Below are 1,153,433 nucleotides of genomic sequence, written 5' to 3' on the forward strand. Positions count from 1 at the left end.
TTTGTAACGAGCAGAATTAAAATCAGTATACTATTTTAGAAATTGTATTATTGATACTGTCGGCCTCGTGGTGCAATGGTCAGCACGTTTGCCTACCATGCCAGAGGTTTCGGGTTCGATTCACAACAAAGCATGACATGAAATATTTATTCAAAAGGGAGTTTTTACACTGGAGTATTTTATAGTCTCTGGACTGGTACCTAAAGCGTTAGTCTGATTATCTTACCTTCATAAATTATATTTATGTGATTCAAAATATTTTTTCATTTTTGAAACGTAAAAAATTATGATTATTTAGATGTTAAAATATTTTTAAAAAACTAATTGAATGTGTTAATATTAAATAAAAGGGGATTCAATGCAACAGTAGGTAAATATTTTCGTTACACATTATTTGAATTTTTTCAGCGAAACTCGCCCTGTCACCTGACACCATGGCAGGTAAGTACATAAAATAATAAAATTACTAATCTGTAAAGCACTTCAACACAACTATCGAACTTTTTGACTTCGAAGTTTTATATTACTAATTCTGAACTTATTTGCGTCAAATTTTGTAGAAAGCATAACCCTTGGCATCAGCTTTTTAAAGCTTACAATAGAAAAAAAATAATAAAGTGGACCTTTGAATACCTGACACCATTTTTATTGTGGATAACAGGACCTGCATTGATAATTATATTTATAAAGAATGTAATTTAGATAAAATCTTAGGAATTATTTAAAAAGTAATTCTTAACATTATTATTATTGAAGTCCTTTTTTTCTTTAATGTCAATTAAGCAGATAAATATTCAACTGACGCTAATCAATGCAATTATATTAAGACAGGCTACATCTCAGAGTAATAACGCACTACAGTTATAGAGATGCCATTTAGCTCTATTGCATAGAACAAATACGTTGCAAATATTTGGTTTGGTTTAACAACAAACGTGAAACGGACGTTTTATGCTAGCGACTTTCAACTAGTCCTTAAAATATAGCTTGATTAGAATGACAGCTGTCAAATTAATTTCATTAGTGATAGGAAATTACTGATCACTGATCAAATTGATTTTATCAGTTTTTTCATGCAATCATGAAACTCTGTTTCCAAAAATTAATATAAAAAAACGCAAAAACAAGCCTATTATAGTGTGTTTAACACAATTATTCACCAAAAAATGAGACATTTATACTTTTTTATAAACAACATGAAATGATTTTTTTTTTATTCGATCAATTTGTCCCATCTCTAACGTTTTTGCAAAATGATGTTACCTTGTAAGAACGTCGTTAGTAATTAGGTTTATTTTAGTTTTCTTTTAGTTTTAAAGCTGATTTTACAGATTAATGTTGATTTACGATTTTACAGATTAATGTTGATTTACGTTTCAAGAGTTGTATTAAAAAAATAAATTAACACGCCAGATACAAATGATTTTTTGTGTGTCAATATAAAAAACTCTTTTGACGTTAATACAAAGTTATGTCGTCACTTTTTCTGACAACTGTCATTCTAATCGTGTTAAATTTAAAGGACTAAAGAGCACCTACGGGCCCATTGATTTGCAGTAAATTATAGGTAACTTCGTGATTGATAATCCTAGAATGATTTTTGTCCGTTTAGGCGGCTCCATAACGGTATCGTGATATGGTCTGAGAGCAAAATAATAATAAACGTTTCATTAACTCTTAAAAGACTGTGGTAAATAATCACTTTGCGTGCGGTGATGTAACATCGTGTTACCACTAGTAAAAGGCGGAATATTTTCAAGTTTAGCCATTTGAAAAAAAAATAACATAGAGACATTCTGTTTAATAATCGTTTTTCCATAATGTATGCAAATAAACATATAATTTAGCCCTGTTATAGAAAAATAAATGAAAAATCACAAATACGCCGCTCATGTTACGCGCGTGCGCCCTTCATCACTATAATCAACCGACTGAAGACTTAATCTGTTTTAGACAACACCCGCCGCAGAACAGCGTCTCTGTCTTCCTTTTTACGACTTATATCTTCGTGCTTTCTCTTGTATAGATGTGTTGCTGGATTAGCGGACATTCATTCTTCGCATAGCTAAGAAAAATATTTTTTGTTTTAACATTTAGCATAGTTGTACAAATTTTACTTTCCAAATCAGGTGTGAAAATGTCCATTTGAAGATAACACAAAATACGAATTCATAATTATGAAAAACAAGAAAAATGTATCAAGTCTTGTGTCCTATGTCGACTAGTGTGACAGCCACACAAGAGTTAATGAGAAAGTATTATGCGTGATGTTCCCGTTTTGATTCTCCACTAAGTGTCAATAAAGTCTAAAAAAAACTCATGATTTTGCTTAACAATAAGTTCGCTTTGCAGAATTTTGTCTAAGGAAATCAACTGTGAATTATATCATTAAAATAATAGGTTTTAATCAATTTTTATCGTCGCTCAGAATACCATTTGGCAATGAGGTAAAAAAAAACGGCCAAATAAACGGACCAGTTGAATAATGATAATTTTAAGAAATTGAATTAAAAATGAGAATACATACACTCAAATTTTAATTTTATTCAGTTCAGGATTATTTATAACAATACTCACCGAATAATTTACGTTGGTACTTAATAATTCTATGATCATATTTTATAACAGATTTAAGTTTTAGTATTAAAAAAATCAATTTTGATTACAGAAAAAGTAGTAAAAAGACGTTTTACATATTTAGGTTAATATTTTCAAGTACTTTTTCTATGTCTGGCGGATTAAAAATACAATTGTGTGTAAAATAGAACTAGTAATGATATGTCGATGACATGTTCTGTATTTGTACTGGAATAAAATGCCAGTTTAACACGTTTCTAAAATGTATAAATTCTTTTAGCGAAAAAAAAAAATATATTAAAAATTCAAGAAAATATATATATATTTTTTTAAACTAAACATTAACAATCAAAAATAACCAAATAGACTTTCACAAATATCAACCAATTAACACAGATACTTTTATTGATAATTTATTCAACCATCTAATTTCTCACAAGAACGCCGCTTGGCTAGTGTAGGGGAAGGGGGGGCTAGTTGTTACAGGGGCAAGTTGTTACATTGTAAATAACTCCCCGACCACTAGGTTCTGTGGCGTACGTGTCACACAGCATGTCTAGGTATCGTGTCCGCAGTGCTCGACGGAACGTTGCTCTTGCCGGTCGTGCGTAATTCAAATAAAACCGATTATAGTGTATTTCGTATCTGAAAGTAACTTTCGTTAATTGATTTTGAAGTTTAATTGTTCTCCAACCATAAAAGGTAAGTTGATTCAAAGTAAATTTGTAAAAGTCTACATGTCTCTGCTTGCATTCAGATAATATATCGAAATAATAACACTTTCCGTGTTAATGTTATAACAATTTGTTTTTATTTTGGGTCAGAGGGGCTAGTTGTTACAACAATGTGGGGGCAAGTTGTTACTGTAACAACTAGCCCCACAACGTTTCCCTTTTACTTCAAATGGCATGTTTATATAAAAATGTTAAACAATTTATTATTATTGTTCTAGAATTTATATAACAATGGTACGGACATATAAAAAAAAACCAATAGAGGGGAAACTTCCGAGGAGACCTACAAAAGAGCAGCTAAAGAAGTAACAGAAAAAAAATTATCCATTCGAAGAGCTGCCGAAGTATACAAAGTAAATTTTATGACGTTACATCGTTACATAAAACGTCAAGAGGATGGTCCAACCACGTCTAACTTAGTGGGTTACAACAAGCCTCGCCAAATATTTTCTGTCGATCAGGAAAAGGAACTTACAGCATACATAAGTAAATGTAGCAAAATATTTTATGGCTTATCAACTACTGATGCAAAGAAGTTAGCATTTGAATATGCTTTTAAAAATCGAATCCCTTATCCCATGAATTGGAATGATAAAAATACAGCAACAAAAGATTGGTTGCAGGGTTTCATGAAACGAAATGGGACTTTGTCAATTCGCACGCCGGAAGCAACAAGCCTGAGTCGGGCGACAAGTTTCAATAGGCACAATGTAAACGAATTTTTCAATAACCTGGCAAATGTCTATGAAAGATTTCCTTTTGAGTGTCAAGATATCTGGAATTTGGATGAAACAGGCGTTACAACCGTCCAAAAACCTTCAAAAATACTAGGTATCAAAGGTGCGCATCAAGTAGGAGCAATTACATCTGGAGAAAGAGGGACTCTCGTCACAGTCCTATTAGCAGTTAGTGCCAGTGGAAATTCAGTTCCGCCACTTTTTGTATTTCCTCGTAAAAATTTTAACCAACATTTTGTAGTTGATGGTCCTCCTGGATGTATAGGGACAGCAAACCCAAGCGGATGGATAAGTTCAGAAAGTTTCATATTATTTATGAATCACTTGGTGAAACATGTAAGGTGCTCAAAGGAAAAACCAATTTTACTAGTCCTTGATAATCATTCATCGCACCTGACAATTGATGTGCTGAATTACAGTAAATATAATGGAATAACTCTTTTATCGTTTCCACCACACACATCACATAAACTGCAACCCCTCGATCGATCGGTATATGGTCCTTTTAAAAGATTTACAAACAGCGCTGCAGATGGGTGGATGAAAAATCACCCAGGCCAGTCAATGACTATTTACGATATACCCGGAATAGTTAAACTATCTCTCCCGCTTGCCATTACACCTAATAACATTATGTCAGGCTTTCGATTAACAGGTATATGGCCATATAATCGAGACATCTTTTCAAAGGAAGACTTTGAGCCTTCCGAAATTACCGATCGTCCAATGCTTGATAACGTTAATGCTGAAAAGGTTGCTTCTGTGGTCAATGAACCACATTCATCTTCTCCTTTACAACCTGCAACCTCCAGTGGTGAAGCTCTACCTCAAAACCAAGAAGCTCAATTATCTATTTCCACGGAACCGCAACCATCAACAAGTGGCATCAATAAAATACAACATACCACGCCTGAACAAATTAGGCCATATCCTAAAGCTGGACCAAGAAAGGGAGGTAACAATTCCAGAAGGAAAATAAAATCAGCAATATTGACTGACACTCCGATTAAGAACCAACAAAAAACCAATCAATTAAAAAAAACATTACGATGGGTGCCTTTAAAAATAAAAAAAACGTCAAAGAAACTGAAGAAAAAACAAGTGTTGGATTCTTCTTCCGACTCAGAACACGAAGAATGCCTGTGTTTGGTGTGCATGGAGAGTTTTGATTGCTCCAAACCTGGACAGGAATGGATCCAGTGTACCAAATGCAGTAAATGGGCACACATTTCTTGTATTCGTGGCGATAAAGTTAATTTTACATGCCCAAATTGTGATTCGGACATAGATTTAAGCGATTAAATATTCAAAACTTAATTTTACATGTTATTATATATATTCTACATAATTATTGTTAGCAATTACATTTTTTTTAAATTTTTGTTTTTGTTCGTAACAACATGCCCCCACGTTGTAACAACTTGCCCCTGCGTGGGGCACATTGTTACAGTTTTTTATTATTTTTAAATATGCTATTATTATTTTTGTGGACTTTGTTGGAACACATTTTAATTGTTTTATTATATTTAAATATGTGTACATTAAGATATAATCAATATTATGTGTTTGAAAATAAACAGTTACCAGATATTCAACGTTTTATTTTTTTGTAACAACTAGCCCCCCCTTCCCCTACTTTTATCTAATGTTGATTATGGAATTAAACTTAACACCATCAAACAAATTGGAATAAAACATAACTAATTAATTAATTGCTACCCTTTATAATAGAAAACTTACAAAAATCGGTTATAAATTATTGTATTCAAAATACCAACAAATATAAAAACAATATTTTTAAAAGGAGAAAATTTATACATTATGTAAATAATACGTCAACTCAAATTCAAAAATTCTTGCCAAATAATATAAAACCTGCCTTTCGTACTGAAAATGATATTGTAAAATTACTAATTTATTCTTAAAAGAAAAGAAAACTTAATAATTCATGAGTGTATCAATTAAAATGCAATATTTATCCATTAAGGTATATTGGGAGAACTATTATATTTGCATTATTCTAGCCGGGCCGAAAAGGGGATTCGAATCCCCCATAGACCGATTTCAATTCGATAACTCGAGTAAAATTAAAGCTATTTGCCTCATTATATTTTGTAATTGTGAAAATAACAAAAATGAGCATATTCCTGTTATTGTTTTTAAATTTTCAAATCGTTTAATATTAAAACAAAAAAAGACGTTAATAATTTAAGGGTCGATTTCACTTTATGAACATTAGCATTCGGCAAACTAACTAAAATGAATAAAATACACGAATGAGTAAAATATGATTACATAAAAACATAAATTAATTATTGCACGATCATAAACACTTCAATTTTTTTACTCTCGTGATGCTATATATAAGTATTTGTAATTTTTGTATGCTTAGTGAGGAAAAGGTTAAAGAACGCATGAGCTGTTTAAAAAATAATCATGTTTCAGAATTTGCCAACCATCTCATAAATTCAAATCACAATTTTGATAAGGATAGAGAAGTTAAAATATTACACTTGTCGTGTCCCACGACTATTATAAAAATAAACCAACAATGATCGTAGCTTAAAAAAATTCAAACCTAATATTAATAAGAAATTGTATAAATAAAACACTTTGTTTTAAGTCCACTGAGTTTGTATATTTAACACGACATGTTCCCCCACCCCTGTCAGTACCTAAGCTTTCTCTTTGTAATTTTATGTTTAGTTTTTAAATACACCTGTAGATGGACAGTACTGCGTGTCCGAAACATGTCGTGTTAAATATACAAACTCAGTGGACTTAAAACAAAGTGTTTTATTTATACAATTCAATATGTTATTCCACAATGTTAACGCCGAGTCAATAAATAATTTAATAAGAAATAAATCGCCATTTAAAAAAAATTAAAAGTTCTAACCGTCGTTCGAACCGAACGACACCGGGCGACCACGTGACCATACTTTCCAGTCATTTAAAGTACGGCTGGCACGCCAACCCATTCCCCGCTGAACCTTGGGCAAGTGCGCACGTCTTTCTCGGAACCAAATAGTTCCCGCGCGAAGCGTAGAAGCTTCCAGCATTTTATCCATACAACAAAATGTGCCGATCATAAAATGTTTCCTCGGTAAACTTGCTTGGTGAGTAAGCAAAAATAACGTTCAATTAAATAATAATACTCGCTTATCCATAAAGTTCAGTGCATAATTTGCTACTGTTTTACAGGTAAATAAATCAAAGCAACGCTCATTTGAAATAGCGTCCGTTTAAACAAGCCGTTTTGTTATATCGATGACTCTCCATATTGTAAGTATCTTTTAAAGTACGGATCTATTTGTTTAATCTTTTGTCTAGTACCTTTTGTAATTAAATGCTTATTCTAGCATGGAGCGTCTCGCTACCCCCACAATTTAATCGGATCCACGCACGGTGTTCACGTAGTGGCGTCTTGCACGGACCTTCAACTCCAATAAATTCTTTAAAACGGCGGATAGTCAGGCTCCATCTCCTCTTCATGAAAATTTTCTAGGATGGTTCGAATTAACGAATAACTGGTATTTTCTTCGAGCATCCACTGTCAAGATTTGTGGTTCAGATCCTATCCAACACAGTTCCTTTGTCATCAGAAAAAGTGAATTTTACTGTCTCCACAAGAGAACCCCTGGCCAAATTTATTCGGGTTGCTATTAACTTAGAAATAATTTTGCTCAACATTTTTGTACATTATTAATCCACCGAATCAACCTCAATCAGTCTTTTTCCACAAGAGAACCCCTGGCCAAATTTATTTGGGTTACTATTGACTTGGAAATAATTTTGCTTAACATTTTTGTACATTATTAATCCACCGGATTAATCTCAATCAAACTGTTTCTCGAAGATAAACCCTGGCCAAATTTACATTTTTAAATCCTGCACTAGAAAACAATGGCCACCGTAATAACATTTGAATTCCAAGAGGAATAACCCTGTACGTTGTTCTAGAAATACTGTTAACTATTGTACACACTGTAAATAAACATTGTCCATTTTTTGATAATCTGTCCATAATTATTTTAATAAATGTAATTTTAACGAACAACTGACTTATAATTATGTTCTTCTAAACCGATTAACCCCTAAGCAAGGAATAATTCGGGTACCCAAGGACCCATGGCTTCCTAAAAGGAACCCTGAGCAATACAAGACCAAGTTCTACCAGAGTGAGTCGAGGGCAAGATCGTAGTAGCAGAAGTAACACAATACACTCAAATAATAAATAAAGATTAACATTTAACAACATGGAGGTATTTCACATTAAAAAAGCTTTGAATAATATCTACATAAATATATATATATTTTTTTTATTTAAATAAAAAATTAATACCAGCGTTGTTATAATTTACCCAAATATTTCAATTTTGGTGGCCATTTTCAACAAGTTGTAAATAACTCACTTTTAGAAAATGGAAATCAAGTTGTGGTAGAGTGGGGTTTGAACCTCGGACCTCTGGCCCGTGTGTCCGCAACACTAACCACGGGACCACAACCCGATTATTCCCCAAACAAATATTTTCAACATACCCCACTATGATTTAAACATTAGCTAATTGTGTAACTTTCAACCTCCTAGCACCCTCTCCTTATTAATATCTACCCTAACACATTCTGCAACATATCACAAATATTATTAATCCTATTTAAGTGCATGTTCGGATATGGTGGTGTTTGTGTCCCCTTTAGTTCTGAATGTAATATAGGTATTTTTTCGTACATATTAAATATAGTCATCATCATCCTCATTCCCTTTCCGCACATAATGGGGCATAGGGCACTGCATCGGTTAACCAATCACAGCGTATCTTGATCATTTTTGGTCCATGAGGGTAAGATGATCAGTCTCACGCTTCAGGTGCCAGTCTAGGGAAGATTAAATATTCTAGTGCAAGAACACATTTTTATGTAAAGTTGCAAGTGTATTTTAGTATTTGCATGTTAATGTAGTGAGCATCCTGACAAAAAGACGGGTACGTCTCGAAACCGGTGGACAAAACCGGTAAGTGGTTTAATATTTACTCACATTGATTGAGATATAATAAATTTTCACTTTGGTCATTTTCGAAATGAATAATTCATTTTCAAACTTGTACAAATTAGAATCAAAATATTTTATCAAAAAATATTCAAAACTAAAAAAAATATTAGGCTCTAATTTGATTATTTTCGTTAACTCTATAAAAGTATTCCTGTTAAATTCAAAAATCGAATTTTTATTTTGTCAAATAAAATAGTTTTAAGCATAATCTGGTAGTAATTTTCTTGTTATTAATTTAAGTTAATAACTTGTTAGGGGTAAGCTTTAATGAAGCGATGGTGACAAATCGAAATTTCATTTTCCTCACCCTGGCAAAACTTTGAAACCTCCAAGAATGTTTATTCTTCAGAATCCACTATGTTCCGGCAATTTCTAAGATATTGTTACAATACAAAGTTTCTGTAAACTCATGTTTACATGACAAAGTAAGTGGCATTTACCGCCTGGTAAAATTGTTCTGACCAGTGAAGTTAAAGAGAGCTGAAAAAATATAAATGTTCAAACATTGGCAAATTGGTTAAAGTCAAATTTTATATATCATATTATTATTTTTTTATAAACAAAACATAAAATACATAAAGTACATATTATTCTCCCAGGAAGTATTAAAAAAAAATCATTTGGGACCGTACATAAAAAGAAAACATTTTTGTGACAATACATAATATTAAACATAGTTAATACATCTAAATAGTAATAAAACATAATATGAGAAACATGAAACAAAGTACTTTACACCATCTAAATAAATAACATTAATAATTATCACTTAAAAAAATATTTAGGTAATAAAAAAATATTTAGTAATATTTTATAATAGCGACATTTTTGGATTTGCTATTTGACTTTTCGTGTTTTAGCTCATCGGGCAGTTTATTATATTCGACTATTTTCTTTTGCCAAACTTCGCTAAGCGGAACTTAGATACATGAGGATTCGCAGAGTAGCGCGTACTATAGTTGTGAATATCATGACCAAATGTGTATTTTAAATTTGTGCGAGCAGAAAAGTTTATGATGTACAAAATAGTACTAGTTATGTCATGCAGTGGCATCACCTTGAAATGGAGTATTTCTGTCTGTCGATAGATATCCTTGACATGGGAATCCCATTTCAGTCTAAGAATGTTTCTCAGAGCTCTGTTCTGAAGAACTTGTATTTCCGAGATCTGATTTTTGCCTCAGACATTTTAGGTCAGTTTTTTTAACTCTGCGTCCTGGCCGATGGAAATACAGTTATGTGTGTGAAAAAGAACCAGAATCCTCGACGAGTTTTTGCTACTCGGTGACTTCTTTCAAATAAAAAACTTGAAAAGGGAAATCGAGTGGGGTTCCGTCTCGTTACGTAGTGTGGTCGTGTTCGCCTTTTGTACGTGCTTGAGGTACCGCTGTCAATGTTGATTTATGAAAAATTGGTTACAAAGGTGGGTTTTCACTAAAATATTTCTGAGTATCTGGACTGGTTCTTGAAGCGTTTGACTGATCATCTTATCTCTAAAATCGGGTTGTGGTCCCGTGGCTAGTGTCTCGGACTCACGGACCAAAGGTCCGTCGTTCGAATCCCACTCTACCCCAACTTGATTCCATTTTCTAATAGTGAGTTATTTACAACTCGTTGAAAATGGCACTCAAAATTAAATATTTGGGTAAATCATAAGAACGCAGATATTTATTTTTTCAAAAAAAAAAAAAATCTTCTTGAAACAGATAATCTGCATTTATTTTACCGATGCAGTGCACTTTACGTAATGTGGCAATTAAATAACGAGATTGGTTTGATTTGTTGCAAATAAATGTATAATTTTTACTACAATATTTTGAGTTTGTCCAATTGTTTGTAGACAAGAGATTGGATTTCACCCCCTAGAGAGTAATTTGGATTAACAAAATACAACAGGAATGGAGTTCACTTTAGAGAAGGGAATATGGAAGTCTAGGCATTTACAGGGCTAATGACCTATTATTGGGTGGTTTAAATGGCCACTTTACATACTGTGTAGCATTTATTTTTTCCATGTTTAAACATCCATATTACTTCAACTCTTCCATCTGTTGATTTTCTTACTGTTTCTTATCCTTGATATTGAAATAATCAAACGAAGTAGCTTCTTACGAACAGTTTTTTTACTGTGACTTTAAATTTATGCAGAAACTTTAAATGAGCGGTACTACATGGATGATTATAGGATTGATCTTTTGGTTACTTATTTGCATCAGAGTACGAAAACTTAAAAATAATGACAATTATAATCTTATTTGTTAAACTACTATATAAAGTAAGTAAACACAGTTTTTGGTATAATTCATTTGAGAGTGAATGAATGGCAATATCCGACAAAAGCCCTCCACATAATTTGCAAAACTCTTACTGAAAGTGAAAGCAGTAGAGTAAAATTCAAATAAAATCGCGATATATGAAATTGAAAAGTTACTCTGCTATTGAAAAAAAATCGTTCTTTTGTATAAGTGAAACCGATGGGAACATGGTTTTGGGGTATGCGAAGGACGTATTTTCACTTATGATTTTAGCGAAGTGTAAAATATTTATTGTTGTGAACTGATTAAACTATTTCACAAACAATTATCTTATGTTTTTACTTTTTCTTGGACCAGTTAGTTTGATTAACAATATTAATGACTCTCCAGGGGGTGAAATCCAGTATTTTGGGGCCAAAAATTTGGACAAACGCAACGTATTGTATATTTTCATGTATTTAACTGGATTCAAAACGATATTTACTCGTCGGCCTTTTTCAGTTCTTCTTTTTTTTTGTTTAGTTTTTGCTCTACACTGACTTTTGATGTTTTCGAAATATTTTTTTTTAGTATCGTTTTTTGAACATAAAAACAAATTGTGTTCGTCTTTTTGACAGAAGAATAATTCATATTGTACAAAAGAAGCCTTTATCTGTAATTGCCAAGAAAGTTTATACATTTCCATGTTCCACAACTTGTCTTTTATGAAGTAGAAAACCTATGCGTGTGATTTTATTAGATTTTTGTTCGATCTTGTAGAAATCATAAATATCAATGTAAAAAAATAAGTTTCTAAGCTTTTAACGCCATAAGAGATTAGTTAAGTAGATTCCATATAAAAATAAACAGGTATATGAGTATACGTAAATCTTTTTGCTTATTTAAATAATAAAATAGGTAAACACAACATCTTGCTACCAAATCTGATAACCAATTTTTAATTTAATAAATTTAATACAGCTTTTGTATTAAAAAAATTGTTTTAAACTTTAGAGTATTTTTTGCTAACTTGTGAACGTCAACTTTAAGGAACGTAATTTAAGAATTGTTTTTAATGATAACGTCTCAAGATTGGCAGGAAACGCTTTCATTAAAGGGTTGGATATTTTTTATAGAGACGACTTTATCATTCGATGGGCCTTACTCACAAAATTGGTACAAAGTTACGCCTAGGCACAGTGGAATACAATTCTTATTCTACCAATATGCCAAGGCACATTTGTTCCCCACGGTTGTATTATAATAAATTGACTAATATTTTTTTATTTATTTTTTATTTTATTTATTTATTTAATCCAATATAAAATACAATACAAACACATAGTTAGCAAAAATGTCTATACAATAGGTAGGTACATTCAATATATATATATTTTTTATGGATATAGCCACTCCACTGGCCCACAGGCACGTTCCGGAGTGTCAGTGTATTTTTTATTTATACATAATTGTACATAATTTCATATCAATTGTGTAAAAATTTTAAAGAAATAAAAAGAATTAAAAATTAAAACATATCTACATCAATAAAACGAAAATAATCAAAAGTATAATTTAAAAATAGTTTAAGGCGTTGTAAAATAATTCAGTCAAATGAATCTCATAAACATCAAAAGAAGTTTTAGATCATGAACTTCACAAAAATCAACATATCTAATAACATAAGGAATATGAATGATGAATGTTCAAATATAAGCAGAATGATTATTAACGACGGAGTGTAATTTTTTTATATTTTTTTAAAGTTAGTTAATATTGCAACCTCCATGGTGTATTGGTCAAGAATCTTGACTCACGCACGGAAGGTTCTGGGTTCAATTTCCGGTAAGAACACAAAAATTGTGATTTTTCTCAATCCTGTAAATAACCACTGTAATTGAGCCTTCTGGCCTGTTGTGGTACAAAAAAAATGCGTTTAAACTTAAATTTACGTTCATTTCAATTACTATATACTAATTATTTATGTATTTAAATCATTACTATGAACATGAAACCTTTTTATCCAATATCATTTCTATTCAAGTGAGAATGTAACCGCTTACCGACTTTGTATGTCTACCGGTTTCGAGACATACCCCTCTTTTCGTCAGGACACTCACTAAACCAACATACAAATACTAAAATACACTTTCACCTTTACCATCACCGTAGAATACATAGTTTATATGAAAAAATACATAAATTACGTGTCGAGTTAAAGGGGATGTAAACATCACCATGTCCGAGCGGACACCATAATTAGGTTAACAATATTTAGCAATATGTTGCAGAATGTGTGGTGGTGGGGATTAGGCTAAGCTTTGGATAATGCAAAACCTTAGCTCCCCTCTTTCCTAACCTCCACCTTTACACATTCAGCAGAATATCGCTGAATATTATTAAAGGTGAAAGAATATTTAAGTATTTGCATGTTGATGTAGTGATTGTCCTGACGAAGAGACGGGTACGTCTCGAAATCGGTAGACATCAAAAGTCAGTAAGTAGTAAGTGGGTAGATTTAATATGCCCATGTATTTCTAATTTTCTCAAACTGAACGGTTTGGGTAGGTAGGAAGAAATTGCCTTAAGGCAATATGCCGGCCTTATTTGTATATTTATTGTATATGTATATCGGTAGTCAGATGACAGAAGGGACCATTTTTGTATATGTTTTAGTTTTCTAAAGTTTTAATTGATATTTTAGTAAATGAAAAAATGAAATGTCGAGTGGTAAATCTCAAAGACCAGAAATGAAGACCTATTTCTTGAATCTTTTTGAAAGTGATAGTTTTTAGCTCAGTTTCTGTGAATAGTCTATATATTGTGTGTTAGGTTTAAATGTTTTTCTTTTCTTTTTTATTAAGTTCACAGAATGTTTAAATGTTTTTATTTTCTTTTTTAATATTAATTTCACAGATTGTTTGAATGTTTTTTATTTTCTTCTTTAATATTAAGTTCACAGATTGTTTAAATGTTTTCTTTCCTTTTTTAATATTAAGTTCATAGATTGTTAAAATTTGTTTAAATTTTTATTGTTTAAATGTATACTATGTATTGTTACAAGAAATTTACTATTTTTTTTATGTACCGTCCCAAATGAGTTTTCTCGTACAACTCCTGGGAATATAATATCATGATATTCATGTCTTATATGTTTTATTAATAAATAAAAATAAAAAATAAAAAATTCAAGCAATTGTTTCTTTTTAAATCAGCGTCATTTAGAATGGTAATTTATTATTGAAAAGCAACACTAAAAAAATTTAGTTTGCGGATTGAAGTCTTGAAATTGAGACGTTTTTCAGCTCTCCTGAATATTTTGAAAGTTACAGATGGTCTTTTCTGCCATCTGACTACCGATATAAAGTGTCAAATAAATAAATAAATAAATGTTTATTTTTACAAACATTTAATAAAAATGTTTTACCACAAATTTAACTCTTTGAACATAAATAATTTAATATATGTTCACTGATAAAATATTTCGCAAATAGAATTACATTAAACAATAATTTATTTTTTTTCCATTCAGTTTGAATTTTTTCGTATTCGTTCAATTTTACTTTAAATGGCCACATAAACCAGAAAATGACAAGTTATATGCTTATGTCTAGACTTGGTCTCTCTGTCTCTGTTGTACTATGATGTTTGTAAGAATGTTTTAATTATACAGCATCACTAATGCATCTACATCGTAATTTCATGCAAGCTATTTTGCGTCAAACCGTATTATCTAAAGACCCCATTTTCATTACGTGTATCTAAACTTAAGCCACCGTCAGCAAGTCAGGCCCGTCACTTTTCATTCAGATTTTCTGAAGCCCTTAAATAAGGGATTTTATTAAGGGGCTCTTGTATTAAACAAGCGTGACAGGCATCAGACCTAGGCTTGCCCAGTGGGCCAGCTGTTCCGAAAAGTGACATGAAAAAGTTTTAGAAAAACGGAACCTTTTATGAAACTCAAAAAACTCAATGAGTCAAGCCTTATCGTGGTGAACTTTGATAAGAACTGAAAGAAACTTTTTTTTTGATGTTGTGTGTTGAACGTACGAAAGAAAAGTGTGCACAATTTTTCATTCACAAAAACACTTCATTAGTGTTAAATAGTTAGTAAATGTTATTCAATATTTGTATATAACCACTTACCGACTTTTCTATGTCTACCGGTTTCAAGACGTACCCGTCTCTTCGTCAGGATACGAATTAAACCAACATACAAACCATCCCCTCTACTTTTTTCAATAATTCTCAAACAAAATAATATTTTTATAATTTAATCAGTGCACGTTTATCCTTATCAGTACATGTGATTATTAAAATGCATGCCGTGTTGGTTTTATATGTTTGTGCAACAACTATGGTGAAGGTGTATAGTGGGTTTTGCATGTTGGTTTGCATGTTGGTTTAATTGGAATGACGAAGAGACGGGTACGTCTCGAAACTGGTAGACATAGAAAAGTCGGTTAGTGGTTAAATATAAATATTTAATAACATTTAGCAAAATGTTTGACCACAAAGTTAATGCTTCAAATATGAATAATGTTGAATTGTTAATTTACGAGTAAATATATTAAACATTAAGGGAATTTCTAAAAGCTGGAAAAAATCTTTTGATTGAACGTATTAATGAATAAAACAGCCAGTCTACAATTTTGAAAAAAATGAGATACTGGTGTAATCAGGTGCAGTAAGGTCAATTTTATGTTCTGATAAAAACATTCAGGCCTCTTTTTTACAAAAAACCTGTTTTAATCACCGTCTGAATATATAGTAATGATCACAAAAATGGCATTTTTCCATTTACAGAAAACATCCGCTGTACTGGATAAATCTTACGGTATAGATGCTAATAAGAAGATAATTGCGTCCAGATATCCAGTTCTCTTAAATATGTTTAAGTGTTTAATTATATAGGTATTTTAAGTTTATAAATAAATTAATGTGAATATACCTGTAATCAAAATATGTTTGTTTGTATGTTTTAATACAGAATGTTACCTCATACATTCAAAGCAAAATGAGGTACCATTTTATATTAGATCTGGCTGTGTTTTGCAAAATGCGTATTTTATGTTATGTGGTCAGTCAGACTTTGAAAATTACTGAAAATTACATTTAAACTTATAATAACACATGAATTAAGTGACCTTTAAAAATTAAGTACCTTAATCTATATATGCATATAAATTTTTGTTCCGTATGATTGCGGCCGCAAATCTCTGAAATTAGTAGATGGATTAACTTTAACAAATTTTAAAACATTGCATTTTATCTGAAAAGTGTTTAAATATACTTTTTATTCGGAAGTTCTAACGGAAACGGAAATTTCTCTGCGTTTCAAATTGATCCATAATTTTTCATAGTTAACAAGAACTAAATGACAGTTTTACACAGTGCCGCCATTTTATCAACTATATAAAAAGTAACAATTTTTTCTTCTTATATTCTACAGCATAGTCCTAACAACGCAAATCAAGATATTAAATTAAGCAATGTGTTTTCTTGGGAAACGTAAAGTTTTTATTTTATTTTTTTTTATTTTTTGTTTTTTTTTACAAAATACATTAGAGGTAAAACAGAGTATTCTCAATATAATAACATAGCAATGAAATACATATTAATAAAATACATATAAACAGTAAAAATAGTAAACAAAATATCCCACAAAGACATGGCCTGTTTGTGGGTATATTTATATAAAACTTAATATTATCTTAAGTGTCGGTACATTAAAAAATAAGTTGAAAAAAATACAATACGCAACATTGCAATGGAACAGAGTGAGACAAATGATCAAAACACGTGTTGGCGGTGTACTTTAAGAGGATATTCTATGTTATGAAAAATATTTATTCTTTTATTATAATGTACAGGGTCTAACTAAGGGGGCTAATAAGGGTGAGTTTTTAAATTCTATCTGCTGATTTATTAAAATTCTATCGCTATTATTTTTCATCCTATTTTTTCTTAAATTTCTAATCTATCACTTTTTTTATTTTTTAAAGGAAAATAAAAAATATGAAAAAAACATACAAATATTCCTTATTATTAAAGGGCAAGAAAATATATCATAGAAAAAAAGAGTTAATATATTTAGTATGAATCCAGAATAGTGCGTTGCTAGACTATTTTTATTTACTCCTCTAATAATTATTATCAGTTAAAGCCATAGTGAAGCGTGGTCGGGTTCAGCTAGTAAAAATATAAAATAATATGTTCAATACAAAATGACTCAACGTAAAGTATTATAGATCAGAGTTTTACTAGGGCTAGCTGTTTTCTGCAACATGTACATCTTAGGCTGTGTGGTCAGCCAGTTTAAAAATTATTTAAACTAGTCAAACCCGTAAATCAAATCATTTTCATTTTGATAAAAAAATAATGTATGCAGCATTTATCATTTGTCAAAGTAAAGAACATTTTGACCGTGGTGTTAATTTGATTATTCACTCTTTTCACAAAAGTGCTTATATCTCAGTTTGGTTTCTCAATAACTTGCTGCTTTTTGCACAACTACGTTTAATTGTGATTTGGTATTATCAAGTGTAATATTATAACAAAAAAAAACCCATAATAATATTCTGTCCAATAGATTTCATTTTGAAAAAAAATTATGATTCTTGAAGACAACAAAATTTGCTTTTCGAATAAATCAAATGTAAAAATATTTTTTGAAGAATAAAATTCTGCCGGTGAAATAAAACCAGAATTCTAAACGACGGTTTCTGACTCGGCGGCTACTTTAAGGGCAAAATCCTTAAACGAAAATCGAGTGGAGATAAATGGGGAGATGTTCACGAAATTTCGATTTAGAAAGGTAGTTTCACACTGCAACAATTTATTGTTCCTGTATCTGAAGCGTTAGACTGATCACCTTTTCTCCCTTAAAAATATGATAAATAGAGGCTGCACCTGGTGGACCAGTGCAATATTGGGACACCATGATAATTATGAGAAATGAACAGATGTTAGGAATTCGCTTATCCTCTTTTGCTGTGTGAAACGAGAAATATTTTCAATTTACATTTTTGTTTTGATATGTCTATTGAAATTTGTTTTCGAGCTACACCTTTTAAAACAAAACGTTAATTTTTTTTACTCTTAAGATTTTATGAACTCAGATAAAACATGATAAATAGCGATAAATTATTGTATTCATTGGTATCTTATATCCTGAAAAAAATTGTTGCAGACTATTTTGGTTCGATGTCATCAATAAACCTGACATCACTTTTTTTTTAAAAGAAATAAAACATGACAACATGTTATGAAACAAAGAATCTAGATATCAGCTTTTCCGATACGAAGACATGTTTAATTTGTATGCACATGTATTGATATTTTAACTATAAATGATTTATATTTTTCAACATTTGAAAAAGTAACAATTTGACTTTATTTTAAAAAATAAAAATTAATTTTTTGTATCTTAAACACCTTGTTGAAAAAAATATATTAATTTACTTTAAAAACTTTGGCAAAATCTAAAAAAACGTAGTTTTGGATTCTAGAAAAAGGAAAGAAATTTTGTCAAATAAGCATGTATGTATATCACTTAATGAATAAACTGTCGGCCTCATTGTGTAGTGGTCAGCTCATTTGCTTACCAAACAAGACGTTTAGGGTTCGGTTGACTAGAAAATTGTTATGTTAACCGGTGCTTTTACACTACAATATTTTGCTGTCGCTGGACTGGCTCCTGAAGCGTAAGACTGATCCGCAAGTAACAAAAAATGGTCAAGATAAGCTTCGATTGGTGTACCAATGCAGTGCAGCAGAAACACTAACATTACAATCATAGAGACTTTTTTTTAAGCCGTCGGCGTCGTTTATAGCATTTTAGCTAAGGTATTCTTAATACCCCCCCTTAGGTGCTCGCGGATTTTTTCGAACGCTTAGGCTCAGAAAAGTTTGTTTCATAGAAAACTCTTTATACATAAAGAAAAATCGTTTTTCTTTATCATAAATTTTGCATTTATGTTATTTAAGGGGCACGATGTGTTATTCATTTTAAAAATTGTTTTAACAAAAATACGATGGTGTATTAACGCAATATTTTCTTATTTTTAATTTGAATATATAACAGTTTATAAGCTCAAAGCAAAAAGGAAATGTGTTTATAAGATTCTGTGATTTTAAGTATATTCTAAGGAAAAAGTTTAATACAGTTTCAACAAGCATATTGCGATACAGAAAATATCCTTTTGGGATTTAGACGACAAAACTCATAACATTTTATCATCTTATTTCTCTACTGCAAAGAGTTTTCTTTGATCTCCCTTTAGAGATTATCGCTTCAACTTAATGAAACTTTGGTCAGTTAGCACATGTGATATTGGATACATGTTCAGGTCTATTTAAAATGGAAGGAGCAAATAAAAAATATTATTAATAGAATAAGAAAACTTTTATATGTATTTATTAGATTAAGGAATATATTAACCATCGAAAAATTAAAATCAATTTACTTTGCATTCGCCCAATCCATATAACAGTACGGAACAATTGGATGGGGTGGTGCTTTTAAAACAAATATTTTACCGGTTAAACAAATTAATTATAAAAGTTATTTTTAAAAAAAACATCTACTTTTTCCACTGTTTAATTATTTTTTAAAAAAAAAGGTTTTAGATATAAAATTTCTACATGAAAAGCTATATATTTTGTAAAACTCAACATTAAAACTTTAATATTTTAATCAAACACTGATTTTTTTGACTTACAAAGTTTACTTTATTAAATCCATTTTTGAAAATAAACGAATAGTATTGATGATTTTGATAAAATTATAAAGAATAAATGAATCTAATAAACTATTAATGAAACTTTTTGGTTTAATTTTACTTTAATATTATTTTGATCAATGAATAATAGAATATTGGTCAAAATAATAAAAAAGTAAAACTGAACCGAAAAGTTTCATTGATAAATTTATTTCTTATTTTATTAAAATCATTAACTATGGAGTTTTATCAAGAAATTTCAACAAAAACATCAATATCATTATATAGTATAAAATCTAAATTTATTGCAACACAGAGGGAAAGGTTTTTGAGAAGGGAATATGGGAGTCTAGGCATTTACAGGGCTTATGACCTGTCATTGGCTGGTTAAGGTAAACCACTTTACACACCATTCTACCTTTGTTTGAACATCTAAGTTTCCTCAACTCTTACATCTGTTGACTTTTGTTCAGTTCAGCTCTTTTAGCTGAAACCTTTATCATGTGGGTGAGATTCATCCGGCTGAACCAATTCACCTACTAGGCAAGGCCTGAAAACAATTTTCCAATTTTTTATACTTCTTCTTTTACCAAGCTTTTTTTTGCACGCATTTGAACATACTCAAAACATTGTTGAAATAGTATTAAAGTTCATCTATACTGATTTAAATTCTTGAATTTTTTTCAAACGTGTACTAAAATTATAAAATACTCTTTAGTGTTACACAAAATACTAATAAAAGTGCGTAAATTATCCATCACTATGTAAACACCTAGTCTTACTTTAAATATAGTTTTTTTCCATAATTGTCATAATTTTACATGCTAAACGATGATGAACTAGACATGTTAAATTATAATTTAAGTACCTAGAATAATATAACTGTTTGTATGAACTTTTAGTCTACAGTTTCGCTGCTTCGAGCAATCTATTTTTCTATGGTCCATTCACATTTATCATACCTATGCTGTGTTTGGGGTTTTGCAACTAAGAGCAAAATTTCTGAGATGCAGGTTATTTAGAATAGAGCTATTGGAAATGTGTTTCACCTACCGTATGATACTCATGTAAGGGACATTTATTTTGAAACAAAAATCATGCCTTTTAGCATGCTTTCCTATTTCGAGATAACTGACACTATCATTAATACTACTCTCGACTCAATGCACAGTAACATAAAGCCCGCTTTCATTAGAGACATCCATCAGTACAGTACTCGATCAAATAATAATATTTATATTGGATCTTTGAAGTGTACGAAGTTTGGTACATTACATTTAGCTCCTCCAATATTCAAAATGGTTTCTTATTAACGATTAAAAAAACAGTATCTGTCTTGGAATATTTTATTTCAACTCATGGGTATAATTATTTAAAAAAACCTTTATGGTTCAAGTAACTGACAAAAAAAACTCTGAAAAGATAAGTTTAAATCGATATTATAATAAGAATTTCAAATAATATGAAAGGCATCTTTAACATCAAATAACTAATTCCAAAAAATTATCGTCGATTATCCGGAAATAACTACACGAAAACGAGAAAAAGATATAAGAGAGCATTTCAACCGTTTTGTGGAATCTGGTGGAAACTCACATTCGAAAAACGTCTTCCTTTATACCGTTCATGTAATGAAAATTGAAAACCTATTACCTTCTTATTTAAGACATTTTTAGCTACATGAATATGTCACGATCTCTTTTATGGGTTTGACAGCGAAAAATTATGTAAATCATCGAAATTTAATGGATCCAATTTAAGGGAAGAAAATCTCAGGGGAAGTAATTACTATAAATTCAAATAAATTTTGTACACATATTATATTGCGTAATTTGGTACGAAAATTGATTAATTTGGGAGTTATCTATTTACGTTCGAGGGCAATTCTACAGAGATTTGAAAAAAAATTGGGAAAATGTCAAATAATCTGTCTTGTAAGATATATTCCGATGAAAATTATATTGAAAAATGGGGATTTAATTGATGGAATGATTGAATGACATGACATTTTTTGTGTTTTACCGACGTAATTAAGTAGCAGGTTTCATATATTTTATTTTTGATTTTCATGATTTTTGAGCATATAACTAATGATTCGGCTATCGAAGGGTGTCGCAGGGTTATCAAAATACTTTTTTAATATCATAAAAGTATGAAAAAGTGACATTCAAAAGATAATTTCCTATTGCATTTATTTAACTCTTATTTTAATAAAATGGGAAAAGACCAGTCGTGGGAACATAAAAAATTCCAAACTACTAATCACAAATTAGCATTTTTAACACTCACACAGCTTTACTAAACTCCGAGGGTCAGACTGATATTTGCCCGGAAAAAAAATGTTATTTCAGTCTAGGAACGGAATAAGATGTTTGTAGCTAACGCCTGAAATTATTTTTGTTTTATTAAACTCTTCTTGGACCAGTTGTTGATTCTTGATTTTATCAACAATATTTTGAGTTTGTTAAAATATTTTGGATTTTAATCCACGGATATAATTGAGATTAACACGTAACAACAGACATAGAGAAAATTTAAAAGAAAACAATATAAAGAGGTCATTGTAGTAACTTTATGGCAAGCAAAACTTTGTATTTTATTTCAAAGTACTTTTTTATTTTATTTTATATTATTACTATGATTGAACATAACTGTTCTACAAGTTATTATGAACGGTTACTGGTGTTTTTTTCTAACAACCGGCGCAAATATGGCATTTTCATTAAATGAACTTTTGTAAAGTTGACATACACCTACCCGTCTATTAAAATACTTTCAATTTCAATTTTTAATTTCCTACTGAAATTGGTTCTACCGACTTACAATTTCGAACGCAAAAATAATAACGCTTCAATCAACTGATATTTATGGAGATTAAACGCTCTTTAGAAGAAGGCCATAGGTCATATTTTTTAATTAATTTAATCATATATATTAAGTTTCTGGTCTTTTTCATTTAAACGTTTATGAAAGAGATGGTGAACACTTTCGAGTATAGAATATGGAAGTCTAAGTATTTGAAGGAATAATGAACTGTCATCGCCTGGTTTAAGTGGTTACTTAACACACTGTTACAATCACTATAATTTTTATTTAAATTTTTTAATGCGTACCAAAAAGCTAATAATTTTCCATTCAATTATTTTTTTGGATACCTTAATTGAGATTCAACATTCCATAGAAAACAATTGTCAAACGAAAGATCATTTATACACTTTTAGTAAATATTTGTACATAACCGATCTCCAGTTTTTATATGTCAGTTTTGAGACGTACCCGTTTCACTGTCAGAACACTAATTATTCCTGGTGGTGGCCTTCTCTGGCCACCCCCACAAAATACCTGAAATATTCTTATATTTCCTCAGAACACTAACCTCCGTTTTATTGTTTCTAAAAGAAAAGAAAATCCATTTTTTTAATGGTCCCTCATTTTTTGTTCTTCCAAATTCATTATCTTATTCCACATTCCTCATCCTTAAAAACGCTCAATGAACTCTTTATTGAGTTTATATCTGCAATATTTATATCCCCATTTAAAAAAAAAGGGGTTATTCATAATAAATTTGGTTTTTTCATATATTTTACTTTTGGCATACCCTTTGTTTTCTTTTCACTGGTATATTTTTAAATATTGGCTGGAAGATATTGTTTTTTAGAATAAGTATTAGAAAATACTTGTTCTTCACACTTAAAGAATTAAATAAATAAGTAACATTAACTCAAAGTTATTAATTTTTTATAATATAATTTGTCGGCCTCGTGGTGTAATGGTCAGCGCGTTTGCCTACCATGCATTAGGTTTCGGGTTCGATTTCCGACATGATTGATATGGAATATTTATTTGAAAGTGTGAGTGTTTTCACACAACAATACCATTAGGATTACAATAAGGTGCGGAAAGGGAATGATGATGATATAACAAATTACTGACTTTTTAATGTCTACCATTTTTGACACGTAGGTACCCGACTCTTTGTCATGACACCAATCAAACCAACACGCAAAATCCACTATACACTTTCACTATAGTTATTGAACAAAAATATAAAATCAATTCTGCAAGCATTTTAACAGACATAGAATTGTAAGTAAATGGTTATATACAAAGAGTTAGTAACATTTAGTTTGACCACAAAGTTAATGCCTTAAATATTAATAAATAAACAACATTAAACTCGGAATGCTACTATATATATGGTTTTATAGACATATTAAGTTCTTTTTTTTCTTCCAAGTCGGTCCCTTAATGCTGAGGATCGTGATCACCATGAACTCTTTTGATTAGTCTGTTCCACTCTAGTTTATCCTCAGCGCGACGAAATGACTCATCAAATTTTAGCCCCGTAGCCATCTTTATTCGGGTTTGTCTATCTACAAAAAGATTCTACCCCGGCTTCTCCCACCTTCAACTCGGCCAGACATTATTGCCTTTTCTAGATTGTCTGGCTCACGTCTAGCAACAGGTTCAAAAAAAGACAGTAACCTTTCTTAAACACACCACTGATAGACGAGTTGTAATATAGAGCTCTTCCGGTATCGATGCATTCGTCCTTCTGGCTGTCCAAGGCACACGCAGCAGCCCTTTCCAACACCAAATCTCGAATGCATCAATCCTCTTCCTCTCGTATGCACGCATTGTCCACGTTTCAGCCCCATATAGGAAAACGAATAATATCAGGGCTTTCATCAACCGCTTTTTGTGTTTATTGATATACCTCAATCTCGCCAAATCTTCTCCAAACAGTTCATTGCTTCTTTGGCCATTTGAATCCTACGACCAATCTCAGGTCTGCAACTGCCATTGTTGGAGATAAACAAGCCGAGTTACACGAAGCTATCTATCAGCTCAAGGTCTTGCATCTGTCTTGTCCTTAATAATTACTTAAATACATGTAATTAGATATTTACTAAATCTGGTTGTGGTCCCAAGGCTAGCGTTGCGGACTCGCGGATCAGAGGTCCAAGGTTCAAGTCCTACTCTTCACTTATATGATTTACACGTTCTAATAATTGTGAGTTTTATATTAGTTAAAGATGGTTATGAAATTGATATATTTTGATAAATCACAAGAACTAAGATATTCCTTTAAAAACGGTTTTTTGAAATGTTTTACTAAAAAGGTAATGCTTTTTAAATCATTAAAAGATGAAGATCGAAGTAAATTAAACGCATCTTCAAATAGTAAAAATAATTCAATTAGTCTTGAAAATATAAAAGATACATAAAAATCCGACATAAGAAAAAATAACGAAAAAACCATCAATCTACAAAAAGATTTCATTTCTCAGAATAAAATAGGCGTACGTGAGTAGAATACAAAATATTTTCGGGCTTCTATAACTCTCAACCATAATTTAACTTTCTTCTACCCTTTTCTCTTATCCGGACTTAATGGCGCATAGAGACCCTAATTGGAACACCAGTTTCATCGTTACTTTGTTCGTTAATTACGAGGTTCGATGATCAGCCCGACACTTCTCCACCGTCAGGTTATATAAATACCATGCAGTAAAAATATATTAATACAAAATGTTTTCTATCAAATATTTAAACAGCGATAGAAAAGTTCAGTGCTACGGAAAAATTGATTAGGTAGAAATAAAATTAGTAAAAATTGATAATTTAAAAGAGAAATATCATATACCACGAATACAGATAACAACATGTGAAATAGATTTAGAATAATTAATATAATTAATATTTTCATACATACTTTTTAAAATAAAATTGTCAAAAAATGTCTTTGCAAAAACGTGACAATACAGATTTAACGATCACAAACAAAGTTCAGAATTTAACCGAATCGTAACGTATTAGGGGCGTGGCCAATGCAATGAACCATTTTTGCGGGAATTTTAGATTTTACATTTAAAAATATTCTTAATGCCACTAAAAAGAACAATGTTTTTTTTTTGACTCATATACCTTAAATAATTTAAAATTAAAAAAAAAAGTTATATTTTTTCTTTTGCACTGCAAGTTTTTCAAAAATGTATTATTTTTTTAAAAATTAAAAGTACATTTTAATAAAAATGAACTACTTTTAAACGTAACCGGTTCTGGTCAACAACTGATTAAAATAGTTAATCAATTATTATGTATTGTGATAGATTTCCAGTTTCCGGTAAGCCATGTTAAGCGCGTTTATATACGTATTTATTTATATAAACACTTTATATACATATACTGTTTACATAAATATGCATATATAAATTCCAATTAAAGGACAAATAATTAAATATTTTATCAATACTTTTTTGAGTTTTTCCAAGTAATATAATTGTTCAATGTGTGTCAAGTGGCCACGTTAACCAGCCAATGACAGGTCACGAACCCTGTAAAACCCTGCCTTTAATTCCATATTTCCCCATTTGAAATGTTCTCCACCTCTGTTGAAATAACACGTTAGATTCATCTTTTATCAACTAAGGTTTGCAATGTTGTTTTTTGAATATTTTTTTGCTAGAGGTCAACGTTTGCGATGCACTGTGGTGCCTAGAACATTCCATACTTTTTTTTAGCGCAGCGCCGTGCGGTTTGACAGGGTTTTCGCTGTTTTCAATATTTATTTACTTTATTACACAGTTTAAAATCTACAGATGTTTTTTGTTTCAAATCCAGACTAGCTACAAATTTCCTGTGTTTAAGCAATACCATATTTATACAAGTGTTTTCATTCATTAAATGATGTTTAAACATTTCAAATATTAATAATCATACCGAAATATAAAAAAATAAATACCTATTTAAAAAAATACCGATAAGTAAAAAAAAATAAGCCTGAATAAAAATTAGAAGATGTACCAATATAAATTAAAACACGAGTAAAATTTAATAAAATTCGCCGCAACAAATTAGTTTCTTAGAAAATGTATTTGTCCATTTAGGAACTGATTGCAACATTAAGCATACTGATATTTCTGCTTTCCGACTTTTCATATACTGAGAGTTCTCCAAGTATGAACAAAGTTTGTCTTTTTTTGCCATAATGTCTAATATGAAATATATTTATAAATAAATAAATAAAATAAGAAGGTGTATAAATAAACATCAGTTTAAAGTATCGTACTCACCAAAAAAAAAACAATTATCCATTTTAATGGAATCACACTCACATAACTATCACATTTATTAAAGTTAAAACTTACTAAAGTTAAAAATTAGAACCTACAAAACGTCAACGACATCACTTGCAAAAAAGAGTGCTTCACCTAAGAAATCAATCTTTACACTAACTGGCGAAAATACGTCGCAAATTGCAACAATACTCATAATAATACTGTCACAAGAAAAAGCAGATTATTTTTAGTTTGCACGGTATTGATACAAGACGAAATAATAATATTTAATAATAATGGGTTATAAACGTCGTATGTAGTATGATAATATATAAAAACTTAATATTTATGCATAAATTATAATAGGCATATATATGCGCAAGAGTACACATTTTAAAATATAATATAATAATTTATATTTATTTTATATGTATATATAATTAAGTTTGTACAAAATACAAAAAACATGTATAGTAAAAATACGAAAACCAGATACAAAAAACGTATATAAAACTTTAAATATGAAATACTTTATACGTAAAAAATATTTATTTGCTAAAATTAACCAATAATATAATAAATGTTTATGAATATTTTATCGTAAGATTAAATTTTTTTTATTTTATTCCAAAAACATACAGTCATACATAATAATTATTGGAAACAATGATGATTTTATTATTATAAAGACCAATAAAGTTTTTATAAATTAGGTAAAAGATGTAAACCATTCGAGATATATAGCAACTATCCCAAATTATCAACTCATTGAAGAAACTTTCTGTATAAATGCAATGTGCTGTCCGATATATTTTTTGTTGGTTCGTCTAATAAATAAGTTTTAGGTATAATTTATTGTTTTTACAGTTGGTATATAAAAAAGGAAATTTAATATCATATAGCGAAAAGGACAACGGAAATTAATACTCTGTTACGGCGAATCAACCGTATTATTAAGAATTTTAAAAAGAAAAATTAAATCACATGTAAGGCGCCTTTTTGTAATGTAATATTAAATAGAATCAAAGATACGACGCAATCATTTTTTATGTTACCTAAACGATATTCCAGGATTCTTATAAGTTTCTTTACAATGTTCTCGATTTAATTAATATATATACCGAGGGGACTATACTTATTAATCCAAGTCGAGTTGACTACGTACATAAGTAAAGTAAGGAAGTTTGAGTATATATGATGATGAGAATGGCTTTTAGGTGTGTAAGATGAACCCTAGAAGTCTATAAACCACTACTATATTTAAGTGATCTCTGATTGAATTTTGTTGATATTATGTGGATATAGTTAACAACTACAATCGGAGGTAAAGGCTCTTGTACTAAAAAATACAAACAGGATAATTAAAAAAATTTGAATGTTTTTAAAGTATTTTTTTTTATAAAGGTTTGGACCACTGTATTTAGTAACCTTATCATGTACAAGGTTAAGGTAGTGAGAAAAATTCGTTGTTAATCTTGGAAATATGTTTAATCACTGATTTTGGTTTATTACCTTTATGAGTCCAATCACCATTGTTGCTTAGTCCAAGAACAATTAAACTTTATTATATATGTCTAAGTAACATGTATTTTTGGCACACATAGATTTATAAAATAACGATAATTAATTTCTTATATTTGATTAGCTAAGAATTTATAATCGTTTTAGTTTTTTTTTTTTGTTATTGTTATATTAGTATAAAACTACTTATGCTGTAAAAGATAAAAAATCTCCATCTTAGAACAAGCTGAGCCATGTAATATGGAGATTATCATAAACAATCCGTTTTTATTTTCTTTTCATTAGTTTTATACAGGTTCCCTGTTTTAAATATATTTACTTATTTTAACGACAATATGAATATCTGTGAAGGACATTTTATCTTTCCGGCGTTCTGCTTTAAGATTATGGCGTTGTAAACTGACTAATAGGTTCTGAAATGACAGATGTTCGATACTCCGTAAAGAAATATCATCGTATGGACAATAGTTATCATTCCTTAATTTAAACCCATATAGGTAACTATTTCTAGCTCCATATCCGGTAAAGATTTGGGTCGTTTCGAAAGTACTTCAGTGATGAAGACAAAGTTTGCTGCATCAGCTAGTGAAAGGAAAAATATTTTAGACATTTTACCTTCAGAAAAAGCGCGGTAATGACCCCCCCAACGCTGCCGCGTATTTTGTTTTATCCAGCGCAGCGCTTGGCAAAGGTAAGGGAGAGTTCTAAGAAGAAAGGTTCCGTTCTTTTACAAGTTGCGGCTCTTGCTCGTTCATCTGCTCTCTCATTTCGTACGATACCAGCATGTCCTCTTATCCAGCATATTTGAATAATCATCCCTCTGATTTTAAGATGCTTAACTTTACTCTGAATACCAATATGAAAGTTAAAATTTAGGGGAATGCTACACCTTGGGTAAACGACCACTTTAGCCAGTTGACGAAAGACATTAAACCCTGCAAAGCCTAGACAAAATATTGAAAGCGCTACATCACTGAATTTAAAACACCTATGAACACTTTTATTGAACACATTATTTATTTACTTATGAACACATAATTTATTTGCTGAAAATTGCCTCTAGTTCAATCGACTGTCCTGAACTACTATGCGAACTTTCTATCAATGTTTATTTATTTATTTATTTATTTATTTATTTATTTACGGACAAAGTCCATTATAAACATTACAATTAAAAGAAATTTTTACAAAGGAATAAAAAAATATAAGGAACAGAAATAAGCAGCAAAGACAGATGATAGATTTTTTAGATTAAGTAAAAAGCATAGGCTAACTATACAGATGTTCCTTCCAAAGTTCTAAGAAATAACCTTCTTTTTCACATACCTTTTCCAATTGTGTAAAATATTAAACTTTGTAACTGTACTGTATGTTTCCTGAATAAAAGAAAAAAAAAAAAAAAAAAATAAAAAAAAATAAATAAAAATACCTCTTGTTTCATCTAATTATAGGCAAAATTCATATTTATGGCGAACTTTTAATAATCTTTATGTAACAAATAAATCATTTAACATAGATTTATTTGCAAATAATCTTAATGACGTACGGCGTTTTCTTTCGAAATAATTCGTAGCATTTTTCTTTTTTCTTAAATTTACATTAAATTACTATTTATTTTATGTTCGAGAATCTTTTTTGACTTACTGTGATGCTACATGTGAAAACCTGTAATTGGCTTATTTGTTATTTGTTTTGTTATATAAAAATAGAAATAAAAAATAAACATTGTTTTTTTATATGCCTTGGTATTTATACAACTTTATATATTTATTAAGTTTTTACGGTATCAATATAAATAAGTTTAATTAATTTATTTTCCGCAAAAATAAACACTTAACTTGTGTCGAAAAATAAGGCATTATGTTCTTAATAAAAAAAATACTGTAAATATTGTTTTAATAGCACAAAATGTGAGAAATTTATGAATTAAAATCACTAATGAAGCTTTTATCAAAACCGGATATCCGTTTTGGATATAACATTTGTTTCGTGCGTGCTTCCAAATACAATACTTAATTCAGAACAGAATTTGTGGTAAACCGTTTATGGTAAATGGGTAGGCTTAAAATAAATCACGGCGTTGAGTAAAGTTTTGATTCTGGTATTTCAATCCATTTTTATTTAATTATGGGCAATATTTATTTAAGTTAATTTGAGAAATATGAATTAACGGATGAAAATCTAACCTAATTGATTCAGAATTCTGATCAGGTGGATTTGATTTTGGATAATTATACAGTGATTAATATTTAAATTTTGGGAGGCATTCTAAACTCGTTATAAATGACTCAAAATTAAAAATGAGAATCAAATTCCGTTTTAGCGGGGTTTAAATTTCAAATTTCAAATTTGTGAGTCTGGGAAACGAGCTACAGAACCACGAACTGGTGAATTATGATTATGATTGGTAAACTAAATAGAGTGAATCTTAATTTGTTGCAACAGAGAGCGAAAACAATTTCGAGACTGGAATATGGACATCTAGGCATTAAAAAGGCTTATGATCTATGATAAATTTATTTATTTTATGAACTTATTGCATTAATAAGTATACTTATTTAAAACAAGGGAATCTATCCCAAGGTAAGGATATCCTATTGTAGGGATATCGACTGGTTTAGGTAACTACTTTACACAATGCGTAACATTCACCATTCTGTCTATGTTTGAAAATCCACATTTCTTCAATTTTTACATCTGTTGACTTTTTCGGTGAACCGGCTGAACCGTTTCACATACTAGACAGCGCCTGACAACATGTTTTTTGAATTTTCATACTTCTTCTTATATCAGTGTTAAATCAACAATGTTATAAGTGTGTCCAAATGTTTGTTTGCCTCTCTGTTGCCACAAATTAATATCTAAATAACTCCCAAAGGTGGGAAATAAAGCATATCTCTAAGCATTTGGACATACTAAAAACATTTTTGATTAAAGTGAATCTTGATCATCTGTTACGTGAAGGTAAGCTCGTCAGTCTTACGCTTTGCGTTCTGGTCCAAGAATGGTTAAATATTGTAGTGCTAAACTTACAGTTAACAAAACAACATAAAACTGCATAAAAATGACTTAAAAAGCACCTTGATCCTAATGAACAAGACAACGGACGAAGCAACCTCCGGTGGTTACCATTTTTGAGCGGAAGCAATTCGGTTAACTGGATCAAATACTGCAGATACCCCCGAAAAGCTTAACGACTCTTCTATATTTTACAAGGCCTCAGGTTTTCGGCATGCAAAATGCCACTGCTGACAATGTGACGCCATTTTATATAATAACAACCACGGATTGTACGTCTCAGGAAAACGGAAACGAAGATAAAATGGCTTGCGTAAGTTAAGCAGAATCCTGGACTTTTTTTTACTAGATAGTTACTCTCAAGTAAGAAAACCTGAAAAGAGAGATTGCATGGAGATACATCCCCCTTGTCGTGTTATAGTTGACGCGTTCGTTCTCCATGATCAAGGTCTGGAGCTCAATTCCTAGGATGACACGACACGAAATATTTGTTACTAAGGTGGTTTTACATTGCAATATTTCACTTACAATAAATCTAATAGATTTTAAAAACAACATGAATTTACAGTTTTTGATACTGTTTGTATAATTGTGGTTCGTAATATAATTTGCCAAATTTTCAGTGAGCCAGCCAATAAAAGCAGTAGAGGAAAATTCAATTTAAATTAAGGTTAATAACTTGGTTGCGACAGAGAGGAAAAAAATTTTTGAGAAAGGAAGTGCAACCCTTACTGTTGCAATATACTAAGATATAAGTAACTCTCTAGGGAGGAAATTCAGCCAGTCTGTAAGCATTTAGACACACTCAAACATTGTTGAGGTTAATATATATTTTTTAAATAACTTTTCTTTTGATCAGAGATTTTTTTGTTGTTAGAGCAGAACTGACCTGAAAACCCTGTGTCCTTAAAATAGTTTTCAAATATGTGGAGTAATTGTCGTCGTATTAAAAAAAATAAGATCTCCAAATTAACTACTGTCAATGGGGTAGAGAAGAATCAGAATATCATCTCAGGAGTTGAGAAAAAAAATTCGTTTGGGACTGTACATAAAAAAAAACATTTTGTGACACTACATAATTTCAGTAATAAATACACAAAATAGTATGAAAATATAATGTTAGAAACATAAGATACCGAATTATTCATGCCGTGCTCGTGGTGTAGTAGTCAGCGCATTTTCCAAACGTGCAAGAGGTCTCGGGTTTGATTCCCGACATGGTTGACATGAAATATTTATTTAAAAAGAAGTATTTACGTTAGAATATTTCATAGTTCCTGGACTGGTATCTGAAGCGTTATACTGATCATCTTACCTCCATGTAACAAAAATGATCAAGATACTCTGCCATTGGTTTACCGATGGAGTGGCCTATGCACCACAAGGTGCGGAAAGGAAATGATGATGAAGATATGTTTTAATAATAATTAGATATAAGTCAATATTACGACATTCATATAAATATAATATTTGTACTTTTTAAAGACTGAATAAAAAATAAAAAAATATTTCAACAAAGTTTTAATTTATTATCTACATTAATTTAATATCGTCTAAAAAAAAATTTTTTTTAATTTATCTATAATCACAAAAAAAATATACTTAGTTTGTTTATACATAAATTTTAATTTTATAATTATTGCAATAATTAAAAAAATTAATTTATTATTTTCATTAAATTTGATTAAAGTTTACATCAAATGTACATCTTTCTTCCCCTCCTAATTCTCTTTTCAAGCATCCTTGTCATAATCCCGCCCAATTTACAATAACTTTAAAAAATAAAAATAAATCTTTGATTATTGAAAAAAATTTACGAGTTCATGAAAATAACATTTTTATATGAATAAACTTATATGTATTTATTTAATATGTAATATATTTTCTTTACTTGCTTTGTATACTTTGTGGAAATCTGTTATTAGTTCTGAGTTTATACACTATATCTATTTGTTTACTTTAAATATGTATGTAGAACTGTTGATTTCCCAATTAAAATAAAATAAATAAATAAATATCAATCAATGTGAGGTTTTTCCTTTGAATATGCTGATTCTAGGGAAAGAATAAACTTATGAAATCTGATTATTTTTTCCGCTTTACGAGTCTTGTTTTTTAAAGCGTTTGTCCGTATGTGTCGGTATGAAATATTTAGAGGAAAGGCAGCGACCCGACTGCACGGGTTTTCTTGGTCGGGCTTGGTGTTCCGAGTCTACTTACAAGCCAATGCGAAACGGGTTGTGGTCTCGTGGGTAGGGTCGTGGATTCCGGATAAAGAGGACTGTGGTTTGAACCCCGATCTAGCACAACTTGTTTTCCATTTCCTAACGCGGTTATTTATATTAAAAGAAAATGTCACCAAAATTGAAATATTTGCCTAAATCATAAGCACACAAAATTTCCTATTTAAATACATAAATTAACAATATATTGAGTTTGTCCAAATTTTTGTAGACAAGGACTGGATTCAACTCCCTGGGGAGCTGTTTATATTAACATATTACAACAGAGATGAAGAACATTTCAGAGAAGGTAATATATAAGTCTAGGAATCTACAGGGCTTATGACCTGTCATTGGCTGGTTTAAGTGGCCACTTTACACACTGTGTAACATTCACCATTCTGCCCATATTTGAACATCTATATTCCTTCAATTCTTTCATCTGTTGATGTTTGTGAAGTTAAAGAGCTGAAACCTTCTATATTACCTTCTATATTACTTAGACTTCTATAGACTTAGATTGACTTAGATAGACTTAGATAGATTTCTACATTACCGTCACTGAAATGTTCTTTATCTCTGTTGTAATATGTTAATACATAAATTAACTTGCCGTCGCCGCTCAAATATAGAAATCAAATTGATTTTTATCATTTTATTATTCCCTTTACGCACCTAATGGTGCAAAGGTCACTGCATTGGTACACCAATTGCAGCGTATCTTGATCATTTTTGTTTCATGAAGGTAAAATGATCAGTCTGACACTTCAGGTACTAGTCCAGGGACTATGAAATATTCTAGTGCGAAAACACCCTTTCAAATAAATATTTCACATCAACCATGTCGGGAATCGAACCCGAGACCTCTTGCATGGCAAGCTAACGCGCTGACCATTTCACCACGAGGCCGACTCAATCAGTTTGATAGTGACAAACAAATTTACTGATTAGACTGAAGTTCATTTGAAAAAAATAAACATATTTTCCTATTTCGTTTACGTGTGAAATTTTAATTCATTACAGTTTACAATTCATTTTGAGACATAAGTCCCAACATCACGAGGCCAAAGTTTTCCGTTGAGTTAGGACAAATAATTAATAAAAACAGATTCATCACAACAATTTATTTTGTTTATTTATTTATCAAAAACAACAAAAAACAAACAAACAAACAATTCATTACAGAGACACAGTTTAAAGTGACTCAACCAGGAACGAACCATGCCTGCAAACCAGGGGCGAGCTCTCCCAATAATCGATTATTTGCAGCTTGCCATATTTTTTTACATCGAAAGTAATGTTTTATATAACATTATTATTAGGAAAAAATATATCACAAATATAGTAATAATAATCATACATTGCATTTTTTGAGTTAATCAATTTACACCAATGGAATATGATGTAGAGCAAGCTACACCTCTATCGGCCAAAATTATTACTACCGGATTACAGGAGCTTGCGTGCTCAAAGATAATACATGAAATACATTGCGTCTCCAAACTTCAAATTTCAGATTTAACTTAGAAAAAATAAGCTTACGATTACAGTAAAATCTTGCAGCTGCCCTAAATGCAATTTAGTCTTTGAACACTTATTTATAAGGGCTATTATTTTTTTAAATAAAACTGCTTCACTTAAGACAGTGCAAGTGAGATAGTATTATACGCACCCGTATAATGTGAAAAGGAGATAACGAATATGTGTACGAGTATATAACATAGAAGTTAGATTAGGATAATACTTAAGTTCTGTACGGTGGTTTACAAGTTAATTTGTTGTAAAATACATAATATTACGAATTTACATTTTAATCCTTAGTATCAGTATGAATACTTAAGTGAGTTTTCAAAAACAAAGATTTGTTAAACAAGAATAAAATATACACGAAATAAATAAGGTTTTTAACGGACGATGACAGTTATAGGTTATTCTTCAGTATCCATTTAAACTTTAAAAATAATGTTTGAGTTATGATAAAAACGTTACTAGTAAATTAAAATTGAATAGTGTCAAGAGTGAATTATGCATAAAGAATAGTAAAATGTATAACTTACACCGTTTTGTGAATATTAAAGTGATATAAAAATCGATGAAAGAATGATTCTAAAAAGGCAATTATTAGTGAACTATCGTTTTCGGTAAGGAATACTTTTAAATAATTTAGATTTTATCAATATTTACTAGGAAAAAGTGTTTTATTTCAAGACAAGTAAAGGTAGTCACAATAAAGTGAAAATTATCGGTACGCTTATGAATAATAATATTGTATAAATCACTTTTTCGACGCTTCCACCAGTATAGGAATAGCTGCGCGGATATGTGGTCGCTTTCTTATACTACGGTCGGCGTTCGAGTCCTCGTAGGGGTTCCAGTTTTTTGCAATTAAGTTTTTTTTTAAATAATTAATTTCATAAAAAGTACATGTTATTGTAAAATTCTAAACATATCTACTTTTACACATCTAGTAAATGTTATCACTGTAACTCTCCAATAAAAGAGACTGACTCTTGTGCTTGGAGAGTGACTTACACTGTTTTAGTTGTTTATTTATAGGAGTTTATATAATTTTAAATACGATTACATGAGAAAGAAAAAAAATAATAGGATAGTTATAAAGAAAAAACAAAAAACAAAAATCCATTCATACTAATTAAAATTCAATGTTGTTTTTACACGTGTTCAAAAAATTTCTTTAGATTAACTTTAAATTTTTAATAGTTTTTAGTTTATTGGGAAGATTATTATATTTTTGTACACCTTTAAAGACAAAGTTATTTTGACCATGACTTGTATGGAATTTAGGAATTTTATTTAATTTTAAAATTTTTATTACTTTGTTTATTAAATGTTTGTGTAAAATTATTTCAACTTTAAAAAAATTTCAAAAATATTTCAACTGAAACTATTAGCCTCAAGTGTCATTTGTTATTATAGATTATTTATCAAATATATAATAGTCCAGTTTTTTGCAATTATGTTTTTTTTTTTAAATTCATTTTTTTGTTAATCAAATGTTTGTGTTAAATTAAAAATATTACAACTGAAACTATTAGTAGCTAGTGTCATTTTTTATAGATTATTTATCAAACATAAAATAGTCCAGGTTTTTTGCAATTACGTTTTTTTAATGCTTTTTTTTCAAAATTAAATGTGCGGATTAAATTAGAATTTATTTTTATTGAAACAATTAGCCGCAAGTGTCATTTATTATATATTATTTATCAAATATAAAATAGACCTTTTTTATGAGCCAAACTACCGCTATAGACATTTTATCAGAATTTTTTTCAGATTACCAATCTAAAAACTCACCGCTCGCGACTGCTGTAAACCTGCCCCAGCATACAATAGGTTTAATGAGTAGCAAAAGTATAAATACGTATTTTCTTTGGTTTTTTGCCGGTGAGACACCAAAAAGACATCAAAATTGTGACTCTAATAAAGACATATGTGTTAAGCTATTTACAAATGAGATTTATGTTTATTCAATATTATGATTAGAGCACATACAGGAATATGATTATGAGAGCCTTACTATCAGATTTTTAAATAAATAATAATAAACAATAGGTTATGTTTTACAACATTTTTTTAATAAATACATAAATATTTGAATATAAAATGTTGATAAGACTGAAAAGCAAAACTAAAAAATGTTTTGAATCGCTAATTAAAATAATTATTTATTTATTTAGGATTATTCATTTATTCTATTATCATCGCTAAAAGGTAGTTTTTTGCAATGTGGGGTGTATGAAAAAGGGCCATTTTAACGGATCTGGGTAAGTAGAGACGGATTTCAATGGTTTCACAGTTCTTGGAATTGCAGGTAAAGTGTAAGATTGATCGCCATACTTTAAATCTAATTTAAAAAAACATTTTTTATTTTATTTATTTGGATAACCAACAGCTTTAATTATCTTATATATATATAACAAAAAAAATAACAAATAAGCCAATTACAGGTTTTCACAAGTAGCATCACAGTTAGTTAAAAAAGATTCTCGAACATAAAATGATTAGTAATTTAATATAATTTCAAGAGAAAAGAAAAAAAAACTACTAATTATTTCGAGAGAAAACGCCGTACGTCATTAAGATTATTAGCAAATAAATATATGTTAAATTATTTATTTGTTAAATAAAGATTATTAAGAGTTCGCCATAAATATGAAATTTGCCTATAATTATATGAAACAAGAGGTATGTGAAGAAGATGGTTATTTTCTAAGAACTTTAAAAGGAACATTGATAGAAAGTTTTCCTAGTAGTTCAGGACAGTCGATTGAACCAAAGGCAATTTTTAGTAAATAAAAATATCCCAATACGCTGTAATTGGGGTATTAATGCAAGGTCTTATGCACCAGTATATTTTTAAATAACGTATTCTGGAAACAGAAAAGTTAACAAAGAAAAAAAAATGCATTTAACAAGCTTCGAATTATGTTAATGTAAAGCTTTGTTTTTATATTGTTCTCACAGGATAACTCAAGTCCTTGGGCAAGGTTAAACTAGTATTTCCCCGCATGTTGTCAGGACCAAGCGCTATTCACTTTATTAATCTTCGCTGTGCTTTGACCCAACATCATCCTTTAGATGGTGAACGTTTGAAGTGAGACCATAAATTGTGATAGATGTATTAAAATAGTAAAACCTTACATGTTAATAATGGTTGATGTACCATTTTTTTTTACTGCAAATCATATGAATAAGGAATGCTCACACAATCACAATAATATAGTTTAAATATGATAAAACGTGCTCTTTGTAATTCGATTCACAAAGATTTAAGTTTGAGAAATTAAATTCCATCAAATGTTCTCCATATCTGTTGTAATATTTTGATCTCAATAACTCTCTAGGGGGAGAAATCCAGTTCTTGTCTTGCAAACCACAAAGTATTAAAATTTAAAAAAAATTGCCCTATATAACAGTAAAATAGTTCAACAATGTTTGAGTATGTCCAAATGCTTGCAGACTGGCTGGATTTCCTCTCTTTGGAGTTTTTTTTATATTTAAATTTATTTTAACAGAGAGGGAAAACATTTTTGAGAAAGGAATATGGAAGTCTAGGCATTTACAGGGCTTATGATCTATCATTGGCTGGTTAAAGTGGCCACTTTACACACTGTGTAACATTTACCATTCAGGCCATGTTTCAACATCCACATTTCCTCAACTCTTTCATCTGTTGACTTTTGTGAAGTAAAAGAGCTGAAACCTTTATCACGTGGGTGAGATTCATCCGGCTGAACCAAATCCAGAATGGTGAATATTACACAGTGTGTAAAGTGGTTACTTTAACCAGCCAATAACAGATCATAAGCCCTGTAAATGCCTTGACTTCCATATTCCCTTCTCAAAAATGTTTTTCCTCTTTGTTGAAATAAAAGTACAATAATTTAGTCAGATGAATCACACCCGCATTGATAAAAGTTTCAACTCTTCAATTTCATAAAAATCAACGAATGGAGAATGTTACACAGTGTATAAAGTGTTCTATATTCATATGAATGTTTTACAATTGTATTGCATTATGTAAATATTCAAATAATGAAGCATTACTGGGTTCAGCTCGTTCTTTATAAATGAGATAGAAAAAGGTAAGTTATTTTATTTTTCACCTCTCCAACTATCTTCATGAAAAAAAATATGTCAATCGGTCTCTCCTTTGAGACGTGAAAGAAACAAGATCGAACAAAAACACATTTGCATTTATTATATTAGAATGGAAATGTCAACCTCGTTGTGTAGTGGTCAGTGCGTTTGGCTACCATGCCAGAGGCCTCGAGTTCAATTCCCGACATGATTGACATGAAATATTCATTTGAAAGGGTGTTTTTTCACAAGAATATTTCATAGTTCCTGGACTAGTACCTGAAGTGTCAGACTGATCATTTTACCTTAATGAAACAAAAATCCTTCGACTGGTATCTTAAGCGTAAGACTGTTCATCTTACCTTTATGTAACAAAAATGATCAAGATACACTGCAATTGGTGTACTAACGTAGTGCCCTATACACCATTAGGTGCGGAAAACAAACGATGATGATGATGATGTGCCTAGTTTTTGTTATGTCAACTTGTCAAGTAGAACACGTATCTTTAAATAAATTAGGAGATAAAAAAGTTTGGCAAATAGTTCTTCAAAAAGTATCCAACGTGTGCGAAATCCTTTGTTGAAATACCGTCCGGGCAAAGGACGAATAACACATTTTCTCTTAATAACCCTTTAATCAGAAGCTCTTTCATGGGTTGATGTTGGGTAACAGGATTAAGCGGAATAAACAAAGCTGGCCTGAAAATATATATCCTTAAGCTTAACCTCCTGTGTCCTGAGGTGAATTGCAATGAAGTTATTATATCAAGTAATTAACAGGGATGGCCAAAAAACCAACAGGTTTATAATAAAAAATACTTAAAAAGGTTTATTTTTACTTTGCAAAAATCAAGACTTATTTTATTTTTTAAATGTACGTTTTAAATGATGAATAGTGTATGTTACTGTTTAAAAATGATCATCACTACTTAAAAGTAATAACATGGACTCACAAAAAAAATATCTAAAGAATGAATCTTGCTCCACCAAATAACCACAAAATAAAAAGGATGTTTAAATTAAAAAAATAAACTTCCGACCGGTCGTAGGCCATATGGACCTCACCGATTACTTGATGAAAAGGCAGACGTACGATTGATATATCGCTGATTCGCGATTATTTATACATATATGACAATTATGTTATCATTATTGATGCTGAAGTCCAACTCAAAATGAATACAAGCACTCAACTTATACTGGGGTTCTCCAAACATTATTGTTTGAACTTCTTCTAGCGTGATTTATGGGATCCTAGTGGTTGAACAAGGCACTTTATCTTGAACAGTCACGTGGGACGTAATATACGAAAGCGCGGTGTAAAGATCCAAAACTTTCAATTGCAGTCATTCAAGCAACCTATCAGTGGTCACACGTGTACACAATTAATAATTATTTATGCAAACGCTGTGGCAGTCAATACCTTACTGCCTTTGAAAAAGATAGTCACAGTTGCAAAATTTAGATCCGAATTCACGGTAATTTAAATTTAAGCAAAACAACTTTCATAGTAAAACTACATTCTTCATCTGCCCGGACACTATAACACAAAAAAATATATTTTGAATACAAAATTTATTTTAGTCACTAACAAATTAGGAACAAATAAGTATTCTTTATTTGTAAGCGAGTCTCTTTTTGTTGCACTTAGATATTTTAAAGCATCGTCATAAATTAACGAAATTTAAAATTTTTACCCATAGAATTAAGAATAGTCCAGAAACCGCATACGCACATCAAACAGAAGGCAACTAAACTACTCATAAATGAGTAGGTTTACGTTTCGACCCATTAGTTTCTTTGTAGACGTCGCTCAGTACGCAACTCCTGATTTGAATTCAACTATGCCGTGTTGTGTCCTTTAAAATTATGGAAAAACTGCTAGGATCTTAAAGAAACAGGAATCAATTACATTTCATGTGTAATTAGCAAATTAATGTGTATGTAACAAATGCATTACTTAAAAATTTAATTATTTTTCCATCTGTCAAAGAAACAAAATGAACATCTTGTTAGTGTTGCCAGGGTAGTATTTTTTTTTACCATACTTTGCTCATCTAATGAGAATTGGATCTCGGATTAAACAATTCTATCTTAGACATTTAATCGACATTATCTTTAAAACATCAAATATTATTTAACATGATATAAAAATATCCGTTTTATGTTAAATAAAATTTGTTTTATATTTTAAGTTTAAAATTCATTCATTCAATTACTCTTATTAAATGATCCTTTTCTTATCTACTCTGTTGTGTCAATCAATAGTTTCGCGTGCACAATAAAATTTTAGAGAAATTAACAGATTGCTTTTTTTTTACCTTGCATTTGTGTAATAATTATTTTGTTTCCCATCGTGCAACATTACGCGGCGGCATCACGAATGCGCGCGGTGAAAGTGAGGCATAGTGGGGGAATTATTGGACATGTTTTGTATTCAAATATGATTCTACGCTCCTTCTGGACTATTCTCAATTCAATGTGTTCACCTAATTATTCATAAAAACAAAAATATTTGTTTTGTGCAGACAATTCATTGTTTCATTTCTGAACGTCTGTAGATTTTAAAACTAAAAAATAATAAAACCAGCCTAGAAAATAAAAGAGAGTTGTAAGTTGTAGAAATTATACATCCAAAGTGTATTTATTTAATAAAAGGTTAATTTAATTAATAAAATAATGTATTTTTATGTAAACATCGTGACCGAAGAGGTTAGTCTTAGCAGTTTAGCTCAGAAAAACGTTGGTAAACTTAGATATACCGACAGATTGGAGTTTATGTATGTATGAAGCCGAGTGAATGGGAGACCGGCGGGGAAATGTTTGAAAGCTTTGTGATTCTTGCTGAAAGACTTATATGCCTTACCGAGATTATCAAGAAAAGTACCACTGGGGTACGGACATTTTATTCATAAAGGATTTCAGTGACCATACTTTGGATTTACTGCCCTATATTCCTAAAATATGTTTTGCAATACTAGATTTTTACCGATATATTTCGGGAATGAAATCACGGTCTTTATTTGAATAAACAATTTTCGTTAAAGAAAAAATATATTTGAACTTATTTTACCGTAATCAAGTAAACTTCCTTCATCAAACATATTAAATAATCATAAAAAAATACCCGACTTATACCCGTATGCAGAGACAAACCTTAAGGTGAGGAAAGTACATTCTATCGTCTTCACCTTCGGGTTATTCTCTGAATTTGAAATTAGAATGTATTTTCCTCACCTTAGGTTTTGTCTCTGCATACGGGTATTAGTACATTTGGGCTCAAACATCAGTGACACCAAAGCCTATGGCGCAACGGATAGACTCGTCAAGAAATGGAAGGATTGGAGCATTACTAAAAATACGAAAGTTAATATTGTTAAAACTCTGATCTTCTCCATATTCCTATACGGAGTAAAAACATGGATATTAGAGTGGGCCGATGATGTATGAAGTTTTTTTTTTTTTAGACACCAAAGTGAAAGGGGTCTAAAAAGTTGCATTTTAAATCACATTGAACGTAAAAATATTTTAATATAATATTTCATACTTCTTTTGGCCCTCAACTGAGGTTCGAAGTTTATCAGTGTCTGAACATTTTGTAATTTACCTATATATATGAAATTATTTTTTTGTTAGTAAAGATATAACTTAATCTCATTACAAATTCAAACACGTTTTACAACTACCGAAATGCAAAAAGTTTACACTCCGCGGAACTGATTCCGTTGAGCGCCTGGCTAATATTGACGAAAACAATGGCAATTCGGTACAATTCCTTAAAGGTATTGAGCTGACCAAACAGTGTCTATGTTTATTGTTTTTTTTTTTACGTGTTAGTTATTTGTTTTTAATAAAATTACTAGCTTATTTATGAATATAATTAAAGGATTCTAGTGAAAGGATTTCAGTTTCATAAATTTGTTTAGTTTCATTTGAACTTTTTTGGATTGTGGAACAAAGTTATTGGTTTAAAAAAAGACCCGATAATGTCGCCCATTTGCTTATTTAATTGTTGATATTAATTGTCCATGTCAATTGTATGTTCATTGTTAGTCCTCAGTATTTAATAGGTTCAATTTCAGTGAGCCGTTTATCATTTATGTATTGTAAGTTATAATACTTTGCAGTAAAAATTCCTACTACGACATTTGAATAAAATCCAGTATAACACCAATTTGTAACATTTAAAAAAAACGAACTGAAAAAAAACGTTACCGAATTTATTTAAAAGGGGTTGAATTTAAAAATATTTCATTTGCTTGCCAAAAATAATACAAAACAAGTGATAATTCAGAAAATAAACAAAAACGGTTTTATAAGCATAAATCTGGGACTGTTTTTAAATGAATTTTTTCAAAGGTTACCAAAATAAACGCCTCTTACTGTATTTTTGTAACGAAAGTATCCATTCAATGTTTGCCGTCCGAATAAATTTTTAATAAAAAACATTTGCAAATACTTCCACCCTCTTAGTTGTTTTCTATCAGAGTTTTGTCTAAAAATAAGGGAAGGTATTTAGGTTTTTTATTCTGTTTCTTATTTCATCGTCATTCGCTTTTCTCACCTAATGGTGTATAGGGCACTGGATTAGGAAGGTAGGATGATCAGTAGAGTGGACCGGTGATGTATACAGTTTTTAAATTTTTTAGACATCAAATTAAAAAGGGGTCAAAAAAGCTACATTTCCGATCACATTGAACGTAAAAATAATTTAAAAAAAATATTCCATACTAATTTTGGCACTCAACCGAGGTTTGAGGTTTATAACTGTCGAAATATTTTGTGTTATTTATCTACATTGATCAAAATAGTTTTTACTTAATGTTATTAAATATTTGTATATAACCACTTACCGACTTTTCTATGCCGTATCCGTCTCTTAGGTTTCAAGACGTATCCGTCTCTTCATCAGGACACCAATTAAACCAACATGCAAAACCCACTATACACCTTCACCATAGTTGTTGCACAAAAATATAAAACCAACACGACATGCATTTTAATAAGCACATTCACTGATTAGGACAAAAATGCACAGATTAAATTACAAAAAATATTATCTTGTTTGAGAATTAATGAAAAAAGTAGATGGGATGGAGGAAAGGGATAAGGTTAAAATGTTTTAAAGGGTGACCATTACAGTGGAACATCGGGTAAAGGACTATATTGGAAGTTTGTTTGATTATTGATTCAAGGAACATTATTTTTTAAAGCTTTCCTAATGTAAAATATTCTAATATTATTTACTTTTAACCCTTTATTATTTGTATGTAAGATTTTGACTCTTTTTGGTTTACCGCGAAAAATTCACTTTTTCGAAAACTTCAAGCTGCAGTTGAGGGCCAAAAGTATCATCAAATTAAAAAAAAAATGCATTCCAAGTAATCCAAAAGGTAACTTTTTAGACCCCTTTTATTACAAAATTCGAAATAAAAAATATCGGCCAACCCTTATGATCAATCTTACGCTTCAGACACCTTATTCTTATTCTTAGAGGTGAGTTTCGGTGCTATGCAAGCTTCTGACGTCACTGCAACTAGTGGAGACCTATTATGATGGGTGTCCTTGAATAGTTCTTGCCCTAGAAGCCCAGATCTATAAAGAACCTGGCTATTGTGTAAAAGGCGAGAGCTTACATTTCGCTAAATCTCTCCTGTTTAGACCATTGATGAGTAGATTTCTAGACGTATATAATTTTTGTGTTTGGACTACTAGAATATTCTGATAATGTTTTATCGCGTACGCACGTGGATATTCTTTATATTTTAATTTTAATTTGGAAGTTCTAAAGATGTACTTTTATCTGATTATTATTTTAAGACTGTTGTGTAAGGAATAAGAAAGCACTTACATATTTAGATTTGCTGCACGGTAATATTTCTCATAAATAATCACCTACTTATTTCATGTTTTGAAATTATGTCGTTTGTTTAGGTGACTTTAATTTTAACTAGCGCGTCTTGGCGCCGGCCATTTGCTTTATCATAAAAACTAATTGTTCTCCTTTATAAAAAGGGAACGTATTGAAATCAGGATTACATTAAATAGACAGTGACACAGTTAGTTAGACCAGTGGAGAGTGTTAATTGCGCCGATCCCCCGCAGGGATAGGTGGAGAGGATGAAACGCCACTGTATGTGCATACGGACTTCGTTTCCTATACTATCATTCGCTTTATCTTTGCAGTCGACATCTACGCCCTGTTTGTTATTCTTGTACTTTTAAATTTGTGAGAGAAATAAAGAGTAGTTTTATCAAATGTGTTTTTCTACATTTCGATTATCAAGACTGCGAAGTTCCCGTACCATTTGGACGATACATCCTACTCCAACCGAAAAGTTTAGTATCGGACTATTAGGCAGAGAGCAAGCTTTTTAACAACCTCGGGTTTAGTCAGTGGTCTCCCGAGGATGAGGTTTATTTTATGATGCAAAGCATTACACTCATATAAAATGTATTAACGAATATGTGGTACCTCAGCGGCGCTGCGGAACTTACATCTAGAAGTTGCTTCAGATACCAGTCCAGCGACTATGAAATATCTTAGTGTGACAACATTCTGTTTAAATAATATTTCACATCAACCATGTCGGGAATCGAACCCGAGACCTTTTGCATGGTAGGCAAACGCGCTTACCATGACATCACGTGGCCGATGTTTCTCATTTACTAACGAGAATGTCATGTTTTTTTTTACATCTCCTGAATTTTAATACAAAATTGATTGATTTCTGGATGTGTAATGTTTCATGCTCAACATTCCCTGACATTGTCAGATCAAGTCGTCGGATGAGTGAAGAGTTTCAAATAGCTGGGGGTGAAAAATAAAGGAAAATGGAAGTTTTCAAAAAGAGCTGGCGCCGCATTGAACAGTATGAAAGTCTGTCTGAAGATCAGAAATTTAGTCCGTAAAAACTAAATTCTGCTTATACAATGCTTATTTAGCACATATTCTCTTCAATGGATTCGAATTGTTGCACCTCACTCAAAACAGCAAATTATAGAGGTTTGAGGAAAATAAACTCAGAAGAAAACTGGGTGAGCGGTGAGATAAGTAGAATCAAGACTACATACGCAGTGACCTCGAATAACAACCATCTTCAAGCAGAGGTGATATTACGTATGTCGCCTGAGGGCCTTAACTACGCTTGCTTACTATACAAGGCATCCGGTTCTAACGGTAGTTCACGTCAACAGCTGGCAGTTTGTCAGCAGTTTACGTCTAAGCTACGGGACGCGGACCTAACTTGGGAGGACACACAGGAGTAAGCCACAAACAGAGAGGCCAGGGCCCTGACTACGAAGGGAAGTTAACAGAGTTTCCTTTCACCAACGATAAAGTAAAATCGAAATTTATCCACGAAAATGTTTATATTTGTACAAAAATTTAAGATATATTTGTTGGTTACCTGTAATTGAACATGTCAAGTAAAAAATTGTAATCATATTTTATTTTTCATACAGAAACCTTTATTTTACTTTGTAGATAAAATTAACGATAACTGATAACTTCCCACTGTAATACGGGTCTTGGAGAGATTTCATAGACATCAAATGCTCCACCTAGGGAGCGGACATGTGCCAAGAAAGCAAGTAAAGTTTAAGACGCTTTAGTTGGCATACCATAGATAAACACGATACTATTTCCAGCCTTACCTTTTCGGCCGCTGTCTCTCATATCTGGCATGTTAGGACTCACTCTAAATTAACTCCCCGAAAATACAACGCAAACAACTTTCTAGCCAATAAACAAATATTTTTTTTGAATGTTGGTAAATAATTGTACCTAAAGTTTTGTTTTCCTTATTCTTCTTAATTCATTTCTCATTGCGACTTTTTTGTAAATACATTTCTGAATACAGTATTATATTTCATGTAAAACAAATTAAGGCCTATGAGAAGTTTAAATAATATAAATTAATAAACAATAAATAAAATATAAACGTTTTTGAATTATATAGAATTAATATGTGTTAAGGCAAATGAAAAATAAAATTAAGTGCGCGAAATAAAGCCAAAACCACAAGTGTTTTAGACACGATGGCAGCTTTCGGATAAAAATCCTTAATAAAAAAATCGTATGTAGATTAATTTGTCTCGTTATGTAGTTGCTGAGGTATTTTCCGACAATTCCTGATGTCCTAGGTTCAATTCCTGCCAGAGCGGACGTGAAATATAGATTATAAAGATTGTTGATACTGTAAAATTTCATTGTTTTTGGACTGCCACCTGAAGCATAAGATTGATCATCTTACCTTCATGTAACAGACGATTGAAATACGCTGCCTTTGGAATACCAATGCAATACCCTTTGCACTACTTAAGTAATGACAAAGATGATAAATAAAAAAAAATATTAAAAAAACACAGTGGACTTCTTATCGTTCGCTAAAAATTAATTTTCAGACCATTTCCTAGAAGTCATAAATAACTTGTGCTGGGGGAATCGAGTTGTGATCCGTAAGACCACAAAACTCCTACAGAACCAAAGCCGTGATTATGAACGGCCATCTTCATTGGTATATATTGAGACGGGATTAACTAATTTCGATATTTATGTACGATAGTGTGTAATATTTGTATAAAAATTCAATGTATTTTCGTCGATAACAGGTAATTGAACACGTTTAGCAAAAATAAATTGTTGCCATATTCTGTTTTTCATATAACAAACTAAATTTTACTTTGTAGTTATATAGTTTCTAATTGAATATAGATTTAATCTTCCCATCATAATCGAAGCCCAAGTCCAATTATCTACACCTACATTAAGAGGCCTGAAAATAAAAGCAGACCATGTCACACAAAACTACTTTTGGGATATTCCACTTCAAAAGTTTTTCTCAGTAATCAATTCATGTTCATATTTTTTTTTTAAAAGAGCTGAATTGAATATAAAAAAAAATACAAGTTAGTAGTGTTTAAAAGACAATTAAAATTTAGAAAATACTATTTTTTAAATAAAAATGTTTTAAAAAAACACAGATTAGTATCCAACCCGACCAAGTGACAAATTATTTTTATTTTTCTGATCTTTTTTAAAAGTTCGAGATTCATAAATATTGAACTAAAACCTAATGTGGTAGGTACAAAAATACATTTTAAAAATATGTATATCCAAAATACACATTAAAATATTTTTTTAATATACTCAAAACTACTTTTCAAATGAAATAATTTTTTAATGACAATAACACAATAACACAAAAGCCAAAAAATGGGAATTTTCTGGTTTCGTTCTTTTTGCATTGTGAAATAATCCAAGAAACGGAATTGCTCTTATTTTCTTACAATGATGACAAAACTATTATTTTTTCATGCATGGTCTACTTTTTTACTAAAAGTGCATAAATTGGGATCGGGTTGTGGTCCCGTGGCTAGTGTCTCGGACTCACGGACCAAAGGTCCGTGGTTCGAATCCCACTCTACCCCAACTTGATTCCATTTTCTAATAGTGAGTTATTTCCAACTCGTTGAAAATGGCCCTCAAAATTAAATATTTGGGTAAATCATAAGAACGCAAATATTTCTTTTTTATTAAAAAAAAATAAATTAATTAACCTTTCTGTTTTATTTTCTTATTTTTGTAAGAAAAGTGGACATGGTCTACATACTTGTATTTTTAGGCCTCCATATAGATGGATTGAAAGTGACAACCAATCATTTCCTTATCCGCACCGAATAGTGAATTCTGCAGTGCATTGGTGTCAATAATATGTAAAACGGATTTACAAAAACCTTTGAATTTTTTTAATCAATATATAGATTTTGGAGAAATGTTTTCAAACACAACTTTTAAGATAAAATTGTTTAAAAATATCTCCACAATGTCGTGACATGTTTGGCCTTGACAAATGAGACGTCAAGATTCGTGAAGAAGTTTTTTTTTAAATTAAGTGGTCAGAAAGTTCAAAATTTAACCAAATCGTGGCATGACCAATGCAATGAACCGTTTTCACGGGAATTTATGAGAAAACTTAAAAAATACTTTTTATGATACTAATACGTACAAAAAATGTATTTAAGACCCTTATTAATTTCGAATTGTAAAAAAAGGATCGTAATATTTCCCTATAATTTGTAATTGACAGGCACCATGGCGCCCTTGGTTAGCCGACAGTACTGTGAAAATGGCGTCTCCGGGCTCGATTTCCGCCACTTACAAAACAGAATACAGTAAAGATTTATTTCTTAACGAGTTTGGGTGTTTTGGTGTGTTTTAAATAATTTATTTCCATATCCTGTCTTTCGTACTTACTGAAAAGTCTCTGAAATAGAGGCATAATAATAAATCTTATGACTAAGGTTCCAATACAGGGACTTAGAAATATGTTCATTAATATTACTAATTTACTCTGCCAGGAATCGATTTCAAGACCTCGAGCATAGTAGGTAAATGTACTACTTATCAGTACACCACGAGACGGACAATCTTTGATCAAATCCAAAGTCGTGCAATTTTCACTGCGTAGGAATCTAATAAAATAGTAATAAGCTTGTATTTATTATTTTTTATACCTTACCAAAGTATTATTTTTATTTTGTATTCATGATGTTTTCTGCGTTATATCATTTTTGGTTTTTCAACATCGGCCAATTTTAAATATGTTTTTACGTTACCAGAATTTAGAAGGCAACCATAGTATCTCTACTAACCCACAGGTACCGAAAAAGTAAAATATTTGGAAAATGTACTAGAAAACGACACATTCGTTATATTTTCTCTGCAATTTCTCCGAGTTTCCAACACAAACTTTATATTTTATTCTTTGAACTGCGAGAAAGGTTGCTTTAAAAAAGATTTTCATAAATGTTGGAGCGCAATACAAAACATGACACAATACAATATGCTCGTGACAAAATAACGTTTTTGTGAGCAAAGCAAATTCACTACAACCGTGATAATAAATGAACTCAATGATAGTTGATTAAATAAATAAAAACTGTTAAACATTTCATTGCAATTTGAATATCGACGGTGGACAGATAAAAGTTGCACAATAAGTTTTTCTGGGTTATTATGCCGTGTGTCGTTCGTACTCTCTACCGACGTTTCGGATCGCGTTACAGCGTCCATCATCAGGGTTGATGTTATTTGTGTATGAATATGTGTTACGTTAGGTACTTAGAATTTTTACCGTGTCGTAGTCGTTTTTGTGTGATGTTATGTATTTGGGACTTGTACCGTGTCGTAGTCGTTTAGATTAATGTGTACCATTATGTACTTAGGATCTATACCGTATCACAAATCTGTGTTACATTGCAATCTTTATGCGATTTCTTTATGACTGGGTACCAGGATGTTTTTAATCGCATCCCATCATCTCTGTTTATGTTGTTGCGATTAAAAACATCCTGGTACCCAGTCATAAAGAAATCGCATAAAGATTGCAATGTAACACAGATTTGTGATACGGTATAGATCCTAAGTACATAATGGTACACATTAATCTAAACGACTACGACACGGTACAAGTCCCAAATACATAACATCACACAAAAACGACTACGACACGGTGAAAATTCTAAGTACCTAACGTAACACATATTCATACACAAATAACATCAACCCTGATGATGGACGCTGTAACGCGATCCGAAACGTCGGTAGAGAGTACGAACGACACACGGCATAATAACCCAGAAAAACTTATTGTGCATCTTAACGGCCGTGAAAATCTAAGAAGTTTAATCAGATAAAAGTTACAAAGCGATATGTAGCAAACTTTACAGAAGAGCCAATTAAAGTTTTTTTGTGTTTTTTTTAAGTTAAAAGGGTCAAAGTAATGTCTTGTGACAACCTTTGCTTTGCGCAAGTTTATTTTTTTAACAAATTCTCATTTTTGCAATGCCTTTTTTTTCACTATAAAATAAGAACAAACAAACTTAGTAATTAAACCTACGTAAACATAAAATTACATTATTCCACAATTATTTTATTATTTCCCAGGGACCATTCACATGAAATTCTTTAAAATAATAATAAAAAAAAAACAAACACTGACTTAATAAATATCTTTAAGCTAGGTTAATTAATGAATGCATTAGGTATATAATATGTATATGTGTATTAAAAAAAAAATATGTCCCACGGAAAAGTTTCTCAACTAAGTGGGTAACTAAAATCGGATATTATGTCACAATATATATAAGTAAATATGTTTATTATACATGAAATATATTGAATAAACGCTCTTCTGCAGTGCTGAAAGCAAAATAAACACGATGTCATTGATTAAAAAACAAACATTTTTTTAATGTATGGCGTATTTTTCGTTGCCTCGTTCCATATCCCCTCTTTCCCACTTGCTGACAAGCTTTGAAATAGAGGCTAAGTGGGTTATTCTTTTAAAATAAAAATATACACCAATAGTTTCTTGTTTCTTTTTATTTATTCTTGTATTTCTTCTAGTTTTGAGATTCAATATTAATGTCAATACTCTACTTTTTTTACATTAATAAAAATACGACTATCATGGAAATAATTTGAATTTTTTCTTTGCTTGCTATTATTTGATCAAATTTTGAATCGCTCAAATTTGCAACATATGTTATTGGTAAGGCGTCAAATTTCTCTGCTACTCGCAATCCATTTTTTATGTTACAAATGGTTCAATGGATTCACAGCGTAGAAGCGTTCATTTTTCTGAGTCATCACATCTCCAGTTGCCTGTAGATCCATCATAAACTTACGGACCAACTGAGTTCTACGCAGTCTTCTCCACACAGCTCATACATTTGAAAAAAACACAAATGTCAGACATTTACACATATTAAACAACAGCGATATCTTTTTTGCAATCACATTATTATACTAACCACTAATCTCATGAAAAGTACCGCCTTTTTCGCCAAATGTGTCAATGACAAGCATCGAATATTGTCCAGCCGTGAAAAAAAAATTGAACCGGGCAGGATAACGATATATTGCCCTATTTTTTTTATTTTGCTTTGGGCAACAGCAAATCATACAATGATGAAATGGAAATATTGAAATGTCAAACTCAATGTCAAATGTAACTTAGAATGTAGTTGATTGAAAGTTCAAATATAAAATAATTGTTTACTGAGCTAGCTCAAGAGCTAAACAAGCCAAAGTTCGGACAGGACAACGTTTGTCGGGTCCGTTTGTATAAAAATAAATTAATTCAAACCGTTAAACCGACAATTTACAAATACTAAACAAGTTTGAAAATTGAGAAAATTAAATTTTTACGTATAAAACACCTTTATAAATTATTATTTCATGTCAACTATGTTGGAAATTGAACTTGAAAATTTTGCATGGTAAGCAAACGCGCACTCATATTACGCACTTTGTAATTTAAGAAAAAGATAACTAAAAACATTCTTATATTTGTTTTAAAAACCAATTTGTGACTAAAACGATTTATATCACGGGAGTTAATTAATTAGATAGTAACTTTGCAAATTCGTGTAACTAATTATTTTTTTCAATAGTTAACGAATTTATTTCTGCTTGAATAAATAACGGATTAGTTAGTCAACTATTTGAGAAGAAAAATAACGGCCTACCTTTATTAAACGGCAAACGTTTCCGTTATAATTGGTAATTCTCAATTCTAGTTCATTTTTAAAAGGATCTTCTTAATTTATAAATGTTATTTTATTTGGTTAGCCAAAATTCTTACCGTCTCGAAGAGCTTATGTTAAAAAATGGTAAAGGATTTAAGACTTGAACATCTTATTCAATTAAATATTTGGCCCACTGCACTGAGTTGATATTTCTATTATTATGTCCAAGGATAGGTTATAAGCGTCCCCGTATCCGTATCTGATGGCGCAAAGGGCTCTACATTAGAACCCTTTATGCAGCGGACCTTGATATTCTGTAAAGTAAAGGTAAGATTATCAGTCTTCAGATTCAGGTACCAGTTCAGGGACAGCTTGCTCACCACACACCGCACGCCGTATCTGAGGACATAATTTTCCTTGGCGGTGCCCACATACACGTTAAAATTGCTGCTGAACTACGAAAACAGCCCGAAAAAACACTCTTTAATCTGGTAGCCTAAGTATATGTCCCATCCACCATCAAAGATGTTACTACATTATCTCTGTTTAAATCACGTCTGAAGAAACATCTCCTTTCTCTTCCTTAATCTCTCCTCCTTTCCTTTTTCCTCTTTCCTCTTTTTTTCCTTTTTCCCATTGATAAAAATAAAAGTTTTGATTTAAGGTAATTTATAAACAAATACGTTTATTTTTATTTTTATATATTTTTAACTTTTTAATATATTTTTTTTCTATTGAATATGTTCTGTAACTTGAATTATAAAAATAAAACTTTTATTTTATTGGTTTGTTGGAAGAAATTGCCATTTGGCAATAAACCCGCAAATGTACAAATAACATTATGTACAAAAAATGAAATAAATAAATAAATATGTTAAATATGCACCAGTCCAAGGACAGTAAAATGTTGCGTTTTAAATAACTTTTAAATCATTTGCCGGAAATCAAACCCGGAACCTTAAGCATAGCGTAGGGGACTGCTCTAACTACTACACAACGAGACCAACGTATCCCTAATGAATGTCTTTTTTTAAAATATCAACATGAGATTAGCCATCGAGTCAAAAACACACGTTCAGAGTTCTGGGTCTATTTACACAAAACTACAGATACGATTAACACATAAAATTTTGGTTTTACACAAAATTACAAAACAATATTAATATACGAAATATATAATATTTTTATCTGACGTGTAAAATTGATGCTAGAAATCTTTTGAATCCACTTAACAGATCTTTGAAAAATACTGAAATCTTTCTTCACAAAATCATCTCTTTAACATTGAAAAAACCAGAAAAAAACGAAAAATACATATATTTTCTAAGTTAGACATCAGATACGTTTTCTATACAAGGACCATATAATAGCTATTCAATCAGATGTTTATATGATTTAAATCGAATTTCCTTCCGAATATACAAACATGAGGATATCCGAAGTCATGAATATGGACAAATAAATATGTATGTGTATGAGTATATGGATAAATGGAGGAGTGAAATTCTTAGAAAAATAATAAACTCAAGTTTAACTTTATATCCGAGTTTGGTAATGCTTATTCTGGTAGAAATGTAATTATGCATACGTTAAACTTTGCAATCCAGTCGTTCTTTGAGTATCTAGATTGAAGGTGTAAGTTTAAAAGTATATCAAACTTCAAAATAACACGATATATTTCAAACATCTTTGTCTTATCGATGCCGTTTGTTATTTTTACAGATAATCGCTATTCACTTTGTATCACATCATATTATAATATGATGTGATATGATCAGAGTGTCTCAAATAAAAGATCTAGGTATTTTGCTTGATAAAAAACTACAGTTTACCTTTCATATTAATCAGATCGCTAATTATGGAATGAAGATGCTTGGATTTGTTTTGAGAGTAGCGTCAAATTAAAAAAATATATTTACTGTTAAACAATTGTACTGCACTTTAGTAAGGAATAGACTTGAATACAACTCTTCAGTTTGGTCACCCTATTATGAAATTCATTCTCATCAGCCTTACATAATTTATGGATCTCAACATTTGTGCATCTATCGTACATAGTTTTATGTATTTACTTATTTAACACTATATTAATTTACAATTAAAACCGAGTGTTTTGTACAAAAAAGGTTACATAAAGATATTTAAGTGCTAGTATTTTGTCCCGTGTCGCAGTCGGCAGTAAGCACATTTCTATTAGTTTTTTAGTATGTAGTGCTGTCCGAAACGTCGGAACAAATCCAACACACACGGTATCACTTAAAAAAAAAACTTTTTGATAACCGTGACCGTAAAAACCTTCGCACCTATAATTTGAAAATGTTTTTTTTACAGAACAAATAAAAAAAAGTGAAAAAAATGAAATTTAAAGAAAAAACTATTGTTTCAAAGTATAAAAGCTGATTTTTTTATTGATGCGGGTGACATTCTGACCGAATTATTTCACAAAAAAATAAAAGGTTCTTCCAGATTAGATGGTTTTATCAATTATAATTTGAGTCGATCTATTTTTTTTAAACAAAAACTGGATTCAACTTTTGGGAGTAAATTTTTTTACAAATTTCACTTTGTAATATAAATTGCGTGGACTAGAGTACAGTAGTCAAACATAGAGAATAAAAAATAAGGCAACTTTTAAAGCTCTCCCATAATTAAAAATTTACCTTTCAAAATCACCTCGAGACGTCATAGAAACTCAATTTCACCGAGGTAATTATTCCTATGCTGAAATAGAGCAATCTTAAATTCTCCTAATTAGAGAAACGAAGAACGAAAATGGGCTTTATATCCATTTTCAAAATGCTCTATGTTATATCTCCCATTTCTCTTACAATTAATTTATTTTTACGTTCCCAACCGTGTCACTAGAAGTTAAAATTTTCTGTTTATCAAATCTTCTAAGAGCAACTTTTGTTTTTATGCCCCAATATCCAGAATGTTAAGATTAGTCAGTTCGTCGCACAACTTGGAATGCTTTTGGTTGTACCTTCACACTTTCAGATTTTTTTTTCGCCATTAACACAGTATGAGATGTAGAAGGATTAGTATGGCTTAGCTCAAAATCTTGTTTGTTGATCGTGTTCTTAAATATATTATATACCATTATTGTATTGTCCTTGTTTGTCATTGCCATATAGTTTGATGTTCTTTTTGTTCAGTTTTCTGTTTATTCTTTCTTCATACAAGGGTTGTAATTCGTGAAGGCTAAAAACTTTATAAATAAATGTTATATATATATTTTATTGTTCACTATGTTAATGATAATTAGGTTTATTGGATTAATTACGTTTTTTTTATTGTTATTATTATGTTAGCTTTGTTTAATAGCTAATCTTAGGCATGTTTCACATTTTGTAAAATGTTTCCCTCAACACGGGACACCTCAGTGAGGGGACATTATTCTGTATAAAAAAGAATACAAACCATGTAAAAGTATAAATAAATAAATATGTAAAATTTAAAAAATATATATTTATTTAATATACAAATAATGCGTTAATTCTAACTCGATTGTATTTTTTAATATTTTAAAAATATGTAAGCGTTATTTGTTGTGAAAGTTACACAGTGTGTAAAGTGGCCACATAAACCAGTCAATAACTAGTCATAAGCCCTGTAAATGCCTAGACTTCTATGTTCCATTCTATACAATGTTCTTCATCGCTGATCAAAATTTGTTACAACAGAGAGGGAAAACATTTTCGAGGTGGGAATATGGAAGTCTGGGCATTTACAGGGCTTATGACCTATTATTGGTAGGTTAAGGTGGCCACTTTAAACACTGTGTAACATTCACCATTCTGCCCATGTTTTATCATCCTCAGTTCCTCAACTCTTCCATCCGAGGGGACATCCTTAAGCCCACTATCCACCCGCAGCTGTTATAGAGTCCTAAGGGACTCTCTGTCAGCTGCGCATAGAGGAAAGTTATTATAAATATTCCTAAGGAATACAAACTCTATGCAGATTAAGAAGGGTGTAGGAGGATGTGTGGACAGAGGGCAACACGTCGTCCTCACCCCTCAGGATTCCCTCAATGCCTCTGTTTTTTTTATTCAAAAATATGTATTTACACAAACAATTGACATAAATAAACGTAACCAAAAACTCTTCCATCTGTCGACTTTTGTGTAGTAGAGGAGCTGAAACCTTTATCATGTGGGTGAGATTCATCCCGCCGGACCTAATCACCTACTAGGCAACGCCTGAAAACAATTTTGCAAGTTTTCATCTTTTACAAGTTAGCAGATTCAACATTTTTTTGAGTGTGTCTAAATACTTGCAGACGGGCTGGATTTCCTCTCTCCATGTTTTTCCTCTGTGTTGCAACAAATTTACATCGGAGTAGCTCCCTAGGGATGAAATCCAACTTGTTTGTTAGTATTTGGACATACTCAAAACATTGTTTCTTCATCTCTGTTGTAATATATTAATGAAGTTATTTATAGTATCCAAAAAGGTTTACCTTCACGAGCGTTATAATTTAATGCCTGACTTGAGTAGTAAAACATGAAGCTTGAGAGATTAGACAACTTGAATAGCTCTCTGATAATAAAGCATTTACCTCTCAGAATCCTCTCAAGACGCCATCGACACTTGACTTTGCCTCAGAGATGAAACAGTAACCCTCCCTTTGACCCGAAGGTTTGAAATCGGTAGCTTTAGTTGCTAAAATGATCACAAACATAGGATTTCGATTAAGTACTGGAGATTGAAATTCGAGAATTTTGGTTTACTACAGGCGGAACTCAAATATTTTATATATTTACGTAGAATATCTTAACAATTATTTTTTTTACAAACATTTTTCTCAGCGTTACGTGCCACTTACATACTCTTGATATTTGAAAGTGTTTTAGTTCCCCACATTGATGATTGCTCCAGTATTTTACATTTGAGTAATGAAGCAGATCTAAAAAGACTCCTAATAATACAAAACAAAGCGATAACAATAATATTAAGATGTGGTAGAAGCAAGAAAATTAATAAAATGATTAAACTTCTAGATATTATGACAGTTGGTCAAATAATCAAATGGAATGCTGCTTATAAAACTTACAAAATTGTTTAAGGAATTGATGCGAGATATTTCCAAAACAAACTAGAAAAAAAAGAGTTATTTCACAACTATGCAACTAGAAGATCTAATAATGTAGAACTGGAAAAGAAATCAAAATCAATGTTCCAGCACTGCCTAATCTATAAGATAATAAAGTTGTTTGAAGAAATGCCAGAAAAAAAGTAAAAACATAAACTAGCTGACCCAATAGACGTTGTCCAGCCCGAACGTTGGTTTTCCTTGAAAAAATACCTTTTTTTAAATAAGAAAGTACCTAGGAATTTGCTTTTGATGAAATTTCTGAACTAAAAGTTGTTAAAATTCATAATTATATTAAATTTAAGTAAGTATTTGTTTATAATTGAATTCTAAACAAATACTTACTTAATCATAATGATAATAATAATAATAATAATAAATAATAATAAATAATACTTACTTATAAATAAAATAAAATATTTTTCAAACATCAAACTCCGGTCTCTTCACCAACAGAGGGGTGAACTTATGTAAGAATACGATTTTTTTTAATATATTAAATTTAATATAATTTTAGTCCTACCAAAAATCCAGTAAAAAGAAATAAATAGGTAGAAATTATAAAGAATTTAAGGAAAGAATCTGATTGAGATCCACAAAAAATTAATGATGTTTGTAAACATTCCAAAAAAAACTTTTTTTATAAACAAAAATCAACATCTTTCAATTTTTTGTAATTGCATTCGCCTCGAATGCAACCCTGGTAGATCGATGAATAAAACATTTATGCGCTTTACTAATTTTTTACTCATTTGATTAAAGATTTTAATATCTTCGAACACGCACAGCGCAAAGATCTATATTTCTCTGAAAACCCCACGTAAATCGTTTAACCCGTTTAGAGGGAGTTCAGTGACATCACACGTACAGAGCTATAATATTTAAAAAGATTAAATGAAAAGAGTATATGCGTTAAAAATACCAGGTAAGATAATATATATTGTAAGTAGTGAATTAACATAAGTTAATATAAGTGTACATTGTGACGAATAATTTTAAGAAGGTTCTTGGTCACACGGTTTTTTGTCATTAGCTATACTAACTTTTTCTCTGTGGTGCGGTATTCGAGTGGTTTGTTACAAGAAACCATCTTGTCCGTGGATTGATAAAATAAGAGGGCGATGAGACGTTGAGATTTAATAATTGACAACATTATTAAATCGCAAGCTACAAAGAAGAACAAGGAAAAGATATTACCAGAGAAACTGCATACCTACCATATGTACAGAATGTTACTGACAGGATTGCCAAAGTGCTGAAGAAACATAATATTAGAACAACGTTTTGGACTGTAGGAAAAATAAAGAACTATTTATTGAGCCCAAAAGATAAGAATCCCCTGGAAACGAAAGCTTATAAACTAAGTTGCCAAGGATGTGATAAAGTGTACATAGGACAAACAGGGCGCACAGCAAAGAAAAGGATTAACGAACACAAAAGACCGTGTAAACTTGGGCATCCTGACAAATCTGCAATAGTGGAACACTTTATAGACATCGGACATTTTTTCGCATTTGAACCGAAAATGTTACATAAACCCAGTAATTACAGTGCACGAATAATAAAAGAGGCAATTGAAATACACAGACACCCAAATAACATAAACAAAGACGACGGGCTTAAATTAAACTCAACATGGTTCCCAGCAATACATACTACAAACATGAATAGAAATGTGCCTACTGCTGACTGCGACATGGTACAAATTACAAGTACTTGAACACACACTTTTTTTCTGCAAAACACTCAGTTTACGCTAAAGATGGCTTCTGCAATGGTTGCCAAAACGTCATAACAAATCTAACACAGACGGTTTTACCCAAAAAAGAAACATATTAAATGATTATCTTTTAGGTAAACATTTTAAAGCATATCTCATCTGTTGGAAACCAACGTTGTAACATCGGTCTAATTGTTTGTGTTTTCTCACATGGTCATTTCTTATTTACCTTACCTATAAATTTAGATATGGTTCTGCGATAGAAGATAAACATTTATTGATGTGGGTGAAATTCGTTTTATTTAATACCTAATAGACAACGCCTGAAGATACTTTTCAATTTTTAAACTTCGTTTCATACCTGGGCTGGCATTCTGAACGGTATAGCGCGCGTAGACAACACTTTGCTATCACGTATCTAGTACGTTAAATGCGCTAAAAGCATTTTTCACGCGTTAAACGAGTACCGTTCAAAATATCACTCCAGTTAGTTTGTTCAACAATATTTCGAAAATAATTTTAAAAAATAATTGCAGGATTTCACTTTCTATAAGTCATCACGATTGGTAGGAATGCATAGGCAGAATGTTGAATGTTTCAGAGTCTGTGAAGGTAAAGTGGTCTCTAGAACCAGTTAACAGTTTGCAAGTGTTTTTAATATCTTAAATTTAATATACCCGTCTCAAAAATGTTTTCATTTGCTGTTTCAATAAAGTTAAAAAATATCGAAGGCAAGTAATTAATATTTTACCAGCCAAAAATGTGCATTAGCAACAACCAGCAATAATAAACGTTAATAAGCATCATTACTTACATATGAGAAGTTGTAGGGAGGTTTACATTCCATGTAATATATCTAGGTAGGCCCATTCCTTGTACTAGCTTAACCCTAGACTGAATAGATTCGTTTATACAAGAGCTTAAAGGATCAAACAAGCCTGTCTACAGACATGACCAACTAATATTGCAATGGTACCGCTGTATACATATATGTATGTTTTTTAATGTCACAATCTTAAGACGATGTTCATGGGATTAAAAAAAAACATTTCATAAATATTTAGAATCGTAAAAATAAAGAGAGAAAAACTTGTATCTTTAATTATTAACTTAAAAAAATGATACGAGTACCAACAATTTTCAAAAAGAAAGTTTAGTGTTACGGAAAATTGATGTTAAAAAGTGTGTTTCTACAAACGGTAAACATTATAGAATTTAATTGAACGGCGAAGTTTTTCCAAAAAATAAAAACATTTTAAAAATCGGTTTTTGATAAAAGTTTCATGCTATGTACGACGTCACAAGTTCTTACGATTCAACAAATCAATTTCCGAGTTGACATGTGCTGGATTTCTGGAATCAGGTAAGCCATTTATTTCAACATTTTGTGTATTTTGACGGCCACGCCGTTCTTTATTTAAATGTGACGACAACTCACTGAAGAGAACTAGTAACGTCACGGGCGGGGTAGTTTAAAAATTGAGATATTTAAAAAAATCTTCAATACGGCGATTAGAACACGATACAATATTTTTTTTTCCTTGTTTTTATAATCCATTAACAACATTTTTAAAATATATATTTAAAAACCTTTGAACTTCCTTGTTAACTTAGAGAATTAAACTCTATTCTGACCATTTATTTTATTGATATAATAAATATTTAATATATAACTTGGTTCTCAAAACATACACCCTAATATTTGAGTAAAAGAATATTCTTTAATTAAAAACTGCTCTTGTTGGTAACGATGTTTTGACGAGCATGGCTGGATATGATCCATTAAAATTAAGTTACATTCATATACCTCGTGTGTTCAAGTGGATGAAGATTACAGTCCTGTATGTGAAATAGAATCAGAACCCTGGAGGAGTGTTTTCGACTAAAGAAAAAAAGTTTGTATTACGAAAAACATGTGAAATTACGCAATGTCAAAATACAAATGTTGTATGTCCGACAATGGCCGAATTCATGTCACAGATTAATGATACAGAACCGCCATTACGTACTTTTGTAGCTCTAAAACTTTTAGTCTCTGGTTTGTCGTGAAGATAATACTCACATGCCATTTGTTAAACCAAACTAAGTACCTACCAGTTGTGAGGTAGTGTAAAAAGATTATTAATGTGATTTGCGGTAGAACTGTTTCAGTTAGACGTAATACGAAGCTTGTTCTAAACTGTTGCTCAATCACCTACAAGAATAAAATTTGAAAAACAATTTCAAAGTTTATTTCAACAGAAAGGTGAACCATTTTTGAGAAGGAAAAATGGAGTTCTATGCATTTACATGACTTATGACCTGTCATTGGCCGTTTTAGCGGTCACATTACAACTACATAACAATAACAGGCAACAATACTTCGACATCATATGGTAAAAATGCAGTCATCAATAGACTTCACTCTCTAGGCAATAAGTACCAGGACATTGGTGACTCATTTCACATGAAATTTATTACATATAGAACGGCTCTTCTTCTTTATTTTATTGGTAATAGTTCTAGGTAACTATTTGTTACTTTTGTTAAAAATTTGTTTTAAACTTCTTTATTAGTGTTTTTTTTTTCTTTTTTCGTCTCTTTTCTTAATTATTTTATAAGTAAAAAATATTTCTCTTTATCATTTTTTTACATCATTATATATTTTTTATACATAAACATATACTATTTACCTAAATATTAGTTTTCAATAATAATACATATATATATATATTTTTTTAATGTTATTCAAAATTTGCTTCTTAGTTATTTTTTTAATTGGTTCAAAGTATTCTAATACCAAATTATCTTTTTTTATCCATAATTCTACAACTGGTAATATTTTATTATTTTATATAGTTTATATTTCTTAGACTTTCTAAATTAATCATATTGTTTTAAATGCTCTGTATTACTTATAATTATGCTTACATGTATGTATATTTAATTGTATTTGTAACTAATATGTAAAAGGCACTAAGTGCCGTTTATTTCAATAAAATAAAAATAAAATAAAATAACATCTGGCATTCGTCCTATGGTTGAAAATTCCGTTTGTTTTTTTTTGTTTTATTATTATACTTTTTGAAATACTTTTTATACAAAATTTATTTAAGAGTTTTCGTCTTTTCAGAAACAGAACAGTTTTAAATAATATTTATTTTTTTATTTTCACATGCAATTCAACACCTTCACTCTTTGGCTGTTGACATCTGTGTAAGAAACACTAGTTTTTGTTGAATCGACAATATTTTGGGTATGTATAAATTTTTGTGGACAGGGCTGAATTCCACTCTCTTGGGAGCGTTAGATAATTATCACTGTAAAAGTATAGAATTTCATATTGTCTTCTTAAAAATGTTATCTTTCCTTGCTGAAATAAATTTAACACTCTTTTTACTACCTTAGGGGTGTAAATATTAAAAATTTGAACCCTAAACTCCAGTGAGAGATGTCCATTTTTGTCAGGCAACGCTGATTACGTGTGCCAATATCATCATCAATATTTGCGACGGCCGTGAGCATTGAACCTAGGTTTTTGAATATTTGCACTTCGATAAATATACACTTAAGTCTAACATTAATTATTTTTTTAAGTGTTTTAATTTTATATCGTAAGTATTGACATAAGATCTAATGATGACAAATTTAAATTTCATCACAAAACATCGCTAAATATTCAAAAAAAATCCTACATAACCCGTTGTTTAGTAAATTAGAAAATATATAAGGCCTGTTCAATTGTTTATTGATAAAAACATGTTTGTGACAGGACAATTGATATATATTCTATTTGTCGAAAAATCTGATAAATATGCAAGTACTCATACATACATATATTCGAATGTACAAATTGATAAGAAGAGGGTTTTGAACATAAATTTCAGAGAATCACTTCGAATACAGATGTATGACATTATTCAATGCTGAGGGGCTGAGAGTTTGCTTTTTGTGGAACCCTTATCAAAAATCATTTGAAAAAGCTTTACCGTGAATAGAAGTTTAAAAAAAAACGACTTGTTAGCTTTTACGCGGGGTTTTTTAAAATGGCGAATTTCAACTAATCAATAAAAACGAAAATATACGTAGGTATATAATATTTCCGAGTTGAAATCTCCCATATTGCTTTCATGATATTTCAAAATTCAAAGAAGCTTTCACTTTTTATAGATCGTATATTTCTTTATTCAATTACGAGATATCAAAATATTCAAAGCCAACTGTTACATCCTGAATGACTTATTCTTCATTGGTTTTGAAATATGGCTCAGTAAAGTGAAATAAATACTGAATGTTTGAGGTCGTAAACAATAGAACATACTTTACAGGGACTTTAGTAAATTATCACTAATTCCCGACAAATGGTGTTATCTGAGCCTTTTAATTGGCCAACTTAGTGCGTAGGTTTTCACTGTTACTGTTATCAATATGTATCTTTTTTGGGTGATCCCGTATTAGATAGATGCGTTCCGACATTTTAGCTACCATTGCAGGAGCATTCAGGGCTAACTGTGTTCCACCATTTAGCTTGAAATTTATTTATTTTGTATACGGCCTTAGCCAAAACAAATAGTAACGTAAATAAGAAACTGAACAAAAAGAACATGAAACTATGTAGCAAAGGTCAATACAATAATAATTTACAATATATTCATAAAAACGAAAGAAATTTAAAACTTCGAGCTAAACCATGCCAATCCATCTTCATCGCACACTGTTTTAGTGACAAAGATTTCTACAAAAAGCCGGAAGATCTATCCCAAATTATTCCAAATTATGTGACGAATTGACCAATCCACACACTGTGGACATTGGGGCATAAAAACAAAAGTTGCTTTTAGAAAATTTAATAAATATCAGATTTTGACTTCTAGTGACATTGTTGGGAACATAAAAAAAAAATTGATTGCAACAGAGATGGGATATCACTTATATCATTAGTTTTTTTGAAAATACATATAAGGTCTATCTCAGTTCCACGTTTTTCCAATGAAGACAAATTTAGAGATTGCTTTATTTCGAAATAGTAATAATTACATCTTTGTAATGACAGTATATGTTATTCCGCTAAAGCGTAAAATACAATTTTTTTTATTGCGTTAAACATGTTAAATTTCGTACCTGCGGGAATTTGAAGGTATTTCTTTTTTTTTTAATCTGCAGCCGAAGCACATTGTCTTGTGGAGACTTGCGGCGACCATGCACTGTCAAAACATGACCGGGCATTATAATCATCACCATCATCTCTGCTCGGTAGCTGATCAGCTGGGTGTGGTGTATTATGAGCTCCTCAAACCCAACGAAACTATCACAAGATATCGCTATCGATTACAATTGATGCGTTTAGACCTAAAGTTGAAGGAAAAACGGCCGCAATACAAATAGAGGCACCCCAAACTATTTATTTTGGATGACAACGCCCCTAGACATGTTACAAGGCAAGTCAAACCACAGTTAAAAACGGTCAAACGAGAAGTCATACCCCACATGCTTTATTCGCCGGACATTGCTCCTTGCGATTACCATTTGTTACGACCGATAGCTCAAGGAAAAGCCAACGGAAGCTTATCATACACCTAATTTCAAAAATTCCAGAAGATTACTACCGTGATGCCGAACATTGAGCAAAACAATTAAAAGACAGTAAAAAAAGTTATCCAAACAATGTCAAAATCACTTTGACTTTTTGTTATTTACTTACCCACACTTACATAATACCTACTGTCCACTTCAATTTTTTGCCTTAGACTGTTATAAATTTTCAAAACCATTTGACTTCTATTTACCTACCTACTTTTTATAAGTATTTTATTTTTATTCATTTATATCTATTAAGCGTTATGTAATTCGATACTTCAAAAATGATAAACTTATAATAATAATACCAGTTTTTATTTTTAATTAGACATGCTTTAATTTTAATGTTGTACCTGTCACGTAAAAGCCCTCTGGGCGTATATAATAAATAAATGAATTAATGTTTTTAAGACAATAATGACAAATAACCATCAATAGCTTTTTATAATATTTCAACCGGGTTAACAATAAATAATTAAGTGAATCAAAAAAATATAAATAAAGCTTCTTCGTATATGAATAAAATAATTTTTCAAAGTACCTCCGTGATAATTTCACATGAATAATGCAGACAACAAGACTTTGTTTTCGTAATGCCTGTGTCATCTTGTTAGGACCGCACAAAATGTGACAAATTATGAATATATGTCAAGATACAAGGCTCCCCTGTTTTAACCCTTCTTCCAACGAAGCGCTCCTAAGGAAAGTAAAGCTAATGAAGTGAATTGATTAAGTCGTTGGCTGTACAGTTAGCTTAATTAAGCGGACAATCAAATTAACTATGGCATTTTTTCTTTTTCTTTATAGGCTAATTGGCTCAATGTAAAGCTTAATGCAAAAAAACGATACACTTAATCTTTACACTTTCATAAAAATATTACAAATTATTATTTGTTTTTTTTTTTTTTTTAATATTATAAATATAAAAACTTGTAATCGGGTGTGTTAAAAAATATCCTAGTAAATATATTTAAATAAAAAGTTTTTTTTATATACAATAATATTTTGACTGGCTCTATGGTTTATGGTTGATACTTGAAACGCACCACGGTGCCATTCGATTCGATTCCTATAGCGATAATCAAAATTTGAATGCCGTTGAATGGCCAATATAAATACCAAATTTTTTATCGACATGCGTTAGAAATGAAATATTTAGAACCAAAACACAAGAGTCTGACTCTTTTTTGGCAAGTTACAACCTAAATTGTTCTATTTCTAATTTCGATGTTTTTGACATATTAAAGATTAATAAAAAATAAAAAAATTATAAAATTGGCATTGATGAGAAAAATTCCGTATTTTCGGAGTTGTATGTTCCTACAATTGGTTCACGATAGTATTTTTTTATTTATTTATATGTTAAACCATTTTAGAGCCTTTAAATTTATTTCAACAGAGAGGGAAAAAGTTTTCGAGAAGGGAATATGGAAGTCTAGGCATTTACAGGGCTTTAGCCAATGACAGGTCATAAGCCCTGTAAATGCCTAGACTTCCATATTCCCTTCTCGAAAACTTTTTCCCTCTCTGTTGAAATAAATTTAAATACGAACAACTCCCTAGGGAGGAAATCCAGCCAGTCTGCAAGCATTTGGACATAATCAAACATTGTCATTTTAGAGCCAATCATCATTATTGGCTCTACAGCCCGTTGTGAACCTCGGCCTCCTCCAGCATGCTTCGCTATCTCCCTCCATCCTGGCCCGTACTCCTCTAATCTCTTTTGCCGATAGCGTCCACATTCCGCTGCACTCTAGTCGGCCATCGGTGTTTGGTAACGCTACGTCTACCTCCTCTCTCATTCTTTCTATTCTGAGCCGTTGCTCTGCTCTATTCAGATTTTTGATTGAAACAATATATGTACTTAAAAGCAGCATTTTCTGCCGATCTGCTGAAATACTTGTAGCCCATTTTTAAATTCCTGTACTAAAATAAGCGTAATCTGTTATTTTTATACCTGTTATAATCATCGGCATTGTATGTTATGCAAATGGCTGTTGGGCACACCGATATGAGTTGCAATATTTCAGGTGAATTATTTTAAGCGAACAGAGGCAGCCTGTTCTGGCTCTCGCTAGAGCATATAGAACATGCTTGACGTACGTACTTCCAGTTCTAACGGGCTCGTTTCCTTTGAAACTGGAAGTCCAGCGACGATCCGCGAATTTCCATTTAAAAAAAAAGCGCTTCTAGGTTATTGGTTGTTTCCTTCTACTCCCAACTGGAAAAATGTCTCAATTAAATATTAAAAAAATGTCTTTAAATGCTCTTCTTGAGGCTTAGAATCTTCCCATTCGACAACGGTTACCTTTTTTTCCCCCTTAAATTTACCAGAGCTAAAAATCTTCTAGGGTTATCCCCGATCACTAGACTACGCAATTTTATATGGTCATGGTAAATTTAATCGAAAAATATTTATTTTCAATATTGTTGATTCCCCTTCGTGCTGGTGCGGATTTCCTAATCAGTCTTCTGAACACATCCTGTGGTCTTGTCTCTTTCCTCCTCTCAACAATTACCGAACGAAGCTTCTCGCTACTTTCCGTGACCCTGTAATAGGTTCTGTCGGATATAGATCTAGTGGCTTCCAAAAAAAAAATCAATACTTTAAAAAAGTTTTGTAACCATTTCGGCGAATTGATCATGTTCAATCAATTGAATCCCAGTAAGAAGATTTCACTTCCCTCTTTTCTAAATCCAATGAAGTACATATTATGAACTTCTGGATTACTTTCTTTCAGCACATAGATGCTAAGTCTACCAGTTTATAGAAAGCTCCTTCGGGCAGCTTTTCTTGTTTGGCGACGAGAAAGTTTTCCGTGTATGCGGGCACCGCCAAGGAGACTTATGTCCTCAAATGCGGTGTGCGGTATGTGGCGCCCAAGCTATACTTGTTATAATATAATATTTAAAACCAATGAGCAAAATACTACGTATATAAAAGTTTTTATACCTGCTTTAACGGTCTGCAAAATTTTTCTCATATTTTCACTGGTCGCTGCCTAAAGTATAAAGCACATGAAATAATCTGTATATGTTGTATTTGATTTTATACATTTTATTTAATGTAACAGCAGGAAGCGTTTGCGAAAAAAAAAACAAGATTTTTATTCCAAAAAGATAAACGTTTTTGACGTTTACTTTATCAGCGAACGTCAACGGGGCAGGATTTAGGTTATTTATATTTAATTTTATTTATGCGAAACTGGATTTGTGGACGATTTCATGGCGAGAGTGGTTGAGCCAAATTAATTTATTCATCCACGCAATCCGCGTTAAATTTTACACAAATTTTTAAATTCTCAGATGTATTTAACTCTTTTCACCCTGATTATTTTTTATACAACATGTCACCGACTTTAAATTATTTTATCCTTATTTAAGCGAAAATGTTTTTATGAATAAATAGTATTTTCGATACGTCTAAATAATTGAGAGGGGGATTTTTGCCCACATTAACCCTAGAAGCCTTATCTATATAAAAATTACATAAAACCTTAACATACGTCCCAGAGACGTGTGTATACTAATGACGGCCTATATTTTAAATCATGCCTATATTTGTCTTGTTTTTGGAAGGAATTAAAAAAATAATATTAATGCAGTTATTTATTACAACAAAACAAATTATAAAATAATCCATCTTCAAAAAAAATACATTGATAATTTTAAAAAAAACCTTTGCGATTTAATCATTTGTACGTTAAAACTAAATTATATATTAATTGATAACAAAGTTCTAAACCATGCAAAGGGATTAACTGTTATTAGTATATCACGTGAGATAAATTATTGTTTACATGTTTATCAAGCTTTGAATTTTTAATGGCATTGCTTACTAAATACGGACAGTTAGAAAATACGAACAAAATCCAGAATGAGTAATATTTCAAACAGATTATTCGCTTATTGATATTAATTGCCTACCTTTACAAGTCAGAACGGTGAGAACAAACAATGACTTGTAATAAATTGATCCTTAAAAAGGAAAAATATGAAAAGTTATTTATTAACAATAAAAAACCCTTACTTTTATGTGAGTAGATTTTTTAAATAATAATTGTTACTGTGATGTATTAAAATAGAAATAAATAATATTTTATGGAAAGAAATATAGAAGTCTGGGCATTTGCAAGACTTATAACCTGTCAATGAATGGTTTAAGGGGCCACTTTACATAACGTGTAAAGTTCACTATTCTGTCTTGTTTGAACATTTATAAATCTATAAAAAATGAAAGTTCATTAAATTTACACTTACTTTGTCCATCTTCTTTTGGTACTTTCATAAGAAACATTTACCACAGGAAACAACAATTCGTCATCTAAGACTTAAATATTATGTAAACATTTTTTGTTAATGTGTCGGTAGATATCAAAATTGGTTAAATCAAAAATTGGTAAAAAAACCTTTTTTGTGGAAACACGATTAAAAGTTTAGTTTAACATAGAATACTCATTTCAAAAATAGGAAAATCCAATAATATACTATAATAATTGTTGTCAGAAGTTTGATTAATAATACTCAAAAACACTCAAATAACATAATAACAGTCAAAACGATTAGTTTTATTTATTTATTACTTCGTAAAAGTGACAAACCTGACACAGACATTCAATGACAGATTAGATCAAAACTGGTTAAATCCAGGAATTATTTTTTTCAAAACTAGTTAAATCCATTCCGATGTATTAAAATGAGTTACATCCAAATTATATATATAAGTTTTACACGGAAACTAAGTCTAATCGATGAAATCAAATAACGTAGAATACTTTTATAACCTACGTCAGACCTACATATAGTCTAAATAACAATTTAGTCGAATAGCAATAATCAGTTTCAGAAAAGTGTTCTTTGTGAAAAAATGCTTAGTCTGGATATATCCAGACTAAGCATTTTTTAACCGATACAAATAACTATCATGGTTGGTTTGACCAATTTTTTAAAACTGTGAATTATTGTTTTTATTTTTTAAGAGGATAGTAGAAAAAAACATCAATGAAAAAAAATGTACCAAAATTCAAACAGAAGGTGGAAAATATGTGTTAAATAACTTATGCACGAAATATGTGTACTTAATGTTATTATTAAAGCACAAACAAGAAAGATGTGAAATAAACAATAGTAAAAACTTTGTTCATGCTAACGAAATAATTTCTAAAATACTCGATCTAAACTTTGATATATACGTATAATATCGTTACGAAAAAAAAAACAATTTTAGTCGTTATGTTGATGAACCATATATAGAAAATATTTCATTCAATTAAAATTGCTGTAAAAATCTACGTATAAATTATTTTATGTATGCTGTTTTGTAATATGTTAAACTTAAACAACAATTCCACTTTAACCCTTGCCTTACTGTATCAAAAACATTCTTGCATTACGGTGATGTATAATGACACCTACAAAAAATAAGACATTTTTAATCAGAAAAATTGAATATTCATAGGAAATTACTTCAATTCAATTAAATGTGTTTTGAATAAAATAAATAAAAATTATATGCATGTAAGATTAAAGCTTAAAATGAAAATATTTTAGATATAATTGCTAAAAACATGAAAAAACCATTAGCTTGAATTCGCCGCGCGAGCGAAAGAACCGCGCCTAATGAAATTAAAAAAGCTACTTACTAACTGGCGTCTGGCAGAGATACTGGCAAATTTGATGTTCGTGTGTGACGTGTGGAATTATCTCTTTTGTTTTCGAATACACTTGTAGTATCGAGAATGAGAGGTAAAGAGTGTGTGATATAATCATATCTCTGGGATCGTGGAAAAACGAAGAAAAATGCGACATTGACTTGCTTTTATATGATTTGATAATAAAAAAGTTTTATTTCTAGGATTAAAAATATACACATGTTTACAAACATAAACATATTTAGACATATATATTGAAATGTTTTACCCAATTATAAAATGGTATACTTTTGTATCAATCAAGTTGTGATAAAGTGTAAAAAAAAACGCTCTCACGTAAAGTTGAAAAAAATCACATGCGTCGTTGTTTGTCGTGAAATAAAGATTGGGCATTAATATTTTTTATCCTTCTTGATAGAAAAAACTGGCATGAAGACCACAAGATCCCAATACAGAAGACAAAGTAATTATACAAAGTATAGCAACATAGTTAAGTTGGTAACAAACACCAATTAACCCATAATGACCGTTAACAATTTATTTTTTAATGACTGTCTAGATTCCTCAAATATATCCAACCCTCCTTCCACTTGGAATAAATGATTAAACATTCGCTGAATTCTTGGTAGGAATGGGTGGTAACCAATATTTGATTAAAAGATTGGTAAAAAAAAATGGTTGGTGATGTTGTGCTCTTCTACTTGGTCCAGAAAAAATAATTTGAATAGTTAAGTTTGGTGGGGCTACGGATGAATGTATTATATTATGTAGAAAAAGTATGTTAGATCAATTACGTCAGTTGGATAAACTAATTAAATTGAAATGTTTTAACTTATTATTGTATGTGCATTAGGTCTCACTTGAACCATCTCGAAATGTAAGAGCCCAAAGCAATTTTCTTTGGATAGCTTTAATTCTATCCGAATGAATTTTATAATTTGGAGACAAAACAATGGAAGAGAACTCTAGAATACTTTGGCAGAGTGATTTAAACAGAGTGATTGGCGTTAGTGGATTTTTGAATGATTTCGTTATTATTAAGATAACACCTTGTAATTATGAAGCACGTTTCACAATGTTTTCAACGTCACAGTTAAAACTTATAATTAGAAATCAAACACTGATTTGAGTCTACTGAACACTTTATTTTATTTTTACAAATATAAACATATAAAAATAAAAACTTCGTGACAATTGTTTCGCCTTATTAGGGCATTTTCAAACGGATGTATGGACATTAGTCAAATGTTTTCCACTGTATTTGTGTTTTTATTGTTGAAAGTTGTTACTTTATAAAAACAATTTTACCCCAGTAAAATTATATTTTGTGTGATGAAAAATTTTTTTAGAAGGAAATAAGGAACTCTTGGTATTTACATGTCTTATGCTCTGAAAATTATGCTTAATCTTAAAAATCTTATGCATATCAAATGTTTGGGGAAATTAAATAATAATTTAAAAGCCTAGTCATGCAATCAATTTATATCATTAACTTCCATATTCCCCGTTTGAAATAGTTCTTTCTACCTCCATATCTGTTAGGGTCATCAGATGTTTAGTAAAAATGTAAATAATATTTCATGGTCATTAATTTATTGATTTACAAACTTAAGCTTAATTTATAAAGGTATTTAAATACATTTCAAATTCACTCGAGATTATAAATAATATAAAAAACAAGATCTGGACAATTTATGTAGTTAAAATTCAAATGTACGAGTACATGTTCAAACTTGTATAATTTTTATTTTAATCATAATGATTAGCAAAGTTTATGCTTAAAAAAATGCTTATCATTTATTAGCCAAGTATTTTAAATTAAGTTTTTATGTTATTGTTTTATGAATATATAAATACTTAAAAACATAAAAAACCCAGTGGCGAGCGGTGAGTTTTTAAATTGGTAAGCTATGAAAATTCTGATAAAATGTCCATAGCGGTAGTATGCCATATAAAAAAACAAGTCTATTTTATATTTAATAAATAATTCCTAACAAATGGCTCCAGCGGCTAATAGTTTTATTAAAAATATTTCCTAATGTAGCACAAACATTTGATTTAAAAAATACAATTAAAAAAACATAATTGCAAAAAAAAATTAGACCCCCTGTGGACTCGAACCCCCGCCTTCATCGTTAGAAAGCAATGAAGCAAAGCAGAAAGCAGCTATTTCGCGTTTTGGTGTAAGCGTCGTAAAAGTAATAAATAAACTAAATTATTCATTAGCGCACCAGTGCATCTTTGGTTAAGTCAGACTATTATAATTTGTCTTGAAATAAAACACTATTTCTTAATAAATGATAATAATTAAATAATTTTAAAGTATTCCTTACCGAGTACGATAGTTCACCAAACAAAACATAAATTACGTTTTAAGAATCATTGTTTCATCGACTTTTATATCACAATATTATTCACAAAACGACATAAGTTATATATATTATAATTCTTCATATATATTTATTCTTAACACTATACACTAGTAACGTTTTTATCATAACTCTAACTAAATTTAAAAAGTTTAAATAGATACTGAAGAATAACCTACAATATTCAACTGTCATTGTATGCACAAGAACGAATTACAATAAAAAAACAATTAGCGAATCTTTGTTTTTTTAAAACCCACTTGAGGATTTATACTATATTATGGATTAAAATATCAATTCGTTTCAATTTAAATATAAATATATTAATTTATTTTAAAGCAAATTTACTTTCAAACCACCGAAACATCAGATGATCAATTACTGTCAATTACTCACTTATTATTGTAACTTTTGTGTGAGACATACAAAATATATTCATTATCTCTTTCTCACACATAACGAGTGCGTATATTGTCACCTCCCTTAGACTGTCGTAAGTCAAATTGATGTATTTTAAAGAATACTAGCCCTTATGAAAAAGTATTGAAAGACTTAACTGCATTAATGAAAGCTGCAAGATTTTACTGTAATTGCAAGTGTAATTTTTCGAACGAGATTCTAAAGTTTTAGGTTAAAGACGTATTTGAATTAGTGATTTTAAAGTGAGCAGAGTAATCTCGTGTAATTCAGTAGTAATAATTTTGGCCAATAGAGGCGCAACTGGTCGCTGTATGGAATAAAGGAATATATAAATTTACTTACCCAAGAGAAGTAATATATTTTTTTGGTGATGTGTTTTTTCCTAATAATACTACAGTATTATAAAACATTACTTACGATGTCAAAAAATATGGTAAGCTGCATGTAATCGATTATTAGGAACATTCGCCCCTGAAAAAACCTCTATCCTAGAACAGGCTAAGTCACGTTAGATGGAGACTTTTCTAATCAGAAAACTCTCCGTATTAATTTTCTAATTCAATATTTTTTATATTGATTCCCTGGTATTAAATAACTATACCTATATGGTAAATGCAATAAATACATAAAACTTGTTTTTAATATATTTTTTTAGGGCCTATAAAGTCCAGATTTCGACTTGAATGTCAACTTATATATCTTAAATGTTTTTGATTCACATATCCAGATGTTTAATAACTGAGATGAATGTGTTCTCATCATCACTCTGGCACCATCATCTGCATGGCATGTGATGTTAATGACCTTATCTCCCTTAGTAGATTCACTCCTTTTTTTTGTTCTTTAAAGCGTTTTTTTAAATATATTTATTCTGCTTGTGTAAAAAAAGGTTTTTTGGCGTATATATTGTTGTGCTATATTTAGTTATAAAGGTGCTAAACTTGCTTGGTTTCTTTGTTGTTCTCAATATGTGTTATTTTCTAAATGTTTATATTATTTATGTCCCGAATCGAGGTGTTGTATAGTAACTCCTGGAAATGTAATTCAACGTATTATACTTGTGAAATACTTTGTGTTTTATGATTTATAAATAAAAATAAAATAAATAAAATATTGGTTTTTAAAACCGATTGTATTTTGATAGCCATGCGATTAATAAATCATTAATTTTAATTACACGTGCGATTTATTGATTTCAAATAAATATTGCTGGTACAAAACTATTAGAGGTAATAATTCAATGGGACAAAGCATAAAATATAATATATTTGACATTTAAAACGCATGTTCACCGAACGTAGCTAATTCGACAGAACCAGGAAAAGTTATTGCACGAAGCATATTGAACATTGAGCAAGCAATAAAACAATGGGCTCCATGCATATGTTAGAAAAGATGAAAGTAATTGATGATCCTGGAAGAAAATTAAAAACTATTTATTTATTTTCAAGTCTAATTTTATTTTTTAGCCGTTTTTAATTAAAATTTTCGTTTTAAATATTGATTTCTGGCGAATGGATTTCGAACGCATCGTGATTGGTTGTCGTGTTTGTGACGTCATTTATCTTGTTCGACAACGCTGTCATTCATTTCCGCTGGTGTTTTTGGTGGCGACGGTTTGTTTAACGCTTTATTCGCAATTTTAACGAAATGACGGAAGATAATTTTATTAAAGGACAATCGGATAACATTCCTCATGTAAATGAATCCATGTTAATGTTGTTTTTTTCCGAAAATACAAACTTTTGCAGCGCCGAAATGAGGGGAGTGAAAGTTGACAAGTGAGTTTCAAAAATGTTTAACTATAATATATTACTTAAAACTGTCACCTTTCTTTGATATTGAGTTTTTAATATGTTAAAGACGTATTTTATATTCAGCAGTGATACAACTTATCGCCAGAAATGGTGTAAATATACTTGGATACTATTTTTTCCATACATAACCTCCTTTGTTCTGTCATGAGTATTTTAATGGACTTAATTAGTTCTTAATAAACACTTTAGAATTAAAATACTGACTGTTTTATGTCTGATTAATTATTGTCTTAAAAACTGTAACCAAGCACAGAAGGGACAAAATTGTAAATACACTATTTATTTGCAGGTCTTCGAGAGCTGAATATGCGGACAACGCTATTGGATATGTCCAGATCAAAAGAAATAAAAATGTGTGCACTGTAAAATGCCGGGTTACACCAGAGCATAAAATTCGGAAGAAGGCATACTCAGTTATCAGCGTCATTGATGAGGCAAATAATAAAATAATATCGTGCCAATGTGAAGACTGTGCGGCTTCTCAAGGTAAGCATGGTAGTAGACGCATTATTGTCGATGAATAGTTGACATCGGAAGCGTCTTATTTATTTAAAAAAAAGAAAAAAACGTACTGCATTGCATGTTCTTTTTGTATAAATTTGCAGAAGGAAGAAAAATTTTATTGTTAAATTAATCGCGTCGCACATATTTTTTTAATCTGTCAAATTATTAGTGTGTATTGAGCAAGTGCTAGATAGGACGATGTCATGTTTATAAATAACTGTAAAATAACATTTATATTACAGGAGGATGCAAACACTCAGTAGCATTTATATATTGGCTATATCGACGCAGCATTGAGCCCAGCCCTACTTCAGTAGCCTGTTATTGGAAGCGTCCGATAATGGCAGGTATCGGCACCACGATTCCTTTCGTTATGGCCAAGGAATTTGGAAACCACGAGGATTTGCCATCAGGAGATGGCTCGTTTTTGGCAGCTGTAGTCGATGCCAGCAACCAGTTGGGTGATGGTACTTCAAGACGAATGCGTCTTTTTACCCAACATACTGATGTAGATAGGTTATCTTTGCATGTTTTAATGTGTCAATTTCAAAAAGAACAAAGTAATTTTCTCCCAAAAGATTTTTTAAAATATTGTCAGGGTCAAATGAAGATGCCTATCTGCAGAGCTGCTGAACGCTTAACTGTTGAGCAAAACGATATACCTTTGTGGCATAGACTGCGTTTTGCTCGAATCACTGCTTCCAACGCTTATGCTGTGTCAAGGTGCCAGACAAGTGATGGTTCTCTCTGTGAGAAATTGTTGGGAGCCAAGTTGAAAGCAACTGCGGCGTTATTACGCGGCAGGTCCTTAGAGTCCTTAGTTTTAAAAGAAATGCAAAGAAAACTAAATGTAAAGTTTAGAAAGTGTGGCATTTTTTTGTCTCCTGAATACCCCATATTTGGAGCATCTCCAGATGCGCTGTACGAAGAGTATATTGTTGAGGTGAAATGCCCTGTATCTGATGCCACTTTTCAAACATATTTTACAGACGGAAATCCCTCTGAAAAGTATATGGCTCAGGTCCAGCTAGAAATGTTTTTTTCTAACAAAATAAAAGCTCTGTACTGTGTAGCACATCCTGATTTCGAGGAATCTAAGAATGTTACACATTTGTTTATAAATATAAATAAGGAGTATTGCTTAGATTTAATTGAAAAGTGTACAGTGTTTTGGAATTTAGCAATTTATAATAAACTCAAATAAATTCATGTTTTTTTATTACTTACTTATTCTGTTTTATACTTTATAAATACATATTGTTGATTTTGATAGTTGCATTACCTTCGTAGCCTTGTTAACGAACCTAATTTACCTCTTTAGTCTTAGATTCACCATTTCCTCTATTCTTGAAAGGGTTTTTTTTATTTATTTGTTTTATTCTGTATAGTACTTTGTTTTTTTTTTCTACTTGGATTTTTAAAAAATATAATTGTTGATATATTTAGTATAATAATTGCACGTTGATATTTTAGTTACAATTATGTGTTGATATGTTTAGTGATAGATTTTGTTTTGATATATTTAGTTATAAGTTTAAACTTGCTTTGTTTCTTGGTTGTAAATATTTTTTATCCAAAAAAATGTTATATATTATTCAAGTCCCAAATTGAGTTGTTTGTAACTCCTGGGAATATAATACATTACTGTATTATAATTATGAATAAATAAAAAATATATATATTGTACACACAAATGGCCATATTGTTTTTATTTACAGCACTTGCACGTTGTAATACGTCAAGTGCACACGAACACACATTTCCTTCTATAAATACTCCATTCCATGCTTCTTTAACTCTGTTGAGATATAAAAAACATTTGTTTGTTTTGTTAAGCATTTATTTACAAGTTGAGGGTAATATTAGGTTAACAAAACTTTTAATGTTCAAATAATCTTTACATTTATATTGTAAAATAGTGATGGCCAAAAAAAATAAAGAAATAGAAACCGGTTTAGCATAGTCATTGATGATTTTTAAAAAGATTACTGAGAATGCAGAAGGAATCAAGTGCTGGAGATACCGTTTTGTAAATCAACACTAGGACAGAGTCGTGCAAATGTCCTTGCCCTTAAACTGTATAAATCATACTTTTTAGACACAAGAGAAAATGGTAATTTAAGCCTCTCTTCTACTAATGATTCCTTTATAAATTAGGTCAAAAATATAAATGTCAATGTTTTCTTTTCCCGATAAACTTTTAATTTTCTCTTGTATTTTTTCCTAATTTAATTATCAACTTTCATTTAATATTTTTTTGTTCTATTTCTTGTTTTCAGATTCTCTACTCTTACTCAAATTAAAAATTAAAAAAAACAACTTGAATGTAACATAAAATTATTACTCATGTTTTATTTTCTTTTAAATATATTTACATATTATGCATCTACACTTATTGTGCCTCTACACTTATTGTGCCTATGTGGGATTTTTTAGTTTTCATGTAAAGCTGTAAAGTTACAAATATATTATGTAATAAAAAATGTACTAAATGTAAACGAAAAAATTGTAAATAAAAAAATGCTTAAGTCAGTATTAAGTAATTATTGTTATTTTCATAGTTATTAAATTTTAACCAGTGGCTCCTGAAGGTTTATTAACCCACAAGCAATATTAATAATATAATCTAAGAGGCCAACATAATTAATATCGATGCATGCGTGCATTGCCAACATTTTAAATTCCCTTATCCGACTGATTGCACGTTCAACGTTGATTCGTAACGCAGCCACCCTTTTAGCCTCCTTGACCTTGTCACAAGATAGAGGAATGTCCGCGCTCACACTTGGTGGACGAATTAACTTGCATTGTTTTAACTCGAGTAAATGAGCAATGTTTTTAAAACCTCGGTCTGCCATCACATCCATACCAGGTTTCAAATTATCTAAAAATCTGCAAACCTCGAAAATCTTTGTGTCACTGGTTCGTCCACCATATCCTTTTGAAATAAAATTGATGTGTCCGCACGGTGTACAAGAGACAAGGTATTTGATGGTATTGCATTTTTTGTAATCTGACCATGTCGTGGCTTGTCTAATGGGGTTTGAAGGCTTATCGATTTGTATTTCCAAACAATCAATGATAGCTTGGACTTTACTGTATCTTGCAATAAAGGGCAAAGGCAAATGAAGCCGAACGGTATATTGGTCTGGCCAAAATATTAGCTCCTGCAGACAGATCGCTACTAGCTTTACCGTCTTCCTGAAGATCCTGCTTACAGTTGGTTCTGACAATCCAAATTGCATTCCAAGAATTGCATTTGATTCATCCAATCTGATTTTTTTAAATGTTATTAAAATATTCAGGCGCGAGTCACATACTTTTTTGCACAGAAGTGTTAAAATATATGCCATATCATCTGGTATGCCAAGACAAAGTCGATAATTTCTTTCAATACCCATTACAGTAGCCTGTCGTAAAATAACATTATATTTTTGAATTTCAAAAGCATCAGCATTATCGTCAGAAGTATCGTCATGAGGTACAAAGTCCTGGTCATCGGAAGTACTTTTCCATTCTAGTATTTCATCATCATTATCTGGCATAACTGAATCATAGCTTATGGTAAGATCTTTAGGTGTAGGAAAAATAATAGGAGATGTAGCTCTTGTCACCGTTAGAAACGTGGCGTCAGTTGATGTTCCCTTGCTGCGAACAATGACTTTATTTGACCTTAAACTTGCTTGAGTCATTTTACTAGCTTTTTCAACTGTGGGGGATGAAGAAGCGAATTCGAGTTCAACTGCCTCCGTTGCAACATTTATAGATGAAGATGTACAGGGTTGTTCTTCCTCCGGAACTTCAGACGTCATTGTTCTTTCAAGAGTTCCTAAATGGCTTCTTCTGTGTCCCGTTTGTCGTAAAAATTTGATATTTTTCTTTTGACACTCGAAAATGTGTGGAACAACATTTTTTTTTAAGGACACCCTTCCTCCCATAAGCTTGAATCTGGTAAAATTATCAGCATCTTCTTCAAGCTGTGAAAATAACATTTAACATAATTAGAATACTTACATCACGAAATGGCTAACCATCAAAATAAGTTTATGCTTTTATTACAATATATTGTATTTATTTGACAAATAATATTTAATATGTACATATAATGTATTATCAATCAATAAATAGAAGTATAGAATGTGTAAAATATAAATTTGAACTTACGTTGAAATGATCCTCGCAACAGTAAATTCCGGATTTACAGCTGATTTTGTCAAACTGTCTCTTCATCGCCACAAACCATTTTTTTCTCAGTTTAGCATCTCGTGGAATAGTGACAAACTTCTTTCCCGGTGTTGTATGTGTCGTATTAACACATCTAGGAACTGAACAGTATTTGTACCCAGCCATCGTTCGATAATTGCAACACAATAAGCTTTAATGTTAATATCACGGCAATTAAAATAAAAACAACTCGACTAAACTCAACAACTCGCAAGCAATTAGTTCTGTTTTGACAGATACAGATTCGTACACGCGATAAATGACGTCACACAACAAAAATCGGCAAAAGTTGCCGTTTTAGCGCGAAATCAAATTTTTTAAATTTAAAACCGTAGTACTTTGCTTAAAAGTAAAAAAAAAAAAAAAAAAAGCGCACTCGTGTTTCTCTTTTTTTCCCCTCTTTTTTTTGAGATAAAAAAAAAAAATTCTGCATGGAGCCCATTGGATAAACGGGTAATCTGTGTAATTAGATTGGAATTTATGATTGATTTCTAATGCAATGGACTGTTGGGATTGTTAATAATTTTGAATGTGTAAAAAAACATTTTTTTCATATTTATTTGGAAATCACTAGTACAAAAATTAAATAAATAAGATTATATTTTTACACTAATAAAAGGTCCAACGGACAGAGTCGTGAGGTAGAACAAAATATAATATATAAGAAATATCTGTTTTCAGTAACCGTTATTAAAAAATAATGTATTAGCAAAATTGTAAATAAAAATAAATTTTGTTTGTAAAGATAACATAAATACATTTTAGAGTTAGATGAGACAGTTAGAATTAGATTGTAAATGTTTAAACACAAACGAAAAATAATTTATGATTATTATTTTTCTAAAGAAATCCATCTTTAATGATAAGTAATGGTAGAAATTTTTTGTATTTTTTTATGGAAATAAAACAAAAGAGATGATTAAATCGACCTTCCCTAATTTGAGAATTTAAGTCTCATTTTTATTTTATTCCTCTAATAAAACATTGTATTATAAACAGAATTTGAGTAAACATTATAGATACACGTTTACCAATAAAAAAAACTTTTTTTGTAGATACAGAACGTACAGTCACTCATAACTTACATCACGCACTTTAACTTCTCGATAAATTTATTTGATAGACCTGGAAAATCAATTAATATTTATTACTAAATGGCCTGTTTTAATTATTTTATCCAAATAATAAATCAAAGATTATATTAGATCTTTTAGCAGTCATATTACTGACATTGCTAAGTCCCTAGCCAAAGATTTTCTTCTACCGCCATACTTAACGCTGGGTGATATGCTAATTCGGGTCAGAACTTAGCGGTATGAAGCTTTGTTAAAGCTCTCAGTTCCATACCAGAGATCTAAGTCAACTGGAACTTACTGAGATTTTCTTCATTATCTTCAAGAATATGGAGGAGATCTTCTTCTCACACGAGAGCTTTACGCCTGCCAAGACTTGAAATAATTAGATTTTCAAGACGTTAATGTTTATTATGTAAAATAATGTGAATAACTCGTTTATTATTAAAAAAATCATACCATCTGCTTTTACCGCATGAACAAAATGTTATACATATCGTCGTTGCACATCAAATATGGGTCATGTGACTCGGATACCTTTCTGAGAAAATCGATAAAAATAATTAAAAAAAAAAAACTAAACCGAAAATAACGCTTCTGTGTATGAACGAAGTAGGAAAAATACAGTGTTTTTTAATAAAATAATATACTTATTTAAAATATCAATTACTTTAGCCAAAAAGTCGCATTTTGATGATTTTCTCAGAATGTGCTCCGAGACATATGACCCATATTTGTTGTGCAACGACGATATATTATAAAGATGAAATGTTTTGTGATAAGTATTTATTTTAAACATTTAATTTATGTTAGTATGTATAGGGATAATTTTTTTATACGTTACAACAGAGATGGAGAGCATGTTTTAAAATAAATCAATTTACAGGCCTTACGAAACCTCATTGGCTACTAAGCAAATTTTTTTTCTTCTCATAATTAACATATCAAATTTCTGAACAGACTGAAATCTTAAATATAATATTTAGAAAATGTTTTGTTTATTTTTTACTATTTAAATCATTGTAATTATCTTCATCTCTCTATCTGCAACCAGTGGAGTATAAAGCATTGCATTGATACTCAAATACAAAATGATTTTAAGTTTACGAAATAATTTATTTAAAAATGTGTCTTCAGAACGTAAATGGGCACCCAGGTACCAGTGGCGAACGGTGGGGTTTTTGATTAGGGAGCAACTAATATAATTAATACGTTATAATATACACTGCCTTTAAGAAATTTAGGACAAATTAAATACTATAAACATGTCTTCAGGAATTATAATAATGTTTTTAAATATCTAGTTATAAATTGTAATGACAAAACAACTATCTTCACTAGATACCTTGTACTTAAAATAGCTGTATGGTATTTTGTAGCGGAATATTATATTTGATTTTATTAAAAAGCACTGAAACCGGAAAAAATATTATCTTTTGAAAAGAAGTTGGCTATTTTATGCAAAAAAACAATTTGAAAAATCAATAAAGTGGATTATATACTTTTTTTTTATTATCAAATAAACATTTTTGTTAATATTATGTTTGAATTAAATTCTACATATCATTTTGTATTTTAACTCTATTACAAAATTATATATTATGATAGTATTACGTTCAGTTCCTAAATACCACAATCGTATCGGTGTTTTATTGTATATATTTGTATTTAGAAGATAAGATTTTGTCATCTTAGATACGTTATGTTTCTATTTTACTTTTTTTAAAAATATTTTACTTTCTCTTAGTTGTTAAGTTTTAATTATCTTTCTAGATTTCATATTTTAAATAATATAATAGATTGTTCACTGCTGTGTTTATTTCCGTAAAACTTTTTATTGTAAAAGGTTCTTTGAACCGTTGATATATAAATAAATATTTGTATACAATATTTTGAGTTTGTCCAAATTTTTGTAGACAAGGACTGGATTCAACTCCCTGGGGAGCTGTTTATATTAACATACTACAATAGAGATGAAGAACATTTAAGAGAAGGTAATATAGAAATCTAGGCATCTACAGGGCTTATGACCTATCAATGGCTGGTTTAAGTGGCCACTTCACACACTGTGTAACATCCACCATTCTGCCTATAGTTGAACATCTATATTCCTTCAATTCTTTCATCTGTTGATGTTTGTGAAGTGAAAGAGCTGAAAGCTTTATTTATGCGGGTGAGATTCATATAATTGAATTATTTTACTTACATATTAGGCAACGCCTGAAAATATTATTTTTTCAATTTCTATACTTCTTCATGGACCAGGTAATTTATCAACAATATTTTGAGTTTGTCCAAATTTTTGTAGACAAGGACTGGATTCAACTCCCTGGGGAGCTGTTTATATTAACATACTACAACAGAGATGAAGAACATTTAAGAAAGGGTAATATAGAAGTCTAGGCATCTACAGGACTTATGACCTATCAATGGCTGGTTTAAGTGGCCACTTTACACACTGTGTAACATTCACCATTTTGCCTATATTTGAAAATCTATATTCCTTCATTGATAGGTCATAAGCCCTTTAGATGCCTAGACTTCTATATTACCTTCTCTTAAATGTTCTTAATCTCTGTTGTAGTATGTTAAATATTTGTATGTTTGATATTTGAATATGTTTGAAAAACAATGTATTGTTCTATCCCGATTGCTTCCATAACCAAAAAATAATTTCAGTTGGCGCCTGCGCGCAGATTGCACGTTTAGTACGGTGCTGGAAGCGAAATATCTTTTTGGTTCCTTCGTTCTTTGCTTGTGATCGATGCGAGCTCAGCCAGTAGCTCGTACGTGCATGCCAGAGCCGAGAAATTGATGTGTGTGGAGAGTACTTTGCCTTTTTATTATTATTATAGGTGGTATTATTTTTTTATAGGCGGTAGTGAAATTCCTCCACAATTTCTTGCGATAATTCATTAAATTATTATTACATTTTTAAATGTTAGGGTATGACTAATAACTAATTTACTAAACAAATTATTTGGCTAAATTTAAGGGAAACGGTGATTCAGTGCGTTTAATGAACAGACCACGTATTCTAGATCTTGCTCTAAAAGACGTATCGAAGGTTAAAAATATCTTCAGGTCGCTCATCTTACCGCAGCAAATATACCCAGAGATGGCTGGGTGATATATGCGGCTGGCGGAACCCACGGCGTATAAATCATATTTTTGACACTTTATTTACCTTTTTTAAAATTAATCATTCATATTTTATACGATAATTTTTATTAATATTTTATTTTGAAGATAATTTCTTAAAAAAACTATTAAAGTGAAGGAAAACATTGTAAGAATTTTTTTTTTCACGCAATCGATTATTTTAAATAGTATTGTGTCTAACTGTACCCGTATTTAAAATTAGCTTTTATTTAAAATAATTTTAAAAAAATTGTTGGAATAAGATAAAGTTAATTGTAATATTTTGTTTAGTCAGTATACATCAAGCAATAAAAATCATGGTTTCTGGGGGGTTATCTAAAAGAAAGTTGTTTTAATAAAAAATGTTGTTTCTATACATTCAATATAATATTTTTGCTTCGTCCATGCAATCTTCGTTTTCTCAATTTCTTTTAAAACATTCCTTTCGAAATACAAACTACAAATTTTTATGTTTACGTTGCGTCTTATTGGAAACGAGTACTGAAAGGGCGGAAAAAGTGGAGAAAATTCGATCTGTGCGCTATTTATCGCTTACCAGTAAGATTGTTACGTAAGTTATCTTCTGTGAAAATCTGGAAGATAAGGAAGACTGAAAGTAATATGAAAAAATCGATTTCTGATAAGGCGTTCTCTCTACTCTCCTTACCCTAACTGAGAAACTGCACGACGATTTGTTTGTCAGTCTTATGGAAACAATATCTTCGACTGAAATACTATTTAAGCAACGTATTTTAATACTTCATAATGCGGAATTTTATATTTTACTAGAGCATTGCGTACTGTAATACACAATGAATAACCGCTAACTCTTGCGCGTTTTGACAATTAAGAATCTTAGGATCTGCTTTGAAAGCAGCTTGACTTTTTTTGCTCAGGTCGAGAGAACATGTGACCTTGCACTGAAGATGTTGGGTTTTATTCTCCGAACTGGCAGGCTTTTCGATAATCTTCATACTCTCAGAATCCTGCACACCTCGTTGGTTCGGACCAGGCTTGAGAGTGGCTCAGTGATATGGAGTCCGCACGAGGCGAGATATTCCTTAATGTTGGATAGGGTTTAAAAAAAAAATGAGGAATCTCTACATGAGAGAATGTGGTAGTTATCCGTGGCTCTATACCACTGCATTTCTCTTAGGTATTTTTGGAACACACAGTTTGCAACTTAGAAGAAATGGGTTCACACTGACCCATTTTCAAGACTGATACGAGGTTTTATCGAGAACTCTATAAAATCTAAATTCTATTATTGATTTATCTAAATAAATTTATAAAGGAGATACTTTTAATGAGTTGTAAATAAATCAATACAGGAAAATGATTATCAAGTTCTGGCAGATTAGAGTTCGAGCCTTGGGTCTCTGATTGACTCAATTGTTAAAATACATTTGATAACATTAAAATGAATTTTAAAACTCACGATTGAAATTGTATTTGAAATTGTGCTTGAAATTAATTGAGAAAAAAATAGTTATGTATTATTATATTTAAATTACATGAAATCTATCTGGAAAATTAAAAAAAATATTGAAATCTTACAGAATTTCAAATTAAAAAAATGTTAAATACATGTAGTTACGTTGGAATAAGTACATATTAATAAAAATGAAAACTGAATCTCTTAGATGAAATAAAATAAAATATAAGGTCGGCAAGAGTGTGGAAGATTAAAAAATTAATTTTATTTTAAATTGTATTATGTTGGTTACAAAACATCACAAGAATATTAAAAAAGAAAGGAGTCAAACGACCTGAAAAATAAAGGACCTAAAACCATTGAAAAGGAGACAAAGCTAAGGTTGGCTACAAACAAGAAGGGATATGATTTAAAGAAGGATCTTTACAAAGGAAGAAACTTACAACTGACAGGAGAGATAGAAAGTGCAAAGGAGGCACCTACTTTCATTTTAGGATTGGATTTCATGTGGTTTCAGTGGAATATAAATACACATTTCAAAATTCAAGGATCGCACGAAAACAACTTTTCGAGTCAACGTTTTTGTTTGACTTTGTGAGTAACTAAGAAACGTCTAGCAACAGAAAACAAAAAAAAAACAAACGTACCGTTATGCCGTTTTCTCGTCGGGGTAAGTAGAGAAGATATAAAGCTATATTACTCTGTATTTGCACATATACCTTATTTTCTAAACATGCATGTAATCTTCTCCTGCAAGCACGCTAATTGTTAGAACTTTAGACATGTCCATTTTCAAATGTTGTGTGAAAATAATGGCAGATCCAGTTTGCAAAATTTTGCGATATTATAAAAACAATTAAAAAAAATAATGAAATGTCTAGGAAAATCAAACACAAAATTTAAATAGACACTGGGGTATTGTTTTAATAGGAATTAAAGCTTATTAAAACATTGGGATATATTTAAATTTTGGCTATTGAAATACGAGGCACCATGTATGGTAAGAGATCCAAATTTCGCAATAGCTCGCTTGTTTTTCAACGGAGTGGGCCGTCTTGTGTTTTAAAATATTTTTTTTAAATAGCAGGTAAAAAATAGTGTAACGGCAAAAATATTGAACCTGCTCCTTCCTTATGCAAGGTACTAAAATTTTGTTGAATTTGGCCATGGTTATTTAGTTTTCCCCGTTTATTACATTATTCAACATTTGCATCTTGAATCTTTTTTTATATTTCTTTCTTCGTCTATTTGTTTTTTGTATCCAAACCAATGCCAATACAAAACCTCATTAAAGATTTTGTCGATAATGCCTAGCATAGATTTAATATTGTGCTTGAACATGTCATAACAAGAACTCTGATAGACACTAGCTCCAATATTTGTTATAAAAGTAGTCAACTTGTTGGATATGCGGATGATATCAACATTGTCGGAAGATCAATAACAGCCATCAAAGAGGTCTTTGATCCCTTGGAAACAGCTGCACGAGGTGTGAGACTGCAAATCAATGTTGATAAAACAAAACCCATCGCACAGAGCAAGAGGCTGTGTCCAATATAAAGATAACTACTCCTTCAAAGCGGTCGAGCAATTCGCCTACCTGGGCTCCAGTATAACTGAGAATAATAAGGATCCAGCAGAAATCAGAAAAAGAATCACAGCAGCCAACAAAACATACTTTTCTTTGCTGCCAGTGTTCAAATCACGTAACGTCCATAGGAAAACCAAAATAACCATATACAAAACAATTATACGTACTGTATTGGAATATGGGTGTGAGGCGTTAACACTGACAGTAAAGATGGCTAAAATGCTGGACACTTTTGAACGAAAAGTACTCAGAAGAATTTGTGGACCTGCAAGAGAAAATAATCAGTGGCGCATTCGGTATAACGAAAAACTGTACAATATATACTAGGCCCCGAGCATCTCGGCACATATGAAGATGCTTAGAAAACGATGGGCCGGACATGTACAGCAAATGCCTGACTCACGTGTCCCTAAAACAATAATGTGCGGACACCCGGGAGGAAAGAAATTAGTGGAAAGACCTAGGCTGAGATGGGAGGATGAAGTGAAAAAGGATGCAGCGCAGTTTCTCCAGGTGGCAAATGGGAAGACGGCGGCTGAGGACCGACATAGTCGGAGGCAAAAGTTGCGGGAGGCCAAAGCTCGATATGGGCTGTAGCGCCATCGAAGAGAAAGAGAGATTTGCATGTCTTACAACAAATGCAATAACCTCTGAAAAAATACTTTTTAAACGTTAGATGAGACAAATGCTGCGTATTCCTTCCGAAAAATTTAACCATATTTGACCACTTTACAAAGTTTCAATTTTCACAGTTCTTGACGTCCTTTTTTGGGCATCTTCAAACAGTCTGAAGATTGGAGGGTGAAAGTGATAATTGGTCGAACAAATAAGTGGAAGTGTATCGAGTATTTTTAATTTACAACATAAATGTAAATATAGGTTATTACATCATTCCACTTCCGGCATCCAAAAAATATTATAGACCCATCTCCATTTTGCCTATCTTTTCCAAAGTTATAGAACAAATAGCTTACAAACAAATTCATTGTTATCTGGCATTCCATAATCAACTTGATCCTCTGCAATCTGGTTTTCGGGCTGAACACAGCACTACTACCGTCTTAGTTAAAATAACTGACGATATTAGACAAGCAATGAATGATAAACGTCTAACCCTTTTAGTTCTATTTGATTTTAGTAGTGCTTTTAACTCTGGCGGTTTTGAACTGCTTCTCGCTAGACTTAAGTCCTTAAATCTATCGCCATCCGCGACAAATTGGTTATCAACGTATTTACGTGGCCGTCGTCAAAGCTTTAAAATGGCAGAAGTCTTCAGATTGGATTGATCTTACCGACGGTGTGCCACAAGAGGGGGTACTTTCTCCACTTTTATTTTCCCTTTTTATCAATCCAATAACAAAAAGCCTCCCCTCTGCGTACCATTGATATGCTGATGATTTGCAATGGTATATTCATTTTGAACTCCTTGACATTGTTGAAATACAAAGAGTAATGTCACTTGCACTCGAGAATATCTTTTTATGGACAAAAAAACATGGACTTTACATAAATCCAACAAAAACCCAAGTTGTACTAGTTGGTAGTAAAAAAATGTATTCAAAAGTGAATTTTTCCACACTTTCTCGTTTTAAAATAGATTGTACAGAAATTCCATTCATGACGGTCAAAAACTTGGGTATTATTATTCATAAGCATTTAGGGTGGCACGATCAGGTTAACGAAGTAAGTCGAAAACTTTATAGCAGTTTACACTCACTTAAAAGATTTCAGAACTTCTTGCCAATTAATGTTAAGCAAACATTCGTCCAGAGCTTACATCTCTAACTGTTTGACTATCCGGTTGTATGTTATTCAGATTCTAACTCTGAATTACTTGATAAGTTAGAACGATTGCAGAATATTTGTATACGTTATATCTTTGATCTTCGCGAATTTGCCACCGCATTGGTACTGCAATATAATCGCATCTGGATAGTGTTTCTTACATGGAAGGTAATATGAGGATCCGAAGTCTTACAGCATACCCGCTGGCCCAGCGTGAGTTACGACAATATAATACAAAAATTACGCCCTAAGTTTCAGTCCAGTAACAATGAAACATTGCAGCGTACCTTCGACAACAATTATAATCAATATTTTACGTCCACAATAACAGGAATTGAACGAAGTACCTTCAGCAAGATAGGCAAATGCAGTAATCACTATACAACGATACGGATTTATCTCTGGTCTATTTCCTTTGTCATATTTTTTACCTGATAGTAACCATCGAGTTAAAAACACTCGTCCAGGATTTTGATTCTGTTTCACACACATAACTGTATTCCTTATCTGTCCAGTAACAAAAAAGGTTTTTTTTTAACACCTAAAGTATTTTTTATTTTTTTATCAACCTTTATCAAACTTTATGGTGCTTTAATTTCTTTTCAAAGTGCTTTTTGAAATCAAATTATTTCATTTCGTTGTATGCCATGATTTGTTTTAGTTGGTTTTATTAATACCAATTTATTCAGAAAATACTAAGTAAAATTTTCCCGACAAAAGACATCAATTTAAATCCAAAAATTCTGTATTTCTAATAAAAATACTATTTAATCTAATTCAAAACAATCTCACTATTTGAATAAGAAAAGATAATTTGATTTTACTCAGCTGCTTTCTGTTAAGAGACGGGTCGAATATCTAACAATATAATGTTAGAACAACCGAAAAGATTTGGTTTAACAGTCAAAAAGATGACAAAAAAGCTTAATCCATTTTCGTATTAAATTTTTAACTTTTCTTTTATATTGTTAGTATTGTTCCACAAAATCTTTTAAACGCTAAGTATTTAAAAACATACATATCCTAAAACGCCTTTGCGTAAACTTTTTTACTCGTAGTTGAAAAAAGTAAGTTCTTTATTTCATAAAAATAATTACATTACATATTACAGAGGTGTACGAGTAAAACATATATTATCTATTCAGTGAGTAAAACCTCCTTAAAAAGAGAAACGAAGGTTTAGTCAGCAACATATCGAGACTGTACTTATTTTTGTGGACATAGACTGGATTTGACCTTAATTAGGATAACATTTTAGAAAATAACCTGTCACCTGTTATAAGCTGGTTGTAAAGAGGGTTATTGTTTTTTTGGTTTATTCAAATTTATTGTGAATACAGAAGTAAACAATATTAAGATCGCGCCAAACTTATTATAAAAAAAGTTGATCGGAGCGTTTCTAATACGAATAAAAAATAAAACAAGCAATTACCTCAAAAAATTAAGATAAACCATTCTAAGAATTTAAAAACAAATAGTAGAACTAATAAAAGGTAATGATCAATTTAAGACTTTGAAGTCTTGGTTTTTGATTCGATAACTGATGATGTAAATGAGATCGATCCTATTTTTATTTCATAAAAGTTATTTATAAGTAATCTGATACTTATGTGCAAAATTGTTATTTTTTACCGAAAAAATCAACCATTTGATTTAATAAATTCTGAAAGTCCATGGATTCGTGTTCATTACATAAATTATTCTAGAGGACTATATTGTCCGATATGAGGCTAGTGCCTGAAATATTTTGTTTTATCAATTTAAACGGCAGGAATGAATTTATTATATTTCTAATGCATTTTTATTCTTATGATTACTAGACGCGTCACAGAAAAGTTTATTTTTTATGAAAATTATGATATTCTTGATCCAAACAAAATCATAATTTCCGTTTGCTGCTTGTTTTGTTTTCAGCAACATTTTTTTTTTGTTGAAATCAATTCGTTGACGTTTTTATTTTTTTCTTTGTTTCCTTTGATTATCCTATTGTTTAAACTCTTGATTCTATAAAGAAGCTTATACCAACAATGTTTGATTATGTCCAAATGCTTGCAGACTGGCTGGATTTCCTCCCTAGGGAGTTGTTCATATTTAAATTTATTTCAACAGAGAGGGAAAAAAAATTGAGGAGAGAATATGGAAGTCTAGGCATTTACAGGGCTTATGACCTGTCATTGGCTGGTTTAAGTGGCCACTTTACACACTGTGTAACATTCACCATTCTGCCCAAGTTTGAACATCCATATTCCCTCCTCAAAAATTTTTCCCTCTCTGTTGAAATAAATTTAAATATGAACAACTCCCTAGGGAGGAAATCCAGCCAGTCTGCAAGCATTTGGACATAATCAAACATTGTTGAATTACTACCTGGTAAAAGAAGAAGTATAAAAATTGAAAAATTGTTTTCAGGCGTTGCCTAGTAGGTGATTTGGTTCAGCCGGATGAATCTCACCCACGTGATAAAGGTTTCAGCTCTTTTACTTCACAAAAGTCAACAGATGGAAGAGTTGAGGAAATGTGGATGTTCAAACTTGGGCAGAATGGTGAATGTTACACAGTGTGTAAAGTGGCCACTTAAACCAGCCAATGACAGGTCATAAGTCCTGTAAATGCCTAGACTTCCATATTCCCTCCTCAAAAAAAAATTTTTCCCTCTCTGTTGAAATAAATTTAAAAAAGCTTATACCATTTTACTTGATTTTTTATCTGAACTTTTATCGCGTTGTTTTCAAAACCAAAACCAACCAGCTAAGGGAAGGTAACCCCGACAGAAAATTCACCAGAGAAGGCAACGCGAAACCACACTGGTCATCTTTTCCCAGGAATTACTACGGCGAGTACATCAATAAGCAGTCGTCCTGGCTGCGGAATGTAAAATTAGCGCAGGACAGATACATATGCTTTCGCCGTAGTGATCGCCAACGTCGAGAGGACCCGGTAAGGCACTAAGGTCAAAAATGACTCCGTGTATTTCTATTAATAATTTTATTTGATCATTATATATTTCCCCCATTGTTTCTTGTAGTTAAGATAAAGTTTGATCTTGTATTTATTTTCGAAATCACGAAAATCCATCTTCTTTTTACCTCGTGAATTTTTTATTTTTATTTTCGTGTGATATTTCAATTATTGGCTGATAAATTTTGTATTCTTTTTTAGTTCTAATATTGCCGCCTTATGGTCATCTCACAGATTTAATTTACTGAAGATGTCCTCTAGTAGTATTACGACTCCTCCACGAGTCGGCGAGACACTTGCAGCAGTGGCGAGTGCAGACGACTCGACTGTGCGAGGTCCGAGTGCGTGCGAGTGGTGTGTGCGCTAGGCCCGAGCGTTGTAACAATATTATCGGTACCATTTTTGCATTCCCACGAGGCCCTTTCGCGGTGCAGTAAAGTTTCTCGTCCCATCCACGTGTAAAGAAAAAAATCTCGAACTATCTTTAACACTAAATAATCACCATTCTGTGGCAACTTAAACTTGTTCTTATTGCACACTTATTTATCCGTTTGTTTCACTAGAATCAGTTATACTATATACCGTAAAAAACGTTTTTAAACATTGTTTCTCGGTGCGCGATTTGACGATGTCCTATCAAATCGAATGTGTTTATTTTAAAAGTTCGTGAATTAAAAATAGGTATATCGGATATTTTGGTGATTTGTTTATGCTTAAAATAGGTAAGTGAAATTTTAACAATATTTTTAGCACAGAAATTTTAATTTAAAAATATATTATTTTTAATAATAAAATAATTAAAACACATTACTGACCGACTGAAATAAGATATTTACCCAAAACCGAATTTAGGCTTATGTTCTAGTTTCGGCTGAAACCGAAACTGAAACTTATTTAAAGAGCTTAAATGCCTCTTCAAAATATCCAAAACTATACGTTTGTATTGTTTAACCTTACTTGTTCATTGAAAGAAGTGTTGATTAAATACACAATGAAATAAAAGGCATGAATTTAATGAGTAGTTTGTTTATTTTCAGCTTTTTATGGTTTATATTATGTCATACATATAACTTATATATAACTGTTCTTCCATGTACGCTATAGGAACATTGACTTATTAACTATAAAAGAATCACCAAAATATCAATATGAAAGATCTTAGAACTACCAAGCACAAAATCAGTGAAATTTTCTATTTTTTATATTATACAATGGCAATACAGTAACGAAATATTTGAATGAACAATAATCTAATCTCTCTTATTGTACTAATTTTCAATCCGAGTCTGGCCGAATATATTCCGACACATTCCGATCGCAGGTTTCAGCTGAGCCAATTTTCGGCCGAAACCGCGGTGATATTCGTTTTATTGACCGAAGCTGTCCAAAACCGAAACTTCGATCGGACACTAATGCGCATAAATTTATTAAAAACAGCTACCGAGTTTTAAGTGACAAAACCGGGAACGACGTATGCCTGTGAACTTGCCCTTACTTGCATAAAATCCGTGTTGACTCGGGGCAATAGTCGCTCTATTATTAAATAGTTTAAGTTTATAAAATATTGCAATTTTTTCACCACACTGGCCAGAAGGACCAATCACAGTGATAAATTACAGAACAGAATACCCAGACTTGAGATATACCACATTGAGGGGAGACCCATAAGCCCACCACCCACCCGCAGCTGTTATAGAGTCCTGAGGGACTCTCTGTCAGCTGCGCCTAGAGGAAAGTTATTATAAATATTCCTAAGGAATACAAACTCTATGCAAATTAAGGAGGGGGGAGGAGGACGTATGGACAGAGGCCAACACGTCGTCCCCACCCCTAAGGATCCCCTCAATGCTTCTGTTTTTTTTTTATTCAAAAAAATATGTTAACAAACAATTTACATAAATAAACGTATCCAAATGTACAAAAACATTTTCCTAAAACTATAGTAACATAACAAACATAACTTACACAAAACATAAGTAAAAACACGGATATTTACAATAAGAGAACGACTTTGGATAAAGAAGTACTCCCTGGGTGGTCAGAGGCAGAGGATCCGAATACCACCCCCGTAAGGGGAGGACAAAACAAAAGAACGTGTGCGTTCCGCTTGGAAGGAAGCACAGTCCCAACTGAATGAGCATCCTACAGGAACAGTTGCCTGTCCCACCATATTTTACCCACCTAGGCGTCCGCGCATCTGAGGAGCTCCCAACGCGATACCCAAGTCCGGACAAACTGACGGAAGAGTGCAAAATTCGTACTGCTGGCCATCAGATCCACATTCCACGCTGGTCGCAAGACCCCTATAGATATACCACAGTTAATATTCGCGATCTTACAGGGAATTGAACCTAGAACCCTCCGTAGGTGAGTAGAGCGTCTTAGCTATTATAGCACCGGACCCAATTCTAACCGTATGTTCCTAGTGTTCGGGCGGATGAAAAATACAGTTCTGTTTGTGAAAAAGTACCAGAATCCTGGAAAATTGTTTTTGACTCGATCGCTACTTTAAGGTAAAACTCCTGAACAAGAAAATCGGGATGTGACAAGTCGTATTCGTAGTATGGTAGTTGGCACATTTGCCTAATATACTTGAGGTATGGCTGGTTTTATGGAAGTTAGACCCAAAATATTTACAACATGTTTTTTAGCAAAACGTTCAATTTTATTATTCCTGGACCGACACCTTAAGCGTTAGCTTAGTAAATTGAAACATATTTATTTGTTTTTGCACCACAACAGGCCAGGAGGCCCAATTACAGTGGTGAACTACATCACAGAACACCCAGGCTTGAGAAAAATCACATTTTAAGTTTTGTGTTCTCACTGGGAATCGAACCCGGAATCTTCTGCGCATGAGTCAAGCATCTTGACCACTATACCACGGAGACCACCATATACTCTGCATTTAATGTACTAATTTAGTCCCCTATTCATCACTTAGTGCGGATACGGACATGATGATATATATGTAAGCCAGTAGCAAGTAAAAAAAATAATCTTAAAGAGGTTTCTTTAGTATCAGTTAAAATCACGCCTGAAGAAACATAATCCTTTCTTTTCATTAATTATCTCCTATTTTACTCTATCTATATTCCCTTTTGCGTTGAAGACTAATATAGACAGTAATTAATTGAACTTAGTTACGTAGAAAGCAGCCATCCATAGAAAAGTGAAACTGAGATAATAGCGCATTTGTGAAAACAGTGAATAATCAACTTTTAACAAGAGTTGGGCTGTTTTTTACTTTGACAAATGATGAAAAATGCATGCATTTTTTTTATGATACGAAAAATAATAAAATGATGTACTTGATTAGCCTATTATTATTTTCAAACTCTAGATGATCACACAAACTGAGATGTGCATTTTGCCTAAAAAAGCCATCCTTTGTAAAATTCTTATGTATGTTGTGTAATTATGTATTAAACACAAAATAATGTTAAGTCTAGGCATTTACAGGGCTAATGATCTATCATTGGCTGATTTGAGTGGCCACTTTACACACTGTGTAACATTCACCATTTTGCCTATGTTTAAACATCCACAGTTTCTCAACTCTTCCATTTGTTGATTTAAATGAAGTTCAAGTGCTGAAACCTTTGTTGTGAATTCATCTAACTGAATTATCTCACATACTAGGCAACGCCTATAAACAATTTTCTATTTCTTTAACTTGTTTTATACTTCCATATTCCCTTATTTAAAGTTTTCTCCATCGCTGTTGTAATTTGTTAATCTCAATGACTCCAGAGGGGTAAAGTCCAATATTTTGTCTGCGAACATTCGGACAAACTCAAGTATTGTATTATAATTTTGTATTTATATTAGGGTGCTAAATTTTAAAGAATAAATTAATTACTTTACTATAGTAACGTTAAACTAAGAGTTTGCCTACTTAACATGTGCCATTTAAAACCATACATACCATACCAAGTGCTGAGACTAGTTTACTTGGGACTAGTTGACCCAATAATTTAATATGGTTTAAGAATATGGGGACTAAGTTTTAAATCTTATACCGACAGAGTCTTGAACTTACAGGTACAAATCTTAAAAATTATCGTACCTGTAAAAATAAAGATTGAAGCAAAAGACAACAATATAATATTATTTGATTTTGTTAACGTTTCGCCAATTAACAAACAGTGTCAGTATAAGATAGTGACAGATCATTTCCTCGATTGCAGTTTTAAATCCAAAATAAACCACCCGTCAAGTATCGGCACAGCAGCGGATGGTACCACGACAGAAAAATTACTATGGTGATAGAACAATGGGTAGTGTAGTACCAAAACTGTACAATTTAATACCAGCTGAAAATCGTGAAGAAAAAAACCTAATTTCATTTTAAAAAATAGTCAAAAAATTATTGAACAGCAAGTGAAACTTAAGTGTGCATATAAATATATTTTATTCTTCATTTATTATTAAACTATGTTCTTACTCATATTTTTTTTTTAATGTAATGTAACCCGCAGACAAGCTTCAGCTTTGCGGGAACAAAAAAAAACAATTATGTATGTTACTAATTTGTTAAAATGAATAAAACTTAAAAAAAAAAAATAATAATAATTTAATATAATTTTGGGGTTTTTTTCAATACTGTCTGGTTACACAATCAAAAATATGAACTATGCAGAAAACAGCCAATCATACTTTGAAGGTATGAGGTGACATTCTGTCATTAAACATGTTTTTTTTTACTACAGGGTTCTTTAATTAATTAATTTATAAAATATTTTTTTTTCCACATTTATTTATTTAAGAGAACTAGATTTCTAGAAGCATTAATATTCTCATCATCATCATCTATATCACAAGATTTTCCTAGTGCTGAGGATATTATCTAAAAATTGAGAAATGCCGTTTTCGTGATTAACACTATTTACAGGTGATTATTACAGCTTTTTGTATGTAAACGGCCTGACACGACATATTATTGACCTTACTGCACCCGATAACACCAATAACCCAATTTTTCCAAATTGTGAACTGGCTGCTTTTTGTATAACTATATTCAATTGCTCAATTTATGTACACATATTGATTGTTTTATTTTTGTATCTGCTTGATTTTTTTTTCTGGAATAGATTTTGAAATTAAATAATATAAATAACACTTTTTTTCATTGGTGAAAATCCTGTTTAAAAAAAATGAGTGGAGATTAGTTCGCCTCATTGTAAAGAGGCTAATGCGTTTGCCTACCGTTATTGAGCTCAGGGGTTCGATTCTTTTTAGGGCGGAAGTAAAATATTGATTTCAAAGATTATTGTAAATGCGATATTTCGTTGTTTCTGAACAAGTGCCAGAAGTGTGAGAATGATCACCATCTTTCAATTTAACAAATAATCAAAACACGCCGCATATGGATTGAAAATGCAGTTTCCCATGCACCACTGGATGTGGAAAGCGAAACGATGATTTTATTTGAAAAAAACTGTCATTTGGTAATAAAACCGTCAATCAATATGAATCTTTTTGCGTGATTCCGTGTAGGGTGGATTTTTTCCGACTTTACGGCTACCATTGCAAGCGCCACCTTCAGGGAAGGTAGGTTTCGTAGAAAAGATTTGTACTAGTAACTTGTACCGTGTCGCAGTCGGCAGTAGGCACCATTCCTTGTCACTTTTATAGAGTTTTATTTCGGCTCGTCATCTTTGCTTATGTTATTTGGGTATTTAAAATGCTTTTTTAATTATTCATGCACATGATTTCTAGGTTTATGCAATTTTTGGTTCAAAGTTGAAAAGAGGTCCTGTGTCCATAAAGTGTTCCGCTATTGCAGATTTTTCCAACAAAAATAAAATAATTATAAAAATATAATCTTTTGTCGTGCATGCAATAAAATTTGTAAACTTATTCTACAATTTGAAAAATGTACTAACTATACAAAGCTTAAGGACAGTCTACTTTGCACTACCCATATCAAATTATAATAGAGTATGGGATCATGAGTTCGGGATCAGGGCCCCGATTTCTTCGGTTTCTCTACATGAGGGAGTGTGAATATTATCCATGGCTTTATCCCACTAAGTTTTTCCATGGTATGCTTGGTGACAGCGGTTTGAAGACTAGATGAAATGTGTATTTAACTACGCCCTTCTTTCGATTGTTACGCGGTATTATTGATAACGATTTTATTGGTTACGCGGTAAATAATGCGGAGCATTAGCTTTTATGTTCCAGATAATTATCTTAGACAGCGTCAGCATAAACTGTTTCACATTCCAATAAACAGAACCAACCTGCCAATGAAAGGACTATTTCTATGTTGAACAATATTATTTTGGACATTGACATTTTTCACGTCTCTGAAGGAGTTTTTCGTTTCAAAATTCTCTTACTTTTTTAACATATTATTCTCTAGATATTATGTGCTATTTTTGTATATACCTATTTTTTCCTTTTTATTGTAATTATTTCTATTTGTATAAATTAAGATATTCCATTTTGTAATGAACATATATATTAATAAATAAATTAGAAAAAAAAAATGAAAAAAAAATTACAATGAAAAGTGAACAGAGTTATCTTCGACTGTCTATTAACAAAATCGATATTTGTGTACAAAGATGAGTATATTTGCATGAACAAATAAAGTATCTTCATAGGTTACCCATAATTTAAAATGTTTAACACTTGTGTGGCTGTAATGTAACACTAGTCGACATAGGACGCAAGACTTGATATATCTCACTATTATTTTTTAAATGATAAATTCGTATTTTTTGTAATCTTGAAATTGACATTTTCACACCCGATTTGGAAAGCAAAATGTCTATAATTATGCCAAATGTTAAAACAAAAAGTATTTATCCTTGCTACGCGATAAATAAACGTCTGCTAATTCAGCAACACATCTATACGAATACCTTATACAAGAGAGAGCACGAAGATAGAAGTCATAATAAGGAAGACAGAGAAGCTGTTATGTAGCGGGTGTTGTCTAAAACAGATTCAGTCTTTAGTCGGTTGATGACAGTGATGAGTGATGCACGCGCGTAACATGGATGAAGTATTTATGATTTTTTATTTATTTTGCTATAACAGGGCAACATTTTTTGTTTATTTGCCATGTTTTTTTTTCCAAATGTTTAAACTTTAAAATATTCTATCTTTTGCTAGTGGTAACACGATGTTACATTACCGCGCACAACGGAATTATTTACCAGATTCTTTATTTATTTATGTATTAATATCGAAAACTGCTTTGAATCACCTAAAAGTAGCTCAAAAAATAATTTTTAAGACAATGTTAAAGTTGTCAATTGTCACTTGTTCAGAATATGTGATCAAAACAGCAGCTGTCATGGATGTTATTAAAATGTTTAATAGGGTTTTACTATGTTGTTGGTTCAATCACAAGACTAAAACTAAACCTAAAAACTTAAGAACCGTGGATACCATTGAAAAACTGCAGCCGGTACCAAGAATAAAAACATCATATGGTCAATGTTCCAACTTATATCTTGGACCCAAATCCTTTAATGGTATGGCAAAAAATGTTCGGGACGTATCAAAATATCTGAAATTCAAGTAGATAATAAAATAATTGTTTACGGACAGAAATAGAGTTAACCCGGATACTGGTCACCCTTTAATTTCTATAATCCAAGCTACCTACACAAAGTTGAGATTTGTAACAATGTGTTTGTGTTTGAAATCAATTATTTCTATGTAAAAAGCCAAAGCCAACAGTTTATTGTGTAAAAATAAATATATCACACTAAAATAAAACTGTAAAATGTTTTCCTGAACACGGGTTTTCCAGTGTGGAATGTTGTGTTAATTCAATTAGATAATATTCTTTGTGAAGTATTAAATAAAAAATAAAAAAAATACATGGAGAATTATTTTACTTAAACGTAGAAAGAAAAGAGAATAATTTAGGTCGGTTCTCATTCACTCAATTCATGTCATGAGCCGAATACAAAATAATTTTTTATATCGGTAATGGAAAAACGTTCTTAAGAAATGCAAAAGATATAAGAAAATTCAATGAAATGTAAAAATATACTAAATGTCAAAATGGACATAGAGCATGATAAATGCATTATTTTTTGGCATGTTGGATTTATTGTTACACGGTTAATCCTCCGAGTAATAATTCACTAGAGAAGACCCTTTAGCTCTTTTGCATAGAACAAAAGCGCTTCAAATTTCGGGTTTGGTTTTTAGTTTAACAACAAACATTTAACGAATGGTTTCTGTTTGCGCTTGCAATTCTCAACCTAAGTACTTTCAGGCCGTTGCATTACTTTAAGCCGTAGCTAACTTTGTGGTTATTGATCAAATAATATTTTTTGGCCGTATTAATCTGTATTTAAAATGTTTAAAATATAAATAATGTAAGCAAAAAACACCAAAATCTGGTATAATATTTCAGCTGTTTGTATTTTCTTAACTTTTTTATAATTTTTTTATTTTTTAAAAAATGAGAATTTTAAATATTATTTCTTAATAATTTTTTTTATAATTGTGTTTTTTATTTCGTTTTGGTTAGACTGTAAGAAATTGCTAGAAATAATAAGTCTGCCATTTAAATATGTATACCTTTGTTATTATTTTTGTTTGTTCGATATTGTATAATATGGTTAATAAAGATTTATTATTATTATTAGCCAATGGCGTGTTATCTCTCTAGGATAAAATTAATTAAAATAAATTATAAATTAAAAATAATTAAGTTTTGTTCAGTGATTTTGAGGAAGAATAAAAATATTATAGTGAACGGTTCGATACTTTATTTCGACAAAATAAATAAGTATAGTTTTAGAGGAAATTAGAGCAGATCTAACAGTATTTGATATTGTAAAAAGAAATATGATATGTATTATTTTTTAATGAAGTACTGATATTTGTCTGCGTCTGGGCGGATAAAATATACAGTTCTCGGTGTGAAAAAAAAAAACTAAAATAATTGCATCTTGTAAATGCAATTGCAATTTGTTGCATCAGAAAGGGAAAACATTTTTGGGAAGGGAAAAATAGAAGTCTAGGCATTAACAGGGCTTATGACATGCTATTTACTGATTTTAGTGGACTTTATACACAATGTAACAAAACAAACAAAACTCACTGTTATGAGAAGTATAAAAAATAGTTTTCTGGCGTTGCCTAGTAAGTGGAATAGTTCAGCCGGATGAATCTCACCTACATGATAAAGGTTTCAGCTTTTTTTCTCCACAAAAGTCACTAAATGGAATAGTTGAGGAAATGCGGATGTTAAAACATATGCAGAATGGTGAATATTACACAGCGTGTAAAGCGGCCACAGCAATCAGCCAACGACAGGTCACAAGCCCCGTAAATGCCTAGACTTCTTCAATTCCTTCTTTAAAATGTTTTCCTTCCCTGTTGCAACTAGTACGGATGTAAATAACTCCTTGGGAAGTAATATTCATAACATTCTTTAAAAATATTTCCACCTACTAGCACTAGTACGCCTTCTGTGCGTGCTTAAGGTTCCGGGTTCGCTTTCGGTTGATATGAAATATTGGTACAAAAGGTTATTATTCACTGCAATATTTCACTTTACGTGGACTAGCACTCAAAGTAATAACGTTCTACCGCTTACAAAGCCGCTAATGCGGACAAAAACAATTCTAGGATTATCAACGACGAAGTTAGTAACAGCTAGCTGAAAAACAATAGGCTGTAGGTACTCAGGTCGAGAATCGCAATCACAGGGATGGAACTGTCCGTTACCGTCTGTTGATAACCTAAAAAAAAAAACCAAAAATTTGTTACGCTTTTGTTCTATGCAATAGAACGAAATGGCCTCCAATGAGCAGGACGCGCATTATTATTCCGCGGTCAAGGACCTAAACCTTTAGACTGATCCTAATCGACGTGTGCTCTAATAATATCAATATACATATACATTCAATTTAAAAGTTATTTAACAGATATTTCTTAACCTTCTGTTTGAACTTTGATATTTTTTTTCTTCATAAATGTTTTTTCCCATTTCATAATTGGTTGCGAATTATGTAAGTATTCATTGTTTAAATATCGTTACACTTCAAAATCCCTTTTTGCCGCAAAAACTGTTCACATTCTATCTCAATATCCTTTGATCATCCGCCACATTAAGACCTCGTATAGTGAATGGCGCGTTTATTTTGTTGAACGCGTACCGCATGATAGACTTTGTTTCCACCAACTACTAGTGTTCAGTTCCAGATTAGGGGCCTATCCTTGTTTTGGTGCCGCTCTTAATTGACCAGTCGGACCACCGTAATTACATCAGTAACGAACCAGGTCGGTGGCGTCTATTTCTAATCCATCTCGTTCGTTGGTGTTGTGACCGATTGACATTGCATACCGCATTTCGAGGATATTCACTCATTTCATTTTGTTAAAATACAGTCTACTCCGCTTAATAATATCGTAGAAGTCCTAGGGCTTCGCCGCCCGCTATTTCTCGCCCCGCTCCGCGTAGGAATTCGTTTTCTCACCAATAATATTTTTTATCTGCCGTGTACAAAATAAAATTTAGTGACTTCGCTTTTTTTTCAATAGGAGCCTAATTTTTAGTTTTATATTAATTATGCTATATACGACCAAAGTAAGTTTCATTAGGTGAACCAATCGAGTGCCATAGGCACTAAAGGTGCGAGTAAAGGTGCGGATGTTTAATATTGATTTATTGTAATTGATTTGTTCTTTGTACTGCCTAGGCCTAGGTTTAGCAGAACAAATACTTTATTTAACTGTCGAAATTATCGAACTGGAGCTTAATATTATTCACCTATTAATAGATTACGAAACTTTGGCAATAAATATGCCTAAAATTTTGATATATTTAATTTATTTATGCCTGACTTCAAGAACAAAGTTTCCAATATATTTTTGGAAAAAAGAGGACACCAGTTTCAATACAAGTTATTAATAATATCCCTATCATAATAAAAAAAAACTGATTATTAGGTATAAAACAACATAGCTTTTTTTTAACATTATTTTGAGATTGTGCAAATGTATGTAGACTGGATTTTACCCCCAAGGGAGTCATTAACATTAACAAATTACAACAGAGATGGAGAACATTTTTCTGAGAAAATAATATGGCAGTCTAGGCATTTACAGGGCTAATGACATGTCGTTGGCTGGTTTAAGTGGCCATTTTAAACACCGTGTTACATTTACCATTTTGCCTATGTTTAAATATCCATAATTCTTCAATTCTTCCATCTGTTAATTTTAGTGAAGTTAAAGAGCTGAAACTTTCATTGCTGTGAAGAGATTAATTTGATCGAATTATTATTCTTTAAGTTCTTTAACTTCACTAAAATCAACAGATGGAAAATTGAAGAAATATAGATGTCAAAACATAGGCAAAATTGTGAATGTTACACAGTGTATAACAGGGCCATTTTCACCAGACAACGACAGGTTATAATTCCAGTAAATGCCTAGACTTTCATATTCTTTTCTCTAAAATCTTCTCCATCTCTGTTGTAATTTGTTGATATGGGTTTTTGTCTATAAAATAAACGAATACATGTATTAATATCTCACAGTGTATTATTATTTCTATGCACTCTTTCAACGACATGAATCGTTAATGGCAGAAATACCGCGTAAAAATAAATAAAGATATGAAAATAATAAAAAACATCGAATAAACTGTTTCCATAATAATGGGCCTGTAAATGAACGTTAATATATATATGTTAAATACGGTACGTTTGACCAAGTTAATCAAAACATCCTGGAAGGTTGATGACAAATTTTTGGTTTTATTTTTCAAAATTAAGTAGTAAAAAGAGCTGTCTGTAATATCCACATGCTCTACTTAGAATCGAGTGTTAAAATGAAAAAAAAAATGTTATTAAATATTTGTGTTTAACCACTTACTGCCTTTTCTATGTCTACCGGTTTCGAGACATACCCGTCTCTTCATCGGGACACTTATTTTTATTTTATTTTATTTTATTAGGGAAATCAACAGTTCTACATACATATTTTTAGTAAACAAACAGATATAGTGTATAAACTCAGAACTAATAACAGATTTCCATATAGTATAAAAAGTTAGTAAAGAAAATATACATTACATATCAAATAAATACATACAATTTATACATATAAAAATGTTATTTTCAAGTACTCAATAATCAAAGATTTTTTAAATATTAATTTTAAGAGCATTAAGTTACTGTAAATTGGGCGGGATAAGGACAAAAATGCTTGAAGAGAGGATAAGGAGGGGGGGGGGGAAATGTACATATTTATTATTATAATGTCTACTAAGTTACATAATACATTTTTAGTGTAAATTTTAAATCTGACAGAGTGATGTTTCTATAATCTATATTTTTAAATTTCGTATTGTACATTGAAAAAGTCCTACGAAAAAAAACATTTTTAACATACGATGTTTTACTTATTGGTACATGAAACGGTGGTACCGTCTACAAATCCTGGCTGGCACATGTATTGTTATTAAACCAAGCAGCTCTGTACAGTCAACCATTCCTGTCACAATTTTGTAAAGCAGTAGTTGGTCCGCACACACTCTGCGGTATTGTAGAGAAATGATTCCATGGAAGGTGGAGGCAGTGAGAGTAGCTACATAAGAAATACCGGTTTGAACCAACATGCAACACCCACTTTACACCTTCACCATAGTTGTTGCACGAAAATATAAAACCAACACGACACACATTTTAATAAGCACACGCACTGATAGGACAAACATACACTGATTAAATTATGAAAATATTATTTTGTTTGAGAATTAATGAAAAAAGAAGAGGGGATGGAGGGAGAGGGTGAGCCTTATAGGTTTTAATAGGGTGACTATTACAGTGGAACATCGTATTAAGGATTATATTGGAAAATCGTTTGATTATTGATCAAAAGAAGATTATTTTTTTAAGCTTTCCTTATATAAAATATTTCCATATTATTTACTATTTACACTTTATTGATTGTATGTAAGATTTTAAAAACTTTTATTTTCAAGCCACCTATGGATTTATTGATTTTCACAAAATGATGATCAAATGTTTTCACAGCAATAAACCCAATTTAAGTAAACCGGTCACAAATTTTTAATTTAATTGGAATCTAATTAAGGGTTTTAATTTTTTTTTAATCTATCTTTTCTGCCAAAAATGAAGTAAAATTCAGAACAAATATAAGATTCTCATTAGAAACAGTTTTTATCTTGTTACAGTTTGGTGTTAAATGGTGGTTTAATCCTCCCTTTTCTTAATTTTCTGCAATTTAATTTGTATTCCATTGGCGTCCTTAGCCCCAGATGTCCAGAATCTACCGACTTTAATATGTATCCCGTAGCTCCAGAGGCATATTATACATATGTGATGGTCTTATATAGTTAATTATTAAAGGCAGAGATTTAAAAGGTTTTGGTCTACCAAAAGAAAACCGTGTTGGTTTGCCTTTCTTAAATTAAACACGTGTAAGGATATTTGAACGAAAATATAGCTAAGTATGCAATGTATACATTAACGAAATATTTTTACTTTTCTCATTTTATTTTATTTGAATACTTTTCAAAATAAAAATAACGTTTAAAAAATATTATTTTGAAATTTGTTTAATTTTGTGTATAAAATACACATTATAAAACCTATTTTATTTGAATTTAATTTTAATTTCAAAACACATAACAGCTTAGTATCAGTCTTTACTTTCAGGTCTCAGGAGAAATCTAATTCGTTTTTAAACAGTTTAAAATGACGGTTTTTAGTAAAAAAATAAAATAATTTGAACTTATAAGTAACAATATTTTAATTTATTTCAACAGAGAGGGAAAACATTTTTGAGAAGGGAATATGTACCCTATATACCTGAACCAAATAGCCTTGTAGGTGATTTAGTTCAGCCGGATGAATCTCATCCACGTGATAAAAGTTCAGCTCTTTTACTTCACAAAAGTCAATAGATGGAAGAGTTGAGGAAATATGGATGTTCTAACATGGACAGAATGGTGAATGTTACACATTGTGAAATGTGGCCACTTAAACCGATGTTAGCCAATGACAAGTCATAAGTCCTGTAAATGCCTAGATTTCCATATTCCCTTCTCAAAAATGTTTTCCCTCTCTGCTGAATTAAATTTAAATATGAATAACTCCCTAGGGAGCAAATCCAGCCAGTCTGCAAGCATTTGGACATACTCAAACCTTGTAGAAGTAAAAAAATTATATCGGATTCATATTAGCAAAACAGATAAAGAATCTATGTACAAATATGGGCAGAATGGTGAATGTTACACAGTGCGTAAAGTGGCCACTTAAACCAGCCATTGACAGGTCATAAGCCCTGTAGATGCCTAGACTTCAATATTACCTTGTCTTAAATTTTCTTCATCTCTGTTGTAATATGTTAATAAATAGCTCCCCGGGGAGTTAAATCCAGTCCTTGTGTACAAGAATTTGGACAAACTCAAAATATTGTAGATAAAAAATCATTTTTATTTTAACTATTAAAAGGATGTTCCACAAAATTCTTTAGCACGCGGTGATGTAACATCATGTTATTACAAGCAAAAGACAGAATATTCTGAAGTTCAGACAATGAAAGCCTATTCCATAAAAGATTGCGAATACAGGGTGATCTACATGCTGGCAATACGATCGCCAGTGCGTCGGCGCGCGTATTGGCAACATAATCGCCACACTGCCCCCACGTTCGCAAGTCTTTAACTGTCTCTCGGTGCGGGCTTATGTACGGACGAGTATAATCTCTGGTGCGTATGTCAAAAGCGCACAAAGAATATGTAGGTCAGGCGCCGAGACGGACTTAAAAACTGTTGCACCGCTAAGTTTTTACAATTTTGTTAATTTATTTTAACTTCAAGTAAAACATATATTAATCTTGGCGTATTTATTGCTAAAAGCAATATTTTCTAGTCAGTCAAAGAAATACTGTTAAAAAAAATATTAATAATATTTTTTTTACTGGATAAAATTAATATACATATTTTTGAATTACGGCTTTTATTTACTTGAAGAAAACAACAACCATTATAACAAAAAAATACATTATTTACAAATATCCCGAAATTATTGCCCAATTATTTGATTCGGGCGCAGATACAGCTTGTATGCATAAATTATTTTTTTAATGCTTTTGCTCTCCACAGTTAAATTATGAGGAAAATACGATCGGTTGAGAAGTGTGGAAGGAGACAGAAAGAGGATCGAGGAAAATTAGAAAAAAATATTTATGAATATCTTTCAGTATTTTACTAATTAAATCATTTGTATGGCGCTCATGAATGCATATTGTAATTAAAGGATTTAGTTATTTTAAATGATAACTCAATTTTCTTCCGAAAATATATGAAAACAGTTTCTTTATTGTTATGGCAGCGCATGTGCCAACTCTGCCAGCCACAAATACCCCCCTCTACACATTAGCAAATTTGTATTTGCCAGAGTACTGGGCGAACGTGTTGACCAACGTGTAGAGACGCTTTAACATATTTAAATTGACTTATATTATATTTAATCAACCAAATTTGATGAAACAAATAATTTAAATAATCAACCGATTATTATAATCGATTATTCCCATAACTCGTAATGAATTAATACATTATTATCTTTAATCTGTTATGCCCATTGCTTCCATAATCTAAACCTATGATAAAGGTTTCTATTTACCAAGTACGAGTAATATACATAGCAAACAGTAAAATACATTGGATTGGAAATTGAATGTTTGAACACCATACTTATCAAATAATATAATTACGCAACATCGTCTATATTGGGTGTTAACATAAGTTGTGTTCGTTTACGGTAAGATGAGTAATTTACGCTTCAGGTCAGTCAGTCAGGGACCATGAAATATTTTAGTGAAAGAACGCATTTTAAATAAATATTTTATATCAACCATCTCGGGAATCAAACTCGAGACCTCTTGCATGGTAGGCAAATGCGCCGACTAATACACTACGAGGCCTCGTGCAAATTTGAGGCAAGTTGACTTGATAAGATTTAAAAAGGCTCTCTGAGATGGTTCGGTAACGTAGAACGAATAGATGACGAAAAAATGGTACAACAGGTAGCAAAAATGAATGAAAACGAAGGACGACGATGACCAAAAAAGACGCGACATGATCAGATTAACCAAAATTAGGTCATGCCAAAAGCAGACACAACTTAAGGACATGTATGAATTTGGATAAAGCTAGGAATGTGATTATATGTCGGGATAGACGTGTGTGGCAATCCATTCTTTCTGCTTACCCCTGGTAGGTGAGGGTAGTAGCAGAAGTAGGAAAAAAATAGGTATTTTGAGTTTGTCCAAATTTTTGTAGACAAGGACTGGATTCAACTCCCTGGGGAGCTGTTTATATTAATATATTACAACAGAGATGAAGAACATTTAAGAGAAACATAAAAGAACATAAAAGTTGAATCCAGTCCTTGTATACAAAAAATTGGACAAACTAAAAATATTGTTGATAAATTACCTGGTCCATGAAGAAGTATAAAAATTGAAAAAATAATATTTTCAGGCGTTGCCTAGTATGTATATGAAATAATTCAATTAGATGAATCTCACCCGCATAAATAAAGGTTTCAGCTCTTTAACTTCACAAACATCAACAGATGAAAGAATTGAAGGAATATGGGTGTTCAAATATAGGCAGAATGGTGAATGTTACACAGTGTGTAAAGAGGCCACTTAAACCAGCCATTGACAGGTCATAAACCCTGCAGATGGCTAGACTTCCATATTACCTTCTCTTAAATTTTCTTATATCTGTTGTAAGATATTAAAAAAATAGGTTTTTAAAAATTAATTTGTTTATTTATTATTAATTCACTCTAAATTACACTTGTTTAAATATAAGTGAACTTATGAGGGGTTTTTAGGCTGTGCCCGTGTCAAGCCATTATAATTAACAATAGAAAATACATAGTACAATTGATTAGATTCAAATAATAACTATGATGATAATAACTGTGATGCAATATAATAACTATCCAGAAAAACAAGGCATAAGTACTTAAAAATAAAATCCCAAAGAACACAATTTAAAAAAGATAATCAGACATAAATATTAAAATATAAAATTTACAAATTTATGTTTATACATAATCAAATATTTAAAATAACAGTATCATTGAAATCAACAAAATATTTGTGTAATAGTAAAATATAGTAGTATTGAAAAAAAAAATGGTGTTATACATAAAGACATAATTGAAATATTTTTATTTCTTCATTTTTAATTTTTACGCCCGCAAGGAAATTATATAAAACATTGCCACAGAAAGAACATTCAATTAAAAATAACAAAAAACTGTTTAAGAAAGGACACTATTTAAAAATACCTAAAAAATTAAATCAAGCGGAGAAAAGGCCGCCTTGTAGTGTAGTGATTAGCCCATTTGTCTTTCATGCTTGAGATCCATGTTTCAATTCCAGTTAGGGTCGACAATAAATATTTGTTTATGAGGTAGATCTATACCCCAATATTTTACTGTCCATGGAGGCATAAAGGGGGTTCGAACCTTGGACCTCTGATTCTAGAGTCCGAGACACTAGCTAAGCTAGAGAATATATTATATGTAGAATAAATGTATTATTTAAATAAGGTTAAATGTTACTTTTGTTTATAAAATATTTTTTTCTTTCTTAGTACCTTTTTTTTGTTTTTCACACCAAAACGCGCGTGGCTATGATCGTATTTATCCTTATAAGTATTTTACATGATATAAATTACCATGTTAAATTTTGTGTAATTAGTTTTCTCGGGTTATAAATCACGCGTTATAAGATTAATTTCATCTTTCACCTTAAAGTTCCAGAAATATTACAGCGTAATCACTTACCGTAAATGATTAATTAAATTCGTGAAATTAGACGGTTACTTAGATCAAATATTTTGTAAGATGGTGTTAAGTAAGCCGCGAATAAAAAAATAGTTAAAGAATGAAAACCACATTAAAGGGTAAAATCAAATAATAAATGTTGGTTCTATCCACATCTAACGAAAAGGTTATTTTTTACATCACCTTATAGATTATTTTACCAATTCGTTATTACGTCACCGAAACGAAAAACGATATCACTCATTGTTCCTCAAATCAATTATTATTTATTATGATTTTTTATTTTTCGGATGAAAAATAAGTAACACGTTTTACTTCTAATTTTTTTCGCTATCCTTTTGCAAAAAAAATCGCATCGTTCGATTGATCCGTTGCGACGTGAAAGAAACACAAATAACCAGACCAACATATTTTTGCACTTAGAATGTTAAAATTTATCAAAATACGCTTTTCAGCAGTATTGAAAGTAAAAATATCAACCATGGCGGGAATCAAACTTGAAACCTCTCTCACGATGAGCAAACAAGTTAACTACTAAAATACGAGGTGAACATTCACATAGACAAATTTAAAGTGGTGCTGCTGTACGTGTAACTTTTCATAACGTTCTTACATATACTAAGCTATTTTTTTTTATATATACATTTGGACCCCTGTATTTAGTAGCCTTACGTGTCACGTACAAGGCTAAGATACTCGGAAAAAAACGTTTTTGTTTGTCTCGGAAATGGGATGTTCGATCACTGATTTTGGTTTATTACCTTTATGAGTCCAAAATTCTAGATCAATGTTTGCAATTGGTTGCTGCACATTGATAGGGACGAAGTTGTCAATTTTTTTAAAGTTCGAGATTAGCAAAAATTTACAAATCTGCTTTCCTTCCATACTTTTCACTTTTATTTGCTTTTTATATATATTGATAATTTTTATGTTTTTTTTTCATTATGTATTTTTGTTTAATTTAATTTAGTACGTACTATTATTTGGCATATGATTTATTGCTCCTTTTTCTTATATTTCTTACTATAGTATTGAGTGAGTTTCTAGAATACATATCTCAATTATCATTTCAAGTATGCTTTTAGGTATATATTCTTTTTCTGTTGATTTAAATGATACTCTTATTTTGTTTTTTTTTTTAATCCTATATTTTACTATTATTTTGTTGATTTTATTGATACCACTATTTTGTATATTTAATTATCTGTGATTCTTAGTTTGTATAATTTTATTTTTTTAAAATTATTTCTGATTATCTTTTTTGCATTGTATTTAATGGAATTTGATTATTTATTACATTTACCTTTTTTTCTAGATTGTTATTCTAAGTCATAATATCTATTTAATTTTACTTTGTATTTTTATTGTTATTTACTGTGGCTTGACACGGGCATAGCCTAAAAAGCCTTTATAAGTTCATAAATATTTAATTTTGAAATTTTGAACGAATAAATAAATAAATAAATAAATGGCGCGTGATTACTACTTTTAACTATAGTGTGGATATCTGTTAAGAATATTCCATCTTCCCTGCTTTCTGCTTCAAGATTATGGCGTTGTAAATTGAAAAATAGGCACTGAAACAACAGATGTTTGATACTCTGTGAAGAAATAGCATCGCATGGACAATAGTCACCATTCTTTAATTCAAACCTAGCTTCTTCCTTTCGAAATATTTTGAACATTATAATTTGAAACAATAAAAAATAACATTAATGGAATAAAAATAAAAACAATTAATGAGGTCAATAAAAGCAAACTGAGAAATCTCCACCGAAAACGAAAAATTAGTTATTGATGCCAAAATAAACTTTACATAAAAACTTACCTCTCTAAATAAAAGCGTAATTTAAAACCATCTCAAAATCTTGCAATAACAGATTTCAATTATCCTACTTGGCACCCCGAACTAAGCATTCTCCATAGAGTTAATAAAGCATAAATAGAAATCTCACAATTCTTTTTTCAACGTTTTTCGCAAATACCCCAGTAACTCCTTCAATGGAGATTCCTAAGTGTGCTTCTTATACCCCCGAAAATTCGACAGGCTTGCAAATAAGAATTAAAATCCGGTTTTGACTTTACAATACGACACATTCGAGACTTGCATTGGTGCATGTAAGTCAAAGTTTGTTTTGAGCTGATCAAGAAACTGCACGTAATTCTCAACCTTCGGATTGGAATACTAAATGACATTTATTCTTAAAACGAATGGGTATATTGGAGAAAATGAAGTCTTAAAAAAACTGTCCAATGAAGCTTGACTACGTTACATTTTAATATTACTTATTTATTTTTTCACGTTTTAGGCTACTTTAATTTTTTAGGGTTGTGGTTTTCATTTTTTCTAGTGACATCAATCCTTGATATATTCATGCCACGTGACACAGAATTTATAAGGCCATTTTTTTATTTTTATTGATATGCTTTTTATTGGCTTACTGATATGTGAAATACGGGCTAAAAATCATGTCTGTGATAAAGAAAAGTAGCCAGAAACTAAAATACACGCAACCATCCATGAAAAGACAGATGCTCGGTGTAAGTCAAAGTGACAAAATAATAAATTAAGAAATAAGGCGCTGAACCAGAGTTATACATATCATGGATCGTGCAGTGGAATCCAAATGGCAGTGGGCAAAACACTTGGTAAGGCAAACTTATGGCAGGTGGCTCCCTAAAATAATGAAGCAGAGACCTTGGGTAAACAAAAAAAGTGATAGGAAGAAATAAAGACGTTTAGAAGAGAACTTTATCTAGCAGTGGAGATATGAAGACTGAAAAATATAAACTTCAGTAGCACTTGACTGCTTTTTTTCTTTCTACAAAGCGTTGACAACGTCGCTGTACAAAAATTCAATTCCACCGTATGAATATATTTTCGTGAATAATTATATAGTTACTCCACTGGCCTATGGACACGTTCTGGAGTGTCAAATTTGTATTTTTGTTTATGTCTCTCACACCAAACAATGTTATTTTTTATTTTTTTTATGTAACTTTCGTTCTGTATATAAGAATATACTGAATAAATTGAAAAAGCAAAATCAATAAACTGACTTATTTTTGTACAAACTATTTCCTGTTAAAATAACTAAATTAAATAAAATTAACGCAAAAAATGTGCCATTTTATTACATTTAAAAATAAATTGTTCATGTATTTGTTTGCATTATGGATGATATTTTCATTTTCATTTTGAAACCGCAAACAAAATAATTTGTTTACCGATTTAAAAACAGTACATAAAAAAATGAAATACGCTTTAGCGAGATACAGTTAATACAAAAAGGTCATAAATTTAATCTGCTTTCGTGTAATTTATTTTTATAACCTTAAGCATGATGCCATCTACAAAAGTAATTTTCTGCCTATTGACTTGACTGATGGTTTTTTTCTCGTTTTATCTAATTACTTTTATCGGTTTAAAAAAAAATGCTTTCTCATCCTCCACAGTAAAAGAACATTCTACATCCTAACAAACATTCTTGACATTTGCAATACATATTTTATTGATTGATTGCAAAATAAATGTTTCAAATTATAAATAATAAATAATGATTTAATAATCTAAATTAACGATTTTTTGAACTATTGTTTTTTTTTTATAAAATAATATTGTTATAGAATTAAAACAAAATTTATAAAAAAAGCTGAATTCCCAATCACGTTTTTTTTTTAGTAAAGTTTTAAAACAAAACATCATATTAATAATAGAGTCTAGAACACGAGTTTATTTAATAATTGAATAAATAACAAATATTACATTAATTTAAATTTATTGAACTTTTTAACTAATAAGATATAATAGCATGTCGTACCTAGTAAAGCAGACTATACATAATGAAGAGAAATGTATAACACGTAGTAGATAAGATATTGTATTTTTGGTTTATAAACCGTAATTATTATTGTTATTAATCATAATCTGTTTTATACACAGTGAAACACTTTTTAGGCATTTTTTTTGCTTACACCTGTTTTTATACTGTCAATCCAAATAGCATCGAGACAGTCAGTTATTCCAAAAAGGATCTAAAATATTATATTATATCTGGAAGTAGAACAATAAAAAAATATAAATATTTTAGTGAAAATTTATATATTATCATATTTCCGGCACATGTTGTAAATTTTGCTTCGCTAATGTAGGTCAATAAATTTGTTTAAGATACATGTATTTTTGTAAATAAATCAAATTGCTGATTTCACGATGCTTCAGTATTAAAAATACTGTAAACATTTAATAATCACTACCAAAACACATTAAACATTTTATGCTTGAGATAAAATGATAAAAAAAAATTTACTTACCTTTATATCCTTGAAGTATTTGATGAAATAGTCTATACTTGAATAAACACTACACATTGTTGTCCTAAATAATTCTTAATTCATTCAAAATATGTAAATGGTTTTATTAATCCTTTTTAAAACTCATTCATGCACTTCAAATTATACTCAAATTCAATTCACTTCAATAGAAAGTCAATTATAAATTCACCACACTTAGTTAAAATAATTACACTGTATGTTATATTAGCACATTTAAAAAAATAATTCATAAAACTGTTTTCCTTTTTAGTTTTGTGACTAAAAAGTCTAAAGATTTTGTTTTTACGCTGTTGTTTCTTTTAAAAGTTCGAACTAAAGTTTTTGAACTAAAGACCGAATGACGTAGCGAAAAGGCTTTCAGTCCGGAGACGATCGCGCTTTCTGGCTGCCGAGAGACGACTGTAGGATGAAAATCTCTGTGGCAAATGCCATTCCCTTACCAAGCGGATGTTTTAGTCTAGGTACAAGGGATGTTTCAGTACACGGGGTAGGCGTGCATTTTGCTTGATAAATTGTCAACGCAACATTGGAAGGTGTGCTTTGATATTTTATGTATTTCGTAAGGGTTCCAAATAGAACGCATAAAATCGTGTTTTCAGCAAGAAATATTCATGAATATTTTATCCTTCTGAACTTTCGTAAAGCAATTTTTTTTTTTTAATTTTCCGTGGTGGACTATACATACTTGTATTAAGTTTGCATTTTTTTAAATTTCTTAAAACACATTAATTTATTACGTTCAAAAATATATTAAAGTTCTGAGTACTTATCATTCTACAACTAATCAATAATTGAATCATCTTAAAATTTAACTAGTTAAAAAATGTCGTGGGAGATAAGAAACCAGTAATTATATTTTAAATGAGAAGATTAAGTTTTTTTTTAAATACTTTTATTGTTTTTATTGTTATTAAATTGATAAATATTATGTGTTTGTTAAATGATACGATAGTTATCATTACGGTTCATCAGCGAAATCTTTAAAATATTGAATAAATGAACTCTACATCCAATGTTCAACTTTTTAAATTGGTTAAATAAATTAATTGAAACTGTTCTCTCATTATTTAAACTGAAATTTCTCTTATTTCTCTTTTAATTTACTTTTATAGATTTTGTAACGGAACCAAATTTAACAACACATGAGAAAAATAAATTAATTGAAAATATTCAATTTCATTTTTTCAAAAAAATATAAACCTAACAATTTTATTTGAAAAATAATAAAATTTATATTATTTTGACGCGTTATTACAGTTTTATATTAAAAATCAGAGTTTATCTAGTTTACATAATTTTCAGGCTTAAATCTCAGAGTGAGAAAAAATCTCCTTTTAATATCAATTTTTGTTCTGCAAGGTCAAAGATTTCTACATTCTTTTGTTATATTATTACAAAAGCCTTCACCGTTTTTATAAAAATACGTTGAGTACTCCCCCCATTGACTTTAAAGACTTAAAAGTTTTTAATAAATTTTCGAGCAACGAGAAAATTAATATAATCCCACCACGAAGTTCTACATGAGCTTTTTTTTTAAATTTATCTTTTGTTCATATTACTTTACAAATTTAGCTTAAAGTTTTCCTAAAAAAATATATGTGACGTATCTACTAATTTACTTATTGTTATATAATATATAATAATAAAATATATATGTATTAATTAAAATTTAAATGTTTGTTTTTTGTAAAATTGTGAAATACGCTTCAGACTTCGAACCAACAGTTTATTGTTATATTCTGTTTATCCTTTCATAAATAAATAAGAAGGCAGTAAGAACTTTTACTTTTAAATGCAACTTTCTTTGTCACATTAAACATTTTGCTTACTTGCATTTACCCACTAACAGGTTTGGGAAAAATCATAATCTGCACAACAACAATAAGAATCATTTCACTTTTTCTAGCTTGATAAAATCTTGTTTAACATAATTTATTTAAAAAATATGGCACGGTCAAATCCAGCAAATATTTAAAAATGGACATATCAAGAATAGGAAAAAATTGTGTACGTGCATGAGAAGATGTATGAATGTAGAGGAAGCTAGGTATGTGCACAAAGACATGGTGATGTGGCGTTCTATCTTATCTGCCTACTCCTACGGGGAAACGGTTTGATGGTTTGTTGTTGTTGTTATTGTTGTCTCACCCACGACTTTATCGAAGTTATCCAGATATGACTTTTTTTTCGAGAGCGCGGTTTACAAATAATCATTGTTTCAATTGATCATTTTTTGTTTATACCTGCCTTTAACTTTCATTTGTTTATTTAATTTTTTTAATAAAAAAAAACAAAGTTCCGCCATAGCGTCGTATTTTGACCTTCTTTTTAAGGTCTCTGAGAAATTTTGAAATTTTCGTCTAATACTTACATTGTTTCTAATACACGATGGCAGCACTTTTACCAGAAAACGTTTGCAGAAGTAAAATATTACAAAATACGTATAACCACTTTATTTCCATGTTGTTTTTTTTATTATAAATTCTGGTTATGTTTCAACAATCTCTCAAATAACAAAGTTTTTTATTTTTTAAATAAATATATTCGAGTTAATAATATTTACTAAAATATTCAAATTTTCAGACCATTTTCTTAAAGCCGTAAATATTTTTTGCTGTAAAAATGGAAATCGAGTTGTGGTAGAGTGGGATTTGAACCTCGGATCTTTGGCTTGTGAGTTCACAATGATACCACAACTTGGTTTGTAGTTAAATAAATAAAGCATAAAATTTGAGTCATTTTAATTATTCTATCAAAATAATATTGAATATGGTTTAGTATTATGTGTGAAATAATCTCAATTTTCTCTGGCGGAATTTTTTCAAAAACAACATCTTAGCGACTAAGGTTATAAAAAGCAACTGAATGCAAATAAATAATAAATAAGATATCTTTACGGAAACACATTTATGTTCGAGGTTATTTACAGAGTAATGTAACGTCACTTCGCAATCTTCTCTCCTCTTGCAACAAATTACTTTCAATAGTCGATAAAACAAACCATCTAATTATAGTTTTAATTATTTTGTTATCTTTTTAGTTTTTGCATACAAATCCATTGAAAATACAAATATTTTGGTTGTGGAAAAACTTTACATGACACCGAGAACAAACTGTAAGATGTCGATTCGCATTCACATCAAAAGTCTGGAGGAAAAGTATTCTTTTTCATTTCAATTTATCTTCGTAGATACTAGGTACATAACAAAATGCGTTCCTTTAGAAACAATGAGTAAAACAAACATTTGGTCCCTAATAAATAAATGAAAACATTGTAATAAAACCACATGACATAAGACGGACATGTGAAAAGTTGAAAAAATCAGCATAGAATACTTAAAATGCATTTCAGAGTACTTGCACAGAATTCAGAAATAAAATCACATAAAATGAGAAGAAATTCACCGGAATATGTACGCTGTGTGTGCATCCAATTACTTACGTAAGTTTCAAATTTCAAATACGTATTTTGTGAAATTGTATGTGGAAAAATACAGAAAATGCGCAATATTACGACCTGTATTTTTTACGTAATTTGAAAGCTTTTAGAAGTTATTAAAAGCAGCAGGGTTAGAATAGCCACGCTCGTAATAAAAGGGTTTTAAAAAAACAAAACAATTTATTTGAAATATACGGTTTCCTGTAAACAAATCCGTTAAGATTTTGAAAACGTGTATATTCTATTAGTTATAACGTATTTACTTACATGTGTGGGGTTCATAGTCCATTGATCGATGACACACACACGTGAAATGATTTCACCTGAAATGTAGATTGAAAAACGATGAAGAAAGTTATCATACGTTCTTCAAAACGAAAGCTATTTTCAGGAGACGTGTACAAGTTAAAAATGTATCTAAAGGAAGAGACTATTGCAGGAAACTGCTGCGAAGCTTCGTATTGTCCAGACGTTTGTTGAAATTTATGTTTACGCAATAATTTTTGTTTTAAGTATTCTTTGATGATTTGCATGCTTTCACTTTGTATTTTGTTGTATCCCAACTCAACACAGGGCTCTAGGTCTCATAGAGTTTGAGATACGTGTAGTGGAGGTGAATGATCTATCACGCTCTCGCAGGCTTGTCGTCGAAAATTTCCATCAAATCATGGAAAATATCGAGAAAAACCATCATGTTAGCAGTCGTAGCACTACACTGAATATTGATCATAAAACTTATATGTGATGATGTTTATGTTTTTTTTGCAATGTAAAGGGTAAAACTAATGGGGCTAATTAGGGCAATATTAGTTCATTTAACATTTTTTTTCCGATTCACTGTTCCATTCAGCATTCCAAACACATAGCCGAAAACCGAAAAACAATGCTGTAAACTATGCACCAGTTAGCATCAACAAAAAAATTATGAGGATGATGATGTTAAAAAATAATGTTCAATTTATAATTTTCGATAGGTAATACTTACATAGTTTTTACATGGATTAAAAGTTAGAAATTTTACTTAAATATTTTACATAATAAAAATTTGAGTCGATCTTTTATTGCCTCTATCATCATAATCATCCCCATTTTGCACCCAGTGGTGCACAGGACACTTTATTGGTAATCCAAATGCAGCGTAGTTTGATCATCGGTCTCATGAATGTAAGGTAATCAGTTGTACGCTTCAGTTGCCAGTCCAGCAACAATGAAATATTTCAGTTTTAACCGTTAAAATCAACATTTCACTTAAATCCTGCCAGAAATCGAAACCAGGACCTCAAAAATAGAAGTCAAACGCGCCAACCACAAATGAGGCGGTTAAGTACTTTTTATCACTAGGCAAGGCCCTGTAAAAATATTTTTAAATATCAAAATATAACTTTTCTTGGTATGACAAGTCGAACAATATTATCAGTACAGAAGTACAATATTGAAGGAGAAATTCAAAGGGTATCAAAGTCCAAAATTTCAAACCATAATTCAACTTAATTACTTGTAAATGAACTTACTCGAGCTTTAAGGTGCCAGTAGTATTAAGTTACGGTAATTAACGATTCGGTTATCATAAATCTAGCTCCAACTGTTTTCATGTACCTACAACAAATCAAATCAAACAATTACGTGTGAAGTTTATATTACTTGGAATATATTTTATGAGTTATTTCATACCGATTTATCAACAACGTTTAAAGTTTATTGAAAGGTGTTGGTATCCTTTGTATTTTAATAAATTTATGGACAGAACAAAAAAAAATAAACAAATAAATATACTAACTATACAGCTACATAAAACTAGAAACATAAAATTTAAGTTAATAAACTCGTTCGGCTATTCATTTAGCCTAATGACCTTTTATATATAAATAAATTAATAGAAATTTGCAGTAATAAAATATGAAAAAGACACCAATAAAAAAACAATGTGTTTTTTAAAAATTGTAATACATATATATATATACATATATTTTTTTTGGTCAACAGTGTGTTTCTTTCCGAAAGAGCAGAAAATTAATGTGCCAATTTGAATTATAAATATGAATGTTACCCAGACTATTTTTTCTTTTGTGGCCCCAAGAGTGTTCAATCTCTTGGATGAGCATATTAAGTTTTTCAAAACGAAAGCAATTTTCAGAAAGAGTGTGCAAGTCTGGATTTTGTCTAAGGGAAAAGATCATCGCGGGAGACTGCTGCGAGATATTGCATAGATTTATATACTATTCAGCGTGTTGTCCAGATGACCTTTGAAAAATATGTGTGATTATATAATAATATTTAATTATTATTATTTATTTTTTAAAAATTATTTAAGTTTTTCCACTTTTCAATATGTTGTATCCCAACTCAACACAGGGCCCTTGACCTCAAAAAGTTTGGGACACGTTATTATTTTATTTTTTGTTATATGTATGTTTATTTATAAATTAAATGGAAAACAATAATAAGTGTATCTAAAATAAATATCATGCCTTATTGGCCTATTAAACACATTGAAATCAATTCATTCGACCAAATAAGGAACGTCAAAAATATTTTTACACTTCATACAAAAAAAAAACAAATCAGAAATTACTTTTCCATCTATAATTTTTAGTTAATTATTTGAATTATTATATAACCACTTTACGACTTTTCTATTTCTACCGGTTTTGGGACGTACCCTTCTCTTTGCTGGGACAACAATTGAACCAACATGCAAAACCCACTATACTCTATCACTTTAGTTGTTGCACAAAAATATAAAAGCATCGCGACATGCATTTTAATAAGCACATGCACTGATTAGGTTATCAAAATATTTTATTTTGCGGGAAAAATAGTTTTAAAAAGGGATAGGAGATAGAGGGAGGGGCGTGAGTTTATTAAGTATAGGGTTATATACAAATATTTAATGATCATTAGTATAATGTTTGACCACAAAGTTAATGCTTTAAACATTAGTACTATATCATTATTTATATTTTCTCGCCGTAAATGCAGCTTAAAATTGATGAATAGGAGAAATTTATTTTAGATTTTATAAATTTTGTTACGTGGGTGGCATAGTGAGGAGACCAAATCAAATAATTATTTAAATTTATTTCAACAGAGAGGGAAAACATTTTTGAGAAGGAAATATATACGTCTAGGCATTTACAGGGCTTATGACATGTCGTTGGCTGGTTTAAGTGGCCACTTTACACACTGTGTAACATTCACCATTCTGCCCATGTTTGAACATCCACATTTCCTCAACTCTTTCATCTGTTGACTTTTGTTAAGTAAAAGAGCTGAAACGTTTAAAAAGGTATAATAATCTTTCCAATGAACTAAAAACTATTAAAAATTATACATAAATAATTCAATTTTAAGTTAATCTAAAGAATTTTTTTTAACACGTTTAAAAACAACGTTTAATTTTAATTAGTACGAATGTATTATTGTTTTATGTTTTTTCTTTAAAAGTCCTATGCTTTTATTTTTCATTTTCATATACTTGTATTAAATATTATAAAAACTCTTATAAATAAAAAACTAAAACAGTTTAAGTCACTCTCCAAGCACAAGAGTTAGTCTCTTTTTTTGGAGAGTTACAGTGATAACATTTACTAGATGTGTAAAAGAAGATTTGTTTAGAATTTTACAAAAATATGTACTTTTTATGAAAATTTATTAAAAATAAAAAATAAAAAAAGTAGAAGTCTAGGCATCTACAGGGCTTGTGACCTGTCATTGGCTAGTTTAAGTGGCTATTTTACACACTGAGTAACATTCACCATTCTGCCCATATTTACTTGCTTTAAAATGTTCTTCATATCTGTTGTAAATTAAGATTTGAGTAACTCCATAGAGAGGAGATCTAGCTTGTCTGCAAACATTTGGACAAACTCAAAAAATTGTTGATTAAACTATTATTTCTATACGTAATACGTGATCACAGATGATGTTACTAATATATGGGAGAAAACGCAAAAAAATGGTTGCTGGCACAATAAATAAAAATCTTACAAGAACCTTAACTTCAAAACAAAAATAACATAAATAACGATATATGTAAAGTAATAAACGATTTTGTGTATTTTTTTCGACATTTACTTTAATTATTGAAAATTATTATTTTTTGTTAATTTATCCGTTTGTGTTTTTCATATAAATTAAAATGGAGTGAACCGACTGAATAATTATTTACTCTCGAACGCAATCAAAGTCTTAAAAAAACCAATTTGAGATAAACATTGAAGCCGGACGGACGTCGCGTCGCTTGAGGTATTATAATAAATCTACTTAAGAAAAATGTGTTTTTGTGATCCGAAAAATATATTACTTACGAGTGGTCGCTAGACCACTACCTAAGTAACTTATAAATTGACTATATTATAATCTATCTGCATATTTACATAAAACGATTACGAATTTGAGCAAAAGCCATAAACTTCCGGCTACGGTAAGTATGCGCATATCACGCATGTATTAATAAATACCTTGAAGCTATGGGGGCGTTCGGCAAAGATGAGTATGGGAAGTTGGGTAGGTATCTGAATTGCATGAACTATGCAATTTCATAGAAATATAAAGGTGTGGTAGTGACAAACCGAGCTGGAGTGGTGAGAATAATAGCTTTGGAAAACAGAGCGAATTTCAGGTTTCCTGTGCTAAATAAAATAACGCATAAAACACCATTCATTTCCAAATTTTATCCCGATGTTTTTTTGATACATTTTGTTAGAAAACTATTAATTGGGTTAAACCTTATTAAGGAAGTTGGGTTTTAATTTGACACAAAACTAAATTTTAAGCATTAAAGATAACATAACTCATTAGTCACTTAAACTCTTGGGATTCCATATGAAAGTAACCAAAAACCTGATAGTCTTACATACCTATATATGAGTTTGATTCGCGGTTATTTTGAGTGTCCTTGCGTTTGTAAAAATCATAAAAATTCGACAGAATTTTTTTTTTTCACTAAAAGTACCTTCTTTTCATATATGTGTAAGTCCCAAATTTATAAAGCATGTTCAAATTACGAGCAACTTCTAACTCTTGCATTGTTTTCGATACAAAATTTCCCAAAAATATGATTAACTATAAAGTAAATATCAATTTCCTCAATAAAATACAAATTAATGCAGAATCGAGAACACTCAGCCATCGGAACATATTCAAACTGCTTTTACGCCAACACACAACACACTTTCCCAGGATACAACATAATTATTTATTTATTTTGTTCATTAACGCCCAAAAGGCATTTACAAAAAATAAAAATAAAATACATGCTAACATACTAAATAATAAACAGAATATACAGAAAAAAATTGTGAAATTAGTTAAAAAGGATATGATAAAAAGTTTTACAAAGTAAAAAAAAAACAATAAAAACAAAGGTATGCAAGAAAAAACAGTAAGCATATGAACAAAAAATGCAAAGATATAAGCTTATGAAATAAATTATGTAAAGCAAACAATAAATATTTTATGTAAGAAAGATATTTTTAAGTTAAATTAATAAACAAACAACCATATATTCTCACGAAAAATTAAGAAATAAAAATATGTATCTATGAAATGCGTATTTGCCAATACTACAATGCAATTCGATATCATAGTTAAAAATAAAAAAACAAGTATAAGGTAATAAAAATAAACAAGTAAGTATTTTTTTTTAATTTACGACGTATTCATATCGTGAGTAAACTGGCAAAAAGCTTTAACTCTCAAATCCCTGTATTTAGAAATAAAGAGTTTAAGTTTTGTTCCAATTTTACACTTTTATATCTTATTTAAATAAAGTAAGATGTTTAGTGCTCATTTAAGAACATGATTTTATTTTTTCCGTTTCTTAATTTTATATAAAGTAAATATTAATTATTTAAAGCTTTTAGCCGGAATAAAATATCGAGTATACGACTTAACGTTAAATTTATTTTTAAAACTACAGATATATGAAAATTAAAATGATTTAGTGTATTTTGCCAGTTTGTAGAGCGTTAAAAACTTTACAAATCTGCATCATTAAGTCGGGTTGTGGTCCCGTGGCTAGTGTCTCGGACTCACAGACCAAAGGTCCGTGGTTCGAATCCCACTCTACCCCAACTTGATTCCATTTTCTAATAGTGAGTTATTTACAACTCGTTGAGAATGGCCCTCAAAATTAAATATTTGGGTTAATTATAAGAACGCAAATATTTCTTTTTTCTATAAAAAAAAAAAAAAGTCAAATCCGCATATTTTCGAGTTAACGTTTTTTGCCAGTTTACCCACGATATACTCTCTAAACAAAAAAAATGACGTAATTCATGATGCACCCCCGCTTTTGCAAATATTTTTTTGGGAACAAATCTTAATGAACAAGTTCACAAAACCAACAAATTTTTCATTGTTTTGTATGTTGTATAATAAATAAAAAAAGCAACAACAAATGTAGTTCCATCCATTTTGTGTCTATTAAATTAAAGATATACGTATATGCATGTAAAAATTGTATCGACGTATATCTACCAATCGTATTTTTTCTACTATGTATCTTCGTTGAATAAAATATGAATATGTATAAGAATTAATAAAGACCTCCGTTTTGCAGGCAAATGTAATGACCATTAAATCACGAAGCGGACAAATATTATAAAATAACAAAAACTTTATAGTAAAGCAATTTGTTTTGTCATCCTAATATCATGCATAAATTTTTTTAAAAAAGGAAAGGTTGGTTTTAGGTTTTTCCTATTCATTACTTAACTGTCATATTTTCTCACTGAATTTAGTACGATGGTTGCGTACAGCTATTATGACTTGACGTAGCCATAATGATTTCAGCTCTTTAAATTCACAATAATCAACTGCCGATACTTCCATATTTCATCCTCTTAAATATTCTCAGTCTTTCAAAGCATACGCAGCATGATAAATGTTTAGAGTATTCATATTCTTATTTTGGAAAATTATCCTTTTTTGTTGAGATATGAAATTCTAGTGCTAACTTCCATTTTTATTGTTTTGGACAATTTGTGGTTTGACACATCGAATGAATAATTTTTCAGTTTATTTTTGATTTATGAATGTAAATTTAAGATATCATCAAAGGGTTTTGTTATATTATACATACTCCAACCGGTACTGAAATATGACAGCGAACAGATTGACAGAAAGACGTTTAATTTTCTTAATATTAAATTAGTTCTCAAACTTGTGGGTTAACCTCGGTGAAGAGATAAAATAGTTAATTGGAACTAAAAAAAGAATAAAATGTACCAAAATTGTCAAATAATTTAGATAAACAATATGCTTATTTTTTTAATCACACAATTCAACATAATATTTTTACCCGTTTTAATTTTGACATATTACAAAAATGTTGTAGCAGTAATTTTTTCTTTTGATTTTCGATATTGATTTCTCAATTTTGAATAATATTCCGTCAGATGGGGTGAATGGAAATGGATTTTTAATTTTACGAATAAATAGTTTGATTTTTACCTAAAATAAAATCGTTAAAGTAACATTTTTTTTAAAACTGATGAGCTTAATTTGGTCATTCAACGGGATACTTAAATCAAGAAAAAATAAAACATTGGAAAAAGTTAAAATATGCCTCCCACAATAATTTAAGGACGACAAAGAATGTAACAGAAATAGCAATATACATTTGTGTTAAGAGTAAAAATAGTTTTATTTGGATTAATTCGGGAGTGTTATATTTGACCAGGTTTTTAGCCTTTTAGCAGGTTTTTTCTGTCACAATTCCCTTTCGTAAGTTCATTCGTTCGTCATATTATATCCATTCTCACTCTGACGCAATCAAAATCGTATTTCGATTTCGTTCCCTCTCATACGATACGAATGAAATTATGAAACGAATTAGTTATAGAATAAGGTCACTGAATTGTAGTATGGATCACATAATATTAATTACGAGGGAAATAGTAATTTTTTATGGTATTTTGGGTACTTTGGTGGGGATTAGGAGTGGAAGTAAAAAGGAGGGTTGGTGGTAGAGATAGAAGATGGCAGTAAGGATGAGTAATGTGAGCAAAATTAAGCTAAAATTACTTATTACATCACGCATAATCGTTTATATATTATATATTTTAAAATTCATTTTTTTTAATAGGAGCATAAATAAGGTCGACGTCAAAATTATCGTCAGCTAAATTTGACTAATCACATTGGCAACTCCTTAATATAAATACACGTAATATAGTTCAATATTCAATATAAAGTCGATATTGTCGATCGATAGTTAAGTTTTCCAGCGGGACGTTATATTATTGCGGTTACTACGACCGTAACGCACGGCATTTGATTCCCACATTTAACTATCAATATTTACAGAACTTCATTAACGTTTAAACTTTAAAAATATTATCTTAAATTGCCTGTAAAATAGGTGAAAGCGAAAAATACACTTAAATAATTACGTTGGGCAACAAAAAAAACTTTTTTTTGGCATTGAGAGAAAAATGTGATATTGGTGTTTCAAGATACAGGCATTTATAATATTTAACACTTTTATACTTTTTCCATTCTTAACTGCATGAAATTCGAACATTCTGACTTACTTAAAAACTGTGAGTAACATTTTTGAATGCTTGCCAAGCTGCATTTTTCAGTGAATTCAACGATTTCTCGAACTTTTCATCATGCATTAGTGATCATATTTGTGAACCAATAAATATTTCCTCTTTAATTTTTGGATACTTCTGTTTGAGGTACATGAAACCAAGAATATTGTCCATGGCTTTGACGAAATTTTGTGGGTGATGGAGAAATTTTAAATACATATTTGAAAACATAATAAAAAACTGCACCCTCATGAAACAAAAATCATGTTTACCAGTATTATTATTTATTATTTTTTGCACCCCAACAGAACAGAAGGCCCAATAAAAATAATGAATAGCATGACGGAATTCTCAAACTTCACATATCACATTTAAATTTTTTTGATCTCTCACCGGGAATCGAACCTGGAACCTTTCGCGTGTGAGTCAAGCGTCTTAGCCATTACACCTTGGAGGTTGCTGTGTATTATAGTTCAATAATGTTTTATGTGTTATTTAATTCATTTTTATTGACACTTATTTTTTGTTTCATATTAAAAATAATTTATTTCTTTCATATAAATATTCAGTATTTTTTATAAAATGACAAAGCCCCTAGTCCTCTATTCAGAAGCTTGTCAGCAGATGAAAGAGAGGATATATGGAAGGAAGTAATTAAAAATACACCATATGTATTACCTTTGTAAAAAATGCTAGAATAGGTGAATAAATATAAAAATAAATAAATAAATCTCACCGAAATTATACAAAGTATTATAAGTACAAAGCATCTGTTATCGCTGAGAAATAAAATCCCACCCCATATAAAAGATACAATATCTCTGTTTTAATTCCGCCGGAAGAAACATCACCTTTCTCTTTCCTAATCTCATATTTTTTCCTCTCCTTTTATTCCGTTTTCTCATTAATGACAAGTATTGATGTTAATTCTATTTACAAACACATATTGCTAGTTCTATTTTTGTATTTATACTATCATTTTATTTTTTCTCGCACACTATTAGAAACGTAAATTACACAAAAAACGCCTATTATTTTATCGATTTGTTAGAAAAGAATGCCATTTAGCAATCAACTTACCAATGTACAAATGGCCAAGTAAAAAAAAAAAAAAATGGAATCACATATTGTCTTAAGAGTTCTGCGTCTAAAAAAAATATTTCGTATTCAATAATAAAAACATGTTATATAATGTAAAATATTTCCATAAGATTTTGTTAAAAAAGTCAACAGATAATGCCTATGAAGAACTTTGGAATAGTGTGAAAGCATGCCAGCTTTGACTAAAGATACTCGTACATACAGCTAAGAAAATAATCAACATAGGCAGAATTCCTTTATCCCGTTTGAGAGATATTTATCGAAGTTATTTCCTTCCTCACTGTTGAGACATCGATCTTTTCTAAAATATTGAATCGTTAAAATGTCGTTAGATCAAAGATGCTTTAATTGCATGGCAAGTGTGAGAAATAAAACAAATAAAAATATATCGTTTCCTTTAAATACAATCGAATTTATGGAACAAGTATATAATTTGTTATACTTTCAAGAAAACTTTTCACACGTACATAAATAGCAAAACTGACAGATAGAGTCATAGCAATGTTTACGAGTAACACATAAATATTGCATATCACGAAAATATTTTCATGTACATCATGATTAGTTTAATTTATTTTTATTGTTGAGGGCAACGAAATATTTGCTTAATCTAAGATGCAGCTAATTAGGAAATAACGCGTTTATTTATTATACGTCAGTTGTGCTACACAATTAATTTGATGATCATACCGACAGGATCACTTCGAAGATCTACTTCTTAGATATAGGTGAAACAAAAATATTTGAAGGGCATGGTTAAGCTGGTAATTTGTTTTGATGTATTTTAGCCAGAAGGATTGCATGTAAGTAGATACTGGTTAATTTTGGTTTTGTGGGGTTGCCACGCCTGACGAGACATTTTGTGGGTTGGCAACACTGCTTTTTCTTCCGCGCCACTCTCCGCTTTTTCAACGAGCTATGTTTGCACGCTTTACTAATTGTTGAAAAGTATTTCTTGCTATTTCGCCGTGAAAGTTAATATAACTTAACGTTTTGACTCGCACAACGGCGGAAACATTTTATCATCCATCGCCATTCTTCATCATCCGCCACGCCGCCTCCAGACTCCAGACAATTGTATGCATGCAGTTTTCCTGACCAGCAGTTTTCCCGATAGCGCGAGCTGATCGCTGACAAGGAAAAAGACTCAACACCAAGTTAGTCAGTGTTATTACAAATTGATTTTATCTGGTTCGAGTACATTTTAAAAGATTGTTGGCTGCATAATCCAATAGCTCACAATGGCAGTTTTGGAGAAAATAATTTAACTGTCCGCTGTAATGAAATATATTTTAATCTCAAAAGGAGAATTCTATTTACACGGATTCTCCATAAAATATTCCTTACAAGAACGGATAATAGATATAATATTGTATATCCAGTTTTCTTTTTGTTTTGTAACGCATCTTAAATTTGTAGATAAAACGCATGTTCCATTTTTTTGAATAAAAATTTAAAGCGCAGGTAGGTAGGTTTATTGTCATTTCTTTGCATCTCGAAAACTTTGAATGAAGAATTCGTACCGCTTGTAAATTGTGATTGGTTAAGTTAGTACCACGCATTTATAATACTTAAAATTTGAATCAAAGAATAATGTGTCTATGAAATTTATTTATTTGTCACTGGCAATACTGTTAAATTCTTCTTCGTCTGTTTAGTTTCTTTATTGGCTTTTTTATCTCCTAACTGTGTGTTTTAGACAGTTGAGTTTCATAAAAATTTCGAACAATACCTATACCTACCTATACGTTTATAATCCGCTATCCTCTAATATGACGTAACCTATATAACCTTCGAGTACATACTTAGAAGTATTTCGTTGGCAAATTGTTTACGAAAATATTATATATAACTTGAAAAAAAGTTTTTTGAGAGCGTCTAGGTATTAATTGTTTCGCGGAGATAGCCTGCCCGTCTATCTCGGTTGCGATGTCTCGGGATAATGTTTTGACCAACAAATTGCTGTTTACACGTGGGCATCGATTAAGTCCTAGGACAAAATTATATTGTAAACACTGTAAATATTAATTTGCATCTTTTTAATATTCGATGATTTAAACGACGTAATAACTATTTTTCAACGAAAACCTCCTTATGTTCCTTCACGTAGACTCGGAAATAATGAAATTCTGTACCTCGGTCATCATAACACTTATTATGGTTCCAAGCAACTCTACTCAGAATGATTTGTTAGCGAAAATCATGAACTAAATTATTTTGATTGTAAATTTTACTTTATTAATAACATTACATAGTCAACCTGAATCCTATGGATAATTAATTTATTTTTATTTGGGAAAAAAACAACAGTTTTTGCATATTATATTGTATAAAAAAAATAAGAATACATATGAAAGAAAATTGTGAAAGCAGTCAATAAAAATTTTTCACAGTTGTGTAAGATATCGATTAGGTACATTATCAGTATCAAAATAAAGCAATTAACAATTATTAGGCACTTTGAAACTTGCAAATAAAATAAGAAAACTAAACGGGTGTAGTGTCTATGAGAAATTTTCTATATTTCATATTAGAGAGATGGAAAATGTCTGCGTAACCGGAGAGAACAGTATTGTGATAATGACAAGCTCTAAAGAAAAAGTCGTTTTTCCTTGAGTTAGTCCTAGGAACTGGCAAATTAAATGTAGTATGGAGTCTTGTTCTGTTGGGTACAAGGTATTCTAAAGAACTTATAAGTAAAGAGCAGTTTACGATGTTGTTTACTAGTTTAAACATGAATAATTGATCTGAAATCACTCTTTTATACTCCAGAGTTTGAAATAAATTTGGTGTACAGTGTAATTTATATTTTATTAAATTAATGAATATCTTCTGGATTTTTTCTAGGTTTTTTATATTTATTTTATATTGGGGATTCCATATAATTGAAGCATATTCTAATTGACTTCTCACATGTGTGTTTTACAGCAATATAAATGTTTTAATGTTTTTGAAGTCATTAGACATTTGCATTTAAAAACCTAGCATTTTGTATGCCTTATTAATAATTCCAATAATGTGAATATCGAACACAAGCTTGTAATCTAAAACTATTCCTAAGTCTCTGATAACGTTATTTCTTGGAACCATTTCATTCATTAAAGTATGCTAAAAATTTAAAGGATTATGTTTACGCGAGAAAGATATACAAGTGCATTTATTAATGTTAAGGGTAAGATGGTTGATGCGGCAATAATCTGAGAGGCGGCTCAAATCATATTGTAGAAGGTTGCAGTCCTCAATTGAATTTATTTTCATAAATATTTTACTATCATCAGCAAAGAGTACAGATTTGGCATGATGAAAGCATTCCTGAATGTCGTTTATAAATATATTAAATAATGTTTGTCCAATATAAATATTTGCCTTCGCTTTTTTTTTATTGTTGCGTTTCTAGTTTTATGTTACTGCTTATTTGTATGTTGATGTTTTCGTTATATTGCCCGTAAATCTATTGAAAGAAAACAAAAATATCTTGTGATTTTCGAGTTAATTTTTCAAATATATCTTTATATCTTCCTACATAAATATTACTAGTGTCCGGCCGAAGTTTCGGTTTCGGCCTGTTTCGGCCAGTTAAACGAGTTTCAGCCGGGGATTCAATTTCAGTCAAACATTGACCAAAACTTCGGCCCAGCTGAAACATGTGGTCGGATTACGTTCAGCATGTTGCATCTCATTCTTCTTGACCAAGTTCTCATAACTTTCGAGATTTTTTAAATTAACTTTTTTTGTCATTCCTTTATAGTTTATTAAGCATAGTTCCAATAGCGTCCATTGAAAAACTGTTACACATCAGTTATTTGATAACCTTAAAACTTTTTTTTTTTTTATTTATTAAGGAAAAACAACAGTTGTTATATAAGAATACAAAATATAAAAGATAGTATAAACATCGAGTTAAAGTTTTTCACAAATATAATGAGAGAACATGTTACACAGTAAAGGGAAAAATAATATATAATATAAGACATGAGGAAAAAAAAAGAGCTTTTAAGAAGGTTAAGAGATGAGGAAATAGAGTGGAGTGGGGAAATGGAGGAGAGGAATTTTCAAAATAAAGTTGACCAATTCAAAATTTTATTTTGCAATAAAATAAACATAATTCAAGGAACAAAAACTTATTACACACTGAAAAATGTTTTATTTTACAGTGTTTCAAAAAGTTATTTTTTGAAGTCGTAAAATTTTGGATTAAAAATATCTAAATGGGGACAAAGTAAATTAAATTTGGAGCAGCAACGATAAATAAACGAGTTTTAAACATAATTTTTTTTGGGCAATGAATTATAAAAAAAATGAACTTGTCGTGTTGACTTTACGGGACAATTGATTGAAATACGCTCCAAGAGATATGGACTATCAATAAAATTGTTTCAAATTTTGAAGAGGAAAGACAGATCAGAAATGCTTCTACGTTTAGTAAGAGAAGTTAAACTTATCAAAATAATTTTCGGTTCCGGCTGAAAATTTTGTTTCGTTCAATTACTTAAAACTGCAAATATACAAGTCGTGATGCATTCAAATCATATTCGGATGATTCAAATGCACAAATTGTTTATTTGTAGCGTTCATGGATAAGGATACAAAAATTTAATGCGTTTTTTTATTACTCTAAAATGCTGGTGTTATTAAGTTGTCTTTTTTTTTATTGACAAATTAGATTCCTTTGAGAACTGATGTAGCTAGTAAAAGAGTAGTTCATCTGATTGAGCAAACCAAATTTTTAATACCAAATTTATGACTAAAGCCTGAAATTTAAGGATTTTTTTATTCGTAATAAATACCGTTACTAGACCACCGAACATCTCCTTTAATAGTCTCAGTAAAGACGTGGTAGGTACTTAAAAGAGCAATACGTCCCCTTAATGATATAATTAATGGTTTTGGAAGAGAGAAATTACAAAATGGGAGTAAGCAACTAAATTATATTCTTCCAAGAAGAATATTAAGATACCTGCCTAAGTGCCTACCCATTAGACTTATGAATAACTGTATCAAAAATTTTACCATTTTATTTTCAAATATTTTTTTTTTCAAATAAATTTTACCATATATTATAAGTTCAGATTTTTAAAAATCTTTAAGTCATTTTATTAGGGAGGAAGTGTGAAAAATGCGACTACGGCAAAATAAAATATGCGAAAGGACACCCTAGGGAGGAAAGCCAGCCTGCTTACAAACATTTGGACATACTCAAAATATTTTTGTTTAAATTAACTGGTATAAAAATAAGTATAAAAGTAGAAAAACTGATTTCAGGCGTTACCTAGTAAGTTAATTGGTTCAGCCGAACGAAGATCACCCACATGATTATGGTTTCTGTTCTTTCGCCTTACAAAAGTCAACTGATTTAAGAGTTGAGGCTGAAAAGTGAATGTTTTTCAGGATGTAAACTGCCCGCTTAAACCAGTCAATGACCGGTCACAAGCCTTGTAAATGCCAAGACTTCCATGTTATTCTCACAATTTTTTTATTCATATTTTCATGTATTATACAGTACACCTGCCAATTTTAATGTAAATATGAGTCTTTTAATAAAACATTTATAGTAGTGCATAAAAAATAAAGTTCAGGAACCGACAAATAAACAGTTTTATTTATTGCGTAAAAAGAATAAAAACCGACAAAACTAAATCACCAATACAAATAACAATGAGAGAGGAAGAGTCTAAAACTGATAATCCTATTATAAAAAAGATCCACCTCTCTTGGTAGACTGTTCGACGGATCAATCATCCCTTTTTGTTATGTTGAGGGTGTGACTGTAGACCTAGCGTGAACACGCGCAGCGAATGCCTCAGAAGAGCCTTAACCCAAGTTACGTCTTTTTTACACTTGCAGGCTCCCCCCGTCTAGAAAGTCCGTCAATGACGATTTTTTAGCTTTATTCGATGGAACCCTAGGTTCACTTATAAGCAAATGCGCTTAAAGATAAGGAAAAAATGTTTATTTACCTATTTCTTCATTAAAAATAACTCAATTATTATAATATTATTATCATGTTCCATTGCAAATTATTAAATTTACAATTTTTAAGCCTTAGAACAGACTATTGTCTAATTGGCCAACAAATTGTGAATTGCAAATGTAAAACAAAAAATCTCTTTTTATATGTAAATTGTTAATTATTTTTTCTTGTTCATCTTCTCTTCAAAATATATTATGTATGTTGTTAATCTGAATTCTAAATAAATTTATGAAATAAATACACGCAAATATTTTTTAAGCCTTAAATTTATATTTTATTTGATGTCGTTGCGACAACAATATCTATCTAGAATGTTTAAGGAAATAATTTAAATAATGTATTTCATGATAATAGTTTTTTTTTTATTGATAACAAAAAGGAAAAACACATAATTTTATTTTGTAAAAATGTTAATGTATATTTTTTTGAAACATAATTGTGCAATCTAAGGAAAAATTAAAAATTATTTAAAAAACAAAAATCAGTTAGCGAACCCCTTGAAAATAGAAGTTTAAGTCACATCATATAAGAAAAATATTTTTTTGTGTTAAATAAGGTACGCGTGTAATAAAATAGGAGTATACCCATTGAAAATATGCTTCATTTGAAAGAGGGCTTACAGAAGTACCCTTAATTTGGTACAAAGGGTAACGTTATTCTCTCCAGCTGAGTACGATATCGCTTTAAAAATACAACGACAAAAATAATAGTACTTTGTTATCAGATTTAGAATCCTACCCAGCACCAGCTGTGTAACAAAGTGCAGACATTCTTTTCATCCCTTTATATATAATATACAAATATCTAATAAAGGTTCTTACCTTGAGAGATTACTGAAAAAGGACCAAGTTGTATCTCTTGGACACAGCCACGAACAAGTTTATCAAAATTTGAAAGTCCTAATGGATAGGAAGCTGGGAGTTACTTAGTAATTTATTTGGTTTTACCGATGTTTATTCGATTGTATAGAACTTTTCGTGTTCCATCATCCAATATTAATGAACTTGCATTAGCAGACGGTCAAATCCCTACGGAGAGAAGTAAATGATAAAGTAGAATCAATGATCATACGAAGAAGATGTTTCAGAACCAAAATAAAATTAAAAAGATTTATCTCTTATTTTGCAATTTTTGTTACTAGGAACATATTTTTGGTATTGTGAGTATTTTAAACATTACGGTAGAAAACATCATACATTTGTTATTTTTCAAATAGGACTTTGAGTTTAATTAGTTTGTCATAAAATTTAGTGACAAATAATGAATTACACTTTTTAAGAATTTGTCCAGTTTAACAATAAGTCTAAACTAATAATAATTAAATATAATGAACGGCTGTATAACACCTGTTCTTTGCAAATGCAAACCGTGGCACCTCATTTTAATCCAAAACAGCTATATAGCTAGTTTTGAGAATAGGTATCAAATAATAATTTTAAGTGCGCACTGATTTGACTTTGAAAGAATGCAAAAAATAATCAAACGGACGCAGGAAACTTTTGATTTTATTATTTCTAAAATATATGTCTACGTGTATAATTGATGAATGCTTTCTTCATCTCACTTGAAATATTTTTTAGAATGTATCATGTATGCTACACCAATTTAGACATATTTGATTTTTGAAAAATACTCACCGATTTCGTAAAATATGGTGTCCAAGGTAAGGGAATTTATATGTCAATAAGAATAATTAAATAAATTCAATTGTTTTTTAAATTTACTTATGGCTATTTTGCCGAGTTACAAAATGTCAATAAAGACTTGAATAAGTTATGGCTATTTCCCGACATATGGAGTTGAATTACACATTTTTTACGTCGGGCAATACTACAGCCAACTTCATTGTGAAAATTTACCATTATGCTTTAAATGACAGTATGTATATGTTTATCCGCCGAAGTTCAATGATTTATTTTTTCATAGCGTTAAAAATGACGGATTTTATGCCAAAAAAGGCTACTTGTGGGGAATTTGACTACATTAAATCTTTTGTTGAAGCACATAGAACTTTTGTAGAGTCTTACGGTGATCTTGTTCTGTCGGAACATCATCGAAAATCATCGTCATCATCATCATCTCTTCTCGGCATCATGATCATTTGGGTGTAGTGTGTTGTGAGCTCCTTAAACCCAGCGAAACCACCTCGAGAGATCGCTATTGACTACAATTGATGCGCTTGGACCAAGAATTGAAAAAAAAAAATGGCCTCAATACGAGAAAAGACACGGCAAAGTAATTTTACAACATGACAGTGCTCGGCCACATGTTGCAAGGCCAGTCCAAACATGCTTGGAAACGCTCAAATGGGATGTCGTATCCTACACGCCCCATTCACCGGACATTGCTCCTTCCGATTAACACTTGTTCCGATAGATGGCTCATGTCCAAGCTGAGCAGCATTTCCATTCTTATAAAAATGACAAAAGAATGTCTAAATTTGTGGATAACCTCAAAAGATGAGTCGTTCTTTCGAGATTGTTTTCGTATGCTACCAGAAAGATAGAAATAAGCAGTCGCTAGCAATGGACCATACTCTCAGTGACATGTTCTTTACGATTTTATTTTAAAATATATATTTTTTTACAAAAAAGCAGTGAGAACGTATTGAAATCCCTAGATAAAAATTTATCTAAATAATAAATTCGTTCGTTTGATTTCCGCTCTATGATTAAAAGTAAGCCACTGTTCGAAATCCAGTTTTAATACTATAATAATTCTGCCAGCGATGCAGATGTATAATTCATCGAATATAAAATAATGGCTCTCCGTATTTCACGTATAATAGTAGAAATCCGGATATAAGAAATGAGGTTATGTCAGGCTGTCTGTGATAAAAGAAAAATTAAATCAAGGCCAAACATATTTTTGTAGTGGCTCAATTAATAAAGTAAGACAATGAAATTATTTCAATGCGTCTCAGAACAAATAAACTGATTGACATAATGAACAATCATAACATATTTGTATTTTTAAACATTATTGACTATTTATATTACAAAGGTGGTTGGAAGTTGTTCTATTAGTAACAGAAACTAGGGAAATACCAATTATAAAAAAAATAAACGTCTATTTTGTCGACATGAAATAAAACGCTCTCTATCCCAGAACAGGTAATTACTATACCTAGTAAGAATAGACAATGCCTAATATGTTTGCTCATATTTTAATCAAGTTAATTTGTGTGTTTTTTACCCTCTACACTGTTTTTCAAACAAATCGTAATAACACTATGCTCTACTTATAATAAACGCTGATTTTTTCGGCACCGAACTTAAAGCTATATAACATTTAAATGTCAATAAATAACCCTGTTTCTTTGAAAAAAAATACATTAAAACTCAGATTATCTAGTTGAATAGTTAAATAATAACATTTGTTGTTACGGGAAATTTATCTTCATGACTCAATTAAACAAACGTTATTAATTGATAACGTTTGTTAAAGTTAAAGTTATTACTTATTTTTTATTGAACTTTTAAAAATATAATATTTTGTAAAAAATACCTCAACACAAAAAAATATATGTCTTAGCATAGAATTAAGAATAATCCAGAAACCGCATACGCACATCAAACAAAAGGTGACTAAACTACTCATATATTTCTTATTAGAAGGCATACGTTTTGACCCATTAATTTCTCTGTAGACGTTGCTCAGTACGCAACTCCGGATTCGAGTTCAACTATGCCGTATTGTGTCCTTTTAAAGTGAAGAAATACTGCTAGGATCTTAAAAAAACAGGATGCAATCACATTTCATGTGTAATTAGCAAATTAATCTGTATGTAACAAATGAATTACTTGTCGAAGAAACAAAGTGAATATTTTGTTAGTGTTGCCAGGGTACTAAATTTTTTACCCTATTTGGCTCATTTGATGAGAGAACTAATGAAAATTGAATCTTGGATTAAACAACTCTATCGTGGATATTTGACCCACATTATCTTTAAAACATCAAATATTATTTAACACGATATAAAAATATCCGTTTTATGTAAAATAAAATTTGTTTTATTTTTAAAGTTTAAAATTCATAATTTCAATTACTCTTATTTAATGACCCTTTACTTATCTACTATGTTGCGTCAATCAATATTTCCGCGTGCCCAATAAAATTTTAGAGAAATTAACAGATTGCTTTTTTTTACCCTACATTTGTGTTATAATTATATTTTTTCCCATCGTGCAATATTACGCGGTGGAATCACGAATGCGCGCGGCGAAAGCTCGGTATAGTGGGGAAATTATTGTCCGATGTATTAAAATATGATTCTTTGCTCCTTCTGGACTATTCTTAATTCTATGTGTCTTAGTTATTTGATTGTTTCATTTATTTTTTCTTGTCATTTTTATGAAAACTGTCAATTACCACTTCTCGATTATATTTTCATGGTAATCGTTTGCCGACGACACGGTTTTGTTATTTGAAATATCTGACACTTTGTATAAAAAATAGTTCACTTCCAAGTAATATCCTTAATCTAGGATTTTACCGTGATAAAACATACCAACTTCTGCAACGGGTAGATTCCATAAAATACCTTGGTGTTATCATTGATAAGAATTTGCGATGGGAGGCTCGGGTCCAGTCACTAAACTCTAGGTTGAGAAAGCTGTGCTATCTATTCTGCTCTCTTAGAGACATTTTGGATATTGGCACTCTCAGAAGTGTGTATTTTGTTGTGTTTCAATCCACTGCAACCTATGGAATAGCTGGCTAGGGGGGTTGTGAGGCATCCATTTTAAAGCCTTTTGTAATTTCATCAAAATTATTATTGAGAATAATATAACGGCGCCCTCCAACATCCCCCTCAGAACAGTTGTTCCAATTCATGAAGGTGCTAGATATGAGACAACTGTACCTAAAAGAAGCACTTACACACTTCTGGTCGAACAATAAGGAGAGGTCTCAGCAAAATGTCCGTACAAGGTTTTCCCAGAGCATGAATTATGTCATACCCAAAACCCGTACGACTTTTGCTCAGAGACATCTCTCATTTATCGCACCGAGAGTGTTCAATATTTTGGAAGAGCGTATTAAGCTCTCAAGGACAAAAACTATTTTCAAGAAAGTAGTTAAGGACTGGATTTTCCTTAGTGGGAGGGATTTGAGTAGGAAACTCCTTGATGATTTTCCGAATGTTTGAGTTTCCTGTTTACCATATTGATGTGCCATATGTATAAATGTTTTTTTTTTTTAATTATTTTTTATGTTTCTGATCCTATATTTGTGCTGGTATTTTCATGTGTCTGTGTCAGCTAATTGCTTGACCCATCCCAACACAGGACTTTTAGTCCCATGAAGTTGGGACTTATGTCTCAAATAATGTACAATAAACTTATGTGTTTAAATAAATGAATAAAATCAATAAATGAAAATCCTTCACATAAAGAGTCACAATCATAATATTACTTAAGTTTTTTGCCTTATGTACTCTGGACATTAAGAAAATATTTCGACAGAAGTATTAGGTTAGCTTACTGATAAAAAAATAATGTGTGAATAAAAGCGTCAACCCTACACAATTTCTTTCTAAATATTTTATGATGTTCTATGGTAACGATTAACAATTAATTTAAAAATTCTAGTTATGCTAATGATCTCCTGATAAGTCATTTTATGTTCATAATATACCGACTTTTTTAATATCTTTTGTATGCTGACATACATACATGTATATATATTTTTCATTATATATTTTTTTTATACTCATGTTTTAATGTTGTTTTTAATTATTGTATACCTTACTGAGCTCATTTTATTCTTATTTTTACTATTAAAGGCACTTTTGCCGTATAATAAATAAATAAAAAATATGAAATGAATAAAGTACAAATGCGTTTTTTTTTGTTTTTGATATTAACATGTTTAAATCTAAATTTAAAAATTATTTTGAAGTAAATTGGTGTTTTTCATTTGAATAGATATTTGAAAAACACAGGATGTCTAAAATTATGAACAAAAAAAACAATATATAGATACCAACATAATATAAAAAAATCCAAAAATTCCTGGTAAAAATAGCTTTGTCTTCAAAGTTCTAAAAAAATATTATAATCTCCCCAATGAACTAAAAACTATTAAAAATAATGCTTCAATAAATAAATTTAAAGTAAACCTAAATAAATATTTTGAACATGCGAAAAAAAACTAAAAACATTAAATTTCAATTAGTATAAATGTATTATGGTTTCTTTTTTCTTTATATATCCTATGTTTTTATTTTTTTTCTCACACTCGTATATTTAAAATTATATAAACTCTTATAAATAAACAACTACAACAGTTTTAGTCACTTTCCAAGCACAAAAGGTTGTATCTTTTTGTCGAGAATTACAGTGATATCATTTATTAGATGTATAAAAGAAGATCGGGATAGAATTTTTTAAAAAACATATACCTTATATGAAATTTATTAATAAAAATATATATTTATATAGGTATATATAAAAAAAGTAAAATAATCGTCATCATCATCATCATTCCCTTTCCGCGCCCAACAGTGCATAGGGCACTGCATTGGTACGCCAATCGCAGCGTATCTTAATCACTTTTGTTACACGAAGGTAAGATGATCAGTCTTACGCTTGAGGTACCAGCCCAGGGACTTTGAAATATTCGAGTGTAAAAACACCCTTTTAAATGAATATTTCACACCAACCATGTCAAGAATTGAACCTTTAAACTCTTGCATGGTAGGCAAATGCGCTGACCATTACAAGACCGACAAAAGTCGAAAGTATGATAAAATGAATTGTGAAAAATCAATTTACTTCACTGCTTCAACAATTTTAAGTTTTCTCTTCCTTTTCAGAAGATCAATTATTAATATTAATTTGTTAATATAAAAAAAAAATAGTACTTTGTTTAAATTTTGGTGTGCATGAATAATGTGGTTTTGTCAAATAAATTGTTAATTATTTTAAATAGATTTTTAGATAGGACTTCTAGAATTGCCCTTATTTTTATTTCTTGTAAAATCTCAAATCCGAAAATAAAAAACCAAATTGGGGTCTAACATAAGTACAAGTGTTTCCTTGACAACAAATTTAATAAACGAAGGTATCACGTGGGCAAATAATTAAGGAAAGTGAATAATTTATTTGTATGCTAGATGTAAAATTGTTTTTTTATTTCTTAAATATCCTTTGAAAGGCCCGATAGAGGCATTTGATTTATTATTTTTTTTTTATCTATGTATTTTAAATTTTATTTCACAATAACGGCAAGTTTTGAAATAGGCACAAAAAAACCGGAAGCTAGGAAGCTGGTTTTATCATTCTCGATTAAGTACAAGCCGAATTAGATATTATTAAACATTAATACAATAGAGATAAAGAATATTTTAGAAAAGAGAATATGGAAGTCTAGGTATTTACAGAGCTTATGACTTGTCATTGGCTGGTTTAAGTGGCCACTTTTACACACTGTGTAACATTGATCACTTTGCCTATTTTCGAAAATTCATATTTCTTCAATTCCCTGTAACTTCAAGAAAGTCAACAGATGGAAGAATTGAAGAAATATCTTGAATTTTGCGTGTATTCAATTTTTTTTATATAATGAATGCCAAGTAATAATAGTTTATAAATATACGTGCCTGAGATTTATATCATCTTTTTTTAGAGTGCTCATTAATGCAATCGTGATATTTTCCTTTTTTTAAAAAATGTTTAATGTTAAAAAAAAAAACTAAATTTATTAGCTATTCTGGATCATTTTAAACGGTCTTTATTAGAGGTAAAGTGCTCCCGAACTCCGGGCCACTTCGCTTTATCGCCAAGCCTAGATTCCTTTCTTCTGACTACGGCTACTTTTCCTTAAATTTTTCCCATCATTATTCCCCTGAGTAGTTGGTTCCTTTCACGTCGCATGGTATGACCAAGGTGCCTAAATTTCCCGGTTCCCTCCACAAAAGCGTAATAGTTTGGGGCGTTTTCAGACCCTTGTCAAGTCTAGTTGTCAACTCCTTAAATATTTTCTTTAGCCCTCACAATTTTGATAACTATTTGAAAATATTGAAAAAACAAGAAAAAACTCCAGTTTTAAAAATAGACTTATAAACTTTTCCTAAAAATAAGTATTCAAATTGATTGAAGTATAAAATACGCCAAATAGGTGTGAGATGATAATATTATAAACTGGTATAGAGGCAAAGGTTGATAGTTGTATATACCTAGGATACGAAAGAAAGCACGGGAAAGATAATCAAGAGGTAGAAATAGAAAAAAGGCGAGGTCTAGCATGGGCTGCTTTATATATCCTGAAATCTCCGAAATATTCGCATTACTTACAGAAGAAACTTTTTGATGCTTGTGTTCTCCCTATACTGACATATGGCTGTTAAACTTTTGTGTTCACCAAACAAAAATTTCACAAATTATCAGTGAAACAGAGAGCCATGGAAAGGAGAACGCGGGGTATTTCGTTGAGAGACAGAAAAACCAATCATGAATTAGAGTAAAAACAAAAATCACCGATGTAGTCCACAGGGCTGCCAACCAGAAATAGAGCTGGCTGGTCATAAAGCCAGAACTATAGGCTCTAGATGTACCAAAAACAGTCCTGAAATGGCGACCCAGAACAGGTAGAAGAAGTGTCGGCAGGCCTCAGACTAGGTGGTCTAATGACATTAAATGAGTTGCAGGAAGTGGTTAGATGGTTAAAGAGACTTAAGAGAGAGGCCTTTGTTCACCATTGGACAAGAGATGGCTGATGATGATGATAATGATAGAGGCAAAACGATGGTCTCTGGCACAAGAATTGCGGGTTTTTAGATTTTTAATTCCCGATGAGACTACAACAATAATTATGATTTTTTTTTTTTAATCATGCCTGTATTTTATTATGAAGGATGCTCTGCCATAAACCATAAAAAATCTTATTGTAGGTATTTTTAGGATTTATTTTTATTTTTATTATGATAACGGTTAAAAAAGAATGCATGAAGTATATTAGATGTAGATATTAATAGTAAAATATACGCTTAAAAGTAGTATATTCGAATACAAATGCATAATTTTTCTATTATTTAAACAAAACTAGCATACATAAATATGTTGAGTCGACCTCCTGGTGTAATGGTCAGCGCGTTTGCCTACCATGTGACAGATCTCGGGTTCGATTTCCCCACATAGTTGATTTGAAGTATTTATTTAAAAGGGTGTTTTCACACCAGAATATTTCATAGTCCCTGGACTGGTACCTAAAGCGTAAGACTGATCATCTTACATTCATGTAACAAAAATGATCAAGATACGTTGCGATTGGTGTACCTATGCATTGCCTCATGCACCATCAAGTGCGGAAAGAGAATGATGATGATGACGACATAAATATATTATTTTGATTCCCGCTCAGCTAAGGCTTTTCTATGGGTTACAATTTTATTTTTTGTATTTAGTTTGATAAAAATAGTTAGGTAAAATTAATAGTAGTGAATTTGACATGTACCTATTAAAAAATCAGTATGAATTGATAAAAACAGTACAATAATGTTTTTCAAATATAATACATATTTGTAAAAAAGTAATATCATAGTATCAATGGGAAAAAATTCGAAAATGTCAAGGTAGTGATATTTTTTATACATATATTTCTATATGTTGTTGAGTAGTGCTGTTGTTTATAAGTGGTAAAGAGTAGTGTTAAGCGTAACGTTGTTCTTTTCCTGGATTTTTCATCTAGCGAGTTTACTTCCAGTTTGGCAATTAAGTACGAAAAAGGAAACTTAAGAAGTAATTGCACATAAGATTAACTACAACTGTACTTCACAAAGCGAAATTTAGTTCTAGCCTTTCTTTTTAAAATCATCTACTAGAGAAATGTTTTTTGAACCAGATTTTTCTAGTAAAATTAAACACAGTTATGCAGAAAGCAGCCAGCTATAAAAAAGTAAAATTGGGATAATAGCACCTTTGTGAAAAGAGTGAATAATTAAATCTACACAACAGTTAAAATGTTTTTGACTTTAACAAATAATAAACAATGAAAACATATTTTTTTTAGTTAACAAACAAAAATCTTTGCATGTATTGGACCAGTTTTAATGATTTTCAAAGTACCATAAGATTTTTCGAGTGCTGTGGGTGTTTTCTGCAAATTGAGAAATGCCGTTTTTCTGATCGACGCCATTTTCAGAAGGTGATTAATACAGTTTTTTGTATGAAAGTGGTATGGCGGTTTTTTAGCAAAACATAAAATTGACATAACTGCACCCGATAACGATTGTGAACTAACTACTCTTTGTATAACTACGCTCGATAAAGTAAACGAGGTGATGAATTAGATTTGTTGCGGCTTTTGTACCAAGATGATGATTTTTATTTATTTTTTAATTTCGTAAGATCAAAATATAAATAAAGAAAACAAACAGAAGAACAAAAAATAACAAGACCAGTTACACGTTTCACATAAGAACAAAAGTTGAAGAAAAAAAACAAACTTACCGTTCACTAGGAGTGAAAGAAAGAGGGATGGGAAAAAGGGAAGGAAGAAATAAAAGAAGAAAAAAGACTAAGTAAATATAAAACAATGCAGAAAGAAATAAAATAATTCAGAATCGGGTTGTGGTCTCGTGGCTAGTGTTGCGGACTCACAGGCCAGAGGTCCGAGGTTCATACCCCACTCTACCCCAACTTAATTTCCATTTCTGATAGTGAGTTATTTACAACTCGTTGAAAATGGACACCAAAATTGAAATATTTAGGTAAATTATAAAAACGCCGGTGATTTTTTTTTTTAAACTTAAAAAAAAATAAAATATACACCTACAACATACATACATGTATATACATACACAAACTTTCGAATTTATATATGTAAATACAAACATTTCGTTATTTAAGATTTTATATAAATATACCTGCTGTTATAGAATTCTTCGATCTTTAAGAGGAATAATTATTTTCATAGTGCTTTAGTTATAAACATAAAAAAATGAGTTCTTAAATATATTTATTTTTGTACCTACAGGTTGTGGTCGTCGATTGTGTCGCACGTAGAGATATGCGTTACGGTTAAGAGCAGTGTGGGCAAAACCCCTGGTCACCCTCCTCCCCAGGATCGCAATTTTTTAGGAGTCGCGTTCATGGGATGAAAATCGTCTATTACGAAGGGAGAGGGGGTTTGTCTCAAATTTCAGAAGATCTGAAACCACCCTCTCCAGGATGGCTGTTCGCTTATGACCCCGCGACTCCTCAAACGAGACAAAACAGGAGGGTGACCACGGTTTTGATCACACTGCTTAAAAATGTTATTTTTAGAAGCAGTTAACTTTGTGAAGTTATAATACTTGTTTTTATTTACATTTTTTTAAAGAAATATAAGCGTTCTGACACCTAATTTATCAAAATATTTTAATTTACGTCACCATTTTCAACGCATTGTAAAAAACTGACTATAGCAATCAAATTAATTTGTGAAATTGTGTCAGCTGTTTTGAGAGAATGACTGTTTAGTTATTTTTATTAATTATAATAATAAATATAATAACATAAAAAAAAAAAAAAAATAACAAATTTTATTACAATTATTTAAAACAGTAACTTTTGCTTATATAGTAGATTACACTGTTTGTATTAATTAAGTAATTTGAAGTTACACAATTTTAAATAAACTTGAGAAATAACATTATTCGAAATGAAGAGAAAAAAAAATATATAGAAATAATACAGACAGGCGCCGTGGCGCATTAAGTTAGACGGCTAACTGTAAAACTGGCGTCGTGGGTTCGATTCAAGCCAGGTGCAGAAAAAAAAACAGAGAAATATTTTTTTCTCAATTGGTCTGGGTGTTGTGGTGTAATTTTCATTACCTCCTTCCATATCCCCTCTTTCATATCTGCTGACAAGCCTCAAATTAGGGTTTAGCGGGTTATTTATTTAAAAATTCTAATTTAAATAGGTATGTGTTTTTAATTTCAGTTTAAAAATTAACATAAATTAGTTTTGAATTTTTTGAGTGATGCAATAGTTTTAAGTTCAAAAGAGAGATAATTATAGTTTATGGATTATTATATTTTTTATTCGTTTGAAAACAAAACTACTTTGACCATGATTTGTGTTGAATTTAAGGAGATTGATATAATCCTGGTTTAAAATAATTATTTCAAAGAAAAAAGCTGCCCGAAAGAGCTCTCTGTAAATAATAATAAATGCCTCAACATCTTTGTGCTGAAAGAAGGAAGTCTAGAAGTACATATTATGCACTTTGTTGAATTAAGAAAAGAAGGAAGTAAATTCTGTACCGAATGGAATTAAACTGATTGGAAACGAGGTATTCAATATATCTGTGGACACGATCAATTTGCCGAAATGATTACTAAACTCTTTTAAAGCCACCAGATCTGTATATCCAAAAGGACCTATAACATGGCCCCATTCGGTAGTCACAAAGAAGAGGAACTTAACAAAACCATAGGGTGTGTTCAAAAGACTGATTAGGATATCCGCAGCAGCGCGAAAGAAATCAACAATATTAAAAACGAATAATTTGTTATAAAATTTACCATAACCTGATAAAAACTGCGTATTCCAGTGATCAGGGATAATCCAAAAATATTTTAAGCGCTGACGTATTGTAGGAAATAAAAAAAAGGTAACCCTCTCTAGAGGATAAGATTTCCATCGCGATTGCCATTTTTTTTATATTCGATTGAGACATTCCTTCAGTTGAGAGTGGAGGGCGCCACCAATGATAGAAGAACGCTTTTTTTTTAAGTAAAAATTTGCAAATCGTCGCTAGATCTCCAGATGCAAAGGGAACAAGCCCATTAGAATCACTAGTGCATCCGTCGAGCATATCCTATATGCCCTAGCAGGAGCCAGAAGAGGTTGCCTCTGTCTGCTTAGAATAATTTGCTTAAAATATTTCAACTTACATCGGTGTGCCCAACAACCATCTGCATAGCACACGATTCCTAAAAAATGGGTTTACAATAGACCGTTGAAGTTTCAAAAAACAACCCCCAGCTGGCTCAGACCAAGATTGCAACTTTGTGGAAGGCCATATTTCCCAAATTCAAAGCTTTACTAGAAAAGGAAATAAAGAAGCACATAGAAGATAAATTTTCATTCTAAGGGTAGTAACCCTCCTTGTCTTTGACAGACATGCATCGTAATAAGACATGACGGGACGCAAAAAACTGCAATCGTGTGTGATGAGTAAATCTATTAATTACGATGCAACCGTAAGAAACAAAACAGGTAAAATATCTTATCTTATGTTAATAAATTTTAGTGTCAAAGCACTTACCGACTTTTTATATCTACAAGTTTTGAGACGTACCCGTATCTTTGTCAGAATACTCACGTCACAAACATGCAAATACCAAAATACTTCTTGCAACGATTTTAACTTTGCATGCAATTGATGTATTTTTTCGTTAATTCTATACTCGTATATCCTACGGCAATGGCAAGGATGAAAGTGTTTTTTAGTATTTGCTTATATGTTTAGTGAGTGTCCTGACGAAGAGACAGGGACGTCTTTAACCCAGTAGATATAAAAAAGTTGGTAAGTGGTTATATACTAATAGCTACTAACATGAGTTAAAATGTTTGACCCCGAAGTTAATGCTTTAAACATTAATAATACAAATGTAATCGTTATTTTCGTTAATGCAATCCAATTAATAAAATAATTAAATTATTTTTCCAATAATTAAAAAAAAATATGTACGTAAACATACACTAAGAGCTTGGGTGAAAGCAATGGTAACGAGTCAAATAAAAATATTTTTAAAATAAGTTATATGTATTTACCTCTAATATATCTTTCCATCTACTTTATTTTTTTATTAAAAGTGAATCATATTTTTTTCGTAATATAACTAATAAAGTATGTTATATCGTTTATATTCGCTTTACATCAATGGAACGAAAATATTATGAAGAATAAATATGATACGGAATTTATTTCCAAAATGTTAACTTTAGATGGAACAAGGTATAGAGTATATAATATTGTTTTATGACTCAAGTATGTAGGTACTAAAAAAATATAAGAGTTGACAAAACTACTACATAATTTTATTACGGTATCTATTAAACTACCCTCAATCTAGTCTGAAAACCAGGAAAACGATTTGATTTTTTCCTTAAAAAAATAGTATGTTTTTTTTCCGTGGAAAATACCCTAATAATTTAATTAAAAAAATACGTGTATATTATTCGATAAGATCAAACATAATATATAAGAAGTTGGATAATTATATTCAACTTCAAATTTTTTTGCAATTCAATTGAACGTTTCTATGCAGAAAAAAGACAGCTATTCAAAAGTTAAACTAAAGAAATAGCACCTTTATGAAACGAGTGAATAATCAAAGCTACACAACAGTTGACAAACTCATACTTATGACTCAAAAAACATAAAGTGAAAAGAAAAACTATGTATAATAGGTGCACAAATGTCGATATGCGTAAACTATGTAAGGCTGAGACATGCATTATTGACAGAATAAAAAAAAGGGGTGCTGCGTTGGTTTGAACATGTAGAGCGAATGGACTGCAAAAGAACGGCTAAAAGGATCTAAAGTGCGAATGTTGATGGATGCAGAAAACGAGGAAGACCGAGAAAGACATAGAACGATCAAGTCCATCAAATACTTGAAGATAAACATAAAATACAATATGTTTAAATATTTGGAAAACATAGAATGAATATCTGTTTTTTTTTTTTTGTTAATTGATTCATATTTTTTTGACATTTTATTAATATGTATAGCTTGCCCCTTAACTTACTTTAAATCACTTATGACAGATATCTACATTATGATTCAAATAATTTATTTTATGAAAATACTACAACAGTGATGGAGAACATCCAAGAGAAGGAAATATAGAAGTTCAGACATCTACAGAGCTTATGACCTGTCATTAGCTGGTTTAAGTGCCCACTTTACTCTGTGTGTAATATTTACCATTCTGCCAAAATTTAAACATCTTTATTCCTTCAATTCATCCTATTTTCAGGTCTACGAAAATTTGGACAAACTCAAAACATTGTCCACGTATTTAAATTGACGCATTCTGTGAAAGTGCACTCTTGTTTGAAAATTGAAAATGTAAACACATTTTTTTTTTATTGATTTTAACTAAGTGAATTTGTTTCATGTCAGTTATTTACTATCGAAATACTAATGGTAGCGTTTTTATAAAAAATAATATGTATTTGAAGTGTCATCAGCATAGAACAATTTCTCCTCCTTTAAAATCACATAGTTTATTTATGTATATAAGAAAAATAATGTATTGTTATAAATAAATACAAATGAATTAAATAATTTTACATGTATATTATCATTTAGATGATATGTGCTTTTTTTTGCGGATGAAAATCACGTCTATGCTTTAAAAAACATAAGTCTTCAATTTTTTTAACATTCTCTTGGGTGTCATATCTTACAAAAACCCGGTAATATTTTTATTTTCTTCCTTGAGATTTTGTGTATTTTATGGGCTCAGCTCGAGAGGGTGCTAAAAGCCCTTAAACCTGAACAATTTATTTACCACAAAGTGGACTTATGTATAAAAAAAGAGCTTCGTCATCCCTTAAGCCTGAAAGGTAGGATAATTGATAAGTAACAGTCTCAAAGTTATAAGATTGATCATTAGTTTTTATATTATGTTTATACGATCCGAGAAATACCTTTGGAAAACATTTAATGGATCCTTAATTAAATTACGTGTAGGTTTTACGACATGTTAATGATTCACGCGGGAAATATTTCTGAAAATGTTTGAAATGAATTTTTGACAAAATAAAATTTATAAAGATCAAAAGGCGGTGTACGATTTGAATTGCATACCATCTCAGATCAAAAAACGTTTTTTTTTTAATCTGAGATGGTATGCAATTCATTTTATTTCAATTTAGCATTTTCAGCGCCCTGCATTCACCAATTGGATGTTGGAGGCACTTGAAGTCAGTGCTGTTTTCGAAGAAAATAATCTTCAGCGTTTGGATGGGAATTGGATTTGATTCCACTGTAATGGATTTGTTAATTAACAAAACTGTCACTTTTAAGCAACTTAAAATTCAAGATAAATAATTGATTAACCTATGCATATGCAAAAGGTCACAGTTTGGTGCGGGTTTTTGGCTGGCGGAGTAATCGAACTGTATTTTTTCGACAAAAAAGTTGGCCATGCTATTACGATGAATTGTAAAGGTTATCGTGACATAATCATATGTTTCTAAGCCCCAAATTGCATTCTTTAGATGCCAACGATATGTGGTTTAAAAAATGATGTCTTCTATCACCCAGCGAATTACAATATCTCTATTGCAATCTAAGCTCAGAGATGGGATTAACTCTAAAGATGGAGACATAAAATAGCCGTCAAAATCATGCGATCTGATCTAGCTGGACTTTTTTTGTTGTATTTTATTAAAATCTATGTCAATAAGCCAGGAAAATTTCCGGACCCAAAAAATAAAATAACCAATTATGTCAAATTGTCAAAGAATATTTCAACATAAGGATGTTGCTGTGCAAAAGAAGCTGAAGGGGGGATTTTAGCAATATTGTGTTCCATACATAAAGAAACTTTGAAATTTTGTTTAAGTATGTCCAAATGCTTGCAGACTGGCTGGATTTCTTCCTTAGGGAGTTATTTATATTTACATTTATTTCAATAGAAAGGGAAAACGTTTTTGAGAAGGAAATTTCATGTAATTTATTTTTTATTTTGGAATATGGAAGTCTAGGCATTTACACGGCTTACGACTTGTCATTGGTTGGTTGAAGTGGCCACTTTACACACTGTGTAACATTCACCATTCTGCCCATGCTTGAACATCCACATTTCTTCAACTCTTCCATCTGTTGACTTTTGTGAAGTAAAAGAGCTAAAACCTTTATCACGTGGGTGAGATTCATCCGGCTGAACCAAATCACCTACTTGGCAACGCTTGAAAACACTTTTACAATTTTTATACTTCTTCTTTTACCAAGATTAGCTCTTGTTTTAGAAATGTGGATGTTCAAACATGGGCAGAATAGTGAATGCGACACAATGTGTAAAGTGGCCGCTAAAACAAGCCAATAACAGGTCATAAGTCCTGTAAATGCCTAGACTTCCATATTATTTTCTCGAAAACTTTTTCCCTCTCTGTTGAAATAAATTTTAATATTGCCCTTTAGGGTTTTTTACACCACCGGGTACGGATAGGGGATGATGAAGGAAAACTATATTTTATTGGAGAAAAAGTGTTATATTTTTTTTTTTAATCTTTTTTTTATTTGTTTATTTTTCCATACATATATTATTTACATAGATATATAATAACAAAAATACACTTTAGAAAAATACGTCTTAAAATTAAGCTATAACATGAATTGGAAAAAATGCCCATAAAGACTACAGCGTCTGAGCGTGAGCCATTCTTTTTTAAGTATCAAAATGTTTACAGCACATATAAATGGTATGATATAACCATGAAAAGAAAAGAAAAGATAAATAAAGTATAAACCAAATTAACATATGCTGATATTACCAAAATATCATTTATTTGCAGGATGCATTTTTTGAAATTTTATTATTTTTTTTATTTTTTTTTATAATGTGTCTATCTGCTCCTTTCATGCTAATCCAAGACCTCAAACCCTCTTTGAACTGCAACAGTGATTTAATGGTTTGTAGTTCATTGGTTAAAAGATTGAAGGATCTTGGACCAACACGTAAGGAGTGCCTCTGTGTGAACTTAGTTCTGCATCCTGAAACTGACAGTACACCATCGGATATATTACTAATACGATTTAAATTATTACCAAACAATTCCCTATTCAAGTAAACATATTTCAAGCACTGAAATAAATATAATTTTCTAAAACTAAGGAGTCCACCCTCTACGTTTAATTTATTACTAGGAAATAGTCTATGTTTTTTGGAAATTATTTTAATTATATTTTTCTGTGCAATTTCTATTAAGCGATATGCAATATGATATTGATTTGCGAATGCGAATTATAAAGATTGACACGAATTTGTTCGAAATATTTATTACTAGAAGTTACAAACTATAACACCGTATAATTTTTCAAGAAGGAATTCGCAATTCAGTTAAACCTGGACGAGGTCCCTGCGTGCAGATGAGACGAAAGATCGAGAAGAAATGCGGCGAGCGATATCCTTTCAAGTGGCGTATACGAGTAAATCCTTAGATCCTTAAGTTAGGTTCGTATCACGTTTGCTAAGTGAAAAAGGCGTTTCAGTGTTGGCAACTTGATGATGTTTATTCAAGTACTTCAATCTCCGCTTCAGTGTAATAATACATTTTTTGTATTGATGTTCAATTTGAAAGACGAATCCCGTGATATCGTGAAAAACATACTGCACATAAATCTAAATTTTAATGGGAAACATCATTTCGGGGGTTAAGGGTCATAAGGGCGAAACAACAAAAACACAGTTTTAAGATAAATGTTATCAAAAAACAGTTTTCAAAAAATAATACTCTCTTTTAAGGGTAACAAATAAACAAAATAAAAAATACAGTTAATAGCGCATAAAATGTTTTAGTGACAAAAATATGAAACTACGCTTTCGTCTATATGACCCTAACTTGCGCTTACATTAGTAAATTAACAAAATGATGTAAAAGGTGTTTTATTCTTCTGACTTTAAACAAAACGCTTCATTTGTAGTTTCACACAAATTTATCTAGGTAACTACTTATCGGATGAGTTTCATCTTTTTGTCACTAACAGGATATTTTGTTTGGATATCAGATTAGTACTTAACACAAAACAGCATTTTTTGTAGTTTCGCCCTTATGACCCTAAGCCCCCGATTTTAGGATGACTCTTCAAATTGCAAAGATTTTTCACTGAAGTTTTTGATGCGAAGAATTTCAAAGACGGGTATTACGTTTTTATATCAAATTACGTTTTCTTCGTGCAGGTGTAGATACAATATTTGCATTCATAAATCGATTTGTGGAGAAATATTCGCGGAGTCGATCGCGAACGTAAATTACGAATTTTCTTTGCGCATATTTACATTTCTGAATATTGGAGGATTCGGAAAGTGGTTAAATATAAAGGGTAAACAAGAAGGAACGAGCAGCTTACAGTAACTTGGTGGTCTCGATTTAACCCGTTCAAAGCGATCGATCTAATACCATAAAATTACCATCACAATGTTTATCAAGGGTTATTGATTAATGATTGGGATAAAATAAACAAAATTATATATGTGAACGAATAATACCATTTTCGTGAAATTAATATTTGAAGCACTAATTTTGTAATTTTCTTTGTTAAATAACACAACTAAGCATTACTTTTGTGCAGAACCGGCAGAACAAATTAAATATGGCGACCGGTACGTGAGTAATACTTTGTTAAGGCTTAAAAATAAAATTATTAACAAATAATGTTAAACCTTTTATTTAACTCACTAATTATCAAACTGAATACATCAATAGGAAGTAGTGTTGCTAACTCTTGGTGTTAAAATTGTCAAATGAAGTACCTACATACTAATAATCCTTTACTATGACTTAATCAAATTGATGTATTTAATATTATTTAATCAAGCGGTGCTACATGCATGACTTGGTGACTTACATGAAGGGCGTCGGAGTTAGAATTTTTTTAAAAAAAGAACCTAATCTGACGTTATTTAATTTATAAAATTACTGTTATGGATATAGGCTATTGTGATACGAGTAAATACAGTTTTTACTATCATAAGTGTTTGTAATATGGTCACCAGGGTAAATATAACGATGAGGATGTTTGCAATATGGTTGTAAAGATGAATATTTATTTGTTTATTCATTTGAAGACAGTTTTTCACACATTATTTGAGACATAAGTCCCAACTCCATGGGATTTAAAGCCCTGTGTTGAGTTAAGGACTCATTATATGAACATGAGGATGTTGGCAATATGGTCATGAGTATGAATCCATAAAATTAGACAAACTCACGGTAAACTGGGCTAAAAAGAGGAAGAGTTAAAATTCAATACAGATCTTGATATATGAAATAAAAAAATTTGAAAGGGTAACTTCTTTATTGACAAAAAAACACTGCTTTTTTGGATGAGTTAAACCAATAAAAAGACCCATGGCATTTTTAATGGTATCGGGTGTGTAAAGAAATGTATACAGATCGCCTAATAGAAAATTATAAATCTATTGATAATAAAAATACAATAAATGTCGTACATATTTGTAAAAGACACCTAAGCTAGATAATTATTTAAAAAAAAGAAAGGTTTTGATTTGTACAGAATAATTCTCCTTTTTTATAACCGAATAAAATATTTAAAATATAGACCCTTTCTAAAAATGTTAAAATTTAGAAAATTAAAAATATCGTTGAATCCGATTCTAGCATCGATTCCTTATTTTTTTTCTGAGAATTTGTAGCCAGGACGTAAAACATAAAACATCAAACACATGATAGCAGACAATTTAAGGTGCCTGTTTGTTATTTGGTTTGACTTAAAATATTAATTATTAAAATTAATTGCAACAGATAGGGAAAACATTTTTGATATGAGAATATAGAAGTCTAGGCATTTACAGGGCCACTTAACTCACTGTGTGACATTCACCATTCTGCCCATGTTTAAACATTCACATTTCCTCAACTCTTCCATCTGTTGACTTTTGTGAAGTAAAGGAGCTGAAACCTTTAGTATGCGGTTGAGATTAATCCGGCTGAACCAAATCACCTACTACGCAATGCCTGAAAACAATTTACCAGTGTTTATACTTCTTATTTTAGCATATCGTTAATTTAACAATTAATCATTGTTGTATTAAGTATTCGTTTATTTTAACCTTGACGAAAAAAACAGACATTTTATAGCTGGTTTACAAATTAGTAAATAGTAAATAAACACGTTATTTTATAATTAATCATTATTTTTAATAAGTCCAATCAAATATATATTTTCATTTATAATATTTAAAACCAAATATTAATATTAAGATACATTTTAATAAAAAAAAATTGCCATCCATAAATTGGTTAAAATTAAATTTTAAATTTCGCCGACTTATTAGATTTTTTTAAGGTTTTTTATTTTCAACAAAATATTTACAATAGGTTTCAAGGGTTTAAATAAACTTTTTACTTACTCAATTTTCTTTTCTTGCGAAAAAACGTGAAAAGTGAATAAATAATAAAAACTTTTATAAATAATTCTCATGATCGGTAAAAAAGATTATTTTGTCATAAAGAGTAAAAAGTGTTTTTCCAAAGACGTATAAATAGTTCATCATCATTCCAAATCCGCTCCCTAGTTGGAGCTTATGATGTCTACAAAGATTATCCAAGCATCTCTGTCAGTTCCTGCGCAACCTCCCAAGTCAGGTTCGCGTCCCGTAGTTCTAACAGAGGACGTTCAGAACGTTGAAAACCTGAAGCCTTGTAAAGTAGACAAGCGTAGTTAAGGCTCTCAGCAGGCATCCTCAACCAATGCCTCAGCTTGATGACAGTTGGCATTCTGACATGCGGCATTTTTTTTTCACTAAGTAAATATTTGACCTCCAGTTAGCTTTCATACTGTTGAATGTGGCGCGTGCTACTACTAGCCGCACTAATAGTTTTTTTTTTACAGCTGCCATTTACTGTAACATATACTCCGAGGTATTTGAATCTTCCGACCATTTCGATGATTTGGTTTGGCAGAGTCAGGGAATTTCGAGCATCAAGACATGAAGTATTACGCATAATATTATGGATTTTGGCAATCTTGATTTTAAAACCTTTGAGGAAACGCGGTCGATTTTTCTTTAAACAAACGTAATTTCGTATTTTTTCTGTGGATAATGGCACCAGAGCAATGTTTATCTTTACAGTGAATAGATATTTACCATTGGCGTGTTCTATTTGTTTCGTTTTTAAAAAGATAATTTATAATAGGAACTAAAACCTTGCAAACCCGTAAAAGACCACAGTTTTATCTGCTCTCCTTGAGCGCATGGTATACAAATATAACTATTTTTGATAAACGTACCAATACATAAAATTTTATAATGATGCTGTCTAAAAAAAAATAACAAAACTGGTTAAGTTTTGAGGTGCGGAAAATGGGACCACGAAACGTCGATTTTGTCTATTCTAACAAAAGGTGTGACGTGCTATTGTCTTTTCGCACAGTATTAGGGAGGCATCTGCAAAACAGTGACAGGAAAACAATGCTCGAGTACCTACTTATCGAAATCTCTGTCCTCATAATTTATGTAAACTGAAACACAAAAAAAAAAAAAATGTCCGTATCTAATTTGGAGTAAATACAATAATTGATATAAAACTTTCGAATGCGTTCATTTAATATGTAAACAATTATGCACTCAAATCTAGCAAAAGCAAAGCATTGCCAGGTTCAGCTCGTATATTATAAGAAATAAGAATGAAAATTCGATTGTACTCACTTGTAAGCCATCTGTTGATACTGGATCGCTGACCCAATATCCGCCTAATACGTTCATAAAACCGAGGTAGGAATATTGTGTGTGTATATCTTCAGATTGTCTTGTACGAATTAATAACTTCCATTTCTTAGGAAGCAAAACGTGATTTGGTTTCTTTATTATCTGTTAAGTTGTCAATTGTATATACTGGTAATATCAATTTATTCGAAGAACAGTAAATAGGACAATGTTTCGATTGCGGCAAAGATCTTTAGTTGGATACAAGGATGTCCAATATGTCTACACAAACAAAGACGTAAGAAAACAAATATTTATTAGAGTCTGTATTAAATAAAGTCACACGTGTAAATATGAACAAAATTATTTAACGTAAAAAGTAGAATATTGAAAACGTGTAAGTTTCTTCCTAAAAAAAATTCAGTTAATAAATGTCTGTATATTTGTATATTACTAAGTGGGATTTGAATGTTAGTGTATTTAGTGTTCTGACAAGGAGACGGGTACGTCTCGAAACCAGTAGAGATAGAAAAGTAGATTTTTTTGTTTATAAATAATTTCTAACATTTATTTTATCAAAAATATTTTAAGTTTGTCCAAATTCTTGTAGACGAGTACTGGATTCAACCCCTTTTATCTTCTTTTTTAGCCTTGTTCTCTCCACTGGTCTCGTCCAAACGTCTCCACTCTTTTCTATCACCCGCTTTCATCATTCATGTTTTACAGGCTAGAGAAAAAATGTAATCTGTCCATTTTTTTCTGCGGACTTCCAACACTTATTTTTTTTGCCCATGCCATTTTAATTTTGCTGCACGATCCAAGATATCCATGACTTCGGTTCGGCGCTTTGTTTCTTCATTCCTTATTCTATCTCTTAGATATACACCGAGCATTTGTCTTTCCATGGATCGTTGCGTGCCCCAAGGAGCTACAAATATTAACATATTACAACAGAGATGAATAACACCTTAGAGAAGGAAATATGGAAGTCTGGGCGCTTACTGGGTTTAAGACCAATTATCGGCAGGTGTATATGGCCACTGGCATTCACAATTTTGCCAATATTTGAACATCTGTATTCCATAAATGTTTCCATTTCTTAATATTTGTATGAAGATTTCTTCTAATTTTAGATCAAGGAGGTTAAATCCAGTCCTTATCTCCAAAAATGACAAACTCAAAACAGTATTGATATATCCACCTGGTCCAAGACCAAGTACTCGTATAAAAATGAAAAAATACTTTCAGGCGTTGCCTATTATGTAGGTAAAATAATTAAATCAGGTGAATTTCACATGCATTAACTAAGGTTTTAGCTCTTTTAGTTCACAAACATCAACAAATGGAAAAATTGAAGGAATATAAATGTTAAAATGTAGTCAGAATGGTGAATGTTTTCAGTGTGTAAAGTAGTCACTTAAACTAGCCAATGACAAATCATGAGCCTGTAGATATCAAGACTTCAATATTCCTTACTCTAAAGTGTTATTCATATTTGTTGTAAAATAAAAAAATAAATAAAAATAAAATTAGTGAAATTTTAAACTTCAAAGTAAATGCTTTCAATACATGTTCATTTTTAATACAAGAAAATAAAAGTGAAGGTGATTGGCCCACTTTCAGGGTATCAAACCTATCAAAAAACAGAAAATCTTTTTGCTTACTTCACATTTTTATTTTATCTCCTTTTTCTCATACCAGGGGGGTTCAGCAAATTTGTAATATTACGTCCTAGCATATTTATAAATCCAAAACTTTCACGCTTATAATACAAGCCTTAGTATATGTGAGTCATTACTTATTCCGCATAAATTTCTTATTATATCTGCGATTTCACTCTCTTATGCGTGGCTATATTAAAAACCTGTACACATATGCAGACATCAGAAAATATATTTTCTAAGGCAGTATTTTCGATAACAAGGATTTATGATGACGCTCCTTTATTTGAAGAATATTTTATTTGCGTATAAGCTTACCTGTTTCTTTCGATCGGTTTCCCAACAAATGGAGAATGTTTTCCCACATTTTTACAGACAACGCTAAAAATCTTATAAGTTAGTGTCAAGAGACATATTTTTTCTAATAAATAACGGATCCGCTTGAAATCGCAGCATATTTTTCTTTTCAATATTATGTTTAATTAATTATATATATCAGGAGTAACTACAGCTTAATAATATTATCTTTTTTTTCAAACGCTCACCTTTTGAGCAACACTGAAACAAATCAAGTTTAACATATTTACGACTAAATACATATATCACAACGAAATCATTATCACATGAATCAAAATGCCTTACTTTTCAGGAGACAGTTTTTCGGGCCTCTAGCATTGCAGAAATCATATTTATTTATTTACGGTTTCATGAACCTTTAACATAATTACACTAAAACCAGTGAAAAAAAATATAACAAAAAATAGCATAATAATAAAAAAAGGACAAAAACATCGAGAAAAGTAAACAATGGTAAACAGTATTTATATATAAAAAAAGAAAATATTACATCTATAACAAATATAAATATTTTCCCATTTAAAAGAAAGGTAAATAACAGAAAATAGTCGTTCTAAAAAAGGAAAGAACCACGATAATCCCACAATAATTGTGTGCTCTTGAATAATAAACGATTAAATAATTTCCTCCCTAGAGAGTTATTCATATCATTTAAATTTATTGCAACAGGGAGAGAAAATATTTTTGGAAAGAGTATATAGATGTCTACGCATTTATAGGACTTATGAACTATCATTGGCTGGTTTCAAGGGCAACTTAGTCAACAGATGGAAGAGTTGAGGAAATGAGGATGTCTAAACAAAGGCAGAATGGTGAATGTTACAGAGTGTGTTGAATGGAAACTTAAACCAGCCAAAGACAGGTCATAAGCCCTGTAAATGCCTACATTTACATGTTCCTTTCTTAAAAACGTTTTCTCTCTCTTTTGCAACAAATTTAAATAAATGATTAGTTTCAAACACGTAACTACACTTTTTGAAGTACATTTGAAATTATTCATATAGTGTACAGTAAAAACAGCGCCATATTAATTGATCAAGATTATTACATATTACTAACTTATTATGATTATACTATTTACAATAGTGTTTGAATTGATACATTTTCTGTGTATTATCTCTTCATCCTTTTATATTTCTTTGTCAAGGATTACACCAAAATCGTGCTAAGTTTGTAAAATTTCTTAGGAGTTCCTAACTTTACGAACAAATAAAATATCAAACTAAGTTTGTTAACTACGCCGAAAGATTTTTTATTTTATTTCAAAAAGAAAGAGATACTTTTACAATGTCCAATAACTTTTTGGTGTTTTTTTGCTTCTAACAGAAAAAATAAAGCTTTTAACAACAATATTTTGAGTTTGTCCAAATTTTTGTAGACATGTACTGGATAGAAAGTATAGATGCCTATACTTCTATATTACCTTATCTTAAATGGTCTTTATCTCTATTGTAATATGTTGAAAAAGCTTTCAAGTTTCCTTAAATATAAATAATTCTCTAGTCAAATATTAAATTGAGAAATGTTCGAAATCACATAACTGTGACAATTTTTAAAATATTTTAATAACTGAGGAAAAGTATTTTTACTATGTTGTTTGAAAAAAACGCATTTTTCAAATATGTATATTTACATTAAACATCCAGAAAATTTGACAGTAGCAGTAAAGAGTTGCTTATAAATAAAATAAAATCACAAACAATAAAAAGTGTCAGTTATGCTCATTGTGCAGTAAATGTTGTAAAGTAAATAAATAATTAATAAAAATGCTAACGAAAATATCTTTTAAAACATACAACATAAGTTTTTCAAATTTGCAACGATTTTTTATTTTTTTTTATCAAAAACTTTTTTTTTGTAAATAAAAAATATTTTTCTTTTTTTTTAAGTGTGCTTGGTAAAATAATAATTTCACTGTTACTTCTTAAAATTTAAAAACGTTTTTTGTCTGTGTTACAAAGCTGTCTATTTTAGATTAATTTTGAACGGTATAACATTGAATTGTTGGTGTGTTATATTTTTCGTTTCCTCAAATGAACTGACTGAGTGCTTTTTATTGCGATGCGCGCCTCATTATTCAAATTCAGCTCCAACACTTAAAAATGCCCTGGGTGTTTACGTGATTTGAGAAGTGAGCTTATCACGAGACAGGATCATCTTGTTATACCCAATGGAGGAGTGTGTTTTGAAATATTACGTCTAAAAGTAATTCAAAGGAAAGAACATAAAAATTACATATTCAATTCGCGCATCAGGCTAACGAATAAATTAGATTTTTCGCTCTGAGAAGGGGGGAACGGTGACGTCGAGAGGGGTGACTACAACACTTTCGTTTTCCAATAAATAATCTATTTGATTACAGAGAGAACGTAATTTATACAATTTACAACGTAAATGCGGGTTCTTTTAAAGCCAGTTGCATTGGGACAAGTTTAGTAAAACTAACTTTCCGGTCACATCAGGCAAAATGACTGTTTTCTTAGCAACTAACTTTATCAATGTTGGTGAAAAGGTGAGTTTAATTTAAATTTACTATGTTTGAGTATGAAATGCTTGCAGACTGGCTGGATTTCCTTCAAAGGGAGTTATTCATTTTTAAATTTATTGCAACAGAGAGGGAAAACATTTCTGAGAAGAGAATATAGAAGTCTAGGCATTTACAGGTCTTTTGACTTGTCATTGGCTGATTTAAGTGGCCACTTTACACACTAAGTAACATTCACCATTCTGCCACATGTTACACAGGTCATAAGCCCTATAAATGCCTAAACTTCCATATTCTCTTCTCAGAAATATTTTCCCTCTCTGTTGCAAGAAATTTAAAATTTACCTTTTTTTCATAACGGATCTTTACCAATTGCAAATTGGAACTGCATTTTTTACCAAAAATTCCAATGGAAAAATATGTTTTCAAGCAAAATTATCCGAATCCATTTACATAAACTACTTTATTGAACACTTCAGAGGTTCATTAAGACAATTTTTAAAATAGAGATCTGGACTCACTTTGAAAAGATTATTTGAAAACTTAGTTTTTTACAAGGCATTTGAACTCTCATTTGATTTTATAAGTGTCCATTTTATAAACTGAAACTATTGCATTTTATTAAAAATTTTATTTTCAACAAAGCCATTAGTTTTATAACTTCAAAATAATCAACATATTGTAGAAAAATTTCAATTCTATCTTCAGCTTGATTTTTAAAACTTGTTAATTTCAAACTTATATTTTTTCTGGGATAAAAAAACTTTTTACTTCAGTAGCGAAGTTTTTTATCGATATGTATTTTTTAAATATTTATATGTACGGATATAAAAGTTTTATACACAAATAAGTTATTTGAAGTCCTGACAAAAAGCGCCAACATATCATTTTTGACCATATATGGATTTCAAGTTATGGTGACGATATCAGGGGTCGTCCATATAAGTGATTATGCGCTGCTTACAATTATATTCACCCATGTTTTAACATCCACATTGCCTTAACTCTTCCATTTATTAAGTTTTGTGAAGTAAATGAGCTAAAACCTTTATCATGTGGGTGAGATTCACCAAACTGAACCAATTCTTGGGTCTGAATAATCTGAACCATCCCATGGGAGAAAATCCAGCCTGTCTGAAAACATTTGGATATACTCAAAAACTTGTTGAAAATAATTGACATTTATTAGAAATTAAAGTCACTGTTTACATCTTCCTAAAAAATAAATATAAACATCTATAAGTGCACTCAGCGCCCGGCCTGTGAGTGAAAAAAACAGGCTGATTACATTAGCTATTTCTTCATGTAAAATGTATAACAATATTATTGGAAATATATCTAATAAATTTGACTGTCTTATTTTTTTAAAACCTTTGCATAAATGTATTGTACTCCAATGACGATAAAGAATATATATCTATATATATTGCGAAGTTATAAATTGATGTTTAAATTGAATTGGTAGATTATTGGTAATAATTTCGTTAGAAAATAATTAGGAATTCGGTCTTCTATTGTCAGCTGCTAAAGCGAAGTGATGATGTTGTATTTACAAGAAACTACAGAAAAGGTCGTGTAAATACTTTTTAATTTATATGTATGTACATGCAGGTACAAATTATGAAAAAAAATAAAGGTTTCTTAAAAATATGCTCCCCGTTTGCCACTTGACAATATGAATATTCAAATCTAGAAAAAGTTCAGAAGATTTGTAAAATGATGACTTTAACCAGTTTGTAACAAGAAAAAGCTTTGTTTGTGCAAAAATTCTCGACTAACTTATTTTCTTTTTTTTTTTTTTATGTTTATTTTATGAACGCAACTGAACACAACACAACAAACATATAAAAAAAACAGGCAGAGAGAATAATTCATGGGTATAAAATATAATTATAGTTGTATTCCAATTAGAGTCTAAATTTGTTACTGGGTATATCAAAAGTCAAAACCATCAAAACAGGGTGTGTGTGTCAGAGAAAAAAGGTGGAAGAGTGAGAGGGGAAAATGTGTGTGTGTTAGTGAGAGAATATTAAGAAGTTAAAAATATAAATATGTAAGTGGAGATAATTACGGTTTAAAGTTTCGTCAGAATATTATTTTTAAAAGATATTGCAGTATAGTAAAATGTCGATATTATATGTATATTTGATTGTACAAGGTCAGGACAAGATTTTCCATACACCTGAAACCATTTTAAGGGTCAAAAGTTTTCCCATTGGTTTCGTGTATATATTTAAATATTTAAAAAAAAAAATTTTTTTTTTTTGAATTTTTAATTTTATAGACCGCATGATTAAATCAATTTAACACTTTTGCTTTGATTGTACTTTTGACTTTGAGTGTGATAATTAATAAATTTATTTTTTGTTATTTTATTTGGGAATTTTACAGCCATTACATAAAAAAATAAGTAGAAATATATTTATAATAGATACTAGAGCCAATTCAAAAAATCCACTGTAAATCTATTAATAAATCGTAATAGTATATGTAAGACGTTTTTATTCACGTGTGTGTATGTGGATGTGTGTATGATAATGTGTGTATGTGTGAATGAATGAGGGAGATTGTGCATGTGCGTGTGTGAAAGAATGAGGGAGAGGGTGCGTAAGTATAAAAAATAATAATTTAATACTTGTAATTATATTGAAAAGTGTTGGTGTAGCTTGTTGGTTAGAAATTTGAATTCAAAAAATAAAATAATAATTTTAATCTACATTCAAAACTTTTTTGTTAATATTTAAGTCGAAAAATGTTATCAATTATATTGTTTAAGGTGTGGTAAATTTCTAAACATTATTCTGAAAAAAAAAGCATTTTATTTTAAAATTCAATTGATTCACACTAATTGAATTATGTGCAATGAGTCCTATACAATACGATAGTGTGAAAGACTTAATATTTACAATGTCATTACACAGATAAAGGCAACAAAATTGCGTTTTAGTATTTATGCAGTCATGTTTAACTTATTATAATAATTATTTATTTTTGTAGCTCTACTAATGCAAAGAATACTGAAATAGGTAGCTCTTAGTTTTTTACGTTTACTGTGGTTCATGTCTCAATAATTGTTTGAAACATGAGGAAATAGGCTTAACATTTTACCTTTTCCACCTTTCGTTTTATACCATGTAACCGTCCCTGTTCACCCCACCACAACATTATTTTTCACCCCGTTTTACCGAGCGATGTTAGTTGGCTCGTTATACTCTTCTCCCAACCAGATGGCTTACCAGCGCTAATAAACTAACCAGCCAGAGTTTTATCTTATCTCAGATTATATATTATATTCGACTTTCTCGCACAATGAGATCTTACTCAAAAATGTATATTTAAATACGGACACAGCATTTCATTTTGATTATTTAAAAATGCAGCTTTTAGAAATCCGTTTATTCACCAACGATATTTTTAGTATGTCCAAACGTTTAAAGACCGGCTGGATTTCACTCCCTAGGGAGCTATTAAAATTTTAATCTATTACAAGTGTCTTTAATTCGTTTAATTTACTTTATTTTACACTGTGCAACATTCACTTTTCTGCCTTTGTTAAGCATCCTTATTTTCTCAACTTTTTCATCTGTTGACTTTTGTCAAGCAAAAGAGCTGAAACTTATAAAGATGTGGGTGAGATTCATCTGGCTGAATTATTTCACCTACTAGGCAATGCCTAAAAATTCTTTCACTGGGCAATCCTCATGAATTTTTTTATTAGCTTGTAAATTTATTTATTTATTTACGGGCATTTTTAATTAAAGCTATTCATAGGGTATAAATATTACAATATAAAATAGTTAAAAACATGAAAAAAAGAAGAAAAGAAGCATTAACAAACATGAAAAAACACCAAATTAAGATCATTAATTTAAAAAATCATGAGACAATCAGTTCAATTTTTGTTAAAATCAGTAGAAAAACAAGGGAGATATGAAGGATTCATCTCACTCGAATAAAGAGAAAAACGAGCAATTCGTGACGTCATCAAGTATGACGTCATCGGATATATTGACAGTTTTTACATAAATGTCTATGATTTTAACAGAGTAGCATGGAATGACTTTAATCAGTTTCGAATTTCAAACCCTCATAATATGATGTTCATTTTAGGGAAATGGAAATTGTTACTTATTTGACGAAACAATATTATAAATATGTATTAATTACATTTATTTTTAAAAAATTAAGCGTATTAAACATTTTTTTTTTTTTGTGATTATTGGTATTTACATATAATTGATGAAAAGTGATTAGTTCAATTGTATTTATTTTATGAATTGTATGTATATTGTGATATTTTTTACAGTTTATATACTAAAAATAAATAAATGTTAGGTGGCGTGAATGAGAAAAAAAAAATCGTGTTCAAAGTCGACCCTTTGGAATGGGGTCACTTCGATACATCATGATCAATCGATTTTTCAAAATCGATTACGTCGACGCAACTTAGTTTAAGGCTGCATTTTTTTCTAATGCATTAATTCAAAAAAATCAGTGCTATATAAGCTCCTGGCGCCACTGCAAACTGTGAATATCTATTATACAGAGTATATTTATTATGAATGAGCAAAAACGACGGATAAGAGATGTCTCGAATATTCATTCTAGATCGCGTGGAAAGAGTTAAAGAGATGGACTGACTTGGTGATAATGGCGTCTGGTTTCTCTCTCCATGAAGCCTCCAGAAGTGCTGAAGACGGAGGCGGACGAACGTAGATTCAAGCGACGCACTTCTCTCGTAACACTGCACGGTAGCCACGATAGTTTTTTTTATATTTAAACGACTGAAACGAAGATGAATGATGGTATGAGAAAAAAGCCTCATTGACAAATCAATAATTTGACAGTCCCCACGTATAATATCGAAACTGCATTTTGCAAGATTTACAGGAGAGCATAAACAAAGCTTGGTATTTTTTCGAGAAGCTATCGTGGACTGTAGAATTACCAAAATGTGTTTGTTAAAATGAAAAAGAAACTGGTTTGGGTTTTCTTAAACATTATTCTCATTTTTTAATTAATAAATTTGTTTGCGTGTCACATAAGTATTTGATTGCAAGATACTTAATTGCTTGGTCCCAAGAAGTAGAAGTGAAGGCGAAGGTGTGAATTTTATGTGTGACCTTTATATAAGGGAACCTCACTAAACAATTCCTGTTCATCATCAGGCTTACAAGCTGAATAAGCATCATTAAAATGACTTCAAATACAAGAGAACTAAAGCTTTACAAGAAAACCTCGGTTTGTGGTTTTCTATGTATATTCATAACGCGGTTTATATCGTATGAGTAATTATTTTGTTTGAGAAATAATAAAATGATGTAGGTACGCATGGTTTGTTTCAAAATACTTTTCATAAATCTTGTTTTTATAAATTTAGATGATAATAAAAATACTGATTATACTATTGTATTCGTTAATATTGTTAATGTGTAAACAATTTTATTTGAATAACCCGAATTTTCGAGTGATGGAAAAATCATATTCCATGGCAATAATCGGAATACATAAAGTAAATAATAAATAACAACTCAAATGACGTATGAATTTATTAGTTTTTTTTTTGTTTAATATATATATGCCTTAAAAAGCATTTATAAATATTGAATAAGTAAGTACAAGCACAGTAAACAATACATTAAAAAAACAACATAATTTTTTTTTCAAAAGATGTGTAAGAATCATAAAAACATGTCGTAAAATAAAGAGTAAAACTCAACACATCATAAAAATTTAAAACAATAATCTAAACACATCACTTGTTATGTAAAATGAGAAACAGTATTACATATTGTTATCTGTGACAAATATTGTTATCTGCATGTCCCTAAATGAGTTTTCTTACAAAAACTCCTTGGGAATATTTTATAAAATAATAAATAATATATTTTCAATTTGAATAAAAAAAAATGAAAAAATTCAAAATAGTGTATAAAGAGAACCTAGTGTACCAATATAGAAATTTCATTATTTATTAATTCCTTAAATACTGTGGGAAATAATTTCTTTGCGCGCGGTGATGTAACATCGTGTTACCACAAGCAAAAGACGGAATATTCTTAAGTTCAGATATTTAAAAAAATAATATGGAGACACGATGTTTAGTTTTTTTTTTCCAAAATTTACAAAAATAAACAAAAAATTGAGCCCTGCTATAGCAAAATAAATTCAAAATCATAAATACGCCGGTTATCGCACATGCGTGCGTCCCCTATCATTGCCAATAACCGACTGAGTCTGTTTCACAAAAACATCAGCCACAGAACAGCGTCTCTGACTTCCGTGTTATGAGTTCTATTTTCGTGCTCTCTCTTCCACTGATCTTTTGCTGTATTGGAGTCACGTTCATTCTTCGCGTAGCAAGGATAAATATTTTTTGTATCAATATCATAGCATAGTTATACGAATTTCACTTTCCAATTCTGGTGTAAAAATGTCTACATGATAATCAAAAATGGTAAAAAATAAGAGAGATACATTAAGTTTTGTATCGTGCGTAGGCTATTATGACTTAACAGCCACACAAGCGTTTCAAAAATTCAATTCTGAAAATTTGATACAAGTTCAGAAAAACATAATCGTATAAAACATGGTTTTTTTTTATTTTGGATGTTTGGAGCACTAACTTTGTAGTTCGTTGTTTTATTTTTAAGGCATAAATAAAACTGCTTTGTTTTATGAACATTTTTTTTTTTATGTCACAACCGACTAGTTTCGGCAACTACATGTTGCCCTCTTCAAGGTTATATAACAACTAAATATGTTAAAGAAACAGTGAACAATGGGTGTCGATAATAATAGAGCAGGGGGTAATTTATGGTGGGGTAGAAGTAGGGAAGGGGGTAATTGGGTCTTTATATAGGAAAAAATTGAAAAAAGGCTTTAAATTAAGTTCAAATGATTATTTATAATATAAACATTTTGTTTGCCGGTCTTTTTTATTTCAAGAATTTCCAAATTATTTTATTGATGAGTTTTATTACTCTACCCTTACCCCACCATATACAAAATTACCTCCTTATCTATCTTCATTGACACCCACTGCTCATTGTTTCTTTTGCATGTGTCAATTCAGTTATTATATAACCCTTAGGCTCGGTTGTTTGATCGCTAGTAAAAGTAGAGTTTTACTATAGTTTAATTTACCAACGATTTTGGTTGTACTATCGTTCTACTATCAGTGCGTTGTTTCACCCGCATTTTTACTATAGTAAAATGTAACCACTGGTTTTTTGATTCCAAAGCTCGAAAGTTAAATATTGTACTTTATTTTTTGTGGATTTACTGTGGAATGTGACTTTGAAAACGTAAAAACACCGAACAAATTAAACCACGTGACAACATGGCATGGGTATTGAGTAAACGCAACAAAATAACATCGGTAAACAGAATTTAAAATTTATTTATTTTTAAATACAATTTAATGAAATAAAATCTGAGTTACAATAACAATATTATAATATCGTATTTGAAAGCAAGAATGATAAGAAAAATTAAATGACAGCCAAAATAATGTCAATCCAACAAGATTAGCAAATTTTAGCTCTGGAATGTTATAATTCAGGAATATAATATAATATTTATATGTTCTTTGTTCATGCCATTATTCATAATATATGATAATATCCAAAGCATTTTTTAAAAATTTAACCGAATTATTTTTAAAAAGAACACAATATTTGACTGACACAAAATTGTCCGTCCGAGGTTTGGTGGAATAATACTGCCACATTGTTTTCAAAATGTTTTCGTTTTCTTGACAATAAGTACAAAGTTTTATCATTGAAAGAAGCCTCCGGTTTATATTGATCATAATAAGCGTAATTCATTCCGTATTCGTAAATAAAAGCAATACTGAGAGACGTGAGCAAATAACGACGACCGGTAAACGTCAAAAAATGACACCATCTTGATTATTTTACTTCAGTAAAACGTTTAACTCGCCAATATTAGCGGGTAAAATTTTTAACTAATGGTTAAATACTTTTACCATCCACCGTTAGTTACTATAGATGAAACAACCCATTTTGTCAATTTTTTACTATTACTACAGATTTTTTACTATTACTAACGATCAAACAACCGGGCTTTAGAGGGGGAAAGTGTAGTTGCCGAAACAAGTCGGTTGTGACAATAAAAAAAGTGGTTCATAAAACGAAGTTATTTTATTTATGCCTTAAAAACAAAGATTTTTCGTTCAAATATTAAAATCAAATAACCTGTTTTCAGCTAATAAATTTGAAAAAATCAAACAACCTTTCTTGACTTTCGTAAGCTTTTAGATTTGTGTATTGAATTCTGTTTTTTTTTTCCGCCAGAATGAATTCTTCTTTCTGTTTTAATGTAATTTCCCTATTTTCCTTCCATTACTTATTTTCGTTTAGTTAACCTTTTCACTTTCATGTAAATTAAATAGTGAGTCATAATGTCTAAGGCATTTTGGCTTCCTATTGTTAGAAATTTTCCAACTTTTGTCTGGGTTAGTCTCCGTTTTTAATCACTTTCATTAAACAAGGTGTAGATTTAGGCACAAAGGAAGATCTATTACTCAAGGAACTTTGATTGCGTAACATTGTGAGATCCTCTGAACAGGAACTTGATAAAGAGTTGTGTGTTCTATTATTTAAAACTGACAGATAAAGGAAACAAAGATACCAAAGGTAACAACAGACAGAAACTAAACGTAATAATTCCAGAAGCAATTTTTCATTAAATTATTCCCAACATAATGAAAATTCCTGTTGCAGACACATTATATAGGTTTGATAAAATCCGAATATTAACAAAATAGCGGAAACCAGTCATTAGACGTTACAATATGTCCTGTGAATTTCTTGACATCCCTATTTTAATATCTTTATTATTAGTAATAGAGAAAAATTGCACACTACGAATATCGATCAAAAAAGGGAAATGGACTTCAAAAAATTCATTGTGTTTTCAAAATCAGTATTGTGGAGAAATGTTTACGTACATACTTTAAAAAATGAAATTGTTAAAAAATGCCTTTACAAAAACGCGACATGTTTGGCCTTGACAATTGTGACGTTAAAATTCACGACGATATTCTGTTTAAATTTGAGCGGTCACAAACAAACTTCAAAATTTAACAGAACCGTGACGTATTAGAGGCATGGACAATGCAATTGACCGTTTTCGCGAGAGTTAAAAATTATAAATTAAAAAAAAAAATTATTTGCTACTAATGAGTACTTCAAAAAATTGTTTTTTTACTCGACATATTATATCGACATATACTCGACGTATTTCATTTACCTTAAATAATTTAAAATTGTAAAAAAAAATAAATGAAATGTCCCTATTGACCATCGTTTAAATTATAAATAAGATTATTTAATTAAGAATATTTTTAGAAAAGGGAAAATGATTCATAAATTACAACAGGGATGAAGAATACCTTAAAGAAAGGAATATTGAAGTGTAGGTATTTACAGGGCTTATGACCTGTCGTTGGCTGATTTAAGTGGCCACTTTACACACTGTGTATCATTCACAATTTTGCCTATGTGTGAACATCTATATTTCTTCAATTCTTCCATTTGTTGATTTTAGTGAAGTTAAAGAGCTGAAACCTTTATTGTTTTGAATTATTTCACATAATAGGCAATGCCTAAAAACAATTTTTCAATGTTTAAACTTCTTGTACCAGTTGGTTTTATTAAAATATATGAGTTTGTCAAGATGTTTGTAGACAAAAGACTGGATTTCGTCCCCTCGGGAGTCAATAGGATCAACATATTACAACAAGGATAGAGAATACCTTAAATAAAAGAATATGGAAGTCTAGCCTGTAAATACAGGGCTTATGACCTGTCTTCGGCTGGTTTAAGTGGCCAATTTACACAATGTGTAACATTTACTATTTTGCTTATGTTTAAACATACATAATTCCTACAAATGAGTCTCATCCACATGATAAAGGTTTTAGCTATTTTACTTCACAAAAGTCAACAGATGGAAGAGTTGAGGATAAATGAATATTTGAACATAGCCAAAATGGTAAATGTTACACATTGTGGAAAACGGTCACTTAAACTAGCCAATGAGAGGTCATAAGCCTAGACTTCCTTATTCCCTTTTCAAAAATGCTTTTCCTCTCTGTTTAAACTAATTTAGATTATTATCTTTTCTCACCTGATGGTGCTTAGGGCAGTGCATTGATACGCCAATCGCGGGATAAATAAATTATTATTTATATTACGTGTGTAAGATGGTCAGTTAAATGCTTCAGCTGACGGTACAAGGACAATGAAATATTCTAGTAAAAAGAACACAAATTTTATTACGAGTTTACTGTCAAGCGTGTTGGGAATCTAACCTGAGACACATTTCACAGTAAGCAAACATTCTGACCATCATACCGCAAGGCGGACAATATTACAAGTTTATTTGTTTATGTGACGAAATAACTTTTAATATTATCAATATTGTTAGGTTTTATGTTCTCTCCTCAAATAAATAAATAATGAATAAGTCAGCAATGTTTTGAGTTTGTCCAAATTATTGTAGACAAGGACTGGATTCAACCCCCTAGGGTGCTGTTAATATTAACATAATACAACAGGGATGAAAATCATTTAAGAGAAAGGAATATAGAAGTCCAGGCTTCCACAGGGCTTATGACTTGTCATTGGCTAGTTCATACTTCTTCATGGACCAGGTGGATTTATTTAATGACAGCTCATAAGCCCTGTAAATGCCTAGACTTTTATATTACCTTCTCAAAAATGTTATTCATATATGTTGTAATATGGTTATAATTACAGCTTCCTTGGGAGTTGAATCCAGTCATTGTCTAAAAAAATTTGGACAAAATTAAAATATTGTTGATAAACTCATCTGGTCCATGAAGAAGTATAAAAATTAAAAAAATTCAGGCGTTGCCTAGTATGTAGGTGATCTAATTCTAATCTAGCTCTTTAACTTCACAAACGTCAACAGATGGAAGAATCGAAGGAACTTATATGTTCAAATAAAGACAGAATAGTAAATGTTACACAGGGTGTAAAGTGACCACTTAAACCAGCCAACGACAAGTAATAAGCTCTGTGGATGCCTAGACTACTATATAACTTTCTCTAAAATGTTCATCATCTCTGTTGTATTATGTCAATCAATAACTTTAAATGTTTATTCACTCTGTAGTTAATTAAAGCTAGTTCTTGCCAGGACTTGTTTAAATTTATCATATTAACCTTAAAAACAAATTTTTAATGTCCTTTGTCTAAATATTTTGACTCAACAAGGGTTAACTTTTAAGGGACATACTAAAAATAGAAAATAAATGTCCATTGGTATGAATGAATAAATTATTAAACATAAAATGAGAATTGTAATTTTCACCAGTCTCCGTAGTAGATTTCATTTCACTAAATCTAGAGGAAATAGAACAATACAAAAATCAAGAACATTAAGTAAAATATATTAGTTGGACCTGTGAATTTATAGCCCACTTTTAGCTATCCGTTTTAAATTTCCGGTCGGGAAATTCAATAATGTTGCCGATGTCCCAAAAAACGGGGTTGATAAGGGTCTATCACGTAAAATATAAATTAACATCCGGATAATACTATTATAATAAGCTTTTTTGAGCACGAATTTTTTAAAAACTACGTCTTTTTCAAAGTTTTTTTAAAGATATACACGAGTTTTATAACATTAAATGTTCGTCAATTCGGTAAAAATGTTAATATTTATTATATTTATTACAGGCAGAGTGAACGTGAAATATTGATTATAAAGAATTATAAGCATTATAAAGAATAAATATTAAAATATTATTTTTAACTGCAGAATTCATTGTTACTGGACTGATCACATTACTTTCATTATTATTATTACAGTAATATAATTTATACGGCGCCATTTAAGTGAAAATCACCTCAATGACGCTGTACAATAAATAAGTATCCCATCACGTCTTGCAGCTAAAGAGGGCATGTATGTTTAAATATCTAATTGACATTAATCCCCCATTGACATTAAGTTTTAATTTGAAGGTGAGGTTATGTATTTGAATGATATTAAAATAAAAAAATAAAAAAATAATAAGAAATAGGAGTAAGATTATAACAAGTCTTGCCACTACTGAGCGCATGGACTGTTAAATCTCTAGACTGGTTTATAACATTAACATATTGAAGCAAGATTACCAACCGTCCTGCAGCTACAGAACGCATGGACGAGTAGAATTCTAACAGTTCAAAATTATATCAATAAATTATAATTTTTTTTAAAATTGAAATTGATTGCAAGTAATTTATCAAATGTTCACGCTAAAAAGTACACAATAAAAAAATAAACAAATAAAGAACTGTTAATTATGGTTAACGAAATAAATAAATATATGCAAAGGGTAGCTTTTGTAGATTGTAGGTATCAAAGTTACTGCCGGACATGTAGCTAACTGGCTGCTTGCTGATTCCTTGAAGATAGTCATAGGATAGCTCATGTGTGCAGTTACCGAGGAATGGTACGTATTGTTCCAATGACTTGGTGTCCATTTTGGTCGTCAGAATTTTTTCGTTTTAAGATAGGTACGCAACATTTCCGCTCAATTTCATGTAAAATGAAATCAAACTAGGCTGCGTATTGTTTACTGATGAGGTCGCAGGCCTAATTTCTAATAAAGTTCATATGAAATACTGATTTTCATTATGTTGGTACGCTGCAATATTTCATTGTTCCTAATATGCCACCTAAAGCGTAAGACTGATAACCTTACCTTCATGTAACTGATGATTAGTGCTCTTTGCGTTCTATGTACCAATACAATGCCCTTTGCACCAAAGGCCACGATGATAAACTTATGTTCAATAAATTCATTGTACCCATAATTAACCTGTATGCCATAATGTCCGTCCCTAATATGGATCTGTCTTTGCTTTTCATTTTGATTGTTTCATTAATAGTTTAACGTTATTGTATATATTGTACACTTCGTTATTTTATTTTCTTAGCCTTATCTTGGCCGAATAAAATTTTTTTTTTATAGTTTTTAATTTTTTATTTTACATTTGACGGTTGAAAAGGCTTCGGAATCCTAAACAAAAACAGGTTTTATTTGTTTAAATCAATGTTTATTATTATACGAGCTACATCCGGCAATGATTTGCCATTGCTAGATTTTAGTATAAACTGATAAGTTTATTAAAGAAACACAATCAAACGTTTGATTTCAATTATTGTACTTAGTCCAAATTAGATATGTACGTATACATTATTATTTTTGTGTTTCAGATTTTGTGAATTGTAAAGATAGAGTATTTTGAAATCGAGATATTTGAATATTGTTTTCCTGTCACTGTCTTGCATATGCTTCCCCAATACTGTGCAAAAAAGACAATTGCATGTTAGATTTTTTGTTTAAATATAAAAAATCAACGTTTTTCTGTCCCATTTTCCGCACCTTAAAACTTAACCGATTTAGTTCTTTTTTTAGGCAGAGTATCAGAATAAAATTTTCTGTATCGGCACGTTTTGCGTTTTTCAAAAATATTCATATCTGTATACCGAGCGCCCGAAGAAAGCCGATAAAACTGTGCTTTTATACGGGTTTTCGGATGGTTTTAGCTCCCATTTTTATAAAAACGAAACAATTCAGACACGCCAATGGTAAATATCTATACTGTGTGAAAAAATCATTGCTCTAGTTCCATAATCCACAGAGAAAATACAGGAATACGTTTTTATGAATAAAAGTTGGACTGCGTTTTCTGTTAAGATTAAACATAATTAATTATGATAGTTCCAAAACTTTACTTCATAATCCTTTGATGTTACTATAAATTTAAAAATTATAAGGAATTTGAGGAAATAATCTGATTGAGATCCATTAAAAACAAATGATGTTTGTGAACATTCAAAAACAAACTTTTTTTATAACCAAAAATATAACATCCTTCCATTTTTTTGTGTATGCGTTTTCGGTGAACGACGCCCTAGTGAACGATGTAAAAAACATTTACGTTTCTTCTTCTACTAACTAACTTTTCTAACTTCTTTTCTACTTAATAAATTGAAGATTTTTACGACCAAGTCTTGATAGCAAAACGTTTTTCGCGAGTTTTTACAGTATTTTATTAAGCGTGCGATATGTGAGATATATAATTCCAATACTGCAGCTAAGAATAAAAAATACGGTAAAGCAGTTTTAAACTTAATGCTGTTTTACTTTCAGTTCATGAGAAAAAATTAGATGTATCCTGTAGAATACATTTCCAAGCCAATAACAAGTACTTGAAATTAAAGATACAGAACTAAAATACATGTAACAAATACAAAAAACATCAATAAAATCATAATCTACTTCGAGCTGAGCCATGTCAATATTTTTATATCATTCATAATAACGTTATATGTTTAATATAAATTCCGTAAATTAATAAAAATAAAAAGTATTGATATTTTTTTTGTAATTTGCGTCCACTGTCAAAAACATTTTTTTTGCATAACATTACAACAGAGACGGAGAATCTCTTCGGGATTCTACCTTTATTTGAACATCTGTATTTTCTTAACTCTTTTCTTTATATGTAAATTAGTTTTATATTACAAAACATTGTTTGTCAACAATTAATTTAATACAGTATTTAAAACGAATGATTGTTTTGTTTTTTAGAGAATATTTTTTTTTGTTTCCATTGTTTATTCCAAACAGTGTTCATTTTATTTTTAATACTGAATCATTATTTTATCAATGTTACAGTTTGTTAATTTAACAACATAATTCATAACAAATTGCGGCATTGTTATGTGGGAGACTTTGCAAGAAAAGGTTCCCGAAATTGCCCTTTTCAAAAATAACACTTATTTATATAAAATAAAAGAAAGATTCCATTGAATTTTAAAATTTATTTATTTAATTTATATAACAAATTTACTTATCCATTTTAAAAAACAAACTTTTGTAAAAAGAGTCTGGTGCGTTGCTGGATTTAATTAATACAAATTGCATATGGCTACCTCACCTCCGTGATGCAGTGATTATGACGCTCGACCCACGCATGGAAGATTCCAGGTTCGATTCTCTGTGAGAACATAAAGTGAGTAACGTGAGTTTTTTTTATAGCTGGGTCATCTGTGTTGTAAATCACTACTGAAATTGGCAGGGGCGAATCGTCAAAATAAGCGATTATGCACAGCTTACCATTTTATTTGACTTTTAATAATAATAATTTATAGTAACCATGTTTATGGGAAAATAAATTAAGTAATTGTTATTTATTATAAATCACCGTTTATATATTTCTACAAAAAAAATCTAGGAAGTGCGCCCAGCCCATTCTTACTAAACGATGAAACTAGCCGATTACCTCAGCTTATTCTTCCATACAAAAAAGTACACTGTATTTTTCGTCTTTAACCCGAGTCGGCTTTTTTAGTACTAAAACAAACTTGCAGATTACAAATATTATTAGAAGATTCTCCATTTGGAAACTAGTATTTCGAACATTATTTCCGAAGTACTATTTTTCTTTGATGGGCTACCTTTGACATATTATGTATCACATAGGACAGGTGGCGTTCGCAGTGGCTGTTTTAGGCATTATTCATTTAAAAAGAAATCGGCCAGTGCTCAAGTCTTGACGTGCTCAAGTCTTGACAGTACTGTCAATGACAGATCATAATAGAAATATCTGCGGAATGTCATTGTGGTATTTGTTAATAAACTTTTGAACAAGTATTGTATTAAAATAGTGTAGAATAAAGCCACGTTTATCACGTGGTTAATAATAATTGTTGTTTGAGTTGATTTTCACAGAACCACAAAAAAATAGTCATTTATAATTACATTACTTACATGATATGTAAGTACTTATATGTAGTACAAATTAATGAATATTTTTAATAGATTACCTATAAAATAAAGCACGGCTCGCCACTGGTAATTGGGCTTCCTGGCGAAAAAACTCGGCCAAGCTTAGATGTTTCTTTATCTTCATAATACAGAAGTGTGAAAACAGTATAATTAATTATAATTCGGTCAAGGTCCTGTAAAAATCCAAAACTAAATAGCACCAGCCTTGGTTAGAACTCTTTGTTAGTTTAATGTATTTGGAAAATTAAGCTTTTGTGAATATTTCAAAGAATTTTAGACATGGAAAAGCAAAAAATCCGTATTTGAAATAATGGAATGAATTTATAAAGTTGAGGAAAAAGACCATTATTTTTTTTTAATTTGTCGAGTTTTTAGTTTAATTTCAAGAGAAATGTGTTTTTGTTTTCGGTAAATGTGTTGTTCAAATTAGATATTAACATAAAAGGTCGTTTGTCATTTGTCGTTTGTCGTTTGCTGTCTCATCATCATCATCTTAATTTTAAGATCCCTTTTCGCGTTACAAGAAATAAGATTTTTTCCATCTTCTGTCTGTAGCACTTACTATGCACAACACTCGTATCGTTCTGGCTCAAACTAAAATGCTTTTTTTTCATCTATTAATACATATAACATGCCCTTTGATATATTTTTTAATAAATAAGACTCATTCTTTATGGCCGCGATACGATCCCACTTGCTATTTAATGATGCTCACACACCTGAATACAAATACACACAAACACAACCTTTTGTTTTACCACAAATTTATATTTATGATTTTTATTTAGAAAATTCGCTGGTCTGTCTTTAAACCGTATCTTTTTTATGTAATTATATCATTGTCGGCTGTTTGTTTCTGTAAAATAAATCAATCATCATCCCACGTTCGCTCCCTAATTGGAGCATACTGTATCCACAAATAGCCTCTATGCATCTCTATTAGCCAGCTCCTGTGCGTCCTTCCAAGTCAGGTTCTCGTTCCGAAGTTCTGACTGGCACTATACCGCTATAAGAATATACAATGGATTTTGACATATACATTTTTTGAAAAAAAATCACTATAGTTTTTTCTGTCCTTACCATTAGTTTATTTTAATTTATTTTATTTGTTTTTTTGAATATTATTTCATCATTGTTTTGTAATTAATATAATTAAATGTGTCCTGCACTATAAGCCTCATTACTAAATAAAAAAAATATATACATTTATAAAATTACGTTTTACAATATGAAGACCAATTAAAATCACCGTTTGTAAAAAAATGTATGTTATTCATTCCCATACAAAATTTAATCAAAATTCGATCAAGTTCATCAACTACTTGAAGATGGACATGTCCAGCGAGGTATGTATGCAGAGACAGGGTGACGTGGCGTTCTATTCTCTCTGCCTACCCCTGCGGAGAAACGGCGTGACGGTTTGCTACAAAATTTGTAACAGAAAATTCAAATTTTGCACCAGAAATTATGTCAGCGTGCACTTATGCTGGGAATATTTTGAAGTTCGTATTTGAGACTAGACACCTTAAAGCCCAGTAAAATTTCTTGAGAATGTTGGCAGCACGGTAAGATAAACATTTACGAGTATGTTCACATTATAAATATCGTGTGTAAGTTTCTAAGTGTTATTTTCTTCTTACAAGATACATTAGGAACTTAGAACTATCTGTTCTACTTTTATGACCCATAAAGGGAACATAAAAGTAACCAGTTCGTACTGCAACCGAATCGGATCATCATTAGAGATTAGCTTATAAAACATCCTAGTGTCTTTTTTTTAAAGATAAGCAAAGCTTACGGATTTTTACTAAACCTAAACAAAAGTTTAAATAAAATCACAGATGGAAATCAATTTTGAGGAATAAATTTTTGAAATCGAGCCATTTCCAGGGCTGATACTTTATCATTAGCCACCGCTGTTGTCATTAAACCCTGGGGGACTCTCCACTAGCAACGCGTATTATTTATTTAAACTCTGCAGATTAACAGAAGGGATGTATAGACAAAGGCCAACACGTTATCTCTTACACTCGGATCCCGTCAAGACAATGTCTCTCGTCTTATTTATTCAAAAATAAAACACAAAAAAATACATTTTAATGAATTTTGGTTCATGTTTACTTTCAACACGTAATTCAACGACGTCTCTTTGTCAGGAAAATAATTATACTTGCATGCAAATCCACCTTCGTATTACACGTTTACATGTAGTTATAGTTGAGAAAAATTGGTGGAAAGAAGATAAGAATATGAATTTATTATCTGTACGGTAATCATTGCAATGGAACATCGTATTATGGACTATATCTTAAGGTTATTTGGTGATTGATAATGGGGAAATTATTTCCCAAAGCCTTCCATTAGAGAGTATTTTAGTAATATTTAACTTTAAGTGTTTGTTTCTGGTATGTAATAATTATCTAAACTTCTTATATACTATTTGTTATCCCTTTCGCTAATGGCCAACACGTTTGTGTGGGTACAAACAAAAATTCAAATTGCCTTCCATATTCTGTTAAGCTAGTGTTTCTTAGGACAGTGGCGCCCGTATTTTAACAGCCGTAGTGAACGGTGACTAGAGAGTGGTTTCCTAGGAAAACGATGTTGATAACATCGTTAAAAAATAAAAACACTCTCTAGTCACTGTTACGACGGCTGTCCACCGTATCACCGTTCACTACGGCCGCTAAGATACGGGCACCGCTGTCCTAGGAAACCCTAGCTTTAGATCCTGGCCACAGAAATTATTCATGTTACTGGCCACTTAGAACATAACATTTTTTTTATGATAGCTCCGGTATCCGAAGTGGAGAGATGGTCCAAAAAAAAGGAGAGTGAAGAAAATTTTGAAAAATATCTCAGGAGCAAAAGGGTTAGACATATCTAAATATAAAGTCAGTAATATATTTTATAAAAAGAAGCAAATAAAATGCAATTTTCAAAAAAATAATAAAATATGTTTATATTTTAGTAAAAAATATATGGGTACACATTGAATACATACATATATTGCAGTGGGAGAAAAAAGTATATTGTTTTTCCATCAATTATTCTAAAAGAATTTTAAAATTAAAAATAAATTAGAAAAATAAGAAAACAGAATGCAGATATACCTATAAGTTAAAAAGTTAAAGTGCTCAATTTGAATCAACAAAGTAATATGTAAACATTTTAATTTAAAAATAATTCATTGATACGCTGCCTTATAATTCAAAAATCTTATATTGAATACATGTATTTACTCGTAATTTGCATACTCATTTGCAAACACACGAACTTTTATTTTTGGTATTTTTTATTTATTTATTTATTTATTTTTTTGCACCACAACAGGCCAGGGGGCCTAATTACAGTGGTGAATTACATTACAGAGCACCCAGGCTTGAGAAAAATCTTCATTTTAATTTTTCTCGCCGGGAATCGAACCCGGAACCTTCCGTGTGTGTGTCAAGCGTCTTGACCACTACACCACGGAGGCCGCCATTTAGATACATTAGATACATTTGAACAAAAGAATTTATCAAATAGAGTAACCTGGCCAGGCGTTCGCAAGCTTATTTTTTGTAACAGTTGAACTTACGTAGCTTTATTACAGTCATGATTAAAATTAATGATGTTAACGTTATTGTCTGAAGAAGAGACGGGCACGTCTTGAAACCGGTAGATATTAAAGAGTCGGTTAGTCATTATATACAGATATTAACTTACATTTATTGAAAGGTTTTACTACAACATTATATAAATAACAATTACTTTAGTATTAACAAAAGAATATATTAACTACAACACTAAAAATCTTCCATATAATCGTTTAATAGATGCAATTTAATTGTGTGTTTAACTTTCATCCCACGCTCTCTGAGCCGGAACAATTAGTCCTGTCCGGACGTCCGAATGATCCTGAAACAGATGGAAAAAGGACATTAACAACTGTGAATAAATGTGTTGTAAATTAGATTGAAGCGGCTTACATTTTCAAAAGTTGTAATAGCATTATGTTCATTTTAACTGGGGTAATAATTTAAACGACGTTTTATTACACTCGGTTTCCGAAGCACAAATTATCACAAAAAACCGTTTAAAAGCATTAAATCTACTTATATTATATTTTATTGACTTATGACTATAGGGGGGCCGATAAGGTTGTCTAAAATGCAATATTTCTTATTTCAATTCGCATTTATTAATTTGCACAAATATACATTTTACGAAAAAAAAAAACATAACGCATACCCAACTCAATGAGGCAAAGAGCGATGTATTGAGTTGGGATACAACATAATTGAAAAATGAAGCATGGACATTATTAAAGAATAAACAAACAGTTATCAAATTTTCAAAAACAAAAGAACACGTGCTATAAATATTTTAAGAAATAACAATTTCACAATGATCATTGTGCCACTGTTATTTCTTAATCTTTCATAAAACGTCATTGTTTCCGTAAAATAAATAAATCAATAAATTAAAAATTGTTAATTTTGTATAAATATTTTTTCAAATTGTGACGTTAATTGTGGAGATTAAATATATCTTCAGGGTATTTAAAAAAAAAAAAAATTATTCTTTTTATTTAGTCTTAAATAATACTTATGTCTTATTTTCATTTAAATTAAACTAATTATTTAAAATTCTAGACAATATACGTACACTAAAAAAAAAAAACTTCTTTAAAGCCAACTAGAATACAAATACTTCTTAAGAGCTAACTTATGTGCTACACACATGCTTTTTAAACCAACGTTCAAATAAAAAAAATCTTATTTGGCTATGGTATTTCCTTATAAAATAACTGTACAGTGTACAGCTCGGTGCATCTTTCTTACAAAATGGCAACCTTACTTAATTTTCATTTCTAGTTTCATATCCTACATTCTCTAATTTCTTCAAATATACTATTTATTTTTGAAATTATTTTTTTTTGCATTTTTGCATAGATTACACAAACATCAATTTGTCAAATTTAAAATTAACACTTAAAATGCATTATGTAACTTGGTAGACATTATAATAATAAGTATGTACATCTCCCTTCCCCTCCTTATCATCTCTTCAAGCATCCTTGTCATAATTTCGCCCAATTTACAATAACTTACTGTTCTTAAAAAAAAAAATATATATTTTATTATTGAAAAATATTTACGAGTACATGAAAATAATATTTTTATTTGTACTTATTTAATATGTAATATATTTTCTTTACTTACTTTGTATACTTTGTGAAAATATGTTATTAGTTCTAAGTTTATAAACTAGGTATATCAGCTTGTTTACTTAATTAATAACCTGAGCATATTATATAATTGCGGATTCTTCACTCATTATTTGAGTTAAGTAAATTTTGTTTTATGTGAAATTATGTTTCTTGTATGGTCTGTTTTCTTGATTAAAATAAAATAAATCAAATCAAATAAAAACGTCGATTTTGGACTTGTGCCATTATTATCGTTCAGGTTTGTTATGTTATATTCAATAACCGAAATATTTTCTTAATGTACAGACATTTTATGTTCATTGGGACATTTTGGCAAATCATGAAATCACTATTCCCTTTTCGCACCTAATAGTGCATAGGGCACTGCATCGGAACACCAATCGAATCTTGATCATTTTTGTAAGGCTATCAGTCCCACGCTTCAGGTACCAGTCCAGGTACTATGAAATACTATTCTATTGTAAAAACATATTTTAAAATAAATATTACATATCAACCGTGTTTGAGACCTCTTGCATGGTAGGCAAACGCGCTGACCTTTACACCATGGGGCAGATTCTTTTTTTTCGCCGAAATTTCCTAGTTGATATAAACCAATTGTAAATATCACATTCACAAGCACATAAGGACCGACAGATGGGTCCTGCATGGGGCATTGCATTGGTGCATAAATCACAACTTATCTAGATATTTTTTGTTACATTGAGGTAAGATGATCAGTATTTCGCTTCAGGTGCCAGTCCAGAGACTATTAAATAATCTAGTGGAAAATCACATTTTTAAATAAATATTTAACCGACCATGTCGGGAATCGAACCTGAGACCTCTTGAATGGTAAGCTAACGCACTGACCATCGCACCATGAGGCCGACAAATCACGAAAAACCTTAATAAAACGGGTTGTTGTTTTGAGTCCCAGTCAATTCAGTTTGGTTTTTGAACAGATTATATGAAGATCCAGCCATTGGTGTTTCCTAGTACTTTACGACCAACTACCGAAAAGCACATAAATCATCCAAGTACTTACATACATGGTGGGTTCAGAAAACAACAGGAATTTAAAATTTCGAGGTTCGATTTTTTTTTTAATGTTGCTATACATGCCTCTGAAGTATGCTTAACTTTTCGGCTGTATTTATTGTTTACTTTGTCTGTGGCAGCCGCTAATGTATGACGTGTTTGGCATGCTATGCCTGCTCGGCGATTTTCGTCTTGGCGATCGAGAATGCCTCCACTGCACTGAAACGATTGAGCCTTAATTTCGACGTCATATCCGTAAATCTAAGTTGCTTCACCTGTAATATTACGTAATAGTAATTCTGCATCGTCATTGACTTCATTTAGTGACGCCAGAGCTACTTTATCGAAATTTATAAATTTTGGAACAATTTTTTCTACCAAAACCCAAAACATTAAAAAAAAAAATTGCCATTAGCCAATTAATATGCCAACATCATCAGCGGCTTTTTGATTGTTATTCGACGATTGTTCATAAACATTTCATTAACCTTTTCCACGTTTTACAGGTTGTTGATGTGCTGGGGCGTCCTGGCTGTTCGTCATTTTCAACGTATTCACGGCTATATTGGAAAACGCTTATACTCCTTGTAAACTCTTGTTTTACTCATAGCAGACTCAATATAGGTCTTTGTTAACATTTCACATACTTTGTTTTACTTTATTTAATTCTTTGCATAAAATTTGATACAAATTCTTCGATCCATTCATTTTAACTAACGGAAATCGGCAAGCTCATAAAACCACGTCTAAATTTAGCGGATGCTACAAACAATAAATACAGTTGAAAATTTATGTATACTTTAGGAACATGTATAGCAACATAATTTTCTTTAAATTTGACAATCGGACTCTTCAAACAAACGAAATTTAAAAATTCCTTTTATTTTCTGAACACACCTCGAATAATTTATTGTGTTTTACTACCAGATGAAGAGTCATACGATGATTTGTGAGACTCAGTAGATTTTAATTAAATATTACATTTATGTGAAATAACACAGAGTGAACTGAAATTGGGTGATGCATCGATTAGGCAAATCGGCAAATCGACCAGTCGTACGTTTGTAAACCTTCGCCTGAAACTATATTATAAAACCTTTGAACCTTTGTATGCTGATGATGCTATGCTTCTTGCTTACAACAAAGAAAAACGGCAATTTTTGGTAACAAAGGTCTACGATGTATGCTAAGGAAGCGATTTGCTGACAAATGTCGATAAATCGAATGTCATGGTTTTTTAACGAAATAAAAGTATGACTTAATGTGAAATATATAATTTTTTTATTAGTATTATTTTATTATTTTTATTTATTTATCAAAAAGCATACAAAAAGGAAAATAAATAAGCAATTCGTCAGCTGGTGCTTATAGTTCAGTTCTCATATATATAAACAAAATGTTATCTCTCAAATTCTTTAACATATAAAAACTCTTATAACTATGAAAAAAAATAAATGTGTATTCCCATGTGCACTGGAAATATGTTAAACGTAGACAAAAAAATTGGTCAAATAAAAAAAGAAAAACATCAAAAAATTCAGTACAAAAACCACGTTCTAAAAGCCAGATTTTCAGCATACTTCTTTCTCTTGAGCCTAATAAGTAGAGGAATTTGAAAATCTGGGAAGTATGTTTACTGGGGATGGAATAACTAAGAAATATATTGAAAGGAGAACTTAAATCAACCTTCGCAAATAATTATGTGTCCTGGTCCTGACCCTGATGAATGAGAGCAAAGTATTGACTTGGAAAAACGGAATGCAATCTCTCAGGCGAATATGTGGTAAAACTATGTACAATCGATGCACCAATGTTGAGAACCGTACATTATGTAAGGTTGAGATAAGCATTATCGACAAAATCAAGAAAGGAGCTTTGCGTTGGTTTGGACATATTGAGCAAATGAACAGCGAAATAACAGCTAAAAATATCTACAATTCAAATGTTTATTGGATACAGAAATAGAGAAAGAACGAGAAAGACATGGCATGACCAAATAAAACAAATACTTGAAGATAGACATGTTAAAAGTCGAAATAATCGCGGGCAAATAAGACGCGCGTGCATGAGAAAATGTATGAATGTATGGGAAGCGAGATTTCTATGCAAAGCTAGGGTGATGTGGCGTTCTATCCTCTCTGCCTACCCTTACGGAGAAACGGTGTGAGGGTTTAATTGTTTTTGTTTTCTTTGGGACCTTAATTTCCTTTTATTTATTCTCCTTTTCATGGATCATTTTTCTGTCTCCTCTTGACGTATTTACTAATCCCACATTCTATACATTTCTTACTACATCATGAAAAGTAATAAATAAATAATTTAAGTAAAACATTTATATACAAAAGCTGTTACAGCCCAGAAAAACCAGCTGTTAAAAAAATAAATAAAATACAAATCAGTTCACCTTACATTCTAAAGGTCTTATTTTAAATTCCTGGCAGGGTGGAAGTGAAATATAAAATTTAAAAAAAATACAAATGTTCCTGGAGCATAAAAATGATAACTTTTTGTAATGATTATCAAACTACGATGCATTTGAATTTCTAATTCAGGACCGTATGGGTGCGGAAAATGTGATGATGATTATGATAACGAATCATGAGAAAAGACAAAGATGTCTCTTTATGTGGCAGATCTTTGTTTGGTAATAAAATGTTTAATATTTTCAGTATTCGGATCAAAAGAAAAGACTTTTTAATCAGATGAGAGCTTTTTTGGAAGGAAAATAATGAAATCTCAAATACAGCTTATTTTTTCCCAATTTTCTTAAAAGAGAAAATAATTATTTTGCTTTTCAAATTTGAAAATTCTTACAAAAAGGCTTTTTTTTCGCATTTTCTGAAAATCACATTTTGTTGCTCAAGTAATGATGATTGATTTACAAACTTAAATCACTTCAATCGTTCTCTCTGGTGCAATATAATGAAATGTTTTTTTTTTAATAGTTGATTGACAAAATTGATAAAAAGTATTATTAATGTATCGACATTATGTATTTTGATTGAATGCTATGAATCAAGGAAAAAAAATCTAACTATTCTTAAAACCCCTAAATCGTGCATTAATTTTGATTTTACTATAAAGGCAGCAACATTATTATTGAATTACAAAAGATTTTAGATTTTTTTGCTTCGCAAAGTTGGTAAATTCACCAAAGATCAACTGCTTCCGATAAAACTTGCAATGACATTATCTTATATTTTCAAACTCCCGGCCTCTTGAAACTTATGATGTCAAATTTAACAGGATTTTAAGCGGTAAAATAATGAAAATTTATTTTATTTTATGACGAAAACGCCACAAAAGCCTGAAAATCATTTAAAAATTAAGGCACATGGCGAAATTACGTTGAAATCGTAATAACAATTTACTTTCTCGTAGTTTTTCAGAGTTAGCCAACCTTTCATTCGCAATAGACTTTAAACATTTAAAAAAGTAAATTTGACTAATCGAATTGTTTTGCGGAGTGGTTGCAGAAACTTTTAAAATAAAACAATAAACTGAAAAGTTGTGAGGTCACTCTTATTCACTTAATCTGCTCCTTAGGTGGGCGTTTAAAAGCAGGCAGTGGCGAGCAGTGATTTATTTTAAAGGTAATCTACAAACAATTTTCATTCGTTTGTGAAACATGTTAGTACACAATAAATAAGCAATATAATTATAAATAGCTTTTTTTCTGTAGTTCTGTGAAAATCAACTGATACAACATTTATTTTTACCTTTGCAGTATACATAGCTTTATTCTACACTATTTTAATACAACACATGTCGTATGTGATATTTAATTATGTCAACAGTGTCTTATCAAAGAAAAATAGTCCTTTAGAAATAATGTTAGAAATACTAGTCTCCAAATGGAAAATATTCAAATAACATTTGTGCAGTCTCCGTGGTGTAGTAATAAAAATGCTTGACTTGAAGGTTTTGGTTTAGATTCTTGGTGAGAACACACCAATTCAATGTAATTTTTCTCAAGCTTGGGTGTTCTATTTAATCACTGTAATTAGGCCTTTTGGCCTGTTGTGGTGCTAAAAAAACGGGAAAATAACGGTGAAACTGACATGAAAAACAATTACAAAAAGAGTTAATTATTAAATTTAAACAACAGTATGAGTGTTTTCGACCTTAAAAAATGATAAACAATGAAAACAACAAAACACAAACAAACATTTAAGTTTGTAAGTTAAAATTCTTAATGGAAGTGCATTGTAATTTATTATATAAATAAAAGACGAGTGATACTTTAATCCACAAATTTGGAATATCCAGTGATAATGATCCTTAAGATAAAAATAACTTTATTTCATATAACTTTGAATTATTTATCCTTACCTCTGTTTTGTATAAATACATTGAACTCCTTAATAAAGATACCAGTCTCGAAGATGTCGCGAAAGCGATAAAACTGGATATTTCTAATTTGTGGATTAAAGTATCACTCGTTTTTTTATTTATATAATAAAAAAATGAAAACATTAGTTTTAATTTTTATTACAAACAGGAATCAAATTAAGTATTTGACCAGTTTCAATGCTTTTTAAAGTACCGTAAGATTATTTTTAGTTCTGTGTGTGTTTTCTGCAATCTGAGAAATGCCGTTTTTATGATCGACACTATTTTTAAATGGTGATTATTACAGCTTTTTTGTATTGTTTATAGCAAAACATAGAATCGACCTTACTGCACCCGATAACATCAATATCATTTTTTTGCAAAATTGTAGACTGGCTGTTTTTTGCACAACTACGTTCAATTAGTAATTAAAGTATTTAAAACAAATAGTGACCAAACAGCAGCAGAACAAAACAGTATCACGCAATTTCGCCGCTACGTATGAAGGATCAGCCTATTCGGTACGCCCAAAGAGTTTAAGTTATCACTTCAAAAAAGTTTCTCTATCGCTGTTGCTTCTGGCAAAAAGCACTACTTTGGTAGCTTTTATTTAGCGATCTCTCTCCATTCAAATATAATCCCTACAAACAAGGCGTCAAATGTTTATTTCGCTCGGCAGTAAAAACAAACGATTCGAGCTGTGGTCCCCGGATTAGTTGGCTGTTATTATTCATGGCAATCGGAATAAACTTTCATTCAGTCGTCGTAGTTTGCCAAACAACAAACTGGTATTATTTCAATTGGTGAATACATCGCATCGGGATATTTGCTCCAAGCAAATCAAATCAATATGGCGATGGAAAACTGTAATCACGATTTCTCATAAAATATTTATTTATTTTAGAAACAAACGTTTCCCACATAGGTAATAAGCACGATCATTCCACGTTCAGGCAGATAAAAACCGTAATGTGTGTAAAATAGAACCAGAATCCTGAATGAACGTTTTCGAATCGATGGCTACTCTCGGGTAAAATCCCGTTAAAGGAAATCAAGTTCGTATAAGTCGGTCTTGTAGTGTTATGATTAGCGCATTTGCTTATCATTCTTGAAGTTCCTAGTTCCATTCCCGGCAGATTCAACGTGAAATTTTTATTCTATTAGTGGTTTAACTCAGCAGTTTTTTAATTTTCTTGGACTGGAGCCTAAAGCATATGACTGATCACCTTACCGCACATGTAACAAAAACGATCTAGATACGCTACGATTTTAATGCCAATACAGCATTCTATGCACCACTGAGTGTGGATCAGGCATATGATGATGGTGATGATAAAATAAACATAATAATATGTTTTATCGAAATACCTCAGAAAAATAATTGAAATCAAGCATTTTTTAAAAAAGTTCGAAAATAACAAAATAAAAACACAAACCTAATTTTTTTTTTTTTTTATATATAAATATTTGGACCCCTGTATTTAGTAGCCTTACGTGTCATGTACAAGGCTAAGGTACTCGGAAAAAAATCGTTTTTGTTTGTCTTGGAAATGGGATGTTCGATCACTGATTTTGGTTTATTATCTTTATGAGTCCAATCACCATTGTTGCAAAGTTCAAGAACAATGGCGCGTGATAACTACTTTTAACTACAGTGTGGATATCTGTTAAGGATATTCGATCTTTCCTGCATTCTGCTTCAAGATTATGGCGTTGCAAACTGAAAAATGGGCCCTGAAATAACAGATGTTCTATATTCTGTGAAGAAATATCATCGCATGGACAATAGTCATCATTCCTTAATTTAAACCTAAATAGATAACTTCTCATAGCTCCGTGTCCGGTAAAAATTTGGGTCGTTTCGAAAGTACTTTGGTGATGATGACGGAAGTTTGCTGCATCGCCAGCGTTGGGAAAAACATTAAGTAACACACAAACCTAATTTAGTAACGCTATATGCCGCTACATATTTTTTTTTCATAACTTAACCAAGGCTTGTAGTACATAAGACGCCTGCATTGATACATATTTTATTCGCAATCGTATTGTATCTGATCATTTGCTTTATTCACCGAGATTGTAAAAAAAAAGTAATAAACCTCCGATCATACCCAGCACCTGAGGTATTGTAGAAAAACGCGCTTATCGGTAGACCACGAGGCAGACGAATTTTTACCTGAAAGTAGTCATTGATCACTCATCATGAATAAATTCATTTCGCCTATTTTTCACGTTCTGCCAGGACACGTGAAAAGTAAATGAAAACCGTTATTTTTAAAACGATTTTTTGATAACTGGATAAATATGACGAATTGGGATACATTTTCACAAAGCTTTTTATTCAACAAAAACAAGGCAATAAACAACATTGGCTAGTGCTAAGAATTTATAACCACCAATCAAAATTGATTGCATTTTTTTTATGTAATTCAGTGTGAGTCGGCCTCGTGGTGTAATGTTCAGCGCATTTGCCTACCATGCAAGAGGTCTCGTGTTTAATTCCCTCCCAACATGGTTAATACGAAATATTATTTAAAATGTTGTTTTTGAATTAGAATATTTCATAGTGTCTAGATTGGTACCTGAAGCCTAATTTAAATTGATCACCTTACCTTCATGTAACAAAAATGATCAGGATCGCTGCAATTGGTTTACCAATACCTTTGCACCTTTGCGGAAAATAAATGATAATAAACTCATTTCAGATACATAGGTACATGATAAAAAATATTAATGTTTATATATTAGTCTTTACAATATGTATGTACTTATTTATGCAATAAATTTATAAATCGAAATTAAATTAATTTCACATGCGTATTATAATACAGAATCGCCTATATGGAACGTATAGAATTACATTTGACATTTGACATTTAGGTGTGTCGAAAAAATGTTTCTTTTACAAAATAAGTTTTACGCGTGTACTCATATAATATTGTAAATTCAAATAAATTCTTTATAATGTTTGTGATACTTTTTTATGCCAATAACTTCAAAACACGATGAAATTAATTATTCATAGATGGCGCTTTTATAATTTTTTATTGAAAAATGCCATTTTTACGTTTATCTTCAATGAAAATTTTACAAAACTTGGTTTGCGGAGACTTTACACTATATTAATTGTAACAAATACCTTAACAATATAATTTGGCTCCTTTTCGCAAAATGGTGTACAAAACAAAAAAAATATCTAATTTTTTGTTTTATTTTCCATTGAAAATAAACGCAAAAATGGTATTCTTCAATAAAAAATGATAAAAACGCCATCTATGAATAATTATTTTTATATTTTCGTTTAGAATCACCCTAAGGTGAATTAATTTACACATTTAAAATAAAAAGAAAAAATAAAGACAAATATTAAATTTAATTTTAACTACAATATACATAAAAGAAATACAAGAGCGTCAAATAATTCTGTACCTCAGAGGCAGACGGATGCAAATCCAGTATTTGATGAAATGTCATTTCAATTTTCGTATCCAGTTTATGATCATGTCCATTGATTTTGAAGAAATGTAAGGCTTATACTGAAAAACCAATGTATGCGGATACTAATAATACAAACAAATGTTCTGAATTATTAGAAATCACTTAGAGAAAGTAAATTCTTTAGGCCATTGTTCAACATTTGACGTTAGGATTTGCATCCGTCTGCCTCTGAGGTAAAAAAATGAACTAGCGAACAACCTAAGACTAACAAAAAATGAAACATTTTTTGTAGGCCGTGTGGTGAAAATGAAACATTTTTTGTATATAGCAATAAATTTATACAATTCACTTTTTAATGACCTAAGAATTATACCAAATATAAACGTATTAAAAAAAACCTTAAATAAAACTGTTCTTACAGCTCGTTTGACGAGTGATATGTGATGTTATTTTATCGAGTTATTATTAAAACTATTCTGTCATAATATATTATATCCCCTCATACCAGCACTTATGCTGATCGGGAATATTTCTTAAATATGAAATATGTAATGTAATGTAATATGTTAAGTTAAAAATATGTATTTTATATTTATATAGTTGGATAATTTATATAGCGCCATTTATGTGAAAATCACCTCAAGGGCGCTGTACAATTAATAAATATCCCAGTACGTCTTGCAGCTACAGAGCGCATGGACGGTTGGGATTCTTGTTCCTCGTTTTCAATTAAGTTCAATAAAAAATTATACCAGTTAGGAGCTAGATTACAGAACGTCTTGCAGCTACAGAGCGCATAGACAGTTAGAAATTTAGTCCCCATTTACACATTTTAAAAATTGACAAATGAGTTTATTGTATTAATGATTTTTAAAATAAAAAAATATGCTACTAAGCGTATAGACGATCGGAATTCTAGACCCCATTGACAAAATTTTGATTTTTTTAAGTTGATATATGAAAGCTAGATAACCGTCATAAATAACTAAATCTAATAACTAAAAATAGGTACCAGGGCTCGTATTACAATTGGAAGTTAATTTTTATCTTCAATATTATCTACAAAGTAAAATTAAATTTTGTGTAAAAAAAAAAAATTAAGTATCCATTTTTTTTTCTAAACATGTTGGTTACCGAGGAAGATACTTTAAATTTTCAGACAAATACGCACACTTTTGTACATCAGTATAGATTTTACTTTATACCGTTTCGATATGTACCGATGAAGACAGTGTTTGTAATAGACCGCCAGGACAGTTTTAATCGCATTCCATGATCTCTGTTTATGTGGTCCGGATGTTTGTAAATCTCGATTGCTTATTTAACCAACCGAATTTATGCATATTTTGTTTGATTGTTACTTTCAAAATTTTTTAAAGTCTTTGTACAAAATTATTTTATATCTAAAGGGTACAAGGCTAATAATATTTTCCAAATAATGTTGCGCCGAGGCCAATATGGGTAATTTGTTTGACACATACATTATTTATCGCGCGGAAATATCCAATTTTATTATTTTACTATTTATAATTTATTGAACAATTCTCTTTTTTTTAAATATATAGGTATGTAATAAAAAAAAAGAGTTACCCACAAATTATATAGAAAATCGTTCAAATTTTTTATCTACTTATTCAGGTTTTTTTTTTTAAATAAAAAACATTCAACGATGCTTTAAGTATTTTAAGATATTTAATATGTCTCATTTTGATTTTGAATCTAAATTTGTTAGAACAGAGAGGGAAAACATTTTTGGGAAGGAAATATAAAAGTCTAGGTATTCCCTTTCAACATATTTTATATTATTGATTGATTTGGTGTTTATTTTGTAAAACTCCATGTTTTAACTTATAATATTAGAAATCGAACACTGATTTGAGTCTACTGAACACTTTGTTTTATTTTTACAAATATACAAATATAAAAATAAAAACTTCGTGACAATTGTTTCGCCTTATAGGGCATTTCAAACGAATGTGAAGATTATATGGACTGAATGTCCTTATATGGTTATATAATTCAAGGTACTTAAGTAGAAAATAAAATTAATCTTATGAAATATAGCATGTACATTAATGAGGAACTTCAGCCCTACGGGAAATTGGATACAAAAAATGTTTTCTTACGCGGGGTAAAAATTAGAGCATTAAATTGTAAAGCAAAGTTTCTTGAAAATGTACAAAAAAAATAATAAAAAATATTTCAATAAAAACGCACTACTTTAAATGACGTCACTGGTTCATGTGAATCAACCTATGATCTGAGAGCTATGGAAGATTTCCGGTCTGCTTGTCGCTTCTGGACCAATAGGAAGAACTGAATGAGAATAAGCGGAAATGAACCTCTGACGTCACACGCGGAGTTATTTCGGAAATACAAAACTTTAATAAATCGTAGCGCCGATAATACGACATGTAAACATTAAAAAAAATATTGACTTAGTTTAACAGTCTATTAACAAATAAAAAATTTGAAAAAAAACACTGAACTTCCTCATTATAATTGAGGGAAAAACCAATGGTTAAGGGCGAGGCTAAGTGTAAAATAGGTAATGGGGAATTTACCGTAGCTTTCTCACCATTTTTACCTGTTTTAAATTATTTTGTTCTACATGTCCAAACCACTTCAGAGACCGTTTCTTGATTTTATCAATTGTACCTGACTCTGAGTAACACTCTTGCCAGATTCATTGCAAAAATCAAATATTATTATCAATAAAAATATGTTAAGTTCAACGATATAAAAAATATAATTTCCCCTTGCCATGGTTACAGTCACTCCAGAAAAGGGAATATTATTATTTTATTGAAGGAACAAACGGACACAATATATTTTTTAATTATTTGTTCAATATAACAGTGAAGTTCCTAGGTGTGTCGTAGGTGCACGTGATAATGCGTATGTTTTTGTCTGTGAATTAAGTGAGTGTCATTAAACATAATTAAAATTGATACAGTGGTGAAGTTTTTATTTACTGAACATTTTTTTTATCCACAATTTTATTCAATCACTCAATAAAACCTTGAAACCTACACTAATAGATTTTTTTTTAAATGCACGCTTGTCGACTTTGACACACTTTAGTTTCACAAGTCTCTAGAATAGCACCGATGTATAAGTATAATATTAATGGGTTTATAAAGATATTAACTAAGTTTTGCTGATACTAAAATCTTATCTGGATTTAAAAAACATTTATTTACATACACAATCCTTATAGGAAATAATTTTTAACATGTTTATGGCCCAAATCATATAAATAACTTCGATTTATTTTAAAATATGTATTTATACTATATTCAAATATCTACTCTCGCAGAGACCCCCCCCCCCGCAATACGCAATACAAAATTTCACATAATCATTTTGGAATTTGACATTGAACATACATGTGAGTACTACTTGCAAGCCCGGTAAAATCCAAAATTTAAAAAAAGTTGTATATTAATTGAAACTTATTAAGAGTACAAATTTGAACCATAATTTTAATATTGTCAGTTACAAATACGGCTTAATTTGTAAGACTTGACTTTAAAAATATTAGCTTTGTTGCAAACATGACAACCTCTACTTAACTATTGCAAAGTTGGTAATGTATAAAATTAAATGTATTGTTTCACGACTGTTTCTTGACAGAATCATGCTTATGTCATCACTGCTTACGTATAAAATATTTACTGATCATAATGAAAAAATTAAGTTTGAAAAAAAGTTGGAGTAAAGTATTGTATCAGTTTTTTGTGATTTGCTCAAAATAAAGAAAAATGGATTTTGCCGGGTTTGCAAGTATTGTGTTTGAAATTTCTAAACAGAAGAGGAAAGTAGTCCCATTTTGCTGTCTTTTTAGTTTACGTTTAAACTGAGTTTACTTTATTGGGTTTTCATTTTCTATTATTGACCGTAATACTAACCTCTAAATTGCAAACATTCCAATCTGCTCTTTTTCCAAAACGGTCTTGATTTTACGTAATTATTTTACCCAAATGTGCACTTACATTTAAATGGCATAATAAACATTTTTATCCATACTTAATATTTTATAACCCCCATAAAGTACCGTATAAAATTGGAAATGAGTCCCCTTTGACTCATTTTATTATTTCGGCTCATACATTACATTTCAAAATCCTGTATGAATCCTTATACACATTTTTGAGCGGTTATCTGGTAAATTGAATATTTTGGAATAAAATTGCATTAAAACAAATTATATAACATAATACTCGTTTTTTTTTTTATTTTGTGAAAACTCAAACAATTTATTATTTATTTAATTTATTAGTTAATTACATAAATAAGTACATTTTTAGTACCAGGGGATCGAAATAAAAGTAGTGAATAATAAAATTAATACGAAGCGTTCTTTGGTTAGGATAATCTTCATCTAGCATGGCTCAGCAAGATATGAGATTTTTGTAATATTTTAAAGTATATGAAGTTTTTTTTACTTATATTACAATAACAGAAAAAAAAACTAAAACTGCTTAGTTATAAATGCGTAGCTAATCAAATGTTATAACTAAATAATATTTTTTATATAAATCGGTAGTCAGATGGCAGAAGGGACAATCTATATTTTTGTCTATGTTTAAGTTTTCAAAAGTTTTAATTCATATTTTAGAAAATAGAAGAAGAAGAAAAAATAAGCGTCATTTAGAATGGTAATTTATTATTTAAAAGAAACACTAAAATATTTTAGTGTGTGGATTAAAGTTTTGAAATTGAGACGTATTTCAGCTCTCCTGAACATTTTTTAAAATTACAGATGGTCCCTTCTGCCATCTGACTACCGAAATAAAAAGTAAATATATGAGCTAATAATACATGTTACTAGAACATAAATAAGATATATAAGTACAAATGCTTGCAGACTGGCTGGATTTCCTCCCTAGGGATTAGGATTATTCATATTTTAATTTATTTCAACAGAGAGGGAATATGGAAGTCTAGGCATTTACAGGTCTTGTGACCTGTCATTGACTGGTTTGAGTGGCCACTTTACACACTGGGTAGCATTCACCATTCTGCCCATGTTTGAACATCCACATTTCCTCAACTCTTCCATCTGTTGACTTTTGTGAAGTAAAATAGCTGAAACCTTTATCATGTGGGTGAGATTCATCCGGCTGAACCAAATCACCTACTAAGTATTTGGTCATATTCAAACATTGTTACGCATATTAAGTTTGGATTTGCTAACTAAGAGAAAATAAATAAACTCGTATAAAAGTTTTGTATTGAGTATGTTCAAGGTGTTTGTAATACACTATTAAACTAAGCAAAAAAACGTTTATATTTTACGTATCGTGTATTCATCGCTTTTTTCGCATCGAATTTTTAAGGTTAAGTTATTCTTTAATCCCATTCACAATTTCAAAATAACACCCCCCGTGACGTCACGAGTTCAGGTCGGTGAGTGCTTTTGACATTTAAAAGTTGTGAACTCCATAGAAATTGTTATACCCGCTAAACGCCAAAACACGATAAACTAACGTGGAAAAACTGGTTTCCTCGGAAACCGAAAATACATACGTTGCCGGTTGCCATTACAACAAAACAACGCAATAATTGACTGGTTATCGTGAACACGTGGTCGAATGAATCTGTGACGTTCATGACTTCAATTTATTATTTCTGTGACGACATCAAATGACAAGTCATAAGCCCTGTTAATACCTAGACTTCTATATTACCTTCTCGTAAATGTTCATCATTTTTGTTAACAGCTTTCCAGGGAGTTGAATCCAGTCCTTGTCTACAAAATTTGGACAAGCTCAAAATATTTAAACAATATTTTGAGTTTTAGCTATGATACAACAAGCCAAAGAAAATGAAATAACGGCATTTTAGTTTCGTTTATAAAAATTTAAAAAATGTCTGAACACTGTATATATTATTGTACTGTGTATATACATATAAACCTATATATTTATTAAATATTGGTAAATAAATAATTTTAAAAAACCTTCAAACTGGCAATTTCAATCAATAAATGAAGTATTTCTATTACAAAATTGAATACCGGATAGATAAAATGAATTCTGAACTTTGAATATTGAACTTTTGTTTTTAAAGTGCAGGGGAGAATTTTTGGGTTCAACAAACTTTATTTACTGTCCCAACACTTTCAACTTTTGAAGTTGGCGTTGTTCCTTAAACTTGAACGTCGAAGTTTTGTTGACTTCTTAAATGGGACAAACTATGTATAAACACAAAGAGAGCTTCGTCTAGTTTTTCACGAATGCAGACAGAAAAATTAGCTTATACAAATATTGAAAAATCCGGATGTGAGTGGTTTCAAAAAACTTTTTTGTCTTACTGCTTAAAAAATTTGCTTGAAAACTTAACTCTCAAAATCCAAAATTAATTTTAGTACCCTTTCCGGGCGGCGGAATAAAGAATTCTGTTCTGGGTGTGATATACTCGTATTTCTTTAAATATTTATTTATATACGGCATTTCTGCCATTTACAAATATGTGGTATAAAGAGTGCTTAAATATAAAAATATTTAAAAAAAATCGAGTATGAAATATTAATATACTCGTACTGTACACATTATGAATGACTTGAAATACATATATATTTTAAAGAAATTATACAATAACAAAATACAATAATCAATCAAATTATAACTATTCCAACCCAATTTTCTGAAGATGATTTGCTCTTTTTGATAAAAATATGTTGGTCACTTTATTTTTTAAGTTAGGCAGAGGTAAACTAAATATATTAAAATGTGATGCATATTCATTCCCGGTATTCTGTAAAGGTGAGTTATATTGAGCTACCGTTTGAGAATTTCGACAATAACATATTGTAGATGTTCTGTTAAATCTAGGTGGTACATAGAATGAAATCAATTTCAAGTACAACTCTTTGTCAACTGAAAACCCTGAAAAGGGAAATTGAGACGAGAAAAATGTCTCATGGTAAAATGGTTAGTCCACTAACCAGACGTGTTTTGATATTTCACTTTTATACGTGTTGTAATACATGCGCTTTGATTAAACCAACTTTTGACATTAATATGGAAGATAAATATAATCACAAAATGAAAAATGTATAATATGAATGATTTTATGGTCATCTGTTGTAAATACGAAGGTCCTCAAATAATGAAATAAGCACTTAAACAATAAACCTTTCGGCAATTAGTTTGAAAAGTAAAACAAAATATTTGACTACTACATACAGACGTTTTCCCGCCCTAACGTTGGCTCGCCTGCTATTATTTGGTTCACCAAAGGTTTTTGTGATATTCAAATTTTCGATAAACTATATTATACCAAGTAACATTTGACATTGAGATCGACATTTCTTTTTTTTCATATCGTCATTGTGTGACTTACCGTTTCCCAAAACAAAATTTAAAAAATGCTATATCACCAGCCATATATATATATATATTGTACATGTGATGAATTATTTATATTTAAATATTGAATTTGGGTAGGTACCTAGGTACTTTTTTATGGTTGTATTTCAAAACATTAAATAAATATTTTTCAAATACAGATTTGTTTTTTCAAATGACAAACTCTGCACTTGTAACAACAAGGGTGCATTTTATTTAGTATGACTATTTCCGAAAATGTGTTGAATGTTTATTTTTTTCTCTGGTCGCCAAATTATTTAAGTTATATTACCTTCTGAAAATCCTGATAAAAGAAATAAATGTGAAATCAAATAATATAAGAAATTTAAGGAAAGAATCTGATTGAGCTCAACAAAAAACGAATGTTGTTTATAAACATTCAAATATAAATTATTTTTAAATGAAAAAAAAAAATACATCTTCTCATTTTTATAGGATATGCATTCTCATTGAATTCAACCCTGGCAGGTCGATGAGTAAAACATTTACGCTCCTTATTTTGCTTTTAAGGATGAGATTAAAGGTTTTTAGATCTACAAACATGCGCAACGCAAAGTTAGCTATTGTTCGAAAAACCACTTGTAAATCGGTAAAATTGTTTAAAAATTTAGTGACATCACACGTAAAGAAGAATTATCCACTATTTTTTATGGCCAGACCGCGAAACTTTAGATGAACATTCATCACAGGAAGCTTTTGAAAAATCCTAATAAAAAAATTCAAAACTATTTTTTTTTATAATCTCAAAATGGAGGAATTCTTTAATTGTTTGGATAAGCATTCCTTCTACAAACCTCTGCCTCTCCTCAACATAAAAAAATGAGATAAAACCGTATTTGACCAACAAAGCGATACGTACCAGACGCGGACAAGTGAAGTGCGTCTGGGTAGAAGAGGGGTAGAAGTTTGTGGAGAGACTGCGTGTCCGAGAAATGAAGGATTTACTACATTTTGAAATGATAATTCTTTTTTTTTTAATGACTATTTGGAATTTTTTTATAAAGATTTTTTTTTAAGCTTACCATGAAGAAAGTTCCTCTGAAATTTCGTGGTCTGGCCCTGAAAACCATGTATATATATATAAAGATCTTCAAAAGTAACAAATTTCAAATAAAATATCCGGAAAATTGTGGTACCTTATCAAGACTAAATATTGAACGACAAAAGAAGACAATAAGATAAAAATCTAATTTCCGGGGGAGCGCAAACATGAATATTTTATAAATGAGGCTAAACAAAACCTAATAGGCTATTCTTTTCTTCCCGGGCCGTTGTTTACAAAGATACGATAAGAGGTGTAACGATGTTTGTTGACATGGTGTAATCATACTTAAAAAATATGTTAATTTATTTTGAAACAGATGCCGGTTTCGCGTGTAGGTATAACCAAATATATGTAAGTATAATAAACGCGTTGCCGCAAAATAGTTGATCAGCCACTCAGTTGAGTGGCTAGGCTTTTCATCAAATGCCAGCACTCAATTGAATGACAAAATGTTAAAAGCAACGTTTAAAGAAAGAGCTGAACATTGTTTAACCGGTTGAAATTTATTACAACAATAACGTTAGTTTTATTTTTAAACTTATTTTGTTTTGTAAAGTTAGGTGAGATAAGGATAGGTTGGCTTAAATTAAATAATGGAAGTATTTGGGTTTTTGATAAACTAAATACTTAACTTAACTTATTAAGTTCATTAGTCTTAATACATTATTTGGTGGCGATGAACATATTTTGAGCATAAAAAGCCCAAAAGGCGTATAAATAAATAAGTATATGCGTTAATTCCTACTTCATATGGATTGAATTTTTGCACGTTGGAATATAAATACAAAAAATAAGGTTTATTTGTTATCTATGTCCATGCGGATAAAAAATACAGTTCGGTATATGAAATAGACTCTTAACCCTGACCGAGTGTTTTCGACTCAATGGGTACTCACAAGTAAAAATTAAAAGGGAAATTAAGTGGAAATAAGACCACCTTTTTGTAGTGTACATTCACCTTCTATGTTTAAGGTCCTGTGTTCGATTTCTGGAGGGCCGATTTGATTAACCTATTTTATTTAAAGGTGTTTTTATCAAAATCAACTTAAACACTACATCACTGGGCCACTGGGATATTAAGTGTTTTATATATGTAATTTTTTTGAGGTTTTGGTAGCATTTTTCTGAGTGATAGTGTTGAGTACTGATTTTACATTTTCTATACTGAAAATTTATATAAGACTGTAAATATTCCTTTCCTATCCAAATCCTTCCTATTTCAAAACTCTTGTGTTTCTACGTCCTGTGAGCAAGTCACATGTGAAAAGTTGTTCCTCTGATAAAACTTTATCATATATTGCGTCAGGATATTTCGTACAAAGTAAAGTTGAGGTTTATATAAACAGCTAAATCATACAGTTCATCAACATCTACACGATACCGGTATCCGCGATGCAGCAAAAGCAAAATGCTCCATATAAGAAACAATCGGAAGAACTTTAAAAATAAATAACATTTTTCTTACAGTCCACTAAACTCTACTTGAATGCATGATTGTAAAAACCCACATCGGACCAAAAGCAAAAGTTTCAGAAAATCAATGAAAACTGTCTGGTGTAAAAAAATGAACTGCGAGGTTTTTTTTTTTACTATTTATGTTAAAAAATTATTTAATATATGGTATGTTAAAAAGTGGTTGTAAAATATATTCATAGAATTTTTTATTTTATTTTTTTAAATTTTGGGATGAGGTGGATTTTCACAGTCATCTTGTACAAGGTGTGTTTTTACAATCAAAGTCCAATTTGTACAAATGTTTATTTATATTTATTTTCATAAAGAATTAACTGAATTAATCTTATTCTTCATCTTCGACATTTTCAGCTGTTAGCCATTGCAATATTTTGTCCAAGAACTTAATTTTTTCATCTTCAGGCACAAACTGAACGCAATTTTTCAGGTCTTGCATCTTCTTTGCATTAATGCAGAGCTGCCTTGGTCCATACGCAGGTTTATTTGGAAGCGATATGATAATATGTGGCATTATCTTCAACAAAAATGTATGCTTTATCATTCCATCAATAAATTCCTGCGTTTTTACCGGCACGTCACTGCCGATTTTTTTTAATGTAAGGTGATGGAACTTTGAGATACGGAAGCTTACTTTTTCCGTTCTCGGATCCCACCGATCCTTTGTTTCAAGGGATAGTGCAGTCTTTTTGAAATGTTGAACCCACCATTTTTGAAACTCGGTCACATCCTCTCCGCTGACCAAGTGAACTGTAAAAAAATCACTCTGCCTGCTCGAAGATACTATTAATTCTATAAATTCCTGTACACTGTACAGCCTTTCTTTACGACGAAGGCTTCTTTTTATAATCCCAAATGCTCTATCACGCGGCAGAAAAGAATGGCCACGCATCGGAAAGATCTGTTGAATGTTTTTAAAACGCCCACTGTCAACTAGGGCCGGGCCATATTCATTCGTACTGCTGTATTGTTTTTATTCTGCCCTACGCAGTTATCAGAAAAGAGCATAAGTTCAACCACTTTTTTGTTGACGTACTCTTTAACGTATGTCATAATCAGAAAAGAGCATGTTGCCAGCTACTAAGTAGATAACAAAGGCAACCTCCGTGGTGTAGTGGTCAAGACGCTTGACTCACGCACGGAAGGTTCTGAGTTCGATTCCCGGTGAGAACACAAAAATTTTAATTGAATTTTTCTCAAGCTTGTGTGTTCTGTGATGTAATTCACCCCTGTGATTGGGTCTTCTGGCCTGTTGTGGTGCAAAAATAAATATAAATAAAATAAATTAATTAGTGATATACGATGCGAATGTTGATAGATGCAGATTCTAAGAAATACCGAAAAATAAATGGCACGATCACATCAAACGTACGAGTAACTTAAAGATGAACATATCAAGAGTAGGAATACCTGGCGTGCGTGCATGAAAAGATGTATGAATGTAGAGGAAATATGGTCTGTATGCAAAGACAGAAGGATATAGCGTTCTATTATCCCTGCCTTAAACTTTGCTCTGAAACATAGTAATGGTTTGAGGTTGTTGTTGTTTTAAGCACATTTTTCAATTTTTTTCACAGCTGCTAACTTTATTCGTTTCATAGTAACGAGTTTCAAAGAAATGAATATACCTACCAAAATATATTATAACTTTATAACATGTGTGTCTTAAATTTCCTTTACTTTTTTCATTCACATTTAACAATGTTTTAACGTAAGATTTGCTTTATATTAGACATAGATAGAATAGAAATATCGTGCTTATTTATTGTACATCATAAGGTATAATGATGAATATTTTCTTCCAGTAAAATAACAATCATATTGTTATTGGCACAATTTTATTTATATTCATTTTTTTGTGAAAAATGCTTAGTTTCTCATGTCGACAAACATTGGTAAATCTCTTATCATTTAGTTGTAACGAGGATTCAGCTTTTACTTTCTCCCCTTTTCTATCTACGCTACATGAATATAAAACGTTTTACCTTGAAATATCTTCTACTCAAAGAGATTTTTTGTCACAGGTAATAATTTATTTCTGCAACATGATTACATTTTAGGAATCTTACGATAAAAATACATCTCAATAAAAATATTTATTTCAATAATGTTTATTTGAATTTATCAATATTTATACTTATCGAACCCGGAACCTTCGTGATCGAGTCAAGCGTCTTGACAACTATACCACAAAAGCCGCCAATACAAATGTATCGTCGTTCCCTTTCCGCACCTGATGGTGCATTGGGCGCTGCATTGGTGCAGCTTATCGTGTCCATTTTTGTTACTTGAAGGTAAGATGATCAGTCAAATGATTCAGGTGCCAGTCTAAGGACTATAAAATATTGAAGTGTAAAAACATCATTTTATTAAATATTTCATATCAAACTGTCGGTAATCAAACCCGAGACTTCTAGCATGATAGGCAAATGCCCTAATTATTACACTACTAGGCCGACTATATATATAATAATTTATGTATCGAATTGTTTTGTTATTATTTTATTTTTTTGATATCTATTCGCGATCTTATAATTTATCATAATATTTCAATTTTGGTGGCCATTTTGAACAAGTTGTAAATCAGTCTCTATTTGAAATTGAAATATAAGTTGAGTAGAGAGGGGTTCGAACCTTGAACTTCTGATCCGTGAGAGTTCAACGCTAGTCACGGGACTAGAAGCCGATTCAATAAATAGAAAAAAGAAAAAAAACGTTTAGTCTAGGAGCGAAGAAAAATGCATATTTCTGTCCTAATCAAGTTTTACAAAAACGTGTTGTTCATGTCAACCATACCGGAAATATAATTTCTTTTATGCTACGCAAACGCACTGAGAATAAGAGTATGAAGCAGACTTAAACAAATATTTTTGAACTAATTTGACAGATATCGAACACTGAATTTCATAGGCGGTAGCTAATTATACGAATATACCTCGAATAGACACATAATTACAGATTTTAAATTTATCACCTAAATGAGAAATCTTCAAATACTATATATAGATATTACCATTTCATATAGATATTGCTGCTACTAATTATGCTTTGAACTCACCTATTTCAAGATTGCACAGTCTAGGGAACCAGATCAGTTGTATTGACATTTTTCACATTAGCCAAATGAAGCTTAAACTTGATATTATAAAAATAATTTTGGATTTTGACTGATGTTTAAGTATTTATGTTCATTTATAAAAAAAAAAAAAAATGTATAAATAAATACATTTCAAAAAATATTTATAAACGTTCGACTAGATATTTTTTTTTTTTTTTTTAGTTTTTAAAATTAAAATTTTTATATATTTAAAAAAATATATATATATTTAATTTTTTAAAAGGTTTATTATTTTGTTTCTTTTTATATGTTATTTTTAAAACGGTTTAAAACCCTTGAGCTCTTATCAGGAGACGGTTAGTATTATTCCTCGGGCATTCAATGTACATTGCAACAATACGAACCAATCAATGATTTATGAGTTTTGCTATTTAGAATATACCACGTTATCTTGATTTTTATTATTTTTCTACCTAAGTATGTTATGTATTAAAACCCCAACGTTAATATATAGAACATTTATAAAACAACTGTGTCATATGTATAGATATATTGTTATTATATAATTTAATAATTTTGTAATAGAACTCTGTATGTAATTGTATTTATGATTATTTATAATTTATTTATTTATTATATATACGGCCTAAGCCAATTACAACAGTTACATGAAGAAACATAAATGCAAGAAACTGAACAAAAAGAACATCAAACTATTTAGCAAAGACAAACAAGGGCAAAACAATAATTCTATACAATATATTAACAAAAACAAAAGACCTAAAACTTTGAGCTAAACCATGCCAATCCAACTTCATCCCACACTGTTTAGTCGCGAAGAGATCTACGAAAAGCCGGAATATCTATCCCAAAGAATTCCAAGTCGTGTGATGAATTGACTAATCTACACATTCTGGACATTGGGGCATAAAACCCAAATTTGCTCTTAGAAGATTTTGACTTCTGGTGACACGGTTGGGAACATAAAAAGAAATTGATTGCAACAGAGATGGGACATCACTTAAAGCATTAAGTATTTTGAAAATGCATATAAGTTCCATCTCAGTTCTACGACTCTCCAATGAAGACAGATTAAGAGATTGCTCTATTTCAAAATAGATTATGTTTAAAAAGGGCGTTTGTGCCGTGTGTATACAAATAAATATGGTATGTATTTTTGCTGGAGTTTCGTTACGTCATGTATCAATAAAAAAATACTGAAATTCAGAAAAGCATTGACTTTTTTATCATAGGGGCTGATTTTAAATGCAATGTTAGCAAAAAAAACATTTTACAGGGTAAATTGTACCGTTCCGCAGCGGTTGTTTGCATATTTTTGCTAACAAAAGTACCTGCCGTTATTATATTTTGAACCGTATCCTCGAGTTTTCTAGAATGATTTCAAGCATATTTTTTTACTATATGTGTACATAATCATCTTCACAGTAAATAACAAAAACAAGTCAGATTTATAACTTTACAAAGACAAAGGGATTAAGTTTTGGGCAAGTAAATAAACAAATTAGTTACATATGGTCAAAATATACCCAACATTACAAATACTACAATTGAACGGAGTTATGCAGAAAGCAGCCAGCCATAGAAAAGTGAAACTGAGATAATAGCACCTTTGTGAGAAGAGTGAATTATCAAATCCACACAACAGTTGGAATGTTTTTGACTTTGACAAATGATTAACAATAAATACATCAGATTCTTGTTTGTTGTCTTGTGGTACAACAAACAAGAATCTTATTATGTATTTGAATAGTGTTCATGAATTAAAGTACCGTAAAATTTTTCTAGTCCTGCGGGTGTTTTCTGCAAATTGAGAAATTCCGTTTTTGTGATCGGCACTATTTTCAGAAGGAGATTTTTACAGTTTTTTGTATGAAAGCGGTCTGGCTGTTTTTAGCAGAATATCGAATTGATCTTACTGGCTCGATAACACCAATATTTTTTTTTTTTTAATTGTGGACTGGCTGCTTTTTGCATAACTACGTTTAATTGTAGTTTTTGATGCATCTTACTATTCTGGATAAGCTTGTGAACGGCATTACATGAAAATTTACTTTTAAAACTAATGGCAGGATTTAAAAACTAACGGAAAACAGTCGATGCTATTTTAATAAGTGTGCAATTGACTTCATTTTGTAATGAATTTTTGTCGTGGTCAATGGTGATGCTACTAGTGTTGAAAAAAACTGTAAAAACAAAAGACAGTCACTTTTAATTCGTAAAAACCATAGAATTAAGAATAGTCCAGAAAGAGCGTAGAATCAGATTTGAATACATCGGACTGTGTCCAATAATTCCCCTACTTAGACACACTTTTGCCGTGGGCATACGTCAAGTCGCCGGGTAATGTTGCTTGATGGGAAGAAATTAATCGTAACACAAATGTCAGGTAAAAAAAAAATCAATCTGTTAATTTCTCTTAAATTTTATTGTGCAAGCGGAAACATTGATTGACACAACAGGGTAGATAAGTAAAGGATCCTTTAATAAGAGTAATTGAATTAATGAACTTTGAACTTTAAATATAAAACAAGTTTTATTAAACATAAATAAGATATTTTTATATCATGTTAAATAATATTTGATGTTTTAAAGATAATGTCGTTCAAATGTCCTCTACGGAGTTCTTTAATCCAAGGTCTAATTTTCATTAGTTCTTTTATTAAATGAGCAAAATAGGGTAAAAAAAATCTACCCTGGCAACACTATTTCCATTTTGTTTCTTCGACAATCTGACAGATGTAAAAATAATTCAATTTTTAAGTAATTAATTTACTACATAAATATTTGTTTGTTAATTACACATGAAATGTGATGCCATCCTGTTTCTTTAAGATTCTAGCAGTATTTCTAAACTTTAAAAGGACACAACACGGCATAGTTGAATTCAAATCAGGAGTTGCGTACTGAGCGACGTCTACAAAGAAACTAATGGGTCAAAACGAAAACCTACTCATTTATGAGTAGTTGAGTCGCCTACCGTTGATGTGCGTATGCGGTTTCTGGACTATTCTTAATTCGATGGTGTACATAATCACCCTCACAGTAAATAACAAAAATATTTCAGATTTATAACCTTACAAAGACAGAAAAATTAAGGTTTGGGCAAATAAATAAACAAATAAGTTATGTTCAAAATACATCCAGCATTACAAAAACTACAATTATAGTTTTTGATGCATCTAACTATTATGAATAAGCTTGTAAGCTGCATAACATGAAAATTTTCATTTAAAACTAATGGCAGGATTTAAAAACCAACGGAAATCAGTCGATGCCATTTAAAGTGTGCAATTGACTTCATTATGTAATGAATTTTTGTCGTGGTCAATGGTAATGCTACGCATGAAAATTTCGTCTTTTGTGTTGGAAAAAACTGTAAAAACAAAAGACAGTCACTTTTTATTCGTAAAAACGATCAAATTTATTGAAAAAAAAAACATAAATAGGATTATGTATTTAAACAAATTTTCTATCATTTTACAGTGCACTAGCGGACACGACAGACATTGTCTTGCCCGAACTTTAGCTTGCCTGCTATTAGCTGGTTAAACAAAGCTTTTTTGGTAAAAAAGGACATACGTTATTTATTTTGGATTTTTGTGAGCTATTTATTTATTCGTAATAAGCGTAAGTTTTTTGTTTTATCTCCTCATGCGATTGGCAAAGAAGTTTTATTATGATCAAATCAAAATCATGCAAAAATCTTTACTCTAGTAACACAATTCATGGAGAAAATACGGGAATACGTGTTAATAAAGAAAAGTCAGACCGCGTTTTACCCTGAGTATTCTAAAATTATGACACTTAACTCATGTTCAACGTGAATTTACTCATTTTTTAACGGCCAGCTGGGTTTAGACGTGATTTTGACATTTCATTCGAAACCAAAAGAAAAGGAAGAACAAAAATAAACCAAATTTTGAGGTCGTAATTATTTTTATTCTTTTGTCCTTACTTTAATTTTACTTAGTTGTTTTTATTTCATTTGTACCTGTATTGAGTAGAAAAAATGTGTTTACCATTGTTGAAATGGACTGTATAAGTCCATCAATAAATAAATAATAATAAAAAATATATATTTTGTCGTGAACCGTGCAAAAACTGTCTAGATAAAAGGAAAAATACTTTTCAATATTAAGTAGGTACTTAATGGTTGTTTATAATTGAATTCTCAAACTTAAAATAATTAATATTTAAATATTGAATTTAATTAGGTAAACAAGGTACTTGTTTAAAGTCGAATTCCAAAACATGAAATAATTCATTTTCAAATAATGAATTATTTTTGCGAATTTCAAATTCTGCGCTACTTACCTACAGCGGTGCATTCTGTGTAAGAATCCGTTGTTAAAAATTGTATTAAATGTCGTTTAAAATTATTTAAGCACTACTAAAAATTAAGTAGGGAAATCAATCGATTCAGTATCCATTAAAAATAGTTGATCTTTGAAAACGTCAAAATTCAAACTTTTTTATACACTAAAAAACGACATCCTCCGAATTTATTGAAATATGCATTTTAGTCAAATGCAACTCATTAAGTTCGATGAAAAACACATATTCGCTCCTAAGTTTTTTTCTGATAAACATATTGAAAATATTATTTACAAACCTAAGTCACGATTATTATATTTACATAATATATAATATATATATATATATATATAACACGAGTATTTTGCAAAAAAATTGCATGTAAATCAGTCCAATAGTTATCTAGTCTATTAAAAACAAACTTTTATCAATTCATTTTTATATAAATATAGATAGATAAATAAAAACACTAACATTATTAATGTACTATATGGAGGCGCACTTAAATATCCAGTATTGTTGACCAAGCCAACAGTTTTTTCAAACATATGAGAACATAAAACATAAGATAATCATGCATAAAAGAAATATCACATTACTAGTAAATACAAAAATCCCACCAAGCCACTTTTTGAGGCTTGTTGGTTTAGATTTACTAATATTTTATATATTACTATTCTAAAAATGACTGATTGAGTCTGTCATATACGGGCCCGTTTCACACGTATCAAGCCAATTCACTCGGTTTGAATTGAAGAAATGTTATGTATGGTGGAGCGGACTTACAATGAGACTATTATATATTATAATATTTCGCGTTTATTGAATTTACTTCGATCGTTAACTTTTTGCATATTGGTAAATTTTGATGATGATTGGGTTGTGGTCCTGTGGCTAGTGTCTCGGACTCACGGACCAAAGGTCTGTGGTTCGAATCCCACTTTACCCCAACTTGATTCCATTTTCTAATAGTGAGTTATTTACAACTCGTTGAAAATGGCCCTCAAAATTAAATATTTGGGTAAATCATAAGAACGCAAATATTTCTTTTTCTTAAAAAAAAAAATAAAAAAAATAGTTTATACGCAGTTGGAAATGAAGCCATTTCAACCTAGGTAATAATAGTAAATGGCGAAGTGGACTAGTAATGTGATTGTAATTTTTATGTTGAAAACAACACTTAAGTAAGTAATTGTTCTGCTGTTATACTGCTGAACTATTAAATTTAAATTTTAACTTGCTTAGGAAATTGTCCAAGAATGTTTGCTACTGTTAAACGTAATTATGGTAATTTGTTTACCTGCACAGAATGCAGTTTACATTAGCCTTATACCTAGGTGGAATGGATTTAAATCAAGAAAACAATGAAAAATTTGAAATCATACTTCTCAAGAAAACTATAAATTATTACCTCTTAAAAACACCGTGTTACCATTAGTAAAAAACGGAATATTCTAAAGTTCATGGATTTGAAGAAAAAAAAAACATGGAGACATCATCATCATTCTCCTTTTCTGCACCGAATGGTGCATAAAACACTGTATTGGTACACTAATTAATGTATTTATTTTTATTTGGGAAAAAAAAACAGTTTTTACATACTTAGTAAACAGAAAATAAGAATATATACAAACGAAAATTGTGAAAAGAGTCAATATAAACTTTCCACGGTGGTATAAGCTATTGATTAAGTACATAGTCGGTATAAAAAAAGTAATTTAACAATTAAAAAATGTTAGGCACTTAAAAGTTGCAAATAAAAAGTTGGCGGCCTCCGTGGTGTAGTGGTCAAGACGCTTGACTCATACACGGAAGGTTCCGGGTTGGATTCCCGGTGAGAACACCAACTTGTGATTTGTCTCAAGCCTGGGTGATCTGTGATGTAATTAACAACTGTAATTAGGTCTCCTGGCCTGTTGTGCAAAAAAAAAAAATATATATATATATTTATGTTCAGTAATAAAAATAAAGTAAATAGAAACAAGATAAATTAAAATTTAAAGAGTATGAAAATAATAAAGTCATAAAAAAATGTAAAAGGTACAAAATATATTCATGAACATACAAGTACGTACATAATTACTGACATCGTATAACTAAACGGGTGTACTGTCTATAAGGAATCTTCTATATTTCATATGGGAGAGATGAAAAATGTCTGCGTGACCGGAGAGAACAGTATTATAGTAATGACATGCTCCAAAGAAAAAGTCGTTTTTCCTTGTGTTAGTCCTAGGTACTGGCAAATTAAATGTTGTATAGAATACTAATCAAAGCGTATCTTGATCGTTTTTGTTACATGAAGGTGTAGTGATCAATTTTACGCTTCAGGTACCATTCTAAGGTCTATAAAATATTATTGTGTAAAAATACCCTTTTAAATAATATTTCATATCAACCATGTCGGGAATCGAACCCGAGACCTCTTACATGGCAACCAAACTATTTCACTACGAAGCCGACCTGGAAATACTGTTTTAATATTTGAAAAATAGTAATGCGACACAATTAGTAAAAAAAAAATCCTTAAAATTTTTTCGCGATATGTGTTGACCCTTTTTACAAATTAGTCTGATTAATGTGTTTATGTACCTGTATAAAACGCACCTGTGCGATTACCCAAACGTCCGTTGTCTATTTTTAGACAATATAAATTACTTTTTAATTTTGGCGACAAAATTTAAATGAGTTGAATGTATGAATTCATACATTTTTTTTTTAATTTCCCTCGTTTAAATATGAATAAACTTATTAAGGCTTTTTAGGCTGTGCCCGTGTCAAGCTATAATAATTGACAATAATTTTTTTATCGTAAAATTAAAAGATTAATTTTTAATGACATGTGATGTAATAGAATAACATATTGTCTTTGATAATTATAATGTTTAACGTGTATAGCGTCAAATTCGTAATATATAATGCTTAAGGAAAATTTATTTTTTGCAGACTAAATTTAAACGACTTCGAGAATATATTAATTTATAGATTCCATCAATTATAATTTTTTTAGCAGCACGAAAACACTTCATCTGTATCTTAAAAAAGAAATTGTATGCATGTTATTTGTATTATTTTGGACAATTTATAAAGCGCCAATTTTGTTATATAACTTCTCAAGGACGCCTTACAAATTGATTAATAAATACTGATTTTAATTTGTGGAATAAATTAATTAATGGCGCATCCGAGATCTTAACTAACCTAGGTCTCGAGAAAGCGATCAACTCAGACTCAGAGGGCCGATCAAATTACAAGGCGAAGAGAACGGATCTTTTTATGCCCGCAGGGCCGATCAAATGAGGTCCGAAGTGCCGAATTTCTTAGCACGTAACAATCGCCAACAGCTGATCGCTATTATTTAAAATTATAGATTCTTTACATTTCGATGCTTATCGCTTAATAACCATACTTTTTGGGTAGATATTTAATATTTCTGTTAATTTTGAATTGTTTCGGTGGTATTTATTTGAGCGACGGATTTTAAAAAATAACATTTGAACAGCGAAAAATAAATTATGAGGCCCAAAAGAGCGATGTTTCCAGGTGCCACAGATCCTAATTAACCGAGGCTTGAACGGCCGATCAACTGAGGCCCGTAGGGCCGATGACTTTAGGCCCGGAGATCCGAATTTTCTAGCATGTAACAGCTGACGATAGCCGACTGTTGGCTGCTAGTAAATACCTAAATATTTTATTTGTGCAATATGAATGTGAGTGTGTGCGTTCACAAGAATAAATACATTTAGGTTTGTACAGTACGTTCGAATGTTTAATAATGCTATGTGACAGTGACAGAATATTTTCGAAAAAAATATAGCAGTTTTCTTATTTACAAAAACGAAATTTGTACGTTTTATTGGTTCAACAAAAGGCACAACTAACACATTAACATGGGGTTGTTAAACATTCTAATGCACTGTACTGGTTCTGATTGGTGTAAATATTCGCCTGTTGGTGTGCGCATTGCCACTATAATTTTTGTTGAACGTTTAAAATCATTCGTTTTGATGTCGTTATCACATACAACAAAAAACATCTACAGAGAAAAGGACATAAGCATTATAATGTATAGGTATCTTAGGGTTTGGACACATCAACACGGCGCATCCGTTCGACTGTTGATGTTTCTCAAAATATTTGTATTACGGTTCGTTTTCAAACTTGCAGATTTGAAAATAGGTGTCTCAGAAGAATCTTGGGTGTGCGGTGTTTTGATTTTGTGAGGAACGAAGTAATAAGAGAACGGACGCAGCAGACTCCGGTAACAACTATCCTGAAGCGGAGGCGTTATGGTTGGCTAGGTCATATTCTGCGGATGCCTCCAGAGAGCCTTAACCTCGCTTGCCTATTTTACGAGGCATCGCGTTCTCGACATCCTGGACGTGCACTGCTGACGAGAACTTCGGGACGAGAACCTGATTTGGGAAGAAAAAAAGGAGTTGGCAGCCAATAGAGATGCATGGAAACTCATTGTGGATACCATATGCTCCAACTAGGGAGCTGACATGGAATGATGATGATGATGAAAAAATGACATATTAACGTCATATATCTGGAAAAACGAAAGTAGAACATATTTTGGGAAACAAAATTGCGAATGGTAGATTGATATTGGAAGCAAGAAGATAAAAAATTTGTTTCAATTATTGTGACTTAATTTGTAGATAATCTGTTAATGTTATAAACACACCTATATGTTAAGTAAATACCTTTATATTTTATTTAAACCTATAAATTCTATTTACATTTTTAATTAATTTCACAATACGTACTTCTAGATATTTTAAAAAGATGTATCTGTTTACACATTTGCAAATACGTTCTTATTTTTTTTTTTGCCGCAACATATCGGTTCTTAGAGCAGGCATTGCTCATAATGCCCATATAGGAACCGATAAATCCGCTCAAGTATTCCGCTATAACGCACTGCTTCGCTTGTTTGACTTATCCTTAGTGCTTAAGTAGAATTATTGGTTTGTAATTTTGCATATGTGATTTTTCACATATTTAAATAAATAAACGAGGAAAGTACATTTAATTTCAATCTTTAATAGCCTCTGCTTTGTGTGCGAAACAATAAGTTTTCAAATAAATCATTCTTGTGTGTCTACTCTTACAAACCAATTTGTATATATACTTGGTTCACCGACAGGCATTTGTGTTGTTCTTCAATTTTTGCAAAAATACATTAACGTAACGTAGGCTTACTAAACGTTCGGACGCACTGTAGTTTTTTTCTCTACAGAACGATTCAATATGGCTGGTCTAGTTGTTAAATATTAAATTCGTTTATTTGCTTGCAAAAACAGTTGGTTCGTCACGTAATTCAATTTCATCTTCGATAATTTTATTCTGTTATCATTTCAATATTAATCCATGCATTTTTAGTCGGATTACTGCTTATCATTATGTTGATGCTTGATCAAATAAGAATGCTTCATTTGGCACAATAGCGAAATGTTATCAAAGGTAATTGGTAAAGGCACATAAATATTTTTATATGTAAGGATGTATCGGATTATCACGTTTTCGCATATAGGCTGTTCGCAAAACCGGTTAGTTATTGATTTTTTTTTTCTAGCAATACTTTAATAAAAAAGTATATTTTTTTATGTTTTTATTTTATTTTTTTGCCATTAATAAATAAAAAAAAATGTAATGACATACATACTGAATAATGCAAATTTACGGATAAGTATCACTCGTCTTTTATTTTTGTAAAAATATTTTTTTTTTCTTACAAACACTGTAGTGAGAATTATAAAATACAATAAAAAAATAATATAATGATGAACGCTACAGTGTATAAAATGGCCACCTAAACCAGTTAATGACAGATCATAAGGCCCGTTAATGTTTAGACTTCCATATTCTTTTTTCTAAAATACTCTCCATTTTTTAGTTGCCCATAATAAAATATATTAATTTAAAAATAACTCTGAAATTCTTTAAATATCTGCTTAGGTTTGTGTACCTGAATAACTTTTGTAATATTGACTTTTGAGCGGACTCAATATATTTGTTTATTAATTTTTAATAACGTATTTTCTAATACATTTTGATGATTTCAAAAATACGAATGTTTTCCTTTAAGTTTTTAATAATATTTATGTTGCATTTTAAATTTATACAATGAGTTTTGCGGAAATTTCCACATAGAAAACTTTTTAAAATATGATAAATATATTTTATAAGCATAACAATATATTAAAATGTAAAAATGAGTTGAACATTGTGTTTCAGGATCAGGCTGCGAAACTTCAGAGGAACATTCCTAATGGTAAACCTTAAATCTAAAAATAAATAGTTTTTTCGTTTCACACCACATTTTTTTAAGTTTTTTTTTTTTAATATTTGAAAATAAAGTAATTTTCAACTTCTTGGAATAACATCCCTTCCACAAACTCCTACCCCTCTTCTGCCCTGCCAGTTCTCTTGTCCGCGTCCAGTACGTATCGCTTTGTTGGTCAAATACGTTTTTCGACTTAACTTTTTTTTGCAATCGAGTTGAAAGGGTTCAAAAAAGGGATGCTAGTCCAAGAAATTTGAAATAAACCCTATTTTTGACTTCTCGAAAAAAAAAATTACTTCTTTTTAGATATGTCTCTGTAAAGAAAGGGAAAAGAGCTGACAAGCCGGTTTCGCTGTTTTTTATTTTTTTTAACTTGTATATTTCATTATACTAGTTTAGCAGTTGCCATGCCTAAACTTTTGCAATCATTCACAATAAATTCACACCTGGCAAGACTGCCAGAGAAAAAAACGAAAACGGTAAAACGCGCTGAGCGCTGACAGTCCACAGAACAATGATGACTTTACGGAAGCACTGCCATTTTGCTTACCATGCTACGGATAATCAATCAGCTTAAGGCTGCCATAAAATTTTTTAGGAACCGAAATAATGAGTTAAATAATTTTTGTATGGTAAATCTGATCTAGATCTGGCACGTTAACTAATTATGTTATTTTTTTTCCATAAGGGTTTGTTACCATTACTTAGGCCATGAACTTTCAATGCTATTTTTATAATAATGTATCAACCTTTATGATATTTATAGAACAAAACTCACCGTTATGGGGAAAAGTTCTCTTATCCTATAGGAAATACTTCCAATACTATATTTATCGGAACTTCCGTATATTTGATTATTAAAGGACGGACAGCTCGCATTGAAATCCATAATTCATGTGAAATCGGCAAATATGTATAGGAAATGGAATTTTCTATGTTGATCGATAAGTTGCCTTACATTCCTCCACAAGAAGATAGCAGCGCATGTCTTAATGAGAAGATGACAATTAAAATCAAACTTCACTACAGTTTACTTCTCGGACTTTTCGATTCATGTTTTTGAAGTTAATTGATGTATATAATTCTAGTCTCATCAGTTTTCTATTATAAAATATCATTTATTTCTCTAATTAATCATGATCGTTTGTTTAGGTAATCTAATGATTAATCATTGCAGGATAAATTGTATTAGTTTATTCAGATAAAAAATATGAGTATACAATATTCCTACTATAAGTAACTTTCATTTAATTTTATTTTATATTATGTGAATTAAGTACATACATTTATATCAAAGCTTCTTGTTGTGTTTGAATAAAAAAAGATAAACTCTGTGAACACTATTCCAGCGTTATTAATTTCAACTTTCACACTGTTCTCCTGGTTGAACCTATGAAAGATCCCATGATCTCTTCGACAATCGAATCTGGGTAAAAATGAATACACTCATCAAGTATGCTCGTCATACGATAAAATTTTTAACAAAATGGATGTTTTCAACGCATGAAAATACTGTTTTAAAAAATAAATCAAAATTACGATAGATACGTCACAAGAGCAAAATTTTCAGTTACTATTTTTTTAATCGTTTTATTTATACGTTTTAATTATATTATTATTAATTATAAAAATGTACGCCTATGTATGTGCATTTGTGTATGTGTTTGTATGTATGTGTGTGTGAGTATGTTAATATATATGTAAATATATAATTATATATATATATATATATATATATATATATTTATATTTATATATGGATATTTATATATGGATGTGTGTGTGCGTAATGTATGTATGTTGTATGTGCAGTTCTATTTTTACTTTCTATTTTTTCTTTTTCTCTTCTTTCCCTTTTTTCCCATCCCACTTTCTTTGGTTACATCCTGAGTGGGAGGCGTGGATGACTCCATAAGTCACCTCTTAATTTTTTTTTTAATTAACTGGAATCGGAGCAATCGTAAGATGACTTATCGTAGATTTTCACGCTCCTAGTTCAACGCATCACAATATCTATTTAAATTTTTAAAATCTATATATATATATTGTGTGTTAGCGTTCCAATTAGACAAAGTAACATTTACGAGAATATTTTCTCATTTTCAAATGCACTTTTAATTACTCGGCCAACGCGTCACGCCAGAAAGGTACACTTATTTTGTGATCAATCTATGGGTACTCGACGAGCCATTTTTCTTTTGTTGTGTTATTGAATGCTGTAGCGTTTTGTACCAACACTCGGTACAATATTAGTATGAATCGACCGGCATTCGGGTTACATGTATTTTATCAAAAGCGTTACATACATCATGCGATATTTTACCTTTATCGATACTTGACAATCGCACTCAAAAGATTATTTCGTAGATGTAATAACAATTAAGTGGATTTTGTGTTTGTGTGTTAATCATGTGTTTATAGTGGAAATAATAATAAGGTGAATTGTTTTACAGCAATATCATAAATTCCTAACATTTTGATTAACTTAAGTTCTAGGTAAAATAAAACTCAATTCAGAGAACCATTATCTCTAAATAATTTATCTAAATCATAACGATCATTTCCTTATATTTTTACATTGGTAAATAGTGCCTTGCATTGATATTCTGATGATTGAACAAGATGATCTGAAATCTCACGACTCAAGCGCCAGTCGAAATATCATGTAATATTGAAGTTAAAATAAGTTAATCAGCAGTAAAAATTGTCCACACCCAACAGTGCATAGGGCATCGCAATGTTATACTTAATAAAGGTGTCATCGATTATCAGTCCCACGCTTAAAATACCAGTCTAGAAACAATGAAGTATTGCAGTTTAAACAACTTTTTAAATCAACACTTCACGTCCACCTTGCCAGGAATCAAACACAGGACCTAAAAAATGGTAGTCGAACGCGCCAATCACTACGCAATGAGAAAGACTTACCTTCACTCGATTTTTCTATCCAGGGTTTTAACCTGAGAGAAATCATCGAGTCGAAAACACTCGCCCAGTATTCTTAATCCGTCCGGATTAGTAAAAAAATAACAAATCAAACAAACATTTTGCGTCGACCTGAGACCTGACTGAGAACCGAGCTCGGAATCTAAAACGCTGTGCCATAGACAAACGTACTCGGAATTCTAAAAGGCAAAGTTGTTTTCAATATACTATTTCCATTTTTAAAAGTTTTACCTCAGTCAAGAACACGCGAGGTTCTGTTTTTATTTCACACCTAAATAAAAAAAAATAGTTCCACGCAAATATGAAAAAGTAATAGTGTAATTTCAATTCAGACGCGCTAAAAATACCAGCGTTTGGTTAAAATTTACATGTTTTTTTTATTTGTTTGTTTTTGCATTACTATCAATTTTTAAAAAGCAAAAAAATACTATGTTAATTCTTGGTATTGTAATTTTTACCGTGCGACATCCGATAAATTTTTCATAGTGGTTTTACATACGCATATTTCGAATTACCGCACCATACTTGTATGAAATTTTTATTAGAAGGGCACTCGGCGGGCATGACGTGTAACGTCAAAAGTGAGGTGACGCCGACCGCGAGCCGTTTTGTATTTTCTCGTTTTTAAACCCAAAAATTACAAACGAAAAATATTTTTTTTTACATTAATAGTAATGTTTTTAGAATCGTTGAAATTCGCCACAAACATTTGACGTTTTCTCAATGTTATTTCCGATTTGCAAAAACACCGTATTGTAGGTAAAAGAAAAACACGACAACAAAGCAAAACGGAAATAAACGAATTTCAAATGTTTATTCTGATGTATCAACATTCCTCAGCGTTTCTTTTCAATTTTCAAATGAGTTGTTTTCTTATTATTTTTTGGAGACCGTGCTTATGTAACTATTACATTCGGTTTAAAGATTTTTAAAATCGTCGTTTTCATCTCACTTACTATGTGTTATTCGTCATAATAATAATAATAATAATAATAATAATGTTTGGATACTTTATACAGCGCCATTTTTGTAAAAATCACCTCAAGGGCGCTGTACAATAAATAAATATCCCAATACGTCTTGCAGCTACAGAGTGCATGGACGGTTGGGATTCTAGTTCCTCGTCTCCAATTATAATTTATATGAGCTGGATAACATAACGTTTTGCAGCTACAGAGCGCATGGACAATAAGAAATCTAGCCCCTATTTACATTTTAATTTTATTTTTTTTTATTTGACGATGAAGTTTAAAGTTTAAGTGATATTTTAAAAACGAAATAAAAAGCAAATTTATAAAATGAGAATTTAGATAGCAACAAGTCTTGCAGTTACTGACCGCATGAACGGTTGAAATTCTAGACCCCATTTACTAAATTTAGATGTATGATAGTTGATAACATTTACATAATATGATAGCTAACATCACAAAAAGTCTTGCAGCTTCAAAGCGCATCGACAAATGGAATTTCAACAACATAAGAATGATTTTAAAAAGTTAATAATAAAAAATAATTTTAAGAAACGCAATAATAATACATTGAGCAAAGAACTAGTAAGTATGGCAATTAAGTGAACATGCAACATCACAAAAAGTAAAATATAAAAAAAGTAAACAAAGATAGCATTCCTTAACTTATTATTAAGGTTAACAAGACAATGGACGCTTTACGTTGTTCTCTCCAGAGCAAGATAAAGGGCCCTTTCTCTACGTTTCCACTCCTTTTTATTCATCGCTTTTTTAATTCATGTTATATCGGCTATCGAGCCAATGTCATTAGCCAATATTCTCGTGGCCTTCTAATTTCTACTTCATTATTCTGGGTTACCACCTGTCATCATTTTGTCTCGCCAACTGTCGTGCTTGCTGAAATTTTAATTTAATTATTTGATTCATGATATCTACGAAATTTGTCAATTTCTTATTCTAGACATACACTGAGCATTTGTCTTTCCATGGATCGTTAAGTGCATTTAAGTTTTTGTCTGCTTTACATGTGTTAAAAAATCGACACAGTACTTTCGAATGTTTTTTTACTCTATGTTAATTTGTAAATGCCTGTCGGTCAACCAAGTAAACACACACATTTCAAAAGTAGACAGCAATATTTCATTTAAAAACATTCTGACAACATTATGTTTTTTAAACATTCAAACGCACTGCAAAACATTCAACATTTCTCGATATTTGCGTTCAATTTTCAAATACGTCATCTTTGTCTAACTTTCTTATGAGTATGTTAAGACTTTAAAATAGCCGGCACCGACAATTCTAATTTAAATCGTCAATTTACGCCTTTTTTCTGACAAGTGGCCGAATCGGGCAATCTTGGGATCACGTTTGTTCGGTTGAATAAACAGTACCCTACCCTTTTATCCCTGCTTGTTCGTTTTCTAACCCTCACTTGACCCAATTTGTCCGCCCACTGTCCTGACAAGGTTAAGCGTCCCTTACTTTACATACATCACCAACTTGAAACTGACAAGTTATGTCAAAAAGGGCACAAAAATGTATGTTCCCACGCACGTCATCCCCGTTACGGACAATCGTGATAATGTTTCATGTAATTTGAAATACCCCCCGGTGTAATAAATGGTATGACACTGCTTGTTTCGTCTACGAAAATTCGAAAAGTAATTTCTAGTAAGTTCTAAATATCAATTGAACAAATTTATGCAGAAAACATTCAGCCATAAAAAAGTGAAACTTAGATAATAGCACCTTTGTGAAAAGAGTAAATACCTCATTAAATTTACAAAACAGTTGGAATGTTTTTGACTTTGACAAATAAAAAACTATGAATGCATTGTTTTTTTTTATAAAACAAACAAGAATCTGATTAAACATTTGACCAGTTTGAATGGTTTTTTAAGCATCGTAAGATTTTTCTAGTCTTGTGAGTGTTTTCTGCAAATAGAGAAATGCCGGTTTTGTGATCGACACAATTTTAGAAGGTGATTTTTACATTTTTTTTTGTATGAAAGCGGTCTGGCTGTTTTTAGCAAAACTGATCTTACTGCACACGATAACACTAACTAACTAACTAACTAACCATCACGCCGTTTCCCCGGAGGGGTAGGCAGAGAGGATAGAACGCCACACCACTCTGTCCTGGCACACTTCCTTTGCTTCCTTCACATTCATACATCTTCTCATGCACGCACGTCGATTATTCCGACTTTTCACATGACCACTTTCAAGAATTTGTTGTACTTGATCATGCCATGTCTTTCTCGGCCTTCCTCGACTTCTACAACCAGACACATTCACATCATAAATCTTTTTAGCCGTTCTTTCATCATTCATTCGCTCCACATGACCGAACCATCGCAAAAGACTTTTCTTAATTTTGTCGATAATGCTTAACTCAGCCTTGCATTCTGCTCTAATTTCGACATTAGGGCATCTATCATACATTGTTTTTCCGCACATTCGCCTGAGGGATCGCATTTCAACAGCATTCAGTCTACTTTCGTCCCTTTTTTTCCAACTCCATGCTTCGCTTCCATACATTAGGGTTGGTACCAGAACTCCATTATGAACTGCGATAACACAAATATCTATTTTTTTCAATCCTGTACTGGCAACTTTCTGAATAATGACATTCATTTTTTTTTGTTTTTAGAAACATCATAAAATTTAAATTGATAAAATATTTCAAATTATGTAAAAGAGCAGAGTATGATCGAAAAGACAGATCACCTCTACAGGAAACTGTGTTTTAGTATTTCCTTGTGTAAGCATGTCATTTGGCCAACTTCGTCGAGTGATCCCGATCCACTACTTGCTTCTTGGTTCTGGGTTCAAATGATACGCGACGAAAATTACTTATATGAGATTTACTTTTCACCGAGTTTACAATACTAAAAATAATAATAATAAAAAACTTTAGCGATTTAACGGCACGTATTCGGCGGGGAAAATGGAGCGATATTTTTTGTGTTGTTAGTTTATGGCGTTTGGACAACGCTCTCTATTTGCCGATCCAACGTTGCGTTGGATGTTCAAGCAACTTTGGACTGCATTGCAAATTAAATTAATTTAAAGGTGTACGAAAATTCCTGTAGCATAAAAACCAGTACGCAATTAAAACGCATAAACCATTTACCTACCAATACGTCCAATACGCATAAGCTGATTGGGTTTGTATATGGAGACTGCATTTATAAAAAAATATTTTGTATGGGAAAAATATTTTAAACAACTTTTTTGAGTTACACAAAACTGTTAGAGCTACCGTTGTATTTGGCTAGTTGAAATTAAAAAATAACCGAATTCCGTTTTTCGTTTATATTGCGAGAGATTACTAAAATTTTTTTGCAGACTGAAAAAATGCGTATTTTTTAGCAATCAATTTGCTTTTGATTAAATAAAATAATAAACTATAAAAATATCAAAAGTAATAAGAAAAACATTTTAGTAACCTTAAAAATATTTTGATACTTACATATCAATAGAACTATTAATATACATACATGTTAATACGAAATATATCTTATTCCTAGTGGCGGGGGTCAGTGCTATGCAAGCTTCTGACGTCACTGCGACATGTGAAGATCTATTATGATGGAATATGAAATCTGAATATTTCAACAGATAATAATGTTTTGTGTTTTCTTGCATAGTTTTACAATGCATCTGTAGAATTTTTTCTTTACATTTATTTTTGTTATATTCTTAAAAATCATTTTTTAATAAAAAAAACATTTGTAGATTAGTATTTTTGGTCCGCCTCATGGTCAAATGATCAGCGCATATGCCTACTTTCCAAGAGGCCTCGAGTTCAAATTCCAAAAGAGTTGACATAAAATATTTATTGGAAAAAAATGTTTTTATAGCATGATATACATTTCATAGTCCCTGGACCTAAAGCGTAAAAATGATTATCTTACCTTCAAGTAACAAAACGATGAAGATTAACTGCGATTTAGTACCAATACAGTGCTCTATCCACTAACTTTTGACAACATAAAACCTTTACATTATTTTTAAATATAATTGAAAATGTAGTGTTCTAAGAAAATATTTGATTGAAACCTGACGGGCCGATTAAATGTGGCCCCGAGGGGTAAGTTTCCAGCATGTTACAGTCGGCTATCACCAAGTACATGTAGGTACATAATAGGCGGCCTCCGTGGTGTAGTGGTCAAGACGCTTGACTCACGCACGGAAGGTTCTGGGTTCGATTCCCGGTGAGAAAACAAAAATTGAAATGTGATTTTTCTCAAGCCTGGGTGCTCTTTGATGTAATTCACCACTGTAATTAGGCCTCCTGGCCTGTTGTGGTAAAAAAAAAAATGTAAAAAAAATAATGATTATAAAAAAATGAGTATAAAAAAATCGTACGAAGTAAACTTGTTTTTCGATTTATAATTAAAAAACTGGTTTTTAATCGGATATTTTTTTGTTAAAAAATAAAATAACGTTGTTTGCTAAGCTTAATAATTATATCGCAACCAAAAAATCCACTTAAAACAAAAAAAAAAAAATTGTTTCATTATTATTCAGCTGGGAGTTGTTAAAACTGCTTGCAATTTCAGCAAACAGATTTGACGAGTTTCTTTTCAACCGCTCTTTAGGAATAATAGAAATTAACATTTTTATTAGTAGTGTATAGCGCGCTTAATGACTATTGGATCGTAACTGTACCGAGAATTTCCATAAAAACTCTGTTTGTTTATCCTTGAACTGACAACAGTTATATGTACTGTTAAGTGGTCTTATAAAATACACAAAAATCAATTATACCACACAAATTGGACTGTACTACAACCAAACTAATTTATTTTGGTATTTTTACACCACGTAGAATATTATCTTATAGTTTCTAGGCTGGAACCTAAAGTGTACAACAGGTCATTTTATCTTTATATAACAAAAAATATCCACTGATGTAAAAACGCTGCATCGGTTATGTTTATTATTATAAAATGCCCTGTGAAACATTATGTGGGGAAAGAAAATGATAAGTAAATTGAACGTAGTTGAACATAGAAAAGTGAAACTGAGATAATAGCACTTTCGTGAAAAGACTTAATAATTTAATATCCACAACAGTTAGAATGTTTTTGACTTTAGCAAATGATAAACAATGAATAAATAAGTTTTTTATAAATATTACAATCAAGATTCTTTATATGTAATTGAGCGGTTTGAATGATTTTTAAGTACCGTAAGCTTTTTTTAATGCTGTGGGGTTTTTCTATAAATTGAGAAATGCTGTTTTTGTGATCGACACCATTTTCGAAAGGTGATTAATACAATTTTTTGTATGAAAGCAGTCTGGCTGTTTTGAGCAGAACATAGAATTGACGTTACTGCATCCGATAACATACATATCTTATTTTCACGAAATTGTGGACTGGCTGCTTTCTGCATAACTACGTTTAATTATGATCTTTGGATTTAAGTGTTCACAAAAATTTAAACTAAACCCAGTGTAGTTTTCAAAGACAATAAATTGACTGTTTCCTTAACTGTTTTCACAAATCACAAAATTTTGTCTTTTCAAATAATAAATTCCTCTTTTCACATACTTAGTTTCAGTAAGAAAGTTCAGTGCTTTTAAAAAAAATGTGAATATACTATCAAACAAGCCAAATTTAAAAAAAATATTTTTCTTTATCTTTTTTAAAGTTTTGTAATTTTGAAATTACTCCGCCAGTGACAACACAGATCTTGTCAGTGGGTTCTGCTGATTGGTAAGTTGGCATTTCGGAAACAAAAAATCTATCACAATACTTTATTATTGGTTGATTAGTTGTGACGTGGTTCAAATATTTTTTTTTTAAATACTTTTTATTAATTTTTTCATACATTTTTGAAATACTTCGTATTACAATAAAACGCTCTAATTTTTACCGCGTGTAGAAAAATTTAATTATATCGAATTTCCCGTAGCACTGAACTTCCTGATTGTTGCCCTACATTAACGTTTAACGCGTTGTTCACACGAGGACATGAAATAACTGTCTTGTTCCAGCTTCAGACCCATTGTCGTAGTGTGCACAGAAATTTTGAGGACAGGGCAATGGACATTATCTTAGAGACAGATGGGTAGACTATCTCCACAGAACAAATGCTAAACCTCACCCCCGTGCACGTCGTTGTGTATCTGTCGCCGCCAAATAGTTGAATCGGCCATTTGGCTGAGCGGCTAGGCTGTTTATTAATCGCTGGCATTCAACTGAATGGCTAGGCCATTCGTTGAATGAACGTTTAACGTATGGGTTGAACATCGCTTGGTCTTTTGAATTCTAATACAACAAGAACAATTGTTTTATTTTTTAATTAATTAGTATATGTTGCGTTTAGTTTATATTATTAAAAAAACGTTTTTTAAAATTAACTTAATTCTACATTTAAATTAATAGTTAATTTTTAATTAAATTTAATAACATAACAAAAAAATATGAACGTTTATATTACATTTATATTATTAAACTTAATCAAACCCATCCTTACCTAACCCGGTGGCTTTTGGTTCAGCCGTTTCCAAAGGGCAAGTTTTCAACCAGCTAACATGTTGAAAGATGAGTTATCTTAATTTATTCATCAAATGACCTAGCTATTCAGTTAAATTCCACCATTTAATGAACAACCTAGCCGCTCTATTGAGTAGCTGATTTAACTATTTGGTTGCGACGTATCCATTTTTGCGTTCGACGATTGAACCGTGGTCTAATTTTCGTTTTGTCCCCCTGTCCTGTCCAGCGCGGTCAAAGCAGTAAACGGAACTGGGACAAGACAGTATTGTTCTCGTGTTCACTTTGCTTGAATAATTTGTATTAGAAATATATAATTTATAATATCCAAGAAGTATTTCAATCACATTTATCACAATCACCTTAGTTTTTTCAAACTCACAATTTCATAAAAATGACTGGGTGTGGATTTGTGATTATGTGAATCTATTTTACGTGAATGTTGTTTAAGTACGCAGTATATATCTGTATGCAAGAGGTTAACTACAGTAGGTATCTCTAAAAACCTAACTTTTCAAAAGAGTCACATAACTTTTTTTTTGCTTTAAACATTTGGTATTTTTTAATTAGAATCTTTAAAGTAAGTTTGCTTTATAAAATGTATTAATGTTTATGTTTTCTTAATGCGTCAATGTTTTTTTTGTTGTTGTTTCTTTAATGCTCAAAATGAAAATACCTTTGTTTACCTCTAAGTATCCTTATGGTACAACATCAAATGTACGGGTTTACAACAGTAAATCCAAATAATTTTTTATCGATGATATAAACAATACTATTTTATAATAAGTAAAAAATAAACGTTATTTATACATCATTAAAAAAATGTAGGGATAATATACGTATTATAGTTTAATATTTCCAAATAATAAATCTTAATCTTAAATATGTTTTTGAGAAATTTTGATGAAAAAAATGTAATATTATTAAAAGTTTATATTAATTCTTAAGATGTTATGAACTAACTTAATAAATTGTGATTAATGTACATGCTATAGTTCATAAGATTTTTTTTATTTTCTACTTAAGTACCTTGAATTTTATAACTATATAAGGACATTCAATCCATATAATCTTCACATTCGTTTGAAAATGCCCTAATAAGGCAAAACAATTGTCACGAAGATTTTATTTTTATATGTTTATATTTGTAAACATAAAATAAAGTGTTCAGTAGACTCAAATCAGTGTTTGATTTCTAATTATAATTTTTAACTTAATAAAGCATAAATAAATAAAAGGGTGCCTCTACATCAACAATTGGTTTTATTTTCAAATAAGTTTATATTTTTGATAAACTAACAGTAAGTATTGTTTTTCAGGAAATAATAAATTTAAACTGTTTGTTTTTTATAAATAATTGGGTATTTATAAGTAATACTGTAACTTTTTTCTTAAAAAAAATATTTAAAGTTTTTTGTGTCTTACTTTTCTTAGTACTGCCTTTTTATTACAGTCTATCTCTAATGTGGTGTGGAGTTTCAGTAAACAAAATGTAAATTATCTTTGTTATTAAAAAAATGGGATTTAATACTGTATACCTCGTAATTGACGACAAAAATCTTGGTTTCGACATAATAATACTTTACTTTGAACATATGTAATTTATCTTTCGCATACTTACTCATATGTAGGTAATATGTATGTATTATTATGTAACGTTATGTAACTTAAGTTTTCATTAAAAAAACTGGTATGAGAACAGCGTTCCAAGAAAATGCTTTGAGTTAGCTAAACATACAACAAGAACCAATCGACAATCGGATTTTATCTTTCATAAGCCCAGAAATATTTTCTTAGATTGAATGCCATTTGTCAGCGATTGCGATTAAGTATTTGTACCTGAAATCTGAAATACGGACCCTTTGTCCTTCTCAAACAGAACCTTTCCTTTATCTTGAATGACTTCCCTTTGAACAGAAAGGATGCTAACTCACAGACCTACCATACATGTTATTATTATACCATCGTAATAATATGTCATTTGAATTCAGTATAAGTTTTTGTAGCGATTGATATAAATAAGACGAACATAAGAAATACAAAGAAAACGATGAACTCTCATTAAAAATAACAAAATTGAAACCGTTTTCATATCAAGTAATACTAAAGCATTGTTTAAAGCCCAAAACTTTTATAATTTAACCCGCCCGTCCATCACATTACATCACAACCGGCGTTACAAATTGCACTTAATTAATAATATCTTGACATTAACTTTAAATATTACCACGATCTTCCGATAAATCTGAACATTTGAGAAAAAAAAAGTGTCACATGTAGTAGATAATTTTAAATTCAATATTTGGTCCATCAGGATCTCGGAAAATGATAAAATATGGAGTACCCTTAGACAAATATATAAAACATTCATTTGAGAGAAAGAGATGTAATCTAATTAGTTATCTAAACAAGGCACATATAATTGAATATGATCTCCGGTTACCTAAAGTTAATATTGGGAAACCTAAGGTTACGACAAAGTGACTTTCAAAGTGTTTTTTTACACAGTACGTCAAAAATTAATATGAGTTTAAAATGTGAAATATAATTTCTCATTTCAAACTTCAAACTCTATCAAAAGTGGCACAAGTCTAACGATTGTGCAATTGAGAAAAATTGATGAAATATGGATGTTTTGACATAATCAGAAAGGTAAATTTTAAACAGCCTGTAAAGTGGCAACTTAAACTAGCCAATGACAGGCCACAAGCCCTATAAATGCCTAGACTTCCATATTTCCTTCTAAATAATGTATATTTCTCTGTTGCTACAAATTAAGATGTATTTCTCACTTAATTATAATCTGATTAATCCTTTTACTTTTTTGATTATTTTGTGCAAACAATATTTTGTACATTTTAATGATACATCATCATCATCCCCCCTTTTGAACTCAGTGCATTGGTAAACCATATGCAACATAGTTTTATCATCTGTTACATGGAGGTAAGCCGATCAGTTTTACACTTCAGGGGCCAGAACTATATTCTTCATTCGCCTGGGCACAGAGAAAACGAATGGCCAGAATGTGAAAACGAGTGGACCAGAATGCCAATTAATTAATATTTTATTCCTATCTTCGTACATTGAAAACACATTTTTATTGTTTTTATTTGATAAGATTTCTATTTAATCGTAAATGTGATAACGATTATATAGTGAAAAAACGTTTGCTCATAAACAAATAATAAATTTTTCATACAATTGTAAAATATGATTGATTTATAATACTGATACGTTTGCTATCTAGCGTATGCAATTGTATAATATTCAGTTGCTTTGAAATTTAAGGTGACGGTAAAAAACACCGGCTCTTGAAGTCGTTGTTTGGAGCATAATCTGAATAAAATGCTATGCATTGTTTGCGTTAAAGTATCAAGAGATAAAGACGTTTGTTGTGATATTGTGAAAACATTTTGTGTAAAGTAAGACAAAAATAATTACGTTATAAACTATTATGTTTTTAAGATACGAGTATATCAAATTAGTTACGCTCAGTTTGAAAACAATTATGGAAAATATTTTTAAAGACTTTTTGGTGTTTAACGATCATCAAATGCATGTTGTTAAAGCTTTGTTTAGTGGAAAACATTTTTGAAAAATACCGACAAGGAGGATAAGGCTATATTCAGGAAATTATATCTCAACCATACTGTGTGAAAAAACTCCCTCGAATCACCTGAGGTTAGGAAATGATTTCCAGATAATCACTGTCTCTTTTCATCATATTAAAAGTACATGTGTGTCGTGCTTAGTAATCCAATTAGATTGCATATATTTCTCTAAAATGAATGTTCTATATGTTTGTCTCATCATCATCATCAGTGGCGCTACAGTCCGTTATGGGCCCTGGCTTCCTCCAGAATATGTCTCCATTCCTCTCTGCACCCTACGGTTCTTCTCCAGTTTGTCGGGCCAATTGCTCTAATGTCACATTCAACATTATCCAGCCATCTTAATTTTGGTCTGCCTCTGCTTCTTCTGCTTTTCAAAGTTGTATAAAAAATACTTTTTGGCGTACGGTTACCATTTATTCTGTGCACATGTCCCAACCATTGTAATCTTATTTTTTATGAATTGTGCAATGTTGGGTTCGCCATACAGTGCCTCTAATTCATGATTAAACCGTCTCTTCTACACTCCGTTTCGGTTGACAGCACCAAATATCTTCCTTATTATTTTTCTTTCAAATATTAGTACCATTTTTCATCTCGTTTGGTCATAACCCAGCATTTGGGACCATATGCAATGACCGGTCTGATGAGGTTTATGTAAATTAATAATGGTCTTAATTTTTAGAAATCCTGATGGACAAAACATTTTATTGAAAATTATCTTTTTCTTTTTCATCCTTTCTTTAAATCTTGTGGATCTGTTTGTGCCACTGTTGCCTCTTAGGACGCTGACTGCAAGCTATTGCGCCTGCTCTTTCGGGTCTGCCTGGTAGTTTTATCCCTTCGGGGTTTCCATAAAGTGCGATTTGTGAAAGTATGTCCTCCACTATTCTGTTGACTCCTGTACCGCCTTCGCTGTCTTCTCTATCTTACAATATATTTTATATTGCACGTGCTCCAAATATCAGTGTTCCTCGTGCGGTCTCGCAGCGTGCATCTCAGAACTTCGCAGCCGAGCTCTGCGCGTCTGCTCTTGCCTCTTTTCTGCAGGTGGCTATCGGTCTGACACATGTTTTGTATATTCTCATTTTAGTGTCTAATCTCATGGGCTTATTCCTCCACACAGTATTTTGAGGCACCTAATAATATATACCAAATTATGTGAAAGATTTTTTTTATTATGTTTTAACGTTTACTTGAAGATTTGAACAAAATAGCATAGTAGTTGCCGAAATGTTAATTAATTAAATTCAATTTCGAACGCCGCCGCCGCGCCGGTTAAATCTCATCAATGGGCGGGATAAGAACGAATATTACGTTGTAATAATTATTTATTGATTTAATTAATTTTTACACTTTATTAACATATCGTACTTTTCCCTATCCGCACTTAGTGGTACATAAGGCAATGCATTGGTACTTTGAATTCAGCGTGTCTAGATATTTTTTAATACATGGAAGGTATGGTGATGAGTTTTATGCTTCAGATACCAGTCCAGGAACATTGATATGTTGCGGTGTAGAACCACCTTATTTTATTTATTTTTGAAACCAACACAGTCATAATAATAAACAAAAAATAAAAAATAACAACAAATAACGAGACCAATTATGGAAATATTTTAAAAAAACAAAACGTACAGTTCGTTAAGGATGAAAGGAAGTGGGATGGGAAAATAAGGAAGGAAGAGAAGAAGAAAAAATAGTAAACAAATTTAAAACAATGAAAAAAGAAATAAAAATACATATAAATGTACACATACAACAAACATACACTCACACATCCATATATACATACATATATATATAAATATATATATACACACACATAAACACATACACATTCATACATACACATATATACATATATATATACAAACATATACATGCATACATATATATATATATATATATATACACATACACACATGAACATGCATATATATATATACACATATACACATACACTTAAACATATACGCATACACTTATGCAAATACATGCGCTTTAAATGCTTCAATGCCTTAAAAACATGCATGTCTTGAGTGAAATTTCTAGATATAAGAACAATAAAAATATTTCAGACGCTGACGCTATTCCTTAAAAAAACTTCCAATATTTTTTTGTCTTAGCAGACTTATAAAAAAGGATTTGTGCCTTGAACTGATTAGGGCGTTAGTAACGTAGTCTTTTTTAGAAATATTTGTTTAATATCTTTTAACTCTTTAAACATTTAATCCAAAAATTAACACAAATAAAATGAACAAATGGCGATTTCTTCCAACCAACCAATGTAGGAATTGAGTGGAGAATAGCGCATTTTCAGTTTCAATATAAATAAAGGTTCATGCGTGATTGGATTAGGTGGAAACAGGATCAACAAAATAGAGTCTGTCATGATTCTTATCTCAATAATCCAGACTTTTTAAAAATTCCAAAAATCTGTGACAATTACATTTCTTTGAAATTGCGCATTTCATATTTAGATACACTTTTGTCATCATTTTTGGATCATTTTAAAAGAAGAAATCAATTATCTTATTAGGTTACTTACTGATTATAAGCAATCGATCTGATTGATAAGCTTAATAAAATAAATATTTTAGATAAATTATTTTATCTTTCGCTGAGAGTTGTAATTAACGCGTTTGACGGTTTCAACCTAGACATATCTAAAGTCCTTTGTTTCAAAAAATTCCTGGAATGTATTTCAAAATCGTAAAAAGTGAAAAGTGTATTATTTTTAACTTCCGGTACGTTAACATTAACCCAAAATATTTTCGTACAATCTTTGAAAATAAATCGGGAGTTTTTAAAGTACCTTATAATAAATACCATAAGGGTTGATTTTTATTAAAGGTTAATATTTTAATGGGTAAGAAAATAGCAAGTACAAACGAAACGCATGTTTTTTTGCGAAAAAGTGATTTGATCCATGCACACATCAAAAACTAAAATAATGAAATAATAATGATGTATATATTTACTACAATATCAAAAAACTAAATAGTACATTTTTCAACATTGCCATGATTTGTGGCATATATATTTAAAGGATTTTTTAAATGTTTGAAACACTCATGAAATAGAAATTTCTGTATCCAAGCGGATAAAGAATACAGTTCTGAATGTTTTTGACTTGATAACTGCGGTCAGGTAAAAATCAAGAATAAATAAATCGAGTGGAGGTAAGTTCACCTAGTCGTGTAGATATGTATTGTTCTTGAAGTACTAATTTCGATTTCTGGCTGGATAGATGTGGTAAATTTATTATTAAGGTTGTTTAACATATGACATGCTATTTGAAAAAAACTCCTTTAAGGTAAGGAAATTATCGCTAAGTAATAATGTTCTCTTTTCGCCTTATTAAAATTATACGTGTCTTGCTTGGTGATCTATTTAGATAACATCTCTTTCTCTCAAACGAACGTTTTATATATTTGTCTCAGGGTACTCAATATTTTATCACTTTCGGAAATCTTGGTAAACTAAATAATGAATTTTAAACTATTTATTTATTTGACACTTTATAAACATTTACAATAAATATACATAAAAAGGTGGGCATATTGCCTTAAGGCAATTTCTTCCTACCTACTCAAACCGTTCAGTTTGAGAAAAGTATAAATACATGGACATATTGAATCTTACAACTTTATACAAAAATTTAAAAAAAAGTTTAGCAAAAAAAAATTAAAAAAAAATAATAACACTATACCATGAAGAGGGGAGAGGGGATGGGAAGTAAAGAAGAAGGATAAAGGAACAATTTAAATATTTAGATAGTGACATTTCAATCTTGACTTAAATGTAAATAAAAAAGGGGCGTCTCTAATGAGTAGATTATTCCACAATCGAGCGGCTACTACTGTGAAAGAGAAGGCAAGAATTAGAGCGATGACAGGGTATTAAAAGGGTTCTCTCGTTACTAGAACGAAGAGATAGTCCGTGTTGTGAAAGAGGTTTGAAGAGCTCTCTCAGATAAACAGTCGAAGTGAGATTATTTAGAATATTGTGAAGAAGTGATAGAATGTGAATGTTTCTTCTATGCCTGATACTGAGCCAGTGTAGTTGCGTGCGATACTCGGTTATGTGGTCAAATTTGCAAAGATCGAAGATTTAACGAATACAAATATTCTGCAATCGTTCTAACTTATCAAGTAATTCAGAGTTAGCATCTGGATAACATACATCCGCATAATCAAGGAATAGAAAAAGTAAGATCTGGACTAATGTTTGCTTAATTTAATTGGAAAGAAATTCTGTAATCTTTTAAGTGAGTGCAAACTGCTGTAAAGTTTATGACTAACTTCGTTAACCTGATCGTGCCACCCTAAATGCTTCTGAATGATAATACCTAAGTTTTGGACTGAAATCATGAATGGTATTTCTGTACCATCTATTTTGAAAAGAGGATGTGTGGAAAAATTCAGTTTTGAATACATTTGTTTACTACCAACAAGTATAATTTGAGTTTTTGTTGGATTTATGAGAAGTCCATGTTTTTTTGTCTATAAAGAGATATGCTAGAGTGCATGTGACATTACTCTATGTGTTTCAACTATGTCAACGGGTTCAAAATTAATATACAATTGCAAATCATCGGCATATAAATGGTACAAACAGGGGAGGTTTTTACAACTATCTACATGTGATACATTTTTTTCTCATGATTTAAGATTTATATGAAAATCGTGAAAATAATTATAGTAATAGCCAAGATATTATTAATTAAGTCCAATTTGCAATGCCAGTTGTTATATAATGTGATGAGGGTTAAATCATAAAAGTTTTGGACTTTAAAAAATACTTTTGTATTTTATTTCATTAACATAAATGGTAAATCTGCCTTTTACAAAAATTTATATAATTCTAACATATTTGGCTTAATATTAAAAAATAAACATAGATCAATTTCCTTTTACCCAAGATTTATAAACAAAATTAATCCTTCATATTATACTAGATTTATTTTCAAAAAATACCTTAAAATCATATAATATATTCAGTAGAAAATTTAAACAATTTAACAATTAATAAAAAAAAAAAAAGGAATAAAATATTTTATAGTAATATAACAAGAAAATCGTAAGTACTGTTTCATACAGCTGGGCCGAGTAAACAAAAAAATATATCTTTTATGAAATGTATAAATCAATAAATATAATTATAATTGCTTTATGTAATATATTATTTATATACATGATTTAAAATTAATATTCTTTTTTCCGTGTTAAAGTAAACTAGAAGATTACAAAAACATTCTACGTAATATTCATACCAGTCGCTGAGATATTATTAAATTAAATGCAATTGTATGTATGTTTATAAGAGCACACGTGTGTGCGTATGTATATGGAAATACTCTAATATGAATAAAATAATTTGCCAGTCTGCCTTAGGGCGAATCTTCTCCTACTAGGCATTTATTTTTAAAATTAGTAGTAAAAACATTAAAAAAAGACAAAATATTTTTTTTTTAAATTGCAACGCCAGTTACATTACGGTAGCGGGAGGGGTAAACTGAAATATTAATTTGTTACTGGACGCACCTGAAGCTTAGGACTGATTATCTTACCTACTTGAAACAGACGATAGAAATACGCTTTATTTTGTTTACTTATGAAGTGTCCTATGCACCGCAGGGTACGAAAAGAAAAATTATAAAATCAAATTGATAGGTTATCCTGATTAATTTTTAAAATTATTTGAATATGTACTAACCTAAATAATTTTTTGAGGTGATATCTTGGATTTAGTACTTTATCATTATTTTTAAGGAAAATAAGCAATAAATAAAAATGACAAGTGAATACAGTGAATCCGGTGGAAGTGATAGCACTCTCGAACAAAATACTAAAGCTTTAAGTGATTCGACAAAAAATTCGGAATTTGATAAAAAAAGAAGAGACAGTAAACACGTGAAGGCACTTAGCCCCGAAGATCTGAAGACAAAGGATGTGGAGGATTTGTACCAGGATGTCCTGAACCCACGAGAAAAATGGCGTATTATGAAGAATGTTGTTGTTTTGAGCTTGGCGTTCATGGTGCACTTTACTGCATTCCAGGTAAGATGTTAAAACAAATTGTCATATTGTTGGAACTTTTATTTAATCATTTGAAAAGATGTAGTCTTTTATAAATGCGATCATGTTCGAAAAAAATACATTTAAATGTTTTCACGACGTGTTATGTCGGGTCTTTCTAATATTTTTATTTTGAATTGTCCCAAGTTTTGACCGGACACGGAGCTATGAGAAGTTACCTGTATAGGTTTAAATAAAGGAATGATGACTATTGTCCATGCGATGATATTTCTTCACAGAGTATTGAACATCTGTCATTTCAGTGCCCATTTTTCCGTTTGCAACGCCATAATCTTGAAGCAGAATGCAGGAAAGATGGAATATTCTTAACAAGTATCCACACTGTCGTTAAAAATAGTTATCACGCGCCATTGTCATCTTGGACTTTGCAACAATAGTGATTGGACTCATAAAGATAATAAACCAAAATCAGTGATCGAACATCCCATTTCCAAGACGATTTTTTCCAAGTCCCTTAGCCTTGTACATGACACGTAAGGCTACTTAATACAGGAATCCAAATATATATTTAAAAAAAAATTATTATTAACCACTTAAGAGAACTTCACACTTGAACTTCACTGTCCTGAGCAGTGCAAAACAGTTCTTCCACACTTTAATCCTAGTCCATTACAGGATGTTTTGAAGCCAGGAAAAGGAATTTTCTTCATTTCCCTCTTCGTCCCTTGAATATCCCATATATAACAAGCTGAAGTTTGACATACTGATCACCTTTTAACACATGATTCAATGTAGAATCTTATGGAGCTAGATGATGAACGGTTCTCTATCTGTATCTTTATAAAAATGGCAATTCTGTTTAAATATTGGTGGTAAAAAATATAACGTTATTTTCGTGTTCTAGTCATCAAAATTTCTTAATTCCCTCTACATGAGAGAGTATGGACACTATTAATTACAGTACCCATTATTGTTTCTTTAAAGTATGTTTATACCCGTATGCAGAGACAAACCTTAAGGTGAGGGAAGTACATTCTATTGTCTTCACCTTCGGGTTATTCTTTGCATTTGAAATTAGAATGTACTTTCCTCACCTTAAGTTTTGTCTCTGCATACGGGCATTAGTATCACAGGCTTTCGGGCAAGAAGGAGCATTGCCTTGCTTATGATGGCATTTAAACTTCTGAACGGGTAAATTTAAAATCCCAAAATTTTGGAGCGCATAAAATCATATGTACCGAGCAACTATTTAAAATCTAGGCAACACAGATAATTGGTTTTTCCAGAATGCAGAACAAATTTACCGTTATTGATGCCTGTGGGGAGAATGATTGGTCTGTTGAAGAGCCTACCGAGAGAGTTGGATATTTCTTATGCTGGGATTATCAGTTTTAGACTCTTCTTCTCTAACTATATGTCATAATGTGTATTAGTGACTTATTTGTCTTTATTAACCAATGTTTTTGTGGATTTTAATAATCTTTAGTGCTTTTACTATCGTGTTTTTGCAGATACTTAATTTCATATGAAATAAAATGAAATGAAATATAATTTATGAACATTGTAATTGGCAGTAGTACTGTATTGTTCGTTTAAATAAATTAATAAAAAACAAGGTATTAAACACTTTAAGTAATATGCAATTGACGGTTTAATTCATCCAGTTTTTGGTAAAACAGTTAGTGCGTTAAACATGTAATCTTAGGTTTGATTCCCGAAAAGGTCGACATGAAATATCTGTTTAAAATTATGTTTCATCAATGCATTAAACTCATTTATTTATCAAAATTGTCGTTATACGACGCATTTGATGTACAATTATAGTGCCTTTTTCAATTTGAGTTGATTTCTACAAAAATTACTGCTTTAAAGTTGATCAAAATGATAATAATAACTTTCTCTAAGCACCATCTTAATCGATTCGAGTGTCTCTTAAATCAACATAATTTTTAATCAATAATTAAACAAACATGCAACAACAGAGATGGAGAATATTTTAGAAAGGAACGGTAGAAGTCAGGGCATTTACAGAGCTTATTACCTTTCATTCGCTGGTTAAAGTGGCCACTTTACGTGATGTTTACCATTTTGCCTATTTTTGAACATGTGTATTCCTTTTATTCTTCTATCTGTTAAATTTTGTGTAGTCAAAGAGATGAAACATTTAGTGATGTGGATGAGATTTATCTGACTCTAAAATTTGACATAAATCAACAGATGGATGAATTGAAGGAGTACAAATGTCCAAACGTAGGTAAAACGGTAAACGTTGCACAGTGTATAAAATGGCTACTTAAAGCGGCTAACGACAGGTCACAAGCCTTGTTAATGCCTAGACTTCCATATTTCCATGTCTTAAATGTTCTCCATCTCTGTTGTACTTTTTTAATCTTAATAACTCCATAAAGGGTAAAATCCAGTTTATGTTTTCAATCATTTTGTCAAACTCATGAAATTTGTTTTTTGTTTTTTTTTTTAAAATTAATATTGACTTAGATATTTCAATTTTGAGGACTCTTTTCAAGTAGTTGTAAATAATTTACTATAGAATGAGAAAACAAGTTGTGGCAGAGGGGGTGCAAACCTCGGACCTTTGATCCGTGAGTCCGCGACTTTTAAAAAAAATAAAATATTTTACATAACTTAATCCTTTGCTGAACTTTATAAGTTAAGTAAGAAAACTGTTTCATTTTATTATTCAACCTAAAAAACTACCATAACCTAACCCGGCGTTTGCTAAAGGCTATACAGGCTTTTGGTTTGGCCGTTTCCAATGAGCTAGCTTTGAACCAGCCAACATGTTGAATATTGAGCTTTCTTAAGTCATTCAACGAACGGCCTAGCCGTTCAATTGAATATTGGCATGCAATCAACAACCTAGCCGCTCAATTAAGTAACTGATTTGACTATTTAATGGAGACATATATATCGATTTAATCGTGTCTTATTGTATTTTGTACACTCTACTCTTAGACACATATATGCAATACAGTTAATTCAAATAACTAATAAAATTTGGTTATGTGTTCGTGATACAACGTTTGCAAATAAAATATTTTAGTGTTTATTAACGGTTTGTTTATTAACCCGGTTCTCTGACAGGTACTAACACATTGACATGGGTTTTTTTAACACTCGAATGCACTGTGTGTAGTTATATGTTGTGAAGGTTCCATTTGTCTTTAGTGTGGATGCGCCTATAAACTCTGATCTTAATTCGATATCTTGTTGGTCTAAAGATAACGGTTTACTAAACAATCAAAAAATTCTAGGCGATTATAATTGGTAGACATGGACAAATCTCCTTTCAAAATTTCTTAACCTTTTCTACAATTGACTGAAGTGGGATCCCTTTCACAAAAATAGTTTAAAATCTTGGCATTATTATGGAGCAGCACTTAACGTGACAAAAACAGATTTTTGAGGGTGGAAAGAAGTTTTATCGCACTCTCTATTCACTGAAGAGGCTTCAGAATTTTCTTCCAAACAAAACAAAAAAAATCGGTTCTAATATATTATATTGTCTTCTCCGTGCTACGCTAATATTTGCTATCTTGACGCAAATGCGGAACTCTTAGATTGTCTGTAGCGTTTGCAGAATCAAAGAATCCGCTTTATTATTGTCAATCCCAAAAAGTATGACCATATATCAGTCTTAGCATATCATATCAGCCTTTTGCTGTAAACTCAAGTGACATCGTTTTTATCAGCGCATTTATTTTCAGTCTCCCTTACTTCTTTCTAATATATTTCACAACCCCTATGAGCTCCAAAATATCTTGTTGAGAATTTTATTTACCTTTCTGATCGTGGTATTTTGCTTAGGTCTTCTCAGAAGAGACAATTTTCCATTCCACGTCATTTTTCAGTTATTCCTTTTCCGTTCAAGGTGCTTGACTTTAGAATAACAACTTCTTCATATAAATGCACGTTCTCTAACAACTTTCGAGAAACTCATAAAACATAATTATTTATCCTCAGAATCCTGAAGTACCTGTATTGTATTGTTTTTTTAAAGTATGTATTTTTATCTCCTTTTTTTCCTTGGTTCCTCTTTCTCTCTCCTTCCAAACTCATTATTTGATTTCACATTTCTAATCCTTTAAAATTTATAACATAATGTACTTTTTTAATATCAATACGGGCAAGCCTTATCGCTCCATTAAAAAAACATCTGTTATTTTTAAACAATAAGGTTTGTTTTCAAGTATGTATCTTTTGAAATAAATTTTCGTTTTTTTAGTACAAATTTTTTACCAACTCTTTTTTTGACCAGGCTGTTTTTTGGTTGGCTAGATGATGTTGTTATTTGCAATAAGTCCACCATAGCTCATTTTATTTGTACTTGAAGTTTTAAACAAATGATTTTTTATTTACTTGTCTTAACTAGCAGCTACGTAATCTTTGAGACATCAGCTAGCGGAATTCAATAGCAAAATATTGCTGGCAGGTTGAAATATGACAAAATTTTTAATATTATTGATGTTTTTCTTCTGGATCATCTCAAATTAATAATGAAAGACTTTTTTTTACATTTGCGCTCTGTAACAATACTCAAATGAATAAGGAACGCCTTTTCCTCAATCGACAATTTTAAATAAGGTTAATTTATTTACTTTAAAAATCAGCGTTCAGTTCACAAAACATAAAAGAATCTTCGTAGATCATTAATTCACTACATGACAAGTGTGCAGGAAAAGTTTAGTGGCAACATTTTTGGTCCTGTTGATTAGCCTCCACGATTCTGTGCAGCTATAATTTGACGCAATTTAATTATTTCATTTGAGTTTACATTTAGTCCATAGTCTATGGAGGTAAACTAACAACTCTTACAGCATCAAAAGCCATTATGACAACGTACGACACCAACCATTTCGGAAATATAGCCGGTTTATTGGGAAAAACAGGCCAGAAATTGTATTCACAGAATGCGCTACACGACTGTTAGTCAAGTAGGACATTATTTTTAAAAACAATATGTTCATGTATTCTCATTCTTGCCCAATAAAAACAAAATCATTCCGAAAAATGTTTGCTTAATTTATTTGCATGTAATTTTTTTATCAATTAACGGTTTGTGTTTTTTTCAGGGGGCAGCAAACCTTCAAAGTTCCATAAATGCTGATGCTGGACTTGGAACTGCCTCTTTGGCTTCAATTTATGCATCACTCATCTTATCAAACTTATTTCTTCCTGTTGTTATGATCAAGTAAGTTATTTAACATTTCGTCTTTATAAATAATAATTGGTAAAAACAGAAAATTGAGAATAGTCCAGAAACCGCATACGCGCATGAAACAAAAGGCGACTTAAATACTCTTAAAAGAGTGGTTTTACGTTTTGACCCATTAGTTTATTTGTAGACGTCGCTCAGTATGCAACTCCCGATTCGAAATCAACTATGCCGTGTTGTGTCGTTTTAAAGTGTAGAAATACTGCTGGGATCTTACCGAAACAGGACGGGTTCATATTTCATGTGAATTAAGCAAAAGCATGTATAAGTAGCAAATGCATAACATAAAAATTGAATTCTTTTTTTATCTGTCAGATTGTCAAAGAAAACAAAATGGACATTTCGTAATGGACAGTGTTGGCAGGGTCGTAAATTTACCCTAATTTGCTAATAAGAGAACTAATGAAAATTGGACCTCGGAATTAACAACGCCGTGATGAACATTTGACCGAGATTATCTTTAAAACATCAAATATTATTTAACATGATATAAAAATATCCGTTTTATTTTAAATATTTTTTTTATATTTTAAGATCAAAGTTCATTAATTCAATTACTCTTATTAAATGACCCTTTACTTATCAACTATGTTGTGTCAATCAATGTTTCCACTTGCACAATAAAATTTTAGAGAAATTTACAAATTGCTTTTTTTTTTTACCTCACATTTTTGTTATGATTATATTTTTTTCCATCTGGCAACATTACGTGGTGACTTCGTGAATGCGCGGGGTGAAAGTGGGGCAAAGCGAGGGGATTTTTGGACACAGTCCGATGTTTTCAAATATGATTCTCCGCTGCTTCTGGACTATTCTTAATTCTAAGGGTAAAAATAATAATAAATAAAATCTGTAGATTTTCACTACGTTCGACGTCTATTTAGATAAAAATTTAAAAGAAAAAAATGGTGGTACTTACATGCCTTTAAATAATGAAACTTTTATTAATTATTGTTATTATAGAGTATTTATTCAATAAAATACAAGTGCTAATGTATTTTTTTTTAATGTATTAAAACATAATTGTCGTGATAAACTATAAAATAATAGTCTGTTATCGGGTGCCAAGACATAAGTTTAAATAAGATTCAAATAAAAGAGGACAGAAATAATATTGAAATAACAGAATGCGTTTTAAGATTAAACATATGCATTACGATTTTGAAACATTAGAAGATATAAAAATAGTAGGTGCTCACAAATGCAACCAAAACGAGATAAAAATATGAATAAAACGAAGTATATCAAAAAATTTAATTAATATCCACAAAAAGGTACCTTTAATAACCTATAATATTAATAATACCTATATTACCTATAATAACCTATAATAACCCATAGTAATAAAAATAATAATAATAATTATATGTTCGCACAGTAAATTTGAACAAACAATAAGTTTTTCTAGGTTAGTATAGCGTGTGTCGGTCGTACTCTTTCCGACAATTCGATCGTATTACTATGTCTTTTACTAGGGTTAATGTTATTCGTGCAAATATAAAATACATTATGTTACGTAATCTGTACCATGTCGCAGTCGATAAAAATTCTAACTACACAATGAACAATAACCCAGATAAACTTATTTTCGAGATTCATTATGTTTTTTTACCATTGGAATAATAAACTTTTGCCTATTGCAAGCTTTCGATTACTGCAATTCTTTTATTTCTTATCTTTTTACACAGTAAAATGATATTTATGTTTGTCTTAATGTGATTTTTTTACTATAGTTGGAGAATTTCATTCCATAATTTATGTCTAATAAATACTCGGTTGGTGTTTGTATTTTGACCTTAGAAGTACATTTATATCCGAATGACATACGAAAGTCAATTGCTCAATTATTTTTGTATTTTATTAAGTGAGATAATTTTATATTAACATTAAGAGTATTCCAATAAAAAAATAACAATTATTATCTTGTTTAATTTAAATCAAACCACACATTCCAGCACTATATTGGTTATATAAAAATACTTTTTATTTATTATTTAATTTTAAAGCATTAACTTTGAAGTCAAATGTTTTCACTATTATTAGCAAATATGAATTCATAACCACTTACTTTTTTATATCTACCAGTTTCGAGACCTACCCGTATCTTCCTCAGGAAATGATGTTATAAAGTTGAAAGTGCATTTTAGTATTTGCAAGTTGAATTTGCCTTTATATTTTCGTCATAATAGTTCTTGAATAAAACGTATCAACAAATATTGATAACATTTTTGAGGTGAAAATATCAAGGTTTTAATGACAAAATGCATTAAATCATTAAAACAAGTTCCGATATAATCGCATATTAAGCTTTTTAATTTTTTCAACACATTATTTCTATCACAATTTTCTTTCGTTTCAATTTTTTTAAAGATTTGAATGAGTAATTTTTATACTTGCATAGTCTAAAATTTGAAACCAACATCTTGCGCCCATGTTAAAAATATTTTTTAAATATATAGACTATTGACTTAATTCATTATGTCAGTATAGCCTCAATAAAGTCTACGCATTTGAAGTGCTGTAATGTGTCACTCGCTGGTCAAAGCGATTACTTTAAATTTTGTTACATTTGCCAGTCTACATTTTGATGAACCAGTTCATTAGTAAGATCTCTAAATTACTCATTTATAGATTTGCACATGATTATTTTTTTGGAATTGTGTACATTGGTAATACTGTCTATCTTTTTTTTTAAAAACCAACACGACTTGTAGAGCGAATGTCGTTTTTTGAAAAAATGATCCTCAATCATCTTAGATGTAAATAAGCATGAAGAAAATTTTACGTTAAGCTTTGGTTATGGTCCCGTGGCTAGTGTCTCAGACTAACGGATTAGGGGTGCGTGGTTTAAACTTTACTTTAACATATTATCTTGATTCCCATTTTCTAATTGTAGGTTATTTGCAACTCGTTGAAAATAGCCCCAAAAATGTTAATATATGGATAAATCATGGGAGTGCAAACATTAAAAAAAAAAAAAAGTGCGTACTTAACTTAAATGCTATTTTTTTAATGTATTGCTTATGAACTGGACGATCGACTTACCAATTAGAGATTACAAGCTTAGTACAAAGTCATTTCTTAGAAATTATCCTTATTTTTATAAATTACTTGTGGGTGAAATCGTGTAAGCAAATTTTAAGAGCATAATTTTTTTAGCTAAACGCAGTTTGATGAAAAAATCCGCGGAATTTGTATATTTTGTACTAAATCTTTTCTTTCTTGATAATGTCCCCTTTAAAGTAATAACCATCAAATATGATACACTTGTGCCAGCGTTTTTTCCAATCCTCGAAACATTTCTGAAACGCTGTTTTGGTAAGAACTTTAGTTCCGTCAACATTTCGCTTTTTATCTCCTCTGCAGTCGCAAAACGTCACCCTTTCATACTTTTCTTCATCGCTGATAACGAGAAAAATAACAAGCGACCAAATTTAGTAAAAACGATTGCTGGACATCAATGCGGTCTGTTTTTTTGTCAAAAAGTCGCAAACAGGGGGCAGAGGTCGTTCGTCATTTTTGATTTGGAATAAATGTGACAATTCGCCGATTACGACAATACGCGTCTTACTAATGTTTCCATAGAAAAGCAAATACTTGTCCAAAATACCCAGTAACTGGCAGATTAATTAAAAACTAATCTATTTAGGAAAAAAAATCAAGATCTAGTAAGTAGATATGACATCATCATCATCACTACCTTTTGTGCATAGGGCACTGCATTGGTACACCAATCACAGCGTCTCTTGATCATTTTTGTTACATGAAGGTAAGATGATCAGTTTTACGCTTCAGGTACTAGTCCACCGACTATGAAATATTCTAGTGTGAAAACACCCTTTTAAATAAATATTTCATATCAACCATGCCGGGAATCGAACCCGAGATGTCTTGCATGGCAGGCAAACGTGCTGACCATAACACCACGAGGCCGACAAGTAACCCAAGTTACGATATAGGATAATAGGTCGATGGTTTTATTAAAGAAAAGTTACATAAAAGCATTACGAAGTAAAGTTCTGTAAGTATACTTAACAATGTTTAATCTTAATCCTGTATTTTCTCTATGGATTATGGCACGAGTGCAGACATTTTTTTACACATTATAGATGTTAACCATTGGCGTGTCTTTTTTGTTTAGGTCTTTTAAAAATTCAACAATGTTTGAGTAGGTCGAAATGCTTGCAGTTTATTATTGGAAGTAGAACCAACCAAACCATTAAAAAAACTGTTTTATCTGCTGTTTTCGGGTACACTGTATACAAATATGTGTATTCATATACTCTGCATAAAAAAATAACAAAATTATATGGAAAACGGGACAACGAAACGTTGATTTTAGGTATTCTAACGAAAGGTCTGACATGCCGTTGTTTTTCTTGCTCAGAATCGGGGAGGCATTTGCAAAACAGAGACAGGAAAACAATGTTCGAATACCTATGTATCAAAATTCTCTGTCCTCACGCGTCAATAATAATGTATACATACAAATATAATTTGGACTAATTGATATCAAACTTTCGATTGTGTTCATTTAATTTCTATAGTTTGAATTTAGCAATAGCAAAGCATTGGCAAACAATATCTTTATATTTAACCTTTTTCTTTTGAATTCGTAATAGTACCTATTTCCAAACTCGTCTAAGAGATTGCATTTCCAGTAAGAACGCGAACGTTCAGTTTTCTGTGAAGCTTTTTCTAATAATTGCATGCTTCCTTTGTATGTTCATCAGATCTCGAGGCGAGAGTAGTTTTCCATATATTTTGCATTCAGACAGCTCTTTCTATACCTACCAATGCCAGTATTTTACCACGTTCTAGAAGCTATTTGCATCTACTTGTAGATAATCGCATTTTTATCAAATTTAAAACTTCGTCTAGAGAGATAAAAAAAAATTGGTTTTATTTATATCGATTTGAAAAAAACATAGGCATTGAATCAATAATAAACATCTTTAATATTTTTATTGCAAATTCCCATTACATATGCATCATAAAATTTATAAGACCTTATATTTCCAGATAAAGAGTCCTTAAAATTTTTAAAGGAAAATACCGGATCCACTTGCATATGTTGCATTAAAAAAATGTCCGGAAGGAAGGCAGGAAGGTTATATTGGAATCAATGATTTATAAAAGAAAAAAAATACATTTGAGTTTTTCTTTCCTCTCCTTTTTTCCTTCCCACTTTTATCAATTCTTTCTCTCTCTAAGAGTTTATTGACGAAATAAAGGAGTGTGACATTATACATACTTTTGGATGGGGTACTTAACTTTTGAAAGTCTGTGGTAAAAAAAAACCTTTGCATGCGGTGATGTAACATCGTGTTACCACAAGCCAAAGACGGAATATTCTGAATTTCAGAAGTTTGAAAAAACGCAGATGTATACTGTTACGTAATTATTTTTCCATAATTTATAAATACAATTTAGCCCTGTTATAACAAAATAAATTCAAAATCATAAATACGCCGGTCATCCTACATGTATGCACCCCCGCTCACTGTCAATAACCGTTCGAATTTCTTTCACGCAAACATCGGCCACAGAACAGTATCTCTGTCTTCTTTGTTATGAATTTCGTTTTCGTGATCTCTCTTAAACATATTCTTTGCCGTATTGGCGTAACATTTATTCTTTGCACTATTTATCTTCTTTTTTTTGTATCAAATCCTGCATTTTTATAAAAATTTAACTTCTCAAATCTGGTTATCGACGTGAACTCCTAAAATACTGCGGTAAATAATCCCTTTGCGCGCAGTGATGTAAAATCGTGTTACCACTAGTAAAAGACGGAATATTCAGAAGTTCAGACATTTGAAGAAAATGAAAAACATCTTAACATACTTTTCAATAATTTCTTTTCCATTATTCATGCGAATAAACTTAAAATTTAGCCCTGTTACAGTAAAATAAATTAAAAATCACAAATACACTGCTCATGCCACGCGCGTGCGTCCCCCATCATTGTCATTAACCGACTGAAGACTGAATCCGTTTTAGACGACACCCGTCGCAGAACACCGTCCCTTTCTTCTTTGTTATGATTTATATCTTCGTGCTCTCTCTTGTATAAGGTATCCGTATAGATGTGTTGCTGAATTAGCGGACATTAATTATTTGTGTAGCAAGGAAAAATATTTTTTGTATTAACATTTAGCATAGTCATACAATTTTACTTTCCAAATCAGGTGCAAAAATGTCAATTTTAAGATTACAAAAAATACGGATTCATCATTAGAAAAAATAAGAGAGATATATCAAATCTTAATTCCTGTGTCGACTAGTGTGACAACACAGCCTCATAAGAGTAAAATAAAACATGTCAGTGAATTTCCAAATTAAAAAATGAGTAACAAAAGTAAAATACAATATAAAAGGTTCATACGTCATTCAAAAATTTTCTGTTTTAAAAAATTTTGAGTTTGCTTTTCTTGTGATTATAAGTCTTCAAAATGGAATGTTAATTAGACAAAAGAGGGCATTTTCAACACATATTTCTGTTCGTTCGTTCAATCGAGGAAATAAGCTGCCAAAGCTGCTCGCGATGTTTGGCCTGCGCACAGTGAAGATGATATGAATGAAAGGACAGCTTGTCACTAAATCTAAATATCGGTTGCACAAAAATGTTTAGTTTAAACTTTAATTTTAGGCAGGTGATTTACTTTATCACCAAAACGGCGAAATGAGTCAATATTTTTATTTGATTTAATTTGAATCGTCGATTTTTTTATTAACGTAGTGTTTTTCAACTCTAAATAATCTACAAATTCTTTTGTTTTTCCTGTGAAATATGTTTACTATTATTTACCTTCATTTCGAGTAATCTCAAAGTTCAAACAGCGGATCTAATTTCTGTGTAAGAAGAATCATACCAATTTAGCATGTCCTGCATTCCGCTCCACGGGCTAACTTTGTCATTATTTTATTTCAGCTGGCTCGGATGCAAATGGACGAACGCTGTGTCCTTTGTGGCGTATATGCCCTACATAGCCGCCCAGTTCTACCCGCGCTTCTACACCATGATCCCGGCAGGGATATTTGTCGGACTGGGGGGAGGACCCCTCTGGTGCGCCAAGTGCACCTACCTGACTGTGGTAATTCATATTTTGTGATCAGCTAAAATCAGGCAAACTTGACGTGAAAATGTACTATTTATGGGCGGCAGCACAGCAAACAAAGCGCCGCAAGACCCTCAAATTAATAACCAAACCTAATTTAAATTACAATGGAACAACTTTGTTTTTAACGACTTGTTATTTTTTAATTTAACCGGTTTTAGTAAAAAAAGTATCAATTCAGTTGTGAATATGTTATGTCAATTAATTTTGACATCTAAACATTATATGGAGGTTTTCAGTCGTGTCTTTGTCTAATGTAGTATTTTGTGTTCCTAAAATGGAGAAAGAGGTAAGGGTGGTTGTGATTCGCTCATTAAAATTAGTCAAGAATGGACTAGAGGAATCACTGTTTCTTATTTTTCTTGCGGTGCCTTATCAGGTTCCCCTGATGAAAGCGATCACTACAGAGAAAGCATATACTCGCCGGGGCTGTAGCGTTTCCTGGAAAAATATGACCAGAGCAATCTCCACTTGCCTTCTCTGGTGGATTTTTCTATCGGTATTACCTTCCATTGGCTGGTTGGTTCTAATTTGGAGGTGCCAGAAACTTGCCTTTCATTGTCTCGTTATCTGATCTAATTACACCGTTATGAGTATGATCCCATTGTTCAGGGTTTGTGACCTGGACGCTAACGAGTTAAACTAGTCAGAAGTGTTGCTGGTGGAATGCAACTGGGCGTTCGCAGCATTTTATAAAATCACACCCTCCAGCAAGATGTGACTCATTGCGACCCTACTAACCTGTTAATATATATATTTTCCTTAAATAATTGACTGCATTTTAATTTAAACGTTTTCTTTTCAATATTTTGAACCTGTACCATGTTAAATAATTAAAATTATTCTTTATTTATACCTGGTGGTTTGCGAATGTGGAAAAGAATAATATTGATGCTCAAGTTTTCTTTTTCATATTACAAAATTTCTTTTTAATTTTTCCATTTTAAATTGAATCACTATAATTAAAGTTGGATTGATGTAAAACGGGAAAATAGTGTTTTCTTTATTACATCTTGATGAAAAGCTTGTGTGGCTTTAAAACCAGTCGGTAATATAATTATTCAGTAGATAAAAATAAACTTTTATTTAATTTTCATAACTTTATTTTATTTGGGAATTCAACAGTTCTGCATACATATTTATAGTAAATAAACAGATATAATGTATAAACTCAGGACCAATAACAGATTTCCACAAAGAGTACAAAATAAGTAAAAAAAAAATATTACATATATTTTTTGTAAATAAATATATAAAAGTTTATGCATACAAAAATGTTAAAGAGCATGAAGAAAGGATAAGGAGAGGAAGAGAGATGTACATTTTTATTTTAATAGTGTTTATTAAGTTACATAAAAGATTTCAAGAGTCAATTTTAAATCTGACCGAGTGTTTTTTGTGTAGTCTATGCCTTAAATTTAGACACTAAAAAAGTCCAACGAAAAAAATCACTTTTGAAATACGATTTTTAGCTTGTTGGTACATAAAACCGGTGTTACTGGATACATATCCTGGCCGGGTCATGTATTGTTGTTAAACTAAGTAATTCTGCACAGTCAACTATTCCTGTAAGCAGTAGTTGGTCTGCACACACTCTGCAGTATTGTATAAAAGTGATTCCATGGTTGGTAGAGGCAGTGAGAGTTGATGCGTAAGAAAGTCCGGTTTTGTATTTAAGGTACTTAAAAAAATTGTTCTGAATGTTTTCTATATAATATGGCATACTGGGGATTTCATATCTGAGATGCATATTCCAATTAATTATGAACTGGGTTGTAGTCCTGTGGCTAGTGTCTCGGACTCACGGATCAAAGGTCCGTGGTTCAAATCCTACTCTACCCCAACTTGATTCCCATTTCCTTATAGTGATTTATTTACAACTCGTTAAAAATGGCCCTCAAAATTAAACATTTGAGTAAATCATAAGAACGCAAATATTTCTTTTAAAAATAAAAAAAAGCTTTTAACAAACGTATAATAAAATTAAATTAGAACCCTTGGATTTTTAAAGTGTTTACTAATTCAAATTATAAAACCAAACATGGTCAATGCTTTGGAAGTAATTTTATTGATTTGCGATTCAAAAGTAGTTAAGAGTCTAAAACAATCCCAAGATCTTTAATTTCGATATTTTTCTTTACTGAATAAATAACCGCAAAGTTAATGCTTCAAACATTTATTTTCTAACATCATCTAATTAAAAATTTTCTTATCTAAGTTTTATAACATTTTATATGATTGTGATGTTTTATATCACAAAAAAGGCGCATCTTCGGGGAACCACTGGGTAAATCTGAGCATGTGAAAGCACTAGCTCCCTACTTAAGAGCCCGTTACTTTATGAAAAAAGGTAGTCTGACTTTTCTTCATACAAACATATTCCCGTAATTTCTCACTGAATTATAGCACAAAAGTAGGGATTTTTTAAACACAATAATTATTTACCATTGGCGTATTTAAAATATTCTGTTTTTTTACTAATTGTTTCTTATGGAAGTTAGTACCATCCAAAAACACCTAAAAACGCAGTTTTATCTGCTTTCGTTTTATATGTGTTGTGTTTATGGCGTGTTGGCCTCTGTCCATACATTCTTCTCCCCTCTCCTTAATCTGCATAGAGTTTGTATTCCTTAGAAATATTTATAACAACTTTCCTCTATGCGCAGCTAACAGAGAGTCCCCCAGGCCTCTTTAACAACTGCGGGTGGATGGTGGGCTCCCTTCAATGCTTTCGTTATATACACGGTATGCAAATATAATAACAATTTTTTTAAATCGCAAAAAATTTTGACCCAGAAAATTTTATTATAATACTCTTTCTTAAAAAAATCAATCAAATCTGTTAAATTTTGTGGTGCGGAAAACGGGACAGCAAAACGACAATTTTGACAATTTCAGTTAGGCATAATTATTAGTCTGACTTGCAGTGATCTTTTTCGCACAGTTTCGGGGAGGCATTTGCGAGAGACTGACAGAAAAACAATATTCAAAACCTATTTACCAAAATTCTCAGCCGCCACCTATCGTCTTTACTCTTTGGAGCAGAGTACAAAAAATGTACCACATATTCAATGTATTTTTTGACACGTTAAATTTTCACTAACATAAAACAGTAATCTCTGATTGATTGAAAGAGTAATTTAATTTCTTACTGGCATGGTGGTAGTCAAATTAATATCACGCAAAAAAACGTTTTTCGTTTCTTTATTAGAAAATTTTCACTTAATGATCAAAGAAATAATAGTAATACCATAAAATTAAGAATAGTCCAGAAGGAGCGTAGAAACATTGATTGAAACAACAGGGTAGATAAGTAAAGGATTCTTTAATAAGAGTAATTGAATTAATGAACTTTGAACTTTAAATATAAAACAAGTTTTATTAAACATAAAAAAGATATTTTTATATTATGTAAAATAATATTTGATGTTTTAAAGATAATGTCGTTCAAATGTCCCCCACGGCGTTGTTTGATCTGAGGTCTAATTTGCATTAGTTCTTTTATTAGATGAGCAAAGTAGGGTAAAAAAAAATTCTACTCTGGTAACACTTACGAAATTTTCATTTTGTTTCTTTAACAATCTGACAGATTGAAAAATAATTCAATTTTTAAGGAATGCATTTGTTATATACACATTTATTTGCAAATAACAGATGAAAAGTGATTGCATCCTGTTTCTTTAACACAACACGGCATAGTTGAATTCAAATCAGGAGTTGTTTACTGAGCGACGTCTACAATGAAACTAATTGGTCAAAACGTGAACCTACTCATTTATAAGTAGTTGAGTCGCCTTCTTTTTGATGTGCGTATGCGGTTTCTGTACTATTCTTAATTCTATGAGTAAAACGTTCTTTTTTTAAATAATAAAAAGCTATACATCAGAAAGTTAAGAACCTAGGCTTGAAGAATGCGATTTGGTAATAGGTATAAGTCTCTTTAAAGACCAAAAGACCAGAAAGCAATCGTCAACTAACGGAGGCCCGTCACATCAATACGGTTTGCACTGACGTCTGAAGCTTATTTGGCACTGAGCCCATCCTCAAAAATAAACAAAGTAGAACACAGTTTTATTTCAAATTAAGTTTACGTGTTATGAAAAGGTATTTTGTATAATGGCAGACAATAGAATCACACAACTCTGAAAGAAGTGAGAGTATCGGTGCATTTATTTTTACACTTGCCTTTCTGAATCGTATGTTTTAGTCGTTTTTACGTATCAAGATTTATATACGAATATTCTAAAGAATTTATGTAAGTTTTTACCAACAATAAAAATGTTTATTAGATCGATTCGTTTGTTTTCCTGCGCCTGCGGTAAAAAATAGAGCATTTAATAATAGTACAGCGTGGTTTCAAGAGAATGTTTGAAAAAATAACAAAAGTGATTTTAATAAGAACAAACTACTTTGAACGACGTCACTTGTTCTTCCAAATCGACTGATGATAAAGTGTTTTGAAAGACTTATTCTCACTTACGGGAGGCCAATTCACTGATCAGTTAAACTCACCGAAAACAACTGGCGACGTCACATGCGGAGTAATTACAAAACTTCAAAACTTTTAAAAATCATAGCGCTTATAAAACAATCACAAAAAGTATTTTTATAAAATTTTTGTCAGTTAATCTATTAACAAATGAAACAAATTAAAAAAAATTACTCGACTTTTTCGTTGACTTAACTTGCCGTCAAAAGGTAAGTTAGTATTATGTGGTGATGAGGTCACACAAAGAACGCCAAAAAAATGTTATTACCTATTTGTGTATTAACTATAGGTACTCAGCAAAATCAATAATTAGTTATTCTGTTTTTTTTTTAAATGATGGCTTATTCTAGAAAACAAAAAAAAAAGAATAAATAAATTTCAGAAGAGAAACTGAATCTTCCATAATTTTGTTTTATTTTTTGTCAATATCATAGAATGTTACGATTTTTTTAGTTACCATGAAAAAGTAATAGAGGCGTCTGATAATGTTAACATGCTGCACATCCGCTTCACAGTGGAAGTTATGGAAGATCTGCGACTTCCTGAACACAATATAGTTCTTCTAGTTAGAAGTTCGTTATTTAAACAATTTGGATAAACAATATTAGTAGCCAAAAAAAATATTTATAACAATTTGGTTTTACCAAAGCTGAATTTGCTTCATCCAACAGTTGATTGACGTTTTATTGGTACAAAGTTTGAGGTACCAAAGTTGTTAATTTTGTAACCTAAAATAAATTTCAATATGTTTACAACGAAAAAAACAATATTAAAAAGAAATTCGTGCAATGCTTACTGTTTTTCTTAAGGTTTGAAAAATAATTCAATTTTCAAATAATGTGTCTATCAGTCAAAAAATAATACTACACTAAAAATTGTAAATTGGGCAGAAACTCCAGAACTCAGGTGTTTTTCTCGGCAGGTAAAATAAAAACCTTTATAAACATCAAATTCACATAGCTTTTTTCGTAGAAAATTGTTTTGGGTAAAACACCTCGAGTTTTTAGCTTGGATCTTGTAAATATAAAAAAATATTAGATCATGAAAATTATAATCGAGACATTATCTAGCTTTCGCGAAGTTTAAATTGGGAAAACAAAAATTCGTAATCATATTTTTTTATCATCAGATCCCTCTCCGTACTCAGTGATGCATAAGGCACGCAATTGGTACAAGTCTAGGGACAAATACATATTGCAGTTTAAAACAACATTTTAAGATAAAATATCATATTGACCTTTTCAAGAATCGAACCAGGAACCTCATAATGATAGGAAAACTTGGCAAACACTACACTAAGGGGTGGACTTCTTTTCACTTTATTTCCCTTTTTACGCAGAACTGTATTTTTCATCCGCCTAGATACAGACAAAGCGATTTCCCAAAACTGTAGTTGCGTTCTTTGAATATGATAAACGTTATACGTTCGATAGACAAAATGTGTAACGGAAATAACGAAGTTCTTATTTTAGAATAATTTATCATACATTCATTTATTGATTTTATTTATTTTAATAAAAATGGCATAAATTGCCTTTAACATTTACAATGAAAATAAAAATGAAAAAAAATATTTGTAAATATTATATTTATTTAATTTATTAATTTATTTAATCCAATATAAAATATAATTACATAGTTTGCAAAAATGTTTATACAATAGGTACGGTACATGAAATATATTTTAATTTTTAATTATAGATGTAGCCACTCCACTGGCCCACAGGCAGGTTCCAAAGTGTCAGTGTATTATTTATTTTATAAATAATTTCACATCAATTTTGTAAAAATTCAAAAGTAAAAGAATTAAAAAATTAAAAACATACCTACATCAATAAAACGAAAAAGGATTTTCAAGAAATTAAAATTATATTCTTATATATGAAACATATTCCTCAGCTTCCTGTCTAGTCTTTTTAGCAATTCATTTATGGACTCTAGCTTTGAAAATATTGTTTTTTATTTTGTTCGCCAATATGTCCTTGCTTAAAAAGTTGTATAGCTTAGGGGCCAGAAAAGTAGATTGTTTTTGTCCGTTATTTGTTTTTTTTTTTGGGAGCAGAAGTATTGTCTTTTGTCTTTGCTTCGTGTCGTAAATTTGTTGTCCGTCATTATGTCTGTCAGGATTTTGATGAAAAAATCTTAAAAATATCTTTATGTATATTTGTCTTATGTCTAGTACTGGAAATTCTGTAAAAAGTCTGTCTGTAGAGTATTGGTAAGGCTTTTTGTTGGCTACTCTTAGTAAGACTTTTTGTGCTTTCATTAATTGCTCTAATGTAGTTTTACTTGTTCCTCTCCATCCTATTATTCCGCAATTAATAATTAATTGTGCTAGAGCATAGTATACATTAACTAAAGTGGTTTTGCTTAGAATATTTCAAATGTTTTAAAATAAATATATCATTTTTCTTGGTTCGGTTGCTGTCTTATCTACGTGTATGTTCCATCTTAAGAAACTAGATATTTTGTATGATCGACCTTTTCTGGCAGTCACAGTCGCTGTTTCTTGCATTTGTACATTCATGAACTTTAAATGTTCTTTCTATTGGCTGATTCCGTTTTTTTATACTAAAAGTCAGATATTTTGTTTTGTGCGCGTTAAGTGTAAGTTAGTTGTAATCTAGCCATGTTTTCGTTTTTTCCAAGTTTTTCTCACTTTTACTGAACACTTCCTTCCAGCTTTTAGCATGGAATAAAAGCACCGTATCATCTACAAAAGTTACAATGCGTTCATCAACATTCAAGTTATATAGTCCATTTACATATATCAGAAATATTGTAGGCTCTTATGTACTTCCCTGAGGTACTCAAAAATTTCCGGTAAGATTTTCACTAATTACCTATATAATCGTATATATATAAATACTCAATAAAAACCATAAAATTGCATAACAATAACAACAGTAACAAGTAAATACGAATAAGTATTGACCTTATTCTAAGGGGTGGAGGTCGATGCTATACAAGCTTCTGACGTCACTGCTACCTTTAAAGATCTTTTCTAACAGATCCACGTGAATTGTTCTCACCCTCCAAAGCCCAGCCAGGTGTATAAAAAACCAGGCTACTCTGTGAAAGGCGTTAGTTCTCATTTTGCTAGATTCACTCTTCCAAATCCAAATCCGTAAAGTATCGAGCTATTAGGTAGAGGACAAGCTCTGCAACGTACTCAGGTTTAACCAGTTGTCCCCCGAGGATATGGCTTCTTTTATGATGCCGAGCATTACATTCACAGAATGTGTATAGGTCTTTCCTCATCCGCACTGCAGAATCTACGTCTAGAAATTTCGGGATGGTTTATTCTAGCAAGGTGTTTGTTTAATCTGCAGTGCCATCTAAAGTGTATTTTCAATTAAAAAGGTTACATAAAATATAAAAAAATATATACATAAGAAAATAAACATTTTCAAATGTAGAGAAAAATTTAAAAGCTTTGTTGGCAAAAAACATAAAAAATCAGACTTGTTTCATAACTATCATGTCCAGAACCAAATATATCAGCATTATTCTTATACTGATTACTAAACATATTATGTGGGGCCTAGGAATAGGCGAGTGCATGTTGCACCTTAAGAACAAAATTAAAAAAGCGATTCATAATAAGAAAACAATAATTAATAACCAAATAAACAATATTTCTTTTAGTCGTCTCCTGGCTTACTTCGAAAATAATGATATCAAATTTCCACCCGTTTAAGAAAAAACCACTTGATTTATTGGGTCCACGTGTAGTATTTAGTGAACATGATAGAAATAAAATAAAAAGGAATCAATTCATAAGTTACGTAAACCTTGACAAATAAGCTTGTTTGCTTTGAAACCGGTCGGTAAAAAATAAAAATTAGTGGTTAAAAACAAAGATGTTTTATTTATTTTATTAATATTAGAACTATTAGAATTCTTCTATCGGAAAGTTTTAAAAGATTCGGCAAAGATACTGTTTGATTATAAATAAATTTAGCTGCTAGAATATGCAGTTTGAAATAAATGTGTTGTAGAAAATTTATTCTGGGCGCGTTCAAATTATTCAAAATGTACTCCATAATAGAGCCACCTGACTGAAAAAAATTATTCTAGACAATATTTCCATTCCACTCGATAAAGTTATTTACTACAACTATTTTGTAATTGATAAAATGTTCACTGTATTTTTTTTTTTTTTTCATCTTGTTTGAGAGTACTACGTAAAGTAGTAGAATATAAAAATGTCTTCAGCAGAATAAATAAAAGCCGAGCATTATATTTTCATGCTTTGGTACGCGACAAACCCCTTATATTTCACACAAGTTTCCAACGCACGTGCCTCGTACGCTGTTTCCTCTTTAGGGCGTTTTTCAAAGTTTGAATAACTCATGTTCTATTATTCATTTCTAAGAATGCACAAATGGTGACGTTCTTAACCCTTTTCTTAGCCGACAAAAAATAAGAGATTGTTAAACATAACAAAATATTTTCACTTTTAATTGACGGATCGTTTTATATTTTTAAATTTTAAACAAGTCACAGAACTCCAACCGCCTCTATCTCTATTATGAAGACGTCTTTTTTTTAACAGACATGTATTAATTGTTAATATACCTAAAAGAAAGCTAGAACTCTAACCATCCTAGTTTACGCAATTCAATTTACCGTAATTAAAAACGGCGAACAAGAATCCTAACCACCTTTTTGTTCTGTAGCTGCAAGACGTGCTTTTGAAAGACATGTTTTTCGTACACCGCTCACTTGATGATTTTCACGTAAATAGCACTAAATAAATTATGCAAAATAACTAAAACTTACTTGAATGAATTATTTTTATTTATAAAAAATAGGTGTTATTTTTTTTTAAGTCTAGGTGGTATTTGCTGTAGTTAACCATTTCAATTAGGCCTTATGGCTAGTTGAGGTGAAGAAAAATACGAAACACCCTTTTTTAAAACGATCTCCATTTCTGTAGAAATCAGTAAATCTAACAAAATCTCTGAAAGTTAAATCTAAGAAAACTTGTCTATGAGTATTTTTGGACCTTTCATTTTTTTCATTTAAATAATTAGCTTTAGAATTTTGAAATACCACTGATCTTTTATCTAGGTATGTATATAAATTAAACAAAAATTGTGCCTAACAAAATATTATTAAATCTACCAAAATTGTTAAAATAACATGTGGGCGCTTAGCGTCCAGAATAATGATTCTTGGAAAGGGAAAGCGGGATGAAAGGATATTTTAATATGAATTAAACTCTTTTATTTTCCACAAATAAAAAAAAGGCTATTACGGTCCGCAAAATAATGAACGATACTTTAGGCAAAGCAAAAATATATCATCTGATGGAAGACTTTTAAAAAAAAAACTTTAAGGCATAATAAACTTAATGTTACACCCAGAATGATTCATAATTATCAAACTCTTACCCGGTGGTGCAAAGGGTACTGTCAATCAAATAAAGCGTATCTTGATTTTATGTTACAGGAGTAAAGGTGATCAGTTTTACTTTTCAGGTACTAGTCAAAAAATAATAAAATACTTCAGTGTGAGAACACCTTTCAAACAAATATTTTATGTTAAACTTCCCAGGGATTGAACCCGGGACCTCAAGCATTGTAAATGAACACATTAACCACTTCAATGCAAAGCAAACGTTTCCTTATTCAATTTCCTGTATCTTTTGTTAGTAATAATTGAATTGCAAGTGAATTGTAAAAAAAAAACCCCAATCTTTTTTTCTACAATTTGATAGAAACTACTTGGATAATATTTTTTTCTGTGCACAATTGAAAAAAATAGGTGGGATGCAAAGTAAAAAATAGTCATTATTTTCAGATAAAGAATGGTTTTTTTTTTGGAAAAGAAGTATTTGCGTTCTTAAGATTTACTTTAATATTTCAATTTTCAGGACCATTTTCAACGAGTTGTAAATAACTCTATATTAAACAAACAAACAAACAAACAAACCATCACGCCGTTTACTCGTAGGGGTAGGCAGAAAAGATAGAACGCCATAACACTCTATCTTGGCATACAGACCTCGCTTCCTCTACATTCATACATCTTCTCATGCACGCACGTCGATTATTCCTACTTTTGACATGTCCATCTTCAAGTATTTGATGGACTTGATCGTGCGATTTCTTTCTCGATCTTCCTCGTTTTTTGCATCCATCAACATTTGCATCGTAGATCCTTTTATCCGTTCTTTCGCTGTCTATTCGCTCTACATGTCCAAACCAACGCAGCACCCCTTTCTTAATTCTGTCAATAATGCATGTCTCAGCCTTACACACTTCACGGATCTCGACATTTGTGCACCTATTATTACCTACTCACCCTCCTTTCAATATCTTTCTCGGCCTTTCCGTCCCTAGTAAACATACTTCGCAGGTACACAAAATCTTCTACCTGATTCAGAATATCTCCGTTCACGCTGATCTCACATTTAGTTATATTTTCATCCCTTTTAAAAACCATCACTTTCGATTTATTAACATTCATAAGCAAATCGCTTTTCTTGCATACATCGTAGACTTTTGTTACCAAGAATTGAAGGTCTTCTTTGCTGCTAGCAAGAAGCACGGCATCATCCGCATACAGAAGATAGTTAACAGTTATACCACTCATTTTTGCTCAAATTCTTAAATCTTTCAGTTCTTTCATACAGTTATCGATGTATATGTTGAACAACCATGGTGACATTACACATCCCTGTTTGACTTCTTTCAGAATATTAAACCACGATGTGAATGACCCATTCACCTTCACACATGCTGTGATGTCCTTATACAGTGACGCAATAGCCCTTGTCAGGTTACCATTTACTCCATACTCCGATAAAACCTTCCGAAATTTCTCTCTGTCAACTCTATCAACATCAGCCTTTTGCAGATCGACAAATGCGCAGAAAAGTTTCTGGTGTTAAGCCAGAAACTTCTCTGTCATATTTCGCAGGGCAAATATTTGATCCATACATTCTCTTCCATTCATAAGTCCACTTTGTATATCCCAAACTCTATCTTTAGTCACTTTTCTCACTCTTTCAATCAGTATTCTGCCATAAATCTTTCCAATAGCGCTCAAAAGGCTGATTGCTCCATAGTTTCCGCAGTCCACCCTAGAGCCTTTTCCCTTGTATAGAGGCATAACAACAGCTCTCCTCCAATCAGGGGGAGTGTATTTCTCCTCTAAACATAGGTTAAAGAGCTTATGTAGCCATACAAAAATTATTTCTCCACGGGCCTTTATAAACTCTGTGGCAATGTTATCATAACCTTGCGCTTTCCCATTCTTCATAGACTTTGCAGCATTTTTAATTTCTTCCATACATATCTCTTTCGCATCGTCATCTGCATCTATGTTTACTTGAGAAATTGGTGCACTGGCTATATTTCCTGTGTGCGTTTCATACACCTCCTCAAAATATTCCTTTCATCTCGTTTTAATTCCACTATCATTTGTCACCATTTTTACATCGTTTCCAATTACTGCCGTCATACATCCACTATCCTCTCTATTAATAAAAAAATAATAATGGTAGCGGGGTACGAACCTTGGACTTATGATTTGTCAGTCCGCAATACTAGTCACAAGACCACAACCCGGTTACCAGCTCTCTTTTTATCATTAAAATCACTACGTTACTCCATAAATTATCTTTTAATATAGAAATGAACAATTTCAGGATTATTACCACGAAAAGGGTTAAACCACACAAGCGTCGCAGTTCTTGTTTTTTTAAAGATTTTAAGCTCTCAGCATACTTGGCTGAAATTCTTGTTATGATTTTTTGTAAGTGCAATTTCCACATAGAGCTATTCAGATGTTTCCCGGCTTCTTTTCAGCGATTAATTTAATTTATGACTCGAAACATGGCTTCTGAATTAACTAAAACGATATCTTTATTAAATTTACCTATTTTTATTTCGTTTTACATTATTTCAAAAAAATCAGTCCTAAATTCCCCATTAACAAAAAAACTGTTTGATATTTATCGCTCGTTTCATCAATTTATTTGAGCATTTGACTATTAAACTTTAAAAAGGATCTATTTTTCTGAACCTACGCATATAACTTATATATTTAGATTTGACGAAATAACGAGATACTTTATTTTAAGCCCAGAAACATGTTATTTATTATAAAGGCGATGAATTATTTACAAGTTAGATTCTTAAAGTAAACTGATTTTGATCTCCTTCGTTAGTGTAGGGAACTTACAATCAGAAGTAAATAAACTAGAGTACTATTTCAGACATTTTATTTATTATTTCTAGAAATAGCTAAAAAAAATATAATAGATATTATTTAAAGATTCATTTATAAATTTACGTGTGAGATAGTTAGTTTATATTATTCTAAATGTACATTGGTAAATAAAAAACGTATTATATACAAACGTATAGAATATCTTCTACCTATAAATAACAAAATTCACTGGTTTATTTCATTGTAATTTATGTCCGAAATTATGAAGAATACAGTTCTATGAATCAAATAATAAAGATAATTATTGGCTAATTTTTCAATTAAATGACTTCTCTTAGGTTTAATTCATGAAAAATGTAATCAATCGAAAATAATTCCATCTCGTAGTGTAATGGTTAGTATGTTCACCTATCAAACTTTCCTGTCAATTCAGGCATATTATGTTCTTGAAAAGTCAAAATTTTCGTAATAATAAAACATTTTTTTTCATACTTTCCTAATAAATGTATATTGAAGTCACACAAATACACACACGTACTATAATTATTATATCCTAGGTATACTGGCTAAATGATGATGCAGTTTTGTAAAGTTTTTAACGCTCTGTAAACTGGCAAAATACACTAAGTCATATAAATTTCAACATATAGTTTATAAAAAAAAAAATTAGGTATAGTCATATACCGGGTATTCAATTCAGGCTAAAAGCTTTCAATAACCTTACATCTACTTAGTATATAAAATAAGAAACGTAAAAACTACAAACATGTTCTTAAATGAGCATTTGACATCTTAATATATTTTAATAAGATATAAAAGAGTAAAATTGGAACAAAACTTAAATCCTTGAATTCTCAAAACAGGGATATGAGAGTTAAAGTTTTTTGCCAGTATACTCACGTCTGTTCCATATAATTTTAGTAACTATACAAACATGTATGTATCAAGAACTAGCTTTTTACTTACAAAATTACAGTAATTATTCTACTCAGTAATATTGAATATAAAGTTATTACTCAGAGACATAAAACGTGAAACAATATTTTTCTAAGATACTTCCTTAACTCACTAGGATTTCGGCTTAGATTGTCGATAAGCAGACAACAATTTAAATGTGACTGCTCAAGCCTGAACATTATGTTGTGTAATTCTTATTTGAACATATTTATAAATTGTTTTACTATGAACGCGTTTGAAAAATTGAATGATATTGATTAATTAATTATTAAATATATTTTTTTTTATAGGTCTCGGTTGCATACGAAAAAATATCCGGAATCCCAGCTGAAGTATTAGTTGTGAGGTTCTTTGGCATTTTCTTCATGATATTCCAGTTTGCTCAAGTATGGGGCAACTTAATTTCATCTCTTGGTAAGAAAAACAATCTATTATCGTTTAAAATTATTATATTAGCACTTTCTTCACTTATAAATATCGACTTAACGCTGACGCGAAACTCTAATAGAAGTTGGAAAAAACCACAACAGGAAAAAAAAGAAATCTCACTGATTTAAAATGTTTCCTTCAGCAATATCTAGCAAGTGTTTTTCTTCTATTTTATCGAATTTAACGCCTAGGGAGTACTGATAAAAACTCGAGCAGAAGGTATTCCTAATATTTTCCGTTTTTCTCTTAGGATTTCACACATTCTTTTGTCAATCATTGTCAGTTTCTGCTCTCAAAAATATTGTTTTTTTATGGAAGTAATTTTGTATAGATTGTGATTATTTCCCGAGTCGTTTCCTTGATTCAGAATCAATGTGTTAACAAAAAGGCGGTCTGTAAATGAAAAAATTATTTCATTCAGTTTCGTGATAGGGAAGTATTTGAAAAAGGATAGGAACATGGAATGGATACCTACCTTTAATATGATCTGAATGTTCCTCAATTTCTGGCACAGGATGACAAAATGAGCTATAAAATGTACCAATGTTTTCCATGATGCGCGATGATTCCAACCACTTTTCATCCGATTTTATGTGAAGTCAAAAATGTTGTTTGGTTTTTGTTCTAAATCCGAATCTTCTAATTTTGAATTTTTTTTATCTTGATGGTAGGTAGGTACCATAAAAATGGGTCAAAGGAAATATGGGAAAGAAAGGTAATCGGCCACGAATATTATCGATAAATGCTGTTATTTACTTAACACAGTGATTCTTAAAAATATGGGCAGGAGTATACACTTTTGCTTTCAATTGGAATCAAACAACGATCTTCATTATTCTTTTAATTGGTTTCGTAGCGTGTTCATTAAAAAGTCACTGAAGATTTTTGCAACTTTGACCTGAAAACTTTTCAAACGGTTGTTTTTGAAGCCCTGTTATTTATGCAAAGTTCAAACCTAAAGTGAACTTGGCAATTTTTCATAAGGGTATAAATTTATTTTTTCTATTATATCGTTCTTTCTTTATTGCTTAGGATATTAAAATTTACATAATAATAACATGCATTGCAGTAGTAAATGATGTATCGCTTACATCATATCCCTTAAGAAGCATATTCTAAAATTGGAGTATTAAAGGCATCGCGAGGGATTCCAAATTATTACATAAATCTATATACCATATGGGCCACATTTCTGTTTTTGACCACGTATTGTTTTAAAATATGTATTTATGTTTGTCAACTATACTCTGTTGACTTTTGTTGTTTTCTCGGGGTAATTAATAAAACACAAATTTATAATTAACAAAAATTGCTGGAGAATAACACATGTAAACATATAAAAATAGTATACAAAATACCAACAAAGCAGTGGCGGTCTCCGTGGTGTAATGGCTAAAACTCTTGACTTACACTCACACATGGAATGTTCCGGATTTGATTCCCAGTGCGAACAAAAGTGATGTTTTTAAAGTCTGAATGTTTTGCGCTGTAATTTACCACTGCAATTAGGCCTCCAGACCTGATGTGGTGCCAAAAATATGTGATAATATCATATAATAATATTCGGTAGCTTGCGTAATGAGGTGAAGATGCTTGACTCACGCAAGGAAGGTTCCAGATTCAATTCCCGGTGAGAACTCTTTTTTTTCTCATGCCCACACCGTTTTCCTTTTATTCATCTACGGCTTTTTATGAAAAAAAAATTGATGTTAGAAATTTATTTATTAAGTAATATAAATAATATTAAAATGTCAAAAATTCAAAAATGAAAAAAAATGTGTGTGTAATTTATAAAAATAAACAAACAAAACACACATAATTTTGAATTCATAATGTAATTATTATGAAGACGTGTTAAGGCAGCTTAACACGCCCACTAATTCGTTGGCCAGTGTGCTGGCGCACGTATTTGCAACGATATTTGTAGACTGCTTACACGTCAGCGAGTTGTTCAGCTTCTGTCTGTGAGGGCCAACGTGCGGACGTCAAAAGCGCCTAAGAAATCGCGTGTGCCCTCTTTGGTAGTTTGTAGCGTACTGAAAGCTGGGCCAATGTGTGAGTGCGATGACCAGCGCCCTTTGATGTGTGTTTAAAACCGACCAACGCGTAGATTTAACAAACAGGACAGTTAAACAAAGAAATAAAGCATGAATTGAAACATTACGGCATAAATTATTAATAATATTAAATTTAAGTTACCTGATTGTTATTATGCTAATTTAAGTTACCTAACAGTTACAACTGATTTACCATATTTCATTTTTGAAAATTTTTTGATTTGGGATTCTTAAGCCAAAAATAATAAAATGTTTGAAAAATATTTTTTCTCTCTGCCAAGATAAGGGTTGAAATAATTATAAAGCACATATTTCAATACAGAGAGCATATTTATTATTATTTAAGCCTTTTATTTTACATATTCCAAGATTGCAGTCTAGGGAACCAGGACAATTTTTACAATAACCAAATCAAGTTTAAACTTGCCATTAAAACAATAAATTTGGATTCTGACCCATGTTTAAATATTTATGTTAATTTGTGAAAATAAAAAATAAATGTATAAATAAATAAACATTTGATAAATACATTCACACGTATGACTATATTTTTTATGTTTGTAGTTTTTTTAATAAATATTTATTTTTATATTGTTGAAATTGTGTAATTTTTTTGTGAACTTCTGAGCTCTGAGCACAAGACAGTTTGTATTATTTTTTTATTATTTTAAATAAAACATATAATTCATAATTAAAGTAGATATTATACTCCCAGGAGTTTGGGACCGTTCATAAAAAGAAAACATGTTTGTGACAAAACATAATATCATACATAGTTAACACATCCGAAATAGTAAGAAAACATAAAATAAGAAACATACAACACAGTATTTTACACCATCTATATAAATTAAATTAATAATTATCACTATCAGATGAAGCAGACGAAAAATGAGCAATTTCAACCCATCCGGGTTTAAAGGGGTATCTAGAATCCCGCACGTAGCATAATTTTTAATGAAATTTTTGTTAAAATCATCATATTGATTATATTTTTACATACTGTTTTTGCATACCGCATAATGTTTCAACATCATAATTATTCCCTTTCCGCACCTAATGGTGCATGGAGCACTGCGTTGGTATACCAACCGCAGCGTATCTTAATCATTTTTGTTACATGAAGGTAAAATGGTCAGTCTTACGCTTCAGGTACCAGTCCAGGAACAATGAAATATTCTGATGTAAAAACACCCTTTCAAATAAATATTTCATATTAACGATGTCAAGAATCGAACCCGAGACCTCTCGCATGGTAGTTAAAAGCGCTGACCATAACACAACGAGGCCGTCAATGAACGAATTAATGTATTTAAATATTTTTCTACCCATTTTCAAAATAAATACTCACATTTGCCTTTGACTTTTTCTCGAGCAAACCGTAATCATTAAAGTTAATTCGCTTTAGAATTTATTGATCTTCAAAACGTTAGTCAATTTGCACGTGTGTTTCTTGCTGTTTGATCGCTTATTTCCAGCAATAACCACAAAATTCGGATTCCGTGCCATAGATTTTAAATGCATTTCCCCTCCCAACTCTCTATTGCACCATCCTCACAAAAGTGTTGCATGACCTTTAATCAATGTTTTTCAACAAATAGTATCGTTTTGAAAGAGTATTTAAAAAAATACAAATGATTTTTTTTTCTAACAACCATGATAATAAAAAAAAAAATTATGCACGTTTCTATGTATTATTTATGGTATTTTAGGTAGGGTATTTCTGGTACACCCTCCCAGAACTCACAGAATTTTTTGGCGCTTCGGCTCAGAAAAAATAACGTAGTTAGTAATCAATAAAGTTAATAAATAGATTTTCGATTCAAAGTTATTTAAGTGACAAAATGAACGGTACAACAGGCCTTATTCAGAGTTAGTATCTTAACTACACATCCTGCTAAGTCCCAAACAACCCTTTAATACTGCTACTCGTGTTCTGAGAAACTTTAGATAGGTTTTTAATTGGTCATAGATTACCCACAGTATATTATTTGTCAATTTGCGTACATTTCTCTTACAAGTTAAAATGATGTTACTCATATGAAAATACAATTATTATTATGCCATGGTTTGTCGAATTATGAATATTCCAGAGACCGCATACGCGCATAAAAAAAAGGCGACCAAAATACTCTTAAAAGAGTAGTTTACGTTTTGACCCATTAGTTTCTTTATAGAGGTTGCTCAGTAAGCAACTCTCGATTTTAATTAAACTATGTCTTATTGTGTCGTTTTAAGTGTAGAAATACTGCCGGGATCTTAAAGAAACAGGATGGGATCACATTTCATGCAAGATTAGCAAATGTATGTGTAAGTAATAAATGCATTACTTAAAAAATCATTATTTTTTCCATCTGTCAGACTGTCGAAGAAAACAAATGGACATTTCCTAAGTGTTGCCAGGGTAGTAAGTTTTTTCACCTTACTTTGCTCATCTTATAAGAGAACTAATAAAAATTGGACCTCGGATTACACAACGCCACGGTGAACATTTGACCGACATTATCTTGAAAACATCGAATATTATTTAACATCATATAAAAATATCCGTTTTATGTAAAGTAAAATTTGTTTTATATTTTAAGATTAAAGTTCATTAATTCAATTATTCTTATTAAATGACCCTTTACTTATTTACTCCGTTGTGTCAATTAATGTTTCCACGTGCACAATAACATTTTAGAGAAATTAACAGATCGCTTTTTTTTACCTTACATTTGTGTTATGATTATATTTTTTCGCATTGTGCAACATTACGCGGCGACTTCACAAATACGCGCGGTAAAAGTGTGGCATATGGGGGGGATTTTCGAACACAGTCCAATGTATTAAAATATGATTATACGCTCCTTCTGGACTATTCTTAATTCTATGCCATGGATAATATAAACGTGAGAAATTTGAAATGTTCTTGATATATAAATTTACTATTTAAAATTATTTTACATACGAGTATATTGGATGCCATAGAACGGACATGTGATATGTCTAGATAAGCTGCAATGTTGTGAGATGATATTTTTTCCTTGACAGTGGCGGAGAATATTTAAGTAAAGGAAATATGGAAGTTCAGGCATTTAAAAGGTTTATTCATGTAACATTCACCATACTACCTTTTTTGGACACGTATGTTCCTTAATTCTTCAACTTTTTTATTTTCGAAAGTAAAAAAGCTACCATTACCATCATTCCATAACACAATGGTGCAAAGGGCACTGCATTGGTACACCAATCGCAGCGTGTCTTGATATTTTTTGTTACAAGAAGGAACAATGATCAGTATTACGCTGCAACTGTCAGTCCAGGGACAATGAAATATTCTAGTGTAAAAACTCCTTTTTAAATCAATATTACATGGTAACCATGTCGGAAATTGAATTCGAATGCTCTTGCATAGTGAGCCGACGCGCTGACCACTGCACTTCTAAGCCAAAGTTATAAGGCAGAAACCTTTTCTGATGCGGGTGAGATATATCTAAGAAAGTGGTCGGCAAACTTATTAGACAAAAGAGCCAAAGATCCGCAGATAAACAATTAAGATTTTATTTAAGAGCCAAATTCCTTAATGTTTTGAACTGTCTGTAATGGCAGCGCACCTAAATAATAAAGTATGTGTATAAGCAGCAGAAAATATGCGTATTCGCTCTCCATTTTAACTACAATTTCTTCAAATTGACTATGATAAAAAGCTTTACGAAAATTGTGATGACAATATTTCATCAAAACATTCCTTCTGAAAATGTCTGCGCACAAAGTGGTTCTTGTTGAGTGATGCAACGGTAAAAAATTATATCGTGATTAGTTTTTGACTTAAAAATATTCTTAAAAAATATTTTGCCCCATCTGCATCATTGAAACAATTTTATCGAGTTTAATATTTTTTCCATGCATTTAATGACAGCATTTGCAATATTCTCGCAACGTGTCGGAAGTTTCAGTGACGGTAAAACTTGCACTGTGTGATCCGTGGTAAGGTGCCTTAAGAGCCGCATGTGGCTCGCGAGCCGCAGTTTGCCGACCTCTGATCGAATTGAATCATTTCACATGCATAGTAAGAAACGCCTAAAACTATTTTTTTTTCATTTTTGTACTTCTTCTTACGCCAGTTGGTTAACCCTTTGATCCCTCAGCATTATAGATTTAGTAGACTTTTTATTTTTGAATTATTTTATTTTTAGGTTGAAAACGATCACGGATTTTTTTTTCAACTTCTTATATGAGAAAAAAATAAAATGGTACCGTCAGGGAATCCTAATATAAAAATATGTTAGTTTTTTTCAATACGATATATTTACAAAAATAAATAAAAAAACCAACATTTTAATCAAACAACCGAAAAAAAAAACTTTCTATGTAGCATAATTATAATATTAAAGTTTGTTAGGGATTAAACTTTTGTACAACCAAACGGGTGAGAGCTTTACGCAAAACTGACCCCCGGGAGTATTTTTTTCGAAATAATTACTAAGAAGCGGACAATCAAAACTTCTCAAAAATTTCCAAATATGAACCGACAGTGATAAGTTACATCAAATTTATTATCAAATAAGAGATGTTTTACTTATTTTGCACTAGGGAGCAAAGGGTTTGTTAACAAAATTAATTTAAGTTTGTTAAAATTTTTGTTGGCAGGAACTGGATTTTAACGCCTAAGGGAGTTATTAAAATTAACATATTACAAAAGAAATGGAGAACATTTTAGAAAAAGGAATATTGAGGGCCGATATTTACAGTTCAGTCCATATCTACAAAAAATAGTATCGCAGTTTATATTGTTAATTTTTTTTTCCTTCTCTATCCGTATGTTGTTTTTCTTGTCTGAGTGGTTAAAAAATACCGATCTGTGTATAAGATAGAAACTACACACTAACAAGTGTTTTCGACTTAACGGCTACTTTTAGGTAAAAACAAAATCGAGTAAAGATACATGCATTTATTTAATCATAATTTCTCCATTATAAACTATAAATAATAATAAAAATAATGTGACCTCACTGGGGTTTCCCGTGCCGAAGACACTTAACAATATACTTTTTTTTAAATATTTTTACATTTGTACGTTTTGTTGGCGTTTACATCGATGCTTGAGTTCAATGCTGTCCCTGAACTGGTACTTAAAGCGTTAGTGATTACTTTTGTATACTACTAATGGCTCCTGAGAGTCTCAACTATACTTTTCTACTTTACAAGGCATTAGGTTGTCGGCGTCCTGAGCGTCCGCTGCTGAATGTTTGTCGGTAGTTTATGTAATAACTACGAGACGCGAACCTGAATCGGGAGGATACGAAGGATGCCTAGAGACTCAACCCTAGGGGGCGGAGAAATATGGATAAACTGTATTTGGTTTACCTATACACTGTTTTATGCATCAACGGGTACGATTATTATATGCTGACACTTTTTTAGAATTGAGTGAAGAGACTATGAACTTTCAAACATGAAATACAGTGAAATCGACAAAAATACGAATAATCATTTGAATTTTGAAGATCAAAGTGCAACACATAAATAAAATTCTGTAAAAATAATCTATTCTGTAGAATCAATGAAAAATAGCATCGATGTAGAAGAAAAGAAGAGCAGAAGTGAGTTGAATTGAAGCTAGCAACATTTTGAAGATAAAGAAAAGATAAATGGTTGGAGAAATCTGGAACTAGCGGACGAAGAAAAATGGGTGAGACAGGTATGGATGGGAAACTCATGAAAAGCTAGGCTTATCCTGATATTGGATTTGTTATTCTGATGTGCGGCGTAGGATAGATTCTGTGCCGAGAGGTAGAAACGTTTTGTAATTTATATTAATGTCTGACTTTATAACTTTTATAGGTGGTTTTATTTCTAATAAGTTACACATTTAAATTCTTAGTGTAAGACTATTATTTCATCCAATGTGTTATCGTACTTACGTTGAAATATTTTAACTAATATACTTATAAACAATGGACTAAACCCGGTAAGGTTTTGCTATTGCTAGCTTTGAGTACATTGCTAGATAAGAGTAGGTAGGTATTATGGATGAAGATTTTAAGTTAGGGTAAAGCGCGGTACGGAGTGCAGCGGCGCGTTGAATTTTTCTTTTTAAATTTACTTGTGCGCTTGGTGATTAAGGTTTTGTTTTTTTAAACGATTTAATTTGTTTTTGTGAAAGTGTTTTAGGTGTTTCGGAAGGCTAACTGTTTTATGACAGCAGTTTCATTTTTTTACCTCCTCTAATTCATATTTCATTAATGCCCTTTAAATGTGAACAATGGGTTAGTTTTTTCACTCGAGTTCATGAGGTATATATTTTTTTAAATGCTCATATTAATATTAAAAGAAACACTTTTATTAATTAATTTATTTATTCATTTTAAAATTACAGTTTCTAACATACATATTCACTTACTTTTTTCGGCTTTTTATGCTGAGCCCATGTTAAACCATAATAGTTAGCATGAAAATTTAAAGTTACTTTAAAAATATAGCGATTAAAATATTATTATCGAAGATTCACAATTCAAACAGAATAATGAACATGTTATTAATATTCAAAGCATTAACTAATATTTTATTCAATATTTGTATATAACCACTTACCGACTTTTCCATGTCAACCGGCTTCGAGACGTACCCGTCTCTTTGTCAGGACACCAATTAAACCAACTTGCAAAAACCACTATACACCTTCATCATAGTTGTTGTACAAAAATATAAAACTAACACAACATGCATTTTAATAAGCAAAAGATACATTCGTTCAATTGAACTACTTAAAATATTTGGTCACTTTGGTGATGCTGATCAAGTGATACGTATCCCTCGGTGACAGGGTCTTACCCACGTCTAACGAGTAATTAATTTTTTTTTTAATATTCTACAAGTCGATCTCCTTTATTATTACGGATGTCCAAACCGAAGTCTCACATATATTTTTCAATCTCTTATTTTCCTATTTTGGTTTTTAAATCTCCCATAATGATGTTAATATGATGTTTTATAGTGAGCTTTAACATTTCAAATATCCGATGATAAAACTCTTCTACGACTTCATATTCTTTGTCAGCAGTAGGAACGTATGCTTGAATAATAATTAAATCAGTAGGAATAGCACTTATCTGGAGTCACATAACTCTTTCTGACAGAGGTATAAAATTATTGACTGCATCGCTAACTGCTTTATTAAAAATGATGGCTACTCCATGTTTATGATGAATATCATTATTACCGGAGTAAAAAATTACTTCACCATTTTCTGCCGTGCATTTTCCAACTCCAGACCATCTATGTTCACCAATTTCTAATATTTGGATTTTATGTCTGTACATTTTTTGCATAGTATTTTGCAATTTTTCTGACTCATATAAGCTTCTGATAATCCATGTTGCTATCTTCATTACTGACTCGGAGATTCTTCGCACCCCTATCTCATTTAAGAGGCGCCGGGAACTTAGGGCAGTTTTTTAAATGGTTTTTTACATGCTTTCACGACGCAATCAAGCATTTTGGTTTCGCATTAAATGTCAAACTCACGTCAAAACCCGGTTGGCGGTTAAAGAACATCTAAATACACGTTTGGCAGGACTGAGCGTTTGGACATGAGTTAAGCGTCGTAATTTTAGAGGGTTTCGAGTGCGTCTTTATGTATTAATGGGTAGATGGTTTGAAATTAAGAACACCAAACCTGTTTTGGTGGTTACATAAAAGCATTTTGAAGAAAAATTGTGTGAGTATACTTAATAATGTTAAATCTTAAGAAGAAACGCGGCCCGACTATTCTTCATACAAACGTTTTCCCATATTTTCTCTCTGGATAATAACACTTGAGCAGTAATTTTTTTACACACTTAAGATATTTACTTTTTTTAAAAGTGTACCATGTGAACTAGACACAGTTTTATCTGCTGTTTTCAGGCGCACGGTACATAAACTATTTTTGATTACGCAGAACGTACTGATACAGAAAATTTTATTGCGATACTCTGTCTAAAAAAAATAACACATTTGGTTGACTTTTGAGGTGCGGAAAACGGGACTGCGAAACATCAATTTTGTCAATTCTAACAAAAGGTCTGAAATTCGGTTGTCTTTTTCATACAGTATCGGAGAGACATCGTAAGACAGTGACAGGAAAACAATGTTGGAATACCTATTTATTAATATTTCCTGTTCTTACAATTTTTGTAAACCGAAACACAAAAATATTAATGTATACGTCCATATTTGATTTAAAGTAAATACAATAATTGATATCAAACTCATCTAGCAATAGCAAATCATTGCCGGGTTCAGCTCGTTAATTATTTTTAAAAAAGGTGTGTTATGTCTCTCTATATAAATATGTATTGAATTTATTTGCACAAGATTATCTCCAAAACAAACAGCTCCCTCTCTGGTTGTTTACGAATTATTCAAAGTTGCCATTGCACTTTAAATGCAGAAGCGCTATGAAACCACTAATTACCTTGAGCAAGGTAATTAATCTTATGTTTGAGGTATCACGCTATAGCAATAAACATGTGGAATGTGAAAGGCGAAAGGGTTTCCCACATATTTCGGGAAAATTACTTTTTGACTTTAATGAATTTACTGTAGCAAAGTTAACGATTTGCCGAGGGGAAGTTTTACTTGAACCCCACAGCCTTTTCTGTCTGTATAAAATATTGTAAGAGGGAAAAAAACAAATCCAGAGATAGAACTGGATACGAATGTACCTACATGTTTACAAACATAATCATAATTTTATGTGAAAATATTATATTTAGAATTCTTTATGTAAATACTATATCCACAAAAGTATCCAATTTTTTACCAAATAATATCAAACTTGCTTTTTATACAAATGACAATATTGTAAAATTATTGCTTAATTATAAAAATTGCAATAGTTTATTAAATAATTCAGGTGTTTACCAATTAAAATGCAATTCTTGTTCAGCTTGCTGATGGAAGAACATCAAGAAATTTTAATATTCGTGATAAAGAACATATAAGGTGTTTTCACAATAATAATTTCTCTTAGTTCGCAAATCACCTAATCAATTTAAATCATGATTTTAATAATAATACAGGAGTTAAAATCTTAAATACACACAATAAAGGGTTAAAAGTAAATAATATGGAAATATTTCACATTAGGAAAGCTTTAAAAAGTAATGTTCCTTTGATCAATAATCAAACAAACTTCCTGTGTAGTCCTTTATACGATGTTGCACTGTAATGGTCACCCTATAAAACCTATTTCGCTTATCCCCTCCCTCCATCCCCTCTACTTTTTTCATTAATTTTCAAACAAGATAATATTTTCATAATTTAATCAGTGCATGTTTGTCCTAATCAGTGCATGTGCTTATCAAATACATGTCGGGTTGGTTTCATATTTTTGTGCAACAACTATGGTGAAGGTGCATAGTGGGTTTTGCATGTTGCTTTGCATGTTGGTTTAATTGGTGTCCTGACGAAGATAAGGGTACGTCTCGAAACCGGTAGACATATAAAAGTCGGTAAGTGGTTATTTACAAATATTTAATAACATTTAGTTAACGTCTGACCATAAAGTTTATGCTTTAAATATGATTAATATTTAGAATTTATAATCTTTTAAGTAATTTTGTTTGCTGACCATTCACTCAACATGTCCAAGCTATCACAGTACTCTTTTCTTAATTTTGTCGATTGATAGTGCTTACATTTGCCCTAAATTCTGCACGGGTCTTTAAAATAAGTGCAACTGACGTAGATAAGTGCAAATGGCATAATATTATTAAAGGAGTATTTTAATCACTAGCCCATATGAAAATATTGATTCATGATCGCCAAAATATCGTAACGCACTTAATCACACTTGAAAAAGACTTGACTTATTATCTCCATATGTATCGATGAAATATTTAGTAATCATTGTTAAAATAAAATAATATAGAGTTCATTTGCTAATTAAACCTTGATAAATATGTTTGTGTTGCTTTGAAACTGGTCGGTAGAAAAAAAAAGACTAAACACAAAGTTGTTTTTTATTTAATAACCACAAAACATAAATTTCATATTTATTTTGTTGATCACTTCAATCATTTCTTTATATTCACAATTTTTGCGCCTCAAAATATATTGCTGAGATTTTCATTTATCTTTCTGATCATGGCTTTTCGCTTCGCTCTTCTTAAGAGAAAACACTTTCCATTCCTCGACATAGCACATCATTCATCAGCAATACCTTTTCTGTTCAAGGTGTTAGACTTTAGAATGAGCTACCTCTTCATAGAAAAAATGCATTTTTTCTGGTGATCTTCAAGAAACGCCTGACTTCTCTTATTCTTTCCGTGCTATATCAGGTCTCCCCGACGTTGGCGATCACTCTAGAGTAGGCATTCCGGTCCTGCGCCAACTGAAACAGCGCCTCAACCCCGCGCACTCCCGTCCAGTCGCGGATGATTCTCAGCTAAGACATCTGTCGCTTTCCAACTCCACGCTTTCCCTCGGTCTTTCCCATCATAATCAGCTGTAGAAGCGTATATTTGGTTCCGCGCATGATATGGCCCAGATATGCGAGTTTTCTCAGTTTTATTGAGGACAGTAGTTCTTTTTTGGCACTGGCTCGTCTCAACACCTTCACGTAGGTCACTCAATCTGTCCACAGGATTCTCAGCATTCTCCTCATTTTAAAAACCTCTAATTGGTAAACGCCTGACACATTAAACTATATATTCTTGGGGCCCTCACCTTTCTCCATTTATCGTATTAAAAAAATATATTTTCCTTTCTTTCCATCCTTTTCTTTCCTTGATTCTTCTTTCTCTCTTCTTTCAAACTCATAATCTGATTCCAAATTCCTCATATTTTAAAGTATAAAACATTATGTACTTTCAATAAAGTTTGTTTGTGAAAATTAAAAAAATAGGTGTAATTTTTAATTAATCAGTTTTTTTATGTGTATTTTGTTTTTTAGTACAAGTTTTTGACCGACTCTATTAAGAGTTATTAGTTATTAAACCAGACTGATTCTTAATTGGCTGGAAGATGTTGTTTTAAACAATTAATCCGCTAAAGTATTAATTATTTTTTCTTTTAGATTTAACTAAATAAAATAAAATATTTATATTCATAAAATAAATAGTTGGAATTTCTCAAAGTATATTTTTTGTTCATTAAAACGCAATTTTCTCTTGTAAAATATTGTTTTTTGTCGGTTACGATGTTTTGGCAATCGTTGCTCTATAGTTATTGATTAACTATTGATAGTTCAACCACACATTTACCTAATATATATCAATCGTTGTCTTGTAGGTGAAATAATGGGTCAAATAATATGGTCAGATTTATAGGATTTCCTTTGTTGTTAAAGTTGGAGCTCCTACCCCAATTGTCGATTAACAGAAGGATCGATGTTGATGTACACTGCGTGTATTTATTCAATGATGAATACATTATTATTTTAGTTATGTTGCGCAAGTAATGTCGATAACGATTGACTGTACTTGGACTACATGCCGGAAAGGACTGACTAGAGCTGACTGATGTAACCACGCCCTGTGGTCCTTTTATAATCCGCATGCCTTTTTTTTATCTCTCCATGGCGGAAATAAAGTTAATTTACTCCAGGATGTTGCACTGAAATATGTGATCTGATTCTGTAATTGAATTAATGTCTTAAATGCATTTGAATATAAATAGTATTCAATAGATAACGCTGAGTTGCTTCTTTAGTCGTCGCCCCATATTTCAGGTAAAATTATTTGGTACTTGTAGGTGTCGTAAATCACTGAACTTTCACTCCCATGGATTAATCTCACGCGCATCAATAAAGGTTTCAGTTATTTAACTTCACAAAAATTTAACAGATGGAAGTATTAAAGATATATGCATGTTTAAACAAAAGCAGGATAGTGAGTGCTTATCCAGTATTACTGTTTAAGTAGATCTTTACTTATTGCAGTGACACTAAAGCGTATACGCTATATATCTATATAATGATCAATGCAATATATTGCATTGATCATTATATAGAATTATTAAAAAAAGGTTACACTGTGTAAAAAGTAGCTACTTAAGTCAGCAGCCAACGACGGGTTATAAGCTCTGTAAATGCCAAGACTTCCTATTTCCCTTTTTTAAATGTTCTCCGTCTATGCTTTTATACGATAATCACATAGAATTTAATTTAATTTTTTTTATTGATATTTTTATAATTGAAAAAAAAATGGACGAGTTAACGTTCTTTTTATACACTTTTCATTATTATTTAATAGTTTTAAGCGAAAGTTTTTCCGCAAAAATAATATTCAAATTATTTCAATAACAACATAATAAAAGAACCTTTACTGCTATAGTTAAGTATTTTGGCTCCTTGCCATAATATTTACACGATAAAAACACATAAATTCAGTGTAAGGGGAACTATTTATAATTTATTGTTCACGAAGAAAATTCTCCTCAGTTAAATTTTTTGAAAAAAATGCGGTTAAATAAAAAATACTCTACCAACTTACACACAAAAATGAATGTTACGATTCATAACAATCGCCTAAGGACATTTTCAATGCCAATTTTATCGGCATTTCGTATCATGGTGAAAAAACTGACTCGTTTTAGAAATACATTTTTTTATACTGGAATACATGAGATTAAGGAATCATCAACAATATTTTGAGTGTCTCCAAATCATTGTTAAAAAGTTCTGAGATTTTCTCTCTGGGTAATTTATCAACATTAATGAAATACTACATAGAGAAATCTTGGCATTTATCAAGTTTATGACCCGATATTGTCTTTACACACATTTGAACCTAAATCTCACCCATAAAATAATGGTTTCATCTCTTTTTAGTTTAAGATATTGTAGTTTCTCTGTTGCGTTGTATGCATATTGCGTAAAAAAAATTAAATGCACATTTCTTTATTTCTTTAAAAAACGCTATTTCTTAGTTTTTTTATGATTCAATCGCATTGTATTTTACTTTCCTCAATGTGAGTTTTGACGTTTTGTAAAACTTATATATTTACCTCTAGAGTTCGTATTATTTCAATGGCAGATGTTTGTTTTCCTCCAAAATAAACTTACAAAAATAATACGAACGTAAACTTATTCAGACAAGATGTTGACAGTAATTTTACAAAGTAGTTCTAAGTTAAAAATAAAAATACGTAGCTTAGAATTTCGTTACTTTAGATAACGTTGAAAAGAGTGTATTATTTCGTGAATATTATAAAGAAAATGGCGAATTTGTTTTACGAGCAGGTTATGTTTAAAGATGATAAAATCAAAACAGTTTTATGGCAGCATGCGCTTTGAAAATTACGTTCTAGAATTTCAGATACATCGAACATGAAAAGCATAATATAAGAAGAATTTGAACACTATTTTTGCTGACTTTAAATAGCGAAGTAAAACGTGTCAGAAATTTTCCGACTAGGTTATTTTCAATGTTTTATGATACCTCAAAAATATTTCTTAAAATGCTGACAATTTTATTGATAAAAATCTTTTTGTAAGAAATGGAATTAAACTATAGTGTCTTTGTTAAAAAATTAACACATAAATCGTAAATAATTAATAAGACCTAAATTTGTTGCAACAAAGAGGAAACATTTTTGTCAAGAAAATACATAAGTATATGCAATTACGGGACTGATGACTTGTAATTGGCTGATTTAAGAGCCCAAAAGCTGAAACCTTTATTGATCTGCGTGAGATTTAACTGACTGAATCACATGAAACATCCTACATTTTTTTTTTGTATTGGTCTGGGTGATGTGGTGTATTATTAATTACTTTTTTTCTTATCCTTTCTTTTCTTCGTGTAGACAAGCCTTTCAGCTAGAGAAAATATTTCTTCAAAAAAATATTAACATTGAAATCGAAAGATTTTTTTAAGGCGTAAAGGAGGTACTAACTTGTATGTAAATAATACAAAATTTTAATATATGATGACACGAATAGCAATAAAAAAGTGTATTCCTTTCCCTGGGATATTTTCTTTGAAAATTTAATGGAAATATCCCCATTTAAAAATATAAGTCCAAGTTGACGGTATTTATTTTATTTGACTTTCAAAACAAAAGAACTTCATTCCACTTTAACGACAAAACTTTGTCTAAATTAGTGTTGTTGTAACAGTATACTTTACCTGGGTATACTTACAAACATACATACGTTATGCAATCGAATGGCTAAAATTTGGAATTGCAAAAGTGAATTTATAAAACTGCTTGTACACGTATCGATATAATGCTGCGGAATATATAGGCAGAGAGGGCAGGGCGTTACTTCTGTCATATAGTATTGAAATATTTTTAAAATATGAACGCAAAGAAAAAGAAGTATAGTTTACTATAAACAAAATATTATTGCTACCTTTATGTTATACGTTAAAAAAACAATCATACCTAGGGCCTTGCTTATTATCATTATTATTCATTATTTTTAAAATATATGCATTAGCGTTTTTATAATTTACCCAAATATTTCAATTTTGGTAATTATTTTCAACGAGTTATAAACTATATGAAAAAGTTACGCCTAGGCATAGTGGTGGGGTAATGATGAAAATACCATACTTATTACATCCTACTTACATCCCTGTAATAAGGGTGATATTCCCATCCGTATTCTATCACTATGCTTGGCCGTAACTTTCTGCCAGGTTTATGAGAAAGCCCCCTAAAAATTAACCCACTATTTTGCCTATTGTATTTTGAAAATTGGATAAGCAACAAAAAAAGTGATAATAAAAAAATTAACAAATAATCACTAAGTATCCCCGTAGTGGTAAGTATAAAGAATATAATGCAACTTAATATATATATTTAGTGCCATCTTCTTATGCACGCACGATTGTTCCGACTTTTGACATTTTCATCTTTAAATAAGTAATTGGTTCAATTTAAGATGCCATGTCTTTCTCGGTTTTTCTCGTTTTCTGCATTCACGAACATGTGCATTGTAAGTTCCTTGGCCGTTCTTTTTCTATCCATTCACTTTACATGTCCAAACCAACGCAGATTGTTTTTGTCGATAATGTTTGCGTCAGACTTGGTTAACGCGCATTTCGACATTTCTGCACCTATTGTACAAAGCTTTACCTCACATACGCCTAAGAGATCGTATTTCGATGCCATTAAGCTTACTTTTCTCCTTATTTATACAATTCCTTCATTCGTTTTATACATAAAGGCCGAAAACAGGACTTTTTTGTGGACTGGTTATTTTCTATTTATTTAAAATAAAAAACTTTGTAAATTTATCAAACAAGAGTTTAATACATTGAAACACGTATACAATAAGTTTTAAATTACACCTGAGGATGGATAATACTGACTATCCGAAACTTGTGTTTAAATGTATTAAACTCTTGTTTGGTAAATTTACTAAGTGTTTTATTTTAAATAAATTTAAAATGTTTTTCCACAAAGTAAATGCTGAAACAATAAATAATATGCTCATTTTTTCATGGTGGATTGATACTTCAATCAGAGCACATTAACATGTTTTAAAATATATTTGGAGGAAAGGTGAAACCGTTACACGTGCTATTACAGCGACTATTTTACGTTGACCGTACCAAGAAACGAACCTGGAATTTTATATACTGTAAGCAAAAACCAAAAACAGTAGAACAAGCGGCGGATCAATCCCTTAACCATTTCCTTTTTTCGTAGTTTTACCCAAAAGTTGTCATGGAAACGATGGCCAAGATAAATAATATTCCATTGTGAAAAGTTTATTTTTGACACATAAAATTAAAGTAATCCAGAAACCGCATACGCGCATCAAACAAAAGGCGACTAAACTACTCTTAAAATAATAGTTTTACGTTTTGACCATTAATTCTTTGTAGACGTCGCTCAGTACGCAACTCCCGATCCGAATTAAACTATGCCACCTTGTGTCGTTTTAAAGTGTAAAAATACTGCTGGGATTTTAAAGAAACAGGATGGGATCATATTTTATGTATAATTAGCAAATGCATGTGTAAGTAGCAAAAACAAAACTTAAAAATTGTTTTTTTTTTTCATCTGTTAGATTGTTGAAGAAAATGAGTAGGGTAGGGTAGGAGTTCCTTGCATCATCGAGTGAAAATCTTACAGATGCAATATTTTTGTACGACAGGTTTAAAACTTAATAAAGCTAATAAAATTTAAAATAATTAGAAATCTAACCTTTGTCGGAAGTAGAATTATTGATGAAGTACGTGATAATATGTCCCCAACTTATTTTATTGGCCAATTAGAACTAGGTTACCGAAAACTTGCGACAAGAATAGAAAATTGGAAATAGCCCCGAGTGAGTGAGAAAGCAGTAAACATAGCATGTGACATCACATGTAGTCACGTGCCACTATCACAAATTGGATTATTGCTTTGCCGTAAAAATATAAATTCGTATTTTATTTATATTCGGAAGACTGATCATCTTACCTTCACGTATATTACAATTGAATAATTGATAACTGATGAGTTGGCGACTTGCACTTGTAATGCACTTGCCTCGCGCAAAAAAGGTTCCAGGTTTAATTATCGGGGAGATCAGAAAATTTACAGTGTAATTTTACCTGGGTGTTTAGTGTTATAACCTTACAAGTATGTTCACATGTATAATGATACAAAAATAATAACAAAGGTTGACACAGTTAAATGGTGGACTAATTGCCACTATTTCTTACAGTCTAACTAAAACTAAAAAAAAGAATAAAAATTAATTAAAAAATAGAAATAACAATAATAAATTAATTAAAGTAAAAAACAAATAAATGAAAAAGTTTAGGAAAAAACAAACAACTAAAACTTTGCACAAGATTATGGTGTATATTCCTTACATTAATTACATATATTAAATACATTTTAATTTATTATATTATATCTTCAAAATATTAATTTAAAATATTGAACCATTTATTGATAAGAAACACTTTTAACACACCAGCAAATTTAGTAACACAATTTATTTCCTTAATTTTATTGTAGACAGGCTGAATTTCCTCCCTTGAGAGATATTAAGATCTTAATTTGTTACAACAGAAAAGGAAAACACTTTTAAAAAGGGAAAATGGAAGTTTAACCAATAAAAAGTCACAAACCCTACAAATGCCTAGACTTCCATATTCATTTGTCAAAAATGTTTTTCTTCTCTATTTTAACAAATGTAGATCTAAATAAATCTTCGGGGAGGAAATTCAGCCTGTCTACAAACATTTGGACATACTCAAAACATTGTTAATTTAACTATATACCATGCTCGGGTTTGATTCGACATAGTTGACATAAAATATTTAAAGAGTTGTTCTTACGCTAGAATATTTCATAGCGCCTGTAATGGCAGCTGAAGCGCAAGACTGATCTCATTACCTAAATATAACGAAAATGATCCAGATACGCTACAATTGCTGTTCCAATGCAGTGTCCTATGCACCGTTAGGTGCGGAAAGGAAATTATGATGGTCATGATTTCAAGCGTTGTTTGTTTACTGAAAAAGCTTTAAATTAAAAAAAAAAAAAATACCTTAAAAGTTCGACAATAATTTGGTTCAAAAACAGCTCGGTTGATCTAAAAATATGTTTTTACATGCTGAGTTTTGATGAAATATAGCAAGATTATCAATTTAATCATTTTAAATAAAACGAAATATTAATTCCTTAACAAATAATTGTGTCGGTTAACATCAAAAATGGATATATCCAGACTAAGCATTTTTTTACAAAGAACACTTTTCTGAAACTGATTATTGCTATTCGACTAAATGGTTATTTAGACTATATGTAGGTCTGACGTAGGTAATAAAAGTATTATACGTTATTTGATTTGATCGATTAGACTTAGTTTTCGTGTAAAACTTGTTTATAATTTGGATGTAACTCATTTTATATATATCGGAATGGATTTAACTAGTTTTGATAAAATTAATTCGTGGATTTAACCAGTTTTGATCTAATCTGTCATTGAATGTCTGTGTCAGGGTTGTCACTTTTACAAAGTAAAAAATAAATACAATTAATCGTTTTGAATGTTATTGTGTTATTTGAGTGTTATTGAGTGTTGTTGAGTGGATGTTGCCGATTTTGATAAAAAATCCAACTTCTAAAAACAATTATTATGGTATTAAAATAGATTTTCCCATTTTTGAAATATAGATTCTATGTAAAACTAAACTTTTAATCGTGTTTCCACAAAAAATGTTTTTTTACCAATTTTGGATTTAACCAATTTTGATATCCACCGACACAATTATTAAGAATATTGAAAAAGTTTTTATACTGCAGTTAACACGAGAGATCTACAAAAAAAAATCGATAACTTTTGCGCAATTAATTATATAATTCGTCGCTTAGAAAAGAATTTTAAGTGTTCGCGGTGTGGAATTCATCTTTTCTCATTAGTTTAAAGTTTAAGAGTAAAACTCGTTGAATATTCTACACGCATTCTGAATCGGGGACGGTGGCGATGAATAATTTGAAAAGTTTATCGAACTTGACTTCTCCGTTTTATTATTATTAAACCAAGTGAATTGTTTATCCAATCTGTAAAAATAAATTACTCACCAAAATTGAATGCTATTATAGTTGATTAACTTTAAACTTTCACCAAATTTACTCGACTCGGGTGTTATTTAGTGTTGATTGAATTAAGTTCAAGAGATTTTTGTTAAACATGTACAATTATTAACATAATACAACAGGCATCTACAGGGCATCTACAGGCATCTACAGGCATCTATAGGGCTTATAACCTGTCAATGGCTGGTTTGAGTGGCCACTTTACACACTGTGTAACATTCACCATTCTGCCCATATTTGAACATCTATATTCCGTCAATTCTGTCATCTATTGATGTTTGTGAAGTTAAAGAGCTGAAACCTTTGTTTATGCGGGTGAGATTTCTTATCAACGAAAATTTGGACAAACTCAAAATATTGTTGATAAATCCACCTGGTCCATGAAGAAGTGTAGATATTGAAAATTAAATTAAAAATAAGTAAATTACACAATTTAAAAATTATGATATTGTAAAGTATGTTTGCAAATGAACTACTCGTATGTTGTTTTGAAAGTGTGTTGCCTTAACTGTTGTAATAGAGGATTAATTTGTTGAGGGGCAGTTCATTTCGAAAAATATTATTAGTAGCGTAATTAAAATGTTTTGCATTGTAAAAATCAGCAAGCTTGGCTTACTTGACAAAATTATAAGACTTTATACAAAAATTATTACAGTAAAAATATATAAAAAAATTATAAGAAAATGTAAGATTAGAAGAATAAGACATTTTGATATTTTTTTTAATCTCCTTTAAACGAACCAATATTCTTACTTAACACGCTTACTTTTCCGACAAAATAACGAAATTCGTGGTGTTATGTTAGGTCAATTTTCTTTATAATATATTCCGCTGAGGAGCTTACATCTCCTTACGAATTGCAGTGCAAGATTAAAGTTTATTTTTTGCAAACAATAAAGGGTAGTTGCTAGGAGAAAGCAGAAACTCAATTTCACGGAATGGAGAATTTTTCTTCATTATGCATTCCAGTGCGTCTAATTTGGTGCAAATAAAATAGCAGCGAGGTCGTTATGCGTGCCAGAATCCCCACAAAATAAGATAAGCAAATATAATTTTGAATGAGCAATTTGGTACGGAATGAACTATTTGGTCAAATTTCTCAAATAAAACAACTATGGAACAATATTTTATAAGATATTTTCTCATTTAATTCTTAAAAGGCTGTGGTAAAAAAATCATTTTTGCGTGGTGATGGAACATCGTGTAACAAAATACAAAATATTCTGAAGTTTAGACATCTAAAAAAAGGAGACATACTGTTTAATAGTTCGTTTTTTCATAATTAACTTTATTTATTAAAAGAAAACAACAACCATTTAAACAAAATGAAATACAATATTGACAAGTAAACCAAAATTGTAGGTCAATCTAGTTTTCTACATTTATAAAAATAAATACCATGCAAAAAAAAAGAAGAAAAAAATTATTCCCGTGAAAAGCCGTTCCGCATAATTCCACTGGTTTTGATTTTTTTTTGAAAGATTTTGTTTTTTGTTTTCTTTAGCGGATGCACATGGAGAAACCCCAGATTAGCCTTCCTTTTTTTCTTCTTTCAAACGAAATTATACAAAAAAATAAAGCATATAAAACCTTTTTATTTACAAACTGTACCTATTTAGGTACAATTGGATTAAATTGTAATAATTATTTGAAATTTAGGTTCTAGCGCTTTCTTTATAGTTGTTTAGAGTAAAACTATACGTATATGTATGTATATATCGATTTAAGAAAAAAAAGTTGTCATTATAATAAAAATATCATTTATCCCTGTTATAGAAATCATAAATACGCCAATCGTTTTACACGCGTGCACTCCAGCTCACTGCCAATAACCGACTGATTTTTTTTCATAAAAAAACACCGGCCGTAAAATACCGACTCTATACAATATAATAAAAAACATATTTATTGCTGTTGGCGTCAGATTAACTGTTCGGATAGCAAGGATAAATATTTTTTTCTATAAAAATCCTGCTTATTTATACAAATTTTAATTTTAAATTCAATACAACTCCTTCATGACTAGTGTGATTTACTTTACTTTTGTTTGTAGGCGTCAAAATATTTTTATTGCTATCAAGGTTTTAAAAATAACAAAAACATTGGAACATTTATTCAAAAACATTCTTATATAATAAAAGGTATAACTTAGTATTGTATAACTGTTTAGTAAAGTAACTAGTAGGGAGTAATATTATTGTTTATTTTGCATTAAAATGTCTGCCTTAAAACAGATTGTAACGAATAATGTAATAACTTATATTTACATATAAGTTATTAATTTAAAAAATACTTGGAACACTTCCACTTAATTATTTTGACCAATTAGAGGGTAAAAGCGCTTTATTTACATATAAGTTATTACATCATTTTAGTGAAATTCCATCAAGAATTGTCAATAAATAATTTAAATGAAATAAGTTTGTAACTAGTTTGGCAGACTAGACATGATCTAGAGAAATCTTTTACCCAACTGTAGTAGATAAAGTTATTGTTATTTTTGTTAATAAACCACGATTATTGTTGTTATGTTTCTTATATTTTTGAATTAAATAATTTTAAAAATTGCACAAAATTTATTAAATGAAAAATCGTTTGTGAAAACAGCCCATTTGAAATAAATTTAATAAGGTTTTAAAAATGGAGAGCAGATTAATGTTTTTCTTGTTATTTAGAATACTTCAACAGATTATCTCGAATTAGGGTGAAAAAAAATCTTTGCGGGAACATCATTAGCAGTTGTGTACTGATTGATGAGCCCCAAAACTTTTCTCTACAAAAGGGAGGATAACATAAGCCAAATTAGTGATGCGCAAAATTGACTGATGGATACGACTTACTTATAACCAGTTATGAGAACATACAACAGTTGATCTATTGATAAACAAAAAAGATTTAATGTATATGTGCATAAAATATGTATTTACATAAAGTTTAGCTGAAAATACCTACATATTCCATTATCATAATTAAACCCAAATCTGCACCTGACGATGCATAGGGTACTTCATTTGAAAATCGCACAAAATTGTATCTTGATCACACAACTTCGTGTAATTTTAGGAAGTTGAAATGAAGTGAAATATTGCAGTGAAAACACTTTATGTGTATAACTGAAAACCATTTTAATGATCGCGTTCTTTGTACCCATTTCCTAGTTAAAAATGTAAGTAATATTAGAAAACTAAAAACATTTTGACAAATAAGTTGAAATTTTGTATGCGATTTTTAAAAAAATGAATTAAAACATTGATTTAAGGGTTTTATATAGATTTTCCGCGTACACACAAATATGTTTTTTGAAATGATTGTTTATTAGACGCTTTATTTCAATTACGAAAACAATAAATCATTATTTTTCCAATATTACATATAACTCAAAAATGTAAAAGATTAAAGACAGACATAGAAGGCATGTTTAGAAAAAAATATTTTCTTCCTATAAAAACATTTAGACTTATAAATCAATCATGAGCGGAATCAATTATTACGTATGATATTATCAGTAGGAGCGCATTTTGTAAAACCAATTTTAATAAAGTTTAATTTTAATAAAACTCGGCTCTAAAATCTATCTAAAGATCAGCTAGAATTGATAAAGAAGAGATACCCAAACTTTTTGAAAAGCAGGGGTGCCTGTCCGTAAATGCTATTGTATGGCTCAAATATGTTTCTAGGTATAGTTTTGAAAGTACCTACAAGAAAAGGTATATATATTTATATTTTTTTTATAAATTTATTGCAAAAAAAAAATATACATACTTAATAACAGGGAATCTATATAAAACCAATTAATGTAAAATGAAAGCACAGTGTGTTCTCTGTTTATGATAGTCTCCATCTAACATGGCACAGCCTGTTTTTAGATAGAGATTTTTATCTTTAGAGCGTAAGTAGTCCTATACTAATAAAACAATAACATAAAAAAGAAAAACTAAAACTTCTTAATTATAAATGCCTAGCTAATCAAATGTAAGAAATTAAAAATCGTTATTATACAAATATAAAGTATATATATGTGCCAAGAATACATTTTACTTAAACATAAATAATAAAGTATATTATATAGTAAACAACAAATATAAAGCAATGAAATACATAAAAATATAAATAATACGTGTACCAATTATATAAAGTACTACGTGTTTTGATTTACATATATTTTTCAAAAAATCTCTCGCTACACTATTTATATGTGCAGTTTTTTTTTATTTAAAAATTTGTTTTTCATTTTGAGTCTTTTATATTTGGCAATAAATCATTAAATGTTTTTGGAGCAATTACATTACACTGCTTTTTACCAAAGGCGGTTGATACAAATGGGACAATACAGTTTATTTGTGTTGCTGAACGAGAGTTTATATTCTGTTGGGTTCTTTTGACTTTACTGAATTTATCATAAATACAAGGCTAGCACAACGTAAGGCTTGTCAGTGCCAAAAGACGTTTTTAAACAAGTATGGACAGAGAACACTTCATTATACAATCCCAATTTTTTTTAAAGAATGTATAAAGAAAATAAGATAAAATAATAATACGTTCATACTAATTAACATTCAATGCAGTTTTTAAACGTGTTCAAAAAATTTCTTTAAATCTACTTTAAATTCATTTTTTGATATTTTATTTTAAATTGTTTTTAGTTCATTGAGGAGATTATTATAATTTTCTACACCTTTGAAGACAAAGCTATTTTGACCATGACTTGTGAGGAATTTAGAAATTTTAATATTATTTTGGTTCATCTCATTCATCTCAGATTCTTTTACTTTTTCTTCATTATACCTTTGTTTAACGAAATTTATTTTATGAGTGTCTACTGTATGAACCTTAAATATTTTATATCTACTTTCCGTATTGAATGTTGAGGGTTTCTTTAGAATTACTTTAATAAATAATCTTTGTACTATTTTAAGAGGGTTTAATATATTGGCATATGCACCACCCCATCTTTCACTACCATATTGTTACAAAAATTGTACAACTTAGTAATAAACTATTTTTATATTGTTAATTTTTAATGTTTTCCTTAATCTTATAAATAATATAAATAACAATTAATACATATTATGTTTACGCATTTTCTAATACGTTTAACTAGTTCACTAATATGGTCTTTCCATTTTAAGTTTTGGTCTATGTATACACCAAGATATTAAATTGTATCTGTTGTATCAAGTACTGAACATGTTAAATCGCAGTTAGTTTTATTGCAATTGCTTTAGTGAATAATTATTTTTACTGCTGAATCTAAATTTGTTTTGTTAATAAAAAATAAGTTTTTTTTTTGTTTTTTCCGTATTTAAAGATAATAAATTTTGGTCAAACCATAATTTTAATTTATTTATAACGTCATTAGCAACTAAATTTACTTAGTTCCAGTTAACTCCCTTAACTAAAACATCCATATCATCGGCATATGATATAATTTTTTAATTTAAATTTTGACAAAATATGTCATTGACATAGAGAATAAATAAAAGCGAATCTATCACCGTACCTTGAGGTATTCTTAAATCACAAGTCCCTATTTGGCTTTATGTATATTTTATTTTTACCATTTGAGGTCGTTGGAATATATAACTTGTTGGCCATTCAATGGTTTTGCCACCCATTTCCACATCTTTAAATTTTGATATAAGTTTATTGTGTGATACTCTATAGAATGCTTTTTTTAAGCCAATAAATATACCCATACAATTTAATTATTTGTCTAATCGAATTATGAATATGTGTGAATAATTTTGCAATAGCATCCTAAATGCTTCTATTTTACATAAATAAATGTTCTTAATAATGTTTATATTACTTTTCAAATTTACATAATTTCTATAACTTTTTTATTTGTAAAGGAAAAAAAAACCTTCTTACAAGCCGGTTTCATGGTTTAGTGGGTGTCATTAGTTTTCCTTTTATATTTTTCTGTTCATTTATGTATTTTCTTAAACAATCTACCTACCTTATTTGTCTTATACAGCTGTCTTGTAATCGATTCCAATCTATAACCTTTGACGATGACGGCTATAATCGGTTAAATTAGTTTTAAAAATATTAAAATTATTCGATTGTTACGCGCATCACTAAGGGAAATCTTATTTCGCTTTGAAAAATGAACCATCCCGTTATGATCCTACAAATCTGAACTCTTTTTCTTTCAAAGAAGGGTAAATATGTCATTTAAAGACAAGGGATAGTGCCCCGAAAATTTAAAGCCGGTCATTTTAGGCAGGCTTTAGTGGATGATAAGGGATTAGGGTGTTTGAATAAAAAGACAAGATAAGTTTGAAGTAAAAAAAAAACAAATAAGACGTCCTTTTTTTATAAAAAAGGTGGAGAAAATAATATAACCGGCTAAAACAAAGTATATTTGAGAATAAAATTGTTAAGAGAGACACATAATCATCACCATTCCCATTTCCGCATCCAGAGATGCATCGGGCACGGCATTGGTAAACCAAATGTAGCGTTTTTCGATCATGTGTTACATTAAGGTAAGGTGATCAGTCTTACGCTTTAGGTGGAAGTTCGATGAAATCTTAAATTTTAATGAATATGCCTTCAAATGATTTGTCACGGTTTGTACTTTTGAGACTTAAAAGTTAGCTGCGCAAAAGTAAAGTTAAAAAAGTTTAAATAAATCTGAGATTTTGTCAAATTTGCAAAACGGCTGTTTAACATTATTTATGCAACTTACTTTGGTCATTTTGACGAAATTATAAGTAAATAACCATAATCTACACCTCGTGAGGCATGGGATATTGTAGGCAAAAGTTCGACCAAAATGATGCTTTTTCGGTCCCCTAAGGCCACGATTTTTTCATTTGTTTTGCATCCAATCAACTCCCTTCACCACTTAAACATACCTCATTTTGTTCATTAAACCTTCACCGTAGAGCATTTTGATTCGCGAAAAAAACGGCAGGTGTTATTCCTTCCGCGAGTAGGAAGTGGACCACAGCACGTGGCTTGCACTTGGCGAAATTTCTTACCGACATCTTTCCCGCAACTGGACACTACAACGTGAGTTTACGCACTTCCGTGTTCCTGAGATGCTTACTCTGTCAAGAGATCCCCCTCTACAATTTGGCGTTGCCATTTATCAAAAAACACAAAATAACAGCCCGTTATGGCCACAGTACACTTACTTTCTGAACATGTCTCGTAAAATAGGCAAGCGTAGTTAATGCTCTCGGAAGGGTCCTCGGTATACGGCCCAGCCGGAGTGTCACCTTCACTTGATAACAGTTATTGCCGGAGACTGTTGCGTCTGTTGTCTTATCAGTGCATCAGTGCATGCAGTTATAGATCTAAAAATTTATAAACCATTGTTTTATGAAACTGTTCACATGTATTTTCATTTAAAATTACATGTATATTTATTATATTTTACGTGTGTATATCCGTACGTGTATATTACTAGAATAATTGTGTATGTGTAATTCCGACTTAACATTGATAGCAAGTCAGAGAATAAAAATTATTAAATGTGTTGTATTTCATTTTGTATGCATAATTGTTTCCACCGAAAATGACTGAAAAAGCACACATAAAAAAAAAAATGTAATAACTTTTTAATATTTTTATAAAATACATAATTTACTGCCTTAGAACGGGGAAGCTATTCCTAGTTAGGCAGCTTAGATGAACCATTGGCAAAAATAAAAAATATATTTGTTCACTTTTACTACTTAATTAATTTGTTGTATAAATATTTATTTGTAAATTGCTGTAATAAACACGTGAAAAACACAATTGTTAATAAACGAAAATCCCTACAAAGTTGAACCACTGCGCACCCAAAATTATTAAGAGGCACTTATTATCAACACTCAATTTGTTATTTTGGGCCTGCCATATAAGACACTATAATTTACATCTGTAGAGAAGAATAAACATTAAGTTAAGAGATATTTTACATTTATAATAAAACGTTAAAAATATAATATTTCGTTCAAGAATTCAACATTCCATTACGTATGTTTGTTTGAGATGACGTTTTTTATCACATAAGTATAAGCTTTTTCCATTTATCTTTACAAATCTAATTACTAACTTCATACCAATTTAATTAAAAAGGACTGATATGTTTCTTTATTGTTGTTTTATAATTGTTTCTCTTAATTAGTAAGTGTATTTGAAGAACCCTAAATTTACACGTTTTATTGTGTATTTTGTCGCAAAACATAAGCATTTCCATTTTATATATCATAATATTGTATGAAGACAGATAGATAACAGTTTTACTGAAATAATAAAAACGGTATTCAGAACCATTCAAAGGTAAATAATAACGAATCTTTCCATACGAAATTCATAAATTATTGTATATGAGATAAATAATTGAAATTATTTTTAATTAACTCATGCATATTTTGTATTTTTAGTAACATTTTTATTCCATCAAAAATGCTTCTGTTTTTTTTTATTTATTTATTTTATTTTATTAAAGTTTTTTTGTTTTTCTTCTAAAATGAACATAATAATAAAACAGAATATTAAAAAAGTAAAGCATAATTACATATCAACAAAATACATATTAATAGAAAAATAGTAAACCAAAAAATCCCACAAAGACATGGCCTGTTTGTGGGTATACAAGAAAATGTTAATGAATTTTCGCTCCTATAATAAACAATGGGCAGTTCTAATATTTTTGTATAGCATAAGAAAGAAAAAATGAAATATTCTGTAAAAGATATGGTATTTTTTTATATTAATTTAAAAAGGAAATAAAAAATATTTAAAAAAACACAAAAATATTCCTTATTATTAAAGGGCAACAAAATAAATCATAGAAAAAAAGAGTTCATATCTTTAGTTTGAATCCAGGAAAGTGCATGTTTTTTAAAAGAAGGAAAATCAATGCAATATTATCAGTAAAAAAATAATTAAAAAATTTTGGGCCTATAAAATATGCATGTCTCTGTGCGAGCCTTGTTTTACAATGTGGTATTTCTAACACACGATTCCTTCTTTGACTTGATCTATTTGAATTACTTGTAAATAAATTTTGGTTCTTAAATATATATTTTAAACATTGAAAACAATATATTTGTCTTAGACTTAAAAGTTTCATACGTAACATAAAGTACAAGAATTAACAAATTGAATAAATACAATATCGTTGGTAACACTGGTTGACAAGCACTGATTTTACAGAAAAAGAGGTGGTGGAGATATTGTTTCACAATAGGGGATAAGTTCGGGTTCCGGGTGGCCAAAACACGTGTGTGCCTCGGACAACCGAACTATCTCTTCCTAGTGATATGATATCCCGTACTGTATTTAGAAGTTAGCGAAAGAGCCTAACTGCCAGCATTCGTACTTCACTGAGTAGGTACTCGGGATCAATAACTATGATCTGAAGTAATCAAATTACCTATATGTCTGACCAAAGAACCCGGATGTGCCAAATAAGGCAAAAAACTAGGTAAACAAAGGTTGACAGTATAATAGAGAGCCAGGGCGTAGCCTAGTACCAAAGAGTTCCAGATAAGGAAAGCAATCTGGTTCGCTAGGAGAACTCCCCTAGCAAACCTAGAAGAACCCTGAGTGGGTGTTCATACCAAAACGTATCAAGAGATAGGTTAGCAGAAAGGTTAAAGAACGATCCAGAATATTCTGTTTTTTGGAGCCAGAAATCCACCTTATAAAGGCCAAAATTGGGCGGGTATGAGAAATTTAAGGCTCTTGCGGGGCATGAGGTAAACGCGGGTGGCCAGAGGGCATCCCATTGGAATGCGGTAGAAAATGAAAACCTCTACTATGTGTTAGAGGAATTGTTAATATGTAACTATCTTGTAAGAAATGTATAAAAAGAAATGTAAAAAATAACAATATGCTAAATAAAATGTATAGGGAAAAGGCGCGTGATATACATAAAAATATCGAAAAAATAATTCTGAATTTGTTGCAACAGAGAGGAATGAGAAGATAATATGAAAGTCTAGGGATTTACAGGGCTTATGACCTATCATTGGCTGGCTATACCATTCTGCTTACGTTTAAACATCCACATTTCCTCAGCTCTTCCATCTGTTGATTTTTTTGAAATAAAAGTGCTGAAATTTTTATCATGGGGGTGAGATTTATCCTGAACCAATTCACCTACTAGGCAACTCCTGAAAACAGTTTTCCAATTCGTATACTTCTTTTTTTACCAGTTAGTTGATTCAACAATTTTTTGAACATGTTCAAATGTTTGCCGACAAGCTGAATTACCTCCCTAGAGAGTTATTCAAATCTAAGTTAAGCCCTGTAAATGCCTAGACTTTCATATCATCTTCTCAAAAATGTTTTATTTTTCTGTTGCAACAAATTTAGATCTAAATAACTCTTTAGGGAAGAAATCCAGCCTGTTTTCAAACATTTGGACATACACAAAACATTGATGAATAAATATTTTTTTATTATCTTCATTTTATGCATGTTTTTCTTTTTTCCAAATAAAACCAAAATGATAATTTTTTTTGTTTATTTTGAAATTGTATTATTTAGTGATTTTTAATTATAAATACAATATGTGTTCTTATGCAGTAGGCTGTAAGTTATTGTAAAACTAGCGTAGGATGTAAATAAGTAAGCAAATCTTGCTTTAGATATGGTTGTTGATTACTTTACATAGTATATAATAAATAAATAACTTTATTAAATCGTAATCAATTATTTCTCTTTAAAAGTTGATAAACTCTTTAAAAAGGGTGAGATTTCCACCCTTCAGTTATTGTAACTGAAAAATGTATTTGGTTAATATTCCCACGTAATTTTCTTTTTGCTGGTTTTCATACCTGCTTTTACTACAAAAATTGAAGGTAACATTTTTTTTAGTTTTGAGTGATGGTTCTTCAGAGCCATCAACTGTAAACCCTGAGATCTGCGGAGCCAACTTCTTAGCCAGTACGTCTGGTGATGATGCATTGCAGTCTCAACCGATTGAAAAGATACAAATGATAGCTGGAATCTACCTCGCTTGTATGGTGGGAGCTGTTATCATTGTTGCGGTTGGAGTAGATCCTTTAACAAGGTGGTATTTCATATTTTTTTCATATATTTATTAGTACACTTACGCCTTGGAAGAATAAACAGATGTATGGGAAGAAGTGTATTGAAATAAAATAGCTAAATATATTTAAGCACATTATAAGTTACGTCAGGAACTGTAGCGCAGTTGGTTAAACAGCTAACTATGAAGCTGGCGTCATGGGTTTGATTCCCGCCAGTTGTAAGAAAGAAATCTAAGATTTTTTTTTCTCAATTCAGAGTTGTGGTGTATGTTCCATAAATTCCTTCCATATCCCCTTTTCCCGCCTGCTGAAAAGCCTCTAGAATATAAGCCAAGCAAGTCGTTTCCCTCGATTTTTTTTACAATGAGTAAGTATGCAAACGCGCTAGAATGCAAATAAAAAAAAATATATATAATTTAGAGTTTCAAAATAATACACGAATGTCAACTAATAATAAGTTAACAAGTACAAAATAAAATAAATACACTATTTTAACAGGTTTTAAATGTGTAAATATAATAAATTTAAAAATTTATTTTAGTGGGAAAATAAAAAGTAAATCAATGATTTTTATATTTATATGTATATTTGTACTTAAATACCTATTTTTGTCATTCTGTGAGAACACCTCTCTGTATAAAACCCGTGTCGGGGTCAAAATAATATTTTCCTAAAAACTAGAACAAATAAAATCATTTTAATAGTAGGTAACAGAAGTCGAATTAAAGAAAAATTTGAAATGTGTAAAAAATGATAGTTATGAATTATATTTCAATTTTGTGAAATAAAAGTTTTTAGACTATATTGTGAAGGGGATTTTTAAATATTTGGAGAAACCTGTATTATCTCAATTTGTCGTAACAGAGAGGGAAAATATTTTGGGAAGGCAATGTGGAGGTCTAGGCAGTTACAAGGCTCATGGCCTGTCATTGGCTGGTTTAAGTGACCACTTTTCACGCTGTAAAATTCACCATTATGCCTATATTCAAACATTCACATTTCTTCAACTCTTCCATAAGTTGGCATTTGTGAAGTAAAAGAGCTGAAACCTTTATCACGTGGGTGAGAATCACCCGGCTAAACCAATTTTAGTAGGCGACGCGTGACGTCTGAAAACAATTTTCTAATATTTAAACGTCTTCTTAAACCAATTAGTTTAATCAACAATGTTTTGAGTATATGCAAATGTTTATTCACAGGCTGGAGTTAATAGATCTTATGATTTTAGGATAAGGGAGTTTTTTAGATCTAAATTTGTTGCAACACAGGGTGAAAACAATATGGATATGTGGATTTTTAAAGTGGTGTATGTTAAATGTGGATTTTGACAGAAAAGTGAATGTTACATAGTCAATGAAGTGGCCACTAAACCAGCCAAGTTCATAACAGGTCATAAGCCCTATAAATGCCTAGATTTCCGTATCACCTCCTAAAAAAGCTAAACTCCCTCTCCGTCCAAAAACTCCCTCTCCGTTGCAACGAATTAAGATCTAAATAACTCCCTAGGGAGGAAATCCAGCATGTCAACAAACATTGGACATACTCAAAACCCTTACTTTTTTATTTAATGAAACCTAAAAATATATTGATTTTAACCCATTGGTGAGTGAACCTGAGTTTAAGAATTATTGTTTGGAACATAATTAACATTTAATTTTTTGTAATTTGTAATTTTAGCGTATTGTTAAAATACACGTTAACAAGCCGGTTTTTTTTCTGTAGTATGTTCAACTTGTTGCTATTATTATTACTTTAAAAAAAAGTCTGATTTATTGTTATAAGGAAAATATTATTTGAATTATGTCCCTCCTTTGTATTTTTTCCAAAAGAAAAAATTCCGTGTTCAGAAAATTAATTTGGAAATAATTTAATTTCAGATACGACAAGAACCGTCAAGGATCGGGTTCAGGATTATCAGGACCCGAACTTCTAGCAATCACCATGAAGTTACTGAAAGAGAAAAACCAGATTCTCCTCCTCACCATAACTGCCTGGCTGGGGTTGGGTCAGGCTTTCTTAGGGGCTGATTATACGGCGGTAAATTTTGTGAAATTTCAAATTAATTTAAATAAAATTTAAAGCTTAACTGTAACTGTTATTTATTTTTTCTGCATTTTTACGAAATGAAAAACATTGGTATTTAAAGTGTAAAATCAATTCTAAAAAATACTACGGTGGAGATAAACTTCCGTTACTAAATTCAACACAAGTGAACACAGTTTCTGATACCATTTGTGTATGCAATAGGGTGACAGGAGGCTTTTTTTATAATTTGCAAAACTCACAGGAAAGGGAAACGAAAGCATTATAGTTATACTCAATTAATATTGCGGCTTATGAATTTGTAAATTATTAAGGAGTTAATCGTTTTTTGACAAAAAACATGGCTTTTTAGTTTAACCGAAAACGATAAAAAGACCCTCGGTCTTTGTAACGGTTTTTGGGATGTGGGAGAAGTGCTTTCAATTGACTTTGATTAAAGTTTTTATGATTTGTATATTTTAAGATAAAATATTTCAATACATAGGTTTTATAAAAATTGTATTTAACGGAAGCCTTATTGTATACTATAAATGCAAAATTTACATAAGGTAGTAGCAAACCGGCGGACCTGTAACTCTAAAATTAAAATATTTATTAAAGAAATATTTTGAGCCGGAGTAAAAACGGCATTCTATTTGAATTAGTAAAACTTTATAACTTTCTGTTTTTTATTTTTTTATTTTGTATAATCTTTATACGAAATCATCTCATGTAAATATGAAATTATATAAATTTGAATTACAAAATAATTATAAGTTAGTCACTCTCCAAACACAAGAACTAGTTTTGTTTGGAGAGTTACATTAATTGAATATATAAAAGTAGAATAAAGTAGAAAAAACGTGTACATTTCATCATTTTATGGAACTTTATAAATCAATTAGATAAAAAAATATATTTAGCAAAAAGGCGTAATACGAAATCAGTTTTATTATTTTCGATAAGCTACTATTTTTTTGGTTGAAGATTTTTCAAAATAGTTTTATACACATTTGAAATATTTAATAACACCACATCAATACTGTATAACATCGTTCATCAACATTATTATATAAATTAATATAATGTGAAACCGTGGAATTTTCATTTAAAAAATAAAAGACAATTTATTAAATATTAGTAATGAGATAATTGTATATCATCACTTACTGACTTTTCTATGTCTATCGGTTTCGAGACGTAACCGTTTTTTTCGTCAGGACACTAAGAACAAAGATGGTAATTGGTTATATACAATAAATTACGCACATTTACTTTTAAAAAATACCACAAAGTTAATGCTTTAAACATTAATAATATTTTACAAGTATCCACGCTAAACGGGGTAGAAAGAGCTCTTTTTATATTTTTATGTGCTCGGCAGCATCTGTGGCCCCATAGCTGCTTACGTTCCATATGACAGGTTAGTAGCATTAGAGAAATTGCATTTTATATGATGTCGGAAGTGCATTAGATTATTTCTTCCGTCCCCCAATGCAATGGTAATTTAATAAGCTGCGATGTAATGGTATTCTGAATGCATTTATCTTTCCAGGCGTACGTGGCTTGCGCCTGGGGTACCAGCAATATTGGTTACGTGATGATCTGCTATGGGCTATGTAACTCTATATCGGCAATAGCCACGGGTTCACTCGTAAAGGTAAAACGTCACATTTATTTAAAAATTATCTATTTAAATTATACTCTATTCAAAATTTAAGAATAATGTGACGAGAAAAAGTTATTAGTATACCTTTTACACCTCTTCAATATGCTAAAAACACATCATCATCATCATCATCATCATCATTTCCTTTCCGCACACAATGGTGGATAGGACACTGTAGTGGTACAACAATCGTAGCATATCTTGATCATTTTTTTTACATGAAGATAAGATGATCAGTCTTACGGTTCAGGTGCCAGTCCAGGGACTGTGAAATATTTTAGTTGTAAAAACAACCTTTAAATAAACATTTCATTTCAAACATGTCGGTAATCGAATCCGAGACCTCTTGCATGGTAGGCAAACACGCTGACTACTACAACACAGTAAAGTAATAAAAAAAACAGGAACATATTTAAGTTGTTAATTTTATTATTTTAGAAATACAGAGTTCAAGAATCCAAAGAATTCTTATAATTTTTATAGATCACATTTACATGACTAGGAAATAAACTAAAGGAATGGTCACGGAATCAACTCAAGTTCGTTATTTGATGAAATAAGCTACAATATCTTACACGCCAAAATGTTTTATAACATTTTTCCCAATGTTCATCAGTTGGCAGAAAGACAATCAAAAATGTTCAGAAGAGCTGAAATAAGAATCAATTTCAAGACTTTAATTCGCAAACTTTAACTTCAAAAAGAAATCAGTTAAATTTAAATCTATATTATCAATTAAAAAATTATATTTTTCATTGGATAGGAGTCTAATAGAAAACAATTCCTTAATTCGGTTACCTACTTCTCTTTGCTACTATTGCAATAAAATCTACCATTAAATTGTTCATTTTAACAGCATTTCTTTGGTTCATAAATTTTAAATTCCATTTACCGAGATCAAATTTAAAAATTTATTAAAAAATAATTTTAATAATTTTAATAATTTTTAATAAACTTAAATTAAACGTAGGTAAGTACATATATACACATACCTAAGTTTAATTTCCCCAAAATTGGTGATAGAAGAATAGTATCTAATCTGGTACTTTTATTACAAGATGTAAATAATATTTTTGATAAAATAAATAACCACAAAGTAAGTGCTTCAAATATAAAATTTATAATCTTTTTGATGATCCTGATTTGGTCAAATACATATTTTTCAATGTACGTAATAGGCCAATGCGGCATCATATTCACTTTAGATATATTAATATAACATCTTAGTCAAATTCGCATATTAATTCTCTGTTTCTGAGAATTCACTCTCTCGGGAACAAATACACTAATGACCAAAAAATAGATGTATTTGCTTTAACTTTATCAAAATTCAAGAGCCAATTATTATTCTCATTTTTTAAAAAATAATTATTAGTATTTTAGTTTTTAGTATTTTAGTTCGTTTATGTGTATTTTTTTATGAATTTTTCTTTTTTTTTCATTTTTGTAAATTGTTTAAAACTCTGTATACGTCAATGCCTTTTGAGCGTTAATAAATAAAAAAAATGTGCAAATTGTGATATTTGCAATAATTAGATAAGTAAACAAAAATTAAACAACCATTTAAATTAAAAATTAACCAGACATAAACCTACCAATGTAAAAGTTTAAACACTCTTTACATTATATTTTTTAATTGCCCTAATGGAATTCGCAAAATATTTCTCAGGTCGAAGTTCGAACTTTGTTCGGTTTGCCTGAATGTTTGGTTTATTTTGTAGCTTGTAGCCCAGAATTCTGTAAACTAAATGGAATGCTCTCTTTTCACCGCAGTTGAGAGCTTTTTATCAAAACTGCTTTAATTTGTTGATGCTTTAATTTTCAAACGAAAGTTTGTGGATGTGCTCACTGGGCACCGCTAACTGAAAATTGGTATTTATAACTGAGAACGACTAAGAAATAACAGTTCATTTTATACATAGAGAACTTTTGTTATGCCTATTGACTAACTGTATCAAACGCATTGTCAGTAAAATTATATTTTCAATGAAATATGCCAATCATATTTTACCAAAACGACGCAATTTTTTTATTCAACCACGTAAAATAGATTTTTTTTGCGTTGTCTTACCGTAAGTTAAAAAAGATTCTCGAACATAAAATGAATAGTAACTAAATGTAAATTCAAAAGAAAAGAAAAAAATACTACGAATTATTTCGAAAGCAAACGCCGTACGTCATTAAGATTATTTGCAAATAAATCTATGTTAAATGATTTATTTATTACATTAAAATTATTAAAAGTTCGCCATAAATATGAATTTTGCCTGTAATTAGATGAAACAAGAGGTATGTGAAGAAGAGGCCTCCGTGGTGTAGTGGTCAAGACGCTTGAATCACACATGGAAGGTTCCGGATTCGATTCCCGGTGAGAACACAAAAATCAAATGTGATTTTTCTCAAGCCTGGGTGTTCTGTGATGTAATTCACCACTGTAATTGGGCCTCCTGACCTGTTGTGGTGCAGAAAAAGATTAAAAAAGAAAACAGTAAGATTCGACTGGATTCGGCTTTTAGGAGGATTAACTATTTATTAAGAATTTAGTCGGCCTCGCGGTGTAATGATCAGTGCGTTTGCCTACCATGCAAGAGGTCTCGATTCACGATATGGTTGATTTGAAATATTCATTTGAAGGGTATTTTTTATTGTTTGATATTGCGCGATTTATACAAAAAAATAGTTTTAAAATGACAAAATCGTGTGATTTCCTGATTTTTCGTGCGTTTCACCGGACCACAGCCTTAACAGTCAGTCACTTGAAGCTTTTTCTAACAAAATCAAATTTTATGATGTACGTACCAAGGAATGAAAATGTACAAAATATATGATTTAATGACATCGACATTCTCTGTCGTCCTCGTGGTGTAGTAGTCAGCGCGTTTGCCTACCATGCAAGAAGTCTCGGATTCGATTCTCGATGATTCCCTGATGTAAAATATTTTATTTAAAGGGTATTTTTACACTGGAATATTTCATAGTCCCTAGACTGGTACCTGAAGCGTAAGACTGATAATCTTACCTTCGAGTAACAAAAAAATAATCAAGACACGCTGCGATACAAGTTTTATTAGAAACAGCTATTAAACATAATTTTAAAAAATTTGCACCACTACAGGCCAGGATGCTAAATTACTGTGATAAATTGTAGGACAGATAACCCAAATATTATGTTTATTCTTTTACAAAGTCATATTTCCTCACTTTTTGTATACTTATTTTTAGAATTTTTGAACTTACTTTTACATCAGTATTTTGTTGTAGGTATCTATCTACGTAGGTTAACCCGTACCAAAATAAAGAGGAATTTATTTTTTTGAAAAAGTATTTTTTATAAATATCACCAAAATATAATTGATTTTTTAAATATTTATTTATTTTACGGAAACAAACAATCGACAACGATATAATAACATAACAAAAGATACGGTTTAAAGACAGACCAGCGAAGTTTCTAAATGAAAATCATACATATTGAATTGTGGTACAAGTGAGAGTAAGTGTAGAGGTGTGTTTGTGTGGAAGTAAGTGTTCAGGTGTGTGTAAGTGTGAGCATCATTAAATATCAAGTGGGATCGTATCGCAGCTAGAAAAAATGAGTTTTCATTTATTTTTTAATAAATTAAGGGGCGTGTTAAATATATCAATAGATGAAAAAAAACATTTTAGTTAGAGCAAAAACCATAGAAAAAAGAGTGTTTTGCTAAGTAAGTGCTACAGACTGACAGATGGAATAAATACTTATTTTTTGTCACGCGAAAGGGGATATTAAGATACCTTTATTTAAAAAATTTATTTATTTACATTTTAAGATTTATTACATTACAAAAGAGATAAATAACATTTTATGGAAGGAAATATCGAAGTCAAGGCATTTACATTTGGTTTTTGTCTACAACATCTTTGTAAGACTCAAAATACTGTTGATTGAATTTTGAGAGTTAATCTACGGACGTATTTTTTCGTTATATAAACTTAATATTATGTTATCCAAAAAAAAAGAAAGCAATTTACAGCTTATTTAAATCAGTGATTTTTTCAAATAAAAAATAAAAGTTTTTGAATAAAACAACTTTTTTATTAATAAGGGTTCAAAAATATACTTACCCATAGTAAAAAAACAGTAAAAAAATAGGTATTTTATAAAAAAACAACTCTTAAAGTTGATTAAATGTTATCTTTCTTGCTTAATAATCTTTTTTTAATATTTGAAAATAATGGATTTACTTCTTTTTTTGCTTCGAAGCATATGATAAAAATAAACATGAATATTTACAGAGAAGACTGGATTCCACTCCCAAGGTTATTACAATTTATTGCAACAAAGAGGGGAATTGTTTTTGGGTGAATGGTACGCATTGTACAAAGTTGACTTGAACCAGATAAAGACTTTTGAAACCCATGTAAATGCGTTGACTTCCATAATATACTTATTAAATATTCACCACTCAAAAATGTTTATCTATTTGGTGTAATAAATTTCTATGAACCGTCCAACCAAGCGTATATGTTTTAAGTAAGTCAAAAAATGGATTTAATAAATCTTTTAAAATTGTAATGCGGTTATAAATAAAAATAACAAAAAAAAATTGATCCGAGTTTGTTCATGCGATCCAGATTTCATATTTCATTCGCTTTTCATTTGCGAGTTTTAGTAAAAACGTAATTATAATATTATGACATGTTGTTTACTATTTAATTTCAGTTAACTGGGCGACTTCCCGTGGTTTTATCCGCCATGATTCTCCAAATCGGTCTTATAATCTCCCTTCTCGTGTGGCAGCCACGGTCGGATCATATCCCGATTTTCTTCGTCATTTCCGGTTTGTGGGGGGTCTGTGATGGAGTCTGGCTGGTACAGATCAACGGTAAGATTAGGATAAACATGCTTCATTATTTTTTTATGTAAAACCAAAATAAATATAACCCGTTGTAAAGCGTATTAAAAATAATAATAATCGTACCCATAAAAATACAAAATAATATATATTTTAATTATAAATCAGAACAAGTCATGAAATGTAACTGTCAAAAATTTAGGCTTATATTTTTTTTTACTACATACGATTAATCGTTTTAATAAATTTTAACGTAAAAAATAATAGATGTACTAGTATCAACAGAGAAAGATAATATTTTATAGAAGTTAATATGCAAGCCGTTGCATTTACAGAGCCTTATGACTTGCTTTTGCCTAGTTAAGATATTTTTTCAAAAGTTTTGACCTTTTTTTGAGGAAAAAAACATGTTTTTATACAAAAATTTTAATTTAATCACCCTCATGTATTTTGTCATTTATTTGTGGATAACTCTCTCATTTGTCGAAAAATTAAATAATGATGTTAAAAGTCACTGTTATTCTCCACAGGCAAGATAAGAACGAAGTTAACTAACTAACTAACTAACTAACTAACCATCACGCCATTTCCCCAGAGGGGTAGGCAGAGAGGATAGAACGCCACACCACTCTGTCCTGGCACACTTCCTTTGCTTCCTTCACATTCATACATCTTCTCATGCACGCACGTCGATTATTCCGACTTTTCACATGACCACTTTCAAGAATTTGTTGTACTTGATCATGCCATGTCTTTCTCGGCCTTCCTCGACTTCTACAACCAGACACATTCGCATCATAAATCTTTTTAGCCGTTCTTTCATCATTCATTCGCTCCACATGACCGAACCATCGCAAAAGACCATTCTTAATTTTGTCGATAATGCTTAACTCAGCCTTGCATTCTGCTCTAATTTCGACATTTCGACGAAGTTTATTCTAGCTAATCTTTTACCTCAAATAATATAGTCACGTTCTGAGGAAATGACGGTTCTAGTACTAAATTATTACAAGCTGCACGTTTAGTTCGTCAATCTGGGGTTCCCCAGTCATTACCCTACAACCCTTTAACTTTTCCTCGACGAGACGGGGTACAAAAAACACCCGAATTTTCATTTTATAGAATTCCTTTATTTCAACGCTTTCTAGCTGCAAGACGTTTGTTTACCTAGCTTCCATGTGTACATGTCATTTACTATCAAATTTCACAAATCGTCCATACTGTGCTGTAATCTAGGTCTTACCTATTGTACACAGTTTTAAAAATAATAAAAGTAAATGTTTAAATAACGTAAATGGAAACTAGATTCATATCGTCAATTTACTCTGAAGCAGCAAAACGTGATGTTATTTTGCTTCTATCTGTTATTAAATTCTACCAGAATTGGAAACTATGAACTAGAATTCCAACCATACATGCGCTTTGAAGCTGCAAGACGTTTTGGGATACTATTAATTGAATTGTTCTTTTGAGATGATTTTCACACAAATGAAAACCTTTTAAAAATGAAATATTTCATAGAATTTTCAAGGCTATGGTTGACAAAAGATACTAAAAAAACTGTATCAGCGCAACTGAATAATATATCAATAATATTTTGAGTTTGTCCAAATTTTTGTAGACAAGGACTGGATTCAACTCCCTGGGGAGCTGTTTATATAAACATATTTCAACAGAGATAAATAATATTTAAAAGAAGGTAATATAGAAGTCTGGGCATCTACAGGGCTTATGACCTGTCAATGGCTGGTTTGAGTGGCCACTTTACACACTGTGTTACATTCACCATTCTGCCCATATTTGAACATCTATATTCCTTCAATTATTTTATCTGTTGATGTTTGTGAAGTTAAAGAGCTGAAAATTTTATTTATGCGGGTGAGATTCATCTAATTGAATTATTTCACCTACATACTCGGCATAAATAAAGGTTTTAGCTCTTTAACTGAACAAACATTAACAGATGAAATAATTGAATGAACATAGGGGTTCAAATATGGGCAGAATGGTGAATGTCAGACATTGTGCAAAGTGGCCACTTAAACTAGCCATTGACAGGTCATAAGCCCTGTAGATGCCTAGACTTCTTTATTACCTTATCTTAAATGTTCTTAATCTCTGTTGTAATATGTCGATATAAACAGCTTCCCAGGGAGTTGAATCCAGTCCTTGTCTACGAAAATTTGGACAAACTCAAATTATTGTTGATAAATCCACCTGGCACATGAAGAAGTATAGAAATTGAAAAAATAATCTTTTCAGGCGTTGCCTAGTATGTAGGTGAAATAATTCAGTTAGATGAATCTCAGCCGCATAAATAAAGGTTTCAGCTCTTCAACTTCACAAACATCAACAGATGAAAGAATTTAAAGAATATAGATGTTCAAATATGGGCAGAATGGTGAATGTTACACAGTGTGTAAAGTGGCCACTTAAACCAGCCATTGACAGGTCATAAGCCCTGTAGATGCCTACACTTCTATATTACCTTCTCTTAAATGTTCTTCATCTCTGTTGTAATATCTGAATAGTATATGACTGTAATGGAAAAAAAAAATTTTTTATTCGAAAATTAGCTTAAAATGAGTAACATCGAAAAACTCAAACGTAAGTCGTATTGCTCTGTCCGGCATCATGTAATTGTTTATGGTGTGTTTAAAGAAGTTTTACTTATACTTTACTTAAAAGTATGAACAACAACCGATAAATATTTTAAATTTCACAATTTCACAGTCTGCAAGCATTTGGACACAATCAAACATTGTTGATAAATATTTTGTTTAAGATCGTACAAAAAGATTTTTGTTTTGCAAATGTTTTTAAGATCGGATGACGTCTGATGCCAAAGCTTTCATCTTTTCAAGACATTAGGAGTTCTTCTACCGCCATCTCTACTGTGAGGTCTATTCCCAAACTCACAGCGCAACCGACCTCTAATCCAATTGTTTTGGAGAAGCCCAAATACATCAGTTTTATTAGGAGTATCCGTCTCCAGCCTGTCCGTCCACGGGAGCTATTTTATTTTTCTCTTACCCCTCAGTTCCTCAAGAATGATATGTCGATGGGCATTCCCTTATCCGCCACCCGGGGCGCGCTTTTTAAAGGAATGGCTCCCCCGAGAGACTTAACAATTTTTATAAAGTGGTTTTATTAGTTATTATTTTTATGTGAAGAGAATAGAACACACCTTAAAATATGTGGTTTAATTGAAACATCACTTTGTTCTAAATGATGTTAACTTTTCGACGCCATTTTAAAATGGGTTGCCAATGCAAGGTTTTCCACATTTCCCCGAGATTCGATTAGCGCCGTGCCTGAAGGGTTGAATAATGAACTCTATTCCCTAATCTTTATTATGTATGCACACTAAAATTAGTTAACAGCCTATAGCATTTACTCTCTGAGCGAGTTTTGCTATGAAAAGATAGGAATGCTGTAAAACCTAATGATCTGAGACGTTATTAAATACTGTAATACCGACTTGTATTAACATATAATATGCATAAACATGTATATTAAATTCAGCTTTTAATATGTGTGGAATACGAAGATAATAATACGTACGATATTAAATGCTAACATTTCACCGAAGATACGCTAAATTTAATAATTATAAAAAATAATGTTTGTAATGGATTCAACCCCCCCCCCCCTCCACCCCCTTAGTGAGCTGTTAATATTAAAATATTACAACAGGCATGAAGCACATTTTACAGAAGGGAATATGGAAGTTTAGGCATCCACAGGGTTTATGACCTGTCATTGACTGATTTAAGTTGCCACTTTACATACTGTGTAACATTCACCATTCTGTCTATATTTGAACACCTATATTCCTTCGACTCTTCCATCTTTTGACGTTTGTGAAGATAAAAATGTGAAACCATTATTGTTGCCGGTGAGATTCATCTGGCGAGGACTGGCTATCGATACAGGCTACTTTCCATCTCGAAAATATATCATTCGTTCGAGAAAAATCTAATTGCTAAACGACAAAGCTAATTGAAAACATAACTAATTTCTTCTTTATACCACACAAGCGGAGCCGCGGGTATAAGCTGGTATAAACATATCATATATATATATGTACATAAATAAAAGTTCGCTGGAGAGTGAAACAAAAAATATGGTGAAAAGAGGGAAAATATGGCCATTGGAAATAAATCTGTTCTAGTGAACCGAACCCCCGAACGTTACTTTTTTTTTGTAACGATGATAATAAAAATATTTAAAAAATCATAATAATAAATTGGTAAATTTTTTTATATTTTTTTTATTTTTCTTAAAATAGTACAAACATAATAAATGAATGCCCTAATATTAACTTATATCTAATTATTATTTAAACATATACTAATTATTAAAATTTCTAAACAATATACGTACACTTAAAAAGAAAACTTCTATTAAAATAACACGAATAAGATTACTTTTTAAAAACTAACTTATCTGCTAAACACATGTTTTTTTAACTGACATTTAAATGAAATAATATTTTTTTGCTCTCTTATTTCTAATGGTATTTCCTTATAATATAACTGTACAGCTCGGTGCATCAAAGAGTTTTGAGTATTTATTTTCCTACGAAATGGTAGTCTTACTTCATGTTTATTTCTTGTTTTATATACGTGTTCACATTGATTAGAAAAAATCCTTTGAGTCAACTCTTTTGAGGTATAACCATTAATCATTTTATGAACAAATAACATAAGATTTGAATATATTAGTTGACGTACTGTCATAACTTTTGCTTGTTTCAGCATCAACTTGGGTTTCTGTACAAAAAATTGGTTCCAAATAACCCCCTTCCCCCCGCTTTACTTTTTTTTTTGTTCCACTCTACGGAACATCCTATATATATTTATCCATATATAGATATAATAAAGACTACTTATAAGTTTTGTTATTAACATTAATTTATCATTACCACCAATCTATTTTCACCGATTGATGCATAAGGCACTGCATTGTTAAACCAATCGTAGTGTATCTTGAACGGCTTTTCGTTAAATGAAGGTTAGATAAATAATCAATCTCATGCTTCAGGTCAAGGGACACAGAAAAATATTCCAGTGTAAAAACACTTTTTTTGATCAATATTTTATATCGACCATATCGGAAATCAAACCCGAGATCTCTAGCAAGATAGGCAAACACACTGACCACTATACCACTACGCGGACAACATACTTACAATAATTTAAAATCTTTTTTTAAACCTCGACAAAGATGAAACATACTGGTTTATAATTGAAATTGTATGGATGTGTTTTTTTTACAAAATCCGTATTTTCTTAAATTTTAGATTAAAAAATTATTCATAAACCATAATTTTAGTTTTATCTCGAAGTTTCTTTGAAATTTCATCAATTTTCTAATTGACGAACATGGAAAGTTTTTTGCTGCATCTGATCTTGTGCTAACTAATTAATCTTAATATTTTCACTTTAAAAATAGCCTTTACACTAATCTAATTCAACGAATACAATAGCAACGTATTTCAAAAAGACAATGTAGTGAAAATAATCAATCTTGCTTTGTTTAACACGAGCGTAGAATATTCTGATTAAAAATCCCCGACAAATTAAATCAATATTGCTTTAATCCCGATAGCATTTAATCATTCCTTTAAAGCGACAGGCAAATCCGATGTTTAAAATCATGAAATAAAAATTAATTTCCTTTTAATCCTGCAAAACCTGAATTTATACAATGGGGAGTTGTAAAAATTATTTGCTATCAGAGAATTATCAAAACATCTTTGTTATATTTTCCTTATAGTTGAGAAATTATTACTGTACTTGTTTGAACATACATTAAGTTGTAAGATTGTTTTTTTCATAATTGTGTAAAATAAAAGCCAGTTGCAAATATACACCAAAATTAATTTATTAAAAATAATATAACAATTTTAATGAAAAAATGTAATACAAATACATAAATTAAAACATATTTCGTCACAAGCTAGTTGAAATTGAACCTGAAATAATGCAAATAATGACAAAAGAATTCAAGCCCGTTTTATAATGGAAGTTTTACATATATCTTCAATGTTATCTACAAACTAAAATAAAGTTTTCCGTATAAATAAAAAATTCTTGACATTTTTTTCTAAACATGTTTAGTAATAGGTTACCGATGAAGATACTTTAAAATTTTATACAAATACACACATTTTTGTAAATAAATATCGATTTTACTTTATACCGTCTCAGTATGTACCTTTGAAAATAGTGTTTGTTATTGCGGCCCAGGATCTCTAACGAGAGTCAAACTGTCAAATCAAAGTGTAAATTCCATTTCAGGTGACATTCAGGGTTGCAACCTTGCTACAAAAAATACATACCATAGAGAAGATTGCCAGCAATTAGAAAACAGAAACCAGACATTATTATATGGAAAAAAATCGCAAAGTTGGTGAATGTTTGAACAAACATACGGTCTTAAAGAGTTAACAACATCGCACAATAGTCATTTTTATGCAAGAAACTTGTCTGTTTAGTTCAGATATTAAAAATTATTATAACAGGCTCAACAATAATTAGCTGAGATAAAATTTTTAGCTAGTCTTAAAATAAGAAAAAAAAAATTAAGCAGAAGTTTTATTTGTATGTTTATAAAGCAGTTCTTGAAATAAATAAAAATTATAAAATATAATTATAAGTTATTTGATCTGTATATTTATTAAAAACATACACATCATAAAATTATTTTTAAAATAAATATTTTGTATTGAAAATGTCGGGAATTGAACCCGAGACTTCTTGTATCTTGGCAAATGCGCTGACTACGATACGGACAAACGATTAGTGCATGGTCAAAAGAACGCGTTACAACATATCGAATTATTTTAATTATTTTACCTATCAACACAGCAGCTCAATTACAATGGCCGCACTTGTCGGTTAAAACCGACGCGGTAAAAGTTTCTCTCCGTAATTGTTTATCGTTTTACCAATTCTAATAGAACATTTATCGATATAGAATAATCATGCTTTTTTATTTATTTATTTATTTAAACGCCTTGTAGGCTTATACATATTTAAATTTATAATTAGAAATCAAACACTGATTTGAGTCTACTGAACACTCTATTTTATTTTTACAAATATAAACATATAAAAAAAAAACTTCGTGACAATTGCACACTAAGTTTTTCTGGGTTATTGTGCCGTGTGTCGTTCGTACTCTCTACCGACGTTTCGGATCGCGTTACAGCGTCCATCATCAGGGTTGATGTTCCTGATGATGGACGCTGTAACGCGATCCGAAACGTCGGTAGAGAGTACGAACGACACACGGCATAATAACCCAGAAAAACTTAGTGTGCATCTTAACGGCCGTGAAAATCTAAGAAGTTTATTCGTGACAATTGTTTCGTTCGTTTCGACATTCGTTTGAAAATGCCCTAATAAGGCGAAACAATTGTCACGAAGTTTTTATTTTTATAAGTTGATGTTTGTAAAAATAAAATAGAGTGTTCAGTAGACTCAAATCAGTGTTTGATTTCTAATTATAAGTTTAAATATGGAGTTCTACAAAAAAACACCAAATCAATCAATCCCCTTGTTGAAATATATACTTTGTATATCATAAGTAAGGTTAAAAATATCGCAACTCCTATATAAAAAACATCAGTCTTATGCTTCAGGGACAGTGAAATACTTTGGTAGAAGAACTCCCTCCACATACCCGAAAAAACTGAAGCCATGGGTCTTCCTATTAATTTCGTTCATTCGAAAATCAACGTTTTTTGGCAATGAACGATTTGATTATAATTAAATTGGAAAATTGTTTTCAGGCGTTGCCTAGTAGGTGATTTGGTTCAACCGGATGAATCTCACTAAATATAAAGGTTTCAGCTCTTTTACTTCACAAAAGTCAACAGATGGAAGAGTTGAGGAAGTGTGGATGTTCAATCATGGGCAGAATGGTGAATGTTATACAGTGTGTAAAGTGGCCACTTAAACCAGCCAATGACAGGTCGTAAGCCCCGTAAATGCCTAGACTCCCATATTCCGTTCTCAAAAATGTTTTCCCTCTCTGTTGAAATGAATTTAAACAAAACACACCATCTAAACATTTTCATCATAAAATGAAATACTCGTAAACCTTGCAATGTGTATAAACGGACAAACTGAAACTCGACTTGTGTTGACTTTGACATTTGGCGTTAACTATAAACGACAACTATAAACTAATTTAATTCAGCTGTGATCGGTCAAATAATTTAAGGACTTTTTACCGACGCGACGTGATAAACATCTGTTATTGAGCTACACGTCAATTATTAAAGTTTTTATCTCACCTCTAAATACTGAATGAATTTTTTTTTTCCAGCAAGTCGAGACATAAAATTAAAACCCGAGTTTTGTACTTATAGAAAGTGACTATGAGACTGTAATAAAATAAAAAAAATAGTTTATAGATCACTGCATTGATGAAACAAAAAAAAAATACCAACTCGGTCATCGTTAAGTAAGATAGAAAAGTGATAAGTTTTTCCAGCAGTGCGATTCTAAACGCTCTCAAGAGAGTTGAGAAAACGTTGCAAGCGCGTTGTTTAAATACTTATTACGTGCTACCAACGCCTTCTTGTCCCCTAGAGAGCGTTCAGAATCTCACAGTGGCACTGGTAAACCGAAATTAATAACCACACGTTCAACTTTAATTTTACTGTAGTATTTCATAGTTTTCACATTTCGTACTGACACCTGAAGTGTAGGACTGATCATTTTACCTTCGTGTGATAAATAATCTATGTATGTTGTATTTTATGTACATAATAAATGCCGTATTCACTATGATAACTTATTGTTTTTCATATCTTTTCATAATGAAAAAAAAAACAGATTATTTTATACAGTATTTTAAGGGTATGATTAATTCGAATCCTTTGAAATAAACTAAATTGCTCACGTGCTTAAATATTTTTTTAGATGTTTGTTCAGTCTGAATTATTTTATACGGTAATATTGAGAAAGTAATGTTGATTTTCGCTTAGAAAATTTCTAATATGATTTTTTTTATGGTTACAAAATTTTGTTACGAAAAGGACCAAAATTTAATGTTTATGTTTATCTTTTACTTAAGAAAATATTGGATTTGTTTTAACGTAGAAATAAATTGAATTGGATATCAAAATTTATTGAAAGTATTAACAAATGTACTAACAAAAACACTTTCGAAAAATATTTAGTGAAAATTGAGAATAAGAGTATTTTTTACAAACAAACCATCATCCCTTTTAATCGTAATGGTAGAATAGAACGCCATATTATTTGGTCTTGTGTTTTGTAAAAAAAATGTTTAAAATGATTTCAAATTTTCAAAAAAACTACCAACATAATTTAGCTTATTATTTATTATACGTTTATTAATATTTATTTTTCTCGATATGTTTAGTACTTAACTAATGCATGCATACGTAAATATATAAATGACTAGGTGAATTTATTTTAAATGACAGTCACGCTTAAATTGGGAAAAACGATTATAAAACAAATTAATTATTACTAGCAAGAATCATTCGATTGTAGCTGACTGTTACATGCTAGAAGATTTAGCCGTCTCGTGAAATCGGCCCTCCGTGCATCCATTTACTGACCCTACGGGTCACAATTAATAGCCCGTTCGGGCCTTGGTTGTTTAGAATTTCAGGTATTACCATTTATTTTTTGTTTGGAGCAATCGAAGTGTGATGAAGATGAAAATGACATTTAAAATAATGTTACCAGAACCACACAATACATTTTTGTATGCATATCAGATATCCACACAAAAAATAATAAGTAAGCAAAAGTAATCATTAATAATGCTTCCAAAATTACAGAAAATATTTAGATATAAAAATATCTAGGCAAAAATTTGGTTACTCGGCGAATTTAATGTAATACGGATGAATCTACTATTCAAAAAATGCTACCGACACCACACATTCAGGTTTATTTAGGGTAATATTTGAATACAGTTTCCATACAACTCACCCGCGCTCTGTCAATTTAAAGACAATCAAATATTAATTACTGATTTGCATATAATGGAAAACATATATAAGCGCAATTAGCAAAGGCATAATCTGATTTGTGGAATTTCAACTAACTGATTATTGTCCTGTTTTTGTAATACTAAATAATAAACACATAAATTTTTCAGTGTTAAGCGTTTCAAAATTACAATCTAGCCAGTGTTTCGTTATATTTCTTTATTTTTATTTTAAACCTTAAAAGAAAATGACTAAGTTCTCTAGCGGACTTATTGCTTAGATCAAAATCATCTATCTCATCAAAAATCAGACTGGTCAAACACAGAATTTCTCAAAAATTAGTACAAAAAAAATAACAGCTTCTTTTTAATGGAAAGAATAAAGCTTGCTTCTATCATAAGCCTGATGAAAGTACGAGTACATTATTTAAAAACGAAGGGAGGTTAGGGTTCTGAGGATACAATATAATATTTCCTTTCTCTTCCTTTATCTCTCCTCCTTTCCCCTTTCCTCTTTTTTCCTTTTTCCCATTGAGTAACAGTTTTGTTTAAGGTAACTTAAAAATAAATGCGTTAATATTTTTTATATATCTGTAGCTTTTTAATCTTTTGTTTCTATTGTATATGTTTTGTAACTTGAATTATAAAAATAAAACTATGATTTTATTGGATGGTTAGAAGAAATTACCATTTGGTTATAAGCCCGCCAATGTACAAATAACATTATGTACAAAAAAATAAATATAGTTATGCTTCAGGCGGTTCTTAAATGTAGCCAAGTTTTAATTTTATTCTTTTAAATACATTATTATATTTATATGTTTATATATAGTCAGTGGGAAAATTACTGTTTTCCTACAATTTATGGTCTGATATAGCTATCAGTGATTTATTTATTTACATAATGTTTTATTAACTTTTTTTGTTTTTTTCTGTAACAATTTTTTAAATTATTTTTCAGCGCTTTGTGGAATACTGTTCCCGGCAAGAGAAGAGGCAGCTTACAGCAACTTCCGCCTTTGGGAATCTCTTGGATTTATCATCGCCTACGTTTACTCTCCTTACTTAAGGACCTATGTCAAGCTTTACATTCTCCTGGCTGTACTCATCGTTGGGATGGCAGGTTATGTTGTCATAGAAGTTACAGAGATGAAAAAATGGAGGCTTATGAAGCGGACAAAAGAAGATGCTCAAAAAGACACCATGGCGAGAACAAACGACGGTTTTGATAAACAGGAATAATATTTTCTAAACAACATGTCTTTTTTTATTTAAATCTTTCATGTCCAGATAAAGAATATTAAATATAATAACTCTATCCTATTAAACATTTTCTAATGATTTCATACCTATAGAAAAATGATTTGGTGGCATTTATTTTTAGAAAATCGTGGTTAAAAAATTCATAAAGGATAATGAAAGTTTATTGGAAATCGACAATCATTACAAAAATCATTAACACATTAAAAAATCATTAACCATGTTTTTATACAAACATTGTAAGTACGGACGTATGCAAAACTTCGAAATTTAAAAAAATATATCGATGCCACGTGACACGCAATAATTCATATATTTTTTACTTCAAATATCAAAGAAAATGGATTTTGCAATGAAGAATATTTTATTGGAACACAAATTTAAAAGAAAAGCATATCTTTGACCAGCAACTAAAATCACACAAATGTTTTTAAACGTAAAATTATTGATTTCATATTTGTACAAGTAAATTAAATATAAGCTTATGTAGGGTTTAAAATTGACTCTATCTGTTATTTTTTTATATCCATAAACATTCGGTTTAATCAGTATTATTTTATTTTTATGAAAGAGATTTTTCTTGACTACATATGTATGATGTATAAATTTATTAAAAATGTATATTTTTGGAATATAAAAATAAAATTATTTGACCCAATGTCAATGAAACTATTTTACACTACTCGTTAAATAAACTGGGGGTGGGGGACACCAATAACTAAAAATACATTATTTATTATTTTACATTAATATGTTTTTTTATTTCTTGGATGGATAAGGCGCAAAACACATTATCTAAGAATATTTTAAAAAAAAATTACTTGTTTTTATGTGTTTTACTTTTAATAAAAAAAATATTTAATCAATTCTAACTATGCGGAAAAAAAACAATGAAACCTGTTGTGGCCAGCGGTTCGATTTACGCGATGATTGTCCCTGTCAAGAAAATGATGATCCGGTGCGTTTTTCTGACTTATCTTTGAATATTTATCATCGCTGCATTATGCTTACAAAACCACACATATCAACCCATTAAAGTGATTATCAAAATGCGGATCATAGTAGATGCCATTGAATTCAAAAGTCAGTTTCAATATCTTTTTTTGACTGGTGAAAATTTGTCGGGTTGAACTGCTGTAATTAATATTGTATGATTTTTTTATTGAGTGAAAATAACTAAACGTCTCGCTTAAAATCAAGTGTATAATGACTCAAAAGTACTTTTTACATGTATCGGACGTTATTGTATAACACCGTATTTCGAAAAACTGTTTTACAAAAAGTCGAAATAAACTGAGATTTAATAAAAAATACATTTTTTAATTAATGTAATTAGATACAATTGAAAAAAAAGGCACTGCTTAAAAAAAAAACTAAGGCATTTCTTTTTGTATTTTATGTGCCTGAAAATGTTACACATGCTATGAACCTAGCTATGAGGCACCCAACATTTTTTTTTTGCACCACAACAGGCCAGGAGGCCTAATTACAGTGGTGAATTACATCACAGAGCACCCAGGCTTGAGAAAAATCACATTTTTTAATTTTTTGTGTTCTCACCGCGAATCGAACCCGGAACCTTCCGTGCGTGAGTCAAGCGTCTTGACCACTACACCACGGAGGCCGCCTATCTATCAACCTCACTTTAAACCGACCTATCTTAGACCAAGCGCAAGGCACTACTAAAACAAAGCAAGTTATCGATACGTCAGTATTTTTACTTCAGCTAAGTACTGAATGGGAGAAGATAAGACGTTTTCAAAAAAATGTTGAGGAGTAAGCGTTTAAAAATGTGTCGGGTGTCATGCGCCTAGGTTTATTGACGCAGGGTTAAAACAGTGACTTATCCTAAATTATTATTGAAAACATTTTGTACGTATTTGCTACCAAACCAAATGTACCTGATAATTATTCCATTGTTTGTGGACTTGAAGTGTGGGACTGAACACCTTACCTTTATGGCTTAAATGACCAAAATACTCCGCATTTGCCTTGCTCATGCAGTCTCTTATGCGCCACTGGGTGCGAAAGGAGTAGTAAAGATTTAATTTATTTTATTTTATTCGTAATTTTAACAGCTATTACATTAAAATTTCCATCACCAAATCGATACAATCATTTGAGCCTAAAAATAAATTAAATAAACATCATTAATATCGTGTAAACATTTTTAAAAACATTGAAAATTTGCCCTGAATTTGCAATTCGCAAAATTTGTATTGAAGATATGCTCCGATTGATAAGAAAGTCTAATTTTCTTCATTGAATTTAATCAATACTTTTAAATAGCCGTATGTCATGACTCGATGGCTGGTAAGAAACCTGAATAATCAAATCAAGTAGAGATAATTCCGTTATGTTGTATTTTTGAGTTTTGATCCCTAAATTCTGGGTTTGATTCCTGGTAAGGTGGTAGTGAGATATTGATCTTAAAGGTTGTTAAAACTGCAGTTTTTTTATTATTTCTAAACTGGCACCTGAAATGTAGATGATTAAAATACGCTGCATATGGTTTTCTATTGCAGTGCCTTTTGCATTACTGGGTGCGAAAATTATAAATATTTATTGAAATGACAAACCCAAATATTTCAAGTTTTGGGCCCTTTTTAAATATCTTTTTAACGCTTTAAGAGGTATTCAATAGCTAATATATATTTATGCCTTTTTATTGGATGAGTTATATCTTATCTTCAGAAAAGCTGTACATGTGATTTCAGCAACTATTTTCAAATGTCATTAATTAATTTGCAATGAAATTTTATAAATTCTGAACGCATCGACGAAAGTTAGTATTGTAACGATGGATTCAGTATGCTTACAATCATAGTTTCATGTTACTTTCGTGATAAAGGAGTACAAAATACACCTGTGTTCGTTCAACGAAAGCAAGTTTGCGAATACTTTCAAAATCAAACCGATAGAAAAAGACTTATTTTCCTACATTCAGTCCCAAATGAAAATATTTAGAAATGATAAAAAAAGGCTCGGAAAATGGATAACTTGTATCTAACACCAGATGCTTGTAAATTTATTTACAACTTTCAATACAGAGTATCAAATTATATGTCATTTAACATTTTAAAGATAAGTTAATACGCCTTTGACGTTTATTGCAACAGAGAGGGAAAACATTTATGGGAATGAAATCGGAAGCCTAGGCGTTTGCATGACTAATGACCTGCCATTGGCTGGTTTAAGTGGCAACTTTACACACTGTGTTTCATTCACCATTCCGTTTTTGTTCAAACACCGACATTTTCTCAACTCTTCCATCTAGAGGCCTCATTGGTGTAGTGGTTATAATATAATATGTGTAGTGGTTCCGGGTTCGATTTCCGGTGAGCAACAAAAAAAAAAGATGAAATGTGATAATTCTCGAGCCTGGGCGTTCTGTACTGTTCTGCTGTGATAAAAAATAAGTAAAATTCGTCAAATTAATTTGTTGACCTTTGTAAAGCAAAAAAGCTGATACTTTTATCACCAGCCAATGACAAAAGACAAACAGGGCGCACAGCGAAGAAAAGGATTGAGGAACATAAAAGAGCGTGTAAACTTGGGCATCCTGACAAATCTGCAATAGCGGAACACTTTATAGACACCGGACATTTTTTTTCATTTCAACCAAAATGTTTGCTTTAAACCCAGTAGTTACAGAGCACGAATAATGAAAGAGGCAATTGAATTACACAGACCACAAAATAACATAAACAAAGACGACGGGCTGAAATTAAACTCAACATGGTTCCCAGCACTACATACTTCAAAAATGAATAAAAATGTGCCTACTGCCAACTGCGACACGGAACAAATTACTAGTATTTAAACACACACTTTTTTGTACAACACACTCAATTTACCCTGAAGATGGCTCCTGCAATGGTAGCCGAAACGTCGGAACAAATCCAACACACTTGGTATCACCCAAAAAATAAACATATTGATCGCTGAATTCTTTGTTCTTCAGGACACCGAATATCAGATAAATTAACCTATGGGCGGCATCGTTTCGAGGATAGTGCGCGATAGATTTAAGTCATAAATTTGGTGAAATCTGCCACATGTCCAGTACTAAGCTGTCGCCTGTTCACTGTTAATTTCCCAATCCGCCTTTGGATCGTGTCGAGTGTTAACTGTGGGTATATTATACTGTACACTTCCAGCTTACATGTTATCTAGCGAACAACTTCATTGTTACCACGGTGGACAATAATATATACACTTTGCATTAGGTAGAGCTGTTACAGTCCTTAATCATTACAACAGGTACACTTTTTTTAATTATCATCTTATCCCATGTCCGCTCTATATTTTGATCTTTTTTACGAAAACGACACAATTAAAAAATCAACTTTTTGGGAATATATTCATAAACGTATGACTAGATATTTGTTTTTTTTATCGTTTTTAATTTTTTTTTTAATTTTAAAATTTTTAATTTTTTAGGGGGTTTATTATTTTCTTTATTTTTACATTTTATTTTTAAAACAGTTGAGAACCCCTAAGCTCTTATCAGAAGACAGTTAGTATTATACCTTAGGCATTCAATATACATTGTAATAATCTCAACAAATGTTAGGCTTCATGTTACGTGTGACTAAGGAATTAAAAAACATAGGCACTTTGAAGTTGATGTATACTTCATGAGTGAGAAGCCAGTTAGAGTATAACTCTACAATATGGACTCCTTACTACAATTGTCACCAAAATTTTCTTGAAATAGTCCAAAAAAAATTTTTACGGTATATAGATTTTAAACTTAGAATCAGTCATGAATTTTTAAATGACGATTTTCTACTAAAAACATTAAATTTGTTAAAACTTAAATCGTTAAGTAGAAGAAAAATTAAAGACCTTTTAAATTTATTCAAAATTGTTAATTCAATATGGGATTGCCCTGAACTATGATCTCTTATCAGCTTCAAGATGCCTGGAAGAATGACAAGATAGGTGCCACCGTTTTGTAGCAACAATTCACGGACAGTGTAAACAGACTTCATGAACTCGGCAATAATTATTCCCATGTATATGATTTACGAGTATTTAGTGTAGGGTATTGATCCTATATAAAAAACCTTTTGAACTTTTCAAAGATGGTGAATGGTAATTATATTTATTTATTTATGCATTTCATAATACATACACTTTTTTGTTCACTTTGCCTAGCTGTGTGAAACAGTACTAATGATTTTCTTGTTGTTTTACTGTAGAACGTTTTATTATTTAAACCTTCTACTGAATATGCTGTATAGTTTTTAGGTTATTTTTTTCAATATAAATCTGGTTTATTTTTAGTGTATTTTTTTTTATAAATCTTGGGTGTAGGGAAATTCATGTTTTTTAAAAAAAAAACATTAAACCAAATATGTTAATATTATAAATGTTTGTAAAAGGCAGATTTGCCGTTTATGTTTATAAAATAAAAAAAAATAAAAAAATAAATCAATGATTTATGATTTTTGCTATTTCGAATATACTGCGTTATCTTCATTTTTATTGTTAATTTTTTTTTTTTATAGTATGACAAGTATTAAGATCCCAAAGTTATTATTTGGAATAATTTATAAAACAACTGTGTAATATAAATATGTACAAATATATTGTTATTATATTATATCATAATTTTGTAATAGAACACTGTTATGTTAAACATATTTATGTTTATAAAAGGCATTTGTGCCGTGTACACACTAATAAACAAATAAATAAATTGCAAAAGAACATTATAAATTTTGACACCTTCATATTCTTTCATCGATTGTTTCGTATTTTTCGAAGTAAGCACCAAATTTTGAATTTAAAATTATACCGAAGGCTTTCAGCTATAAATCAATGAAAAAAAAACGTTATTAATCCGAATTATTATAATTTTAAACAAGTCATTTATTTAATGAATCATTATAAGATGAAAAAAAACAAACAAAAGCACTTCGACATATTAAATAACGAAATATTTTTCATTAGGTCAGATCAGGTCACCCAACACATGTTTTTATTTATTCACGAAATGACATAAACGTAAATAAGTCACTAAGATTATTAGGAAGTCGGAACGAAACAATCACAAAGCTAAATTGGTCATTTTAATATTTTTTTAAATAAAGTAAACATGCCGTTTGCATCGAAATAAAATCGACTCAACCGGCTTTTAGTCGCTGGTCACTATATGTTTGTCTACGTTACGTCCTTCACACAGCAATGTAAACACAACAGTATTGATACTGATGTGAAATCTAAATTCTCTGAGTAATAAAGACACCGATGTAACGGTTTTGTTCTATTTCCACCTGAATGTTGCGTTTTTTTTATTGCAGAAAGAAAGATAATGTTCATTGAATTCATTTTATGATCTTAACTCGAATTGAGCTCTTTTTTTGTTGAGTCGTTTCTAAAGGTGCGATTTGGTGTCTACAAAAGGCCTCTAAGCACTTTTGTTATCTGCCAGCATTTTTCCAAGTCATTTTAACGTCCCGTTGTTTTAAAATGAACTGCTGACGAACAGTTGGCAGCGAAATAAAAGGGTTTTCTACGTCTGTGAGAGCGGTTCAGTATAGCACCGCAGGACGTTGAGAACCTGATGCCTTGTAAAATAGGCAAGCTCGGTTAAGGCTCTTAGGAGTCATTCACAGTAAATGGTTTGCCCTCACTTGACAGTTGTCGCTGGGGCTCACTGCATCCGTTATCTTATTTCTTAATTTCTTACAAAGTCATACCACCACTGCACACCCAGTATTATTCTGAAACAAAATTTCTCAAATCTTGGCATTTTGCTGTTTTGCAGCGTAGTAAAGCATCCGCAGAGGAAATGTAGGAGTAGGTTTTATGCAAGCGTTATATACGAGGCAATAGGTTTTCACTAAGTTAGAATCCAACCTCCAGACAGCTTTCATACTGCCGAATGCGACGCCTGCTCTTCGTTGCCGTATCACATACTCCTAGGTATTTGAAACTCTCGCCCCTTTTGATGACTTGGTTCGGGGTTTCGGGAATCGAGGCTTTTTAACGAAGGGTTTTTCACGAAGTTTTCAAGGATTAAAATTAATTTAATTTTAATACAGCAAATAAACGAAATGGCCTTACTAATATCTACACTTCTTTATTTCGTAAAGAATGTAAAAAAAGACAGCGGACGTTTCAACCTCCTAAGAAAACATCTATCGGAGGTGATACGACTAACTGGGGCATGTTTTACGCATGCCTCCCGAGAGCCTTAACCACGCTTGCGTACTTTTACAAGGGCTTAAGATTCTCGCGGTCCTGGACATCCACGATTAATGTACGAATTTATAGGCAGTTCACGTCTGAACTACGGAACGCGGACCCGACTTGAAAAGACACGAAAGTTGGTTCAAGACAGAGAGACCAGATTTGTTTTCGCCCGTGTACGCAATTTCATCCGGAATCAATTTTTTGTCACACATACATATAACTTTGGCGGTCTTTGTGTAGCTGTGGTTAAGACACTTGACTCACGCACGGAAGGTTTCAGGTTCAATTCCTGATGAGAACGCAAAAATTTAAAATGTGATTTTTCTCAAGCTTGGGTGCTCTGTAATGGGCATTGTGATTGAGAAAAATACCTACTAAACAAGTAAACACAATGAGATACATGTTTTATTAATTGAGGTTAGTGGTAATAACAGTGTTCCATCATACAATTTAGGTTATGAACAACTTCATTCTTACTAAAGTTAACAATATAATAATGTTCATTTTAGTACGTATTAGATTCTTTAATCAATACTGGCTTTCCGTTAATGTTTTTTTATATTTTATTATTATGTCGACTTTGTTAAATAACTAATTTAAGGCATGTTTCACTTTTTGTAAAATGTTTCCCTCGGCACGGGACACCTCAGTGAGGGAACATTATTCGGCATAAAAAGAAGAATACAAATATTGTAAAAGTATGAATAAATAAATAAAGTACAAGAGTGGTTGGTTATCATAAAAGATGCATAGTTTTTTGTGTATTAAAAAATTATAATTGCTATAATAAACATAAATGTACTTTCAGACAAAAAGACATCCAGCGAACATATTTGCTGGCCAGCTTTTATTTTGTATTTTTTAAACGTTTCTATAATTAAGATAATTTTTGTGTACGTATGAAGAATACTGTTAAACTCTGGACTAGCGATTTCGTCTCGATGACTACTCTCGTGTTAAAATCTTGTAAAAAGAAAATAAGTAGGCATTAGTTGGCCACGTAGTGTAGTGGTTGGCTTATTTGCCTATCATTTTTGAGGTCCCGGGTTCGGTTTCTGGCAGGGTTCATGTAATAACTTTTTTTAAGGGTATTTTAACAATGCAATATTTTATTGTCTTTGTCCTGGTATTAAAATTTATGTAAATGTATATTTTACATACTGTAATTTATATTTATGTTTCAACTATAATTATTATTACATAATTAATTTTTAATTGTAATTAAAAGGCATTGATTTTCAATGTTTTAATTAATTTACTATGCAATTTGCACATACAATTTTAAACATATAAGGGCGGGCATATTGCCTTAAGGCAATTTTTTCCTACCTACTCAAGCCTTTCAGTTTGAGAAAATTTAAGTACATGGATATATTCCAGGTAATTTTACAGAATCTTATAATTTTATACAAAATTTAAAATTGAAATTGACTAAAAATTTACACTCAACTAAGAAAAAAGGAAAGGAAATGGGAAAAAAAGAAGAAGGAGAATATTTCAAACATAAGCCAATGACATTTCAATCTTGATTCAAATGCAAATAAAAAAGGGGCGTCCCTAACATTAGTGGTTCGATTATTTTACAATCGAGCATCTACAACTGTGGAAGAGGAGGCAAGAAAATATCAACGGTGAATGGGTATTAAAAGGGTTATCTCGTTACTAGAATAAAAAGATATTCCATTTTGTGGTAGAGGTTAGTAGAGTTTTCTTAGATAAGCAGGCAAAGTAGAATTATTCAAAATATTTTAATGAAGTGATAGAATGTGAATATTTCTTCATTTATTTATTTTTATCATCCAATAAAAGAACACATGTAATAAAAAAGGTCCTGCTTAAACAGCAATTCCTAGCTATTCGGAACCTTAAACAAGGAACCTCTGTGCATTGAATAAATATTGAAATAAATATATTTTCCCTTCAAATGTTGTGCCCTAAACACCATCGGGTGCGATATATTATCATAATAAGGGGTATGATATACTATCGTGCTGATAAATAATAAAAGAATTGAAGTGCAGACTACATTTTCCTAATGTTTTCGTAGTTTAATAATTGTATTCGTTGCCAAGAATCTTTGAGAAGAATTTCGTAAAGTTTATTAGAATTATTTATAAGAATTAACAGATTTTGTTAGCCAGCTAGATAAAATTTTCAACGAAAATGCAATTGGAGATAAAACTTCGATTTTGTATGTCTGTTTAAGAAATCATTAACGAAGAGGTTTCCCAAATACATGAGGTTTTTTAGAATGATACTAGATTAGAACGTTGATTAACTTCATACAAACAAATTAGAAAACTATTGTAAATACAGGGGGAAATACTTAAAAAAATAAAATATTACGTACTTAAATCAAAATAAAAATGAATGAGGGTAAAAATGCCTTTCTTTGTCCTAGAATCATTATTTTAAATTAAACCGCAAAAAAATAACAAAATATAAGGACTTCATCATCATAAAACCTTTATCCGCACCTGGTGGAGCACAGGGCACTACATTGTTAAATAAAATGCAGCGTATCTCGATCAGCGGTAACAGAAAGGTTAGTTAATCAGTCTATTGAGCAGATCAGATCAGGCAACATAAAGGCTGAGAAAAGGGCTCGGGAGGCTACACTCAAGAAGACAGCCCCTGATTTCGTGAATTTCCCGCTCAGCTTTGCCAAAAGAAAAATCAAAAGCCGGACATTTTAGTTCTGGAACGATCGTTATTTGAGCGAAACTACTGGAAGCGTTACTATAATATTTTTTCCTTCAATTTACCATGCCTTTGATTTCAGGAGAATGCAGAACACTGGCTTCGAGCTAACCCAGATCTTTACAGGTCACGGTGGGTTCGTGAGCTACCTGCATCACTTCAAGCTATCCAAGATCGATAGCTGCCCATGCGACGATGAAACTCCTCAAGATGTCCCTCATCAGTTGATGCATTGCCCCCTTTTCAGTTTTCAGAGACAACAGTTGGAGGCGCGATGCAGATGCCTGGGTGAAAATCTATGCGACATCTCATCGGTGATGGTTCATAAAAAACTGGAATAAGAAGAAGTATCATACATGGTCAAAATAATGCAGACAAAACAATAAACCAAAATGGGGCACAGAATGCAAAATCGTGCGCGAATGCGTTCTGGTGGAACGGAAAACCTGTTGACTACTGTCAACAGGCCGCCTTCTCCTGAAGAGTTTTAAGTGGTTTCCTCTCCACATGAGCGAATGCTGAGAAGATTCTGATTGGCCCACTCTAGAGTATTCTTCGTGTTTCCAACATTTTCAGCTAAATTAAAAATAATTTAGTTGCAGAAAAATCCCCTTGTTGAAATATATACTTGGTCTATCATAAGTAAGGTTAAAAATATCGCAACTCCTATATAAAAAACATCAGTCTTATGCTTCAGGGACAGTGAAATACTTTGGTAGAAGAACTCCCTCCACATACCCGAAAAAACTGATATTAAAGCCATGGGTCTTCCTATTAATTTCGTTCATACAAAAATCAACGTTTTTTGGCAATGAACGATTTGATTATAATTAAATTGGAAAACTGTTTTCAGGCGTTGCCTAGTAGGTAATTTGGTTCAGCCGGATAAATCTCACCCGCGTGATAAAGGTTTCAGCTCTTTTACTTTACAAAAGTCAGCAGATGGAAGAGTTGAGGAAATGTGGATGTTCAAACATGGGCAGAATGGTGAATGTTACACAGAGTGTAAAGTGGCCACTTAAACCAGCCAATGACAGGTCATAAGTCCTGTAAATGCCTAGACTTCCATATTCCCTTCTCAAAAACATTTTCCCTCTCTGTTGAAATAAATTTGAATTTAATTCTACTGCAACTACTGCCCATTTCATTTAATGATTATATGGAAGACTTTTGTCATATATTTTCATTCGTTTTTTTTTCAGCCATTTCAGAATTTGAACCCGAGACCTAAAGCGCGGTAAAGAAATGCGCCAACCACTACACTACTATTTCACAAACAAAACTGTGTTTTTTATCCACCCGGACAAATACAACACTTAAACATTTCAAAACCTTCTGTTATACCTTTCACTGCATTATAGTGAATTTGTGATCAATCAAACTTTCATCTAATTTTGTGTGACAGAGAAGGAATGCGGTGTTAGTTTAAGATTGACATCGCAGCCATACCTCCTAAATTCCGCTTCAAAGGGAATAAGAAAATAAGAACACGGACAAAACAAGTAAATAAAACTCCTACACATATTTAAAACATTTACAGAATTTATCTTATACAGCACGCAATCAAACAACCAAGGAAAAAACTATTTGCTTTCTAAAACACAAAGGTCTTCTTATCCAGACGATTCTGGCAAGACCATAACATAAATAGCAACCCTTACAGATCTTAACATGATATCTATCAAACTATCGGTAAGTTTCCTTACAATCCAGTACAAAAACCCAAGTAAAGGTATTTCAAAATAAGAGATAAAATAAATGTATTGACAAAGGCAGAATAATTTTTTTTTTGTGAATAAATTAATAAATTTTAATTTGAAATTTAAACACGTGCAAAAAAACTTATTTATAGCTAATCGAAATCGAACAAGTCAGAGGCTTAACCTCTTGAAATCAAAATGCCCTTCTGTAAAACTAGAAAAGGGCAGAGACATTTTCACCATTCACTGAGACTTTATGCTCCCAGACTATACATTGTAATTATCTATAATGCGAGAAACATGAAAAGTTCAACCAATCAAACCTTTAAAAAATTGGTCATGGAAAAAGATGTGTTGATTTCTTTAGCTAAATTGCTAGCAAAATATATATTTTTTGTTTTTTTTTTTTTTTTAGTGCTTAAATATTTATCCTGTTTTTTTTTATATTTGAGGTTGCGAGCATCTATGTGAACGCACTTTTTAAACATTTAAAGCAATGCGAGGTTTGCATGCAGCGTTCCCTGATTGGCTGACCAAAATACGAACATGGAAGTAATTCGTGTTTAACAACAAATACCGCGATATTTGAAATGGTTTGACGAGTGAGTTTGATGGTTTAATACGATCGATTTGCTTCTATAGACGGATCATCTCTAGTATGCTAGTATGTGTGACCATACACATTTACACATGTATGCTGAGGGTGGATATATGTTTGTGGATGTATGTATCATTATGCATGTGTAATTTTGTTCATAAATTCGTGCTGTCACGTTAAACTGATTAAACTAGTATAACCACGCACAGGCTTATGCCTATGTGGGATTTGTTTTCTTATCGTTATGTTATATTATTATTCACGTGTACTTTAAACCTATCAAAGTATAAGATAAAAATTCAACAAATATAAAAAACAAATTATATAAAAAAATTGAGATGTTAAATCAATACTAGATTCATAAATAATAAACGTTAATTTTAAAAAAAAAGAATAAAGTGATTTAACAGTCAGTTTATTCTTCTTCTTCTTCTGCAGCCTTATTCTCTCCACTGCTGGATGAAGGCCTCTTCCAAACGTCTCCATTTCTTCCTATCACATGCTTTCATCATCCACGTTTTACCGGCAAAATAGTCAATGCCGTCGACCCATCTTTTCTGTGGCCTTTCATCACTTCTTTTGTTTTGCCCATGGTCACCACTTTATTATTCTGGGTGTCCACCTTCCATCATCTTGTCTCGCCAAGTGCCTTGCCCACTGCCATTTCAATTTCGCTGCACGATCCATGATGTCCACGACTCCGGTTTGGCGCCTTATTTATTCATTTCTTCTCTTTATTAATCTAATATACTCGTATCTTGAATCAACTCGGGCATTTAAGAGTGCTTCAATTAAGTGAGTTTAGTACAACATAATAATTGAACGTAGTTCTGCAGGAAGCAGCCAGTCTACAATTTTGTACTACTGAGATATTGGTGTTATCGAATTCAGGAAGGTCAAATATATGTTCTGTTAAAAGCAGCCATGTCGCTTTCATACAATAAACTGCAATAATCACCTTCTGAAAATTTAATGGTGTCAAAATGTCAACAATATTTTGAGTTTGTCCAAATTTTTGTAGACAAAGACTGGATTCAACTCCCTGGGGAGCTGTTTATATTAACACATTACAACAGAGATGAAGAATATTTAAGAAAAGGTAATATAGAAGTCCAGGCATCTACAGGGCTTATAACCTGTCAATGACAATTTGGACAAACTCAAAATATTGTTGATAAATTACCTGGTCCATGAAGCAGTATAGAAATTGAAAAAATAACATTTTCAGGCGTTGCCTAGTGTGTAGGTGAAATAATTCAATTAGATGAATCTCACCCGCATAAATAAAGGTTTCAGCTCTTTAACTTCACAAACATCAACAGGTGAAAGAATTGAAGGAATATAGATGTTCAAATATAGGCAGAGTGGTGAATGTTACACAGTGTTTAAAGTGGCCACTTAAACCAGCCATTGACAGGTCAAAAGCCCTGTATATGCCTAGACTTCTTAAATGTTCTTCATCTCTGTTGTAATATGTTAATGTCAAAATGTGATTAAAATTAATGTCACCTCGTACATTTAGAGTTTGTATGGGGTTTTATTCAATATTAGATCTGACTGTCATTAAAATCATAAAATCTGATCAAATACATAACCAAATTATTTTTTGTGTTTTAAAAAACGAATGCATGCATTACTTATCATTTGCCAAAGTAAAAACATTCCAACTGTTGTGTAAATTTGATTACTCACTCTTTTCACAAAAGTGCCATTATCTCAATTTCGCTTTTCTATGGCTGGCTGCTTTCTGCAAGTTCAATTATGCTTGTCTCGTTCTGAACTTGTGTATAACTTAGATTGCTTTGTGGTGGGATTGTCATGTAACCAACCCTTGCTAGGTTATCTGTTTTAGGCTCAGAGTAATAATACGCCTAGAGTCTCTCATCAGACAAAAGTCATCTTACGATTATCAATCATGAAGTTTGCTATAGTTTACAGCAATACAAGGGCAGTAGGTATTCAGGTCGAGAATTGAAGAGCAAACCAAAACTGTTCGTTAAGTTGATTGTTTAACCAAAAGTTTGGAACGCTTTTATTATATGCAATAGAGCAAAAAGGCATAATTTAGTAAGGTCTCAAAAATAAATAATGTTTTAAAAATTAAATTCTACTTTTATTTACTTTTAATGTGGGTGACGCATTTTGTTTTGTTGAGACATTACCAATTTAACTGAAATATTTACAATGTTTCCTTATATACTAACAATTATTGCTGTTTAACGATATAGGTGTCTAAATATAGGCGTATATATGTATATATATTTTTAAGTAACATTGTTTTATTCATTATATATCTAAATTATAGAATGTAAATATTTAATTGATTTAATTCATAATTCAATAAGACACTTATGTAGGGTTTAGGGGTAGTTTTTTCAAAATAAACCTATATAAATATATATATTTTTTAGAGTTTTATTCATTTTAACAAATAAGTAACACACATAATTGTATTTTTGTTCCCGCAAAGCCGAAGCTTGTCTGAGGGTTACATTATATATATTTTTTTTGTTTATTTATAAAAGGTAAGTACATGTTTTAATAATCAATGAAGAATTAAATAAATTTATGTGCACACTTAAGTTTCACTTGCTGTTTTTAATAAGTTTTTGACTATTTATTCAATGAATTTAGATATTTTTTCTCACGATTTTCAACTGGTATTAAGTTTAATAGTTTTGGTACTACACTCCCCATTGTTCTATCTCCATAATAGTTCTTCTGTCGCGGCACCGTCAACTGCTGTGCCGATACTTGTCGGGTTACGATCTGGTGGGTCACTTTATATTTTAAACTGCAATCGAGGAAATGGTCGGTCATTATCTTATACTGACACTGTTTGTTAATTGGCAAAACGTTAACATAATCAAATAATATTTGATTATTGTCTTTTGCTTCAATCTTTATTTTTACAGGTACGATAGTTTTTAAAATTTGTACTTGTAGGTTCAAGACTCTGTTGGTATAAGATTTGAAACTTAGTCCCCATATTCTTAATCCATATTGATTTATTGGGTCGACTAGCCCCAAGTAAACTAGTCTCAGCACCGGGAATGGTATGTATGGTTTTAAGTGGTACATGTTAAGCAGGCAAACTCTTAACTTATTGCAAACTGTTTTTACCTGTTCTTCCCAGTTAATGTTCAAATCTAATTATTATATCAATTCTTAAGCTGCACCTCTGCAAATATTTTAAATAATGTAAGGCTTTCTCAACAAACCTATAATGTACCTAATAAAATGTAATCAGTATATCCTAATTGATTTAGTATGCTACTTTTCTTAGTCTATATAAAAATCCTCAATACTTGTTTAATACCCACATAAACTATTAACACCATTATGCACTTATATCATTAAACAGTAATTATTGCTAGTATATAAGGAAGCTTTGTTAATATTTAAGTTAGTTTGATAATATCCTAACAAAACAAAATGCGTCACATATATTTTTATATAATAAAAGTAGAATTAAATCCATTAAAAGCGTTTTAATTTGGATACCTTGCCAAATTACATTATGGAATTCTACTAATCATCTGCTTACACAATAAATAAGCATATTATAATGCCTATTCAACTGATTTAAGCACGATGTTCACTTGGTAGATGCCTATACTTCTAGATAACCTTCTCTTAAATGTTCTTCATCTCTGTTGTAATATGTTAACTCTTATATTAGTCTGATTATTTTTATTGAAATAAAAAATTTTAAGAGAATTTATTTTATCAATAGCGTTTTTATTGAAAAATATACCTACTGCATTAATGATCATCTAACTTATAATGAAAAATCAAACCAACCATCCACATCCCACTTTTCACAAATATTACCACAACATCCATTCTCAAAAGCTTATTTGACAAACCCGTAAGAGAACAAAAAAACTTAAAATTGCAGTGATTAAGAATTGAAGAATGCAAACACAATCACTTAGAAAAAGATATCCTCAAAAAAAATATTCCCACACCTACGAAATAAGCTTTAGACTATAGTTTACACTATTTTAGTGTTTTTTTTATAAATTAACTTGATATTTCTACAGAAAAACGTCTAACATTATCTTTAAACATAAATGGAACGGAAACAAAATTGGTAAAGGCAAAAAAAAATGACTAAAAATAAAAAAATTAAATTGCTATGCAATTTGTACAGCATTCTTAAAGTGAGGGTTTTACTCATGGTTTCACAAGATATGTAGTATAATATAAGCATACTTTTTTCTTGTCAAAATTGCTACTGAAATAACTTTGAATATTTTATAAACATATGTGCTTATTATTATTATTATTGTCATCAAAATTTATTACTTTATTTATTAATGAAATCAAACAGTCTTTATATAAAACAAGGAACAAATTAACAATTTTAAAAAGTAAGACCAATTACAGATTTCACACTAATGAATGCAGGAGGAGAGGGGAAAAATAATTTTATTCTAAAAAAGTAAAAATAAAAATATTACATAAAAAGTTCATAAAAAGGAGAAGACATTGTAAAGCTACTTTACTTTCCTCCCTCTCTCTCTGCTTCCATGAACATTTCAATTTAATTGTAAAAAAAATCACAACTAACAATCAATTATTCGATGCAGGTAGTAGATGTAGGTAAGTATAAATTAAGAGTTGAAATCAAATGGTTAAAATTAAAAGTAAAAGTTAAAATTAAAATTAAAAGTTTAAATTAAAAGTTAAAATTAAGAATTAAAATTAAAAAGTTAAAATTGAAAGACAAAACTAAGAATCAAATTAAAAGTTAAAAGTCAAGCAGGAGATAAATTTATAATGTCTTTAACTGATCTGATAAAAATATGGTATTTACAATGTAGTATGTCGATGTCACTAAAACTGTCATTATCGGTAATCTGTATTCTTCGTAGAGTGCTATTTTTTAAATAATTAGTCATTGAGTTAGGAATGTCGAAGAGTACAGATTGACGAGTTCTACGGACAGGGACTCGATATGAAATGCCTCTAACAATTTCTGGGCTATCAATTACGTTATTAACAATTTTATATAGAAAGCTCATATCCAACATGGTACGCCGAGTTGCGAGATTTTGAACCTTGTGAAAATTAGCTGACTCAGTCTTACTTGAGAATGAAACATTATTTCTGAAATCTAATTGTCTAAGAAAATAATTTTGAATATGTTCAATACGATTTTTGTACGTATTATATTGGGGATTCCAAATCGGCGAACCAAACTCGAGAACACTACGTACATATGAAAAAAAAAGTTTTCTTAATGCGTCAGTTCTTGTGAAAGGTTTGGTTGATCGTATGACAAACCCTAACATTTTGTAAGCTTTTTCTACAGTATTTTCTATGTTTGTTAAATGTAAGTTTACTATCAAGTACAACACCAAGGTCACGGACTTCCGTAGAAGAATTTATAGTTAACTCGTTGATTTTATACGAATAATTAATTTTTTTAGAACGAATGCGGTAAAAAGAAATTTGCTGACACTTTTTAATGTTAATAGACAATCTGTTGTTTATGCAATATGTGTTTAATCTATTAAGGTCTTCTTGAAGATTTATACTGTCTTGATCATTATTAATAGGTAAGTATACTTTCATATCATCGGCAAAATGACTGAATTGTGCGAATTCGAAACATTGACTGATATCATAAATATAGACATTGAAAAGGAGTGGCCCGAGGTGTGAACCTTGGGGCACTCCTGATGGTATAGAAGAAAAGTTTGAACAGAAGCCACCAATTACAACATATTGACAGCGATTTGTCAAATAAGAAGTAAACCATCGCAAAAGATCTCCGTGAATACCCAGATGTTCGATCTTTAATAGAAGGGTAAGATGGTTTACTTTATCAAAGGCTTTCGCATAGTCAGTGTATATAGCATCTACTTGAGTTTTATTTTTAAATTGAGAGAAAATGTACTGAGTGAATACTGCTAGATTAGTTGTTGTTGATCGTTTTCTAAGAAACCTGTGCTGCTGTTCGGGAAAGTAACGTGACAAATGAGTATAGACCTGACCATAAACAATTTTTTCGAACATTTTACTAAATAGTGGAAGTATGGAAATTGGGCGATAATTTTCAATGCAATTTTTATCCCCACTTTTATGAATCGGTACAATATTTGCTTCCTTCCATTTGCTAGGAAATAATCCTTCCGATAGTGATTTTTTTAAAATAAGAGCAAGAGGAAGAAACAATTCATGAGCGCAATTAATTATGAATACTGGAGGTATCCGGTCACTACCAGGGCCTTTGTTTGCATCTAGCATTCGAATGTATTTTAAAACAATGTCTTTGTTAATGCAAATGCTACTTAGATTATCATCGGTAATTACATTGCGTTGAGTATAATCTAAATTAAATGAACTGTGTACGCTTGTTTCTCTATCAAAAACAGAATTAAAGTATTTAGAGAATGATTCACATACGTCATGACAATTTTCAATAGTTTCACCAGCATAAGTCATTACTTTTGGAATAGCGTTATCTTTTTTTCAATTTTTAATGTATCCCCAAAAACATTTACTGTCTCTATTTATGTCATTCTCTGTTTTTAATAAAAAGTTTCGATAGCAAATACCTTGAATTCTCTTTTGTCTAGACCTAAGAAGTTTAAACTCTTGATAATCCATAATACAGTTTGTTTGTTTCCATTTTTTGTGCATCTTACTCTTTTCCTTAATTATGTTTATAAGAGAAGGGGTGTACCAAGTTGGGTACTTTTTGTTTTTACTTATTGTTTTTGGAACCAAGTCTTCAATTACTTCGTTAAGTGTATTATAAAAGCAAGTTAATTCGTCATCCAAGTTTAAAGTAGAGCATAATTGAGTAGGCCAATCCGTTTGAGAAAGACGCAGTTTTATAGGACAGTAATCCGCCTTATGATACAAAACACTGTATGCGATCGATCGATGAACCGATGAGTCGTTGTTTTTTCTAGTTGAACATTAACCGTGGGGTGATGACATTCCTCCGTTACTAATGAAAAATCTGAATGCAATATCTTTATATCTCTATTGCATAGTATAAGATCAAGGATCCTTCCATTTTTATTGAGAATGTGATTGTATTGATTTAGGCCTGTTAAAGCCATCGTGTCAATAAATAAAGTTATTTCAGCGTTACTTGAGTGAGATGGGAAAAGGTAATTATGGTCGATACGTTTATTCCAAATCATGTTGGGTATATTGAAATCGCCCATAACTATAAAATCATCCGTAGCAAAACTGTTACATAAATCACTGATTGTGTTCGAAAAAGAATGAAGCAAACAGGAGTGAGTCGACCCACCGGGGATATATGTACATACGATGTGTGTTTTTTTACCAGATACTCTTCCAGGTAGAATAACCCACATAAGTTCATTGATGGTATCGATACAATGTACTTGCTTTGCACAGCATTCAAGACGGACTGCTACAAGCACACCACCACCACGTGCGCCACCCCCTCGATCACGTCGAAAAACTTCGTAACGTTGATCAAAAAGTTCTCTATCAAAAATGCTTTCCGTTAACCAAGATTCCGTAATTGCTATGACATCATAATCATTACTCAAAATAGATTGGTAAAATTTGTCTGTTTTGGTTCTGTGTCCAAAAACGTTTTGATACAGTAAGTTGAGTGTATTAGGCATGGCTAGAGTTATAAGATAAAAACAAATACTTTAAAAATAATAAATGTGCTCTCATTAAAAAAACGCACATATGGTTAATTGATGCACCATTTACATGTATTAATTTATGCAATTTACTAGACAGCATAAATGAATGTCGGATAAGATAAAATGATGTGCCAACTGTACATTCATATATAATACCTATTACAAATTGTGTCAATATATATTTGGATAACTCAAAAACAACATATATGGTGTTAACAAACAAAACCTTACAGAAACGTGATATTCTGAATGTACTTAAACTAATAGTATTAGTAATGACTCGTTTCGACAAGTTACAATGCATGCTGAAAATTTGGTTATGGTTGCTGACAAAACATTTGGTAATTAAACATAATGTGTTTACTATATCATGGCAAATAAGTAATTTCATAATTATCATAGAATTCAACAATATAACAAGCGAAGTAAAGTTAAATTGGTTCGAAAAATATGCGTTTCCGTACAATATATGGACAATAATTGATTTTGACAGTTCAATAAATAAAGAAGTAATTTGGTTGAAAACGTATTTCCTAAAAAAATAATAAGTGTTGGCCATACCGTTATACATAATGCTAATATTCCTTAGTTTAAGCAGTTGATTAATTAAAGAAAAAAATTGGTCAGTTTTAATAGAGAAATATAGTGCGCTGACTGTACCACCAATGTCAACAATATTCAGTTTTAACAGTTCATAAAGTAAATAAAAATATATAAAAAGTTTGATTAAAATATGGACAGTAGAGAAATATGATGCGCTGGCTGTAATGCCATACAAAATACTGACAATCGTTAGTTTTGAAATGATTTCATCGAAAGGGTTGTTCATGATAAAATTCAAGATAATTTTGATGGAAAAAGACAGTGTTCTAAAATACATTTAAAAAAAAAAAATAACATAGTAATATAATGATCGTTTAACTATGTGCTCAATTACTGCAAAATTAAAATGTTTATTAATATAGAAATAATTTACGTAGCAATATGTTGCGCTGGCTGTACTAGTCGAGTGAACGTACATATATGTCGTATCAACTGAACTAGGCGAGTATAGGTACGAGTACATTGATGCAGTTTTAAATTTGCGAGAAGCATGGCATCGTGACAATAACATTTTGTATCTAGAAACATAAGTGATTTATTTTAATTAAAAATGAAGCAAAGTGCTGAAAAGACATAACACAATGAGAAATGAATAATAGAGAAACGTAATTATATTATTTTGTGCAAATCCTGCTCGTGAGTGATAGAGATTGGCGGTGACGTCTCGTTTTTCATTTCAATCACGGATCCAACAGAATTTGTAATTTTTAGTTTTCGCAGTTTGCCGACAGTTTTTATAAAGAAGTTTATTAATTGGTGTATGGTGGTCATTGAAAAAAATCCGTTTTTCGTCTCCAGGAAAGTCGATATCCTTTGTGGTAAGTCCTTTGTTTAATTTAATTTTACTCTGCAGCTGATCCTTAACATTTCTCCGAGTGAATTTAACGATGATATTTTTGGGGCCAGTTGAGGGGTTCATCGGTTAAATCCGATGAATAAAATCCATGTCGTTAGGTTGAATTTCAACGCCGACTGATTTACCGATATTGCATATAGTAGAGAATAAGTCTTCTTTGTTTCTTTCTGGAACTCCGACGATTTCGATATTTGTAATCCTCCCCTCCTGCTCCCTCCGCTGGTAGTTGCGTTCCAAAATAAAATATTTATCTTTTAAATTATTTACCTCCTGCTCCATTTTGGGAATTTTTTTCCTTGTGTAAAGCGATAATATTTTTCATCTCAGTTACTTCCTGGCTCAAGAAATTTAGTGACTTCTTAAATTCCCTCAGTTCTTCTTTTAGGAAGTTTTTTATTTCTTTTATCTATTATATTTACAATCTTAGCTGATCGTGACATTTTGAAGGGTAGATTTTTTTTAGTTATAGGTGTTGTTCGAGCGAGTGAACAAATGGTAATGGTAATTACTTTGTTATGACATGCAAAAGATTTATTCAAATTATTTATGACTCATAATTATTATACTCATGTCTCACCGTGTTTTATATATAATTACTACATGCTTGGTATTATTTCCTACCAAAACTACTGCACCAAACTGTTAAATAATATGTTGTAAAATTGATAATCTTTCATTTCATGCCTACGTCCGTTTTATAACACCCACTCTTCTTTTCAAAGCGTCAGTGTTGTGATAAATTAAGTTCTTTACAAAAAGCAGTTATTTATTATTTTATAATAATTTGATCGACAATTTAATATTTACTGTATGTAGCAGAAAGATTGTCAATTAATTTAAATTGTTTGGCAAACACAAATGTCTCAAAGGAACAGTTTCAATAAAATTGAAGTTTTAATAATAGTGGCTGTTTCATTGTGGATTTCCCCTCTAAAACCGATTTACATAATACATAATATGGCAATGGAATTTATTGTAGAGCGTTGAGTGAATCGAGATAAAGTCATAGATTATTTGCACGACTCTTGAACATGAAACTTGATATTTATAATCACAAATCAACCTTCGAAAGGTTCACTATTGAGTTCTGGCGATGATGTAATCGTAATAATTTGTCCATGGTCCCTTTGGAACCTATAACAATCACTAATTCACTATAGAAATGGACTCCATGTGGTACTCATCGAAGCACGAAGAGATAAATCAATCCTTGGCGATTAAAGCCATTTTCTGCTTCGACGGCCTACATAAATGTATTTATGATGAATAATTTTATAGGATTCTAGCATTAGAACTGTGAACATCAATACTGGCCATACATTTGGCACGCTTCCAAAACAACAACCCTTATTTTAGGTAACCCCATAGAACGATATCAACGCATCAAATAAAATTTCGAGAAATAATTATACGTCTACTGGTATTCTTATCTTGTTCTATTTGCAGTTTAGAGCAATGATTCAAAGAACTTATTTCAAAAATTGTTCCACGAAAATTATCCCAGCATTAAACAAATTATAATGTCACACAATATAAAACATATTGTATTAGAGTAGGTATAATAAAGTCCAAATTAAATGCATACCAAGTGGAATGAAACGGTAAGATAGAAACATAATATCCAAAAAAATAAAAATTTATTTATACATCGACGGTTCAAAGAACCTTTTACAAAAAATAATAATTTACAGAAATAATCACAGCAGTGTACAATACACATGTAGTTCATAGTGTGAAATAGTATAATAATTAAAACTTAAAAAATTAGTGAACATATAATACAAAAAACAAAAAGTAAAATATAAACAAAACATCTTTAAATAAAAGATAACAATAACCATGAGAAAATCTTATGTTCTAAATATAAATATAACACAGTAAATTAGAGTTGAAAATCCTATGTTCTAAATATAAATATAACACAGTAACTAGCGGGCAACAGTCGGCTATCGCCGACTAGGCCGAACTAGGGTATTCGGCACTTGAGGCCTCATATAATCGGCCCTCCGAGCCTCATTTTACGGTCCTACGGACCTTAGTTGATCGTCCTCTCTTTGGGCATCACAAAATGGTTTTTGTTCAGAGCAATCTAAATGTGATAAAAAAGAATTTGTCACTAAGAATAAAGCCAACTAACCCGCACAAAATTATCAGATATAATTTAATCAATAAAGACACAAAAATTTATGTTGGTAAGCGAAAAACATTGAATAGCGAAGATTCTGTAATTTAAAATCAGTCAGCTATCACTGAATATTACATGCTAGTTGATTCGACCGATCGGGCCTCATATAATAACCCAACCTATACAAATAGTTCTTAAATAAAACCTTTTGAATAAAATAATTAAATAGGTTATAAATCGTCGATTTTATCTAATCTTTGAAACGTATTTAAAAATAAATATAAAATATAATATTTCAACAAATAGTAAAATATGAAAATACTGAACGTGGTTTTATTATTGAATTACTCTGCATAATTTATGGTTATTATTAAGTTTTTTGTCTATTGGAAATGTTAACTAGTGTTGTAGTGGTCGAACTGACATTTGGAAAACAAAGTGACCAACATATAAATATTTAATTCTATGGTGACCAATCACACTTATGTACGCATTTCAAAAGTGATAATTTTATTTACATTTTTACTTTTTTTTTTTTGCACTACAACAGGAACTCATTATTAGGAATTGGGAATCGAGTTGCGGTAGAGTGGGGCGCGTACCTCGGACCTCTGATCTGATAGTCCATGACACTAGCCACGGGACCACAACTCGATTCAACGTTATGAATTTCGAAAAAAAGTAAATATCCTCAATAATATTGTACTTTTTATCGTTTTTATTTTTATGGATAACTTATATTGTGCTCTTTTTGTAATAAATATAATATCCTAACTTTCAATCTGTGATTTTTTTCTAAGCTTTTTAATTTAAAACCATGCATTATTTTTGCGTACATTAAAGAACAAGCTGCGTACGTATGTAACCTTAGAGTATATATATGTATATACTCTAAGTATATAACAATACAAAACAAACCATACAAATATCAAGTGCCTTAGTGATTTTTTTTTTAAAGGCCTTGGCTAATTAGGATCTCGGATGGACTGTATAATTTATCAATAATGCAAAAAAAAACGTATTTATCAATCACTTTTTAAAGTACCCTTGGAAGATTACACTACGAAAATGGCACTTTAAATGTTATCCATATTATTGATGTTAATAAAAGATAGGTAAGGACCAACTTATAGACCTAGTTTAAAATTATTCCTCGGTATAATGATAGTATAAGGATGATATAGTAAAAATGTTTTAGCCCCGCATAAAGTTATATTCGGTATAGAGCTGTGATAGGGACCATAGTTACTTATTCCACGCTTTTACCTAGGTCCAACGCGGTAAATCGCTGGAATTAACCCGCGATCCGTCATCTGTGATTTTTTTTTTTTCAAATGGTTTGTTATTATCTCGAATTTAAACATTTTATAAAATACGCTATTTTCCCAGTGATTTAAATATCGTTTATGAGTTTAAAAATGATAATCAAATTTTCAATTTATTCTCATATTTTAACAATTATCCTTTTTATGTTTTGCCGTATTTATACGTAAAAAAAATATTGTAATACAAAATATTTCAATTTATATTCATCCAGCTGTCTAAACAGTGTCATCAATTCCATATTTAGGTGTGTAATTTATTGTTTTTATGACCAATTTCGATGCTTATTTAAATAATTTATGAGTGGTGTTATATCTAAGAATTTAATTTCTTCATTTACATGTCTTTATTTAAAAGTCTCATGACGCCTTATAACAATCTCCGAGTGTAAAACACCACAGTAATCAGAAAATAATACAATAAATAAATATCGTTATCGATTTTGATCGATTTTGATCGACTTAGATTCCGTTAGACGCTTGATATTTGTATGGTTTGTTTTGTATTGTTATATACTTAGAGTATATACATATATATACTCTAAGGTTACATACGTACGCAGCTTGTTCTTTAATGTACGCAAAAATAATGCATGGTTTTAAATTAAAAAGCTTAGAAAAAAATCACAGATTGAAAGTTAGGATATTATATTTATTACAAAAAGAGCACAATATAAGTTATCCATAAAAATAAAAACGATAAAAAGTACAATATTATTGAGGATATTTACTTTTTTTCGAAATTCATAACGTTGAATCGAGTTGTGGTCCCGTGGCTAGTGTCATGGACTATCAGATCAGAGGTCCGAGGTACGCGCCCCACTCTACCGCAACTCGATTCCCAATTCCTAATAATGAGTTAATTATGGCCTGTTGTGGTGCAAAAAAAAAAATGTAAAAATGTAAATAAAATTATCACTTTTGAAATGCGTACATAAGTGTGATTGGTCACCATAGAATTAAATATTTATATGTTGGTCACTTTGTTTTCCAAATGTCAGTTCGACCACAACAACACTAGTTAACATTTCCAATAGACAAAAAACTTAATAATAACCAGTAATTATGCAGAGTAATTCAATAATAAAACCACGTTCGGTATTTTCATATTTTACTATTTGTTGATATATTATATTTTATATTTATTTTTAAATACGTTTCAAAGATTAGATAAAATCGACGATTTATAACCTATTTAATTATTGTATTCAAAAGGTTTTATTTAAGAACTATTTGAATAGGTTGGGTTAGAATATGGAGCGCTATATTTTTTTTTATTTGCTGCGCATCAGAAAAAGCACAATAAAAATGACGATATTATCGTTGATTTATGTCAGAAGCCGCTTCTCAGGAAATGACTTTGTGACGTAACTAAATTTATTTATAAGGACTTCATGGCGTAGCCGAAATATTGTAATAAAAACGAGGATGATTTTGTTAAGTGACGTTAGCAGGCGCTACTCAGGGGCGACTTTGTGACGTTAAAAAATTCATGGCGTAGCCGAAATATTTTAATAAAAACGAGGATGTTTTTGCTAAGTGACGTTAGCAGGCGCTACTCAGGGGCGACTTTGTGACGTTAAGAAATTCATCGCGTAACCGAAATATTGTAATAAAAACGAGGATGTTTTTGCTAAGTGACGTTGGCAGGCGCTACTAAGGGGCGATTTTGTCACGTGACGAAATTGTTTTATAAAAAATTCATGGCGAAGCCGAGATGCGTGGTGTTTCTAAATATATCAGTGTAGGTAGCCGCCTAGTTATAATATAATTTTTGTACATGTATATTTCTTATTTTTGTATATGTATACTTATAATTTTAATATGATTATGTATAATTCTTATTTTAATATGTTTATGCATTAATCGCAATTTTTTTCCAATTATTTTTAATCGCTATCCCGTTTATAGATTATATTTGTAACACTTAATAATACATTTTTAAAAGTATTAAATGTTATTTTATCTTAATATTATTGTTCATGTATATTCTACATTATTAGTTATTCTAATTTACTATATATTTTTTTATTACAAAAATTAAAAATGCGTATTTTTCGGATGTATTTTTCTGTAAGAAGAAAGAAGAAAAAATTTCAGTTATAGACAATTTATTAAAATAATACACATCTAATTTCAGCTCTCAGTTGATCGAATTTCCAATCTTCTTTTTTTTCGATGGTTAAAACTCTATGAAATTCAAAGACAACAAAACTTTTACTGTCATGTATCGATGTGCCCAGGTTTATAAGTTGCCCCCAGTTTGCTTTAATATTGTCAGTATGCACTATTCAGATCCTAAATAAAATAATATGTTTATATTTTTACGACGCGACGTCTCATTTTACAAGAGGGTTAAAGAATTCATTTATGATACAGTCAAAAAATATTCAGAAAATAGACAAACAGAATCATTTTGATTTTATTGTGCGTGAGATATTGTTTTCTTATTTCTTTTTAAATTAAATACCCCCTTGAAAACAGAGAAATAATATTTCAGCGAAGGATTATTCATGGTCAAGAAAATAATATCAACATGCCATTAAAATCGGTTTTTAGGAGAAAAAACTCGAAATAATTTCGTCGCATAAATTGGTACTAAAAAGAAGTGGTTGATAGAATAATATTTTATGCCCTTTTTTTCAATGTAAAGAAATATTTACAATTGAATAATTTAATAAATAACTGTGTAAAACGTAAAACAAGTTTTGTTATTGCCGGATTCAAACCTCGGACTTCCTGATCCGGAGTCCGCGACCACAACCCGTCTTTGTGATTTCAATTTAAATAAAATAAATCATCGACGGGTCGTTTTAGTAAGCGTGATACAACTTAAAATTTTAATAAAATATTTAGATGTTTTATCAATATTTAAAATTAGATTTGTGGTAAAAATTTTAATGAAGATTAGTGAACATTTGTAAATAACCACTTACCGACTTTTCTATGTCTACTGGTTTCGAGACGTCCCCGTCTCTTCATTGGTGAAGGTGTATAGTGGGTTTTGCTATTAGTTTAATTGGTGTCCTGACTAAGAGACGGGTAAGTCAGTACGTAGTTACATACAAATATTTAAGAACATTTAGTAAATATTTGTTTGAATAAATTTTATTTCATTGTTATACATAGTTTTTCATTGTAATAGACTGTTTGTTAACATTCAAATACAAACTTTTTTTATACGCAAAAAAAAACATCTTCCTAATTTCTTCGCATTTGCATTATAATCGAATGCAACCCTGGTAGGTTGGATCGATGAATAAAAATATTATTCTCCCATCTTTTATGTTTACAGATTAGATTGAAGATTTTTAGATCTACAAACATGCGCAGCGCAAAGATTATTATTATGCGAAAAACCGCACGTAAATCAGTTAAGCCGTTTGGGAGGAGTTTAAGGACAACACGCGTACAGAAGAATTATATATAAACACTAGCGGACTCGACAGACGTTGTCTTGCCCGAACATTGGCTTTTTGGAAAAAAACTTTTCCCTTAAAAGCAGGTACCTCGGTACTTTTTAAATTGAATTTCAAAACTAAAAAATATTTATATTAACATATTGAATTTATGTGGGTACCTAGGTACTAGTTTATTCTAAAACATCAAATAATTCATTTTCAAATGTAGAATTCTTTTTGCAAATGTCAAACTTGGTTCTTCTCAGCAACAAGGGTGCATTTTATTCATGAACGCCATTTTCAAGAATGTAATGAATGTCATTCAATATTATTTTAGTGTTATCAAAAATCCAGTAAAAAGAAATAAAGGGGAAGAAATTATACGGAATTTAAGGAAAGAATCTGATTGGGATTCAACAAAAGCAAATGTTGTTTGTAAACATTCAACAACAAACTTTCTTTAAACGCAAAAAAATAGCACCTTCCCAATTTCTTTGTAAAGGCATTTTCATTGAATGCAACCCTGGTGAGTCGATAAAAAAAAACTTATGCGTCTAAATTTTTTTTTATAGATTCGATTGAAATTTTAAATATCTACGAACACGCGCAGCGCAAAAGATCTACATTTCGCTGAAAACCGCACGGAAATCAGTTAAGCCTTTTAGGAGGAGTTCAGTGACATCACACGTACAGAAGAATTATATATTTATAAATATATTATATTATAATAGTCATGTTATGCTTCATCTGGTAAGTGATGTCATCGTGTGCTTTTTCAGGTTGATTTAAAATTTATTTCCAAAGTAATTTTTCAAGTAGTGCAGGTAGTAATCATTGTAGTGTTTAAGGCCATTGTGTAGGATTTGGACTCTCCTACTTTTGTCTTTGCTTTTTTGATGTATTAGTGTTGTTGTTGACTGGCATTATAGTTGTGTATGTCAGCATTAAGTTGTTTATAAGTTTAATTATTTTGTTTTGTTGTCTTTGTATCCTTGTCATGTCTGTCTTGTTTCTGGTTCCCCAGAAGGCGATCATGCTGCTCATTTTTTGTTTTGTTTTTTGGTATGAGGCCTTTAATTTCGTAGAAGAGGTTATATAACGATACCATTACTTTGGTGAGTCCGTCTATGTGTTGACTGATAAATTATTATTCAAATAAGTTCATGTTTTGATTACTAAAAAAAAAAAAACATCATGACTTCTTTGTCAAACATGGAATGCGATAATCCAATGTGAAACAATAAATAATTATTAATTAATAGTAAATCATTGTTATGTGAAAATCGACTCGTGATTATATTAACGATGGCGTCTTTACATAGTATTCATGATCGTATGGTCAACTGCATATTATATTATAATGTTGGCATTATATTACAAACACCGCGAAGCGACATTAATTACGCTGAATGGGCGTACATAATAAATATAGGTAATTGAGGTACGAGCTACACATCCTTTTGATTTATGGAAAATAAACATACATAAAATTATGAAATACTAGTATATTTTTTAACTGACAGTTTTAATCCCAACACTTATGTATGGATGTGAAACATGGAACCGGCAGAGAAAATGCGAATGTTGACGGATGCAGAAATAGAGGAGAACTGAAAAAGACATAGCATGACCAAATCCAAGGAATATTTCAAGACAAGTCAAAATGTTTAATAATCAGCGCGCGTTCATAAAAATATATATGAATGTAGAGGTAACGAGATCTGTGTGGAAAGACGGAGTGAAAGGGCGTTATATCCTCCTTGCCTACCCTAACGGGGAAACGGCGTTATTGTTTGTTTTTTTTGTTTGCATCATCAATTTGCATAATAGGTAAATAATTTGTTTTTGTTAATTTTTTGCGTCGTTTTTTTATGGTTTTTTTTTCTTTTATAAATGTTTTTTCCATCATGAATGGTTTAAAACATTTAAGTTTGTAAGTGAAAATTATTGATGGAATTTATTGTAATTAATTATTGAAATAAAAGACAAGTGATAATTTGGAATATCCAGTGACCGGTTTCATCGCTTTCGCGACATCTTTCGCGACATCACATATAATGTTGGTCTTGTCCGTGCGCGTTTGCACGAGAACAACAACAGCCCCGCACAGTGGTTAGGGTAATCATTGTTCCGTGGAGATAGCCTGCCGTCTATCTCGGTGACAACGTCTCGAAACAATGTCCTATCCAAAAATTGCTGCTTACACGTGAACAATAGTCGAGTCCTGGACAGAACTTTTTTTCCACGTGTAAACGGCCTTCAAATCAGAAACTCTAGAAACCTTTTCTCCGCTTGTTAAATTTGACGAGTGGTACTAATTTTATTTTACCCATTTTAAATTTTCAAAATGGCCCAAAAGGTAAATGTTATTGGTTCAAAGAAATATTTATAAAAAAATATATATATCTATTTTATTTATTCCTATACCTTTTGCTTAGTTGTTTATTTTTGTAAATGGTCATAACCTAAACATCATATTTATGCACTTTGGCTTAAAGGCGAGAATATCGAAGAGTTTTGAATTTAATTTAATCAGAAAGTGTTTTAAACTCATTTAAACTTTTCCTATCACAGCTTTTGTGCTCCTTACAAATAGTTTTAATCAAAAAAGAAACTGCTTATCTTTAAAATTAGTTTACAAGTCTGGAACTTTTGTTATTTTATTTATTTTTTTTATTTTATCTTATTAACATAAACGGCAAATCTGCCTTTTACAAATATTTATAATTTTAACATATTTGGCTTAATATTTTTTTTCTTTCAAAAACATGAATATTAAAAACAAGATTTATAAAAAAATCACACCAAAAATTATACTAGATTTATATTTAAAAAAATTACCTAAAAATTATATAGCATATTCAGTAAAAAGTTTAAATAATAAAACATTCTACAGTAAAACAACAAGATAATCGTAAGTACTGTTTCACACAGCTAGGCAAAGTGAACAAAAAATTGTATATGAAATGCATGAATAAATAAATATAATTACCATTCACCATCTCTGAAAAAGTTCAAAAGGTTTGTTCTATAGGAACAATACCCTACACTAAATATATCAGATACGTGGGAATAACTATTGCCGAGTTCATGAAGTCTATTTAATACTTCATTACAATTATGCACTGTCCGTGAATTGTTGCTACAAAACGGTGGCACCTGTCTATTATAGTCTATAGTCTTTTTAATAATTTTTGGATTAAATTTTCTTAACATTCTTACCTATAAGTACATACATGGAACATAAAATTACACATTCACCTCTTAAGTGTAACAAATTTAAGGTTCTTAAAAATATATTTAGTAGTCAATTATTTGGTTTAAAGTATATTTATAAGAAGGAAACGCCTGGGTCTAGGCATCTTAAGGTCTCATAAACTGTTATTGGCTGGTTTGAGTGACCATATTACACACTCTGTAACATTCACAACTCTATTTATGTTTCACACAAATTTCCTAATAAAAAATATTTTACTGTCTGTTGCTATTAGTATTGATATATTTGACTTTAATGTGTTGATTTATTTATTGGGAAATCATGCAGCTTTATAAAGAAAACTAAGAACAAATTATATGTACATTAAACAATCATCAAGCTAATAAAATGAGTCAACAGATAAAAATGGTTAAGTACATCAAAAAAGAATACAGCGTATAATACAGATACATATTATTTGATATATCGTCGTTCGGCATGCAACACCGCGTAAGCGACATGAAACAAAATGTTCAGGAGAGCGAATAAAGTTGTTATTTACATAAGTAATGAATGAATCTATTTTTTTTTGCTTTTTAAATACCTGTATGTTTATTTTATTGGTTTTAAATTCAGAAATAATTTTTATTCGGGTATTGTAATTGTTACCTTCACATTTGCGGTTGTGTCATTTTTTTAAAGCCAAATAATTGCACATTCATTAATTCAGTCATCATAATTACTATTTATTTTTAATTACTGTTAAATTGGAGACCTTAACACAATTTACAATGAAAAAACTGCTCACCTTAAGCAGCGAGGCGTACGTTCGGTGTGCTGTCAAAAATACACTCTCATACTATATAATCTGTGAATACACTATGGCCGCCATGACACATTCGCGGTGTTGCAGTGCAGCCAACATACGCGGTGTTACATTTTGCCCTTAAAAATGACGATTAATAAAAATATTTGACATTCTGGGTATTTATTTATTTATTTATTTTACATAAACGGCATAAATTGCCTTTAACATATTTTGAACATAAATATGAAAAAAAAATACGTGTATAAAAACATAACAAAAAATTATAAAATTGCATTATTATAACAATAGTAACAAGTAGGTAAATACATATAAGCAACCAAAAATATTAACGAAATAAATACATAAATATGAAAAAACAAAAAAGGGAAAAACATTTTTAAATATAAAGAAAAGTTTAAGAATAATATTGCGAGAGAAAAAAATAAATCAGACTCGTTTTATAACTATCAAGTCCAGAACCAATGGAGAAAAAGATAACAAATCGAATGGTATCAAAAAATCACTTTTGAAAAAAATGTCGAATTCGCGGTGTTGCATGCCGAACGACGATATTTAACGCATACATCTTTTTGATATTTAATATAATACGAGGATTAACGTTACAATAAATAACAATGTGTAGGTTATTTTAAGGATAAAAATAAAATTGATCAAATTCGTACAAAAAAATGTCGTTGCGTTATTATTTCATATCTTGTTTCACGTGATATTGTGAACAGTGGCGTCCTTTTTATTAATTACTCCTTTTTTAATTGTCGCGCTCTGGCTTAAATTTGAAACACTCCATATTAAAGCGATAATAACTGTTAAAAAAATCAATATTGAAAGAAAACATTTGGAGAGAAGCATCGTCATCCAGCTGCTGACACATGAGTATACACAAAATTTGTGAATAATTATTCAATCATAATTTTTTCATTGCACCAAGTGGTGTATAAGGTCCTGCATTGCATAATTGCGGCGGCCTCCGTGGTGTAGTGGTCAAGACGCTTGACTCACGCACGGAAGGTTCCGGGTTCGATTCCCGGTGAGAACAAGAAAATAAATTAAAAATGTAATTTTTCTCGAGCCGGGTGCTCTGTGATGTAATTCATTACTGTAATTAGACCTCCTGGCCTGTTGTGGTGCAAAAAAAAATGTTAAAAAATAATAATTGCACATTTTTTCTGTTTAGAAAGTATTTCAAAAACTTCAAAAATGTTTTTTTTTTGGTTATTTGTATATTGAAGCATTTAAAGTTCAGCGTATATTAGTATTTATTGAGTAATATTTTTATTAATATCCCTACAAAGATGAGGTAGAATTTTTTCAAATTCAGGATTATGGATATTAGATTATGGATATATGGATATTAGCTGGGCCACTTTACGTTTTACAACATTCCCCATTCCGCTTATTAGCGAATATCGACACAGGTAACATTTTTTTGATTTTTGTATATATGTTATTAAAATGAGAAACCATTCACAAGCGTGTTGGAGCGCCATCTATGTATTGATATTGAAGTTAAGTATTTTTAATTAGCATATTACTTTATTTTTATGTATTTAAGACTCTTCCGAGTTAAATTAAGTACTAGTAATCGCCTGCAGATGACTACCTCATCTCTGTAGGGATATTAATAAAAATATATACCTACTCCCCCTTGGGAGAAATCCAGATTTGTGTATGTACAAAATACACGTACCTAAAATAATGTTGAGTAATATTAACTAGATAAACGTTATTCGTAAAACTTTATTTTCCCTTTCTTTAAACACTTTTTACTTCTATTTTAGTTTTTCCAATTTCCCCCTTAATTTGCTCTGCTTATACAAACAAACAAACCATCACGCCGTTTCTCCGTAGGGGTAGGCAGAGAGAATAGAACGCCATATCACTCTATCTTGGCATACAGACCTCGCTTCCCCTACATTTATACATCTTCTTATGCACGCACGTCGATTATTCCTACTTTTGACATGTATATCTTCAAGTATTTGATGGATTTGATCATGCCATGTCTTTCTCGGGCTTCCTCGTTTTCTGCATCCATCAACGGCGGCATCCGTGGTGTAGCGGTCAAGATGCTTGACTCACGCACAGAAGGTTCCCGGTTCGATTTCCGGTGAGAACAGAAAAAATAAAATGTGATTTTTCTCAAGCCTGGGTGCTCTGTGACGTAATTCACCACTGTAATTAGGCCTCCTGGCCTGTTGTGTTGCAAAAACAAAAAAAGTGCAAAAAAAAAAAAAAAATGTAAACATTTGCATCGTAGATCTTTTTGGCCGTTCTTTCGCTGTCCATTCGCTCTACATATCCAAACCAACCCTTTCTTGATTCTGTCGATAATGCATGTCTAGCCTTACACACCTCACGGATCTCGACATTTGTGCACCTATCATGCATCGTTTTACCACACATTCACCTGAGGGATCGCATTTCGACAGCATTCAACCTACTTTCATCATCATTTTTCCAATTCCATACTTCGCTCCCATACACTAGAGTTGGCAGTAGAACTCCGTTGTGAACTGCTAGTTTAGCCTCTTGCGATAAACATTTGTTTGCCAATGTGTGTCAGTTATTTATTTTTTTTAAAATCAAAATAAAATATTTTAGCATGTTTATATTTGTAGAATTTTGATATTTTTCTTCTTTCTCCTGGCTGTAATGTCCCATTTATTTCAGCTCTTCCAAATCTACACGTTGGACTAGCAGATTTATTGTTAAGTTTGTTTTTGATGATCGGTTAACTGACGCCATTAGGCAGTGATTTTTCTTGCTAACTGGGACTAAGACTAAGGATGCCACCGTTGACTAGGAACGAATCGTCCATATCATTGACTATGCACAGCTAGCCATTATATTTGACTGTAAACAATTTTTTTTTTTAGTAGTTTTGACTATGGGAAAATAAATAAAAAAACTATTACTTATTATAAATTAACGTCACCGTTTTTATCTTCCTCAAAAAATAAATATAAACATCTATAAGCGCAGTAAGCGCGCCAAGTCCGTTACCAGTGGGAAAAAGAAACTGGCCTATTACTGCAGCTTATTTCTTTTTACAAAATGTATACTGTATTTTAACATTTCAGGTATTATTTGAAGCTTTTTTATTTGGAAAATAGTATTTCGAACATTATTTCCTAGAGATTATTCTCCTTTGATAGTATTTTGTTGACATACTATGATACTAATTTTTTCGTCTTAGTGGCGATGTGCTCAGAACTGCGTCAATTTTTGGCACTATTAATTTTCATAAGGAAACGAAGCGGACGGATGGTCAAGCCACGGTGTAACATTTTTGTAGCAATATTTTTGCAAATATGTGTGATGAATGAATGACATTATTTTACTTTTTTGGAGCCATTTTTAAATATTATATTATTTTGTTGACAGCGACAGTTACTGCCACTATTGGCAATTACTGCCCTCTATGAATAGGAATTATAAGTTTGTTTGACGTCTTTGGTGACTAGTCAATAGTAAATTTATCCAAACTTTTCAGCGAATTTTAACTAATTTAAAGTGTATAAAAATGAAAGACAACACTCTTCACTTGAAGTCCAGTGCCTCTTATTCCGAACGTTTCGCAAGTCACTCACTGGTCTCACTAATATGTGCATTTTTCACAAAATATTTCAACCGCGCAAATGTTTTAATGTTAGTGTCGTTGCTATAATTGTTGTACTGTATAAATTGTATGTTTGAACCTCTAACTCTGTGGTAATTCATTATAATAAAATAAAACAACTTTTTTTATAATTTATTTCAAGTTTAAGGAGTGGTATGCCTCTGATTTTAAAACAGGTTGACAAACAAGAATGCAACTTATGTTACGATTAATCACAGTTCATATACTTATCCAAGGTAAAGTAATATTACGAGAACTGAAAAGCGTCTGATTCTTATTATTAATAAAAAATAAAAATTCATTCGAAACTGAATTACGGCTTTTGTTCTAGTTTCGGCCGAAATGCAAATAAATTAAAAGTCACTTCAAAACGTGCAAAACAAGGCGTTTTTTTTGTTAAACCTTGCAAGTTTATTAAAATAAGTTCAAATAAAATACACAATAAAATAATAGACGAAAATTTCATCAGTAAATGTGTTTATTTTAAGCGCTTTTTAATTATTTGTTATGGTTTACATATAACTTATATTTTACAGTTCTTCAATGTACGCTATAGAAACTTTTTAACTATGAAGGAAATACATAATATAACGTGAAATCACTGTGAAAGGAATTTGTTTTTCTGAGAAGTATGTTCACTAGGGATAGATAGAAAGATATTGAAAGGAGGGTGAGTGCCGGGAACAGAGTAAACGGTGCACTTAAATCGACCATGGCAAATAAATGCTTGTCACAAGAGGCAAAAATGGCAGTTCACAACGGAGTCCTGGTCCCGTCCCTGATGTATGGGAGCGAAGTATGGACTTGGAAAAACAGGAATGAAAGTAGGCTGAATGCTGACGAAATGCGATCTCTCAGGCGAATGTGTGGTAAAACTGTGTACGATAGATGCACAAATGTTGAGATCCGTATATTATGTAAGGCTGAGATAAGCATTATCGAGAAATCAGAAAAGGAGCTCTGCACTGGTTTGGACACGTAGAACGAATGGATAGGAAAAAAACGGCTAAAAATATTTACAGTCCGAACAGGCGCCGTGGCGTTGTTGGTTAGACGGCCAACTGTGAAACTGGCGTCGCGGGTTCGATTCCCGCCAGTTCAAGAAAAAATCCAAGAAAGATTTTTTTCTGAATTAGTCTGGGTGTTGTGGTGTATTTTTCATTACCTTCTACCATATCCCCTCTATCCCACCTGCTGACAAGCCTCAAAATAGAGACTTAGCGGGTTATTCCTTTGAAAAAAAATGTCGATGGATGCAGAAATAGGGGAAGACCGAGAAAGACATGGCATCAGCAAATCGAAGAAATACTTTGAGATGGATATATTGAATGCCGGAATAATTTGCGTGCGTGCATGAGAAGATGTATGAATGTAGAGAAAGCGAGATCTGTATGTAAAGATAGAGTAATGTGGTGTTCTATTCTCTCTGCCTACCCTTAGGGGGAAACGGCATGGTGATTTGTAGTTGTTGATGTTGTTATAAATATAAATATGAAAGGTCACGTGGTCGTGTCAGGAGCCATAAGATGCACCTGAGTACAGCTAAATGTAATCCAACACATTCCTACCGTAGGTTTCGGCTGAGCCGTTTCGAAGCCGCCGAAGTTACGGCCAATTCTTTAAACTGCGGTTGAAACTCGTTTCACCAGCCGAAACTGGCCAAAACTTAGAATTCTTCCATCTGTTGATTTTTGTGAAATTAAAAACTTTATTGATGCTGGTAAGATTAATTTATCTGACTGAATGTCGGCTTCTCCACTTCAATACTAGGCAACGCATGAAAATACTTATAAAATTTTTATACTTTTGCTTTTTCTAGTGGATTTTATAAATTATTTTGTTTTTCATTCTAACTGATAATTTTGTCAACAATGTTTTGAGTTTTTACAAATTTTCGTGGACATCAACAGATACCAGAAACATCAACAGATTAAGGAATTGAAGGAATATAGATGTTCTAATATCGGCAGAATGGTGAATGTTATACAGTATGTATATTACCTTCTCTTTGTCTGGAATTCTTTGTTACCTTTTCTAAAATGTTATTCATCTCTATTTTTATTTTTAAATATTTTTTTTAAATCTTTTAAATGTACTATATTTTTAAAAAAATCGTTCCTGAAATCGCATACCTTATTTGTGTTTATCTTTATTTGAGAATTCTGCTATATTTTTAGTATAAGGAAAACAGTATACTTCAAATCAAAAACAGTTAATGGAAAATACTTGTAAAAACCCAGTTTTAAAGAGAAATATATGTTTTTTTTTTGTTCTTTCGGAATTAAAAAAAAATACCTATACAGATATAAAATTCATTTTAAAAGTCAGTAAATAGTATTTTAAAATCAAAACAGATTTTTTACAAAAAATATTATATATTAAAATATAACAAAAATATTTTTACTTATTTTAAATCTACAAGTCCGTTATTCCATTGTGTTATACATTAATTAATTGATTATAAAGTAATAAAATTGTATGTTCAAATCAAGTAATGTATTGTTTCATAATAAAAAAAAAAAAGTATTAACAAAAAATAGATATAAAAAAACTTTTGCCCTTACCAAAAAGGAATGCCGAAACCAGGGATCGAACCAGGGACCTTTAGATCTTCAGTCTAACGCTCTCCCAACTGAGCTATTTCGGCTGATGTAGAGAGCGCGGAAATATAAATATATATCCGGTAATGAAATGATTCTATAAGTATCAACGTGACGTCATTGCAAAAAAACTCTTGAGAGATGTATGTTTCAGTATGTTTATACATTATTACATAATGTTTTGATAACGTTGATAGGAAAAAATGTTAAAAAGTATTTTGCGTATATGTTTTATTTTATATTTTAACAAAATACGTAGCTTGAAATTTATTTCAATGTAACATAAATAAATGCTTATTTTTCATTGAAAAGGTCATCTACCTTTCTCTAAAAAAATATACGTAAGTCACGCTTTACGCTGTAGTTAGATATGAAACATTGTAAAGTGGAAAAATTTACCAGGGTTTTCACGCATATGCTTTTTTTAATGGCAAATGTTAATTTTGCATAGTAATTGTTTATTCATATCATTGCTTTTGAGGGTTTGTACACTGATAAGATTGTGGATGAATCGTACTCACTTTTAAGTTTTACATTATACGTTTCTTATATGAACATAAGTATGCAAAAAGCAGCCAACTATAGAAAAACTAAAAACACTATTATAATTACACCTTTGTGAAAAGAGTGAATCAAATCTACACAAAAGTTGGAATGTTTTTGACTTTGACAAATGATTAACAATGAAAACATTTTTTTTATATTATCAACAAAAATCTAATTATAAATTTGACCAGTTTTAATGATTTTTAAATACCGGAAGATTTTTTTTGTGCTGTTGATATTTTCTGCAAATTGAGAAATGCCGTTTTAGTGATCGAAACTATTTTCAGAAGGTGATTATTACAGTTTTTTGTATGAAAGCGGTCTGGCTGTTTTTATCAAAAATAAGGATTGACCTTACTGCACCCGATAACACAAAGGTTTCATTTTTATAAAATCGTGAACCAGCTGCTTTCTGCATAACTAAGTTCATACGGAGCACTTCGCACTTCACAATTTCATGGATATTTAAAGGCACTTTGCTTTTCAAGACTTCTCATTACATCCGAAACTATGCTGAAAATATTATTTATTTATTTTTTGCACTCTCACACTCTTATATACAGTTTAAAAGTACATAAGATATAAAATTATATCAACAAGTATAGAAGATAATATTAAAGAAATTTTTTAGTAATCTAACTGCTGTTTAAATTTTGCTCCCTGAGTGCACTTGACAGCGCATTTGCACAACACGCAAGAGGTCTCGGGTTCGATTCCCGACATGTTTGATATGAAATATTTATTCAAAAGGGTGTTTTCACACTAGAAAATTTCGTAGTCTCTGGACTGGTACCTGAAGCGTAAGACTTTTTTTTTTTAAGGAATAACCCGCTAAGCCTCTATTTTGAGGCTTGTCAGCAGGTGGTATAGAGGGGATATGGAAGAAGGTAATGAAAAATACATCACAACACCCAGACCAATTGAGAAAAAAATCTTTCTTGGATTTTTTTCTTGCAACTGGCGGGAATCGAACCCGCGTCGCCAGTTTCACAGATAGCCGTCTAACCAACTGCGCCACGGCGCCTGTCATCTTACCTTCATGTAACAAAAATTATCAAGATGCGCTTAGATTGGTGCACTAATTCAGTGCCCTATGTACTATTAGTTACCGAAAGGGAATGATGATGATGATGATAAGTATATTTTACTATAACATACGCGATGCGATACATTATATTTAATTTTATGGATATGTTTTGCCAAAGACAAGCCCTGAACCCTCAAAAATGACGAAATTTAACTCATGCCGAAACGTTCTTGCATGCATGAATCAAATTAATATAAACGTATAAAGATATGCATAAATAATTTATATATTATAAAAAAAAAAGAACTCACCTGCGTTAATAAAAGGTAAAAAACCGATGCAACACTATAAATATGGACGTTTAAACATAGACAAAATGGCGAATGTTACACAGTGTGTAAAGTGGCGACTTGAACCGGCCAACGACAGATCATAAGCTCTGTAAATGCCTAGAATTCCAGATTTCTTTAACTAAAATGTTCTCCATCTCTGTTGTAATTTGTAAGTTACAAACGTTGTTCGAAGAAATTTACTTAAGGCAATATGACCATTATGTTCATTTATATAAAATGTTTATACATATTTTTTATTTATTTTATTTATTAATAACATTCAGGGTAGCTGCCAGTAAAGTAAGAATCGCAATGATGATTTCCAACCTCCATCGGGGAGAGGAACCATAAGGAGAAGAAGTTTAAAAACAAATAAAAATACAATATAACAACTAAATACAATTTTTAACATTAATCAAATACATATATTTACATTAACGTTACCCATTACGTAAAAGAAATAAACAATTCTTGTGTACATGGAAAGTGACGTCTTACAATAGTTTATTTTATTTTAATTGATAACATTTTTAGGAAAACAAAAATCAATTAAGTGTTAAATAAATAGAAAAACACCTTAGTCGGACAAAATTATTTCAATGCAACCGGAGTTGCAATAAAAGCACCCGCTAAATAAAATTAATGTTTTTTTTTCAATTTTGACAGCCCTGTTTTATCTGAGACCCACGACAACAAAACAACTTTCTCACTGACAATCTGTCAAATAAATTATATATAATTAACAGTATTTTTCCTTACCTGTAACAATAATTTTGCATCAACCTTGCACTCGTTCCTTCCTCGTTCGATCTATCATTGTTTTAATCTTATTCTTCGAGGTATTTAAACAACAACGATAACATCGGTTACTGGTCTAACCCGAGGTTAAACGAGAGGACAACGGTAAAGGTTTCACCGTCACGAAAATTGTATCATATAGTTAAATAGCACTGGAAGATAACTTTGCAGTTAGCCGTCGCCGATATGCTGTGTTGGCCCTTTAGGCCAAGTTATCATCACATACAAACACGACTCGCATATATTGTTATGGAAGATTTAGAAACCGAATTATGTTGTGAGAATTTATCACGAGCAGTAATATTATACATGTAAAACTAGTAAAGGCAATTGCGGAAAGGAACAAAAAAAGAACGCAAAATGCCGAAAACTGTACGGATAAAACAGAAGGTCTATTGATGTCTGTCAAAAGTGCAACTTCTCATGAAGGAGATTTCTATGGTTTTCAATATCAACGTAAAATAATAGACACGCTTGTTTCTTACGACGTGCATCTGAATTTTAATGAATATTGCGCAATCAACATTTTTTTTTATTAAATAGCACGACAAACACATGTTTATTCCGAACATCATTTATTTGTACTGCTCTCATAATCAAGAAGGCAGCTTTTCGATAAAAAATCTCAAAATTAATTAAATATGAGGTAACAAACAAGAAATTTATAACCATTTGATGTTAAGCAAAAAGCAGAAAAAAACCTGCAGTTCAAAAAACAATATAATATTTTTTAGGTTTTTAAAAAAAAAAACGGTAGTCATTCTAAGCACAACATGGTATATAGAAATTAAAAAGTAAGCACACAGTGTTAATATGACGCAAAATGATGGTTTTATGCTTAGAAATAATAAATTTGACATTGGTACTGTGTTTAACTTATTTATTTTGTTCATTAACGCCCAAAAGGCATTTACAAAAAATAAAAATGAAATACATGCTAACATACTAAATAATAATCACAGAATATACAGAAACAATATGTGAAATTAATAAGAAAGGATATAATAAAAAGTTTTACAAAGTTAAAAAAAACAATAATAACAAAAGTATGCAAGAAAAAACAGTAAGCGTATAAACAAAAAATGCAAAGATATGAGCCTTTGAAATAAATTCTGTAAAGCAAACAATAAATAAAGTGTTACGGTAAGCAAGAAAAACAAATTATATACAGTCTATTTTTTAGTACTATTTGATAAAATACTACTCAAAAGTGTCATAGCTGCTCTTTTACTTATGAGGGCAGTATATATTATTTGCATTAGGGATTGCACCACCATTTTTTTTTTTTTTTTTAATAAAAGAGAAATATTAAAGTTCTTTTTATTTACTCAAATATTTCAATTTTCAGACCATTTTCTGAAAGTCGTTAATGAATTGTGCTGGAAAAATGGAAATAGAGTTGTGGTTGAGTGGGATTTGAACCTGGGACCTTTGGTCCGTGAGTTCACAATACTACCTGAGGACCATGACCCGATTTGTAATAATTTTAATCTTTCAAATAAGAGGACTTCCAACCATATAGTTAATTAATGTTACCTGCCGTTCAGCAACTTCTTTATGTACAATAAAATATGAGTATTTCCGCTTACTGATTTTTTCTCTTGAGATTCTGATATTTCTTAATTCAATCCCGTTTAGGGACGATACTCGTATCTTTGATTAATTATACATATTCTTATAGAAATTTCCACGAAATATATTGAGAAAGATAAAAAAATCCAATTGCTCATTATTAATAAAATAATTAATCTTTCTAAATATGTAGCGGAATAATTTTATTAATTCATCTGTTCATTATTGTCATCTACGTGTCTTTCTTTAAATCAGGCAAGGTATTATTTCTTTTCTGATTCGTAATCGATTGATAATTGTCTGTTAGTTCATTGCGATCACGGCTTAATTAAACCATAACTAGCTATTAATACAACCACATTTGAAATAAACTTATGCGAATGTTCTATTATTTGACATGTTGCTCAATCTGAAAATATTAATTAATGTATATCTAGATAATCAATAAACATAATAAAACAATATTATGTCAACGTAAGTACTTGTTCTATTTTAATTTATATTTAACGCGCTAACTTTGTGGTTTTTCATTATAATATAAGCAATAAAATATATATTTTTTTAACAACTTATTTTGTATATTATACCTCGGTAAAGAAGCTTGTGTAGCTTTAAAACAAGTCGGTAGAAAATTAAGAAATAGTTAAAAACCATGTTGTTTCAATATTATTATGAAATATTTAATCATTTTCAAGCAATGTCTCCATAATGTTATACAGAATAAAAAACTTGAAATATGAATTTCTGTTTTTTTTTATTAATGAAGTTTTACCTTGATAAAACCAGCCTTAATTATATAAAATACAAGTAGTGTAAATATGAGTTAAACTTTTGTTCATAAATACTTGTATTACAAAATTTTTCGTCTTTTGCTTAATGTGACACAACGTTTACTAAGGGATTTTTTAAATCAAAGTATTTTAAGAGTTAACTCCTTATCTAGGGTGTCAATTTACTATAATAATGTATGCCTAAAAAAACTGAAAAAAAATATTATAGTTTGCGTTAAATATTAACAATAAATCTTTGGTAGTACAAAAATATTTAAGCGATATATATCTCTTTAAGTGGCATACATTACAGATCTATTTTTTTTTTATCTTTTTAAAAACATTCAGTAGAAGCTTACCTACCAAAAAACATAAGTTATCTTAACTCCGCGTTTTGCAAAAAAAATCTTTTTCTTGGATAGCAAGAATGCTCCACTCCTTGACTACGCGGATGTATGTTATCCAGATGTTACCTCTGAATTGCTTGATAAGTTAGAACGATTGCAGAATATTTGTATTCGTTATATCTTTAATCTTCGCAAATTTGAACACATAACCGAGTACCGCACGCAACTACACTGGCTCAGTATCAGGCATAGAAGAAACATTCGCATTCTATCACTTGTTCACAATATTTTAAATAATCCCACTTTGCCTGTTTATCTGAGAGAGCTCATCCAACCTCTTTCATAACACGGACTATCTCTTCGTTCTAGTAACAAGGGAACCCTTTTAATACCCTGTCATCGCTCTAATTTTCTTGCCTTCTCTTTCGCAGTAGTAGCCGCTCGATTGTGGAATAATCTACCCACTAATGTTAGAGACGCCCCTTCTTTATTTACATTTAAGTCAAGAATGAAATATCACTATCTAAATATTTAAATTGTTCCTTTATCTTTCTTCTTTCCTTCCCATCCCTTCTCCTCTCTTCATAGTATAGTGTTGATGTTTTTTTTATTTATATTTATTTTTGTTAATAATTTTTGTATTAAATTGTACAATTCAATATGTCTATGTATTTATAATTTTCTTAAACTAAAGGGTTTGGGTAGGTAGGAAGAAATTGCCTTAAGGCAATATGCCCACCCTTATATGTATATTTATTGTATATAAAATGTATATAAAATGTCAAATAAATAAAAATGCTCAAACGCAAATTTGTGTTCAAGAGGTATTATTTTCATGTAAGTAATATGCTAAAGTCGGTTTATTATTACAAGAATTTCCAAATATACAAATCAATCGTATGAAATCCGACGGAAAAAAGCCTTTTTCACACATATCTTAATTTGAACGGCACGGTAAAATTAAAGTAGATTGACATTTATTAGATTCGTTAGTACCAGTTTAAATTTGATAATATTTACATTTTTCGTTTTTTTTATAAAACTCCATAGTCAATGATTTTCATAAAAATATTTTTTATAACGCCCAGGTTGTATTATTTTTAAAAAAAAATATAAGCGTTCTTATAATTTTTCCGAAAATTTCACTTTTGATGACCAATTTCAACGAGTTTTAAATAAATCACTAGTATAAAATAACTAATGAATTAAGCCGCAAAATATTTTTCAGTCTACACTCACTTAGAAGGTTGCAAAAATTTTTACCCATTAGTACTAAATGCACTCTTGTACAAGCATTACTACTACCCATTCTAGATTACGCTAATGTTTCCATGACTGATTTAAGCTGTGAGCAACTCGATAAACTTGAACGACTTCAGAATACATGCATAAGGTACATTTTTGGTCTTAGGAAATATGACCACATTTCTGATTATCGTAGGCAACTGAAATGGCTTAAAATTAGACAGCGGAGAGACTATCACTCCCTCTCACTTCTGTTCAATGTACTTCATAGTCCTAACGCTCCTATATACCTGTGTGAAAAATTTCAACGCTTATCAGTTCATGGTTTACCTCTTCGTTCTCATTCTCAAGGAACTCTCTTAATACCCATACACAATTCCTCTTTCTTCTCTAACTCATATGGTGTCCATGCGGCTCGACTGTGGAATCATCTCCCATCCACCATCAAAGATGTTAAAACATTATCTCTGTTTAAATCACGTCTGAAGAAACATCTCCTTTCTCTTCCTTAATCTCTCATCCTTTCCTTTTTCCTCTTTCCGCTTTTTTCCTTTTTCCCATTGAGTAATAGTTTTGATTTAAGGTAATTTATAGACAAATACGTTTATTTCTATTTTGGTATATTTTTAACTTTTTAATCTTTTTTTTTTTATTGAATATGTTCTGTAACTTGAATTATAAAAATAAAACTTTTATTTTATTTGTTGGTTGGAAGAAATTTCCATTTGGCAATAAGCCCGCCAATGTACAAATAACATTATGTACAAAAAGTTAAATAAATAAATAAAGAAAAAAAAATGGAAATCAAGAAGGGGTCGAGTGGGGTTAACCTTGGACCGCAGAGTCCGCAACACTAGCCACGGGACCACAACCCGATGATTAAAATCTTATTGTATAACTTAACAAAAAAGATTTTAATAATAATTATATCAAAAACATTATTTAAATTTAGCGAGTACTTTCAGTCCTGCAAAAGGAAATTGACTGTTGATTAGTCGGTCCCATGGTGTACTGGTTATTGCGTTTGCCAGGCATTAAAAGAGTAAATATTTGTAAAACAAAAAATGTTGATCCACCGTTTTGTATTTTATTATGCCGAGTAGATTTTTTCCGTGGTGTGAAATGGGCCAATCACGCAATATCACGCAGTGGACTGGTGGTTTGCACGTGAACAGCGGTCCAGTCTCCGTGAATATACGGTTGGGCAATTCGTTTGTGAATTTCACGTACTTGTTAATACAGAAATAATTTTCTATTTTATAAGTCTTTTTCCTGATAAATCTTTAGAAAAGTTCTAAGAAAAGGTTGGCAAAAAGGTTTTTTTTAAAGTATGAACTTAGTTTTACAAAGCTTTGAACCATATTTAAGCCAAATTTAGACTTAAGTGTTCATTTAGAATTCTAAGACCCGTAACTTAAGTGTGTATTATAAAGAAAGTTCGGTAAAGTTCCTGCTTAGATTCGGTTATTTATATTTTATATCGTAATCGCACGATTTTATGAGCAGTAATAATTTTAGATTCCTTTTAGAGGATTACATGAAAGAAAAAGAAGAAAAAGAAGAAAAAAAAGAGTGTGGGAAGAACATTATTTATATTTTAGTCTTATTTAAATTTGTGGCAACAGAGAGGGAAAACATTGATTAGAAGGAAATATGGGAGTCTAGGCATTTACAGGGCTTATAACCTCTCATCGGCTGGTTTAGGCGGACACCATCCAGCCAGTTTGCAAGCATTTGGACATTCTCAAAACATTGTTGAAATATTAGTCAGTTCGTAATTTCAATATCATAATTTGTAATAAAATAAAGAATTAGAACTGTTTACCGATTAAACACACAATAATGAATAAAACATTTTAATTTTAGGATATAATCATTACGTGTCTACAGTTATTAACATTTATTGATATCACATTAAAATAAACGATTGTGCAATATAAAGAAATAAAATAAAATAAACAGAACGTTTAAATTAGAAAAATTTAGATACTTATGAAACAATGAACAATTGTAATATAAAACCTGATAAATCGATATAAAAAATAAAGGAGGAAACAAGAATAAAAAATAATATACGTATTTAAATGTAATTTGCAATAGATATAATTTACAAAAGAAACGGTATAAAAATTATGAGCTATTTTTTAATGGAATAATGATTACCGTAATAATAATAATATTATATCAAAAACGATGTATTTATTGTATCAGTGCAGTACCCTATACATCACTGGGTGAAGATAGGGAAATGGTGATTTTTTATTTTATTTATTTATTTAAATGCTTTGTAGGCTTTTACATGTTTGACATTCATATATGCAAATAAAGACAGGCATGCATTTTACTCAAAAGTAGCAAAAATTTAAAATAAATTAAGAAGAGTAAGAAAAATAAAAAAATTATCTTATTTTAATTTAGTAGAAAATATATGGGAATTTATAATAAAAGATACATATATTGCAGTGGAGAGAACAGCCTTGTATTTTTTCGTATAAGTAATATCAATATAATCTTTAAGTTAGACGAAGTAAGAAAAATACTTATTTGGAATACAAAAAGAAGACAATAAACGGTACACAATTGAAATCAACATAGTATTATTTAAGTATTTCAATTTGAAGATAATAAATTTTTACACTGCATTTAAAAAATTAAAATTGTTATAATTGATATATTTACATCATTTGCGCATTCATTTGTAAACGCATGAATTCTCCTTATTGGCGAGTGTGCACTGTAGTTTATTGTAGATACATTTAATGGAATAGTTTATAAAATCGATTATGATTAAAAAAACACATTATTAATTTTCTCCTGAATTAACGATTTTTATGTTATCTTAATGTAAAAAAAATGGTTCCCCATAAATATCAGACAAACATGTTTGAACAAATATCCACATAACACAAATCCATGTTACTTCGAATTGAACATTTTTACCACTTCCATCATATACGACATACGCATCAAATGTTATTTGGAAGTGGCTGACAATCGAGTATCAAATTATGAGCAACGGTTTATTATCAATAATATTGGCGTAAGTATAGCCTGTGAGCTCGCCAATACATGACAGATGACATTAAACATAACCATAGAAAAACATAGCAGTTGAGCTCTCAGAAGTAAAGCACCGTGAATGCAGCAATGCTTGAACTACATGTCAACAATATTCTAATAATAAATAATATTATTTGGCCATACGGAACTTTAAAGCACACCTTGGTTTAATTACTAATAGTATTTTATCGGTTAGGTAGGTGTATTAAAAAAAAATGTTGCGTACCTGAAAAAAGCACAAATAATTATGTTTTTGTAAATGATGTCAGTAGCGACACTCAGAGAGTGGCTTTGTGACGTTTTGACATTTTTATAAGAAATTCATGGCGTAGCCGAAATACTGTTATAAAAACGAGGATGTTTTGTTGATTGACGTTAGCAGGCGCTACCCAGGGGCGACTTTGTGACGTGAGAAATTATTTAAAAAAGGAGATTCATGGCGTAGCTAAAATATTGTAATTAAAACGAGGATGTTTTTGTTGATTGACGTTAGCAGGCGCTACCCAGGGGCGACTTTGTGACGTGAGAAATTATTTAAAAAAAAGAGATTCATGGCGTAGCCGAAATATTGTAATTAAAACGAGGATGTTTTTGTTGATTGACGTTAGCAGGCGCTACCCAGGGGCGACTTCGTGACGTGATGAAATTATTAATTTAAATATTTTTTTTCATTTTACATAGCGTAGCCGAGATAAGAAATTGCGTGGTGTTTCGAAATTTAACCGTGTAGGTAGCCGCCTAGTTACAATATTATTTTTGTATTTGTATAATTCCTGTTTTATAATGTTTATGTATTTATCGCTATAAGAATTAAACTAAAGATAGTTTTTACTTTTAATCGCTATCCGTTTTTTAAATTATGTTTGTAACACTCAATTATATTTATTTTTTAAGTATTCAATGTTATTTTTGCATTTTAATTAATATTGTTAATATAAAGCGTATTTTTATTTTTCGAATTTACTAGACTGTTTTTATTACAAAAAATAAAAATGCATATTTCTCTATGTATTCTTCTGTTATAAACAATCTATTAAAATGATACACATCAAATTTCCATTGTCTGTTGATTTGATTTGCAATCTTCTTTTGTTTTTGATGGTTAAAACTCTAGGAAATTCAAAGACAATAAATTGTTTACTGTCATATATTGGCGAGCTCACAAGCTATACATAGCCCTAATATTTTGTCCATTAAAATATTTGTAATTTTTTTAAATAAAAAACAAGTCCGCATGTTTGCTTACCATAAAAGGGGTCTTGGGTTCGATTCCCCGTAAGGTGAAAAAAATATTTGAATTTTGAGTTTCATGGTTTTTAGTAAACACATCGAGGTATTTCAGAGAATTTGTATGTCTAAACAATTTTTTCGAAGTCAGAATACCATTTTTGGATCATGATTCTGACACACTAACCAATTTTATAAAAATATAGAAATGAATACATTTTTCCTAACTTGAACCTGTCACGCAAGCATCCACAGACATTATAAAGTTGAATTGCATACTTAACTCAATTTCACAACTAGTGACATACGCCGCAGAATTGTATATTTTAAAGTGAAGTCAGAGCTAACCTTTTCCACTTGAGTACATCAATTCATGTACATCAGTTTAAATTTTATTTTATTCAACATTAAGCCTTACCTTTTTATGTAGATTCTTGGCACAGACAAGCAGTTTCTTCAGGCAAGTCTTTTTTGGTTTTCCTCGCCATTTATTTTGCTGAGTTACGTACTTTTGCAGCCAAAACTTTCTCAAATAATCATAAAGTTTGGAATTGTCAAATTATCCTAACAATTGCTTTATCAACAACTTTATATTTTATAAGCAAAATAACTTTTCACTTCACTTCACGCATTGTGTTTTTTACATAACATAACATAATTTACAATTATATACATTTGTGTTTGCGCTCTGTGACTTCTAGACATGTAAGGGTTAATTGTTCACAGAAATGGCGACTACCAAGTCACTGTTAACTGTGTTTTTTTTCAAATTCGTTGGCCAATGACTTGAAAATTTTAGAAATATTCTCCACATTTTATTTGCGTACTTTTATAAAAGTTTCAATAAATATTCAAGAATCGTTTTTTTATTCTAAAAACGACCGATTGCGTCTGTACTTTTTGCATACTATTATTTCATGGTGTACTGTTTCGTGTAAAAAAAAACGTGTTGGCGACAGCCGACTGTTGCCTGCTAGTTTAAAATTATAACGAACCAGGATTCAAACTAAATATCCCTTGAGCTTTCAAATTGTATAGAAAAAAAAATCGTTTCACCTCAAATAAAATTACCTACTTATTTATTTATGCAACATTTTGGAAACCATTTACTATGTGGCATAAACCATATACGTTTAATTTTCTAGAAATATTTGATTTTTAAATAAAGTCAGATTTTCATGGTCATATCGCGAAACTTCAGTCAAACTTTTTTTATGATCTGCTTTTAAAATAATCATAATATTTTTTTTGGAAAATCGCGCTTTCGAATTTATTTTTATTTATGTTTGACCAACAAAACGAAACGCGCCGCACGTGAAAAAGGAAAGCGGTTGGGTAGGGGTTTGCGTAAGGGATGCTAGTCCGAGACATAAAGAATTTTCCCCGTTAAAAAAAAGTTATAAGGATTAAAATAAAATAGCATGAGGAATGTTTCTCCGAGGTTTCAAGGTCTGGCCCTGAAACAACCTGTATCACCTAAACCAGCCAGTACCAGATATTTTTTTTATTCGCCTTATGGACTTTTACATTTATCGTCAATACATTCAAGTGCAGTAGTATAACATAACCAACAACAAAAAAACTAAAAACTAAAAAAAACTTCCCTTTCAATGGTTTCGTCAATAAAGGATCTAGGCATTACTTTAGATAGTTAACTCTTCTATCGTGAACACATTGATAATATTGTAAACAAATCTCTCAAACTTCTCGGTATTATCAATAGAGTGACGGCGGACTTCAAAAATATTAATACCATCAAAACTCTTTATTACTCACTAGTTCGACCCCATCTAGAATACGCTTCTCCTATTTGGTCTCCATTCTACAGGACTCATATTGACCATATCGAGTCTGTCCAACACCGTTTTTTAAGAAAAGTGGCATGGTTGCTCGGATTACAAAGGGGTAATTATTCTTATTTTGAAATATAGCAATCTCTTAATCTGTCTTCATTGGAGAGACGTAGAACTGAGATGGATCTTATATGCATTTTCAAAATACTTAATGCTCTAAGTGATGTTTCATCTCTGTTGCAATCAATTTCTTTTCATGTTCCCAACCGTGTCACCAGAAGTCAAAATCTGCTATTTATAAAATCTTCTACAACTTTGGTTTTTATGCCCCAATGTCCAGAATGAGTAGATTAGTCAATTCATCAAACGACTTGGAATTTTTTGGGATAGATCTTCCGGCTTTTCGTAGATCTCTTCGCGACTAAACAGTGTGAGATGAAGTTGGATTGGCATGGTTTAACTCAAAGTTTTTGGTCTTTCGTTTTTTTTAATATATTGTATACTATTATTGTTTTGCCCTTGTTTGTCTTTGCTAAATAGTTTTATGTTCTTTTTGTTCAGTTTCTTGCATTTATGTTTCTTCATGTAACTGTTGTAATAAGCTAAGGCCGTTTATATAAAATAAAATAAATAAATAAATAAATAAGTAAATGAATTAAGTTAAAAGTAAGAATATCACTAGAAAGACTAAAAAAAGCGATAACAAGTTAAAATAGGAAACTTTACCAAAATAAGTACATGGGTATACAGTAACATGTTAAATATTTGATTTATTTATTATTTATTTATTTTTGCACCACAACAAGCCAGGGGGTCCAATTACAGTGATAAATTACATCACAGAACACCCAAGCTTGAGAAAAATAATATTTTAATTTCTGTGTTCTCTTCTCACCGGGAATCGAACCCGGAACCTTTCGTGTGTGAGTCGAGCGTATTGACCACTACACCACGGAGACTGCCGTATGTTCTTCATAACTAAAATATGTTGTATTAGCTTCTCAGAGAGGTTTTTCATCTCTACAGAAATATATTTTAGTATTTTCGTTTCATAAATAAGGATTCCTTACATGGGCGTCTTTATGTTGACTCTTTTGTGTTTCCCATAGTTTATCAACATCAATGATAAATATTAAAAATTAATAAATACAACACAGATTCATATATATAATTATAATATCTCTTTCATTTTATATTTGTATGATATGTACATAATTCCGATTGAGATAACTTCATTTCCCCAGCAAAAATTGTCATATTTTGTGTATTTTAGTTCTTTTAAATTCTATCCTATTGTTAATAAAATCAAATTAATTGGATACTTTTTACGGACGAGTTAAAAATTTACTATCAAAGTACCCGCAGCGTCCGTGGAAAAAACACAAGAATGTTTAATGAATATCTTAAATAGAAATTACGATGTAATATATGTATTACAGAAACGTGGTTGTTGGATGGGCAAAAATAAACACCCACCATGGTATAGTAAAGCACTTATTAAAATCATCAAAAAAAAATCTAAAATCCACAAAAAATGGATGAAATATAACTGCGCTGCAGATTATTTAACCTTTTCGCTACTAAGATCCCGTCAAAAGCCTGTAAATAAAATTTGTTTTGACAATTACGTTGAAAATATAGAGACTTCGCTAAAGACCAATCCAAAAGTTTTGTGGTCATTTTCAAATTTTAAAAGATCTAAAAACAAAACTTTACCAAGAATAATGCACTGTAGAGGTGTTTTTGTTAGTGACGGAATGTCTATTTGTAATAATTTCAATAATTATTTTTATTCTGTTTTTATACTCCACTTCAAAATAAAAACTTTTTGAAACACTGTAAAATAAAATATTTGTCAGTGTGTAATAAGTTTATGTTCCTTTAATTATGTTTATTTTATTATAATATCAAAATTATGAATTGGTCAACTATATTATGAAAATCCTTCTCCTCCTCTCTATTTCCTCATACCTTAACCTTCTAAAGAGCTCTTTTTTTTCTCATGTATTTTATGATATATTTTTTTTCTGTTTACTGTGTAACATGTTCTCTCATTATATTTATGAAAAACTTTAACTGGATGTATGTACTATTTTTTATGTTTTGTATAATTATAAAACAACTGTTGTTTTTCCTTAATAAAAAAAAAATGGATAACATTTTTTAAGGTATGTACATAGTTAAATACCAGTCGTTTGCTGGTTTTAGTGATCATTTTACACACTGTATAATATGCAACTTTAAAATCCAGTCGTTATGTACAAACATTTGGATAAATTCAAAATATTTTTAATTTCACTAATTTGTCCAAATTGCAAAATGTTTTTAGGCTAGTAGGTAAAATAATTCAGCCGGATAAATCTTACCCACATTAATAAAGGTTACAGCTCTTAAAATTCCTAAAATTAACAGATTGAAGAATTTGAGAAATATGAATGTTTAAACATAAGCAGAACGGTGTGTAAAATGGCAACTGAAAATAGGCAATAACAGGTCATAAGCCCTGTAAATGTCCGGACTTCTATGTTCCCTTATTAAAAAAAATTCTCCATCTCTTTTGTAGTATGCCTGAACATAGACGTTTCTTTCGTTTTTTTTTTTTTTTAAATAATCCACTATGTCTCTATTTTAAAGGTTTGTCAACAGGTGGGAAAGAGACGGCATGGATTTTTTTAAATCCACCACAACGCAAATACCCGCTGAGAAAATATATTTTTTTGGATTTCTTTCTTGCAAATCGAACCCACGACGCCATTTTTACAGTTATCCGTCTAACCAACTGCGCCGCAGCGCTTTTTTTTAAAAATAAAAGAGCCGAAACTTTTGTTGGTGTAAATAAAATGGCAGGTCAGAAGCCTTGCCAATGCCGTAACTTCCATCTCAAAAGATGCGTAACTTTTTATATTAAAATCGGCCTCTTGGTGAAGTGGTTAGCGCGTTTGCCTACCATTCAAGAGGCCTCGGGTTGATGTGAAATATTTAATTAAAAGGGTGTTTTTACACTAGAATATTTCATAGCCCCCTGGACTGGTACCTGAAGCGTAAAACTGATCATTTTACATTTATTTAGACAGGCGCCGTGGTGCAGTTGGTTAGACGGCTATCTGTGAAATGGCGTCGCGGGTTCGATTCCCGCCAGTTGCAAGAAAAAAATCCAAGAAAGATTATTTCTCAATTGGTCTGGGTGTTGTGGTGTATTTTTCATTATCTTCTTCCATATCCCCTCTATCCCACCTGCTGACAAGCCCTAAAATACAGGCTTAGCGGGTCAATACCTTAAAAAAATAAAACGTAACAAAAATGATCAAGATACGCTGCAATTGGTTTACCAATGCATTGCCCTATGCACCATTCGTTTCAGAAAAATAATGATCGTTTCAAAATATTGATAACTTGGTAATTTTTCATATTTATTACTTTTAATATGTATTGATTTGAATTGTTTTAGCCTTAACAGGAGTTTCCTAGCTAGTCGGGACCTCGGACAAAAAATTCTTAAACTTATAATTTCTAAATGTATTACTGATACAATATTGATATCTGATTTGCATTATCATTATTACCTTTAAATATTATTGTTATACACAATTATTAAATTAGCAACAATACTTGAACTCTGTTAAAACTGGTTATTTATTTATCGGTGGCTCTCTTCAAAAGGGCAACATACTGTTTCTTGTCATACTGAGTTTGCTAGGCTTTTTTTGTCTCGTCAGTATAAAGTGCTGGACATTGCTTTAAAATTCTATGTCTTTGGTGACCATTCTCTTGCCACAGTTTCCTCCTGATTGTTGATACTACACGTGTCCTTATAGATCTCTGTAGTTTGAATTATTCACAAGGATATGATGGTTGTCTGTTAAACTAAGTGTGTCCTATCAGTTGAGAGTATATTAAGTGAACTTAAGTGAAGTGAGAATAAGTGTTGTCGATGAATTATTGTGACTTTGAAACATAAAAGTTAATCGGTAAGTTTAACTTTGATTAAATTATTTAGAAATGTATTTATATTTTATAATATTACAATTATACAATTTTACATCGATTTATTTTATTTAATTTTACCATACGCCCAAGGGGCATTTACAAAAAAATAAACAGGTAAGCACAAACATAGTAAGTAATTATTTAAAAGATAAACAACGCTTTTTTGTATACATATAGAAGCAATAAAAAGCATACTGCCATGCAAAATAAAAAGTGAAACTTTACATAGTAAAAAAGAATATATGGACATAAGAAAAGTAATTGAACTAAAAGTAAATTGTAAATAACTTGTAAAGTATTTAAACAAAAATATACATATTACTTATACGTACAAAAAAAATGCTTTAACAAAGTTTTGTTAAAAACAAATAATAAAAATTAGTTGACGGTAAGAATATATAAGATAATAACATAATATCTGGCACACAAAAATATTTGATGCATTAATTTCAGAAAAAAGATAATAATAAATAATAATACACATCAAAAACAGAGAAAAAATTGTATGAAAAAGAAAGTTTTATTACGTCATTTAATACATATATTTGTTTATATAATTCCCAAAACGCAAAAGATAGAAGAAAATTTTGTGTGTACATAAATAACAATTCTTATGTACAAATATAAAAATTCCATGAAAAAAAATATATGCCTCTTATATGACTTTTTTACGTTATTTGTCGGCATAGTGGTGTAATAGTCAGCGCGTCTGCCTACCATGCAAGAGGTCTCGGCTTCGATACTTACTTAATTTGTTTTAACAGAAAAGGGAAAAAAAATGAGAAGGGAATATGGAAGTCTAGGCGTTTCATAGCTTTTAACCTGTCATTGGCTGGTTTAAGTGGCCACTTTACACAGTTTGTATCATTCACCATTCTGGGTATGTTTAAACATTTCCTTAACTCTTAGATTTGTAAACTTTAGTAAAGTAAGGGAGCTGAAACATTTATCATGTGGATGAGGTAAATTGTTTATTAAAAGAACTAAAACGATTTAAAAACCCGTAAAAATTCTCAGTTTTATCCGCTGCCTTTGGGCTTACAGTATACAAATTCGATTCAGTTTTAGTTGTGGAAAACGGGACAATGAAACCTCTATTTTGGAGGTCCGACATACAGTTGTCTCTTTTACACCATTTCGGGGAGTCATTTGCAAGACAGTGACAGAAAAACAGAAATGTAAAATGTTCAGATAGAAATTTATCTTAATTCTCTGTCATCGCATATCCTTGTGATTAATGTAAACCGAAACAATATGATAATGAATTTCTACATATCAAATTTAAACTAAATACAATAATTTGTACAAGTAATAAATCGAACTTTCATTAAATCAATATATAACCATGTACTTAAATCTAGCTAGCAAAGCATTGCCAAGTTCAGCTCGTATATTAGAAATAAAATTTTGGTTTATTTAATATATGTTTTGTCAAAATTTGTGTTCACATAAAATTGATGTTTGATAATAAAAGATGTTTGGTGTAATTTTATTTTTATTTTTATGAATTAACTTTTGTGAACTGAAAATAAATAAACCAAAAGACACCTAACAATGACATTTTTTTCTATTTTTGTTTCGTAGATATTTTTAATATTAAACCTAAATAACAAAAAAATAAACAGTGTTTACAATGATTGGCACATAAAATATTGAGCTAGATTATTTTTAATAACAATTCATCCATACATATTTATTATAACAGACAAAGGTCTTGAAAAATAGAGTATTCGCATAATATATATTTATATTTTTTCAAAATATTTACATAATAGTATTAAATTAAATTCCTGCTGAGTTGTATACAAACAACTCGTCAACAGGTTCTTTTAAATTGCTTCGGTTATTCATATATACATTAATAATAATTTTATTTGAAAAACGTTACATAAAATACCATATTTTATAACATTATCAAAAACTAAAATCTATCACTAATAAAAAATCTTTTTTCGATTAATCGTAATTTTAGCATACGTCTAACTTCTGTATTTAACTCAGTATTTTTAATATTGTTCGGTAACATGTTAAATACTTTATTCTGTATTCCAGTGTTTTTTTGCCATATTTATTGCAATACCTAGGAACAGCTTGCCCTTCCATACTAGTAAACCTGGTGTTGTAATCATGTACCAACTTGTGTTTATACTCGGAGTGCGACGCATTCTGATAAATTAAGTTGTACCAAAGTAGAGCCCTAACTGATAATTTATTTACAGATTTATACATCAATGATATTGAAATTCTGTCTCTGGCGGTATACATCTTTATGTACTAGTAGCAATTTGATAGTAGAATTTTGCAAAGTTTGAATAAAATTAGTATTAGTTTCACTTGATAACCCCCAGGAAGTTAAAGCGTATAGTATAATTGATTCAGAGAGAGATAAATAAATAATTTGTATGGTATTAACAGGGACATAATATTTTGATATATACATTCTATTACATATTGCTCTTAATCGCTTACACAATTTTATAATATGTACATCCCATTTAAAATTACAATCTATAGTTAAACCTAAATCAATATACTGCTCAATATTTTGGCACATGCACGGTTGCAGAATATCATTATGGATACATGCATATTTATGTGATAAAATTTACGGTGTTGTGTAAATTTTATAGTTCGGTGATCTTATGTGCATTGAAATGCAGTGAATATCTAGTTCTTATTAGCAGAAATATATTTAGAGAATTATAAATATTGAATCAAAAAGAAAATTAAACTCTCATGAATTTAATAAAAACATATTTAAGGTAATAATAAAACATATTTTGAGTTTATCCAAATCTTTGTAGACAAGAACTAAAAAAACGTTAAAAAAAAAGTACTTTTTTACTTTTGAGTATAAAATAACTATAATGAGGAAAAATCACTTGTCGGCCTCATGATTTAGTGTTCAGCGCGTTTACCTACCATGCAAGAAATCTTAGGTTCAATTCCCGACATGGTTGACATGAAATATTTATTTAAAAAGGTGTTTTAACTCTTGAATAATTCATGGTTCCTGGACCGGTGCCTGAAGCTTGAGACTGATAATCTTAACTTCAAATAACAAAAAATATCAAGACGCAATAAACCAATGCAGTGCCCTATGCACCATTAGGTGCGGAAAGGGTATGATAATGATGATACTTAAGCCGTCAGTTCGCATTTTAATGAATCGAAATTTGAAAACAAGTTACCAGAGCCAGTATTAAACTTTGATAAATGATAATTCTTTGGTCAACGTTCGATTAATTAGTTAAATTTATTTATGACATAAACCCACACAATGTAATAATCTAATACGTTCATTTATTATTTAACATTGACATTGAAAATCTTGAGAGGTGACTCGCTTACATGATGTATTCGGTGATTGTAAAAGCTTTAATGATGTAATAATAATTAATTCTCAAGTTCATTACCAACGCAGACCAATAAGAATATTTAATGAATCATTTGATACTTCATAATCAAATATAAATAAATTAAATCAATTGTATGCAGTATGCGAAAAACCTAGTGTTCAATTAATAATCTGTGCAGATTCAATATAGGTAAAGTTCCATTTCGCTGAGCAAATTTGTGCAAGTTACTTAACAAGGTCACAACTCTATTATCCCACCACATCCGCACACCATATAGTATTATTAATACCTCATCCATACCCAGAGTTGCATAGGACATTGCTTTGACGGTTCAATTACGGAGTATCTCGATTATTTTTGTTACACAGAAAGTAAAGTGATTGGTCCTACGCTTCAGGTGCCAGTCCAGAAACAAAGAAATGCTGCAGTGTATAATCACCGTGAAATTTTTTTTTTATGTCCGAGTAGAAATCGAGCCCATGACCTCTAACAAGATGAACGAATGCATCAACCGATACACTATAAGGCGAACTTACTTTCACTCGATTTCTTCATTAAGGATTTTAACTTAAAAATAGCCATTGAGATGAAAACATTAGTCTTGCAACGGCGAGCTTTTTACACAATAAAAATTTGACAGCTTAAGGTATGATGTCGCATTTGATTGTCAATGTCCACTTGTCTAGTGTTTTGGGGCACTCTCGAGATAAAGTCGATTAGTTTTCAATGTTAAAGTATCTACAATATTCTCACAGTTTTTAATCTACTTCAGTCACATGGGTGGTTCAAGAATACCTACTGTCACTCGTCAATTTACAAATGAATCCAGCATTAGGCTCCTGTCTAATGTTTTAGGCGCCAGTTTCGAGACTATATTTATGTGTGAAAAAGCCTTTTTTGATGGCACATTTGCATATGATGCTTATTCCTGGCAACGGGTAACGTAAAATATTTATTTTGAAGTTGATTTTACACTTCACGTTCCTTCACGTTCCTTCACATTCTCTCGTTTTTGTTCTTCCCTTATGGGGGTTGTCCTCGGATCCTTTGTCTATGATCCCAGGGAATCCTGTTTTAGTAGCCCGTTCTCTAATTGTAAACATTCGTGTTTTTATTTCTATTTGTTATAATTTGTTATAACATATATTTATCTGTTTTGTTCTTGAAAAACATGAAATTTCTGTCAATATTTTTTAATATGTTTATCGTGTATAATTCTGCTTTACTAAAAGTCTTTAGTAATTATTTTTGTATACTTGTATTGTTTTCTATTAATATTTTTTTGAGCTTCTACTACTACTACTATCACGCCATTTTCCCGTAGGGGTAGGCAAAAAGGATGGACCGCCATATATATCTATCCTGATATACATTCCTAGCTTCTTCCACATTCATGCATATTGTCTAAGATCCCCTTTGATTGCGTCTGCTTTTATTTTTTGCGACGTAACCAGACTTGATATTTGAATTATCTGATCACGCCACGTCTTTTTTAGTTGTCCACGTCTATCGTAACTATTCATTTCAGCCGTTTAAAACTGTTTTTTATCCATTATTTCCTCATTCATTTGTTTTTCACGGCCAAATCATCTTAGTGGCCCTTTTTTTAATCTTATTAATAATACCTAACTTTAATTTTAACTCTCTGATTATATTATTTGTAATCCTGTCATACATTGATTTCCCACAAATTTGTCTAAGTGACCGAATTTTGACCGCATTCACTCCGCTTTTATCCTTCCTCTGCCAGTTTCATGTTTCACTTACAAACATGAGTGTTGGGACTAAACCCCGTTGTGATGTGCCAGTCTAGCTTCGAAATACATATTTTTATTAGCAATTACTGTGCTTGGTTCACCGTTTATTTTGTTGCCCGCGTGCATGCACTCTCATTTTGTTTTGTTAATTTTGTATAAATCTTATTTTCGAATTAAAAAAAAGAGGTATTAAGGAGATTCGAGGAGATAGGACGTGTTGGCTTCTGTCGATACATCCTCCTCCCCCTCATTATTTTCCATAGAATTTGTATTCCCAAGAAATAATTTAGTAAACTCCTAAAAGACTCTGATAAATAATCCCTTTGCGCGCGGTGATGTAACATCATGTTACCACTAGTAAAAGACGGAATATTCTGAAGTTCAGACATTGAAAAAAAAAACATGCAGACGTACTGTTTAATAATTATTTTTCCATAATTTATGCAAAAAAACATATAGTTTAGCTCTATTTTAGCAGAAAACATAAATACGCTGCTCATATTACGCACGTGCGTCTCCCATCACTGTCATCAACCGACTGAAGACTGAATCTGTTTTACACAACACCCGCCATAGAACAGCGTCTCTGTCTTCCTTGTTATGAGTTTTATCTTCGTGTTCTCTCTTATACGGATGTGTCAGAGTGAGAATAAATATTTATTGTATCAACATGCAGCATAGTTAAACAAATTTTACTTTTCAAATCCGGTGTGAAAATAACAATTTGAAGATTACAAAAAATACAAATTCATTATTTACAAAAATAAGAGTGATACTCGTATGTCAAGTCTTGTGTTCAAAGCTGACTAGTGTGACATCACAGCCACACAAGAGTTAACTTTTATCTATGCGCAGTTGACAAACAGTCCCCCAAGACTCTATAACAGCTATGGATGGATGATTGGCTTTTGGATTCCCCTTACGCAATATTTGATAATGTTAAACCGGTGCCTTAGGCGTTAGACTTATTGTACCTTCATATTACAATATTCTGCTGATGTATGCTACGATTGGAGTGCCAATCCAATTCCCTCAATTCCCTGTTCTTCATTTTATGTGAATAGGGAAATGATGATAATGAAAATGTGTAGACAACTTTACTTTGTTATTAGAAATCGTTTTATATCTCTGAAGATAACATTTTGTGTGAGCGTCTTAACGGAATAAAGATACAATTCATGCAGAGAGGTCGCGTATAGTACCAACCTTTAAGGAAATTGGAAATTTAATATTTTCAACCAGTGCCAGAGCAGTGTCTTGTACTGGTCGATTATTTTAAGCTGGCGTGTTTGTAAAACTTACACAAACGCATCGTGTGGTATCTTTGAATAAGGGGTATGGTATGACATCACACGGCATACGCATTATGAAAATAATCTGTCTCTCTCGCGCTCAGACGTGCTTATGAGCGTGACATGGACAACTATTGCTTTGTTAGTTGCTAATTATATCAAAGTATCATTATATGGTTATAAAATATAGGTACAAAGGATCTTCTGCGTTCGTTTGAATTTTGCTGCGATTCTTTATAGTAAAAATATGATAATACATATTCATTGTTTATCTATGGATAAACAAACACTAGTTTATTAATATTTTTTTAAATTTAATTTTATCATATTAAAGTCAACTATCTAGTGCTGGCGCGTTCGCAAAACATACACAAACACATTTTTATTGTTCAGAATATTTATTTTAAAAACTTTCAAATTCAATTTATGTCAATTGTGCTATGTATTGTTTAAAGTCCTTTTTGGATTAGAGCAAATAAAAAACATGAAGTAAAGACAATTTAATTTATTTATTTAATAACGTGTAGTTACAAAAACAAATTCTGCCCAAAACGACGGCAGAAAATTATCCTTTTAATTATTCAGTTCGTCAAAATGATGAACACAAAATATTATTATCAATTATAAATGTGCTTATTTAAAAATAAATGAATAGATTGCATTTTCTTAACCCATTGTACTTTTTTCACGGACACAACCCTCCAATCCAACTTAAATATTTTTTTTTAAATGTCCTTGCTAAAGTGAAAATTTAATATAACCTTTTTTAAATCTACATCCTGTAGATATTAAATGCGTTTATGTAAGTTTTGCAAACGCGCCATCTCCTATTAATCGAACAGTAAGTGAGGTATCCACGTTGTAATGGTTGAACCACTTTGCAGCTACATCTAAATAGCCAAATCTAAAGGTTAACCACCCTAAAGTGCATCGTGACGTCACAAAGATAATTAGCACGATAAGATCGAGCCACCTTTTGTATTTTTGTTTTACCGTATAATTATTTGTCGAAACAAGGGTTAAAAATATCCAATTCACTATTGTATGTTTTAAATTATATTTGTTATGCTATGTATCTGTTGTGAACTGTTTGAACGTGTAAAGATGATTTTATTAAAATTGGACTTACGAGAAGTTTTGTTGTAAGGTTGCGTATATTAAATTGAAGATTCGCCTACGTATTACATTGAGTTTTATTACTAATTGTATAACTTAATTAACTATAACAGATGTTCGAATATAATTGAAGAAATATTGACAATACTGATTGAGCTTAGCCATTTTAATAAATGTGTCGAATCAATGATTTTTATCGAGTATCGATAATTAAGTTGCATTTTATGTCATGTTTTGTACCAACGCTGATCGGAGAAAGGTTAACTTTGATTTCCGTTTCATAAATAAATTTATTTACGGACTTATTCTGTCCACTCAACAATGGCAAACACATTTCCTTAAAATATATACAGGTAAAGTTGAAATAAAATACAACTTAAGAAAATTAAAGCTAGGACACAAAAATAAAATCATAATTACTACTTCAAGAAAAAATATGGTCTATTTTAGTGATTGTTTGAATCTAAAATAACTTACACCAAAAAAGTCCAGATCTTGTTTCGAGTTTACAATGCGACATAATCAGGACATTGATGCATGCAATCCATAGTTCGTAATGTGCTTATTAAGGCACAGCACATTAGTATTTCGCGACATTTAATATTTCGTAGCGGTTGGTGATGTGTTAGTTTGGTGTGTTGGAGGGCTTGGCACTTGGTGTTGCCAGTGTCCACATATCCATAGGTACCCTCAATCTTATATTGTAAGTTCATATGAAATAGCAAATGGTGCATTAAACGTTAGTGAATTAACAAGTCTTATCATTAATAAGGTACCTACTCGCAGTACAAAACACAAATTTTTATTCTTCAAAGTGTCCGGCAGTCAAAATTGTTCTTTCAATTTTCAATCCTTGGATAACGCCGTTTCGGCAATAAGAACGGAAAGATAAATATTTTTCTCTTTTTTAATGAAGTATTCGGCATACAGTTATTATTTATCATTTTATATTTTGAATGCAACAGGAAAAAGCATTTGAAATACCCAAATATTATAAACAGAGACGACAGGTTTGAATTAAACCCAACATGGTCCCTGGCATTACATACGACCAACAACAAAATGACACTAAAGTACCTAGACTGCGACACGGTACAAACTACTAGTACGTAAATGCATTTTTTTTTTCTCGGCACAACATACACAACTCTTTCATACATTTTATGTCATTTATAACGAAAAGTAATTTTTATTTTATTTAATTGTTACATATTAAATACAGCGATTTACATTTATTTATATACGGCATTTCTGCCATTTACATATATGTGGTATAAAGAGTGCTGAAAAATAAAAATATAAAAAAATCGAGTATGAAATATTAATATACTCGTACTATACACATTATACTACTACTACTACTACCATCACGCCATTTCCCCGTAGGGGTAGGCAGAGAGAATGGACCGCCATACACTTCTATCCTGGCATACAATCCTAGCCTCTTCCACATTCATACATCTTGTCATACATGCCCTTCGGTTCAGTCTGCTTTTGAGATGACCAGACTTAAGATTTTGGTTTATCTGATAATGCCACGTCTTCCTTGGTCGTCCTCGTCTCACGTTGCCGTTCATTTTTGCCATATATACTTGTTTTACCATTCTTTCGTCGTCCATTCGTTCTACGTGACCAAACTATCTCAGAGACCTTTTCCTAATTTTATCAATTATACTTTACTCAGATTTACACTCTCGCCTGATTTCATCATTCGTAACCCTGTCATACATTGATTTCCCACACATTCGTCTAAGAGATCGCATTTCAACCGCTTTCACTCGGCTTTCATCCTTCCTCTGCCAGTTCCATGTTTCACTTCCATATATAAGTGTTGGGACTAAAACTCCGTTGTGCACTGCCAGTTTTGCTTCGATTGACATATTTTTATTAGAAATTACTATACTTAGTGCTCCGTTCATTTTTTTGCCGCATTCACTCTTCTTTCAAATCTTTTTCTACTCTTCCATCTCTTGAAAACATGGTTCCCAAATACACAAATTCTTCTACTTGCTCGAGACATTCGTTGTTTACGTTTACATTTACAATACATTTTTAAAAAATTATACAATAAAAAAATTCATTATTCAATCAAATTATATCAATTCCAGACCAATCTTATGAAGTTGATTTGCTCTTTTTGATAAAAATATGTTGGTAACTTTATTTTTCAAATTAGGCAGAGATAAACTAAATATATCAAAATATGATGCATATTCATTCCCGGTATTCTGTAATCTAAAAATAGGTGAGTTATATTGAACTACCGTTCGAGAATTTTGACAATAAAATATTGTAGATGTTCTCATTAACCTAGGTGGTACATATAATGAAATCAATTTCAGTAGATCAGTATTATCAAACATTGGTTTTATTATTTTATATAAAGTCGTAGGATCGATTTGATTATTTAGAGAAAATGTTAATTGTAGTAAAAGCATATAAACATTTATTTTTTTTTAACTGGTGAGTCATCTAAACTGCTTAGCTTGGAATAGCTTCCCCGTTCTAAGAGAGTAAATAATGTATTTTTTAAAGTTTTTTTTGTCCTAAATATCATTTACTTTCACTGTGTGGTTTATTTAACTTGCGGTAGAAATCCAAAGCGGTTTTGTTATTAGCCAATTTGTCTCGTCTTTGCTCGCGCAATTATATTTTTCTATGAAATATAATATTTTAAATTCCCGAAATCTTTTTTGAAACAAGTTCGAAAGGAGTTTTTTAATTGAATTTTTCTTTTATTTTTGTAAATGAATAAATATGTAACAACAACAACAACCCGTCACGTTGTTTTCCCGTAAGGGTAGACATAGAAAATAGAACGCCACATAACTTTATATTTGCATACTGATTTCGCTTCCTCCACATTCATACATCTTCTAATGCAAGCGCGCGATTATTCCGACTTTTGACATGTCCATCTTTAAGTATTTGTTTGATTTGGTCATGCCATGTCTTTCTCGGTCTTCCTCTATTTCTGCATCCATCAACATTCGCATCGTTAATATTCTTAGCCGTTCTTTTGCTGTTCATTCGCTCTACATGTCCAAACCAGCGCAGAACTCCTTTCTTGATTTTGTCAATAATGCCTGTCTCAGCCTTACATAATGAGAGAAAAATCAGTATTTGTGCATCTATCGTTCATACTTTTCCACACATTTGCCTGAGAGATCGCATTTTGACAGCATTTAGCCTTCTTCCATCCCTGTTTTTCCAAGTCTTTACTTCGCTTCAATACATCAGGGTCGGGACCAGGAATTCGTTGTGAACTCCTAATTTTGCCTCTTGCGACAAACATTCATTTGCCAAGGTTGATTTAAGTGCAGCTTTCACTCTGTTCCCGGCACTCACCCTCCTTTCAATATCTTTCTCAGTCATTTCATCCTTAGAAAACGTACTTCCCAGATACACAAATTTCTCTACTTGTTTTAATTTAACTCCATTCACAGTGATTTCACATTTAGTCATACTTTCATTTCTCTAAAAAACCATCACATTCGATTTATCGATGCATGCATCGTAGACTTTTGTTACCAAGAATTGCTTTTATAGAAAGAACAATTGACATTTAAAACACCCATTTTTGCTTCCATTCTTTCATGCAGTTATCGATATACACGTTGAACACCAATGGTGATAAATAAATAAATATGTAATAAGAATAAAACTTTTATACTTAATGTGAAAAACAAATCGTTGTGTTACTATCTACTATCTATCTATCTATATTAAATACAATGTAAGTGAAGCCTGTCCACAGACAATATAGAATCTACTTTATTATTAAATACTATGACAATGGAAACGTGAAAGTAAACCAACGTTCGTCCTTGTAAATAGAATATCCAGGAGCTCTCTAATTTATTCCAGTGCTCCTCAATGTGTGGGTCTTGTGAATAATCAAACTGTTTTTCCTTTCATTCACCTTGACCACACCTAATGAAGCAAAATGCGCCTTATTGATAATATGTCAATAATTACTTTGTTCTTATCTTAAAAGCGAAAATGTATTTCATTACATTTTGCGCATTGATATTTTTATTTTTTAATTAAAAATACAAAACCAAAGCATCACGCCATTTCCCGTGTATATGATAAAACCTTGTTTGCATATACACGGGAAAAACACTGTTTTTTTAAACAGTCCTCGCTTTCTCTACATTCATTTATTTATCGTGCACACACACCGATTATTTTGAGTTTCGTTTTGTCCATTATCAAGTATGCGTTGAAGTTGGTCATTATGTATATCTTTTGCAATCTTTACCGATTCCTACATCTACCAACATTTGCACCGTTAATCTTTTTCGCTGTCCATTCGCTCTACATGTTAAAACCAACAACCCAACGCAGCACTCTTCCTAATTTAGTCGTGGTGCTTTAATCAGCTTTGTAAAGTGCATGGAACTTGAGTTTTACATTGACATACATAAATCGAAATCAATTAAATTAAATAAATGAAACAACTTTGTTTTTAACTACTAACTGGTTAGAAACAAAGTTGTTTTATTTATTTTATTATAATGAATAACCACAAAGTTAGTGCTTCAAATATAAACTTTATACAAAATCAATTAATCCAATTAAAAAAAAAAAAAAACTCATCATAATCAATCCCCTTTCAGCACCCATTGGTGCATAGGGTACTGAATTTGTAAAGTAAATGCAGCGTATTTCCATCATCTGTTACATGGATGAAAGGATTGCTTCAAGAATTATGAAATATGAAATATTGCAGTTAAAATATTTTTTTTAATTTTTATTTCACGTCAACCCTGTCAGGATTCAAACCTTAAGAATGGTAGATAAACGCACCAATCACTACACAATAAGGAGAACCTATCTTCACTTGATTTTTTGTAAAGGATTTTCATCTGAGAGTAACCATCGAGTTGTAAACACTGGAGCAGGGTTATAATTCTATCTCACACATAGAATTGTATTCTGCATCTGCCTGGACACGGAAAATATAATTACAAATGTTTATTTAATGCCTGTACGTGGGCCATCTCCTTTACTTATTCACACTTTTTATCCCACGGGTAAATATATAATACACAATTAAAATCATCTTCTTTTTCTTCAGCCTTGCTCTTTCCTCTGCTAGATGTAGTCTTAAAACAGTATGTAATTCAAAAATATTTTGATTTTGTCCAAATTTTTGTAGACAAGGACTGGATTTCACTCCCTGGGGAGCTGTTAACTTTAACATATTACAACAGAGATGAAGAACATTTAATAGAAGGTAATATAGAAGTCTAGGCATCTACAGGGCTTATGACTTCTCATTGGCTGATTTAAGTGGCCACTTTACACACTGTGTAACAATAACCATACTGCCCATATTTAAAAATTATTATATTTCTTCAATTCTTTCATCTGTTGTTGTTTGTGAAGTTAAAGAGCTGAAACCTTTTTTGTTGCGGGTGAGATTCATCTAATTGAATTATATCCACTCCATACTAGGCAACGCCTGAAAATTTTATTTTATAAATTTTTAAACTTCTTCATGAACCAGGTGGATTTATCAACAATAAGCCCTGTAGATGCCTAGTTTTCTATAGTACCTTCTCTCAAATGTTCTTCATCTCCGTTGTAATATGTTAACAGTATGTAATTATTTTTTAATTCGTAAAATATCTTAAAATATATCGTGTTTTTTTTGGACGGAACAAGACGTTACAGCAACATTTGCAGAGGGTTTTTTGCTTAGTTCTTTAACCCTCTGAAACCTAAATTAAATCTGTAGGTGTAAAAAAAATATCAACATCTAAAAGTGCGTTGTGCGATTTTTGCTATTTTTTTCCCCTTGTGGTTTAAAGGTGATTGTTTTGTTTATTTTGAACAAACATTATCTTTTGCACGGTATTTTTGTTTTGCTTGTATGGGAAATAAAAACTAGTTCTAAATACATAAGAAAAAAACTCAGAATTAAAACATACGTAAATATTTATCAGACAACAGATGGATAGGCGTTTGACTTGCGAATAATGCGAATAATAACAGAAGGAATCAGGTGCTGTACAAGAGTCGAACTGTCAATGTGCGAATGAAATTTTAGGCGGAATCGCGGATCGCAACTTAGCGGACCAAAATAAAAATATGAGTAAGATTGCCAGCAATTAGACAATAAAAACCCAATATTGTGTTTTTTTTTACTAAAAAAAAAAGTATATACGCCCAGAGGGCTTTTACATGACAGGTACAAAATTAAAATTCAAGCGTTTCGTGGTATGACAAGACAATATGTAGGTCTAATAAATATGTACGTAATACACACAAATGTTTATTTGAAGTTTTTTTAAAACTATTTAATTACATTATGTTTTATAAATGTATATTTAAATTAAGATAAAATACTACGTAAAAATAGGTTAGTACATAATTAAATGTTTTTGGAAAAATATAACAGTTTTAGGCAAAAAAACATATAAAAAAAATATATTTTTTCTAAATAGGTAAGTATAATACAAAAAGTCTAATGGGAAAAATAAAATCACAAAATAAATGTTTGTTAGAACATGGGTACGATCCCAAGGGGTTAAAAACTAGCATAAAATGTGTAAGTGTTTCGGAACGACTTGTGCATCCCTTGTGCATATTTTGCTGTGCATTATGGCATTAATTAGATAATTTTCTGTTTCTTGCTTGTTTTACCAGTATATAATAATTCAAAGCCCAATTTTTCTAATTCTAACTAAAAGCATTTTTTTTTTTGGTTTTTGATGAAAATACTGGGAAAAATAATTTAAAAAAAAGTTTTTTTTTCCTATTTTGATTTCATATTTTCGTTAATGTGAACGTTGCATTGGGGATTCAAATGTCAAAAAATACAAGACTGTAAAGTTATTTTAGTCAGTTAATTTAGTAAGTTATTCTAGACAGTTATTTTCAATCAATCTTATTATCAGCGCCATGTTTTTTTGAAGTTTTGTGAAATTACCCCGCCTGTGACGTTACAAGTTCTCTACGGTGAGTTGTCCTGATTGGTGGGTTGGCTTCCCGATAACAGTCCTTCCCGACTCTGTCATTGGTTGATTTTGGAGAACTAGTGACGTCGTGACATTTTTATTACTTTTTTCATACGTTTTAGAGAAACATCGCTCTACAACTAAATACTCTAATTTTTAACGTTTCAAGAAAACATTTTTTATATCCAATTTCGTTGCACTGAACTTCCTAATTATTGATTTGTTACTTTGCCATTTTATCATGACCCAACATTTTATGAATACTTCATTAAAAATGTTGTATTTTAAATAACCACATTATTGATTTATATACGAATACATTGATACGTAAAGATCTTCGTGCACAAATTGTGCACAAAGGCGTATAAATTATACACCTGTAATGAACTAATCAAATAGTATTATGGAACATTATAAACACATTCTTTTCTGATATGTGATCTTGTTACTTTACAAGGTGAACCTTCTCAGGGTCGCAACCAACAATAAATGCATTGTATTTTGTGCTATTCTGATTCTCGATTTCTTGTCGAGTCAACGTGATATATATTTTTGTTTATAATATGTGTGAAACTTCAAGTCCACTCGGAAATGAATACTCACTGTTACCTGACTGCAGAAATTAAAGTATGCATTTCTTGTGACAAAAACATTTTTTTAACAAAATGCTGATACGAGCGGATATAAAATCGCTGAGAAACATGAACTAAGTACACGGCCTTAAAAAACCACAAGGAAGTAAAATGAACACTGGACAACAACATTCTATGTGAATATAAGTAATAGCACCTTTAGTTAGTTAATTCGGTTAGCCTCAATTTGGACAAGCTCAGTTAGTTGATAATATAGTCAGTTTCATCATGTAGTCTGATAGTTCAGTACTAACGTACACAGTTACTAAGTAACACAAAACGTTTACCCAGTTACTCTCTCCGTCAATCTGTTTATGCAACATGTATTAAACACACTCGAAGCATTAACATTTTTTTTTTCTATCAACCTCCAGTGTTTTAAAGTTTTTTAAAAATTTTATTGAGAGTTTATATTGTTTGTAGATTTCATAAACTGACGGCACCTTAAATATTTTTTAAAAATAATAAGTTCTTTGCTTAATATTTTTGGTGCATCTGTCTCTTAGTAGTTATTTTTATGCAATCGAATTTAGAAGTTGCTTTTATTTAAAACAACTTAACAACTTGGCATCAACAATATTCTAGTGTTGGGGTCTAGTTTACAACGAAACGAATAAATGCGGTAGTGTTGTGAAGCTGCGCGTATGAATTTTGATAAAAAATGTCGCGTCGATAATCACGATATTTAACACAGAATCTTCACAATTTAATAATTATTTTACACTGTACAGCATTACTTTTTTAATTCAAATTTTTTTTATTCGCTTTACCACACTTTAAATTTAATAATAAAATTAATACTTTCCGATGGATACATTTTTTTAAGAGAAAATTCATAGACCTATTATATTGAGTTATTTATGGAAAATCATAACCACAGTGTAAGTGATTTCAATTAATGTGTATTGTACTAGTCAACAATTTTTTTTTTGTATAATTTTTTTTTTATTTGTTATGTATTGTGTCTAATACTTACTGTGTAAAACTCCATGCCTTGATGATAAAAATCCCCTAAATCTGTTAAATCAAATCATCGAAAGGGTTGAGAGTTAGAAAAACTTGAGAGTATGTGTTACAGAAAATGGCAGCTTCCAAAAATAACTAGGAGTGCGGATAAGAGTAACAAGCGCCGCTTACACCAGTAAAAAAGCTGTCTGGAGATCGGATATTTTCTCAGTAAAAACCAAATGTTAAGTATGTAACGCCTGCATAACATCTATTCTCCTCTACGGATGCGAATCGTGGCACCTCAGTTGGGCCCAAAACAGCAAAATTCGAGCAGCAAAAAAAAAGAGAATAGGTGTCTCAGAAGGATCTTGGGTGTGCGGTGGTTTGATTTTGTGAGAAACAAAATTATAAGAGAACGAACACAGCAAACTCCCGTGGCAACTGTCGTCAAGCAGAGGCGATATGGTTGGCTAAGTCATATACTGCGGATGCCCCCTGAGAGCATTGACCACGCTTGTTTACTTTACAAGGCATCAGGTTCTCGACGTCTTAGGCGTCCACTACTGACTGTTTGTCTGTAGTTTATTTAATTTTAATTATTTATTTGTACGCCCAATGGGCATTTTAAGGACATGTCTGTACATAAAAAAAATATTTTAAAAAAGAAGAAAGACACAACGATGTATAGTAGACTTGGTGGAAGTGGAAGCGGGAGAGAGGTGTTCATAATTGAATTTCATTCAACAATTTTATGAAAGAAGACAACTTGTTATATTTGTTGGCCGACCTGTTCTTAGGTCAGCCAACAAACATACCATTCTCAATTTCATAGGAGAATGATAACCATAGTTAGTACTATGGTTATCGGTATGAAAAAGTTAATTTTGTCTGAGGTTTTTAGGTGGGATATTTAATTTTATTGAGCTCAGTAGTTCAAGCGCATTGTTAAGAATTTTAAACAGGACAATAAGGTCAAATTTATTTTGACTGTCTTGAAGAGAAGATTTATTTAAGAACTTCGGGACAAGAACCTGACTAGGGAGGACGCAAAGCAGTTGGTAGCCGATAGAGATACATGGAGGCTCTTTGTGGGTACCATATGCTCCATATAAGAAGCTGACATGGAGTTATGATGATATATTACGTTAACGGTGCCTTTATTTTTTGTAAGCGTGATAAATACATTTTTGTTCTTCGGCCGCTCAGTACGATTATTTATTGTATACTTTAACAATCTTTTGATTTTTAGAGAAAAAAAAACCAAACTTGTATTTTACTAGAAGTCTTAATATCGATAGCGCATATAAAAGCGGAATGTACAGCATTAACAAGATGGGCTCATTGTGTGTGAGACGCGCGAGCGGGGAATGTCGACCCGGCCCCAGCAGCCTTACCGCGCACGTCATGAGCGTGGACCGCGTCTATCATTTCGATGCAACTGGCATATTTTATTAAATAAAAAATATTTGAAATGCTACGAAGCATTTTTTATTGAGTTTCGACATGCAAAATAGGCGGAACAATTTTTCATTATCATAATTCCCTTATTTACATACAAAATACGCGAGATAAAAGTGTTTTCTACAGCCGCGAGAGCGTTTGGAATATCACTACTGATGGTCCATATCCATTTCGTTATACTACAAAAGCCATCAGTCTTGCGTTTCAGGTGCAATTCCAGGGAATTAAGGAAAAATACTTTTCAATAAATATTTTATACTTAAATTTATTTCAACAGAGAAGGAAAACATTTTTGAGAAGGGAATATGGAAGTCAAGGCATTTACAGGGCTTATGATCTGTCATTGGCTGGTTTATGTGGCACTTTACGCACTGGGTAATATTCACCATTCTGCCCAAGTTTGAACATCCACATTTCCTCAACTCTTCCATCTGTTGACTTTTGTGAAGTAAAAGAGCTGAAACCTTTATCACGTGGGTGAGATTCATCCGGCTGAACCAAATCACCTACTAGGCAACGCTTGAAAACAATTTTCCAATTTTTATACTACAACATGATGAATCTCACCCACGTGATAAAGGTTTCAGCTCTTTTGCTTCACAAAAATCAACAGATGGAAGAGTTTAGGAAAAATATGGATGTTCAAACATGGGCACAATGGGGAAGGTTACCCAGTGAGTAAAGTGGCCACTTAAACCAGCCAATGACAGGTCATAAGCCCTGTAAATGCCTAGACTTCCATATTCCCATCTCAAAAATGTTTTCCCTCTCTGTTGAAATAAATTTAAATATGAATAACTCCCTAGGGCGGAAATCCAGCCAGTCTTCAAGCATTTGGACATACTCAAACATTGTTTAAATATTTTATGTTCATCTAATCTAGGGTCGAGCCCGAGAACTCTCGGTCGGTAAGCAAATACGATAAGCTGTAGACCACGAGACTCAGGAACTAATGAAATTTTATCTTTCTAGTTCTGACAATAAAATGTAATTGTAAACTTCTTTCAAGGTCATCTTAAATTAAAAATATCTTTAATAACACCTTATTGCAGTACATAACCAGTTTGATATGAATTAATTCAATGTATAAAAAAATATTGGATTCAAGGTTGTTGAAAAGTCAACGCCTTGTTATCTCATACTTTTGATTGTCGAGAGTGATAAAGCATTCAAAATAATAATATGTTAAAAGCATAAAGTAAATACATATTTATAAAAAAAAACAGTGATGCAGAACAGTTTTGAGAAGAAAATATGGCAGTCAAACTATTTACAGGGAGAAAACATACAGTCCTGTGTAGGGATAAAACCAGAACTCCGGACGAGTGTTTTCTAACTGTTGGAAGAATTATAGAAATAAAAATGTTTAAACATAGGCAGAGTGGTGATTGTTACATAGTTGGTTTATGAACCATCTGTCATCACAAACATTTTCTGTGGTCGAAATATCCTTTCGAAACATATATTGTTATATTATATCAGCATACTATAAATACAGTGACCCAATTGAACCCTATCTGGACCAGTTAGAGAAAATTTTAATTGCCTTATCAGGGAATTCTATAATTTTCGGTGCCGATGTCAATGCAGAGTCAGCCATTTGGAGCCCTAGAGTCGGCATGGACCTTAAGTCAAAGCGAGGAGAGGATTGTGAGGATTTCATATCCCGATTCGACCTAAATGTTTTAAATGGTCCGTCTTGTCCTCCTACTACTCTGGTATATGGAAATCTTCGCTCAAAGTTCTCCGATTGGGCTGTGCATGATGGAGTATCTTGCAGTGATCACAACCTAATCACTTTTGATTATTGTGACGTTTCTCATTCTTTTACAACACCAATCCCATCGTGTTTTCGATCAGAAACTGAAAGTTGGTCCAACTTTGACGCTTAATTCACGAATCAAATGGATCGAATAGCTAGAATGGACATTGGAATTTAGGAAGTGGCGTCTTGTATAACTCAAGCGATAATTGATTGTGCAGATAATGCGCTAGGACAAACTTCCCTTCCTCCTTTGACTCACCACAGATGGTGGAATTCCAATCTTTCGGCATTAAAAACACTTTCAAATCGTGCACGAAGAGCTCTCGGTAGGGGTCGCAAAACTGGTTGTAATCCTTTAACATTGTCTTTACTACATGCTAATTTTAGAATGGCAGACAATCAATACAAAACTGCAATAGATAAAACCAAAAGACTATGTTAGCGCCACCTAGTAAATCAACTTTCAAAATCTGATCCCTGGGGTCCTCTATACAAATTTATTTCCTCTAATAATTTGCAAGATAAGCCCATTACTGGTATTAAACATCCTTTGACCGGTGTCATTACACTCACTGCCGTAGACACGGCTTCAGCTCTGCTTGATGCAATTATCCCTTCTGATGACATAGCTTCAGATTCTCTTCATCATGCACAGATTAGAGAACATGCATTAACAATTCCACTAACTTCATCGTCACCACCTATCTCTTCATTAGAAGTTGGAAAAATCGTCTCCAATCTCAATCTTAATAAAGCATCTAGTCTAGATCGAATTGATCCCGCGCTTGTAAAAAGGTGCTTGTCTTTGAGCTCATTTGAACTCCTTACCATGTTTAATATTTTCCTTTCCGAAGATGTCTTCCCAGATTTCTGGAAAACAGGATTGATTCAAAATATCCCTAAGCGCTGCAATCGGCCAAGTACTGATCCTAAAGCGTACAGACCAATCACTTTATTGCCTATTCTGGGAAAAATACTGGAACGGCTAATATGTAACAGATTTGAGTCTCACTTAAATGTAACTCAACCGATAAACGCTAAGCAATTTGGGTTCAGATCCAATATTTCTACCGAAGGTGCTATAATTTCGAAAAGCAATTTTGTTAATAACACAAACAAAAAATATGTTCTCATTATTTTACTTGATATCTCAGGTGCCTTCGACCATGCTTGGTGGCCGATGATTCTTTCCAAGTTACGACTTCGACAAATACCTGCAAACTTATTTAAAATTATGATTAGCTGTTTTTTAAATCGAAACGTTGTATATTCCGGTGGTAGTACACTTTTATCTCGTTAGATTTCATGTCGCTGTCCTCAAGGCTCTGTTTTGGGACCACTTTTGATGATTTTCTCGAACTTCCCCTTCCTTCATCATGTATGATTCAGGTTTTTGCCGACGATGAATGTATTTTGACTGAGGGTAATAGCCGCAGATCTCTGGAGGGTGACGCAGCTAATGCATTAATAAAAGTATCCGATTGGGGTATTCGAAATAAATTAAGTTTTGCTCCTCAAAAAACTCAATTCTCACTTTTAAAAGGTAATTTTGTGTGTCCTCCTTCAATTGAATTCCTGAGTACTTCTATTTGAGCGTCAAATTCGGTTTCAAACCTTGAAGCAATCCTTAAAATTGAAATTTTTCTTACACTTTCCATGCTAGGAAAGCCGTGAATTTGGGAAAGATGGCTTTCCACAAAGTTGCACGCTTGGCCAGAGCCAGCTGGAGATCATCTTTTGAAACTTTAACGGTCTATTATAAATCCATTTTCCTAGGCATCGTATGCTATGCAGCAGGCTGTTGGGCACACCGATGTGAGTTGCAATATTTCAGGCGAATTATTTTAAGCGGACAAAGGCAACCTCTTCTGGCTCTTTCTAGAGCATATAGGACATGCTCAACGGATGCACTTCCGATTCTAACGGGCTTGTTTTCTTTAGATCTGGAGGTTCAGTGACGATCTGCAAATTTTCACCTAAAAAAAAGCGTTCCTCTGTTATTGGTGGCGTCCATGTACTCCCAACTGAAGGAATGTCTCAATCGAATATTAAAAAAATGACTTTAAATGCTCTTATTAATGCTTGGCAATCGCGATGGGAATCTTCCCCTTCAGGGAGGGTTACATTTCGTTTTTTTTCCTTCAATCCATCAGCGCTTAGAATCTTCTTGGGTTATCCCCGATCACTGGACTACGCAGTTTTTATCAGGTCGTGGTAAATTTAGTGAAAAATTATTTGTTTTTAATATTTTTGACTCCCCTTCGTGCTGCTGCGGATATCCTAACCAATCTTTTGAACACATCTTGTGGTCTTGTCCCTTTCCCCTTCTTTATGATTACCGAATGAAGCTTCTCGCTACTATCCGTGGCCCCGTTATAGGTCCTGTCGGATATACAGATCTGGTGGCTTCTTAAAAGAATTTCAAGGCTTTTAAAAAGTTTTGTAATCATTTCAGCGAATTGATCATGTCAAATCAATTTAATTCCAGTCAGTGAAGAATTCACTTCCCTCTCTTTTCAATCCAATGAAGTACATATTATGTACTTCCGGATTACTTTCTTTCAGCACAAAGATGCTAAGGCTAACCGATTTCAGAGAGCTCCTTCGGGCAGCTTTTCTCGTTTGACAACGAGCAAATTTTCCGTGTATGTGGGCACTGCCAAGGAGACTTATGTCCTCAAATGCGGTGTGCGGTATGTGGTGGGCAAGCTGTTTCATAGTTGGTAAAATGACCACTTAAACTAGCCAATAACAGGTCAAAAGGCCTGTAAATACCAAGACTTCAATATTGCTTTCTCTAAACTATTTGTAATGTGTCATTTTTTCCCGTTAATTACACTAACACTATTTCTACAGATTTGTATGTAAAATGACTTCTTGAATCCAAATGTAATCTTTGTTTTCCCCCTTCACCCGCTGTTTTTGGAAGAGAATCTCCCCCTTCTTTTTATCATTTTTCGGTAACTATTTTATGGCTAAGAACTTGAAAAGGTGAAAAATATTATTTAGTAAATTCATAATTTATGTTTCAGAACTTTTACCTTTCTGCCCTCTCAAAAAAAATTAAAGGCCAAAATAATCCGTTTCATCCCTCCAAACTATAGTAATAAAATTAGGTAGCGGGGGTCTCCACCAAAAACTGTGGGTGAGGGGGAAAACGGGGGTTATATTCGGATTTAGGAGATAGCTTTACATAAAAACCAGCTGAAACGGTGTCAGGGTCGATTTTCATGCAGACCAGAGTTAACCTTTAAAGCAATTAAATCCAATTTGAAATTAACATAATAAACTTAAAATAATTTTATTAATTTTAGCTCTACATTAATCAACGTATATAAAAAAACGCTTTCGTTCCTCTTAACCTTACAATCTTGCACTTAAAAAGGATTAGCAACATGGCACGGCGTCAGGACATTGTTCAACAAAAGGTATGCCCTTGTACTATTATATAAATATTATTATTGCGTTGCACCGTTGTAGCTAAACTATGACGCTGCTAGTGCAAGTCGACTTGTGCCCCTTTTCCATATTACAAATTAGATGAAAAAATATTAGTTAGAAAGCACAACTCAAATTAGGTCTTTTTTGGCTCTTCATTGCAAATATCGAAGTTCCAAATATAAAATTGCGTTTTTATTGTCAAAATTTAGAATACATAAAGTAGTGCTATTTTTTTTGCGTTCTTTTGAATGGAATTTCAAATGGTAGTAACAACTCAAAATAGCAAAAAACCGACTTGTGTCCCTTTTCCGTGACAGAATTAACCATTAAAATTATTTAAACTAATAATTTTAGGTTTTTTAAAAACGTTTTCGTTTTTATAATCCTTGCAATCTTGCACTTAATAAGCATAAAAATAACATGTACAACACAATTAATCTTATTATTTCATAACGAACTGGTATACTATAGAACATCTAATTTAATGTACAGTAGCCAAATGCGTTTATCACTATTTTACAACATATATTAAAATTACAATAATTTTGGCAAAATTTATTAATAAATACGTATTTCATACAAGTTAAATGAGGCTTTCGTATAGGCATACAAATATGTTCTTGAGAGTCTGATTTATAAACGTGTAGAACATGTTCAAATTGAATCGGGTTGCGGTACCGTGACTAGTGTCTCGGCTCAAAGGTCCGTGATTCGAATTCCACTCTACCCTAACTTGATTCCCATTTTCTAATAGTGCGTTATTTACAACTCGTTGAAAATGGCCTTCAAAATTAAATATTAATTTAAATCATAGTAACGCAAATATTTCCTTAAAAAACGATTTTTAACGTTTTTGTTGTAAGGGTTTTTTTGCATCAATAAATTACGTCATTTTTTTAAAGACGGTTATATTTTATGCTTCAAGCTAGTTTGCATGATGCTGAATAAATTTATCAAAACTTGTTTGATATTACATTGTTTAAAAACTTGTATTGGTAAGGAGACTGGCTTAGAAAAAGTTTAGTTTTTTTTATTTTATAAATATGCCCGTTCACAAATGCTTTTTTTTTCATAGTATCTTGTTTGGTTTTTTTTTACAAAAACACCTTTTTTTCTTACCTTGTTTTTTGTTACGCTAGTTTTGTTGTTCTTATTGAATAAAAAAAGTTCTTAACCCTTTTTTTTCTTTATATTTTTTAATAATTTATTTACTATTTGCTTGACATTTTGTCACAATTTTAAACCATTATAAAGACAGATTTCAAGAAACAAAAAAACGGAACATATTTATTTGTTGTAAGAAAATACAGAAATCTAATGATTCACATACCTTCAGATTAGTCATAGGGCCCTTTGAGTCATCACGTGCCGCAGGTGCAGAGGTGCCAGGTCAAAAACAGTTTATCGAGAGGAAACGTGGTCTAACTTTTCTTTATTTAAACGTATTACAGTATTTGCTCCCTGGATTATGGCACTAGTGCAAAAATATTACACATTAGATATTTACCACTAACGTGTTCTAGAGCTAGGACCATCTGAAAACCTTAATAATTTATTTTTTTTAAAAGCATAACTTGCCGACATAGGAAATTTCTTTGTGATTCTTTTTCTTTAAAAAAAAAAAATGGGCCGCAGAAAATAGCAATACAAGACCTTTATTTTACTTAAGCATAATCAGCCAGTTGTTTTTTTTTAACAGTATTAGTGGAGGCATTTTAAATGAGAGTCGGAAAAATTATTTAAATACTTCATTCATTAAATCCCTCTTGACCGTATATTCTCTTAATGGAATGATTATGGCACGTATTGTGAGTATTTCTTGCTAACATTTTAAATGGTTTGCAGCATTCATCATTTGTTCATGTAAAAGAAAACTATTGTTACTAAGCCTTTTCAGCAAAAACAAGCAAAAAAATTTGCTTCAGGAAGTATGTTTACTCTAGAATATTTAATGGTCCCAAGACCGACAGCGCAAAAGCGTTAGACTAGCCAACTTATCTTTATCTGACAACAAATTATACAGATTCTCTGCAGTTGGTGTCCCAATGCAGTGTCCTATGCACTCTTATGTGCTGAAAGGGAATAATAATTCAAACGAAGAAAGCTAGAATCAGTAACTTAAATCATTTTACAAAAGAAATTGATTTTTTTTAATAAGAAATATTGCAGTCCAGACATTTGCTGGGTCGGGTCTATGACTCGTCAATTGATAGGATATTGGTATGCTTCCAAACACTTTTTTCAAAACATCAGAAGTATGATTTCAAACAACGTTTGCAAATCAACTCATGATTTTTTGTATATATAGTTGATAAACTACAGAATGACATCATAACCAAAAAAATTTTTTTTGGAGGTTGCTATCTTTGTTTCCAATGCCCTTAAATGTCTTAATCGGGTATAAAAAAAATAAATTTTTAACGCTCTTTTTGATGCCAAAACTATCAATTGACGAGTCATAGACCCGACCCAGCAAATGTCTGGACTGCAATATTTCTTATTAAAAAAAATCAATTTCTTTTGTAAAATGATTTAAGTTACTGATTCTAGCTTTCTTCGTTTGAATTATTATTCCCTTTCAGCACATAAGAGTGCATAGGACACTGCATTGGGACACCAACTGCAGAGAATCTGTATAATTTGTTGTCAGATAAAGATAAGTTGGCTAGTCTAACGCTTTTGCGCTGTCGGTCTTGGGACCATTAAATATTCTAGAGTAAACATACTTCCTGAAGCAAATTTTTTTGCTTGTTTTTGCTGAAAAGGCTTAGTAACAATAGTTTTCTTTTACATGAACAAATGATGAATGCTGCAAACCATTTAAAATGTTAGCAAGAAATACTCACAATACGTGCCATAATCATTCCATTAAGAGAATATACGGTCAAGAGGGATTTAATGAATGAAGTATTTAAATAATTTTTCCGACTCTCATTTAAAATGCCTCCACTAATACTGTTAAAAAAAAACAACTGGCTGATTATGCTTAAGTAAAATAAAGGTCTTGTATTGCTATTTTCTGCGGCCCATTTTTTTTTTTTAAAGAAAAAGAATCACAAAGAAATTTCCTATGTCGGCAAGTTATGCTTTTAAAAAAAATAAATTATTAAGGTTTTCAGATGGTCCTAGCTCTAGAACACGTTAGTGGTAAATATCTAATGTGTAATATTTTTGCACTAGTGCCATAATCCAGGGAGCAAATACTGTAATACGTTTAAATAAAGAAAAGTTAGACCACGTTTCCTCTCGATAAACTGTTTTTGACCTGGCACCTCTGCACCTGCGGCACGTGATGACTCAAAGGGCCCTATGACTAATCTGAAGGTATGTGAATCATTAGATTTCTGTATTTTCTTACAACAAATAAATATGTTCCGTTTTTTTGTTTCTTGAAATCTGTCTTTATAATGGTTTAAAATTGTGACAAAATGTCAAGCAAATAGTAAATAAATTATTAAAAAATATAAAGAAAAAAAAGGGTTAAGAACTTTTTTTATTCAATAAGAACAACAAAACTAGCGTAACAAAAAACAAGGTAAGAAAAAAAGGTGTTTTTGTAAAAAAAAACCAAACAAGATACTATGAAAAAAAAAGCATTTGTGAACGGGCATATTTATAAAATAAAAAAAACTAAACTTTTTCTAAGCCAGTCTCCTTACCAATACAAGTTTTTAAACAATGTAATATCAAACAAGTTTTGATAAATTTATTCAGCATCATGCAAACTAGCTTGAAGCATAAAATATAACCGTCTTTAAAAAAATGACGTAATTTATTGATGCAAAAAAACCCTTACAACAAAAACGTTAAAAATCGTTTTTTAAGGAAATATTTGCGTTACTATGATTTAAATTAATATTTAATTTTGAAGGCCATTTTCAACGAGTTGTAAATAACGCACTATTAGAAAATGGGAATCAAGTTAGGGTAGAGTGGAATTCGAATCACGGACCTTTGAGCCGAGACACTAGTCACGGTACCGCAACCCGATTCAATTTGAACATGTTCTACACGTTTATAAATCAGACTCTCAAGAACATATTTGTATGCCTATACGAAAGCCTCATTTAACTTGTATGAAATACGTATTTATTAATAAATTTTGCCAAAATTATTGTAATTTTAATATATGTTGTAAAATAGTGATAAACGCATTTGGCTACTGTACATTAAATTAGATGTTCTATAGTATACCAGTTCGTTATGAAATAATAAGATTAATTGTGTTGTACATGTTATTTTTATGCTTATTAAGTGCAAGATTGCAAGGATTATAAAAACGAAAACGTTTTTAAAAAACCTAAAATTATTAGTTTAAATAATTTTAATGGTTAATTCTGTCACGGAAAAGGGACACAAGTCGGTTTTTTGCTATTTTGAGTTGTTACTACCATTTGAAATTCCATTCAAAAGAACGCAAAAAAAATAGCACTACTTTATGTATTCTAAATTTTGACAATAAAAACGCAATTTTATATTTGGAACTTCGATATTTGCAATGAAGAGCCAAAAAAGACCTAATTTGAGTTGTGCTTTCTAACTAATATTTTTTCATCTAATTTGTAATATGGAAAAGGGGCACAAGTCGACTTGCACTAGCAGCGTCATAGTTTAGCTACAACGGTGCAACGCAATAATAATATTTATATAATAGTACAAGGGCATACCTTTTGTTGAACATCCATCAGCCATTTCATTCGACCAATAACCGGCTTGAGATTTGACTTTACAAAATGGCCGTGCCATACAAATATTAAGTGAGTTTTTTCAATTCATGTTTCTATTAAAGCTAATTTATTAGTGTCTTAAGGTTTAAGTTCAGTAAAAATAACGTTTCTAACATAAAGACTCTCTTTGGCATTAGTGTAGCAGTTTTTGATATTTTTCTCGAAAACACCAAAACGGGAGTTTGCTATCTTTGCTTTCAATGCCCTCATTTACTCAATAGACGGATGCCATTAATTTACAAACTTTTTTTAAACTTGAAATTCACTAAGCAACATTCATTATTAGCAAATGATTTATTTATTTATTTACATACATAGATTTATTGTACATTATTTGAGACATAAGTCCCAACTCCATGGGACTAAAAGTCCTGTATTGAGATGGGACTAGCAATTAGTTGACACATACACATGAGTATATCACTATATTTCTTCAAATCTTACATCTATTACTCACTCCCTAGGGGATGCAATCCATTTTTCCAGACCTTTAAATCCAGTCTTTGGAACTAATTCAAAATACCATATAATCAATTAGTTATGGATAATCTAATTAATAATCATTTTTGATAGGGGTAGAACAAATTTTACCAAAACTTACTAAATTAAAAGATTAAGGTTTCATGTTTTTCTTTAAAAGTTAATTAATTTTGTAACGGTGATTTTTACATTTTTTTGTCTTTTAAAATTCAAGTGTTTTTAATTTCAATCAACTTAAATATAAACTTTGAAGGTTGTCTGGAAGTCGTGAGTTATATAATGATTCTTACAATTTAGAACTAATTAACTTATAAACAGGTGTTGACCTTTAAATTATTTTTTATTTTTAAAGCATTACCTTTACGGTCAAACTTTTAATTTAATCCAAGTAAATATTTTTCGTAAATACATTGTACAGTATATTACGGTGATGGCAAAGTTGAAAGTGTATTTAGTATTTGCATGTTGATGTAGTGCGTGTCCTGACAAAGAGACGGGTCCAACTTGAAACCGGTAGACACAAAAAGTTGGAAAGAGGTTAAATACTTAACATAACATTAATGTTTTTTTTTTTAATCTTAGTTTTTTCTGATTTAAAAAACTTATACTTACATATAAGTTATTTATTTAAAAAATACTTGGTACACTTCCCCTTTTTATTTTGACCAATTAGTACTTTCACCCTGTCTGAACCAGTCTGGACCAGTCTGAAGATGCCCATTAGAGGGTGAAAGCGCTTATTGGTCAAAATAAATAAGTGGAAGTGTACCGAGTATTTTTTTAACAATAATTTCTATGTAAATATAAGTTATTACATCATTACAATGGAATTCCATCAAGAATTGTCCATAAATAATTTAAATGAAAAAAATCGTTTTTTCTATTTTTTTAAGCCAATTAACAGGCTTTTAAATGCCGTAATACATTGGCATTAAAAGTATATAAAACATTGAATTAGCTTTATATATACAAACTTCAAATCTATTTAAAAGTATAATTGATGAAGGTATGGTATGATTAAGATTTAGATTTCTGATTGACAAACATAAAAAGTGTGTCATATCAAATCAGGAATGATATCGCCGTTTGGTTCTTGAATGCTTCTCTTTGCTGTAGGAACTAATCGACAGTAATGTTAAGTGAGATTGTGTTAACTGTCCTGAGGATCCTTGGCAGAGGGGAAAATAATTCGACGTTGGTTTTAAATTACCCACAGCAAAGACAGCTTTGGTACGCAAGATACGGTGAAGTACATTAAGGTTAACCTGAGCAAGGATGTCATGGGCGTCTTTATAGTTAGATATTATTATGAGCAAGAATATTAAACTAGACTATTCCTTTCTGAATTCCAAACTAAAAAAAGTATTCTTGACGATCATAATAGTTAATTATTGATGTATTTAATCTATTTCTAAATGATAACAGTTTAAAATTTACAAAATTTTGTAAGTCGTAGAACTTAATAAAATAAATTGGAAAATGAAAATTGTATGAGACATGAAAATTTTTAATGATTTGAAAAATTTTCATTTATATTATACTTTGTATATGACCACCTCACTCAGCACAATCCATGTAAAGGATTTTTTTTTACATGATTTATTTTATGCTTATGTTTTCAATATTGTATAATATAAACATTCATTTTATGCCATGTCTTTCTCGGTCTTCCTCTATTTCTGCATCCATCAACATTCGCATTGTAAATAGTCTTAGCTGTTCTCTCGCTGTCCATTCGTTCTACATGTCCAAACCAGCGCAGAGCTCCTTTCTTGATTTTGTCGATAATGCTTGTCTCAGCCTTACATAATGTACGGATCTCAACATTTGCGCATCTATCGTACATAGTTTTACCACACATTCGCCTGAGAGATCGCATTTCGACAGCATTCAGCCTACTTTCATCCCTGTTTTTCCAAGTCCATACTTCGCTCCCATACATCAGGGACGGGACCAGGACTCCGTTGTGAACTGCCAATTTTGCCTCTTGTGACAAGCATTTATTTGCCAAGGTCGATTTAAGTGCACCGTTCACTCTGTTCCCGGCACTCACCCTCCTTTCAATATCTTTCTCAGTCATTCCATCCCTAGTAAACATACTTCCCAGATACACAAATTCCTCTACTTATTTTAGTATAACTCCATTCACAGAGATTTCACATTTAGTCATACTTTCATTTCTTTCAAAAACCATCACATTCGATTTATCGATATTCATCAGCAAATCGCTTTTCTTGCATACATCGTAGACCTTTGTTACCAAGAATTGCAGTTCTTTTTTGTTGTTAGCAAGGAGTACAGCATCGTCAGCATACAAAAGACAATTGACATTGAAATCACCCATTTTTGCTCCCATTCTTAAACCTTTCAGTTCTTTCATGCAGTTATCGATATACACGTTGAACAGCCATGGTGGCATTACACATCCCTGCTTCACTCTTTTATGAATGTCAAACCACGATGTGTATGATCCGTTTACCCTAACACATGCTGTGCTGTCTTTATACAGAGAAGCAAAAGCACGTGTTAGATTTTTGCTTACTCCGTACTCCGATAACACCTTCCATAATTTTTCTCTGTCAACTCTATCAAACGCTTTTTGCAGATCGACAAATGCGCAGAAAAAGTTTTGGTTTTTAGCAAAAAATTTCTCTGTATTTACTGTAGGTACCTACTTAACATTTACGCATAGTAAACTTAAAGATCAACATCACTCGTCGTATTGTAAAAACGTACTAAGTGCCGCAAGTAAAAACATAATTATTTTAATGGTCGAGTTTTGCTTGAAAATAACAACATAGGATAAAATAACACGAAATACGTAATTACAGTTTTTGAAACGAGCTAAATACAGCTTTACTGCTACTAACTAAGGCTTAATTTCAAATACGCGAGATGACACATACGTAAACTTGAGGCCAACTGAACCGATGTTTCTGAGAGCCGCACTATTATACCCGTATGCAGAGACAAAACTTATATTGAGGAAAGTACATTCTATTGTCGTCACCTTCGGGTTATTCTTTGCATATGAGATAAGAATGTACATATACATATATATATATACCTACCTGTAAAAAGCCAGTAATTGCTATTGACAATAACTATTATTGAATACCAGTGCCCTTGAAGTGATTTTTTACGATAGAGGCGCTCAACAAATTATCGAAATATTTTTTTTCGGTTGGTATGGATAGAAATACGAGTATATAATAATATTGGAGCTTTACTAGAAATTTGGTATCAAAGACGCTACTGCCGCAATGGTCGCTTTCTTTGGATAATATCGTGCATAGATCAAATAAACACAATCGAAAGTTTGATATCAATTATAGTAAGTATTTAGTTCAAATTGAACATGTACTAACATACTATTATTTTTGTTTTTCGGTTACATTTGTTAATTGTGAGAATATGCGGGAGAAGGAATTTCGATAAATATGTATTTTAAAATTGTTTTTCTGTCACCATCTTGCACATGCTTCCACAATGCTGTGAGAAAACCGCCACTGCTTGTTTGGCCTTTTATACCTGACTGAAGTTTCTATTGAAATACGATAGACACCTGTTGGATTATTTGACAGTACTCGTATTTGATAGCTTCTATACTTTTACACCAAGCTATACTTTTACACTCCAGTAAATCTTGCAAAATGCCGATTCAATATTATACGTAGTGACCGTCAATTTCATCTCTGTACGGACGAACGAAGAATACTTTCCTGTATCTGAAAAAGAACGAGAATCCTCGACGTGTTTTTAACTCGATGGCTGCTCTCAGGTGAAAATCCTGAAATGAGAAATAGAGTGGAGGTCCGTCATGCATATGATCTCGGGTTTGATTCCTGGTATGGTGGAGATAAAATATTCGTGTTCTACTGAAGTATTTCATTGTAGCTGAACTGGCACCTGAAGCGTTAGTCTGATCTCCTTACCTTCCTATGACAGATGATAGAGATAAACATCTTGTAAATAAGGATCTAGTGCCCTATGCACTACCGGGTATGGATAGGGTTTGATGATAATGATGCTGATTGGTACATTTTTGTTTTTACTTAAGTGTTTGTAAAATATTATTTATTAATTAGAGAGTTTTAATTAATGATAAAATATTTTTAATATGGATTAAATATTTATAATATTTAAAAAAAATAATTTAAGTATGATAGCGTACTGATTAAAAACTTTTTTTTGTGCAATCAATACACAGTAAATAATAATAAATGTCCTTTTTATATGTGAATTTTGTTCTTAAATTATTAATATTGTAATCTCACAGCAAGCACAAGAGGTTGCTTCTATTTTGGTGTGATATTTCGTTTTGTTTTTTATTTCTGTACTTTTGCTTTATTATGTTTTTCTTTTTGTTAACATGTTGTAACTTTATGTTATTATCAATAAAAAAATTAAAAACTAAATAAAAATAAATAAACTTGATATAAAGTCACGCCTATGAATAAAGGCAGAATGCGGATGAGAATACCATCTTAATTATAGTGGTATAATAGGGATGGTATTTCTATCCTTATTCTACCACTATGCCTCGGCGTAATTTTATACTTGGTTTATTAGTAAGGCTTTTTAAGTTTATTTTTTTCCACTTTTATTCAATGAAAAATGTTACACTGTTAACATATTAAAATTGAATAATTAGGATAAGTTAATTAATCATTCAACATATAAAATAATTTAAAAAATACGCTAAATATGAAAAATGCTACACTATGTAAATGACCACTTAAATAAGATTATGACAAGTCGGTATCCCTGTACTGTAAATGCTGAGACTTTCATAAATCTTTTGCAATTGGGTTCTCCCAATTGTAAACATTTAAACAAAAAAAATACTCTATAAATATAAGAAAATACATGTTTTGAGTATATTTTTTTATGTTTACCAATTCGGAGACGTACTCGTTTCTTCGTAAGAACGCTGTATTACAAAAACATGCAAATCTCACTGTACACCTCTACCATTGTAGTGTCCTATCAGAACGTTGGCTTAGTATTTTTTTTGCTACTATAGTGAAGATGCAAAGATTTTGGTGTAACTAGTGTCCTGACAAAAAGACGGGTTCGTTTCGAAACTGGTAAGCATGGAAAAGTCGATAAGTGGTTGGATTCAAATATTTAATTACATTTGTCAAAACGTTTTGTGACAAAGTTACTCTTTTAAATAGTTTATTTATATCTTTATTTATATAATTCCTCTGTACGTCTAATGTCACCGAACTCCTCCTAAACGGCTTAACCGATTTACGTGTGGTTTTCAGATAAATTTAGATTCGTAGATATTAAAATCGCCAATCTAATGTGTAAATAAGACGTAATAATATAAATGTTTTATTCATCAATCTACCAGGGTTGCGTTCGAGGAGAATGCATTTACAAAAAAATGGAAAGATGTTGTTTTTTTGTGTATAAATAAAGTTTGTTTTTGAATGTTTATAAACGGCATTTGCTTTTTATGGATTCCAATCAGATTATTTTCTTAAATTCCTTATATTTTTTTTCTCATTTATTTATTTTTACTGGATGTTTGGTAATACTTAAATAATATTAAATTCAATACATTTTCAAAAATTGTATTGTATAAGTACACCACTCTGTTGGTGAGAAGACCGAAGTTTGACGTTTGCAAAAAGAATGCCATATTTGGAAAAATATTTATTTTATGTTTTGGAATTCAACCATAAACAAGTACCTAGGTACCTACTTGAATTCAATATTAACAATTTTTTGTTTTGGAATTTAATCACAAACAATTACCTAGGTACGTACTTATCAATTAAACGACTTTTTCCAAGGTAATAGCAGGCAAGCTAACGTTCGGGCAGGACAACGTCTGTCAGGTCCACTAGTTTTCATATAAAGATACATATTACAAAAAAATATACCTTATTCTATGAAGCCAAAAGCCCTGTGTGGAATCATACATATTTTTAAAGAATACTCTAAAATTAAAAATGTTACATAAACATAAATTTTAATAAACATCTGAACAACACGCTTAATAGTACTACTCGTACATATAAATCTATGCAATGTCTCACAACAGTCTCCTGCAATGGTCTCTTCCCTTAAACAACATCCAAACTTGTTTTACAATTATTATGGATAACTTATATAGCACCATTTTTGTAATATTATACCTATAGGGCGCTGTACAAAGTGATTATTTAATTTTAACGTTTGAATTTAAGAAAAACAAAATTTCTCTTCTGAAATTGGTTTTCGTTTTGGAGAACTGAATAATATGATCATCCAGAATACTGAACGCTCTTAAGGTCACAAAAGAGAAATTTCTCTGAGCGAAAGTCTTACTTGTTTATGGTATTAAATAATTCAAATTACAGAAACATTTTGTACGAGCATTCTGCTGGGATCTCTTCTTGTAACCGTGACTCCGATGTGTCAGTGACTCTTTTAAAAATAAAATTACATGTATTGTTTTCTTTTTGTTTTAGATTGATTAAAAATGCCTAAAACCATGATCAAAATAGTGGCGGCTAAGAAACAGCAAGAAGGTTTCGATGAAGGGGAAAAATTCCACTTGTACAAGAACTTGGTCATTATATCCTTCGCATTCATGATCCATTTCACAGCGTTTCATGGGACTGCCAACCTTCAAAGCTCCATTAACTCCAGCCAATCTCTTGGGGCCTTAACTTTAGCGGCCATCTATGGCTCACTCCTACTCTCCAACATTCTATTTCCAGTAATGGTGATTGGGTAAGAAAATTATTCCAACAAAGCTATATTTCATATTTGTCAACAAAAGTAACCCAATTTTATGTACGCATTGCAACCCGTTTAAATAGAGTGTCACGTTTATGTAAAGGCTTTTATATGAACGCAATGAATAATAGGTTTTTTAATCATTCAAATTTATGTCAATAAAATTTATTATAAGTCATCATCATCATCATTCCCTTTTCACATGTAATAGAAAAATCGCAGTTGTACCTTGATCATTTTTGTTTCATGAAAGTTCAGTCTTACGCTTCAGGTACCAGTCTAGAAATATTCTAGTATAAAAATACCTTTTTCAATAAATATTTATTGTCAATTTTTATTGTAAGAGGCAAAAAAAATACAATATTAAAACAGAATACAGTTTTAAAAATGAGCTGACCACACGACAAATTACTTATTATCGTTTTGCAAACGATTCACCAGTCCTGAAGATGACTGGTCAATTAATTTAAAATCAAACTTAGCCAAAAACAAAAAACATTTTGAGCATAACTTTTAGAACACCTGTTTTTAAAAAAAAAACATTGAAATTCAACATATAAAGTAGCAATTTCAATCAAATTATTAGGAGTGTAAGAGTATAAAGCATGACCAACATTTTGTAAGAACAGACTTTTGTAATAAACTGTTGCCAAGAAAATTTGTTCCAAACTTGTGAATTTAAGTTAAGAGTGCAGAAAGACATGAATTTAAGTTAAGAGTGCAGAAATACATGTTGAGAAATACACTCACAATACTCGAGCGAATATCTCAACATCTAAGGATAATTGACTTTCATTTCAATTTATTCGCTGCTTTTATTAAAATGCATATATTATTGCCGCTATTGGGAAACTTTTCTAAATAACTTCGGAAAACGTCTACTGTCTGGCTTATATTTCTCTAGAATGGAAGGAGGTAGAAACCAGAACAACAAGGGCTTCGAATTATTGTAAAGTCAAACGGTTTACGGATATCATCAAACCCTGAACACAATGGTGCACAGGGCACTGCATTGATAAATAAAATGCATCGTATCTAGATCACACGTGTCAATCCATGGACAGTAAAATAATTCAGTAAAAGCACTCCCTCCAAATACCTGAAAATCATTTGAAAGACCAAGAGTCTTCCTTTCGGTTTTAATTTCAATTTCATTTCATAAGCCTTGTTTTAAAATTTTATGACGGATTTACAATGCAAAACCACTGAAATACTTCAGTGTAAAACCACGTTTACAACAAAAATTTCATGCCGATCTTCACAAAAATCGAACCCGGGACCTTATGTATGTTAGGTAAATACGCCAACCACTACGCATTGGTCTTCCAATTGATTTTCTACGTGCTTAAAAAAATTTTCAACAATAATCGAGTTAGGTCCTTTCCAAAACTTCAAATAATTTTTTTCTCACCCTGCATATATACGTATTAAAACTAAAAAAAAATTAATGACTTATTTAAAATAACTGGATGGTTGCAAGATATTGTCGATTTTCAATAAAATCGCAAATGTATAAATAATAATGCATAAATAATTATGTGCATTTAAAAGTTATAAACAAAACAAGTCTTTTTATAAAATTGATGTTTTTTGTTGATATTTCTTGTTAAAACTCCATAAGTTAATTAGTTGACATACCTATAGATGAATGAATTTGATTTCATCTATAGGTATGTAAACTTCCCTGTCAAAAATTCAAAGAATTGCGCTCACTTGATCTACAAAAATGTGTATTTCCACTCTGTTGTATTTCGCCGTGTGTTCTTTTTGTTCTTTTCCCACCTTTTAAATAATAAAAGCTTAATCACAATTTCGGTCCGAAAACTCCCAAAAATGAACTGTTGAGCAAACTAGTTGTAAATATTTATGTTTTTTGTCCCCTGTTAAAATATATATTTGGTCTTATCTCCAAAATATGTTAAGAATAGTATAAAAACTGTAAACGTTGTAAACAATTCACCAGTCTTGAAGGTGCCGACTTAGGCGAAAGCGCTCGTTGGTCAAAATAATAAAAAGTAAAACTAAACCAAGAAGTTTCATTGATAAGTTCATTTATAATTTTATCATAATCATTAAAAGTATTTTTTGTTATTTTTAATCCTAAGTGTATATTTTATGAATCGGTTCTAGCTCAAACCGGTAAAAACACCCTGAAACGAGTCAAACAGAAATCTATTTCCCTTGTGTTTCCAAATGGCGCCATAACAACAGAAGAATTTACTTTTCCACCAACAGTTCTATGCTCTGATCATTTAAGATTCCACTGTTTACATGTGACATTCCCTTTTGTCTGATTAGCTACATATGAATTCTCCGACAGATAACGACTTTTTAATAATACAAAACTAGGGTAACTAAAACATGCTTTGTGTAATATTCTTTGTCATGAATACAAAACTCACCAGTTAAACTAGTTCAAAATAACGTAACTGGAATTTTAAGTTTGTAAAAATTAAGTAACTCGTTTATAAATTTATATTATTTCTTTCTTCACATAAGACTTCATGCTTGTTTTGAAATATCTTAATAAAATAAAATGTTTATTTTTTTATCTCTTTTGAAACCATATTTTTGTTTTTATTTTTCAAAGACAAGTAAATAAAGGTACACAATTTATTTATAATATTTTGAGTCTGTCGAAAAATTTGAAGACAAACTCAAAATATTGTAACCAAACCATCAGATCCATGAAAAAGTATGATACTCAATTGGAAAATTATTTTTTGGCGTTGTTTCATCTTTTCATAACAATAACCCCAATCTCTATAACAGATAGTCAAATTCACAACTTAGGTGTTTTTATACGAAACTAAGGTTTGATTTGAATTAGTCCTGAAAAAAACATATAAAATGGTCGGACTTATTGTACGAGTATCGAAACCATTTAAACACGCAGAGACATTTGAAAAACTCTACAAAACATTTGTTCGTCCCCAGCTGGAATACTGTACTCATATTTGGTCACCTTACTATAATGTAAGTATTAATAGACTAGAAAGGGTCCAACATTTTTTTTAATCAGTTCGTCAACCGGTTAAACATTAACATCTCTAATAATGCTGAAAGTATGCAGTACCATGGAATAAACTCTCTTAAAAATCAAAGAATAATGTAAGACTGTTATTTTTATTCAAATTAATAAATAATAAAAATGATTCTCCTTACTTACTTAAAAGACTTCCATTCCGTGTGTCATCTAGACCGACAAGACAAAATCTTCTGTTTTACACTGAAAACGCGTCAACAAACTATCCTTAACAATCTACAATACCTAGAATATGCGACCAATATAACAATATTTTTACCGAGGCTGATATTTTTTGTGACAATGTATGTAAATTTAAGAAAAAAAATCTAGAAATTTTGAGAGAAGCAGGTATTTAACTCTTTTATTGTATACATATTTTTTCATTTCGTTTCTTTTACATTTATTATATGGAACATAATTTGAATTATTGTATTAAATGTTAACAATTTTTTTGGTGTGTGCATGAGTTTCTTACACTAATACACAAAAAAATGGCCATATTTGTGTACATACTATTGGTTTACCTAATAAATAAATAAAGGTTTCCGCTCTTTTCCTTCACTTAAATGAACATATAGAAGAATTCAAGAAATACAAATGCGCAAACATAAGTTGAATAGTGAATGTTACACAGTGTGTAATGTGGCAAGTTAAAGCGGCCGATGACAGGTTATAAGCCCGGTAATTGCCTAGACATCCATCTAATGTGTAAGATGTGCTAGAAATAGTAGGCGCCACCATATTAACGCCTTTAAACATGTAAGGAAAAATAAAAATAATGAAAACTTTTAGGGATTCTTGTTTATTTTAATAACGATGAAAAAAATCCCTATCTTTGCAGAAAAATAATGGATAAAAATATAAATAAATGAAACACACTTATATGGTTCTGGTCTCTAGCGTTATATTCATTAACAAGTCATGTTTTTTAACAAAATGCGTATGAATGCTACTGAACTGTAACATAATTGTATTTAGAGTTATTTTTTAATTTATTTTACTTCAAAGAATTACTCACCTTTGCCTTTACTTAAAAATGGATTCTCATCTTTGGAATCTTTAGACAAGGAACCATAAACTTACCATCATATTTTTTTTTTATTCCTAATTTAATTTAATTTTTTTTTCACCACAACAGGTCAGGAAGGTCAATTACATTGGTCAATTACAAACAATCATATTTTATTTTTTGTGTTTTAACCGGGAATCGAACCCGGAACCGTCCGTGCGTAATTTAAGTGCTTTCCAGCAGCTTTTAGTATACATAAAGTTTGAATAGAACTGTTTTTTTTTTAAATGTATGTCGCATTTTCATGGAAATACCCTGGGGTACCTTCTTTTTTAGAGATTTTTTGATGGCCTAACATCGGTCATTTATTGTCACTATTCGCTGCTTTTGCGGCCTGCGAATGTTCTTTTTCCTAAATTTTCATGTTAGTTAGCGTGTAAGTTATTTTTATGAACGTTTTAAAAAAATAGAACAAGAATATCAAAATTATTCAAAATCTGTTTGGAGTACATGACGCCTTTGCACGTGGTTTTATTTGAATAACTTTTGTTTTAAGACTGTCAAATTTTATTTGATCATCCCGATTGATAGTACAATATACGCTTTTATAAAGCTAAAACAATATTATCAACGGGAAGTAAAAAGTGATATTTTGTAAAATTATGTCATAATATTACGATGTTTGAATGAATTGTGATTGAATTTAAAACTCGTTACGATATAATTAATGATGGTTGACATATTTCCGCACATAAATACCAAAATAATTTACACAAATAATGTGTGAACAGATTTCAACAAACCATTGCACCGTTGCCTGTAAGAGAGATCAGAGAAGATAGAAGCCTCTACATTATGTTTCTTAAAGTTTAATGTTCCGTCTCATATGTTTTTTCATTGCTTTACGCAGTGTAAAAAGGAATATTTATTTACCTTTTTCAGTCTTCTCCGTCTTTTTATATTATTTATAAACATTTATAGACCTTCAAATTCTCAATCTAATCAGTAGAAAAAGATAAGGAGCGTGGACATGTTATCAATTGACAAACCAGGGATGTATTAAATGCGATATGCTTAAAAATTGGGGGAACGTAATTTTCTCAATAAAAAAAAGGATTTTTTTTAACGTTAATAAACAACGTTAGTTTTTTTGTGGATCCTAATCAGAATATATCCTTAATTTTTTAATAATCTCTACCCATTTTTTTTCCTCTGGATTTTGATGATGTTTAAATAATATCAACTGACATTCGATACATTATTAAAAATCGTATTCCTACATAAAATGCAAACCTGTTGGTATAATATCAAATTTCGATACTTTAAAAAAGAATTTTATATTTCAAAATGAATTATTTTAAGGATTAGCATTCAATCAAAAACAAAAACCCAAGTACTTACTTACCAATAAAAGTTTTAAAATATATTTAACGTTTATCGAAACACTTTTTACACGCTTTCACGGCACAATCGGGGATTATGGTTTCTAGTTAAATATCTAGCTCACGTCAAAACCAGCTAGTGGTTAAAAAACGACTAAATACGCGTTGGGCATGACTCATTGTTTGGGCATGAGTTAAGTGTCTTAAGATTAGAGGGCTCAGGGTGCGTCTATGTGTATCAATAGGTCAATGATTTTATAAAAGAAAACCGAATCCGCTTCTGTGTTTACGGAAAAGTTTTATAAAGTATAGTTTTGTAACTCTACGTATTTATGCTTAATCTTAAGAAGTAACGCGGTCTGACTTTTCTTCATACAAACGTATTCCCTTATTTTCTCCCTGGATTATGGCACAAGAGCAGTAATAAAAAACTAAAAAAATACCATTGGCGTGTCCCTATTGCCATATTGATTTTATTTTTTGATAAATTGTTTATTATACGAACTAGAATAATCCGAAAACCCGTAAAATCGCACATTTTTATCTGCTATCTTTAGGCGCATGGTTTACAAATATGATAACCATTTTCGAAAAACGCAAAATAGACCAATACATAAAAAAAAATCGGATACTATATAAAAAACATAAGATAATTGGTTTAGTTTCGAGGTGCAGAAAACGGGATAGCAAAACGTCGATTTTGTCTATTCTAATAAAGGGTCTGATATGCAGCTGTCTTTTTCGCTCAGTACCAGGGTGGTATATGAAACACAGTGACGGGAAAACAATGTTCCAATACCTATTTATCAAAATTCTCCGTCTCTGCATATCCTCACAATTTATGTAATACGAAACACAAAAATAATAATATACGTTTATATGATATCTAATTTCAACTAAATATAATAATAATTGCTATCAAACTTTTGATTGTGTTCATTTAATACAATATTTGCGAGTATCTTCTAAAATCTAGCAAAAGCAATGCATTGCCGGGTTTAGCTCGCTTTGTATAAATCAACTAGGTAGGTTAATAGATATTTTTTTTAATTTCTTTTTTTATTTTTAATAAAACATATCATACGTAAGCACGATATATCACAGAAGTTTTAAAAAGAAAACTTGGAACGGTTTGTAAAAAGAAATCATTTTTGTGACAATATTTAATACAATCCAAAAAAGAGAAACAAAAGTCAGGGAAACATCTGAAAAGGAAAAAAAGCTTGATAAATAATTTATTGAACACTTAAATATTCTATGAAAACGTTTATATTCACTTTTCAATTTCGTACAATTCTATTTTCTTTAACAATATTTTAAGGATTGAATCCGATATTTTCGTCCAAAAATATGAACTTAATAAATAAACTTCTTATAAAAAATGTATTTTTACTTGAGAGCGAAAACCCAAATCGCAAGAGAATGAAAAAAATTCTCCAAAAATGAAGAAAAAACTGTTTTATTTACATGTAAAATTCAAATGGAATTTCCGTTCATCCACTTTGGGAAAAACCTTTCACTTCCGTTTTGAGATTTTAGGTCACTAGAAAAGGGTTGAGTGCCACAAAAGATAGAAGATTCTAAATCTTTCTGATAACAATGCAATTAGTGCATATCTACGCCTTTTCCTTCCGAATATTTTATTTCCGAGGAATAAATACAAATGTTGATATTCCTAAAGTAGGGAGCGGGAAATTAAGCCACCCTTAAATTTCCTAGCGTCCAAAAGTATCACTTGGACCTACAAAATATATTTTTTTTCAATTTAGACTTGATATTGTAAGTAATTACTTAAAATTCGAGTATTCAAATAAATTCTTCATTCCTAAATTGCTAGAAACCGATCCTAGGACCTCAGTTTAAGTACACAAAAACACCAGCCACTACACCACTAAACGGTCTGACAATATCAATATTTTTTTAATATACGAAATTCTGGCGTTTTGTTGATGATAAAATATTTAAATGTATTTATTTTCCAATTATTGTCTATTTTTTCAACAGTATATTGATTATTTTGATGAGTTTAGTGATACCAACTATCTTCCAGCATTGACAAAAGTATAATAAAATGTCTTTCTCGCTACGAAAAAAACCAATACATTTCGACAATAAACTAAAAAAAATAATTGGTTTTATCAAAAGAATGACGACGGACTTCAAAAATATTAATACCATAAAAAATTATGACTGTTCACTAGTTTGACCCTATCTAGAATAAGAGATTCCATTATATAGGACTCATAGTAACTATGCATAGTGTATATTGCCCTAGTGCGTAATCAACTCGAGTATAACTCAGTTATATGGTCACCGTATTACAGGGTTCATGTTAAGGACATCGAAAGAGTTCAGGATAAATTGTTGCATTTTATCAAATTTAAATCAAGTATACCTATTGAATACATAAATTACACATACTTAAATGATTATATAAGCATCCAAACATTAGAAAACAGACGAATATTAAATGACTTGCTTTTTTCGTTCAAAATAATAATATCAATGTTCAATTGTTGTGAACTTATCAATTTGATTAATGTGCGAGTGCCTGGTCGAGTTACCCGATGTAATACTTTGTTCTACTGCGGGCCATCATCGACCAATTACAGCGCAAATTCACCAGTAATGCGGATGCACGTACTCGCGAACCAATATGCTAACAACATCGATGTCTTTAACGTGATTCTTGTAAATTTTAAATATCAATGTATATGTTCCATATCAAATAGAACTAAATATTCTGTTCATATTGTATTTTATAACATTATGTACCTAGCTACTTTAAACTTTTAACTGCATTTCTTTAGCTTTTTTTTTAAACCAACTGAACTTCTAAACACAGTTGTATATTTTATAACTTTATATTGTATTTTTAAAATTAATGTTGTTTATATACTCATCTTCTTTTTTTTATACAAACTTTACATCTAAACTAGCCTAGCTTGGAACGGGGTATGTACCCTTGTTAGCTGGGCAAAGTGAATATAGAACTTTTAACTGCATTTCTTTCCCTTTTTTTTAAACCAACTGAACTTCTAAACACAGTTGTATATTTTATAACTTTATATTGTATTTTTAAAATTTATGTTGTTTATATACTCATCTTCTTTTTTTTATACAAACTTTACATCTAAACTTGCCTAGCTTGGAACGGGGTATGTACCCTTGTTAGCTGGGCAAAGTGAATATGGAATTGTATTTTGATAAAGAGTGTGAATAAATAAATAAATAAATAAACTCTGTTCTATTTTTTGTTGCTTTATTCTGTATTTTTTTAAATTTAGTTTTGTTTAAATACTTATATTTTATAAAACTTTCATGTATGTAAAAGCCTTATGGGCGTGAAAAAATAATAAAATAAATAAATAAAATATCGAGTCTGTCCCATACCGTTTTCTAAGAAAATTGGCATGGTAGCTTGGATTGAAAAGAGGTTATTATTTCTACGCTAAAATAGAGCAATCTTTTAATGTGTCTTCAGAGAAACGACGGATAGATGGACCATATTTGCATTTTCAAAATACTTAAATCTATAAGTGATGTCCCATCTCTGTTGCAAGCTATTTCTTTTTATGTTCACAACTGGGTCACCAGATTGAGACCACCAGTGTCACCAGAGAAAATTTGATATTCATCAAATCTTCTAAGAGCAACTTTTGATTTATTATGCCCCAAATTATATTTATTTCAGTGCCTGAGATATGTTTGCTTAAATAGGGAATTGTTAAGTAATAATTTAAAGCGTATTAGTAATAGATACGATAGTGTACTGTCAGTTCCAGGATGCAAAATTAAGTTCGCAAAGAGACACTCCTTACACATTGGTCCAAGATCCTTCAATATCCTAACTAAGGAACTACAAAACATCAAATCACTGGTACAGTTTAAATTAGGTTTGAGGTCTTGGATAAGCATGGAAGGAACAGATAGACACATTCCTTAAAAATAAAAATACAAAATAATAATTAAAATAAATGCATACTGCAAATAAATCATGTCTTCGTAATATCAGCATATGTAAATTTGGTATTTCTTTTATTTTTCTTTTTTCTTCTTTTCTTTTCATGTCATACCATATTTATATGCTATAAACTTTTTAATAATTAAAAAAGAATGACCAACGCTCAGACGCTAAAGTATTTGTGGTCATTTTTTCCAATTTATGTTACAGCTTAATTTTAAGATGTATTTTTCCTAAGTGTATTATTATATTTCTATGTAAATAATATATGTATGGAAAATCAACAAAATAAAATTTTAAAAAAATGCACAACTTAGAATTCTTTAGGTACGATCTTTCCGCTTTTCGTAAATCTCTTCGACATGAACAAATTAAAATTATATGATGAAGATGGATTGGCATGACTCAGCTCGAAGTCTTGTATGTTATTCGATTTCTTAAGTATAATATATTCCATTATTTTATTTCCATTGTTTGTCTTTGCTGTAAAGTTTTATGTTCTTTTTGGTCAGTTTCTTGAACGTTGTTACTATTTTCATAGTATTTTTTAAAATCGTTTACTTATTAGTTTTCATTATTTTATTATTAATTATATACAATATGTGCGCGTATGCGTATATGTTCATGTGTGTATGTATGTGTATGTCTGTATATAGACATGTTCATGAGTGTATATGTATGTATGTTTGTAACTTTTGACGTTTGAACTGTACGTTTTGTTTTTTTATATTTTTGTTCCTGTATGAAACCCATAATAAATTGGTCTTGTTATTTGTTGTTATTCTTAATCTATTGTTTATTATAATAACTGCGTTAGTTTAAAAAATAACAAAAATAAAAATAAATTATTTCTTCATATTAGTGTTGTAATTGGCTTTGGGGTATGAGTTATAAATAAATAAAAATCATTAATATTAATCGTTTAGAGATTTTTACCCGAGCATAAGCATCAAATCAGAAACACTCAGTCTGGGTTCTGATCATATTTCATACAAGTCATTTTTAAATTACTAGAGTTATGATTTTTTTTACCAGTACTTTATTTAGGAAAATAAATCATTTGTTCAGAATGCCTTTCATAACATTTTTCTGAATTTGCTCATTTGTATCTATCGGTGTTCCTTTGTTCACACTGGTTTTATGTTCGTATAAAAACAATGCGATTTTAAAGTTTTTTTTATTTATTTTGTTAGTTTTTATTGCGTACAAATGTTTGCTATGTATTAAATACGAGTAAATAATGGTTAGTTATTCTGGAAAATATTATATAAACTGAAAATATTACAATAAAGATGGGAATATTTTAGACAGGGATAATTTTATTTTCTTCTTTATCTCTGTTGCTATATGTTAACAAATCAACAACTTCCTTGGGTGTAGAATCCAATATTTTGTCAACAAATATTTGGACAAACTCAAAATACTATTGATATAAACATACAAGTACACTGGCTACGTTTTCCACAGAGGGTCGAATACAAACTCTGTTGGCTTATGTATAAGTCACTGCACAACTCGGCTCCGGAATATCTAAGGGAACTATGCATTCCAGATAAACTAGCTGACAGGCGTCTCACGCTTAGATCGGCTACGTCTACGGCGAGAGGAAAAGTTATTATACCCCTTCGCAAACAGCGCACTAAATTTGGTGAACGCGCATTTGCGGTCGCAGGCCCTATGGCATGGAATGCTCTCCCAGCAGAGGTGCGAGGCTGTGAAAGTGAAGTGATGTTTCGGAAAAAACTTAAAACCCACTTGTTCTCTAAATCATTTGAATAAATCCGTAGCACGTGACAACAAAATAAATTATTTTAATTAAATTACAAATTTAAAGGCTTCAATTAAATTAACTTAACAATAGAATCACCATGTAAAGCGCCCTTGAGGTATTTTATTACGAAAATGGCGCTATAGAAGTTATCCATAATAAATAAAATAAATAAATAAGTACTAACAGCAATTTTTTGTTTAATATTCCAGGTGGCTAGGTTGCAAGTGGACAATAGCGCTCTCTTTTATAGCGTATATGCCTTTTATAGGCGCACAATTTTACCCTGCAACTTTAACCCTTATACCCGCCGGGTTACTGGTGGGCTTTGGCGGAGGACCACTATGGTGTGCCAAATGCACATATCTTACTGTGGTAAGTTAAAACATCTTTACATAATTTTCATTTTCCGTAAGTTTTGGGGTTGATCAATTAAAATTGTGCGTTAGCAAAAACACCTAGTTATAATTTTACTGTTATGGTATAAACGATTTGAGTGGCTGAGCTATATACTGCGGATTCCTCACAATAGCCTGAACCACGATTGCCTACTCTGCATGACACTTGGTTCTCTAGTCCTGAATGTTCACCGCTGAAAGTTTGTCAGCTGAACTATTAGAGCACGCGTTTAATTAGCAGCAGGCTATATTTTTATCGTTATTTTTTTATTCCCAAGTTAAATGGAAAATAAGACAGGTGCTTAGTGCCAGATCAAGTGTATACATAACTATCAATGTTTTGAATGTTTTTTTTCTAATGCAATTTCTAGAAACTTTGTCGTAAAATTAAATGCCCTTTTTTATCGCATGTAAGAAAACATTTGTTTATTCCATTTCCCGTAACACTGAACTTCCTTATTACCTGTTTTCATATGTTGTATTTGCCATGTGTAAATTTATAATAAGAAAAAATTAGTTATAAAACCTAAAAAATAATATGAATATAAAATATACTTCTTTCGTATATAAGTTTTCAGGTTAGAAAACTATTGCCTATTTGATTAAATCAAATAGAGCCAATTATAATTAATTTTGATTCATAGTTTCATTTTGCATTTAACCATCGTTTTACATTTCAGTCTGTTGAACAAATAACAGAAGTCTTCACAATTATTTTACCCCTCGAGTGAATTAAATCGAATATTTTATTATCAATATTTTCCATTTGAATTTACATGTTTTATCACATACGTATAACTGATTTGTTCATAGTAGAAAATTATAACATGATATCAAAAGAGGAAGAAGTTTTTTTTTAATGGATGTTTTAACAAAGGCAGAGTAGTGAATGTTACACAGTGTGTAAAGTGGCCACTTTAATCAGCCAATGACAAGCCGTAAGCCCTATATAAGCCTAGACTTCATTATTTAATTTTCTTAAAATGTTCTCATTACTAAAATGAAAAACGTGATATTTTTTTCTAAATTAAAATTTCAAATGTCGGTACGTAAAAGTTTAAAGCATCTAAGACAAATCCTTTTTTTAACCTTATTTTTTAAAATGAACAGTTCGTAACACAAATGTTTCTTCGTAAAACCGATAAATAATGGAAAAAAATATTTTCTGACCGATGACCAAGTCTTAAGATGACGTAAGAGCGATAAAACCTGTTCCTGGTCGAAATAAGTTACAATAGAAGCAATAAAATAATTTAATGTACGTTATTTGATGTAAATTCAATTGACAATGAACTTCTACGAAGATAATTCATATTTCGAATGTTTCAATTGCACCTGGGCGATAATAGTGGCACAAGTCCAAAATTTAGGTTTTTTAGTTAGGTATACAGAAATTAATGTTTGTAAATATATTTTCGATCCGGATAATTAACGACCTAATTCTTAAAAACATTCGTGGCCTTAAAAGTAAAATTATCAATATATGAGTGGTAACATATATATTTTTTTACTTTTTAGAAATAAAAGTGGCACATTGATAACAATGACATTGCTTTTTCAGAAAATATTTTAAACTAGTTGGCAAAAGTAAACCTTAATTGATGCCATTGTTAGTTCAATAAAAGGTCGGACGCGTCTGTAACTGCGCTTCTATAAAAAATAGTTATTTTTATTCGCCGCTATTTTTCCTGGTGTGTAAATATTCTTTGAAAAAATCTAAAATATTGTCTTACGCCTAGAGTCTGCGATAATATTTATAAGTATTTTTTTAAAATTACTAATTGGATTTGATCAATAGAAGCAAACTTTTCAGATGAATGATAATATTTAATACCAAGCAGAAAACTCTTTTAATTTATTTATATGAGCATTTAACAGGATACTTTTTTTCCCCAAACCTCGCGTTCTTTAATCGTTTTGGGATTTTTTCGATTAGAAAAGATGTGAATCATTATTTAAATGTAAAAAACACAACATTAACTTTTTTAAAAGGGAGAAATAAAACTTTTCCTCCAATTCATGAAACATATTTACAAATAAATAATTGAGTAAATATTACAGTACGATCCATATCCATTTCCCATATTAATTTTTTGTGAGTTTCTCGCCATTTAATTTAATTAAAATGTAAATGTAATAGATAATTATTCGAAAACAATCTATAATGGTAAATCATTAAATATTTTTAGAAAAAACAATCTCTTATTCTAAACAAAAATATAACTTCAATGCTCGCGAGGACTACTATAGTAGTCCATATAAATTAACACCGAATTAAATACTCGTATGCATACACCCAGCGTCTGCGTGGCACTGATTATAAAAAGTACATTTTTGCCCCTGAAGAATACATACACGGATGATTCATTCCAAAATGTCTTCATGTAAAAAAAAAAAATGTAAGCACTTTACGCAAGTACTTTAGTGTAAAATTTGTCTAAGATGTACCTGTTTAAAAAAATATATACACCAATAAAGTTAAGGAAAATACACAAAATCAGGTTATTCTTTTTTTTTTTAGTCAAACATCCCCAAGCCTCTACCCCAAGGAAAACCCAATTTTCTTCAGTGTACAACGTTCAGTTTTGAAGAAAGTATTTTCGTAGACGGTAGACGGATAAAAGCTTCCCCAGTTTTTGTGGCAAAGGTTTAATAACTTTACGGAAAAATCTCGTAAAAATTTTAGTGACATTTTCGTTTTTCTTTTGATGTCTCTTTAAATGTTATATTGTTTAGCAAATCGCACCTTTGGGTGTTAAAAATAATCAGAACTCGTACTGATCTTAACTTGTTTTTATTAACTGCAGTTTTTCTTCTTGTGAACCGTTAATTTATTGTATAAAATTATTATAATATTTTGGTTGGAAGAAAAAACTTTGGTTTTAGAATTACATTTATTGTTTTTTTATTAAAAGGGGAATATTTACGGAACTGATTTTTTACCAGCAGACAGCACTAAAAGGCGTGTAAGACAAGATATATGAATGTGGAAGAAGCTAGGAATGTATGCCAGGATAGACGTGTGTGGCAGTCCATTCTCTCTGCCTACCCCTACGGGAAAATTGCGTGATGTTAGTAGTAGTAGTTGTTTTTTATCGTCTTCGTCATTATTCCTCTTACAACACTCAGTTGTTCATTCAGTGGTTCATGGCCTCCGTGGTGTAGTGGTCAAGACGCTTGACTCACGCACGGAAGGTTCCGGGTTCGATTCCCGGTGAGAACACAAAAATTAAAAAATGTTATTTTTCTCAAGCCTGGATGCTCTGTGATGTAATTCACCACTGTAATTAGGCCTCCTAGCCTGTTGTGGTGCAATTTTTTTTAATATAATAATAATAATAGGGCAATGCATTGGTTTCCCAAACGCAGTATCGTACTATGATACGTTACATGAGAGTAAGGTGATCAGTTATACGCATCAGGTGCCAGTCTACGAACAGTAAAAGGTTGCCGTTTAAAAAATCTCAAAAATCAATATTTCACTTCCACTTAGTCAGGAATTGAACTCAAGACCACAAAAATGGAAGGCAAACGTGTCAATCACTTTACAACGTGACGGAATTATTTCCACTGGATTTCTATATTCAGAACTTTCGTCTAAGAGCAACCATAAAATTTATAACACTCGTCCATTGTGTTGGTTCTATTTCACAAACAAAAATGAATTTTACATCCACCTGAAAACGAGCAAAATATGCAATACGTTTTTTTAAACACTAATATAACTTGTTTACTCGTATATGCTTTTGCATCTTAAACAGTCTACAACTGCACTGTGTAAGCAATTTTTTTTTTGTGTTTTAAATAAAATTCATGCACGCATTCCAATGATTTATTTATTTTAATTTTAAGACACTTATTTTATTTTATTTTTGTATGTGTTGTAAATTACTCATATTTAGAAAATGGGAATATAATAGTAGTAGAGCGGAATTCAAAATGCGTACCAGGGTTTTCGAAAATAACCGCGTACTGAGAACTCTTTACCACTCCTTAGTGTGAAGTAGACTCGAGATTGACTCGATGATTTGGAAACCACATAAACTGAAGTACTCTTTTGAGATAGAGAAAATCCAAAAGTAGTTTCTGAGATTTCTCTACATGAGAGAGTGCGGGTATTATCCTCGGTTCTACCCGACCGAGTTTCTCCAGGGTGTGCTTTGTGACAACTTGGCATGGTTTGTATATTCCTGATAATTACCGAAGACAGCGTCAGCATAGATTGTTTTTATATTCCAATATACAGGACCAACTTTCTGATGGTTACGCCTGTTGGAAGGGTTACCGCTATGCTTAACAACATCGCTTGAATGTTGATCTGTTCCATGTATCCGAAGGGGTTTCCCAAAGCAGTATTCTCTTACTACTTGGACAAAGGCAACCTCTTTTGGCTCTTGTTAGATCATATAGAACATGCTCGACGGATGCACTCCGGTTTTAACGGACTTGTTCCCGTTTGCTGTGAAGGTTTAATAGTGATCCACGAATTCCCACTTAAAAAATCGTTTCGCTGTCGTTGATGGCGTCCATCTACTCCCATCAACTGAAGGAAATCTGTCAATCAAATATAAAAAAAAATGTCTCTAAATGCTCTTCTTGGTGCTTGGCAATCACGATGGGAATCTTCCCCTTCAAGGAGGGTTACCTTCCTTTTTTTTTCTTCAATCCATCAGCGCTTAAAATTTTCTTAGGTTATCCCGAATCACTGGACTACGAAGTTTTTATCAGGCCATAGTAAATTGAATGGCACATTATTTGTTATTTTTATTGTTAATTTCTCTTCGTGCTGCTGCGTATATCCTAATCAGGTTTGAACACATCCTGTGGTATTGTCTCTTTCCCCCTATAATTACCGAATGAAGCTTCTTGCTACTATCTGTGGCCTTGACATGGATCTATTTTTTGTATTTTTTTCTTTTGATAGTATATTGTTTTTCATATAAATGAATTGAATCAAGTTAAATTAAATTAATTTGTCGTGTCAGACGCATTGAAATTTACACCTGAATTTCTGAAAAATCTGTATGCAAATGTGTAGACCATTAGACCACGATGCGGATAAAACTCTATCGTTAAAGCTAGGCATTGTTTTTTTTTTCTCATTATAAACCTTTAATGTAGGTTTTCATGTATTGTTGACAAATTTTGAAAATTACTTTTTCTGAATGTAAATAACGAAAATAGTTCTATAAATATTAATAAGACATTGTGTTTTTTGTTTTTTTTAAATGAGGGGATACATCAAGAAAGGACTTATGAACAAAAACATAATTTTACCGATGGTCAAAACGAAGAATATAAACTTTTTTTATGGTACTATGTGTTTATTTAATTATATTTTATGAAGTTCATTTTTCATCAAAGTTTCAACACATTTTTTTACATTAATTTTTAATATTCCTGTGCTTTTTATTTCTTTATGTATTTATAAAAACAGATTTTCAATTTTGGTTGTACTTTTTTTTACATACAATAGCAGAAAAAAAATCTTATTATTCTTTAAAAACTTTATAACGTTTTTTTAACGGACAAAACAGAGATCATTGCAGCAATCGTGGCGTTTTTACTGTTTTGTTACCAGCTATTTATAGGACAGAGAGTCACATTTTGTTGGTTATATTTAAATCATTTTATTTAACTCATTCAGCCGAAAAAAATTGGCATTAATATCTCGAAAAAAAAATGCAATCAGCCCATTCTAGACATGTACCCTTCAAATACTATAAAAATATGTTTAATTTTTAAACAAACAAACCATTTTTATTGATTGTTTGTGATTAGGGTGCTTTTCGAAGTATTTTTCTAGTATTTGACTTTAATCTAACTAAAATTTAAGTTTTTTGGGAAAAAACGGTTTCCCCTCTATAATCCAAGCTCTTAAAAATTCAATGAAAACGCTTCTCATTCCAGGTAGATATGTAAACAAATCTTGAAAGCAATATAAGATAGGAATCATTTTTTATAATTATTCGTCGCTAGAATACCCCAAATAGGGGCGATAACAAAAGCTATCTTCATCGGCTGTCCATGAAAAAAAATAAAAAATTTCGTACATTGTGGTTTTATTTATTCCGGAGTATAATGTTATCTCAAACATCAAATAATATGAATCATGGCCTGTTACTTCCTCGAATGTTCAAATCTTAACTGATAGATAATACTCTCACTGCTGTCTTAAGTCTCAAACTTTACTCCGCGCTCAATACATCTTTTGAAAATATTTTTAATTCGCTTTTGTGATAAACCGTAGTGACCTCAAAATAATAAAAAAAATTTAAAAAAACTAAATCAAAGCTAAAACTGCGTATATATATACAAATATACTGTGTGGTTTGAGTACTGTCGATAGCTATCGATTTTTTAACTTAAAACTCAAATATGCAAGGTCAATACTATGCAAATATTCATAATCGCTCTGGAGAATTTATCTTCAACTCTACCGTCATAGTATAGGTATGGTTTTCGTATCTTTCGGTTGCTATCCCTCCCCATGTTTTCTAAATATCTAAAACGGTTATGGCGCCAAATATCTTCACATTCTCATTTCTGGCGCCATTTTCTTCCACCGTTTTGTCAAAAAAAGCGTTTAAAAAAGGTCGCTCAGTAAATTTGATAATTACTATCTCTAGATAGTTGACAAAACAATATACGTAATTGAATTGCTGTTTTTATCACTCAAATAATTTATTTATATATTTTTATCGACATCACCATTCTCTTATGCATACCTTGTGATGCATATGCCGCTGCATTAATCGATAGGCTCGTTCAATTGCACCGTTAAAAATATCATTTTAAACCCTACACTACCCTATGTAGACGATCTGATATATACCTAAAAGTATAGTATAAAAGTGATTTTAAACATTTTTATTACTTGGCAACTAGTGTATTGTATTGTATTGTATATATACTTTTCTTAATAACTTGTTTAAAAAATCGCCACGAGAGTAAAATTGTTCGATCAAATTTGAAACAAAAAGTCAGTCAAATTTGTTTATAATAAAACTTTTTATTTGACACTGAGAAATGGTTTAATGAGATGAAAGTCACCTACATCAATAAAAGTTTCAGCTCTTTCACTTCAAAAAAGTTGAAAGATTGAAAGAAATGGAGATATTTTATCATAGGAAGAATAGTGTATTTAATTCAATTAATTTCAATTCAATTTCAGTCGATTTAAAAAAAAAAGTTTATTCAATTTATTTATTTATTTAAAATAACATGTACATAACAAAATTAAATTCAAGATGTACATATAACAAAAAGACAAAAAATACATAGTAAGACTCTTGTCAAAATTGTAGGAGAATCCAGCTCCGGAAAACCTCTTCGAATACACGAACAGATCAACATCCAGAGCGATGTTTTTCAGCATAGCAGTTCTTCCAACGGGCATAACCATCTTGGCAGGTTGGTTCAGCATATCAGAATATGAAACAATTTATGCTGACGCTTTTTCAGGAAAATATAAATCAATTTTCATCGCAATCTCAAGATTATCTACAATACCGCACAACAATCTATAAAGATGTGTAGTGGAATATACATTCTATCTTGTCCCAAAACTGTTGTAGTCAAGCATACTCTGGAGAAACTCGGCCGGGTAGAGCCAAGGATAAAACACGCACTTTCTCATGTAGAGATTTCTCAAAAACTTCTTTATGATTTTCTCTATCATAAAAAAAAATTTTAGTTCGTGGGCCTTCTAAATCATCGAGCCACTCTCGAGTCTTCTTTGCACCAAGGAGTTGTAAAGTGTTCTCAGTATGCAAGTATTTTCGAAAACCCTGGTAGTACATAACATCTTAGATGCTTTCCCACTGATTGTCTCTATGTGATCATGAAATATCAGGGTGTTTACAAATCTATCGCCCAGATCCTTAACATTCACTATTTGAAGCAGATTCTAGTCATTCATTTTGTAGCCAACAAATAGTTTAGATAGATAGACAGAGTTTTTTTGTGCTCTAGTGAAGGACGTGACCGGACACTTGGAAACATTAAATCACGTTTGTTTCACCTTTCCATTCAGATCTATGAGATATATCTGTTAAGAGAAGAGAAATTGTCAGAAGTTGTCACCATTAAAAAAAGGTTAAAATCATCCTCAAATAAGAAGAAACGCGAGTTTAAAATTACGTTTTTAATGTTATTTATGAAAATAGAGAACAACAATGGACCCAGGAAAGAGCTTTGCGGGGCACCCGAGAAAGTATAGAAACAGTTTGACGCAAACAGACCGCAGGAGACGTATTGGTTTCTATTTTGGAAGTAGCTCGCCAATAGTTTTAACATACTATCCGAGAAACCGATCTCATACAGTTTTTTTTATTAAGACATCATGGTCGACGGTTTCAAGGGCCTTGGTGAAGTCAGTATATGAACAGTCTACCTGGTGTCACATGAATATTACATGGTGTATAAAGTGACTTCTTAAACCAGCTTATAACAGGTCGTAAGCCCTTCAAATGCCTAGACATATATAATTCCTTCTCAAAAATTGTGTCCGCTTTATTGCAACCAATATAAATTTCTTCAAATTGTTATAAATTTATTAAAATTATTTAATGCTTTTATTAGAAGAGGAAACATTAAAAAAATGTTTTTATCTGTGATTGAAGTTTCTGATTACATGAATTAAACATAAATACGCAATTTAAATACGAGTTGACTTTAAGCATTGACTTATTTTTCCAGTTCTGCGATATATTTTGATCACAAAATACATGTTTTTCTTCAAATTGTCAAATATTTTCAAGTTAGAATTTACTAATGTATTTTTTTTAGAATATGTGCGTTTGAATTAACAGGATGTTTTACTTATTATTTCCTGTATCGATAAAAATAACGTTACAAGAAAAGCAATTTATTTTGTTCATAACATAAGGCAATGAACGCTGTAAACTTATCTGACAACTGTCATCAAACGGAAGCAAAACTGTTGGCTGGACCATATACTGCAGATGCCGATTTAGAGACTTAACCACGCTTGCTTACTTTATAGGTCGTGGGGATTTTTACGTCCAGGACGTCCGCTGCTGGGTGAATATTCTTCCTATTCCCAACATTTTTATCTTAATTTAAAGATCAAATAAATGCACAAAAATCCACTTGTTGAAATATTAACCATGCATATCACGAGCAAGGTAAAAAAATGGTACCTTGTTGCTATTAGTACGATTTTTCATTTAAATAAAACTGTTTTTTGTTTTTTTTTCCGTTTGTATGTTACCTGTCTTTCAACGTAGGTACAATTCAATCGGTAATCAAAAAGAAACATTCTGTATATGTACGTTCCTCCTCATAAAGATATGTAGTGTTTTTCTTTTTTACAATCACTAGGCATTTGCTTTGAGGGATTACGTGTTTATGAACGTGAACTCAAGTGAACATCAAACGCAGAATGCGAATAGAAAGCGTGTGTTGTTGAAAATATTATGTTTACTTTGAGAGGCAAATGTGTAAAGGATTTTCCGCGAATGCTTTTATTCCGAAATCGTTACGTACACACACATAATATGAAAAAGCTTTGATTGTAACGTGACGTTGAATTGACAAAATGTTTGTGTTTTGGTGAAATCGAACCAGAATCCCGGACGTGTGATTGACTCGATGACTGCAATCGTGTGAAAAAACGTCCGCCTCATAGTTTAGTGGTTGGCCCGTTCCCCTACCTTGCTTGAGGTCCGAGTTCGAATCCAAGGAGGGTTGACACGAAATATTTGTTTTTAAAGGCGGTTTTCCATTAAATAATTTTGCTGTCCCTAGACTGGCGCCTGAAGCGTAAAACTGTTCCCCTCACCTTCCTGTGACAAATGACCGAGGTACGCTGCATTTTGTTTGACACGTTAAACAATGCAGTGCCTTATGTAGCATTGCGTGCGGATAAGGATTTGATGTTGATTGAATTGACATATTACAACAGAGATAAATAATATTTAAATGAGAGAAATATCGAAGTCTAGGCACTTAAAGGGTTTAATAATTTAATTCACTGTCTTACATTTGCCATTCCGCTTATGTTTGATCATCCATATTTCTCCAACACCTCCATCTGCTGATTTTTATACATAAAAAAAGGCATTAAAAAAATGTGTAATGTTTGATAACATTGTTATTATTTGTAATGTTTTATGTAAAAACTTTTTTTTTCAATGAAGTTGTAACAGAGGCATTGAAGTAGTTAGGGTAAGTAAGGGAGTAGAGAATTTATGTATATGTATAGATTTCACACATGTTTCTGCCCTATATTTTGACTAAAATAAAAAAGAAGCCAGAGTCCCTAAGGACTCTAAAATAGCTGCGGACGGAGGTTGGTTTTTTCCCTCAAAGCTGATTTTTATAAAGTCAATCTCACCTGCATTAAGGTTTCAGCTGATTAATTAAATACAATTTTTACTCAATAGTTATATCAAAGCAAAAAGAAGATTGACAAAAACTAAACAAAATACCACACGAAAAAGACTCAAGGTCTTGTGCTTGGTATAATAATAAAAAGTTTTAGAAATTATTTAAATCCAAATAAATAAGTATAAAAATTGGAAAATTGTTTTCAGGCGTTGCCTAAAAGGTGATTTGCTTCAGCCGGATGAATCTCACCCACGTGATAAAGGTTTCAGCTCTTTTACCTCACAAAAGTCAACAAATGTAAGAGTTGAGGAAATGTGGATGTTCAAACATGGGCAGAATGGTGAATGTTACACAGTGTGTAAAGTGGCCACTTAAACCAGCCAATGACAGGTCATAAGCCCTGTAAATGCCTAGACTTCCATATTGCCTTCTCAAAAACGTTTTCTCTCTCTGTTGAAATAAATTTAAACTAGTTTTGTGTTGCAACCTAATAGGAAAAAAAAGAAATTCACATAAAACATTGAAATTTTTATTTATTATTATTGAAATATGCAAAAAAGTAACAATGAGTTAAGGTGGTCTATGAGTACAAATTTTTAATTTTGGCTTAAATTTTGTATAAGCTTAAATATTTTTAAGTTCTTAGGGCAAGTTGTTAAAAAAGCTGATAGTAGAATATAAATATTACATTTGTATTTATTTCATATATTTTTTTTCCTTAGAGATAGATCATTCTGCTTTTCGTAGATCTCTTAACCACTTAACTTATGTAGGATAAAAATAAATTGACATGGTTTGGCACGAAGTCTTATTTGTGCTTCGTGTTTTTTAAAATAAACTGTATACCATAATGACGTAAATTTAAAGAGACATATTACAAGGTGAAAAAATTAAGCATTTCAATTCGAAGGTAGTTGTCTTTCTTGCATCTCTTTCTCACTTCAATATAAGCATGTTTATCATGATTTGGTATATCTTTTTTTCGTATTATTGAGGTCAACGTACAATCATAAAAAGGAATCATTTACTAATATCCAGATACTTCTTGGCCTCGACGTCTAGTTGGATTCCAAATAGCCATATTTTTCCTTTTAGTGAATTCTATATTTTACCAAATTCAGTCAAGACACACAAAAATAACGGTACTTTTAGAAAATTAACAAATATAAACCTTTTCTTTCTATCTACCGATGTATGTTATGCATACAGAATCTAGCAAACATATCTAACATGATGGTATCACAATCTGTCTTAACACAGAAATTAACAATAATATTAATATGACCACTATAACATTTTTATACTCAAGTGTAATTCATATAAGTTTTACTAAAAAAAAGACATATTAAATCATCACCATATTTTATTTACCGTCTGTCTCTAGATAGTTTAGTATTTATACATTAATTACAAAAATTTCTAAGAGTGACATTTTTTGACAAATTAAGTTTTCATTTGTTCTTTTATTTTTATTTTTTGTTTCTTTTTTTTTTATTTTGTACGTGCTGTAACGTAAAACAGGTTAAATCATGTCGGGTGCGCAGAGGCTATCCCATGTGGGTTTTTTTTTAAAATTATTTTATGATTGTACGCTATATAATGGAAGAAAAAAAATCTTACATATTATACTATTTGTTAATGGGATACTTAAAATAGTAAAAAAAAGTATAGTTTTATTCCACTTTTATTTATCAATTTTTACCAGTGACCGAATTCGTCAGACATCGTCAGACTAGTACAAAACTTCATGCGTATTTTTATTATTATTATTAAATTGCAGTTCCGCCAAAAAACGTCAGTAGAAAAACTAAATCTATTAATAGGATGACATTCATTTGTTTTCTTCGTTTGTCTTTGCTTCGTGTATTTATGTTCTATTTGTTTATTTTCTTTCTCCGGTCTATTCTCAACCCTGGCGAATGGTTTGCAGCAAAGTCTTGCATCTCGTCCTCCACCGGTCTCCATTATCTGCAGCCCTCTTCAGCCTCGATATATGAGTCGCAGTTCAAATCCTCGCGCACTTGCTCCAAATACATACTCCCCGTCGGGGAAGCCCTCTTTAATATGTCCCCTCAGCCGTTCCCTCAATCATATTATATCATGCAGACCCTCATGGCGCATATTTTAGCCACCATGCCTCACAACCATACATCAATATGCCCCATACATATGTCTTGGCAAGTTGCTTGCGGAGTTTTAGGTTTATATTATTTGACTCGAAATTTTCATCTAAATTTAAATTTCTTTTTCTTTTCAATGTTAAAATTTCCGTAGGTCGTAAATATAATAAGAACATTAATTTGAAAATTATTTTACCTAGATTTCAAATATAAAGATATCTTATTTAAATATTTTTTGTGCTTTGGTAAACATAAAAAAGGGTTTGAAGAAAGAATCTCTAATACCGAACAGTCAATAAACCACTCAGTATAACGCACATCTCAAAATAAATTACAATACACTTCCATCTCAGATTTTCGAGGGTTTTTGCTCCTAGAATCCTTTCAATAATTCAATTCTCCCCTCGGGTCTTGAGAGACGACCCTTACGATTGAAGGTCCATGTACTCCATTCATCCCTTTATCCACAATACTGTCATATAATAATACTCGATAACTTGGATTATTTGGAATTATAAGCGGACAATTTGTCCTTCGAAAATCCTTTCTTTGAGGTAATCTCCACGCGATAAATTGGCGAAATAAATTACTAACTTGTATTATCAATTTTGCGTTTGTAGGGGTCGAAAATTTTTTTTGTGCTTGATAAATCGAGATGGATAATGTTACGTAAAGAATTGCCATTTACTTCAAAACCCCTTATGAAATTTTATTAAAATATAACGGGTTGCGGTCCAGTGAATAGAGTAGCGGACTCCTGATCAGGTGGGCCGAGGTTCAAATCCCGACATACAACTATTGACTTCCACCACTATTTACGACTAAAAACAATGGCCTCAAAGTTTAAGTCTTCTTCTTGTGGTGCCTTATCAGATATTTCCGAGGTTGGCGATCACTACAGCGAAAGCATCTAGATCCTGCGCTACTCAAAGGCCAGGACAACTGCTTGTTGGATGTACTCGCCATAGTGATGCCTTGGAAAAACTGACCAGAGTGGTTTCTCGTTGCCTTCTCTGGTAGATTTTTTTGTCGGGGTGTTCTTTCCTTAGCTGGTTGGTTCTAGTTTGGAGGCGCCAGAAACTCTCCTTTTATCCTCTCGTTATCTGCTGTGATCACACCGTTACGAGTGTGATTCCATTGCCCGGGGTTTGCGACGTAGACGCAAACGAGTTGGACTAGTCAGTAGTGTTGCCGGTGGAAAGCAACTGGGCGTTCGCAGCATTTAATAGAATCACACCCTCCAGCAAGATGTGACTCACTGCGACCCTACTAACGGTTCGAATCCCCGAATCAAAGTATTTGGATAAATTATAAGACAGCACATATTGTGTAAATATAGAAGGCACTGCAGTTTTGCAAAATGGTTACTTTTACTTATTAGATCATAATACAATGAAAAATATTATGGCTGATTTCACAGCTCACGCAATTTCGTAAAATTTCATTTAATGATCACTCTCAAATATAAAAAATGAACAAGCGAGTCGACTGGAGATTATTTGACTTCGTCGGATCTATGTACTGGTAAGTGCGTTTGGTTGCCGTTAAAATAATAAACATACCTAATAAATAAACTGTTATCATTGCAGTAAAAACGAACCCATCAAACACTCTTTTATTTGCTTTATACAAACATATTGTAATACAATAAAGGTTTATAAAAAAACACCCATATAAACATAGTTACAAGATTCATTGAGCCAAGTTACATATCTTGGGTTCAGAAATGCAACTAGGCAACTTCAAAATTAGCAATTTTTTAATTTAAATCTTTTAATTTAATTCAAATCTTCCTCCATAAATGCTAAAAATAGGCAAAAAGTGATCCATTAAATTTATACCATAAAGATTTCAATACATATTTTCTTTTTTTGTTGTATTTATGGCGGAGGGTAAGAATGTGTATTTTTAGTGGGTAACTCACAAATAAAAATGAACGTAGTTATGCAAAAAGTATCCAGCCATAGAAAACTGAGACTGAAATAATAGCTACTGAATGAAAAGAACGAGTAATTAAATCTACTCAACAGTTCGAATGTTTTTAACTTTGGAAAATGAGAAATAGTGAATGCATTCTTTTTTTTATGAGACAATTTTTTTAAAATGTATTTGACCAGATAAAATAATTTTAATGAAAGCGAGATCTAATATTCAATAAAACCTAATACAAACTCTGAACGTTTGAAGTGACATTTATTTTTATGATATTTTGATATCATACATTTTTCAGAAGGTGATTATTACAGTTTTTTTGTATAAAAGTGGCTTGGCTGTTTAAAACAGAACATAGAATTGACCTTCTTGAATTCGATAACACCAATATCTATTTTTTGTCAAAATTGTGGATTAGCTTCTTCCTGCATAACAACGTTCGTATTATACTATCGTAAAGACATTTTTTTTAAAACATGTAACTATTTTTATTAATAGAATACTTTACTAGTAAATAGCTTAACTAGTATTTAATTAACAGGGTATAAAAAAAATACATAGAAATTCCCAGATGAAATACAAAATAGCTATATTCTTTTTAGTCATAAATAAACTACTACTCCGATAATTTTCTTTTTTTTGTTTATCTTGGCAGTGCAATTTCTGAGACAGGTTGGCAACAAATTAAACATAAATAAAATTAAATGTTTTATTTATTTGAAAGAAAAAAACCATGGATAATGATAGATAAACATAAAAAAAATACAGAAATAAGAATCATACATATTATCAAATTGTGTTACAACGAAAGGGTGTGTTTGTAAGTGTAGATGTGTTTTATGCGTATTAGTGTAGGAGTAAGTGTTCAGGTGTGTATAAGTGTGAGCAATAATAAATAGTTAGTGGGATCGTATCGTCGCCAGAAATAATGAGTCTCAATTTATTTTTAAATAAATTAAGGCGCATGTAAAATATATCAATAGATGAAAAAAAAGCATTATAGTTAGAGCAACAACGATAGAGGAAAGAGTGTTGTGCATAGTTAGTGCTACAGACTGGCAGATGGAACAAATACTTATTTCTTGTCACGCGAGAGGGGACATAGATATTAATTTTGGAGAGTAGGTTGAAAGAGTCTACTTTATTGTAATTATTAACTTTGTTTTTACATAAAAACTTATTTAGTCTGAAAAAAATGGTTTTATAGTACACGACATTGTTTTGTGAGGGCGGAATTAGATTTGAAGTATTAATTAATAGAAGTTACACAGTATATCACCGTATAATTTTATCAAAAGATATTCACGGTATAATTTAAACTGACCAAGGGCCCTGTATGCGGAGGAGACGAAAGATACAGAAAAAATACCGCCAGCGATGTCCTTTAAGTGTCTTATAGAGTGAAGTTAGGCTTGTATTAGGTTTGGCAACTGAAGGGGCGTTCCAGTGTTGGAACCTGATAATTTTTATTCGAGCACTTTGCTCGCCACTACAATAGTATCTTAATAAAACACAACATTTTGAATATTTTTTTGAATAAATAAAAAAAAGTCGGCCTCGTGGTGTAGTGGTCAGCGCATTTGCCCACCAAGCAAGAGGTCTCGGGTTTGATTCCCGGCACGGTTGACGTATATTATTTTTTTAAATGGTGATTTTACACTAGAACATTTCATAGTCCCTGAAACGTAAGACTGATAATCTTACATTCATGTAATAAAAATGATCAAATTACGCTGCGTACATATGCAGTCTCCTTTGCACTATAAGGTAACGAAAGGAAATGATAATTATGATGATGAAATAAAAAATATATATAAAGTCCTGACAATAAACACGCTTTTCAGAATTGTTATTTTGGCCACTGACTGATTTTAATTTTGAAAATATCAGCCAGTTAGTGGTATTCAATTTTATTACAAAATTTAACTTAAATTCAATATTCGATATTTCATAAAATCTTTTAACATTAATTACACTATCGTAAAAAAATATTATAAAATAAAATTAAAATAGTTATATCTTCATATATACATGCGTTGTTAGTAGCTGACTCCTTGTTGAGTGCGACAATAGTAATTATGTTTCAAAACATGCTTGTAAAATTTACTACTGAATTATAAAATTACTCAATAAATTTCAAATTATTTTCTTAACTGTACATTTCATACTCTGGTATTGTATATCCTTGTCTTTTAGTAAGAATCAACATGAAGAAAATGTTATCTCACTCCTTGACAAAGGATTTTAAGGTGGGGTCTGGTTTTCCCTTTGGAGGTTCCTTTATAAAGTACTGTTAGCTTTCGATTGTAATGTAGGCCAAGTTTTTGATGCTAAAGAGAAATGAAAATAATTGAAATAAAAAAACTGAAGAAAGACTTCATTTATCTAAGAAAAAAATCACATGATTAAAATGTCAACACTTTTGACATGAATAAAAACAATACAAATAACGAAAAACCGTTATTTAAATTTTCACGATTTTTAAATGTTAATCACAATAATAAGAAACAATTATCACTTACATTTTTTTTTTTTGTTTTTTTTTTTTTGAGAAAATTTTTCGACGGGTAGTTTTGCCATTGTAGTCCGAGAACAGACGCAGTAGCCTTTTATAAAGAGCGTTTTGAGGGTGCAGCGGTGGACTTGCTTAGACACGTGCTGCAGATGCCTCTTCTTTCCAACTGTAGCCTCCCGTCGTCCTGGAAAGCCATCGATGACGATCTTCCAGTTTTATTCGGCTGACGATAGGGTCTATTGTGAGCGTCTAGCGATGGCCATGTACTTGACTGAGAAGCAGATATGGAAAAAAAAAGAATAGCACAATCTTTATTTTGTTTCTCTTGAAATGATTGATTGTTGTCTGTTCTCTGTACGGGTCCATTCTGCCCGCAAAACCCAGCCGCAGGACCCCCCCTCCGACTGTTGCCTGCTTGTAAAATTGAATTTATCATAATTTTCAATAACAATAACACAAAAAAAACAGTAAAAAGTAGATGTGTTGTTTGAGAAATGCATAACATTTCATATGTAAGCAACGACATTTAGCGTAATTTTCATATGTTTTGACGAGTGTTCACATTTGTGTTCATGATTTTTTGCTTGAAATACTCTCAAAGAATTGCGTTTTTAAAAACTGGGAAGTGCGTGTTTTTAATTTATATGCCTAGAACAGCCGAGCATTTGTTTCGGTTCAGGTTTTAAATAAATGCCAAAAGCATTTCACCTTAAAGTGGTGAAATAAGCCTACTACAAACCTTTTCCTAAAGATTTAATGCTGTTTTTAATTATTTTTTAAATTCAAACTTGCATGTTAATTGACCTAATTCATGGCGATGATAATAATATTTTTATCCAAGTAGAGAGAGGATAATACTTATAATTAAATTCCGTTTATTTAAAAATATATATATTTATTATTTTTATTAACAATTTAATCGGATTGGTACCGTGGCTAGAGCAGCGGACACACGAATAAGAGGTTCGAGGTTTAAAACCCTTTTTTTTTTTAACTTCATTTTCTTAAAGTGAGAAATAATAACCTACGTAAATGTACACGTTACACGTATATGTAACGACAAATTGTGTGTAAAGTGGCCACATAAACTAGCCAATGATAGGTCGTAAAGCTAGTAAATGCCTAGATTTTCACATTTCCTTCTCTAAATTGTTATTGTATTAAAAATTTCAATTTTGCAGGAATGAATTTTATAAAAAAGAGACCAGACAGGTGAAGAAAAATCAAGTAAACTAGTAAAATAAGAAAAATATAATTTTTTAAGAGTATCGGTATTTTGAAATGGTTTGCCTGTGCGTAGTATAAATCCTAGTGTTCTAAAAGATTTTTCAGTGATACTATCGATGTGACGATTAAAAGTTAATTTTTCATCTAAAAGGATACCTAAATCACGCACTCTTTCGACAGATTTAATATTCGTATTATTTAATTTGTAATTGAAATCGATGGCACGGGTCTTTCTTTTGAATGTTATTTTTGGGCATTTTTCAGGGTTAAGCGATAGTTTATTATTTTTACAATAAACCGATAGTCTAGTGCGGTCCGCCTACATTTTATGACAGTCATTAGTATTTTCAATATTTAAGTAAACCTTCATGTCGTCTGCATACATTATGTATTTGGAGTTATTTAAACAATTGCCTATATCATGAACATATACATTAAACAAAAGGGGTCCTAAGTGGTTACCTTGAGGGACACCAGATGGAAGCAAGGAAAAGTCAGAAGAGTGCCCGCCAACGACGACTGCCTGACTCCTTTTACTGATGTAAGAACCAAGCCAACATAAGAGATCTCTATTAATTCCGATTGCTATTAACTTTTTTAAGAGGATTGAATGATCAACACGATCAAACGCCTTCGAATAATCAATGTAAATAACGTCAGATTGTAATCCCTTGGCCATACACTCAGCAATATCGGTTGTAAAGAGCGTTAAATTAGAAACTACGGATCGTTTCCGCATAAAACCGTGCTGTTCATTTGGAATGTGTAAAGCAACTTCAGATAAAAGGTGATTATAAACTAACATTTCAAATATTTTGCCAAACACTGGTAAGATTGAGACAGGTCGATAATTCTCAACTTTATTTTTGAGGCCACTTTTATGAATGGGAATGAGAGTGCTCTTTTCCAGTGACTCGGAAAGACTCCATCTTTTAATAAGTGATTGAATATAATTGTTAGAGGTTTGGCGAGTTGATTTGCACATTTGATTGCGAATAATGGAAGAATGTCATCGCTTCCAGCACCTTTGCTAGAATCTAATTTAGTAAGAATTTTACAGACATCGTCGTAAGAAAAGTTAATTGAAGATGTAGCAACGTTGCGTGTGCTTTGATGGAGTGGGAAGGCTATGCAGGCTTCATCGATCAAATTGCTTTGAGTATAGACCGAATCAAAATAATTAGACAAGTGGTCGACTACTTCTTGGGCATTATTAGATACTCGGTTTTTATACTACATGTTCAAAGGAATGTTGTTAGAGTTACGTTTACTTTTAATAAAAGATCAAAAATATTTAGGATCGTTCACAATAGCTTTCTAACTTTCGAGTATGAATGACGAGTATACGGTTTGGCCCGGAGCAAAAACCGATTTGATAGAGAGTCATTCACCCCAAATTTCTGAAGTTTTAATAGTAAAATTTTATGATTAACCTTATTGAAAGCTTTACAGAAATCTGTATATATGGCATCAACTTGCAAATAATTATCACTTGCACAAGAATTGGGTGTATTGGATAAAATTTGTTGTTACAGATCGTTTGGAAAAAAAAACACGTTGTTGCACATGTTAAACGATGTTTATGTTATACCATAATAAATTTCAGTATATTATTCGTCCTTATTCTATAAAAGATTGTTGTACCACGGAGTTTAAAATCGTGCCTCGATAAATTTAAATTTGTCAATTATTTATGAATGAATTAAATAATTTTGTAAATAATCAATATATTTAAAGTAAAATCTTGTCATAATAACAAATCATTTTCATTCAATTTCTTATCAACACTAACAGGAATAAAAATTATATAAACTTATATCAAATCAACCGACCAATTTTCTTTTCCAAAATAAATTAAATATGCATTGTTTTAAAATGGAATTTTTAAATTTATATTGAGTTTTTATTATTTAATTTATAATAACTTATACTGGCTTGCATTTATAATCTTAAAACTACGATCTGTTAAACGAACAATGATATTTTATTACAAATTATTTAGATCATTTGGTATAAAAAGCGAATTGGTTAAAACTTTACAATTCTCACACGATTATAAGGAAAGTCTTAATTTTATTTTATTAAAATGATACAAAAATCTTCTTTGTTCTATTGTGAAACACATTTTGCTTGCGTGAAAACAGAAAATATAGTAAATTTTCCCTCGGTACCACTTTAAAGGTCGTTTTAAATGTTTTCGCTTGGCTGTTTTTAATATTAAACCTTTTGTAGAGGAACGTTTTTCTCGCTGAAATTTGGCTGCTTAATTATTTTTTTATGAATGTTGTTAGCTCTCACTTTGCCGCTTTGATTGCACGCTAGAATACTTTTCCTATGAATTTTTTTGGATAATTTTATAATTTTTGAAAAACACCGCGAAGGAAAACAGTTTTTTTTAATCATACGTTAAACATCCTTGTGTTTCATTTTAACAATAACCTCTAGCCACTTTCTAGTCAGTTATCAATATTTACCAAATGAATAAGCTTCAATAAACATTTTAAGTGTTCTTCACATTTCAGTTATTTTTAAAACATATTATAAAATTTACATTAAATTTGAAGCATAAGCTTTGTTGTTACTTTTGATTATACACGGTTTTACCGGGCCAGACCGCAAAACTTCAGAAGAAAGTTCCTCGTGGTTAGCTTAAAAAAAAAACTTTTTTTTTCCAAAGACTATTTAAAAAAATAAATAAAAAAATGATCTCAAAATTAAGTGAACCTTTAATTTCTTAGACAATTATCCCTTCCGCAAACTCCTACCCCTCTCCGACAAAAAAATGCGATTAAAACGTATTTGACCAACAAAGCGATACGCACCAGACGTGGACAAGGAAAGCGGAAGGGTAGGAGAGGGGTAGGGGACTGTGGAGGGAATTTTCGTCCAAGAAACTAAGAATTTACTTTATTTTGATATTGCATTTTTTTAATGAGTTTTTGGAAACAATTTGTAAGGATTTAAAAAAAAAAACTTAGCATGAGGAATGTTCTTCTGAAGTTTCGCGGTCTGGCCCTATAAAACCATGTTTAATAAAATAAAAAAACACAAATCGTTTTTAGCCACCTAATATTTATTTAGTTACTGATTGGTTTCGGAGCTACGCGTGCTGTTTTTTTTGTTTTTTTAAAGTTTAATTGAGAATTTAATATTGATCCTATTTTATGACTTGGACTTCCATAGTTCAATATGTATTAAACTTAATCCACCGTCAAAATTAAAAAAAACAGGATTTATATTCGATTCTCAATCAAACGTCGATAAGAAACGATAAGTGGCTAAAAACGAAGTGGTTAAAAAAAAAAAAACTTGCAGGCAACCGTGAGCTATCATCGATTGTTACATGCAAATTCGGCTTTTCGAGCCTCAAGTATTCAGTCCTCCGGTCGTCGTTTAATCGACCCTACGGGCCTCAGTTTTAGGCTCTCCGTACCTTGGATATTTAGGGTCTCGGTCACTCAGATGGTGTTGTTCGGAGTAATCTAAACGTAATAAAAAATGATCTATCACTTAAAATAATGCTACGAAAACCACACAAAACATACAGAAATATTTCAAATCTAAGTAAAAATATTTGTTAGTAATCAAGTAAAAAAAAAAAAAAGGATTCGTAATTTAAAAAGATAACAGTCAGCTGTGGTTGTCTGTTACGTATAATTTTAACTAACAAAAACTATCGCGTTGATACTACAAAAATAAGACACAAATTTCTGTGCGTGGATATAAGAGACAGACGCAATTTATCAACTCTAGAGTATTCATTTCTTAGATTAAAAATTAAATTCGTTTTTTTTTTCAGATGGCAGAAGCTTATGCGGAAAAAACTGGTGCTGCGGCAGATATGCTGGTCACCAGGTTTTTTGGAGTCTTCTTCATGTTTTATCAGCTGGCTCAAGTTTGGGGAAATCTTATTTCATCCACAGGTATTTCAACTCTTTCTGTAAATTCATAAAGATATGTCTGAAATCTTTCTGCTAAAATGAACGCACGACGCCGCCGGTTGATACGAGGGATAAAACGTCTTAAACTGTAGAGATACCATACCATAACAGCGAAAGTTTACGATTTTGCGCAGTTTCTATATAGAAAGATAGAAATCTAAGTTACGATTGATTTGTTTTTGGGACAAAAATAATCAGCTTGTGGTCCAGTGGCTAGTGTCTCGGACTCAAGGACCAAAGGTCCGTGGTTCGAATCCTAGACTTTCCCAACTTCATTCCCATTTTTTTAAAGTGAGTTATTTACAACTCGTTGAAAATGGCTGACAAAATTAAATATTTGAGTTAATCATAAGAACGCAAATATTTATTTTTATTAAAAAAAAAGATAATAAAAGTAAAAATTAAAAACGGGACACATAATAACAAAAAATCTGAGCCGATATTTTTTTAACCACCTTCATGAAAAAATTGATGCAAAATATGATACAATACACAAATATTGAGAAAGAAATCTAAAAATTTAATTAGTGGAAAAGTCATCATTGTTGTTCAATCCGCACCCAGTAGTGCATAAGACACTGGATTGGTACACCAAATGCAGAGTGTCTCGAAGGTAAGGTGACTCGCTCTCAGCCTCCGTACCGGCTGGGCGTGAATTATAGTTTCTCTCTCCAATTTAGCTTAAAATTCGAAATTAAATTGTTAACGGTTAAACAAACATTGTGTTAGTGTGTATAAGTGGTCGATGTATATACAAAAAGTGGAAAAAGAAGACTATTCATTTTAAAGCATTATTTTGCGCTTTATTCTTACTAAAATATGTGACAAGTAGTGAATAACGGAAACTTTCAAACAACAGTGCGCCTACTTTAAAATCATAAAAAAGTATTAACCCATTAAATTGTTAAAGAATGTATGAATTTTGTATGCTAATGTACCAAGATTCAACTATCTGGAGTTCTACCTCCCACGATAAATAACAATAGTGCTACTAAAAGTGAACTTATTTCTTTCCAATATACTCGTTCATACAAAATGATACGGCAATCCTCAAACTACTCTCATACACACGTTTGTTTAATAATAATGTAAAATATAAATAAAATTGAGCGGGAATTTCATACTCATTATAAAACGAAATAATACAGACTAAAATGGATACAAAGTCGTTGGAACAATTGGCTTCTTTCCCCCCTCCGGCAACTACACGTGGACCGGACCATCTTCTAGGAATTCAGCAAAAACATGTGTTTGCACATGTGTGATACTGCAACAGTGACTAGTGACTACAAAAGCAAAGCCTTCGGGTATTTTTATCTGTAATGTTATCCACAGTGTTGAAGTGCTTTATCTGTTTAGTTTTTTATTGTTTACTTTTTAGCACGAACACTTTGCAAATTTACTATTAAGCTCAATGTTTGTTTTTGTAAATTTATTGATAATTTCAAGTTGCCAGAATTCCACTCGTTCATGCACTTTGTAGCTGCCAGACGATTAGTAATCTAGCTTCAATAAGTAAATGTTATCAAATATCAAATCTTCAAATTTAGTAAGTAAGGTCTAGAATTCCAACCGTCCATGCGCTCAGTAGCTGCAAGACTTGTTGTTATCTAACTTTTATTTCTATAAATTTGTTTTTTATTTTATTTTTTTAAATATCACGAAATCTCTAAACTTTATCGTCAAATAAAAAATGTAAATAGGGGCTAGATTTCTCATTGAATATGCGCTCTGTAGCTGCAATGCGTGCTGTAATCTAGCTCCTGTATATCATAATTGGAGACAAGGAACAAGAATCCCAACCGTCCATGCGCTCTGTAGCTGCTAGACGTGGTGGGATATTTATTTATTGTACAGCGCCCTTGAGGTGATTTTCACAAAAACGGCGCTATAAAAATTATCCATATATATATATAGTACTTAGCGCTTCAATTATTGAAATATTGCTATGTCAAACCAACTTTAAAATCAATGTTTCACTTTTTATCTCTGAGAAATCAACCCTGGGGCCTTTATCATGGAAGTTTAACATACCAAACACTATGCTACAAAGCGGACTTTTCTCCTCTGGATTTTTTTTATCAGAATTTTTACCTGAGAGTAGCTATCGAGTCTAAAATAATCATTCAAGGTTTTGGTTTTATTTTAAATACATTACTGTATTCTTCATCTACCCAAACACGAAAAAAAAATGAAGGCAAGTCGGCTTAGAATTAACAAGATTTATTTTAATGAAAATAAAAATAGGAGTTATATTTTTTTTTTTAATAAAAAAAAAATGTTCACAAAATAAGAGTAAAATTTGGAAATGTTTTGTTTTAATAGAATTAATTTTATAATTCAAAATGAATGCATCACAAGTGTCTTAATTCAAAATGGATTTTCTAGCAACTTGGGGCAAGTTCCATTGGCATATGTCGTTTCAGTTTTATCTCTATAAGGTTTATCTCCTGTATCAATGTTATAATAAAATAAAAGTGTTTCTTACGATGAAATTTTAGTATAATATTTTAATCATACAGTAAAACGTTTTTTTTTTTAATAAAATCGTCTTAAAATGAAAATCATTTCCCAAAACAAAAACGAAAATCCTGTTTCAACTGCCCTTAAAGTAAATTTTCTAAATAAGGCGCCTTAAGTTCAAGAAAATCGTAAACAATCGGAGAGATGGGACAAACATCCTATATTCATACAACTTCCTGCATCCGATGTCCCCTATATAACTTGATCTGGCCCATAAATTGAGTGAAAGTCTCCCAGACACGGGAAATGAGTAACATAAACGATATTTACATTTTTGACCTCATTTTATAAGGGTACGCCGAATATAAATTGCGCATTTTTTTATTCTGGTATTCTGTTTCCATATCCGATTGAGAATTAACTATTCCTTTACTGAGCCAAAATCATCCTCGCGGCACGGTGCTGTGTAACTACACAAGTTAAAAATGAGAGAAATAGAATGTTCATAATTGCGAGAATTCAGAATAAGTTACTTAGATGTATTCATTTTAAAATGTGTTTTTCTAGTAATCAATTAAATTATCACAAAATTCTAAACTCTAAAAATAACGAAATTGCAAGAAAGAAGAACATCGGCCGATCTTACGACTTTATATAAAATAATAAAACCAATGTTTGATACCCCTCCCTGATCTACTGAAATTGATTTCATTCTATGTACCACCTAGGTTTGGAAGAACATCTACAATATTTTACTGTAGAAATTCTCGAACGGTAGCTCAATATAACTCACCTATTTTTATATTACAGAATACCGGGAATGAATATGCATCAGATTTTGATATATTTAGTTTATTTCTGGCTAACTTAAAAAATAAAGTGACCAACATATTTGTATCAAAAAGAGCTAACCAACTTCAGGTAATTGGGTTAGAATAGTTATAATTTAATTGATCATTTAATTTTGTTATTGTATAATTACTTTAAAATATGCATGTATTTCAAGTTATTTATAATATGTATAGTACGAGTATATTAATATATCATACTCGATTTTTATTTATTTTTATTTTTAAGCACTCTTTAAACCACATACATGTAAATGGCAGAAATGCCGTATATAAATAAATAAACAATCGCTTCAATAACTTAAAGTCAAAATCAAAAATATTTTTAATATTATAACTAAAAACACGAAGTAAGCGTTAGCTCATGTTAGCAGTGCGGGCGAAAAACCACCCCCGACGAAATCCGAAGAACTACTAACTATAGTCTGGCAGAAGAACATGCAACTTTCGCTCTCGTATATACCTGTAGTATAAAGAGTGAGACGTAAAGAGTGCGTTAGACAATTATACATTTAGTACTCTTTTACTTCATACTACGCGATATGCTACACATTGGTAAACTTTCTATTGTGATTTATCTCTGATTTGTGTTTTTTTCTGTTTCTCATAAGTATCAATTATTTCATGAAAATATTATTTTGATTTTTATTTTTATTTTTATTTATTTATTTGGATAACCAACAGCTATTATTATATTATATTTATATAACAAAACAAATAACAAATAAGCCAATTACAGGTTTTCACAAGTAGCATTACAGTAAGTTAAAAAAGATTCTCGAACATAAAATGAATAGTAATTAAATGTAAATTTAAAAGAAAAGAAAAAAATACTACGAGTTATTTCGAAAGCAAACGCCGCACGTTATTAAGATTATTTTCAAATAAATCTATGTTAAATGATTTATTTAGTACATTAAAATTATTAAAAGTTCGCCATAAATATGAATTTTGCCTATAATTAGATGAAACAAGAGGTATGTGAAGAAGAGGGTTATTTCTTAAAACTCTGGAAGGAACATTGATAGAAAGTTTGCAAAGTAGTTCAGGACAGTCAATTGAACCAGAGGCAATTTTAAGTAAATAAATTATATCCGCTATTTCACGACGTTTTTGCAGAGGCAGTAGGTGATGTTTTTTACATATATGAATATACTGGTCCGAATATACTGATCAGATTATGTACAACATACCGATGCCTTAATGTACAACAGAGATAAACTGAAAATTTTAACCGAGAATTTATTACATTTAAAAAGATATAAAACTTATTAGAAAAAATGTGTACTAGCTACACATCACCGGAAAGGGAGATTTAAATAACTATGCAATGGATCGAATCATTAAATTTAACGAGCCCTGAAATTAATTGCACTGTAATTATTTATTTCTTTATTTTAAAGAAACAAACAGTTGACAATGATATCAATATTATTTTTTTTAAACACAGTTTAAAGACAGACCAGCAAAGTTTCTAAATAAAAATCATACAAATATATTACAACAGAGATGAAGAACATTCAAGAGAAGGTAATATGGAAGTCTAGGCATCTACAGGGCTTATGACCTGTCAATGGCTGGTTTAAGATCACAAACATCAACAGATGAAAGAATTGAAGGAATATATATGTTCAAATATAGGCAGAATGGTGAATGTTACACAGTGTGTAAAGTGGCCACTTAAACCAGCCATTGACAGGTCATAAGCCCTGTAGATGCCTAGACTTCCATATTACCTTCCCTTGAATATTCTTCATCTCTGTTGTAATATATTAATATAAACAGCTCCCCAGGGAGTTGAATCCAGTCCTTGTCTACAAAAATTTGGACAAACTCAAAATATTATTGAAAAATCATACATATTACTAAATTGTAATACAACTAAAGGATGTGTTTATGTATTTTTGTATGAGAGTAAGTGTATATGTATGTTTATGTGTATTAGTGTGGGAGTAAGTGTTCACGAGTGTGCATCATTAAACAGTAAGTGGGATCGTATCGCAGCCAGAAATAATAGTATTTATTTATTTTTAAATAAATTAAGGGGCATGTAAAATATATCAATAGATGAAAAAAAAACACTTTAGTTAGAGCAAGAACAATAGAGGAAAGAGTGTTATGCATAGTTAGTGCTACAGACTGGCAGATGAAATAAATACTTATTTCTTGTCACGCGAAAGGGGACATTAAGATTAATTTTGGAGAGTAGGTTAAAAGAGTCTACTTTATTATTTAATAATTTATGTAAATGGCATAATTCAGATACAGTGCGTCTATTTTCAGTTCAATGTACAAACATTGAGACATTAATTTATTTAAATTCGAAAACATTATTTGTCATCATTTTCTATTTCTGTAGTGATAACAAATTTGTTAAACGAATTTTTTTAATGTTTTGAAGTACATTTTTACTTTTTTGAGTAGATTACGGAAGTAAGACAGAGAATTAAGCATAGTTTAATATATCATGACGCTTAAAAACACTAAAAAAATCATTTTAAATATTTGACATCCGCCATGACGCCTACTCTTTTTTAAATAAAGTTTGTCATTGTTATTTCATTTAATTATTTTTTAGTGTAATTTTCATAATATTTGGGATGAAAAGTAAGTAATCTGTTTTACTTCATATCTCTTCGGCTATTCCATGTACACAAAATAAAGTCCATTGGTTGCTCCGTTAAAACGTGAAGGACACACAAACAAACAAACACACTTTGGCATTTATAATATTAGTATAGATGTAAAAATAAATTGTCCTTTGTAAGTGAAATTGAAATGAAATAAGCCGACTTTTCATCTTTGAGCAATCAACATAACCAAATGAGTTTCTCTTGCCTTTGAACTGTTTTTTTTTGCCGAAATAAAGAAGATGACTATGATTAAACGAAATATCATTATAAAAAACAACACAAGCAGTCATATTAATAAAAAATCTTCACCATGCGGTACCTGGAGATAGCCACTTTTGTTTTTTAGCGTTACAATTAACCAACTTGTTTTTTTTTTTAACTTTATACACGGAATTTTTTTTTTTTTAATTTCAGTGAATTGCATTCATACTTTTATCTTAATCTATGTGTCAATGTTAATATTGCTAACAGATTGTTATTCGGTCAAAAATGAATGACTAATTATTTTTTTTAATTTTTCACAGTATGCGTGAGATATGATTTACTTTTCGGCATTCAAATTTAACGTTTTTACTCAATCACCCTTTGTCCGTCGCAGATATTACAAATATGTGATGTTCTAAGCACGAAGGCTTAGGGTTACCCTTTCAACTTTACTAATATCACTCTTAGTAAATTCTTCACCTCTCGGAAGTGCTTAAGTGTTTTACAACACCTTCTAAGCCCTAGAAATGGAATGTATGGAAACAAACTTAAGGCATAAAGCCATTTGCTACCCCTTGTTATAAGGATTATAATATAAACACCCATCTAGGCAAGTGGAATAGAAGTCACACTTGGTGAGTGACCTCTATCTACATAAGCCAAGGTTTGATAAGGAGTTTTATTTAAAAAAAAACCTTTCGCACATAAACCAAATAGTAGTAAAAATTATAACAATTTGCCCTGACTTAAAAGATTGCAGAATTTTTTGTAAATTGATGTTACGCAAACATAAGTCCAGAGCTTACTTCTCCCACTCCTTGATTTTGCAAATGTAATTTAACCAGATGCTTTTCTGAATTACTTGATAGGTTGTAACGATTACAGAATGTTTGTATACGTTATATATTTAATCTTCGCAAATTCGACCACATAACTTAATATCGCACGCAACTATACTGGGCTCAGTATCAGGCATAGAAAAAACATTCACATTCTGTAATTTCTTCACAATACTTTAAATAATCCGATGTCAGCTGTTTGTCCGAGAGAGCTCTTCTAACCTCTATCACAGCATAGACTATCTCTTCGTTCTAGTAACGAGAGAACCCTTTCAATACCAATTCACTGCTCTAATTTATTTACCTCTTTTTCACAGTAGTGGCTGCTCAATCATGGAATAATTTACCTACTAATGTCAGAGACGCCTCTTCTTTATTAACATTCAAATCACGTCACTTCCTGAATATTTTAGTTTTTCCTTTCTCCTTCCTCTTTTATTCCATCTTTACCACCTTCTCATAGTGTTGTGTAGATATTAAGTCTATTTATATTTCTTAAAAAATTGTTTATGTTTACCATTATTTTATTTTATAATGCAAATATTATAATACTCCAGCAATGTATTTATAAGCCACAGATTTTCTCAAATTGTACGGATTGGGTAGGTTTGAAGAAATTACCCTAAGGCAACATGCCCGCCCTTATGCATATGTATGTAAACTCTTAATGTTTAAACAAATAAATAAACAAACCAAAAAACATGGCAATTGTAAATACAATACATGGTTATGTATTACATATATATATGATGTTTAAAGTTTGTCCAAAAATTTTGTATCCATGAACTGGAGTCAACCCCCTGGGGAGCTGTTTAAATTAACTTACTACAACAGACATGGAGAACATTTTAGTGAAGGAAATATTGAATATCTTTTTTTTTCCTAGGGAAAAAGGGGGAAATAAGAATAAATACATACGTATAAAACCTTTAAGCATAAAAATCAAACTAATCATAATCAAACTAATCATAACAACATAACGTTGTCATAGTCTACTTAACCTGGAAACAGTGAGGTAAAAACATGTTGTAGCAGTGATGAACTTGGGTTTGAGAAACCCCTCAATTGCCAGTTTTAACCTTTCCTTCACTAATCATAAAAAATTACACATGATCCGAACGGGGGACCAAACGACCCCAGCGCTTACTAGTTTTGTATTCATTTCCCGCTCCACACTTTGTATATGGATTAGTAATATGGTCGCAATGTAGTTAACAAATGCTAAAATCAGTTTAAAAAAACAACGAATAAAGCACCTAAAGAAACATTTAATTTTAATAAATATACAAGAAATAAAGATTTCTATAGAATAACAAAGGAAAGGAAAATTGAGACTTATAAACCATGGACTGAAATTAAACAATAAACTACCAGACAAAACTAAACAAAAGACTCAGACAACCTTAACAAAAGATGCTTAAAATATTATTATTTATGGTAGAATGTGAATTTTCAAAGTAAAAATATTTTTATTTATATCACTACAGAGATGGGTAGAATTTTTGTTTCAAGATTATGGATATTCGAGCGTTTACAGGGCTTATGACCTGTCATAGGTTGGGTTCAAGTGGCCACTTTTATGTAGATTCTACAACATTCCCCATTCCGCTTATTAGCGAATATCCATATCGGTGACATTTTTGGTTTTTGTATATATGTCATGAAACAAGGAAAGCTTTCGCTAGCGCGTTTGGAGCGCCATCTTTAATATTAATACTTAACCTCAATATCAAATACATAGATGGCGCTCCAAACGCGCTAGCGAAAGCTTTCCTTGTTTCATGACATATATACAAAAACCAAAAATGTCACCGATATGGATATTCGCTAATAAGCGGAATGGGGAATGTTGTAGAATCTACATAAAAGTGGCCACTTGAACCCAACCTATGACAGGTCATAAGCCCTGTAAAAGCTCGAATATCCATAATCTTGAAACAAAAATTCTACCCATCTCTGTAGTGATATAAATAATAATATACCTACTCCCCCTTGGGATAAAACCCAGAATAGTGTGTGTATAAATATGTAAATATATATACACATACCAAAAATAATATTGTGTAAAAATATTTTGTTAAATGTATGTAATCCGTAAGGGTTTATGAATTAAAATAATAATAAAAAAAAACGAAAGTGCTTAATTTAATTAAATAAATTTACACAGGAAAGAGAAAGATGATATTTAAGATGAAAAGATTAAAATAAAGACAAATATGAAATTCAATTTTAACTACAATCTACATCAAAGAAAAACAAAAGCGTCAATAATTCAACTTATAAACAACCTAAAACTAACAGAAAAAGAAAGAGTTTTGTGTATTCAGCAATAAAGTTCTACAATTCTTTTTCCAATGACCTAAAAAATATACAAAACATATACGTACGTAAAAAACACATAAATAAAACAGTTCTTCATATTATTTTTTATTTTTTTTGCTTTTTTCACCCCTAACTGGGGTGTTCTAGCCACTGTCAAGTTTGAGATTGACTTATTTAAATATTCACACATGTGTTAGTACTATACACACCAGTTAGTGCGTTAGTATTTAATATGACATACACTTTACATAATACATAACTTATTTACAACTTCAAACCATTTATAGCTACATATTTACATGAAATTTTAAATATATGTTTATTTGGTAGGGACAAGAGAGTTAAATTATAAGTAGGTAATGGGACACTGGTTTTGGAGAAGTCAGATAGGAACTCAGGATAACAATCATTTATGGGCCATCCAAAGAAAACATGATTTAGACCTTCCTCCTCAAGCTAACATTCGCACATGGCAGAGTCCCGGACATGGATTTTAAACAAATGAGAACTATTACAACAATGTCCAATGCGCATTTTGCATACAGAAGATGTCTCAAATTTGTACAGAATCGCTTTGGATAACCAAGGCTTTTTTGTTACGTTTGGTTTCAATTGGAAAAGGTGTCTTCCCTTGGCTTGGGAAGAGGCTACCCAATATTCTTGCCATGTGTGAAGTTGCTTCTCCTTTGTCATAACGAGGAGATCACCTAGTGGTAGGAAATTACGATAGGCAGGATCCCCGGAATGAACCGCCTCCTTTGCCAACTCATCCACCCTCTCGTTACCTGGAATACCACAATGGCTAGGGATATCCATGATATAAAAATGCTTTTATTGGATGCCTCTGATAAAAAAAGAAGAAATCGAGTTTCCACGCAGAATTCGTCCTCGGGGTAAAAGGATGGGAGGGATTAGATTTTTTGTAAGGCACTCCAACAGGACAAGAAACTTGCTATATTGTTAGCTAAAATCATATTTGACAGCTTCTCGGATTGCGATACATTCCTCTGTAAATACGGATGCATTCTGGTGCAATTTGTACATTTTTTGAAAGTCGTCGTCTTTACAATATATGGCCGCACTCGTGTGGGTTGGCAAATCTGACCGAGATTCATCAGTGTAGATAATTCTCTAACCTATCCATCTTGACGTCCAAATTTGGTTGAATGTACACCGGGGTTTTAGGTGGCTTTCAACTCCAAATGTGAGTTCAATATTTGGGGCGTATATAAAAACTTTAAATGGAAAACGATAAAGAAGATAAAGGTCTTTAGGGTTAATGTTAAATTCAAAAAGTTTGTAAAAATTAAAGCTGTTGACAAGTAAGGGGAGCGGTTTATGGGACCAGAAAAAACAGTTCTTGCAGCCCGTGTGACGAGTGATCTGTGATGATATTTTATCGACTTTTTATTACAACTATTGTGTCATAATATCATATATTATAAACCCTCATAGCAGCACTTTGGCTGATAAGGAATATTTCATACAAATAAAATATGTGATGTAATATGTAAAGTAAAAATTATGTATTTTGTCATCAATAAATAAATCTAGATCTAATTATTTCTGAAATTAGGTGTGTGACGTTTCAAGTTCTCTTCCGCTTCTTCTTGGTCAGTTTTTCCGATTGGTCCGTTGAATTACCGCAAACCGGAAATCCTTCACAACTCTCGTATCATTGGTCGATTCATATGAACTAGTGACGTTGATCAAAGTAATTCGTTTTAAATAAAATATGTTTTTATCTTATTTCCAGCTGGGCTGAAATTCTTCGTTTCGTACACGTTGAATACGTCCGCTTGCCACGAACGCTAGCATACAATAATTGAAATTTGAACGTCGCCTACCGTCAAACAAAATTTCAGTGTGTTTGTGAAAAGTACAGAGGTTTATCAAAACCCATCCACCTGTCTATGAGAATTTTGCGAAAAAAAGCCATATTTCATTTCATTTCATTTCATTTATTTATTCAGATATTTAGAACATTACAGAAAAAGACCCAATTCATTCTAAATACAATAATAAATCACAAATTACAGTAGATAATTATGTTATTAAAATAATATAACAAAATGTAAAAAGAAAAATTAAATGTTAGAAAGTGCTTTCCTAAGGGAAGGCCCACTGTCATGAAATATGTCGACATCCGAGGCGATGCGATTAAGTAGCAAGATTGCCCTACCAACCGGCATAACCATTGGCAGGTTGGTTCTGCATCGCGGTAGGTAAAACAATCGATGCTGTCTTTGTCGAAGATAGTTATCAGGTACGAACAGACCTACATCCATCAGAATTTCTGAGTTATGTATGCGACCACCGATCACCTGGAAAAAGTGAACACCCAAATGAACGTCCCTCCTCCTCCATAATGACTGATAGCCTAGCATTCCCAGTAAAAAGTCAGTTGGGAAGAGCCAAGGATAATATCCACACTCTTTAAGGTACAGATAGCGCAGAAATTTTTTCTGCACTCTCTCCACCATCAAAGAGTATCGAGTCTCATGTGGCGACCAAATAATGGAACTAAACTCCAAACGACTTCTTACCAAGGAATTATACAATGTCCTCAAAATCTGAGTGTTAGAAAAGATCTTGGCATTTCTAAGAACAAAACCAAGCATTTTAAGGGAGTCATTACATAGATTAACCATATGAAGATTAAAAGATAACTGAGCATCAAACAACACCCCGAGATCTCTGGACGTTGAAACCCTTTCAAGTCTTACTCCGTCCATGAGATAACGATAGTATATTGTTTTGGATGCTCTTGTGTATGCCATTACAAAACATTTGGAAACATTGAAGAACAATTTGTTTTGTTTGCTCCATTGAATTATATTTTGAATGTCACACTGAAGTTTAATACAATCAGAAGAAGTCAGTATTTCACAAAAAATTTTTAGGTCGTCAGCAAATAAGAGAAAATTACAAAATTTTATGACTTTACCAATATCATTTATAAAGATTAAAAATAACAATGGTCCCAAATTAGATCCTTGAGGAACCCCTGAAGAGGTATTAAATGTTTCAGATTGATACAGTCCATATGACACATATTGCTTACGATCTGTAAGATAATTTGTGAATAGCTTCAGAAGAATGTCGCTAAAGCCAATCCTCTGAAGTTTCAGAAGCAAAAGTTGGTGATCTACCTTATCAAACGCTTTGGAAAAATCGTTGTACGAACAGTCTACTTGAGCACCTTTGTCGAGTGACTTAGTGACAAAATTCGTAAACACCATCAAATTTGTATTGGTTGAACGCCCAGGCCGAAATCCATGTTGTTCGTTTGATATGAATGGTTCTAATTGGGGATAGACAAAATGATATATCAACCATTCAAATGCCTTTGCAGGAGCAGATAAAATTGCCACCGGCCTATAGTTTTCGATACATGTTTTATTCCCTTTTTTAAACACTGGAGAAATTTTGGAGATCTTCCATAACTCCGGAAAGACACCTGTTTTTAAGGACAGATTGAAAATAACAGTTAGTGGTTTTTTGAAAATGTGTACACAACTCTTCAGCACAGCGGTTGGAACAAAATCGGGACCAAGTGAACAAGTGTTCTTTAAAGAACTAATAGATTTGAAGACATCAGTTTCGCTGAAATAATCTATTGAAATATTTTGCGAGCCTTGAGACGAACTTTGTTTATTTAGATGCACCTCTTTATTCGGAGTAGAACAGTAAACAGATTTAAAATTACTAGCAAAAGCATTCACAATATCCACATTTCGAACGTCTTGACATTTCCAGGTCATATATCACACTCAACCTCACAATTGCCGGGTTACTGGAGTAAGTTATAAAACGCACAATATATACTAACAAAATACACTTAAAAATTCAAAAACTACTCTTACTCAAATGAAAGACATAACCCTCACAATACATAACATACAAATAATGTAATCACTAGATCCTCAACACATAGACAACTTAAGCAAATACAAACTAAAACCACTTTCGGACAAATGAATTTTGAGTATTATTCTATTAAAATTTTAAACCTACTTCCACTATTTATTAAAATAATTAGTAACGAGAAAATGTTTAAAAACGCTATAAAAAAATGGAAAGTGGAGCTAGGTAGAAGTAAAACGGATTGTCTCATTCGTCCATACCAATATTGAATCAACTGCTCCACAAGTGTATAGCTTATGTTAGGTTTTTGTTATTTTCATTGTGTGTTTTGTAATATAAATAATATAGATGTACATAAATACCTTGTTTTTAAAACTGTCTGAATATTTGTTAATTATCTTCGTTTTTTTATGTTAGTCTTCTTTGTTTATTCTCAAATTTAATTTTAAAAAAGTGTATTGTTAAGTATCCTCGGCACGGGAAACCCCAGTAAGGTCACATTATTTTTATTTTTAATTGTAGTTTGTAAGCAAAAAATTTGAATAAATAAATAAACTGATAATTGATTCACATTAATCAGCTAATATCTACGATTAGTCAAGTCAGGTGTCAAAATGAAAATCCAAAAGATGCACAGATTATCAAATAAAACTAGTGAACATCAATGTAGATATATGCGCATTTTGCAGCTTACAGATTTAATTAATCAACAATTTACCCTGATTTTTAATCGGACGGTAGGCACGGTTTAGTTTGGCATGTGCGCCATCAAATCAGCTTAAACGGCTTTACTGACGCTTTAAGCTACAAGAGAGCTTTTGGCTCTCAATTCAAAACGTTTTTTCGTATTTTTATTAGGCGTTTTTTTTATTGCAGAATTCAGTATAATTATCTTAATATCTCAATCAAATACTTATTATTTGACTGCTATTTTCGTTTATTTTAAAAACGGTGATGAAAAAAAAAGAAAATTCGTAGACTCAAATCAGTGTTAAATATAAAATGAATATTTTTTCGTTATCCTCAGAGAAATTCCTTAGGAACCTTAATTACTTAAAAAAATAATATAATGAGTACCTGTGTTCAAATGTTTGTAGACGAGGTGGGATTTTGCCACATACACCGCAAGACAAAAAAAATTACGAGTTTACCTGCTACCGCGCCCCTTGACTTTACTGAACCCTTTTTCTAAGAAATCCTTTATCGATACCTCTTTCTTTTGTTTAATAAATTAAGGACACTATGTGTCACCTTTCTACAATATTTACATTTTAAAATGTCTCAACAGTCTTGTTTCTTTTCTTGTTTTGAACATAACACAACAATCATGGAAAGTGCAAAGCAAATGTCGATTGCGATAAAATCCAAAATAATCACATTGTCGCAAGAAAACATATCTAATTGTGAAATATCTCGTCGAGTTGGGTATTCAGAAGGTGCAGTGAGGTTTTTATTTAAAAAAATCCAAGAAACTGGATCCATAGAACGGAAAAAAGGAAGCGGACGGGGGCGCGTGACATCTGCCCGAGATGATAGCTTAATAAAAAAAATTGTTATGCGCGATCGATTTTTAACGGCACCTGAAATACACGCAGAGGTGCAGTCTACCAGCACATCAACATTTTCAGTAAAAACAGTGTCCAGGCGGCTGTTGGAGCATGGTTTCCAAGCACGGAGTCCCGCAAAGAAACCATTACTCACGGACAAAATGAAGAAGGCTAGACTGGATTGGGCGAAAGAGCACCAGAATTGGACCTTGGAGGATTGGCAAAATGTTGTTTTCTCTGATGAATCAAAATTGAACCTTTTTGGTCCAGACGGCAGAAAGATAGTTCGACGAAAACGTGGGGAAAGATATCATCCGTCGTGCGTCACTCGAACCGTTAAACATTCACCCTACGTGATGATTTGGGGGTGCATGACAGCATACGGTTTAGGACCTCTAAATTTTGTACAGGGTACGATGAATGCCATTCAGTACAAAAAAGTGTTAAAAAAACATATTATTCCAACAATCGAGGACATTACGCAGTATACCGCGGACCCAATTTTTCAGGACGATTCTGCGCCGTGCCATAGAGCCCGCACTGTGAGTACAAATATATATTTTTTTAAATGCATTTTGTGACCACATGATAAATAATTTATTGTTTTTTTATAGATCAATGAATTCAAGGAGAAAATTGGCTTAAAATCGTTGACGTGGCCCGGGAATAGCCCTGATTTGAACCCGATAGAAAATTTATGGGCGATTATGAAAAAAAAAGTCGGGAAAAAAAAATCAAAAAACATTGAGGAATTAAAAAAAAACTTAATTCAAGTTTGGGAAGAAGAAATAACATCAGAAATTTTAGATTCGCTTTACGCTTCTCTAAATAATAGAATTTTACATGTTATAAAAAATAAAGGTGAATTCACTAAGTACTAAATATTTTTAAATGTTATAAATATGTTTAAATGTAAAATACTTTAATTTAAAATAAAGCGATAAGAACCTACTTCTTAAATATGAATTAAAAAATAACATGTCTTTTATTATTCCATCACAAACACTCGACCATAAATGAACCGTTATGGGTCTCTAAGGTTCGGGTAATCTGATACCTGATATATAATGGCAATTTCTAAGTACAATTCATGAGTAAGATTTTTTATTTTAACCTTGAAATAACGAGTAGTCATCACATATGTCAAACAATATAAAAAAAACTAATTAAATATCAAGAATAATTCATTATATGTCAATTTTAGTTTTTTTTGAGAACTCGTAAATTTATTTGTCTTGCGGTGTAGGTAGTTATTTCCATTGAAATATTTATGAGGAAGGAGAATTAATGTCTCAGCATTTACTAGACATTGGCTCGGGTACAATAATAATTCAGTCAGATTAATCTGACGCATACAAAAAAGATTTTTTTCTCTTTTATTTCACAAAATTTTAAAAAAAAGGTTAATGGAATATGGATGTTAAAACACAAGCAGAATGATCAATGTTACACAGTGTGTAAAGTAGCCACTTAAACCACACTGTGTAATATTTACCATTCTGACTATGTTTGAGCATCCACATTTCCTGTGATGTCCAAACATAGGCAGAAGAGCTGAAACCTTTATATAATATGGGTGAGATTAATCCGGCTGAACCAATTCACCTACTAGGCAACGCCTAAAAAACAATTTTCCAATTTCTATACTTCTTGTTTTACCAAGTATTTAATTCAACAATGTTTTAAGTATGTCCAAATGCTTGCAAACTGGCTGGAATTCCTACCTAGGGAGTTTATTTAAATGCATTGCAACAGATAAGAAAAACCTTTTTGAGAAGGAAATATGGAAGTCTAGGCAATGTGGATGTTTAAAAATAGGCAGAATGGTAAATATTACAAAGTGTATAAAGTGGCAACTTAAGCCAGGCAATGACAGATCATAAGTCCTGTTAATGCCTAGACTTCCATATTCCCTTCTCAAAAATGTTTTCCTTCTCTGTTGCAACAAGTTTAAAATATTTAAAATCGTTGATTTTATTTTTAAACACAAAAACAACAAAAATCCAGACAATTTTTAAAAGTAATAAACTATAGCTTTCATGCACCAATGTCCCAATTGTGCCGCATTGTTAACTCGAGGCAAGATCTAGACATTTTTGGTTCGAGTCTTTCTAGATTTCAACAATAACTAATATCAATAAGACCAGGTCATGTCTTGAGGTAGTATTTTTTTTTGTCCGAGCTTAATTTTTTTTATTAGTATTTTATTCAGATTTGTTTAGACGTTTTTTGAATGGACCTAGTCAGTTAATAAATAAATAAATAAAGAATAATAAATAAATAATAAAAAATGAATAAACAATTTTATGTGAAATAAAATCATTGTTTGATTTTAAAACAAAGTTAATTATAATACGTATGATCAAAATAACTGATTAAAACATATATGTATTTACTCCCCTAAAATAGGGAAGCTATATTTAGGCAGGCTAGGTGTATCATCAGCAAAAACCAAAAAATACGTTTGTCTTTTTTTATTACTCATTAAAGCCATTTTGTAAATAACTAAATTGTGATAAATATATAACCATAAAATAAATTTTTGAAAAATATAATTTGATTTAAAAAATACGAGATATTATTTAATTTTATTTATTTATTTGGATTTTTACATCTATTACATAAAAAATGAGTAAAAATTTATTTAAAATCATCACCATCGTTTCCTTTCGCATCTAATGGTGCAAAGGGCACTGCATTGGTACATCAATCGTAGCGTATCTTGATCATTTTTGTTACATGAAGGTAAGATGATCAGTCTTACGCTTCAGGTACCAGTCCAGGGACTATGAAATATTCTAGTGTGGAAACACCCTTTTAAATAAATATTTCGCATCAACCATGCCGGGGGATCAAACCCGAGACCTCTTGCATGAGACTTTTACACCACAAGGTCGACAATACAATAATAGAGCCAATTCAAAAATCCACTGTTAACCTTTTTTATTTTTTTAAAAAAGCTAAGCCTGCATTTTGAGGCTTGTCAGCGTGTGAAAATGAGGGAATATGGAAGAAGGTAATTTAAAATACACCACAACACCTAGACCAATTGAGCAAAAAACTTTCTTGGACTTTTTTCTTGCAAATGGCGGAAATCGAACCCGCGACGCCAGTTTCACAGTTGGCCGTCTAACCAACTGCGCCACGGCACCTGTCATATTACATAAAAAAAAGTGTACAAAATTGTATGTGTGCGACGTTTGTATTTATGTGTGTGTATATGAATGTGTGTAAATTAATGTGGGAGGGTGGGTATGTGTGGGTGCTTGAGTTAAAAAAATGTAATTTAAAACGTTTATTTTTTTGAAATGGGAGAGGAGAGAACATTGTAAGTGGTTTGACTACAAAGAAAATAAAAAATAAAAAAAAGTGTATTTCTGCCTTTGAAACTTTCTTAAAAATATTTTTTTTAGTAAGTTATAATGTTTTGATTGTATTTTTAAAAAGTAAAATACATTTGAAAACCTTGTTTTGAATAAATCATTTTAATTTAAAATTTAATTTGTACATATTAAATTTTTAATTTGCAACGAGTTCTACATTATACGGTAGGTATACAAAATACAGTGCATACAACGTACTGTCAATTATTATTATTATTATTTTTTTAAATGTTACGTTTTTACTAAAACTAAAATCCCACCAAGACACTTTCTGTAGCTTGTTGGTGGAGATTATATTTATACTTACTTACATAATATTATTTACATTTATAAAAACAAAGAAAAACAGATATAAATTAACAGCCGGAAAGATCAGAATATACATGTATATACAAATAATAATATTTAAGTTTATTTTTTAAATACAAGAAAATATATGAAAAATCAAAATATTTACAAGTAAGCTACTATTAATTTATAAACTTTTGTTTGAGTAGCCACTCTCTTGTATCTCAATATATTAAGTTTTGTATCCCACATATATAGACTGACGTGACATCATGCATTATGCTTTCAGCCAATAAACGTCATTTTATTTAGACAATCCAACAAAAAATAAGGAGAAATAGCCTAATTTATTTAATCAAAAGTTAGACATGCGGTTAATTGACGTTTACTTCGATATACACTCAATATGGCTGAATATATTCTACATCATAATTATTGGAAAACCTTTCATGAAGTTTATTGGTATTAGTACTCTTTAATATAGACTACCTAAACACGTGTATGTGTAGATAAATATTTACAAAATAAGAAAAATGCCGGCTGGTCCCAAAGGATCATTTGATCTGTTCGCTGATAGAAGTTCCAAAATACATATTAAATTAAATAATTACTCAAATGACACAGAATATCGAAATGTTTATGATTCAACGTGGAAATATTTGTTTTTGTAGCGTAAAATGTCCAGACTAATTTACTCCAGTCTAATAATAAACAAGCACAAATTATTGAATGTCAACCCCCCTCGCCTCTCTCTACATCACTCCGCAAACACAAAATAATACTTGACATAACGACTTAAATTGTAACCTTTTTAAATATGTTTTTGATTTGGGTAGACACTAAAAAAATACTCACACATTTTAAAACTATTCTTACTCATACGGAAGACATAACCGCAACAATACTACACATACAAATAATATAATCACTAGATCCTCGACACAAAGACGACTTAAACAAATACAAACTAATACCACTTTTGGACAAAGGGACTTTGAGTATTATCCAATTAAAATCTATAACGTTCTTCCGCTGTCTATTAAAACAAAAAGTAACGAAAAAATCTCAAAAGAGGCTATAAAAATGGATAGTGGAGGAAGGTAGAAGTAAAATGAATTGTCTCATTCGCCCAAACCAATATTGAATCACCTGCTCCACAAACGTGTACTTTATGTTATGTTTATGTCTTTAATTGTGCGTTTTATGGTTAAAATAGTATGGATATATAAGTACAGAAAAATTTGTTCAAGCACAAATACGTTGTTTTTAAAACTGTCTTAATATTTTTAATTTTTCTCTGTATATAAAGTTTTTTTGGATATTCTCACATGATAAAAATATAAAAAGTTTATTAATAAGTGTTTTTGGCACGTGTAACCCCGAAGAGGGCTAATTATATTTTATTGTTTACAATGTGAAAAAAAAAAGTATAATAACATTCATTTCTGAATTATGCCTTGATAAAAAAGCACCGATGAATAAAAAAACAATAATTTATTCTTTCAAACAAATTTCAAATTGAACAATAAAACAACATCTTCTTAGACAATGAGAATATTTTACAATTTACTTTTTTAAGATATCCAGAATTTACAGTTGCTCAAAGACATTATTCGATAGAAGTACAAAAAAGAAGAAACACCTGAAACTGTTACATAAAAAACATTATGCTATTTATAAAACACGTAATGTAAAAATCAAACTGAATAACAAATTGATAAATTCCTGACACGCCTAAAGCCTTTCAAACTTAGTAAAACTAAACAAAAAACAAAAAATACATTAAGTTTTTGGTTAAATTAGAAAAAAGTAAGCAATATTTTTTATGAAAAGCAGGTCAAAAAACTTTTACTGAAATCTACGATTATATTTTCCCTCGAGCAGCTGTTTGCCCGTCAATCCACTTTGTCAGAACGCATAACTTTACCACTCAAATATTTAAAACAATATGACGCAATGTCAGTATAGAAAATAAATTCACTTAATTTTTCTGGGCAAAAGTAGCTAAACCTCGAAATGAATATTGAATTTAAGCACTTAAGCTTACTGACAAAAAAGCTTCTTAAATATAAATTCAACATTGATTTGACAGAAACATTTTACCCCTAGATATGTGCTTTTATACTTGTGTGATTGGGGAAGCCTTTTTTTGGAGCCTGGATAGGTTTAAAATATAAAAAATTCTAAGCGTTGATATTGGATATGAAAGACTACTCCATTGCTTTACAAAATATTTTTTTTTTTAAAGCTGCATTCAGAATACCATGATAATAAATTTTACTTCAAAGTCTACATTTTATATTGGATATTGTTTCTGCAGAGATGAAGCTGTTGAAAATTTAATAGTCAAGGCAGAGTTAAAGATCCGTCGTCGGCCGGGTTTAGTAAACACTTTACACTATGTGTAACATTCACCATTCTGTCTCTAGGTAGTTGACTTTCGTTCTCGTATGGTATATACCGAGAATGTGTATATTTTATGTATTTATTTAGATATATTTTAATAAATATAATTTTAGCAACTAGTTACAAATTAACTAAAAAACAATATAAACTCAAAAATATTTTAAAGTTCAAAGTTCATTAATTCAATTGCTCTTATTAGATGACCCTTTACTTATTTACTCTGTTGTGTCAATCAATGTTTTCGAGTGCACAATAAAAATTCAGAAAAATTAACAAATTGTTTTTTTTCACCTTACGTTTGTGTTATGGTTATATTCTTCGCGATCTGGCAATATTACTCGGTGACTTCAAGTATGCGAGCGGCGAAAGTGTGTCTAAGTGGAGGAATTATTGGACACAGTCCGATGTATTCAAATATGATTCTATGCTCCTTCTGGACTATTCTTAATTCTATGCAAGCGACATTAGTTCTACATTTTTCTCTTTATTATTTGTTTTATCTTCTACACTGTTCTGTTTGTTTATAGCCTTCTACATCTTTCTGTTTATTATTATATTTTATATTTTTCATTGTATATTATTTATTTACTTCTTCATTTTTCTGTTTTTACTCCTTATTACATATATTTTATATATTTCATTAATTATATTTTTTTACATTTTTCTGCTTATATTTAATATTAATATTTCTATTTGTCTTAAATATTATTAATCTGTTTTATACTGTACGTACGTTTTAAGCTATTTAATTTAAATGTTTTTTTATTCATTATTATTAGTTTCGTAATGATTTGATATAATGTGTTTTAAGCTTCAGGTACATTACAAAAATCATTAAATATTCCAGTGAAAATCAATGTTTTAAACGCGTCGATCAACAGAAGTATTATAAAATGCTATTTTTATCCCCTTACTTAACGTAAAAGCATTTCTGACATGTGCTTTTTGTTCAAAACAATTTTATCAATGGTTCTTTTTGTTTGGAGCAAATTTTAATAAATTGTTTTGTTAAATCAACATCAATCAATTCATTCTCAAAAAAAAAATTAAAACATATGTTTACTATATATACTCCAGCCAGCCAATAACAGGTCATAAGCTTTGTAGATGCCTAGATTTCCGTATTCTCCAATTATTTCTTTGTCTTGGCTGAGACATTAATCAAAATTATTTCTTTCGTCACCGTTGAGTTACTGATTATTTTGCCCATATTTATTAATTAATTAATAGTTTTAAAAAAAATCTAAGACATTTATCGCTCAAATAGCACTTAAGTTCCACACTTAATAGATACAAAAAGATATTTCAACACTTTAACTTCAATACGATGGAACCTAGAAGCAAGTTAAATGACCTTTTGTATTTACATAATATTGTTCATGGTAAATTGGAAAGTTCATGCTGTTTAAGTCATTTAGAAATTAGTGTTCCCAATGGACATAGCTTGACCAACCCAAAAACATTAAATGTGAATTTTACAAGAATAATGTGTCCTTCTTCAATCCAATATCAGGAATGTGCAGATTATTGAACACTATTAAATACACAGAGATTGACACAAGATTGTTTTGGTTTAAGAAGTGTATACAAGATGCGTTTTGATATGAATGAATTAATTTTTACAGTTTAATTTTTTTTAAATACTGTTAATTTTATTTAAATAGCATTTTATAAGTGTTTACGCGTAATTGATGAAAACTTAAAAGTGCCTTTTTTAAATTGGAATATTTCTATATTTTAAATATTTTTATCATTGTTCATAGACCGAATAAATAATATTCTACAATATTGGAGTACCAATGCAGCGCTTTTCAATAATTTGATGTAGAGAAGAGTAAAAAAACGTTTATTAACCTCATAATATTTTTTCTCAGTTTTATCAATGGCCGACCCTTTTGAAGAATCTTCATCATCAAAAAGCTTCGTGAAAGAAGTCCTCATGAAAACTGAAGAAATATTCAACAATTCTACAAGCGCTGACGTTAGAGAAATTTGCGGCGCTAATTTCTGCGGTACACAAGGAGAAGATGTGAGTAATAGTATGAAATAAACTCGTTATTTTTTCATCATATATAACAGCCAAGCGTCACAACAAATCTTCATAAGGGCTGTCACTTTTAGACGTGCGTGAGAGTGTCGCATATTTCAAGGCGATCTTTATTGAAATTTTGTCACGAAACTGTCAACGTTTTTACATTTGATGTATGACATTTGTCAATAATTCATCCATTCGTATTTCACAATAAATGCTATTTGTATTCATTTTTCAACGAAAACTTTGAGAAATGATTAAAAAATGCGTATGTAGGTTGAAGGACTATTCATTTTTAAAATTGAATTCTATGTAAAATAAGTTCTAATAGAATATGGATTTTTTTGCTTTTTTTAACACGCAATGAATGCTCCTTTGTATCTTAGTAATAAAAATAATAATCGTTAATTGACAAAAATTACAATTTCTTTATCTACTACATACATATTTAAGTAATAGATTTCTCTGGATTATGTCTAGTCTGCCTAACTAGGTACAACCTGTTTTAAGGCAGACATTTTATGCAAAAATAAACCATAACATGACTACCTACTAGTTAATTTATTATAAAGTTATACAATATGTATACCATTTATTATTTTAGAATGTTTTAAAGATAGTTTTCCGATTTTTCTCTACCTAAATCCAGTTACCATTTTATTACTAATTTATTTTATTGAATATCTTATTGTTTAGTGATTTACTATAAAAATGAAGTCATATGATTCTGAAATATCAATTATTCTTAAGACCTTTTACATTTTTTTTCTTTTAAACATGTTCAATTATAGGTAACCGGTGAAAATACTTTAAATATTCATGCATATAAACTAATTTTTGTACACATATATCGATTTTTATTTATCGACGATATGAAATAACTCTGTTAACTTCCCATTGTAATCGGGGCCCAGAAGATACTGATAATTCAATGATAGAACGTCCAGAGTCAAACCAGCAGGGTTTGCGACCTATCGGTAGAACGCACATTTTTATTAGGTTTTCTAGATTTGAAATATGATGGTGTTTTTTTTTAATACACAGTGCGTTTCTTTCTCTTATGGCAATTTTAAAAATTATGTTACAGTCTAATGGAAAAGGCTGTAAGTATAAGACGTGGAGTCCAAATACTGGCAAAAGCTATATGTTTGATGAAAAAAAAATACAAAAATACGTTCCACTAGCAATATAGATCATTCAATAATACAAATCGTACCATAAAATAAGTCCTGCTGGCAGGACCCGTGCCCTCCGGGCTGTCCTTACGGAAGCGCCTTCCAGAAGAACGCAATTTTAGGCGTTCTATCAGTAATATTAACCTTTCACATACTGTATGAGAAAACTCACACGAGTCACTGAAGTTATCTTAGGTTAACCTCAGTTGTCCTGAGGTTAGGAAATAGCCGCCTTATAACCACCGTTTTTTTTATCTTACTAAAAATTTATGTTTGCCTTGCTTAGTGATGTAATTTGTTTCTCTGAAATTAATATTTAATATATTTGTCTCAGGTTAATCGATATTTTTTCATTTCCGATTTTCATCTTTGAGATCCGGATGGACAAAATATTTCATTTAAAATTATCTTATATACCCAAATATGTGATACATTTTTTTTCTTATGTGTTAAGGTTTATTTGAAGATTACCAAAAAAAATATCGTGAAAATATTCATATTAATTCAGTGCAATTCGCAATGCCACGCCGTTAACATTACAGAATACATTTTTTTTTTAATAAAAAAAATCTGCTTTTACAATAATTGTTACTATCGCTTTCGATTTCAAACTGTTACTAATTAGTCAGTAAACAACTGCACACCAGGCCTAAGATATTCCATTTCCATTGTTTTCTCTGGTCACTAGTTGCAAAAAATGAAACTCTTATTCAATGAGCCTTTGAAGCCGCTGTTTTTCTGTTCATTAGTCTTATATTTTTTGCTTGATTTGATACTTTATACAATAACAAATAATGAATTATGGTTTTTCAGAATCCTAACCTCAATCCTCCTTCTTCATTCAAAAGAAATCTATTAGCCGGTATATTCTTGGCTTGTATGATCGGTGCAGTACTAAGTGTGGCCTTAGGAGTAGATCCCATCAAAAGGTAAGTTGAAAACTAAGTACATGAGTGCTTTTAAAGGTGAATAGAAACTTACATGTTCTTTATCTGAGCTCAGGAGATGCTTAACCAATACTAAACGATGCTTTGAAACGCTAGTAAAATATGTAATATTATTTATAACATTTTCTGTTCTGAATATTACTTTCAACTTTAAGCATACTCGTTCTTATCTGAAAAGATAAGAATGTTGTGGGAAAAGCTTTAAGCACATGTTATAAAAGCGATAATGTATTTTTAATGGACATAAAAAAAGTAAATATTATTTTACATAATATTTTATTCTGTTTTTTTAAAATAGTGTTCCTTTGACAATATTTTTAGTCAACACAATGTTTACAACAAATGCGTCAACAAAAAATGTATTTTCTTAAAAATATGATTGTCAGTGCGTATTCCACCGGTTCTCTACCTAACCAAATTAGACTTTTGGTGTAAATAAGAAATGATGTAATAACTAATATTTACATATAAATTATTAATTTAAAAATACATTTCCACTTATTTTTTTGACCAATTGGCGCTTTTACCCTCTAATGGGCACCTTCAGACTGGTGAATATTATATAGAGTGAAGGTACATTTAAAAATAAGTTGAAAAAGAAATAATACGCTATATTTTAATGAAACAGAGTGAGACAAATTATTGAAACATGTGTTGGCGGTGTACTTTAAGAGTAGATTCTATTCTATGAAAAAAAAATATTGTTTTATTACAATGTACAGGGTTCAACTAAGGGAGCTAATAAGGGTGAGTTTTTGAATTCTATCTGCTGATTTATTAAAATTCTATCGCTATTACTTTTTATCCTATTTATTTCTAAAATTTCTAATCCATCTAATTTTGACCTTTATGTCCTACATGTAAATTTTTTATGTTTTTTGATTTGTCAAAATTATGTTTTTATCTATTTTAATGTGATGCATAGTTTGATATATCGTTGTTTTATATATGTGAAGCTAAATTTTCTTTCTATATTGAATTGCTCTCCCGCTTTGTCCTATATATGAACCAGGACAAGTACATGAATTAACATATTAGCTCGGACTCGTATGGAGTGTTATCTCTTTATACTATATCTCAATAATTGTAACTTTGTTTTTATGATTTTTTTTACAATGGCTGCTTTACAAAACATCCAGGTTAATTTCGAGTGAAATACATTTTGAAATTTTCGAAAAATGTGACATCCAGTTATGATTTTTTTTAGTTTACAAAATGACTTTTTTTTTCTTATTTTAATATAACATTATTTTATTGGAAAGTCAACCGACAATAATAAAAGTATAAGTTAGCTTTAATTAATACATTTCACAAGGTCCAATTATGGATTTCCTCTTAATATTGGTGACAAACATTATCATGATCATCATTCCCTTTCTGCACCTAATGGTCCATAAGGCATTACATTGGTACACCAATCGCAGCGTATCTTGATCATTTTTGTTACATAAAGTTAAGGCGATCAGCCATTTTTGTCACAGCTTGTAATAATATTAGTATGTAAGTAAAATTTATTAAAAAAAAAAAATTAATAAAAAAAAAAAATACTATTGAATATCGATTGCACGGTTGCACATAATTGTATATTAGTAATATAGCTGACCATAAAGTGTACTTTTACTGTGTATGTAAGGTACACATATGTATAAAAGCTCTGGATTCAAGGCACAACATCATTACTCGAATTTGTTTATTAATTTATTTTTTTAAGTGATGTTACGATATAGTATTAATATCGATATGATTAAATTATGGACTGTAATATTAATATGTAATAGAAACTTAGGACAATCTATAACTTTAATTAATATTTTTTGCATAAACATGATGTCAGCCGTGTTCCTGCGAGTTTGAAGTGCTTTGATTTTACGTAAGTACCAACGTACATTATTTTGGGCCTGTATTCAGAGCAAACCGTCTAAAATTACGATACGATTCAAACTTTGATTGTGTAGATTTTATACGCTTAGTGTATTTTTTTATATTGAAGGCTTCAAATGGTATATGCAAACTTTAATTGACTTTCCGTCCGTATATGATAGAATATACAGAATCGGTAACTAAACTTTTGATAAAAAAAAGCGCTTAATTTATTTATTTAAAATAGAGATGCTTAAGTGTGACTGGACTAAAAAAAGGCTTGCATTATTTATATTGCTGTCTTATGCAAACTTACTACAATACAGTACAGTTTCATTTTGTTATAAGTTTAACTCTTAATAAGCGTTTGTTCAGTTTTCGGTGGTTAAGGCCTAAAATTCCAAACTTATTCCAAACTGTTTAAGTTATCTTTTTGAAAGTTTTGCATCCATGATTAATGAATCATCCCAATATTTACAATTCTGCGGGCTTAATCTGAATTTACATAATACAATCAAGTTTCCTTAAAGTTTACGCTCGAAATAGACAAGAAATTTGTCTTGAGAAAATAAAGCGTATATTGTTACCCCTGCAAACTAAAATGCGGTGTATCTAAAATTGTTGTTTTTTTTATTAATGATCTTTAATTGCCTCGTTGTTTACTGGTTAATATATTTGCCTTCTATGTAAGATGTCTTGAATTTTATTTCCGATATTATAGGCATGAATTATTTATTAAAAATACTGCTTTTATAGTACAATATTAGACTCTAGATGGGTACTTGGAGGCAAAAAACTAATAATACTTGAAGCATAAAACTAATAATGTTAGCAGTTTGCACTCACTTAAAAGCTTACAGAATTTCTCGCCAATTAATGTTCAGGTAACATTAGTCCAGAGCTTACTTCTTCCACTCCTTGACTACGCGGATGTATGTTATCCAGATGCTAACTCTGAATTGCTTGATAAGTTAGAACAATTGCAGAATATTTGCATTCGTCATATCTTTAATCTTCGCAAATTTGACCACATAACCGAGTATCGCACGCAACTACACTGGCTCAGTATCAGGCATAGAAGAAACATTCACATTCTATCACTTCTTCACAATATTTTAAATAATCCCACTTCGCCTGTTTATCTGAGAGAGCTCATCCAACCTCTTTCACAACACAGACTATCTCTTCGTTCTAGTAACGAGAAAACCCTTTTAATACCCTATCATCGCTCTAATTTTCTTGCCTCCTCTTTCGCAGTAGTAGCCGCTAGATTGTGGCATAATCTACCCACTAATGTTGGAGACGCCCCTTCTTTATTTACTTTTTTTTATTTACTTTAAATTTTTCGTTTATTTCTGTAAAAAATGATCGATTAGTATTGCGACAATGTAGTTCTCTATCCTATTTACCACACTCGGGCAATCACCGGTCCGTAGGACGTTTTGATCCTCCGACAATTTGATCATACCTAATTTTGTCGTCAACTCAAAACATCATACATGTGTGTGATTTTTATATTATTTTTCATTTAATGTGAGCAAAGAAGAAGGAATTAAAGAATCACAATTAAAATCAAATCAAATCATATTTATTTATTTATTTTATTTTATAAACATAAACGGCAAATCCGCCTTTTACAAACATTTAAAATATTAACATATTTGGCTTACTATAAATAATTTTTTTTTTTAAAAACATGAATTTCCTTTTACCCAAGATTTATAAAAAAAAGTGAAACTAAAAATTATACAAGATTTATATTTTAAAAAATAAACTAAAAATTATACATCATATTCAGTAGAAAGTTTAAATAATTAAGCATTCGACAGTAAAACAACAAGAAACTCATAAGCACTGTTTCACACAACTAGGCAAAGTGAACAAAAAACTGGATATATATAAATTATGAAATGCATGAATAAATAAATATAATAACCATTCACCACCTTTGAAAAAGTTCAAAACGTTTGCAAAGAGGAGTTTACTTTCTGTAATCTTTTCGCACTACAACTAAGATACTTAAAACCTTAATAGAGCGGTCTCATTGTAGTTCCAAATCCTTAATCAGATTAACAGTAGCTTCAAATCCAATTAAAATTAATTTGAGAAGTATGACAATACAAAGAAATGGTTATTTTAAAAATCACATGATTCTAGATTTTTGTTTTACTTACAAAAAATTGAGTTCATGGCATAAGCAATCGACCGAAAAAACATTTTGCGAAATGAATCGACCTTGGCAAATAAATGTTTGTCACAAGAGGTGCAATTGGCAGTTCGCAACGAAGTCCTGGTCCTGACCCTGATGTATGGGAGCGAAGTATGGACTTGGAAAAACAGGGATGAAAGTAGGATGAATGCTGTCGAAATGCGATCTTTCTAGCAAATATGTGGTAAAACTTTGTACGATAGATGCACAATTGTTGAGATCCGTACATTATTTAAGGCTGATACAAGCATTATTGACAAAATCAAGAAAGGAGCTCTGCGCTGGTTTAGACATGTAGAATGAATGTACAGCAAAAGAACGGCTAAGAATATTTACAATGCGAATGTTGATGGATGCAGAAATAGATGAAGACCGAGAAAGACATGACATGACTAAATCTAACAAATACTTGAAGATGGACATGTCAAAAGTCGGAATAATCAGCGCGCGTATGAATGTAGAAAAAGCGAGATCTGTATGTAAAGATAGAGTGTTTTGACGTTCTACTCTTTTTGCCTACCCTTACGGGGAAACGGCGTGATGGTTTGTTGTAATTTTGTTTTTCGTTTAGCCAAATTTTTACTTGTGACAGTTTTGTTTACAAGATTCTAAAGATTAAGCTTTGCCAAATATTTTTTTGTTACATGCTTAGCTAGCATATCACAATTTCAAAGGAAAACTACACGTATCAATCATGATACAAGTTAATTTACATAATGTAAGCGATAGCACTCTAAAATATTAGAAAACAAGACTGCCGCTACCTTTCGAATATTTTTAAAGTTGTGATCAAATTTTAAAGCTAAATGTGTCATGGCTAAATCGAAAAGACAAACTTCCAAACTTTCGTTAAAAATACAGCTTGGGTCTTATCTTTTGTAAGAAAAGAATTTTATTTCATGAGCAAAATGTACACTTTTGTTCGGTGAATTTTTTTCTGGCAGTCAAATTCAGGTGTCAAAAGATAACAAAAAAATGCACATGAACCAGAGTGGAATTTTGAAATTTAACGTTAAATATAATTAAAAGATATCGGAAAGATAAGTTATTTTAATGGATTAGGGAAGATAAGTGAAGTTAGGTAATTTGTTTTTGTTGATTGGTGAATCTTTGAAATAACACAGAACGTGTTAAAAAAAAAATAGTGTATCAGTTTTGTGGCTAAACATTGAAAAAATGTTCGTAAATATTTGTATATAACCCACTTACCGACTTTTATTTGTTTACCGGTTTCCAAAATGCAAATCCTACTATACACGTTTAATTAATACTGTCCTCATAAATAAAAAACAGATTTGCGACAAAATTGAGTTAAGTAGATAAGAAATTTCGAACAATGTGAAAAAAAAAAAAAGACTCTTGGAATAAAATCTTCTGCTTATATTGCTTTTTCAAATTTTAAAGATTACTTGCTATACTTGTTATTCCTTCTTTTTTTTTCCTTTTTCTCTGCTGCATTATGTTTTTATACTTTTTAACTACTTTTAATTACTTTTATTATATATGTAAATAAAATCAATATACTGCTGCTCTTACTATAATGTGTCATTAATTTTGAAGATGTTTTTTAAATTGACTTAAATTTACTGTCTTATATATCACTTAAAGATTCTTCTCATCGTTTCTTTGAATCCCTTAAAATAAATATGTGTATATTTATGTTTTTCCTTTTTTTAAAAAAAAAAATATTATTATTTTATTTTATTTTTACATCTGAGCATGTTTTTCATTCTTTATTTCAATTCTTAATTTTTAATTACTCTTACAATTTTTTTTCATTTTTAATATTATTTCCATTTGTAAATACTCACTACAAACTACAAACTTTAAAATATATTTTTTTTACTTAAATTTAAATTTTTAAACAACTTTCATTTATGTTTTTCTTTTTCCTTCTCTTTTTTATACTTTCCTAATTAACCTTACTTATAATTGCTTTATAATATGGAAACTTCACTGGTCCATTAAAATTAAGTCTTATTGTATAAAATATTAAACTTTGTTACTGTACTGTATGTTTCCTAAATAAAAGAAAAGAAAAAAATAAATAAAACAAAAAGCAAAAAAAAATATATTTCAGTACGAAACACCTATTAAATTTTAAATTTTTTATGAATGTATAAGCAAAAACACAGTATCTAGAGATAAAAAGGCAGAAACACGGCGTATGATAGGTATGATACATATAGATTTTTTGCTTAAAATCAATTGACATACTTTTTTGCTGACGGTTATTTTAGTTATTTAAAAATTGCGTTAAGTTGATAAATACTTAAAAGTGTCGTCAAAATATGACTTGCGAATTTGACACTAAAAAACAAACGTGGCTACCAGGGCGTGCGGTGAAGTTTTCGATTAGGAAGGCAGTCATTTGGTACTGGGTACATTAGGTAAAATTTGTGCCTACTTACTACTAACACAGAAATTCAAATTAGGCCCTTTAAAATAAACTATAAAGCATTTTTTTGCCATAATTTTAGTATAAAATAGTTATATGTCATAGTTTAATTTTATAATGCCATCGTGTCAACCGATTTAAGTGCTTAATTTGTTTTAAAATATTGACAATACATAGAAAATGAACCTGGATGTGTTTGTTAGGATTGGTTCCAAAAATATTCAAGATCTCTGTTTGGGCATGCGCGGACTTGCAAAATACTGTACTGACGTCCCACCCCAAAGGAACTAAAGCACTTGCGTAGTTCCATAATCCAGAAACAGACAAAGTGCGATAAATTTTATATTTTTTAACAATTTGCGCATAACTGCGCGGTCGAAATATTGTGTGTGGGGTTGTCGCAAATTTTTGGACGTTATCGATGAATGAACATTCTCAGATGGCTTTGATTAAAACAACAAGCCAATAATAAAAAAAATCTGTAGTTATTCAAAGAATTAGTTAATATACTCGTATACTGATTTTATTTTTTTAAAATCAATAGATACTGATTGTATAGAGGTCAATTTTTTGGGGAAGCATTGGTTCCATCCAATATATGAACGGACCGCACACGGTGGCTACCTCCATTGTAACTGAAACTGAGTAAATGGACTTTTTGTCTGTGGTCGATCCACATATAACCATTTAAGTATATGTACCTTTTAAACTATTTTCTTAGCAGAAATAAAGGATATGGTTTTGTTTAAACATAATAATATAAATATGTTAAATGACATAAGCCGTCGAAATAACAAAATAGCTCAACAATGGTGGTGGCTGGATATGGCCACGTTTGATTCATAGCGTCACGAATAAATAGCCGCCTTTTTTCTTATGAATACAGAATACACCTCTCATGTTTATTTATTATGTAGTTTAATTATTGTCCGGACGAAGCGTCGTGTACGTCTTGAAACCAGTAGGCGGCCTCCGTGGTGTAATGGTTAAGACTCTTGACTCACGCATGGAAGGTTTCGGGTTCGATTCCCGGGGAGAACTCATAAATTTTATTTTATTTTTTCAAGCCTGGGTATTCTGTATTGTAATTCACCTCTGTAATTGGGTCTCCAGGCCTGTTAATATGACCTGTCATTGGCTGATTTAAGCCACCTTAGGCCCTATGTAACATTCACCATTCTGCACCATGTTTGAACGTCCATGTTTTTTCTTCAGTTCTTCTAATTTCCATCGGTTGACATAGAAACGTCAGTAAGTGGGAACTTACTGATATTAATTGTAAATAAATTGTTTAAAGAAGCATAAGATATTCATATACCGTTTTTAAAGATTTTCCCTATATTTGTTGTTATCATTATTTTTTCTCCGCACCTAATGGTGCATTGGGCACTGAATTGGTTTACCAATCGTAGCGTATCTCGATCATTTTCATGGTAGGCAAATGTGCTGACCATTAGACCATGGGGCCGGCATATTTGTTATACCGGTCAATAAAAAAATAATGGTAATTAAGAGGGTAAATTCAAATAATATTCACAAAAAAAACATAAAAGTACTTTACTCGAGTTGAAATTGAAATTTTATGAAAATACAGCTGCTAATCAAACAAAAATTTTACATCCTCCGTTATCAATTTCACAGAGAATCTAAAAACACATTCCCTAAGCAGTTTATTCCAGTAATTATATCAAAATTCCGCAAAGCACCCACCGACCAACGGAAAATTTAATCGGCATAAATCCAGCGTTTATTATAAATTAATTTAAACCATTTTCAGCCGAAACTAATATGAAAATGTACCGTTTTATCTTTATGTGAATGTGTATCAGTGGAGTTGTATTAGAGTATAGATTTCTAAAAAGGTATCTAATCAGTACAACAATAATCACAATGACAATCAACTACTTATACGGTAAGTTTAATGGGCGTTTGTGTTCAGTAAATTTATTTCTTCTTCTTCTTTTCCACATCCGCTCCTAAGTGAAGCACGTGGACATCGCCAGTTGCCTCCAGGAGACCCTATCGCCAACCAGCACTCTCGCCTTCTCCCACGTCAACTCTGCGCCCCTTAGTTCCGCCGAGTAAAGTCGAAAGATCGTCATCGACGACCTAGGAATTTAGTATCTCGCACAATTCTAGGCCAGAAGGGCCGCTAAGTCTTTTGGTTTACCTGTTCTATGGGCATTACCACCATTAGGGTAAAGCAAGCAAAGAGTGCGCACTACACAAGAGAATGGATCGTGATTTATAAAAAAATACGTTTCATAACAATGCTGCATATTTAATCGGTTATCTATAAGTATAGCCTAAACTTTCAATCAAATTGTCTTTTACATTAAATATTATATATTTTAAAAAACAAAACTAGTTGTGCGTTCTCTTGCATATTATAATAAGAAAAAGTACTTGAAAACACTTTTTTTATATTTTTTTATTACTTTTAGTATTATCACAGTATTTTGAGTGACAAGGACTGGATTCAACCCCCTTGGGAGATAGTAATATTGATATATTACAACACAGATCCGGAAAATTTCAAATATTTAAATATAGGAGTCTAGGCATTTACAGGATTCATGACCTGTAAGGATCTAGCTTACTTAAACCACCCAATATCAGATCATAAGCTAAATAAATGTTTAGACTCCTAGATATTTTCTTCTTTATTTGTTCTTCATCTCTGTTTTAATATGTTAACTATTAGTATTGTTCACTTAATAACTATGTTTTTTTTTTGTTTATCAAATAATTGTATTTTTATATGATTATTGCTTGGTTTTTTTATTATTCAAAATGTATTAAAATAAAAATTGCGCATTTTTGGTGGCTTAACCCTACAACACAAACTAAATAAATAACTTTAAACTGAATGTATGAGGAACTTGTTAATTTTATGGGGGAAAATATAGAATTAAAAAATCCTATTAGAACTGATGGGTTAAAAAAAAATGCAAATTTTATAAATTGCAAATCAAAATATAATTGCATGATTAAGACGTAATTCTCGATTGATACTGAAGAATCCCGAATGGATAATTCAAATAAAAGCAAATATTTTTTGCGTCCAATATGTTTTAATTCATTTAAATTATTTTTTTTGCACCACAACAGGCCAGGAGGTTCAGCACAGGATATCCAGGTTTGAGCAAATTTTTTTTTTTTTTTTGTGTTCTCACCGGGAATTGACTCCAGGACCTTCCGTGCGTGAGTCGTGGGTTTTAGCCAATACACCACGGAGGCCACCAATGAGTATTATGAACCTCCTATTTTCGTTCAAATATTTTTTTTCCACGTCTATAAATGGTCTCCCTAACAATGTAAGTAGACCTCACATTGAGTTTCTGACAGCAATTATTCCTGATCATTAAAGTTATTTTACTCCTTTGGCACAAACTGTGCTTTGATTGCTGTCATGGCGAAATTTCTCAAAATATATCAAGTCTACTTAGACTTGACAGGGAACAAAATAATCCCCTTTCTAAAAAAAGATACCTACGATAAATTCTTATTCGAGTTGAGGCTGATATTTTCACACAAAAAATAATATGTCTAACATATTACAACTAAAAACATTTGAGCGTAGTTGTGCAGAAAACAGCAAGTCCATATTGTTTTAAAAAGGGGATAATGGTTTTATCGGGTTCAGGAAGGTCAATTCTATGTTCTGCTAAAAACGGAAAGGCAGCGTTAGTACAAAAAAAACCGTAAAAATCACCTTCCGAAAATGATGAAAGTGATATTCTTCATGATTTCTAAATCTCACAACAATGAATGTCATCTCATATATACTCATCATAGAGATTGTATGAGGTGTTAGATCGGTCTGTTTTCTGCAAAATGCATATTTTAGGTTAAAACACTTCATCAAAATTGCTATAAAATTATTTTAAATGGTTTTATAACAAATAAAGTGATTCTTTACAATATGAAAATATCTTTTTTTTTACATTTTTAAAGTAATAAGGGTCCACAAAATACTGTCTAGCAAAATATTGTAAATTTGTAATTTTAAATTCCCGCAAAAACGGTCATTGCATTGGCCACGCCCCTAATTAGTCACAATTCATGTTTATTTTCAACATTGTTCCTGACCGATCATATTTTTTAAGAACATCATCACGAATCTTGAGGTCACAACTATCAATGTAAAACATGTCGCGTTTTTCGAGTGATATATTTTTTTGTAATTTCTTTTTTAAAGTTATAAATGAAAACATTTCTCCACAATATCCATACAGATTTTGTCAATACAATTCATCATTCTTAATCCATTTCTGATATTTGTATTAATATTCGCAGTATATGATATTTCTCTATTAAGTACCCTTATATAAATATAAAATAATATGATCAATACACATACTCGTACATGAGAGTTTTACTAGGACGGGCTGTTTTTTGCAAAATGCACACCTTAGGTTGCGTGGTCAGCCAAATCTTAAAAATCACTTAAACTTATGAAATACATAATTGAATGTATATTTATTTTTTATATTTTGTATTAATAAATTTCATAAAAGGTACATATTTTAATGAAATCCTATACATATCTACTTTTACACATCTAGTAAATGTTATTACTGTAACTCTCCAAAAAAAGAGACTAACTCTTGTGCTTGGAGAGCGACTTACACTGTTGTAGTTGTTTATTTATAAGAGTTTATATAATTTTAAATACGATAACATGAGAAAAAAAAAACATACAATATGTAAAGAAAAAACAAAAAACAATAATACATTCACACTAATTAAAATTTAATGTAGTTTTTACACCGTATAAAAAAATTTCCTTAGATTTACGTTAAATTTATTTATTGATATATTATTTTTAATAGTTTTTAGTTCGTTGGGAAGATTATTATAATTTTGTACACCTTTAAAGACAAAGTTATTTTGACCATGACTTGTGTGGAATATAAAAATTTTAATATTATGTTGGTATCTAAGTGACGTATTTTTTCTTTTTTTTTTTGTTTTTTTGCACCACAACAGGCCAGGAGGCCCAATTACAGTGGTGAATTACATCACAGAACACCCAGGCTTGATGAAAATCACATTTTAATGCATGTGTTTCTAATCGGGAATCGAAACCGGAACCTTTTGTGTGTGAGTCAAGCGTCTTGACTACTACACCACGGAGGCCACCAAATTATTTTATTTTTTCTTTATACATTTGTATAATATAATTTATTTTATAAAGAGTGTCTACTGTATGAACCTTAAATATTTCATATAAACAATGCAGTGCTCCATGGGTGCAAAAAGGAAATGATTATGATGATAATAAAAAACAATATAAATGTAGTTGGATCATTCACCTCAAGGGCCTTAAGGACGCTACACAATAAATAAATATCCTAGTACGTTTTACAGCTACGGAGCGCATGGACAGTTGGGATTCTAGTTCCGCGTTTCCAAGTGAGATAAATTTTAACTATAACAGATAGGAGCCTGATTACAGCACGTCTTGCCGCTACAAAGCGCATGAACGGTAGGAAATCCAGTCCCTATTTACACATTTAAAAAATTGGCAAAGGAATTTAGTGTATTTATGAAATTCAAAAAAAATAATGATAATATATATAATAAAAAGGAGTAAGGTTACAACACGTCTTGCAGCTACTAAGCACATGGACGGTTGGAATTTTAGACCCCATTTTATTTTATAGTTGATGACATTTATATATGAAAGCTAGAAGACCAATCGTCGTCTTGCTAAAAGCGCATGAACGAGTTTAATTCCAGCAAGTAAAAATGATATCAATAAATTTACAAAGCATAAACGTAAACAAAGTATTAAATTTGTCAAGTATTCATGCTAAGAAGAAAGCAATAAAAAACTAAATAAATAAAGCACTGTTTTAACATTATGTTTTATAAATTAAAGATAGATTTCTGAGAAGTAACTTTTGTAGATAATAGGTAGATACCGTCGCCATGTGGCCTACTAGTTACTTGATAATTCCTGGAAGATGTTTGATGCACATGTGTCGTTACAAAGGGATGATGCATATCGTTTCAATGACTTTGGTTCGTATTGTTTTGTTTTATGAGACATAACTTTCCTGCTGTTCAATTGACTTTTTTACATTTTTATTAGACAAACGCGTGTATAGTTTGATTTATTATTTTGTAAATTATTAAAAAGTAGGCGTTTAAGAAAGTATCTATCTATCAATCGTTAATTCACTTTTAGTAGCACAGTTGTGTGTTTTTTATTTTTTTATTTAATTCAATATATATTACAAATACATCGTTAACAAAAAAAAATTTCTTTTACAATAGGTACATTCAATAACATTTCCTTTTTATTTATGGATGCAGCCACTCCAATTGCCCACAGTCACGTTCCGGAGTGTCAGTTTATTATTTATTTTACACACAACAGTAGTACTTACTTTCACAGTAATTGTCCAGTCTCGTAAAAATATTATAGGTGTAATTATGGCGGGTAGTGTTCCAGATAGTTAAATTTGAATACTTTTGTGTCAAAAGTTGATGCATTCTTAAACGGTTTTAATGGATTCATATAAAGTTTTATGATTTTTAAGTTACAGTTGCACTATTGTTCAAAATTTTCCGTTGTCCATTATTTGTCCCGTATTTTGGTAAGGATAAAGTGTAAAACAATGCTGTTAAATAAATAGTCTTCTTTTTTCCACAGTTGTCTAAAGCATAACTACAAATTAACGTCTTTTAAACACTAATTCAATGTTTTCTTATAGTCAAAAACATATTTTCAAATATTAAGCTACAGTTGGAGAGCAACGATATTTTACGCCCAGCCCGTACGGTGGCTGAGCGCGAACTACAATATTAACAGAGATGCAGAACAGTTAAGAGATAGGAACATGCATGTCTAGGCATTACGGAGCTTATGACCTGTCATTGGCGGTATTAACTCATTCATGACGAGAGTTACATATGGAACTCACAAAAGCATTGGAATTTGTTCCGTCATAATAGTGAATTGTCTTGTGATAATAATAAAGCCGTCAATAAATATTTATAAGCAAGAGGTCATGGGTTCGATTCCCGGCATGGTTGACATGAAATATTCATGAAAAAGGGTGTATTTACAGTAGAATATTTCATAGTTCCTAAACTGGCACCTGAAGACTGATCATCCTGCTTTCATGTAACAAAAAATGGTCAAGGTACGCTGAGTTTGGTGTACTAATGCAATGCCCTATGCATCATTAAATGCGGAGAAAGAATGACAATGAAAATTCAATGCATTATTTAAAATAAAGAACAATATTTTGAGAATGTCCAAACTTTTGTAGACAGTGACTGGATTCGACTCCCTTCAACATCAACATAAAATGACTAGACAATATTAAATTTCTAATGTAACCCTAACGGGTTTTTTAAAATTGTAAATAAATAAAATAAAAAAAACAGATGAAATAACTGAAGGAATAGAGATGTTTAAATATAGTCAGAATAGTGAATGTTACACAGTGTGTAAAGTGGCCACTAAAACCAGCCATTGATAGGTCATAAGCCCTGTAGATGCCTAGACTTCTATATTACCTTCTCTTTAATGTTCTTCATCTCTGTTGTAATATGTTGATTAAATAAAGAATTTCGCTTTTAATTTAATTGATACATATTGAATGAAAATTGATAATGATAAACAGCTACACTACTATGGTTAAAAACATAATAAAAAAAAACAACACTTACGGGTAAAAGATGCCTGTTAAGATAAATAAAAAAATGCTAGATTTATTTTCGTGTTAAATATTTCATAAAATCTAATTTCTTGAATTCGAAAGACGTGAATAAAACTGTTTTTATTGTATTTTCTTTCTAAAGACGTTTATATCAAGATAATATTCAAATACCGTTGATTTTCTTAATGTAATTCTCAATCACGAATATTTTTAAAGCCGTCGAAGAAACGTTTTTACTTCGTGTACCAAAAAATTAACAAAATACGCTATGATTGGTGTTCCAATGCAGTGTCCCGCGCACCATTAGATGTGAAAGAGGGAATGATAATAATGATAATAATTATTTGCATTCATATATTATGTAGATTTAAAATTTTAGTTACCGTGAATTATCCACTTGTGACAACGGAGCTGGGCTAAAATTTAAGTAATTATAATAATAAAAATACTAAATAATTGTATTTCACTTTCATTCATATTTTTTTACCAGTGACCGGGTTTCATCGTAACCGACATCGTCAGACTGGTGGGAGACTAAACTAATATTATACATAACATAGAAATAACATAGAAATTCGTTTAGTCTCCCACCAGTCTGACGATGTCGGTTACGACGAAACCCGGTCACTGGTAAAAAAATTATAAATAAAAGTAGAATAAAACTAAATATTATTTTTAATTATTATAATTTAAAATGCAGTTCCACCAAGAAATGTCAGTAGAAAAACTCAATATATTAAAATTTCAGTGTTGAAAAAATTGTTTTTTTTACGAAACATTAAAAAAAAGGAGGTTATGAACCATAAAACCGATAGTGTTTAATGCATGTTTTTTTTAATGTTACGCAGTGTGTAAAGTGGCCACTTAAATTAGCTAACGGCAGATTAAAAGCCTTGTAAATGTCTAGACTTCTAAATCCCCTTCTCCCAAATATTCTCCGTCTCTGTTGTAATATGTTAATATTTTTAATCCTTTTAAAACTTAATTATTACATCATCATTTTGGACCGCGCGACGCCCACTCAGATTAATAAACAAAAAGTTTTTTAATCAAATGAATCTATTGTTCTTGTTTACTTACAATAAATTCAGTTAAGTTTAAACTTTTAATTGATTCTGAAATTGAAATGACAATAACATCTATAATTACAAATCTTCAGCGCTGAACTGTAAAATTCCTAAATATTATTTCGCTTTTCATAAAAACATACCGGGCCATGATACTTTTTTAAATTACTTAGTTGAACATTTGAATATAATAAATCAACAGTATTTTTTGTTTATCCAAATATTTGTAGACAAGGCTGAATTTTGCTTCCTAGGGAGAGTTATTTAGAGTGAAGTTTATTGTTACAGAGATGGAAATATAATTAGAAGGGGATATGGAAGTCTAAACATTTGCAAAATTTTTGGTGTGGCATTCGCTGGTTAAAGTGCCCACTTTACTCACTGTGTAACATTCAATCAGATGAATTTCACAGACATCATTAAAGGTTTCAGCTCTTTTACTTCACCAAAGTAAAAAAATAGGCAAAACTTAGTAGAATTTCAATGATAATAGATGAATATAAATTATTTCTGATACAGTACGTCAAATATATTTTCATCGATCATGAAATTAATCACCATCATCATCATTCACTTTGCACGCCTAATGGTGCTTGATCATTTTTGTTACATGAAGGTAAGATGATCAGTATTACGCTTCGGGTGCCTGTCCATGGACTATGAAATATTCTAGTGTAAAAACGCCTTTTCAATAAATATTTCATGTCAAACATGTCGGGAATCGAACCCGAGACCACTTGCATGGTAGGCGATCGTGCAAAAATTAAATCAGTAATATTTATTATTATTCTCAACTAACAGGATAATGTGTGGCTAAATGGTGGATTTTTGCGACTGGCAATCGCGTACGGTTAACAAAGTTTATATTACCAATAACATAGGAGTATCTGGTGTTAACTAGTTTCAAAATTCATTTTAAATTATATATTTACATTACTCACTTACGTTTTTCAAATATTTATTGATAGTATAATTACATGTTTTTATTAAAAACACTTTGAATACTCTTGCAAGCCCTTTTCTTTTTAAATACAACTAACTCATTCTAGAACAGTTACAATTGATAAAATTATCAGATATAAAGATTTATAGTTATACATAATTAAAACAAAAACGGACAAATCTCGGTAACTTTTTAAGCAACGAATTATATTAAATTATATTATTTAACATTAGCTCACATGAGTCAAAAATTTGTTGAGAAATAGTTTAAGGAATGATTTTTTTTTTCGAAATATGATTATTATTGGTAGAGTGATAAGAAATTAATTTAAAGTGAATAGGCAGAAGGTTATATTGAGTAGAAGCAATGCAAAGGAGTGACCTCAATCCAAATTTAGAGGAGTGTACGGAAGGATAATGGGTACAGATACGAGATCGTGTACGATAGTTATGTACATCTTTGATACAATTTTAAATCAATCATGTATTTTTAATTTAACAAAGTAAAATTAATAAATTAAAAAAATTGATTGTACATGATAAACATTTAAGTATATGATGTTATAACTTATATTTAAATAAAAGTGTTTAATTTAAAAATACTTAATACACTTTCACTTATTTATTTGACCAATTAGCGCTTTCTGTAGGAAAAATACATTTTTCTGGTAGGTACTTATTATATTAAGGAAGATATTTGGTACAATCAACCAAAACGGAGTGGGGAAGAGCCGGTTTAATCATGAATTAGAGGCACTATATAGTGAACCTAAAATTGCACAATTCATAAAAATAGGAAGATTCCAATATTTGTTCCATGTGAACAGAATGAATGATAATCGAACCTCAAAAAAAAATATTTATACTTCTCCGGAAGGCAGACAAAGCAGAGGTAGGCCAAAATGAAGATGGTCGAACAATGTGAAAAGTTTCATTAGAGCAATTGGCCTGACGAACTGAAGAAGAGCCGCAGGGTGCAGGGAGGAATGGAGACAGATTCTGGAGGAGGTCAGGGCCCACAACGGGCTGAAGCGCCATTGATGATGATAAGGTACTTAGTAAACAATAATTTTGTTCACTATGTCCTCGTAGCAACAAGTAGCAACGAGTAGGATTTAATAAAAGCCTTCACAGTAACGTAAGCATTACCACATGTTGCACCGGTCCGACGCCGGCCTTCTGCCGGAGTCAGGCGATTGTCTGCGGAAAACTACGAAAACTTTCATCAATTAGTTCTTAACAATGTTTTTTTTTAATGTTCCCACTATGCATTCAACTCTATTAAAGTAGGGTCGCATTGAGTCACATCTTGCTGGAGGGTGTGATTCTATAAAATGCTGCGAACGCCCAGTTGCATTCCACCGGCAACACTACTGACTTGTCCAACTCGTTAGCGTCCACGTCACAAACCGTGGCCTATGGGATCACACTCATAACGGTGTGATTACAGCAGATAACGAGAAGATGAAAGGTGAGTTTGTGGCGCCTCCAAACCAGAACTAACCAGCTAAGGAAAAGTAATTCAGACAAAAAAATCCACCAGAGAAGGCAACGGAAAACCACGCCGGTCATCTTTTCCCAGGAATCACTATGGCTAGTACATCCAACAAGCAGTTTTCCTGGCCTCGGAGTAGCACAGGACCAAGACGTTTTTGCTGTAGTGATCGCCAACGTCAGGGGGACCTGATAAGGTACCGCAAGAAAAAGAAGAAAGTGAATAGGTAAAGCGTCGGCTTCCAAAACACATTTGAAATTTATGAATTTCTTTACAAAAAATTGAAAGACGGGGTCTTCAAAAATAGAACAAAATTGAATACCTCTGATTTAATCAAACCCACTTGAATTTAGCAAGAGAGTGCTCCATGATAATATTTTTTTATATCAAAAACAAAATAATCGATCTTTTTTAATATTTTTTTTTTTATAGTTATTTATTTTTACAAAAATATTTTTTTCAAGACGCGTTTCTTACTATGTACAATACTGTGGTATTTCATACTGGAGAAACGAGAAGTTTGTTTGTGTTGTATAATATACCCGTTAAATTAAAAATGTTCCCATGGGAAATATAACAAGAATTCATTATTTGTTTGACATAGAAAACTATTAATAAAATATAAATTCCCAATGGTTTGGAGGCAAAACCATTTCTCTTAATACGGAATATATTTTTTTTGTAAATGCTATCACAAACAAAAGTCCCTGTTATCAGGTAATCCATTATTTTCCCCACAAGTGCTCTTACGCATTTTATTACTCCCGGGTTTATGTACTCAATGGTTCTTCGGCGAATGAAATACTATAATGGCATCTGGTAAGATAAATTTGTGTGCGATTATTTATTTGTATATCTACTAAATAAGATTTATAAGTTTGAGAAATAAATTAAAATATTTTTTCTAAGATTATCAAGTTGCAATTTATTTTCATTATTTGTTATGCTATGTCAAATAATATTTTATGAGAAAATCAATTAAGTCAATTTTTAAGTACAACCTCGTGGAAAATGGTATATTTTACACTCTGCCGGTGACGTTACTTCTGTCAGACACAGCAAAACATTTGCGCAGTTGCCACGTCGATATCTCGTGACTAATCGTTCTATCTCGCTCAGTACCTTCCTATACCAATGTATGCTAATCATCACTCATCAGTAATGATGGGAATAATCGAAATATTTAGATAATCGAAATATCAATCGATTTTTTTTAAACCGTGACATGTAAGAAAACGGCAAAAAAAACAACATTGCTCACTGTTGGGTGGGGGGGTTAAAAAATACATGTGTAATAACAAAGTACTTCAAAATAATAACGTGGAAGTTCTACCCTACGGGAAATTTGATATAAAACATGTTTTACTACGCACGGTAAAAATTGGAACAATAAATTGTAAATTTCTTGAAAATGAATGAAAGAAAGTTCGCCGAAATTAACCAATAATATAACGTTGTGATAGTTATATGTCGGCCTTGTGGTTTCATGGTCAGCGCATTTGCCTACCATGCAAGAGGTCTCGGGTTCGATTCCCGACATGGTTGATTTGAAATATTTATTTATAAGGGTGTTTTCACACTAAAATATTTCACAGTCCCTGGACTGGTAACTGAAGCGTAAGACTAATCATCTGACCTTCATGTAACACAAAATGATCAAAACACGCTACGATTGGTTTACCAATGCAGTGCCCTATGCACCATTGAGTGTGGAAAGAGAATGATGATGATGATGATAGTTATCCTATTTCCGGGAAACAAACTAACATACGTGAACTTAATACGTCACACGCAGAGTAATTTCAAAATAAATTCAAAATTAAAATCATAGTGCTGATGATACGACTCACAAAAATGTTAAAAGTTGTGAATGTTTACCCACATCTTAATCAGCTCAGGTTAGTCCCTCTATATTATTAACACGAACCCATAGCAACAATTTATTAAACATTAGATATTGAATTTTATTGAACACGAATGATATTTTGCACTTCCGAAAATACCTTAAAATTAATCACCATTGCTTTCGAAATGTCAAGTCCGAAATCATATTACGATTGTCTCCAAATCTTAAGTCCGAAATCATATTTCGATTGCCTCGAAATGTCAAGTTCGAAATCATATTTCGATTGTCTCGAAATCTTGAGTCCGAAATCATATCTCGATTGTCTCGAAATCTCAAGTCTGAAATCATATAAGGATTGTCTCGAAATGTCAAGTCCAAAATCATATTTCGATTGTCTCGAAATCTCAAGTCCGAATTCATATCTCGATTGTCTCGAAATCTTGAGTCCGAAATCATATCTCGATTGTCTCGAAATCTCAAGTCTGAAATCATATAAGGATTGTCTCGAAATGTCAAGTTCGAAATCATATTTCGATTGTCTCGAAATGTTAAGTCCAAAATCATATTTCGATTGTCTCGAAATCTCAAGTCCGAATTCATATCTCGATTGTCTCGGAAATCCATTTCGAATGAATTCACTCGAGATATCTTGATCATTTTTCCGATTAGTACGAGTGAACTCGATTAGTTGTAAGCATTTCGAAATGTCTCGATCTTTTTAATAATCGAATATTTCGATTATTTTTATTCTATTATTCCCACCATTACTCATCAGTACAGCGATGACGACTGCAGTAAATACATGTGTTAAGTTAGGGCTATACGATGTCTAAAAGACAAAAGGTCAATAATCATTAATAAATCGAATGAACGTATCGTCAGTAAAATAGTTATAATACCCTACTGTCTTATAGACCTCACCTCAGTTAATTATGTTTATTAATCGTCGCTTCAGCATTATGCTTAATCAGCATAGTTTTTCACAGATTTCAACTTCAACTCAAAAAAGAAGGCTAGTAAAACATTAATTGATTCTAATGAACACCAAAATCAGCTGTGGTTGGAAGAAGAAGAACATGCATTTAATGACATCAGTGACGAAGTAGCGGATGAAAATTTTGCTATTAAAGATGAAATATACAAAGAGATTAACAAACAAAGAGCTTTAATTTCAACTCGCCATAATTACTGTGACAAAAATGGTTTTGTTACCAAACACCACCTACCTCGAAAATTCTCTACGGTTTTACGCTCTACGTTAATGAATTTTATGCCTGAAAAAACAAAGCAGTGAACCTCATATCAATTTTTCATTACAGCATCAGCACTGAAAAAAATACTAGATAACCAACAACGATTGCAAATTACAATGGAAAAACTCTAGAAAAAATTTCGCAGATCTTTGCGTCGTATGCAAGGACACAATTTACCACTTCCGCTACCACCAAGTGACCCTGGCGCATCAGCTGTAAGAACATTATGTTGCGACTGTCCAAGAAAGCTGAAGCGTCAAACCAGGTTTGCTTGTTGTTTTTGCGCAAAACCTGTTTGTCTATAGTCCGCAGCGCAAGTTTGTAAAAAAGACTAATGTTTCAGACCGTTTTAGGAAAAAAGAACTAAACGATCTTTTTTTTCAACTGTGTGTTTTTAAATAAGTATGAGAAAGACTTATAAATACGTTTTTTAATTAATTTTTTTTATGCGAAATGTTTTTTTTTAATGGTTGTACTAATTTACTTATTAATATATAGATATTATGAGGGTTAAGGAGGACGCGTTTGTTCGGTTCAACGCACAATCAGTGCAGTCTCCCGGACAGGCAAGACTGCCATCACAACATAAAACTTACTTCTACTCCATCACATCCGTGACATTTTGTGAGCAAACGCGCTGAACACTTTACAGCAAGGGCGAAGTGACAAAAATGTAAAGCAAAAAAGAACCAGAATCCCAGATGAGTATTTTGGACTTGAATACTTTCAATTAAAAATAATTAAAAGGCAATCGAATGTAGATAAGTCCGCTCCATATTTTACTACAACGCTCGAGGTCCTAATGTGATTCCTGGAAGAACTGACTTTGTACTACAATATTTTACTGTTTCTTGACTGGAAGTGAAAGACTGATTATCTCAACATACCAATTGATCGAGAAACGCTGCATTGTGGATACATGCAGTTAATTTTTTACCCTTTAAGGCGCAGATAAGGGTATGATAAGGATGATATAAATAAATACTAAGCTACTAGCAGGCAACAGCCTTATGTAATCGGACACCATGAAATATCACCGCTTCGGGCCTCACAATTTATTTTTTGCTCTTCGGAGCAATCTAAATGTTATAAGGAAAAAATTCTCACTCAGAATAATGATGCCAAAACTACACATAACTTACAAAAAATAATGCATTACTACGCAAAAAGTTCGGTTAGTAAGCGATAACAATGAATAGCGAATAATCTGTAATGTTAATATATATAATTCCTATGTACGTGTGATGTCACCGTACTCCTCCTAAAACCGATTTACGTGTGGTTTTCAGAGAAATATAGATCTTTGCGCTGTGCGCGTTTGTAGATATTAAAATTTTCAATCGAATATGTAAAAAAAAAGTTAGAAGCATACATGTTTTATTCATCGATCTACCAGGGTTGCATTTGAGGAGAATGCATTCGCAAAAAAATGGAAAGATATTGTTTTTTTTGTGTATAAAAAAAGTTGGTTTTTGAATGTTTACAAACAGCATTTGTTTTTTTATGGATCTCAATCAGATTCTTTCCTTAGATTCCTTATAATTTCTACCCGTTTATTTTTTTTTATTGGATTTTTGGTAACACTAAAATAATATTAAATTCAATAAATTTAAAAAAATCGTATTCTTACATAAGTACACCCCGTTGTTGGTGAGACGACCGGAGTTTGACGTTTGCAAAAAGAATGCCATATTTGAAAAAAAAAATATTTGATGTTTTGGAATTCAACCATAAACAAGTACCTACTTAAATTCAATATTTTTTTGATATTCACAATTTTTAGTTTTAGAGTTTAATCACAAACAAGTACCTAGGTACCTATTTATCAATAAAAGTCTTTTTCCAACGTTCGGGCTGGACAACGTTTGTCGGGTCAGCTAGTTTAAAACAATAGCAGTCTGCTATCGCCTGTTACATGCTAGTAAATTTGCTCGTACCTTCACTCAATTTGATTTTTTTTGTTGTTAAAGTGCAATATATATGCAAGTCAGTACAAATACATATCTCCTACTTAACGGTTCCACGAACGTCCATTATGATATTGTTGTCATGCTTGTATGAATTTGAATGCGGCATTCTCACAGGTTCTAGCATCATACAATTGAACAAATAACAGCTCAATATTGTACCTTTAAAGCATCGTAAAACTTACTATGAACAAACTTATTGGCATCTAAAGCTGTTAACATCTAACGTTTCCAGCAAACATGTTCATAGATAGGGTACCGCGCACTTCTATCTTGGCATTCTGCCCACTATCATATTATAAAAGAAAAATAGCTTTCTTGAGATTTCAAAGAGTTTTAAATAACTCACTATTAAAAAATGGGAATCAAGTTGCGCTTGAATAGAATTTAAACCTCGGGCCTCTGATCCGTGAGTCGCACTAGCCGCGGGACTACAATCAGATTGATTCTTGACTCACGCGTTAAATTTTCCACTCATTTTAATAATGTCAATGAAAAAGCCCTAATGGATTTATATTCAGAATATGTAGCCATTTTTTTTTTTTTAATTCTTTTGTTTTTTTTACAACATACATAAGATGTAAAACTGAGTATTGAAAAAATAAAGCATAATTACATAGCAATAAAATACATATTAATAATAAAAACAAAATAATCCCACAAAGGCATGGCCTGTTCGTGGGTATACAAGAACATTTTAATGAATTTTGCTCCTATAATAAATAATGCACAGTTTTAATATTTTGTGTAACATAAGAAAGAGAAAATAAACTATTATTTAAAAGATTATATGGTATTTTTTGTAAATTTTTTTTTATCGTAATTAAAAAAGGAAATAAATAATACATAAAAATATTCCCCATTATTAAAGGGCAACAAAATATATCAAAGAAAAAAATAATTAAATCTGTATCATCGATAATTTGTTTATACAATTCATTAGTTCGTAGTGATTTGGAATTTGGATCGGTTGTATGGTCAACACATTACATAACTCACATTAATTTAATTGAATCATTCGTGCAAAAAAAAATCTTCGTTACCCAATGTAACCAGGGCAGAATCCTTCAGTCTTATGATCAGCACCTAGATCATTTTGGTATATATAAGTTATAATTTAGAATGCAGGTTTTAGAATTTATATATATTTGTAAAATAATTCATTGTTATGTTGATTTAGCATTTTGTTTAAAAAATTTACCCCTGAATGTACCCAGTCGGTGATTGAGATCGTACACAACATTTGAACGTAGCTATGCAGAAAACAGCCAGTCCCCAATCGGATGTAATAAGGTCAACTCTATCGCGAAAACAGCATTTTTCAATTTGCAAATTACACCCACATTAAATACATTAAATAATTATAGCCAAACTGTAACGCAATTTGTAAAATCAAATAGCCACTTATGTTAGTTATATAAAATAATTTGTAATAACCTGTAAGTAATAATTTATTCTTATTAATTTTATAACAAGCATAGAATTTAATTCAGATAGCCATTTTAAAAAATTCAAATTTAATATAGTTTTTCTTTATTCGTGCGTGCGTGTGAACACATCACATATAATTGATGAACAATATCTGGAATAACAATTTGTGATTATTATGCCAGTGTCATATGTATTGTCTGTTGTTTGTAAATCATAATAACGAAATCTCACTTAACGGTACTGTCAATGTGTTCCTACTGCAAGGGCAGGCATTTAAGAAGCAAGCGGTGTTGTCTCTCCTGACTCGCGATGTCACAATTGCCATTTCCGCCTAGATTATGCTATATACACACCTTTTGTAAATTATAAACATTTTTAATTAAAGTAGATTTTAAGAATGTTTAAATTAAGCATTACTCATTAATGCTAATCTAAAAAAAATAAAATAATTATAATTTTACATCATCATCATCCCTCTTTCCGCACCCAGTGCATGGAACATAATATTGGTAAACCAAATGCACCTTTTTTATCATTTATTTCATAAAGGCAAGGTGATCAGTCTTACGCTTCAGGTGCCAGTCTGGGAATGATGAAATATCAAAGTTTGAAAAATCCATGAAAAACAAAAAGAAGGCGGACTTATCTGTACCCAATTTCCTTATTCAGATTTTTTACCAGACAACAACCATTGTGTCGAAAACAAGGGTTGTAAAGGGTTATGATTCTATTCCACATATGGAACTGTATTCTTCATCCATCCAGACAGGAAAACACAGAAATCCTTTTACAGGTGTTTTACAATCTCCATATAAATCAATGTTAATATTTACAAACATGAATTAAAATTTTGGTCTGTTGGACGAAATAGCACATTAAACCCAATCATCCCGAATGTATATTCAAATATATACGAAATTGAAAATTTATTTACCCACCTATTTACTGAAATTAAAAAGCGTTGAGATTATTTTTTTTGTTACTGGTATCCTGAAGTTGGCCTCTGTTTTTTTTCTTCTTATGCTTGTAGTCGGCATTACACAGAGAAGTTCGTTTTTTTTCAGTTTGAGATCTGGCGTTATCTGTTTTAAAGCGAATTCCTGTCGTCCTTACAAATAATAATTTAGGCAAGTTTTAAATACATTGCGATTAAAATTAAACATATTTGATTAAATAAACACGATAAATAGTAAGATACTAACATAGCATTCATGAAATTTGACAATTTATCATCAGTTTGAAAGCCCACTGGACATTAAAAATGAACCTTAAATAATGCCTAAATTATAATTTTAAAACGTTCTTACAATTTCTTTATTTGGTAGGTACATATAACATAAGAAATATTTTTTATTTTTATTGGAATTTTTTCGAGTCAAAAGGGATGAATATTTCCGTTTTACGCCATTATTCAGTAAATGGATTCATTTTATACTATTTTAAACAAAAATAATTTTATCTGTCATCGAATAATTGTATTTTGTTTACAAAATTACAACAGTTATCAAAATACCTTTACGGAGCATGCGAAATTTGAAGGCAAAATTTAACTTCCAGAAAGGGTGACGAGGACACATCCATTTAGTTTTCCGTTTTGGGTCATCTTTGAGGTAAAAAACCACACGTCACTATGAATAATTTATATATTTTGAGGTTGTCAAAAGTCTAACGTAACTTTAATGAATTTAAAACACCCTTTTAAGGAATTTAAACTACAACATTTAACGTAATGTCTTAAACTATCTTCAAATCATATTAATAAAATTTAGTTCAATACTTAGTCTTTATATGAGTAACGTGGCCCCAAAGTTAAAATAAAATATTAATTAAATATTACCACCAGAGTTATCTTCATTTAAAAAAACAGGGAATACTCTTCTATAAAAAAAGGTTTCAATTTAAGTATTACAATAAATTTTATTTTTTAAGTATAACCGAAGGCAAAATCTTACGTTGAAATAAAGGAAAATGTCACAAAAATGTGTGTGATTTAAAATACTTGTATTTCTTTTTAAAATCATTAAAAAAATTGGCTTACGCCACTTACATGTTCAATTTAATAATTCGAGATAATTCTTTAAATTATTGCAACAAATTTCAGTTCAATACTTAGTCTTTATTGAGATCCCAGATACCTAGGTTTAGTCTAAATTTAAAATGGCGTAATCTGCGGGTCAAAAAGTAATTAAATTTTAGTTATATAAATATTTTAAGTATATTTTTTAATGGAAATACCTTTAAAAAAAAAATTGTATCTTATTTATTTATATATTTTTTTTATTATTGCGCGATTTAAAAAAAATGTTCGTTTCAAAATGGCGAAATCGTATGATTTCATCATTTTTCATGCGTTTTACCGGACTACAGCCTCACAATTCGTTCTAATTGATTATTTCTCGAATGGTCTGTTTTATGTGTTCTAGATACACCATAAATAGGCCGAGTAGACCCAAGGAGTCAGCCGTGAAGAGTCTGATGGCGACATTAAGGCAGACTGCTGACCCTTACCAACTCCTGCTACTTCCAGCCACGGTCTTCATAGGAGCTGAACAAGCATTCCTGGCCGCTGAGTTCAATGCCGTATGTAATTCATTTTAATGACCAATAAAAGCTCTCTAAAGGGGATTTGTAGGATTCCCTACTCAGACGCTCTGTCATGTTGTAGACCTTATATAAAGTAACTTAAACGTTCTTATGTTTTATTAGTGTGATAAAAAGTAAGGAAACCATGCCGTTTTCGCCATTTTAAAACGTCATTTCTCCAAAATAGTGCTTTTGAAAAAAAAATCGATTATACATTGCATACTTTAACCCAGAATAAAAAAAAATACATTGTATTTTTATTTATTAAAATGACTAATTAAAATTAAAATAAAACAACAAAACAGAAACTCACCGGCATAATTAAGGTTTCAGCTCTTTATATTCACAAAGATCAACAAATGGAAGAATTTAAGTAATAAAGATGTTCAAGCATAGACAGAATGGTGAATATTACAATGTTTTGTATAAAGCCACTTAAACCAGTCAATGACAAGGCATAACTCTCATAAACTCATTAATCGTTCATTGCACAAATATTGCGAGCATCTTTGGCAGCTTCATTCCCTTGATTGAGTGCTGAATGCTTACTTTCATCTACTTGACATCCCTTTTCGAATGCTTGCAATCAAATCAAATAACAAGTGTAATGAAAAAAAAAACAATATCTTAGAGCAGAAAATTTTCTTGTGAATGAAGTATATTTTTTTCCATTTTATTTTACTTTTGGTGCTCTTTTTTAAATTTGGAAAATTACGGAGAAGACTTATGTTAATCCCATATAATTTAACATTAAAATCAAAATATGCGCTTGCTACTTTTAAGAAAAGTCCGCCTCACAGTGATTTTGTTGGTACATTCACCTTTTATGCTTGAGGTTTTGGGTTTCATTCTCGAGAAGATTAACATTAAATATTTGTTTTTTTAAAAGTGACATAATAATTTACTGTCTCTGGACTGGCGCCTGAAGCGTTAAAATTTTTTTTCATTGTAAACAAAGATTAATAATAAAAATAATGTGACCTCACCCGTGCAGGGAACACTTAACGATGTACTTTAAAAAAATTACATGTGAGAATAAAAAGATGACAGAGATAATTAATAAAATGTTCAGAAAGTTTTAAACACTACGTATTTAAGTTTATATATTAATTTATGTACCCCTATATTATTTATTGTATAAAACTTACAAGAAAATAATAAAAACACAACATAAACTGTACATTTGTAAAGCAGTACATTCAATATTTTATACTGCATTTAGTTTAATAAAGCAATGCTCTACAAGTTTTTTTAAATGATTGAGTCCGGCCTGCGAGTCAAAAAGGCTCGTCTAGGATTAAGATATTTTTTTATCAGAGAACTGAACTTTTTATATGTATAAATATAAAATAACATTTAAGTGAATGTTTGAAATATTTTAGAATAAATTGAAAATGGGTGTTTTCAGATAACCACACCCAAATCAAGCCATTTTGTTCAAGATTAAACCTCAAAAAGAGTTGGATAAAATAACTCTTATTCTCAATATTACCACATATTTTTCGGATGGGTTTAATTTTATCGTATGTTTAAAGTATTCGGACAATTACGTGTTTCGTTAAGTCATATTTTTCAACCTATGTATAAAGCAGATTAAAAAGAACGAAGTACCATAGAAAATATAGGCGTTTTGGATCACAAAAGGGATACTTTAACAATATGATTTCGTGATAGACGGAAATATTTATTTTGATCCCATAAAATTCAAAAAATGTTATTATGGCATTACTGAAAGTGAGTTTAACTCACAAATTATTTTTTCCTCTTTGTGTTTTTAAACCCCCGATAGTATATTGAGAATCTTTTTCGCGATTCACAATTTTCTCCTAAATAGCTATTATAAACGTTTGGTAAAAAATAATAAAAACCACAATCATTTGGACGTTGGTGGGAAGGGAGATAACCCGATACTAGAGGTGTGGGGACTTTGGAAGGGATACTTGTGCAAAAAATAAAAAAAACATAAAATTTTAGGGAGGTTGATGTTTAATTTGCCTACGCCATAGTGCCACATATCATTCCATTCCATACCACAACATATCAAACCACAATTTACCAAAAAACGAAACAAAAATATAAACGGCTTACAGTAAATGGTTTTATTTTTACTTTAATGTTTGTCTTGGTTAAATCTTTAACTCTTAAAACCTGCAGGCCAAAAAATATGCGCGTGGTTGCGGGTCAAATAGGACCCATTATTAAATGTAGTATTTTAGGTATTTATTTGGCTTTTTAATATTATTTAATCGAAATGTGCTCTGATTTAATAATAGCATGTGTAATAAATTTTTGTGTTCGTTTTACATGATCACCGAAATTCTTCGGATACGATCTCTCCGTGCGTAGGTACGGAGAGATGTCACACCACGCAACTCGGATGTTCGCTATCTACGGTGTCTACTATCATCTTGCCACTAGTCATAATCATAGCACTGTTCAAGTGTGTATTGTGTTAATGTTAAATATCTCATAATGACTTTGTAATAAATATATTTATCAAACATGTTACATGGGTTTGATATACTGGCGTTGATAAAATTGCTTTAAAGTCTACGATCTTATTAAATTCTAAAATGTTGATCCAACGTTAATGCAGTAATGAACATAACAAAGAAACACTCGACACTTCATACCTCACTTCAGTGCGGACTGGCAATAGAGCACTTCATAAAGTGTATATTTGCACATATGCATCCAAGTAGCTGAATGAACGTTGAACGTGTCTTCTGTACCATATAGTAGTTTCACAATACTTTATTGAAAAGCAACGTTGGAAATTATTTAAGTAACTTGGACGCATTTGAATTTTATTATGTAAAGAATATTATTGTGAAGATTTGTTCCGTGCGATGAGATTGTATCCAAATTCGCGAACATTATTTGAAATAGTATGTCATTTATATATTTATTTATTATACACACGGCCTTAGCCAATTACAACAGTTACATGAAGAAACAAAAATACAAGAAACTGAACAAAAAGAAAATAAAACTATGTAGCATAGACAAACAAGAGAAAAACAATATTGGTATACAATATATTCCTTAAAACGAAAAACATAAGACCTCAAGCTTAACCATGCTAATTCAACTTCATCCCACACTCTGTAGTCGCAAAGAGATATACGAAAAGCTGGAAGATCTAGCCGAAAGAATTCCATGTCTTGTGATAAATTGACTAATCTACACATTCTGGACTTAATAATAAAAGTTGCTCTCAGAAGATTTAATAAAAAGCATATTTTGACTTCTGGTGATATGGCTGGGAACATGAAAAAAAATTGATTGCAACAGAGACGGGATATCACTTATATCATTAAGTATTAATAAAATGCATATAAGGTCCATCTCAGCTCTACGTCTCTTCAATGAAGACTGATTAAGTGATTGCTCTATTTCAAAATAGGAATAATTACCCCTTTGTTGTCCGAGCAACCATGCCACTCTTCTTAGAAAACGGTGTTGGATTTGGAGAATGAAATTTTTTAAATTCTTGTAAAAAACCACTTACACAATTTTTTAATGTCTACCGGTTTCAAGACCTACCTGTCAATAATTACACTGTAATTGAACAGAAAACACTTGTCCGGGCTTCGGGTTCTACTTCACACCCAGAGCTGTATTCTTAATCCCATACTGATTAACCGTTTTAAAGTGCAGTGCATGTTTGTCCTAATTAGTGCATGTGCTTATTAAAATGCATGTCGTGTTGGTTTTATGTTTTTGTGCAACAACTATGGTGAAGGTGTATAGTGGGTTCTGCATGTTAGTTTAATTGGTGTCCTGACAAAAAGACGGGTACGTCTCGAAACCGGTAGACATAGAAAAGTTGGTAAGTATACGCATATTTAATAACATTAAGTAAAATATTTGACCACAAATTTAATGCTTTAAATATTCATTATACATAATCTTATTCTTCATTCCTCATCCTAATATGTGTATAACTTAATTAACTTTTCTTTAAATAAACATGTGCAGGCCTTATCTTTTCATTAAACAAGCTGTTTTCTTTTAAAATTAATTAGGTTATTTTTCGTGCATGTATCTATAAAACATATATTCGTTTTTGAATTACAATTTTTTGAATAACTCTTCTTTTAACAATGTTTGATTATGTCCAAATGCTTGCAGACTGGCTGGATTTCCTCCCTAGGGAGTTGTTCATATTTAAATTTATTTCAACAGAGAGGGAAAAAGTTTTCGAGAAGAAATTTGGAAGTCTATGCATTTACAGGGCTTATGACCTGTCATTGGCTGGTTTAAGTGGCCACTTTACACACTGTGTAACATTCACCATTCTGCCCATGTTTGAACATCCACATTTCCTCAACTCTTCCATCTGTTGACTTTTGTGAAGTGAAAGAGCTGAAACCTTTATCACGTGGGTGAGATTCATCCGCCCATGGTGAATGTTACACAGTGTGTAAAGTGGCCACTTAAACCAGCCAATGACAGGTCATAAGCCCTGTAAATGCCTAGACTTCCAAATTTCTTCTCGAAAACTTTTTCCCTCTCTGTTGAAATAAATTTAACTCTTCTTTTGACCAGTCTGTTTTTTGGACATCTGGAAGATATTGCTTCTTGCAACAGGTCCGCTAAAGTTTCATTTATTTTACTTGAAGCTTTAATTTAAAATAAATAAAATAATTTAGAAATATAAAGATTGATATAACGTTACGAACGATTACGTTACACAAATATAACCTTACACACTAAAGAATTTTTTTTAGATACTAAAAAAATGTTTTTTATATCATTTTATAATTTCCTTATCAAATCGTCTTATTCCAAGCCTTTCGATTATTTTTTTGTAGTATCGTAATATTGATTTATACCCAATTATCTTCTTGTAAGTGCTACTTCTATTAAATTTCTCTCCGACCGCATTTACCTGAGCAGGTGAGCAAGGAATATTCCTTTTAGAGCGTTGACAAAGGCTTAATATATCTTGGAAGGGAATGTATTAAAGGGAATTTCAATCTATTTTGATCATTTAGATGCTAGTAAAAATAAAAATACGAATATGATAGAAATTGTGAATGTAAAATGTAATCTTGAGTTTTGAAGTATTAATCCAAATACATTAATCCACAATACTAGTAATATATGACTTAAGGCTTATATGGTAAAACGAACGCAAAATTAGGAAATCGTACGATTTTGCCATTTTAAAACAAATGTTTCAAAACATCAACTTCATTCAAACAATTTATTTTAAAGGTATTTCCGTTAAAAAAATATACTTATAAGTTTTATATAACTAAAATATAATTACGTTTAGACCGGCAGATTAGGCCATTTAAATTTAGACTAAACTTGGGTATCTGGGATCTCAATAAATACAAAGTATTGAACTTAAATTTTCTGAAATTAATTTAAAGATAATAAATTGATCATGAAAGTGGCGGAAACCAAATTTAATTTGTCTGATTTTTAAAAGAAATACAAGCATTTTAAATCACACACATTTTTGTGATTTTTTCCTTCATTTCTACGTATTAAAGTAAATCATGCCTTACACACGGGTGGGTACCTACCTACATAGTTGAAGCATGAAGCTCCTTAATTTTGTGTAAGCAATGAGCGTAACTTGAGCAACATATTCTTGTGACAATGTGTAACATACCTACAACATGCAAACTTACATTAACTACAGTAAGTACCTTCTCTTCCTCCTCCCCAAATAATTTTTCTTTTTTTCCTTGATCCTCTTTTCTCTTTCAATGCTTTTTCTTATGTATTTCTTTCCTTATTATAAAAAATATTGTCTTTTAAAGTATTAAACTTTTAATAATATATTTGGTATCTGTTATATATGCATGTAGAACTACTATCTGCCGATAGCAAAATGCTATTATCTCGTAAAGTACAAGCGATTTAAAGCGCTATCTTCATCGGTACATATTGAAACGGTATGAAGTAAAAGCGGAATTTATGTACGAAAACGCGTATATTTGTACAAACATTTAAAGTATTTTCGTCGATAATCTGTAATTGAACATGTTCAGAAAAAAAATCATACAAATAAATAATTAAAGATACTAAAATTTTGGATGAAGGGATTTATATTTATTGTAATTGCCTATATGTTACTGATTTGTTTTATCTTTTATCTAAAAACAAAATTCAATATTTTGTTAGATACGATGGAATACGTAGCTTCCATTGACATCACTTTTTTTACATTTAACTTAATTCACTCCTCAGTGGTAGCTATTTGATATTGCAATACTTACAAATTGATTTTTCTTGTGGACATTGGAATTAGGTTTTATATTTTAATTACAAAATAGACCATGCTTATTTGAGAAAATGTCGTGTACTTCTTTTTTGTGCTTTTATTTATTGATGGTTAGGCCGTTTGATAAGGTGTCACAGCGTAAATAAATTCCTATACCTGTCTCCTTTTCTCTCGCCAACTTTAATCCTGTCCCTTTCGCACCTGTATAAAGTTCCAAAAACTATTTTAATTTATTATTTTGTCACCTGGGGCCAGTGTCCGCTTAAAACTCGACTAACATACACGTAAATCGATTTCGGTATACCGCATCACGTAAAAATTAAAATATAATTAATAATAAACTCAAACTAAATTTATGTGGTAAAGAAGATACCATCAGTGTGGAGTTTTGCCCCTGTTTTCCAGAAGAACAAAAATCTACAAAAGGTCAATCTATTTCAATTACTTTTCCAGTTCAATTTTGCGCTATGACAAAAAAAAATTATATACCTATTGTCGGGAATCAGCTTACACATCGCCAATTGATATTATGAAAAAACATTTATAGACATATGTTTACCGGAGTAAAAATATTAGAAAGCTTTATGCATATGAAAAGATTATTAAACTTTCATGAAGAACTTCATAAAAATGCTAAAATCTTGACATTATTCGGCCTCATGAAGTCACAAGCCTCGTAAAGGCCTACGTAGATTATTGCGAAATTAGAGTGTTTAAACATGCAGTATGGTAAATTTTGTAAAGTGCGTAAAATTTACCCTTAAGTCATCCAATCGTAAGTCATAAGCCCTGTTGATGCTTAAACATCCATATTACCTCTTAGAAGTTGTATTTATGATCTTCATCTTTGTTTATGTGGAAAATAATAATATTTAACAAAGCACAAACTTTGAATCACGCGATGTATTTTTTTAAATTGATTTCATCAAAGACTTAGGTTGAAAACAGCTTTCAAACTTAATATTAGTACCTTAGATTTAGACGGATGCAAATTCAGAATTTTATGAAATGACATTTCAATTTTCGTATCCAGTTTATGATCATGTCCAATGATTTTGAAAAAAATTAAGTCTTAAAATAAAAGAACCAATGTATTAAGATACTGAAAATACAAATGAATGGCACAAATGGTTAGAAATCCTTTATGGAAAGTAGATTCTTTAGGCTCTTGTTGAACATTTTACGTTTGGATTTGCATCTGTCTGCCTCTGAGGTACAGATATTTCTCATCAATATTGAATTTAAAAAAATAAATTAGACAAAATTGAATGTTTTCCTTATGTTACATATATCAAATGATCAAATTATGCATTCATTATTCTACTACATTATCTTTTTTGGCGAAAACTTACAATCCGCTTTAAATAACGGTGAATTATTTTATGAAATGTTTTTTTTTTATTTAAGGGGAATTAAATATTTTACAATTAGTACAAATTTGAGTTAGCTTTACACTTAACGACTGAACAGTTAAATTATTCTGCTGGTATTTTCTGAAATGATGTTTCGAAGAAATGTAAGGAAGTCGTTAATAAAATAATCGGTTCATTTAAGTGTTGATTTGAAATTAATTCGTTTAAGAAAGGTACGCTAACGAATAATGGCTTAAATTCGTGAGTTAATAAAGTCCAACTTATTAAAATTATATTACGCTGACAAATGCTGCACGAATTATGCTCAAGTTTGAAATAATGAGTAATGGTCTTAAACAATTTAACTATTATATCCACCTTTCTTTAAAAAGTGAGAATTTGATAACATTGATCTGGAAGATTTGAGCATCCAAAGTTTTTGGCAACAGTTTAATAAAAAACAATGAAAATCAAAAATCAATTAGGGTTGTATAAACATATTAAAAGGACAATTACTATTATCGTTAAATTTCGGTCATCATGTGTTTTTTTATGTTGATTAAAAAAAATCTCACACACAGTTTTTTTTTTATTGTATTGCAATACTAGTGTTGATGTTGATGATTTTATAATATTTTTAACTTTCCTGTATTTACATATTACAACAGAGGCGAATAACATTTTAGAGACGGTTATATAGAAGTCAAGGCATCTACTGGGTTTATAACCTGTATTTGCCCATGTTTTTTTAACCCGCCCGTTCCTGTGATGTTACCGGCGCACTGTGGGCCCAAATTTACAAAGCACGATAAAAAAATGTTCGATGATGTATTACTAAAAATGTGTGAAAAATACTATTTTAATAATTAATAAGGTTCTGCTGTAAAAATAGGCAGCAAATGTAAGTTAAAATGAAATATTTTTTGTTGTTTTTATTTAAGGTTAGTGATATGGTTTTAAATATTTATAAATTTTTTTTTTTTGTTTTTCCTTTCTTTTAAACTTAAACTTTCTGTTAAATCAAAATCAACACTTGTCTCCATTTTATCATTCACATTTATTTTATCGTATATAATCTTCTTTTCCAAAACTTTCTATTGTATTTCCAAAATTTTGAAATTCCAAAATAAGCAACTCTTGCGCTTCCGATTATAACAATAGTTTTTTCTTTAGTAAATTTTGGAGTAGTCTAATTTAGATTTTGTAACATCATAAAACCTATTCTCTAGAGATATATGTTGAGGTATATAAAGCTGTTAGATAAAAATAAATAAACTGATTAAAAACTCACAAACTGAAATCTGATGAAAACGAAAAAAAAAAACGTTTGAGAAAACCAGAACGATTTGTTCACGTAAAAAAAATATCTATGTTGTAAAAAATAAAAATATCTCTAAAAATTCTGGATAAACTTGAAATTTTTAGCTTTTTATAAGACATATTTAAGAACATTTTTACATTTTGCTGCAAAATATGTCTCGGGCAGGGGGCGGAATTATACTACAAATCAACGCGAAATTTATTTTTTTAACTAAAATTTATTTTCAAATATTTTTACCAGATAGATAAATATTTATATTTTCTTTATTAAAAATATACCACTTGCTTTACAATTCAATAAAAAAATTTGCCTTACAAATCTCACTTTTTGTGAGTTATAAGCAAATTTTAAGACAAAAAAAAATAAAAAAATCACATATTTAGGTATATTAGATAATTTTGAATGATATACTTTGTCCATCAGGATCTCCAAAACTGAAAAAATATCCAGTACCCTGAGTTAAGTATAAAAACCGTTCATTCGAGAGGAAGATATGTGCTCCAATTAGATCACTAACTAATACATATTTAATTTTCATAAGATAAAAAGAGATTGTGATTGTCAGGCAATCATTTCCTCACCTCAGGTTATCACACAATAACTCGAAGAAGTTTTTTCACAAAGAATGTGAAAGGTTAATATGGCAGGGTTTTTTGTCTGGTTATTATATTTGAGTATGACAATATTTTTTGTTACTGCCATCGTCAATTTTACAATTTTTACCGTCTCAATGTTGTCAAGTGATTTATGTCAAACTTTATATTGTTTCAGTACAATTCATTCTTTGGGATTAAGAATAATAAATTGTTTGTTAGTTCAATGATTTTATTTTGTTGTCTTTGTATCTTTTTTATGTCTGTTGTTTTCCCAGAAGACAATTGTATTGCTCAGCTTGTGTTAAATATTTTTTCTACCATCAACTTGTTTGTTTACTTAATTTATTTCGTAATTACATCGGTACTCGACTTTAACCTTTTAATTAAGTAATAAACTGATACATATCAAATACGTACATTAACTCTGGTCGAGTTCATTGACTTTTCTATTTTATATTTAACAAACGTCTTATTTGAGAAAATTGACTTTTATCTACGAAGATGGTTTCTTTTCATCTTGTTTTACCAAAATAATACGTGTTTACTACAAAGAAAATAGTTGAATTTAATACAAGGAAGAACGATGACCAAACAATAATATAAACCCATTTCTGTTTATATGCTTTTATTTTATAACATCGTTAGAGAATATTCTGGAAAAATAATAGAAGAATACAGTAATATTATTCAGAATATTCTCTTTGTTTATTTTTTATGATTATTCACAATCAGTTTTATAATGCTGTGCTTTTTCTGCTTTAATATAACAATAAGTTATGATTTTTTTTTGTCAACAAAACGTTTTATGTAGAATTTAAAACCATTTTTGTGCTTTTAAATTTAAATGAAAACAATGATAAATATTCTTCAGAGATGGAGAACATTTAAGTGAAGTTGATATGGAAGTCCAGGCATTAACATGGCTTATGACCTGGTATAAGTAGCCACTTTACGCACTGTGTAACATTCACTAATTTGCCTATGTTTGAACGTTTATCATTCTTTAACCATACCATCTGTGTATATCATTTTTTTAATATTCTGCCATCAGCAAGTTATATGTATTAAAATATATTGGGATGGTTTTATAATGAATAGGAAATATTAAAACTTAATTTGATTATTAAAACTTAAAATTTTATTTACTCAAGAGAGTAAAATAATTTATTTAACTTCTGTTATTTCTGTAACAGACTTAATAATTTGTAATACCGTGAAACTTTGAATTGAAATTAATTATAATTCCTTATTTATTTTGTTACAAAATCTGTAAAGTAAAAAAGCTAAAATATTTATTGGTACTGATGATTTTCATCTCACCAAATTACTTCACCTACAAAAAGTTATTCTACGCATTAAATTTCATACATATTGCCTGTATTATTCGGTTGTTATTATAGTCATCCTCTTGCTCAGAAACATAAATACATTTCAATGGCAAGGAACAATTACATTGTCAATAATCTTCTATTTATTCTAACATTTTATCAAGAGCGCAAGCATTATTTTTCTGCCAAATTATTTCATATGCTTCCTACAAAATTAAGTTACAGACGAGTCCCGCATTCGAAGAAACTATCAACTATTTATCTTACTATCTAACTATCATAGTTTTTATAAAATTTAAATACGTTTCGATGGATTTTTTATTAAAATGAAATCTTTGAGAACTTATTTTTGTATTTAATATTATTATTTTATTGTAAAGGTCTTCTTGAATTCGCTACTATGTACAAAGTGAACTCAAATATCATAAAAAGGAGTGCAAAGCCGTACACGTTCTCTTTCGGCAAAATCTATTACCAGCCTAAAGTTCCTTGATTTCAAAGATTATTGGCCCAAGCAAAGTTAGCTGCCATTTTAATTTAATTATATTTAAAAAAGTAAATCTTTGTAAAGTTACAAGTAATAAAATAAAATATCAAGAATTCGAAAGAGCACTCGGTCTATTTATTTTGGTGAAATCACACAAATACACATTGAAATAAAAAAATTAAAATTCGGAAAATTATTTTTTTCGTTACGCATAAGTTCGAAAAAATTTAACTCAGTTATTTGCATAATTATGTAGAATCGTGATCAAACCCTGCTTATACTTGTACCTTTATATCTTACATAAAAAAATATTAATGCAACAGACCTCTGCTTCTGCGTCCGACACTGCGGAAGTTCTGCACGGTTTTTGAGGTCCATTTCTGTTTCTGTTTCCGCACCTTTATAACGGAAATTCTAACGGAAATTTACGCGTAGGAGGGGTGTTCCAGACGTTCCAAAAAACCACAAGCGAGCCGGGCGCGTATTTTCGGCACTTGTCGCAACGCGTTTGTTTACATAATTTTTAAACTTCATTTTACGCCGTGACGTGAGTATAAGCTTGTAAAATTTTCTGTTGTTGTTTGTTTGAGTAATTAATTTGTGCCATGTGTGCAACTTAAGTGCAATTATAAAACCAAAAACAAGTCCTGTTTGGAACTATTTCGTTGAAAGTATGAATGAAGACCAGCAAAACTGGATTACAAATAACGAGAATGATAATCTATTTTCGGAGAAACAGTCACAACTTCAGTACAAAAAAGAAAAACGATTGGCTTTACATGAAGATCCCCTCATGTGGTAGAAATTAAATTCATACAAATATTCTACTTATTTGCCATAAGTGCGCCAATATTTATCAGTTCCTCCCAGAATGGTCGCTAGTGATTAATTATTTAGCGGAGCTGGTCTTATATATAAAGAACACCAGATTAGAGTGTTAGGTGTAAAAGCAACCAAAATACTTTTTGTAAAATGAACCTCACCACTACTTAATTTTGAATACTAACTTCATTAAAAATTGTATTTATAAAACAATGTTCTTTTTTTTCACAGTATTTACACTTCCGCTTTTAAATCCGCTTCCGCAAAAATTTACTTTAAACATCTGTTTCCGTTTCTGCTTCCGTTATGATACTTCCGTTGCATCACTAATAATAATGTATTTAGTCTCCCACCAGTCTGACCTTGTCGGTCACGACGAAACCCAGTCTCTGGTAAAAAAGTGGAATTTAAATAAATACTTATTTTTATTTTGATGATTAATAGGACCTATTACTGATTTTTAAAAATGTGGTAGTTCACAAATTTCAAATTTGTTTTTGGCCCCGTAAGTTAACTTTCTTTGGGTACTATTATACGTATTGAATGACGTTAAAAATTCTCCATACAGTACTGATCCAAAGCCTATCCTATAAGATAGGCTTAGACACATTTCCGACTTACATCCATTGATCTCTACAAGAATTCAGTTTAGCCTATTGAAGTACAGGAGGAAAAGCTTCTTGAGTCAATAAAATCTTTCTGGCAGCTATTTAAATGGATATAGAATCAAATTTCTTTTTTTAAAGCTTTTCCATACCAGACACCTTCATAAAATAACCAGTTACTATTCCAATGGGCAATGATTTTCTTAATCTAAGTCCAGTTGGCGCCATCGAAGCAGTTATGTAGGCCTTTTTGTTTACCCAGAAATATTTTGACTGTGTCCAAATGTTTGTAGACTAGGCTGGATTTCACTCCGTGGGGAGTTTTTATGATTTAAGTTTATTGCAACAGAGAGGGGAAACAATTTTAAATGTTCAATATAAAAGCTTAGGTATTTAGAAGGCTTATAACCAGTAATTGTCTGGTTTAAGTGGTCACACACCGTGTAACATTCATCATTCTGCCTTTGTTTAAACATCGATATTTTCTCAGGCTTTATTTTTTCTGCAACCAATTTGCGATCCGATGAATATATGGAAAATCAATGTATGACAGAGTTACGAGTGATGTTATTAAGTGACAGTGTTAATGTGAGAGAGATATAATTGATAAGATTAAGAAAAGTTCTCTGAGATGGTTTGGTGAAGAAGAACGAATGGATGACGAATGCATGGGAAAATTTGTATTTATTTAAATTAATAACGGCAACACGTGGGATAAAGACGAGCAAGGAAGACGCAAAATGAACAGATAAACCAAAATTTTAAGTCTGGCAGTGTCAAAAGCAGAAAAAACCGAAGGGCATGTATTGCAAGATGTATGAATGTGGAAAAAGTGGCGGTCCATCCTCTCTACTTACCCCTACAGGGAAATGGCATGATGGTAGTAGTAGTAGTTATGAATAATATAAAAGTTACTGATTCAAATATAGTTTTGTGTTTAATTTTCGTGAGGAATGATTATTTGATTTTTTTATTAAAGAAAATTGATTATTTGTACGAGTTTTTCTGGATTATAATGCTGTGTGTAGTTTGTTCTCTTTTTCGAGGTTCTAGATCGCATGACAGCGTTCGTTTTCAGGTTTTTTTTAAATTTATTAATTTTTCAAAAATATTTATTATCTAATTAATAAATAATAATAAATCTTAAATTAAAGTCCTGTTGAGTTGCATACATACAAGTCGTCAGCAGGTTCTTATAAATTACATCGATTATTTACACATAACCTACATTAACAATAACTTTACTTGAAAAACATTACAAATAACATTAAGAAAAATTAAAAAATATCACTTATACAAAAAACTTTTTTCTAATAACCATAATTTGAGCAAACGTCTCACTTTTGTATTTAACTCAGTATTTTTAATATTGTTGGGTAAAATGTTAAATATTTTAGGTATACTTTATTGCAGTGTCCTTTTGCCATATTTAATGCAATATCTAGGAACAACATATCATTTATTGCAGTATCTAGGATTAATGATAATTGTGTAGATAATATGATATAAATAACGTCACGTACTTAGATTTACACCGTGTCGTGGAGAGTCTTTCAGTAATTGATAGTGTATGTAGAATGGAAACGGTTTTGAGTTTCGTTGCATAAAAAAGTTGATTTATTTATCTTAAAACTTATAAGAGACAATATTCTTGTTTTATGAACTGGGTCGTGATTCCTCGGCTAGTGTTGCGGACCCACGGATCAAAGGTCCGTAGTTCGCACTTCTTTCTACAACTACATTGTTTCGATTTTCTAATTGCGAGTCATTTACAATTCGTTGAAAAGGGCCCCCAAAAAATTGAAATATTTTAGTAAATCCAAAGAACGCCATTTTTTTTAAGGTTAGTTAATTTTCAAAGTTCATTTTCAAATAATGATAAAACTCCTAGATTATAAGCAAAAAAAACACACCGTAATGCCAATTATTAAAAATTGAACGATTAAAAATTGAAATCTTTTGTCTGACTCATTTGTTCCTATGCTGCGATATTTTTTATGTTTATTAATGCATGTTGTCTGTTTTTCAGGCGTTCGTAGCTTGTGCTTGGGGAATCCAGAATATTGGCTTTGTAATGATATGCTTCGGAGCTTTTAACGCTATTGGAGCTTTCGCTACTGGAGCCGCCGTAAAGATCACTGGGAGATACCCCGTTATGATAGTTGCCTTGGTAAGTAACACAAAAGAATATTACATAATTTAAAATATTTTTCTTATAATATCGAAAACATTTTTCACTTTTTATTTTATGATTATTTTATTTATTTTGGTTTGGCCCAGAGGGCTTTAGCATGACAGTTAAAAAAATAAAATTCAAGTATTTCATGGTATAACAAGACGACATGTAAGTCTTATAAATATAACCCCGTTTGACACACTACACAGTTTTTTTTTTTTAAGTATCGAATTTTATTTAGTTTTGTTGATATATATTTATATATATAAAGAAAGAATACTTCATAAAAATAAGTACCTAGTTGGTTTTTTAAAAATTATAAAAGTTTTAGGCAAAAAATACACTAGAATGTTATCTAAATGAATTGAAATGATGTTGAATTGGCTTGGTTTAGCTCGAAGTCGTATATATATTTTGTTTTTATACCATTATTGTATTAACTTAGTTAGTCTTTGCTACATAGTTTTATGTTCTTTTTGATCAGTTTCTCGTATTAATGTTTCTTCATGTAACTGTTGTAATTGGTTTAGACTGTATATATAATATAAAAAATAGAATAATATAAAAATGTAGCTAAGTAAAATAGAAAAACACCGAGTTTTATTTGCAGCATTCGAATAGTGAAAACTGTTTTAATTTTATCAGCGTAATAGTTTTAAATTTAAAAAAAAAACATTAGAAATCGAAACATAACAACTTATCCATATTCGTTATCAAGCCGGTGTTGTACGACAATTGGAGAATTTACAAAATAATTCCGTCTACTAGATGCCACAACAAAGGTAGACTGCAATCTTAGATATTAATTTGCATATACAAAGCGTGCTCACTTTATTAACCCACAAAACCGATGAATTTACAATTCAAACCAAAAGTTACATTTCAAATCATTGATTGTTTTTTTTAAACAAAAAAAAATAATAATTAGTAAATCGATGACAAAATATTCGCATTGAGTGTATACACAATCAAAGATATTATGTATCATAATAATAGTGTAGTGTTTAAGATACTTTACTCACGCACGGAAGGTTCCAGGTTCGATTTCCGGTGAGAACAGAAAAAAATTGACGTGATTTTTCTCAAGCCTGGGTGTTCTGTTCTGAAATTCATCATTGTAATTGGGCCTGCTAGCCTGTTGTGATTCAAAACAAATTAGTTATTTAAAAGTGTATATAAGTGATCTGATTGCATGACGTAAAGTCTAAAATTAATTTGACATTTTTGTTTGTATAATACTTCTCTAAGTGTGCATGTCACGAAACTTTTAAACAGCTGGACCAATTTTGAAAAAATAAATTGTGAGTTTTAGTGGGTTCCTGGATGGTTTAGATTCATAAATAAACAAGTGGCTCGGGACATTGCCCTTTTTTATGATTTTGCTTTCTGCAACGGCAAAAATAAAATTACGAACTCAATGTCAAATGTCTTTGAGAAGGACATATGAAAGTATAGTCATTTACAGGGCTAATGACCAGTCATTGGCAGGTTTATGTTTATACTTTTCTGTCTGCAAACATTTGGCCATACACAACACATTTTTGAATTAACTAACTGGTAAAAGAAGAAGCATAAACGTTGGAAAACTTTTTGTAGGTAAATTGGTTCAGCCGAATGAAACCCTCCCACATGATAAAGGTTTCAGCTCTTTTACTTCCAAAAGTCTACAGATAGATAAGATGAAGAAATGTAGATGTTTTTACATAGGCAGATTGGTAAATTTTACACAGTGGGTAAAGTGGGCACTTAACCAGCCAATACTGAGTCATCATCATCATTCCCTTTCCGCATCTAATGATGCGTAGGATACTGAATTGGTACACCAATCACAGCGTATCTTGATCATTTTTTTGTAACATAAAGGTAAGTGGATCAGTCTTACTTTTCAGGTACCAGTCCTGAATCATAACAGGTCATAAGCTCTGTAAATGCCTAGATTTCCATATTCCCTTCTAAAAAATGTTTTTCCTCCGTTGCAACAAACTTAGATCTGAATAACTCCATAGGGAGAAAACCCAGCTTGTCTGCAAACATTTGAACGTACTTAAAACGTTGTTGAATTCGAAAAAATATTAAATGTTAGACTTTTTCATAACGTACCCGTCTCTTCGTCAGGTCACAAATTGCACTAACATGCAAATCCTATCAACCTTCGCCACAGTAGTTGCACACAAACATAACATCAAACCAACGTGCTGATAAATGAGAGCATTTTCAAAAGTTTAAAGGAAAGTTGGTGCGTCAAAATAAATTACGAGAGACGGCTTTTTATCTGTCTTTTACAATACGGTAAAATAAATGACACGAAAAGTTATCGTGAATATAAATCTTTATACTTTATATTATTTAGCCAGGAGCACAGATAGAATCATGATGAATTGCTTTGCCGCCCTCGAACAAACCCAAAATATTATTAACAATATTTTGGGTTTGTAGGGACTGGATTTAATTCCCTGCGGAGCTGTTTAGATTAATACATTACAACTGAGATGAATAACATTTCAGATAAGGGAAATGGAAGTCTAGGCATTTACTGTCGGTCGTTCTGTCATCGGCTGCTTTACGTGGCCACTTTACTCACTGTGTCACAATTCTGCCAATGTTTGAACATCCACTCCTTCGACTCTTCCACCTGCAGATTTTTGTGTTGTTAAAAAGCTACGATCTTTTTTCTCATATTCTTAATTCTCATCCTCATTCTCGCCGAGGTCAATAAAGGTTTTAGCTTTTTAACTTTACACAAATTCACAGATGGAATAATTTCAGGAATATGGATGTTTAAATATCGGCAGAATGGTGGAAGTCACACAGTGTGTAAAGTGGCCGCTTAAAACAGCCAACGCCAAGTCATAAGCCCTGTAAATGCCTAGACTTCCTTATTTCCTTCTCAAAAATGTTTTTCCTCTCTGTTGCAACAGATTTAAATCTAAATAAATCCCTTGGGAGGAAAACCAGCCAGTCTGCAAACATTTATACATATTTAAAACATTGTTGAATTTAAGTCTTCTAATTTCACTGCACCTTTCACTGTGAGTTTGTAAAATTATATGGAGGGCCTTTGTCGGATAGCGTCTTTTATCCTCATAACAATATTGCAAACACATACGGTAGCAAAATCTGTATTTTCTTGTATAACAATAGTCAATGTTCATTACAGTAATTTTGTAAATTTTACAACATCAAATTTGATGATTTTAATAATTATTTTTAAATTTTTTAACTCCGACACCTTTTATATAAGTCACTAAAAGATAAATCTCACAATCACGCATGTATCACTGCCTGTTTAAAAGTTATTACCTACATAAATTTAATTAAGTATCAGTGAAAAGATTTTCAGTAATTAGGTACTACGTTTGACAATTTCAACACCAAGGGGAAGCAACACTACTTCCCTTTCATGGGAAGAGACGGCATAGAGTATTTGTTCAGTTCATACCTAGAGGTATTGGGCTCCCTGAATAATATGTAAAATTTAATTAACAATCATTTTGCCTATTATCTAAAATACGAAAATTTTGCAAGTATCGATCACTGTATTAAGAGGCACCCCTAAGAATTTTCCATTTTTCAACCAACGAAAGTCAGCAAATGAAAAAATTGAGGGAATGACGATGTTTAAATATAGACTTTAGGGCGAATGTTACACAGTGTGTACTCTTGAACCAGCCAACGACAGATCATTAGCCCTGTAAAGGCCTAGACTTAAATATTATTTATTTGAATTTAAAAAGGTTGTAGGTACCTTAATTTAAAGACCGTAAACCATCTTCTGTTATTCTTCGCAGTCTCAATCCTGGGGATTGGTTTGCAGCAAAGTCCTGCCTCTCGTCATTTGTCTCTATGCTCTGCAGCCCTCTTCAGCTTGACACATGAGGCGCAATTAAAATCTTCGCACACTTGCTCCAAATATTCCCCTCGGGGGCAACCTCTGTAATTTGTCCCCTCAGCCATTCCCTCTATAATGTCATTCAGGAGACCCTAATGGCGTATAGTGTGGCCGATCCATTGAGCTCGCTTCTCTGAGATGGTTTTAATTAGGTGCCTACCTTCTACGATTCTGCTGAGAACCTCGTCATCAGTTTTGTGGTCTCTCCGGGAAATTCCTAATATTTTTCTGTAGCGCCACATTTCGAATTCTTTTCGAAGTTTGTTTAAAATTAAAGAAAAATGTTGAAAATACTATCTTATCAGTGTTCTTATAAAAAGACATAAGGAAAAGGTCAACCAAGCCAAACTTGTGCACTCTTTCTAATATTGGTTTTGGTTTTGGAGATTTTAATTTGTTCAACCGGGACATTAAGCACTCTTGGGACCGCAGAAAATTAATTCCTCTAAGCAGGAAAGCCTCGAATTTGCACGCTAGGATTCTGCTGGGATCTATTCTTGTAGCCGGATGACCAGAAATGTGTCAATGACTCTTTTAAATAAAAATTATCACTGGTTAACGTAATGTGATCAAATAACAAAAAAGCTTAAGTATTTTCAGTCGAAAACTTATATTTGAAGCACTTATATTAAGGTTATTAATTAAAATTAAATAAATATACATATTAAATAATTTTACTTAAAGCCACTTTGTTTTCTATCTTCTTCTTTAAGGCGGTAGCAGTAACTTAATGTTAAAGTAATTTTCATTGTATTTGTACCTTTTTGAGCCTGAACGTGAAAAAATCCGTAAGTCCCTGAGGGGGGTAGCAGAAAAAACCCTAAAAATGATATAAATACGACTTATTTTTTATTTAAAATGTCGTAATGATTGTCATGAAAGTGTTCATCAAATGGTTTCAAAATATTTTGAATTTACGAGAAAAAGCATGCATTTTTTCATAAAATACTGCTGCAAAAAGATTCTATATGACATCGGGCTGCTCTTTCTGTGACACGTTAAATAGTACTTATCTAATGTCACGACACTTTTTGGCAGAACGGTACAGCGGGAAGTTGTTGGGGAGAATGCATGTAAAATAAAAAGTACGAAAACCAGATTTTTGTGGTTACAGCTGGAAAAAAGGCGACCAAATTGTTAAAAGCACTCGTGCAAACTGACCAAAATATTAAAGAATTTTAAAATATAGACCGATGAATTGTAATATTAGCGGTTTGCACGGGAGGAAGCAAAGACAATTGTTTTTAATTATTATTGAAAAACTTCGGTAGAAAAATATTTTAAAAATAATGATTCCTATTTTACATTATAAGTGGGATTATGCAAAAATAAAATCAATATGTAATTTCCTTAGCCCCGAAGGGGTAATTGAATAAAAAAAAATTATATTACATGAATTATTTTTATATTCATTATTATATTTATTAATGTCTTTATATAATGCTTAATATGTTGTTACATTTTATTTTATAATTCCACTTTATATAATACACTTCCTCAAACACCATTTTTTTGCTTTTTTTAAAAATCCATACAGCTAAATAAAAATATGTTTGTTTTTATGATGCAAAATGTAATTAAATAAAAAATAGACTTACGTAACAAAACGTAAAACTTTAAAAACACCATAAATGTAAGCAATCTAGCATTAATATTGCGGTAATTTTTCTAAATGGTTTCTCTTTGCTAACATCACGAATTCAAATATGGTCTTTGTATTTTTTTATTTCCATTTATGTTTGTTATTTCATTAGATATTATTAATTTGTACTTGTACCATATTTATTAGCTTAAGTATAATAAATCGGAGTGCAATTTTTTATACTGATTTATTTCAAAGGAAAAAAGTATCCAGATAAGTTAACAAAAAAGTCCTTTGATAGAGAGACTTATTCGTAAATGATAATTAATTCACTTGACCCAGAAAGAGTCTCCCTTTACACTTTATCTTCCGCACTTTGAAAAAAAACATTTTAAGGGCCGCATTAAAAACTAAATAGATGGCGCTATCGTAAAAATGTATGGATTGAAAGTCAGTGGTATCGTAAAAATATTACTTTATTTTTGCCCCTAAAACTATTGACAGAATATTAAACAAAAACGCTGTTTTAGAAAATAAGGCCTCGAGTTTATTTACTGTCTATTATTTGTCTGTATCCGGGTGGATAAAGAATACAGTTTTGTATGTGAAGTATAACCAAAACTCTGGGTTGCTATTCTAAATGCTCTCGCGGGCATATAAAACGATTTTTTAGCGCGTATTTTCATACTAAATACGCGATGAAAAAGCGTTCCCTTCGCTTGCGAAAGTGTTCAGAATACTAGCCCCGGCACTGTTTTCAAATCTATGGCTACTTCTGCTTGCCATGCTTGAGGTGCCTGAAATATTTTATTTAAAGGTTGTTTAAAACTGCAATATATCACTATCCCTGGACTGGTACCCGAAGCATAAGACTAATCACCTTCCCTTCATGTAACAGAGTATCTTAGTACGCTGTATTTGGTGGTCTAATGTAGTGCTTTACGCACCATCGGGTGCGAATAGGAGGTATAAGGTACGTATTTAAACCACGTATAAAGATACTTACATTTATTTTCAGCTAATTTTTTTTCTGTTCCGCAACAAGAGGCAAAATTAGTGATTAATTAAAAAAATATATAAATGGATTCGAAAGAACAATCTTTGTCTGTGATACTAGTCATTACATTAAAAAATCCGAATCGAGCAATATGAAATTTTTTATTTTACGAGCATCCGCATATTATTAACATCGGTATATTTTTCAGTCTAGTTTGTGTATACTTGTGTATAACTTGTGACTTCATATTATTAACTATCGGTAAACTTTGTGACTCAATATACTATTGGTATACTTTGTGACTCAATCCTAAAATTCTATATTTAATGGGGTGGAATTAAAAAACAAAAGTACAACCTGTCAAATGAGTGCAAAAACAGTATTGACGATAATTAACAACCGTCCATTAAAATATCCTCAAGGCAACTGCTTTAGGAGTACAAAATTATTTGCTTAAGTCAGATGGACATGCTTAGATTAGTTCAATACTACAACTCGCACAATACCCTAAACATAACTATCCAAAGACAAGCACGGTACACTTACACACCATGAACGAACACATACTCACAACGCTTTCACTCGTTGCCAGTGCCGAAAATATACAACACTTTATTTGCATATTGTACATCCTTACTGAAAAACACTCGCATACTACAAACTAACGACAATTAACACTTAATCTCTTATTGAGTTCTATAGAGAACATACGGAATACCCATTGACAAACATGTCATAATTAAATATATTTTATTTTAAGCACTTAGGCTAAGGGAAGGGGACATACAAATATATTAAATGAAAACACGCTTCGATTAAGTAGCCCTGGTCTTCAAAGACCTAGGCTTGGAGGGCGAGAACTAATAAAACTAATAAATATACTTGTCACAATAGATCTACACTGGGCGTAATGACGTCAGAAGCTTATTTAGCACTGACTCGCCTTTGAGAATAAGAACAAGAAACATATTTATGGTTTCTCGGGATTAAGCAATAAAATATAGCGGTTTAACTTTAGATTTGGAATATTTTGTCTTACGAATGTTTTTCAAATACGCATTTTAAAATCTAGCACTCAATGTAAGGTTTTTCTTCGTCTTCAATTACACTACAACCTTTATCGAGCCTTGGTCTCCATCAACTTTCGCTTCCAACTCCTGTCATACGCTGCAACCCTACAGTTAGATTCTTTTAGCAATTGGGATGCATCCTTTTTACGGCATCTTTCTATCGCAGCCTCAGTCTGGTGACGTTTTTCCCAACTCCTGGGTGCCCACTTCTCAATATTTAAGACTCTACTTGGTACCCATAACATATCCGGCTCATCTCAGCCTTTTTAGTCTGATTTGTATAGAGATCCTGTTTATAGATGTTGTAGCTCATCGTTATATCTAAGAAATCATTCATAGGATCTAGAATTTTACCGAGCACTTTCCTCTCAAAGATGTTCAGCATATTAGTTGACTTAGCGAGTCCACGCCTTCAATCATTCGATACCCCCTCCCCCCCATTCTGACTATAATTTTGTACTGGGTGATTTTTGATTTTCTTTGGTCTCTAGGTTTGGACACTGGTAACTGTGAGAAGAAACTGAACTACTCGCAATACGAGAAGCTCTCGAATGGTTAATAAAAGAAACCACCAGAGAGATGGGTTATTGTAAAAATATTATAAGATTTTCGTTCGGGCGTTCAAGCTATAACGGATACTCGGTCGGTAAATCCATTCATTGTACATATTCAGAGTGAAATTAAGCATCTAAAAATAAGAGGGAGAAACATTTAAATATGCTGGATAAGAGAACATGCTGGTATCGTAGGAAATGAGAGAGCGGATGAACGAGCAAGAGCCGCAACTTGTAAAAGAACGGCACCTTTCTTCTCAGAATTTCCCCTTAGCTTTGCTAAACGCTGTATAAAACAAAATACGCAGCAGCGTTGGAAGGATCATTACCGCGCTTCTTCTACAGGTAAAATCACTAAAATGCTTTTCCCAACGCTGGCTGATGCAGCAAACTTCCGTCATCATCACCAAAGTACTTTCGAAACGACCCAAATTTTACCAGACACGGGGCTATGAGAAGTTACCTATATAGGTTTAAATTAAGGAATGATGACTATTGTCCATGCGATGATATTTCTTCACAAGGTATCGAACATCTGTTATTTCAGTGCCCATTTTTCAGTTTGCAACGCCATAATCTTGAAGCAGAATGAAGGAAAGATGGAATATCCTTAACAGATATCCACACTGTAGTTAAAAGTAGTTATCACGCGCCATTGTTGTTTGGGTAAATAGGAAGAAATTGCCTCAAGGCAAAATGCCCGCCCTTATATGTATATTTATTTAATATGTATATAAAGTGTAAAATAAAATGAATGAATTGTTCTTGAACTTTGCAACAATGGTGATTGGACTCATAAAGGTAATAAACCAAAATCAGTGATCGAACATCCCATTTCCAAGACAAACAAAAATGTTTTTTTCCGAGTACCTTAGCCTTGTACATGACACGTAGGGCTACTTACTAAATACAGGAGTCCAAATATATTTTTTTTTAAATAAAAAAACTGTGAGAAAAATGATTTTTACCAGTTGTATTTTTCATTTTTATCTCTACAGTATCATCATTGTCTTAATAAAATAAGTGATAGTTGAGCTGTGGTATACAAAGTCTTTAAAACTGTATTTGCCATCAAACGTAACATTATTTTTCCAAGTCCAATTTAAATTTCTGGTTATATTCAATACTTTGATTCAACTTTCTAAGGTTAGACGTGTATAATCGTAATGTAAAAATAGTTTCCGGTTTTTCTCAGCATCTGACCTCCCTTCACACGAACAACCTAAGTATTTCCACACAATATTCTCTAAGCTGCATTTCTCCAGCGTTTAACCTACTTTAATACTTCTCCCGAGAAAGTGTTGGGTAAGCAGACGTATGTACAGGCACTAAAACTCCGCTATGTATAACTCGCTCAACGGCTGCTTGTTAGCCATAGTAGACCGCTTCACGCTTCAATACTTTATTCCTGTTCCTCTTACACTTTTCCAGTTCTCTAGTGTATTTAAGAAAAAATGTAAACAAACATAATAAAATATACATACTTGAATACAATTTAAGTATTTGGAGCTCATTTTACGGAGTTCATGCGTTAAAACTTGAGGGAGTGCAGAGAAAAATTTTACGTTTTATCAATTACAAGTACCGATGAAAGTAGTCGACTACATTCGATGGGTAAATGTAGTCGACTGAAAGTCCAAATGCAGTAATGTAGTCGAATGAATTTACTCAGAATATTGGGTAGCCTCCTCCCAAGCCAAGGGTAAACATCTTTTCCAACTGAAACTAAATGTAACAGAAAAGCCTTGGTTTTCCAAAGTGATTCTAAACAAGTTTGAGACATCCTCCATATGCAGAATGCGCATTGGGCACTGCTGCAATGGTTCTCACCTGTTCAAAATCCATGTCCGGGACTCTGCCATTTGCGAATGTCAGCTAGATGAGGAAGATTTAAACCATATTTTTTTTGGATGCCCCATAAATGGTTGTTATCCTAAATTCCTATCCGACCTCTCTAAAATTAATATCCCATTCCCTATTCATATTCTAACTCTCCTGTCCCCACCCAATAAACCAGTATTTAAAATCCTATATAAATATCTAGCTGTAAATGGTGTAAAGCAGTAAATATGTTTTAATATTATATGTATTTGTTATATTAAATACTAACATACTAACATACTAACTTGTACATATTATATTACTCACACATGTGTATATATATAAAAAAAAAAACAAAAATACTCGACACTGGCCAGAACACCCAAGTTGGGATGTGAAAAAGCCATGAAAATACGAAGAAGAAGAAGAAGAATGAATTCACTCGACTACAAATAGACCAATGGGCAAGCTTTACGTCGTCTATCGAATGAATTAGTAATTTCCAAACTAATGAATTCACTCGACTACAAATAGACCAATAGGCGTGCGTTAAATTTATTCGACTACAAATAGACCAATGGGCGAGTCTCACGCCGACTATCGAATGAATTAGTAATTTCTAAACTAATGAATTCATTCGACTGCAAATAGACCAATGGGCGAGCTTTACGCCGAATACTTTCATCGACTACTTTCATCGCCAACTAATTCGTTATTACGTAATAGGCGCTGGGATCTGGCGGACGTGAAAGTTGAAATAAAATGCTTTTGTTTTTTGTAGTTATGTCAGCACAGATAAAATAAAAATGTATATTTATTTAATTAATATATAGAGTGCATCATTTTACAATAACAATAAAATAAAGTGACGTTTGTTTATAGGTCTGCTGCTAGCCTATTTGTGTACTCAATAATAATAAAATTTATATCAAATCCATCCAATCTGAAATATAAACACAATAACAGCTGATTGTAGTTTTACATGCGTGACCTGAACAATAAATATGAAACAAAAATATTTTCATTTTCATCTTTGACAGATAAATATTAGGTTATGTCAAGTAATGATAACCACAGACTATAATTATACCCATGTAAATATTCTAAATACCATTAAGTAAGGATCATGGTTAACATTATTATTATTGCCATAGTTAAAAAAAAAAACTGACGTACCTAATGTTTGGATAATTTATATAGCGCCATTTTTGTGAAAATCACCTCCTATGTAGGTTTATAATTTGTTGCTCTACGGGTGGTATTTTTTAATATTCAAACCATGTCTCCATTTTCCCATTTGTTTGTTTGAAAATCAGTATTAATTAGTTTTTAAAATAATTTTTTTTTGAATTACTTTTCAAATAGGGTTACATACAATATAAACACGACTTTTTTATATTCACGTCCTGGCTTTCAAGAAATAGAATCCAAGTTTTCATACAATCTAGGTATCGTTTTTTGCTCGTGTTGTTATTCCTTTATATTTGTGTTGTTTTTAATTTTAATTTGTAAATTTATGTTACTTGTTTTTGGCCGATGTAACTCGTATCACATTTTGGTAGAAGACTCTTTTTCTTATAAAGGAAAAAAAAGTACCTAACATTCCCAAAGCTTGGATATTTCTCCCGAAAAACGGAGTTTGTCTTTGAATAAATTTCTGTGTCTATTGTCTATGGTATACCGGAAATAAATTATTCATTCGAATGATTAATTCGATTATTTCCTTCATTCGATTAGTAAATTTAGTCGATTATTTTCATCTCTAATTACAAGCTATCTATTCCTATAGAATATTTAAACTATGACTTCCTTATAAATACACTTGATTTGTAAAGTTTATCCAGAAGACGAAAACTGAGTGATTCAATGTTTTTCTTTAAGATAAGAAATGGCACGTTAGACTCTCCTGGTTTGCTGAATATTATTAAATTCCGAATACCTGTTAGGCATAATGTGCCATTTCATATAGATATTGCTGCTACTAATTCACCTATTCCAAGATCGCACAGTCTAGGGGACCAGATCAGTTGTATTTAGATTTATTACATTAGCCAATTCAAGTTTAAACTTACTATTAAAGAAATAGTTTAGGATTTTTACTGCTATTTAAGTATTTATGTTGATTTGTAAGAATATATGTATTAATAAATACACGTCAAATATAAATATAAACATGCGACTAAAAATTAGTTTTTATAGTTTTAGATTATAAATATTTTTTTTTTTTTTTGAAAAGGTTAATTATTTCATTTTATTATATTTTTGAATCGGTTGAGAAACCCTTAGTTCTAAGCACGAAACAGTTTGCATTATACCTAGAGCATTCAATTTACATTGCAGCAATACCAACAAATCAATAATTTATGATTTTAGCTATTTCAAATGAACCGCGTTATCTTTGATTTTATTTTTTTACTTAAGTATGTTAAGTATAAAAATCGCAAAGTTATTATATACGAGTAGTTCTGTGTATAAAATAACTGTAATTTGTATGGATATATTGTTAATATAATATTTCATAATTTTACTATAAAACACTGTTATGTATAAAAGGCATTTGAGCCCTGTACACTAATAACATAAAATGAAATAAAAAAAACTCTAATCATGCCTCCTCTAGAAAAAATAATATTTTACCATAATCACTTTTTAAAAATATTTTTCTACTTTTTTGAAATTTTAACCGATTTTCAAGTCTTTTTTTTTCTACAGTTATTTAAAAACATTAAAACATTGAACACATAATACGAATTTGCATAATAATAACTGTCATACCACAATCGCATCTCATGATGCAAAGGGCACTACTTGGTACACCAAACGCATCATTTTTTCATTTTTATAGGTGCAAGTCCACGGTCTTTGAAATATTTATTAATTTGTGTATGTTCCAGTTTGCATTACAAGTGCCCCGACTCAATGCGGATTTTCAAGCGAGTCGATGCAAGTTCAATTTTCTCTCTGAACTTAGTAAATGTAACCTTGAAAAAGTGAAGTTAAATTTATTTAATTTTCCAGGCCTCGTGAAGGTGAATAAATTTATCATATATCTTTGAAACTAGATTATAGTGAGTCTTATTTAATTAAATGAGAGGACAAATACCTTTGTCAAAGAAAATTTTATGATTTTATACATTAATATACATTATTAATGCTTTTACTAAGCAGATTGTACGTAGGCTACACTACCTTGAAATTAATTAAAATACACCCTTTGAGAAGAACATAAATCTTCATAAAGTTAAAACAATGGCCTATTCCTTTTGATATTACAACCCTTTACTAAGAGCCGTTGGAAGTGATCTGATGTAATCCATTACTGGTATTTTCAACTTTTTCTAGAACTTATAAGAAATTAGTAAAAGAACTCCAAAAGTGTTTCCACCTTTCACTGCAATCAATATAAATTTCTCCATATATTTGCAAATATCCGTATCAGACCTAAATTATTTATCGTAGATATAAAAAAGTATATTTACATTATTTGTGTACCTACATACTCAATTTTTTCAAAATGTTTTGTGGTGTTTTTGCTATTTATTTATACTTTTCAATTTAGAAATTATGTATCCATCATTTTAAAGAAGACATGGTCACAAACTATAAATCGATAAATGTATATATTGATGTGTGCCACGATTTTTAAATATATACATATTTATTCCATTAAATTACTATAATTACAGTGATTCGTATTTAAAACATGCTACATAATATAATTGAAAAAATCGACAGAAATTAGCACAAATCCAAAAATAAGCCGGTTGTCAAACTAAAAATATTTGTTTCCGTGTAATGCCAAGTATGAACTTACGTATAAAAAAATACAAATACCACTCATGAAAAATAATCAAATAATACTTGTCGGGTATTTTAATTTGGTGTCATAAAAATTCGTTAAATAAATTATACAAAATTATGTATATTTGGATGAGCTGTCGGTCTAAAAGAGTAACAGGTATGTTTTTTTTTTAAGTAAAATAATCTGTGTATTTTTTTGTGTTTTATTACCGCTTTTTGAATAAATAAAAGATTCAGTTTATGTAAATAATGCAAGAATCCTAGATGAGTATTTTCCACTATGTGCCTACTCTAGGTTTATAAAAAAGCCAATTGGAACAGAAATCAGTTCGCCGAGGGCATGTAATTACTACGTTTGCCTACCATGTACATTTGTGGTCTCTGGTTCAATTCCTGACAATGACGACTTAACATTTTAATTTTAAATGTATTTTTGCAATCCTGTATTTCATGTCACTGCACAAAACTAGCAATGCACATTTTTTATGAATATTTGTTTATTATTCTAAATAACTTTCGTAAAACACAAAAACTAAATGTTAAAAAAAAATACAGTCAGTATGCGCAATTTGGAAAAAAATATTCACAAAGTCTTTAACGTCTCCAGCGTGGGCCATTCATTTTTTATTATTTTTTTCAGAATTTATAACACATATATTAACGATATTCATACAAATTTACATAAAAAAGAATTTATAAAGGAATTCATAAATTATTTTAGTTGATAAGCAAAAAAGAAAAACAAGATAAGAATATGATTTAATATGTTATACATATTTATTTATCCATATTTTTTCCCATTTTGAACTTCCCTCACTCCCTCACTAAACACACGATTTTTTTTTTAAATCACATAAAGAAAACAGGATTAAAAGGTTTTGTTATAAACATGTGTATACTCATGTCTCTGAATTATACAAAAAGTAAAGAAAAATAATGAATAATAAGAAAAGACTCAAAAAATATTCAGAAAAAAAAAAATAATCTAGATTGTTATACAAATACATACATTCCTGACCCAAAAATATACCGAAAGAAAATAAAAACAGAATTAGAGTATGTACATTAATATACTTCACATGACTCAAAAATTACCACAAAAACGAAATTCATTTGCAGCACAGTAATTATTCAAAAAAGGTATCTATCGGGGTTTTCCATGTCAATTCAAAATCATCCTACTTGTTATAAATTATGAAGATATACTACGATCGTAATACAAATGCAATGCACTTAGATAAATAAGGAACAGATTTTTTTTTGTACCCCAACAGGCCAGGAGGCCTAATTACAGTGGTGAATTACATTACAGAAACCCAGGCTTGAGAAAAATCACATTTTATTTTTTGTGTTCTCACCAGGAATCGAACCCGGAACCTTCCATGTGTGAGTCAAGCGTCTTCACCGCTACAGATAGACGGTTGTGGGTGATAAAAACGTGCTCTTGTTAAAAAGAATTTAATGAAGAAATGACAAAATTTAACACGAAGAATTCAGAATTTGATTGGCTCCTTGAAACCTTGTTACACATGAGCCATTGAATTATTTTTTTCTTTAAAGTATTGTTAACATTTTCTTCTAAGATCTGCTTAGGAATATCATTGAAAATTTTAAAAATTGAATGATACAGTGTTTTTTGGCTATACTTGTTTAAAAATATCGGTAATGACAAGCCTTTGCGTTGCGGTAGTCTTGTATCATGTATATGTTTATACCTTTTCTGGTAGGTGCTATCAAACCGATATCTCGAAACAAGTTTGAGCCATAGAATAGTATTTACGGACAGACACCCTTGCGGTTTAAAAAAGTACCTCTTCCTTATCAATTTTAGCTGATCTGTTGATTTATTTTAGAGCCAAGTTTAGTCAAAAGATGTATTACTTTTGTATGTCGAAATTGTATCTGTTTATAAAATTAATCAAATAAAAAAAAAAAAAATGCAATTAATTATTAATCTTTTCATTAAGAAATACGCTGCGAGAATCTTGCTTTGCACATTAAAATAATGCAGCATAATTCAAGTTGGGGGTATATTACTTGTTATATTCTAGCTGAAGTCGCTTTACTTGCATGCATTTTCCTGGGCTCCTTATTTACTCGTTTCGTTAAATACTCAGAATCCATAAACCATTCCGTATAACTAAAGCAGAAAGCGACTAGGCCTGCTAAATGAAAATCTTAATTTACTGCCGCATTTATGTAAAGCTTGTTACTGATATTACACTTCCTGACAACCACAACAATCTAAGTGAAATTTCGCCAACATTTCAAAAGTTTAAATTCGTTTTTTTTAAATGAAATTTTGTTAGCGAAATCGTTCAAATTAATAACAAAATATAAGCATTTCTGATGGGACAACTTTTTATTACGTCTAAACAAGTTCATGCTGCCATAAGTTTGTATTTATAAAAAAAAAAATACCATCATCATCATACCTCTGTACATACCAAATGGTGCATATTGCACTGCGTTGCCATACTTAATTCAGCGTGTTTCTATCAACCTTCCCTGGAATCGAACTCGGAGCCTCTAGTATGGTAAGCAAATGCGCTAGACCACGCGACGGAATTATCTCCTTTGTTCTTTTTTAAGGATTTTTACCTAAGAGTAGCCATCGAGTCCAAAGCATTCGTACATGATTCTGGTTACATTTCACAAACAGAACTGTATTCTTAATCCACCCGGACACATATAATTTATACAGCATATTATATATAATCATGCTAGTCTCAAATCAAGCTCGAATGTACGCATATTATTCAGACGTGAAAACATGGAAGCCAAAACCATAAATTATGCAGATAATTCACGTAACTTTTATCAATCACCGCTTAGGGACATTCTTGTGCAACAAACATTAAATATGTATAAAATGTTCAAAATGCACTTGTCAAATTGATTGCACTCAAGTATGTATACAATCAGAGAAATAATTCTCCATTTATATATAATAAATTGAATGTTTTTCCAGTTAAGGGTATTTTATGGAGCAAAATTATTATCCAACAGATGTACAGCTTGATATATAAAACTAAATTAGAACACAGCTATCTAACAAGATTTACATCTGTTGATGGCTTAGTAGTACCAAAATTTAAAAATAAATATGGACAACGTACGTTGGATTATATTGTTTCAAAAATATTTAATTTGTAGCCACTTGACATAAAAACATGTCATAGTAAAAATAAATTAATTTTTTTATTACGACAGAACGTTCCTTTATTGATTTATTATTTATTTAAAACATTTTTTTTTATCTCTCATTGAATGCATTTTTGTTATTTTTTAGGTTCACCTTTTCTTTTAGTTCTTTCTTATTTCATTTACATTTTGTAGATCTTAATTTTAATATGTACATTTAATTTTCTAATTATTTTTTTTTCTGTAGATATGAATTAAAATTCTCGATTTACTATACTTTGTTTAATTAATTTTTTTATCTTGTTTTGATTACATTTATGAGGACACACAATTTAAATATGTGTTAATTTTTTTTTTCTTATATTTAACATATATTCTAGTATGTTACTATTCTTTAATTTTAATTGTATGGTTTTACTCTATTTTCTTACTTTTAAAAAAATTATTAAAATGTTTTCCATTAAACTATTTTTTATGTTTATTATTTTATACGTATACAGTATTATGTCTGTACTCTTCTCATTTGATTATTGATTTTAAAACTAATGTCTGAGCACCCGATGACAAACTATTATTGAATAGTTTATCGGGACAAAATATATCTTAATACTTTGTTTTCTTTATAATGTATTAATATTGTAATAATGTGTATATTTTATTGAATAAAGACTGTGGAAAAAAAAATGTGTTTCTTTTTTGGGTGATACCGTGTGTGTTGGATTTGTTCCGACGTTTCGGCTACCATTCCAGGAGTCATCTTCAGGGTAAACTTCAGGGTAAGCCCCGGGGCAAAGACATGTGAATCCATCTTCAGTTTACCCCGAAGATGGCTCCTGCAATGGTAGCTGAAACGTTGGAACAAATCCAACACACACGGTATCACCCAAAAAAGAAACATATTGATAACAGAGACCGTAAAAACCTTCGCACCTATTCACGTCACTTTTGTTCGTAGTATTTAACAAAAGATAAAGGTCCTTTTATGCTAGTGGCGAGCCGCGATTTTTTTTTTTTTAAATCTACAAAAACAGAAAATGTATTAGTACCTACATGTAAGTCATTTATAAATACCATTTTTTTCAGTTGACATTATCCCCACAAATTATTATTTTGACAATTGTAGCCTGCATTACTTTACTAGCTGTTTAACCCATCAAGTAAAGCAGACTGTTAATAAAAGTTATTAGTCAATGAATAAAAAGCAGATAGCTGCTAAACTGCCCATATGTACAAAAAAATAGATCCATTTTGTCCGCAGAATCTGAATTCAGCAGTATTCATTATTATCTTTCTGCTTCAGCCGTTGTTTATCGAATCAAGTCAAACCGCAATTGTAATTAATTTCACTACATGTAAAGGTATATTTTACGTTATTTTATTACAACAATTGTCAAAAGTTTATTTAAAATACCGCCATGACATTCAGTAGATATTATTTTCATTATTATTAAAATGTCAACATGAAGCTCTGTGTCTACTTTTTCTAGATATAAATCATTCCAAAAAAGGTAGCGTCAAACGCCACGTGTCTTTTATCATATTATGTCAGCGATATAATATTTAAAATAAGTAGGCCTTAGAAAATCATAATACTACATAAAACTATTTTTCAAGCAGGCAATCTTCAAATAATATCTGTAATCTGCAAACACACTTTAAGAAGAAATTACAGAAACTGGATTTTGCTAATTTAATTACAATATATGAGTTCATATTTTTATGAAGAAGCTGAAGTAATTTGCTAGTTTCTTTATTTAACGGGAACGGGATGGGCGCAAGACGAGCTTATTAATATGTATAGTTACTTTCGGCAGTGACAATATTGTTTAGTAAAAAACAATTATTCCATTAATTTACCCATAAATATCACAACTTACCATTAAATATAATTATCGATAGCCAAATATAATAATAGTATTAACATACTACAACAGAGATGAAGAACATTTAAGAGAAGGTAATGCAGAAGTCTAGGCATCTACAGTGTCAATGGCTGGTTTAAGTGGCCACTTTACACAATGTGTAAGATTCACCATTCTGCCTATATTTGAAAATCTATAGCCCTTCAATTCTTCCATCTGTTGATGTTTGTGAAGTTAAAGAGCTGAAACCTTTATTTATGCGGGTGAGATTCATCTAATTGAATTATTTCACCTTCATACTAGGCAACGAATAGAAGACTCCTATATTACCTTCTGTTAAATGTTCTTCATCTCTGTTTTAGTATGTTAATATAAGCAGCTCCCCAGGGAGTCGAATCCAGTCCTTATCTACAAAAATTTGGACAAACTCAAAATATTGTTGATAATAATAGTAGCTACGCATAATCGCTTATATGGACGATTCGCCCCATCTTTGTACTTGATCATGGCGCGTCCGTTAAAAAAATATATAATCAATTATTCAGCCTAAAAGTGATATTTATTTATTCATATTTTACTCTTACAAATTATAAATATTACTAAAAATAATGTGACCTCACTGGGGTTACCCATGCCAAGGACGCTTAGTAATATTCTTTTTTGAAATGTTTTTACATTTGAGAATAAACAAAGAAGACTAACTTAATAAACAAAGATAATTGTCAAAATATTCAGACTGTTTAAAAAAACTAGGAATATAATATATGTTCATCTTTATTATTTATATTAAAAAACGCACAATGAAAAATACAAACACCTAACATAAGCTAAACACTTGTAGAGGAGTTGATTAAATATTGGTTTGGGCGAATGAAACAATTCATCTTATTTCTACCTAGCTCCACTATCCATTTTTTTTATAGCCTTTTTAAACATTTTCTCGTTACTTATATGAATGAAATTGATTATTCGACAATATTTTATGCAAAGCTACTATCCGTGACCCTGTTATAGGCTGCGTAGCTTACAAAAAGTATTTCAAGGCTTTCAAAAAGTTATTTGATCGTTTTGGCGAATTGATCATGTGTACTCAATTGAATCCCAGTCAGTTAGGAATTTACTTCCCTATTTTCTCAATCCAATGGAGTGCATATTTTGTACTTCTGGATTACCTTCTTTCAGCACAAAGATGCTAAGACTATCAGATTTTGAAAAACTCCTTCAGGCTGCTTTTCTCGTTCAGTAACAAGCAATTTTTCCGTGTATATGGGCACCGCCAAGGAGACTTATGTCCTCAAATGCGGTGAGCGGTAAGGGCGGGCAAGCTGTATACTATGTTCAAATACTTAAAGACTGGACTGGTTGGATTTTATTCCACAGTGAGTTATCCCTTCCTACAGGAATTGAGAAAATACAATAAATAAATAAATTTAACATAATATAAAATAGATTTTAAGTTGTAACATGTAATAAGTAGGTTGTTGCTTTAATTATTTAGAGTTTAAAGTGATAAATTTTAAAATCTAATTGCCAAAACCATGAAAAACTCATTAGCTCACGATCGCAGAGCGGGCGTAAGAACCGCCCCTGATGAAAATCGGGAGGCTACTAACGGCTAACGGGCGTCTAGAAGAAGTAGTCGATACTTTGTTGTTTACATGTGACGCGTTAAATTGTTTCTCGCTCCCAAATATACCTGTATTATCGAGAGCGAGACATAAAAAGTTTGTGAGACAATTATATATTAGGAAAACTATTTTACTACGTACTCCGTAACATACATATTGGTAAACTTTCTATTGTATTGGTGATTTATTTCCGATTTTCGATAAAATGCTTTTATTTTTCCAAATAAGTGTCAATTAGTTATTAAAAAAAATATTTTAACCAATACGTAAATGTATAACCGAGAAATCCCAAAAAAATTAACCGATAATTTATACTATTTATGGAACTATTAAAGATAGATGCGATGTATATACTCGTAAAAAAAAATTACGTTTCTGATACAATCTAATATTTATTATGATATGCAGCATAATCTAGTATTTTTTAAAAGCCAAAATAAAATAAGCGAAATAATGTTATCACATTCAGAGGAAACTATTTTCAAAAGAGGAGTTAAGGACTGGATTTTCCTTAGTGGGAGGGATTTGAGTAGGAAACTCGATTTCCCGAATGTTTGAGTTTGCTGTTTACCATATTGATATGCCAAATATATATTTTTTTTAAATTATTTTAAATGTTTCTTACCCAACACAATATTTGGAATGATATACTCGTATGTCTTTGTCAACTTATTATTCGTCTCACTCAACACAAGACCTTTAGAGTTGGGACTTATGTTTTTAAAAAATGCGTAATAAACTATTCATAATTAAATTTTAAAAATATGTACTAGGTACACATCCCCGGAAAGGGAGAGTTAAGATGAGACATCTCGTAATGCATTTGATGCAACAAATCATTACATATTCGGACGTTTTAGCGTAGTTTCAGCCATTTTGAAGTAATAATTTCCAAAAAATGACTCCTGGAAATCCGTTTTGCGTAGAGTTGCTACCCGTTTGGTTGCGCCTAATTACTATTCATTCACAAGCTTGCAACAACAAACTATTACGCTGTTTTCCCGTTAGGGTGGGCAGAGAAGATCGAACGCCACATCACTCTATCGTTGTATACAGATCTCGCTTCCTCTACATTCATACATCTTCTCATGCACGCGCGCCGATTATTTCGACTTTTGACGTGTCTATCTTCAAGTATTTGTTGGACTTGGTCATGTCAAGTCTTTCTAGGTCTTCCTCTATTTCTGCATCTATCAACATTTGCATTGTAAATATTTTAGGCCGTTCTTTTGCTCTACATGTCCAAACCAGCGCAGAGCTCCTTTCTTGGTTTTGTCGATAAAGCCTATCTTTACTTGGCCTTACATAATGTACGGATCTCGACATTTGTACATCTATCGTACATAGTACTACACCCTGTTTTTCCAAGTCCATACTTCGCTCCCACACATCAAAGTCGATACCAGGACTACATTGTGAACTGCCTATTTTGCCTCTTGCAACAAACATTTAATTCACAAACCAAAATATCATAATTGTGATAACAAGTTAGGTTTTATTTGTGGTTTGATTGTAATGCGGGTTAATTATTTATTTTTCAAATGTTTCGCATTGGAAAAATAACAAGATCCAATTATAATCTATTTTAAGCTATAAAACAAAATTCAAAAAGGAAAAGTTCAAAAAATCGACTAAATCTATGTTTAAAAAAACAAAGGGATAACGTGGGGATAACGAAGATAAATATTAAAATTGAGTTTTAAAAAACAGTCATTTGTAAAACATCATATTATTTGAAAAGCTACGGATCACTTAGAGCTCAAACTATGTAAAACTTGGTTTCCATATAAACTTTTAGATATACTTTAGCTTCTCAGGTATAATACTAATGTGCGTTTTTGTGCCTTAACAATATAAAACGAAAGTTGTGACGTACAAAGAGCGAAACTACTAAAACTTTATTCTTTTCAAGTCGTGTTGAACAAGATCGAAAATACTGTTCTTGTCTTTTTCGAGTTAGATCCTTGTGGTATGTATTACGATCATGAACAAAATACGAACTTCTACGAGCTATATTAACTTGTTTGAATTTTAAATTTGTAGCAAAAAAGTTTATATTGAAACCCGAATATACATAATATTGCATATTCATATATACAAATATTCATTCATATTTTATCCTATCCCTATTCACAGTGAGTTGTGCATAGGGCACTGCATTGCTACACGAAACTAAGCGTATTTTGATCACATTATTGAACAATAATTATTTCATTTTATTTTATTTTTATTTTTTATTTTTTATTTTAATTATTTTATATATTTTTTATTTTATTCTATTTTATTCTATTTTATTATCTTTTATTATATTTTATTATATTTATTTTATTATATTTTATTCTATTTTATTCTATTTTATTCTATTTTATTCTATTTTTTTCTATTTTATTCTATTTTATTCTATTTTATTCTATTTTATTCTATTTTATTATATTTTATTCTATTTTATTCTATTTTATTCTATTTTATTCTATTTTATTCTATTTTATTCTATTTATTTTATTCTATTTTATTCTATTTTATTCTATTTTATTCTATTTTATTCTATTTTATTCTGTTTTATTCTGTTTTATTATGTTTTATTCTATTTTATTCTGTTTTCTTCTATTTTACTCTATTTTATTATATTTTATTATATTTTATTTTATATTATTTTATTTTATATTATTTTGTTCTATTTTATTATATATATTTTTTAATTTTTTTTTTTTTTTTTTTTTTTTAATTTAATTTTTTTTTTTTTTTTTTTTTATTTTATTTTATTTTATTTTATTTTATTTTATTTATTTATAAACACGCCCAATGGGCATTTTTAAGGACATATTTATACAAAGAAAATTATTATAAAGAAAAGTACAAAGACACAAAAGTATATAGTAGACTTGGTGGGAGTGGAAGCAGGAGAGGTGTTTATAATTCAATTTGATTCAGTGATCGTTTGAAAGAAGACAACTTGTTATCAAAGGTATGTTTGTTGGCAGACCTAAGAATTCTGGGCATAGGGGAATGAAAACCATAGTTAGTTCTATGGTTATCGGTATGAAAGAGTATGTTTTGTCTGAGGTTTCTAGTTGGGATATTTAATGTTACTAAGCTTAGTAGTTCAGGTGAAACAAAGAATGGGTTGAGAATTTTAAATAGGGCTAAAAGGTCGGATTTATCTTGAAGAGAAGATATATTTTAGTTAGTTTCTTACTCATCATACGTTTATTGGTCTATGAATAAGCCCAACCTCCAGCCTATCTTTCTCAAAATTCGATGTAGAACTGATTCAATATTCTTGATTTGAACATCATAATATATCGACCAGATAACAGAGGAATACTCTAGGTGGGGGCGAACTAGGGAACAGAAGAGAGTTTTAAGGGTATTGATATTGTTGAAGTCAGTTGTGCTTCTGTTAATAAATCCAAGGAGTTTTAAAAATTTATTAATGACATGTTCAATATGAATTATTAAGGAAAGTTTAGTGTCAAATATAATACCTTAATCTCGTATAATAGACACAGATGATAATATTTCATCGAATTTCATTTCATTATGTAAGGTGATCAAAATTTAACGTATAAATGCTTAAATAAGAACATTTAGAATATCTGATGTCCATTTGTCCGCTGTGATCAATCTGTCAAACTTTTCGGAACCAATATTAAAAGCAAATGTAATCGGTAATTTGGAATATTAGTTTGTTGTTCTGGATGATAATAATAAGAAATACAGATATTCAAACATAGACGGAATTATGAATATTACAGTGTGTTAAGTGGCCATTAAAACTAGCCAGCGACAGGTTTTAAAACTCTGTAAATTTCTAGATTTCTGTATTTTCTTCCCTAAGAAGTTGTTCATCAAATTTAAATATTTTTTTTTTATCTGAATTACTCTCTAGGAGGTAAAATCCATTTCTTTCATGCAAATATTTGAACGTATCAAAAATACTTGATTTTTTTAACGTATACCGCACAATTGCCTTTTACTCAACTTATAGTGTGAAAACATTTAATTTTATTATTTTTTAAAAAACATGTATTTCCTCTCACCCAAAATTTAGAAATAAAAATCAAACCTAAAGTTTGTAAAACACGTTTAGTAGAAATTAAAAATTATTTAATAATAAAATATTTTGATTAAATAGTATAACGAGAAAATCATAAAGTTACTGCTTTAAATAATAAAGGTTTAATAACCATCCTTTGAAAAAATTAAAAAGGTTTGTTCGATAAATATATCTGATGCGTGGGAATAACTATTCTACAAATGTTAAGAATATTTTTAAAATTCAAAACAGATGTGTTCGGCAAAAGGTAAATGCTGATTATCTGGCACAGGCCAACTTTTATTAGATTAAATTTATTAACAGTGACGGGTATTTATATAAGGGAACTTTATCTTATTGTTAAATCAAGACCTAAATATTTTAGTACACAGGAAAAAAGCCACTTTCATAACACCAGATATAAAAGTAAATAAAAAAATACATTGGCGAAACAATCATTTATACAAAGAGGTCCCGTATGCATGGCAGTTAAAATGTATTATAATCTTCCCTAAAAAAATAAGGAAATACTTGTAAACTGTATTAAAAAATTTGCCGGAGTCTTAAAAGTTTTTCTAATAAATAAATGTTTCTGAACTTTAAATGTATATTTGGAAGATGCAATAAAATAAGTAAAAATGTATTAAATATAAATTATGTATGCAATAGACACCGTCATCTTGTATAATGTTTTAACTGTTTGTGATTTCTCAACTTTCTTGTCTATTTTTATTTTTTTAATATTAATTTTAATTTTTTATAATTAATTTTTATTTTTGTATTTTTTATTTAGTTTTGGTATGACTGTACGAAATCGCTAGTGCCAATAAGTCCGCCATTTAACTTTGTATACTTTTGTTATTATTTTTATATGTATGACATTGTAAAATATGGTTTATATAAATTTATTATTATTATTATTATTGTAGAGTAATTGGAGTCTATTTAATACAGCATTACAATTTAAAACTGTCCGTGAATTGTTGTTACAAAACTTATGTACATGTCTAGTGTCTAGTCATTCTTCTTAAACTACTAATATTAATTTATGAGTTCATTTTTTATAATCATTTAACTGAATATTTTTTTCCATAGATTCTGCACCTCGGTCTGATCGGAGCGCTTCTAGTTTGGAGGCCGAGCCCTGATCAATACTTAGGATTCTTCATAATAGCCAGTGTCTGGGGATTGGCAGATTCCATATGGCTTATTCTGATTAACTGTGAGTATTAGGAATTACTTAAACTAATTCGATGGACCAGCATACTTAATGGAATTACAGCTTGATGATAAGCTTGATCAGTAATTAATTGGACCTGAAAATGTGGTCAAACGTGCCACAGCGTATTGATTGCTTTGGTGTTTATTTTGTAGAACTCCGTGTTTTAACTTATAATATAAGAAATCAAACATTGAGTCAAAAGAACACTTTATTTTATTTTTACAAATATAAAAACAAAAAATTGTGACAATTGTTTCGCCTTGTTGGAGCATTTTCAAACGAATGTAAAGATTAGATGAATTGAATGTCCTTATATAGTTATATAATTCAAGGTTTTCAAGGCAACAAATAACTATAATCTTATAAACTATAGCATTTACATTCATCATAATTGAGGGGAAAACCAATAGTTAAAGGCAAGGCTATGTGTTAAATATTTCATTTGCTTGCCAGGGTAGATTTAAGCGCACCGTTTATCTGTTACAGTTCCTTCTAAATCTTTCCATCCCTGGTAAACATACTTCGGTTACAAATTCATGCACAAATTTCATAAAATATTTCTTTTACATGATTTAGAATATTTTTGATCACATTAATGTCACACTTAGTTGTTCTTTCATCACTTTCAAAAACCAATATCTTAAGATTTATCAAAATTCATATGCAAATTATACTGACGTATATTTTTAATAAACAAAAGATTTCATTTTTACTGTAAACTTTTTTAAATATTTACACAATAGTCTTAAAATAAAAGTCCTTGCTGAGTCGTAAGCGTACAACTCACCAAGAAATTTTTAAATATAGCTTTGATTTTTCATACTTAACCTACATTAATCATAATTTTATTTGAAAAACATTACTTCATATACCACATTTTACTACATTATTTAAAAATTAATTAATTTAATTTTAATTTAACCCACTTTATTAACAATCGTTCGGAAACATGTTAAATATTTTAAGTGTACTGTATTGCAGTGTCTTTTGCCATATTTATTATAATACTCGTACAATATCTAAGAACAGCTAGCCCTTTCAAACTAGGAAACCTTATATCGTAATCATATACCAATTTGTGTTTGTACTCGGAGTGCGACGCATGCTGACAAAGTTGTTCAAGAGTAGAGCCCTAACCATAGAATTAAGAAGAGTCCAGAAGGAGCGTAGAATCATATTTTAATCATCGATCTGTGTCCGAAAATCCCCCCACTTTGCCCCACTTTTGCCGCGCTGTTTCGTGAAGTCAACGCATAATGTTGCCAGCTGGGAAGAAATATAATCATAACACAAATGTAAGGTAAAAAAAGCAATTTGTTAATTTCTCTAAAAATTTTTTGTGCACGCGGAAACATTGATTGCTACAGCAAAGTAGATAAGTAAAAAGGCATTTAATAAGAGTGATTGAATTAATGAAATCAAAATAAAATAAAAAAATATTGCACATAAAACATATATTTTTATATTATGTAAAATAATATTTGATGTTTCAAAGATAATGTCGTTGATTTATTCGAGATTCAATTTTCATAAGTTCTCTTATTAGATGAGCAAAGTAGGGAAAAAAATGACTACATTTGGCAACACTAACGAATTGGCTATTTTATTTTCTTTGACAATCTGACAGATGGAAAAATTATTCAATTTTTAAGTTATCCATTTGCTACTTACACATGCATTTACTAATTACGCATAAAATGTGATCTCATCCTTTTTCTTAAAGATCCCAGCAGTATTTCTACACTTTAAAGCTTCACAACTAGGCATTGTTGAATTCAAATCAAAAGTTGCGTACTGAGCGACGTCTACAAAGAAACTAATGGGTCAAAACGTAAAACTTCTCTCTTAAGAGTAGTTTAGTCGCCTTCTGTTTGATGCGCGTATGCGGTTTCTGGACTATTCTTAATTCTATGGCCCTAGTTAATAATTTATTCACAGATTTATACATAATTGTAATTGAAACATTGTGACTCTGGCGGTATACATCTTTATGTAGTAGCAATTCGATCATAGAATTTGGCAAAGTTTGAATAAAATTAATATTAGTTTCACTCGCTGTTAACTTTCTCTGCATATTTTTGTTCTTCGTGTAGTACCAACTTCCGGCTTCCGCCCTACGGAGATTTAAAACTGTCAAACAGTTGATGCTTTCCTACGTAGGATTCAGTTACAACCGGACGAAAAGTTAAGTAGAACACTCGCCACGTATTTACCCTTTAAAGTTTTAATCTGGTCTAATTAACGGGATTAACAAATTTTATTAAATTAAATTTCATAAAATTTCAATGCCGTAATTTTAACATTCAAGCTCAGTCAGTTTTAGGTTTGGGTCATAAGAATTTATAATACGTTGCGACGTATTACCTTTATTTATAATGATTTCCTTTTCCGTTCTCAATGGTCTAAAGCAATTGAACGTAGTAATGCAGAAAGCAGCCAGTCCACAATTTTGAAAAAATGATATATTGATGTTATCGGGTGCAGTAAGGTCAATTCTATGTTTTGCTAAAAACAGCAAGACCGCTTTCAAACAAAAAATTGTTTTAATCACCTTTTGAAAATGGTGTCCAATACAAAAACGGCATTTCTCAATTTTCAGAAAACACCCCCAACACTTCTTCAAATCTTAACGAATTTTTTAAAATTATTAAAATTACTCAAAGATATATTTAGATTCTTGTATGTAATACAAAAAAAACGAATATTTTCATTGTTTTTTTTTTTTTTTGGTTTTTTTTTATTTAACTTTTTGTACATAATGTTATTTGTACATTGGCGGGCTTATTGCCAAATGGCAATTTCTTCCAACCAACCAATAAAATAAAAGTTTTATTTTTATAATTCAAGTTACAGAACATATTCAATAGAAAAAAAAAGATTAAAAAGCTGAAAGTATATAAAAATAGAAATAAACGTATTTGTTTATAAATTACCTTAAATCAAAACTATTACTCAATGGGAAAAAGGAAAAAAGAGGAAAGAGGAAAAAGGAAAAAAGAGGAAAGAGGAAAAAGGAAAGGAGGACAGATTAAGGAAGAGAAAGGAGATGTTTCTTCAGACGTGATTTAAACAGAGATAATGTATGTTATCATATGTTAAAGTCAAAAACATTCCAACTGTTGTGTAGATTTGTTTATTCACTCATTTCACAAAGGTGCTATTATCTCAGTTTCACTTTTCAATGGCTGGCTGCTTTCTGCATTACTGCGTTTAATTATTGTATTTATTGTTATATTAAATATGTACATGAACATGCTTATTTTAGCGTTTCGTATCACATAAATTATGAGGATATGCGGGGCCTGGGAACTTCGATAAATAGGTATTTAAAAACTGTTTTCCTGTTACTGTTTTAAAGATGCCTCACCGATGCTATGCAAAAAAGACAACTGCATTTCAGGCCTTTCAAGTCTAATTTAATACATTAAAAAATATTTATTTTTATTTTTATTTTTTATTTATTATTATTATTTTTTTTTTACTTTTTTTTTTATTTTGTTTTTTATATATTTTTTTTTATCTCTCATTGAATACATTTTTGCTATCTTCTTGGGTTAACCTTTTTTTTTCTTTTATCACTTTCTTACTTTCTTATTTCATTTATATTTTTTAGATCTTAATTTTAATATGTACTTTTAATTTTCTTATTATTTTTTTTTCTGTAGATATGAATTGAAATTCTCGATTTACCATTTATTTTTTATCTTGTTTTGATTACATTTATGAGCACACACTATTTATATATGTGTCTATTATTTTTTTTTTCTTATATTTAAAATATATTTAAGTAAATTACTTTTCTTTAATTTTAATTGTATTATTTTACTCTATTTTCTTACTTAAAAAAAAAAAAATATTTAATAGGTATACAGTATTATGTCTGTACTCTTCTTATTTGTTTATTAATTAAAACTAATGTCTGAGCACCCGATGACAAACTATTATTGAATAGTTTATCGGGACAAAATATATCTTAACACTTTGTTTTCTTTATAATGTATTAATATTGTAATCATATGTATATTTTATTAAATAAAGACTCTATAAAACAAACAAAAAAAGAGTTGGTAGCAAAATACTTGTTTATGTTTGAATTCCAAAGATATAATAATTCATTTTCTAATATAGAACTATTGTTGCAAATGTCGAACTCTGCTCTTTTCATCAACTGGGAGGGATTTTATTCAGGAATGTGATTTTCAAAAATGTATTGATTGCCAGTTAATATTATTTTAGTTTTACCAAAAATCCAGTAAAAATATATGAATGAGTAGAAAATATAAGGAATAAAAAACTTATGTTGTTTGTAATTCGAAAAAAATATTTTTTTACGCGTAAAAAAATAAAATCCTTCGTCTGTTTTTGTATGTGCATTCTAGACAAATGCAGTTCTGGTAAAGGATATAAAAACCATTAAAGCCTTTAACTTTTATTTTTAACAACTGAATTGACGATTTTAAGAGCTATAAATATGGTCCTGACAAAGATCTATATTTCGCTGAAAACTGCACGTAAATCGGTCCAGTAGTTATGCAGTCTATGGAGGACACACATACAAATATTGCCTTTTATATACCCGTATATAGATACGGTCTAAGCCAATTAAAACAGTTATATGAAGAAACTGAACAAAAAGAACATAAAACTATGTAGCGAAGACAAACAAGGACAATGTAAGTGTACGTATGGAGGCCTGAAAATTCAAGTATACCATGTCACATAAAACTATTTCTAAAATGTTCCATTTAAAAGGTCAATAATTCAATGTGATTTTTTCATTGTTATTTTTAAAAAAAATTGCTGAAATAGACAATTACAACTTAGAAAATATAAATCTGAAGCACTAACTTTGTAGCATAAAACAACATGGTTTTTAACCACTTTTTGTATATTCTACAGACCGGTTTAAAAGCTACACAAACAACTTTATTAAGGAATAATTAAGTAATAAATGCTATCTTTTTTTATTGTAACAGTAACTACCTAATATTAAATCAAACACATGAAGCTAATAAGTCAAATCTTTTTATCATGTCTTCTTTGTCATTTTCTTTTTTCCAACTTGTTTTTAATTTGTGCTATCATTTAATTCAATTTTTATTACTATCGGTATGTTTTCCTATTTATATTTTTGTTTAATTTCTTTATTACTAATTTTATATTTTATAATGTGTATTTATGCTTCAACTTTTATTATTATCGGTATGTTTTCTATTGTATAATAATTATGTCTCATTTCTTTACTATTAATGCCATATTTTCTAATTTATTTTTATGATTCAATTTTTATTATTATTACTTGCATGTTTTCTAATTTATATTGATTTTGTCATATGTTATTATTATTTTTTGAATTTATTAAGCATCATTCAATGAAATAATAGATGAAAAAAACACATGTAAAAAATAAGGTCCTTCCTAAACACAGGAATTTTCTAGCTAGTCGGGACCTGAAACAAAGAAACTCTGTACATTTTAAAACTGTGAAATACATAAATAAATAAATAAAATAAATAAATTATGAAATGGGTACTTTTTTTTTACTTGGTCTAAAAATAATATTGTATTCAATTTTTGTATTTAAAATATTTTTTTTCATTATGTTTGTGGACCAAATAAAGAAATATATATACACATTTTATAGACATTATTTACAAAAAACTTTTTCTTAACAGACTTTCCTAGTCAGAGCTTCGTAAGAACTTATTTTTTTAAAAAACGGTATATTTTGTGAGGTTCTACCGGAAAATGTTTAGGTCGCAGGCGCTCGTTCGGATGAATACGGAAAAATTTATGATGACACCTGACATACGAACACGAACAAACACTCTAATACTGCCTACCTAACTTTAATCCTGAAATAAGAACTTGCAGGAATACGAGAAAATAATAAAACTTATCTCTAGTGATTCCATACACTGTTCAGAACAGTAGAAAATTACTTTTGTGGTATGCCATTTTGAAAAAAACGTGGTAGGTTCCTAAAAACCTTACATATTAGTCTAATTAGTATCCTGATGAAGATACTGGTACGTCTCGAAGTCGGTAGACATAGAAGAGTCAGTAAGTGGTTTTATGCAAATATTTACTAGCAAACAAAAGTCGACGTTCCGGCAAAAGTAACTAACCCAAAAAATATTATTTTGAGAAATTACAATTTGAATTTTTAGAGGCTGATTAATAATTAGAGTTTGTGTTTTGGGTATTTAATGTACTCAACATATTTATTCGTGTTTTTTTAATAAATTTTCCTGGTATTTTTTCCTTCTGATATATTAAAAAATATCTTGAAGGTTTTTAATGAGGCAAGGTGGGTAAATTTTCGTTATGTGATTTTTACTTTTTACAACCGGACAATGCAAACTATAAGCGTTAGTAAAAGGAAAAAATAATTTGAATTAATTATTTCAATGTGGTTAAAACAAACATTTTTAAGGATGTTTTATTTTTGTTTGAATATCTTATATTATAAAGTCACATGGCAAAAATAAATAATTCGGATCTATGCATTATTTTTCTAAGTAACCTTGGTGACAATTGCCTCCTAAAGAACAAAATTTTACCCTTCGAATGGCATATTTAACTCAAAACTGTCATTTTTAGGGTTAGAGAATTTTGACGATTTCAACTGAGTGTTAGAAAAACTAAATTGTGTTTTGATATAGCGAAGTAAGAAGGTTGGATGTTATTAAAAAAATAAATTGATCCAGTAGGTATTAAATTACAAATTTTCGTTCGGATATTTATGTTACTTTAGATAAATGTTTTATTAATTGTGATTAAAACATTCGCCGTTTTTTTTAGCTATTTCTTGTTAAAAATATGTGATTTTCAGAGCAAATATATAAATCAAACTTCTTTGTTTATGTATTTTGACTAATACTTTTTTTCTCTTATAAATAAAGGATAGGATGAAGAATTTTTAAACATAAAAAAGGTCGACACAGTACGTAAAAAATCAATGAAAATTTTCCGATTATTCTATTAAATAATTGAGTAATTTTATTATAAACTTTTCGAGTTTGTCCAAATGTCTGTAGACAAAGACTGATTTCCACCCACTTAGGAGATAAGATAAGCAAATCACAACTAAGATGGAGACTGTTAAGAGAACGGAATATTGATGTCGAGGCATTTACAGGGTTTATGACTTATTTCAGTGGTCACATTAGACACTTTGAAACATTCACCTGTTTTTTATGTTTGAACATCCATATTCCTTAATTTCTTTCGTCTAATTTTTGTGAAGTTGAAAAGCTGAAAATTGAGTTATTTTAAGGCAGTCTTACTGTGTTATTGAAAAAATTTTAATATCGCCAAACGTAACCTTTTTATCATTTTTTTTACTCTTTGTATTGAGATATATCATTGAAAATAAAAAAAATGAATGTATCCTTAATTTCCCTAGGGATATGTAAATATCTTCTATGGTTCGCTGGTAATTTGACTTAACCAGCCCAATCCGCGTCCAGCCTCATAGGTACCTGCCAATTAACTTAGTGGTAATCAAATTATAGTCTAATACGATACACACATCACTTGGTTTTAGGTTAGAGGCTTCGGTGTTCTAAACTATCTGATTTATACACATATGGGCCAGTACAAAATTAAGTGTAAATATTCTAGTAGTTCCAATGTTTTAATATATTTTATAAATCGGACTCCTTATTATTATTATTATTTAAATTTTATTCCAGTAAAATGACTATAAAGTGCAGAGCCAATTCTACCATATAAACATATAAAAATGAACATAAATATAAATATAACCAAATATATAACAATAAACATAAATATAACAATAAACATAAATATAAACAAAAAATAAAATAAAATTTAAATGTAATAACCAAAAAGTTTATCTTAAAAAAATCCGAAATTCCGTCCAAATGGCGTTTTTAACAAATATCTCGTTTTCAATGCAATTTCTAGAAAAAAGTGGGTAATTTAGCAGGATATGAAATGTTTTTTTTATACTAATTCCACATTCCACCATATATCATATCGAATCGATGCAACATCGTTTGATAAGAAAAGTAGCATGATTGGCCTCGAGAAGGGAGACTACACTTACGCAGAAATGGAGTCAATGTTAAAAATCTCAAGTCTACAAAAACGTAGAAATAACATTGACTCCATATTTATGTTTAATTTACTGAATGGCTTAATTGATGTACCATCGTTACTGGAATAAGTGGCGTTCAATGTTCCAATCCGCCGGTTGAGAAAAAATAATGTGCTGTTCCTCGATCAACACAGCACAAACTATGGCTTGCATGCACCAATGTCCCGATTGTGTCGTATTGTAAACTCGAGACAAGATCTTGACTTTTTTGGTGTAAGTTTTTTATAGATTTAAAAAATCACTAAGATAGACCGGATCTTGTCTTGAGGTAGTATTTTTTTTTTGTTCTGGCTTTAATTTTATTTAGCTGTATTTTATTTTATTAGTGCAGATATTTATCATAAGAAATTGTTTTTAGCATCGTTAGAATGGACTGCATAAGTTCGTCAAATAAATAAATACATAACATTATTATGGGCTTGATTCCCAAAAAGATAGACATCAAATTATTACTTACTCACATGTCAAACTGGACTCGATTTTTATTTTATTTATTTATTTATTTATTCATTCAAAATTACACTAGTTTAAATATTGAAGAACTTATTAAGGCTTTTAAGGCAATGCCCGTGTCAAACTATAATAAATAACAATAAAAATACATAGTAAAATTAATTAGATCAAATTATAATGATATGTGATGCAATAGAATAACAATCTCAAAAAAAAGATATAAGTAATAAATAATAAAATTCCAAAGAATGCAATGCAAAAAATATAATCGGATATAATTTTTAAAATATAAATTATGCAAATTAAGATTCACACATAGTCAAATAAACGAAATAATTGTATCATTACATGGGGCAATTCATAAAATTACTGAAAAACATAAAATCTGTTCCTTTTTAAAAAAATACTAAATGTGTTGGATGTCAAATATTTTTTTTAATTAGTAAAACAGGACTAAATTGATCATATTCCGACTTTCTTTGCAATTTTTTAATGCTGTTACTATTTTTGTAAAGGACGAACAGTCATTTGCGGTTTGAAGTAAATGACGGAATAACACAAATAAAGTGTTCGAATTGGAAAGTCACAGAAGGGAGAAAAGTAACTACCGTACATTCAGGGAGACTGAACCGCTGTGCACGTGCAAACCACGAGCCTACCGCAAAAATCTACACGGCATGGTTAAATACAATGTGGTGGATCGATATTTATTGTTTTACAATTATTTATTTATTTAATGCCAGGTAAACGCAATAACCAGTCCACCGTGAGACCGAGTAATCTCCAGTCGATTTCCTTTTGCAGGGTTTTTATCTGAGAGTACTCGCTAAATTTAAATAATGATTTTTATAAAATTATCCCTTAATACAATTAATTCTCTTTTGCTTAAAGTTTTACTATATTATTTGAATCGGGTTGTGGTCCCGCGGCTAGTCTTGCGGACTCATGGATCAGAGATCCGAGGCTCGAACCCCACTCTACCCCAACTGATTTCCATTTTCTAAAATTGAGTTATTTACAACTCGTTGAAAATGGTCAACAAAATTGAAATATTGTGGTAAATTATAAGAAGGTCAAAATTTCTTTTTAAAAAAATAATACTCGTACATTAACCGATGCGTTTTTATTATTTTTTAAATTTAATTCATTAACTATAGAGTTTTATAAAAAATTCGAAAAATACAAATATTATCAAATTTATATAGGTAGGTACTCATCAAATATAATTCTTTTATTATGATATTTTTTTATTGACACCCCTTTTTAATTTATATGTTTTTATATTAATGATGTAGTTGGTGGTAGGTAAAAATAAATATCAAATATCACGTGGACAAATGAGCGTGGAGTAATGTGATCAATCTAATAAATACAAAATACAAAAGGCCCTTACTGGGTAATTTAATCAACCTTAGTCTTACAATGATATAGAAACATAAATTTATTTAAGGATTTTAATATTCATTATTTTTTTAACATTTATATCGCGTAACAGGACGTGCACCTCTTGTTGAGAAACACTATGAGGTTTATCCCTTAAATTTGGCACGTAAAAAATGTGTTTTACTTTTTATAAAGAGTTTTGACGTATAACCTTTGGCTTGATTTATTGGGTAGGTTCAAAATGCCAACCCTAGACACATATCTCATAATGGTGTGCATCTTTTGACCCCTTCAAATTCCTTATAAGAACGTAGGTAGAATTTTATAATAGCCCGTAAAAATATTTGCGTCCAGGCGAATAAAGAATACAGTCAGTTTGCGTGTGAAACATAACCAGAAGCTTGTACGAGTGTCTCTGACTCGATAGCTATTCTAAGATTAAATGAGTGGAGATAAGTCACCCGTGTAGTATTTTAGTCTTGCCTTTCATGCTTGAGGTCCTGGGATCGATTCATAGTAAGACTGACATGAAACATTTGTTTAAAATGTGGCTTGACACTAAAAGATTTCACTTTCTTTTGGACAAAGAGTGTGAGACTTTTCATTTTTCCTTCATGTAACATTTGATGTGCTAATGTAGTGCTCTTTGCACCACTAAGTGCTTATAAGGGTTGATAATGGTTTATTCACATTTTCACTTTTTTTTTTTTTTGCACTACAACAGGCCAGGTGGCCTAATTACAGTGGTGAATTACATCACAGAGCACCCAGGCTTGAGAAAAATCACATTTTTTAATTTTTTGTGTTCTCACCGGGAATCGAACCCGGAACCTTCCGTGCGTGAGTCAAGCGTCTTGACCACTACACCACGGAGGCCGCCTTTTATTGAGTATATCAGTAATACAGCAAATAAACACAGATCAGTTTTTTTTAAATAAAACCAATAACATATATCTACAAATATACAGTACACATAAACAAATTTATTCGAAATCATTTACCTGTGAAAATTGATTCTTTTAACACCTTTGACGTCCCTACTGCTGCAAACAAACATACTGCGATTCACAATAGTCGATTTTAATTTATTATAATGTAAATATCCAAGTTATTTACAAATAAAGCCCAGCACATTGACAAAAACATCCGATCAAGCCGTTATGTTTATGTTGTCAAACAAATCAAAATGACCACGAATTGGTTGCTAACCAACAAACCAACATCGCTTGCGTTTTATGAAACATGGTGATAGGGCTTCTCTATAGGTTCACGCATTTTTACTCTGAGAGTATAACGTATTTATCACAAACGCATCGTGGTCTTATAGCCAACGCGTTTGCTTTTCACGCAAGAGGCTTTGGGTTGGCAATTCACAGTGAAGTACTGATGCTGACCCAGATGTATGAGAGCGAAGCATATGATTAGATAAATAATTATTGAATTAGGTTGAATGCTGGGAAAATGCGATTTATCAGGTAAATGTGTCGAAAACTTGTGTACGATAGATGCACAAATGTCGAGATCCATTCGTTATGTGAGGCTGATACCCGTATGCAGAGACAAACCTTAAGGTGAGGAAAGTATATTCTATTGTCTTCACCTTTGGGTTATTCTCTGCATTTGAAATTAGAATGTACTTTCCTCACCTTAAGTTTTGTCTCTGCATAAGTTTATGAGATAAACATTATCGACAAAATCAAGAAAGGCGTTCTGCGTTGGTTCGAACATGTAAAGCGAATGGAAACCAAAGAAAGGCTAAAAACGATTTACGTGTGAATGTTGATAAATTCAGAAAACGACAATATCTAGAAAGTCATTGCGTGACTAAATCCAACAAATACTTGAGAATGGACTTAGTCGTAATAACCGGCGTGCGTTCGTGCGAAGATATATTTATGTAGACTCTATGTAGAGGATTCGAGGTCTGTATGCAAAGACAGAGTAATATGGCGTTCTATCCTCTCTTCCCCTCACGGGGAAACGCCATCATAGTTTGTTTGTTTTATTTAATATCTCAAATTTTTTTGAGTGTTATTAAACTCGTTCTTGATATGGAGTCTTCCATTATTAAGATGTAAGTTCCTATTTAAAATCCATTTTTATTCTTCTGTTTGGTATTACACGTTTCCTGTTTAGTGAAATACGTCTCAGCTTTTTGCATTCATTACATTGTTACTGTAAATACATTTTGAAACACACAACCGCATGAAACTCGTTAAATTTGTATGGATGAAAGACGATTTTGATCTAACTCAGTGAAACAAATTCCTTTTTTTATCAAAGCTAATTCTGTTAAAGGTTTGTTTGTTAACACCATAATACATTTAAAGCTTTGATCTTAAATCCGTTTTTATTTTCACCTTTAAACATGATGTTTCGATAAGTATGAGTTCGCAAAAAAGTTATTTATTAATTTATTGTATAGGTACACAGTATATTTATTACAAACGTATTTTTTACTAACGGGAAATCTATATAACACTGAAACATGAATATGGAGTGTTCTCTGGGCCGCGATTATAAAAGCTATCTTCATCGTTACATATCGAGACGGTATGGAGTAAAATCGATAATTATATTGGAAAATGGGTATATTTGCATAAAAATTCAAAGTGTCTTTGTAGATTAATTTTTAATTAAAATTTTTAAAAAATCTTCAATTAAATATGCTTAGAAAAAAAGTTGTAAACATGTTATATTTTTCATACATAAACCTTAACTTTACTTTGAAAATAAGATTGAAAATATATTTTCACTTCCCATTTGAACACGGACCCTGGGCCCCGATAACAATGGGAAGTTAATATTTATCATTAATTTTATCTTCAAAGTAAAATTATTGGTTACCGACGAAGATTCTTTAAATATTGATGCAAATATACTCGTTTTCGGACACAAATATCGGTTTTTCTTTATAGACAGTCAAAGATAACTCTGTTAACTTCCCATTTTAATCTAGTCTCCCCTAAGATGAAGATTTTGTTGTTATTATTATGTTAGTATGGGACTACTTATACTTTGAAATATAAATCTATGTCTTAGAACAGGCTAAGCCATGTTAGATGGAGATCCAGAGGAAGCTCCGTATTTATTTTCTGATTGACTAATTTTATACAGATGTGTATACTTATTTATGCAATAAATGTTTAAAAATAAGATAAGTAAAATATTGCATGTCAACCTTGGTAGGCAAAGACCCCAATCACTTCACTACACTACACTTCCAATGACAAACAATTAAGACCGATATAATTATTTTTTAAATAAATGGTTAAACGTAAAATCGTTACACAAATAAGCCGATGACAGGTCCTAAGCTCTGTATTTGCCCACATTTTATTGTTACATTTTTAAAAATGCTGTTCTTCTATCTTGAAATATTTACCGGTATCGATATCTTACTTGTCTGTTTATTTACACTCGTTCAGACAGAATGCAAAGTGCAATATTATTCAATTTTCGTTCAACGTTCATACAATTGTATTTATATACAAACGCAAACTATTATATTTCATTATATTATAACAATCCGTCTTGTAGTCTCGGTAAACCCATTAGTGGAGACAAACGATAAACCCTTACGATTGTAGAACTACAAGCATTACAACCGTGCCAAGATTATAACAGAAACCCTTATCAAAAGCGGGCAACTAATGAAGAACATGATCCTGATATTTCGAGAAATTCCTCTGCCCTTTCAGCTTTGTCATTCAAATAACGTGGGTTTGTTGATATTACCGAGACCTTGTTGCAAGGAAACTCGGCTGATTTATATGTCTGATTGTATTGTGCTTGAGAGAATAAGAGCTCTTCGCATTTCGCATACCATTTTACCTTCCGTGGGTATTACCGGGAGCATGAAATACAGGAAATAAGTTGCTTACAATACCAATAACGATGTATTCATCGAGTTATTTCCTGTCGATAAAACCGGAAAAGTGAATGAAATAAAAATACAAAATAAAATATATTGATGTATCAGTAGTTAACATAAATTTTAACCGTTTTTTTTTCAAAATTAATGAGCACAGAAAGTAATTGAAAATGATAAAAGTAATTTGTTGGAAAATAATGAAGGTGAATACCTTATTATCAAAAATAAACGGGAATTAAGCAAAAAAACGCAATATTTTAATTTTCAATAAGTTATTTTATTATTCCCTTTAAAATACTTGCCATTTGCGACGGTGCATTAATGCCAACGCTTAATCCAATTGTCCGTGCACTTTTCATAGGTCTGCGAATGTATGGCCTTTAGCTCTCGCAGCGAAGACTTTTTTATAGCATACATCGTCTCAAGGCGCGTTTCTTTTGATAGCAATTTTAGTGTTGGGAAAAAAAAGGCGGACGGGGCCTGGTTAGGAGAATACAGTGTTTAGCTGATGAGATTAGTCAAACTTTTGGCCAAAAACTCCGAAGCAATCACCTCTTTATGAGACGGTGTTTTATCGTCCTACCACATTTCTTCAGTGTTTTTGGGACGAGGGTGGCAGTGACGCGTTTCATACCCAAAACATTTCAATGATGAGATGCCCAATAACACACCAAGCTCTCGGATAGGTACACATTGATTTTTCAACATGATTTGCTTCACCGATCCGGTGTTTTCTTCGGTACTTGACGTTACAGGACGTCCAGTATGTTTATTATCATCTAAGCATTCACGAACGTCTTTAAACCTCTTATACCATTCGTATGCCCGTGTTTTCGACGTACACGATTCTTCGAAGGCTTTATTCAACATTTTCAATAATTCGGCACACGAAATTTCATTTCCAACACAAAATTTGAGGCACGCTCGTTGTGCCAATTTTTTATCCATTGTAAAAATCACCCCACCGCATTTTTTCGACCTACAACAGACGTGGACAGAATTATGATCCGATCACCGTCAAACTTTGACCGATTGTCAAAAATATTGCTGTCAATATGACTACAAAAAAAAATATCTATTGGTGCAGCGCGGGCATTTCAAATTCACAATTCCCGATTATTTTTGATCTTATGGTATATTATAGAGTAATTTCTTGATATCAATTTAAGTTGTGTCAGTTTTTTTTCCAAATCAAAAGAAATAAAGGACACAACAAAAAAAGGAAATTAGTCAATAATCTATTCGACTTCATTATTTCAAAACAAATAAGTCAAAAATACGCAGCATCTTCACCGTACACTGCGCGAATACCACGAGCATCTTTGGAATCTTTATTCCCTTGATTGAACGCGAACAGAACAAGGTCTCAAAATACTCATTTTTGGATCTTAATAACTCCAGCCTGTATGCAAATATATTTTTTTTATTAAAGAAATATTTGCGTTCTTATGATTTACTAAAATATTTAATTTTGAGGGTCATTTTCAACGAGTTGTAAATAACTCAGTATTAGAAAATGGGAATCAAGTTGGGGTAAAGTGGGATTCGAACCACGGACCTTTGGTCGGTGAGTCCGAGACACTAGCCACAGGACCACAACCCAATTCAAATTCAATTTAGACATACTAAAAACATTGTTAACTAACTGGTAAGAATTATTAAAATTGGTGAATTGTTTTCAGGCGTTGCCTAGTAGGTGAATTGGTTCAGCCGGATGAATCTCACCCGCATGATAAAGGTTTCAGCTCTTTTGCTTCACAAAATTCAAAAGATAGAAGAGTTGAGGTAATGTAGATGTTAAAACATAGGCAGAATGGTGAATTTTACACAAGGCGTAAAGTGGCCACTTAAACCAGCCAATGACAGGTTCACCGACCGCCTTATTCCATATTCTCAAAAAAAAATCCTCTCGCTCTTTCAACAAATTTAGATCTAAATAGCTCCCCAGTAAGGAAATCCAGCCTGTCTGCAAACATTTGGAAATACTTAAAACATTGTTGAAATACTCATGTTTCTCTACTTGACATTCCATTTTGAAGACTTATAATCAAGAATTATAATCAAATCAAATATTACATTTGAGGTTTAAGCAAACACAACATCCATCTTGTAGAGCAGAAATTTAGACGTATATTTTTTACCGTTTTAAAACTTTTATTGCTCATTTTTCAATTTGGGAAAAAAAGCACATAACTGAATGTTAACACCCAATAATACGTAATTTATTTTAACATCTAATAATACGCAACTTATGTTAACACCCAATAATACGTAACTTATGTTAACACTCAATAATGCGTAACTTATGTTTACACCCGATAATACGTAACTTATGTTAACACCCAATAATACGTAATTTATGTTAACACCCAATAATACATAACCATTGTTAACACCCAAAAATACGTTTTTTTATTTCTTTTTATTCGGGAAACATACAGTACGGTTACATAGTTTTATATTTTACACAGTTAGACTTAATTCTAATGGACCAGCAATAAATACACCTTGGAACACTGACACCGTCTCTTCTGTCAATCTCCATCTGGGATAGGAGCTCCCCAACCCCAGCAGCGGCAAAGATCCAACGTTCATATTTATTTTTTAAACTTTTGTTTACTTTTTTTTTATTTTTATATTTAAACATTTTATAAGTAATTTTTTAATTTCTTAATTTGTAAATTGATTTTATTTTATTACTCAGTTAATGTACTTTATAAAAAGTAGTCTATATCATTGCAAAAAAGTGTATATTGACTGTTGTTACAGTTTTAGTTTCTACGTAATCTTATTTTCTATCCGTTTTGTAAGTAAAAACTGTTTATTTTCCCAAAGAAATAAATAAATAGTATAACTTTGTTTTTATCCACTTAATTTTTGTCTAATTACCGACCGGTTTTAAAATTAGACTGGCATCCTTATCAAGGTATAATTTAATAATACCTTGATAGGGAAACTGGTTTTGCTTCGAAACCGGTAGATAATTAAATAAATTTAATGTGCTTAAAAACACAGTGTTTTGAGCTTTAAATATAATTTCTTTTTTTTGAAGTTGAGTCAAAGCATATACAGGGTTTATCAAACCACAAGCCGATGGGCGCCGATTAACGTTTCGCTGGTTTACGGATTTGCGATTTTGTTGTGTTTACACATTCCATAGAGTGTAAGTATGTTGTTGGTAACAACAACATATCCAGAGCCCGACTATGAATTATTGGTATCATAATTATAATAAACTAGTATCAATACTCCAGAGTTATTATTTCCAGTATCTTTGATGCCACCCAAGGATATAGTATAACGGATTGCAAATTGCAAAAGTATGTGTTCAGGGGGATGAAAACTGGAGTTTTATGTGTGAAATAAAGCCAGAACTCTAAACCAGTGTTTCCAACTCTGTAAGATTCGTAAAAAAATGTGTCGATTGTAGATAAGTCCGCCTCGATATCTAGTCGCTTGCCTGCCATACTCAAGGTCCTGGGTTCGATTTCTGACAGGGTTGTCGTGAAATTTAGATTTTAAAGGACGGGCTCCTAAGAAATTAGAATGATCTCATTGTTTTCTGTACAACAAGAATGATCGAGATACGCTGCAATTGAAATTGCAATGCAGTACCTTATGCACCACTTGATGAACTGAGAAATTATAAAGATGATAATATTTATCTCTTAATCCTGCTCATAAAAAAGATCAATCTGATTTGTATTGCCAGAATGACGGTAGAGTATTATCTGTTTCCCCATTTGCCTCAAATTATACCCTTGGGATCGCGTAGCTATTTGGTAAATTTATTGCCAAAGAAAAGGAGGTAAAAGGCAAACGTGTTACAAACGAAAATTTCGTTAGATTTGTTGTAAAATTTCTGGTATTGGAGGACACGCGTCAGATTCAAACTGTCAAAGGAATAAATGAAGAGATTCCCCAGAGGCAGCGTCTACCAAAAAGGTCTAGATGCGGTGAGGTGTTAAAATGGTTTAAGACAGACAAGAAGCAGTTTACGAATATCAGGAGAAAATTGAAGAATATAAAGTAGATAACAGAGTACCTGGAGGAATATCTGCCGCAAGCATTTACTTAGAAAAGGGTTGATGATAATTCAAAATGAAAGCCCCTAAAATACCCGTTCAAATTAAAGCTGTGCAAGAACAATCTAATAGGTATCAAAACTATTTACAAGCAGGACAAAATTAGAAAATTCTTGCTATTTATAATTGTTTGAAATGTTTCAAACTGTCCTCAGCTAGACACAACAGGTACAAAAGGGCTTTTACATGACAGGTACAAAATTTAAATTCCAGCGTTTTGTGGTATATCAAGACAATTTGCAGGACAAGACAGCTTGACATTAGATTTGTGTTAATTGATTTTGAATTATTGATTTTAGTTTGTAGATTTAAATTGTGTTGTCGATTGAAATGTATTTGTTGGTTGGATTTAATTTACTAATTGTTGAATTATATTATATATTAATAATTTTATTGACGTTTATAAGTGATTCAACAAATCCTATGTAAAAAAATATGTACTTCTACTACCATAAATGAATAAAAAATAGCGTAAATGAGAAATGGGTGAGGTAGAACGAGGTTTAAACCTCGAACCTCCCAGTCAAGTATTATCACCATCATCATAGAATCGGGTTGTGGTCCCGTGGTTAGTGTTGCGGTCTCACGGATCAGAGGTCCGAGGTTCGGACCCCACTCTACTCCAACTTATTCATGTATAACTCGTTGAAAATGGCAACCAAAATTAAAATATTAAGCCTAAAATAAGTCTAAAAAAATAACTTAATCGGTTCAGGTTTGAGGTGCGGAAAACGGTACAGCGAAACGTCGATTTTGTCTATTCTAATAAAGGGGTCTGATATGCAGTTGTCTTTGGTGCACAGTATCGGGGAAGCATCTGCTAGACAGTGACAGGAAAACAATGTTCAAACACCTATTTATCAAAATTCTCTGTTCTCACAATTTATCTAAGCCGAAACACAAAAATAATAATAGATACGTACATCGTACATATCTAATTTGGACTAAATACAATAATTGATATCAAACTTTCGATTGTGTTCATTTTATCTATTTAGCAAGAACTCAAATCTAGCAATAGCAAAGCATTACTGGGTTCAGCTCGTTAGTTATAATTTTCATACGAATTTCTTCTTCTGTTATTTATTTGCAGGAAAGGTGAGCGTCATGATGGGTTAGTTTAGGAATTACCCACACTTATAAAGACATATAAATGAGTACGTTTTTGCTACAAGATCATTGAAAAAATTTCGATCTGGTTATCTTGTTCATAAAGTCTTATTTAATTAAATTAAAGAATTTAACATGAATAAGACACTCAAATACCAAAATAATGTTAAAATCCCCAAATTACACACAAGTCATGGTCACAATAGCCTATGTCTTCAAAGTTGTCAAAAATTACAATAATCTCCCCAATGAACTAAAAACTTTTAAAACTTATATATCGATAAATAAATTCAAAGTAAATCTAAAGAAATTTTTTGAACAATTGTAAAAACTGTATAAAATTTTAATAGGTATGAATGTATTATTATTTTCTGTTTTTATTTTCACATAATTTGTTTTTTTTTCTTATGTACTTATATATTCAAAATTATATAAACTCGAATAAATAAATAACTATAACAGTGTAAGTCCAAGCACAAGAGATAGTATCTGGTATTGGAGAGCTACCGTTATAACCACTGAATAGATGTTATACCATTTACTAGAATTATAAAAGTAGATTTGTATAGAATAAAAAAAAAACATTTACCAATTATGAAATTTACTATAAAAATAAAAGACGAGTGATACTTTAATCCACAAATTTGGAATATCCAGTGACTGGTTTCATCGCTTTCGCGACATCTTCGAGACTGGTATTAAGATACAAATTTACCATAAGTGGTAAATTATGAAATTTATTAAAACAATTTTTTTTTTTTTTAAATCATTCAAATAAAATAAAAAATAATATTAATAATTCTTTAATATTTCAAAGTTAATTACTTACCTCCATAAATTATGTTTAACCATACCTCCAAGAAACCTTAGACAAAATCAGGTTTTTCACATGATAAGAACTGAAACTTACAGAACTTTAGGATTTGTGCTACATAATATACGCAGGTAATCAAAGAGACTGAGTAAGATTTGAATATAAAATAGTAATTTTAAATAAATGTATGTAGATAGACTTGCTTCCAAATAGGAATGTGGAATCTAATCATCATCACAAAGGGCCTCCGTGCATCTTTATCGGCTGCCAACTTCTTTGCGTCCTCCCAAGTCAGGCTACTACTACTACCATCGCGCTATTTCCCCGTAGGGGTAGGCAGAGAGAATGGACCGCCACACACGTCTATCCTGGCATACACTCCTAGCCTCTTCCACATTCATACATCTTGTCATACATGCCCTTCGGTTCTGTCTGCTTTTGACATGACCAGACTTAAGATTTTGGTTTATCTGATCATGCCACGTCTTCCTTGGTCGTCCTCGTCTAACGTTGCCGTTCATTTTTGCCATATATACTTGTTTTACCATTCTCTCGTCGTCCATTCGTTCTACGTGACCAAACCATCTCAGAGACCCTTTCTTAATCTTATCAATTATACTTGTCTCAGATTTACACTCTCGCCTGATTTCATCATTCGTAACCCTGTCATACATTGATTTCCCACACATTCGTCTAAGAGATCGCATTTCAACCGCGTTCACTCGGCTTTCATCCTTCCTCTGCCAGTTCCATGTTTCACTTCCATACATAAGTGTTGGGACTAAAACTCCGTTGTGCACTGCCAGTTTAAAGTCAGGCAAGCGTGGTTAAGGCTCTTAAGAGGCATCCGCGGTATATGGCCTAGCCAACCGTATCGCCTCCGCTTTGCGACAGTTTATTTTTATTTTTGTACCATATACATAAGAGGTAAAACAAAGTATTTTAAAAATAAAGAAAAAATACACAGCAGTGAAATACATATTAACTGTAAAAATAGTAAACGAAGAAATCACACAAAGGCATGGCCTGTTTGTCAGTGGCGAGCCGTGATTTATTTTATAGGTAATCTATTAAAAATGTTCATTAATTTGTACTACATATAAGTACTTACATAACATGTAAGTAGTGTAATTATAAATGACTATTTTTTTGTAATTCTGTGAAAATCAACTCAAACAACAAATATTACTAACCACGCGATAAACGTAGTTTTATTCTACACTATTTTAATACAATACTTGCGCAAAAGTTTATTAACAAATACCACAATGACGTTCCGCAGATATTTACATTGTGATCTGTCATTGACAGTACTGTCAAGACTTGAGCACTGGCCGATTTCTTTTAAAATGAATAATGCCTAAAATGGCCACTGCGAACGCCACCTGTCCTATGTGATACATAATATGTCGACGGTATCCCATCAAAGAAAAATAGTCCTTCGGAAATAATGTTCGAAATACTAGTTTCCAAATAAAGAATCTTCTAAAAATATTTGTAATCTGCAAGTTTGTTTTAGTACTAAAAAAGCCGACTTGGGTTAAAGACGAAAAATACAGTGTACTTTTTTGTATGGAAGAATAAGCTGAGGTAATCGGCTAGTTTCATCGTTCAGTAAGAATGGGCAGGGCGCTGGCGCTGGGCGCACTTCATAGATATTTTTTTGTAGAAATATATAAACGGTGATTTATAATAAATGATAATTACTTTATTTTTTTTCCCATAAACATGGTTACTATAATTTATTTTTATTTAAAGTCAAATATAATGGTAAGCTGTGCATAATCGCTTACTTTGACGATTCGCCCCTGCTGTTTGTGGGTATACGAGAAATGTTTATGAGTTTTTTCCCCCATCAACTTCAGGGTGCCTGGAAGAATGACTAGACAGGTGCCACCGTTTTGTAGCAACAATTCACGGACAGTGTATACTTGTAATGCAGTATTAAATAGACTTCATGAACTCGGCAATAGTTATTCTCACGTATCTGATATATTTAGTGTAGGGTATTGTTCCTCTATAGGAAGGTTTGTTATTGTTCTATAACAAACCTTTTGAACTTTTTCAAAGATGGTGAATAGTAATTATATTTATATATTCATGCATTTCATATACAGTTTTTTGTTCACTTTGCCTAGCTGTGTGAAACAGTACTTATGATTTTCTTGTTGTTTTACTGTAGAATGTTTTATTATTTAAACTTTCTACTGAATATGCTGTATAATTTTTAGGTTATTTTTTTAAATATAAATCTTGTATAATTTTTGGTTTGATTTTTATTTTTATTTTTATAAATCTTGTTTTTAAAATTCTTATTTTTAAAAAAAAGGGAATAAATATTAAGCCAAACATGTTGATATTATAAATGTTTGTAAAAGGCAGATTTGCCGTTTATGTTAATAAAATAAAAATAAATAAAATAATAAATAATATTTTTGAGTTATATAAGAAAAAGAAAATAAAATATTCTGTAAAAGATTATAAGGAAATTATTTTATTATAAAGTTATTAAAAATGGAAATATTTTTTTTTTTAAAAATAAAAAAAATCCTTATTAAAGGGCAGCAAAATATATCGTAGAAAAAAAGAGTCAATATCTTTAGTTTGAATCCAGGATAGTGCGTGTCACCGGAGATCGCTGCGTCCGTTCTTTTATTACTTCATTCCTTACAAAGTCAAACCACCGCACACTTAAGATTCTCCTGAGACACCTATTCTCAAAACTCAGATTTTTTTGTTTTAGGCCCTAGTGAAGTGCTACTATTCGCATCCGTAGAGAAGAGTATGTGTTATGCAAGCGTTATATAGGCGGTATTTGGTTTTGACTGAGTAAATATCTGATATCTAGACAGCCTTCATACTGTTGAATGCAGCGCCTGCTACTCCTAACCGCATAATTTATTGATTTATTTAATTTATAAGGTAAACAAACAGTATGTACACAAATATAGAAATTTCTTTGTATATTAGTTTAAGACACTCATGTACACACCAAAAAAAATGTATACACTTAATACACTAGTTTAAATTAAGTTCAAAATAATAAATTTAAAAGAAACGAAATGAAAAAATATGCATATAATAATAAAGTTAAATATCTGCTTCCCTCAAAATTTCTATAATTTTTTAACTAAATTTACATACATTGGCACAAAAAATATCAGCCTCGGTAAATACATTGTTTTATTGGTCGCATATTCTAGGTATTGTGGATTATTTTAAATAGTTAGTTGACGCGTTATCTGTGTAAAACAGAAGATTTTGTCTTGTCGGTCTAGATGGCACACGGAATGGAAGTCTTTCGAGTAGGTTAGGAGACATATATAAACTTATAAGTGGCCAAAGAAGATTTATTTTTTACTTGAGGAGGTAGCTCAATCCTTATTTTTTGTATGAAATAATCCAGTACTTGTTGAAAATAATTCAGTATTTGTTAGAATTTTTTTAGTATTTATTTACCATACACATTAAGAGGAAAAATGTAAAAACAGTTTCATTTTAAGGGGATAAATACTAAAGTTATCCAATAAAATAAATTCAATTCCCTCTTTGGCGGTTTTGGAGTACGATATTTTCTGTACGCAGTAGATATAAATTCTTAATCTTCTATTGCACGCGATCTTTGGTTCCTATTTCCAGATTAATAGCTTTCTAGTGCTATAACTCCTTAGTAGCGGAACTTTGTCAAGTGCACTGAGAGTCGTAAAACTTGAGACGTTTACGTCTTCAAAAGTCCTTCTTCACTTAGAAACCTATTATAAACTTTGACTAATTAACTCTGCAGACACGTATCTCAACAGAGACGAATAAAAAGTTGAGATACATATATACCTCGCTCATTGAATCGATTATATCTTACGGAGTGCGTGTCTGGGGTGTCACCTTCCAGTCTCACCTGGCTAAACTTATGATATTCAGGTAAAACTGTTGAGGGGGATTGTACCGGATAGCGTAATCCGCGAGGCGAAACATGTGAGCGAGGGTGTATATTTTAAATTCTGTAAAGTCCTGCTGTTTAAACAACTTTGTGACTACAAATTGATTGTAGATCACTTTGTTGATCTTGAGTATAAAATAAGTGTTTCCCTCACTCACATCACTAGATTAAAAACTTAGGGCTTCTTGATTGTTCCCCGAATTAAAAATTACTTCAGAGAGCGAACATTAAATTGCGTTGTTCCAAGGTTGTTCAATGATCTCCCACAAACCATCATTAACATGAAAGATCTTCAAATGAAAAAAAAGAACTGAAGAAATATCTTCTTGATAATCTTTACTGCCTGTTTACAAATAAATTAACATATTACAACACAGACGAAGAACATTTAAGAGAGTGTAATATAGAAGTTTAGGCATCTACATGGCTTCTGACCTGTCAATGGCTGGTTTAAGTGGCCACTTTACACATTGTGTAACATTCACCATTCTTCCCATATTTGAACATCTATATACCTTCAATTCTTCAATCTGTTATATAGTATAGAAATTTAAGAAATAACATTTTCAGGCGTTGCCTAGTATGTAGGTGAAATAATTTAATTAGATGAATCTCACTTGCATAAATAAAGGTTTCAGCTCTTTAACTTTACAAACATCCACAGATGAAAGAATCGAAAGTATTTTTTTTATTTATTTTTTTATTTTCTTTTATTTAGGAAACATACAGTACAGTTACATAGTTTAATATTGTACACAGTTAGGCTTAACTCTAATGGACCAGTGAAGTTTCCATATTATAAAGTTATTTTATGTAAAGTTATTAATTAAAGTACACAAAAGAGAAGGAAAAAATACATCAATAGAAGTTGCTTAAAAATTAAAATTAAAGTAAAAAAATTAAGAAAATTTGTAAAAGTAATTATAAGTTAAGAATTAAAATAAAGAATGAAAAACATGCTCAGGTGTAAAAATAAAATAAAACAATATTAACATTTTTTAAAAGGGAAAAACATGAATATACACATACATATTTCAAGGGATTCAAAGAAACGATGAGAAGAATTGTTAAAGAATCTTTAAATAAGACAATAAATTTAAGTCAATTTAAAAACATCTTCAAAATTAATGACACATTTTAGTAAGAGCAGTAATATATTGATTTGATATACTCGTACATATACAATATAAGTAATAAAAAATAGTTTAAAAGTATAAAAAAAATGTCAATGCAGCAGAGAAAAAAGAAAGAATAATAGGTATAGCAAGTAATATTTCAAATTTGAAAAGCAATATAAGGAGAAGATTACCAAAAGTATATAGATGTTCAAATATGGGCAGAGTGTTGAATGTTTCACAGCGTGTAAAGTGGCCACTTAACCCAGCCATTGACAAGTCAAAAGCCCTGTAGATGCCTAGACTGATATATTACCTTCTCTTAAATGTTCTTTGTCTCTGTTATAATTTGTTAATATAAACAGCTCCCTAGGGAATTAAATCCATTCCTTGTCTACAAAAATTTGGACAAACTCAAAATATTGTTTATAAATAAAACAAATGTAATATAAATCTGTCATAAACATAATAAAAAGATGTGTCCCACCGAAAAGTCTTTGGACTTAGTGGGTAACAAATTGTTATATGTATTTAAAATTATTAAATAAACACTGCTCGGCAACACTGAAACGGAAACAACGTTGCGGGTTCAATTTGAATTATTATTACTGTAAACTCAGCCAATGATCTCACCCTGTTAAGGGTCGTCAATTTGTAATATACATGAAAGCAAAGTGATCAATACAGACAGGATTATATGCAACATAAAAAAGCTGAAATATGCATGAAAATATACAAGAAAAATGCCAAAAATAAGCATGTGAAATGTGAAAATATGCAACATATAATAGTTAAAAAATTACCGCCATTATTTATTTATTAATAAAAATTTAAACAGTATTTGTTTTTTTAATGTTAACAACATAGAATTAAGAATAATCCAGAAACCGCATACGCGCATCAAACTGAAGGTGACCAAACTACTCGTAAATGAGTAATTTTACGTTTTGATCGTTAGTTCCTTTGAAGCCGAGAGACTATCACTCCCTTTCACTTCTGTTCAATGTACTTCATAGTCCTAACGCTCTTTTATACCTGCGTGAAAAATTTCAACGCTTATCAGTTCATGGTTTACCTCTTCGTTCTCATTCTCAAGGCACTCTCTTAATACCCATACACAATTCCTCTTTCTTCTCTAACTCATATAGTGTCCATGCGGCTCGACTGTGGAATCATCTCCCATCCACCATCAAAAATGTTACTACATTATCTCTGTTTAAATCACGTCTGAAGAAACATCTCCTTTCTCTTCCTTAATATCTCCTCCTTTCCTTTTTCCTCTTTCCTCTTTTTTCCTTTTTCCCATTGAGTAATCGTTTTGATTTAAGGTAATTTATAAACAAATACGTTTAGTTCTATTTTTATACATTTTTAACTTTTTATTATTATTTTTTTTCTATTGAATATGTTCTGGAACTTGAATTATAAAAATAAAACTTTTATTTTATTGGTTGGTTGGAAGAAATTGCCATTTGGCAATAAGCACGCCAATGTACAAATAACATTATGTACAAAAAGTTAAATAAATAAATAAGCCGTCGCTCAGTACGAAACTCCCTATTTAAATTCAACTATGCCGTGTTGTTCCGTTTTAAAGTGAAGAAATGCTGCTGGGATCAAAAAGAAACAGGATGGAATCACATTTCTTGTGCAAGTAGCAAATTCACAAATCACATTACTTAGGAATTGAATTATTTCTCCATCTGTCAAATTGTCAAAGAAAACGATACTGACATTTTGTTAGTATTGCCAGGGAAGTAAATTTTTTTACTCCACTTTGCTCATCTAATGAAAGAACTAACAATAATTGAACCTCTCGAATTAAACAACGCCGTGGTGGTCATTTGACCGACATTATATTTAAAACCTAATGCCATAAAATATTATTTAACATGAAATAAAAATATCTACTTAATGTCAAATAAAATTTGTTTTATTTTTTAAGTTTAAAGTTTAATTACTCTTTTTGAATGACAATTTATTTATCTCCTTTGTTGTGTCAATCAACGTTTTCGCGTGTGTAATAAAATTTGAGAGATATCAACAAATTGCTTGTATTGAATGCAATTATCTTTTGTGTAATGATAATATTGTTCACGATCTGGTGACATCACGAGGCGACTTTACGTATGCGCGTGGCAAAAGTGGGGAAAATTGGGGATCAGGGTGATGAACGTCGCATCGCTTGAGGTATTGTTGAAACATCTACGTAAAAAAAACGTGTTTTTGTGCATCGCTTAAAATACCCAACTCACACGTGCTGGCTAGCTCCCTGCCTCTCCTTAAATTTAAATATTTGGAAACACTGAAGATACTGTAAAATAAAATTAATGATACAACAGCTTAAAAGAGCCCCAACAGTTTTTTCTCGTGAAAACAATATATCCTCGGAAAACATTAATTACCGAAGAATCCCGACACTTACATAGATTAAGTATTAATTGTTTTTTATGTTTTTTGTTTGCCTTGAAAATTAGTAAGATTTCCAAGAAAATACGTTTTTAACTAAAGCGTAAATTTTTTTGACGGTTTTTTCAATTAGCAACTCACTAATGTTATTTCACATATAATTTTGAGCCCATAATTTTATAGTATCCAATTAGCGCAGTTGGCTTAAAGACTTTCTTGCACCATATTTCATTTAAATTCAACCTTAAGGAATAATTAAAAGTGACTTAAAGTTTTACCTGTTCCGTAGGGTGGCAAGAATTGGCATTTTTAATAAAGGTTAATAACTAACTGCCAGGAGCCTTGTATTGGACTTTTTCCATTTTGTTTCCAATTAAAATGAAATTCTTATTAATTAAATTACAACTGAAAAGATACTTATTATTTTATGACATATTTTAAAGAAAATCATCTGGATTACTTTGCTTTCTCGTGAATGTTTTATTGAGGAATCTGAAATTCAACTCATGATAAGATTAATCAGTGTTAAGGTCATAAAAATACATGCAAGTATCATGATACTTAACTGACATAAACCGATTGTCATCTAATAAAAGCGCCGTGGACTCGTGTGTGAGGGTCGAACCTCGCCCAACCACACATATTTTCTATTTTTTGAAAGGTTGTTTTTCATTTATTTATTTATTTATTCATATTTTTCTCTTTTAAACTATAATTAAATAGCGGACCCGACAACGTTCTCCTGCCCAAACATTGGCTTGCCTGCCATTAGCTGGTTCTGCAAACGTTTATTCGATATTCAATTTTTGGATAAATTATATACTATGTGACATTTGACATTGAGTTTGACATTTCAATATTTTCGTTTGGTCATTGTGTGATTTGCTGTTGCCCAAAGCAAAACCAAAAAAAGTGTGCAATACCTCATTACCCTGCGCCGATTGGCTAAGGCCCGGTTGTATGATCGTTAGTAATAGTAAAAAATCTGTAGTAATAGTCCAAAATAGATAAACAATTGTTGTTTCATCTATAGTAACTAAAGGTGGATAGTAAAACTCTTTAAACGTTAGTTAAAAATTCAGCCCGCCAAAGTTGGCGACTAAAACGTTAATATTAGAATAATGAAGATGGTATCATTTTTTGACGTTTACCGGTTATCTTTATTTACTCACGTCTCTCAGTATTGTTTTATTTCCGAATACGGAATGGACTATGCTTATCAATACTTAAGCAATCTAAATCGGAGAATTCATTCGACGATGACTTTTTTTTACTTAATCGTCAAAAAAACGAAAATATTTTGAAAACGATTTGACAGTATTTTTCCGCCAAACCTCGGCCGTTTAATTGCGAGGCAGTCAAATTTTTTTTATTTTAAAAAATCAAAGTTCATTAATTAAATAACTCTTATTAAATCTCCTATAACTTATCTACTCTGTTGTGACAGACAATCAATGTTTCCACGAGTACAATAAAATTTTAGAGAAATTAAAAATAGTTTTTTTTAATTCTTTATAATCTAACATTTACTAACACAAATGTTTTTTTACTATATTTTTCGCGATCTGACATAACGCGGCGACTTCGCGCATGCGTGGTGCGAAAGTAGGGCGAAGTGAGGGGTTTTTTGGACACAGTCGGATGTATTTAAATATGATTTTACGCTCCTTCTGGACTATTCTTGCTTCTATGATTATATTATGCCTACATTATAATATTTCAGAACTTGTTAGATTACCGTATTTTTGTTGTCTTTTAATTTTTCTTATCGTTCTTGCTTTCAAATAGGATATTAAAATATTATTATGGTTTTTTGTTTTTTATTATATGAAATTGTCAAACTTTATTATTATTTTAAGATTCTGCCGACCGATGTTATTATTTGATTGCGTTTCAATATGTGTTGTCACGTGGTTTAAATTGTTCGCCTTTTTGACGTTTGCAAAGTCACATTCCACAGTTTAACAATGTGTAAAAATGAATAAAACATAATATTCAATTATTGATACTTGGAATATAAAGAAAACAGTGGTTATATTTTACTCAAGTAAAAACGCGGGTGAAACAACGCATTGATAGAACGGTAGTTAAACCGAATTCGTTAATAAATTAAACATTAGTAAAACTCAACTTCCGTTTTAGAAGTACTTCTTTGTGATTAAATTCCAGAACTAAAAATTGACAATATTAAAAAAATATTTAATTTAAGTAGATACTTGTTTATGGCTGAATTCCAAAGTATAAAATAAACATTTTTTCAAATATGACATTCTTTTTGCAAACGTCAAACTCCGGTCGTCTCACCAATAAAGGGGTGTACTTATGTAGGAATACGATTTTAAAATTTGTTTAATTTAATATATTTTAGTTTTACCAAAAATCCAATAAAAGGAAATAAATGGGTAGAAATTCCAAGGAATTTAAGGAAAGAATCTAATTGTGATCCACAAAAACCAAATGCTGTTTGAAAACATTCAAAAACAAACTTCTTTATACACAAACAAAACAACATCTTTCCATTTTTTTGCAAATGCATTCTCCTCGAATGCAACTCTGGTAGATGTATAAAACATTCATGCTCCTAACTTCTTTTTTACATATTCGATTGAAGATTTTAATACATACGAACACGCACAGCTCAAAAATATATATTTCTCTGAAAACCGCACGTAAATTGGTTAAGCCGTTTAGGAGGATTACGGTGACATCACATATACAGTAGCATTATATATTTAAAGATACGCCCAGCGGGCATTTTTAAGAATATATTTAAACACGGAAAAATATTATAAAGGAAAGTAGAAAGACACAATGGTATATAGTGGACTTTGTGGGAGTGGAAGGGGGAGAGAGGTGTTTATAATTTATTTATTTATTTATACTTTTACAATGTGTGTATTCTTTATTTTATACAGAATAATGTTCCCTCACTGGAGTGTCCCGTGCCAAGGGAAACATTTTACAATTAGTGAAACATGCTTTAAATTTGTTATATAACAAAGTTAACATAATAATAAAATAAAAACATAATTAATCTAATTAACCTAATTATCATTAATATCAGAAACAATATAAACTAAAATAATCATATAAAAACCTAACCAATTTATATAGACCTGTAGACCAAACTTCATAAACAGTACACAATCCATTTCACAATAGCAATTTTACATTGTGAGTACTTACTAACTGTCCTTATGGATAATGGAAGTATATTGTACATTTTAACCCAGTAGTAGGCCAATCCTCTTTGACCGTAGGTTTTATTATTTTTTTATTGTTTTTGCAGCATCAATGTGGAGTATCTAGAAAATATTGTATTTGTGAAAGGAGTTATGGAAGGTAGAGAATAAGTTTGTGTGCGTACAGTAACAGAGCTTTTACATAAAGTTGTTTTACATATGTTACATTAAGATTTACGAATGAATGTGATTCATTGATAGTTTGAAAGAATACAACTTGTTATCAAAGAAATCAACACTGGTATGTTTGTTGACATACCTATACAGACTTTCCTGGGTCTACCGGTTTCAAACAGTACCAGTCTCTCCGTCAGGACACCAATTAAACCAACTGGCGAAGAGACGGGTACGTCTCGAAACCGGTAGACATAAAAAAGTCGGTAAGGGGGTATATATAAATATTTAATAATATTTAGTTAAATGTTTGACCACAAAGTTAATGCTTCAAATATTAATAAAAAATATGTTTTTTATTCGCTTGTGTTTTTCTGTGTTTCAGCTATGTCCGGAATTCTGTTCCCCGGCAGAGAAGAGGCATCGTTTTCCAACTTCCGCTTGTGGGAATCTACCGGAAGCGTCATTGTGTATAGCTACTCCGCTTACATCTGCGCCTCCTACCAACTGTACATTTCGATTCTTCTTCTTCTTCTCGGCTTTATTGGCTACATAGTCGTGGAAGTCTTCGAGTGCAGAGCCAAGAGAGGGCTACCCATTGACAGAGGATTCAAACTTGTCAGCTCTACTGAACCTGACGACAGGAGATCGAAAGAACTCACGAATGCAATTTGACCTACATATATCATAAACGACTAAACTATACATAAACACACTTGACACACAGATGACAACATTTGTTATGTCTTCCTTTATCATGCAATGACCATACCTTTTGTAAATGTAAATAGATTCTAAGATTAACAAATTACAACTAGGACGGAGAACATTTTAGAGTAGGGAATATGAAAGTCTAGGCATTTACAGAGCTTATAACCTGTCATTTTTTAACCCTTACGATTACATTTATTTTACGAAAATAATATCTGCATATTTTATTCATATTCTGTTGTTCAAAATAATATTTTTTTCATCTTTCTTTTGTTTAGTTTTGTCTGATAGTTTATTGGTTACTTTACACAGTCACACTGTTTAACATTAACCATTCTGCCTATGTTAGGCCACATTTCTACAACTGTTCCAAAAAGTCAACTGACCGAAGAGACAATCCTTATCTAGGCAAAACGAAAAAGAATATATTTTATACGTTTTTTATAGTTAATAAGGCTTATAAGATCTCGAACATTGACCTTTCATTGGCTGGTTTCAGTGGCCACTTTATACACCGTGTAACATTCACCATTTAGCCTATGTTTAAACATCCTTGTTTCTTCAATTCTTCCGTCTGTTGATTTTAGTGATGGTAAAGAGCTAAAAATTTTATTGTGGTGAAGATATTCATCTGATCAAATTATTTCACATACCTACTAGGCAACGCCTGAATACAATTCCAATTTTTAAACTTCTTGGACCAATTGGTTCTATTACAATATTTTAAGTCTGTTCAAATATTTGTAGACAAAAGATTTTACTTCTCGAAAATGTTCTCCATCCCTGCTGTTGTAATTTGTGGATCATGATGGCTTTATAGGGGGTGAAATCCAGTCTTTTGTCTGCAAACATTTTGACAAACCCAAAATATTGTAATAAAACCGACTGGTCCAAGAAAAAGTTTCAATATTGGAAAATTGTTTTCAGGCGTTGTCTAGTAGGTATGTGAAAAATTCGATCAGATGAATCTCTTCACAACAATAAAGGTTTCAGCTCTTTAACTTCACTAAAATCAACAGATGGAAGAATTGTGGATTTTCGAAAATGGACAAAGTGGTAAATGTCACGCAATGTGTAAAGTTGCCACTCTTAATAAACCCAATGACAGGTCATAAGACCATAAGACAATTCTTTTTTTTTATTTTTAGTTGAGACACCTTGCGATATTTTAGTACAACTACACTATCGGATGGAATCGCTTAGCAATATTGCTCCTTCTCCAACTTACAAACTACATCACAAATTGGTTTGAATAACGTTTCATAGATGGTAGAAATGTTTCATAGATGGCAGTAATGTTTCATAGATGGCAGTAATGTTTTGTAGATGTCAGAAATGTTTCATAGATAGCAGTAATGTTTCATAGATAGTAGTAATGTTTCATAGATGGCAGTAATGTTTCGTAGATGGCAGAAATGTTTCATAGATGGCAGTAATGTTTCATAGATGGCAGTAATGTACATTTATTATTAAAACAATGTAGCATTATTGAATGTGAATAACACAAAAAAGCTTTAAACATTCCTCGCTAGATGGCACGCAGGATAATAATAAATATAATATCATCATCATCCCCTTTCCGCAACTAATGGTGCATAGGACACTGCATTGGCTCACCAAACGCAGCGTATCTTGATCATTTTTTTGTTTTATGAAGGAAAAATGATCAGCCTTATGCTTCAGGTACAAGTCCAGACTATGAAATATTCTGGTGTGAAAACAGCTATAATATATATTTGCGTAGATTTTGTTATTCTTTGTGATTCCTGTTTTTGTTGTAAATATGCTTATTATGAATTTTACTTGTCTTAGGCCGACGTAATCATATTTTTGCTAGTGGCCCTAAAAAGTAAAAAAGATTAAGGATAGATTTTGAGACTTGTTTCTGATTGTTTTGTTCAAAATTAGTGTTTTTCGGCGCGGCTTTGCTAGTATGATATTTGGAAAAATTACGAAGGATTTTTGTCAGCAAAGGCTCATAAACTAAAGAGCCACTTGAATCTTTGGGTTCGAACGAACAGGACAGGCATATAATATAGTAATAGAACTAAACTATGTTTAAGAACAACTCCCACAAAGAATTTTCTGGAGAGTGATATTTTTTTCGGAATGAAAAGTAGCCTGTGATTTCTCAGTCTTCTTTTGCTTCTCAGCTCTTTAACTATCCCTTTGTAAAAAAACACGTTAATGGGAGGCTCCGTTGCGAAATTGCGGAAACAAAGAAACAGACAAACACATTTTCGCATTTATAATAATATTATTAGCATGGATTTTAGAACAGTACATTTCGTCGGTATTTTGATAAAACCTATAAATGCGTTACTGTTTATTGTGCGAAAAATCCTTTTGAACTTTTTACTCTTAAAAGACTATTGTAAATAATATATCTGCAATCGATGATGTAACATCCTGTTACCATAGGCAAAATATGGAATATTCTAAAGTTCAGACATTTGAAAAAAAATAACATAGAGGCATACTGTCCAATGATTCCTTTTTTAACAATTTATAAAAATGAACATATAATTTAGCCCTTTTATAAAACAATATATTAAGAATCATAAAAAAGCCGCTCATTTTACATGCGTGCGTCTCCCATCACTGTCAATAACCGACTGAATATGTTTCACGTAAACGCTGGCCACAGAACAGCGTCTTTGTCTTCCTTGTCATGAGGTGTATCTTCGTGCTATCTCTCTTCTACAGATTTTTGCTGTATTGGCACAGCAAGGATAAATATTTGTTGTATAAAAATACAGCATAGTAATACAAATTTTACTTTCCAAATCCGGTGTGAAAATATCTATTGGAAGATTCCAAAAAATACAACTTCATCATTTTAAAAAATAGGAGAGATTGTATCAAGTCTTGTATCGTATGTCGACTAGAGTGATATCACAGCTATATGATTTTCATTATATAGTTTATTAATTATAAGATTTTTTCCGGTCTTCCTTAGTCATATTTTAGACATAATACATACTCAGGAAACCATTTAAGTTCCTGTAAATTGTTTTAATAGTTAAGATTTTGAAAAAATAAATATCTTGTAAATGGATTTAATGGTTTCGACCAGAAGAAATTTAAAAAAAACTATCATTGGATTTATATACAAACTAACTTTAAAACTCAACACTTAAAGATTTAGAAGATTTTATCAATTGATAATAATATCGTACACATAACTTTATTTTCAATTTATTTTCTAAAATTATGCCATCTAGAGGGTTTCATCAGCGTAACGAAGATTTTATTTATTACATTCAAATAATGCACAAATTCACAGTAATAATAAAAGAAAGTAAAATAACATGTTCCCCATCAAACCGAAATTTATTTAAATATTAGCACCCTTTTTGTTAATTCATAATGGGGTAAGATTCATTTCTAATATTTTATACTGTTTTATAATATCTGTACATTCCAGATTCGATTCCTGGCATAGTGCAAGTAAAACATTAGTTTTTCTACCCTGCAATATTGTACTATTCCTGGAATAACACCTGAAACGTATGACTGATCACCTTACCTTCCATGTAACAAAAATGATCCAGATACGCTGCTTTTGGATGGGTGGGAAAAATAAAAGTTGAATTTTTATTTGTTTTTTAATTACAATGACATTTATTTAATTGCATTTTCAGAGTTGTGATTTTTTTTGGATATACAACATATTATTTTTTAACGTGTGCATCAGATTTGAGTAAGTTTTATGTGTTTTTGTTAATATTTTCATTTGACATTTTATTGATACACTGTCTATTACATTTTTTTTTATAAATCATAAAATAAAAAAGAAATTCCTTTGAAGTATATAGATAGGTATGAAACTTTTGTTTTAATTTTTAAAAATTGAATTATTTTCTAAAGTTTAAATAAATAACAGGTTATAGGGTCTTTTCACGATTTAATATTATAATTATCTTTTCATAAACGTAAAATTAAGGTGGTTACGGTAGTATTATTTTTTTTCGCGACGTCAAATATTTTTTGTACAGTAGTTTAAAATAAGCATATTTTGAGTTACCCGAAGACAAAGCGTTTCGCTCCCTTTGGGACAAACGGCAAGTATTACGTTACCGCGCCTTACTTATACGCAATGTAACAATAAGAGCGCACTCGGCGAGCGTTACGTGTGAAGTTAAAGTGACGCGACGCCAACTGCTCGTTTTCAAACACGAAAATTTTGAATGAATTTTTTAATATGTATTAATATGAAATGTAAACATATGTATGTTAGTTAGTTATATAGATAAACTAGATTAATAAAAATCCGCCATAAGTATTTAATATATTTCCAACTTAATTTCCATTTGTGAAAACACCCTATTGTACCTTACTTATGATGCACAGTAGATTTATTTGTCTGGTTTAATTAAATGTTTAATAATGAAATTCAAAACAAAAAATATTTCTTTATATGGAAACATTTTTTTATAATTATATTTTTGTGATGAATGTAAAATAGGGATGTAAAAGCATAGTTAAATGTTCATTAAATTAAAAATTATTAAAAATTCAAATGTGTTTTTTAATTGGTATTTTGGGTTTTCAAAATTATATGTATTTTCCTATTTTTTCAAGTGTTTTAATTGTAATTCTTTCAACTATGTAGTATTATAATACATATTAATATGCATGATGTATAAAGAAATCTTATTTGCAATAATGTTATGTATAGGCATAATACTAGAATCATTAATTTATGTACCTACAAATTCACCAATGAACATTTTTAATTAGGAATTGCCAAACATTTGCCAAAATATCAATTTATTTGTATCCAAAAGTAATTTCAATATATATAATTTTTTAACAGCCGAAAATACTTAATTTTTTCATTTTTGTACAATAAAATTTTGATCACAAATAGTTTTCATTGGTCAATATTTAATAATATCAATAATTTATTTTTGTAGATTCGAGAAAACGTTATTTCCTAAAAAGATTTCTCTCAGAAAAAAATCACATATTTTATATTCGAAAAGATATTGAATGAAAGATACGGCTTATAAAATAATTCAACAATTCTATGTTTTAATTCAGAGACATCTAATTCATAACAAGCCTATTATGACTAAATAAATCTGCATGTTTTCAAATGACAAATAAATAAATACGGCAAAATATTTATTTGGTAAAATAAATCAATAAAATTGCGCTATATTTCAATGATTTTAAATAAATAAATTAATTTCATTTAAATAAATAAAATAAAATTGTGCGTTTTAGGCCGCTGCAAATAAAAAGGAAATTCTTTTTAGGATCATTTAAATAATTAATTTTCTATAAACCAGTTTTATTCATATCTACTTTTATTATGTACAGGGTGATTATAATATACTAATCGTATACAGTTTACGCATCCTACTGAAGATTTCATCTGCCAACGAATGACTACACATAAAATATACAGTGTTACCTTTTTACAATAATTGTGTATCGAGGGGTCAGAATCAGATTTTTCGAAAAGAAAATTTGTATTATACAAATGAGAAATAAAATTCGATAAAAAATTTGACAGTTGTGTATTTTTCCTGAGACATTACTAAGAATATTGACATTTAATAAAATAGACATGTCACAAGGGCATAATAGATGACATTTTAATTTGTGGGCAATTGCCTTTCTTGTATTCTTTATTTCTTACTTCCTCTATTCTCCATTGAATTTTAGTCGTGATCGGAAATGACGCTACGAAGAATAACGCCACCCTGTGGGATGAGAAAATGCTTAATTTACACTGTAACTGTGTTACACAGTACACATTTACTGTTTTATTTGTAAACACAATCCAATTTATGGAACAAGTAGATAATCTGTTATATTTCAAGTAGATTTTTAAAGTTTTGACAGCTACCAGATAGTATCGTATACATGGTAGCAAATCACAAAGAAATTAATATGAACTCAGAAAATGTATACTCGTACAATTTTTCTCGGGTGGATATTTGCATTATTGTGATTTGTTCGAATTTCTCATTTTATTCAACTTTTTAAGGGCAACGTAATATTTCATATGTACTTGTATTGACGGTGGAAAGAAAAACGTTCCTAAGTGACATGTAGCAGCTTCTAATAAAAGCCAATTGAAGATTTTTTTGTTTATTTAAATTATTAAAAATAATGACACATTTTGGCGTGATTCAAACATAATTTAAATAAACAATTACCACATGATATATTTTATAAATTAAAAAAAAAACTTTCATTGACTTTCATTTTGTAAAGTTGGCTACCACCGAGATTTCATATATGCAGCTAGTAAAGGAAAAACGTGTACATTGATTTAACGTCAGTGACTAATACCATAAACATTTGGCATAACACTATTTAGAAATGATACATTCACATTTTTCTTGCCCTTATCTCTATGATTTTACTCAAATTTTGTTCAAAATTTTACACAAACGTCATTCTGGTTCTAAGCCCTCGGTATGGAAAATGCTATGGCGGATTTTTACCAAATTTTAATGAACGCAAAAGAGACTAAAGGCTGAAAAATCGTATTAAAAATACTAGTATAGAAATCAAAACTAATGGATTTGGTAAGCTATTTGAAAGTCACAAACATATAATAGAATAATGAATTGTGCAATTATCATCTGAAATTGGGAATTCTATGAAGGTGTGATCATAAAATGCATAAAAGGTAGCATTTGATAAATAATTAATCAAAAAGGGCTCAAAATATGTGATAGGCGACATGTAAAGATTCATTTGAATATAAAGCATATTTGAACTGCTTGCCTATTGACCTACTATTTTTTCTATTTTTTCATTAGACGTTCAGAGCGTTAAATGTTATGCAAATCTTTGATTCAATTTTGTTCACCATCATATTTTAAAAAATCAATTGTTTTTTTTCAATTAAATTTAGAGGCTGTTTTTTACTGAACGTTTTTTTTTAATGGCCTAATTTGTTTAAAAATACATTTATACATTAAGAATATATTTTTGAATAATTTGTGTATTTAAAAAAAAATGTTTACCGACCCAAAAATCAAATTAAATCAAATTTTATATAATACTTAATTTGGTGAAGAGTATTGTTGGATAGACAGCGGAATTTACAAAAATTGACAATTGAGTCGTTTACTTCGAAACCCGTCTGGATTTTCAGCAATTCTCAGAAATCACAAAAAAAATCTACAATTTATAGTGAAGTTTGAAACAAATTACCGTGACAAATTACAAAGTATTGTTTTTTGTCCGTTAAATTACATTCAAAGATATTTTTTTCATTTTAAATTTCTCTATAAGGGTTTGGAATTAATACGACACAATTATTATTTTTCGTAAATTTGGAATTTAAAAAACGCCCTCAAAATATGAAAGTGAAAACTTTTAAAGCCTTGTAAAATAGATAGTATTATTTTGCTCATGAAAAAAACAGTACGGTTTTTATTACAATATAATTAATTTACTAAATTTTCTGATAAAAAGTTGTTTTGAATTACGTGCTTTAGACCAACTTACTGCTTTACGCCATAGTAAAACAAAAAATGTACATTTTATATGGGACAAACATTTAAAATCTTACGGTTTCTATTGAATATTTTATTTGCACTTCATCATTAGGCAATAATTTATTTTACTAAACTCTTGTGTCAAATATCACAATAACCGTCCAAGTAATTATGTACACAATTAAATATAATAGTGTTTCCATTTCCTTGTCGTCGCTTGGCAACTGTAAAAAGGGGTGGAATATTATTATTAACACTGTCGGAACACTTTGCACTTAAACCATCCCCTTGGACATCATTCGAACAGTATTCTTCAATGCTTGTCTTTTATTACAGAACCATATTCTTATCACTTCTCGTTCATACCCTAATTGATGTGCCAGCCCTGTTATCTCCGTCCCTGGAAATAAATAATAATTAATTATAAAAATGCAATGGAGCGTTCAATTTTTAAGCAAGGTTCACACGAGGGCAATACAAAAAACAAGACAGTATTGTCCTCTCCCAGACCCACGAACAGCCTTTACAATACATACAACAACAAGAAAGTTCAGTGCTTCGGGAAAATGTATACAAAAATGTTTTCTTGAGCGCGGTAAAAAATAGAGCATTAAATTATACGGCGAAATTTCGGCGTAATTTACTTGAAAATGTATGAAAAAAAAGATTTTAATAAAAACTAACTACTTCAAACGATGTAGCTTGTTTTTAAAAATGAAAGTGTGATGTGATCAATTTCTGGTTTTGAGGAAACCAATTCACCAATCAGCAAAACTCACCGAAGAGAATTAGTGACTCACTGAAGAGAATCATACGTGGAGTAATTACAAAGCTTCAAAATATATAATAATTCGATACGCATTTAAAAACTTTTTAAAACTCTCTGAGTTTCGTTAACGGAGGACCTCTCGCTCTCGCTTTAAGTGACAGCTAAATGTATTTTCATGTTTTTAGTAATTAGATTTTAAATATTATCCCATTTGACTTGAATATAATAATTGAAACGATTGACTTTGATTTTTTTATTTTTCCGATTTAAAATTTCTCAATTTTGCACGCGTAATTACTATACGACACCGTAACGAGATGATATATATTTTTGGCACAGTAAGAAAATAGTTATTCAACTACTGTATCATTATGGCAACCGATGGTTTGAGTATAATAGCGATTTAAATATATTATGATATATGGGTCTTCCTTATTTGTTAATATTTTAACGCTAAACATTTTATTTTTAAGAAGCACATAAATTACAAATCAACTCGAATAAATCTACCCAATGAGGACTTTTTCAGTGGTTATTACATTTTTTTTGTTCATAGACTATAAAACTTAAGATTTTTTTTTGTTTTAATTTTTGTTTATTGTATTACCAGCGTTATGATTTTTTAAAATTTTCAATATTTTTAATAACTACGCGTGTGACGTCTCAAATTCTCGTCCCACTTCTTCTCAACGAGTTCTGCTGATTGATAAGTTGACATACCATAAACCGAAAAGGTATCACAACCCTCTTATCATTGGTTAATTCTGAAAAAATAGTTATATTGCTCAAAATAGTGTATATATATATCAAAATAATAAAGAATTAAAGCATTCTAATTATTTCTTTCATAAATTTTCAAGAAACTTCGTGCTACAATTTATTGCTTTAATTTTTACTGCGCGTAGATTAAATTTTTGTGTACCATATTTTGTAGTGCTGACTTTCTTCATTATTTCAGTTGACTTCAACAAAAATATTGTTGTGGGATGGTATAGGGATGAGAAAATTATGTCAAATGTTAAAAAATACAATTTTATTTGCTTTTGACTTTATTTCGCTATGGATATCGAAATTGAATGCAGAACTATGAAAATATTAGGATTTCATACCAATATTTCATACTAATATTTCATACAACCTATGGGTTGTTTACATTTAAAGAAGATGGATCAAATGTTTTAAAATAGCCATTAAGGTTTAAATTTTATTTTATATCAAAGTCGGCATCATCAATCCCATGTTTAATCTCAAAACCAGCAACATCCGATGCGGCAAATCAGAATGGTGCATTTTCCAATATTGCCAGAAGTCGGCATTTGACAGTGAGTTTAATTTTCCATTTAAACTGAATTTCTTTTTTTTTTTTTTTAATTGGGGACAATCCTTACAGATACAATAAATGACAGATTAAATCAAAACAGGAAAGATTTTTTATGACTCTCTTCAAAACTAGTAAAATCCACTTCATCTTATCAAACCTGGTTAAGTCCTTAATAAATCTTTATTTTAAATAAATTAATCTAATTGCAATAATTTGTTACAGAATATCGTTTTTTGTGTAGTCATTTAGACCGAATTGAACCATTTTTGATATATGGCGACACAAGTGTAAATTAATTAAATGACCGAAAATAATTGTTCGTAACCACTTGGCGACCTTTTCGTGTCTACCATTTTCAAGAAGTATACGTATCTTCGTCAGAACACTAACATAACCTACACATAATGTGTACCTTCAACAAGGTAGTTTTTTTCATATTTTTTTATTTGATACAAAATTTGGTGGAAATACTTTGCTTTTGTTATATGCAAGGTTTTAATCAAATACATTTATACTTTAACTTTTTCCACCGAAAATAACAATAATAAAAATAAAAGCAGAATCAGAAATATTTTTATGCAACTACTAAGGTGAAGGTGTGTAATGAGTTTTGCATATAAGTATAATTAGTGTCCTGACAAAGAGACGGGTGCATCTCGAAACCGATAGACCAGTAAAAGTCAGTAAGTGATGATATAAAACTATTTACTAACATTAAATTTATTGAAATGCTTGACGACAAAGTTAAATATTAAAATATCATATTTTTCACTTTGTCCCTTACAGCATTTCAATATTTTTGCCAACAATATGAATTTGTAAGGGATGGGTTTTTAGAATGTGTATTCGGAAGTAATGTTCTGAAGTTATATAATATGTTTACAAATATATACGTAAATCACAATACTTCAAATTACTTTAGATAGTAAACTCTCCTATAGTGAGACACTTTAAAAATATTGTAAACAAATCTATCAAACTTCTTGGTTTTATCAATAGAATGACAACAGACTTCGAAAATATTAATAACTGTTTATCGCTTACTAGTTCAACCCTATCTAGTATACGATTCTAAAATTTTGTCTTTATTCCATTAGACCACTAAAAAAATAATTAATATATGTGTGCATAGGACTCTTATAGACCATTTCGAGTCATATTGTTTTTTTTAAATGTTTAAAAGATTTTTACAACTGTAATGGTCTTGACAAAAATACTATCTCACCTGATGGATGTGTGTTCCTCTCAAAGTGAGCATTGAGTAACTCCAGCGCCTGCGGTGTGAAGGAAGTTCTCCTTTTTCTCTTTTTACTCGGCTCCATCCCGATGAAGTCAGTCAGGTGTCCCTGGCCTGATGCGTACCTGCACGCACGGACAACCTCACTTTACATGAGTGGTCAAAAGTTATACATTATCAGGAGGAATCACAAATACAATTCGATGTGAAAATGCTTGGTCGAAAGTGTGCTCTGAAACCGCGTTGTAGTCTCGTGTATGGATCGCAAAATCACAAATTAAAGAGCGGTCTGTGAATCAATCTCATAATCGAGCACCGTTTTCTTAGATTGGTTGAAAATAGCCTCAAAATTTAAAATGTTTAACAAAAAACTAATTTGTTCTAAGAAGAAATGGCTAAAACAAAATTAATTCTGCTGGGGATTTTATTGAAATTGACAAATATTTTCATTGGAAATCGAGAACCTCTATGAGAGAAAATATGGAATTTTAGGCGTTTACGTGACTGGTGACCAGCCAAGTGATCGTCTTACACATTCACCATTCTGCCCTCATATAAGTAGACGTATTACACAATTTTATTACATTTAAGAAATAAAAAACATAAGACCGTTATTTTTATGTGGGAGAGATTCTAATGAATTATTTCGGTTATGCCTGAAAACCTTTTACTTTTTTTTGTTGTTTAGTTAAAATCAAGACATTTTTTATTTCAACTGAGGTGAATTGTTAATTATTTTGTTACAAACTTTAATAAAAGTTTTTTTAACCACGTTTATGCCTGATTTGTCAACTTGGAGTTTTTTACGTTGTTGTTTCTTGCTGTTTTGTTACCAAGCATTTTTGCATCAAATATCAAACACACAAAACAGTTATTTCTGGTTTAGAATTAAGTTTCACTTTTTGGGGAAGGTGGTGTGTACCTTAGTTCGGCAGGCCTTAAGATCTTTCTGAGTACTTCAGAAATTATGCCATAAATTAGGAAGAAAATAATTTTGATCATCCAATAAAGCAAGGAGTTGTATTTACTGCCAATAAGTGTTTTTTTTAATTTTTGGTACAAACAGAGCATTATTTCACATTGCAAAGCAATTTTATATAATTTTAGGCAGAATTTCCACTGCACTCACCTTTCTTCAGCTTCCCTCATCCATCTCTCTAAGACAGGTTTGATTTTCTGTGCACTTTTTGGCGTGATATCCAATTTTTCAAATCTGAATGTACAGAAAATTTTAATTAGAAATAATACAAAATAAACAAACAAAAATAAGCGAAAGTCAACCAGAATCTATGGCAAATAATACAAAATAAATCAACAAATGCAAGACTATAAAGCTTGAAGATTAATAAAAAATAAGGCAATAAGTTAACGTTAAGAAATTTCGATGTATCAGTAAATCAAATTCAATGTTGATAAAAAAAACTGTTCGAAATATAGATAAAATTTTATTAAAATAAATAAAATCATAGAACAAGAGAAAAAAATGGTTTGTCATTTGTACAAAAGTACATAGCTGGAAGAAGAAAGTAAAAATTCATTTAATTCAAATACTTGTAACTGTTTCAAAATAAGTGTGAAGAGTACAGTTACGTGAATTTTTTTAGTGGTCTAATAAAATAGTAAATATCAACGTTGGTAAGCAAAAAGTTCTTATGCAACATGTAGCAATTTTACGGAAGAGCCAAAAAAGTTTTTTTTTTAGTAATAAAAAACCTTATATTTTGAATTTTTATTTAAACTGTTTTGGAATAACGTCAAAACAATGCACATATGCGATTTTTTTATTGATTGCAAAAATGTCTTAATCTGGCTCTTTTGTAAAGTTGCTACATGTCACATGGAAACTTTTTCCTTTCTAACGTCGATATGTCATTCCATAATGCGCCTAGAATTATTTGTTGATATAATATTTAATAGTAGTGTTAGATTGCGTTTATATAATAAAGTATAGCATAAGTACATAAGAATATGGTTATTTAATAAATAAACTAAAAATTGTAGCGAGATAATTTCAAAAATATAAAACTTAGTGAAACATAGAAACAAATAAATAAAATAATAATTCAAAAACGTCTAAAGCTCAGGACATTGACATGGGATGCCTTAGAATAACTTATGCTCAAGATATTTATGTTCAAATTAATAGTTTCATATATCGCATGCCAATGCCCTGGCTTTCGACCAACATAGGAGTTAAGGTGTTAAAAAGACAGTCAAAATTGCTTCAGAAAAGAGGGTCAACAGTAAAACCAAAAACAAATAAATAACTATATTTGATAACTACATGCAATCTGAAACACAAAGTAACTGCAACTATTATTATACAAAAATAAATGCAACTTAGGAAGGAAAGAAAGTTTGTTATTTTGCCGTGAATTGTATTCAAGGGTCTATTTTAACAATGCAAAGTAAGTAATTTCTAAGCACGTACATGTTTGGCTGCTGAGATGAAAGCTGCGCAGCAAACATCTGCGAAGCCAGGGCACTGGGGACGAAGGATAAAATAATCAGTTTAGAGCCAAAATCCAGCTTTCTCGTCTACTATATCCCTTTTCACGTCATCACAATGCTCAACGTCAAGTGTACATATTTGAAGATCATACTTTTGTATTGAAATAAACCTTTTTACTATCAGTTTTCAAAATATATATAAGGAAACCGCAGTAAAAATAAATGAACATTAAAACATACTGAATAAAAAAAAATTATGCTTGTACATAAAAGTAGCATTTTTCGACTTAAATTTTTTTAAATTTCCCGCTTTTTAAAACTTATTTCCGAATCAAACTATAATTAATGAACAATATTTTGAGTTTGTCCAAATTTTTGTAGACAAGAACTGGATTCAACTCCCTGGGGAGCTGTTTATATTAACATATTACAACAGAGATGAAGAACATTTAAGATAAGGTAATATAGAAGTCTAGGCATCTACAGGGCTTATGGCCTGTCAATGGCTGGTTTAAGTGGCCACTTTACACACTGTGTAACATTCACCATTCTACTTATATTTGAACTTCTATATTCCTTCAATTCTTTCATCTGTTGACGTTTGTGAAGTTGAAGAGCTGAAACCTTTATTTATGCGGGTGAGATTCATCCAATTCAATTATTTCGGACAGGTCATAAGCCCTGTAAATGCCTAGACTTCTACATTACCTTCTCTTAAATGTTCTTCATGGACCACGAAGAAGTATAGAAATTGAAAAAATAATATTTTCAGGCGTTGCCTAGTATGTAGGTGAAATAATTCAATTGGATGAATCTCACCCGCATAAATAAAGGTTTCAGCTCTTTAACTTCACAAACATCAACAAATGAAAGAATTGAAGGAATATAGATGTTCAAATATAGGTAGAATGGTAAATGTTACACAGTGTGTAAAGTGGCCACTTAAACCAGCCATTGACAGGTCATAAGCCCTGTAGATGCCTAGACTTCTTTATTATCTTCTCTTAAATGTTCTACATCTCTGTTAAAATATGTTATTATAATTAATGAGATAAACACCAGCTGCATCGAAAAGCGGTTAAGTTGGTATCGAATTTAACAGTTTTTTTTGTTTAAATAAGCAAAATCGTCTGCTTTGGGTACCATTTTTTTAATGCATTCTAAAAACATCATTTTGTCGGCCTCGTGGTGTAACGGTCAGCGCATTTGCCTACCCTACAAGAGGGCTCGGGTTCGATTCCCGACATGGTTCATATGAAATATTATTTGAAAAGGTGTTTTTACACTCGAATATTTCATAGTCCCTGGACTGGTACCTGAAGCGTAAGACTGATCACTTTACCTTCATGTAGCAAAAATGATCAAGATACGCTGCGATAGGTGTACCAATGCAGTGCCCTATGCACCATGAAGTACGGATAGGGAATGATGATGAAAAACATCATATCGTCGATTGGCGTGCAATACCGCTAATCTACTAAATCAACCTTTTCCAATAGATAGAAAAAGTTGATCTTAAAATCAAATCTAACCCCATAGAATTTTATTGGTCCAGAAACCGCGTACGCACATCAAACTGAAGACGACAAAACTATTCATAAATGAGTGGTTTTTCGTTTTGACCATTGGCTCTGTAGACGTCGCTTAGCACGCAACTGCCGATTTAAATTTAATTACGCCGTGTTGTCATTTTTAAGTCTAAAAATACTGCTAGGAAAGGGAAACGGGGTGGGATCACTTTTTGTGTGTAAGTAGCGAATTCAAGAATAATATTTTTTAAGAATTCAATTATTTTACGGTCTGTCAGATTGTTAAATAAAACAAGGTGGAAATTTTGTTGGTATTACCAGGACAGTCGAATATTTTACACAGATTTATTTTAATAAGCCTTAGTATAATATTAAACTGTATTAATTTAAATTTGTTACTAAATGATTATTTCATGTTTTTTTTTATAGTCCAGTCAGTAAAATATTTTTTGCTGTAAAACATAACATGAAACGAACTTTTATTTTTACTATGATAATATGTTGTTCGCGGTTTGGCAACATTACGTTGCCACGTTCACGCATGCGCGCAGGTGGGATGTCATGCAGGGGGGGGGAATTCGCAATTTTTGGACACAGTGCGATGTATGCAAACTTGATTCTACGCGCTTTCTGGTATATTAGAATTCTATGTCTAACACATTATTCACTCCGTCTTTAGAAAGCTCGCCTCTATTAGTTCCTTGCATATCGTATGATTTAGGAGCATCCAATAAGAGTTATAGATTTCCCAATTCGTTTTTTTTTTTAATTTACTGTAGAATTGCGGTAATGCACACCGACCGACAATATATAAATGCAACTGGCTCTATTGTTAGCACTGAATTTTAATAAAATCTGTAAAACGTTTTTTTCTTCTGATCAACAAAATCTATTAAAAAACGTTTTTTCATTCAGTGATATCAACGATGTTTTGAATAAAACTATTTTGCTTAATTTGTGTTGTTTTTATCGATTCAATAAAGTTTTACCTGCAAATAGCGCTTTGTGAATATGCGGGACCTTCCGTTATTGACAAGGCCTGACCAACTTGTGTCTGCGTCAGGCCAAGACTCAATCTTCTCAGCTTGAAGGCCTTGGCAAATTCTTTAATATCATCCAAGTTGATACCATCTACAACATTGCTCGACGTCTGGTTGATCGTTGGTTGATCTGGAATATTTAAAATACAAATATCAAATAAAGTTCAATACATTGGAATTTTTCATTTTCATGATTCCCTTTCCACACCTGGTGGCGCATAGGGCATTGCATTGATACACCAATCGCAGCATTTCTTGATCATTTTTGTTGCACGAAGATCAGATGATCAGTCTTACGGTTCAGGTGCCAGTCCAGGGACTATGAAATATTCAAGTCTAAAAACACTTTTTTACATTTCAATGAGTAGATATTTATTAGGAAAAAATATTGGTGAATATTCAAAATTTGCGTAGAAATAAAAAAAAAGCAAATTTTTCGGCAAATTTATTTATTATTTCCCTATAATTTTAATCATTAGAGTTGTATTTTTAAGACAAAATGTTATAAAAAAAGTATAAAACCACTTTCAACTTTTCTGTCTACCGCTTTCGAAACATATCCGTATAAATTATAATCGGTGCATGTAAAGATTACCTGCTTAAAGCATGTGGTTTCAAATCAGCGTGTTTGTTTTATATTTTTGTGCATTAAATATGGTGGAGATGTTCTCGTATAGTGTTTTTTGCATGTTAGTTTAATTGGTGTCCTGACGAAAAGACGGGTACGTCTCGAAACCGGTAATCACAGAAAAGTCCGTAAGTGGTTATTTACAAATATTTTATAATTTGGAGTTATGTTTGTAAGTATTATTTAATTGTGCGCTGGGGTAAAGGAATATTTCATTTGATTTGTATTATTGAATGTTTTGCTACGTATTTGATTCATTCCTTAGTATTGTATTAGTTAGAAATATCTTTATAATAACGCAATATTTAACTTAATCCTATATTGCTTTAAAGTTAAAGCAAAACTTTAAACAAAATATCGACATAAATATTTTTTGATTGATTGATTGATTTGGTGTTTATTTTGTAGAACTCCACATTTAAACTTATAATTAGAAATCAAACACTGATTTGAGTCTACTGAACACTTTATTTTATTTTTACAAATATAAACATATAAAAATAAAAACTTCTCATAAATAAAAATTTATACATTTTGATAAGAAATTCTTAAAAATATAAATATTTTATAATAATACATTTATGTTTATATAAATTTTCTCATAATATTTCAATCATGTTTTAAAATTAAAATGAACAGCAACCAATTATAATATTATTGATATTTTTCGACAACAATTATCTAAATTTACAAAACTATGAAGCTTCATTAATTATCTCACAATACATACTTGTATGTCAATAAATGCTTACTTTGTTATATTTTCCTCGAAATTCATTTATAAATACATAAATTCCCCATTACCTATTAAACACTTCTACCCGTATGCAGAGACAAAACTTAAGGTGAGGAAAGTACATTCTAATTTTAAATGCAGAGAATAACTCAAAGGTGAAGACAATATAATGTACTCTCCTCACCTTAAGGTTTGTCTCTGCATACGGGTATTAGCCTCACCCTTAACCATTGGTTTTCCCCTCAATTATGATTAATGTACATGCTATAGTTTATAAGATTATTTTTATTTTCTACTTAAGTACCTTGAATTATATAACTATATAAGGGCATTCAATCCAAATAATCTTCACATTCGTTTGAAAATGCCCTAATAAGGCGAAACAATTGTCACGAAGTTTTTATTTTTATATATTTGTAAAAATAAAATAAAGTGTTCAGTAGACTCAAATCAGTGTTTGATTTCTAATTATAAGTTTAAATATTTTTGCCAGTCGTTTCCAAAACGATTTTTTTAAAGTACACCATTACACAAACACAGAAAAAGCTTAACGGGTCGTTGGAGAACAATTATTATTGTTCGAGTCCCAATTATCCAGAGTACTGGGAAAACAAATAAAATTCCAACCCATTTCGAATGCAGACTTGCTTATTAAATACTCCATAAAAAGCGAGTCGAACCCCAAAGTGCGTTCAATCATTTGCTAATTTATAATCGGTCGTCAAGTTAATAGGGGTGCCTGGAAGTAAAATGGACACCGGCGAAACAAAAATACAATTAGACAATCATTATATTTTGACGGCCAGCAAATAATAGTCCATTGACGTATCTCATACTTCAAGCAGAGTCGAATAAAAATCTACCAAACTCCATCAAATTTGGATAATTTATTTTTAAATACCGTAAGCATAATGTACAGGCAACGCTAATTGACAATGTCCAATAATTTGTTTATTTTTGAATTGATAAATTGCTATTTATTTGTATTTATTTAGCTTGTAAATTTCAAATACAAATTACAAACATTTACTTACTAAGTACCATACTGCCCTGCTAAGCATAAAAGTCGTAACTGGTAAGCTGCAAATTTTACTGTGTTATGCTTTGTCGATCTGATATACGAGCATGTTTTTTTTCGACAAGAGAGTATATAATATTTAAAAGCTGAAATAACTTATTAGCTTAGTAAATATGTGAGGCTAACAAATATTTCAGCTATAAAAAACGAAATTTTTCAGCACGTCTTTTAGGCTAAGCTTAAAGCTAAGTTAAGTTTAAAGACTTTACTAAAAATCAAAATTTGGTCATATAAATGTTATTATTCTATATTTGTGGAAATATTGATATATTACCGTCCAACGTGAATTCAGGAAGCAGTTATTGCTTGAAACGTTTTGAATATTTATTCATTTTTAAAGTAAAACTGTGTCAAACACCTTTGGTATATTCTGATTACTATATAAGAACTAATTCATGCCGTTTGATAGGAACAATTATCTCCAATTACAATAAGTCCCGTTTTTGGTTGATAAACATTTGAAATAATTAAAAATTCGTTCCACAAGCCTCGATGTGGGAAGCAAGGTACTTACAATAGATATCTGACATGTTGGCTTAATTATTGCAATTAGGTCACAATTACGAGTAATTGCTGGTAGTTGGGACACGAAATAGACAGTATGCGACGTTCTTAGATTTACCTACATACAATTACGCTATCTTCATTTATTTCTTTTGCCAGTGTACCGCAAGGAAAGGATTTAAGTCCTCTACAGTAATTTACGTTAGCCGAAAGCCATTATTTCACAAATATTATATTTGAATATTTATACATTTATCGACCATAACGAATATCGTTTCTGTTCAAATTTAAAGCAGAACCCTTCAATTTTACCAGAAATCATACAGCACTCAAACAATTAGACTCAATTTTAAAATGTTATAATTCCTTGTTGATAGCAATTACTTAAAACAAGTTTACACATTCTCTTCCATAAAATACCCCTATTTTATGTATTCGAGTGTTTTAAGGGGTGGTTAATTACGGTTTTTGGCTGTTTTATATTATTGACAATTGTTCAAAAACAGTTTTAGTAAAGTGGCAGCCAAGCAGACCGGATGTTTATAATTTCCTGTATTGATCTACACTTGAAATATTAATGAACTGGGAATAAAATTCTACCAAAACAGAGACAATTAAAAATAACGGAGTGCGTCATCGTAAATTAAAAACCCTTGTGTAATTATGCCTTCTCGAGTTTAATAAAATAAAACAAGACATTATAACGATATAATACACATGTTTCTCTTATACTAACCGGACTTATTAGGGTATTTATCACAAATTCAACGTATGCTTTGTTATTATGTCGAAAAAAGCACAAATATTTTATAATATAATAAAATAGTGTATTTTTCATTTCTGCTATTTAGAGTGCGTATTAGTAAGTGCCTAGGGTATGTACTATGCATAAAATCTGTGTTCGATTTGAAACTGGATCAAAACATATCATTGAAAGCGATGCTGTGATATTTTGCACTTAGACGTAGTACTTATACGTTTCATCCTCATCATCATTCCCTTTCCGCACCAAATGGTGCATAGGGCACTGCATTGGTACATAAATCGCAGTCTTGATCATTTTTGTTACATGACGTATGAAATATTCTAGTGGGAAAACACATTTTTAATAAATATGTCATGTCAAACAAACCGGGAATTGAGACCAAGACCTCTTGCATAGTAGGCAAACGCGCTGACCACTACAACACAAGGCCGACATTTGTATATTTACCCTTTTGCAGAATTTATATTTAGGTTGAAATGCTTAGTGTTATACTTATACAAATATAATACATCTATTTAAACAGTTATGAAAATAATATTTACAGAAAAATAAATAATTAACAAAATAATACATATTTTAAAATATACATATTGGTTTTTATATTTTAAGTTATAGTAAAAAAAAAAATTTCAATTTTCAATTTTAATTTGCTTAGTAGCAAAAAGTATTTTGAAAAAACGCCTTTTTGACCAATGTGCTCTTCTTTGTTAAACTGTTTCCTAGGCTAGTTACTTCAGATATGGACAAAGTGCAACTAGTAAATTACTTTGGAAAATTACTAATTACTTTCGTTTTTTAATGTTTCTTTTTGGTAGTTAAGATAAAAGATCAACTAGAGATTGACTAAGAAAAGTGTTAATTTCAAATAATTATTGATTTTTCTAAAATTAAATGAAACTTTTTTCTTGCACTGTTCCCCATATGATCGTACGTATAAAACGTAGGGCAATTTGCAAAAAAAAAGTAAATAAATACTTTTAAGGTTATATTCTTAAAGTAAATAAATATTCCGAAGGACTAAAATGTAGTGTCGTTTAAACATCATCTTGTGATTTAAAATAGGATGTATGAATACATTTTGATGTAAGCTAATATGAAAAAAGATAATGTTAAGGTAAATGCAGCACTATTTTTATTCATTTTTATTTTAAATTTGCGAAGACGTGTAAATATATTAAGCAAAAACATTTTATTTTTTAAAACTTCGATTCTTCTGTAATATAACTTACGACACATTATACAAATCGTTAATTACAAGTTTGAAACTTTTAACAATCACCTAATTGAGTCGCTCATACGAAGAAAAACGATGATTATGACTACTGCCCACGAAGTTAGCTACAGATTACAACAATACAACGGGCTGTAGGAACTTGAGTTGAGAATTGCGAGCGCTAACCGAAACCGTCCATTTTTGTTGTTAAACTAAAAACCAATCTAAAACCAAACAAAAAAATTGGAACGCTTTTGTGCGAACGTGTGGAATAGAGCTTAGGGGCTTCCCTAGAGAATGAGATAGTTTGGTATTTTTCTTTATTTGTCAATTGACTATTAAATTTAGCCAAATAGTTTAAGTTTTGTATTTTTAAAGTAACTAGGCGTGTGACGTCAGAGGTTCTTCTCTGTCAATACTGTCGATTGGTTCGTTTACGGTAAGAAAATCGGATAATCTTCACAGCTCTCATATCATTGATTGGCTCATATGAACCAGTGACGCCGTTCAAAGTAGGGCGTTATTATAAAAAAAATCGTATATTTTCAAGAAACTTTGCCGTACAATTTGTTGCTCTAATTTTTACCGCGCGCAAAAAATCATTTTTGTATGCAATTTCTTGTAGGGCTGAAGTTCCTCGTTGTTTCTAAACTGCAAAACCTGTCATATCTGCACTGAGTTTTTACTTATGGATCTCTATATATATATATATATATATATATATATATTGTGTTATTGCTTAAAAAACATTCGTACCCAAAATTATTTTTTTACTGTTCGTTGCTATAATATTTGTACCTTAAAGCTGAAGGGCTAGAAGTCACATTTTTTTAAAAATCGTGTTATAAATGTCATTTTGTTCATATATTTAGATTCTATTAAAGCTAAAAAGAGTCCTCCGGAAAACCACTACTGAAATAGTTTGTTCTAAAACACCAGCAGTGCAGTAATAATACTCATGCTTTTAACACAATTCAATGGTTTTGTTTTATTGAAGAAGTGGATACCGAATAGATTTCACAATTTTTTTAACAAACTACCTCTGACGCAGCGAGAGCTTTGATACAAAAAATGTTTTTTTTTAAAAAAGGGTTACTTACATTATTACTCCGAGGTTTGAAATATTTTTCAATCTATTAAATATTTATTGTACTATAATTGTATCATTGTGTATATCACTATAGATTTTAATAAATCAATAAAAAATATCGCATTATAAAAAATAAAAAAAATTCTCTTTTCTTTCATTCTTTCTTAAATCCGCCCCTAATGGTGATAGGGCGTTCTAATTGGTGATCGAATGCAGCGCGCTATGCTTCATTAGATGCGGATAAGGGAAAGAAGTGTGATTAACATTTTTCAGGTGAAATGATTGGTAGGATTTCTTACCTGGAGAGTCAGCCAGGAGGTCCTCTGGCTCGGTGGACGCGGGTGAGGCCTTGCAAGGGGGGGTCCGCCCCCCTCCTCCACCAGGGGACCCCGCCCCCCGCGCTGCTGTTATCGTAAGCTCACCGTTGCTTGCCGCCAATCTAAACATTTGACAATTTTTTATTTATTTATTAACCCTTGTGTTGCTGTAGTGTCACGTGAGTCTATGTAGAATACGAGACTTGATACATCTCTCTTATTTTCTTCAAATAATGAAGTTTAATTTTGCTCTAATAGGACTAAATTATAAGATTATGTTTGTTAATTATGGAAACCAGTTTATATTATTTACGTATCTTTGTTTGTTTTCAAATACATATATGTAGTTTTATGGTGTGGTGTTGTATTAAAATATTATGTTTTAATATAAGTTGTGCCGCCTATTTTTTTCCAATTTTAAAAAAGAACACTAAAATTACTTTTGTTTTACAACAAAAGGTTTTCTAATTTTTTCGCTCTACAAGATAGTGTGTTTGCTTTAACATTAGGTAGATAAATTATTTTATTTTATTACAATCCTTCCAAACGGAATGTCAATCAGATGAAAGTGAGCATTCTCGATACCTCCTTCTGTTCGCGTTCAATCAAAGAAATAAAATTGCCAAAGCTGCTCGCGACATTTGCGCCGTGTACGGTGAAGATGCTTTGAATTACCGACTAATTTGTTGTGAAATAATAAAGGAGAATACATTATTAGCTAATTTATTATACTTTTTTTGTTTTGTCCTCTTGTTCTCTTAATATAGAAAAAAACTGTGAAACACATAATTTAATCTTGGGGGTTTTTTTTAAGGAGTTGTAAATAACTCTACATTACAAAATGCAAATCAAGTTATAATTATTATTTCAAGTACTACTACGATTTCATATTATTTCATAGTGGTTATTTATAATAATTAAGTAATTCGTTTGTTTTATCAAATGACACGAAATAAGAATAACTTAGAAGAGAATAAGGAAAAAAAATGACTAAGATAAATTTTTCAAAAGATTTAAGAAATCTTATTATCAACAACATAGTATGAATACTTGATTATATAATATTTATGTAAAATGAATGTAATAATCCATAAAGGTATATAAATAAATATATATTTATCAATGAATTAACAATGATAAGATTAAAAATTTAAAGATAAAAGACACATTTGGTCGGAGGTTGTCGGCGTGGAAAAGAAAACGATATCTCTCCTCATGTCCTCCTTTTATAATGTTTTGACAGCGCCCTCTATTGCCAGTATTGCGTATTGTGCTATTTCGGTGAACGTTGCATTGTGTAAAGAAATCATTTAAAACCGCCTGATAGATCATGAGTCTTGTAAATGGGTATTCGAGGTTATTCAAAATTATGTATTTTTATTAATTTTATGATTTTGTGAACGAATATCATTGTACGAGTATAGAAGGGTTTTTTTGTTTAAGTTAATATTAACTTACATATGTAAGTTCGACTTTACCCTTGAGAATCTGTTTTTTTCTCTCGGGATTATTCTTGGATCTTTGTTTTGTAATATGGTGAATTTGTTTCAACTGGTTTGATAGGATAATGCGCTGCTGCGGTGGTTGGTGTGTGGTACAGTGATTATATCGTAAGTGATTTTGCATAAACCCTTGTTCACAAATCGTCCGGTTCTTCCTAAAATTCAAAATGTTTTAGTGTTGTAATGATTTGTTAGTTTTTAGGTGTACATACATACAAATATAGTTTAAAAACGTTGACAATTAGTACATAGTAAAATGATAATAAGACATTAGTTAATATTAGGCCAATCATATATTATAATGTTTGTACTATTTTGAGAAAAACAAAAAAGAAAATTGGACTTTTACATGACCGTTTTTGTGTTTGTTGTATAAATCCACCCTGATGCTGCAAAAAAAATTAATATAACCTTCGGTCAAAGAGGATTGGCCTACTACTCGGTTAAAGTGTACAATCTACTCCCATTATCCATTAAGACAATTAGTAAGTCTCACAATATAAAATTGCCATTAAGAAATGGATAGTGGAGGTGGGTTGCACACGGATCGATGAGTGGATCAAGCCAAATAGGTAAAATGTGTGTACTGTTTATGAAATTTGTTATATTGGTCTATATAAATTGTTTATGTTTTTAATGATTATTTTAGTTTTTCATTGTTTATTATGTTAATGATAATTAGGTTTATTGGATTAATTACTTTTTTTTATCGTTATTATTATGTTTACTTTGTTAAATAGCTAATCTTAGGCATGTTTCACATTTTGTAAAATGTTTCCCTCGGAGTACCTATTAAAGCTATCTACAGTAGACTGAAGACCCGTGACGAAATCGTCAATTATAACCGTATCATCTGCATACTCTATGTATGTCGCAAAGTTTTTAGGAGAAAGAGATGGATATTCCTCGATCTAGTGGTATTTACTTCCTTAAGATAAAGTCCACGAGGATTATAAAAAGACACGGTGCAAGGACCTAACCTTGACGAACTCCGGTGGTAACCTCAAACTAATCTGTGACAACATCGTTGATTCTGATTCGACATTCGCTATTTGAGTGGAGGGTTTTGATCAGTTTGACTAGTTTTATAGGCACCCCATATGATTCTAGTATTTTCCAGAGTCTAAGTCTGTGCGGACTATCAACATCTTTTTCGTTATCTACAAAACACATGGCCAAAGAGGTTTTTTAGTAAATAAACATAATTATGGGCATCAGGATTACTGCTGGAGTAATGGCAATATGATAAGAAATGTTTATTTTCATTTGAAGATTTAACGTGAAGAATATTTCTTGTAGAAAAATTTAGTTAATAACGGTAAATAATTATAAGTTACATCGTTATACGTGTAATATTATGAACGTAAGCTCTAAGAAGGATGTCTTATGAAAAATATAATAATTAGTTTACAAATTGCGTACCGTATTTAAGTGAGACAATAAAAATATTATTTCTGCTTACGTTGGAATATTTTTTGCTTAAGATTAGCGAGCATGCGATGTTAACCACTATAAAATTTTAAGTACCTACCTCATATGATAAATAAGTATATGTAAAAATTGATTTAGCGATTTGATACGAATTGCAATTACATATAATAAAGGCATCTATAAACTCGGCTATCTCAAGTCATTATGTGTTATAAAATACATAATTAAGACAATTATCATAATTTTACTCAAAGCAGCAGCCGACCACACATAAAAAAATATAAACCCATTAAAATGGTGTGTTTTTATAATGCTCTTGTTCGAAATTAACTATGGAAACGGTTTTATAACTTCATAAAAAAACGTAATGGTCTTGAGAACGGAGAAGGAATACTTTACATACAACTTTGAGGTCACATTCTCGTATGTATGATAATACCATTTTTTTAAGTACGTATTATAAAAATATGAGCTACCTACCTACGTATAATAGTATTAAAATGGAATACAACTTACATACCTAGTTGTTGGGTAAGTTTGCTATATGCAACCCTTGTTAATAACTTTTGTGTGGCTGTGGTGTTACTAGAGTCTACATAGGATACAAGACTTGATATATCTCTCTTATATATTGAAATAATGAAGTTGCGTTTTTTGCTATTTTCAAGTGGACATTTTCAAATCGGATTTGCAAAGTAAAATTTGTATGAATACGGGTGGATTTATTTTTACTATGCCAAGAAAAATAATACGAATAAAAGTTATTTATTTATTATACAGGGTGTTCATTAAACCCTGTCACATCTGAAACCACGATGATCAGTACGAGCAAGAAGACATTTTGGCATAAAAAAAAAATTTTTTAGAACGAATAAAATTTAAAAAATAAAATATCAAAAAAGCAAATGGTTTTTTTACTTCTGCAGGGGAGAAACGAGGAGGGGGAGTGGGAAGTCCTATACTGCGCCGCGCTCCCCTCACTTCTCCCCTGCAGAAGTAAGCAACCATTTGTTTTTTAAATAATTTAATGTTTTATTATTAAAAGTTTCCTTTGTTCTAAATATTTTATTAAATATGCTAATATGTCTTCTTGCCCTAACTGATCATTGTGGTTTCGGATGTAACAGGTTTTTAAGATCACCTGTGTTTACGGCTTAAGCCAATTACAACAGCTACATGAAGAAACACAAATGCAAGAAACTGAACAAAAAGAACATAAAACTATGTAGCAAAGAGAAACAAGGGCAAAACAATAATGGTATACAATATATTCATAAAAAAGAAAGACTAAAAGAGCTAAACCATGCCAATCCAACTTTATTTCACACTGTTTAGTCGCGAAGAGATCTACAAAAAGCCGGAAGATCTATCCCAAAGAATTCCGAGTCGTGTGATGAATTGACTAATCTACACATTCTGGACATTGAGGCATAAAAACAAAAGTTGCTCTTAGAAGATTTTATAAATAGCAGATTTTGACTTTGGCGACATGGTTGGGAACATGAAAAGAAATTGATTGCAACAGAGATGGGACATCACTTAAGTATTTTGAAATTGCAAATAAGGTCCATCTCAGTTCTACGTCTCTCCAATTAAGACAGATGAAGAGATTGCTCTATTGTATTATGAAAAACCGTGTATATTACTGAATACAAAGCCAAAAAAGAAGCATGTGGTCACTTCGTATTTGTAAAGAGAACAAGAATACATATGAATATGAAAAGAAAACGGTTCTTGTTGTAACTCGGTCTTAAGAACCCCTTTTCATTTCCGGGTGGATCCACACTAAGTGAACCCGAATTAGCTTTTTTTTAAAATAAAAAAACAAAAAAATTTAATAAAACAACTAAAAGTAAAAAAATAATCAAAAATTTGTTAAATACAGTTACATTTAATTATGATAATTTATTTGCAATAATAAAGGCTCTGGTATTTTTTTAGTTCTTGTAACTTCTAGTTGTTAAGAGAGAAAAAATATGTGTCGATTTCAGAAAAAAAAAATTGAATTCTGGGAAAAAGATGCATTTTTATTATTATTCGTGCTTGCTGTTTACGATTTTACGAACAATATTTTTTTTTAATTTATTCAAGAGTAATTTATTCTAAACACAGAAATCAGAAATCAAGTACTCTAGATGATAAATAAAATATTGAATTTAATTGTCTTCAAAGTAAGTTTTTAGATTTGTTATATTTTAAGAGACAAAAATATCTGATTAAAAATTAACAATTACCTGCTTATGCTGCTAAGAGCGGCCGCAGCAGCCACAGCTGATTGGTTGCTGCAAGATCCATTCATTCCATTGCTCATACTCCCTTCTCTGTCTCTATCTCTGTCTCTTTCCCGATTACTATTTTTCTCCCTCCCTAGTTCTCCCATAAATGAATCTCCATGACTATTCTGATGATGGTAAGTTGAGGGATCTCTTTCTTTGTATTGGCGCTGGTTTTGATGGTGTTGACTCGACTGGTCGGACCAGTTATTGGATGAGGAAGGAGAATGCTGGTTGTTCTGCATCTGAGACATGCTGTTCTGAGATAGGAGAGGATGTTGAGGCTGCATCTGACCAGAAAGAAGATGGTTTTGCGGCTGCTGCTGTTGTTGTTGTTGTTGTTGTTGCTGCATGGCTTGTAAAATTTGTTGTGCTCCCACTGCTCCATTTGCTAGAAGCCCAGTTAAGGCCGCAGGATTTAAGAGTGCGTTTGTAAGGGCTGCGTTTGCGTTTTGATTTAAAATATTATTTCTCATTGGTGCATTTGCTGAAGGATTATTGAGAATTTGATGCGGCTGTGCCATTGCTTGCAGATTGGCGAGGGATGTTGATACCACTTGTCCGTTATTGAGGGCTAAGTTTACCATCTGGTCACTCGAATTGACGTGGTTTACGGGAATTGTAAGTATTGTCTGCGTGGCAATTCCTAAAGGAAATACATTAAATAATATTTAATTTTATTAATTGTATCGTATTTGTAAACATATTTGTGCAACTTGAGTAATAAAAACAAAATTTTCTACAATGATGTAGGCATAAATTTTAACCCTAACATTTGCTGTTAGGCTCATTTTTTTCATTTTTATTACATGTATTATTTACATACAATAGATCTATTTTTTTTTATTTATAACGAGATTCACCAAGCCAAATTATATGGCTTGTCGGTGAAAATCCTTTAGATTAAAATATATGATAACACTTTTGTAAAGTAATAATTATTATTAACTTAACTGTAACGAGCAAGAAAATATATTATTTTTAACAACAGTATCTAGAATATTTTTTTGTTAAATTACAAAAACATAAGTATACGATATTGCAGTTTTATAATATTACAAATAAAAAGCCTTGCCTTTTAACCTGCAAAGGTTTATATAAAAAAATAAGGTACAGTTACAAAAAAAAATTAAAACATTTGAAAAATGTAAATAAAAATTTAAACCTGTACAGTTCTTCTTTGAACAGGTTTTTCTGATGAGAAGGACTTTTAAATAAATTTTGTATTACATTTTTTCATGTACTATAATTATAAAAAAATAAAGACAATTCGTATTTGCAATGTTCATGTTTAATTTTTAACAATAAACAAATACAGAGACACGATTGTGTTTGTTCACTCGCATTTCAATTCAGTATTGATATTTTTGAAGCTTACCTTGTGAAGTTGGGATTAAAAGTTGTGCTCCTTGTATTCCTTGAACGAGTTGTCCTGAAGCAAGGATCAGTTGAGGCATGGGAGAGGGGAGTGAGGGTTGTAGTAGTCCTGCCCCTGCACACACACCACCAGGAGCATTAGGAGAATTTATACCACCTGTCATACCAAAACAGTTCGTAATAAATGTTTTATAAGGTAAGTCGAAAGAACTTATGTTTATTATAATACAGCTGTTATTTTTAATGATCAGAAGCACTATAGTAAAAAAAAAACATTTTCTTGTGTAATCTTGCACAATGTTTTTTTTTATAATTAGATAAGGTTATTTAAATTAATTTGGTTTTACTTATTATTCATTCAATTCATTAATACAATAGCATTTACTTCCTGCTTTAAAATTAACCGAATTGTAATATAATTATGTTTATTTTTTGTAAGTTAATATTATTGCCTAATAAAAAATCAAGATATCATAAAGATAGATAGATAAATCTCATGAAAGTAAGATGCTGTTGATTCCAACAAAGTAACATAATCGAAATGTATTGCAACAATGAAGAAAAATATTTTTGAGGAGGGAATATGAGGCGGTCAAATGCAAAACGCCACTGTGCTTAATCACCTTTTATGGAAAGATAAATAAAACCAGTAGCCATATGACTATTTCTTTTAAGTTTACTGTGCACATTTAACTTAAAATGAATAGTCTTTTTGCTACCTATTAAACCACGCACAAGTTGCATATTGAACTTAAAAGAAATATTATTTTTGCTTCTGGTTGCAAAAAACAACGATCTTGCAAAGTGACGGTTTCGCATATTACCCCCTCATATAGAAGTCTATGCGTTTACAAGGCTTATGATCTGTTAGTGGCCATTATACACACTGTGTAACATGCATCATTCTGCTTATGTTTTAACATTCACAGTTCAATCTGTTGACTTCTGTGAAGGAAACCCTTATTGACGTGCTTGAGATTCATATAGCTGCATGTCACTTACTAGGCAACGCCTTAGAGCACTTTACAATTTATATACCATTTAGTTGAATCAACAATATTTTGAGCATGTTCAAATATTTGTAGACAAGGCTGGATTTCACTTTCTAAGGAGTTAGTAAGATTACATTAAAAGTAATAGCGAGCTTGACATAGAAATCTGGGTATGGAGATTCGGTAAATAATAAAGCAAATCAATCACTAAAAAGCTCAAATACAAATCATTCACTAATTTAATCAACTTAATCCTCAAACTAAAACACGTCAAATATCCTTCAATTGTATTTACCTCCTCCGCCCACGCTCAGGTTAAGGGGCGAGCTGAGCGTGGGGGCGGCGGGCGAGGGTGCAGGCGCGCCCCCCTGAGCAGCCAGCCCTTGCAAGTTGGCCGCCAGTTGAGACATCTGCTGGGAGATTTGGGGCAGCCCTTGAAGCCCTTGGAGACCGCGGAACATGCCCACTGGAATGAAGAAAGATTTAAGTGAGATCGAATTATGACACTTGTGTTCCCGCACCCGGAGTTGCGGTAACCTACTGACATTCTGTTCGCGTTCACCAAACGCGAACTAACGAACCGTAATACCCGCTAGCGGATTTGTATATGCTTTGATTTATTTTTTATATGTTCACCGGTTGACATATATCGCATCTCTCGTTAGGGGTTAGCTAGCCATGATTACGTTTTAAAAAAATAAAAAAATTTCATAATTTTTATATTTAGCTTGTTTTTAAAAAAATAATTTTTTTATGTTTTTATAATTTGTTTTTTATTTTGTTTTTATAATTTGCCTTTCTTATTTTTTTAAAAATAATTCGTTTTTCTATTAATTCTCTTTATTTATTTTTTTAGGTCTTTTTAATTTAACTGCGTAAAATGAAATAATATTAATTATTATGTATTGATATTATATTTCTACATACACAATAATATTAAATACAATTTATTTATGAGATCCTCAAAATGTTATCCTTATTAATTTTATTTTATTGCAGGGTGTAGGTATATAATTTAAATAATTATTCATTTATGTCATTTACCGTGGAAATTTAAATAGATTTTTAAAAATGTAAGTTCGTTTTATTTTTCCAATAAGAAAAATAATTCACTGTAACCACGTATTAACAATTAAAAAGTGCCCACGTAGAAGGGCATAAACGAAAGAAAAAAAGTTTATTTAAACGTAAATTGATATACACCTACCATAATATAACAACGAGGTATCATTGAAATTTGTCAAATAAGCATAATTTTCCAAAAAAAAAAAAAAAAAGTTGACTTAATTGAGCTTCTGTTTTTTGTCCAAAACAAAACGAAATCACGTGTTCCCATCTACGTGGGCCTTTTTGTATATGTGAAACATTTAACAATAATTTTAATAGTCTAGATATATTTAACACTCCTCAAACTAGGCGCAGAAGAGAATCAGTACTTATTTACACTGTCAATTAGGACATTTGAAAAAGATGAACGCGATGAAACCGCTAACCGGTTTTTCAAAATTTATAGATTTTTGTATCACTCGCTATTTCTATAATAAAAAAACAGTAGATAGTTATTTTTCAAAGATTTCGCTCTTTTTTGCACTCTTTTTCGCCACTTTGGCACACGGCATAATAATCCAGAATATAGGTTTTTGATTGCAGGTGCCGTTGTCAGTGGACATTTTTTGCCAAGGACTTCCCTGAGCACGAAAAACACGTCTTCTTTATTTCTTTTGCTTGATGAGGTGAAATTCTTCAATAATCAAGGTTCAAGTAGGTATGAGTAGAGGCAATAGTTGGTTTGGAACAAGTAGTCTTTGGGTAGGTCAGCTGCATTTGGGTGCGCCGCGCGCCGCCGGTGACCGGCCTTGAGAGTCTCCTGGGGGCGATCTAGTGCTCCAGAGAGTAGATACTAACGTTTCCTATCACTGTCATTTGCTTGCTTGTATGAGTGAATCCGAAGAAAGACATTTTGTTTTTAAAACAAATTCGGGTATGTGGTGGATGCTTTCAAATCCCGAATACACCTGTGTATTCTTGTCGTGTTATTAAAAGATACTACGGTTTTGCATAATGCATTACTGTGTCTTGTGTTTTCTGGATTATTGTACTGTGACAATAATTCAGAAAACACAAGGCACAATAATCCATTATGCCAAACCGTAGTTTCTTTTAAATTATCAGGTTTGTACATATTTACTGTGTATTTTATTTAAATGACATTTGTACAAAAATCATATATTTAAATTATCATGGAGTTTCGAATAAAAACTAGTCAAGACAATTTGATTTAATTTGAATATTTTTTATTGAGACTTACATACATCAATTGGATTTAACTTGAATCCAAACTCACAGTAACGACTCAATTAAAAGCTTGAAACCCTCTCTACCGCAATTCGCTTATTTTCTTTTAGCAATATTACTTACAACGCGTTTGTTCAAATTCAATCACTTTTAGGTATTATGTAAGTACATATAAATATGTATTTTAATATTTAACATCCGTTCACGCCTTTAATTTTTATTAACAACGCGTTTTTTAATTTAATTAACTTATCTCCCTTAGTTCTAAATTTACCACTTCCTCCACTGTTGAAAGTGTTTTTATATATATATTGTTTTGGCGTTAATTATAAAAAAAAAAAAAACATAATTCTTAAGAAATAGAAACATTCGATTGGTAATTATGAGCCTCATTTAATTTTAAATAAATTATTTATGGTACCAACTCACTAGGACTGGGAATGCTGTGCTGCGGTGGCGTGGGCTGCCGCGGTAGCTGGGGGGGCGTCGGCGCAGGGGGCGAAGCCCGAGGGGCGCGGGGAGAGCCCCGTGTCGGAGACGGGGACCCGGCGACGCTAGACTTCTCCGACTCCTGCGGAATAAACATTACTGTAAATAAATCATCCCCAATTAACTGTTGTAAAAACAATGCATTCAAACAATACGTTGCAATAATTATGTTGTATGTATGACGACAAGGCTGGACGACACTTATGAAATTATCAAGATACCCAGACGGTGAAATCCAGTATTGTCTACATGCATTTGGACACACTAAAAATATTGTTAATTAAATTCACATCTTCATCATCATTGCATAAAGGTTATATGATCAATTTCAGGCTCCAGGTGCCACTCCAGGAACCATGAAATATAACAGAGTAAAAACTTTTATATCAATTTCAATTGTTTTTTTCACATACAATTTATAGAATGTCCTGCAAACGTCAGTTAATTATAATTAAAATGCAAACAAAAAAGAAATAATCACACCATCTATTCATGCATGCACGCCGATCATTTTTAATTTTGACATGCAGTCAGCACAGCCAGTTTTTCATTTTTTAAAAATAAATATTTATTTAAGAATAGATATTTCAGGTCAACCATTTCAAGAATTGAGCCGGAGACCTTTTGCATTGCAGGCAAACTCGATCACTATTAGACCACGAAATAAACTAACAACCTAAACCATTTGTCAAAATATCATATCCATATGTATAAATCAAATGTTAATATAGTTTAAATGGATATTGTAAATGACAAGATTTAGTTTTACTATAAAAATAACATTTTATTAATGAAATATTAATGCAATTATTTTTAATAATATTTTGAAAATAATATCTTTAATTATATATGTTGATTATTATCATAAAAATAATGATGATCTAATAAATTAAAATTAGTTTTAATGCAAAAATAAAATAAAATAAACAAAAACACAAAATAGCCTAATGCATCAAGAGTTAGAATTGTATGATAAGATGCCCGAAAGTATGAAAAATTAAAGAAAAGTATTCATATTTATTTTTTTACATAAATTGGTTTATAGTTATTAAAATATTTGTCGTAAAATAAACACGCATAGAACGTAATGTTATAGACAATTTAATATACCAGAGAAAAACAGAGATATGATAAATTCTAATGGGTGAGTTAATAATGAGGTGATATTATTGTGATATCGGCCTCGTAGTGTAGTAGTCTGCGCTTTTTCCTACAGTACAAGAGGTCTCGGGTTTGATTCCCGACATGGTTGACATGGAATACTCGTATTTATGTAAAAAGGTGTTTTTATGCTAGAATATTTCACAGTCCGTGGACTAGTACCTGAAGCGTAAGGCTGATTATATTACCTTCATGTAACAAAAATGATTAAGATACACAGCGATTTGTGCCGATGCAGTGCTCTATGCACCATTAGGTGCGGAAAAGGAACGATAATGAAAGTAATTATAAGATATTTAAATTATGTTTAGATTTAAAAATAATCAACATTTAGTCAAAATGAGTTTGTTGTAACTCCTAGGAGTACAAAAAAAATAATGGTAAAATCTTGGGTAAAAAGAAATGTATGTTTTCAAAAAATATGTTTTTATAATAAGTTTTTTTTAATTTAATTTTGCCTAGTTTATTAATAAAAATATATAAATAAATTAACGTAAGGAAGTAAATAAAAACATCCATTAAAAATTTCTTGTTAGTAATAGTTAAAAATCAAAATGAATAGTAAGAATTTTGAAAATAGAGTGTTTTTTTTTATAAAAAAAGAAATACCTTTTTAAAACTTTCATTGGGGGGATTAAATGCAAAACCACCACAGTGCAAAATCACTGTTTTTCGGAAGACCAATTGAACCAGCAGCCAAAATAACTTTCTTTTAAAGTTCAATGTGCAACTCGTACGTTGTATAACAGATATTAAAAAGACTAATCATTTTAACACTTTGTATCCCGGAGCCGTGTAAACATGTGATTATTCAACCACGCGTTGTGTTCCGGTCCCGTATTTTCACGTGGTTTACCAGCTGTCTTAAAAAGTGCATTTTATTGACATCTTGTGACTTTTATTAGTACTTTTTCGCTGCTGGTAAACTACGTGAAAACACGGGACCGAGACACAACGCGTGGTTATTATAATCACATGTTTACAAGGCTCCGGGATACAAAAAGCACAAAAAAAGGAGTGAGACCCTGTATATGTGCGAACATTGCAATGTGGCTCTCCATAAAGGCCAATGTTGGCAAAACTTCCATACAAAAATGACTTGTTAAATTGTTTCAAATAAATGTGAAAAGTTTCATTTAATTTAACCCAGTATTTTCACAAATGTGACACTTTCAGGAAACCCTTCAAGAAATTTTACAAAAATGTTACAAACTCTATAGTCAAAACATTAGAATAAACATACCTTTTGCAATTACTATAAGCCTTGTACATAATAAGCAAGGCAAAAATTGGCAACTCTTTTATTAAAAAAATAAAATTATATATGTATTCGGCCAGCCCTCAGAGTGTTAACTTGAATGTGTTCATTGAACTTCAAAGGAACAGTTATTTTGCTACTAGTTTTATTGATCTTCTCATAAAGATTGATCATGTACAGAGGCGGTTTTGCATTTAACCCCTTCAATTATCACTTTTGATTTTTAACTAAAACTAATGATCAAACAACCCCTAAGCATTCTAAATATCTTTACTAACTCAACCGATTTGTTGGAACTTGTCCTTAATTCAATATAAACGAGTTGAAAATAATAAGGTTACATATTTGTAAGAGATAATCATGTCACAGACAAAACTCAAGGTGGGAAAATGATGTACATTTGCATCTCATTTGCATAAAATTACTCGACTGTAAAGATAGTAGAAAGTGCTTTTCTCACCTACGTTTTGCCTCTGAATACGGGCAATAGTGGTAACGAGTGAGTCTTGCATGTATCGTTGAATCGATACATTTGTTTACCGGCTTCGGTTCGCCAAATATTTAGTTTCTTATATTTTATTTTCAAAATTTAATATTAACATATTACATCAAATACGGGCCCAAATAATGTTTTTCTCATCCTGCGTGTTTTGTACTAAAATTCATAACTGTTATTAAATCTCCTGGCTTATTACCGTGCAAAAATATATCAAATTATATCATCATCGAAAATAAATGTTTTTTGTACTTTCAATACATCAATAATTTTTCAACCTTACAATGTCAAATGTAGACGATCTGCTACATACCAATTATCGCTGTATAAAAGTAATTTCAAAGATGTTTATCACTAGTTTATTATATTGTATACATACAAGCTATTATAATTTATTTTTAAAATCGTCACCAGGGTATTTTTTTTTATAAAATTTAATACAAAAAATCATTTGCACGTATTTTGTCAAAAGTGTTATTTAGCTAAAGTTCAAAGGATGATTCCTTTGTATTTTTATATAAATATTTGAAGTTATAATTGTTTCCGTAACTTTCATTATTACATAAAAATATGTTCATAATGTTCTGGTTTCATCTTATTATAGGAAAAATTCCTATTTATGGCAAACTTTTAATAATTTAAATGTAAAAAATAAATCATTTAACACAGAATTATTAGCAAATAATTTTAATGACGAACGACGTTTGCTTTCGAAATAATTCGTAGTATTTTTTCTTTTCTTTTGAATTTACATTAAATTACTATTCATATTATGCTGGAGAATCTTTTTTAACTTACTGTGATGCTACTTGTGAAAACCTGTAATTATCTTATTTGTTATTTGTTTTGTTATATATATATATAAGATAATTATAGATGTTGGTTATCCAAATAAATAAAATAAAATAAAATGAGAATCATTATTTCTAGTTTTCGTTATGTTCTTGTATTTTTTAACCTTTTAATGCCCGATGTAACATATTGTCAACAAGTGTTTCAATATAAGTGTAGAAAAAATGTATGTAATATTATAATATGTATAAATAAATAAATAAAACTGAAAAAATAAAAACTAAAATTTCATTATTTTTTCCAGTATTTGCATAAAAAAACATAGATAAAAATGTGTTTTAAGTTAGAATTTAAAAAATTGGGCAATGGAGGGTTAACAACATCATTTAAATAAAGTAACATTGAGACATATCGAATACGTTATTAATTAATATTACAGGATTCAAAAACTGATAAAATATTTTTTTTTCTGATTGTGTACATATTTATTTACTTATTCGTACGAATATACATATATATTTTAAAAAAATAATAACGTATCTCTTCTTCTATGAAACTAAGAGCCCTGGGTTGAGTTGGGATACACCATAACGGAAAGTATAAGCATGCATATCATTAAACAATACAAAAAAAAAAAAAAAAGTTCTTACATAAATATACATTTAAATAAACATCTGGACAACATGCTTATAGAACCTATATAAATCTATGCAATATCTCGAAGAAAACTAATACAATGGTCTTTTCCCTTAAAAATCCAATCTTGTACACTTCTCCTGAAAAAAAACTTTCGTTTTGAAGAACTTGATATGTTCATTCAGGACATTGAACACTCTTAGGACCACAAAGATAAAAATAACTGACCGAAAATCGTTCGTGTTTTTGGTATTAAATAATTCAAATTACAGGAAAACCTCGTACTAGCATTCTGCTGGGATTTCCTTCTGTAACCGCATGACCAGAAATGTGTCAATGACTCTTTTAAAAAAAAGTCTAATATCCCGTAACTACATATGCATTTAAGTTACATGTGTAAACCTAAATTTATTTTTAAATATAGTGTATTTGAGTTAAGTATTCCAATTTTCTAAAAAGAAATTTCTTTTATTTATATGTGGAAGAACAAACGTTTGTTAATTTTTTAAATATTTTATTAGGAATTGGGCTTAAATTTTAATTAATTGCATTAAACTAACAAATATCTATATAAGGAGTTTAATAGTTTGAAAGTACTAATGTGAAAAGTTTTTATCGATACACTAAATAATTTCATTATAAATAGTTACTTACGCAAGAGAGAGTCATATTATCTTGAAAGAAACCCACAATTTCTTAATCATAAGATTAAATATTTTATCACTTCATTAAGTTAACAACACTTTTACTCGTTCATTTGATTTATCGGTGCTTTGGTTTCCAAAGTAAAAAGAAAATGATCGAAAGTATAGAGACGTAATTCCGCGCCGCGCGCATACTAAACTTGTACTTGTGTTATATTGGTTAGAACGCTGGCCCGAGTAATGATATAACACAACACTCTATATTTACGTCCATAAGTAAACCTTACTCGCTACGGAATGAATGCGCGTCATCAGTTTGAAAAATCAAGCGGCCGCCCATCCCCTTTAACACGAATACAATCGTACTAACACACACAACAGGAACCCAAACCCCTCGTGCGTGGGGGGTATTGGCGGTACGGGCACATAACACCCCCTTCATCCAAAATAAAAAAAACACGGATATGGAAAAAGGGGTGAATACGTACACACACGATCGCGCAACAGAGTATGGGTAGATTTTACTCATTAATTTTAAAACGCCCGGTTTTTTCCGCGGAGGGTGGCCAGCGGGAGGCGAGTTAAATAGATTGGTCTGCACGCGTGGGGAATGGGGAGAAAAAATATAATTAAAAATCGAAAAAAGGGGTCGATTGTGCCCCCCCGTGCTGTATCTGCATCCGACCACCCCCTCCCCGTCAAATGGAAAGCGGGCGATTTTTCCACTGTCAAAGCTTTAAATTCGCGGCTCTCGCCATTATCGTGCCGATGCTGTTTCGGGGATTTTTTCGAGCCTCGTCCCCCTAAACCTACCCCTCTATGTGGGTGCGTTTTTTCTATCGGGTGGCGCAGATGAGTCGTGGTCGTGCAGTCTGCGGAGTGCAGCGTGCCTCTGAATTGAGGTGAAGTATAATGTGAGGATTAATCGACCAAACAAACGAGTTGCTGAAACATCGTCATCACGAGAAACCCGCTTTCTGAATACCATCTTCATATCAAGTAGCGACTTAACACGTCGAATGAAACGATAAAACGGATCTACTTCAAATCAAATAAAACAAACTTTAACGTTTTTGTATGTGCGTCGTACCTCGTTACTCTTTGAATGTTATAACGTATCATTGTCTGCCTATTTTCATGAGAATAATAGCTTGGCATTAACGCAATATGTTGATATTATTTATTCAGTAAAACATAAACATGAAACACCTACGTCCGAGCCTCACGTAAAAAAAGTTCATTTCCATTTGTAATAACACAGAAATGTGTAATTCAACAACGGATCTTATCTGTTTTAATGAAAATTACATAATTTTATAGCTTAATTGTACAAGTGATTACAGATTACTTAAAATATTGTCTACCTCTCGCTCTCGCTACAATTAAGTATTATTTGTCTAATTGAATCGTAAAGAAACAGAAAGAATTAGACAAATTTATGATAAACCAACATATTCCTACAAATGGTCTTAACACGCGACACTGTACCTAGCACGCACAAACTAAAAAATAATTACTTATTATAAGTCACTTAATCGCCATCACGCTATGTCTACAGAAGGGTAAAGATATAAAAGAAGAAGAGTCACTTACACCCCTTTTCCCCTAAATAATTAATAATTCAATATAAATAGTAAGTATATAATATATTGTATTATGAATGTATGTACATACAATTATATTCAATTTTGTGCAAACTTCGGTTGTTTCAAATAACATTTAAATCTACCGATTTATTTTAAAAATGTGTAATAACAATAATTTAAATAAATAACCTATGTATATTAAAAAGGCTAGTTTATACATCTACTAAAAAAAAAACTATTTTTTTAAAAATGCGTTAAGGTTTAGGACAATTATTGCCTTATTTGTAGTAATGATATAATATTACTGAGAATAGGTGTATTAATTTATTTATTGACTTATAAACTCCATTTAACAACGGTAAATACATTTCTTCATATTATATGCAGGTACAATCGAAATAAAATATATAAAATAAAAGATTGAAAGTTACAGGATTCTCAATTCGCCGTAATTAAAGTTATAATAATAACACATAGTAACTATAGTATATTCGAAAATAAAATAAAAGTAACATAGTGTGTATTAATAAATTGAACACAAAAACTTACACTTCTGAAACTAATTGATTTAGAAATCAATATAATAAACAATTATAATAAACACCTTATTCGAAACATTTGTATGTATTTAATATTTCGGAAACTCAATTACCTTCGTTTGAATAATTTTTAGTCATATTTTGTTTCTTTAATATTAAAGATTATTATGTCAATATAGTTTATTTTTAAACACGTTTTGTAGATGTCCAAATCTTTCCAGACAACAAATACTGAATTCAACCCTCGTACAAGTTTAAAAACAGTTCTATAAACAAAGATAAATATATTTTTTCAAATAAAAAAGTCTGGGCTTATTATGGCTATAATTATTGGCGTCTTGTAAAGTCTTATTTGGGTGATCCGGTTTAGGTTGGATTCATTCTGACATTTTGGCTACCATTGCAGAAGACATCTTCAGGAATTCCGACGTTGGTGAAGATTGCTCCTGCAATGGCACCCAAAACATCGGAATAAGTCCAACCAACGGAAATTTACCTAAAAAAAACTACATATTGATAATGGCGACTGCGAAAATCTACTCATCTATGAATGTAATTGACTGGATCTTATTTGAGATAATGCATCGTGTGACATTCACTATACTGCCTGTATTTGAACATTCACATATTTTCATCTATTCTCTAGAGACCTTCAAACACAAAATATCAGCATGCTTAGCAGAGTTGTAATTTAAAATAATCATAATTTAAAATAGTGTATGTAAAAAAAAAACGTTCCTATTTTGAAATAATAATTTCAAAAACACAAGCCCTGCACAAATTATATCGTTCATTTTCGGAATTAAACAGGGTCGTTTATGTATTGGGTAATTGTTAATGTATGTAGGTTTTTATTTTATAACAGATAAAATATTGCAATTTTTTTTTTTTTTATCTTAGGCTCTTCAATATTTTTTTTCTTCATATAAATGTATTATACCTATAATAGTCTTTATCTAGAAAAAAAAGAACATGGAAATACAATTTTAGTAAAAAAATATATTTAAATAAAAAATCTTGTTTGCCATAATGGGAAGTGACTTCTTACAATTATGTATTTTATATTTTTACTTGGTGAATATTCCAAAAATAATTAATAAAATTTTAAAACATACTTGCAGTGTTTTCAATGAGCACTTTATTAAAATAAATTATATTTGGCTTCTTTAAAAAATATTTTGTATGCCTGATTGTATTTTTTGTCAAGTTTATTCATTTCATTAAGATATTCATTTGTACCTGAGCATAATTATGGTTATTAATTTAGAAATTAAACAATCACCAATTATCATACGTCTTGTACTTCCGTATCATGAATCAGAAACAAATAATATTATGTGGTCCTTACAGATTTAAAGTAAATAATTCTTGAAAAAATGTAGACAATTTTTTCAACATAAATTTCATGATTTATTTTTTTACACACAAATCTGAATTTTACTTCTTTTGTAACCCACTTTTATTAATCTAATGGATTGATAACTCTGATTAAGTTATTTTTCGATTAATTTTAAGCCTTTAGACTGTAAAATAAATTTAAGCTTGTAAAAAAACAATGGCCAATTTAATTTGGAGCGCCTTACGAATACACGAAACACATACAACCAGCTGAAATCATTAATGTATTATTTCGCCGTCATGTGAATGTGTAAGTTTTAATGAATTGTTTACACTACCACAGGCACAAAACTTGTTCGTTGATTATCGTAGAGGGGAGACGAGGAAAGAATTAGCCCTAATGACTTCAATTGATCATCGTTCCAAGAGTTGTATGATTAGGGACGCAAAAAGGAAATTAAACGATAATGACCCAATATCCTAGCGCTAATTACGGCCAGTACTCGTGTACGGTGACTGGACAGCGGGTAGCAGTGGGAATATTTTTAGCATTAGCATTGTGAATTTTCAATCAATTGACAATAGCATTAGCATCTACTAAAAGTCTCTTCAATCCGTGCCTCATGTCTGAGGATGGTGATTACGCCTGACTCCAGGCACGGCTCGTCTGTGGACAGTCTCCCTCCATCTCGAACGGTCTTGTGCTCTTCTATAGGCATTCGTCAGTGATGATTCTGCTAACTCAGTGACTGTGCCGCTCCATCTTGTCGGTTGACATCCACGCGACCTTGTCTCTTCGACACTTCCCAGAAGAATAGTTTTCTCCAAACTATCAGAATCTCTCCTGGAAATATGCTTAAAGAACTGCAGTATTCTTTTCTCGCACATGGATATCAGTCTTTCTCCTATGTCCAGTTCCTGGAGAATAAAGGCATTCGTACGTCTGGCCGTCCACGGAATCCGCAGCACTCGCCGCTAACACCACATCTCGAAACCTTCGATTGTTTTCTTTTCAGATTCCCTCAGTGTCCAACACTCCACACCGTACATGAACACTGAGAAACCAAGGCCTTCACCAGTCTCTTTTTAGTGTTAATGGTTATACTGCGATTCTTCCAGATCTTCACCAGCCGACTCATAGCACTTTTGGCAATACCAACACGTCGCAGTATTTTACCTTCATACCCACCGCCATCGCTGATGAGAGAACCTAGATAAATGAAATTGTTGACTCTTTCTAAGTTGCGCAGTAAGAATATAGGCGATACTTTATTAGCTCGATCAATGATCATAAGCTTAGTTTTGCTTATATTCATTGAGAGTCCCAGATCTGAACTAGCAGCATCTATTCGGTCAATTAGTTTTTTCATTTCAATCTCTGACGATGCAATAAGTGTGGTGTCATCAGCATATCTTAGGTTGGATAACTTTCTTCCTCCAATTGAGAACTTACTTGTCCAGCCGTTAAGTGCCTTTCGAACGATATATTCACGATAAACTAAACAAGTATATTAAACAAGACGAGAGACAAAATGCAACCTTGTTTAACACCTTTTCGAACTGGGAAGTTAACTGATAGTTCACTGTCAATATTCATAATTGCTGAGCTTTTATTGTAAAGTGATTTTACGTTTTAAGTGACTAAAAGTAGGTACTTGTTAATTTCAACGATTTTTAATATTTTTTCAAAAATCATATAAAATAAAAATGTAAGTATAAGCCGATTAAGTATTAAAAATCTGAAATCACAAATGCGTACCAGTAATTTACTACACAAATAAATATTTGCGATGAAATATTGCAATATATATATATTTGCTATGTATAAGTTTTGTTCGTTTTTTACAAATTAAAAAGTGAGCACCAAAAGTAAAAAAAAACGATTAAAGTTTTATGTAATTCGAAACAAAATTTTCTGCTATACAAGAAATTGTGTTTGCTTTTAGGATACAAACATTATTTTATTTGAAAAGAAATCTTTAAAATGGAATGTCAAGTAGACGATAGTGGGCATTTTGGGCTCTACCTTTTGTTCGCGTTCAATCTAAGGAATAAAGCTGCCAAAGCTGCTCACGATTTTTGCGCACTTTACGGTGAGCATACTATGAATTATTGTAGTTTTTTTGTAAAATAGTAAAGAAGAATACATTATTGACTAATATGTTCTGATTTTTTTGAGGCCTTAATCCTCCTTTATTCGGTTAAAATGGGCTAAACTCATGTTAAACGTCAATATATATTTATCTTGTGAAATAATATTTTATCTTCGACCAATTTTGTAAGATTTCTTGGACGGATATGTTAAAAAAAAAATGATAAGTCAAAGGCCACACAAATCCAAACTTAACGGTAAAAATAGGGTGGATCCATTTTTATTTTATTCATTTTTATTATATTTATTACTTATTTGATGGCGACTCTACGGTAAAAATCGTGCGAAATTAAATTAAGTGGAGTCGCCCCCATAGTATACTAGTCGGTGCGTTTGCCTGCCACAAAACAAATGGAAAAATAATTATAATAGATACGTTGAAAAAATAAACAATTTATTTTAATTTTATCGTGTTATGTGGATTTTTACGAACGTTGTAAAATAAGCCATAGACAATCAATGGTGTGGAATAAACCTATTCTAGACGGATCGTACAAAGCCACACGGCACGGTTAAATTATTTTTGATGTACTTACGATTTATTCAGTAGATTAATTAGCTTAACCTCTGCCAAAAAGATTTCTCTAACCAGGCGGAATGAAGAATACAGCTTTGTTTCGGAAATATAATAAGAACCCTGAACTCGATGTCTACTACTTACTACTTAAATCCAAATCATTGAATTAGCATAGAATGTACAGTGATTAATCACTCATTATTTGTTAGATAAATTTATTTTATTAGGTAAGTCAACAAAAATACATGTTTAAAAAAAATGGCCGTATTCATCAATACAATTCCATTTTCAATAACAGAAGTACACAATATAGAAAGAATTATATTTGTAAGTTACATGTTTTTTTAATTTTATTTATTGTAGAATATTGCAAAAGTTCGTAAAGAATCGTGAAATGTCTATTTTGCTATTTCAGCTAAATATTATTTATTTATTTTAAAGAAACCAACCGTCGACAATGATTTAATGTATATTTTTTAAAATTACGGTTTAAAGACAGACCAGCGAAGTTTTTAAATAAAAATCATACAAATTATTAAATTGTGTAACAACAAAATAATGTGTTTATGTGTATTTGTATGAGAGTAAGCGTAGATGTGTGTTTATGTGTATTAGTGTGAAGGTAAGTGTTTGGGTGTGTGTAAGTGTGAGCATCATTAAATAGTAAGTGGGATCGTATCGCAGCCAGAAATAATAAGTCTAAATTTACTTTTAAATAAATTTATTTATGTTATATTCCCGACACATGTGGGTCAAAGGTGTATGGTATGTTACATTGCTTGAAAATGAAAGCAGTTTGAATATATTTAGATGTCTCAGAGTTATATTTCCCACATTTACGTGTATTTGATAAAAAACCAAAATATTTGCATTTTTATGATTTACACAAATATTTCAATTTTCAGGGCCATTTTCAACGAGTTGTAAATAACTCACTATTAGAGGATGGGAATCAAGATGGGGTAGAATGGGGTTCGAACCGTGGACCTTTGAATTGAGAGTCCGCAACACTAGCCACGGGATTATAACCTTATTCAAAATTATTAAGGAGGTTGGTATCTACTTTATAGTTAGTTTATTATTCCGCAGAGAAATTTTGATTCGAATACAACAAATTTTTTTGGCATGGAATCAAAATGAAAAATAATTACTTACAATTTGGATGTGGGTAAAAAATAAACATTATATATTATTTGTGTTTGGTTATACTAAATAATGAGAAAAAAATATTTGCTCATTATTATTTTTTAATATAACTTAGCAGCGAATTTATAAGCTCCCAGGTGATGTTGTTAATTTTCGTCTCTTTGGATATATCTAGGTATAATTTCATTTGTCCGTGAAACTTGCTGGAAGGAAATAAGGGCTAATTAAAGCCAGTAGTGAGCAAGTGCATTTGAAGTGCGATTGGGTGTAATTTAGCATCGCACGCCACGTCATCATCCCTCATTATACTGTCGAACCACCCCCACACATTCACATCCTTGATACGCCAACAGAAAATAAGATAGGGGTTGCTAGCCTTGGGGTAGGTAAGGCTGTAATTAGTGTTTCGTGCTTTTACGCAGAACCGATGGAACAAATCAATTTAAAAATGAACAAGATTTATAAATTAAAAATCGAAGTCAACAAAGTTGACTTTCAAATCTTTGCAATACTTTAGGTAAATTAATTACATTTGTTACATGGCTTAAACTCTTGTGTGGCTGTGATGTCACACTAGTCTTCATACGATACAAGGCTTCATATATCTCTTTTATTTTTTCAAATGATGAAAATGCATTTTTAGTAATCTTCCAGTGGACATTTTTACTAGGAAAGTAAAATTTTTATAAATATGCTGGATTTTATTATTTTTTTGAATTATAATTTTAAGATTTTAATGGACAAAAAATATTTATCCTTGACACACGAAGAATAAACGTGACTCCAATACAGCAATAAATCTGTGTTTTAGAGAGCACGAAGATAGAACTCATTACAAGGAAGGCAGAGACGCTGTTCTGTGGCCAATGTTTGTGTGGAACATATCCAGTCAGTTATTGACAATGATGGGGGACGCACGCGTGTAAAATAACCGGCATATTGACGATTTTAATTTTTTTCTTGCAGGGTTCAATCAAACTTTTTTTTAAAAATTAATTATGAAAAAATAATTATCAAACAGTATTTCTCCAGGCTTTTTTTTAAAAATGTCTTAATGTTAGAATATTTCGTCTTTTGCTTGAGGTAAAACAACGTTACATTACCGCGCACAGAGGAATTATTTACCACACGCTGCCCTTGTTCTTGTTCAATAGACTATTTTGCAAATTTTACATAAGAAATTTTATTTGGTTTTAGAGTCAAATAAGTAAAATTAATAAATGAAGATTGGCACTCAAAAAATGCGGAAAATACTATTTAGTAACTGAAAAAATAATAATTCTTTAGCTACATGGACGCGTAATAAGATAATAAATATATTGGGCATTTATAACTCAATTTTCTCAATCATACAAGAAAAGAAAAAATAGAACGATAATAGAGTAGCCATATAATAAAAAAGTGAATGGGTTCAGTATTTGAAAAATTTTTCACTTCTCATTTCAGTCTCAAGTTTAAATAATAAAAAAAATATCAATATATTTACAAAAATCTAGCTTAAGGTAAAAATGTTTGCGTATCAATCACTTTAATTAAATTTTACTTTTTTAATATGATTAATAATTTAATGTTCCATTTTAACATAAAAAAAAACATATTTTCACTATCGTATTTTATTACACACTACTACTTTATTGTAGTAACAAGAAAACTTTATTTTTTAATTTTCATCACCATGTTTATGTATACATACGTACGTGTGAGAAGGGTGTGTGTAAATATGTTTATATTTATTTTATTTACATTTATTTGTCGTACTTATAGAACGAAAACGATTTAACTCAATTAAAATAAGTGAACGTCATAAAACGACTTCAATGAACATTATTTATCTTCCTGTATTAAAAAAATGCAACATTCAGGTGAGAATAGGACAAAACCGTTACATTGGTCTCTTTGTTACTCAGAGAATTTGGGTTTTGTATCAGTACGGGAGTGACACTATTAAAGTTGTGTTTATATTGCTGTGTGAAGGACACAACGCAGACAAACATAGTGACCGAAAGCCGGTTAAGTCAATTTTATTCCGAGACAAATAGCAACTTTACTTTATTTCTAAAAATATTGAAACGACCAATTGAGCTGTGTGATTGTTTCGTTCCGACTTACCGATAATCTGAGTCATTTCGTGAAAAAATAAAAACATGCGTTTGGTGACGTAAGTCATAAAAACATAAATATGTATTCATAAGAAGTTAAGACGCTTGACTCACGCATGGAAGGTTCCGGGTTCAATTCCTGGTGTGAACACAAATATTAAATGTGATAATAGATACTTTTTTTGCATGTCGATTATTGTTATTCTTTTTTTAAAATTAGATTTAGATATTATTTTATTAGCAAAATAAAAACATTTAAATATCCTGTCATCTAGCAGCCGATTGTGAAACGTTAAACTATTTTTTTCCAAAATATGAACCAACATCACAGTTTCAACTTTCAACAAAACTTCTCGCTTCGGAAGTACATTTACTAAAAAAAAATTCTTCACCAGCGGGCGAAAAAAGCCCATACCGGACATATGCAATCATTTTTAGAGTTATAATATATAGATTCTTGAAATGGCAATCGGCAGAAAAAACGTTGGGGTCAACATAGTTTTATCCATCAACAAATTTTGGCAATTCTCTAAAATGAAGTTCATATTATCAAATGTGTTTATGGTGAAATTTGGCATAAATATTTCAATTTTCAAAAGGAAAAAAATATTTGTATAAATCATTTCGTTTGGCAATAGGGATTTAAGAGTGTACAGCAGGATGATTTAGGTGCTTCGTTGTTTGCGTATTTCTTCCCACGATGATTCTGCAGAAATTATAACGGAAAATCCCGGAATCATCTTCGACAAACACAGAGAGTCTTATCATCCCAAGCACTCATTCATATTCATGAATTGAATAGCAATTTTCGTGTATGGAATTCGAATCCGCCTTGCAGCAACCCTTTTCCGATAAAAAATGCGTGAATCAATCAAACAGCCGGTAAATTATTCGTCCAGCGCTTCAGAAAGTCCCCTCCTCCTCCTGGGGAGTGCACCCTTCCCCCGAGCCACCCTAACCCGACACCCATTCTCCCTTCCTCTCCCGCCTTCTCTGGACTCGACGTTTCTGGCGAACGGGTGGGCTTTAATTAGAATATGTATATTAGTTCCATTATGTCTAATTATAAATTCTATGGCTATTCACTACTGTTCGGCCTTCTATTCTCTATACTGTAGATTCGGTTCCAGCGGTGTGATGAGGACTTATTGGGGTAATCAATTAATTTGTCTAATTAGTCGTCATTTTTAACGGTCGCAAGAGGTTTTTTCCCGCATAAAGCTGGGCTTCAGTTTTCCTGTGGCGTAATAAAGCATACAATCGATCACCATACCCGAGCACTCTTAATTATTTTTGATGAAGTGATTTTTTTTGTTTGCCGTTTTCATTAAACCAGCCAACTTAATTAAGAATATTATAGTTTCCAGCCGCTGACAACATTCCACTTTCAAATGACAAAGAGGAAAAATGCAATATTAAAATAATTGATCACACATCGCTGCTTTAATTCAAAAGGGACACAAGTCGAAAACACCGAAATTTAGATTTTTTCAAAAACGAAAATAAAATCTTCTATATTTTTCTAAAAGAAAAAGACTTTCATGGATTTTGCATTATAAATTACCCAAATTGTACAAGAGTTATTTTGGCATTTTGCGTTTTGGTGGGTAATTTAAAAGCGTAATAGGTGAGAGTCAGCACAAAATCCCATAAATAGATAGATACAGCCTTAAAAAACTCATCGGATCATAATTAAAGTAAGACTTTAAAAAAAAAGCTCGTGTTAACTTTAATTGGCTCCACAGAAAAAAGGAAATTTCCGATTTGTGGCCTTTTTGAATTTAAGCAGCAACATATTTAAAAACCTTGCGTCACTTTTGCTATTCATATAATAATAAATAAATCATATTTTTAGCATTTTAATGCATTAGATTGTGTTCAAGACGGCAAAATAATAAAAAAATCAATTGGGAATAACTTCAGGAAGAAAACGGATATGTTTGGATTTTATGATCAAAGAATTATTTGTCATGTAAAATTTTAATTGAAACATGAATAAAACTTTTTTTTTACAACTAAATTTGATCGGGATTTAATAACAACAAAAAAGTACTTTACCCACTTTTAACGATTAACAAATAAATATTTTGTCTGCAAAGTAAACTATTTGATCCATCTCTCTCACCTTCATTATATTTTTCTTACATGAACTTAGGTTCCTAACTTAAAATTTTGATCAAAACAAGCCACCATCTTTCAAACGTGTATTATCAAACGTGTTTTAAATGGATTTTTCGAAGTCGTTAAAATCCTTCATCAATCTTCTTCTTCTTCTCCGGAGAATCTTTGCATGTCCATTATCGGACGTCTGCGATCATGTTGGCTAACATAAAATTATTTACGGTTGCTCAGAAGAGCTCCACTGAAATCTTGGCATTTCACTGTAGCAAGATTTTCCGCCTGGGAGTTCTCCTCTTCCCAGGCTCTTTTCTGCTCGCAATTTTTTATTGTACAGTGAGTCTACTGTTGACTTGAAAATTGTACAACTTTTCGATTTTAATCGTTTTTTTTCTTACAGTAAACTATGTTTTTTTTTTTAATAAATGTAAAAACTCATTAAATCTTTGATTTGGACATTTTAAATATTTTTGTTCTTTTATATTTCTCCCTAGATATCGATAAGATATATATATATATATATATTTATCATTGATGAAAATTCAGAACAGTAAAATAAAAGATACTAAAAATATTTTTTAAATATGTTTCAAAAGGAAAACACCTTCATTTATATTTATGTAATTAACGTTGAATATTGTAAATAAAATCGGCTGTAAATTAATGCATTTTTTCATATTTTTGTTACGCTTACAATATCTGTAAAGGAATTAGTCTAATTTGTCTAATTTCGAAGTATTTTTAGTTTCTCATTAAGATTTCACAGATTTGTTACAACAAAAATCTATTTAATATTTTTGCAAAATAAAATTATTGTACCCGGCATTAAATAAAGTAAAACACGAGTGATACTTTAATCCACAAATTTGGAATATCCAGTGACCGGTTTCATCGCTTTCGAAAAGCGAAAGCGATGAAACCGGTCACTGGATATTCCAAATTTGTGGATTAAAGTACCACTCGTGTTTTATTTATATAATAAATTACAATGAACTTCCATCAAGAATTTTCACTTACAAACTTAAATGTTTTAAATAAAGTATATGGGGCATAAGAAAGAGACTGCCGGACTAATCGGCTTCAGGTTTGTAGAGCGTCGTCTTTGTCATTCATCCATATTACGGATACCGGACTCGAGCGACAGAAACAACGCTCTACAACAATGTTTGAGTATGTTCAAATGCTTGCAGATCGGCTGGATTTCCTTCCTAGGGAGTTATTCATATTTAAATTTATTTCAATAGAGACAGAAAACATTATTAAGAAGGGAATATGGAAGTCTAGGCATTTACAGGGATTATAATCTTTCATTGGCTGGTTTAAGTGGCCACTTTACACACTGAGTAACATTCAGCATTCTGCTTATGCTTAATCATTCACATTTCTTCAAGTTTTTTATCTGTTGACTTTTGTAAACATATGTGAGATATTTTTTTCTCAATAATGTTTTTCCCTCTCTCTTGAAATAAATTTAAACGCTTTACAAAATCGAAAGTTTCTTTCTTAAGCCCGGTGTACTTCATTAACTGCCGGGTATTGTAGATATTTTCCTTTTTGTTATCAAGTATGAAAATGTTAAAAAATAGTTCATCATCAAAAAGTGCATTGTATTTATTACCCCCTTATTTAAAAAAAAATATTACGTAACAGATATTGCTGGCGCAACGAAAATATTATTCCTCTTATAAATTGATATAAGTATGAAGTCCGATCTTTTTTTGTCTGTAGCATATCTGACGATAAAATATTTTTTTCTTCCGTTTTAATTTTACAAATTAAGTAATGGTAAATCTTCGCCATTGGTTTAAGCATCGATGTCCACAGAATAGTCCTCACGGTTGAGAATTAAGCTATGTCGCCGTCGGTGGTTAGTTTGAATGTTCTGCAACGTCAAATACACAAAACCGTTTAAACTCGGGTTCACTTAACCAGGCACTATCTCAAAAAGCTCAAATCTCACCAAAACAAATCGCAGTACTTAGAAATCACGATTCATGCCTTTCTTTCAATGGCGAGGGCTGGATGGAGATAGTAACAATAGATTTTCCAAAGTACCGACGCCTGGAGAGGCTTTGTTGCCGACTGATTTTAGAGTGAATGATTTACGTTCAGTGTTACACATAACGGGTATGCTAGTTATAGCTAAAGCCATTCGATGAATTAAACATTAAGTACAAGGGTAGTTTCACATTAAATCCTAATTTTACTCATTTAAATAAAATATAGAAAACTGTATAAGTAATTTGAATGTATTCAACTTAGTAAACTTTTAGCATAATACCTATAATCACATTTTTCCTCAAAAAAGTTTGGTCGAAAACATTTGCAACATTTGGTACTTTCGCAATTCAACCATTTGTCAAATTTACTTGGGACCGATATTTCCAAATAAAAGAGCTGGCCCCCATTTAAAGTGGGAAGTTAACAGAGTTATCATTCTTCTTCTTCTTCTTCACGTGTCATGTCGGGTCCCCCCAACGCGACATTGACGACCACTTGGAAGAAACCTTCCCTATCCTGAGCAGTGCGAAACAGCTCCTCCAAAGTTCTAACCTTGCTCCATACTCGGATGTTTCGAAGCCAATAGAATTGTTTTGTTCCAACACGTCTACGTCCCTGGATCTTCTCCTTAATGACAAGCTAAAGTATGGCATATTTATCACCTCATTTCTCATTAATAAAATTAATATTGAAGGAGTAACTTTGTAAGCATTTAATGTTCATGCTTGTTTTTTGTAAGATGTAAAATATTTAATGATATAATGTTTTAAGCATCGATAAAAGTTTTTTTTTTTTGAAACCGGTCGGCATTTTACATATATTTCGAAACTTATTGAACTTCCGGATCGGGAGACTTCTTGCATGGCAGAGAAATGCATTGATCACTACACTAAGAGGACGACAACACGTGTAATTAAGTTTGTTTGAAAAAGATATTGTATGAATATTTTTCTTACGAAAAATAAGACTTTTTTTAGAAATTTTAAGATAACTCTATTATTGTCATCAGGGCCCCGGTCTCATGAATCGGTCAAGTATTTTTAATAAAATCAAGTTCATCGGGCCTTTCAAGTTAAAAATATTTATTTTTTTTGTTAGAGAAGTACTTAGATTCTAATTATTTACTCAAATATTTGAACATTCAGAACATTTCCTAAAAATCGTAAATAATTTGTGCTGGAAAAATTGAAATCAAGTTGTGGTAGACTGGAATTCAAACCTCGAACCTTTGATACGTAAATTACCAAAACTATCACTGGACCATGACTATTATCAGTTTGTTTTTCTATCTATATTATGAATTATTGGTCAGATTATTTTTTAAATTCACTTATCAAAATCTAGAGTAATATAAAAAACTGAACCATTATTATAATATGAAAGATACTAAATAATAAATGAAAATAAGGTTTCATAGGTTTTAATTTCAATTTTGTTTTTTGTATACTTTTTCTGGTATATTGTTAACACTTTCAGCGGGGATGTATATTTAAAAACACCCGACGCGACGTTTAAGATTGAATTACTTCAGAATGTACACAAATTAATCACAGAAAATTTATTTATTTATTACATGTATCCCTACTTCTCTATGTTTATTTCAGTGGTCAGTATTAAACATAAAATATTGTTTTTAGTTGGACAGCTGGCCGTTTTTGGCTGTTTATTTTTTGTTTTATAGTGAACTCCTGTCATCCTTAATGATAAAAGTAAATGTTTTAAACGCATTTCACTAATATGAAACTTTTTTTTTTAATAAATATTTGTCATGTATAATATAACAATACAAATTTATATTACAATAAATTATTATATTGTATTGTTTCAGAAACTTTGTCGATTTTTTATTACGTTGCGACCCAGTATTTATTAGATGTGAACAGTTAGCACGAGTTATTTATAAAGCATACAAGATAAAAATAATTAGAAAACAAAAATATCTTTATTTTTTTTTTCTATTAAAAGGACTCATATTGACCATATCGAGTCTGTCCAACACCGTTTTTTAAGAAAAGTGGCGTGGTTGCTCGGATTACAGGGGGGTAATTATTCCTATTTTAAAATAGAGCAATCTCTTAATCGGCTTCATTGGAGAGACGTACAACTGAGACGGACTTTATATGCATTTTCAAAATACTTAATGCTTTAAGTGATGTCCCATCTCAGTTGCAATCAATTTCTTTTCGTGTTCCCAACCATGTCACCAGAAGTCAAAATCTGCTATTTATTAAATCTTCTAAGAGCCACTTTTGTTTTCATTCCCCAATGTCCAGAATGTGTAGATTAGTCAATTCATCACACGATTTGGAATTCTTTGGGATAGATCTTCTGGCTTTTTGTAGATCTCTTCGCGAATAAAACAGTGTGGGATGAAGTTGGATTGACAAGGTTTAACTCGAAGTCTTATGTCCTTATTATTGCATTGCCCTTGTTTGTCTTTGCTACATAGTTTTATGTTATTTTTATTTAGTTTCTTGTATTTATGTTTGTTCATGTAACTGTTGTAATTGGTTTAGGCCGTTTATATAATAAATAAATAAATTAATAAAAAAAAAAAGATGTAAAATATATTTTTCTATTTGTCAAAATATTTTAATTTTTGGCTATTTTCAACAAGTTGTAAGAATGTTGAAGAGTAGGAGTTCGAACCTTGTACCTCTGATCCGTGAGTCCGCCACAATGGCCACGGGACTACGACCCGATTTTTTTTTAGTACTTACATACACAATAAAACATATTTTTTACATCCTAAAGAATTCACTCAGATCTGAACTGGTTAATAATAATAACGCATAATTAATAATTTATAATAACACAATGTTTATTACGTCTTAAAAAAAAAATATAGTTGACTCTTTCTAAATGAGTTTTTTTTATGAACTCTCAGCTGAGAATGGAAGAAAAAAAGGTCGATTGAATGCAAACCCACCTTGTAGGTATACGTCATTTAGTGTAGTGGTTGGCGCGCTTTTCTAACATTTTTGAGGTCCTGGATTCGATTCTTTGAAGGGTGAACCTTAAATATAGGTTTTGAAGGTGTTTTTTTTCACCGAAATATTTCATTGTTCCTGTGATTGCACCTAAAGAGAAAGAGTGATCAGCTTACCTCGATGTAATATTAATAAATTTGAAATTAGAATTCCGACGCAGTGCCCTATGAACCACTGGGTGAATAAAAGTATAAAGAGGTTTATGCCAAAGTATTAATAAGAAATATGATTTATAAATATACTGTATCTAGAATTAGTAATAGAATAAGGCTACCACTTGAGAGAAAAACCAAATTTTCAAACAACTTTCTGTTTTGAGGTAAAATTGTATGATGATAAACGTATATAAGATAATAAAAAAACCACTTGATTTTTCAAAAAAGAAGTTATGTTTATTATAACAATGTTGATTAATGAATAAGTGTAATATAGTAATAATTAAAATAATTGTAAATGTTAGTTGATATAGAAATGTAATAGATGTAATAAGTCCGATCAATATATTCATATATGTAAAAAAAACATTACCTATTGCCTCTGAAAAAAGGTCGTGAAATAGCGGATATAATTTATTTACTAAAAACTGCCTCTGGTTCAATCGACTGTCCTGAACTACTATCCAAACTTTCTATCAATGTTCCTTTCAAAGTTCTAAGAAATAACCTTCTTCTTCACATACCTCTTGTTTCATCTAGTTATACGCAAAATTCATCTTTATGGCGAACTTTAAATAGTTTTAATGTAAAAAATAAATCATTAAACATAGATTTATTTGCAAATAAATTTAATGACGTACGGCGTTTACTTTCGAAATAATTCGTAGTATTTTTTATTTTCTTTTGGATTTACATTAAATTACTATTCATTTTATGTTTGAGAATCTTTTTTAACTTACTGTGATGCAAATTGTGAAAACCTGTTATTGGTTTATTTGTTATATATATAAAATAATTATAGCTGTTCGTTATCCAAATAAATTAATAAAATAAAATGTGTTATGTTTGGTATATTCTGTCATATGGCTCAGAAACCTGGACCTTGAAAGCACTCTTTATGAACCGAGCAGAGGGATTCGAGATGAGACTTCACCGAATAATGCAAACATTTGAGATGAGACAAATATAAAATCCTTCAGCTTACGCTAATGGGCAAGATTGGGGGACCTGGCAGAAGGCAAACGTCGTGGCTGCGCAACATAAGAGACTGGACAAAATTAGGTGTGCAGAGGATCTGTTGCGGGAAGCGCAAGACACAAAGCTCTATCGCTAACATCGAGGACACCTGAAAAGCATTAGAAGAAGAAAAATTGCTATCAACTAATTTAATAAATCAAATCAAAATAAATAAAGTGAAGTATAAGAAACGTGTTTTGTATTAAAGTGTGTCAACGTTTATACATTATATGAAAACAAACACTCCCAAATGTAAAATCCTTCAATAATCGCGTTCATATCCACGCTGTGTAATAATATAAGAGGAATAAATTATAACAAGGAACGTCGCTTTAATTTAACGGCTAGCTTGCGAAATACGTAATTCACAAATATATGCAAATTCCCTAGTACTAAGTAGCCGGCCTCTGGCACAACGAATGTACCGAACCACCCCTCACATCGATATGTACGTGCTAAATTAGTTAGCCTTATAACGGGGGTAAGAGAACACCCAGCAGGGGTATGTTTGTATTTTATTTGCACAAATTACAATGATTGTGTTTTTCCATTTAAGTTATTAGTAATTAATGGTACACGGCGAAAATGGGTTCATAGCAATTTTTCGATTTTCAAAATATAAATGCCACTTTTTCTCTTAAATGAGTTGAACAGAATGAAATAGTCAAAATTAACCGAATATGTCTGTCTTATAAATTTTAGGAAAATAAATAATTTGGGGTTACGGCTGGCAGTAAAAACTAGACGATCTTTGCAACGAGTTTGTTTTTTTTCAGTTCAAGAAATGAGTTTTCTTTTTAATTTAAAATAGGCGTATTTGTTTGTTCTTCTGTTATTGCATACAAAAATAATAATTTACATCAATTGAAAACCCATTTTATGAAATGAGTTTTAAAAAAAATACTGTTTTTTAGGCTATCCTATAAGGTGATTTATTTGTTAAATAGCCCGCTTTTGCCACGTACCCTTCAATCGCATACCTGCATAACCCTTAGAGTCCGGGAACGAACGCTCCTATAACGAGCGTCTTGGACCTGGTTTGAACTCGCGATTCGGATATCTCAGGAGATCCTAAAGAGTATGCGTGGTCTGACTTTTTTTTATTCAAACGTATTCCCGTATGTTTTCACTTGAGCGATGATTTTTTCGCATACTGCAGATATCCGTTCCATATTGTTTGTTTTTTTAATAAATTGTCTTTTATAGGAGCTAGAACTATGCAAAAAACCTTAAAAGCGCCTCATTTTTTGCTGTTTTCCGACGTACGGTTAAACAAGTATGGTAAATATTTTTGGAAAAAATCAAACTTGCCCACACTGAAAATTCTTTCTGATACTCCCAAAAATCAAAATCAATTTTCAAGCACAAATAACGAGAATACAAGACCTCGATTCTTTCGGTATAAGTTAAGCATTATCAGTGTGACGTGCAATTGCCTTTTTTGCGCAGTATTTGGGAGCCATCTGCGAGATTGTGACAATTTTTTTTATTCGAATACTTACTTTTTACACCACTTTTCTATCTTTCAGCGTCCTAGTGTGCACATTTAAATATTTCTCTGAAAACTGTTTATTACGCACACTAATAAAAGCAATTTAAAAGACTGTTCATATTTGAGTATATGTTTAAGCAATAAAATCGATTTTAATGATTCATATAAAAGTATTCAGCCATTTTTCATTTGTTTATAATAATATGATGCGTTGCTTCTAAGGAAATATTTTCTCCTTTTACCTTACATATGTGTTGTTGTTAATATTTACAGATAAATGTTCAAGACCCCTGAATTATAGGCACTGCAAGAGTGAGAGAAGCAATAATAATGAGAATGGATTCTATTGTTTACCGAAACCCTGTCAGGCCAGAGTTGGGAAAGGGGGTAGCAAGGTGCCGGAGAGGGGACAGGAAAGGGGGAACCAGAAAGAGGTATTTTTGTAGAACTTTCAAAGACACGAAATGGTAATGAGCAGTATAAATATTCTAATCTGGCAATTAAATTGGGGAAACAATTCAGATCTTGTAAATCGAAAGCAATTACTTTGGATGTTTCGTTTATTTAATAAATTAATGCCGCTCGCATTGTCGAGGAAATGTTTTGAAATTAAACGAGATTGCGAGTCATCTTGTATTTTTAAGTCTTCGATGGAATTCCCGTTGACTTTGAGGCACCTATATAATAATGCTCTGATTTGTCAAGCAAAGAAAAAAGTATCGTCCATGGACATGCATTATCTTTCTCAATTTCGATTCAATCAATTCTCAAGTTAGTAACTTTTTACTGGGGTGGTTGAGTTTTACAATAATATTTAATCCAATGAATTTGTATAACATAATATATCCTTTATCCACCTTAACCACCTTAAGTAGTCATTAAAATAATAATAAGTCCAAGAAGACAAATGTGTTTTATTTCGCATTCGCAATTATACGCATTCTGTTCCTGGATTTAGCATAAAATATATCCTAGTGCAATAGTCGACTCCTTAATCCAATCTAATTAGATATTTAATCCATACAAACATTACTGTACCACGCCGAAACACATTATTCCAAAACTAAGAGAACTAATATACTATTTTAGGATTATTAAATATCATGACAATTAGTTTTTATCAATATTGATTTTTTATGTGTCACCATATTACTTGCGTTAATACAACAATAGTAGGTATAATATTTGTGTACATTTTTAAAACCTAGCACGTAATATTTGCTGGCTTTATTTTGCTTGCCTCGCTTGTTTTATTTACTTTCTTCTTTACATGTGATGCATGTTTTGTACATTATTTAAAACTTTAAATTAAGTTAACGATGATTCGTTTAAATTCACAACCATGTTATAATTTTTATAAATTTATTTTCAATTTCATTCTTAAAAAGTACCTTGTTTTGTAATTTTAGTTTATAAATATTTTTTATTCATTAATTTTTAGTGTTCGAAATCGCGTTCTTTACTATAAATACTGTGCAAAATACGAATGTGTGTATAAAAGTATGTGTCATGTAAAAGGTACGTGTACTGTGAACATTTTTTATTAATTTGAAAATTTATTTGTTAACCCTTACATTACATTCATTTTACAAAAAAAAATGTATACATTTTTTATTCACACTCTGTTGTTCAAAATAATGTTTTTTACATCTTTTGAAAAGTTTGTCTGAGTCTTTTGTTTAGTTTTGTCTGGTAGTTTATTGTATAATTTTAGTCCCCAGTTTATTAGTCTCGACTGTCCTTGTCTTGTTTTAGAAATTATTTTTATTATTGTTAGATATTTTTCTGATATTCTCGTATTTTGTCCATGTTTACTACAATTTTGTTTAAATTTAAGTAATTCGTCTACAATTACATTAGTGGCTTATTTATGGATAAATTCAAATGATTCTATTTAAAAGAGTTCAGTTCAATTAAAATGCTTAGTTTGTTTAAAAAGCTATCTAGTTGCCGTTAGATAGATAAGGTCATATACTTACTCAAACATTTTATTTTGTTGTTTTTGTAGTCTGTTTATGTCATTTCAATATCCAGTTCCCCATACTAATTGCATAAAACATATTTTAACTTTTACATAGGCTTCATACATTAGATTTTTTTCAGTTTTTGGAACTGAATTTTTGATTTTTAAAAAAAGACTCGATAATGTCGCCACTTTGCTAATTAAATTACCTTAATTTTAAAAATGACTTAATTTTGCATTAAAAACTGCGTTGGAGCATAAATTGCAGTGTACATTGAGTGTTACCCGACAAGCAAATGATCAGACTTCGCCTTCAAATTCAGTTCATAAAATTGTTATCATGAATTTAAAAAAATATATACTCGTATCTCATCTCGACCGTGTTTGAATCAGATCCAGGATCTCATGTCCGGTAGACAAATTTGCTAACACTACACCACTAGAAAATATTTTTAAGGAGTCTTTTGTTCTCTTTATTTTGTAGCAATTACAAAGAGCTATTGCGATTTAAGCACGAATACGACTTTTGATGTGGTCAACATCAAATTTATTTAAAAATATTTACCACAAAACATTTTGATACTTGAGAGCTGATTAATGATGATTTTCTCAATACACTTTATTCTTATATTTAATCCATAGAACACGCATTACCAACGCATTTCTGTCTTTCTATATAGGTAAAAATGAAGTGCTTTTCTTCAAATCCTAGAACAGGGAAGATTATACATTCAGTCGAAACCACCTTCCGTCAACATTACTTACGTTGACTTCAACAGCAATTGATCGTGGGATCCGGAATGGTAGCCAATTAGTTATATGTACATTACTTAAATAAAATATTAACGATTTAATTAGTTAATTTTTATGCTTTCATACCAGAATTCAGATATCAGAATTTAGTATCGCAATTTAATCACTTTGAGTTACTTCTTATAAGTTTTTGATCTAAAATGTTTTTAAAAATTATTGTTCTACATATATATCAGTTTGTTTTCCAAAGACTTTGCATTCATAATATATTATTTTTCTTAAGTCAGATCCCCTGTGACACATATTCAAGTAAGATCCGCAAAACCTGTACCTATGCAATAGTATTTATAGTTTATCTTGTAGAACGGTAGTGTAAAGTATAATCTCTGATCTGTTTGGCCACTCTCTGGCGGCCCGTAAAAATGTAGGAATTCATAGTGATTGGCCCAAAGTCGGTGCCTGTGGGACTCCGTGAGTGATTCGGTAAGATGATTAACCATTGGTTTATCTAGTAAGTATATTTTAAGGGGCAATTTCAAAACAAATGTCGTGCATTTGAATCATAGTTACAAATAATAAACGATACTTACAAAAATAAGTTAATTATGTTATTTTATAATTAGATCAACTGAATCAAAATCGACTGGTGTACTGAGATTAAATTCACAAAAAAATGTTTTGTTTAGTGATTGATTAATATCAAACGATATACGGATAAATTAATTAAAGGTTATAAAGACCTATTTTAAAAAAAATAAATTAATAACGAACTATTTAGTTAAAAGTTACATTTTCTCTGGTGCACAGCACAACGTGCTTCTGTATATTTTTCTAAACTCTATTTCTAAATACTGTACTTTCTTTACACTAACTGTATTTTTTCAATTTTATGTAGCATAAACTAGTCCATAAGTACTTATTTCTTAAATCATTTATGTTTATGCAAATATTAATATGAATAAATAAACACATAACATTTAAGATTCAGTCTAATTCCTTAGAACTGAACGGTTTGGGTGAGTAGGAAGAAATTGTCTTTATGCAATTCGCCCACTCTTATATCTATATATATATTGTATATGTATAAAAAAATAAATTATAAAATTAACGGCTTCAATTTATTTTATTTACATTTATTGAGACACAAGTCCAATATACAATAAACGTATTATACATAATAAAATACAGCTACCGATTAAATATTTTATGAACTATAATTTGCTTTACTTTCGTTGGTTTACGAATTCGATTTGAGCAGTTATTGGTCGCTGGGTCGACATGTTTTATTGTTTCTAGAGAAATTGGCAAAAATATCACCAGAGCCGGACTTCAGACCTTCAGCGACTTCAGCCATAGGTTAAGATGGCACATATAACCAGACACTTGCTCACAAGTGAGGGGAGAATAATATGCTCGTATTTATTTACAAACGCGTATATTGCCGTCCCTTTTCAGTAAGTGACCGGGTGCTAGCGCCCCTTAAGGTAGGATTACTCTGTTCATGTATGTTGTGTTGTGATGGCAACTTACGCCTATCTGGTTTGTTGTGATGGCAACTTAAGCCGTGATTACATTGTTGTGTCGTGTTGTGGACTGGTAAGGTGTGTTGACGGCGCTTCTATCGTATTTATTGATCATTGATCGTGTTTGCTTAGCTTGCAACGTGCTCGTGTAGCTGTGAATAGTAACTCAATGTGTAAGAGAAACGATTTTAGTAACACATTGTCGTGGTCTGTTGTGACGCGTTATTACCCACCTCCATCACTCTGAGCGGACTGAGGCATTGTTAGATCGGGACTGCACGACGACATACCACGCTAGAGCAATTCTAACCAATTCTGTCAAGTGGTTCGCGACAAATAGCTCCCCAACACACCACTCCACAACACAACATAACGATGTATCCCTGGTTTCAGATCCGGCGTTAAATGTCACAGATATAGAGAACATTTGTAAAATTTAAATATGGTCATTTATTTATTTATACATTATACATATAGAAGATGCGTTTTTATATTGATATGCTCATTTTTACTATGATTTAATTTTGATAATTTACATTGTTAGTTTTATTTCGATGCATACTTAATAAGTATTTTATTTATTGTGTTATGAGTTTTATGTTAATCGATGTTTTTTTTACAATATATTAAAATTTATCATTTACATTGTTAATTTTAGTTGAATATATGTTTTATTCCTGTTTACATGTGTATATAAGATTTTTTTTATATTAATGAATTCATTTTAAATTGTTTATATTGTTTGAAAATGTATTTCATTTTATTTTTATTTTATTTCATTTATTTGGATAACCAACAACTATAATTATCTTATATATGACAACACAAATAACAAATAAGCCAATGACAGGTTTTCACAAGTAGCATCACAGTAAGTTAAAAAAGATTCTCGAACATAAAATGAATAGTAATTAAATGTAAATTCAAAAGAAAAGAAAAAATACTACGAATTATTTCGAAAGCAAACGCCGTACGTCATTAAGATTATTTGCAAATAAATCTATGTTAAATGATTTATTTATTACATTAAAATTATTAAAAGTTCGCCATAAATATGAATTTTGCCTATAATTAGATGAAACAAGAGGTATGTGAAGAAGAGGCCTCCGTGGTGTAGTGGTCGAGACGCTTGACTCACAGACGGAAGGTTCCGCGTTCGATTCCCGGTGAGAACACAAAAATAAAAATGTGATTTTTCTCAAGCCTGGGTGTTCTGTGATGTAATTCACCACTGTTATTGGGCCTCCTGGCCTGTTGTGGTGCAAAAAAAAAAAACAAAAAAAAAAAGGGTTATTTCTTAAAACTTTAGAAGGAACATTGATATAAAGTTTGCATAGTATTTCAGGATAGTCGATTAAACCAGAGACAATTTTTAGTAAATAAATTATATCCGCTATTTCACGACGTTTTTGCAGAGGCAATGGGTGATGTTTTTACATATATGAATATACTGGTCGGATTTAAACTCAAGTTTCAATCGGAAACCCATGAATTTTACGAATTTTTTGGAATATTTTCAATGCGTGATATCTGCACATTGTACATAGGATTCCATATTTGTGATGCATATTCTAAGTTGCTTCACACTAACGTAAAGTAAAGGATTTAAGGTGTCTTTGCTATAGTGAACGATGTAGAGCTACGCATAACAAAGCCAAGCGCACGCGATGACTTTTTTATGATGCTATCAACATGGGCGTCGAAACGTAATTTACTATCATGGAAGACACCTAGATCCTTTATTTTATTCGTGTTTACATGTTATTAATGAAAAATTCATATTTTTATTTGTATATTTATATATTTTTCACTGTTTGTAAACCTAATAAATAAATATATGATAATTGAACCAAATGGCACAAAAAAATTTTTAGAAATTAGCTGGTTCTTGAAATTGGGCTAATATTCGAAGGTTTGGCGAGGCTTAGGCATTTACAGACTTAAAACCTGTCATTTTTATGGTTAATGTGAGTACTTTACACTTCGTGATCTAGAATTTCTCCCTGCACTTAGATTGATTTTATTATCAAAAGATATACATATAACACAAAGTTAATAATATGTACTTTGAGACCATATTGTGATGTGTACCTTAAAATAACAATCATTAGTATTCCATGTGAGTTGTTTCATCAATGTAGGGAAAGGTATACATTATGTTTGTACCGGTTAGTAATAAACCGAAATATCATTATAATTGTATCTGAATTTGCGGTAAGGCCGTGTATTGCACCCAAAGTAAGGGAAGTGGATATCTATTGTTATTCCTGAAACAGAAGTTGATAGGAAACTTGATTAGTTTGGCGGAGAATTGAAGGATGGATGAACTGAGGGTCAGGGGTTTGATTATTAAGATGAAAGACGATAGCGGGAAGGGATAATTTATGGACCAAGACTTAGAAACTGTTCATAATTTATGTGCTTGCCATGAAAGGTGTGTCTGTATTTTGTAACACATGTATAATGTATAACCGATATCATTTGCACAAGTAATTCAATTAAATCATCTGTATCAAGAATTATTTACTTTTAATTGATATCTTTAATACTTCACAAGAATAAATTATATAATTGAACTGTCAATGTATTCCTCACTGGGAAAATCCGAGCTTAGAAGAAATTTTACAATTTTAGTTTAGTGTGAAATATATATGTATATGTTTACATTTTTTTACACGTATATGTGCATTGTTTTAGACTTTTCACGTGTAACATAAAAATAAAAAAATAAAAAAATTTTGTTTTAATAAAGGACTAACACAAAAAAAGATGCAACCTCTGCATACACATTTTTAATTCATTAAAAATAATTTTTCGCACTTCCATTTCGTATCTTATGATGCAATAGCCAAACGAGGTAAAAAAATCATTTGAAAATATGCACCTACCAATACTAAGAAAAAGAGGTAAAGTTGACAATAAATAAACTTTTATTTACGTAATACGTAAACAGATATATTCATGTAATATATTTTCTGGTATAATTACAATCATACCCAAATAGGGGCAAAAACGTTAAAAAATGCCCTAGTAAATAATTTTATTTTCGGCCAAATGCAAATTTGTTTCTAAAAATTCAATCGGAAATACACATTGGAGCTGAACGGAACCTTCAAAAAACATAAGCTGATATTAATTTGAGTTAAGAAAATAATCGAAAAAATAATAATAAAAAAAAAATTAAAAACCTTTGTTACACTCGTCAAATATTTCAAAATTACGAGTTACATATTTTTACACCTTTATTTTGCCACATGTCCAACATGCCATAGGTATGTTTACTATATACGTAAGTACATACACGATCCTGTCGCGGGGACAATTTTAATTTTGTAAAATGTTCAGCTGCAGACATCCCTTAAAACAACAATGAACTTAAATAATTATATCAGTAAAGCAAAAAAAGGTAATACCATTCAACTATATTACAGAGTTTGCATATTTTCGCCTATTAGGAACGAAATTTAATTAAAAGGCGTTAACACATACACTCAAATACTTACGTGCTTAGAGAATAACCAAAAAAATATAATTACGTATTTAATCCCCGCCAAATTGGATTAAAATTAAAACGATAAAGTATGCTCTGCAGTGTATGGGTTAAATAATAGAATAGAATTTCGTCGTCTTAATTTGAGTATAACGTAACATTTTTTTTCTATTTTTTAATTTTTTAATAGAACCAGAATCCTGGACGAGTGTTTTTGACTCGATAGCTGCTCTCAGGTAAAAGTCCGGAACATGGAAATTTAGCGAAGATAAGTGTATTTTGTATAGTAATAAAAGCGTTTGCCTACCATACTTGAGGTCCTGGGTTTGATTCCTGGCAGGGATTTTAATGATTTTTTGAACTGCACTATTTCATTGTTCCAGGATTAACACCTGAAGCAATAATGATCACTTTACCTTCATGTAACAGACTAATGCAATACCATATGAATTAATGGGTTCGGAACAGGGGTGAATACATATTTATTATGCTTGATTTTGACAAAAATTAAGTTTTTTACTTCCGAAAACAATAATTTGAATATATATCATAATAATTAATGTACTCTTATTTTTTTTTTATGTTCAGTTAATATGTCAATTAGGTTATTTCTTTAATAAGACCCTATGGCAAAAACGAACAATTTACGCTCAATGGTTTATGGTTCGATTCCAAGTGGGAACACAATAAGATGCGTGGTCAAGACGCTTGACTCACGCACAGAAGGTTCCGGGTTCGATTCCCGGTGAGACACTAAATAAAATGTGATTTTCTCAGGCCTGGGTGCTCTGTGATGTAATTCACCAATGTGATTAGACCTCTTAGCCTGTTGTGGTGCAAAAAAAAAAAAGATTTTGGTCTTGCCTATGCATTTCTGTGCTGTAATTTGCCCATATTATTAGGAAAATTAATATTTTGTGCTATAAATTAATTTTTATTTTATTATTTTACTGAAAAAGATCATTTCAAATTAATTTTATTTTATTTAACCGTATCCCTGGGAATATAATACGCTGTAAACGTTGTATTAAATGAACGTCCTGTGAACAGATAGTCAATTTGATCGCCTTACTTCGATCAAAAGAAAGAAAAAATATCTTTAATGGTCAAACTAGTCCCTGCACTTTAATATGTATTTTAGAAAAGTTCTTAAAAAATGTTTAAGTAAAGCATTTTTATTTAGAAATTGGGGTTTTGGTGAGATTAAAAAATGATCACTTAGATGGCTTGGTCATGTAGAACGAATATATGATGAAAGAATGGTAAAACAGATTTATATAGCGAGAATGAATGGTAACGTCAAGAACAGACAAAACCAATGGACTTGTCTGACTAGACGTATGAATGTGGAAGAAGCTAGAAATCTTTGTCAGAGATGTGTGGGGCGGTTCATTCTCTCTACCTACTCCTACGGATAAATGGTGTGATGGTAGTAGTAGTAGTAGATTTCTGATGTATGGAGAGGTTTTAATTTATCTATACGATTTTAATAATTTGATCCCACAAATTACAAAGCGGATGAATTAAAGAATGAGAAAGTCATTGCATAAAGCACAGACTTAAAAGTGCATTTATTATTATTACCCTTAGTCAGCGCTTAACCCTTTCACGAATCACGAAACCCCTCAATACACCGAAAATGGGTTGTTTTAGGTCGGGGAGGGTTATAGTAGTCGGATGGCGAGTCATAATTATACATTTATGGTAATACAAGTAAGACGCGGCTCGGCCGATCGATATCACAAACAGTAATTATAATCAGGGGTGCAACTCACCCCCCTAGCGGGGGGAACACTACGAAGGAGATTTAACCCCTGGACAGTGAAGGGTTACGATGGTTCAACACTTCGAATATATATATATATATATTTAAAACAAGGAAGAAGTGAGAAATACGCTTATTGATGGATTAAATACTCTTATCATGATTTAAAAAGAATAGACGAAACTTTTGAGAAACGAATCTAAAAAAAAATACATAAATTTTGGGTATACAAGAATATTTCATAGTCCCCGGACTGGCACCTGAAGCATAATAATGATCATCTTACCTTCATTTAACAATACACGATCAATATGCGCTGCGATTCGTGTTCCTATTAAAGTGCCCTATTCACTATTATGTGCGGAATGGGAATAATGAACGAAAAATAAATTATTATTTTCATTCTGCAGCTAAGGATAAATGGTACCCTGCATTTGTACGAAAACCGTAGCGTATCTTGATAATTTTTGTTACATAAAGGTAAGATGATCGGTCTCACGCTTCTAAGTGCTAGTCTAGGGACTATAAAATATTTGAGTGTATCCGAAATAGAATAAGGCCATAAAATTATAAAAGTCCAGAAACCGAGTACGCACATCAAACTAAAGCCAACAAAACTACTCATAAATGAGTAGTTTTACGTTTCGGCCAATAGTTAATCTATAGTCGTCGCTTAGTACGCAACTGCCAATTTTAATTCAAGTACGCTGTGTTGTATTGTTTTTAAGTGTCAAAATACTGCTGGGATTAAAAGGGAGTAGGGTAGAATCACATTTCATGTGTAAGTAGCGAATTGACAAATGTTATTTTTTAAGAATTCATTTATTTTACCGTCTGTCAGATTGTTAAATAAAACAAGGCGGACATATTGTTAGTTTTGCCAGTAAAAACGGACGTCATCGGAACTACGCGGCCCTTACTGAAGACTTTTAATACTTTATTGAGTAGGTACCTACGTACTTGTGTATGGTTAAATTCCAAAACATAAAATACATATTTTTTCAAATGTGGCATTTTTTTTGGAAACGTCAAACTTCAATTTTCTCACCAACAGAGGGGTGTACTAATGTTGAAAAACGATTTTTTTCAATGTATTGAATTTAATATTATTTTGGTATTACCAAAAATCCAGTAAAAAGAAAAAAATGGGTAGAAAATATGAGGAATTTAAGGAAAGAATCTGATTAAGATCCACAAAAAACAAATGCTGTTTGTAAACATAAAAAAAAAACTTTTTTTGTACACAAAAAAACAACACCTTAAAAAATTTTTGTAAATGCATTCTCCTCAAATGCAACCCCGGTAGATCGATGAATAACATATTTATGCTCCTGAATTCTTTTTTACATATAAGATTGAAGATTTTAATATCTACGAACACGCACAGTGCAAAGATCTAGATTTATTTATTTATATTTCTCTGAAAACCACACGTAAATCGGTTAAGCCGTTTAGGAAGAGTGTAGTGACATCACACGTACAGAGGAATTATATATATAAAGATATGCAAAGCTACAATATTTGTTTGAGGGTTTTCCTCATAAGGTTAACCTGATATCAGACAACTGTATACTGAAGTGTTTATTTTTTTTATGTTCACTTGTTACTCATTAAAAAAAGGCAATATGCTTAATAAATTCAATAAAACTTTATGTATTTATATTTCTGATTTCTCAAGTAAATAGCCCCACGATTGTCGGAGGGGGGGCTCGGGGTAGCAGGGGGCATCCTAGAACATTAATTTTGCGAAATGAACCTAATTTACATTTAAATAAGGAACCTCGCAAGGGTGTGCCCGCGGCCGCCCCCTCCCACCCGCCCCTCATTACAAGGGGAAGACATCCTCAAACTACTACAACTACAATTATATTAGTGACGACATCATTAAACAATTTAAATACATACACAATGTATATACTATATAAGTATATCTAAGAACTTGCCATAGTCTTCAGAATCGCCAGTGACTCGGATTTAAATACTCAAGTGATCATCAACGTTTATCGCGGGTAATATATTCATGGTAAAATTAAAAAATATATTTCAAATAAAATTTTAAAAACTTCGTTTTTTTCAAACTGTTAAACTGACAAGATAATTAAATCGGGTTGTGGTCCTGTGGCTAGTGTCTCGGACTCACGGACCAAAGGTCTGTGGTTCGAATCCTTCTCTACCCCAAATTGATTCAATTTTCTAATAGTGAGCTATTTACAACTCGTTAAAAATGGCCCTCAAAATTGAATATTTGGGTAAATCACAAAAACGCAAATACTTTTTTTTTATTAATAGAAAAAACCATAAAAGAAATTGCAAATTAATTCAAAACTTGGATCACGACCCGATTAAATTTCTTAAGTACCTGCATACAGAATACAAAATAATTTTTACATCCTAAGGAATTCATTCAGATCTGAACTGGTAAATATATTCATCATCATCATTCCTTTTCCGCACTGGTAGACCAATCGCAGCGTTTCTTGATCATTTTTGTTACATGAAGGTAATTTTTTTAATTCAAATTTACCATGTTGGGAATCGAGCCTGAGACCTTTGCATGGTAGGCAAACGCGCTGACCATTACACCACGAGGCCGACAAAACTATAAATAATTACTAAGCTTAATGTATCTACACAATGCACAAATTATATATAATTATTTCTATTATACAATAAGCATTTTGCTTTGCAGAGACGATTTAAGCTTCCCTGAGACTTTCCGGCAACTCATTAAACATTTTTAAACCTTTGTACATAGTAAAGGTAGCTTTGAGTTCCAGTCAGTCTCCCTCAGGAAGTGTGAAATCATTTCCACTCCTCGTTCCATACTTGTGAAAATTATGTTTTTGAGTTCTTGATTATAAGTTTAATTTTTTAAATAACCCATATATTTTTAATCACGATAAACAGTTATGATCATAGAAATTTATTGCAACATAGTAAGAAAATATTTTTTGTGTGTGTCTAAACATTTACAGGAACCCGTAATTTTATGTTTAAGTAACCATTGTTTACACTGTGTAATATTCATCATTCTGTTTATGGTTTAATATTAAAATTTCCCAACCTTTTTCGTGTGTTTTCATTTTTTCTCACGAACTAAAACACAAGTTTAGCAGTTTTCAGCTAAAGCTGCTTTACTAAATTTTTATTTTTCAACAGCATTACCACAATGAGAAACTTTAGCCCTACGGGAAATTGGATACAGTAAATGTTTTCTTGCGCGCGGTGAAAATTGGAGTATTAAATTGTAAAGCAGAGTTTCCTAAAAAAGTTCGAAAAAATTAATACAACATTTTGATAAAAACAAATTTCTTTCAATAGCGTCACTGGGTCATAAAAATCAACCTATTATACGAGAGTTATTTAAGATTTCCAGTTTGCTTGCCGGGGACGGACCAATAGGAAGAACTGATCGAGAATAACCGGAAAAAAACCTCTGACGTCACACGCGGAGTTATTTCAGAAGTATAAAACTTTACAAAATTCTTGCGCTGACAATACGGTACATAAAAACTTAATAAAATAATTTTTGGCTGTTTTTAAATTGGTAAATGAATAAAAAGTAAAATAAACTAACGAACTTCCTTATTTACAATAAATATCGATTAAAAGAAGACAAGTATTTTTTTTTAATAGCATTTAAAATTTGTAAATAGTTTTTTCTGCCTAGATAAGGGTTAATTGTCGGTTCGTTAACTTTTGGAAGAGTTAAAGAAATATAGCAAAGCATAAACAGAATGGTCAACGATAGGTCATAAGCTTTGTAAACGCCTAGTACTTCCTATTCTCTTATCAAAACTAGTTTTCCAGTTATTAATTTGTTTCTTTTTTGGGTGATACCGTGTGTGTTGGTTTTCTTCCGACGTTTCGGCTACCATTGCAGGAGCCATCATCAGGGTAAACTGAGTCAGATGATGTCAGAGATAAGGATGATGAGTCAGAGATGGCTCCTGCAATAGTAGCCGAAACGTCGGAACAAATCCAACACACATGGTATAACCCAAAAAAGAAACATATTGATAACAGTGACCGTGAAAACCTTCGCACCTATTTAGTTTTCCTGTTTATGATTACATATTTTGTCAACTTTTTTGATGAATCATGTTTAATCCTCAAATTTAAAAACACAAAAACATCGTAATTGATTTTAAATCCGAAATCACTTAAGTAACTCATTTAAAACTATTTATCTTGTTAGCATATTTCTTCGATTCTTCTATTTTCTTACTTTGTGAGGTAAATGTGTTTTAAGAAAACCTTTATTGATGTGGGGGCGAACTATTATTTAATCTAGTAGGCAACGCCTGAAAATACTTTCATATTCCCATCCTAAAAATGTTATCTCTTTCTGTCGCAATTTGTTGATCTTGATAAATCCCTAGAACAACAATTTATCTTTTGTCTTCAAACATTCATGCAAACTAAAAATGTTGTTAATTTATATCAAACGTTGATTATTATAAGTAAGTGGAAACAAATGAAAAATCGTCACAATCTTCGGCAATCACTTAATAACGATTAATTTTCCCAATTCAGTCAGTTGTCACGTGGTGTTAAATCATCCCCTTTTTGCCACCCCGTCACCTCACCGACCCGGCCCCTTTCTCCCCGCGGGCCACTTGTTCACTTACACCAACTCAACTAAACTTAACTCAAACCTTATCTATTTACACAACTGAATTTAACAGATATACGCAGGCTGGTTTGCAAAACGCGCCGAGTTACATAGATTCTAATTAATTATGCTAATGAGACAGAAGACGCCAGTAGAGGGCGCGGGGGTGAGGTGTGAGTATCTTCACTTATTTTATTTTATCTCTGTTTAATTTATTATTTCAACAAAGCAGTTGAGTTTTTTTGCTCAACCCTCTCGTACCCTTTGAATGGAAAACGTTTGCTTTATATTTAAGTTTAATTTCGTTCATTATCTAAGAATTTACTTTTAACTAACTAACTAACCATCACGCCATTTCCCCAGAGGGGTAGGCAGAGAGGATAGAACGCCACACCACTCTGTCCTGGCACACTTCCTTTGCTTCCTTCACATTCATACATCTTCTTATGCACGCACGTCGATTATTCCGACTTTTCACATGACCACTTTCAAGAATTTGTTGTACTTGATCATGCCATGTCTTTCTCGGCCTTCCTCGACTTCTACAACCAGACACATTCGCATCATAAATCTTTTTAGCCGTTCTTTCATCATTCATTTGCTCCACATGACCGAACCATCGCAAAAGACCTTTCTTAATTTTGTCGATAATGCTTAACTCAGCCTTGCATTCTGCTCTAATTTCGACATTAGGGCACCTATCATACATTGTTTTTCCGCACATTCGCCTGAGGGATCGCATTTCAACAGCATTCAGTCTACTTTCGTCCCTTTTTTTCCAACTCCATGCTTCGCTTCCATACATTAGGGTTGGTACCAGAACTCCATTATGAACTGCTAATTTAGCCTCTTGCGATAGACACTTATTTGCTACGACAGACTTTAAGGCACCATTAACTCTATTACCGGCACTAACCCTCCTTTCAATATCCTTGTCCATATTTCCATCTCTAGTGAACATACTACCCAGATATACAAATTCTTCGACCTGTTTCAAACTATCTCCATTTACTACAATCTTACATTCAGAATTTACTTTTACATTTAATAAATACTTTAAGATATTGTTTTGTACGGACATCACATTTATATTTGTAGCACTAACTTTATGGTTTTATATTATGTAATTTAAATTAAAATAAAAATAGTTTTTTCTAACCAGTTATTATTCATGACCGTTTTCTAAGCTACTACGTGCTCTTTTGTAAAGGCATAATTCAGAAATGAATATAATCCCATTTTATAATTTTCAGTGTGTTTTTTGATATCGACGTTTAAGTAATATTATAAAATATTCTTTTATTCTTACCCATTTTTTTTAATAATATTCTTTAAAGAAATTAAATACGAGTATCTTAAAAGCGATGTAACCGGTGACTGGTAAATTTAAAATGCACAAATTTACGATGCTCGTCTTTTTTTTCATCAATTAATTACTAAGAGCATAAGTATGCATTTCAACGTATATTTTAAGTATTTTGTAAGTTTTTAAACTTGGTTTTATCTTAAAACAATGTCGTTTTTTCTTTTTTTCTTTTATTTAACAGGCCATAAGGCCTAATAAAGTCATGGATTACAGCACACAAAATACCCAGGCTTGAGAAAAATCACTTTAAAAAAAAAAAAAAAATGTGTTCTCATCGGGAATTGGACCGGAACTTTCCATGTGTAAATCAAGCATCTGAACCACTACACCATGGAGGCCAATGTTAAATACAAATTGTTTATTTTTAAAGTAATTTTTTTTCGGAGAAATTGAAAAATAAGAATTGAAAGTTCTAATTCTTTTTGCTAAAATCTTTATAATACGCACTGTTGACTGTTTACTCTTGTTGACAAATAACTAAAAAGTATCGTTCAAGTCAAGTGCGTGCTCATTTTAGTCACTGTCCCAAGCTCGAAAAGGGGTAAGTGTTAGGATGGGAGGAAAGTATGGGGGTGGGAGAGCTGAACAGCGAGAAGGTCTTATTGTACTAACTAGAAACAACAGCGGCGCTCGTAGCAGGCGTTATACAGAGGGCGTCATTACCATAAATATAATATGGAAAGAAGTATGGAAATTAGCAAGCTCTACTTATCTATCACTCCCAGGGCTGCCACCTATCGGTCGCGACCGAAAACATTGGCAGTGCATTTCTTTACATTTTGTCAACTTGTACATTAAGTTTAATAATATTTTAACAATATGACAGGTCTGGCGTGATAAACGAGCAATAGTATGACAGATGACAGCCCGCGCATCGAAACCAGGAACGCTCAATTCACTTAACATTATACGCACGTTATAGGATACTAAATAAACTCAATTCGTACTAATATCATGTCATTACACATGTTCAAAGTGACATTGCAAACGAACTTCAAATTTTCGCATGCGTTGGCTATGCCCGGAGTGTGTATACTATCTTCTCTGTCTAACGCACGATTCACCGGTATAAAGCGTTGTCTATCTCGCTCAAATGACGATCTTAAGAGATATGACACATTTCATAGAAATTCAGGGCAAAGAATTGTGCAAAACAGAACATGCACAAGGACGATTGCGCATGCGTAGACAAGATGAGAAAATCGTCCGCTAGAGTCGATCTCGCTAGATTTTTGGGCGCTAGTATTGAATATTATGATGTTTACGATTATAATATTGCAACGAATCCCTGTTTTTTTGTAGCTATAACGTATTTTTACTATCATTAAATTTACTAATTTATTTCCACATATTTTTACTTGGCAGTGCACTGCACTTATGCACATACTAAGAAACCGCCTCTGGTCGCGACTATTCCAGAATGAAAACCACGAATAAATTCCGGTGGAATCCTAAGGTATCCGTCAACAAATAGAAATCTATAAAATTTATAATCTGCTTTGCGTACACATTTTTGTTACAATAAGGTTTATGTATCTTTCAAAGTTACAGTAAACTACGAAATTAATGATCAAGCTTATGTTGACTTATCAGATACAAAGAATGTGATTTTGGGCTTTAATGGCGTACTTTATGAAGCCCTTCTAGGCAAAGAGTTTCAAAAACACATGAAACCCAAAATAGCACTATCGCCTTCAGATGTTTCATGTTATAACAATTTAGAAGCTTGTAAACGTGAACTATATTTAAGTAATAAATTTACATAAAAAAACGTGGTTTTTAAAAATGTAACCGATTATCTAACTATCTTTTGTATAAAAAAAAAAGTTTTTGTAATGTGTGAAAATATATAGGACTTATAAAAATTTGCACATAATTGTATATGTATAATTGAACGATTTTAGCGAATAAGAGTTTAATGCTGTAGCGTACGTTCTCCAATTTAAAAAAAATACATTTAATTTACCTTATTTATTGTCTTCGAAGAAAATTTATCTGATAATTAAAAGTGATAATTTCATCTTCATGCTATTAACTATCCTAACATGTTTGAATTGGTTTATAGATGCACGCAAATAATTATAATAGTAATTTTAATAAGGGAGTGGTTTTTTATAGTAAATTGACAAGTACATTTTTTGTCTCGGAATTGACACTGAAATAATTGGCAACCCTAATCACACCCCTTTGACATTTCTTAGGGAACGTCGGAACCTCCCAATCTCGTCACCCGGAGTTTCTCCACTGAAAATTATTCGACTGATCGACAGTTCTTACAACTCGCGTTTTGTAAATTTGTTGGTTATTTATCAGGGCTTTCGTAAATATTGTTAACCAATCGGGGAATAATTAGACCAATAAAATTGTATTTATGTAATTTGATACAATTGCGCAGGCTTTTTCTGTTCGGCGTATGGCAGTCAGAATAAAACACGTTTTTTTTTAATTGTTGGACGAGATTTAAATGACTCAGCGATATGTATTTAAGGGTCGTATATTTAGATGGTGTTTTACAAATATACATTATGTACAGAGAACTTTGTGATGTCAAAAAATATCACAGTGGTCAGCGATTTCGATTTATCACTAAAGTACTAGTGTAGTAATCCAGGATGACACTTTGATTGATATAATTTTGCTTATAGAAATCAACAAGTTGAGAGTCTGTGTATTCTTCAAGGACTGGACAAGGCTGAGGTAAGACGAGGTAAGGACTATCATAATAGTCCACGCGAGCATTGAAGTTAAATTTTCTTTAAGAGTGAGTGATTATTTTTTGCCATAGGTTATTTGTTTTTCATACTACTGTTAAAAAAAGAATTGAGTTGTATGGTATCTTAGATAGTTTTCTTAAAATGTTATATTTATTTTTATTTTAGGTTTCTAAGAGAAAGAGATGTAATTTAGTTAGAGCACTAAGCAAGACACATATAATTTTAATTAAACAAAAAAAATACAGAGTATATCAGGCTATCACTTCCTAACCTCAAGTTATCTAAAGTTAATCTAGGGAAACTTCAGGGGATCACACAGTGCCTCGAGGAAATTTTCCACCCAGCATATTACTGGTTAATGGAATACAAAAGATTTCACTTTCTAGATTTTTTAACATATTATCTCACATAATTTAAAAGTTGAGTGCTATTATTAACTCTTTTTACATTGTTATAACAGTTAATGATTTTTTTTAAATTTCTACCTTAATGATTTTTTTAACTAATCAAAGTAAAAAAGCAAAACCCCCTGAAATCTTTAATCGGCACTGCATTTAATTTTTTTGTTTTTTTGGTAAAAAGAAAATAAAGTTGAATGATCGACTTTTTACGATGACCAAGAAAACATTTTCATCGGTATGTCCCGATCCACATAAAATGGTGCAAAGGGCTCTGAATAGTTTCATGACCAAATGTAGTGTATATGGATCATCCGTTACATGAAGCTAGGATAATCAGGTGCCAGTCCAGGAACAATGAATGGCTCGATTGGTTTTAAAAAAAAAATTAAATACAAATATTTTTACATTATTCAAATAATCGTCTTATAAATCGCATTTCGGAGTATTTGAAGCATCTTAATCAATGAAGACTTTACTTATTCAAATTTGTCGTAACACAGAGGGAAAACATTTCGTGAAGGAAATATGGTAGTTTAGGCATTTACAGGGCTTATGAACTGTCATTGGCTGATTTAAGTGGGCATTTTACACACTATGCAACATTCACCATTATACACATTATTACTTCACAAAAGTCAACAGATGGAAGAGTTTAGGAAATGTGTATGTTTAAACATAGGCAGATTGGCAAATATTACACAGTGAGTAAAGTGGCTTTCAAACCAGCCAATGACAGATCATAAGCCCTGTAAACGCCTAGACTTTTGTATTTTGTTCTCAAAAATATTTTCCCTCTCTGTTGCTAAAAAAAAATTAGATTTGAAAAACTCCCTAGGTAAAAAAAAAAAAAAAAAACTCCAAACTCCCCATCCAGCCAGTCAGAGAGGTCAGTTAAAATATATATTGTATAGTTCCGATTATAAATATTTTTTTTTTCCTTTTTTAGTGGACCATACAAAGATTTAAAGAAATTCAAAATAAATATTCGCTTTATTCTTACTGGCAAATACTCCAAGCCTTCCTTACCCTTACCTCTGGTTTCCATAGAACGTGGTCGTTTTAAGCCCCACACCCGTTTAAATTTAATTATAATAAGTTTATATAACAACGTGAATTCGTACAATAGTTAATAAATGTAAAGTTTTAGGATACAATACTGGAGTACATGTTCACCTAAACGGTGAAACATGGATAAATCTATTAGAAAAACCTAACTCAACTTATGGAAAAGATTTTTCAATTTTCGAATATTTTTGTTCCTTTTTTCGGAGGATCTTTTGTCACTACTTCGAATAAGTTAATTTTCACTTTGCATACATTTTTTAAAAACCCGTTTTTGTTATAAATAAAAGTGTTTTTAATAAAAATGACAATATAAATATTAGCGCGCTCTGATAAAATGTGTCGAAAATTATAAAATCAAAGGAACCTTACTCTTACACTAAATAAAACAAGGAATGAGGGTCAGTTAAAAACTAATGTGTGTTATTTTTTTCTCCTTTTAAAACTCCGTTGAAAACCACACTATTGGAAATTAATTTTTACTTTTCAATTTAATTTCAGTCCTTTCCTACAGTTTTGGTCCATCTTTTAACAAGAGCATGTATTTCCATTTGGTGAAAATCATATTTTTTTAAATATCCCAGTTGTCGAATAATTGTCATCCAACTGACTTTACTGAGCGAGAGAATGTCCGAGAGAAAATCCGGCGGTCACCACGAATGACGTCATTGACTCGCTAAATGTTGCGTGGAGTCATTGCAGTCAACGGCCTACCACTCCGCTTTTTGTCAGCCAATGGTGTGTTTCCTTCAGTTTCATTACAGCGACGACCCAATCGTCTAATAGTGCAGAGATCTACTGTTGCAGCACCGAACACATTTTTCAGTCTTTTATGAATGCGAATGGGCGTTTCACCGTCTGCACACATGAATTCAATCAACTCTGTTTAATATAAACATCGATGACGGCCACTTTACAAGCGACTGCAGTGTTTTCACCTGTCTTGTTGATGCCGAAAGTTACTTCTGCAGTAGATTGAAGAATAAAGTTTAAGGAATAGCGCCAAATTTGAAACTTCCAATGGGTTTAACCCTATTATTTTATAATCGTTTTAGTCCTTAAAAAAAAAACAAAAAAAAGTATTGGTATCATAATAAAGGTAAAAAAAAAATCAAAAAAAAAGTAAGTTATTTTTATTAAATATAAAATATTATTTTCGTATTTAAATATTTTTTACTATGCATTATTCTACAAATATTTTTTATCGTACATTTTTTGTATACAAAGAGTACAAAGAAAATTCAATATTTTTGTCAAATCGAATCTGTATCGTGAATTGTTTTAAAAAAAAAGTACGTAGTCCCAAGAGGTTCCGGACCCATATTTTTATATTATTTATTCATTCATTTATTTCCTTTCCACACCTAATGGTGCATAAGACACTGTGGTGGTACACCAACTGCAGCTATTTTGATCGTTTTTTTTTATACATGAAGGTAATATTATCAGTCTGCAGGGGTGATATTACGGATCTTATCGCGGAGTAGAGATGAGAGTAATTTCGGAATTTTTGTTTATTACATGCAAATACACTTTACTTCATTTATGGCAACACTGTTAATTAAACGTCAAATCATGTAAATTACTGTTTTAAAAACGGAAAAGAAAACGAATGTGGTTTCAGTAAATTCTACCTTATTAAGAGTTTTAGGTAATGCTGAAGGTCGCAATAATGTTCTAAATGAAAACCATAATGTTTGATTTCACGTGTTCATATTAAGTTGACGTTTATTATCAGTGTGTTCATATATAAAGCAAGGTGTTGTCGCATGGAAGAAATAATAATCCTTAAATCAACCACTCTAAAGAGGGTAGAAAAGATTCAGAATACCACCCCAGAGTTCCTTCGACTGTCTATAATGGAAATTTATGTGCGAAAACGTGGATATTTGTAAAAAAATTTAATGTTTCTTTATTGGTAACCTGTAATTGAACATGTTAAGAAAAAACATGAATGCTTTTTTATTTTTCATACAGAAAATTTAATTTTAATTCACATGAAAAATTGAAGATAACTGCTAACTCCCCATTGAAATAATTTACATTATATTGTTGAAACCTTTTTTTAAATAAATAAATAGTCAACCACAAACGTTGGGAATCGAACCCGGAACTGATAACTGATATCTGCTGTAATCAATATCTATTTTATGGTTACAATTCATTTTTCTACTTTCAAATTATTTCTCAGGAATATTCTTTTATCACCTTTCCTCACTTCAACAAACTACCGAGATATTTACTCAACAAATGCAGTGTCCTATGCACCATCAGGAGTGGATAAAGGGTTAGATGATATGATGATGATACTGGAAATAATTTGAAGTTGTATTATTATTGCATTAATTTGTATTACACATTTACTTTTAAAATCCCTCTATAATGCGTATAAAATAACATTTTACAGTCACACCGACATTCAAGCAATAAAACAATAAAATTTTCTATAAAATTCAATGTCTTCTTTACTGATTGATTAAATGGAAATATATTCCATTTTAAATTAATTAAGAGCAATCTACTCGATTTTGCTCTGACGTTTTGGATAGGTAATACTCATTAATATCTGAACTCGCGATTCATACATTATAAAATACTGCAGTATTGCTCTAGCCAAACTCATTCTGTCTTCTTAGATAGTAATTTTAGAAAATGTATCTAAATGATACATACAACTACCAAGTGAGTAATATATCCTTGCTATTAAACTTAAATTCTATTGAAATTTTTGGTTTAAATCTTAAAATAATGTGCTGAAAAATCCCCCTGCAAACAGGGTTGTAACATTGTGTTACATCAAGCAAAAAGCGAGATATTTTGAAATACAGATATTTCATAATAAAAAAATGACATTAATATACTGTTTCATAATTTGTTTTCCATAAATAACAAAAAATATTGTTAGAGCAAAATACGACATAATTATTTTTTTTAAATAAAAAGGATATATCCATTTTACATTTATTTATTTATTTTATAGAAACGTACAGTCAACACTGATTAAGTTACATAAATATAAGGTTGAAAGATAGACCAGAAAAGTTTCCAAATATTTTTATATTTTTTAAAGAAATATTAGCGTTCTTATAATTTACCCAAGTATTTCAATTTTGGTGGCCATGTTTAACGAATTGTAAATAACTCCCTATTAGAAAACGTAAATCAAGTTGGGGTTGAGTGGGGTTTGAACCTCGGACCTCAAACGTGTGTAAACGTGTACATCATTAAAAAGCAAGTGAGAGTGTATGTTGTATTCTATGTGTGGAGGAGCCTTCAGTAGGGGTCAACAGTTGTGTTGGACACCCAGTTAATCGACTCTAATCCGTCTTTGCAGATAGGTCAGCGTGCTTACACTACGCGGAGATGTCTTTATTACTGCACTGGAGGCTAAAGTATGGCGAAGGAAGTCGGCGAAAGTCCTACATTCAACATCTCACGCGTAGCCCCAACTTTACTCTTCAAAAAGTTGCTTCAAATATTATAAATAAAAAGAAGTCGAACTTACATGGGATTCGAACACTATTTATTTCAACAAAAAAAAAACAAATACAATAAAATTAGAGACATATATTACTGAATATTTAAATGAAAGAATGAAACACTGAATTTACATTTTGTGATAATATTTTCTACAACGCGGGTAACAATAATTTCGGAAGACTACGATCGTGGATCCTGGTAGTAGGTGACGGGTAGCAGAGGAAGCGACAAGAATGAGCAATCAGTGCGACAACATAGCCGCAAAATAAACTCTTGGGACAACATAGCCACAAAAAAAAATAGTACAACGTAAGTGCTAGAAAGTCAATTTTGTTGAAAATTTTCTGGGAAAAAAAACGGATTTCTTACATTCTTAAAAATAAATCATTTTTGAATAATAAACTAGATCAGGTCGTAGTCCCATAGCTAACGTTGCGGACTCACGGATCAGAGGTCGGAAGCTCGAACCCCGCTCTACCCCAACATGATTCCCATTTTCTAACAGCGAGTCATTTACAACTCGTAAATGCTGTCAAAATTTAAATATTTTAGTAAATCAGAAGAGCTCAAATATACATATTTCTTTAAATAAAAATTTATCAAGTGAATACGCCACTTAAACCATAAAATAAATCTGCGCCTATATTTGCGTTAGTCAATATGTAATTATATTTTAATTCCATTTAGAATGAAAGTTGTATATTTTTACGAAAGCTTGTCAATGCCTTTTGAAAAGTTAAACAATAATTCAAGAATAATTTACCGCTTACAAATTTCAAGTCCACATACATAGGAAGCGGGTCCGTAACTACCCTTTCCATCAGCCGGCACATCTACAAACAACTGGATTCGAACAGACAGTGTTCGCCATTCGCATTAATTAATTATAATTAAGTTTAAGTTGACGCAGAGCTTGTTAAGGTTGCGGGGTGGCCAGGGAGGGGGAAGGGGGTGGGACGGGAGAAGGGGGTAGGAGGAGGGGCTCAGAGGGCAGGGTGGGGGCTAGGGGGTGCCCATATTGAACGCTTGGACTATTCGAACGATGACAGAGTTGAAATTGGTCGTAACCCTTTTCGAAGACGATCTCAAAGTCTCAGTTTATTGTAATTCGGATTCTTACAAAAACTCGGGAAATTAAATATACATTACGCAATTTTTTATTCAATTCATCATAGTTTCCCCTACTAACACTTTGTCAGTATGTAAACCGGAGGCGGTGTTAGATTTATACAGATTTAATATTATTTTATTGCAATTTTTTATAATTATTGAATGACACGTTGGTCCTGTCCTGTCTTTGTACTGTCATGATACCCGATTAGGATAACTTACGTAAGATATATTTTCACTGAATTCACAAATTTCGAAAATTTCACAATCGAGAGCTGTAGAGAATGAACGTCACATGTTACTCCGGAGGCTGTCGGCGTGGAAAAAAGTATATCTCTTGCGTTCTTCTTTTATAATGTTTTCGCAGCGTCTTTTGTTGTCAGTCCTGCGTATTGTGCGATATTACGTAAGTATTTTTACCCAATTGTAGTGATCGAATCGAAAGTCTCATCCGGGGTAGTGATTCAATTTTGCAAATACAACTGTATCCTTTGCTTCGCCAAGAAACGTCCTAAAAATGTATTTTCATAAATGATCGTTAACCCTCTCAGATCTAAGTTAATTATTATGAATATAAAAACATTTTTTTATTCTATGTGTACTAAAGGAATTATTTGGAATTGTTTCATATTTAGATTTTTTTTTCTATACCTAGGAAATTTAAAATCTTTAAAAATAAAATACATCGGAAAATATTTAGCATTTTTTTTCATTTTTTAAAGTTGGTATCAAACCAATAATCAACCTACTAAATTCATTTAAAGTTAGTTATTATCTTACAATATACGTTTATTCGATCAATTTTTCAACCTTATCTTTAGTATATACATAATATCATCATTGTTGTATAAAATAAATAAATTAATTAAATTTGACTCAAATGAGTTTGAAATTCACTTTACATTTAATTTAGAAAGACCACAGAATTCACTCCAAAATAAACAAACTAGCCAGAAGCCAGCTGTCAATGTTTAAAACGAACATTTTTGTGTAATCCTGATTACCGACGTATACAAAAAAAATAAGGGTCAAATAAAAACAAACAGGCAATTATTATTCGGCATCGTGGTGTAATATTCAGCGCATTTGTCTACCATGCAAGAGGTCTTGGGTTGGATTCCCTACATGGTTGACATTGAATATTTATTTAACAATTTATTTTTAAACTCGAATATTTCGTAATCCCTGGACTGGCGCCTGAAGAGTAAAACCTTCTTTTAACAAAAATGATCAAGATACGCTGCAGTTGGCGAACCAATTCAGTGTTCTGTGCACTATTAAGTGCAAAAGGGTAATGATTATGATAAATTTTCCACAATAATTTTAAAGCAGTGGGACATCACAGCATAGAAAGTTCACAACTTCAATATTGTAAGATAACCGATAATCGAACCCGTAAGTCCAATACGTTAGGTAAGGGTCTTTGTCTTACAATAAATGGTTGGCTTTTAAGTAATGCAAAAACTAACTGAGAGCAAATGGATAGCGAAAAATCAACAAGCAAAAATAAAACACGAATAATAGGTTTAGAAATCGAGAAAGATATAGCGTGACCCAAGTCAATAATCGTGATGATTGACATGACAAAATTTGGAATAATCGTCGTGCGTACATAAGAAGATATGTGAATGTAGAGAAAGAGTGATCTGTACGCAGACATAACAAAATGGCTTTCTATCTCTGCTTACCTTTCCGGGAAACAGCTTGATGGGTTGTTTATTTGTGCCAGTTTTTGCAGTAAATTCATTCAGCTTAACTACGTTGTTATGTAAATAATTCGTACTTTTAATTAAATGATTTCTTAATTATTAACTCTTAAAGGCTAGACTGAAAATTTTCTCTATAAACGGAACTTTAACGTCTTGTCACATCAACCAAAAGACACGATATGTATTTTTTTTTAACACACTATAAAACTGATAAATATTATATTTTTCATTATTTACAAAAGTAGAAAATACGTTTTTTTTTTTTTTTAATAAGGGAGATATATTATATTAAGTCATGTATCTTATAAAGACTCAGATGACATCATAGCCACACAAAAGTTGACTTGATAATACATTCATTATTTTTAATTTGTAAGCATGTTGTTTTAAAATATTTTGTTGATTGTACACTAGAAATACATAAATATTATTTTGTGTTTTATGCGGAAAACTGCTTAAAATCGTTAGCATACAAAACAGCCGTAAATCAAACTCATTATATATTCACTTACTTATCTAATTGACGCGTATAAATCTTGAAAATATGATTAAATTGCTTGTATTAAACGTAATGTACAGCGGTTATATCAAGCAAAGGAAGTAATCTATAAAATAGCTTAAATTAATTAATAGTTAAAGCTATTTTTAATTCCGCTTCCGATATTTAATATTAAAGTAATGTTAAAGTGATTAATTCTAAGAACGATTTTTGTGCGGATATCATTATTTGACTACTTAAATGATACATTTTTTAATTCGCAATAAAAAATGGGATGTTATGTAAGTGTAGCCACCAGAGAGACATTTAATTTAACGATATTAATTCTAGTATGTGTTTTTTGATGATATATAAAATTAGTTTGACCGTGAAGTAGTATTATTTTTCAAATCAAAGCCTTAAACGAGCTTATCCAAATAGATCTTACTTTTTTATTGTAACAAAAAATAATAAAATAACCAAATTCATTACTGCAAATTTAAAACTAAAATTTTCTCTGTAGTTTTAGGGTGAATTTTAATTCAAATTTAAACATTGTGCCTTCAAAATTTATTACAAATATTTTTGAAATGTGTTTACTTAAAAAAAATATCTGAATTACACTTATATGTTTTCTCTGGCACAAATACAATTTATTTTTTATTAAGATTTATTTACATACAAACATATTCAGATATATTGAAGAGAAGGGAAACAGGAAGAAAAAAACAGTAAACAATTCACATAAAGAAAGTTTTTTTTACATTTGCAATTCAAAATTTGTCGCTCGACTTGACAACAGTCTGTTGTAAGGCTAACACATTGTGAATTTACTGGTTTGCGATGGAAAATAGTAATTATAAAGGTTTAAAAATTTTTTTTTTTTTTTATTAAATTACAATACATTGAATAGAATATTTCATAACCTCTGGACTGGTACCTGATGCGTAAGACTGATCATCTTACCTTTATGTAACAAAAAAAATATCAAGATACGCTGCGATTGGTGCAGCAAAGCAGTTCCCTAAGCACCATTAGGTGCGGAAAGGGGAATGATGATGATTAAAGACAAAAGTATTTTTGCCAAAAGTTACAGCTTTTACTAATTAAATGTTAAAGTAGGTTATCATAGAAAAAAATAAAACAACATGTATAATATTATTAATATTTAAAGCATTAACTTTGTGATTTTATGGAACCATATTTAAAAAAAAAATGAATAAAAACTTTATAAGAGCCCCAAGCAAAGAGGTTACTGAATTGGTTAGTCTGAGGGATTCAGGGTAGCTGACGTATTGTAAGATTCGACATATTAAAATAATTCGTATTCGAAAGTGCATATTTAAAAATATTTAACACTTTTAAGTGTTAAAATGTTGTACTATGATCTAAAGTGTGATCCGGGTCTCAAGTCTCAATAATAAATTCATACACTTTTTTTAAATTTCTAAACAATAAATTATTTTACAATTTGATTGAAAAATGTTAGTTTAAGCGGTACTTTGGAGAAACAAAACTATATTCTGAATATTACACGAAAAGCTTTGTCATAATGAAGCTTTACAAAATAAAACAGCCAATTCGAGACAGATATTAAAAAATCATACTGTCAATAAACATGTCGGACTCTAATCATCTATTGGGTACAATTATTATTTATTAAAGTCTCCATTCTCCAAAAACTATCAAAAAGTGAAAGACTCTGAAAATGTTATCATATTTCAGACATATTGCATGAAGTTAAAAGGAGACTCTCGATAATCAGGTTATAACAGAGCCAAAGAAAGTGGTCTCCTAAAAAATGAACTACTCGTAACATCCCCATTGAACACTGCCTTCAATTTGGCGGAAGATCGGGAAGAATGGAAATACGCCTCAATATGGTACGTCATACACCTAGGGCCTGATCCCTGGAGACTACGATGTTTAATATTACTCAAGGCAATTAAACCTTAATCTGGTTAGAATTATCAATTGTTTTGTAAGGTTCTTCTTTATTGATAATTTTTTTTTTTTTTTTTTTTATATATTTGGACCCCTGTATTTAGTAGCCTTACGTGTCATGTACAAGGCTAAGGTACTCGGAAAAAAAAGTTTTTGTTTGTCTTGGAAATGGGATGTTCGATCACTGATTTTGGTTTATTACCTTTATGAGTCCAATCACCATTGTTGCAAAGTTCAAGAACAATGGCGCATGATAACTACTTTTTACTACAGTGTGGATATCTGTTAAGGATATTCCATCTTTCCTGCATTCTGCTTCAAGATTATGGCGTTGCAAACTGAAAAATGGGCACTGAAATAACAGATGTTCTATACTCTGTGAAGAAATATCATCGCATGGACAATAGTCATCATTCCTTAATTTAAACCTATATAGATAACTTCTCATAGCTCCGTGTCCGGTAAAAATTTGAGTCGTTTCGAAAGTACTTTGGTGATGATGACGGAAGTTTGCTGCATCAGCCAGCGTTGGGAAAAACATTTTAGTGATTTTACCTGCAGAAGAAGCGCGGTAATGATCCTCCCAACGCTGCTGCGTATTTTGTTTTATACAGCGTTTGGCAAAGCTAAGGGGAAATTCTGAGAAGAAAGGTGCCGTTCTTTTACAAGTTGCGGATCTTGCTCGTTCATCCGCTCTCTCATTTCCTACGATACCAGCATGTCCTCTTATCCAGCATATTTGAATGTTCATCCCTCTTATTTTTAGATGCTTAATTTTACTCTGAATATCTACAATGAATGGATTTACCGACCGAGTATCTGTTATAGCTTGAACGCCCGAACGACAATCTGATAATATTTTTGCAATAACCCATCTCTCTGGTGGTTTCTTTAATAACCATTCGAGAGCTTCTCGTATTGCGAGTAGTTCAGCCTGGAAAACTGAGCAGAAATTATCTAATTTAAATGTTCTGCCTGGTAATTCTTTATCACTCTCAAAAGGAACGAATGCCGCTCCCACTTTTCCGTCGAGCAGGATACCATCCGTAAAGATTCTAATTTCGTTGGGAGCATAAGGAGGTATATCTTTGTCAAGTAAAAGAATATTTTCGGGAATTCTTTCGCACGGGTGAGGTAAATCGAAATAGTTTGCAGTTCCTTGATACTTGCGATCATCTGGAATGGAATACAGCTTACCAAATTTCTTAACATTATAAATGTCCTTCCTTTCTTGAATTTTTAGGTCTAACGGTGTAAATCCTGTTAAATCCTTTATTGATAATATCTTACAATGTTTTTTCAAAATTCATTATTCTTCAAATACCTATATATGTAATACATATTACATATTGTGTTTTGGCTGGTAAAATAGTACATTTGTATTTTTGACTGTCTTAGAACAGGGTTAATTACCTCTGTTAGAGTCAAAATGACTAGATAATAATGTTATAATTTTAAATGTATATAAAAGGATGAATCACTTTAAATAATATTTCAGAGTCTTATATTTTTATTTATTAATAATAAATATTGATACAATAAAAAATTACTTCAATGTTTTGATAATATTATTTAAACAACAGAAAAATAATATTATTTCAAAATTGGTTTTCGGATCGTTGTAATGAAGCAGTTTCTAAAAACAAAGCCGTTATGTGTAGCTTTTACGCTTTTTAAAATATGTTTTCGGAGTTCATTTATAATAAAAATATTGACGTGTGGAAATTATTTTAATTTACGCCCATACAGCAGTATAAATATTTTTTGAACATGTTATTTTAACCCATGACTCGTTGTTGTAAATGAGTCAGTGTACATTTTCGTAAAGTAATATTCCCCGCATAATGATATAATAATCCGCCCCTGCATAGTTTGGGTGTAGATAAGTTGGGAGTAAGGAGAATAGTTGTCCAGGGGTTGGTTGAGAATAGGTGGTTGCCCCTGGGTTTGTTTAGCGAAATAAATTAGGCGTATTCGTTGGAGTGGATCGATTCGGACTGTGGTATTGTTTGAAAGGATCTTCGTTTGCTCAAGGTGAATTTTGATTAAAATTAATTATCACTTTGAAATTTTCACCATGCCAGATGATTCACTTTCAAAACTGGATTCGGTTGTTTCAGATACTATTGAAATTCAATGTTTAATTAATTATGGGTTAGACTTTAGTCTGTTTAGGCGCACGATTTCTTAAAAATATATTTATTTTAAATGTTCAGTGCTTATTTTTGGAAGTTATTATGAAAACTCGTTCTTCGATAAAATTATCTCAATAGGTTTGATACAAACAATGATAAAAGTAAAAACCTACGCGGCTTTTTTGAGTTTATCTAAAAGTTTTCATTAACTTATTTAATTTTAAAAGGTTTTCAAAGCCTTTATTTCATTTCATTGTTACAAGTATTTTTTTACATTGAAAACTTTTTGAACATTTACATACTTTTTACCGTGTAGTTTTTGCACCCAACATATTCATGAAAAAAAAAACATAAGGAACTATAATAATAATTTATTAAAAAGCATCAATTGACCTAAATATGCTTAGCAAGCATTATGTAAATGAGGCATGTGTTTTCACACCAAAATATTTTAAAGTTCCTAGACTGGTATTCAAAGCGTAAAACTGATCGTCTTGCCTTCATGTAACAAAAATAAACAAAACAGGCTGCGATTGGTGCACCAAATGCACCAATAAAATGAGGTCCAGATAGAAACGAAGGAAAAAAAATTAAGTCATTTGATCATGTTTGAAAGGTTGTATGAAATAATAGATTGCATTTCAATAAAAATGTGGTGTTACGGGTATTTTTATTAAATTAATGAAAAAACAAAAGTTACTTGAAACTATGATACTCAATTTCGAACCCTGCGGTGGTCACGCAGGGTACATAAGTACATAACCATGTCACCTACTACTATAAAAAAAAGAACATCTCGAAATCAATGTTTTTGTGTAACTTAAAACTCCGTGTAATTAAATTAAAATATCTCTGTTCTCCGTTCAGAGTGTGTTGTGCTTTGGAGACGCTTGAACGAGTCAGGAGGATCTTGTGGTGTACATACAAATGTAACCTGTGCGAGCTGTTTGTTACCTAAGCATTTTATCACATTTTTTTGTGTCTTAGATGCCAATTGAATTTTATAATTTAAATTTGAAGTTCAATGTTTTACGTTATATTATTTTCACATATTGCGCAATATACATTTTATTAATAATTATTATGGATAAAAAATATTCAATTTGCAGAGAGACTATGAATAAAAGACAAGAAGCTCAAATAAAATCATGGCTTCCTAAACCGGGGAACGAGGAACTTTATTTAGAGAATTCGAGTTCTAATGATGAGCAAATATTTTAAAACGGATGGAATTATCAATTCGAATCAGAGTGAGAAGCAGGCTATGTACCTCCAGCTGGTTCCGAATGCTCATGGGGTGAGATGTCGATAGCCAATGTTTATAAGGGCGTTGAGAGTCCTCCTTGGTCAAAGATCACACCATCAAAAAGAAAACAAACTCTTCAGCATAACATTGTATTTGTACCACCTGGACATTAGGGGTGAGCTTGATAATAAACATGGAGCAAGATTTTATATCTCTGTTTCTTGCTGGTTGTGCAAAATTAGCCGCCAAAAATTTATTGTTTGTAATGATTCTGTAAGAGACAAACGTTTGCTTTTTATTTAACATAAAAACAAAATTTTGTTACAATTTCAATAACAAATCCAAATACATATTCTACATAGAAACATTTTATTTATGAATTGGGTGACATAATGTATTCCAAGCGATCACTCGCGTTGCATATTGAGGCGCGGTCTCTGAAAGGTTAAAAATACATTAATCCGGTTGGGAATCAAATTTATGACTTCAAGAGTGTAAAATTAATGCGTGAAAAAAAACATTAAATATTAAATAAATGAAATAAAAAAAACCAATAGTCTTTTATAATACACAATAAGCTTTCTATTAAAATAAAACAGAAAGCAACATTAAATTGAATACTTTCAAAATTGATTAATTCAATTGAAATCATCACCAAAAAGGTTTAAAAACATAAATCTTTAGTCTGGTCATGTCAAAAGCAGACAGAACCGAAGGACATGTATGACAAGATGTATGAATGTGGAAGAGGCTAGGATTGTTTGCCAGGATAGACGTGTGTGGCGGTCCATTCTCTCTGCCTACCCCTACGGAGAAATCGCGTGATGGTAGTAGTAGTAGTAGTAGTAGTAATTTGAAGAGTACCTCTGTATGTTCTACTAAAAAAACAAGATTTCGGTAAAGGTGTTGTTTATAACTAAAATCGATTTTGTATGCATAAAAAACGATATTTTAATTTCACGGAAGTGCCTACATTTGTCGTTTTATGGATATTTTTGTAACTCGCGTATGGGTTAAAATAAACTAAAGAGTATTAAAACACATACGTATAGTCCCGCTCACGAAATGTGGCATCCCTTTCTGCCTCTCGCGTTTTGCTTCCTTTCCTGTTTTTCTTCACCTCAGCGCTGAATAAGGCTCTAGCGCCGAACAACCTGTTGCCCCGTGGATGTTTTCAGGAAGTCTATATATTTTACAGACACTTTTACCCGCACGCTTTACCGCCAGCCACTTTGTGTGTACGTTCCGCTGAAACACTTGAGATTTGGGGGGCTGACCCACTAACCATTTCGACAGTTGTTTAATTTGTATTTTTATTGAAAATATGTGGAACATATCCAAAATTTTACAATACTGGATTTGATTTTCTTAAGGTATAACTTTCTTCTTCTTTTCTGTTTAGATCAGTTGATCTGTTTTTGGTTAGAGGGTTATTCCTGAGACGCTGAGTTTCAGCTGTCTTTCCATCTGTTTGGTAGTATTTCAGGCAAACGGCAACCAGCTGGGATTTTATGGGGCACAGTAAAAGGAGTTCTGTAGCAATTTATGTAATTTAAGACATCTGATATATACCATGACTTCGTTTTATTATTTCCTAACAACAAAAAGAGTTCACTTGTAAATATTCAAAAGTAAATTATAAATAATACCATCTATCTTTTAACAAAAATATTAAAAAACAAAAACTGCCAACCATAACTAACTATAACATAATATACTGTCTTTGTTTTATTATATAAAATTCACCCAGATATATTCTTTCAAGCAGTCCCAGTGCAGGGACCGGGAATCTTTTTTTATTTTATTGAATTTCTATCAAAATTTCCATCAAAATATTTTTTGATAGCATGAAAAAAACAGTACATTAGTTTTCATTTAAGTTTCATACAAATCATTATCCTAAAAATCTCTCACACGTGTTTTTAAAATTAAAAAAATATATATATTTCAACAATAATAATGAACTATTTTGTTTCAAGATCATATTTTGTTTTTCTTTATCGATTGGTAAAACAACCGCGCTTATTATTTAAAATATTCAAACTCAAATTTTGAAAATTTCAAACTTACTTGAAACATGTTGAAACTAATAGATTTGAGAAAAAAACACACATTTCAATTGTTATGATTTTACCAAAGATCAAACCTGGAACATTACGTGCATGAGGCAATCGTCTCAGCCATTATACCATGGGAATACATAGTTGTTATGTTTTAATACAAACATGCTTTTCAATTTCACTTTTTCATTCGCCCCATTTTCACAAAAGCGTAACAATAATTTTAATTAAAACTTTGTAATTTAAAAATCTAAAAAAGGCCTGAAAATTTAAGTAAAAATCTAATGAATTTCGGGAAATGTATTACATTCAAATGATGACACTGCCTGGAAAAATGAAGTGTTTTCTAGCTGAAAAGTACGGGCAATCGTGCAGAGCTTTAGACCCGAAGGGGTGTTTGATTCAAGCAGGGTGAGAACAGTTCTTTTCACGGGCTTTATTGAGATCAAGTAAGCTTTTACGTAAAAATAACTGCCGAAAGCTCGTGAATAAATATACTTACATTTAGCTTATAAAAACAACATTTTTACAGGAAAATTAAGACCTTCTTTTAAAATATTATTTTATCAGTTTTGAGCAACTGGGATGAATAAAATGTAACAATCATTATTACGTTGTAATTATTTGTTTCATTGGCTGCCTAGCAGAAATACAAAAATACAGTTATGTACGTTATAGGTAATTAATTAATACTTAGAGATACATACATACATCGTGTTTATATACGATAGATAACACAAAAGTAATCTTAATATTACAACTTATTTATATGCAGCTTAGAGGGGTGGCCAGCATTTGGTTGTCTCAACAATTTTATTATGGTTTATAATGATTTTAGTTTTATTAACTATAATAATTATTACGCCATTTTTAAATGTTTTCAAATAACTCGTATTGTTGAGACAAATTACTTCTGAGAATATATTGTAAAATATATAAGTGTATTTTTTATTTTATTATAATTTATTTTTTCTAAAGTTGTGTAAATTTTGATGGTTTAATATTAGTTTTTTAAAAAAATATATCTCTAGCCAGTGATATATGATATTTTTTGAATGTCATTTAAGGTAAGATTTTACAGTCTAAAAGTATGCTGCATGTGTATGCCTCGTGAGAGCTTTAACCGCATAACCACGCTTACTTAATTTACTAGGCATCAGGTTATTTAATTTTTATGTCTACTGGAGTTCTGCCTGACATAACAAGCCAAAAAATAAGTAAAAAGTGTACATGTAATATGGTGTCAGAGAAATGTTCAAATATGTAGAACATTCATAAATAAAATTATTCATTCATAAAACAATGTGATTATTAAAATATATATATAATTGAAAACCACATTGGATCAATCAACGAGGCAGAAGTTCAATCAGTTAGTATGTCAGTGTAAGAAAAACTTATTTTAAAGCAATGCTTTTAATAGCACAGACGTTTTACGTAATTGAATTTTGTTTGATTGAACTTGATGTGGCTACTGTTGTTTTTTTAGTTCTTTGATAACTTTCTATTTCTGAAATTACACATAAATATAAACGTTATTTTAACATATGACAACAGAGATGAAGAACATTTAAGAGAAGGTAATAAAGAAGTCTAGGCATCTACAGGGCTTATGACCTGTCAATGGCTGGTTTAAGTGGCCACTTTACACACTGTGTAACATTCAGTATTCTTTTCATATTTGAACATCTATATTCCTTCAATTCTTTCATCTCTTGATGTTTGTAAAGTAAAAGAGCTGAAACCTTTATTTATGTCTTGTTGTAATATGTTAATATATCTTGTTCTTCATCTCTATTGTAATATGTTAATATAAACAGCTCCCCGGGGATTTAAATCCAGGCCTCGTCTACAAAAATTTGGACAAAATCAAAATATTGTTGATAGACGTTATTATTATTAACTATGGTTACTATGATATATCTTTTATGTACAGCGTTTGGAAGGGTAAATTAACATTTCGAAAAATATTTTTTAATACTTTTTAAACCTAATTATAAATTGTTTTGAAGTTAACATACGAATCATGTCTGCAAGGGTAGATTTTATTAAAAAATTAGTTTCGTTTTTAGGATTCTAGAATGTTTATAAATTAAAAATACAAAACCGTTATTTTATTTTGAGATTCGTATATGAATTTAATGATGACACACACATAACTTATATCATATCCCGGTATCCAGAAAAATAATATTAATACCGACTTTGACATAATAGTATAAATTGGACATTAATGCATATTTTATGACGTAAACAGTCATAAAAGTAATAATTATTGACCAATTAATCAAATCGAGGACATTATGCTACATAAACGACATTCACTTAATCCCTTATAAAACTCCCATAAAACACAAGAAATAAATTATTAATTTGATTTTAACGATTCTATTGATTAAACTAAATACCCAATTTACAAAAACAACTTATATCTTGAATATTGCTTACATTACTACAGGTTTTAAAAAAAACCCACTCATTTACAAAACTAAAACGAGATGCACAATCGATAAATGAAAAAAAAAATGCTCTTGTATCATCTGTATTTTCTTCTCGTTTTGAAATTCGATAGAGCAATATTTAACAAAAAAATAGCATTCATCGTTTCAAATTTTATTACTAAAGCGACTATTCTTAATTCTATGAAGAAAGTTTTTTAAAAGGATCCACCGCTCACCTGGGTGTGAATCATTGGGGATCTCATGTTTTTGTTTTTTTTATCGGATCCGCAGAATCCGCACTAACAAAGCAACTTTAAAGCTATATTTATCCTTTTTAGTTAAAAATTCTAAATTAAATCGTTGAACTATTAATCTCAATAAATAATATACTTATTTTATTTTGCTATGAAAATACATTGTATTTTAAAATAATATTACAGTTCGAAAAATTTGTGATATTCTAAATTAGATTTTTGAAGCCCCTTTACTAGGACTTGAGTCGTAATGCAGTCGTTTTCCTCTTATTTGCACCTTCAAGTTTATAAATTCTGTCTACCGTGGTCAAAAAGGCATTTAAAACTGATAAACCGATGTTTAATTATAAGGATATAGGTATTTAAAATGTTTTAAATGTTTTTTTTTTTAACATTTTAAGGAAATATCGCCATGTAAATAAACGTTTATTGTTATTCCGTACTAGTAATTTTTTTAATGTGCAATCGAGGGATTGATGCAAATGTGCTTATTTTTTTAAATTTATCAACGCCTCGCCTCGTCAGCGCTGCAATCAACTTCAGACTGCGCGGAATGGTTGAATGAAAATAAATTTAATCATAAATTGTATTAATTTAAGAGTGTCCATTTGCATTCGTAAGGGTTGATTCGGAATCGAAGGGTCGTTCACTAGGGGTTCGGGGTGGGTGGAAAGGGGTGAAATCTTGGCATCGATTATTTCACCGTCGGTCGGGTCGGCGGCGGCATTAATTATTTCCAACATTTGCAACAAGCACCAACGTTTATAATTACGAACCCCCTTTCCCCCCCCGATCCCATTTGATTTGCTCCAAACCACCCAGGACTCGTCCTCCATCCCTCTCTTACCCTGGTCTCCTGGCATCCCCGCATCCCTCTCTCCAGCAGCGTCGTAATTTACATTAATCCAATAATTGCAAGGGGGTACGCTGGTTAGAAATTCAAATGAGGTGAAGCTAGAAAGAGATAGGCGAAGGATAGTGGTGCTTGAAGTATAGTTGGAGCAGGGTACGAGAGAGATGGGATATCTCGGGATGCAGCACCGCCGAAGGTGACGTCTGCTAAATGATTAACACACGAACACTAATGTACATTTGTAGGTGTGGAAAGATGACCCTTCAGTGGGACTAAGCGTCCCAAAATAATGATTCCTCCATTCCAATATCCAAATGTATTCCTCAAACGATTCAGCTGATAAACCATTTTGGAACTAAATTTTTATTTACCGATACGATAAGTGACATGTGTTGCAGCCTATGATTCTAATATTGTGTTTAATTCACATATAAATGCAATATAAAAAACAGTAGATCAATTCCATTTGTGTTGTTTTTTGAATTTTTTTTTAATAAATAAGAAATTTTTGCGTTCTTATGATTTACCCAAATATTTCATTTTGAGGGCCATTTTTAACGGGTTGTAAATAACTCACCATTAGAAAATGAAATTAAATCTTAGTAGAGTGGGATTCGAACTAAAGACCTTTGGTCCGTTAGTCCGAGACACTAGCTACAGAGCCACAACCTGATCAAAATATGTGTATTTTTGAACGTAAGTTATCTCTTATAAATTTAATTTGTTTTGACAGCAATTAGCTTGAGCACAAACAATGCATTTTCAATCAAGGTAAGAGACAAAATAATACTTTTTATTCAGAAAATAACAAAATCGACTCCATTCACGAACTGTAAGTATTAGATAATTTTATACTTGATAACATTGACATATGGAAGATATACTTTCAAACATCTTACACCTACAAAGCGCATGAATGAGTGGAATTCTAACCATTTCATAATGGTTTTAATCAATTTACAATAAATAAATACAGCAGAGTAATAAGTTTTTTAAATATTCATAAATATTGAGAAGCAAACAATTAAAAATCTTTATTTATAAAGCGATGTTTTTTATTATGGTTTACAAAATAAGGAGAGCGATGACTTAAGTCCGAGGCTAGCTATAATTGTGTCAAAGAGTTTTTTATTTCTGAAATGAAATCCCAAAAAAAATAAAATTTTTCAAAATAATTTAATTTTAATTTTCCCAAACGGGCTATGAATTAGAATTATTTGATAATAATTAGCAAGAATCACTCAAGTCTCATAGTGAGATAGACAGAGGGTGTTACAGCTCTAAGGTAACGATAAAGGGATGCTGAAGGATTTCAGAATAATAATTTCTTAGGGAGAGGAAGTTGTGTAGGCTAAGGGCTCAGTGTTAAATAAAAGCATACAATCAAACTTGTCAACTCGTTACTCGAAAATACGCGCCTACGTCACAAGGAGGAATAATTCATTAATATTTTCAAGCCTCGTACCTACATACAAGGGCAATGATCTGTAAGGGCATTGCCTGTTTTTCGAAACATATAAGTTTGTTTTATTCTGACGTTACAACAAGATGGAGAACTTATTTCAGAATGATATACTGACATCTAGACATTTACAAGGCTTATGACCTGCTATTGGCAGATTCTAGTAATATTCTTTATAATATCTATCAACTTTAATACACCCAAAAGGGTTGTACTCCATACATATTTGACTGCAGATAAATTTAAGTCAAAATATTTTTGAGAAGGTACATTTAAAAAAAAAATATTTGAAAGTTTTCTTGTAAAAAGGTCAATTTAAAATATACATTATCAACAAAATAAGTAATCACACAATGTAAAAACCAAAATTAGTAATATAAAATGTTCAGTGATTTATTTTATTTGTAAATAGACTTTTAACTATACCAAAAATATATATAAGTCGCATAATCATCGCTATGAGTGTTTGAAGTTTCGTAATTTTGAAATAACTCAGCCCGTGACGTCACGAGTTGTCATCGTTTAATTGTGCAGCAATTTAAAATGAGAACCCTGTAGCTGTAAAAATATACTAAAAGTTTAAAAAAATAACAAATACTACGCGGAAACCGGAAATCTATCACAACACATAACAACGCTATATTTGTTTGGATTTTACAAGAACTTGTAAAGTTTTAAAGTCGTTTATTTTTATTAATGTTACATACATTTTAGAAAAACTTTACCATACAAATTTTTCACCATGTACATGAAAACATTTTTTCAGCATTCCCGTAGCACTGAACTTCTATATTATCAATCGATACAACCACAATTGAGAAACTCATTATGTTTATTATTTTTTATTATTATCAATACCAATGTCAATAAGAAATATTTTGATTCAACTTTTTTTATTACTATTATTATTATAATTAATTTTTTTAATAAATATTTGCGTTATTATGATTTAACCAAATTTTTAATTTGGAGGGCCATTTTCAACGAGTTGTAAATACCTCACTATTAAAAAATGGGAATCAAGTTGGGGTAGAGTGGGATTCGAGCCACGGACCATTGATCCGTGAGTCTGAGACACTAGCCACAGGACCACAGCCCGACTCACACAGTGATAAAGAAATATTTGCGTTTTTATTTTTAATTTATTACCCAAATATTTTAATTTTACGAAAATTTTCAACCAGTTTTAAATAACTCAGTATTAGAAATTGTGAATCAAGTTAGGGTAGAGTAGGGTTCGAACCTCGGACCTCTGATCCGTGAGTCCAAACACTAGCCACGGAACCACAACCTGATTCATAACATTAAACTTAGTATTTGTTAAATTTTATTATCAATACGAAATATTTTTATACAATATAATTTAAGAATCTTTCTCACTAGGAAAAAACCTTTTGTAAAGTAATAATTTTAAAAATAGTTTAATTTTTTTATTAAAGTAGTTTTCAAATTTTATAATGTAAGCCGGTTTCTTTAGAAAAAAGATAAACTAAAAGAAAAAAAAACATTTTCATTCGAAAACATCCTCATACTCGTAAATGTTTCAAAGACATATTTATCAATGTTATAAAAAAGAAATCATAATTGTTCACATATTGTTTTTTATCTGGGACGTCTGTGTCTGAGTAAAATATATATTTTTTGGTGTTTGCATATTTTATCAATGTGTACGTTACGTTTTTTGCTGTTTATTTTACTGTCAATTAAAAAAAAAAGTTAAAATACAATTTATATTTATTAATTGTAAGTTTTTTGTTATATGTGCTTTTTTCGCTTACTTTTTTCATGCAAGGTATTTCATAAATTTCAAAAGATTAATTACCAATATTATAAACAATCTTTAACTACTTTATCTTACGTAACTAATATAAATATATCGGTAGTCAGATGGCAGAAGGAACCGGACCATCTGTAATTTTCAAAAATGTTTAGGAGAGCTGAAATACGACTCAATTTCAAGATTTCGATCCCCAAACTAAAATATTTGGGTGTTGCTTTTCAATAATGAATGACCATTCTATATTATGGTGTTTTTTTTCTATTTGTATTTACTGAAATATTGATTAAAACTTTTGAAAACTAAAAAACAAAAAAAAATACAGATGGTCCCTTCTGCCATCTGACTACCGATAAATGCGTTACTAATACAACATATACATATGACTATATTTGGGTTTGTCCAAATGTTTGTAGACAAAAGACTGGATTTTACACCCTCGGGAATCATTAAGATTAACAAACTACAACAGGGATGGAGAATACCTTTAATATATATTAATATGTTATTTTTTTATTTTTTTTGTAAATGCCTTTCGGGCGTTAATGTGCTTGCATGTTTATTAATTGTACTCAAATTTGTCTTTCTTGCTTATCGTAACACTTTATTTACTGTGTTTGCTTTACAGAATTTATTTTATAAGCTTATATCTTTGCATTTTTTGTTTATATGCTTACTGTTTTTTTCTTGCATACCTTTGTTATATTTGTTTTTTTTTTACTTTGTAAAACTTTTTATTGTATTCTTTCTAACTTATTTCACATATTTTTTCTGTAAATTATGTGTTTATTATTTAGTTTGTTAGCATGTATTTCATTTTTGGGAGTTAATGAACAAAATAAATAAATAAGGGAATATGGAAGTCTAAGCATTTACAGGGTTGTGACCTATCATTGGCTGGTTTAAGTGGCCACTTTACACACTGTGTAACATTCACCATTTTGCCTACGTTTGAACATCCATTAACTCAAATCAACAAATGGAAGAATTGAAAAAATATGGTGAATGTTACACAGTGTGTAAAGTGGCCACTTAAACCAGCCAATGACTGGTCACAAGCTCTATAAATATTCCCTTTTTTAAAGTATTCTCCATGTTGTAATTTTTTAATATATATATAACACTTAAAGAAGGTAAAATCAACGAAAACAAAATAAAACGAAATACAAATATTTTTTCAAATAATAAAATAATCACAATTTTCCATAGTTCACTCCTATCTTGTTATAGAAATAAAGATCGAACACTCCACACTATGCACCTCTTAACTTTACAAAAAAGCAAAGCACTGCATGACTAAAGGGTTGGACTTATTACCTCATATGTATAGATTTAATATTTAGAAGACACTGGTAAAATAAAATAGGATTCCGACTCATTAGTAAATCACACTTTAATAAAGATTGTTCTTGTGTTGCTTCGAAACCGGTTAGCAAAAAATATTTTATTTTAATTTTAGTTTACATAACAATTGTCTTCAACTTAACATTGACAAGCGTGAAGTAATATCTTTCTCGCGACGAAAAAAACCTTTACAAACAAAAAACTATTTCTCCTCCAATGGTTTCGTCAAAAACAGATTTTGGTATTACTTTAAATAGTTAACTCTTTTATCGTAAGCACTGTCACTAATATTGTAAATAAATATATCATTTTTTTTGGTTTTATCAACAGAATGACGACGAGTTTCAAAAATATAAATACCATCAAAACCCTTTACTGCTCGCTAGTTCGACCCCATCTAGAATATGCTTCTCCAATTTGGTCTTCATTCTATAGGACTCATATTGACCATATCGAGTCTGCCAAACACCGTTTTATAAGAAAAGTGGCTGGCTTGGATTGCAAAGGCATAATTATTCTTATTTTGAAATAGAACAATATCTTAATCTGTCTTCATTGGAGAAACGGAGAACTAAAATGGACGTTATATGCATTTTCAAAATACTTTATGCTATAAGTGATGTCCCATCTCTGTTGCAATCAATGTCTTTTCATATTCCCAACCATGTGACCATAAATCAAAATTTACCATTTATTAAATCTTTTAAAAGTAACTTTTGTTTTCATGCCCCAATGTCTATATTGTGTAGATTAGTTAATTTATCACACAACTTGAAATTCTTTGGAATATATCTTCCGGCTTTTCGTAGATCTCTTCGCGACTAAACAGTGTGGGATGAAGTTGGGTTGGCATGGTTTAGCTTGAAGTCTTATGTATTTCGTTATTATTAATATATTGTATACCATTATTGTTTTGCCCTTGTTTGTCTTTGCTACATAGTTTTATGTTCTTTTTGTTTAGTTTCTTGTATTTATGTCTCCTCATGTAACTGTTGTTATTAACTTAGGCCATATACATAAAAAAGTAAATATATATTCTATGGATGAAAAATAACAGATCCTGTACGAGTGATCTCAACTCGAAGAGTACTATCAGGTTAAAGTCCTGAAAAAGAAAATTAAGTGGAGTTAAGCTAGACGATTTGTTTTAAATGTGGTTCTACACCGCAATTTTAAATGTTCCTGAGCTGGCACCTGAAGCGTAAGACTAACTTTTATTCAACACTCAATATTTTTAAATTATTTAACATGTTAAGATTGGGTTCAATTATCGACATGGCTGATATGAAATATTTATTTGAAAGGCTGTTTTCACATGGCGGCCTCCGTGGTGTAGTGGTCAAGACGCTTGACTCACACACGAAAGGTTCCGGGTTCGATTCCCAGTGAGAACACAAAAATTAAAGTGTGTATTTTCTCAAGCCTGGGTGTTCTGTGATGTAATTCACCACTGTAATTTGGCCTCCTGGCCTGTTGTGGTGCAAAAATAAATAAAATAAAAAAATAAATAAAAATAAGATTAGAATATTTTATAGTCCCTGGACCTGTACCTGAAGCGTAAGACTTATTATCTTACCCGTATGAAACGAAAATGATAAAGATACGCCGCAATTGGTGTACCAATGCAGTGCCATATGCACCATTGGGTGCGGAAAGGGAATGATGATGATGAATTACCTCCACTAGACCATAATCAGAACAATTTACATATCCCGAATAAAGCAAAGTTTAATATCTAAATATTTCAGATACGAATAATAGTTTCAATTATGCTAATGAAACAATGTAGTGTATAGTTCGTTCGTTGTAGTCTACCTATATATATTTTGTACGTACAATAAGACATTCGTACAAGAGCATAATCATTAGGACCCTAACTCCATACATATATTAATTTATCAAAGTCTGGAGTATAATTAGATTCTGAACATCTACTTATCGAAACCTCTCAAATGGAGTGTGTTTCAGTCTGTGTAGAATCTCGAACATGCTACTACACCTTCGTAGAATCGTAAGTTTATTCATTATATTCACGTGAAAGCACAAGAGATAAATAATTACTTAACAACAATGGAATAAGTTTTGAAATGAGTGAATTCGTGCATAGGTCCTCAAAATTGTTCTCTCGTAAAACGAACAAACCCTCGGGTAGTTTCCCGTGGGGGTAGGCAGATAGGATAGAAAGTCATTTTAGTCTGTCTTTGCATACAGACCTTGTTTCCTCTGAATTCATGCACGCACAACGATTTTACCGATTTTTGACAAGTTCATCATCAAGGGTCTGTTGAATTTGGTCATGCCATGCTTTTCTCGGTATTTATCGTAAATTCTTTTAGCTGTTCCTTCACTGTATATTTGTTTAATGTTTATTTATTTCTTTATTTATTTATTCCAATATAAAATACAAATACATAGTTAACAAAAATGTTTATACAATGGGTACGGTACATTCAATCTATGTTTATTTTTATTTATGGGTGTAGCCACTCCACTGGCCCACAGGCACGTTCCGGAGTGTCAGTGTATTATTTTTTTAATACATAATTGTGCATAATTTCACATTGATTCTGTAAAAATTAAAAAATAAATTAAAACATACCTACATCAATAAAACGAAAAAGCATTTTCAATAAACTAAAATTATATTCTTTTATATGAAACATATTCCTCAGCTTCCTGTCTAGTCTTTTTAGCAATCTATTTATGGACTCTAGCTTTGAAAATATTGTTTTCATTTTGTTCACCAATATGTCCTTGCTTAAAAAATTGTATAGCTTAGGGGCCAGAAAAGTATAATGCCTTTGTCCGTAATTTGTTTTTTTTTTCTTTGGAAGCAGAAGTATTGTCTTTTGTCTTTGCCTAGTGTCGTAAATTTGTTGTCCGTCATTATGTCTGTCAGGATTTTGATGGTAATGTCTTAAAATTGTCTTTATGTATATTTGTCTTATGTCTAGTACTGGAATTATATTCATACCTATTTTGTAAAAAAAAACATTTAAAGCTCTATTTCTGCAGATTTGTGATTTGGTCTGTTGAACAAAAACAAACTAAAATGACGTTGTATCAACCGTACGAAATGCACAAATCTCGACATTTGTGCATCTATCGTTTATAGTTTTACCACTTATTCGCCTGAGATATTACATTCCGACAGCTTTCAGCTTACTTACTTTGTTGTTTTGACCATTTCATATATTGCTCCCATATGTAAGGGTCGGCACAAGGACTTCACTGTGAACTACTTGTTTTGACACTTGCGATAAACACTGATTTTCCATGGTTGATTTAAGTGAATTGTTCACTTAGTCCCCGCCCCTCACCCTTCTTTCAATATCATTCTCAGTCTTATATTTACTAGTAAAATTCATAATTATTTTACTAAATATTTTTCGAATGAAGATATTTGCCTTGTATGCTGAAGTATCACAATTTAAAGTTTAAAAAAATAGAATAGCAACTGACACAAAAAAAAAAAAAAACATTTCACACGCCGAAATTGTAAAAAAAATAAGCTACGCAAAAATTATATTCAATTCGAGAAATTATTTCACAAGCATATTTATTCAAATATTAATACAGTTATTTTTAATTATTTAAAAGACAACCGTAATATTCTAAGCACATATATTTATTTACCCAAAATGTCCTTATGATTATATTATGATAAAAACAAATTTTTCATTTTTTTCATTTTAAAAAAGAAAGAAATATTAGCGTTTTTATAATTTAACAAATATTTTAATTTTTGTGGCCATCTTCAACGAGTTGTAAATAACTAACTATTGAAAATGGAAATCGAGTTAGGGTAGAGTGGGGTTCGAACCACGACTCATCGATTTTAAATTCTAAAAAGACTGTGTTAAATAATCTTTTTGCGCGCGGTGATGTACGAAACATCGTGTTACCACTAATATAATACGGAATATTCTGAAATTCCAAAATTCAAAAAAAAACACGTAGACACTGTTTCATCCTGATGAGATTCTGTTATAGAACAATCAATTGAAAAATCATAAATACGCTGATCACTGTCATCAACCGACTCAATCTGTTTTACACAACACCCGCCACAGAACAGTCTTCCATGTTATGAGTTATCTTCGTACTCTCTCTTATTCAGATGTGTTACTGTTACATTTATTCTTTGCGTGGCAAGGATAAATATTTTAAAAAATTAAAATCCAGAATAGTTCTACAAATTTTACTTTCCAAATCCGGTTTGAAAATGTCCATTTGAAGATAACAAAAAATAGGAGATATGTATTTAGTCTCTTATTCTATGTTGAATAGTGTGACATCATAGCTACATATGAGTTAATTGTTTAACATATGCTTTTTGATCCGAAAAAAGTAATCCTAGAGTAATGTAATGCATGAATAATTTAACAAGCGAACAACTTAGGACTAACAGAAAAAGAAACAGTTTTTTGTAAATGGCAATAAATTTTTACAATTAACTTTCTAATGACCTAAATATAAAAACATGCACGTACCTACAAAACACCTAAAGAAAACAGCTCTTGCACCCTGTGTGACGAGTAATATGGGATGTTATTTCATCGACTTTTTATTTAAACTATTCTGTTATTAAATATATAATATACCCTCATACCAGCACATTTGCTGATTGGGAATATTTCGTACATATAAAATATGTAAAGTGATGTAATGTAATACGTTAAGTTTATAAACCTAGTATTTTGTCATAAATAAATAAATAAATCATAATCAAATGTATTGTTTCTTAGAATTATTTGTGCGAATTAACTTGACGTTTGTGCTTCGAAACGGGCATGTTTATTTAACGCTATCTTATGTAATTTCGGTAGTTTTATCTTTTGAATTTTAAGCTGTAATTTAAACCCTAAAAATGTCTGTGACAATTAATTTTCAGTCCGAAAAAAAACATTTCAAATATTATAATGAAAATACCGTCAATGGCAGATGCTAGTTTAATATTAATTATACCAAAATATTAAGATTAACGCACTAACTCTACACGATATTCCTTTTCGTTATACCGTATACATGTTTCTCTATTAAAATTAATTGTTATTATAATCACACCAATACTATGAAGTAAAATAGTTATACCTAGAGCAACACTTACACAACTTTGGTAAACAAAAGCTTATATGTGAACTAGTACAAGCTCAAATAAATATATCATAACAGGGATGGATTTGGGTATTTAATGTGCCTAGCTTACGCGAACCTAGAATTGGACTCTCTATCAAGTAGTTTAAATAAATAATGCCTTCAAAAATAATTATCTATCCCTTTCCAAACCTAATTGTGCACAGGACATTCCATTGGTGTATACATTTTATATTCTATATTTTAATGATTTATATAAAATATTAAAGTTAGTATATGACCTTCCGTATTTAGATAGGGAAGGTCATATTGCTGTTAGCAGCAACTAGATAACTTTTTAAACAAACTAAGCAACTAAATATAACTGAACTTTTTCAACTAGATTCATTAAATCATTTATCCTTAAATTAGTCACTGATATAATTGCAGACGAAGAACTAAAGCTTGTAAAAAATTGTAGTGAACATGGACATATTACGAGAATATTAGAAAAATATCATAAACAACTTTCTTAAACGAGACAAGGACAGTCGAGACTAATAAACCAGGGACTGAAATTATACAATAAACTGCGAGACAAAACTTAACAAAAGACTCAGACAAACTTTTCAAAAGATATAAAAAAACTATTTGTATGAATAAAAAATGTATTTATTTTTTTTGTAAATGAATTTAATAATCCGTTACGGTTAATAAATATTTTTTTTTTTTTTTTTTTTAAACCATGTTGTATACTGATAATTTTTTTCGGTGTCAGTCCAGGATCTATAAAATATTCCAGTGTAAAAACACCTTTTTGAATAAATATTTAATGTCAACTATTTCAGAAATTGAACGTGAGACCTCTTATATGGTATGCAAACGCCCTGGCCATTGGACTACGTCATAATTCCATGTTCGCACCTTAGTTGGAGCATATGTTGTCTACGAATATCCTCCAAGCATCTTTGTCGGCTGCCAGCCCCTGTGTATCCTCCCAAGTCAGGTTCGCGTACCGTACTTCTAATACGAACTGCCAACGAACAGTCAGACGTCCAGGACGTGGATGGTGGACGTGAAAGATAAATATCAAATACTACGAATACCGATAAAAATATATGAAATGGATGTCTAATAAATTATTGGATTTTTAAAATTAATATTGATATTGTGGACAAATGTTTTCATACATAAATGTAAAAAGAAATTTAATAAAAATACGTTTCTTGAAAAATGCGACGTGTTTGGTGTTGGTTGTTGTGACGTTAAGATTTGTGATATTTTTCTAAACAATTTTTAATGGCCAGGAACAAATAAACATGAATCGTGAACCGTGACGTATTAGGGACGTGGCTAATGGAATCACCGGTTTTGAGGTTATTCAAAATTACACATTCAAAAGTATTCTTTATGCTACTTACAACTAGAATTTTTTTTTTTTTATAGACAGTATTCCATAGACCTTTATTAGTTTATAAATTATTATTTATAAAAAGAGTGATATTTCCCTATAAATGAAATTATCAGATATAAAGATTTAAAAAAATGGCCAAATTATGGAGATTTAAAAAAAAAAATATATAATATATTATAAAATATTCTTCATCTCTGTTGTAATATGTTAAAATATATAATTTAACACAAGCTTACATAAGTCAAGGGTTATTGAGAAATGGTTTTAGGAAATGGTTTTTTAATGTCATGTGATTATTATTGGTAGACTTGGTAAACAATATGGGTAAAAAAAAATACAACAACAACAACAACAAACCATCACGCCGTTTCCCCGTAGGGGTAGGCAGAGAGGATAGAACGCCATATCACTCTATCTTGGCATACAGACCTCGCTTCCTCTACATTCATACATCTTCTCATGCACGCACGCCGATTATTCAAGTATTTGATGGACTTGATCGTGCCATGTCTTTCTCGGTCTTCCTCGTTTTCTGCATCCATCAACATTCGCATCGTAGATCCTTTTAGCCGTTCTTTCGCTGTCCATTCGCTCTACATGTCCAAACCAACGCAGCACCCCTTTCTTGATTCTGTCAATAATGCATGTCTCAGTCTTACACACTTCACGGATCTCGACATTTGTGCACCTATCATACATCGTTTTATCACACATTTGCCTGAGGGATCGCATTTCGACAGCATTCAACCGACTTTCATAATTATTTTTCCAATTCCATACTTCGCTCCCATACATTAGAGTTGGAACTAGAACTCCGTTGTGAACTGCTAGTTTAGGCTCCTGCGATAAATATTTGTTTGCAAAAATAATATTTAGCAAATAATAATATTGCACTTTTGCGAAAATACGAATTATTAATACTACACTAATTTGAAGATCATATTTTCTGGCTTATATTTTTTTCCTTATTCTATCTGTAGTATTACCGAAATTACCGTTTTATTAAGAGTCTTAAAATCTGAAGATCCAGGTGTATCTGCAATATTTAGCCATATTCAATTCTAGTTCCTATTGTAATTGTTTAGTTATTAAATATTCACAAATAACATTTACTCGAAAATTTTTTCATTATTTTATAAAATCCGTATTCCGACCCTGCTCTTAACACTTTGGTCCACCCAGACACTGGCAACTCCGAATCATTGGACAATGTAAATGAGGTTCGCACGATGTTAGCCGAAACTCCCTTCTTTCTCCCTACTTAGGACGGAGAGAGGGTTAACTCTGCCCCTTCTCCTCCCGCTTTCTCCACTTCTCCACCCGCCACTCCCGGCGGGAGTGGGAGGTGAATTCGGAGTAAACTTTACAATTATGGATACACTCGCACGGAGGCGATTTCGCAAAGCTAATTATGCAAAATTGTGACTAGACGTGTGTGTTATAATGCAGAGATGTCGCCTGGTTCGCGTGTTACTGCACATCTGGTACCAAAACCAGTTTCAATAAAATTGTTTCATATGTACCAACGTTAATCTGATTTTGTAGTTTCAAATCAGTTGCTTTCGTACCCGCTCAAAATTATTTGTGTTTTTAAAAAAAATCTATTTCAACATTTTTAGTTAACTAATGTTTGTGAATATAAGCTACCTAAAATCAAGGAATCAATTAATTTATTAAGGTTTAATTATTATTGAAAAAATATATATATGTGTTTATATTTAAATGTTAATATTGTAAGCACTTGGGATAATATTTAATTAATTTGTTTATTTATTTTATTAGGTAAACAAAAAGTATGTACACATATATGTGTTCAGTTTTTCTTGTTAAAAAAAATTAATAAAACAATAATAATTTTTAACTGTATTTTAAATCAAAAAATATATTTTATTTGCAAACCGTTTATGTGTTCAGTTTTTATTGTTCATTAATGTTAGCATATAATGTATTTTAGATTAATCTAAAAAATAAATAATACTTAATATCTATATAAATGAACAGTGATATGTTAAAACCGGTCAGCAAATATAATCTACATAGTGATTTTAAACGAATGTAATATTTATTTATATTTAAAATGGAAAATCACATAGTTCGTGATATAAATATTAATTTGAATAAATAATACATTATTTTTACGGTTCATATTTTCTTTTTTTTATTTAAACTGTTTTTGGTTAGACTGTAAAAAATTGCCAGTGGCAATAAGTCAGACATTTAACCATGTCTACCTATGTTGTCTGATATTTTGTGTTTCACAAAGTTTATTGTGATAAACAAAAATACAGGATTTATATAATGACTGACCCGAATATTTCAATTTTGTGGACCCTTTTCACAAGTTGTAAGTAACTCTGCATTTTAAAATCTGAACTTACTTGTTGTAGAGTGGGGCTCGAACTTCTTAAAGGGTGGAAAGCGAACGCGCCATCAACTACACTTCACGAGGCGGACTTACCTCCACATGATTCCCCTTTCAAGATTTTTACTTGAGGTTAGCCATTTGGTGAACCAATTTAGCGCCCTATAACCAATGGGTTAGGATAGAAAAATGATGATGTTGTTTTTATTGAAATAAAGAAACAATAATTGCTTGTGGAGCGAAGGTGGTGTCTAAATGTTTTTTAACATTATGCATGTTTGTATTTATGTTTGTGGGATAATTGAAATAAATAAACAAATGAATAAGTAAATTTTCAATACCAAAAAATTTTCACTTTATGATATGACATTAAACACCTTCTGTTTATAAATTTGTACGTACAACTTAAATTTTTCAGTAATGCGTCTACTGGATTTGAGGTTACTACCTCATTATCGGGATTTAAAAAGCATTCAATTTTGATTCATATTATCTTCTTTATCTCCTTTTTATAACAATTATGAATGCAAATTATGCTAAGTTAGTATAAGTTTGTTTTTTTTCATCTTTTGATATATTTTACAGGTCCCTTAATGTATTTAAAAATAAATTAAGACTTATTATTTCTGGCTGCGATACAATCCCACTTACTATTTAATGATGCACACACCTGAACACTTACTTCCACACTTATACACATAAACAAACATCTACATTTAGTCTCATACAAATACACATAAACACATCCTTTTGTTGTAACACAATTTAATAATATGTATGATTTTTATTTAGAAACTTCGCTGGTCTGTCTTTGAACCGTATTTTTTTTTTAAATATTTTAAATCCTTGCCGGTTGTTTGTTTTTTAAAAATAAATAGGTCTCAAAGATGAAGTTGTAACCCCAAAACCGGTCGGCGTATAACCACAAAACAAAGTGGTTTTTAGATGTATAAATAAATAGTGTAAAATAAATAAGTACTATAATAGCATATAAAGGTATAAACATGATAAAGCCATTATCTTTTAAACGCAATCAAACGTATTGCTTTAAGGAAAAATGTTTTTATATCTCATTATTGGTTCACCCTTCGTGACGTAATAAATCCTCCATTCATTAAATCATCTAGAGATAAAAACAGGTTATGTAAATATTGGCCAGCCTAGGATGCTCCGGTTTCCATACATATTAACTTTCTGGGATAAATGTTAAGCTCGCGTTGTCAACTATAATCGTGTACTTTCCAAAATGGATCCCAGTGTAATACTCATTTGATACCTTAACATTTAATGAAGATTTAATATATTTTTCATATTGGGGTAGCGAAACAAAGGAGATACACACATGTACATAAATTCATTATATTTGAGATTCAAACGATCATTACTATACATAATACACTGGTGTTGAAAGTCCATTTAAAACTACGTACGAGAATCAATAAAAATTGAAAACATCAAGCGTTTTTCAAAATAATTTAATGTCATTGCTTTGTCGTTCAATATTTTTATATTTATGGTTCATCATAATTTTCACATTATAAATCGTATTTAATTACCGGAGTACAAAAACGGAGCGGTGGTCAAAACTAAGCTTTTTTTAAGTACCAACTTAACGAAAAAAAGTTTTTTTAAGCACCAACTTAACGAGAAATTTTTACTTATTTATTTGACACTTTATACACATATACAATAAATAAACATATAAGGGGGGCATATAACCTTAAGGCAATTTCTTCCTACCTACCCAAACCATTCGGTTTGAGAAAATTATAAATACATGGACATGTTGAATCTTACAATTTTATACGAAAATTAAAAACAAAGATTAACAAAATAAAAATATATAAAAAAAATCAACACTATACTATGGAGAGAGGAGAGGGGATGGGAAGGAAAGAAGAAGGATAAAGGAACAATTTAAATATTTAGATAGTGAAATTTTAATCCTGACTTAAATGTTAATAAAGAAGGGGTCTCTAACATTAGTTACATGTATTATATAATTAGAAATGCCAATGATAGATATCTAAAGTGTGTGAAAAACAATTGCTTAAGTGTCATATTTTAGGCAAAAAATACGTGTAAGTGAAAACGTTTGAAGGAAAGTGAGACAGCTCATTCTATAAACATAGGCTTATTAAAAATTCGAACGCGCATTTTTATTTATATATTTATTCGAATTAGGTTATTTCGGGATTAAAATTTTTGAGTACTTATGATATGCCTTTTTTTTGTAAAAAAAAGTAGATGTTGATTAATTAATTCCTCGTTTCATGCTAATTGTTTGATATCAAAGCTTAAAAATATATATTCATTTATTGTTTCTAAATATTAAAATTCAATTCTAATTAAGTCTTACGTTGGACTCAGCTAGGACTGCGATAGTCTCTTCAGTAACTACAGCCATCAGCCTATGCGAGTCGAGGGACAGGTGGAAAAATACTCCTGACGGAGTTGTGAAATGGCAATAGTCAATTGTGCGGGAATGTACTGGAATTGAGGCAACTTTATTTAAAGGAGGCACTGACACACTTCTGGCCGAACAATAAGGAGAGGTCTCACTAAAACGTCTGCACGAGGATCTCCCAAAGAATGAATTATGTTAAACCCAAAACCCAGACGCCTTTTGCTCAGAGACACATTTCTTTTATCGCATAGAGTGTTTAATATTTCGGAAAAGCGTGATAAGCTCTCAAGGACAAAATTAATTTTCAAAAAAAAATAGTTTCTGGACTGGATCTTACCTTAGGGAGAGGGATTATAGAAATAATCTCCTCGATGGTTTTTCAAATATTTGAGTTGGTTTTATTTTAGTTTTATTTTTTTTATTTTTTTTTTGCATGTTCTTTTTTATATTTTATATGCCATGTATTTTTAACGATGTTTTTATTATATGTAGTTTATATGGTGATATTGATTGATAAAGTTTTATACATATACTCGTCTTAACTCAATATAGGACCTTGGTTCCATGGAGTTGGGACTTGTGTCTTAATAAAAGTTAAATTAATATATTTTTAATAAAAAAATAAAATGATAAAATACATAAAATAAAATCAATAAATAAAAAAATAAAGTAAATGAAATAAATAAAATAAACAAAATAAACAAAATAAACATAATGAACAAAATGAACAAAATGAACAAAATGAACAAAATGAACAAAATGAACAATATGAACAAAATGAACAAAATGAACAAAATGAACAAAATGAACAAAATGAACAAAATGAACAAAATGAACAAAATGAACAAAATGAACAAAATGAACAAAATGAACAAAATGAACAACATGAACAAAATGAACAAAATGAACAAAATGAACAAAATGAACAAAATGAACAAAATGAATAAAACTAATAAAACAAATAAAATAAACAAAATAAATCTAATAAATAAAGCAAATAAATAAAATAAATGTATAAAGAAAAACTTGGTAGGAATTCACAAAGCACATTTGTCTTTTACGAAAATTTGTAATAGACTATTTTAAAACCTTACATAAATTGTGAATTATTTTGCTGTAAAGTTGAAGGGTTAGATGCAAATAACAAACATAATTGTTTTATTTTGGCGTCAACGACCACTTTCCTTTCAAACATGAGCAAAGTTTATTTCAGTTCACAACCTCACATTTACACACAAGAAATAATTACAACAGTCAATAAACGAAAGCATGACCTTAAGTTATCCTGAATAAGAAAAGCATCTGAAAATCTGGCAAATGTAGCAAAAAGGGATTTTTCCATATATTTAGCCGTTTTTCAAATATGATACGACATCTGCCATATAAGTAGAGAGTTAAACAAAACGTAATTTTTTAAAACGTGTAAGTAATACATAAAAGCTCTAAAATATGTGTAAATTTCTTTTACATAACACAAAGGTACAAGGTTTCAAAAACCTAATTATATTTTTATATTCTAATTTTATTAAATACCCAAAGAACCCCTGTATGAGACACTTATTGGGCTGTTGAAATAATATAGAGAGGGGTAAAATTTCATGTCACCAGTTTATGATTATGATTTTGACTGATCTTATACGTCACGACACTTTTAAAAATCGTAAAAGGTACGCATCAGAAGTGATTTTTCATCCAATACAGTTAAACTTTTGAGGTGTCTAAATAAGTTCATCAAAATGACTCGGATACTACAAAAATACATATTAATTATTTTATTTGTTAAAATAATATATATAAATACACATATTAAAAAGTACATACAAATAATATCGACAATATCGAAAGTGTTCAATACATTTTTTTACATTTCTTTAGTTTTAAGTTAGGAATTCCTGTTGAACATAATTCAAATAAATATTGAAATATGCGCTCGTTGAATAATAGAAGGAGACTAAATGATTTGTTATTTTTATTTAAAATATTAAATATTGTGTTTAACTGTTACAACTAATTACCTTGCAAGTGCCTGGCCAAGTTACCCGATTTAATAAACTCTTCTATGTAAAAGTACCAACAACAAACTACAGTGCACACCCGCCGATAAAAAGAATTAATGGGTTTACAAACGAATACCCAATTGATATAGATATATTTAGTATAACACTTTTGAATTTTAAAAAGCAGTGTATTAATTCATTACCTTCAAATTTTAAGACGTAAATACTCTGTACTATGTTGATTTAAATTAAGTGCCTTTAATTAACTTATATCTGTATTTTTAAATTTTAAGATTCTTTTGATAAAAAAAAAAAAAATAAAATTAAAAAAATAATTGTGTATTTCCAATATTTCCATGTTTTCATTTTGAAAATACTTATTTTTGGGACAACATCAAATTCTTGTAACTAGACATAATAAAGAAAATCATTAATATACTGCAATTTATAAAACAAGTATAAATTTAATCGGGTTGTGGTCCTGTGGCTAGTGTCTCGGACTTACGGACCAAAGGTCTGTGGATCGAATCCCACTCTACCCCAAATTGATTCCCATTTTCTAATAGTGAGTTATTTACAACTCGTTAAAAATGCCCCTCAAAATCAAATACTTGCGTAAATCATAAGAACGCAAATATTTCTTTTTACTTTAAAAAAAATGTAAATAAATTATATTATTAATTACAAATTTAATACGAAATAATAAAATATTCAAACGTGACTCCATTACATAGAACATTACAATGGTACAATCACAGCGTATTTTGTTTTTTTGTAACATTAATGTAAGACAATCAGTCTTACTCTTCAGATGTAATTCCAGAGACTATGGAATATTGTAGTGCAAAAACACATTTTCTAACTGATGTTTCATGTCAACCTCGTCGTGAATTGAACCCGAGAAATCTTGCATGCTAGGCAATCGCCAATGAGACCAGGAGTGAGATCAGAAGTCTAACCAAAATTTATATTGAATTTTCTAAATGTACGATTTTATCTTATTTATGTGTCCAGGTGGACGAAGAATACAGTTCTGCGAGTGAAATAGAACCAGAACCCTCGACGAGTGATTTCGACTCGATGACTGCTCTCGGGAAAAAACCCTGGAGATGGAAATCGAGTGGAGGTAAGTCCGCCTCCTTGGAAAGTAGTGGGAGCATTCTATTATTTACCTACTATTATTTAAGTCTGAGTTTGATTCCAGGTAAGATGGAATTTGAATATTGATTTCAATGGTTCTTTAATCTATACCATTAAGCCTGTAGGTACCATAAGTCTAAAGACCTGACCTTCATGTAACAAATGATCGAAATACGCTACATTTGGTTTACCAATGTGTTGCTTTATTTATTTATTTATTTTATTTTTTTTGCACCACAACAGGCCAGGAGGCCTAATTACAGTGGTAAATCACATCACAGAGCACCCAGGCTTGAGAAAATTCACATTTTAATTTTTGTGTTCCCCCCGGGAATCGAACCCGGAACCTTCCGTGCGTGAGTCAAGCGTCTTGACCACTACACCACGGAGGCCGCCAATGCCAACGCCAATTTATGCACCACAGGGTGCAGAGAGTGGAATGATGATGATCTTATTTACGCACATTTAAAAAATTAAAACACGGAATTAAAAGCTTCATCACTTTTTTGATTTGGTATGAATTTGCGTTACAAGACTAAGTCTTTGTGAACTCCGGGGTGTAATGACTTAGACATTTGAGGCTTATGTACGGAAGGTTCCGGGTTTGATTACCAGTAAGAACACAAAGAAACGATTTTTCTCATACCTGGATGTTCTGTGCTGTCATTCACTACTGTAAAAGGGCCCCCTGGATTGTTGCGGTGAAAAAAATATTTTTTTAAAATACAACTTGGGGACAATTATAATGGGAAATTAAGCGATTTATCTACGATTGTTGATTAAGTAAAATGGAATTTTCTGTATGAAATTTAAATTAAAAGCATTATATATTTATATTATATATGTGCAATGCTTTTAAGCTTCCACGCTTTGAATTTGGATTAATAATATGGTCACAATGTAGTGAACAATGAATAAACCACTTAAAGTAACATATAATTTTAATAAATATACTAGAACCACAGATTTATATAAAAAAACATAATGCTCAATTTAGATGAATTAATTTACACAAAAAAAGTCATGTTGATTTTTAAGATGAAATTGAACAAAATATAGACAAATATTAAATTCGATTTTAACATCAATATACATAAAAAAAATACAAGAGCGTCAAATAATTTATCTTGCAAACAACCTAGGACTAACAGAAAAAGAAACAGTTTTGTGTATACGGCAATAATTTTTTACGATTCACTTTCTAATGACCTAAAAAATATAAAACATATACGTACTTTAAAAAAACACCTAAATAAAACAGTCCTTACAGCCCGTGTGACGAGTGATATGTGATGTTTTTTTTTAAATCGACTTTTATTAAAACTATTGTGTTATAATATATTATATCCCTTCATACCAGCACTTTTGCTGATTGGGAATATTTCGTATAAATAAAATATGAAAAGTTCAAAAACCTTGTTTTTTGTCATAAAAAAAATCAAATCTATTTTTTAAAAAAAACTTCTTTAATTTGAGGTTACTGACTAAGATCCGTAAATTTTTTCTACAAAAATTTACATTTTCATACAAAAATTCGATTTCGATTTAACGACAATTGAAGGTAACTCGGGGCTCTGGCCCTTACATTGGAATGTATATACTTGAGAACAATAGTAAATGTAACTAAATGTTCCATAAATAACGAATTTAATACAATAATTAGTATTTATTGGCGTACATATGTGTGTAATTATCGGTGAGTTAGTTTATGTATCATACTGCGTATTTGCCCCACACCACGAAAGACAACGCTCCGTTATCAACCAATAAAATTAATTTAAATTCGGTCCTTTTCACCGATTCGGGGGTAGTTTGGTTATCCCTTCTTCCACCCGACCGTCAAGTCGGCGATGCTGGGGTGGGCAGCGAGGCAGGGAGCAGGGGGCGGGGGGATAATTAAAATCCGTTGATTAATATGTAAATGTAATAAGATTACCAGGCGACTGCCACGCCGGCTGTGTGTATGTAATGACGTGCATTGTACGCGGCGGGTTACGGTAATAATGCAGAATTACGGCAGGACGTGTCGGCCATCCTCGTCCTCGAAAATATTATTTTTAACATATTGTTACCCTAACTCGGAAGTCCACAAAAGGCTAAAAACGATATTTTGGCATTTTCTCTTAGAACTTTTAGACTATCATGTAAATATTCTTGAAAAATAAATCAATTAAAAATTATTTGTACAACTTTTATGTTAGAACAGTAATGTGTTATTTAAAACAAAAAATCTAAAAAACTTGGCTACTATTCGGTACTAAATAAAAACTGTTTTTACTCTCCACTGAACAAAAGCAACTTTATAACTTGTGACTTTTACAAGTTAGGCCGACAATATTTAATATAAGTGTCCCCATTTGGGACACGTCACGTTCATCGAATGTTTACCGTATTTTTCTTAGATCAATTAATTTTGCGACATTATCACGAGATCACAGCCTTTCGATAGTCACATTAAATTTTTTCACCTTTTAACACATCACCAGACGTCTCCAGCAGACCTTATCAACAGCCCGAACTCTCGCTTTCTATCACGTCAATTCCGCTTCCCTAAGTTCTAGCGAATAAAGGCAGAAGATCGACATTGATGGTCTTCCAGGACAGCAAAAGCTCGCGGGTGTGGGAAGAGGTGACTTGGGCTAAGGATCTCTTGAGCCATCGGCAGCATGCAGACAAGCCAATTCCACTGCTGCACCCTCAAGACCCTCGCTATAGGAGACTCTTATGTCTATTTTCGGAATTCAATGTTGGTAATGAAATTGCCAAATGACCTCAAGGTGGACTGTTTTATAATATATTAAATCAATGAAACACCATTATTGTTTCAAGGGATATAAATAAATAAAAATCCATTTATTCATTATTATATACACCAAGAGGGCTTTTACATGATAGATACAAAATTATAATTCCAGCATTTCATGGTATGACAAAACAATATGTAGGTCTATTAAATTCGTATCTTGCAAACATATTTTTTTTTGAAGTGTCGAATTGCATTGTTTATTTATTTTAACGAAGATTTGTAGGCATTTGTAGGGAATATTGGTATTTGTATTTGTACATGTTTAACGTTGTTGACAGACATGTATTGTACAAAAAGGTAATAAATAAAAATGAATTAAGAAGAATAAAAAAAATCACGAAAACATATTAGTAAAAAATATATAGGTATACATAAAATACATGCAACTATTGCAGTGAAGAGAGCAAAAATGTATTTTTTCCATCAGTTACAAAATAATAATTAAAAATACAGATTAAAGTTGATAAAAGGTACACTATTTGAATCAACATTGGTAGTTAGTAGTATGACGGTATTTCAATTTTAAGATAATTCATCGATACACTGCCTTTTAAAATTCTATTAAATTTTTAAATTGTGCTTTGTTTACATAAATAAAAATAAAATTAACGAAAAAGTTAGAAGGTAAGTAGTTAAATATTTTTGAAAAATTATAACAGTTTGAGGTAAGAAATTAAAGCATAAAGTAGGTAAGTAAAATACGAAAAGTTAAAGTGATTTTTATGGCATTCAAATAATGTAAGTTATTTAAACAAACAAGATTGCCTAGACATCCATATTTCCTTCTCTAAAATGTCCTCCATCTCTATTGTAATTTGTAAATCGTAATGACTTCCTATGGGATGAAATCCAGTCTTTTGTCTATAAATATTTGAACAAACTCAAAATATGGTAAGTTATTTTGATTGTATCGCCGTAAAAGTTTTTCATCTAAAAACTAAAAATGGAAAAAGAAACATATCAATTAATCAATACTAGTTTCCGAGCTGGTGTAGTCAGACGATTGGAGAATTTAGAAAATAATTTTGTCTACCCGACGCCACAATAAAGGTAGACAGCAATCTTGTACATTTATTTGGTACTTTGATATGTATCAGTATTAAATGTGTTTATAACAAAGTTTATGTTTATGTTTCCAACATATGGAGCTGGTTTTAAAAAATAGCTTGGATACTTGGACTAGAGAGAGCTAACTATTCATTTTTCATTCACTAATATAGAGTCCATGTTAAATCTTTCTAGTCTACAAAAACATAGAACTAATATTAACTTTATATATACTCGTATGTTTGGCACACTTTATGGTATGAATCAAATTAATGATATGAATCGTACACGTATAATCGATGTTTTATCATTACTGGGATACGTGAAATTCTATATTGCGATTCGTAGGTTGAGAAACAATGAAGTAGTGTTCATCGATCAGCATAGAACAAATTATATCTTTAATCCTCTAATCGACCCGTCTTCGTCGTATTGTTAACTTAAGACAAGATCTGGGCTTTTTTGGTTTAAGTTAATAACGATTTAAACGAGCACTAAATAAATAATCCAGATCTTGTCTTGATGTCTTTTATGTTTGTTAATGCTTTTTTTATCCTTTTTTAATGTTTTTAAATGTTCTTATATTATAATATAAATCACTTTAAATTGTACATATAGACAATGTCCGTAAATAAATAAACAAATGAATTAATGATTATCACGTTCATAATTGAAGCTACTGTAGCTAATTTTAAAAGTGGTTGATGAGTCAGGCAGCTTTACATTATGACCTAAGGTTACGGGGCTATGGGCGAATTCTAAAGTGTGAGCGTGCTGTGGGGTGACTTCGTACCCCGAACTCAAATTATAACTATACTTAAGTATATAGTACCGCTTTTTCAGCGCGTCAATAAAACCCGATCGTATTTATTGTGGAACCATCAATGACTAATAAGCCTACTCACCTTTTCTCTGAAAAACCCAGCCAAGCATTATTTGCCTTTGCTTAATTTAAATTTACAAATATGCAAAACGCATCAATATTTATTCGTTTACTAATACTCAACGTAAACATTCGATATAACTATTAAAATATTTTTTTGTTTGTTTTTATGATAAAGTTTTTACGTGGGTATTGAATAGGGATGGGAATAATATCCTTATTACATTAGTAGAATAATGATAGTATTTTCATCCTTATTTTACCACTATGAATAGTCGTAACTTTATAACAAGTTTATAAGTAAGACCCCGAGTGTTTTACATTCAAGAAGCAATGTGATTTTTGTTGGTCCACGTCGCACCCTGGAAATCAGTGGCACAACTCAAAAAAATATTTTAACACATGCAAAATCAGATAACTAAAATTCATCATTAAAAATAAAGGTGCAATTTAAATTTCACTTATATGCCAAATTCATTTTTTTTCTTAGAAATAACATCAGCTTAATGATCATTGCGCAACTGTACTTAAATTTGAGTAAAAAAATAAAGGATAACATCGACCTTTTTACTTTTAAGGCCACATAAATATTTGTTGGAATTAATCCAATAATTATGCGGTGTGTCCAGAAACAGAAAAACTACAATTTTCGACTTCTGCTATCAGAGTTGCTCAAGTGCAAAGTGCGATGTATAGTATTTATTTGTCTGATTTCATTCTGCCATTGTTTATTGATTCATATTTTTTAATCGTTTCACCTTAACAAATCATTTTAATTTTCATACTAATTTTTAGAACAGTATTTTTGATCAACAATACTTTGAGAATGTTCAAATGTTTGTCAACTTATACAGGATTTCAAACCCCGGAAAATTGATCAATCTTAACCTGTTTTTTTTTCTCTTAACTTTATTTTTTTAAAGAAATCGGATACAACTCGTTTTTATTTACCTTCACATTTTTTTTCTTATGTTGTCAGGTGGAAAAAAAACAGAAACCTAAACGAGTATTAGCAACTGGTTTACTTCTCTCAGATACACTGTATTAGGTGTTGTACTGAAATGCTTAATGCACCATCGAGTGCTGATACCCAGGGATATAATGATGATGATTTTTTTAAATAAACAACCGAAATAGTTGCTATCGAATGCACGAAAACAAAATATTTTCTATACTTTTTGGTTCAATATTTACTTCTTTAAAGTGTTATTCTAATTGGAACGAATTGTCATGATCGAAAAATAATAACAAATATGACTTTGTAGTATTGACAAGTTAAAACAATTAAATCTAAGTAAAATAAATAATACGGTCACTTTTGACCTTGTTCTTGGATTTGATAAGTGTTTGCAAGAAACATCATTAGATAATCTTGTGAATATTGATAAACACTATCCCCAATACATAATATTTCAAAGAAAGTCATGATTTTACTACTGAAACTCCAAATTTTAAGAAAGCAGATTATATTGCAAAACGCATGTAGGTATATTTAGTTTTGTTAATTGAAAAATACTGTTCTTTCAAAACTACGTCATAAAAAAATGGATATGTAAATATTACATAAACACAATGATTTTCTTAGTATTTTTGATACAAAATATACTTAGAACTTTAATATACATAACTAAAATATAATTACTTTTCTCTGAAAACTTAGAATAAACCAAGAAACATGGATACTCATATAAATACAGAGCATTTCACCATTATTTGATATAACAATTTAAAGCTCAAAGATAAAATAAACTATTAATAATGATGAAATCATAAATAATTTTTGATTTTGAAAGGAAATATAACCATTTTTTATGAAACAAAATAAATGGTATATTTTTTAGATTCTAGGTTAAAAAATGCTTCCAAAAATCAAAAAAAAAATAAACATTTCAAATATTTTAGTGCAAGCAATTTTTTATGGAATGAGACTTTTTTTCTTTTTTAAATATAAATACATTGATTAAAATATACCTCATTTCTACAATTTGTTTGTAGCAAAATTTGATGTTCATATCGGCTATTTGACGGCATTATAAGAACGACGTTTTAAAATGACAAAATCCTTTGATGTCCTTACTTTTTCTTAGACTACAGCCTTAAGTTATCATAATATCGAGTACCAGTCCGCGTTAGATTTATGTAATTACAACATGATATAGATATGCAAATATTATTTGTGGCTTGGCGTTTGATCCTCTCTGCTAACTTAGAAAATGGCGCGCCGTGTTAAATTAATTAATTTCGCGATTTAAATTAGTTAAGTAGTCAGTTTTCATAACCCCGTATGGTGTAGTTACCCCAGCTCATAAATTTTCCTAATCATGCTTGGAGTTGATCGTTAGACTTAGCAAAGTATGTAGACGGCTATAAAGTCTGAAAACATTATCTCATTAAAAGTCTAGCCCTTACTTAATGTGGGCTTCTTAGCCTATCTTAGGCCGCTGAACTATCGATCTATTTTCAACTTACCCATGCATGTAATAGAATCGCCTAAGAGGTTCAATTTTCCTTGTTTTTTCCTTGCAAAACACACATTCTTACCACCTTATTTTTACCCCTGATTTTCCAACATGTTTTTAATACCGCGGATATTTTTCTTAATACAACCTTCAATTTTTCACAAACAAAAAAATTAAGCCATCTCAACCTCCCTATCAACAACGTTCTTTATTTTAAATTTGTAACTTTGATGAACTAAACGAGTCCTGATTTTTTGTTTAAAAAACAGTTTGATTTTAAAAAGTTATCTTCGTTTTTTTTTCAAAAAGCTTTTACATGGCAGGTATAAAATTAAATTTGAAGAGTTTTATGGTAGTGTAATTTGGTAATTGAATTTAAAAGAAACAGTATTTCGGTACTGGTTTTGTTGGTCTTTCCTAAAATAGTGATCATAGTGAGGCTTTGCTTTTTTGACCCCCTAATATAACATTTGTACCTTAGAGGATAAAATACAATAGTCCACTTTTTGCCGTTTTGAAGTTTAAAATGCAAAAATTATTGCAAAATTAAATTTAATTATCATAACTATTGTATGCAAATAAAACACCGAAGTCCACTTTGGTTATAAAATGCTTTTATAATTAACAAATTACAACAGCGATGGAAAACACTTTAGAGAAGCACACATGTAAGTTTAGGTATTTACAAGGCTTATGACCTGTTATTGACTAGTTAAGGTAACCACTTGACACCTGTAAATTCCTAGAACATATTTACTGCACTACAGTGTTTTCCATCCTTGTTGTAATTCGTTAATCTTGATGACTATCTAGGGACTGAGATTCTGTCATTTGTCTACAAACGTTCGTACATACTCTTTTGTATAAATATTTTAATTAAACCAACTGGTCCAAGAAGAAGTTCAAAAAATAGACAATTGTTTTCAGGCGTTGCATAGTATGTGAAATAATTCGTTCAGATGAATCTTTTCACAACAATAAAGGTTTCAGCTCTTTAATTTCATTAAAATCGACATACAGAATAATTGAAAAATTATGTATTTTATGAATTATTATGTTCAAACATATGCAATGGCGAATGTTACACAGTGTATAAAGTGGCCATTTAAATCAGCCGATGAGGTCATAAGCCCTGTAAATGCATAGACTTCCATATTTACTTATTTAAGTGTTCTCCATCCCTGTTGTAATTTGTTAATCTTAATGACTCCCTAGGGGGTGAAATCCAGTATTTTATTTAAATACGTTTCCACAAACTAAAATGTTGCTTTTATAAGTTTAAAAAAAAATATGAAGTTTACTTTTTTTTAATTCAAAAACCACCAATTGTCTCAGATGCGCTATTTAAAAATGTACTTTAGTTATCAAAATAAACATTATTTTGCAAAAATTATCATGTTTTGAAAAACGCAAATTCACCAAATTTTGATTCCTAACATTTTGTTTAATGCAACTACCGTGGTTTATCTTTGAAGGTACCTACATACAATATTATGTCTGTTATCATATAATGAATATCGTCCTTGTAAATGCCCACTGGGCGTATATCTTCTTTTTCGCAATCTCAAGCCTGGGAATTGGTTTGCAGCAAAGTCCTGCATTCTCTACGGCCCCTTTTCAGCTCAATACATGAGGCGCAGTTCAAATTCTAGCACACTTGCTCTAAATACTCATGTCGGGGACGCCCTTTGTGATTTGTTTCCTCAACCATTTCCTCTATTATGTCATACAGGAGACCCTCATGGCGCATAATGTGGCCAATCTATCGGCTCGCCTGTCTGAGATGGTTTTGATTAGGTGCCTCCCTTCTTCGATTCTACTGAAAGTCTCGTAATTAGTGAAGTGGTCTCTCCAGGAAATTCCTAATATTCTTCTGTAACACCATATCTCAAAGGTCTCATGTCTTTTTTTTATCCCTTTTGGTAAGGCGACCGAGGCGGTAAGGCTTACGACCGAACGTCAATACGCTCCATACATATATATGTCTTGGCAATTTGCCTGCATATCATCATTAGAATAAAATTTCAAAATTATCTTGGCCTTTTTAAGGAAAACAAATAGAAAACCTACATAAATGCATTCAAACAGCCTTGAAAACATAGTACAAACGACAAATTAAAAAATATCTCAACGCGTGTTCGTAATGTATTCGGTATGCGATTGACCATTTAGTTAATGTTCTTACTTCACGCTGGCTTTGTTCTAGTAAAGATTAGGAATCAAGATATCATCTCCATGTACATGTGAGATCGTTTTGTTTATGTTAATGTTGCCTACTGATTTCTGGACTTCCCACTAACTTATGCGAATTGTTAAAAATCCTTAACGCGGTGTATTTAAGCCGTGATTTATATCGGTAAAGAGAGACCAATTTATTGTTTTAGTTCATTTTCACGAATAAATAATACGTTCTTGTTTCAATCGGGTGTATAATTAAGTATTGTTTATCGTTTATTGTTCCAATTGTCTGCAATTATAACACATAAAAATACTCCGTTTAATTCTTAATTTACAAGTTGTGTTTGGTAATACTAACGATATTATATATCGACGATAATTATATTGTACGAAAGAAAAAAACAAAAAAAAAATTAAATCAAACATAATAATTACTAACAATATTTTGAGTCTGTCCAAATTTTTATAGACATGGAATAGATTCGAGCCTCTTGTGTTGTCAGTATTAAGAAGTCTAGGCATTTATATGGCTACCTATCATCGGCTGATTTATGTGAACACTTTACATACGGGTGAATATTCACAATTCTGCCAATGTTAGAACATCTACATTCCTTTAATTCTTCCATCTGCTGATCTTTATGAAATTAAAGAGCTAAATCCATTATTGTCGCGAGTGAGATTCTAACCCACTTATTTTATCTGCGTACTAGGCAATGCCTGAAAATACTTTTCAATTTTTATACTTCTTCTTGGACTATCTGGTTTTATAAACAATATTTTGAGTATGTCTTAAATTTGTAGATATGAACTGGATTCAACCCCTTTGGGAGTTATTAATATTATCATATTACAACAGAGATGAAGAACATTTAATATAATGTGAATGGTGCTAATTACCCAGTGAGCAAAGTGGGCACTTAAACCAACCATTGACAGGTCATAAGTCCTGTAAATTCCTAGACTTCTACATCCCTTTTCTTCAAAATGTTCTTCGTCTCTGATTTAATAAATAATTTTTAATTTTTAATGCTATTATATTTAACATAATGGTCATATTCAAGATTACAAGGACGAAAGAATTCAAGATATTTTAGCTATCATGTAACAGATCAAAATACGCTAAATTTGACGTTCTAATGCAGTGCCCTATGTACCACTGGGAGCAAAAAGGGAAACGATAAAAATGAGTTATATTGCGTGTCTAAAAAAATAGTTTTTTTTTTATTAAACGTATTGTAAAGTTAAAAATACAGTACTTAGTATGAAATGGAAACAATATCCTTATACAATGGTAGTTTTTTTTAAGAAATTTTTTTTAATTCCAATGTTTATTTATTTAATACGTTCGTAAGCGTTACAAAAAAATATTTTTGGCACATGTAAAACGAAAAAAATAATAAGTAATACAACTTAAATGTAATAAATGGGTCAAATAAAAAAAAACAGGAATTAGAGTAATAGGAAGCTATCCTCTCGGAACTTTATTTCAGTAACACTGATGTCTATATCCGAAGAAATACAGTTGGGTAAAGGCATTGCTCTTCCCACTGGCATTACTATTGGCAGGCTGGTTCTGCAAGCAGGAAGATAAAACAGCTTAAGCTGCCTGTGTCTAAGGTAGTTATTAGGAAGATAACGAAAAACACTCTCCATTACATCTAAGTTGATCATAATACCACGGATCGATCGGAAAAAATACATGAGCAAATATGCATTTATTATTATTTCCAAACTACGATAGCCAAGCATTCCCAGCATGAGGTCTGACAGATACAACCACGGATAGTATCCGTACTTTCTTAAGTAAAGATAGCTCAGAAATCTCTTCTGAACCATCTCCAGCATAACAGAGTACTTCAATTCGCGGGGCGCCCAGATCAGAGATCCACACTCAAGTCTGTTTCGCACCAATGAGTTATAAAGAAGCTTGATAACACGAGCATTCGAGATGCACCACTGGGTGCTGGTTTATGAATGATGATTGGTCGATCACACAGACACTGGAGAGTTACAAGTAGATGTCCGGTCTGATCTAGGTGGCCACTTATGTAATATGACGCGTTGCATTGCTTGAAAATGAAGGCAGTTTGGATATATCTCGATATCTGAATGTTTTTTATTAAAAACTAGCGGACCCTACAGACTTTGTCCTGCCCAAATGTTGGCTTGCCTGCTATTTATTAGCTTGGAAAAAGACTTTTCTTGATAAGTAGGTCCCTAGCCAATTGTTTACTATTGTATTTCAAAAATTAAAATTATTACTATTCAAACATTGAATTTAAGTAGGTACCTAGGTTATTTTTTATGGTTGAGTTCCAAAACATAAAATAATATGGAATTGTTTTTGCAAATGTCAAATTCTGCTATTCTAACAACAGGGGCGCACTCTATTTAGGAACGCAATTTTCAAAAATGTATTTAATGTCAGTTAATATTATTTTAGTTTTACCACAAATCCAATTAAAAGAAGTAAATGGGCAGAAATTTTAACGAATTTAAGGAAAGAAACAAATGTTGTTTGCCAGGATTCAAATTCAAACTTTTTTATACGAAATAAAAAACATCTTCCCGATATTTTTGTATACGTATTCTCGTTGAATGCAAGCCCGGTAGATCAAGGAATAAAACATTTATGCTCCTCACTTTTTTTTACAAATTAAATTTAAGATTTAAATATTTCGCGCAATGCAAATATCTATATTTTGCCGAAAACCACACGTAAATCGGTTAAGGCGTTAAGAAGAAGTTCAGTGACATCACACGTTTAGAAGAATTATATATGTAAAGATTATAGAAGCACGAATGTTTAAACAGACGAAATGGTGAAGTGACCGCTAAAACAAGACAATGACCACGTTCAATCTTTACCATGACATTTATATTCCTTTCTTAAATAGTATCTTCACATGCTCATTTAAAAAAAAACATTTTCTTGTTGAATTCACACTTGTATATCATGATTTAAATATATGTCTGCATATGAAAAATTCCACATAAAAAAAATTATTCAATAATAATCAGATCTTGAAATGTGAACCAAGTACCTAACAATCTTTCCACGTACTTAGTTTTAAGATACCTACTACCTACATATTATGTTTATAAGGGTAGGTAGGAAAAAATTACCTTTAGGCTATTGCCTGCCCGCCCGTATATGTATATAAAGTGTTTAATAAATAAACATCAATATATTTCCAATGTAATATATGTATATTTACGCGTATGAAATGCGTTATCGTATCAAAAATATTAATTTTCCAAAACAAGATGTATTTTTAATGTGATCATGAATCATAATTATTTAATGTAGTTGTTTAAATGATATATTATTAGGTTTGATGCGGTTGAGAGAATTTTAAATTAAAATAATTTATTTCGAGAGAATCCTCGCATACAACGGCGCAGATTACAGAAGTAAGTAATGTGTTATAGCGAACTAATTACGTCTCAACTTGAACAAAAAATGTTACAAAAATGTTGTTCATTAATAATTTTAATTAGATATCAGATTTGTAATTTTGCATATTAATTACACACGTAAAATTAATTGCTTTGGATCCGGGTAGATTTTGCGCCGGGAAATCAAAAATAACTAAAAACGATTTAAATAATTGTAACAACGTTTTATCTGCTTTCGTACTATGACAAGACGTCGAAATAATTCAATATATTATATTGAATGTATGTAGGTATGTGTGTGTTGCGGCGGGCTGTGTCCGGGCGCATAAGGAATATAGTTCTGTGTATTAACTAGGACCAGAATCCTGGACGAGTCATTTTGATTCCATGGTAACTCTCATGTAAAAATCCTGAAAAAGGAAATTAAAGAATAAAAATGGAAATTTCTACTTCATTGGGTAGTGGTTGGCGTGTTTGTCTACCCTGTTCAAAACCTAGGGTTCGATTCTTGGTATCTGGGTTGGCACCTAAAGCGTGAGACTAATCACCTTACCTTCCTGTAACACATGTTTGAGAAACACTGCATGTACTTTTCCAATGCAGTGCCCTATGCACTATCAGATGCAGATTAGGGTTGGATGATGATGATGTGTGTATTTACCAGGGGCGAACCGTGTTGAGAAGCGATGTGCAGCTTACCATTGTATTTGACTAACCATAATAATGTTTTACTGTAACTTTATTTTCAGAAAAACTAAATAAATAATTACTATTTATTTTAAATCATTACCACTGTTTGTATTATTATCCTAATATAAATAAATTGCGCCTAGCGCCTGCGGTGAGCCAAGAAACTAGCCGATTATTTCAGCTTATTTTTTCATACAAATAAGTATGCTATATTTTAAATTTCTTAACCCCAGTGCGGGTATTTTTCTCCTAGATGCAACATGCAGATTACACAAATTATTTGAAGGATCTTGATTTGGAAAACAGTATTTCAATATTTTTTTCTTAAGGGATATTTTTTTTGAGATGATACTTTTGACATAATCCATAATTACCCTCATGCGTCATATTGCAGGACAGAATATGGCGCTCGACGCAGCTGATTTTAGCACTATTAATTTCTAGAACAATTCGGCCAGTTAACATTTCAATTGAATACCTAATATTGACTGAATTCATAGTGCTATTTTTCATTTATTTTTTAATGAGTCACGTTAAAGTACTGGATAATATATCTTTATAATATAATATATCACAAATTTACGTCATTTGAGTTGATTTCATAGATAAGAATTGTTGTACCATACAGAACCACAGAAAAATATCAATTTATAGTATTTATTACTAACATTATATTGTTTACCTTCTACTCGTATGTAGGTACAAATATATGAATTTTTTTATAGCTTTCCTGTAAATAAAATCACCATTCGCCACTGGTATGTACTATATGTGTATGTATATTTATGTATGCTCATGAATATATTTCAAGTGCCCCGGATCGGGGGCAAGTTCACAAGTATGGGTTGTTCCTGGGTGTGTCACTATAAATTGTGTCCAGTACTTATTTCATTTATGTATTATGTTGTTATTAAACCGAACAATCAAAAAGGTTATAAATTATTCAATTTTATTGACAGTTTTGTGGTTCAATGTCACTAAAATCTCCCGTATAATATTTATATACACTAATTCAAAGCGATTTGAGTTTAATTCCAGAACAGGTCGAAGTTAAAAGTATTTAGTGCGAATATAAACAATATTTACATAGACTTACTTTTATATTTTATGGAATATGCAGAATACCTAAATGGAAATAAAACGATGTTTAAATGATTCATAATTAATTTTTTCTACATTTTATGTATTTAATTAGCGAAGAAGAAGTAAAGTTAATTTAATTTCTCACATAAATCGTATAAATAACTCCATCCATGTTTTTGGCTAAATAATTTTATGCATAAAAGTGAATCTCTTTTATGCAGATTTTTTGTTAATAATTGAAATAGATGCAAACAAATCATGTAAACGTTAGGCTAATTTCTGGTATTCTACAATAAAACAGTATAGAATTCAATAATTTGTAGAAAGAGTTGTTACATAGAAAGGCAATTTTCCATGTAGAAATTAGGAACTTGAAGCACTGTATACATTTTTTTTACTATGCCAAACCGCTTCGCGTGTTTGACCTATTGTTAGTGTTGTAGTAGAGTTGACAGTTTTTGGAGTTATTTTCTTTTTAAATAAATAAGTGAATAAAAATATGAGTGGTTTGTGGGTGAAAAGGAAACAGTTTCCGTATTCCATAGTTTAGCTAGAGAGTGGAGAATAGTCCAGAGAGCGGCCAGTAGACAATAATTAGTACGTCAAGGCGTCTGCGCCGCTGATAATTACCAGCTTTATAATTTATAGCGTCTAAAGCGGTAATTACTTACAAGTATGTGTGTGTACAACCCATGTCCGCCCGAATAAAGAACAACAATTAATTCGGAATAATAAAACGAAAATTTTGTAAGAAGGAAAAAAAGCGTCCATCATTATTCCTCTAGTGATGTATTGTAAGAAATTACACGATACACGCCGATCGTCATTAAAACAGATCGATAAATCCTAATCGATATTCTGTGGCGATTATAATTACGGTCCTGATGATTCGATCGTGCGCATCCGTTAGGGGGAATGAGAGGGTGTACTTCTATATTAATATATTTAAATCTCCAAGTCTGCTCATGTGATTAGGTGCGTTGATTAATGATACCCGTTTTTATGGAATGGTCCGTTTAATCAACGGCTGTAATTTATCTCAGTCCAATGTCCTCTTTTTCATAAAAATTACAGCGTGTAACCATTTTATTGTCCAGTCAATATGCCGATCTATCATAACAAAATATACACATTTTATTAATTTATGCTCTTATTGAGCGAGTGAGAGCAACTGTGGGAATGTAATCTAACAAGCGATCGATAGCTTCTTATTTATAACTATTGTATAATATTCCAGTTAGATTATTATCTTTAAACGTTACACGAGAAGTTCACGAGTGTTTACTCTGTTAAACCTAACCTGCATCTGTAGATAGTTTCCAATCGAAAATTATTCACAGGGTTCTTTAAACTTTCGATTGATCAATTTATCACCTTTTTTGATACTAAGCATTTTTTGAAAACATTATTTCATTTAATTCAAAATTGATAGTAACAATAATCCACGTGAGTTTCTAATATAAAGCTCGAACAAAGCTTTGGCAAAAACAACTTGCTTTTTCATTCCCATTTTAAAGTCAAACTGAAAAAAACAGTACTAATTGAAATGAGTAGTTAACGAACTTTACATATCTTATTTGAAATAAAATTAGAGTGACGTAACTAACACTTTACATAGAGGATGTAAAAATAAACGCATACCTATGTATACTTGTTTTGTATAACTTGTCATCGACCACTTTCTTTAGGTTCTTTACAACCAATGCGTGTGTAAGGATAATGCATCACTACTGTGACATTATCAGATGGTGAAAGATTTATTACACAACAAACTGCAAATATCTCTTTAATCACCTAAATATAAATGTCATTTGCATTAACAAATTCATCGATCGGCGAGTTTAGGGCAAGGCAAGCTTGGGATATTAATATGACATAATAATACGTACTACTTTTTAAATATTTATATACTTTACTGTGTTCTTTAATTTACTCTTTGTAAAATATGCCTGTTTGGCGTTAACAAATAAAAATAACCACTTAACATGCTCAATAATTTTAAAATATTGAGTCTGTTAAATAAAAGTAAGTCTTACGCTTCAGGTACCAGTTCAGGAAAATTGAAATATTGTGGTGTAGAACCACATTTAAAACAAATCGTCTAGCTTAACTCCACTTAATTTTCTTTTTCAGGACTTTAACTTGATAGTACGAGTCGAAATCACTCGTACAGGATCTGTTGATTTTCATCATAGATTTTTTTTTTGTATATACGGCCTAAGCCAATTACAACACTTACATGAAAAGACATAAATACAAGAAACTGAACAAAAATAAAATAAAACTATGTAGCAAAGACAAACAAGGGCAAAACAATAATGGTATACAATATATTCATAAAAACAAAATACGTAAGACTTCAAGCTAAACCATGCCAACCCAACTTCATCCCACACTGTTTAGTCGCGAAGAGATCTACGAAAAGCGGTATATTCCAAAGAATTCCAAGTTGTGTGATAAATTGACTTATCTACACATTCTGGACATTGGGGCATAAAAACAAAAGTGGCTCTAAAAATATTTAATTAATAACAGATGTTGACTTCTGGTGACATGGATGGGGACATGAAAAGAAATTGATTGCAACAGAGATGGGACATCACTTATTGCATTAAGTATTTTGAAAATGCATATAAGGTCCATCTGAGTTCTATGTCTCTCCAATGAAGACAAATTAAGAGATTGCTCTATTTCAAAATAAGAATAATTACCCCTTTGTAATCCGAGCAACTATGCCACTTTTCTTAAAAACTGTGTTGGACAGACTCGATATGGACAGTATGAGTCCTGTAGAATGGAGACCAAATAGGAGAAGCGTATTCTAGATGGGGTCAAACTAGTGAGCAATACAAAGTTTTAATGGTATTAATATTTTTGAAGTCCGTCGTCATTCTATTGATAAAACCAAGAAGTTTGAGAGATTTGTTTACAATATTATCAATGTGTTCACGATAGGAGAGTTTACTCTCTAAAGTAATGCCAAGATCCTTTATTAACGAAACCATTTTAAGGGAAGTATTTTTTAGTTTGTAGTATAGTACTTTAATTATGGTGTGAAATATTTCAGTTTCGCGTATTCTCCTTTGTCCCACGGTACGAGTAGGGTTTTTTAATTCTAGTCTTTTTCCCTATGAAAGTGATAAGTTTTGAAATAAATTCAGTTTGAAATATTTAACTTCAGTTTTGAAATGGTGTAAATGCGCATAGCGCAGGCACACCGAACTAAACTCAGTGGCCCTTTAGGTTGGGAAACATTTATGTTAGTAAAGTGCTCCGAAAAAAAAAAAGTTTGTAGTACAATATGTACAATAATATGTCCCATAGTATTTTAATTAATCAAAACGTTTTTGATATATGTTGATTAACATGACTTAGGAGTGTTGATGTATTTAAATATTTTATACATGCGAAAAATGTTATTTTTATATATTTTTTTGTATTATCTACAAGCGATTTCGTATCAAATATTCGTTTAAATAATCGTTCATACATGCATGAACAAGGAACTTTTTTTTCATGTGAAATTATCCTTTTGCATAATGCATTCTCTAAAATACATTAGTAAACGCCTCAACTCGGCAATCTTTTTTTACCCCTTTTCATTTATTTGTAATAAACAGGTGTAGGATTGTTAATAACTAACTACTTGCAACTGTTTTACTCCTAGTACAAACGATATTAATTAATTATGTCATTATTGATTTAAATCCATTGCAGGGTGCAATAACACCCACTCGAGACTTTAGAAGCCAGAAAAGCTTTGAGTAGAGTAAACAAAATGAACAAGGCGTCAAAAGGAAACTTTTTTTTCGTTTTCATATATATATTTCTCTATTTTTAAAAAAATATTTTACATTTTTAATATGTGTTCATAAAATTTAAATATTTCTTGTCTAATACAATTACTGTAATATAATGTATTATTAATGTTTTTCGAATAAAATTTTTAAATATTTATAATTTGTTTTTTATTTGTTAGATTCTACTTTTTCACTTAACTTAAAACCATTTTTTTAATTTTTTTTATTTAACATTATTCATTATGTACAATTAATGCGTTATTGTACACAGTGAGTAATTTTACTTTAGTCTTTTTTTTTCTCTTTATTCTTAAGCTGAGTTTTACTTTTTATTTTGAATTGGAGTTTTTTTTTTAATTAAAAAAAAAAATATGATAGACTATGTAAGCACCTGTTTAATTGATGTAAATAGCTCTTTGGCGTATGGTATATTTTTATTACTTTTATCGAAAAACACACATTTCATTTTCTTATACGCCGTGCTGTTTCAGGAAAACAATTTTGGGAAGAGTTGCGATTTTTACTATGTTAGCGTATTCAAAGTATATTTTCTCTACTATTAAATATTTTCAAGGAAAATAGTAAATCTCTTTGAGGAATGTATATACTCGTAGAATTATTGGGATTTTAAAGAACGTATGAACCTTCACAAATATCTCAAACATGGACATTATAGTGTGTAAAAAAATTCAACTAGACAATGACAAGTCAAACCAATGAATATCCTTGTTTTGATATCATTTAAAATTAATTCTTAATTTCGATGAAATTTCTGGCTGATTTAATTTAGGATTTTTCATCTTACATAAAAACTTACTTAAAATATTTATTCAGCATTAATATTTTTGCACCACAACGGGTCAGAAGGCCTTATTATAATGGCGAATTACAGCACAAGCTGTCATCGACATTTCAGACTCACCCCAACCAATTTCTCTTTGGCATGAGGTTCTTACGTATTTTCCACGGTTCTGGCAAATAATATATGTTTTTTGTCTTATGTTAGAGTATTGTTTCTGTCCTACCATTTGTCGAAATTTCAGATCATTATTGGGACCACGAGTCTCGTTATAGTGAAAAACTTTGACACACTGTATTAAACGATACAAAAACTATTTTTTAAAGGCTTTGTTGCACTCCGGATGCAATGCTTTCAGTTATCTATATAGATCAATACAATTGAATGAACCGTTTGATTTAAAGTTGATAAAAACGCTGATCACGGTGAATAAATCAGCATGCCTCCTTCAACGATTAATGAGCGGCGTTTGAACGTATCGGGCCCTGAGTATTCACTCGTTAAATCAGCTAGAATCGATGCAACTGACGTTGGTCAACGTAAGCCTTAATAAGATTTAAACTCGGGACAACCCAAAGATGACGATGAGAGATGCTGGCCGTAAATCAGGCGGACATCGCCCGTCCGGGGGACCATAACACCCCTCTCGGTAGGCATACAGATAGGGTGGGTGGGTGGCTTAACAAACTGGGAAAGGGTGCCAGGAAAATGGTGTGAATGTGTCGTTTTATGATTTTTTTCTTATTTAAATAAGAACAATCTAATTAAATACATATATTTTTTATAAAGACTAATTTTACCGACCTTATTTACAAAACAAACACCGAATCAATAAATAAAAACAAATATTACTTGACATGTATTCGTACAGGTAGATGAATCTCACCCACATCAATATAAATTTTAGCTCTTATACCATACAAAAGTCAACATTAAAAGCACTCCCTTCCAACACCCAAAAAACGTTTTAAAGACGAATAGACTCTTTCCATTGGCTTTGCAAATACTTGGTTACTGATTAAAGTTTCAGTTAATTTATTTTTCAGTAAAAACTTTATTTTAGATCTTTTTATTTAAATATTTATTGATGTGGTTTATTTATCCCTAATGGGGATTACTACAACATGAAAATATCACCATTATCATAATTCCCCCTTCCGCACCCAGCGGTAAACGGGGCACTGCATTAAACCAGCTGCAGCACAGTTTGATCAAATGTTACATACAGGTCAGATAATGAGTCTGAAGAACAATGAAATATTGCAGTTTTTTTTTATTCTAGTAAAATGGCTTCACCGTGCAGATGACCAATTCTACCATATAAAAAAAAAATATATTAGAAGCACTTATGGTGATCTCAACATATTCTGCCATCGCTCGAACAAGGGTAAATGGATCCACCCTGCAGTGGCTTAAATAAGCGCGTTATTGGAGCTTTACAGGCGTTCCCATAGGTTCCAGGCTCTTTGGCGAAGTATTTATTTAACACTCCAAATACGAGTATACATGTTTTTATGTATGTTTTTTTCCCATAATTATGATAACTGTACATGCCATGATTATTAAGATTAATTTATTTACTTAAATACCCAGAATTATATAGCGATGTAAGGATCTTCAATCCATTTAATCTTTACATTCGTTTGAATTCCTCTTTCTTCTCTAACTCATATGGTGTCCATGTGGCTTGACTGTGGAATCATCTCCCATCCACCATCAAAGATGTTACTACATTATCTCTGTTTAAATCACGTCTGAAGAAACATCTCCTTTCTCTTCCTTTATCTCTCCTCCTTTCCTTTTTCCTATTTCCTCTTTTTTCCTTTTTCCCATTGAGTAACAGTTTTGATTTAAGGTAATTTATAAACAAATACGTTTATTTCTATTTTTATATATCTTTAGCTTTTTAATCTTTTTTTTCTATTGAATATGTTCTGTAACTTGGATTATAAAAATAACACTTTTATTTTATTGGTTGGTTGGAAAAAAATGTCATTTAACAATAAGCCCGCCAATGTACAAATAACATTATGTACAAAAAGTTTTTTTTTTATTTTTTAAATGCCCTAATATGACAGAACAATTGTCATATTTTTTTTGTTTTAAATAAAATTAAGTGTTCAGTAGACTCAAATCAGTGTTTGATTTTTAAATTTAAAGTATATATTAGTTTTACTTTAGAAAGTAGATTGTTTAAATGTACATATATTACAGGTGTAACTGTCAAATTAATTCGATGTGTATAAGAGCACGTAAATAATCTAATTTTGATATTTCAACATGGTTAATCGTTTGAAAGAAATTTATCATTTAGAGCGTTATAAACAATTATTATTGCTACCTAACTGTTTCTGTTCCCTGTCTACTTTTTATTTACATACATCTAAATAAGTAATTAATGGACGTGGGTATCTTGACTCAAATTGTATATTTAGAATACCTACGAGAGACGACTGTAGTACTGATATGGGATTATAAAATCAATTATGGTTGGAGCATTTAAGGAATTAAAACCGAACCAGAGAGATTAAATTTTATGCAATTACGTGTAATTGAATTTATAAAAGTAACCTACACCTTGTTAGATATGAGCCCATTGCAGCTGAAGTGAACTAACTGACATTTTTAAGGTGAAGTAAACTCATTGCTCGACTTACATTTTTATAATCAGTATAATCAAACTTTTTATTTTTGATTTTTTAAAAAAGATCAAAATAGTTTTAAAAAAAAAGCAAAAAGCTAATACAGTTGAACATTTCAAAATAAAAGTTTGACCCTTTCGTCATTTGGTTCGCTTCACCTGCAAAATTATATTCGTGTTGCACCTATCAGAGAAGCAGCTGAAATGCGCATATTTAAAAGATCAGCTGGAGTGTTTTTACATGACAAAATAAAAATTTCACTCAGTCGTGGAAGCTTAGGTGTCAAACATATCAACAGTAAAATGAAAGATTGGCAATTGAAGACCTTGTTCTACAAACATCAAATGTGCAAACTTTTCCAAAACGATATTACTGTATTTTATGATCCTCTGTTTATGTGTTCATACAATTGTTCATGTCAAATATTTCAGAAAATAATCAGAGTTAACTTAATTTTCTATTGAAAATACGGTGTTTTTGTGAAAACAGCAATTGCCCACATCAATTTGTATGAATGATTCAAAAATATCGTTTAATTATCATTCCTTCTATTATATGGCGCTACTATCACACAATTGTTAGATCGTTTAAAAGTATTCTGGATATTCTTTTATTTAGGGCCTTACTTTTTAAATTATTATCAAGTTACGTCGAGGCATAGCGGTAGAATACGGATGGAAATACCATCCTTATAATTTTACTTTGCCTAGGCTTAACATTACACTAGGTTTATAATTAAGGCCCAAAGGTTTTAAGAGATGTTTGGGGAATATTTTTACTAATCGAAATATGGAGAATTTAACAACCCTAAAAATTTTCGAAAAACCAGTATTTTTGTTTCAATTTATTATATATTTTTTTTCAGTTTCCACTTAAAACCACAAAGATTTGAATATTCTCTAAAAACAACAAATATAACTCTTACATTTTATTTCATATTTACAATGTTTATATTATTTCCATTTTTCATACCGTGCACATAAAGTAAATCTATCTATAAAAATGTGGTATTTAGTTTTAACACCCTCCTGAATAATTATAGGTGTGTGAAATTTGGTGTTTTTAAAACAAAGTCTTCAATTGAAATGGTATGAACAAATTGAAACCCGATCATATTGTGAACCAGGTGATTTCCATGAATCTATCTCGAATAACAACCGGAGGAAGACTATATACTAGAATGATTCTTAAGAAGTGCTAAGAAATAACCATTTGCAAAGGCACGGCCTGGAGAAAGTCATCCACTACGGAATAACCTCAAGCCTTAGGACAAGAAGAGCTGACCCCAACAGTCCATGCGGACAGTGATTTGCGATGAAAACAGGGAGAAAAATATATATCTGCTTCACCTGTGTTGCAAATATACGGTTTTGAGCCTTGGTACCTTAGTTTGATAAAAAATATGCATGTATTTTTTAATTTTCAGCAGTAACCATAGTTTATTATTATTATTCAAATACCAAGCATAAGCTTATCATGGTATTTACACCAATAAATAAAGAACAAAAAAAGGACCTGTTTAAATTTTACACTAAATGAAATATACCAGAGGAAGTATAAAATTTTTGCAATGCATATACCAACATGGCAATTGTGCTAGCTCTGCATCTAATCGAGAATGTGCTTAGTGCTAACGAAGATATTTTAAATTAATATATTATTTCATTTTGAATTTGTAAAAATATGCAGACAAAAGACTGGTTTTTAGTGGCCATTTTAACTATCCAATGACAGGTCATTGCCCTGTAAATGCTTGGATTACATATTTCATTGACTTAAATGTTTTACATCCTTGTTGTAATTTGTTATTTTTTCGATATTTTATATGCTTTTTAATAAGCCGTCGTGCTTTACCTTTAAATAAAGTAGTTTGTTTTGGGTAATTCATTGAAAATTTTTCGAGAAACCCAGAATTTTTTTCCTAAAATAATAGTAATGAATTACTGATCATGTTGTCTTCGCGTATTACATAAGGAATATATTTTGTTTCATTTTATGTGTAATTTGTTTAATATTTAAGTAAAAAAAAAATTAGGAACACAAAATATTCAAAAATCTCTTTGAATAGTACTGTATAAAATTTGGGTCCATTTTTAACTAGTGAATATTTATAATGTAAATGTACTGACGAACTACAATTAAGGAGTCCATGCAAACTTTATAATTTTTTTGGTATCATTTTCATCAGCCCTCCCGCATCCGATGGCGAACAAACCTGAACGAACCGCATCCTACCACTTCCTGTAACCCGTCTTTTATCACCAAACCGAAGCCTGCCGGCAATTCAATATATGTATTTGTAGATTTTATTTTGTGTAACTAATGATTACGCAAGTCACTATTAGCAGATTACACAGGGGAGACATCCAACGTTTTCAAATAATTTATTTGTACCTCTTTAACTAATTGCCTCAGATATACATAATGCTGGCCTACCGCAAAAACGGATTATCGGTTAACATTTAAAAATGCATTGAATTCGCAAGGAATTCATTGATAATATGATTTTACCCAAATAAAATGTTCATTTTTACAAAGAATTTGAATAATACAAAGAGTCGAAACCAACGTGCTCAAAATATTTCCGGGGTATGCGAAATAATTAAATCTATATTTTGTAGATTTCTGAATAACGAAAATAGCGTCGTTGTGTATGTTTACCTACCCTCGTCGTACACCCCATGGCGTTCTATGGGGGTAGGGTCGATTTTCCACATTTGTGCCCATTATTTCAGCGAACGGAAAAAATCGCTAAAAAACTGCATCAAACATTCACACATACATGTACAAAGGCGCACTAACGCACAGGCTCAATACACTTAAATATTTATACCGACACGCGAATACATGTTCCGCCTTACAAAAATCATACAAAACACATTACTATAGGATGTTTCGTTTCATATTAAAAAAAGAAATCAACTTTTTAAAATACCAATCAATTAAAATAATCATTTTACAATTATACTAATATTAGTTGACGCAATCAGAGCCAAAACCTATGTTTTTAAGCTGATAAAAATATAATTATGTAAACTCACGTAACACATTGTTTAAAGGTTCTAAAGACAAAATATTTTTTATTCAAAATTTGAAACCTCAACATTAATTTTGTGGTTATTCACTATGTGATTAACATCAAATAATAAAAAAATGTTTTTAATAACTTAATATGTATTTAATTTCCTACCGGTTTCAAAGCTCCACAAGCTTCCTTATCAAGTAACAGTTAAGTAATTAATATGATGACATTTAATAATTTTAAGTAAACTCTGCTCAAATTTAAAAACTTATTAGTATTAATTACTAAATTGTACCTCGATAAGGAAGCTTGTGTAGCTTCGAAACCGATAGGTAATTAAATATTTAGTGAACAATGTTTTTAATTTGTCGAAAGTTTTGTAAACCTGAAATGGATTAAACCTCCAAGGGAGCTGTTAATATTAACATATTACAACAGAGATGGAGAACGTTTTAGAGAAGGGAATATATAATCTTGGCATCTACAGGGCTTATGACCTGTCATTGGCTGGTTTAAGTGGCCACTTAACACACTGTGTAACATTAACCATTTTTCCAATATTCAAACATCCTTATTCCTTTAATTCTTCCATCTGTTGATGTTTGTGAAGTAAAAGAGCTGAAATCTTTACTATTCATCCGATTGAATTATTTCACTCACATACTAGCCAACGCCTGAAAACTTGTTTCAATATTTATACTTCTTCTTAAACCAGGTGTACACACACATCAATAAAGGTTTCATCTCTTTAAATTCACAATCATCAACATATGGAAGAGTTAAAGGAATATGGTTGTTCAAATATATTTATTTATTTTAACTCTTTATATACATATACAGTATATATATATACAAGGGCTGGCATATTGCTTTAATGCAATTTTTTCCAACGTACCTAAACCGTTCAGTTTGAGAAAATTACAAGTACATGGACATATTGAATCTTACAATTTTAGAGAAAAATTAAAAACAAAGATTAAGAAAATAAAAATACCATAAAAAAATTACACTATACTATAAAGAAAGGAGCGGAGATGGGAAGGGAAGAAGAAGGATAGAGGAACAATTTAAATATTTCGATTGTGACATTTCAATCTTGACTTAAATGTAAATAAATAAAGGGACGTCTCTAACATTAGTGGGTAGATTATTCCACAATCGAGCAGCTACTACTGCGAAAGAGGAGGCAAGAAAACTAGGGCGATGAAAGGGTATGAAAAGGGTTTTCTCGGTGGTAAATGTTACAGTTTGTAAAGTGACAATGACAGGTCATAAGCCCTGTAGATACGTAGACTTTAATATTGCCTTTTCTAAAATGTTCTCTATCTCTATCTCTGCTGTAATATTTTATTTATTTTATTTTATTTTTTCAAGAATCACGGTACAAGTACCTTTTACCAGATAAGTTAACGTAAAGACAAGATAATTGTAAATTCGTATTGATGATGGATTCAGGTAAACGAGTAAATTAAATGTTACTATCATAAACACTGTTGAAGAAGTCTCCAAAAAGATTAACCACCTTCACTAAATTATTTCCAGTATTTAAACCATAGTGCATAGTTTTTGGCAAATCTATTTTATCGCTTCTAAGAGATTTTGAATAGTTAAATATTTATGTAAATATTAAGCGGTTAAATACCCAAATAAATGTGTTTTTTATTTGAATTACGTAATTGAATTCTAGTTTAGATTATTTATCTGTTTACTATATGTGAGGTAATGGTTTGATTTTCAGTAAGCTTATCGTATATATTTTATTCATAGGTATTTTTTTCTGCATTATTTCAGTCGACAAACTGGCGCCTGAAACCTGAAAGAAACTCACTGATCATCTTACCTTATTTTATATTACAAATCATCGCCCATGTGCTGTATTTGAAGTGCAAATGCGGTGCTCTATACACCATTATGCACAAATAAAAAAATAATTATTTTTATTTGTGATAAAAAAAAACATTAGAGCAATAGAATATTTACGATGACTAAATAATATTTTTTTTCTGAATTTGTAAACCTTGCACAGTGTGTGAAACTGGCTGACGAAGGAGCTGCAAAATCATTTTTTTTAATTACAAGAGAGATCGTTCTCTTTTACACACCTACAGTCTCCGAACTAATGTGTTACGTTTAATCTATAGAGCTCTTATCTTTAATACAAAACAAAACATAACTAAACAAAATATTATTGCTTGTGAAACTCATGCACGAAAAAGTAAAGCGCTTAAATTTATTGAAAGCTTAAAAAATTACACGATACTAGTTTTATATTGCAATTTTACTGCAATAAAAAACGACCACCCTCTAAGTATGTGTAGGCGCACACGAACAAATCCATCCGGTATCGCTAAAAAGTATAAAAGAATCGCCGATAGGATAGCGCCATCCTCGGGGCGGGGGGCATGAATAGGGAGGGGTGGTTCCTCTACACCCCCGCCTCTCTGCCACCCTAACCACCACCCTAGGCGATCTAGTGTGCCGGGGGTGAGTGGATATCCGAATTGCAGTTTCAGTCATGTGTCTGTCAAACTGTTTTAACCCCCGAAATAAAATTATAAATCAAAACAAAGAAAGAATTCTACGGACCCTAGGAAAAATATACAATAAGCAACTTGCTCGTAAAACAAAAAGAAAATTATGCGATATAAAAAAAAATGTAGAGGTGTAAAAGTTGTGAGAGAGTACTATGTCTCACAGGATACCTGCTTGCAAAGCGCAGCTCAGTTAAACTCAGACTCATAATTTATTATGATTCCACTATCTGCACATTCTGGTGCACAGGGCACTGCATTCGTGAACCAAATGCAGTGTATCTAGATCGTATGTTATCTGCCATACCTATTATTTTTTTAAGAACGGTGCAGAAGTCATCATAGATTATATAACAGCAAAACGATCGAAACATCCAAAATAATGATAACCTAGCACGGAAGCTGCTGGCAATAAAAGAAATAGAAGATGACGTCGATTCCTCACTCGAAAGTAAAGATAACACTATGGAAAACTACTATTAAAGTAGTAGCATTCTTAGGTACCACGAGTCAGAAAAAATCAGTATATTAGTAGTCGAGTTCAGTTTAGACATGAATTAGTTCAGAAGACTTCAGAACATTTAAGTAGAGTTCATTTCAGAAATTAAATAGTTCAGATCAGTTCAATTCAGCTATAGGCGTTACTCTCGTGCTTCAAACCCGAATTCTGTATTTTTTCAATGTGTCATACAATAATACACATCGAAGCAAAACATCATTTTTGACTGCCATATCTTTATATATGTCATTTTTCTGTACGTTTGATCACTGAACTCCACCTAAACGGCTAAACCGATTTACGTGCGGCTTTCAAAGAAATGTAGATATTTGCGCTGCGCGTGTTTGTTAGTAAAATCTAATCTACTATATAAAAAAGAAGTTAGGAGCATAAATGCTTATTTCTTCGATCTACCAGGGTTGCATTCGAGGAGAATGCACGTACAAAAAAATTGAAGAATGAAGTTTTTTGGGTTTCAAAATTTTGTTTTAAAATGTTTACAAACAGCATTTGTTTTATGCGGATCTCAATCAAATTCGTTCCTTAAATTCCTTATATTTTCTACCCAATTAATTTCTTTTTATTGGATTTTTGGTAATACTTAAAATATAATATCTTACATTCAATACATTTTAAAAAAATCGTAATCTTACATAAGTGCACCCCTGTTGGTAAGAAGAGCGGAGTTTGAGATTTGCAAAAAGAACTAATTGAAAACTATTAATTTTATGTTTAGGAATTCAACCATAAAAACTAGAACCTAGGTAACTACTTAAATTCAATACTTGAAGTTTAAAAAATTTTAGTTTTGGAATTCAATCACAAAAAAAGTATCTTGGTACCTACTTATTAGAAAAAAGTCTTTATTCTTTTATCTGGAAAGTTTTTGCACGCTTTCACTACATAATCAGGCATTTTTCTTTTAATTTCTTTTGGTTTCGATTTAAATATCTAGCTCGCGTCAAAACCCCGCTGGCGGTTAAAAAATAAATAAATTTGTGTTGAGCATGAGTTGAGTGCCATAATTTAAGAAGACTCAGGGTAAAACGTGGTCTGATTTTTCATCGTTAACATGTATTTTCTTCCTTGGTTATGGCACTAGAGCAGTGATGTTTGCACGATTTTGACTTGAACATGTCGAGAACTCTTAGCCAATCACATGAGGAGATAAAACGAAAAACTAACCCTTATCGCAAATTTATAAATAGCTCAAAAAAGGCAAAAATAAATAACGCGTGTCTTTATTTCTTTATTGATCTGGTTATCTATAAAAAATTGGTTCGCGTGTATGTCACCGAGCTCCTAAACGGTTCGACCGATTTAGATGAAATTTTGTGTGTGTGTTTGAGTGAGTCCCCGAATAGTTAAGATTTACAATTAGACCTGGTGGATGACGCAACAATCTCAATGTCAAATGTCACTTAGTATATAGTTTATTGGAAATTCGAATTTTTCGAGATTTTGCGTTTGCTAAACCAGCTAATAGCAGGGTTGGACAAGGTCTGTCAGGTCCGCTAGTAGCTATTTTCTTTACTCACTTTATACGATTTGTGGAAACCAGTCATTGGCTCTGAGCTTATGCAATGTATCTATTGTTTACCATATTTTTATGAATATAAAACTGTTGGTTTCCCAAAAAAATTTAAACACAGGTATATTACTGGGATAGGAGCTCCCTTCATCAAAAAGCGTACATCCTACTCATTTGCCCGGACACGGTCAAACATACCTCATGATGCGATATGAATAACAACGTATATAGGAGTTCAATAACTTAATGTCATACAATCGAAGTGATTTCTCAAACCCGGATAAACCCTGTCTGTGCCACAAAGTACATATTTTAAAGTTCCATAAAAAATACCAGGACACCCATTTTACCACAATAAAGGGATTTATATTCATTTAGATATCTGCCTTTCAAAAATGCAAAAAAAATCAGATGGAATAGTACTTACCCAATAAAAATCTCATTCTGAAACCCCTGAATGAGTCACTATCTACATACAAAATTAAAATATGTGTATTTATTTATTATTATGCATGTTTACGTTTGCTCAAACGTTTATACAATCATACTTTTTTACCTTGATATATGGATTCCTTAAAACAGACATTGTCCTAATAGAGTATGTTCATAACTAGCAACCGATAGATTAGTACAAGTACTGTTTATTATTATATACCACAGCAATTTACTGCTCTACTTATCCTTGAGCCGTAAGTACAATATTGATTTTCAATCTTATATAAACATTTTTTTTTAAATACTAATATTAATAATCATACGTCCCTGTTGAAATGTTATAGGGCAGTTAAATTCAATTTTTATCTACAAAGATTTTGACGTTGGTTTTGTTTTGATCAAAATATATTAGTTGTAAAATATTGTCTTATGCGCATGATTCAGATTTCACGCACCGATGAGATATAAAATGTTATTTTTCTCAATGTTGGATGTTTTACGCAAGAATTCACTTATGTAATTAGACTCAAGATTTAATATGGTTTCCATCGAAGAAAAAAAAATGCTTTAAAATGGTATTATAATAATATTTGAAACATTGCTTTACAGAAACAAATTTGCATTTTTTTTAAAATCAATACACTTCAGTAAACGTTAAAGTTGTCAATTTTTTTTATACTGATGAATTTTTTACTAATAAATTAGAAATATTTGAGAAAATCATAAAAACGAAAATGAAACTTTCAAAATGAAAAAACACACTGAATATTTTAACGTAATTTGAGTGGGTTGAATTTTATTGGGAAAATAGGAATTAAAAAAGCATTTTCAATTGGTAGGATTTCATTCGTCTCTTTACACTAACTCTCTTCTAACATAAATTTCAACTATAAAAATGTCTAGATTTCTTACTGTTCATGCGCTCTAAAACTGCAGGATATGTCGTAATATAGAGTTTATCTGTAATTTCATAAAAAATGAACCTGTCACGTTATTTAAAAAAATATAAATGGGAGCTAGATTTCCCACCGTCTGTGCGCTCTGTGGCTGCAATACGTGTTGTATGTAACCAAAATTTTATATAAATGGAAACAAGGAACTGAATCCAAACGGCCTGTGCGCTCTGTAGCTGCAAGAAGTGTTGGGAAGTTTATTGTACGGCGCCCTTGAGGCGATCTTTACAAAAATGACTGATCTGAAATTATTTAGAATAAATGAATAAATAGTTCAAATATTCCTAGAGTGAATGAGCTTAAATATATCACAAATAACGGTATTTCTGATGTTTAGATTGATAAATTTTAGTACTTTGGCAGATTTATAGGTAAAAGCTATATATTTTTTCTATCTGTACGCAGCCTTGTCCCATTCCTTTATTTGAAATGATTAGAAGATAAAATACTAGCACTGCTAAAACAACTAAATTCAAGATTTATTTAAATCTAACCAGTTCAGGTCAGCTGTAATATATAAAGTTTAAAGTTAAATAAATAATCGACATGTTTTCGACAAAACCGACAAAAATATTGTGCGGAGCAAGTGAGATAAAATAACTAATTTTTCTTGGGTGTTTTGACGAAAACGCAGAAAACATTCAACTTCAAACTTCATTCTCTTTTACTTTTTGTGCTACAACTGGCTCTTATGCAATTTGCCTAAAAGATTACCATCTTAATAATAAATTCAGATTTTTTGTTGTAAGAACGGACAAAAAATTACTACTGTGTTTTATTTTGTTTTTCATTTGCTTAATTTTTTAATCCCAATATTGCAAGACATGAATATTTAAAAAATGTATTTCCATTTTCTAATAGTGAATTACATATACGTGTAAATTGGCACCAAAAGTATAAAAAAATAACAAAATTATAAATACGTTTAATTATTATTATTTATTTGAAAAAAAACACAATTCGAATTTATTTTATTCAGAAAAAAATAAAAGTATTAATATGACAACTAAATGCATTTTTTTGTATAAATGTAACACACAAATTTATATTTTGACGTTTTCCATTATGTAAAAGAAATAACTGTTGTTGTGTACGTAAACGGGAAAGTGCCGCCTTACAATAATGTGTTTATTTTATTTTTAATTAGCAAATATTTTTAATATAAAATATAAATTACAAAAAAATATATGGCGTTTTCAAACGGTGATGATGCACAATAAAGAAATGTGAATATACCTTTTTACTTCTTTCTTAAACATCTTGTATTCCTGACTGCAATTTTTATGTTGTTTGTTCATTTTATTAAAGTAAAATATTCCTCTGTAAGTATAATGATGTTATGTTGTTGACGTTTTTAATTTTAGAATTAAGATGATGTATTATATACTTTTAAAGGAATGTTTGTAATATTGATTTCTGTTTTTTATTCATGATTAAATTGATTTATTTATTAATATAATCCACTAATATTTGTACATAAAATATGTAACGTAATTTGGAAAATAACTGTTTTTGTGTATTTTTTTATTTAACGCTTGGCGCATTGGACAATCCTCCTTATTTTATAATAACCATAAATAAATTGTTCGTTTTTTGTTAACGCGATATTCTCTCCTTAGCAATTCATGACGAAGATGTTATGTACTTAGTTTATATTTTTCATTACAATTTCATTTCCACACCTTATGGTGCATTGGTAAACCAATCGCAGCGTATCTTGATCCTTTTTGTTACATAAAGGTAAGATGATCAGTCTTATGCTTCATGTGCCAGTCCAGGGACTATGAAATATTCTAGTGTAAAAATGCTTTTTAAAATAAATATTTTACGTCAACTATGTCAGGAATCGAAGCCGGACCACTAAACGCGCTGACCACTACACCACGAGACCGACTTACTGTAAATATATATCTTACTTATAAGTTTTTTTACTTTTACTAATATATTTGCACTATTAAAATCGTACTACATTTTAAAAATTGTAATATCCATTTTATTTCGGCAATGCAAAAAAATATTTGTTTTTTTAGATAAATATTGAGACTCAACGCGGTTATGCCAAAATGACTAAAATGTGTAGATATGCTGAATAAAATTGTATTTTTTTCCATTCAAATATTTTTGATAAAACTTTCATGTTTTATTAATAAAACCTTTATTTATTTTATTAAAACCAGTGAAACCAGCAATCTTAATTTAGAACATATGTATCGTTTTGATTATTTTTTTTAATCATCGAAAATAATCCATGTTTTTAATAATAGATTATATTTTTTAGAACGATTCCAATAAAAATTCAAAAACAACAATAGATTTATTCTATTTAATTGGATTCTCAAAGCTTTGAGCATTCGCAAGGACATTTTTCTTTATGCTTTTTACAAACAGCGAGATTGATGTTACCTGTACGTGGCGTCACAGAGTAGGGATAAAAAATACAACCAGACGTATGGAAAACGTAAAAAAAACATGAAAACGACAAACATAGCTAAGGGGAATATTTAATTTCATTCATTTTCACCCTTAAAAATAGCTATGATATATATTTTCTATTTATAAAGTAAAACAATACTTAAATTGATAGAATTGATTACCTAACTGCCTGAGTAAAAAAAATATTTATCCATCACAAAATGTGTATTCGTGTATTGTAAAATGTACGTTGTCTGCTTGGTGATTTAATTGTGAGTGCGTTTGCATTACATGCAAGAGGTCTAAGGTATGATGGTCGACAGGAAATATTTACTTAAATGTGTTTTCATATTATAATATTTCATTATCCATGTACTGGCCCCTGAAGCATGGTCTGACTTTTATATAAAAACATTATCTAGGCGCACTGCGGTTGATCTACCAAAAAACTGCGCCATGCACTATTAGATTCGGAAAGGAGAATGATGATGAATATATGATAAAATATTTAACTTAAGTTTTTAGTGATTTGGGTAAAATATTAAATTAAATTATCAAATAAAATTCGTGTTATACATGGTTTCACTTTTATTTAATTTTAACCAACGAGCGCTTTCGCCTAAATAGGCATATAATCAATAAAAAATCACCATCATAATAGTTATTTTTTCAGTTCGAAAACAAAAATATTATATTTATTCATGTTCTTTAAAAATATATACACTTCCTAAAGCTAAAAGGTGCATTCTTCACTCAGTTACTTCTTTCATATGTTCTTTCCTTGCCTTTTTCTAAATAAAATTTTTAAAAATTACTAGTACTCAATCCCGATATCTGTATAAAACTTTCCAAAAAATGAACAATTTTTGTAAACCAGTTGTAATAATATTTATTCTGTCTGTCCCTTAATAAAATACTTACATGGTGTTCTTATACCCAAACTTTGTAACAAAAATTATGAAAGTTCAAAATATAAATAATTTACAAGTCCTTAAGATGCATTTTTACGCAAAAGCGCTCGTTGATCAAAATTAAAAAAAAGTGAAACTCAACTAATATGTTTTATCGATAATTTTATTTACAATTTTATATAAATCATTTACAATGTAGTTTCATCAAGAAATATCTACCAAAAACATTAATAAATTTAAGTTTTTGGATTTTCACGGCATTTCTAAAACTAATGCTTTGTATGTTATGCATTTGTTCTCTTTTTTCTGTCTTTTAAGAAAACACTGCAGCGTTTAATCAGTAAATGTTTGACTTAATACCACAAGCATGCGTAAGGTCTAAGGTTCAATATCAGGAATTCACTTTTTAAAATAAAATAGGTAACAGCAATATTGAAAAAAAAATTTTTTTTTGATGAAACTTCAATGTACATGTGTATAACTGTCAGCGTCATGGTGGTCAATTATGGTCAGCGCATTATTCTACCGTGCAAAAAGTCTCGAGTTCGATTCCAACAAGGATGACATAAAAAATAGATTTAAAACGCTGTTTTTACTCTAGAATATTTCATATTTTAAATCGGGTAGTGGTCCCGTGGCTTGTGTTTCGAACCCACGAACCGAAGGTCCGTGGTTCGAATCCCACTCTACCACAACTTAATTCCCATTTTCTAGTAGTGAGTTATTTACAACTCGTTGAAAATGGTCCTCAAAATTAAATATTAGGGTTAATCATAAGAACGCAAAAACGTCTTTATCATTTCAAAAAAAGACATATTTTTATATATTTAAAATGGCTATAACTCAACATACGTCTATAGCAAATAAAACTGATTCAAACAAAATAATTTCCATTTTATATTTTTTCCAATTGGCAGAGTAATGAAGCCGTGCAATAATTTAATTGATAAAAAAACTGACCAATAGGAAGTCGCATTGAATCGACTGTAACGAGGTTGGTTGGGAGAAATAGTGGGAGGAAGAGGGGGAAGTAAATTAAAAATATAATACAATCAGATTAACCACTAATACATGAATAATTTCGGCGGAATTGAAAAATGTCGACTGTGCATATTGGCAAAATTTTATTTATCTGCGGTTTATAAAATCAATATAATGCCTCGAACATTTTTTATGTCTTTGACGCAATTGCGAAATGGAAATATATGAAATGCATATTTACGTGTTACTCGTATTTAATCATTTACAACTACCTATATTAAAGTTGAGATATTTCATGTTCCTGGACTAGAGAATAATAAATAAATCTTTATTAACGATGACATGCAATGTCATACATACGAAAATCTCAACAAAGCTATATTTAGTAAAATGACGGACTTATTACCTGTAGCTATTTTTAACAGCCTTCCCAAAACTAAATAAAAAAATACTATAATAAAAATCAATTTAAAAAAACAAAATTAAAAAAATAATAATAATAAAAATAAAGTTTAGAAAACACAAACAGTTAAAACATTTTACAAGATTATGGTGTCTATTGCATACATTATTTTATTCAAAAGATTTAAATTTATTCTATTGCATCTTCCAAAGATTCATTTATCGTATAAAAACATTTATTTACTAGAAACACTTTTAACACTTCTTCAATTTTTTTAATTCAGTTTATAACATTTTTTAATGCAGTGCCCTATACGCTTATTGGTTTGATCTGATTGATTTGATCATAATGCGGGTTTTCCACTTATTTTTGTAAATACATTGTATTGTAAGAACTAACAAGTTTTTATATTGCAATTTCTTTACGATACAAATTTGTACCAGTGTTTTTATTAAAGTAAAGAGTTTTAAAAAAATCTAGAAAAATACGTAATAGTTTTTAAGCTTTAAATAACGGAATTCAGAAAGAAAAGGTTTAAAAACTCTATACTTAATATGTGTTCAGGGATCAAATTCTTCAGATTTTTCTTAGAAACGAACATACTACAAATATCAATTTTATTATCTTTATTTAATCAAATAATTCAACAAAGACATGTACAAGAAAAAAATATAAAATTTATTGATATTCGTAGATGCAATTCAAGATTATTTTTTTTTGTTTTATTTTTTTCAAATTGTAAACAGTACTAAATAAAAAAGATATGTGTCCTCATTTATATATCATGAATTACAGAATTAAACAGAATACATAGAAAAACATTTGAAATTTAAAAGGCTCTTAAAAAAAACTATTTAAAATCATTTGTACACGTGCACCTACTAATATTTTTATAGGTGACAATTATTACCAAAAGATTATTTGCAAATGTTGGAAAAGGGTCATATAATATTTCTGTCTTATTAATTTGGCAGTGTGTGTTAAATTCCCGACACATGGAGGCCAAAAGTGTATGGTATGTTTTATTGCTTAAAACTGAAGGCGGGTTGAACACATCCCTAAGGCTGAGCGTTCTCAATCCTGAATTTTTATTATAACGATGTTTTTTTTATTTTTTTTATTTTTTTAAACGTATTGTAATCTGATACTCAATAACAAACGGTAAAACGGAACCGATTCAGATATAAGCATTGAAAAACCATCTAACAAAAGTTTTTTATTTATTAATTTATACATACATTGTTACAAAAATGGCACAGAAAACACTCTGGCAAATTCTGCTTGTACTAGGAGTAGGCTCAGTATATGAAGGGTCGGCAAGCCAGAAATATAAGTATGCCTAATGTTGCAATCGGTTCCTATATGGGCAAATGCCTGTTCTAAGAAACCGATTTTTGCGGAAAATATGGTTAAGTGCACTAAAAACGTATGTAATACAATTATTACATTTTATAATGAATCTCGATGATTAAAAACTGGAATGATACAAATTATTTGATACGTTAATTACTTTGCAAATTTTAGTCTGTTTATGTTAATACTTTTCACGAAAGAAGGTGTAAAACTCTCTATAATCTGGGATTAAAATCAATTCCCTCATCAGTAATGGATTGACGATGAATAATTTATATTAGAAGTGAATTCAGTAACAATCTACATCTGTAAAATTAACGATCTAAGTATCAATTATTATTATTAACGTAATTTACTTTCTAAAAGCTATTAACGTTGTTTCGCCGTCGATATTTAAAATAATTGGTATGGCCTTCCGTTATTATTATTCAAATTAAGAAGCCTTACTTTTTTGTACATATTTTAAGCCAAATAGGTTTAAATGTGCGTTAATATGGAGATTACGGTTCCCATCAAAGCGCGAAATTATTTGAGTAGGAGGTACCGTCAATAATACGTAATCTTACACATAAAAGATATTACACTGATTTGAAACAAATTGAAAAAGTCTACATGATGCCGAGAAATCAAATCAATTATTAAAAATAACTAACGTTTTTTTCAATAATTTTTCATACATATGGAATTTTTTTAATTTATCAAAGTATAAGACTTGTGGGTTAAATGTTCAACGATTTAAGTTTATTTTACAACCAGGTAAATATACCTATCAACATATTCAGATTTTCTTTCAGAAGCTGTCGGCGTGGAAAAGAGAAAGATCTGTCTGGTGTTCTTCTGTACTGTTTTTACAACGCCCTCTCTTGGCTGGTCTCGAGTTTTCTGCGACGTTCAGGCATATATGGCACCCCTTTCGTTTAGTGTGCCACAAATCTAAATGTGTTTTACTGAGAAAAACGATCAACGTTTTTACATTTGCAATTCTTGTCCACTGACCAAAATGTAAAACAACTTACTGAATATAATCAACCATAAAATATATTCAATAACAGCAATTAATTGTTCAAAATATATTTAATTATTGATTCAATCAATAAATGTGTTATGACTGTAATCAAATGATTGAGCCTTATTTTGTACTCAAATTTGAAATTTCAAACTCCATTTTTTTATTTTATACGCTCAGAGACCCTTTACGTGACATATCGTCGCTTCAGTTCGTTTATATCCATCAGAACAAAACACAAATCTGCAAAAATGGAGTTTAAAGTTTTTTTTACAAAATATGCATAAATAAAGACCACACCACAACTTTAGACATAATTCGTTTAAAAAGCCCATTAAATTTTTTTATTAAAATATTTTTTTTATTCCAATGTTATAAATAAAGATTTTCTCAGAACTCCTGTTTACTCAACTCAATTTTATTCAAAATGATGTTGGAGAAAAACAAACTAAAGCGACGACATAAAATTAAAATTCAAGCGTCTCATGGTATAACAGACATTGTGTAGGTCATACATTTAATACTATCCTATGTCTCAAATAATGTGTAATACACTACATGTATGTAAATAAATAAATCACATGAAGAGATTTTTTTAATGTATCGAATTATGCTTTACAGACAAATATATATTGTATTTATATATTCATATAAAGATAACATTTTACATCAAAGTGAGTAGACATCATGCGCGGTCCGTTCATAGAATGAATGTATTAACTATTAGTTTCCTAATTTTTACCTCAAGAATACTTTTTAAATCATAAATATATTAATTAAAAAAAATAGGTCAAATTGTTTATCATAATGAACGAACCATAATGTTTATTTGTCGTTAAATACAACGATCTGTGACAGAATCGGTAAACAATCGAATCAAATTTCTTAATGTGACGAGTGCATCCCCGATACGACAATTTTCATTCCCGTAAACAAAAGCTAACTGCGCTTGTGGTCTAAAAAATTTCAGCGCGTCGCGCAGTTCTTGAAATAAGCAGCGAATTCGAACAGCTCCATAGAGGAGAGGCATTGATATAAAAATTATAACTCCACGCCTGCGCAGTCCAAATTCGAAATTATCTTTGGAACCAATTCAAAAAAGCCGATCCTTATTTTCTCGATATGCTTCAGTGTGTTTAAACAAATTTAGGACTAAAATCGCTTGACCCAACCGAATTTTGACTATAAACGCTAAATATAACTCTACCGCGGTATCATGAGAGTACAAAATCGCTTGTATGTAATAGTTTGGTGTTTTTGGTACTTAAACTTATTCGAAAAAATAAGATAATGTTTTAGGTAACCGATAACAAGTAAATCGGTCAATGTGTTTTGTGCTTAAACATATTTGCATTATTCGATAACGCTATTAGTGAGAGTGAAAATCTATTTTAATTCAATATGAAAGACTTCTTTAATTAAATGAACAAAGAAAATAAAAAATACGACATAATTAAGAAAAAAGAGAAAAGCAATATTTATAATTATTTTTTGTGTGGCACTGATTAAAAAAACCGTTTTTTTTTTTTTTTTTTAATTTATATTTTATAATTAAGACATCAATAAATAAAAATAAAACAAACTTTTGTAAGACGTCACTCCCCATTATGTTAACAAGAATTGTATTTTTTTTTACGTAATGGGAAACGTTAATGTATATTCAATTAACATGGAAATTGTATTTATTAGTAAAATTGTAAATTTATATTTTTTATTTGCATAAACATAAATAAAAGACGGTGCAAAAATATATCTTAATCCAAATAATGTGCTTAATTGTCACAACTCAACATGGATTTAAGGCTTGTGACTCTATAAATTAATAATGCGAATAAATCTGTTTTTGGTGAATAAATAAAATAAAAAATAAATGAATATATATTGTAAAATAAATATTTGCGTTTTTATGATTTACTCAAATACTTTAATTTTGGGTGACATTTCTTATGAGTTGTAATGCATGGTACACCTACTGGACTTTTTTGGTATTTATGTACATATTGTTTCCCTAACCGAAAATCCTACCGCACGCACTTGTAGGTATATAATTCAAAGTTTTTGAAAAGCATAACGATTGAAGACAAAAAAACACATTTTAAAACTTTTCATTGAACTCATCTGAACGCATGTATTTTTATGAAATAATAAAAAATATATTTTAAAAAACTATGACTACTTACTCGTAAACTTTAATAAGATGCAAATGAGTTAAATTACTTGCACTTTTTGTCTATTTTAATCCGCAAGTCATTTGCTCCGAAGTTATGTAAGGCTAATTATTTTAAACGATAGCAGAGCCAACTCTTAATGTTTTCCTAGAATCCTCTTCGGCTAATTTCAGGTCGAAACCTCGCACTGAGAGAATACATTCTAATAATAAACCGCCTAAAGTAATTTTGATTGCCTAGATAATCAGTGATGATTCATAAACTTAGTCATCATAATATTATATTATTTGGTATAAGGAGTCAATTTAAATAAATGTTTTTACACCTTTGTTCTGACTATTTAAACAAGCTACGTGTTTTTTTTCCAACTGTTTCCGGTTCTGTTAAAAATTATAGAGATAAAAACCACAGCGCTTACAATACACACATCATTATTTTATAATGAATGCACTTGGCAGTTTTTATTGCATTTCAGTTTTTATAGAGTAACAATCAAAATACATATATTCAGAGTAAAAAACTTCGCCATTTTTATGTGATAAATAAAATCTTTACCTCAGAAGATATGCGGATGGAAAGCGGTTTGATGAAAAGGTATTTGAATACATTTTTTTCTGTCACTCTCAAACAGATGCCTCTCCGAATACTGGTCAAACAGACTGCACAATCAACCTAATAAAGGTCTCACATTCCCGCTTTCCAATCGCTAAAATCGATCCAAATTTGAAAGTTTTTAAAGAAAATTTATCAAAAAGAAAATTTTCTGTGTTGGCACGTTTGGTTTTTTCAAATTCGATTATCATTGACGATTAAATAATCACCGCTTTCATGGCATTATCCGGGAAGGAAATAAGGAAATACGTTTGTACGAAGAAAAATACGACCCGCGTTTCCTCTTACGAACTCGTATAACGTGACATATGAGTCTTACCAAATATTTTTGCATTTTAAAATATTTACGTACATACATATGTATACGCAACATCACGCTACACACGAGTAAAAATGCGACGAAACCGTTTTATTTCAATAGCTGCGTAATTTTTATCAGTCACAAAATTCTACAGAAAACATTTCTGCACCGAAAATTCTGTATGTCTGTATGTAATTTTAATCGCAAATGTTTCAACAAATGCTAAAAAAACAGTAACCAGATTAATCATTTCCCCTCAGAGACAAAGCCAAGAGGGGAGTTGGGACTCATTAATAACCCTCCCGACCCACCCCTTCATTCTGTTCAATATAAAAATACATACATTTGCTGAATTCGTCTGTACATAATATACATCTGTGTGTACTTGTTACTAGGTCAGTATACGGAAACATGGGAGCTTAATGAGTCGAAATAAAAAAATCATCCTAAAAAGCTGCGATGTAATTTTAAAACCTGGTACTACCTACCTACCAGTAACTACCAGTAGCTACACATATTTGCCTTTGCTTAATGAAATAATATTAGTATTCTGAAAAATATTTCCTCTCTGAATTTAGTATCTTTTTTTGTTAAGTTTACAAGTTTTCTGCTGGGAGAGCAGTGCTTTCCAAACACAGTGTGTAAAGAGGCTACATAAACCTGCCACTGACAGGTCAAAGGCCAAATTAATGCTTAGACTCCCATATTCCTAACCATTCTCTTAAACTTCACAAAAAGCAACACGTAGAGGAATGAAAGAAATACGCATATTTGAACATAGGCAGAATGGTGAATGTTACATACTGTGTAAGGTGGCCACTTAAACCAGCTAAGGAAAGGTCATACATAAACTTTGTTATTGACAAGGTTTCTACATTTCCTTTTTGTAAGTGTCCACCATCTCTGTTGTAATGTGCTAGTCAGCATAAGTATAAGTCAGCATAAGTGTCATAATCTGGACCTTACTAACAAAAATTTGGAGAAACTTTTAAAAAAAAGTTGTTTATCTCTATCTTAAATTAAGTTTTGATAACTTAAAGAAATTTAATGCATTATGTGTTCCGTAAAAAGACATCAAACTTTGTACAATATTGGTAAAAAAAAAATATATGTATATTGATAATGTATTTTAAACCAATCACGTCGGTCTTTTGCCCACGTTCTGGCATAATAATTTTAGCAATACCTGTTCGCGATTTTGTTACTTTTGTTAGAATGTGATTAAAACCTGCAAATAATAAAATCTTTGATTGGCTGACATAAGACTACAAAAATGTAATTTTACAGAAGAGCAAGAAAAACGTTATTATTAATCCAATGAGGAAGTTCAGTGGTTTTTTTTTTACTTGTCAACTAAACCAACATTTTTTTTTTCAATTGTTATATATCGTACTATTTGCGCTACGATTTTTTAAAGTTTTGCATTTCTAAAATAACTTTGCGTGAGTGGGTTATTATTTACAGATCGTTTCATCTATTTAACCATATTTGAGTAATTTGTACAAATAAAAGAAATATTCATGATACACTACTTTAATCATTAGGGTGGGGCATAAATACGTCTACTTATATTACTGAGACCATTTTGTAAAATTTGTGCTACATATGTGTTACAAATGTGCAAACTTAATGTATAAAACCATTGCTTTTAATAAAATAATATTTACGTTTTCAGTAGTCGTATAAGTGTACCTATTCGTATTCGAAGTAGGGGGGGTCAGTGCTATGCAAGCTCCTGACGTCATTGCGACCTGTGAAAATCTACTGTGACGGGTACCCATGAATAGTTCTCGCCCTCCAAGCCCAGGTTTATAAAGATTCTAGCTACTGTGTGGAAGACGAGAGTTTACATTTTGCTTAATCTCCCCCTCCAAGCCCAGACCCGTTAAGTACCAGGCTATTAGGCAAAAGGCTTGATTTTTTACATACTCGGGTTTAACCAGTATTCCTCTGATGATAAGGCTCCTTTTATGATGTAAAGCATCACATTCACAAATAATGTGTATAGGAGTTTCCTCATCTGCACTGTAGAACCTACATATGGAAGTTTCGAAAAGATTTATTTCAGCAAGGTGTCTGTTCAATCTGCAGTGCCCAGCAAGGGCTCTGTAGTGCATAAGAGTACTGTTTATACTATTAATACAAGCGTTCACGAGGCACATATTCTCATATAAATCATAAAATGAACAAAAATTCAGTTATAATTTCATAGTAATTTGATTATTACACCAAGATTTATAAAAAGAATAATTAAGGTAAATACCTTTAATTCTAATAAAATAAAATAATTACATTTTTAAATCACATTTTAACACCCCGTACGAAAACTCCACAAAAAATACAAATAATGCATTTTCAACCAATCTTGTAACAATGTGATAAAAATAAAGTCAATTGTTGTAAAACATTACCGATATTGGTAGTTTTTTTTATATTTAACTATGCTAAGCTAGTTTAGTAACAAAATGAATAGATTTATGACACCAGTTCTAAACTTCAAACCTCAATATTTTGAAATGAGGTTTTTGCACATTCGCGACTTATATTAACCCGAAAATATTATATGTTAATGTAGAAGATATAATATCTTCTTCTCTTAGTGCCCTGACAGGTATCCCCAACGTTGGCAATCACTCTGGCAAAAGTCTCCCTGTCCTGTGCTGCCCGGAAAATCTGCTCCACAGTCCTGAAGCCAGTCCAGTCTCGTATATTTCGCAGCCAGGACATTTGTCTTCTTCCAGCCCCTCTGTGACCCTCAATCTTGCCTTTCAAAATTAAATAAAGCAAGTGGTACTTTTTTCCACGCATGATATGTCCTAGATATGAAATTTTATGAACTTTTATTGTGGTTAAGAGTTCTTTGTTCGTTCTAGCTCGACTTAAGACTTCTGAGTTCGTTATCAGGTCTGTCCAAGATATTTAAATCATTCTGCGATGCAACCACATCTCAAAAGCCTCCAGCATATTCATAACGTTTACTGTCAGAGTCCAAGTCTCACAACCATACAACAATACAGACCACACATAACATTTTACCAATCTTTACCTTATTTTCAAGTTGAGATTAGCATTGCAGAAGGGGGATTTCATTTTATTGAAAACAGCTCTTGCTGTCTGAATTCAGCATTTAATATAAAGCCATTTAAAAACTCTCTGGCTAAATTATGAATATAAAATGACAACCGTTATCTAGTGGTGAATTTTAGTCTCTTATATGTTAATGTTTAAGTAAATTATGTTGTTTTGCAGCTAAAATATTTAATATATTTACACACGTTCATTTCCGAATCATTGAACATATTAAATAGGCAACAAAAAAAAATCATATTCAGTCAATATTTTCATTGTGTTTTTTTATACAATTAACGAAATTATAATATTTTAAATACCTATATTTAAATTTTTATTACGTACACAAAATACTGTATTCAATCACAAAACGTTGTTTTTTTTAAAAAATATTTTCGGTCAACAGAAATAATCCTAGAGACAGTTGAACTTTTCTCTTATTTTTTTCCCTTTACCAATGAAGAATGGTATCGATATTTATTTATTTTTATAGACATACTAATTGTTTTTTTTAAAAATAAATATTAAGACTTCTGTATTTAATAGTCTTACATGTCGTGTACAAGGCTAAGGTACTTAGAAAAAAAATTGTTTTTGTTTTTCTTGGAAATGGGATTTTCGAACACTGATTTTGGTGTAAAACCTTTATGAGTCCAATCACCATTGCTGCAAATTCTACGAACAATGGCGCGGAATAACCACTCTTTACGACAAATAAAATATCTGTTAAGAATTTTCCATCTTTCCTGCATTCTGCTTTAAGATTGTGGCGTTGTAAACTGAATGGGCACTGAAATAACAGATGTTCGATACTCTGTGAAGAAATATCATCGCATGGACAATAGTCATCATTCCTTAATTATAATATATAATGATAACTTCTCATGGCTCTGTGTCCGTTTGTTATTTTGTTACGTACGCTTAGAAACTGAAAAATGAATAATACTATGTTTTTTGCTGGTGGGTTGAAAAAAAATTCTACTTTGCAAAAAGTCCTTCAATTGAAATTAAATAAATGTGTTTTCTTTTAATTAACTTTTATCTTATTTCTGATTCCAGGCAAATAAAGACTACAGTCCAGTTTGTGAAATAGAAGCAGAATCCTTGAAAAGTGTTTTGGACTCAATACCTGCTCTCAGATAAAGATCCTGATAAGTGAAATCGAGAAAAAAAACTTCCGCCCCGTAGTGTAATGGTTGGTGTATTCACCTACCATGATTTGGGTCCCGGTTTCAATTCCGGGGGAGGTCGACTTGAAATGTCAGTTCTTAAATTTGGTTTTACACTGAAGTATTTTATTGTCCCCGGACTAGCACTTGAAGCTTTAGACTGATCACCTTACATTCCTGTAACAGGTGATCAAGATACACTTCATTTTAAAAAAAAATACTTTGCCCTATGCACCATAGGGTGTGGATAATGATCATAATTATTTGTTCATTTAAAAAATGTACTTTCTTAGCATATATGAGTTTTTTTTCAAAGGCAATCGCGCATATATTGTATGCACTAAAATTGCAATGGTATAAGTCGAATTCATGGCGCAGACGCTAAAGTCGACGCTTCTAAAAACAGACGTGTCAAAGTTACAAAGGATTCCTATGGCAGGAACACAAAGGCTCAGTGGCGTCACAACACCCCCGTGTGGAGTTTCCAGCAGTAGCGAAAGGCTTTTGACATCAATCAGAAGGCACCTTGAAATATCGAGTAGTGGTTGCAAAATCAAAAGCTTCGATATATTATGATACTTACAAATCTCTTTTTATTTACGCAGCGTACGAATTATTGCTTAGTGATTTATACATTTTGAAGTGCCAAGAGTTACTTCAGTGAAAACAAGTAACTTTTTATGTCAAAAAAAACTATTTAAAAATATCTTAACGGGGAAAACATTTTTAAGGGGAAAAACGTAAAGAAAGGAATAAAACAGTGAACTTCGAATGTTTGTTTTTTTGAATCGAAATAGAATCGAATAGAATTCGACTCGATATGGCTGCTCTCAGGTAAAAATCCTGAAAAAGCAGAGCGAAGATAAGTCCGCCTAGTTGTGTTTGCCTACCATGTTTAAGGTTTGACTCCTGACAGAGTGGACGTGAAGTGAAGCATTGGTTTTAAAGATGGTTCTACACTGCAAAATTTCATTCCTCAATGCTCCTACGGGGCCTCTTCTCTATCTTCCTCTGCCTCGGTTCACGGAGGATTCTTTCTTCATTCAAGGGCGTTCTCTCATATGAAATGAACAGGCAAAATTACCAGTTCACAGTGGAGTCTTGGTTCCGACCCTGGTGTATAGGAGCGAAGTATGGACGTGGAAAAACGGGGATAAAAGTACGCTGCATGCTGTTGATATACGATATGTCAGGCAAATGTGTGGTAAAACGAAGTACGATAGATGCACAAATGTTGAGATACGTACATTACGTAAGGCTGAGATAAGCATCATCACAAAAATCAAAAAAGGAGCTCTGCGTTGGTTTGGACATGTAGAGCGAATGGACAGCAAAAGAACGGCTAAGAATATTTATAGTTCAAATATTGATGGATGCAGAAATAGAAAAAAACCGAGATAGACATGTCATGACCAAATCCAACAAATACTAAGATAGATATGTTAAAAGTCAGAATAATAGCTGCGCGTGCATGAGAATATGTATGAATGTAGAGGAAGCGAAATTTATATGCAAAGATAGAGTGATGTTACGTTCTATCCTACCTGCCTACCCTTACGAGGAAACTGCATGATGGTTTGTTTGTTTTTTGTTTGTACATATAAAATATGTTTTTTTCCGTTTACGTACTCGTTTGTTATACATAGTATTTTATTATTATTATTATTATTTTTGCATAAATGTTAGCCTCTAACAGCATGTGTCATATCAGCCCTAGGTTTTTGATTTAAAAAAGAATACTACTATGGTGAAGGTGTGATTTGGATGTAAGCGTAATTATAATCCTGACGAATAGACGAGAACGTCTCAAAATCAGTGGAACAGGAAAAGTAAGTAAATTGTCAAATATAAAAATATTTACTTACATTTATTGATCAACATTTAAAAAAAATACTATTTGCTTATGTGATGCATTTTTTTAAAGGTTTGCTTGTCAAAAAAAATTTTTTTTTTTCATCCGTTATACATGCGAAATTGCGACGTTAGATTATATCTATTTCATACAAGTATTATGAATAAGTAACGCGGAAAAGATAAATTACATTTCTTTATATTAATGAGTAATGACTTTATTATAATATGTGACACTGCGCTCGAAAAAACTCAATTATCTGTAGCATGATAAAAGAATACATTATACACGTGAAATATATTAAATATTCGCTGTTTTATGGTTTCCAAATGTGTAGGTGTGTTGGAATTAATGCAACGCTGTAATATTAATGGGGGGCGGCTAGTATTCTGACCAAAGACGGGGCCGGATTGGATTACAAAATAAATATGGTTACGAAGAAAAATCTGGGCCTCGATCGCAAACGGTATACATCTTTATCGGTATATATCGAAACGATAAAATAAAATCGATATTTAGATACAAAAATATGTATATTTGTATAAATATTTAATGTATCTTCATCGGTAACCTGTAATCAAACATGTTTAGAAAAACTAATTAAAACGTATTCTGTTTTTCCTCCGAAACATATTTTTACTTTGTAGATAAACTCTCCTATCGTGAACATATTAATACTATTGTAAACAAATCTCTCAAACTTCTCGGTGTTATCAATAGAATGAGGACGGGCGTCAAAAATATTGATACCATCAAAACTCTTCTCTGCTCGACACTAGTTCGACCCCATCTAGAATATGCTTCTTCTATTTGGTCTTCATTCTATAGGACTCATATTGACCATATCGAGTCTGTTCAACATCATTTTCCAAGAAAGGTGGGATGGTTTCTCGGATTACAAGGGGATAATTATTTCTAAATTGAAATAGAGCAATCACTATATATGTCTTCTTTAGAGAAACGTAAAACTTAAATGGACCTTATTTGCATTTTCAAAATACGTAATGCTATAAGTGTTTCACATCTCTGTTGCAATCAATTTCTTTTCATGTTCTTAACCATGTCAACAGAACTCAACATCTGCTTTTCATTAAATCTTTAAAGAGTAACTTTTATTTTTATGCCTTAATGTCCAGAATGTGTAGATTAGTCAATTCGTCACATAACTTGGAATTCTTTAGGATAGATCTTTCGGTTTTTATAGATCTCTTTACCATTAAAACGATGTGCGATGAATATAGATTGGTATGGTTCAGCTCAAAATCTTTAATGTTTATCGTGTTTATGAATATGTTGATTAAATACCATTGTTTTATTGTCCTTGTTTGTCTTTGCTTTATAATTTCATTTTATTTTGAATTGGTTTCTCATATATATGTTTCTTTATGTAACTATTGTAATTGGCTTAAGCTGTATGTGAAATAAATAAATATTTTCTATTTAATTTACATTTTCTCATTGGGGTGTCGTATAAACGACTGTGCTAAAAATGTACCTGCAAATGGTGCTCTAACGTCATATTACATTCAGGAAACTAGGAAATATTTTGAAATACCTACAGCCTATTATTACTAAAAATAAAAAAAAGAATTCAAACTTTCTTCTTTTTAATCTTTTTGAAATATTTTATGAAAATAATTATATAATTAAGCCCTGTTAGCAAATACGACTTCATTGTTGTTTTTAATCAGAGAGATATCGTCGGTGATAGTAATACCGCGTAACTTGTTTTTTTTAAAGTTCTTACTTTTGTGTTTCCTAGTAACTAAATTTTACGTTTAAAATACCTCTAAGCCAAACATTTTTCACTAACGATATTTGGTCAATACCATCAACTAAGGTATTCAGTGAAATTTCAATGCCACATAGTGTATTTGACTCCCGCATTATACCTTTTCTCGACTTAACACTTTTTGCATATTAATAGGTTGTCTCTAATATAATAAAATGAGTTAAATTACCATGAAAAAACAGAACATTATTGCATATAAGAACGTACTATGCAAAAAATATAGAAAAACATGTCCACAATCATTAATACATACCTACGCAAAATACTGTTGATAAAAATTTCAGTAAAAAATGTATTTTTGAAAAAAATTGTCTGTTTTTTAATTATCTATGTGCGGCCAGTGCACCCCTGTGCTCATAAATGAATGCTGAAAAATCTGATTATTTTTTATCCGCCGAATGAATTTGCGCACACCCACACACCTATAACGTCTCCGTAATATAATATTCTCGCACATACACACAACTTCACAGGGAACAGTAGCTACATTGACAGAAGAGGTACGTAGGTACCATCCATTGTTATAGGAACTGGAATTACAAAAGTACCTACGGGGTTATCTCAATAACCTAAGGTAAATTCACAGGGAAGATAATGTTTGAATATAAATTACATTTGAATTAATTATATGAGCAGCAGAAAAATTTACGAAACATGATTAAAAATTAGTTTATTGCTGTTCGTAACGTTTTAGATAATCTGTAGAAATGTGGCACAATAAAGCATTACGCAAGAGAGAAAAACGCCATAAAATCAAGAAATAAAATAGGTATTTGCAGCATTGATTTCAATTAGCGTGCTTCCTCAACAAGTTGATGTTTTTATAACAACTTTTCGCAGTTTTCTAAGTATTCTTAAATATTTATATATTTCATCACCTTTTATAATAATATGGTGTCTTTTAAGTATTTTTTGGTAATAATAAAAATTAAAGGTTAGAGGTAGTTTTTTTGCATATTTTGAGTATGGATTTAGTGATTTAAACATATTTTAAAGGTATGATTTAATTTCATTAGTATATAATGTTAAATATACTTTTTAAGTTGCTAAAATTTAATTTATCCACGCGCTTTGTGGTTGCAAGATGGTTCGTAGTACTCGTATTATCTTTTATATTATTTCAATTAAATATACTGAAAAAATATTTCTAAGATAAATGTAATACGGTTCTAGATTTCCACATATTTTTTGTGAGTATACACCTAAATATTTTTTATGCTGAGTGCCAAATGTAACATAACATGTAGAGTCTATCACTTTACTTACTTATCCAACAATTTTAACGTTCCCACCCGTAGACTAAGAAATAATGAAATGCTTTTCCTCGGTCACTACAGGACCAATTATGGTGCACAGTCGCCTTTGCCCAGAATGATCAGGCGGGTGAACGATCATCAAGATCTTGATTATTATGGTGTAAGGATGTCTTTCTTTACAAATCAGCTAAAAAATCTGTATAGTTAGCCTATGCTTTTTACTTAATCTAAAAAATCTATCATCTGTCTTTGCTGCTTATTTCTGTTCCTTATATTTTTTTATTCCTTTGTAAAAATTTATTTTAATTGTAATGTTTATAATGGACTTTGTCCGTAAATAAATAAATAAATAAATAAATAAATTTATTTTGTCATTTTTTTAAAGCATTGATTCACGAAATTCATACTATTCTATAAAGGTTCTACATGCTTTGGTGATATTTTCTTTGAGAGATGATTTCAAACTTTTTGGTGAGGAAAAATATTGCAAACAATAAAGATATTTATATATTTTGTAGAATGAACACAGACCGCTAGATTTCTGCTTGTCCAAAATAATCATTGTATCCCTAGTTATAAAAATTTTACGCCAACGTAAATCTGAGGTAGGTACGCATAAATGAGGGATGGCGAATGAAGGGGTGAGTTTTCCACCCTTACTGAACAGCTTTCATAATTTTTCAAACATAATAACAATAATAAATGAAATATCTGTAAAAATAACGGGGTGAGGTACAATGCGGAGATTGGTGGTATTATTATTTTTTTATCGAAATACATTTTTACAACGCACAGAAATGCGTAGAGAGCTACATTTGGTAAAATCTAATTGTAAATTAATTGGATATCATATATTTTGAATAAAACAAAAAAACGTAACTACAACTTTTATTTTATTTAAAATATACGCAATTGTTTAATGAATATTTTTGTTAAAAATATGTACTCGATTTGAAAACAATTCCTCGTTATTTTTTAAAAAGAATTTCGATTAAGTCTGAAGAATTTTAAGAACTAAAACAATAAGTTTGACAAATTTTATGCTGTATTTTTTTAAGTGAACAACTTATCTGTCGTTTTTAAAAGGGTTTATTTTTAAAAAACCCGAACCTTGAAAATTATTTGCAAAGTAAGTGCTGACCCTATTTGCTGTGGCTTTAATTGATTTGATAAACAATTTCTTGCATCTTTAGTTTTATTGGATTCACTGTAAGAAAAATGTATATCTACCGTAAATAAACTGCCGTGTTTGCGGCTTTCGAAATTTTATCATCCGAGGAGCTTTTATGACTAAACTTACAGGTGTTTATTTAAGATTTCTTAGTATTTTGGTGAGTGTATTTAATTGAATAAATAATAATCGTCATTTTTTTTTTCTATTGTATTCATATTTTTTGTTAACATAATCTATGTTTTATACTTAACTGAAGTGTTCCATTTATCTTTGCAAACACATTTGTTTTATAACGACCCCTTTTTTCCAAATAGTTTACACTCCTAAACTATTTATACTATTGAAAAACAAAAATTTCGATTGTTTCCAAATAATGTAAAAACACACAATACATCGTTAATAACTACTTTAATCCAAAAAAAATATTCCAATATAAAAAGAATAAAACCTGTTGTTACACTGGATACAACGTACATTAAATCGTTTTATCGTATTTAGAAGAAAATCACGGCTGTCCCATAAAATAAATAAATTCAATAATACGAGAATGCTTATATGAAAACAAAAGTACGTAAAATCAACAATTTGCCATTCACATAGAGCACACCGCATCTTAGGACGAACGTAAGTCTCCTTGGCGATGCCAACAAACAGAGAATAATTGTTCGTTACCGAACGAGAAAACCTGCTCGAAGGAGCTCTTGGTAATCTGATAGCCATGGCGCATTGGCCATATTTGTGTTAGAAAAGGGTAATCTAGAACCACGTTATAAAAAAAAACATTGATTGATAAGAGGTAGGTAAAATTTTCACTCACTGGAATCAAATTGATTGGACATGATCTATTCGCCAAAATAAATCCACTAAATATGTATAACCAACAGCACCTATAAAAGAGTCATAGATAAAACGAGAAGCTCCATTTAGTATTTATCGAGAAAAGAAAGGGAACAAGACCACAGTGTGTGTTTAGAAAATTTATTTGGCTAGCCGCAGCAGCACGAAGGAGAATTAACAATATTGTTAAAAAAAACAAAATAAAACAATTTATCATGATCAAATAAAAATTGATTAGTCCAGTGGCCAGAGATAATTCAAAGAGATTGCGCGCCACATATAGTTCACCCTGAAAATGGCGACAGAAAAAAATAAAATTTTATAATTAAGTTTATTCTTTAACAATTCCAATACATCTTGTTATAAAATTAACTCCTAAAAAACGCTCCCGTTTATTAATTTACGGAGCGCTCACGTGTGAACTGCGGCTGAATTTTTATACTGTCCCAGCGTTCTGCCCTGCGCGGTTGAGGCTGTTCACGGAACTGACATAAGAAAATATTGTCGTTTTTATATTGTACATGGCCCTTTTCGAATTAGACCTAAAAATATGAAACTCTTATATTTATTTATATTATTTATTTATTTATTTCTTCATATCATATCATATTATATTACATTCACAAAATTATAATTTATACAATGTTGTCTGTGCCCCGTTCTAGGACAGTAAACAATTGATATTAATACAGTTATAAAAGATAGTGGACAAAGTGAAAAACATAGTAAAAAACGGACTAAAAACATAGTTAAAATTAAACAAAAACAAAATAAAAATACACAAATAAAGATAATATTAAAAATATATAAATAACGTATCCCTAACTATATGAGGACAAGAGCCCTGTGTTGAGTTGGGATGAAACAAAATAGAAAGTGGAAGCATGCATATTATTAAAAAATACCACAAATAAACATTATTACATCAACATAAATTTCAATAAGCATCTGGATAACACGCTGAATAGTATTATATATAAATCTATGCAATATTGCCGTCAATTAATAGTAATTTGAACACCACAGCAAAATCATGATGTATGATTTCATTCTTTCGATTATAACGTAAAAACGATTATATTTTAAAATTTTTGTAATTTTGAATAAATAAAAAAAATGTTTAAAATACAACAAAAAAAATATAAATATATTAATAAATAAATTTTTTATGGTTAGGCTTAAGTTTAAGTGTACAGGTCATGTAGGAATTAAATATATACTAAATGTGGCTTAAAAACAAGAAATACTGAATCTTCTTTATTCGCTTATATAGTTCGGAGAGTAAAACAAAACCCTGACGTTTTAATTAGCTCTTATTTTTGTATTATTAAATAAAAATTCTCGTTTCTTATATAGTCATTAAAACCTCTCATTTGGAAAGTTTTTATTCGTCTACGAAGCATTTCTTACCTTTGATTGATTACCTACCTGATTGTTAACACATTGTTATGATAAAATTACTTTTCTTGAAGTACTCGTAGTGTGTGTCGAAAAATGCAAATTTTCCCTTTTTTTGTGTGAAACTGATACTTGTGCTGACATTTCCTTCTCTTATATCACGCAAGTTAATCGTATTACAATTTTATTTTTTTTGAAAATGCTATCATTTGAAATGTGGGAGGTGAAAAAATTACATGGATTTCGATTAATTATATGAAAGGAAAACTCTATCGACCTTTACGTTTTTGAGGTTTATTAATTAGTTTATTTATTAAAACAAATTATTTTTTTATTTTAACACTTAACATACATATAAGGGTGTTACCTAAAGACGATTTCTTGTCGCCTAACCAAACTTTTTCATTTAAGAAAATGAATGACAAATATGAACATATTTGTATAATATGTTCGTGCTTATTTAAATTTCGTCGTTAAACAAAACGTATTTTTTTAAATATAATTTTTTTTAAGTAAAAATCCACACACGGCACTACAAAAGAAAGGAAATTCAAAGCGGGAAAGAAAGTAGGAGAAGAAAGGAAAAACTAAAATGCTTTGATTGTGACATTTCAATCGTGATTTAACTGTGAATATAGAAGAAGTGTCTCTGACATTAGTGGGATATTATTTCAAAATCGTGTAGCTACTACCGTGAAAGACGAAGAAAAAAAAAATAGAGCGAGGAATGTATATTTATAGAATTTTCTCGTTACTAGAATGAAGAAATAGCCCATGTTGTGATAGAGGTTGGAATAGCTTTTTAAGATTAACAGGCGAAGTGCGATTATTTAAAATATTGTGAAGCAATGAAAGAAAAGTTTCTTCTAATTCTGATACCGAGCCAGTGTAGTTGCGTGTGGTATTAGGATTATAAATGTGGAAACTCTATCATTGACTAGTTAAAGTGACCACCTTATACACCGAGTAACATTTACCATTCTGCCTTATATTTTTCATTTCCACAATTTAAATGATTTTCAGAAACTATGATTCGAGGTGTGTTCGGAAAATAACGGGAATTTTTTGATTTCGCGGGTTTGGAGAGTCTGATTGTCAATTTTTTATTATCTTGGTACACATGCCTCTGAAGTACGCTTGAATTTTCAGCAGTATTGATTGTTTACTTTTCATCGATTGTTGATCTGCAGGGGCGTCCGGGCTATTCGTCATCTTCAACGTCTTCACGACCATCTTGGAAACGCTTATACTACTCGTAAACTCTTGTTTTACCCATAACAGACTTTCTATAGGCCTTTGACAACATTTCACACACTTTGTTACACTTTTATCAATTTTTTTACTTAAAAAATTATCCGAATTCTTTTATCCATTTTTTTAACAAACGAAAATTGCCAAGCTCATAAAAACACGTCTAACCTTGCGGCTGCCATAGACAAAGCAAACAATGAAGACAGCTAAAAATTTCAGCATAATTCAGGGGCATGTATACAAACCTAAAAAAAATGACAATTGGACTCTCTAAACCCGTGAAATTTCCGTTATTTTCTGAATATAAATTATTTAAATTTTTTGAATGTATTTATTATTTTTAAATACCCATTAAGGTTATTGAAAAAAATATTGTCTCGTCTTGTTAGGGCAGTCATTACGTGCTTTTTCAGGTTGATTTCAAATTTATCTCTAGTGTTATTTTTCAAGTAGACTCGTAAGACATTGTAATGCTTAAGTTTATTGAATTTTTGACTGTATTACGTTTGTTTTGTCGTTATTTTATAGTTAAACAGCGTTCATTCACATTATTTTGCGCTTTTCTATGGGCGGCATTTATTTGATGGAGTTTTTTTTATGGCAATATTCATTATTTTTCAAATCGACTGTTCTACTAAAGTATGTTGTCTGTGATTAGAATTTAGGTGAAAGAATGATAATTTTTTCATTTTATCGCAAATCACATCGAGGTTCATTGAAAATTGTTTGAGCGAGGACATCATTAGCATCAACTTAGATAAATATTATTTCGGGCAAAAATATTAAACCAGCTAAACCCCTTATAAATTTCTAAACTCAAGAAGATCAATATCTACTTCTTAGTGTTACTGGTTTTAAAAATTAACGATGCAATGATTCAATCCGTTGAATGTATATATTATTGCATAATTAGGAGACTTTCGTAAAAAACTGAATTCAAATAAGCAATTTAAACATTGGAATTGCTAGGCATTTATGATGCTATTCACATATCACGATGTTACATCACCATGTGCAAAGGGATTATTTACCACAGACTTTTAAGAGTTAAAAACCCCATCAATTTCAGATGCTCTTTTGGATATTTAATCAATGTGATGTTTAAATTTGAATTTATTATCGAAACACTTTTTTTCTTGAAACAATATTTTTTTTTCAGTGCAATTAGTTTTTACAAAACAGCGTTGAGTTGGGTTTCAAAAAACATGTATAAGGACATTGAAAACGTCTTACAATACAAAGTAAATATTTAGGGGGGCAAAATTGTTAATTAAATATGTATCTATATTTTGAGTTCCATTAACCGATTTTTCAAAAAGCTTTTAAGCCAATTTGTAGGAAACGCGTGATTTTTTTTTGGTAGAAAAACAGGGTTAAATTACGAAACCAGGTTTTGGCTAAATAAAGTAATATAACCCTTTCGTGCGCCGCGACACACCGTTGTCAAATCTCCATTTGAAATTAAAGTCTGAAAAAATGGCGCGCCTATACTCACTCGTATACATTTGAGAATTTAATGATTTCCCCGGCTATGCAAAACATTGGGGAGATAGCCTCGCATTATTTATTTGTTTCCCGCTATTGAAGAGCCGAAGATAAATCCTCTATTTTTTAAATGTTTCATTAAAATCCTTCCACTCATTTATTCTCAATTTCCTATTCAACGAGCGGTCCAACCTCCCTTCTATCGTATCTCTGTTCGTGCAAACATATATATTTTATACGTGAGTCTCTGGGTTCCTACACTTTCGTTCGTTTTATGAAGGAATCAAAAAATGCAATCAACCGATATGAGCTTTTGCTAATCTTTTAGTCATGATTGTCTCACAATTATGAACTGGCGTCATGGATTAATTTAAAACTTAAAAAGGAACGTATTTTGTTGTAGGAAGTATGATTCAATTAGGCGAATCTCACCCGCATAAATAAAGGTTTCAGCTTTTTAATTTCACAAACATCCACAGATGAAATAATTGATGGGATATAGATGTTCAAATATGGGCGGATGGTGAATGTTACACAGTGTGTAAAGTGGCCACTTAAACCAGCCAATGACAGGTCATAAGCCCTGTAAATGCCTAGTCTTCTATATTATCTTCTCTCAAATTAACGTAGTAATGCAGAAAACAGCCAGTCCACAATTTTGAAAAAATTAGATATTATTTTATTTAAACTATTTATTGACAATTCTTTATGGAGTTCCATTGTCATGATGTAATAACTTATATTTACAGATAAGTTATTAATTTTAAAATACTTGGTATACTTTTACTTATTTATTTGACCAATTCGCGCTCAGTGTAATCCTTATAATATATTAATATCCTTACACTGTTTAATATTCACCAGTCTGAAGATGCCCATTAGAGGGTGAAAGCGCTAATTGGTTAAATAAATAAGTAGAAGTGTACCAAGTATTTTTAAATTAATAACCCTTATGTAAGCATAAGTTATGACATCATCAAAATGAGATTTTGATGTTATCGGATGTAGTAAAGTCAATTCTATGTTTTGCTTAAAACAGCCAGGCCGCTTTCCTACAAAAAACTGTAATAATCACCTTATGAAAATAATATTGATCACAAAAACAGCATTTCTTAATTTGTAGAAAACACCCACAGCACTAGAAAAATCCTACAGTACTTTAAAAACCATTAAAACTGTTCAAATACATAATTTAATTTTTGCTTGTAATAAATAAAAAAAAATGTATTTATTGTTTATCATTTGTCAAAGTCAAAAACATTCTAACTGTTGAGTATATTTGATTATTGATTATTCTCATAAAAGTGCTATTATCTCAGTTTTACTTTTCTATGGTTGGCTGCTTTCTGCATAACTACGTTCAAATGTTCTTTACCTCTGTTTTAATGGGAAGTATTAGTGTTTAAAAGTTGCTTTTGTAAAAAAATATAAAAATGATATTGTTAAGATAGAAAACGCATAACAGCTGTCATAATTAAATATGGGGGAAAATAGTGTAATCTTATTGAAATACAAGAAGAAGAGAAAATAAAGAAATAAATAGTTATTGAACATTAAAATTAATTATTGACATTTAAATGTGTTGCAACAGAGAGGGAAAACATTTTCGAAGCCCTGTCAATGCCTAGACTTCCATATTCCCTTCTCAAAAATGTTTTCCCTCTTTGTTGCAACAAATTTAAAGATGAATAAATCCCTAGAAAGGAAATCCAGCCAGTCTGCAAGCATTTGGACATACTGAAAACTTTGTTAGTTATTGACAGTTTAATCTCAGACAGATATTGTTTTTAATAGGTTTTTAAGATCTTAATTTCTTTCAACAGATAGGAAAAACATTTTTGAGAAGGAAAAACAGAAGTCTACTCATTTACAGGGCTTATGACCTGTTGGCTGGTTTCAGTGGCCACTTTTCACACTGTGTAACATTTGTTGCGTGAGCGATGGTACCGGCTATTAATAAATCAAAAATTGGATTAAAGTGTCAACGTATTATTTAATTTTATTTATTAATTATAATTTGATTTTATAGTGAATGTGCAATTAATTTATCTTTTTTTTTTAAAAGGTACCTAATTAATATAAGTTTGAAAAAAGTACAGTGCTTCTTAAAAAGTGAAGAGTAGCGTTTAAGTTTTATATATTTTTATAAAGATCATTTTGTAAATTCTACTATCGTCATACTACACAGGCTCGGAAACGAGTATGAAGAAATTGATGTGTTTTGTTTTCCATTGTCAGTTTTTGAAATATAAAATTCTTGCGGCGATAAAATCTAAATTACTTACATTATTTCATTTCATTTCATTTTTTTGCACCACAACAGGCCAGGAGGCCCAATTACAGTGGTGAATTATATTACAGAACAACCAGGCTTGAGAAAAATCACTTTTTTTTTTTTTTGTGTTCTCATCGGGAATCGAACCCGGAACCTTCCGTGCGTGGGTCAAGCGTTTTGACCACTACACCACGGAGGCATTATTCGAATGTTGTAAAAATTCCTGTAACTTTTTCCGTTTTGCTTACCTGTACACTTAATAATACCTACTGTAAACTTCAATTTTTCGACTAGAACTGTTATAATTTTTTTAACACATTTTTTTTTGTAGCTACCTACTTACATGCAGTATTTTATCTTAACTTATATTTTACTTTAGTTTTTGTTTAAATAATTCAATTTTTGTTTATAATGTAAATATCTATATATTGTTTTACCATAAAGCGCTTGAATTTTAACTTTATCAATTTCAAGTAAAAACCCTCTGCGCTAATATATAAATAAATATGAAATTTCATTTTTGAAAAGTTTAAGGAACGTGCATTATCTGGGTGGTTTTAAATTAAATATCGAGGTATCGAAGATTCATATTTAAAAATAATAATACAAATCTTTGTCAGGAATTAATAAACAAATAATTCCATAACATTACATTGCATTGCGTTTAATTATTTCTATGACTAAAAATTGTGGTGGTTTTAATTGTCAAATATCTCTTCGTTCTTTTTATCTACATATTTTTATTTTTTTGGAATTTATAATGTTTTATTTTTCTTGTTATTATTAGTACTTACATTAACGTTTCATTTTTTAATTATAAATGGTATATTTTTTTAAATTACATTTTTTTATATTCATTATTATTATGAATGAAACACATCATACTCGAGCAAGATATTTTTCTCCCAGAAGTAATGTATAAAAAAATGTTAAATTAAAATTGTTGATGTATGCTTCAAATTTTATTATTATCGATATTTTTTCTTATTTATATTTTAGTTTCACTTTTTATTTACTAAAAGCATATTTGCTAATTAATATTTATGCTTAATTTTTTAATTCTATCGATTTTTTTTCTTATTTATGTCTATGTTTCTTTTTTTTCTTTAATCATTAATAGTTTAAATTCTAATTTATAAAATGCGGTATTTCTAATTTTTTTCTGCGAGTTTATGCTTCAATTTTTATTATTATAAGTATGTTTTTATCTTGCTCTTATTTTTTCTCTGCCTGTTGGAGGTTAGAAATTATAGTAGCAATTTTGGCTTTGTTGGTAGCTGCCCTGAACAAAGACCAAGTGTTACAATGGAACCAGCCACGCAAGCACTTTAGCCAAGAGATGAGACTTCTACCTGAACTGCATCTTCCTTCAATCCTTCCGTATAGAATGACTGTAAAATGTTATATTTTTTGTCTCTCATCATCTCATTACATGGCCAAAGTACTCAAGTTTTCTTTCCTTTATGGTCTTCAGTACCTCTTTATCTTTTTTCATCAGTCGGGGAACGTCATCGTTTTGGACTCTGTCCACTCAAGAAATTTTTAATATCATCCTTTAGCTGCACATATCAAAAGCTTCGATTTATTTAAAAGTGTTTTGGGAAAGTGTCCACATTTCGACGCCTTAAAAGGGTACTGAAAAGATGTCAAATCGTACAATGCGCATTCGGAGATCTTAATTAAAGTCTCTACTGCAAAAAAGGTCACTCATCCTGAAAAAGCTGTCTTGCGCCATCTCTATTCTGACTTTGATATCTTGTAAGTGATCCCATTTATCATTCACCCTGAATCTATTTTTTTTACGTGTTTTCTAATTTGCAGTTTTTCTAATTTTTTTTAATTTATTATAAGAATTTTTAAGCATCATTTAATAAAAAATAAACAGATGTAAAAAAAAATCTTGCCTAAATATCGGAATTTCCTAGCTAAAACACAGAACCTTTGTGCACTAAATGTTAATCAATATCTGAATATACCCATTTACCGACTTTTCTATGTTTACCGGTTTCAGGACGTACCCGTCTCTTCCTTTCAATATAGCCCATTATACGATATTCTATTGAAACGGCCACCCTATACCTATTTAACTCACACCCCTAACTTTATTCCCTTATCTTATTTTTAACTATTTCTCCCATAACATAAAAAATATCATAAGCAACGAGTGTAAGTAAAAGTTGCTTATTAAAATACATTTTTTTGTAACAACTATAGTGACGGTGTATAGTAGGTTTTACATGTTGTTTAATTGGTGCCCTGACGAAGAGATGGATTCATCTCGAAACCGGTAAACATAGAAAAGGTCGGTAAGTGGTTATGTACAAATATTTAATTACATTTAGTTAAATGTTTGAACATAAAGTTAATCGTTTAAATATTGGTAATAACCTCGGTATATTTTAAAACTGTGAAATAAATAAATTGTTAATATTTTTAGCGCTGTCTTCGTTTGACCTGGCAATGTGAAATACGAGAATGTTTTTATTTCATATAAGTCGTTCACAATCTAGCATCATCAGCTATTGTTCTGAATAATAGGGAAATATGTTTCCGAATAATAACTATAAGATATACGAAACTGTGCTAAACCAACGCTAGCGCAGAAACAATAAAAACGTTCGCGCTAGTGAGCGAATAAATAAAAAAATATAAAAAGAGTTGATTAAAATGAGCAGCAAGTAAATTCCGGTACGGCCGACATACTAACACATGCAGCCTACCCCCCCATTACACCCACACACACGAGCCGCAGCCAGTGCGCACACAATACGATAGACAAAACGAAATAACATTGATAAGTCGCATTCATTTGCGAGGTTTTTATTTTGTGTTTGGGAATTTTCCATTATTTTCGCGAAAAAAATAATGCAGCGAACAGATAAGTCCGCCGAGCAACTGCCCCCAAACTGTGGGGATGCGAACGCCGCGATTGTAGGCGGCGAAAGGGTTAACAAAACGTTTTCATTAAAATATTGTTACCAATTTATACACACATACGAATAAGCTTTAAATGAAAAACTTTGCATCAATGATTTGAATTTGTCCAAATTTTTGTGGAATTTTGAAAAGTTTTTCATCTCTGTGGTAAAATGTTAATATTAACATCTCCCTTTGGCGTTAAATGCAGCCGTGTCTATAAAACGTATTTGGACAAATTCAAAACATTGTTCTATTTTTTTAGAAGTTCAACAAGAATACATAAAATACACACATACAATTTTTGAGTAAGCATTACTAACATTCTTTATACATATCCTCAATTACAGAACTCCACCATCTTTCATAAATTATGTAAAATAAGTGTGTAAAATCAATTTAAGTAATAATTAAGATAAGTTTAGTGGAAGATAAGAAAAAAGACAAGAAAAAATAAGAATATATAAGACGTAATAAAATAAACTAAAATTAATTTACATTCACAAAAAAAAAGATTTGGCATTTGATTTAAGACACATAGTAATATTTTTTAATAATCTTTTGCTCTATCATGATAAATGTCAATGCTTACTTTTTTTTATATTGTTGATAAATAAATTGAACACCTGGTCCAAAAAGAAATATAACGTTTGAAAAATATTTTCAGGCGTTGCGTTGCCTAGTACGTGGGTAGGTGAAATAATTAAATCCACAACTTCTATATTCCTTTCTACGAAATGTTCCTTATCTCTGTTGTAACATATTAAAGCTAATAACTCGCAAGGGAGTTGAATCCAATACTTGTCTACATAATTCAGAAAGACTCAAAATATTGTTGATATAACTGACTGGTCCAAGGAGTATAAAAATTAAAAAATATTTTTAGGCGTTTGACTAGAATCTACGTGAAATAATTTGGTCAGAACATCACCACATCCATTAATATGTTAGTTCTTTTTCTTGACAAAGATTGACAGCTCGAACAATTGAAGGAATACAATGAAGAAAGGATTTTTTTTTTAAACCTTGTTTAATTTTTAGTTTTATTTTTTTATTTATCTTGGGTAAAAGAAAATTTATGTTTTTTTATATTTTTAATACTAAGCCAAATATGACAGACTTGCCGTTTATGTTAATAAAATAAATATATAAAATAATACAGATTTTCAAACATAGCAGAATAGTGAATGTGACACAGTGTGTAAAGTGGCCTCTTAAATAAGCCAATGACTGGTCATAAGCACGGTAAATGCTTAGACTCATATTTCCTCTCAATAAAACGTTATTTTATCTCGGTTTTAACATATTAAAAAACGTTGCAGTTTTAACTAACATACTTAAATAATTTATTTATTTATTTATTTATTTATTTATTTATTTATTTATTTACGGACAAAGTCCATTATAAACATTACAATTAAAAGAAATTTTTACAAAGGAATAAAAAAATATAAGGAACAGAAATAAGCAGCAAAGACAGATGATAGATTTTTTAGATTAAGTAAAAAGCATAGGCTAACTATACAGATTCTTTAGCTGATTTGTAAAGAAAGACATCCTTACACCATAAAAATCAAGATCTTGATGATCGTTCACCCGCCTGATCATTCTGGGCAAAGGCGACTGTGCACCATAATTGGTCCTGTAGTGACCGAGGAAAAGCATTTCATTATTTCTTAGTCTACGGGTGGGAACGTTAAAAAGAATCTTTTGCAAAATTTCAGGGGCATCAATGAGACAGTTCATAATAATAAAACGCCAAAATTTAACACTAATAATTTTTAATAAAGTCACATAGTATATTTGTCAAGGAATGCACATCTTTTAAAACATGCATTACGCCCAATAAGTATTATTATTATCATTTTTTTTTGTAACATAAAATACATACAATTTGTAAGTGAGCATTGCTAACATTCTTTATACATATTCTCAATTATAAAACTCCACCATATTTTATAAATTATATAAAATTATAAAAGACTATACGAATACTTAATTCAAAATTAAGTTAAAAAGATACATTTCTCTACCACCTATTTTAATTATTCTTTTTTAACATTATATTTTAATATTTCGTTTAAAAAAAATATATTATTTATTACGATTTTTTCTAAGAGTTTATATTTTTTCGATAGGCAACTACAAGTTTTATTTTATTTTCATATATATATAAAAATAAAAATGTTATATTACACATAATTAACTTTTTAATAACATTTCGATTGTGCTTAAGTTAACGTGTAATCCCACAACAAGCACAAGAGATTGTCTATTTTTGTTGTGGTATTTTGTTTCTTTCCTTTGTTTCCTTTTGTAATTTTTACCCAATTTGTGTTTTTTATGTCAAAAAATTGTACTTTGTACATAAAATATTTAATAATCAATCCTTAAACCTCCGCGCATTAGCCAAGCGTTTCAAACACTACACAACGGAAGCGATTACAATAAAACAATTTTATTTATGTATTTATTTAACATTTCATATTTGTAATTTTTATACTTTCATAATTTATGGTAGTTATATATCCTTCTTCTTTCATTCCTATCCCCCCCTCTATCTTCATAGTAAAGTGCAGATTTTTAGTTAATTTTTGTATCGAATTTGGTATAAAACTTTAAAAGTTCTATATATTTACCTAGAATATGTCCATGTACTTGTAGTTTTCTCAATCTGAACGGTTTGGGTAGGTAAGAAATTGCCTTAATATGCCCGTTCTTGCATGTTTATAAATTATATAACTTAAAAATTCTACTTTGAAATTCTATATATTTACCTAGAATATGTCTATGTACTTGTAGTTTTCTCAAACATATACTAGGTAAATATATAGAATTTTAAAGTTTTACACAAAATTCGATACAAAAATTAACTAAAAATCTGCACTTTACTATGAAGATAGGGGGGGGATAGGAATGAAGGAAGATGAAGAAAGAAACAACTCAAACATTCAGATAGTGACATTTCAATCTAGATTTTAATGAAAATAAAGAGGTGGCGTCTCTAACAATAGTGAGTAAATTATTCCACCATCGAGCAGCTACTACTGTGAAAGAGGAGTCAAAATATTTTAGCGGTGAATGGGTTTAAAGGGGGTTCTCTCATTACTAGAACGAAAAAATAATCCATGTTGTGATAGAGGTAAAAAGAACTCTCTCAGATAAACAGGCGAAGTGGAATTATTCAAAATATTGTAAAGAAGTGATAGAATGTGAATGTTTTTTCTATGCCTGATGCTGAGCCAGTGTAGTTGCATGCGGTATTCGGCTGTGTGGCCAAATTTGCAAAGACGATATAATATTTTTGATGTTTGAAGCACTTAATTTGTGGAACATTATTATTTAATATATTAAAATAAAATAACTTTTTAATGTAACACTTATATTTTTTTACAATTTAGAAACCAAGTAGTTTCGGCAATATTACGCCTTCTTCAGGGTTAATTACAAACTTACAGGGTTAATTGTTTGTAATTAACCCTGAAAATGGCATAGTTTTGCCGAAACAAGTTGGTGCTAAAATTATTTTTTTTAAATAAGTGGTACAAAAAAAAAATTATTACGAAATATATAACTTATTCAAACATTCTGCAATCGTTCTAACTTATGAAGCAGTTCAAAATTAGCATCTGGGTTACATACATCTGTATAATCAAGGAGTGGATTCAACAATTTTTGTCGGTATAATCAAATAAAATATTCTACCTGTACTAAATGTCGAATGTGTGCATAGAACTTTCAGTGAACGTTGTTGATTACATATCCTTTTCTTAATCTTTTTATTGAATATTTGCTAGAAAAAATAGTAACTAAGCCGAAATATGTCGAAAAGTGTATTTTTGTCGTCTGACTACTAACGATGAACGATCTAATGAATTATAGGTACAATGCATTCAAATGTTTAATAAGCCAATGTTGATGTGTTAGTACCCGCATACATGTAATATATGTAAATACCCCACGGCCTAATTTGTAAAGCTAAGAATTTACGAAATTCCGGAAGCGATGCGATCTATGGAAAAATAATTCATTTCAAATAATATCAGTACTCTTCGTGCAAACACAATTTTGAAAATTACTATGTAGTATTAACACGCTGAAATAATTTGATTTCTGGAAAAAACTGAGACCTTGTTCTCGGATTTAATTAATTAATATTTGCAAGTGACTGAATCACTAAATAATCTTGTAACTTTTGATAAACGTTATCCCCCATTAATTAATATTTCTAAGTAAATCAAAATTCTACAACTGAATCAAGTAATTTTAAGAAAACGGATTACATTGTATAAATGTATGAAGGTATATTTAATTTTGATAATTCTTGTATTCCAAAAAAGAAGGCAGGCACATATGCAAAATTTAAATTATAATGGACTGTACATAATATTAAAACAAAATGAATTAACAAATTTTACAAAGTTACTAATTATTTATACCGAAACTGGTATATTTGTTAGGTTCAAATAATGGCCATTTTTTTTCGTTGAAAGGCCAAGTTTTTTAACAAGATAAAATCAATTTTGCTTTCACTGCATTTTAGTCAAATAAAATATAACACCACTAAATACTCGCAGTTATTTATTATAGTATATAAAGTGAAGTTGGTTGATTTGTTATTTCAATTTATTACTAGATATGTGAAATTATTTTTAATCATATAAGTGTTTAGTTTATCTTTAATTTCTTAAGGGCAGTATATATTATTATGTACCAATTACTCATATACTAATTGCTTCCCAAATCAAAAACCCCACCACACGCACTGGTATGTACTATATGTAAGATTAGTTTTTATACATTTTTATTTTCTTTTTCGAATTATTTCATTTTCAATTTTTGCTACTTTTGTGTAAAATATATGTACGTTCTTTAAATATAAATATATATTAAACATGTTAAAGCCTACAAGGCGTTTAAATAAATAAATAAAAAATAATAAAAAATGTGTAATTAATATGTACTATGTAGGTACCAAAACAATCTACATTTTATTTTTTTTATGACAGCATATACATAAAAAAAAAACTATATTTTAATTATCTGTATTTTTCCAATGGTCAGTGCGTTTGCCTACCGTGCAAGAGACCTCGGGTTCGAATTCCGACATAGTGGTCGCCATGAAATATTTATTTATATGTGTATTTTTTCAAAATTATTTTTTCTGTTTTTGTAGAGAAATTAAACCTTAGAAGAGCGAAATATATATATATCATGACCAAATCTAACAAATACTTTAAAATGGACTTGTCAAAATAATCGGCGTACGTGCATGAGATTTACGAATGTAGAGGAATCTAAATCTGTGAACAAATACAGAGTAACCTTCACACCTATTTAAATACAGATTGACATGCCCTTCTATACTATCTGCCTACCTGGCATGATGGTTTGCTAGCTTTTTTTTAGATGAGTTTCATTATTCAATAGCGTAACCTCCAAATTAAAAACTTAATACTGACATTTATTAAATATTTTATTTGTATTTTTAAATCTTCAATTACAAAAATATATGCACTTCGACAGATTTATTGCTTAAAACAATATATTTCAGCCGTCCAAAAAACAAACTTATTAAAAATAATAAACGGTCGTAATGTGTACTTCAAATTAATAAATATGAAAATAAATTACTAAGTTTTAATTAAATAGGTATGATGCTTCTCATATAACGATAGTTTAAAATTTTGTTTTAAAAAATGAACGTTGTGGTCACATCAACATTCACGTGTAAAACGCGTAGTAGAGTAAAAAAGACTAACTGTCTTTTTTAGTTTACTGAGAATTCAAAACTGTATGTTTTTGTTTCAATTTATTTCAACAGATAGGGAAAACATTTTTGAGAAGGGAATATGGAAGTCTAGGCATTTACAGGGCTTATGACCTGTCATTGGCTGGAATATATTAACCATCGAAAAATTAAAATCATTTTTTTTTTGCATTCGCCCAATCCACATTACGGTACGGAATAATGGAAGGGGGTGGTGCTTTTAAAACAAATATTTTACCGGTTGAAACTAAAAAAATTAATTATAAAAATTATTTTGAAAAAACCGTCTACTTTTCCCACTGTTCAATTATTTAAAAAAAAAGTTTTAGGTATAAAATAGCCATATAAAAAGAATTGTTTGCTTCAAATACATAAAGATAAAATAAATAGTAGTATTACTAGGTCTCAAAACGTAAGTACGTGACCTAGAACAGGTGGTAATATCTTAATTTCTAAATTGAAAACAACTACTGCACAACATCATTATACTTACAGAGCAATATTTTTCTTTAATGAAATGAACAAAGATAATAAAAAGTACAGTCAGGAATACAATAATTTTAAGAAAGAAGTGAAAAATTACATCTATAACTTTTACTTTATTTACTGATTGAAAACATAGTTTAAATCTTTTTTTGTAATTTATTTATGTTATCATAAAAATATTATTAATTCAAATAAAATAAACTATTGTAAGACATCACTCCCCATTATATACTCAAGAAGTGTTTATTTCTTTTACGTAACGCGAAACTTTAATGTAAATATATGTATTTGATAAATGTAAAAAATTGTATGTAGTTGTAATATTGTATTTTTATTTGTTATTAATATTTTTTTTTTTAATGTGTTAAATAAATAAATACGTCACTTTTTTTTAACTTGCTTCACATTTCTTGACTACAAGTTAAATTCCGGAACTTAACTTGTAGCCGGTTGAATGAAACACAAGACTGATGCTTAGTGGTACATTCAGTGTATGCATATATATCAATGATATAAATAGACATAATTACTTTTAAATAATAGACGTTTTTTAGTGGGCAGATAAAACTTGCACGTGTCAATCTAAATTATTTAAAATTCATTTGTTTTAGTTATCCTCGATCTTTTTTATCATGAACAATATGAAAAAATAATTATTTCAGTAAAATTCATTTTCAATTTTAACTGAATAAAAAATCCGTCTGTGTTTGTTACACCTACGCACACCATGAAGTTATCTTTGGATAATGATATAGCCGAGTTCTTACATAAAAATCAAATAAATTATTCACATGATACTTGATGCCTTTATTTAAACAAACAATACCTACATTTATGCAGGTAGGAATTATATCGCCCAATTAAAAATGAATTATGATATCATTAATCATTAGGAGTAATATTTTGTTCAGAAATGTTATTCCGTATTGAATTGGGGTATTCTTTCTGGTTTAAGAAGGCTAGGTAATTATGTAACTGTTATCTGAATGTTTCAATTTTAAAGATATAATGATAGCATCGTAATCAAAATTAAAACGTATTTAAACCATACGAATGAACTTACGAAACGAAGACATGATGTTTTTAGGAGTCTGTAATGTCAGAAATTTTTTTCGTTGTCTCGTAAGAATATATGTCATAATTCCTTTATTTAAATATATATTTCGATATATCAGTAAAATCTTTAAATGAAAAAATTTATTTGAAAACCTATATGAGATTTTTTTATTTATTATTTTGAACCAAAATAACAAAAACGCTATAAATTTGAAAATCACATCAAGAATAGAGGTGTTTAGGTACCTTCAACAAGCTGCTAATGACATGTAATGTGTTTTGGGAATAGGTGCCTCAAAAAAACACTAAGTGTGAGGTGTTTTTCTTCATCAGAAATGTAGAAATAAGGCCATTTATACTACCGTTGCCTCCCAAAAGCCTTAACTACCATTGCCTACTTTTCAAAGCAGGCTCTCGCAGTCCTGGACGTCCACGGCTGAAAATGTGTCGACAGTTTACGTCTGAACTACGAGACGCGGGTTTGACTTGGAAGGGAGGTCTGGAAATATTTTGTTGACACAATATGTTCCAGCTTAGATTAAGTTAATTATGCTGAAAACGTTCTTTTTTTCTACATACTCGTGCAATCCAAAATTAGTTTAAATTAAAAACGAAATCCGGGAATTCACAGAGCTTACAATATAAAGTGATCACTTACCACAATAATTTTGAAGCATACCTAATAAACTCTTTGAAAATAACTTTAAATTTCTCTTTAACGAATTGAACATAATATTTATTTCTTCCGCTTTGAATGAAATAGTTGTTTCACCTTGATGTTTGTCAGTTTCCATAGTAAATCCCAGCATTAGCCATAAGAATTTGAAGGCCTGTACTGCGGTACTCCTAAATGATGCATATTATGCAAAGCAGAAGGGTTTGGGGGTAGAGAATAAGGGATGAAACCGTATATCTGGACAGGACTATCACTCTCCCTTAACCACCCGCTATTTCATCTTGTCAGGGGTGCAATGAAAATTTAAACCAACTTTATTTAACTTCAGTCAAATTTAGTTTCACCCTGCTCGCTTTGCTCTTACTTATGTCAAGGATCTACTCATAATTCTTTCGCTATATTATTCAAGAGCTAACTGTACTTACAGCATTTTAACATGTGTTTGTGGAAAATTTAATGATAAAGGGCTTAAACAAATTTTACCTAAGTCAATTAAGTTTTAATATCACTGACTATACATTGAAAAGTTGTTTAAATGAAAATTTAAGAAGATGTTATTTTCATAAAGTATTTAGAAATTTAATAAGTTTACAGTACTTGTAAACCCAGCAAAATCCAAAATCTTATATTAATGATATGTGAATTGAAACTTATTCCAAATATCACTGTTTACGATAGTTATATTATTGTCAGTTCAGAATACGGCTCTATTTGTGAGAATCTAATATTGAAATTATTGGGTGGGATGCAAATATTTACTTGAATATATCAAAGTTGACAAACTCCAAAATTAAATTAATTATTTCACTTTTGTTTCTTGACACAATCATGAATATTTTTTCAGTATTAAAAAAAATACACTAGTTATGATAAAAATGTGAAATAAAAAAGAAAAGTTGACGTTATTTTGTATAACTTTTTTGTGTCATGCCTTAAATAAAAAAAAAGGATTTTACCGAGATCGCAAATATCTGAACCAGATAAAAATTCATTATTTAGATCAATATTAAGTACCTGCCTATCTGTTTATTTTTTTTACTTAATATTATACATCGGTGAGAAAACAAAAATAATGTAGCCTGTTCAAGAAATATAAAATAGTATTAAAAATAAATTAACCGGGTTGTGGTCCGTGTGTCGCGGTCTCATATATCACAGGTCCGAGGTTCAAACTCCACATTACCAAAACCTTATTCATTCTCTCAAAATCAAATCTAAGTAAAACATAAAAACGTTAATATTTCTCTAAGTCAAGGAAAAAATAGTGTAGTTTGTTGTTTTTCTTGATTTGTCAATAGTAAATATATTAGAACTTATGCATAGCATCAAAAAATTGTATAAAATAATATACATTAACAAAAACAAGAAACGATTTTTTTTCATTTTTCTTTTAGATAGTTTGTCCCTTACAACTTTTCATGTGAATTTCCACTGACTTGTCGTTATCTTTATATCAGCGTGAAAACCTTATTTTATACAAACCATGAATAGGGAAATATTACATGCTTGACCTTTGCCGAGATTTCTGACGATGTTCTTTATAAATTTACTCGATCAAAAACAAGGATTAAGATTAAACGGAATTGTGGCGTATGAGGATGCCAACGCAATAAACAGTTTTTACGGGACCTACTAAATAGTACAAAAAAATATCTTTTTTTACTTTATATTTTATAGACCCTTAATAATTTAAAATTGAAAAAAAAACACGGTATTTCTCTATTCAACGATTTGTCTGGAAATATCGTGAAAAATCTAACCATGTACGAAATATACGAATGCCCTTTCCTTATTTTGACTTATTTAATTTCCTTATTTTACACGTATTGGCTTTTTTTAATAATCTGTAGGAATGTTTGTATAAAACTGTTTTTTATAATACAAATGTATGTATATAATTTTTTTCGGTTACCTCATATTATATTAAAAGTGTTTATTTCTACTTAGTATATTTTTTTGTAGGGTAAAGGGCACGGCATGTCGTGTATACTAAAAAATTAATAAATAAATTTAGTTCGCATGTATCAGTGTACAATTTAAATCCTTATAATTTAAAATTTGTTGGTTTCTTTACCATTATACTACCGCCTATAGATATATGTATATATTCTCACAATAATGTCATCATCAGTCTAACGCTTCAGGTACCAGTCCAGGGACTACGAAATATTATAGCGTGAAAACACCCTTTAAAATAAATATTTCATATCAATCATGTCGGTAATCGAACCCGAGACCTCTTGCATGGTAGGCAAACGCGCTGACTATTACACCACGAGGCCGACAAATAACGATTTTAACATTTAGTAATGTCTTACAAGTCACGTTTGAAATAATCTCACGGACATAATTATTAGTGGTTAAATGGCGTAACCCGGATTCAAATTCCTAATGAAAAAAATACGATTGAACTGTTATTTTCCAGCGTTTTAATATCAAAAAAATATTTCAAGGTTTCCTAAAAAAAATATACCACTTCAGAATCACATCGGAAAGATTAAGAGGAAAGGCGGTTTGCCTTTTACTCATGCATACGTATACCCGTATTTCCTCCCTGGATTATGGCGCTTATCAGTGATTTCATTGCACACTATACTTGTTTACCTAAGAGAGCTAATCCAACCTCGTTCACAACACGGACTATCTCTTCATTCTAGTAACGAGAGCACCCTTTTAAAACCCTGTCATAGCTCTAATTTTCTTGCTTTCTCTTTCACAGTAGTAGCCGCTCGATTGTGTAATAATCTACCCACTAATTTTATAGACGCCCCTTCTTTATTTACATTTACGTCAAGATTGAAATGTCACTATTTAAATATTTAAATTGTTCCTTTATCCTTTTTCTTTCCTTCCCATCCCCTCTCTTCATAGTATAGTGTATTCTTTTTTTTATATATTTTCATTTTGTTAATCTTTGTTTTTAATTTTTGTTTAAAATTGTAAGATTCGATATGTCCATGTATTAATATTTTTTTCAAACTGAACGGTTTGGGGAGGTAGGAAGAAGTTGCCTTAAGGCAATATGCTCGCCCTTATCTGTATATATATATATATATATATATATTGGATATGTATGTATATATTGTATATGTATATATATATATTGTATATGTATATAAAGTGTCAAATAATAAATAATAATAATAATATACGTAGACATTTACCAATAGGGTGTTTGTATAGTTTTGCTTTTTTGATTTACTGTTTCGTATTTAAGCCAAGACCACCTAAACACTCCAAAAAGGGCCTCGTTTTATCCGCTGTCTTCGGACGCATGGTAAACAAATATAATAAATATTTTTTTAAAAGGAAAAAATTACCGACACAGATAAATTTCTTCTAACGCTTTTTTTAAAGCAAACAACCAAATCAGTTAAGTTTTGGGGTGCGGAGAATTAAACAGCGAAGCGTCAATTTTTTCGATTTAAGTTCAACAAATTCAGTCCAACATATTGTTGCCTGTTTGCACAGTATTGGGGAGGCATTTGCGAGAGAGTGGCAGATAGCCAATGTTCAAATACCTATTCATCAAAATTCCCAGGCACCGCCTATCCTCTTATGTGCTGATGGTGGGGAAAACTTATACGATTAGTCTTGCTGAACATAATTGCATCTGATATTGACCAGTTTCATATTTGTGAGGCTACTTATTTGATACCGATTCTTTGGATTTTGGAAAAAGTGTCGTCTTGATGGTATTGAATTTAACAAAGCCTCCATGAAAAGTTAGTATTAGGTAAAACAAACAAATGAGATATCTTAAAAACTGTATTTCAAAACCTCATCATCACCATCCTAAAATAAAAGTAAAATAGCTAAAACTTTATCGTCTGGGTGAGATTCATCCGGCTGAACCAATTCAAAATTGTGTTCATCTGTTGCAACAAATTTAGATCTAAATAACTTAGGAAGGAAGTCTAGCCTATCTGGAAACATTTGTACATACTCAAAATATTTCTGAATTGAATAACTGGTAAAAGGAGAAGTATGAAAATTGGAAAATTGTTTTCAGGCGTAGTCTAGTAGGTGAATTGGTTCAGCCGGATGAATCTCACCCATATGATAAAGGTTTTAACTTTTTTACTTCACAAACGTCAACAAATGGCAGAGTTGAGTACTTGCTACGTATTTTAATACTTCTTTCAAAGTTATCAGTCATATCCTTCAGGACCTTCAGTTAGGGAACCAAGAAATGTTGCATTAAAGGGTATCCTTAAGCCTATCATCCGCCCGCAGCTGTTATAGAGTTCTGGGGGACTCTCTGTCAGCTGCGCATTGAGGAAAGTTATTATAAATATTCCTAAGGAATACTAACTCCACGCAGATTGAAGGGAAAGGAAGTTGCGGGGACAGGGGCTAACACGTCGACCCCTCTCCTCGGGATCCTCTCGATGCCTCTGTTTTTTTATTAAAAATTACAAATATACAAAAACAATGCCTCGAAACCATAGTAACAAAGAATACAGAAAAAATATGTTTTAGTTCCAGTATTAAAACCACCATTAAAACTAATATTAGACATCCATCCTGCCAGGAATCCAGCCAAGAACCTCCAGCATGGTAGACAAACGCGCCAATCAATACACTTGAGGCGGGTTTATCTTCACTCGATTCTATTTCCAATTTGTTTCGAGTCAATCGAGTCGAAAACACTCATTTAAGGTTATGGTTCTATTGCACAGACAATACATTTGGGTTACCTTCGTGCATGAGTTGATTTAATTGTTTGTAACCTTACAAATACACGTATGTGTAATATTTCAGCATATAAATATTACTATTCTCATTTATACTCTCCTCTTATAGGAAATATATGAGTGAGTTTGTATGTACATACATTATACACATACAAGTCATGCACAGAAGTACGGTTAGTTTCAACTAAAAACTAGGTGTATAATTTTTCCTCCTGATTATATTATGGGCCGTCTCGTATTTTTACCCTTTGGGCATAAGATTTTTTAACTTAATAATCAGGGCCGGCTCACCGCCAGAGGGCGATGGTTTAACTCAACGCACTAGTAGTAATATTATACAAAGTTGATCTTGTACTACATTCATTTAACATGACCACTTTCACACGCTGTTTGCATGTTTTATAGTTTTATAATCACTGAGCATAAAAATACCGATTTAAGTTTCATTGCTTTTGGACTTTATTCTATTCATAATAAAACTACATATATGTTTTAAAACATAAAATAAAATCTTAAAAAACTACATGGCTATAAAAAATCAAATTTACCTGCATTGTTCAGTTACAAGGTTGATTAAAAGATATCACCGTTTATAAAATTTGTAGGTAGGCATAATGTAACAAAATATCTAGATAATATGCCCGGCAGTGTGCAGATATACCTGTACATAAGGGGAGTTCTTCTTTTCCACATTCGCTCCTAAGTGGACCACGTGGACATCACGCACGTCTCCAGGAGACCCTATTGCTAGCCAGCACTCTTGCCTCCTCTCACGTCAATTCCGCGTCAGTTAGTTTCGCCGAATAAACCAAACAATTTGATATATAAATAAATACGTTTGTGAATGTATGTTAGTAAAAAAACAGTAAAGGGGAGTGTGTTTTATATATAATGCAAATACTGTTTATTGGCTTAAAGCCCTGATTTACATTGGAAAAATATGCGTAAAAATACGTTTTTTCTGCTGTATTTTTGTTGTAACTTTATTTCTTAGTCATACATAAGACGATCAATAAACCTACTTATCAATTTTTTTTCAAACGACAAAATAATTCTAAAAATAATGTTTTTACCTTAAGTGCTAAGCTTTGTACTTTGAAGATCTGAATCACTCGATAAAGATAGTGTCCGTCTTTTTTACAAATATTTTTTTATTCCTTACAATTGATTGCAGAGCTAATTTGAATGAATTATAGTACTATAATAGTGGCAAGGCAGTAGCTAGGTTGACCGGCGGCAAAGGCCTGTGTAGAGTCAATTATGACTACAGCGGTGGTAGTCTAGGATTGATTAATGTCCAATATGAATCATAATCAGTTTTCGGCTCTATTAAGAATACGGGGTAACTTGATACAGCTTCTTATACTAATCACTAATCTATTCGGCATAACGTTAAGCCTCTATTTTGGATTTTAAAAATATTTCAAATTTGATAGCTTGTAATCGAATAAAATAACAGATGTAACGTAAAAGCAAATACAATATATTGTAGGGCAGTAAAATTTCTTCCAAATGACGTATAACCTTAACCGTTGTTTTTTTTTTATCTTATAGTGATAATTTTTTAATTTTGAATACAAACGTACACGACTTATGTTAATACTACGTAACTTATTGGTTTTTTTGTTGTTAAAATTTCGTAATTTCATGTTTTTATCCATTGTTTTTTCTGATCTACGCTTTATTATTATAATTTTTAAAAATATAACTTGTTTTTGGTCGATATTATACTGTCTTAGGGAAGGCCTGTTGAAGGGGAAATGACATAAATCAGACAAATTTTTCAAAAGATATTAAAATATTATCATAGACAATTATCAGTGTATGAATTTAAAACCACTTTTCGTTCAGCATATTAATCACTGTTTAAAATTAGTTAGATATTGAATGACGACATTGAGATAAAATGCAGAATAGAAGCAGCCTAAACAGGATTTAACAAAATGAAAAATCTTCTTTGTGACGACAATATAAACCTTAAGCTGAGACAACGAATGGCCAAATGTTATATATGGTATGTCTTACTGTACGGTGTAGAGGCGTGGACTCTAAAAGTTAATATCATAAACCGCCTTCAAGTATTTGAAATGTTGATCCACCGTAGAATGTTAAGAATATTTTGGACCGATATGATAACCAACAATGAAGTATAACGTAGAGGCAATACTAATAGAGAACTATTCAAAACTGTTAAGCTCGGTAAGATTTCATATTTTGGCCATATGTTGAGAGGTAACAAATATGCCATTCTTCAGCTTGTTATAAGGGGAAGATCGAGGGACGTAGAGGGGTCGGAAGAAAACAGCTTTCCTGGCTTCGACACATCCGAGCATGGACCAGGATTAGAACTGTGGAGGAGCTGTTTCGCACTGCTCAGTATAGGGAAGCTTTCTCCCAAGTGATCGTCAACGTCGGGAGGACCCGACACGACACGTGAAGAAGAAGAATTAAATGATAAAATTTCAATAAAATGTAGGTAAGAATTTAATTGATATATTTTACCACTCGCTCATAATTGTGGATCAAAGAAACTACATTGTAAGAATAACATGAAATAGTTATTTGCGAACTTACGGTTTATCAATCCATGCTCGTGCTTCTTTCTATTAATGATTATTTTTTTATTTGCGTTTTTCAGAAAATAAAAAACGCAATAAATTATTCTATGAAGTGGTAGAGTAAATTGATATGCGAGTCATGTAACAATTGTAACGCATTACTTCCCAAAGCAATATTTTATAACTTGGAATTAATTAATGACGACATTAAGATGAGCCACTGGTTTTGAGATAAAATTATTATAATAACACACAACCAATTAGGTTTATTTTATCACTTTAGTGTCATTATTATCATTCTTACTACCTGGTTCGATTAAGTTTCCTGGTATAAACTTAACTCTCTGAGTCCGTAGGGACACACTCCCTTTGCCTATTTGACTGGCCATACATCACTTGCAGATTATCATAATCAATAAACACATACACCAACACCAATAAAAGTATATCTAAAAATTGATTCTAGAAGTGCCTCGGTCAGATTGTGACCAAAATGATGAAAAAGTACTCCTTAATAACCATTATTTTATTACTATAAAAATTCAAGTATGTCATGTTAGGAAATGTGTCCAAAAATATGTTGGTAACACGTATATATGTCAATACAGTATTTTGGCATATTTTATAGTAAGAGTTATCATTGTTTACAAAAACAATGAAGATAAATAGTTTTTTATTTAACAAGTGCATTAATTCTCTTATATTCAAAAGTATCTTGCTATTTTTAGTAGTGGAAGAAATGCCTTTGATGACTTGGTGATTTTGTATAAAAAATTGCTACAGAAACAAACAATCCCCATTCCTTAAAAATTAACTTTTTTGACTTGACTTTGACTTCTAGCACTAACCTGTAAACATTATAATAACGTTTGCGTGGATTGGTTTTTATTACTATTGTTTGCAGAAACATCTACCTTTAATCGGCTATTCGATTAGTAAGTGCCTATTGAGCTTTTAATAAAATATCAGTTAATTACATTGGTACACAAATTTACAAATTTTATACAAAAGTATTTTCATCATGGCATCTAATTCTGATATTTTCATCTTCTTCTTTTCCACACCCACTCCTTAGTGGAGCATGTGGACATCACCAGTTGCCTCTTGGAGAACCTATCGCCAGCTAGCACTCTTGCCTCCTCCCACGTCAATCCAACGCCCCTTAGTTCCGCTGAATAAAGTCGTAAGATCGTCATTGACGGCCTTCCAGGACGGCGCGAGTCCGCAGGTTTAAAGAAGATGCAACTTGGGTTTAGGGTCTCCGGAGACATGCGCAGCACGTATTCAAGCCAGGTTTACCACCGCATTCTCAATACGCTCGTTTCAAGAAGCTGCTGCGTCTGTTATCGGACTTCAATGGTAGTTTTAAAATCAAACCACCTTATACCTAATATTTTCTTCAAGGATTTACTCTCAAAACTCTTTTTGTTTGGTGTTCTGAGCTTCAGTAAGGTGCCAAGATTCGCATCTATATAGAGCTAGCATTATACAAGAGTTTAATAATCGGCATTTTGTTTTGACCAAGCATAGACTAGAGTTTCAGACAGCACGTATTATGTAAAAAGTTGCTCCAGCAATTCCTAGGCGGGTTGCACGATCTTTGTGCATGCTTTTATCATCAGTTATGTGAACTCCCAAGTACTTAAAGCTCTAATTGATAAATCTAATAATTTAAGTATCTTTTATGTATTCAAATTGATGAAAATTGTTATTGTGAAATGCGGATATGAGATCCAAACTTAAACATTTCAGCTACCTTGACTTAACTATTGTTTTCTACCAGTTATTTTTAATCTAATCCATTCAAATCTCTAATTACCTTATTAATGTTAGCGCAATAAAAATTTATCAAATAAAATTTAAATATGTGCGTTTAACACAAACAAAAATCGTTATTTCATTTGGTTCACCGACAGAAACAACACATTAAAAAATTTTATTCAACATTCCAATGAACTGTACCCGCGTGTTTCAATAAACTATTTCATCAGATTATGGCTAGTCATTTTAAAACAAATAATAAATCAAATCCTCTGATCACCACATTATTTTAAGACTCCATCTTGAATTCGTTGACGAACAATAAATAAATATTTATTTATTTTAAGTTTTAAACAACTTTTACACTTCTCTGTTAATTATGTCAGGTCTTAACGTGTTGTAAAAGTTCTCATGATTTTTCCTCCAAATAAAAATACAAGAAACAAAACTTAACTGTTTACAAATTATGAATTAAAAGGCTAGGTATAATTAAGATTCATAAATTATTTCCTAGCCGAGATTCATCATAAATCATTTTAAAAACACAAGGTTTTGAAGAAATGTATATCCATCCACTTAAAAAGAAACATTTTAATGAGATTAATTAAGTAGTTGTGTAACTGGAAACCGTTTCATTAATAATAAAGATAAAAAGTTTTAAAATGTTTTACAGCACAGAGAAATTTAAAAAGGTATAGCCGACATTCGCAATCCATTATAATTAGGAACTATAATTATTAATAATAAATTACGCGTTTTATGATATTTGGATGGATTTATTTTCGCCTTTATGGGCGCTAAAATATAATAAGGACTGATTAAATATTCAAATGAGCATTGTAAGATGCAAAGCAAAGTTTTCTGTGGTAATAACCGTTTGATTTAATAAGATGCAATATAAAATTTACATATATTTAGTTAGATTACGAATTTCTCCACGTTACGCAATCGATCACTATCTCTGAACATCAGCGAAAAATGGTTTTACGATCATTTTCACTACATAAATTGTAAAAAGTTTAGATTGGTAATAATAACATTTTACGTTTAATTCAATTGTTTATTGTATTTTTGATAGCATACCATACAAAATAAAAAGAAAACGCTCCATAACCAAGTACGTAAATAGCATGTTGCGTATTTTATTCGAGAATCAAATATTTTTTTCCCAAATGTGATAATACTATTTTTTTGGAGTGAATTAATTTATGAATTTCCTACTTCCTATTTATGACTGATAGATGATAAATGACTTTTTGTCAAAAAATCAGGGCGAGGAAAAAGAAAGGATATTGAATTATCTAAAGATTAGCTATTACAATGGAAAATCGTATAATGGGCTATATTGAAAGGTTATTTTTTTATTATTGACTTAAGAAAAATCATTTTTCAAAAACCTCCTTATGTTAACTTTTGTTCCCACAAGCATAAACATGTTTTATTGTATTCAGTGCATGTTGGTGTTAGCTCCTAATAGCACGTTTCATATCATCCTAATAGCACGTTTGTTTCATATTATTGAGCAACTACACTATGGTAAAGGTTTATTTTATTTTATTTATTTGAAACAACAGAAAAAGATTTATAAACAATTTGCTTAATAATGGAAATGTAAGAGTCTTTTTTTTTACAACTATACGACAATTTTTTGTAAGTTTACTAATGAAAAAAATAAATACAATATACGAACGAGTTGTAAAATAATAATTACGTTCCCAATTGTAAAAGAAAATAAAATTATAATTAGGATATGATATTATGATTGTATTGTAGAATTGGCATATTAGTGTAATTAGTGTTCTAACGAAGAGACGGGTACGTTTCGAAACCGTTGGACATAAATAAAAAGTGGTAATTCGTTTCATACAAATATTTATTTACATGAACTGATATGTTTGACCACAAAGTTAATGTTAATTCATTACAACAGAGATGGAGAACATTTTATGGAAGAAATATCGGGGCTGTTTTTAGGCCTATCCTAGTATTGGAAATAATTCAATCAGATTAATAACTTCACAACATTAATAATTACAGCCCCTTAACTTAAGAAAATATTGTATTCAAGTCAATGCTTTTAGTAACAAGAATCGCTTTTAGTTTCAATGGACTAAAATACTTCGGTTCACTAAATGAAGTAAAATAATATACTTGATGTGTGTGAAGCGGTTTATCCGGTATTAATTACCCCTTGCAATTTCATTAGCATTTTCTTAATACAAAACTGCAGTTCGCTGCAATTCTCACCTTAGTTGAATGCATTTTAAATATGCACATGGGTCGGTGAATTAATAGACGATTACAACCATCACCGCATTCAGCAATAGTGCATTTATTTTTACTCTTTTACAATAAATATGTTAATGTAACTTTATAATGCAAAACGTAATATAGAACTATCGTTGATATTTAAAAAAAAGTACTTTAACAATCTTTAAATGTACAGAAATACATTTTGATTTAATGCATATTTTAAACATCTATCGTTTATTTTGATGTGAAAATGATTTTATGCGTGAAGATGATTTTATTTTAGAAATAAAAGACAGTGATACTTTGAAATATCCAGTTACCGGTTTCATCGCTTTCGCGATATCTTCAAGACGAGGCATCATTACTACTAGAGGAGATTTGATAGAAACTTATAAGATACTCAATAATTACTATGACTGCCCCCTGCATGAGATATATTAATTAAATTCCAACAAATTTACGGGGTAGTAACTGAAAGCTCTATCGTCCCCAATTCCGTCTCAATCCCAAGAAAAACTTCCTTTCCAGCAGGGTAGTTTCAGACTGGAATAAATTTCCGAGCCTAGTTGTCCGTTTTATTTTGGTCAACCAGTTTAAAAACCGTTTTGATGCTTTTCTGAAGGACGAAGAACGCAGACAAAAAACAGTACACGAGATATATAATATAGGTGCATCAGCAAAGGCTGCCTGCCTATAACGAATAATAATAAAAATAAAAATAATAATAGCATAGACACACAATTTTACAAGAGTAAATTATTTTCTTTCCCATACCACTTGCTAAAAGCTAAACCTAAACAACCTCATTTGAAGAGTGTATATAAAGATACGTTTTGTCGGTCCAAAAATGTTTTCAAATGGGAAACAATAACTTTTATGAAAAATTACATAATTATTTTTCAAATGTAGCATTGTAATGATTATTTAATTCTTTTATTCGCCAGTAAAGATCAAATCAAGCCGTAGGCGTTTTACAATCCCTAATAAACTAATTATGAAGAACATCATTATTAACTAAACCATGTCCCGGAGCAGTAATTTAAAAAAAATTAAACCACAATCACGTGATAATAAACATGTATTAAAAACACAAGACTTGTTATTTATATAGAGGTAAAAACATGAACCATTATGCAGTTAGCTATTTGACCTATAAAATTACAAGGTACCTTAAAGACTTTATTAAATAACATAAGTTTTAGTTATTAAAAAATCAAATATGTAAAAGAAAATAATATATTTTTCAAACTTTTGTGTGACAATGATGTCTCAAAAATCAACATAGAATTCAAGACGTTATGTGTATCGCTTATTTTTCTAAATAATGATTTTTTTTTCTATAATAGCTATAAATTATGTTTTTATTGTAATCTGTTAGAAACAAAATGAAACAATATTTATAACATAAGTATTTTTTTACATTTAACATGTGTATTTCAAAATATGTCGTCTTTTGCTAAATAAAACATGAAGTAACAGCACCGTTTGCACAGGGATTTTTAGCACAGCCTTTTAAGAGTTAAAATTACATTTGAAAACTTTAACTCATAATGTATTTTAAGAGGGCGAATGTTTGTTAATGTAATTTGTAAAGGTGTGTTAGTCAGTGTATGATTATGCATGTTAGGGTGTGCAAGTATGTGCGTGTGTGTGTGTGTGTGTATGTATGTGGCAATGCATAGTGTATGTAAGTGACTGACCTAAAATCCAAATCACCTTAAATATATTAATATCAGGAGCGAATCGTCTTATTAAGCGATTATTTGTAGCTTACCATATTTTTTAAAACTGCATTTCACTCAGTGAGCCAGTGCGTTTCTATCGGCCGAAATTATTACTAAAGGGTTTTTTTTTCTAAAAAAAAATTCATGGGTTTCACAGCCTGTGCGGCTATAGGTATTAATTTTATTACGTCTTAAACGTCAAAATTTTTAAGTTGTATCAGAAAAATTACTGTTACAATTACTGTTAAATCGTGCAGCTTTTCTAAATTCAATTTAGTCTTTCAAAACTTTTCATATGGGTTATTATTCTTTAAAATAAAACTGTTTGACTTATGACTGTTCAAGTGAGGTAACATTATACGCACCGGCTTTATGTGAGAAAGAGATAACGATTATATTATGTCGAAACAAGGAAGTTAGATTGGAAGAATATTTGGTAAGTCCTATTTGGTGGTTTGAAAGTGAATTTATTGTCCAATAAATAATGTTACAAATGGATATTTTAATTCTTAATATCAACGCATCAATATAAATTCTTTAGTATGTTTTTAAAAACAATGATTCGCCAAAAAAAAATTAATATACATAAATTATAAAATGTTTTTATAGAGACAATGCCAGTTCAATTACAGGTTATTTTTCAGTACCTTTTTTTAACTTTTAAAATAATGTTTGAGATATGATAAAAAACATCAATTATAATTCATAGAAAAGTTAATGGTGTTACGGAAAACTATATTTATAAAAAGTATAGCTTTCATTGTTTCGAGAATATTAAAGTGACATAAAAATCGATGAAAGAATGATTCTAAAAAAGCAATTATTTATGTTTTCTTTAGTGAAGTGAGTCGGGAATACTTTGAAATAAATTAGTTTTTATAATTATTAATTAAGAAACAATATTTTATTCCAAGACATGTTACTAATAAAACAAACCTTATTTAGGATACGCCATAATGCTGGCATAGATATTTTATAAAAAAAAAGTATTTTAATAATCTAAAAAGCTACCGCTGGCCACTGATATATATATTTATATTAAATATAAGTATCTATTCCAAAACTCACCTCAATTTCTTTTTGTACAGCCAGACTGAGTCATAGATAAAAAAGAATGTGTAGAATTTTGCCCGCATCAAAAAAAACATCAGTTTGTTCGTTTTACCGTCAAGACAACAATAAAAATAACCTGCATTGAGTTTTAAAAAAAAATATTTAAACTATTAATAATTTGATATTGTTGAATGATAACCATATTGAAGGGACGGATACCGTATACATAGGGGTACATGGATTCATTTTGTTCGGCTTAAAATTGCAATCACGCGTAAGAACAGAAAAAAAAACAAAGTTAAATTGACTTACGTCGCCAGGATTATGATCAGCATCCCTGTTGATGGGCGGCCCGCCCCCGCCTCCGCCGCCCAGGGTGCCGCCCGCCCCGCACGTCTCCGCCATGTCAGCCTCGCATCCTGATTCGTCTAGAAAGAAAACGTAAATTATATAATTATTTTTATTTATTTATTTATTATTTTTGTACATAATGTTAACAGTATATTGGCGGGCTTATTGCCAAATGGCAATTTCTTCCAACCAACCAATAAAATATAAGTTTTGTATAATTCAAGTTACAAAACATATTCAATAGAAATAAAAATATAAAAGCAAAATATACATAAACATAGAAATAACTGTATTTGCATACAAATTACCTTAAACCAATACAATTACTCAATGGGAAGAAGGAAAAAAGAGGAAAGAGGAAAGGAGGAGAGATTAAGGCGGAGAAAGAAGATATTTCTTCAGGCGTGATTGGATCAGAGATACTGTGGCAACATCTTTGATGGTGGGTGGAAGATTAACCTTAACTCTTTCATCCGTTGACTTTTGTAAAGTAAAAGAGCTAAAACCTTTATTGTGTGGGTGAGATTAATCCGGCTGAAGCAATTTTACTACGCAACGCATGATAACAGTTTTCTATATTTATGCCAGTTAGTTTAATCAACAATGTTTTAAGTAAATCCAAATGTTTGTAGACATGCTGGATCTTCTCCCTAGGGAGTTATTTAGATCTAAATTGGTTGCAACAAGAGGGAAAACATTTTTTAAAAGGGAATGTGTGCCCGTATTCTAATGGAAATCAAAAAGTTATTTAGAAAAAAAAAAAAAAGAATTTTCTCAAGTATATAATTCACCACTCTAATTGGGCCTCCTAGCCTGTTGTGGTGCAAAAATAAATAAAATATAATGAAATTTAAAAAATAAATTGAATCGATATGTTTTTTTTTAAATTGACAAATGGGTTGCTCAAGTAATTTATTTTGTTTTATTTTATTCAGGAAACATACAGTCATACATAATAAGTATTGAAAACAATATTTTTTAACATTAAAAGACCAATTAAGTTTTCATAAATTATGCAAAAGATATTAACATTAAATGTGACAAAATAAATAAGAATTTCAATTGAGAAAAGAATAATTGTTAACATTTGCGTTTTCCATGGAGGTTATAAATTAAAATAAATAAAAATACCGAATGTACACTCCAAGCCATCCACGCACACACATGAACGCACATAAAAAACATACTCAAACATACACATTTCATGCGGCACATATACAGAGCATAAACCACTCAAGATGCACATTCAGCAGCTATCCCAAATAATCGACCCCATGAAGAAATTTTCTGTACAAATGCAACGAGCAGTTAAAAATGTCTACATCAATACTGAGTCCATTATAATTTCTACAGGTACGTCTAATGAATAAATTCGAGGTATAATTGTTTTTACAAGTTGGTACATAAAAAAGGGAGTTTAATCTGGTATGGCGAAGAGGACAACGGAAACCAATAGTTTGTAAAAGGTACGGCGAATCAACTATATTATTTAGAAATTTGAAAAGAAAAAATAAATCATATGTAAGGCGCCTTTTTTGTAGTGATTCTATATTAGAATTGATCAAAGATGCGCCTTAATCATTTTCAATGTCCAAAACGATATTCCAGGCTCCTTATATTTTTTTTGTTGATGTTTTTAATTTGATTAATATTTACATTATACTAAGGAGACCATACTTATAAAGCGAAGATAAATCCTATGTTTTTTTATGCATCTCTTTTTATTTACTCCGACAACTATGTGATTATAATTAATATTTTTTTAAACTTTAGTTTTGTGGCCATTTGCACTAAATAAGTTTAGTAAGCCTGAGTTAAGTTAGTAAAATACATATTTGGTAGGTATATTTTAATCTGAATTTGTGTAAGCATCGATATACTTTGTGGCTACCACATTTGTAAAACTTGTTTGCTTGTTCCCACAATAGATTTGAAACGCAGTGGGGTACCAGTAATCGTAATCTGAATCAGTCTGCTTAAAGTTCTATTCTGTGATCAATCAAACACGCTGCGAATAAATTATCACAATAATTCTGAACAGTTGACTTCAAACATCCTGCGCAATTGTTGAGAGAACCACTTTACAAAACACCCCTACTAACAGTTCGCTTTTTGTTCCCAAATCCATCGTACATTGTTTAAAGTCACGATTTCGTCCCCTCTTCACGAAAATCATTAAATCCCCGCTATTATAATGTGAACAAACTCTTTGAAACTAGTAATAATTAGATATTTCAAGTAATGCAAGACCTTTTATTTCAGATGAAGTGCACACTAAGAAGGGCCCTCGTTATAATCTATCGATGGTTCAAACCGAACTTCATAATGCGTTGCGCGAAAATGGTTCTTGCACAAGAAGCCGCACGATTCAATTTTTTACAACATTAAATTAATGAGTACCCCTTTTATGCGAGAAGCACACTTTTGTGCGAGTTTGCGCATGCGCGGACAGCAATTAAATAGTTTGAATTTTTTGGGGTGCGGAAATTACAAACAATTGAATTATAAAGTCCCATTCAATCCAATTCATTTATTTAAAAAAATCGAAGTATGTTAAGCGCGCTGCGTCATAATGAGATCAAAAGACCCGTGCAATGCATGTTATAATAAGTAATAAGTGCCTACCGTTCTGTCCCGCCCATATTCAACCTTATAATGAAGGGTGTAATGTACATTTTGGCAGACTCACGCATTTTGTGTTGAGTGAATTTTATCGCTACAGAAGATGTTAACCCGTTAAGTCACGTCATTGCTGACATATAAAAAAATACACATTTTGATTGCAGCTAATTAATTAATTAATTAATAAGGAAATTTACGTAAACCAAATACTTTTGTATTTAAAACTTATACATATTTGCCTTGGAAGCATTATGAAATCACTTAAAATACATCTATAGTACGATATAATACGATAATACGATATAATAATATAATAATGTCATTAAATACCCAAAATCAAAAACGAAATAGAATACACATGAAAAAAGGTTAATAATAATTTCACAAAGTTTATACAAAGTAAGTTTAAGCCTCATAAGATTAAGACTTTAAAAGTTTTAGGAGAACGATTACAATGTCTACTGCATTAAAATGTCTTTTTTTATACCCATATACAATACAATAATGTGAATTGTGCACCATGACTTGTTCAAATTACCTTAAGTTAGAACTTAATTTGCTGCTATAGAGAGGGTAATCATTTTTTAGAAGGGAATATGGAAGTCTAAGCATTTACATGGCTTATAGCCTGTCATTGGCTGATTTGAGTAGCCACCTTCCACATTGTGCAACATTCACCATTTTGCCCATGTTTAAACATTTATGTTTTCTCAACTGTTCCTACTGTTGACTTCAGTGAAGTAAAAGAGCTGAAACCTTTATTATGTGGGTGAGATTCATCCGGTTGAACCAATATAAAAATTAAAATAAATGCCTAGACTTCAATATTCTCTTCTCGAAAATTGTTTTCCCTCTCTGTTGCAATAATTTTTGATCTAAATAACTCCCAAGGGAGGAAATCCATTCAGTCTGCAATCAAAACATTGTTGACCTAAAGTTATTTTCCCATTAAATACGTTTTTTTTTTGTTTTTGTTGAAACATTTTTTTTTAATAATTCAATTATTTATGTGTTTTGTTGTTTTATTTTTAACTATCTTAAAATACAGGACCTTTTAGAACTAAAACTTTTTTGTTGAGGTTTGGTAGAGGGTCAAAGTAGCAAAATCACTTTGAAATTCTTTGTTTTCTTTTATACATAAATCACGAATGAATCAGAAGTTATCACGAATGTTGAATGTTACACAGTACGTTAAGTGGCCACTCAAATAAAAAAGAAACGTGTTAGAATACATGCAAATGTTGAAAATATTATACATACCTACGATTATTTTTATAGAACTAAATAAATATAATTTTAAAAGTGAGAAAACACCGAACGACAGGTCACAAGCCTTGCAAATGCCTTGACTTACGTATTGCCTTCTTAAAATTGTCCTCCATCTCTGTTGTAATATTTTAATGGAGATAAAAATATTTTAGTTTTGCAAACAATAAAAATAAAGAATATAGCTATAAATACAAATGTACTTATATGATCAGGCATTTACAGGGCTTATGATCTGCTGTTTTCTGAATAATGTTATTATTTTACACTGTGTTACAGAGACCAAATATTTTTATTGGAAGTTACTTAATATATGACTCTTAAACATTCTATAAAAGTCTCTCTTGATAATTCATATCGTCAGAGAGCCGAAAATCGAATATAATTATTTTGATTTTGAAAATTTCATAGAATAATATTCTTAATTGAATCGGCATTCACTTTGTAACACTTCATTACGAATTATTATGAAAATAAAAATTCGTTTTTCATGTTGCACAATTTTATTATTTTATAAGAACACTGCTACAATTTCAGGAGAGCACTCTTGAATTTTAAGAGCTAAATTCCACTTAACATTATTTCTACCGTTGATCATGTTTCTGTATCTACACATTAGGCAACTATCTATATTGTATATGCTTACACTTTTTTTTATACGCCTTCACTCGTTTGCGAGTGATTTTGGCTCTTAGAAACAAGAATAAGAAATTTAAAGAATATACGCTTCAGTGAACGACAAAAAAAACCCATACCCACGAAAAAATATAATATAATGTGAGGTAGTTAAAATCAGTATGAAAGAGTTATGTGACAAAAAAATATTATTACCGTCTAAATTAAACGTAAACATAACATGAAATTTTGGGCCAAAAGTAAAGAAGGACATTCAATTAGACTTATTATTTAAATTTGGCAAATAATATTCAACAAATTCAAATATTTTATTATTTGTCCTTAAGAATTTAGTCAGAAGTAAATAAGTATACAAACCATTCTGGGCGAGTAAAAATTTTACGTTAAGAGGGAACGTATTATATTCTTCACAAATATTTTGAAGGAATTCGCTTCTTTTGTAGAGGGGACAGTCAAAAAACAGATGATCTAATGTCTCATCGTCATTTTCACAAAGACACATTGCCGAAGTAAAGACAACTATTCTCGATAAATGCGAGGCAACGAGACAATGTCCTATTCTCATTCTTGATATTAAAGAGATGTTCAATTTCGATTGCTTTTCGATTTCAAACCATGGTGTAATGGGGATGGAGCATTGAATACTCTTATAAAACAACTCAGTGGAGAAATTCTGCCAGAAAATTGTCCACTCAGATCTGATTTTATTAATTATAGTTGGTACACAATCATCAGTAGGACGACTAAAGGAGTGAGGGGTGTTTCCATGAAGGCATGCTTCTTTTGCTAGGTGATCAACTCTTTCATTTCCAGAAATTCCGATATGCGAAGGAATCCAACATAAGGTCACCTTGAATGCTTACACTTTAGATATGTGGAATAACCATACTGTAGGTTCCATCACTGATTAATTTGTTTGTTTTCGTATAGATTCTATAATGAAACCCTGAACAAGATTATGTATATAACTTTAGTTTAATATCACCCGTCGATGAGAAAAGTGCTATTTCTCCCTCGCAGTTGTGTTATTTTAAAATAATTGAATTATGTCACACTAAAAACAAAGTTTTATTTTCATAATTTCAATCAATTGTCCCTTAAAGTCAACACGACAAGTTCATTTTTTTAATAATTTATTGCCAAAAAAAATTATGTACAAAACTTGTTTATTTATCGTAGCTGCTCCAAATTTTATTTACTTTGTCCCCATTTAGATATTTTTAAAACAAAATTTTGTGACTTCAAAAAAAAACTTTTTGAAAGACTGTAAAATAAAACATTTGTCAGTGTGTAACAAGTTTATGTTCCTTTAATTATGTGTATTTTATCAAAATATCAACATTTTGAATTTGTCAACTATATCATGAAAATCCCTCTCGTCGACTCCTCCACTCTATTTCCTTATCCCTTAACCTTCTGAAGAGCTCTTTTTTTCTCATGTCTTTTATAATATATTATTTTTCTCTTAACTGTGTAACATGTTCTCTTATTATATTTGTGAAAAACTTTAACTGGATGTCTGTAATAATTTTTTTATTTTGTATTCTTATAAAACAACTGTTATTTTTTCTTAATAAATAAAAATAAAAAATAAAATAAATAATAATTTATATGACAATATAATTTAAATATTTTTCGGTATTATTTCGATAAAAAAGAACATGGGTGTGAAGGGGTTAAATAATAACATCTGTGCATAATTTTCCGTGCATTTTTTGCAACATGGCATACATTATTATTATATTACTGCCTACCTACTTCATGAAAAAATATGTTGTGCCTGTGATCTTGACGGATATACCTAATATTATTATTGTACATAATACACCATACACTTTAATAACGAGCTGAGATCACAGATTACATGGCGAAACTCGGAGCTAGGCTAATGCGACTTACTTTTGTTTGGAAATGGTGATTATACCATTATAAAGTACGCTTTAATTAGCAATAATTTACCTCAAGTGTGGTAAAACCAACCAGTTATGTGCATTGAATTTTACAAAGTATTGAAAATTATAGTATGGCTAAAGTCAATCTAAACACTAAACGATTATACAGGTGTGTGTGCATAGAATTATAATATACCATAAGTCGCTTAAAACCAAGTGTCCAAATGTCCTCCCTCTACCCGACATCCCGCCTGCGCGCATGCTTAAAGTGGCCCCGTAATGTTGCCAGACCATGAACAATATACACAAATATAAGATAATTTTGTGTTATGTTATTTTATATTTTTAACAAGAAAAAATATTTCACTGATGGCCTAATTAGGCAAAAGTAAAAAAACAAACATTAAATAATAATTAATTAAATTAATACTACATTAAGGCTTTTGAATAGAAAGCCAGGTAAAAAATTCGACTACCCTGGCAATATTAACAAAATGTCCATATACTTTTATTTCATAATCTGACAGATAGTAAAATTATCGATTTTTTAAGTAATATTATTTGTAGATTCGCTTCTTACATATGAAATATGATCCTTTCATGTTTCTTTTTAATACCAGTAGTATTTTGACACTTGCAAACTACATAACACGTAATAATTTAATTTAAATCGTTAGTTGCGCACTTTCTTTTCTATTATTTTCTTTCATTTTCCTTTTCTTTTCTTTTCATGGTCATGTCATACCATATACATATATGTGCTTTAAACTTTTAAATAATTAAAAAAGGAATGGCCCACGCTCAAACGCTGTAGTCTTTGTGGGCATTTTTTCCAATTCATGTTCTAGCTTAATTTTAAGATGTATCTTTCTAAAGTGTATTTTTGTAGTTATATTTCTATGTAAATAATATGTGTATGAAAAAATAAATAAAAAATCGACGTCTACAGAGTAGCCAAAAAGTAAAAACTACTTATTTGTAAGTAGTTTGGTTGGATCCAGTTAGATGCACGTACGCAATTTCTAGCCTATTCTAATTTTATGAGTGCATGTACCTTAGTCTACTTGCAGGCGGATAAATTTACAATTTTGTGTGTGAAATAAAAACAGATTCCAGGACGAGTATTTTTGCCTCCTCTCAGATGAAAATCTAGAAAAAGGAATCTAAGGGGAGAAACGTTGTAGTGGTTGGTGCATTCACTTACCACGCTTTAAGATTGTTTAATTTCAGTGTTTTTATATATTCACTCATTAATGCCTATATGTCAGGACTTTCAAAAGCCTGTTGATTGGCTTGAAAAAATAATCATTTAAAAAAAAGTATTTAACGAACCCTGGGCCGGCGCCTAATGTGCGAGACTGATCACTCTACCTTCCTGTAACAGACGATTGAAACACTATGCATTTGATTTAATATTTAAGTGCCCTTTGCACTACCGAGTGCAGGTAAGAGTTTAATGATGATTATGTATCTTAACTCTTTATGCCTCAAATAACGGATGTTGTTTTATCGTGATAAATGTTTGTGTTTGTCTAAATGCTTCGAACCGAGAAAAACGACTTTGACGATTTTGACAGTAGAAATTTCTGACCTTAGATCAATGCGGAATAATAAACTAAATATACTGTAGTGTATTTAAAAACCTTTTTTTTTAATACTTTAATTGTTTATTTTAAGACTGAGATTAATTAAACACATTTCGCATTATGGCAGTCTCGATGAGTGTCAATGATTAAAGATAAATATCATGTTAGAATGCCATTATGCTCTCCGCATCAGGGGCGAATCGTGTATTGAAGCGATAATGCGCAGCTTACCATTATATTTGACTATCCGTAATTACGTTTTTCGGTGACTTTATTTATAGAAATACAAACAAATAATTACTATTTCTTATAAATCATTGCCACCATTCGTATGTTTCTCCAAATATAAATAAAAATATTAATACAGCGCGCCCGGCGCCAGCAATGAGCCAAGGAACTAGCCGATTATTCCATTTTATTTATTCATACAAATATCTATGTACTGTATTTTGAAAATTTAAAACCCAGTAGCGGGGTTTTTCTCCTGGAGTTAACTTGCAGATTACACAAACTACTTGAGGATTCTCGATTTGGAAAACAATATTTCAAACATAATTTCTTAAGGGCTATGTTTCTTTAAGATGATACTTTTGACATATGACTCGCAACACTTGTAGGACTCGACGCGGCCATTTTTGGCTTTATTCATTTCTAGAACAAATTGGCCAGTTGATATTTCATTAAAAATACCTTATACTGACTGAATTAACTCATTCATAGTGCTATTTTTTTAATAACTTTTGTATAAGTTATGTTTTAAATCAATGGATAATATATCTACACAATATAATATATCACGAAATTACGTCGTTTGAGTTGATTTCACAAATGAGAGTTGTTGTATCACACAGAACCACAGAAAAAATAGCAATTTATAGTATACGTCACTTACATTATTTTATGTACCTACTCTGTAGGTACAAATAAATTGTATTTTTTTATAGCTTACCTGTAATAAAATCACCGCTAGCCACTGCTCCGTATGCGGTTGTAATTAACTTTTTAGCTATGGCAGTTTTGCACAGTGCAGATACTGCATTTTCAGAAACATTATTAACTCAGAAAATATTTTTTTTACTTAAAGCACCCTTGATAGGAGGGTTCGATATACCCAATGAAACTGCAATATCAAATATGTTAATATATATAATCAATTCTTTAAAAACACATAAAAATATTGGTTGCGTTTTAATCTAATTTTTTTTATTTTTATATTGCGTTTGAATGTTTAAAATTCCTATGTTAATGTGTCATTAACAGGTTATTAAAATACCATGCATTTGGTTTACACGTGTAGTGCTCTATGCGCCACTGGGTGCGGAAAGGGGAATTATGATGGTGATCTAACTACCGCATTATATTGTTACAATCCTTAGACATTAATAATATTATATTTAACAACATGGATGAAGAACATTAACTTATGAGAAGGTAATATGGAAGTCTAAACATTTATGGGGCTTATGACCTGTCACTACGTTACGATCCGTTAGGTCCTTGGACAGCAAAAAATGTTTTTTTACTAATTGTGTTTCCACCACCGTTTACTTATTCCCACCTTAAGGTGCATTGTTACCTAAAAGAAATATGATCTTTAGTTTTGTGCTTCAGGTGATAGTAGAATTTGATTTAAATTATTAAGGGACAATTCTTGATGGAATTCCATTGTAATTATGTTAGAACTTATTTTTGCATATTAGTTATTAATTAAAAATACTTAGTACACTTCCACTTTGTTTCACCAATTAGCGCTTTCACCCTTTAATGGTCATCTTCAGACTGGTGAATATTATACAGCGCAAGGATAATTTATATAAAAGTAAATATTATCTCAAGTGTATAATATAGAGATGAAAAAACACATTTTCACAAACACAAACACAAACACAAACACAAACTAAATTAATTCTTATTTATTCTTTAATTCATTTGAAAAAATACAAAAATACGTTTTTTTTGTTTAAATGTTAATTTAATTCACTTATTTTCTATTATTTTTCTATGTTTTTTTACTTTAATTAATACTGCAGTTTCAATTTTTATGTTCATTTAAGTCAATGGCTTTGACTGATTTAGTTTTGTTTTGTGTAAAGTGGGCAGGTCGTGTTAATGCCTAAACTTCCATTATCCTTGCAAAAAACATATTTTCCTTTTTTGTTGCAACAAATTAACTATAATTCCTTTGTGATTTGACATTACAAGTAAATAATAGTACTTGCAGCTACTTGAGTAGAATTAGCTTTGAGTTTTTCATTAGCGCCGATGGAGAACAGCTAATGGCTAATGGCTAATCGATCCAGTTTCTTCAATTTTGTTGGCATGGCTGGCCGCGAACAAAAAGTTTGTTTCATGCCGGCCGGATTATTAAATTAATTACAAAATTATGGTAATAAACCCAACATCGCAATCCGTACCTCTATGCCTGTATTCTAATGTTCGAAGATAATTAGAAATGGACATACAACGAAGGCCTAGTTTACTAATTCTATTTACTGAACAATTAAACGATTTCCCTTTATTAATTTTCTTATTAGTAACTACTTTTTTTAACGACCGTCTTTTGTAGTACATTTAATCAGTTTTTATGTCACCATCATTTTTAAAAGCTAATTTAGCAATTATTTTCGATTAAGCCACAAAAAAAACTATCAAATCTTTTAAATGTGATCTGTCAGGCGAATCACTTCTCCTACCCCTTTATTTCGGTTCACTCAGGATTGGGGCTCCTTGTACGCAAGCACCAGGATCTTCTGCCAACTCTTTTGTAATAGAACCACCATGTTGCCGAGGATCTGCCTCAACCTCTAGGTTTAGCTGGGATGATGAGCGCTCTTCTTACCAAGTTGTCCTAATCTGTCAGGCGAATGTGTGGTAAAATTATCTACGATAAACAAATGTCGAGATTCGTGTATTACGTAAATTTGAAGAAAAATATTTAGGTAATATATGTTACAAACATAAACTAGATCAACATACGGAATTTCGATAAATGGCCGATATTTTAAATAATCCCATTAAGCCTGTTTACCTGAGAGAGCTCTTCCAACTTATATCACAGCATGGGTTAACTCTTCGTTCTAGTAACGAGAGAAACCTTTTAATACCCATTCACAGCTTTAATTTTTTTCTTCCTTTTTTATAGAAGTTGCAATTATGGAATAATCTACCCACTAACGTCAGAAACGCCGGTTTTTTATTTATATTCAAATCACGTATGAAATGTCACTTCCTGAATATTTAAGTTCTTGCTTTTTCCTCCTTCTTTTCTTCCCTCTTTACTTCTTCATCTCTTCATAGTATAGTTTAGATATTTAGTATTTTACTTCTAAAAAAAATCGTTTTGTTTGTCAATATTTTGTTCTATAGTAAAATTATTTATATACTAAAAATATGTTCATATACCACTGATATTCTCAAATTTAACGGTTTGTGTAGGTAGGAAGAAATTGCCTTAAGGCAAAATGTCCGCTTTTATGCATATGTATATAAACTGTATATGTTTAAATCAATAAAGTGTTTAAATAAATATGGTATCAATAAAAAATTATAAAAATAGTAAGCTCGAAACCATTTTTTTTTCAAGAGCAAAATGGAGAGTTGAATCTTTCAAAACATTTAATGACTTGATTATATTCATAAATATTGAACAAACGATTTTTTAAATAAAATAAATAAAACAATTTTGTTTTTAACCACTATTTTTTTAAAAACAAAATTGTTTTATTTATTTTATTTTAATGAATAACCACAAAGTTAGTGCTTCAAATATAAACTTTATAAACGATTTTTTATTAAAAAAAATATTTGAATTTAAAACACCTGAAAATCTTACCTCTATGTAACAAAAAATGATACGCTGCAATTGGTGTACCAATGCACCATTAGGTGCGGAAAAAAAATGATGATGATAATGAAATATAAAACAGATTTTATTAAATAAAGATTGATATGTTTCCATTGTTCTAAAAGAACCTTTAAGCTAGGAACTCAATATCAAATACTGGTCATCTTGATACGAATCTTTAAAGAATCATTCTGTGAATAAAAGTGCCAAGCAACGAAGAATATAATTTTAAAAATTCACATATTAGTTTGCGCTGAAACCAAGAAGCTTAGTTATTATTTTTTTTAATGTAAAAAAGCTATTTAACAATTTGTTTTGACAATCTTGAGTAAATGAATTTATTGTTAAAACAAAACAGAAAAACCGTTAATGCTTAAATTGTACTTAATCAGAATGAGACAGGCTTTGGGGCATGAAAAACGCTGTTTATAATTGTTATATTACGAATTTACATATTTAATTGGAATTATCAAATGGTTTGCAGAATATTAATCTAGAACATTAATAATTATTTATTTCTTTAACGTCTTAAGTTATAACGAACATTATGCAGAACGTTTATATCTTAAGTTACATAAACACAATTGGGGAATATAAATTACTTACACAATGCCAAAGGTATTCCTATTAGATATTGTGTTAAATGTGAATAGTATTGTGTGTTTTTTTTGTGTTAGTTTAAAAAAAAAAAAAAACTTTTGTTTTACAAGGAGATTACAATGTTGCATATAGTAAGACTTTGAATGTCAGGCTCACCAAAATAAACTAAATTAAAAAAGATTTAAAGATAAATGATTGTTGTGTTTTCGTCAAAATAGGCAAAATGGATAGTTTCGTCATATTTTTACCATGCAATCCCTTTTAACAAAAACGTAATAAATTAGTATTTTACTGTAATTTTGTTTAATTTCTTTTTTTGGTTCAACAGGCCCATAGTCATTTCTTCTATATTGAGAGTCTCAATTGAGGCTATGTTAAAAAATGCATTGTTCGAGTTAGTTGGAGCATATGGTGTTCACCAAGTCTTGATCTTAGAGCTTCCAAGCATCTCTGTCAGTCTCTAACTCCTGTGCATCCCAAGTCAGGTTCGCGTCCTGTACCTCTTAAATGAACGGCTGACAAACAGCCATCAGCGGACGTCCAGGGTTGGTATTCTGAACGGAATTGCGTGCGAAGAGAGAAAATGCGTTTTCTACGGGCTTTTGCGTTCAGAATACCACCCCAGGATGTTAAAAACCTGATGACTTGTGAAGTAGGCAAGCGTGGTTAAGGCTCTCAAGAGGCGTTCGCAATATATGGCCAACCGTGTCGCCTCCACTTGATGACAGTTGTTACCTGAATTTATTGCGTCTGTTCTCTTATTTCTACATTCTTACAAAGTTAAACTGCCGCACAACTAAGATTTTAAAAGTGGAATTAGATCATGTTTAAGTGACAGAGGGATCCAAATTATTTCTTCCAACCAATTTAAAAAAATAAACTTTACCATCTTATTCTTTCAGATGTTGACTCAAGTTATGTCCGTTTGTTCCAAATTTAAAAAAAAGCCATACAAGTAAAACAAAATGATAAATGTTATAGGTACATCATCGGAAACAGAATGTACTGTTCTACAAGATGTTGCATTTACTTTTACGTTACAAACATAATTAACATATTACAACAGAGATTAAGAACACTTAAGAGAAGGCAACATAGAAGTCTAGGCATCCACAGGGCCTACGACCCGTCAATGGCTGGTTTAAGTGGCCACTTTACACACTGTGTAACATTCACCATTCTGCCTATATTTGAACATCTATATTCCTTCAATTCTTTCATCTGTTGATGTTTGTGAAGTTAAAGAGCTGAAACCTTTATTTATGCTGATGAGATTCATCTAATTGAATTATTTCACCCACATACTAGACGGCGCCTGAAAATGTTATTTTTTCAATTTCTATACTTCTTCATGGACTAGGTAATTTATCAACAATATTTTGATTTTGTCCAAATTTTTGTAGACAAGGACTGGATTCAACTCCCTGGGGAGCTGTTTATATTAACATATTACAACAGAGATGAAGAACACTTGAGAGAAGGCAACATAGAAGTCTTGGCATCCACAGGGTCTACGACCCGTCAATGGCTGGTTTAAGTGGCCACTTTACACACTGTGTAACATTCACCATTCTGCCTATATTTGAACATCTTTGTTCCTTCAATTCTTTCATTTGTTGATGTTTGTGAAGTTAAAGAGCTGAAACCTTTATTTATGCTGGTGAGATTCATCTAATTGAATTATTTCACCTACATACCAGGCAATCTGTTGTAATATGTTAATATAAACAGCTCCCCAGGGAGTTGAATCCAGTCCTTGTCTACAAAAATTTGGACAAACTCAAAATATTGTTGTTACATACATAAATTTATTTGATGACAAGGATTTAAATGGAATAACGAGTAGACGAAAGTGAGTATTTTCGACATTTCTTTCGGTTTGCGCTCAATCGAAGGAATTAAGCTGCTAAAGTCGCTCACGGTATTTGCAAAGCGTACGGTGAAGATGCTATGAATTGTTGACTATTTTTTTGTCATTTTTTTGGTTGGGTCGTCTTGTTCTCTTGATTTGAAAAAAATGGACATAACTCGTGTTGATACCTAATACAAAAATCCAAGGCAGGCATTAATTTCTGGATTTAATATAATTTTACGAAAAAAATTTCGAGCCAGATAATACTAACTATAAATACTATATTATAATGTTTTGATAATATCTTCGAGTTAACCTTTTCAATCTCGATCAAATAATGAGATTTTTATCCAGTTGCCAATTACCCACTCGAAAATTGTAATAATTAATCATTCCAAATAATCGGAATTGGCAAAATGTCACGGAAAATACTCTATGTAAATTTTTAATATGACACGAACAGGATGTTTATTCATTTAAAAATTTAAAAAATTTAAAATTTAATCATAAAAACACTGTTTTAAAAACTAATACGGCTTAACACTACTCTCATGCAAAAACATATTTTTCAAAGTTATTAACAGTTTGGTCAAAATATTTGTGTTGTTTTTCTTTACTTTGTGCTATAAATAATTTCAAATACTGTATTTTTGTATTTTTTTTTCAAAAGCTTCATCATTCTGTTCGTACATTACTTTTCAAAAATATTTTGCATTCTTATAATTTATCAAAATGTTTCAATTTTTGGGGCTATTTTCCACAAGTTGTAAATAACTCACCACAGGAAATGAGATTCAAATTGAGAGAGTGGGGCTTGAACCTCGTAACTCTGATCCATAATTCCGCAACACTAACCACGGGATCACAACCAGACTTAATATATCCAACTAATTTTGTTTCAAACCAAATTTGCACGAAAGGTCGTGGGTTCAATTCCTGGTGAGAACACATAAATTTCATGTGATATTTATCCTGTCATTAGCAAAATGGTGAATGTTACATAGTGTGTGGTGTGGCTAGTTATATCAACGAATGACAGGTCATAAGCCTTCTTAATGCCTAAATTTCCATATTGCCTTCTGAAAAATATTTTTCCTTTCTGTTAAAAAAAATTGAAATAATTTATAACGTTTAAGTTTGTAAGTGAAAATTCTTGATGGAAGTTCATTGTAATTTATTATAGAAATAAAAGACAAGAAAGCGATGAAACCGGTCACTGGATATTCCAAATTTGTGAATTAAAGTATCACTCGTCTTTTATTTCTAAAATAAATGTAAATAATTTAAACGTTATCCACTTCATCGTTTTAAATATCTGCCGACGATGTAAATAAAATTGCTTAAAATATATAAAAATCACACGTATTATACAATAAAAAAGATTTTATATGGATAATAACAAATTTGTTTTGCAAATATAAGTTTTATTGTAAAATATTATTTAATATAACCTAAAAAAGTTATGCAACATTTTAATCTTTCGTTTCCCTACGATCCGGGCTTCCCGAATGGTAGCAACTAATTATACATTTTAAGCGATTAAAAAAATGTATTACTGTTTGTTCGCCGCGATGGGGCAGGGTAGGGTGGAGAAAGGGGTTGGAATGGGTGGGGATATCAAAAATTAAAATCGCTAATGACTTTGGTCATTAAGTTAATAACTTTAATAGTAACATGCCCTTATTTTGAGTATATAAACCAGACTTAATGATCTTAGTGCTATTAATTATTCCCTATACTCCGACAGAAAATTTACAAAGTAACAACAGGTCAGGCTGTAGTATGTAATTTGAAAATTATTTGATTATTTGTGACATTATACTTAGCTTAAAGACATTAGGTTTATTCCTTCCTATGTGTTTTACGATATCGGAATAATTTTAGAAATGATCAGTACTTACTTAATGTGCCTTTAACGAACATTGATGATTATTATTTTGAGAACAGTGGTGAAATCTAATTATATTTAAACGATCTTCTAAATAACATATCGCGAAATCAATTATTAAATATTTGCTTTTATTGACGATATTTCTAGTAAAAGGGTATAATCACTAATCAGAAATGGTGTTAAAAATATATTAAAATTACAGCGGGGGATTTACAATTCTAATCATATAACTTACAATGCATAAAAATACGTTTTCATTCGTTATTTTAGGGTTTAAAAAAGAAGGGATATAAAACGGAACGCAGTTGACATCATGTCATTTTGACGTCATACGTCATGCCCACCGAGTGCGCGTCTAACAAACGTTGCGTACAAGTATAGAACGGTAACGTAATACGTGCCGATTGTCCCGCAAGGCGGGAAACGTCTCATTTTTAGGTAATTCGAAATACGCGTATTTTAAACTAAGGTAAAAAATTTATTCAACCTCGCACGAAAATAAAAATAGTGACAGAATTTTTTTTCATTTTTCCAAAAATATGTTTTTTGAAAGACAAACTTTTTGTCCAAAAAATGCAACCAGCATTGATCGCCAAGCAACCTGCATTGATGGACCAGCCACCGTATTCAACGGATTTAGCCCTCTGTGACTTTCCAATTTCCAAAGATGGAAAAGACATTGAAAATATGAAGTTTTTTTACTGTAGAAGAGATAAAAACTGAATCGCTAACGGGACTGAACCCACGTTTCGAGGATTAGAAAAAACTCTGGCATAAGGGTATTATTTCTTTCTTTACGTATTTTATTAAAACAAGTAGAAATATATTAAAAATACTAGAGTCAATCAAAAAAATCCACTGTTTATCTAATACATAAAACATAAGGAAATAGTATGTGTGCGACGTTTGTATTCTGTGTGTGTATGTGAATGTGTGCGAGAGCGCGTGTGAGAGAGCGCGTGTGTGAAAGCTCGTGTGTGAGAGCGTAATAAAAAAAACTATAATTTAAAATCTGTATTTATTTCAAAGAGGATAGAGCTTGGTAAAAGTTTTAATTAAAAAAAAAAAACAGTTTATACCTACATACTTGTCGGGTTCGTGGTGTAATGGTTAGCGCGTTTATCTACCACGCAAGAGGTATCGGGTTCGATTCACGACATGGTTGATATGAAATATTTATGTAAAGTGGTGTTTTTACACTAGAATAAATCATAGTCTCTTGACTGGTACCTGAATCGTAAGCCTGATCATCTTACCTTCATGTAACAAAAGTGATCAAGTTATGTTGCAATTGGTGTACTAATGCAGTGCTTTTTGCACCATTAGACACGGAAAGGCAACGATGATGATGATTATACCTACTTTCGAAACCTATTTAAAAATATTTTTTAAATAAACAATGTTATGATGTTTTGATTATATTATTAAAAAGTAAAGTAAATTTCAAAAACTCGTTTTAAAGAAAGTATTTTATATCCGATAGTAATTACTTTAAAGAAAACGACACCAATGTTACTTTTTTTTGTTTTCTTCTGGTCAAATTTCTTGTACATTTTGATCAAACACGTAAGTACTCGTTTGTCCATTTTTTGTAGATTAATACTAGATTTCAGCTTTACGATATTTCTTTGGCAAATCTTAACAAAGAGCCAAAGCTTTTTTAAGAAACATTCTAAAATATGATTACAGAAACAGCACACATAGCATAATGTTGCTTAGTAATGAAAATACAGATAAAATTTTGCATGGTAATTAGGTATGCTTGGAATCGCATAAATTATTATTACTCATGTTCTGCCCAATCAAGATGGCGGGTACTTCCTTGCTTATGGCATTTTATATCTCATTATTCAAAATTAAAATGACGGAATTGTATAATTAACTTCGGAATCTAAATTTTACGCTCGTATCATTTGATAATCAACCAGATACACCATGCAGCGTATTAATATAATTTATTTACCCAAGAAAGGCATTATGATCAGCCTTACGCTTTAGGGGCTAGTCCAGGGTCTGTTAAATTTTTCCGTAAGAACAGCCTTTTAATTAGTAGTGACTGACAGAAGTTTCTGTTTCGGACAGTTTTGGCCAAAAAAACGAGTTTCAGCAGCGGTTTCAGTTTCGTCCAAAAATTTGCCGAAACTTCGGCTCTGCTAAAACCTGTGGTCAAGATGGGTCGGATTACGTTCGGCTATAAAAGTTATATGTGTAACATAATAACGAAATAAAAAGCGGTAAAAATAAACAAACTTGCATGTCTTTTATTTTATTATTTAATGGACTCGTTAGGTTCAACAAAAAAACCACCTAATTTTGGGCATTTTAGAATGAATTTGAAACTAGAACAGAACCCGAAATTCAGTCTCAGTTTCAGTTTAAAATAGCGTTTCGGTCGGTTACCTTTAATTAAATTCAAAATAAGACATTTCCAATGAAGGAATTACTTAGATAATTATAAAAAAGGAGTTAACATTTGGTTTTGAATTTTGAAATTTTTTGATTAATAATTAATTGACCATAAATAATAAATATGAAAAGGCCTCGCTAACCCGAACCCCCGCTCATCCGGTGATCCGGACAAATAGGGCAGAAAGCATTTCACCTGCGTCGAGCACCGTGCAGTTTATTATCAATCATCGACCTGCGTGTACGGCAACTACTTAATCTTTTAGTTTTAACTTCGTTTCAAACTTTTTTTCATGTTTATTATGCTCTTTCGTTGATACTTTCGAGGTTGTCTTTAAATAAATAAAGACATTTTGAAAATTAAACATTAACGTTTTATTACCAGTATTGCAGACCACAATTCGAGCGCCTTGGTAATCCGCCAAGGTCCTGTTTTTAGCGAGTCTGGTTGTCGAGGCCCTACTTTGTAAGGAAAAAAACGGTTAGGAGCAAAATATGTGTAAATCTTGTTTTACATATAAATGCATAGTTCATAAGAGAACAGGAAAATACTGTCTTGCCACAGCTTTGGACCTTTTGTTCTAGTATAAACAGAAATTCGGAGGACAAGAGAGAGGACTTTGACGCAGTCCTAGATATTGATAGGCAAGCTACGTGACAATCGCTCACCACCGCGTGCGGCATCAGCGGTGCTATTCTAAACCGCTCTCGCGGCCGTAGAAAATAATTTTACATCGCGTATTTACATACAAAATACGCGAGATAGCAGCTTTTTCTACGGCTGCGAAAGCATTTGGAATATCACCCCAGGTATCCATTTTTGCGGCTTTCCGCGTTTAAACTACGGCGAATTGTTTTATGATTTATTCTTAACATTTTTGATCTTAATTTTATTTTAAATTAATTTTTATTTTATGCTGGTACTTCAAACAATTGCATTGTACTAAATTAATCAGTCATTTAATTATGAAACGTACGATCAATATTAGATGATATAATTACACCTACAGATATAAGATCGGTTATTACAAGCTATAAAATAAAATATTTTGCATACCCGCTCAATAAACGTGACGTAAAACCAATGGAAAATAATGTTTCTTAATAATTAAGTTAACAGAAATAAATTATAATGTCTCGCTTAATTAGTTAATTACGTGATTTCATTATCTTAGTGAATGTATTCCAATTAATAAAATCTAGATTCTTCGATTCGATGGTCAAATTGATCACATGCAATAATACCAAGGAGGTTAATTTAGTTACAATACATAATACGTATTCATGACTGAAAATATAATACAAAATACACATTTTTTATTCTTTTTTATTTAACCTTTTGTACAAAATGTATAAAGTATACTGGGGGACTCATTGCTAAATGGCAATTTCTTCCAACAGCTAATTCAAGTTACAAAACTTATTCAATAGAAGAAATAAAAATCTAAAGACTTACAAAAAATCGAAATAAATATATTTGCTTTTAATTAAGCTTAAATAAATGCTTTTATTTAAATTAAGTAAAAAGAGGAAACAGGAAAAGAGGAGAGATTAAGGAAGAGAAAGGAGATGTTTCTTCAGACGTGATTTAAACGGAGATACTGTGGTAACATCTTTGATAGTTAGGGTTGCCAGACGTCCTTTATTTTAAAGGATGTCCTCTTTTTCAGACACGAAAATGGGCCTTGTCCTCTGTTTTGAAATCGATAATAAAGAACAAAACTTCGATCTTTCATAATTTCATTTTTAAAAACGTAGAAGCTCATAAAAAAAGAAGCAGCAATAAGTAATATCGAGTATACTGTAAAAAAAGCCTTTTTTTTGTTGGTTTTTATACTAAATATTTTCTAATTATGTTTATTATTGAATAATTAAGTACTTACTGTTGGTCTAATTAAGAACTACGATACACTTTGTGAATGAGAATAGCTTTTTTATTAATAAATGTCACTTCTAAGACCATAATACAGCATTTAATTGAAAACATTATGCAAGGCTGAGAAAAACATCGAAAAAATCAAGAAAGGAGCTCTGCATTGGTTTGGACATGTAGAGTGAATGGAGAGCAAAAGAATGGCTAAAAATATTTACAATGCGAATGTTGATGGATCAAGAAATAGAGGAAACCGAGAAAGACGTGGCATGACCAAATCCAACAAATACTTTAAGATGGACATGTAAAAAGACGAAATAATCGGCGCACGTGCATGAAAAGATGTTTGAATGTAGAGGAAGCGAGATCTGTATGCAAAGATAGAGCAACGTTCTATCCTCTCTGCTTCCGGGGAAATGGCTTGGTGGTTTGTTGTTATTGAAAACAACATGATGTCCTTTATTTTCATCGCCGGTCCTTTATTTTATTTTATCAAATATAATCAAATATGCCGTAAAAACCACACAAAAATAACAGAATTATTTAATATCTGCGTAAAAATGTTGGATGGTAAGCGATTAAAACTTTTAAAAAAAGAATGCGTGGTTTAAAAAGATAACACTCATCTGACGTCCACCAGTATAATACGCGACAGAGTCAAAATATTCACGTACCTGGATCACGCACGACAAGGTATGGTCTAAGGTCTCTGCTGTACCTTGCTTGTGGTGAGTACAACAGGCTACCGGAGTCTTATAGAACGCCAAAAATGACTATATTCATTAAAAAATTACTACTTGAGGAGGTACGTGGAAGGTGAAATTTAGTTTTTAGTTCTTCTTTTTCCTAGGATATTTTTTTCTTACTGTGTGTAAATGTTTAATTTTTATTATGATTTGTTTTAATTTGTTTGTTTTATATACTTAACTTGCTATTTTATTTCAGTTTAATATACATATTACAACTTGTTACTTTATTATTATTATTACCATACCTTCATGTAATTATTATTTTGTCCCAAAATGAGTTTGTTACAACTCCTGGATGTACAAAAAAAATTGTATGATTTAATAAAAAATTTAAAAATTTAAAATCTGTGTCCAACTGTTTCATACAATTAAAACAGACGAAAACGACCCTGATTAAACGTTGATATCACTACAATAAGGCTCAAATTCCAGTTCGCGAATTAAGGGACAGATGAATCAATCAATTCTAGGGTAAAAATATTTTAGATTATTATAATGTACCTCAGAGTGATAATTTGCTACCCCCTTAAAGAAATGCTCTCTCATTCTATTGCATAAAGCCAAAGCGTTTTAAATTAATGGTTTTATTTTTGGTTTAACAACAAACGTGCTACATACGATTTCGGTTTAGGCTTGCAAATCTCGACTTGAAAACCTACGGCCAATTGTATTTCTGTCAACTGTAACTAATTTTGTGATTGATACTCGTAGAAAGGATTTTGTCCTTATGGACGACTCTATAAGCGCGTGGCGTATTATTACTCTGGGTTATGTACACTACACAATGAAAATTGATCATTTCAAATTGCAATCAATGCATATATTTGAATTGTATTTATTATTAGTTATCGGTTGCATTATACCCATTTTACAACAGAAATAAATATAATTGTTTTTTTTTCTATTTTAGGACTATTATTGTCCAAATGTTAGTAGACGAAGACTGGATTAATTATCAAGAATATAATTTTTAAAATAAGACATATGTAAATGCCTAGAATTTCAGACACCGTTTTGAAAAACATTCTCCGTTTCTGTTGCAATAAAGGTCAATTGAAAAAAAAAATCTTATTAAAATTAACATGTTTGAGTTTGATCTAAAAACTCTGACTCATAAAAAAAACTAATTTTTTTGTTCGTTTTTACACATTATTTATCAGAACTATAAATTTGGCCTTATAAACGTTACTTTAAAAAAGTCGTATTTACACGATTGTCTAATATCTAATACTGACATTAATCGCATTAATTAATAGTACCAACAGTATGATTATACTCTCTACTATTGACAAATAATAAATTTACGTAATTTATAAATTTATTGATTGTTGTTAAGAAATAGGATATTAAAAATTTCGTTGTAATCTATAAAGTTGATTTATTTTTTATCGTTCATTGCAAACATTAATTTCTAAGAATAATTACAGCTCGTTTTAGCAAATAAATAATTTTTGTATATAGTATCTACACTTGGTCAGTGGCAAGCTAACGAAAACGCCTCCAGCATATCGACGTAGACAAGATTCCTTAACCGATAATAATAATTGAGATATCATTAAATGTATTACTTTAAACAAGTTCATTTGGTATAACGAAAACTTCTTTGATTATTAAAATTGGTACTCTATGCACTAAGACGCTTATTTTTTTGTGCACGAGATTAAATCAAAGAAATATGACCACATACTTAATTATCGTATGCAACTAAAATAGTTTAAAATTAGACAGCGAATAGACTATCACTTCCTCTCACTTGTGTTCAATGTACTTCATAGTCTTAACGCTTCTATATACCTCCGTGAAATTTTTCAACGCTTATCAGTTTATGGTTTACCTCTTCGTTCTAATTCTCAAAGCACACTCTTAGTACCTATCCACATTTCCTCTTTCTTCTCTAACTCATATAGTGTACATGCGACTCGACTGTAGAATCATCTCCCATCCACCATCAAAGATGTTACTACAGTATCTCTGTTTCAATCACGTCTAGAAAAACATCCTGTTTTACTTCTATATTCTCTCCATTTATCCTGTTTCCTCTTTTTTTCTTTTTCCCATTGAGAAGTGGCGTTTATTTAAGATAAATTATACACAAATGCATTTGTTACTATTTTATATATCTTTACTTTTTTTTTCTATTAAATATGTTTTGTAGCTTGAATTATAAAAATAAATTTTTATACTATTGGTTGTTTGGAAGAAATAGCCTTTTGGCAATAAACCCGCCAATGTACAATTAACATTACGTACAAAAAATTGAATGAATACATAAAAAAAACACTTTAAGGCATTCTACGACATCGTTTATCATGATCGAATTAGATTGTAGGAAATATAGTATGTTTTTGTGTTATGGTTAATTGAACCCTGTGGAGTTATGATTTGTACCTCAACACGCTAAACGTCGAAAAACATGACTACCCCTGAAGCCGCAACCATTTAAAAATGATATAATTTATCGACTAATGCAAAAAAAAAATAACATCACAAACATTTTGATGTCCTTACTTAAAATTTATAAATTTCAAAGAAGGTTTTCACAATTATAAGTTTCATAACCCAACAAGAAAATTTGTTTACTAACTATCACCAAGTCCAATACTATAAAGCTTTAAAATTTCTCATGTTTACCCAAAAACCCTTATTTTCTTTAGCATTATTATGATGAAAAATTATTAAAGCGTATAATTGTTTTAATTGCATGATTCGAGTCTAACATCACTTCGACATGTACAAAAAAATCACTTGATGTGATAAAAACGGACGAAAAGAAATACCTGTTTTTCAAAAGACGATTTTTTTTTACTTTTACCGATTTGAAAAATCACCTTTATTGATTTATTTATTTAAATCTTCAAATACAAAAAATAAGTTCTTGGTGGACGCATTGCTAAAAGCAATATCTTCCACCCAACTAAAAAACAGAGTGTTCAAAAGGAGAGTTGGTCAAAAGTTTGTAATAAAAAACAAAATATATATCAAAAGTTACACACATTTATGAAAAAAACCAATTAATAAAAAAACTGTTTTTAAATGGGGAGATAAGGCTTGCACATATTAACTTCAATAAATGAACTTAATGTTGTACATACAGGACGAGGAATGTGAAATCAATTTGATTCTTTAATCGTGATAGTGCAGTTACGAATTTAAAATAAGATAAAGGAGTTTTAACTGAATGCATTTTTACTTGTGTTTTAGTTCATAAGAAAAAACGAGATTGCCAAAAAAAGGGTAGACGGTGTTTTGACTTCACAAAAAAATATTTTCTATCATGATACAAGTAATTCAAATAAATCAAGTCAAAGAAGGAATCGAGTGTTAGAAATACCACATTGTAAAACAAACCTTGCACAGAGACATGCATATTTTATAGGCCCAAAATGTTTTAATTATTTTTTTACTGATAATATTTCATTGATTACAAACTTTAAAAATTTTCTTTCTTTTTAAAAATATGCACTATCCTAGATTCAAACTAAAGAAACGAACTCTTTATTTCTATGATTTATTTTGTTGCCCCTTATTAAAAAGGAATATTTATGTGTTTTTGTAAATATTTTTTATTTCCTTAAAAAAAATACCATCTTATCTTTTACAGAATATTTAATTTTTACTTTCTTATGTTACACAAAAATATAATAACTATCCATTATTTATTACAGGAGCAAAAATTCATTAACATTTTCTTGGATACCCACAAACAGGCCATGGCTTTATGGGATTTTTTTGTTTACTATTTTTACTATTAATATGTATTTCATTGCTACGTTATTATGCTTTATTATTTAATACTCTGTTTTATCACTTATGTTTATTGTAAAAAAACAAAAAAAATAAATAAAAAAATGATAACATAGTAAACAATGTTTTTTAATCGGGCAACAATAAAAAAACATAAATTAGATATAAACAATATGTTTTACGGGTATTTCTGTAAAAAAATATACTTAAAAGTTTTATGTAACCAAAATATAATTACTTTTAGAACGGCAGATTACGCCATTTCAAATTTAGACTAACCTCGGGTATCTGGGATCTCAATAAAGACTATGTTTTGAATAAAAATTTGTTGCAATAATTTGAAGATAAAAGTGGCCGCGGCCATATTTTAATTTTTTGTTTTTGAAAAAAAATACAAGCATTTGAAATCATATATATTTTTGTGACATTTTCCTTTATTTCTACTTAAAATTATTCCTTCGGTAATATTAAAAATAATTTAAAAAATGATAACATTTGTCGTTTCATCACACTCGAAGTGCTAGCTGTAAAATAAAGCAAGAGAGAGTAAAGTATTGTATGAATGAAGTGGTCTACTGGGACAGTTAGTAAATGTCATTGTGTCACGCGATTTACTTGTTCTGAGAGTTTAGTTCACAGTCACCGCGTGGGGTTGACTTGCTTGAGGGCGATGTAAAAATATCAACTCGATTACTTAACTGACTGAGTCACTCTGGATATAATCGAGATTGCATCTTAATTTCTTATCGCATAAACGTAAGTGCTCTGCTTTAAATTTATTGTACATTATTTATATTGAAAGCATACATTTTTCGTCTTTCTATGTGCAGTTGGATAAAGTATACAGTTCTGAGTGCGAAATAGAACCAGAACCCTAAACGAGTGTTTCTGGTAACTCTCGAGTATGAATCCTAAAAACGGGAATCGAGTGAAGATACGTCTGCCTCGTTTTGCAGTGGTTGGCGGGTTCACCTACCATTCTTGAAGTCCTAAGAGACAGGTGTGTCTCAAAACTGGTTGACACTTAAATCTCGGTGAGTGGTTATATACTCATATTAGTTTTTTGTAAATGAGAAAATGCATATAAAATTACGATAAATAAAACGTACAAAAATACTAAGATTGTGGTGGTCACTTTTTACTTAAGTTGTATTAATTCTTCGGTCAACTCAGGAATCATAAGATATCACTCAAAGTAAACAAAGTTTTGTAAAATTACTACTTTTTTGTTTTATTTACTTACAGACTCACTGAATTGGGTATATTATTAATAACTATAAATAAGAAACTTTGTAATTAAGCAAAGTTATACTTTTGATATTTTTTTAAACAACCGTCTCGTAAATAATTTTATTACATATGTGATAAAAAATATGTGTTTTATCAAAACAAAATAAATTTGCTTTGAATTCAAATCATTATTAACTTGGAAGATGAGTAAATGAAAAAAAATCTGAAAAAATAACCTCCGTGTTATTTTGTAGTTATTTTGTAATTATAAAATGATTAATAAATTAATTGTATATGTAAATATGGATGTGTGTAAAATAAACCTGTTTTAAAAAATTGTGTCCCACCAAAAAGTTTGTAGACTTACTTAGTGAGTAATAAAAAATATCGTATATTACTAAATGTATCGAATAAGAGTTGTTTTGCAGCACTGAAAGTAAAAAATAAAAAATAGTTAAAAGAATATTTAATAGTCATACAATATATGTATTAATGAATGTTTTATTTGTACGTATTAAAAAACTTAATCATATGTTACTACTCAGATCAATTTCTATAATCATATAATCAAAAATTACACACGAAAAATCCCGTTTCGGATGTTAAAACACCTGTTTCAAATAGCTCTAATAAAAATGTTTCAGTTAAGACGACTTGAAACACAAAGAGCAAATAAAATTTCAATAAGCCCTCGCAAATTCGCGCTTCCCGAAAAGAGGGAAAACCGAACACACCCTCTGGCGGCAATCCAAAGATAAAAACCCAACAAGTATAAACCCCGGGAGCCTTGACCCCTAAGTCAGAACAGCTGTTGCCCCCTCGATCCTCCCCCAAACGATAATACAGCCTTCATGGCACGAATCCACCTACGGCTTCAAGTCTACGACGCGTAGAAGAGAGAAGACGATCAGCCCGTTTCATTCTACGGCTTTTTCGCCTTTCACCTTTTCCGGAATCCACTATGTTGCCTAGGTCAGGATTTTCAGTGAATATCTTTGAGGCTTAGAGCAGTGTGTACGGTATACAGTAAGCGAGCTTTATTCAATGTAATATGCCTGCAGCTGGCTTTGCGAAACTCGCCTTTTAATGAATCTTTATTTTTTTGTCGTGTGCAGCTATTTAAGCGTGACTTACTGACATATTACTGAATAAAAGCTTCTGAATCAGATGAGATATTCAGTAACGTATTTTTATAAAAAATTGCGTGAAGTTTTGTTTTGTTAAAAACACTTATGTTGATGATTTTTATAAAAATGTGAATAAAATTCTGTGGTTAAGTTTTACTTTCTTTAATTCAACCAATATGCGCTTTCTCTTAACAAGACGAAGATGCCTACTTAGGCGAAAGCGCTAGCTTGTTATATTTTAAACACGTTTATGAAGTTTTGTATTACGGGAAAATATCCAGAAATGAAAGAAATGTGTTTTTCTCAATAGGTCAGGGTTTTGTATATTTTTCATAACTTTATTCCATATCCTCGCTCTTCCACCTGCTGACAAGTTTTTATAACCAAAGTTAGGCGGGTTATTCCATTTTTTTTTTTAATTTTATAAAAAAATATCATGAAATATTCACAAAAAACATCAATACACCTACGAAGATATAAAGTTCTTTTTTTATATTGTCTCTTGTTAACAACATAAATTGCTGGCAAAAATTGGCAGCCCCATAACTAAAATGCTATACGCATAGTGGTCTTCGTTTAATTCCCAATGGGATCACAATTTTTACGTATATTCAAGCCTGCTTTGTGTTAAACTAAATTAATACTAATAATTGTAATAACGAAAAAATGTATTTAGTTTGATTCCACTTTTAATTATAATTTTATTTATTTATTAAAACACTTTGTATACACATACAGTTTACATACATATGCATAAGGACGGGCATATTGCCGTTAAGCATTTTTTTCTAACCTATTCAAACCGTTCAATTTGAGTGAAAATCAGTGGTATATCAACATATTGTTGGTATGTTATAATATTTTCAATTTGGAAAAAAATATTAACAAACATATCTATTTTTTAAAAAACAAAAATTGACTAAATGTCTACCCTATACTGTGAAGAGGTGAAGAGGAAAGGAAAGAGGGGGAGAAAGGCGAATCTCAAATATTCAGGAAGTGACATTTTATGCGTGATTTGAATGTAAATAAAGAAGGGACGTCTCTGACATTAGGGGGTATATTATACCATAATCGAGCAGCTACTACTGTAAAACAGGATTTTTTTTTAAATATAGCTGTGAATGGGTATTAAAAGAGTTCTCTCGTTACTAGAATGAATAGTTAGCCCATCCTCTGATAAAGGTTGAAAGAGCTCTCTCAGATAAACAGGCGAAGTAGAATAATTAAAAATATTGTGAAGAAGTGATAAAATGTGAATGTTTCTTCAATGCCTGACACTGAGCCAGTGTAGCTGCGTGGAATATTCGGTCATGTGGTCGAATTTGCGAATATTAAAGATAAAACGTAAACAATCATTGCAATCGTTCCAACGTATCAAGAAATTCAGAATTAGCATCCGGATAAAATACATCTGCATAATCAAGGAGTGTTAGAAGTAAGCTCCGGACCAATGTTTGCTGAACATTAATTGACGAAAAATTCTGCAATCTTTTCAAGTGAATTCAAACTGCTATACAGTTTACGAATAACTTCGTTAACCTAATAGTGCAACCCTAAATTATTATGTTTGATAATACCTAAGTTTTTGACTGAAGTCATGAATGGAATTTCTGTGCTATCTATTTTGAAAAGAGGAAATGTAAGAAGACCACTTAAGAAGACATTTTTTTACCACCAACAAGTACAATTAGGGCTTTAGTTGGATTTATGAGAAATCCATTATTTTTGGTATATGAAGAGATATGCTCGATTACAAGTGACACTACTTTATTTGCCTCAACAATGTCGTTGGGTTTGAATGAATTTACAAATCATCGCCATATAAATGGTATAAACAGAGGAGATTCTGTGATATCGGGTTGATAAAGAGGGAAAATAAACGTGGAGACAGTATCCCTCCTTTTGGTACACTGGCGGTAAGATAATTTTGATCTAAAAAAAGATCTGCAATAACGTTAAGAATCAGTTTATCGTGGATGGAGATCAATTGAAGGACTTTAGTCTGTCAAAACAGGTCAGAATCAACGGAGCTAAAAATACTACTAAAAACAATAAATTTGTTTGTGGGGTATTCTTTCAATAACTTTAGATAAGATAAGAAAAATGGGGATGGGTCTATAATCTTTTTAAGATGCTGGGTAGCTATTTTCGGGCTTTTCAGGCAAAACAGTTTTCCGTTGGCTCGGAAAGTAACCAGATACAAAAATATGAGTAAAAATGGATAACATAAAATGCAAAATATGAACCATCGACAAATTAATTCATCGCGGCCCGAGGATTAAGTTTTGATAGAAAGCAGAAAACGCCAGACTTCTGTTTCATCAACGGTGGAGAAACAAAATTGAGGGACATTGGTATTTTAAGTATTGTTCATATCATGTAGGAAAGAAAGTTTTAAAGCTTCGTCAATCACCACTGGAGGGGAAGAAAAATGCTAGTTGAGGTTACCAGTGACCGGATTTTATCGTGAATGACGTCGTTTTCATTCACTTTAAATTTTAATTAAAAATGGAATGAAAGTAAATATTGTATATTTATAATTTGAATAAAAACGCAGTTTACCAAGAATTGTTAGTATCTAAATCTATCTAATCTAAATCTATCTAAAATACATCATGATAGTTATGAATTATTTAGATTAAAAATCAAAACCTCAATGTTTCCTTTATTCTTTTACGTCGCAAAAACGTGGACGCTGAGAGAAATAAATCGACAAAAAATAGACGCTTTCCAAATATGATCCTGGTGTAGAATTCTGCGGATACCGTGGACAGCCCATAAGAACAATGCCAATGCCTCTATAATCTGAGAGCTGGATATTGAACAGCGTTTTTCTTCCACTGTACAAATCTGTCTTCTCGGGTACTTGAGCCACGTTATGAAACGAAGAGGCAATACGGAAAGTGGTATAAGGACAACCGGAGGGAACTTGATCTCGCGGGAGAAATCCTACCAGATGGACTGACAAATGCGACTGGCATCCCTCTTCAGGAGTCCTCCAGAACCCCTAAAAATAGAAGTGGATGGAGGCGTATAATAGTGATGTGTTTCCCTACTGCCAACGTAACCATGGCTTTTCTGCCAAGGGCAAACGTCTGAGAAGAATTATTTAGATTATTTTAGTTAAGTAATTTGTGACATTTGTGTTAGTTATAAATTATTTTACATGTTTATTATTGCTAATGATTTTACTTAATAATTTATTGACAAGTCAATTAATTTACTTTTAAACTCCAGTCAGTATAAATCTAGAGGTTTCTTAGTCTACCAGGTCAAGATATTATAGGCTTTTTTTGTTTTTTTTCTAAATAAATGTAATAAAACAGATAAAAATGAATTTCAGTAAAAAGCAACAAAGTGCATTTTATTTTAAATAATTTGTCGTATTTGAATAAAGTAAGTACTATTGTAATTAGACATGGTTTTATAATTAAACATTCTCAATCTAATGATCCAAAATAAATAAACGTAATTTTAAGAAAAAAACAAAAAAAATAATTTATTGTATATTTATGGTGGAAATAAGTTCTTACGTTTATTTACTTTTGACTATTAGATTTCAGTAGTCCGATTCCCACGGCATATTTAATTAATATGGCACCTATCCTAGCTTAAGCGGAATCAAGAAATTTAGAACCTTTTTATTTGATAAATAATGAAATTTTAGAAATAAAATTAAAAATAACGATAGCTTTAAAAAGTTTAATATTATTAATCAATTGAAAACCGACATATACAATTTTATCTAATCTCTATAGGGAATGTACCTAACTGTTATTTGACAAAATAATTTTAATTCTACTTGGCGTTTTACTAACTTATCAATCTAAAGCTGATATTTATTACACTAGAATAATTTAATCAAACGGAGTTATCAATTGATTGCTTCAAAATCGTGATGATATCACGGGTAGGTCTTTTCCCATGAGAGGCGTGTTAACCGAATTTAATAACGTGTACATATTTATCAGATCACTCTCACTTTCAGAACTGAGGACTAAATCACACCGTAAATAGTACAATATTTGCAGACCAGCCAATGAAATCATCAAACGCTCGTAAATAACAAACTATGGAGAGGATAACGCTCCGACGCAATAATGAAATTAGTTTAACCGTGTTTGGTAATGAGTCAAATCCTAGCATTAGCGGATTTGTTAACATTTACCCATAAATGAGAATTTCGCAATACGCGCCGTTACACTTTAGGAATTTTGTAGCATTTACAAACCAATTTACGATTAATCGGAGAGCCAATAATTGGTTCTCGCTTTCGTAGTCATTCAAAATTATTTATTTTATTCATTTCCATTACTAAATGAATAATTTCATTATTAAATTTTCAAAAGGTATTGAAATATTTTTTTATCACTAGGTATTTTATACTCGTAAAATACTGTGCTTAAACTGTCTGCCCAAACTGTGCTGCAACGTGTTATATTAATTTATTTATTTCATTAGGTAAACAAACAATATGTTTAAAACATAACGGCATTTTTTTGTATTATTAGTGTCAGATACCTAAGCACACGACAGAAAAATTTTTAACAATGAAGACAATAACTCAAATTATTTTTTATTTATGTATTTATTTTGTTCATTAATGCCCAAAAGGCATTTACAAAAAATAAAAATGAAATACAAGCTGACATACTAAATAATAAACACAGATTATACAGAAAAAAGATGTGAAATTAGTTAGAAAGGATATCATAAAAAGTTTTACAAAGTAAAAAAAAAAACAATAATAAAAAAAGTATGCAAGAAAAAACGGTAAGCATATAAACAAAAAATGCAAAGATATAAGCTTATGAAATAAATTCTGTAAAGCAAGCAATAAATCAAGTGTTACGGTAAGCAAGAAAGACAAATGAAAGTTAAATTAATAAACAAGCAAGCATATATTATTACGAAAAAATAAGAAATAAATATATGTTTATATGAAATGCGTATTTGCCAATACTTCAATGCAATTTGATATAATAGTAAAAAATAAAAAACAAGTATAAGCTAATAAAAATGAACAAGTATTTTTTTAATTTATGGAATTGAATTGTCAATAATAGTTTGACGAGCAACTACAAATAAACTTGATATTGTGGACTTATAAGATAGTAAAGAATTGGACAGAATGTCTGCAGCCGTTCCATAAGTGTTACCTAACCTATGCAGTCTCGGTATCAATGAATTGTTTTGTTAGTTGGAAGAAGTACTGAAGCACCAAAACGAATTAATAACGAACATGTAAAAGATTAGAAATGAAATATATGTACATGATATTAATAATAAATTGAATATGTGCTAATCTCAATATTTCAATAAGTTTAAACTGGAATTTTCGTTCGTTGTCATTAAAATTATCAACCTCGGTAAATCTATTTTTATACATATTGTTCGCATATTCTGGGTATTTTAAATAGTTTGTTCACACATCTGTGCAAAACTGAAGATTTTTTACTGTCAGTCTAGATGACACACGGAATAGAAGTCTTTCAAGTAGATCAGGAAATTCAACTTTATTATTAATTAGTTTATACAATGATGATTGATTTTACATTATTATTCGATTTCGAAGAGAGTTTTATTTATGGTACTGCATACTTTCAGTATAGTTAGAAAAGGTTCAAATAATAGTAGACCTTTAAAAATATTTTTTGTTATAAGTTAAGCAAAAGACAAAATACTTAAATCACAACTACAAAAATAAAAGAAAATTACTTACACAATTTATTTTTCCTAATTTATAAAAATAATCATATAGTTTAAGCATAATAAAAAAATGAAAGAGGTGTTATATCAATGTTATTTTTATTTTTATTTCGTATAGTAATACCATATTTTCACCTCTTTTGGCCATAACCCAGCATTCAGCACCATACGCAATGACCGGTCTGAAGAGAGTTTTGTGAAAAAGGGTCTTAGTTTTTCTAGTGAGCAATTTGGATCCCAGATGTTAAAAAAGGCCATAATAACATCTATTTGCTGCCAATCATAGTCCATGAATAAGTCCACCTCGTAGCATATTGTGTCAAGCGTTTGTCTGTCATGGTCCACGTCGTTTAATTCATAGGAAGTTGAAAGTGTAATATTGGCTTTTCAGGTGGTTTTACACTGCAATATATCTTCATCGGTACGCATCGAGACGGTAAAATTAAAATCGACCTTTATTTTTAAAAAACATGTTTATTTGTATGAAAATTTAAAGCATCTTAGTCGGTTACCTATCACTAAACATGTTGAGAAAAAAAAATGTACCCATGTTCAGTTTTTCACAAAGAAAAAATAATTTTACTTTGTAGATAAAATTGAAGATAAATTTTATCTTCCCATTGTAATACGGGCCCTGGACTGGTAGCTAAACCGTCAGACTGATTACGTTACCTGTAACAAAGATTATCTAGATACACTGCAATTGGAGTACCAATCCAGTGCCCTATGTACCACGAAATGCGGATAGGAAAACGATGATAGATATTTCTCCTTATTTTATTGCATCTTATCGTGCGTATGACTATACTATATTATACCGATTGCATTTTATTTATATTTTTTGGTCCGAGCAAAATTAAGAATTCAGTTATGTATTTGAAATAAAACTAGAACAGAGAACAAGCATTTTCTACGCCGTAATACATATCCTGAAAAAAATTATTAAGTGGAAATTTATTGGCCTCGTGGTATCATGGTTAGTTAGTGCCTTTGCCTACTTTACCCTGATCCCAGTTCGATTCCCGGCTAACTTGACATAAATTATTAATTTAATTATAAGATTTTTACCAAAATGTTTTAAGTTACTGGCTTGGAACCTAAGGCATAAGACCGATCATCTTGCCTAGATGTTATTATACATGATTAACCTGCCTATAAATGTAGTGCCTTAAGCACCATAGATTGTGGATTAAGGCATAATAATAAGGAAATATTATTTATGCTAAATTATTCATGTCAATATAATACTTTTACATGATATTAAAACAACATAATTTTGATTTCAATTTTATTCACCTGTCTGTAACTGTAACCTTAATTAAAATTATATTCCTGTTCTTAAATAAATAATGAGTTATTATGGTAACATTATAAAATTACAAACGGTGCGCCATAAAACTCGCATAGTGCAAGTTACCTATTATTATAATTACTATTGGTGTCTCGCAATTACCATGAAACTGATAAGTTAATGCATTTTACCACGTAAAAGAGAAGTGAATATACTTGTGTTTTAATTTTATTATAAAGTGCATTGTCTGAGACTCACAATTTACGAATTTAAAGGACGAGGGTCGCCTTTCCAATCCACGTATCCTAACAACGCTGCTCCATGGAGATGTGGTATTTCATAATAATACAAAGCAAAAACCTATGCAGCTTGCGGCGAATACTATCAGGTTGTTTGACTGCGTCAAAAACGAGAAGATTCAAAGGCTTCGCAACAGCTTTTATCAAATACGAATTTCAATAGTCTTGATGTGTTTCACGCTCTATATACGAGTAGTACAGACAAGAAAAAATAAACTCTATTAAAAATAGCAGAGAATGGCCGTTTTGTTTTCTTTACCAATCGTCATTATTATTTTCATGATTTTATTTAATAAAATTTTATATAACACCCCCACTTTCCTTTACTCGTATTCTACTACTTCTTTTCACATTTTTTATTTTCCCTGCTCACTACCTCCTTGTTCTTGTTTTGTCTGTATTTCTATTATTTTAATTTGAATACATGAATTGTTTTAATAACTTTTAATTATTTTTTTTTATTGTTTAAATCGTTGCTTTATATGGTGAAATTTAAGTAAATATACATGGTGTTTCAGGATCAGACCGCGAAATTTCAGAGGAACATTCCTCATGGTAAGCTTAAAAAAGTCCAATAATTTTTTTCAAAAAGTCATTCAAAAAAAATTTCAAAAATTGTCATCTGAAAAAATAGTAAATACTTAATTTTTCAAACAAGCAGTCCCACCACGAACCCCAACCCTTTCCTACCTAGCCGCTTCCCTTGTCCGCGTCTGGTGCGTATCATTTCGTTGGTCAAATACGTTTAATCGCAGTTTTTTTTGTCGGGAAGGGGTAGGGGTTTACGGAAGAGACGCTTGTCCCAGAAAATAAAGATTTACTCCATTTTGATGTAGTAAAAAAAAATTTTTTTTTTAAATGACTTTTTAAAAAATGATTGAGGATTTTTTTTAAGGCTTACTACGAGGAATGTTCCGCTAAAGTTTCGAGATCTGACCCTGAAAAACCGTGTATATAATTATGTAGCAGGCCTTATTACGGATTCTCTCTTTTTTGTTATATGTGTATAAGTATTTTAACATGGGCATTTGTAACCTGTATTCCTAGTAAAATCTAAATTAAAAATACACGTTAATGTGAAAATGCAGCACTTGAAACAAAAATAATCAGGCGAGATTGACCCTGCTTGTCCGTTTTATCAGCGCATGAACGTTAATACTGAACGATCTTCATCCTTTTGATGAAGACTCTTAAGAAAAAAAGTGACACATGGCACAATAGCTCAGGAAAATAATCTGCATATGAGCAACGATGAAAATCTAAGAACGTTAATGTTCATATTATTATAATATTATAACTATCTGCAACTTATGATGCACAAATCATTGCATTATTGTAGTGTGACAGAAATGTTTATGGGCGGTAAGGTTACTTATTATAATTATTTTCTTAACGCATGATCCGTAAGTTTCTCACGAAAGAAAGGAGAATAGGAAAAACAAGAAGCCTCTTACTTTCTTTGTAGTTCAATCATGGTTAAACTTGCAAAGACCCCCTGAAGGATTTATTTAAATACAATACTAATAACCTAATAATACCCACTAATGTCAGAGACGTCCCACTCCTTTATTAACATTCAAATCATGTATGAAATGTCACTTCCTGAATATTTAAGTTTTTTTTCCTATATCTTTCCTTCCCTTTTAACTCCCCTTAGATATAGATATCAAGTCAATTTTTACTTAAAATAATATATTTTATTTATCAATATTTTGTTTCACGAAAAGTTTACTGATAAACCGATTAAATTAAGTGGTTTAGATAGGTAAAAATTGTCTTTAGGAACTATGCCCGCCTTTATGCATATTATATATATTAAGCATATTTTTTTTCCTATCGTCAATTTTTTCACCTTAGAGAATTGTGCAAAATCGAATGTGGAAAAAATTACAAGACATATATAGAAAATACGGAAACAAAACTAACTCATAATCCTAAAGAATTCTGGAAATTTGACCCAAAAAAACGTTCTGAGAGTGATATTCCTTCCAGTATGATATCTAATGCTATTCACATTACTGATAGTCAAGATATTGCAGATCTTTTTGCTGATCATTTTTCTTCTGTATATTCTGTTAACAATATTTCCTACGCTTTAAATAACTCTTCCCTGAATTATATAGATACTGTAGATCTTAGTTAGAGTGAAATATCTATTGGTGAAGTATTTTATCGTTTAAAAAGATAAGGCAGGAAAAAATGTATCGGTCCTGATGGTATTCCTGAACTGTTGTTAAATGAATGCAAATTTATACTGTCCTCGCCCATTTGTATACTTTTTAATATGTCTCTTTTCTGTGGCACATTTCCTGATTCTTGGAAAATTTCATATATCAGGCCAATTTTTAAGTCAGGTGACAAGTTTGATGTCAAAAATTATAGACCTATATCAATGTTATCTATTGTTTTGAAAATATTTGAATCTATTATAACAAAAAAAATAACACCTGTATTCAAAAATGTGTTGAAAGATCAACAACATGGATTTTGAGCTGCCAAATCCACTACAACCAATCTGCTTGCTTATACTACTGCTATTACTTGTGCTCTCGAAGACAATCTTCAGGCTGATGTGCTTTATTCAGACTTTTCTAAAGCTTTCGATAAAGTCAATCACACAATTCTTCTGGCTAAATTACAAGCCATTGGTATAAGAGATCCTTTATTGTCATTTTTCAGGTCTTACCTAAGTGAAAGAAAACAGTTGATTCAAATTAATAATTCCTTGTCTTCTCCAATCACTGTTACTTCTGAAGTACCTCAAGGAGCCCACCTTGCTCCATTATTATTTAATATTTTTATAAATGATTTTATCAATGTTTTTAAATATACAAAATTCTGGCTTTTCGCTGATGACAACAAGGTACTTAAACTGATTGAATCTCCCAATGATTGTCTTCTTTTTCAACATGATATTAATTGTTTTAATGAATGGTGCGATATCAATTGTCTTCAACTTAACATTGACAAATGTAAAATAATATCTTTCTCGCGACAATAAAAACTTATACAATTCAACTACAAACTAAAATTTACTTTCCTTTCAATGGTTTCGTCAATAAAGGATCTTTGCATTACTTTAGATAGTCAACTCTCCTATCGTGAACACATTGATAATATTGTATACAAATCTCTCAAACTTCTCGGTTTTATCAATAGAGTGACGGCGGACTTCAAAAATATTAATACCATCAAAACTCTTTATGGCTCACTAGTTCGACCCCATCTAGAATACGCTTCTCCTATTTGGTCTCCATTCTACAGGACTTATATTGACCATATCGAGTCTGTCCAACACCGTTTTCTAAGAAAATGGGCATGGTTGCTCGGATTATAAAAGGGGTAATTATTCTTATTTTGAAATAGAGCAATCTCTTAATCTGTCTTCATTGAAGAGACGTAGAACTGAGATGGACCTTATATGCGTTTTCAAAATACTTAATGCTTTAAGTGATGTCCCATCTCTGTTGCAATCAATTTCTTTTCATGTTCCCAACCGTGTCACCAGAAGTCAAAATCTGCTATTTATAAAATCTTCTAAGAGCAACTTTGGTTTTTATGCCCCAATGTCCAGAATGTGTAGATTAGTCAATTCATCACACGACTCGAAATTTTTTGGGATAGATCTTCCGGCTTTTTGTAGATCTCTTCGCGACTAAACAGCGTGGGATGAAGTTGGATTGGCATGGTTTAGCTCAAAGTTTTTGGTCTTTCGTTTTTTTTTAAATATATATTAAATACTATTTTTGTTTTGCCCTTGTTTGTTTTTGCTAAATAGTTTTATGTTCTTTATGTTCAGTTTCTTACATTATGTTTCTTCATGTAACTGTTGTAATTGGCTTAGGCCGTATATATAAATAAATTAATTAATTAATAGGGATGTAAACTGTTTCATATGTATACAAAGTGTTTAAATAAAGTAATAAAAAGATACATAAAGCATTGTATTGCACATGTCTTTTGGCATAAAATGTTTATTATTGCAAAAAATATATTAAAAACGATTTTTATTTAATCTGAAACCCCGTACACTTTACATGTCAGTAATGCATTTAATGTGTACGATTGCAACTGTGAATGTAAATAGTACAAAACACTTGTTGATTTGAACAACTAAATATATTGAGTTTACATTCACAAATAATTTCCGGGTTCGGCTACAAATTATCGTTCAGTTGCAAGAATTTAAAACCAAAACACGTTTTAATACAAAACAACGCGAGATAATGATTATTGTTGCAACACATTATTATGTATCCATTAAAAATCCTTTCATGTATAATTTCGTTCATAAGTAAGTCAGCAATTATAGATAATAATATTTTTGACTTATTTAGTAAAAATTTTGCTGATTAAAACAACCGATCTAAGAAGTATTCAGATTGAAATTTATTTTCAAGCGTATTTGTGAAGCAATAAATTTTATTAAGATTTTTGCTCTTTGACTTCGCATCTTTTAACAGATGGAGGACTTAAAGAAATTGAATTCAAGCATTGGCAAAATGATGAAAGTTATAAGGTAAGTAATCATTTGAACTATTTAATAACAGGCCATAAGCAATGTAAATGCCAGTTCTCTCACACTCCATACTACAAGAGTTTTACTTTATCGGTAAATATATCTGTCAAAAAATAATTATCGCATCCAATTAAATGTGATTTTACAATACGGTGAAAATTAAAACTAATGGTGAATATTTTCTAAATATTTTGATATCAACAAAAAGTTTTGTGAAAGTATTTGTTTGTGTATTCATAAAATAATAAAAACACTTGTGAATATAGTCAAAATTTCATAAAAGACTTGATATATAAAAACAATGTCAAATATAGAAATTACAATAAAAAAACATAACCATCAGCATAGATAACAAAATAAGGGAAAATATTATAAATAATAAGTTTTGGAGAGATAAAGGCAATGTATAATAATGTAATAATTTGTATTAAAGTAATTAACGCCAGAGAAAGTAACATACTACACAAAGCTAATAAAAAAAATAACAGTTGGGAAAAGAAATGATTAATAAGTATCGATTTTAATTTGAATACAGATAAAATAAATACTTCTAAATTTCCATGTTTGTTTGCTTACACGTCGAGTCATGGGATAGGTGAGTAAATATATAATTAGAGTTTAAATTGTGAAAATCAACAGAGAAGGCAATGGTTTTGAGTATGTCATGTTTGCAATTTACCTAAGTACGATTGAGAACCGCTATTACAAAGCGAAATATCTACAAAAAAACGTCTTTTTTGACGAAAATCGATTCTTCTTTGTATATGAGATCTATCAATTCGTGAAATAAAATTTTAGTGGAGCGATATATGTGCAAAGATGAAGCAAGTCAAATTGGATTGGATTATCATTTTATTTGTAATACTATGGAAATATTTCAGAAAAAATATACTTAAACGTCAGGGGTAAATCGTCTATATAAGCGATTTTACGCAGCTTACCATTATATTTGACTATCGATAGTAATGTTATATAGTAGTTTTAATTCAGAAAAATTAATCGAATAATTTACATTTATAATAAATAAACGTCACCGTTTACATATTTCTCAAAAAATAAATATAAACATCTATAGACCCACCCAGCGCCCCGTCCGTTCCCAATGGGGAACTGGCCAATAACCATAGCTCAGTTTTTCGTACTAAATGTTTACTGTATTTTTACATTTCAAAATCCAGTTGGTGTTTTTTCCTCCTTAAGTAAGCTCGCAGATTACAGATATTGTTTGAAGCTTCTTTTTTTGGAGAATAGCATTTCAAACATTATTTTTCAAGGACTATTTTCCTTGATAGTATTCAATTGACTTATGACACCAGTTCTTTTGTCCGCCCGCCTTATTTAGTGGCACTCAGCTCGGCGCAGCGTCAATTTTTGGCATTTTTTACTTTAAGAAGGTACCAGACCAGACAATGGCGATCACGTGGCGGTACTCAATGTTATGAATTTGTTGCAATATTATTGGAAAAATATTTGATGAATATCATTGTTTTATATTTTTTAACTTTTGCATACATCTACTTTATAAAAATAATGGAAAATATACCTATTATACGTATGTTGCAAAGTTATTTATTGTTTTTTAAGCCTAATTGGTGGATTATTGGTAATAATTATTTTAATTAAAAATAAGTTGTTATTTCGTCTTCTTTTGTCAGCAGCTGAAGCGAAAAGATAATGTTGTATTCACACAAAACCACAGAAAAAAAAGCCGTGTATATATTTATTTACTTACTTATAAATATGTTTGTATAGTAAAATATATAGTTTACCAATAAAAAAGTCACAGTTCACCACATATAAAATATAACAAAAAACAGTTCATTATGATGAAATGTTGGAAATACAACATATTCCTCACACAAATTTACTTTTCTATACATTCGTAAAAAAAATATATAGTTTTTTGTGTAAATTTTTAAAGGATGGATTTTTCAAATAAATAGTCTTCCTGTTTCTACATTATTTTTGCCTTTGTTAAAATCTTAAATTAATACCATAAATTATTTTTTTAACATAAAAAAACCTTTTGAAAAATTTGCTTCGTGTAGCTTTTTGCTTTGTGAAAACGGTCCTCAATTGTTTTTTTTAATTTTTAATTTTTATTATTTTTAAACGACTTGTAGGGTTTTACAAACATAAATATTCAATCAAAAATTAATTTTACAAAAAAGTACCAAATAAAAATGAATTAAGAAGAATAAGAAAAATAAAAAAAATATGGATATATATTAATTAAAAATAATTTAGAATCTTATTTATACAACCGCTTTAAATAATTATTTTTTAAGCGTTTACGTTACCGATTCCCAGTAAAGTAATAGGAGAAGGTCTACTAAGGTGGAGCAACCCATGTTTGGGCAATGGAGCTTCGTAAAATGACCGTCATTATATATTATTGGTCAGCGCTCCGCATAAGGAAATCATTACGCACTTTATTACTATGGACCCGTTAAATGCACAATCATAATGCATATAATTAGAATATAATATTATGATACAATCGTTAATAATGCGTTATTATCAGATTCAAGGTAATTCATCCTAAAATCGAGGTATTAAAAAAATAAAATAATAATAATAATGAAAAGCGGACTCTAGCAACAGTTAACAACATTATTATGAGTTGTCTCAAGAAAATTGAACAAAAATATACAATTTAAAAACCGGTTTAATGTGAAAAATCAAAACATCTTAATTAGAACAAAATATTATTAATTCATTATAATAAATGTAACAATACTGTAATATGTTTTTATTTCAGTTTACCATAAATTTATGATGTTCATATTTAAGGGTGATTTTTTTAAATTTGTACCCCACTAAAATAAGAAAGCTCTTTAGCCTGGAAAAGAACCTTCTAAGAAGGGTTATAGGTATGGTCAAAAATATGAACACACTACAAATGTCGTATATTTACTTTCTAGTTTATCTTTTTAAGGTGATTAATAATTTATTTTAGTAACGAAAAAACGTTTTTTTTCTACAATCTCAAGAATGGTAATTGCAGTTTAGCTTTCGCTATTGTTACAAATATCAGTTTCATTTTATCAGAGAAAAATATTTTTTTTGTTATGAAATCATTTATTTGGTACTATTTTTTTTAAATTAATAGAAGCGTTCTTATAATTTACCAAAATATTAAAAATTTAGTGACCAATTTCAACGAGTTGTAAATAACTCACTATTAGATCATAGAAATCAAGTTGGGGTAGTAGCCACGGGACTACAATCCGATTCTGTAATATATTACGCTATAAAATTGTATTGTTTGTTTGTCTAAGACTTGAATGTCATATTCAAATGTAAATAAAAATAAATTACTCAAAGAATCAACTAAAATATATATTTTCGTTTAATAAAAACGAGAAACACAATAAACAGCCTTTTTAACTGTTTTTTTTTACTTTGCCACATACGTTAAATACTATTCAAGATTATTGGATGCGATGCTAGGCGCCTTACCTGCCATATATTATTTTACGGAATGCAGGTGTGACTAGGAATTTCAATCACCCAGGTTCCGGTCATGTTATTTAGCTTAGATATGTTTTATATTTAATCATAGTTGTAAATCAAAAGATTTAGATTATTTTACAATGTAACAGGATGTGTTGATATGCGCCTCGGTGGCATAAACGTTTACTTCCTCTTAATACGCTACGGGTTTGTTTTGAAACATGAGTAAAACGATTCATAGATAACATTTTATTGGCTTTTCGTTTAGTTTTCTAAGGTGTTTTACCGTCAAATCAAGCACTTATAATGACATAGTACACAATATATGAATTAAATTTTTATTACTGTTCATGTACATGTGTAGCGGTACACAAGGCAATGAATTTATCAAAAAAATAAATGAATAACAATAATATAACTAAATCGGCATTTTATAAAAAATTACATTAGCATAGCTCGTAATAATATTATATGCAATGTATAAAGCCTCGTGGTGAAATAGTCAGCTCGTTTGCCTACCGTTCAAAAGATCTCGGGCTCTATTCCCGACATGATTGATATGAAATATTAATTTAAAATTGTGTTTTTCCACTAGAATATTTCATATTCCCGGACTGGCACATTATCTTCTGATCTTCTTTACCTTCATGTAACAAAAATGATCAAGATATGCTGCAATTGGTGTAGCTATGCAGTTCCTTACGCACCATTAAGAGCGGAAATTTAATGATGATGATAATGTATACATTAAAAATATATTTATCTGTTATCGTATATTTTCTAATGTTTGTTTTTATTGCATGTGTCTATGTTAGTGTTGGTTTACCCGTCCTAATTAGATGAAAGTTGTAGGCAAGGGCGATTTGTCAAAACAAGCGATTATGCACAGCTTACCTTTATATTTGACTTTCGATAAAAATGTTTATAATAAATATGTTCATGCGAAAATAAATCAAATAATTGTTATTATTATAAATCACCACCACTGTTTATGTGTTACTTCAAAAAAATATCTATGAAGTGAGCAAGGCCGCAGCCCGTTCTCAGTGAACGATGAAACTAGCCGAGCTTATTTCTCCATAAAAATTCACATTATTTTACATCTAAGTCAGCTTTTTTAGTACTAAAACAAGATTGCAGATTACAAATATTATTTGAACATTTTCTATTTCTAAACTAGTATTTCAAACATTATTTCCGAAGGACTATTTTTCTTTTATAAGATATCCTTCACACATTTTATATCATATGGGACATGTGGTGTTTGCAGTGGCCGTTTTTGGCATTATTAATTTCAAAAGAAATCGGCCAGTGCTCAGTGTTGACAGTTACTGCTGGATGTCATTTTGGTATTTGTTAATAAACTTTTGTTTGTACACTTGTGTATTGAATTAAAACAGTGTAAAATAAAGCTACGTATGTCGCGTGGTTAATATTAATTGTTGTTTGAACTATTTTCACAGAACCTAGAAAAAAAAAGTCATTTATAATTGTATTGCTTACCTATAGTATGTACTTTAGGTATAAATAAGTGAACATTTTGTGTAGATTACCTATATAATAAATCACGGCTCGCCACTGATTGTATGTGCATGGTGTGGTATCGGTAGGGTATCGCACCCGTAGGAACACAGCAAGAAGCAATAGGAAGGCGATCCACGATCACTAGCTCAAATATTTTTATATTCCCCCAAATAACAGCGGACCTCCCCACTGTCACCGATCACCATATCGCCTACAAGTTAATTGTTACATTGATAATATTGAAACATGCTTCGAATAATATTTTATTAAAATTTTAAAATTTTGAGACAAAAAAACAGTACCTAATATTAAAAACGCTTTAATTTTATATTTTAAATAAATTTTGTTTTTTTTCTAAAATATTCCATAAATTATGTCGATCGGTATTTTTACATTGGTAAGTACAAATACAGTTAAATTTCACCCTTTTCTCGGCAATGTATCTTTTAGAAAAAATATTTGACGTTTCCTTATGAACTAAAACACGAGCAAAACAGCATTCAGTTAAAACTGCTAGATAATACATGTTATTTTTCATTATTTACTGCATTATCACAATTCAAAATAAACTTTGATTGAAACAAAAAAAAATAGTTGGGGCTATGAAACCTTTTCAACCATCTTTTTTTAATATATTTACTGAAAAAATTCTTGACAAAATAAATATAAAATTGCAAAATGGTTGGTGCATATAGAATTAATAATAACGTTTCTTCCTCTCAAATAGAGTGAAAACTCGTGTTGAGACAGGGAGTTTGTTTTACATTTATTTTTATACATAGATATAGTAAACATACACATATGTTTTATATTTCATTTTTACTATATATAAAAGCAATGAAAGATACACAATTTTCCACTATATGGTGTTCAGGCTAGGGTGGGTCTTTGGTGTTTTTTTAAATATTTATTTAAATGTTATAATATTTGGTATTGATTTTAAGATTTCTGGAAGATTATTATAAAACTAAAATGCCCAAAAAATTTTTTTTCGTTCTGCCAAGATAAGAGTTAAAATATTTTAATTGAATTTTATTGTTCCGGAAAAATAATATCAACTAAAAGGACGTAGGTACTTTAGCAATTTCGTTTTCCAACATAAAATATCTTTACTTTTATATTACCTTATGAATAATTGCCCTTTGGTTTCTAGAATGTCACCTTTTCTTTAATTTCCCCAGTTACGAGTTTAAGATTCATTAAAATAACATTATATAAACTCTTCTGTTTATTCAGTAACACTTTGTAAAAAGGTCCTTTAAACGAAAATAATTCGATTCAATAAGGTTACTATTATATAATTTAGAATATTTTATTTATAGCTCTTTTTGTACTATTACATTTTTTTATTTATTTAACTTTTTGTACATAATGTTATTTGTACATTATCGGGCTTATTGCCAAATGGCAATTTCTTCCAACCAACCAATTCTTTTTTTTAACATTTTGTTTTACGATAACCACCGGTTATTTCAAACTTGTGAATCTATGTATGACTCGTCTTTATTTTTTTAAATATCTTACAATGAACTTTCACCAAGAATTTTGCTTATGGTTTGGATAAAAATCATGTTTCATAAAAGCGTGTATAATACATATGTTACCCCACTTAGCGGATAGCTGAGGAAATTGCGTTAAGTCTTAAAAAGTTAATTTATAACATGAAAAATTCCCACTTAGAAGTGATAAATCATCCCAACCGCAGGATATAATAACTACTTAAAACAAACATCCAAATTATTGTAAAAATACTCCAAAGTCTAGAATCAAAGGCACGTTTTTTATCATACTCGGGATCAATAGTGGTTTTCTCACCTAGGAAGTATAGGGTGGTCAGAGTTTTACCATTTAAAATATTTAGAATGTAAAACTTATAAAAACAAACCCATTCATAAAATATAAATATGTGTTTTATATTTTTATTACTGGAAGAAGTTGAATCTTTTATGAAAATTGAAATAGAACAATATTCAATATTTTGTTTTTTTTTTACAAATATGGTTTATTTAAAGGTTTTTTGTTTGTTTAAAAACCCTTTTAATGCCATTAAACTTAAGGCCATATAAATATTATTATGATTTTAATATACATATTACGAAACACGCAATGTTAGTTTTACCTAAGCATTTTTTCTCTTTTTTAATTAAAACAGCAAAATATACATAGTGATCTTTCTGTTTTTAATTATTCTTTTTGAATGGTTTTTAAATATTTTTTTAGGACATGTTTTACTTTATTGTTGTTGTTTTGTGTGATCTTGTTTTAGTTTTTTTGTGTTATCTTGTTTTAGTTTTTTTAAATATGATTAAATTTACACAATTTTTCAATATTTCTTCTTTTTAAACGATATCGTCAACATTGTTTTATTGTTCATTAATGCTTTCATTATTTTGTATATTTGGATTACAATTGTTACTGTGTAAATAATTTTTTTTATGTTCGTATTTTTTTTTCTGATTATTTTAATTTACTATTCTGATTTTTTTTATTATATTTGTAACTATCCAATATTCATATTTCCTTATTTTAAATTATTAATGTTATTTCTTTGGTTTTCTATTTTCAATATTGTCAATTTATCAAAATATGTAGTTACTTATTTTAATTTATTTGTATTTTTTCGTTTTTATTTATAATAGAATATCACAAATACAGCATTAAAAGTCGTTACAATTTGGTTAATATACAAGCTTTGAATTAATTTTGAAAGAAATTTTATTTTTTTTTAGAATTTTAAGCAGTAATTTAAGAAAATTCAATTGAACACACATTTACCTTCGATCGGAATAAGTATTCCTTATGCCTATTACTTGCATACTAACAGAAATTAGAGTGTAATCCTATTTACGTAGAAATCATAAAAACTTTCAATTAAAAATACGCAGGTAAATTAAATTTGCTTAAAGCATTTTTGACTGTTTGATAAATTTAATGTCAATTTAGTCACCCTGTATACAAATTTTAATGATGAACGACCGATTCTAAAATGAAGTAAAAACTTAGTAATTTACAATCATTTCTTAACAATACAATCGTCATAATTATACATTTAACTCAGATCATTCCGATTGGAATGTTCTTAGTTCATTACCGTTGCGTTTTTTTCAGTATTCTATACATCGGGAGGTTTGATACATTGTGCTAGATTAATATTGCACGATCTTATCGCACTCCGCATATAAAGCGGCGAGGGAATGGCGATTCGAGTGTTACGATTAGATGTTTCTTGCTGCTTGTGTTAGTACTAAAAGGATTTGATATAATTACGTATTTTAATTTATTAGCTCGGACGGGCGATAGGGCGCTAAACAATTGGAATACGAAACCTTTCGTGTTTAAGCGGAAGACCACACACATTTTCAACACAAATTTCTAGTTTAATATTTTGTGTACTGTCTATACATACTCATTTAATATTATGTTCGCTTATTTGATTTACTTTCCATAAGGGTTAATAAATGAAGTTGACTATTGCTTAAAAATAAGTATTTATATTAGAATCTTGAATTGTAAAATATAATATTTTGATTGGAAACGAAAAAAAATTAGACACGACATGTTAATACTTATGATATTTTTATATAAAATTTATGTTTCGCATCTAAAATAACAAATATGCATATAATATATATCCAAAAAAGTGTAATTAGCAAAATAATTTGATGTCGGATATTTTAAATGAAATAGAGAACTTTTTTATGAAAACTACGCATTAATTCTCCGAGTAATAATTTTTAACAATTAAACTCTGTTGTATATAACAAAAACGTTTTAAATTTTTGGTTTGGTTTTTAGTTTAACAACAAACCTTCAATTGAGGGTTTTGGTTCGCCCTTGCAATTCTCAATCTGAGTACAAACTGCCCGTTCTGTGCAGTTTAAACAATTTTTTTAATCAATATTTCTCTTTCACCCTGCTAGAGAACAAAACCACAACCTCAAAAATGTAAGACAAATGCGCCAACTTCTGCACAATGAGGCAAAATTATCCCTACTCGATTTTCGTATTCAGAATTTTCACCTTAGGGAAGCCATCGAATCGAAAACACTCGTCCGGGGTTTTTGTTTTTTTCACACACAAAATTGTATTTTTCGTCAGCCTGAACACACAAAATACTTGTAAAAAATCCCATAGTTATATCTCCTGATACTTTTTTGTAGCCGTTTAGCTCTGACAATTTATTTATTTTTTGTTGTGAATTTAATTTCATAAACATTATTGACACAGAAGTCTTAACTCCATGGGTGCAATGTGCTATGTTGAGACTTATAATGTACTTAAGCACAACAATAATTGTATACAAAACAAGAACATCATTAAAAAAAAAACACATCAATATACAAGAAACAAAGACAATATTTTACACAAAATGAAAATACCAACGCCAACAGTTGCCGACCTCTGGCCCACTCAGCGTTCGTTAGGTATTATTCAAAAGGTCTTATAATTAGGGACATAAATATTAATGCGGTTCCCCATAATTACATCTCACTCTTTCCTTCTCACTAATTTATGTTCGTGTAATTTGGATTTTTATAAATGGCCCCCGCCGAGCAATTTGTTACAATGTACCGCGCCGCCACGGCTACCTACTCAAATAATATTACTGGTTATTACAATCATAATAATGATGTGAAAGAATTCCCGTAATGATAATTACAGGCGGCACCTGATGCGGGGGCGGGGTGGTCGGGGGTGAGCTACGAACGGGGCGGGGGTCAAACTAGGGGAGGTCGTTCTTCGCGTCTTCCAAACATATAATACGCATAAAAAACAAACCAAAATACCGAAAATTCTTAATCGGGTTAGAACTTGTAACTCCGTGGAAGCGTCGCGGACTCCAGATCAGAGGTCAGAGGTTCGAACCCCTCTCTATTACTGCGTGTTTCGTATTTTCTAACGCGGTATTCAATGCTTATTTAAAATATTAATTTATTAATAAAACTATTTGTCAACAGATCAATCTGAGAAGGAAATACGAAAGTCCAGACATTCACAGGGCGTACATTATCTCTTCTGCGTACATTATGTGGCCGCTTTACACATAATACAACATTTTTGTTTTTAGTTAAAAAGCTGAAACCTTTAGTAAAGCGGGTGAGATTCGTGTGACAGAAAAATGTCACCTACTAGGCTACGTTTTAACTCTTGTGTGGCTGTAATGTCACACAAGTCGACAAAGGACACAAAACTTGATATATCGCTCTTATTTTTTAAAAGATAAACACGTATATTTTTTGTAATCATTGGACATTTTCACACCGGATTTGAAAAGTATAATTTATATAAAAATGCTGATTGGTTATACAAAAAATATTTATCCTTGCTACGCGAAGAATTAATGTCCGCTAATTCAGCAACACATCTGTATAAGAGAGAGCACGGAGATAGAACTCATAACAAAGAATACAGAGACGCTGTTCTGTGGCTGGTTTTGTGTATAACAGATTCAGTTGGTTGACAGTGATGGGGGACGCACGCGCGTAATATGAGTGGCGTATCTATGATTTTTAATTTTGTTTTCTATAACAGAGCTAAATTATATACTTTTTTGCATTAATTATGGAAATGGTATTATAAAACAACTGAACATTAGAATATTCCGTCTTTCCCTAGTGTTAACACGATGTTACCTCACCGCGTGCAAAGGGATTATTTACCGCAGTATTTTAAGAGTTAATACAAGTGTATGATAGTCATAAAATTAAATGAACTAAAAATGTCAATAAATCTATTCAAAGATTCAATAGTTTATTTGAAATTCATTATTATAAAACCAGACTTGGGCAAAGACACTCACTTTTCATATTTCCAAAACTGTCCAAACCATTTGATGAGGACAATATATAAGACATTAATTATTTGAATTTGTTTCAATTTAAATTTTCGTTGAAATTATGGATAAAAAAACAGATTTGAAAGCTTCGTTTTTTGATAATAAAAATATACTTTGTTTTAATTTTCTCATTTTTAACTACAAAAACTGTGTCCTGATATTAGCACTCTTTTTTCACTTTTTTATATCTATCGTATTCTTCTAGTAGCCTTGATTTCAATTCAAAATAAAACTTATACCCGCACACGAGCCATGCCTTTGTGTTGATGTTACAGTTTTTTTGTATGTGTTACTTATGCATACCTATTGTTAAATGCAAAGATAAAATTATAAAAAATGAAAAAACAATAATAATTTTAGAAGGAAAATTGAAGGAAATATAGTGTTGTCAATATTGTAGAGTATGTCCATTTAACTAAATAAAATTAATATATAATAAAAATTTAATCATTCCGCTGTTCGCACATAATGGCGCTAGAGCACTGCCTTAGAGCACTGCTCAGTAGCAGGGTATCTAGATAAATTGTTGCTCCGAAGAGGAGGTGATCAGCTTTATGCTTTAGGCGCCAGTTCGGGGACAGTATAATATTGCTGTGTAGAAACGCCTTTAAAACTAAAACCTAACATTGATTTTACATCCACCTAGCCAGGAATTGAACCTTGGACCTACAGTGTGGAAGATTAAAACAAAAACCGTCAGTTTTGAAAAAAAGAATAACGATTTGGTTGACAGACATTGGAAGTAAGGAATCTGAGAATTTATTGAGGATAGTAATCTAAATATTATGCTATCCCATTGAATCATGTATAAATTTATTGTATTTTTGTATGTGCATATATATTATGTATGTATGTGTTGGTATATATGTACATTTATGTGTGTATATATGTATGTGTGTATATGTATGTATGTAGTATGAATGCGTGTATGTGTATATATGTATATATTTCATTTTATTTTTAGATTTAACGTAAACTGTTTTTTTTTTCTTTTTTCTCTTTTGAGCTATAACTGTTTTTCTATTTCTTCAATATTATTTTCATTTATGGGAAACATATTCGAAAACCATATATGCCGCAACAAATGGGTTTCTTAGAACAGGCATTTGCCCATATAGGAATAAGATACTAATTGTAAGTGGAATCTACACTATATAAATAAAATAGTTATATATTGAATTGTTGATATCATATTTAATTTGAATGTTGAATTTCTCGTGTTTGCTGATAACATCAAGATATTTAAAACCATCTTAACTGTTGATGATTGTTTTGTTCTTCAAGCAAACCTAAACGAATTATTTAAATGGCGTTAAAATAACAAAGTTCACTTAAATATTAGCAAATGTCAATCCATAACTTTTTGCAGGAAAAAAACACTTTTATTATTTGAGTATATTATAAATCAATATGTTTTTCAAAGAGTATCTAAAATCAAAGATCTACGTTTTTAATAAAAAAATGTCATGTATACCTCATATTTATGAGATTAAAGCAATCTCTTAATCTGTCTTCATTGGATAGACGTAGAACTGAGATAGACCTTAAATAAATTTTCAAAATACTTAATGCTATAAGTGATGTCTCACCTCTGTTGCAATCAATTTCTTTCCCTGTTCCCAACTATGTCATCAGAAGTCAAAATCTTCTATTTATTAAATCTTCTAAGAGCAACTTTTGTTTGTATGCCTCAATGTCCAGAATGTGAAGATTAGTCAATTCATCACACGACTTGGAATTCTTTAGGATAGATCTTCTGGTTTTTCGTAGATCTCTTCGCGACTAAGCAGTGTGGGATGAAGTTGGATTGGCATGGTTTAGCTCGAAGTCTTATGTCTATATTGTATACAATTATTGTTTTACCCTTGTTTGTCTTTGCTACTTAATAGTTTAATGTTCTTTTTGTTCAGCTTCTTGTATTTTTGTTTCTTCGTGTAACTGTTGTAATTGGATTAGGCCGTATGTTTAATAAATAATATTACGAGTAGAGCAATGAAATTGTTTGGATATATCTTAAAAACGGTTAAAGATTTAAAAACCAGTATAATGTTTTAAGGCTTTATATACATCACTTGTCAGAAGCATACTTATACCGTGTACAAGAGGAGAGTGCAGAGAAAAAAATTACGCTTTATTAATTACAAGCTGTCTATTCCAATTGAATTTTTAATGATTACACTTGATTTGGAATGTTTATCCAGAAGACAGAAACTGAGTGATTTAATGTTTCTCTTTAAGATAATAAATCGCATGTTGGACTCTTCTGACTTGCTGAATATAATTCAATTCTGAATACCTGTTAGGAATAATAGACATAATGTGCCATTTCATTTAGAAATTGCTGGTAGAAATTATGCTATTAATTCACCTATTCCAAGATTGCACCGTCAAGGGAAACATATCCGTTGTGCTCTCATTATTCACACTAGGCAAATCAAGTTTAAACTTGCTTAAAGAAATAGTTTAGAATGATTCTGACTGCTGTTTAAATATAATATATGTGTTGATATAAAGAAAATAAAATTGTTTAAATAAATAGGTTTCAAATAAAATATATATATTTATATATATTTGTGTGTGTATATACATATGACTATTTTTTTAAAAGGTTTATTATTTAATTTTTGGTTTTTATTGTATTTTATTTTGAAAATTGTTGTGAACCTCTGAGCTCTTATTTTACCTAAGGCATTCAATATACATTGCAACAATACTAACGAATTAAGAATTTATGATTTTTGACATTTCAAATTTAATTAGTCTTTCATTTTTATCTTTATACCTAAGTATGTTAACTATAATGTATCCCATAGTATTATAATATAGTACAAAGTATAAAACAACTGTGTCATATGAATGGATAAATTGTAATATTTCATAATTTTGTAATGAAACACGGGTTGAACTATTTAATCGGGTTATGGTCCCGTGGCTAGTATCTCAGACTCACGGCTCAAAGGTCCGTGGTTCGAATCCCACTCCAACACAATTCGATTCCCATTTTCTAATAGTGAGTCATTTAGAACTCGTGAAAATGGCCCTCAAAACGAAACATTTGAGTAAATCACAAGAACGCAAATACTTCTTTTAAAAAAATAACACTCTTAGGTTTAAAAAAAATTATGTTCATATTTATGGAAGGAATTTGTATCGTGTAGACTAAGAAAAAAAAATGATTTTTTTTTTCCTTTACCTTACTAAGCATCCAAAAATTACGCATGATCCGAATGGGGGGACCAAACGACCCCATCACCTACTTGTATATGGCGTCAGGAGAATAAAACGTTGAAAGTGTTTATGATCGTACAATAATTTATTCATGTTTTTACGTGCACATAATTTACTCATTCGTGTATTTTATTAATTTTTATTCGTTTGCCAAATGCTAATGTATGTAAAGTGAAATTTATTTTTGTATTATTGACATCTTTTTTTGTTTTTAAATTTAAAACTGATTCTTTCTGTTATCTTCACAATACTTGAGTTATCGAAATCAAATCGATCTATGGGGGATTCGAATCCCCTCTTCGGTCCGGCAAGGTTTAAAAAAAGAGAAATACTGAGTTCTTATTATAAACTCAAATATTTTAATTTCCAGACCATTTCCTTAAAGTCGTAAATAGCTTATGCTGGAAAAATGGAAATCAAGTTGTGGTAGAGTGGAATTTGAACTCGGACTCTTCTCTCGGAACTCTTTAATACGTAAGACCACAATTTTGTTCAAACTAATGATTCAATAATTCAAAAAGTTACAACAGTAGAAATCCACTGGTAACAAAAAAAAATATTTTAGCATGTAATTATGCTGTAATATATCGCGGGTATACTAGGAAAATATGCGGATTTGACTTAATGATGCAGTTTTGTAAAGTTTTTGACGCTCTACGAACTGGCAAAATACACGAAATCATATTAAATTTAATTTCTCTTTAGTTTTATAAAAAAATAAAGGTTAAGTCGTATACCAGATATTTTATTTAGGCTAAAAGCTTTAAATAATTTAATATAAAATTAATAAACGGAAACATTAAAAACATGTTCTTAAATGAGCAATTAACATCTTACTACATTTAAATAAGACATAAAAGAGTAAAAAAAAAGAAATGAACTGAAACCTTTATTTATGCGGGTGAGATTCAGCTCTTTAACTTCACAAATATTAACAGATTAAAGAATTGAAGGAATATGACATCGGTCGTAGGGAGTCAAAAAAATTGATACATGCCACGGATTGGAGATTCTAACTGGATGTCGAAAATAAAATATGAAACTAAAGAATAATTTCAAACTATATATACAAATGGCAAACATGAAGTTTCACATTATAAATAAATAGTATATTAATGTATGTATGTGTATGCGCATGGGTGTATGTACGAGTATGTGTATGTATATGTATCAAAATGTGTATACGAGTAAGTTTATATTTTATTAGTCTGTGCTCTCTATTAATTCGTTAACTATTATCATATATTAGAATGTAATTACCTAGCTTGGAACGGGGTTTGTACCCTTGTTAGCTGGGTAAAGTGAACGTAAAATTGTAATTTTTAAAAAAGTTGTAAATAAATAAATAAAAAATATATAGATGTTCAAATATGGGCAGAATGGTGTACGTTACACAATGTGTAAAATGACAACTTAAACCAGCCATTGACAGGTCATAAGCCCTGTAGATGTCTAGAATTCTGTATTACCTCCTTTAAAATGTTTTTCATGTCTGTTGTTATATATTAATAAAACTTAAACGTTTACAAAATAGGAATTTGATAGTTAAAAGTTTTTTGGCAGTATACCCACGGTATTAGAGTATACACCAAAATGTATAAATAGGAAACAGTAAAATGAGGAGTAATGTCTGATACGTATCAAATAAAATTATAATCAAAAGTGCTTACCCGAGGTGTTGGCGAAAAGCAGATCTCTATGGAGGGCTGCCGTTTTGAAGTGAGGGTAAAACAGTTTGCTGCCTTTTATTTACTCGGGTAAAAAAACACCGATTCAATCGGCTTCTTCCTTTTTCTAGCTCCTTCTTTCACTTCCCGTCGAGTATTGGCTTCCAAGCCAACGTTTTTTCTTTTCAAAAACGATGTTTTTATGGCCGGGTATCGTCAGATCTCTAAAGTACGGTTAACTAATTGTATTTATCACTTCGTGAAGTCATCGTTTGTGGTCATCTGTAACAAAAAATGGTTTAATTAGTGATGTTTTCGGAGTCGCTTTAGTTTTTTTGATGTCTTTATTACTTATTATCGCTAAGTGGCGCCATTTGATGAACACACGTGACTTTAGCTGATCACGGACTGATATAAAAAATTGCAATTACAGAAACGGTTCGTTATTATTTATTTAAGAAAAAACGTATAGTAGGTATACTAATATAATAAACAAGATGTTACATTAAACTATACAAAAAATAATTATCGTCGTCATCATCATCATCATATTTTCTCTGCATCCGATGCTGCATAGGACACTGCATTGGTACACCAAACGCAGCATATCTTGGAAACCGCCTTAAAGACCGTAGGTCATCCTATCGGTTTCACTGATACAAAAAAACATTGTTAAAAGCTTTATTTAGTCAATAAACGAGTTACGCTTTAAAATGTTCAATTTTATGAATTGCGATTTTTATTTAATTTCACTACTTTTAAATTATATGGAGGGCCCATAGAATTATAATATGCTGTCTGTCAAAAAAATTATTGCCAAATGCCCCCCCCACCCCCCTTCGATGTGTTTGGCCTTTATAGTTGTGACGTCAAGATTCGTGATAATGTTCTAAGTAAATTTAAATAGACAGGAACGAATAAACACGAATCGTGACGTAATAGGGGCATGGTCAATAAATGGAATGACCGTTTTTGCGGAAATCAAAAATTAAAAAATACGACACGAATTACAAAACAATTACAATAACAAAATTAAGACACGAAAACCATTACACTACTAGGTGGACTTATTTCGACTTGTTTTCTTTTTCAGCTGTCAGTAGACATCGTGTCAAACAAACTAGTATAGGATTCTGGTTCTTTTTCACACATACAGAACGGTATTATTTATCCGTCCGATCATAGAAATTTAATTAATTGATATGCAAAAAAAAGGCATTTTCGAAACTTTTGACCTGTTATTATAATTACTTTAAACCTTGTGTAACATTCACCATTTCAATTTTTCTAGTTAGAACGTGTTTTTATTTTTCATTTATTTTGTGTTGATTTCAATGAAGAAAGTGAATTTAAACTAGCAAATTTCATAAATAAAAAAAGTATTTTTTAACATACAACAAATAAATTTCTACCGACGTATTATTCAATAAATAAATTTAATATTAATCGAAAACACGAATTCTGTCAAAAAACTAACAGCGTTTTACTGCTGATTATCATTATAATTGAGTTCAATATAAAAATTACCATTTATATAGATCAGGTAGTTTAAAAAAATCTTAGCGATGAAAATAAAAATGATATATTTCTAATGAAGCAACTAAAAATGAAACTGGTTTTTAATGTTTTCCAGTGTATAATAAATGTATGTACCAATTATTTTCAGTGGTCATTAAAAACATAATTTATAATTCAATTCGCAGAGGAGAGATTTAGTTTAGAAAACTATCATTATAAAAAATCGCGATATTGAAGTTTGATAAGTGTAATGACGTCTAACACATGAAGAAACGTATAAAAGTAAGGTAACGCATTTGGCTACCACGCACGAAGTTCCAAGGTCAATTCCTAGTAAATTTGACATAAAACATCAAATATTTTTTTTTAACCCTAGATATTATACATAACCTGCGTCGAATCAATGTAATAGATTTTGACGTAATCGACAGAGCTTGCAGGAGGCGCCCGAGTCGCTCAGGCAAGTTCTTCACTTCTTTCGTGATTATATATACCTACCATTCGTCGAAGTGACGTATGGTTATCTTTAATATACTTTAAAATACGGTTATATTTCTTGAATGAATAAAGAAAATAAATAAAAATTGATTTTTACTGACGTTCCTCATATTAAAGAGATTACAAAAAAACATTTGAAAAAGTTTGTGTTAAATAACTTTTTATAAAAGGTACTATAGAAGTCTAGGCATTTCCGGGACCTCTTACCTGTCAATGGCAGGTTTCTGGAAATGCCTACCTTCTATGAAATGTTCTTCATCTCTGTTGTGAAAAAATAATTTTTATGCTTACAAATTACAACAGGGATGGAGAATAACTTAAAGAAGGGAATATGGATGTCTAAGCTTTTACGGGGCTTATGATCTTTCATTGACTAGCTAAGTGGCCTTTCATATTCCCTTCTTTAAAGTTTTCTCCATTCCTGTTGTAATTTTTTACTCCTAATGACTCCCGAGGGGGTGAAATCCAGTCTTTTGTCTACAAACATTTGGATAAACTCAAATGTTGTAATAATATTCCTGTGTTTCATTTATCTATAACACAATAATATTTAAAGTGTTGAGTTTTATATTAATGCATGAATTTTTAATTGAATTAATTTATATTTTTAATTCGGTTTAAATGTGTATTTTATGACTGTTTAACTGTGTATATAAGATGTAGTTTTTATTATTTTTTACAATCATTTAATACTAATTTTAATAATTTATATATTTTTTTTTTTTTTAATATTGTTTATTTTATATAAAAAAATACCTTTTTTATTAGTGTTAAGATCTACTCGTAATTAATGAAAAATCTGAAGTCTTTTTTTATTTTAATATTTCTGTATATTATATATTACTTTTCATTGTTTGTAAACTAAAGAAAAATAAAATAAAATACGAAATAAAACTAATAATATAAAATTACACAATCTAAAATATGTGCACTCAAACATACACACGTTGAATCAACGTATTGTTATCTTTAATGCACTATAAACAATCATTATATTTCTAGGGTTAAGGATGTTTTAATCTTGTATCTAATAAAGCTTATGACAGTTAAAATAGACTCTAATATTCAAGAAAAGTTATAACAATTTAACCAAAATGCATCATTTTAAGTACCTTCCCAAAAACATTTCATAATAATTCTTTTGTTGAAAATTAAAAAAAATAAATTAATTAATTATCAAGAACGTAAATTCGTTATTTATGTAAACGGGAGTCAATTACAAACAAGCTTCTGATATCACTGCGACTTGTGTAGATCAATTGTAAAGTAAATTAATTCTTGCTCTCCAGCTCCTCGCCCAAGAGTCGGGCTACTGAATGGGGTGCGAGAGCTCCCATAATTATCTATTGCTAAATATCCTTCTTCAAATCTGAGTACTCAAAGTAACGGGTTATTTGGTAGGGGGCAAAAAATAAACCTAAGAAAAAAACGTCTATAATGCGTTGTAGTTATTTTTAAAGGTAATAACGTTTATTTCTAGCAACATTATCATAACATGGGGATATTTAAGGCGAAGTTGAAGGTCTGAGATATATTTTTATTGGAGAGACCTGATTTTGACTCTAGCGCTCTCATATTGTATAAATCCTATAAAAAATCATACGTTTTGTGTAAGTCAGCTAATATTAAAAATATTTGCGTATTATAAAAACATAATATCAAACATTCACCATATTTCTGTACCTTAAAAGATACAATGCAGGAGTTAAATTTTTTCTGTTTTAAAATTGTTATTTAAGAATGCAAAAGTTGTCAAGTTTTGTTATAAATAACATTTTTAAAGTTAAAACAAAAGTCCACTCAACTTTAATGCAAAAAAATGTTTTTCTAGTGTGGATTTTTACTATCAAAGTAATCATTATTTTTCATTGACAGTTTTGCATAGATTAAAATCGTATTTGGTTTAAAAGTAATCGTGTTTTAGAAATTGCATAATTGCAAAATTTAGTTTCCTGAACATTTCGTTCAATGCGACTCCTGTGGTTTATCTTTTTAGATACGGACTTTTGTCTGCCTGAGTTTCTATCTTATAAAATGAAATAAAATAAAACTAAGGAAAGCGAATGACAAAATAAATCTCGGTTCGTTTTAGCTCTCTGGCGCGACCGCGGTGCTCCTTATACTAGCGAATTAGACTTTATAAACAAGTTGAAAAATTTGCGCGTTAAGTTTTCCGACCGGTTTCCGTCAGAGGCGATGTGAAGTGTAAAAGTTTGTTCGAGAACTTTCCCGCGGGTCGAGCGTGCTGGAAAATTATTAGCTAAGAGGGAAATTCTTTAAGCGCGTAGGGAAATTATTGAACAAGGATTTTTCGCGTCACAGCTTATTTTTCATATTTATTATTTCTTTATATTTGTAATATTAAAAGGATGTCAGTATGAAATTTAAAAATTTCGTTTAAACATATACTTTAAACATTCCATAAACACTGTATGGCACAACACTAAATGGCTTCAACACTGTATATTGTTAACCAACGATGCCTATTAGGCGAAGAAAGAGCTAATTGATTCAATAAATACGTGGACATGAACCAAGTATTTCAATTTACAACTTACTTGAAAATATAAGTTTACCTAATTACAATGGAATTCCATCAATAATGGAAAAAAAAACATATTTTCAATATTTTTTAACTTCAAATTACTTGTATTATAAGAAATATTTATAATTATATTTTCTCTATTACAACATTCAAAATGCGTTTTTTTTTGTATAGGTGGCAAGTATTAAACTAATAATACAAAAATGTGTAAACTGATAACCCTTAGAAAGGGTGGTTTTTACCGGGCCGTACTCACTGGCTTTTTTGGTCATAATAATTTGTGCTAAAATGTGTTTTTCTTGAACTTGGATGTTTTGTACTAAAATTAATCATTGTATTAGGGTGTTTTAGCATGATTTGTTGCAAAATAAACCCACTTGGAAACTGTGGACAATTTGCTATCGTTTATCGTAGGGATTTTAAATTATTTTTTTATAAAACTTATGTTTCAAAGAGCTTGAAGATATTTTGTTTGCTGGCAAAAATAACACACAGGCTTTGTCACTGTATTTAAATACTACCTACGTATATTTAGGTAGAAACTTACAAAATACTTAATCGAAAAATACGAACAAAAAAAGGGATAATATACAAAAAAAAACCTCTATAGTTTTTTATCCTCAAACATCAATTTGACCTTATTTTAAAATTGTAATGAATGGACTTTTTATTAATAAAATTGCAATATGTCGGGTTCGATTTATAAATTGAATTACACCAATTTTAAATCATTAAATGCACAATTTTTATGCGAAAAATATTTTAATCAATATATTTATTGAAATTACAAATACTGACCTATTTGCAGTCATTATTTTATTGTTCATTATATGTATGGCATTACTTATTATATGATGATTATAATGTATTTCTTGTGCTCAAATGTATAATAAAAAATAGGTAATTAGATTAATTACATAATTTGCCTGCGTGCATCAGTATAAATATTGATGAGTATAAATATTATTGGCGACGATAATAATGTTGGGAGATTTTTTAAGAGCTAAGCAACTATTAATTTAAATAAAACAAGAAAATATTTGTTGGATTGAGCTTGTTTTTATTGCGATTAAAAAATTTAAAAAAACACGTTTATTTTTTTAAAATATATCAGACAAATGGCTTCCGTGAATAACAGTTGCGTAGCGAATAAGGAACATCAGCGCTACTACGGGGAATTGGATACAATAAATGTTTTCTTGCGCGCGGTAAAAATTGGTGCATTAAATCGTACTGTAAAGTTTCCTGGAATTGTAGGAAAAAAAAAGTAAAAAATATTTAAATAAAAACGAACTGCTAGTTATGAAAGATTTCCGGTTTGCTTGCCGGGAATGGACTAATTAGCAGAGCTGATCAAGAATAAGTGTAAGAGAACCTCTGACGTCAAACGCGGAGTTATTAAAGAAATGAAAAACTGTAAAAATCATAGCGCTGATAAAATAGAAAAAAAAAATTCTTGGCTTAGTTTAATAGTCTATTAACAAATAAAATTAAGAAATTAAAAACCACTGAACTGCCTCATTGTCTGTCCAATTTTCGGCCACTTTTTCCAACAAATCAGGCATTATTAAAAAAAAAGTTAATGTTATATTGGCTTTTAATGTTTCAAAGTTGATGAATTGTTTCCGAAGATCATGCACTTAACGTACTCTCATAGGAAATTATCCAACGGCGTCAAATCAGAAGATTGTGGGGGAAGATTAAGGGGACCATTTCTGTAAGTAATGCTGTTGCCAAATTTGTCACTCCAGTAAATTCATGGTTTCTGAAAGAGCCCTATACATTTGGCGAACTGAACACTTACGTTTTAAAGGATTTTTCCACAATTCTCGAGCGTTATTTGAGCGTAAGGTGTTTCATTTTTAAATTAAGAATTATTACATAGCACGTATGTCAAAAAAACTGAGAGCATTATTTCGACGAGACACTTTTACCATTTGCAAGTTCTTTCGACAAACTTAAGTAATATATTTAATATTTTAAACGGTTAGTAAATATCAAGTGTTATTAATTTGATATTATATGTAAAGCACAATTCAAACTTTTCGGTCTAGTTTTATTAAATCTTTTTTGACCTCTCAAAAACTATCGCCTAAGCTGTCATTTACAATCTTAAATACCTGCCATATTTATTTATTTATTTAACACCAAATATAAATAAACAATTTATATACGTATGAGAGCGGGCATATTGCTTTAAGGTAATTTCTTCCTAATTACCTGAACTGTTCAGTTTTTGAAAATTAAAAATTTATGAATATATTTTAGGTAATCATACAGTCTTATTATTTTATACAAAAATTAACTAAAAATTTACACTGTATTATGAAGAGAGAAGAGAAGAGGGATAAGAAGGAAAGAAGAAGGAGAAAGAAACAAATCGAACGAAGTGATATTTTTATCTGGATTTAAATGTTAATAAAGAAGGGACGACTCTTAACAGTAATGAGTAGATTATTCCACAATCGAGCATCTACTACTGTAAAAGAGGAGGCAAGAACATTAGAGTGGTGAATGGGTGAGTGGGTATTAAAAGGATTCTCTCGTCACTAGAGCGAAGAGATAGTCCATGTTGTAATAGAGTTTGGAAGAGCTCTATAAACAGGCGAAGTGGGATTATTCAAAATATTGAGTAGAAGTTATAGAATGTGAATGTTTATTCTATGCCTGATACTGAGCCAGTATAGTTGCGTGCGGTTTTTGGTTATGTCGTCAAATTTGTGAATATTAAAGATAAAAACGTATACAAATATTCTGCAATCGTTACAACTTATCAAGCAATTCAAAGTTAGCAGCTGGATAACATACATCTGCATAATGAAGAGTTGAAGAAGTAAGCTCTAGACTAATATTTGCTCAATTTTGATTGGCAAAAAATTCCGCAATCTTTTGCCATAGCTGCTTAGACGAAAGTGATCCATCAATCTGTGGTTAGGATTGAATCATTTTTACTGATGATGGTCAGTCAAAATGAGTTTATCTTAACCACGAAGTTTTTTTTAGTTTATATTAAAGAGTTACGAAAACGTACGATACCTACCCACATACAAATGATTTCATCCAGATAATCTTCTGTTTAAACATTTTGGATCTCATGCTAAGATATTATTGTTGATATGAAATGAAAGTACAGACTGTTGATAATTTAAAATATTTGAAAATTCAACTAAATCTACAATGAAAGATGATTTTGTGTTTTGTATCAAAATCGTGTGTGTGAATTTCGATTGTCGGCCTTGTGGTGTAATGGTCAGCGCGTTAGCCTGTTAATGTGATCGTCCTATTATGGATGTTGTCAATAATCGTAATTATTGAGGATTCAATATTGATCCTAAATTTAGTTGGGGTGTTCATAAGGTGTTCGTGGTGTAATGGTCAGTGCGTTTACCTACCATGCAAGAGGTATCGGTTTTGATTCTCGACATGGTTGAGATGAAATATTTATTTTAAAAGTTTTCACACTAGAATATTTCATAGTCCCTGGACTGGTAACTAAAGCGTAAGACTGATCATCTTACCTTCATGTAACAAAAATGATCGAGAAATGCTGCGATTGGTGTACCAATGCAGTGCCCTATGCACCATTAGGTGCAGAAAGGGAATGATGATGTTGATGATGAATTTGAATAAATCTCCATTGTGATAAAACTGTAGAGATTTATCAAGAAATATCTACGAAAAACATTAATAAATCTTAACATTGTTTGAAAACGTAAAACCACAATAATATTTTGTTATTTCATGTATGTGACGTGACGCAAACGTATTAGAATTTTTTTTAGAAAATTTCTATTCTTTGAGGTATTTTACATTAAAATATTCTACATTATACTCTTTAAAGACGAGTCAGATTTTTTTAGTTCTAATTACATACCTGTATTTCTATTTACACATTTATGTAAGTATTCTTTATAAAAAAAAACATAATCATCAATTTTCTTTTCACATCCAGTAGTGCATTAACAAACTAAGTGTCACATATTTTAATATGGTAGTTTATAATAAGGCTTAAATATTTTATTGTCTTTGCACGGAAGCGTTTTTTTAAATATTTTAATTTTTCTGATAAAAAATATCAAAGTAGTGTAGGTGTGTTTTTTACATTTTTGATTTTATTTTATAGATTTGAATTCAATTTTTATAATAACTTTTAAAAAATTATTTTATTGATATATTATGTATTACTTAACCGAATAAAATCGTATCTGAAAAAATCGTGAGGGAATTTGAATAGTTAAGTTGATAAACTTACTATCTTTTTAGTATGTCCATATTGTCGTGATCGTAGAACAACGATGGATGTGTGAAAAATGCAACGTTGACTTTTTTATATTTGATCTTGAAATGGTTTTATAAAGGCTTTTATTCCAGGTTTGAAAAAATATATATGCATAACTAACCCGTGTATCAAAGTATATGGTATGGTATCTATGGTATAGTGGTCTGGGGAGGTTGCGCGGCGTCTATCATGAACCCCCTAATAAATGTACAAAAATGCATTCTTAGAGTAATGCTTCGATGTCCTCCAACTTTTTTATCTGAGACATTGTTCCAATGAATGAAGGGACTAAATATTCGACAATTTATTAAAAAAGTGTCATTGACACATTTCTGGTCATGTGGCTACAAGAGGAGATCCCAGCAGAATGCTCGTACGAGGTTTCCCTGTAATTTGAATTTTGTAACACCAAAAACACGTTTTGCTCAGAGAAATTTCTCTTTTCTGGCCCCAAGATTATCAACATCCTGGATGAACATATTAAGTTATCCAAAACGAAGGCTATTTTTAAGAGAAGTTTACAAGTGTGGGGTTTGTATAACCATTGCAGGAGACTGCTGCGAGACATTGAGTAGATTTATAAATGGTACTATTAAGCATGTTGTCTGGATGCTTATTGAAATTTATATTTATTTATGTTATATTTTTTATTTGTAGTGTTATTAATAATGTGCATGCTTCCACTTTCTATTTTGTTATATCCCAACTTAACACGGGGCTCTTGGCCTCATAGAGTTAGGAATACGTTTTTTTTTTTTTGTAATATGTGTCTTTATATAAATAAATAAAATAAAATATAAATATACTTTTGCACTTATCGAGTTGTGAAAATAGTGTCAACTATTCATTTAAACCCCTTTAATGTAAAGTTAAAAGAAATCACAGGCGTCTTTGTTCGGCGATCATGGCAATATCCTTAATGACAGTTACTGGGTTGCACCATATATAAAAAAATAATAGAAATTACAACAGTAATGAAAAATATTTATGAAAAGGAGATATGGAAGTCTAGATTGATTTCAAAAGAGAGGGAAAACATTTTTCAGAAAGGCATATGGAAGTCTAGGCATTAACAGGGCTTATGACCTGTCATTGGCTAGTTTATGTGGTCAATTTACACACTGTGTAACATTCATCATTCTGCTTATGTTTAAACATCCACATTTCCTCTACTGTTCCATCGGTTGACTATTGTGAAGTAAAGGAGCTGAAATCTTTTTTATTAGGGTGAGGTTCATCCGTCTGAACCAAATCACCTGCTAGTCAACGCCTGAAAACAATTTTCCAATTTTCTATACTTCTTCTTTTACCAGGTAGTTAATTCAAAAATGTTTGAGTATGTCCAAATGCTTGCAGACTGGCTGGATTTCCTTCCTAGGGAGTTATTCATATTTAATTTTTTTGCAACAGAGAGGGAAAACATTTTTGAGAAGGTCGTAAGCCTTGTAAATGCCTAGACTTTCACATTCTCGTCTCAAAAATATTTTCCCTCTCTGTTTCAATAAATTTAAATATGAATTACTCCCTGGGGAGGAAATCCAGCCAGTCTGCAAGCATTTGGACATACTCAAACACTGATGGAAGTCTAGGCAACTTTATAAGTTACGATATGTCATAAGCCGGTTCAAATTATTACTTTAGATAGTGTGTGATAATTGCCATATTTTTATCTTTGTTCAGCATCCATACAACTTAGATTTTTTCATCAGCTGATTTTTGGAAAATACAAATATATAATTAAAAGTATGCGCTCGTTAATATACAAACATCTTTATAACAATTCGCCTTTATCGTTATTATAAATATTCAGCAAGCATAGACGTATTTTCAGTAAAGTTGAGTATAAACTTTTCAAATGCTTTCCCAAGTTTGTGAATTGAAAAATCTTACAGCAACAACATCTTAAGCCCCGCCTACATGCGCCAAGATATTGCGCGTCACTGCTAACACGTTGCAAAAATGTTGCATGAAGTTTTGAAACATGCAATAATCACAACAAATATAAACATTGGAATATTCTTGTCTAAGGTATTAAAAACTGGTAACATATTGTCAGATAGAAATGATTTTTTAATGATATAAATTTTCACGTGCATAAACACGTATTTTCATTAATTTTAAGTAGAATTATAATATTTTATATCAACTGTCCTTACTCAATAAATTAATCATGATATTTTTATGTTTTAGGTACCTATACAAAAAAAAAAAAAAATTGAAGGAGTAAAAATAATGCGTTGCCAAGTAAAGTTCAATCTAAAAAAAATGTTTTTAATCCATTTCGTGATTTTTTTAAGACATTGAAATATTTGTAGGTGTGATAAAATATTATTGATTTAGGTTAATTTTAAATGATTGGCGTTCATATGTATTTTAGAACATATTTCCAAGGGCTTTTAGGAAAATCTCATTTTGGAAAAAGCGTACAAAAATATTTATTTTATAATTTTCAATGTTATTTTTCATGTATATTGTCATTTATATGAGCGTATTGTATTGGAAAAACAATTTTTAAAAAATATTGCTTACAATGTATCAGGTCTATTTTGGAAAGACTTCAGAATCTTCTCCCTTCAATAAAGCTGCTTGGTAATTCCAAGAATCTCTTCACAATATTAGAACTCCAGAATGTTCTCCGCTCCGAGAATTACCGTCGAGGTAATTAGCGCGAATGTCAAATACTAATTAAAATTAGTAGTCATTAACATCATACAACTCTAGCCACTGCGTCACTCAAGTTTTACTCTCGATTCATCACAAGCACTAAATACTTTACTTACTTTTATTACTTTAAAACTCGTGACAGTTCATTTCTACTCAAAAAATCCTTCTTGAAACACTAAACAAAGGTTATTCATACAACAATAAACACTCAAATATTTTTTTTATTGTTCAAGGTTGAATTCTTTCACAGTCACTTGTAATTCACAGTCTTAATTCTAAATCCTACTTGATATTTAATAATGAATCACTCACAATTGTCAAGGAACTGATGCACTTAATAAATTAATGTCAATTTGACAAAAGCGATAAATAATAATTCTCAATTAAACATATATTATTTTCTCATAAAACCGAATAAATGTTTCCATAACTTTTCAAATTCAAAAGCGGTGTTTCGATTCGCGCGTTTTTCCCAGTTGACGTTTGTTACGTATATTTTTTTCAAATGCTACCGGAGCTGTCGCGCACACGTGCCAAATGCCGGGAAGACCGACAACGACTGAAATGCCACTGGAGGCGGCGATAGGAATTAGCAGCCTTCGGGCCTGCTTGACGACAGTAGAATAGAGAAGAATACAAGTCGTCACATGGCGTGCGAGGGAGATAACCGTCTTTCGGAGGCGTACCTCGGTGAGTGGAAACAATGATACTCGAACTCTGATTTAAAAAAGATTCAAATAAGAAAATTACAAGAACCTTAATGAAACTTCTAGAAACGAACGCTTTTTTTATTGTTTCATAAATTGATTTGTTAAAACGATGTTTATTCAAGTGCGGTATTTTGTCGCATTCTTCTTTATTATATGTAAAGTCTGTCGGAAAAGTTTTCACAATGCACTCGCCGCATAACCGTCGAGTAGAATGAGACAGCGAGCGTCAGTACGTACGGAAAGTAGGTAGAAATAAAAAATACGATAAAATCTTGTCCATCTTCCTCGTGGAGCTTTCTGCGCAATGGGTCAGAGGAGCGCGGCTATACAAATGGGCGGTGACTTTTGTCGTCAAATCGGCTCGGTTGGGAGGAGAAGAAATGGCAAAAAGGTTAAAAAAATACTGGTAAAAATAGAAACAAATAGTTGAAAAGTAGGGAAAATGCATCGAGAGGAGGTGGTATTTTTTTCGGGCCGGGTCTATTATCATTGCAGTAGGTAACACTGTATAGACTACTTTGACAAGTGCCAGATACGTGCTAAACAATATGGGCGCTGGTTTTTATTTTATTTTATTATTTTACACGATCACGTGGCTTCGGCGTAAGTTTGCGTTCCTTTGTTTATGCTTTTTGTACAACTTCGCTTAGACGTTTTTCAGAACACTTTTCTGCAGTTTGAAAGATCACCGACCTCGAAATTTGTGTTTTAAAAAACTTTTCCAAAACTTGAACAACCATGATGAGCTGATATTTAAAATTATATCAGTATTCGAACGCAACAGCTGAATAAAAATAAAAATTATTATGAAAATAAAACTTCGTTATTAGTGTTACATAGTTTACATTTTTCAACAATAACACTAAAAAGTTTCGGGAGAGCAGTCCTCCCATCGACGGGTGATATAAAACTTATCTTGTAAATACAGAATATTGTTCAGTATGTCATTACAGAATCTATACAAAAAACAAACGAATTAATCAGTAACATCTAAACCAGGGTGGTTATTCCTTTCACATTTACATTTTACAATTTGTTTTGCACCACAACAGGCCAGGAGGCCTAATTACAGTGGTGAATTACATCACAGAGCACCCAGGCTTGAGAAAAATCACATTTTTATTTTTTGTGTTCTTAACGGGAATCGAACCCGGAACCTTCCGTGCGTGAGTCAAGCATCTTGACCACTACACCACGGAGGCCGTTTATCCACTTATTTTTGGTGTTATTTAAGGTGTTAGCATATATTATATGAATAGTTATCTACAGATATAGAAACATGATCGAAAAGAATGTTAAGTGGAATTTAGTTCTTAAAATCGAGCACCTGAGTGGAAGTTACAATAATTAAACCTAAGATTTGGTATGTGGGAAAACATCCACTTGGCTAATGTCTATGGAGATGGCAAGTGGAGTGAGGGAGGTCTAGTCTGATTAATTCGTTTGTTTTTTGTATAGATTCAGTCATGACACAGTGAACAATATTCTGTATTTACTTCTTACGGTGCCTTGTTAGGTCCCCCCGACGTTAGCTATCACTACAACGAAAACATCTCAGTCCTGCGTATCTTGTATTACGCAGCCAGGACAATTGCTTTTTGGATGTACTCGCCACAGTGATTCGTGGAAAAGATGACCAGAGTGGTTTTCCGTTGCCTTCTCTGGTGGATTTTTCTGTCGGGTTTACCTTCTTTAACTCGCCTTTCACCCTCTCGTTATCTGTTGTGACCACACCGTCATGAGTGTGATCCCATTGCCCGGTATTCGCGACGTGGACGCTAACGAGCAGGACTAGTCAGTAGTGTTGCCGGTGGAATGCAACTGGGCGTTCGCAGCATTTTATAGAATCACACCCTCCAGCAAGATGTGACTCACTGCGACCCTACTGGCAGTTTGAACCCCTGGATTTACTAGATAATTTTGATTTCATTCGTCGATGGAAGAGTTCTCTTCCGAAACTGTAGTAGTGCTCTTGTAAAATAAAAAAAATCGTGTAACACCAATAACAAAGTTTTGTTTTCATAATAATTTATAATGAAGTGTTACAAAGTGATTTCCGGTTCAATTAATAATATTAGGGTAAAAATATGTTGACAAACGAAATAAATTAAACTTTAATTTAAATATATGCGTTATTACAGTAAATACAGAAAAAAACAACAGTTATTCATAGTTCATTATTCTTTCATATTTTCAAAAAAATAACTACATACAATAAACACACGTCATGTTTTCCAAATATCGCTATTTAACTTTAAATTTAACTGCGTATTTATTTTGTGAAAAATCACTTTAATCAATTTATTTCCTAACCGGTTTTGGAAGGTGAAGGATTCTCTCAGGGCTTTCAAAACTGAGCCAAATATTTTAATTAGTTTAATTTTACACAAAACCAATACTTATTTTAATTATTCAACATTTAAAATTACCACGTTACTTCTACAAACTTTCATTGTATTATTTAACATGCTCATTAACCTACTTAAAATACATTTGTTCACATTATTATCATCTTTTTTCTGCAGTAAATGGTGCAAAAGGCACTGTTTTGGTACACCAACCGCAGCGGATCTTGAACGATTAAAGTGCTAGTCCAGGGACTATGAAATCATTTTTAAATTAACATATTATATCAAACATGGCCTGCATTACAATGAAAAATTAACAGAGATGTACTTAAGCGTCTTAAAAATTAAACTGAATTTCACTACGAAAAATGGTTTATTCATTTTTTTTTTCAATTGAAGGGTACCGGCAAAGATACTTAAAATTTTTAACAAATATGAACCCTTTCGGGTGGACAATTTGGATTTACTTTATTTGCCGTTGAAGATAACTAATTGAACTTCCCATTGTAATCGGTGCCCATGTCGGGAATTGAAACTGAGACCTCTTGCATGACAGACAAACGTGATTATCATTTGATCACAAAGCGGATAAGTAAAAACTAATATTTACAAATTACAACAGGGCTATCCCTGTTGTAATTTGTAAATTACAACAGATAAAACATGTTAGAGAAGGGAATATGGAAGTCTATGCATTTACAGGGCTTATGACCTGTCATTGGCTGGTTTAAGTGGCCACTTTACATACTGTGTAACATTCACCTTTTTGCCTATGTTTGAGAATCCATATTTCTTCAATTCTTATATTTGTTGATTTTAGTGAAGTTAAAGAACTAAAACCTGTAATGTCGTGAAGAGATTTATCTGACTGAATTATTTCAGATACTCGTATTAGGCAACGCCTGTAAGCAATTTTCCTTTTTTTTCCAAACTTCTTCTTTGACCAGTTGGTTTTATTACAATATTTTTAGTTTGTCCAAATTTTTATAGACAAAAGACTGGTTTTCACCCATTTTTTTGTCACAGAAATATATTTTATATATCTCTCTCCGCATTGCTCGTATCACATAGGGTAATAAATAAAAAAGGTCAACACATCTTTCGAACTATTCAATTAAAGTCTTAACTTTTTGATTTGAACATTTATTTGAATATCCGCTCTTATAGTTTTACCTAATGGGGATTCAATTACTGGTATAGAAATTCACCCCATATAATCAGATAAAGTTTGTTTTGGGAGAAATCATACAAAAATTTGACCTTATGAATTTTTAAAGTGCGAGAGATAGGCCTGCACGGCCTCTGAATGAAAGATTAATATTACAGATCATTTAATGTATTACAGTTTATGTAAAACCGGTGCATCTTTGTGAAAACATAGACAAAATCGACCCTTCTTAAAGATATTATATACATTTATTTGTTTATAAATTTGTATAAACCACTTAATTATTTTTTAATAAAAAATAAAAATAAGTGGTTTATACAAATTTATAAACAAATAAGTGTAAAATGTCATACCTCAAAGTGAAAAATGTTTTTGATAACAATAAGATATTACATACATTTAATTACAGTTTAACTCTTGCGTATATATGATGCATTGGCGTCTTTGATACTAAATTTCTAGTGAAGCTCAGATTTTAAAGATAAGTATAATATGCGTAAATGTTAGGTAGGTACCCATATTTTATTTTATTTTATTTCATTGGAAAGCCAACAGACATTTATACATTTATAAGAATCAATTATACCATAAATACATATCATAAAGTCCAATTAGAGGCTTCCACATAATATTGTTAATGTAAAAGTTGTCACATAGTAAACAACACGGTACGGGCCATGTTTGCAGGCATTTTTATATTGGTTGCTAGTTTATTATCTTCATTATGTATTGATATAATGCGAATTAAAATACATATTAGTTGCTGGTGAATAGCAACGATCCCTTAGTGAGGCTCAGCCTCACTTGCTTCATATGCTCTTTTGTCCCTGATATGATTTCAAATAAGTCTACATAAGAAACAAGATTTGCCACACTATATGTCACATTTTATTTAAATTAATACAGTCGTATTATGTAAAATAAATAATTAACTTAGTGATAATTTTTATAAATAAAGGTCAATGGATAACTGTTATACCCTATGGTGGTATGTGGAGTTCAATAATAAGACTTATTGTAGTTGACTGTGGTTTATTCTGAATGCTTATCATATTGTGGAAAGAGAGTGACTGTTTGCTAGGAGAGACCAATCTAGAATGACTTGCCAAGCTGTGTGGGTATGCAGACGACTGTAGATATATTGTTGTCACCAACAATATACCTACATTCCTTACAATAACAAAATACCACATTTGTTTTTTATTTATTTTAATGCTTTTATTTTTAAATATCCCGTCTTATGCTTCATGTTACGTTATGTTAGGGGAAAAAAGAGTATTACCATACACCTAATTAAGAATCTGATTTAAGTGAAAAACAAATTCGTCATAAAAGAACAAGAATAGGATCCTAAAATATCATTTTATTACTCATTAAAAAATTGTAGTAAGAGGTACTAATGCGTGTCAAATATTCGTAAAATGTTGTTTTTCAAAACTCTTAAATGTTCGGAATTTTCCGATGGTCGGCAGTAATACCTTACAAGTTTATTAACGTACCTATTAAAAATTAACACATCCAAAGATATTAAAATTTGAAATAAATCCGTCAAAACCTGCAATAATTTTTAAATGTTATGTAAGCGTGCAAAACCCCGGATTTATTATCTATATTAATTAATATTTGGTAATACCGTACATTGTGTACGATATTACTTGACTGTCTCTAACAAAATATAAAATGACTTAAAAATTACAGAAACATTAAAAATAATAATTTTAAGTCACTCATTAAAATGATATATGTACCATTGAAATTGAAAAAAATATATTTTAAATTATTTAAGTAATAAAATACTTACGGCTTATTTTCTTATCGTTTTTTTTTTATACTGGTGGAAATCAAAACAAAAAAGTGATCTCAATACCGAACGCTGCTCCAGACTGAGTGACGTAGTAAAATATGATTTATTGTGTGTGCGTGTCGATCATGTTATTGACAGGAATAATTCTTTTGTTTAAAAAATGTATATATCTGCTTTCATTGCTCAGTTCTTACCTTGCGAAATCTTATGCATGGCATTAAACATTGTACTATAATACCCTTCCTTTTCTTACATCACCATTTGTAGATGAATTTTTCAGCTTGTCTAGTTTTTAAGAGTAAAAAAGAAATATTTCTAAATAAAATTACATTTGCATTTCATCCCAACGAATTCTTGTTTATAATATGTTTTATTATCTTTACCTTTGTATCAAAATTTCTGGGTGTGTTCTCATATAAAATGACAGTTAGTTTACTGACTTTATCTGCAAATTTGTACATTTTTAAATTATTCAGTGCAAACGATTTATTCGCGACCTAACTTTGATCTCTCCTGGTGGATTGAGTGTAAATGAAAGCACCGAGATTATATTTACTTGTACGTCGTTATATTACCTTGCACAGCACCCCTTGCACGAAATACGTGCTAGATTACAGACTTCATAATTAAATTGTGTGTTCCGAAGGATAAACTTATCGGGCACTCTGCACTCATCTAATTATGTAGGAGCAACTACGTCCAGTATTCTCTGAGTAGGATGCTTTGCCTTCCTCGTTCCTGTTTCTCTGTTCCTCGTTCAGCCCTTGTGCAATGGAAAGTACCTACGCCGATCTTGCAACCCCTTTTGCAATCTAGTACTTATTCAATAATAATTGCTATTTTTACTTAAAATATTAAATCGTTTTCTTAAAATATTAAATGTATGCAATGAGATATATATTTTTAAATTATTTAAAGTTCAATATTATGTATCTTTTTTGGGTGATACCGTGTATGTTGGATTTGATCCTAAAAAAAAAAAAAAAAAAAAAAAGAAAAAAAAGATACATAATATTGATAACAGTGACCGTGAAAACCTTCGCACCTATTTATTTAAAGTTCATTTATTTATTTATTTTCAAAAAAACATTTTTGTTTTCAAATGGATAAAAAAATAAAAGTAATCTCCTCAATGAAATAATAACAATTAAAACAAATATATCAGTAAACGAACTCAAAGTACTTTTTTTTAAGTTTTCGAATGCCAGTAAAAACAACATTTTATTTTAATTAGTAAAATTGTTATTTTCTGCTATTATTTTTATTATGAAAATTTTTCATTTTTTTCTCACGTATATTCGAAATTATGTAACTTAAAATTATTTAATAAATATAACAGTGTAAGTTATTTATCAAGCAAAAGGGCTGGTCTCTTTTTTGGAGAGTTACAGTTATAACATTAAAAAATTATAAAAGTAGATTGAAACAGCAAAAAAACATACATAATTTTAAAAAAAAATTTTTCTAAAACATTATGATCTCATTTTTTCTCATTAACTAAAACACGTGTAAAACTGCATTCAGTTAAAGCTCCTCAACCATTTCGTTTCATTCATAACTGCAGTATCAAAATAAACTTTACAGATTTTTTTTCAGTTAAAAGCCCTTTAATACACCAATGCCTACTAACTTAAATAATTGTTTGTTTTATTGCTAATAGGAACTGTTTTTGGATTTCGAAGATTTTAGAACTAAATCAACAATATTTTGAGTTTGTCTTAATTTTTGTAGACATGAACCGAATTCAACCCCCTTGAGTGTCATGTATTTTGATTTATTACAACAGAGACGACGAACATTTTGGTTAAGGGAATATGCAAGTTTATATGGGAATTTAAAATTTACAGGGCGTATGACCTATCATTGGCTAGTTAAAGTGGCCACTTTACACCCTGTAATATTCACCATTCTGTCTATTTTTTATTCTTCTTTCAATTCTTTCAGCCAATAACAGGCCATTAGCTCTGTAAATGCTTAGACGTAAATATTCCATTCTCCAAAATGCTATTCATCTCTGTTGTCATTATTAATTTCAGTACTATTTTAAAAATGGTTTTAAAAATATCAGTAAACGATAATAATTATTATCATAAATTTATTCCAGAGCCCGAATTACAATAAGAAATTAACAGAGTTATCTTTGAAATACCAGTTAATATATTATTTTAATATTTTTCAATTTTTACCATTTTAAATTAATAAGGGTCTATGAAATACTGTTGAGTAAATATAAAAAATCATACCTATTAGTAGAATAAAAAATCGTTTTACATATATATACTTTTCAATTCTTGCAAAAACGGTTCACTGCATTGGCCTAGCCCTTAATACGCCACGATTCGAGTAAATGTTGAACTTTGTTAATGACCGTTTCAATTCAAATAGAACATCGTCACGAATCGATGTCACTGTTGTCAAGGCCAAACATGTCGCGTTTTTGTAAAGATATCTTTTCTACAATTTCGCTTTAAAAATTATGCATGTAAACATTTCTTTACAATATTCACGTTGATTTTAAAATACAAAATTAAGTTTTCTAAATCCATTTTTCATATTTTTATCGATTTTTTTAGTATGTGATATTTCCGTATTATCTATAAAGTAAATTCGTTTTTTTTTTTATAAATATAAATGTTTTAATGATGTCCATTGTTAAGATGAAATTAAACATGTTTTAAATAAAAAATCACATTATACACATTTTCATACGGAAACTTTGATTTCACTTTGGAGACAATTCACGATACCTCCGTTTAATATTCCATTGATTGCAATACGCAACCGTTTGTATAAAAATAATTAAGAAAAAAAAAATTCGAGAGGGATCTCGATATTTGTACGCCTATCGTACTTTTCACTACAAATTTGCCTGAGAGATCGCATTTTGACAGCATTCAGCCTACTTTCATCCTCGTTTTTCCATTTTCATACTTGTACATGAGGGTTGGCACAGGACTACATTGTGAACGGCTACCCCCTGCAACAAACATTTTTTTTTTTAAAGAAAGATTTGGATTATTGTCATTTACTTAACAATTTCCATTTTGATTTCCATTTTCAACGAGTTGTAAATAACTAACTATTAAATAGTTGTGTATGTAAATACAAATACATGTATGTAAATACACAACTATTTAATAGAATGGAAATCAAGTTGTGGTAATGTGGGGTGCAAACCTCGGACCTTTGATCCGTGAGTCCACGACACTAGCCACGGAACCACTAGCAGATTTAGGTAGGTACCAGGGGCGTTCCGCTCATACACACTGTGGATGCGGTGCATCCCTTGACTATCTGAAATTAATAATAGATAGTTTTTTTTTTTAAATGACAAGTAAATCTTTAAATATTCCTAAAATTATCTTATTTCGTATTTCTAGTCAAGTTACTAAATATTAAAGTACCTTGGCCTTGACAGGAATCGTTAGACACGCTGGAATCTGGATACTACTCTTCATTTTGAATCCAGTTCTATTACGAGTGATCGAATTTCCGCGCACGCGCATTAAGGTTAATAGCGTTTTCATATTGTTCTACAAGAATCATAGAGATAATAGCATTCAACTAGTGTAATGCAAATAAAAAATGACTCTTATAAGATATGGCATTAATATTTAAATAGCGTATTATTGAAATTTGGCCGGAATTCAAGAACATCTCGAGTTTTAAATACTTATGTAAAATTTATACAGCATCATTTCGTAATATATAAACTCAAGCGATCTTTATAAAAGTTAGTATATGCTATATTGATTTTATGCCTACTCAAAGTAAAGACATTTTTTTTTCTCAGCATCCCTACTACAATATTTACCGCATGCTACTGGTAGGTACGTAGTTAAAAATAAAGCTATTTCATTTTCTGTTTCATTGAAAGATTGACAATGCTCGGAGATAATTAAGTATTTAAATTATATTGATTAACTTTATTCCTGTATGAATATCAAAATATCCACCTTTAAATCTGTAATAGATCTAACGTGAGTTACAAGAAGTTAGACATTTGAAACTGCAATGGAAATATTAATACGTCAACTAGTTTATCGATTGTTTAGTAACAACAGACATAATGCAACTTCTATACTTGACGCTTTCGGGTAGAAGGTAGAGGAATCCAGTTTAAGGAGTAGATACGAAATTGAGTGGTGATTAATAGATTATCCCTTATTATTAAGTATCATAATTTACTTATTTTCTTCACCGATCATTTACACCTACATTATGGAAACTAACCTAACCAATTCACCCCATGGTGCATCTAATAGTTAGTTTTAACTAGTATAGTTATCTCATTCAACTCTTGGAAAATTTAACTTTTTTTTTTAAAGGAATAACCCGCTAAGCAATTATTTTGAAGCTTGTCAGCAGGTGGGATAAAAGAGATATGGAAGGAGGTAATGAAAAATACACCACAACACCCAGACCGTTAACCCAAGTTGCCTCACACCACTCCCGCCGTCCTGGAAAATCATCGATGACGATCTTTTGTCGGCATTAGATGACATGGGATTGACGTGGAAGAAGTCCAGACTGCTGGCCAGTAAAACGGTTTCATGGAAGCCTCTCATGATTTTCCCAGCTCCATGTGGATGTGGAAAAACAATTAATATCCTGATTGCGAACATTATTTGAATATCCAGATTGCAAACATTATTTTTCATTATTTAAAAAACAAATAAAACTTCTGCTTCGAAATTAAATGTTTAATAAAAATAGAAGACAAAATTAACAAATAATCTTTGTATTATGTTACCTACTTTGATGTTATGTACAAGAGCTTAATGACATTATATAAATCACGTTTAAATTTGAAACACCTTATATTCTGGCAATATAACAACCCCTACTTAAATTTCGCATTAGTGTTGTAGAACTATCGCAAATGAGTGGAGGTTAGGGTGGATATTAATGTAAGGGGAGGAAAGGAGAAGATGATGGAGATTGGGTTAGGGTAAGATGTATCGAGGTTCATTATAAACCACTTTTATAATGACCAGAGCAAGGCTTGTTCACAAAAAGACAATTTGAGATTTATTAATGTTTGGCGTCATGTCAATTTGAGTTTTGCATATGAATATTTCAAGATTTACATGAAACTTTGACAGTAAGATGATTCTTAGGTACCAAATATTATGTCATAATTTATGATGACGACATATAAAAATGAAAGCTTTGTATAAATTTAAATGCTTGTGTATATAAATCGAGTTGACCGTTTTAAAAAGCTCAAACGTCAGAAGTGTTTGATTGAAGTAAAATATTCGCATATGTTGCCTACCTTATGAGCATAAAATTAGAAAATATAAAGGTGCCGAAATAAAATGGAAAAAAAAACCTATCAAAACTTTTCTTGGTTACAAAAATCTCCGATGTATACAAAGGAAGAAATTAATAAATGTATTTATTAAAATTACTATCTTACCCAATAACAACAGTTACATGAAGAAACATATTGCATCTTTAGGACGAAAACAACTAAACTAAAAAAGTCCACTTTTTAGGAAATTGCAAAAAAAGAATTTAATTTGTTACACCTTCGTATTATTTCGTCGATTGTTTCGTATTTTTTGAAGTAAGCACCAAATTTTGAATTAAAAATTATTTCGAAGGCTTTCAGCTTTGAATCTATGAAAATGCGCAATAAAAAATAATTTTAATAAGTTTAAACAAGACATTTATATAATGAGTCATTTTTATATTTAAAAAAAGCAAAAGCTGTGTGATAAATAAGATAATCACTTAATTAGTTTTATTAGGTCAGATCAGGTCTCCAAACACATGTTTTTATTCATTTACGAAATGATATAAACGTAAATAAGTCACTGAAATTATCGATGATGTAAATAGTAAAATGGCATTAAATTAAATAAGCCACTAAGATTATCGGTAAGTCGGAATGAAACAATCACAAAATAAAATTAATAAATTATTCGTTGTAAAATTTAAAAAAATAAAGTAAAAATGCCATTTGTATCAAAGCAAAATCGACTCAACCGGCTTTCGGTCACTATATGTTTGTCTGCGTTGCGTACTTCACACAGCAATGTAAACACAACAGTAATCGCGTCGCTTCCGTACTGAAACGGAATCTAAATTCTCTGAGTAATAAAGAGACCGATGTAATGATTTCGTCCTATTCCCACCTTAACTTTGCATTTTTTAAATGCAGAAAGATGGATAATGTTCATTGAAGTCGTTATATGATCTTAACTCATTTTATGCATTTTTTTAGGCAAGTCGTTTTCGTCCTAAAGGTACGATATATATAATAAACTGAACAAAAATAAGATAAATCTATGTGGCAGATACAAACAATGGTAATAAAATAATGAAACACAATAACGATAATAACAACAACAATAATTTGTGAATTGAATTGATAAATCGAATGTGATGGTTTTTGAAAGAAATTAAAGTATGACTAAATGTGAAATCACTTCAAATGCGGTTAAACTGAAACTTGTATGCCTGGGAAGTATGTTTATTGGTGATGGAATTGCTGTGAAAGATATTAAAAGGAGGGTGAGTGCCGAGAGCAGAGTAAACGGCACACTTAACCTCTTAAAAAACTGTGGTTAATAATTCATTTGCTCGCGGTGATTTAACATCGTGTTACTACAAGCAAAAAATGGAATATTTTAAATTTTAGATATTTGAAAATAAAAACATGAAGACAAACTGTACATAATTTATAAAAATAAACAAATATTTTAGCCCGGTTATTGCAAAATAAATTAAAAGTCACAAATACGCAGGTTATCGCCTATGTGCGCGGGGTATCATTGTCAATAACCGACTGAATCAGTTTCACGCCAACATTGGCCACAGCACAGCGTCAGTGTCTTTCTTGTTATGTGCTATGTGCTCTAAATTCGTACTTTCTCTTATACAGATTTATTGCTGTATTGGCGAACATTTATTCTTTGCGTAGCAAGGATACATATTTTTTGTGTTAAAATCAAGCATAGTTATACAAATTTTACTTTCCAAATCCGATGTTAAAATGTCAATTTAAAGATAACAAAAAATACAACTTCATCATTTTAAAAAATGAGGAAGATATATTAAGTTTTGAATCGTATGTAGACTAGTGTGACATCACAGCCACAAAAGAGTAAAATAAACCTTGAAAAAAAATAGCAGTTCACAATTAAGTTCTGGTGCAGACCCTTATGCATCGGAGCAAAGTGTGGAATTGGAAAAACAAGAATAATAGTAATGTGTGGTGAAACTACATAAGATAGGTGCATAAATGTCGAGATACATACATTACCTATGTAAGATGACAATAAATTAAGATTTAATAAATAGATATAACAATTGATAGATAAGCTGAGATGAGCCTTTTCGACAAAGAAAGGAGTTCCACGTTGATTTGAAATGTAGGGGAAGTGGCATAGAATTATAATAGTGAAAAACTGAAGCCGAGTAAACTACTCATAAATTAGTAGTTTTACGTTTTGGGTATTGATTACTCTATAGACGTTGCTAAGTAAATTCAATAATGCCGTGTTGTGTCGTTTGTAAGTGTCAAAATACGGTTGGAATTAAAAGGGAATAGAGAAAGATCACCTTTCAAGTGTAAGTAGTGAATTCACAAATACCATTATTAAAGAATAAGATTATTTTACCATCTGTCAGATTGTTCAATAAAACAAGTTAGACATTTTGTTTGAATTGCCAGGTTAGTTGTTTTTTTTACCCGGCTTTCTATTAATTAACCTTAGTGTGATTAAATACAATATTAAACGGTATTAATTTACTTTTACTAAATAATTAATAATTTATTACTGTCAGTAGGGTCTCAGTAAGTCACATCTTGCTGGAGGATGTGATTCTATAAAATGCTGTGAACGCCCAGTTGCATTCCACCGGCAACACTACTGACTAGTCCAACTCGTTAGCGTCAACGTCGCAAACCCTGGGCAATGAGGTCACACTCATAACGGTGTGATTGCAGCAGATAACGAGAGGATGAAAGGCGAGTTTTTGGCGCCTCAAAACCAAAACCAACCAGCTAAGGGAAGGTAACCCCGACAGAAAATCCACCAGAGAAGGCAACGGGAAACCACTCTAGTCATTTTTTCCCAGGAATCACTACGGCGAGTGCATCAATAAGCAGTCGTCCTGGCAGCGAAAGGTAAAATTAGCGCAGGACAGATACATATGCTTTCGCTGTAGTGATCGCCAACGTCGGGGGGACCCGGCAAGGCACCAGAAGAAGAAGAAAATAATAATTTAATGAGTTTTTTTTACGTTTGACTAACTAAAGTATTAGTTTTTTTTTAAGTACAATCAGTAAAATATTTTTTGTGGTAAATTATAACGTAACTTGACAAAAAATTATCTTATTATTATTACTGTTCGCGGTCTGGTAACATTACACGGCTACTTTACGCATGCGCGCAGGCGGGATATCAGACTTTTGGACACGGTGCGATGTACGCAAACATGATTCTACGCGCTTTCTGGTATGTTTTTATTCTGGGGAAGCAAGATCTGTTTGCAAATACAAAGTGATATGTCGTTCTATCGTCTATGCTTACCCTTGAAAAGAAACGGCGTGATAATTTGTTTGGGTGTGAATTTTTAATGGGTTCGGCTTTTTATGATGCGGGGACTGTTATGTATATAGGTATAAAATATCTTAAGAATATATTGTACCCATCAAGACAAGACTACATTAAATTTGCGGATACCTAGAACTAATTGAAGAATTTTTTTTTGTCATTATTATAATACCGTACTCTCCCGTCACGCAGACATTTTTCATCTCTCCTATACGAAAATAAGATTTTTATAGATAGTACGCATGTTTAGTTATACGAGTATGTTAATAAATATGTATGCTCATTATTATGGTTTTTACTTTCAACAATATTTTAATATAACGTGTTTTTTTTCTTATTCTTTAAATTCATTTTATACATTCTTAGAGGAGGGGTCAGTGTTATGCAAGCTCTTGACGTCACTGTGACCAGTGAAGACCTCCTTTATTATTTTTATTATAATGTACTTAATCAACAGCTTACATCACTGTGGTGGAAAATTTATACTGACCATGTTTACAATTTTAGTTTCTATGTTTTCTTATATTCCGTAAGTAAGAGCTGTTGTTTTTTTCCCAAATGAAAAAAATAATAATTTCGCATGATTATTTAACTGACCACGAAGTTAGCTACAGATAACAATAATACAACGGGCCGTAAGTATATGAGTAGAGAATTGTAAGCGCTAGCCAAAACTGTCCATCACACGTTTGTTGTTAAACTAAAAACCAAACTAAAACCAAACCACGAATTGGGAACACTTTTGTTTTATGCGATAGAGCTTAAGGGCTTCTCTAAAGAATTTTGACTATGAGGCTTCTCCCTTGTTTTTTAAGCATATTACCTACTTCCCTTTTATTAATAACAAATTAAAATATTTTACTCCATCGGTAATAAGTTGATATAGGTTAATTCAACCTTAGTATTATAAATGGGTAAGTACATATTTCGTTTGAAAATCTCTCAACACAACGAAATTCAGCGTCGCGTCGGCTAAATCCGACGTATGAGTCACAACAGCTGAATAAGCCCTGATTTATCTGACAAATCTAATCACAAGCTAAGCATTTGCTTTAAGTGTGCAATCACTATCTGCATATGAGTGATCATAATCATAACAATTAGTGTGAACATGATTTAAATACAAGATGGCGGAGGTTATTATCATGCACTGTGGTGTTATGGCGATTTGAAGCAAACTGCCCCCAAAATGCTGTCAACCCTAATACACCCCCTCCTTTTTCTTTTTTTTTTAAATATCCTTTTTTAAAAAAAACTGTGAAAAAGTTTTACCTTCCATATGTCTTAAATTCTTTGATCGTTTATTTTTGTGAAAATATTGGCAGAATAGAGAATGTAACACAGTGTTTAAGCGTTTATTTAGACATAAATTGGAAGAACACAAACTTACTTACATTGAATGAAAAAAATTGTAATAATATCGATTTAGAATGTAGAAAAAAAACATAAAAAATTGATGTCTTCATTAATCATGAACGATTAACAGAAAATGGAACATTTAAATACCAAGGACTAACAATTGAGTTTTGAGAGTAAGTGCTTGAGAAGAATATAACACTGAAGTCCGAGAACGGACGCAGCAGCCTCCTATTACGAGCGTCTTGAGGATGCGGCGGTGGACCTGGCTTGGACACGTGCTGCGCATGCCTAATGGAGAACCTACGCCCAAGTTTCCTCTTCTTTCAACCTGCGGGCTCATGCCGTCCTGGAAGGCCGTCAATTACGATCTTTAGGCTTTATTCGTCGGAATTAATGGGCGCTGGATTGACGTGGGAAGAGGCAAAAATGCTGGCTGGCGATAGGTTCTCTTGGAGGCAACTGATGATGTCCACATACTCCACTTAGGAGCGGATGTGGAAAAGAAGAACAATTGGCATAGGCAATTCATATTAACAATTTAATTAGCAAAGTGGCGACATTATCGAGTAGGTATTTTATTTAAAATCAAAAACACTGTTCCAAAAACGGAAAAAATCGAATGTATGAAGCCAATGTAAAAACTGAAATATGTTATATACAACAACTATGAGGAGCAGTTAATCAAAATGATATAAATAGACTACAAAAACAGCAAAATAAAACATTAAAGTGAGTATATGATCTCCCTTATCTAACCGCAACTAAAGAATTCTTCAAACAAACTAAATAATTAAATGTAACTAAAGTCTTTCTACTAGAATCCTTCAAATTTATTCATAAATAATACATTTATGTAATCCACAAAGGCTTATAAATATTTTTTTAATTATTATTTTAGTAACATATAATTAATTACCCACTAAGTCCAATGACTTTTTGGTGGAACACATTTTTTAGGACATGTTTTTAATACACTTTTATATTATGTACATTTATTATTTAAGTATTTTTTTTTTAAATTAAAGACTTTTCATGTTTGTGATGGTTTGCTGAAATTATTAAACAACCTTTAAATAACGCAAATCAATGCTCATTTTTGGAAGTTATTTTTAATTCGGGGAACTACAATTGAGCCATTAACTTTTAATCTATGTTGAGAGTGTGGGAAATACTCAATAAAGCGGATCGACAAAGTGAGATAAAATCAATTTGTAGTCACAAAGTTGTTTTACCGGCAGGACATAACCGAATTTAAAAAAAAAAAAAAAAAAAAAAAAAATTAAAAAAAAAAATTCACCTTCGATCATATGTTTCACTTCGTGGATTATGCTCTTCGGTACAACCTTCTTCAACAGTATCACCTAAATATCATAAATTTTACCCAGGTGAGACTAGAAGGTGAGACCTCAAACACGCATTCCGTATTTTTATTTATTCATATTTTTTGCTTACAAACTGTTATTAATAATCAAAATAATGTGACTTCACTGGGGTTTCCCGTGCCGAGGACACTTAGCAATATACTTTTTTGAAATTACATTTGAGAATAAACAAAGAAGACTAACTTAAAAAACAAACATAATTAACAAATATTCAGACAGTTTTAATAACAAGGTATTTATGTACATCTATATTATCTATATTACAAAACACACAATGAAAATAACAAAAACCTAAGATAAGCTATACAGTTGTGGAGCAGTTGATTCAATATTGGTATGGGCAAATGAGACAATTAATTTTACTTCTAGCTAGCTCCACTATCCATTTTTTATAGCCTTTTTAAACATTTTCTCGTTACTCATTGTTTTAATAGATAGTGAAAGTAGGTTATAGATTTTAATTGAATAATACTTCAAATCTCTTTGTCCGAAAGTTGTATTAGTTTATATTTGTTGAGGATGATATATTTTATTCAATGAGCGACGTAAATATTTATATCTTAACGTTTTGAAAGGTAGTATGCTTTTGATTTTATTAATGGCCTTAAGCTAGTACCTTAATCTTTCTCAGATTCCACCGTGAACACCCGAACTAAATTTAGAATCAATAATGAATCCTCAATATTATTAACATCATCCAGAATAGAACAATAACACTAATTTGATTTTATATTTGAATTTGAATGAAGGCAAGATTTGATATAAGCTTTTATTTCAATTTAAATTTTGCATTAAACTAACCCGTATTATTTCATTGTGTTTTGAAGTATTTATTTTTGTATATATTTTTTTATTACTCTTTAGGAATAAAAACCACAAAAATTTTGACTTGAACAAAAATTGTTGAATCAAATATTATGTCCAAATCTCCTAATATTTGGAAATTCAATTAAGTAATCAAAATATCGTTAAAAATGACAATGCACTTTAGTTAACCACAAAAATCAATAATAATCAAGAGTTTTATAGGGTAATGAAGTAGACGGTAAGTAGGCCGTCTAGAGTTCTAGAGGATTGCCAAATTCGTCAATTTAGCTCGGGCCGAAGAAGTAGGTATTGGTAGATGGTTTCTAGTTTCAGCGCTAAACTGTAGTCCAGGGGTGGAGTGAGAGGGGGGTGAGCTCAGTAATTAGATTTGCCCAGTCCGAATATACGAGGAGTTGGACGAGCGCTAGGTAAACCCGCTTATTAAGACCGGGACTGGATATTCCAGCCAGGGCTGGACGGGCCAATCCAAACTTGTTTATAATGATAATCATCATTCCTCGTCTACTGAAATACAATAAACACATGTTTGGCAATTCTACAATATCTGATAGCTACTTAAAGAAATATCGAGCTTTGTTTTTTCTTGACTGTAAACCTCGCAAAATGGAATTTCGTTGGGACCACTAATACTTAAGTTAAATAAATATTATTTAAACATATTACAACAGAGATGAAGAACATTTTAAAGAAGATAATATAGAAGTCTAGGCATCTACAGGGCTTATGACCTGTCAATGGCTGGTTTAAGTGGCCACTTTACACACTATGTAACATTTAACATTCTGTCTATATTTGAACATCTATATTCCTTCAATTCTTTCATCTTTTGATGTTTATCAGCTTTTTAACTTCACAAACATCAACAGATGAAAAAATTGAAGGAATATAGATGTTCAAATATGGGCAGAATGGTGAATGTTACAGTGTGTAAAGTGGCCACTTGAACCAGCCATTGACAGATCATAATACCTTTAGATGCCTAGACTTCTACATTATCTCCTCTTAAATGTTCTATATCTTTGTTGTAATATGTTTATATAAACAGCTCCCCGGGGAGTTGAATCCAGTCCTTGTCTACAAAAATTTGGACAAACTCAAAGAATTGTTGATAAATATTATTGTTTAGGAGTGGACTAGGTGTGAAGAATACCTCGTCCTACAAGTAGCAAAATTAAGTAAGTGGACCGTATTGTTGGGGAGGGAAAGTTTCGCAACTCCACTAACCTGCTGATGATGAGTCGTGATAAGTGCCGGAACATGGCTGGTGAAACTGGCGGTCGTGGAACGATGGCACAGCTTGTATGAAGCTGGCGGTCTAAATGGACGCTGGCCCAGCTCGCTTGATGAAATAAAAAGCACTTCACTCGCGAAATGTAATTTGTTTACTGATAAAATAATGTTTTTTTTCCGGCACCCACTCGTAGAATTATTGTTACATGGAATGCGCTAGGAAATGGGAAGGACGGGTAGGTAGGTATAGATTAGGTTGAGCGTTGGTCCAAACAATTATGTTTTATAATGCTATTTAATTCCGAAAAAGAAGCAATCTCTTTTGCTTGGAGAGGGACTTACACTGAATTAACATTGAAATTTATATTACATAACGCAATAAGTTAGTAGAACAACATATATTGCCGCCACTATTGACAAATCAATATGCCAAAATGTTAAAGCTATTAAAGTTTTAGTTCACGAGTTACAGTGGTGCGTATAAGTGAAGCTACTTTTGTAATTTTGTAAACAATGGAAAATTTTAATTTCGTCTGTTGATGACGTACTGCTTTTCAATGGGAAAAAATACCGTTCAAGCAAAGCAATTGTTTAAAACGTGTTATTTAGACTCTGCTTCATTTAGAAAAATGATGGAAAAAAAAGTGGTTTGCTGACTGAGGCTTTTTATTTATACCTAACCAGTTATTTTTCTTTTTTTAAAAAATAGTTTTTCGTATCTTTTTAGATATCTCTATGACTCGGATATAAAAATGCAACGGTCGTTAACCGCATTTCTACGAGATGTTAATAGTACCTGCGTTATTTTGTAACTATTGTTTTGAAACGAATATATCCAAATAAATCTACGACGTATAAAAATGAAAGATTATCATAATATGATTTTCAAAAATAAATTGACATTGACCGTCAACAAAATGTTGACAGTAGAATAAGGGCATCTAAGATTTATATTTTAATGGCCTTAATCCGCCTCTGGGTAAACCCTGCAGCGGGCGAACTGGGTCCAGAAACTTCATGCCGGACTAGCGGTGTGATATTTACCCTTAATTATATCTTTCGCTTCAACTTTACCGTCGCTTATGGAGGCCTGGCTAGTTCCATCATCATATTGTCAAAGTTTAGCAGTCGGACGATAATTAATGTAATGTATTCAATAATTGCGTTTGACCCTCGATTTAATATTCCCTCGCCATTGTTCGCTTTCCCCTCAAAGGTTACTTACAGTTGGTACAGCGTGCCTATGCTTTGATCTTTGCCAATAATTATTGGCACAAAAATTCCTCCAAGAAAATTGTAAATAACTACTAGATGTCAAACTGTTTGAACTTCCGTATTTATTAAAACTACTCAAGAAGATACAGATATGAACAAATCTCGAACAGCTCTTAAACATGACTTATTGTAGTTCAATCGTTACTAAAGTGGCATCTATCAAATGTTATTCCAAGGCCACAAATATACAATTGGAAAAAAGGATAAATACGATTTGCCACATTTTATGAATTTTAAAGAAGAACAATTTTAAAATTTGATGTGTTCAGAAAAATCAGAATTCTAGTTTACAAACCCGATTTTGGTAGATGCGATGCATTCAACATTTATTTCTCCAGGTTTTTTTTCACCTTAATGTTTTTACACAAAATGCTTACAAATGTATAATTTTTTCAGGGTTCCCGGCATTTTATATTGAGCCATCTTTTAGTAAAAAAATATTGAAGTGCAATTTTTCTACATTTTTTACGTTTCTAAATAAATATTTAACTTATAATTATAAGTACGATTTAATGAGTATGTACTAACAGAATCAATACTTTATTAAAAAAATTTAAAAAAAACATAAAAACTTTTTTTGAATTTTGTAATTGTCCAGCGTTAAGTAGGTAAAATACTAATTTGTACCCACTTTCAATATGCCATCAATCGCTATAATAAATAATAATTTTTATATTTGAACAATAATAAAGTTAGTGAAAATTTCAAATTTTAGGTTTAAATACAAAATAATTGCATTTGTCATTAGCTTGAAAGTGTAAAAGGGAAAAAAAACATGTAAGTATAAAAAAACATTTGATAAACCCAGTTTTTTAAGCCAAATGAAATCTTTAAAGTGAAGCCTCATGTCTCTAAGCTACAACTATTTGCACATACTTGGGTTTGACACTCAATGTGAGAGTTAATTATTGAAAAAAAAATTCCCGTATTAATTATTGAGGAAATAATCTGAAAACACATACTGTCAAAACTTTTTAAAACATAAAAAAACAAAATAAAATTTATAATCAAAACATCTAAAAGAAATAAAAAAACATGGTATGCTATGGTGTATCTGGTTCTGTGCCATCCCAGACCCATGTAATCATAGAGGCATTAATAACATGTAAATAATATTAAAACAATGGTGTTAATGTTTTAAGATATGATTGATATTTTTTAATACTATCGTGGCTTTTTCATTAAGTCGTGTTGGTCCTATCGGATATACAGGTCTTGAGGCTTCCAAAAATAGCTTCATATTATTTTTAAACGTTTTATTGTCACTTTGGCTAATCGATTCACTTCCTTCATTTTAAAATATCATAAAACCAATATAATGAACATATTACAACAGAGACGAAGAACATTTAAGAGAAGGCAATATAGAAGTCTAGGCATCTACAGGGCTTATGATCTGTCAATGGCTAGTTTAAGTGGCCACTTTACACACTGTGTAACATTCACCATTCTGCCCATATTTGAACATCTATGTTCCTTCAATGTTTTCATCTGTTGATGGCTGTAAAGTTAAAGAGCTGAAACCTTTATTTATGCAGGTGAGATTCGTCTAATTAAATTATTTCACCTACAAACTAGGCAACGCCTAAAAATGTTATTTTTTTCCATTTCTATACTTCTTCATGGACCAGGTGGATTTATCAACAATATTTTGAGTTTGTCAAAATTTTCGTAGACAAGGACTGGATTCACGATGACAGAATTGAAGAAATATAGATGTTAAAATATGGACAGAATGATGAATGTTACACAGTGTGTTAAGTGGCCACTTTAACCAGCCATTGACATGTCATAAGCCCTGTAGATGCCTAGACTTCTATATTACCTTATCTTAAATGTTCTTCATCTCTGTTGTAATATATTAATGTAAACAGCTCCCTAGGGAGTTGAATCCAGTCCTTGTCTACAAAAATTTGGACAAACACAAAATATCGTTAAATATTATGAACTTATTTTTTACACGTATCATAGATCCCAGAACTAGAGAAAGCTTTTTGAGGCAGCTTTTCTCGTTTGTCTTTGAGTATTTTTTGCGTTTTAGCACTTTCAGTCTCCTTAAATGCTGCTGTGGGCAGTAAATGGTTTACACTGTGAATAAACTGTGATTCTTTCTTTAAATCATCAATGCGAAGTATTAATGTTAGGAACTGTAGATACGCGTACACACGCGCCATTAACTTACCGTATCTTGCTTATCAATATAAATCAGTCGTCTTTCTCATCTTTACAACTTCCACTTAAATAATATATTCCTCATCAGATAAACAATTTTAAATGGAACCTCAAATTTGCATCTTGTTTAATTTAATTCCAATGAGATTGCGCCGGAGAATAATTAAACCGCCAGCTCAAAGATGGCGGAGGATGTATTTATGATACAGCTTGTAATTCTTCATTCCGATTTGTGAACTATTTTGGCCAGTCCAGCTAATTAATCAAAAGGAAAACTCTGCCATTGGAACAAGGTTTATTTTTAAATTATATTTAAGAGGATATTCGGTATCGGGGAATTTAGATGAACAGGTATTTCAACATTATCTTTCTGTCGCTTGTGAAAAACACAACTGCTCGTTGAACTAATTTAAATGACCTAAAATCGTCAAAACTGACATTTCCACACCCCAAAACTAAACCTATTTGGTTGTTTTTTTAAAGAAAAAGCATCAAAATGAAATTTTCTGTGTCGGTGATATTTTTTGTTTTTTTTATTATTTAGATTTTTTGTATCTGTATAACGTTCGTCTGAAGATGGCAGGTATTTTTATTATTATTTTATTTATTTACTTAAGTTAGTTAATATAACATTGTATATTAACTAATATATTTACAATTATAACAAATACTTATTAAATATTTCTTACATAACTACATTATTACAATAAACATAACATTTTTTTTTTAAATCCGTAAGTTTTCTTTCATTCTTCATACTTTCAGGCATCTCATCATACAGTTTTAACCCTTTATACATTAAGCTATTTTGTGATTTTGTTTTTTTCCTAAGTGGTAGTCTTATCCTATTTCTATTTCTTGTCCTATATTATGTACATTTCTATTTAATATAATTTCACTTATAAAATACTTTGGCATGAGATTATTAAACACTTTATATATAAATACAAATACATTATACAATAGTCTTTTCTTTATTCCTATCCAGTTCAATTTTATTTTTGGGTTTTCGGATAGTACTAGCTACCATAAAAAGCAATTCGTTAAAAAAGCGAAACCATAGAGACACCCCAATAGTAAATATCTATAGTGGGAAAAAACTGCTCACTGCTCTTATACCATAATCTAGGGAAAAAATACAGGAATACGTTTGTATGAAGAAAATCAGACCGCCTTTCCTCTTAAGATTTTATTTTTAATTAAAAAATAAATATTTGCGTTTTCATGATTTACCTATATATTGAATTTGGAGGGCCATTTTCAACAAATTATAAATAACTGACTATTAAAAAATGGGAATAAAGTTTGAGTAGAGTGGGATTCGAACCACGGACCTTTGAGCCGTGAGACTGAGACACTAGCCACGAGACCACCCGATTCTTCCGAAAATTTTATTTCCAAACAGGACGATAAAGTGTCGAGAGACCTTTCCTAAAGAAGGATAATGTTTCAAATTGTTATTTATTGAAAAACATTTCCCATAGTAGAATATCGAAGACCAGACATTTAGGGGGCTTATTCCCTGTCGTTAGCTAGTTTGGGAGGCCACTTTAAACGCTGTGTAACATTCACCATTCTGCTTAAGTTTGAACATCCACTTTCCTTCGACTTTTCAGTAAGCCTTAGCTCTCCAAATGCCTGAATTTTCATATTCTGTCGCAATTAAATTCATTTTGATAACCTTAGTGAGTAGAGTATTTAGGTATTCGGTTTTTTATTTTTGAAATTTATTTATTTATTCATTTTATTGATATTTGTATACATATTCATTAACATATGAAGGCTTTTTAGGCTGTGCCCGTGTTGAGCCACAATAATTTATAACAACAAAATACAAAATAAATTCAAATAAAGTTATTAATAATTATATAAAAAATTAAAAATTAACATTCCTTAAAAACTAATAACACGAAATACTTTGAGTTATAATTACATATTTTACAATATGAAAAAGTTACGTCGTTTTTTTATTGAAAATATGTTCCAATAGACTACTTATTGTATAAGTCATGAATTAAAATTATTTATTTATTCCCGCTAGTATGTTTGACCAATTAAAGGTTTCACACTCATGCATCATGCTAACATGGATTATCAGATTAAGGTACTCTTTACTAAGAAGTTAACTAATTTATGATTCAAACTAAAACATAATTAATATATAAATATAATTGTACACAAGATAAATCAATTCATCAATTAAGAAAACCAGAAAGTACTCGTACTTATCTCACAAACAGGGGTATAATTAAATAGAGATGATGCTTTATAGAACAATATTTTGAAATTATGTTCCGAAAGAGCTTCGTCGCGTCAACATTGCCGTGCAAAACGTGCAGTAGAATGAAAAGGGCTAACTGTTTTTGCCATTTATTACTGTAAATTCAAAGCTGTAGCCGCACCTTTTTACGCTGCTTCGCGTTTACCGACTACACGTTAGGTTCCGGAACTTAGGTTGAATGGAGCACAAGACGGGTGCTTAATGCTGCATCTAGGGTATACATATTATATAAATATGAATGATTTTTTACTACTTTCTTTTTTGGATTCAAAATATAATTTATGAAATAAAATATAAATAAAGGGTACTTTTATAATATGCAAGGCTCTTTATTATACTAAATAACTGAGATATTCACGGATTTATCGGCTACTAGCGGACCCAACACACGTTGTTCTGTCCGGGCGTTGGCTTGCCTGCTATTACCTTGGAAAAAACTTTTTATTAATTAGAAGGTATGTACCTAGGTACTTTTTTTTCATTTCACGAACACCAAAACATAAAATAATTCATTTTCAAACAAAGAGTTCTTTTTGCAAATTTTAAACTCGGTTTTTCTAACCAACAGGGAAGCATTTTATTCATAAATGCGATTTTCAGAAATGTATTTAATGTCAGTTAATATTATTTAAGTGTTACCCAAAATTCAGTAAAGAAGAATAAATGGGAATAATTTATTAGGAATGTAAAGATAAAATCTAATTGGGATCCATAAAAAGAGAATATTGTTTGTAAACATTTAAACACAAACAAAACAGAAAAAACAACATCCTTCTATTTTGTTTGTACACGCATTTTTATGCAACCCTGGTAGGTCGAAAAAAAAAAGATTCATGCTTCTAACTTTTTTCCACAGAATCGATTGAAATTTTAGAAATTCGCACAGCGCAAAGATGTTCATTTCGCTGAAAACAGCACGTAAATCGGCTAAGCCGTTCAGGAGAAGTTCAGTGACATCAAATACTGCGCTGCGCCCCCCTCACTTCTCATCTGCTGAAGTCAGTAACCATTTGCTTTTTTTATTATTTTATTTTTTAATTTTTTTCGTTCTAAAAAAATATCTTAATGTGCCAACATGTCTTCTTGCCCATTCTGATAATCGTGGTTTCGGATGTGACAGGGTTTAGTGAACACCCTGTATACACAAAGATGACAACCCAATTTTTTCCTTTTAAATATCAATATCAATTTCTATACTTCTTCATGGACCAGGTAATTTGAAAAAATAACATTTTCAGGCGTTGCCTAGTATGTAGGTGAAATAATTCAATTAGATGAATCTCACCTGCATAAATAAAGGTTTCAGCTCTTTAACTTCACAAACATCAACAGATGAAAGAATTGAAGGAATATAGATGTTCAAATATAGGCAGAATGGTGAATGTTACACAGTGTGTAAAGTGGCCACTTAAACCAGCCATTGACAGGTCATAAGCCCTGTAGATGCCTAGACTTCTATATTACCTTTTCTTAAATGTTCTTTATCTTTGTTGTAATATGTTAATATAAACAGATCCCCAGGGAGTTGAATCCAGTCCTTGTCTACAAAAATTTGGACAAACTCAAAATATTGTTGATAGATAAATCTCTTACCGTCTCATTTTGATCCGGGGCCAGGTGTATGTAGTAGTGTTATGTAGAGTCAGCTTTATTACGAATGCTAATAGTAACTGAATGCACTGCTAGAGATTTGATATCTAACTTTATTGAGGCTCCTAAATTGAATTATAGCTTAGCGTCATTGTAAACAGACATACACATGGACGGAGAGTATATAGATACACACATGTGACTAACCGAGAGACTTCATTGCACTCTAGTTTATGCAAATTTATTGGAACTAATCTACCTTACCCGCGTTATTATTATTAACACAGTTATATAAATTATATTTACTAATCCGTTGGTTTAACTTTTAGGAGAATGAAGTAATATGAGAACGTACGCAGCAAACTCCGGTGACAACTGTTTAATCAAGCGAAGGCGATATGGTTGGCTGGGCCATATACCACCGATACCACCCGAGAGCCTATCCACGCTTGCCTACTTTACGAGGCATCAGGTTTTTGCCGTCCCGGACGTCTACTGCTGATTATTTGTAGGCAGTTTATGTCAAAACTACCAAATGCCAAACTGACTTGAAAAGATGCACAGAAGCTGGCAGCCGATAGATACTCATGGAGGCAAGAGCCTGGACTGTGGACACCGTATGCTCCAAATAGGAAGCGGACATGGAATGATGAATACGAATGAATTTTTATTTCTAACTATTGAATAGTACAATAATTGTTGTAAGAATCTCAAGGGGGTTATTTTAAATATCACAGAATAGTGAAACTTAGTGTTAAAATCACAAAAAAAAAATATATAATAAAAATATCAAAATAATGTAATTAAACAATTTTAAAGGAGTGTAATTGTAAAATACAATGATTCTCGGTTTGTATTCTCCTGTTAGATCAATATTATTTACATCATGTTTTTATCTGTGCCTCGTAGTGTATAGGGCACTGCATTGCTACACCAACCGTTGCGTGTTTTGACCATATTTGTTACTTGAAGGTACTACGATTAGCCTTACGTTTCGGGTGCCAGTCCATGGACTCCTTGGAATGCCTTATTATAATACAATAATTAGAATATGATTTGCTCACATTAACATTTTATTAAATTAATGTAACGGTGTGTGATTGTCAAAAACTAGAAAGAGTGCAACTTTACAAGCCCTTAAAGAGGGTAATTGTAAAAAAAACATATTTTTTTATGATTATAAACTAAAAATACTTGGTGCCCTTCGAGGAACTTAGTCGAAGAGCGTAAAGGTTTCGGGTTCCATTCTTGGTTTTAAGATAATTGTCAACAATTACTAGCATATTATATCAAAATAGCACTCTTCACAAAAAAAATTTGTTTAGTAATGCATCATGTAATTTCCAGGTTACAATCCTGTCATGGGTCAGGAGTCCGAGGTTTGAACTCCGCTCTGTCACCACCTATTTCTTATTTCCTAAAAGCGAGTTATTCGTGTTTTTGAAAATGGCTGCAAAGAAGAAATATTCAAGTAAATCATTAGAATGCATAGATTTATTTTTTTCATAAGAAACATGGGCAATTTATCATATCAACAAATTACAACAGGGATGAAGAAGATTTTAGAAAGGGGAGTATGGAAGTCTAAGCATTTACAGGGCCTATGACATTGATATTTTTAAGTACTACTTTTAAATGTTCTCCATCCCTGTTGTAATTTGTTAATCTTTATGACTCCCTAGGGGGTGAAATCCAGTATTTTGTTTACAAACATTTGGGTAATCTCAAAATATTGTTATTTATCCTATTAATGTAAAATTATAAATGTATTGTAAACTCACGGATCGGAGGTCCGTAGTTCAAATCCTATTCTACTACAACTTGATCTCCGTATTTTCAACACTGATTTTTGTTGATTTTTAGGAAATATTCAGAAAATTTAAATATATGTATTTAAATACGATTAATACAAACTCAAACATTTATTTTTATAAATAAAAAAACTCATTTTAACTACAACGTAACATAATTATTATTTTTGTTTAAAAATAAACTTTTTTTGGTGCATTCGATATTAATTTATGAAAAATATATTGATTTTTAAACTCAGTTAGTGTATTTATTCCAGTGAATAATAACTCAGATACCTGAATCCATGCAACGCTCAACTCAATTAATCATTTTATCATTGGTTGCTATTTAATTTGAAATTAACCTAAATTATATCCGAGGACGACCAATCATCCGCTAGCTACTTGTTAACTCATAATAAGAGCACATATACAATCTACTTGACCTCTGCCCTAATTTAATAATTTATTACATAATAGTGATAATGTGGAAGGTACTAAATCAAACGAGTTTTGTCACTTTGATAAGTTAAAGGTGCTTCCCGTTTTCTTTTCTTTACAGTTTTGTTTCCATTTTCGTTTTGCCGGAAGAAATGATAGCGGATTACATCAAAACGCTTACATACAATAGTTACAGCTTTTTTATGGCGTTGCAATTACAGAATCCCAACACTCAAAGAGTAAACAGCAGCTTATTAAAAGCAAAAAAACACCTTTTTCTATTATAAACCTTGTAGATAGAAAGCAAGGTAAATAATAAATGCAACTCCCACAAAAAAATTATAAATGAATACAAAAAGCAACAGAATCAATATTTGTCTAAAAATTACTAACTGCAGTAACTATGTATTAAATGTTTACATAAATTGTTTCCCTTTTTACCGAATAAAGTGTACAAGAAAGCACGAAAAAAAATCACTACAAATTAGTCAATAATGTATTCTCCATAGAATTAAGAATGGTCCAGAAACCGCATACGCACATCAAACAAAAGGCGACTAAATTATTAATTTTTTTGTAAACGTATTTTTTCATTTATTTGGAAGTTCAACAAGGATACATAAAATACATACATTATATACTCATAAATGAGTAGGTTAACGTTTTGAACCATTAGTTTTTTTGTAGACGTCGCTTAGTACGCAAATCCTGATTTGAATTCAACTATGCCGTGTTGTGTCCTCATAAAGTGAAGAAATACTGCTAGGATCTTAAAAAAACAGGATGGTATCACATTTCATGTGTAATTAGAAAACGAATGTTCAAATAGCAAATGCATTACTTAAAAATTGAATTATTTTTCCATCCTTCAGAATGTGGAAGAAACAAAATGGAAATTTCGTTAGTGTTGCCGCGGTAGTAATTTTTTTTACGCTTCTTTGATCATCTAATGATAAAAGTAATGAAAATTAGAGCTCTAATTTAACAACGCCGTGGGGGACATTTGAACGACGTTATCTTTAAAACACCAAATATTATTTAACATGATATAAAAATGTTGGTTTTATGTATAATAAATTTGGTTTTATATTTTAAGTTCAAAATTCATTAATTCAATTACTCTTATTAAATGACCCTTTACTTATCTACTCTGTTGTGTCAATCAATGTTTCCGCGTGCACAAAAAAAATTTTAGAGAAATTAACAAATTGCTTTTTTTTACCTTACATTTGTGTTATGATTATTTGTTTTTCATCAAGCAACATTACGCGGTGGCATCACAAATGCGCGCGGCGAAAATTGGGCATGTGAGGGAGATTATAGGACACAGTCCGATGTATTCAAATATGATTCTACGCTCCTTCTGGACTATTCCTAATTCTATAGTATTCTCCTTCAATTAATTTACAAAATTAGTAAATAATTAATAGCATATTTACCATACGCAGGTAAGTGCAGCTCTCATTGCCACTTGATAAAAATATTCGACCATTATACCTACTTATAATTTCGTGAGTTTTTTTCAATATTGCTAGTATATTAATAAAAAATTGCATGAAATTTACCTAAACTAAAAAAAATCGGTATCGGATTTCTTATTTTTATATTTTCTTATAGATACACATGTTTGTTTATAACACTTTATATAGGAATAAAGCTTTTATGAAATATTGTCGCTTTAGTTCGTTTTTGTCCGACATACCATGTTTTACGAAATTGAGTTAAGTAAACAAGAGTTCTGAGAAAGCCTTTATGTATAAAATTCAAGTTACAAAATATTTTTTAATAAATTGTTTAATGGGCTCTTTAACGAATTTTGCCTTAAGTTGTAGTAATTTTTTATGCCTATTTCGTAAAAAAAGGAGGCTCTTTTTATGCAGTGTGTTTGTGTTTTGGTCTGTTGGATAGTACGAACTGAAGCGACGTAAGTCAATAAATAAGAATTTGTGTATTTAATACTACCTGAAGACGTAGTTTTTAAATTCATGTAATTTCTTTAATTTTTTTTTTGTAAAGGAAAAAAAAGAAACCTACCGACAAGCCGGTTTTGCGGTTTAGTGGGTTTCATAATTTTTCTTTTTATATTTTCTGTTCATAAAACATTTAAGTTTGTAAGTGAAAATTCTTGATGGAAGTTCATTGTAATTTATTATATAAATAAAACACGAGTGATACTTTAATCCACAAATATGGAATATCCAGTGACCGGTTTCATCGCTCTCGCGATATCTTCGAGACTGATATCTTTATTAAAGAGTTAAATGTATTTATACAAAACAGAGGTAAGGATAGATAATTCAAAGTTATATGTAAGTAAATTAATGAGTTGAGATATTTTAATTAGTTTAAGTATTTTATTTCAATAAAGATTTTTTACTCTTTAATAAAGATACCAGTCTCGAAGATGTCGCGAAAGCGATGAAACCGGTAACTGGATATTCCAAATTTGTGGATTAAAGTATCACTCGTGTTTTATTTATATAATAAATTTTCTGTTCATGTTTGTAAATAAGTTTTTTTTTTTTTAAAATCCAATTTAATAACTGCATCTATTGGTCATATGGTATACTAGCGCACCGTTTGTCCGTATGACTCACAGTTATCATTGTTTCAAGTTATGTTACAGTGTAATTATCATTACACGTATCAAATATTGCATTTAAATGGACTGCTATGTATGCATTTATTCCATTTGGACGAATGACAGCGATGAAATTACGAACCGGCAATTATGTTCACAATATACCTACTGACGGGGTCCACGTTCATGACGTGCGCGGTGAAGGTGCTAGCTGGGTAGAAACACCCGGCTCCCGCGCCTCACACCTTACGGCCCCTTTTCGTTAGTGCTATTCACGCGTGCCGCTTTAATGCGCGTGAACGAAATTTTGATTTCTAGTATGGTATAGTACTAGTTTTGTTTTCTTATAAATTGTATAAATATTTTGTTAAAATATTATAAACAAAAGCTATGCATTTATCGTCTAAAAATAATATAATAGTTAAAATGTCTTTGCATGAAATAATCAGTCTCAAGCAAAAACAAGTCCTATTTGATAACACTTAATTTTCCCAAACTAATAACATTATTCTAGGACGCAATGAACAATATTTACACTGTGAAGTACCTTAATTATTTGCAAATATCGAAGCTCAATTTATTATATAAATACAACCGCGCTACGCCACAACACTAACAAATCACTGCTGTTTTATCTTCCTGCTTGCAAAACCAACATGTCAATGGTAATGCTAATAGGAAAAGAAATGTCGTTACTCAACCGCATCTCTTTGAAAATCGACATCTTTTATGCAACTGAAAGAAAATTCAGAGATTTTCTTTTACTCTAATTATTGGGTTTTTTATTTATAAATTTTTTCTCATATTAATTGTATCGGTATTTTTTTTTTCGTGATATGTATGCCTTGAATTTGTAATATACGCATTCAATTTTTATTTTTGTTTTTTCAGAAAGACAACAGTAATACAAAAAAATATACACAACATTATAAAAAAAAACATAAAATAAAGCCAAATCAGTTTTTCACACAAATACGATTATAAAAATCCAGTTCAGTTAGATATTAGTTCATAGAAGTGCATGTGTGCGAGTTTTTTTTATGTGTGAGGATGCGTGTGTAAAAAAGTGGAGTGAAGTTTTGGTAGGTATGTGAATATGTGTGTGATAGTATATGGGTGTGAGGATAGGTTTATGGACAGGGTGAGTGTGTGTTTGATATGAGTGAATAGAAACAACTGAAATTTATAATGTAAAAATAGATTTTTTTTTATAAAGAAACATATTTTTTTTCATATAATTGTTTTTTAATTTTGGTTTTAAAAGTGAGTTTACTGCAGTTAAATATGTCTATGTTATTGAAAAATATATTATAATTACGCGTCAAGCGAATCAGAGGAGAGTTCTGTGCATAGTTGGTGCGAACTGTAGGTACATGGAAAAGAGATAGATTCGTGTGACGGGTGCGGTAGCCAGGTACATTAAGGGCCAAATCAGAAACCAGAACAGGACTATCAAGACGTCCATTAATAATATCATGTTTAATCCCCATATCTAATACCAAACGACGATCCTCAAGACTAAGTATATTATGTTTATGACAAAAAGTTTTATATATAAATTGAAATTGAAAATTGAAACTACAGCATTCTTTCCGTGCACCATGAACGCAGATTCCAACAGTAGATGTATAAAAGACACATCCACTTTGAATCATTTGCCAGTTGATAAAAATAATGTAATATTTACAATAAATAAGTATTTCAATAAACAGTCATTTTTTTCACCCCACCAAGAGATCCAATTACCGTGTTTAATTGCAACACAGAATACATTTTTTTTTCATCAATCTCTTGTCAGTTTTCTCCGTAATTCGCATCCTATTTGATCCGCTTTTTAACCTCCATTTTCACGCAACACTAAAAATTGAAATGTCATTATCTAAATATTTAAGTTGTTCCTTTCTCCTTCTTCTTTCTTTCACATTCCCTTTCTTCATAGTGTAGTGTAGATTTTAGTTAATTTTTGTTTCAAGTTTTGCATAAAATTATTAGATTCATGTACTATATGTACTTGTAATTTTCTCAAACTAAACGGTCAGGGAAGGGTAGACTTACTTATTTGAAGATGATACTTTCTCGTAGAATACCCATATCTATGATCATCATTACACCTTCCGCACCCGATGGGGCATAGGGCACTGCATCGGTTATCCAAATACGACGGATTTTTATCAAATGCTACATTAGGCTTACGCTTCAGGTGGCAGACCAGGAATAAAAAAGTACTTCAATTTAAACAACCTTTAAAATCAACATTTCATATCCACTCTGCCTGGAATCGAACCCAGAACCTTAAGAATGGCAGGCAAATGCGCCATCCACTTCACAACGAAGCGGGCTTATCTCCGCTAAATTTCCTAATTCAGGATTTTTACCTGAGAGTAGCCATCGTGTTGAAAACACCCGTCCAGGGTTCTGGCTCTATTTGTCGGAAAATGAACCGGTGTCACATTATCCTGATTTAATATTATTTTATAGCATTTCTTTAGAATTAAATAGGCTATGATTTTTAAGTTATAAGTTTGTACTATTAAATGATACTCGGTTAGTATAATATAAATTGGATTTATTTTGTCATTACTACCATTACGCCATTTCACCATACGTGTAGGCAGAGAGGATGGACCGCCACACACATCTATTCTGATATACATTCCTTGCTTATTCGACACCTATACATCTTGTCATTCATGCTTTTCGGTTTTGTTTGCTTTTGACATTACCAAACATAAGATTTTAATTTATCTTACATAACACGTCTTCCTTATTCATCCTTATAAAATTTGTACATGCAGGACATAAAGGTCCAAAGTTAGATAAATTAAAAGTTTTAGAAATAAATTGGATAAAAAATAATAGCGATAGAATCTTAGTAAATCGGCAGATGGAAATCAAAAACTCACCCTTAATAGTCCCTTTAGTTGGACCCTGTGCATTTTAATGAAACAATAAATGTTTTCATAGAAAAGAATCCTCTCTTACAGTACGTCGCTAACACAATGACATATTTCAATAATTTGTCCCACTCTGTTCCATTGAAATATTGCGCATTGTGTCTCTTTCAACGTATTTTTAAATGTACCTTCACGATGATATTTAATTTTATATAAATTATCCTAATACTGTATAATATTCACCAGTCTAAAGATGCCCATTAGAGAGTGAAAGCGCTAATTGGTCAAACAAATAAGTGGAAATGTACAAAGTATTTTAAATTAGTAACGTATATGTAAATATAAGTTTTTAAAAAATTACAATGGAATTGCATCAAAACTGTCAATAAATAATTGAAATCAAATAGACATACTGTTTAATAATACACTTTCTGACTGAATCTCATTCACACAAACACCGGCCACAAAACAGCTTATCTGTCTCTCTTGTTATGAATTCTAACTTCGTGCTTTCTTTTTATATGTTTATTGCTGTATTGGCGTCACATTCATTATTCCCATATGAAGTATATTTCAACATGTATTGTATTAAAATCCCGCATATTTATACAAATTTTACATTCCTGATCAATGTGAAAATGTCCATTTGAAGGCTACGAAAAATACAAATTTATTATTTTAAAAGATAAAAGAGATATGTCAAGTCTTATATTCTATGTATAGTAGACTAATGTGACATCACATCCACACAAGAGTTAAAGCAGTTTGTACGTATCGGCGATTGTAGAAACTTATGTCAATTTACTGCCTTTATAGTTGTATTATAAATTATGTCATTATATTTCCTGTACTTTATTGTAATAAAATGGCGTCTGGTTACAATCGTATTCCGTTATTTACTGTAACAATCTTGTTTTTGAAGCAACAATAATTAATTCATTCGAGATTTTAACTGACTTCCATAATAAACCTCATATCAATCGTTTTATGGCTGAATTATGTGTTTCCCTTTTGTTTTTATATATCTATCAAATTAGATATAAACATTTTAATAAATAAAACAGCAAAACAATGTCTGTTTTTTAACAATCGATGCATTTTCTACTTTTCTATTTTTATATTTTCATTTTGTAGCGTTTTAAAATATTAAAGTCTTTGATATTTCTAAATAAATTCGAATTAAATTTAATGTTTGATCAAAACCAAAGTCTATTAATAAAGTTTCCATCCAATCAAAGATATACTATGAAAATGATTTTTTTACCTACATGAGAACCTCAAGCTAACTTCATACTGATGCCGTTTAGTTTGCTACCTGCTGTGGTTGACACGTGTTACAAAAATTCTGTGAATTTCTCCTACAATGCTGTGGTAAATATTTTTGTAATTAATTACTTATAATGAATCAACTTACTGTTTTTTTTATCGTTCATGAGTAAATGCGCTTTTTATATCGTCGTATAAATTGAGATACACAAATAACGACATAACCAACAAGATTTGATAACCTACAAATTGGATATCTCATTATATAATTTAAAAAAAGTTAATGTATAATACTATTTGTACATGTTTAAACTTATTGTAACGAGCTTTGTCCAAGGTTAAACGACTTTATATAATACTCCTATTTAAAATATATATTTTTTTTACATCCCATAATATCTACTTAATTTTCAAACAAAAACATATGAACATTTGATTTCCGTTTTCAAAGTTAAACAACTTTCAGTAATTACTAAATATTACATCGAAACATGTAGAGTTAATAAGTCTAAGTATTTTTATAATGTTGTTTTTAAGATGGGAAGTGTAAAGTGAGATGAATACGATCATTTAAACTCGACAGGATTGGACTAAAGAAAATATTGTTTATTTGTTTTTTTTTCTTATTATCAATCGGTTTTTTCATTTCTAAGATTTATAATTTTTTTTTTTTTTCAACATGAAATACTTTTAATTTTGTGTCTTGATTAAAATTGTTATTGTTTTTTATCAGATGGTTTGCTAAACAAAATAAAAATATATTATTTAGGCACGTTAAGCGTTTTTTTTACTCTAGAATTATAGTTTTTTCAATGTAGATTTATTTATTTACGGTTCCATGAACCTTTTACATAATTACAATAAAACCAATAAAATAAAAACAAAAAAAAGGAGCATAATATAAAAAAAGAACCAAAACATCGAGAAAAGTATACAATGGTAAACAGTATTAATATATTTTACAAAAAAATCCATCTGCAATGCGTTCAAAAAGATTGATAACAATAGGCTATTTTCACAAGTCAAAAATAACATAAAAAATAATATATATATTTAGAGCGCATTTCAACGATTCTAGTGATGTAAATATAACAACTTTTCATTTATAATATTCGGATTTAAAAATAAGCATATCACGTCATTTTGACGTCACGCGTTATGACTGCTGACTGCGCTTCTAATAAACATTGCTTACAAGTTTGGTGCCAAAACGTTATACGTGCCGTTTGTCTTACAGTACGTAAAACGTATTGTTTTCGAATAATTCAAAATTGCCATATTTTAAACCTTTCTAGAAAATTTATCATACGTCGCGTAGCATTTTTGGACAAAATCAAACATTGTTGAATTACTACCTGGTAAAAGAAAGTATAAAAATTGGAAAATTGTTTTCAGGCGTTGCCTAGTAGGTGATTTTGTTTAGCCGGATGAATCTCACCCACGTGATAAAGGTTTCAGCTCTTTTACTTCACAAAAGTCAACAGATGGAAGAGTTGAGGAAATGTGGATGTTCAAACATGGGCAGAATGGTGAATGTTACACAGTGTGTAAAGTGGCCACTTAAACCAGCCAATGACAGGTCATAAGCCCTGTAAATGCCTAGACTTCCATATTCCCTTCTCAAAAATGTTTTCCATCTCTGTTGAAATAAATTTAAATACGAAAAAAATATCATTACCGCTATCATCGTAATTTTTTGCTTATTTAGAAAAAAAAAACATGAATAGACCCTTTTTTTCCGTTGATTAAAATTTCCTCATATTTTTGGTGGAATTTCATATAAATAGGAATATGCAATCATATCGGGGCCGATTTTCCCTTTAATCACATGTTATTAATTACCTACATTAAATTTGATCACCAAGCTACGCGAGCGTAAAATGCGCTTATTCAACGTTACTAGTAAGATAATTATTATTTTATTAGGATCTCGCAACTGTTCGTAATATAAAAGAAATAATTATATTTAATGATATTATTATAAATTAAGTATATTGGCTTAGAATCCAGTTATTGCCGCAAACCAACGTGGAAAGCTTTCCGCGCTAGCTATTAACTAGTATTTATTTCTAAGTATGTATATAGTTAGCTACGTCCAGAGGCGACAACTAACTGTATTTATCGGGACAGCTTATAAAATATGGAAATATTCATAATGTTCCCGCTTGACTTCGAATCAATAATTGTATCTGCTAGAGACGGTCATTAATTAAGGCGATCCGTGCATTCGTCCCATTAACGATCACATTTTATTTGCAATAAGATCAATCGTATAAATGAGACGTTGATCGCTCATAGTAATAAGAAACGCGTGAACTCCGAGCAATAGTTGAATGATCTATGTAAAAATCTTTGACTTAATGGTCAAATATTAGAAACATCGCTTCACATCATTCCAACAGAAGGCATTTTAATTATTTTTAACAAGAAATGACTTATTCTGTAACAAAGGTAGCCACTTACTTTGGTAGGATCCGTTAACATCTTCGAAATTTGCTTTCATTTCAGATTAATTACAAATAAGGCAAAAAAACCTTTCCAGGTACATTTTTTTGTAAACAGGTACAATTAAAATGATCCTTATCGCCCGAGGATCAGATTCTACAGCAAGATCTATATCCAAAATCGATGCAAAATAACAAGTTTCCAGGTAAAATACTGAACTTGATTAATTACAAACAGCGATCTAAATTCAATAATAAATTACATGTTTAAGAATTTAAAAGGTAACGTTGTAATTTGTAATATACCATATAAATATATTACACAGGTTTTGTTGGAGGAGATATAGTGAGGTCCTTATTATTTGCTTGGTTTTTTTGCAGTGGAAGGTTCGGTAGTTATGTGCTATTTTAGTTTGAAAGTATTTACGCTTGATCACCCGAGGTTTTTATAATTTACCATCAAGCTTAATCAAATTAATTCTTACATGATTTTTTTTTCTGCTTTAAAAACTTTTATTAGCTTAAAAAAAACAAAACATACAGTAAAAAAATAGAACACTTAAGGTTGAACTTGGCAAAAAAGAGTCTGGCTTTTGTGTTTGGCAAGTTTACAAAATATTATAAAAAAGAAACAAAAAATGCCAAACGAAATAATACAGTAAATAAAATATTAAACAATTTTAAAAATTAAGAAAACTTAAAACTAGTAACAAATTAAAAAAAAATATAAATAAAAACACATAATTTATAAATTGATATACACAGGCACATATTATACACCGTCCGTTACACGTTTTTTGTTAAACTAAAAACCAAACCAAAAATTTTGATCGTTTTTGTTGAATGCCATAGAGCTAAAAGGCTTATCTTTAAGCGAAGCAAATTAGTACTCTGAGGAGAATACACTGAAATTAGATTACAAACAATTTAATTGAAACATTAGTTTTTATTATTTTCCCATACACGGTCTATAAATATCGTCGTTGTTATTGGATTATGAATTATACATGTATCGAATCAACAAGCTGTTAGGTTGAAAATGGTCTGCCACATCTGCTGAACGTGCTCCATTTTTAGTATCGCTGTATCATTACGGCAATCATTGGCGCAAGTATTAAACCGGGAACAATAAATATTGTCACAGGCCAACTCCCTACATGTACCGGTTTTCTACCACTAATGACGCCGGAATGAGTCACACAAGATTGTATGTGCATTTGCATACAAGACAATGAATCTTGCGAAATAAAAAGCTAATTTCTGTGGTATGATTTGTTGGTGACGTCACGAGAAACAAGGTGGGACGTTTTCACCGACATTACTTAACGGAAATCATTAAATTATCTAACTTAGCTAGATTCACAAAAAAAAATCTGGGTTATTATGCCGTGTGTCGTTCGTACTCTTTGCCGACGTTTCGGATCGCATTGCGGCGCCCATCATCAGGATTGATGTCATTTGTGTAGATAATAGTGTAAGATTTGTACCGTGTCGCAGTCATTCGCCGTCCACAGCTCGTTAATTTGTTCACTTCACTTCAGAGTTTTGAGAATAGGTGTCTCAGAAGTATCTTGAATGAGCGGTGGTTAGACTTGAGGGATGAAATAATAAGGAAAGGTTGAAAAAAACAAGGATAGAAAGAAAAAAAATTGCATGTAAAATATGTAAGAAAAAAAATTTTTGAACACTGTTCAGTCCTTTATACTCGTATGTATCGTTTTTGGTGATCCCATATAAATTGTATTAGTTTCGTATGTGTTTGTAGAAAAAATATGTGTTCATACCTACTAGTAATTTGTATCGTGTCACAATCGGCAGCAGGCAAATTTCGTATCATTTTTGTAGTGTGTAGTGCCGGGAACCATAATGAGTTTAAGTTCAGCCCGTCGTCTTTGTTTTTGTTATTTCGATGTTAGTTTATTTCAATTGTCTCTTTTATTATTCGTGCACTGTAATAGTACAAGTTACTAGTACGCAAACACATATTTTTTCTGCAAAACACACAGCTTATTCTGAAGACGGCTCCTGCAATGATAGCCGAAACGTCGGAACGAATCAAATTTACACGGGACCACCAAAAAACGTACGCATTAATTACAGTGACCGTGAAAATCCACGCACCTGCTGTACAGATGCACAGTCCTATTTAAAACAGGTAACTCCTCCGTGGTGTAGTGGTCAAGATGCTTGACTCACGCACGGAAGGTTCCGGGTTCGATTCCCGGTGAGAATACAAAAATATAAATTAGATTTTTCTCAAGCCTGGGTGTTCTGTGATGTAATTCACCACTGTAATTGGGCATCCTGGCCTGTTGTGGTGCAAAAAATAAATAAAATTAAATTAAAATAAAGCATAATAATAAATAAAAAAATAAATGTTACTACCGTTTAGACTGCAAAAAATATTTTTCCTGATATTTGTTCCTTTATTTATTTATGATAAACGATGCACCTCATAGGAAACAAAAATTCAAAATATCAATCATCGATACTTTGAGTTTGCTCAAATTTTTATTTATAAGGACTGGATTTCACACCCTTGTGAGTTATAAATATTAACATATTTCAACAGAGATGGAGAACATTTATCAGAAAGCAATGTGGATGTTCATGCATTTACAAGGCTTATGCGCTGTCATTGTCTGGTTTATGTGGCCACTTTACACACCTACACCCAACTGAAAGAATGTCTCAATCAAATATGAAAAATTGACTTTAAATGTTCTTCTAGATGCTAGGCAATCACGATGGAAATCTTCCCTTTCAGGGAGGGTTACCTTTCTTTTTTTCCTTTGATCTGTCAGCGCTTAAAATTTTCTTAAAATATCTTTGATCACCGTCCTAGCGTCCTAGCTGGACTACCCAGTTTTTATCAGATCATGGTAAATCTAATAAAAAAATATAACAGTATTGATTCCCCTTCGTGCTGCTGTGAATATCCTAATAAATCTTCTAAACACATCCTGTGGTCTTGTTCCTTTATTTTTCTATTAATATCGAATGGTGTTTCTCGCTACTATCCATGGCCCTGTTATAGGTCCTTTAAACTGAATCGGTGGCTTTCAAAAGAAATTTCTAGGCTTTTAAACAGTTTTGTAATCAATTCGGCCAATTGATCATGTCCTATCAATTTAATCCCAGTCAGTGAAGGATTCACTTTGCACTTTTCCTCGATCCAATGAAGTACATTTTTTTACATTTTTTAAATATAATTTTTTTTGCACCACAACAGGCCAGGAGGTCTAATTACAGTGGTGAATTACATCACAGAGCACCCAGGCTTGATAAAAATCACATTTTAATTTTTTTTTGTGTTCTCACCGGGAATCGAACCCGGAACCTTCCGTGCGTGAGTCAAGCGTCTTGACCACTACACCACGGAGGCCGCCGTACGTATTGCGTAATTTAGATTTCCTTATTTCAGCTTGAAGCTGCTTAGGCTATCAGATTACGAAGAGCTCTCGCGGGCAGCTTTTCTTGTTTAGCAACAAGCAATTTTTTCCAAGCAGTCTATTGTTTGAGTTCGTGTCGTATTGAGCGAATTCTTCGAATGTTTTCTATATGTGTTTGAGTTTTGTATCGTTGTTTTTTTTTATATATCTACGTTCTTCTTTCTTTTTGAAGCGTAATCTAAATCGTATGGTTGCTGTCTCAATTTCAAACTTTCACTGTACTCCTTTACTATCGTGCTAAAAAATTACAATCAGGTGATTGTTCTGACCATATATATTTTATTAATAACAAATTGACAACACTGCAGTAAGGCGTACTATCAAGGCCCTTGAACTTTCTATGCTTTGTTATTTTCGCGGTTTGATTGTAAAGAAATATTAAATTTTCGCATGATTAGTTTGAAAAAAATATTGTGAACATGCAAAACTGATAAAAGATACAAGTTCAATAGTTTCGGGAAAGGGGTGGGTGCTTTCATTGTAAATCGTGTGTGAGAATATAAAAAAAAACATTGTTATAAATAACTTCAACTCATAGCTTCCGCAATACTTTAAGGTACAAGGCTGGTATTTTGAACGCTCTCGTGGCTGTATTATCTCGTGTATTTACATACAAAATACACGAGAAAAACGGTTTTCTCGTCCTACGAGAGTGGTTCAGAAAAGCACCCCTGGTGGACGTTCTAGCCTCTTTCTTTGACGCGTAATTCAAAAAGTAAAGGCAAATACCACCCATTATGTTATGTGAGATGTTTTGATTTCTTAACATTGTCATCTCGATCGTTACTTATGGTTTCCTTGGTCGTATTCCCTATATCATATGTAAATGCTGCACCACAGTAATTTAGAGAAATCCCATCAACTGACGTCTATGTATGTAAATCAGAAATGAGCTCTACTTCTGACGCATGTACGCGCTTTCGATACATCGCTAACAAGTTTTTTGTAATTGCCAGTGGCGGGCCTTTACATTATAAAACAAATTGCGCTGGAAATATAAGTATAGCCTTTTTATTTGTTTAATGATATCTGTGTATTTTTTTAAGAGCAATACACCAAAACGTAGAACAATATTAAATGCGCTACTTTGTTTTTTTTGTTACATTCTTTAAAACATAATACATCACTTTATTTAGCTTGGTTTCAAAGTAACTTAAAATAACGTCAACAGATAGTGAAACTTAGTGACCTTTTTAGTAATAAAATAATCAGTTCAGATTTTGGGATACCTCAAGGAACCGTAATTGGACCTATTCTATTTATTATAAATGTTTATAATACTTTTAATATACAGAATATGAATGGTGATATAATTTCATATGCTGATGACAACGTACTCATTATAAGAGGATCTTTATGGGACGAAGTAAATTAAAAATCAAATATAGTTATAAACATATTAAAAAAATGGTTCGATGACAATATTTTTCCTCTGTTCTTGTTTTGATTTACGGAATGGAATCTCCAACACTTGATTTCTTTTTTGACCATGGCGATTTAAGTTTTAACGGAATGTATACTGAAAATTTACAACATATTTTACACATTGGAGTCAATATTATTACATTTGAAAGTTTTGCTTCTTGGAATAATTGGATGGAATGACATTTTATATTTTAATTAAGCATTATCTTTATCATTAGTTTTTGTACTATCATCAAAGAGTTAATATTAAATGCTTCACCCCATTTAATTACGTTTTATGAAAGTGTTAATTGGACATGTTAATGATTAACCATTATATTAATTTTGTAATCAACAATACCATTTAAGCGCTCAAATATATATGTTAAATATCTCAGTTTGTTAACATTTTTTTTCTTTTTTAAGACGTAAATTTTAGACTATGGGTTATGAAATAAAAATTTTAGTTCAACTTTTGGATCTGAGAAAACTGAATTATTAAAGTAGGTAGATTACGGTCAAGCCAATCTTAAAAAAGCTACTAAAGCTGTAGATATTTATTGGCTTAAAAGGTAGTCTCCTCCTAAGATTAACCTTGTACAACAATTGCAGTGTTGGCAGCAAAAGATAATAATCTGCTGGGAATAACAATATTACTAAATTCATTTATATAAATTAAAAATAATTATTGACCAAGAACTGTTCTATATTATTGTCACTTTTCTCAGATTAATTATCTTTGTCACTCATTTACACCGCATATATGTTCATAGACTAGAGAACAGTGTACCTTTTTAATTATCATTTTTAGTGAAATGTTATTTATTTATTTCAAAAAAATATGCACATAAACTAACAGAATCGTTTGCTGTCTCCATACCGAAAATAGGTCAATTAGACGAAGTGTGGTGGCATGGCAAAATATTCGTCAAAATCTATTAGTTCCTATACGTACAATGCCTATTCTAAGGAACCAATTTGTTGGGTAAATAATAAATTCCTATTTGTGAAAATCAAAATAAGTATTGATTCCATAAAAATTAATCATTGATTTTAAAATATATACATACTGGCAGAACTTGATGAATTTAAGTTATTTAAATAAAGTTGAAATATATTACATTATTTTCAATTTAAGAGATTATTTTTTTAGCGTCCCTTTAGTTATGTTGTGTCATGTGAAATGAGTTTTCGATATGCGTGTTGTTATTCGATAAATAAATTTCTTTATTTGGTATAATGTATTTAATAAAAAAACGTAACTATTAAATTATTTAAGAAATATATGTGTATTATATACGTAGTAAATGTAACACGCGGGCAGAATAATGTATAAAGTGGTCATAGTGAAGTTATAAGATCTTCTGAATCAATTAATTTGGGACGAGGAGTGTCATCTTTTTTAATAAAAATAGTTCCGTTTTTTGTCAAGATATATCTGTATTCAAATTATTTATCTGCATCTCGCGCCAGGTACCTCAAGCGATTAGCACGTTCGGTCAAATGCTTTGACACGTATATCGGTTTTTTATCACCCGGTATACCTATCATACTCGTAATCAATCTGTCCTCAGCCCAAATGAGCAAATGCATGAATTATTATGTTTTTTAATGCGTATATGGAATGAAGAAGAAGAACGATCATTGTCCGTGAAGTAGCGTTCTTCGGGCTGCTCATCTTTTTGGTTGTAATTCCGTATACCGCCTCTATATCCTTCAGCTCCGAGTCAATATTGAAGGTTTTGTTCATGTTAAAGATGATGTTCTACAAAACTTGTTCCGTTTCCTATTTCTGTTCAGAAATGCCCCGAACCTCGAGTTAGTTTTGTTTTTTCACTGATTCTTGTAATTATATTTTTTAGTCTTAATTGACTATTTTTTCTTGCACTCGTATGTTGTGAGCAATGATACTTTGCTGATTATCTGAAAAATCGTGTATTATAAGAAGTTTTACAGTGCCTGAGATTCGAATAATCAAAATGAGGCCCAAAGGGCTAATCAACTGAGACCCGCAGGGCCAATAAAGTGAGGCTCGAAGAGCCGAATTTCCTAGCATGTAACTGCTTGTAATTATTACTTATGTTTCGAAATGAATAAATTTCTCTACATCCGGTTGAATTTTTTCTAAATTTTTAGAGTATATTACCTCACTGAAAAAAAAAAACAGCCCGCCTCTGGTTTTCGATAGTACCTACCTATGTAGTCAGGCGGCTACCGAGCGCTGTGCCCGGGGGGAATATAATAAATTTAAGGGCCCATAAAAAATCAAAAATGCCCCCGAACAGGTACGGCCTGCATTAACAAACTTGCAGCCGTGGTACAATCAATGCCGATGTTATTTATTGTTTTAATAAGTAACAAATTACACCGCATTACAAAACATATTATCGAGCGATTATTGTGATTCGTTGGTGGAATAATTACACGATTATGAAAATCGCCCCCAACGTAATAACCTAGATTAAGCAGGACTATAAATCACTTCGCGGCTATTCATTATTTTTTTCTCTTTGTAAATAACATATTTTAATACAAAAATAATGTTCGATAGCTTAAGTATTACGCCTGGAGACGTTTCGAAAATTACGTCTATCCCATCGTTCTTCCTTTATTAAATGTTAACTGATTACAAAAAAATATTAATCATAAAATATTCATGATAAAAAACACAACCATAGCTATCTCGAATAACGGAAAATATTCCGTTGTTTTATTTTGTATGTTGATATAAATAATTGACAATGTATTAATTACCTTTTTTACTTGCATGGGTCCACCAAATAAGGAATTTTACATTCACGTAAAGTTGTGACAGGCTTTTATATTATAGACATGGTATATAGCTTTTATATAGTTGTTTATATGAGAGATTTCTTCCAAACTCTATCACAACATGGACTATCTCTTCGTTCTAATAACGACAGAACCCTTTTAATACCGCTCTTATTTTCTTGCCTCCTCTTTCACAGTTGTAGCTGCTCAATTTTGGAATAATCTACTCACTAATATTAGAGACGCCCTGCCCTTTCTTTATTTACATTTAAAGCAAGATGGAAATGTCACTACCTAAATATGTGATTTGTTCCTTTCTCTATCTTATTTACTTCCCATATTATCTCCTCTCTTCATAGTATAGGGTTTTTTTCTTCGTTAATTTTTGCTTTTTATTTTATTTAAAATTATAAAATTCATTATAATTCCTTAGAATATGTCCATGTACTTTTAATTTTCTCAAACTGAACGGTTTAAGTAGGTAGGAAAAAATTGCCTTAGGGCAATATACCCACCCTTATATGTATATATATATTGTATATGTATACTAAGCATTAAATAAATAAATATATATCCATTCTAGGTTATCTGCTTCAGATGAAGTAATATCTTTTGTTTTGAAGAGATAATTTAACAACAATTAATTAAATAATACTATTTTTTGTACTTGTATATAAATAAACTATGGAATAGTCTACCTTTCCACAATAAAGGGTGGTAAGTGCATATAGTTTGTACTGTTTCAACCACATTTTTACTGTTCTAACATAAATTTAGTATAAACATATTTCTTTTACATCTTGCTATATGTACTACATTCAATTACACAAGTTTTTACAATATTATTTTTGGTATGTGAATATATATTTACATATTTAAACACACACAATTCTGGGTTTTATCCCAAGGGGGAGTAGGTATTTTTTTTTTACCATAAATGTCACCGATATGGATATTCGCTAATAAGCGGAATGGGAAATGTTGTAGAGTATCTACATAAAAGTGGCCACTTGAACCCAACCTATGACAGGTCATAAGCCCTGTAAATGCTCGAATATCCATAATCTTGAAACAAAAATTCTACCCATCTCTGTAGTGATATAAATAAAAATATACACAAGTTTTTGTTTGAATAAAATTAATGCTTGGAAAATGGCATAAACTGCATTAATTAAATATTGAGAAACTATTATTTGTATCTAAATATGTTGGCATTAATATAATTTATCAAAACAAATGGCTCACACACAAACAATAAGGTATAAGTTATTACCGAGTATTATTGTATTTATTAATTTTCGAAGTCCTACTTATAATTTGAATTATTTATAAAACATTTCTGGTTACTTGTGTACTGTATGTTAACTTTTATACTAATTTTGAATTTATATTATATATTATTGTACTATAGTATAATATTCTTATTTTGTCTAAGGGAGGGGGACCATTGCTGCGATACATTGCATAGATTTATATATATAATATATTATAGTACTATTAAACGTATTGTCCAGTAATTTTATTATACATATATCTTGTCATTATTTTGTAACTATCTACAAATCGTTTTATTTTGAAAATAAATGAAAAAAAAAAATAGTATCATGGGCTTTCAGATCAGATATCAGAGCTTCGAACCTTGCTTTTCCACAACTCAATTCGCACAGCTTTATCTATAATGAGTTAATACGCATTCCCCGAAATTAGATATATGATATTTGGTAGAATCATTTCAACAATAAGGAAAAAAAATAAATTAAAAGGGAAATCGTGGGGATATTTGATCGCCTTGTATTGTAATATTTGTCACGTCCGCCTACCACGCTTGAGGTTCCGGGCTCGACTCCTGGCTAGGTCGACGTGAAACATTTCTGCAGGAGGTGGTTTTACATTGAACCTAGTATACATATGTTTTTTATTATTATTTAATCTTGTTCACACAGTAGTATGATAAAATTATATTATTAAAATAAAAAACATTAACACTAATAACATAGACAACACAATATACATATTATTCAATTTGTAAACAGGGCAAAAAATCAAAATATAACAAGAATATGATTAACACGTGACTTTATTTGTGTTGGTATCTCCATTGTTGTGAAATATGGAGTATGGAGTGTGACTTAAAGAGTAATATGTATAAAATATGGTGTTTGTTTTATATGTATAGTATTAAGTATTTTTTATATTGAAATTTTGTTTTTATATTAGTTTTTTTCAAAAAACTATTTTAGCAAATGATCGATACACGCTGCTTTGTAGTACCAATCTAGTGACTTTTTCAAAACACAATGATAGTAAATTTTTATTATTTATATTTTTCTATTATTATTTTCTTTATTATTTTGTTTATTGTTTTGATTATTTTGTATATTGTTTAATGTGTTAATAAGTATTTTTGATTTATATATAGAAGAGTCCCGACATAACACGGAATTTTCTAACAAGTCGGGGCATAAAAAAATGTAATTGATGGTACTATTTGCAAACCCGGCAAAATCCATATTTCTTTATTTTGAGAAAATCGCAATAAACTGATACAATACTCAACTTCAACTTTTTTAAAACTTCAATTTTTTATTGTAATCAGATAATATTTTACACGTAAGCAGTGATGACATAAGTATGATTTTGTCAAGAAACAGTAGTGAAATAATAAATTTAAATTATACATTCCAACTTTACAATACTCAAGTAGAGGTTGCCATGTTTGCAACAAACCCGACAATTCAAAAGTCAAGTTCTTACAAATAAAGCCGTATTATTAACTGACAATGTAATAATTATTGTAAAAAAATGTATTCTGAATAAGTTTAAATTAATATCCTCCTTTTTTTATATTTTGGATTTTGCCGGGTTTACAAATAGTACCCTAAATTGTGATCTATGATAAAATTGTGTATTTTGTTCAGTAAATATATTTTTTTTTTTGTAAATGCAATTTAGAAAAAACATTTTTGAGAGGGAATATGGAAGTCTAGGCATTTACAGGGCTATTGACTTGTCATGGGCTGGTTAAGTAGCCCTTTTACGTAATGTGTAACATTCACCATTTCCACGTTTAAAAATTATAAGAAAATGGTGATTAATGATATTCATTCAATATGAATCACTATTTTTTAAAACATTTAAGTTTGTAAGTAAAAATTCTTGATGGATGTTCATTGTAATTTATTATATAAATAAAAGACGAGTGATACTTTAATACACAAATTTGGAATATTAAATTTGAAAAATCACGCTCACGAAGGATGGGACACTAAAAATAGAATACTTAAACTAATCAAAATACATAATATCAACTCATTAGTTAACCCGATTTTTTTTTATTATGATCCTTAAGATAAAAATAACTTTATTTAATTTACTTTCATATAATTTTGAATTTATTGAGTTTTTCTACTGACATTTCTTGGTGGAACTGCATTTTAATTATAATATTAAAAATACTTTTATAGTTTTATTCTACTTAATAATTTTTTAAATATTTTTTTTACCAGTGCCCGGGTTTCGTCGTGACCGACACCGTCAGACTGGCGATGTCCACTGGCGATCACCAGTCTGATGATGTCGGTCACGACAAAACCCGGTCACTGGTAAAAAAAATATAAAAATATATAAATAAAAGTGGAATAAAACTATAAAAGTATTTTTATTATTATAATATAATTTTGAATTCTCTATCCTTACATCTATTTTGTGTAAATACACTGAACTCCTTAGTAAAGATACCAGTCCCGAAGATGTCGCGAAAGCGATGGAACCGGTTACTGGATATTCAAAATTTGTAGATTAAAGTATCACTCGTCTTTTATTTATAATAAGCTATTTTTTAAATTTTTATTTTACATTTATTTCAAGATAATATACAAAATATTGTTACATTCCTCCCTTAGGGTATCTCTATGTAGCTGCATTTGTAAATGTATTTGACTTGCCTACGCCCCGCGAAAATTATAAGATACCACCGTTAAAATATTCCAAATTTGAAAAATATATTGTGCTAATGTCCCCAGCACGTTGCATTAGTCCGTGGGGCAGCATTAATATGGAATCGCCATATTTCCATAGCTTTTGAAGCCTTTTTCTGGCGCCGCCATGCACTCTGCGCGGGAGATCTCTCCCCTTGAAAAAACTCCAAAAAACTAGACCCATTTCACACCCACACCTTCTCTGCTCCCCGGGTAAGTTGACCCGGCATGGCTGTACGTTATTTCAAAGAGGCGAGTCTGCCTAGCTTGATTTCATTAAATTATTTTTTTAAATTGAACGCGAGTCGAGCAGTTCTCGGTTTCGAGTTGACCAGCCCATCATCAATACATCATGATCATCCTTAAATTATTTATTTTATTTATTTATTTACACCTTTTACGAAAAATACTATTTTACGTTCACTTTGCCCAGCTAACAAGGGTACACACCCCATTCCAAGCTATTCAATTACATTCTTATATATGATAATAGTTAACAAATTAAAAGAGAGCACAGACTGACAAAATATAAACTTACTCGTTTACACATTTTGATACATATACATACACACATACACATATATACACATGTACATACACACACACTTACATACACCCATGAGCATGCACATAAGTACATTCATAAAACAAAGATAATTTATTTATAATGCGAAACTTCATGATTTCCATCTGTATACATTTATTTTTTTGAATTATTCTCTATTTTCATACTTCATTTTCGACGCCCAGTAAGAATCTCCAATCTGCGGCACTTTTTTGACTCCCTACGACCAATGTCATATATGTTATATAAATATGCGTTAAAATATGATCGTGAGAAAAAATAAATGATTTAAAAAAAATCGTTAACCGATTTTAATAAAGCGAATTGTTAAAAACAAATATTTCACGTCAACTCTTGTCAGGAATCGAACACAGGACTTCAAGCACGGTAGGATAATACGTCAACCTCTACAACATGGGGCGGACTTTCCCCTTTTTAGTGTTTCAACCTGTTAGCAGCCATCGAATCTACACACAACTGTATTTTTTATCCACACGGACATATAATAAAGCAAAACGCCCGATTTGTTTTTTACTATCCATGGAATAATATATTTATACACTTGAACTGTGGACTTCTGTCGTAGACTCGAGAATTAGAGGTCCAGGGTTGCACTAGCACTTTCAATTTGTTGAAAATGGCCCCTGAAAAAAGTATTTGTATAAATCGTTAGAACACGAAAATCTCTTCTTTAAAAAGTCTGAAAAATCCACGGTTTCGCTCATGTGGTATTAAAGAAAAATTGTTTATGTAATTAATTAGCTGTGTCGTTTACCAATAAGAGTTTTTGTTTATCACTAAAAAACTACCTGTTCTACGATATATTTTATCGAGATTGAAAATAGCTTCGTCTTCCAACTATCGCTATGAAAGAAATACGATGATCCGTTAGTTTATGGTGACGTAGCATTGTTATTCTGTTCACAAATACAAAACCCTACTACAAAACAAATACTTAAAACGAAACAAACTAACAATCGATAAATAAGGTCAATTATAGAAATTTAAAGAATTTGTTTTAAACTGAATAAAAATAGTTCTTTTACATATTAAAGACATATTTTTTTGCGTCAAAAATAATAATTCGTATCCTGTTTTATCTCTCCGGCTATTCCTATGCAAAAAAAGTCGATCGGGTACTAAGTTGAGACGTTAAGGAAACACAAACATTTAAAACAAAATATTGGTATGTTTTTGTACAAAAATGTAATCGTACCTACCCTGAATATTGGTTAAAATTTGGAATATTCACCTTTTCCCGCTAAATCTTTTACGGGTGTAGATACTTACGTAAAACCCATAGTTGGAAGTTAATGTAAATGCACGACCCGCTCTTCGCGCTTTGAGGACCATAATTTATACAGTAGCGCTCTGTAACTACCGCCGCGCTGTAAAAATATTCCATCTACCTATTGGAGATGTGTTACGAACTCTGTACTTGCCACTGTTGCGTTTTTCTGCTTTAGTTTTATGAAATAATACGGATTTGAATTGACTATGGATACGATTTCTGTCTCCAGTCGATAAAGAATACCAAAAAAAACAGAACCATATACAAGCGTTTTCGACACGATGTCTACTCAAATAAAAATCCTGACTTAAATGATTTAAAAACAAAATTCAAGGAACACATAAAAAAACATCTTTGTAATAGATAAATGACAATATAAATATGTCTGAATATTTATTACTACGAAACAAATTCTCATAATATTATTTGTGATAATTCAGTGTAAGTTTATCTCCAAGTACATGAGCGTGCCTTTTTTTGGAGTTGAACATCCTTCAATATAGATAAAATATGCTAATTGAATATCAATACTGTAATTCAAATAATGCATCGTTATTGTATTACCAACGTTGGTGTACCAATGCAGTGCTTTATGTACCATTAGGTTCGGAAACGGAATGATGATGATGTGGAGCATATTTTTATCATCTCGTGGTTCATATATTGTGGGTAAACTGGCAAAAAGCTTTAACTCTCAAATCACTGTTTTGAGAAATCAAGCATTTAAGTTTTGTTCCAATATTACTTTTTTATATCATATTTAAATAAAGTAAGTAAGTGCTCATTTAAAAACATGTTTTAAAATTTTCAGTTTCTTAATTTTATACCAAGTTATTTAAAGCTGCCTGAATAAAATACCGAGTTTACGACTTAACCTTAAATTTATTTTTAAAACTACAGATATATGAAATATAATATGACTTAGTGTATTTTGCCAGTTTGTAGAGCGTTAAAAACTGCATAATTAAGTCAAATCCGCATATTTTTGAGTTGACGTTTTTTATAAACTGCCTACGAACTGTCGGTCGAGAACGAACCAGACCACTAGAACATAATCCCTTGTATGAAGGCAATTGTGGTCAATTATTGAAAAAAAGTTTACTGCAGCAAATGTAGTAAATTTTTATTTATTGCAATAAAGTAATCGTATTTCAGTTTTTTTTACTATTTTTTGTTGTTGTTGTTTGTTGTTTTTTACAAAAAAAATAAGTGATAAAACAGAGTATTAAAAAGATAAAGCATAATTACATAGAAATGAAACACATATTAATAGTAAAAATAGTAAACAAAAAATCCTACAAAGGAATGCCGGCAATGGCCTATTGGAGGAAAAAAATGTTATTGAATTTTTGCTCCCATAATAAATAATCAACAGTTATAATATTTTTGTGAAACATAAGAAAGAAAAAATAAAATATTCTGTAAATTATAATATGGTATTTTTTATAGTAATTAAAAAAGGAAATAAAGAATATTTAAAAAAAACACAAAAATATTCCTTATAATTAAAGGGCAACAAATTAAATCATATAAAAAAAGAGTTCATATCTTTAGTTTGAATCCATGATAGTGCATGTTTTTTTAAAGAAGTAAAATTTTAAAAGTTTGGAATCAATGAAATATTATCAGTAAAAAAATAATTTTAAAAAAATGGGCCTATCAAATATGCATGTCTCTGTGCGAGCCTCGTTTTACAATGTATTATTTCTAACACACGATTCCTTCTTTGACTTGACCTATTTGAATTACTTGAAATAAATTTTGGTTCTTAAATATACATGTTAAACATTGAAAACAATATATTTGTCTTAGATCTAATAGTTTAACTTCTTAGAACAATTGGAAAGAGGGACATGTGCGATTTTTGTGAAGCATTATTTTAAACATAAATTTTTGAACAGTTTCTAATGGTTAAATATGATTGTTGTAAGTTACACTAATGAATTAATGTTTTGTCCTGAAAATTTTTGTTTATTTATTTTATTAGGTAAACAAACAGTATGTACACATATATTGCAAATTTATTTTTATATTAGTGTAAGAAACTCATGCACACACCAAAAAAATTGTTTACACTTAATACAATAATTTAAATTATGTTCAATATAATAAATGTAAAAGAAACGAAATGAAAAAATATGTATATAAAAATAAAAATATAGTTGAATATCTGCTTCTCTCAAAATTTCTATAATTTTCGACATAAATTGTCATAAAAAATATCAGCCTCGGTAAATATATTGTTATATTGGTCGCATATTCTAGGTATTCTAGATTGTTTAAAATGGTTGACGCGTTTTCAGTGTAAAATGGAAGATTTTGTCTCGTCGGTCTAGATGGCACACGGAATTGAAGTCTTTCGAGTAGGTTTGGAGAATCAATTTTATTATTTATTAATTTGAATAAAAATAACTGGTCCAACATTATACTTCGATTTTTAAGAAAGTTTATTCCATGGTACGGCATACTTTCAGCAAAAATTTTTAACGGTGTTTGATAAACGCAGCTTCCTTTAGCTCCGATAGGCGCCGAACCGAACACATATATTACTGTTTGACAATATAATTATAATAAGTTGGCGCGGGTTTAAAAAAGGAGAAATGAGGACCAGTAGGGAAAATGGGAGCGGAATATTCAAATGAGAAAAGATGTTAATAGGATATACAGGGTGGGATGCGACTAACTGCATTCTTCTTAAGGGGTAGTATTACAGGGAATATAAGGAATTCGTAACATTTTAAGACATTGGATCAATTTGTTTATTCTTAATATTAAAATAGTTCTCCATACTGCTTTTTGTCTGCGTTCTTCTTCCTTCAAAAAAGCATACAAACGGTTTTTGAATTGGTTGACCGAAATGGAATGCACAACTTGGCTTGGGAATTTATTTCAGTCTGAAACTATCCTGCTGGAAAGAAAGATTTTCTTGAGATTGAGGTGGAATTAGGGATGATAGAGCTTCCAGTTATGACTCCGTAAATTTGTATAAGGATTTAATTGATACATCTCATGCCGGGAGCAGCCATAGTAATTATTGAGTATCTGATAAGTTTCTATCAAGTCCCCTTTCTTTCATCGTTATTTCAATAATGTAAGTCATAGTGCTTTTAATCTACCGTGGTGGGGCGTCCTTTCAAGTAATTTGGGGATTTTTTTAGCACATCTTTGGACTTTTTCTAATAGCTCGATGTCTTTAGTAAAGTAGAGACTCTATACTTGATATGCATTCTCCAAAAAAGGTTTTACATATGTTTTGTATATTTTAAGTATTATCTCTGGATTATACATTCAGTACACTGAATTAAAAAATGCTTGCCTTAAAACAGGTTATACCTAGTTAGACACAGACAACACACATAATCCAGTGAAATCTAATACCTAAAAATGTAGTAGATAAAATAATTATGTTGTCAATTTTAAGTTTAAATTTTACAGCACAACTGGCCAGAAGGCCCAATTACAGTGGTGAATTACAGCACAAAACACCCAGGCTTAAGAAAAATATTTATTTTTAAATTTTTCACCGGGAATTGAACCTGAAGCCTTCCATGTATGAGTAAAGCGTCTTGGCCATTATTACACCTCGGAGGACGCCAATAAAAATAAATGCAATTAATCACTATTATATATTATTATCATGCTATATATGATCTAATATTGACACAAAATAATTCTTTAATAAATTATTGAACGCATTTCGGTTTGCGTTGCGGTTAAGACGCTTGATACAAGCATGAAAGGTTCCGGGTTCGATTACCGTTTAGAACACAGAAATTAAAAATATGATTTTTGTCAAGCCTAGGTGTTCTGTACTGTAATTCACCACCATAATCAATTGGACATCCTGGCCTGTTTCGGTGCTATTATTTAAAAAAATACATATGTCCTTTAAATTTTTTTTTAAATTTTAAAATTCTTCGTTCCGTATATGACTTGCTCTTTCTCATTTCGCATTTTTTTAAATCTAATTTTATATATATATATCAGCCAAAAACGAGTTACATATTTACAAATGAAATAACGTAGACAAAATAAAACGAAAAAGGACAAGAGATATGTGCACAAACATAAAAATAAAGCTTATATTATACAATTGCATAAAAAAGCTGTTCATAATGATATTAACACAGCTAGAATTAAATAATTTCAACAGAAATCGATAAAAGTTTTTAGAAAAAATCCATCTAAAACCTGATAGTGCCTTTAACACAAAAAACATTATTTTGCATGATTACAAATTGATAAAACTTGTCTTTAAGACCCCAACAAATAAATTTGTTTTTTGGAATAATGATCAAAGAAAAAGTATCATGGTTTTACAAAATATCCTTAATAAATTTATAAATAATACTGTTTTATTTTCTATTTTTAAATATCTAAGCTTAAATGTTTTAATGTAATATGTTGTCTTCTAACTTAAATGGTTGCTTGTTTTATCATAAAATTGACAATACATGACCTCATGTACTATGTACTATATATACCTACAATGTAGTTAAATTATTAAATAAATAAACTGAAAACTTGTTAACAAAATTTTCCATTTGTGAAAAGAAATTAAAAGCATTACGTTACATTTATTAAAATGTTTGGAGTTTTGCAAGTTAAGTAGAAATATCCATCAAATCATTTTTCTGCAATTAACTTGCGTCAATCATTTCAAATCGTATATATTACGCGTTACCGGTTTACTTCAAAAGCCTTCCAAAAAATAATAAAATTGATTTGTTTCGTTTGCTCAAAACACCAAACTTCTGAGTTTTGAGAGTAAGTGCTTAAAAAGAGTGTTGTGTATAAAGTGGTTCGCAGTTGGACGCAGCAGCCTCCTATAACGAGCGTCTTGAGAATGCGGCGGTGGACCTGGCCTGGACACGTGCTGCGCATGCCTCAGGAGAACCTAAACGCATGTTGCCTCTTCTTTAAACCTGCCGGCTTACGCCTTTCTGGAAGGCCGTCGATGACAATCTTTCGACTTTATTCGACGGAACTAAGGGGCGCTGGATTGACATGGGAGGAGGTAAAAATGCTGGCTCGTCTCCTGGAGGCAACTGGTGATGTCCACATGCTCCACTTAGGAGCGGATGAGAGAAAGAAGAAAAAGATTCGTTTTATGATATTTTTGTTGCTTTCTGTGAATCAATTTTAATCTGTAAATAGTAAAAATAAACTATCTGTCTTTTGAATACACATACATGAATAGTATTTTTAAGTTTATATTTTGGTAATTTTAATACTCGTTTTAGGAACAAATTAAATATTTATTTAAGTATTCTATCTAAAAATAGGGTAAAATAATCTCAATATTTTTTGTAAAAAAAAATACATAAAAAATTAGCTGACTCAAATTAATGTTTGATTAAAATATTAACACTATTAATATGGAGTTTTAAAAAATTAACGCCAGCTCAATGAAAAAAAAACCTATTAGGTACTGAGATGTATTAATATTTTTTGTTTGCTCTTTATAACAAGCTTAAAAGTATTTGCACTCAGATGCATTCCACCCAGTATATCTACAAAATATATTGAACAGCCTAAAATTCCTACTTACTATAATTATTCCTCCATGAATATTGATACCGTCTTGTTATTTATTATGTCACTCCCATCAAGATAATACTGATTTTTTAAGATCATTATTCCATCGAAGTTAATAACACAAAAAAATATATTTTGTATGCCTGTAGGAATAATTTTATATCTTAACGAATTAAAATTGTGACGTTGACTTTGGGCATATGATTAATGTGTCTTCGGAAAAAGATAATCAAATTATACTGAGGTTAGAAATATGGCAACTACCTTGACGTTGAATTAATGATCCTTTGTTTTGAATAGCTAATAGTTGTCCGTGTCCAGGAGGATAAAGAATACAGTCCTGAGCGTGAAATAGAACCAGAACCCTGGACGAGTATTTTGTACTCGATGAATACTGTCAGATATTTGAGGTCGGGATCTGGGGGCTCGATTCCTGGAATGTAAAAAAATAGTTTTACCTTTATTTTGTATTTTTTATCCGCCTCTTGATCAACGGGTTTACCTAGCATGAGAGAGGTTTCGAGTTTGTTTAAGAAATATAAGCATATCCAAGCGGATAAAAAATACAGGTATGTTTGTGTAATTGAATCGGAATCCCAAACAATTCCTACTCTCAGTTTAAAATCTTGAAAAAAAATGCGACTGCAGAAAAGCTTGAGATCCCGGCATAGATCAGCGTCATGTAGTATTAATTTAAGGTAGTAAAACTACTTTAAAAAATCGCAACATTTTACTGTTCCTGGACAGGCTCACAGAAGATCGCCTTCCCTTCATATAATAGATGATCTAGATACGTTGTAATTTGACGTACCTTTGACAAATTTTATGCTCTATAAATGCTTAGACTTGCATATTCCCTCCTTGAAAAAAATTGTCATCTTATCTATAACTTTTTTTTTTAAATTCCTTTTTTTCTCAGACTTTGTAAACAAAATAATTTGATCTAGGAGTATTGTTTTAAGCAAAAACTATGCAAATATAAAAATGCCCTCATATAAAAATGTTCTCAAAAAATGTTTCAGCATATTGACAGAAACCCAATTTATTTTGAATTGTGTTTTTATTTTGTCTGTATCGAAAACTGAAATTTACCGAGGCAACCATAATTTGTTACGGTTTGGAAATTACTGGGGAAAAATCTTTACCGAAAAAAGCTCATTTGAGCATATATTTACATAATACACTTTTAAATTTGTGTGGTGGCACCCTCACAAACATTCTCTCACACACTTACACACCCTTAGCTGAAATAAGTGATAAAGATTCTCAAAAGAGATATTCTACACCAATTTTTTTTAAATCATTACGATTTATGCAATAAATATTTCAATGGTTTTAGCAAATGCTTCCATGAAGTCATCGAAATTGGTGTGGTTAAATTTACCCATGCAAAAGAAGCTGTCAAGGATATTCGAATAATATCTTGTAAAAATCATACGCCGCTGATGATCAAATCCTGTGTTTTGAAAAAGAATTAACAATTTAAAATTCAAATAATGAATGTTTCTTTACTTTTGCTTTAACTCTTTACTCTTGTGTGTTTAGTTATTTTTTAATTTATAATTGTTTAATATTTATTTAAAACTTTTCTTTTAAAGCACTTTTTTTTATTCTTCTTCTCTTTCTCTTTTTTTAAAAACTGCTTTTTTCTTTTATTTGCATTTCTTTTATAAAAGTAAATATTTATATTTGTTACAGATGTAATATTTCTTTTTTATATATAAACACGGTTTAGCATTGTAAATTTTTCTCGATGTTTTTGTTCTTTTTTAACATTATGTTATTTTTTTTTTCCACTGGTTTTTTTGTAATCATTAAAAAAAAATATGAAACCGTTAATAAATAAATATATAAATAACCCCAATGATATTTCATTTACAAGGAAATCTTCATTTAAGATTCGTTTTTTGGTTAATAGTTGTTTTTTTTTTTTTTTGGTTTTCAAACAATAAAATATTATACATAATACAAATATTGAAACCTAAAAAAAAATAGACACTACTTATTTTTCATCAATTACATGTAAGTTCTAGCTAAATACATATTTATATATAATGAGCAAAATAAATTATTAAATTGAATTTAAATTATGGTAAAATTTTTAATAAAATTACAAAAATTGTACGAATTAATAAGAAAATAAACATGAATTAAATACGTATTTAAATTAACAATAAAAATTATGAAATTTAAATTATTTCTAAAAAATCATTCATTAATATAAAACTAATAAAAACAATTCATAAAATACTAATAAAAACAATAAACAAAATATGCATCGAAACAAAACCGGCAATGTAATCCATTAAAATTAAATGTACAAAATTAATATATCAATATAAAAACGCATTTTGTGAACACTTCTTAAACCTAAACAATCCAGCGTCAAAAATGTCAATCTCTACGTTTTCAATGGTGTTGTATAATCTGCACATTCTTGACACTAGATTTAAGAAGGACACATTATTCTTAAATTAATCTATGTGGAATGTTTTTGGGTTCCTAAAGGTATGACTATTAATTAGGAACACAAATTTTTATCTTACTTAAACAGCTTGAACTTTCCAATGTACCATTTACAATCTCAAATAAATATAACAAGTCATTTATCTTTCTTCTAGTTTCTAAAGTTTTTAAGTTAAAGTGTTGGAGTCTCTTTTCATAACTATTTAGTGTGGAACACAATTGACATTTCTGTAATAAAAGTCTAAGAATTTTTTTTTGTACAGATTCAACAACACATTTATACTTATTGTAATGTGGATACCAAATGGATGATCCGTATTCCATTTTACTTCTTATTGTTATTTTATTTTAAATTTATCTTTTTTAATGAGAAACATTTTAAACAAATCCTGTATTTTAAGGGTATTAATTACAAAATAGATTGACATTCAGCTAATCCCATTTTGATTTCTACTTTATTGACAATATACGTATTATTTCATAGTTAAATTTTGTATTAACCTTTGGCATAGGTACTGAATAAAAAACACTAAATAATATTACCCATTTCCAAATTTGTTTGAAAATAAATAGCTTAGTTTAACCAATAGCCGCATTGTTTTAGTAACTATTTAGTATATTGTATTACTTTTTCTATGTGTCTTAAGGGTTCGAGTTAAACAAATCTGCTTAGGAATCGTCAAGCAATATATGTACATAATTACTGACCGCTATCTTTATAAGGCGAATATAATAAATATTCAAAACTGCGCATAAAAACTCGTTCAATTCAAATGGGGTATTTTCAATCCCTTCATTTTCTTTCGCCGCGATTCGGTAATATGAATTTCATAACGAAGATAAGGCTTTTTGTACGACCCACAGTTTAATTACGCGAAGTTAATATTATAACCCTCTCCACAGAAGCAACATAACCCCACACACTGACCACACGCACACACCCACAAGGTCATATACACACACCCTTATACAATTCTGATTAATCCACTACCAATACGAATACACCCCTGTCCGCTAACACACGCGCACCGGCTTGATGATAATTTATTTCAATTCTAATCAACTTTTTTCGCGAGCGCATTTTATTTTATATGTTCACATTTTTGTTTGAGTGCGCGGTTTATGGTGTGTTGTAACTTGATCGAAATAATAAAATTCCCCTCAAATTTATGCTGCCGTAAAATTACGTAAAATTATAAATATTAATAAGATTATGATTTTAAAAACGGGATAGTGAATAGAAATTGTTATCTTAGTACCATGATCGTATTTTAATCACAATTAATTACTTTTAATTGTGGTGACAGATAAATAGTGACGAACCGAAAAACGGTTTTCAGCCGAAACCGAAACTCTTTAAATACGTTAAGTCACTTTAAACTTCAAAGCATCCAAAACTAGGTGTTTTTATTTTAAACCATACGATTTCATTAAAATAAGTATCAAATGAAATACACAATGAAATGAAAAACATAAATTTGTCTTATTTTTATTGGTTTTTGGTTCATTTTATACGCTATAGAAACTTCAACGTATTCTATAAAGGAATTACAAATATATTTATTTATTTACGTACATAAGTTTATTTTACATAATTTGAGACATAAGTTCCAACTCCATTGGACTAAAAGTCCTGTGTTGAGATGGGATAGCAGTTGGTTGACAAAGACACATGAGTGAATCACCACAAATATAGTATCAGAAAAATATATATATGTATTTTTAATACATGTATATATGGCACATCAATCGCAAATTCTTATAAATGATAACCCCAAAGTATTTTATAGAATCTACTCGTTGCAGAAGTTGGTATGTTTTATTACAGTAAATTCCTAGATTAAGTGTATTGCTTGGTAGTGAACTATTATTTAAATATAAAATACCTACAAATTTTGTATAGTCAACAAATCACCGGTCACGCGGCGGAGTCACGAGCGAAAAAACGCACCTGAATACAGCCGAACGTCATTCGACTCATCCTCAGCGCAGATTTCTGCTGAGCGGAAGTTTCGAAACCGAAACCGCGGCTGAAAGTCGTTTTATTGACCGAAACTGACTGAATAATACATAGTTACCTAAGATTACATTTTAAATTGAAGGAAAAAACATTACATTACAATAGATGTTCCATCATTACTGGAACAAGTTAAATTCAATATTCCGACTTGTAGATTGAGAAACAATGATGCACTGTTCATCGATCAGCATAAAACAAACTATGGCCTTAATTCTCCAATGACCCGTCTTTGTCGTATTGTTAACTCAAGACAAGACATGGACTTTTTTGGTTTAAGTTTACAACGATTTAAACGAGCACTAAATAAATAGTCCAGATCTTGTCTTGATGTCCCTTACGTTTGTCAATGCTTCTTTTCTTTTTTTTACTGTTTTAAACTATTCTTTTATTGTAATATTTAAACCCTATAAATTGTGTACATGGAAAATGTCCGTTAATAAATAAATTACATAAAACCAATAACGTATATCCTTAAATACTGTAAATATAAATATGAGAGGAGATATTATTTTTCATGTCATATAAAATGTATATTTCGCACCTCGAGTGTAAAACCGTAGTATGTGCAAATAGAGCAGATCAGAGATATGGAAGTTTGATGATTTCACTTTGCTTGGGAATTAGGTTTTTTTAAATGTTCTTTTATTTTTTTATGCGTTAACGTTTTAATTTAAACTTATTTCTCTTTTATGCTTTCAAATTTAAAGCTTGTGAAATTATTGTTTTGCCTCAAAACCTCAAAAATTATAAACTAGCATTAACTTTAGTTTTACACTCACTCCACGGTGCGATTTGAAGCGCTAAAGTGGTTGTTAATAATTATATTTAAAAGTAAAATAAAACAATTTAATTTTCAACGAATTTTCATTTTGTTAACCAACCAATTTTGAAACTACAAAAGCTTTCTTATCAAATATAATTCATATAGGTTGATAGGACGTCATCAGAAAGCGTCTACATTTAAAAACAATGTTTTGTTTTTAAAATTATTTTTATGTATATTTTTTTTATTTATTTTTAAATATATATATGTATTTAAAACCAATTAACAGGCTTAAGTAAGCCCAAATAGATTGGCATTTATTAGTTATACTTAATCCAGACATTCTTAAAATCTACTTAAATTTACAAAATGTATAATTAACAAAATGTATAAATATGGCATAATCTAGGCGGAAATGGCAAGTGTGACATTGCGAGTCAGGAGAGACAACACCGCTTGCTTCTACCTTCACTTAAATGTTCTTCATCTCTGTTATAATATGTTCAGTATAACTAGTTTAAATTACTTTTTTTTGCACCACAACAGGCCAGGAGGCCCAATTACAATGGTGAATTACATCACGGTACACCCAGGCTTGATAAAAATTACATTTTATTTTTGTGCTTTCATAGGGAATCTAACCCGGAACCTTCCATGTGTGAGTCAAGCGTCTTAACCACTACTACACCACGGAAGCCTACATAAGTTTAAAGTTTGTAAGACATTTTAAATAAATAAAATACATTTCAATTCACAATTACTATTTTTCCAAATAGCTGGTTTAACGAAATAATTATATTTTAATGAAAATGTGTCTGTATTATATTTGTTGACATTGCAAAATTGCAATATTACGCATTTCAAAAATAAAAATATACTGTTAAGTATAAATATAAACCTTCACATATAACCGGGGACTAGCATTTAGTATTAATTTTAGAGGTCGCATTTAGAATGTCATTTTATTTCAATCAAAAGGGTCAAAATAGTAAATATTTGCATAATACTCTCGAGCTAAGCGTACAAGTGGAGAGTTCTGGGCAGAGTAAGTATGAACGGGTGGTAACATGTAATAGACATTTTGATATGTGACGAGTACGGTAGGCAGGAAAGTTATGGGCACATTCTGAGACTTGAGTCGGGCTATCTAGACGCCCAGTCAGTATATCGAATTATGTAACGTAGTATTAATGGCACGCAGTTATAATGATTTTTACGGTTTTTGCAGTCAAACATTAATACTTTACTAAAACATATAAATAAATAATTTAAATTCTCTCTGTTTCCAATTAAAAAATTAATTCTTTTTTTTTTGGGTAATTCACTATTTATTTTTATGTAATTTGCGTGATGGTAATTGTTCGGACCAATTCTCAACCAAATCCATATCTATTGATTGATTTGCTGTTTATTTTGTAGAACTCCATATTTAAACTTATAATATTAGAAATCAAACACTTATTTGAGTCTACTGAACACTTTATTTTATTTTTACAAATATAAAAACAAAAACTTCAGCAGGTTGGTGGAGTTGCGCAACCTTCCTTCCCTAGCAATACAGTCCACTATCAAAATTTTCCTCATCCTAGGACAAGGTATTTTTTACACCCTGTCCATTCCTCAATTTACCGTGTAATTTTATAATGATTATATTAATTATAACATAAACAACTTAATGTCTTTATAATACTTCAAAACCAGTACTTGAATAATAAACATGCACTATCTTTATATCGTTTAATTAACATAAATCTTTACCGAGATAGATAAAAGTTTTTCAGTTATATTTTGTATTTGTTCTTTTATTTAAAATCAAAAATACCAAAAACGGGGACTGCGAACGCCACATGTTCTATGTGATACATAATATGTCAACAGTATCATATCAAAGAAAAATAGCTCTTTGGAAATATTGTTCTTAATACTAGTTTCCAAATAGAGAATCTTCAAATCATATTTGTTCCATGCAAGCTTGTTTTAGTAGTAAAAAAGCTAACTTGGGTTAAAGATTTTTTTTTTATTATTTTTTATTATTTTTATTTTTGCACCACAACAGGCCAGGAGGCCCAATTACAGTGGTGAATCACATCACAGAACACCCAGGCTTGAGAAAAATCACATTTTAATTTGTGTGTTCTCACCGGGAATCGAACCCGGAACCTTCCGTGCGTGAGTCAAGCGTCTTGACCACTACACCACGGAGGCCGCCGGAAGATGTTAAATATAGTGTATTTTTTTGTATGGAGTAATAAACTGAGGTGATCGGCTAGTTTCATCGATCACTGAGAACGGACTGGGTGCTGGGCGCACTTCATAGATATTTTTTATTTGGAAGATAAAAACGGTGGTGGTTATTTTTTTTTTTTTTTTTTTTATTGGAGATATCAGCTGTAATACATAATACAAAATATAACAAATAAAATATCTGTATTCTCTGTAGAATAAAAACAAAGACAGATATTCACAGAAATACATTAAATACACGTACAATACATACTAACATGTGTGTGAGTGTAAGTGTGTGAGGGTGGGTGAGTGGGTGTTATTTTGGAATCAGGGTGAACATGTGTGTAAATATTATTGCACAAGTGTCGGAAATATGAATATTTACAAAATATTACGAATTAGAGATAAAATACAATAAAATAAAATTAATTAAGATAAAATAAAATAAGACTACAGATTGAAACTAAGTATAAAACAAAAAGTATGTTTTAATACGCGCATTTTAAATGTTATTTTTTTACAATCAAATGGATCAATAAGGGGAAAGTTCAAATTATATTCACGAGCTATAAATGTATAAACGTATAAGTGGAGAGTTCTGGGCATAGTTCGTATGAACTGCTGGCACATGAAATAGAAAGCTCAATGTATGACGGGTGCGGTAGCCAGGGACATTTAATGATAACTCCGATATAAGAGCCGGACTATCAAGGCGTCCACTGAGTATGTCATGTAGGACCCCCATGCATCTCATCTATTCAAATTTATTTTCGCATACACATATTTCCTATAAAACATTAATATCGAAAGTCAAATATAATGGAAAGCTGGGCAAAATTACTTAGTTTTACTATTCGCCCCGTCACTACATTGGTACACCAACCACAGCGTATCTTGATCATTTTTGTAACCTGGAGGTAAATTGATTAGTCCTATACTTCAGGTACCAGTCCAGAGACCATGAAATACTATAGTGTATTAACAGTTTTTTTAATAAATATTCCATGTCAACCTTGTCAGGAATTAAACCCGAGATCTCTTGCTTTCATGCTATTTAAGCCACAAGGTTGACTTTATTTACAAATAGTTGTTGTATTTTAACAAAAAAGTAAAAAGGGATGTTTTTGTGTTTTTTTCATTATGTATTTTTGTATAATTTAATTTAGTACGTACTATTATTTGGCATGTGATTTATTGCTCCTATTTCTTATATTTCTTACTATAGTATTGAGTGAGTTTCTAGAAAACATATCTCAATTATGCTTTTATATATATATTCTTTTTCTGTTGATTAAAATGATACTCTTATTTTGTTTTTTTTTTTATACTTCTATATTTTACTATTATTTTGTTAATTTTAATCATACCACTATTTTGTATATTTGATTATGTATGATTCTTAATTTGTATAATTTATATTTAAAAAATTAAAACTAATTATCTTTTTTGCATTGTATTCTTTGGAATTGGATTATTTGTTATATTTACCTTTTTTTCTAGATTGTTATTCTATGTCTTTATAATTTGATCTAATTAATTTTACTATGTATTTTTATTGTTATTTATTGTGGCTTGACACGGGCATAGCCTAAAAAGCATTAATTAGTTCATAAATATTTAAACTAGTGTTATTTTGAATGAATGAATAAATAAATAAATAAATTTTTAAGTAAGAAAGAAATTAAAATCATGAGATCTATTATGATAACATTAATGTTCCGTATACGAGTAAATTATATATATATACTGCGTCACAAAAATTCAAACAGAGACACATAGTATATATATATTTTTCTTAACGATATAAACTTCAAAAAAGCTGTGGTAAAAAAATCCTTTACGCCGGTGTTGTAACATCGTGTTACTTTAAACAAAAGACGGATTATTCTAAAGTTCAGGCATTTAAAAAACAAACATAGAGATATACCGTTTCATAATCCTTTTACATAGTTTATGCAACTTAAAATATAATTTTGCTGGCTTAAAGTTAAATAAATTAAACATTTTCAATACACGCTGGTCATCTTACATGCATGCACTCCCGCCTACTGTCAATAACATACTGAATACGCAAACACCGGCCACAGAACAACGTGTCTGTCTTTCTTGTTATGAGTTTTATCTTCGTGTTCTCTCTTGTACAGATTAATTGCTGTATTGTCGTCACATTCATTTTTCGTAAAGCAAGTTGTATTAAAATCCTGCATATTCATGCAAATTTTACTTTCCAAATCCAGTGTTAAAATATTCATTTGAAGATTACAAAAAATACATCATCATTTAAAAAATATTACAGATATATCAAGTGTAATTTCACAGCCATACAAAAGTTAATAATTTTTCCACCTTCGGATATTTTTTTCCTATTTCTCTAAAGCTATTTGTTCAAGTTGACAACTACATGTAAGCCCTCCCCATGATTCGCGCGAGGCGCGAGCTTTTTTTTCTCGATACGAGTCGTATAAAAGAGATGAAGCGATATTTCTGCTCTCTTTGCTCCCGAGTTATCACAGTTTATTCTCCAGGGAAATAAATGATAAATTTTGTTTTTCGCGTAAAAAAATATTTATATTTTTAACTAACTCAATTTACACCACATTTAAAAACTAAACTAAAGCCTTTTTACACAATGTTCGTTTTTTATTTTATTTTTTAAAATGTCGGCGGGCTGTTTATTTTTTGCACTATGTATTCGTAAAAAAATAAAGTTTACTGTTGTGTTGCTGTCATGTCACACTAGTCTACATACGAAACAAGACTTGAAATATCTCTCTTATTTTTTAAACTTGTAAAGATGTATTTTTTGAAATCTTTTAAAAGATTTTCATACCAAATTACGCTGGATTTAGATACAAAAAGTATTTATTCTTTACTAGGCGAAGAATGGACTCGTATGTCCGCCAATACAGCAATATAACTGTATGAGGGAGAGCACGAAGATAGAACTCATTACAAGGAAGATAGAAACGTTGTTTTATTGCCAGTGTTTGTGTGAAACAGATTCAGTCGGTTATTGACAGCGATGGGAGACGCACGCATGTAAAATGAGCGACGTCTTTATAACAGGACAAAATTACATGATTATTTTTATAAATCGTGGAAGAGGAATTATTTAACAGTATGTTTCCATGTTTTTTTATATGTCTGAAATTTTGGATTTTCGGTTTTTTGCTTGTGGTAAAACGATGTTACATCACCGCGCACAAAGAATATGTTTACTACAGTCTTTTAAGAGTTTATGAACCTTTAATCTCGTCGTTCACCTTTTCAAAGCACCCTTTTAACTCCCATCCATAATTCCTCCTTCTCTACAAGTTCATATATACATATATTGCACATTTGTACATGCGGCTCTACTTTGGAATCATCTCTCAACCACTAAATAATATTTATCTACAGTAACTTCTCATTTCTTCCTCATAAAATCTTCTTTCTCCTCCACATCTATCCCTCCTTTCATATTTAAGGCTAGTATCAATAACAATGATTTAAATACATATATTTCTAGTTCCATTTTATTGCATTCAGTATTTAATTATAGTCGGCGTCGTGGTGCAATGTTCAGCGCGTTTGGTCTACCATGCAAGAGCTGATTCCTGACATGGTTGACATGAAATATTTATTTATTAGGTTGTTCTAACATTAGAATATTTCATAGTACCTGGACTGGAACCTGAAGCGTAAGACTGATCATCTTACCTTAATGTAACAAAAATGATCGAGATACCCTGCCATTGGTGTACCAATGCAGTACCATCAAAAGAAAATGATGATTTTATTTTGCGTTTTTTTACAAACGAATTAAGACTGAAAAATAAACAACATAATTTAAATTTATTTCAACAGAGAGGGAAAACATTTTTGAGAATCGAATATGGAGGTCTAATCATTTACAGGGCTTATGACCTGTCATTGACTGGTTTAAGTGGCCACTTTACACTCTGTGTAACATTCACCATTCTGCCTCACCTTTTTGAACATCCACATTTTCTCAACTCTTCCATCTGTTGACTTTTGTGAAATAAAAGAGCTGAAACCTTTATCATGTGAGTGAGATTCATCCGGCTGAACCAAATCACCTACTAGGCAACGCCTGAAAACAATTTTCCAATTTTTATACTTCTTCTTTGACCCTAGGGAGGAAATTCAGCCAGTCTACAAGCATTTGGACATACTCAAACATAATTTATTTTATTGGTTAGTTAGACGATATCAACATTTTTTGACAATAATTTTGCCAATGTACAAATTGTCTAATAAGTATTGGAACTTAATCTCCATTGCTTACTGTAATTTAGTTATGGCTGTTGTTAGTTAATAATTTGACCCTTGTATGTAACAATTTTTTACATAGTTTATTATGTCAATTGCGTATAAGGCAAATATGCACATTTATACAGGGTGTTCATTAAACCCTGTCACATCTGAAACCACGATGATCAGTATGAGCAAGAAGACATATTGACACATTAAATTATTTCTTTAAAACGAATAAAATTTACTTCTGCAGGGGAATTTGTTTACTTCTGCAGGGGAGAAACGAGGACGGGGAGGGGGGAGTATGATACTGCGCCGCTCTCCCCTCACTTCTCCTCTGCAGAAGTAACCAACCATTTGTTTTTTTAATTTTATTTTTATTTTTTTATTTCTTGGTTCTAAATATTTTAATATGCTTATATGTCTTCTTGCCCATACTGATCATTGTGGTTTCGGATGTGACAGGGTTTAAAGAACACCCTGTTTATCGTTTGGAGTATGCAATATTAGATAATTACGTTAGATGTGACATGCCCAGCTCAATGTGAATTCAATTATGTATTTAATTTTATAGAACGTTGTCATCTTCATCACGATTGGTACAAATATATTGTGTTACATCTCTCTTGATGAGAATAATACCCATCAGGTATTAGAGATGCAACGATTGCGTGGTATTACCTAACGACTTAATAACCATATATATATTATGTATCATTAAGGAATAATAATTAAACCCACCCTCTCACTCACTTACACTCACACAAACACACTAGTATGTATTGTACGTGTATTTAATGTATTTCTGTGGATATCTGTCGTTGGTTTTATTCTCTGTATACTTTATTTGTTATATTTTTGTTACATATATTACTGTTGATATCCACAATTAATAATAAATAAAAAAATACGCTGTCAAATAATTTTGGATATTTTTTCTAATGATATGGGTATTTATCAGAGAAATCGTCTTTTTTTTGCACCACATCAGGCCAGGAGGCCCAATTACAGTGGTGGTCTTTAAGCAATTATGCGTAGTTTACCACTATATTTGACAGTCCGAAGTAATTTTACTTTTATTTTCTTTTATTCAGGAAACATACAATATGGTTACATAGTTTTATTTTTTACACAGTTAGACTTAACTGTAATGTACAAGTGAAGTTTTCATATTATATAATAATTATATCTAAGGTTATCAAATGGAGTATTTTTTTCAGGACAAAAAAGATAAGGAAAAAAATTTTTAAAAGAAAAACATAAATGGAAGTTGTTTAAAAATTTCAATTAAAGTAAAAAAGTTATTTAAAAGTTTGTCGTTAACAAATGGAAATAATATTAAAAATGAAGAAAAAAATATTTGAAAAAAAATATTTATTTGCAGAAAAGGCTCCGTTTTTTTCTCAAAATATTAATAAAACGCGCCCGGCACTTAGCCAAGAAAATGGCCGTTTATTCCAACGTATTTTTTCATACAAATAAGTGTAACCGACGTTGTGTTGCCGTGTAACCGTGTTACAGAAGGGGTTGCGGCTTCGTCTTTTGGGTGCCTCATAATCAGCACACCTGGCGTAAACGGGAAGAGGCCTGGAAGCCTGGCGTACCGAGAACGCAGTGACCGCTAACCTAAATAGCCCTGAAATAAACTTTTCAACGGGCTGTGTTGGTACAGAGAGGCGATTGCAGTAAGGGCGATCAAGTCGGCAACCAGCAGCGAAGAGTGAAGACCGGAGCAGGAAGCGGCCGAAATATCACATCCTTCATTTTCTCCCGGTATAGCCAAGGCCGAACCCGAAAGTGAAACAAATCCCCTTTATTGTGCACTTGGCTTTGACATATACCGGGGCCCTATACTATTAAATATTCGGCATAAATTAAAGTCCAAAAGATAAATTAAACATCGTCTCCAGTGCGTCCGGAACAAATAAGAATACTATATTTTGAACATCTTAAACCCAATCGTGGTTTTTTCTCCTACATTAAGCTTGCAGATTACACATTTTTTTGAAGATTCTCGTTTTGGAAAGCGGTATTTCAAACATTATTTCTTAAGAACTCTTTCTCATTGAGATGATGCAGTTGACATATGACCACCATTATTTTCATCACATTGCAGGACTTGTGGCACTCGATGCGGCTGTTTTTGGAATTATTCTTTTCTAGAACAAATCGGGTCGTTTATATTTCCATTGTTGTGGAAATAATTATATCTGCTGAATTAATTGCGCTTTGCTTTATAAACATTTAAATAAGTTATGTATTAAATTCGTAAAGTATCCTGGAGCGTTTGCAGAATCAAAGCATCCGCTTTATTTCCAATCTCAAACGTATGACTATTTGTCATTCTTTTGCTCCAAACTCAAGTGGCTTTGTTTTTATCAGCGTATAAACTTGTAATCTCTTTCACTTTTATATAATATTCTTCACAACCCTTGCGCTCCAAAATAACTTGCTGAGAATTTTATTTACCTTTCTGATCTTTGTCTTTCGCTTCGCTCTTCTTAGGAGCTAACACTTTCTATTTATCTAAGCACATCATTTTTCAGCTTTTCCTTTTCTGTTCAAGATCTAGACTTTAAAATGAGCTTCCTCTTCATTTGAAAAATGCACTTTCTTCAGCCACCTTCAAGAAACGCCTAAAACATTACTATACGAGTATATCCCCAGAATCCTGAAGTCTCTGTATTTTAATGTTTTTTTCTAAAATACATTTTCATCCGTTTTCTTTCCTTAGTTCGTCTTTCTCTTTCCTTCTTAACCTTTAATATGTATAACATAATGTACTTCTTGAAAGTTAATATGTGCAAGCTTTATCACTTAAATTAGGATTTCTTTATGTACATATTTTCGTTTTTTAGGACAAATTTTCGACCAACTATTATTTTGACCTGTCTGTTTTTCGGTTAGCTGGAAGATATTGCTTTTAACAATAAGTTTGTCAAAGTACTTTTTTCTTGTACTTGAATTTTAATTTTCATAATATAATATACCACTAAGTTTATAATAATCGTTGTTTGAGTTAATTTCATGGATGAAAGATGCTGTTGTATCACACAAAACCACTAAAAAATTAGCGACTTGTAGTACATATATTTATTATACTATATTATGTATAATGTAGGTACAAATTCTTTTTTTTAAATTAGCTTTCCAATATATAAAATCACCGATAGCCACTGGTAAATATTGGTTGTTGCAGTTTTTTTTATTTTTTTTATTTTTAGTTACTTATCTTCTTAATAAAATATATTTTCATAAACATAAAATGAGTATTGATATTTGCACAGTCCTGAATTTTTTGTAATAAGCAAATACAATGTTTTTCTAGTTTTTTTTATTCGTAAATAAACTACCAAACTAAGCCAAGTGAATTTAAAATTACTCTTCAAGTTCAAGTTCTCTGCGGTGAGTTGTCCTGATTGGTATATTGATAATGTAATATTTGAATTAACAATATTTTAAGGAAGTCTAAATGTTTGTAAACATGACTAGATTTTACTCCCTTGAGAGTCATTCAAGTCGTTGGCATTCCTACGGAGTAAAATAACATGTGATTCAATAACATTTATTATACAAGTAAAATAGTCAATAGTGCATAGTCAATTCTACCACCATATAAAATAAAATAAATAGGTTTTATGTTGATCAAACAATGTAAAAATAACTGGCATACTTTAAAATAAATAAAATTAAATAAAAATTCCCAAAAAACTAGTACTAAAAACCAAAACAAAAATAGTAACAAATTTTTAAAAATATGAAAATAAACAACTTGGGAAGAAAGAAAACAAAAGTTCCACTGACTAATCCAAAGTCAATAATATGTGCCATTTATTTTCACTTCAAAAAATATCATTGGTGTACTGGTAAAACCCGCTTAATGCCAAAACTTGAAAAATAGTTTTACAAATCCTGTTATATATAATTTTTGAGGTTGAATCCTCCAAAGTTTAGTTTTAAATTTAACAAGTACATAAACCCACTAAATGTTCTTTTATTTAATTCTTCCAGACGTGAATTGATTGTATATAAATTTGAATTTTTAGATGGTTTTAATATTTTCTTTCTTTCATACTTTAGATATTATTCAACGTTCATTTTTTTCATAACCAATAGGTCTCGAACTGGCCAACCATCAACCGACAAAATTCATTGGAGATGTGTTATTATTGTACAATGTATTCAATTTTTTTTTTTCTCCAAATTTTACTGAGGCATGTTTATAACTTGCTTTACATATCATTTAATAAGGACGACAGAAATTCGCTCCAAATCAAAGAAACCACCCGGAAACCAGCTGTCAAAGTTCAAAACCAACTTAACTCTGCAATGCTGATTACCGAATTGCTTGATAAGTTAGAACGATTGCAGAATATTTGTATTCGTTATATCTTTAATCTCCGCAAATTTGACCACATAACCGAGTATCGCACGCAACTACACTGGCTCAGTATCAGGCATAGAAGAAACATTCACATTCTATCACTTCTTCACAATATTTTAAATAATCCCACTTCGCCTGTTTATCTAAGAAAGCTCATCCAACCTCTTTCACACGGAACTATCTCTTCGTTCTAGTAACGAGAGAACCCTTTTAATACCCTGTCATCGCTCTAATTTTTTTGCCTCCTCTTTCACAGTAGTAGCCGCTCGATTGTGGAATAATCTACCCACTAATGTTAGAGACGCCCCTTCTTTATTTACATTTAAGTCAAGATTGGAATGTCACTATCTAAATATTTAAATTGTTCCTTTATCCTTTTTCTTTCCTTCCCATCCCCTCTCCTCTCTTCATAGTAAAGTGTTTTTTTTTTATACATATATTTGTTTTTGTTAATCTTTGCTTTTAATTTTTGTATAAAATTGTAAGATTCAATATGTCCATGTATTTATAATTTTCTTAAACTGAACGGTTTGGGTAGGTAGGAAGAAATTGCCTTAAGGCAATATGCCCGCCCTTATATGTATATTTATTGTATACGTATATAACGTGTCAAATAAATAAATAAATAAATACCGACGTGTACGAAAAAAAAAAGACGTACTTAGGGATTCCAGTAATCAATAAATAAACACGCCGCTTTCGAATTTTGGTAGGTCCCTAGAAGAGTAAAAAATCTTTAAATACTTGTATAATTGAATGAAAAGTTAAGATGTTTTTAGGTAAAAAACATTAATTTTGTTTGCTAGATTTGTTTACGAAATCTCATTTATTAAAACAATTAAAAATAACAAAGGTTATTTCGCGAGTACGTTTAATCTCCAAAATATGCATAAAGAAAACTGAAAAAGTATTTTGTTGAGTCAATCAGCAAATTGATTATCCACAAAATAAGAAATAATGCATTTCATCAGCATCATTCCCTTTCCATACCTAATGGTGCATAGGGTAGTGGATTCGTATACAAATCGCAGCATGTCTTGATCATTTTCGTTACATGAAGGTAAGATGATCAGTCTTACGTTTCATGTGCCAGTCCAGGGACTATGGTATGAACGTAGTTATACAGAAAGCAGCCGGCCATGGTGAAAAGTGAAACTGAGATAATAGCCATTTTGTGAAAATAGTGAAATATAAAATGTACACATTAGTTGGAATGCTTTTGACTTTAACAAACGATAAACAATGAATACATTTAAAAAAATATATGAATTGCAAACAAGAATCTTATTATGTATTGGACCAGTTTAAAAGATTTTCAAAGTACCGTAAGATTTTTCTAGTTTTGTGGGTGTTTTCTGCAAATTGAGAAATGCCATTTTTGTGATCGACACCTTTTTCCGAAAGTGAATTTTACAGTTTTTTTATATGAAAGCGGTCTGGCTGTTTTTAACAAAACATAGAATCGACCTTATTGCACCCGATAACATCAATATCTCATTTTTTCAAAATTGTGGACTGGCTGCTTTCTGCATAACTACGTTAAAATATTCTAGTGCGTAAACAGCGTTTATAATATATTTTGAGAGTTTTGTCGCTAATTTGACGTGCAAATAAATGACACATCGTACAAATATGAATTATTGGATACTAAATGTATAGTGCAGTTTGTCGTGGATCTTTTATAATAATAGTTATATTGCTCGGCGCATTGGATTATCGCAATAAAGCGACATAAGTACCAATTGCGTCCTTAGGTTATAAGAACACGGATAGTACGTAACATCGCTATTTTCATCAAATCAATTGAATGATGGTCCATTAGGCTCTCATCTTCTATTGTAAAGGACTGATAGCTTTTGTGCTATAATGCCATTCATTTTGCTATCCTCGTATCTGGAGCAAGAACTGGACGCTGAACGTGCATTCAGCTTAGACGTATTATAATTTATAGTCACCAATTTATTGCAAGTGCACTGCGTCTTACATAATTTTAATATAACAAAAGTGTTTTATTTAAAAAATTACGTTATAAGCGCTAATATTGCAGTTTATTATCATACGTTTATACCCGCCAAGTGGTGCATAGAAAACTGAATTTAAAAATTAAATCGATCATCTTTTACACATTTTTTTTTTGTTGTAAAAAAAATATTTGCGTTCTTATGATTTACCCAAATATTTCATTTTAAAGGCCATTTTCAACGAGTAATAAATAACTCACTGTTAGAACGTGGGAATAAAGGTAGGGTAGAGTGGGATTCGAACCACGGAAATTTGATGGGTGAGTCCGAGACAATAGCCACAGGACCACAACCCGATTCAATAATTCAAGATAGAAGAGATGTACCGATATGGAATAGCCCAGGGAAAAAAATAGCAATTTATTTATGTAACATTTATTGGGATACAAATCCACGGGAACCAGTTCATGTGTTGAGTTGGGACAAATATATGCACAACACTTTAGCAACATACATATCACCATATATACATAACACGTAGAACTAGAGAAAATATTCCATATTATTGTTGCCCTTCTCAAACCAACTATCCGATACCGCGTATACACAGAGGAGTCTCGGTGAATTCAAATCATCTCTTTATAAATATTTTATTATGTTCTATAGTGACGATTAACATTTTTTAAATTTGAAGTGAAAACATATTATACATAGCTTTATGTTATATTTCCAAGGAGTTTTTGTAAAAAACTCATTTTGGGACATCCAGATAACAATATTTATTTACAGACGATTTTATATTTTAAACTATAACATTATTTACAAAAGCAGAATATAAATTATGATACACTACAAATTAAAAGGGCACGAAGGAGGTTTTAAAAATTACAAAATAAACATAATACAAGATATGGAAATAATATATTCATACTACAATCTTTAAAAGAAAAATAAGAATATTTTTTTTTTTAAATCACATGTATGTTTATATGCTGAACGAATAGGAGAGTGAAAATGTTTAAAAAATACAAGAATGAAAAAGTTTTTAAAATTAACGAAATATATGTACCCAATACAGGGTTGAAAAAGTATGAAAAGCGTTTTAAAATTACATTTTCATAATACAAGCTAAAAAGTATGAAAAATCATAAAAATCATTTCAAAAGTATTAAAAATTACATTTGTGTATATGTCTGCAAAAGCTACTGATGCTAATGATCTGGTGTTAACTCATTTTATATTCATAATATACCGACTATTTATATGTATTGTATGCTAACATACAAAGATGTATATTAATATTTTTCTTATTATTATTATTATTTTTCTTTTTAAACCCATTTTTTAGAATTGTTCTTTAATTATTGCATACCTAAATAACTCATTATATTGTGATTTTTCATATTATTAAGGGCACTTGTGCCGTATAATAAATAAGACGCCTTATTGTTCAACCGCAAGTGTGTCAATGCCTCTTTTAGGTAAAGTTACTTTTAAGTTTATAATCAAATTGTTTGTATTACACATTTAAATCTTGAGGAATATAGTTATGTTGAATTAAATGTCATCAAAATATCAAAGAAAACAAACAAATGTCATCATTTTAAACGAAAATAAAAAAGCAGCAGTTTTCAAAACAGTACTCCTAATATGGTACACTTTTTTTTTATTTTTCAACCAATAATTACATGAAACACAATGGGTATTATCGGATCCCGAATACTTTATACGGCACCAATGACGACAAGCCTTGCACTGAATTTACTTATTGCCTTTGTCTAATATCTCTTATGTTTTACATTTCTTTCAGATCTGTTTTATAAGGAATCTGGAACCTGAATACAACCTGTAAAAGGTAAATTAATTTAGTTCTAATAAAATAAATATTCGACTCCCACAGTAAATAAAGTAAACCCACGTTAACAATGGAGGCGGATTCTTTTTATAAATGACATTTTTTTCAAAAAAATTATAAAATTCCCTACCATCAAACATTAAACCGGCTTTTTACACAACTAATAATATAGAAACATTGTTAAAAAAATTACAAAGACAAAGTGCATAAATATAATAAATCTGGAATATACCAATTAAATTGTAATGATTGCAATTCAATCTACATTTGAAAAACTAAAAGAAACTTTAATATTAGAGTAAAAGAACACTTGAGATGCTTTAATAATAACAATTTTTCTGAATTCGCAATCATCTAAAAATAATCATAACTTCAATAAAGACACTGGATTAAAAGTACTTCATGTTGAAAATAAAATATTAAAATTAGACAACTTAGAAATCTTAGAAATTAAAAAAGTGATTCATAATAATAAAACAATAATTAATAACCAAATAAACAATATTTCTTTTAGTCCTCTCCAGGCTTACTTCGAAAATAATAATATCAGATTACCGCCCATGTAAGGAGAAAAAAATACTTGATTTATTGGGTCCACGTGTAGTATTTAGTGAACACGATAGAAATAAAATAAAAAGGAATCAATTCATTAGTTACGTAAACCTTGATAAAGAAGCTTGTTTGCTTTGAAACCGGTCGGTGAAAAATAAAAATTAGTGGTTAAAAAAAAAGTTGTTTTATTTATTTTATTACAATAAATAACCACAAAGTTAGTGCTTCAAATATAAACTTTATAATTTAGTTCTACTAGAATTCTATATTATTTATTTATTTTCGGACGTATTAAGTCAATTTAGCAGTGGTAAAAACATTTTTTAATAATATGTACAGGTATAATCGAAATAAAATACAACTAAAGAAAATCAAAGCTAGGACAAAATTAAAATGATAGTGACTACCTCAAGACAAGATCTGGTCTATCTTAGTAATTGTTTAAATCTAGAAAGACTTACCACAAAAAAGTCCAGATCTTGTTTCGAGTTTACAATGGGGTTAACAATCAGGACATTGGTGCGTGCAAGCCATAGTTTGTGTTGTGCTGATCAAGGAACAGCACATAATTATTTCGCAACCGGTGGATTGGAACATTCAATGCCACTTGTTTCAGTAACGATGGTACGTCATTTAAGCCATTACAAGCAATGTTCCTAATTTCAGATAGTACTCCATGTTTGCGTAACTTATATATCCCATATTTGGAACAAGATCAGTGAAACATATATTTTTAGGGTCTTGGTGCCGACCCGAGAGAATAAGAGAGAAATATGGAATTGGAAAAACAAAGATTAAAGTACGCTGAATGCTGTCAAAATATGATCTCTTAGACGAATCTGTAGTAAAACTTTGTCCATTAGGTAAATAATAAATGTTAAAATATGCACATTATTTATTTTATAAATTTATTGCATAAAAATTAGTTCACGTATTTAATAACAGAGAACCTATATAAAACTAATGAATAGAAAATGAAAATAAAGTGTTCTTTGTTTATGATAGTCTCCATCTAACATGTCTCATTCTGTTCTAAGATGGAGATTTTTTATCTTTTAGAGCATAAGTAAAATTAAATGGTTTCAAAGCTACTTGACTGATAGAACACTATCGGTAAAAATTTGTAACACTTTATCCCAATATTTCTGTGCTACTAGTGGTGTTCCTCAGGGTTCCCATCTGGGCCCAATACTGTTCATCATTTTTGTTAATGATATAATGGATGTATTTGATGATGTGGAAATATTGCTGTTTGCCGATGACATGAAGATTTTTAAAGTTATTATTTCCGTAAATGATTGTGTGACTCTGCAACGTAATTTAAATAAAATGTTCCAGTGGTGCTCCACCAATAAACTTCAATTAAATATTTAAAAAATGCCACTGAATGAGATTTTTTAGAATAAAAAACCCAATTTGATTTGATTATTTGATGGGTAATATGCAATTAGACTCAACTTCTGAGGTGCGCGACCTGGGTATCGTTTTTGATCAAAAATTATCCTTTATTAGGCACATAAATAATATTACTAGTAAATCTCTAAAAATGTCAGGCTTCATGTTACGTGTGACTAAGGAATTCAAAAACACAGGCACTTTGAAGTTGATGTATACTTCATTAGTGAGAAGCCAGTTAGAGTATAATTCTACAATATGGATTCCTTACTACAACTGTCACCAAAATTCTCTTGAAAGAGTCCAAAAAAAATTCTTACGGTATATAAATTTTATACTTAGAATCAGTCATGAATTTTTGAATTACGATTTTTTTACTAAAAACATTAAATTTGTTGAAACTTAACGATAGAAGGAAAATTATAGACCTTTTAAATTTATTCAAAATTGTAAATTCAATATGGGATTGCCCTGAACTGTTATCTCTCATCAACTTCAGGTTGCCTGGAAGAATGACTAGACAGGTCCTACCGTTTTGTAGCAAAAATTCACGGACAGTGTATACTTGTAATGCAGTATTAAATAGATTTCATGAACTCGGCAATGGTTATTCCCACGTATCTGATATATTTAGTGTAGGGTATTGTTCCTATAGAAAAAAACCTTTTGAACTTTTTCAAAGATGGTGAATGGTAATTATATTCATTTATTCATGCATTTCATAATATACACAGTTTTTTGTTCACATTGCCTAGCTGTGTGAAACATAACTTATGGTTTTCTTGTTGTTTTACTGTAGAATGTTTTATTATTTAAACTTTCTACTGAATATGCTGTATAATTTTTTGGTTATTTTTTAAAATATAAATCTTGAATAGTTTTTGATTTATTATTTTTTTTTTTTATAAATCTTGTTTTTATAATTCATGTTTTTGAAAAAAAAGGAAAAAAATATTAAGCCAAATATGTTAATATTATAAATGTTTGTAAAAGGCAGATTTGCCGTTTATGTTAATAAAATAAAATAAGTAGTTCTATACTAATATAACAGTAACAAAATAAAAATAAAATAAAACTGTTTCATTTTAAATGCCTTGCTAATCAAATCTATGAAATTAACCATTGTTATTATACAAATATAAAGTATCTATATATGTGTCAAGAATACATGTTACTTAAACATGAATAAAATAGTATAATATATAATAAAAAACAAATATAAAGTAATGAAATACATAAAAATATAAATAATATGCGTTCTAATTATATTGAGTAATATGTTTTTTGATCTACATATATTTTTCAAAAAAATCTCTCGCTACACTATTAATTTGTGCAATTATTTTTATTTTAAAATTTGTTTTACATTTTCAGTCTTTTATGTTTAGAAATAAATTATTAATATTTAGGAGCAATTACATTATATTGCTTTTTCCCAAAGGCCGTTGATACAAATGGGACAATACAGTTAATTTGTGTTGCCGAACGAGATAAAATCTAATGAAATTAGCTCTATGAACAAAATTTAGAAAGGAACTCTGCGTTTTGGACATATGGAGCGAATGGACAGTTAAAAACGTCAAAAAAGATTTACGATACGAATGTTGATGAATGCAGGAAACGAGATAAACCGGAAAAGACATGGCAAGACCAAATCCAATTTTATCTTGAGGATGAACATGTCAAAAGTTAGAATAATAGGCAGGCGTGTATGAGAAGATATATGAATGCAGAGGAAGCGAGATATGAGTGCAAAAACAGTGCCATATCGCGTTTAATTCTCTTTGTCTTACGGGGAACTAGCACGATTATTTGTTTTGTTTGTTATGCCTTAACTAATAGACACTATTATTATTATTATTATTATGGATAACTTATATAGCGCCATTTTCGTAATAAAATACCTCAAGGGCGCTTTACATAGTAATTCTTTTAAATTTCTAATTTAATTAAAATAATTTATTTTGTTGTCACATGCTACGGATTTATTCAAATTATTTATAGAACAAGTAGGTTTTAAGTTTTTTCCGAAACATCATTTCACTTTCACAGCCTCGCACCTCTGCTGGGAGAGCATTCCATGCCATAGGGCCTGCGACCGCAAATGCGCGTTCACTAAATTTAGTGCACTGTTTGCGTAGAGGTATAATAACTTTTCCTCTCGCCGTAGACGTAGCTGATCTAAGCGTGAGACGCCTGTCAACTAGTTCATCTGGAATGCATAGTTCCCTTAGATATTCCGGAGCAGAGTTGTGCAGTGACTTATACATAAGCCAACAGAGTTTGTATTCGACCCTCTGTGGAAAACGTAGCCAGTGTAGTTCCCGAAGTAGTGGAGTGATATGACTGAACTTAGAGATTCCGAAAATAAGTCTCGCTGCAGCATTCAATACTATACAATTATTATTTTTAAAAACGGTGTAAACATCTACCTATCTGGATGTTTGTTTTTAATCACAACCATCGCCATCCCGCGATACAATGCAATAGACCCAGCTTCCTTTATCTCTTTTGGCAAATTATTTAACATCTTTGCTGTTTCGTGGTTTACCCAAACATTTCAATTTTTGTGGCCATTTTCAACGAGTTGTAAATAACTCACTGTTAAAAAAGGAAATCAAGTTGTTGTAAAGTTGAGTGCGAAACCTCGGACCTTTGATTTTTTAGTCCATGACACTAGCCACGGGACCACAAACCGATTCATTAAATTTTTGCTTTTGTTAATACGCACATTTGAATGTAAAACCTTTTTTTACGCACACATAAGCATAGTTTGACTGCATTAAATGTAGTTTAGAAATATGCATCACGTAAATAATGTTAAGTGCGCAGAAGTAACGCGGGGTCAGAGCAAATAGAGGGTAAGAGTTGTTAAAAAATCCTGGGCGCATAAAGCACGGGAAGGTATCTTATGACGTATTAACAAACAAAGTACAGCAAGACAAATGAATGCCACGGTACAATAGAGGGTAGTGGGGTGTGAGGGAGAAAACGGGGGAGGGGATAGGAATATAAAGGAGTGTCGAGTGTAAATTGTCTTGTTAATTTTAACCCCTGCGGCAAATTTCGCCCAAGTGCCGCTGCATTGTCTCATTTCCGCACTTTTATTGCCCTAACCCTTTGGAGCGTGTTAGCGACTTTCTTTGTTTCAATTTTTAGTTTAAAGAACTTCCGTTTTCTAGCTATGCTCAAACCTCTTTACTATTCCAATCCTACATCAAGAGTTATTTTAGTAATAAAGCTTATGATGATCGTGTCATGTCTCCCGTATCTTTAACCAGAACTTATTTATTATATAATATCACTTAATGCAATTAAACATTTATTCATCGTATTAATTAGTCATCATATTAAATACTAAATACAACAAAATTTACTGTTTAATACTAGGTGTTAACATAAGTTGTGCCCGTTTTTTTTTCAAATTTAAAAATGAGCACCAAAAGTAACAAAATGGTAAAGGTTGTACGTCATTTGAAAGAAAAGTAGTTTTAAAGTTACACATATAAATATATATTTATTTATGTTTACTTTTTTGTATTAATTTTTTTCACGTAATAAAAATAATGTGACCCGTGCCGAAGACATTTAACAAAATGTTTTTTTTTTTTTGTTTTACAGTGAGAATATACAAAATAGACTTAATATACAGAGATAATTAACAAAATGTTTGGATACATTTATACGCAATGTTCATATTTTATTTATGTAAACCTACATTAATTATATTATAAAACGCACAATAAAAGAACAAAAACATAACATAAACAATACGTTTGTGGACCAGTTGATTTAATATTAGTTTGAGCAAATGAGACAATCCCTTTTACTTCTACCCAGCTCAACAATTTTTTAACATTTTCTCGTTACTAATTGTTTTGATTACAAGCTTTCAAAATTAAATAAAAAGTATACAAAAGTGAGCATTGTTGACACATCATTCTGTTCGCATTCAGTCCAGAGAATGAAGAAAAAAACCATTAAGAAGAATATATCATTGGCTAATTTGTTGAAAAATAATGAAGGAGAGTAAAAGTATAACATCGATTTGGGTACCTGGACACTCAAACATCAATAGTAACAAGGCAACTGAAGAATTGACCTAGCTGAAAGCTGAAACAGCCCATTGGGGCGAGTTGTAACCAAGCACCAAGCTCTGCTGTTAGTTGCCCAAATGCGCTCGTCGTAATGAGCTTAGGTCATGGGCCAGGAAGCAGAGCATAATGCTCAAGCAAGAAGTACCTACTCAGCACCATGCAAAAAAACTGATAAAGGGGTCCTTACGAAAATTTGCTTTTGAACTAATAAAGATTAGCCTTAATCAAGTGAGATTTATCACTGGAGGGGGCACTGCAGATTAAACAAACACCTTGCTAGAATTAACCTTTATGAAATTTCTAAATGTAAATTCTGCAATTCAGATGAAGGAAACATCGTATACATTATATTCATGTAAATGAAATGCTTTACATCATGAAAGAAGCCGTATTCTCGGGGAACTACTGGTAAAACTTAAGGATGTAGAAAAGCTTGCCCCCTACCTAAAAGCCTAATACTTTACAGAACTGGGCATGGAAGGGAAGATTAAGCAAAATGATAAACATCGCATTCCACACAGCAGCCAGGTTCTCTTTGGTGGGTTCTCTCTCTCTCGATCGGCTCGCTCTCTTCACAGGTCGCAGTGACGTCACGAGCTTACATAATACCGATCTTTACTTCAAAGAATAAGAACAAGAACAAAAAAGAAAAAGAATGCAGTTTTGAAGGTGAAAAAAATACGCAATTCCGAACTAGTATTTTTAACTCGTGTCTACTCTCAGATTGAAGCACTGAAAAAAGAAATTTTATTAATTTTTTAACACGTAAAAAAATTTTAGTAACATGCATTATTATTTTTTTTATAGGAACTTCGTAAATAGTATCTATGATTAAGTTGATATTTAAAAGTATTTGGTAAAAAAATACTTGGTACTCTTTCACTTATTTATTTGACCAATAGGCGCTTTCACTCTCTAATGGGCATCTTCAGATTGGTATATACTAAGTATTTTTCATTTTAAATAAAAGTTATTACACCATTATAATCATTGTCAGTAAATATTTGTACATAACCCCTTACCGACTTTTATATGGCCAACGGTTTTGAGACATACCTGTCTCTTCGTCAATTACATTAACATGCAGATCCTACTATACATCTTCACCATAGTAGTAAAGCAAACAAATTCATCCACCGTGCTGATAGGACACGTGCTATTTGAAACATGCACCAACGTGCACTAATTTCAATTTAAATTGATGTTTTTTTAAGTATTTCAAAAATATGTATTCAGCGCACCTCGGTGCCACCTTTAAATATAATGTGTACTATCAGCACGTTAGATTTATATTTTTATGCAATCACTACCACAAAGTTGTACAGTGGAGCTTGCATGTTACTGTATATGGTGTCCTGACGAAGAGACGAGTACGTTTCTACATTTTTAAAAGGTTTATATAAAAAAAAAATAGTTTGACCAACAAACCCCAATCATTTTGATATAATTCTTTATATTAACTATTTAAATGACAATTAAATTGAATTTTCTACACAAATATAAATGTTTACTTACAACAAATACATACGTATAAATTATTTTCTTATTTAACATATTTTTTAATTATTCGAAAACCGTACCGCACGAAAGAGGTTAAGTACCGCACCTTTCGTCACTAAGAAATAGTATGGACTCCCGTCAGCCAAAAATCGCCTTTCAGCGAAGGTGCTGAAGGTATAAAGTCCAGTGTCTGTAGAGGGTATTTGTCATTCAGCGATACTCAGGGCGCCAGTATACTTTCATAATAAGAAAAAGTGAAAAATTCATTCTCCTCGCAAAAGTTGACATGCATTGTTTTAAAAAACACAAGTAGGAACTTTCCGTAAAAAGAGCGCTATGGTTTTCAAACTGCTCATATTTATATTTTTTAATGTAAATAATGTCTTTAACTATTTTTTAAATATTTTTACGGGCTCAATTTAAGTGTACTTGTCTTAACGTAACTCAATTAAGGCCTAAAAAACAAACTAGCGTGCCGCCGACGATATGTTTTTTATGTACTTACACAGTCCCACGTCCTGCCTAATATTTTGTTTTAAAGTTGAACACCTATAAAATGAGAATTATTTAGACATCTCTTATGAATAAATTGATTCAGTGAAATGGATTTCACAAATCCATAGCAACCGTCTATGTAATTTTAAACAAGCGACCAATGGATTGTTAAAATTCTTAATGAAAGTTATGCCAGGAATAAAAGACGTCTGATACAATAATAAAATATTGTTTCATTGTAATTATTACTCTTCAATGCATAATTTGTGGATTTAATTATCATTCGTCGTTTATTACTAATTGCTGCCCAAATTATTGTATGTTCTATATACCATTTTGCAAATTTTACAAGAGAATTTTTTTTTGCTTTTAAAGTCAAATAAGTAAAATAAATATGTAAAGATTGGCATTCCAAAAATGCTGAAAATACTTTTAAATAACGGAGAAAATAACAATTCTCTAGCTACATGGACGCTTTATAAGATTATGAAAATATTGGCATTCATTACTCAATTTTTCTTAAAACTGTATATTTATTTATTTATATTTCAACAGTTCAAGGAACCTTTTACAGTAAAAAGTTTTACAGAATTAACACAGAAACACAGCAGTGAACAATTAATTTTATAATGAAATAAAGTAGAATAATTAAAACCAAAAATCTCAGAGAAAGATAATTCTAAAAAAAAAAACAACAAAAAAGTAAAAAAGAAACATAACATATCTAAGATCACAAAAAAAAGATAACAATGAAAGTGAGAAAATCTTATGTTCTAAAAATAAATATATCAAAGTAAAGTTAAGAATAATTTAACATAAAAATAAAGTGGCTAGTATTTAACTAGGTAAAAATGAAAAAGAATAATAATGCTACAATAGTTCTTTATAAATAATAAGTTTTTTGGAGCAATATAAAAACTGAAATAATAAAAAAAAACACCTTTATTTTATCAATTGGTTGGAAGAAGTTGCTAATTTTCAATAAATCAACTAATATATAATTTATACACATACTGAAATAAACAAAAAGTCGTATCCAAGAAAAAAAAGTTAAATTTATAAAGTTAAAGCTAAAAGTATATTTAACATACAAAAAAAGGCAGCGTAATACAGTTTGTTATCTGCCTTTGATGTGTATTATTATTATCTTATACTCTTTCTAAAAGTTTTTTTTTCAAATATTTCAAACATTTGTACCAAATATATTATTATCTTAAACACTTACTGTAATTTCATTTTTATTATTAATTTTTTAATGCCGTTTTTTCCCCTTTTTTTTTGCTTTTTGATTATGACATTTTTTTAATTTACTTTATTTGCCTGCTGTTTTTCTTTCTTTTTTCAATGCATATTTTTCAACTTAACTATTATTAATGTTGCATTACATACATATTTTTCTCCTTTTTTACTATGCAACGTTTATTACCTTTGATTTTGCATTGCAGCATGCTTTTTTTAGTTTCATATGTCTTAAAACTAAAAAAAATAATGTATTTTTGTTTATTTGAAAATTATTACTATGTTTGTACTAACTTGTATTATTTTTGCAAATGCCTCTTGAGCGTATTGTACTTAAAAAATGGCGAAATTATGCGCAGCTAATTTCACATAAATTTAGTATGAAACTACTTTTTTGAAGGTAGTAAATTGAGAATGTTTGGTCCAAGTACCCTTCAGAATGTGAAATTTTAAGTTTGTATACGTAGAAACCAGTTAACCCTCTCATACCTCGTGACTTCAAAATACCAAGAAATATTAAAAGGAAGGAATATTATTAAAATGTTTAATAACTTTTTTCTAAATTAAAATTTCTCATTTAAATACAATTATTTGCAACGCCAATAAAGTTCTTAACGCTGTTTAACCCCATGGTAGTAAAGTTTTTGTAATTTACCACCCATTCCCATACATTTTATTTAGTTACTCACCTATCAAAAAATTCAAGATGTTTTTTTAAATTCCATATATTCCCTTTCCTTTTTTCCTTACTCCCTCTCTTTTCCTAGTAAAGTGTAAATATTTAGTAAATTTTCGTTTCTTAAAAAATATATTTATGTTTGTCAATATTTAGTTTCATAACGAAAATATTGTAAAAACCAACATTATGTTCATGTACCACTGATTTTCTCAAATTGAACGGTTTGGGTAGGAATGAAAAAGTTGCCTCAATGCAATATGCCCGCCCTTATTCATTTGTATGGATGTAAACTGTATATGTATGTAAAGTGTTTAAATACATAAATAATATCGATGGGTATTATTTATATACAAGGCTATTTAACCAAAGACTCAACGTGCAAAAAAAAACTTTTCTATTGCTGAAAAACATCGTGTTGAGGTAATTTTTATAGGTCAACCTTAATTTAATTCATATAGTTGATTTTTTATTGTTTTTACTAATTGATTCGTTCTTCTTTTTATTAGGGTCACTGTTCATCCTACGCTGTATCATATTATTAAAGATCAGAAAAAACTTTTGAGAATTTAAGAAAGCTTATAGAGCTTCGTATTGTGTGCTATAAAATATCTAGTAAAATAATGTACAGTTCTCCCTACACCCTTCTGGTGTCCGTCAAGCTACAAAGGGGAGTGTCGGGTGAATGGGGCTCTCAAGAAGCCTCTAGTAAAGAGGTTCTTCAGGGCCGTCTAGGACGCCCTCATACGTCACGGAGCCCGGCGTTGCACTAAGACAGAAGTGCAAGATTTTTCTACCAACCGCTGTAAAATTCGTTTATGTAGGTCGTTTTATCTTCACTGTTATTATTAGCTAAGGGAAAAAGTCAACAGTATTTTGAGTAAGTTAAAATCTTTATTGACTCGTAATATAATGTAATTAGTTTATTAAGAAATAAAACTACAGCTTAGAGCCATTTTAAAGTAAACTTAGATTGCAACCGATTTTTTTTAAATCTTCAATTACAACGAATAAGTATATTTTAAAAATTGTGTTTGAAGCACTTACTTTTTGCTTATTTACTATATTAAAATATATTCAAAACAACTTTGTCTTTAACCGCTTTTTTTTTCTACAAGCCGGTTTCAAAACTAAAAAAGCTTTTTTATCAAGGTATAATTAACTAATGAATTGTATCCTATTTTATTTTACCAGTGATTACTTAATATTACATCGAATACATGGAACTAGTTATTCAAGCCTTTTGGTCAAGTTGCCCTTGTAAAGATGGGAAGTGTAAAGTGAGATGGATACGATCTTTAAAACCTTGACTAGAATGGACTAAAAGAAATATGGTTTATTTGGTTATTTATTACATTTTTTTTATTGATATTTTCGATCATAGGGAATAAGATGATTGTATTCATAGTAAGAAAAAAGAAATAATGGCACTTTTGTATTGCAAATAAGTGTACATTTTTTTCAATGAATGCCGTACTTCAGCAATTAAACTAATATATAAACATTTTACATTAAAGTCAGGGTAAACAATATTGCAATTTTCATAGAAAATATACTTTGTTTTGATTTATAAAAAATATACAATTATTCTTTTAAAAAACAAGTACATATACCTACGAAATTCAACAAGCCTGTGACAAGTCAGAATCTCCGTAAATATCGGACTTTCATGTTCTCTTGGCTTGTATGTTGTAGTTGTCTGTTTATAATTATCTTCAAAATTTTTAACCATTTTATCGATTTTCCTCGTCTTCATAGAATTTTAATAAATCGTCTTGTTAAGTCAACGCAACAGATTTAATTTTTTTTAAAATCCATTGCTTAATAAAATTCTGTTCAAAACTCATTTATCTACCTTAGCTGCTCTAAATTTAATTTACTTTGTCCTTATTTAGATATTTTTCATACAAAATTTTGTGACATAAAAGGGCAACTTTTTGAATCACTCTAAAATGAAAGATTTGTCAGTTTGTAATTAAATAATGTATCTGTTAATATGTTTATGTTATTATCGTAAGTAAATTTTGAATTGGTCAACCATATTATAACAATCCCTCTCCTCCACTCCTCCACTCTATTTCCTGATCTCCAACCTTCTTGCTGTGCTCTTCTTTATATGATCCATTTTTATATTTGTAAAAAACTTAAACTGGATGTATGTACTATTTTTTTATAATTTTATTATTATTTATATAACATCCATTTTCTGTTGTAGATAAAATCAAGAAAAGATTTGCCTATGAGGATTTCATATTACATACATTTCAGGATTTTCAAATTATTTTTCAGTTAGATATTGTATTCGTTGTTTGATTAAACAAAGAATTTTTTACTAAAGTTATTAAACTCGAATTACAAACAATTTCAACAAGTCGAAAATTCAAGCATTTTTAATGTTTGCGTGGTAATGTAGCGGCCACTGTTGAATTTCAAAATACCTGTATTAAAACGTACAACCCTCCTGTTCTTTACCACCCTGTATTTTAATGGCAACCCTTTTAGCGAAAAAAAAATAAAAAACACAAGCACCAAAGAAATGCAAATCATAAAGTTTTAAAATGGTTCGGAATCTAATTTTCTGTTGTCCCAAATTCCCGCTTCAAAATTTCCCGGAAAGGCTACGGGTCACTTTTCACCTTAAATAATCTCAACACTTTCAGCAAATTTTAATATAATTTTCGGCTTTCTATAGCTTTAATACACAATATTATGTAAATGGTATATTCGTGTTCTCTGGTGCCTTCGTACTCAGCCTGCGGAAGGGAATAAATGGGAATAAAGTTTATATCAAATATAATGGAGATAGAAATATCGCGTTATTCTCTGACAGCTTTGACCAAAGCTGCTTTCTAAAACGGATCAGATATACTTAACATGAAGATTAACTGTTTCAGTTAGTAAATAAAGAAAATGCTCCATCTTTTATTCCAACAAAGTGTATCTATTGTAAATATTATTTAGATGCACGCCATTATTGTAAATTGATGGATTTGGTGCTTATAATATATTTAAAGATGATATTTCTAGTTTGTGGTTGTGGCTTGAATACTCATAACATTCAAATAAATTAATGAAATATTTATTCATATGGCAACAAAGGGATTCTTTGTATTTTTTTTCTCCAAACTAACGAATCTTGGCCTGAAAATTGGGTCGATAATGGGCAGTACTTATATTTGTGGAAGTGTGTATTCTACAATGAATTTAATTAGATCTGAATAAAGGTCTTCACTGTCAGATAAGTCACTTACACACGCACAGCGTCTGGCAACACCTAATATTCATGTTGATATTGACAGAATTGTAAAAAAATAAATTGATGAAGAAATAATGAAATTATTTGTATCATAACAATGGCCCATTATTTTTATTCTTTCTTCAAAAAGTTCAAGTGTTTGTTTCTACGCCTTTCCAATCTATTGAGCTCTTTGTATTAGCCCGGAATCGAATTCATATAAAAACATTTGAAAATCTATATAATGTAAAGTTAATATTTGAAGCACTAACTTTGTGTTTATTCATTATAATAAAATAAATAAAATAAAACAACTTTGTTTTTAACCACTAATTTTTATTTTCTACCGACCGGTTTCAAAGCAAACAAGCTTCTTCGTCAAGATTTACGTAACTAATGAATTGATTCCTTTTTTTTTTTTTATCGTGTTCACTAAATACTACACGTGGACCCAATAAATCAAGTCGTATTTTCCTTACACGGGTAGTAATTCAATATCATTATTATCGAAGTTAGACAGGAGAGGACTAAAAAAAATATTGTTTATTATTATATGTAATTAACATATTACAACAGAGATGAAGAACATTTAAGAGAAGGTAATATAGAAGTCTCGGAATCTACAGGGCTTATGACCTGTCAATGGCTGGTTCAAGTGGCCACTTTATATGTATATTATATGTAAGGAAAAAACGACTTGATTTATTAGGTCCACGTGAAGTATTTAGTGAACATGATAAAAAAAATTAAAAAAGGATTAAATTCATTAGTTACGTAAACCTTGACGAAGAAGCTTGTTTGCTTTGAAACCGGTCGGTGGAAAATAAAAATTAGTGGTTAAAAGGAAAGTTGTTTTATTTTATTTATTTTATATAAATAATGTATTTCACTCCTTTTCGATTATGACTTATTTTCATCATCATTTTATGTCCACTCCCTAGTTGAAGTACCCTCCAGGTATCTCTATGCGCTACTAGCTTCTGGGCATCCTTCTAAGTCAGGTTGTCGTCCAGCAGTTTAGACATGAACTGCCGACAAACATTCCGCAGCGGACGTTCAGCAAGATTATTCTGCCACAATTTCGTTTCGTAAGTTCGTTCCATCGTCATATATCCATATCATTCTAACGCAATCAAAACCATATTTTGCTCTCGTTCCTTCTCATACGATACGAACGAATTTACAAAACTAATGAACTTCGAAAATTAGTAACAACATGGCCAAAGGACGTCGAAAACCCGCCTTGTAAAGTAAATCACCGTGGTTAAGGGTCCAATGACTTTTTTTACATAAACGTCACATTGTCTGTAGTGTTTTAAAGCACAATTATTTTTTTCTTATGTAAAAGCACGTGTTAGTTTACATCCTGTATTAATGTAATACCATGAAATTTTCCTGCATTAATGTAATGGCATATAATAATTACTGTTTTTTTTTAAAATTATTATTATTAAATTTGAAATAATTACATATCTCATTCTTTTGTTTGTCTCTTTTACTAAGCAAGCTTGCATCAAAACAACTAAAATGATAACAAACAATTAGTATTTTATTTGTCATTTTTCTTAACCCTAGATTAATAACGATATTTATATATTGTGTTAGATGTGCATAACTAAAACAGCCTCGAAAGATAATACTACAGCCTCGCAATAAATTCTCAAATTTTAAAACAAAATGTTGGTACTTATATAAGGATAAGGGTCTAAGTACGGTAAAAATTTCGGCATAAGTATAATATTAGAATAAATTACTTTTACTCAACCTAGCAAATGATATAATTTAGATATGAAAACAAGTATTGAAAAATATGAAAAGGCACACTTTTGTATTTAATTCCTTAACCACATTCATGTATTCTTTTTTTGGATTTTGATGTCTTTTATAGCTCCGAGATTTTCCGGCAGAGCTTTTTAAAGTTGTTATTTATTTTAACGTGTCGTTACTGAACGACATAAACATCCCATCGATACAATTTAGAGTTTATCGAAAAATGAGTACAACCGAAATCAAATTAAAAGCCAAGCATCAACCCGCTCTTCGCAGCAATAAAAGCGTAGTTGAACATTAATGACCCAAACTTTACATTTATACACGACAGTACGTACTGTCCCCCTCTCCAGCTGAGATAGAAAGGGATGGATGTATTCTCCCAGCCACCCTAGCTGATCATTTATAATGCCAAAATGTTTTAATTAAGATGGTGTAAAATGTAATTTATATGCAAATTCGGTTTATGTTAATGTCGAGACCCCGCGCTGACTAGAACCCCATTCCCTCCACTGCCTTGTGTGTCTAGATATAACTGCTGAGAGTTAATGACAAGTAAAGTTTTGGAACGAATCTATAAGAGGGTAATCCGAGCTATAATTTCGACGCTTTGTGTCTGATTCTTGCGGAGAGCACGCCGTATAATTTTGTTTGCCAAACTCAACAATGGCGCTAAACATTCATCTTTGGACGGCATTGTCAATGGATTAAATAGGAACAGGAATTTTTGTTGGCGGCTAATTGTATTAAACATCAATATTTTCAGAAACCATCGAATATTTTATTTACTAAAATGCTTTGCAAGAGCCGATTTCAACATTATTTACAGCGAATAAAGAAGCTTTTAGTTCACTTTACGCAACTTAAAACCTGGATCAATTTTTTATGCGTATAAGCTACATGCTCATGTCGTAAGTTATATCCTCATGTGTTAAATGAAATAATCGGGAATTTGACTTCTGCTAATGTGTTATTGAAATATTTTTGTGTGGTCTTTTGTACATAAATTTATATTTGCAAATATATCATTGACTATAGTTTCATTGAATTTATGACAATTATGTTTTTTTTTCAAATTTTACTTGAAATTTATTTATTAACCCTTACGGATTGTTACATTCATTTTACATAAATAATATGCATTTTTTTATTCATACTCTGTTCTAGATAATAATATTTCATACATCTTTCGAAAAGTTTGTCTTTTGTTAAGTTGTGTGGTAGTTTATTGTATAATTTTAGTCTCTGAATTAATAGTCTCGATTATGCTTGTCTCATTTTGGAATGTTATATGTGAATATTCATTTTTTAATTTTGTATTTTTACAAAATACGTACAGAAATCACCATCGTAAATTTTTAAGCCTTTTTTCTTAGTTTTATTATTTTTATGGTGCACGGTTTAGACCTCAGAGTATTAATTCGCCACTGACTAAGAGAGTCACCCATATGGACTAAAACCATTCTATGATTATTAGCTGCGAAGTTAGATTCAGTTTACAGCAAAACAATGGACCGCAGGCACTCAGAGCGAGAATTGCAAACGCAAACCAAAACCATCCGTTACACGTTTGTTGTTAAACTGAAAACCTAAATAAAAATTTGGAACGCTTTTATTCTATGCAATAAAGCTAAATGGCTTCTCCAAGCACAGTATTACTCTGAGTATAATTAATAAAATAATATTACAAGTTTTAAAATATGGTATCTAGGTATAATGCACAATATTAGCTTACGGATTCAAAAAACTATACTTAAACGAAAGACATAACCCCAACAATACAACACATACAAATAATATAATCACTCGATCCTCAACACAAAGATGACTTAAACAAATACGTACTAATACCTCTTTTGGACAAAGGGATTTTTAATATTATGCTATTTAAATCTTTAACTTTCTTCCATTGTCCACTAAAATAATAAGAACCGAGAAAATTTTCAAAAAGGCTTTGAAAAAATGAATAGTGGACTTAGGTAGAAGTAAAATTGTTGATACTCTCATTCGCTCAAACCAATCACCTGCTCTACAAATGCGTAATTTATGTTATGTTTTTGTTTTTTTATTGTGCGTTTAATAAAATTCATAATATCGGTATACATTAATTAAATATATACATAAATACGTAGTGCTTAAAACTGTCTGAACATTTTATTATTTTTCTCTGTATATTAAGTCTTCATTATATATTCTTAAACATAAAAATATATTTTTTAAAGTTGATTATTAAGTGTCTTTGGCATTGGTAACCCCAGTGAGGTCACATTTATTTTTATTAATAATCATTTTTAATAATGTGAAAAAAATATAAATACATGAATATATATTTATAAAAATAGTCAGTAAAAGTCAAATATTTAAGTAACTGTGCAATTTTTTAGCTATTTCAAAAACAAATGTCTATGCTACTGTTCTTAAATTTTAGAAAAAATAAGACTGCATTGGTACCCAAACCACATAGTTTAATTTTAGTAACGTGATGGATAAAATGTTAGATGCTCGATACCTTCGACCTCGGGACTGTAAACAAGGCCTGCCCTCTCGCGATACGCGTGTTCGAAGAAAACAGGGAACGTTTGATTTTAGGTAAACTAATTGACGTTATGGTTTTCAGTGTCAATCCTGGAATTAATGAAAGGAGTAAGGACTTACGGTTTCCTCCCTTTGGCACTGGTCCAGAAAGACACCGATATCGTTTGCACTGGTCACTTTGCACGTTTTTGTATGTTGGTGATTCGAAATCACTGTCACGCTCGCGGAACGGTTTTCGCTGTTGTTCGCGGTGCGGTTTGTTTGTTGTGTTGTCACGCGTTGCTTTCTTGACTCGCCGTCAGGGAGAAGTAGGTATATTGGGATTCAAAACAAGGACCACCGGAATCAAAGGAAGGAATGGCTTGACACTTGAATAAAAGAAAATGAATCCGAAACATACTCCCCCGCGCTGCGAAATATGACGGCATTTTCCCAGTAAATGGTTCTGTTTTGGTTAACGGTTAAAGAAATATGCCGACCGATGTAATGTATGATATGATGAAGGTTTGAATAATACGATTGTGACTGCGTGAATATGGATAATAAGTGATAATGGGTGATTATAAACAATGTCTAATGAGGGATGATTATGAATGAGAACTCGATACTTTATTAGTATTATGATTCAGGTGCTGGTTCAGTGACTGCATAATATTCTAATGTAATAACATATTTTAAATAAACGTTTTATGTCATCCATATCGGAAATCGAATTTAAAGGTTTTGCATAGTAAGCAAACGCGGTGACCATTAAACCACCAGACGGATTTTCAATTACACTCGTAAATACCAAAAACAGTGTTTTTTTTAAAAAATAACACCAACAAATTACAGAAACTCTAAAGACTAGAATATGTCAACATGAAAGTTTGCGTAACTTGTCAGTAGAGATATTTTCAAAATTTAAAACATGATTGAAAATAATAGTAAGTTAATTGTACCCCGATACCAATAAATTATGCAATTATGCAATTATGCAAACAAGCTATACCCAGAACTCTCCACTTGTACGTTTCGCTTGAGAGTATAATTCAAATCTTCATTCTATTGACCCTTTCGATTATAACAAAATGATATTTAAAATGCGAGCTCTAAAATTAATGCTAAATGCTAGTCATTTGGTCATATTTCAACTTGTTTATGTACTCTACTCTCTTTAACAATTATTACAATTTTTTTAAAGAAATAAAAGACAAATGATACGTTAATCCACAAATTTGGAACATCCAGAGACCGGTTTTGTTGAATTGTCTATCCTTACCTTTCTTAATAAAGATACAATTCTCAAAGATATCGCGAAAGCGGTGAAAGTGGTCACTGGATATTCCAAATTTAAGGATTAAAGTATCACTCGTCTTTTATTTCTGTAATAAATTACAACGATTTTCCATCGAGAATTTTCACTTTCAAATTTAAATTCTTACAATGTCTAGGTCTTGGGATTTTATAATGTTAACAAATACTCATGCAATTATTTTATTTAGTAAACAATACATTTTTACAATATTTAATTAAAAGATTGAGGTTTTTTCCTGACATTTCTTGATGGAACTGTATTTTTACCATAAAAACGGATATTTAGTTTTATTCCCTTATATATATATATTTGGTTGATTCATAATTAGGAACCCCAGCTTTCACTTGTTCATAGCATAGACATTTGTTTAGTCTCCCACTAGTCTGACGATCTCGGTCACGACGAAACCCGGTCACTAGTAAAATTGTATATAAATGAAAGTGGAAAAAACTACATAACTATTTTAATTATTATTATACTTAACTAATACTAATTCGCACACACACACCCCTTTACACGTAATTACACCCCTCATATCCAAGCACACACACTTATTCTAAACTTGTTTATATTCACTCTTTATTTGTAGATATCTGTCATTAATTTTATTTAAAGTTAATTCCTTTATTACATTTTATGTTCTCTGTATTGATGTTGATATCCTTAATGAATTCAATATAATATATCTAACCTACGTAATATTTGAATATGAAGAAAAAATACGCAGTGACAATTAGCCAATAAAATAAAGTAATAAAACAAAATAATATATAAATCGAACAAAATAATAAATAATATATAAATCAGGTTGTGGTCCCGTGGCTAGTGCTGCGAACTTACAGATCAGAGGTCCGAGGTTCGAATCCTACTCTACCCCAACTTGATTCTCGTTTTCTTATGAGTTATTTACAACTCGTTAAAAATGGCTCCGAAAATTGAAATATTTGGGTAAATAATAAAAACGCAAACATTTCCTTTTTTTGGAAGTCTAGACACATACAGGGCTTATGACCTGTCATTGGCAGGTTTAAGTGGCCACTTTACACAATATGTAACATTCACAATTCTGCCCATGTTTGAACATTTACATTTCCTCAACTATTTTATCTGTTGACTTTTGCGAAGTAAAAAAGATTAAACATTTATCATGCCTGGTTTCAAAAAATTTTGATCTAAATAACTCCCTAGGTAAGAAATTCAGTCTATCTACAAACATTTGAGCATACTCAAAACATTGTTGATTACTCTAATCCATTCATAGATTCAACTGCCCATTTTCACTTAAACTCTTGGTTTATAGCCTGTCTGTTTTTGGAAATAATTATTTTATTGTGCCTTTTCTTTAAATCTTATTCAATTATACGGTTGTACGTACTTAGTACTTATGATATAACAATTCCTCTCGGCGGCTCAGTAATTCAATTGAAGATAGAAATTTTCTATTGATGAAGTGATAATTATGATTATTATGATTTCCTCTGCGCTCTTGACGGACGAATCGAATTTAGCACCCCTATTCCATCCCTGTAATTACAATTCAGAGTTTGTACAACCCCTTACGAAGACAACCCTTTTTAGACAGAGGCGTATCAACTGACATCACGACCTTTTTTCTTCCAAATTCGAAACTATTACAAAGCCGTGTCATTTATTAACATTTTTACAAAAAAACATGACCAGTGGTGCATAAGACGCTGTAATGGTACTCTGATTGCAATAGTAGTACTCGTGTTATACATAAAAGCAATATAGTCGTCCTTTAAAATGAAAAGAAATTTAATATCCACCTTTCCGGGAATCAAACCTCAGGCATTATAAACAAAAACTCTAACCAACCACCTGGTTGATTAATATCCACTCAATACCTTTATCAGTATTTTTACCTGAGATGATCCATTGAGGAATTTACATTTGTCCAGGTTTTTGGTTCTATTTCAGACACAGAACTGCACACGAACACTGAACACGGGTAGAATTTGTAGTTGATAAATAATTAGAGCGTTTTTCAATGATTCACGAGATAAGCTTTCATATTTCCTTTTCTAGGTAGTTCATCATCTCTGTTGTAATACTCTGTCAATCTTGACATTTTTTTTTGTGTGCGGCATGTTTATAAAATGCAGAATTTTATAGAAACCATGAGACTGATCAACTTGTCTTATAAAATAAATAAATGAGAGACATGTTTATGTAAAAAGCCTACGTAAAACAAAAAAAATATTGTTTGTACGATTTCGTTTTTTATGTAATATTAATAAAAAAATCGCATACAAATATATTTCTGTTTTGTTCTTGTGAAAAAATACAAAAAAAAATAACATCCTCAAAAATATCTCTTTTGTGCCTATGCAATATAAAAATACAAAAAAAATAAACATAATATTTTACGTATCGTGCCTATGAAAAGATAAATAACTTACAATATTTGAGTTTGAGTTTGAATCGAAATGTTTGTTGACAAAAGTCTGGATTTCACCCCCTCGCGAGTCATTAAGATCGACTATAAAGGTTTCAGCTCTTTAACTTCACTAAAATCAACAGATGTAAGAATTTAAGAAATACGGATGATCAAACATAAGCAAAACGGTGAAAACATTCAACACAGTGTGTAAAGTGGCCACTTAAACCAACCAATGACAGGTCATATCAATGAAGTTTATTCCATAAATCCTTATGGAATAAACTTCCATATTCCCTTCTCCAAGGTATTCTCCATCTCTGTTGTGATTTCTTGATAAATAACTTAGATATACAAATTGTATATAAACGTTTTGTATATATACACGTGCCATGCCTTTGCAATGAAAAAAAATAATCACGCACAAGTCTACTTCTGTATTGTGCCTATGTAATATATATTTTTTAATGCTTTTGCCCTTCAAAATTCAGAATTATCGAGTACTTCCACGAGAGCGAGAATCTGGCGCATTAAATGAAATTTCTAATTATAAAATAACGACATTGGTGATTAGTTTTAAAATAAAATTGCAATTTAATACATTCGCCCCTCGTGAGGAGATTTGGGAGCTTGTAGGGGAGAGGGCAGCTCTCATTTAAGTAGCATATAATTAAGTTTATTTTGTTTCGTTGAATTGAATTTGGTCCAAAGAACAAGTGGAACAACCCAACGTGGGGTGAAATATTATAAGCTTAAAACAACGGGTGAAAAAGTATTTTTAACAAACAACAATAAAATTGAGATATGTCATATTAAATGATAAAATATATAACCTTATAAACTATGTAAAATTGTTTTGAATATGTCCAAATGTTTGTAGACAGGCTGGATTTCCTCCCTAGGAAGTTAGATCCACATTTTTGCAAGAGAGAGGGAAACTTTTTATGAAGAGGAAATAGAAGTCTAGGCATTTACAGGGCTAATGACCTGTCATTGTCATTTACTTCACAAAAGTCAACAAATGGAAAAGTTGAAGAAATGTGGATGTTTAAACATGGGCATAACGGTGAATGTTTGACAGTGTGTAAAGTGGGCACTTAACCAGCCAACGCCAAGTCTCCTTCTTAAAAATGTTTTTCCTCTCTTTTGCAAAAATTTGAATGTATGTATCATTCACCATTTTGCCTATGATAATAAAAATAATGTGACCTCACTGGGGTTACCCGTGTCGAGAACACTGAACAATAAACTTTTTTGAAATGTTTTTACATTTGAAAATAAACAAAGAAGACTGACTTAATAAACCGAGATAATTAACAAAATATTCAGACTGTTTTAAAAACTAGGTTTATATGTACATCTATATTATTTATATTACAAAACGCACAATGAAAATAACAAAAACCTAACAAAAGCTTTACACTTGTGGAGCGGTTGATTCAATATTGGTTTGGGCGAATGAGACAATCTATTTTACTTCTACCTAGCTCCACTATCCATTTTTTTACAGCCTATATTTAATTATAGCTGCTTTTTAACTTCACAAACATCAACAGATGAAAGAATTAAAGGAATATAGATGATCAAATATGGGCAGAATGGTAAATTTTACACAGTTTGTAAAGTGGCCACTTAAACCAGCCAATGACAGGTTATAAGCCCAGTACATGCTTTAACTTACATATTACTTTCTCTCAAATGTTCTTGATCTCTCTTGTACTAGGTTAATTATAATACACAAAATTTTAATTGCATAATTAATTTAATTTGTAATAATACTCGTATATAGCTTGTGTCTTAAACAATTTTTCGGTATTATTTCAAATGTTTGACATTCACACTATTGACCAAAGGACAGTTCAGATAAAGAAAATGCCAAACACTCATGTAAAAGATAGACCCAATAAGCGAATGTCTATCGAAAATTCGTAATTAGGTAATGATCTGCAGTTAAATTTCATCTTCCTCTTCACATTCACACAAAACAGAAGTCACTACTTTAAATCTTTTGTGATGCTAACGCCGTATGGCCAATTCTCAATCTACATATTTATTGAATTGTTTATTTATTTACGGACATTGTCCATTTATACTATTCATAGGGTATTAATACTACAATATAAGAACAGTTAAAAAGAATAAGAAATAAGAAAGAAGCATTGACAAACATAGGAGACATCAAGAAAAGAAATGAACTATTACTATTTATTTAGTGCTCGTTTAAATAGTTGTGGATACATTTGAAGATAACACTTAGTTGGGATATTTTGAAGTTACTAAACCAGGATATTTTTTAAACTACTTGTTGAATATATTTGTAGTATAAGCCGGTTAAGAAAAATAAATCCCATTCGTCACTCACACTAACCTTAATTACATTAAGGTTATCAGATATAATCAGATAAAAAAACAAGGAATAACTTTACTAATTACAGGCCTCATTAGCCATTGAGTCCATCAACTCGTAACCATTGATTTCTTTATAGGATGCGATGCTAAAAATTTCAACTATAACGTTTTTAATGAAAGCCATGTATAACATATTTTTAATACCACGGAGAATATGTTATATTAGAAGGGAAAGTGGTTATGATTTAATATTAATCTATTTGCAACACTGAGAGAGTCAGTAAAAATTATCGCCTGTGATAAATGTAGATGGATAATTACTTCAAGGCCTCTTTTAGTGCTACAAATTCCACTGACGGTGGTAATTGAAATTGTCCGGCTGTCTTAAAAGAAGGAATACAGAAATTCAAGCCACACGCTTCAACACTTTTTGAGCTATCGGAAAATACACCATCATCGTCATCATTCCCTTTCCGCACCTAAGGGAGCATAGGGAACTGCATTAGTTTAGCAATCGCAGCGTATCTTGACCATGTTTGTTACATGAAGATAAGATGATCAGTTTTACGCTTCAGGTACCAGTCTAGAGACTATGAAAACTTCTGGTGCGAAAACATCCTCTTAAATAAATATTTCATATCAACCACGTCGGGAATTGAATCCGAGACCTCTTGCTTGGTAGGCAAACGCGCTGACCATCACACTACGAGGCCGACGATCGGATTATTATCGGATCGTCGGATAATAATCCGATAATAAATAATAATAAAAATAATATACAATATTATTAGATTAACGTTCTTCAAATGTTTGGGAAAATAAATGGTTAATATTAGAGCTATTTAGAGAAGAAAGGGTTATATAAGAACGAGGCATGTGATTTTTTTTTAATTTACATGAGAGTGATATTAAAGTTTTTTGATAACTAATTTGTTTATTTGTTTAAATTTAATGTTGTGCACACAGTGCTATGTTAATATAAATCTAGACAATATTACGAACAAAAAATAAACATAACACAGCACCAATTACGTAAACAACACAATATATGAAACAACTATCTAACAGTACAACAAGATGTAAGAAGAATTTGTGCTTTGTGTGAATTTACTAGTGATTGTGTTTTTATTGTTGTGAGTATGAAATGTAGTGGGTGGAGTGAGGTGTATGGAGTGATGTGTATAAGATGTGGTGTTTATGTAGTGTGTATTCTGCTTATGTCGCAATTTATAAACTACAAAAGTAAACATGTATATTTATTCTTATATTATTTACATTTTTTTTTTAAATCTGGATAATTAAGGTTTTTCAAAATAAAATAAACTCAATATCGCAGTTTTCGCACATACGTCGTTGCAGTACGATCCTCACGATACGTATCTTTTCATTTACTCGTATATAATACATATTATGTTTTTTTTAATACAAATTTTTAAAAAAAACGTTTTTTTGTTGGCTACAAGATATTGGTTTTAGCAATAAGTCCGCCAAAGTATGATACTTATTCTTTGTACTTGAAGATTTGAATAAATAAATAAACATAATTAAAAATTACAATTTTTACTTTAGAAGCTCTGACTCCCTCTTGGTCCCCTTGTATTTGGGGCCCGAATAAGGGATTCAAGAACCAACTACATTTTTTTACTATTATTTTATGTAATTTTAACCCCCTCGTGCTCTTACTCGTCTGTTCGCCGCTCTTTTTGCGCAGAACAAAGGGTTAATTAAAGTCAATAATTGAGGGTGGTACAATTCCACCACTTTCTCTCTTTGAGAATATTACGCTTAATAATTTTAAAATCATGGAACGCTCGCCATCATTTTAAAGCAGTTTTATTTGAACGCCGACTAAATAAGTTACTCAATTTTATTGTTAACCATTTCTGTTTAAATTTCAAATGAACCTAATCAATTCTATACAATTAACTGTTTAATCTCAACTCGTTATTGCGTAAAGGAAAATAATTTATTATAATTGCGTTTTATGCGAAAACAATATAAAAATATTCCGGTAGCTGTTATCTAACTGCAAACGTATTTATTAAATGCTGACGAACAAAATACCGATAATAATTAAGCATAGAATTAAGAATAGTCCAGAAACCGTACACGCACATCAATCAGAAGGCGACTAAACTACTCATAAATTAGTAGGTTTACATTTTTACACATTAGTTTCTTTGTAGACGTCACTCAGTACGCAACTCCCGATTTGACTTCAAGTATGCCGTGTTGTGTCCTTTTAAAGTGTAGAAATACTGCTAGGATCTTAAAAAATAGGATGCAATCACATTTCATGTGTAATAAGCAAATGAATGTGTATGTAACAAATGCATTACTTTAAAATTGAATTATATTTCCATCAGTCAGATTGTCGGAGAAACAAAATGAACATTCCGTTAGTGCTGCCACGGTAGTAAAATTTTTTACCCTACTTTGCCCATCTAATGAAAATTGGATCTTGAATTAATCAACTCTATCGTAGACATTTGACCGACATTATCTTTAAAACATCAAATATTATTTGACATGATATAGAAATATCCGTTTTATGTAAAATAAAATTTGTTTTATATTTTAAGTTAAAGTTCATTAATTCAACTACTCTTATTAAATGACCCTTTACTTATGTACTTTGTTGTGTCAATCAATATTTCCGCATGCACAATAAAATTTTAGAAAAATTAACAGGTTGTTTTTTTTTTTACCTTACATTTGTGTTTTAATTATATTTTTTTCGGTGGCATTAGGCGGTGGCATCACGAATGCGCGCGGCAAAAATGAGGCATGGTGGGGGAATTATTGGACACAGTCTGATGTATTCAAATATGATTCTACGCTCTTTCTAGACTATTCTTAATTATTTTTAATTTAGTATAATTTTAACTGCTACATACAAGATAGGTTTGTATTTCGGTAAATTTAATGTTAAACAAACTAGGTCCAAGCTTCTCGGTGTGTCTAAATATATATAGGCAAGGGTGAATTATTGTACATCACGGGGAGTTTTCAAGATTGAAATCTTTTGCAACAAAAAGGAAAAACATGTTTAAGAAGGCAGTATGGAAGTCTGGGCATTAAAAGGTCTCATGACCTGTCATTGGCTGGTTAAAACCAAAAGCACGCACGCCGATTACTCCTATTCTTGACATGTCTATTAATTTAATTTAACAAGTATTTATTGGATTTGATCATGCCCCGTCTATCTTGGTCTTCTTCGCTTTCTGCATCCATCAGCGTTCACATCGTAGATCCTTTTAGCCGTTCTTTCGCTGTCCATTCGCTCTATATGTCCAAACTAAGAAAGCACCCCTTTCTTAATTTCGTCGATAATGCTTGTCTCAGCTTTATATAGTGCACGGATCGTGACAGTTCATTATTATTGTATTAAGTTAGTTGATTTTTTTCTTATGGTGTTTATATAATATTTATTACTGCTTTCCTATACAAACATAAAATCTACTTGTTATTTAGAAACAATAAAACCTCTAATATGAAACGAACCGAGTCGTGTTAGGAAAAAACTAAATCAACCACGATATGTATTACAGTGGGAAGTTTTCAAAGATATCTACAATTGTTTGAAAGGCAAATTTGTATTTTCTACTTGAAAACATTCATGTTCATACTTTTAAAAATTGGAACATGATCAACTAAAGGTCACCGATAAATTAAATAAATTTTCATATAAATATACACTTTTTCATAGAAAAAATTATATTTCTTTATATAGACAGTAATTCAAGATAACTTCCCAATTTAATCGCCACCTACTGGACATTACATAATTATGTACACATATGCTCTTGTTTTGTAAATATTTTCTGGAAATTAATGATTTTTAATTTATTTATTCGCGCACTCGTTCAGTCCATTAAGTTACAATATTAAATATGGTTGGATTTTTATTGAGTCTAATTAAGAACTGATTTTAATTTTCTTGTATTGCTAACTTGCGCTATTATTAATTTAAGTTTCAATAATTGGTAGCTCTGAATACGCGCCTATATTCAGAGCGCTCTGAAAGGTTATAAATACAACCACATTGGCGTTCTTGTCCTCTTTCTCAACAAAATAAATTGCTTGATTTTAAATATTGGCTCCGGCAAAGATATTCGCCTTTGTTATACGAGTATTTACACCAAATTAATTATAAGTAATCGAGTAAAGTTAAAAGCCTGACGATATACTACAAGGTTTCCAAACGAAAAAACCGCGTTTTTATTTTTATCAGTTATACATTCAATATTCTAACAAAATAAATGTATTTATTTTTTATATATCGTACATAAATTAATAAAAAAAGACGAATTCGATAGTTATTACCTACTCGTTTTTCATATTTCTGGAAATGCTAACTCACATAGACATTCCAATAAATTCTCAAATAACGGCATATCATGTAGGTATGTAATATTTACGTAAATATTTTTTATTATATACGAATGTTAATACTAGTACAACTATTACTACCTCCATTGCTTCGTAGGGGTAGGCAAAGAGGATGCACCGCCACACACGTCTATCTTGACATACATTCATAGATTCTTCTGCATTCATCCGTCTTGTCATATATAACCTTCGGTTGTGTTTACTTTTGACATGAACAGACTTAAGATTTTGGTTTATCATACCACGTTTTTATTGGTTGTTTTTGTCCTACGTTACGATTCATTATCGCCACATTTTACCATTCTTTCGTCGTTCATTCGTTCTATACGACAAAACCATCTCAGTAACCTTTTCTTGAACGTATCAATTATTATACCTGTCTCTGATATGCATTCTCGCCTGATTCCATTATTCGAAACCTTGTCACACATTTGTCTTAGATATCACTTTTCAACCGCGTTGATTTCATTCTTCCTCTACCAGCTTCATATTGGACTTCCATACATAAGTGTTGGAGCTAAAACTCCGTTGTGAACTTTATTTTACTACAGTAAATTTCAATTAATTGCATACGTATTTCAGTAAATGAATATGAGCTAACTATATAAATTTACTGCTGATTTTTTTTTTGTATTTTTTCAAAGGCGAAACAAACTCCCTCACTTGCAATTTGCTCACTTGGAAAAATAGTATTTTACGTGTTTAATCGCAGTATGTGAACTAGTGTGTTCAAATAATTATTTGGAAAGTTAATCGAAAAAAAATTTCGACGTCAAAATAATGTTTTTTGTTTTATTCGCCATTAAAAAGTGATATTTTTTTTGTACATCCATTGGCAAAGTATTTGATTAGCATTCACCAGGTTCCGAAATCGATTCTCTACAAGACGGGTAGAATGTTACAGGTGTTTTTTTTTCAATATTGTCTCTGGATTGACAATACTATTCATTGGCTATGTTTTATATGTGACACAAATGTTACTGAAATTTGGTTATAATTACCATGATAACCAAAGTATTCTAATTTTTAATGATATCACAAGTATTTTCAATAATATTTATATAATATTAAAATCGTCGAAGTGAATTATTTTGTTTTAACTCTCTGGAAAATTTGATCAATATTAAGAATAGTACCTAAAAAGGGTATTTTTTATCTAATTTTTCAAATGCACCAGGTTTTATTTATAATTTGTATTTTTTCCTAAGTATTATATTGTTGTAACTGATTTATATTACATTTCAAAATATTGTTTGCGTAAACCGTTGACACTATTTTTGAGTAAATTTGTGGTAACATTAAAGTCAGTAGCAACGCTCATGCGTCTTAAATTTATCATATTTTAAAACCACGTTAAAAATACGAAGAATACTTTATTTTCCCTTTCACAAGCAATTTTCATTGCACCCTTGCATCATTTCCATAATATTTAAATTCAACCCCGTGGATGTACTCGTATTTTAGTGCAGAAGAAAGTCTTGTTAGGATGGAAAGGGGTTATATTTAATTTAGAGCTGATTTCTCCGGCAATATACGTAGATGTCAAAATATAATAATATTAAACGAAGAAGTACTATTAAATGCTTTCCGCTCACCCTTTTACGAGAACTTTCCGTTATAAAAAAGAAACACTAAAATGTCCATTAAAAAAGAAAAGACTTTTATGCTGATGCAATTAAGTGAAGGACATTTTGAAGGTACTCAGTTTTCAACTTAATTGAATGCCTGGCCCGTGTAATCAGTATCCTACCGCGAGTCCTGGAGAAAGGCTTGACTTAGGAATTATTAAAAATTCAATTCAAAGGGGTGGTTTTTTGAAAGGTACAAGAAATGATACTATAAAAATCATTATAATGAATCATTAAAATAATAATTATTTGTTTTATTACGATGTGATTTGGGTTCAAGGAAGGAGCGTATCAATAAAAATTATCAGTTAAATAAATTAGTTATAATAATTTTCAAATTAAGCGTTAAAACGTTGACAAAAATGACCCAACTATGGGAGTGAATGGCAAGGCATTATATATTATATACACACAATAAATTCATTTGTGTTTTTTGAGGATTTAAACCCCAAACTTTTATATTATTATTTTCTATAGGACAATCAAACCTTACCACTTGAAAAACTACACTGGCGACAAATTTTGAACCAACCAGAAAAAGCTGATCATGACTACACTAACCATATGAGACACAACATGACTATTATACCTTATAATGTTTCTTATAAAACCCTAACGGTTTTTTTTTTTTAAAGAAATAAATAAAATTATTTTTTTAAATCATTAAGATTTCTGCTAATATGTATGAATACAAATTTAGTATATTAAATATAACTGTGCCGCAAAGTTTTTTTTTATTTATAAATTCTAATCATTATTTGTTAAAAAAAAATTGCTTCGGTGCTTCATTTTAAAAAAAAAGTCTTTGGGCATACAGATTTATTTTTAAGGAAAGATTTTTGAATATGCATTTTCGTTATTTACATCTAAAGAAAAAAATATTTTACGCATTTATTTATTATTTTATCGTGTGCTGTTCTGACACATAATAAAGTTTTTTTTTAATTGTTTCACATATATTTTTTTTTATATTTTCATATCGGTTTTTCAAATTATTTTTACTAAACACGATGTTAAGCATTCTATTACTATGGCATTTATTATAACTTTTGTTATTTTATCCTTTTGCAAATTGTTTATCTTGGTATTTATTTTACGTTTTGATTTTAAGGATGGGTTTAGTGAAGGGTATTTTTTTAAATAGTAAAATTGTAAAATATTACACCCACCCCACCATCTAAATATTTAAACTTTTGTTTAGTGTCGCAGATTTACTGAAAACTTACGCGCGCATTAAAAAATGAAGATCTTTTTTTAAAAGTTTTTACAAAACACTTTGGACGTGAGTTCTGTATAAATAGTCGAAATTATCAATAAAGATGAATCAACGTAGAATAATAAGTTGATGGCAATTGATCGCAATAGCCTTTGTTTTTTAAAAATGAAATAAATTTCATGCGAACATTTATATTATAAATGTAACCCCGTGAAATGGAGTTATAAATTAATGTTTAGTGCCATTTTTCAAAACACGGTTCAATAAAGGTCTTCGAAAGCACTTTAATTATGAATTCATAGCGATTAATTTTATAGGGATGGGCCCATTTACAATCAGATTTTAAAGCTTTGAACCACCTTAATGTAGATATAAATATATGTTCACGTGCTTTTAGGGAGCAAACCTCCCTTGGTCGCCCTTATTAAACCAATACTTGTGCACCCTATCAGTATATTATGCAAATTAATTGCTTATATATCGACGTAGACGTTTAAAAAGAAGAACTTCCTTGTTTTTGTTTTTATTTATGTGAAATTGTCTAGTTTTTTATTTATATTAATTTGACCAAAAAACAACCAAATCTAACGTCTATGAATGAATTAAATTGAATAAAATTAAATTAATTAAAATGATTAGAAAAATAACAGATGTCCTTTTTTTCAGTATTCATGCTTGAATCAATTCCATTTTCACCACATGGCATCTATTTCAGATTGCTCTATCTTAACGTATCCAGCGGTGGTATTCTGAACAACTTTTGCAGCCGTAGAAAAAACTTATATTTCGTGTATTTACGTACAAAACACGCGGGATAAAAGTGTTTTCTACGGCTGAGAGAGTGTTTGGAATATCATCCCAGGGTTTGGATTACAATTAGAAATTAACAGTGTTATTTTCGAAGTAGTATCCAAATTTAAGTATGTAAAAATTCTTTTTCTTCTTCTTCATCTCGTACCGACTGAAATCCAACTGTCTCACAATCTCTTTGAAGGTCATCCAAGTTGGCACCCTCTGGCGTAATGTTTACTACCACGCATGGAAGTCTATCAGTATCCATTCTTTTCACGCGGTCGCGCCAGAATCATCTTCTTTTCCCAACCCATCTCGCAATATCTTCTATGTAGCAAACTTCACGTATGAGTTTCTGGTCCTGTTCCTCAGCTTCTTTCCCAGAATAATACGCAATGCCCTAATTTCTACAGTTCTAAGCAGAACTTTTGTTTTGGTTGTGTTGGCTCTCGATTCAATTCCGTATGTCATTGTCGGCTGGACTTGTACTTTGCTTTCATATTTGTTTATTGAAATGTATTGAAAACTTCACAGTAGTCTGCATCGTGGAGCAATGGTAAGCACGTTTGCCTACCAAACAAGAGATGTCGGGTTCAATTCTCGACGTGGTTGATGAAAAATGTTTAATTAAAAAGTTGTTTTTACACTATAATATTTCGTAGTCTCTGGACTGGTATCTGAAGCGTAAGGCTGATTATCTTACCTAGATGTAACAAAAAAAAAATGATCAAGATACGCTGTGATTGGTGTACTAATGCAGTGCTCTATGCACTATTGTGATAAGAGTGGATCTAAGTCACGTGTAGAAAATTCCAGACCTGTAGCAGTTCTTTCTGCACCAGCGAAGGTATTTGAAATTATACTATGTAGAATTGTCGCTTCGGGGTAGAGCCAATTATTATTGATTAAAAACATGGGTTCAGGAAAGGCCGCTCGATTGAGATCAACTAATGGTTTTCATGAACTACGTCACGGAAGCTCTGGATGTAGGACATCAGGTAGACTGTTCATGTAATGACTTCGCCAAGGCCTTTGATACTTTCGACCATGATGTCTTATTAAAATAGCTGTATGAGATTGGTTTGTTGGGTGGTTTGTTTAAATTAATGGCAAGTTGCCTCCAAAATAGAAGCCAAAACGTCTCCTATGGTCTCTTTGCGTCAGAATATTTCTATACTTTCTCGGGAGTCCCACAAGGCTCTAACCTGGGTCCAATGTTGTTCTCTTTTATCATCAATAATTTTAAAAATGACATTTTTAACTCGCGTTTTCTGTAATTTTTTTCTTAAAAGTATCAATTTTTCTTTAAAAAATTTTCTTAAAAACAACCTTGGACGATTTTCGTCTTCTCGATGTGGACATTTTTAATACATGTTAATGGGGAAGACGAAACAAACTAAGGTTTAATGTTTTCAAGTATTCGGTCACGTCTTTTACTAGGGCCCAATAGCTCTGTATATATTTTATTTATTTTATTTATTTTTTTAGAAACATATTTTTTTTTATTTATTTCATTTATTTTATTTATTATATTTATTTTATTATTTTTAATTTTTTTTTAATTTTTATTATTTTATTTATTTTTTTATTTATTTTGTTTATTTATACATTTTATTATAAATACAATTTTATGTTCACTTTTCTTAGCTGACAAGGGTACATACCTCGTTCCAAGCTAGGCGATTACATTCTAATACATGATAATGGTTTAAACTACTACTACTACTACTACTACCATCACGCCATTTCCTTGTAGGGGTAGGCAGAGAGAATGGACCGCCACACACGTCTATCCTGGCATACACTCCTAGCCTCTTCCACATTCATACATCTTGTCATACATGCCCTTCGGTTCTGTCTGCTTTTGACATGACCAGACTTAAGATTTTGGTTTATCTGATCATGCCACGTCTTCCTTGGTCGTCCTCGTCTAACGTTGCCGTTCATTTTTGCCATATATACTTGTTTTACCATTCTCTCGTCGTCCATTCGTTCTACGTGACCAAACCATCTCAGAGACCCTTTCTTAATCTTATCAATTATACTTGTCTTAGATTTACACTCTCGCCTGATTTCATCATTCGTAACCCTGTCATACATTGATTTCCCACATATTCGTCTAAGAGATCGCATTTCAACCGCGTTCACTCGGCTTTCATCCTTCCTCTGCCAGTTCCATGTTCCATGTTGGTTTAAAAGTTAATAGAAAGCACAGACTAACAAAATATGAACATACTCGTACACATATTTTGATACATATACATACACACATGCACATGCACACATTCACACATATACATATATGTTTTTTATTATTATTTGATGATATCAGCTGAAACAGTTTCACATTTTTCTCATTTTCAAGTGGTTATGACTTTACAACACTAATCTTAAAACGTTTTTTACTTTTATTTGAGGAATTTTAAGATAAATAATAAAAAATAAATAATAATCGCCGAATAAGATTACTAAATTTGTGCAGAAAATAGTTACAGATAATAAAAAACGTTTCATTATAACTAAGTGATCAACTGACATTGAAACTATGAAATTATGAATAGACTTTGAAAATAACCGGGAATCAAAATTTACTCATTCTAACCCAACAACAAAATGATCAATAGTATTGATAATAATAAACATATGGCAGAAAAGGTAGCTTTATGAGCAAACAAACAAAAAATAGTATTTAAAATTACAACAAGGATGGAGAATACCTTAAATAAGGGAACATGAAAGTCTAGGTATTTACAGGGCTTATGACCTGTCATTGGCTGGTTTAAGCGGCCACTTTACCAATGACAGGTCATAAGCCCCGTAAATGCCTAGATTTCCCTATTCCTTCCATATTCCCGGTTGTAATTTGTTAATCTTAATGACTCCCGAGGGGGTGAAATCTAGTCTTTTGTCTACGAACATTTGGACAAACTCAAATATTGCAATTAGTATTTGATATATTAATTTATTAATGGATTGCCTGTATTGGCGACAAATAAACAGTTTTTAAAAATCAATGAAAAAAATAAAAATGTTAAAAAATCGATAGAATTTCGATCAAAATTGGTAGGGTTGGCAACGTTGCAGTCGGCGATAACTCACTGTTGTTATTATGAATTACAGATTCTTAGCTACCAATGTTAATCGCTTAATAATCAATTTTTTTAAGTTAATATTTTTTTGCACCACAACAGGCCTCGAGGCTCAATTACAGAAGTATTTACAGCACCGTACACCCAGGTTTGAGAAAAATCACATAATATTTTTGTATTCCCGCCGTGAATCGCTTAAACACTATACCATTTTGTGTGATTTTGGTAGAATTTTTTTTAGAAGTGACAAATTATTCTTTATTATATTTAGATTACTCCGAACAGCAAAAAATTCATTGTGAGGCTCAAAGGGGCAAAATTCCACAGTGCACGAGATCTTAATTAATCAAATACGGCCCGATAAAACGAGGTCTGAAGGGCAGATTATTTGAGGCCCGAAGAGCCAAATTCCCTAGCATGTAACAATCGGCGTGATTCTTGCCTGCTAGTTAATTTTAAATATCAGTATAATGTTACAAAACTCAAAAAAAGGATTAAGCAAGGATTATAAGTTACCATTGCGTTTCCATATATTAATATATTTTTTTCTGCTTGTATTTGGAGTATTTTGATTTATCTCTAACATTTTTAGCATACTTTTAAATGATTTAGGTCATAGATACAAAATGGGAACATTATAACAGATAACCGACGAAGACATATTTTTTTTGACAAAAAATATATTTCTTTATTGTCCAGAAAAAAATGTGGTTTCACTAAATAGAAAATTAATGATAACGTATAATTTTATTATTGTAATAGGAGTCCAAGGCCCAGTTAACTTCAATTTTCAATAAATGATAATCGGTATTTGTTAAAAAATAGGCGTATTTTTATGATTTTTTTATTTGAATCATGTTTAAATACATGATACCAAAGAAAAAACTTTTTGTTCAATTTTATACATTTTATCTAAAAAAAATGGATTTTACTCTATAGACAATAATGAAGTTCAGTTCAACAAGAAATTAGATGCACAAATGTTTTCTAACAAGCTTTAAAAATTAGAGCATTTTTTAATTGTACGGCGTAGAAAATGTATGAAAAAATTAATGAAAAGATTTGTTTTTTATGATTTCTTTAAACTAAGTCACAAGTTCTCGTTAATTAACCAATCAACTACACCGTTGGATAGATTTCCGATTTACGGGAAGCCAACTCACCAGTCAGGACAACTCACCGACGGCAACAAGTTAGTAACGTCACGGCCTAATTAATATTCATACAAAAAAAACTTTAAAAATCATAGCGATGATACGGTAAATAAAAATAAACGTATGTGTTTTGGCTGTGTTTGATAATCAATTATTAATTTATTTTTTTTTTAAAACACTAAATTTCTTCTAAGGGATCAAGATGGATTGGCATGGTATAGCTCGAAGTCTTATAATACTTAACGTGTGTATAAATATATTGTATACTTTTATTTGCTGCCCTTGTTTGTCATTACTACATATTTTCGTATTCTTTATGTTCATTTTCTTGTATCCATGTTTCTTCTTGTAACTGTTGTGATTGGCTAAGGCTGTATATATTTAGTAATTTATTTAATTCATTTAAACGCCCGGTGGGCTTTAACAATTATGGTACATAGATATATTATATAAAAAGTCAAAAATACATTAAGATATATGTTCCTACTAAGAAAACGGTAAGAAAAAATATTATATTTAAAAAATACATACGTATAAAAAGGACATGATGGACATAAATATTATAAATCGTTTAAATATTCCAATATACCTTTCCAGTAAGAAAAACTTTTTTTTTTAAGATACGCTTATAAAAAATAAAAATCCTATTTATAATAAAAGGATAAATTAAAGCTCCCGCATTGAAAGATGCCGGTGGCTGTGCTTGAAAATTTTCATAGTGATTTCGCAATCAGACCTCCAGCGTATCTGAACTCCAGGTATTACTTTTTTAACACTAAATAAACAAAAAATGTCGGCTTCATGGTTGAGTGGTCAGTTCATTTGCCTACCATTCCAGAGATCTCGGGTTCGATTCCCGACATGGTTCAAATGAAAATATTTCTTTCAAAAGGTATTTTCAAACTAGAATGTTTCATAATCCGGGACAGGTATCTGAAGCGTAAAACTGATCATCTTACCTGCATGTAACAAAAGTGGTCAAGATACGTTGCGATTGGTGTGCCAATGCAGTGCCCAATGCACCATTAGGTGTGGCAAGGAAATCAACTTTTTTTTCATTGGAAATAATTTAAGGCAACTCTCTGGTGTATTCATTGACTGCAAAAGCAGTACATTACATTTTTTTAAATTTATTTTTTCTTTTCGTACCTTTTTTTGGTAATATTTATTCTTATAACAATCAGTTTTTAAAAAAAAAACACAAAATATTTTTTTCCGGCTCCGTTTTTTCAATTCTTTATTTTGTACAGCGTTAATCAATAAAGTATAAATGTTTTCATTTCAAATTAAGTTCCAGGACGATTTTATTTATACATTTAAATCAATTTATGCAACGCTATACTGTCGCCTCTCTGTTTCCATCACAGCGTGGATTAGGGGAATGTAGAATATTATTTTTAGGGGGTAGGGGGAGGAATGAAAATCAAAGGGTTTAGATGTGCCATGTCTACCATGGACATCCCCATGGAAATGTCTTTAATTTAAGCGGGTGACGTTTTCTTTCTATTGTACACAACATGACGTATAAAACATATTAAAATGGTGTTACATTATTCGTAATAAATACGCCAAAGCACAAAAAAGCATTCACCATCATGTCCCTAATTGCAACCATTAGCTCATGGGGCACTGTATTGGAACTCAGATTGGTGTTTTTTTTTTACATGGAAGGAATAGTAATCAGTCGATGCTTCAGATCGACCCTATCTACGTATAATGTCGTAATTCACAAATTGTCGATTTTAAGTTTTTAATGTTTTTCATCAATATGTTATTATATCTTTAGTTCTAACGAAAAAAAAAATAGTGTCGTTTTTTTTTTAAGCATATTGTCGTATTTCATGTTTATTTAGAACGTTTACTATTGTATAAACCCTTGCAATAATTTTGGAAGAGGCGTAAGTATCAGTTACGATTGTATTTTATTTTATTTATTTATTTGACACTTAATATACATATACAATAAATATACATATAAGGGCGGGCATATTGCCTTAAGGCAATTTCTTCCTACCTACCCAAACCGTTCAGTTTGAGAAAATTATAAATACATGGACATATTGAATCTTACAATTTTATACAAAAATTAAAAGCAAAGATTAACAAAAATAAATAAATATATATATATATATATATATATATAAAACACTATACTATGAAGAGAGGAGAGGGGATGGGAAGGAAAGAAGAAGGATAAAGGAACAATTTAAATATTTAGATAGTGACATTTCATTGATTGTATTATCCGGACTAGATTGACTTCCGCCGCGTGATTGTTTTTTTATTTCTTAGAAGCATTTTTTTTAAAAATGAACCCCACTTATGCATAAAAAACAAAAAAACTAAGCTTATTAGAGCATAAAAAAGTTATTTGGCCTTAAAAACTTAATTTATACTACGTACAATTGAAACTCCAACAACCGATTCACTGTATAATAACCAAAGCTCGTATTTGTTATTATAACAATAATAATAATAATAAAGAACCTGTGAAGAACAATAGGTCTTCACAGGTCGCAGTGACGTCAGGAGCTTGCATAGCACTGACCCCCACCTTTAAGAATAAGAATAATATAATTTATTTTAAGCCGTCGCGTCGTATAGTTTATCCGATGTTGCATTTCGCAAGGAAAAAATAATCACATCGACACCATTGTAATTTTTTGCCAACTTAAAAATATGAAAATAAAAACGTGAAAACTCATATTATCCCGAAGTTACATAGGTACCTAATTTTGACATTTATTATGTAATGTCATTCGAAATTCCTATAAGTATTTTCTTTGTCTCTGTTGAGATATCAGTACCTTTATTTTCATCACATAGATTCATATACTATTAAGCGTGTTGTCGAGATGTTTATTAAAAAAAATTAAGTAAAAAAATTAATTTTGAATTCTTTAATAATAAAACATGCTACCAGCTGCCATCATGTTGTATCCCAAATCAATACAGGGCTCTTGGCCTCATGAAGTTAGGGATACGTTAGTAATTTTTTTGTTTGTTTAATGTACTTATCTTTATATTAATAAATAAATACATTAGACGATCTCCTAATAGGATAAAATTCCACTACTAGCCTGCAAAGATTTGGATATGCTAATAAAACCAGTTTAAATCGTTTAAAAATTTAGCTAAAGCGTGAGTGAACTTTTTAGAAAAACAACCCGGTAATCAAAATATTACCAAGAATCTAATCGAAGAATTACCAAATTAATAAAATTATGTAACCGGGTTGAAAACTTACAATTTTCTCAATTTAGTGTATGTACACCTAATCATTATAGCAGCAAATTAGTGGTTAATGTACTTGTGTGGAGTAATTTACATCAGGGATGATTAAATATGAGCATTTCAAAAACTAAGCCGTCTAAAATCAAATTAGGGTCATAAATCAAGCTTTAAAGACTCACGCACTTGCCTGCCACCTAGCGACTATTCTTAGAAGCAGATTAAGTACCCGCAACTCTAAAGGGTTGCTTATTAGGGGTAGAATTTTAAGTGTATGTATAGACCGCCCCTATAACACTTCTGATTTACTATTTATGTGATATTTCATTCGCTATTGCATTAACAGGGAAATTATATTATAAAATTTTCGCACTATGGAGACTAAATTAAGAAAGATGGATGTTATTTATTTAGTTTAACTCTAATATATTTTGCACTTCCCCTGTCAGAAATTGAATCAAGGTAAGCGAACGCGTCAACCACTCTCCCACGAGGTAGATAGACGAGATAAGAAGTCATTCAAATTCGCTTCTACCAAAGAAAAGTAATATTAAAATGGTTTTATTGAAACTACTTTTTGTTCTTGTTAACAATAACGAATCAATTACAGCGTTTTTTTATTTTATTTTTATTTATTTACAATTTTAAAAAACCCGTTAGGGACCCGTACATTAGAAATTTAATTTTGTCTAGTCATTTTATGTCTCGTCTAGTCTAGTTAGTTCAGTCATCATGAGCTTTTTCAGATTTGTTATGTTATATGTTGTTATGTGTTGTGATAGATTTTCGGTTTAGTGTATTTTGACAGCTACGAGGTTCTACTTTTAAATATCAGCACGACTCACCGACGACAACTCGTGACATCACAGGCAATGTTATTTAAAAATTACAAAACTTGTAAAAATCATGGTGATAATACAGCACACATTAGCATATTAATAAACAAAGACATGCCCTGAGCCTTCAAAAATGATGACACGTAACTAATACCCAAACCTTCAGTCATGCCCAAAGCGAATTTAGTCGTTCTTTGACCGCCAGACAGGTGTGACGTTTAGGATCGAAACCATAATGCCTGCTTGTATCATAAAAGCATGTAAAAACTGTTCAGATAAACATTGTAGAAAGCATTGTGCAACTTTTAAATGGTAAATATTTGTTGAGGCTTAAAGCTTAAAAGAATGAATATGTATTCAAATAAATAAATTATTTTTTGGCAACATCAAACTACGCCTAGCGGCGCAATCGCGAAGCTCTTCTTACTCACAGCGATCCGCTGATAGGAATACGTGTTTAAAATATAATGAATTTGAGTTAATATTATTTTTGCCTTCCCCAAATTCCAGTGATAAGGAATAAATGGGTTGATATTAAATAGCTAAGAATATATGTCAGGATAGACGTGTGTGGGGGTCCATTTTCTCTGCCTACCCCTGCGGGGAAATGGCGTGATGGTAGTAGTACGAGTAGTAGCTGAAATTATACACTAAACTACCAGACAAAACTAAGCAAAAGATGTTAAAAATATTATCATTAACTTTAGACTGTGAATTTCAAAAGTAAAAATATTTTGTTTAATGTATGTAATCCGTAAGCGTTTATCAATGAAATTTTAAAATAAAAAAACAAAATTGAAAAACAGTGAACTTCTTAATTGAAGAAGAAATGTTGCCCGTTTGCACCACTGCACTGGGTTTGGATAGAAAAAAGATATGAATTCTGCGTCCGAACCAGGTGATTTTTTTGTGTTAATTTGGAAATGCTTACAATTACTACCTGCAGTTAAAGAAGTAGGCACCCAATTATAAAAATATGATTAGTGTGGCCAATTTTTGGCATAGATCTGATAAAGCAAAATATTTTCATGTAGGTAATGTACATGGCCGTACTGATGGACGAAACGAATTTAATTCATCCAGCTGTCCCTGTGTAATTAGAAAACAACGGAAAAAATACAAAGGATTGCCATTGGGCTCCGCCATTTTTAATTTATTTTCCCGCTTCTGTGTAAGAGTGTGTGAATACTCGGTGTGTGTAGGCTTGGGTGGGGTGAGGGGGGAGTAGAGGGATATCCACCTCTGTCCTTACATGTGTGTAAGTAGTATTGAGTGTCCATTTGGGTGAATTTGTAAAAAATATATACCAATACAAGAATTAGAGGAAAATTTGAAGACGTTTCACAAGGAAATCAACGGATAAAAATCTTGAATTTAACTTGTTGACTGTTAGTTTCTGTAAAATAAATAAATAAACTTGTTGCTTGGTACATTGTTTGAAGAAATCGTTGTATTATGTTTGTAACAAGGTTATGCACTCTAAGATATCCAAATACAAACGATGGTATTTATATATGTCGTGTTGTTTTATCTTGAACATTAAAAAAAACAGTTAGAGAATAAAATTGTGATATTTGAAAGTTGGAAAAACCACCAAAATATGTTGAAGTAATCAGGAAGTGTTTTTTTTCATTGTTTAAATAAGTGTTAATAAAGCATAAAAAAAATATGTACCGTATTATCATCACTATGACTTAAGTTTTGAAAATCCCCACCAAAATATAGAAATTATACCGCCCGCGATGCAAGACGTCACGAGTTTAAGTCAGTAAGTTTTTCTGTCATTTAAAAATTCAACCCTTTACAATTCTAAAAATTCAGATGTTCAGATGTGTTTTTTTTTTTTAAAAGTAGCAGACTATCAAACAAATCCGAGTTTTTTAAAAATATAATTATGTACTCGTATCGTATATCGCGCTATGATTTTTAAATTTACGTCAAAAGTTATATTCGGTGAGTTATGCTGATTTGTGGGTTGGCTTCCCATACAGCGGAAATCTATCTCAACATTCTATCATTGGTTGATTCAGAAGTCGGCCTCGTGGTGTAATGGTCAGTACATTTGCCTACCATGCAAGAGGTCTCGGGTTTGATTCCCGACATGGTTGATATGAAATATGATTTAAAAGGGTGTTTTTACACTAGAATATTACTGATACACAAAGCGTAAGACTGATCACCTTAATTCATGTAAGAAAAAATAGCAAGATATGCTGCGATCGGTGTACCAATGCAGTGCCCTATGCACCATTAGGTTTGGAAAGAAAATGATGAGTGACGACATTCAAAGTAGCTCATTTTTATTAAAATGTTTTTTTTATTCATTTTAGAGATACTTCGCAAGCAAATGTTCTAATAAATCGTTAGTGTGCTTAAGAATACATTTTTTATATCCCATTTTTCGTAGCACTGAACTTCCCTTCTATGCATTAACTTATCATTTTGTATGCTGTACGTCCGGACGGGTTAAGAACGCAGATCTGTAAGGCGAGTATTTTCGACACGATAGCCAATCTCAAATGAAAATCTTCAATTAGGAAATCGACTGGAGAATAGTGCACCTCGCAGTGTATTGGTTGGCGAGATTTCCTACCATTTTTGAGGTCCAAAATTCGATTCTAGGAAAGGTCGACAAAAAAAATATTTTATTTGGGTGGTTATCACACCAATATTATTGTCATTGTCCCCGGAATGGTACTTGATGCATGAGACTGATCACCTAACTTTCCTGTAACAGGTGATCGAGATGTGCAGCATTGATTGTGCCAACGCAGTGACCTATGCACCATCAGGTGCAAATAAGGGTTAGATGATGATGATGCTCACTACCCGCCCAAGAATTGCTAGAGCAAGTTGTCCGAAACTCTAGTTTATACTCAGTCAACTCTTTTATAATGCCAGTACTCCTATATGGGTGCGAATCTTGGCACCTTACCAAAGCTCAAAACACCAAGCTTTTTAGTTTTGAGAGTAAGTGTTTGAAGATAATATTAGGCATGAGGTGGTTCGATTTCATAACTAACATTGATGTCCGACAGCGGACGCAGCAACCTTCTATGACGAGCGTCTTGAGGATGCGGCGGTGGGCCTGGCTTGGAAACGTGCTGCGGATGCCTCAGAAGAACCCGAAACCAAATTGCCTCCTCTTTTTCCACCTGTGGGCTTACGCCATTCTGGAAGAACGATGACGATCTTTCGGTTTTATTCGGTGAAACTAAGGGACGCGGGATTGACGTGGGAGGAGGCGAGAGTGCTAGCCGCCGATAAGGTCTCCTAAAGGCGTCTAGTGTCCACATGCGCCACAATTATATGAATAAAAAAATTGTTTAAATATAAACATTTTAATATGGCACTGTTATAACGTCAAAGAAAGCATTTCCTTTTTCATTGGTACGCATATTACTGCAGTGTATTCATATTTAACCCTTTGTACTCCGAACCAAATGCGTTCACAACCTCCCGCGTATACACAAGTATGTGTGGGGGTAAGTCCGAACGTCAAATCCCCGAAGCTTTTTTCTGCAAATCTAGGTACCTACCAATTTATTCCATTGCTATTCTGTAATTTTGCCAAGCGAACGACCCCATCGCGTCGCCACCCCTATCTCTGAAATCGTCCCTGCGTACACCATGCGTAAGGTCGACATTCGCGCGATGCATTGTCGCAACTTTTGGCGGTTCGGTGCTGAGTCGAGCATTTTTTCCAATGCTATTTTTCCAATTCCATTTTACCGCTTTGCTGTAGTATGTATAATAAAAAAATGAAAAATTAAATTCGCGAAAAAATTGCGCACTGAAAAATGTTTAAAACACTGATCATAATTTTGTATGGGCGCAGTCGGCTTTGTGGAATAGTGGGATAAGTACACTATCATTTTCAACACAAGTTTCTAAAAGTTTTTTGATAAAATTCTGACTAAACTTTCTTGTTGAACACATCCTGTGGTCTTGCCTCATTCCTCCTCCCAATGTTTACCGAATGGAGCTTTCTACTATTATCCGTGGCCCTATTATGGGTCCTGTCGGATATACAGATCTGGTGGCTTCCAAAAATAATTTCAAGGCTTTATAAATTTTTGTTATCATTTCGGCGAATTGATCATGTCCAATCAATTTAATCCCAGTCAGTGAAAAATTCACTTACCTCTTTTCTCAATCCAATGAAATGCATATTATGTACTTCTAAATTACTTTCTTTCAGTACAAATATGCTAAGGCTACCAGATTACAGAAAGTTCCTTCAGGCAGCTTTTCTCGTTCGGCAACGAGCAAATTTTCCGTGTATGTGGGCACCGCCAAGGAAACTTATGTCCTCAGATGCGGTGAGCCGTATGTGGTGGGCAAGCTACATTTTTGTATTATATGCTAACAAAAAAATATAGCTTTTCTATCAATTGTTTTGCTGAAACTTCAATGTTGCCTTATGCATCAGAATGATAAAATCCTACTACATTTATGGATCATTCTTCTTTTTCTTCCTGACACTGTGCCAACTCATTGCCTATATAAGCTGTTAAAGTAGGCTCTTTTCATTCTTAGACTGTCTTTTCTTCGGTTATGTGTGTCATTTTCATCTAGGCCGTTTCTCAGGAGTAATTTGGAGCATTGAGTTATCCAGGAGTTCTTTGGTCTTTCTCCGGATACCTGTTTGTGACAAACCATAGACATTGCCTTATTACGTGTATGGTCTGGTGATCTCCGTCTTATATGCCCATACCATCTCTGCTGTTTATTACAGCTTATTATTTATGTCAAAGACACTAAAGGGTAAACTCTAAATTTTATCTTCCGACCACCTTAGCATTCGCATTTTTGTCGTTTCAAGTTTTCTAAAGTAGGAGTTGGACATAGTCCAGCATTCAAAGCCATATATAATCGCTGGTCTAACAATAGTCTGGCATACTTTTTGGTTTAAGGCCATTTTTCAATAAAACAACATTTTTGCGTCAGTTATAGCAATCAATCAATTAATATCGTATTTATAATACGGTTATATGGGTTTAGGTAGAGAAAAATTGGAAAATTAACTCAAAAATATTCTTAAATAGTTAAAGGTATAAATCAATTTAGTATAACTGTATAATAAATTAATTAGTAGGTAGTCATATTATTGCTAATTTTGCATAAAAATGTCTGCCTTAAAACAGGTTGTACTTAGTTAGCCAGACTAGACATGAGAAATCTATTACCTAAGTTTGTATGTAGTAGGTAAAGAAATTGTTATTTTTTGCTAATAAACCATCATTATTATTATTAATAATATGGCATCGACATATAGCCCGTTTGCCTCTGAAGCTGGATCGGGTTTTAGACATTTTGTTAAATTATACTCGATTTATAGCTTTTTTTGAAATATAAAATAATACAAAATTTAATGACTGGTATTTAAAACATTGTTATTAAAAAAAGTAAATGTAATGTAAAACAGTGTATGAGTAAAAAATAGGTAATCAAAATTAAGTCAGAAAATGCAAATTAATAAAAATTACCACTCCTTTAAAACTCGTTACTCGAACAGCCCAGTTACCAAACCTGCATTATATTAGCGTGGGTATGTCCTACGCCATTACACCCTTCCACTTATGAGTTTTTTTGTAAAATAAAGTTTTAAGTTTTTAAAAATATTTTTGGAGCCATTTTCAAAGAATCGTTAATAACTCACCATAAGGAAATAAGAAAAATGGGGTTCGAACATCAGACCTCTGATCCATGAGTCCACGACACAAACTACGGGAACACGACCCGTGAATAATTACAATGACAGTTGATGAATGAACTTAGAATTAAATGAATAAATCTTAATCACTTAATCCATGTCCATTTCCTTAGTTGCGTATGGTATCCACAAAATTTCTCCCAAGTCAGCTCTACATCCCATAGTATGAGACGTGAACTGCCGATGAATTATCGGCCGTGGACGTCCAGGACAACAAAAACTTCATGCCTTGTAAAGAAGGCAAACTTTATTTAGGTTCTTGGGAGGCCTTCGTAATATACGTCCTAGCCTATAAAAAAAGAGCATGTTAAAACATAATGCAGATGAAGAATTAGTAAAAATGTTTTTCATTATGTATAAATTATTTTATTATTTTTTTATGATTGAACGATTTTGTATAAAATCATTTTTTCTGAATTCGATTTATAAAATACTGGATTTGATTTTAAAATATTGACGTACCACGTAATTCGGACTACTTTTTTTATTTTATACGCCTACACTGTTTGTTCGGACCACTTAGACTAAATTAATTGCGCCATATTATTGTCACCGTTCTCAGACCAACTATCTTCGTCACTCTCCTATACCGCGTATACATAGACTGGAGAATGAATATGCCGTGCCTTTCGTATCGACATTTTTAACTCTTTTCTGTGAATTTAATTAATATCTGAATAAATATTTTACGAAGTACCATTTTGACAATTGGTGAAGGACACTTATTCCGGATTATCGATAACAAAGACCATGGTCAAAAAGTTCCGGGAATTCGAATAAAAAATTACTTAGTGAAAACCAAATGAATGCCTCCTGTATAACGGCTACATAACATCTGTTCTCCTCTACGGAGGCGAATCGTGACACCGCACCAGAGCCCAAAACAGCGAAATTCTAAGTTTTGAGAATAGGTGTCTCAGAAGAATCTTGGGTGCGAGGGAGTTTGACTTTGTGAGGAATGAAGTAATAAGAGTGACAAACTCTGGTGACAACTTTACTGGCGTCTAGCAGAGACGATATGGTTGGCTAGGTCATATACTGCAAATTTCTCCTGAGAGCCTTGACCACGCTTGCCCACTTTACGAGACATCAGGTTTTTGATGTCCTGGACGTCCGCTGCTGACTGTTCGTCGGCAGTTTACGTCAGAACTTCGGGACGAGAACCTGACTTGGGAGGACGCGAAGGAGTTGGCAGCCGAAAGAAATGCACGGAGACTCGTTGTGGATACCATATGCTCCAACGAAGGAACGGAAATGGAATGATTATGATGTATTTAACATTATGCTGGGAAAAAAATCTCACTTCACTAAACCTTTTTCCGACGCTTCTGTTAAACGTGAGCGCTATCTGATAATCATCAGTTGTTTGATGTCTATTTACATAATTCAATATTTTGCACTTAGTTGCATTTGAAAATAGAAAAAAATATTGAGTGTGAAGTTTTGTGATTCCAAAGAAATTTCTTGAGCCTTTGCAATAAAAAATGATACAAAAAGCCTACAAAGACTATTATCTCAAAAACACAAGCAAATTAGTTGTATTCGGCATTCAAAAGTGGTATCAAAGGTGTTGAAGATGCCCCTCGTAGTGGACGCCCTTCGAAATCGACAACTGATTTTAACGTCCAAGAAGTCAAAAAAATCGTACTTGAAAATCGTCTTGTAAGCCTCAAAGAAATAACACGTAAGCTTAACTTCTCGGATGAATCGGCACAGCACATTGTTGTGTATATTTTGGGTAAGAAACGCGTTGCAGCAGAGATTTGAATTTCATTCAAAAACAGTTCCAAAAGGCAGGGGCCCAGGATATGATTTATTAGGAAACAAAAGATCCTACCTTGATGAAACTCATAATAACTTAAGACTAACTAAGACATAAGTTTACGAATATAATGTCAAAACTAGCCAACAACCATTTGAATGGCGCTATGAAAATTAACCAAAATCGAAGAAAGCGCCTCAAAGTAGATCAAAAATCAAAATGCTGTTTTTTTATTTACTATCGGGGCATTTCTAATTATAAGTACATGCCAATAGATACCAATAAAAAGTATTACCTGGCCGTAATAAGGCGTTTGAGAGGTGCTGTGAGTAAAAAGCGACCGGAGATAACGCTCCTTCTCACAAAGCACGCATTGTGATCAATTGTTTGACCGAACCAGCATTAAATACCATCCAACAAGCACCGTGTTCTCCGGATATGACACCTTGTGACTTATTTCTGTTATCAAAACTTAAATTACCGCTTTGTTGAAGTAAATTTTCAGCAAAGATAATATTTTTTAAAATGCAACCAAGGAATTGAAAGTTCCTTCATCGGACAATGAAAAGTGTATGGATTAATGGGTTAAGTGTTGGCATATGTACATCGCTTTATATGGATGCTATTTTAAAGGCAATGACTTAAATGTACCTAAAAATTAACAAGAAAAGTGTTTTATTTATCGATTCTCGGAACTTTTGATCATGTTGTATACATATATGTATATATTTTTTTATAATATTTATTAATTAGTTTTTTCCTCTATTATATTTGTGCTTCAATGTTTGTTTTTATTTAACGTTATCATTCATCCTATTATATTGTCAAAGGATAAAACTTATGCTGTATAATAAATAAATTAAAATAGATATTGTCGTTACGCCTTAGAAACCGACAGTGAACTCACTGAAAAAACTTTTCACAAAAATGAGAAACAAAAAATACCGGAGATTTTAATAAAAATGTCTTGGAACATCGATTTTTTTGATGAAAACTGACACATTATCACTTGAATTGTGGTTAAAAATAATTTATTGACAGAAAAAACGTAAGTATTTAGTTAAATGAATCTACGTAGCCGGGTTACAAGGTGAAACAACTATAAACAAAGCAAATTGTAAGTAAATTATTTATAATCATATTTTAGAAATCGCAGTAAGAATTTTATTCCTCGCTCAAGTTCAAATCCACTTTAGCCCGAATAAAACTGTATTTATTTCCAAATTAATTATTCACAATTAAGCTGATTTCTGGATGAAATACAGAAGCCATTCGAAATTTAAAATGGTCTTTGTTCCGATTCGTCAAAACCCATTCCCCCCCCCATCCATGCCAACCCCACTCCCCCCAGAGGTCTGAACTGGTTATATTCTTGAATTTACATTCGCTAATTGTATTAATACAAAATGCTTTTATAAACGTGACTCGTCTCGCTGTAAAAATTTAATTTTCATTTTGTGAAAGGCTCGTAAATTTCGTTAAAATTTAGTAATACTATACTTTTATAAAAGGTTATTTTTTATTGATTTTCATTATTACATTGTATATTGTGTATTCGGGTAAAAAAACACAGTTTTTAACCAGAGTTCTTGACAAGTGTTCTTGACCTTTTTTATTTAGCAATGGGCGTTTTTACACTTTTAACATTTCATTTTTTTTTTCAATTAACTTTAAACACTTCAAGCCACTTTCTGTTGCGTGTTGGTGGACTCGATGGCTACTATAAGGTAAGAATCTTAGAGTGTAATTATTATGATATTGATTCAATGCGGCCTAATATCCAAAATATATTAGTAAATTTTGTAATTACTAGAAAAATTTACATTTACAATCATACATTCCGGGTGAAATCAAAATACTTGCCGGGTAAAACAAATTGGATCAATTTGTATCTTTTCATCTTGCACAGAAATAATCATTTGAGATGGGTTTCTGCTTGCTATAATTTAATTTCACCGGTAAAAAACACAATGAATAAAATATCAACCCACCACGGGAATGAAACAATCGTTAATAATCCGAATCAACCCCTTTCCCTTCCCTTTCGCCCCTTCTTTACCCTTTATATAACGAGCTATATTTTTTACATTCATTAAGTGACATCATTATTTCTACCCTATAACATTCATTTATTCTCGTTCAGTATAATTTATAAGGGATTTTAATTGTTCTTTAAGCTTTCGAAATAATTTGTCGGCAAATATTTGGTTCCTTTTTTCCACGATTTTTGTTCAGCTCTCAAATTAAGATACAATTGTAAATAAAATGAAGGTTTAAAGCAAAACCATTTTGATTTCTAAATATTTTATACTGAACTATTCTTTGAAACTACTTTTGAATAACTAACTGTGTGATTTTTCGTGTTCCGTAACATTATTTCACATTCCATTTGTTTGAAATAAGTATTCAAACTCTTGTTCAGTAATAAATGAAACTTTACAATTTAATGGAGAATAACTTTGTGTGTGATAATTCGTAAGCTAATAATATTTTTAATCCTTTTCCTATTTATAATAAGCTTGCGTTGAATCTATTAATAATAGTCTAAATAAATTATTGAGATACAATAAAGATAAAGTAAAAAAAACTGAAATAAGCTGGAGTTTATATCCTAACTTCTATATCGTTAAACAAAAAAAATACTTGCTACTCATACAAGGCTGTACATATTCCAATCCGATATACATCCTTCCTAATTCAAATTATTGCTAACCTATCGTCCTGTGAATAAGTCACATTATGTCAAGTGTTGCACAGATGAGTTTTTGTCATATATCTGCATCTGCATACTTCTACCAAAGTGCAATTAGTGTTTCATTAGCTACATAAAACATACATTTTATCAATATCTACACGATACCGGTATCTGTGCATTTGTGAATTGTGAAGTGCTTCGTAAAATAAATATAAACGGAGGAATTTAAAAGTGAGTTCCAAATTTCTACACAGTCCACATAATTTATTCTGTTTTCACTGTACAAAACTTAAAAGGTAATAAGCTGAACAAACATACAGTTTTAATAAAAATAATATAATTAATATCTTACACATTAGTAATAGAGTCTTTAAGTTGGATTATTATAAAAAAATTGAAATCCAAAAAGCTGTTAATTGTAATCTTCCTAAAATTGATATCTTAATTACAGATTTCAACAGTAGTCGTTTACTAAAAATATTTTATAATTAAAATTTTCATTATATCTTATACCCTACCTGTTGCCGACTCGCGTGCGCGTCCGCACCGGCAGGCTTATTCTGTCATAATTCAGTTCGTAATTTAGTTCGTTCGTTATATATCTATCTCGATCGAGCGCAATCAAATCGCATTTCGCTCTCGTTCCCTCTCATACGATACGAATGAATTTACGAAGTGAATTAGTTACAGAATAAGGCCACAGAGGGGTGCCGAGCGGTCACTCGGCGAACGGCAAAACTACTGCTCTAGTTTCTGGCTCCGGAAACGAGACGGCGCGGCGCGGCGCCCCGCTAGCGACAGCAGGACCCTGTAATCCGTCGAAAGACGAATACAGGGACCGTACGCTTGGCTCCGACATTCCATTTCGCAGCTTTCGTCCTGCAAGAGGGGTACTAACGTCGGCAGAGAAAGGTCGCAGTCAGTGGCTGTCTGGTGGATTTGAAATTTTGCGCTTCCAACCCGACCCCACGATTTTTCCAAGCACGATAACAAACACCCAAAGGCTTAATTCCACTGCAAAGACCACCAGCCTTCCTGTATTTGAATTTTGTACCCGATTGTATACAAAAAACAACATAATTTAAAAATAAATTTTGTACAATATACATAAAAAGACCGCTTCCCATCGCGTTCAAATCGAAATTAAATTACACGCGTGACAGATAATAATTCTAAATTAATAAAAATTAAATGAATTGGGGCGAAGTGCATCTGACTTTCAAAATTAAAATCAAATATCAAATGTTAATCTATAAAATCTATGAAAATTGTAAAAAAAACTTAATATTGATTCAATTCTAATTAGATAAAATTATGATTAAAAATGAGCATAAAAAGATGTTCGATACTCAAACTCTTATTTCTTTTCTGAAAATGTGTAGCCGCCAAGAGGTCAAAAGTTGAACACATGTCATCAGATTATGTATTTTAGGTATCTAATTGTCATTTGATATAATAATTAAAAATACATAGCTTTACTTTATTTTAAAGCCTCGACAAAGGAACAGCTATATTCTGAGACATATTTAATTCATTTTAGTAATTTCACACAAAACAATTACGTAGCTCTATTATTAACATAATTATATTTTAGAATAATAACTACTTACGTTACGCTGACCAAATGTTAAAATAAACTTGATTTTAATAATGTTTTATAAAAAAATGATAAAAAGCAGGGTTTTAAATACACAGACGGGTATTTTTTGCACAACAACAGGCCAAAAGACCGAATTACAATTCTGAATCACAGCGCAGATCATCCGGAATTTATATAAATAACATTTTACTTATTAAGATTTTAAGTAACCTCCCGTAAACAAGACCATTATCTTTGCCACTTCTTCTTCTGCAGCCTCATTTCCTCCACTGCTGGATGATGGCCTCTTCTAAACGTCTCCATTCCTTCCTATCACCCACTTTCATCATTCAAGTTTTACCGGTAATAAAGGCAATGTCGTCGACCCATCTTTTAAAAAAAAATTATATTTGCTACTACACCGCTGTATTTAACACACTTCATCATAACTTAAATCAGTTAATAAGTTTTTTAGGTCCCTAGACTATAATTTTCTTACTTAATAACTCGTCTCTGTTGAGCTACGTATTTATATTACAAATACATTATTATATGCAAAGTAACATATTTCAACATACTCCAGAATAGCTAGTTAACATAATATCGCAGGGGATCATTTTGTATAATGATGTGTCTTAAAAGGAAAGAAAAAAAAACTAGTACACCCCTGGGTGCTATGCGAATCCTAATAAATTGGATATAATCGAGAACTGCCCCTGTTTGTACTGTTTCGCGCCCTCTACAAATGTTTTATTCAGCTTTTGGTTGGATGTAAAGAAATTATTTTTATTAAATTCTATAATGTTCACAACCATAATTTGTTGATTTTTTCAAATACAATGTTTTAAGCCCATAAGCGTAGCTTCTGCGTTGTTGTATTCAATGAACCTTTTTCTTCTTTATTCTCTTTCCGCATATAGTAGTGCATAGGGTACTGCACTGGTACATCAATCGCAGCGAATCTTGACCATTTTTGTTTCATAAAGGAAAGACGATCAGTCCTAGGCTTCAGGTGTCAGTCCAGAGACTATGAAATATTCTCGTGTTAAAACACCGTTTTAAATCAATATTTCACATCAACCGTGTCGGGAATCGAACCCAAAACCTCTTGCATGGCAGGCAAACGTGCTGACCACTAAACCACGAGGCCTACAAAAAAAAAATATATGAGTACGCATAATCATGATCGAAGTGGTTCATAATTACATATATCTAGGACACAAAGTCAAACTTGGTCAAGATAACCAGACAACGGAGTTATCAAGAAGAACAGAGATAAGTTGGGCTGTTTTTGACAAACTAAAATATATTTTTGAAAATAAAAAAGTCTCTTTATGCTTAAAAAGAAAAAACAAATATTTGAATCGTGCATATGGCCTTTGACAATATACGGACTAGAAACCATGTCTGTAACACAAAAAAGTAGCCAGAAATTAAAATGCCGCAACGATCCATGGAAAGACAGATGCTCGGTGTATGTCTAAGAAACAAGGCGCTGAACTGGAGTCATGGATATCATGGATCATGCAGCAAAATTGAAATGGCAATGGAAAGGACATTTGGCGAGGCAAAATGATGGCAGGTGGACATCCAGAATAATAAAGTGGAGACCATGAGGAAACAAAAGATGTGTTGGAAGGCCACAAAAGATGGGTTGATGACATCGCCTCTATTGGCGGTAAAATATGGATGATGACAACGGATGTTAGGAATGAATGGAGACGTTTGGAAGAGGCCTTTATTCAGCAGTGGAAAGGATAAGGCTGAAGAAGAAGAATAAGAATAAGTAAGAAGCACGTGAAAAATAAAATTAACGACATTATAATTCTTAAAACTTATCATATCAGAGTTCTCTATGTCCATAAATTTGATTGTTTGATTAAGAAAATAATTGTGTCATAGACATTCTACAGAATAAGGCAATGAAGATAATATTATCGGTACTCGTTAAGTCCTCTAAATGGCATAATTTGAGAAAATAAGTCAAAAATACAGTTATATGTCGTTTTACAAGCTTAATCAAATGACAAAATCTTCGAAATCCTCCAAGGTTTAGTTTTAATAGTCATCATCATCATCATTCCCTTTCGCACCTAAGTGTGCATAGGGCACTGCATTGGTACAGCATTCTCAGTTTATCTTGATCATTTTGTTTATTTATTACATAAATCTAAGATAATCAGTCTTAGGGCTTGTCCAGGGACTATGAAATATGGTGGTGTAAAAACACCTATTTTAATCAATATTTTATGTCAACCATGTCGGGAATCGAACCCGAGACCTCTTGCATGGTAGACAAACGCGCTGACCACTACACCATGAGGCCGACAAGTAGTAGTTTCAAAGAAAGTATGTATTAAGACCCACTAAAATTACTCTTTTTATGTTTTCTGGTGATAATCATTATTTATAGTCACTAAATTTTTTTTTTCAAAATCTTAACAGTTTAAAAGAACTAAAATGATTTAATAATTATGCATCATGTCCAAGATATGAAAACGGAAGACCAGAAAATACTTTTGTTGAGTCAAACGTTCAAATAGTTTTTTTTTTTGTATATGCAATAATGCATTTAGGGAATTTATCGGTATACCGACGATATACTGAAAACAAATACATATTTAAATAAAAAAATAATGCACAAAGAAATCGGCTTGCTTGCAGTAAGTCCAAATTAACTCTTGTGTGGCTGTGATGTCATATTAGTCTACATACTGACATTATTTTTTATATATTCATATTTTTCACATTATATATATACAATGATTAATAATAATAATAATGTGACCTATCTGGGGTTACCCGTGCCTAGGACACTTATCAATATATTTTTACATGTGTGAATATATTCATAATATACAGAGAAAAATAACAAAATGTTCAGGCAGTTTTATACTACGTATTTACGTTTGCATTCAATTTATGTTTACGTTTATTATTCACGTTACAAAACGCACAAAAAAGAACAAAAACATAACGTAAACTATGCAATTGTGGATACGATACAATGCATGATAAATCTCTCCTAAACTTAAAAATGATGAAGTTGTATCTTCAAATGGACATTTTTATACCGGATTTGGAAGGCGAAATTTGTATAACTATGCTGGATTTTCATACAAATAATATTTATCTACCTATTATATTTATATACCTGCTACGCGAAGAATGAATTTGACGCCAATACGGCATTACATCTTTATAAGAGAGCGTGAAAATAGAATTCATAACAAGGAAGACAGAGACGCTATTCTGTGGCCAGTGTTTGTGTGAAACAGATTTAGTCGGTTATTGATAGCGATGGGGGACGCACGCATGTGAGATGACCGGTGTTTTTGAGATTTTCAATTTATTTTGGAATTCGAGGGCTTAATTGTATGATGATTGTTATGAATTATGAAAAATAAATTATAAAACGGTGTTTTTTTTATGTCTAAACTTTCGAATATTTCGTCTTTTGCTTGTGGTAACACGATGTTACATCATCTCACGCTAAGGAATCATTTAACACCGTCTTTTTAGAATTAAAAATAAAACTCCATATACGAAAATTTTGGACGATTTTTGACAAAAAGTAATGTGTCTTCCAGCCACTAAAGACAAGTAAAAATGTATACTTGTTAGTATAAATAATACGTAGTATTTATTTTTTTTATTACTGTTTTTTTAGTGGGCAGATTGAGTTTGTACGATTCAATTCATAAATAAAAATAATTTATTTGTGCATTATGATGAATATGTGATCGGATAAGGGGATTGAAAGGAGATAGGAAGAGGATCCGGGTAAGAAAGGGAATAAAAAACAAGGGATGTTAGGGTTTAAAGGAAATAATATTACAACAATGTTTCTGAAATTTCTTGACGTTGGCCAAATAAGGTGTTGGATGTTGAGAAATGGAAAAAAGACTTGGAAAATGGAAACAATTGTTGAAAAGTATTGTGGTGATTTTCATTCTTAAAATAATAAGGGGTAAAATCACATATAAAATATAACGAATTGTATTCAACAATTCGTCGTTCATATAAAACTAGAAGTAAAAAAAAAAAACATTCAAGTTTGTAAGCGTACATTTTGAATAGAGTGCAATGTAATTTTTATTTGTATTAATTACATAAATAAACGGCGAGTGATATTTTAATCCACAAATTTGGAAAAAAATTAGTTTCTTCGCTTTTGCGATATATTCATTTTCATCTAGTATTTCCAAATTTGTATCACTCGTCTTTTATTTCCATAATAAAAGTAAAAAAATATACGATTACCCATGTAAAAAACCGTAAAAATTCTTTTTTTTCATTTCATTTATTCACAGAACTTCATTTTACATTTTTTGAGACAAATATAAGTCCATAGTCAAAATTAAGTAACATATTCTTGCTAAATATTTTTATTGGACGCGACGTTACGTTATTAAAAACTCCTTATAATTCTTAAGATTTTATGAACTAAAATAATCGAGAACGAGAATCCATAACGTTAAGGATCATCAATGTATCTTTGTGATCTACACAATATATTTCACGACTCGGTATGGCAGTATAAAAAGAAGTTAAAGGTAGTTTTGTAAAGATTATTCAAATTCCAATTTATATACATATTTTTTAAATATTTTTACATTCAACTTATTTATTTTATATGAACTTCATTATTGATGTTCTAAAATAATCATCCTAAATTTTTACATATTATATAGGTACATACATAAATGGAATCATTATATGTGTGTGTGTGTGTGAGTTCTTATTTTTATTTTCAAACTCCCGACGTCACTGCGACCTGTGAATATCTATTGTGACAGATCACTGTGAATAATGAGTTCTCACATACATATAAATATGTTATATATGTATATATATATAAATATATATTGTTTTAAATTATTTTTTTATAATTATTTTTAATTTGGATTTTAGGCCGGAGCGTTCTCATTATGTTTTTTTCTTTGTCACCTCATTAAGGTTTTAAAAAAAAAAAACAGATATTTTTTTATAATCATTGATAAATAAGTTCACTTATATTCACTACACACTCTCGCATGCACTTAATACTCACACATCCATACACATATACACATACCCTCCCACACCCTAAATATATATACTCACCCTAACTAACATGTACAACAATAATAAAACGGATACACTAAATAAGAGTACGCATTGTTTTTTTATTTATGTTATTTTGTTGTGACTATTATTACTATAATTTATTGATATACATTTCAAAAAGCTTATTACTACTACGATACTTTATTAATAATCTAGTAAAATTATATTCGATTGTATAAATTGCATCTATCTTAAATTAAATTTTATTAAAATTAATCTTATATAAATTCTAATAAACTGCTTTAATAACATATAATTAAAACTAAATTTTGGTCTATGTACAATGTTTAATTTTTCCATTGTGACTATTGGTGTTCACATATATGTAATTGGTGAAAGATATTTGGTGTTATTATTTTTTATTTTATAAATTGTATATATATATTGTGATATCTTTTACTGTTTGTGAACTGAAAATAAATACATATTAAATAAAATACACAAAATTTACAGGCTAAACATAGATATAATTTAATGTTTATGTTTATTGCACATACGTATATGAGCACAACGCAGGTGAACCAACTGACAAAATGACAAATATTCAAACTTTTAACTCTACGAGTTTTTTGCCTAATTTTTTTAACTAAACTTGATATTATATTTTTAACTAACATAATTTTTTAGTACATGAAGAACCAGTATAAAAAAGTTTATGTATTATACTAGCTACGGAAATGTTATTTAATAATCAGATGCCAATCTAGGAACTTTCTCAATATTCTAATATAATAACACTTTTTTTCTCGTAATTAATTATTTTATGTCTACCATATCGGAAATCGAACGCGAAACCTTTTGCATGGTAAGTCAAAGCACTGACCTCTCAACCGAAATGCTGATGGAGGTCTTTAACGAAATGGTTGGTCTTAAAATAATTAATTTTATCGCACCTCATATTTTTATTTTTATTTTTAGAGTACATTTAAATTTAGGACACCAAGTTTCCCCTCGGGTCTCATAGCAAAGAGGAATGGAAAGGGGGAGAAACTTGTATAACCTACCACCTCCAGTAAACGAGGTAAATATGAATACAACCAAGACTAGAGTTGAACGGTAATTATTCGTTATTAAGTAGACATATTCGCTTCTGTATCGAGCCACACCAGCTCAGGGGTGCATCAAGTTTGCAATAAAAAATACAATTTGATTTTAACTAAATTTCTTTTTCAATTCGTTGTTTAATATTACATCATCATCTTCGTTTTTCTTCTATCCGCACCCTGTGGTGCATAGGACACTGAATTAGTACTCCAATTAAAGCGTATCGGGATCACTTTTGTTTCGTGGAAGGTAAGGTGGCTAATCTTATGCTTTAAGTGCCAGTCCAGGAACACTGAAATGTTACAGTTTTAAACCACCTTCAAATCAAAATTTCACATCCGCCCTTCCACGAAGCGAACATTGGACCTTAAGCATGGTAGGCGATTGCAGCAACTACTCTACTACAAGGTGTACTTTTCTCTACTCGATTACATTTTTCATGATTTTGGCCTGGTGATAGCCACTTAGGGAGTTATTAATCAAACCACATCAACTTAAAGGTGCTACAATGCAAGTTTGCAATTTAAACTAGAAACTGCCAGTAACATTTTTAAATGCTTGCTTAATTGCATTTTCCCGTAGATTAAATAGTTTCTCAAACTTTTCATCATGCGTTAGTGATCATATTTGTGGACCAACAAATATTTTAATTCCTTCTTTAATTTTTCCATCATTAATTTTAGGAAACTTCTGTTTGAGGTACATAAAACCAAAAGTACTTTTTAAAAAATTCCATAGATGATGGAAAAATTACCAATACATATTTGAAAACAGGATAAAAAAACTTCATTAAGTGCACTTAGTAGAAAAAAATCATTTTCTCCAGTACAATTATATCATATATAAATATATGCTTTAAATTAAAAATATTTGATACGCTTCCACTCCGTGTATTGATAAGTTTTGAATTTTACCCACTAGGGAAGCAATCAAGATTAACAGAGCCAAAAGGGATGGAGAACTATTTTGGTATGGAACTAGGCATAGAACCTATCATCGGCCGGTTTTTAATACGCTGGCTTATATTATTAAAATACGGAGCTAGAACAACTTGAATAGTGAACGTCGCTTTGGTTGGCTGGAGATATGGCACTTAGCAGTAAATCCGCCAAATCACTTTTTCTTTATACTTGAAGATTTAAATAAATAAAATGATAAATAAAATTTGGAAACAAAGTGAGAATTTTTTCAACAAAACTAAGTATTTGCGTTTTTTATAATTATAACAAATATTTTAAATATGGGGGCTATTTTTAACGAGTTGTAAATAACTCACAAACAGAAAATGATGATCAAGTTGGGATAGAGCCTAAACCTCTCATCTGTCAAAGCAAACGTTTCTGTATGTTTATTTCTACAGTGATTCTGTTTGAATCACTCCTGAAAAACATCTTCTTCGTCTTTCTCAATATATCCAGTCTTTTTTTCCCTTTTTTCCCCTTTTCCATCTACGACTAATATCAATATTGATAAATTTAAATCATAGTTATGTTTTTTGTTTTATTATTGACATTTTCCTTGCATGCATTGAGAAACATAAATTATACAATTAATTCCATTAATTTATATGGTTGTTAGTAAGAAATTGCCGTTTGGCAATAATCCTGTCAGTGTACAAATATGTAGAAGAAGTTAAATAAATACACAGTTGCCTAATTTGTATCATATTTTTATTTTAATGTGAAAAACTTTTAAGTTCATGTTTTTACATGTAAGTATTTATCATAATTAACACTCTTGAATAAATGCATCATGTATATAAATATATATGCATATACAGCCATAAAAATACGTGGTTATAGCAATGCATACAAAATAAAGTAAAACATTATTACATTAAGATTATTATATTACAAGAGAGATGAAGAACATCTTAGAAAGTCTAGCATGAATGTCTAGGCATTAACAAGCCTGTCATTGTCAGGATTAAGCGGCCACTTTACTCACTACCTGTTGTTTAAATATCCACATTTCTTCAATTCTGCCAACTGTTATTTTTTGTGAACTTATAGATGTAAAACTTTTATTGATGCAAGTGAGATTTATCTGACAGAATCAATTTGCCTTCATTTATTCTAGTATGTTAGAAAATATTTTTAATTTTTAAACATCCTCTTGGACCAGTTGGTTTTATCACCAATATTTTGATTACATCATCAAAAATTGACAAACTCAAAATGCTATCAAGTACTAAATTAAATTGAGATTTTTTACTAAAGTGTCGTTTGATTTATGGCTTACCAGAAAAAATATATATGTTACAACGGAACACAATTTTATAAAGATTTTATACATCAATAATAGAATAATAATCAATAAGAAATAAACAATTCTTCTGTACATAAAGAGGAGTGACGTTTTAGAAAAATGTGTTTTCTATTTTTATTAGTTTTTTTTGTATTTAAAATATGCGGTGCTTTAAAAGAGCGTCACTTAAAAAAGGTTATAGATGTTATCATACCAATGCGTTTAAAAAATCTATAATTTTCATAAAACTTCACTAGTTCTCGATTTTTTAGCTTTTTTATTCTTACGAACCGAAAATCAATATTTAGATATAATTGAAAATTGGTATTTACGGTCGACTGGAAGAGATTGACATGTTTGCTCAGAAAATGATCCCAGTAACCTATGCAAAAAGTAAACCTCTTATTTATGTATTTCTACATCCTCTCATTTGTTTCGATATAAATTTTAATGCATTTTCATTCTCTTATTCTGACCCTCGGTATTTGCTAATTGGACTCTGAAACACGAAACACACATACGGACCTCCCAGAAAGCTCTAAATCCGCAAGCGAAAGCCTTCCTTGATGCGAAGGGCTTAAGGATCGGTTTACTGCAAACCCGGGAGAAAAATGCATCGGATGTTAATTCGGAGTAGTATAATGAGGTTAGGGAAAGAAATGTGATTGACAAAACGATTTGTTTCTTCGATTTGTGAATGGCCAACATGATCTCTGTATGCTAATATGACTCCACCACTGAGAATATTGTTTATGATGGCTGGTAATGCGTGGCACCTAGAGAAAGGAGAGTTTTATTTAGTTAATGTTATTAAATATTTTTACATAACTACTTTGGCATAGACATAGAAAAGTCGGCACTTTTCTATGTCTATTGGTTTCGAGAGGTACCCGTCTCTTTGTCAGGAAAAAAATAAACTAACATTCAAAACCCACTATACGCCTTCACCATAGTTGTTGCACAAATATATCAAACCAACATGCTTTAGTAGGCAACCCTTACATGTGCTGGTTATAGTTTTTGAAAATGTTTGATGTTGTGGGTCAAAAGTTGAAAAAGGGGGAAAAAAAGAGAAGAAAACGCCTCTCCCTCTTTTTTCAACTATTTCTCCTACAACATCAAACATTTTCATAAACTAATAATAATCAGTGGATGTAAGGATTGCCCACTTAAATATTAAGTTTGAAATCGGCATTTTGGTTTAATATTTTTGCGCAACAACTAAGGGAAAGGTGCATAGCGGGTTTTGCAATTTAATTTAATTGGTGTTCTGATGAAGAGATGGGTACGTCTCGAAACCGGTAGACATAGAAAAGTCAGTAAGTGGTTATTACAAATATTTAAGAAAATGTTTGACCACAAAGTTAATGTTTTAAACATTAATAATAGTTTTTATTAAATTATTTGAAAATATATCCTAAGAATCTTCTTTTCCGCTGCTTTACTCAATGCTAAGTATAGCGTCATTGTTTTTTTCAGAGATGTCAGCCACTAGAAACACTAATTAACTCAAGTACTTATCATCCATCATTACTTTGAAAAGATAAGGTGGTTCGATTGTTTAACTATTAAAGCCCGGGACCGGACGCAGCATCCTTTAACGAGCGTTTTGAGGGTACAGTGGTGGACCTAGCTTGAACACATGCTGCCGATGCCTCCGAAGAGCCCTAACCCGCGTTACCTCTTCTTCACAGCTACGGGCGCTCGCCTTCCTCGAAGACAGTCGATGATGATCTTACGGCTTTATTCGGCAAAACTAAGGAATGCGGGATTAATGTGGGGGGAGGGGAGAATGCTGGCTGTTGATGGAATCTCCTGGAGGCGTATCTTGATGTCCAAATGCTCCACTTAGGAGCGAGTGAAGAAAAACAAGATGAAAATAAAAAACATAAAATATTAGGCAAGATCGTATTTATTGATAATAAAAAACAAATTAAAGACACAAGAAAAAAAGTAATAATTATAAAATACTTGTATAAATACAAATGATTTAATAGATTCTAGCTTTATTTCAGACACAGAACCACGGACATATTTATAGCTTCAATAAAAAATATAAAATGGCTCGATGGTCACCTAGTACCTATTCCCGTCAACTCGTTATGTAATTTGACCTAGTTGTGTTTTCAAGTATTTTTTTTTCAAAAAGTGACGGCCTCCGTGGTGTAATGGTCAAGACTGTTGATTCACGCACGGAAGGTTCAGAATTTTATTCCCTGTTCGAACGCAAACAATAATATGTGTTTTTTTCAAGATTGTGAGTTCTGTGCTGTTTTTCACCACTCTTATTGTGCCTCCTGGCCTGTTGTGGTAAAAAAATTATGTGGTTTTCAAAATTATTACATCTAGTGGAAACCCCCTTCCCCTATTATATACTTCGTTGTACAGAACTGTATTCTTCATTCGAGTAGATACGAAAAAAATAATACTATTTTTATAAAATTGCGTTTGTTCTTGATTGCATTTTATATTCCTGCGTGCATTTGTATATTTTATAAATGTCTTCTCATACAAAGTACAATCGGTAGAAAATTATCGATTGCTTGAGTCGTAACTTCGGTTCAATCTACTCCAGCTGCTAGCAAAGCACAATAAATCCACCTCGAGTTATGGCCGACCAGATGAAATTTTAACAATAAATATTTTGCACTGAGAACGCGTGTTGTATTGTTTTATTTCAGTTCCCGGAGAAACTCATATAAATAATTTACACCGTGCATATTGCGACGGGTACACAGTAGTCCGCATTACTTACTGTGCGATTAATACTTGCTGCCATTTTTACCTTGTAATCATCAAGCGAGGCCCAGTCTTCTGAATTCTTCGACTCGTTCTGATTTTTTTTTTGTTTTACAACTCGACAATACTAGAGTAAAATTCACGATTATTTTTTTTATTATTTTTGAAATCAGTCAAATAAAATACAGATTACAAGATAATAGTTTAAAAAATATGACCAATTACAGATTACACTTTTATATTTTTGATGGATTTAAAGAAGTGGAAAAAAGGCGAAATAAAATTAATTTTTTTTATTGAATCGGCATTCACTTCGTAACGCTTTATTATAAATTATTATGAAAATAAAACTTTGTTATTAGTGTTACACAATTTTATTATTTTACAAGAACACAACTATAGTTTCGGGAGAGCACTCCTTCCATCTACGGGTGATATAAAACTCATATCTTACAAAACTTATATCACCCGTCGATGGGAGGAGTGCTCTCCCGAAACTATAGTTGTGTTCTTGTGAAATAATAAAATTGTGTAACACTAATAACAAAGTTTTATTTTCATAATAATTTAAAATAATGGTTACCAAAAATTAATAATTAAATAAATTAAAAATATATGAAGTGAGAAGACAAAATATAGTGTCAATTACCTGAAATAAACAAAAAAAAAAATAACTCCCTACACCTGATATTGATGAATGTCTTCTTTAAAACAGATAATTCTAGTAGGAACTTCAAATATATTTTTTAATGTTAATTATAGATTCGTTATAAAAATATTTTTAAATGCTATTGAATCCATTAAAGATATTCCATTTCGTGTGCTATCTGGACCGACAAGACAAATCTATTGCGCATTGAGTTTTTCTGGGTTATTATTGTCCCGTGCGTCGTTTGCGCAATGAAGTACCCTATGCGCCATAAGGTGCGGATAGGAGGTGGAAAATATGAGAAATACTGCGTGAATATATTGAATAAAATGTTAAAATAGAGACGAAGTGGTAAATATAACACAGCGTCTAGAGGGATCCATTGTAAATTGAATTAAAATTTTAAAATCTGTCAATATAAATTTCATGGTTTTTATCCTTTCTTGTTAATGTTTTTTGATTCGTGTGAATTTTTTCTTACTATACAAATACATGTAACCCTTTAATTTGATCAACTTACACGTAGTTTATGTTCTACGCTGGTAGTGCTCCTGTGTGAATAGCAGTACCTTTCTAAATTTACATATTTTAATGAGCAGATCCGTTGCAGCGCTCCTTAGTAGTGAGTAGTGATACTCGAATGATGAATCGGAACTACATAAATATAAAACAAATATAAGATGATGCAAGTAATCGATACAACTTTGCATAAATGAAGCAAACAGCCATTTTGAAGACTTCAGAATAGTCAGAAAATATGAATTACTACGTAATAAATCAATCCAGTCATCCTAGAATGCAATTGCTTTATTTTTATCCCGTATATGGTTTACATAAAAGTCATATTAAATTCCGATCTTATACGTCAGTACTGAATCCTTGCTGACCTGAATAAATTCCTGCGGATATAGATATTTTTTCTATCCCGTAGGTTCTTTTTATTATTTTGTCCATGTTAATATAGTATTTACATTTATTCTTATTCAAATAAATCTTTTTGAACCAAAACGACATTTTAAACAAAATATTTAAGGCGTTCAATTAGAACAAAGTATCTGGCCAGGAACCCTAGATTAATGGCTCGATATTGCAAAGGCATAATATTCTCTAATTGCAAGAGTATTTGCCTCTTAAACATAGTTTCACTGAAGTGAAAGATGTCTCATGATGATTCAGCTGCCTGACTGCTCTTCCAATTGGGTCAGGATGGTTCTGGAAGCCAGGAGGTAAAAGAGTCTATGCTGTTGGAGATATCCATCAGGTACATAAAAACTCATAGTCTTCGAAATGGCCTTATTTTACACTATTGTTTTTTAGTATCCTAATTAACAATATTTACATTTTTATTTTATGTGTACCTACACTTACAAAAAATATATCTTGCATTCTAATACCTACTTCCAATCCTCATATATTTTTTGAGAAATGGTTGCCCGGACAAAAAACTCTGAAATTATATAATTTTGGTAGATTGTTATTTGTAAGAATTAAGAATATTTGGTGTTAGCCTTGACAAGGGAAAAGTCGTGTTCTGAAACCAAGCTGCATACTAAATTTGGGTGGTAATTTTACACAAAGAAAACATTTATTTATATTATTTATTATTAATTTTAGTAAAAGACTATTATTTAAATCTTTAATTCTATTTTTAATAAATTACGGGAAACGTAAAATGTTCAATACATCTTTATCAATTGTTCATGAGTAGTAAATTTTCATCCTCATCACACATAGTTGCACCCCATCAGATCTGTCATACCCGTGTGACCGCAGAGTGAGGGTAGGTGAATAAAAACGTCACAATACGATGATGCAAATAATATTCGACCATGAATATTGACATAACACCAAAACTTTGTCAAGGGAAGTGGTCGACAATTAATAAGTTGTTTATAATTTGTCGTTTTTCATCCCGATTACTACGAGTGGTTATCTGTTTCGTTTTTACAAATAAGTGTACTTGATTAAAATTTATTTGCCATTTTAATAAAACACTAGTACCAAAAGCCATTGATTGATATAACATGGTGAATAAAATAATGTGTTTAAATCAATAACGTACAGTAAATCGGCGAATCGCATAAAGATTTATTTATATAATTTGTTTAGTGTATCACACATAATATTATGTTCTTTGTTGAAATACATCAATTATTTACTATTTAAAAAAATGGAATGTCTAAAGAGACATCGTTCTTTTGAAAATATTTATATTTGGATGTTTTCTGAGTAAATAATTATGTTCTAGAAAATCAATATATATTTTTTTAATCCAAAAAGGTTAAAAATATTTTATAAAAAAAGACATGAATAGAACTCGTGATTTGATATTTGATAATAACCTTTATCATAAAAATAAAGTGCTTTATTGTTATAGCTTGATAGCATTTCTAAAAATCTATCATAATAATTGACTTAAGATTACGTAATTTATTATTTTTAGTATTACTATGCAAAATCAATAATTTGTTAAACACGCTGACTTAATATGTTATTACTTATTACCAACCCTGTATCCAGCAGTTATTTGGACATATTTCCAGGGGAAACTCTGATAGTTAAGAGAAAACTATTCTCCTGGGAAGTGTCGAAGGGACAAGGTCGCGTGGACGTTAACCGACAAAATGGAGTGGTATAATCACTGAATTATCATAATTAACACTGACGAATGCCTATAGAAGAGCACACGACCGTTTCAGATGGAGGGAGACTGTCCACAGACGAGCCACGCCTGGAGTCAGGCTCAATCACCATCCTCAGACATGAGGCACGGATTGAAGAGAGATTACCAGCCTTATAAAAAAAAAACCTTAATTTTTAATACTGCCTCAATATCTTGTTATTGAAATGACCTTTGCATTTAACTAGCTGAAACGAAATTATTAGTTCTAATCCGTTTGAGGTGGTTGATTTAAAATGTTTTTTTCAGAACAGTTTTACACATTTTCCTTGTATTGAAATTGACATAAAAATTCATTAACTTATAAAATAATATATTTGCATTTGCATTATGTCTACACAATGCATTATTAGATCAGAATTAAGATGAAAGAACAAACTAAGGAGATAATAGTGAAAAAAAAGGAACCTCCTTTCTTTAAATTTTTGTTCTGGCGTCATTAAGTTTTGTTCATTTTATTTTCTATGAAAATAAAAATACGTAAGCATCCACAGCCAACAACGAACAGTCTCTCATTTGCATCATTATACTGACCGGGGTAAATATGGCTGTGTGCAATTAAGTCTATAACATCAAAAGGCTTTCACATTCAATAGGACAAATTAGTCATCCAATGTCGTTATCAAATTTGCTGTTATATTTTAAGTGAAGAATTGTTACGCGCCAATCAAAAATTTGAATAATTTAAATAATAAATGCCAGATGCGACTGAGTGATATCGTTTTGAATCGCTAAAACTAATTTTAGTCCAACATAGGTGCTAAGTATTATGATTAATTCATGATATGTTATTTTTATGTATTTTAGGTCACACAGTTAGACTAGGAAGCGATAATTCAGAAGCGGAATCGGAAATAAAAAGAGGACCAGAACGAGCCGCGTTCAGCAAATTCAATATTTGGAAATCTGGAAGCATCCCAATTCACATTAAAAAAAATTTCAACTGATGCGTACTTCTTACGCTCTCCAACGGTTTCAAAACATCAACAATTACCATCCAAAGTGGCAAAGGGTGGTAGACAAGAAATTATGAAGGTTTAAATTGTAAGCCTTTGTTTAACACTGGAATCAAGAAAAAAGCTGAATAGTGTATGTACGTTTCTTAATAACAAATTCGATAAATTATTTATGGATTTCAGAAAACTAATAACCGCATCACAAAAATGAAAACGGCCTAGAAAGACGTGGTAATTATTATGATTCCATTTTTTTTCTCTGAATTCAACTTTTTAAAGTACTTATTAAATACTTGTTTTAATAAAATAGCTTTATTTATTAATATTCATTAACCTTTTTATTTTTATTAAGTAAAAATGTATGTTTAAATAAATTATTTGTTTTTGATATGTATTCCGACGACATTGGACTATTCTATAAAAATCAAACAGACGTATTAACAAACAATGACATAAACGAAGACCTTATTTTGTTGACTAAATGGACAAACATAAACTTACTTACACTTAATGAAAAAAAAATGCAATTTTATAGATTCAAAAATCTAGAAAATATATCATAAAGTAGGTGCTTACATAAATAATGAACGATTAACTGAAATATAACATGTTAAATACCTAGGACTAACAATAAACAGACAATTTACATTGACAATTCATATAAACAATTTAATTAGCAAAGTGGCGACATTATCGAGTCTTTTTTTAAAAATCAAAAGCTTTGTTCCAAAAAAGGAAAAAAAATGTATGAACCTATATAAAAACTAAAATATGTTATATGCAACTGCTATGGGGAACAGGAAATCAAAATGACATAAACAAACCACAAAGACAGCAAAATAAAATATTTAAATTATTATATGACCTACCCTAACTAACAGTAACTAAATAACTTTTTAAACAAACTAAACAATTAAATGTAACTGAACTCTTTCAACTAGAATTCTTAAAATTTATTTATAAATTAGCCACTGATGTAGTTGTAGACGAAGAATTAAAAATTGAAAAAAACTTTAGTAAATATGAACGCAATACGAGAATATCGGAAAAATATCATATACAGCCTTCTAAAACGAGAAAAAGATAATTGAGACTAATAAACCATGGACTGAAATTATACAATAAACTACCAGAAAAAACTTAAGAAAAGACTCAGACAACCCTTACAAAAGATGTTAAAAATATTATTATTAACAGTAGAATGTGAATTTTAAAAATAAAAATATTTCGTTAAATGTATGTAACCCGTAAGGGTTTATCAGTGAAAAATTTAAATAATATATAAATATTTTTTTTATATTTACAATTGTAAAATCACTTTAAGCTTGTTAAAATTAAAAGGATTCATCAATTTATTCTCAAAACCGCATCAGTGATTCACAGGGCAACATGTGCGAACATTTTTATAAACCAACTTTTATTATTGTTGATTATTTCGTATTGTTTGGCATTTCGATTTACAAATTAAGTTTGATTGTAAAATCAAACGAATACTCCGTGTACCATTTCACAAAAGTGGAGATATTAAATCAGTAAAAGTATGATGAACAAAGGGATGCAGGAATACAGTGAAGCATCCCTAACGACATCTGTCGGCCGGAAAAAATGTAACGTGGAAATTTATTAAAAAAATCCGGCCCCTCCTCGACTCACCCCCATATTCCCCTCCCTCTCACTCCCTCAACTCGTCTGACCGCAGAAGTGAAATGGAAAAATAAACGGCCGCAGATTTCATTGTAGTTTCCCGACATCACAGAGCGAAAAACAGAATTTTATAAATAATTAACTTAACCAAAAATTGACAATTGCAATCCGCGCACACTTCTGTTGAGACCAATTCTATAAAACAAAGTACTCCCCTGAACGCTAGTACAAATTTTTCTAATTATTTTTTATCGAATCAACGATTATTTTAATAAAAATCGGTTATTTATTTTTGAACAATTTTTACACCTGGCTAATATTGCTAATAGGTCACCAGTCTTATTCTCTCACATTTTCGTTTCGTAAATTCGTTCGTTCGTCATATATTTATCTCACTCTGTCACAATCAAAACCGTATATCGCTTTCTTTCCCTCTCATACGATACTAATGAATGTACGAAACGAATTAATCACAGAATTAGGCCTCAGAATATTTATTAAATATAATAAATTCGTAAATTTAGTGCGTTCAGGCGTTATTTTTTTAGTGTTTTCACGCATAAGATAAATATTATGATAAAAATATATTATTTTGTAGAGTAAATATAAAAAAGAGCGGCGTTAATTCTGTGGCTTGGATCTAAAAAGGCCAACATAAGATTTTTTTTTTTTCCTACCAACATTTTGTAAAGGGTCGATTTCAATTATTGAAAGTAAATATTTAACTATTTTATATACACATCCATCCATGTTTTTTTATAATTCATATTCATTAGCATTTTATTTCAGTTCATAATATCACCACAAGACGGCAAAAAATTACTCTCTTGTAATATTGTGATTTACGACATTGGCTCTTTTTGATCCAAGCCACAGAATTTACTGACCACATTTTACTGCTTAATTCCAATATAACAGGATTCAATATGCAACTAATGTAAAACCATTTGATTTTTGTAATTTATCAATCATCTTTGTTAAAAACTGCATAGTTAAATACCAATAATTTGGTGTCCTTCAAGGTAGCCACTTAGGACCCCTTTTATTCAATGTATATGTTCATGATATAAGCGATTTTTTTAATAACTCTAAATACATTATGTATGCAGACGACATGAAGGTATACTTAAATATTGAAAATACTAATGACTGTCATAAAATGCAGGAGGACCTCACTAGACTGTCGGTTTATTGTAAAAATAATAAACTATCGCTTAACCCTGAAAAAGGCCTAAAAATAACATTAAAAAAAAAGACCCGTGCCATTGATTTTAATTACAAATTAAATAATACGAATATTAAATCTGTCGAAACAGTGCGTGATTTAGGTATCCTCTTAGGTGAAAAATTAACTTTTAATCGTCACATCGATAGTATCACTGAAAAACCTTTTAGAACACTAGGATTTATACTACGCACAGGCAAACCATTTCAAAATACCGATACTCTTAAAAAAATATATATTTTTCTTATGTTCGTAGTTTACTTGAATATTTTTCACCTGCTTGGTCTCCTTATTATAAAATTCATTCCTGCAAAATTGAAAGAATTCGAAAAATGTTTATAAAAAGCTTAAACCGTTTACTACATCTCAATTTCCCAGATTATCGCCAAGCGTGCATTTTTCATAATATTCAAACTCTCGCTGATAGACGAACCACGGCTGATATAGTGTTACTCACCAACATAATATCTGATAAAATAGATTCCTCCGAATTGGTTACCCGCATTCATCTTAAGGTACCACAGAGACAAACGCGTTATACACAACTTTTCCACATACCTAAATGCAGAACAAATTCGTCAAAAAACGCTACGATTAACCGTATTATGGATACGTATAACAGGAAATTTAACGACATAGATATATTTACAAAAAACATTAAATTTATCAAAACTACCATAGGTAATAAATTGTCTTTGTCCGCATCCTTCTCTCCGTTGCTCTCTTTCCCTGAACAAATATAAGTTTTATAGTGTGAAGATCTTTTAATATAATTATGTATCCCCGTACTGCGGGCCAACTGTTTGTGACACCTGATTTTTATAATCCGAATCATTTCTATCAAACTTATATGTTATTCTTATTTATATATTATGTAGGTGCATATAATATGCATTTGTGTGTTCGTTTTGAATCAACGTTCGCGTATTGTCAAACCTTATTTTATTGTTGTCATTATTTCGTATTTACTGCATTTTGTGGTTACCTACCGTATTGTAAAGGACTCGACGCACATTATTTATTCGATGTGTATCAGTTAAATTTTTAAATAAAATGCTCTTTTTTTTTCTTTATGAGTAAGGAGGAAATCCAGCAAGTCTGCAAGCGTACTCAAACATTGTTGAAGTCGTGATTCATTAACATCATATTATGATGATTTGAATGCAAGACTGGTTTGAATGCATTTTGGATTAGCATGATTTAGATCGAAGTCATTTATGACTTTCGTTTTTATGAATATATTGTATACCATTATTATATTGCCCTTGTTTGCCTTTGCAATATAGTTTTATATTATTTTTGTTCAGTGTCTTATATTTATGTTTCTTCAAATAACTGTTTTTATTGACTTATGCCGTATATATTCATAATAAATAAAATAAAATAAAATGACTTGTCTCTTTAAAGCAATAGTGGAGAATGATAAAAAAAGTGTTTTTAGTGGGTAACTCACAAATGCTGATTTTAAAGTTATTTAGGTGTAATAATAATCCCGCGTTTTATTCCCAAATATTTGTAAACTTTTAATTATTAAACCACTAGGGATAAATACTCAAAAATATTTTCAGCGCTACAAAAATTAGTAAATGAAAAAAATTGGATGAATATTTTTTTTAAATTAAAATTGTGAAAATTGTATATACGAATAATTTAAAATTAACACCTAAACGAGCTTATGACAGTTTATAAGCCCTATAAATGCTTACATATTCCCTTTATGAAAATATTTTCTGCCTTTTGAAATTTTACATAAAATATTCTCATTTATTATTATGTCATCATTTTTTTCCTACCCCCACCTAATGGCGCATAGAACACAGCATTGGTACGAGTACATCAACGTAGCATATCTTAATATTTTTTTGTTACATGAAAGTTTTATGCCAATCGATGTTGGGAATCAAATACAATACCTCTTGCTTGGTAGACAAACGCGCTGATCGTTTGACCATATAGACGGATTTATTAATAACGGTTTTTTTCGTCGTTTCGTCACTAAGGTTTTTTGAAAAAAATCAAATATTTTTTCATGATTATTGATCAATAAGTCCACTTATATTCACTACACACTCTCGCATACACACAATACTCACACACCCATACACATATACACACACCCTCACACACCCTTAATATATATACACTCACCCTAACTTACATGTACAACAATAATAAAACGGATACACTAAATAAGAGTATGCATTGTTTTTTATTTATGTTATTTTATTGTGACTATTATAACAAAAATTTAATGATATACATTTAAAAAACTTTTTACTACTACGAGACTTTATTATTAATCTAGTAAAATTATATTCGATTGTATAAATTGCATCTATCTTAATATTAATCTTATATGAATTCTAAAAAACTGCTTTAATAACATATAATGAAAACTAAATTTTGGTATATAAACAATTTTTCATTTTTCTTTTGTGTCTATTCGTGTTCACATATAATTGGTAAAAGATGTTTAGTGTTATTATTTTTTATTTTATAAATCGTATTTAAATTTTGATATCTTTTACTGTTTGTGAACTGCAAATAAAAAATTAATAAAAAATAAAATAAAATAAAACGGTGTAAATTCTTTATTTATTATTGTGAGGTCGAAAAAGTAACAACATTTTACAAGTATTAAATCGAAGGTTCAGCTCCATAAAGCTTTTAAATTACTGGTTTTGATAAATGGCTGACCAAAATTTTGACGCATTGAAATTGATTTGTTATTGTAACTAATTATTTATGTCACCTTAAGTGAGGTTTATATGTATATTTATGTGAAATATGTACACAATGCTTACTTATTTTAGGAGTTAAGTTGTTCATGCAAATTATCACAACGTTTTGATTAGTTATGGAACAAAGAGATTGTTAATGTGATGTGATGTAATGTAAGGTGCTTTTTGTATATTAGGATTGGGGATAAATAATTTGTGTATGGTGTAGATAGATTTAGCTTGAGTGTGGGTATTTTTGTTCATTATACCATATATATATATTTTTTTTTTAATAAGTATATTGAACCCGATGGTGTCTCTGATGGGGACAATATTAATATTGAGGAATTAATTAATGTTTTCTTTTTTTTACTTTTAAATTTCGTGTGTTTTCATATCAACCTGTGTACATAATTAATAATATCACGTTCCTTTATCATTGCAAATTTTAATATTTCATTTGCCTTTCAGTGTTTTTCCGTCTTTATAAGCTATCAAAAGCACTGATTAAAATATGAAGAGTAATTATAAAATAATACAATTTTGGACAACAATATCCTAAATCGATCGATAGTCGTTCAAGAAACACAATTAACCGTACGGTAGGTAAAGAACGAAACCCGATAATTATATATGCTAATGAGGAATTAATTTATTTATGGTAATGAACCGTGTCCACAAGATATGGGGCCGAGATATGTTTTTAATTTACACTTATGCGTACGGGGGCAATGTACTGGCCGAGTGATCAGATCAATTAGGTGAAATCTTTCTTGTCAGAGTTTAATTAAAAATCTTACTGAGCCTACTGCAGGGCGGTATCAGTGATTTCCAATTTTATTTTGGTTAGTTTTGAAAAACGATAGTTATTTTTTACAGTAGCGTATTTTTTTTAATGTCGTTGTTAATTTTTTTACTTAACATTGCAACAAAATGTAATTATTGAACATGTGTAACTATTTTATTAAATCAAAACGAAAAACAAACTTGAAAAGCCTACTTGAGTTTTGTGTAGAAATATCTAACAAAATTATTTATTTATTTAAGGAATGCATTTTTGTGAGTGTTTCATATAAAATAAAATAACTGTATAATTTATAACAGTTGTCAGTAATTTTTTTGTATTTATTTCAGCTTAACATTTTGTATCCCGAAGCCGTGTAAACACGTGATTATAAAACCACGTGTTGTGTCCCGGTCCCGTGTTTTCACTTGGTTTACCAGCTGTCCAAAAAAGAGCATTTTATTGACATCTAGTGACTTTAATTAGTACTTTTTCTCTGTTGGTAAACTACCTTGAGATGATTTTCACAAAAATGGCGCCATATAAATTATCCAAACATAACAATACGTGAAAACACGGGCCTGGGACACAATGCGTGGTTGTTATATTTACGTGTTTACACGGCTCCGGGATACAAAGCACAAAAAAGGAGTGAGACACTGTATAGGTGCAAACATTGCAATGTGGCTCTCCATAAAGGCCAATGTTGGCAAAATTATCATATTAAAATGATTTATTAAATTGTTTTAAATAAATGTGAGAAGTTTCAATTGATTTAATCCAGTCTTTTCAAAATCATGACCCTTTTAAGAAACCCTTCGTAAAGCATAAAATTTCATAAAAATGGGCCGGACACAGGGTAAATCTATGTGTATATGGCTGGTGATCAAAGTGTTAAAATAGATATTTGAAATTATTTTATATTTCGACATTCAATGGTCTATTTGTTTTCCCTTTTAGACCTACCAAGTCAAGATAATATTGACCCAATATAAGTTACATATTTACAAATTACCGTTAGCGTAAAAGCAATAGTTCATAAAAGTCATTTTAATTTATTAAATTATATTAAGATATCTAACCTTTTTACTATCACCCCACCTCTCATCTCGCTATTCTGAGATAAGTTACGGACGATTTTTTGGCCGACAAAGTCGAGAACCTACCGGGGGTAGCTGCGTTATATGGCCCTACATGTTCAATGAACACTCACTTGATTTGTACCCTTCGAAAATGTATACAGACATATAACCAACACATGAATCTTAATAGTATGCATTGCCTTAACTAGAATAAATATACCTATACTTACATAATAATACATAAATATAAATCAATAAACTATGTACAACAGGAAATTGACGTTGGATCACACCACATAGACAATGTCAATTCTTTTAAATATTTAGGTACTGAAATGACTAATGATTACAATTATAGTACCGAGATTAGAGCACGGATATTGGCAGCAAACAGATGTTTTTATGGCTTGTTTAAATATCTAGGATCCAAATTGCTCACTAGAAAAACTAAGACCATTATTTTCAAAACTATCCTTAGACCGGTCATTACATATGGTGCCGAATGCTGGGTTATAACCAAAATAGATGAAAATATGGCATTAGTATTCGAAAGAAAAATATTAAGGAAGATATTTGGTGCTGTCAACCAAAACGGAGTGTGGAAGAGACGGTTTAATCATGAATTAAAGGCGCTGTATGGAGAACCCAACATTGCACAATTCATCAAAATAAAAAGATTACAAAGGTCAGGCCACGTGCACAGAATGAATGATAACCGCACCCCAAAAAATATTATTTTTACCACTCCGGAAGGCAAACGAAGCAGAGGCAGACCAAAATTAAGATGGCTGGATAATATGGAAAGTGACATTAGAGCGATTGGCCTGACTGATCATGAATGATTTAAATGATCTGCTTTTGTTGAAACATTCACTTGACGTGTTTATTTTAATATGTCTTTCTAAATGCAATCCTGTCTTCGAGGTATTTCGAGTGTCCGAAGAATATTTATGAACAACAACGTTGTTTATCAAAAGCTGTACATAATGCTTGGCGTGCGTTTATACTTTGTACTTACGATAGGCCACTCTCGGCTCAATGGCTTCTTGGTGAATTGGTAATTTCAAATTTAATTAATGTAGAATAAAATATGTTAATGGAATACTCAAACGATGTTTCTGTTGATTGGTACGGAAGCTGCCGAACCAAATAATTAAAACTAAATGTTCCCTGGATGCTGTGAAGGAGCGTACAAAGTATAACGACATTTTTAATAGTATGTTGTATGATGTAATAATATTAATTAATAATAATTATGGCTTTGCTTTGCAGGGTATCCGAACATAACTCGAGATTGACTATAAATATTAATGAGGCATATTTATAACTTAGTTTTGAACTACTGAAACTATATAACAATACTTTGTTTATTATGTTTTTATTTAAACCGTTTTTTTTAATATTTACTACGACGCCAACGCGTGACGTGGATTTTTTATCAAAAAATATTAAAAAACCAATACTTCTAAGGAATTACAAGGTATGCGATGGTAAATTCAAGCTGTCGAATATTTTAATTTGTAAAATGTATTTTATTCAAAGGTAAAGTTATGTGTTACGTTTTCGACCTCGTGGTGTAATGGTCAACGCGTTTGTCTAACATGCAAGAGGTCCCGGGTTCGATTCTCGACATGGTTGATATGATATATTTATTTAAAAGGGTGTTTTTACACTAGAATATTTTGTAGCCCCTGGACTGGTATCTAAAGCGTAAGACTGATCATCTTAACTTCATGTTACAAAAATTAATAAGATCCTCTGCAATTGGTGAACCAATGCAGTGCCCTATGGACCATTAGGTGCGGATAGGGAAATATGATAATGATAAAAGTCATGTGATTTATTTAATAATAAATTGTACTTGTTTAAGTCACAAAATTATATTCTTATATTGTATTCTTAAAATGAAAACCGAGGCATTCGCAGTAAGTGTCCAAGCCAGGTCCAACGCCGCATCCGCAAAACGCTCGTCTGCTGCGTCCGTTCTCAGGTTTACTGAATTAGATCATTCAAATTATAATAATAAGAGAAACAAACTCGTACACAAACATTTTAAACAAATAATTAAAAACCTACCAATGCACATAAATATAAATATTATAAACGATCATAATTGCATTTTGTTTTTTTTTACATACCGGTTGGTAATTATAGTGTGAAAATATTCTCACAAATAAGTGCGATAAAGCACCAGGAAACAAACAAAGTAATAATCTTAATTCCTTTATCTTATCTTATTGTATTATTTTTTTATAATAAGCGCCGATTTTTCGCCAATGAACTGTATTCATTTACGAGGAAAACAAAAAACAAACCGACACAAGCGTTGACTTAGAGATTACACGCGCGTTGACTTACGACTGCAATAACTTAAGCATGTTCATTATTGTTCATTGTGATCGCTCAAATGCTTAGCATGTTTTTAAGCACGTCGATAGTTATTTGTGATTGAGCTACTAGTGGCTTTCAAAAAGAATTTCGAGGCTTTTAGAAAGTTTCGTAATCATTTCAGCGAATTGATCAAGTCCAATCAATTTAATCCCAATCAGTGAAAAATTCTCTTCCCTCTTTTCTCAATCCAATGAAATACACATTAAGTACTTCTGGATAACTTTCTTTCAGCATAAATATGCTAAGGCTACCTACCAGATTACAGAGAGCTCCTTTGAGCAGCTTTTCTCTTTTGACAACGAGCAAATTTTCCGAGTACGTGGGCACCGCCAAGGAGACTTATGTCCTCAGATGCGGTGTGCGGTATGTGGTGGGTAAGCTCTTATGGTATCAATCCACGGCGGATGTTAAATATCATGGAAACCTTGTTCGCAACCGCTCTGAATAATGATTTGTAGCTAGAATGAAGCCATTCAATTTTTTTTTTAAGCCAGAAAAAACGTATCCTTTCTATCGTGCTTGTTCCTTCAACTTTTCCTGCACAATAATTTAGACTATTTCGTACTTTTCTCTCAACATAAAATGTCGAAAGCCATAAGGCATATTTTCAAACTTACGTTTAGAACATTAGAACATCTTATTGATTTTCAATGTGTGTTCATTTTCTCTGTGTTCGGGCGGATTAAGAATACAGTTTTGTAGGTGAAATAGATCCAGAATCCTGGACAAGTGCTTTTGAATCAATGGCTACTCTCATATACAAATCCTAAATAAAAAAAGTCGATTGGGGATATTTCCACTTTGAAGTGTTGTTGGTGCATTTTTCTACTACGTTTGAGGTCCCGAGCTCGATTTCTGTAATTTTGGCAAAAAATATTCGTTTTAAAGGTGGTCGTACAGTTCAGTGTACATTTAGAGTACCAATGCAGTGCCTTATGCAACATCAGATGTGAACGGATGATGATGTTCATTGTGAACTTTGTATAGACGTGATACTAAAATCATTTTTCCATAGCATTATAATTCGATAAACCATAATTTTAAAATGGTAAAAAGTTTACACGTCTTAGAAACACATACGTATTTCGTCATCACTCATAAATTTTCTAGAACTTAATTAACTTAGTCAATCATAAAAACTCGTTCGAAAAATTCCCGCAGATTTTTTAAGACCCACTTGGTAGATGGGCGGACGAACGATGATGTCACATGGAAAAACAAAAGAGGGTGTTTTAAAAATCTAAATCAACATAATATGATAATATCAGCTAGCCCACACCTGAAGACTAAAGTCTCATTGGCAATAGCGATATCCACATACAAGGAAAAATTTGCTCATTGCCGAACAAAAAAGACTGCCTAAAGGAGGTCTATATAATCAAATAGCCTTAGCATATTTGTGCTGGAAAGAAGTAATCCAGAAAAACATAATATATACTTCATTGGATTGAGGAAAAGAGGGAAATTAATTCTTCACTAACTGCTATTAAATTTATTGGACATGATTAATTCGTCGAAATGATCACAAAACTTGTTAAAAGCCTTGAAATACTTTTTGGAAGTCACCACATCTGTGTATCCGACATGACGTATAAAAGGGCCGCGGATAGTAGCGAAAAGCTCCATTCGGTATTCATAAAGAGGGGGAAAGGGATAAGACCACAGTTTAGAAGATTGATTAGGATATCCGCAGCAGCAAAAATCAGAATCAAAAATATTTTAATCAAAAACATCAACAGATGAAAGAATTGAAGGAATATAAATGTTTAAATATGGGCAGAATGGTGAATGTTACACAGTATGACAGGTCATAAGCCATGAAGATGCCTAGACTTCTATATTACCTTCTCTAAAGTGTTCTTCATCTCTGTTGTAATAAGTTTATTTTAAAAACAATTAAATGTTCAATGATATTTACACGAAATACGTATTTTAAAACTTGTTTGGATTAGCGAAATAGATAGTTATTTATTTGTTTATATTTCAACAGTTCAAAGAACCTTTTACAATAAAAAGTTTTACAGAAATAATCACAGTAATTTATCATATGAAATAAAGTAGAATAATTAAAACTTTACAGTTCAGTGAAAGTAAAATATAAAAAAAAACAACAAAAAAGTCAAAAAGGAACATAACATATCTAAGATGACATATAAAAGATAACAATTGAAGTGAGACAATCTTATGTTCTGAACATTAATATATCAAAGTAAAGTTAAGAATAATTAAACACAAAAATACAGTGGCTAGTATTTAACTAAGCAAAAATGAAAATGAAAGATAATGCTTTAAAAATAATTCATAAATAATAAATTTTTGGAGCAATATAAAAACTGAAATAATCTGAAATAAATATACAATAATCTGAAATAAAAAAACACCGACGCAAGACACAAATTTATTTTAACAATTATAAATTATTTATCTTTGAATAAACGTTAGTACGTTAAATAGTTTTGCAATCTTTCTCGCTTTATTTGCTTGAATTTCCATTTATTATTTGGTTGGGTAACAGATTTTATTTGTCTTTTCTCCATCTCTACGGGAAATATAAATGCCACAGAAAGCTAAGCGCTTGCCATCGAGACTAATTATTTATAATAATGATAGAAATTTTAATGGATTTACTTTATACATTTGTATTGCATTGTACTTCATCCGTACTCTTGTAATACGGAGGTGACCACTTTATTATACTCAAAACATTTTATCAATGTTGTTATTTGTGAATAACTTTTATTTTGTAGTCAAACTTACGTAAAACTGTGCATAATTTTATATAATAAACGTTTTTTAAAACGAAAAGGAAATAAAATAATAAAATAAATAAAACAACTTTGTTTTTAACGACTTATTTTTTTTTTTTTTTTTACCGACCGGTTTCAAAGCAAATAAGTATATTCGTCAAAGTTTACGTAACTAATACATTGATTCTTTTTTTTCTTTTTATCATGTTCACTAAATACGAAAAAAGAAATATTTGCATAATTATTATTTACCCAAATTTTTCGACTTTAGGCCATTACTGGGACATGTAAAATTCAATATTCTGACTCGTAGGGTAAGAAACAATGAAGTACTGTTCATCGATTAGCATAGAACAAACTATGGCCTTAATTCTCCAATTACCAGTCTATAAAATAAATACAAACTGCAAATTAATCATATTTTCGTAATATCAGCATATGTTAATTTGGTTATTCTTTTATTTTTCTTTTATTTTTCTTTTATTTTTCTTTTCTTTCTTTTCCGGGTCATGTCATACTATATATATATATATATGTCCCATAAACTTTTCAATAAATAAAAAAGGAATGGCCCACGCTCAGACGCTGTAGTCTTTGTGGGCATTTTTTCCAATTCATGTTTGTTAGCAAAAAATAATATAGTATTCAATATATACATTAGAAAAAAATATTTACTACATCAATATCAATATTTTTTACTTTATGTAAAGCAAATTTAATCGTTTTTATTTTTGCATTTAACACTAAATTATTTACATTAAATCATTTCGGAATTTTTAAAAGAGTGTTATTTACTTCTTCAAGTTCATTAGCCTTTCTATTTATTCTAAATATTAGAGATTTATCATACTAAGTTTTCATTACACTAAAATACTAAAATGTTCTTAGGTACTAGGCATTAGGGGACAAGTGGTGTGACAACGACAAGTGGTATTTTTCTTATCTTTTTTTTAAATAGGCGTTATTTTCAGTTTCAAATTTTATTTAATACATGTGTGTAAATATATTGTTTGAAACTCAAGTGAATTCTTCAAAGGCTATGTACAAATAAGTGGCTTCACCGTCACCGAAACTAAAATCGGCGTCACCCAAATAATTGAATTTATGAACTTGGTCCAATTGTCCATAAAAATGTAAAAATCATCCATGATTTATATATATTTTTTAGATAACCATCGGGTCGAAAACACTCTTCCGGCATTCCGGTTCTATTAAGTAAACAGAATCGTTTTTTTTTATTCCACCCGGGAACATAATCAGTTGTCCCACTATTTATGCACTATTCACTATCCGCTTAAGTTTCAACATCTGTATTTCTTTCATATGTTGATTTTTGAAAAATTAAAATAAATGAGACTCCTAATCGATGCGGGTAAGAATTTACATTTTTTCAAATATTTATTTCAGTGTGCAGATTAATATCGTAACCGATTTCAGAACCCAATTATTATTCGGTCAAATTAAACAGATAAACTACATCTTTAACAAAATAAACCTTTGTTAATTATTATTCTACATGAAAAATCAAAATATTAGAACTCAAATATTAATTTGAACAAAGAAAAGCTTACAGATTTGTAATTTTTTTTGCCACAGATATTATCAGATTTTTTTACAATTGACAAATCTGGTCTTTTTAAATCTCGTGAATAGCAATTATAATAATTATCAAATAAGAAATTCGCCGCGGGACCTAAGACATAAATTTACAAAGAATTTTTCTGGTAGCTACCTAAGAAAGTAAATTTATTTAGTAACTTTTAGTAGAACAAGCAATGCAGTAATTATTTTTCTTAAAATAATAATCAGGGTAACCAAATTTGTAAATATTGTAACGTTATTGTTTATAAATAAAAATATTTTATTATTTCAAAAGATTTTTATATGAAAGATGTGAATTGAAAAAACTACTTAATGAGTCTAAAATGAAGATTTTTTTAACATTTAAGTTAATATATACCAACTCTTTTATCTTACTTTTCGTATTTATTAGTTTTCAAATGTACAAAGTAGCTATATTTACTTAAACATTTTTTTAAAACTAGAGCTTTCATGTTTTATTAAATTATAATCTTTATAAACCAAACCACGAATTTTTTAACGACTGTTTTTTTTCTAATAAAATACACGACAACACCCAGACCAATTGAGGAAAAATATTTTTGAATTTTTATCTTGCAAACCCGTGACAGCGCCACGATGTCTGAGGTCAATTTATTTTTTCATTTGCTTTATAGAAATATTGTAGACAAATCTCTCAAACTTCTCGGTTTAATGACGGCGGACTTCAAAAATATCAATACCATCAATACTCTTTATTGCTCACTAGTTCGACCCCATCTTGAATACGCTTCTCCTATTCGGTCTCCATTCTACAGGACACATATTGACCATATCGAGTCTGTCCAACACCGTTTTTTAAGAAAAGTGGCATGGTTGCTCGGATTACAAAGGGGTAATTATTCTTATTTTGAAATAGAGCAATCTCTTAATCTGTCTTCATTGGAGAGACGTAGAACTGAGATGGACTTTATATGCATTTTCAAAATACTTAATGCTTTAAGTGATGTCCCATCTCTGTTGCAATCAATTTCTTTTTATGTTCCCAACCGTGTCACTAGAAGTCAAAATCTGCTATTTATAAAATCTTCTAAGAGCAACTTTGGTTTTTATGCCACAATGTCCAGAATGTGTGGATTAGTCAATTCATCACACGACTTGGAATTTTTTGAGATAGATCTTCCGGCTTTTCGTAGAACTCTTCGCGACTAAACAGTGTGGGATGAAGTTGGATTGGCATGGTTTAGCTCAAAGTTTTTGGTCTTTCGTTTTTTTTAATATGTTGTATACTATTATTGTTTTGCCCTTGTTTGTCTTTGCTAAATAGTTTTATGTTCTTTTTGTTCAGTTTCTTGCATTTATGTTTTTTCATGTAACTGTTGTAATTGGCTTAGGCCGTATATATATAATAAATAAATACAGTCAACAATAATTAAATTACATAGTAAAGATAAGGTTGAAAGACAGATAGATAAAGATTAAATTATGATACATTTTTTTAATGTGTCATTGCGTATATATAGATATTTACACACTTCGATATATCGCTGACTATAGCAAAATCTTTGCATCATTAGCAAATTGTTGAAATTGAGAAAAATTAAAGCACTGATTTCAGTCGTTAATATGGAGAGAAAATAAAATGGGACCTAAATGAGAACCTTGCGGAACACCTGAGCTACAGTATTTAAAACTAGATAAGACACCATTTATAGCTTCTGTCTAGGATTTTTTTTGTTTCGTAAAAATTCAGCCATCTTAAAAAAATCGCCATGAGTTCCATAACATTCTAGATTATGAAATGGTAAATTATATAGAATGTCTTTTGAAAATCGGTGTATCAACTTGAGAGTTTTTGGAAAAGGAATCAGTAAAAAGTTTGTGAATTCAAGAATATTAGATTCGATTAATATTGAAGACATCAAGAAATGTATAGACAAATTAAAAATTTATTTTAAAGACTTTTAGAGTCAATAATAAATTTTTAACTTTTGAAAAAATAAATTTTTGGAGAAATTATTACACCATAAAAATTCCGGTTCATTTTTTTATTATTCGACTCAATTCTAGCTACGATTTTATTAAATTATTTACGGTTATTATTTATTTAATTGATTTTTAAGAATAAAATTTAAATAACGGTTATTAAATGTGTTTACATCCCTTATATTTACTTTTCGTTGTTTGCACTGTAAATACTGTGGAATCATTTATTAATCGGACTTTTTTAAACTCAACTTTTCAACAATATTCTTGTATCCACTTACTCGTAACAAAAATAAACTTGTCAAAGAGTGCTTAATTTAGCTTTAAAATTATTGCCAGATTTATAAAATGCCTCAGTATATGTTATTTATTCGACTCACAAACAATTAAAATTAATATTAACAAACAAAAATATTCACTTAAAAAAATACATTACGTATTTTTCGTCGATTACACGCAGTCACTAATAAATACACATTAAAAAACTATATTTTAAATGAAATCAGCACGCAATATAAGTGAAAAAAATCAGATAATTCTTTTAATTATTATTTTAGAATAAAAACGCATCTTGTATACATTTTTAAACCAAAACTATCTGCCGTCAAAACTATGAATCTCCATGCTTTAAATACTATTGAGTAATCTCCTCCTTCTTGATATTGGATTGAAAGGGGATACATTATTACTGAACAAATCTATGTGAAACGTTTTTGGATGCTTTGAACTAGGTGCTTTTGAAATCTATGAACAAATGAGACGTGTTTAAACAATGACGGCAATCTCCACGGTTACTGGTCTGAAATGAGTTAGATATGCCATTAGATAGAGAAACAAAAAAAGTATTGACAACTTCAAAGGTTCCGCAACAACGGCATTCTCCTTTACGTTGCAGAGTTAAAATAAAAAACAAACCGTAACCAACTATTAATATAAAATAAGTTATTAATTTACCGATAAATCGCAATTAAATATGACTTCAGCTAACAAAAATCAACAAAAATTATTTACTTATTTACTCTTTACAAAATCAATTCACAATAAAACAGATAACAGATAATTATACGTAAATACAAGTTAAGAGTTTCGTTCATTATTTCTTTATTTTAAATAATATTCAATGTATCATTGCCAGTCTAACTAAAGTTAGTGGCGCATACTAAGAGACCGGCAAGTGTTTTTTCATGTATCCACGAATTTGTTTACTTTTTTTTTTCAATTCATATTACTAGTGCTTGTACTTAATGGGTCTTACTTACAAACTTGGTATAAAGTTTCGCCAAGGCATAGTGATAGAATAAGGATGGGAATACCCCTTTATTCTACCACTACAATAAGGATGGTACTCCCATCCGTATTCCTACCACTATGCCTAGGCGTAACTTTATACGATGTTTATAAGTAAGGCCCAAACAAATGTTTTTTTGCCAAATTTTTTACCTTTAATAGTCAATAATTCCTCCGACAATCAAATTCTCCGATCAATGGCATGAAAAAACGAGGCAAATACTCTCTTTAGCTTGACAACACCATCACATTTCCATTTTATAAGGATAAGGTACCATATTTGTTGTCCAATGCAGTAGTACTACCTTCGTGCCAAAGAAGTTTTGACCCTTTTCTAAAGAATCGGATCCTTATTGGAGTTCCTTATAAAATGGTTAAGATTGATAGTTGTATATTTTTCTCTATTTATTAAGATAACATTTTAGATAAATATACACTTTATATACATATAAGGGCGGGTATATTGCCCTAAGGTCATTTACCTACCTACCCAAACCGTTCGGTTATTCAACTGTATAGCCACCGCTGCTCTTGCTACACATATATATTATTTATGAATATCCAACACCATGAATTCCTTGAAAAATAAATCACTTAAATACCGGTAGGGTTTTTTCAAAATTACTCGTATCAGTGCTTTTGGTACTGTTCCTGCTGAAGCCAGAGTCAGCCAAATTACCCTTACAGTCTGGGAAAAGTACTAAAAAACCGTTATTGCATATTACTCGAAACCAAAAAAGGTGAAGAATGCCGTGTATGTTTTAAAACGCCTCAAATAATTCAAACGAATTCCGCATTTTTTAATTAGCACAACCCTGAATTTCTCATCTGATTCAGTTGCTTCTGATTGGAAACAGCTTTTTTATGTTTGGGCGTTTTAATTTAGTTAATCAACCACCAACCGATACAGTAGCCATAATAATCAGACAGAGGAGTACCCAGTACCTATAGTAACACAATACACCTTTAGTATGTGTATAATGCATACGATGTATGGACGAAACAAGTTTATAAGGAAAAAAATATTACGTTCAGACAAAGATCTGATTTGTGTGATAAACAAGGAATTTGTATGCGCTTGGATACTGTCGGTACTTAATATTTTTAATGATTAATATCACTGTCATGATTAATTATTTATTCATTGAATCGATTAAAACAATCGTCATAAAAATTATTTGATTATTCATACTACACTGGATTCACACTTTTTTGATAAAATTTAGAAGGTTCTATGCGTTTTATTATTTGTCTTCGTGCTGGCAGATAAATAATACAGTTTTCTGTATGAAATAGAACCAAAATTCTTGACAAGTGTTTTTGACTCGATCATAAAAAACCTGAAAAGGGAAATCGAGTGGAGAAAATTCCGCTACATACGTAGTGCAGTAGTCGGCGCGTTCATCTACGATGTTTGAGGTCCTGGAATCAGTTCCTGGTTGGGTGAGCGTGAAATATTGACTGAAGTTGTTGTTTAAACTACAATATTTATTTCAGTAAGACTTATCACCTACCTTTGTATAACAGATGATCAAAATACGCTATATTGTTTGCCAATTTAGTACCCTATACACCACTGAGGCGGAAAAATGAAAATGAAAATAATGTTTCATGGTATATGGACTGCCAAAAAGGTATTTAAATATTGTTCTCATTTCACTCTCTCGCAAATCCATCCCTAATACTGTGCAAAAAAGACAACGACATGCCTAATTAAAACCGACGTTTCGTTGTCCCGTTTTTCACACTTTAAAACTGAACCAATTCTATTTCTTGAATAACGAAACAGAAAGTTTTTCTGTGTTGTACTTTTTGCGTTTTTTTTTTAATGCTATCATATTTGTATACCAGACGTCTGTAGACAGCAAATCAAACAGGGCGTATTTAAGGGTTTTTTAATGGTTATATTTCCCATAGTAAACAATTTATCAAAAAAACAAACGATAGAAACAAGCCAATGATAAATATCTATAACGTGTAAAATAAAAAATTATCTAGTGACATAATCCTGGCAGAAAATACGGTAATACGTTTGTATGAAGAAAAGTGAGACCGCGTTTCTTAACTCGCCTTTACGACATACCACAACCATGTTATTTTGCCTTAATTAAAACTTTTACCCTGATACCACGAAAATATAGTTCACATTTTGTTTTTTTTTTCATTAAAAAAGTTGTCTTATGTATTTTAAACTAAAAGCTTTTCAACATTTGAAATGGTTTGAAGGAAAAAAGATCCAGAATTTTCTGCATTAAAATTTGTTTGCGTTGTAATTTGATCATTCCTGTCATTATTTTTGTAATACATTTTTTGTAAAAGATTGTTAAGGACCCGTTATATATAAATAAACGAATTCATTCAAAATTTTAGTAAGTATTTAGTATATTAAAATTACATCAAATTAGACATTTGTAGAACAGATAATGGAACTAAAGGTACGTACCCGTTTACTTAAAAGGTAGTTAAATTAATAATTAAACGCAAGGTTAATAAACACTCGTAGACAAAAACCAGTGCAAAATCTCATTATACAAATCTCCATCATAAAGTAATTATATTGTACAAGAGTTTTTTTAAGCTCGTTAATATCAGACCAGCAATAAATTATTGCCTTACATTGCTTATTTATGGAAGTGTGTTATACTGTGTTTGTATTGTAGTTTATATCGGCTTACATCAACACGAATATCTTAGTAATTATAAAGTTTTGTTTTCAGTTTTCAACATAAGTGTTACAAGGGAGTGATTATAAAATTAATTTGTATCAAGCATGATATCAGAGATAAGTATTTTTACAATAACGATATACGTATCCTACAAAACGAGTTCTTCTTCTGGTGTTTTACAAAGCATATTTATTTATTTACTTAATAAAATCATACCCACGAGTTACATACCACTCATTCCGGGACATAACATGCGTACTTACTAATATTATAAATGAGAAAGCGTGTTTGTCTCTGTTTTTTATTTTCCTTCACGTCGCAACGGAGTGACCGATCGACGTGATTTTTTTGCATAGGGATAGCCTTTATTCCGAAATAATATCTTACTCCCTCGGAAAAATTCTAAGTAGAATAATAATACATACTAAAGCAGAATTACGATGCTACGTCGCCATGGACCAATGAATCGTCGTATCTGTTTATTTTGTGTGATTTTCGTAGCATTATTTTGAGAGAAAAAATCTTATTTATTACATTTTAATTGCTCTGAGCTATAAAAAAAATTGCGAGGGCCAATGGGGCGATATAAGGTCCTTAAGGCCGAAAAACGTGTCCCAGAGAGTCGATTACATAAAACCCAAAGGGCCGAATTTTCTATTTTGTAACAGTCGGTGACAGCCGACTATTTTCTGCAAGTAGTAGCATAAAAAGTAAAGTAATACAATACATAACACCGAAATATTATTACTGATATAAGTATTACAGTACATTGATTATAATCTACAAACACAATTTCGGTATTTACATAAAGAAAAAATATTTAACATAGAGACAAAAAAAACTTATTTTGATACTCTAAGTTACTTTTTTTAACATTTTGTGGTTGTTTAGTATAAAACAGCATTTTTACATGTTATTCCTGGCCGACTACCTTTCATTCTCATCCTTCCTTTGAATCATCCCTATGACAACTACCTAACATCAAGATATAATATTTATAAAAATAAAACATTTGGATTTGGAACATTATCAAGAAAATTTTGACATTTCATCACATGGCATACATATATTTTTGGAATCGTCAAGCGTTGTTGTGAAAGTAATTATAATAAATCATTTAATATCATAATTCAAATAGAACTTTATAATCCAATGCGCCAATATTGAAAACATCCTCATTGCATCAAATGTAGGTCCATTCATTTGCTCCTTTCCTTGATTCAAATACTACAAATTTGTACAAAAAAATATTATATTCGCTTTACATTATACAGTCCGCTTTTCGTTGACAGTAGTACTCTAGAAGCCTGTTGTATTTACTAAACAAGGAACAATAGAGACTTTAAACCAAAATATGTAGAGCAAGATTCATGTGCGTGCAGATTATGATTATGTTGCGTATTATACTGGTGGACGTCTCTGTTGATAGTAAGTACTGTAAGAGATTTATTATTTACTGTCAAATTATATGAAATCAACCGTATTCACAGTGTGTCCAATGAATGAAGTAAACTCAGTTTTAATTTACGTACAAATATTATGGTAATATTAAAATATTGTAACCATCAGAGTCGATGTCTTACAAAATGCCTGCTTGCACAGTGCAATATCATATCCGCATAATCTAAGTGTAAAACACGTGAGTTTATTAAATTACGTTTTACTTATTTATAAAATAGCATATTTATTTAAGATTTTTTATTTAAAATGATTGTAAACAAACAGGTACTGGAATTAATTCGATGAGGAATTAGTCAGCATTGACTAATTAATATTTTCAATGGATGGAGGATATCTAAAAATGAATATTGATGCCTAGGCATTGACAAAAGTTTAAATCATCCTATTGGGTGGTTTAAAATTATGGAAAAAGATTGAATGGCTGGACAGAACGAAGGGCAAGTGTGATTCTAAAACGGTCTAATTTGATACCAAAAAATATTAGCTTAGAAAAAATATATTAAAACCTTAAAAAAAAAACAGTTAGTGTTATACTGTATGCTATCAACAAAGTATTTCATAGCTTATAAGATTATTAGTATGTTCTACCTATGTACAATGAACATAAATTGTGCTTCTTGTTCAATATCTTGGAATAATAAAATTGAAAGTACTTATCTCTTGGAAAACATCAATCTAAAACTGCCCTACCAGATTTACCAGACAAGTCCGACTTTTTTACAATCCTGCACCATCCAACAACTTTGCTCGAAATTTTTTCATCAACCTTAGCTGCACAAAATGTAACTAAATTTGTCCTTCCCTTGATATATTTGATTTAAAACTTTCTCATTAAAAAAAAAATTAACTGCTTCAATTAAATATGTATCACTATCACGTTATTCTCCTGTCTCTATTATTTATAGGCATTAATGGTAATCTTTCTCAACAGAATTCCTCCTTTTTCCTATTTTATCCTAATCTTTTCTTATCCTTTTCATCCCTACTAACGCTTTGGTAACGAAATCATTATTATTTAATTTAACTCTCTCGTATGATATTCTTTAAATATTAGTAAATACTCGTATTTTTTTTTCTTTTTAATCTGTTCATTAGTATGTCTACAAAATGTATTATATAGTTGTTAAAAAAAAACTGTGGACTCATACACTATATTAAAATATGATTTTTTTTATAAATTAATGTTGTATTTTACAGATAAATAAATAAATAATTTAAAAATAAAAAACAAACATTAAATGTAACCCGCAGACAAACCTTTGATTTGCGCAACAAAAATAGTATATACGTTAGTTTTTAAAATATTTTTCTGAAAAGTAAATTTTGAAAACTAAAATTACCATCTATCATGTTGTTTTTTTATGCGCCTGGCTACTACGCAACACCTTTAACATGAGATTTTTTTCGGAGTCTTAAAGGTTTCATTTTCCTTGACTTTTTTTGGTTAATTTACCATGTATTTGCAGGGTTTGTGACATGTCATTGGCTGCTTTAAGTGTTCATTTTCACACTCCAGCATTCACTATTACGTCAATGTAACACTTGTATTTTTGCAAGTTTTCCATCTGGTTAATCTTGCTTTGTAAATGTGCTGAATGTTACACGATGATCTCTTAAACCGGACAATGACAGGTTATGAGCACGATAAAAAAGTTCAGACATCTGTGAGTACAACGTCCATAGATCAATGAAATATACACACGTAAAATCATTTCGCCAGAAATCTAGAGCGTCGGCGGCAACCAAAAAGCAACTTAGCATTTTCCGTTTAACATTTTATGAAAAACTACTTATTTCACACAAGACATGCACTATAAATAACGAAATCAGATGACAAATCCAGTTCATCCCCGTCATACAGACATCAATAACAAAATAACACGACCTATAAAAGAACAAAAAGGTGTGGTAACATCGTTCAGTTCTGTTCAGTTTAATATTCGTCACCTAGTTTCACCATCTAGTTTGATTCAGTTCTCGCTATCTCGCATTTTATTCATTATGTAGTAAATACACATCGAACATCAACATAGTTTCTTCTGTAATCTGCAACTGGTGTAGGAGCTTTCCTCACAACTAACAAAACTCTACACCTCTATATTCCAGAAAAAATCCTCCACTCTGTCTCTGTTGAGGTATCAATCTACCTACCTACCTAGACGTATTGCTGCTAAGAATAAATTAACACTTACATTTATTTTTCCATTTGCTAACACTTTCTCCTACGACTCAGTAGTTGAATCTGCGAAATTGTGTTTGCATCTCAAGTATGGATCATTTGCTGTTAAGTAGAGCATAGTGCACAATGTAGAAATTAACTGTTATGTTGCTCTCATTGTGAAGCGTAATTGTTCGAGTGTCATTTGCGTTTTGGCATACAATCAAACACGAATAGTAACTGCATCACGAATGCATTTCGTCGGCGGGCAATTGCAAGTTCTTAATGTCTCCTTAATGTCCTTACCATCACCATACCCCCTCATTAAATTCAGCCACATATCACATTTATTAGCCGTTGTCTTATTTTAATTATCTTTGCAACACACATCGACTCATAAGTAATTAGGGTTGCCAACCACTCCGGATCGGCAGGATTTATCCCGAAATTAATGTCGCTGTCAAGAAAATGAATAGAAAAGAAAGTTAATAACCAGTATCATATATTTTCTACTAATTAATCATCGAGGAATTGCACAATATAAATACTGCTTAAGAAACTTAATAGAAAATTTTCCAATAACTTGAAAATATTCATAACATATCAATATCGACCTCGTTATGTAGCATATTGTAACCCACAAATCTTTTCAATGTATTTGGTATTATAAAAGAAATAGTTCCAACGAAAAAAAAATTGCAATTAGTTACGGTTTTTGTGGACGCATATTGTTGTATTCTCATATTTTTTACGTAGTTTACTATTGTACGAATCCTTGCAATAATATCCGTGGGTAAAAGAAATGACTAGAAGCGGCATAAGTCTCAGTTCCGATTGTATTCTCCGGAATTGTCGGACGTCCACCTAGTGTACTGTTTTTTTTCCAAAATGGATCCCGCTTTAAAATACATAAATGAAGCTTATTAGAACATAAATAATGTGATTAGCCTTTGAAACGAAATCTGCGTTATGCACAATATAAACGCCAGCAACAGATTCATCGAATAATAACTAAAACCTATACTTTTGCAGAAGACGGTAAAATTATATTATGTTTGTTTGATTGTAGTATTCATAATTTATATTTGTTAAAATGTACAACGCATAATATCGTAAGTGCTACCTACGATTATTTACATTGCGCAAATCGCATTTTATGGGTTACGATATTATACATTGCTGTCGACATGTAGGCTAATGTACTCAATATTGTATAATACATACCACTAAAACATGGTCAATGGTCAAGTTAGTGCAGGACATTAGTAAAATAAACCAAATCAGTACTCAAAATGACCAACCCTCTTCTAGTGGAACGGAAAGCCTGTCGATGACTGTCGACAGGCCGGCTTTTTCTGAAGAATTTTAAGTGGTTTCCTCTTTACTAGAGCAAATGCTAGAGAAGTTCCTGATTGGCTCACTATAGAACATTCTCGCTGATACACTCAAAGATAAAATAGAAGCTTATAAAAAGCGGGAAAATCCACTTTTAAGAATTATTAACCATATAAGCAAGGTTAATAATAAATACAACTCTTTTATAAAAAAATACCGCTAAAATATATCATCACCCCCTTATCCGCACCCGATCAATTCGGACAGGGCACTGCATTGGTAACCAAACCAAAATGCTCCATAACTTGATCATATATTCATCATCATCATTCCCTTTCCGCACCTAATGGTTTATAGGGCACTGCATTGGTTCAACAATCGCATCGTATTTTGATATGTTTTGTAACCTGAAAGTAAAATGATCAGTCTTACGTTTCAGGTGCGAGTCCAGGGACTAAGAAATATTTTAGTGCAAAAACACCCTTTTAAATAAATATTTCATATCGAACATGTCGGGAATCGAACCCGAGACTTCTTGCATGGTGTGCAAACGCGCTGACCATTGCGCCACGACATTAAATATTTATACTTTTAAAGGAGTTTTGATACTTAAATATTCTCGTTGTGTAGTGTTGTAGGTGTTCGCTTACCATTTTTGAGGTCCTGAATTTGATCATTGGCAGAATGGACGTGTAATATTGATTTTAAAGGTTTTTTGAACTGCAATATTTCATTGTTCCTGGACTCTGGTACCTGAAGCGTAAGACTAATTATATTTTTTTGTTTCTTTTTTTTTCCTGCATGATCGGGAAAACAGGCATAAAGCCTACAAGTTCCCAATACAAAAGACAAAGTATTTATACATAGTATAGCAACATATAGGCGCCCTCCAACATACTCGTCAGAATAGTTGTTCCAATACATGAAGGTGCTGGATATGAGACAACTGTACCTAAAAGAAGCACTTACACCCTTCTGGTCGAACAATAAGGAGAGGTATCAGCAAAATGTCCAAACGAGGTTTTTCCAGAGCATGAATTATGTCATACCCAAAACCCGTACGACTTTTGCTCAGAGACATCTCTCTTTTATCGCACCGAGAGTGTTCAACATTTTGGAAGAGCGTATTAAGCTCTCAAGGACAAAAACTATTTTCAAGAAAGTAGTTAAGGACTGGATTTTCCTTAGTGGGAGGCATTTGAGTAGGAAACTCCTTGATGATTTTCCGAATGTTTGAGTTTACTGTTTACTATATTGATGTGCCATATGTTTATATGCATTTTTTAAAAAATATTTTTTATGTTTCTGATCCTATATTTGTTGTAATATACTCATATGCCTGTGTCAATTAATTGCTAGTCCCAACTCTACACAGGACTTTTAGTCCCATGGAATTGGGACTTATGACTCAAATAATGTACAATAAACTGATGTTTGTAAATAAATAAGTAAATACATAAATAAATTCATTTATAAATAAATAGTCAAGTTGGCAACAAACTCAAATTAACCTACAATGACCGTTAACAACGTATTTTTTAATGACTGTTTAGATTCCTCAAATATATCCAACCCTCCATCCACTTGGATCTTACCTGCATCTGACAGAAATGACCAAGATACGCTACGGTTGATGTACCAATGCAGTGCCCTATGCACTATTTTAAGCGGAAAGGGAATCAAATCAAATGAAATGTAACATCATGTGCATATAAGGGAAAAAAAATATGTACCTTTCATAATTTTAAGCCACATCTTATGTCCCGAAGTTGTCCCTGAAATAGTAGGTAACCCTACTTATGAGCCATAAGCGTTGGGTAGGTAACATTATAATAATGTGGAATAAGTTATTATTAAGGACGGACCGTTATAATATTATATATTATGCACAACGCGTGACTGACGAATGGGCCTCGCATATTATTCTATAATATATCATGAAATAATTCATACTTAACGTATAATAATTATTTATACGTAAAATTCTTAGAGTAATAATACGTCACCGGCTAATAGAGTCGCCCATACAGACAAAAAACATTATACGATTATCAACCACGAAGTTAGCAACAGTTTACAGCAATACAGTGGGCCGTAGGTACTCAGGTAGATTATTGCAAGCGCAAACCAAAACCGTCCGTTACAAGTTAGTTGTTAAACTAAAATCAGAACCAAAAATTTGGAATACTTTTGTTCTATATAACAGAGATAAAGGACTTTTCAAGTGGGAGCAAATTATTACTCTAAGGTAAAATTAGTACCTATTAGATATAGGTTTCTGCGTTAAAGGCCGTTTACCCGTGGACAATAAAATATTGTTTTGTCCCAGGATTCGACCATTGTCCACATGTTAACAGCAATTTGTAAGACAAAGAAATGTTCTCCGCGGAACAATGATCACCCCCGCCACTGCACGCGGTCACCAGCGGCCGCATTCTTAAAAACGCACGTTGTATTATGCACGGACAGGACGTGAACGTGTCACTCTCGCACATTTTTTCGGCTGAAATTGGAGGCAAAAAAAAGTCATTTTATTATTTAGTCCGTTCTTTAACAATTCAAATTCATCTTGATATAAAATAAATGGTATTTTTTGTGAACTCGCTAATAAACAGCGTCGTGTATTCATTTTCGCAGGGATTGCGTGTGATCTGCTGAAATTTTTTTGTATTGTTCCAGCGTTCTGTCAAAATTTTGAAAATTTGCTTTAAAATAAGTACATACCTAAAACCATTTTTTTAAATTATACATATTCCATAAATTAGATTGTATTTACAAATAAAACTAAATACATATACACATACAGGGTGTTCTTTAAACCCTGTCACATCCGAAACCACGATGATCAGTATGAGCAAGAAGACATATTGGCACATTAAAATTAATTTTTAGAATGATTGAAATCTTAAAAAATAAAACATAGAAAAAAATAAAAATGGTTGCTTACTTCTGCAGGGGAGAAACGAGGAGGGGGAGGGGGAGTCTGATACACCGTCAACCGCACGGCCACGCCCCCCTCGCAACCATTTGGTTTTTTAAAATATATATGGTTTTTTTTCAATATTCGTTCCAAATATATTTTTAAATATGCTAATATGTCCTCTTGCCCATACTGATCATTGTGGTTTCAGATGTGACAGGGTTTAAAGAACACCCTGTATATATATGTATACATCTGTTCTGCTTTTCACAGTTGCAGTGTTGATGGATTAGGTATTTTTAATCACACACGACGGCATATTTTTGCTTAGCATAACGTCTGACCATGGTGAAAGTCCGTTAGAGAATGAAAGCAGGGAGGGCAATTACCCACGAATTGAAATTCCATTCAGAGATTATAATTGTATAATTGTTTTGTGTCTATGAGAGTGAAAAATTTAGTTTTGTGTTTGAAATAGAACCAAAACCCTAGACAAATGTTTTCTACCCGATGGCTGCTTTTATGTGAAAATCCTGAATAAAGAAATCGAGTGGAAATAAGTCCGCCTCGTTTAGTAGCGGTGCGCATTCACATACCATTCTTGAGGTCCTTGGTTCCAAAGCAGGTACCAATGTGCAGTGTCCTATACATCTTATTGAATTTGAAAAATAAAAATAGTTAATTAATAACCTTAGCATGTAATATAATATGGAAACATCACTGGTCCATTAGAGATAAGTCTTAATTTGTATACTATAAAACTATGTTGTTGTTTTGTATGCTTCCTAAATAAAATAAAATAATGTTAAAAAATCCTCCTAACAAACATTAAATAATATAATTAGGAAGCGTAGGAATAGTTTTTTTTTTATGTTACTTCATATAGTTTTTCTGAATTTATTTGTTTGGGGGCATGGGACACAAAATAAACAGATGCTTGTCAGTAAACATAAATCAATTAATATTGATACTAGTCATCAATGGGAAAAGGGAATAAAGAGAGAGGAAAAGAGGAGAGATTCAGGAAAAGAAAGCAGATGTTACTTCAAGTGTGATTTAAATAGGTCTACTGTAGAAATGTATTTAATAGAGGCTGGGAGGAGATGTATGACTGTAGAGGAAGCGAGGTCTGTATGTAAAGACAGAGTGATATAGCATTCTATCCTCTCTGCCTACCTCTCTGGGAAACGGTGTGATGATTTGCTGTTGTTGTTGCTGGGATATGATTCCACAGTCGAGCCGCACAGACACAATATGAGTTAGAGAAAAAGAAGTAATTGAATGTAGCTATGCAGAAAGCAGCCAGCCATAGAAAAGTGAAACTGAGATAATAGCAAATTTGTGAAAAGAGTCAATAATTAAATATACACAACAGTTGGAATGTTTTTGACTTCACCAAATGATAAAGAGTGAATACATTCGTTTTTTATATTACAAACAATAATTCAATTTTGTGTTTGACCAGTTTAAACAATTGTTAAAGTACCGTAAGATTTTTCTAGTGCGGTGGGTGTTTTCTGCAAATTGAGAAATGCCGTTTTTGTGATCGACTTTATTTTTAGAAGGCGATTATTTATTACAGTTTTTTGTATGAAAGCGGCTTTTGTATGGCTGTTTTTAGCATAACATAGAATTGACCTTACTGCACGCGATAACACCAATATCGCATTTTTTCAAAAGTGTGGACTGGCTGCTTTCAAGACAACTACATTCAATTGTGGATGGGACAGGACTTAAGAGGGTGCTTTAAGAATAAGAACGAGGAGATAAATTAATAAAATAAGTAAAGAAATAAGCATTGAAATTTTTCATAGGGGTATATGGGACTTTAGAATTATGAAGTTACGTGAATTTTCAAAACTGTAATGGCATTTTTTACTATGCATATTTAATGATAATAAAAATAGAAATTTAGTCTATGAAGTAACTGCCTGACTTCACGAATCCCATGCAAATTAACTCATATTGTGTTTCTCATACCATGGAACTAAAGTATTAAATACCTTTTAAAGAATGTAAATTAATATAAAATTTGATTACTTACTGTTAGTAATATGTAATAGAAAAAGAGAGTGCAAAAACAGGTAAGCATTACTTTAAAATGAGTCCTAGAGTTACAAAATCAGCTCTGGAGGCTTTTTCTACTTATGAGAAAATCATTGTTTTACAATACAAGTATACATACATATCACAATAAACGGATTAGGTAAGGTGGAACCACAACCCGGTTCTAAAATATTAACTCATCTCTTTTTTTTTTTCATAATTTGTCCAGAGCGGATTTTTCAACTTTTTGATTTAAAGGTCCAGTCACATAATAATAATATAAAATGAATAACAATCACATCGTTTTTAGCATTTATTTTGAGCAGTAGCAATAAAGAACAGAATCTTGTTATCCAAGCGGATTTTATGTGAGGTCTATTGTATCATCTAAGTCCATACTTTGATCTTTCGTTGAATTCTTCTTCATTTTTTCAGTAAGCATTTTGATCAATGGTGAAGCTTCTTCCATAGCCTTTTTCTCGGGAGATGAAATATGAGTAAAACTTGAACTTGGTTGTAAATTAACTGAAGCAGAGGCAGCCGGATTCTTCTTCTTTTTGGGTTCTTTAAATTCAACATTTTCTTCAGCTAACTTAGTTATATGTTCTTTCTGAAATGGAATCAAAGGCTTACTATTAGGTTTTTTTCAGGACAGTTCAGGGACTATTAAATTTTGCAGAGAAAAGTCACCCATTAAACAAACGTCTCACGTCGATACCCATCTCGCATCAAACTCAGAACCTCAAACCTGGCTAATGCACTAACCAATACACCTGATCTCCACCACATTTTAACATTAAAAAATTAAATAAACAATAATAACTACGATAAACATTTATCCACCTTAGTTTTACCGTGTCATATAGATTTGTATGACCCATCTGAAATAAGACAAAGGGTTATTGAAAACTGCATTACGGTGTTTTACTGATCAAAAATCAATCATTTACTTATTTTTATTTACACAACTTGGTTGCTTTCAGTGTACTGTTTGGTTCGTTAGGTCGTTTTGCATGAGTTCCAGATCTAATTCATACCTAGTGCATATCAACATGTATATTTTTAATATAAATTGTACATGTAGGATGATAAATCATAAAGTGGCTTTTAAATTGGTGGAACATAAAAGAATGGGCAACCATGTTCATAAAGTAATTGCAGTGTGAAAATACTCTGCTAGAAAGGAAATTTTTCTTGGGATTGGGAACAATAGAGCTTCTTGTAACGACCTTACGTATGGGTGTTTAAATTGATTTATTTCATATTGTATGTCTCTATCTTTCTTTCGATGAAGTAAGTTGTTCTAAGTGCTATTGATCTACCATGATAAAGCATCCTTTTCAACAAGTTAGGGATTTTAGAAGCACATCTTCGGATTTTATTCAGTAGCTTTGTATCTATTTTTCTGTGTCCAGGCGGATGAAGAATAAAGTTCTGAGTGTGAAATAGAACCAAAACCCTGGACGAAAGTTTTTCACTCGACTGGAAATCTCAGTTAAAAATCCTGAAGAAGGAAATCAAGTAGTGAAACTGACTTGACTCACAGAAGTTTGCAGCTAACAAATAAGCTTGGAGGGAATGTTTAGAAACCATATTCCGAAATTAGAAAGTAGACGTATGATATTGTATGTGCTCACCGGGATACCTCGTGACGAGGATGCTACATAAAAAAAAACATCAGCTTTTATAGATAATTTTTAAAAATTAATACAAAATTACCAATGATGGATTTCTTCTTACTAAAAGTTTGACATCCTCAGCATTAATTGTGCTTCTTTTTGCATGTCTAAAAATAAAACAGATAACCAATAACTAGAATTGACAGTGCCTATCTAAATACATAGAATACTTTAGTTTGTACAGAAGTGAAATGATTAACAAAATATAAATGCCTTATTTTTAATTGATCTATATATTTATAAGAACACTGATAGTGAATACACCATTTGATAGAAATAAATGCACAAAATTTTTTAAACACTGATTAAAAATAAGTAAGAAATAAACATCTTTGTCTAATTTGAAACCTGATTATCAACCATTGATGTTATGATAATTATGAAATGAATTATGGTTTATTATTTATTTAAAACTTCAAGTTCTAAAAAATACATGCGCTTTGACAGGCTTATTACTTAAAGCAATATCTTCCAGCCAACCAAAAAACTGGTCGGAAGAAACTCATCAATAAAAATACTTGTATTTTACACATTTTATTAAAAAATAATGTGGGATTGGGTAATTAGTTTGGAAGGAGACAGGAAGAGGATCCAGGAAAGAAAAGGAATTTTTAAAAATGGATGTTAGGGTTCTAAAAATATTTTTTTTTTTTAAGTGGCCAAAGGTGCATTTTTTATATGAATAGGTAGTTGGTGGAAAAGGATAATAATTAATTACTCAGTGCCAAATAACAAATCAATGGTGGGTGGATTCACTCATGAAAAATGTAGGTTAAGGAGTTTATGGGAAATATTTTTAATAGTGTCGGCCAATATGTTTATAAGATAGAAATCAATGAACACATACTTAGCAAAACATTCTAAATCAGTGCCAATTACGTGTAATTTCTTCCAAACAAGTTCGGCTACTAACTCCATGGCCGGAATGCTTATATCCATCCCTACACAATGTGTAGTTTCCTGACACAATGTCCGAACATCTTTGTGCAATTTCATTCGATTCTTCTGAAATATCAAAGGTTTGTAAATTTTTACCGTAAGGACAAGGACCCACCTTATGTTATTGTTATAATTTGATAAATACTAACTTGTTCATTGGTTAAATTTTCGACCATTGTCAAAAGGCACTTAAGTCGTTCTTTTTTACGTCAATACAAGATAGCCAAACTTCAAGTGATGTCACGTCAAAATTCCAGATTAGTCCTGATTTTGTCCCATCTCTATATCTAGTATCTCTAGTAGTTGGTCCCAGTACCCTACTTAATTCCGAATATACATTCTGAATTCCCAATTTACATTCCTAGTTACAACACAATACAAACTAGATTATATATTCAGAATTCAGAAAGATCGGAGATCGAATTCTCCCGCAATTTTAACTTCAACTTTACAAACTCGCAGGTAAGAACTAAGAACTGTCAAAAGTATTCGAAGTGCCAGTGCTGCCAGTACACATAAAGCACAAAACAAACCATGCATTATTTATTTAAAATTACATTTGTGTACATATTCGTCAACATATTATGGCTGTTTAGGCTGTGCCATAATAATTATTTAGAAGTACCACTCCACCAACCCAAAATTTAAAATGTAGGTAAAACATTAGTTTATTAATTTAACAAAAATATTAGGTATTATTGTCATTGACAACTCATAAATCTGTGGAAATAAAAATAATATTTTCTACCCTCATGATTCGTATTTATTTATCCATCATATTATTTTTTAATTTTAAACATTGCACCATTTTCGACGGATAAAAGTTATTAATTAAATGCACATATAAAAGAATTCAGTCACTGACTTATTTTCTAAATATGTCTATGAGGGATTAGAATCCCCCTTTCGCTCCGACTAGATTAAAACGTTCTCTAAATTCGTAAAAACATGTTTTGTTTAGCATTCTCTTCAGATTTCATCATTTGCAAATAAATATTATTGGCTTTGGTACATTATTTTTGACCACATGATTTATATTGTTTTTGCCATGTTTAACCAATTTCACATTTACATATTATAAATAATGTCATCAAACAGAACACATGCATTAACAATGTTACTAAACAATGAATAAAAATATAAAAACTAAGCCAATTAATTAATTAAGGTAGACATAAAAATTTACAAGGTAAACAAAATAGAAAATACATGAAGATGAGTGTGAATAATTGTGTATTTGCATGAGTAAATATTAAAGAGTTGTATTTGTCATTGTGCGTTTGTAAGAATACCCATGTTTTTATGAGCAGGTACGAATATTCGAGTCGGAAGCAGAAAATTCTTCATATTTCAGATTTTAGAATACTGCGGACTTGTAAGCAGTGAAACATTTTAAGTATGAGTGAATGTGAGATAAAATAAATACTGCACTCGATTATTGTTGCAAGTTTATATGAAATTCCAACTTCCAAATTCGAACATTACAACTTTGTGTACCTACTTAATTTATACTGATGTAGGTTTGTTTTTTGTTACGCTGCTAACACTGAATCTGTCAAAATTAATTAAAAGAAAAAGAAAAGTCGGTTTTAATTACACCTTATTGATTGTCATAAATAATATTGTCAACAAATACAAAAAAATGTAAAATCGTGCCAATTGTGCAGGTGAGCGGGAATGGAAATAACAATCATCTCTTAGTTTCAAAAGGTAGAACAGTTTTTATTTGGGTGAATGTTAATTAAATTGATTGTTAATTTTCAGTCTGTTAAAAAGAAGGGCATGTTACAACTTTTTAATGATCAATACGGTTTGAGATAAAACAATTCCTGCTAATTGGGGGCAATACTTTGAATATGTCAGAAGTAAACGTGGTTTACCCTCTCTTTGGAACAGCAGAAAAGCTGCCATCTAATGTCTTGCCCACTTATGAGGATATCATGAAATGTTACTTTTCGATTTTCCATAACTGTGGAAAGGAATTTATGAATAACCAGGCCTTATACACTTCCAAGCAAGTTGCTTTATGTGTTGAGTTCATCTGGAAAAAGACATCTATTCCAATAATAGGCCATCGCAGAGTTTTATCACGTATTCAAAATTATCATAAATCCTATCAAATTCTGTTGAAAGAACACAAAGTTCCAAATCAGGAAAAATTCCAAAATAATCTACAAAAGTTTCACAAAGAAAGCAAGAGGTTATTTGATATTGCCGCATGCATGTGTGGATCTAAATGTATTTGTGAGCCATCACGAAAAATCCCTCCAGGGGAATTAGAGTTCTTGACTGACCAACGAACAACAAGAAAACTGTTCATACCAAATGTTGTTTCAAGTTCGACAAACGATGTAAAGCATTTCATAAAGGGTGAGTTTAAATTAGAGCTGCCCGAGGTTGAAATTGAAACATACGCCAATAATGATAGAGAAAGTTCTCCTAAACATGATATATTCAATACCGCGGAAGACTCCAATGAAAGCTGTGAAATGCCAGACTGCTTTCCTCATAACCTTTTATCTGATTATGAACCAAACATCAACAAAAACTTTCCACTTGTTGCAAAAGTTTTGAAAGACTTCAAACTGTCCGAAAGGGTGGGAGCGGCAATCATAGCTGCCACACTTCATGATTTTGGACTAACAAACAAATTGTGTAATTCTGAGATTGTAGATTCTAATATTATTGAATTTGTTTATTCAAAGAAAGAAAAAATATAAAATAACTCTAATAAATTCTGAAGAAAAGTAAATCAGTCTTTTTACTTTCATCTCTGTAGACTAAATGCAACGCAATTTTGAATTTATTTATTTAAATAGCGCTATAATATTTTTACATTCACCGTATACTTGCAAAATATCGCGAGCAGCTTTGACTGCTTTATTCCTCAATTGAACGCAGACTGAAAAGGGTCTCAAAAATGCTCACTTACGTCTACTTGACATTCCATTTTTAAGGTTTGTATCAAATAAAACACTATATTACAGAAATAGAAGAGTAATATTAACATAATTTACAGAATAGAGAATAATATTTACGGAATTTCCAAAACTAGACAGATAAGGCAAATATACATAAAGACAATTTCAAGACACTTTCATCAAAAGCCTGACAGACATAAAATGATGGACAACAAATTTACGACACTAGGCAAAGACAAAAAAACAATACTTCTGCTACCAAAGAAAAAAACAAATTTCGGATAAAGGCACTATAATTTTCTAGCCTCTAAGGTATACAACTTTTTAAGTATGGATATATCGGTAAGCAAAATGAAAAACAATGTTTTCAAAACTAGTCCATAAATGGATAACTAAAAGGACTAGACAGGAATCTGAGGAATATGCTTCATGTATCAGAATATAATTTTAATTATTAAAGTCCTTTCTCATTTTATATATGTAGGTATGTTTTAAAATCATTTTTCAGATTTCTTTTGAATTTTTACACAACAATCTATGTATGTATAAAATCAATAATACACTGACACTCCGGAACGTGCCTGCGGGCTAGTTTAGTGGTTACATCCATAAATAAAAAGGAAATTATATTGCAATCATTTTTTTGTAAACTATGTATTATATTTTGGATTAAACAAAAATAAATAAAAAATAAAATATACAATGTAAAAGCAAACAAATTTTTTTGTAGAGCAGGAATTTTTTTTGTGATGTATGTATAATCTTTACCATTTTTTTTTACGTTTGGTGCTCATTTTTACATATGGAAAAAAACACAACTTACATTAACACCCGATACAATCAAATTTATATATGAAGTTCTTAAGTTAGACTAAGATTTAGGTAGGACTTAAGTTAGACTAGAGGCATATTTGGATGAGTTATGCAGAAAGTGTCCAACCCTCAAAATGCTAAAAATTAGTTTAATGCCAATTTCGAAAGCATACTACGATATCTTTATGTGCTGAAAACGTCCAAGCTTGAAGTGCTTTACTTTTTTGCCAATTAAAGAGATAAAAAAAAAGAGCTGCAGAAAACAGTCGAACCACTTGGACGTTTTTAAAGTTGATATAACAGTGATAGCCGTGATGTTGGTTAGAAATTTCGTTAATCGACAAAAATAGGACACTTGGAACTTGGACGTTTTCAGCACATAAAGATATCGTAGTTTGCTATTGAAACTGCCATTACTCAATTTTAGCATTTTGAAGGTTGGACGGTTTCTGCATAACTACGTCAATGTGATGTTTGTTTTTGTGTATCCAAAGTAAGTTATTAAAAACATACACAGTTGTTCTTATTGGAGTGGAAATAACCTTTCCCAATTTTTAAATCTCACAATATAAACAAGTGCCAATTGTAATATTTATACCGATTTCAAAATATTTACTTTCTGAAACCGCAGATATTGTCCAGAATTGATTATGGAGCAACTCAAGTCGTTCTGGTGTTGGATTTCTGGAATAACAAAACAATCATCATCATTATTTCCCTTTTTTTAATTTTAAAAGGATTAACTCGCTAAGCCTCTATTTAGAAGCTTGTCAGCGGGTGGGAAAGAGGGGATATGGAAGGAGGTTATGAAAAATACACCACAACACCCAGACCAATTGAAAAGAATATCTCTTGGAATTTTTTCTTGCAACTGGCGGGAATCGAACCCGCGACGCCAGTTTCTCCGTTAGCCATCTAACCAACTGCGCCTTCAAATCCAGTGGTGCATAAGGCACTGCATTGGCACTCTAGTTCCAGTGTAACTTAATCATGTATTACATAAAAGTAAGGTGATCAATATTACAATTCAGGCACCAGTTCAGGGACATAAAATATTCCCGTAAAAACCACCCTCAAAGCCAATATTTCATATAAACTTTGCCCCGGAATCTCTAGCATAGTAGAGGAACGTGCCGATCTCTGCACAACAAGGCGGACGTATCTCCACTCGGTTTCCCTTTTTAGGATTTTCACTTAAAAATAGCCATCGAGTGGAAATGGACAATCAAACAAAAAAAAACTAAAGATTAAAAACATGAGTTTTATCCCTTTTCAGTAAGTGGGGTGCTAGATCTCGTTAGATCTGTGGCTGCAGAGGAGTGAGATACTCTAAAACATTTTTTCATCTTATTTCATTATTTTGTTAGTAATATACAAAGTAAAACTGAGTACATGCTACAATTATTGTAAAAAATATTTGGAAAACTTACCCAAATTGAGCAAAATTAGTCCACATTTTAGTCATTTGTAACAGTTTTATATTCCGGATCATTTTTTTCAATTTTAGGAAATATTTTTTCTAAATTAAATACATAAATAAGATCACCATGATGAACTGAGCCTACAAACATTATATTATTCACATAATAATTTGTCAACTGTCTAATAACTTGTGTATTTCTCTTTAATTACAACAATATACATTCACTCTCATGGCTCGTAGTAAAATAAAATAGCAAAAAAAAATAATAACTAGGTATCCATTATGGCCCTTTTTATAAAAAATAAAACTGCTACCTATGCGTTATATTCCCTTTTTTATCATTGTCGTTTTACTCTTTTTTCTTCAAATGAGAAATAATGTAAATATTTACATTTATTATTGGAAAATAAACCTAATGTTATCCTTTTTTTTACATTGAGTAATGTAATAAAAAAAAAAACATTATTGGTTTTCAGTTTAAGTAAAATTCTCTGCAATTTTTTTTTAAAATTGATACTTTCTTTTTTATTTAAAGAAAACCAAGTAAAAACGATTTGCTCACTCATCAAGTGTGTCATATTCCACTGAAAGATAAAAATGACTGTATCTTCCTTTGTTGCTGAATTTATAGCAGTAAACTGGCATTTTATTATATTCCGCCATTAACTTTGCAAACCTATAAATTCCAAAACCGATTACACCATCGGCGTATAATTCTCTTAAGCCTTTTATTGTTCTTTCATCATTTTCAATATTCATGTTTTGTAAATACGTTATTTTCAGTTCTTTACTGATTTTGGAATTATTTGTATCTTTCTCGTAAAGATCGACAATTGTCATGAACCCCCTAATCAAGACGCAAAAACTTATTCTTAGAGTTATGCTTCGGTGCCCTCCGACCTACCCATCTGAACCATTATTTCAATTGTTAAAAGTTCTTGATATTCGTCAAATCTATATCAAGAATGTATTGACAATTTTCTGGTCAGGCGACTACGGAAGGAGGTCCCAACAGAATGCCCGTACGAGGTTTTCGCGTAACCTAAACTTCTTAATACCGAGAACGCATACAAAGTTTGCTCGGAGACACTTTTCATATATAGCTCCAAGAGTGTTCAACGTCTTGGATGAACATATTAAGTTCTCCAAAATAACGTCTATATTTAAGATGAAGATCCATAATTGGATTGTATCGAGGAGTAGAGACCACTGTGTGAGATTGCTTCGGGAGTAAATGTATAACATCTCTGCTGTCTTCATTATTATCCATATACGTATGTGTGTATATTGTCACTGTCATACGTATTATTATATAACTTTTCTACATTCCATTTTTCGGCATGTATACATTTTTATTATTTTTATTTTGTAAATTGTTTTGATTATTTTGCATATAGTTTTGATTACTTGTATATTGTTTTAATATGTAAATAAATATTTTTGATTTATATATCGAAGAGTCCCGACTTGACACGGAATTTTCTAACAAGTCGGGACATAAAAAACATATAATTGTGTCCCGACTTGTTGTTTCTATGTAAAATTTAGTATTTTGTGCATTAAATAACAAAAAGAAATACTATTGGTGCAATTTTGATCCATCCTCGATTCATTTCATTTCGTAGAGACTCATTATGTATTACATCTAAAAAAAATTAACTTTTTGTGTCAAATAAATCCAATGTGTTTTACTACGTAACCAAATTTGCGTGTGATTATTGTGATGAAAAAAAATGACATTTGTTTGAAAATGCCCTAATAAGGCGAAACAATTGTCACAAAGTTTTTATTTTTATATGTTTATATTTGTAAAAATAAAACGAAGTGTTCAGTAGACTCAAATCAGTGTTTGATTTCTAATTATAAGTTTAAATTTATAATTAATTTTCCGGGAGAACAAAAAGAAGAATAAAAACTTATTTAGGGGACACTGGGTTCATATATTTAACAAAATAAGTTTGTAAGACAAAAATAAAATATAGCAATGAGCCTGTTTTCGCCGCGTACCCTTCAATTGAATATTACGTTTAATTTTTACTACTCCACATTGATAAGATTCATTGCACATGTTTATTAATGATTATTACATACAATAAATAAAGCGAAGAAAACTTTGATTATGTACTGTACATATTGTTTAGTAGCATTAAAATTTAATTTGAAAGAAAGTTATACCATAAATAAGTGGCAAGAGTTGAATGGTAACATATGACAAGAATGGCCAAGGCTAGCTATGATCAGATAAATCAAAATCATAAATTTCAATCTTGAAGCTAGGATAGTATGGCATTATATATGCCGTGTTTAATTTTCTCTGCTGGTGATGCGATTGTAATAAAATTGAAATCAAATATCAATTATTCCCAACTGGAGGTTTAGCATATGGTATTCCTCTAAAAGTAAATACTTTCCTTCCTTCACTAGACAGAGGAATATCCCCCGATATGTTTCCAGGAGTTGAGATAGTATGAATTTCTTGACCGTTTGTCCAAAAACACAAAAATAATAAAACTAAATATTTGCGTATTGTAACTATGAGAAATAGTTTTATAAAAATAAAAAATGTATTACTACTTACAGACGCTTGTTATCTTACTGTGTTCAGTCATAGAAAATAAGAGGGCAATTTAAAAAGATATTTTTTTTTTATAACACAAATAGAAATGCTCTTTTGTTCAACAAATAAAAATGCAATAATATCGCAATCCATATTTAATCTAAGAATAATTATTAAGCATTAATGTTAAATTTAATATTTTTTATCCTTTCCTCAAACCTTTTTCCTAGAGAATAACAGTGTTAATAGTAACATTTTTAATTGCATATTTTACGTCATTATAAAAAGTGAAAAGGTAAATAATTAAGCACATATCATGGAAAATAAAATATATTTTCAATGTACATCATATAAATAAAGTCTGTATTTGAATAGTAAATGACACACTCAACAAAACTGCCAATCTTTAACAAACCTAATAACCGAAGACTTAATTTTATTATTAAAATTAATGTAGTACATAATTTCTAAATTCAAACATAAAGAACAATTTTTAACACTTAGAAACATAACAAGATGTAATTTATTTTTGTTGCAAACAGCAGTAGTTTTAATGTCATTAAACTATTCAAAATAAGTATGTTTAAACTTAAAGATTATCTGTTTATTAACTTAAGTAGATTAATAAATTTAAGTATGATTTATAGGCATACATGGTTAGTAATAAAAAAAGAATAGAATATGGAGTTGGTAAGTGCACTGTTGTAAGGCTAGAATCAATACCCTCAAATTAATGAGCAGGACTTTTCGCTTAATTTCAATCATCAAGACAGTACCCTCACAGAAATGGGTTTTGTGTGATTTTAAAAATGAGGACAAATAATTGAATGAACACACTTATTAATACACAATGCAATATCAGAGATGCTAAAGGCAAAATGTCGTGTTAAGAATGAAACTGAATTACATATTATCATTGAACTTATAATAAAGCTGTGATTCACACCCAGACCAAACTTTTAAATGTTTTTTGCAAGATTGAGCTGTATCTTGTTATTTTGATCAAACGGTTTAGTACCAACATGACAATGCGCAACTAAGGCGGAGATATGTTTGAAAAAACTTTCTTCTTAAATTGCCACTGTGATAATTGAGCTCTTAATTAATAATTATGCTTATTCACGGTGAGATTTATCATTATCAGTATATTATAGAATTTGACATAAGATTTTTAACAAATAAAAAAACACATACTGTCAATAAATCAGTTTGTAATGTAATAATTTTGTGCTTAATCAATATATTTGGCAAGCTCACTTTATTAAAAATATCTAGGATACTGACCTTTAAAAATCATATTATTATGAATCCTATTACACAATCACTTTTTATACATCATTGAGGGTATTGCCTTAATAATTTTTTAGAATTTGTTTGGGACTTATCGAGAATTCAATTGTAATTTAATTTCACTCGGGTAAATGTTCGAAGATTTGAATTCAGTCATTTATTAAACTTTCTTCACAATTTGTACAACATCCTCATCATTGAGAACATGTTCTATTCCAACTTTTTGTGGTTGATGTTTTACCGAGGATCCCCAAACTAACGCACTGAAATATAAAGAAAACATTAATCAAAAAAATATACACAGATTCCGAAAGAAGAAAATGAACAGTATATTGAGTAGATTAACAAATATAAACATACATTTTGAACTCTTTGACAATAGATCTATGTAACCGATTACAGAAATCTTCAACACTAGTGTGTTCATTGTGCAGGACCACGGGGGAGTTATAGTCCGGAAGTTGTCCTTTAGGTTTAGTGTAAATGCGAACCAGTTTCAAATACTCCCACATCTTCTCCAGAAGATCATCGAAGTTCCATCGGTGATGGGCAGATATTGGAACACAGTGAGGTATTTTGTAAATTACATCCAGTTCCTCGATAGATATTTGATCTGAAATAAATGCATAAAACAAACATCAACATTGACAAAATTAAAAAAGGGATGATGCTATGGTACATGTAGAGCGAATGGATGGCGAAAGAAGGCTAATGAGATTTACAATGCGAATGTTCATTGAAGCTGGAATAGAAAAAGCCTGAGAAATACATGGCATGATAAAATTTATTGTTGCATTTATATTGTGTCAATAAGGAAGTTCAGTGGTTTTTTTATTTGTGAACAGACTATCCCAACTAAGGCAAAATTAAAAAAAATAATAAATTATGTATCGTATTATCATGGCTATGATTTTATAAAGTTTTGTAATTTTGAAATTATTCCACCCGTGACGTCACGAGTTGTCATTGATGAGCTGTGCTGACATTTAAAAGTAGAACCCCATAGTTGTCAAAATGCACCAAACGTTGAAAAAAATTTACCACAACAAATAACTACGGTGTAGTTATTATGTTGATTGATTCACAAGAACCTGTGACGTAGTTCAAAGTAGTAAATTTGTATTACTTTTTTTATACATTTTTGATAAACTTCATCGTACAAATGCTTAATTTTTGCCGTGTGTAAGAAAACACTTTTTATATCCAATTATCCATACCACTGAACTTCCTCATTACTGTCCAAGTAAATGAAAACACATTTTTTATTCAAAAAATTGAATTACTATTTATAAACAAATTATACATGTTTTGACAAGTATTTAAATTGATACACATATAATTGGATCTACTAATAAATTATGTGCATAGTATGTAAGTAGATTCCTTCAACGAGTATTTTCAGAGAGGGGAATACATCGAATAAGATTAAGTAATAAATTAAAAAAATACACATGTTGATGACTTATTTATGTATTAACAATTTTAATGTAGGTGGTTTTCAAAATAATTATAACAGTGCGTTTGAATGTTTAATAAGCCTCTGTTAATATGATAGTGCCTGTCGGTGAAACAAGTAAACTTACAAATTTGGTTTGTGTAAGTAGGCACACTGGAATATTTTATTTGAAAATGTTCTTTCACTAACACATCATAGGGTTATTAAAAATTCAAATGCACTGTACATTGTCATAAAAATGACATTGAATTTGTTTTGAATGTCCATTCTTCAGCAATAATTAAATTTGATAGGAATTATGTAAGATATAGTGAATATTATATTTAGAAGATTTAAGTGCTAAAAATGCATGTATTCAAATAGGCGCAGGCATGGAGACTTGGTCCATTTTTAAAAACATAATTCAAATAAAGCATGTAAAGTATTCAAAGATCAAATTGTGTGTACACAGCTGTAATAAACTAAACAGAATCTATAAAATTTGACAGAGTATTATAAAATACATATGTATAAAAAGTAAGTAAATTTTTGTAAAACAAATCTGTAAAAAATCCAAGATACTGTTCTGGATGTTATATTCATAAAATAAATAATAAACTGTTTTACTTAAGTGTTATTAATAAATAAATAAGTTGACATTTTCAATCAAATGTGTTTAAGGAGCATAGATCAATACCAAATAACATTCAAACTCACAAATCAATCTGGTAGCAAAATTGTTCACATAATGTGGTGTAACATAAATTTTACAATGCCAAAATTATTATACATGATTATAATATTATTAAAACCTACCTATTTTGTTCAGAAGGTAAATACAGGGGATATAGATTCTATTTCCTTCGATAACATCAATTAGGTCATCACTTGTTGCATCAAAGCGCAATGTTATATCTGCATTATGGATTTTATATTCAGATAGGATTGACCTGACCAGGTCAAGATCTAATTCTGACTGCGGACACTGTAAGTTAATTCAAAATTATTTGTCATAAACATAAGATGCACAATAAATAGCGATTATGGAAGGGCAATATTTATTATCAAGATCATTAATGGGTCTCTTTGTATGATAATTTCAGTGGCATATTGATACGAAGATATGATAATGATCAATCTTACACTTCAGGTGCTAGTCAAGGGGTATACATCTATCAATGTTCGAGTAGAAAAACACTTTAATGTAACATATTTATGCCCATCGAGGTTTAACCAACAAATGTGTTTTGGTATATGAAAACTGTCCATATTTGCGAATTATTGTAAAATAATGTATAAAACAATATTTGTTAACTGGAAAATTAAATTAAATCAATCCCTTTTAACTGCCCATAGCATACACTCGGATGGATAAAGGATTGCAGGCCCTGTTATATTTTGTTTTGTATGTGCTGTTAGTAATATGTTATTGTTCCAATGTTTTTTTTTGTTGTTTTAAATACTGTAAAAATCTAAATATAATCCAGGGTGAAATTCAGTCTTTTGTCTAAAAACATTTGGAGAAACTCAAAATATTGTAACTAAACCAACTGGTCCATGAAGAAGTACAAAAATTGGAAAATTGTTTTTGGGCATCGCCTAGCATGTGAAATAATTTAATCAGATGAATTTCTTCACAACAATAAAAGTTTCAGCTCTTTTACTTCACTAACATCAACAGATAGAAGAATTGAAGAAATATGGATCTTCGAACATAGTCAAAATAGTGAATGTTACACGGTGTATAAAGTGGCCACTTAAACCAAACCAAAGACAGTTCGCAAGCCCTGTTAGTACCTAGACTTTCATATTTCCTTCTCTAAATGTTCATCATCTCTATTGTTGTTTGTTAATTATTAAATATTTACTTAATTTGAGGTTTTTACTGCAACATTATTATAGTCCCTGGAGTAGCACCGTAAGTGTGTCATCATGTGTATTACAAATTATCATTTATGTGTTTCCATTGGAGTGTAAATGCAGTGCCCTATACACCATCAGGTATGGTTAGCCGTTTAAATGCCAGACAAATTCAACAGATTTTCGAATGCTTTTGGGAAAGAAACACACTGTCAATGAGGAACGTCAGTCCAACAGGAAATTGGATACAATTAATTTTTACTTGCGCGCGGTACAAATTGGAGCATTAAATTGTAATGCAAAGTTTCCTGAAACTGTATAAAAAAAAATATATTTTCTTTTTGATAAAAACGAACTACATTGAACGACATCACTGGTTCACATGAATCAACCAATGATTAGAGAGTTATGGAAGATTTCCGGTTTGCTTGATGTGAATGGACCAATGGGCAGAACTGATCGAAAATAAGTGGAAGAGAACCTCTGACATCAAACACAGAGTTATTTCAGAAATAGAAAAATTGAAAAAATATTAGCGCTGATAAAAAATAAAATTTGAAACAATTTTTTATGGCTTAGTTTAATAGTTGATTAACAAATAAAAAAAAACTACTGATTTTCCTCATTGGGATAAGTTTTGTTAGATCATATTATCATACAGAATCGAAAGTGGAATGGTCTCTATTAATTTAAGGCAGTGTGCTAAATTGGTGGTATAACATATTCAAGATATTTACATGTGAATGTTCATGTTACACCACGCGCAATATATCTCGCATGTGGCACCTAAAGGTCTAAGGGTAAATGATGTAATTTAATCGGAATGTATAGTACAGGTTCGTATTATACATTCCGTAACCTAGTCGGTTTTGCTTTTTGTAAAATCAACTAATAAGATTACTTACAGTAGTGTTTAAGTTGATTCCTCCTTTGTCTTTTCTCCGATATGCAATATTTGGAGGTTGCTTGTTCAAACGGAGCCCGAAGCCTTCCAACTCGTGCTCCAACAGCTTCTTGTGCTGCAATGGCTTGAGCACATCGAGAACTATAAAGATAAGACTGCAAGTGCGCGCGACGGCTATCACCTGCCGACCTCTGCCCTTACCATCCTTGGCTCCCTCTATGATTCCGGGCAAGTCAAGCAACTGTCAACAAGTATATTCACATACATCATTAAGGAACATTGAACAGATAAGATTATTTATGCATAAAGAGGATCGGAGTTCATGAGAAAGTTTAGTGCCACTAGAAATTATATTTGAGAAATATTCTCTTGGACAATCAGGGGGGTGGGGGAGGATTTATGGGAAGAAGCCTACACATTAGATCTACTCAATTTATTTATTTATTTATTCATTCAAAATTACAAAATTAAATATTTATGAACTTATTAAGGCTATGCCCGAGTCAAGCCACAATAAATAACAATAAAAATACATAGTAAAATTAAATGGATCAAATTATTATGACATAGAATAACAAACTAGAAAAAAAAGGTAAATGTAATAAATAATCAAATTCCAAAGAATACAATGCAAAAAAGATAATCCGAAATAATTTTTAAAATAAAAATTAAACAAATTAAGAATCACACATAATCAAATATTCAAAATAGTGGTATCATTAAAATCAACAAAGTAATAGTAAAATATAGTAGTATTAAAAAAAAAACAAAATAAGAGTCTCATTTAAATCAATAGAAAAATAATATATATATAAAAGCATAATCGAAATGATAATTGAGATATGTATTCTAGAAACTCACTCAATACTATAGTAAGAAATATAAGAAATAGGAGAAATAAATCATAAGCCAAATAATAGTACGTACTAAATTAAATGGCTCTGTCAATATTATTGAAAAACTTATACTTAAATACAGAACACCAATGTCAGTCGCCCAGTTACACATTACTTACTTATTACTCATACACACAGTGCGGCTGTCATATGGGCTCTGGATTCAAGGGATAACTTAGGTTTAATACATCGTGAGGATACAACGAAAACTGACCAATTAAGAATTCTTGTTTATTAGCAAATCAAGACTAAACTTTTCTACGAAGACACAAACGCATTATTTTGCTATTTAGTACACCATTCATTTTAAGTTTTTTTTGCTTTACATAGTACAAAATATTAGCAATGTATTGTTTTAGTATGAAAGTGTTTTTATTTTGTCAATATTTCCTGTAGCAGATGTTCATAAACTGACTTGATCAATGTGCAATTATCAATTCTGTAAAAAACTTTGAGATAAAAGTGAACTTGGTTTTTTTTCCAGTAAAGGATACCATCCAGCACTAAAACTTGGTAAAAAAATTTCAAAATAGAAAAATTGTACTTGGCCACATTTTGCTGAATTTCATTTTTAAGTGATGTTAAAGACATACTTTTGATATAAACATGATTACACATATTGCAGGTTCTAATTGCAAATGAGTTTTGATGTGAATTTGTAGAACATTTAAGAATTTTGAATAAATCATTTAAAAGTATGTTTGTATCAAATGCATGTATGTGTAATGCATGGTATTTTTTCTATGTTCTTAATAATTACTTCCATATAAAATGTGATTATTTAAAAAAAATTGATAGGTCTTCTTCTAATTAAATATTTGTTTTATTTTTAGATATTAATGTGTGTTTTCTGAATAAAATGAATACAACAGAATTAATAAATTTATCTCACTTGAATCTTGGCTCCCTTGTACTTGATACACCCTGGAACAGTAGTTAGTGTGGTGAACTCGTAAGCTGCCACCTCAGAGTACACCCCAGCCAACGTAGTCAGCAGGGTAGACTTCCCCACGGAAGGAAAACCTACAAATCCTATTCTAGCATCTCCTGTCTTAGCCACATCGAAACCTAGAATCCACAAAAACAATTTCAGCAAACATAATATCAATTGAAGTTTATTGTAGCAGAGGGAAAAAAAAGTCGAGGAGGGAATATCTGCTTCGATCTAGAAGGGGCCAATGTCAGCTATTTTTTTTGCTACCATTTTGTAGAGGATCGATGTCAATGAAAAAGCTTGTATATTGAACAATTTTGTACATAGATACATGTGTTGTAATGGTTTTAAAAATATATTTTTTATCAAAGACTTCAAACAGTTCATTAAAACACAACAAAATGGCTAAATAACGGCTCTCCTGTAATATTACGATTTACGACATTAGCCTTTATAGATTTAAGCCACAGATATATGAAGCATTATGTACTTAAGACTTGTACCGTGTCGCAGTCTTTAATGTATGCAGCTTGTTAATTTGAAATCGGTGAAGTTTCACTGTCTACGCTTATACAATTTCTTTATTACTGGGTACCAGGATGATTTTGATAGTGTCCCAATATCTCTGTTTATATTGTCCGGATGTTTCTCCTCCTAGGTATCTCTTCCTACCACATAAATCACAATAATATAGCTGTCTTTTCACTATCAATGACTTTTGGATTGATGGCTATAGCCATAATTTCCGAGATGAGAGACATGGTTTTGATGGTTATAGCTAGCTTAAGTGTGAACATGTCAAGGTTAGACATTTTGAGCAGTCTCAAGTTGAATTCTTTAGCAAACAATAAAAAATAAAACAGTACCATTTTCTAATGTGTTTTATATTTTTGGAGTGAAAATGAAATGATTTAGGAAAATGATTATTCTTTTCTTATTCTTAGTGGTGGGGGTCAGTGCTATGCAAGCTCCTGACATCACTGCGACCTGCGAATATCTATTTTTATGGGTCCCCGTGAATAGTTCTCGCCCTCCAAGCCCAGGTCTATAAAGAGCCTGGCTACTGTGTGGAAGGCGGGAGTTTACATTTCGCTAAATCTCCCCCTCCAAGCCCAGATCCGTCAAGTATCAGGCTATAAGGTAAATAAATAAATAAACATGGAATGTGTATAAGTGTTTCCTCATCTGCACTGCAGAACCTTCATCTAGAAGTTCGGGAAAGGTTCATTCTAGCAAGGTGTTTTTTCAATCTGCAGTGCCCTGGGCGGGCTCTAGTTTTAACCCTCAATTTCGGCTGCGCTTTATTAGGTCAAAAGCAAAACTTTGCGAGTACCCCTTTATCAGTTCCTTCGCATGGTGCTGACCGGGTACTTTTTGCCAGAGCATTACACTCTGCTTCCTGGCCCATGACCTAAGCTCATTACGAGGAGCACATTTGGGCAGCCCATGGTAGGGTTCAGGGCCTATTGGGGCAGTCTCAGCTCCCAGCCTTGCCAGTTCAGGAGTTGCCTTGTTACCATCGATGTTCAAGTGTCCAGGTACCCAAATTAATATCACACTGTTACACTCACCGACACAATTAAGCGCCCGTAGGCACTTCAGGGACAATATAGAATTGATCTCGACAGAGTTCAGTGCTTTTAGAGCAGCCTGACTGTATGAGAGAATATAAATACTTTTGTTTTTGTATTGTCTGTGCAAATTTTCATGTGCGCAGGCATAGATGGCATAGAGTTCCGTTTGGAAGACGAAAATGATTGCACAAATATTTTTTTTTTAAATCCTTTTAAAATATGTAACTCTACCTTTGGTTATTGTCTATTGTGAGATACCGCTTTTATTAAAAGCTATGCAATGGTGTAATCAGTTCTGTCCTGATTAGAATATGCAACATCGAAAAATTATTGTTTAGAATATACTACAGACCTAAAACGAAAAGTGGCGAAAGGTTAAAGCCACTAGAGTAGATGTTTACATAGCAAATAACACATTTCTAGGCTATGTAGTTAATAAATAGAAATAAAAATGAATTTTGTTTCAATTTACCTTCCCCCGTTGCACCGCCACCCCCTTTAGGGGTAATAAGTTCTCTCCTAAGTTTAGCTAACCTGGCTTTCAGCAAACCCAGATGTCCAGCTGTGGCTTTATTTTTTTGGGTCCTGGCCATCTACAATAACAAAAAATCAGGGAATGTTAACGTCAAAGTAACGTATAAGGTAATTTAAACACGTAAAAGTTCATGCAATACGGAAAAGATGACAAGATAACCTAAATTTTACTAACCTCCGACTCGATGCCAGCAATCTTTTCCAGTATCGTGCTCATGATTATTTGTTGTAATCCGCCGATAGACACAAATTCTAAGTGATTAACAACACAATTTTTGAGTTTATACCCAAAAAATAATTTTAGACAAAAGTCTTGACGTATCACAAAATTAGCGGCAGCGTGCAAATCTGAGACCGAAGATAATTTGAATTGGAAGAAAATCGTTTTTACCAACAAGGCGCAAATGTATTTTTTTTTTATTCACAGATGTCACTCATTTAGTAAAGATTCAATCCAAATAAACGCCATGTTAAGGTTTTTTTCATTCCTTTATTAGGGCCCTCTACCAAAACATGACAATTTTTTGGTCAAAAACAAGTTACGTTAATTTACACTAAACATAAGAACAACACGAATAACAATATAGACACAAACAATAGAAAACAAAAATTTGAATACAAGAATAACATAAAATAATAATTGAAATAATGAACATAATATAACTAAACTAACAAAATTCCAACCAAAATTGAAATAGGCACTAACAGAAAAAACCCACTAAAAACCTGATAGCGCCTATTTAACAAAAAAAGAAACCTCCAGTAAAATATATAAAGGAAAAAAAAAATGATAATTAAAAAAATTACAACAAAATGTTCAAAATAATAACAAGCATAATCTTACAATAATGATAAATTTTTAACAATTAAAAAAAATATCAACAGAAGGGAGCCATAATGAATGTAAACTATTTTATGTAAACATATAAACGTTAGAGAAATTTGTTGAAAAAAATAAAGAATTCATTTAAACATATTATTACAATAAACAAAATGTTGCAAATCATGAAGATAAATAAAGAACACCTTGAACTCAAAAAAATAAAAACAGAATTGATCAATAAGCAATTTGTACAAGAAAGAATTTGAGATAATGAATTGGAAAGGTTATACAAAACATAAGTAAAATTAATATCAAATAATATTTGCGTCCTAATCATTTAAGGACAGTGGTTGCTTGTTTTGTCATAATATTAGTTAAAAAAATATCGCTAGGGGATGGTCTTGGAAGTTTCAGAAAACTTCGCTAGGTGTCTCTCATATTCAAGATCAGAAACGCACGTGTACCTATAGAAATTTATTTTCCAAGCACAGGGTGATTTCAGGCTTTTGCGCAACAACCAACAACGCAGATACAGAGTAGAAAATGGTTCACCGGTTGCTTGCTTCGTTCTGTCAGTTTACTTTCGGGTGTTCTCCGGGTGGTGTGCGCGGTTCGAACTAAAAAACAAATGAAAACTTTATGTGTATTTTATATTCGTGTTCCGAAAGTGTGTTGCAAAGTCGGTGAAAGTTTCGGGATTAGCTTATTAAATGAACAATAGTTAAGAATTGGTTGTAAAAATACATGGTTAATAGATATTGAAATATTTTATTTGTGAATTAAACTGGGAAAGTTTTGTTTGGTATTTTGTTGAGAAAATAAATCCATTAGAAACATGGATTCTTAAAATAATTATCAGCGGTATAGGTAGGTACAAAATGTAAACTAGATAAACTAATCAAACGTAGCTAAATATTCGAAATCCTGAAAGCAATAATTAATATTTCAATATACGGACATAATGATTATTTTTTAAAATACCTACCCACGTATCTAATTAGGTAACTTGTTATTTTGTTACAAACAGTTAGGTTACATGATATATTTTATTAATTTGTGTGCTGAAGCTGCATTTAAAAAATATTAAGCATTAAAAAAATATTTAAAAAAAAACTAACATTATTAGAATAGTCCAGAAACCGCGTAAGCGCATCAAACTGAAGCCGACTAAACTATTCATAAATTAGTAGTTTGACGTTTTGGCCATTAGTTACTCTGTAGGCGTTGCTTAGTACGCAATGCCGATTTAAATTAAATTATTCGGTGTTGTGTCGTTTTTATGTGTCAAAATACTGCTGGGATTAAATGGGAATACGGTGAGATCACATTTCATGTGTAAGTAGCGAATTCACAAATAATATTATTTAAGAAGTCGATTATTTTACTATCTGTCAGATCGTGAAATAAAACAAGATGGTCATTTTTGATAGTTTTGCCAGGGTGGTCGAATTTTTTACCCGGCTTTCTATAAATCAGCCTTAGTTTAATATTAAACGGTATTAATTTACTTAATAACTAAATTATTATTTAATGTTTTTTTACGTTTGCCTAATAAAAGTACCAGTTTTTTTTATAGTCCCGTCAGTAAAATATTTATTGTGGTAAAACATAACACAAAATTAACATATATTTGTGTTATGATAATAATTATTCGCGGTTTGGCAACATAACGCGGCCACTTCACGCATGCGGGCAGGCGGGATGTCGTACAGGTGGAGGGGGGATAGTTGGAAATTTTTTGGACACAGAGCAATGTATGCAAACTTGGTTCTAAGCGCCTTATGGTATATTATAATTCTATGATAAACAGTAACTGAAATTATTTTTGTACTGATTGATTATAACGTAAGTTATGACTAGAAGAAGTTTTTTTTAACTATTCATATAAATACTTTCAATTACACTTGTATATTTGAATCAATATGACGTTAATCTAAATATAATTTTATCACACATCTAAAACATTATTGCATAGGATATTTGAAAAGAACTGGATTGTGGTCCCGTGGCCATGTCGCGGACTCACGGATCATAAGTCCGAAGTTTGCACCCCGCTCTACCTTAACTTGGTACCCATTTTCTAATAGTGAGATTTTTACAACTCGTTGAAAACGGCCCCCATAGGCGTGGCCTCGCGGTGTAGTGGTCAGCGCGTTTGCCTTCCATGCAAGAGGTCTCGGGTTTGATTCCCGACTTGGTTGACATGACATATTTATTTAAGAAGGTGTTTTTATTTAATTATTTATTTACTTAAGTTAGTTAATATTACATTGTATATTAACTAATATATTTACAATTATAACAAATACTTATTAAATATTTCTTACATAACTACATTATTACAATAAACATAACATTTTTTTTTTAAATCCGTAAGTTTTCTTTCATTCTTCATACTTTCAGGCATCTCATCATACAGTTTTAACCCTTTATACATTAAGCTATTTTGTGATTTTGTTTTTTTCTTAAGTGGTAGTCTTATCCTATTTCTATTTCTTGTCCTTTATTTATGTACATTTCTATTTAATATAATTTCACTTATAAAATACTTTGGCATGAGATTATTAAACACTTTATATATAAATACAAATACATTGTACAATAGTCTTTTCTTTATTCCTATCCAGTTCAATTGTTTTCTCATTTTTTCAACACTATTATATTTGCTTTTTTACCCTAGAATATTTCATATCTTCCAACCAACCAAAAATGGACTGGTGTATTGGTCAAGATTTGTACATACCATTTTTTTATTACAGTTGTCACACAGTTTGTGAGCCGAGAGAGCTTGTCGTTGGTTTATGCAACCATTTTGAACACTGCAACTTTTACCATTCTAATAAATATACTACCCAGTGGGTAGTCGTGTTTTATTATTATTTTGCACTGCACATAAAAATTTCTGCCTTAAAACAAGTTGTACCTAGTTAAGCCCACACAATTCAGAGATATCGATTTCCCAAAAATGTATTTTTTTTATGTCAATAAACAATTATCATTTACATTTGAACGCCAATTATTTTTTCGGATCCTGTTCTAAATCTAATCTTTTTGCCTCCTCTTTTACAGTAGTAGCTGCTCAATTATGGAATAATCTACCCACTAATATCAGAGACACCCCTTCTTTATTTACATTAAATCACGTATGAAATGTCACATCCAGAATATTTAAGTTTTTATTTTTTCCTCCCTCTTTCCTTTCCTCCTTACCCCCTCCTCTCTTCATAATACAGTGTAGATATTTAGTCAATTTTTACTTCTTATAAATGTATATTTTAATCACTTTTTGGTTTTATAAAGAAATCAATAATAAACCAACAATATTTTCATATACCACTGATTTTCTCAAATTGAACGGTTTGGGTAGGTAGAAATAAATTGCCTTTGGCAATATACCCGCACTTATGCATATGTGTGTAAACTGTATAATGTATATGTATAAAAAGTGTTTTAATAAATCAACAGAATAAACATGGGTGTTTAATCATAGATTAATTTGAGAACGTTACATATTTTTCTTCTTCTTCATCTTCAGCCTTCTTTTACCCACTGCTGGATAAAGGCTTCTTCCAAACGTCTCCACTCGTTCCTATTACCCACTTTTATCATGCATGTTTTACCGGCTATCACGGCAATGTCATCGAACCATATTTTTTGTGGCCTTCCAGCACTTCTTTTGCTAACCCATGGTCTCCAATTTATTATTCTGGGTGTCCACCTGCCATCATTTTGCCTCGCCGAGTGTCCTGCCCACAGCCATTTTAATTTTGCTGCATGATCCATGATATCCACGACTCCGGTTCGGCGCCCTATTTCTTCATTTCTCATCGAGTCTCTTAGACAAAAAAAATTGGTGTCAACTAAGTCAGGAATTAGACCCGATATCTTTTTCACGATAGGCAAACGTGCTGAACATCAGACAACGAGGCAGACAAATCTCTATTGTGTATCAAAATACACATTTAACTTGATAAACTCCCCGGAGTGGGGGTCAAATATGAAATTTCTCTAGCATAGATATAAACAGGACAACATATACATTTGTTAATCTAAATAAAATATTAAATGAACCTAGTATGTATGTAATAGGATTATTCATGATTGAATTATTGAATTTGAATGCCGGATCAAATTTCCATTTTAATTGAAACTAAATTCCAAATTAATGTTAAAAACATAGTTTCATTAATTATCATTCTCTTAGCCCCACCTAATGGTGCATAGGGTATTGCATTGGAACTCCAATCACAGATAAGGTTGATCGTTGGTTATATGCCTACGTGAAAGTAAGGTCAGTCTAACGGATTATTTATTTATTTATTTTAAAGAAACAAGCAGTCGACAATGATATAGTAACATAAAAAAATACAGTTTAAGGACAGACCAGCAAAGTTTCTAAATAAGAATCATACATATTATAAATTGTGTTACAACAAAAGGGTGTGTTTATGTGTATTTGTATGAAAGTAAGTGTAGCTGTGTGTTTATGTGTATTAGTGTAGGAGTAAGTGTTCTGGTGTGTGTAAGTGTGGGCATCATTAAATAGTAAGTGGGATTGTATCGCAGCCAGAAATAAGGAGTCTTCATTTATTTTTAAATAAATTAAGGGGCATGTAAAATATATCTAAAGATGAAAAAAACCATAATTGTTAGAGCAAGAACGATAGAAGAAAGAGTGTTGTGCATAGTTAGTGCTACAGACTGGCAGATGGAACAAATACTTATTTCTTGTCACGCGAAAGGGGACATTGAGATTAATTTTGGAGAGTAGGTGAAAGAGTCTACTTTATTAATTAATAATTTATGTAAATAGCATAATTTAGATACAGCGCGTCTATTTTTAAGGGTAAAAAATCCATTTTGTTTAGCAGATTGGCTGTAAGTACTAAGCGTTTTATTGTTTTTATAATCTAGGTATTTCAAAAATTTTCGTTGAACATTTGATTATGAAATATTGTAAAAAAAACAAATGTTAAAATAAATATTTTATGTCAACCATGTTGGGAGTCAAACTCGAGACCTGGACCCGTATTAAAATGGAAAGTTAACAGTTATCTTCAATCTTCAAGAAAAAGAGAATATGTAGACATTTGTTTTTCTGGAACATGTTCATTTACAGGTTACCGACAAAGATACTTTAAATTTCCATACAAATATACGCATTTAAGAACTTAAGCATCGAGTTATCTTAAATTGTCAATAAAGTAATAGAAAATTTGTATAAAAATCTGAATAAACCTCGCCATTGACCTAAAATAAGTATTTCATGAATATAAACATTTGAATATGATTATTTTTCATGCAGAAAATTCGACTTTACTTTCTAGACAGTTGAAGATAATTCTGTTAACTTCTCATTGTAGTCGGGGCCCTGTTCAATGGTATGCAAACGCGCCGACCACGATATAATGAATGAATTTATTTAACTTGTTTATTTATTTATTTATATATTAAAGAAATCATCCAGTTTTTCTACAAAACAAGGTATAAAAGAACAATTCAAAAAAGTAAGACCAATTACAGATTTCACACTTATTTATTATGAATGCAGAAGAAAAATAATTGAATTCTAAAAAAGTAAAAATATGAATATTAAATAAAAAGTACATAAAAGGGAGAAGACATTGTATAACTCCAACTCTACTTTCCTCCCTCCCTCTCTGCTTCCATGAACATTTACATTTCTTTAGGACGTATAAAATGTTCTTATGGTGCATAAATAATAAAATATTGAATAAGCTTTTTATTAAGTAGATCGGTACTAGCTTAATCGAAAAGTTAAGTAAAAAAAATATTCGCATTTTATTATATTCATAAATTCAATAATTTCGAGTCCCGGATTACCGTATTGAAATTCGTAGAAGAGAAAAATAAAATGTTTACTCTTACAAATAACTTGTAGTATTATTTATTTTTCATTTCTGAATTATAAATTGGCGAGCAAAACATTTTTTCAAGTTCAAGTAAAAAATAAGTAGAATATAGATACTTTATTATACGAGTATAACAATGTTTTTTTTAAAATATTGTATACAATACATGTCTTTTCGATACAAATTTTGCCTTAGAAATAAATGATATTACAAATTGAGAATTACGTCAGAATATTTATGTGTAAACATAAAATGTTTTTTTCTTATTTTTTGTATATATTTCTTATTTTTGTAAAAATGAAGATTTTGTTTTTATAACGCTCAACATTTAATTGAAAATTAATCGGATTGTGATCCCGTGGCTAGTGTCTCGGACTCACTGCTCAAAACCGTTTTAATCTCACTCTACCCTTACTTGATTCCCATTTTCTAGTTGTGAGTTATTTACAACTCGTCAAAAATGTCTAAAATAAAATATTTGTGTTAATCATAAAAACGAGACAAGAGTTAGTCTCTTTTTGGAGAGTTCCAGTGATAACATTTAATAGATTTGTAAAAGTAGATATGTTTAGATTTTTACAAAAACATGTACTTTTTATGAAATTTATCAATAAAAAATAAAAAAAACCTTGCTATGATTACTTGCGAAGAATTCGTCTGTTTCAAATCCTTTTATCGTACACTTAAAATAATCGTTTTTCATTTACAAATAAACAATCACAAATCTAAATTAAATCAAAAGCTTACTGAGTGACTTTTAACTAATTTAAATTGGATTCGGATTCACTTTCAGTTTCTACTGAAAATGTTGTTTCGGTCGGACGCTAATGGATATATTGCTAGCCCAAAGCATCAGTGAGATATCTCTGAAGAACATGTTCTGAGATAATCAGTGAGGTGTGCAAAGGGTCTGACTGAATTAAATTATTTGGAGTAGATTATAATTATCATATTAATTTTCACATAGGTTAACTATCTAACTTCAATAGTTTATTTTTTGAAATCTTCAATTTATTTGATATATATATACAGTATGTATGCATATTTATTTATACATTTTATCATATAACATACATTTTTTGTACACTTTGCCCAGCTAACAAGGGTACATACCCCGTTCCAAGCATGGCAATTACATGCTAATACAAAATAATAATTTAGAAGTTAAAAGAAAGAACAGACAAATAAAATATCAACTTACTAGTACACACATATTTATACATACACATTGATACATATACCATGCGCAGTCTGTCCATATATTGGATGGAACCAATGCTTCCATAAAAAAAATACCAATCAGTTGTTTTATCTAATAACTTAATAGCAACCATAAAATATTATTTGATTAATTTATATTTTTTAAAGAAATATTTGCGTTCTTATTATTTACCCATATATTTAATTTTGAGGGCCATTCTCAACGAGTTGTAAATAAATCACTATTAGAAAATTGTATCAGGTTGGGGTAGAGTGGGATTCGAACGACGGACCTTTGGTCCGTGAGTTCGAGACACTAGCCACGGGACCACAACCCGATTATAATCATTGTGATTTTAGGTGGTTCGATGTTAATTTATTAATAACTAGAAAATAACAAACTACTACTAACTTACTTACAAACACCCGACAACCTTTCGCCTGGGCTGCAAGAACTGCGCTTCGCCTAATAATTGAATAGGGAACTGCATAAGTTAGCTGGTTCGCTCATTGAGGTAGTCGTTTACAACTAAATTTAAAGGTCTGCGCATGAGCAAATTGAGATCTTAAGAAGCTCAGTGGAAGCAGTTCTAGCAAATCAATCCACGTTTATTTTTCATATATTGTGACTTTTCTGTAACAAATTTAACACTTAAATCATTTGACTTGATGAAATTTTAGTATTCGACTTTGAAATATAACTCTTTTCTGCAAAATTTTTGTCATAAAATCGTTTGTTTTACTAAGTACTAAACTCAAATTAATGTGCTGGTAGTCGGTATATATTTTACCTATGTAGGTACCTTGTATTTAGTGAGTTCTTTCCGTATCAAAAACTTCACAGCACGCTCCTGACATATATACAGACACATACACACATGCATACATACATAAAAGATACAAAATTTAATTAATGTATGAGAAATTTAATGATTATCTTTTGTATTTTTTAAATTATTCTTTATTTTCATGTATCTCAAAATCAGAAATTTTGGGTTTATCTCACTGTTACTTTGGCTGATTATCGTACGGTTTTAAGATGAATCAGGTATCGGTATAAGTATTACTTGATATAAAAGAAGCAAAAAATTGTTGGAATAGGTTTGTTTTTATTATCTTCTATATCATGAAAATAAACATTTGTTTTTGTAAAATGGTATCCGATAAATGTCCTCGGCAACTAGCACTTTTTCTTACAAATCCGGCGCTTTTTCCGATATGCATGTTGTATTGGTTTTCAATGCTTCGAGAGTTTTTGGATGGGATATGAAATAATCCAATGGCGTCAAATCGGAATATCGTGAAAGCCAATATAAACTAGACCATTTCTAGTTATAATATTAACAAACCTGTTACTTGTACGTTTGGTGAAACGATCACCGATTTCCAAACTAAATTTCCACAACCGTCAAGCGTCGTTCGAGTGTGAGGCGTTCAATTATTAATTTGAGTAGTTTTACACACTATAAAGTAATAAAAATAATCCTGTCATTACCTTGACACAAGATAGTATTACCAATCGAAAGTTCTATCAGGATAAAACGAAACATACGTTATTTATGGATGTCCGAATTAATAACAATTTCCACGTGTGTGATTCACCTGAAGCGTTGATTAATTTCCAATATCATTATGATAAACGGGAAAAGAGAACTACAAAAACCACGCACGATATTTTGTAAAAATTTTCCCCTTATCCAATGTATCGTATCGCTAATAAAATCACTGTAACTAAATTAGTCAAACGCCTCAGTTCGTTTACTTTATTTTTGTATGAGCAAGATTCTCGTTAGCCCCTAGAAAAAATCTAATCACTCTTCGTTAGGTAACACTTGACGGACGAAGGTCTGTCAATCAGACGTGTAGGATGTAGCTGTAGTCCTTTCTTTTTTCCTTTCTTCCTACCCTCAAAGCCTCAACTACACCCCGACCCCCTAATCCCACCCTATTCTGACACTCCCTCTTCAGGTATTGAAATAATATTAGGGTTGGATAGCAGTTTTTCTTTAAGTAAACTCACGTGCAATATGTTTTAGGATGTATTGAGACGGATTTAAAAATGGTGCACGGTTTCATTCCCTTTACTTACGAGTACGTGCATAATATGTATTCGGTTATATGTATACGTGGTAGTATTACAGTGAAAGTCATTTGGTTAATTGTTAAGTTTATGGTTATATAAACCCAACTAAATATAATATTATCTATATCATAAATACAATTTAACAAGTTTAAAAAAAGGTTATTAAACTATTAAATAGTAATCCTAGTAAACAAACTAATACCACTTTCAGACAAAGGGATTTTGAGTATTATTCAATCAAAATCTAAAACCTACTTCCACTATTTATTAAAACAATTAGTAACGAGAAAATGTGTAAAGATGTTATAAAAAATGGATGGCGAAACTACGTAGGTAGAAGTAAAATGGGTTGTCTCATTCGCCCAAATCAATATGGAATCAAATCCTCCACAAGTGTATAGCTTATGTTAGGTTTTTGTTATTTTAATTGTGAGTTTTGTAATATAAATATAAATGTATACATACCAAGTTTTTAAAACAGTCTGGATATTTTATTAATTATCTCTGTTTATTCTCAAATGTAAAAACATTTCAAAAAAGTATATTCTTAAGTGTCCTCGGCACGGGTAACCCCAGTGAGGTCACATTATTATTATTATTGTTTATAGTTTGTAAGAGTAAAATATAAATAAATAAATATATAGTAATTTTTTATGGCCTCTAATTATGGATGGAGACTGCAAAGTAATTATTCTTTATTTAAATAAAATAAGTACTAATAAATAGAGGTTTACTTCAAATACACATAAAGTTTTCATAATTCCGAATTTTTCAATCACCTAATCAATTTAAATCATGACATTAATATAGACATAGGAGTTAAAATCTTACATACACATAATAAGGGATTAAAAGTAAATAATATGGAAGTATTTCACATTAGGAATGCATAACGAAATAATTTTCCTTTGATAAATAATCAAACAACCTTTCAATATAGTCCATTACACGATGTTCCATTGTAATTACATTTATGAGCACACACTATTTATATATGTGTTTATTTTTTTCTTATATTTAAAATATATTCAAGTAAATTGCTATTCTTTAATTTTAATTGTATTATTTTACTCTATTTTCTTACTTTAAAAAAATATATATATTTCTGTAAACTATTTTTTATGTTTATTATTTTATACGTAAACAGTTTTATGTCTGTACTCTTTTTATTTGATTATTAATTAAAACTAATGTCTAAGCACCCGATGAAAAACTATTATTGAATAGTTAATCCGGACAAAATATATTTTAATACTTTGTTTTCTTTATAATGTATTGATATTGTAATAATGTGTATATTTTATTGAATAAAGACTCCATGAAAAAAAGTAAAAAAATAATAAAACATCTAAGAAAGTATTCGTTCACTTTGTGATTGTATTATGATTAACCATACAAACACTTTGATTAGTCTTATGTGTCCAGTCAAGGGACACAATCAGCTGTGTAAATATGATATACTTTCTGAGCAGTTATTTAGTTTTTCTACTAAGTTTTTCAAGTTGGTTTTTATTTTATTTTCTACCTCTATTGCATACACCATTATTGGTCTGACACATGTTTTTGTGTATTCATATCTTATTTCCAATCCGCATGTGTTCATAGTACCTTATGACATTTCTTAGGCATCCAGATGTTTTACTAACTGAGATGGATATCCATATGTTCTAATCATCACTGCCACTATGGCTGCATCGTCTACGTGGCATGTGATGTTAACGACCTTATCTCCCTTAGTAGATTTACCATTTCTTTCATTCTTGAAAGCGTTTTTATAAATTTATTCTGCTTGTGTAAGAAACGGTTTTTGGCTTATAATATTGTTGTGTTATGTTTAGTTAAAAATGTGCTAAACTTGCTTTGTTTCTTTGTTGTTCTCAACATGTGTTTTTTTTATGTTGATATTATTTAAGTCCCGAATTGAGTTATTCTAACTCCTGGAAATATAATTACCATGTATTTTACTTGTTTAATACTTTATGTCATAATATGATTTATCAATAAATAAAAGTGGAAAAATAAAGAAGAGGAATCTACACTATGAAGTGGATAATTTTTAAGTATAAGAATTTTTAACTATTGTTTTATTGCAAAATAGACCAAAAACTATCGTATAATTTAAAAACTTGTTACAAATAAAATTTTGTATAAATGTGCTTTTTCAAATAGGGTAAACATTTCGCCACTTAACCTTTCCTACGGCTAACACATACAACAGATTTATATTGGGGGAGGACTTATATTAGGGGAGGTACGCCTAAGCGTACGCAGTCCATAAGAATACGCATTGTTTTTTTTATTTATTTTATTTTATTGTGACTATTATTTGTATAATTATTGATATACATTCAAAACAACTTATTACTACTACGAGACTTTATTAATAATCTAGTAAAATTATATTCGATTGTATAAATTGCATCTATCTTAAATTAAGTTTTATTAAAATTAATCTTAAATAAATTCGAATAAACTGCTTAAATAACATATAATGAGAACTAAATTTATGTCTATATACAATTTTTAGTTTTTCTTTTGTGACCATTGGTGTTCACATATAATTGGTAAAAGATGTTTAGTGTTATTATTTTTTTATTTTATAAATTGTATTATATTGTGATATCTTTTACTGTTTGTGAAATGAAAATAAATAAATAAATAAACAGACATTAGCTTGCCTTATGAGCGTAGGAAAATTTTGGTACCGTACGGTCTACGAAAGCTAAAAAGTATTTTTAAAGGAATTAAAAAAAGTAAATTAAAAGTGAATGTCATTCTGGATTTGTATTGCTATTGGCACTATTGTGAAGACCGTAAAGCATCGAAACAGATGTTCAGCTTAAAATGGGCGTAGTTTGTTATCCGAAAACAAAAAAGAGCTGGACCAAATAACGAACAGTCAACATTTTCGTCCTTTCATTACAGAACACATTTTAGCGTTTCATTCTGTGACTTTGTTTTAACCTATTTTTTAAGTTGTAATTACGTAGAATGGCTAATTGCCGAGTAGAAAAAAGGCCAACGAGACATGATGTAACGGATCTCTGCGGCTTACGATGGCTTAAGCTAATTTAATTTTCCAGGGAGCATAGTTCAATTATGATTACATGTCTAAGTAACGTTAGTACTAAAAATGAAAAGTCCATAAATATATTTAAAACAATTTTTTTTTTAAATCACATAATTAAAAAAAATTGGCGGCTTCCATGGTGTAGTAGCTAAGACGCTTGACTCTCACACGAAAGGTTCCAGGTTCGATTCCCGGTGAGAACACAAAAAATAAAATGTGATTTTTCTCATTCCTGGGTGTTTTGTGATGTAATTCACCACTGTCATTGAGCCTCCTGGCCTGCTGTGTTGCAAAAATAAATAAATAAGATTAATAATAAAAATAATGTGACCTCAGTGGGGTTACCCGTGCTGAGGGCACTTAACAATATACATTTTTTAAAAACTATTTTTCATGTGAGAATATACAAAGATAATGAACAAAATGTTCAGACAGTTTATACACTAAGTATTCATGTTTTTATTTTATTTATGTTTCCTATATTATTCATATTAAAAAACGCATATCGTATACCTATTATACTATTGAAATTGGGTTATGTTACTTTACTATAAACGAATAATTACAATAGTTTCATTAATTTATGCGTACATTAAGCATTTACAGAGCTTTTGACTTGTTGGCTGATTAAATTATGGTTAAAGTTTGTAGGTTTTCAAGATCTTTTTAAATTTGTTGCGAGAAAAATATTGATGTTAAAACAACCTAACCTTTTAACCTATTTTAATAGAATTGAAACCATTAGGAGCTTCGGCTCTACGAGAAATTGGATACAAAAAATGTTTTCTTACGCGTGACAAAAATTAGAGTTATAAATACGGCAAAGTTGCTCGAAAATCAAAGATTTCATAAATACAAAACCTTGAAAAATCATAACGCTGATAATTGGTACGTAAAAACTAAAAGAAAGTTGGCTTAGTTCAATAGTTTTTTTAAAAAAAACCACTGAGCTTCCTTATTGTTTTAATTTCAATCTTTTTTAACTGATTTTTTTGGTGCGAGTGGCCTTTAACGAACCAAACTCGATGTTTATCCACCTTTGATCAAACAACCAAAGTTCAACACTTAGTTCGTCAAACGTCCAGTTGTCAAATTATTTTTGCTACAATTGAATGCGCGTGATTATTCAAATCATTCCCGTTAATTTGTCTGTGTTAATTTCTGATCCTTGACTTGATAATTTGTTGTCTTTGATGTGAAACCTTAGAGGCTACATCTAAACATTATTAACGTTTCTATGCACTCTGAAACTAACGTCTCTGAAATGAGAATTGGCTAAATTAATGTCAGACGTGAGAGCATACTGACGCCGACGCCCCCGTCCTTAGCCTGAAGTTATCCACATTAGACAGAGATGCAGTCAGCAGTAAAATGAAAATATAGTTAGTAACCTGCATTACCTTTGCGGACAAGAGGACATACTTAAATAATTGGTTTAAAGAAAGTTACACCCGAGTTAGAAACATTAAAACTTTGAGGAACGAACAACGTATTTAACTTTGAGGTTTACGACAAAGATAAAATGCAATACCCTTTTGACTGGTATTTATCAAAAATATTTTGAGCATGTTTTGAATAGGCACTGTATTTGTCTAGGTCCAGGTTGATGAAGAATACGGTTCTGCGTGTGGAATAGAAAGAAAACCCTGAACGAGTGATTTAGACATTGACTACTTTCAAGAAAATATCCTGAGAAAAGAATTTAAGTGGGAAGGAATCAGCCTTGTGGTGTAGTAGTTTACGCATTTGCCTACCATGCTTGAGGTCTTGAGTTCGATTCCAGGCAGGGTTGACGTTAAGTTGTTTCGAATATGGTTTACCACTGCAATATTTCAATGTCCCTGGACTAGCACCCGAAACGTCAGATCGTTTAATCTTTTCAAAAAAGATGGAGATCATCTTTTAGAAAATATAATGCTACACGGTGTGTAAATATGAGAGTTTTTTAGGATTTTCAGTGCTTGCAGAGACGGGTTGTGGTCCGGTGGGTAGTGTTGTGAACTCCAGATCAGTCTGAAGTTCGAATCTATCACAACATGTTTTGTATTTTCTAATTCGGTTTTTTATGACTAAAATAAAATGGCTCCAAAATTAAAAAATATTTATTGAAAAAGAAACAAAACAAACTTGTCATTGGCTGGTTAATTGATTACTTTAAGCAGTGCGTGATATTTTGAAAAACAATTTTTAATTTTGGCGTTTTTATGATTAACTCAATTTTGTGGCTCATTTTTAATGAGTTGATCTTACTCTTAGAAAATGAGAATCAGGATGTAGTGGAACGGGGTTTGAACCCTGGACTTTTGATCCGTGAGTTCGCAACACTAGTCACCGGACGACAACCTATTTATTTTGAAAAGAGTATAATATTATTGAGACTTGTAGTAGTATTTTTCGAATTAATTCGAATTTTCTGTTGTTAAAAATGTAAAAAATACTCAAAGATGGTAAATAATGATATTCTAGCATCGATGTAAGCGGCTCGTTGTTTCGTCGTATAAATATATTGTATAAAAAAGGCTATATTAAGCCATTTTTCAATAATATTTTGGATATGTTCAAATCTTTTAAGACAAGGCTAGACTTTACTCTAAACGGAGTTATATTAAGCCCGATTTTACAAACAAACATAGTTTATTTCATTTTTTTTTTTTTAAACACACAGACATTGACAGTTCGTACCATAAAGAAAACAGGAAAAAAATATTAGAAGTAAATCCCAAATGGCATAGTCTGCGTGTGAATATACTGATTTAAACGTTGAATATGTATGTATTCAAAAACAAAATTTTCTCTTTGCAACCGGTCTATTGTGAGGTACGCACTAAACTAAATGTTTCGTTTTAAAGTTATATTCATAAATCAATGAATTAAACAATAAACATAATGGTGTTCTGGTCACTGAGGTATAATTAAGTAGCGATGATGCTCGATAGAGCGATAGTTTGAAATTGTGTTCGAGCGTTATCGCGTCAACATTGTCATGCAAAACGCGTAGTAGAGTAAAAAAGACTTACTGTCAATTTAAAACTGTATGTCGCACTTTCTTTGCACTGCTTCATATTTACTAAACATAATTAAGTTATAACACAAAACGGGTGCTTAGTGCTGCATCTAGTGTAGAAATATATCAATAGTTCTGGTATTTAAAACGGTATTGATTTCCAATAAATATTTGAAGCAGAAACTGTGTGATTTTCTTTGTTAAATAATATAACAAATATGATATAAAGTTTATATTTGTAGCACGAACTTTGTGGTTATTCATTATGATAAAATAAATAAAACAACTTTGTTTTTAACCACTAATTTTTATTTTTCACCGACCGGTTTCAAAGCAAACAAGCTTCTTTGTCAAGGTTTACATAACTAATGAATTTATTCCTTTTTATTTTATTTCTATCATGTTCACTAAATACTACACGTAGACCCAATAAATCAAGTGGTTTTTTTCTATATATATTATATATTTATTAATTTAACAATGAATAACTATTGTTTTATTATATAGTATTAATTTAAATGGATTAACATCGTCAAACCACATTATTAGTATTACACACCTTACCGTGATGAGAAAAATATTATTTTAAATAAGTTCACCCTAAATATACCTTTTATAAACGTTGATACTAAAAAGTTTTGAGAAGCATTATTAACTTTTACATTAGTCTTATTCGATACTTTCTTTCTACTTAAAACAGAAAATCTGTTATTCTGATTAAGTATATACTTTGAATTTAATCCTTTAATACCGTAGGCAGCTGATAAGTTTGTTTTATAACATTCTCTTTGTCCAAATTCTAATCAAATCAAAACCCTATAATATCAGTGTCTTTCATTTCCTAATTAAGCAATAAATATCTGGAATTATTATCATTTCGAATTTATCTAGATTATAATTGTCGTATTTAACAGAAACCCTGTTTCCACGTTTCAAAAGGCTAATTTTTTGTATGTTTTTTTTTCAGTTTTAGCTTTCATTTGATTACGCCACAGTTTGTTTATTTATTTATTTAAAAAATAAAGTACATAAAATATTTGCATTTTAGCGGACTTGTTGCTAAAAACAGTATATGTTAACGAAAAGGCGGACTGTAAATAAAAAACGAATTTCATTCAGTTTTGTGATTTGGAAATATTTGAGAAAGGATAGGAACATGGAATGGACACCTACCTTTAATATGATCTGAATGTTCTTCAATTTCTGGCACTGGATGACAAAATGAACTTTAAAATATAACATTTTTTTCCACGACGCGAGACGATTCCAACCACTTTTTATCCGATTTTATTTCAAGTCAAAAATGTTGTTTGGTTTTTGTTCTAAATACATATCTTCTAATATTGAACTTTTTCTATTTTAATTTTAGGTAGGTACCATAAGGATGGGTCAAAGGAAGGGTGGGAACGAAAGGTAATCGGCCAGGAATAGTATCGATAAATGCTGTTATTTACTTAACAGTATATTCCATAATTATTAACAAATTACAACTATTTTATAATAGACATATAGAGCTAGCAAGTAATATAAACTTGTTGGTAAAAATACGTATGATTTACACATTACATTATGAAGAATGTGGTATCAGTTAATGAGTTTAGAAGTAGACAGGAAGAGAATATAGGCTAGAAAAAAAATTATTTATTTTTTAATGAATGGATAAAAGGATTCCTCATGTTGTTTTATAAATAAAATTCAAATTATAAAAAAATAATCTAATGATGATTTTTTTTAAAGTACATCATAAAAAATGTTCCTCGGAAGTTTCACGGTATGGCCCTGAAACACAGTGTGTAATAAGGTTTCAGGCGTTTCTTAAAAGTAGCCAAAGAAGGTTTCTTACTACTCCAGGATTCAACATTTGAGGATCGAGGATAGTTATAAAAAACTGTTAAGTCCAAAAGTTCAAAAGTTGTTTAGGTCTTCGATCGAGATGTATTGCAATTTTCGAGTTTCAAAGGATTTGTTTTTCGATTGCAAACCTAACCCAAACTTACTTTTTGTGTTATCCTATTCCAAATATTATTTGCGGTGCTGGTAGCATGATTAGCTGTTACTTGCTATTATGAGTGTTATTGTTAGATACAGGGGAATATCGAAGACCAGGCGTATTTACAGGGCGTATGGCCTGTCATTGGCTGGTTTAAGTGGTCATTTTACAAACTGTCTAGCATTCACAATTCTGGGTATGTTTGAACATCCATGTATATTAAATTCCTCCGATTTTCGTTTTTTTAAGTCAAAGAGATGAATACGTAATAATACGTTGAAATACGCACTATTCTTGCACTTAAAATCGTAACTTACTGTAATTTGATCAAAACTTGTAAAAATATCCTCAATTTATTAATTTATTGCCGAAAAAAGTTCAATTTAACTCACAATGTTACAAGAGCAAAATAAGAAAGTGGCAACTTGATCAAAAGTTTATATATGAAAAGAAACTTATGTGTAAACATTGTAATTATTCATGTATTTTTTTGTTTATTTTTTTTTGTTTATAAATGTATATTCTAATCTTTCCGTCTGTTAATTATATCAGTTAGTTCATTGTTTTTATACATAAATAAAATATAATGTAAAAATATAATCTCCACCAACAAGCTACAGAAAGTGGCTTGGTGGGTTTTAAGTTTTAGTAAAAATATGAAAATTGAAATTAAAAATGTAAAAATGTATAACTGTTTTAATTAAATTAAAATAAAAAAAATACAACGAAAATATTATTAAAATAACTCTTTTAATTGTTGGTCGTGTCCAGCCGAATAAAAAAAAGTCATGAGTTTGAAATAAAACCAGAATATAAGATAGCTACTATGTTGTAACTTCAACATTCTGAAATAATAAATTGAAAAGGGATAAGTCCACCTCGTGGTGTAGTGATTGGCGTGTTTGCTTACCATGTTTGAGGTACCATGTTGATTTCCAACAAAGTCGACGTGAATTTTTTTTTTTGTGTTTTCACACTGGAATATTTCTTTGTTTTTGGACTTACACCGAAAGCGTAAAACTGATCACCTTACATTTATATAGCAGATAATTTAAATGCGCTGCATCGGCTGTTCTGATGAAGTGCCCTATACACCACCGGTGCAGATATATTTGATGATGATAATGATATTATTTGAATAGGTCAAGGCAGTATTTATTTTTAATTAATTATTGTAACTCATAATTATTGTTCCAGTGTTAAAACTCGATATTTAATCAAAGAAGACTTTATTATCATGTTTCTTATTAAAAAATAATAAAACTGTTAAAACGTTCTCGCAGCGTTGATAACATGAGTGCGTGTTGTGTCGGATGTGACGTGTGAGTCCACAAGATGGCGGGGGGAGGTTGGTGCTTGCGAATCCTGTGCTCTCAGGGTGGGTTGCTGGTGGCCGTGGTAACCTACATTCTCCTCGGGGCGCTGATGTTCCACCACTTGGAGTCAGGGCCCGAACAGCAGAGAAAGGCCAGCGTTCAGGCCTCTAGGGAAGACTGCCTGAGGGAGCTTTGGTTGATTACCGGTAAGTGAATCCAAACTATTTTTTTGGAAGGCTTGAAAGTATTATATAAGAATGAATTCTTACGTAGAAGTTTGCAGGGACGCTAAAAACCTTTCCACTTAAAGTCGAACCGCACTACGGCGTGGTTGCACATCAGCGGCGCTGCGCGACAAAATTTTGTATGGAGTTGTGATGAAACGGATAGTGGTTTGGTCTAATATCGGATTTTCGGCGAACTTCTAAGACGGATATCCAGCCCATTGTCTTTTTTTTCACACAAATAAATTTTTATTAAAAATTATTTTTTGATATTTTTTATTTATTTGCGTGTTAGATTCTTTTCCTAGAGAATCTATTAAGCACTGACAAACGTTTTTATACAAAAAATATTTTTTTTTTGCATAAATGCATTTATAATAGGAGATACCATAATATTACTACTGGGACAAAATAAGACATCGCCTATTCAATTTCTCATTTTAGGACAATTCGAACCACGTTATTGTCCCGTGGCTAGTGTCGCAAACTCACGAACTCATGAACCCCAATTTACTAAGACTTGAAAGCTATTTTCCGATAGAGGGTTATATACAACTTTTAAAAAATGCCCCCCAAAATAGAAATATTTGCGTAAATCATAAAAACGCCGATATTTCTTTTACTTAAAAAAGGGAGTTTACTTGTTTCGGTTTTTGTTGTTTAACGACCGCAACTGTCTTGATTCTTCAAATATATCAAACCCCTCAAAAGTTAAGACACTGGGTTATTGGGCTTTTAGGCTATTGGGTTATTGGGTTCTCGAATTCTGGGTTATTGGGTTATTGGATTATTGAGTTCTTGGGTTCTAATGTAATAAGGTCTATTTGAATTTTGGTAAAGGACACTAGAAATACAGTTTATGAGCATAAATAATTTCAATCACAATTTGCAATATAAGATTGATAATAGTGTTTTTCGCAGTATTTTTTTTGTCAAATCGAAGATTCAAATTTTTTTATGAAGGTAAACTCATGACCAGGCAATAATTTTGGAGGAATTTTATTATAATTTGTTATGTGTTTTGTTAATTTCAGTAATTTCCATATTATTTTTAATTTTTACACATTTTAAAGTATCTAAACAAATTTATTAAAAACATTTTTTTATCGAGTCTGAGTGTTCTATGCCGTAATTCACTACTGTCATTGGTTCTCCTGGCCTGTTGTGGTGTAAATAAAAGAATAAAAAAATAATTTTAACCCTGTTTGTTTAAGTTAAATGCTATGTTAATTTGTTCAAAAGTAGTAAACTGTTTTAAACTCTAAATGACTGTTTAATAACAGGTGAGAATTTATATATAGCAAGTTACGAATAAAAATACCTTCCTACTGATTACGAATAACTTTTAAATTACTTTCCGAGGCACTATAAATTTTCCACCCTCCTCCAGACATAATGAACTTTAACAGTTTTCTAGATTCTTCGGTAACTTGTTTAGTCTGGAATACATATTGGCGAAGATTGAGATTTGGGTATTTAAAGAAAAATTTCAATTCAATTTTCTTCGGAGAAAAATGCTATGACGGGAAAGCCACTTAACCGCAAATTCTAATTTAATATAAAAAATAAAAAAATTAAAGCAGTATTATATTGCCTTTGATATAATTTTTTTTTTTAAATATTAATATTTTTTGTTTAGCAATAATGTGAGTAATTTGCTTAAATCTGATAAACAATATTTAACTGCCGCTTGGGAGTTATTATTAGTTAGAAAGATAATTATTTTGATAGAGATTAGGAACACATACAAAAATGCTTTTGTAATGACATATATATGTACATTTGTAGGCTTATTGCTGAAAAGACATTTCAATGAATTGAAAGATGAGAGATTAAGGAAGAGAAAGGTGATTTATAAGGATAGCTACTGTAGAAACATCTTTAAAAGTGGATGGGAGATGATGCCGCAGTCAAGCCGCATAGACACTATTGGCCTTACTTATAAACCTGGCATATAAGAGCTAGTCAAGTTTGTTTTTTTCGCACCGTTTTGACAACGCTCATCGTGAACAAATTTGTAAATATTTCATTAAAGCTATTGTAGGGGACTCCAATTCTGGTGAAGATCACTCATAAGCGATCGGCTAATTATCGACTCTACTACTTGCTTGGCAGATGTTTTTAGTCCTGTGGTACAGGCTATAATGTGGTGTAGGAAGTCGGTCGAAATCCTACATCCAACATTTCACGCGAAGCACCCTTTTGCTCGTCAAAAGGTTGCTTTACTACATGAATTTTGAAAACTATTTATTGTAGACCAAATTAATAACAATTCGAAATGCACGAGATTTTTTATTTAATATATTCTTAATACAAGCACTGAATTTGTTTTTATATATATATTAATGTGATGTCACTGAACTTCTTCTAAACGGCTTAACCAATTTACGTTCGGTTTTCAGAGAAATGTAGATCTTTGCGCTGCGCGGGTTCGTAGATATTGAAATCTTTAATCTAATATGTAAAAAAGAAATGAGGAGCATAAATGTTTTGTTCATCAATCAACCAGGGTTACATTCGAGGAGAATGCAAATACAAAAAAATGGAAGAATGTAGTTTTTCTTTGTATAATTTTTTTTTGTTTTTGAATGTTTATAAACAGCATCCATTTTTTATGGATCCCTGTCAATTTTTTTCCTTACATTCCTTATAATTTATTACCATTTATTTCACTTAACTGGATCTTTTGTAACACTAAAAAAAGATTAACTGACATTAAATACATTTTTGAAAATCGCATTCATGAATAAAGTGCTCCCCTGTTGGTGAGAAGAGCCGAGTTTGACATTTCAATATATGTTTTAATTATTCATTTACATTTTTCATATTCGTATTTTTTTTAAATTTAAAGTAATGGTCCTTGCCGAGGGAACATTTAAAATTACTTTAAAACATGCCTTAAACACGTGTTAAACATAATTTTGCTCCGGAAATTTATTCTATGAAAACAAAACATACGATAATAAATCAAAACAGCTTTTTAGCTATTTGGCCTAATCTACTCATCAAACTGTGCGCAACCCACCCCCATTATCCACTTCCTGGTATCAATTCAACAGTGACAGTACTTACCAATTGTCCTTGTCCGAATATTGGTTTGAAATATGGTTTTAATTTTATTTTTTTTAAGGAATAACCCGCTTTGCCTCTATTTTGAGGCTTGTCGGCAGGTAGGCTAGAAGGGGTATGAAAGGAGGTAATGAAAAATACACCACTACACCCAGACCAATTTTTTTGTTTTTTCTGGCAACTGGCGGGAATCGAACCCGCGACGCCAGTTTCATAGTTGGCCGTCAAAATTTAAATATCTCATTGTTTCTGAACTAGAACCTGGAGCTGGAGCGTTAGACGGATCACCTTTTTCTTGTGTAACAAATACTCTAGATATGCTGCATTTAGTGAACCACTAGGTGCGAATACGGAATTTATGATACTTGTTTAATTTTTACTTATTTTAAACAAACACCAACTTTTCATATATGTGTAAGATAAGTGTAACTTAATCTATGGTTTCTTAACTGGTTAATAAGCGCGTTAACGAACTCTCTGTTTCCGTGCTCGGGGGGCCGGCCATAAAATAATAGCGCGTAAAGACGCGTGCCTTCGTACGCACTTTACGCGTCAAAGTCAAGTATTTTAAACAATTTTACATTTTTTACATTCGGAAACATCTGTTAGTAGCTTGATGACTGGGCAAGAGGAATTATTTAAATTATCAATCCTACAGCGGTTCAAAGGGGATATTTTAAAAATTGCCTAAAATTTCTCGGCCTGCTAGGAACTGCCATAGCAATACCTAGCGGCACAGAAAAAGTTAAAAGAGCGGCTCCATCATCTAGTAGCAAATGATTTGATGAAAACGTTGTATGTACAAACCAGATAGCGATATTTTCTGGAGCATTTATTTTGAGCAGGACGTCAAACAGCGGCGCCGTCATTTGCAGGATGGTCATTGTACGAACAGTTTGCAAGCGTTTTTTCTCGTGTGTTTTTTTGTTTCTAAAAATGAGTGCAAACGTGATTTGGACTATCAAAAATGACGGAATATTGATTGATTTTGCAAGAAAATTGTGAAAATGTTAAAATTTGCACTAAATCTTGAAATGCACATAGTGTAGCATAATTTTTAAACACCTCGCTTTCTTCCATAATGTAGTTTTGACTTCTGATCAATCCATATCTTCATGGCTTGTTTAGATTGTCCATTTCCTGCCGTAGTATGTCTCAGTTTAATGAAAATACGTTAATTGAATTAGTTCATTTAATAATTAGGCGATCATGGCTGCTAGATACAGGCATCTCTGGGGTGCTATTCTGAACCACTCTCGTGGCACGAGAAAACAGTTTTTCTCGTGTATTTTGCATGTAAATACGGCCACGACAGCGTTTAGTATAACAACTCTGGTCACCTTTAAAAAGGCCGCCTTGTTATTCCCACCAGATTACGACACATTATGGCCACTAGATAACGGCACTGCTTTCTTAGGAAATCGTGTGTAGCTTTAAGAATCGCTTTCAAAATGGCCAGGTTGTCATTTCAAATGCCCCCTCACAACAGTAGGTATTACGTAATGTATTATGATGTCTACAAAACTATTGATCAAACGATGTCAAAAAGTATTGTACAGCCTCGAAATAATCAATAAAACTTGTCATTTATTACATTTTAATGAACAAACTAACGTGTGATAACCTAATTCTTTTATATCTATCGTTTCCTTGATATAATCTATTTCATTTTGTAAATTGTTTCTGAGAAGTTTACTTTTAAGAGAAGAAAACAAACAATTTACCTAACTCAATAATTTATTTCACCTCTTGAAAAGATAAGAAGCAACTTCGCCTTTGTCTTTTCTGTGACAAAATGTATCGCTGGAATGGTTTGAGAAGCTCATTAAAATAATTATAATTACATTATTTATACAAAAGGATATTAGATTTTTAAAATAAAATAAATTTAATGAAGACTTAATCATCTTAAGAGAATTACTTAACGTTCAGTTGTTACGCATGTTTCAATACGAACTGGTATTGTATAAAATGTAGGTATAGTTTATTATAAAATAAGTAGGTGATAGATCATAAGTCTTTTCAATGCCTGGGTTTTGCTTTTTGTTACACAATGAAATTCTCTTTCCCGGTAGAAAAATAATAAAAAAATTACTGTTATGAAGACGCTGTATCGTTTATTAAGCATAATTTTATATTACGTTTTTTTTCTTTCTTAAATGTGGAAGAAACATTTGTAGAATGACAATAAACATTATTTTAAAGCATAAATAACCGAAAAATAAGGAAAAATCGTACGTAGGTAAAGCCTGTGTGTGGGTTTTATTAAGTTTAAAGGAACTTATTTTAAAATTTACACACACATATATGAATATATATATATATGTAAAAATACACAATATGAATATGTAAGTGTTAAAAATAAAAAGAAACATATCATACACTCAATTAAGCTCAAAGAACCGAGTACATATTTTTATTTTGCATGTTTTTTAAAGGCATGATCGGTGTATTTCATCATGTCTAACTAACTACCAAAACTAAAACAAAATAGTAATATGTTGATTTTGTTCAAATTATTGTAGACAGAATATTCAAAAGATGTTCAAACATATGCAGAATGGTGAATGTTATGCAGTTTGTAAAGTGGCCCCAAAAACCAGCCTTTAAACATAGAAAATTTTAAACTTGTGATAAAACATGTCATAACGTAAGAACTCATCAACTTATTGGATTACAAAAAAACGTGGGTAGTTTTCGGTTCATACGTTTCTTGGGTTGTTATGCCGTAATTTTATTAATTTTATTAGTTTTGATTTGGACACGATTGCAATTTACATCAGAAAAGGCTACTAGTATTATTGTAAAGTAAATCTGCGGTGTTGACTTTTTACCTAAATATTTCATATCGGGAGTCAACCCCGAGACCACATCCACGGTGTGCTTACCAATATTTTACAGGGCAACATTAGTTCATTGTTTTTCTGGCATTGGAGAGTAATGTAAACTCAAGAGATTATGCAAAGCTAATTCGGAAATAAAAGTTTGCGGTTAGCAGAAAGGAAAATAGGTAAATTAACTTGTAGAAACTATTGACTACATTAACACGAGTACCATCCGAGTTTCTAGAACCTGCTTTTCTAGCGATAAACTTAATCGAGAGAACACTTAAAACTGTAAAGTTTCAATGGGGGTGGCATCCTCTTTGCCAATTTTTGCACCCTTGCCACTGCTCACAAAAAGTCACGTACCGAATCGATAAAAATAAATACAGCAAGCCAATCGAGAGCCTTTAGTCAAATTTGCGAGGAAAAAATCAGATCCTGCGGCGTTCCGATAAAAAAGAAATAAAACATTATCGTTAATTTGTCTCAGGTTGTATTATTTTAATGTACTATAATGAAATGCGAAATAAAAAAGATTCTTTGATGTTGGTAATTTAAAAAGAAAAGAAGCATGGACAAGCTTTTGTCCTGATTTTTTTCTTATTCTCTACAGAGTTTTAATAAATCGCGGAACGATGAGTAATTATTTTAAGAATCTCTAGAAAATATCTCCGAGCTTATGAATTATTCCCGGTGACTCATCATTACTTACTCGGGAATAATAATAATATCGATAAACACAGAAAATCAATCACTTCGACAGCTTGACAATGCCCTTGTCAGATAAAAGCTGTCTAGATCAATTTTAATTTTGTAAGGATCCAACACGCACTAATGTATCGTCTTTCGCAAAATGATAGGAGAATCAATATACAAGCCATTAAAGGTACATATATTATATCAATTCAGAAGTTTGTTGTATTTACAGAACTGTCAAACGCACATTGAATTCATAAAGTGGGCGAATCATTTTCAGAAAGAGTGGAGTTTTGTTCAATTTATTGCGAAGACCGACGGCATTGTTACCAAATATATGTTAGGCTTTTTTATTTGAAAATCAGCTCAATAAACAAGGCAATCACTTATATTTTAATATAAGTTTTAAACTGAAATACTCAATACACTACCATATATTTATTTAAAAAAAACATTTAACCTACAACAGGTATCTTCTGTCTGAAAGCGTTAATTGATCAAATACATAAGTGAAAGTGTACCAAAATGTATATTTATTTCTATTTTTCTTCCTATTCCACATACGTGGAGCATTCGGACATCACCAGACGCCTTCAAGAGACCTTATTGCTAGCCAATACTTTCGCCTCCTTCTATGCCAATCCCGCATCCTTTATTTCCGCCAAATAAAACCGAAAACCGCCATCAACGGCCTTCGAGGACGGCAGGAGCCCGTACGTGAGGAGAAGAGGCAACTTGGGTTAAGGCTGGTCCGAGACAATCGCAGCACGTGTCCAAGCCAGGTACACCGATGCACCCTCAAAATGCTCATTATTGGAAGCTGTTGCGTCCATTTTCTAACTTCAAATAAATACCGTAAATCGAATGAGTTCAAAACAGTTTAGTGAATATTTATGTGCCACTATTTTTTGTCTCGGAACTGTCAGATTTACCTCTGTTTATTTTTTTAATAATTTTTTATTTTCTTTTATTCAGGAAACATATTAAAATTAAATTGAATTATTTCATTTAAATGTGGTTTAAAATTTAAAATATTTTCTATGTAACGAAAATGATTAAAATACGCTATTATTGGATTATAAATCCTTATTGTATAAGTGTTTCAACAAATAACTGGTTGTGTTTAAGGAAATGATAATAATGATGATAAAAGTCCTTCCCAGAACTTATCCTACTGAGTGTGATTAAAAAGGAAATAAAAAATAATCAATTTTATGGTGTCCAATCTTTTTTTTCAACAAAGTATATACTTTTATCTGTCGCCGACTGTCAAAATATTATATTTTCTAGAACACACATATACTCGTTACAATGCAATGTAAGCTGTCCTGACTTAAACCGATTATATCGTTTTTACGGCCTCTAATCCTAATGAGAAATGTCTCTAGAAGGCTACCAATAATGGATTAGGATAATGGTTGCCCCTTGTTGCGTCGTGTGGAAGAGGTTTTAATTTGTCGGACATCTACAGACCATAAACTAGATGAGTTCCATAACAGGAAACCAGAAACAAAAGTCATTACCGATGCTCAACTTATAATGAAGCTCGACCACAATTTGCTTAGCAAGCACGGTGTCATTTGCATTTGAAAGTCCGGAAACATAGTGGTAAACGGGTCTTTCGTAGAAGCTGATGTTTTCCCACTTTCTTGAAAGGTGTAGTTATTTTAAGGCGCGTTTCCACGTCTTAAAAGTCAACACGGATATTTCGAAATTCATTAAGGCCGCAAAAAGGAAATTAGGACAAAAAAAGAATTCTTAACTAATGTTTCGAATAAAAAACAATGAAGAAAATTTTAAAGAAGGGAATATTGAAGTCTAGACATTTACAGCGTTTATGACATGTCATTGGCTACTTTATACACCGCGTAACATTTACCATTTTGCCTATATTTGAACAACTAATCTTGATGTTGGCGAGAATCTGAATTATGTTACCAACGTACTAGGCAACGTCTTAAAACATTTTGCAATTTTAATGTTTCTTCAACAAAATTTTGAGGTTGTCCAGTTTTTGAGGACAAGTTCTGGATTCAACCCCTAGGGAGTTATCATTAACATTAATATTTGTTTTCTATTAATAAATTAATTTTAATAACTCCCCGGGTGTTGAATTCTGTTCATGTTCACGAAATTTGGCCAAACTCAAAATATTGAAGAAATTTCGAAATTGGGTTAATTTATAGAACAGACATTCAATACTAATAATTCGAAATATATTACAAGGCAGAATTCAAGACGTAAGCAATATGTAACGAATTATGAAATCAGGCCAGAGTGCAAATTTATGACAGGTATACTATAATTGATAAATTTAAGAAAATGTAATTATAACAGTTAATTTATGTAAAACGAATGAATGACAAAAAAATGGTGTAAAGATAAACTTACAAATGGCGAGAATGAATGGTAACTGAGGACGAGGACGAACAAAAAATACGAAGCATTTTCACAAAATCCAAAATCTCTAATTTGATTATTTGAAAAGCAGACACGACCAAAGGGCGTGTATAACAAGCTATACTATTGTAGAAGAAGCTATAAACGTATGTCAGGATAGACAAATGTGGCGGTCTATCCTCTCTGCTTACCCCTATGAGAAAATGGCGTGATGGCAGTAGTAGTGTGAATAATTATGTAAGTATAATTCGAAATAAGATTCATTAATAGGTACTTTCGCACTGATATTTCTAAATTCAGTTTCACTGGGCAGCTGAAAATACTGATAATTCGAAAAAATATTAATTTGTAGGAAAAACAAAAAAATATTAACTCTTAGGAAATAATTGAATACTGATAATTTGTAAAATATATGGTTTTTTAATTCGAACAATTTAACGGTAAAAAAACAAAACTATTTAAATGAGAGGAACTAATTCAAATATCTTGAAAAATTTACACAATTTATTGTTAAATTGTTAGGCAACGTAAAAACACAAATAAAAAATTACAATTTGCTAGCAAGTTCGAATTAAAAGCATAATGTAATACAAAAAGTAGTTTTTTCTTTATATTGTATTTCTTGACTTTATCAGAAACCAATACTGGGACTTTTGTGTTGTAGCCAAACATGCTAACCGGTAAACTTGGAGACAGGTGAAATAAAAACAAGTTGAAAACTCGGTTTTTTATTTAGTCGGGGTAGTAGAACAACAATGTCTGAGCGAAAAATGCGACATTGACTTTCTGAATTGAAAAAGTTACATAAAAGTTTTTTTTTCCAGGTTTAAAAAATATGTATAAATAACTAACCCAAGTATCAAATGGTTTACTTTTGTACTTATTAAGTTGTGACATAAAGTGTCAAAAAATTTAAACCGCTGTCACGTAAATTTGAAAAAAATCACATTCGTTGTTGTCCAACGATCCTGACGATTTGATTTCTTGGCTTAGGACCAGTTCGATGTAAAAAAAAATTTCCTTCGTTATGATGAAAACGCATCAATTATTTAACTTTTAACTATATTTAACCAAACTCATATTTGCGCAACTGGTCCCTAGTATGATCGCGGACAAAAGTTAGTGTTTATTTTTAGTTTTAATTTTTTTTAGACGTTTTGTTCCCGACAGCACCTTTTAATTTGTTCAAAACTTTACTTTGTGGAGTAACTAAATATGCAGTAACTGTCATATTTAAAAATAAATTTACCTTTATGACGTAACTGGAATGACCATATCCAAGAAAAAAACAAAAAAATATTGGTACATCGTATGAACCTAATTTAAATGGAAACCTTCTCCACAACAAAGGCAAATTATTATTACCTGAATTAACAGTCTATTGTGTATCTTGGGGTCCCCAAATATCGTTGAAATACTAAAATATGTGATTTAGCGATATAACTCTGTCCCATAATTAAATAAATAGATACAATTTTACATAAACGTCATCGTAAATGTAGGTGCCTCATTTTGAGGTGTATTCGAATTACCCCCATGTATTTTTTCAAGTTATTTATTTTTAAATGCTCGCCAAAAGATCGCCTTTTAATTTATTTTTTTAATTTGTGAAAGGTTTTTCGGGATTTTTCAAAACTCTTTTTTTTTTAAATGTGATTTCACGCATAAAATAATCAGCTTCGTAACATTAATGAAAGCTATAAAAGTTTTGACCTAAAATGGAAAAATTAAGTTCAAGCGAGTCAGACTTAAATTTTCAACTTAAAATTAAAAATCTAAAAAGGCAATTCCTTAGTTTTTGAATAACTTTTGAAACATTGCTAAAGTCTAAGCTTTTGTAATAATATAAAAAAATAGTACTTAATACGTTTTTATTCTCTGAAATCAGCCTTCAAAGATACTGAGGTGGAAAATTTCTTAGTCGTTCTCCCCTTGTGGTTACTGCTTTTAGTGTCGCCATTTTATATCTAAAAGTTATTTTTTGTTAGTTAACACACTTTCTATGATAATTGAACGTAGTTATGCAGAAAGCAGCCAGTCTACAATTTCGAAAATACGGGTGTTATCGGGTGTAGTAAGATTAATTTCATGTTCTGCTAAAAACATTCAGACTGCTTTCATACAAAAAACGGTAAACATCACCTTCTGAAAATAGTGCTGATCACAAAAACGGAATTTCTCGATTTGAAAAAAACACCCACAGGACTAAAAAAATCTTACGGTACTTTAAAATTCATTCACACTGTTCAAATACAAAATAAGATTCTGGTTGATAATACCAAAAAAACTAAAATATTCATTGTTAATCATTTGTCAAAGTCAAAAACATTCCAACTGTTGTGGAGATTTGATAATTCACTCTTCTCACAAAGGTGCTATTATCGCAGTTTCACTTTTCTATGGCTGACTGCTTTCTGCATAACTACGTTAAATTAGTCCTAATAATTTTTCTACAATACAGTGCAGTAAAAAAATGAGTTACGGAAAAAAATCCCCAAAAAACCTTCCTCAAATTAAGAAAATTTTCTAAAACCCACTAAAAAAATCATAACTCAAAAACTACGCGAAATCGCGGAACATTCATAGCGGTGATTCGAATACCCCTCAATATGAGGCACCTACATTTTACCTTTGGACGTCACTTCTCCGGCCACTGACTATAAATGTTGTATTTTTAAGTAATATCTAATTATGGTTAAACTATATTTGTATAAAAATTATCAACATTTCTAAACTATACAATATGTAGATTTGAAAATTATAACGAACAAAAACCTGTCGTTGGCTTGTTGAAGTGATCATTTAACTTTCTGTGCAGCATTCACCCTTTTTTGATGCGAAAGTTCAAACATAAGTGGCCACTTTAACCAGCCAATGAAAGGACATAAGTCCCGTAAAAGCCTGAACTTCCATAATTCCTAATCTAAAATGTCTGCATATCTATTTGAATATGTTAATAATATATATTTATCTTGATAATATTCTCGGAGTAGACTCCTGCAGCAAACCGTATGCATGCTGAGTAACTTTTTTTAAATGAAACCAAATTTCCATAGTTGCTGGCGCTGCATGTGTACTGTGTTCAACAAGACCATTTCCATGCATAAACAGATATTCTCCGAAGAGCCTTTACTTGTAAACGTGCTTATCTTCGTGGTATTTCAACGAAAATTCCACATTATACTTGTAAATAATTACAAAACTCAAGCAAAATTACAAACTTCAAAACGCTTCAGCTTGTCCAATTCAAACAAGGTGTAGATGCATTTAGAATGATATTTTTACTCGTATTACCCATTTTACTTTATTAAAAAAGCCCAGACATTTAAATATTTTTTATGCTTTATTCTGATAACCAACAGCTATATTTATCTTTTATATACAACGAAAGACATTACAAATAAGCCAATTACAGATTTTCACAATTTGTATCACAGTAAGTCAAAAAATATTCTCAAACATAATTTTTTTTTAAAGTTTAATTTTTTTAATTTTTTTAAAATTATGAATTTCATAAATAGTATATGTTTTTGTAAAATTCTGAACATATCTTCTTTTACACATCTAGTAAATGTTATCACTGTAACTCCAAAAAAAGAGACTAACTCTTGTGCATGGAGAGTGACTTACACTGTTTTAGTTGTTTATTTATAGGAGTTTTTATAATTTTTAATATGAGTACATGAAAAAGAAAAAGAAATACAGAGTATATTTAAAGAAAAAATATAAAACAATGATACATTAATACTAATTAAAATTTAATTTTGTTTTTACACGTGTTCAAAAAATTCCTTTAGATTAACTATAAATTTATTTATTTATATATTATTTTTAATAATTTTAGTTCATTGGGAAGATTATTATAATTTTTTATAACTTTAAAGAAAAAGCTATTTTGACCATGATTTGTATGGAATACTTGATTTAGGAATTTTAATATTATGTTGGTATCTAAGTGACTTATTCATCTCAAATTCTTTTATTTTTTCATCTTTATAAATTTGTATAATAGAATTTATTTTATAAATAGTGTCTACTGAATGAACCTTAAATATTTTATATAGACTTTCCGTATTGAATGTTGAAGGTTTCTTTAAAATGACTTTAATAATTAATCTTTATACTATTTTAAGACGGTTTAATAAGAACAGTTATCCAATGTAAATCCAAAAGAAAAGAGAAAAACACTACCAATTATTTCGAAAGCAAACACCGCACGTCATTACGATTATTCGCTTATAAATATATACACTACATTATTTTTGGTACGTGTACTTGTACACACACAAATCTGGATTTTTTCCCAAGAAGGAGTAGGTATATATTTTACAAATACAAAAATCAAAAATGTTACCTGGTGTGGATATTCGCTAATAAGCGGAATGGGGAATGTTGTAGTACCTACTTAAAGTGGCCACTTAACCCAGCCAATGACAGGTCATAAGCCCTGTAAACGCTCGAATATCCATAATCCTGAATTTGAAAAAAAAAAATTCTACCTCATCTCTGTAGGGATATAAATAAAAATGTATACACTACAATTTAAATGCGAAAAAAGTAAAATAAAAATACACAGTAATTAGAGTAAACGGAAACTATCCTCTGAACTTTCTTTAAGTAACATAAAAGATGTCGATATATTTGGCTATCGGAGATATGCTCTTTTTTTTTCATTTATTCGGATAACCAACAGCTAAAATTATCAAATATAAAAACTAAAACCAATTAGCCTACAACAAATTTTCACAAATATCACCACATCATTATCTTATCATTCCCTTTCCACACCTAATGGTGCACAGGGCACTAAATTGGTACACCAATCGCATTGTATCTTGATCATTTTTGTTACATGAAGGTAAGATAATCAGTTTTAAGCTTCAGGTACCAGTCCAGGGACGATGAAATATTCTAGTGTGAAAACACCCTTTAAAATAAATAGTTCATATCAACCATGCTGGGAATCGAACCCGAGAGCTCTTTCATGGCAGGCTAACGCGCTGACCATTACACTACGAGGCCGACAAAAAAAATGGCACCACAGTTAGTTAAAATATATACTCGAACATAAAATTAACAATTATCTAAATCCAAACGAAAAACACTACAAAATCATTTCGATAGCAAACGCCGCACATCATTATGCTTAAACTTCTTAGATTTTCACGGCCGTTAAGATGCACAATAAGTTTTTCTGGGTTATTATGCCGTGTGTCGTTCGTACTCTCTACCGACGTTTCGGATCGCGTTACAGCGTCCATCATCAGGGTTGATGTTATTTGTGTATGAATATTTGGGACTTGTACCGTGTCGTAGTCGTTTAGATTAATGTGTACCATTATGCACTTAGGATCTATACCGTATCACAAATCTGTGTTACATTGCAATCTTTATGCGATTTCTTTATGACTGGGTACCAGGATGTTTTTAATCGCATCCCATCATCTCTGTTTATGTTGTCGGGATGTTTGTAAATCTCAATTGCTTCTTTTACTAGTCGTGTTTGGTGGTTCTTTGGCCTCACTAAGATTATCGGCTCAAAGGCAAACTTATGCCCCGTTTCTATGTGGTGCTCGGCCAAGGCCGATTTTTCGGGGTAGCCGAGCCTGCATGCACTCATGTGCTCCTTTACTCTCTTTGTTATATTTCTGGCAGTCTGCCCGATGTAAACCTTAGGGCAGTTTTTACAATCCAATTTGTAAATGCCGTCGGTTTCGAGAGGATCCCGGTCCTTTGCTGATTTAAGAAAATCTCTTATTTTTGCCGACGTGCCGAACACAGTTTTAATCTGGTGTTTTTTAAGGATTTTGGAAATTCTATCCGTAATATTCTTTACATATGGCAAACAAGCTATCCCTTTATAGTCATCGTTATTGCTGTCATACGTCTTGTTTGTGTTTGATATAGAAGCTATTCTAGCCAAAATCTCTTTCTTTTTGTATCCGTTTCCTTCCAGCGCGTTTGTTAATATGTTCAATTCAGTTTCTAAACATGTTTCTTCACAAATACGAGTCGCCCTTCTGGCAAATGTATTTATGAGACCCAGTTTTTGGGACGGATGATGGTGAGAGGTAGCATGAAGGTACCGATTAGTATGAGTCGGCTTTCTATACACTTTATGGCCCAGGCTCCCGTCTTGTTTTCTCATAATTTCGACATCAAGGAATGGAAGGACCCGTTTTTGTTCTTTTTCCATTGTAAACTGTATAGAAGGATGCAGGCTATTCAGGTGTTCTAGGAACACTTTGAGTTTATCTGATCCATGATCCCATATCACAAAAACATCATCAACGTAACGCCGCCAGACTTTGGGGACGAAGGGAGCAGTATCCAAAGCGGTAATTTCAAAGCTCTCCATGAAAAAATTCGCTATTACGGGTGAAAGTGGATTACCCATAGCTACTCCTTCTAGAAGGCCAAAGAACCACCAAACACGACTAGTAAAAGAAGCAATTGAGATTTACAAACATCCCGACAACATAAAACAGAGATGATGGGATGCGATTAAAACATCCTGGTACCCAGTCATAAAGAAATCGCATAAAGATTGCAATGTAACACAGATTTGTGATACGGTATAGATCCTAAGTACATAATGGTACACATTAATCTAAACGACTACGACACGGTACAAGTCCCAAATACATAACATCACACAAAAACGACTACGACACGGTGAAAATTCTAAGTACCTAACGTAACACATATTCATACACAAATAACATCAACCCTGATGATGGACGCTGTAACGCGATCCAAAACGTCGGTAGAGAGTACGAACGACACACGGCATAATAACCCAGAAAAACTTATTGTGCATCATTATGCTTGTTTGCAAATAAATCTATTTTAATTGATTTTGTTATTTTATTGAAAATATTGAATTTTCGCTGTAAATATGAATTTTGCACTTAATAAAATATTAACAAGAAGAGTATGAAGAAGAAGGTTATTCCAAAGAACCTTTTGAGAAACATTAATAGATTAGTTTAGATAGCATTCCTAATGGCATTACCATTGGCAGGCTAATTCTGCAAGCAAGAATATAAAACATCTTTTATCGTCTACATCTAAGGTAGGTAGTCATTAGGAAGATGAAGAAAAATGCTCTCCATTATTCCCAAATTGAATACCATTGCAATACCACGGATCAACTGGAAAAAAAATGCATCGCAAGTATCCATTTCTTTTTTCCTCCAAACTGCCGCAGTATTTTATTCGATCTTTAAAACTTTACAAAATGGCAAACCCTGAAAAAAAATATTCTTCTCGACGGTTACTTTTTTATTCAATTTAAAATTATGATATAATTCTTCAAAGATTTAGACACACCAACTGAAAATATTACAGTGGATGAGGTTTATATATTATTTAGTAGAAAATTAACAAAAATAGACATTTCACAGCTCAAAACGTAGGATTTTACAAGCCGCTTATAAAAATAGTCACTTTATTTTAAAAAAATCAGTAGTACATTTTCCAAGTAAAAAGCAATACATGTTTGCGTAATTCGATTTATTTCAATTAAATTGACCGAGTTATTAGCTTTCTCGGTATAATAACTGTGTTGGGGTTTATATAAAAAGATTCGGGTTTTTGAGGTCGGGGTTGCGAGCCACCCCTGACCCGATTGTGGCACTTCACGAGCTTTAGGGGCTTATATAACCCTGACTCTCGCTAACTCAGCCACTTGAGTTGTACTGAGCCTACCCACATACTCGCATATACATACTACATATACATACATTATACTTATGTACACTATACCGGTATATTTCTTACCTAGTGGGTATTCAAAATGCATTATACTTTGTGTTTATATATATATTTTTTTAAATAATGTCCAAATGTTTGTACACAGGGCTAGATTGCAATCAGTAGAGTTATTCAGATTAAAATTTAGCAAAAGAAGAACATTATTATTCCAGTCTCAAAAAAGTTTTCTCTCCATTGCGAGAAATTCTGTCTCGTCTACAAACATTTTTACATGCTCAACATATTGTTGATTCAACCAACTAGCATGAAAAGTATGAAAATGGAAAAGTATTTACAAGCGTTACCTAGTAATGGATGAAATAATTCAGCCTTATTAATCTCTATTACATCAATTAAGATTCATTCATCTCTTTTACTTCACAAAATTCAACAGATGGAAGAGTTAAGGAAATGTAGATCTTTAAAGATTGGTAGAGTGTTTAATGTTACACAGCATGTAAACCAGTCAATTACAGGCCATAAACCCTGTAAATCCCTAGATTTCATCCTTTAAAACGTTTTTCCTCTTTGTTACACAATAAATTATAAATATATTTTTTAAGAGGAGCGCCAACATAATATCCTGAACATGCAAGGAAAACTGGCAAAGTCAAGTTTTTGCAAAGTTGAGACTTTTTCATCAAGTTTTAGTGCTGGATATTATATTTTAAGTATTACGACTTCTCACCCACAATTAAACACAAACCCTAACCATTCGTCGAAATGACGAGTAAATTTGCAATTTCCCAAAAATTGTCTCCCAAAAGACAATGGAAAGCACTGAGTTGACAAGCAACAACACTATCATCGGCATGCGGGGAAAAAAGAGACAAGTTAGGGTTTTAAAGTTATGTATACCTTGAGAAAGAAGCTAGTTTTGTTTTGAAACCAGTTTGGAATTTTTTTCTTGCAACTGGCGGGAATCGAACCCGCGACGCCAGTTTCACAGTTGGCCGTCTTACTAACTGGCCGCCTTACGAACTGCGTGGTTAAAAAAATATTTTTTTTAACACAAAGTATTTTACAAATATGATACGTTGAATTACATTCCCAAGAGTTACAACAACTCAATTCGGGACATTAATAATATTAACATTTAAAAATAACACGTATTGAGAACAACAAAGAAACAAAGCAAGTTTAGCATCTTTATAACTAAATATAGCACAACAATATATACGCCGAAAACCTTTTCTTACACAAGCAGAATAAATATATAAAAAAACGCTTTTATGAATAAAAAAAGAAGTGAATCTACTAAGGGAGATAAGATAAAGTTGCTTTATTCATTTTATTACAAAATTATTTATTAATCTGTTTACTTGACTATTGAAATGTACATTACCACATAATTTTATTACTATTATCAATATTGTTCTATTGAATTATTGTCATTTGTATTTTTACCATCAAAATTAATTTCAAAATGGAATGATGAAATTATGAAAGAAAAAAACTTAAATTAAAGATACATGATCTTAACTTTGCGATACTATGTATTACTGAATTACATATCTGTATTATATATATTGAAATTTATAAATTTATAATAATCCATTAGTTTATAGACATATTCTCGATTCAACATAAGATCTACTTGCGTCAGCGCATGTCTCCGCCTCCTCCCTCACTACTAACTTAACACATTTAATCCAGATTAATCATTTGAATCATATTGATTCATTGATTTTAGTTATATTTTAATTATTATTACCTACTCACAATAAAAAAAATTATAGCAATTTATACATTTAATGATGGTAATAATATACATGGTTATAGTCCTAGAATATAAATATTGCATTTTATGTTATTATTTTATCAGATTTATCAAATCGGTTAAGAAATTTATCCATATTTGAAAATGTCATCAATGTCACTAAACCCAAAAAATAATCTTCCTCAAATGACACACTTAAAACATCGAAAGTCAATGTTTTATCATTATTGTCCTCGAGTTCATCAACAATATCATCAACATGCCAAAATTTTTGCTCAATATTAATAATATGTTCAACAAAATTATTCCAATGGTCTGGTGTAACTCTTTCAATACCTTTTTGTATATATAAGTGTTCTCATATCACTTATATTGAAAGTGGTAGTGTTAACTTTTACGTGGTGTTTTGCCATCGACGACACCAATTCAATTGTATTTAATTCGAAATGATAGGGGGTTATTTGAAGCACAGTTTTATTTGCTTCGCTTACGGTGACATCTACCACATACTTGTCATGTGTCCCCCTGTACGGGCTGACAACCCGCAACAACTCCGCTTTGATCATTGTTGTGTCAATATTAATATCTTCTTTGTCTTCGAGCCATTAAATAGTGTCATATTTTTTCCAATGTTTATTTGGAAGATGGTCCAATTTGACATTGTGATATGAGGCATTATCCATGACGCCGTAGTGATTTTCATCCAGTGATGGCAAAATATTTTAAAACCACTACAAAAAAAATTCTACATTATCCTAATTTTTTTCAAAACAATTTTATTAATCCCTTTTCTTTCCTGGATCTTCTTCCTGTTCCCTTCCAACCTCAGTACTTGTTTCCACTTTCCTCATTATACACGGTGCATCGGGGCCAGACCGAGAAACTTCAAAAGAACATTCCTCATAGTAAACTTTAAAAAATCGTAATTTTTTCTCAAAAATTATTTTTTATTGTTATTTGAAAATGGAGTGAATGTTTAGTTTCTCAAACTAGTATCCCTTCCACAAATCCCTCCCCAACAAAAAAAGGGATAAAAAACGTATTTAACTAACAAAGCGATACGCACCGGAAGCGTACAAGAGAAGCGGCTGGGTAAGAGAGAAGTAGGGGGTTGTAAAAGAGATTCTTACCTGAGAAATGAAATATTAAATCAATTTTTAGATTTAAAAAAATAAAACAAGAAAGATTTTTTGAAATAATTTACTAAGATTTTATAAGGGTTCTGAGAAAAAAAATGTTTCAGGTGTTTTTTAAAAGTGGCCACGGAAAGTGCATTTTTTAAAATGAAGAGGTAGCTCATTCCAAAGTCTGGCGCGTTGAACAAAAAGGTATTAGACAGGCTTGGGAATTATGTGTTATGTCGAGAAATGGAAAGTGTTTTTATCTGAGAAGAGTGAATTGTACATAGGACACTTCATTATAACACTAATTGCAAAGTATTCTAGTATTTTTTTTTACATGATGGCACAATTTTATGTCTCATTTAATTTTTAAAAATATATTTTTAAATATTTCATGTTAACAATGTAGCGAATCGAAAACCGTACTTTTTGCACGGTAAAAAACTATTAAGAAGAAATAACTATTATCTACTTACAAAATTGTTTTTGTGGTTTCTCAGTGAAATTGTGTTTACAGGGGAGATTCGAGAAGGCTGGTTGTTTTTAATTTCCTGGCAATTAACAAAATTGACGAGTAATATCATATAAACAATTAATAATTGTATCGTACATCCCTTAATATTTAGAGAAAATAAATTCTAATTCGCTGTTCATTAGCAAAGATACATCATTAAATACATGAAATCGTTATCCAAAAATAATTGTTTACTTCAAATTTGGACCACATTGTTATATTTATTAATGTATCTCCTTCGCGAAATTTAAGTGCGAGAACTAGAACAATTTTCTTAAATGCAAAATTAAAAACAGCAACACTACATTATAATAATTTGGAATAATATGTTTCTTTAATGAAATGAAGAAAGTAAACAAAACGTAGTCAGAATACAAAATTTTAAGAAAGAAGTACAAATAATTATCATAACAATTCCTTTTTTTATGGCACTTATTGGTAACTCTGTACCTAAATTTTTAAATTTTAGTAATGTTTTTTAATGGAAAATATAAAGAATATAATTTAAAATTCACCTTGTAGTGTAGTGATTAGGGTGCCATTTTGCTTACTTTTTTATGTTACAGACCTACGAGGATGCGCAGTCTGACCTTTCAAACGTATTCTTGTATTTTCTTCCTGGATTATGGAACCAGAGAGATTTTTTTTTATGCACCATAGAGATTTACCATTGGCGTGTCCCAATTGTTTTTTTTTTATAAATTGTCTTTACATGTCCGTTCATTGGTTGAAGCGTTTGAAATTCACAAACATCCTTTTGTATTTTCTCTGTAAATTAAATAATTACTCTAATGGACATTGGGTATTGTGATACATGTAAGTTCAGTTTATGCTACCATTCGAGTTAGCAATATCGAATAGGGTTGTGGTCTTGTGGCTAGTGTCTCGGACTCACGGATAAAAGGTCCGTGGTTCGAATCCCTTTCTACCCCAACTTGATTCACATGTTCTAATAGTTATTTACAACTCGTTGCAAGTGACCCTCAAAATGAAATATTTGGGTAAATCCACGAAATAGATAAAACTCGTAAATCATAATAACGCAAATATTTCTTTTACTAAAAAAAATATTAAAAATATGGTCATGAGGAGGAATGACAATATCCGACAATGGCCTTTTACATAATTTGGCAAAAAGGGGCAGTGAAAGTAGTAGAGTTAAATTCAGTTAAAGTCGTGATACGTAAAATTTAAAATTTGAAATGAGTAACTCGTTTATTGACAAAAAAGCATTCCTTTTGTGTATGAGTGAAACCAATCGGAAGACCTGCGGTCAAAAAAAAGGTTTCGGGTTACAGAAGGAGGTACTTTCTTTTATTCTCTGTTAGTAGCCAGCCAACTCTTGTGCGCCCTCTTAAGTCAGTCCTGCGTCCCATAGTTTAGACATGAATTGCCAGCAAATCTTCGGCTGTGGACATTCAGGACAAAAGAATATAGAAAATGATGCCTGGTAAAATAAGCAAAAGTAGTTGGAACTCTCGGGAGATATTTTAATCAGCCAGCAAAATCGCCCTGTTAGATTACAGAAGTTGCGGCGTCCGTTTTTTTAATTGATAATTTTAAAAACCCGTTGAGATTATATTAACATACTATCAGGTCAATTCACGTAATGTCGCGTAGACGCGAGTATATACTAGAGTATGTGCTCACTTTTAATACTGATTTTTTTTTCACATTTTTTTTTTAATATTCAGGTAAGTACATCAATGTAGTGTTTATGTTCATTGTATAGTATTTTTGACTGTCCCGCATATGCATTTAGATTTTTTAATTATAGTATAATTTCTACACTCTTTATTAGTCAAACCCCTGCAAATCAAACACAGTTTTAATTAAAAATTGGGTAGTGTTAATTCATAATAAGACATGTACTCAACAAGCTTAGAAATGTTATAAAAACTCATTTTTTTCCAAAGCAGCTTCTTGCCATTTTGCCTTAAAGTCCCATAAAATAGCGTTTTTATACAACCTGTTTTTGTTTGTACTTTTATAACTTGCTTTTATTTCGTCCATTTCCTCAAATGAAAAAACTGGCTATTTTTGTCAGTGGCGGCTCAATTTTAACACGGAAATAAAAAAGTTAAAGACATAAAAATTAATGATCGAAAAATTTAAAATTCGATTTGAGGACCATTTTATCGTAAATAAAATATCAAATGTCTTAAAATTTTGCATGCACTTAAGAAAGTTAAGTAAAAATTTAACTGCGTTAAACAGCCATCTGAAATTTTAAGAGTCTTCTAAATTTGATGTAGTAGTCAATTGCAACTTTAAAAGGTAGGTGCCTAGCAACAATAATTTTAAATAACTTTTTACATAACTTAACCTTTCTACACAATGTTGAGGAATTCTTTACATTTTTTATATGACATTCCTTCTTTATTTCGTCTTGTATAAGCATAGTTTTTTCTGTGGTATCTAATTTGCTTTTAGGGGTAAAAAAGACGAATCCTCGTTGATTCAAATTTATAACCCCTTATGGAGGGCTTAAGTTTTCCTTGGTTATTAAAGGAGGCAATCCTTTTTTAAATGTTCAAATTTTGTTTTCAAAATAAACGTTTTTAGGATGTTTTCTAAATGAGTACGCACACGTGGTATACTTATCCATATTTACGCATGCATGCACGACACGAAAAGTTTCATGTTCGATTCCTGGTGATAACTACTGTAATTAGGCCTTCTGGCCTATTGTTGGGCAAAAATTAAATGTAAAAATACGCAAATCGTTTTATTTTAATTTGAATTTTGTGCTCGCATTTTTAATAAAATATCGTTGTCATAAAAACTTTCCTCACTCTTAGCCTGCATTGATAAAGTATTTTCTCTTTTTTTAAAACTAGTATCACCTTATAATAATTTAATGCAGCAGTAGAAAAAGTTCTGCCACACTTAACAAAAAAATAATTGATTTTATTTATATCACTACAGAGATGGGTAGAATTTTTGTTTCAAGATTATGGATATTCGAGCGTTTACAGGGCTTATGACCTGTCATAGGTTGGGTTCAAGTGGCCACTTTTATGTAGATACTACAACATTCCCCATTCCGCTTATTAGCGAATATCCATATCGGTGACATTTTTGGTTTTTGTATATATGTCATGAAACAAGGAAAGCTTTCGCTAGCGCGTTTGGAGCGCCATCTATGTATTTGATATTGAGGTTAAGTATTAAAGCAAATTACTTTATTTATGTAGCTAAGACTCTATCCGAGTTAAATTAATTACTAGTAATCGCCTGCAGATATGGATATTCGCTAATAAGCGGAATGGGGAATGTTGTAGTATCTACATAAAAGTGGCCACTTGAACCCAACCTATGACAGGTCATAAGCCCTGTAAACGCTCGAATATCCATAATCTTGAAACAAAAATTCTACCCATCTCTGTAGTGATATAAATAAAAATATACCTACTCCCCCTTGGGATAAAACCCAGAATTGTGTGTGTATAAATATGTAAATATATATACACATACCAAAAATAATTGATTTTATTACTGTTTCTTTTATTTCTTTGAGATTTTGCTACGGAGAGTTGAACACTTTAGGTGCAATTAGCATAAAGTAGCAACAATTTTTGGTCACCGACAGTTGTTAACCAGAAATTTGTTCCCTGACGTTTCTCCGTCGATACAATAATCGGGCAATACAATTTTTCGCTACAGTATCTCTTCGGATAAGTGAAAATAAAATTGCTTTGTGTAAGAAAATAAAACGCCATACCTGTATTTTCGTAAACTCTTCTAAAGGGCTAGAGGCAGAATTGTTTTTACATTTTTATACACAAATCGTATTATCAATTGAATGTATTGTCCAACTAAACATTATCGAATAACTGTCCGCGAACAAATTTTCGGGCACGGTCCCTTAGGTAATAATAACCTTTCTACAATATATTTTCGTTATATTGATTATTGTCCTTTAACATCTTGCATAAAGTGACTTTCATTACAACTTATTATTTACCTGATAATACCTGATTATTTTTATTCTTTATCTAATAAAAAGGTGAAATGTTTATGTAGAAAATAAAAAATTCAATTGAAAGTAAATAAATGAAATGACAAATTATAAAAAAGATACTAGATACCTTTTAGAAAAAAAATTGAAATGAAATAAATCAAACGTTGGTCCTAAAAAAATATGCATAAGAGTAATAAATTACATATTAATCTTGCTCTATAGGGTAGAAGCAAATAATTTAGATTTTAATATAATCACTTAAGTAATCGTGCTAACGTCATAAAAGATCTTTACATATTAGAGCAGAAATATTCATTATTTACTCATAAATCTAATTGACAAGCACCATAAATTATTTTAAAATCGTAAATTACATATGATTAGGAATATAAATTATTTTGAGGTCAAGCGCCTTTTTATCTCGTGCCTTTTGTTACATGATTAGACAGAGCTTGAACCTTTTTAGAAACAGATTACCTCAGGAAATAGTAATTCTTTTCCGTCGATTACCTTCCCCGACAATGCATTTTACCTCTTGACACCTGTATTTAAAAAAATAACCACCCCAGGTTTAATTAATGAAAAGTATTCGCTAGAGAATGCTGTTAACGAGCACGTATAGTTATGGCGGGTTTTTCATCCCTTGCTAAATTAACTTGTAACGGAACCTTTCTCTTTATTATAAACGGCAAAAAGATGACTTATTTCCCTCTGGTTCTACCACCTTATTTTCCCCCGACAAAATGAAATCCTTACTAATCGCCTTTTCATATTTTTTTCAAAGTATTCCACGAGGGTTGAAATTTTCAAAATTGTATCTGTCTCGCGGTTGTAGACAAAATTAGATTTTAAATAAGTTATTTTCGTTTCTTTCATGAAAATTATTCATATTTTTCAGAGTAAAATGTACATCCGTTGTATTCTTAAATAGAGCCTTTTTATAAATTTACTGATTTACCCTTATTAATTCCCTTGTTGGAATGTCTCAACGAAACAATATCGGGTTACACAATATTGGGTCAGGTGGTGGCCCCGTGGATAGTGTCATGGACTCACTGATCAAAGGTCTGAGGTCCTAACCGCACTCTATCATAACTTGATACCCATTTTCTAATTCGAATTATTTACAACTCGCTGAAAATGGCCCCGAAAATTTAAATATTTTGGTAAATTGTAAAAACGCCAGTATTTATTTTTAATTAAAATGAAAAAGGCATATAGAAGGTCCGATATTAATTAAGAGGTCAATTTATATAACAGAATACATAGGCTTTAGTGAAATACTTTCAATTATTATTTTTAAGTAATCACGGATTTTTATAGAAATGATAATGTTACATATCAAATGTTATTTTTATTTAATTTTTTATATTTCTGAATATTAAAAAAAAAAACTCTAAACTTACTTATTCGTAACGTAAAAATGTATTTTATTTTTATATTTATATTTTCATTTTTTTTATTTTATTAGTTGGGGTTATATAAGTAATATTATAAGGTAAAGTCATGTTATTTTTCGTCTGGTAAGAGTAATCATCGTGTACTTGTTCAGGTTGATTTTGAATTTGTATTCAATGCCCATTGTATAGTATTTTTGACTGTCCTACGTTTTTTTTTTGCTTTTTTAAGGTGGTAGTGTTTTTGTGCGGTATTTTGTGAATGTTTCGTCATCGTCTTGTATATTTCCAGTGCATTTTTGTTTATAATTTTTGCAGTCTCAATTTTCAAGTTTTTTATGCCAACTTGTTTGTTTTTTTATACGTTCCAGTCGTAGGAATCAGATGGAGTAAGTTGTATGTTAGTTTAATAATTTTGTTTCTTGTCTTTGTAGCCTTGTTATGTCTGTCTTGTTACTGGTTCTCTAGAAGGGGATATTTAATTTCTTTATTTTAATTACCACTCCCTACTCGTATAAAGAGATGTAAGTAAACGAACATAATTTACGAATTTTAGTAATAATGAAAATACGGCCGAGAAAGGGTATTCCCACCGCAATATACAAATTAAATAAAAGGATTTGTGAATTAATAAATCTGTGAGTAATTATTTCGTTTTTGTCGAAATATAAACATAAGGCTTGTTAATAATTACATTGTTTGAAAGTTAATTTTGTATTTTAAAGCTATAATTGAATGAAATAAAACATTTAAAAATAATTATAAACTCATCACTGTTTTGACATTAGATTCATATTATTATAATTATGGATGATTTGTAAAGCGTAATTATTGTGAAAATCACCTTGTATTTAAAAAAGATTAATAAATTCACACGAAAGGAATCTAGGACTTTGCTGGGGTTTTAAACCTTTATAAATGCGGGTTTACATTATTTTTACATAAGCATTCCTTTGAATAATTATTTAATTCCCGCTTAGCTGCAAAAGTAGCTTTTTTGCAATGATTTCTCTCTTTATATATTTTGGTAACAAAATATAATGATTTTTACATAAAAGTTAAAAAAGTCTTAAATATATAAATAAAATAAAAGTTTAAAAAAATTAAATCACGTCTTTTTTGATACAAAAACATATAAAAAATTATAAACAAACACTTTTTTTAACACTGTTTTAAATTGTTTGGTTTCCCTTTTTTTCCTCACTAAACTTATTATTAAAGAAAAATATTTTTTTAAAAAAACTTTTCATTATTTTTATTATTATCACTATTTTTTATTTCGTCCGAGAGTCTATTCACTATGCGTGGGAGTATATACGCTCTGGTCCTCTCTCCATACGCATTAGAGTCCTTTTTCCTATGATTTTTTTAAAAACTTTTTGGCGCGTTTCATGCTTATGTGATATTATGTGATGTCTCTCTCCAGTTAGATAAATGATACAATTCTGTGAGTCAAATAAAACTAGAACCCTGTGCCAGTGCTTTCCACTTGATGACTACTCTTGGGCAAAAATCCTAACTAAGGAAATCGAGTGAAGGTAAGAACGCCTCGTTGTGTAGTGGTTGTGGTGTTTGCCTACCATTGTGGTCCTGGTTTTGATTATTGATAGGATGGACGTGAAATATTGATTTTGAAATAATTTTGAATTGCAATATGTTATTGTTTCTGAACTGGCACCCGAACCACCTTACCCGAATGTAACATATGAATAAACTACGCTGCATTTGATTTATCAATGTAGTGCCCTTTACCCTGCTGGTTGCTTAAAGCGGGCTGATAACGACGATGAGCGGTGTGCTTAGCACCTAAAATCCATTGAGCAATGCATCGGTACACCAATCCTAACGTGTTTTTATTATTTTTTGTTACAAGAAAGCAAAATGATCGGTCTTACGAAAGTACAAGTCCAGAGACCAAGAAACATTGCATTTTAAAAAAATATTTTCGAATAAATATTTCAACTTTGCCGAAAATCTAACCCGAAACCTCATGTTAAACAACAAGTAAACAACAAGTTAAGCAAACGTGCTAAACACTCGAGGCAGACAATATATTATTATAATTATTAAATACTAGCGTAATTGTATTGTTTATTTTTTTATTAATAAATTTCATAAATGGTACATGTTTTTTTAAAACTCAATACATATCAACTTTTACACATCTTGTAAATGTTATCACTGTAAATCTCCAAAAAAAGAGACTAACTTTTGTGATTGAAGAGTAACTTTCACTGTTGTAGTTGTTTATTTATAAGAGTTTATATAATTTTAAATACGAGTACATGAAAAAAAACCTTGGATGTATTTAAAAAAAACAATAATACATTCTTACTAATTAAAATTTAATGTAGTTTTTACAATGTTCAAAAAATTTCTTTAGATTTACGTTAAATTTATTTATTGATATATTATTTTTAATAGTTTTTAGTTCGTTGGGAAGATTATTTTTTACACCTTTAAAGACACAGCTATTTTGACCATGGCTTGTGTGAAATTTAATATTATGTTGGTATCTTATTTTACCGGACCGACTGGATTAGCGCGATACGTGTAAAACAGGCCCGTTCATGACAGACTCAATCAATCATTTTAAGACTATTAATATCATTAATTTATATAACTAATTACATATTTTTTTCATAGCTTTTTTTTAGCGAATAAGGAGAACGGCTCTTTATGTAAAATAAAACTAGGGCCCATATTCCAATGAGAAGTTAATATTTCACTTCTATTTTATTTACAAAGCAAAATTAAGTCTTTTTACCGGTAAACGAAGAGGATATTTTTAATTTTCATACAAATATACACTTTTTTGTATATAAATGTTGATTTTAGTTTATACTGTTTCGATATGTACCGATAAAGATAGCGTTTGTAATCGCGGCCCAGAACCCTGGTCGATCGTTTTCGACTCGATAAATACTCTCATGTAAAAATCCTGAAAAAGTCAATCGAGTGGAGACGTATCGGCCTCGTAGCCTAGTGGTCGGTGTGTTTGCTAACCATTCTTGACGTCCCGGGTTCGACTCCTGGAAGGATCAACGTAAAATATTTACTTTCAATGAAAGCTGACTCACTGCAATATTTTATTTTTCTTGGACTGTCACCTGAAGCGTAAGACTGATAAACTTACCTCCATGTAACCAATAATCAGAATACTCTGGATTTGGTGCACTAATTCAGCGCTTTATGCACCAATGGGTGCGGTAAGAGAAATGATGATGATGATTTTACTTCTCAATTTTGGAAAACCAAGTATGTACTTACTTATTACAAGGGTCTCTTGAGTAATGGTAATATTCCCTTACCCAAAATCTAATTATGTCAATTATTATCAAATAACAATTTAATCAAAATCAATGTTGACAGGAAAGTTTAATTTACCGAAGACCTATCGGATTATCTCGTTTAAGGAAATTATGTCTCAACATTCCTTGAATTACATTTATCCGTTAAAATCTACTATAATATTATAAAATTTGTGTTATCTGATGAAAAGAAAATGTCTCCTGATGAACTTAGGAAATTTAAGAGAAAATTTACTTGTACATTTTCTGAGTTAGCCTTTTAGCGATTATTCTCGCGTAAAATTATCTATTCTTAAGGAAATGGAAAATTTGTCTAAGGGATTTTCTCCAATACGTTTACCTAAAAATTTCTTCGGCGGTCACGGCACGTTTATTTTTTTAATTAAATACTTGATTAAAAGATGGTTCCTTCACATTTTAATAATGTTTACAGGTTAATCTTAATATTATGAGTAAAATGAATGCTCTTCTGTGCCCTTTTTCAAATTCCTTTGGGAGTCAGCATGCTCCAGAAAAGGCTTGACTTATAAAATGTTTGCATGGTTTATTTAATACAAACACTGTAACGGTTAAGGGTAACTTAAAATAAATGTTGTTCCATAAAATGCGATGCTTTGGAAATATTACTAGAAATATGATTAAATACTGTAAATGGACAGTTCTTATCAATAATTCAATTATTTAAAGGCGACATTATTGAATCTTGTTTTCAAAATCAAAATAATTGTTCCAAAAACGGAAAAATATACAAAGTAGGAAGCCTGTGTAAAAATTAAAATTTATTGCATGCAACTTCTCTGGGGAACAGGAAATCAAAATGAAATAAACAAACTACAAAGACAGCAAATAAATTGAAGTTAGTATATGACCTCCCGTCTCTAATACCAACTAAAAACTCTTTAAACAAACTAAAACTTTAAATATAACTGAACTCTTTCAACAAGAATCCTTAAAATTTATCTATAAATCAGCCACTGATGTAATTGTAGACGAAGAACTAAAACTTGAAAAAATTAAAGTAAACATGGACACAATTCGAGAATGTCTGAACAATATAATTTACAACATTCTAAAACGAGACTAGGACAGTCGAGACAAATAAATCAGAGACTGAAATTAAACAATAAACTTCCAGACAAAACTAAACAAAAAACTCAGACAACCTTTACAAAATAAGTGGAAGTATACCAAGATTTTTTATATTTATAACTTATATGTAAATATAAGTTATTACATCTTTACAAAAATAAAGTAAAACTATTATTAACAATAAGATATGAATTTAAAAATGGAAAAATAGTTTGTAAAATAAATTGGGGTATAATGTAATGCAAATAGAGACTTTTAAATTCACATAATACCTATAACTATCAACAATATTTTGAGTTTGTCCAAATTTTTGTAGACAAGGACTGGATTCAACTCCCTGGGGAGCTGTTTATATTAACATATTACAACAGAGATGAAGAACATTTAAGAGAAGGTAATATAGAAGTCTAGGCATCTACAGGGCTTATGACCTGGTCCATGTAGAAGTATAGAAATTGAAAAAATAACATTTTCATGCGTTGCCTAGTATGTAGGTGAAATAATTCAATTACATGAATCTTACCCGCATAAATAAAGGTTTCAGCTCTTTAACTTCACAAACATCAACAGATTAAAGAATTAAAGGAATATAGATGTTCAAATATGGGCAGAATGGTGAATGTTACACAGTGTAAAGTGGCCACTTAAACCAGCCATTGATAGATGCCTAGACTTCTATATTACCTTCTCTTAAATGTTCTTCATCTCTGTTGTAATATGTTAACCTTTAACTATGTTTTCATTCGGATTATATGTACTTAATTAGTAATTTGACATATATAATAAATTCCCGACGTGAAATTATCAATATTGCGTTTACAAGAAATTGTTAATGTAAAATGTACCTGTAAATTGGGCGGGCTTTTTTACTTACATTGTGTATGCGAGTTTACATTAAAATTGAGCCACTTAGTAAACATAGGTTTCCTTTTATACAAACGGCAGGGTCGGCAATTTAGAGAAATTGCGTTGATTAATTGCCTTATTACCGTATGTCAATTCCGATAATATTGTATTGAGTTTGGATGAATGTGTCAAAAACATAAAAATTAACACCCCAGTAATATTTAAACAGAGTTTGTTTAAAACGCAGTTGTTTTTAAACGGTGTGCCTACACCGTTGTGAGCCTTCACAGTTTATTTAAAACGTTGAAGTTATTCCGTTCTTTTAAAATATCTTAAAGGGTTATGACACTGTTTCAGAATAATTTACCTCTTCGTTGTAACCTTCAGTTTTTGTGTTTTTTTACAACAGTAATGCCTAACGACTTCGTCCTGTTTAAAGTTTCAAATTTTAAGATAGATGGAGGAGGTCACGGGACTGCACGGGTGTGAGATGAGTGCAGACGGGCCGGGGAGATTTCATGCGTATATGTGTATGTACTCCTTCCTTTGGAAATTACAATACGAGAAGATAGGTGTTATGGATAAAGATTTTAAGTTACGGCGTAGCGCGGTAAGGGAGTGCGGCGGGGCGTTGAATTTTTCGTGCTAACCGAAATGTATTTTTTTATATACTTCTGCACTTGTTGATTTAGTTTTAGCTTTTTTTAAAGTATTAAATTTATTTTTGTTTAACTGTTTAAGGTGTCTCGGAAAGGTAACTGCCTACCACCTCTAATGTGAGTGTAATTTTTTTGCTCTTCTGGAAATTTAGATTTTTTTAGTTATGACTCTATTTGATTGAATGTTCGATCAGATCCTTAAACAAGTATTTTCGACTCGATTGCTACAATCTGAAAAAAATCTGTAAAAATGAAATCGAGTCGAGATAAGTCCGTATGGTAGTTGGCACGTTCACTTACTACACTTGATGTCCTAGATTCGACTCCTGACGAGATATGCTTGAAATGCTGGTTCAAAAGGTGGAATGCAAAAATAAAACACATAAATATTTTTTTTATCATGTACATTAATTTTTCAACATTGTCGGACTTATTGGCAAATGGCCATTTCTTCCTTTTAATCGGTTTAATAAAATGTTTTATTTGCATAATTATTTTAGTTTCTATACGAACCTTTAAAAAACTTGAGTAAAGTAACTTAAAAGAAAGAATAACCCGCTTAACTTTTAATTTAGGGGCTTGTGAGCAAGTGGAAAGAAGATATCGAAGGAATTTATAAAAAATATGCCACAACACCCAGACCAATTGAGAAAAAAATCTTTCTTAGATTTTTTTGTTGTAAATGGTAAGAATTAAACCTAGAAACCAGTTTCACACTTGGCCATCTAACCAATTGCGCCACGGCGTTCAGCAACTAAAAGAATGCTAAAGCATTAAGAATAAACAAAGGATTTAAAAAACATTTATCAAAAATACATTGATTTGTTTTGATAAATATTTTTTAAAAGTATACTTCTTGAACACCATCATTTACAACAATCGCTACTCTGTTTAAGGAATGCTTTGTCAAATGACATAATATGTGTATTGTCACTCTTGCGATGATTTTACCACTTACTGCACAAGTGCGAATACCACATGCTATGTACACACATACAAATCCGTTTACATTCATGGTTTTGACTCTACGTACACTCAGTAGTCTCTCCAATTATAGCGGCAGGAGTACCCGACGGACTAATTAACCACAATCTGAAACTAGAAGGATTTATAATTAACTTAGCTGTCTCCAATGAAATGCAGGTTTAGCCATGCGGCGTTCGTCAATCAGGAATAGAGGGATACTCCGTATCATTGTGATAGCTTTGTGAATCAGATTCTTTTGAAAAGTATTGAAAAAATATTTTGAAAATTTTGAGAACCACCTCTGGATTTTGATAGACGAGCGGTAAAAAGAGATTTCAAATTGAAATATTTTGAGTACAGTAAAATGTCTGTATAAAAATATTCAAAGATGTTAAAATATATCAGAAATAATATAGGCAATATTTGATACCCCTGGTATATCGAAGTTGATTTCATTATATTTTATGTACCGCTTACGTTGAGTAAAATATATATTATGCAGCTACTATATTTTACTGTCAAAATTCTGAGACGGAATACAATACACCTGTCAATGGAATACAAAACATTGGCAATGAAAATGTCTCTCGTTCCGGTGTGTTTAATTTATATTATTAATATTTAAAGCATAAACACTGGGGTCAAACATTAAAAAAAATGTTATTTAATATTTGTTTATAACCGCTTACTGAATTTTCTATGTCAACCGGTTTCGAGACGTACCCGTCTTCGTCAGGACATCAATTTAACCTACATGCAAAACCCACTTTACACCTTTACCATAGTTGCATGAAAATTAAAAACCAACACGGCATGCATTTTAATAAGCACATGCAGTGATTAGGACAAACGTGCACAGATTAAATGATGAAAATATTCTTTGTTGTCTGAAAAATAGTTAAAAAATGTAGATGGGGTAGAGAGAGGTAGAGAGCTTAAAACATTTAGGGTGATCATTACATTGAAGCATCGTAAAACGGACTATATTGAAAGGTTGTTTGATTATTGATCAAAGGAACATTATTTTTTAAAGCTTTCCTAATGTGAAATATTTCCATATTATTTACTTTTAACCCATTATTATTTGTATCTGAAATTTTAACTTCTGTATTTTTATTGAAATCGTGATTTAAATTAATTTGATGATCTGCGAATTCAGAGAAATTATTACTGTGAAAACACCTCATATGTTCTTTAACACGAATATCAAGATTTCTTGATGTTCTTCCAACGTAAACTGAAGGACGAGAATTGCATTTTAATTGGTAAATGCCTGAATTATTTAATAAACTATTTTCTTTTTTATGTTCAAGGAATAATTTACCAATTTTGTTATATATATAAAAAGCAGGTATGATATTATTTGGTAAAAAATTGGATACATTTGTGGATATAGTATTTACATAAAAAATTCTTCTCCATTTATTATCATTATTAGTATTATTATAATTACTGTTGACAGGATATAAATATTATTTGATTGATTTTTTCTTTAGTTTTCTATGTGAAATAGTATTTATTTAATCAATTGTTTATCCATTATTAATGGCAGTTGGTTTTCGGAAAATGGAAAATACTATTTGATTATTGATATTCATTAATGTCAAATATAGAACATTTAATTTATTGTCTTTTTGAATTTCTAAGGCGAAATTAATTTATCCACTTTAATGGTCACCCTAAACTTATAAAGCATTCTCCCTTCCTCCGTCACCACCACCATTTTTTAAAACTATTACTCGAACAACATAGAATATTATCATACTCGTAATTTAATGAGTACATGTACATGTCCTAATCAGCGCATGTGCTTATTGAAATGCATGTCGTGTTGGTTTTATATTTTTGTGCAACTATGGTGAAGGTGTATAGTGGGTTTGTATATTGGTTTGATTGGTGTCCTGACGAAGAGACGGGTACGTCTCGAAACCGGTAGACATAGAAAATCGGTAAGTGGTTATATACAAATATTAAATAACATAAAGTATTTAATTTATCATTTCCCAATTACAAAAACAAAATCGAAAACTCATTCTCAGTAAAAAGGGGAAATTAATTTAAATAGAACGAGTTGAAACAGATTTAATTTGTGTAACGTTCTTTGTGATTTTTAAAATATTTGTTTAAAATTACATGTTTAAATTTGTTTTACGTGTTTTTGCGTCTATATTAATTTATGTATTTTTTTTCCGATTATTGATGTTTCACAAACACCCTTTGATAAAATATAATTCAAATGGTAGACTATAAAACCGGCTTATGAAATAAAATGCCTTGATTTTTATATTCCCTTCTAAAATAAAGGTTTTATGTTCAAAAGTATAAGTAATTAAAAAAGACAGTGTTATTATGATTTTTTTAATTTTTGATTTTTTTTTATTTGAAAATTTATTTATAAACCCTTAGAGATTATTACATTCATTTTACAAAAATAATATAAACATTTTTCATTCATACTCTGTTGTTCAAAATAATATTTTTTATATCTTTTGAAAAGTTTGTCTGAGTCTTTTGTTAAGTTTTGTCTAGTAGTTCATTGTGTAATTTCAGTCCCTGGTTCATTATTCTTGACTGTCCTTGTCTTGTTTTAGAAAGTTGTGTATGATATTTTTCTGATATTCTCGTATTATGTCCATGTTGACTACAATTTTTTACAAGTTTAAGTTTTTCGTCTACAATTACATTCGTGGCTTATTTATGGATACATTTTAATGATTCTAGTTGAAAGAGTTCAGTTATATTTAATTGCTTAGTTCGTTTAAAAAATTCTCTAGTTGCAGTTAGATAGGGAAGGTCATATACTAACTTTGTTATTTTATTTTGTTGTCTTTGTAGTCTGTTTATGTCATTTTGATATCCTTTTCCCCATAGTAGTGGCGTATAACAAATTTTTGGTTTTACATAGGCTTCATACATTAGAATTTTTTCCGTTTTTGCAACAAAGTTTTTGATTTTTAAAAAAATAATCGATAATGTCGCCACTTCGCTAATCAAATTGTTGATATGAATTGTCCATGTCAATTGTCTGTCTATTGTTAGTCCTTAGTATTGAACATGTTGAATTTCAGTAAATCGTTAATTATTTATGTAAACATCTACTATATGACATTTTTTTCTGGATTCGAAATGGATAATATTGCATTTTTTTTCATTAAGTATAAGTAATTTTGTGTCTGTCCATTTAGTCAACATAGTTAGGTCTTTGTTTATGTCATTGTTTGTTAATAATGTTTTTAAATTGACAAACGTACTTTTTTAAACAAGCATATTATCTTCATTCTCTTTTTCATGCCCAGTGATGCAAAGGGCACTGCGGAGTACCTTAGAATATATCACTCGCAATCAACAACATTACTTAATTACATAATTATTTGTGAATGCCGTAATTGCATATCAAATCAAGAACGATACCAGTAGAAATTATGCCATTGCTGATCAAATTAACAGGTTTATTATTCTAGAAGTTCCAGGAATAGGTGTACTTTGTGCAATGCTCTTTAACATATTCCTGTTGACTTTGTACTCAATCAGATCCAGCGTCCACCTGTCTCACTATGGGTAACATGCAGTTGAGACATTCAGACGGATAGCAGTAACATAACTGGTTCCTAATTTACTTACGTAGATAATGCTGAAAGTTTGCTAACATGGGCACATGTCGCAGTCTAAAGTTTATCCATAAGAAAGAAATCTCAATTTTGTTATTGTTTTTCATAAAATCTGTTTTTTTTAATTAAAGTTTAATTAAAGTTACATGATAAATTTGTGATTTGTTTTATTGCTGTGATTTTGTAAATTTTTGAGTATGTTAAGGAGAAAAATGAAAACGTCTAAAACAAACAATTACGTACCGTTTTCAAATCTGTATTGCATCGTTTAGCTAACAACACCGCGTAAGTTATTTCAACAGATTCTACAATAAACTGATTATTTTATTGAACTGAAGGGAAATTAGACATAGACATTTTTTTATGCTGCAGTTTATGGATACATTTTTCATTCTAAAACATTTAAGGGTAAACGGTTATTAAGTTAACTTTCAATATAATGAGCTTTTTTTTAGTCGTCCTGAAAAAAAAAACTTACGCGGTATTGTAAGCTAAAAAACGATTGGCATTTAATCTAAATCGAATTGTGCACTCAATAATAGTTAATTATATTTTTTGTAAGGAAATGTTTGCGTTCTATAATTTACTAATTTTTTTTATTTCGCGACCATTTTCAACGGGTTGTAAATAACTAACTATTAGAACATAGGAATCAAGTTAAGGAGAGTGTTATTCAAACCACGGACCTTTGATCCGTGAGACCGAGACACTAGCCGGACCACAACCCGATTTATTATAATTTGATCGAAAACATCCCTGAAATTTATTGGAAACCTCATCATTATTCCACTTACTGCCTGCAGTAGTGAAAAGGGCACTCCATTGGTAAACCAAATGTTACGTAGTTCGATCATCTGTTACACATGTAACATATGATCGAACTACGTACATAAAATATACCTAAATCAAAAGACTGATCACCTTACTTTCATGCTACAAAATTTATCGAGATATGCTGCGATTGGTGTACCAATCTAGTGCCCCATGCACCATTAGGTCCAAAAAGGGAATAATGATGTGGAAAGTAATAATATTTTTTACTCCTTTTGAAAAGTTTGTCTTTGAAAGAGTCTTTTGTTTAGTTTTATCTGGTAATTTATTGTATGATTTCAGTCCCTGATTGATTAGTCTCGATTGTCTTTGTCTCGTTTTGGAATGTTGTATGCGGTGTTGTTATGATATTTTTGTATTATGTCCATGTTTTTTTTTGTTATAAACATTCATTCTGGTTCTATTTCACACACAGGTTTGTATTCTTCATCCTCCTGGACACAAAGCACATACATAAATACGTTGAATATAAAATATTTTATGATGCTGTTGTGATTCTTTGAAAATAAAGCGTTTTAGTTTTCGCTCTGGTTCAGGTATTAGTGATGAACTAAATTTATCTAATTATATGAAAATCTCAACACCCGAAAACTTGATAACAGAACTGTAAAATCTCAATAAAAATGCAAAGTTATTTTGATCCTTTGTTGTTTTATATTTGTCGATTCATGTTTTTAAATGAGGTGAAGCTAAAATACAGAATTGTATGAATTAAGTATCGTGCTTGGAGTATCCGATATTTTCAGTAATCTCTTCAGGGAAATTTACACTGTGAGAAAATTCGCACTTCGCCCATTCGATATTTTTTCTTTCTGATTCAACCGTTTCACAACGAAAAACCTTATTTTTATTTAGGAAAATTAAACGTGAAATTAAAACCAGGTCAAACAAATCATTTCCCCCCTTCTCCGTGACCAATACGTGATTTTTATCGAAGATTATGAATTTGTGTTTCTAATTAAGTTATATTATATTTAAAAAGGTTTATGTTTGTTATTTCAGGCTTTGGCGTTGTCTAGTAGGTGAATTGGTTCAGCAGGTGGAATCTCACCCACATGATAAAGGTTTTAGCTCTTTAACTTCATCAAAGTCAACAGATGGAAGAGTAAGGGAAATGTGGATGTTAAAACATAGGCAGAATGGTGAATGTTACACAATGTGTAAAGTGGCCACTTAAACCGGTCATAAGCCCTGTAAATTCCTAGACTTACATATTCCCTACTTAAAAATGATTTCCCCCTCTGTTGTTACATGATTACCCGTATTTTAAACACTATAGATATGCAACCACATTGTGGTGTAATGGTCAGCGCGTTTGCCTACCATGCAAGAGGTCCCAGGTTTGATTCTTAGCTTAGTTGACATGAATGAATTATTTGAAAAGGTGTTTTTATACTAGAATATTACAAGTGTCAGTTACCTTCATGTAAAAACGATCTAGATGCGCTGTCATATGCACCATTAAGTCCAGATAACGAAAATATGACTCTCTGTTTTTTGTTGAGGGATAGCTAAAAAAAAAACGAAAAAACTTAACTTATGTAATGTAGCAAAAATGATTATAAATGATACCATTTTTTCGTGAAATATATTAAATAAATGCACAAAAATCGATAAATTCAATGAAAAACTTCAGTTCTATGGGAAATTGGATTAAAACAATGTTTTTTTGTGCGCGGTAAAAATTAGTGCATTAAATTGTACGGCAAAGTTTCTTGAAAATTAATAAAAAATATTTTAATAAAAACGCATAAGTAATTTAAATGACATTACTGGTTTTTATGAACCAACCAACGATATGAGAGTTGTTAAGGATATCCACTGTGCTTACCGTAAACGAACCAATCGGGAGAACTGACCTCACACGCGGAAGTTCACATCCATAAGAATCAATAAATATTATAAAAAATGAGATTTTTAGACAAGCACAAAAATTATACGTAAAACTCAATAATTGAAACTCATTTATGAAAAATCATGAAGATTTCTTGCATTGCATGCAAGCACATAATTTCCTATCGCAAACGAAGTCGAGGTAACTAAAAATGTTGAAAATCGACCCGTTTCCAAACAAAAGAAGATGACCTCACAAAAACTAGAAGAGACAAACCGACATAATGAGTTCAGGCGATGAAAAATGGTTCGTTTAGTGTAGTTTCACAACTCAGTAGGAGTGAAGAGTCTATTGGGAAAAGAACATGTTGAGTGGACGGACTTTTCTAGGAAACTAATGATGATGCAGGAGTCTTAGAGACAGAGACTCATTTCCACCTAGAAATCTACCTTAACATTTTCATTTTAGTTTTGTTTTTTTATTGTCGTCTTCTTGAAAAATCACCCCAGCAGCTTAGTTTAGATTATTTACTGGTTTGAAATAATTTACTTCGAAATACTAAAGCATAAATGTTAAATTGAATTTTCATTTTATTTAAGTTAAACTTCTTACAATTATTTCATGTATCGTGTATGGAAACAATGAAAATTTCCTAATTGAGTTAAGATAATAATGTACGTTTAGTAAGTATTTTATAATAAATATTTTAAAATAAAACGTTAAAAAATCAAATTGTTTACAAATTTAGACGTTTAAGTGTGTTATACCATTGGTTAGGCCGATTGAAAATGTGTCACGGCGTAAATAAATTCCTATGCCTGTCTCCTTTTCTCTCGCCCACTTGAATCCTGTCCCTTTTGCACCTTTCTAGTCCTAATAACTATTGAGTTGATTATTTTGCCACCTGGGGTCAGTGTCCGATTTAACCGCGATTGAAGTGCATGTTCGGTTTGAAGTTTTGCCGCTCGCTCCGCCGTATCGCCGCCTCAGCTAAGCTCGGAGAAAACAAGAAAATCAACAAAAAAGGTCAGTCCATTCACTCCATTTCCTTGCATCCATTTGCGCTGTGACATTTACAACATTTTACATACCTCCTGCCGAGAACCAGCAAACGCATCGCCAACCATTTTTGTTTCGATATCTTTATGTGATTATAAATATATGTATAGTTATGCTATATTAAAAAAAACAGTTAATTCGAAAAAAAAAGTCTACCAAAATCATACATAGGCAGAAAGATGAATGTTACACAATGCGTAAAAAGGCCACTTTTACTATTTAATGATATATCATAAGCCCTGTAAATGCCTAGGCTTCCATATTCCCATTTCAAATGCATTTTCCCTCTCTGTTGCAATAACTATCAAAATCACATATTTTTATTTTATAATTAGGTACGTTATAATTCATGTAATTTATAATTGTTTGAAGTGTTTCCTCACTTTAAAATATAGATTACGTAGAGGGGTGTAAGCTTGTACACGTAAAGCGTATATCGACCATATATGTTGCATGAAAGTAAGAAAATAAGTCAAACGCATCAAGTGCTAGCACAGGGTCGGTAAACTTCTTCAGTGTTAAACCACCCTCTGAATAAATATACATATGTTGATAAAAATAAAATAACTATCGTACATTTTTAGGCATAGAAAAGTTCTAAAAAAAACTGATTTTGTACGAAAGTTTTAATAAATATTATAAAACGACAACGTTATAGGAAATTGAAATCTGTGTTTAAAATATTACAGTCGATATAAAAAAGGAGTTACGAACCTACGTAAATAGAACATGATAAATGTAGCGAATAACGGAAGGTTGAACGTTTACTTTTCGTTTTCCAATCGATAAACTTGCTGGTTTTTCCATTTGCACAAAAATAACTTACTACTTCTTATTCTACTGACGCGATATGTTTATATTGTAGATAAAACACAATATTTTTTTCCTGGATTGTCGTCCAAAACATAAAAAGAAATATATAACTTGACAATAATTATCGTATTAAAATTTGTTGCAACAGAGATGGTAAATGAAATGAAATTATTAACATATAAACAAAGAATATTTTACAATACAATGATATTTGTTCATAAAATTATAAACTCTGATAAAAAAACAGAATTTTGGAAAAAAAATGATCGGAACCAGCATGAACACGATCACAATACTAGAGAAATGAACAAAATTAGACTTCCATTTAGGAAAAAGGCAAAGTCACAAAATTCAATTTTATTTAAAGCAATTAAAAAGTATTACGAAATGGAAAAAAATATTTATGAAGAAAAAAACATATCAAAATTTAAAATAATGGTCAAGACATATGTGATTAACAATTTATAAATAAAATATATTTGCAATGTTATTATTAGAACACACATAACAATTTGTATGATATGTGTGCCCTACTTTAAGATTTAAATAAAAAGAGAGGGAAAAAAAATTTGAGAAGAGAATATGAAGATTTAGGTATTCATAGGACTTATGACTCTTTATTGGCTGGTTTAAGTGGCCACTTTACAGACTGTGCAACATTCACCATTCTGCCAATGTTTGAACATCCACATTTCCTCAACTCTTTCATTTGTTGACTTTTTTTACAACAAATTCAAATATGAAAAACTCCTTAGGGAGAAAATCCAGCCAGTCTGCAAGCATTTGGACATGCTCAAAACATTTTTGAATTAACTACCTGGTAAAAGAAGAAGTGTAAAAAATTAGAAAATTGTTTTCAGGCGTTGATTAGTAGGTAAATTGGTTCAGTCGGATGAATCTAACCCACATGATAAAGGTTTCAGCTCTTTGGCTTCACAATACATTATGTAAAGTGGTTACTTAAACCAGTCAATGACAGGTCATAAGCCCTGTAAATGCCTAGACTCCCATATTCTTTTCTCAAAAATGTTTTCCCTCTCCGTTGCAATAAATTTAAATATAAACAACTCCTTAGGGAGAAAATCCCGCCAGCCTGCAAGCATTTGGACATACTCAAAACATTAAAAAAAAAAATATTTTCAATCATATAAGGTTATTAATACAAACTAATTCATTTTTTTCCAGTTTCTGCAGTTTAATTATTTCTCAGTTTTGTGTCCATATAAAGAAGACATGCCATTGACACAATGTGAGGACTGATAAAAACATACATGGAATTCGTGCATACCTATTTAAAAAATACTGTTGATTTTAACTATTACAACACAGATTATTAACATTTCGGAGAAGGTAATATAGAATTCTAGGCTTCTACAGAGCTTATGACCTGTCAGTAGCTGGTTCAGGTGGCTACTTTACACACTGTGTAAGATTCACCATTCCGCCTATATTGAAACATCCATATTCCTTCAACTCTTCCGTCTGTTGATGTTCGTGAAGTTAAAAGGCTTAATGGAAGCGAGTGAGAATCATCTAAATTTACGAAGAAGAAATAAAATATTAATCAGTTAGAAGATTCGTTTTTATATGTTCACAAACGAGAACGTGAAGTTGAGATCTTATCTCTTAGCACTTGAGGAACCACTACACAGAAATAAAAGACAAGTCAAAGAAGATAAATAAACCTCTAGTAAATGGTTGTTCGATTCTTCGAAAGTGAATGATTTTCTCCATCAGATAAGAGTCTTCAGCCAAAAGATTCGCTGTCTGGGCCATTTCTAGAAAAACTCTTCGTTGCACAAAGACAGGAAATTTCTCGAGTGAAATCAAGTGAAGAAATACATTATTTGAGTCATTTTATGAGTAAAAAGACTGGCATGCTTTGGAATTGAATGAGTGGTTAAAATAAACTTACATTACGATGGGAAAAAGTTGGATTTTTTTCGTAATGTGATTGCGAGATGAACTCATTTAATTTAGAGTTTCTTTCACATTTTGAATGCGTTTATTTCATGGCTGAACATTCCGATAAGATATTAACTCTTAAAAGACTGTGGTAAATAATCCCTTTGCGCGCGGTGATGTAACATCGTGTTACCACTAGTAAAAGACGGAATATTCTGAAGTTCAGACATTTGAAAAAAATGGAAACATACTGTTTAATAATTCGTTTTCCATAACTTATGCGAATAAACATATAATTTAGCCCCGTTATAAAAAAATAAATTAAAAATCACAAAAACGCCGCTCATGTAACGCGCGTGCGCCCCCTATCATTGTCATTAACCAACTGAAGGCTAAATCTGTTTTAGACGACACCGGCCGCAGAACAGCGTCTCTGTCTTTCCTGTTATGACTTTTATCTTCGTGCTCTCTCTTGTATAAGGTATATGTATAGATGTGTTGCTGAATTAGCGGACATTCATTCTTCGCGTAGCAAAGATAAATATTTTTTGAATAAACATTTAGCATAGTTATACAAATTTTACATTCCAAATCGGGTGTGAAAATGTCCATTTGAAGATTACAAAAAATACGAATTCATCACTCAAAAAAATAAGAGAGATATATCAAGTCTTGTGTCCTATGTTGACTTGTGTGACATCACAGCCACACAAGAGTTAATATGAATATTTTGAACTTGCATCTAAGCTAAATCAATATAACCTTTTCTCAAAAATGAATTAAAACTCTACTTTTAGTTATTTTCTACATTATTTACGCGTTTATAGATTTGATTATAATTTAATAATAATCCATGTGAGTGAGAGCCCGAGTATTCCGGTTTATTCGAAAAAGACTGGATTCGCTCAATTTATTATAATTTTCCCTTAACTTAACCTGGCAGATTGACGTTAAGTGTTCGCATTTCAAAGAACTTGATTAGAAACGTATCAGAGTTTGGGGAGAAAGTTCAATTTCTGAAGGTTTCGTCAGCCAAAGTTAGGAGAAAATTTATAAAGACTTCTTAATAAAATTTAAACACCGTTTTAGGCAGGTTTAATAATTTAATGAACATTAAACACTCGTATTAAACACACTTACTCGTAAAAGTTATGTTAACAGTATTTTATTACATAGATAGATTTAGTTTTTCTACTGACGTTTCTTAGTGGAACTGCATTTTAATTATAATAATAAAAATACATATGTAAAGTTTGTTAATTATTACAAAAATTTTCAAATAAACAAACAATGATACCCGACGGAGAATAGCCTATTTCACACATATCATCTTAATCTAAACGGCATGCGGCACGATAAAATTATAGTGGATTGACACCTATAAAATTCGTTTGTTCATATATTTTCATTTGATAATGTTTATATTTTTGTTTTTTTAATAAAACTCCATAGTTTTTGATAATATTAATAAAAAAAATTTTTTTTTTCTGATTTGTAATAATTAAATGAATAAAAATATCAATAAAAACGCCTCGGTTAATACCTGTACCTTAAAGGATAAACTCAGGAAGTCCACTTTTTGTTGCTTTTGAGTTAAATATGCACAAAATTTTACTGTATTTCTTTACATTAGTTAATGAAACATTGAAGTCCAGAAACATTAAATTAACTGATTTAACTAATAAAAAAAACACAAAAGCCCAACTCACTTTAATGCAAAGTCCATGGATATCTATGCTCTAAGAAAAATTTAAAATCAATTATCATTTAGTTCCATCATCACGAAAGTCCAACATTTGTTGTTTGTGCTCTAACAATTTTACGATTCTTATTCTCACAAATATTTACGGCTAACGCGTGACGACCTAGCAACACTGCAACATAAAGCAACACTGGCAATACATAGGTTTTTATTGCTCTCCATCTTGTACTTAGTCTCTGATCTCGGTTGCACAGGAGTTATTGCATTTTATGGAACGTTGATATTGCAATTTTGCTCTGGTTTTTATTTCAGAATCCGGATTCCATTCATCGTTTAGTCATCATCCTGAATATTCAAAACAGGAAAACTGTTCTTTTCCACTACCCTCTGTAGTGAGATGGGTGTTACTGCCTTTCTGTTTGCTGGCCACCGTAGCTTTGGCTTTTAGAGCCTTCATTTTGAGACTGAATTCCTTACCTGCATTATTTATGATGATCAGCAGTATTAGCTAAAATAGCAGTATCATCAGAGTATATTAGATTATTGATTACTTTACCATTTAATCATCAGGAATATTTAAAATTACTTTTCTATATGCGCAGCCGATACTCTATAACAACTGCGAGTGGATGGTGGGCTTAAGGATCCCTTCAATATAAAACCTTCACCATTTTGCCTATGTTTTAAAATAATAAAAAGATTGTGGATAACTTATATAGCGCCATTTTCGTAATATAATACCTCAAGGGCGCTTTACAAAGTGCTTATATAAAGATATAAATTTAATTTTAACTTTTTAAATAAGGAAAAATAATGTACTTTGTCACCACATGCTAAGAATTTATTCAAATAATTTAGAGAACAAGTGGGTTTTCAGTTTCTTCCGAAACATCACTTCACTCTCACAGTTTCGGACCTCTGCTGGGAGAGCATTCCATGCCGTAGGGCCTGCGACCGCAAATGCGTGTTCGCCAAATTTAGTGCGCTGTTTGCGTAGAGGTATAATAACTTTTCCTTTCGACGTAACATCTATATATCATGAATTCCTCCATTTTAACTTGAATAAAGTTAAATAGCTGAAACTTTTATTGGCCTGAAAAAACTCATCTGATTAAATTATTTCGCATACTTCGTATGAAAACAATTTCAAATTTACATTAACAATTACTTTGACTACATTAAAAGTTCACATTTTTATTAATTTTATAATTTATTTATCGTAAAAAGGAAATAAGGACATTTTATCTTTTGCCTTTCGTGGGTTTTTAACATATGGTCGGGTGTTTCCGTATCACTGGCCATATTTTTTCTGTTAACTTTTTACGTAACAAAAATAAAGTAAACTGTAACAAGGTTTGTTGAGAGACACTTTGTTCTTATACCCTATTATCAAATTAGAAACATGGACTAAAGGGCAGTTAATAAATAAAACAACAGTTTTAAACTCACATTTTGATCAATCTTAGAGTAGATGTAATTTGCAAAAAAATAAAATAATGATTATCTTAATGAAACTTTGTCTTATTTATAACGATACATTTTTTTAATTATTTAAATGATATTATTATACATTTTTACAACTTTAAAAAAATTTCAAATGTAATATTTTTACTTAAACTAAAATCCCACCGAGCCACTTTCTGTATCTTGTTGATGGAAATTATATTTATACTAACTAATTTAATATTATTTACATTTATAAAAACAATGAATAACGCATATAAGTTAACAGCCGGAAAGATCAGAATATACATGTATATACAAATAATAAAACATAAAATTATCTTTTAAATGCAAGAAAATATATAAAAATTATAAAAATTTACACATAAGCTACTATTTATATATAAACTTTCAATCGAGTAGCCACTTTCTCATTTTGCTCTTGTTACAATGTGAGTTTAATTTAAGTTCTTTCGGCAATAAATTAAAAATGCTAGGTACTAAACATTTGAGAGTTCTATGTCCATACTTATTACATACTTTTGGTACTACCAAATCATCATTATACGTGAAGCGTGTATTATGGTTATGTTTGAGAGGAAACTTGAATGTATTACTATTAAATTGTTTTAAAATAATGCAAAGCCACAGTAATTTTCAAACAGGCAGAGTTTTGATTGTTTTGTACAGGAGATCATTATAACTTCTATTCAAATTTATAACAGTTTAAAAAATTGATTATTTTTCCAATCACAAAAAAAACTACAATAAATATTTAAGCTTAATAATAAATTAATAAAAATATAAAATGGAAGGAGCAAATAAGTAGTATTGTAAATAGAATGAGAAAACTTATTTACGTATTTTTTAGATTGAAAAATTAATTTGCTATCAAAAAATTAAAATCAATTTCCTTTGCAAACTTTAAAACGTTAATGTATTTAGTTGTAATATTGTATACTCATATTATTAATCTGAACAAACCATAAATAAATAAAAAAAATGTAAAATTTAACTAAATGCAAATTGCTGTAATAAATATGTAAAACTGTAACCATTAATAAATAAAAAATAATAACAAGCAACAGTAGATTCTTAATTACATTTTGAATTTGTTAACCTGAAGTGTCCGTAAATTTATTATTAAAAATGGCAAAACCAAATAAACGTTTAAATGAAACTGAGAAAATTTAAATTGGAGGTAGTTATGCAGAAAGCAGTCAGCCATAGAAAGTGAAACTGAGATAATTGCACCTTTGTGAGTAGAGTGAGTAGAGAATTATCAAATCTACACAACAGTTGGAAAATATTTGACTTTTTGGAATTGGAATATTTTTGACGTTTTTTTTGGTATTACAAAAAATAATCTTACTATGTATTTGAACAGCCTAAATGAATTTCAAAGTACCGTAAGATTTTTCTAGTCTTGTAGGTGTTTTCTGCAAATTGAGAAATTCCGTTTTTGTGATCGGCACTATTTTCATAAGGTGATTTTTACAGTTTTTTTTGTATGAAAGCGGTCTGGCTGTTTTAAGCAGAACATAGAATTAGTCTTACTGCACCCGATAACACCAATATAGCATTTTTTCAAAATTGTGGACTAGCTGTTTTCTGCATAACTACGTTCAATTCATGTACTAAAATATTTATCGTCATCTAAGCGTGTAAAGTGCTCATGTGAGTATTTATTTACCGTTTGTTTTGCTTTTCATTAAATACTGAAATTCATGGAATCTCTCTTCACAGTGATATTTGTGTTTTTCTGTTTGTTTTATAATATCATATTATTTGAATATGTTCTTCCAGTAAACAAACACTCGAATGTTATTTTTTTAGCTAAATGAGTCGTCGGCTTCCAAAACCCGCCATCGCATAACGCATATAATTCAAGGATTCAACTAAATAAATTTGTGAAAAGTTGGTTACTGGGTTAAGGTAGGAAAATATCAAAAAATTTACTTGAAAACATTCTAAAATAATAAAAAGTTTTATTAAATATTGTATAACTGTATAATAAATTAACTTATAGGTAGTCATGTACTTTATTTTGCATAAACATATCTGCTTTAAAACAGGTTGTACCTAGTTAGGCAGACTAGACATAATCCAGAGAAATCTATTACTTAAGCGTGTAAGTAGAAAATATAGAAATTCTATTTATTTCTTACTAAACCATGATTATTATTATTACTCATCAATGTTTGAGTATGTCCAAATGCTTGCAGACGGGTTGGATTTCCTCCCTAGGGAGTTGTTCGTATTTAAATTTATTTTAACAGAGAGGGAAAACATTTTCGAGAAGGGAATATTGAAGTCTAGGCATTTACAGGGCTTATGACCTGTCATTAGCTAGTTTAAGTGGCCACTTTACACACTGTGTAACATTCACCATTCTGCCCATGTTTGAAAATGTTGTTAAAAAATTTCATGATCACGAGGTTGTATATAATTTTCAATATTTAAATGTAAAAAATGAATTAGCCTACATAAAAAAGAGCAATTAGCAAAATTCTACACTAAAGAGGTTTTTTTCTTCACATAAAAATAATTATAAGAATATCCTTTTAATACGATGTTTGCCCTTTTGTCAAAAGAGTATCGACTTCGGTATAAATCAAGCAATTTTAAACGTCACTAAAAACGAGCGTATTATTTAAAAAAGTAAAGCCTTTTAAAATTGCTGGTGAAAAATCGTAGGCGAGGTGCTTCGTATACCGTGTCACAAATCTTAAGGAAGGTAGAAACAATATATTATATCAGTTAAAAATAATTCAAAAGTATATTTGAAAAAAAAACTTATAATTTATTAATTTTGCTAATGCTAATATGACTTTTAAACGCACTTTTTCTTTCTAGAATTTATCGGGTTTTCATTATATTACATCTTTTCTTAATAAGCCTTCGTTGGCAATTTAACACCTTAAATGTTTACTACGTTTTGGTGTTATTCTTTGACCTCAAGGTAACCTAATTTGTCCACACGTGACTATCGTAAGAGTTAATTGTAATGGACATGTATATTGTACACTTGGATTAATAACACGCCACTGGCTAATTGAGTTGCCCATATTGACAAAAATCATTCAATGATTATTAACTACGAAGTTAGCTACAGTTTACAGCAATACAACGGGTCGTTGGTACTCAGGTCGATAATTGCAAGCAAAAACCGTAACCATCTATTACGCGTTTGTTGTTAAACTAAAAACCAAACCAAAAATGTGGAACGCTTTGTTTTATGCAATAGAACTTAAAGGCTTCTCCAGTCAATTATTACACTTAGATTGTATATGATACAAAACTTTGTAGGTAAGGCGCATTGTTGGTTGAAGTTAGTCAGAAAATCGTCAGAATCAGTTGACAGATGATATTAGGAGATATACACACAAACAAGAGTTTTAGGCACTGTATGATTAAATCTTTCTATTTTTTAATGTTTTTATGTAAAATTGAACGAGTAATATTTTAATATGTAATTTTTTCAAGCTACACAAACTGGACTATTTAATTTTTATTTTTTTCATTTATATAACTCAAAAAGTTGTCTATGAATTTTTTTGTTTTACGGGATTTTTTGATCTATTTTATTAGTTTTTTAGTTTTGCGACACCGTGCACAGAGTATGTTATATCTGGCTTTTTTTACAGCTACCCAGTCCGTCCTAATGGTGGGCGAACGTGCTTGTTCATAGCTTGAGGGCGTGTTTGATGTAATATTTATGGATTAAGATAAAATATTCGCGCGGCCGGACGTAATTGAACAATTTCCTCGGTTTAATACATCACACGTGCGCGAGAGGTGTAATCGTGCGTGATTGCATGTTTGTGTACGTTTAGTTAGGACGTGACCTGGGAAATTGCAACGGAATTTTCCGAAATGGTTTTCCACGAAAACAAATCCATGGGTATCTGACACTTGCCGAGACAAAATGATGACAGGTGGACAGCCAGAATAATAATGTGGAGACCACGGGTAAACAAAATAGGTGTTGCCACAAAAATGATGGGCTGACAACATTGTCTCGATAGCCTGTAAAAGATAGATGATAACAGAGAGGGATAAAAAAAAGTGGAAAAGTTTGAAAGAGGTAATTAAGCAATTAAGTAGGTATACATATGTAACTTTATATTAAACATATACGTTTTGTGTATGTGTATTTGTATGTATGTACTGTATATTTATTACTTGCGCACATTAGATTATGTCTGTTGGGAGAGCTACCTCTATGTTGAACAATATTGCTTTAGACATTGATATTTTTCACATCTCCGAGGGAGTTTTTCGTTACAAGATTCTCATATTTTTTATACATATTCTCATGACATTATGTATACTCATGTGTTATTTCCAAATAAAACTAATTTTGTTGTCATTTTTTATTATTTGTTTATGTATGAATAAAAATTTTGTAACGTACGTAGGTATATAAAAATTAAATTAAATGTATTATTATACGTATTTTTTAACAACATTATTATTTTTATTTTTTAAACACACATTGATACGCACACATATTAACAGATGCCTAATACCATGGTACCCTGTTTGCACACGCACTCATACATATGCAATAACACGTGGGTACACTAAATAACACATCTCTTTTTCACGCACTATAATCTGTAATGCTTAGTGGATACATTTAATAAGCATCAGTTTTGGTACAAGTAGATAATAATATATGATACTATAGTTTTTATAAGCTATATGTTTGCCATATATTCAAATAAAACAATTAAAAATGAGGACTTTTGAGTTAAAGTCTAATTTTTCTTCATATTTCTTGAAATATATATTAATATTAAAATATCTAAAATGAAGAATCTCCTTGAGAGTTGCATATAGAAGCCTAGTCATCCATGAAGAAAGAGTTTTAAAAATATAGTCCTTAAAACCAAAATAAAATTTTAAATACGTCACAGCGTGCATTGGAAACTTAAGCCACCCAAAAAGATGCCATGTGCTTTGTAATGTCAACACTTTCATATCCCGTTTGAAAAGTGTTTTGAAAATCTCTGTTAGAGTAGTTTTTATGCTATGATTAAACACGCATTAAACGTCTCCCGATCTACGAAACCAAGCCTTGTGTTTTTATTTATTATGAAACAAAAATATTATCGAATTAGAAATGTTTTTTTTTTTTTAAAACACGGTTTAAGCTGATGTAAATGTCACGGGGTCATCTGGCACCAGGTCATCAAGTGATTATAGTAAAAAGTTGCTACTTAAATTGGAATTATTATTAATTGTGGTTGTATTGAGAGAAATTGTTTGAACGTATTTATAAGTGTAGGATTAGGTTGTTGAGGGTTGGAGCTCTTACTCCAGTTTGAGATTAACAGATGACAAGAGGTTACTGTTTAATGCGTATTTATTACATGCCGATTAAAAATAAATTAGGTCGCGCAAGTGTTACGGCAATAAGGTGTTGAACTGGCTGCACTGGGACTCACTGACTGACTGGGCGTTATCACGCCCTGTGGTTTCTTTATATGCCACGTTCCTTTGTTCTTCATTTCCCCATTGAGCGAATGTACAACAAAACTTTTATCACGTCGTTATGTGCCATACTGTTAGACTTGCATAATATGTTGTATTGGATTCAATAGAAAACGCTGACTTGCTTCATCGGTCATCGCACCGTGAAATTATTTACCACGTGTGTGTGTTAAATATTCATCAGTTTGATATTAACTAGCTCTTTCGCTATTTGAAAGCTGGATAAATTGTTCCAAAACTGCTAAAAATAAAAGGATTCACATTATTTACACCTTAAGAGCTCTTTCGCTACAATAATTTTAAACGAAAATCTGTGTTGCGTTAGTTAGGGGTGTAATAATAATTACAAAACCTCGTTGCAGGATTCGTTAGGACGTCTTGGTAGGGGAGCTTTGCAAGGAACTTAGGCCGCCGACCTTCGTCATTAATCATAATTGAAATGAATACCTTTGAGGAGCAGTAGAATGAGAAATACGAGACTCCTGGCCAAGTACAGGGAAAAATGAATAGGAAACCCTCATCGATTTGTCGAATTAAGACCTCATTATACTTGAATGCTTTTCAACTAACATACGTATATTTACCCATTTTTTTTGCACCACAACAGGCCAGAAGGCTCAATTTACAGTGATGTTTTACAGCATAAAATAACCAAGATTAAGAATTGTCATTTTTTATTTCTCGTGATATCATTTTTAATTGAACCCAGAACCTTGTACGAGAGGCAAGCGTGCTAGGCATTACACAGCCAATGACAAACATTTTTTTAGTTGGTGTTTTTTAAAACAATTTACCTACATAATATTAGGTGTTTTCATATGAACGCATTTATTTTAGTTTTTAGAATACAAATAGATGTACAAATGTTTTTTTTTTACTAGTAATGACTTAGGACTTAGGATATAGAGGTTTTAGTATTATTTATGTTTTCTCTGGATATTTATTGTTTATTTTTAAGACTGAAAAAGCACACATAATAATAAAACTATAATTAATAATAATATTATAATAAATTAATAATATTATAAACTACATAATTTACTGCCTTAGAACGGAAAAGCTATTCCTAGTTAGGCAGTTTAGAATGTTACTACTTAATTAATTAGTTGTATAAATTGAAAATTAAAAATAAAAAAAAACTTGAAAATAAAAAAATAAATAAAAAATGAAAATGTTTACTTAGACATCATTGAAAAATATACATAATTAGTAGGGCCTGCCATCCAATAACATGTGAATACATGTTGTTCTAACTGTAATAAATAAAGCGACGATTTAAACTACATACAAAATAATGGTTGGTAATTGAAACTAAGTTTATTCTTTTGAAAAAATAAGAAAGTGATAAGGAGCGGCGGAAGGTGAATGAAGGGACGTAGGAGTGAAAAATTTGATTTGATTTGACGAGGAGAAATAAAGAGCAAAAATACTACATGTCCATTCTTAAATGTTATTCATCTCTGTTGTAATATTTTAACTTTATGTGTATTCTTAAAATTCTCATTGAGAACGTTCGGGTGCACATACATCTAGAAGTCTCAGTGCCTATTAAAATATTAAAATTCTTGTTAAAAATTTCATATATACGAGAGATGGTTGAATTTAATTAAAACGAACTGAGCGATTGAAAGGACTAATACTAATCAATAAAAAAATATAATGGAAAAAAATGTTATGGCCACCCCTGCGGTTATTAATGAGGTCATTAATTTATCCTCTTAAACCCGACTGTTGAACCTACTTTTATGTTTGTAATGGTAGTGGTTATGCCTGCAAAATAATAAAGAAGACAAGAAAGATAAGAAAACCAAAAAAATTACGTAAAAACAATTATATTGTACAGTTACAAAAATTTTGTTGGTTTTAATTGTCAAATTAATGATTGATATTTTTTATATATTTTTTTAACTGGCTTAAAACATGGTAAATAACTTTAATTAGATCGGCAAAGCATCTTTATTTAAATTGCTAGCTATCTCAGAACAGGTTATACCAAGTTAGATAGCTAAAAACCGGACTTACAATTTTTATAATACACCTTTTTTTACCTTATAATTTGTTTGACTTATTGTAAGAATAAAGCTGTACTAAATTATAATAATCGCCAATTTGTCGACACTGAGACAGATTTTTTATTCATTACTTTAATCACCGGAGTTTCCTAAGTGGATAAATACTGCAGGAGGCATTCATTGCAGTCCATATATTAGAGTTGTGATATGTATGTTTCATTCCCAAGTCCCATTAATCTGGAGTTTTGACGTTAATTGGCATTTACGGGGGTTAGTTTAGGGTAGAGTTATTATCAACAATGGGCTAGAGAACAACACGAATGTGTGAGTATATCCACAATATTCACTCAGCACCTCCCATATTATTCCGGGTAGTGCAAAGCAGTAAAACGATGAACAGATTTGATACTTCCGCATCAAAATATATTGGTTTGTTAAATTCGATAAATTGCCATCATTGCATGTTGTTTTTTTTATTTACAATATTATTATCAATTCTCAATTCGATTGTTGCGAGCTTCTGGACTTTATAAATATTGATATACCAACACGTAGGACTAGAAAAAATACTCTTTATTATTTTTACCCATCTCAAACCAACTATCTTTGTCACTCACGTATACCGCGTATGCAGAGACTAGGAAATGAATGTACCTCTCATATCGACATTTTTAACTTGAGTCTATGAATTTAAATCGTCTCTTTATGAATATTTTATGATGTTCTATAATTCTATGGTAAAGATTAACCATTAATTTGCTAAAGCTACTTATTCTAATGATCTGCTGTTAACTCATTTAACGACAACAACAACAAACCATAACGCCTTTTCCCCGTAAGGGTAGGCAGAGAGGAAAGAACGCCACATCATTCTATCTTTGCATACATATCTCGCTTCCTCTACACTTATACATCTTCTCATACACGCGCGCTGATTATTCCGACTTTTGACATGTCCATCTTTAAGTATTTGTTGGATTTGGTCATGCCCTGTCTTTCTCGGTCTTCCTCTATTTCTGGATCCATCAACATTCTCACTGTAAATATTCTTAGCCGTTCTTTCGCTGTCCAAACCAGCGCAGAGCTACTTTCTTGATTTTGTCGATAATGCTTGTAACTACACATTTACCTGAGTGATTGCGTTTCAACAGCGTTCATCTTACTTTCATCTCTGTTTTTCCAAGTCCATCTTCGTTCCCATACATAAGGGTCGGGACCAGGACTCCGTTGTGAACTGCTAATTTTGCCTCTTGCCATAAACATTTATTTGCCAAGGTTGATTTAAGTGCACCGTTCACTCTGTTTCCGGCACTCAACCTCCTTTCATTATCTTTCTCAGTCATTCCATCCCTAGTTAACATACTTCTCAGATACACAAATTCCTCTATTTGTTTTAGTATAACTCCATTAACAGTGATTTCACATTACGCCATACTTTCATTTCATTCAAAAACCATCACATTCGATTTATCGACATTCATCAGAAAATCGCTTCCCTCGCATACATCGTAGACTTTTGTTACCAAGAATTGCAGTTCCTCTTTGTTGTTAGCAAGAAGCACGGCATCTTTATTTTCATAATATACTGTATTTTTTGTTTGCTGATACACATATTATATATATTGTATTTATTTTTTGGGTTAATTTTATTTTTCTTTTTAAATATCCGTCTTTAAATATTGTTTATTTATATACATCAGCTGATCTCATTGTATACTCATATTTTATATTGTAAAATGCACTTGTGCCGTAAAATAAACATATAAATTAATAATGAAATGGATGCAACCCAAACTCAACATTATGTAACCCCTTCTCGTAGATAAGGGGTTTTCAAAAGAAACAGTAAAATTGATTAATCTGCTAGTTTTTATTAATTTTATTGCAGTTAGAAATTAACAAACGTCTATACCTTTAAACAGTATCAATATCAATCGACTGTACTTTGCCATAATAATACTAAAAATAAAAATGAAAGAGTGTGCCACGTGACCCAGGTTTTCCCTACTTATTAGTGCATTCGTCTATCAAAGTGGCCAGTTAACAAGCCAATCTGCATTGGTCTTAACGCTTATTCCAAAAATTCCATATTGTCTGTATCTCTATTTAAATATCTACCAATCGAGATTTGAACGTACTTGCATTATGATTTATTTCTCAGAAGCACTTAAATGCAATAACGAATTCATAGTATGCAACCAAACTCAACATTGTATAACTCCTTATCTACTTAACTTTACCAGTTACTAATGCGAACTGTTGCCGAGTAGAACACCAAGCCTGAGTGTTTGTTAATTTTGTATAAGTACATTTACGAACACTCTAGTGCTTTGAATACATTTAGATGTAAACAGCGTATGTTTTGTTTTGTAACAAAATGGAGTCACGGCGTTGTTTATCCCTCCCGATTTGTGACCATTAGGGTAAACATTTACCCTCAGAGGAATCGTTACAAAGAAAAAGCTGTTTTGTTCCGGGATCTTTAAACACTTTTGGATACAAATTGCTGTTTTTGACTATTCCGTAAAGTTTTTTTCATTTGTAAAAAACGTATAGGCGAAACAGTGAACAAATACATACAAGAAAGTAAAAGATAAAGCTATTTTTTTATATTTTTTTATTAAACACATAAAACTGAAGGCGACTTAATTACTCATAAATGAATAGATAATTACTTTTATTATAATTGATTATTTTTTCATATTTACTTCCTCTTACTGATTTTTTCCTATCGATCTTTAAAAATTCCATATCTTTTTGACTGAACTCTATTTTATAATCTTTCAAATTTATTGTTCTTATTGAACACATAATTGGTATAGTTGTTTGTTTTTACGTTGAATTTATTGTAAAATTTTATATTTAAACAATTGATATATTTCTTCATAATTGAGTAGTTTTACATTTTGACCATTAGTTCATTTGTAGACGTCGCTTAGTACGCAACTCCACTCGCAATTTGAATTAAACTATGCCGTGTTGTGTCGTTTTAAAGAGTCGAAATACTCCTTGGATAAAAAAAATATAGGATGAGACCAAATATTATGAGTAAGTAGCAAATTCGCAAATCATATTACTTAAGTATTTTATTATTCTACCATCTGTCAGATTGTCAAAGAAAACAAAATAAAAATTATTTTTTTTGATGTTGCCATGGTAGTCAAATTTTTAACGATAGTTTGCTCAACTAATGAGACAACTAACGAAAATTGGACCTCTTGGATTAAACAACGCCGTGGTGGACATTTGACCGGCATTATCTTTGTGGCCTCCATGATGTAGTATTTAAGAAGCTTGACTCACGCACGAAAGGTTCCGGGTTCGATTCCCGGTGAGAATACAAACAAAATAGTGAGATTTTTCTCAAGTCTGGGTGTTTTGTGCTGTAATTGTCCACTGCACTTGGGTGTCCTGACCTGTTGTGGTGCAAAAAAAAAACATGATGGTATCAGATATTATTTGACATGACATGAAAATACTCGTTTTATGTAAAATAAAAATTATATTATACTTTCAGTTCATAGTTCAATAAATCTTATTAAATTAACCTTCACTTATCTACTTTGTTGTGACAATCGATGTTTCCGCGAGTACAATAAAATTTTGGAAAAATTTTAAAAGTTGCTTATTTTTAAACATAATTATTTTGCATTTGTGTTATGATAATGAGCTCGTGCCTATTCGAAAGACTAGACTCCAATAGTACGGTCACAGGAACAGACGAAATGACGGTTTGGCTGTGAGACTTGCGATGGATATCCCTCCCCACAAGCGGGAGCTCGAGGTCGGCCGCAAGCCACCTAGTGGACCAATATTGAGAGTGATTTGAGGAGGAAGCAAATGACCAGCGAGATGACACAAGACGGAAAGACTTAGAGACTGCTTACCAGAAAGGCCAAGAAAGAGGCAAGGAAGAAGAGACGAAAATAGGATAACTTAATTTGATGATTCATTAAATTTATAAAAATAGAAAATGGTGTATTGGATGTCCCGGAATTAACTAGTATTATCAGCATAAAAGTACCTATTCGAAATACTCGGCAGCTAACGTTATTTTTTTAATCTCCTAGCAGACATAATTATTATTACAATTAACCAATACTTAGACTACACCGGCTAGGTAAAGAGTAAAGTAAAGTTGGTATATTTCGTTTGTTTTTAAATAGTACAAGGTTAAGTATTCTAAAGGCTATACATTTTTCCGTATAAAATTTCTTAAAATTGTTTTTTATTTACCAAATTTTACTAAATGCTTCTAAATGCTTTCTTAAATATAAATGTGTGTACACATGTATGTATATGTGTGTGTGTATGTATGCATATGCAGGTGTATGTATGTGTGTGTATTTATGTATGTAATTATAATTAATATCTTTATACCTTTACACCTATGTGGGTACATTTCCTTATTTTAAATTATTATTGTTATTATTATTTCCTTATTTTTAATTATTATTTGTAATATATATAATTATGTTACACTGCTGCACTTGATTGTATTGTAAAAACCTGTAGATCGTGTAAATAAATAAAAAAATATTTACTTGTACGATGAATCTCATATATACGAGATAGATATCGTAGATTTGAATTTTGAATTCATTTTCAAAAAAAGAAAATCATAGTTTTGAGTTTGAAAAAAGTCTATTGCACTTGACAAGACCTCCCCGAGAGACTTCTGTTACACGGAAAATATTTTAATATAATATTTTAAATTATGCAAATGCATATAAATGTCATGGTCTTGCGCTTCCTTACTTGCCTTCTGGAGTAAACTTTATTTGTATTTTCCTCTTACTTTTATTATAATTACTTGCCACTTTGTTCATTACAACCAAAAATGATTTATTATGATTGAAGACGTAAATCTTCAAGTATTATTATTTTTTTACATTTCGCTTATTTTATTTTATTTTTTATTTGTTTATTTTTCCAAACACATATTATTTGCATAGAAATATAATTTCAAAAATACACTTGAGAAAAATACATCTTAAAATTAAGCTATAACATGAATTAAATAAAAGCATACCAACTGCATTTAGCTGATTTGTGAATAGTTAAATAAAAAAAAAAGATTCGTTTGTTTCTAAGGCCTACGGTGTTAAAATGACCGATATAATCCTTGTTGGAAAAAATGCTATTTCCCTTGAGAGGTATGTTCGCTTAGAAAGAAGCATTTACACAAATTTATTATAAGTCGCTCGATCTTAAGCTTCTCCTTAGGGAACCCTGAAAATTGAAGAACTCAGCTTTACATTTTAGTATAATATACAGCTTCAATTATCAGATAAGATTTCATACACACTTACTGCCGTCCAATCGATTAATTTAAATTAATTTTATGTTTGAGATACTATTATAAATTTTACATATTACAACCGAGAGGGAAAAAGTTAGCGTGATGGTTATATGGAAATTCAGACATTTACAGGGTTTATAACCAGTTTTTGACTAGTTTGACACTATGAATATTCGTATTTCTTAAATTCTGCCATATGTTGATTTTTGTGACGTTCAATACCTATTGGTTTATGTGTTTAATGCTTTATGAAACATAAATAAAGTATATCCTCATCGGGCTAACCCGTGCCGAGGACACTAAAATATATTTATTTTTTTTACTTATAAGAAGCGCATACATGACCTAATATATTTTTTATTTTATTTATTTATTCACAATATATTAATTTAAAAAAAATATTGAGACACAAGTCCCAACTCAGTTAGGAAGAATATGTGTAAAATACTTTTACAGTCGATACTACCATATTTACTACATTTAAAGAGAAAATTACAAACATCAAATCTGTATTTACTAGCCACAATTTTAAAACACTGTTTCTACATAAATTCTATTTCTCACGGTATATATAAAAATATTTTTTATTTTAAAGCACACAAAAGATAAAAACATAATCTACATATACATTCACATAAGAATTGTAGTGGGATATTTAAAAATTGGTTTGGCCGAATGACACTATCCATTTTACTTCTTACCTTTTCTATCCATTTTTAATAGCCTTTTTAGACATTTTCTCACTACCGATTGTTTGGACGTAAATTATAAAACATTCAAGCGTGTTAGACACGTTTTTTCTTCTGTATCTTTTTTATTATTTAAATTCGATAGCAAAATTGGAAAACATGATTTTAAATTACTGTTTTTTAGTTGTTCACAAATTAACAAATGATAAGCATGTATTAAAAAACGTATATTTTCTTAGATAATGTTATTATCCACCGTGTACATTTATGGGTTTTCCAATATCCCATGAATAGATATTCACAGAAAGTTAGCTCATACCAAGTTAGGTCATATAAGGTTGATTTGATGTACTCCGCCCTTGCTAGAACCATTCTTCAAATTGTCAACAAGTGGGTAGCAAAATGGATTCGCTCTGTCTGGAAAACTCAGATATTTATAAATTTAGCATATTATTAACTGTACATTGGGTGTGTTTTCTTGTCGTAATTCAACGTAAACACATTTTGTATAATATACCTACGATGATTCCAAAACAATGGACTGTTCGTACATCTTTATTTCATTATGTTTTCTTCGACAAAATTTGATAAAAAGTCAATATTTCACCCAATTTTTCCGTATTCATATTTTTTTTATTTATTAGGCATCCAAGCAGATAAAAAATATAATTTTGGATGTAAAGAAGAAACCCTAGGTGAGTGTTTTCAACTCCATAGCCTCTTTTGGGTAACAATCCTGAAAATCCTAGTTGTTTAAGATCCACGGTTTAAATCCTGAAAAGGCGGATGTGAAATAAAGAACAAAGCCGGATTTAGGGGAGCGCGGGGTAATGAGAGCGGGCAGGTAATCGGAGCGATGGCGATTGTACGGAACCTTTGCCCAATCAAGTGACCTTAAGCACTCAGCCGTTTTTGTCAACCATCAAAAAAATTGTCTGATGCACATGAGCCGTTAGTGCCCTGCGTCGAGTCACGAGAAACAATTGTGGGTTTTTCGGTCCGCGTTTATAAAAAACAGCCAATTGCCAGCGTTCAGGTAAGAATGAAGGCATATTTTTATTGTATTATGTTTACGCTTATTACATACCTAGATTTGTCTTCTTTCAAGTGCCATTCGTCGAATTGTGATTGAAAGTCGAATAATGCATTTTTTAATTATTATTTTTTTATTCATAAATTTCATAAAAAGTACATATTTTTGTTAAATTCTAAATATTTCTACTTTTACATATCTAGTAAATGTTTTCACTGTAACTCTCCAAAAAAAAGACTTACTCTTGTGCTTGGAGAATGACTTACACTGTTTTAGTTGTTTATTTATAAGAATTTATATAATTTTAAATACGAAAGATAAATAAAAATATAGTTTATATAAAGAAAAAACATAAAAAAATAATACATTCATACTAATTAAAATTAAATGTTGTTTTAACACGAGTTCAAAAAATTTCTTTAGATTAAGCTTAAATTTATTTATTGATATATTATTTTTAATAGTTTTTAGTTCACTAGGAAGATTATTATATTTTTTTACACCTTTGAATACAAAGCTATTTTGACCATGACTTGTATGCAATTTAGGAATTTTAATATTATGTTGGTATCTGAGTGACTTATTCATTTCAAATTATTAAATTTTTTCTTTTTTATAAATTTGTATAATAGAATTTATTTTATAAAGAGTGTCTACCGTGTGAACCTTAAATATTTTATAGAGACTTTCCGTATTGAATGTTGAGGGTTTATTTAAAATTACTTTAATAATTAATCTTTGTACTATTTTAAGAGGGTTTAATATATTGGCTTATGCACCACCCTATCCTACAATACAATATCTTAACAAAGATTGTACAATTGAGTAATAAGCTATTTTTAAATGATTGATTTAAAAAATATTCCTTATTCTAATATACATGTATATATATTTTCTAATTCGTTTAACTAGCTCACTGATATGGTCTTTCTATTTTGTGTTTTGGTCTATGTATACACCAAGATATTTAATTTTATCTATTGTATCAAGTACTGAACATGTGAGATCGCAGTTAGTTTGTGTTATTACTTTTAAAGGTCGTAGTCAGCGGGTAATGGAAGCCTATTAAGTCCATTGTAAGCCCAACGCCATAACCGTACATCAATAAAAACAAGGTATTGCAGATCAAACTTCATCCTTAAATCTTAACAAACACACAATTAAGATTTGCTTTTTAAATAAGTTGAGCTTTTATTTTCGGAGAAGTAAACATTATGGCTCCCATTTTCCATATGAACGTTAAATGGGCTCTCATTACCCGCATTTATGGGGTAATAGGAGCGATCGACTTTTTAAAATTAAATCTTTATTGTATCTTAATGCATGGCTGTGGTTGATTTAAACAGTGAAAAAAAGATAATTAAATAAACGAGGTTTAAGTTGCTAATAAATATGATAACAAAGTAATCAAATGTGGTTTTTATCGACATTTTCCCTTAGTAGACTCCAATTTCCCTGCTCTCCCCTACAATGGGAAATTTCATTATTCTCTGACTGGCACCTGAAACGTGAACTTTACCTTCCATGTAACAAAAATGATCCAAATACGCTGTAATGAGGAAGCTCAGTTCTATAGGAAATTAAATTAAATTAAAGTTTTCTTACACGCAGTAAAAATTGGAGCGTTTATAAATTGTACGTCAAAGATTCAATGTATGAAAGAATGCATTTAAATAAACTATTTTGAATGGCGTCACGAGTTCTTGTGAATCATGTTGTGATAGATTTCCGGTTTAGAGAAAGCCAATCCACCAATCGGCAGAACTCGCCGTAGATAGCTAGTGACGTCGCAGGTGGAGTAATTTCAAAACTCCAAAACTTTCCAATAATTAAAAATTGTGTTCTTCAAATTGACACCTGATTTAAAATTCGACCTCCTTTGTTATGCCTCATTTGTTTTAATTAAAAATAAACATCTGCGTTCTTAAGATTTACCCAAATATTTAAATTTTTGGGACCATTTTCAAGGAGTTGTAAATATCTCACAATTTGAAAATGGGAGAAAGAGGGTTTCGAACCTCGGATCTTGAAATTTATTCATCAACGTTTATTTATTTATTTTACAGTTTGTACCAATATTCAGGGGTTTTTTGTTTCAGGTCGCGAATAGTTAGGAATTTCCTGTGTTCAAGCCAAACCTTTTTCGTAAAATGTTTTTTTTTTCATTGGATGATGATTTTACAATTTAAATTATTAACAGGATTTTGAGTCTATACTTATTTTTGCAGACAAAACCGAATTCAACCCTCTTCAAAAGTAACTGATATTATATATTCGCATGTAAGATCTAAATTTGTTGCAACAGAGAGGGAAGATATTTTTGAGAAAAGAATAGTCTAGACATAGATAAAGAGAATTGTAGGAATACTAATAATATGTTTAAACATAAGCAGAATGGTGAATGTTATACAGTGTGTAAAGTGGTCACTTAAACCAGCCAATGACAGGTCAAAAACCCTGTAAATGCCTAGACTTACATATTCCCCTTTTCTAAAATGTTATTCATCTCTGTCGCAACAAATTTAGATTTAAGAAACTCCCTAGTGAAGAAATCCAGGCAGTCTGCAAGGATTTGGACAAACTTAAAACATTGTTGGCCTATTTATATTCTTCGTCAATTTTGTAATTTAGTGCTATCTTGAATAGTTTTATGAATCTCGGTAAGATTAAACGGTAGATTTATACATGTTTATTACAATAGATAATTAGTAATTATGTTACTCTAGTTCCTGAGACTAAATATTGACATTGACAGTGGGTTATCATAATTCGATTAGAAAATTTCATTGAAAATCTGGAGTAGATATAGAGGACATTGTGTCATCTCCTTCACTTCCTGTATTCATCCTTTATTCATGTTATCTCGTCCCTTGCGACAATACTTCGCTCCATCTACTCCAGGATTACAATGACCGTGTTTCAAATTGCCTATTTAGGAGCACCTTTTACGGAAAAGAACAAAAAATCACGGACAAATCCCATGCCATTAGTCCCAACGCTCTTGATATAATTACGAATTAAATTTATTCCATAGAATCAAATCAAAGGTTTTACGAGAGGCGACTTAGCTTCACAGATTTAGGTTTAACATTTTTAATTTCGTAATGGCATTTAATTGAATAATCTTAAGCAAAGGACATACTAATACAATGACTAATTTAATTGGGGGTAAAATAATTCAGAGTGATCATTATTTCGTTTATTTTTAAACTAGGTCCAAAAGTAAAAGTAAATTTTGTAAAAATATTCTTACTGTTGCGGGACAATACCTTTATGAAAACATATTGCGTCATTTCGTAGAGTTAGTAAATAGAAGTGACCTGGTCCTTTTTTTTTGATTTTTTAATTTTTTTTAAACTGATAATTACATTCATTTTACAAAAAAACAACATTTTTTATTTTTACTCCGTTATTGATTTTAATATTTTTTACACCTTTTGAAAAATTTTCTGCAAAAAACTGTTTTGAATTTAAAAAAGAAAAATAAATTTAAAAAAAAAAAAAAGAAAAAAAAAAGTTTTTTTTAGACTTTTATTTAGTTTATTGTATAATTTCAGTTACTGATTTATCAGTCTCAATTGTTTTTGTCTCATTTTGGAATGTTATATATGAAATTGTTCTGATGTTCTTGAATTATGTCCATGTTTATTACATTTTTTTATAAATTTTAGTTCTTTGTCTACAATAATATCAGCGGTTTACTAATGAACAAACTAAAAAGATTCTAGTTGCAAAAGTTCATTTACATTTGATTGTTTAGTTTTTTTAAAGAGTTCTTTAGTCGTATACTAACTTCAATATTTTATTTCGCTGTCGTTGTAGTCTGTTTATGTCCTTTAGATTTTCTGTGTCACTTAATTGTTGCATATAACAAATTTTATATTTGATTTGGGCTTCATACTAACGTTATTTATTTTTCTGTTTTCGCAACAATGTTTTTAAACAACTTGATAATGTTGTTGTTTTGCTAAATAAATTATTGATGTCAGTTGTCAATGTAAATTCTCTGTCTTTTGTTAGTCCTAAATATTTGAATCAACAAATTTGAACAATTTAAGAAATATGGATGTTAAAACATAGGCAAGATGTATAAAGTGGCGACTTAAACCAACCAATGACAGGTCATAAGCCCTGTAAATGCCTAGACTTCCATATTCCTTTCTTTAAGCTATACTCCATCCCTGATGTATTTTGTAAGTCTAAATATTTAACTTTTTCCATTCCAATTAGTCGTTCTTCGTTTATGTAAGCATCTATTTTCCGTCACTTTTTTCTAGATTTAAATTTTTTTATATTACTTTTTTTAAAGAGTAAGTAAGTAATTTTGTAAATAGAATGAGAAAACTTATAAATGTATTTATGAGATTGAAGAATATATTAATTACCGAAAAATTTAAATCAATTCACTTTGCATTCGCCCAATCCATATTACAGTACGGAATAATCGGATGGGGTGGTGCTTTTAAAACAAATATTTTACCGGTTGAAAAAATACGAAAATGAATTTTAAAAGTTATTTTGAAAAAACCGTCTACTTTTTCCACTGTTCAATTATTTTTAAAATTTAAGGTTTTAGAAATAAAATTGCTATGTAAAAAATGTTTGCTTCAAATACATAAAGATAAAATAAATAATAGTATTTCAAGGTCACAAAACGTAAGTACCCGACCTAGAACAGGTGGTAATATCTTAATTCTTAAATTAAAAACAACTGCTGCACAACATCATTATACTTACAGAGGAATATTTTTATTTAATGAAATGAACAAAGATAATTAAAAGTACAGCCAGGAATACAATATATTAAAGAAAGAAGTGAAAAGCTACATCTGTAATTCTTCTTTTTGTAACACTGATTAAAAACATCGTTTATAATTTTTTTGTAATTTATATATGTTATTCTAAAAATAGGATTAATTGAATTTTTTTTTTTTTTTTTTACTATTTTATTTTATTTATTTTTCAAAAATATTTACAAAATATTCTTAAATTAAAGTCCTGCTGAGTTGCATACATACAACTCGTCAGCAGATTAAACTATTATAAGGCGTCACTCCCCATTATGTACACAAAAATTGTTTATTTCTTTTACGTAATGGGAAACGTTAATGTAAATATATGTATTTGATTGTATTTAGTTGTAATATTGTATTTTTATTTGTTATTAATAAAAAAAATAGTTAAAAAAGTTTGTGCTTGTCCATTTAGTCATCATAATGAGGTCATTGTTAATGTCTTTGTTAGTAAATACGTCAGTTTGATTTCTGTAAAATAGTCCTATGTTGTCGGCTTTCATAATTGTTTTTCTTTTTAAATGATACAATGATGGGTCATTTATATATAATTTCATAACAGTGAACCCAAGATCGATCCTTGTAGTACAACAAAATCCACTCTTTGTATTCACACTTTATCTCAACGTTTATCACGTCGATTAAAAGTCCTTCACCCACACCTATCCATAATAATTTTTCATGCTGTCGGTAATTACCGAAAAGTGCGGCAATTGTGATTGAACTGCTGGGCTTCCCAAAGTTCCGACTCAATATAGTCTGTAATTCAATTATACTGCGTATAAGCCTTTATAATAATAATAGTTATCAAACCCTAATCTACACCTGATAGTGCATTATTATAAATTACCTGGAATTAAACTAAAAACGTATTTACTAATTTTTTTAAATAATATTTATGTATTTATTATACTCGCCTTCGGGGCTTTTACATAACAGGTACTAAATTACAATACAAGCGTTTCATTACAAAAGTTGATATGCAGATCTTATAAATATGTATTCAATTAATAGTTTTTTTTGTTAAAATATCAAATAACATTTTACAGATATACATAAAAAAAGTTAAATATTACAGGTAGGCACATAATGAAATATTTTTCAAAATTATAAAACCTTTAGTAAAATAAAACTAAGTACACAATACATATAATTTAAGCGTAGATAAGTGAAAGAAAGTATTATTTTGTAAGTAATATTTAAAAAATATATATATTGAATGTCGGCCTCGTGGTGTAACGGTCAGCGCATTTACCTACTATGTAAGCGGTTTTGGGTTCAATTCCCAATAAGGTTGGTATGAAATATGTTTTTAAAAGAGTGTTTTTACACTAGAATGTTTCATAGCCTCGGGACTGGTACCCGAAGCGTAAGACTAAACATTTTACCTTCACGTAACAAAAAATATCAAGATACGCTGTGATTGGTGTATAAAAGTAGTGCTTTACGCACCATTAGGTGCGGAAAGGGAATGATAATGATGAATTTATATTAAATATTTGTCCTCTTTGAATATTTTCAGGGGGCGAGCTAAATATTGGCCCCGACGACATAAGTAAAACAAGTCATTATTAATTAGAAAAAGTAAAGTAATTGTTGTTTTAATTTGTTGCAACAGTAAGATAAATAGTTTTATGACAAGGAAACATGGAATTCTATGAATAAACAAGGCTTGTGACCTGTCATTGGTTGGATTTAGTGGACACTTTACACACTATGTAACATTCAACATTCTGCCCATGTTTAAACATCTACATTTCCCCAACTCGTCCATCTGTTGACTTTTATTAAGCAAAAGAGCTGAAACCTTTATCACGTGGGTGAGATTCATCCGAATGAAACAATTCACCTACTACGCAACGCTTGAAAACAGTTTTCTAATTTTTTATACTTCTTTTACCAGGCGCCACCACCATTTCTTTTTTACCATTTTATCAACTCTTCCATCTGCCGACTTTTGTAAAGATCGGAATAACTCCCTAGGGAGAAAAATCAGCCTGTCTGCAAACATTTGAACATATTTAAAACATTGTTGAAATAATTATTGATTTTAAAGTACAAGTATGGAAAGCACAAAGGTTTTAGATTCGAATACTCAGTTTGCGGTTGGAAGTAGAATAATTTGTATATCACGTGATTTTAGGCCTTTAACAACTTAAATAAATAGATTTAATGACCCTATCTAGTTTTCATTTCTAATTCCTTTCAACTAAAACGGATATCACTTAGAAATCGAGGAATTCAACTTAATGTCCTCATTCAGTCTAAGTGGCCTTTGGGTTGAATGTCATAGTGGAACGGTGTAATGATACCTAGAATGTTCTTAAGTACAGACATATAAATCAGCTTTATTTGTCATAATTTTACTATATTTTATTGAGTCTTAATATATATATACGAGTATATCAGAAAATAAAGTAACTCTCGACTTACTTTAGCATGTTGCTCTAAACAATAAAAAAATGTTTGATATAAATTTGTGGTAAACTTGTGGCGAATGTGTGGTAAAACGATGTATAATAGGTGCACAAATGTCGAGATCCGGGAACCGTGTAAGGTTGAGATATGCATTATCGACAGAATCAAGAAAGGGGTGCTGCGTTGGTTTGGACATGTAGAGCCAACGGCCAACGAAAGAACGGCTAAAAGGATCTACGATGCGAATGCTGATAGATGCAGAAAACGAGGAGGGCCGAAAAAAACATGACACGATCACGTCCGTGAAATACTTTAAGATGGACATATCAAAAGTAGGAATAATCGGCGTGCGTGCGCGAGAAGATGCATGAATGTAGAGGAAGCGTGGGGGTCGATTATTTGGGATAGTTGCTGAATGTGCATCTTGAGTGGTTTATGCTTTGTATATGTGCCGCATGTAATGTATATGTTTGTGTTTTTTATGTGCGTTCATGTGTGTGTGCGTGAATGGCTCGGAGTGTGCATTCGGTGTTTTTATTTATTCTAATTTATTACCAACGATAACCTCCATGGAAAACGCAAATGTTAACAATTATTATTTTCTTACTTGAATTTCTTATTCATTTAAATTTTTTAGTCACATTTAATGTTTATATCTTTTGCATAATTTATGAAAACTTAATTGTTCTTTTTACGTTCAAAAAAAATTGTTTTTCATACTTATTATGAATGACTGTATGTTTTCAGAATAAAAAAATGTGATATGGCGTTCTATCGCCTCTACCTTCCCCTACGGGGAAACGGCGTGATGGTTTGTTTGTTTGTTTTTTGGTATAACTTTTATATTTGAAGCGCTAAATTTGTGGTTATTTATTATAATGAAATAAATAGAACAACTTTGTTTATAACCACTAATTTATTTATTTTTTCCATTGACCAGTTTCAAAACAAACAAGCTTCTTTCTCAAGGTGTAGAGCTAATAAATCAAGTTTTTATTCCTTACCAGCCAAAATTCAACCTCCATTCTACACAACTAATAATATAGGAACAGGGTGAAAAAATCACAAAGGCTAAGTACATAAATATATAAATCTGGCATATACCGATTTAATTGTAATGATTACGATTCTATTTACATTGGAAAAATTAAAAAAAACTTAAATAACCCAGTAAAAGAACCCTTAAAGTGGCTAAGTAATAATGTTTTTTCTGAATTCGCAAACCAAATGATAAAAAAAGACATGATTTCAATACAGACACTGGATTAAAAGAACTTCATGTTAAAAGTAAAATATTCAAATTAGACAACTTGGAAATCTTAGAAATCAAAAAAGCGTGTTACACAGTGTGTAAAGTGGCCACTTAAACCAGCGAATGACAAGTTATATACCCTGTAAATGCCTAGACTTCCATATTCCCTTCTCAAAAACGTTTTCTCTCTCTGTTGAAATAAATTTAAATATGAAAAACTCCCTAGGTAGAAAATCCAGCCAGTCTGCTAGCATTTGGACATACTCTAACATTGTTGATATAAAATTCACTTAAAAACTCACAAAATTAGGTGTTTTTATTGTTAAACTTTACAAATACATAAAAATGAGTGTTAAATAAAATAATGAAATAAAGGGCATAAGTTTAATGGTTCGTTGTAATGTTATACAAATAACTTATATAAAAAAGTTCTTCATTGAAAACATCCACCTCTAACCCCCCCCCTTCATCGTCTTCAAGGTAGGGTAAAATAAATCCATCATCCAGTTCAAACGTCTTTATGTTGACAGTGATAGGAAACGTTAGTATCTGCTCTCTGGAGCACTAGAACGCCCCCAGGTGACTCTCAAGGCCGGTAACCGGCGGCGCGCGGCGCACCCAAAAGCAGCAAACCTACCCAAAGACTTCTTGTTCCAAACCAACTATTGCCTTTACTCAAACCTACTCAAACTGTAATTTTTGAAAAATTTTACCTCATCAAGCTAAAGCAATAAATGAGACTATATTCCGTGCTTTGGAAAGCCCTCAGCAAAAGATGTCCACCAAAAGGGGCACCCGCAATCAAAAACCTCAGGTCCCAGACACGTCCAGTGACTCCTGTTTGGTAAAGGATACATTTTACCCTCGCATTTCCTTGGATCAGGACAAAAATGGCACAGACATGAGTTCCGCACCTCGCATGACCAGCATGGATCCACTCCTCCCGTATATCTGTTATATACAGGTGCAGTGGGCCAGGGAGTTACCTCGGTTGAGATCGACGGCCCCCCAGCGAGTAACAGTTCTTCAGTGTACGCAATAGGAACTTTAACTTATTTACTACAAAGGAAATAAAAATATATCTTAGAACTCACGTCACGAGCCATAAGATACAAACGAGTACAGCCGAACGTATCCCGACACATCCCAAACAGAGGTTTTGGCTTAAAGTTTCAGACAACTTTTGGCCGAAACTGAAACCGCGGCTGAAACAGGTTGTATTTGTTTAAATTAGTCGAAACCGAAACTGAAACATCGTCCAGTCACTTTCACATATCTATTTTTATCTATTTATAACACTATTTCCATAATTTTTTTCATGATGTCTTTCAAATTTGTAATCAATACGTCAGTAGAATTTCAAATCATATCGTAACATATATTTTATTTAACTCAACCGACCTTAGACTTCATGTTAGTTGTAGCAGACTAAAATAATAAAGGAATGACTGCTTGATAATTTTTTTTAATATTAATACAGTTCAAAATGATGTGTTCTTTTAAAAGCTACGTACATAATAATATGTTTTGATGTAATATTTATTTTTAGAATAAATATTACATCAACTCTTCCTGATACTTTGATTGTTATTTTGTTGTTGAAAAGATTTTTTTATTGATTAGATTTAATTATACATTCGTAAATCTCCACCGACAAGCCACAAAAAGCTTGGTGGGGTTTTCGTAATTAGTAAACAAAATACGTAAAAATGTATTTGACTTCTTTAATAGATATGTTCCTCACGAAAATAAATCCCGAGACAAAGAAAAAAATTAACAGTTTTTACAAAAATATTATAAATTTATTTATTAAAGAAATATTTGCGTTCTGATAATTTTCTCAATTGTTCCAATAGGGAAATATCACAAACTACAATTATCGATTAAAATACATAAAATGAATTTAAGAATAATGTATTGTATTTTCAAAATCAATATGGATATTGTGGAGAAATGTTTTCATACATAAATGTAAAAAAGAAATTCAATAAAAATATGTAAGTAGAAAAACGCGACGAGTTTGGCCTTGGTTGTTGTGACGTCAAGATTCATTGAATTGTTCTACACAAATTTCAATCGCAGGAACAAATAAACATGAATCGTGACGTATTAGGGGCGTAGCCAATAGAATCACCGTTTTTACGGGTAAATTTAAAAGTATTTTTTGTGCTACTAATAGTTGGCAAAAATTTTTTTTTTACAAGACATTATTCCATAGACCTTAATTACTTAAAAAAATGATATTTCCCTTTTCTAGGGTCCATTTTTAACAAGTTCTAAATGACTCACCATACGAAAATGAGAGTTAAATTGGAGTAGAGTGAGGTTAGAACCTCGGATCTCTGATTCGCGAGTCCATAACACTAGCCACGGGACCGCAACCCGATTCAAAATGCAAAAATAATATTTGGCACAGTACATTGCGCTGTTGCAAAAAGACGAGTTTATGTTACAACTTATGAGTACTAACTGAAGTATTATGAAATGCTAGACAATATGTTATCAAGAGTCGGGTTGTGGTCCTGTAGCTAGGGTCACGGACTCACGGATCATATGTCCGTTGTTTGAATCCCACTCTACTCCAACTTGATTCCCATTTTCTAATATTGAGTTATTTACAACTCGTTAAAAATGGCCCTCAAAATGAAATATTCAGGTAAATCATAAGAAAGCAAATATTTATTTTTTATAAAAAAAAGTATAAATAAATAAAGATGTTAAAAATCTTAGTTAAAGGTATATTAAACTCTTATTGTTAAACATTGACCTTTTTGCTCATATTTCAACATACACATCTCTATATTTTTTTGTCATTTGTAAACGATTTTTAAATATAAAACTACTCTTTCCACTAATACAAAAAAAGTTCTTATGAATCCGAGGAGCCATTTTTAAGTCAGAGCAAAGAACTTCTTATTTCACATGGGGCTTTATAATACACGATGTTCAATTTCATTCTGTATAACCTCCAGTCGGAGATTTTACCGGCCCTTAGTTGCAGATACCACAATGAAAAATACCCTCTATCAATAAAAGTTCCAATATCACTCACGGGGTAAATTCTTTTCAATCCAGATAATGGTAACTTAATTAGAGCGATTTGTCTTTTCTTTGGAAGCGCTGTCAACAACCAACTTTCTGCTTTTTCCTCCGCCAAGGATTAAGTTGGAGTTCTGTCAAGAGTACTCGGGGTTAGTCAATTCATACTCTGAGATTCTAAACCTCTTTTACTTTTCGGAGTTGTAAGAAATGTTCTGGATAATTCTGTTTCACTTCGCATATATTAATCTCACGTACTGTGTGTTTCTTCTCAAGCACTCACGGTAATTTTGTACAAATAAACACGAAAATTCAATAATAAATAATATAAACGGTAATACTTTTCCAACGCCACTAGAACAAATTGACAAAAACAAACTTTATTGCAAAATTTTATAACTTGTTCATTGAATTTACCGTAACTATGCAGTTTAAATTTTTTAAATGCATTTATAGCATCGAGAAAACGATTTCTATACATAAAACCTTTGTAAAAAAAAAACACCAATTTTATTTATTTATTTAGAAAGTACATACTTTATTATTAAATTTCATGTTATAATTCCCAAGGTGCAACGCATTAATGGACAAGTATATTACCAATATTAATTTATTATATTATTACGTATTAATTTATTATTATATTATTATTATTATTGTTATTATTATGTTATTATATTTATTATTATTTTATATTAGTTTATTTTATTATACTTTTAATTTATATAAACTTTAACGCAATATAAAAATTACGATACATTGTAAATTAACAATCTAATCGAAAAAAAAAAATATTTTTAAAAATTCAAAGATAAAAAAGTATGAAAAATATTTTGAGTTTGTCCAATTTTTTGTTGACAAGGACTGGATTAAAATATTACAACAGAGATGAAGAACATTTTAGAAAAGGTAATATAGAAGTCTAAGCGTAAAGAAGTCTAGAAATTGAAAAAATAATTTTTTTAGGCGTTGCCTGGTATGCCGGTAAATAAATTCGATTAGATTAATCTTACCCGCATAAATAAAGGTTTCAGCTTTTAAACTTCAGATAAACTAACAGATGAAAGCATTGAAGGAATATGGATGTTCAAATTTGGCAGAGTAGTCAATGTTACAAAGTGTGTAAAGTGGCCACTTAAACCAGCCAATTACAAATCATAAGCTCTGTAGATGCCTAGACTTCTATATTACCTTCTCTAAATTTTTCTCCATCTTTGTTGCAATATGTTAATAAAATAGTATGAACAATTACATATACATACATGATAAAGATTCCCTAGATGAATTCAAGCTTTATTATTTATTCATGGTACTTCTCGAAAAATATTTTATTTGATTCACTCGTTCTGTTCTTATATTTTTTGTTGTTTTAAAAAAATATACGGCTCAGGTAAAAATCACTAGGGGTGATTTATAGCCAATTCATTATAGTGATTTTTGATTATGTATGTAGATAAATTTTTTTCAATCAATGATAACATTTAAAAATATTTTTTTAATTATTTTTAATTTAGATACGTATTTTAAATACGCTTTTTTTTAGACGTAGCCTTTTAAAAATCTATCATCTTTGTTGAAATATCAGTCAATTTTTAATGAAAATTTCACTTAATTTAAATAATTTTCAGGTGTTAACATAATATTTATATATATATGCAATAATAGCAATTTTCTGTGAACTCTTAACAATTTATCCAAATATTACAGTTTTATCGATAAAAATTATTATGGTAGTGAAATAAATGCGAACCTTTTTTAAATTCTCGTTTTTTCCAAGTACCTCATATTTATTCATATTTCACAAGATATTTGTACCCTTCTCGCACCATTCCCTAACGACATTTAGCACTATCTCGGTTCGGACGCACTTCCGATACATTTATCCCGGTGTAATTCATTAAAAATTTTGAGATGTAAAAATGAATGTCTCAAATATTATTTACTGATATTTTTCATAAAAGTTGGTATACATTATATTTTGTACCTACTGTTTGTATCCTTAACCACCTTTTTCACTTATTTACGATTAACCGGGTTTCACTTATAATATATACTAACTTGTATACAAACGAACGACATAATTTTGATGTTTCTATGAATTTAAGCGTTATTTACCCACAATAGGGTATTTTCATAAACTGGGGATATGATTTTTAATGTATTCAGTATTTAAAGAATATTTTTACGATTCGAACCATATAACTATCAAAATCTGAAACGAATGTTTTCATTTATAATTTCCTATTTAAAGTTTGATAGAAATAAAACGGCCCGTAACTGGCCAAAAGGGTTGATGACGTCACGCGTCACTTATATATCCTACGTTCACTCAAATCCTATACTGAGATACTCCGACGCGGGCGGCTTGTGGCTTTTTATTTGTTTTTTCTAGTTAAATTTCGTCTTTTCCTTTGTTTTTTTTTTGTTTTCATTTATAAACATCCATAGCATTATGACTTAAATTGTTTTTTTACAAAGGAAGTCCAATAACTTGCCCAAAATAGATATAATCATGATGGGTATTTTTTTCTCATCCAATACAAACTTTTTAAGTTCGAGTATAGAAATGTAAAGGCCGTAAGGTAAGCAAATATATAATGTTTGCTTCCAGAATGTATTCATTCAAATAGTTGTATTATTTGCATGTACCATAAATATATTGTTTAGCGTACATTTAATGCAAAAGGGAAGTAACGTGACTTTGACACAACATAATCCATAAAATACCATTACTTGTAAACATCTCTGTTGCTCGAGTGTGTGTTAATGCCTTTTTTTATTAAATGTGATTTACTTAATATATCAGCTAGGGTAAATTACGGAGACAGTGCCATAGATTACATTCAAGTAAAACGGACGGGTGATATTTGAATGGTAAAAGGTCGAGTCACCCCAGCAGAACTTAAAGTTAGAACCAAATCGTACTCGGTGACGTTGATTTGCGATGAAGTCTCGGAAAAAATAGATTTCTGCAAGTGTGAAGACTGTCCAGCATCTCAAGGTCAGTTGCCATTTTGTAAATACAATAAATTTCACAAATAAATAAGGAAGGTTTTCATACAGCAATTTTTTTGTAATTTTATTTTTTATTCATATAGGAAACCAACAGTTTCACAAATTAAACTAAGTAACATAAGTACAGAAATATAATACAAATATAAACAATAACGTTCAAAGAATAAACTATTTTAGTATTGTAGTACCTGTCAAGCTTTATAAGTGTTAATTTCAGTACCTACTATTAGTAAATGTTTATAGTCTACAGTCTACACCATAAATATATAGTATTTCGTACTGAACAAGACCTACGGAAAAAAGAATAGTGGTTTGTTTTTTTTAACATCTCGTTTCATAACGTTCAAATGCGTTAAACCATTTTTTCTGCATTTTTTCATTAGGTACTAGGAATGGCGAAAAAAGCTTTATTTTGCGTCTTCACCGTAGTGTTTGTGCACATCGGAATTAAACATTACTTGTATCTTATAACTAAAGACATTTTATGCGCGTTAACTAGTTTAAACAACCAATTACAACAAAAACAACACGTAGGCTATACACATTCGTATGAATTTGTTTGAACGGTCAGTCAAATTCGTAACGCGTGACGTCACAAGCCCATACGGCGTCCGAATGTTCGTTTTGGCGCCAATTCAAAGTATACGTTTTTAAACCGCTCTGAAAAATAAACGCGTGGACATAAAAAAATAAAAACTGTACAGTTACCATCGTAATTTTTTTTTCAATTTTTTAGCAAAATAAAAAAAAAACGTGAAAATACCCTATTTATGTATTAAAATGTTGCAATGGATATAATAACGATACAAACAGTTAGTTGTACCACAATTCTATATTCATAACATTTATTGTACCTTTAACTCGGACCCATCAGACCAACAAAACGCTACTTTATATAAACCAATCTTGTAATTATTTTATATATTTACGCGCCTGTTCAGAGAGTAAATAAAATTGGCAATGAATTTAGCTCTATTGATACCTTTTGCTGTTCAATATCCAAATTTTGAGGAAGACTTTTATTAACGATATAATAATTTATTTATTTGGTCATTTTGTGTTTGAGTCCGTATTGTTTTTATGCTTTCATTTATTTTGATTTCTTTCCATTGAATTTGTATTCTAGTATTCATTTATTTTGTACTCGCTATCACTAGATAGTTTATAATTACCATATCTGTGTATTTTTTATAATAAACAAGTAGAAGCCCGTTAGGGCGTTGAAATTTAATAAACAAAAAATAATAATAATGAAAAAAATCCACCACAGAAGATAGGTCTCTTAGTCTTTTTCACATCTTTTAATTCTGCGCTCTCCTTATCCACTGTCTCCCGGTTGACCTTCGAATATCATACGACCATCTTGTTAGGCGTCCTTAAGAGTATGAGACCCTCCTTGTATTCCTCGGTCTCCCCTCGAGACATTCAAGCGATAAATTTTTGGTCTTAGAGTTAACTAGGCTATATTCGATTGTTCCCTTGTTTGTTCGATTTTCGTTTGTTACTTGGAGTTTAGAACGCTGTGGCTCTAGATTTTTTAATCTAAATATTTTAACTTTTTCTTTATCTAACTAAGATATATTTGTTCTAATAATTAAGGAATTGCCAATTCCACTGTAGCCGCATCGTCTGCGTAGCATGTGGTATTAACGACCTTATCTCCCTTGGTTCTAGATTTACCATTTTCTCCAATTTTGAAAGCGTTTTTGTATTTTATATTTTTTTTCTTCGTATAAAAAAAGTTTTTTAGCTAATATATTGTTGTGATATATTTAGTTTTAGATGTTTTTAACTTACTTTGTTTCTCTGTTGTTCCAAATATATGCCTTTTAAAAAAATATAAATATTACTTTTATCTTAAATTCAGTTATTGTAACTTCTGGAAATGTAATTCATATGTATTCTACTTGGTATTATATGAAAAGTGAAGTAAAAAGAAGAGTAATAACGAGCGCTACCGCTTATAGATATGTATGCCAGTTTGCTCTATTGCACAGAACAAAAGCGTTGCAAACTTTTGTTTGACAGCAGACGTGTAACCGAAGCTTTCGTCGCCATGCTTCGTTTTGTTCATAAAAATAACGTGAAAACTTTCTTATTAAAATCACAAAGTAATTATTTTGTCATAACTTGATTTTTTCATACGATTCTTATATTTTTGGATAATAAAATACTAAGAAGAATTAGAAATATACTAATCTTAATAACCGTATGAAAATTAAGATACGTGAAATGCTAGAAATGAAATTTATACAAAATGTATCTTGTATAAATTTTGTTTTTATATATCTTATGGAAGATAAAAAAATAGAGAGTTATGGAAATATAGTTTGGAAAAACCCTGCAATAATTATTATTTGATGCCTACCCGTTAAGGAAATAAATACGTAAGTAATTACAATGCAAATAAACATTTGTTTTTCTATTCTTGACCTAAGTATAACTCATTTTATTGCTGCAAATTAAAGCTATCTTAGTAGTTGAATAACATACGTCAATTTTTATGCGTATTGGCGGTTCTATGAGCGGTAGCGGTCGCGTTATTACTCCGAAGATATGGTCTACCTATTTCCACTTCAATCAACCGATCCTTTTGACCACATAACATACTTCTGGCGGATCTAATCGTTTCGTTTTCAGTCTTCTAATGTTATTCTTAACATAACACGCGATCTACGTATTCATGTGCATCTTGCAACTTATGGAATCACTGCTTTAAGCTAGGGTTTCCTAGGACAGCGGCGCCCGTATTTTAACGGCCGTAGTGAACGGTGATGCGGTGGACAGCCGTCGTAACGGTGACTAGAGAGTGGTTTCCTAGGAAAACGATGTTGATAACATCGTTAAAAAATAAAAACACTCTCTAGTCACTGTTACGACGGCTGTCCACCGTATCACCGTTCACTACGGCCGCTAAGATACGGGCACCGCTGTCCTAGGAAACCCTAGCTTTAGTCACTGTGTCTCTCCGTGTCGTATTTCAGGGGTGCTATTCTGAACCGCTCTCGTGGCCGTAGAAAACACGTTATCTCGTGTATTTTATATAAATACACAAAACAAATTCTTTTTCTACGGCCGCTAGAGCGTTTGGAGTACCAGCACAAAATGATAACTTTACAGAAGATAATGAAAATGTTATCAATCAGTATTTTTTTACGAAACTTTAATTTTTGTTTTTACAAAATATTTCGTTTGTCCGACATACATGATTGTTAAGAGTCGTATCCAAACAAATGTATGCTATTCTACTACTGACTACCTACTGACTCACGCTGTATTCCAAGGAATAAACATCTTCTTTAAGATACTTTTATTCGACGAATGTATTTTACGTATTTTCTGTCAACAATTTCTTCGTTCTATGAGAAAGATAGATGTTATTTTGTACGGTGAAAAATATTCAATGATAATCTCAACACGGAAAAAAAACTTACTTCTTAGTAAAAATCAGGCGACAATTGCTTAATATTTTATATTTATTATACATCTCAGTTCAGACATTCAAACAACTTTACTTACATAGATGTAATAACAATAAAACATACTGTAATTTTGGAGTTTTAAAAGTAAATGTTTGATAAATTATTCTCGCTTTGAACGGAAATTATGACTTAAATTTACAATCTCTTCAGTCTTTAGTTTGTTATTGAATATTTAATTGATTACCGCGCTTGAAAGCTTAAAAAGGTATCTCGGGTACCAAGTTTGTAAGTTAACAAAACTTTCGATCACCTTAGCTTTTGATTAATGAAGGAACCCAAAAATAATTCCGCTTATCAAATTTTTAACTAATGGAAATAATATCATTTCAAGTTTCGCACGCTATATTTACCTAAATCGTAAAATATAATTATGATTGATTCTAAATATTCGTTGGAAGGATATTTCGTTTTTATTAGAGATTGATACTCAAATAAACTTTATTTGTAATTAAATTTCGATTTATTGTTTTGTTATCGGATGAATGAAAATAATTTAATTTATTGTTTTTTTATGTATTACGATCTTAGTATAATTGTAGTTAAAAAAAATATATTTTATGAAGGCTGTGGCTGCAAATTCAGCATTCAACAGCTAAATGGCTGTCTTAAAATCATATATTTACCCAGAGAAAACAGATAGCCTGCATAACACGTATTCTCTTCTATGTATGAGAATTTCGGCAACTCACTCGGGATCAAAACAGCAAAACATTGAGTTTTGAGAATAGGTGTATAGTAAAAATACTTGATAATAATTAAGCGGAGGCATACAGTGTGGTTTGGCCATGAACTGCAGATGTCTCCTGAGAGTCTTAACCACGCTTGGTTAATGTACAAGGCATCAGGTTTTCGACGTCTTGGATGTCCACTATTAATTGTCGGTAGTTCATGTCAAAACAACGTGACGAGAACCTGCACTGAGAGGCACAAACAAGCCAGGAAACTATGCAAATAAGCAACTTAAAACATATTTATGTATATGTCCGAATTTAATATTAAATATTTGCGTTCCGAAAAATTTATTAAATGTCTGTTTTTGGACAATAATAAATTTTTACCGCAATATGTCGACCCAATTTCCCACCTACAGTAAAAAATGACAGCACAAGAAAAAATACATTGAATTGTATCAAACGTATTACGAGTATTGCAAAAGTTCGATTGTCGTTACAATTTTTATAAGTATATAAAATTCTCAGGTAATTGATTTTGAAACCTCGTGTGAGGCAAACGTACATTTTTCATCCGCCATTTTAAATATAGTATATATGTTTGTACATGTATATATTTTTATACATCAGTCCTCTGAGGGGTCACAAATGATTCTTTATGGCGAAATCAAAGAAGTATTTATTGCTCCATACGTTTCAGAATTCACTAGCTTTTTTACCCTGCAGGGGCATATCTGCAGAGTCGAGATTGTAATTTTATTAAGTTTAGGTGGTTTCAACCGTCTTGTTAGTCCCGAAAGTTTATTAAATCCGAAAGCTTTAACTGATGCCGACCCGAATAATATTATTAGCTTTTGAAGCGTTTCCATGTATTCATTGGGGAAGCTTACTTATATACTGAGGAAAATTTCCACCCATATTGTTTATTGGATCAAGCAAGTAAGGGAATTTCGATTTTCGAGTATATTCCAAATCTAATTCAAATGGTATCTGTCAGACAAGGTAGCGCAATTTTTCTTTTACATCCTTAGCTTTATTTGTACGGCTTTTTATTCCGTAAGTAACTGACAACTGTAATTAGATTTATTTTATCTATTCTAAATGCATTCGCTAAAAGCAGGGATTTAATACTAACTGGAAAAATACCAAAAATATCTAGGAAGAAATGTGAGATCAAATCTATTCATTGCCATCATTTCCTACTAAAATATTAGTTTTTTTTGTTCTTAATTTACATTTGAGTCATAAATAATTTTGGTGGTAATTTTTTAAAAGTTATATTCGAACAAACTTTCTAACTAATTTGCTTCCTTGTTTAAAATGATTTTTATTCAATATAAAGCAACAGTAGAAGAGAATTTTATATGATGTTTGCTTTAATTATTTAAAATTTCTTCTATATGCCGAAGATACGAAAATATACGCAAGAATTGAATCTCATAAAGATTGCATTCTTTAAAATCTTTGACCATAAAGTTTTGAACATTAATAAGATTTTCATTTACCTTAAATTATTTCGCAATATCTCATTTTTATTTTCATTTTTATAATAAATGTATTTTTAAGTCGTGTTTATTAAATCAGTTTTTTTATTCTATTGCTTTTACGGTTTTTAAAAATAGTTTTTTTAAAGCGATCACTTGTTTTTCTTTCTCTTAATTGACCTCAAATTCGCTTTTTGGAGAGATTGAAATGTCTATCAAAGACGTAAAAATTCTCGTGTAAGCTGAGAATCAAACCTCGGAAAATCCCATCTGTCAAATTGATACGAATCAGCTTAGTTACTTGATGTAGAACAGATCTGTCAATAAACAATATAATATCCCCTTCCCCCGTAGCTTGCGTACAAATAACCAACGCACCGCGGTGTGAACGAGGGAAGCCATTACAATAGCAGTTTGTGCAGAAGCGGCTAAAATATCGGATTACCGACAACAATTAATTTGGTTTAGAGTAAATCCTCCTTCTCCATTTCACATCTATCGTATCATTATGGCAGACAGACGAATTTCCAGGGCCAGCGATAGTACAAAGTCTTATATAGCTCATTCCTTGTGGCTTTTGGGTTTTGCCAGACCCATTACAATTATTGTTATAAATATGTTTTGATATGTAATGTAATGTATTTATTTAGACAGGTGTAAAAATAAATTTTGATCACCTGGTTTAACCTTAACTAATAAACAATATATATACAAAAATAACATTTATAACAAAAACGAGAAAAAGACAATCGATACAAATTAACCATGGACTAAAATTATACAATAAACTACCAGACAAAACTAAACAAAAGACTCAGACAACCTTTACAAAAGATGTTGAAAATATTATTTTTAACAGTAGAATGTGAATTTTAAAAATAAAAATATTTTGTGAAATGTATGTAACCCGTAAGGATTTATCAATGAAAATTTTTAATAAAAATTAAAAAAAAAAAAAAACATTGTTATAAAACCCAAACGCTTTCTGATGACAGAAAATCTACCAATATGGATGTTTGTTTTTAACAAAAATCATCTCTATTACACGAAATCCCTTATATTTTTAAGCATCTCACTAAACATCTTAAGTCTTTTATGATACCGATTGTTTTGAGTTGACTGGATTCTTGTTTTGGGGAATCTGAAACTTTCACCTCCCGTCGTAGGATAGCGATGAATTTCGTTATTTCGCCGAACATCACAAAACATGTATTCGGGCAATATTTTTTTTTTAAATTAACATATCGACACTTAAGTTATATCATGAAGCTTTTTGTGAAACTTCCTAAAAAAATCCGTATTAAGAAAACATTTTACTACTTACCACTAAATTTATATTTACAGTGTACAAGAGATTTGTTTCCATTTTTTCGGTAAAAAATTGTTTTTTAAACTTATTTTTACAGTTTTACTGGACTATCTTCTACATTATTTATGAGTAATTCAAGCCTTTGTGCAATGAATTATCAACATGTCTACACTACGTTCGTTTTACCGATGCAATGTTATCTGAATCATTAGGTGCGTGTATGTGCGTATAATTGGGGAGACTTTATCCAGACAATATTATTGATTATGACGCTAATTAAAAAATACGTGGTTTACAGTAAAATAAAAATTTGATAATCTAAGAGCAGTCACCCTTTTTATTCTAGGAAGGTAATGGCAAACAGAAAAACTGCTTTCGTCGATTTACAGGAATTTCGATTTTCATTTTATTTTATTCTGTGAATACAATTATTTATGTGAAATAGTACGTGAATCCTGGACGAGCGTTTCCAACTCGACGGCTACTCAGCAGAAAATCTTGAAAAAAAAACAGGGATCAGTCGACTTTTAGTGTTGTGGTTGGCGCATTCACCTACCATTCTTTAGGTCCCGGGTTCAATTCATGGCAGGGTGATCATAAAATGTTGGTTAAAAAAAAATTGCATTGCAATATTTCATCGTTCCAGCACTGACTGGTACCTAAAGCGTAAGACTGCTCACCTTACTTTCCATTTGACAAAAAATATCTAGATACGCTGCAATTGTAGCACAAATGCAGTGTCTTATGCGCTTCTTGGTGCGGATAGGGGAATTATGATTTATTTTTTAAATTTGCAATTTGTTTCTTTGTGTTAACTTAAGATACTGTTGACGCAATGGGCTGTGTTTGAATTTTTGTATTGAATGAACAATACACAAAAAACTGTATCAACTTTTAATATTTAAAATCGTATACAAAATATACATTACGCATAGAGTGCTTTTTTTAACACAAACAGACATAAAACAAAATTGCGAGACAATATTATCCTATGAAGCAGCTTGGTTGGTTCTCTTCCAATATTTCGTGAAGCCTTTTAAAGTACAATGTACGTGACGTTATAAGATTATCGGGACTTTGGATTGTTGCCTTTCGACCTTTTGGGTTACCACCCCAAAATCTGCAGGATTAAAGTAACGCATTTTTACACATAAGCAAAATAAACCCTCTTACATTTAAAACCTAAATATTTTTAGCTCCCTTCCTATGTTCAAGGTAAATTATTAGGTGTCTTGGCATCAGAATATTATTTTTCATTTAAGGTATTGTTAAACGAGAAACTTGTTTTTTAATTGTATAAATACTAAGTCGGCCTTGTGGTGCAATGATCAGCGCTTTTGCCTTCCATGATAGAGGTCTCGTGTTCGATTCCCGGGATGGTTGATATGAAATATTTATTTAAAATGGTGTTTTCACACCAGAATATTTTCACACCACAAAACAGTAGTAGCCTCTCGATTGTGGAATAATTTACCCAATAATGTTATTCTTTATTTACATTTAAGTCAAGATAGAAATGTCACTATCTAAATATTTAAATTGTTCCTTTATCCTTCTTTTTTCCTTCCCATCCTCTTTCCTCTCTTCATAGTAAAGTGTTAATTTTTTTATTTAAATATATTAATTTTTGTTAATCTTTGCTTTTAATTTTTGAATAAAATTGTAAGATTCAATATGTCCATGTATTTATAATTTTCTCAAACTGAACGGTTTGGGTAGGTAGGAAGAAATTGCCTTAAGGCAATATGCCCGCCCTTAAATATATTGTATATGTATATAAAATGTCAAATAAATAAATAAATAAAATAGTCCCTGGACTGATACCTGAAGCGTAAGACTGATCATCTTGCCTTTACGTAACAAAATAACGATCAAAATACGCTTCAATTAGTTTACCGATTGGAGATGGTAAAAAAGTGTAATTGCTGTTTAAAAACAGTTACCTCCCAAAACACCTAAAACGTGCCTTAAATGCAAAATAATTATTTGTGGTCACCACTTAAATGTTGCCATATAATATTATTCAATCTAGTTACCAAAGCTGGCATGAAATGGTTGAAGCATGTTTATTTTTGAATGCCAGGTTTTTAATGCCAGGTTTTTAATGTGATGTTTTAAAATGATTTTTTTTTTCCGAAATCATGATTTTTTAAAGAATTTTGGTTTCTGATCTGTGCCTTTTTTGTGCAAATTATGTGTTTATTTATATTAATAATTCATAACTATTTTATACTTGGTTTTTTTTTTTATCAAAAGAAATATTTGCGCTTTTATGATTTACCCAAATATTTCATTTTGAGGGCCATTTTCAACGAGTTGTAAATAACTCACTATTAGAAAATGGAATCGAGTTGTGGTAAAGTAGGATTCGAACCACGGACCATTGGTCCGTGAGTCCGAGACACTAGCCACAGGACCACAACTCTAACCACAAAGGTTAAATGAATTATTTTCTTAATATTGCAAGTTATTAAGTTGTCGAATTATCGAAAAAAGTTATTTAAAATATAAGTAAATATTTAATGATTTCATATATTATAAATCCGCTTCCTACGATCATAATATGGTATTCGCTATAGAGGAATATCACGTTAAAAGAATACCAATAAAAAAATATGAAATGGATTTAGAAAAATCAATGGCATTTTTAAAATCAACATGGACATTGTGGAGAAATGTTTTAATACAAAACTCTTAAAATCAAATTTTTAAAAAATATCTCTCGACGAAACCGCGACATGTTTGGCGTCAAGATTCATGACGACGTTAAAACTATCTACTAATGAAACACAAAAATACTAAATAATTAAAAGGATTTAAAAAAAAAAGAACAATAATCGATTCTTTGAAAAAATTAATAATTATGTACTTACTTGCTTTCAAAATATTTTTTTAAATATATTTATTTATTTATTTACGGACTTATTCAGTCCATTTAACAATGGCAAACACATTTCCTTATAATACATACAAGTAAAATAATTTAAATAAAATCCACTAGAGAAAATTTAAGCTAGGAAAATAAAATCACTTTGTTGAAAAAAAAATGGGTATATATTACATTTCTTAAACCCAAAAAATGACTAATTTCAAAATACTAGAATAGTAAACTACAACATTTAAAATCGGAGATTAACATTTTTTATACATTAAACCTTCAACAATATAATAATAACAGACGCCTTTACCAATACAAGAGTTGCGTATCTAATTTATTCTGCCAAAAAATGTTCGGGGCATATCAAAATACTTAAAGTTCAAGCAGATAATCAAAAATATATTGATGGACAGAAATGCATTTAACCTGAAAACTATAGTCACTAGAATTTCTTTAATCCAAGCTGCCTTCACTAAATTGAGATTTGTAACGATATATTTATATTTAAATCAATTATTTTTTTGTATATCTATGTAAGAAGTCAAATCAATTCTTTTTGTAAAATAATATATGTGTACATCGGACTAAATTAAAATTGTAAAATGTCTTCCTGGGCACGGGTTTTCTCAGTGAGGGATATATTGTTTATTCAATTATATTATTTATTATTGTAAAGGAATAAGTAAATAAATGAAGTTTGCAAACAATAACATGTAGCAGTCATGCCTTCTATACAAAGGTTAAAAAGCAAAGTTAGTAAAAACATGTTTTAAATGAAACAATAGAATTAACATGAAACAATATCTTAATGACCCTCGAGGGGGTGAAATCCAGACTTTTGTCTACGAAAATTTGGACAAACTCAAATATTGTAATGAAACAATAGAAGTTCAAAAGTACGCAATTCAGTTATTACAAAGTGTAAATTAGTAACTGAATGAGTAATACCAAAATAAAAATAATAAAAATTTGTGCACATTGATTCATCAATATTAAGTAGTACGAGTAGGAGTACCAGGTAAAGGAGAAACATTCACATTCATCACTTCTTCACAATATTTTAAATAATCCCACTTCGCTTGTTTATCTGAGAGAGCTCTTCCAAGCTCTTTCACAACACGGACTATCTTTTCGTTCTATCAACGAGAGAACCCTTTTAATACCCTGTCATCGTTCTAATTTCTGGCTTTCTCTTTCACAGTAGTAGCCTCTCGATTGTGAAATAATCTACCCACTAATGTTAGAGACGCCTCCTTCTTTATTTACATTTGAATCAAGATTGAAATGTCACTATGTAAATATTTGAATTGTTCCTATATCTTTCTTTTTTCCTTTCCATCCCCTCTCCTCGCTTCATAGAATAGTGTTAATTTTTATATTCGTAATATAGTGTTAATTTTTTTATATATTTTTATTTTGTTGATCTTTGTTTAATTGTAAGATTCAATATGTCTATGTATTTGTAATTTTCTCAAAGTGAACGGTTTGGGTAGGTAGGAAGAAATTACCTTAAGGCAATATACCCGCCTTTATATGCATATAAAGTGTTACATAAATAAATAGGAGTGACCAATTTAAGCATCGTTCCCGCTGAAAACTTTTTATGTTGTACTTAACGTTTTTTAAAAAAAAATAAGCTGGCAAAGTATTAAATATTTAGAAAAGATCTTAAAATTTGTTGGCATTAAGTTAAAGGGCACTAATGGAGAGAACATAGCACACTTTGTTTAAACATTTTTTTGTAGAAAGTGTCCGTAGTCTGGTGGTATTAAATGGAATCCTAAAGGTTATGTCATTTACCAAGCATAGACTGGACAATCTATCACAATATTCATGTGATGTACATATAATGTATTTTCTCCTGTTCTTGTACGCATTGAAAAACCAGCCTCGGAGTGACAAATACTAAATATTCCATCATTCAATTTCTCCTGCTCTATTGTCGCTAGAGTCAATAATGATTGGAGTTAAGGATATTTGATCACAGGAGATCCCTAAAGAAATCGCATCGTCACAACGCAATCAATTTCATTTGACAGACTTTGATCGAATGTTATGAATTATGTACGATTAAGTGTGTGATTTGTCTGGAATGGATACAAAGTTCCCTAATCACTGTTTGTTTCATTTGTGAGATTGGGCTAATTGAGTCTTTTTGCAGCGGTTTCAGAAAATTATTATCCAAATTAGTGGATTGTATTGAAAATTGATATTAAGTAATAAATCACTCACTGTGTACGTCCATAATCTAGAAAAAGATTTTTACTTAATATGATGATGATAATAATGAAACATAAAAAATACTGTTCTGTGTGTAATAGAACTAAAACCTCGAACGTGTGTTTTCGACTCTCAGGCAAATCGAGTTGAGATAAATGCGTCTCGTCTGTAGTGGTTAACGTCTTCGCCAATCATTCTTGAGGTCCTGGATTCAAATCTTGGCAGGCTGAATGTGAAATATTGATTTTCAGGCTCGCTTAAACTTAAAATTATTTCTGGACTGACATTTGAAGATGACCGATGATTACCTTACCTTCATGTAACAAATTATCGAAGAACGCTGTGTTTGGTTAGCTAATGCAATGTCCTACGCACCACGTGCGGAAGGGAAAATGATGATAATGATGACATAGAAATCAACGGATAGAAAAAAACATTTAAAAAGTTCATAAAAAAATGATCCATCATGTACGACATTATCATACCCATCTTGATTATCTGTTCGATCATCAAGTGAGACGGGCCGTGGTTCATTGGTTGTGTCGGGGACTCCAGATCAAGAAGGCTGAGGTTGAATTCAGCTCCGACACAATTTTTTCCAATTTACTAACACGGTTATATATGACTAACAGAGAGTGACCCGATAATTTTATTATTTGGCTAAATAACACGAATATAAATACAAAAGAATGAAGGCAATGCGATTTTTTTCAGTTTTATTGCAAACTCATGTAGCATTTAGGTGATAAAGTATATGAGAAAATAAGTTTAGTATACAGTTTCACTATATAAGGTCTACGGAAGGTTGGGTGAAGAGATAAAAGTTAGAAAACTTTTTTTATTTCAATAATAAAATTGGTTTACTTTGTATCAGTTGAATTAGTATTTAAATAGAAATAGTAAATTCTACTGTGGATTCACATTTTAAATGCTTCAAGGTGGCTTATACAGTAAGACATAGCATATATAACATTGGACCATTCGTTGTCTCAGCTTAAGGTTTAAATTATCACAAAGAAGATTTTCCATTTTGTTAAATGCCGTTTGGGCCGCTTCTATTATGCATGTTATCTCAGTGTCGGGGTCTAGATTCTCAGTAATGATACTGCCCAAGTACTTGAACTATTTTGCTCTCTCAATATTGATACTCTTAAGTTAGAGATTTACAAATGTTAAAATGTAGCATTTCTGTTCATTGTTAGAAAATTAAACAAAGTCAAATAAATAAATGTCTCGGTTTTAGTATTGCTTTTTCTAGTATGAAATTTTCTGTTTTTTAAAGGCTCGTTGGCGACAGACACAATATTTTTTACCTTCAATATTTTTCCTAACCCTCATTTCAACATGTGTATGGGAAAACTCTTGTGGAAAATTATTACAAATTTGTTTCATGACGACTAAGATAAGCAATATAAGCATGTCAAATTTTATACCCGTTGGCTGAGTTGTAGGTTCGCCATTTTAACTGCCTCTCCGCTGCTAAATAATGAGCCATCAAATTTTCATGACTCTGACAGAATTTCTACGCTGTTAGCGTTTTATTAATTTAGTAAACAAATTAATGCAAATGTGGATTTTTCATTGAATAAAAAATACCTATGTTTATTTGAGAAATTCCTCAAAAAACCCAATTTTTTATACACGATCAACTTACATTTAAAACTTTCAATTCTCTTCATCATCATACTCCTTTTTGCATCCAGTGATGCAAAGGGCACTGCTTTAAAAAACCAACCGTAGCGTAAGTTAGTCGTTTTTATTCCATGAATGTAAGATAATCAGTTTTACGCTTCAGGTGCCAGTCCAAGGACTATGAAATATTCTAGTGAATAAACGCTATTTTAGATAAATATTGTGTCTTCATATATATTTAGTCATCGAACCGAAAACATCGTGTGTGGTAGACAAACGCTCTGAAATTGAATTCGATTTGAGTATCACATTTGTTTTTTATAATTGTTTTAAACTTCTACTGAATGCCTTATAAATTTTTGGGTCAAATTTTTGTTTCTAAATCTTAGGTAGAAAAAAAGTTTTAAAAAAAGAATTAAACCAAATATGTTCATATCATAAGTTTTGTAAAAGGCAATTTTACCGTATGTGTAAATAAAATAGAGTAAAAAATAAAAATATATTTAAAATAACCATATTTTATGTTAGTCCAAATGTTTGTAGACGGATGGATTCCATTCACTCTCCAAGGAGTGGTTAAGATTGAAATTTATTGCAACAGACAGGGAAAATACTTTTTAGAAGAGAACACGGAAGTCTAGGCATTTACAGGGCTAATGACCTGTCATTGACTGGTTTAAGTGGCCACCTAAGAGACTGTAATATTCACCATTCTGCTTATGTTTGACCTTCCACCTTTCCTCTTGCTCTTCCATCTGCTAAAATTTGTGAAGTAATTGAACTAAATGCTTCGTTGTTGTGGATGAGATTAATTTCACAAATTGCAATCTTGGTATACAATATGGAAATTGATTGTTTACAAAATTTACATATGGAAGACAAGTGTGGCGTAGCATGCTTTGATTTATCTGTTTATGGAGTAAACCATATTAAAATTGATCTGTTTAAGTATTATACTCGTTTCACATTTCTGATTATCGTATGCAACTGAAATGATCAAAATTTGGACAGCGGAGAAACTATCACTCCCTTTTACTTCTGTTCATTGTACTTCATAGTCCTACCGCACCTATATACCTCCGTCAAAAAATTCAACTCTTATCAGTTCATGGTTTACCTCTTTGTTCTAATTCTCAAAGCGCCCTCTTAATACCCATCCAAAATTACTATTTTTTCAATAACTCATACTGTGTCCACGCGGTTCGACTGTGGAATCATCTCCTATCCACTATCAAAGATGTTACTACATTATCTCTGTTTGAATCACGTATGAAGAAACACCCCCTTTCCTCTTTCCTCTTCATCCCCTATTCCCATTGAGTTACAGTATTGATTAAAGTTTAATTATATACAAATACAGTAATTTCAATTTAAGTACATTTTCAGCATTTTATCTAATACTCCATATAATATGTTTTGTTATTTGAATGGTATAAAATAAATATTTGGTTTTATTGATTGGTTAGAGAAAATTTCTGTTTAGCATTAATCCCACCAATGTTTAATTTATATCATGTTGAAAAAAATTGAAAAAAAAAATATCCCTGAAAAGATAACTCAAAAGCTATCTATATAATGAGTTTTAACTTTCTAAAACTAAACTATTCTACCAGTACACCGCTGTAATGATTGTATGCATATAAATTGTTAATACAAGTTGTCTTCGTTTTTTTTTTAATTAAAAAATGACCACCAAAAGTAAAAAACAATATTCATAGTTGTAAAGAAATAAACTTATCTGCTCTACAAGACATTGTGTTTGCTTTTACGTCATGTATATTATTTTATTATATTACAAGCCTTTGAAATGGAACGCCCTTGAAATAGAACGTCGTAGACAAAAGTGAACATCACGTTCAATCGGAGGAATAAAGCTGCCAAAGCTGCTCACGATACTTGCACAGTGTACCATGAAGATGCTATAAATGAATGACTAGTTCGTGGATTTTTTTTGTTGCTCTCTTCATTTGGAAATAAGCGGACTAAATTTTTGTTAACACCAAATACAATAATTTGAGTAATTATTAACTTTAGACTTATAATTTTTTTAGACTTATGAAAGTATTCTTCCATAAAAATATTTTTTTTTATTATTTGCTAAATGTTATAAAACTATTGTTAAGTAAGACACAACAGGGCACTTAATTTTTAAATTAGTACTTGCAATAATAATTAAATTTATTACTCTAATGTTGCCAACAAGAGGGCTTTCATAAAAATTAAACTTAAAACAGGGCTGAAATTTAATCTATGTAATTAAATATTCGTAACATTTTTATTTGTTTTTTAAGACTTTATCAATGACGTGACATTTATTTCATTATCATTCTCTTTTTCAAACATGGGTGTGGAAATCACTATGCACCACCAGTGGTGGTGCAAAGGGCACTGCATTGGTAAACTAAATTAAGCGTATTTTGATCATCTGTTACATGAAGTTTAAACAACTTTCATCATCAATATTACACGTCCAGCCTGCAAGGAATCGAATCCAGGATCTTAATTATTGCTGATGAAGATGCCGATCACTACACTATGAATCAGACTTATCTCCTTTTCGATTTCCTTTTTCAGAATTTTTAACTGAGTGTAGCCATCAAATCGAAAACACGCGTCTTGGGTTCTAGTTATATTATACACTTGTTACTGTATTCTTCATATTCTCTGACATTGATACTGTAAGCAAATTTTTTTGTGTGTAATTTATTGCTGTTTTGCAGTGTTTACACTTAAAATATGGCACATAAGAACTTAGCTAAAAAAATAAGATAACTGAAAAGAAAATAGAATCGTTATTTTCAAATGTGAGTAAGAAATGTTTTTTTTTTCATCCGCGTGATCAAAGAAAATATTTTATTTTTAAAGTCGTCTATTTATTCATAAATAATTGTAGTTGTTATATTCTTTTACCACTATGTTAACTAAATATTTATTTTTGCCCATCACATGCCTGTAGGCCTAATTATAGCACAGAAGGCTTGAGAAATATTACGTTTTGATTTTTGTCTTCTCACCTGGAATCGTACCCGGAACCTTCCATGCGTGAGTTAAACGTCTTCGCCACTACACTACAAAAGCCGTGCGTAATTTGTATAGTTTTATAGCAAAAATATTGGCATAGAACATGGAAAAATATAATGTGTGCTACAATTTAAGTTTCTACCAAATTATTTGTCAATAGTTTTAAAAATTATGAATTATTTGTATTTTATTCATCCTATTTTCATATTCATGTTAAAAAAGTAACATTGTTTTAACTTTTGCGACAAAACAATTATGCCATTGTTTTTGTAATATGGCTATTAATATTTAGTATTTATGCGAATAGATTTTGCATCAATTTCGATAGTGTTCTATAGATCACCATAAACTTGTTCCGAACCTTCGGTGTGCAGTGACGTGTGTCTGCATTAGTAAGTTCCTACCAAACATAGATAAATACACTCGTAGCAAAATTAATGGATATAGTTCAGTCGTTAAGAATTGATATATATTTTTAAAAAATAAAACGAAAGCTAATAAAATAAATAAAATAACTTTGTTTTTAACCACTAATTTTTCTTTTTTCCACCAACCGGTTTTAAGGCAAACAAGCTTCTTCGTCAAGGTTTACGTAACTAATGAATTAATTCCTATTTTATTTTTATCATATTCACTAAATACTACACGTGGACCCAATTAATAAAGTGTTTTTTTCTTAACAAGGGTGGTAATTTGATATCAATATTTTCGAAGCTAGACAGGAGAAGACTAAAAAAAATATTGTTTATTTGGTCATTAACTATTTTTTTCTTATTATGAATCGCTTTTTTAATTTCTAAGATTTCTAAGTTGTCCAATTTTAGTATTTTATTTTCGACATTAAGTACTTTTAATCCAGTGTCTTTATTGAAGTTATGAATATTTTCTATCTAATGATTTGCGAATTCAGAAAAATTATTATTGTGTAAGCATTTTAAGTGTTCTTTTACTCTAATATTAAAGTTTCTTTCAGTTTTTCCAAGGTAGATTGAATCGCAATCATTACAGTTTAATTGGTACATCCTAGATTTATTATATTTATGGACTTTGTCTTTGTGATGTTCCTATATCAGTTTTTTTTTCTGTTTTATTATAATAAATAATCACAAAGTCAGTGCTTCTAATATAAACTTTAAAAAACGAGAGTTGTTAATTTTTAGCAATGTTTTTTATGTACAGGCCTTAAATTTACCGTTAAAGGTAATCCTCCTTCTAACTACAGTACTTTTATTATAGTGATAGGATCTGGTGAGATAATTGGCTGCGACCTTGTTAAGAAACTTCTCTGCATTTGCTTTAAGAAGAAGAAACCACAGAAAACTCATTCAGAAGAAACTGGACAGACATCAACAGACCTCTGGTTCCACTTTGACAGTGTTCGGAATTTTGTGCCCTATTTTAATTTATATCAACAACTACTTTTACCATAATAGAGAATACAAGTTTAAAAAAATTCTTTGTTTTACAATCTTTGTATGTTTTCTGGGAAGATTATGACAAATTTACACTTTTTAGCAAAACATTAGTTATTTAATTAAAATTGTTTCATGAATTTAATAAAGCATTATTAGTAAGGAGGATCTCCATTTACATGAAAAGCATCATTATGCGATGGTTGACATGTTTTACTGACACAAAGATCCTGGATTCGATCCTAAATATCTAAGGTTGACATTGTTTCGTAGTTTCCTTGTTACAATATATAGATAATTGAAATAAACTAATTTTTCTTGTAAGCCAACTAAGTTCCATTTGTCTTATCAAGTGCTGATTATGGAAATAATTTTGTATTCTTTTGAATCTAGTGAACATTTTGATAACGTAAGTTATTTTGGCCCATTTTTTACTTTTCCCATACTAAATCAATTAATAATGTCGGGTTTTTGTTTTCTGCTTAGTGGCAGTTTTCTCTATGGCGCGGTGTCTATTTTTGTCCTCTCGGTTCAATCCGCAATTCCTATTCAAATGGCATTCACATTTTGACAGTTTGACTTTCGTTGGAGCACCTTGATTCCTTCCGTCCTACTATTTGTGATCGTAAAATATTCATGAAGATGAATGACAATATTCAACAAAGGCCCTCTTTATATTTTACCAAACACGAGAAAGGGGCAGTGAAAGTAGTCGAGTTAAATTCAATAAAATTGGTTGACATAGAAAATTTGAAAAGAGTATCTCGGTAATTGACAAAAAAACGTGTCTTTTCTTTATTAGCGAAACCGATAGGAAGACTCGCGGTCTTTAAAATGGTTTGGAATATATGGAGGAATGTACTTTCACCGATTCCTTCTGTTAATATTTGCATCATTTAAAATCAAATGCCATCTGGCCTGTCACCCAATAATGTTTTAATTTATGTTTTTTTTTATTAACGCAAATGGAAAACGCAAATGTTTACAATTATTTTTTTCTCACTTGAGTTTCTTATTAGTTTATTTTTTTGGCACATTTAATGTTTAAATCTTTTGCATAATTTATGAAAACTAAATAGGTATTTTTATTTCAGAAAATTGTTGTTTCTAATACTTCTTATGTATGACTATATGTTTTCTGAAAAAAATAAAATTAAAAAATTGTACAAAAATTATTTGATATTTTAAAAATCAAAAACTGATTTTAACATGTATTCGAAACTGGTATCTATTTCTCATACTAATAAAAAATATCCTTTTAAAACCTAATATGTTCCAACTAACATAACAATAATTGAAAGTTATTGTTATACATAAGGACAAAAAATAAATAATATTTTTGTATAATTCTCTAATATTAAATATTGTTTTTAACTGCCAGATTTAATTCGGGTTTCAGGGGATTACAAATATTCAATATTGCTATACTATCGCGTACTCTATGTACTCGCGTACTAGATGATAGATCCAAGGCTCGAACAACACTTTTCCACAATTTGAGTTTCCCGTTTTCTCGCACAGTTATTTACAATTCAATTACTACCCCAAAAATCATTTCGCATAATAAAAATTTATTTTTAAAGAAATATTTGGGTCTTGCGACTAACCCAAATATTTCCATTTTCCATGGTCGTAAATAACCTATACTAGCGGAAATAACTTCGGACCTCTGAATTTCGAGTCCATGATACAACCCTGTGACCACAACCTGTTTCAACTACATTAAAGTTCTCTTTAATATTCGTTTAATTTTTTTTTAAATAGGAATAACAGTTCCAGTTGCCCGTTCTAGGGATCTCACGACATTATGCGCCAAATGCATTTAATGATCGCCAAAGTGGTGATTATTTGAAATGCATATTGGAAATAATTTAACGATGTTAGTACTTTATGATTTAGCAAGTTAAGACTATAGTCTGATGAAAAAATAAGAAAGATTCTTTTAAAATTGCCCTATTGAAAAAATAAAGATATAAGACATTAGATGAAAACAATCATTTTCTACGGTATTTATGATAAATCAAATACTTTGTCATAATCAAAGTTTTGTATAATTACTTTTCGACCGGCAGAGAACTTCTCTTGAAATTGATAAATTAACTAAAAAAGTGAGTGCAGAAACAACTAAAATAAAAACTTTTAAACTACAATATTTGTTTTAAATTTACAATTTTTTTTTCATATTTAAAAAAAATTCCAGGTCAAATTTTGCATTTAATGATTTCGTTAACGCCTATTTTCAAGGAACCATCTTTTTTTTGTCCTTTCTGATTCAAATATTTTTTTAGATTAAAAAAATAAACAACATTTGATTAAACGTACAGGTAACATTAAATTATTTTTTTTTGAATATTTAATATATTTTTAAACCAAAATTCATTTGGTTGTACAATTTTTACAAATATTTCATCCATGTTAATACATTGCATTTTACTATCGATTATTTCAAATAAGCTACATACGAGTAGTTTTACAAAGTTTTAAAAAAGTTAAATTTTAAATGATTGTTGCATTTGCGTCAAAAAATTGAAATCAATGGCATGAAATTTTTTTAATGTAACCAGATAAATCAAATAAAACAAAAACGCAACAATAACTTACCTACGACCTTTTTGTAAATTGATTTATTGTATTCCAACTGGCTCTTTGGCTTCCTAGTCGTCTCTGATTTATTGTGAGATGAGTCTTAATATTTTCCCCACGCTGTACAATACATCCATGAATTTAGGTATCGTTAGGTTGGCGCATTTCGGCACAATGTGGTTTTGTTCATCATACGTGTGCAGTTAAGTCCTGGTGATAGAATTAATGTAAATCCCTCTGCTTCTAGTGGCGGGTAGTATTAACAACCTGGCAGGGACATTTCGGCGGTTTTAACATGCACTCACCAATCTCACCATGTACGCGTGGCAGTTATAACAAATACGTAGCACTCACTCACTTTGTAACATTCATATAATGGAATCGACAAGTTTGGATCATTTCTGTGCTCTAAACAGCAAATGCTGGAATTGACGAGTGGTTTACTAAACGCTTAACTGAGTTTAGTCTACATCCCCAAAACACTGATGTATTGAATGTGAAGGGTCAAATCCTCGCTTGACCCATGAAAATGTGACCCGAAAATACTCGAATTATAATGTAAGTGAAAAAATAAACTGTTAAATATATGGGGATTTTTTTTTCATCAATCGAAACATTAAAACATCAACGTGTAACAAAATTTACTTTGGAATTAACATCGATTGACCCGTTTTTTAAATTAATTTATTTTATTTATTAAGTTCTATGGCGTGTCTAATATACCAATGTGATTATAATCATAGTCTTATGATATTAACAACAAAATTTTAATATTTTTTCTAGCAGTTTTTGACACTATTTTTTTTAAATTGCATTAAAACAGGCCAGAAATCCGATTAGTACCGTAGCACAGAACACCTAGGCTCGAGAAAAAATGCATTCAATTTTTGGGTTCTCACCGGGAATCGAAACCGCAAGCTTCTGTAAATAATTTAAAGATATAGTCAATGTTATATTGTTCATCTAAATAAAAAATATATAAGTTATCAATATTACTAAAATATATTTATATCGCATCACTCATGTTCAAGTTAGTATTTTTTTAGCCAAACTACACCCAAAATTACGTTATCACATTGACAGCTGTTTTTGATCAAAGTTAAAAGAAAATAGACGATTTCCTTATCTTAAAAAATATTGAAAGATATTTTTTGTATTTTTTTAACATGATTTTAATTTTCCTATCCTTTTTCTCACAATTCAAATACAACCATACCATATCAACATAGGTATTGTAGTTATTTAAAACTTTAAAGACATAAAATTATTTTTCCTGTGCTTTTAAGTATTATTATTTTCTTATAAAAATTGGAAAAAAAAACTTCAATACCAGTCCACAACGGTGAGCACTACACCATTTGAAATGTGCTTATTAGCAAGCCTGAAAATTCAGCACAACGTACCAGAAGTGTACGTATGCATTAGATATCCTACCTGAAAGTAAAGTTTCAGCGCATTGTCACGCCGACTGAATTGTATGCAATCTGGGTTAGCCAGAGTGGAGAGATGACATAATATTTAAGGGTGGGTATACCCACCCAACGAATATACATGCTGTTTTTAAAATCTTTTAAAAAAATAAATGGAAAATGACCTCATTGTTTTATGATACTCCAAATATTTTGTAGATAAGGATTGAAATTTACTTCCTAGGCCCCGAATACAACGGGAAGTTAACAAAATCGTATTTTAATGTCTAGAAAGAAAAATCGATATGTGTGTACGAAAATGATTATATTTGCGTTAACATTTAAAATATCTTCGTTGTTAACGTGTAATTGAACATGTTAAGAAGAAAAAATGTATGCATATTCTGCTTTTCATACAGAAAACTTAATTTTACTTTGAAGATAAAATTGAAGATAAATTTTAATTCCTATTGTAAGCTGGGGCCTGGGAAGTTATTAAGATCAACATATTACAACAGAGATGGGGATCATTTAAGGTGCAAGTCTATGTGTTTACAGGGATTATGACCTTGGTCATTGGCTGGTTTATGTGGCTACTTTTCCCATTATAAAAGGCTCACCCTTCTGCCTATGTTACAATATTCATGTTTTTTAAATTATTCAATTTCTTGATTTTTGTGAAGTTACAGAACTGAATAAATGTGAGTGTTCAAATATTGGCAGAATGGTTATTGTTACACAGTGTGTAAAGTTGCCACTTGAATCAGCCAACGACAGGTCATAAACCCTGAAAATGCCTAAACTTCAGTATTTTCTTTTCTAAATGTCCTTCATCTGTGTTGTTACATTTATTGTAAGATTCATCAGTATCATAATTACATTGAAATCAAATAATTAATCATAATTTAATGATTCGATTGGGAGCAATGAGTCAATTTGGCTTCTTATGCCGTGCGTTGTTCTTACTTTTTTCGGACATTTTAAATAGTATTACAACGTCAGTGTAATCATACAAGTATTAATGTAATCTTTTGTGTATAGGATTTGTACCCTGTCGCAGTTGTCGTAATACGTTTAGTGCATCAAATGCAAACTATCTTCGTTCTATCTTTCGTTTGCGTTTTTTGCTTTAAAAATAGTAAGTACTTCTAAAATATAAAACATATTTCACTGTACCTGAGAAAATTGTGGTGTATAAATAAAGTAAACAAGAGTTAATAAAATAAATAAAACAACTTTGTTTTCAACCACTAATTTTTATTTTCCACCAACCGGTTTCAAAGCTAACAAGCTTCTTCGTCAAGGTTTACGTAACTATTAAATTGATTCCTTTTTTATTTTTATCATGTTTACTAAATACTACACGTGAAGCCAATAAATCAAATCGTTTTTTCCTTACATGGGTGGTAATTTGATATCATTATTTTCAAAGTTAAACAGGAGAGGACTAAAAGAAATATTGTTTATTTGGTTATTAATTATTGTTTTCTTATTATGAATCACTTTTTTGATTTCTAAGATTTCTAAGTTGTCTAATTTTAATATTTTATTTTCAACATAAAGTACTTTTAATTTAGTGTCTTTATTGAAGTTATGAATATTTTCTATCAGATGATTTGCAAATTCAGAAAAATTATTATTATTTAAGCATCTTAAGTGTTTTTTTACTCTAATATTAAAGTTTCTTTTAGTTTTTTCAATGTAGATTGAATCGCAAGCATTACAATTTAATTGGTATATCCCAGATTTATTATATGTATGGACTTTGTCTTTGTGATTTTTTAACAATGTTCCTATATTATTAGTTGTGTAGAAAGCCGGTTTAATGTTTGATGGTAGGGAATTCGATAATTGTTTTAAAAAATGTCATTTATAAAAAGAATCCGCCTCCATTGTTTAGGTGGGTTTGCTTTATTTACTGAGAGAGTCGAATATAAATATTTATTGATAAGTTTGCGTTTTTGTTTTGAATATATGTCTGAACTATTAAGTTCTCATTATATCCCTTAATATTAGCAATCTGTTTTATTGTATTAAATTCTTTTTTAAAATTAGTATCATCTAGTGGAACGTTAATAAACTTTTGTATGGTCGAATGGAATGTGGAATGGTTTATAGGCAATTGGATGATTTGAAGAATTATGAATAATTGTGTCTGTATATGTTGATTTACGGTATATATCGAAATCAATTTTTTTATTTTTTATTTTTAGAGACAAGTCAAGAAAGTTTTTTTTTTTTTTCTATTTCTAAAGTAAATTTTATTTCTTTACGTTATGAATTAAATGATTATAAACTTAATGAATGTATGAATATTAATTTTAAAATAAAGTGTTGTCTTCTTTATTAAAATATAAAATTATAAAGGAGAATCTCGTTCAAAAGTTCGAGCTTTTATATTTATTTATTTATTTTATTTTATTTGGGATTTTTACAGCTATTACATAAAAAAAATGAGCAGAAAAATCTTAACAATACTAAAGCCAATTAAAAAAATCCACTGTAAAAATATTGTTTTCTTATCACATGTTTCTACATTTGAATCTATGATTAATTCATTGCTCTATTCATCGTCAGCATCATTCCCCTTACGCACCTAATGATGCATAGGGCACTGAATTGGTTCACCAATCGCAAAGTATCTTAACCATTTTACATGAAGGTACGATGATCAGTCCTACGCTTCAAGTGCCAGTCCAGAGGTTATTAAATGTTCTAGCGTAAAAAAACATTTTTAAATAAATTTATTCATGTTTGCAAAATCTTTTGCATGGAAGACAAATGCACAAGCCACTACACCACGAGGCCGACTATTACTTTATTATTCTATTTCACCGCTCTATTACTCCATTTTAAAAGAATATTTAAATGAGTGCCACTTTTGTTAATTTGAATTTCGTTGAGGTCATGTGGCTAATGTCTCGGACTTACGGCTCAAAGGTCCTTGGTTCAAATCCCACTATAACTTAACTTGATTCCTATTTTCTAATGGTGAGTTATTTACAACTCGTTGAAAATTGCCCTCAAAATTTAATATTTAGGTAATAGGTAGGTATCATAAGAATGCTAATATTTCTAAAAAAAAATAAACATATCTACACTGATACCGCTCATCGCATTTTGGGCCTTCCCGGTCTCATTTGTCCTTATGGCACAGATAAAGCAAGGTGTTTTATGGGGTTTTCGTCATCCATTCTAATTATATGGCCAACTCACCTCAAGCGCCCCACCTCGATGAAGTTAATTACATCGGACGCTCCGTAGATTTCATATAAATTATCATAATAAAAAAAAATCCAATGCCTAATATTATTCGTACTTGTCCATAATATAAAACATGACTTTAATGTTGTTTTTTAGTGCATGGTGCTTATTTGTTTTATAATATAGTAATCCGCCACATGCATGAAGTTTTGGTGTGATTTTCTATAATGTTGACAATAATTATTGATTAAGTTTGTGATTTTGCCCTTTGAATTTGAAAAGAAAAAAAAAAATTAGTCCTAAAATAGTACTAACATAATATTTAAATATCCTTATATCCACTTTTCATCTAATTATCATTAAAATATGTTTAAAAAACTAACATTTTTAAACATTATTCGTACACTTGAAAGATATAACGAATAGTATTGCAGAGATTTTATTTTTTTTAATATCAATTTTTGGGAAGAACCAAGAGGTTTGTTGATATGGGTTTATGTGAAATCATTTACAACACAATCACTGAACCACACACTGATCACCACAACAGCGCTTTATCCTATCAAACCACGATAAATTTGAAATCAATTCTCCATTCTACAAAACAAAGCTTCGAGAATAATTCCGAGATAAAATACAGAATGACATCGTGTAACAAATGATCAAAACATGCTACAATTTTTGTCAAAATACAACGTTTTATAACACATTACATACAAGTGAGGGTAAGAAAAAGCTTTTCTTTAAAAACCATATCCATAAATTATCTTTAGATTTTAAATTTTTCAAATTCAAATCAATTTTTATTTGACTAAAATAACATTACTAATAAAAAAAACATCTAAGTCCTTAAATTGGGACAAAACTCAATATAATGAAAGCATAATACTCTCTGATCACAAGAGTATTCGCCTCTAAAACATAGTTTCACTGATGATGTAAAAAATGTCGATCTCCAAAGTGATCGTGTTCAGCTGCCTGACGTCATGACCAGAGGCAGGTTGGCTTCTTGTAAGCCGGGAGGTAAAACAGTCTGTTCCGACGCCGCCGGAAATATCCATAGAAATTGAAACTCAGTAAAATGGCTGTATTCTCGATATAACCTCTTTTCGACCTGAAAAAAATGTGACGGGCATCATTTATGTTCATTCTCCTGCTAGTAATGATTAAAATTTACAATTAGTTATATTTAAAATTTAGATGTAAAAATAGGCAGAACGAATTGTTTTATTTGACTTTTTTTTATAAACAAAGTTTTGTGCAAAAACAGTTTAAACATTTAAAAACAATAGCATCATGATAGCTCTTTTGAACCTACATACCTTTAAACTTAATATACTACAACAGAGATGAAGAACATTTTACAGAAAGGAACATATAAGTCTAAGCATTTAGTTTAATGAAAAGTCATTGCCTGTTTTTTATTTTTAATATTATATTATTTATTTGCATTTTTTAATGGGCATACATAAGTAACAAATACATAATTACATAAACACAAAAATTCTCATTCAAGCATGGCTTGTGGAAAGTAAGCAAGTAGTAAATAGCCACTTTACACACCGTGTACCATTTGGAATTCTGTTTGAACATCCATACGAGTATTCCTTCAATTCTTCCATTTGTTGATATTTGTATAGATTAAAGAGCTGAAACCTTTTTTGATGCGTACTATATTCTGACCAAATTATTTCACCTACGTACTAGACAACGCATGAAAATATATTTTAATTTCGATACTTTTTCTTGGACCAGATGGTTGTATAAACAATATTTTGAGAAAATTCAAACTTTTGTAAACAAGAACCGAATTCAACTACATTTGAACATACATTTAATCTTTTTATTCCCGTGGTTTTTTTCTTAAAACTAATTTCATTATAAAAAATTGGTTTCGATTGTTCAAACTAAACTAGGTTCAATAGTCTACATGCGTTCTCATAACAGTGGATAATAATTAGTTGGAAATTGCCTAGTGCATAATGCAACTAACCAGAGCTCCAGTTACTGTATGATACATTGACGATATATTATCTATGTAGTTCCGTGCTCGTTATCTAACTTTTAAAAATATTCTGCACAATATGCACTAACTACACACTAAGCATTTCTTTGAATTATCATCACTAGCATTCCCTTTCCGTATAGGATACTGCATTGGTACACCAATCGCAGCATATCTTGATCATTTTTTGTTACATGAAGGTAAGATGAGTCTTTCGCTTCAGGTGCCAGTCCAGGGACTTTTAAATATTCTAGTGTGAGAACACCTTTTAAAATAAATATATTCATGTCAACCATGAAATTGAATTGAATTACACCTTCGAAATATTAAAAATCTTATTAAAATTATGCAAAAATAGCAATGATTTTATCGAAAACATAAATAATGCTAGAATCAAGCACAATTTTTTCATCGTTTTTATTCTGTCAATTATCTGGTATAAATTTTAATTATAAAACACACACATATTATACCAAAACAAAATATAACTCGGATAAAATTATATTACCTAAAGATTATTTTTCTTTGTTTTTTGGTTATATTATCTTAAAACCATTAATCTTAAATCCTTTTAGGCGTTCTCTCGCTGTCCAAACTAACGCAGCACCCCTTTCGTGATTTTGTCGATAATGCCTGTTTCAGCCTTACATTGATCACGGATCTCGACATTTGTGCACTTATCCTACATCGTTTTACCACACGTTTGACTACAAGATCGTGTTTCGACAGCATTCAACCTACTTTCGTCATTGTCTTTCCGATTCCATACTTCGCTCCCATGCATTTGAGTTGGCACTAGAACTCCATTGAAAACAGCTAGTTTTGCCTCCTGTGACAAACATTTGTTTGCCAAGATTGATTTCAGTTCACCGTTCACCCTGTTCCCGGCACTAACCCTCCTTTCAATGTCTTTCTTAGTCTGTCCATCCCTAGTAAACATACTTCCCAGACACACAAATTCTACCTGATTCAGAATATCTCCTTCATAATCAATACGTTCTACTGATTATATGGCTGATTATGTATTGCACCATTCAATCGAGATTAGAATTAAAATATTATCATTACTAGCTGTCTTATGATGCAGAATAGAGGGTCATAATAAAAATATATTTAAAAAAATAAAACCTAAAAAGCCTAAATAAGAGGCAGCAATATTTTATTATATGGATCCTTAGCTAGAAGCTTTTTTTATCATGACAATTTAGAAAGACAACGATGACATTTTGTTCTATAAATTGTACTCGGTCTGTTAAGGTTGCGTGAAACCTGTCCGTACATTGATTTATTACTCTTTTATAAAATCACTTTATATGTCGTGTCACTACGCTTTATTGGCAGGGGGAGGATTGAAATCGTTCTAAAAGATATCAGTAGACGATCTATCTAGAACTTTTCTTTTAGATAATATAGCTCCCACTTGTTTTTTAATGATGCACATTACAAACACCTGGGCCCCGATTACAATAGGAAGTTAACATTTATCTTCAATTTTATCTACAAAGTCAAATTGAGTTTTATGTATGAAAAGCAGAATATGCATACATTTTTTTCTTTTACACATGTTTAATTGTAGGTTATCGACGAAAATATTGTAAATGTTTATGCACATATACTCATTTTTGTACACAAATATCTTTTTTTTTTTACAGTCAAAAATAACCCTGTTAAGTTTCTATTGTAATCGGGGCCCTAAACACTTATACCCGTATGCAGAGACAAAATTTAAGGTGAGGAAAGTAAATTCTAATTTCAAATGCAGAGAATAACCCGAAGGTGAAGACAATAGAATGTACTTTCCTCACCTTAAGGTTTGTCTCTGCATACGGGTATTAACCTCATACAAATACACACTAATACGCTCTTTTAGATATACATACTTCGCTGGTCTGTCTTTTAACCTTATATGTATTATGTAATTTGATAATTATTGACTGTATGTTTTTGAAAAATAAATAAAGAAATAAAATAAAAAATTAAATAACTGAAAAATTCACGATTTCATAAAATGTAACATAATTTAGCTCGGCTATATTTTTTTCGTTAAAAATGAAAAATTGAACTGAGAAGAGATAAATCTGCCTCAGAGTGTAGCGATAAGCGTCTTTGCTTACCATTTTCCAGGCCTTGAGTTCAATTTCTGATAGGGCGGACATGAAATATTGATTTTAGGGTTTTTTTTAACTGAAATATTTCACTGTTTCTGGACTGGCACATGAGGCGTTCGACTGATCACCTTACCTACATTTAACAGATTATTGAAATACGCTGTATTGGTAAACCAGGTAGTTGAGACCTTGTAAACAGGTGCTACACATGCGCCTATGATGGGTTTTTTATATGCGGACGGACAAAGAATACAGCCATGTGTGTGAATTGAAATTAGAATTCAAGACCGGTTTTTTCAACTCGATGGTAAGATACTTTTAGGCGACAATTTAAAAAAAAAGAATGTCATGGTTGGTGCATTTGCTGACTATGCTTGAGGTTCCGAATTCGATTTTTGGCAAGTTCAATATTAATTACTTGTTCCAAAGATGGTTCACACTACAAGATTTCACTGTTCTTTATTTGGTGCCTTAGGCGTAAGGAAAAAATAGAGATATACTGTATTTGGTGTAGCGATGTAGTTCTCTATGCACTACGAGCCGCGAATGAATTTACGACGATAATAATAAATAAAAAAAAAAAAATTAATTTTAAGTTTGAAAATTTTATAAATGAAAAAACATATTGTTTACACACTTCATAGATTAATATTACACAGTGTGTTAAGTGACCACTTTTAACTATCAATCACAGGTCAAATGTCTTGTCTCCAAAATATGTTGTTTTTTTTAAGTTCTCCGTATCTTTTGCAATATTTTATGACGACCTTTGTGGTGTAGTGGTTAATACGCTTGACTCACACACGGAATGTTCCAAATTGGATTCCCGAGGTGAACACAAAAATTAAATTATTTATTATAATTGGTGGAATTCCATATCTAAATTTAGTAAGGTATCCGAAATAAAATACGAGTACTTTCATTGGATTTAATTCTACTTTTTTTTTGTTTAAAATACAGTTGACGCGTTTAGGAAGAAAGACACACTATTTGATAATGATAACTCGAAGAAATGCGTCACATATATTTGAAAAAATGAAAGTAGAATTAAATCCAATAAAAGTGTTTTTTTTTTTACCTTACCAAATACGAAAATTAAATGTTATTTTTCTCAAGCCTAGGTGTGCTGTTTCATAATTAACAACTTTAATGGTCAGTTGCGGTGCAAAAAAGTGTAACAGACACATGGTATTTTTAATTTCTTTTAAATGAAAACTTATTTATTTATTGACCGTTGCTACCTCTTAGGTAAAGTAAGATGCCTGTGTTTAAAAAGGGAGTTCAGTTTTCAATTTAAAAAAAATTAATTATGTTTCCTTAATTTTCAAATCAGTTGAAAAATATTGCTATGTTTTATTGCAATAGTCAATTAATGCAGTATAAAACTCAGAATGATATATTATAAAGTTTTTTGTCAACTCTGGTTTTAAATGTTTAAATTAAAAACTTTGAAAACCACTGGATGCCAAGAGAGTAGTAGCGAATAGCCAAGAAAGTACTATCACATCAGTTTTCCACAACAATAGACACAGATTTCTATTTCTGGCTTGGAAATTCCATAAATCACTGTTTCTCCATCATTTTATATCATAGTTAGTCGTTTTCGACGACTTTCATTAGCATAAGTGAAATACGAGTACATCGTAATAATATAGCGTTGTTTAGACCTATTTGTAACTTTTTTGATAAAATAAAGTTTTGAATGAATTGTTTTTATAAAACAAAAATATACATTTAAACAGAGATTGCGACTAATCCAGAAGAGAGAGTATGGAAATCTCGGCATCAACTGGACATATGACCTAACATTGGCCGGGTTAAGAGGAAAACTGAAGAAGACGAAAAAGTATACCATGGTTATCGATTTTGCTCATACTTAAAAAACCCTTTTTTATTTAATTAAATCGAAGAACTCTTTTTTTTTATATTTTCATTTATAAACCGGCAATTTTAATTAAATTTAACTCTTTTACTGTCAGTTTGGCAAATTACGCTTTGTGTTTTTTTTAAATGTTTATTCATTCAAGTTTAATAATAAAAGTTAATAAAATCTACATTGCGCCAAACCAATAATAAATAAAAGTTTATCGCGCTTATAATACAAATAAAATAATAAAACTACACCTACTAAGAATAAAAAAAAAACCATTCTGAAAATTTGAAAATCATTGCGTTCGAATTTAAAAAAAAGGAGAATTGCATTCTTGATTTTTGATAAGGAAGTCCTTTAATTGTTTGCTTCTTTGCTCCAAACTGGTAGTCTTTTACCTCGGCGTTAAGCATATTAAACAACTTTGCTATTATTGGATGGTCAATTCCTTCGATCCTGGGACTGTAAAGCAAGGTCTGCTTTTTCACGATACGCGTGGTCGGAGAAAATGATGATTCCAGAATAAATTAAAGAACAAGGACTTACAGTTTCTTCTTTTTGGTTCTAGTCCAGAAGAGCACTGTTTTGATTTCATAAAACAACTTCACGTTCGCTTATATCTTCGCGCCACGGGATGTTCGATTTATGTCACGCTCGCGGTCCGGTGTTACGTTTTGATGTAGTTCGTGTTGCCTTTTTGACTAGCTGTCAGGGAAGATGTAAGTTGGGATTCAAAACAATGACTACCGGAATCAAAAGAAAGAATGGCTTGACACTTGAATAAAAGTATATATGAATCCGAAACAGGTGTAATACATTTTATTTTTCAGCTTCCATGGAAGTTCTCAGCTCTAGACTCTACCAGTTTCATGGCAAAAATCGGTCTTATTCCAAGTTGATGACTGGGCACGGTTTTTTCTCATGTAATCACTTCAATTTCAACTTAAAGTGGTATAGTTGCTTCACCATAAGCACCCCACAATGCTTAGGATAGCGTCATCTTGTTTGCTTTTATTTTTGATTTTATCATTTGCAATATTATCTGAGGATTTCTGGAAATTCTAAACTTTCCTCCCTTATACAGAGTTCTGGATGATAGAAATTATTCTGCATTTTAAAAATTAATTGAACAAATGAAATTTTCTTCAGTTATGAAGGTACATCCTCTATATACCTGAAACCGTTTTAAAGACCGTGGGTCTTCTCATCGGTTTTACTCATAAAAATAGCAATGTTTTGTTCGTCAACAAACGAGTTATTCTTCTTCAATTTCGCATATCGCGATTTTTATTGAATTTCACTCCGCTACTTTCAGTGATCCTTTCACTGTGAGTTTGGAAAATCAAATGTTGGCTTTTAATCGGATATTTTTATTATTTTTCATGGCCATATAGCAAATACAAATGGTAGCAAAAACTGTATTTACTTATGTCACAATAGCCAATGTCCATTTCAGTAATTTTATGAATTGAATATCATTAGATTAGATGAATATAAAAAATATTTTTAAATCCCAACGCTCTTCAAAAAAGTCATCAAAAGATAAATCCTGTAATAGTGCATTTAGCACGGGAATATAGATGTTCAAATATAGGCAGAACGGTGAATGTTACACATTGTGTAAAGCGACCAGTTAAACCAATGACAGGACATAAGCCATGTAGTTGCCTAGACTTCTATATTTCTTCTATAAAATGTTCTTCATCTCTGTTATAATATTTATAAACTACATTAAAAAGTCACAGAGAAAGGATTGTTAGTAGGTAGGTACAACTATTGACTATCTTAATACCAAAGGCTAGCAATGCATAAAATATTAGTTCAGTTCATATCCAGAGACATTGGGCTCCCTGGACAATACATTAATTTTAATTAACCAACCATTCAGCACATTCTCTCAAAGACGAGAATTTTACAAGTATCGGTCACTTTTTTTTCTTCGGCTGATGAAGCTTTATCATACACACTCTAGTCCTCGTTTAAAAAATATTTATGTGATTTTAAAAGTTAAATGTTCTGTTTAACATTAAACCAAGATTTTTAGAATCGTTTACAATGTCTAACATCTCACATTAACACAATGTAATACATTCGTATTTATTTTAAAGGGACACGTTAGTGTGGGCTTTGGTTCTGATATTTTCCTCCGTTTTATGAGACAAAGTAATATAGAGCACCTTAGTTTTTATGACATTTATAATTAAACCATTATCGTGGGACCATTTTAAGAATTGTTGTATAAAATCTTTTTGTGGTTGACGTTCAGCATTTGCTTCTTTCTTACTTGATATTATTATGTTCGTGTCGTCTGCAAATAAATGTGTTTTTTATTCTTGACACGAACAAATTCATAGACAAGTCGGATATTATCATTCTTCCTCATTAACAATTTACAATTGCGCTAATTGAAGCAAAAATGGTTTATTCACTCGTATTATTTAGTAACAAAACTTTATAACTATTATGGTATTTAATAGAAATTAAACAACATCAATTAAGGTGATTATCGTCATTATTTCTTTAAACTTTTCACCTAAGCTCTTCATACAAGTCGTCAAAAAATTCATTCCTTGATCATGAGATTCATATTGCTTGTTTCAAAATTATTAACTACTTCAATTTAATCTAGTCACAGTTGAAGGATTCTTAGTACGGGTTAACATCGTTTTACGCTGGGGTTCCGTTCCGAGAGACACCGGCGTAAAATAAATACAAATATAATGGGAGATATTTATTTATTTATATACGGCATTTCTTCCATTTACATATATGTGGTATAAAGAGTGCTTAAAAAAAAATCGAGGATGAAATATTAATATACTCGTACTGTACACATTATGGATTACTTGAAATACATATATATTTTAAAGAAATTATACAATAACAAAATACATTAATCAATCAAATTATAACTATTCCAACCCAATCTTCTGAAGATGATTTGCTCTTTTTGATGAAAATATGTTGGTCACTTAATTTTTAAGTTAGGCAGAGGTAAACTAAATATATCAAAATGTGATGCATATTCATTCCCGGTATTCTGTAATCAAACAATAGGTGAGCTATATTGAGCTACCGTTCGAGAATTTTGACAATAAAATATTGTAGATGTTCTGCTTAATCTAGGTGGTACATAGAATGAAATCAATTTCATTAGATCAGGGGGGTATTAAACATTGGTTTTATTATTTTATATAAAGTCGTAAGATCGGTCGATGTTCTTCGTTCTTGCGATTCAGTTAATTTAAAAGAGTCTAAAATGTTGTTATAATTTAATTGATTAGTAGAAAAACCCATCTTAAAATTAATATATCTAAGAAATTTATTCTGAATTCTCTCAATAGAATCTGAGAAAGTGATTTGATAAGGTGACCATATTGGAGAATTATAATCTAGTTGGCTTCTAACTAGAGATGTGTAAAGATATTTTAATGTGTTTATATTATTAAAATCTTTTCCGGTTCGAAGTACCTAATAATCTTACAGCTTTGTTAGATATTTTAATAATGTGCTCTTTCCGTGTCGAAATTCTAAAAACAATCTAACATGTTTATTAAATATATCATATCCTTAATATAGTCTAAATAAATTATAAAAGTATTTAAGAAAAAAAAAAATGATTACAAAATAAATATTAATCTCTTGATATAAATTATGATTATTTTTATAATAAATACTAACTCATCAGTTCGGCGGTACTATGTTAAATTCTCACACTTTTTTGAAAAAAGCTTTTAATTTCATGTGTTTTGATTGTTGCTTCCTTAACGGTCAACAAATATTTTTATGTTCTTTTAATTTAAATAATAATAAATAAAATAAAAAAATACATTTTTATTTTTCTTAAAAATAAAACGAAAACTCACTCAGAAATAATTTCACACACATAACAGGCTGCTCGCGTACATAATAATACAATAAAACAACGTGTAAAAGTATATCTGCTTTTCAAACCAGCGCAAAACGACGCCGACGTTTACCTTTACATAACTGAGTTTCGGAAAATGAAACAATTTATGAAATATTGATTTAAAACATAGCCAGATTTATAAGTTTTGCAGAGTGAAAGGGCCGCAATTTCTAAAAATAGTCTCTAATTTATTTTTTTATGTTTTACAAATTTATTATCTGTTTTTAAACTTAATAATAATAAAATTTAGCAAGTTATTATTTATAATGAAATTTAAAATATCAATAATGTTTCTGAGTTTCATTGCAATAACATTAATGTTTCTGAGCTGGCAGTTTGATTGCATATCTTAAATACAAATAGTAAATGTTTTGGTTTATCTGTATAAGCGTGAAATTATTTATCGTTAGTCCAAAATTGGAAACCACGGTTATAGTTTCTCGGATTTTGTTTTAAAAAGAAGAAGATAATTAAATCTAGAACAAGAATCCTCAGAATTCATTCATAAATTAGCCACTGGTATAATTGTAGACGAAAAACTTGAACTTTTAAAAGAAATTATTAAAAATGAACACAATACGAGAATATCAGAACAATATAATATGTAATATTCTAAAAAGAGACAAGGACAGTCGAGACTAATAAACCAGGGACTGAAAGTATACAATAAACTACTAGACAAAACTGTCCCCTCAGCCATTATCTCTACTATGTCACGCAGGAGACCCCTATGGAGTATTATGTGGCCGATCCATTAGACTTACCTCTCTGAGATGGCTTTGATTAGATGCCTCCCTTTTTTTATTCTGCTGAGAACCTCATCGACGTGGTCTCTCCAGGAAATTCTATTTTTGTTCTGGATCACCACATCTCAAAGGCCCTTGTCTCACAACCGTACATCAATATACTCCATACATATGTCTTGGCAAGTTGCTTGCAGAGTTTTGGGTTTAGATTATTTGACTCAGAAATCTTTGATTTTTGTTAAACGTAAGCTTTGCTTGGTGTATGCGGCAGTCGACTTCTCTTTTTGTTCTCTTATTCCGGTGATTCTGTTTTCAAGGTACACGATCTTTTCCTCGTTTTTCAGAGTTACTCCTGACATAAGTACATTCATTTGCTGCTCATTACGGGCCACAATCATAACTTTATTTTGCTCTTGTTTTATTTTCATATTCAATTATTAGACAGAAATTAGTCGACTTATACTACTAGAACTAACTTATACTAATCGTACCACCCAAAGTAAGATATAATTGAGTCTACTTTTATACTGAGAACATTTTGTACTATTTGTTCATTTGTTTATTTATGATGTGAGTAGTCGTGTAAGTGTACTGTTAATACCATTGATACAGGTTCATTTTTACATATAAATCGCAAAATGAACAAAAATACAGTTATATTCTTATGTCCGCCCATCAAAGTTTTATTTAGAAAATATATTTCGCCCAAAAATTTTCCTTTTATCGACTTTATCATTGTAATTAAAACTTATGATGGTTTATTTTTCCATGTTTTCTACCAAATAAGAAAGTATAAGGCAGTTTAGCTTAATAGACTTTTGCTTAAGAAATATGCTTCATTGTTATCGAGTAAACAATAGGTCTTAACACCACCTAAACAATCATCGAGTTAAGCGAAAGACGCCTTTATGTACAGCTACATAAACATGATAACAGGTGGCCTATTCTTTAACGATAAATAACGAGACATAGTCTAACACATAAAACCCATTATATATGGATCAGAAAACTGAAGAAAAAGTAAGGCTGTTTTTGCATGGAAAATAATCATCATAATCCTTACCATTCCCCTTTCCACACCCAGTGGTGCATAGGACATAAATGCAATGTATTTTGATCATATGTTAGATGAAGGTAAGGCGATCAGTTTTATGCTTCAGGTGCCAGTCCGAAACAATGGAAAACTGCAGTTTAAACACCATTTAAAGTTAATATTTCACATCCAACCTGCCAGGAAGTGCATCCAAAATCCAAATAATGGTAGGCAAATGCGCCACCCACTCTATAACAAAGGAAAACTTATCTTCACAAGAATTTCAGACACAAGGACGCTTGTTAATAAAACTTGATTCCCATTTTCTAATGGTGAGTTTTTTACAACTCGTTGAAAATGGCCCTCAAAATTAAAAATTTAAGTAAATCATAAGAACGCAAATATTTCTTCTCATTAAAAAAATATATTTTTTTAATATTTTAAACATATAAAACACAAATGGAATGCATTTTTTTGTTCAAAAACTACTTAATTTTGATTATTTGTTCAAGTAGATGTACATTATACTATGTTAAAATATTAAGTGAAGATCGGAAAAAATTGCTATTTGCGCAGGCCTCGAGACTTATTTCAAAACAGCAAATCGACAACAGACTGAAATGTCTAATGCATATTTATTACTTTTGAGAAAGAAATACAGAGGTCTTGTCATTCACAAAGTTTGCAATCCGTAACTAAGTAAATCAAATTATTACATAATTAAATCAAATCAAATGGCCGGACATGTGTTATGGCATTCTCTCTTTCTGGATTAGGAAAGAGAAGTAATTTAGATGGTTTGATGGATGTTATCAAATCTGTCTGGAATCCTGACTTGGTTAAAAATCGTAGGAATTTCAGATTATTTGATCGAGTTGTTGGCTCATGGGTTAAGAAATATGAGATACTTTGGTGTGCCCCATAATAAAATATAATGACTGATACTTGTGAAATTCTCATCTTTGAGAGAATAAGCTGAATGGTTAGTAAATTACAATGAAATATTATGATCACATAGTTAATTAAGCCTCTTTTTAAGTGATTACGTGCGGGCGCTGCTGTGCAACACTATTCTGTCTGAAGTTCTGTTTGTCCATATAAACCCTTGTGTGGCGGCTATGATGTCACATAAGTTAACATAGAATACTAGACTTAATACAATGTATTGAGATGTCAATTATTTTAAATTAAGAAGTCGTATTTTGTAAATGGTTCTATAATCTAACTCAAATAATCTAACACTAAATCACTCGAAAACAGAATACATAACATTTAAAATTAATAATAAAACTATATGTGGTCCAAATTTTTCTTAAAATATTGACAGCTGTAATTATAATAACCAAATTCCGAATATTGAATGTATTTGTAAATCGTTGGAAAGAGTACATTCAATTAAAAAATTGGGAATTTATATAGATGGGAATTTAAGATGGACTAATCAAAGTTATAATTTTAAAAATAAATTGAAAAAGTAAATTTACTTTTTTAAAACTATAAGAAATATAATTAGCCTAAAAGAACTTGTAAAAATATATAACGCAATAACTCAATCAGTTTTGGAAAATGGGATTATTGGATAGGGATGTGCAAATGACAAGTAATAATTGCACAAAAAGCTTTAATAAAAATTATCTTAAGAGTCCCAATCAGAACTAGCTCCCTCGGTATATTTGAAAATCTTAATGTAAAATCTATAAAACAACTTTATATAAAGGCTTTTGGTCAAAGAGGACTGGCCTACTACTTGGTTAAAGTGTACAATCTACTTCCATTATCGATAAGGACAATTAGTAAGTTCTCACAATATAAAATTGCTATTACGGAATGGATAGAGGAGGTGGGTTGCACACGGATCGATGAGTGGATCAAGTCAAATAGGTAAAATGTGTGTGTGAAATTTGTTATATTGGTCTATCTAAATTAGTTGTGTTTTTTTATGATTATTCTGTTTTTTTTATTGTTCATTATGTTAATGATAATTAGATTTATTAGATTAATTACGTTTTTTTTATTGATATCATTATGTTATTTTTGTTAAATAGCTAATCTTGGGCATGTTTCACATTTTGTAAACAGTTTTTCCCTCGGCACGGGACATTCCCAGTGAGGGAAAATTATTTTGTAAAAAAAAAAAGAATACAAACAATGTAAAAGTATAAATAAATAAATATGAACCCTTGTGTGGCTATGATGTTGCATAAGTTTACATAGAATAAAAGACTTAATACAATGTATTAAGATGTCATCTTTCTTATTATTTTTAATAAAGAAGTCGTATTTTGTTATAACAGGTCCAAACAATATTATTATTTATTTTAAATTATAGAAAAAAAGTGTTTAATTTTTTAATACCCGTATTTGAAAAGATATTACCGATTGGTTAGTAGTGTAACACGGTTTGGGATCACCTTACCAAAGTTTTTAGTTTAAATGTTTAACCATTATAAACAGACTATGTAGTCTGACTACATAGTCTACATAGACTACATAGACTACATAGTCTGTTTATAATGGTCTCCATCTCTATTTATTTATCGATTTTGAGTTTAAAAAATTCCAATACTACTTCACAAGTATTGGGACGTACTCAAATTATAAAATGCTATGGTTAACAAGTCACCATGTACGAAAATCTTTAACCTTGCGTTGGTCGCGCCGTTATGTGTGACGCGAGGGGTCAAACATGTCACCCAATTCGATATCGAGATATTAAAATGAAACGCTTGTGAATAATTCCTTTTTTATTGAAATTGTAACAAAATTTAAAGTATCCGAAATTTGATTAGCTCAAACATAATCATAAAAAAAAGTCATTATACATAAACACAAACAGCCTTTCTCGAAATTGTTTGGCCAAGTTAATACCTAAGGCCCAGGTGGTATAAATACAATGTTACGAGTTTGCTGGCTAGTTTTTCCTCTATTTGATGATGCGTTCATTGACCAAAGGATCATGTCAACATTCTTATAAAAATCGCCTTATTGGAATTTGGGACTAGCTAAAGGTAGCTCGTAACCGATTGAAAATCCTGTTCTTCGAGGAAATCTCGCTCATCATCAATATTTGAATTCTTTAAATAAGGTAACTCGTTTTTAGATTCAAGAAACCAGGGTTCAATTTTAGATTCTTGTAAATATACTGATAATAATTCGTATACGGATAATAATCCGTAGTTTTGCTGAACATACAATATTATTTATTAACAATAATTTACGTTTAAATTCACAATAACATGTATTTGTACAATATGTGAACATAACTTAACGTCCAACAATAAATATTAAGAATACAAAACTTAATAAATACCTAAAATACAGAAAAAGATTGTGAAAAATTGCTTACGTAAAAGGTCACGCAGGTTAGGAGAAAATATCCTTCTGACATATTCAAGCGTCTTCAAAGCACGATACGCTCTAAGCGAGAAACACGGATATTATTTTTTAAGTACATGGAGTTGCAGGTTACCCGCTTTAACATTAGTTTCGAGATTTCTATTTTTTGTGGTAATGTGTGACATATTATGTACCCCGCACGACCATGGCCGGGCTAATATTTTTTATTCACAATATTTTTTATAGTGTTTACGATCTTGAAACTTTATATCAGATATGAAGTAATGCTCTACGTTAAATATTTGTCAGTTTTATGATTTATAAAAAAGTTTATAATTTATTTTATGTATTCATTTGTATTCCATGTCACAAAGTTAAAATATAGATGTGCCAAGTTATAGCACGTCAAATGTTAAAAAAAAACTCTACTCTTATGCTCGTATTAAGTGACAAAACTCAAAATGGAGAAAATACATTCCAATCTCATGTCCAGAGAACAACCCTTTTTTTTCCTCACAACAGGCTTATGTAAGCCCTCTCTCTCTTCAATCCGTGCCTTATGTCTGAGGATTGTGACTACGCCTGATGGCCAGGTATGGCTCGTCTGTGGACAGTCTCCCTCCATCTGGAATGGTTTGTGCTCTTGTATAGGCATTCATGTAAGCCCTAATAGATTGGTATTAATGATATATTTTGAATACAATTAAGAAACTAACAGGGAGGTGGAACGAGGAACTAAAATGTCGAACACAGTTTAGGTCGGAGAAAAACATACAGTTGGTTTTATTTTACGAAATAATACATTTTTTGGATTGAAAATGTTTAATTTGCTAGAATACTTACTAAAAAATGATAATGCAGTTTTTAAAATCCGTTAAAAAAAATAACTGGGAGTGCGGCTAGGAAAAACAGGCACCACATTAAACAGTATAAAGGCTGTCCAGAGGTTGGATATTTACTTAGTGAAAACTAAATGCCGCCTACATAACGCTTGCATTACACCTATTATCTACGGATGCGAATCGTTGTACCTATCTTGGGCCCAAAAATAGCAAAATATTGAGTTTTGAGAATAAGTGTCTCAGAAAAATCTAGGGTGTGTCTAGGGTGTCGAGACACCAATTAAACCAACATGCATAACCCACTATACACCTTCACCATATTTGTTTCACAAAAATATAAAATTAACATGACATGCATTTAATTAAGCACATGCACTAATTAGGATAAACATGCACTGATCAAATAATTAAAATATTATGTTGTTTGAGAAATAGTTGAAAAAAGGTAGAGTAACCTGTAGACATAGAAAAGTCGGTAAGTGGTTATATACAAATATTTAATAACATTTAGTAAAATGTTTGACCACAAAGTTAATGCTTTAAATATAAATAATAATAAATTTAACCTTTAAAACCTTAGAATCTATTTAAATGTACAATAGATATAGTCATAGCATGATCTAGGCAGACATGGCGAGTGTGTCAACTCAAGTCAGAAGTGAAAACACCGCTTGCTTCTCGAATGCTTGTCTTTGCTGTAGGAATACGTCGACAGTATCCGAGGATCCTTGGCAGAGGGAAAAATAATCCGACGATGGTTTTTAAATTTCCCAGAGCAACGACAAAATGACGTGAGGTACATTGAGATTAATTTGAGCAAGGATATCATGGACATCTTAATAGTAAGATATTATTTTGGGCACGAATATTAAACCAGCTAAAACCATTCTGAAGTACTATAAACTGAAAATGTGAAAGTGTTCTACATACTCACCGAAAGTTTTTTTTTTGAAAACGGCATTAATCTGTTGGTCTTAAAGAGTTATTGTTATTCCGTCTCGTGGCTTAGTGATCAGAGTATTTGCCATGTAATAAATACGCATTCAAACATCAAACTAGTGTTTGTTAATATATCGATTATCTATAAATCTTGAAATCATAACACAACAACAATAGTAAAATGTGACACAACGTAGTGCAGTGTTCTATGCACCATTGGATGTGCGTAAGAGGATGATTATGGTGATTCAATAAAATTAGAAAAGAGATTTTTATGAAGCACTACACGCTTAAGGAGAAAACATTTATTAATTTCTTCTAATTACCGGCGTAACCAATCGGTAACCACCTTGATAATTTTCTTCACCACTAAACGAAACGCTATCTAAGTAAGCATTTTCGCAAATGTTTGCTTTTAATTTACAAGGCTTTCATGATAACGATAATTAAGTTCCGCGTATGTGATGTAACTACATAATGAGGAAGTTATGCAAACGGTTATCAACCCACAATGTATTAAATGTAAATAACGTAAACAATAAACACCATAACTAAAATAACATTTTTACTTTACGTATTATTTTATTTATTTTCCTTGTTATTTATAAAAATTGTGTATTACTTTACTTTTTTTCAATATTGCAATTTGTATTGGTTTTTGCTCAGACTGTAAGATACTGTTAGCGGCAATAAGACTGCCTATAAGTAAATATTTCATAATTATTATTTGTTCATATTTATTTTTTTCTTTTTATCTCATTGCATATATATAATGATTAGTAAAGATATTTTATTATTGTTATTGTGAATACCTCTGTAATGAAATAACAAAGACAGAAAAATAGATACAGTGCGTTTAAATGTTTGATTTGCGTATATAATTGTGTTAGTGCCTATCGGTGAACCAAGTAAATATACATGTTTTGCTTGTGTAAGCAAGCACATTTGAATGATTTATATGAAAACTTTTTGCTACAAACCCACAAGAAAATTTTTCTAAGGATTTGAATGGACTAATTGTATTGTTTTAACAATGATTTTACGAAAATAAAGGATTAAATAATAGTTTTTAAAGAATATGTACAATAATAAAAAAAATTGATTCGCGTTTCAATGCTGTACCGCGATTACAACCGTTATCTTTATTGTTACATATCGAGAAGGTATAAAGTGGAATCGATTTTTATATTAAGTATTTTCGTCGTTTATCTGTAGTTGAACATGTTAGAAAAACAAATTGTATAAATATTGTATTTTTCATATAGAAAACTTAATTTGGCTTTATTAGACAAAATTGAAGACAAAAGTTAACTTCCTATTGAATTACGGGCGCAGATAATACTAAGCACATATGATTTTTATCGCGGCTTATTAAACGTTCTAATTATTTCGGGCCTCAAGCCGC

The 1,153,433-nt window shown here is 30.8% G+C and overlaps 8 protein-coding genes and 1 non-coding gene across 19 annotated transcripts; 4 read left to right on the forward strand and 5 right to left on the reverse strand.

The window, feature by feature from the left end:
• The first annotated feature begins 75,885 nt into the window (after window positions 1-75,885).
• Window positions 75,886-79,676, forward strand: LOC148281516 (uncharacterized). The gene is made up of 2 exons (XM_088226588.1): window positions 75,886-76,133; window positions 76,394-79,676. Exon 2 carries the CDS (start codon window positions 76,492-76,494, stop codon window positions 77,353-77,355), a length of 864 nt encoding a protein of 287 aa, XP_088082714.1. The 5' UTR covers window positions 75,886-76,133; window positions 76,394-76,491; the 3' UTR covers window positions 77,356-79,676.
• A 136,475-nt stretch (window positions 79,677-216,151) lies between these two features.
• LOC148281517 (UNC93-like protein) lies at window positions 216,152-312,480 on the forward strand. 9 transcript variants are annotated; one of them, XM_088226589.1, is made up of 10 exons: window positions 216,152-216,337; window positions 233,685-234,011; window positions 239,081-239,199; window positions 246,158-246,320; window positions 260,265-260,388; window positions 291,810-292,005; window positions 293,863-294,022; window positions 295,563-295,667; window positions 300,379-300,541; window positions 311,457-312,480. In XM_088226589.1, the coding sequence occupies exons 2-10, from the start codon at window positions 233,745-233,747 to the stop codon at window positions 311,735-311,737; spliced, it is 1,578 nt and encodes a 525-aa protein (XP_088082715.1). In that variant the 5' UTR covers window positions 216,152-216,337; window positions 233,685-233,744; the 3' UTR covers window positions 311,738-312,480. The 9 variants fall into 9 exon arrangements, with proteins under 9 accessions (XP_088082715.1, XP_088082721.1, XP_088082718.1 ...); XM_088226595.1 differs by having other exon boundaries at window positions 233,703-234,011; XM_088226592.1 differs by having other exon boundaries at window positions 233,724-234,011.
• Window positions 312,481-332,653: 20,173 nt separating this feature from the next.
• Window positions 332,654-558,989, forward strand: LOC148281518 (UNC93-like protein). Of its 2 annotated transcripts, none has more exons than XM_088226600.1 (10): window positions 332,654-333,032; window positions 401,280-401,544; window positions 412,914-413,076; window positions 435,046-435,169; window positions 457,862-458,016; window positions 460,008-460,123; window positions 486,712-486,868; window positions 501,656-501,796; window positions 527,282-527,408; window positions 558,455-558,989. In XM_088226600.1, the coding sequence occupies exons 2-10, from the start codon at window positions 401,291-401,293 to the stop codon at window positions 558,742-558,744; spliced, it is 1,527 nt and encodes a 508-aa protein (XP_088082726.1). In that variant the 5' UTR covers window positions 332,654-333,032; window positions 401,280-401,290; the 3' UTR covers window positions 558,745-558,989. The 2 variants fall into 2 exon arrangements, with proteins under 2 accessions (XP_088082726.1, XP_088082725.1); XM_088226599.1 differs by lacking the exon at window positions 332,654-333,032 and adding an exon at window positions 366,627-366,847.
• TRNAF-GAA (transfer RNA phenylalanine (anticodon GAA)) lies at window positions 350,137-350,209 on the reverse strand. Its single transcript has one exon. It is a non-coding gene; the product is annotated as a tRNA-Phe (tRNA).
• A 6,561-nt stretch (window positions 558,990-565,550) lies between the features above and the next one.
• Window positions 565,551-822,446, reverse strand: LOC148281520 (uncharacterized). The gene is made up of 13 exons (XM_088226604.1): window positions 821,751-822,446; window positions 810,385-810,663; window positions 755,493-755,608; window positions 591,228-591,369; window positions 588,799-588,969; window positions 587,513-587,668; window positions 586,096-586,780; window positions 580,911-581,050; window positions 574,546-574,726; window positions 572,008-572,061; window positions 570,706-570,789; window positions 569,565-569,701; window positions 565,551-566,649 (listed from the first exon to the last, which is right to left on the reverse strand). Exons 3-13 carry the CDS (start codon window positions 755,583-755,585, stop codon window positions 566,525-566,527), a joined length of 1,968 nt encoding a protein of 655 aa, XP_088082730.1. The 5' UTR covers window positions 755,586-755,608; window positions 810,385-810,663; window positions 821,751-822,446; the 3' UTR covers window positions 565,551-566,524.
• A 173,867-nt stretch (window positions 822,447-996,313) lies between these two features.
• LOC148281521 (centromere protein S-like) lies at window positions 996,314-999,148 on the reverse strand. 2 transcript variants are annotated; one of them, XM_088226605.1, is made up of 4 exons: window positions 998,781-999,148; window positions 998,540-998,697; window positions 997,733-997,799; window positions 996,314-996,623 (listed from the first exon to the last, which is right to left on the reverse strand). In XM_088226605.1, exons 1-4 carry the CDS (start codon window positions 998,805-998,807, stop codon window positions 996,378-996,380), a joined length of 498 nt encoding a protein of 165 aa, XP_088082731.1. In that variant the 5' UTR covers window positions 998,808-999,148; the 3' UTR covers window positions 996,314-996,377. The 2 variants fall into 2 exon arrangements, with proteins under 2 accessions (XP_088082731.1, XP_088082733.1); XM_088226607.1 differs by lacking the exon at window positions 997,733-997,799 and having other exon boundaries at window positions 998,781-999,051.
• Window positions 999,149-1,000,172: 1,024 nt separating this feature from the next.
• On the forward strand, window positions 1,000,173-1,001,383 carry LOC148281522 (uncharacterized). Its single transcript, XM_088226602.1, has 2 exons — window positions 1,000,173-1,000,298; window positions 1,000,396-1,001,383. Exon 2 carries the CDS (start codon window positions 1,000,488-1,000,490, stop codon window positions 1,001,349-1,001,351), a length of 864 nt encoding a protein of 287 aa, XP_088082728.1. The 5' UTR covers window positions 1,000,173-1,000,298; window positions 1,000,396-1,000,487; the 3' UTR covers window positions 1,001,352-1,001,383.
• A 5,276-nt stretch (window positions 1,001,384-1,006,659) lies between these two features.
• Window positions 1,006,660-1,016,149, reverse strand: 128up (GTP-binding protein 128up). The gene is made up of 7 exons (XM_088226601.1): window positions 1,015,948-1,016,149; window positions 1,015,711-1,015,831; window positions 1,013,623-1,013,798; window positions 1,011,836-1,012,075; window positions 1,009,887-1,010,055; window positions 1,007,996-1,008,248; window positions 1,006,660-1,007,898 (listed from the first exon to the last, which is right to left on the reverse strand). Exons 1-7 carry the CDS (start codon window positions 1,015,987-1,015,989, stop codon window positions 1,007,796-1,007,798), a joined length of 1,104 nt encoding a protein of 367 aa, XP_088082727.1. The 5' UTR covers window positions 1,015,990-1,016,149; the 3' UTR covers window positions 1,006,660-1,007,795.
• Window positions 1,016,150-1,043,424: 27,275 nt separating this feature from the next.
• On the reverse strand, window positions 1,043,425-1,050,742 carry LOC148281524 (uncharacterized). The gene is made up of 2 exons (XM_088226603.1): window positions 1,049,895-1,050,742; window positions 1,043,425-1,043,593 (listed from the first exon to the last, which is right to left on the reverse strand). Exons 1-2 carry the CDS (start codon window positions 1,050,740-1,050,742, stop codon window positions 1,043,425-1,043,427), a joined length of 1,017 nt encoding a protein of 338 aa, XP_088082729.1.
• Between the last annotated feature and the right edge of the window lie 102,691 nt (window positions 1,050,743-1,153,433).

The sequence above is a fragment of the Micrasema longulum genome, unplaced genomic scaffold, assembly GCF_059751315.1.
Source record: "Micrasema longulum isolate JH-2025_06_02 unplaced genomic scaffold, ASM5975131v1 h1tg000444l, whole genome shotgun sequence".
Classification (NCBI taxonomy): domain Eukaryota; kingdom Metazoa; phylum Arthropoda; class Insecta; order Trichoptera; family Brachycentridae; genus Micrasema; species Micrasema longulum.

Bases quoted from the DNA above. Each gene is read 5' to 3' on its own strand.
- LOC148281520 (XM_088226604.1), bottom strand. From the start codon at position 755,585: ATGGCGGAGACGTGCGGGGCGGGCGGCACCCTGGGCGGCGGAGGCGGG. The intron at 581,051-586,095 runs GTAATTGTTAAT...TCAAATGTTTAG, and splicing joins GCTCTTAGCAGCATAAGCAG to ATTGGCGGCAAGCAACGGTG. The intron at 570,790-572,007 runs GTACGTGCTTAG...CTGTACATTCAG, and splicing joins TCATCTCAGCAGCCAAACAT to ATTTGAAAAATTGGATATCA.
- LOC148281516 (XM_088226588.1), top strand. From the start codon at position 76,492: ATGGCAGGTATCGGCACCACGATTCCTTTCGTTATGGCCAAGGAATTT.
- LOC148281518 (XM_088226600.1), top strand. From the start codon at position 401,291: ATGCCTAAAACCATGATCAAAATAGTGGCGGCTAAGAAACAGCAAGAA. The intron at 401,545-412,913 runs GTAAGAAAATTA...TTAATATTCCAG, and splicing joins TTTCCAGTAATGGTGATTGG to GTGGCTAGGTTGCAAGTGGA. The intron at 486,869-501,655 runs GTATGTAATTCA...TCTGTTTTTCAG, and splicing joins TGGCCGCTGAGTTCAATGCC to GCGTTCGTAGCTTGTGCTTG.
- 128up (XM_088226601.1), bottom strand. From the start codon at position 1,015,989: ATGAGCACGATACTGGAAAAGATTGCTGGCATCGAGTCGGAG. The intron at 1,013,799-1,015,710 runs GTAAATTGAAAC...TGTGGATTCTAG, and splicing joins TGGCGGTGCAACGGGGGAAG to GTTTCGATGTGGCTAAGACA. The intron at 1,010,056-1,011,835 runs GTAAGTAATCTT...ATTAACTTACAG, and splicing joins GAATCAACTTAAACACTACT to TGTCCGCAGTCAGAATTAGA.
- LOC148281524 (XM_088226603.1), bottom strand. From the start codon at position 1,050,742: ATGGGTAATCCACTTTCACCCGTAATAGCGAATTTTTTCATGGAGAGC. The intron at 1,043,594-1,049,894 runs GTTTGCCTTTGA...ACACCTTTCAAG, and splicing joins CACATAGAAACGGGGCATAA to AAAGTGGGAAAACATCAGCT.
- LOC148281517 (XM_088226589.1), top strand. From the start codon at position 233,745: ATGACAAGTGAATACAGTGAATCCGGTGGAAGTGATAGCACTCTCGAA. The intron at 239,200-246,157 runs GTAAGTTATTTA...ATTTTATTTCAG, and splicing joins CTTCCTGTTGTTATGATCAA to CTGGCTCGGATGCAAATGGA. The intron at 292,006-293,862 runs GTGGTATTTCAT...ATTTAATTTCAG, and splicing joins GGAGTAGATCCTTTAACAAG to ATACGACAAGAACCGTCAAG.
- LOC148281521 (XM_088226605.1), bottom strand. From the start codon at position 998,807: ATGGTCGAAAATTTAACCAATGAACAA. The intron at 998,698-998,780 runs GTTAGTATTTAT...TTGATATTTCAG, and splicing joins AAAATTTAACCAATGAACAA to AAGAATCGAATGAAATTGCA. The intron at 996,624-997,732 runs GTAATTTTGTAT...ATTCCATTTCAG, and splicing joins TAAGAAGAAATCCATCATTG to AAAGAACATATAACTAAGTT.
- LOC148281522 (XM_088226602.1), top strand. From the start codon at position 1,000,488: ATGTCAGAAGTAAACGTGGTTTACCCTCTCTTTGGAACAGCAGAAAAG.